The sequence below is a fragment of the Falco punctatus genome (genome assembly GCF_963210335.1).
Source record: "Falco punctatus genome assembly, chromosome: 11".
NCBI classification, from domain to species: Eukaryota; Metazoa; Chordata; class Aves; order Falconiformes; family Falconidae; genus Falco; species Falco punctatus.
The window spans coordinates 29,985,660-31,084,669 of NC_137591.1; the positions used below are offsets into that span (position 1 = coordinate 29,985,660).

General features: G+C 44.2%; 25 protein-coding genes and 2 long non-coding RNA genes across 103 annotated transcripts; 13 read left to right on the plus strand and 14 right to left on the minus strand.

Annotated features, from left to right (window-relative positions):
- Nucleotides 1-1,144: 1,144 nt before the first annotated feature.
- Nucleotides 1,145-7,394, minus strand: LOC308071704. The gene is made up of 3 exons (XR_013931278.1): nucleotides 7,264-7,394; nucleotides 4,127-4,284; nucleotides 1,145-3,631 (listed from the first exon to the last, which is right to left on the minus strand). It is a non-coding gene; the product is annotated as an uncharacterized lncRNA (long non-coding RNA).
- A 564-nt stretch (nucleotides 7,395-7,958) lies between these two features.
- COP1 (COP1 E3 ubiquitin ligase) lies at nucleotides 7,959-135,614 on the plus strand. Of its 3 annotated transcripts, XR_013931275.1 has the most exons (21): nucleotides 7,959-8,304; nucleotides 14,412-14,471; nucleotides 15,960-16,057; nucleotides 17,413-17,489; nucleotides 19,870-19,989; nucleotides 21,995-22,063; nucleotides 31,562-31,621; nucleotides 33,574-33,650; nucleotides 38,681-38,738; nucleotides 42,305-42,419; nucleotides 45,929-46,064; nucleotides 61,486-61,629; nucleotides 69,896-70,004; nucleotides 71,791-71,872; nucleotides 78,593-78,709; nucleotides 97,003-97,120; nucleotides 101,018-101,142; nucleotides 102,233-102,393; nucleotides 132,527-132,571; nucleotides 134,493-134,932; nucleotides 135,066-135,614. XR_013931275.1 is itself a non-coding variant. In XM_080407518.1 (20 exons), the coding sequence occupies exons 1-20, from the start codon at nucleotides 7,964-7,966 to the stop codon at nucleotides 134,508-134,510; spliced, it is 2,130 nt and encodes a 709-aa protein (XP_080263644.1). In that variant the 5' UTR covers nucleotides 7,959-7,963; the 3' UTR covers nucleotides 134,511-135,614. The 3 variants fall into 3 exon arrangements, 2 of the variants coding, with proteins under 2 accessions (XP_080263644.1, XP_080263645.1); XM_080407518.1 differs by having other exon boundaries at nucleotides 134,493-135,614; XM_080407519.1 differs by having other exon boundaries at nucleotides 17,413-17,477; nucleotides 134,493-135,614.
- A 12,758-nt stretch (nucleotides 135,615-148,372) lies between these two features.
- TNR (tenascin R) lies at nucleotides 148,373-226,434 on the plus strand. Of its 2 annotated transcripts, none has more exons than XM_080407522.1 (22): nucleotides 148,373-148,486; nucleotides 195,522-196,077; nucleotides 198,453-198,929; nucleotides 199,386-199,649; nucleotides 200,456-200,571; nucleotides 203,096-203,246; nucleotides 205,905-206,174; nucleotides 207,957-208,142; nucleotides 210,975-211,064; nucleotides 211,177-211,440; nucleotides 212,093-212,359; nucleotides 212,469-212,588; nucleotides 213,118-213,264; nucleotides 214,562-214,681; nucleotides 215,214-215,357; nucleotides 215,970-216,100; nucleotides 217,100-217,232; nucleotides 220,256-220,407; nucleotides 221,317-221,413; nucleotides 222,227-222,388; nucleotides 223,972-224,135; nucleotides 224,585-226,434. In XM_080407522.1, exons 2-22 carry the CDS (start codon nucleotides 195,582-195,584, stop codon nucleotides 224,702-224,704), a joined length of 4,071 nt encoding a protein of 1,356 aa, XP_080263648.1. In that variant the 5' UTR covers nucleotides 148,373-148,486; nucleotides 195,522-195,581; the 3' UTR covers nucleotides 224,705-226,434. The 2 variants fall into 2 exon arrangements, with proteins under 2 accessions (XP_080263648.1, XP_080263649.1); XM_080407523.1 differs by having other exon boundaries at nucleotides 213,121-213,264.
- Nucleotides 148,481-242,214, minus strand: LOC308071711. 5 transcript variants are annotated; one of them, XR_013931283.1, is made up of 15 exons: nucleotides 233,488-234,445; nucleotides 226,431-230,806; nucleotides 208,283-209,851; nucleotides 205,094-205,509; nucleotides 204,745-204,957; nucleotides 200,441-200,607; nucleotides 199,663-199,754; nucleotides 199,368-199,578; nucleotides 197,997-198,120; nucleotides 197,636-197,781; nucleotides 192,262-192,353; nucleotides 189,205-189,384; nucleotides 183,868-188,267; nucleotides 169,397-183,787; nucleotides 148,481-166,423 (listed from the first exon to the last, which is right to left on the minus strand). It is a non-coding gene; the product is annotated as an uncharacterized lncRNA (long non-coding RNA). The 5 variants fall into 5 exon arrangements; XR_013931279.1 differs by lacking the exons at nucleotides 197,636-197,781; nucleotides 226,431-230,806; nucleotides 233,488-234,445 and adding exons at nucleotides 239,027-241,973; nucleotides 242,070-242,214; XR_013931282.1 differs by lacking the exons at nucleotides 197,636-197,781; nucleotides 233,488-234,445 and adding an exon at nucleotides 235,036-238,201 and having other exon boundaries at nucleotides 226,431-226,579.
- Nucleotides 238,308-247,982, plus strand: KIAA0040. Of its 3 annotated transcripts, none has more exons than XM_080407529.1 (2): nucleotides 238,308-238,454; nucleotides 244,431-247,982. In XM_080407529.1, exon 2 carries the CDS (start codon nucleotides 244,536-244,538, stop codon nucleotides 244,863-244,865), a length of 330 nt encoding a protein of 109 aa, XP_080263655.1. In that variant the 5' UTR covers nucleotides 238,308-238,454; nucleotides 244,431-244,535; the 3' UTR covers nucleotides 244,866-247,982. The 3 variants fall into 3 exon arrangements, with proteins under 3 accessions (XP_080263655.1, XP_080263654.1, XP_080263656.1); XM_080407528.1 differs by lacking the exon at nucleotides 238,308-238,454 and adding an exon at nucleotides 238,593-238,719; XM_080407530.1 differs by lacking the exon at nucleotides 238,308-238,454 and adding an exon at nucleotides 243,219-243,537.
- A 3,333-nt stretch (nucleotides 247,983-251,315) lies between these two features.
- Nucleotides 251,316-277,751, minus strand: TNN (tenascin N). The gene is given in 26 exon segments (XM_080407715.1): nucleotides 251,316-251,755; nucleotides 252,359-252,522; nucleotides 253,212-253,245; nucleotides 253,249-253,379; nucleotides 254,092-254,188; nucleotides 255,246-255,336; nucleotides 255,338-255,383; nucleotides 256,232-256,307; nucleotides 256,311-256,361; nucleotides 256,884-257,014; nucleotides 259,492-259,755; nucleotides 261,120-261,176; nucleotides 261,179-261,215; nucleotides 261,218-261,276; nucleotides 261,279-261,368; nucleotides 262,368-262,601; nucleotides 262,604-262,630; nucleotides 265,477-265,481; nucleotides 265,483-265,662; nucleotides 265,694-265,770; nucleotides 267,798-267,910; nucleotides 268,446-268,631; nucleotides 269,497-269,626; nucleotides 269,630-269,760; nucleotides 273,265-273,642; nucleotides 274,406-277,751. Coding segments are annotated over 26 exon segments (3,402 nt in total). The 5' UTR covers nucleotides 274,818-277,751; the 3' UTR covers nucleotides 251,316-251,554.
- A 5,805-nt stretch (nucleotides 277,752-283,556) lies between these two features.
- Nucleotides 283,557-286,630, plus strand: MRPS14 (mitochondrial ribosomal protein S14). Of its 2 annotated transcripts, none has more exons than XM_080407525.1 (3): nucleotides 283,557-283,666; nucleotides 284,075-284,233; nucleotides 286,314-286,630. In XM_080407525.1, exons 1-3 carry the CDS (start codon nucleotides 283,592-283,594, stop codon nucleotides 286,494-286,496), a joined length of 417 nt encoding a protein of 138 aa, XP_080263651.1. In that variant the 5' UTR covers nucleotides 283,557-283,591; the 3' UTR covers nucleotides 286,497-286,630. The 2 variants fall into 2 exon arrangements, with proteins under 2 accessions (XP_080263651.1, XP_080263650.1); XM_080407524.1 differs by having other exon boundaries at nucleotides 283,587-283,729.
- Nucleotides 286,631-287,804: 1,174 nt separating this feature from the next.
- Nucleotides 287,805-293,430, minus strand: CACYBP (calcyclin binding protein). Its single transcript, XM_080407527.1, has 6 exons — nucleotides 293,277-293,430; nucleotides 292,755-292,947; nucleotides 291,948-292,044; nucleotides 291,285-291,384; nucleotides 289,924-290,018; nucleotides 287,805-288,120 (listed from the first exon to the last, which is right to left on the minus strand). The coding sequence occupies exons 1-6, from the start codon at nucleotides 293,295-293,297 to the stop codon at nucleotides 287,961-287,963; spliced, it is 666 nt and encodes a 221-aa protein (XP_080263653.1). The 5' UTR covers nucleotides 293,298-293,430; the 3' UTR covers nucleotides 287,805-287,960.
- A 6,889-nt stretch (nucleotides 293,431-300,319) lies between these two features.
- Nucleotides 300,320-554,847, minus strand: RABGAP1L (RAB GTPase activating protein 1 like). Of its 9 annotated transcripts, none has more exons than XM_080407559.1 (26): nucleotides 554,621-554,843; nucleotides 532,420-532,587; nucleotides 530,966-531,158; nucleotides 528,954-529,164; nucleotides 527,345-527,519; nucleotides 526,386-526,546; nucleotides 525,435-525,545; nucleotides 520,646-520,712; nucleotides 518,572-518,674; nucleotides 516,752-516,918; nucleotides 510,780-510,924; nucleotides 495,857-495,950; nucleotides 490,986-491,136; nucleotides 413,722-413,835; nucleotides 401,777-401,851; nucleotides 398,145-398,270; nucleotides 396,633-396,776; nucleotides 383,210-383,251; nucleotides 362,980-363,108; nucleotides 315,740-315,832; nucleotides 308,286-308,396; nucleotides 305,756-305,860; nucleotides 304,452-304,535; nucleotides 303,877-303,948; nucleotides 302,318-302,515; nucleotides 300,320-301,948 (listed from the first exon to the last, which is right to left on the minus strand). In XM_080407559.1, exons 2-26 carry the CDS (start codon nucleotides 532,552-532,554, stop codon nucleotides 301,793-301,795), a joined length of 3,162 nt encoding a protein of 1,053 aa, XP_080263685.1. In that variant the 5' UTR covers nucleotides 532,555-532,587; nucleotides 554,621-554,843; the 3' UTR covers nucleotides 300,320-301,792. The 9 variants fall into 9 exon arrangements, with proteins under 9 accessions (XP_080263685.1, XP_080263684.1, XP_080263686.1 ...); XM_080407558.1 differs by having other exon boundaries at nucleotides 554,616-554,843; XM_080407560.1 differs by lacking the exon at nucleotides 554,621-554,843 and adding an exon at nucleotides 554,315-554,455.
- Nucleotides 413,846-470,947, minus strand: GPR52 (G protein-coupled receptor 52). Of its 2 annotated transcripts, none has more exons than XM_080407600.1 (2): nucleotides 468,104-470,947; nucleotides 413,846-467,875 (listed from the first exon to the last, which is right to left on the minus strand). In XM_080407600.1, the coding sequence occupies exon 2, from the start codon at nucleotides 466,195-466,197 to the stop codon at nucleotides 465,112-465,114; it is 1,086 nt and encodes a 361-aa protein (XP_080263726.1). In that variant the 5' UTR covers nucleotides 466,198-467,875; nucleotides 468,104-470,947; the 3' UTR covers nucleotides 413,846-465,111. The 2 variants fall into 2 exon arrangements, 1 of the variants encoding a protein (XP_080263726.1); XR_013931288.1 differs by lacking the exon at nucleotides 413,846-467,875 and adding an exon at nucleotides 467,882-468,027.
- Nucleotides 554,848-555,051: 204 nt separating the features above from the next.
- On the minus strand, nucleotides 555,052-571,357 carry LOC308071784 (uncharacterized protein; the record flags this gene model as incomplete). The annotated part of the gene is made up of 7 exons (XM_080407716.1): nucleotides 555,052-555,853; nucleotides 557,291-557,354; nucleotides 557,691-557,776; nucleotides 558,680-558,765; nucleotides 563,572-563,629; nucleotides 570,233-570,368; nucleotides 570,696-571,357. 7 exons carry the CDS (start codon nucleotides 571,355-571,357, stop codon nucleotides 555,836-555,838), a joined length of 1,110 nt encoding a protein of 369 aa, XP_080263842.1. The 3' UTR covers nucleotides 555,052-555,835.
- RC3H1 (ring finger and CCCH-type domains 1) lies at nucleotides 570,904-636,975 on the plus strand. 10 transcript variants are annotated; one of them, XM_080407551.1, is made up of 20 exons: nucleotides 570,904-571,080; nucleotides 594,405-594,773; nucleotides 602,075-602,195; nucleotides 603,526-603,765; nucleotides 604,893-605,068; nucleotides 605,895-606,095; nucleotides 606,832-606,958; nucleotides 609,093-609,211; nucleotides 611,191-611,303; nucleotides 614,696-614,977; nucleotides 615,290-615,507; nucleotides 617,013-617,389; nucleotides 618,574-618,705; nucleotides 619,295-619,465; nucleotides 622,659-622,869; nucleotides 623,818-623,908; nucleotides 624,029-624,164; nucleotides 626,180-626,350; nucleotides 626,940-627,055; nucleotides 628,255-636,975. In XM_080407551.1, exons 2-20 carry the CDS (start codon nucleotides 594,543-594,545, stop codon nucleotides 628,406-628,408), a joined length of 3,387 nt encoding a protein of 1,128 aa, XP_080263677.1. In that variant the 5' UTR covers nucleotides 570,904-571,080; nucleotides 594,405-594,542; the 3' UTR covers nucleotides 628,409-636,975. The 10 variants fall into 10 exon arrangements, with proteins under 10 accessions (XP_080263677.1, XP_080263674.1, XP_080263676.1 ...); XM_080407548.1 differs by having other exon boundaries at nucleotides 570,905-571,080; nucleotides 606,826-606,958; XM_080407550.1 differs by having other exon boundaries at nucleotides 570,905-571,080; nucleotides 606,826-606,958; nucleotides 628,258-636,975.
- A 3,137-nt stretch (nucleotides 636,976-640,112) lies between these two features.
- On the plus strand, nucleotides 640,113-651,200 carry SERPINC1 (serpin family C member 1). Of its 5 annotated transcripts, none has more exons than XM_080407595.1 (8): nucleotides 640,142-640,252; nucleotides 642,783-642,896; nucleotides 643,456-643,834; nucleotides 646,530-646,745; nucleotides 647,078-647,215; nucleotides 647,301-647,694; nucleotides 648,040-648,104; nucleotides 648,328-651,200. In XM_080407595.1, exons 2-8 carry the CDS (start codon nucleotides 642,799-642,801, stop codon nucleotides 648,499-648,501), a joined length of 1,464 nt encoding a protein of 487 aa, XP_080263721.1. In that variant the 5' UTR covers nucleotides 640,142-640,252; nucleotides 642,783-642,798; the 3' UTR covers nucleotides 648,502-651,200. The 5 variants fall into 5 exon arrangements, with proteins under 5 accessions (XP_080263723.1, XP_080263721.1, XP_080263724.1 ...); XM_080407596.1 differs by lacking the exon at nucleotides 640,142-640,252 and adding an exon at nucleotides 641,202-641,620; XM_080407597.1 differs by lacking the exon at nucleotides 642,783-642,896 and having other exon boundaries at nucleotides 640,113-640,252.
- On the minus strand, nucleotides 650,612-675,919 carry ZBTB37 (zinc finger and BTB domain containing 37). Of its 5 annotated transcripts, none has more exons than XM_080407593.1 (5): nucleotides 675,889-675,919; nucleotides 673,765-673,873; nucleotides 670,607-671,560; nucleotides 669,107-669,206; nucleotides 650,612-666,838 (listed from the first exon to the last, which is right to left on the minus strand). In XM_080407593.1, exons 3-5 carry the CDS (start codon nucleotides 671,527-671,529, stop codon nucleotides 666,350-666,352), a joined length of 1,512 nt encoding a protein of 503 aa, XP_080263719.1. In that variant the 5' UTR covers nucleotides 671,530-671,560; nucleotides 673,765-673,873; nucleotides 675,889-675,919; the 3' UTR covers nucleotides 650,612-666,349. The 5 variants fall into 5 exon arrangements, with proteins under 5 accessions (XP_080263719.1, XP_080263718.1, XP_080263716.1 ...); XM_080407594.1 differs by lacking the exons at nucleotides 673,765-673,873; nucleotides 675,889-675,919 and adding exons at nucleotides 668,282-668,366; nucleotides 672,940-673,074 and having other exon boundaries at nucleotides 666,731-666,838; XM_080407592.1 differs by lacking the exon at nucleotides 675,889-675,919 and having other exon boundaries at nucleotides 673,765-673,893.
- Nucleotides 675,920-676,117: 198 nt separating this feature from the next.
- Nucleotides 676,118-711,590, plus strand: NPL (N-acetylneuraminate pyruvate lyase). Of its 13 annotated transcripts, none has more exons than XM_080407605.1 (22): nucleotides 676,119-676,203; nucleotides 677,368-677,414; nucleotides 677,890-677,929; nucleotides 678,171-678,216; nucleotides 678,632-678,663; nucleotides 678,947-679,026; nucleotides 679,601-679,625; nucleotides 680,039-680,091; nucleotides 680,419-680,468; nucleotides 681,022-682,091; nucleotides 682,289-682,331; nucleotides 700,421-700,489; nucleotides 702,110-702,183; nucleotides 703,298-703,385; nucleotides 704,521-704,578; nucleotides 704,669-704,744; nucleotides 706,080-706,172; nucleotides 706,986-707,134; nucleotides 707,319-707,365; nucleotides 708,172-708,256; nucleotides 709,513-709,552; nucleotides 710,931-711,590. In XM_080407605.1, exons 10-22 carry the CDS (start codon nucleotides 682,028-682,030, stop codon nucleotides 711,080-711,082), a joined length of 1,038 nt encoding a protein of 345 aa, XP_080263731.1. In that variant the 5' UTR covers nucleotides 676,119-676,203; nucleotides 677,368-677,414; nucleotides 677,890-677,929; nucleotides 678,171-678,216; nucleotides 678,632-678,663; nucleotides 678,947-679,026; nucleotides 679,601-679,625; nucleotides 680,039-680,091; nucleotides 680,419-680,468; nucleotides 681,022-682,027; the 3' UTR covers nucleotides 711,083-711,590. The 13 variants fall into 13 exon arrangements, 12 of the variants coding, with proteins under 12 accessions (XP_080263731.1, XP_080263736.1, XP_080263727.1 ...); XM_080407610.1 differs by lacking the exon at nucleotides 680,419-680,468 and having other exon boundaries at nucleotides 681,022-681,071; nucleotides 682,061-682,091; XR_013931289.1 differs by lacking the exon at nucleotides 680,419-680,468 and having other exon boundaries at nucleotides 676,118-676,203; nucleotides 708,110-708,256; nucleotides 710,931-711,030.
- On the minus strand, nucleotides 682,584-687,806 carry HEBP2 (heme binding protein 2). Its single transcript, XM_080407623.1, has 5 exons — nucleotides 687,670-687,806; nucleotides 685,132-685,216; nucleotides 684,626-684,761; nucleotides 684,205-684,370; nucleotides 682,584-683,765 (listed from the first exon to the last, which is right to left on the minus strand). The coding sequence occupies exons 2-5, from the start codon at nucleotides 685,204-685,206 to the stop codon at nucleotides 683,591-683,593; spliced, it is 552 nt and encodes a 183-aa protein (XP_080263749.1). The 5' UTR covers nucleotides 685,207-685,216; nucleotides 687,670-687,806; the 3' UTR covers nucleotides 682,584-683,590.
- Nucleotides 711,591-712,283: 693 nt separating the features above from the next.
- DHX9 (DExH-box helicase 9) lies at nucleotides 712,284-766,715 on the plus strand. Of its 5 annotated transcripts, XM_080407537.1 has the most exons (29): nucleotides 712,285-712,536; nucleotides 714,199-714,339; nucleotides 715,633-715,747; nucleotides 716,013-716,125; nucleotides 716,497-716,642; nucleotides 720,398-720,444; nucleotides 721,104-721,240; nucleotides 721,865-721,954; nucleotides 722,050-722,211; nucleotides 723,569-723,646; nucleotides 723,969-724,160; nucleotides 724,670-724,811; nucleotides 725,315-725,397; nucleotides 726,636-726,792; nucleotides 727,371-727,471; nucleotides 728,305-728,518; nucleotides 728,723-728,817; nucleotides 728,964-729,037; nucleotides 729,697-729,849; nucleotides 731,495-731,655; nucleotides 733,614-733,725; nucleotides 734,758-734,919; nucleotides 735,065-735,192; nucleotides 736,327-736,556; nucleotides 738,823-738,938; nucleotides 739,780-739,980; nucleotides 740,893-740,990; nucleotides 741,742-743,400; nucleotides 748,334-766,715. In XM_080407537.1, the coding sequence occupies exons 1-28, from the start codon at nucleotides 712,426-712,428 to the stop codon at nucleotides 741,765-741,767; spliced, it is 3,585 nt and encodes a 1,194-aa protein (XP_080263663.1). In that variant the 5' UTR covers nucleotides 712,285-712,425; the 3' UTR covers nucleotides 741,768-743,400; nucleotides 748,334-766,715. The 5 variants fall into 5 exon arrangements, with proteins under 5 accessions (XP_080263660.1, XP_080263663.1, XP_080263661.1 ...); XM_080407535.1 differs by lacking the exon at nucleotides 748,334-766,715 and having other exon boundaries at nucleotides 740,893-741,024; nucleotides 741,742-743,531; XM_080407534.1 differs by lacking the exons at nucleotides 741,742-743,400; nucleotides 748,334-766,715 and having other exon boundaries at nucleotides 712,284-712,536; nucleotides 740,893-741,354.
- Nucleotides 743,587-744,688, minus strand: SHCBP1L (SHC binding and spindle associated 1 like; the record flags this gene model as incomplete). Its single annotated transcript, XM_080407717.1, is given in 7 exon segments — nucleotides 743,587-743,722; nucleotides 743,724-743,767; nucleotides 744,409-744,436; nucleotides 744,438-744,458; nucleotides 744,460-744,525; nucleotides 744,527-744,564; nucleotides 744,566-744,688. Coding segments are annotated over 7 exon segments (456 nt in total), but the record flags the coding sequence as incomplete, so codon positions are not given.
- Nucleotides 766,716-766,843: 128 nt separating the features above from the next.
- On the plus strand, nucleotides 766,844-835,976 carry LAMC1 (laminin subunit gamma 1). Its single transcript, XM_080407531.1, has 28 exons — nucleotides 766,844-767,389; nucleotides 810,524-810,828; nucleotides 812,798-812,928; nucleotides 814,345-814,511; nucleotides 815,632-815,820; nucleotides 817,817-817,934; nucleotides 818,033-818,131; nucleotides 818,231-818,367; nucleotides 819,223-819,345; nucleotides 819,435-819,624; nucleotides 819,893-820,005; nucleotides 821,308-821,529; nucleotides 821,623-821,811; nucleotides 823,262-823,507; nucleotides 823,836-823,989; nucleotides 824,443-824,585; nucleotides 825,313-825,491; nucleotides 825,640-825,796; nucleotides 828,127-828,332; nucleotides 828,750-828,829; nucleotides 829,252-829,389; nucleotides 829,584-829,728; nucleotides 830,316-830,465; nucleotides 830,875-830,989; nucleotides 831,365-831,564; nucleotides 831,779-831,937; nucleotides 832,435-832,534; nucleotides 832,971-835,976. Exons 1-28 carry the CDS (start codon nucleotides 766,993-766,995, stop codon nucleotides 833,225-833,227), a joined length of 4,809 nt encoding a protein of 1,602 aa, XP_080263657.1. The 5' UTR covers nucleotides 766,844-766,992; the 3' UTR covers nucleotides 833,228-835,976.
- Nucleotides 835,977-836,939: 963 nt separating this feature from the next.
- LAMC2 (laminin subunit gamma 2) lies at nucleotides 836,940-860,305 on the plus strand. The gene is made up of 23 exons (XM_080407539.1): nucleotides 836,940-841,701; nucleotides 846,004-846,192; nucleotides 848,637-848,766; nucleotides 849,710-849,808; nucleotides 850,020-850,156; nucleotides 850,545-850,667; nucleotides 850,784-850,973; nucleotides 851,327-851,439; nucleotides 851,731-851,949; nucleotides 852,937-853,116; nucleotides 853,641-853,874; nucleotides 854,117-854,253; nucleotides 854,554-854,707; nucleotides 854,831-855,036; nucleotides 855,308-855,387; nucleotides 855,845-855,982; nucleotides 856,729-856,873; nucleotides 857,137-857,286; nucleotides 857,777-857,891; nucleotides 857,992-858,191; nucleotides 858,760-858,918; nucleotides 859,007-859,106; nucleotides 859,315-860,305. The coding sequence occupies exons 1-23, from the start codon at nucleotides 841,620-841,622 to the stop codon at nucleotides 859,563-859,565; spliced, it is 3,531 nt and encodes a 1,176-aa protein (XP_080263665.1). The 5' UTR covers nucleotides 836,940-841,619; the 3' UTR covers nucleotides 859,566-860,305.
- On the minus strand, nucleotides 860,303-893,407 carry NMNAT2 (nicotinamide nucleotide adenylyltransferase 2). The gene is made up of 11 exons (XM_080407621.1): nucleotides 892,992-893,407; nucleotides 872,008-872,096; nucleotides 871,208-871,275; nucleotides 870,422-870,500; nucleotides 869,223-869,352; nucleotides 868,528-868,608; nucleotides 868,369-868,413; nucleotides 866,972-867,048; nucleotides 865,289-865,390; nucleotides 864,977-865,044; nucleotides 860,303-864,846 (listed from the first exon to the last, which is right to left on the minus strand). The coding sequence occupies exons 1-11, from the start codon at nucleotides 893,074-893,076 to the stop codon at nucleotides 864,744-864,746; spliced, it is 927 nt and encodes a 308-aa protein (XP_080263747.1). The 5' UTR covers nucleotides 893,077-893,407; the 3' UTR covers nucleotides 860,303-864,743.
- Nucleotides 893,408-904,133: 10,726 nt separating this feature from the next.
- SMG7 (SMG7 nonsense mediated mRNA decay factor) lies at nucleotides 904,134-958,148 on the plus strand. Of its 7 annotated transcripts, none has more exons than XM_080407545.1 (24): nucleotides 904,135-904,540; nucleotides 926,327-926,358; nucleotides 927,666-927,783; nucleotides 928,762-928,894; nucleotides 932,124-932,295; nucleotides 933,116-933,187; nucleotides 934,243-934,393; nucleotides 934,734-934,869; nucleotides 936,919-937,081; nucleotides 938,170-938,326; nucleotides 940,609-940,679; nucleotides 941,003-941,063; nucleotides 941,716-941,835; nucleotides 942,080-942,515; nucleotides 946,250-946,394; nucleotides 947,641-947,781; nucleotides 947,899-948,029; nucleotides 948,789-949,154; nucleotides 950,686-950,835; nucleotides 952,927-953,007; nucleotides 953,593-953,752; nucleotides 955,103-955,273; nucleotides 955,373-955,524; nucleotides 956,000-958,148. In XM_080407545.1, exons 1-24 carry the CDS (start codon nucleotides 904,512-904,514, stop codon nucleotides 956,111-956,113), a joined length of 3,462 nt encoding a protein of 1,153 aa, XP_080263671.1. In that variant the 5' UTR covers nucleotides 904,135-904,511; the 3' UTR covers nucleotides 956,114-958,148. The 7 variants fall into 7 exon arrangements, with proteins under 7 accessions (XP_080263669.1, XP_080263671.1, XP_080263667.1 ...); XM_080407541.1 differs by adding an exon at nucleotides 912,385-912,536 and having other exon boundaries at nucleotides 904,136-904,540; nucleotides 947,641-948,029; XM_080407542.1 differs by adding an exon at nucleotides 912,388-912,536 and having other exon boundaries at nucleotides 904,136-904,540; nucleotides 947,641-948,029.
- Nucleotides 958,149-959,398: 1,250 nt separating this feature from the next.
- NCF2 (neutrophil cytosolic factor 2) lies at nucleotides 959,399-970,095 on the minus strand. Of its 3 annotated transcripts, XM_080407587.1 has the most exons (15): nucleotides 969,789-970,095; nucleotides 969,213-969,295; nucleotides 968,797-968,905; nucleotides 968,471-968,605; nucleotides 968,003-968,110; nucleotides 966,927-966,986; nucleotides 965,719-965,762; nucleotides 965,367-965,508; nucleotides 965,041-965,103; nucleotides 964,610-964,688; nucleotides 962,926-962,969; nucleotides 962,234-962,385; nucleotides 962,045-962,156; nucleotides 961,795-961,957; nucleotides 959,399-959,691 (listed from the first exon to the last, which is right to left on the minus strand). In XM_080407587.1, exons 1-15 carry the CDS (start codon nucleotides 969,960-969,962, stop codon nucleotides 959,594-959,596), a joined length of 1,566 nt encoding a protein of 521 aa, XP_080263713.1. In that variant the 5' UTR covers nucleotides 969,963-970,095; the 3' UTR covers nucleotides 959,399-959,593. The 3 variants fall into 3 exon arrangements, with proteins under 3 accessions (XP_080263713.1, XP_080263714.1, XP_080263715.1); XM_080407588.1 differs by lacking the exon at nucleotides 968,003-968,110; XM_080407589.1 differs by lacking the exons at nucleotides 959,399-959,691; nucleotides 961,795-961,957; nucleotides 962,045-962,156; nucleotides 962,234-962,385; nucleotides 962,926-962,969 and adding an exon at nucleotides 964,305-964,453 and having other exon boundaries at nucleotides 964,610-965,103.
- A 285-nt stretch (nucleotides 970,096-970,380) lies between these two features.
- LOC308071739 (uncharacterized protein) lies at nucleotides 970,381-974,504 on the plus strand. 3 transcript variants are annotated; one of them, XM_080407625.1, is made up of 4 exons: nucleotides 970,381-971,082; nucleotides 972,301-972,466; nucleotides 973,104-973,215; nucleotides 974,146-974,504. In XM_080407625.1, the coding sequence occupies exons 1-4, from the start codon at nucleotides 971,032-971,034 to the stop codon at nucleotides 974,186-974,188; spliced, it is 372 nt and encodes a 123-aa protein (XP_080263751.1). In that variant the 5' UTR covers nucleotides 970,381-971,031; the 3' UTR covers nucleotides 974,189-974,504. The 3 variants fall into 3 exon arrangements, 1 of the variants encoding a protein (XP_080263751.1); XR_013931300.1 differs by lacking the exon at nucleotides 972,301-972,466 and having other exon boundaries at nucleotides 970,954-971,082; nucleotides 973,104-974,504; XR_013931301.1 differs by lacking the exon at nucleotides 970,381-971,082 and adding an exon at nucleotides 971,436-971,515 and having other exon boundaries at nucleotides 972,301-974,504.
- On the minus strand, nucleotides 974,316-978,985 carry ARPC5 (actin related protein 2/3 complex subunit 5). The gene is made up of 4 exons (XM_080407622.1): nucleotides 978,783-978,985; nucleotides 978,076-978,147; nucleotides 976,126-976,302; nucleotides 974,316-975,586 (listed from the first exon to the last, which is right to left on the minus strand). The coding sequence occupies exons 1-4, from the start codon at nucleotides 978,924-978,926 to the stop codon at nucleotides 975,524-975,526; spliced, it is 456 nt and encodes a 151-aa protein (XP_080263748.1). The 5' UTR covers nucleotides 978,927-978,985; the 3' UTR covers nucleotides 974,316-975,523.
- A 17,841-nt stretch (nucleotides 978,986-996,826) lies between these two features.
- Nucleotides 996,827-1,017,831, minus strand: LOC308071734 (uncharacterized protein; the record flags this gene model as incomplete). 15 transcript variants are annotated; one of them, XR_013931290.1, is made up of 5 exons in its annotated part: nucleotides 996,827-997,375; nucleotides 997,505-997,639; nucleotides 1,004,277-1,004,338; nucleotides 1,015,914-1,015,969; nucleotides 1,017,273-1,017,831. XR_013931290.1 is itself a non-coding variant. In XM_080407617.1 (4 exons), 4 exons carry the CDS (start codon nucleotides 1,017,828-1,017,830, stop codon nucleotides 997,581-997,583), a joined length of 735 nt encoding a protein of 244 aa, XP_080263743.1. In that variant the 3' UTR covers nucleotides 996,827-997,580. The 15 variants fall into 15 exon arrangements, 5 of the variants coding, with proteins under 5 accessions (XP_080263743.1, XP_080263746.1, XP_080263744.1 ...); XR_013931294.1 differs by lacking the exons at nucleotides 996,827-997,375; nucleotides 997,505-997,639; nucleotides 1,004,277-1,004,338 and adding exons at nucleotides 1,012,141-1,012,656; nucleotides 1,012,970-1,013,880; nucleotides 1,013,929-1,014,232 and having other exon boundaries at nucleotides 1,017,273-1,017,393; XR_013931295.1 differs by lacking the exons at nucleotides 996,827-997,375; nucleotides 997,505-997,639; nucleotides 1,004,277-1,004,338 and adding exons at nucleotides 1,012,141-1,012,656; nucleotides 1,012,970-1,013,880; nucleotides 1,013,929-1,014,275 and having other exon boundaries at nucleotides 1,017,273-1,017,393.
- Nucleotides 1,017,730-1,096,893, plus strand: RGL1 (ral guanine nucleotide dissociation stimulator like 1). Its single transcript, XM_080407578.1, has 19 exons — nucleotides 1,017,730-1,017,862; nucleotides 1,018,769-1,018,879; nucleotides 1,046,473-1,046,681; nucleotides 1,057,103-1,057,180; nucleotides 1,070,568-1,070,752; nucleotides 1,074,045-1,074,169; nucleotides 1,074,782-1,074,991; nucleotides 1,080,096-1,080,199; nucleotides 1,081,347-1,081,431; nucleotides 1,083,899-1,083,988; nucleotides 1,085,854-1,085,940; nucleotides 1,087,086-1,087,118; nucleotides 1,088,533-1,088,654; nucleotides 1,089,522-1,089,611; nucleotides 1,091,676-1,091,862; nucleotides 1,092,810-1,093,160; nucleotides 1,094,484-1,094,598; nucleotides 1,095,900-1,096,081; nucleotides 1,096,762-1,096,893. Exons 1-19 carry the CDS (start codon nucleotides 1,017,836-1,017,838, stop codon nucleotides 1,096,768-1,096,770), a joined length of 2,400 nt encoding a protein of 799 aa, XP_080263704.1. The 5' UTR covers nucleotides 1,017,730-1,017,835; the 3' UTR covers nucleotides 1,096,771-1,096,893.
- Nucleotides 1,096,894-1,099,010: the final 2,117 nt, after the last annotated feature.

Sequence of the window (1,099,010 nt, forward strand, 5' to 3'; positions counted from 1 at the left end):
TTTTTGGTGCCCCCAGGGTCCTGGCAGTGGCACAGTGCTGCATGCAGGGGCAGAGCTTAAGTTGTCCTGTCACCCTCCTTTTTCCTGCCTCTCCACTATTTCTCTGCTGGAGGTCAGACCCTGGGGCCCACCTCCACAGTGACAGAGCTGTTGGCTCCTTGCTTTTCATGGGAATCTGCTTCCAAAGCAGGCACTAAGCAAGGACTTTGCTCCCATCCATGTTCATATGGGGGGAGATGCAGAGAATTTGACACCTGCCCATCTTTCTCCCACTTTAGATTGAAGGAGAAAAAAATCAGCTGTAAGAGCACGGTGGTTACACAGTGATCAGGTATCACAGAGAGTGATACACGCACACGTCTGGGGACTGCAGGGCTGGACCTGGGGGTAAAGAAATGTATGGGGGTAGTAAAAGTGAAAAGGAGACCTGGCTGGGTTAGGGTGTCAGGAGTAGGTCAGTGGGTGAGGGCCAAGGGTGGTGAGGTGCTGAGTTTTGTGCGTAGTCCCTGGCATTCAGCCTGGGCATCACAGCGCAATTCCCTGGTCACGTGCGCAGGGAGGGATGAGAGCAGGCAGAACTTTGGGGGTTTTAATCATAACAAACCCGTATTGTTTCTGGCCTGTGAGTGACAAGACAGCATCGTGGTGGGTCATCCTGGGCTGCAGGTGGCAGAGGTGATGCAGGAGAGCAGAGCAGCGAGCTGAGGGCAGGAGTGGTGCATACCTGTCAGCTCACAGGCATCTTCAGGTCGGTTCAGACAGCAACTTTTATTGCCAACTGCAAAGGCCTTAGGATAATTTTTCTCACCAGATAACCAGCAGAGACATCATTTTCCTTCCTACTTGAAGGAGGAGACGCACCAGATATTTCCTTGTGCCCAGCACGGGTTTGATTTGGGCAATGAAGAATAGCACGTGGGCTAGAGGGAGAAGCTCACCTGTGCAGGCAGAGTTCATCCTTGGCAGAAGCAACAGGACAGTGTGAAATTTCCCAGGCTGCAAACCGTCAGTAGTTCAGTGGATCACACCTTGAAATGCCCTTGTTGGTAGCTGCCTTCCCTAGAAGGGCAATTTTTTCAAAACCCACTGATCTGCACCAACCCCAATGAATGAAAGCGGACTGGAAAATATTCAGGCTGGTGCGACGAGCGAGGGGAAGCAAGCGGCCGACTCAGTGTGAGTGATAAAGCAAGCTTCAATTTATTACGGCGCGATTATGTCTTATATACAGTTCCAGTTAATTTTATGCCTACAAATCATCTGCTAATTGGCTAAGCTCTAAAGGGTTACATTTTCATACGTCCTCCTACTTGCGGTTTCTGCGGATAGCTAGCTACATATATTTTTTTCTCTCTTGTCTATGCGAATTCCTCAAAGTTATTTACAACATTAGGCACAAGGTCAGTGTTTTTCTCAGCTTCCTTATCAGCATGCCTCAGCACAGCTGCAAGGCCTGCTTCAGCTAACTTACACTAACTTTGTTTCACAAAGATCTTTAAGGGAGTCATGGCCGTGATCACACAGCCATTCTGCAACAGGCTGGTCAACCTTAATACAGTCATTCAATAGGCTTGAAAATACTGAAATTTGAAATAGATTTCTCTATATGTGTTTCACTTCCTGAATCTTACAGCTCACTTTTTCCAGTCTGCCCCTATAACCGCAAAGACCAGGTACGCACTTCCCTAAAAATACTGCAGAGCAACGTGGCTCAGGGAAACACCAAATCTAGGCAGCCGGGGCTACAAGAAAATATCAGCGCTCACAAGCCATGCAGTAAATCCTAGCAGGTGGCAACACTGAAGACAGATGACTTTTGCTGTCTGTAACATAACGGGGGAAGTTCACAGGAGAGAGCAGCACACGTTAACGCTCCAAAAAACAATTGCAAGCCACTAAATAGACCTGTCCATACTATAAGGGCACATAAACTACTTCAGTGTCAATCATATTTTGTGGGAAAGAAATCACCCTTGACAGAGATGCCGAATTCATCTTTATTAAAAGGATTAGTGCAGTTACAGAAGGAATGAATTTGATCATGTCTGTATTTAGGCATAGTGTATTAGCTGAGAGTGGGAACCATAGCAGGGGCTGAGCTTGGCCAGGTTTTAGGGGGTGTCAACAGTAGCAGCTACGCTGGGTAAGGAGCAGCCTCGCCGCGCCACTGCAGTGCATGAGAAACAGCAAACTTCGGCAGAGCTGCAGCATCCTGAGACCGACCTGGGCTTGCACAAGCCGAGGCTGGGCCAAGCACGTGTGAGAGAGAAACTACCTCTAGCTCGGCTTATGCCAAGTGGAGGGTTTGGTTAATATTTTCCTAGAAAGCCCACTCTTTGAATACAAGGTCAAAGACTCAGAGCAAAAGGACGTGCCATAAGAGAACCTTCACTCTACCCCCGGGCACATGCATTACAGTGCGGTGTTTAATAACAAGATGGTATCTTCCTTTTTCACTTCTAAAGGAAATTTCATAATTTTGAGCAGTGAATCAGGTATTTCTGCTTGTGTAAGTCAGAAATGAAGTCAAGCTCCTCTGTAGCTTTGCTTCAATGCACACACATTGAAACAGCAGTTGCATGTGCATTTCTTTTGGGGTCTTTGTAGCGCCTGGAAACTTTGGAGACAGTATTTCATTACAGAAGAATCACCAAATGATTTAAACCTCATTTTAGTTCTATCAAGTCAAATGCCTCTTCAGAAGACCTGAATGATGTAGTTTGCAGTGTAAAGGTGACATTTCTCCCAGACACTTTTTTGTTTGTTTGTTTTTTGCTTTAAAGGATCAGAGCTTTTTAAACATAGCAGTAAATGTTAATATTTTATTTTGCTGATTCTTCATTTCTGAAAATGGTTACAACATTTTTGCTCAAAATCTCTACACCAACTTGGAGTTAGCCTAAGGCCAGTGCATAAAATTCTGTCTGCAGGTGGCAAAGGTGTTATTATAAAGCATTGAAAGAAATCCTTTTTTTTTTAATAATTCTGTATAATCTTAACTATAATAGATGTCGCTAAGCATCTTCCTTCCTGCCACTACTTGCTTCTGCATTACTGAACTAGAAAAGAAATTAAAAAAACCAAAACCAGTCCCCCCAATTCCTGCTGCCCTCATATCCCATGCAGCCTGAGTTAGTTTGAGTATTTTAATAAGCAAATATTTTCTCACAGTCAAGTTTCAAGTGATGACTGTGCATGTACCTGAGTTGCTACAAGAGCCATTAACTCCTGCCCCTCTGTCAAAACGCCATCATTAAGTGCATTGTGCCCTTTCCTCAGAGGCCCTCCCCTGTGCAGGTAGCAAGTGGGTACTGCTGCCCTGCAGAGCAGATGTGTCTGCTGTGGGCAGGGAGTGTTGAGCTCTCTTTCCCTGCCCGACCATGCCCTCCAGATCCCCACACCTGTGTCTCACTGCAGGAATTCAAATTCAGGGAGAAGTGTCCAGGTTTCTCCCAGTAAACTGGGGAGGGAGCGTACCTGATGGTTAGGAACTGGGTCCCCTGGATAGCTTTGCTGCAGGTTTCTTTAGGAGAAGTTGCTGACAGCCTAATTTTCAGATTTATGGAGCATTAAGAGTTCCCATCGACTCTGTAACCAGGTGATGAATCTGTCCACGCTTCATTTTTCTCAGCTATAAAATGGGAGAAATGGCATTTCTGTCACTGGCTAGCTGGGAGGTTAATGCAATGATTATTAATAAAGGACTCTAATGACCTCTGGAGCAGCAATTCTCAAGCCAGGGTGGCTGTTCTGAGCAGGGGCTGCTGCGTTCCTGAACAGACTAACGGATCCCGGTGAAAATTAGGTGGTAGCAATGGGCTCAGAAACGGAAACAGAAGTCATTTTCCTCATAAGTCATCAGCAGTCAGGAACAGAGCCCGGAAGGTGACTGTCACTTCCCACAAACATCTGGCTGACACATCGCTCTGTGCGGAAGAAGTCTCAGTCTTGCTGCATGGTGATTCATGCAGAGTGCCCTTAATGATTTCGGCAACTGTGCTACCACTGGGTATCACAGCTGCAACTGCGCTACCACTGGGTATCACAGCTGCAACTGCGCAGGTAAATGGAGCCACAGTCGTAAAAGTCACAAACTCAGGGCTTATAATAAGCAGGATTTATGTACCCAGAAGAGCAGGATCTGTATCGCTATTAAGGTTCATTCATCTATAGGCAGTTCTTACCTGCTCCTTCCTTTAATGCCATGGGTAGAGATCATCATCCCTTTTTGCACAGAACTGGTACTTCATTGCTAGGGACACAGTCATCAACCGGCTTCAGAGGCTGGAAAACAGAGAAAAATAAAAGCAGATTACTACAGCCAGTCTTCCAAAACGTATGTCTGTCAGAAACCTATACTTTGTATAAAGTAACCACTAAGGGCTGTAGCTGGAGACATCTTACCCAGAGTAACTGATTTTTTTTCAGCCTAAGGGTTAGGCCAGTCAGGAATGGGTCATGTTTACCGGCTGGGCAGGAGGTGTTTGCCTTGCTGTGCTCCACACACCTTTGGAGGCAGATAGACATCTCCTTTAAGAGGAGACACAAAGGTAATTCCAGATTAAGCAAGGAAACACAAGCAGTCTTCTGGGGGCAGATTTGAGCCTAAACAGGACCCCAGAAAGACCTACTGAAAATAAAAAGACCTACACCAGGGCGCAGATGTCCTCACACCAAGAAACCCCAGTCTGTCCTGAACCCATCAGGAGTTGTGCTTCAATGCGGGATCCCAACCGCAAGAAGGTGCAAGCATCTGACACGCTGCTGGCTGAAGGAGACACAGGGACATGATCAGAGGGCTGAAGCACCTCTCCTCTGAAGACAGGCTGAAAGAATTGGGTTTATTCAGCCTGGAGAAGATGTGGCGCCGAGGAGAAAGGGCCAATTCTTGAAGGGGGCTTGTAAGAAGGATGAGGACAAGCTTTTTAGTAGGGCCTGTAGTGATAGGACAAGGGGCAATGGTTTTAAACTGAAAGAGGGTAGATTTAGATTAGATATTAGAAAGTAATTCTTTACTGTGAGGGTGGTGGGACACTGGCAGAGGTTGCCCAGAGCAGCTGTGGGTGCCCCATCCCTGGAAGTGCTCAAGGCCAGGCTGGACGGGGCTTGGAGCAACCGGGTCTGGTGGGAGGTGTCCCTGCCCAGGGCACGGGGTGGAACTAGGGGATCTCGAAGGTCCCTTCCAACCCAAACCATTCTATAGTTCTATGAAAAAAACTCTTACAGCTGATATATCATGTTTCACTCTGGTACCCCTGCCATAGGATCTAATAACAGCATTGTCGATACTTGGACTGTATCAAATGAATTCTTAGACCTCATCTCGTGCTAACAGGGACTGGAAGATACCTGACCCAGCAGTGCTCCATCCACAGTGAACTTTAAAACTGGGAGAGTTTATCCATGTCCTTTGTCTCACTACAATGGACAGGCATCTCGAGGAAGTAGCATCTAATCTTCCCTCAGGCTGCAAACATTGATCTTGGAACTGGTAATGCAAGGTAACCCCAGGAAAAAAATATCTCCAGAAGCCTGAGGCTGTTCAGTATGCATCAGGGCAGTGAAGAGAAGGTCTTTGCTTAGAGGGCCTCCAAGAGCTCAGAATTATATCCTGAAGCTCAGGTATTAGGGATTTGGTCCTTTGGTGCTGAAAGTGCTGGATGCCACACTTGCTGCCAGGCCTGTGGGCATAGGTGTTGTTGTGAAGGCCATAAGTGGGCACATATTTGATCTTTAACAGCATTTATGTGTGTCATTTTTTCCTCCCTGAAGCACAGTCAGGAATGGCAAGACTTTTCAAGGATCAGCCAGTATTTCAGTACATGTGAAGCATCTAGATGTCCTATTGCCAATACTACTGCACTGCAGACACTCATCCATAAAGCTTTTGGTCCCTCTGAAAGACAAGGAAATGAGACTTTGCTTTCTCTTAGCAATAGGAAATATGATGCACACAGACCCAAACAGACAGGTTCAAATTTAGACAGTTCTTTTTTGCTCCCACTGAAAACAGGGGGAATTGATATGTTTCAGGGTCTTTATGGAGACCTGCCAGTCAGAAGGCTATTTATAGAAAGCAGGGGGAGACAACAGCTAAAAAAAACCCACCAAAACCCAAACCAAACCACTAAAAAGAACTTCAAAAACTCTAAGAAGGAAACTTTTTAATAACAGCAACAGAGTTAAATCATGAGAGTGACTATAATGGCAGATGTCAACTTGTAAAGGTAAGACTACTGACCTGGATCTCAAAAAGAAGCTGCCTTTGTATTTTCTGTCTTGCACAGATCCACGTTTACACACTAACATTCCTCAGAGAGACAGTTTGGGTTTTGTTTTGTCTTGGTTTGTTGTTTTTTTCCCCCCCAACATTAGGGGTAAATACACAGAGGCAAATACCCAACGGCATTCAAGCAGAAGTTGAGAGGAGATGTCAAGAGGGGCACTCCACAGCTCTCCATGTGCAGCAGCATCTCCAGAGTGAATCAGGAGCAGCGTTTCCCTGTGCTCTCTTTGGGACACCTGTGATCCTCTTGTGATCCTCTGTCCCTGCCACCCTGCTGCATGCCAGAGAGGTCTCCTGACCAACACTGCCTACCTGAAGCCACCTTTTTTTCTCTCAGACCAGTTTTACCAGCTCTCATACTGGTTTTACAGCCCACTGAAAGCTCACTCTGCTGTCTTCCCTGGGAGGAGTGCCACAGAGCTGATCTCTCTGGGCGTTTTCCCATACCTGGGTTTAGGATTACCATCCTCAGGGAATGCCCTAGTGTTTCGCCAGCTGCCTCTTTAACCCTAGACAGGTAAAGCGGACTGTAGACAATACAGTTACTCAATGCAAAGCAGGCAATACGTTTCTGTGGGTTGCTGGAAGAGAAATTACGGGGAACAGGTATCTCTGTGCAGTACTTCTGGCCTTGCCAAGTGCCGTGGTCCATAAGCCCTTCTGTTTGGCTTGCAGAAGTCAGGGTCTTGGGATGACGCTTTCCCTCACACCCAAAACATCTCTGAGGCATTGTTCGTTAACACTTCATTCATTAACTTAATGAATAAATGAACTGTATGCATTTATTCATTCGTTTATTTAAGTCATAAATGAACTTTATTCATTAATTAATGCAGAAAGCAGTCTGCCCTGGCTTCTGTAAAATCACGGGCTACTGTAAGGAAGCAGGGACGCGCCGTGGGCCATGTCACTGGGATCCCTGCCCGCCCAGGCAGCGAAGGGAGCTGGCTGAAGCCCGGCGAAAGCCGTTAACTCACTACTGGAGGCCTTTCCGCGGAGCTGGACAGCATTCGGTACCCGGGGTGAGCCGTGCAGGCACAGGGCAGCTCCTCGGGGTGCACGGCCCAGGTGACAGCCGCCGGCGGGAGCGGCCTGTGAGGCACGGCGCAGTCCGGCGCCGCCGAGGGACTTCTGTGCGCTGAGGGAGAGGGTCCCTGAGGGAGCGACGTCTCTGTCGGGGGGCAGCCTGCACCGGGGCGGGCAGGAGCGGCGGGCAGCGGGGCGGGCTCCTGGCCCGCGGTCCCCCCGGCGCGGCCGGCCGCTGGCCTGAGTTCGGCGGCACGGCGGGACGCCCGCCCGCAGGAGCCGTGCGGGGCCGCCGGGGAGCCCAGGGCCCGCCGCGGCCGGGGAGGCCGGGCCCGACCCCGCCGCCCCGCCCCGAGGGCAGCACCGCCCCGCCCCGGGCCGCGCATGCGCGGCGGGCTGTCCGCCTGTCAATAAAGCTTGAACAAGCGCCGGGCCGGGGACGCGCGGGCGGGCGTGTTTTGTTGGTTTTTGGGGGTTTTTTTGTTTTTGGTTTGTTTTTTTTTTTTTGCCCCCTCCCTTCTCTCTCTCGCTTTTTTTTTTTTTTTTTTTTTCTTTGAACGAACTTTATTGTTCCCGCGGTGCCGCGCGCGGGGATGCGCTGAGGCCGCTCCGCCGTCGGCCCCGCTCCGCCCGCCCCGGCTCGGCCTCGGCATGTCGGGCAGCCGCCTGCCGCCGCACCCCGCCGCGCCGCCCGCCGCCACCCCGGCCTCCTCCTCTTCCTCCTCCTCCTCCTCCTCTTCGGCGGCCATGGCGCCGGGCTCGTCCTCCTCGGGCGGCGCGGCGGCGCGGCCTGTGCTGGTGGCGGCCGCCGTGTCGGGCTCGGGCGCGGGGCTGGCCCGGCTGGCGGCGGCGGCGCGGCCCGGCGGTGGCGGCGGCTCCTCCGCGGGAGGTGGCGGTGCGGGCGGCGGCAGCAGCAGGAAGAGGCCGCTGCTCACCCCGCTCTGCAACGGGCTCATCAACTCCTACGAGGACAAGAGCAACGACTTTGTCTGGTGAGCGCGATATATCGCGATAGCGGCACCCGCTACCCCGCTGAGGGAAGCCGGGGCGCCGCCATGCCGGAGGGAAGCCCAGGGGGTGGGTGATAGCGGCGGGAGGCCGGAGCAGCCGGCAGCGGCCCCTCAGGGCTCCCCGCGGGGAGCGGAGCGTTCGCACCTCACCTCAGCTCGCCCTGGCGGGGTCATGGCGCCGGGGGCTCCCCCGCTGCGGGGCTGGGGCCGCCTCTGGGCCCTGTGCAGCGGCGCTGCTTTCACCCTCGCTGTTCTTAAGCCGAATCGGGCTGTTCCTGGCAGGTTCCCCCCCGGGTGCGCTCCAGCAGCCCAGCGTTGCGGCCAGGACCCGCGGCGTGCGGGCTGCCCTCACGCAGCCCGGTGACACGGCCAGTCCGTGCCTGTTACCTGGGCCCTGTGGCGCCGGCGGGGCCGGGCCAGTGCTGGGGGACACGGCCCCTGCCGAGCCCCTCGCCGAGCCCAGGACGAGGAGCCAGTGCAGGAGCTGGTGCCCCTCCGGCTGGGGATCCAGGGAGTCCCGTGGTGGTTGACAGATCCAGTGAAGCTGGCGCAGCTTTGCCGCTGTTGCTGGGAAAGGTTGGTTAGTTTCAAACAGCAAGAAGGTTTGTGTTGGTCTGGCACCTAAAACCAGATGAGCGGGAAACTTCTGTGATGATGGGATAAAGGTTTTTTCTTTTTTTGAGGCCGTTCAGATGCTGTCCTTATAATGTTCAGCCAAAACTGCAGCTCGTAGCTGGAAATACTCTTTCAGCAGACTTGGTAGACCAAGGCCTGCTGCAATGTGTGGTGGCTGGAGAACTGTTGGTGATTTGCAGTTTCAAAGAGAGCCCATTACTAACGGGTTTCAAACCTCCTGACATAAGGAATAGGTTTGACTTTTATAGCTGGTTGGATGTACTAAAATGTGAGAACAGAAAGTAGGGATAAGTGTTCACATCTGAGAGGCAAACAGTGAAGAGATACTGGAAAGAAGCTTGAGTTGTGGGGAAGTCATGTGTTGGAAAGAAACAGGGTGTGTTTTTTTTAAAAAAAAAAAAAGGAAGAGAAATGGGCCACAGCTTCCCAGACGACATTGACAGCTCTGACTTACAGGTGAGGGTTAGATGTCTGATGTCTCCACGGGACAGGAATTGTCTCAAAAATATGCAGACTTGATTTTACAGCTTTGTAAACTGTCTAGCAGAGTAGGTAGCAAACATCCTTGCTACCAAAGTGAGAACCTGAAGCTGCGAACAAGTTAGTGGCAGAAAAAACAGTAAGTACTTCTTACTAGTAGTAAGTGATAATAAAAAATTACTGCTTATTACTGAAAGTATTGGTTTGTTCAGTAACAGATATAAGATGAGAGAACAGCTGTAATCAGCTGGCCTGCTCTGGCTGAAGGCTCTAGGCCATGTTAGGTGGATCTAAGGGCATTTGGTGTGGGAGAGGGGTGCATTGCTGTTGCTCGTGGGTTTTCTGATCAGAGGGGATAATGCAATTGCAAATGTCCATGTCCCTCTGTTCCCTTCACAGTTATACTCTGGCAGTAGTGGTCTACAACCATTGTTCCCCATCCCTTTCTAGTCAGCTGTCACTTCTTGTTTTGCTGTCTGTTGTAGAAATGAAGGTGTTTAAAGGGAAAATAACACCCATAACAAGTTTGTAGGCCAGTTGTAGTATTTAGAGATGGTTCAAAAAGCTGAGTTTCTTGTATCTCTCTTCCCCCGCCCCCCCGCAGGTAAGTACTGTGCATGCTTCAAGGAGAACATGAATTAGCTGTTCACTCCTCATTGAGGAGTGCTGCTGGCTGAAAAAGTGAGAGGGGGGAAAAAATCAACTGAGGTAATTGGGGAAAATGTCCTGTCCCCCTTTTCCTGGTATTTATGAGAGCTACATTGGGCATTTGGAAGTGCAGGTCAGACACTTATAAGAGCAGACAATGATTATAGTTAGTTAACTTACCAGAGTTCTTCACTGCTGTGTATTGTTGTGGGCTGTAGGGGCTGATTGTTATGTATTAACACTAGCTTCAAGTTAATAGTAGTATTATTATTTTTTTTTTTAGTTAGCAATACAGTTATACAGTGCAGAAACAAACTCAACTGGGCAGCTCTGGAATTTTGAGCAATGTCCAAGAAGACAGGTGTGTGTGAATGTGCAGCCTTAAATAATTGATTTAAACAAGCTTTGGATATCTTGGTGTGAGAAGCAGAAGTTTACCATATGCTGGGTTGTTCTTTTTTTCCCTGTAAGGACACTTTCAAGATGCTGTCAGCTGCAGGGAACATTTGATAATTTTTCTGAACATGGGCTGTGAGTGGATGTTAGCCACAGCTGCGGACTCAGTGGTAGATTCAGTCTGTACCCGACTGAAAGTGGGAAAGCATAAAGAAGTTTGGGTGAGTTTCAAACTTCAAGGTACAAGTGGAAAGCCTGTAAATAGTGTTAATGTGTGCAACCTCCCTGCCTGTCTTCTGAAAGTGCTGTCTCAGCAATATGAGGCCTAGGTTTAACGTAAACATTGGCATACATTGCTAGTCTGGGTTGTGAAATGTTTAGCAAGTGTAGGCTCACAAGCTTGCAAGTGTGGTATGTATCAGCTTCTGACTGGAAATGTGTAACTCTAGTCAGGAAGGCAAATAGGCCTGACTTACTGGACAACTTCGTGGTAAAAGGGGAAACTTTGTTTCTCTTACTGCAGGGTATAGAATTAAAGGTAGTTTGCTGTTCCTATAGCCAGGCCTCTTTCCACTTGCCTGAGAAGATCTGAAAGGGAATCCTCTGATCAGAGAATTTTCGCCTGTCCAGTAATGTAATTTCCCTGACATTACTCCCAAATAGTGGTTGACTAAATGTCTTTTAAATCAGTTACTATCTGCTTGGGTCCCTGGACGTGGCTGCTTCATACCAGTAGTTGTTTCTGAGCTCTGCCATAGGTAAGAACATATGGAAAAGGGGATGTTGCATACTGACCTGCAGGGGTACACACAACAAACTTATGTATGGGTAGGACTGTGTGCCATGTTTGAAGGTGGACTTGCAGGTTCATGGGTGTTTAAAACAGTTCTTACCTCAGGTGGTTACCTGTTAATGCTAGGCATGGGCTGGTGTAGTTATTCATGTGTTTGTGATCTGGCAAACCCCTTTAAAGACTACTGCAAACTGACCCTGGAGGTCACAAGCTAAAACCACAGGGAGCTGTTTATGTACCATGTGTAATGATGGTTTTATGATCTGTTTTGTTGGAGCTTCATATTCAGTAGATACTAATGGTAGTGATCTTCAGCCTGGCCACCTTCCACGTGAAGGACAGAGCCTGCAGCAAGTCCTGCTCTATGTTTAGACCAAGGAGGAGCAGAATAGGAGGGAGAAACTGTAATAGGTCTTGTTTGCTGTGGAGCAGAAGGAAATCTCAAGTGTGTTTTAATTCTATAGCGACCACTTCAGCCAGGTGTTTGGGCAGCAGCAGTGTGACAGTAGTGCTCTTTTCAAGGCACTTCTCAACAGCTGGCAAAACTTAGAGGCATGAACTTGATTAAAATTATTTTAAAAATGTTTGAGGTCTACTGCATAGAGAAAGAATGGTAGGTCTTTGCAGTGTTGGATAAAAAAAAAACTGTTAGTAAATAAGGCAGTGACATTTTTGGCTTGCTGAAGTAATTTGCATCCTTTGTACTTGGCTCTGCTGTTTAAAACAAATAGAGTTAAGAACTATCTCATGCAGAGAAGCCTTGATTTCACCATACCTCTTCTCAGTTTTGGTGTATACTGCAAGCTGTAGTGTGTCTCAAGTCCCCATCGCTCCACTACTTTCTTAGCCTTCCCTGTGTGTTAGATTAACTTAAAACAACCGGTGCATAGCAACTTCCATGTGTTACAGCCAGCTTGGCTTCAGCAAATATTAAAAAACATCAATCTTGTTTCCACTTGTAAATCAGTTAGCGTTTCGGGGGAAACAGTTCTTAATGGAAACTTCAGGCTCAGTTAACAATGACCCTGGCACTGAATGGCCATCTTTGCTGGCTCTGAAAGCTTTTTCTCAACTATTTTGCCTCTGTCACTTCTCCAATCAAACTGGTGTGAAGAAGAGGAAGTTTGGGAAACCAGCCTTGGATGCTCATGTAACCTTAAGTGTGTGACTTCTTAAAACATGCCAGGCTAATAGAGTACAAAAAAGCCTAATTCTCCTCCTATTAATCTACCCTTTTTGGCTAAATTCAGTCATAATTTATTCTGACTAAACAGTGCCTTGGAACTAAATAACTTCTAACTCGGAAACACAGACTGGAACTTCTGAAGTTGGTGCTACTCAAGACAAAAAGTACAGAAAAGTGTCTGTCAGGGTGGAAGAGCGACAGGTGCATGTAAAGTATTCGAGGTGGCTCAGTTGGTTCAGAGTAACATTCTAGTTTGATTTGTTTGCCTATACATTGTGTTTATACAGACAGTTTGGTGGAATATTTAAGACAACCTGGTTTGTGTGTTAGATTGCACAAACCTTTCAAGGCATCCCTGGTTTTCAGTTTGGTGATTCAGAGCGGGATTGCATTGGCAGAGGCCACAGCTTCCCTTCTGTGGGCTTAAAAATAACTATTTAAGAGCATTTTTCATCCCTATTTTTAAATGCCTAATGGGGTAACAAGTTTTAGTATCTTCTACAATGGATGACAGAAAGGGGGAGTGACTTCTGTGGAGTGCTAACAAGGGGAGAAATTAAGGTGCTCCCCTCCCCTGCCAAGCATTGCTTGCTTCAGTCTGATCTGGGTTTTTGATCTTGGATTCAAAAAGACTCCTGCTTTTCAAAAGTTAACAGTTTATTAACGGCTCATTCTGTGGGAGCTGCCTTGTTGGCAGAAGGTAGGAGGAAGTTGTTTCTGAAGAAAACAAATGCTGCTGAAAACCTTCCTGAACTGAGACTGGTGTGGACATGCGGGAGTGTGAGGAGAGCATTTGGATGTCTGTAAGGGCTTGAAAGCAAGGTGAAGCTTGTGACACAGCAGGTACGTGTGTTATGTGCAGAATTGTGACGTTGCTGTCCACAGTGTCTCACTAGATAGCTAGCCAAGACCTGAAGATGAGCATGTATGTGACGGAATATCTTACCAGCTACTGGGGACAGTAGCCATAGGAATCACTGGAAGTAAGGCACAGCTCTTGTCTACTTCCATTTGTGTTTGTTTCCTTCAAATGTCATAGCCACTTGATGAGACTGATTTCTTCCACTACCCATCTCACTGAATTCCTGTCTCTTGTCGTACTTGGGTTCCTGTAGAGCACTGCTTGCTTGTACATCCTTCTGCTCTTCAGCTCCCTGCTTGGTTTTTGGTGATCCCTCCTGGAGGACTGGCTGTGCTTTGGTCACTAAATAGTCTTGGAAAAAACTAAAGCTCTTGTTTCCATTCATTCCTCTGTCTTCCTTATGAATAGACCCATATTCTACCTTTCCCATCTTCTCCTTTGACTTTAACGCCATGCTTGACTGTTTGTTCTATCTTCTGGTTGCACTGTACCTTATTGTGCTCTCTAGCAGCCTCAGCCCTGCCTGCTGCCTGGCAGTGCTCTGCAGGCACACCTCCCTTGTTGGCACCTTCTCCTACTTATTAGTTCTTGTTTGCATGACATTATAACTATTTTTCTGCTCTGCCTCTTTGCATCCTTTTTTAAAGTTATAGATAGCTATTGGCTGAGAAAAGGAAGAAAAAACTAATTTTGGTGTTATTTATAAACACCTTATGTCTGTTCATGTCAAAACCAGTTTTTTTACATTTTGAGAGCTAGTACAGATGGTTAGAAGGTTCTTCTGCAACCTTGCTTGTTGAAGGCTTTTGGGGGTTTGCAACTCTTGAAAGCTTCAAGACTGAACACTTACCTGATTGCTAATTGTAGCAAACTGCAGTATCATTCTGAGTTCGAAAAGCTGTTGATTGCCCCTTTTGATCTCTATACTACCCAGTTGCTGTTGTACTTGTGTGTCCTCTTTCATTTTACAAATAGAAAATATTCCCTAAGGGTGATTAGGTGGCTGCTTTGAGTTAATAATACTTTCCTTCCTTTTTTTTTAACATAAAAAGACAGCTTTGTGATTTTTGGCTTTGTTTTGTTTTCAGCCCCATCTGTTTTGATATGATTGAAGAAGCCTACATGACGAAATGTGGACACAGCTTCTGGTAAGATTATTTTTTTTTTTTTTGTATTGTGCAAAATGTCCATCTCTTACAGCATGTGTGGACTGACATTGCTGTGAATCCCTTTCCCTCAGAGTTCTTGTTACTTTGTCTTCTATCCCTGCATTGAAGAAAGAGGTTGAAATAAGATTTTAAAAGATGAGTACCAGTCTGGTTAAAGAAAAGTAGTCTTAGTATTTAAAACAAAAGATGTTGTGCTACCGTATTTCCCCTGTAAAGAAATAAAATGATCATAAACTTCTGGTAGCATCAGAACAGTTTGTCAACTTACCTGTATTGGTCCCACCTTTTATAGAGGTCCTGGGACTGACTGTTGGTGTTGGGAGGTCCTCCTTGCCTTTGTGCAAGACCATATACAATTTGAAGTGGCTTGCACATTGTCTGTTGCAATTCCCTCTCAAAAATTGAGGAGTATGCTTCAGACTTGTTTCTGTTGTATTGAGTTTACCCAGGGTCCACTTATTTTTCAGTGTTATCTCTGGCTGTCATGAGGAGTGAATGTTTTGTGGAGAAGTTAAAAAAACAAAACAAAACCACACCCTCCAGGGGCAGGTGTGGAACCATGACGTTTTAATGTCAAGTGTGTTAAATTCTCATAGTGTCCATTAACTAGAAATAAACGACCTAGCTTTTACAAGAAGTAGTATTTTAGTAGTGTAAACCACTTCCTCAAGCAGCAGATTCGGTTGGCTTTCAGAAATGCTTTGACCTGCAACAGGTAAGATAACAGCTGATTTTGTGCTTTCTATAGTAACACTTCATCCCTGTGATCTCTAACTTTTTTTTAGAAGTCCAAGATGAGAAGCATTCAAATATCTTTATTTAGAAAGAGCAGAGCAACATTGTCACATGTCTTTACCAGCAGTTGACATCAAGCTAGGTTCTTGATATGATGCTTAAATCTGGTACTATAGTGCATTTTGTAGTTACTCTGTCCCTCTGATAGCTAACAGCTCAACAGAGAGCACCTCTGAAGTCTCTGGTGAGAATATAACAGCCAGAGAGTGGGGGGGGAAATGTGAGAAGTTGATGAAGGTGTTTCCTCTGCTCAATTTCCCAAAATGTGTAATAGCTTTTAATGTCACTTGCTAAGTATTTGGCTAATCTAGAAGAGTTGCTTCTGGATAATGCAGTCTGTTAGCTGTACCTGTAGAAGAGGGGCATGAATTTGAGAGGGAAGCATGGCTGAAGTATCCAGTGTCGCCACAATCCTCAGGGAAGTAAGAGTGAAGTACTTAAATACCTCTTGTAATCCTTGCCAAGAAACTTTGCTGTCTTTCTGCTGTAGCATGCTCTGAGTTAATGTTGGAACATTTTGACTCCACTGTAGGATCTTGGCAATGCAGCTGCTAGCTAGCAAAGCAGAGTACCTGTTATAAAAGGTTGATTTTACTTACTTACTTGCTTATGTTCTGTTCCTTCATGTTTGCTCACTTGTTTTTGTTTCTTGTTTTTTACATTTTTAAACAGCTATAAATGTATTCACCAGAGCTTGGAGGACAACAACAGATGTCCCAAATGCAACTATGTTGTGGACAACATAGATCATCTCTATCCCAACTTCTTAGGTGAGCTCTAGGCTTGTTTGCATGAGAAACATCTTAGTTTTTAAAGGAGTCAGGCACTTATAAATTCGTTCTATAAACAGCTATCTTATGGATATTGAAAACAAAATCCAAACATCAGCCCTGTGGTCAACTGTGGGTTTTATATATATTAAAAAGAGTGGTTAGTGGTGTAAACTGTTAATACTCCACTACCTCTAGTAGTTCTGTATGCTGAGTTGAAGTAGTGACACTGACTTGCTGTTTACATGCTAAGAAAGGCAAAATGAAGATGTTTTTCTGATGGCTAGAGATCTGAATCTCTATTTACTTTTGTGTTTTTTTGCACTCGTGTCTGTCTTATTGAGCACATGCCCTGTTTACAAAGCACGGGCACTGGTGGGGGGGGGGGGGGGCGCAAATTGCATATTGTGCTGTTTTGGCTACTGTAGTAAGGTCCATGTGATGTATGTATGGGTAAATTGGAGAGAAAATATTCATGCACATACCTATATGCAATCCTAATTGTTTGCTTTGTAAACAGAAGAAGGAAATATTCCTAACTGGAAATAGAACTTAAAACTTAGTTATGGGAAGAAAACATCAAAGGAAGCACATTGCAATGTGGAATATCAAAACTAAATCAAATCTTGATTGCATGTGCTGGGATACCACCCATTTAATAGTAAATAGATCAAAAGCCACACCTGCCAAGGAATGCTTAGGAAATGAGCATCCTGATTTAGATCCAGACATGTTGTGCCAAAGATGGTGCTGAGGCAGATCTGGAAGTATATGTTAGGCTGGAGAACATTGCTTCCATGTGCCTGTTCAGGGCTTTGAGGGCTGTGTTGGAGGTGGAAGAGCTTGTGTGTGTGTGGGAAGGGTTGAAGTTATCTTTCTCTTTGCACCATTCACTAAATTGGTGTGAAATAAAACTGTAGCAAAAATATATCTTTAAAAAGGCACATAGCGGTTAAAGGAAAAAGTTCTGTTCAGCTGTACTTGTTCTCAGCCTGTGATAAACCAGTTAATGTTTTATCTCCTGCATACTCTTCTGTGATATGCTTCTGTCTTGCAGTTGAAAAACTTTGTCAAAGAACCATGGGTGCTTAGCAAAAGGAACTGAAGCAATTTGGGGAACGTGTAGGCTTTGTATGAGTTGATGATTTTAAGATAATATTTATATACTTTACAAAAATAAACTGAGGAATAAATCTGTGAGGACAAAAGCAGAGGCATGTTCTACTGTTTTAATTATTGATAAACCTACTGTGGAACTAAACTAAAGTAAAAATATAGAGGAGGAGTTTTGTACTGGTGGTGTTAACTCTAAATCCATCCCTTCTCTGACATCCTAATTACTTATATTTTTTTAGTCAATGAACTTATTCTTAAACAGAAGCAAAGATCTGAGGAGAAAAGACTCAAACTGGACCATTCAGTGAGTAGCACCGTATGTTCCAACTTTCTTACTTTATATTTATTTTATGATTTTGTACAGCAATTGTGTCATTACGTGGCTTACTTAAAAGAAATTACACTGTTGAGCTGATGCTTTAGCTTGCTTCATGAGGGAATAATAGCAATATCAGTGGCAGTGGGACTAGATCCCCCAACCTTGTTAACTCACGGTCTTCCTGCCAGCATTATATGTGTAGAGGCAAGCTCCGCTGGCATAGCGAGGTGTCATATGGTGTATTGAATATAACCTGGGAAACTATCCATGGAAGAACACTTGTTTAAAGGTAATCATTTTCATTCAGTGTTCGAAATTACAGCTACAATGAGAGTAATGGATGACTAGTAGTGCCACGCACTTGTCTGATCGTGTGCGAGAAGCTGTGTTCTACAGGGAAATTGGAGGAAGGCAAATACCAACCACAAGAGGGAGAAGGATGTTTTCAGAGTCCTGGTGTTCTGGCTCTGATCCCAGATAAAACTGCCTGGGTATCTTCTAGACTTGCTTCATGTCATAGAATCAGAGTGTGGTCTGTGTTCTCAGTTCATGAAAACCCCTGTACAGCAGTAGTGGATGCTCTTGTACATTAAGATCAAAAAGAATATATGACATGAACCAGGAAACTTGCATATTTGTCCTGCTATGTCTGGCTTCCTTGACTTCTGTAATTCACAGATAGCATTACAAAGTAATATTAACAATTACAGAGCCCTTGTTTTGTCAGTTAACCCCCCTCCATTGAAGTGTTATTAATTTAGGGTCTGTGTTGCAGAAACCAATGTTTTCAGCAGCTGTATGGTTTAGGTGCTTTAAGAATTCATTGGCTTGCTTACAGTTACAGTAAGTTTTTTATATTCATTATAGAATACAGCATATTTAATATAAAATATGCATAAACCATATCTGGTTTAAAATGCGCACAATTGACCTGAAGGTATGTTCAGTAACTTGTTGGAAATTGATTCTACTCTCTCATAGTGCACCTTTTAAAAGCCATGCCTGTAGATGCATCTGTTCTGGATAACTGCCAGTACATGGAAATCTACCATGACTTCGTGCCCAAAACGATGTTGTCTACCTCTTGGCAGTAAATAAAAAATACAGACATCTCTAAAAAGGGAAACCTTGCTGTTGTACCAGCTCCTTAATGTGCTTATTCTCTGCTTGTATTACTTCTGCTATTAAGAGAAGTAATTCAAGACATGCTGTAGCAAATGCACCATTTCTTGGTCATGGGTTTGTGCTATGAAGAAATTACTTTAAGGCATCTTTGAAATTTTTCAAGTAGTGGAGCAGTAGTACATTAATATGTTAGTTTGTCTCAAATCTTGACTTGCTTATAAATTACATTTTCTTCTGGTTGTTCCAGATTGATTTTTTCTTTTTTTCTTTACCTGTGTGGCTTCCAGAGGTTCTGTTGAGTTGTGTAAACTGTTGCATATGGATGTTGTTATATTTTATTTTTCTTAACTGAGTAGATACAAATAGGCTGCAATTTCTGAGAAAATGTCTGGTTTAGACTGGATGGTATTTTTACTACTTGCAAATTTAAATGTCTTAATCTAGTGTCATAGCTTTTATAGAACAGGATTTTTTAATCCAGCTTTGTTTCTTAGAAGGGAAAGACATTTGAGCTGTTCCTGTTGGCTCCTCAGGCCTTTTGATGTAAGGCTGTATTAGCATTAACCTATTATTTGGGTTTTACTGTACTAAAAGATACTTTTCTACTGACAAGAAGACCAAGCAGCCTGTAGGGAAGAATGGGCAGCACAGTAGTATGCTGGCTCCTTGAGGAGTCCTCAGCTCTAACAGGTTAAATGAGATCAACCTGCTGAGCTCCATCTTCTTCCCAGCTCTCACATTTCCTGTGAAAATACTCTTAAGAGAAGTAGTGTGGGAGGTGAAAGCAGAAAAGATAAGTTGATACTACCTTCTTCCATTTGAATTTAGCATGAGGGCTTACCTGTTACTTAGCTAAAAAAATTAAAAGGTATTGCCACTTAACAGTATTTCAGATAGATGTAATCCAACTAAGCTTATATAAACATTTTTCTTCTTTCTCCCCATAGAAACATCTCAGAAACTAGGGCACAAATCAGATAAAATTGTGGCTGTGAAATAATCTCTTCCTAGCAGCAGCAGCTGCGCTGTCATGAAGCACAAATATCTCCCAAATAAGATAAGCAGTTACACAGCAGACAGAAGAGCTATATCCTATACATGTGGTAGAATTGAGAATTTTGATTCCTGAAAATTGTTTTGAAATTTTGTGAAGGGATGAAGTTATTGTAGTGTTCTTTTTAGTATCTGTTGCTAGATATAGCCCTGGGTGGCTTGAACTCACTGTCTCTCCAACATCTCTTGTTCTTTCTAGAATGGCCATAGGTGGCAGATAATTCAAGATTTTTTGGGAACTGATCAAGACAATCTTGACTTGGCTAACGTCAACCTCATGCTGGAGCTGCTGGTGCAAAAGAAGAAGCAGTTGGAAGCAGTAAGAAGTTTCTCTTGTCTTATTTAAATGAACACCATTGTCTAGTTTTTCTCTTTTCAGGGTTTGATTTTCTTAAAGTAAGGTTCTGTTTCCAAATTAGTCAGAATTTTCTCTTGCATTTTGGTGTTGAAAAGTTGACCATCTCGCTAACCTTTGTAGCAAAGTAACATTTCAACTGCAATGCCCGTAACGTGCTTAGTGTTGCTGCTGACATGACAGGGTTATATAAACAAGCAGGGGAAAATGGAAAAGGATAAGAGAAATGGCTAGCAGAACAGGGAAGTGCATATGAAAATGCTTGCTAATTGACTGTTGCACAAGTAAATATCAGATATTTCTTGGTAATAAGCATGAAGAAGTCCAAAATATAGGTTAAGGAATAAACTCTATGAACATGTGAAAAAGATAACACCTTTTAGTATCTGCCACAATTGATGGAATCTGAATGAGTGCCATCTCTGAAGACTTTTTAGTATTTAATGTTTGAAAGAAAAGCTCAGATGTCTTGTTTATGAGCCTGGTTTGAGGATTTATACAATATGAAGCGAGCTGTTCCTAAGTCTTAACTGAAATGTAGTTGGTTTAGGATAGTTCTCATGTATCTGGCCCTTCCATGCTGTTGTTCTCAAGTGACTGTTTTCTAGTTAGGAGAGCCAGTACCTTCTAAACTAAACTGGATTACAAAATCTGGCCTGGTGAAATTCAGGTAGAAGGGTGGATTTTAATGAAGCTTTAAAACGGGTGATGAAAAGTCATATTTGGGAATGGCTTACCTTACTCTTGCAGAGTCAATATTTACACAACTTGTGGTTCTTGCAGAAGGAAAATAACCCAAAAATGTTTACTGACTACTAGCAAAAATTTTCTGTTATGTTATTGCGTGGGTCTTGTAAATAACATTTTTTAATTGTGGTTCAATGAAGTTATGGTGGGAGTATGGTTTTTGACTTCAGAGTAAAACCTCTTTTGTTTTTTCTTAAGCATTCTTGTGTCAAATCTGAAACAAAGGCAGCACAGGACTGAGTATGGAAGTATGGATGCTTCTGAGCAGAAATATCTCTTAAGGATATTAAGCCTTAAAAACCAGAAACACATCTGACACTAACAATTTAAAACCACTTTTCTAGTTTTACTTGCTTCACTTTTGTTATTGTCACGGGGTGGGGAAGAAGAAAATAACCTCAGAAAAGCAGTAGTCTTGCATCCTAATCTCTTTACTTGTCCTGTCCCATCTTCCTTTTATTGATTCTGTGTGCTTCTAAGTCTTCATTCTTTTTGAGTGTATGTTCACAGTCCTTTAACAATAAATATTTTGGTAGGTTGTGAAAATAAGTCTTGGAATGCTGGAATAGGATTACGGCTATATTAATGCTGGAATATAGGTTTTATTTCTTTTCTCCTGTGCTTCTCTTATCTTGTCCTGTCAAGTTTGTGGCCAATTTGGGTGAAAATATTAAGCCAATGGTTAAGGAAAATGACCTGTTACAGAAAGATTGGAAAGGGATGTTTTAATTCCATCAGTGGCTTTATTGTTTTCTTCCACTCTGGAGAAATCTTCAGAAATTGCTTAACACAAATGTTAATTTTGAAGGGAGGTGTTTTTATATAAAATACTTAATGATTTAGTCTGTTAATCATGAAGTGGATGCTAATGATTCTCCAGAGTAAAGGTGGGTCTGTGAGGAACCTGTATTCCAAAACCAATTTCAGATGCAGCAGCCAAAAAAACTGAAACACAGCTCAACTTACTAGTCTTCAGTAATGCACAAACAAGAGGTGTTACAATTTCTGCCTTCATGTAAAAACTTGTTGTGAGTCAAATAACACCTTAAAACCTGTGAGGCAAAGTAAAACTACCATTCTTAAAACTGCCTTAAGCTATTTTCTCTTCCTCACCTCTAAGTGAAAGCTGTTTCTGTGCTAAGTTGGATTTCTGTAGATAAAACTAATGGTTTTCTCTTAATGCGTATGGAAGAGTTACACTTCCTTATTTACTGTTTTACAGGAGTCCCATGCTGCCCAATTGCAGATCCTTATGGAATTTCTCAAAGTTGCCAGGAGAAACAAACGAGAGGTAACTTTCTTTGTGTTTCAGTGGGTGAGGTGCTTTCTGCTGCTTTCTACCAGTTCATTTAAGTGATGTGTTAGCCAGGCATTACCTCTGCAAAGAGAAAGGCAAGGCGTGTTTGGGGAAATCTCAGGCAGAGGACATGTGGGTTTTAAGGAGAATTACTCCCTTTACATATGACAGCTTCAACTTTTAATCACTTGCCGTTCTGTCTCACACTGGTGAAGCATGTGGGAAGGTAGAGATTCCTTGCTGTAAAATTACATCAGCTTCTTGAAACCATATTTTTTTTTCTGTGATGAGAAAACTGAAAGATGGGGAAGGAGGGAAATTGTCACTCTCAAATTTTTTTCTTCTGGTGTATCAAATGCCATGACTAATTCTGTGCCATAGAAGAATACATTTGCTCTTTCCTTTTTCTCTATGAATGTCTCAAGGAATGCAAGAGGGTTCCATAATCATGTATACAGTCTTTTATCATTTGGGACTTATACATTGCCTGACGTTAAAAATTTTAAAACATAATACCAGAAATAATCCAGAAACCTAGAAAAATGATTGTGGACACAGGTAGGACAAGCTTTCTTGGAGGTCATGGTTTCTGATAAAGGATGTGAAGAAAATAAGACCCAACAGTGTGACTGTAAGGTCAAACTTGAACCATGTGAAGGCAAAGGGTGTAAGAATGCTTGTCCAGAATAGGTTGAAAGTCTGGTTACAGAATCATCCCAAAGCAAGTTGTTTGAAGTCTGTCCACCAACAGATATCCATGGCCTTCTGACTAGAACCAACAATGGTAATGGAAAGGGACTAACTACAGGGGAAAACTGAGTCAAAGGTAAAGCTGCATTTGTAGAGTATAAGACCTTCTAGTCTAGGCATAATGTCCTGTGAAAAGTGATGAAAACACCGTTTATTATATCTGATACTATTATGATAATGTCAAAGGAAAATGAGCCAAGATATTCCATACTTAAAGTCTTGGTGAAGACAAAATGGCACGCTTCCACTTCTGTTAACTATGAAGCATACTATTTGTTTGATCCTTCAGGGCTGGAAAAAAAGGAGAAATAGGTATTACTGTTATTTTTACTTAAACAGTAAAGATACAAGCCTTGCTCAAAACCATTGAGGTATCTTAGCTTTCATTTTTTTGAATGCTGGTACAAGTTACTTTATGGTGACTCAGTCTACAAACACCTCTCAGATCTTCAGAATATCTCCTTTTATTTTCTTGTATTCAAGAAATTTCTTGTAATCTTTAGTATTATGCAAAGAATTTCAGAAGCTTGACCACTACAGAAGTAATGCAGGCTCTAGCCATTGTTAATCAGCATTCATTAAACACCTTCCATCAGGATTCAGTGCAGCCTGAAGGACCATTAAGGTATTTCCTGGTAATGCTGCCTTTGTCTAGGAGGTGAATTGAGCAAGAAGTGCTTCTGGAGGTTCATGCACAACTTTGCAGGGTGCTCTTCTGTGAGGAGTCCTGTGGTGATTCAAGTGTAAGAGTGTTTGGGGCAGTACCATAAAGTCAGTGATGACTTTGGTTTCTCCCCTCCCAGTTGAAACTGAGAACAACTCTCCCAGAAGGAAGGGCTGTTGACACCTCCTTTAGTTTGCATGTGCTGAGTGGGAAGGGTGAAGGGAAGGGAAATTGTGTAGCTTCTGGTTTTTAACATACTATAGCACAGTGGCCCACCACTGATTTTAAGCAGCTGGGAACCCTTTCCCATCTCATTGTATCTGCCTCTTGGCTTTAGTAATAATGTACATGGATAGAATCTCTTTAAAGGCTAAAGAAACTTAATTTTGGCTGCAGATCCTCTACAGTCTTGGGAACATCCTGAAACCTATTGGGACACATGGCTTATTTCAGATTCCCTGTGTCCCTGCTTATGTGTTCCCTCTGTTTCCAAGACTTCCTCTGCAGACTGTCACATCTCCAAAGACCTCTGTGCAGGCCTGTCAGTTCTTGCCTTGCCATAGTGGTTAGTGTCTGGTCTTGCCATTTATTTTGAGGGAAATGGGGACTTAGCAGCAAGTCTGATGGCAGTCTGTCTTTTTACTTGATTGGGATAAGAAAGATGAAAACCAGTGGGTAGAATCATGGAAAATGCAGACCAGTCAGTAGGATAGTTTTAGAAAGCTACCAAAATCTGTCTTCAGTCACAAACCTATACCCATAGAGTAAACTAAGCCAGCTGATGCTTCCTTTCTACTAAGTGCCAAGGTCCTCTCTGTAGCTGGTGGAGTTTGTGACAAGTATTCTTTTCTGGAGGGAGTTTTCTATGTGGATAATAAGAGGAGCTACTATTTGGGGGGAAAAAAAGGCTTGCCTTAAGCTGGTTGAGAAGATGTATCCAAACTGAAGAAAGCATGAGGTGCTAGTTTGGTAAGCTGAGAAGAAGGGTTTAAGTGGCCATATTAATAACCTTCTTCTACTTTACTGCATTATCAGAGCTTCAAACTTCAGTGTAGTTTCTTTTGATGCTGTAACAGGTGACCATTTAAGAAGTACGAATGGAACTCGAAGAACACTTCAGGCCCTGGAACACTTCCACAATGTATGGCACATAACTGAGTCATATGAACAGTCTTTATTTGGGGAGGAGCACTACCTTTTTTTACTTTACTAGAACCAGGTTTGAATTAGGAAAGATGACTGCAGAGTAAATGCAGTTTCACTTAGTATGCCATAGCCTGTAACATTTAAGAACTTAAAAATAAAAAAGCTCCTTTTGTATATGACAGAGTGCTTGTTTCAATTTTTTTGCTTGAAAGTTTAAAGGAATGTAATATTCCTTGGTAACTTTATTGCACAATTTTATTAACAGGTTTTACTTATTACATACTGCAAGTTCTTGCAGAGAGACTAGGTACTTTGTTAGTTAATACAGATATTGCCTTAGAGTTAGTGTACTAGTATAATTTCACAATATATTGAGAGCATATAGTTAACCATACGTAACCCTCTTCGCTTGCTTCACTCATAAGATTTGTGAGGTTTTTTTTCTCCTGCCTTCAAGCTGTGGTGACTTTTGAGCTTCTTGGAGGGGGTTTATATCTAAAGAAAACTGTATGTTTATAGGTTTGTGCTTAAGCATTCAGAATATTGTTGTAGTCAGGTATTCTGACAAATACCTATTTCTTGCACTTTAATAACTTTTTCTAAGAGAAAAAGGTGAGGTTCAACACCTGCAGAAGTTTCTATTAGAAATCCTGTTTTGATGTGTTCAGAACTTGCCAAAACATTGATCTTTCAAGCTCAAATTTATTGCATGTTTTTTTGCACGAAGGTGTTTGCAAGTCCTTTCTCTTAAGTTTATATATTTTGTTTTCTTTTTGACTTGTGGCAATGTGGCAAAAAAATAAATCCTTGGCAATAGTAATAGAAAAACATTTTCTTACTTTGAAAAAGATTGAAAATGGCTAAAACAGCTAAAGCTTAAATACTTTTCCAACAAAATAACAGATGTGTTTTTCCCCTCCAAAATGTATCCATCATCTGCAATAGTTAGTTGTCTCTAAGGCAAACTTAGCATGGCTTCTGTATGTGTGCACAATTAATTGAATGCACACTCCCCAATTTTTTTTATCCAACAGTCTCTTCTGTTGAAACCAAGGGTACAAGGAGTCTGGAAGGTCACTTTTAATAATGAAACAATATTGGGTTTTTTATTCCTGTTTTCAAGGGAAACAAAATGCAACAGCTCATGACTTTTAAAATTCATATTTTCATGCCAGAATTTTAATGCTGTTAGCTTAGCTGTGTTGCATAAATACTTTTGCAAGTTTAACTTTGTTTACTTTCATATGATCACATGTTCTTTCATCTTGAATGCTTTGTGAGAGCACTGATAATATCAGGTAATACAAGAATATAAAACTGGGGAGAATTTTATCTCTTTAAAAAGAGGCCTTACTAACTGTCAGGATCTGAAATGAAGTTAGACACTACCATATGTATTATATATGTATATTTTGTCCTAAAACTTTGTTAGCTCAGCTACCTGATGGAGGGTGTGTGCTATATCTGAAGTAGTGCCATTGCTTACTGAAAGACAATTGAGCTTAATGATTAGTATCACAAATGAAGTTCAACAACATGCAGGTGATGTTCCCTAGATGCATTCACGTTTCTCTTGGCAGCTGTCACTTTGTTTTTATGTTTCGTGGGCTTTTGCTTTCTAATAATATCACATTAAGTCTCTCTAACAAAAAAACCCTCTTGCACATCTGCTAATGCCTGGGGCTGTTTTTAGATGGTAAACATCCTGGGACAGAGAGGTAACCCTGAAGTGTCTCAGGTTGGTGGCGCTGAGTGCTTGCTCAGCAGAATCGCTATAATTTTTTCCAGCCTTAAGTGCATGTATCTCTCCAGCTGTCTTCACTTACTCCATATTGTAAGCATGTTAAATACTAAAAATAAGAGGAGTTATTAGTTATTGTAGGATAATTGCAGGGAATTATAAGCATGAATTCTCCAGGGATGTCATTACCTTGTGTTAATCGCTTCACCTGTCAAGTCTTACTGTTCTGCGCATACACACATGGATGAACTAATGAGTAAGCAAGAGGAGGTGACAGATCTAGAAATCAGTCATGCTCTTATGTTGTCATATAGTCTTGATTACGTTCCAGGACTCCTAAGGTGAATTTATAGCTATAGTAATCTCCTTCCTATTCACTGCACTTTAACTGATTATTTTAAATCTATTTGCATTTCTAAGCTACTCAATGGGAGATGAGCTCTGACTGCAGTGATGATGAGCCAAGGATACAGGTAGTATATGAGCAGCAAGCTAGAGATTATACACTGATATTTATACAATAATAGCAGACCCCTTTCTGCAGGGGACAGGTCTTTCCAAAGAAAGAGGGGGCACCCTAGTACTAGGAGCTAAGTGGTATGTACAGAGATGTATTAAACTTTTAAGGCAATTAATCTAAATGTTTAGACAGCTTTGTTCCCTGCCCTAGATATTTGTCTCTTTTGACATTTTTCTATCGGACCCTATCAGTAAGTCTTCAAAGCATTACTCCTGCAACCCAAACTGGAGGATATAAATGAGGGGGAGGAAAATTCAAGATATGAAATGTATTTTTGATCAGCCAGGCATCTCCTATCTTTAGGAATTCTGTGTGTTAACCAGGATAGTCTCAAACCTTTCTCTTAGCTTTACCGCGGTTAAGAGGAAACATTTGCTATTTGGAGGAAATACTGATTGGAGAGAAGTAATACTCCCTGCAGATAAATGTGTTGTAGATGGACTGCCCAGTATGTCTACAGCCTGGATGCCATGTTTCACCAAAGAAAGTAACTTGTGGTGGCTCAGGTGTTCTTATCTTTCTAACTTAAACCTCTTCTTTTTGTGAGAAGACTTTGTAACAGTGAAGTGTTACATCAAAATAAGCGAGACTTACAAGAGGGCTAAAATCTTTCTAAACTCTGAAGATTACTTCCTTGCTGTAGTTGCCCGGTATGTTATAACAGGCTCTGTATTCAAAGCAATAATGGAAGGAAAACCCAGAGACAGACAAAACTTTCAACTGGTTTCCAGAGAAAGAAATTGATCTTACTCCTGTATAGTTGTTATTGAGGTACATAGTTCTGCAGGAAGAAGTTCATTTCGCTGGGTACCTTTAGGAGAGGTTCAGCTGTTGATACTTAAGTTTACACTCAAGTTTGTTACAGCAGTAGTTGATGGAAGAAGTAGGAAGAGAATCATGTTGGATGGTTGAAGTTGTGGGATAGAATGGAGGGATTATCTGTGGAGGCTACCTGGTTTGTCCTCCTCAGCTGGACAGATGATACTAGTTTGCCCTGTACTGGTTGGTACAATGGCTATGTGTGTATGGGGAAAAAAAGATGCTCCCTCTGGTAGTGGTCACATCTGTTTGTCTTGTTCTACAGTGTGTATTGTGATGAATGCATGAGGGGGTTGGATCAGAGCCTTAAAGGTGTGTGTGATTGAGCATAATGTGACTTGAGCTTTCAAAAGCATGAATCCAGATGGTCTGTTTAAGCCCCTCAGTTGAATAGTGTTGGGGATTTCACAGTATTTCTGTAGAAAATAACTTCTGTTGTTCTTTACTCATGCTTTTTCTAGAATTGGAAAGACAGTTGGTCAAGGGTGTATGACTCCCTTATGCATTTTTCAAGGCTGTTTCTTTCTAGGCTCTGTGTGGCACTGGGAGGCTCTGTTGAGCTTTTAGGGGGGTTTTTTGCATATGTTTAGAACTGGCACCAGGAGATGCAGTCAGAACTGCTTTCTGTCTGCTGTACAAATGTAAAGAATGAAGTCACTGCCTCATGAGGGGCCCTTGGTCCAGGACAAGCAGGAAGCCCAAGGATGAAACCTCAGTGCTGTGCCCAGCTGCACTTGTAGATAGCCAACTGAAATCACACTGACAGTGTCCCAGTGTTTAGCATTGTATAAGTTCAAATTAGTATTTCCACCCAAGAGTCTTATGTGGAAGTAGTATGGTAGGATGTCTCTGCCTCTGAGCAACTCTAACCAGGGGTTTGCTTCCCACCAATGTAGTCCAGACTGAGAGCTGTCTTTGAAGAACTCTTTGTGCATGTATCTAAGATGGCTTGAGATTCAAACTAGAGGGATTTGGGGAGTGTTTTGTGGGTGTGAAAGGGGTTTGGGTCTGAAAGGTTACCTAAAAAGAATGATACAAGAGCCTGTGTTTCCTACTGTGGTACCTTCTTGACTTTTATGCCTGAAATCCCTTTTCCAGTGATTATTAAGAAACCTAGGCTGTTTAGAGGTCTTTGTTTTTCTTTTGTGTGTATGCGTTTGTGAGTAACTTGGGACCAGGATGTTAATATACCTACTTTACTGTATAGTTCATGCAGTGGAGTTGGTATGATGAGGTTTAACTGCTGGATTGAAACTTTCTCCTTGTTCACATTGGCCTTTTCAGTTCTGGGAAAGCATCTGTATCTGAGAAGAAAGTTTATAGTATGTGCTTCTATTTTAGCGTACGTTTCAGTGTTCATTTTCTTTGCTGACTTTATCTGAAGTTTGACAGGCATGATTCTGCCCATCATCGGGACAGGTCTTGGCTTGCTTTCTGTGCCAAACGTAGTGAAAATCAAATTAAGGGCCCATAAATCTGGATACACTGCAAGGACTGTAATTCATTTATCTTTCCTTAATGTCCCTCAATGGCTGGCAATTATAAATCAGTAGGCTCATTTTTCAAAGTTTAATTGGAATGAATGTGGACTGATTTAAGGTCTTTCATAGATTAAAGCTAAACTGTGGAACACTTCAGCCAACCTACTGGAAAAAAAAAAGCCTGAAAGTGGGCATTAGTAACTCATTTGATGCTGATGGTATGAGAAGACCTTTCCTAAAATAAGCATGAAACACTTGCCTAGTTTTTAGGCTTGCTACTGTTGGGTAAGTTTATGGTAGGTTCAAATTGCTTACCTTACTGTAACTGAAGGAGGAATTGGTAAATGAAGTCCCAGATCTTATACTTTTGGCTCTGTGTAGCAGTTAGTGAAAAGCTGGCCAGTAAAAAAGTATTTCTTGTTCCTATAAAAAGGTCTCCTGTTTATGTGATGGCAATAGCTGTCAATTGTTTTTCAGTTATCCAGTTTGGCTGTGAGCCAGTATGTTGCAGAATAGCTAATTTCCTTGCTGTAACTTCGGAACTTCGAAGTGGTTTTGTAACTTTTTAAAATGGGATTTACAAAAGTGGGGGACTAATGGTATTTGTCTGCTAGGGCTGAGTACAGGCAGCACCCATGCTGTGCAAGTGTCACTTAACTTTACCACTGATCTTGGAGCTATAGCACCACCTGCTATTCTTGCTGTAGGTTTCACAAGTGAGAATGGAATTCTCTGTTGTGGTGCAGTGGTCTGTATATTATGCATGGCAGTCTAGTTTTAAACCATTAAACTTGTGCTATCTGTGACTCAAATTAAATATAAATGGAAACTTGTGGAGTAGAGAGATTAGGATATAAATACCACATCTCATTCCAAGGAAGAAGAAGCCATGTTAAATAGGAGTGGACCCAGCAGTCTTTTCTTCTCCTCTCTCCAGGGACAGAAGCTTTTTTTTTAATGTTGAAGAAGTAAATTAAAATGGTGGATTATCTAATGCAGAGCACACAGATATTTGGAATGCTGATCAATAGAGGGTTTAACTTGGGATTTTGTTTAAGCAAAACTTTCTGCCACTTAAAGGATCAAGCTTAAACACTCAAGTGACTAAGTCTTTGGGAGTAGCTTGCCAAATGTTTGTGAGTGTATGTCATACTAAGAGTAGTGTCTTGCAATACTAGTAACTTTGGATTTGGGCAATTTGATATTCCCTTGTAAATTAAAAATGACAGAAACTTGCCTGGCCTTTAGAGAATGTGTTGTACTTAAGCTTTCAGCGGACTTGCTAACTTGTTAGCTGCTTCTGTTCACAGGCCACAGTGCTAGCTGTCTGTAGATTTTTGTTGTGAATTGAGGAGTCAGGTGGACTTGCAGTTCTCAGTGTATTTGTTAGACTGGTGTGTCTTAGTGACCAGACACGCATTGGAGCTGAGTTTTGTCTGTTTAGGTCTAGGCTTGTAGCTCTTGCCTAGAGAAGTGCATGTGTGAGGCTTGCAAGGGTGAGTATAGGCTCTGTGGGTGTTTGGATGGGACATGTCTTCTAAATGAGGGTGAGAATTGGAACTGGTGAGTAGATGATATTCTCGCTTAGGGGTGAGCAGTTGTCAGGTCTGTGGCTTCATAGTTGCTAGAGGTGAGTGAAGCCAGGTTGCTGGCTGACTGAAAAGTAATTGGAAAAACTTGAAAAATCCTGTGTGACACAAAGAAGGGAAAAGAATGTTGGCTGATGAGAGGGGAAAGTCCACTTCTGACGCTTTCAGGGATAGCCCTTTAATTGATTTGAGTTTATGGTGTAATCCAAGGTAAGTATCACACCTTTGAAAGAAATGCCATGTGGTGCTTGCTTGGTGCCAGAAGCAAATCTTTCCATGGTCATAATAGGTGGGGTTTTGCCTATTAGAAAGAGTTATCAGTAAGTTTAAATTGACAAATGGCAGGTTGACTGCTAGCAAGAGACTCTTGAAACCTTTTAGCAAAGCATTTTGTATTTTGTTGAAAGGCGAAATGATCGCTGTCTTGCATGGTGGTTTTTTTTCTAATTACGTTCAGTGTTTGTGAACCAGTTATCAATACCTTGCATGAAAGATGTTGGAGGAGCATAACAATATTACTTTCAATTATGTGTGTCTCCAGGTGATGGATATCAAAGTACCTCGTGCTCTTGTTTTGCAGTGTCCACGATAACTACTTTATCTTAAACATGGTTTGTGTGCATCCCTTATATTAATCTATGCATATGAACTTCCTAGTGACTTTTGAATTGTGTAGCATGCCAGTTAAGATGGTTCGGGTTCCTCTCTGAAAAGATTGTAATTTACCCTGTTGGTGGTGCAGTGCAGATTGATTTAGATGTCTCCCGTTCTCTTATCCACAGCAATTGGAGCAGATCCAGAAGGAGCTAAGTGTTCTCGAAGAAGATATTAAACGAGTAGAGGTGAGGTGCCCAGACGTTGTTCTGACTCTGGCAATTTTTCATTTTCATCAAGCTGTCTGCCTTGCTCTGGGGCTGCTGTGTTAAATTTATGGCATTTGAGTCAGTAATGGGAAAATGAACAGATGATGCTCTTTCTTTAATTTGTTCATTTAGTTGATGTGTGCAAGCTGCAGGTTGGTAAGAGGGGGCTTTGTTGAAACCTAACTCATATAATCATATATTTCAATTTCTTTGTGTTGGTATTAAGTTAGAATAATTGCTAGAAATCAGCAGCCACTGTATTGATCATAACTTAGGATTTTTGTATGCTGCAGTGTTCTGGCTATTTGCACAGGCTGCTTAAATTTTAGCAGTGTGCCGCTCTTAAAATGGAGAGGTACTGGGGGGTGCACAAGAGAGCTGTGATGCAGAAACTGGGTGGGAGCAGGACTAGTGCCTTCTGCATATTGGAACAGAAGCAATCTGCTGCCTCCCGCTATAATTATCTTAATTCTTTAATGATGGGAATCTCTTAAGATTTTTTGCTAAGAATTATTCTCCAAGTGTTTGTAAACCCACCAACTCAATCCTTCTGTCCTTACTGAGTCCTTAGGTTCCTCCTTGGTCCTTCCCTCTAATCGTTATAGTAGTTTGATCTTGGAATAGGAAACTGATGTTTCAGGAATGCATCAGACTGCCACCTCTCAAAATAGCATTCCCTTAAAGCTTCTTGTGACTCAGTTTGCAGGTCTGCTTCTCTCTTCTTGCTTGTCTTGAGCAGTCAACATAAGCTCCCAGCCACTGCCCAAAAGCCTTTTAGATTTCTTCACTTCCAATTTATACGCATGCTGAGGAATTACCAAAATACAAATAGAACTGACAACTGCAGAAACTTCCCTTCAGCTGGTAGCTACACAAATTGTAACTTGGTAGATAACAGCATTTTTCAGACCTGTTTCCCTAAATGTTTCTCAGCTCTTGGGCAATAAATTTGTTATATATATATATATATATATATATCATATTATAGCAAGTTTCCTTGAGACTGGTAAAATAGGCCTTCAGATCTAGGAAAAGCTATTCCCAAAGCTGTGGGATCTGTTGAAGAATATCTAGCTACCTACTTTTCTGTTCTTTAATCAGGCTTTTCAGTGGTCTGGAGCTGGGGTACCTGTCAGGTGTGTGATAGTGACCTTGGTTCTGACCTCTGAAGCCTGGGATCCCTCTTGTCACAAATATCCTACTTTCTACCTGACAATTAAGGGGCACCTAGTGGGAATTTGAAAAGCACCACTAATGTTGTCCTGGAACACTTTGCCCCCCTAACTAATGAGCTGCAGCATCCTGCATAGCTTCCATTTCTAAAACAGATGAAAGGCAGTCTCACACTGGGTACGCAGCAGTGATTTAGTCTGGCAATGGCAAAGCCAAGTTTATGTGCAAAGTCTGTCTCTTCTGTACTTGCCCCATGGAAAACTGTTAGATCCTTTTTTAAGTCTGGGGTGTGATACCACCTTTGCCCTATTGTCTTGTGGCTGTTGTTGCTGTGACACGTATCCAGTATTACTTTCCAGCTCCAAAGGCTATTAGATAAGTTTGCACAAAGCTCAAAAATAAAGTTACAGCTTGTTTGTTCTGCCGTGTTTAAGGGAGGTGCTGGGTTAGAGACAACTGGATGGTAACCCAATGCATGGATATTTTTTTGAGCTTAAATGCCAGAACTGCCTATCTGGGGGCAAAAAGCGCCACAGTTTAGGATTTTTTGAAACTATTAGAATGATAACTGGGAGGGGGAAATAAAATCAGTGTTTCTTCGGGTATAGTAAAGACTTCTAGGTGAGTGTTGAATAAATATAGATACAGTTGGTTAACTGCTTAGAAAAACAAAAAATTACTGTGTGAACACCATACATTAGGCAGTACCTACTATTCATGTTTTGTCAGCTTTGCTGTAACGTGGCTTTCTGTTCCAGGAAATGAGTGGCTTGTACTCCCCAGTCAGTGAGGACAGTACGGTGCCACAGTTCGAGGCTCCCTCACCTTCACACAGGTATGGAGCTCACAAGTCAGAATTTGTATTTCAAGCTGTACATGTTGCACTGTGCTTGCTAGTCCTCTCTGTGCCATGGGCAAAACACAAGCAAAACCAGTTTTCAGTGCTGTGCAATATTTACACCTTTTGTTTTTGATCGGTATAAAATTATATGTGAAGAAGAAGCCACCAGAGTCTGCAGTGGGATGAAAAGTCTACTCTAAACCAGATGCTGTGGAAAGCTGATGCTTTTAAATGTAGTGTGTGGATCAGAGAACTTGAGTCATAAGGCTTGGCTATGGTGTGAAACATTACTATTAAATACATGCTACCTTTTCTGAACATTATGCAGTTCTACTTGACGTGTGAAAGTCTTAATTTTGTATGATACTGGTGTCCTTTGGTGTCCCCACTCACTGTGAATGGCTAAAGGTATGGGCTGACAGGGTCAAAAGTTAAAACATACAGTGTATTGATTCTGTTTATCTGCTGTCTGTTTTGATTTAATGAAATGCCTCTAAGAACATTTTCAATCTGGATTTTTGTCTGGAATATCGCATAGTCTGGTTTCTTGACAGCAAAATTGCAGGTAGTTCTTGTGTCCAAGTTGCATATGCCAGGGTTTGAAGTGCCCTCCTTTATAGCCATGTCTTCTTATTGTAAGAAAGCTCTTGCATCACAGGGCCAGGTTACATTAGTGAGTTATAATCTCTATCTCTACTATTAAGAGTTCTCTAAACTGTTGACTTCTGTTACGAAATTGTACTGGTACTTTTTCTGCAGTTAGCAGCTCTAAAATTAATAGCCCAGAAGTAAGAAAAAATGATCAGATTTTCTCCCCTGTGGAGATTTAGATAAGTGCTCTGGTAAGGAGCCTAGCACTGTTGGCTGGGATTTCGTACAAAGATGCTATTTCTGGACACTGAGACCAGAATTTCTTATGTTTCTGTGAAGCCCTGGCTGGTCCTGAGGGAAAGCACAGGAATATGGCCAGGATGGATGGGAACTGTTTGTTATTCAGCTCTTCACTGCTTGTTTAATTTTTTGTGTGCAGGTGCGTTGCTTTTTTGCGTGGGTTGCTGCTCTTCTGCCAAGAAGCAGTTTTGTGAAGCTGATGGGATACTTGCTGGGTTCTACTACTAGTTTAATGGTTATTGGCTATTAAATAGATTGCTTGTTGTTTGCTTCATGGTACTGATGCTTGGGGAAAACTTGAGTGTTGGTTGGGCTGAATTTGTTATGTGTTGAAAGCCTTCAGGCCTAGAAGCCTTTCTCTATTTAATAGGAGATTGTACTTACGAGTAGAAATGTGCCCCTTACTTGAGCCAGGCTAATAAACAAGCTACCAAAGAGCTTTATCTGTTGGCAGCTGCAGTAATGTTTTAAGCCCAAGAGTTCTGGTGGAAGAGTTGGGGGCAGGGGGAACACGGGTGGGCAGGCAGTGGAATCTGCTGTGTGATACCTACACTAGTATCACAACCTACTGAGGATTCCGTTTATTCCTTTATGCCTGTTTATTTCACATCCCTAGGGTCAATCATTCTCAGTTCCTGCTTTTAAAAAGATAAAATCTGAAATATTTTAGTGACTTTGGATTGATGTGCTTCACCTGAGGTCTGCTGGAAGATGGTGGTGGGTTAGACCATGGCAGGTGCAGAGACATTGGTTCTTTCTTGCCCCATCTTCTTATGCCTGTCTGGTTCCATCTTGGCTGTCTTGAACTTTTGGGCTTTTCCTTTGGTACAAAATACCAATAGTAAGAAAAAAAGGTGTGATATAATAGGATATTTAGGGGGTTTCTACAGTGTGTGAGACTGGCCTTTTCTCTCAGCTTGAAGATCCCTTTTCTGTGTGGTTTTTTTTTTCTGTGATATTCCTGTGTTAAGCAGTCTTGAGTTGTTAAAGAGAAAATAATACATGAAGTGTCTGAATAGGTGTCAGTTGTTGCCAGACTCTTGTAACCTCGGTCTCTGCCCTATCCCTGACAGTTTTGTGTAAATCAAGTAATTGAATTGATTTGAATTACCAGAACTCGGATTCCATTAAAGGTCTACCACTTGAAATTAATTTTCTTTTCAACATTAAATGTAAGTTTTGGAGAGTATCTCAAAAACTGTAACTTTGATTCCACCTTGGAAAGAATGCTGCAGAACAACTGATAGGAGCTTCAAAATATGCTGATTTCTTTTCAGCTCTGTTAACTGAAATATTTAATCTCTGAAGTGTATTTTAGAGATGCTGTGAACCACTAAGAATGAAATACAAATATAGTTTGAGGTGGTTGCACTTCCATGTTAAAATGTTATTAAACTTGTGGAGACTGTATGACTTATCAGTGAATTAAAATGGTATATCTAAATTGGAATATAACTTGTTAACATGCTGAACACCCTGCTAATGAAATATAATTGTACTGTAAGACATTGGTAGAATTTTATACAAGGTTATCACAGACCTGTGCTCAGATAAAGAAAAATCTCTTTAGCCTTTGAATTTAAAGTTCAAGAAAATAGAGTTCTTGAGAGTTTGTTTTTATCTGGTCTCTAGTGACTTGCCCCTTATTCATCTACTTCCTCTAAATCTCAGGCTTGCTTCATTAATTCTCTATGTCTTTTCATTGTTTGTAGCTTTTCTCCCACACTCTTAACATCAAAATGTGAAATTTTTTTATGCCTGCCCACATCTTCCTTAAGTTCTGTAGCAAAAAAAAAGTATGGTTATCATGTTCAATACATTCTAGGCTTTGAGAAACACGTGTTTTTCCCTTAAGCCTGTACAGGGTATGATGAAATATTAAATTGGGTAATAGCACAGCACTTGTTTACAGTGTTGCAGATTGCTGGGTTTGTATACTAATAGAGAACAATAAGGGAAAAGAACAAATAGTTCTCTGTATGTTTTTTCTGAACAGGTGCGCATGCTACTTTTGCTACCAGTAAATGGTGCAAACAGGAGATACAAATAAGCAACTTCTTTGTGACTGTGTCTTCATGAGTAATAGCAATAACACTGTCACTCTAATAACAGTTTCGGGAGGAAAATTCTGATCTAAAAATTAGTGTCTTGGTAACTCTGATTTAGTCGGTAAAATCCTGATCTCCTTCCCCTCCATTTGTTCTAATTACCCCCTTCTGCCCCTCTAAAGGTGTAACAAATGGGATTTATAGTCCATGGGGTTGCAGTGTTTTTGTTGTTAAAGGGTTTTTAAATCTGTCATGTTAGTGTAGCTGAATTTCCTAACTGAACCTAATGTTACAGCTTTTTAAAAAGAATTCAGAGGGAGCTCTTGTGATTTCCTGATTATTTGCTTCCTGTTTTTAAAAGGAAAAACATTCAAGCATATGCCAGTTAACTTGGCTACAGGCACTGCACAGAAATGACTTTGAATTTGTATTCTGGTTAGGGAGATTACGTCTGCTTTCTTGAAGGCTTTACATCACCAGACAACCTGCAGCAAAATGAGACCAGATGCTATAAGTTCTGTGTGTTTTGCTGTTAATTGCCACTGTACCTGTCTCAGAATGGAGTACTTTTTCATCACTTTCCAGCAGAGACTGTTGTTCATGCAGTTCCTGGCAGGATGTGCTGTATGTGTTTCATTATTTCATGTGGCCACGTTCTAATTTAAAGTTCATTATCCCTGACCATGGCTGGAACAGCTCTGCTGTTTTCTCCCTTGCAATAGCTTGCAGCAAACAATGATTTTTATCTCTCAGATTTTCTTGTTTTGCAGCTTTTGTCTTGCCTGTAACAGAAGCCAAATCAATCTTATTTTAGAAGTTAACCACTGAGACTTTAAAATCATCTCTCATCTTCTTTTTCTACTTCCCTCCACCTCCTGGAGAGCCTTAAAACATTCAGAAACATTTAAGCACTAGTACCACTGTTTCATCCTTTTAGACTTATAGGTTCCCTGACTGGCAATTCAGCCAAACCACTTGTTTTGTGACCAAGAATGGCAAATCTATGCGTCAGTTCTAGCAGCTCTTAGGCAAATGTCAATAGGTACAATCATCTATTCAACAGAACCTGGAACCTTTATCAGTATTCTAGCAGCTTTTTAAAGAAACCTTCAGTTTTCCCAAGAAATGTTTAAATCTAAGGTTACCTCATAAATCTGAGAATAACAAACCCAGATAGTTTCTTTTCTGTCCAAATGACAAAGCAAGTGAGTTATAAAGACTTCTAGAAATGATCGTGGTGGTGTTTGTAACGGGTTCTGGATAATTAATAAAATGGTGTTCTTGTGTAGTAACCTTTTATTTATCCTTAAAGTATTTTGAATTGGAGTCGTAAGGGTGTTTTTATCTGGCTCTGGTGTCTTACTGTGAGAGCTAAATATTTTGCCCATAGGTGGTTCAGTATTCTTGCATATGTTTTCTGCTTATATCAGTATAACCTTTTGCAGTTTTGAAAGTTAAATATCTTGAGTTTGCATATCTGTGCTACATTTTGAAAACGGGTATCTAAGGTATGTTGAGTCATTATAGATACTATGTAGCTATATATGGTATAGCACTTTCTAATAATAGTAATCTTGGCTATCAGTATTTTCTAGTTTATTTCTGTATTTCATTACTTGTCAGTTTTGTCTGTCTTCAGATATGTCTGGAATATTGGTGTCTGTCTTAAGCTGATTTCTCTAGCTTTTCTCTTCACAGTGCTGTTTCAAATGCCATGGCATTAAACTTCTTTTTTTTTTTTTTTTTTTTATATAAAGGAACTGAAAACCAATGGTAGCATGTTATTTTCAGAATATCTCATCCTGTGTATTTCATACAAAAGATATGCTTTTGCATTCTAATTAGAAATTATTAGATTGCACTACACGTAATTGTGTGTGACAGCATTCTGCTGTAGGAGATCCCTGTATTAAAAAAAGAAAAAAATCCTCCCAGATAAAAAATAACCTTGTGTTCCCTGTCTGTAAAATGGATTTCAATGGCAAGTATGCTGCAGGATGTAAAGGGGAGAATAGTAAACAGGTTAAAAATGATAAAGGATGGTTGTATAGTGATTTAAGCAGACTATTTCTCTTGGTTTTGCAGTAGTCTCATTGACTCCACGGAGTATAGCCAGTCCCCAGGCTTCAGTGGCAGCTCTCAGGTAAGGTAATACATGTGTCTGCACCCAGGGGGGACGGGAGAGTGAACGTGGAGGTTGGGCAGAGATCAGGCATAACTACATCCGTTTCCCGCATGCTGGTCAGCTCGAGTCTCACAGATGCTTTTAACTGGTTTATATGGGCAAACTGGAGCCAAGACTACAGCTGTAGGAATGACTGCATGGTTTTGAGTGTTTACACTGACACTATCGGAGAAATCTGGTGTAATATATTTAGACATCTGACTTTATTCCCAAAGCTGACCCTTCCATGGAATAGGGGATATTTTTTGCTCTTCGTCTCCCAAGTGGGCAGCATTTGGAAAGAAAGGTAAATCCCTGACCCTTTGCATTGACTTAAATAGATTTAGATCAAGCTTGACTTTCAAAACAAGAAACATTGATCCTCCAAACATACAGCTGTCTTGTAGTTTGCCCCCATTAAGGCTTTACAGACTGTATTATAAATTCACATAGAGAATAAAAAGTTGTGTACACAGTAAAGTTGTTTGGCAGGCAGCCTCCAAACTGTCTGATCTGCAGTGCCTGCCAAATGCTTAACAGCACTACTGTAGTCTTGCAGCTTGGAGTGATTCAGCTGGGCTGGGAAGATGACACTGATATCCAGCTCACAGATTCAAAAAGGTTAAACAGTTCTGATTTACACAGCCAAACTGTTGGTGATATGCCAGCTTGTGCCTTTGGTGTCCTTTGGTGGTGGTGGGCCATCCATGGCACACAGTGTAAATTAACAGGTGGAAGTGCTGTTGGATCTTATTTGGTGGAGTAGCTGATACGAAGAAAAAACACCTGAATTTTGGGCTGGTGTGCATGCAGGTGTTTGGGTTTGCAGCTTTATAACTAATTGGTAATTAGAAAATTCCATCTATTAGTCTGTGGGAAAATTAATTGTTGTTCCTGCTTTTGTGGTCTTGGGAGGCTTTTGCTTGAACAAAGAACTGTAGCTCTACCTCACTTCAGAGGGCAAGTGAAATGTGGAAAGCTTATGTTCAGAATTCTAGTACAGTGTGTTTGTTCTCCACTGACACTACCTGTCTCCTACTTTTCTTTCTATTTCAAAGATAAAATCAATAACATAGCTATGTGGCTGGTAAGTACACAAAACAAGCAGCCTAAAACCAAACAACCTAGACTTTCTAGTCATTCTGCATGTGACAGTCTTATTTGTGTGAGTATAATCTTTTCTGTCAAATGCAATTATTATTTTTTGTCCTCAAGAGTGCAAGATCATACTCTAGTACAAATTTTTGTATTAAACTTTAATATACATTTGGATGGGGAGCTGAAAGAGAATGCTTGAAGTTAAACACTTCATTCAAAGGTAGCCTAACTTCAGCAAGACTTTACCATAAAAACAGTTTTAAGAATAAAGATTCAATTGTACCTTTTCCTAATTGTCAGTCATGGCAATACTACAGATCGCGCACCGCAGGCAGTAATAAGCTATGCTGGGATGGAGAGAATAGCTTTCTTTCTCAATATAATTACTCAGCACATTACTCATGAACATTTTGGGGAAGAATTTATATACTGCAATGCTTCAAGACTGTTTTCTTCCAGGAAGTGAGCTTCAGAAGTAAATAGTGGACAATAGGGGACGTAGGCCCTGGGGAATTCTGCAGGCAGTATTTAGTGGCAGTACCTTTCTTTTCTGCTAGAAATAAGGATCCTGAGTGTAGCTATGAAGTTTTCCCCCAGTTGCTAGAAAACTCTTCAGAGCACCTGATGGGAATAAGACAGTAAAATAGCTCCTGATAACTGAGCAATCCAAGCTAATCCTCAACTTGGACAACCATAGTAGTTTTAGCAGCTGAATAAAAATTGCTTAGGTATGGTTTCTTTTCAGTTGTAGGTTCCTCCCCCCCCCCCCCCCCCCCCCCCCATTTCCCAGCATTGCTTAACAAGTAGCCAGGGAACAGACTTAATAGAAACTGAGTGTACGTTTGGTAAAACGTGAGCAGTTTAAAATGCTTGGGTGAGGAGGATCTGATGGAGATGGGTTAATACAGATTGATTCCCAGAACAGCTGGGTTGCCGTGTGCCAGCTTGAGACCTGCTTGTAGGGATCTGCCTCTGGAGAGCTGGAGGCAGGCATATACTTACCATGATTGATTCCATCTTGATGTGGACTGGACTCATCTGGCAGATCAGGCTTGGCCTTGGGTTCTATTGCTCATCGTGTTGCAGGTGGCTCGTCTTAAGACTGAAGTGATTGCTTTTTGCTTGAAGTTATCTTGAGCCCTAATCATTCCTGATGTGCTGAGAGAAGCTGGAGCCCTTGCAAGCTGGTGCACAGAATTAATAGGAGGATGCTGTGAAAGTGTTCTGTTAACCATTTCTTAAAGCTGTGAAACTTGAGGAAATTGTGGTCAAAAGTTGTTACTGTCCAGTGTCTTAGTTGTGTGTTGAGGTTGGAGTTGCTTTCAATACAAAACAAGCTGCACAGACCATAGGTGCCATCAACATGCAAGTCTGTGTCATAGTGTCAATGTATAGCCGGGGCCTCCTGTGGGATGTGGTGTCTGCAGGGCTTTATTGCTTGGGGTTTGCTTATTCCCTGAAATGTTAGATTGCTTATACCTGTATGAACAGTAGAATTTGAGTGGGCTGTAAACTTAGCTCATTCTTGATGGCTGCAACGAGGGCAAGCTCGTTCTTCTGCATGGATTGAGGGGCAGTTGTACATGGAGTGGGTTTGCTAGTGCCATTGAGTGGCATTGCAGACCTTGTATGTGGTCAGGGAGGTGGCTCATTAAGGAGCTTGGTAGTTCTCAAATCTTACTTTATTTCAGTATGTGATATCTGAGTCGTCTTAAATATAATTTAAGGCAAGGTGCTTGTCATGCTTTTTGTGTAGTAGGGGATCTTGTTCCTTGTTCTTACTAGTGATTAAAACAACAAGTACTGTATTTTCTGTTTTGCTTCAGGAGGAGAGCTTATTTATGTAATTTCAGTCCTTTGCTTCTACCTCTTATTGCTTGGGTAGGTTGGGAAATGGCGAGTTTCATGGACTATTCAATTAACCTTTGAACTCAATGGTGTCTTCTGTTTCTATCCTTATTTGCTTAGCTTTACAGAGAGTTACTAAATTACTTCTTTTGAAGCAACTCACTAACTCTTGAAACACCTCCTTCTCTTTTTAATGAGCGTTCTGCCAGGGATCTAGGAAGTATTTGTTGTACAGTCTGATTTGTGAAGCTGGAAGCCTGCTATCTTTGGCCTCTGCTGTCTATCTGTATAAATGCAAGCTGTGACTCCCAAAGGGCTGCTGCTGTCTGTCCTGTGTGTGAGACTGGAATTGATAAATTTGCAAAGGTTCAGGAAACAAGAACTACCTAAACACAGCCTTTCTTGTTTGTCAAGTGAAAGGGTGCAGCATAGGACCCTAAGAGCTGTTGAGAGTGGCAAGATCTTCATTTGTTGTCACTTTACATTTCTTACCCTTCGCATATAATGTATCGATTGTTTATAACTTGGTAAAATTTGTTGAAATGGAACCCAGGCCTGTCTTTACCTTTCTGAAGTGTGGGGTTTTTTTTTCCATTCAGACCAAAAAGCAGCCGTGGTATAACAGCACACTAGCCTCACGACGCAAGCGGCTCACAGCTCACTTTGAGGACCTAGAGCACTGCTATTTTTCCACCAGGATGACACGTGTCTCGGGTGAGTTCCTCTTGTGTGGTGTTCAGCTTCTGACATCCGTTACCTCTTACAGTGCCTAGTCTTCAGAAAAGACTTGCTTTTGAGAGCAGCTTTCACTTTTCCTTGCACAGGAATGTTGCTATACATACATATTTATGTGTTACTGGGATCATCCAGTTTTGCTGTTCTTGACCAATCTTTGAAGTTGCTAAATTTAGAAAACTTCATCCTGTCACTTCTGGGAGGCACATGTATTGCTCTCTAATATTTACAACGAAGGACGTAAACCACAATAAACAATTTAGCTGATGCTCATTCTGAGGACGCAAATGTTTGAAAGCAGTATTAGGGTTGTCTTTCTACTAGATGGTGGTATAAACACAGTAGTTAAAAACATTGCTGTTGAAATACTACAGAGGTACAAACATAAATTGATAAATTCTCCTGTATTTAGCATGGAATAGGACACTTGGAGGTTATCCTTTATGTTGTCTAGATTGAGACATGGTTAACAAATGGCTTGGAGTATAGAAGCTGAATGTGCAGCAGCATTGTTGTCCCATGGGGCACACCTTAGATTTAAGGCTTGTTTTGCAGAATTAGAAGCTGTTTTCACAATTGCCTAGATTGCCTCATTCATAATTGAGTAACAGTGTGACAGCAGCTAGAGTAATTGTTACCTAGTGAATGGATGGTTCTTAATTACATGACAAGATTCTCTTAAGAAACAAATGGGTCAAATGAAGATGTCTTGAGGGCAGGGAGGGTTGCTCTGCAGCCCCTCTAGGGAGGAAACCAGCTTTGGGAAAAAAGTTTCAGGCAATGGGCTGTGGCAGGGAAGACTCAGCACCTGCGAGCTGCAGCCCATATGAAGAGTAACAGACTGCAGCAAGGAGTGGGGCACAGCCAGCTGTCAGGGGATGGGAGAAACCTGGGGACAAAAGGGAACCAGGCAGAGGTTGCTGCAGTGGAGTATCTTGTAGCTTTGGAAGGCAAGGACCAATGTCACAGGACAGAGTTCAGCAAGACAGCTGGGATAGAAACCCCTGCTTTTTTTTTTTTCTCCATGAATTTAGTTTAAGTTTTATTCACTTTAAATAAAAATGAGGCTTTTCTTTTTTTAATTTAAAAAAAAATTGACTTTAAGTGTAAAGGCTGCAGCGTGTTTTAGGGGAGCTTGCTCTTAGCTATGTCTGTATTTTCTGCCTACTTCAGAGCAATGACTGGCTCAGTTCTCATCAAGCATAGCAAAATAATTTTAACAGAGAATGCAGCACATTGAGAGGGCACTTCAGTAGTGCTTCAGCTACATCAGGGAAGCGAGTTATATGTGACCAGCCAGTTTTGTGTGAAGTACTGGCAAGTGCTTGGCAGAATACAGTAGTTCAGATCATATCAAGATGTTTGCATGCAATGCTACCTTGGTGATGCATAACTGTTTGTTAAAATAATACTTATTAACAAAGGATAACAACTGGGGCTTTTCCCAGCATTCTCTTGTAGAAGACATCTTTCTTCATAATTGGAGCTATAAATATGAATGCGTTGAAACTGTTTTTGTATTCATATGTCAGCTGCACAGAGAGTGGAGGATTTGCAAGTGCAGTTTTTTCTTAATCAAGTATTACAGGTTATCCTTTATTTAAGTTTTCTTCTCAAGTCATTCCTGCTTTTTGACACATTTTAAATAGGATTTAATGTGGATTTAAAGCTTTTTGCAAGAAGTGCTGGTGACTGTTCTAGTAAGGAGTGGAGACAGAATATAACTAATTATGAAATGGCCTTGCACTTTGGGGAAAATGTCTGGAGAAATAACATTCCATTTTCCAAGCACAGACACAGAATAAATTATAAGATGACTGTGTGCTTGATCTCTAAAAGAGGGAAATGGAAGAGTAGCAGTTGTTTGTTCCTATCATAGTGTCGAAGGAGCCAACAGTCTTTGAAAAACACTGACGGATGTTTATGTTCTTCTTGAGCGGTTTCCTGTAGTGGTCAGGTGCTGATGATTTTAAGTTGGAGCAGCACTTTGTTCATTTTCCCCTTTTAATCCATCTGATGTGAGTAATGTATATGCTAGTACCCTTGAACATGCTAATTACTAGCCTTCACTGTTCCTTTATGTGATGAAACATTAAATAGCATATAAGGGACGCTTCAAAATACTTTACAAGTGTAGAGCAAGATAACTTCTGATGGCAAGGAATTACCAGCGTGCAGAAAGTGATTATTCCCTCTGTTTTCCCCACAAGAAATCACAGCTGTATCTTGCTTTTATAGATCAGCATCTTCCTTTTTTCACCCGAATATTTCCAAAGCTTTCGAATAAGTGGAGCTTTGTTGTTTCCTTATGCTGCTAATAAGGAAACAGATAAGGATAACTTAAGGAGTGGGTGGAATTGATCTCAACTGTGTAAGCTGTGTGTGTGGTTTCTCTGCTGCTACAGTGGATGCTGTAGTTTACCAGAAGACAAGGTGTACGGTAGCTGTAAACTGAGGTGCTGTGTGTTAGTGCTGTGAGAGCAGTGATAGCTGTAGTTCCGCTGTAGTTCCCTTACCTTGCACTGGTGCAAAAAGACAAAGTGAAGGTGGGAGCATTAGAGGAGGGAAATGAGAATGGCTGGAAGTTCTGGGTATTATTACAAAGCCTGAAGGCTCTACCTGATGTTTGACTGCAGGTGTATGAGTTTATTAGGAACCCTGACTTGCCCATGTGGCATCACTGTAAGTTAGGAATTCTTCCTTGATCAGGAAATACTGCATTTTAAAAATCACTTAAATAGAATTCTATTCATACCAAGAGAAGTTGAGTCTTCTGAGGAATCGGAGAATGACTTTCAGCTATCTACATTACAGTTGAGTTTTAACTTTTGTAGTATACTGTTCCGTTTCCCACAGAATATTTATCATCATTATTCAAGCTGGCTCAGTTTCACCTTGTCTGTTGAAGGTCATAATTTTCACAAAATGTATAGTACAGGGAGTCTTCTGGTTTCATGCTTGTCTTCCTTCTCCAGCTCTGAAACAACTCTCTTAGCTCTGTTGCTTTTGGAATAACAAGACAAATATTTTATACTAAAAGTATTTGAATTTAATTGAAGCCAAATGTAGGCATATTGTAACAGAAGTATAGGGAAAGGAATATACTTTCACCTCCACAGAAAACTAGATGTGTTTGAGTGCATTTTGATATGCTTAAAGGTTTTATGTAAATAATCTATGGCCCTTAAGCTCATTTATTTTATTTAAATTCAGAGCTCATCAGGAAAGTTGTGTTTGATTTCTAGGCAGATTCTCAGCATGGTAGGCTCACCCAGCATTGCAGTGGAAAGACTTAATTTGTGCTCTAAAAATCATACCACCTTTGGGGAATGCTAGAGGTGAGAGAGAACCGGGTTTTGACCAAGAATTCTCCCCAGGTAGCAAGCAGTGGTAGTGTCATGTGAAAACATGAATCTTGGGGTTTTTTTGTTTGCTGCTGAGTTTTTCTCACTCTTTCTGTCCTCCCCAATACTGCTGCCTCTCCCTAGATGACAGCAGAACCACAAGCCAGCTGGATGAGTTTCAGGAGTGTCTATCCAAGTTCACGCGCTACAACTCTGTCCGACCCCTGGCAACGCTGTCTTACGCTAGTGACCTCTACAATGGTTCCAGCATAGTATCCAGGTAAGATATACTGCAGCTCTGACGGTGCATCTCATGCTGACATAGGCTGTTGAGGCAGAGTTAATAACCTGTATTAAACGAGTTATGGGCTGTACATAACGCTTTGCAGTCACTTCCCAAAACCAGTTTTGCCCATGTGTGGTTATCATCGATCTGCAAAGACACTCAAGTACCACAGTTGTATCTCTTATTCCCGTTGGTGCTGCTCAAGATGGAGTGCAGAACCTTTGCGGTGCCAGTATCTGCAGCTGTTGTGATACAACAGGCTTTGTGCTGTAGGCTCAGCCCTCTTCGTGTCAGTGTAGTTGCATTGTAAGTGATGCAGTCCTAGCATTTTAAGAAACATCCATCTTGCTTGGTGTAGGTGGTGTTAAGTGTTGGTTTTAAATGCTGTCGGTAGAGCCAGTCGTAATGGCAAATACTAAAAAACAGAGTTGTTTTTAACTGTGACTGCTTGAACTCTTGGGCACTGGAAGCTCTGTTTACAGTGCTAAACACTAGGGAGGGGGTGGTTGTGGTAACGCCAACTCAACAGCTCTGTTCTTGCTAACAACAACTCTGTATACCCTGCTGTGTGGGGTGGTCACGTCCTGTGCACTGCTGCTGAAGCTCATCTGAGCCTCCTGTGGATCAGTTTGAACACTTAACTGGTGAGATGCCATTGACTTGTCTTTCAACAGAATTACTTTCTTCTAGTTTAGCTCCATGAACCAGCTCCCTTAGGGATCAGCCTTAAGTGAGCACAAAGGATGGGGAGAGGCTGGGACCTGACAACAGCCCTAACCTTAAACTGGTTTCAGCAGCTGTGGAAGCATACCCGGGGGGGACTTAATTAGTCTGTGGTAGCTTGTTTGGAGCTGGCTTGGTGGAAAAAATGATGCAATGTATGAACTGGGAGATCTGTTTTGCATGGCATAGACTGAGGACCAGTTAGCTTCTTACAGGCACACTTTACAAATTTAAGTGTGTTTGTTTACAGCAACCTTTTGAGGAAGAGAAGTAGTATCACTTTTATACGTGGGGATCAGGAGATCCAAAGTGGCCATACCTGAGGTCTTGAAAAACATTGCAATGACATAATGAACTCAGATTTTCTGTATCTTGATCTGATGCCTTACAAAGGGGCCATTCGAACAGTGACAGAACAGCTTGGATGTTTGAAAGACCCCAGAAATACGCACTGTGTGAAGAAATGGAGGCATGAGTAGCATGAAATACATATTTCTTTAAAGAAGCATTGATTCCTTAACTACTGCAATATGTAGCAGGAATGTACAATGTCTGACTTAGCCACAGAGGCCAGAACACAGTAATCGCTGATCTGACGTATATTTAACCTGCACTGATTGGGTTCACACTAGCTGCAATGAAATGCAGATGGGAATCTCACTGCAATGTAGACAAACTTCCTCAGCTACGAACTTCAGTGTGGATTGGATTTGGCTCCTTTGCCCTTTCTTCTCCTTGACATTCTGCAAAAGCAGCGTTTTTGTGGTATTTGGTTAGAAAATGCTGGAAGAGCAGTAAATCTTGCTCCTATTTTGAAGGCATTATAATTCTTGGGTGAAATATGTTTGTGAAGTATGTGTGGTGTTAAAATGAAGATACTGTGGGGCCTCCTGCCAAGCTAGTGCTAGAATCTGTAGTTAAATGCATTTAACTGCAAAATAACTTGGCTTCCAGCTCAATGTTTTCCCCTCCTCATGCTTTTTATTTATCGAGGCATATAAGAAATTTTTGGGTGTTTTAGTGTGTGAGCTGAGTAAGGCTGTTCACATCTGAGCATGTCCTTAAGCGCTTTGGTGAAGCGGGGCTGCTGAATGTGCTGGTGCAGTAGCTCTTGTTAGCTTCTGGCTAACCAAACAGTTCCTTTAAAGTTTGAATTTGTTAAGCAAGAGTTTACGTGTAGGTATGTGTTGGCGAACACATTTCTGTGTTCGCTGTTGTTCTTCATCCAAATTAATAGACTATTTAATAAAGTTCGGAGAGTGTGAAGCTAAATGAGGTGTGTGTCTTGGTCATGGCAGCTTAAGATAATAAAGGAGCAGGTTTTAGGTACCCGTGGATGAGCCAGGTTAATTATTGGGGCACTTGCAAAGCTTATCACTTTCACTTTTAAATGCTGTGAGAAGCTCTATTGTTTGTTTGGACCCCTGCACTGCTTTTTAAAGGTGTTCCTGGGCATGCAGTGGGAAACACTGATTAAATGGTAAAAAGTGAGTCCTGCTGCTTAGCTGTTGTGACAAATGCATTTAAATACAAAGCCAACGTAAGGTCAATAAGTAAGCAATCCCCGAATATTTTCAAAAGTCTTTTAAAGAGATATTTTTAACTATATTAAGAATAAAAGTAGAATTGACTGGAAGTTAAACTTCCTTGTACTTAATTTAGGTTGGTTGGTTGGTTGTTTGGTTTATTTTTTTTAAGAAAATAAACTGCTGTTACAAATAGATAGAATACAAGTTTGGCTTGCCTTGCTTTTTAAGCCTATACAAAGTTAACACACTGGACTCCAAAAGATCGGCTAGCTTAAATAAAGAGGTTTTAAAGATATATTAGCTTTATGTTCGCAAAGAGTTTAGGGTAGCAGGATGAAAAATGTAATTAAAGGCTGTATAGAAACGGGCTGGATAAACCTCTGGAACCGAGCAGCAACACTACTCTCCTGAGTGTCTTGCCACAAGCATATTTATGAATGTCCGGGCTTCTGAGGACTAATAAAAGAGCATAAACAATACTATGTATGTTGTGTTACTGTAAAAAACCTGATGAAATATTTAGGAAAGCTGGAGTTGCCTTTTGGGCTGAGGGGACAAGCCAGGGCTGTGCTCTGCGGTTCCAGGTTTCCCCAGCCTGGCAGGGAGCGTGCCCAGGGGGCTGGTGCTGAGCCTGGCTGGGCTGGTAGCCCAGCGGCAGCCGTGCAGCATCCGCGTGGTGGCAGCCGTCGGTTGCAGTGCTGGCAGTGCAGGGCTGTGGGCAGGGGGTGCAGCGCTGACACTTGAGCTGTGCATCTTCACGTACGGGGTTATGGTCTTATTTGGAAAGGTGCACGCAGCGTGATCATAAGCCCAGTGAGGGAGAGCCTTCTTACCTTGCTCAGAAGCATGGTACAAGCAAAACTGACAACCATCAGTGCTTTCTGCCCCCCCCCCCCCCCCCCCCCCCCCCCCCCATTTGCTTCAAGAAAAACAGATGAAGGAAGATGTAAAGTGAAAACACATTCAAAGCTTTGCAATTGCTGGTAGCTCAGTTTTGCTTTAACATTAGGGGGACTTCCAGCGTGCTTGCTGGTACACGTACCTCGATATGCTAAATGATTTTTCTACTATACACTCTGTTCTCTTCAGTACAAAGTATTTACATGGTTTTCACAAGTACATTAAGTTTTGTTAGAACTGGGCCAAGGAATAAATTTTTCCATTTATTAAGCCCCCAGACAGAGCAGTCGTCAGAGCTTAACTTTTCTTCTCTCTTCTTGCTGTGGCAGTAAATAGTAAAGGCTTTCTTTTAAAGATGAGTCTGTAAACTGCAGTGTTAGCATTACAATGATTTATGTAGAAAATTGCTTTAGCACTGTCAGAGGCCTTCAGAGAATAATGTGGCAGTCTGTCATATTTTAAGAAAAAAAAAAAACCAGAAAAATCCAAGAAACAGACTATGGCAAGATGTCTGTCTGAAACCTGGTTATTGGAAAGCTGGTTCTCCTTGCTGGGTGGTTCCCAGGTCTGGTGGAAGCTTGAATACATCTCTCCCAGAGGCCCTGATGTTTGGGGGCAAATGGTGTGGGTTTTGTCATCTGCTCAAACTTCAAATTTTTCTGGGTTAGCTTGCCATTTCTTTGAAAGGTCTTAAAATTACATCCAAAGGGGTTTGTGTGGCCAAGACTAACTATTTATCTAAAGGCATAGTGGTTTACACAGAGGGAAAGAAACAGCTTGGGTTTTTGGGTGCTGAAACCTTACTAATCTCATCTGTTTGATCTCGAGACAGCGTTCAAAAACTGTATCTTACGTTTGGGGTCCATTCTTTTTTTTTTTAATTTTTTATTGCTTGCTTATTCCATTGCCTTTATGTAATGAATAAGAGATTAAGAGGTTTCTTTTAACATTCAAACAGTACAATTAAGTCTGTTTCAAAATTGTATTTTTTGTGTTGACCCTTTCATTAACATGACCTGAAATCCTTTCTTCAAAGGTGAGCTTAAAATAAAACCCATCCATTAGGGGTATTTTTCCCCCCCTGTATTCATTGAACCATTCTTGTTTGTTGTTTCCATTTTACTTTGGACTACAATTACTTGTCCATATAAATTCTCAGATCCAGACTTTAACAAAGTGCCTTTTAGTTCTGTGTCTACCATAATAAGCCCCTTTTTTCCCCTTGTTTTGAGTACCCTGGGCTGGCTAGGATTAGATGAACCATTTTACTTGAGTTTGTGACCAGCAATGCTTCTATCTTGGTGGTAAAGATAAATGAAAGAAATGTAAGTGGGTTTATCCCTCACAGGATTGTGCTTCAGAGTGCAGTAGATACTGCTGCTTGAGAAGATGAGAAATGAGGAGGGCTGAATTTTTCTTATACTGTGTTAAATAAATCATTTTTTAAATGGACTCTTAAATACAAGTGGCAGCTCAAAACTGTGGATGGATCTGTCTTGTTTGGACTGTTTCCACAGCTGGGAGGGAGAGAAATGCTTGAATAAAGAGACTTGAACTACAGAGTGGCTGAGGAAACTTGAAGTCTAATGCTGTGAACCTACCTGAAGTTTGTGCTTATCCTGTGGTTCTCTTACCTTATTTCATCAGAGGTTTTGGCCCATAGACCAGAGGTTGTCTGGGGCCGAGAGGGAGGTTTGTTTGATTAGAGCTAAGTACAGAGCCTTTCCCTTCTCTGGAGTGCAGAACTGATACATTTCCTAGTACATAATTGTGGTCTGGATCCCTCGAGCAGAAGCTAAATGTGACTCATGCCCAGCAGAAGGCTTATACAGATGTCAGTTCAGATCTCTGAATTCAGAGTTATGCTCTCAACTCTCATGTAGCCCTCTTGAGTCCTCAGGATGGGCTGCTAGTACAAAAAGGGACTCGGAAACCAGAAAAGAGCATGTCTGCTCGTATCTCCAGTCCTGACCTGAAAAGTAAACTTTCTGGTGACTGTGGTGATGCTGCAGAGAGGAGTCTGTTCTTCCATGAACTTAAGCTTTCACTTTTAGGAGTTAAACTTAAATAATTTGAAATTGGGAAGTTAATGAAGTTGCACAACCACCACTGGGACCTCACTTTTTTTCCTAGTAATTTCAGACTATTTGGTAGTAGGAAGATCTTTTTCCCATTAAGCTCTTAGTGCTTTAAACTTGTCTCCATCTGCAGATAATTAGGTGACGTTTTGTTAGTTTGATTTAAACTTTGTGAATTTTTATAAATGGTATGTTAAAATATTGAAGAGCCTTTTGATGAATTTGGGAAGTCTCTTTTTAAACAAATGTATTAAACAGTGATTGCTCATCAAAGTTTTTTTGGGTGGTTTTTTTTGTTTATATCTTGAAGAAACTTTGTGCAGTTTATATAAGTAGTTTCCATTTCTTGGCAAGTGTTGTGTTGTGGTCACTGGCTTCAGCATTGGCTGGTCTGGCACTGAAGTAGGCTTCCCGAAGATGATGTGCAGGCTTAATCCTCAGAGGTATTCAAGAACTGGCTGGAGAAAGCCCTGAGCAAACTGGTCTGACCAAAGAGCTGCCTCTGCTCTGAGCAGGATTTTGGACCAGAACCATCCAAGTCTTGGGGGTTATACTCTTGTGATAAAGATAAATGGTTAGCTTGATAGAAATGTCAGGTTCTGTCCCTGACTTTCTGCCTAGCATCTTCCTCTGGCCTTAGGTTTTAAGGAGAGGCAATGTCCTCATGTGGCTTTGCCACATAGTGCAAAGTGAAATTCACTTCCTATGAACTTTGGGATCCCTCACTCACAAATGGGGGTTAATGTAAAAACATTGTATTTATTAGAATAAGACTGGGCTTTTTTTGAAGAGAAGATTTGTGAAAGTGCAGGAACTTAAAATGGATGTTGTAGCATCAGGAATGTCCTCTGAGAGATCTATTTTCAGGGTAGGAGGATGGTACCATGTCCAGGTTGCATTGCATCATTGCATCCACCCCTTATTGATCAGAACAGAAATCTTTTCTGTGAGGCTGCAGGCAGCTGCCCTTTTGTTCCTCCTGATGTTCATGTAATAACGGTTATCATCAGGCAGTAGTGCTATATCTTGGCCTTGTGTGTTGGAAGCCACGAAAAGTGTGGTTTCACAGCATCTTATATGCAGAACTTCCATGCTGACAATGTTGGTAAAAGGCAAATTTCCCTTAATTTACCCCCCAATTTTATAGCTTGCTTTCAATATTGAGTGTTGATACAGTGAATTCTTATGTGCCTGCTTTGAAGAAACAAGCCTGTTATTAATAGGATATGATTTTCTATAGCTTATTAAAGCCATATTCTTTAGCCGTATTTGTTGGAAGTGTCTGAATTTGCTAGGAGGTGATTATCTGAAAAGCATTAGTATTCCTTTGGATTTTTTGTTTGTTCCTTCCTTGCTAACTGAAGGAGTTAGTCTATTAAATGTAGGCAGCTGAAAAAAAAAATATATATTGAGGTGGTGTGTTAAGGCATGCAAAGATGTATGGTGTGGGCTTAAACACAGTTCTGAGAAAAAAACACCTTACAAGCAGCTCAGTCTGAAAAAGGGGTTGAGTTAATGATTATTATCATCTGTATTAATAAATACTCTTAAGACAGATTTGGGATTTATATACCGCATGGATGTTTTGTAGAGGAAGTTAAAGTGATGCTTGTGTGTGTCTGTTTTTGTGCAAATGAATGTGGAAGTCAGATCAATTTTTCTGTACGAGACTGTGAAATTAAGGGTATTTATAAGTACCTCTTACTTTTTCTGAAGAATAGTTTAAGGATAGCATACGAAATACTGACCAAGAAAAGGTTCAAAACAATCTCCTGAAACAGATTTGGCAGTTGGATGAAAAAATGCTTCAAATGGTGTTTTAACCTTGTTCTGTCAATACCAGGCAGCAGGACCGTGGGAGTTAATTGTCCCAGCCTATTCTTTGGCTCTTCAAAATGGCTCGTTGGTGGTGCATGGATGCAATATTTACGGAGGCTGGTGTCCTGACTCACAGTTGCTGTTGGATTTAGCTGAGGGGTCTAAAGAGGTTATTGTCTCCAGCTGTCCCTCCTGATTCTCTGCTGTGGGGTGTCTGGCAGAAGAGCTGGTGGTGGTGTCAGGTGAATTGGGAGGCTGGGATTAATGATATAGCAGGCTGTGTTCTGGGGCACCGGGCTGGGCAGTGATTTGTTCTGAGGAGTGGGACCTCTGGCAATGTGGTCAGCTGGAGGCAGAAATGTCTTCACTGGTGCAGCTAAATCGTGCAGCAATCATGAATTGGAGCCTGTGGAGGGACTGCATTGTTTACAGTCTCCCAGCACTGGTGGATGTCCCCTGTGCTAAACTCTTTCAGAGATCTGTTCCCTTGCCTCTTCAGCTCTGTCAGCAGCTGCCATACTCAGTTTTAGAGAAGCAAGATTCTTGTTGTAGTAATAAATGTGGTGGCTTGAAAGCAAGCTTGCGAACTTTGAATGGCCTTATATTTAGAAGGTACTTCAGCATCTATCACAACTGACTGAGTTCCTTCTTACTTAATGGCATAGTCCTGATATGACAGTACTGCTGCACGTACAACCTTGCAACTTGTGGAGCAGGGGTGGGTTTTTCCCCCTCAAACCTGTTCCTTTTACACCTTAGGCAGAGGCTGCCACCTTCCTTTCTGGAAACATTTCCCAAGCTTGAATGCAGAAAGAAAGCAGATGAGTATGTTTAGAGACTTAAAGTCTCTTCCACTTTAGTATTTTCTAATGTTGAGGCTGTGTTCCTGCTACTGTCAGAGGTGTTCGTAACCTACTGTGTATCAGCCCAGCTGGGCGAAATGGCAGATCCTGGTTTTGAAATATTAGATGGGTTACTCAAAATACTGCAGCAGGCAGACTGATAATTTGGCTTGGATTTTAAATAGTGCCGTAAGAAATATTCTGTATTTAACTGTTGGCACTTTTAGTTAACGTTTCCCTACTCTAGCTTATTTAAAATGGTGTTTATGGAAAAACGGAATCTAATCCTCATTAACTTGCATAGTAGTTGTTTGCAGTGGCTTTGGCTCATTGTACGTCTGTGTATCTGGCATATAAACCCTGGGATTGTCGTCATCTTCTCTTCAGCATGCAGAAGAGCATCGCCTAGCAGTAAAGTGGCTTTTTATCAATACGCTTTAGGTTCAGTTGCTTGCAAAATTCAGTAGTTCCCTATAGGCTTTCTCATCATTAGTGCTAGTTACGCCAGGTTCCCCTGAATACGTGTATGAAAAAAACCCTTATGCAGTAGAACAGTATGTCTCTAGCTCTGTAGTCTTACAGACAAGGCTGGAAGTGTGCTGTGGCTTCCCAGGAGGTTTGGGGTTGTACTTGGAGGTGGCTTGGTTCAGGGTCATTTCCCCTTGCTCCCCCCTGAAATAGAGGGGATCCAGATTCTGAAAGCTGAGCTATCCCAGGAAGCACAATTAATCTCATAGCATAGTAGAGTGTCTCATTGGGTTTAAAAAAGGAATGACTGTTTTATCTAGTGATGACAAAACATGAAAGTAGTTCTGGTGGTTTTGATTTCAGAGCTGTGAGATGGATCTAAGTCCAACAAACCTCCTCAATTCAGATTTAATATTCTCCTTTAAACAAGCTCTTTATGGAATGGGAGTATTGCTAAGTAGTCTTTCTTAGAACTGATGGCATTTCATTACCCTTAAAAGGACTTTTGTAAGCATGAAGCAGGCCTGGAACTAGGTCTTATGACATTACTTTGTCAACATGGTACCTTTTTATACCTTTCTTCAAAGAGAGCAAAATAAAACTCCAGGCTACTGTGGCTGCAAGAAAGATGCTGAAAGTGTGACTGCAGCATGACGCGTGCGGTAATATCTTCCCAAAGGAGCCCGGAGCTGAGGACTGTCCTCTGTGGTGCAGGCTTCAATGAACTGTTGTAATACCCTTCCCTGTCTGTTTCCCAGCTGAGTGTGCTGGGGGGCAAGATCATCGACACAGAGCTGACTTTCTAGTGTTATTTTTATGCTACAAATCGAAGTTTGCTTAGGGAGAGTGTATTCCTAGCAGATGTTTGAAGCCTGGAGGAGGTGCTGTGGCAGGGAAGGGTGCTTGGGCTGTATTCAGCAGCAGCTGGTACTGCTAAACCTGGAGCTGGAATATCCCAAACAGCTCCAAGGAATGGGTTCAAACTGAAATGGCTTGGGGTCTTCTGTCCCACAGTTTTCATTACACTTCCATTAGATTTGAATCTGATCTGTTGAGAGGCTGTAATTATAGTAGCCAAGACAACTTTACCTTAATTAAAGGACAAATCTGGCAGTTTTCTGGTAATCTGGCAGTAATGTCTAACACAAACTAATGTGAATCTTGAAGATGAAGGTGTTTGCTCTCCAATAGAATGCATTTAAGGGGAGTCTCATTTATACATTTAACTTATCTATCTGTGTAGCAGTCTAGAGAATTCAAGAGTTTTTCCCTAAGCAGTCCTTCCTGAGTGGAAACTGCAGTAACCTGTCTGGGATCATGGTGTGCTTGCTCAGTTTATATTTTTGGAAAACATTTTGTAGCACAGGGATCTGAATGGGGGAATATGTTCAACCAGTGCTGGTCTGTCCTTGTCCCTGTGGTATGGGTTAAGGACGGAAATAGCAGCAGTGACCTTATTTAGGTGGTGCTCTAGAGTAAAAGTAACTAATGCAACTGTTGCTTTATTAAAAAAACACACACCACTTTTTTAGCTACTCACAGCTTTAGCAAAACAGTCTTTTGATAATGAAACTTGATACGCCTTGTCTCAGTAGCCTTTATTTTTATATGTGACAAGATTTAGACTTTGAGCTGATGGAGCACAAAATCTGAGGACTATAATAGCAGCTTCCTATTCCTGAGTATAGCTTTGTTTTTTAAAAACTACAAATTAGTATGCTAGTGCATGCTTAGTGACACTAATTACTTTGCCTTAAAATATCAGTCTGCTGTAAAAACAGTCTCTCAGGTGTGTGATATTAATACCAATTTCTGTATTGGTCCCAGATGCTGAACAATCTGCACTAGTTGTCATGGTGTTGAATTGTAACCTAAATTTCTAATCTTTGACTTCAGTGCCTCAAAATGGGTGTTGGAAATAGGCAACCAGGCTGTAAGGTGTGGGACTTGCAATTGTTGGAAATGACAGGGTATCACTCAGAGGCCAGGGAGTGAAAGCACAGAGTGAGAAAGACTTCAAGGAAGTGTAAGTGAAGAGCAAAAGCTGTTGTTGTCATCTCTCCTTCCTCTCACCAATTAAGTCCCCCCAAACTAAGAACAATTTATTTATGTTGCAATTAAATATGGGGCCACAGCAAGATAGGAGTTGGGGTTAGAGATACAGAAATAAAAAAGCACCATATTAGGTAGAAGTAGAATTGAAAGGCTTGGTATATTCAGGAAGGAAAAAAATGTGTATATATAGTCCCTTGGGAGGAACTGAGTCATCTAATTTGTGGAAATGGCAACTCCTACAGTCACAGATCTCGTTACCAAGTCAGGGCTGAGGCATTTATGATTACAGTAGCAATTGTAGAGTGTACGTATGGAAGAGGAAGAGGTGCAGTTTGCTGCAGACCTTTAATTGTAACTAGTGATGCAGTTAAAGGCTAATGCAGTTAGATGGAAACTCCCCTCCTGATTTGGAGGAGTTGGATATAGCACGTACCTGCTTCTCACGGAGGCTTGCTGGGTTAGGTGCCCCTCCAGGCTGACACCTGGGGAGTTTCAAACCATGATTTCCAGTACGGTGTGAGCTGCCCCAGGAGTGGGTTTGGAGGGCACCTTGACCCATGCTGTCCCTGTGGAAGACTACAGAGCATGTCAACCTGGTCACCGCCTGCAGTGTTGTCTTTTTGCAGCCTCCCAGCATCTACAGGGACTATGTTGCGGATTCTAAAGGGTATATCTGTATTTATTTCTGTTAATATTTGGTATGGACCAGTTGTTCAGATTACTGTTGTCACGTTCACTTTGGCATCATCATGTCTTGCAGGAGTAGGTACCTGGAATGTGCGTGTGGCTTTTAAGGGGTAGCTGGGATGGAGGGAAACCCTCATCTGTCCCAAATTAATGTTCTGGTGAATGCTTCCTAGCTCTAGTGTGGAGTGACTTGTTGAACACTAGTCTCTGCTGTTGCCTTGTTCATAACTGTTATGGTAAGGCAGCTGCTCCATTCTTTTAATCAATTTAGTTGCCCATCTGTATGCATTCTCTAACTCCAGTGCATCCTCCTGGGATGTGGAGAGCCATCAGGATGCAAATGTAGGAAGGCTTTATACAATGGCAGAACTGGTAAATACTTGTTCTTTACTCTTTCCCCACTGGTCTACCCTCAACACCACGCCAAGCCTTCAGACACATTTCAGAAGCCATTTATTTCATAATTCCATCTGTTAGCTACAAGTGCTCTCCAAGGTCATAGGTTTTAGCATTAAAATAAAACTATTTGTAATCTCACACACTTGAGAATGAAGATAAGCAGCAAAGGAACCAGAACCCTTGAGAATGTGTTTACTTTCTCTCAGCTCTTAGTGGTATTTCCACAGGATGCTGGTCACTAACTACTTAAGAAAACAAAACCAGTGACTTGGGAATGGGAGATGTCTCTCTTCTTTTTTCCCTAAAACAAAACAACCAGTTCCTTTCAATTTGATTTTTATAAGTAAATTATGTTGCACATATCTCTTTCAAATATCCAGGCTTGTGTCCCCAAAAGATTCCTATAAAAATTCAGCTAATCTTTGTTGGTCAGAAATATGAGGTTTAAAAGTAGGGTTGTTTTTTTTTTTTTTTTTTTCAAAAAAAAAAAAGGTGCAATTGTTAATTGCTTCTGACATTTACATCTTTGAGGGGCAAGGACTACTGCTAGTCCAAAAAGGTACTTAACTGGATATTCAAATGATCTAAAATATGGTTTACTGCCAGTGCTTCCTTAAACAAATGAAAAACAATGTCTGAACTGGTCTCCTGTCTCTAGAGGAGGCTGCTTCATGCTAGCACTGAGGTAGATTTGTAGCACGCACAAACAGTTGGTGCTCCATCTGCCCTCTGAAATGGTGAAAAATTCATTGTCAGTCCTATGTTAAGTCTAATTAAAATAGTGTTACCAAAACACATTGCTCTTATTTTAGCAGGATGCTAATAGCCATAGCACACACATTTTACATGTTGCTTTGACTCGCCGGTGGCACTGTGCCTCTTGCCACATGTGAAGTGGATGCTGTTGTCTAACTGGTTTATCTCTTGACTCAATGGCCTTTTTTGACAAAAAGGATAAAGTATTTCCTATTACTCTATTGCATGTTAATGTGCTAATGACTAATTCACTTTGACTGTAGAAATGTATCACCTGTGAACCAGAATGTTGTTGCTGTTCTTCAGAGCTGGCCCTGTTGTGGCTTTTGACAAAACTAAACTTGCTTGCAAATTTTCATATGGATAAGCTTGTGTATAAGCAAGTGCTTACACTGACACAAAGACTTCAAGCAGTAAGTGACAGGAATACCATTGAGCTAGTTAAATGCAAATAAGCCTTGCTTAATACTAAACATACTTAGAAGATTTGTAGGAAAAAGCATCAAAATAACTGTTGCTATGCAAGTGGGCTGTTTGTCCTAATCCTGATTAGTCCAGGGGGAAGCAGAGCTCTGCAAATATTAGAAATAGTTTTATATAGTAAATAATCCACTTGATTAGTTATATTGTTTGTTCATATTTTTCTTCCTAAGTTGCTTACTAAAAACCCAAATGGCAGATAGTGAGAACGCTTGTTGCACCAGGACTGCATGTGTCTGACAGAGGCCAAGGTGCAAGGTGGTGTCAGGCATCCTGTGCTGGGTTTGCCTGCCTCTCTGGCAGCCAACAAACATCTGTACAGGTGGTGGTTTATTCCTGCAGCCTCTTCGATGCTGTTTGAAGGTCACAGGTCTGATAATCAATTTCATTGGTTAGTATTTTTTATTAATTCTAATGATGTGTTAACTTTTGTAGACATAATGAAATACTCAGGGGTTTCATGTCTACAGTATGCCTCTTTCAAAAAAAAAAATAATGAAGGAATTAATGCTAGAGAAGCAAACCCACCCCAGGTGAAAGAGGTTCTGCTCTGTTCTAATAACTTGGCTTTTTACCAGACATTGTAAAACATTAATTTTTTTTCTTCAGGAGAAGGCTAAGGATATAAATTGAATCCAAGAGGATGAATCGCTGCCATCAGTTTAGTTGCACTTTACCTGAATCCACAGGGCAGCAAGCAGGAGCTGAGACAGCGGTTCAATTAAGATTGTGGTACAAGTAAATCTGTTCTATTGTTAGAGGCTTTCGATTGTAAAATTCTTCTGTAGAATAGGGTGAGCTGACAAGACAGGCCTGCGTGGTGCTTTTGTCCTGTTTGTATAAAAAATGATTAGACTAGGGTAGATCTGGGGTAGGGGGAGAGCAGTCTGGCTGCTTAGGTGACTTCTTTTCCTCTCCCATTTTATTTTAATAGATGCATGCTTGCTTGATTCCCCAGCTGTAAGCATGTTCCTTTTTTTTTTCCTTTTGGCATCTTGTGATTTTGTAGGCTTGACCTGACTAGCTCATTTCTCCTCTAGCAAGCAAGCAATTGTGAGTGGGACTGTCTCCTGCCACTGCGTTGGAGAAGTTTAGCTGCCTGAGTTAAAAGGCCAAGTTGCAGACTGTTTCATTGAATTATTTTATACCATCAGACTGCATATTAACAATCCTTTCTCTCCATAGGTTAAAAATAACTTGATGATATCTCCTTTACAAGGACTTGAAAGCTCTGTTGCCATTTAAATTTATCTTCCCTTGAAAGCATTGCAGTGCCTTTGACTTCTCAGTTATGTTGAGGGGTAGAAAACTCTAGCTGTAGCTGCTGTGGGAGCAGCCCAAGGAGCCCTCTCTTTTCTTGTAATTAGCTTAATGCTTCCTAATTGTAAAAAGGTACCTTAAATACCTCTGCCTTCAGGATTTTTCAAGCTGTATGAGTGTGAAATCAGTGTAAACTCAGTCATCTCTTCTGCCATTCAGAGCTTGCTGCCTGGTTCACAAACACCCTGGCTTCTTAGAAATAAAATGTGATGGGGACGGTAGAGATTGAAATGAATTACTGAGTGGCAGAACCCTGAAAGAGACCTCTCAAAGTAATAGATTGATTGCTTAGTCAAGAGACTGAGGATAACTGATTGCTGATCACAGAAACCTGGTCGCTGAGGGGAAATGCTACCCCCAAACCCTCACTGGGAGGAGTAGCAAACTGGTGTCTCACCGAGGCTGATGCTCCTGAAGGGAGGTGGGAGGTAGGCACATCCACGCTTCCCTGCCTCCAGTGACCAGCTCCTAGGAAGCAGCTTTACTTCCCCGACTGCTAGATGTCTAATAGATTTCTCTCAAGCCCTTCTAAGCTGCGAAGGTAGCAGTGACGTTAGCAGTTTATAACCGGCTGCCTGCCTTTCTCTCAGATGTATTTCATGTACAACCTCGGGCTTTTCTCATTTGCAGCTTAACTTTGTTATGAGGTGACTGCTTTTACTTCCAACTTCATTGATATCTATTACAAACTTGCCCTGCAGTTCAAGAAAGAAGCTGCCTCTGTTTCCATGAGCAACTCTGAGTGGAAGTCATAGCAAGCATGTTTTTTACATTACTGATGATATATGTTTTGACCCTCTGTTACTCGGGGAATTTAGAAGGTTTTTTTCCACAGAGACTCGTTTGCTCTGTGTTAACACTTTAAAGTTCACTAAGCTGCTATATATAGGAGCTAAGAGATGAAGCAGTGCAACCAAGAGAAATCCATGGGCAGCCATCCCGTAGCATGTTGGTTGTCGAGCATACAGCTGAATGTTAAGCACATTTTCAGGGTGAGTTGTCAGCTTTGACATTTGGGTGCCACACTGTTAGATGGTGTAGCTGAACTGCAAAACCTCTAGAGCATCTGAACAAAGATCCTGGCTGAGGGAGGGAGATTGTGCTATCACAGAAAGTCTTGTTTCAATAAATGAAGTTGTGGGTGTGTTTGGAGGGGATTAAAAATGGTGCCCAAGAGCAAGAATTCCGTGCTGTTGATGTGTGTGCCAGACCTCACCAAGGTGTTCCGAACAGGGTATTTGCTAACTGCAGATAGTGATTCTCAGTTCTACCGCACTAAAATGTTTGGGTGGTAAAATACCCTGCTGGTAAGTGTGTGTGTTGTGTTACACAGTTCTCAACCTGTGCTTTTGTTCCTCAGTATTGAGTTCGACCGAGACTGTGACTACTTTGCCATCGCTGGGGTGACAAAGAAGATTAAAGTCTATGAGTATGGTACAGTCATTCAAGATGCGGTGGATATTCACTACCCTGAGAATGAAATGACCTGTAATTCCAAAATCAGGTAGGCGTTGACTTTGCATTTGAACTCAAGAGGGCCTTTTCCATTTGCTTGTTTCTGTGCAGTAGCTGTTTTGCTTTCTTTATCCACTGTGGGAATGGGAGGGGAAAGGAGGAAAGCAGGAGCTGATGGAGAGCTTGCTTTGAACTCTGGGTGGAATCAAGTAGTACAAGCACTGTTGTTTGTGTATGCTGGGCTCATCCAAGGTAATGGCAGGCCCACATATCTGGAGGAGAAGGGGACATAAGGTAGTGGATTGCTTTTGTGTTCCTTGCAAATGCTGTTGGATACCTACTCAGTTAAAAGGAGGGTAAAAGCATAGTAGTGGATATACTCCAGGTAAAGTCTTAGCTTGTCTCAAGGTAACTTCTGTGCCTACTTCTTCATAATAGCCATCAATTCCTTCATGCTCTCTTCTCTTCATCAACCAGATCCTTTCCATTCTGCTGAAAGGCTACTAGCCCTCAGGAAATGTGCCTCATTTGCACCTTCTGCCTATGAATTTTTGTCTGCCTGAAGGACTGTTCTGTTGGGCCTCATAATGTCAGGCTCTTGGGAAAAGACCTTGCTTGATTTTTGCTTTTGTGCTGCTATCGGTACTGTCAACCTATTTTTTTAACTTTTTAGATGACTTAAACCAAAGAAATAGATCGTCATGTCAGAACTTAAGTTGAAAGAATCTGGTTAACAGAATTTTTTAATTAGGCTTTTTAACTTATGTTAAAGCTCAGAAGTAAATAATACAGGCAATCAAACCTATCTGGTAGTATAATAAAACTCTCCAGCTTCTCTGAACTCATTTGTTTTTATTTGGTATTCTACACTTTAAAGTACCCACAAAAGTGTAAGTAATAAATTAATACAACAGTCCAGCTTCTACAAAAAGTGTTGTGCAACAAGATTAATAATGTTTGCAAGCCTACTTTATAGTGTAAAAGTCGCACTTAGTTTTGTAGTTGACACATTTCTTAAGATAGATCAGGCACTCCCATGTCACTCAGGCTGATTATTCTTGGGGATTGTGTAACACTATTTTATAAAGGCAAAGATGTAAATGGAACTGACACTGGGACTGGCTTTCAAGATGGGTAAAAACAGTCTGAGAAGGATTTGTATTGATAAGCCATACTGATTATGGAGCTTGTGTTTTGCTGGACTTGGAAAACATTCAGCATTTTTGCCTGAGTCATGGCAGAGGTTCACGCTGTTCAGCTTCATTATTCTGGAGACAAGAGCAGAATAATAGGAGAACTATCTAGCAGCCGATTAATACCTTTTACCTTAATTGGAAGGGGAAAAGCAATGTGTTTGGTATTTCTCAGCCTGTCTGAGACAACTTCCAAATTTGCTGCTTCAAATTTGACAGGGATCTGCCCCAACGATCCTGCCAGGCATTAAGAAGTTGTTTGTTCTCCCTTCTACGGCAGCCGCCAGTGAGGAGAGCTGCGTTAGCGCCTTCAGTGATGTTACTCTTGTCAGCTTTGTGCTCCAGAGAAGACACTGCTTGCATTCAAGATTTCTTCTCTTTCTTAAATTTCATGCATATATACATTTTATATATATACATATATCTATGACAGTGCTAAATGCATTATCCTCTGACACCCTCTGCCTCAGCAGAGGTGGACAGGCTTCTCTTCTTTCATTTCCTTGCCCTAGTTTCTCTCATTCCTCTGAAGAAACGCATTAATTTTTTTTTCCCCATTGGCACCTCCACATTATTTCAACCTTCCTTCGGCATGTGGGTGCTTTTGGTTTTGACAAATAAAGTTAGGCTGTCAGTCAAATGCATCCTTGCTGTATCCATTAGCTGTGCTGCCAGTCACTGGTGCTGGGGCTTGCTGGCGCAGTGTCGAGCAGCATAATAACTTGCTATTCTGAAGTGGCGTAGCTTGAGGGAGAAATTGTATATGAAGGCTGTAATTTCATTATGGAATATTGCAGTATGCTGAAAATGTGCCTGTATTATAATAAAAAAACCTAAACAAGTGGAGCCTGCTATTCGTAAAAAAAACTTTGGCTTAAAGCTGTTGATCTTAATTTGGATGGAGGTGCAGCTTCCTTCAGAGACTTGGTCCTCCTGCTAGTGCCCTTTCTGGTATTGCAAACAGATGTATTTCTGCTGTGGCACATGGGTGGTACCTCTCTTCCTAGCAGAGATGGGGGGGGTCTGTGTGCATTTGGTGACATGTCTCTTCTGGTTAAATCGATCCTGGTTAACATTGTTCAAAGTGATGATGCTGGAACATAAATTGTTTGTGGTTATGTTGGTGACTCAGCTTTCGGAGGAGCAGCAGCTCTGATGGGCTTTTCTAAAAGCAGACAGGTGACAGCATTTGTGAGAACTCGTGTCTGGCCAAGAGCAAGTCTGCTGGCCTGGAGCAGCTGTGGGAAGGGAAGCCCTTGCCTGGGACGGGGCTGGCAGCAGCCCAGCCGTGCTCTGATGTGTGCCAGCTGGGGGCCTGCTGAAAGGTTGAGCTTCATGCCAGCAGTAATTGATTGTAGGCTTTTCTGGAGCAGAGCCCTGGTACCAGCTGTAGCTGAGTCTTTCTTCCTCTTCTCCAACCCCCTTTTTTACACCCACCTGCTGCTTAAATACATTCTTTTTTCATCGTCTGCTGAGCTTTCTTATCCCTATTTTTAAGAACGGGGAGGAAGTTGGTGTGTTGGGTTTCTGGTAAATGTGCATCGCATCCCCCGGGAACGACAGTGGCATAAGCTTCCAGGAAAAACACAAGATGACACATAAATCCTCATAAAAATCCCATTTACAGATTCATAGCTTCAGTACAAGAAACAAATCCTGGCATTGTATAGTAGCTATAAACAGCACCCTGTGAGCTAATTATGACTTGCTGTGTCCCTAGCTATGGCAGACTATAATCTGCGGCTCCCCCTGCGCAGGAGGAGATGGGAAAGGACAAGAAGAGGATGAACAGCTAGCAGCGAGCCACGGCTTTTCTCTGATTTATTCAAGAGGCAGATTTGTTGTTTTGCCATAGGTTCCAGGGGAAGAAAAATAAGGAGAGCTAGCATTCAGGCAAAAGAAATTGGCTTTAGGCCTCGTTAATCGACAATAGGTGATGTGCAAGTGTGGTTAGGTAAACACGCTTTTGAAATCCATGTTTAGTATTCTGCATGCTCACCACTCTGTGTTTGCAGCATCTGTACTTCAGTGATAGATGTTACCACAAACCTCCAAAATCGGCTGCATCTGTTTAGTCAACTGCAGTAAAAGCAAAGCATTGGTAGGCTTTTTTTAGGAGGCTGCTAGTATTTGATTGTTTTCATTTTTCAGTGTCAGTAGATCAAATGTGTGATTTCTCTGTCCTAATAGCAGTTCATGGGCATATTGCTGTCAGTTTTTAAAATGGCAGTCAGTTCTTGCTATTAAGCTTAAATTAAGCAAAAACTTGTCGTATGGTGTCTTTCATCACAGTGTCTTTGCTATTTGAAGAGGTATAAGCTTTCTTTATGCCAAGAAACTTCAGAAGTGGTTGTATTGAATACCCATATTTCCAAGGCAGAAAAAATTTGACACTAAACACGTTATAAGGAACTGTACCTTCAACTTCTCATTAATTCCGCTTTTCAGAGTAAATGCTTTACTGTGCAGTAAGATGAAGTTTTTCTTTGAAAGTATTTGTCTTTTAACCCTGCTAGAGGTTTTCTTTGAATTAATTAGAAGAAAGTTTGTTGTTGTTTTTTTAAAAAAATATTTATAATGGTAATGTAGTTCTGTATGTCCCTGAAGTATTTGGTTAGCGCTGTTATTCATGTGGAAGTTCCTTGCAGTAATAGATCGCTCCCTTTAAAAACATTTCAGTCCTAAAACTGCTGGGCCTTGGTTGACTCATGGTAATAGACTGCATCCGAAGCACTTGGCAGTCGGAAGCAGGTCAGACCACAGCAGTTTGTGCCTTATTAGAAGCTTTAACTCTGTTTAACTCTCACTGCCAGAGGGGTGGTTGACACCAGGTAACTTGATCCTGGATTTGAGATGTTTCGGCCATAAAAATACTGGCTCATGAAATAAACATCAGTGTGACTGACAAAGCTAACTGAGCTGGCCAACTTGTGTCTCTGAATAAAATGAAGGATGCACGTAAATCTTTATGGGGTCAGGATTTCCGTGTGTTTGGATCAGATGCCAAGGTTAGGAGAGAGTTTCACAGGTCTGTGATTAGCTTTCAGCTAGCGTTTCTCCAGGCCAGTCTCTTACGAAGGAAAGCTATCACAACTTAACGGCAAGATAAACCTATGGGATGTAGCTGTCGCCCTGTTTCTGCATAAAGGACAAAACAAAACTTGGGGGGGGGGGGGATAGAGCTACTTTTAATTAAAATGAAAGATGGCCTCACACAACTCCTTTTAATCCAGTGCTGAATTATACGTTATCTCATCCTTAGGTAGCTATTTTTGTATTATATCTCATAGCCTCCACATTTCAATTTCTTACTGAATGTGCTGCACGCCATCTAAATGTTGTCTACCAAAGGCTATTGTTTTTTAACTTCTGAGGATTTGATGCTTAACCTGTTTGAGGACTTTGTAAGCTGCCTCTTTTGGTCTGTCTCACCTTTGCCCTTTCCTTTCCTCTTCTCCAGCTTGTTCCCCCCCTGCATTTTTGAGTCTGTGACTCAGTTGTTACCCATGATAATATCTCAAGGGAACCCCAAAATGTAGATGTCTTTGAAGTTTCAGTAAAATTGCCCATGTTTGGTGTGGAAGAAAGATCAATGCTTCCCTAGAGGGGATAATGGCAGTAGCTTCTCAACCCTTTGTAGGTCCCAGGGAAGCCATGTGAAGAGAGGAACATCGTAATGTCCCGCCTCCAGGACAGCCTTCTTTCAGGCCTGTATCATTACGGATGCCAGAGAATATAGCCAAAGGACAGTCAGTCCTTGGTAAAAAGCATCCTTTACCTGGGGAGAGAGCTCCCCTCCACCTGATCCAACCCTGATTTGTGCTGTACAATGGTTACTTCTGAGAATTTAAGTTATAAAGAAACTCAGATATTGCAGTATCAAGGAGAAAGTTCTGGTTTCAGACTTTGTAAAGAGAGTTGGGTGGTGATGAGGGGAGAATTAAGGCAGAGAGCTGGAACAGGGTTAGTTTTGTCTGATTATGATCCTTTAATCATATTCCTTAAAATGAAAGATTTATGGTGTGTGACTTAAAAGGTGTTAATTGAACCACTTAGTGGCTGTAAATCCCTAAACATCTTTCACCTGTCAGTTTCTGTTTTCCCCTCTCAGATATCTACAAATGCTTTCCAAGTGAGTGTTAACCCCTCATTAACTCCATCAGACTTCAGTGGGACAGAAAGCTTAGCTTGATCCTTGCTGTGCCAGACCTAACAGACGTGGGTTTGGGCACAGAAACCCTTCGTTTTTCTCCTTCTGTATTGATTGATCCAATAAAATATTACCTGCCCCTACAAACCTGACAGTTCATATATCCTTAGATCTGTCGCATCTCAAACAGAACTGTTAAACTGTCCTTTAATTTTCTGCCTGTTCAGGAATTCCTAATTTTCAATGTCTGGGGTGATTCAGTTATGATTATCCTCTTCATAGTTCAACTTGCCATACTCAGCTCTCTTCTGCTGGTCAGGTGTGGATCTTGTGCTTCCCTAGCATGAAGCATCTGTCCTCTAACCAGCCAAGGTGGCACCAGCATGTCTGCATTTCTCTAGGACCCTGTCCACCTGCTGATGCTGCCTGCCTGATGGACTCTCAAAGCTGTCCAGGTAGAAGACTGCTGTCTCTAAGATTTGACCCTGGGCGCTATTCTTCCTGCTTCTGTGTGATGGCTACACTTTACGGATTTATTTTTTTTCCCTTAATATCCTTGAAGCCTTGACTTGAGTGGAGGTAAGATGGCAGGGGGCACAGGTTTGAATCAATAAATGTCAAGTGCAGTGTCTGCTCCCCCTGCTACTAGCTGGAGACTGCTCCCAGCCAGAGCCTCACTGCGTTGTAGCTCTAGGGCTCTGAACTGCTTTTGCTTCCATCAGTGACTGACCGCTCTGCCCGGAAACCAGACTCCAGACATCAGACATACTTATCTCCAGGCTGCTGCAGCCTTCACCTTGTGGTCTGAGTGGGCAGTGCCTGCCAGCTTCATTTGGTCCTTAGGGAGCCACTTAAGCCTTTCTGAATGAGCTTTCTAGTAAATCATGGATTGTCAAGACCTACTTTTCTTTGTGGGTACCTGACGGTAGTAGAGCTGATGTGATCATAGCTCCTTGATGATACACTTATGGACAGCCCTTGTTACCTACAACGGCTGAGAAGACTAACATTTTATAATTAGTGATATATTGTGGAAGAGGTGAAACCAGGGAAAGCATTGCCTGAGCTGTGTCACCTCAACCATCGTCTTAACTGGTAGTGGTTAAAGACAATGTCGCTGGGTAGATAAAACTACTTAAGTTTCTGAACGCAAAGTTTTAAAATCAAGAGTTGCTGTTATAAGAAGGAAATGTGCAAGTGTGTGAACAGGCTATAGATAAGGTCCACAGAGGGAGAAGTGTTTGACAGGTTGAAAGCAGTGTTGTCACATGTCCCTCTGTACTGGCCATTCTAAAGAAAGCTCCCAGTGATCCACTGGGGAAGGTGTGTCCTGAAGGCTTTCTCCAAGTGTCATGCGGTGGTGCAAGAGGCTTGCAGAAAGCAGCTGCTGTTGGATGACTGTGTCTTGTTTCTGTAAGTTACAGGTAAACTTGTGCAGACAGAGGTGGTCAGAGCTAGACGTCTTTTGGATCACTCAGTGGTTTCCTGCTGTTGCAAGCACCAATAGCATGTTATTCCTTCCTTGTATTTCTTCAAATTTGTTTTAAAAAACAGATGAGTTTCTTGCCTCCTGTTATTTGGCTGCTCCAGAACCTCAGATAAGCTTGTCGATTCCATGCAGCTAAATAGTGGTGAGCTATTAGTAGAGGTTGGTGTGCGTAGTCCCTCTGTAGTTATAAAACTCACACCCCAGTATGATGTTTGACCGTAGTCAGGAGCAGAACACCAGTGCTGCTTGCTGTTGTTTAAATAATTGAAAAGTAAGTGTTTATATTTAACTACCTTAAAGGAGAAGGATTTTTCCCGTTCTGTGTGTAAAATCCCAAGGATACAAGTGTGTAGTGGAACCAAGAATTTGCCAAGGTATAATACTCTTAAGTCAGTATCCCTGTACCTACATGATATTTCAATGGATAGCTGCACTAATCAAAGCAGTACTAAAAAGTTACAGAATCATGGACTTCTAGTTTATATTGTTGGTTAAAACTTGGCCCCAAGGCTACCCTAATCTAGTTAACTGTGTCAGAGCTGTTTGAACTGCATGAATTGAACCTGTCAGTTCAGCTTCTCTTGCATGTATCACAGTTGATACCAGCTGGCATGCTTTTCTGCCAGATGGTCCAAAAATTGGTGAACAAGTATTACAAATTCTTATCTCTGTCACATTTTTTGGGAGTCAGTGGAGGCATAGTGCCAGAACACTACGAATGTGAATTGGCAGTGTCACTGCTCTTGTTTTGTCTGCTGATGGTTAGAATTTGCTGGTGGAATTGTCATTTAGTTTTGCATGGCCAATTAATTCAGTTTAAAATATAAACTTGTGCAATGTACTTTGCAGTTCTCAATCAGAAACATCTTCTCAACTGCCCATAGCAAACAAAACTGCTGTTCCCTTCTGATAGGAAGAGAAGTCTTTCTGCATTTACAGAAAGTTGGAAGTAGTTTCTTAGAAGTCATACGCTCATTTGCATGTTGGTACATGTATAGAACATTACATATGTACCAGAGGAGAGGTTGATTTAACATCCAAGCTATGTGTTTTTCATATATAGCTTCTGTTAGGTAAGTAGTAATCTTTATGGTGGTAGTAGTAGTAGCTATTGGCAAGAGGCTAAGAAGTCAAACCCTAAGCCTTCTGTGAGAATTTGTGTGAAATTCAAATAGCAAAAGAATTGCGGTGTTAGAGATGAATAAAAAAACCCACCCCAAAACTAGCACTTTGTATTGGGGGGGTGGGGGTGGAGGGGCAATGTCACTTCAGCCAATAAAGCTTTTCTTTTCATTTCTAGAAGAAGTTTTGTTATTTCTGGTGGGTTTTGGTTTTGTCTTTTCCTGAGTGTTTCAGTGGGTGGCTTGATCAAATGCTGCTTGCTCTGCAAGGAAGCTTATTTCCTGATGTATTGCAAGAGTGATTTTTGAGTTGTTAGGTATGATTTAATATAGGACTGACCAGGACTGTCTTTCTTTTTAAGCTGTATCAGCTGGAGTAGTTACCACAAGAACCTGCTAGCCAGCAGCGACTATGAAGGCACAGTCATCCTCTGGGATGGATTCACGGGACAAAGATCCAAGGTCTACCAGGTAAAACACGATCAGTGAACAACACTTGCCCACACCATGGTCCACGTCGAGGGAGCGGCATTCAGTCTGACGTTCTGCTTCTAGTCCAGCAAATAGGCTTTTCCATTCCAAAGGGTGAAATGGATGTTCCTTCTGTCTGCTAAATGCATCTTATCCGTACAGCTTTATTAAGCTGTAGTCCTCTGATGGAGGCAGCTATATCTTCTTGTCACAGTCATGAGGCAGTTGACGTTTTCTTGCTCTTCAGGCAGGGAATCTGCACAGGGAGAAATGAGTTTCTGGAAGTTATTTGTCTCGCCTTTCTTTAGAAATCTCTGTCTCTCCGTACCTGTTCCACTTCGGTCTTTGTTAAAAGCCTTTTGCAAAATCCTGCAGTGACTGCTGCTGCAGGTGCTCATAAAGCAGAAGAGCAAAATGCAGACTTAAGTGGCAAGGCTGGGAGAATGGAGCAGTAGGTAGAACCCTTCCCGATAGTCCTGGGCTCAGCAGGGCAGTGTATGCCCACGAGTGGGTTGAGCTCAACAGCAAGACCTGTTTCAGGAGAAGTATCTGGCATTTTGTCTTTGTGCAGTTCGAGCGTTGTGTTTCTGTATATGGATTCTGGGAGGCTTGTGATCAGAACAAGGAGGTTGGAAGAGGTGGTTCTGTCTGCAGAGATGTTGGAAGTGCTGCAGGATGTTGCGTAGGGAGCATAGTATGTTGAAACTGGTCAGTGATGTTGAATGAACAGCAGACTGGCCTTTAGTTCCCCCTTCCTGACAGTTCAGCATAGGTTTTAATTCCTCATTTAGCCTTTGTTTACTACTTTATTGTGTTTTGGACACTTTATAATGCTTATTTTCACTAATACTTTGCATATCTCAGTTAGAAAGAAATTACACTGGACAAGATAAATCTTGTCTGTTTTCCTCTCAAATACATTTTGCATTTCTTTATGAGGCTGAATAATGAACCTAGAGAGGACCAGCTGTTGCTTATGTTAAAACAAACTAATTTTGCTTCCTATCAGATTACTTGATTATTTTTTTATTTGGATTTGCATAGGGGCATGCATACTGACATCTGTTTGGCACGTATTAGAAATTCTTTAGTGACTTCGTCCTGGCGAGCTTTTCATCATCATAGTCTTGCAAGTCCGTGTGAAGGCTTTAAACAAACGGTTTGACTGAATTTCAGGTTTCATTCAATGCAGCGTTTGCTTCCACATGGCATGTGCCAGCATAGCAAATACAGCTCTTCTGTGTTTTACGGAAGAGTGTGCAGTCTTATAAGAATATTGGAGTGGAAAACCATAGGATTAGACACTGGCAGTTTCACTTAGTAACTCAACAGAAAGGTGAGGATTTCCTGGACTTCCAGAGAGGAGGTGTTTGGAATGATTTTGAAAGGACATCTTACTGGTATTGGGAGATACAGTTGTGATCTCCTAGAATAAGAAGCAGCAGTGGACCAGTGGAACGACAGCCAGTTAAACCATGCTGCAAGAACAGGTCTTTAATGTATATTTCTGGAAATTATTTTTTTTTCAAGTAAAAAACCCCCAACAATATATCAGTTTTAGTTTTTAAAATTGACATCTACTGTTTTCTGCTTTTATGGCACATCTGGCATACTACAAGCATTAGTCTGATTTGGAGAAAAGGTATGTTTTGAGAAACTTCTAAACACAGTAAACTTCTCTGGACTCCGCTGACAGTTTATACTGAACAGCATGTGTGTCTTCTGTTACTAGTTTAGCAGATTATAGCTCACTACCATGCAATGTTTTTCTTGTTTCTCTAAACAGGAGCATGAGAAGAGGTGCTGGAGTGTTGACTTTAACTTGATGGATCCAAAGTTGTTGGCTTCAGGGTCTGATGATGCCAAAGGTATTACTCTTCTTTTTTTTTCTTTTTTTCCTTCAGTCTTTGTGCAGAAGGCTTATGCTCTGTGTTCCCTTTGAGGTATTTCAAGCAGCTGATTCCTCAGCTGCCTTCAGTATTGTAGTTGATGTGGCAGTGGGTCAAGATATTACTGAACTGTTTGAATCTTAGAGAAGAGAGGCTTTGTTTGGATTAAGATCTTTGGGTGTGATGTTCACGTTTTTTTGGGTAATATGCTCTCTAGCTAGCGTTTTCTAGAACACTAAACAAAGCAAAATGTGTTTTAACATTCGTTAAACTTATTGAATTAAAGCCTTGGGGCATTCCAAAAGAACAGCGTGTATTTATATTTCAAAAATGAGTTTGTAGGTAAAGAAGCAGAAGTTAAAAACGCCTGCTGCTATTTTACCTGTAGCTCTGAATGTTAAAGATTGTGTGCAACAAAAAGCTTCCCACTTTCATGATGTGCAATGTGTTATTCAGAGTTTAACGGATCTGGGTGGTGTATTGAATGGAAGCTCTGGGAGTGACTCATATTTCCACACTCTGGGATCCGTTTGACCAAGGGCTTTTGGAGGACCCTTAAGACAAGCCCTTTCCCAACATACCGGTGGAAGAATATTCCTCCTTTTCAAAGAAAAAGGAAACTTCTAAAGAAAAAATAGCTCTGAGTGATATGTAGTATTCTTCATCCCTCTTCATCCCTAATGAACAAGATTTTATCTTGTTTACATAGCTTACAATATCAAACTACTGTTATTAAGCAGCAAGAGCTTTAGCATTCCTTTTGTATTCAGTGGGGATCAACTCCACTGATACTACTCTGGATGGAGCTCTTCATGATTTTCTTTGAAATGATAAATTAATTTTTCATAAGCATTAAACCTTGGAAGCCGTTCCCCCCTTTGAAATACTTTAAATTCTGTTTCAAAAGAAAGCTGTATTAGTGTTCCTCAGTTGCATTTGGCAGTCTTAATGTAGCTGGTAATTCCACTTTAAAAATGCAGCTTTAATGATTACTTTATATTTAGGGTGGATTTTTAAATTATTTTGATTTTTGGTGGATGTCAAGAGTGTGTTCCATGTGCTTAAATGCAGGAGGAGTGAACATTCACCTTGTAAACTATCAACCTCTTCATCAGGTTGCTCCCCACTCATGCTATGCATTTGAAAAAGCTTATCTGCCAGGTAGACATGCATTTATTAGCATGTTAACAAGTTGTCCAGTTTTGCAAAGCCAGCTGCAAGCAGGGCTCCTGTCTCTGAACAGTTCACTACTTCAGTAATAGTCTCCAGAAGTGTTTACTTAGAAATTATTGTAATAAAGTCTGCAGATCTACTTAACTTGCATTTCAACTCATAAAGGTCTTTCAAAGGTATATTGGTTTTTCTCCAGATAAAACTGGGCTAGAACACTTTATCCTTTACTTCTACCATGATTTGTCTGTGATTTGCATGTGTAACAAGCCCATTAGAGACCTGTGTGGAACTGTTTGAAATAAACAAGGATTTTAGAAGTCCTTAAGGTACAGAGCAGGAGTAGCAAATGTTCAAATCGAGTGTCCACCTTGCATATCGGTGATCACAGTGAAAGGGTTAGATGTGAGGAAAAGGTAACACCTATGACAAGTGCCATAGCTCAAACCTGCCTAACTTAAAGTTTTGTCCTTCTGCTTATGTTCGTGTGGGAGTTCTAGCCAGCTTTGGGTACAGTCAGACATGTCTGGGCAGGTACAGCATCTGGTGGAAAGCCAAGATCTATGTACTGTTCTTGTCGGTTTTGTTTCTCTCCTTGAAGGCCACACTGGGCTGTCTAACAAGAAATCTCAGTGCTGATAGATATTGGTGTGACCAGAGCAATTGGAGCTAATCTCGCTGCGCTTCCCCAGAAAGCACAAGTAAAACACTTTCCTGTCAAGTGGTCAGGACAAGCCAGCAAAAAAGTGACAGCTTCGCTAGTGCTTCCCGCTTGCCTGCCTGTGAATCTGCCTGTCTCTGCTCGGTCTTTTCAAGTTGGAAGCTAATTTTTGAAGTACTTGGTATGCTTGGTAGGCATGTATTGGGGAAGGAGTTTTTAGATAAAAAAATCCTGTGCCTCACAGCTGTCTCTGTCAGGGCTCAGGCACAGCAAAGGGGGTGCTAAGAAGCAGAGTGCTATTAGGGATAAAATGATTCTGATATAATTAGAAACAGCATCCTTGGGCTTTAGGTCCTGCATTGTCCTGATCATTAGTTGAAGATAATTCAAGATGCTTATTTGTGGAAGATCTTTCTACTTTAATAGCAGAAAATAAGGGCATAAAAGCATTACTGTATTAAAAGTAACTACTTTGTGCATGAAAACCTCACTTTTATCTACAGTTGTCTTGCCCTTTTCTTTTAAAGGGGCAGAGGTAGTTTTGTATGTCTATAGGGACCCAAAGGAGTATGCCAACTAGACAGCAGTGAGCAAAATTAAAGTGTTTACTTGGCTGCAGGCAGCTTGGGGAAGCGGCACAGTCTTAATTTCAGTTTTTATGCATGTAATAATGGCAGGAGCTATGATGCTCATGTAAGTAGGAAAGAGTGTATTTCTGCTATTGGAGGGGAAAAGATTATTTAATTTTGTGAAGGCAAAATGATGCTATCAAAGTGCCAGGATAGGGCTGGAGCAAGCGCACTTAGCTAATGACTTACAGCTGGCTCTTCTGGATTGGGAAAGTAGTTTAATGGCCATGGTGATGTTAGCAGATAAGATAGAGTAAAATATTTTGTGATGCCATGTGGGTGGAATTTAAGTCTCCACTGCGGTAGAGACCTGTTTTGGAGTGATCAAGCATTTGTTCTCTGCTCTGGGGTTGTTTTTGAAGCTCGAGGAGATACAAGCAGTACTGACAAATTCAACTGAAAAAAGTCCTGGGTTTAAGTCCTTTCTGCAAGCTGTAGTCCCTTCACTGGGCCTGGCTCAAAGTGGAGAGGTGGAGCAGAACAGGAGCACACGAGAGCTCTGAGCTGTAGCAAGAGGATACTTTTTATTGTCTTACAGCAAGGAGAAATGAAAGCATCTGTTTCATTACATCTAAGGAAGGTATTCCATGCTGCCTTAGTTGAGACCATTGGTACCAGTGCTTACAGCTATTTTTATTTTTTTTATAGTGCCCCAGAATTCAGAGGGGTGACACACAGATTTGCAGAGGTGGCTTCATAAAAAAACAAGCGTGGCCTTCTGGAGAGGGAACTAGCCTGAGAACTGCAGGTCACAGTTTGCCTCTCAGCTTTGTTGAGGACTTCAGAAGATTGTTTGGGGCTTCATTTTTGGTGATACTACTTCAGCTTCTGCTGACTCCAACTGGAGGTCTAGGTGTTTGTTGCTCTTAAAATACCAGGTTGAAGTTTCAGCTTGCTCATTTTCCTGGTTAAAAACTTCCTGGAGATCTGCGGGTTTGTTGAATTCAATTGGTAATACCTTGAAAGGTCAAGATCATGTTGTTAGTTAAAATATCAACCGAAATAGCTGTCTGGCTGCATCTTATGCAAGGAGGAGTAAGTACCCTGTGGTCATTGCCTGCTAACAGTCAGCAGTTTTACATCATCCTCCTGACCCCCGCGCAAGGCAATAGATCAAAAATTTTGCCTGGCAGGACAATTCGGTAGCTTCCTCCTTCCTTTCCTAGGGATTCCTCTAATCTGTGCAAATGAGTCTTCTGGTAGCAATACCCTATTCCTGGTTTGCAGCTTTTTGAGCAACAGCAGGCTCTCAGTCACGTGAGCAGATAAGAATTGCAGGAATGACAGTCTGGATGAAATATCCTTACCATCAGTGTACCAACTGTACACATTGGCACTTTCAGCTATTGTAGTATAGGCTTCTGCCTCTTCTAGCCGGTTTTTAGATACAGAACTGATGTACAGAAAATTAATTTAGAAACTTTGACATTCAGTGTAAAGCTCCAACCAAATAAAAAATATCTTGAAAAGACCTAAACATTTTAAATCAAAAATGGGGTTCTGGAGGCATCTTCTTTACTTTACTTTAAGGTATAGACATTTGACCATATAGAGATGTCTGTCTCAGCAGCTGCAAAATTAGGAAACATATGCTTTGAGAACATGTGTTTTAGAAATAGTCAATCTCAGATAGTTGCTTGTCTCATCAACACAGTTCTAGGTGTTATCAAGACATCTGTATGTTGTATAATTACTGCCTCGACCTCAGCAAAATTGCTGAAAGCTACAGCAAATAAACTCTATCCTTATGAATTATTCTTTATTAACCTGTCAGTTCTTTTTAAAAAATAATGGGCAGTTCCAGGTAAAACCTGACATGTTTCATTACGTGCCGTTATATGTCGCATACATCCTTTTCTATGGTACTGACTAAGATGTAATTGGAGCCTGGTGTATCCCACAGCAGTTAGATCGCACAAATTGCAGACTCCTATCTGTCTGTCAGTCGTAACAAATACGATGATGGCTTTGAACACATGGGCTGACTTCACCAGATTAAATAGCTCAGTTTATGACCTGAAAACTTGAATGAAAAAAGGAGCCAAATTGAAACTGAGCCCTCAGCTTTTCCTACAAAACTGAGACCAGATGGCCGTTAGTTTACTAGAGGTGGTGTCAACGAGAGACCTGGCTGCTTTAGATGCAACTTCAAATATTGATACCTGGTTGGAAGGCTTCAAGACAAGCCTGTGTGGTTTTGGTATTAGACTTGGGCAGAAGGTTGCTCTGAACTGTGAAGTCATGAACCTCTCTGCATGCCTCAAGTTGAAGCAATGCTGTCTGCTGACAGCATCCTCTTGTAATTGTGGTATTTTCTTCCTGTAGCATCTCATCCATAAAGTTTATGTCCTCTTCTGCTACTGCAACTTAAACTATACATCTCCTGGTGTCTGTTCGTTGAAGCAAAATGCTAATGTTTTATTGTTTTGCAAAGTTGTCTTTCCTGGCTTCGTTCCCCTCCCTGCCCCCAAGCGCAGAACATGATGGAGGAGGTATATCATCCAGTCTCACGTGGGAGAAGAGAGCATCTTAAGCCGTGCTTGCAAAGCTCTTGGCTTTATTTAGTAATGTAGCTAGATGTTCTGGATGAGTATTATAGCTCTAGTAAATGAGAATGGATTTATTTCTGAAAACCAACAACAGGGTGGGTGCTGTTTTCGTTGAATTGTACATAATGCTTATGTGAATACAGTATGCATCAGTGTTTGTATTTCTAGTGTATGTGTGTGCTGCTTTATAACGGTTCCAGGCAGCTGTCAAATACCCACACAGTGCGGTATTTAAAGTAATTCCTTGGTGTGCTCAGAGCAGCCCTGTATTTCCTTCATCTTGAAGCAGTTCTCCTAGTTATGGTCACAAGTAGCGCAATATCGTTGCTTTTCATTGCTTCCTGTACTATTAAAAGCGGGTGTACTAGAGTGAACCTGCCAGTGTTCCTCCTTATCCCTGACCACATAAAACATCCTTGGGTAATCCATGTGGCAGCCTTACTTCTCCTTCAAAAAGCTCCTGGGAAAACTGACCAAGAGGTGATAGAGGACCTGTCAGATGGTGGGGAGACATACCGTAAGACTGCTTACCTCAACTACAGTAGGTAACAAGGTTCATGTTCTTTTGCCATTTTTGCTCACTTCACCTCCAAAGTGAGCGTTTTGTAAAAAGACAGCAGAGGAGCCATGGGCCATAGATCTGAAGAAGCCCAGGCTCATGAGGAGCTGTGTTAGGGGATTAAACCTACATGTAGCTCCTGCACGTTCAAACATTGGCTTCAGCTTGTTCTGCTTCCTTCCTCAGCATGCTGATCGTGGTACTCAAGTACTGTGCGACCCGCTCAGCAAGAAAAGTGAGGGGGGGCTATCACTGAAATCTTATTTTCTGCCTTGTAGGCATCAGTGGGGCTTGATGCCAATATGCTGCCCCTTCACCTGGGCAGAGAGCAAAGTGTTTCATCTCTAGCTTTTAGTAGTAAGATTGGCTACGTGGGGAGCACCTGTCAGTCTTCATCTTAAGGTTAAATGATACTTGAAATGTTTGTGGAGGGGTGGGGGGAGGCTGTATTTTGAAAAGCAGCTTTTTTCTGTTGGTTGTCCTGTGAAGCGCTGAAGTGGGTACTTGGGGGAAGAGCTCATTCTGTACTGCATAGTTTAATCGGCGTTCACACGGTAGCCTAGTAGAACAGTAGAGTTCTTGTACTGAGGGAATATATCATCATAGGAAGCCAGCATACTGATTTCTTTCCTGCCTGTGCCAGTTTCTCGAGAATAAAACAAGTTGTTCTCACTCGCTGTGCTCAAGCATACAATTGCGTATATTTATTCTGTGCAAAGCAATTCTGCCGTGGAGCACGGAGTTCTTGCGTTGGAGCAAAGGGGCAAAACAAAAAAGGACGGAAGCCTTCCTGTTCTTGGTTATGTGAATCTGCATGCCATAGTCTTAAATGCTGAGATTATAACATGTGGTTAGTCACCTGCTCTGATATTCTCAGCCATGCAGGATAGAGACTTTCAAGATCTCGTGTGTGTATAGAGGTGGTCACAATATTTACAGTGTGCACCTGAGAATGTTCTCAAACTTGGCAACTGCTGGTGACAACTGACCCTTTATAATCACTAACATCTTGGCAACTGAGGCTTTCCAGGATCTAATTTATGAAATAACTAGATTTTATGCCTTTCAAATGAGGTTGATTTTTTTCTTGTTGTTTCCTGTTTCCTCATTTCTCTTTTTCTGTTCCTCTAGTGAAGCTGTGGTCTACCAACTTGGACAACTCAGTAGCAAGCATCGAGGCAAAGGCTAATGTGTGTTGCGTCAAATTCAGCCCCTCTTCTAGGTATCACCTAGCTTTTGGCTGTGCAGGTAGGTAAAAGGGGTTTTGGGCAAAGAATATTGTTTCTTCCTTCCTTTGTTTCTTATCCCCCCCCCCCAGAATTTGAGTGAGGTTGACTGCTATGCCCAAGACTGAGGCGTCTTTGCAGTTAAAATGCCTCAGAGGCAAAGCTTTTCAAATGTGCAGTCACCCAGAAGACATCATGATACCCAAGTGTCAACTTCATCCTGCAGCCTGGCTTTTTAATTTGGGTGCCTCTATCAGAGATAAAAGCTCACGAAAGCAAGTGGCCTCCCAGTGTGTGTGTTGAGGTCACTGAGGCAACCAGGCAAAGCTCAGCTGTGAGAATCTCGTAGCAAAGTGTTAACACCGTGATAGTTGTTCTTTCTGATTTATAGCATTACTCTATAAATACTACAAAGCCATACTGGGAATTTTAACTGGTTTTACCTGAGGTGTGCCATAAAACAGTGGCTGTGCATGTTTCCCGTAGCTGCAACTACAGTCCCCATGGGTGGGCTTTTGTTTTCCTACATTGGGCAAAGATCATTGTTAATGGTTTTATTTGAAGTAGTCAGTGGGGAAGGCACGATGAGCCTTTCATTCACTTAGATTAAATAGTTCTTGGTGATAATACAAAGATTTTTGAAAACAGAGCAGGTATCGCTTTGAGAGGAAACTGCTGCGTGCATAGCAAAATACAACTGAAACTTAGAGGTACCTATAAATATTTAACCAACTCCGTATTTTCTTTCCCCTTGGGGAGTTTTAATGCACTTGTAACTAGATGTTCTGATGACATTTGCTGTCTCTGGACTTCAGGAGATACGTTGATCGTTCTTGCAACCAGTGGCTTGCCATTTCATTTAGGTGTTCCCATTTCCAGGCTGGTTCTACTCTGATTGTGATTCTTAGTAGGAAAACATAAATTTGCATTTTGATACACTGCAAAAAATGGATTCAAGTTGGAGTGTAAAATATTGACTTTCTCGACAGGCATATTGCTGAAGTTTAGTGAATTACATGCAAGAATAGAATTGAATTACAATACCTACTAGCAGCATTTGAATGAAAGGGGCTATCTGTGAAAGGCTCTAGGGAAAGATGAGCGCACCAGCCCCAAATGCGTCAGCCACTGATTAAAATAGATATGTAGAAGCACTACAAAACAGAATTCTTCCTGATAAATCAGTAACTGGGATTCCTTTCCACTTGAAAGGCGGAGGGGGGATAACACACAGATAAATCTATGAAGGCTTTCAGAGCTGTAGGGCACGTGGGATGGAAGCAGATGGGAGCATCTCTATCCCCAAGCCACATCCAGCAAACCACGCGGGGCTCGTCTTCAACAAGTGTGTTTGGGAAAGAGGCATTAGTGAGCATCAGGAGTTACATGGAGGTTTTAAATGACTACATGGGCGTTTTTATGATTTAGAGAATGCTGAGGGGTGAAATGGTATTTGTACTCAGGAAGAAGGCATAAGAGTGAGAAAAGATTAAAATATTAAAAGTGTTTACATCTGCTTGATGCCTGGTAATTGAGTCTCTAAATAAAAATTAAAATGGATATTTAACTATGATTGCTGAAACAATTACATGGAGTAATTGAACTGATGGGAATGACTTCCCACAAAGGAATTCTAATTGATCTTTCAGCCATAAAAATGTGAAAAAATGGCATATGAAATTAAAAGAAATACTGGAGTCTTGAAGTTATTTCTGAACTCTGAAAAAAGTCAAATCAAAGAAATGAGTTAGTGTCTGCATTCGTACTCCATATAGTAAACCAGTCCTGTTTAATGTGTTATGATGGAGACAAAGTTTTTTTGCTCCATCAATTTCAGCTAGTCTTGTTTAAATTAATCTCATCTATGGAAAAAGCAATCTAACTTTATGTAAAAATTAATAAAGGAAGACTCAAAGCTGGTTTCCTTGTAGGTTTTTTTTAAAAAAAAAACCTACAAGGCAGATTGGGCACACTTACTTGGCTATTCCTATTTGCCCACCCCCAATCAGAATAAAGATAAGCAATGCAAAACACATATTCAGCGACCAGTGTAGTGAGCAATTTTAGAAAGCTGTCCTAGCTCTGCCTTGGCTTGTTCACCTGCTAAGAGGATTTTCAGTTTTGAAAATAGTTTCAGTTACTTATTCAGTGATTTGGTCAATGGTGAAAGAGCAAAAACTCCCTAGCATTGCATGCCCAACAGTTTTGTACAGTATTTATGCAGAAGTGCTGCTCCTGTATATGCTGTCTTGTTTTATTTGTTCATTTGATGGAAATTAATGCTATATATGTGTCTGTGTTTATGTGTGTCTATATATGTATTTATGGTTTAAGACTTGATGAGATAAGCAATTGATGAAATGTTTGGTGGGGGAAGTATTGGTACTTAATATTTGAGATGAAAGAAGGAAGTAAATTGATTTAATACACCGTTATTAAATTACTAAACATAGATATTTCAATTCCCCCCTTTCTCTGTAGGCAGAATAGCTTACAAGCTAGCATGGCTCGCTTCAACGCAGTTTTGACTGCAGTTCTAACTTTTTTTGGTGTTAACATTTTGACATTATGGTTTTCTCAATTTTCATTTCCTGGTTTTGTTTGCTCTTGAGGGTCTTTCTTAACTATTAGTACAGCTGAAACACCTTTTCATAAGGTCTTTCTTTCACACCTTGCTTAAGGAAACATTTTCCTCTGCCCTTGACAAATGAATCTTGCCCACTTACATCTATCTATTCAGAATGCCTCTTTGAAGTAGGTTTTCCTAATCAGATGCTTCAATTAATCAGCATCTCTGTAAATCTCTGTGTTGGTTCCTTCTTTGCATTCTGCACAGAAAAAGGATGGCTGTCTTAAGGTTCCTTTCTACCCTGTCTCCAGTTTATGTATCCCTTCTCATTTGTTAGTAGTGTTTTGACTGTGACAGAGCTCTGCCTGTGCTACGTTGTGCACAGGTGAAACACTCAGAGGTACCTTTTGTGCTTTCTGTCACTTTCTGCAATTTTAGAAGAACTTCCTTTTACAGAAAAATAAGGAAGATACTTAATCCCATTAGAGGTCTAGCAACACATGGCATGAATTGTATGAGCTGATGCAGCAGCCTATTGAAATGGTCTCATTGCCCTTTTGTTCCCTGTGTGGCTTTTATCTGCTGAGGACCTCTGGCCCTCAAACTGAGGGCTTCTTGGGGGTCACTTTTGCGTGTCTGGTGCTGAGTGTGATGGCAGCCTGGCCTTCATCTGTGTCCCTCAGCTGTAATGGAGTGTATATGGCCAGTCATGTACCTGGCTCTGTAGGAAATCCTGAACCAGGCAGCTTGGTTTAAAAATAGTATTTCCACCTGCGCCCAGTTTCCATGCTGTATTGCCAAATAAAGGGAGTGAACTGAAGGACTGTGGTGATGGGTTTTGAAGCAAGGTCAGGCTGTGAACCTTGTGGCACAATGAGCAAATTGGGGGTTAGTGCTCCAGCAGCTTTGGCTCTATTTTTCTCCCTGACAAGACTGTTGACTCTGCTAGACCGTGCACTGCTGTTCATATCTTGTTGCGTGGAAAACATCTTTTTTCCCCCTTGGGCCAATTTCCTTTGCAGATCCACGTCCATCACTGGCAGCAGAAGGAGAACACAAAGCAACTGCCTTAAATGATGCCTCCTGAAAAAGGCATGATGTGGGTCAGTATTGGGATTTGTATGGATTTCTTGGTCAAACCCTCTGTGCTTCAGTATACCTGTTGGTAAACACCAGTAGTAATAATGGAAGGCGTTGCTGTGATGCTTTGATTTAGATTGAGCCATGGTCAGAAGTGTTGTTGGACTATGTATCTCTGTGTGGAGCACTCTCCTTTAGTACAGAGTACTGGCTTGGCTTCAGATGCTATAGGAAAACCATGCTTTAGTTGCCACTATAGAAGCAAATCCTGGGATTACCATCTAATGTGGATGATATACATGTTTCTTTTTTGGGCTCTTCACTCTGAAAGCTTTTAGATGACCAAAAGATCATTCTGGTAGCTTAAAACTTAATAAATGAGCAATAAACTGGAAATAGAGCCTATACAAGAGAGGAATAGGTATTTGGTTTGGGAAATAAGTCTTTTAAAATCAGACAGGCACTTCAGGTGAGAGGGAAGCTAGCATGTCTGGCTGTAGCTTGATAAAATCTGTTCAGTGGAGAGGGCACATAAAGAAGAAAAGATCCCTTTTGTCTGTTACTTTAATAAAATATTCTATTTGCATGCTTACTGAGTTGAAACATTGGGCAGTATAAACTGTAATCACTGCCGAATACAGAATCAGGTAATTTTGTGGTCTTTTCCTCTTTTTAAAAATAGATAGGGTTTTATCCTGAAATTAGCTATATAAATCATGACCAAAGTTATTATTGTTCTGCCTCAGCAATAGCACTGATGCCCTCAACCCATATATTTTTCTAGCAGTACAGTTTCCCTAATTTAAAAAAAAAAGAGGCTGAAAATGCATGCAGTGTGCAGCCTGAATGTCCAAGTTGTGTAGTCTGGGTGAGATCAGACTGTCTGCTAGCTCTAGTGAGCTAAGCGTAGCTATTGATAGTAGCGATGCTTTATTCCCAGCATGCTGTAATACTGTCAGCAGCTACCACTGACCTTTTATTTCCTATATATTATGCAGAGATCATGTCATCAAAACTTCAGATTCCTGAGTTTTTAACATTAGATGCATCATCATTTCGCACGCTATGTTTTTATCTTGTAGGACCCACAAGTCTAGCAGGTTGGACTGGGGGATGAGAGGAGTTCCTCAGGGGTGGAGAGATGCAGGATATACTATCTGCTCTCCTGGAGCTTCACAAAATAAGTGGAAGCTGAGGAGAGGTGCAGATTGGTAGAGGAGAGAAACAGAACAGCTGCAACATGGTCAGAGCTTAAGATTTTGTGGAGTTAGTGTTAACCTTGATCAGGTCTCTAAAGCACTTCACTATGTTGTTCACGAGTTTGGACTCATGATGGTGCGGGTTCAGATAAAGTGGCCAAGGCAGGGAAATGTGGGGCAGGGCTGATGTGTGTTGGGTTTAGTACTTAAAGCCTCAAAGTTTGAGACTACTACCTACCTGCATTGGAGATAGCCAATTTGTGCTTTTCCATCTCTTTCCTCATACTTGCAATTGTGTGGCCAAAATTTGCCTTTTTTCTGGATCAGGTCATGCCCTGATCCTAGAACAGCAGTGCTAGCCCCAGACAGTCTTTTGGCAGCCTAAATTGCGACCAGCATTAACTAAAAGGGGCAAATCCTCAGCAGACATGAGGTCTTCTCCTAGTACTGAGGTTTCTCCCCTTTCCTGCTCTCTCTCCTTCTTATTCCCTTTGCTACCTATACAGTGACGCTGAGCAAGACCGTGTCCCAAGAAAGTGCTTTTCCTTCAAAGATGGTCTTGCCCTTCCCCAGCAGGTTTTGCATCGTATTCTGGCTTTGAATGCTGCTGCCTTTCTTTCATTGTTGAACGACCACAAAACTAACAATACTGATCGACAGCATCCAGCTTGTGGGAAGGACTACTGTTGCTATGTCAACAGCTTTGTATTCATTTGCAACTATTTACCCACCTCTTAAGATCTTAGCATCGCCCTTACGCACTTATAGTTCAGGGTCACATGTGGCTTCATCAGTGTTGTTCAATTTTGCTAATATACCTGGTGTCCAAGTGGGACCACTTTGGGGACCTTCCTTGACCGGTGAAATACTGATTATTATTTTTCTGCTACGGTAATGGGAGCAGTGATTTCTCTTTTCCCAGCATCTCTCTGTAGAGCTAGCCTTTCATGCTGCCTCACATCTGGGTGACTTGCTTGGCTTGTCAGTCAGCTCAGAAGAATGATGTGATATTAATGACCAAGAAGGCAGTGTACCTTTTTGGAAAGAGAATTAATGTTTTCCAGCTGAAAGCAAGGTCTTACCTTAATAGATTCTCATGGGTAAGTACTCTATTGCGAGCCTGCTGTCACTCAGAAAGAATCTATTTGCGTGAATATATGTTTAGGGTGGGGTTAGGCAGCTTCCTTGGGCTTAAGCTACAAGATTACTTTTAGCGTATGAATTGAGCACAGTGTTCAAAGGCACAGACAAAGGTTAGGCCTTTCTTGAAAGCCTGTAAAAACTTCACAGCAGTGCTCAGAATTCAGCCTTTAGGAAATCAGTATGGCGTGCAGCAGTCCAGGACTTTGCTGTTACTTGTATTGGACTTCACCCGCAGGTTGGCTTTTCTTGTGGGTGGTCAGTATCTTCCTCCAGTCCGTGATCTCTGAGGCTATCGGCAGGGGAAGCAGGGGGACAAGGTCCGTGTTTTGGAAGTGTATGCTTGTCGCCTTACAACTTAAACTCATTCCAGGATTCAGTGCAAAGGTTTTATTTGTTGTAACCTTTGAAAGCAGGTACAGCACTTCAGTCAGTTAATGGTTGTTTGGAGGAATCTCTGGTTTTGGCCAGTATGGTCATGATCATATTTCTGTCCCAACAGTACTTACTGTGGGGGAAGCACTGGGCTTAGTGGGATTGTTTAAGGTAACACAGTCTTGAAGACTTGACTTAAATGTTACCACTATTCATGGATGCTGGGATGTAAATGAAAGCAAAATATCAAACCTTACCTTCTGTCCTGGTGAAGACAATCTTTCTGGCACTGGTGGGTAGATCATTCTGCTTCTGTTCAGGACTGACAATTAGGAGAGCTGTGGCTGTGCAGTGTTGCTTAAACCTACAATTTTTTGCAGTTAAGCTGACTTGCCTGTGTCTGCATATCAGAGATGCTGCCAGATCAGCCAGGCAGTGCACAGTGTCTTCCTGCCTCACTGCAGCTGCTTCCTAGGAAATCATGAAGGGTCGTGAAACCACTCAGAGGTGTGCAGGGCATGCTGCGTGTGCAAATTTCACATAAGCTTCAGAGTTTAAAAGCCTATATAACTCGCACAAAAAGTAGTTTCTGACTTGTATTGGATAAAGTGTTTGCAATGAGTAGTGAGTAACAGTATAGAGACCTATTGGGAGTTTCCTGGCTTTATCCCAGAGGTCGTCACACTTCAGTAACAAGTGAACGAATAAAATGAACTTGAAAAGCTCCATTTGATTCTCTAGAGAAAAGGATAAATCTGTTATTACCAGAAATGAGCCTGCTAATTGTTTGTTTAAATATTCTTTTCCTGAACATTTTGTCTTACGAGTGGTGTAGAAGTCATTTAGTCAGTGTTACAAAATTCAAATTTAAATTGAAATGAGCCTTGAAATCCAGGAACAGATAGGCAACTCCAAGATTCATCTTTTCCTCGCAGTGCCAAATTGCTCTTGCTATGAGTTGTTGCTGCATCCCTTAGAGTTTAATCCTTTCTAACCTTGGCAGTTTCCAAAGTTGCGTTTTTTCTGGTAGCTTATTTGAGGGACTTGTTCACTGGAACGACATCCTCTGTGATGGCTTCCTGTGTTATCTCCTGCATAATTAGCTGTTCCAGCCTTTTATTTGGGTAGTGTGCACGATTAGACTTTTGTAACATACACTCCTATTCCCACACAAACTGGTGAAGATTGTCACGTTGCATAGAAAAAGCTGTAACCCGCAGATGCAGTGCGGACGTTCATCTCAAAAGGTATCTTTTCATAGTATCTAAGCATTGCATGAGTTTTTAAGGGAAGAGATTTTGAATGTTTGGGCTAGGTTCCTCTGAAGATGCCCTCTTAGCCATTTGAATCTCAAGATGACAAAGTAATTTGAGAAGATGTGTGTACAAATCTAGGCGTTCTTCACATGACTTCTTTCATTGCCTAGCTAGTGTACATTGCTTCTTTTCCACATTGGATACCTGTGTATCATCATGTGCTTTCCCGTGCTTATTTCCTTGTCTGCATGACCCACTATACCTTTGGGGGTTTGGTTTAAAAGTTCTTATCTGAAGCTTGAATATTAGCGATTGTGTCACTATATTTAATATCCGTTGTCTCTTGCAGTGGAGTCTGCTTTGAGGGCAGTTTATGTAATGAATCAGATCGCCATCTCCAGAACCTAGTATAGGAAGGCTTATATCTCCTCAGGCTAGTGAAGCAAAATGTCATTCCGGACTAAAATTGGGTTTGACTGATGATTTGGCAAACTTGGGTCTTCAGCTGCATATCGTAATGCATATGGCAGCAGCCTGTGCTTTCCATAGAGCCAGTTTGACTGCTCTGAAGCCTGTTTGGTGGCTCTTGTATGAAGTTTGCTGATGTGACAGAAACCTTAAAGTTGTTGCTTCATAAATACACTCCTAAAATATTAGGGAAGATGTTCCTTTTCATATCTGCCTTTCTTAATGTCTCAAGCTATTATCTATGTGATCTTTATCTCTTGGAGCATGTGGTCCCTGGGAGTCATGACTGTGCTGCCCCTTCCCTCTGTCGCAGCTCTGTGACATGCAGGACTTGGAGTCTTTCAAGAACCAGAGCTGACAGGGGTTTGCAGTAAGAGCAAATACTGCATGCAGAAAGTATCTTGAATGGGAAGAGATCTGTTCAGCAAATGAAGTAGTACTTTTGGCTTTGATAGGTGGATCCAGCACTCATTGGACAAATAAGACTCCTGGTGCTCATGTGAGAAGTTTTGGATCTTCTGAGATGTAGTCCATTTAGGCAGCACGGGTTGAAGCACCTTTTACTATAAAATTACTGTTCTTCACATGTTCTAGGAGTCTTGAAACCTGTTTTGGACATCAGCCTACTTGCACTGGTGCACATAGAGCCATACATGTTACATAACCATTGAGAAAAGTTGTATTAAGAGTCTGAACAGTATACAATTCTTTTTTCTCTTTCAGACATAAAGAATGAATTCTTCCAAAAGCTACAGGTTGTTAATGCTATTGTCTTGTCTTCACTGGTCTTGTAACATTAGTAAGTCTTCCTTATGCATACTGAATATCTTTTTCTCCAACAGTCTGATAGAAGGCAATCTTTGAATTGCACAAAACCCATATATCCCTTATTCCTGTGAGAAATCTTTGTAGCTCTTTAAAACCATAAAGGTCAAAATTTCAAAGGAGTTCTAGAGAAATCTGTTTTGCTTCCCCCTCCCATCAGAGCCCTTTTCTCAACTGATTAAGATATCTAATGTTTTATGTCTCCTCCTTCTCTCCTTAATAGTTATTTAGGGTGGAGGTTTTATGGGCTGCTGTGTCAAAAGCTTTAGACAAGTCAGTAAAAAATGTCCCCAGTGTGTAAAGACCATTATCCATAACCTGGCAAATGTCATCTGTAACTTCAAGCCATAGGGAATCTGTCGAATACAAAGGTTAAAAACCCAGTTGGCGGTTCCCATCAAGGCTGCTGTTCCCTTCATCTGTTCAGCAGAGGGAGATATAGATCTTTAGTGAAATGCTAGTGTTGATATACATTTTTTAAAAAAGAGTAGTACATCTGGTGTTAGTAAGAGATGAAAGTCACTGGCGGAAGCAGGGTATAGTCTTCCCTGCAGAGCTCTGTCAAAATATTTCAAGTGCTAACCTGAAACCCTGTGCTGTCGCATTCCTGAGCCTTTCCTTGGTAGAAGGAAAGGCAGAAGATGCTTATTGTGCTGTTGGTTTTGCCAGAGATTAAACTGAGGCTACCAGACACGTTTAATCTAACCTTAGCTCTCTTTTAATTCAGTTCTCATGGAGTGAACCTTTCTCATGTTGCTTCTTTTGTCATGTAGTCTGCCAAACAGAAACAGGCATTTTCCTTCTCAAAGCTGTGCTCTTCCGTTGTTTAAATGAAAACCTGGACTGGATTTGTGTTGGATTCCCTAAATATAAGATTTCAGATGCTGTATTTGTATTGAATTCCCTAAATACAAATTTTTGGGGGGAGGCTGTTGCCTATCATCTGTATTGCAGAGTAGGAAAATGAGATTGAGTTGTCATCCCCGAATACCCATGTGCCTTCCTCTGCTTTAGAAACTTCCTTTCATCTCCTCACAAACATCACGGGCTCTGTGGCTTCCTCACTTGAAAGGTTGGAGGTTTTTAAAAGATTTTTGCCACCAGCAAAATAAATCTTTGCTTAATCTTGTATAGCCTTCAGAGCTGTAAGGGAAGAGCATGTGGGGGAGGCTTTGACCTGCAGGGAGAATATCTACTGAATGCTTTTCCAAAGTTCAGTCCCTTTTTGCATAGCTGTTGAATGTTTGACACCTATGAGGATGGGGTGTGCGGGAGCTCCCTGGGGGGTCTGGTAGAATGGCGTATGAGACCACTTTTCTAGGCAGAACTAACTAGCAAATATTAAGTACCACATCCCAAATCAGCTTGGGCACACACATGAAACACAAAATAAGGGCATTGGCCCACAGCAACAAACTGGAACAGAGCATTGCCTCTAGAAGAGATTGCTCAGATTCCTGCAGGGCAACAGAAAGGTTATTCAGAGAAAGGACTGTTCCTTTACTGCAAAGGGAACTCCAGGTAAAAAGAGGAGGAAAAAGCAAATGCATCAAATGGGTAATTTTATCTTAGTTATAGAAACAAAGTACTTGTGATTTCTTCTGCTGGAACAGAAAATTGTGAATACAAAGTCGTATCCAGCAAACATTTTAGTGTGCCTGTAACAGTGGCTGTTGGGATAAAATTTTCTTGTTTTATTGGGTGGTGGTTTTGTTTTGCAGGGAGATTTTAGACAGGAAAAATAAATACCAGTTAGCTTTACCTGCGCTGCAGTGTTTTACAGGAAGATGTTGGGGTAAAATGGATTTATTTCTGCTCTCTCCTTCTCATGTGATTTGTCATGCTGCAAGTGGAAAACAGCACACTGCATTCTTCAGCAAAATGCTCCGGATAGTTTTGTCTGTCAAAGGTTCTTTGCTTCAGGCTGTATGAAACCCATTTTTAATCTCCTTTCTTACAGTAAGGGAAATGGTTTGTAAAGAGGGCACTGATGTCAACTCATTGCTGTTGATATTATCTAATTTCTTCTTCAGAAAATTCTTGTGCTAATTTTTGGTGCAAGGCTTTGTTCACTTGAATTAAAGTCCACTTTTTTTTCCCCCATCCCTAATGCATTGTCATCTCTTCTCTCTCCCCAGAGCATCTGTTTCCTTTATGTAGTGGAAATGATCACATTCTCTTCTCTCTCTGAAATGGCTTGTGATAGGCCAAAGCCTGTGCTGATCATATCCCATTCCAGTATTACTCTGTCAAGTAAAATAAAGACATTTATAGTGTGTTGGCTGGAAGGCTTCCTCACCGTTCTTTGTCAAATGCCCAAATGCCACCCTGCATTCCTGTTGCTGTAATAAAGACCCTTGATTTTTTCCTCTATGTACTCTCTTCTGCCCTGGAAGAGACCCAAGATTAAAAATAGTCTTTTTGATGGTCCCTGCATGAAGGTTCTCCTGTCTTGTTGAGCTGAATTATTGCCAAAGATGGAGTGTTCAACTGTGCTATGTTCACCAGTCTACTCTCCAGAGCAGGACCCGCATGTGATGTTCAAACTCCAGCCTGCCTCTCTGCCATAGGAGAGATTAAATCTCCACCCTAAACTTTTTGAACAAGCCACCTCAGTCACATGAAGATCTCTTAAGTGCTGTTGTTTGGTATTACAGGCTTGGCAGCAGTTCAGCAGTTCTCAATTTTCTTCTTCACTAGTTAGGAAAAAAAAATGAATTAATGAAGAACTAAGGTTGTATGGCAGGGCTTCATGCCACCCCATCATGTGGGAGTAGGTAAACAAAACCTGAAATATCTGAGAAGCCAGAAACTTGTGCAGCAAAAATTGCCTAATCATTAATGCTGTAATGCTGAGAGGTGGGCTAATGCCTTTCCTTTCTTATGTCAATAACTAACAGTTTAAGCAAATTTGGATTAAAAAAAAAATAATTCTCCCTAGTTTTTTGATGTAGTAGCAATTTTTAAATGCAGCTAAGATGGGAGAAGAGTCTACAGAATTTCTGTCTTTGCAAGTGCTCAGAGTTTGACTGAGTAGGACCCTTGAACACAATTATTTAATTTGCAAGTTGAATCCAGCTTCACAGTTGTCACTTGCTTGAATGGGAAGTCAGACTGGCTGGATTCCAGAGTTCCCTTCCAACCTTTGCTATTCTACAACTTTCAGGGCCCTTGAGCAAAAATGGGTTTCTAACAGAAGTTGTACTCTACGTAGGATTAAGTTTCAGTTTGGTCTTCCTTATCATTAAATCCCGAGTTGTCTTTTGACCAGCCTCTGATATTGCTGCCGTTGCAGGGAGGCTCTGTTTCCTGGCGTGAAGATATGTAAAAGATCCACTGGAGAGGTTGAGTTTTCTTATTAATAGCTTTTAGTTAGTCTCTAAGAAAGTATGAAGCTTGTTGGATGGCTTTGAGGTCAAGAGAGTGTTGAAGCTTTTGTAGGTCTCTTCTCAAATTAAAGGAGCTTTTTATTAAAGCGTGTTGTCTTCAAGACTGGGGTTCTGATAGCAGCCGTCTGACTTTTCTCAGATTTTTGAGAAAGAGCAGCACTTGTTTACCTGGCCCTTTTTTGGGTTTCTGTAAGGACCAAAGCATTTAATCTGCCAGGTAATCTTCAGTGTACTATGATAAAGTACGCTGTAGTACAGTGATCTGAGTTTATTTTTAAGTCAGGATGTTGTTCCTTTTTACCTCTTTCCTCTTTTCTTTTCGCTAATAGAAGTTTTTAATAGTGAAAACTGAGGTTGCATGGGAGCTTCCTGATCCTGTTTCCATTTTTAGTCTAGCCAAAAGCTTTACCTCTGAGGATGCAAGCTTTCTTATACAAGAAATCACACCAAGCCTGGCTGAAAGAGACTTTTGGTTAACCCATCTTGACGTTAAAGTTCTGTTCTTCTACTGCTTGTTTACCTATGTTCAACAAAAATTCTTTAAGATGGCTTGCCCTCTCCTGCATGGCATACCACTTAAGGGAGGACAACGTGTATTCTTTGCTTTCATCTAGAGACACTTGAAACACCAGCTTTGGTTTGAACGACTGGGCTCTGGACACTTGAAGGCATAAAGATATGATGAGATTTTCCTGCTGAACGAGGTGCTTAGGTACAGTTTTAGGTAGCTCTGAAGGCTTCATTCTGTCAGCTTTGCATGCTGCATAATTTTGCTTACACTTGGTATACAGAGGAGAAACAAGTGAAAGGAAAGATCAATTTCTATAGGTAGATGTTTAAATATGAGTAATTGGATTTCAGCTAACCCCTTCAATATGTATTGAGCCATGGAGGTATCCCTCAGGATCTCAGGAATAATTTTTTTAACCAATGAAAGTAAATACAGAATGAAGTGCCACAAAATCATTCCTCTTTCATTCTGACGACTATTTGGAGGCAAGCAGAGGTATCTTGCACCATATCTGCTCTGACTGTTTAAATCTTGTTGAACAACTCATTTAGATGCATCCCTCAGACTACAAATGTCTCTTAATCTTACTACTGATGTACAGAATTTCAATGGTGAAAACAGGCAGCCTTGATTCAAGCTTGAATTTCGTGTGGAGGAAAACAGATGAAGCTGAGGGAATAATCAGCTGAGGACATGAGTTACTAGATGCAGCAGATCAGATCATCATGGTCAAAGAAGCACAACAGAAACACGTTAAAGGTTGTGCTCCAGCCTGAACTTTGCTTTCAGTAAAGCATCTGTAGTATGAGGCAAGCAGCACTACAGGCTATAGCCAGAGCATTAATATATGAAATGAATTTGAGCCCAAGTTTGGTATTGAAGATCTTTTATTAAAAAAAAAAAGTTCAAAATGTGCTTTAACAGAAGACTTCTAACAGATCACTTAACATCTGGCTGCCTACCCTAAACTTTGGTTTTGAATACGGGTATCTGCTTGGCTGTAACATTCATCTGACGTGTAGCAGTGAGCACCACTTATATTCTCAAGTCTATAAGCACTGAAAAATCCAAGTAATGTAAATTACTTTTTTTAATAGATCGATAATCTAAATATTGAACAGTTGAGAAATACACATTTCTAAATGATTGAAATAAGAAAAATGATCATTGATTTTCTAGCCGTTCGGTTTTCCAGAGTAGAGCCACAGAACCTTTGTATGCAGCTCTTGGCTTTCTAGTTGTTACATCCGTTGAATATAAAACTGTTGCATTGCAGGTAAATTTTTGTTTTGCTGTCCTTGGCTTGATATCCCTTTGAGTAAGTGTTTTTTGGTTGAAAAAAGCTGGGGGGTGGGGGGGTGTCTTGTGAGTTAGCTCATGCTGGTTAATGTTCATGGTGAAAGTGGGTGAAGTAGATGACCCAGAAGATGAATGTTACTTTGGATTGCTCTGCTCTTCAGTTTGTGTGTTGCTGCTACCCAGCGTGTACTAGTACTCAGTGAAAGATGAACAGCTGCTGTGTGATGCTCTTTCCTAACCCTTGCCTTCTCTTTCTGGAGCTGCTGCTTGTCAGCACGCATTAAGAGCTTTGCAATAGGTGATGTTGAACCTAATGCCTGCTAGTAACAGCTGTTTTGTGAGTTTTATTAACAGACTTAAGAGTAAGGAAAATCATGTTTAGCAAAAACAGATTTTGTCTTTTTTGGTTTTTTGTTTGAACAACCAAAAATCTAAGAGCAATTCCATCTGTCTGAACAACTCTGAAATTACCTGAGATGCTGCTGGCTCCATTAGCGATTTCCAGCTCTCTCTTTTTAGAAGTTTTTAACCTGATTTCCTAAGATCACATAATCATATCATCAGTTTATTTGCTGTGTCCTCACCCCTGCAACCAAGCTGATGTGAGGACTGAGATTGAGAAGGGGCAGATCACTTCACCTTGTACGTCACAAAACCATCCTTCCTTTTTGCCCTGTTCCTGTCAGCTGGAGCCTTGCGAATTTATGAACTACCGAGCAACGAGGGATGCCATCGTTTCTGGCGCAGGTTCTTACTGAAAGGGTGGTGAGATTTTTTTGAAGTTTGGAAAAATCTGAGTTCTTGATCAGTTGTCATTGGATGGCTCAGCTGTTCTTGAGCGTTTTGGAAAAGCATTATTTAAAAACTCAGGCTTGTGGTCAGAGACCTCTCAGCAGCAGTGGCAGAGCTTGGCTGCCCTTTTTGCCTTCTGAGATAACTTTAAAAAAAATTTTAAAAAATGGTCTGCCAGGAAACATTTGAATTCAGAAGGTGCAGCAGCAGAATTGTCGTGTTCAGCTTCTGCAGTGACATTGAACTAGATGAGAATTGCTTCAGAGTGTTTAATTTGTTATGGTATATATACATGTTCTTTCCTATTATCTCATATATATTTCAATTTAGCCTGAAAGCTAAAGAAAAAGTAAAGCAGTGAGCTGTTGCTGCCCAAGGGTTAGGCCATGAGGCTTTTAACTGTGGAAATGTCATTTCCAAGTTGAAATTGTTCTAAGTGAGTTTTCTGGTTGAGGTGGTAACTGTAGAGCTGCAAAAAAAATTGCCAAATAATAATTTTAATGCTCATGATTGAGAAGCAAATACCTTGTGCATCACTAGTTAGCGATGGAGTATGTTCCATGATTCTTCCAGGGATGCCAAGGTCAGGAGCCGGTGGTGGGATGCTGGATCCACTTACAGGCTCTTGCAGAGTTCAAGAAGCATTTGATTCCCCTCAATGCCTACTCTGTTTTCTTTACCTTTAGCTGCCTTTTAGGACTAACTCATTCTCTCAGCTTTCTGGAGCACCCTGCCACCTTGCCTTGGACCTGCTGGCGTGCTTGGGCTGCAGCCCATCACGGACAATTCTGGTTCATCAAACTCTGCTAGGCGAGGCTCCTGCTGGAGTACCTGGGAGTTGTATTTTTCTCATTTAGCTTCACTTTTGGGCTTCTACTTCCTCAGCAGATGGCATTTTTATCATGTTTTTCAGAAAGTCCATATGGCCTACAAGAGAGAGTATCTCTTTAATTGTAAAACATGACCACCTGTTCTGATTTTAATGAATGCAGTGAGCATTCGTCTTCATATATCTACTTAAAAATAGCTGCTTCAATTGAATTAAAAAAAACCCACCACCTCAGTTAGGCACCAACACTTCAGCTGCTGAAATAATCAATTAATAATTAAGTGGCTAATTTTAGAACCCACTGGCCTTGCCCATTCCCTCGGACTTACTGTGATGAGAGCAGACAGTGATTGATTGCCCTGCCGATGCCAAGAGGCACATGCAGTGGTGGGGCCAGATGCCGGCAGGCTTAGAGCTGTTTATTGCGATATTTAGAAGGTGAATGCAGCTTCATGCATTTGCTTTGCAAATGGACTTGTCTTTCCTGCTACAGCTCTTTCCTTTCCACATTGCTCCAGCTGCTCACATGCAGCCATCCACAGGTACCTCTTTCCCTGCCACCCTTTGAAGGATAAAATCTGATGCTCAAAAGGTATCCTAATGACTGGCCAGCTGGAGAGGAGGTTGAAACTGTAAGCAAAAACAGACTTGAAAGGTTTATCTGCTAACTGGCTCCTAATAAAAAGCCCTGCTAGAACCATTCTGCTCATTAAAATAACAATTGCTAGTTAACTGTTTCATAGCTCCTGCAGCAGGTCCACTGGCCAGATGAGAAAACATATTGAGCTCATGTTTTCAGAGAGGTGTAAGGGACCAGGATGTCCGAATCTTGTTAAAGGAGTGTTAATGCTTAATTCGGAGTCCCACTGAAAATTAACCCCTTTATTGAATTAGCCTGTCGGAGCATCATCTTGTTCTAAAGCTAACTAAAATACCCAAAGGGTAGGAACACACTGCGGTTTTGGTTGATAGATGTTGGCTGTTGGGAAGGGATTTAATATTTCAGAGGTGGAAGAAACAGGAGCGTTGGAAGGAGAGTGCTCGGGGGTACAGCATTTGCCAGCATTTCAGCGCTAGCAGTAATGGGTGCAATAGCTGCTGGGTTTCAACACGACAGGGTAATTTGACAGTTCGGTGTAAGTGGTGGAGAAAACTTGGTGTGTCTGCTTGGAGTGTCCGCTTTTACATATCTGTCAAGGAGGGAGAAAGCTCTTAGAGGAGAAGTCTCTGAACCCATCATATTATGCAGAGAGCAAGGTGCTGGAAGCAGTTAGAGGGGAAGGCAACTTGCCTGCTTACCTCATTTTACTGAAGGTGTTTCTGACACAGCCCCCCCATCCAATTAGTCTGTTAATATGGGGGAGAAGCTACCCTTGCCAGTTTGATGGTGGTTGCTGTAGCCTGATCAATGTAAATCCAGTTATCTCTCAAACCACATGGGATTTTGAGACAGCTGGGTGTTGTTTGTATGGCTGAGAGCCCTGCTTTGAAATGCTGTGCAAACACAAAAATAACCATAGCTATTGGCATTTAAATTCATTTCTATGTAATCTTTGTGATTAACTTCCATTGGTGGGGTGTTATTTCAGTGGGAGGAGGGTCAGAGCGGTTTTCAGCTGACGTCTGGGTATCACAAGTTGCTTGGTGAGAAAGGCGTCCAGCTCTGTTTCCCTGCGTGTGTGTGGCCATCCCTCCTTGCGCTTCCAAAATAGCAGGCAATAATTAAATGAAGTTCAACATTAAAGGCTGAAAGTCAGGAAGGGAGAAGCTTATTAACCTTGTTGAGCCAGAAAAAGTACTGCGGGTCTTTGGGGCTTGGGTCTTGTGGGGTTTTCTGTTCTTGTTTTTCTGTTTTCTTGGGAATTGACATTTGGTTGTGCAGAAAATAAAATGTATCGCTAATTCTGTGATCCCTTTATGTGGTTGTGTCACTGAAGAACATCTATAAATTAAATCTTAAGAACTGGAATTTAGTCTGTTCTCTCATTAGCAGAAATGCTAATTCTCTGTTGATTGTTAATAAAGTCAAGGGAAAGAAGCAAAAAACACAAGTATGGAGGTTACCCATTTAGCGTAAGCGTGAGAAATTTAATCCTTACTTTCCGTGATCCAATTTAAGTAGGAGACAGTTTTTAGCTTTGAGCTCTCCAGCAGTTTTCCAAGAGGGCACCGCTTGGGGAAGAAGAAGGGAATGCAGGGAACTACAAATGGCACTTGGAGTGGCTGGGCAGGGAGCCAAGAGGGCAGGCAGGAGAGGCAAGAGTCCTTTTGGCTGCTGGCTTGCCTACGGGCCACGTGAGGTTTGCAGGAAGATGTGTGTATGTGCATGCACATGTGGATGCACCTTTTTCCTTTGCTGACTCTTTGAAAGGCCGCTCAGACTGTTGCGGACTGAGTATTGGGGCCATTTTAAGAAGCCTGTTTAAACACTCCTTTGCTATAGTGCAGACTGTTTATCCCAGCTGAGGCTTTAAGTGAGATGTAGAAGCTGCAGGCAGGACTTTTGTTGTGAGCTGACTATTAGAGGTCCCGTGCATCCTTCCCAGCTGATTAAATTTTGTCCCTTTTCTTTCTTATCTCCAGATCACTGTGTTCACTACTACGATCTTCGCAACACTAAGCAGCCAATTATGGTGTTCAAAGGGCATCGCAAGGCAGTCTCCTACGCAAAATTTGTGAGTGGAGAAGAAATAGTCTCTGCGTAAGTATTGCCTTTTATGTAGGCTAAAAACTTTGTAGCCCTTGCTTGCTGGCGTTCTTCAGGGCCATCGTGCAAGTTCGCCTGTGTGGGTGGGTGTGCTCGCTAGCTGCTGTGCTTTTGGGAAGCAGATCATTGCTTTTTTCTAAGACAAAAATAGACATTATTCCTGGTGTCACTTAGCTCTGCTCTGTCTTGTGGAGCTAAAATGACAGAGAGGAATATGGAGACAACTAGACGCAGATCCAGACCACGAGCCCTGACTTTGGGAAGCTGTAGGTGGACTCTCTTAGTGCTGTGAGTGCTGAGGGTGCTTCTGACTAGAGCTCTGCTGCAGAGAAGGCTGCTGGCAAAGCCCTGAGAGCAGTAATCTGTGGTAAAACAGAGCTGATGAGCAACAGAAGTGATCACATGGCGCTACTGTGTCTGAAGAGGAGGTTTAGCCACAGCCTGAAAGCAACTCGAGTAGGACTGACTGTTCTCTTCTTTGGTAGTTTATTATCTGCTCTGTCAAGGCCCTTTTTAGGATTATACTTGAGTTAGAAAGTAAGACAAGGAGAAGTGTTGTGTTTTGTGGTCCTAATGATGCAGCTTTTCAGCCAGAGGAGACCATAAGGTCTGCTATGAAGGCCCTGAAGAATAATATTCTACAGCTTCTGTTCAGTTGTGTGGCCAGATGCAGCTGCCTCAGGGCTAGGTGGGTTTTCAGTCATGTGGCAATGAGGGTGTCTGTCAAATAGCACAGTGAAAGGTTTGACAGACTGGCTACAAACCTCTTCAATAAACCAGAAGTGAGCCCCTCTTACATGGTGGGGAAAACCCCAAGTAATCTTGGGGGGCTGCAGGGCAATCTTTGGTCTCAACACTCTCAGGGGTAACATCTGAGGGCAGCAGGGATGGATCACACGGGTAGATCTAGTCCTAGGAAGCATGTACCACTGTATCCAGCCCATGATTATCCAGCGTGGCTCTATCCTGTGTTTTCAACAGTTTGCTCTAGAAGCCTGGAGCCATCGCAAGGCATTTTAAGTTGTATTCAGGCTGCTAGTGAGTTGCTCTGAGCTGAACTGTGTGATGGAAGATTCCCTGGTGGCTTCTGATACTGTTTATATTTAATCAGCTCCACTCTTCTTATTTCCATGAACAGTCTATAAGGGTGCAGATTCATACCTAGAACACAGAGAAAATTAAATGTAATGCTTTGAACCAAATCTGAGTAAGAAGAAAAGGTTTAATAGAAGCAGGAGGAGGCTAGAAATGTTTTACAGCCATGATCTAGTGGAGCATCATCTCTGGGATGTTTCAGGACAGAACGGCCTTGTCCTGCTTGAACCAACTGTCTGAGAAAGCTTATCCCACAGTCCTGGGAGGAATATCGATAGAGCTGTCAGACTTGGTCAGGCAACAACAGGGTGAGGTGACTAACTGGAGGATTCACCTACCTTTTTCTGCAGGAACAGAAAGAAGTGTCAGAGAGAAAGGATTATTTTTCGTGCCTTTCTTTTGCAAATTGAGGCGAGGAGGCAGCAGTAGTGATTCCCGAAAATCAAGCACTGATTTCTTTTTAAGAAAAAATTATATGTATATTCAGATTCTTTAGATTTCTAGCTAAAGCTGTTTTATAGATTGCATTGATTTACTTTGCCTTGTAGAGTTAGATTTTTGACCTCAAGGGTGTTCAGAACTGCCTGGTATTTAGCACAACACATTGATTGCAGTGCTGATTTACAGAGAGACAGATCTAACAGAGCAGCACATCCATGATATTTTTTGGAAAAGGGTATGAAACCAGAAGAGCAGTGCAACACCAGGAGGATCAATGGTCTTTTTCTCTCTTTGCAGTCCAGTGGCAGATAATATTCTTTTATGGCATGTTTATCCTAAACAACGCAAATGTGGCTAGAGCTTGATGGGGATTTGTTAACAGTAAAGCATTCTATTAGTAATAGTCTTTAAGTGTGTTTATTTTAATGAAGCCATCTAGAATGTGTGCTATTAAAATATAGAGGTTAAGTGCCTGCATATACGAGGTCTTCTTGATGGGTTAGCTAATAGCAGAAGCTGTCACAGGAATCTGACAACTTGTAGACCAGGGATTAGTCTTTTGCTGCTTTACCCTGCCTTCAGGAAAGTTTAGTTTCCAGGCAACTCTGAAGCTTTTAAAAGCAGCGTTTTAAAAATACATCTGCCCTAATAGCACAGAAGGTACCTCCCTATACTTGTGGGCCAAAAAAGCAGCAGTGTATATCTTTTTGCCATTTCTATGCGCTGTGCTGTTACTGTGATGGTAAGGACAAGGGAAGGGAAGGAGGAGTGAGCAGCAGTGTAGTGCAGGGATGGATTTGGAACAAAGATCAAGCTGAATACTGTGGTTTAGCTCCCCCCCCTCCTCCCCTCCCCCAGTCAAGACCTGGGATGAGGAATGCACTCCTGCTTAAGTCATAGTATTACAGATAAAGTTCATACCTTCGTTCTGATCTGACCTCATACTATTATTACAAATGACTAACAAATCTTGCTGCAACTCCCTTATCGCTCCTTTGTCATTCCAGCTGTCATTGAGGATCGAGATAAGGTTTTTGCAGTATAGCACGAGGTGCATCTCTCCTCTCTTGTGCTATATTTTTAGGTAAATGTGACATTGGTGCAGGGCCAATGTCTTATGTTGTTGGCAATATTTGATGGATCTTGGGTGAGGTTTTTTCCCTCAACTCTAAATATTTGGAAAGCAGCAAGGTTGGGTGACACAACCTGCATGAGGGGAGCATTGCCTGCCTCCCCTCCTTCCCACCCAGGAGGCTGTCAGGTCCTGCTCCCAGTCTCTTTCAAACTGAAGATCAAAACAGCGCTACCCCTTTCCTCAAGGGTAGCTTCAGGGGGCTCTGATCCCACCATGTCACCATTTGTTCCCTTACTGTGGAGCCCATCGCCTTAAGTCAGTGAGCGCCAGAATATCAGAGCCTGGCAACTGCTGAAGAATAACTCTGGTGAAGTAAGAGAGGCTCGTGTCCCCTCAGGTTTGGGGTAAGAAATTAATCCTGTATCTCCCAGAAACCTGGGATCTTCATTTCAGTTGAGCTCTGCCAGGCAGAGGAGAGTACCTCCACCTTCGTTGTCTTGCCAAAGGGAAGATGTATGCTTACAGCAAATAAAAAATAATAAAAAAAAACCCAACATTTTGAAGGCATGTATGTTTGCATGTAGGGGAGCAGTGGAAAACATCAATTTTGTTTTAATCCTGACAGAGTTTGGATATTTTTACTTGTCCTGTCTAGCTTTGCTGCCAAGGTGAAAAAAGAGGAAGTCTGAGATTTGTATCCGTGCAGTCTCAATTACACATGAGTAAACAACATCAGCTGAATAGTAATAGCAACTCTGAGCCCCTATAAGTTTTTATATGCTGCTGCTTGGTATTGGGCAGGAGAACATGCTTTTAGGGCAGCTGGAGGGGGAGGAGACTGCTTCTTACCAGTTCTGTAAAGGCATGAATGAGAGTTGCAGCCAGCACAGAAAAGGGAAGAGATTTTGTTCATGCTGTAAAGGTTTAAAACCAAAAAATAATAAAAAAAAAAAATCAGTGTGTCCTGGATCTTGAGGGGGCAGTGATGTCCCAAAAGCTGTACAGTTCAGTGGAGGACTCCACAATTGATAGGAAAAGGAAGAGTAATATTTCAGGGAAGTTTTTTAGTCAAACATGTAATATGCTTTGACAGGCTTCTAAAATAATGTGATACCTTTCCGAGCTCAAGCTGAGTTGCATATGATTGAAAGCAGGATAAATTTTCTGGAGTGCACTAAGACTTCCTATGTTTACCTTGCAAGTAGGGTGTTAAGGACCAGGGTTGCGAGTGAGGAGTTCCTGCTGTATGGCAGCAGGGTAACTTTAGGTATTGTTTTCAGGTCAACAGACAGTCAGCTGAAGCTGTGGAATGTAGGGAAGCCTCACTGCTTGCGCTCCTTCAAGGGTCACATCAATGAGAAGAATTTCGTAGGGCTGGCTTCCAACGGAGACTACATTGCCTGCGGTGAGTAGAGCAGCCATCCTGACAAACGCTAATGGGACTCGTCGAAGCTGATGCCTCTCCAGTTGCAAAGCACATCAGAAGTTGTGTTACATAGCTGCATAGGCTTTTTAACAGACAATTTTCCTAAACTTCTACCTTCCTTTCCTTCTCAGGGAATGGCATATGGAGCCCTGACCTAAGGGACTCTGTTGGCTTCCTCCTGCTTCAGACGAGTTCTTTGTCTATGACGATTCAGACTTGCTGTCACCAAAAATCAGCTGCTAATGTAGTTGCTGTTGATATGACTTAAGTCTTTCAAGTTTAAGAATTGACACATCTTCCCAAGGAAAGGCAGTAGCCTGGACCACACGAGGGTCCTGTACTTGTCACTTAGTGCAGCATTCTGTGTGGTGAAGCTACACGCTCACTGTGAACAGCTCCCTAGAAGGCTGAATCATCCTGAAGCAGTTAGCCCTTTGGCTGTTTCTATCCTTTCACCACCGAAGTTACACTGTTGAACCTCTGTAAATCCACAGGTCCTGGTAGGAAAGCAGCGACAGGCTCATAGCTGTGGGGTAAGCAGGACAGCTGTGCCAGCACTGAAGGGAGGAGCTTAGCTTGTGTATTCTCTGTGATCTCTGTACTATTTGCAAGGCAGAAATTGGGATGGATTTCTAAATAAAGCCTGCACACTGTCTAGTCTCTCTTACTTAAACCTCCACGGACCAAACTGTCATACTTGATTATGGCAAGCAAAACTGTGACAGTGTTACCTGCCTTAGGGCTGTAACGCCGAGCAGGCTGAGTGTAGTGGTGTTTCATGTGGTAGCGTAGATGCTCTGCCCTAAGGAAGTTATGGGGGACGGTTGGGATCCCGTATATTTTGCAAGTGTGCTGCATACTGCAGTTGTCTTGTAATAAAAGCTGGTCCTGTTACTAAGCATTGTGAAAGTTTGCTGAGGAGTACTCCCAGTTGCCAGGGCACCGTGATGATGATAACTACAAGGAAGAAATATCTGGCCTTGTCTTAAGGCTTCTTAGCTCTTTCATTGTTTCTTTCTCTTCCTGCTACCAGAGCCTAATCTTGTATATTTATTTTTTTTATCTCTAGGAAGCGAAAATAATTCCCTTTACCTATACTATAAGGGCCTCTCAAAGACACTGCTGACATTCAAGTTTGATACAGTGAAAAGTGTCCTGGACAAGGACCGGAAAGAAGATGACACAAATGAGTTTGTGAGTGCTGTATGCTGGAGGGCATTACCAGATGGGGTAAGCTTTCTGCTCAGACACCCAGCTGGGTGCAAAAGGAATGCCTCCTGCTTTTTCTCACAAAATAGAATTGCTGGGGGTTTGACTGCACTTGGTATTTTCCCGTTTATGGGTATTGCAGATAGGCATGAGAATGTGAAGATCTGCAGGGTAGTTGAAATGCTGGGGGCGAAGGGACTGCTGTGCTCTTAACTCTTCTACCTGGGTGTTTGAATTTCTCTACTTGGCATCTGAATTCCCAAAAGCAGCATTGTATTTCTGGCACTTAATTGTTTTTGTAGGCACATTAGCAGGTTTTTGGATGTTTTAATGAAGGCACCTGCAGGTACTCGGTGTGGAGCCTTATCTCGATGTTACTGTTTCTGTATGGGCTTGGTCATTGAAATACAGCCCCCGTGTTTAGATGAGTAGATATGTAAAAGAGGCGAGCCCAGACTCAGTCACCTCAATGACTGTTCCAGTGACACCTAATTCATATACGTAGCATGTGTACTAATGCTGCAGGCAAACCTGACACAGCTTTTGTGAGAGTGGCCTTTTGGCACAGAGCTGCTCTGGAGAACAAAATGCTGCTTTTAAATTCAGAGTGCTCTTGAAAACCTTGCATAAAAAAAAAAACCAAACTTGAGCAAGTAACTCTCTTGTATGTACAAGGGTTTGCAGATCAGATACTTAATGGGCTTGTTGGGAGGAGGAGGAAAGGAGCTCATCCTAAATACAGTCTTCCATTTAGCTAAAGTGGAATGCTGCCTAATTGATGTCCTGAGATGTTGCGTTCACAAAGATAGCGTTTTGGAAGGGTAGCTTTTACCAATCTGTTTCTGTATGAAGAAACTGCCCCCACAACCATGATTCAGTTGTCACTGGCATAAATTCACTTCAGATAGATGCTTCTGAAACAAAACAAAAATAAACTCAAGTGTCTGAAACTGCACTTTGGATTTAAAGGTGGAAAGTGGGCTGTTGTAGTTTGAACAGTGGGCCTGAGACTCTCATGTAGGGTCACCAACCTTCTTTTTGGCTGGGGATTTAGGAGGATTTGGTATACACAGACATGACATTTCAACGGAGAGTGGCTGTTGGATGTTGCATAGTTTCTTTCTGCTACATAGGAACCTGTGTGTCCAGAAATACCATTCCCTGAACGGTCTTCACTGCAGTGTTTCTGTGTTGGGTTGTCCTGCCCACTGGCCTCCTGGGCAGCTTTTCTACAGGCACTTTTTTCTACTTTTTCTACAGTCTAACAGTGGTGTCTCACTCCTGCAGTTATTCCTGTTGCATCCGCACCTTATCAGTCGTCTTTTCTGATTAACGTGTTTTACTCTGATAGACCTTCTGCTTAAGCAGCTGAGAAACTTTTGAGCAGTCACCAGAGGCTGTGAAGCAATCCTTCATAACAAGTTTGAAAAATACTGTGCAAAAACGTAATAGTTAAATCAGGGCCATCAAGATTGCACCAAATAACATTCAGCCTTCACTCCGTTAAGCAGCATTCAGAATCTGTTGCTATTCTGATCTTTTTTTTTTTTCTATCATTCCTTTCTTTTTCCCTGGGCTTCTTCTAAATTAGCCTGTTTCTCCCATGGCAGCCACAGTACCTGGCTCTCGTTTGTAAAGAAAGCAGCAAAAAGCTGCCTGTGATCTGAGAGCCACTGGCTGAGTGTTTAGCTTCCATGTTTCACCTCTGCCTGTGGTGCATGCTGTCCTGCTTTACATACCAAGCAAGCAACCTTTCTTGCTTTTGCCAAAAGGCCTTAATGCTTTCTCATACCATATCCCCAGCCCCCCCTGAGATGAGAAGTACCTCTTCACCGATGCAGCTACACGTTTCTCTTCTTTCTTCTACCGGCACAGCGGTCCTCTCCGACCTAATTGAGACTTTGCTCATGTTCTTAGGAAATTAAATTACTGCACAGCCAAAGGTCACTTATGTCTGCAAAATCTTGCTTGAATGATGAAACTCTTCTATTCTCCATTTTGATAATGTTTCTTAAATTTGGCACATTTTTTTTTTTTAAAAATGAGCTTCATATATACGAGCTCCCCTAAAAGCTAGCGTGTGTTTTTTATGATGCTCAGGTGAACTAGGGAGGGCCTTTGCCTTGTAGTGCCGTCAGCATCTGTGGGAATCTGGGAACCCACAGCCTATTTCTGGCTTAACTGCAGACTTAGATCCTGGGTGAGTCAGGCTGCCTTAGTTTCCTAATTAGAAGAATTACCACACCTACCTTCCACCGCTGGTGGTGATCGTGCCTGCTCTGCCTAAGGGTGCATGCATCGAAGCATCTCTAGCCTAGCAGCCCTGCAGAGCCCAGCACAGGCTGGGAAACCTGCCCCAGAGCCGCAGGCAGTGTGATGAGTAAGCTGCTGTGAGCATCCTGTTCTCTGTGCTTTGCTGCATTGGTTCAAAGCAGTCTCTTTGTCTCCGTGCCCGTCATTGGGCAGTAGCTTCAGTTTGCTACCTGGAGTGTGTCTCAGGGGGGACATGCGGGCATTGTGTGCCAGCCTTTCCCCAGGGCTCCCCGGCAAAGCAGACTGTCCTCTGTTTCCCTACAGTGTTGCTCTCAAGGATTGTTCTTTAATTAACCTTTCAAGATGAGATGAGTAAGTTTCAGATCTGTCAGTTATCTTGGGAAGCATGAGGACATGTACTTCTTCATGCACTTAAGTGCAAAATCTCAGATCCTAATTAAAACAACTAAAACTTTCAGATGAAATGTCATTGATTCTTTCTTAAATCTATTTTTATGTAATTCAAGTTTTTACTTCCTCCTGAGCCAAAGTCAAGCTGTGCCAGCAGCCTTTGCCAGAATCCCTTTTTCTTTTCCCTTCTGCATTGGTTTTCCTTTGCTTACGGAGATGCAGGGACCTTTTTGCTAGAGCTGTCACCTTTCCAACTGTAGAGGTCCAGCCAGCACCCTCTTTCCACCTGTGTCAAACCATAATGAGGGAGAGAAATTGTTCTCCATAAGTGCTTATTAGCATTTTGCATCAGTCTTACTCACTTTTCAACTCTTAGGCAATGTTTAGGAATAAGCACTAGCTTGTAGGCTAATAGTTTTGTTAGACTCTTCGGGGGGCGGTCGGGGGGGAAAGGGACAAACAAAAAGCTTTCAGCAGGTATATCAGGAAGCAGACCTTTGCTCTGCTGCTTTTGGTGCTGTGTTTTGGACAAAGGTAAATAGGCTGTTTATTTTTTTAAATAGCACTTATAGTTTGTGGGGAAAATTATTTCCCACTTCTCATTTTACTCTAAAAATTGATGAATATTTTGAAGTAGAAAAAGCATCAGGATGCTTTCAGCCTAAGTGACCTGAAATATGAGTTAGAGAGAGATGCTTCTCAGAACCTTCCCTAAACCAAATCCTTTTATTTCCATTGCTACGGATTTTATAATATACCTTTGTCATCCTTTGTTCTTGGTACCTTGGCTAGATGTAGCCAGCTTGATTTGAAACGTGAATCTGGTCTTGAGATTGGGAAGTACCTTCTATTACATGGGCATGTAAGCAGACAGTGCTCTTGCATATAGGGATGCTTTTGCATATAGGGAAAGGAAATTATAGTAGTGGTAGTAGCTCACTGCAGCTAGGTGGATAGAGATGTTTTATCTGTCTTGGGAGGGTCACTCCAGTTATGTCTAGGTAGATGGATAGCAGCTGGAGGAGACTGGTTTGCGCTTGCTTTTCCTTTATGTCCTACGTGATGTTTTCCCCTTCCCTAAAGGAGATACCTTTTGCTCAGACCTGCTTTGTCATATTGCAGAGTTCAAGATGTGCATCACACAGCTGTGTTAAGTAATTGCATCTCAGGTAGCCCTTTTCCCAGTCATGGTTAGTGTTTCTCAGAAAGAAGCTGTCAAAAGAGAAAGCAAGGTTGAACCTGCTCCCAGGACAGGAAAAAGGTATTACTACTGAACACAGAAGCAATTTGATTATGTAGATTAAGCATGGCTCAATCTATCATAATCACTGTAAAGAAGCCATTTAATTTTGTACCTGTTTGCATGAGTATTCATTACTGCCGATAAGCAGGTTAGCTAGGGAAAGATTTCTCAAGCAGAAATGTTGAGGCTTTGATACCAGTGAGGAGATGCAGATAAGAGCAGGAGAATGCCATGCAAATTAATTTAGGTAAACCTTTATGTACATATATACATATATGTATGTATTTTTAGAGGGGTAAAGAAGGCAGATCCATTGAGAACAGCACTGCAGACTTGTAACCAAGCCATCTCATTGTGGTGAGCAGGCGGGTGGTGGTACATGCTGGATGGATGCAGAGGTCTCCTGGTGCCTGGGAGGAAGGCTCTCAGAGCAATGGCATAGCAGCGCTGTGAAAGCATCTCCTCTGCCTGATCAAAGAGAGCAGAAATCCATGTATGTGTTTTCTCACCTTGTTGTTGCTTCATTTTAATTTAGGGGAGTCTAGAAACAGTCATCTAGCCACAAGTGAAAGAAGCAGGCTCTGGTACTCCAGGCTTCAGGTTGTTAGGCATTGTCATATGATGGGAGTATCTTCATAATTAGTCTTGCATCTCTGAACTTCTCTTTGTTCATCTAAGAGGATGGAAATACTCCCTTCAAATAGGTTTTTGGTGCGTCTCTTCAGAAAATGAGCTTTTCTTCGGTTTATTTTTCCTTTCCTCTGAACATTCAGCTTTGGTAATGATGTCTGGCTTTAATTCTTTAAATAGAAACCTATAATTGTACCACAATAAGCTGGTCACTTAATAGGGCTGTAATCTTGTTCACTGATGAAAAGTAGCCATCCTTTGTTTCCCAGTAGCCTAATAAATGGTACACAATGTACACAGGAGCTAGTCAGGGACTCTTGATAATTTACAATCAGCAAATTGGCTTGCTTCGCTGGAATTAATTTAGCCGATACAAATTATTTCGGGAAGTGATTCATTGCCATTTTAAAGCACTAATTAATTTGGATGACTTATGAACATTAAAAATGAAACCTCCTTTGTCATTCCCAAATAACTAAATGCTTATTCAGTGTCATTCTTAAGCAACTTGTATTGACTGTAACTACATCTCTTGTAGCTTGAAATATGAATTTCAGTGGGATTTTTGGGGGAAAACAAGTGTAATACTTGATTTTTTAAAATTTTTTGTGTGTGTGCTGCTTTGCTGCAATTTTCAAGTCTCAAAATTGGTGAAGATTCTGACTTCCAGCTTCAGCTCAGTGTTGTTCTATTTTTGCAGCATCCTCAACTAGTTGTTCAAGTGTTGGTTAAGATATACCTGGGTAGTAATCTAAAGCTTATGAGATAAATGCCTGCCTGGAGTGATCAGACCCAAGCTGTCCCTTACCTGCCTCTGATACCAGCTGTGGCACAGGTAGCAGCATGAGTAGCTCTAACCACAGTACTTTCGGGGAGGGCACCTGCTGTTTTCTGATTCATCCTTTCTTTCCTAGACCAGGGCTAGCCTGTACCGTTTGTGTGCAGCATCTCCCAAACTGGTATTCGTACACGTTATTCTCCAGTGCAGTGTCACACTACTGCTTTATCATGGAAATACGATTGTCTTCATCTTCTCTCTCCTGATTGAAATGCACAGCAGTTTATGGGAAGCGGGGAATGATCAGCTTTTAAAAAAAGCAAGATGTGTCTTTGATCAGGTTTATTCTACTGTTTTTTCTTCCCTGCCTGAAAATCTTCAAAGATTTTTCTTCCTCCTGTGGAAGCTGTCTAAGCCCTGTAGCACGTGTGCTATGAAGCTCACAGCTGTCTGTGTGATGGCTTCACACTCCTCTTGACATGCCCTCTGCTCTCTGGCCATTGGCAATGCTTTAAACAAGAAGTGTTTTCTTTGCCTTTTTTTTACTTCGCTGCTTCACACTTTCCTTAGTAGTAAATGTATTTTATTTCTCTTTCATCCTACCTTTTTCATGTCTATTGCTCCCTTACTCAATTGAAAATCTCAAATCCTTATTAAAAATGAGTGAAACCCAGAATATCAAAAGATATATCATGCTTGATATTTTTCCCAAAAAATTTTAGTGTTACCTATTTATACTGCACGACTATTTTATATGCTGCTTCAAAACTATTTTCACATGCAGAATAAATTTTTTACCTTGCTGAAAAAGATGTTGCAAGTTCAGCATGTATGCTCCTTTGTGCTGAACATGCTCGTATACTTTCATTACCCATATCTCTTCAAGTGCTTATTTTGGGCTCTATTTTTTCTGTGGCTAAGGAGAGTTAATTAAAAATACTCAGGTGACTAACAATATTTTATTTCCCATCACAACCCTTGGAGTCCAGCCACAGAATATTTTTTTTTTGGGGGGGAGAAGAAATAATCACTGTTATTAACAGTTCACACATTATATTGAAATCTGTGTGTTGAACCTTTGGTCCATATGAAAGACCATCTTGATAACGTGATTATGCAAATGACAGGCTTTAGGAGAAAGTGTTTAATTTTGAGTCTTACCAATATTTTTCTTCTTCTGCAGAAATGTTCTTTTTTTTGTATTGCCTTCTCCCCAGTTGCAGAACACCCTCTGAGCTTCCTCCAGGTCAGGGCAGTGGAGCGTGGGCAGGAGTGAAGGGAGCTGGGTGATCCCCTGGTAACTCCGATCTCTGTCCACTGTGCTCCTCCTGTCTGGGGTGGGGAAGTGTATCTCACCGGTTATTTTGCTGTTTCAGGGTTCAAGGTGGCATGCCAGCGGGTGGCTGGTACATCAGCACCTATGTTAACTCTTCCTTTCCGAAATGCAGAGCAGCTGGCCGAGCCACCGCTGTGAACAGAGGGGATGAGTCTGTAGCTTTTGTTCAGCTCTGGAAGTTCAGGTCCCCTGTGGTACTGCAGCACTCTGATATTCTCGCTTCTATTTTAAGAATAGCTTCTTCAAGAAATATAGGTAGCTTAGGCTTTTCTTCTTTTTTGGTTTTAACTTTACATTTGCAAACTTGGTTTCTCTCTCCTTCTGCAAGGTGAGGCATATATCTTTCTTTTCCCCTGCATAATCGCAGAAAATTGCCAAGGAGTTGATGTTTTTTTGAAGTGAAGGCAGATCAAAGTCTCACATGTTTCTTGAATGAAGACAGCATTTACTCTTTCAGACTTTTACAGCTGATGTTTGCCTGCTGATGAGTCTCTCCTAATGCCAAGGCAAGTAGACAGCATGCTGTAGATAAGGAGGACTTCAGACCTATTAGTCATCTCTTTCCTAGAGCGAGTGAATGACACAGTAGTCGACATAACTCTGAGTGCTGTTGACATTGCAGTTCCAGTAGGTGATCCCAATGGTGCAGCTGTAGAGATAATGGATTGCAGTTCATTGCTGGTGGAAGCAGAGGTCCAAGCAGGCTCTTGTTGTTTCCTAGGCTTTAAAAAATAAGAGCATCCCAATGCAATCACAAATTCTATTGCAGTGATACACACTGTGAACTGGGGATGCAAAGAAGTCTCTCTGTGGCTGTCATTAAACTTCGAGGTGGATGTTTCTCTCCTGTTGGGACTCTGCTGCTTTAGTGACCATAAATTCTTTATTCAAGTATGGGTTTCATAACAGATGAACCCTAGTCAGGATTTCACCTGCAACCTGGACTTCATTCCTGACTCTGTCCCCAACTCCCTACTGAACCATAATGTTACAAGGTACAGGCTGAAGTGCAGCAGTATGTGTCATGTGACCCTTTGGGTAAACTATGTCCCAAACAGTACAACTTAATAGAAAATTAATTGTACTAGGGTGATACTCAGGGTTACCCTTATGCTATATATTGAAGTGGAGAGAGAAAAAGAGCAGATTTGTATTCAGAGAGCATTTGCTTTTAGAATTAAATAGTTGAACAACTCTTTTCCCTTCTCACCCAACCTCTGCAGTGTTGTTGGGCCCCTTGATCTGAACTCTGATACAGAACCTGCTGGGTTCTAGAGACACAGATTAATTTATTGGGCTGTTGTACAGTTTAGGGGTTGGTTGGGGTTTTTTTAGATGGTGCTTGGAAACCTACTTCATGTGAGTTGTAAGCTCTTCTCTTTCCATGCTTGTTCTTAGTGTTGTGCCTCACCAGCATTTCCCCCTTTATTGCCCTGGGAATTGGGGGTAGCAGGCGTGATCTTTCTCTTCCCTGACAACTTTTAGCCTTTGGGCAGGAAGGCTAATCCATAGTATTTTCAGGGGGGATTATAATGTATATTATGTATAGTGTAGTGTCCTGGAGCAGAGCCCTGTGAAACCAGTAAGGCATTGTAGGATCCAGGCAAGTTTTGTGGGTACTGAGCCAACATCTATTGCCTGATCTCAAGTTCCAACTAAAGCTGGTCTCCTCTGAGTCAGAGCATCTCCTGTGCGAGCAGCCTTTGCTTTACTTTTCCACTGCTAGGTTCGTGCTGGCTTTTGGGTTTTTAAGTGCCATCTGTCTGCTCAAGTCCCTGGTTGGCACGAAGTGCCAGTGAGATGAGGTCTGAACGCTCATAGCTAACCTCAGTGAGTCGTGCAGTATTCAGCGTTTTGTCAAGCAGATGAAGGGGGTCGTTTCAGATAGAAGCTGCAGGGATAAAGCTGCGTTTCTCAACGCTTAGTGCTAAAGGAGGACTCTGGTTCAGACCAGCAAGAGCAAAGTGAGAGAGAGTAAGGTATGTTTTGAAAAGCCATTGGCATTGGGCTAACCACTGCCTTTGAAGTCTGCTTCAGTGCAGCAGCAGAATTCCCACGTCAAGGGTGTTTGAAACCCTTGCTGCTGGTGGTCTGCTGTCACTGCTGTTTGAAGGTGGGTTTATAAGCTCATTCCCTCTAACAAGTGGCACTGCCTCAGTTACAGTCAAAGCAACCTCACAGTTTTGTCTCTTTTTTTTTTTTCTCGTTCTCCATATTCTTCAGCATATCTATTGATGGCAAGGCCTGCCAGGCCACCACCATTCAGTAGTCACAGCTCATGAGCTGCATCAACCTTTTGCTCTAACGCTCCTAATTAAGCAATTTTAATGGCAGGATTTAATGTTTTACAGAGTCTAAATGAAGTGGAAAAATATGAACTGGGTTGGCTTTTTTTTTCCAGCACAAGATTTTGATCAGATAATTTAACCTCTGGGTGAAATGGAAGTAGAAGCATTTATGCACAGGTGGTTTTCTCTGCAAAAATGTTACTTTATGTAGGTCTCTGCATTAATATTGTTACTGCTTGGCTTTGGGCAACTGCTCTGAAGGTTTTCATATGTTTCCTGCCCTTCTGTTATCAGTAACAAAATCCCAGAGCATTTTGAAACCCAGTAACTTGTGACCAGCTTAATGCCGGTTATGTTGCAAGCTAGTAAAGCAAGAATTAAGGCTTTTATGATACTCTTTGTAAAAAAACTGCTCAGACTGGTTTTCCAACAGCAACACAGATTTGTATCTTTTAACCTATTTAAATAAGACTTAGTTTCCTTTTTGTGGTGTCCTGATCTATTTCTAGCTAATGCTGGATGAGCTAGCTATGTGCACAGAGTGAAAATAGTCACTCCTTAGAAAGCAATCTCGTGTCTGAATTGAAACTACCTGGATATGTAATTAGGATATGTAATTATTTTATATAGAATACACAGAGAATTATAATAATCAGTCTTTCTGAAGAAAGAGAAAGCCAGTATGGCAGGAAAGTTATGTTTAGTGATTTAATGAGTACCTTTTAGACAGAAATGATACTGTTAAATTTGGGGTTGTGCGGCTGAAAAGAGTTGCATTCGTTCTTGCACGAAGTGTTTTGAATTCTGCGAGGGAAGTGCTGTTCCAAACAGTTACATCTTTTATATGTTATTGTTATATCATAATCACTTCTGAAGCTCTTATCTAGTTGCTAAAGCTGGAGAGAAGTGAGCTGTTTGCAGTACAAGATTTTCTGGTTTTACTTCAGTATGTCTGAAGTGAATATTAAGTTAAGCAAAGAGGTATAGCTGGGGCAGCCTGGGGAGCTGGTAGATGAGACAGTGCATTGTTTCCCGTTTATAATAATGAGAGATACTAGAGGGAAGATAAGCAATATTACATATACTGGGAAGAAAGATTGGTTCAGATCTATTAAATAATAAAAAAAAAGTTCATTTTGCCTGTAATCTGCAGATAGCACATAAATTAACTGCAGCAGAAGCTGCTTCTCTCCCCGCTACCTGCGCTGGCAGAAGCTCAGCATCACTAGCCAAGTCTCCAAATGTAAATCAGGCATACATGATTTTTTTTTTCTTCCAAGGAAGACCTTCTACAAAGCAGACTGCTCTGTCCGGGTTTCTTCCAACCAACAAGTAATAGCAAGCCAGTCTAGGCTGGGGAGTATGTGCTTGCAGGATGTCTTGACTTGTTTAGAGTGAAATATCCTTGATTAAAATAGGAGGTTAATAGTGCTTCTCTATGTGCCTTGCTTCACAACTGGCATATTAGCTCCAGCATTTGAAAAGATAAATTTGGGCCAGCAGGAGTAAGAAAAAAGAGAGAGAGAGAGGGGAAATGAGCTGGCAGTAAAATACAAATGTCTTTGTTTAGTACAAAGATTCATCTCACTGTCAGCTTTCTGTTTTTGTTAGGTTCATACTTGGCTTGACAATGCGAAAGAAGGAATTTAAATGGTTAGGAAATGCATGAAAATCCAGAGTAAAACAGGAGTTAGCAGCTTGTGAAACTTTTATTCTAATGTTACAGCAGGCAGCAGCCTGCACTGGGAGCTTGGGTGTTTTTTTTGTTTCAAAACTTAAGAATATATATTTACCTTGCCAAAAGTAAGTAAAGATCTACACTGAGAAATCACTTTGCTGATGCTCAGATGTTTGTATAAGAAAAATACCACTTCAGAGATTTCTTTTGAGTAAATGTTTGGCTAGATGTACGGTTACAGGGTGAAGGGGTGCAGTTTGGCTACTGCTTTCCTGTTGTATCCTTGAATGCAAAATCAAACCTTGTCCACGTCTCTTGGCCACCCTCTGCAGCGATCCCTTTTCTTCCCATCATAAGGTTCTTTGGTGTTTTTGGTTTTGTGTTGTTTTTTTCTTTTCCCTCCAAGAGCAGAGCTGTCTGAGTGCAGAAGCAGGGACAAGAACAGTCTCCTCGTAAGCCCACCACAATCACTCAGTCTTTGGGTTATGCTATTAGTTGTAATCCTGGGAATTACCCATTCTAGAGTGGGGAGAGGAGCTATGAAAACTCATTTTTGTACAGATTTTTGAAGTTTCCATTGTTTCCCTTTGCGAGCAATGTTGAGGTTTATGATGTAGACACAAGTGTATTCTTAGCCTGGTTGGGACTTCTGTGTTAATTTCAGGTAAAATATGAATATGGAATTTGAGCCTAGCTCACTACAAATCAAAGTTGAAGTAATGGATGTGATGCATGCCAAGCCCCATCATCTCAGTCTATCCTTATTCAGAGAAATGCATACTGTCTATGTGCCATGTGCAGCTTTTTTTTTTTAGAGGCCATTTTTTATACTATCACTTATTTCTTCCTTGAAAGCTATAGCTAGGGCAGTAGATGATCATGAACTCTTCACAGGAGCTGTTCTGTTCATGATTGTAGCAGTACACATGGGTTTGTGACAAGAAATGTCATGTGTGGTCCTTACAGAGAACAGTTAGTTTTATTTTCTTGTATTCCACTGTATTTTTGTCTTGTATTTCTCACTATCTCTGCTCTGAAATGTTTGAGGCATCATCAGGCTGAGAGAAAAGCAGGGGGTACCTGCTGCACACTCCAGCTTCGGCTTTGTGGCATCTGAGGAGTAAGTCAAAAGCAGCATCTCTTCAGAAAGAATATCTAAAATCGAGGGAGAATGAAGCAGGTTAGCTTAAAAAAAAAAAAAATCAAATGCCAGAAGTGTCTGTCTGTCTCTCCTCACCCTTTGTCAGCAGAGCACAGGTCTGTATTCCAGTATTTATGTAGCTGAAGGATATTATAAAATCAGAAGTACTGTGTTGCAATACAGGGGGGTTTGTTCACTCCTATAATCCCAGTAGGAAAATGACATGGTTTTCTTTCTTTATATACTTGAGTCTTTTTAAACTTCCTTTCTTGCTATTAGTGCCGTTGGTAGCTTAATGGATTTCTTGATTGTTGAGCTCCTCTTTTTGATACAGTATTGTTAGTCTTTGCATGCGTTCAAAATGACAGGGAGTGTTAAAAACACTCATTTCAATTTGAGGTATCTAGAGATAATTTTTTTATACCCACTGTGTGAAAATAACTTGAACAGTAGCAGAATTATCCATTGTAAGAGAGATGATTTTGCTTGTGAATTGGGTTTAAAGATAAAATCTGCCTGCTTCCTGAGTTGTGGATTTCCTATTCATTGCTCTGTTAAGATTAATCGGGAGCAAGACTTAATCCAGAACAAAGATGATTGAATTGTCCTTAAACAGCGATGTAGAACATTACCCAGATCTCACTTTATTGAAAGCCTTTTTCGGTCTTGCAGTGCTGACAGATCACGAGTGTGTGAGAGCTGCTTGTGAGTACATCACATGAAGAAGGATGCTTTTTCCTCATTTGTTGGCTCGTTAAAAAGTACAATGCTTTCTGGTTTTTGAGAATCAAGTTCTTAGGAGGTGTTGTATGGAATGGGTCAAATCTGTGTAGTATGTTAACTAGAAATTATTTTGGCATGCAGTAAGAAGGGTTCACTCTACCTGCAAAAGCCTCTGGTGGCTTGAAGGTCTGCCGTTAAATGAGCTGCTGCTGGGTTTGTGGAGTGGCCAGGATGGAAAATTAAGTACCGTGACGCAGCTTTGTTTCTTCTTTCGGAACCCAGAGAAGGACTAGCTCAGGCTTCAGCAACCCAAGCCCGTCGGGCAGCGTATCCAATCCACCACTCCCCTTTGCTGCCACCAGCCCCAAATGTTCGCTGCCAGTGATGCTAACAACAAAACCATGGTTTTAAGAATTAAAGTTGGGGCTTTTTTTAATCTGTTTTCCAGCAGGAAGCATGTAGAGCCATCAGGTTGTCCTAAATCCCCCATTACAGCCTAGAAAGGAGTACGGATGTCATCTGGTTCTTGCCTTTTTGGAGGGCCAAGGAGAGAGCACGGGGGGAAGCATCTAATTCAAGGATTTCCAGGCTGTGACTTGTGATGTGTGAGCTTGACAGCCCTTCAGTTAATTTCAGGACTGCTACCTGAGAGCAGGCTGTGATCAGTAATGTTTGGGAGCTGGAAATACTTATTTCAGATGCATGTACAACATTTAGAATTATAAAAAAAAAAAAAGATGGGGGGGAGCAGCTTGTTGTGTAATGGCCTTGCTGTAAGGACACTGGCAGGCAGCACACCGTTGGCAAGCTGTTCCCTGGAGTTTAGGAGCGTATTCAAGGCCAGGAGATTTAGGGACTTATTAATGGCACTGCAGCTTCAGGTCCTGCTGTTAGCTGGCAGTCACAGAGCAAGTAAGAAGGGAGCCGGCAGTGCCACGTTTAAAGCTGTTGGGCATGCATATGTGCCCTGTGCAGCATCTCTTGCAGCATCTTTCTTCTGTCTAGAATGATTTTGACCTTCTGAGTTAAACTTTCCCAGTTAATGGTATTTTCCTATTATTTGAATCCTCTTTTCTTCAGCTTATTTGCATGCGTTACATCATGTCTCATTTAGGATTTGATACAGTGAGAAGCCCGGGAGAAAAGACAGTGTTAGAAAAGGCTGTTTTAATCATGAAATTTTGTAGGACTGGAAGCTGCTGGGACCGTCTGGGACCAGACGTGGGCAAAAGAAATATGTTTTGTCCACCATTGCAGTCTTCCCAGAGCAAAGTGGAGGTCTCTGTCTGCTTTAGGTGAGCCAACTAAACCGGATCGTTCCCCTCCATACATGTGCATGATCCCGTAATGTGCCGAGACAGCTGCCCAGCTGCAGTGGCCCACCGCGTGGGGACAGCCCTTGGACAGGGTTTTGTCTGCAGCATCCAGAGCTAAGTATAATTGCCAAGAGTTAATCCAGCTCAGTAGTTTAAAGCAAGACTGTAATCATAGTTTATTGGTTTTGTATTAAAATGTTGGGGTTTTTTTAAGTTCTCATTAGGTTTAGCAAGCTGGCTGTAGAGGTGATTACATTCTGGTTGGAGAGATGTGCATGGGTGGAGCAGGGCTGCATGTCCTGAGGTTCCCCTGCCCGCTCAATTCTTCTTGCTGCTTCAAGGAAGAGTCATTTGCCGTAAAGCCAGGTTTGCAGCTTTGATTGAAAATGACTGTGCAAAACCCCATCAAAGCCGTGCATGCCCCAGAGTAATTTAAAAAAATAATAAATCTAAAAGGCACCTTGAAGTGTGTGAGCTCCCTGGATGCCAGGGGCCATTGCCTGTAGTTTGCTGGTGTCCCCAAGCAGGACCTAGTAAATCTTTGGCTGCGTGAAGAGCCCAGGAAAAAGAAGGGAAGAAAGGGAAAAAGGATGAAATTATTCTCTGTGGTTTGGGACGATTATTAAGTGCTGGCCCGGTGCCTGATGACTGTCACTGGCTTGCAGAAGTGAGAGAGAGCTCGGAGAGGTGGCTGCAACTGTATAGCTGAGAAGTTGTGCTTTTAATTGCTAATTAGAGTTACCATTTGCATTTGGGGTTTTCCTTTTTAAAGAATTACATGATATTACACAAGAAACTGCTAGTATTGTTTATTTATAGCACGGCCAAACAGGTAACTTGCTCTTGCTGCTTTGCTGGTATATCTGTATTTCACCTATTGCCTACTTTTGCTTTCCCATCTGCTTTTTTTATGACTTCTGTCATGACAGCCCTTGTTCTTCTAGTCCTTGACTCCCCTCCCGTGCAGACATACAATCTTGTAACGTTTTTCCTTTTTGTCTTCATAAACAATAGGCAGGCAGTCTAATAGTGCAAGCCCAAAGTCAAGGGAGCTTTGCAGATTCAGCTTGACAGCTCCTCTCTCTGAATTATTTAAAGGCCATAAACAAAAGAAAGCCCATCTAGAGCTTCAGGTGACTTCTCATCCAGTATTGTGGAGAATGCCTGATAGGCGAGTCCCACTAATTTTGCCCATTTTAATCTATGTGATTTAGTAGAATAGCAAATGCAATTAGAATTCAGGGGCTACCTCCTGGTATTCCTTAGGGGAGGGTAAGGTGAAGGAGAGAGGTGAGTGAGCAAGTTAGGGGAGTGGGGAAAGTGGAAGGTGAATGAAAGAATGGGGAGTTTCTCTCTAGTAAAAATTATATGTAGAGCTCAGATATTTTTTCCCCTCTTGCAATCAATGAACTTGTCTAAAGACATCCTTCATTTTTCTTCTGACTTTAATCTTAGTCCTTGGTGGGGTTTTGAGTTGTTTTTCTTTTCTACATCCTTTGTTTTTAAATGTAAAATGCTTTTCAACAGCTGAATGACCCAGTGATTTCTGATTTCTCAGGTGCATTTTTGTTGCTGGTTTCACTCATCCTTCTGGATTCGAGGGTGTTTTAGATGGATGGGATTAGGGAAGCAGGCAGCAGAGCACAATTGAGTCCTCTAGATGATGCAAAGTTCATTATTATCTTTTGAATAGTTCATTCTGCAGAACGAAGTAGGGAAGATGTCATGCTTTGCATTTATTGTACTAAAGCTATAAAGCTGTACTCTCATCATTCTTAATACCAAAGGCATAGCTGTCTTCTCTTCCCACTCCCTTCTCCCCCGAGATAAATGCAATGGGGAAAGCATCAGTAGTAGGATATTAGAGAAGCAACCTCATACATGTCACCTGCACTCTGTATGGTTTTTTTAATGAAGTTCTTCACCTTTTATGTACAGTCAGACCTTATTAAAATTCAATTTACTGTACTGTCTTTTTCAATACCAGCTATAAAATTTGGTAATCAAAGCTGATATTTTGCAGTGTGGCCTTACTTTGAAAACTGACCTGCAGAAATGGCTTGTGGGCTTCAGTGTATCTGCTTTCAGAGATTCCATCATCTTCCAGTTTACAAATGAAAGATTGCTCTCTTCCAAACAGCCTTGCAGACCTGCCCCAGCTCAAAATCCAGTTCAGCTCCCTTTTGCATATGGTCATAACAAATTTACAAAGACTATGCTAACTGCAAGCCAGGCCAGCTTTAGAGCTGTTCTTGGCTGTAGATGAAGAGGAGATTGTTCTGCTGGCTGGAGGAGGATGCTCTGCTCTGCTGCCCCATCCTTACCTGTGATACCCTGTACCACAGGAACAGAAGACAGCAAACAGTTAACACAACCCTATGACTTTATGCAGGGAGAAGATTTAAATATAACTGGGGTTTTGTGTAGTTACTGTTCAAGAGTAAACTTCTGTTTGTGACTTTAAACACAGTTTTGGGTATCCTCAGAACCTGCTGCTTGCAGGTATAGGCTCTTGCTATATTTCATTGCCAATCTCAAGTTTATCAACATCTCTTCTCCTTCATAATTTTCCTGCATGCCTGGCTAGTGAAAATATTTGCCCACTGCATTTGGGGCAGTTTTGAAACAATAATTTGAGGAGATGGCTCTTATTTCTCAGGACTAGAGAAGGCAGTGTGGTTTGGTACAGCTTGCCTAGCCTTCTCTGCCTTGTGGGAGGATTCAGGTGTGTAATGCTGTGCTTGATCCTGTTACAGCATTAGCTGAATTGAATGCTGAAGGAGAGGCAGCAGGTTATGATCCTTTCAAGATTAATGGAAACTTTAGTTTTACCTTAATTAAACTTCCATTCCTTATATCGAAGTCCTCTTTCCCAAATCGGTGTATGTTATAAATAGCATTAGTATAGGTATGAAGCTTATATGCATGCTAATGTTTGTGCCCTGATTTTTCTCTGCAAGAAACAGTTTGTCTCTTCTGTTATCTCACGGGGTTCTGGTGATTTCACTTCTGTGGCACATGTCGCATAGGAAATACAAGAACTATGTTTCCTGTAGTAGCTTATGCAGCTACGAGCTGGGCCACCTTGCAGGCAGGTACCCTTCCCTCTTCTGTTCTTACCACTGAGCAGCTTCCAGCCCTTTGGGTGGAAGTAGCCTCCAGGGATGAGATATTTTTGCTCTCCTGCTGTGTTTCCCTTCCCTTCCCCTTCCTGTAGCTCTGCTCACCCCGCAGATGTGTAATCCCCCACCCTCCCTGCCTGCAGCCTCGGCTGGAGATGCAGCATCCTTACATGCTGTCATTTCCCCCCCCTCCCCCAGACAGCATCCTCAGCGCTGACACTTAGACCCGTGACTCTGTTCTTGTTGCTATTAAATACACTATTCCTGGCTTAAAGGGAAACGAAAGCTTTGATTTCCATGGGTGCCGGGCTTTTGGCCCATCCAGTAACACAGTTTGAAGGCTTCCATTGTGTCAGGCCAGTCTTAAAGGTGGAAATTATTTTTGTTAGGACAATGCAAAGAAGTTACAATCGGCAGGAGATGCAATGAATGAGGTGTATTGGGTTTGTGTGGCTGGGGTTTGGTAGAGGGGGCTGTAGGGGTGGCTTCTGTGAGCAGATAGCAGAGGCTTCCACGCCCAGTGGGGCTAATGCCAGCTGGCTTCAAGGCAGGCCAGCCGCTGGCCAAGGCTGAGCCCGTCGGCAGTGGCAGCACCTCTGGGACGGCACGTTTAAGAAATGGAGAAAGAAAATTGCATGTTCAACAGGAATGAGAATGTGAGAGCAGCAGCGCTGCAGGCACCCAGGTCAGGGCAGGAGGAGGCTGAGGGGGCTCCAGGCACTGGAGCAGAGATTCCTGGGCAGCCTGTGGTGAAGCCCCCAGCCCATGGGGGGGCAGATCCCCCCCTCCCCCAGAGCAGGGGGTGCCCAAAGGAGCCCTGATCTGTGGGCAGCTGCGCTGGCAGAGCTCCTGGCCGGGCCCGTGGGGAGAGGAGCCCGTGCCGGGGGCTGGGGGCAGTTCTGACCCCACGGGGGCCCAGGCTGGAGCTGGCTGTGCCCAGGGGGCTGCACCGTGCGGGGGGGACCCAGGCTGGGGCAGTGTGAAAGAGCTGCTGCCCCTGGGAAGGGCCTGCATTGGAGGGGCTTGTGGAGTCTGGGGTCCTGTGGGAGGGACCACCTGCTGGGGAGGAGGGGGAGGCAGGCAGTGTGTGGGGTACTGACCCCAGCCCCCATTCCCCGTCCCCCTGCACCCCTGTGGGTGAGCAGATAGAGAATTTGGGAGTAAAGTGGAGCACAGGAAGAAGGGAGGAGCAAGGAGATGGTGTTTGAAGATTTGGGGATTATTTCTCGTTACCGTAGTCTGACTTCTCAGAGGCAATACGTTAAATTTTGTAGCATGTTTTGCCCATGATGGTAATTGGTGAGTGGTCTCTCTCTGCCCTTACCTTGACCCATGAGCCTTCAGTTACATTTTCTCTCCCCTGTCCGGCTGAGGGGGGTGACAGACCAGCTTCGGTGGGCACCTGGCATCCAGCCAGGACCAACCCACCACACTAGATGTTGTCCAGACAGCAGGTGACAGCTCCCTGCCCCAAACCGTTGACAGCCAAACAGTATAAAATGAACAATAGCAGAGTATGAATGCATTATCAGTTTTAAATAAATTGATTTCCTTGGTCCATCAGCCGTTTCATGAGTTCCTGCCAAAGTGTTCCCCTCTTGCTGACCCAGCCAGCCTGACTCGGCTTGGCTCCCTTCATCATTCCTGACGTCTCCTATGATTAACCTGTTCTCCTGTATTGATTGCCACCATCTGTGGTTGTAATGGATTAATTGTTCTTCCACTTTTGCTTTGAGGGGATGGTTTCATGTGAAGGGTTTAGTAAGGCTTTTCTTCCCACCCTGTCCCACTAGCACTGGCCAGGAGGTGTTCCCCACCAAGTTACACAGTTGCAAGACCTCTTTCTCCAGAGGTTAGTTCAGGGTTTTATCTGCCCTGTCTTAAGCCTATGGTAGCTTCAATACCTTAATAATAGCCAAGCCTTTTTCTTTCTTGCTTTAATTAGGTGAATTCTGTGTTATTTAATCTTCTGCGTGCCCTGTCTCAGATTGGGAGCCATGCAGGAGCCGTCGACTTTGTGATTGTTGTCTCATAAGCAACTCTGTGCATCCTTCTGCTTGGAGAAGGAAGGCTTTGCATCCTACCGTCATGAGACAGACTTTGTGTCTATACTCAGGTCCCTTAATCATAGAGATCCAGTTCCAAAGATGTTGAAGAGATGAGCTCTCTGGGTTTCAGTGAGAACTTGTGAAAATCCACCCAGCTTTGCCGAGAGGTGTGCACTTGGGTTAAAGGGACTGGCAGCGGGCATCATCAGGGTCTGAAACGTTTCATCACATGGTAATTGGGAAACATAAAGTGTTTCCACAGCATGTAATTTGCATACAGAGCAGAACTCATGATTTTTGGAAAAATTGAGGCTGGACTTGTTCCAGTATGAGCTGTTGGACCGAATTCTAGATGGCTGCCAGGCACTATCAAAAGAGCCATCCCTGATGCTTTGGGCAAACCAATTTGGCTGTCAGCTGTACCCTTAGTCCCAAAACCAGTGTTTTTCTGTACCAAATGGGGAAAGCAAACAAAACTGCTGGATCTAGAACTCCTCTAAGTTGAGGGCACAAGGGAGCATGTCCTCAAACAGAGCTGCCGCAATAGTGTGGGTGCCACCATTGCCTGGGGCCACTGTGGGGGTTGTCACCTGGGTGTGGGAAGGAAAGAGGAGATGGCAAGATGGGCTCTGTGTGGCCTGAAAGACTGGTTAAACTATGGGTTTGTAGAAAAGTGAGGATACTGGGACACCTGATATTTTCCAAGATTCATGACTGTTCAGCATGTTGTGAGCATACTCGGTGTCAATCGGGAATTTCTTGCTCTTCTCCCATGCTCCTGGCATGGGAACCTGGTGTGAAACTCGCCAAGGATTGGATGAGTTGTTGGAGCCCCTGAGGAGACACTCGGTGTGGATCTAGGACCTATGACTGCTGGGCAAGTGTCCAGCATCCCATGAGCTTACATGTGTGCGTAGTGTGAACGGTGGGGTGGAAAAGGGTCATTAAGTGTTCATCAAAACCTTGGGGTTTAGCCGGGTATAGAGTTGGACCCAGCGCATTCAGCTTCACCTGGCAGGCTGTTGCAGTTTAGGGTTGATTTTTAGCATACTTGACAGCAGTGGTTTGTGCCCCTAGTCTGTTTGGGAGAGGATCACAGCTGGAACAGATTTCTCATCAGCAAATAAGTAAATAGTGTAGTTCAGAAAAGGAATGTTTATTAGGAGAGTTAAATCTCAGTGGTATTTCTCCTTGCTTTCTCTCTTCAGCACCTCATTGTGAACATCTGGATTAACCTTGGGCAAATCCACTGAGTCTGTTGCCTCGGTTTCCCCACATGTCAGAGCAGGATAATACTCAGCTACCTTACCAGAGCATTTGTTACATTTAATTAATGTTGTAATGTGTCTTTGGTTCCTCTGATAAAATGTGCTGGGCGAATGCTAAGTTGTTTTTACTGATTGGATTGTTAATTAAATGTGCACATATAAATGATTTATTGGCATTAGAGAACTAAGACTTAATAATTTAAAATATTAATGCCAAGGTGGTTGGGTCAGTTTTAAGCCTGTATCATTCTGCTATTTAGAGACTGAAAGTAATGGCACTGGGAGAGGAAGGGAAGCAGGAGCTGGCCCAGCTAACAGCTTATTCTGTGATATTTCTGTTTGGGGACTGGTTTGATAACAGGATCCAGATTCCAGTGCCTGGCCCAGGGAAACCACTGGCAGCATCAACATCACGCTGAGAGCTTCGTAGAGCACAGGAGATGCATCACCTAGCAGTGATCCCTCTTGGCCCAACTTAGAAACAGTTTGTCGGCCTTCGGAGGAGCGTGCATCAGTTAAGCACAGCAGCTGATGTGTGGTATTCACTCTTGTGTATCAGGAAAAAGCATGAAAAAAAGGTTATCCGGGGCATGTGTGCGCCTGCAAGGCTGCTGACTTGGATCACCTTCTCCTGTTGAAAGCTCCTGACCCAGCAGTGGTTTGTTCCCACAAAATAACATGGTGTTTCAGTGTCTAACCTTAAGACTTCTACCTCCTTATATTCATCTATCCTCTGTTCTTTATCTAGGCCGATGTTTCTGAGGTGGATGTGGGAATGAGCTGCAGCTGACAGCCAGGCAGGGACCAGAGGAACAGATATGTCATCCTAGTGCAGTAATGAGTTTGAGGACCTAGAAGAACAGAGCTAAAAAGAGAAGGCAGCCTGTGGGAGCAGATATGGTTGGCTGATTGGCTACTGGGACCAGAGAGGAAGGTTAACTGTTCTGAACCCAAGGAAGTTGTGCACATTGGTGTGGGTGCTAGTATGTTGGAGGCGAAGGCGTTGCAAAGAAAAGAAAATTGTTCTGTAAGTAGGATTTTCAAAGGTGGATTCACAAGGGGAGGGAAGGGAAGGTGGGAAGATGTACATGGTGCTGTGGAAGAGGCAGTTGAAATTCAAGAACAGAGTGCTGGAAGCAGGGTTTGATGAGAGATACCATGCAAGGGACAATGATCTCACAGATACAAAAGCCCTAAAGGGTATGTGGGACAGATGGTCTGGGAAAGATGAAAAGCGTTCTTGCACAAACTAGGGAATTGCTGATTTAAGTGTGAAGAAGATTTGAAAGAGGGAACTGAGCAACTGAGGAGTGTTGGATACAGTTGAGCTGGAAGAGAAAGCACTGACCTGGCAAAAAGGAGAAGGAAGAAGAGAGAGGGTAAGAGGGATGGGAGAAACACATTGAAAGTGAAAGGAAGAGACATAAGACAAGCAGCTAAACATGAAGCAGGGCTTAAAGTGGAGTTTGCCCTTCACAGTAGGGCAAGGAATGTGTTGTAAATTAGAGGACTGAGGAGGTGTGGGAAAGGATGTTTTTTAGCTTTTCAGGAGTTTCCCAGCTGCATCTGTTCCTTCCCAGTGCAACATCAGGGAGTGGTGGTCCTTGCTGTGCTTCAGGACTGGGCTGTGTGGCACTCATGGTAGGCTGTGCTTGTAGGGTGGACTGTTTGTCTATTCTGGGGTAGTTTTGACTGAAGAGGCTTTTCATGTTCTGCTGATTTCTGTTTATGGCTCCAGTCCCCGATGGCTTGCCATTGGTCTGCACAAAATCATTACCTAAAACTACCAGCTTTAGGTCACATTTCTGAATACTGTCGTGCAGATTGGTGGCCGTTACTTCAGATGGCTCATTTTGGTTTTGAGGCCGGTTCGGAAGAGAAGCATAAGTGATAGCAATAGTAATGATACAACCCCAGGGCTTGGTTTTGCCACATACAGCACTGATGGGCAGGGCAACATGACCTTGGCTAGGGAGAGATTAAATTCATCACCTCCAGCATGATGTAATGACTGACTGCAAGAAAAAGTAGAAAAGAAAGGAGGAAAATGTATCAGCGGTAGAAATGCAGGTCTCTGACTGTGCAGTTGTCAAGGGACATACAGCACTGCATTATGTAAAATTGCCAAACGAATATTTGGGGAGTGTTAAGTATTAAGAGAATAGATGTTAAAAGCTGTTTTCACTAAACTAATGCCTAGCCATTTCCTGTGTTTTTGCAGTATTGATGCTAATGTGTTGCATGTTTATGTATACGTTTTTTGTAGGCTTATTGCAAGCTATATTTATATACTGCTGCTGCTTTGTTCAAGGCCTGGAGCATATTGTTTATGGGGAGCGTCTGAAATCCCGGGATATACGACCACAGGAACAAGTAGCTTTAGAGACCTTGTCACAGATAGATGGGCAGTGGAGCTCAATATTCCTACATATAGAGGAGGAGAAGACTTGCCCTTTGGGGGAGGGGGGTTAATGCCACCATAATTTGGTTTTAGCATATGTCTCCCTACCTTGCCTGATCGGGAGTGTGCAACAGCTGTTAGAGCTGTGTACTTCACTTTGCAGTAGATGCAGAATAATAAGTGTCTGATGAGTTATTCTCATCTTGAATTCTAAATAAATTAGGCGCTCATCAAAACCAGTTTTGTTCCAGAAAGACTAAATTATAGAGGCAGTCGCCTGTAATATAGCAACAATTCCTGAGGTGGAAATTTGCAGAGCTTTCTTTGCCCTCTTTCATCAGTCTCACTGGCCTCCATTTCCATCTTGAATTCAGAAGATGGTGCAAATTCGTGTCTGTGTGCAGCACCGCACGTGTGTACCTCTATTTTCTTCTAGCCTGGTCTTCAGTTGCCTTGTTGATCTCGTTTTCTTGAGAGCTACATGCTGAAAAGAAAGGTCGTGCTAAGAAAAAGTGATTTCTCACTTGGCTGGGAGATAGCTTACTACTCATTTGAGTGTGTCACTGGAGCAAGCCTTGGACTGCCTTCCCCTGGGCACCCATGCTCTGTGAATACAGACACCTGAGTATATATGATAGCAAATAAGCTTCCAGTTATACAGCATCTTCTTGTGCTGAGTTTGGTCTAAATAGAAGTAAAAAAAATGCATTAAGTGTAAAATCCAAAAATGAGAAGACTGCTTCTTCAGGGAGCAGGAAAGAGGGATATATTCATGTATTGAGTGTCACGGTTAGAAAATACCAGATGTGGAAGTGTCAGAAAACTTGATAAAAGCATCCCTGGTACAGAGATTAAAGTCTGGAATTGCAGAAAAATGAGGGGAGGGATTCAAGGAGTGTTGAATTTCTACCTGTGCATGTTTCCTAGCGAGACGTGCTTCATCTTGTGCAGAAGCTGCAAACTCTGCGTGATGTAGGATGATGAAAACACTAATTTGTTTGAAAGCTTTTTTCCCCTTTATACTGTGTCCATGAATTCCTACGTGAGAAGAAACTATACATGTGTGCATGTGACCATAGGCAAGTCATTCTATGGAAAGCAAGGCAAAGGAGTGCTGTCATCTGTAAATCTGTGGGTTAATGTTTTAGGAAAATACCTTTATTATGCTCTGTGGGTGTAATTGTGCAGCATTTATAAACTTAAAAACCCAAAAGATTGTGTATTTGCGGCTGGATCTGGAAGGAAGCACAGGCGAGACCTTTTTCAGATATATTGAGCTGTTGCTTTGCGGGGGGGGGGGGCGGTCCAGATAAGCCTGAGGAGGCTTTATCTCTGTGTGTACAAAGGAATTACCTTCAGAATGCGATAAAAATACAGTTTCTAAGAATTAAAAGACACAGTTTAGGCATGTGTGTTCCATTCCAGGTTTCAAACCGCAAGAGTCAGGTGTTACCACTCCTGAAATGTGACATCTTTTGTATGTAAGACCTTGTTCTTTAAAGAAGTACTTGGTTTAAAGAAGTAATTAATTTTTGCTTGGGCCTGATGTTTGAAGTGTAGATAATAAATAATCCCTTAAAATTGTTCAAAATGGATTAACACTAGGTGAGTGTGATGGCATATAAGGCAAATTCTGGCACACAGAGAGGTAGAGGGTTGTGCACCACTTTAACCACCCCATCGTGCACCCCTCCGTTGCTAACAATTGTATCACAACAATGGAAATAAAAAGAACAAAATTCCATGTGCCGCACATTGTCCTGCTGGGAAGAGATCTAATCTAGCAGTTTAGCTTTTAAAAGCATCTTGATTTTTGTACACTGGAGGTTCATCATGTTTCCTAGGTTAGAATTTGTAATTTTCTTTCAAAAACAAAAGCTGACTTGAGTCATACAACAAGAAAATAACCGAGTCTCAGGGGAATTGAGTGAAAAGCCGTTAGAATCTGCTAATTACAAGATGAAGAGCAGTCAAGCAGTGGTGGTCTGTTGGGGAACTGCTTTCACGTATTTTGATGTATGAAAAGACTTTGTGTGTGATGTCGATGGGAAAAGTTTTGGTGAAATATGTCTTGCAGATGGTCTGCAGCTCAGTCCTAAAAGCCAGCACCTAAGTAATAGCTGCCATCTTCAGTAAGGACTGAGTAGCTTTACTTAAAGGGCTTTCTGTACAAACACCACTAGATTTAGTTCAACTATATACTTTTATTCTGCCTATAAATAACATAAGGCAATGGCCACTTGAGTGCAGGCTTTCTCACCCAGTGTTTTTTCCTATTGTATCAACAACTTTACTTAATTAGGCTCCTGTTCCTTTGAGTGAGTGTTCAGAGTTCGCTGGCAGCGAGTCTGTCTGCTTGAAAGGGAATTGCTGACGAACCAGCCATTCATTAGCAAAAATGTCTGCTGGGGTGGCAAGGTGAGTTGTTAATTTAAAATGAAAGCTTTAGGAATCCTAATTGTGAATCCATGGAACAAACCTAGCTGAAAATCCAGAAAATTTACACTTACCTCAGTGATGACTCTGCTGGAAGTTTGAATCAAATACGACTTATTTGTGCAGAAAAGGGGCGTAAGAGGCACAAACTTTGTGGCCTGTAGTTATTTTAGAATATGGTGAAAGTCTGAAATACGATTTACAGTCCCTTGCATGAACACGTGCATGTATAACTTGGAGACACATCTTGCTTCGCCACTGGCATCTTTACAATCCGAAGGGACAATTTCTTCAGCCTGTTGCGTTACTGCTGGTATCCGTGGAAGGTAGGATGGAGAGCAGAAGTAGGAAATAAGTCCGTGTTGTATCATTTCTCCTTTAGCCAAACTTTCTTCTTTCCTCAGCATGGGCCTTGCAGGGAAACACTGTTGGTTAAGTTTGTTTAAAGGGTTGTTTTGTCAGGTTAACAGCACCGAGAAGTGCTGCTGTATCTTTTATGTGTTGGCTTACATGGTCAAAGCTGTGATTGTTAGCTACCCACTGTAGTTCCCAACCTTCAAGTACTCTGAGTCTCTTTTTGCAAAACTACTGCATTTACGAGCTACAAAAGTGTAGGTTATGTTCACATATAAACGTTCTGGTTGACAGTTTCGCTCCCAACAGGGGGACCGAGATGTTTCAAAGTCAGCATCCAGGCTCCTCCTCTTCTGTAGACCATGCTCCAGCTTTTCCTTCAGTGTGAGCTTCTGTATTTCACTTTAAGGACTGATACATGCGGGATAATGGAGGAGGCGTGGTTTTACAAAGGATTACATTAAAGGAAAAACAAACTGTCCAAGTGATTTGTGCTCATTTTGCCTATTTTGAGCCCCTTTGGGACAGGCTGTCTCTTTTGTGTCAGGAAAGAAGACAGTAAACACTCAGCTGTGATTTTGCCTGAGCCTTCTGACGGGAGAGATGCTGAACTCCCGAAGCACTGTGGCTGCAGTCAGGTGTCCATGGTGACTCTTTAGAAGGGAAGAGGGATGGCTGGAGATGAGCCCTGCAGTTACTGGGAGGCTGGATTTACAGCTTAGCTAGAGGGTCTGTCTGGAATTTTCTCTTGCTCCATAGAGTTTGAGTCTGCTTGGGCATCAGTGTGTGTCCCTCCAAGGAGATGTGTGGGGTTTTAACAGCTATCTGGGGTGACATTAATTTAGTTCCCCCCCAACCCCCATGTTTTCTTGCACAAAGATATAAAGAAAGAGTGGAAGAGCTACAACCTCAGCTGTCTTTTACTCCCTATTGCACAGAAGCAGCACTGACAACTTTTCAGTTGTTCAGCTGGGTTTCCTCAAGCTTCGCGAAACATCCAGAGCATTTCTGATTTTCTTAATGCGACTGCTCTTGCATGAACACTAGCAGTCAGCCAGACTTTCCTTCTCCTCCCTTCCTTCCCTGTACAAATTGCCTCCCCAGGGCCATCCAAACACAGGGCTCTAGGAGGGAAGGAAATCGGTGTGCTTCAAAAACCAGCTGTCACCGGGTGAATAATTCGTTGGAATGGTGAATGTAGCAGGTATTTCATCTACTCAGGAAGGTCCTAAATTTGATTTTGTTTTTCTTTGCCGTCAAGAATGTGCTGGTTTGGCACAATCAATGAAAGTCCCTTCAAATCCCAAGGGCAAATGCTCCTGAGTTCCTATGGGTGGACCAGTCATGTTCATCCAGTGCCACATCTGGGAGAACAGGGATGCGTCAGGTTGAAGGCAGAGGTGCTTCTGCCTGGTCTGTCTTTGCACTCAGGACTGATTTACAGCTTCACTTTGCATAATGCCTACCTCCATGTGGATATGTGTCCAGGCTGTAGGCAATAACAAAGATTTGTGGTAGAGTCAAGTCCTTCCCAATGTCAACGAACTGTCCTTCAGGCTTCCCACAACGCTGCCTCTGCAGTCAAGGAAAAGGTTGGCATGTGTGGAAGGCTGTTCATAAGGTTTACCACAGGACAGGCCTGGAGCATCTTAGAGCAGTACTGGACCTGCACCCTGTATTAATCTTAATGTAAGTCCTAAGACGCCCCTACATTTGTCGATTAATCTTTCTAAATTCATATGTAATGCCAAGAGACAAGAAGATGCATACTCCTGTCATCCCCGGAGCCTTGTTCTTTCCTGTTGACTTAACAGGACCAAAACTCTTAAGCTGTTCTCCGTCAATTTTATGGCTGTCCCTGGCTTGTTGAGATGCCACGTTATCTCATCACAGTGAACCAGAGCGCACCATGCCACGTCTCCACCCATCTCTCCTTATCTGCTTTGATGTGCAGAAGAGAGGTTGCCACATTTCATCAGGTTACACAGTCGGTGACTTTCCACCAGTGTGCAGTAATGCTTGAGATTAGCAACCACGTGGAACAAAATGCTGTTGCTTGCCAGGCAGCAAGCTCTCATTTCTTGGTTTTTGTTGTGCGTTTTCATTTTGTTTTCCTTCAATTTTATTTTAGCGAAGGTAGCTGGCACCTTTTGCCTCTTCTTTGAAGTAGGGCTACAAGTGCTAACCACCCGTAGAAGGAGGTGCATGCATAGAAGGGGCACTGTAATAACTGATTTCTTCAGAGCAGGACTACTCACTTGGGGTGGATCTCCAATAGAGCCCCTGCCTCTGCTTTGAGAGTTCCTGGCTCCTGCAGACAACAAATTTAGGAGGGATGAGGAGGGAAGGCCAGCCTTTCAACCTTCTTGTTCTGCCTAGAAACATGAATTATGGTCAAGTAGAACATGCAACCACAATGGATGGTGATACCTTCTATTTTCATGCCTGAGAGATACAGGTGCTTGTAGTGGTGCAGTGGGGGACGTGGGTATTCTACCAGTTCAGTGGTCATGGTGGTTATGTTTTGAGGACATGGTCACTCCATTCGTACATGTCTTGGCAAAAAGATTGGTTCAGCATGCACACAGCTGTCATGAGTTACAAACCTACGGATCTAAGCAACCTCACGACTTGCTTAGGCGTTTAACACGTTGAATATATTGGCTGTTTTACAGGCAGCACGAAAGGAAGAGAATTGTTTCTTTAGAGGATTAAAAACAAGTTACTTAGCTGCGTTCCCAGGGAAGCAGTGCTGGAGTGCCTTAACAAGCAAGTCACTGTTTGTTCGATGACAGATTTGGTGCTAATTTTGTTGCTGTCTGCTCCCGTTTGCGTCTCATGGTTGTGGCTGAAAGCAGCAGAGCGGTGATTAGCTCAGACCCTGCTGAAAAAAGAACCCAGTGGCTTCTGAAGAACAAGGGAGTGAGAGTATATTACCCTCTGGCGTTTTTATTTTATTTAGCAGGTAAAACTGTTCATTGAACCAGAGTTCATTTACAGTGGTACCCCAGCAGACTGCAGCAGCAGGATGAATTACCAATCGCTTACGGTGCAAACAGGAATCATTCAAACCTTGGATCATCTGTACTCAGGAGTTCAAGGCTCTTGCATTGCACGCTAGATAGCTGCTGGTCTCTCTCCCTTGCGTCCAAAATCCTTTCTGGTATCCCGGTCCCTGTTTTAGTCCCCAAATCACATCTATAGCTGCATTCCCCCTGGTGGGTTTTGATTTTAATGCTGCTAACCAGAAGCTGAGCAGTTCATGGGATTAGACCCTTTTAGCCACCAAATTAATGGAAATTGGAGTATATGCTTCCTTTGAGGATACACTTTCTTTTCAGGAGCTTTGACTTACAGGATCATTGGTGAGATAATATCAGGAGTTTTAACTAATCCTTTAATGATTGTAACCAGGGTGAGCAAATCTATCTATAACAATTAGCCCAGCGGTCCACCACAAGGCTACTCTTACCTGATCAGTGGGTTTGTGCATTGAAAAGGTTTTTTCTCCCTTTGCTTAAAGCTGATGGCAGTGCGAAGTCCTGAACCTCGTGGTGAGGCAGTGTTCAATCCTGTTGGGGCTGGGCTGAGCTGCCTGTCTGCTCCCTTTGGAGTGGGGCATATTCTAGTCACTGAGTTTATTAAAAATGCATGTGTTAAGCGATGGGATAATTGCAGCAAGTTTGTCTGGGGATGGATAGAAGCAGCAAGAGAAATCGAAAAATGTGTCTGAGAAAAGATATCAGCTGTCTTTAGAGAAAACGGTTCGTGGCAGGCAGTTTGGCAGTCTGTGCCACTACTGGCACAGTAGTGGGGATATAAAGCAGATGCGGGACACTGGTCTGGGAGCAGCGGTTTGACCTTGGCATCTCCAGGGTTGTTGCCAGCACCCCAGCACTTACATGCTTTAGGTTTATTGGCACAGTCACGTTCCTTTGGATTTCCCCTGGCTGAACAATTTTTGTGCATCTGCACTTGCTGGCCACATCAGGAATGCAGTCTGAAGAGCAGCCGCTGTCTCCTAGTTTTTGCCTGGGGGTTGCCTGACTGATGCAGCAGACCATTAATTTGCAGACAACCAGGACATCTCCAAATGCAACTCCATCAATTGGCAGGAGGTAAATAGATACTGCCTTTCTGCATAAAGCAGGGCTGGAGACTTCTGTTTATCTTCCCTTCCAAACTGGGTGTATCTACTATTACTCTCATCTCTTCTCTTTGTTTTACTTGTCTGAAACCTCTTGGCTGTGGGAGAGGTGGTGTGGCCTCAGAGCTGGGGAGGTTTTGTCATGGTGATAGGCAGTTTAGTTAGGGCGCTGGAGACCTTTGTCCATATGCTGCCAAAAGATTAATATTATTATTATTACTATTATTATTATTGTTATTATTAGCCCACTTCACGGGGAGACTGTGAGGATTATTTTATGTTTGTAAATTGCTTTGGAGGTTTAAAGCTCTGTACAAGCACTAAGGATTATTGCTTTCTAATTCTTCAAGGTAGTGTAACTTTTATAAGAGTTAGCCTGGAAAGCATCTTGGAAATGGTAAGAGTTAAGTCCCTTTGAAATTATCTAGAATTCCAATGGCTAAGGTGAAAACAACTGCTGCTTCTCTGCTCATTCTTCCAAAAAGGAGCAGGAAGAAGGAAAAAAAAAAAAGGGGGGGGGGGCGGCGAGGAAAAAAAAAAAAAGCGATGCAGATGGTGATAGTACTTCTGTTTTTTTCCAGGAGTCCAACGTGCTGATTGCTGCTAACAGTCAGGGTACAATTAAGGTAAGTTATTTCATAGATCTCCTCTTGAATGCTGGAATCTGTTGTTAGTGAAGAGCAAGGTCAGAGAAATCATACAGCCAGGACAAACCACTAGAGGAGGTCATCCCAACTGTAGAAGTTTGTAATTTAAATGACGCATTTGCCTCTGGCATGTGGTGGAGCGAGCAGACAGTGCACCAGCAATGAAACCCAGTTAAAGCAAGGTGTAGAAAAGCTGCTGGTGGCCGTCCAGTTCCTGCCATGCCTCCGTTGCTCCTGAGGTCTTACTAGCATGGGGAGTCTGGCCCAAGCATCTCCCCAGGCTCACACTGGTTCTCGTGGCAGCTGAGGCTGTGCGTTAACCACAGCCCATCCTCTGGCGGCTGCTGCTGACACGGGGTACAGCATAGCTCAAAGCTGAGCTTCTGATGTGCAGCCGGCTGGAGCAGTGTTTGAAATGAGCAGGGATGCTCCCTCGCTTTGCTTACTCCTGGTGCCCAGACTGGCTGTAACAGACGGCAGCTGCCAGCGCAGGGTTTTGTGAAAGCAACAGCCTTCCCCATGCACTGAGGTGCCAGCATTTTGCCAGGTTTTCAGCACTTGAATTAAAAGTCTTCCAGGTTGTCTGTTCAACGTATTTCTATCCATGAAGTGTAATATGGAAAATACTTGGTATTTTCTTCACATGTCTATCAGACAGCCAGGAAAAACTCAAACCCAGGCTGGTGCTGATCCTCTGGAGACCCCCCAGGTCTGATGCCACCCCAGATTGTACACAGCAACATTGACTTCCACCGTGCTTTTGAGGCTTGGTGGTTAACACCGTAAACTTGTAGCCCAGAGCTCTGGCAGCTTTCTGTAGCTACTGATAAAGGGGTTTACTTGCCGTTTGCAGTTACACTCTGAATTGTTACTTTCATGAAGCTGGGGTTCTCATCCTGATTTCCTCTCGCATACCTCTGACAACAGCGGCTCTTTGGAGCCAGACCAGAATATCCGGTCTGAACAGTCCCAGAAAAATCACAGAAAAAAAGAAGGAATGGGGAGAGACCAGAGTCATCTGTGTTTGACTGCATATGAAAACATATTTTTTTTCCACCTTTTTAGTCCACGAGTAGCCTGTTTACTCCTGCTGTTGCAGCATGTGATGCCGTAGCCTCTTGTACATAGCAGGCCTTGTAATTGGTTGCTCATTACTTTGGTTGCTTCCTTCTTAGTAAAATGGACAAAAAATGCACAGATATTTTTAATATCTTGAAATGAATCCAGCAGCAACAGGAAAGTGATTGGAAGAGATTTTGGTCATGCAGTTTGCTTGTTAATGAGGGAAGGCAGAGAAATGTGCAAACAGCCAGGGCTGTCAGAGCTCGGGTATGTCCATTTGCCTTTGGCAGCGTGCAGGGGGGAGGTGGGGTGGTCTGGGAAAGGACGAATCCAGTCTGGGGGCAGATGCTGTGCTAGACAGTACCCACAAGCTAAAGCTCTAGAGCCTTCCCCAGTAAAACCAAACGAGGTTAACAGAGGCTGTGACAGCCCTCATGGTCACTCTTCTGCCATCTCGAGACTACGCCTTGAGTGGCTGCTGTACCGTCTTAGCGTGGGCAAGGGAACTGTGAGCACAGAGGGCTGAGAGGACAAGATCTCTGATCTCCATTTTACAAAGCTTCCAAGAGCTGGTTGATTGGGATGAGTGTGGAAATGAGGCAACTGTGGATTTTTTTTTGCTTCATGCTGTAATTTATCATAGTGCGGAGAGACATCAAAATTGGGATCCTTGCCAAGTGCTTATCCCATTTGCGTGATATTATTGCATGCCGGTGAATAAAGGGTAAGGGGTGGAGACAGAAGGGTCAGTCCTGTCCTAGTGATCTATATGCTGATGTAGGAGATAATGAATGTCATAAATTCCTATTCTAAATGTCTTGTCTTCCCTACTAATCAGGTACTGGAGCTGGTATGAAGGGTTTTCTCTCAAGGCATGAGGTACTTGGTCCTGCTGATACGCTACAGTATTCATCTGGGATCCTCAGTGGGACAAGAAACCAAAATCACCTTGATGTTCCTCCCCAAAACCATCATGTTTGGATTTTTTTTCCATTTATGGACTTTCTAGGACATTTTGAGACACTGGAAACACCAGTGAACTGTCTGCCATCAACATTAACTCCACAGACTTTGCTGCTGCTGGTGGTGGTGGTATGGTTGTCTAATTTTTATGATAGGAGAACAAATTCTTTTAAATAAAAACAAAAAGGAATAATAAAATTTATTGAGCCACAAGCTGAAGCTGGAAGATTCTCTCTTGTTGCATATGGGAACAGATTTACTTGGGAAGGGAGCTTACAGGACCACACAGGGCTATCCTCAGTTGCACATCTCCAGGTACTTTCATCCGGACTGTTCTTCATCCCCACTGGAAGAAGTCTCTAAGCCTTATCTGGACATGCAAGCAATTCACTTTGAGATCCCATAATGATACAGTTTGGTTGTTTCTTTGATTTATTATTTTTTTTAGACGCATTAAATGTTGAGAAATGTCACCCAGGTTGACACCTCTGGAGACTGAAGTCCTCTGGCCATAGAGAAGGGCAGTTTCTCCTTCCTCCTCTCCTTAAACCCCTGCCTCAACCTGGAGGGGCAGCTCCAAAGGGGGAGCCTGAAGTTGTCCTGCTGTCTGTGAGCCTGGGCTTCTGCTGCCTGCCACCAGCAACGTGCTGAGATGAGGTGACCTGCAGCTGCGTGGGACCTGGACTGACCTCACCAGGACGTGGTGGGATAACTATCTCCCTCCCACTGGCCTGGCTGTGTTTGACTATCTCGGCTAGAGAAGGAAGCTTCTAGATCCAGTTACCAAAGCCCCATACCACTTAATCGCCCACGTGGTCTGGTTGTTTTTGCCCCTTTCTGCACACCATGGAAACCAAGCATTTTGAATGTTGTCATGAGAGGGGATGGCGTTGGTTTGTAATGTGTTTCAGAGCCATGATATAAGTAGCCTTATTTTTAATGGTCATGCATACACTTAATTGTACATATGGAGGGGGAATAAACCATGATGCGAAGAGTCGTTGTTGCTTTGTTGGCAGGATAGCGGGGAGGGAGGGAGGGTAGGAAGGTGCAGACGGTCTTTGTGAGTAGCGGCCGTGCTGAGCTGTCAGGATTGCTGCCAGAACTCATTAAGCTTGAAAGTGGAATTGGTGGGTGTACCATCTTGTCTTAGCTGTGGGTGGCAAAGGTGCAATGTGTATACAGTGATACCTGTGGGAAGCATTTTGGTTTGCAAACAGAATCTCTCTGCATTCTTTCGTTGCAGTAGGCTTCTCCCTCACACCTCTGAGGCTGGGATTGCCCCAGGGACTTTGCTTTCCGTGTTAGCAAAGCAAGGCTATGCTGAAGTCCTGGGCCACCCATCAAGGATCTGTAACCAGTGGCATGTGAAAGGTGTCTCATGTCCTCCAGGTGTTAATAGTCTGATTCTGATCTTCCCAGGAGGATTGTGAGGTCTTCTCACACGCTTTGGTCACACAGAGCAGAAAAGAAAAGCAAGGATGCTCTTGGATATGAAAAAAGAAGCAGGGATGAAGCCTTACAGCAGAATTGGGGACAGATACTTTCCTGATTCAACGTTGCTGCCAGTTTCTAGCTTGGCTGTAGGGCACATACATTCTCCTTCAAAGCTAGAAGGGTGTGGGGACGCATGAAAATTGCTGTTGGCTTCTGGGGAATCTTGCCCAATGGGGAAAAATGTGATGCTCGGCTCCAAAAGAGGCGTGGGTGGCCCTCGGGTGCTGTGTGCAGGTGTTCTTGCTGTTTCTGGTATGCCAGTGGGGACGAGCAAGAAGAAAAAGAGAAGAGAGCATACTAGCTTGCGTCTTGCTCCGAGGTGCTACCTGCAGGTCTCCGTCGTATGAGTCACCCAAGTCACTGTACCAGAAGGAAGCAAAATTGGTTCCTTCTGCTTGATGGCAGCTGTCTGATGCGTCCCGCTGAGCACTAGCTTGATTTTTATTTTGCAGCATTTGAAGAGAATTCGGTGCTGGGTGACTGTGCTGGGTTGTGTGAAGCATCCTTCCCAGCCTGCTGGCACGAGGAGCAGTGGCCATAGCTCTTGCTGCTTCAGGCGTGGGTTTCCCTCAGCCGCTGTCTTTGTTTATTGCTGCCTACTAATTTGTTTTGCAAGCTGCTGTTGCTGCTGTTGTACCCCAGCTCCGTGCCGCGCAGCCGCTGGTTGGCAGGTGACCTCATTCCTTCTCTCCCCTATTTGAAGGTTTTAAGTTGAAATCACTCTGACAAAGCTGAGATCTTAAAAAGAAAAGAAGAAAACCAGCTATTTTGAATGCTGTAAGGTTGCGCCTTGAATTAAACAGGGAAAACAGTTTAACACTGGCTGCCCTTATTTTTTTAGCTTTCATTCTGTTTCAATCAAGATAAAATGCAAATTTGGTGTCTGGCCCTAATTAGAAACACAGCAGCTCATAAACACAAGTTGATAGCATTTTTGGCTTTGTCTCTTTGTCACGAGTGGTATGCTCCTTATTTTAATCTCCTTAATTTTCTTTCCTTTAGGTAACTCTTTGCAGTTGACATATTAAGTCGCATATAATTACTTACTATAATCTCTTTTTATTTTCAACAGCATTTGGTCAATATTTTTTCAATTAGTCACCTCCTCAACAAATGGTTCCTATCAGGTTTTCAGCTTTTCTCGAGTTGGGGAGTTGCTTGAGCTTGGGAGGGGGGTCCAGAGGGCTCTGGTCTCCCCCCTGCCCAGAGCAGGGCTTGCCTCAAAGTTGGATGAGGTTGCTCCAGGGCTTGGAGGTGTTCACAGATCACCTGAGCAAGGATCGGAGATCTTTGGGATCTGGGAAACTTGTTCCAGTGCTCAGCTGCTCTCCTTGTGAAAATTAATTGCAGATGGTGGGCACTTTGGAGTCTTTATTCTATTTTTTTTTTCTTTTGAAATAAAAGGGTTACAAAGCCCTTGGCTGGAAGCTGCCCCAGAATCGTTTTGCCTGCAGCGCTTGTGTCCCTTCGAGAGGTGTTGGGTGAGTCAGAATTTTCTTTGATAAGGTGAATTTAAAACCCTGCCTGGCCAGCCAGCCTCTTTAATTAATTTTAAAGCATTTAATAGAAGAGTAGGAGGAACATCCCTCAGTGCTAAAAAGAAGTTCACTGCTGGAGGGAATCAAAAATTATGGTCAAGGGGAAATTTAAATTAATATCAATATGTCAGGGCTCTTCAGCAGTGAGTGCAGACGGCTGCTAATGCCAGCGTTCAACCCAAACACTGGAGCCTCGTTTGTTTAGGGTAATTTTGTTTAACTATGGAAGGTCATAACGACAGCAGCAGATAATTGGAAAGGCAAATCTAACTCCTTCCTTGCTCAAAAGTCCTCTTTCCTTTCTTGCTGCTTTTTGGAGGCCAGAAACACCCAGCAAGGACCTGCAGCAGCCCAGGGGTGAAGGAGAGCGTTTGGCTGCAGTGTTTGCTTTGAAGAAATCATCTTGCGTGTCGGCAGCATCCATGCGTGCAGGCGGCAGCATTAGCCCCAGCGTTCTGGCCAGCATCCAGAGAAGGTAATTGCATCCTGCCTCCTGCCAGTCCCTGCCGCCGGCCACAAAGACCTTTTCTTGGGACCAGCCTCGTAAGCTCTTCCTCGCTCGCTTTCCGCGAGGGGCTTTCCTTTCCTCTCAACAGTGCAGAGACTATGTGCTGCACTTGGTGACCATGTGCTGCACTTGGTCATGGGTGGAGGGTTCTTACTGAGCATCTGTGGGAAGTCAAGGACTGTCACTTGCTGTAGATGTTGAGGAGCCGAGGGGTTTGGCTAGCAGGGATGTGCTTGAGACTATGGGAAGCTGTGAATCATAGCAGCACCTGTGGCATAAGGACTGGAGCCCACATCTGTTCTCTTCTGGAGAGACACCTGTAGCCCTGGTCCCCACAGCCCCCTGGTAATTGTCACCATGTAGTTTGCTTTAGTTTTGCTTTGACAGCTGCAAATGAATTCTCGAAGTGAGGGTCTTCTCATCCTTATCTCTGTTCAACTGCAAAGCATTATTTGGGTATTCTAAGTCTTTAATGTCTTCATAAATGAATTTAGGTGGTTGGTTGGGTTAAAGCAAGACTTCTTTCTTTGGTCCATGTGTTAACCAGACATTTTTGATGAGCAGGTCTTGCCAAAACACTGTTTTAAATCTTGCCAGCTGAACTCTCACGCCCTAAATCCGGCTTTGGCTGATGGCTGGCCATTGTTACTTGGTAGAGGCAGGACAAGAATTTACCCTCTAACAGCAAGCAGCAGAAAGAATTCTTGGGAGGGGAAAAAGTGGGGGTTTGACATCTCTAGTAAGAAAACTAAGTACACGCCTTCCTTAGCCAGCCTGCAGTGCACGGAGGAGGTGGCTCCAGCTCCTGCAGGACCACAGCATCCTGCAGGGCTCGCTGCTTCATGAACCTTTCAGGTGAAGGAGGCCTCACACACCCTTCGTAGCCTCTTCTCATCTCCCTGGGATAGCAAGTGTGTGCATCATCAGTGGGCTGCGGCAGAAAATAGCTCGCTGGCGGGAGGGGGGGTCATCTGCAATAGCTGCTTGCCCAAAGCCTCTGGTGAATGCAGCAGCAAAAGCAGAGAGGTGCAGGTTAATTTTTTTCCTCTCCCAGTTTTGCCTTCCCTTAAAGCTGTCGCTGTCTCCCTGCTCTGTTTGGGGAGGTGTGTTAACCCTGACGCTCTTGTTTGACTCCCAGAATGTGTGTGTGGGGGGGGGGGGCAATAGGACTGGCTTTTACCTGGAGACTGGTGTGAGTAGCAGAGGGATGTGAGCTCCATGAGCATCTCTAAACCTGTCTTCCTCCCCAAAATCCGCCCAGTGCCTCCAGCCCTCTGAGGGCTGAGGAGCATGCTGTCACCTGGTCTCTTTTCAGGCAGCCAAGGAAAATAGTTCGGAAACTTTCAGGGAAAAAAAGAAACCATAAAGGCCATCCTTAGATGGAGACGTGAGTAATAGCATGTGACAGCTGACAACAAGCCAGCAGCGTGTGCTCAACGCGAATCCCAAACCAGCAAGTGCCAATGTGCTCTTCCAGCCCTGCCTGCCTTCCCATCATCCCTCTCCATGCCAGAAGCCTTGCTGGGAACAAGAGCAGCCCCAGGGGCTTTTAATTCAGAAATTAAATGTGTTTATTTAAAGCTTACCTCGCAACCCCCTCGCAGTGTAAGCCTCCCTGATAGGGCTGGCCAGCACTGCAGGGAGCCACGGGCATGGTGGTGTGGAGCAATGGACCGAGCTGTGGAGGTGCCATCCCATGTGTCCCCTTCTCTGGACCCTGCAGTGAGGACAGTGACTGCCAGAGGACGAGCAACTCATGCTGCAGGTGTGACCCCATCCCACTGCCTGTCCCTCCACCCGTGAAATGTGCGGGCTTGGTTCGGGAAAATGCTCAGCAGCTTTGATCCCAGGAAGGCCTTAGTTAAACAACAAGTTTGTCTTGATTATGGTACTTAATCTGACTTGTCAAAATCCTCATAAAATCATTTAGGTCTTTAAGAGGAAAAACACACTCCCCTCATCCTCCTAGACCTGAGCAGGAGCTGGGCTGAAGCTGCCAGCCCAGCCCAGCTGCTCCTGTCCCATTGCTGGTGGCCCAGGTCAGAGGTACATGCTGGAGATGCTGCCTCCGCGGATGAGCCCTCACCTGTCCAGCCCAGCGCCAGGGCTCAGCTACCTATAAAATATACAGTTAATTTATATAGAGTTAATTTATGTAGAGTTGGTTAATTTATATTTTTTTAATCGTTATTAAAGTAATTATTAAGAGCTGACAGCTCTTCCCTGATCCCATGGTGACTAAAAAACATCCTGAAGCTGGCATGGATCTGTGGAGTACCGAGCGACCCGTGACTAAATGGGGCAGGGGGGTGTTGAGACGAAGCAAAGCGGGGCCGACCCCTCAAAGTCATAAGAGCTTCACGCTCGAGCTGGCGCCAGACGGGCACCCGAGCCAGGGTGAAATGAGCCAAAGCCCAGCAGACCGCGATGGCCCTGCCCTCGGCATGGCCCTGGTGAAGGCGAGCAGCGGGCTGGGGGCTGCAAATCCTGGGGAGCACCCAGGGCAGCCCTGCCCAGGGCTGGGGGGAAGGTGCAGCTGCATCCCAACGCCATGGGAGCAATGCCATGCTCCCCAGCTCTGCATGGAGGAGGAGAGCTAATTTCCAAGCTCTTTAAACGCGATGAGAAATGATGGGTTTACGTTGCTGGCAAAAGGCGGCGGGGCTGGGAAGATCTAGGAGCGCCACATCTATTTTGTGAGATCTTAAGGAACAGGTTATGTCTGGATGTTAGTGGAGAAGACATCCCTGTGTGCCCCAGCTCACCCAGAACAAGGAGGAGGAGAGGGCAGCATCAATTACATCCTGTGCCCCCCCCCCCTTTTCTCCTGTTCAGTTTTTTCCTGTAGGAGATTAATGGGAACTCTTTGTCTTCTAACATGACTGTACCTTATGAATTCTCTGTCGCACCCTCATCCTTTAAATTATCCACATAATAAAATATGTATTCAGTGATTTCAGGTCATAATTTGATCTGCTTAGGGAAGAAAAGGAATGATGGAGAAGAGTTGCCGGCATGCTCAGCTCTCCTCCATTTATCTTTATTTATTGTATTTTTTTTCCTAACAACCTGTGTGCAGCCAAACGATGGAAATGCCGGTAACTGTGTCCTGGTTCCTTGCAGACCAATGCCCCCCCCCCGGCGCCTCCAACTTGGCAGGACCTGGTGACCCACCCTGGTCTGTTGGCAGAAGTGACGTTTGGGGTGGCCGAAGGGCTGAGCCCTCCCCGTAATTCCTGCCTTGCCCTCGCTGCCTCTGGGCTTGGTTTTACGCAGCTGTAAAATGGGCACAAATTTGCCTCCATGCAAACCCCAGGCCCATGGTGGTTCCTGCAGGAAAGCAGCTCCGCACAGGTAAGCTGGGGGGGCACATGAAGCAACCGGGATCTGCCCACCCTGCTGGCAAAGGTGGGATGGCATGGCCTTATCCCAAGGCAGAGACACGGCTCTAAAGATCCCTCCTTCGTTTTTCCTGTGGGCAGCTGTGGGGCTGCTGTACAGCACCGGAGCTGCCAGTTTCATTTTAATATCAGATTTTCAGCCTGAACATGGGTTTTAATTACTTTAAGACACTCCTGCGACATTGAAAAACCTAGTGCATGGCAATAGCGGCACTAAAGGGCATTTTGCATTTTAAAAAATCCCAGGAGCCTGTAATGCCTTGATGTTGCTGGGGGATGCTGCAATTCCCAGCAGAGCTGTGAAGCTGCCTTTGCCCCATGGGGCTGGGAGGAGGAGGAAGGAGAAGGAGCCCGGCACTGCGCAGCCTGCAAGGGGACATCCCCAGCATGGTGTGTCCCAGGCGAGGGGACATCCCCAGCATGGTGTGTCCCAGGTGCAGGGCACCCCCCAGGCACCAGCCTCTCATGAGGAGGAGGAGACAATTTGGGGGGATTTTTGGCCTCTTCTGCACAGGGGGAAGGAAACCCTCCCCACTCAGCTTCACCACAGGGAGTGATCGTGTGGAGAACACATTATGCTTGTTTGTAATAAAAAAATCGGGGTTTAAAAACCTTCTGTTTAATGCAGTCCTTGGACTGATGTCTCCCGGTGCCTGTTTTCCCCATGGCTGTTTACACAGCTATTTGTCTGTCTTCGAGCCTGCAAAGCCTCTTCTTATGGGGATGTAAAGCCAAGGGTTTCAGCTGTGCTGGCTGGTGGGTCAGTGCTGCTGCCTGGGGAGGCAGGAGGTTTGGGAGAAGGCTTCTTGAAAGGAGGTTTGGGGGGCTTCCTCTCTGCCCAGATGCTCCGAGCCCCCGTAGGCTCTTTGCCTCTTGCCTGCACTTTTAAGGGCTGTTTATTCTGGCGATGGAGATGCTCTCTGCGTGGCTGGTACCACTGACAGATGAGAAAGCAAGGGCTTGTCACGGCAATGATACTTTAATGATGATGAAGTGTTAGCATCAGCATTGCTTACCCCGGACAGGTGGAAAGGGGGAGGAAACCACATCGGTACCACCTGACCCAGGAGGGGACCCGGCTGACCTGGGCATTTCTGAGCAGCTAAGGGTGGCCTTGCTGCTGCATGTTCTGCCACAAGCAGGGGTGTGGTGGGGGAGACAAAAAGTGAAGGCAATGCCCCAAAGCACCCAGCGTGGTTGGCAAAGCTGGGTAGTGTCTTGTTTTGCCGGGATTGCATTGTGTTTTGTCAGTGGAGGAGATGCTCAACCCAATGCCAGCTCTTGGTCCCTGCAAGCTCATCACACCTTGCCTGCCCAAATCCCCTGCTGCAGGCATGGGTGCCACTAGTTGCTTTCCAAGTTTGCAGCGTGTTTTGATGCTGAGAGGTGACAGCATCGTATCAAAGTCCCCTGCCACTGGGGCAGTGTGCTGTCCCATAGCGCTGCCAGCCTGGCTTGGGTGAAAAGCCTCCTGCTTGGTCTGAGCTCCAAAAGGGACCCTCAGAGGAGCCCTTGCAGGGTGGCACCTCTCCCCCCACTCTCCCTGTGGCCCGTGGGTCCAGGCACCAGCCATCTCAGGTGGGATGGAGAGGTATTTGGGGGTGAGGCTGAGCACAGGTCAGCAGTAAAGCAGCTCATGCACCTGTACATCAGGCTGAAATAAAGAGCTTTTACTTCTTATAAAGAAATAAAAATTCTCCCAAAGCAGCAACACCTCCATCCGAGGTGCTTTACTGTCTTTAGAGGCCATCAAGTGCACTGAGATGCAGCTGATGCTAGGGGGAAGCAGGGAAATTGCTGCTAGCAGCACCCTAAAACCCAAGGATGGGGCATGGCTTTGCAGCTGCTTCCCCCCAGCAGCAGCAACCAACCTCAGCCCTGCCCTATGGGTGACTGTCTTCTTCTGAGGCTCTCCCAGGGATGCTTGAGGAGGGGCTGAGGATGGAGAAGGATGGACATGACCAACACCTAGAGCCAGGAGGTGCCCTGTCCTTGGCACCTCTTACAATCAGCAATGCATCTCTGTGCTCTCAGCCGCGAAGTTATGTCCTCCCTTAAAATGTAAAATTAAAAAATCCATTTGGTTTCTTATGTGCTTTTGGTGATCCCTAAGCACGGGTTTATTGGATGTCTTCTAAAAGGTCTTCTCTCCTAATGAGCACTGTGTATAGAGCCACGTTGGCTCAACCCACCTGCTGCAGTAGTTGGACATCACAGTGATGCCATACTATAATATTAATATTTATTATTCACATATGAAATGTTAGATGAACTGTTTTGTCATTAAAAGCACAAACTTCTCCCAGCTTCACAGTGAGGCCATTTGCTTCTTGCCAGCAGGGTCAAAGATGGAGACACCCTCATGGACAACACGGGTCGTACCTGCCAGCACATCTCCCACCCAGGCTTGCCATGTCTCCCACTGCTGGAGCATCTCAAGGTATTTCTGCTCTCTCTCAGAAACACAAACCCTACACTAAGGAAGCTCTTTGCAGCAAGCTGGGATCAGGCTTTCCCTGCCCATCACTGGGAGGATTGATGTCTTGGTGCTATGGACCGATAAAACACCTGGGCTGCCTTGCCATAAAGCTTGCATCTATTTTGCAGGGCTGTTTGCTGGCTCCGCCACTGTTCTCCGCACCCCTGCCAGTGCTCGCCTCCATTCAGCCATTGTATGATAGCAGATAATTTTGGGGGTTTTGATTGTAGGGTATTAGATGGATTTAAAGATTTGGGTTTATTGCTTTCATGATTACAGTCAAACATTTTTAATATCACTCCTGGTTTATGATATGCTCACTCTTATTATCCACAGACATGCCACCCTGTGTGTGCTGCAGGTTCCTGGGGAAGTGGCTCAGGATGCTGTCAGCCCCCATGGCCCCGAGCATCCCCCTGGGGTTCTAAGCATTCCCCCAGGGCACTGAGCATCCCCCACCATGGCCCTGAGCAGACCCCCTGGATGCCCCAAGCATCCTCCCATGGCCCTGACCACCTTCCCATGACCCTTAAGCATCCACCCCAGGTCCCTGAGCATCCCCCCCATGGGGCTCAGTGGGGCTGCAGTGCCTGCGGTGTTCCCCTGCCCAGGAGAAGCCCTGTGGGCTGGGGACCTCTCCGAGACTATTCAGCCTTCCTGGGGTCTCTGCATGGGGAAGGCAGCGCCTGCCCTCAGCTGTAATTTAAATAGATGGGATCAGGATGGATCAACGTCTAATTCCTCGCCTGGGTGAATGGAGACATATGTTTAATTTTCTGGTAATTCAAGCTGGGAACCCCAGCTCGTTCCTCTGCGCGCACACAAGGATCACCGCTGCCAAGAGGCAGTTTCGCTTTGTCTGCGTAAAATCCCCTCCCTGGGGCTGCCATCCCCAGCTTCGGTGATGGGAGAAGAAACAAACATTTCCCAAACTTCTTCTGAAAGGACAGAGTTCCCATGCCCCTGCACACCCAGGGGAAACAGCAGGGATGCTCAGTGCCCAAGGATGCGGGTGGGTGCCGGCTGTGTTTGCATCCAGGTGTTTCTTGAGGGCTGTGCTGGGAGAGGACCGGCAGGAGGGGAGAGCTTGGAAACAGCAGCAGCTCACTGCTGGGCATCTCCCCAAATGGGACCGCACAGAGAAGGGATCCTGGGGTTTTCAGGCCAGGCCAGGCCAGAAGGTCTTGTGCACCATGTTAGTGGGAGGTAGAAACTCCTGGGGTGTCCAGCTGAGACCACATCCCGCTGGCATCAGCAAGGCAGGCTTGGGAAGCGTGAAGGTGCCCGGGCTGCATGCATGGTTATGGGCCAGAGCCCCAAGGAGCTGGAAACAGCACAGAGGGGGGACAGGGGTTTGAAATGATCTCCCCAAAGATATCTTCGAAATGAAGACTTCTAGTTTTTCCCAGAACAGTGTCCCAGGACCCCTTCAGACCAAGACCAAGGTGTGTCTTGTGTTCAATACAAAACAAGCAAGTTTCCCATTTTGGGGGTGTGTTTTGCTCTGAAGTACATTTAAGAGCAAGGGATTTTGTGTGTTGCTCCTCAGCTTCGCCATGGGTTTTGTTAAGGTTCCTCTTAGGCGGGCTGTGACAGCCTTAGACCCTGCTTTTTCCTTGCACCTTCACTACCACAGGAATTCAAGTGTGCCATTTTGATACCCAGCCACCCTGCCCTGAGCAACTTGGGCAAAAAACCTCTCCTTCATGCATGGTGGTGGTTAAAATGCCATGACTTTCAGGGATGTCGCCCTCAACTTTGACTTGCAAGCTTGTCATCATGACTGGAAGCTGAAGAGGAGCAGGGACCTCCTCGTCTCCAGCTCCTGTCATTTCAGCTTCCAAGGCAGGACCCAGGCAGGTCCTTTTGCCCACCACAACAAGAAGCCCGGGTGAATAAAGCCAGGAGGGCCTGATCAGCTGTTTCAATCTTGCATATGGTTTCTTGGGGTTTTTTGTATGTGTGGTCCAAGGAACGTAATTTTTGTCTTGCTGGTACATCTGTAAAACCAAAAAGGGAGTTTTCTTGCAGCTGAGGTACCTCATTTCCAACTCGGTTTTTTACATTATGGTAGGAGAGTTGCATGCCACCTCACTGGTGGTACCCGTTGGGTGTAGGTCAACCAGGTTTAGTTAGCTCTGGTGTCTGAAGTGAGGCCATCAAAAATCCCTGCCTACTCCCTTGGGGCTGTGGGTTTCACTCTGTAGGATGTCTGTGCACGTAGGTGCAGATAGATGACTCCCTGTACATCTAAGTGGGCACTTATCTACAAAGCTGAAGCATCTCATCGTTCTTAATGGGCTTTACATCTCTCAATGAACTTCCATTTCATGGAGGTAGAGGTAGATTAGGCAATTTACCCAAAGTGATGTGGGGAAATTGGGAAATGAAATTATCTCTCTGCAGTCACGGATACTTTTAGGGCCACCAGGTTACCGTGACTAAGGAAGGTCTGATTTAACTTATCAGGATGGGAGTCTCTCAGCTGACGGAGCAGCTTACCAGGAAAATGTTTGAGCCACCTGTGGAAACTGCATCTAAAAGTTGTACACAGAATTAGAATGACTTGCTTTTTTCAACTTTGGTTTACCAGCTCAGCTGGAAAAAAAAATCTTCTACCAGAACATTACTCATTGTTGAGCAAAAAGCTTTTGGAGGCTTATGACTTTGAATATCCAGGTAGGTTCTGGTGTTAAAAGGAATTAGAGTGCTCCAAAGATATTAAAATATGACATTACAGCTTCTTCGGCATCTTTCCTGCATTATTTTGGCTGAGTGATGGTAATTGGGTGAGTTTGTCAGGAATTCACAAATGGCTTCAATGGCTCTTAACCTGCAAAGAGAGAATTCGATTGAAAATTTCTCCTGGCTGTATTTGAGGCAGTGACCACTGGGGATGGAGGCTTGTTTCTGGTGGTCTTGGCGAGGCCAGCCTCTGGCTGTGCAGAAATAGTGGGGAGTGATAAACTCGGGTGTTTTTAACCAAGTCAAGTAAGGATGGGTGTAGAAGTACCTACTGCCAGCTTGACCATTTATCCTTCTACTTCCCCAAGGTCTGACAGCCGGTCGGAGGCAATGTATAATGCTAACATCCCTCTCTTTCCCCATCCTGCTTGGAAGGGGAGCTGGGGGTGACCCTCAAAGAGGGACCAGAGTGAAGATGGTTTTCAGTCCCCACGCTGAGGCTGAGGCTTCTGCCCTCTCCTCCCCAACCAAGCAGCTCTGTTCCCCTGTCCGGGCAGTGATGTACAATTTGATACCCCAACCTCCCAGCTGGGTAGGAAATCCCCCCCAGATCCCTCCCAGACCTTTGGAGGGAGAGGCAAGACCCAAACTTTGTTGTGTGGGGTTATAGAATCATAGGATGGTTTGGGTGGGAAGGGATGTTTAAAGTTCAGCTAGTCCAATCTTCCTGCCCTAAGCAGGGACATCTTCAGCTAGGTCAGGTTGCTGAGACCCCCATCCAACCTAAGCTTGAATGTTTCCAGGGATGGGGTACCTACTACCTCTCTGCACAGCCTATGCCAGTGCTTCACTGCTCTCATCACTACCCTCTTTTACTTTAAAACTATTACTCCCTGTCCTATTGCAACATACCCTGTAAAAGAAATCGTAGACTCCTACCCTACCAGGTTGGAAGGGTCCTCAAGAATCATCTGGTCCAGCCTTTCCTGGCAAAAACAGTCTAGACAAGATGGCCCGGCACCTTGTCTAGAGGAAACTTAAATGTGGCCGAAGTTGGGGAATCCACCACCATCCCCATCTTTCCTCTAAGCTCCTGTTAGGCACTGGTGCTGTTAGGAGGTCTCTTCCCTTCCCCAGGCTCAAATCCCAGCTCTCCCAGCCTGTCCCCACAGCAGAGGGGCTCCAGCCCTCGGACCATCTTTGCGGCCACGCTGGTTCACATTCAGAGCCCAGTAAGGATGAGGCTGAACTCAGTTGGCTCTCACTTTTGGTTTGCATCCCATTTTGTTGTGTGGCATCCTTCCCCCCACACACACACACACCCTTTTCCAGGCGCTTCCCCCCGGGAGCCGGTGCCCGGCGGCGGGCGGTGCGGGGCCGTGGGGGTCCCCGGGGGCGGCAGGGGGCGGTGGGATGCGATGCGGCGGGGCCGCCTGGGTTTGCGGGTGGGATTTTCCTCCCGCCTCTGCCCACTAGGTGGCTGCGTGCTGGGAGAGCCCGGAGCGGGGAGCGGAGGGAGAAGAGGGGAGAGCAAGAGGGGAAAAAAAACAAGGGGAAAAAAAAAAAAAAAAACGAGCTGCTGAAATTTAAGCAGGAGAGGGAGCGGCAGCGCGGCAGTCCCGGGGTCCCTCCTCTCCGCCGCAGCAGCCAGCGGGGCTGCCGGCGCCAGGCGGGGCGCCAGGCCGAGCCCGGGGACCCCGCAGCGGGGCCGCCCCACTTCCCTCCCGGCGGCGGCAGGAGGCGCCGGCCCGGCCCGGCCCGGTGAGTCTGCTCAGCACCGCGGACAGCTCCGCGGCCGCGCTCGGCGGGCGGCCGCGCTCGGGGCTCCGCGCTCGGGGCTCCGCGTCCCGGGCTCCGGGCTCCGCGTCCGCGCTCGGGCTCCGCATTTGGGGCTCCGCGTCCGCGCTCCGTCTCCGGGCTCCGCATTCGGGACTCCGCGGCCCGGGTTCCGGGCTCCGCGTCCGCGCTCCGAGCTCCGCGCCCCGCGGGTGGCCGCGCCCCGGCCCGCGGCCGTTTGTGCTCCGGGAAGGGACCCGCGGCTCCCCCGCCGCGCTGCGGGCTGCCCCCGGCCGGGCCCCGGGGGGCTGTGCGGGGGAAGGCGGTAGGGGTTTGGGGCGGGGGGCAGACGCTGCTCGCACTTTCTGCAAGTTCCTTTTGTTGCTGGAATGAGGTTAAAGAAATTTGGCTCTTGGCACCTGCGTCATACGGCGAGAGGAGACATTTCGGGGAGGGGAGGAGGTTTCTTGCTGCATACTCGCCGGCAGCGCTGAGGGGGCTCACTCACACCCTCTCCCCCTCCAGCTCCAGCTCCCTGCCCACGCCGTGCCCTCCCTCCCTCCCGCTGCCCGCCGCTCCCCTCCGCCGGGCGCCCAGCGCAGCCCGGTCCCCGCAGGGCCGTGCCGGGGACGCAGCATCCCCGACCCCGGCGGGGGGAGCAGCCCTGCGCAGCCCTTCCCTCCCGCACACGGCTGCCCCCGCACGCTGCTGGCCGACACGGAGCCCCCCCAGACTCGCTGCGGAGCCCTAACCCCGGCTTTCTGTCTCAATTCACCAAAGTTTGAATGGGATTTTTGCCCTCTCTCCTGCCTGCTCAGGAATGCCTGGTGGGCGGCGAGGGTCCCTTTCTCTGGGAGAGCTGACCCCTGGAAGGGGCCGTCTGAGAGCTCTGGGCTGAACGATGCTCCCCGAGCCTGCGCTGAGCTGCGACTTTTAAAGCCGGGGAGCAGAGCACTGGCTTGGCGAGGTCACCGCTGAGCAGAAGGGGGGGCGAGCAGCTGGAGGAAGGGGCGGCAAGGGTGTTTCTGAGGCACACGTTAATTAGGCATGCTTCGTTAGCAGTTACCTGTTACGGCTTCTGGCAGAATCCATCTGTCCAGAGAGGAGAAGGAGGCTGAGCCCGGTGGGGACATGCTTCCTGAAGAGGCAAGGGGTTTGCCAAGGCTCTGCAGAGCCAGGGGGAAAGAAGCATCCCTGTATCCTGCCCTCCTGGCTGGAAGTGGGAAGCGCCTCGCTGCTGCAGGCTCCTGGCTGTGTGTTGGCTAGGCACCTGAGACTAGACATCTCCTCCTGCGGTGGCACTGGGGTGGCAAGGAAGGGCCAGGTTTGCGGGTCACTTTCTGCCAGCAGCAGCACTGTGGCTGCCCCCCGCATCACACCCCCATGGGACGCGTGTCTGCAGGCAGGGAAACTGCGGCATGGGGAATGGGCAGGAGGAGGCCAGGCAGGCAGGCAGGGGGGGCCAGATGAGAGTTCTCCTGCACCTTTGGTGGAGCATGAGTTTGTCTGTTTATTTGACTCTCAGGTCTGTGCTCACAGCGATGGGGTGTGAATCCCCAGGACGGGATGCTGGACAAGTGGGTTTGGTGGGAGAGAGGGGCCCCAGAGCATCAGCAGCCCCACCAGCCTGCCAGGAGGAGCAGGTCTGCCCCTGGGTACCTGTGCAGCAAGAGGTGGTGAATCCTCAGGGGCTGGGGCTCTCACTGGGGCCACAGGGCAGAGGTGGGCCCTTGGAGGGGCATGGACCCACATGTAGATCCATATCAGCGGAACTGGAAGGTACAGTGCTGGTTGCCAAGGCTCATCATGCTGCTGCTGGGGTGGGATTTGGCTGTAAATTCTGGCAAACCAAGGCTGAGGAGAAGGCTTGTTTGGGGCTGAAGCTGGGGTTTCCTCTGGGCTCAGCTCCTGGTGAGCAGAGGTGGTTCTGTGGGCAGGGATGGACTGGGCTGCCTGTGTCCAGGGGGCTGCTTGTGGAGTACAGGGGAGCTCAAGTCACACACACACATGGAGAACTCCCCACCCTGCCCTGTACCCTAAACCTGCTCAGAGGGACTCAGCAGGTGGCTTTGGGCACCAGCAAGGTGAGGACAGAAGGCTGCGGTGACACAGGGCAGCAGCCTTGGAGGTGGACACAGATCTCTTGCTGTTCTCTGACAATGATGCTCCAGGCTACCCAATCCCTGCTAAGGCAGCTCAAGGACCATGTTAGGAGGCAGAAATAAATCCTAGAGGAATCCTTCCCTGCCACAGCCACAGCTCTGGCCACCAATAGCTTCATCTGCAGCTCTGGGTAGGGCAGGGGACAGGCCCCCGAACCTGCTGCGCTGGGGTGGGCTGGGGGCCGGGGCTCCTGTCCCAGGCTCAGGGTGTCTCTGGGGCTCCCAGCCCTCTCACTGCTCCCATTCATCTTGCCAGAGCGCGTAGCGAATGCAATAAACACCGAGAAAAATGCTAATTAGTGACTACAAGCATGCAGGGTGTAAAGTAGATGTTTAACCATATTATATAAACAAACATAAAGGAGCCATAAATTAGGTGGGGGAAGAAGTCGATCCATTGATGGAACTGCCCAGGCAGAAGAGAGAAAGGCAGCGCACAGCAGCCGAGGGATGGGGACACAGCGTGGCCGTTGCCTGTAATCCTCTCTCCTTTTAATTGCACCTGTAACGAGAAACAAAAAGTCAATGTTGTTAGATGCTGCTTCTCTGTAGGGTGGTCCCAGCCAGGGGAGCAGCATCCTACAGCCAGGCCAGGGTTAAAATCCCGGAGAAAGCAAAGCCTGGGACTTCTTGGAGCCTCCCAGCCCTTGGGAACTGGTCTCTAACTGTGCCCAGTGTGCTGGCTGGAGTTACTGGGAGGTGGCTGGTAAATCCCGTGGCATTAAGTGCGTTAAGTTCGAGGTCTCTACAGGACCTGTTTGACAACACGATTAGTTCTCTGTCTTCTCTAACCCACATCACTGCTTTCAGCCCGGTGTCACCTTCACTGTGCAAGAAATAAAATAAGGAAATAAGAAAGAAATAGGGATAGGAAATTGAAAACAAAAATAGAAAATAATGGGGCACGTTTGGCGGGTACTGTTTGTCCATCCCTTGGCCTGGAAGGGATTTTCCCCCCCCAGTGCTCTCCCATGTCTCACAAGGCGGTTCAAGCCTCCTTACCAATGCGCCTGAAACTAACGCCGGGGTGCTGGGCTCCCTTGTAGCCAACCTTTAGTTAAGGATTTTATTTCTGTTTTTTAAATTTTTTTAATTTCTATACTTTAAAGACCTTTAGTTAAGGATTATTCCCATCAGCTCCCTGTGCTCCCTCAGCCCTGCAGGGAGCTGCTTCAGCTGGGTTTATGGGGACTGGCAGGGCCTCTCCCCTCCATCCCTCCCCGCTATTCCCTGGCTGAAGAAGGGGGTTGCAGTGTGGGTGAGAGAGCCCCTTCCCACTGGGGCAGCAGCATCCCTGCACTAATTAACTGATGATGATATTCCCTGAAATAGATTGGAGGAGTGGGACTGATCCAGCCCAGGGATGGGCAGCTGGAGCTGGCAGCCAGCTCGGTGCTGCCTGTTGAGACATCACGTCCCCACCCGCCTCTTGGCCTCTGGACCAGCTTGGGGAGTTTTCTGATTGAATTAATATTCAAAGGACCATCCTTTCCTGCCAAAATCTCAGCGGCAAACCTCCCACTCAGGGGCTGCTGTGAGGTACTAAGAGCCCCTCTCCTCCTGTGCCTCCCCAGTCCGGCCCAGCATGTCATCCTCATTTCGGAGCTTGATTTTATTTTCCCTTTCTAATTACCCGTTGCAATCTCTCCCGGCAGCTCCTTGATGAGCCCCTTGTTTGTAATTGTTTGGTCCTTTTTTTAACCCCTCTATTTTCCTTGATGCTCTGCAATGTCAAAGCCCTGTATTTCCATAAGCCAGCACGTTTCTCTCCGGTAAAGCATCTGCAGGGCAGCAGCACTGGCAAGGTGCAGGCAGCAAAGCCGGCAGCTGCCTGTCTTATGTCTCCCAGCTTCAACCGGCCGCCTTCAGTAAAACACAACGCTTTTAATAAGCCAGCACGGTGAGCTCGTCCTGCGGGCGCATGAGCATCCGAGTCAGCAGAGGGTGGGAACACATGAGAGTGGTGGAGTTGTCACAGCTGCGGGATGTCACATGTCCCCTCTCCTCTTCCTCACGCTGGAGACCCTCATGGGGTATGGGTTTTGATACCCCATGGTTGGTTGCTGCCAGACTTGCCTGCAGGGTGGAAATTCCAGGGACACTGAATTCTCCCCTCATGCTCGCTGGGGTTGCTGAGGGTAGGAAGGGGGCTGGGTCCCCCCAAAACCCCTGCAAAAAAGAGACAGCAAAGGGGGTGTGGGCTCACTGAGATCCCTGTCTCTCGGAGGTCTGGTGGGCAGAGATTTTAATCCGAACCTTTTTCTTCTAAACTGTTGGGTTTGGGAAGCAGCTTGACCCAGGACAAGCTAAGACCCACCCCAGCTACCACCTCCCGCCTCCTCCCTGCCCCTCTCTCAACTTTTGCACTAAATAAGCGCTTTTTGGCAGGCATTTCTGCTCCCCATCCCTTTTCCCAGGTCACGCAGAACCCCAGCGCTTGTCCTCCACAGCCAGCCACCACAGGAGGATGAGATTTGAAGCCTCCTGCTAGAGCATGGTCATGTGGGTCATCGTTAGAGGACTTATTCAGGGATGTTTAATTGGTATCTGGGTAAGCGTGGGATGTAGCCAGCCCACCTCATTTCCCTTGGCCCAACTGGAACTCCTTCTCCTTTTGCAGGAGCTCTTAAAATCACCCACACTTTGTGGAAATGAGGTGCGTGTAGCTACTACAAGTGTAGAAATGTCCTTTGGTAATGGCTGACCTCCAGGAGAGAGGTCTGGCAGAGGCAAGGGGTTGTTTCTCTCCTTTCCCTCCGCTCATGAGAGCCATCACATGAGGGAGAAATTATTTCAGCTTTCCGTCCTTCATCCCCAGGGCAGCTGCCTCCTCTTCCTCTCGCTCGCTTGGGAAGAAGACCCGACTTGCGATCGTGTGGGGCTGGGGGCTGTGGATGGGGAGCTGGAGAGGCACCTGGGGAGCAGACATGCTCCAGTGGGTGCTAGATCTCCATCCAAAGTGCAAATATCCTCCCTGGAGGAAGAAAAACAGCCTTAACTCTGCCCACCCAGCACCACTCTCTGTTTCAGAGCCTGCCATCATGGGATGTGAGGCAATGTCCCAAGGGAAAACCACTCCATTTGCATTAGCTGGAGCACACGGCTGGCCGGCGTAATTACTCTTCCTTGGCCCCGCTGCCTGGGATTTGAAAATTGATTGCTGAGTCAATACTGATGCGTTTGGACCCTGCCGGACTGCCTGCAGCGGGAGGCAAGCGCTCGGGACGGCTGCCCCCACCCATGGCCAGCATGGGGAAAGGCTGGGCTTTGGCTTTCTGAGCTCATCTCCAGCAGGAGAGGTGACCCCTGAGCCCCGCTGCACCGTGCTGGAGCGGGGTGGTGGGCGCAGGACGTGTGAGCAAGCAGGAGGAGCATGTCCTGGGTCATGCGGCCCCTCATGGATCCCACCCTTAGGGCTCCAGTCCCACCATTGTGGTCCTGGAAGATCATCTCCGTCAGGGAAATGTTTCTGGGTGAAGGTCTCAAGCTGTTTCCCCGCTGGCTTCCTTCATTTTGGCTGAAACTATGTTAGTCAGCAGAAATCACTGAAACTGTGGATTCCTGAAGTGGGTATTTTATTTTCCTTGGGTTTCTGGTGGAGGAGTCCTCTAGTCCCCGTGGGGTTTTGCAGTCTCGCCTTGCCCAGCCTGGCAGCCAGGAATAGGTCCTGTCGATAGAGCACAACCATGTCCCTCCTAAACAACACAGGGGACATGCAGGGAGCTCCACCAGCGGCAATTTTGGCTGCTGGCAGCTGAGCTCACACTGCAGACAGCTCAGCATCCCCGCGGCGAGAGCACGGCCGGTAATTAAAACGCAGATTGATTGAGTTCGATCTGGTTGTTGTCCCTTGGGGAAGCGAGGGGCTCCCCAAGGGGACTTGCTGGCGCTGACAGCACCCAGTGTTTGTCACGGGGGATCGGTGCCCTGCCTGGCCCTGCCTGCCTGTGCCCACGGCTGTGGCGCAGGGTTCAACCCCTCCTCACACAACACTCGATGCCCATGTTTTTGGAAGGGATGCTTGTACTTGCATGGAGACTTAAAAGAAAATCCCTCTGCAAAGCATCAGCATTAAACTTATCTTTAATTACACAGTTAATTTATTATGTAGCACTAGTAACAAAGTAAAATGGGTAAACGGCTCTAAGATAGCACGCCGAGGATTGCCTCATTTAGTAAATAATTTTAACTTAAGTAATTATTTCCTGCAAGGGGGATGATGAGGGAGCGTCCCAGGGGGCATTTCATTCATGGCCACAGGAGGGATGAACCCTCTGTGTAATTCCTCATTAACTCCTGGATGCTGTTGTCGCCTGCTCCGTGTCTGGCTGACGTGCACCCATCACCCCACGCACCCCAATGGGGTCCCAGCGGGCGCTTTCGGTGCTGCCTGTGTGTGCTTGCTGGCCCCAGCCTGGCAGCATCCCTGGGCACAGGCTGGGTGGTTTTCCTTTGGGTTGTTGCAGTTTTTTCATCCCCAATTTTAACATAGCCACTTGTCATTTTGCTAAAGCTGCATCTCCTTTTGCTAGCCTTGCATAATGAGGACTAATTGCAGTGGGACACCGATTAACTTGCTGGGCACTTTCCTGCTGGGCGGGAGGTGGTGGGCAATAGCTGAGCTGGAGGCAGGAGATGTTACCCGCATCCCTGGTACCTGGCACTTGTGGCACTGCTGGCTGCATCTCGAGGTCCTCCAGCTGCCCTGTTTTCGGTAGGAAACATGGTTTATATGTAGCTGCTTCATTTCTGTTCCCCCCCCCCCCGCCCCATCTTCCTCTGCAGCTCATCCTGCTCCCCCCTCTTCCCTGGCTTGTCCCCGTCGTCCCCCCCCATCCCTCTCTGGCTTCGCCCACACGCTCTTCCCCACTCCGGCCTTTTGTTTCCCCCTGGGGCTTCATTTAAAAGCGCTATTGATGCTGTTAGGCGCTAATATGAAGAGAGTCTCTCTCCGTCTGCCCTCCGCAGATGGGGACCTCGGCTCAATCCACGTCCTGTTCTCCACTGGGGAATAACAATGAACTTGGGCACCATGGAGAGATGGAGAAAGAGCAGCTCTGTGCTCTGGGAGACAGCCCTGTCCCCGGGGCCAAAATAACTCCACTTGTTTTATTTATCAACTCCGGGGGGACGGGGAGTGAGTGGCATACAGATGTTGCCACAGCTGGCTCTGCTGGCCCCACGTGCCTGCGACTGGCCCTGCAGTGGGGTCCCCTCTGGAGGGGGGATGCTCTGTGGTGTCTGGGTCTCGGCATCCCATCCAGAGCTGGAAAACCAGCTGAGGGGTGTTTCAAAATACAGAGCAAGATTTGGGCTGTGGGCATCTCTGTGGCCAAGCACCAAGAAGCCTTCAGCTGCCAGCATCCGATCTGCCACGAATTTCTACCCTCCCCCAGGCTGGTACCCTAGTGATGCTCACACAGAGCCTGAGACAGCTATGCATTTACCCAGCATCTCTGGTGCTTGCAAAGGGAAGAGGAAACGGGAGAAAAGTCCTTCTTCATCATTTATGCACGCACACAAAATGAAATGAAGGGTGGTAGCCACTGAGCTGGTTTTTCCCCATCCCCTGCTCCCTCCCCACCACTGCCCCCCTCATACACACAGACTCACTCCCCCCTGCTCCTCTCTTCCTGCACTACCACGAGTGAATTGGATTAGTCACCTTCTTAATTAACTGTGCCGGTGTGAGCTCTATTAGGTATTAAATGTTTGTCACAATCCAATTAAAAAAAATCCATCCCAGCAGGGCAGGGCTTTGTAGGCACTGGGCGTTTGCAGCCCTCACACCGGGGGCGTGGAGATGTGAAGTTGGGTGGGACGGGGAGGGGGGGGGGGGTGAGCCTGGTGGGGTTTAACCCCCCCCTCAATTCATGGATACCCCAGGGTCTTGTTTGGCCTTCGGGAAAGGTCATCCTCACCCTCTAAGCAAGGAGTAGACCCAAAGGTGGTGCCCTGAGGAGAGGCAGGGATGTCCCCACAGCACCTCCCAAGCACCCCCCGACCCAATGCAGGTTGTAAATTGGGCTGGAGCTGGGTGAAATCCATGATGGAGCTGGGGTACACAGACTCTGACCAGCAGCAGGGTGCCTGGCGGCATCGGTGAGGCCAGCCTGGGGTAAACCCAACCTTTTTTGGGGGCTTAAGGGCTGTGTTGTTAGTGTGCAGGCTGGACGCTTTCGGGAGGGAGATGGCATCAGCATCTTCAGTGTCAAAGGCAGCGTTCGTTTTGAATGAACACCCACACCAGGGATGAATGAGGTTTAGTTTCTGCTTCAAAACCAACCCAGCTCCCGAGGACAGGCACAGCACATCCTCCTGCAGCCCCCTACGTGGTCCAGCCACCTCCCTGGGGCAGGAATTGTCCCAAGCTCTGCACCCCATCGGATGCCTTCATCACTGCTCATCTCTTTTATCTATCTTTTTCTCGATCTTCTAGACCATTTCTGAGCTGTAACAAACTTTCACCTCTTGTCTTAGTTCCCTTAATAGCCTCTGCAGAAGGACTTTATGAAAGTCTCCTGGAAACTCTGAATTTATTACAGCTCCTTATGCCTCAGCACACAGCGCTTTTCTGGCTCCCTCGGGTCAGGGCTCCGGTAGTTTATAGGAGGCATACGGAGTACTTAGGCTGGTTTCTTCCTAGCCCAAATTATTATTTATCATTTTTATGTATTTATTAATTATTTATCAATATATAATTATTATTATGATGTATTATGAATATGTTTTCTCCCCACGCTAAGTGACAAGGCTCACTGGGCTGTGATGTTTCCCAGCATCACCTTGTGTGTATTTTGCTGTAGAGGATGGTGAACCACTGACCAGATGGGTGGGAAAAGCATCATTTTTCACAGTAGATTATATGTCATTCAGCACTTTTAGTCTAAAAAAATGCCTCTTGAGTGAACCCTGCAGGTACCCAGGGGGGTCTCAGTGGGTACCCATGGCCACACTTCTCACCCATGAGGTCCTGAGGCAGCTGATGTGGTCCAGGAGGGGAGACCCTGATGGGGAGCATCTCATTTGTGGCAGAGGCAGAAAGCTTAATCCCTTTAAATTTCTCTTTATCGATTGCAGCTTTATGGCTAAATCACTCGATGTAGCGATGCATGATCTTCCCCATCGCAAGTGCATTAGTGGCCTGCGGAACTCCAGCCATTGCACAGCACTGCACAGCGGCACCTCACCTGCCATCCCCTCCACAGGGCTTGGCAGAGGAGCTCAGGCAGCACCCAAGCATCCCTGATTTCCAGCATGAAACGGGAATGCTTGGGCAGGCCCAGGGAAGAGAAGTGGGATGCGATGTGTTGCCTGCACGGACAGGGGTGCAGGTGCCGACGTGCTGAGGCGCTTGCCTTGGGGAAGCAGTTGGAGGTGGTTTGTCACCCATGGGTGCAGCATGGAAGAGGTCAGTGCTTTGGGCCCTGCTTTCAGTCTCCCAGGTGGAATTATAGGTGCTTTACATCATGTATCTTCTGGGGGTGTCATATCCTACATCCTGTACCTGTACTCCTGCCTCACTCCATGGGTGTCCCCAAAACACATCCTCCTCACCAGGATGGTGGGCTGTGGCAGGGGATAAGAGGAATTTGGAGGTGTTATCAATTCCCAGAGCAAAGAATCTGCTTCTCTGGAGGATTTTTCTTTCCAGCAATCAATGGAAATGTGTTTATCAGGAAAACGTGTTTGACCTGGACAAGTGTTTTACTGATGTAAACAGAGCCAGGGAGAGTGATGGGGGGGAGGAGAGATAAGGAGTGTTAGGAGAGGAGAAACAGCCACAGAAAGAACCAGGAGGGAGGAGAGGAGGCTAAAGGGGCAGAAATAAGGAGGGATCCTGCCCTTCCCTGCCCAAGCTGCCAGAGAGCAGAAATAGGGGCACACACACACACCCCAAGCTTTGCCCAGACCCCTGTGAGTGGTGGGCAGGGGCTGCCAGGTACAGGCAGGCAGAGGGGCTTCGCTGCCTGCCCAGGTGGGTTGTCTCCAACCAGTCCAGGCAGCTCCTTAGGGAGCAGAAAGGAACCGGTTTCCTTAAATTAGCAGGAGTGCAGGCAGGGGAAGGAGCGAGGAGGGCAGGTTTCCATGGAAATGGGAGCTGGCATGAGAGGTGGCAAAGGCAGAACAGGCAGCAGTGAGCCCTGGCGGGGGGGATGCTCTGCCCACCTGCCCCTTGCTGCCCGAGGGAGGGCTTCTCCCTGTAGTTCCCGGGTATTACTTGGAGCAAAAATTAATCTCTTCGCAATGGAGACATTCTTATGCCTGCTGCTGTGATAACAGGTCTTTTCTTCTTCCTCCGCAGCATCATTTATGCTATAAGATCCTCAGGAAAGACAAGAAGCAAATGCCCAGCCTCAAAATGCTGGGTTGGGAAGTGAGACTAGGCAGCAGGTTTGGAAAAAAGAGCAGTTTCAAATGTCAGGGGAATTTGTGTGATGAGGATGTGGTTTGCAGAGGGCAGCTGGGCCAGCAGGTTAATGTGCCTACCCTTTGCAGAATGAACTGGGGGACATTTAATGACTGTAAATAGCAAGGGCTTGGGTTTTACATCTGGTCTTAAAAATACCCGGTAAATCCCAGGTGAACTCTCACTTGTCTGTAGTTTGGCCTCAGTGCGTATTTCGGCTCCTGGGTAGGAGTAGCTCTGTCTTGCGGTCTTGCCCCTGCACATCCCCTTTGGGTCCCACCCTAACCAGAGGAGAAGTCCTCATACGGGATCCTGTGAGGCTGGTGGCAGAGCAAGATTCAGGTAGAGAAAACAGATTCCTAATCTCAGTGGGGCATTGCGCACAGGGGTTCTGTGCAAGCAGCAGGACGAGCATCACTTGGGAGCTGGGGAAAGCATGTGCCTCCCTTCAGCTGGGAGCGAACCTCTTCTCCTCTGGCCCAGGCTGGGTAGAGCAGAGCAGAGATGGAGCTGGTCGTGCTGCAGAGAAGAATAAGGCATTATCTTGATTCTACTTACAGCTGGAGAAGGGGACGTGTGTGCCATCGCTGCATCCCGCACGTATGCGTGTCGCTGGCAGGCTCATACCCAGGTCCTGCGCAGCGCAGCCTGGCTGGGTGCAGGGGAATTTAGGAGCCCGTTCAGCAGCCCATGGATGATGATCCTTGCATGTCCAAGCCCCAGCCCAGCACCAGCGAAATGCTCTTCTCCAAATTCAGTGGGATTTGAGGTAGGGTGGTGATGTGACTGCCACATGCAGTCAGGGACCACACTGCAGAGCATCAGAGTACCTGCCCTCCTCCCCCAGAGCGGCTCCTCAGCCACCCCCAGCACTGATTTGAAGCCACCCAGCCCCATAAGAACCCCTCAAGTGCCACCACCCTGGAGAAAAATCCAACTTACACCACCAGTGAGATAGAGAGACGCTCAAGACCATGCCCAGATGGTGCCAGCAGACACCTCTCCCCTGCCCTGGCATACAGCCTGTGGCAGCCTGGCGCTGATGGCTTTTTCATAAGCCACTGCCTGACATGAGGCCACTGAGTCCAGTAGGTTGGCACTGGTGGCTTTTATTTCCACCCTCCTCAAGAGTTTGGGTTCCACTGAGCCCGGTGCAGACAGACCTCTCGTTGCATCAGGGCACGTGGTGCCCCCCACCAGCTGGTGGGACAGTCCTCCATCGGCTGGGACAAGGCAGGAGGGACCCCAGATCGGCTCCTGGGGGCAGAGGGAGCTGGGCAGCCCCAATGCGGGTGAAGGATGTGCTGCCCACTCCTGCTGCCTGCTCCTGCCAGGGGGCATGTGGCCATGGGACCCGTGGAGCTGGCGTGGAGGAGGCTGCTGAGATCCAGTCCAGCCTGGGCTCCCTTCCTCCTAAAATAAGGGTATTTGGGGAACACCCCGCTGCAGAAAGCAGCAGGATTCATCATTTACCATGTTAGTGCCAATGCTTGGGATCGTCTTAAACAGGACACCAAGGGAATTAGAACAGATCTAAGTCTTTGGGGTACACATTGAACTGTTAACTGATGCCAAGCTGGGGGTGCTTTCTTCAAACTTACCATCACATACGCGTCCTTTTTGCACCTGAACCTCCATACCTCTCTATCCAAATTGGGGAAAATCTCAGCTTTGCTTCTAGGGACCAGTGCTGGCTGCTGGCTGTGGCCACAGCAATATGCCAGTGTGCCCAGCTCCAGCACGGCCACATCCCACCCGTGGCCATAAATCACCTTCCGGGAGGGAAACTGCCTCACTGACCTCGGGCAATTAGTATTTGCCTCGTGCCTGGATATGCCAGGGGTTTTTATCCCCTCTAAGCTTTTATCCTCTCTTGTTATCCCTTTTGGTGTCTAATCCTGCCTCGAATCCCACTAAGCCGCTGACGTGGCTGTGCCCAGACCCTGACAGCCACCCAGGAATAATTCCTGCATCGAAGGGTGGGGATGCTTTGGGGTCCTCCAGACCAAAACCAGAGCAGACTCAGGGGGGAGCACTGGCCATCCTTAATAGGCTAAAAATTAAATTGGAGTGAAAAATCAGGGTTTTAGTGGGGGGGTTCTTCCCAAATCCTGCAGACAGCTACAGAAATACATTTTCCGCCACTTGACCTTGATAAAGCACTCACTCCAAATGAGATTCAGAGGTGCAAATACAGTTAATTGCTGGGTTGGGCTCCACTCCTGAATTGTGGGGATCCTTAGAGTGCGGTGGGTGACGGTGTGTGGGACACCCCAATTACATGGCCAGTGCTGGGTTGTCCCCAGCAAGGGAGCATCTCACCTTGCTGCATCCCCTCCACGGCTTTGCAGAAGACAAAGCTCTCAGCTCTTTGCTTTCCCCTGGAGCTGCTCTGCCCCAGCCCTGGGCTCAGCCTGGCAAAGGTGCTGCAAACTCATGACACCTGTGGGTACCACCAGTCTTTCCCCGCCCATCATCTCAGCTGGATCCTTTCTCCTCCCTTCTTTTTTCCTCATGGTCACTTGGAAACAAATGTTTTAATGTAAAGGAAGGAGGAGCTGGGGGGAAGCCCAACCACCATCCCATTTATGCCCTGGTGTGTTTGGTATGAAAAATGACGCTTGGGACAAGTCCAGAGCCAGATCTCCAACTCCCAGCCTCCAGCAGGAGCTGGTCTCAGTAAAATACCCCCTGCTTACACAAGAAAAAGCTTTAACTTCTTGTTTGCTGGGTTGGAGGCAGCCTAGCAGCTGCCCACATCTGCCCATGCCACGCTCGCTCGCTTGGTCCCCAGAGTGGCTGTACTGGTGCCCCTCAGTGTCCCAAGCCCGGCTGCAAATGCCACCCCACTACATCACAGCCCAGCAGCGTTAATTGCCCTCGTTGCTTTGTAATTACCTGGTAATTACTATATTCTCATTCCCCAGTCTGCCTTCCTGCACCCTGCAGCCACATCCCCGTTAGGGGTGCCTCTTGATTATCGCTAATGATGGCAATGCAGCTGAATGCCAAATTCCCCATTTCCCTGTAATCTGCACTGCGGCAGTGCAGCCAGAGCTAAAGCCACCCTGGCTTTGGGACTGTGGGGCTTGTTACTCACTTATTATCCTCTGGGCTCACCAAGATGATGGGGGGAAAGGGGAGATGTCCCCCGGGATGGCCACGGGGACTGCGGGGAGCACAGCAGTGTGCTGGCCCCAGGCAGCTCAGTGGGGTTTTCCCACCCCAGACTGGGCATGCAGGCAGGAGACAGGCAGCCTTTGCCAGCAGGGGAGCACAGCGGTGTGGCTGAGACCTTCCCAACTCATTCCACTCACCTTCCTTGTAGGGATGCACAAGGTGCATCGCGCCCCCTCCCCAGCCAGGAGGGGGTTTATCCAGGCAGCTGCGTGGGCTTCTCCAGTTGCTGTAGCAAATGGGAAGGTGAAGCACCAGAGTGAAGAATTTAATTTTTTAGTCTATTTCAGTAATTCCTTATTTTCTTTATTTCTCATCCTGCTTAGGGAGACTGAGGCATGGGCACTGAGCTGGGGGCTTTGACTGCAGGGATGTGCCAGCATCCCAGGGCAAGGCAGGGATGGGTCACATCCTGCTTTCCCCACCCTGGAGGGGAGTCTGCTCACAGGCTGCTGCCTTGTCCCCATCCTGTAGAGAACCAGGTGCCCATCCATCATTCCTCCGCGATATGGCATTTGGGGAGAAATCCCCCAGATGCCTGCAGGGTTCCCCTGCCTGAGCTAAGCAGGCAGTGGCACTCCTGAGCAGATCACACGGGCTAGTGGCATCCCTGTGCTGAGTGGGAATTGCTTGGAATTGCTTGGAATGTCTTCTGGGGTAGTGAGGTCTTGCATGGTCCTGCTGTACCTCCCTGGTAGGAGGCAGGATTACTGCTAGGCAAGGGAGGTTGGCAGGGATGCTGAGATTAATGGGGTTTCGGAAGGAGGTAGCTTGGGTGGGATGCTTCTTGAGCCTTTTTAATAGCAAAAAATAAAAGATAGCCTCCCAGGACAGAAAATAAATAGCAAAGCCCATTGACAGTGCCTGTCGCAGCATGAGGTGCTCCGTTCGGCTGAGCATCCTTGGGTCACTGCTGGTCCTGCTGGGCAAAAAAAGCCCCTCTGCAGGGGATGGATCCATCCAGGGCATGATGTGGAAGGGGGGAACAGAGGGGAGGGGGAAATCACCAGTGATGACTATCACAAGGAGGAATTAGCAGAGGCAAACACCCAATTCAGCTGCTGAATCCCCAAAAGGTACCTGTGGGGGGATCTGGATGCTCCTCCTCCCCAAAACTGTTGCAGGGATCCACCAGGGATATGGGTGATGCCTGTGGGGCTGTGACCAACCTCTTGACAATTTTATTGCCACCTTAGCAGCTCAGAGGGAAGGGCCAAGGGCTTTTTATACTTGAAAAAAGTCTTTTTTAAAACTTCGAGCTGTGCTGTTTCCAGCATGGGGGCTCAGGAACACAGGGTTGGGGATAGGGCAGCAGGGAGAAAATGAACCCCCAAAATTTCCCTTATTTGAACCCAGCAGCGAGAGAGGTTTGGGGTTGCTCAGCACAGGTGCAGGTTTTTGGCTGAGCTGGCAGCACGTGGCTGGCCAAGCGCCAGTCCCCGAAGAAGCAGCTTGGGGTTTTAGCCTTTCCCTGGGGTGAGCGCAGCCAGCGTCAGCGCTAAAAAAAAAATATGACACAACGGAGGTGTGAATCAGCAAGAGGAAAATTCCCACCATTCAGGGAGGGAGAGGAGGCAGAAAAATTGCAGGCAGAACCATGCTGGACTCTGCAAGGCAACTTCATGGGATGCAGTGATGGGATAGGAACGGGGAAGGCAAGGAAAGGCATGGAGGCATGGTGCCAGAGCAGCCAGTGGTGTATAGCAGCGGGGCAATGTATGGAGGGTGTTCAGCTGATGATCCTGCAGGCTTGAATTCCAGCTGCCAGGAAGCCTGGGAAAGCTGCCTCAGGTACCAATCTCACAGCATCACTGAAATGTGGGCTTTGTCCCCAAACCCACTGTCCTCTGCAGGGTGGCCAGGTCCCGAGCATCCCAGGGTGAAGGGATGCAGGAGTGTGGGTACATGTGTTCACCAGTTGCAGGTTTCTTGGTGCCCATGTGCAGGACAAAGCCTAACCCCAAAAATGGGGGGAAAAGTGTGTCAGGGCAGGGAAGCATCCCTGGGGTGGGATGCTGAGCTCCTGCACCTTGTGCTCCTGCACCAATGGGTGTTCTTCCACCACAGTTTGCTGAGCTAGAGCTGAGCATGGCTTAAAAGAGAGGGCACAGAGACGGGGCCGTATTATCTCGCCCGTAACGCACTCGAGCTGAGCAGCGCAATGGAGGCCATAAATAAGATTGATGTACGGATTAAAGAGACAGAGGAAAGAGAGGCAAAGGTTAAGAATATAAATAGGTAAAGCTCCAACCAGGAGTGCGAGGTAGAGGCTGGGCAGGAAAGACAGTGAATAAAGCAGGGAGTGAGTGGCCAGAGGGCTAGATAAACATGCAAGGGATGGGGGAATTGAGAGAAAAGCCAGGTGGATAAATAAGCAGCGAGATGAGAACAGCACCAGGGGGCTTGGGGTTAGGGAGAGCTGGGGCGCAGCGTGGAGGGATGGGCATGTGGTGCTGACTGTGCCAGGGCGCTCAACATCATTGGAGAGGAAAGAAATAAAATCAAAACCCAGCATCTCCCAAACGCAGCTCATCTCTGTTCCCCTGCCAAGCACCAAGTTGCTTTTTCCAGCTTCCTGTTTTCCCAGCTCTCTGCTCAGACATTATTAATTCTACAGCCCAAGTCGACAGAGCTGTTCGAAACAAAGCGAGTGGCACCATGGTGCTAATTCCCAGCAGCAGCCAGGCACCATCAACCAGCACCACACTGCCTTCCCCGACCCTTAATGAGCCCCCAACAGGGCGGCACCGTTAATTGCATTGCCTTGCACCCTAAAAGGATGGTCCAAAATATATATGTGCGTACATCTATAGCATGCACAGTGTTCCTGTTAACATCCGTAGTGGGGGGTTCTGCGGGTTTGAGGTTGCCAGCTCTGTGGGGAAGATGCAGGGATGTCCCTGTGTTGGAAAGCTGGAGAGGGGCAGAGCAAAAAGGAGAAAATCTCACTCATCCATAGAGGCATTTTTGAGGGCCATACATCTCATGGGGGAGCAAGCCTCCCCTGCCACAGCCGTGCCATGCCTGGCTTTGCTCATGGCTCACTCCCCTGGCTCCCTATCACCAGCAAGGGGATTAAATGCTCTTTTTATGGCATGGCTGGGGTGGAGAAAAAGCCCCCGGTGATGCTTTGCTCTCCGCTGCAGCCATCAGGTCCCTGCACATTCTACGGAGCCGAATACTGATGGAGAGGGGGGACAGTCATCTTTTCACATGGACAGGACCCAGCAGGGATGCTTGTGCCCTCGGGTACCCCCCAGCAGTTGTGCTTCCCTCATCATTGGAGACAAGTTTTTACAACTGCTTGGACAGACGGTAGTTTTTACAACGGTTTTTACAACTTCTAGAACCACTGAGTTGCAGTTCTGGTGTCTCAAAATAGATTGTCGTTAAAGTGTCAGGGTAGCAGGTCCCTTTGGTGGCCAATTATTCTTCTTTATTATATCAAAGACACTCAGCAAAGGCCAAAAAATAAAATAATCTAGGTGATTTACTCCTCTTTGTAATTAGAGTTAGTAATTAGACTGTCCTTCATAACACGGTGGGGTTGTGTCCAAGAAGCATTGGCAACGTGGATTTTGTCAGCAGCCCTACCCAAAGACCTAAAACTCTCTGGCTGGCTCCTGTGAGGGACCGTGGGGACATCACAGCAGTGTCACCAGCACAGCTTCAGTTTTGGGACCTTTCTCCTTTGTTGCTCCAGCTTAGGATGCATCTTGCTCAACTCCAGGATGGGAAGGACCTTGGAGAACCTCGGCTGATGGGTTCTGTTGGGACCCAACAATTGCTATGCAATTATTGAGAAAGTAATTGAGCAAATGGAAATGACTGAAAAATAAGTAGCAGAAAAGGGATATTTGAGGCCTTTCCATAACTCAGAGGATTTCCCCATGCAGCTTGCTCCAATGGGGAAAGAGGGTGCCTGTGCAGGGTACCAAATGCAGGGTTTGCTCACCGTTTTCCTCTCCTCGGCACTCACCACTGATGCTGGTGGGGTTGTGTCCTCTGGAAACAGGCTGGGATGGGGTTTTGCTGAGTGGAAGAGAGCATCTCCTGTTGGATTTTGGTGCTGGTGCATGCTCTTGCTGGGATGGATTTATCTGGCTGACACTTGAAATTTGTAACTTTGCACTTTCCTTCAGATATATTGAGCACAAGGTTCTGCTGAGCTTCCTAAAAATAAAGCAAAAATAAGAGAGAGATGTTAAAAAGTCACTTTAGCTGGCTCCAGCCCTTAAAAATAGGGGTGTCTTTTCAACAGGCAAAGGACTGGATAGCTTGTTTGGGTTATTTTAATTAATCTTTACCAGCATCCCCTTTATCTCTTATGACCCTCGCACCTGGTCCTGCCACCTCTCCGTGGGGTGACCGTGGCCAAGCCCTCCCATCCCATCCCATCCCATCCCATCCCAGGTCCCCATCACCTGCTTCATCTCTCAGGCTGTGGTGACTTAGGGCTGCATTTGCTCGTGGGTGTTATAGGATTTATTGTTATTTTTATTTTGGCCCTGAACTGGAAAGGAGAGAGGATGTTTTGGGAATTGTTTTTCGCTTGGTTTAATTCATTTTTAATCGGCTGACGGTAATGATTTGATACAGACAATCTTCCCCAACTGAGGTTAATCAGGACGGAGCAAGCCTTTCACTTGGTGTTATTTAGAGAGGCATTTTATAGAAATACTGTTAGAGAGGTTATTTAACCATATATTTGTTTTCATTGTGTACACAGCTTTTTCATGGGCTTCCCAGCTTTTAATGCTGAGAGATTTTATTTATTTTTGTCATTTGGAGGGAATTCAGGCCTGCCAAAGTGCCCAGGACAGATAGCCCCGCAGGCTGCAGTAATCTGTTCAGACCATCTGGGCTCCAGCTCCTGGAGCAGCCCCGGGAGGGAGAGCTGGAAAGCTTTAACCAGCCCCAGCCCCATCAGCCTGGGAAGATGGGGTTTTTTTGAGATGTGGTGACGGACAGATACCCCAATGGGGGTGTGCTGCCTCCTGTCAGTCCCTGCAATGCAAAGCTACTCCCAGTGCACCATCTCTCTGGAAGGGCTGAGTTTTGCTCTGGTGGGTTGGTGATGGGTTGGGGGCAAAATTAAACTGGGAGGTGGAGGCAGCCCCTCGAAGCTTGAAATTTAAACTATAGAACAGCTGAATGGTCCAGCAGCCGAGCTCCAGCACAAAGTTTTCCAGCCAGCGCGGAGCAGCGAGCATCCACACCACCTCGAAAAACACCCTCCCCAGGGCAGCGGGGAGCAAACCCAACCCCTAGATACCAGCTGAGCAAATACTCATTTACTCCCACAGGTAGGGCTGCATATGGGTATTCCTAGGCCAGACACATGTAGAAACCCACTTGTCAGCAAAGCCCCCAGGGCTGCTGCTTTGCAAGGGAACGCCAGCGCTTTTAGCTGTGGTTCTTGACCCGCCAGAGATGCTCAGGGACCAGAGAGTCCCCCGGCATGAGCGGTGCCTGCGTGGGGCTGCGCTCGCTTTTGTTTTCATCTTGTTGCAAGGAGTAAAGCATCTGTCTGGAGACAGTAAATTATCCCCTCGGCTGGTGTATAGCTAATGTAATTGAGCTGCATTTAAAGACTCCCCAAGGTGCTCCCTTCTCAGCCTGGCAGTTTGCAGTGTGCTTGCTCCCAACTGCAGCCCAGCACATCCCAGTGCATCCTTCTTGGGGGGACCAGCATCCCCAGCTGTTGATTGCAACTGGTTTTCGATGGGGGTGGGTGGGAAAAGCTGTTCTGCCCAGTCCAGGTCCCAGACAGGAGGTGATGGATTATTTGCAGTCTGTGGTTGTCTGTGCATAGTGGAAATTGCCCACTGTTGGTTTGGGCAGGTGGGCTGCCAAGCAGCAGGATCAGACCATTGCAAGGGGCTCTGTGGAAAACAGAGCCACCCCAGTTCAACCCCAAAATCATTTACTGGCCTCACCAAAAGTTTCCAGTGCCTTGAAGCCTGTAAAAAACCTCCGTGCTCTACTGCCTGTCATAATCTGCATTTCACAGCAGGGAAACCTGTGTTTCCTTTTAATTTATAAAAACTCCCAGATGTTCTGGCTCCAGATGTGCAGTGAGCAGCCTGGGCAGCACAAACCCACTAGTGAGGGCTTACTGGGGGGTGATATTTTAACCCTGAATGTGTTTGCCACCACAATGGCTGCTTTCTACCATCTCATGACTTTTATTCAGAAAAAAAAACAAACCAACAAACCAAGGTACAGGCAATAGGCTGTGGCAACAAGGCAGTTTTCTGGCTGCTTGCTCAGGCAATCCCAGTTTATGCTTTTTTATAAGAGGCAACCTGTGGCTATGGCTTGAAACCAAAAAGCCAGGAGAGCCAGTCTCCACCCCAGTGCTGCTTCCCAATTCTTCAATAAAATCCTTACCCTTGACCCTGAAAAAGCTTGGATCTCCTATCACCCCGTGTTATATTCAGCCTTCCCCATATAGATGGGGCATTGCTGGGTACTGAAGTGCTCCCCCAAATCCCCAGAGGACTGACATAGCAGAGCAGGAGTGCCAGCTGTCCCCATGTCCCTCGGGGAGAGCACTGCCTCGTGGTCTGCAGCAAGCTCGGCTCCGTCAGGTGCCCTTTACAGGCAGCGCAGCAAGGAAATAACAGGAGAGAGATGCCAACTGCTTCACCTCCCTTCCTCTGGTCGCTTTGAACCTAGCCAGAATTAGGAAAAACTCCCCCAGAGTTTGCAGCGGGGTCGCAGCGTGGTGCTGGGAGCTGCTACCTGCCCCATCCATGGTGTGGCTGCATGGCAGGTTGCTCCCCCTTCGTTAGCTTTTAATCAGCTTTCCACTCCCAGTGCTCGCCAGCAGCATCTCGGGGGGTGGGTGGGGTGGGGAGCGGCGGGCGGTGTTAGCAGCAGCACAGGGCCACCCAGCCTGAGCTCCCTGGCTAGGGCTGCCTCCCTCACCCCTGGACTTATTTATATCTTTTATTTTTCTCTCTGAGCCATATTCCTCCTGGCATTGCTAAACCAAACAGAGTACAAAATCTGATAAGCGCAAGGTAGCATTTTTTTCCCCCTGCAGGATACATTATTTACGAAGCTTATCGATTGTGGGAAATAACCCAGGGGCGTTCAAACATGAGCTACATCCACTCTTACACCAGACATGTTAATTACCTGCAAGCTGTTACTGGCTTCTCTGCTGCTGAGCATCACCCGCAGACCAGGAGGGTTTAGGGATGCGAGGAAATGTAGCTCACGAGCTGCTGGATCACACCTTTTCCAGCAGCCTCCTGGAGATGCTGGGAACGGGCATCGCTCTCACTTTAAACCCCATGTGCTGCATCAGTCATCTAAATTTGCTTGCCTTAGCTCCCAGCCATCACTCCCGCTCTGCCTTTCTCCTCTGCTGTAAAGAGCTCTTTAGTATCTTCTTTAGTATTTCCCTGCCTTGACAGTTCTTATAGGAAGTCATGAAGTCACCTCTCAATCTTCATGATAAACTAAGCAGACTGAGCTCTCTAAAGCTGGCAGCTTCCCCATCCTTGGGGAGTTCTGCGACTCTCTCTATAACCACTCCAATCTCTCAATGTCCTCTCAAGGAGCACGGCCACTGGACCTGCTGTCAAAGCACTTGTCCTCAGCTGCATCAGCGCTATGTAGAGGATAAAATGGTACCCTACTCCTCCATGGCACCCTAAATGATGCAACCCACCCTCTGCTGGCAGAGAAGCTTTTTCCCTCCTCTTAGCGCTGATGAAAGAGGTGCCAAACGCTGCTCGTGAGGCACCAGGGCGGTTTCTGGAAGATCAAGGTAGTGTGGGGGAAGCACAGGTGGGTCTGGCAGTTGTCTGGGGTGGACAAGCAGCTGAAACCATGGGGAGAGCAGCACCAGTGGGATGTGGAGCTCAGGGCTGCACCGCAGGAACTTACAAAATTTTGTACCTTTGCAACAAACCCACTTCTACTACTACTACTATCACACCAGATACACTTTTAATTTAAAAGAATGAAGTGTCCTTAGAGTCATTGTCCAGCTCTAGGTATGGAAAACCAGAGTGGGTCAGGGATGCTCCTCCACCCAGGCAGGAAGGGGCACCACCAGCTGGAGGACGTGGTCATACCCATCAGAGAAGCTGCAATGGACATAAACTGAAGGATAATGGAATGATAACATCAGTAGTTAGGGCTGCAACAGAGATTAAATGCTGGGATTACGATGGAGGACAGTGATGGGGTGAAGGCACCTGCTCAGGGCTGATGCAAATCAGTGTAATATCACTGCCCTGAGTCTCAGCTCACACCCCGATACCCATCCCAGCTATGATACTTCAGGGAGAGGAGAATGACCGATAAATGAAGCAATAACAGCAAAAGACTATAAAACCATAATGAAAAATAATTAAAATACAACTATTGGTATGGGGATAATTATGAATGCAGGGAAGGTGGCGGTAACTGCGCTAGGCGATGAAGGCAATGAGGAGCAGGAAAGGCGCGCTGCTGGTGACGGGGCCGATGGAGACACCGACTTGTCTGGATGGAGACGCAGATCTTGAAATTGTAATGGGAATAATTATGACTGTAATGGGGTGGTAATAAAGATAATGGAATCGTAATTGAGGAGGGGATGGCTGTAAAGGAGGAGGTGCACATAACAGCCTTGTAAAGGAGATGATAAGAAAGATAATGGATGGTAATGGAGTTGTTGTTAAAGGTAATGGAGTTATAATGAGGTGACGACTGCGGCAGGTAGAAGGGATGGTTGGTTTAACGAGGACTATGATGCAGAGAGGACTCTATTTCTAATTCATCATGACAGGCAGTGCTGGAGGTGACCATGAGGCTAATAATAACTGAAGGGGTCAATCGTTAAGACAAATGCAGCCACACAACGAGCACAGCAGGACTGCAGTCCCTGGAGATGCAAGGTGGAGGTGCAAAACCTGGGCAGGGGGTATGTGGTGTTGCATCATGAGGTACAAGGCAGAGGAGACAATAAAAAGCACCATGACAAATTATCTGGGCAAGTCCTCTGAGGTTTGCTTTAGTGCAGGGCTGCCCTTCAGAGTCTTGAACCTAGGAGACAGGGATGGGGTGGGGGACAGCAGCTGACAGGGGCCGTGTGCCCCCAGGGAGGGCAGCCCACAGCAACTATGAGGAGCCCCTGCAGCAGAGATGATGGTGACAGGGACCGGCTGATGACCACAGGGGGAGGAATTGGGATTAGCAAGGGCAAGGCTGGCTCTTGCAGCATCAGGACAGACATACAAGCGAACACATCAGCTTGTAGTGACTTGGGCACCTCCACAGGGGGACAATTCAGAAAGCAGTTAATGGCATCATCCACAATGGCAACATCCCATGCAACGTATCTGCTCTTCACCTCCCGCTGAAGCTCAGCCCAAGGTCCCCAACCCTTCCTGCAGAGCAGGTCACCCTCGCACAGCTGCTTGCCACACACCACCAGCCAAGCCCCAGCCTGTCCCCCACCACTCCCCTACCCACCAGCCCAGTTACCCTGTCAGAGGAGAAAATTAGATTGGTTCCACTTGACTTGTTCTTGACAAACCCATGTCAGTCGTTACTTTCTAACCTCATTATCTTCCAGGTTTGTACAAACTGATTGCTTAATGAGTTCCTCTTGCAAGGCTTCCTGTTTTGAAGCCTCTAACTCCGGGGGTTGCCCCACTTCAGTCCCCAGCTTGCCCTGGGCTCCTGCAGTGCTGGAGAAACCCTGAATGCTTCCAGGGTTGGGTTGGCTCTGGCAGTACGCCCAAGGGAGATTTTGGGCAGCCCTGCCAACACCAGCACACCTGGCTGATCTAAACAACCTGGAAGGTCTTCTGCCCACTGAGTTGGGCTCCTGCCCAATATAATCATCCTGTCCTAATTAGCTGAGTGCAAGGAAAGGCTCAAGCAAAGCCCACTCCGAATCCTTTAGTTTTCCTCCTCTATTTAAACAACAACCTTGGGCTTTCCTCAGCTCTCCCTCTCCTTCCTGTGCATTTACAAAAAGGTTTTGCCCAGCCTTAAAACAGCCAGTGCGCTGGAGCTCGTTCTGCCCCTTCACATCTCCAACTTGTAGCTGCCCTGTTGTCCCCATCACCAGGTCTCTGGCCTCAGTTCCCCTTCTCTGCAGCTCTTCTTTGGGTCTGAGGTCCATCAGGTCTCTGCATCACTTCCCTCTTGTTCCTCTGCATCAGGACGGGTTGTTGTGGTGCCCCTAATGCATTCGCTTTAGATAATTGCCAGCTTCCCTGTGCTCTTTAGCCCTTAGATTATCCTCCCTAGAGATGCTACCTACTGGTTCCCTGAGATTTTTGCAGTGCATTATCCTTGCTCTGCTGTTCACGCTCCCTTTCTCTTGGCATTGTGGGATCCACTATTTTGTGACTTATTTCCTGAAATTACCTTCCACTTCTTTCACTCAGTTCTTCTCTGTTAGCCCAAATCAAGCCCAAAATAGCAGCTTTTCCAGTAGCTTTCTCCATCACTGGAAATGAGATGTTGCACTAACACACCCAGGGAACTGAATGGCTCTGTCCTGCTGTATCGCTCACCCTAGAGATGTCCGTGGAGATGCCATTACCACCTGTCATGTAGAGGTACTTTGGGTTTGGAGAGTCCCTCACACCCATCCACCTCATTCTTCTACCTCACATGAAGTCTGTCCCACCAGCTGCACCCCTTTTAAGTTAACCACATTTGATGTAACCTGTTCCCCACCCCTTGCTAACCTTCAGGAAAAGCGCACCCCCATTTTTGGGACACTCCTTTCCTTCATTTTCCTTGCCTGCTTCTCCCCAGCAAGTCACGGAGGGTCCTATGTGTCCTACCAAGTCCCTGTTATTTAAGCCCTAGACTGAACAAGGTACTAAGATGTCTACATCAGCCTGTTTGTTTGCCATGCTCTGCCACACGTGTACAGAAACATTTGCCCTGTTATTTGCTTTCTTGTCCCTTTTCTGATCTCACCACTTATTTTTTTCCTGCCATTTGTTGGCATTTCTTCTGTTTGCCTTGCTGGCATGACCAGGTGCCTTTCCTCATTCAGGGGATTCCAACCTCCCCCCAGCAAGGACTTCTCCATACACATCAAGAGCCTCTGGTTCCGCTGACCCCCAGCCCAACAGCAGATGAGAGCAGTTCTCCACTCCTCACCCACAACCCAAGATGACAGGGAGCCTGTCTCCACCGGCCACCTCTCAGCTCATTTTCACCCAGAACTCCTCAAGACCTTTGCAATTCCACCCCTGCTTCCAGGAGACAGTTTAATGGGTTTAAAGTACCATCTGCACGTGTCCAAGAAGAAGGGGAGAAGTAGTGTCCTTCAAACGCACCTGTAAAATAAATAGAAGAGCTAATAAAAAAAATATATTAAGGGTGAAAAACCTGGAAAAAGAGGAATACAGGAGATTGTACCAGCCTTGGAGATAACCTAGGGACATTTTTGTATCACGGAAAGTCCATTTTCAGTACAGATGGGACTTTTTCTTCTTAATCGCTTTCCCAACAGAAAGCCACCAAGTCACAATAACCTAACCCACCAAAGGACAAAGCAATTGCAAGTCCTTTCTCTGCTAGCTGGTTGCCAAATCAAACTCTGCTAGATAGGGGGGGTGGGGGGAAATACTCTACAACAGGTCTCCCAAAGGGAAAACAGGGAACGAGGGTGAAGGATAGGAGGGGAAATTGGAAAAGAAACACTGCCCAGCTGCAGGATGAACTTGTGCAGAGAGCCCTTAATAACTAACCAGCTCTGGCTGCCTGGGGAATTTAGTAGAAAAACTCCCATTTTTGTCATCACCAGTGACACCAGCCCTGATAAATAAGCTGGAAAATTTGTGGGCACTCATGTCCTAGAGACCAAGGAAGGCAATGGAGCCTTGAAGCAAAACTGGAAGAGTTGGCTTTCACATGCTGTTGCTTGGGAGGTTTGTACTGGGAAGATGTCCCTCATCTCCAGTATAGGGCTGGCCAGGAAGCTCAGGAGGAGTTTGCCTGAGGATTTCAAGGGATCAGGATATTTGCCGGTCATTTTGAAGCAGAGCTGCTTACAGCTGCCTGATATAGGAGGAAAACCTGGAAAAAAAGCCAGAGCAGAAGGGAAAAAAAATGCAAAACCTGTGATAGTGCATGGGAAGGCACCAGCAACACAGAGCTGGAAAGGATCAACACTTTGTCCACCGGCCTTAATATAAAGCGTCTAAGCTGTCTGGAGCCTGCTTTCCTGCAGAGCTCTCTGCTCAGCCGGTCTTTAAGCGCAGGAACAACATTATCCACACTGAGAAATGCCCAGAGGTGAGGTGTCCCCCCAGCCCAGCCCCCCACATTTGCAGATTAGCAGCTGTGATTTCCCTTTAGGGGTGGCAAGATAAAGACAAGGAACTACAGTAAAGGTTGGGGGGAAAAAACTGAGGCTGACCTGATGCTGGCTGGAGAGGGAGACTCGGAGCAGGACTCCTTTTCCTAGTTAACGGAAACCCCATGGAGTAAGGGCTGATCTCTCTTTTTGCTCTCTGCCACCTTCTTTTCACTAAGTTCCCCCAGTCTGGTGTCTTCAGAGCTTCTGGGCAGCAGCCAAAGCCCCTCCAGGCTCCGTGGTGACGCAGGTGACTTTGGCCAGGAAGACAAACCTGGGTGCTGGGGTGAGCGCTGGCTGCAGTAAGGCTTGGTGCTATGGGGTGAGCTGTTGTGCTGGGACCAGAGGCACTGGGGTCTCTAGAGCAATGGGACCACCTCCTGATGGCATTGCATCCTCACACCTCATCACAGGGACACAACCTGCCACTACCGAGGGATTAGTCAGCCTTGAAGTGTGGCAGGAGGATGGAAAACCAGTAATAAGCATATTGTCATCCCCCAGGGAGCTGGCTCCAGCCACAGCTGGTTGTCCCAAGCCTGCAGAGATCATGTTAGCATGGAAAGGCACAGCAAAAATAATAAAATTAAAAAAAAAAAGAATCAACTTTTTCAGGCATTGCATGCTTGCTTTGATCATGCCCTGTGCTCAGCAGCCTTACCCCACATAAGCCCAGCCACCCAGGCCAGCAGCCTGCTGCCAAAGGGAAAAGTCCATAAACATCCCACATGCCCTGCTGCATCTCTCCAGTGTTTTCCCCTCTGCCCAAGCTTGTGAGGGTATCAGCATCTGGGCATAACCTCAGGATGTTGCTGAAATAGTTGGAGAGAAAAGAAAATAAAAAGGGAGATAAAAATTCCCATTATGCAAGAGAAGAAACAGTGTTATTTTGGCTTCTGTAGATGCCCAGCTGTCAGTGCACACTGTTCTAGCTCCCTGAGAAACGGTACCTTGTGGGGAAAATCCTACAGGATGCAATAGCAATGCAGCTAATGGAGTTACCCTGAAACCTGCAGGATTTAATAGCTGGGGATGCTCTTTCTAATAGTGGCTTTAACCATCCAATGTGTTTTTCTTTATGGCAGGGAGAATTATTCTTGCCCTTTCATAGAGCACGAGCCACAAAAACCTGTAAGAAAGCCATTTTCTATTAAGCCCTGTATTGCTTTCAAGGGGGTAAAAAAGCCAGGAAATGAAACTCAAGTGAAGTTTCCCCAAAGTTATAGTTTCTTTTTAATTCTTAAAGTCTTAGAAGGATTTGAGAATTGGACTCTGCACACTTGGCATCCATGGTCATTTAGTTTGGAATGAAATCCAGGTATGTCACAGCCAAGGAGCTCATGGGTCTCACCAGGACCCAGCTTTGGGCTGAACCCAAATGTACATGTTCAGCCCAGGGTTTGCCAGGCAAACAAATTAAGTTTTCATGGTCGTTGCTGTGGTATCCGAGTAGTGAGAAGTCTTGACTGAGTGTTTTATAAAACAATTCGTAAGCAGTGGGCAAAAATCGTCTATTGGCATCCATGTGAAAACTGGGAGTCAAACTGGCTGCTGTGGGAACAGGCTGCTGCAAGCTCTGGTTGTCCTTTCCCCTCGCCTTCCTGGATGACTGTGCCAAAGCCACCAGTGGTGACGTCGCCTCCACATCGATTTGTTGCTGGTGTTGTAGAAATTAAAGACGTGCTCTTTTCAACTCTGAGAAGGTACAATCAACCGCTGTAGATTTCCATGATGGGCATTGCTCACCCTGTGCCTGCACAGATGCGTGTGCATTCACTCCTCCCCCGGGGTGTAAGTTTTCACTTCACCTACTTGTCCAAAGTGTTGCCGTTTGATTTCTTGTCGACTCTTGGACTGCTCAGAGACGTGGGATCTGCTGAGAGAGCTGTGGTGAAGAGCTTGGAAGAAGAGGAGAAAGGGGGTCCTCTGATCCAAAGGAAGAGTCCTGCAGAGATGGGCCTGCCTTGTCCAGGTCCTGCAGCATTACATGTCCCCTCATGGAGTGTGGCATGGTGGCACACATGGTGGGGTGACATCTCTTGCTTCGAGCTCCTCAGTGGGGTTAAAGCTGAGCAGTCACCTCAGTCACACACAGAGACCCCCTCCAAGGGATGCTCTTTGCAGCCTCCTCACTTAGGAATATAAAACAGATGTCACAGCAAGGTCCTGGGGACCTGACACCATCCTGCTAGCACCATGACCAGCCTGCAGCACCAAGCAGAGATACCAGGGGTGCAGGCAGCTGTGCCACAACCCTGCCTGCAGCCAGTGTGAATGGGGTAGAGACACCACAGAAGCTGGTTCTGGTACAGCCAAGGCAACCTGGCTGCCCTTGGCCACCCCTGCCTCTTGGGGAACATGATTTTCCCCACCTGAATGGCGCAAAGCACCAGTGAGACACAGGGGCTGCAGAGCACCGATCAGTGCCAGGATATACCTTATGTGCAGCTGGGGGAAGAGCATCCAAACACTGCTGATGAGCCCAGGACCATGATGTCAGCTCCCACAGCAGACAAACACCAGGACTGGATTCATGAGCCATTTCACCTGGGCATCAGCCCAGTCTGAGTCAGTCTTCAGGCAAGCAGCAGCAGTCCTGACATTGCACAGTCAGGGTTGGGTCTAAAAATAAAATTATAAAGGAAAAAAAAATTATATTCTTTGCTCCAGCCCTGTTCCAGAGCCCCCCAGGGGACACTGAGATTGAGAGGAGATGGCAAAGTCCAGGAGGTTGGAAGCACAGCTCTGGGCTGAACGTGCTGGGTGTGCAGCAACATCAGCTGCATTTCACAACAGAGAGGGAGCTCCCCATGACACCATCTCCTGCCTTCATTTTTAGGGAGGAAAGAAAAATGAAGCAAAGGAAGCATCCAAAAGGCCACGCCAAGTCCCAGGTAGCCGGTGCATAAGGCTGTGACCACCACGCTGTAAATCCTCACCCACATCCCTTGGTTTTTGTGCTGTTGCCACCTCCCCTGCAGGCTCGGCCGCGCTCTCTGGAGCAGCGTATTTGGGTAATTTATTCTCCCCTGGCAAGCTCAGCTCGTGGGTAGCATCTGGCTCTCTGCAAAGGTCACTCTGTTTTCTTAGCATCAGCCTTCCAGCCTGGTTTGGCAGCAGGACCCCGAGACTCACCAAAAACCTGGCTTTGCAGCCCTCCCCTTAAACAGAATAAGGTTACTCAGAAAACAAGTTACCCTGAAACATGGCTCAAGAGATTTCCTTTAAAATAGATATTCAGGCTTCAAGGCCATTTTCCAACTAAAACCATACGAAGCTTAACTTCAGACAGGCTTGGGAGCTGCTCTGATGTGCCTCAGTTTGCCTTTGCCAACCAACACGTTGCTCCAGCAGCCAGACCCGCACTGAAGCCAGGAGCTGGAGCAGTGCCCACAGGATGCTCCACTGCCCTCAACAGGCCTCACAGACACGTTGCCTTATTGCCTGTGATCAGATTTGCTCCCTCAGTGTCTTAACTTGTCCCAGGTCCCATTTTTCTGTGCAATTTGCAATATGGGATGGCTCCTTCCAGCAGCCACAGTACTGCCTCCCAGCCCTGGAAAGCAGGGACTTCCACAACTGATACACTTTTATGGACATTTAAGATTTTATTTAAGTTCCTGATGTCATGGAAGATAGAAAAAAATATTTTTTAACATGCCAAGAAAGGCTGACATGAAATGCAGGTGAGTTTCCTTCACCTATCCCCACCCCCTAGAAAACAAAACAAAACAAAAACATTTAAAGTAGTTATAAGAAAGAATTTATTTTTTTTTATGAGGGTGCCTAAACACTGGCATAGGTTGCCCAGAGAGGTGGCAGATGTCCCATCCCTAGAAACATTCAAGGTCAGGTTGGACGGGGCTCAGAGCAACCTGACCTAGCTGAAGATGTCCCTGCTCATAGCAGAGGGGCTGGACTAGATGGCCTTTAAAGCTCCCTTCCCACCCAAACCATCCTATGAAAACCTTATGCTAACAAGAACATCACTACACACCTGAAGCCAGAGGTGTGCAAGCACAGCAGAGCCACTGGATAAGTGTCAGATGAATGGTCCCTGTTGACATCAGCACTTTCTACTTAAGCTTTTTGGGCTCTCCAAACTAGCAAAACTCTTTGTTTTCAGAGTCAGCTCAACATGAACTTGCATAAGCAGGTCTGCTGCGGGATGGATGGACCCACCATGGGTGGGTGCACCCATGGCCACAGTCCGATGTTGAAGCATTTCCAGAGTCAAGTAACAAGTCATCATCTCTCCCATGTCTCCAAAGCCTACGTGCATCTCTCACCGCCACAAATAAATCTCCAGGCTTTTTCAGAGTTGGATTTGTAACACCGAAGCCTCAGGTTGCGTGTACTCAAGTGTTCCATGGGAATTCAAAGGTCACTGGAGTGCTTTTGAAAAAATATTACTTAAGCTCCTCTGAAAAGCAGGTACTTCAGTGGGGGCTTGATCAGGTTTATAATCACGTACGGAAGCATTATCCCATGGTTTTAGTCTAGCAAAAATGCAAAACATGATACCCAGCAAGGAAAAAACAGAGTTTAAGTTGCTGATGGGGTTTTAAGTCAGTTCAGGGAGAGAGAGCGTGGCAGCTGAAGGGAAGCAGTTCCACAGCCGAGCATCCAGCAGCTCTCCCCATCCAGATGCACTGCATCTAGCTGGAATGAGACCTCTCTTCCAGCTTTAAGAGCCACACTCATCACTTCCCAAGGCAAATCTCCAAGCAAAGCACTCAGAAGAAGCCTTAGGGCACACTGATTACATTTGCCTAACTTGCTCAGGGCAGAGGTTTCCAGTGTAACCGGTAACCCCAAGCAAGGGCAGCCCTTTTGCACTGGGAGCAGGGCAGCAGGCACAGAGCATCGACTGATTCCCCACTGCCTGTAAGACACTTGTCCCTGTGCCCGTGGTTGCACTGCATCCCAAGATGCTTTCCAGAGGTGCTCCCACCTTCACTGTCTGACCAGCTCTTCCAGCAGTTTTCACTCGGACCCAGCAAATGCAGAGCAGCTTTGTCTAAAGACAAATAAATTTTAAAAACCCTCAGAAGGCCATTATAAAAACCATATACCTGCTGGATAACCCTGGCTGCGGCTGTGCCAGCTCAGGGCTGTGTGCTCTAATTACTCTGGAAATCACTGATTTACCTGCAAAATTTCAAAACCAGAACAAACCCTTGATCTTTCTTTTTTTAAAAAGAAACAGTTGTGCCTCCTGGCTTTTGCAAACAAAGAGCATTTTACTGCATTCAGCTGTTCTCCAAGTTTGGTTTAGATGATGCTAAAGTCTGTGTGCTCCAAGGCGCCCATGTTTAGGTCGGCAGGAAGGCTCGTGGGTCACCCAGGAGGGGTAGAAAAGCCTGTGACAGGCACTGGCAGGCTCAGAGCTGCAGGAGTGGCCCAGAGGAGATACCAAAGCAGCTCAGAGACAGAGCATCACCTGGGCACACAGGGAAGTCCTGGCATGAACCAAGCCCACCTCAAACCCACTGATAGGAAACACAGGGCAGGGAGCCAGGTGAGGTAATGAGACCTTCTCACCCTGTCTTCTCCCACCCCATGCTTGAGAGCCAGCTCTGAGGAGCTTAAGATTCAATGTTTATTTTTAAATAGCATTCTTCTCAGGGTGTAAATACTTAAAGAAAATACTTGAACCCCCTCCAAACACGTGGCTTTCCTTACAATTAATTGCTTGGCCCATTTAGCATCCCAACTTTGCTTAGAGCAAGGGATCCACCACACATTAAAAAAAAAAAAAAGTTTACATCAAAAAAAGAGAAAGTTTACATCTTTATATATGCATGAGACACAGAGGACCACACAGGGCACACACTGTAGAGAAGGAAGAACTGCAGAAAAATCAACACAACAAGCACTCCTGAACTCCAGAGCACAGGACTCAGGTCACAGAAGATCAATGTGTTTCCTCCTCCAAGGCCACAGGCAACGTTCAGGCTTCTCAGGGGCCATCACGTGGCAGAGCAACAGCATGTTAATGCACATACTGGAACAAGACAGAAGCAGCACTCCAGGATCCTCTGGTATTTCTTCCACCCGGTATCAAAAGGCAGCACTGCCACGGGCACCCCACCAGACTTCCATGTTCCTCATGGAAGCACAGTCCTTACAGAAAAAGTCAGCTCCCTTTCTTCTCCCTCTTAGCTATATCTCCTATCTATATCTCCTATCTATCTAGAGCATCACTAACCACACTTAGTGTCCACCCAACGCCACAAAACCCCCAGCCCCATCGTTATCATAGATACTCTGCTCCTGAGCTGACACAAACAAGCAAGAACTCAGCAGAGCCACGTGGACCTAAAAGGAGTTGATCAGCCAACCTAATTACTTATGGCTGGTACCACCCCTGTAATTAGCCATCTCACCTGTGAGAGCTGCAACAGCTTTAGAAAGGAGAAACACAGGGTGAAGGAGATGGAATTTCAAAATAACTATCAACAACGCTTGGCATTCCTTTGGTTTCTCCAGAACAGCCAAGGCAGGTGTGTATCTAGCAGACTAGATCCCCTGCCAGGAAACATAATCATATATGAGAATGATTATAATGACTTGCAATCAGAAAACCTTCCATCGGAGCATCCTGCAGCACCGTACAAGCCGTAATGAGTGAAAGCCCTTCTGCAAGGCACACCAGAACACCACAGGTGAAACACCAACCATGCCTTGGCTTTAGGGCACCCACCTATTTGGGCAGGAGGAGATCTGAGCTGAGTACGGGCACTTCCAGCCCTGGCTTGCTGCCTGCCCCTGGCCACATGGTGTTGGCGTCAGCCCAAGGAGGCAATTTGTGATGAAAGCCCAGAACCTGGCAGCAGAGCTCGTCACGTCCACGTGCTGCATGAAAAGCAACATGATTTTTTTTTCCCAGAGCCCTGCAAAACCAAATATTAGACAAAAATACATGTGAAGCTGCTATTGATCTTCCAGCCAAGCTTTGTGTTAAAAGAACATTCTTTTCTACTTACTTCACTTAAAAAAGAAAATGAGGTATCAGAGACATCACAGCTCAATTTTATCTCCTAGAGACCAGCCAAACACCATGTTAGAGGTTGGCAAGGCCAGCCAAGATAGGAAGAGAACCCACCCAAATTTCAGTGTGACCAGATTGTAAAATTAATCTTTTTCCGTAGTTTTGGCAGTGGAGTTGTCCCTGTCACCTGCCCAGCTGAGCACACATCTGAGAAGTCTGTTACAAGGCTTTCTGTTTCCCTTCCTCACATGCATTTTAGCAGAGTATTTTGGACTTTGTGGAAGAGAAGTGTTCTATAGGTAATCCCACCAGAGTACAAGGACTTTGGGTAATTAAATATCTATCTAGAGTGGAAAATTAGACTGGTACCTCTGCAGAGAAATGGATTTCCACCAGCTCATGGTACTGTTCATTAGGCTGTCATCTCAGCATTTCATAGGGAGCTAGCCCTATGTTATCCCCATTTTTCAAAGGGGTTAAGCAGCAGTGGCACCAGCAAGATGTATCCATGGCAAAAGAGCATGGCCAGGGTCAGGGTGGGGGTGAGATACCTGACTGCTGCCGCCCACCCTATCCACTCAGCCACATCAAATGAATTAATTATATCCCAAAAGGTAAAACAATTGCTCCAAAATGGAAATGGCTGTGCCAGAACACAAGCCTGTTTGAAAGCCTCATGGTGACCTGCTCCAGAAGGATGCCCTAACCCACAACAAAACCCAGCTGGGGACATCATACTCATGTGCAAGTTGTTGTCCCCCTCTCAAGGAGGACCACCCTGAAATGTCAGTGGATCTGTTCCTTGCAGCAAGGAACCACCCAAGCCTGTTCCCAGGTGGGATCCTTGCCTTGCCAGTTGAGTGAATAGAGTGTTTTCTGCTGTTTCCCATTCATTTTCCCATGCAGAGCTTCTTGCACAAATCTCTCAAAAGCTTCAACCCCTTTCTCCTACTGCAACAATTTGAACTTCATTAGAACCACAGAGGTCCCACCAGTCTTACCATGATGCATCTCAAGCCTTCCCAGCTGGTAGCCTCACCAGCAGTTTTCGAGGGACGCCTAGCTTCCAGACTCAACAAAAGAGCCCCATTCTCTGAAGTGCCATCCTCCCTGCCCTGCTCAGCAGCCACAGCTTGGAGTTACAGGTAGTGGAGGCACCACAGTGCCTAAAAAAAATGCCTCTGATTTTGAAGAGAAAACTGCAGTTGTGTAGCCCTCATCGCATGGCCCATTGCAGGCTGGTGGTGGGTGGGAGTAGCCAGGGAGAGGCCAGGTCCAGCCATACACCAAGACTGAACACTGTCCTATTTGCTCTGTTTAAAGTGCATAAGAAGCAGTCCATGTCCAACTCAATTAGCAGGTTGAGTCTGCCTAATTTGACAGGGCTGTCCTGCTCCCAGCAGGCATCAAGGGGCGTTTGCTCCTCACTTTCTGCAGGAAAATAGGTTGCAGCCAATAATTCCTTGCTTCCAAATTGCTACGCTCCAACTCTGCAAATATTTTTTGGCCGTTTCCCGTCTTCCCACAGTGCTGCAATTGCTGCCCAAGTGATCTCGTTTCTCAGTTCAGCAAGCCCTGCTTGGATGGCTGCAGCGTGTTATTTATCATTATTTATCCATCCATTCCATAAGAAGTGAAGGAGGGCAGCAAAGGCAGGCACAGAAGTGTGTTTCAACTGACTGTGGTTAATTTTGGCTTAGAGATTGTCAGAGTCTCCGAAATACGAGGTGCTGAGCCAGCCTTCTGGGACATTGGGGACCACAGAAGTCAACCTGAAGATGAATTTTGACCCGTCCATGGAAAGGGTTATATCACATCACTGCCTGTCACAGGCCTGAAGGGGTCTCCTTCATGCTGAGTCTTACATCTCCACACAGTTCTTCAGCATAAAAACAGCCTTAAAATTGATTTTAAGTGCTCGCTGGTGAACTGTCTAACCCCAACACTTACAATACTAGTGGGAGAACTAAAGCGAGCAAAACCAAGCTCTAGCTTAAAAAACATCACAAAGCAGTGGGCTTGCCTCCAAGCTCCCATGCCCTGCACCAGCTCCAGGCTCAATGAAATTATGTTCCGCACTTATATCCACTCCTTAATGAGGTACTTACCTATTATAGGGCAGTAAAACCCCAACCTGACTCAGATCTTTGGCTGGTGCAAGCCCACATTGACTGCAGCTGTTTTCCCTTCCCAAGGATCTTGGGTTTCCCTGCAACAAAAGCGCTGAGGCTATTTCCAGTTCTTCCCCAGGGATGTAAAATGGGGAGAGATACAGATTTTCCCGCTCACCTTCGTTAATACGGTAGCCCAGGTCTTCCGCCAAAGTACAACAGAAGCAAATCTATTTTTAACCAAACCGCTCCAGTAGAAGCCTTCAAGACCTGCTATAAAAATGACTGAAGAATATTATTTCTGGCGTACCTTGATTAAAGCCATTTTATATTCCTCCAGAGGCACTGGGGGGTCTGTGCAGGCACCCAGCCAGCTCCTCAGACCCAGACGTGTCTGTGGCAGCTACCCCAGCTGGCAGGAAGGTATAACCTAAGGAAATCTGGGATTTGGACTGCACATCTCAGCATTACTTGTTGTAGAGGGTTCCCATCCTAAAAGCCCAGCCCAGCTCTGTCCTACCCCTGTGAGCCCCTCTCGCTACCTGGGGCAGACAGGTTCTCAAGGCTTAGGAGAGCCCTGAACCACCATGGCCTCCAAGGCTGGGTGGGTGATCACAGTCCTTCTCTCCCCTATCCCCCCTTGCCCTTTTTCCAGAGCCCAAAAATGAGCCCCTGGAATATTAAGCAATCTGGAGTCTCAGCTTGTTCTTTGGGAAGGTGCACGTTTTTTTCTTAGCTGTTGTGAAAGCAGTTTTTAAGAGCATCAGGGCAGAGAGGCAGGGGGGAATTCTCCCCTTTCTTTTGGCTCCCTAAAGAGACCCACTTGCAGCCCTTATTTTCCTACTTCCACATCCTGAGATGTCAAAAGAGGGAGGACGAGGGCCAAACCCACTGGCTGGGCTGTCCCCTTGCTATGGCTGTTAGGGTCAAAGGGATGGCAAACTGGGGAGAGGAGGGGGTGCGACCGCCTCACGTAACGCCGTTGTAACGGCAGCACGGATTGCAAAGGGAAATCCTTGCTCCCAGCGCTGCACAAGGATGACCAGGGGTGATTTAGCTGGTCATTTCCAACATCCCATCTTTCCTGGGGGATCCACCTGCGGGCAATGCCACGTGCTCTTTGGGAAGCATGCTTGCAGCCAAAAAAGATGTTTCAGAGGAGGACCCGTCCCTACCAAGGGAAGGATGAGGGGCACTGTCCTGGGGTGGGGGAGCCACATCTCCAGCATCAGGCTGGACTGGGGCTGGTGGGTAGGTCAGGGTGCAGCATCCTGGTGTTGGGGTGGTGGGTACGCGTGCGCCAACCCAGGGCTATAGGTCTCCTCTTGGCCATATGTCCCTGACACGCATTAACCTGGGGAGCTTTCCTAAACACAGCACCACCAGTGCGTCTCTTTCCCCCTGCAGTGCCTGGAAATGCTGCCTTCTCTCCGTACACGCATGTGTGGCTCATCAGAAGTGAGAAAAGCCCCAGATTAACCTATCTGACACAACAGAGCCTGTCACTGCCTGCCCTGCCTTCCCTTCTGCGGGAGCAAGCACCCGTCATCCCATTCACCACCTGGAAGGAGGAATACATCCAGGATGTGTCAAACCCAGACCAGCTGCCTGGGTCAGAAAAAAACAGTTATTACTGCAAACTCTATATACATTATTTATCAAATGAAGTCTCTGCAGCAGGACCACAATTCATTACTCCGCTCTGGCTTTCTCGTGCTCCCTTCAGCTGTCTTTTCAATGGGAAATGATAGAAAACATTTGCAGGCTCCTTGTGGTCACTGCTGCAAGGCTGTTCCCCTCCTGAGGAGACCCTGTAGGTCACCAAAAGGGGCCTGGGACAAGCTTTGCCCAAGCAAAATCATCAGCCAGCCCCACCGCAGCAACTTTGCTCCAGCCCCAAATCCATTGCACAAGTACCTACTGCTGCTCTGAATATTCCGGGTGAAATGACAGTGGGAAGGGGAGTAGAAAATATCAATTACTGGAGGGTTCGAACAGCACAAACCCTGCTGCTACCTGCCAGGTTGCATATGCGTGTAAATCAGCTGTAAGATGTGATTTAGTTTGAGCAACATATTAAAAAGCAAGGAAAATCTGAATTTTTTCTAGTGGAGGGGGGGTGCGTTATAAAGCAGGAGGGGGAAAGCCACAGCATGCACAACCCTGATCACATGGCCCTGACCTCTGCTTCATCCCCGCAGTGTAAAAATACACATGTGGGGGGAAAACAAATGCAAAAACACACCAGATGAGCATTTCTTTTCCATTCCCCTGACTTCGGGTCAGGTATAAATGACTAGGCAAACCAAAAAGCAAGTTAAAAAACTGTACTCATTTGACTTCAGCAGGTGGCTTTGCTTTCACTGAAAGCAAACTGAGTTCCTGGGTGCTCTTGCTCAGAGTTCCTGGGGAAAAATGCAGCAATCCCCTAATTATGGTTAAAAAAAGTCGTGATAATAGCAGGGATTTTCCTCTCCTGGTCTGCAGTGCTGTTATCCATTTAAACGTGGTCGCGCCGGCAGCATTCAGAGATTATACAGGGCAATGGAGGTTGCAGCACATCAGATTTCTTCAACATGACTTTCTACTTCGTCGCACACTCCTTCATCTCCATCGCACCGTATGCTCAATCTGTGGCAGGGGTAATGGGTGGCAGCATTTTGGCGATGGAGCATCCCAAGCTGGGCCGTTTTCATTTGCTTCAACTAAGCCCTGAGGAGGTCCGGGTTGACTCGTAGACTCTAATGCAACATGACAGCCAAGCATCGGCTACACAAGCACGAGGGCTTGCTGCTGGCACCCAAGCTGAGTGCTGGGAGCAAACGGGAAAAAAAAAGCCTCGTGCCCACAGCTGAGAACAATCCGAATCCCACCCGCTGGTTATGGGCTGTGAGTTCACAGCATAATTGAGGTGGGACCAATTAACTGTGGAGGCTCTCATGCTTGGTTTTCCCCATGCTGGAGGATGACCGGGAGGATCACCACCCTGACTGCCTATGCATGGATGGGCAGAAAGTGGGATGCCGCTGAGGGAGGAGTGGGAAGGGTTGGCAAAGCCATGGCTGTTAGAGAGGGAGGAGAAAGGAGATTTGACTGTCCTGGGCAGCAGCACCTCTGCAGTATTGTGCCTGCAGGATCCACACCACGCCCACATTCAGCTGGGTCCTACGTTACCCTCCAAAATTAATTACTGGTGCCCCTGCTGAAGATAAAACTGAAATCATATTTATTTTTGCGCTTACATTCCAGTTGCCGTGTAATTAAGTACTGCCACGTAATTAAAGAGGATTTAGAGGGTGTTTACGCCCTGCAATGCTCCATAATTACAGCTAATTCCTCCTTTACGGCTTCCAAGCATCTCCGGTGGAGCTCCGGGAGCCGCCAGGGCAGGCAGAGCGGCTGTCGTGGGGCTCAGAAATGCGTGCACAGCTTTAACGCTGAATGGTGGCATCTCAGAAAGGCCTGGCCCCATCCCAATATCTTCCTTTAGCAGTTTAATCTCTCCCTGGGCATGGGGCAGGAGCGATACCCCCAGGAGCATCATTATGGGCAAACGGTGATGCAAGGGAGAGCAGCAGCAGGAGCCATCCCAGCCTCTGCCCCCAAGCTCTCCCTGGTAAAACTGCTGTAACTCCCAGAGACACTGCATAAGGATTAAATAAACCATTCTGCAACAGAGAGGGCTGCTGAGGGGGGATTTATTTCATAACTGAGTGTGAATAAATATATGCTGTGCAGTGCAGGACGTGATGACCTTTCATGGGTAGGGAGTCCCAAGGGACAGGGCTGTCCCAGCAGTGGGGCAGGCGAGGCCATCTCCAACAGACATCAAATCTTAGTGCTCAGAGAGCTGGGCTACGAAATATTCACCTGCCACAACTCAAATCACACATCCAGCCTTGTAAGTAGGCACGGAAGGGCTCAGCTTTAGCAGCCAGCGACTCCCATTAGGACCTGGGAGTCCAGGTGCCACTTGACCGGGGTGTTACATATAGACCCAGAAGGGAACGTGTCACCCTCCTGCAGGACACCGGACACCATGTTGGTGTTAAAGGATGGAGAGAAGCATCTAACCATGAGCCATGACATGCTGCACCGTGGGTTTGCAGTCTGCACCTGCATCTCAGCATCACCCACGGAGCGCTGGGGCCGGTCACAGCAAAGAGGTACGGGCAGTAGCCAGGCCACTGCCCAAGCCCACTGTTAACAGCTTTTATTACAAAATTAGGCCTCCGCCTTGGCTTTCATTGCACGGTTAGGTGTCCACCTTTGCAAACTGGTCATACAAGTGAATTTTGCACCGAGCAAGTGTTTTTCATGGTGTGTGGTTCAGCGCAGTCGCTTTGAAGGGAGAGCTGATAACGTACCTGCCGCTGCCTGAAAATATATATATATAAGTTAAGACAGGCAGCGTCACAAATTGCTCAGTAAAATGCTGGGATGGGCTTGGATTAGAGCTGGCACCCTTGTGAAAATGAGACTTAGCCTGGTGACTCCCCGGGCTTCACAGGGGAGCAGGTCGGAGGCAGCGGCTGAACGAGACGATGTGAAGCCAGACACGCTGCATCCCGGCTGTACCTGTTAATGGGAAAATGAAATGAGATTCCCCCAAAACCTTTGCGCTAAGCCACTGCCTGCTTTCCTGTGGGAGCTTATAGAGACTATTGATATATGTCGTGGCAATTGAATAAAAGAATATGTAATGAAAGCAAGATATAACGTAGGCTGCAATCATAGAGGCGTACATGAATTATTAAGCTGGCAGCATTTGCAGTCAGTTGGGGGGAACTATAGATTTCTTCCTCCACATATGGTTAGGGAACGCTGGTAAAAGCATCGAAGTATTTCATCCTTAAATAGGTTATTAGTCAGTGGGGTGAAAATCGTTCTCTCTCTGAGGGCTGCTTGGTGGCGGCGTGAAACGACTCGGTTGGGTTTCTCCGGCGCCGTGCAGGTGTCACCTGCTGGTCCTCAGCTCCAGCCCCATGAGTCCACAAGGTCTGACCTTCAGCTAACCAGTGTTATGAGGAGACATGATGCTTTGCTCCTCGAAGCTTTCCACCTCCTTTAATTCTCCCAAAAGCCTGCAACAGGCTGCGTTGTGAGGGAAGACGAGGTTTGCAGTTAGGCAGAGGGTGCAGAAGGGGTTGATCAGGGAGAGGGCTCCGTGTGCTTGCACGTAGCAAGGACCTGCATTCTGCCACAAAGCCCAAGGAACTAATGCAAGGAAAACCCTTTTAAACAGACAAGTTATACATCAGTAGGTTAGTAATAACTGGGAGCAAGTGCTCTTCCCTACAGAAAGCTGCAGGAGGGAATTGGGTCTGCAGGACATGCTGCATCTCTACATCTGCTCAGGAGAGTCCTTCTGGGGCAAATCAGCCTCAATGACACCGAATCTGCAGCAGTTTCAAGCTGCTGAGGAGCTAAGCCAATTATTTCCACTATTTCTCAGTTAGCAACTTGCAACGTAAGTGCTTTCCAGTGAGATGGGCAAACCACAAGAGTTTCTCACCAGATCACAAAGCAAAGCAGAAGCAAGACGTGTGCCTGCCCGTGCATACATCCCCACCTGCCATGGCTGGAGGACTGTGGCACCCAGGAGCGATTTCAGCGTAGAGCCAGTACCGATGCTGATGCACAGGAGCGATGGGTTGCTCTAAACCAGCGAGTATCGCAGCCTCTTTTGGGAGGTCTAAAAAGAAAAAAACAGAGATGGACTTCAGAGGTTCCAATCCACCTCGGTTTGACAGCTGTGTGGTCCCTTTGGAATGGAAGGTGTATGGTGGGACCTGACCAGAGACATCACAGAGCTGAATTTCCTTCCCTGTGAGCCCAGCCAGCGGGAGCAAAGCATCTCGCCATAGCATGGAGCAGCCACCCTCTGCACTGAGTGCTTGGGTACCACGGGGGGGGGGGTTGGGGAGACTTGAAAACTGTCCATCAGGGGGTCTTTTGCCTTATGGGAAACCTCCAACACACTTTTCAACATAAAACCCCAAATAATACACTCGGAGGCCGCCTGCCTGCTTCACGCACCACCATGCCCCGGGCTCGCTCCCACCATCAGCAGCAGTTGGGAGCAAATCCGTCACGGCGGTCTGGCTCCTGCCAGCCGAGCTCTGGCAGGGAACACATCACAGCTCCAATGAGCCAGCCCCGACACAGCTCGGGGACCGCTGGGTGTCAGCTAATATCTGCCCGCTCCTGCTGTGCTGGGGAAGCAGGCAGCGAACTCCGTTTCTCAATGGTTTGTTGGTTGGTATTATGGATGGATGCTGGTGTGAGCTCCAAATAGATCTGATTTTCCAATTTGCCATCTGCACCAAAAGCAGGGTCTGTGGTTCATCCAGTGTTCAGGAAAAGCAGAATGCAATAAATGCATGAAATGCATATATGTACACATATATTTCTGTGTGCTCTGGGTAGATCAAAATGTTTCTCACCCCAAACACAAACATTCACTTCATTTTCACACCTTTAGTGACTACAAAAACAATTCAATGTTTAGTGACTTCAAAAATATTTTAATAAACAATATCTGGCTGGAGAAACAAATGCTTTAATTTTTCAAGTATCTTTCCAGGCAACATAGGGTGGTTGTTTTTAACCAGAGCAATTCACCAAAACTGGCAAGAAAATAGAAATATTGTTGGACCATCCAGATATTAAATTATCTCCAACAAATGCTGGCAGTCACACTTCTGGCATCATCCTTGTTGTGCAGATCTGATGTCCGTGCTCCCACCCTGCAACAGCCCCTGGAGCACAGTTTGCATTTGTTACATTCGTATTGCTAAGCAATAAAAAAAGGGGCTGCAGATGCTGCTGGGGAATATGGTGCTGTATTTCTGGGTGAAGCTGCCCCCCCAAAAAACTGCTGCCACACCATTAATAACTTTCTCGGCACAGCTGCTCTGAGCATCACTGCACGCAGGTTCCCTTTTGCATGCCCAGCACTGAGCCACTCACACAGATACAGCCCATCAGCAAAATGTAAAAATAGCTGAAAATATATAATTGGGGTGGATGCACTGTGGATTTAATAGGGTTTTGCTATTTCTTCCTTTGCTGGCCCATAAGACACAAATCCTGGGTGGAGAGAGGCCATTCGGGAAAGAAAGAGCACGCTTTGCTGTGGTATATGTTTGGCAAAAGCCTTCAAATATTTTTCTCAGTTGTATATTGTGTGTATTTTTATTGAGCATCACACAGAAATTGCAGCAGATTGATTCTTTCACAGCTCCCCAAAGTTGAAATGCTTTGGAGCTGAAAGCTCAGTACCTGACAAACTTCGTAATTAACTTTAATAACTCTTTCATTTAAACTTTAATTCAAACACCCATGTTTCTGGGGGACTGTAGGGAGGGGTGAAAAAAAAAAAAAAAAGTACAGCAAACCAAGGGAAACCAGCTCTGGTAAAGTAAAGCTGCAGCCTCAAGCCAGAGGCAACTGGAGATCCACTATCCTGTCCTGGGAGCCAGCAGACGGAGAGGCACTGCCCCAGCCCAGTGGAAAGCAAAGGAGAAGATTTTGCCATCAGATACCAGGGAAGGGCCAGGCTCAAAGCTGCCTTCGCTGCCCCAGCCAGGATTTCCAAGGCCACCTCCAGAGACAGAGGGAGCAAAGCCACCAGGAATGCCACCAGCTTGGAGTTTTATCTGAACTTGGTGACAACGAAGGCAAAATTTAAAAAAAAAAAAAAAAGATTAAAAAGCACCCCAGATAAATTTGCCCTAACACCACTAATTTTACATGTGAGATGACCACAGTAATTTGCTTCTTTTTCCTTGTACAGGGAGAAAGAAAAAATATATAGTCCTGGATCTGTTTGCTCAGTCAGTGGTTTCTAATGCTTCTGTCACTGCCCATGGGCAGCATGAGCTGGGCTGGGAAGCGCTGGGAGGACAGGAGGATGAGGAACCTCAAGCAGGAACATTAATGCAACTTCTCTTCCCTGACAGACAAGCCTTGAGCTGTCAGACCATGCCTGCAGCCCCGGCACCCCGCCAGCCAAATCCCAGCACTAGCCCGCCCCTGCCAAGCCCACGGTGGTGGTGTCCTTTAGGGAAAAGCAAATCGTTGACAGGAGGAGCAGGAGACAAAGCAGGACCAGATAGGGAATGGAGAGGACAGACCCTGGGAACACATCCACAGATCTGGCAGAGCTTCAGAGCTGTCAGCCCAAGCCTCCAGGAAGAAGCTGAGGATTAATAGGGATGTCTGGCTCAGATGGTCTTCTGTGGGTTGGAGGGCACCAAAGAGCATCCTCCTGCCCTGCAGGACCCTGTGGATTCAGCCTGGTTTGAGCCAGAGACAGCCCAAACCAGGTGACTTTTCACAACTTCACAGAAAAAAGCCCACACAGTGGCATTAAGCCTGATCCAGCACCTAATCGATGCAGGATTACATTTCTTTATTTATTTTCCTTCCATGATCCTGTTCCTAATAATAATAAAACCCAGAAAGCTTCCTTAGCATCGCGCCATGTGGATGCCGCCACCCCCGCAGCATCACCCCCTGCCCAAGGCCACTGCGCTGAGCCGGGCTGGAGGGGGATGCCGTGACTTACCGCTCAGAAATGAGAGCTGGGCAGCATCCCACCGGTGTCCGCCGTGATGAATATACTGATAACGAGATTCAGATCAATGATCCTGGCAGTTTCTACCAGCAAACAAATGGCTTTCAGTCTATGGGTTAGAGAGTCGTTAACTACCCAACCTGCTCACTGTCATTCGTGAGCGATCACCACCCTGTATCTGCTCCCCTCACTCTATCCACCCACCCGTCTCCCACTCCCTCATCCCTGCATCCACCTAGAGCCCTTCTCCCCCATCGCTCGGCTCCAGTTCTGCTCATAAACAGGCTCTGGCATCTGTATCGAGCCAGGCTGGATCCGAAGAGCAGGGAGAGGGAGGATTTCATTTCCCCATGTCTAAGCTGCTCCCGTAATCCTGCAAGGAGGCTGGCTTTGAAGCTCTGGCCCAGCTCGGCGCAGCTGGCTCATCACCACAATTACTTCCACTCCAAGCACACACAAAAAAGCTGAGCGAGAGGCCAAGGAGCAGGTAGTTAGCCCCGAATGCTGACGAGTCAGTCAAAGGCAGCTGGTGCTAATTAGTCCCTGTGCCTTCCCCTGTCACGGTTGCCCCATTACACAGGGACAAGAAGTCTCTCCATGGGTCAGCCAGGGCCACCCAGGAGCCACTGGAAAGCCCAGAAGGCAGAGGAGGATTTGGGTGGTCAGAGTGTGAGAGTGCAGCCCCAAATCGCCTCTTACAGAGCATCGACCCCACTCCCTCCCTCACACTGTCACCTCCAGCGCCCTCCTCCATTCTGTCTTTTGCAAGCATGGCCAGAGCAACCATGGCAGCCAAGGGGAAGGAGGAGAACACCCCGCCACAGAGTTATTTCTGTTTTTCTTGCTTTTCCTAACACTAGAAAAACAGAGATCCTACCGAAGGAGTCCCAGGTGCCTGCTCACAAGAAGCAGGCATTAAGTAGGGCCAGGAAGAGAAGTGCAGCAGAAACATTGTGGTAATATGGGATAACAACCCTGTGAATGCTGTGAGGTGGCTGAATAGTTGTATATTCTGGAGTAACATGATATTGTTGGAGAGAGACCAGTGAACAAATATTTTCATCCAGCAACAGGGCATGGGGGGAGGCATGACCATTTCCCAGGGAGCCGGAGAGTTGCTCCAGAAGGAGAAGAGTCATTACGAGTAAGGGAGAGCAATTGCTCAGGATTATGGCACTGGCAGATACCAGCAGTCAGATGCAGTGAGCAGCCCCGAGCATGGCTCAGCTGTGGATCACAGTCGAACACGGCACTGTTATCCTCTCCCACACCACCCTAAAAAAAACCCAAATACTAAATTGCTGGAGTATTGGCTGGGAGAGCACCCACCCTGCCAGACCAGCTCCCATGGTTTGGAGAAGATCCCAGATGAGTAATTTGGAAGCATCCATCACTGCCCTGCACCTCTGCAGGACCAGCATGTCCTCGCGTGGGGCAGATGTGAAACCCCAAGTCCAGACCCTACAGGGTCTGTACTAAATGCAGTTTGGGAGATTTGGCTTTAGGCAGCTTGCTGGGAACACTCAACCCGCCGCTCCTTTCCACCTCTGTTTCCCAGTTCTAGCAACTGGTATCAGAGCTACTGCAATAGGCAGCTGAGTCAGATCAGGTTGATGTCTTATCTCCTTTTGCCCTCAGATGTCCCAGAAGAAGGATCACGTTGCAGTGGGCAGATGCTGGCAGTTTGCAGCTCTCCATGTAGTGGCCCTTCAAGGCAGGTCCCATTCAAACACGTCACCGCAGCACTCGGGCCTCTGAAGTTCTTGAGGTGTAAAGTCCTTCTTAACCCAGACAGTCCTATGGGCTTATTTGTAGCCTTTGAACCTGTACAAATGGCTAAGCCCTCTTACAGTCTAAATACAGAGTTATTAATGTGACTAAAACCAGAGTTATTAAAGTTAATTATGAATTAGGGCTGGACACTGCAAGAGGCATGTCCTGGCTTTGAGTAATACCTAAACCCCACAACTTCTTGGAGTTTTGGTAATCCTCAGCTCATTGCATCTTTTTACCAGCACTTTAAAGAGCCTGTTGCCCAGATGTAACGTGCCTGCTGCATCTTTTACACTGCTGGTGCAGAAAGAACCACAAAGCACATCTCCAGCGTTCACCAGTCCAGGTCCTACAAACGCAACACAGGTAGGGAACCACAAACAGGGTGATTTACAATCCATCCTAAAATGCTGCAAGAAATCCAATCGAGCATTTGAGCCATTAGCTGGAAATCTTTAATTAGCTGTCCTGACACCGAAGCAAGTGCCAGGGCTCAGCTGAGAGCCTCTAACCATGGCACAATGTGCCCAAGGAGAAGCCACACTCCAGCAATCCCACCTGGCCTGCAGGGAAAGCACAAGGCAAACAGTATCTTTGGGTGCAATGACATTGCAGACACAGCCTCTGTGCTGTCCTGTGACGGACCCGGTGGTGATTCCTCATGGCAAACCACTTGGAGTTAAGTATTGGTCAGCAGATAACGGTCCCAGCAAGAGTAATGGGGCCAAATCCATCCACAGCACAACTGGGCTGGCACTGCTGATTTCAGGCTGGAGATAAATGCGGTTCTCGGAGGCTGGCTTACCATCCAGGGGCTCGCGATCGATACCAGAACAAGAAGTTGTGTTGTCCCAAATCAAGGCAAGGTTAACTTGTAATCCAGAGCATGGGCAGGGTGTGAAGCCACTTTAACGGGAGGGATTTGTCTGCTCAGAGCATGGACCTGAACAAGCTGGAGCCTGCCTGTAATTTAACGGTGTTTAACATCAAGGCTACCGTTCCTATAGCTACTGGAGGAAGCTTAGCAACCCTGGCCGCAGCTCCTGGGGCACAGGAGACAACCGAAGGAGAGTGCAGGGATGTGTCACTGTCACCCATACTTTAACCCTTTGGACCCTACACACTGTACTGATCTGGCACTGAAGGCAGGTCCCATGCAGGGTGTTTCTGCTGAAAACGTGGCTGTTCAATGCTTTGTTAGTACCAGATCAACTGTTTCCTTACACACACACACACAAAAAAAAATAGCAACAAGAATCTGCCTCTGTCACTGTTCAAGGGCTATGGCAGGGTGTCCCCCCAGGTCACAGGCTCCACGTAGGGTTGATTTAGGCTCCATCAACACCAGCAGGACTGAGTGTGCATCAAGTCAGCCCCACATCTCCCTGGATGGCTTTGCCCAGAAGGACTTGCCTCTCTGCACTGAGCACAGTTTCAGGGCTAACACCAAGCATGCTCTTTTTCTTCTGTGTCCCCAGGTCCTCCCCGCGCTTGGCTGACCAAAGCTGGCTTAGAAGGCTCTTCCCTCTCCCAAGAAAATGGGGACTGACAGTGAAAACTCGGTCCTGAGGAACGTGCTCATCAGCTTCAATTTGCTTCTGCTGGGTGCCATCCTCAAGCCTTTTGAGTGCAGGGTGGAGGTGACAACAGAGCCGGCCAAGAGGCCGATGGTGGATGAGGAAGGCGGCCTTGCCAACTGCAGCCCACCCATCAAAGAGCAGCCCATGGTCTTCCACCACATCTACAACATCAACATCCCCCTGGATAGCTGCTGCTCGTCCATGTTCAAGTCTTCGGCCGAGGAGGTGAGTTCAGAAGACGACCGGCTGGCAGAATACGCTGAGCAGACCTCCGACAGCGAGAGCCAGGTCACCTTCACCCACAGGATAAACTTGCCCAAGCAGGCCTGCAAGTGCTCCACCTCCCTCCCGTCCCTGCAGGAGCTGCTGAGCAGAATTGAGATGCTGGAGAGGGAGGTCTCCATGCTCCGGGACCAATGCAACTCCAATTGCTGCCAAGAAAATGCAGCCACAGGTAGTAATGCCATCCTGTTAGCGCTCGCTGGGGACTGAGGGTTCAAGCAAAAGGCAGGAGAGATAAATACAAAACGGGTGATGCCACTCAGAGTGGCAACAGAGAGAAACCCATGTTCACCTGTGATGTGGCTGCGGCTTTAGGGGAAAAGTTCAGCTTAGGTCCTCTGAGGCAGGAAAACCTCTGGGAGGGATTTGGCCACTCAAGTCTCCATGCCCCACTTGCTTGCAGAAACCCTGTAATGGCCAGAGCTACAGCCCCATTACAGGCAAAATTAGAGCCGCCAAGGGGTGGGCAGGGTGACCTCCCAGCCCTGCAGTCTTTGCAAAGCTGTTAGAGACCTGCCACTGCTCCTGGGACAGGGAGGAGAGATGGAGCTGCTGCTCTCCTAAGCTGTCCCTGGGCTAAAGGCAGCACCGCAGGAGCTGGCAATAACCCCTTCATCTTCTCTGTAGGAGGAGTGAATCTGTATGAAAAGCTGAGTTTAAAAAAAATAAGAAGAGTAAGAAATCCAGGGAATAACTTCTGTTGCCATGAAAGATGCAAACAAAACCTATTACAAAGGCACAAAACCATCAATGGGATATTTCATCTGAATGGAAATATTTGTGGTTTGAGCCTCTCATTTCACCACGGCCATTCCTCAGAGCCAGGGAAGAAACATGCAGCTGAAATCAGGTGGGTTAGGAAAGGTTTGGGCTAGAGGCTGCATTTTGATAGCACAGGAGCCATCATAGTGATGGTTTTCCTTACATCTTGGGGAGGCTGGTAAAAGGGACTGTCCCAAAGGGCATCCATTCTTCACACGGCCCAGCCCTGCTTGGGGCTCCGACACACCAGGGCTCCTTGCAGGAAAAGGCCACCAGGCAAGGAAAGCCCCGCAGGGCATCTTTCCAGGGCCTGCTTTTCAGGCCAAGAACAACAACAGGGAGGAAGAAAAATCAAAATCAACATTTTCCCCCCAGTACCCAGTGCTTTTTTTTAAGTTTTGCAGCTACTAGTGTAATTTTTCCGGTGGTACCCCAACTAGGACACATTAAAATGAAACAGGTGCAACCCACACTCAGGTCAACAGAGTTGGATCAAGGGTGTGTGGGTTGAGGAGGAAGAAAATGGGAGGCTCGGTCTGACATCTCCCGTTCCAGCCGCAGGCTTAGCCCACAGCCCCCCCTTCCCCCCCCCCCATGTGACAGTCATCAGCTGCATTAATAATTAAGACAAAACAGAAAACACACATACGTGCCACCAGTGTGTGCAAAGCAAGGGTTAAAATAATCTAGGAAACTCCGTGGGAAAAAAACTGTTTTAAAGGAATTAATTTGAAACTCTGATGGGCCTATTTGGGTTACTTGCAGAAAGGCAGGCGGTCCCATTAAACATTCATCGCTCGCTGGAGTCTCCACTCCAGTCGCAGATGCACTGAACTAAAACTGGAGTAATTTCATTTATTTTTACTGGAGCTGCTTTTAATTCACTGCACCGCGAAGGAGATCGGGATCCCTACCCCACCACCCAAGGCGTTTCCCCAGGGAAAGCCGCCCTCTTCCAGCACACTTACAAGCATCCTCTCTCCTTTTGATAACTTTAGAGACTGAGATCTGAAGAAACCCTGATTGTCATTCCCACTATTTGCAGTTTAGATGGGAAGCGTCCTGCAAGGTAACCCAAATGGGTCTGTCTGGCACAGCATGTAACTGAACCCTGCTGAGGATAAAAGCGGGACATAAGAGGTGGTGGCCATGGTGGCCACATGCTTTCCCTGCTTTCCCACAACCCTAGCACACCCAAACCCCTGATATTTTGTGCAAAGCCAATGGCTCCATGCTAATCAGGCTTTCCAGGATAGGGATGAAGATGATGTCTTTGGGTATATACTGGCTTCTTGTAGGATAGAGGGTGAGCAGACAGGGATTGCTCACCTGTAAAAAGGAACAGTGGGTGGAGAGGAGACAACAGGAGTCACGGCTGGTGCAGAGAGCTTGGCCAAGGAAGGCTTTTTCCCAGTAAGAGGTCTAGGGAAGTTCCCATCGACTGGGAGCTGAGCTGAAAAGAAACCAAAGGGAGCACTTGCACCCCAACAAGGCTGATGGCACCCATAGCTATGGAGGCCAGCGCTCCCGAGGGGACAGACAAACTCCTAGAGACCCACCCAAACCCCACCATGAGCCCCTATCACCAAATCTGCCCCTGCCAGCCCTAAATCCACCAGCTCCCCAGAGCTGGACTTGCTGAATCAGACAGAGGGTCATCCCATGCTTGCCCCACACGTCTCCCCCCCTCCCCACCGCCCATGGACGGGCTGACCCAGGACCAACGCTGACCTTTTCCCACCTCCCACCTGGTGGGCTCTGACCCTCGGTCCTGCCTCCTTTCAGGGCAGCTGGATTACACCCCGCAGTGCAGCGGCCACGGGAACTTCAGCTTGGAGTCGTGCAGCTGCGTGTGCATGGAGGGCTGGGCGGGCAGCAACTGCTCCGAGCCCCGCTGCCCCCGGGGCTGCTCCAGCCGCGGCGTCTGTCTGGAGGGCCAGTGCATCTGCGACAACGACTATGGGGGCGAGGACTGCTCCCAGCTCCGCTGCCCTGCCGGCTGCGGCTCCCACGGGCTCTGCGTGGACGGCGAGTGCGTCTGCGAGGAGGGTTTCGCCGGGGAGGATTGCTCCCAGCTGCGGTGCCCCCACGACTGCTCAGGGAAGGGCCACTGCGCCAACGGCACGTGCATCTGCCGGGAGGGCTATGCCGGGGAGGACTGTGGGTGGCTGCACTGTCCCAACGCCTGCAGCGGCCGTGGGGTCTGCCAGGACGGTCTCTGCATCTGCGAGGAAGGCTATGAAGGGCAGGACTGCTCAGCAGGTAGTGGGGGCGTGCAGGGGGAAAGCCAGACCCTAACGTATGAGCAAGGGCTTCAGAGTTCCCAGAGCCCCCTAAGAGCACCATCAAGCCTGGGAGAAACTCCCATCCAGCAGAGCATGTCACACAGGACCTGCTCAGGCCCCGCAGTTTGACCACCTTCCTGTTGTCCCTGTCCCCAGAGACACTATGGACAAAGGTTTGCGAGGCAAGCAAAAAGCCAGCAAGTTCCATCCCAACATCAGTGGCAAACCCTGGGTGCCACAGCAGCTGCAGTCAGTTTCTCCCGAGCCTTTGCCTTGCTATAGCACTGAATACAACCACAGACAGCACATAACCCCCAGCCCAAAGCCCACGCCCGTGTCCCACCAGCAGACCCACACACCCTTCCCCATGGCTGGGTGGGAGGATAAGCCACACACACCCTGACGCTCTCCTTACCTCTGCCCTTCCCATCAGTGGCTCCTCCTGAAAACCTGCGAGTGACGGGGATCAGCGACAGCTCCATCGAGCTGACCTGGGACAGCCCCGGGGCAGCCACCGAGTATGTCATCTCGTACCAGCCGGCGGGGCCAGGGGGCACCCAGCTCCAGCAGCGGGTGCCCGGGGACTGGAGCAGCATCACCATCACAGAGCTGGAGCCAGGTGTTGCCTACAACATCAGCATCTATGCAGTCATCAGCGATGTCTTGAGCACCCCTGTTACCTCCAAGGTGATGACCAGTAAGTATCCTACCGCACTTGTCACTTGGTAACCAGATAACCAGAGGTGATGCTCAAGCTGTCTCGCATTTTCCACAAAAACCTTCTAGCAGTAGAAACTTGAGCCTTCAAAAAAAAAAATAATAATAAAAAATGGGGATATTTTTATCCCCATTTATATTTGTATGGGAATATAGGAAAGCAGGAAATACGTCCACCCTCTGCAGAAAGACTTAGTCTGGATGACAACCTGAATGATTAAAAATCAAAGAAACTTTCAGTGTTTGACAAAAGCCCCCAGAATACGGCCCAAAATATTACACTTTTCTCCTCATAGAAAATATCACAATACATTGCAGAAGTCAAAGGTCATCCTCCCACTCCTGAATGGGTTGCCCATGGTGAATCCCCATGACATGGGTGATAGTGCAGCAAGAGGGGCTGCCTCTGTGCATCGAGACATACGTAGTCCTGACCAGGACTGTGATGCACAGAGGAAAACAGGAATATCAAGGTGTAACGGCAACCTGCAGAAAGGTTCCTCGGAAAATAAAGATACAGAGGGCAGGGGAAAACACAGTAACTATACAGACACCCCCTTTGCAACCCCATCGCTCACCCTGTGTGCACAGTAATGCGGTGTCCGGCAGCCCAGGCATTTCCCTCCTCTCCCCCCAACCCACGCTGAGGAGGGACAAAGGGGCTCTGCTAACAGCTACCAAAAGGTTCCCCATTGTTGTTGCCCAGATAATGAAATACCCACAGGGAGCAGGGTGGGGATGGACAGCACCCCTCCTGCTCTTCTCACCCACCCTGCTCCCTTCCAGACCTCGCCACGCCGCAGGGGCTGATGTTCAAGACCATCACAGAGACGACAGCGGAGGTGCAGTGGGAGCCCTTCTCCTTCCCCTTTGATGGCTGGGAGATCAGCTTCATCCCCAAGGTACCGCCGCCACATGCATGGCATCACCTAGTCACCCTAAAAACACCGAGCGAACGGATCCTAAATCAGCTTCCAGTTACCCCCGCCTCACAAACCTGACCTCTGTTTGCAATTTGTGTGCTTCGCCTCGGACAGCCCCAAACACCTCAACCTCCAACTGCCAGCTTCAGGTTCCCCAGTAGTCTGGTGTCAACACATACACATTCTCTAAAAAAATCCCCAATAAAATCAAGGCAAATAAATAAATAAACCTTCTAGCCTTGCTGCCACTTGCCATCACACACACACCCCTTTTTTCCTTCCACATCCTTTCCCACGACCCTTCCTCCTCCTCCTCTCCCTCGCCCCTGCTCTCTGCACGCTAAGCTACCCAAAGCAGCCCGGCTCAAACCAAGCAGCTGCCGGCTCTCAGACAACAACCTTCAGCATCCCCGAGTCACACGCACAGCTAATTCCTGCCACGGAATTTTAATCACAGGTAGAAATTGTGCCAGAAAAGATGAAAGGATTAAAATGTTGCCCTAAATATCGCAAATTTTCTATGCATGGCAACAAAAATTGTACATCAAGTATTTCATCTATATTCATAATTTCTACACCATTTAGCCCTAAGTATAGCTTCAATTGTATATAGAGCCTCTTTACAAGAGCAGTCAAGCCCCAGCAGTAAAAGAAATGCTGATTAAGTGCTCAATTATGACGTTTTCACTTGTACAAAACCCTTGCTGGAGTCAAAGGCAGCTCTGGGCAGAGGAGAATTTTAAAACTTGGCCCCAAAGTTTTAAATGCTCTTAACTGTAAAGGGTCATTATGCAGCATGAAGCAAGGGCCCAAGTGCTTTAAATAACTCAGTCCCTCATTTCCAAAAAAGGCTGGAAGGATGCAATTTTGGTACATCTACACACAAATTCTGTCAGAAGTCAAAGTTCAGGTACTGTAGGTACAAACTCCAGGATAATTTTCATTCACCAGTGGGATAAAAGCCCAAATGATAAGGCAACATCCGGGAAGAGCATTTCGTAACAAAAAGTAGCTATCTTGCCAGCATTTCACTGATACTCAGGAATTAAGCTCAACAGCATCCCCCTGAAGCAGATAAATGGGGATAGATCCATTTTAGGGTGATGAATCACCGGGATAGAAGCAAACATCTCCCTGCAGGGTCAGAAACGATAGGTTTTTCTCAAGCCAGCCCAAAAATACAAACCATTGGCCCTCCTTTCCATTTTTAAGCTTTACACTTAAAACCACACAGCAACATTTCAAGATTTCAAGGAAGAGATAAGGTGCAAAAGGATGGCAGCTCCTGGGTGCAGGTTTTTGGAGCAGGGAAAGGATGCAGCTCTTTGGGCTTTGAGGTTCTTGCACCCGTCGGTCAAGCGCATGGTCCTGCACCGTGAACACTCACGCCCCTGCTTATTGACTGCTGAAATTGGATTCACTGAGTCTCCATCACAGCTTTTCTCCTAAAATAAGGCAGAGGGTGCTGTCTCCTTCATTGCCTGGAAGCATCACTGCCTCGGGCAGACTCTAAACCGTTGCCACACCCCAAATAAAACTGAAACCAAGTCCCAGAGACTAAAAACAAGAGAGTTATAACAGCAGCAGCACAAATAACCTCTACAAGCAAAATCAAAGCTCACTCTGTCTTCCCAAAAACTGGGCAAGAGGATGCTAATTTGGTCTTCAGCATCCCCGTGAGGCTGCTCACACCCTCCCACAGAGCAATCCTCCTCCTGTGGTCCCCACGATGCTTTTGCCCCCCAGAAGCCAGGTCAGGCAGGGATTGCCTGTCAGTTGCATGTGCTGGGGATGGGGTGCGAAAAAGGTGAAGCAAAGACAGATTTATAAAAGAAAATTAGGAAAGGTAAGGTGGCAATTTATGGCTAAAATGGAAGATTTCCTGTTTAATGAGAAAAGAGATTAATATGAATTGAGAGCTATGTGCAAAGATTTGTTTAGCGTGTTATTAGTGAAGACAGCGGCAAGAAAAGATCCTTTGTCCAAACACTGGCAGGAAAGGTGACATTTGCAGTTGCTTAAAGCCTTACAGTTTTTCAGAGCAAAACCACAAAGTATAATGAGTTTAATAAAGAGATGTAAAAAGCAGGGGATGGCAAAATAAAGACCTTACTGTTTCATACCCATATATGAACAACAGAAGGTTCCTGGCACCTGAATAGTAGGAAAAGGAGTCTAGCCCAGGCTTTGGTTTTATTGTCTTTTCTCTTCTGGAGAACAGCAGACACGCAGATGGCAAAATACAGAAGTTAGGGGTGGGGAGAGAAGGGATGGGGGAGGATTTCTCAGCCCAGCAATGTGAGTGCTCCATGCTGGTGGGTGACTTCACCCGGGGTTTCTGCACCTCCATAGTGGAATGTGCCAGGGTGACAACACGATTTGGGGATGCAGGGCTGGGCAGGGAAGGTTGCAACGTGGGGACCACCTTCTCACCATGCATCAATCCCCCCAAACCAGCTTTTTCGGTTGTGTTTTTTTAACGCTTATTTCTGCTCCCTGGCAGAATAATGAGGGCGGTGTGATCGCTCAGCTCCCCAGCACCGTCACCACCTTCAACCAGACAGGGCTGAAGCCGGGGGAAGAGTACACCGTCACTCTGGTGGCCCTGAAAGAACAAGCCAGGAGCCCTCCCACCTCTGACAGCGTCTCAACCCGTGAGTGAGCCTGACCCTGGGCAGCACGGCAGTGCCCAGGGCTTGGCCCCCAAAATAAGGTCCCATCAGCAAGAACAGCCCAGCACTGCATGGCAGGGCTGAAACTAGCACAACTCAACTGCCCAAGCTACAGGTGCATCGCAGAAACAGCTTCTTCATGCGGTATCTCGTCCCTCTCCCTCCCAAAGTGCTGCAAGCACAGAAACCGTGGCGAGGTTAATGGGGTTGGGAACGAAGGCTTGGGTCCACTGTTATTACATAGCTGGATAAATTCCTCTTCTCCACTAATCTCACAATTTGGAGGCTGAACGCCCCCAAGAAACATCTCTTTAAATGTATCGCCTGCACATATATAACAGATTAAAACTCCCACCTGCTTTTGTGCCACTAAACACCCTCTACTCCCAGCAATTCAGGCAAATCAGGCAGCAGGACATGGAGCCAGGAGCAACAGCACGTCCCTTCCTAACCAATTTCTTTGGCTGGTCACTGGTCCACCCCATAGGCTGAAGGAAATTCAACTGGATCTTCTCCTTGCCGAAGGAGATGTGGTGATGGGCAGAGCTCACGGGGGAGAAAAGGCTCTCCATGTCAGATCTGCTGCAGTCTGCCTTGGCAGCCAGGCAGATGTCTACCTCCATCCAAGTTGTTGTGAATGGAAACGGCATTTAAATAGCCGCCAGAGGGTTATAACGAGGTGATGCTCTCTTCGGGCTGCTAATTTGAGGCAACAGTGAGAGCGAAGGGAGCAACCCTCCACCAGCAGCAGCTTGCTGCAGGTCTGAGCTTCCTCGGCACAGTCCTCCTGCCTTGCCTCCATGCTCAGCTCAAAGTGGCTTAACAGAGACATCTCCTGGTCAAGCCCAAACCTTCCTTTCCCTAAGAAGACAGCAAAAAATAAAGGCTGGTACTTCAGACTCTGCAGTTTAACTTTGCAGGGGATCGCAGATGGAGTGGTGGGCTCCCAGCTCCCTGCTCCATGAAGGTGTCCCCATGCTGGTATGTCTGCCTTCCTCTGGGGCACACCCCATAGCTTTGCCTCCATCATCCTCGTCCCTGCCTCAGCACCTTGTGCTGGGATCGAGCAGCAAAAGCATGGATTTATGCTGCACAGCTAACTAGAACTTGATGCTCCCCAGCATCACCTGGATGACTGGACAACATGAAGTAGTTGGAGATTTCAGGGTTTGGATAAGCATGATGTGGTCCTGGCCAAGCTGGACAGCCAGCTTGTACTTAAACACTATGCTTCCCAGCTGTCCTCCCTCCTCCATTGCTGTTTTACCCCCAGACCTCACCCCATTGCTCCCATTTCTCCCACATGTCTTTTTCTAACCCTCCCTGGTCCTTCCCATCCCTGCCCACACACATCTCCCCCGAACTTCCCACCCTGGGGTGCAGCACTCAGAACATCCTTATTATATAGTGTCATTTTCTAATATGTACTTGCATGCAGTATAGCCTGAATTACAGAACCAGTGTGGGGTTTTTCACCCACCTTGTGATCATGTAAGTGATAAAACGGGCTGACCGGCGGGCTCCAGGCATCAGTGCTGCCATGGCACAGGAGCGATGGCCGGGCTTGGCCCATCCATCCACCTGCGCAGCAGTGAGGTCCTGCTGGACTCAAAGCATCCATCACCTGGGCTTAAGCCCATGATTTGCAGAGGTCAAGTGTTCCCAGATGAGGAGGAGGGAAGGGCCCAATTCTCTGCAAAAGAAAGCAGAAATGTCCAAAATGATCTCCTAGTAGATCCCCAGTATGAATTTAACTAAAACCCCTTTATCTGAGAGGCTTTGGTAGACACCCACCACAGCCCCGCACCCAGCTAGTTATGAAGACTCACCAGAGCAGTTGCATTTTCTCTTCTCTCCCCACAGCTAAGACATAACAGCTTTACAAGCCAATCCCTCAGCTTAACGACAAACCAGGAGCTGGCACCGAAACAGGAACATTTCTAGAGATGTGCCTCAGTTCTTGATGCTTGGATCAGTCCTTGGCCCCACGTTATTTAACACATTGTCAACGCCTTTCAAAAGACATAATATCATTGCTGATAACTTTTGCCAGCGATGGAAAGGCTCAGACAAGAGTAAATTGAGAGGAAGGAGATCATCGATAAAAGCAGTCTGAATGGCTCAAAGAGCTGGGCACAAAGGAAAACTGTGTTCTTCAACACATTGCAAAGTACAAGCAGTTATCTAGGAGCAAAGGAAGTGGACCACAGTCAGACGTAGGAGGTTTTATCCTGGGAGATGTCACCTGAAAAAGCCAGGGAGGAATTGTTACAACCAGCTCGAGGGAAGGGCACGGGTTGCATTACAGCTGTAAAGGGCATCAGTGAAAGAGCTGCTGGCCTTGCTCTGATGCCCACAGCTCGGGAGAGACATCAGTGAAAGTGGAGAGGGTTCAGGAAAGAGCCAGGAAATTGGGACAAGGGACTGGCAACCCATCAAGACCAAACCCTCTGAATACCTTGGGGCAGGGTGTCAGGTCTCCTGCCCATGCCACCTCCCTGCCTTATCCCCAAATGCTAATTCAGGCCACTCCAAAGGTCAGGTCGAAGCATGCCTGAAGCTTGGTGTCCCCAAAGATGCCACCTTGCCCCATCTAACCCTCCCAAAATAACAGGTGCCTGTTTCCCCCCTCCTCCACAGTCATCGATGGCCCAACGCAGATCCTGGTGCGAGATGTCTCCGACACGGTGGCCTTCGTGGAGTGGACACCGCCACGTGCCAAGGTGGACGCCATCCTGCTGAAGTACGGGCTGGCGGACGGGGAGGGCGGGAGGACCACCTTCCGCCTGCAGCCCCCCCTCAGCCAGTACTCCCTGCAGGCCCTGCGTCCCGGCGCCCGCTACCGCCTCGCCGTCAGCGCCCTCCGGGGTGCCAACGAGAGCCGGCCAGCCCTCGCCCAGTTCACCACAGGTAGCTAGCTGGCTTTGCTGGGAGAACCGGCGTGAATTTGTAAGCCTCCAGCAAGCACGGGCAGATGGCTTGCTGCAGTCTGCAGGTGGGCTGTTGCATATCTGGAGCTGAATCGAGGGGTTTTTTGGCATCTGGGATTTAGTGGTACCTGGTTTTCCTCTGGCATGAGTGAGTTCGGGTTTAATCCAATGTACTGGGAGGAAGCAGCGCAATGAAAACTATGGTTAAGGTGCAGGTTCGAATGGAGATGCCCAAACGCAGGTGCCTCGCATCCCATTGCGGTGCCAGTACAGAGCAAGGCAGCGCAAATTATTCAGCTCACCCTAAAACACGCAACCTATACCACCCCTTGACCCCCCTCCACTAGTGCCTACATTTCTGTTTAGTCCCTAAAACCTCCAGAGCAACAGGTCTTCTTCATGCCCTGTGCCCCCCAGGGATGCTGGCATGGTCCCCAGGGCAGCCCAGGTGATCCCGGATGCCAGCACCCGGCAGATGACTCAAACCCCCACATTTCCATGACAATGCCTGAGCAAACCCCACCTTGGCCGCATCCTGCTGCAGCATCAAGGCTGAACCTGCTGCTGCCTGGGACACATGGCCCCACCAGCTTCAGTGCCCATTCAGACCCACAGCTTAGCTTGAGCCTACTGCTAAAACTTTAAAACCCAGCAGTTTGCACCCTTAATAGCAGCTGTGGATCAAAGTGCAATTCTTAAAAGCACCAAAGCAGCAAGCACAGGTCTGAATTCAAGGCGATGCTTGCTCCCATTCAGTGTTGAAAGCCAAGGCAGATGCCTTGCCCAAGGAATCAGCAGTTACGCAGCTGAAAGCAGCCCGGTCAGAAACATGGTTATCTTATTTTATATCTTCTCTGAATACCCTAACTGGTCGGTAAAACTTTAATTAATGTTAAGCCTGCACATAGCTAACAGGTTTAATTTACCGTGCCATAAAGGAGAAAGTAGAGCGTGTATTTCAGTGCTGGTTTATGGTATATAAATTATTTGTCATGTATATTACTGGTGGATACTAGGCTCCTACTATAATAACTGCGGTGTGTGAATTGTGTGTGTATGTATCTTTATAGATAAATATTTTGGACGAGATGTTCACCCTGACTGATTTGCTGCGTTGGCCTTCCTTGCTTTATTTCTAAAAGGCAACATAAAAAATCCCCCCCTAAACTGAGATCTATCAAGGAGCAGTAATTACCCCTGTCCGCTGGCACCCAGCCCCTGCCCGGCACTAACCCATCGCTCACCAGCAAGGTTTATCGTGCAAATCAGAGCATATTTGGTGCACAGCCTCAGCAGCACTAATAAACAAACCCTTTGGGCAACATCTGAGTGTGAATGAGCTGGTAAAGATGCTTGAGGTTCTACTAAGGGCTGTTACTAAGGCGTAACTGCTACAGAGCCCTTTTTCTCTTATGCACGCTACCTCGGTTTCTCTTACTCTAACATAGGGGGGAAACACTTTTCTTTTTCAAATAACACACCATTAGATCTTGAATTGAACTTACTGAGGGATGCTGCAAACACCCCAGCACTCGCATCGGTCTCACGGGTGGCATCTCTCGGTCTGTGCTAAGCAGGAGGTGAGAGCAGATGCCCCAGCCCTGTCTGCAGGGACATGCCCTGGGGAGGAGGGACCGCACGTGGGACCTCATGGACATCACACTTGGGTACCCCTCCACTGCCGTTTAGCCGTGGAAAGGCTATGGGGTGCATTCCCGGTGCCCGGCGATGAGATGGTGCCTCTCTCCCTTGTGTTGCACAGAGATTGATGCCCCCAAGAACCTGCGGGTGGGCTCGCGGACGCCCACCAGCCTTGAGCTCGCCTGGGACAACAGTGAGGCCGAGGCGCACAGCTACAGGGTGGTCTACAGCACCCTGGCAGGGGAGCACTACCATGAAGTCCTGGTGCCGCGTGACACCGGTCCCACCACCCGGGCCACCCTCGCAGGTATGCGTGCATCCATGCGCCCTTCCTCCCCCTCCTCCTCCTCTCAAGCAGGTAGGGCAATGGAGAGCCCCGTCAGCACCAATGCTCGGTTGCCCTTATGCTGCCACATATTTGAGGCTATTTTGGAGTTTACTAGTTACCAGAGAAAATAGGTTCCTTGGGTTGAAGTTCATTTCCCGCTCTGTGGGTCTGCATTTGGACACCGCTTATCCATGAGCTGAACAACGCACCTCCCAGTGATGCACCTCCAGTCTGTCCAGGTGCCAAAGAGAGCTGGCAAGGAGCAAAGTGAGAAATGGGGAGAGGAAGCATTTTTAGACTGATCTAAAGGAAGGTACTATTTCACCATTCTTTCTTTTCCTTGCTGAGAAAGAGCCATGGGCACCAATGCCCCGTAAGAGCAATGGGGAGCCAGGCTGCCCGAGTTCATTGCCTTTCTCCTAATCAAGCACAAAACAGATCCAAATCCAGGGATGCTATTTTTGAGCAGGTCCTTCAAGTGGTACATTATTCAGGCCAGCACAGGGTGTGCCACTGGGGGCGGCAAACACCACCCACCTCCTGCTGCCAGGGAAGTCCCAAACACCTTCTGCAGCAACATGGTGAAGCACCGTGTGAGGTCTGGTTTCCATTTTTTTTCAACTGCAACTGCTTGCCTGCTGGATTTGCAGCTCCGGTGGCATTTTTGGGGACAAATACAAGACTTACGCATGTACAAAAAAGATCACTCATTCATCCTGAAGCTCTTCAGTATGGCAGGACACCAGGTTCTTCCACATCAACTGTCTTTGCCCTCCTGGGATCGCCCCAGTCCAAAGGGGGCTCAGGCATCTCTGCCGTAAGGAACTATAGGAGTAAGTTCAGTGGGAAAGTCAAATGCGAAGTTACAAGCACAGTGGCACCAAGTCACGAGAAAGGCTGGTGGGCAGGAAAGCAATTAAAGCAGGTAGCTTGAAAAACGTGGTATGTGGGGAAAAAGAAAAATGTTAGGGATAGTTTCTGCTGCATTCATGATGAGGACATGCATGGAGAACCAGGATGGGATCAAAGAACCAGTGCTGGTCGCCTGCTAGGTTTCCTCTAGGACGTTTACTACCTTGGTAAGGGAGAAAGAGCATTAAAAATGGGCCAGATCCCCCCTCCTGCAGAGGTGCAATACCACCCCAGCGACCCAGACTGCGGTGACACCCATGGCAGAGGCTGAGCTTGCCTCGGAGGACATGGCAGCCCAAAGGCTCTTGTTTTCCTGAATAATAACATAAAAAGCTGCCAAGTCTCTGCCAGACTCAGGCAGGGCTACAGGAAAGCCTCTCGGGAGCAAGCTCCAGAAATGCAGAAGCTTAAGTCAACAGCAGTGAGCGATTTTTATATAGTGCTTCCATCATCACCTAAGTGCATTTCTTCTGGTTCCCAGGGTACTATGTAATAAACAAAGAAATTAAAAAAAAAAAAAAAAAAACCAACAAAAAACAAAAAACCAAACTAATCACAGCAGAAAATAACCACAAAAACATTCTACTGGCAAAAAAATAATCCAGGATAGCACATGAGCCTCTCCCATAGCTCCATTACGTACATGGTAGTCGTGTCCTCCAAAGTCTTGTTGCATGTGGTGCAAAGCCTGTTGGGGTGGGTTTCCAGCCAGACAGGACCCGGTGGGATCCATGGCGTGAAAGCAACCAACAATTCCTTCATCCGCCTTCATCTGCCTGCAGGAAAACCAATGAGGAACGGTGCTGAGCAGAGCTTATCAAAGATTTAAGCTTAAAAATACAGCAAGCCTTGCCCTGCCCCATATGTCTCTCTTCAAAATCAGCATTTGCACAGAAACAGCCACAAGTTCGCTCCATCCAGAAGAGCTGGGAGAGAAAAGGCATCATTTTATACGTTCCTGCTCATTTCTTCCTTCTCCTCACCCTTCCTCCCAGGCTCTTCTCCTTTCCAGGCTACTCCTGACACTTACCAGGCAGGGGCAAAGGGGGTCCGTTTCCACCCCCTGGCACCAAGACTGCACCATAGCAAGAGGAAAGGAGCAGGGAATGTGGGTTTCCCTCCCTCCTGGCCTCTCAGGGAAGGTTTTGGTGGCTTCAGGGGATGCTGCCCCTGGGCAAGGCAGGGTGAGACTGGGCTGGAGGGTTTATGGCTTTCTCTAACCCTGTGGGAAAGATCATGAAGCACAGGGAGGCATGGAACAGAGCTGCCAGCAGCCAAGCAGAAGTGAGAGGCAGAGGCAGGAGATGTCCCACAGAGATAAAACATCGATCAGCAAGAGGTGCAGGGGAAAGGAGCTGGATGAGCTTGATTCCCATATCCCTTGAGAGAGGCACCGCAGGATGCATCCATCCCAAGGAGCAGCACTTGATTCAGCTCCCAGAAAGACTGCGCCTTTCCTAATTAATGTGCATTTCATTTACTCTGCATAATTTATTTCTCTTCGAGACACCAGCCCTGTGACAATATTTGATGTTGAATCAGTTTGGAAACAAATGTAAGATACTTTATCGTTCCCATCTCAGCTCACATACACACAATTTCTGTCTCGGTGCCAGCAATTACAGCAGACCTCAGCAACAACTTTTAGAAATTGCTTATTACTGACCCTGAATAATCCAAATTCCCTGTCCAAAGGCATCCATGTGGCTTTTTAAAAAGGCTCAGCTCTTCTGCAATGTGCAGAGGAACCGCTGACCTGTGGGAGGGCTGCTCACCCCAGGGATGTTCAGGAGGGTCCCCCCCTGTCCCCAGCTGTGGGAGGTGGGGGGGTCCCTCCCCAGGGCCACCCAGCCAGGTGCTGCTCTCACACCCCTTTGTGTCCTTTGCACCCCCCGGCAGATCTGGTGCCAGGGACAGAGTATGGCATTGGGATTTCAGCGGTGATGGACAGCCAGCAGAGCGTGCCGGCAACCATGAACGCCAGGACCGGTGAGTTTGGCCCCATTGCATGCTTCAAGCACAGCTGGCTCCTATGGCTCAGATGTCCCCATAGGACAGTCCGTGCGTGGGAACAAAGGTGTGCACCAACCCTCTCCCATAGAGCTTGACAGCCCCCGGGACCTCCTGGTGACGGCCTCCACAGAGACATCCATTTCACTGGCCTGGACCAAAGCCATGGGTCCTATCGACCACTACCGTGTCACCTTCACCCCTGCCTCAGGGATGGCATCCGAAGTGACAGTGCCCCGGGATGAGTCACAGCTCACCCTCTCGGAGCTGGAGCCCGGGACAGAGTACACCATATCCATCATCGCTGAAAGGGGACGCCAGCAGAGCCTGGAGGCCACCGTGGATGCCTTCACAGGTAGAGAAAGATAAACTGGGGCCAAGGGCACAGACCACCACCCCACACTGGCATCTACGCCAGCCCGCTGTATCCCCAGCACCTAAATTCTTGAGGTGGTGATGGGGATGAGAGCTGGAGGCAATGCATCCATACGGGAACAGGTCTGTTGACCTCAAAAGGAGGATGGCCCTACCAGTGTAGGTGCCTTGTCCCCTTTGCCTGCAGCTCTGAGCGCACTTGCTTGGCTAGAGGCTCCCATAAGGACAAGGCAGGGTTGGGGGAACGGAAAGCCCATGCCTTCCCCTGTGGTCAGGGTGGCCTGTGTGTCCCTAAGAAAGAGAAATGAAGCCTTGAGGGACCTTACAAGGACCTCTGGGTAGAAAGCCTGCAGCTGAGAAGTTCAGACAACACATACCATCTGTAGTGGGACAGCCTTACCACCTACCATATGGGTCTGGGATGGAGGGTGTGTGCAGGCAGAGCTGAGAAAAGCACTGTTTTTCCCCTCCCAGTTCTGCCTCTTGATCCCAGCACAGTTTCAGATCAATAGAGAGCCCAGAGCTCCAGCTTTGCCACCTCTCTTGGGTATTTCCCACACAAACACTGAGAACATCGTGGAGGCCAGGATCTGCAGATGGTTGGGGCTGCATCTCCCCTCTCCATCTTGCAGGTGTCCGGCCCATCACACAGCTCCACTTCTCCCAGCTGACATCATCCAGTGTGAATGTCACATGGAGCGACCCATCCCCACCAGCAGACCGCCTCATCCTCACCTACAGCCCCCGGGATGAGGAGGAGGCGCAGCAGGTCACACTTGAAGGCACCCGTAGGCACGCCAGCCTGGTGGGCTTGCAGCCATCCACCGAATACCTGGTGTCACTGGTGGCTGTGCACGGCGCTATCAGCTCTGAGCCTGTCATGGGCTCCATCACAACAGGTACCATGGAAAGCCCCCCGCCGGGCACAGGACCCTACCAGGAGGGCGGGCCGGGGGACAGGGAGCAGACCTGCCTCCCACAGCTTTGGTTTCTGCTCCATCTCACCAGGGATTGATGCGCCGAAGGACCTCAGGGTGGGCAATGTCACTCAGGAGTCCATGATGGTCTACTGGAGCCCTCCCATTGCTGCCTTTGACCACTATAGAATATCCTACCGTGCCGCCGAAGGTAATGGGTCAGACCGCTCTTGCTCATACCCTGAGCTCACAGCTGCCAACCCTCCCTCCACCCACTGGCAGGAGCAAGCCACCAGGTCATCTTCACCCCAGGCAGCATCCTGGTGCCCTGGGCAAAGCCACCAATAGCTGGGATGGACCAAGAGGCTGCAGGGACGGGGTGTCTGGGACAAGGATGGGAAGGGACCACCGCAGCCAAGGGCCAGCCCAGCACAGAGGGGCACAGGGAGTGATTCACTGCAGTGAGCTCTCCCTGGGGATGGTTAATTCGGGGCCCAATCCTGAAATCCCACCTCCCTCACCTGCTTCCCAGGTTCATCTCCCTTGGTCCCAGTTTTGCCTTTGATGCTGAAAAGGTTGAGCCAGCAGCGATGGGCACACAGGTGTGCACCTGCAGGCACAAAACCCAGTTACCCCCAGTATCAGCCCTGGACTGGTGGCATTGCCCTCCCCTCCCAGGCACCTCCTATAGCCCAGGGATGGGGCCAGCTGTGATGCCAAAGCTCTTGGCTCCATCCCAGCAGGCAGGACAGACAGCACCGCCATCGGCAGCGACGCCACCGAGTACGCCCTCCGCCACCTGCAGCCCGCCACCAAGTACGAGATTGGGGTGAAGAGCGTGCGGGGCCGGGAGGAGAGCGAGGTGGCCTCCATCACCGTGTACACAGGTGGGAAGGAGCTCCTGGTGGGCAGGTAGCGCTCAAACTGTGCCAGGGCCAGCCCTGGCAGCCCCTGCTTGCACTAGTAATCAGGCAGCTGAGAGCAAGCTAGACCTGATGCAAGCTCAAGATGATGAGCAAGGCTCACAAGGGCCCAGTGTGTACTTTTGAAGTATATCTAAGCAAAACCTTTCCCGAATATGCGTAGGTAGTCATGGGAGGGAGTGATAAATCTGTGTACTGGGCACGGGGAAGCCAGAGATACGATGGTGGGCAACCATGACAACCTTTCCTAAAGGAAGTACAGACTTCCAGAAATAATCCCCGGGGAAGCCCGGACACAGACAGCATCTGCTGCAAGAATAAAACCCTCTGCTAACTTCAAACTCCTCAAAACCTAAAAACCTCCTTAACATCCCAGGCTGTGCGTCAGGAAAGCAGTGGAAGAGCAGCCCAGGTAGCAGAGCTATGACATCTCTGCTCTCCAGCTAGGGCAGCAGTAACTCCTCTGCAGGCACATGTGCCTGTGTTACCGAAATCTCAGAATGAAGACTTTATCAGCACCAATGTGATACAGATAAGCAGACACTTCTTTATTGACGGCCGGGTACGTGAGTGAGTCCTCTCACGATCAACGCACACCAAGTTTCAAAATCATACACCATATATAGAACTTATTCATGCATATTCATTAAGTATTCACGCATAATCATAGTATTTCCCGAAAATCATTAACATACCCTCCTCCCAAATCCGATTCTGCACAGTAAAGGTTAGAAAGGTCCAGAAATGGGTCTGGGGTACGATTTGGGTAGGTGGTACATGAGTCGGTGGTCGCAATCTCCCCCTGCCGGAATTACCTTTTACTAAAGCTCATGGTTTCTTGGCAGGTAACTACAAGCTGTTCCAGTCAACTCTCCCCTGTTCCCATTAATTCTACATTCTGACATTTCAATACACTTTCTACATACAGAAGACTAGTCAAATACAAAGAAATCTGTAAAATCCCAAATTTGTTACCTAAGTTTTAAACAATGATTCTAGCCCATTCTTCTGGCCTTGGTACAGGGCTGTACAGAGGATTTCATAGCAGCTTTTGCTGTGCAACTACAAGTTTCATTAAAATCTATTTCTTATTCCAAATGATTTTATAAAATCAAATAAAGTCAATTAATTCTAACTTATTAGCAGATCTGTAACACCTGGGTAGCAAGTCAGGTCCACGAGCGATGGGCCACAAGAAGCCTTTCCAGTCCCCATTCCCATCTTTTAAACACTTCTGACTCTGAATCTGTCTTCTGTGCAGCCATGGATGTCCCCTTGGGGGTCACAGCCACCAACATCACCCCTACCGAGGCGCTGCTGCAGTGGAACCCACCGCTGTCAGAGGTGGAGAGCTATGTCCTCGTCCTCACCTGCCGCACAGGTATGCTGGGGCTCCATTTCACCTCACCTCCACCTCTCCCCCACCCCAAAGCCCAGGGCTCAGTAGGTGTCCTCCACGGAAGGAGCCCTTGCTTCAGGAGGGCAGCAGCTGGTGGGTGGCATGGCTGTACCCCATCCTCAGACACCAGCTCCTCCCATGCAGGTCCCATGGCATGCACCTTGCACTGCCCCCACCAAGCCTCAGAGCACAGCAGTCCACACAGGAAAGGACTGGGATCCTCCCAATTTGCTAACTGGCCCACCAGCAGCAGCCCTTGGGCAAGCAAGTACCCATCGCAAAGAAACTCGGTGTGGCAACATCAATGAAACCCACCACTGAAGGCAAAGAAAGTATCAGGCAAATATAGGGACCGTGGGAAAAATAAGACCATCCTTCAGGCCAACCACCACCACTACAGCTCACCTGCTGCACTGGAGCTCACGGTGTTTCAGCCATGGTGTGTCATACCCATAGACACATTTTGGAGAACCACCTTGAACATCTACCTTAACTCATCTCTTTTGGCTTACAGTTGCAGGAGAAACAATTCTGGTGGATGGAGTCAACCAGGAGTACCAGCTGACCAATCTCCTGCCCAGTACCACCTACACAGTCTCTATGTACGCCACCAACGGGCCTCTCACCAGCCAGACCATCAGCACCAACTTCACAACTCGTACGTACAGTCACCTCCCCCACCGCCTGTTATGTGCCCTTACCCACACATCCACCCCAGGAAAGGCGGCCAGCAAGGCTCAGCCAAAGCTTTTGTCACATACACATGGGTGTAGAAGTAGCCATGTGCCAAAAGGCCACCCAGATACCAGTGCTGGGCACAACACAAGAACAGAATTTTAATCACAACAAGCATCAACCATCATTTTCACTCTTGCAACCTCCATCTACCTCTTTCTTTGATTTGCCCTGGATGTGGTTCCCCGAGAAGACCCTTGACCAGGTCTTTTTCTTGCCCAAGGCTATAATCCAGGAAAGTCCCACAACCCATTTTGCTTACAGGAAGCTCGGCAGGCCCCATAACACATGAATTTCGGAGCTGTTACCCTTCAGAGAACATGCAAGTAGAGAAGGACATTTAGAGGGCTTACAGAGCTCTGATCAAGGTTGGAGATGGGTGGTGGGGTCTGGAAACTGAGGGTGAGGATGGACTTTGGGCTGTAGCTCAGGGTTGCAAGGTCGAATACCAGTGCACTGAGTTGGGAAGCGGGCCTGGGGAGGTTGGTTGTCTGTGAGAACTTGCACTTCCCTTGGTCCCAATCCTCCCTTGCAGTTTTGGATCCTCCAACAAATCTGACTGCCAGTGAAGTCACTCGACGGAGCGCCCTGCTCTCCTGGGTGCCTCCCGTGGGAGAGATCGAGAACTACGTCATGACCTACAGATCCACCGATGGCAGCCGGAAGGTGAGCGAGTCCTCACAAAGAAAGAGGCTCATTAAGTCAGGGAATAACACAACTGTGGAGAAATGAGCAGGAGAAACCCAACGAGGTAAAAGAATGACGCTCACTAGGTCAGGGAGAGACCAGAAGGGCAAACGCTGCTTTCTACATAAGCAATACTTTAGACAAAAAGTTAGAAAACACAGGAAAAGATTGCCTAGGGCAAAATCTTCATGTACATCTGCAGGTCTGGGCAAAGAGGGCATACCTGGGAAGTCTGGAGGAACAGGGGAAATTCCCAACTTGGGAAACACAAGCAAGCTGAGGCAGGAGAAAATTACCCCGCAAACAGAGATGCTGAAAAAGCCATTTGCCCTTCTTGCAAAAGGAAGATAGGAGCAGACAGCTAATTAATCCCGCAATACAATATATTTGATTATTTAATGAGTACGTCCATATCTGCCTGTCCGGAGGCTGCTACAAACACTATCAGGAATACGTCACTGCAGAGTCTCATTGCCTTTGCCGGTGCGACTGGCTCGCCGCAGCCGGAGGATAATAGCTTTGCAAAGGGGTTCGATATAATGCTAAGTGGCATTGGCTGACGACCAGAAAAATTAACATGACAGGAACTGATGGAGCCAAAACTGGCTGATAACTAGGTTTTGGCCAGCTCTGCTCCTTGCAATGCTTGGGCAATCAGTCATGCCCCAGATTGAGGGCACGCAGATCCCGACAGAGTCGGTAAACAGAGCATACAGACTGCAAACATTTACATCTCCTGTGCCTAAACCAAACCAGCTAGCTTTCTCCTGCCCAAACCATCCCAAAAGGTCAAATATATATTGACACCACCTTGACTTAGTCCAGGGGTGTAAGCAGCCATGCAACGCTCCTCGGCCAGGCACCAAGGGCTGCAGCAGTTTGTAGCTTCCCTTCCCTCCTCGCTTGCTCCTTAGGCTCCCCATCGCTTTTCTCATCTGTTGCTCTTGGTGTCTACCTCCTTCTGGGACCCATGTACAGGAGCTGATTGTGGATGCCGAGGACACATGGATCCGCCTGGAAGGGCTTTCTGAGACCACAGAGTACACCGTGCGCCTGCAAGCTGCCCAAAACACCATGCGGAGCGGCTTCATCTCCACCACCTTCACCACAGGTGAGGACCTGCACCGCATCAGCTTGGCCAGGTGGGGTTTAGGCCACTCACCATGCTGGCAGACACAGACTGCTTTTGTGGGCTCTCCCTTCTCAGGCAGCATTTCACCATGATCCACAGAGAGGTATCTTCATTGCCACGACCTACAGTGCTGTTTTGCTATGCAAAGTTAATGGCTATACCTATATCTATAATACAACACAAGACTCAGTCCAGGGCAAGGGGTTTTGAGCTTCAGACCAGGAACCATCTACCAAACCCTTTACCTTGCCCTTGCCCCTCCTCAAATGCATAAATAGAGGGGGAAAAAAACCCAGAAGTTAACAACATGTATCAAGAGGTATGCTCTTGGAAAGAGCAGGGAGAGACTCAGCTGGTCTCTCCATGCTGTAAACATGGTCCAACCTCTCAGATATATCATAGAATCATAGAATAGTTTGGGTGGGAAGGGGCCTTTAAGGGCATCTAGTCCAACCCCCCTGCCATAAGCAGGGACATCTTCAGCTAGGTCAGGTTGCTCAGAGCCCTGTCCAACCAGACCTTGAGTGCTCCCAGGCATGGGGCATCTCTGGAAATATCAAGCAGGTGCATCTCCACTACCATCAGTGGAGTCACGGACAGCAGGGCCAACGTGCCCGCAGGACTGTGATCCCACAGATTTTACCTAATGGCATTATTCCTCCCTCCTCTCATTCCACAGAAGTCACAATCCACTGAGGTAACGGGGATTTCCTTTCCAAATCAAAGGGTGGGCGTCCACGTCCAACCCTCACAGATAGAGTGCTTATGCTTGCAAGAATGACACTTGTATAAAAATGTCACCATTGCCCCCACCTTTTGCAACCATTCACGTTAGAAACTGTGCAAAGCATGTTGTCCCTCCGCCTCTTTGAAAGCCATGCTAGGCCTGGGCACTTAACAGACAGAGTGCCTGTTGTTCAGGGCTGAATCCAATTGCATTTCTCCTGGGCTTCAAAAGCACTAAGCCTGAAGACGATGTCCACCAAAATTCCTCCCATCTGTGCTGCCAGTTCGATTAGGAGAGTTTTCTTTGCATCTGCTGCAGATACACTTTCCCATCTCAGTTACATGCAAAGGTCCCTTCATCTGCTTTTAAGAGATAATAGAAACTATTTACATTACCAAAAAAAAACCAGAAAAGACTTCCCTAATGCATCTGTGGATCAGGTTTTCCTGTTATTCTCACCTCTTATGCAGGCATATAAAGCCAGCGCAATTCAGGCAGGTGACGAAAAAATGCATGTCATCTTTGAGGTTCTTTGAGAGTCAGGGACAAAACTGCATGGGGCTGGCTTCTCCACTGGGATAAAGCAGCAGAAATCCACTCACGTCAGGCAAGGAGAGCACGGTTTCCATTAAACACAAATGCCAGACCTCGGCAGTATTAGAGACACCATTGCCAGCTGATGCAGCATCCAAACACACGTTTAATTGCTTTTAAGATGAAGATAGGCATCAACTAGACACCAGCTTCTCCCCACTTACCCCCCGTATCGATCAGACAGAAGCACCCAGGAACGACCGCTGGGGCAACGCGATCCATGGGCAGCATCCTCAGCAAAGAATCGGGGTCTGGGATTCAATTATTTCATTTACTCTGGCAGCGCATCAGGGCACTTTGCAGAGAATAAGGACTTGTCTTTAAGGAGACAGGAAAAAAAAAAAAAAAAACAACAAAACAAAAATACCAACCAGGCTTAATTTAAATTGTTTTGCTTCCTTCTGCTCACAGTACACATCCCGGGGTTCTGCCATTGCTTCTGACATATTAATAGCTCAGCCTCTTTGTTTCATGTTTGCATAAGGTTCTTGGGGAATTGTATACAGATGGGACAAAAGGAAGAAACAGATACAGTATTTATAATTTATAGTGGTTTGAAATGTCTTTCAAGGTCTCCTTCACTCCTAAAGATATGAATATAAATTAAGAAACGAGTAATCTCTGCAGAGCTCAGGGGAGCCTGAAGTCGTTGTCTTTGAAGCAGTTTTCATTGTTGGATACTCTAAAATGCAAACACTGCCTCACCACACCTTGCGTTACAGAGCACGGAGACAGGAAAAAATAGGGAGTCTTCAACATTTGGACAAAGTGACAACCTCCAAAGTCTCCAGGTGGCATGAATGGGGGGGAATACACCCAAGTGGGAAATAACAGACAAGGGTCTGTACCCTGGTCCTACAGGGTATCATGCAGTCGTGACGGATGTACACAGCACACCCTTTGCACCTTCTCAATGAGTAACCAAGGCACCCTCCAAAGCCACATCCATATTTCCAGCTCTGCACTCATCTACTCCAGCATCCATACGCACCAACAACCACATTTTGCATTAAAGGAGACTTTAAAAATCAAACTCAGAGTTGACATCCCAATATTGTTGGGGTCTTGTAGTTCAGACTCTTTTAAACTCTGACCCCTAAATGAGAAGTTTCTTCCTTAGAGGACACCTGGAGCACAGCCACACAGCCTGTGCTGTCTGCCCATCTCTAGTATCTGGCACAGCCTAATTCCTGCTCAGTTTGCAAGTGACAGTCAGCCTGGCATAAGTCCACCATTGTTTCCAAGGGCATGGATCAGGAGAATCCATCTGGAATCAATAAAGTCATAAAACTTGCTTGTAGCTGGCAATCCTGAGAGGAGGACAGGTTCTGGTATTGTCACAGCTGTCTAAATACGCCGGTCACGGCTCAAACCCCAGGGTGCAGACACAGTGCAGAAAGATGATGCAAGAAGTGACATCCCTCATCATTCACAGCGAGGTTACAATGCGCCTTTCCAATATGCACACACTTTTTTCCATTAAATCCTCCAGTGTTGTTGGCAGAGGTAAAGTCCCTCCACTTCACAAAGTAACTTGAGACGCAGAAGCCAAATTAGACTTTTCCTGGATCACAACCAGTGGGGCCCAAGGCATGTGGAAAGGGTGTTGCTCTCCTTAAGTTTTTCTTGGGTTTGTTTTTTTGTTGTTGTTGTTGTTTTGTTTTGTTTTTTTATCTTGCAGGCGGCCGTGTCTTTGCTAACCCTCAAGACTGTGCCCAGCACCTGATGAATGGAGACACGCTGAGCGGCATCTACACCATCTCCATCAACGGGGACCTCAGCCAGCGGGTGCAGGTGTACTGCGACATGACCACGGATGGAGGCGGCTGGATTGTGAGTAGCCGTGCGGCTGTCCTCTGTGTTGTCACCATCACAAAGTAACCGAGCCTCACGCTACCAGCAAAGCCAAGCACCACGCTGCACGGGAACGACAGCAGGCTTAATATCGCATGCTTCATTTCCCACGCCATAGGGAATGGCCCACGCTCCAGTAATAATAGTTACACTTGGAGAAATGCCCTTTGATTTATTTGACATGTTTGCAGTGCTTCTGGAGAGCAAAATCTGAGAGTGAAGCTGATTTATTGTTCTCGAAATGAAATTAATGGCCGGTAGCTTTCACAGAGAATGATTCACGTTGCCTGCAGTAGGAGGGTGTCAGGCATCACCCCAATTGAGTCCGCACAGGAGCACTTTAGAAGCAAATGCCTGTTTGGCTTTTGAATTGCACAAACACTGCCTGTCTTGATGTAGATGGACTGACAGCTTAAGTAAATAATGCTCTGGTGCTTTGATTTTATTCATGTCAAATGCTTGCTTACACGCATTACACAAAACCCTGCTAGATGTATAGTTAAAACAACAAAAAAAAGGACTTCCCCAAATGCTGATTTCTAGCGTGGGTATTATTCTAGCTAGGAAATTTACCTCCATCTCACTCTGCTTCAGACCATCCCCTTGCATGCCACAGAAAGAGCCAGCTGAAAGCAGAATCACATGCTAGAAGAACAGTCACCATGCATTGGGTAGAGCAGAAAGCTTGACGGCTGATTCCTTCCTGTTAGAGCATTGATTTGCCTTGGACATCATCTAACATCTCTTCAGTTTCTCCATCTGCACATGAATTAATTGCATGGCTACAATTAACACTAACTGGATGGGCACTGCAATTTGTGCCTCTGAAAGGGGCAATGGAAAGAAAAAGTATTGTCTTTACTTCACACTGATCTTCCCCCACCACAGGTCTTCCAGAGGCGGCAGAACGGGCTGACTGATTTCTTTCGGAAATGGGCGGATTACCGGGTTGGCTTTGGAAACCTGGAGGACGAGTTTTGGCTGGGTATGACCCTCACTGGTTGTCTGTCAATGACACGTCAAACCTGAGCCCCCTACGCACCGTGCTGCTCGCCCATGCCAGCTGTTGGTTCCTTGCCTTTCACCCCACTCCTCTACGCTCTCCCTCGGACAGTTTTTCTTCCATTCATTCCCAGCCCTTCACATTAGAAAGTCACTCAGGGGCACACAACATAAAAGCACATTGTGAAGGCCAGCAGCTCCCCAGTTTGCTCCTCCTAGGAGAGAAGGGGCTAAGCTGGGAGTTTTCATGGACCAAAAAGCATCATCCTCCTTTGGATGACTACAGGTTGCATCAGTAGCATCTATGGCTCACGGACCTCGCCTGGCCTTGGCCAGCAAGCCAGTTGCCCGAAGAAAGTAGGAAAGGGGCAAGTGGGAGGAAACCCAGCACAGCTCTGAAACAGAGCGTGCTGCCCCAAAACCTGAACACAAGCCAAGGCCAGCCCTGCAGCGTGAACACGCTCTGGCTCGTGTGGAAGCTTAGCAGCAATGGGAGAAGCACCAAGGCTCCGCAGCTGAACGCCCCCAGCTTCAGCAGCAGTGTGGAGAAAGCTGAGCCTGGGCCTTGAACCCACCTCTCATAGCCACGGGGAGGTGAAGCTCAAGTGCAAACAGAGCTCAGACCCCACCACTGCCAGGAGACACAAAGACTTAGCCAGAGTGCTGTTGCTTTTTGGTTCCCCTCCTCGCACTCATTTCCCACAGCTGTGTTATTTACCTAGAGCTCTTTTTGTTTGCTCACGGGGCGGATCCAGGCACTGGGTCTCACCGGGTGTCTTGCTGCTTGTCTCACCAGGCTTGGACAACATCCACAAGATCACGTCCCAGGGGCGCTACGAGTTGCGAATAGACATGAGGGATGGCCAAGAAGCAGCGTACGCCTACTATGACAAGTTCTCCATCGGTGACTCCCGGAGCCTGTACAAGCTGCGAATCGGGGACTACAACGGCACTTCAGGTACAACCTCCTTGCTAGCAAGTAGTAAGGAAATCCTGGCACCCATGAGTCTGAAACTATAAAGGAAATCGCAGCATCAAAGCTCACTTGTTTGGAGCAGCAAGACACAAACCCATAGCCCTTTCTGCCTCCCTGCAGTCCGTCATGTAAACCAGGCTGGATAAATCCCACTAAGGACACAGGGAATTTTCCATCGGGGATTAGATATTTAATATCAGAGGCATTACTGTTCAGATAACCAGGTCAATCATCAGAGGTGTCATCTCACTTGGCAGTAACCGCAGAGTGCTATTGATGCTGTGCTGGAGGGTGTATTTATTGCCCTCCCACAGCAATGGAAAAATCTGAAATCCTCTGCATTGTTTCCTCTTGCAGAGGCCAAACAATGGCCAGTTTTTCAAGGACACTGTCACACCTGCTTGCTCAGTCAATGCAGCAGCATGAGGCTTTGCCCACCAGAAAACAGTGGGTGATGGAAGGAGGGCACGGAGGTCTCTTCCCAAGAAGGGGGAGAGGGGACGGCTGCAGCCTCTTTAGCTAGGATAGATAGGATAGACAAAACTTCACCACCATGTACTTAGCAAGGAACCACACACCATATCCAAGATGCAGGAATTTTTTATTCCAAACCTGGTAGCTGCTACTGGAAAAACAGCAACAGGAATCTTGGTTGTGTGCAACAAAGCACTTGCTCTGACCTTAAGTCCTAGGGCATGAGGCACCCAACCTATTACCAAAAATGCCAGTAACTACTGCAGACATGACTCCCTCCCTTTCCCCACACAAGCTCCCCTTCTAGCCGCCCAGCCAAGGAGCTTCTGCTCCACCTTGAGCAAAGAGAGCCAAGACCTGCCCAATGGTTCATGGCCAAGAGGTGTCCTAGCAAGCTTCTCTGTGCCTGGACTGCACGGTGCTGGCATGAGTCTACTTTGTATTTTCTTAGGGACCACCAAGGAGCATAGTAAGAATGTCTCCTGTAAATACATCAGTTGTAATAAGCATGTTTCACTTGGATGTTCTTTCACCCAAAAGCAGCTTTTTTGGTCCTTAGTAAGAAGGTGAGATGAGGTTTGTGGTTTTGGTAAAATAAGACATCACACACCTCCCAAAAGCTTCTTGCCCTTATCCAAAGTGAGAAAAGAAGGCTAAGCATCTTGGTTCAAGGGACAAATGCTTGGTCTCCATTAGGCGAAAAAGTTCCCTTTGGCTCACAGGAGGGAAGGAGGCTGAAAGAGTCCTGAAGTTAAATAGTGGAGCCAGGCTTTGGAAAATCAGGGATGCCCAAATCTAGGACTTAGTTCATTTCTGAAACACTGAAATTCAGATCCAAACTCATACAGCATTTTATCTGCCAAGCCCAAGCAGCCGCTGAGCTTTGCTATGGTCTGTACTGATCCTAAACGGACAGCAGAGGACCTCAGATGAACCAGTTGTGAGCAATTCCAGTTAACGTTGTTCCCAGACCTTCAGCTGCTTGAGCCATGGATTGGCAGGCTGCCACATCTACCAGAATATCTTAATTTCCTTGTGAAAAGACCAGGTGACTCTGGCTCTAACACCTTTAACGGCACCTCTTCCCACAGGGGACTCCCTCAGTTATCACCAGGGCCGCCCCTTCTCCACCAAGGACAGGGACAACGATGTGGCTGTGACCAACTGCGCCATGTCCTACAAAGGGGCCTGGTGGTACAAGAACTGCCACCGTACCAACCTCAACGGCAAGTACGGGGAGTCCCGGCACAGTCAGGTAAGGACAGAGCTGGGCTGAAAGCCTTCGGCATTTCTTCTAGGGGTGTGACCAAGCCTGACAGCAAGCCTAGGCTAGAGCTGGGGCCGCACAGTCCATGCACCAGGGGTGGGAGCACCGGTGGGGTGACCCCACACCAGCTGGAGCAAAGGGAACCACCTTCAAGCCATTTAAGCTGATGCTTTGTGCCTCAAACTGGCTGCCGTGGTCATTTACCATGGCACCTTACTGCATTACATTAAAAAAATATTACATACGGGAAATCTGATCAGGAGCCTTTGAGCAGTGGGAAAAACAAAGGCATGGCTGCAGAAGAGTTTCTTACCCTTCCTGTAGCAAGTTCTTCCTTCTGACTTCTCTACAGCCATCAACCCTGTTTCCTTCCTTTCCAGCTCTGGTTTCTTGTTAGGGTCTTTCTTTACCCTGTGCCTTTCTCTCCCTCCTGCCAGGGGATTAACTGGTACCATTGGAAAGGCCACGAGTTCTCCATCCCCTTTGTGGAAATGAAGATGCGACCTTACAACCACCGTAACATCGCTGGGAGGAAGAGACGGTCCCTACAGCTCTGAGCCAGCTGAACCCCTCCTGCCTCCCACCACCTGACCTTTTCTGTCATTTGTTTGTATTTTATAATATGAAAAGGGAAAAAAAACACAATTACTACTCATCTGAGATAGCAACCTGCCCCCCCACGAGTGCTGGAGGGAACCAGGGTACAAGCAAAGGCCGTGTGAAAGGGAAGACCTCGTTGCTTTGCATCTGTCCCAGAGAAATACCAAATTTCCAGTTTCCCTACCCCAGTCCTCTGGCCTTTAACATGAGAACAAGAAAGAGACAGACAGATTTTTTTGATATTTTTTTAAAACACATAGAAATCCCCAGCAAAGCCTGTTAGAAATGTTTGTCACAGGGCTCATGGCAGAAACCTTCCCCACAGGGACCTTGGGGCAGCCATTTCCACCCCAGTCATGGCCAGGGACACCCGTCCTCTCCCTGCCTCCCTGTTGCCTCCTGGAAGGGAAGTCCCAAGCTTCATGCCATCCTGTAGACACCAACTCTTCCAGCAGGCAGAGGCCCATCTCTCTTTCTGGCCTGGTCATCCCTCCCCTACACACAGGCACTGCACACATGAAGACAAACTGAGGATGAGCAAACGCAAGCTCATCCCATCCCCAGTTTTCGCACATCACACCAGGAGGGCTTGGCAAGCATCAGCATATGTAGGCAAACTTTAGAAAGCCCACAGCTCATGTGCTGGCCCCACCACAGCCAAATTCATCCTCATGTACATGGGGTGTAGGGGAACAAGAGCTGTTCCACCAGCCCCAGCCTGTATCATCCACGCCTTCCAGTTGAACTCATCCCACTCCAGGTGCACAACATCTGCCTGGGTTGTGCTGAGCTTGATGGAGAAGAAAGGAGTCAAAGGAGAGGACCTGGGAGAAAAATCACTACTTGTGGTCTTGAGGCCTAGGGCCCGTTTCCTCTGCTATTTCTACATCCCACTGCGCTGGCTTTCACTGAGGGCATTGGTCCCAAACCAAATAGTCTCAGAGAAGGAGCAGCAACCAAAAGAGCCACCACACAAGCGCAGCCCAGCCTGAAGCCGGCAGCTGGTACAGCCCAGGCGCTATTTTGCAGAGACCTCCACGGTACACGGGGAAGGATGGCAACACAGCTGAGGGAAGAGAAGCGCAAGCTGAGAAATGCCCATTCCTTCCCTTCTCCTGCACCACCCCTCTTCGCTGCCATCACAAGAGGGACACAAATCTCAGTGCCTTGGTATCAGCATCTCTCTAACAGGAAATCAACCTTTTCCCTTCCTGGAAGGAATGTTTAGTCCATCCAGATTCTGGAGCTCTTCAAGACTCTTGAAAGAATAGATGAGTTCACTCTTCCCACCCTTAACTTCTCCTCTTTTAAGGAAGATGGACCCTTTGGATAGCTCTGGCTGGGTCCTGTTACCATTGACACCACCTCCATGTAGCCCAAATGACCACCCACCGGAGTCACTCCTCTGCTGAGTGCTCGGATCAATGCTGGGTATTGTCACTGGTCTGGTCTTGGAGAAGGGACTTGTCCCCACAGCCAAGGACAATACAGCTCATCATTGGGTTTGCAGCCAAGGGAGCATTACAAATGCTAAACACTGCTTTGTTATTTTATCACACTGAAGCTGCTTTGTCTCAAGAAACATCTACCAGATGGCAACATAAAGGCATCTTTACAGTAGCTTATAATTCAGGCCAGTGTCTCTTTCATGGCCATGCTCCTGGATCTGCTGACGTTACTCACCATGGCTGCAGAGCTGAAGAAGGGCATTAAGCAGGAAACGCAGCCTCCTTGTCCATGTACTGGCACACAAAATCATAGCTAACCCCAAGGTCAGGATCAGATCCAGGCTCCAGCCCTTCAAATGGTCAGCTTACAAGCTGCAGTCCAACCTGGAGGAAGGATGCTGTAGCTCAGCAACATCACGTGTGTAAATGAGGCATCTCTTGTTACTTCCAATCAGCATCAAATCAGGCAAAAAGTCAACCAGTTGGGCAACAGGTCAGTCAGAGAGGCTGCAGATGATGGGAACTCTTGTAGGACATGGCCGGTGTCACAGATGGCAGCACGTCACACCTCCTGAGCAGCCTGCCCTGTTTTAGGTCCTAAAAGTCAAGCAGCAGCCACAGCCGATTAAAACCTAAGAAGCCTCCTAGTGGACCGGCAGAGTAATATTTTTCCCAACATCACCAAGAGTTTATGGGCAAGAAGTGTCCTAACAGAAGCACTGTAGTGCACCGGTTATAACCAGGAGCAGAGACGGGCGGTGGATGGTGTTCATGGCTGCTCAGATGGTGCTGTTTGCTTGTCTACCCAGGCAAAAGGAGGAGACATCCGTGGAAACACGAGAGCTCATCACTAGCAATCAAGTAGAAGGCAAGAACTCTCTTTTGAAAAGTATGAGTCAAACAGAAAATCAAAACAAGCTTTTTCCAGGGGGTTCAAAAGAAGATCCTCAAAAAAGTTGATTGTTCTCTTAACAGATTTACTGACGCATATCTCTCCCTCCCTGCTCATGTTCGTCATCCCTTTTATAAGTCCTGTAACTGGGATGAGAGGGCCCAGTTGACACAATGCCATCATTGAGTCTGAAGGACACTCTTGGAGATAACACCCGACCTTCTGGTGCTGTTATATACCAGTGCTGGTCCCTGCTCTCACACATGGTACCAGAGTGTTGTCTTTCTATTACCTCGGTGAAACGCAGTTGCTAAAATCTTTTAAAGGAAAGACTTCTACACGTCATGGTTTTCTCCTGGTGATAGCCTAAGCACGCAAATTAGCAAGGATGACATGGTCATTTGGGCCATTGTCCCTTGTTCAAGTTGCCCACATACAAGATACAATTTTCCAGAAATTCATTTTTCATTATTGCCTGATGAATTTTCCTGGACAAAGCTCCTGCCAGCAGTTTCAAGCAAATTTGTGCTTAACGTCGATGCTACAGAGCGTCAGAGAGTGTGATGAAGTACAATCTCTCTGCACCCTCCGTCAGTGGTTGGGCAAGCCCTTTTTCTGAATTCACTCTCCAACCAGACCAGGTTTGGCCCTTGTCCCCCATCAGCACAGTGCTGAGACTGAATTAAGTCTTGGCATGAAATTCCCAGAAGCCAAGCCCAGATGCTGCCAGTGCTCATCTCACCTTGACTCCAGCACGTGAACCATCACTGGGCTCTGGTGGCTCCTCTGCCATCCAGCTCATACGACCCAGGCTTGCCCCAGAGCCCAGAAAGGAACCTGAAGCCATTACCCAAACCCCACTATCCACTGCGAGATGCCAGCTCCCACAACATCAAGCAGGAGGAAGCACGTCATGTCCTTCACCCAGCAGAGCACCACGTGTACCCAGGACCCTCTCAGCCTTTCAAAGCTGCCTCTTATTTCTAACCCCAAAATCTTGGAAGAAAACACCAAGGGACTTTCATCTCTTGCCCAGTTTTGATTTCCCTCTGTTTCCATTCCAGCCAGACCCCCGAGCCCACCATGCACTGCACTAAAACATAACAGAAAAACCCCAAACCAAAAGTTCTTGAAAGGAAAAGCTGCTTTTACTAAAGTGATCCTTAAGACAGCACTTATAAATTAATAATTTGGGGAAGGAGAGAGGCCAGGCCCTCCCCAAAGGTAGCTGGGTTTTGGCAGGAGGATGCTGGAAGAGCATCCACACAAAAGTTTGGGAGAAGCCTTTGTTTCTACTGCTTTCCTTTGCATTGCTTTACCATGGGCATCTCAAGGCGTAGTACCAGCCTAAACGCGCTTTTGCCCAGCCTCTTACCTCCTTCCCAAAGCGACGCTCCCCCCAGGAAGCATCAGGGTGCGGACAGCACAGCTTATGCCATCTTCATCGCCAGTGCTGCAGCAGGTGAGGGCTCGAGCAGTGGTGTCCCCACGCTGGGGCAGCCCTGTGCCTGCCACAGGCTTAGAGCAACCTGCTGAAACACAGCAGGAGCTCAAACACCCACCTGGTGCCTCACCTCGGCGCCAGCACATGCCCTTCATCCAGACCCAGCGCCACCCTCCTGGGATGTCCCCACCGTCACACCCTGAGGTAACCATCACCCCCTGCCCTGTGGCCCCCTGCGATGCCCACAAGCTCTGACCTTACCAGACACTGCCAGCAAAGAGCACCCCCCCGCCCCCGCCAAAACCCTTTAACTCCTGCTTACACCGCTAACAGAGGGCTCCATCCCGGGGCCAAGGGAGAAGCCCATCCGTGTTTCTGCCAACCAAGCACCCTGGGATGGCCATCAAACCCAGTTGGTACCCTCCAGGTTCACCTTCCCCCTTCCTTAAACCTGATGGCACCCAGATGGCGGTGGCAGGTCCTTGCCCCTTCTGGGAGCGGGGCGGGGGGGTCGGGTAAGGTGGAGGGAAAGACTCATCCCTGGGGACGTGCTCATGCTTGGACCCACCTCGGCACCCAGCCTACAGCTCTCCAGGTGTCAGTGGTTTCTCCGAAGAATGGTGACACGAAGACCTAAACAAAGAAATGAGCAGTCCCTTGTGTACAGGTGTTACCCTGGAATTGTATTTATTACTTTAAAAAAAATTTAGAAACCATAAATAAGAAGGAAGAACCGAGGCAACGAAATCCCTTGGACAGGTTCTGACGAACTCAAACACAAACCAACGCAACCAAATGAGGGGGAAGATAAAAGCAAATAAATGCATAAATAAAATAAATAATATAAATAAATAATATATTAAACAAGCCTCCCCACCCTGTAATGAAAACGTAGCTCGGAGAATGGGATCGACGCTTGTTAACCATTGTTAACTAGTATTTTTAGTCCTGACCGCTCTTAGGCTATGTATAGTTCCTTTTTTTAATGCATTTTCTATACATTAATAAAAGATACCGAAGAAGCGAGCCGTGTGCCTGTCCAGGAGCGGGGTGGGAGCGGGGTCCTGGCGCATCCAAGCCCGGCAGCGACACAGCCCCCCCCGACCCCACTCCAAGCAGGGACGTGCATTCCCTGCCCCTAATCCTTTATCCCACAGGAGAAGGAGCACAGGCGGCTTGTCAGCAGGGATTCGCACGCTCTCCCCCTCCTGTAGGACATGCCCTGCCCCAGCAGAGCTCAGATCCTTCTGCATCCAAAGCAGCGGTCCACAGAGGCTTGTTTTTTTTGCTCTGCTCTTTGCAGCTGAGCTGCAAGGTGTCGTACAGTCGAGGCAGCCGCCCCAAGAAAACATCCTCCTTGTTTGCAAAGCACAGCCAGAAATACCAACCAGGAGGAACAGAGCAGCTGAGAGACAAATCACATGCCATGTGATTAAAAAAAAACAAACAAAAAAACAGAGGGAGGAAATTCTGGGGGCAGCCCAGTGTCAGCTGGTGGTGCCATGTCCATCCTTGGAGGTGCTCAAGACCAGGCTGGAAAATGCCCTGAGCAACCTCATCCGCCCCCATGGCTGCCTCAGGCAGCAGGTCAGCTCAGAGGCTCCCAAGACCCAACCCCCCTGCCACCCCCCCCACCTCCAAACTATTCTGTTAAAATATATAACAATAAAGTGACCCCAAAGTTGGGTTGGTGTGGCCGGTCCTTTAACCACGGTAAGGCAGGGAGTTGTGCTTTGGCCTCAGCCCAGCGCAAAACATTTTGTTAATAAATTTAGCTGCTCCCATGAGCTAGAGAGGCCCTCAGCTCTGCAGCTTGCAGCCAGAGAAAGCAAAGCCACAGTGTAAATGCTCAGAAGCAGAGCAAAACAACCCCAGAGTCTTCAGTTAGAGCTATTCTCCCAATTTAGACAGCAATCTGTTCCCAGCACGATGGAAACCCCACCAAAAACCAAATTGCAAGGCTATTTCCAGCAGAACATGCTCCCCAGTGGAAAACAACAACAAAACAAAAAAAGCCACGAAAAATGAAAAAGCAATATTGATTTAGCAAAAATCTCTGGGACAAGTAAGAATTTCAGAGGATTTTGAAAGCTGTTTCACAGACAGACTTTATTTAGACCTCCTTGTCTTAAGTTTTCAAGTTTGACACGTAGCCAGGCAGGATGAGAAAGCCCAAAAGAAGCTCTTCCGCCAGACTGGTTCAATATTTTCTAAATTTAAGTTCTAAGAGGCAAAACAGGGGAATTTGCAGCAGTTTCTCAACTTCTCTTTCTTGCTCTGATTCAAAAGAAAAAAAAGAAAGAAAACAAAAAAAAAAAAAAAGGAAGTTGTGAGCAGGGGTATCGCCTACCTTGGCCACAGCCACCGGCACAGCAAAACGCCAAGCCTGAAGCCTGGTGGACTCAGCTGTCTGGATCAAATGAACTTTTTCATGTTTGAAGGGAATCAGTGCCATGGAAGACCCTTCAGGCAAGCCCAGGATGGAGATGGGTTTGGGATGGAGAGGAAGGGTGGTCTGCACCAGTGCTTGACGTCCCAGTCTCACCATGCTTGGCCAAACAGTTGATCCAATGCAGTGGGTTTTGTTTATGGTCCCTTAGAGGAGGGCATTGCTCTCCATTGTACCCCTCGTGCAGCATGTCTGGGGCCAACTGGGGACCCCAGGACCTCCATTCCTTGCAGAGCACTCCAAAAAATGCTCACCTGGAGGAAACACGGTCTTCCCATTGCAATAACCAGACATGAGAGCTGGGCACGCAACGCTCAGAAGTTGGTACCCAGAGAAGGCAGGCGCATGTGGGACCACAGCATCCTTCTGGACCATAACCCACCTCTCAAAATCAGAGCCGTGGCCCAACTCCATGCTTCAGATGGGATGAGAAAGGGGTCAGGGCTGGCACAAGCTCTTTCCTAAATGCTCCAAGTTTTGACTTAAGCCAGGAAAGTGTTTTGCCCCACCACGCCAACCCCTGGGGAGCTCCTTCCCTGTCACCCATTGCAGGTGCCCACCACTCTCATCGCCCTGGCCCCCTCTGCCCTTGCTCAAAGCCATCTGTATACTCTAGACACAGTCCTGCAGTATCACATGTGGTGGGATTGCACTTTTCCAGCCACTCCAAGGAGCACACGTCCCCAGGGAACCCAGGCTTTGCGCAGGCACACACTGCAGGCAGCCATGCTCCTCTTTGGGCACTTCCAGCCATCACAGAGCATCACATCACCAGCTCCCCCATCTGCACTTTGTACAGAGAGATTTCATCACAGCCCTCTTACCAAAGTCCCCTTCTTGCATGAGCGATGCTGGAGAACTTTGTTCCACCAGCAAACAACAGGAGGGTGTACAAAGGTCCTCAGCAAGGGCGTTGGGCATCCATCCCAAACCTGGAGCTCAAGCAAGGCATTCCCAGCAACACACCCCACAACCTCAGCCCAAAAAACCACAAGGGAAATGCTCACCCAGGAGCAAGCAGCACTGTGGGAGGAGGTGCAACGCCTGCAGGAGCAAGGCTGGAACAGATCAATGAAGGGGCATCCTCGTCCCATGAATTCACAGCTGCTTTATGCCTTGCGGGATGTGATTTTGATAGCACCATCTTTAACATGCTTGGGCTTTAATTCCCCCTCGTAAGCCTGGATGTGCTCATCATCCCTTTAAAACCTCATTCCCATTTTTATATTTTCAACTCCTGTGGCTACAGGCTCTAAAGCTTAATTACGTAGAGTGTAAAAACAAAAATAAATATCTCTTTTAATCAAATCTAAATGCAGGGCTTTTATATTTCATTGATTTGTCCCATCTCCCTGGGATAAGGAGCACTACAGCCATGGCCCTGACACGCAGTAATTTTTCTGCTTCTAAGACATTATAACAATCTTCCCCACCAAAAAAATATAATCTGCATTGTATACATCATATTTGAGGCAAGATCCTAGCTATGATTAGGGACCTTCTTACAGTGGCATTTCACTCCCACTATTTTGGATTGCCTCCTGCTGTCGGTGGGGATGCTGAAGGTGCGCAGCCCTCCTACAGCACGCACCATGCAATGTATAATAAGCCCACTCATTCCCAGCGACGTAGCTGATCCTCTCTCTCCCACCCAGGTTATCCCCTGGGTGTCACTCCCCCGTGGGCACCAGGGCCTGACACAGCTGCCAGACAGCAGAGTGGAGCACACCAGGATGCTGGTGGGGACACAAGCCACCTCTGTTGCCCACAAGGGCACCTTGTTCCCAGGCCATCCCCTGCGTTTGGTGACATCGCAACAAAAGACGGGTTTGAAGGAAGTAATTCTGCAAATGTTTAGGAGAAAAACCCTCCCCATAAGTGAGAAAAGGGGGGAGGGGGGGTGGGTGGGCAGGGGAGTGGGAGATCTTTCCAGAATTTCAGCAGAAGGCGTTGGAAATGGGCAGGAGCAGCAGAGAGGACAGTCCTGGAGGAGCATCACTGGCAGCCATTGTCCCCCTGCTCCTGGGGACAGGCTCTGGCCCTCCTCCTGGTCCCACGTCCCCTGCTGCACTCATGCAGAAAGCAGCCAGCACCTGCCTGCTCATCACCTCGTATCGGTTCCTCTCCCGTGACCCAAAGCCACCTCTCCCCTGCCCAGGCGAGACTCTGCCCCTCCAAATAAAGGAACCTGCTCTCCCTCACAGGGGGCAGAGAGAGGCAAAACACCTCCAGGAGAAAGGTCTTCAGTGTGGTTTAACTCTTTCACCCACCATAATTTGCATTTTGCTCTCGGTTCCCTCACTAGGGAGGGTGTGAGCCCCCCCAAGCCACCCTGCCCAAGCCCCAGCACCCAGCTGCATCCTCCCCACCAAGCCTTGCTAGCAAACAAGATGGGGAGGAGGAAGAGGAAGAGTCTTTGAACTGTGAAGAGCAAGGGTCAAATATTCCCCATCCCCAGGCAGGAGCTAAGCCCCAAGGCAGCGCAAAACATCCCAGCACAAAGGCACATCTTGGCCAACCGCACCAGGGCCACCAGCCAAAATCCTCATGTGGTCCCAAGCCAAGGGACATCAGCTCACTGGAGGTCTCCAGGAACAGCTTCCCCCATGGAAGTGGCTTATGGAGGTGAAGGAGTAATAAAAACATTTAAAAAAAAAAAATTGGCAGCCACTTATCATGAAAAAAATGGGATTGGATCTCCCTGCCCACCTCAGCTGGGCTCCGGGCACTGAGGGATGGCTGCCGATTGCTCCTCAGCATCGCAGGGCTAAGCCAAAGGAAGGACTGCACAGGATGGCACAGCCAGCACAACTGGTTTGTCACCTAAAAATCCACCTTGGCAGATCAGATCCAACACCCATCCAGCATGGGAAACCCCCGGGAGTGGCTGCTCTGGGAGGAGGCACAAGCTACCTCTTCCCACTACTGAGGGCACACGCTGGTCCTCAGGGGGCACTGGGGCTGCGCTCGAGCATCACTTGCTCCTCTGCCTTTGGTTCCCACCTCCCACAACTCCAGCCCTTGGGAGGTGATCCCACGCCCATGCCAAGGGAAGGAGCACCCCCATTCACCAACGAGTTTTTCTTCCCCTGGCCTTCATGTAACCGATCCTTGAGCCATTCCTAAGTGGGAAGGCACCACCCGGCACATCTCCTCACCCCCCTCACCCACCGCCAGCACTGCGCATAGGATTTCCTCAGGAAGGAGTTCCTGAAGGCTCGTGTACACAAAACAATCATCAGCTCTAAACCAAGAACAAGCCCTCACCGGTTCCCTCCGGATCCCCACGGCACACACTGGGACACACAGCCTCCTGCCCTCCCACATGCATGCGGGTCCCCATACCCCATCTTTTCTCAACACAAGCACCAAGCAGAACTTGAGGAGTCACCCAAGGACCCCACCTTGCTCCCACCCCAGCCCTTTCTCTCCCCTCAGCACCAGGGAGGGAATCTCCAGCAGACCTGGACCCACCTCAGCAAGCCCAGCTGCACCCAAAGCTGCACAGGTGACGGGTGGGGAAGAGCCACCCCCATAAAACACCCCAGTTTTGAGGCATTTCCCCTAAAAGCAGCCTTTCCCTCATGCAGGACTGCACCCCAAACCAGCACACTGGCACCAAGGTGGGACCTGGACACCTGAGCCCACCCCAACCTCAGGGCTCCCCCCTGCCAGGAGGGGACAGAGCCAGGCAGGCACCAACAGGGGGAGAAGAGGGGATGAAGCAGCAGCCACAGAGCCTGCCACCCCCAAAATCACCAGCTCAGTGTTTGTTCTCCACCCACCCCCCCCAAGGGTCACCACCCCATCCCATCCCACCCCATCCCATCCTGCTCCTGCCTCCCTCTTCTCCAAAGCCAGAAAATCCATTGCTGCTGCTAAAGCAAATACCAAGGGCTGCTATTTTTATCCAGCACACAACTAGGCGTGCTTTATTTTTGGTATTTAAACTGCAGGCTTTTTTTGTGGGAGGGGGAAAGGGAGGGAGAAAGGCAGAAGCATGGGGGAAAAATGAGAGGAATGTTCCTCCGGGAGCAGAGTTTTCCATTGCTTACTTTAAGCCAGGCTGGCGCCTACAAGCGGAAATCGCAACCGGGGAGCAAAGCAAGCAGCTGAGAAGAAAGGTGTGATCACATCTGCAGTCACTTCACATCTCCTCCCATCCCACCGTGCTGAGAAAAAGCCAAATATACCAGCCCTAGGTACCAGCTGGGTGTCACAAGGCAGGAGTGAAGCTCCCAGCTGTGCAATGGGGCAAACTAGTAAATAAATCAGCTGAATCCGATGAAACAAGGGGAAAACAAGAGGGTGGTTTTATTTTCAGTGTAAAATTAGTAGTGTGTTCCAAATAAAATTAGAAATTGAGAGGATGCTGGAGGAAATGGAAGTTATCAGGGGAGCTTTTCAGCATGTGAAAGGTTTTGATCTTGCATGGAAATAAGGGGTTTCAGAAGGATGGATGGAAAACAGGGTCTGGAGGTAGGATTTTGGCTCAGACCGACATCCCACAATGTGACAGGGGCTTCTCTGGCACGGGCTTACTTGGTTCCTGGTGCTGAGGGGCACCAGCAAGCAGGGAGATGTGTAATGTGGAGCAACAGCTATTCATCAGCAGCTGAGTCACGGCTTCCTCTCGCCCATTAGAGTTTCCGAGAAACAAAGGGCAATCCCCTGGAGCCCAGATACGCTGGATGCCAAACAAAACTAGGAGGTGGCGGGTTCAACACACAAACACACACCCCCGCACCCCCAGAATGTCCTTTTTCCCCACGCTGCATATGAAGGAGCTGTGGAACTCCTCACTGCAGGAGACATCCACAGGGTCAGGCATCAAAAGGAATTTAGATTCTTTCAAAGCATCTCCTGTGGACCACTATGGGGAAGAGGATGCCGGCTAGACAGGGCCGTGGCCTGACTGATTATATTTGTATATACTTGCATTAATTCTAAGTTTCTTCAAGTCCATCCAGTGCTTCTCAGCTTGGTTTAATGGTGTCACTACACTCAATGGCATCAAGGCTCCCCTTTACAGGTAGGAGCATCACGGGAGGTTTAAACGCTGAGCTCAGCGTTATCAGTGCCCACCGGCTCCACCACTTTGCCACAATGCTCCTGCCTGAAGCCAAGTGGATGCTGAAGCACCGTGCTTGGAAGGGCCCCCAAAAAGCCAGGGAAGGTGCCCAGGCTGGCAGCTCCTCCCTTGTCGAGGCCTCTGCCAAATTAAATTAGCGACAAGAAGGCGCCAAGCCCCAGCGGGGCTGTTTGCCCAGGGAGCAAAGCAAACCTCCCAGCCGCCACAGCAGCAGCTCTGCTGGGGACGGGCAGGGCTTTCATCCCCCCAGCCCTGGACACCCGTGAGCCTGGTGCCTCTAATGATAAAATATTTCCAGGCAATCCTATTAGGCTGGTTTCAAAGGTGACGTTACGCTGCCTGGTGCTGTGGAGTGGCTGGGTGGCTTCTCATGCATGTGCTGGGAAGGCTGTTTCACAGGAGGGTTTGGTACCTGCAAATGAGGGAACTGCCACAGCTCTGCGAGGGGGGGAGCTGGGATGGGGTGAGCCAGGATGGGGTGAGCCAGGATGGGTGAGCCGGGATGGGGTGAGCCGGGATGGGTGAGCTGGGATGGGGTGAGCCGGGATGGGGTGAGCCGGGATGTGTGAGCCGGGATGGGGTGAGCTGGGATGGGGTGAGCCGGGATGGGTGAGCATGGATGGGGTGAGCCAGGATGGGTGAGCCGGGATGGGGTGAGCTGGGATGGGGTGAGCCGGGATGGGTGAGCTGGGATGGGGTGAGCCGGGATGGGTGAGCCGGGATGGGGTGAGCTAGAAAGGGATGAGCTAGAAAGGGGTGAGCTGGGATGGGGTGAACCATGAACATGGTGCAAAGCCCAGGGCTCTCTCTCCATCCTGTAGCATAAAAACCCAGAAAAAAGTTCCTGGCACTAACAAGCAGTGAATCCTTATGTTAAAAGGGTTTGGTACTTCCCACAGCACATAAACACCTTGCCAAAGGCTACCAGGAGACACTTGGCACAAGCCGCAGCCTGCAATGGGGGTCTCTCACTCACACACCCCCCGGCCCCAGCAGCAGGATGAAGGCAGCAGGAGGGAGGCCAGCAGAGGCAGCCGGGGCTGGCAGGCACCTTGGCTCCATCCCTCCTCTGCCCCTCTTTTCTCCTATTCCCACCGTGACTGTGCTGCTGGCACTGCCGGGGCACGGGGCTATTTTCCAGCAGCCTGGAAGGGTCGGGCAGCCCCAGCTCCCCCAGCCTGGCACCTTGGCACCAGGACCCAAGGGGAAAAGCAAAGCCACCGGCTCTGGAGCGGGGAGGAGGGCGAGGAGGGCAGGCAAGCACGGGGTTTTTGTAATCCAGAATTATTCAAGCCAGCCAGAAAAATTCCAGCAAAACATTTTTCTAGTTGCGGCTTGCCCAGCTGTCAACATCACAACGCTGCACAGAGCCCGCTCAGCCCCGGACTGGGGAGCACTGGGAAGCCGGTGACTCCTGGCATCCCTCAGGATGCTCGGAAGCAAGAGGGAGGGAAAGCAGCATGTGGAAGCTGGGGCGGCGATCCGCGCTGAGCCAAAATCAAATTTTGGGAATATCAGAGCCCTGCGCAGGCTGGAGTGGCTTCCTGGGGGGAAAACATCACGTACAGCCCCCATGGGTGCCCACTTATATATTTATATTTATATATTTATATATATATATCTATAAAGCGCCCTACACTATACTGATAAACACCCTTTGGAGCCAACTCGAGGGCAGAGGTGGGGCAGGACTCGGCCGCTCGGTACTTCAGCACTTCGCTTTCCAACCAATTAAAAAAAAACAACAACCCACCAAACTGTGCCCTGTGCCCCGCGCCCGGCGGAGAGCAGCCCCCCGGCGTGGGGGGGGCGCCTCCCGGTGTGCCCCCCACCTCCCACCGCTGTCCCCGCTGCAGGGGCGTGGGGTGGCACCTCCCTTTGGGACACGGGGCTCTGCCCTGTCCTTAAAAGCCCCCCGACAGCATCGGCGCCCCGCAGACCCACCCCCCGCTGCCCCCGAAACAGCTCCTGGGGAAACCGCTGCCGCAGCCCAGCCGCCCCCCGCCACTGCCCAGGCCGGGCTTGTACCCCCTCCCCATTGCCGCCGCCCCAGACTGAACAACCCCAGCTCCGGCAGCGCCCGGCCCCGCCCGGGGCACCCCCGCTGTGCCCCCACCCCACCCCGCGGTGTCCCCCCACCCCGCTGTGCCCCACCCCCACCCCGCGGTGTCCCCCCACCCCGCTGTGCCCCCCACCCCCACCCCTCGGTGTCCCCCCTCCGGCGGTTCCCCCCCCCGCGCTGCGCACCCCCCCGCTGTGCCCCCTACCCCCGGCGGGGGCGCGGGGCCGGGAGCCCCGGCGGGGCGGGCGGGGGCGGGGGCAGCGGGACGGGGCGGCCCATTTCCTCCGCCGCGCTGCGGGCCGGGCCGGGCGGGCGCCGAGGTAGGTTGGCCGGCCGGGGGTCGGGGCGCGGGGGGGGGTCCCGGGGGGAGCCGCAGCGTTACCCTGGGCGTTGCGCTCCCCCCAGCAGCGCCGTTCCGCTGTGCGGGGGTTGGAGGCCACACCATTTGCTTAACGGGCGGGGGGGCGCTGGGGGTGGCTCCGGGCGGGGGCAGGTGGGGACAGCGGCACTTGACGGCGCCGAGGAGCAGCCGGCTGCGGAGGCCACGCCGGCCCAGCGCAGGGGTGCGGGTCAGCAAAGCTCGAGGTAAGGCTGCGCCAGCGGGTGCTGCTGCGGGGGTCCGCAGCCCCCCGAGCCTCCCGCAAGCAGCGCTGTGGGCAGCCCAGCCGCGGAGGGGCACGGGTGGGCGGCCGGGGTACCGCGCTGCCGGTGACAGTGTCGAGGGGGTGGAGGTGGCCCAGAGGGGCGCCCGGTGCTGTCGGGGTGATGGGGGTGATGTCGGAAGGCAAAGCTGGCCCGTACACCGAGGGCGGCCATCCCGCCGGCGTGCGGATGGTGTCCCAGCGGGCTCCAGGCAGCATTTTGCAAAATACTTTCACTTTAACCCTCTTACCCGGCACTCGGAGGGGTAGTTTTCCAACTCGCTCCCTTTAGGGGACGAAAGCATCGCCGCACGGCTTCTGGCTGGAAGGTCTGACGGCGGTGGGAATAAGACGGAGCTGTAGTTGGTTTTGTTTGCTGGGGGATAGCTTTAGGTGTTTGGTTTTGAACGTTTGAGGAAGGTCTCTGGAGCCTGCTGCGAGTTCGGAGAGACCGGCAGCAAAACTCGTATTATTCACCGTTTCCGAAAGAGTAACATGCAATCCCAGCGCAGGAAACTGCTCACTCCCAGTGTCAGCTTTCATCCAGTTTTCCTTTAAGTCTGCAGGTGCAAATGGGAAAATAGATGTCACTGGTGTGCATGCATGCGTAGCTGTGTTTCTGCTAGTTGTACCAGAGAGTGCACAGGCTCTGAGAGAGAAGTTAGCCTCTCCTAGCTGGATCCCGAGCTATCACTGCCAGCAGAAGTGGGTATAAAGCTTGATACAAAGCAAATAACAGAAGGAAACGGTCAAGTTGAATATTGTGATTCCTGCTTTGCACCACGTAGCATCAGTTGCATGAAGTGAGGTCTCACCAGAAGATCCGGTATGGTCCGCATTAAGGAAACAGGGGCAGCTGCAGGTCAGATGCTTTTGTGTTACCACAGCAAGTCCCAAGCTGCAGCTGAACACCAAGCGTGGGGGAGTTCAAATAACCTAGGGGTACACGGGGTCAAACCCCGCAGGTCATGGGCTGTCAGTTGGTTGTTCTCCAGAGCTGCCCCCTGCTTCAACATGGATGCAGGGAGAAGCGCCTTAGAGCAGCCCCGCTCCTGCCTGAGCCAGGCATGTCAGCCAAGAGGAGCAGTTGAGCTTTGTTAGGCTGGAGGGAACTACACACAGACGTAAGAGCCAGTTGAGGGTTGAGCCTAAAGGACTTAACTTGCAAAATCAGGTCCTAAACCACCTCCAGCTTTCTCCCCTCTGCCACAGTGACCCTGCATAACAGTTTCTAGCTCTTTGCCCCCTGTTTCCAGCAAACTGCAACTTTTCTGCAAACTCTACCTCCATCCCTAGCCGCTGCGGTCGCTCTGCAGCGCATAGGATGTGGGCAAGCCAGCATTGCCAAGGCAACCCCTCTGTTTTGATTTCCCCATGCTCAGGCTGGCAGCCTTTACCCCTCCAGCTCAGCCAGGCAAGCCGTGCATGCCGATGGTTTGTGGTGCCATCCCAAGCTGGCCCTCCAAAGGAGCTTGTTTTCCACCCACGGCTGCCTGTAACTCCAGAGGAGTGGCAGACGATCCCCACCCTTGAAAACCGGCTCTTGCAGAGCCAATGTGGATTAAAGAACCTTGTATTGGATGCCCAACTTCGATTAAAACTTACACAAGACGTGCAAGCCCCAGCCATGTAGAGCTGCTGTCAGAAGAAGCTGTCCATCCCTGGCCACAGGATTTCCCGAGCAAGTTACCGTGTCAGCTTTCCCCCGAGTCGCTGCCAGCACCGGCTACCCAAAACCAAAGAGCTTATTTAGCAGGGCGCTCAGCAGCCCTCCCCGAGATGCTGCCCTGTCTCCCAGTGCCTCCCTGGGCCTGTTTTTTGGTCCCATATCTAGACCCAAAAAAACAGCTGACCTCCCAGCTGTGGCAACACGTGCATTGGGCACACGGTTCACACCCGTCATGGACCACGGCACGGACGCAGCTCTCCCTGTTCGTCCCCTCTCCAAGGGGAGACGTTGCTGTTGCACCATGCTCAGTGGCAGCATGGATTTTTCCTAGATGCAGCTCCTCACTGTGCACACAGGCTTTCAGCTGGTGATGGCCTTGGGTAACCCCTCTGCCCTCGGAGCCGCTGGCTCAAAAGGCACCAGTTTTTCTACTTTCCCCTCCCCCCTGCTTTTTTTTTTTTTTTTTTTTTTTTAATTAAACTGAAGAACCCCTTTATTTAGCGCACAGGCATCCCTTCATCTACAAAACAAAAGGCGACGCACACACCAAAAAGAAAAGGCATTTGAAAACCAGCTGCACAGCCATGCTGAAAAGTGGCCCCAGGATTTTGGCGCTGCTTGGTCAGGGTGGTAGCAGGTACCTCTGCCTTCCCCTTGCCAGGGACGCTCAGCCGCATCCCTGCTGCTATGGGATTGCTCAGAGCAGCCACATGTCCCCAGCTGGGCACTTCCCAGGACAAGCAGCCAGGGCCTCTAGAGCGCATTCAACTCCAGTTTAAAGTGGAAACATTTCAAAGGACTCTGCTCCCTGGGTTGTTTTTTTCTCTTTTTTTTTTTTTTTTTTCTCTGCAAACAATTAATTACAAGTTTAAAAGGAAGTTCCAGCCCTCCTTCCCTCCCCAGAAGTTTAGAGGCAATAAATATAAAGCAGCTCAGCCCAGGAATAAAATTGTACATCCTGTTTTGTCTGAAATTAAAGGCGGTTGTTGTTTTGGGGTTGGGTTTTTGTACTTCTTTTTTGGAATGAGGTGTATCCTAGGCGTCCAGTATTCCTGCCTGGATAATGAGCTGTCAGGATATTTATGGATAAATGGCAAACCTGCATCACACAGATGATTCAGGCCGAGGAAAAGCTGCTCTGTTTACTTGTGTTGCAGTTTAACCTTTACGACAGCTGCCCCCAAAAAAGGCCTTAGCAAGGAGGAAGGCTGGGACAGGAGCAGTTTTCAGAAGCCGCTGCCCTTTGCTTGTCATGCCTGCAGGCAGCAGAGAGCTGCACCCAGAGAGCCCTTGCTTATCTCTCCTGTCAGCAAAAGCAGATCTGTAAACCTCACTGCCGGCCCTAGGCAGGGGGTAGGAAAAGGGTGGAAGGGATTTTGGTCTCTGAGCCTTCAGTGGTAGCCTGTGATTTCTCAGGTGGGGACTGGACATCACTGTCCTCTGCCGGGTAAGGGAACGAGGCAAGGCAGGGAGCAGCCAGTTTCCCAAGGCCAGCAAGTTGCCCAGTGGCAGAGGTAGGGTAAAAAAGGCTCTTCTGTGTCTTGCAGCACCATCCCTCCCTCCTGGGCGCATGCCTGGCATCCCCCCCCATCCTGCTTGCCTACCTCCAGAAAAAGCCCCACCACAGTCCTTTTTTTTTTGTCTTTTTGTGTTTGTTTGTTTTTTGTTTTTTTTTAAATTCCCCTTCTAGCAAGCAGAAACTGGAAGATGCAGCAGACTGGAAAAAAAATCCAGCAATAAAAGATTAGCTTCAAACATCTTCACTTAGCCAAAGCCCAAACCACCTCCCAAAGTGCTGCATTTCATTTGGTAAATCTCCAATGAGAGTTTTTCAGAAAGGCACCCACAGAAATTCATACGCCTGTTTTCATCACATTTCCCATGCACGTGTTCGAAAGAAAAAGCACCAGCACCAGCTAATTAGGGCCAGCTCAGCTATGCTCTCGTGCATATCGAAACAATAAATTTACAGCGGTCAGTCTGTTTCTGTGAGAGGCAGGGAGGATAAACCCCTTCTTTTAATAGGATCTAAGCACTTGTCCAGAATTCCCCAAAAAAGCCCAAACTGAGAGCTCAGCATCTATGCTGAAGGACATGGCTCTTGGGATCCTGGCAATCAGGTCTGAAAGCCAGCGGCTGGGGGCAGCTGGGGAAACAAGACCCCCCATACAGCTTTGTAGGTCCCAGGACACTGTTTCTGAAGGCAGGTTTTTCCCTTGGGAAACACCTGTCTGGGGGCTGCCCACCAGCTCTGCCTTGGCAGCGGCACAGGGGCTATGGTTAGGTTTGGGTGGGACTTGCGGTTTCTTTTTCAGGCAAGGCTGGCAGCTTGGTTCGTTAGGAGGCAGGGTGTAATTGCAAAGTGAGGCAGGAAGATACGCAGTGGCACCAGCTGGGTGAAGCAGAGCATCCCAAAACGCTGGGTGCAGGAAAGCATCCCTTAGCAGGTGCCGCAGCAGCAATAATCGTGATGCAAAGCAAGGAAGGATGCTATAGAAAGGAGGCTTTAGCTGAAACCAGCCTGGGTGCTCTTCTCATTCATCCGGTGCTGGGGCTCTGGGGGAGCTGCCAGAGGGAGAGCCGAGGAGTCGGTGGTCACAGGGGACAAGTGGATCAACTGCTCCAGGACACCTTTGGAGCTCAGGCTGTACCTTTTAAGTTTTTATTACATGGAAGCATTGGCTTTTCTTTTCCCATGCCTCAGTTTCCCCTCCTGTGCACACAGGGATTTTGCATTCCCTCAAGAAGCTACGCGGCTTGAATCCCAAAGGCTGGCAAAGACCCTGATGTAAAAAGCTGAGCAAGGGTGAAACACGGTATTACAGCCTGATGTTGCCCCTGCCAGCTCTTCATCTGTACAACCCATAATTTAGCAAACCTCGTATTGAACCAGAACTGCAAACTCACAGTACAAAGCCCCCTGCCCTACTCAAACCCCCCAGGAGCTTTGCCTGGCCCCAGGAGAGCAGGAGGGCTTCCCTGGGAGCCCCGCCACTCAGCAGCACCTCTCCCTCCCTGAGGGAAGAGGAAAACCTTACGTCAGGCCGCAGAAATGCTCCTCAGCCCTACCCAAACCCTTGGAGCAATTCCCAGGTGAGGCACGGCACTGGCTTTTCCATCCCCAGCCAACCCTCGTCCTCCCCCACCGCTGCCTTTGTGGCCAGCCCTGGGTGCATGGAGGCAGCCCTGGGCACCAGGCTGGGGTCCACCCACTTGCCTATCACCTACGAGTCCCACTGACCGTAGTCCCCATCAAAAATCCAGGCTGTTTAACCACAGCCCCCACCCCAAACCTGCTGGCAGTGCCCCGGGTGCCAGAGCAACAGGGCCAGACCCCCGTGTGGTGGCTGGGACAGGCACACCTTGCCTCTGCGCTGCCCGAGCACAGGGCAGTGTCCTGCCCACAGCAGCTGGGCTGCCTGTCCCAGACCGTGAGAAATGGGCTGTTCAAATGAGACACCCCATCCTAGGGTGGATGGGAGTAAAGAGAGACCTGTGACATGTCAAGTCCCAGTTCCGATGGCAGCAGAACTGCTCTCTGGTGTGGTCCCTTGCAAGGTGGACCAGGCAAGTCCTTTCCTGGACAGGAAAGCTCCTGCAGACAATATTTCCTCTTCTAAGAAATAAGCCCTACAGAGGTCTAATAAGAGCTCCGTGTTGTGGCTGCCAAGCAAGAGTTGAGCTATATGTCCAGAGGGGCAGAATTTGTGCTTGGCTAGATGACAAGGCATGTAGGGATGCTCAAAGCCCTCCTTGCCCATCCACACCACCACGAATGAACCCCAGAAGAGGTTGACAGGCTGTGTTTCTCAGATGGGGACACCCAAAAGGATGTGGCTGGCAGCATGGCCTGTCCCTTGTGACCCCAGACCTCTCCAAGGCAGCAGACCTTTCATCCTGCTGAGGCTTTGGCTGTGCTGGCAGCTCCATGGAGAAAAATGCTGAGGGAGCAGGCACCTGATCCATGTGGTTTCCTGTCTTTGCAGGCACCATCCAAGGACATTTGTGGAGCCCACTAGCTGCTTACAGAACGTATCACAGGGGGCCTTCAGGTGGAGAGAGCAGCACAGGCAGCCTGCCCAGGAGCCAACATGGAGCAGAAGATCAGCTCTTTCTTTAATTCCATCTTGGAGCTTATCCGTACCAAGCACGAGGAAGGTGTCTTCAACACTGTCTGCCTAGCTGTGCTGATGGGTCTGCCCTTCGTCGTCCTCATTGCCTTCATTTTCATCTGCTGCCACTGCTGTTTCTGCAGCCGAAAGGGACAAAGCAGGAAGAAAGGTGGCCCCAGCAGCAATGGGCAGCTGCACGCCGAGAGGAAGAAGAAGAAAAAGAAGAAGAAGAAGGATGAAGAGGACCTGTGGATCTCGGCTCAGCCCAAGCTGCTCTTGCTGGACAAGAGACCCTCCTTGCCCATCTAGCAGACAGGAGGGCATTCAGGCCCTCCTCTCTGAGATGCCACCAGTCCTTTCAGCTGTGCACTAGGAGGGACGAGGAGATGCCAAAGCTGCTGCCACTTTATGATGACTTTCAAAAGAGGCTGAGCCCAGCGGCTAACCAGCGTGTTGAAGGGCCAGCAGAGAGCAAGGCAGTCAGGCACAGGTTTATGTAAGCCACTTCTGCCCGACCATGACAGCATGCCCAAGGGCAGAAACCCCGGCAAAGGACAGGTGTGCATGTGGACACGTGCCCTGCTGAGCACACAAGGGTGACCTGCCACCGGGCCATACGTACCTCCTGCCATGAGCACAATGCACGCACCGGGCTGGCACGCAGCGAAGCGGGTGCGAGGCTCTCCCTCTGCACTCATATGCAAGCACACGCACTGTGGCGCAGGCAAGGGTGCGGGGGACCATGTGCACTCAAAGACCGAGCCACCTGCTTGCTCCCCCTGCACAAACACGGAGGGTCGCATACGAAGTGAGCCCAGGCATGCCTCATTCGCTTGCCCGGCCGTGAAGATGGCACAACTTGACCGTCTAGGCTCTGTCCAAACTCAGCTCACGCTGGAGATGCAAAGAAAGCTGAGAGCAGTTACCCCACAGCTCAAAGATGTGCCATCTTCCCGGCCATCAAAGGCAACTGAGAGCACCTGAAGCCAGATGCCCTCAGCCCAACCTTAGAGACCTCAAGACACCACCTTAAGGCAGCAAAGCAGAAGGATGCATTGCCACCCAGGTGAGAGGCAGGGAGGAGAGAGAAGGCTGCAAGACCGGCCCCTTTGCACCAGCACTTAAGAAGACAAACCTTTCTTGAAAGACTGTTTTATACAGACTTGCCTTTAAAGAGCCCACCACGCTACTGCAAGAGTGGAAACGCAAGCCGAGGCTGTGTAAAGGCTTAGCTATGGGCATTAGAGTTATTTATTGAATGACTACTAAAGAAGAAAAGGACCAAAGGCCCCTCTGTTGTGGGGCTAGGCACACTGAAGCGGTATTGAAGCAGTAGACACGCTTTCCCAGCACACTCAGCCACCCCCTCTCCCTGCAGCCCTTGTGCCACGCATTAAACACACGCAGACCCACGAGCACACGCTGCTGCTGGCTGATGCCATGCGGGCAGCTCTGTATGCTGTGCAGAGGGCTTTGGGAATGGCTGTCAAGCCTGCCTGCTCTGGGATTTGGCATGTGCTGTAGGAGCAGAGGCGGGTAAAGTTCATGCCCACAGTCATCCCTTACTCAGGGATGCAGCATACAGCTGGACTCTGCACCCCTCTCCATCCTCATCTCCCTTGGATGCATGACGGCTCAGCCAGGCAAAGCAGCTAGAGACCACACACAGCTCTCACCCCTACTCTGGTTTTAACCTTCTGCTTCCCCTAGGGCTGCGTGCCCAGCCTACCTCCCAAGGAGCTCAGGGTCTCCTCTGCCTCCCCACTCTCCACCCCACCAGGCTTTGTCTCCCCCAGCTTGTTTTGCCAACGAGGAGTGTGCGCGTGTGATGACAAGCCCCATCACATCTGGGTTTTGCCCAGCATCTGTACACTGGATGTTTTCCTCCCGTTTTCTTCCAGTTCCTAAGAGCTGCTGGAGCAGACCAGAGCTACCAGCCAGAGCCAGACATCTGGGGGGACGAGCAGCCAAATCCATGTGAGCAAGCCTGGATGGAGCTGCTGGACACAACCGCTTCCACCCCAGGCAAGGACAATGCCACCTTCCCCTGGCTCCCAGGGCACGTGCCACTGCGGGGCAAAGCCACCAGTTAGAAACAGCTGCCTGTGCCACCCAATCCCAGCACAGCCTGTTTTGACCCATGCGGAGAGGGGGGTAATATTAACATCACGTCACTTCACGGGGTTTGGCTGTGTGTGGCTGTGCTGGTAACAGCCGGGAGGCCAGGCTCCTCCTTGAACAGCCCCTTAAATTGACCCCATATGTGCCTTATTTTCCAGCTTACTTATTTCAATGGTAACAAAGCAACTCCCTTCTCCTCCTCCAAAACATGAAGCAATATACAATGCTATAAAAAAATCAGGATTTGCCACAGCTAATCCTAGAGAGAAACATGCAAGAATAGCGCTGGTCTCTGTCCCAAACCCCTAGCCCAGCCAAGACCCTGGAGAGCCAGCACTGTATTTGTAGTATCCCTTCTTCCTTCCCCCCATCCAGGTACTTTTCCCAGCCCTCCTACCTCCAACGCTTACCAGGTGGGCAAAGCAGCCTCCCTGCCCAGGCAGGTGTTCCTGCTGCAATCCAGAGGCACCGGCAGCCCTGGAGGAAGGGCGGTGCTGCCTAGAGAAATAAAAAAAATAAAATATCAGAGCGAAGGGAAACACGATGGGAGGTCAGAGGCATACCCAAGCAAGCAGAGGCATGGAGGCAGGCAGCACAAGCAGAGTACAACCTGCCTGGTGTGGAGCTGCTGGGCTTTGCGCAGCTCCCAGCAGGAAGGTCCTTCTCTGGAAGGGGAAGCAAGTAATGTTAGGTGAGAGCAACCAATTCCTACCAGAACCAGAGAACTGTCAAGAAAACGTGTGTTGTGTTGCATGCAACACGTCTGATCCAGGCTTTGGGGAGTTCAGAGTCAAGTCTGAATTTCAAGAGCTCCCCAAAATCATTCAGACCATCCCAGGGCTGGGCAGGGCGGGACTAGGATACAACCCTACCCTGATCCATCCGACCAGTGGATGGTCTGAGCCTCGCACCCTGTAAAGCACGCGGGCCACCTTGCTCGAGGGGTGCTGGTTTAGCCATACCACACACTGAATAAGCTGCTTCTTGAGGCAAAAGCAAAAGAGCAGCAACAGCCTGAGGTGCACCAGAACCTGCCACCCATCAGCCCAGCAGCAGCAGCAACCCCACCCAACCCATGCTAACAAGGCAGCAGGAGATGCATGGTACACAAACCCTGCTGCATGGGTCCCCACTCTCCAGCCACCTCCGCACTGCCTCCCCACAACTGCATTTCAATATCAACCTTTTATTTTCCCTAAACAGTTCACGTAACAGGGGGAAAAGATAAACCAAAACAAATTTTTTGCATTTATTTTTTTTTTAATAAAAAGAACCCAAAAATAAATGACTCAAACTGCAAACAAATGCTGTGTCTCTAGCGCTCAGTCGTGTGTTTATTTTCCTGGGGAAATCTTTCTTGTATCTGCGTCCTGGCCCTAGATAAGACACAGGGAGAGCTCAGCGGGCAGAGGCTGTGCAGTCTGCCTGCAGCCAGCTGTGCAGCTCAGAGACATTTTCTTAAAGAAACAGCTTAGTTTAATAAAATTTAATGGTCTTGCCTTGTTAATGAACTCAGCCAAGCTCCTCTACCCAAGGGCAAAAAGTAGCAGGAAGAAGAAAAGCTGTGTTTGTGCACTGCAGGAGGTGGGCTGCAGAGGAGTTATTTTAACGTGCAGAGGGTCAACAGCACAGACTAGTTAACCCCAGTTGGTTTTGATCAGACAAGTATTTCACAGTGTCTGCAGCTTCTCGCAGCTGCCTGCATTGGGTAAGTCATAAGACCAGGCACACACCACACCTGGGCAGAGCTTTCCAAGTCATGCACCACTGAGGTCTCCCTCCACAACGGCAAAAAAAAAAAAAAACCTGCTTCTCACCTGGGTGATGCACCAGGCTGCACCTTGCCTACAGAGCTGAGGCTCTGGAAGAGGCTGGTGGTATGAGGCATGCAGGACCACAGCGGCGAGCAGCTAGAAATGGCAGACACACACTTTGGGGGGGAAGGAACGAGCAGTGTGCCCGCCTTGCTTCTCTGCAGACAGCAGCCCTGCACATTGTATTCAGGGCCAGGCGTTCAGGGGTACCACGGGCTGCAGAGGGAAGGGGAAGTTCCTGGGTCCTAGGTTAGAAACAGGCAGGGGTTGGGGTGAAGCTGAGCATCTTGGCGCAGTCCAGGGATTGAGGGGATGCAAAAATTGCCCCCACAGTCCATGAAACCCCACTAGGAGGGAAAATTTGGATCTTCACTGACTCTTCCCTTCTATTTACTCAGCCAACAAAGCTCAGAGCAGTGACCAGAAGTAGCACTGCTGCTTTGCAAGCCAGTGCCCAGTGTAGTAAGACACTTCTATCTTCTCTCCAGATTACACCGTTCAGAGGACATTATCTTTGGGAAGAGGCAGGCTTTCTCCCTCCTCCTCCTGGGTAAATGCTGGGGAACTGGGTGAAGAATCCACCACCTCTCCCCCTGCAGCAGCATTTCACTGAGGTGCCCCTGCAGCAGCACTGGCCACACTGCACCCCAGATGTGTCACACCAGATGGGTCCTTGCTGGTGGGACCCAGCAACAGGACAGTCCCCATCTACACAGTGATGCCAAGGCAAAGAGGATCCTTCTTGGATTCTAATTCTGCCCCTGGGCATGTTGCAAACCAGTATATAAAATTCCGGTGACCTCAAGGCAAGGCAGAGGTTTTCAGAATATGTTTTGGCCCTACAGCATCACCATTACAGGGCTGAGTATTGCAGCAAAACAAGGTAGTAAGAGGCTCTGACATTTTTTACAGGACTACCCGAACCAGCCTGAACCTTGAAACCAGAACGGCCAAGTCCTTAAAGCAAACGAACTGCTTTAGCTGAGCAGACCCAGCTTCTGAAGCTGTAGCACTGACTCCCGTTAACCCCAAAAAGGTCTCTCCACAGAGGCCAGTTGGACATAGGCAAGTTTCTCCTGCAGTAGCACGAAGAGATGATGCCATCCTGTGGCTGTTTGGGAACACTGACTTCCTGCAACGGTTTTCAAGCTGCCTCCACTTTGACTGCCCTTCCTGGTGAAAGAGGGACCCATAATTAGAAGGGGTAAGTAACCTCACCTGAGAAAATGCAAATAAGGTGTCTTATTTACCTTTATCTCTGAAATACAAAGCTCATACCTCTTAAGAGAATATTCCCTGCTCTCATGTAAGATTCAGCTTCAGAAGGAGATCATGTCTACACTGTGCCCTTTAACTGAACAACACAGCAAAACCTGTTCTTGCCTACAGACAGGCAACAGGAAGAAAATCACTTCACCACAGTAAAGAACCCTCATTTTCCTGTGTCCTTCTCTCAAGCTCTTAGCACAGAACCTCTGCTATTTTCCTTTCCTCCCTCTGTTAGTCTCCTCCTTCCCCCAAACCAGGGCCTGGATATCCTAACACAGCTCAGATGAGTCTGTCTGCCCACGCACACAAGAGGCACAGTCCTGATAGTACTCAGCTTTGAGAATCAATCCTCTAGCTAGCTGTCCTCAGCCAGGTCCTAGCAACCACAAACCAGTTAATTGCTTTGCAGTATTAATTCATTTAAGAGATCACATAGTCCCCATCCCTGTTTTAGAGCAGACTCTGAAGACCTAGTCTGGGCCTGAGTATTGCTCCATCTCTGTAAGGAAGGCTTAGTTTAAATGGGAAGAAAAAGAGTTCTGCCACCCAAAGCAGACAGAAAAATTTTATGAGCTCCTTTATTTTCAATTTCATTACTTCCCCCAAAATCCAGGAAGGATTATTTAGAATGTATTACTCAGTTTAGCACTGGGATAGAAAAGGCCATTAAGACATAGGACAACCATGCTCCAATCTGCTCAGACAAGGAAGCCTTTGAGCAAGCATCTGTTGGTGAGCTCATACTTCTTTTCCCTGGCTGTAGCTGATGGTCCAGAATTTTAATATCTGCTCAAGGAAAGAAAATAAAACTCACCTTTATGGCTGTGAAGAAAAAAAGTAGCCAAATGTGAAACCATGCTAGGGAGAGCACGCAAGATTTGTTTAACTCAGAGATACTCATTTTAGAGGCAGATGACAAGCATTATCATTTCAGCATCAGTAGCTACCGCACTGCTAATGAAAAAACAGAAGGTGGCAGATGGGGCAGTTGCATGGAGAATTTTTTTCATGGTCTGTAAGCACCTTCTCAGGCAAGCAGTATGCAGAGGCAGGTTTGGAATGGTGAGCAGAGGATTGGAGGAGTATAGCCCTTGCACTCACCCTGTTCTGGGCCTTGCCCAGGAGTGTAAACATTAATTTACTGCATGTCTTCTCAGGCTTTTCTTTGGGCTGGGAGACAAGAAGACACAAGCAAAATAGAAAGCAGGATTTTAACCTGGAAATTAGGTGATACTGGAGGTTGAGGAACCCAGACTACAGACCTCACTTGGGTTAATGAGCCTTGCCAGCAGCCTGACATTTCCCAAAACTCAGCTCTTTGACTGCAGGAAGAGTAGGGAATGTGCCCCAAATGATGAGGCAAAAGGAAAAGAGGACCACCCACAGACCAAGGCAGGGAGAGGGGACAATCTCAGGAAAGGGCTCTCTGATGTAAATTAGGGGGATGTTATTTTTTAGTGGGTTCGAATTTAATTTTTTTGAAGTCTGAAGCAGATGGCACCTGAGAGAAGGACAGAATTAAGAGGAGTCAGCAGCCTGGGGTTTAAGAACAACATGTGTTAAAGCTTGTTTTATGTAAAGTTCATAGAAGGTGCATACATTGGATCAAGCAGGTCTTTGTGTTTAGCCAGTCAGGGGAGCTACAGGGATGCTCCCCACAAGCCCTCTCCCAGTCTCTAACAGACCATCCACCAAGAGCTCCAAAGGCTGGAAGCAGGCTAGGCTGCAGATGCAAACTCTGGGGGCATGCTGGTCAGCGATTGTGTCCAATGTATTGGAGAAAGCTGTCTGAATCTAACTTGTTAAGAAATACTGAATCATTATCTTTGGGTACTGTCCTTCACAGAGTTCAGCCCTGATCTTGTTCCTCTTCCCCGATACGGACCTCTTCTTCCTCCCCATAGTTGGCTTATTACTGGAAGACTGAGGATGGATCTTCATCTCAGTAAAAAGGATGGAAAATTCATGGCCTTTCCATGGCTCCCGGTTCATGCCCTGGGAAAAAAAGACCACGGAATTTCTATTACTAAAGCACCCAGACCAGGTGTTAAGAGTCTACCACTACTGTCCCCCCTCTAATACCATTTAACTCTCCAATAAACAGAGACGCTATTGTTTACCAGATTTTGACTGTAATTATAACCAGTCTTCCAAACACTCCTAATATAAATCAAATCTCTATCCAGTTTGGAACACAACAGGACTGAGTCATCTTCAAATCAAAAAATAAGCCTGTACAATGAGATGCACACCAAAGCACTCACTGAAAGCCAAGGCACAGGCTACATGAGACAGTGAGCCAGCATCCCACTGTGTCTCCTAGTGACTGTTCTTTTATGTGCTCCTCTCAGAAATCAAGGCAGCTCAACATCAAGTATCTCTGCCCACAAGAATAAGGGAGCTATGCGCTCAAATCCTCTGGATCCAGGGAGGACAGAATAAGAGCTGTAAGTTTCTTTATGGATTATTTTCCCTTCAAATGAAGTTACTTAGGATAGCCTGGGCAATCTCTCCTGCTCCAAGGAGGGACATCCCACGCATGTGTTTTCTCAGGGCTAGGGAAAAGAGCTAACCACCACACAGAGCTCTGCTGCTCACCTCACTGTGCTTGTTCTCTCCATATTTCCTATTCAGGTTGGCCAAGTGGCAGTTCTTGTACCACAACACAGCACGGTGTGTCAGAGCACAGCTGCTGAGAGCCACATCACTGTCTCTGTCCCACACAGTGAACGTCCAGCCATTGTGGTAGGTCATTGCATCCCCTAAGGGAAGGGATGAAAGACATGAATAGGAGTAAGACACTACAGTTGCTCAGCCTAAGGGCTTATACACCCTTCAGGCAGAACACAGCAAGCGTGTCAAGGGAAAAGCAACAGCACAGCATAGATCTGGACAATACTTTCTAAAGGGCTGCTATTAGAGGGCATATCCAAGGGCCGGATCCTCCCAGCTGAAGAACTAAACCTTATGGCAAGAGAATATTAAAGCATTAAGTGGAAGACCAAGGACACAATGGCAATGGTAAGGACCTACCAGTGGCAGAAGCCAGCACCAAGATGGCTACTGCTGCTGGGCAAACTCCCATCTGGAACAAAAGCCACTTTCTTTGCACTTCTCACCTGGGAAGCCCCAGAAGTTGCTCCCGAGTCAGCATAGGTCACCTCATGGAAATGCTTCCCGTTCTGCCTTCTCAGCTGGCGTTTCACTGGGTTAGAGCACCCTCTCTTCCCCATGGAAAAGCAACTGTTTCTCCTATCTTCTGAGGAGACGGGCCTGTGGGCACACTCTCCTCAGTCTTCCTAGGACTTACAGGCTTCTCTCCTCAAAGGGTACCACATCTGCTCTAACCTGACCTAACAAGCTCCCACACTACTGGAAAAACAAATACAGAGGTCCCAGGTTCACTTCCCTGTGCCAAGCAGAGACAGCACAAGTACAAGGCACTCCTCACCGGCATTGCCTCTGTAATTCCCCGCTGACAGCCTCTATCTGTCCCTGCTCCAGGCAACCTGGAAGAAGTCATAGACAGCACAGACAGATTCACTAGCTGTCTGCAAATCCACCCGGAGCTCATAGCGGATGGAGCTGCTGCTTGTGAGATTGTGCAGCTTGTCAAGACCTAGAAGGAAAAAAAAAATAAATTACTCTGTAAAGGGAAAAGCTTGTTAACCTTTGCAGTCCTAGACTCTTACCCTGTAGCCATTTTGGTTAAATCGGCTATTTCCTGCCTCCCTCCTTCCCTGCTTGATGCTGTCATGACATTTTGCCAAGTTTATGCTGTCTTATCTCATTTTCTGGCAAGAGGCAGCAGTATCAGAAAAAATCAAACAGCCTAAACCAACACAAGACTGGCTGTAGTGCAACATTATTTTTCCCAGAACATTTAGAGACCCTTGCGCTAAAGACCTTGACCTATTTAGTGCTGGATTTTCTGATCCACAGAGAGTTCACTAACAGGACAGACAAAAAATGACCAAGTACACCAAGTTTTTTGTAGTATGCTGGTCTTAGCATTTTCACAAATGCAATTTCCTTATTTCCCCTCTCCTAGGAACACCCGAGCCTGAAATAAACCTTTCCAGAATTTGGCTTGCTCTGGGACTTCTCCAAAGCCCAAAGATGTCAATAGAAATACTTAGTGGGCCTTTAGAGATCCCTCAATACTTCATTAGCATTTCTAAGGAAGACACAAAAGCTGACAGTTCAAGACTGCAGGCTTGGGGCAGGGGGGGGGGGGGGGGGGGGGCGGACGGGAAGCAGATAGCTCAGCATTTAAGTGCTTCTACAAAGCTAATCTTCAGCTCTTCACTAGTCACACCCGTGTACCGTACCAAGCCAAAATACCCCAGTGTGATCTCCAAAGCCTTCCACATAATTTTCCCAGCGTTTGTAGAAATCCACCCGGCCACTGCTCTGCCTCTGAAACACCTGCAAAGTAAGTGTGAGTTCATGACAGGTTGAGGAGATACAAAGAAGACAGAGATCAGAAATGCTCATCCCGATTCAGACGCAGATGAAAAGGTGACACATTCAGGAACAGACAGCTCTACCCGATGGTACACTGCACCTGCGCAGGGTATGCACAGGAATCCATTTCCATTTTCTGACTGCACAGAAGCGCTGGGGTGAATATTTAGTTGTGTAAATTTTACAGTTTACTTTCTACAAATGCCTGAATGTGATCTAAAAGTTTAGACAAAAGAGACTTAGAGAAAAGATACACCAGACATTTGGGTTTCTAAACTTCACCAAAATCAGAGGGACTTGGGCAGTAACACACAACTATTTATTTCAGCAGAGAAAAATCACTTATCACCAAAAATGAAAGGTGAACAAAGGAATAAAGATATTTTCATTTGGTTATTTAGAAGACAGCTATCAGACAACCTCAGATTCACTCCTTCGTGTTCATACACATTTCCCACCTGTGCTTCTGCCTCCAGATTCCTTTAAGCCACTCAACAACTACTGTGTGGCCAGAGTCCTGGTACATGCTCACTGCACTAGCACTTAAAACACCAACAGGCATCAGCTGAACTGTGTTAACTGTCTGTACATATAACCTACATTATCTCACCCTGACCACAGCATAAGCTTAGTTAACTCATGAAAGGCAGTACTGAGCTATGTTTACTACTTCATCTTACAACAGGGCTGAGTCCACCCTCACAGACAACTCCGATGGCAAGAGGTAACACATTAAGCTCTCATAACTCAGTCACTGCCCTCAGTCAGCAATAATATAAACCTGTACGGCATCCACAACCAAACAATGAAAAAGCCTTTGAGTCATTTAGCTTCCCACATCATTCCTACCAATAGCCTGAGATCAGCATCCACCACCCTTCCTAAAACATGTCACTCCATCAAGAAAGAGCTGAAACATAGTAGCACAGTAGAGCAAAAGGAGCCTCAGCTAACATCACTACCAAGTCCACTTGATTATGTGGGCAAAAAAACCGAAGAGGTGCAGAGAATCACTGACTATCCATCTACCTCCATCATCACAGTACACCTGCATCAGCCTGCTGCCATGCCCATTCAGGTAAATGGTGTAGGTGCTGCTGGAGGCACTTCTGCGGTCTCTGACTGCAGCCTGCTGGATACAGGTAGAGGAAGGTAACAGTGAGAACAGGGAGAGCAAAACTTCACACCAGCAAAGCAGGCCATAGAGCTGGAGGAGGCATTTCACACCCTTAGGAATCTCCTAAGGACAACAGGACTGGAAGAGATGTAAAGAAAGCAGCAGCTCCCACTGTACACTCACACAACGCCCAGCTGCATCAGCAGGTTGCTGCTGGCAGCCTTTCCCGCCGCCTGGGAGCTGGCACATGGACGGGATCCCCAGGGGCCACAGGAAATACAGGAGAAGGAGCCCTTGTTTGTGAAGGTGGGAGTGTCAGCAAACAGGGACTTCAGTTTCTCTGCATTTCACAATTTGCCCACAACGGACAACCCCTGTGGGCACTAGCACAGTAAAAGAGGCTCCCACAGCAAGCTGGCATGAGGTTTTGTTTGATTTGCTGCCATTCTAGTGTGCATTTCCTCATTTCCTGACCTTCAAAAACAACCTCAGCAGCTACCCAACGCCACGAAAGTACTTACAGATCTGTGCCCTACCATTACTGGATGGTGCAGAAAGATCTCTAGCATGTCATCATCTCTCCTGCCCACTGGCAGCTCACCAGCAGGCTTTGTCCTGTGCTTGGCTAGTGAGGTTTGCCAGCAGCACTGACCAGCATGGGCAATCTTCATTCACGCCATCCCATTGTGTTTCCAAGCCTCCAGATGGCGTGGCTTAGACTAGACACCCAGCCAGGAGACACATCATTGATCTGCTGGATGGTTCGCTTATGATCACATAGTTCCTCAGTGCATCTGTACAACATGAACTCCATGGCTGACCTCCACCATAAAGCACAACAACTGCAGAGCACAGGGAAAAGTGCAACACCTAAAGCCAGTTCCTACCTGCTGAGAAGGTACTGTCTGTTCTGCTCTGGTGATCTCCCTTATAGGCCATCAAAAAGATGGCATGCCTCACTCCTTATTCCAGTCCTTCTAGCACAAACGGTTGTTTGCCAGGACTCAGCTGTACTTCCTGCCAAATAAAACAGATCAAAGGTCAACCCAACTCTGAATGGCATTTAGCTTTTCCAAACAGTGCCTCATACTACATATGCATTTACAGGCTCTTCTCGTAGAGTTCAGACAGGCACATTCACTGTATATCCTTGAAACATGCAGTCAGGCCATCTCCTCAGAAGGAAAGTTCCAGGCAAGGTCTCAAGAAACACTGTTGGGACACTGAGGATACCCTGTCCCTGGTGAGTGCTGCCCTTCCAGCTAATAAGTTAGAAAAGTGAAGTGAAGCAGCAAATGTTCTTTGCACCCAGAGATCTGTTGGGAAGAGGCATTCCACTGTCAAAGTCCCTCCACAGCTTCTACTCCTGACAGTAACACATTTCCTTCCTTAAGCTCTCCCTCCCTGGGCTGTGGATAGCAGAGGTTCCCCCTCAAAATTGTTTTCTTGTGGTCCATATACCCACAAGACCCAATTAGCAGAGCCCATAATCATGGGGTGATTTCAGTGGGGTCTGCAAGACTGAAGAATTCACTGTACCTTACTTGTGCTGTCTTGACCCTGGAAGGTCAGAGCGTAGCCATCAATCTGTGCTGCAGGAGGAGTCCAGGTAACCACACCAGTAGAATGAGTCGCAACTGATACATGGAGGTTCTTGGGAGGATGAATCTCTATTGAAAAATAAAATTCAAGTCCCATTGCATCAATGAAAGACGGCAACTGCAGTGCAGGGCTTGGGCTGAGATTTCAATACCTGATCCTGTCAATGGGGAAGTACAGAAGTCACCCAGTGACCTTCATAGCCAGAAAGCAGCAGGAGCCTGGACCAAACATGGCAAGGCCTGCTACGGATCTGGTCTGGGATGCTTTGTGAGCCCTGCAATTGGCTCAACTGTACAGGACCCAGGAGCTCCTGATATGCCTGTTTGAGAAGTTTCCATCAGGCTCATCTCTGAGGAGCATTCACAGACAGGTCAGGTTTGAGCTCTATGCCTCAATCCTGGGGCATGGTCCTAGTGTGCCCTGCTGAGAGCCCCTACACCTTGTCGCCCTACCGCAGATAAAGAATGACTTCACAGGTTTCATTGTTGTCATGCTTCAGCCTTATTTAGCAAGTGCAGGAATACAAAGAAACCCACAGCTTTAGTTTGGTCTGTGCTGTATATGGGACACCAGCTCCCTCACTGACATCAAGGGCTTAGCCAGACTTCTGCTGTACAAGTCAGACTGCCCGAACAGAATTATTTTTATGCAATGCCAGATCACAGCAGTTGTCAAAAAGTATCTTATGAAATACCCACAACAGGGCTGCAGTTCTTCCCTTAGGATAAAAACTATTTCTAAAGTTCAGTTGGAAATAATAACAATAAAAGCAGCCTCTCCCTAATTTTCATCCAGTGCTTGCTATATTCTATATATTTTGGGAACGTGTTAAGGAAAACAATGTAAAGAGTATGATTTGTCTGGCTTTCCAGGTTTTAGAGAGAATGTTCTTGGTGGGCAGTGCTGGCCTTCAGCGAAGAGTGCTCCAACCCTGAAGTACACCTGAGTTTATAGCAAACGGTAACTAAATAATTCATCTAAATTCCCTGCTCTTCCACAAACCTCCCTGGGAGACTATGGACATGTCATTGTCCATTGATTCAGTTTTTCTCCATATAAACCAGGCCACAACATTTCCCAGACCTTGAAAAGTGCTACAAGGATAAGCATAATAACAATCATAACACATCAGTGAAATTCTACAGTTGTTAAAAGCCACAGCGAAAGAACAAGGACAAGCAACATCTGTCTTAGATAAATGAGTGGAGCAGCACGGCTTCTCCCAGGAAATGCTGCACTCCTCAAGCATCGAGTTACCGCTTGAAAAAAAAAAGGCAGAGAAGAAGAAATCAAACCACCAAATACAAGAACAACAGGGACAGTGACACCAAGATCCACACAGCACCGTGTCTAAAACACTGGCTATGCATTATAACTGAAGGCCACCTTTCACTAGGCTAATGATTTAAGCATTAGTTCAATATCTAATGAACTTATGCTTCATTTGGGAGACCACTACACAATTGCTAAAGTAAAACGACCCAGACACCTCGGAGTAGCTCACTACGTGTGTAGCCCCCGCTGGACAGAAGAGGGAGCTAAAAGGTACCAAATCCACGACGAGAAGCAAGGGGTGGGAAGGGCGGCCTTACACAGCGCTGCTCTTACAGGCCAGCCCGCAGTTTCCATGGGCGCTGCTGCAGCCGGGTTTAACGCTAGGGAATAATCAGCATTCACCTTGTGTAAGAAAATGTTGTTTGGAGGATTTTTTTCCCCTCCGTACCTGTATTATTTTAGCAGAGGTGTCATTACTTTTGGAAATATAACACACACACAAAAAAAAAGATGAAAGAAAAAAAAAAAGAAAAAAAGAATACATGAGAGGTTTTAGTGCAGGTATTTCAAAAATATCCACACCAATGCTTAAAGCATTCCCTCTCACAGAAATTTCATTTCACATGAGTGTCTCCATTTTCATTCCAGTTAAGAAACCCCACCATAACATTTCAGTTTGCAGAAACTCTGCTTGCATTTCTAGTTCCAGATAGGTTCAGTCTCTTGGCCTCAAGAGACTCGCACCAGCTTGATTCATAAACTAAGAAAAAGTACATTAGCAAAGGCAATGGATCTGGAATGACCCTGACATGTTCCCAGTACACCATAATCCTTATGGCTGACTGAACAGGACAGATTTAAGCCTGTTTGGCAGTCTCCAAGGACCAGTCTAAGGTTAGGAGTCAAAGGGCAGGCCATTCTTTTTAACTGTGCCCGATTCTAAAATGGTTTAACTTTGGTTGTTAAACCTCTGTTATTGTTAGGCTTGATAGCAGCACATGAAGCACTACATGCTTTTGATTAAGGACTACTGAAATAAGCTGGGTACCATCAGCTGTCATCACTCTTGTATGACGACATCTGTTTTTTCTATAATCATCTATAGCAGCAGTCTGTTATAGTAGCCTATACTCACACGTTTATCTCCAGAATGGGTTTACCACTGTGCATCTTCATCACCCAGTAATGCAAAGGGAGATCACGAAACACAGAATAATAAGAGAGTAAGGTCCCTTCTACCCTGTTTCCTTTCACTTCTGCCCACAGTTACCTGTCAGAGTGTCAGGGCTTGCCCTCTTGCTCTGCTTGCTTCCCAGCTCTGCCCAGAGATGGATAGGGAACTTCATGCCTGATTTCAGTCCTGCCAAGGTGGTAGTGCCTCTGTCCTTCCTCACTTCTATTTCATAGGTGTCCCCATCAGCAGAAGCGTAGCTTACCATATACCTGTCTATGGGAGCTTGGACATTGTCCCAGGAGATGGTGGCCGAGTCCTCTGTCACAAGGTCACTAATCAGATTCTTGGGACTGTCCATTTCTAAGAAATAAAGTGCAGAGTAGAAAGGGTGGGTAATTAAAAGACACATGCTCCCTTTAAAGCTTTTGTTTTCTAAAGCCCCATGACCCTACCCTCAGGAAGGAAAGGATGACATGGACTAACCCATCTGTAGCTTTACTGGATCTCGGTAGCTGATCACCACACTTGCTATTGACAATGCAGAACTGAAGTAAGACAAAGTAAGGCACTGATACATGGCCATATTCAGACAGAGGCCTCTTAAGTAAAGTATCATCAAGCAGAGATACAGGGAAGAATGATTGTGCAGAAGGTCCAACTGAAATCTGAGGCTATGTCAAACCTAAATTCTTAGGAACCTTAAGCAAGATCCATTAGACCATTATTCAGGAGTCCTGGCTGACACAGATACAGGGAGGCAAAGAAAAAGATGTGAGAGACTGAGGCAGCACCAACACCCTACTCCCCTTTATCAGCCTCTCCCACAAATACCTCTTTTTGAGATGTGAGGTGCCAGCAAGGTATAACACTTCTCTACATTACAACCGAGGAAGGAAGACCTCGGTAAAAGAAGTGGCCAAGGGAGAACATAATCATAGCTAATTCACCACGTGAAACTACATTCCTCCTTCCATAGCTGCAACCATCGTACTCCAAGATTTCCAGAGGCCACTCAGAGTGTGCCTGCCCTCTTGCTCTGCTTGCTTCCTTTCCCTGCCCAGATACAGATGACACACACCACAATTGGCTTCAAGCTAACCAGGACAGCAAGACCTGTGTCCTGCCCTGTCTCCCCCTCATTCCCAGGAAAGGCTAGCAGTGTCCTCTGCCGAACAATCAGTCTTCAGCCTAGCTAAGCAGTCAACTTTTGTATAATCAAGACTTTTGCTTACAAAGGGAATTACTGACAGTTAAGAAAGACCTAATCCAGGCTCAAACCATTTGCTACCCTTTTTTGGGAGAAGACGATAAGGATAGGCATGTTTCCTTCAAAGTCTTGATTCTTATAAGTGAAACTAGTTGAATCCTGCCTAAACTTAGGATGGTTCAACAGCAGTAGCATATACTGTGGGGCAGAGCTAAGCCACAACTGCAAACCTTAGCATACCTGAAGACCAAAAAGAGCAGGCAAAGTTGCTAAGCGAAGGATCACAGTGCTTTAGCAAGTGCTGTGAAGCTCATACTGGGCTGATAGTTTCTGAACTAACAGAGCAGCTATTAGTTCTCTACACTTGGCACTATCTCTATGTGAAGCTTGAAGGTGCCCCCTCAAGACAAACGAGTGTCTAGTATATGCTCTATAATAGGCCAGAAGAAAACAGGACAGAAGTTGAGGTCACCTCCACAACGGTGTCATGTAAAAGCAAAAGGATTCTCTAGAATACCTGTCACTGCCTCAGTGCTGATCCTCTTGCTCTGCTGGGCTCCCTTCTCTGCCCAGGGAAGATGACATATTCAATGCCAGGTTTTAGTCCTGTCAGACTGTCTTGGTCTTTCCCACTTCCATCTCCTCTGTGTCACAATCAACAGAGGTGTAGTTCACCTATCTAGGAGAGCCTGGACCCTGTCCCAGGAGATGGTGGCTGTGCCCTCTGTCACTTGGTCAGTCACCAGGTGATCTGGGCTGTTCATTTCTGCAGAGACAGTTAAAAGTGAAGAACACAGGCTGTCATAATCAGGCTGTACTGTGACACTCTTTCCCCTTTAAGGGCCTTGCCAGTGTCTTCCTTTTTCAAGTTCCATTTCTGATCACACGTTAATTAGAACCATAAAGCTGGGAGGTGTCAAGGTCTGAGGTGGTTTGACTGTGGTCTGTCTTTAATCCTTACACATGCTTTCCTAGGAAACTACACAGCTAGTCCTACCTGGACAGAAAACAGCCTTTTCAAAGCAAGATACTGTTACTTTCTTGTTTCCTCATGGCCACAAGACTCCAAAGCTCACATACACGTCATCTCTCCAGAAAGTCAGATGCCAACCAAAGCTCTTTTGTTAAGAGATCAGAGTGACCCAGGTACACATTTTACTTCAGCCAGTCTATGACCTAGGGCATGAGTCTTGCAAATGCTTACAACCATTTGCAATGGATTCAGACGTGCAGCTTGACAGTGTTGTTATAAATTGGCAGCCCTCACACTGGGCAGATCCCTTACACCTCCTTAACTAGGACTGGCAACACAGGGGAAAGTCCTAATAAGAACAGCTGAGGAACCAGGATTAATCATCCTATTGCAAGAAAAGGCATCCTGTATTCTGTTAATTTCTCTGCATTTCAATATTTTCATCTGCAAAAAGGAACTGAGCATTTCCTTATTCCACGATGAAGGATAAACAAATTAACCTATTAAAACAAGACTACACAAATACATGAGACACTTTTGCAAAGGCTTCATTTTCCTTAATCCCTATTAGTATTCACAACACAGCCCATTTGTAGTACATACAGGTAATCAGAATCTCTCTGTGATGATGCTGAAAAGGTTTCACAGCAAGATGCACTAACCTCAAGACTTGATCTGTTAAGCCTGAATCTCCCTCTGCTGTGAAACTGTCTTGGGATGGACTTACTCACTGTTGTTAAGGGCAAGCTGGGCTGTAACTTACAGTCTTAACAAAATATATTGCCCACTTACCTGTTATAGCCTCAGTGCTGGCCCTTTTGCTCTGTTGTTCTCCTTTTTCTGCCCAGATGCAAATGACATACTCCATGCCTGGCTTCAGTCCTGCCAAGGTAGTGATATTCTTGTCTTTCTCCACCTCTCTCTCCTCTGTGTCCCCATTAGCTGCAGTGTAGCTCACTCTGTATCTGTCTGTTAAAGCCTGGACTTTGTTCCGGGAAACAGTAATTGCATCCTCCATCACTTGTCAGCCAACAGCTCAGTTGGGCTGTCGATTTCTGTAAGCAGAAGTCATAATTATTAGAAGTTTCAGTATAGTGCTGTGGTAATCACAGTGGTCTAAAGACACAGACAACACAAGTTTTTATAGGCAGAGGTAGTATGTTTTATTAAGACTATCAAATATATTTGGAAAAACAGGTGAATTTTGAGAAAGAATTCTACGCCCAAAGAAAAAGAGCTTGTGTGTCCAAAAGCTTGCCTGTTTTTTTTCCTCCAGCTCAAACTGGTAAATCTAACAGAAGTTTTATCTGTAGCTATAAACTGAGTTTTGATCATGCAGTGTAAATAACTGACACTTAAGCGAGTCCCATTGAATATCACCATTTGTAGAGCCAAATCATTTTGTACTGTTGGATACAGTGCAAGTAGATAAAAAGTGGGTGCTAACCGCTTGCAAGCCCTGCCACTCTTGACACATCGGTAAACACGCTTGCATGTCAGTGCGATGGCAGCCAGGCCTTGGCAGGACCAGCCAGCCCTCTGCTCCTGTGCTAGGTGAGCTAGGCCGCTGGCTTCTGCAGGAACACTCAGGAGTGAAGAACGCAGATTGTCCCAATGAAGCTACACTTACACCCTTCCCCTCAAGGGCCCTGCCAATGTCTTCCACTTGTCATCCTTTACTTCTTATCAAGGATGGACCTGAACTACAAAGCTGGAAGGTGCTCAGTTCTGAGGTATTTCAGCTGTGGTCTAGGTTTCCTCCTCACAGCTGCAACAGCAGGGCTTTCTGTTGGGGGGAGACAAAAGAACAGCCAGCCCTGCACCAGCAAAGAGGAAAGCCCAATTGCCCTCTGAAGATCACTGCCTCTTGCCTGGGTTGCTCTGGAAATTAACCCCAAAACCAAATCACCTCCTCAGAATCTATCTGAAATGCAGCTCTCCTGGAACAAGGTTATTTCATACTAAAGCAAAACATCCTACCTGTCACAGCCCTATGTCTGCTGGGCTCCCCTCTCTGCCCAGAGGCCAGTGGCATATTTTTTGCTTGGCTTCAGCCCTGTCAGAGCATCAATGCTCTTGTCCTTCCCCACCTCCATGTCCTTTGTGTCCTCATCAGTTTTATTGTATCTCACCAAGTACCTGTCTTCCAGAGGCCAGATCCTATCCCAGGAGATTGTGACTGTGTCTTCTGTCAGCCATCTGGGCACTACACTACACTGGCAAAATTTTTAAGAGAAGGTTTGAAGGTTAAGAACCAGGCAATGGCACGAGTGAGGACTACACTCACATTCTCCACTAGAAAAAAAAGCCGCTTTCAATCTCCTCCCATTATTACAATCATTCCCCTGCCCTTTTCACAGATGGAAACATGATGCTAGAATTCACGAGCCTTAAGTCACTACCACAGTGCAGCCCGCGGGAACATGGCCCTTCGAGGACAGCCCAACAGCCCATGATCTTTACACAGAGCATTGTTTTTATTGGTTTTGGTTTTTCTTCACTAACTGCTAAATACATCTTAGCAGTCAGAGCAATGAAGCACTTGCAGATGTATCCCAAATGATTGCAACGGCATTTTATTCCGGCTTAGTCTTCTGCAGGCTCTAAACTCCAGAGCACAAATGCACAACCATCTAACAGCCACACTTAATTTACCACACACCAGCTTAGCTGCACTATGATTTACCACACATTAATTATGGTAAAAGTTGTGCTTTTTCCACCTGTGTGTACTAATCTCACCTCTTTTGTGAGATGAAAACACATTACTTCTCATTTTAATGAAAGATGCTGAGGTTTGTTTGTGTCACCCTAGAACAGTGCACACTGGGAACATGTATTTGAATAATCACAACTCAGCTAGTTAGCAGTGTAAGATGCTCACCTGTGGCAAGAAAAATCAAGTGAATGATTTTCTTGTGTGATATGAAAATCAAGTTTTTTCTTCAGTTATAATAGCACTGCAGCTGGATATGGGCTGTGCCTGTACCCATATGCAATGTATTTAACTCCTTCACAACCTGGGTGGTCCAAGAGTTTCCTAGCCAGTCACCTGTACAAGTGAGAACATGGGCTAGCCTGAGACAATGGACCAACTTGAAAGCAGGTGATTGACTAAGCTTCATAATTAAGCATTTAACTGATCCCTGCTGGGTGGGAACTTGAGGCAGTCTTACAAATCCTCTGAGGCAGCTCCTGTTGTGTCTGGTCTGATTTATATGCTTAAATGTGTTGGTTAGCATCCTGAGTGGAGCATCCCAAACACTCCCCCAGGTAATTTCTGCTGTAGAAGTCCAGATTGCACACATATAATGTTTCTAAGTGACCAGTAGAAGCTGCTCCTGTACACACACAGCCACACTGGACCATCACTGGCTGGATTATAAGAACTGAGCAAAACTGGTTCAAGGAGTTTCCCAATCTAGCTGCAAATGCAAGCACCTTCCAGTGGAGACTCCCTGTCACCAAGGGACAGCAACCAAATGTCCTGTTTGGGAGATTTGATTCCCCAAGTGATTCTCAATTTATGCCATGACCCAAATAACTTTGGTTTTCCTCTTTAACAAACACTCATGACTATTTGTACAAAATGTGCATGACCCACCTCGTTCTATTGGGAAAGGCCACAACAGCCACCCAAAGAAAACCTTGGAGGTGGTTTATGGCATTTTAAAAGAAAAGCACAAACGACACATTCCACTTACAAGGCTTTCATTTTGGCTGTGTTTCACTGTTTTTTATACCAGTAGTAAATGCTGCCTACCACAGGGCCTGTCCACAGCAGGACTCAAAACAAAGAGCCTTCAAACCTCTGCAAAGCAGGAAAAGCTTTACTAAAACAAGTAAAACTGATTAAGGAGTTTGAATGTCAAACTCAGTTCCCTCTGCTGCTGCAGCTTACCTGTCAGCTCTGGTACTTGCCTTCTTGCTCTGCTGGGGCCCCTTCACTGCCCAGATGTGGGTGACATACTCCATGCCTGGCTTCAGATTCAGTAAGGTGATCATGCCATTTTCACTCCCCACTTCTATTTCCTTGGTGTCCCCATCAGCTGAGGTGTATCTCATCACAACAGATGTTGTGATACATCTCACAACAGATATGAGGTGTATCACCATACCTGTCTATGGGAGCCTCAACTTTATTCCATGAGACAGCGGCTGTATCTTCTGTCACCCGATCAGTTGCCACATTGGGCTATCAAGTCCTGAGAGAACATTTCAGAGTACAGGATTAGGAAACTCCAGCTGAATTAAACCTGTCACGACACATGCCCATTTCCTTCATTTTTGCCTTGCTGCTACGGCCAGCTAAAACATATCACCTAGGTTCCCTCCTACAGCCCCTTGAGAAGAGGCATCTGTGGGCAACCAGCATGGTCAGAGTGGGGACTGTTCCCACCATTTAGATGAAAACATTAGAAAGCAGGACTGTTCCACCACTTAGATGAAACTTTCAATTTTTTTTCTGCAGGAATAGCTTGCATGCTATCTGCCTCACCTTCCATGGGTATGGACTTGAGCATTACCTTCTTGCTTGCCCTCCTCACAGCACCAAGCATAGGCCCCATCCTTTCTCTGCTTGCAGTATCAGCCATTTGTTGCTCTTCCCTTTCTGCCTACCCTGCAGACCTGTCTCTCAGATTCCCCCAGGGCTTCTGCTATTTTAAGTGATGAATCAAAGTTTAGTGGTAACTCTTGCAATAGCTGGTATTCGTCTTAGTCACAGCTCCTAAGTTCCAGGCATTACATAAGAACATGAGCAGAATTACTCATTGTGGATTTTTTTTCCTTTTTAAGAAGTTTTGCAGCCCCATGTCTGTGAAGAACAGCTTGAAAACACAAGCCAAGGGTGTTGCAAATAATCAGAATCTACACAGGGAAGAAGAGCAACCTCAATGGCAGCATGGAGGTTGTAGGTTCTGTTGTTTCAAATCAAATTTATTTTAATGGAATAATTTAAAAGACAACCTCAGGAATGTCAGGCCTGATTTGGGGTTTTTCAGTCTTTGAATGCAGCATGCCTATCCTTTGGGTAGAGAGACGTATTTCAGAGTTCCCAGAATTTTATAGGAAGAACGAGAGTTCAAAATTCTTCAAGCTCTCTTTTGCAATATAATAGCTCAAAATTATTCTGCCTTTTTTTTTTTTGCCTTTTTTTTTAAAAAAAAAAAAAGACCTTGAAGCATCAATGAACCAACAGGGTTTCCAGATCTGTTTTAACAGTCAGGTCTGGAATGGCTAGGCTTCCATTACAGGAAAGACAACAGTCAAGTAAGAGTAGAACCTGCCAGGCCTTCTGAGCTGCGCTGAGCATACAGTTGGAGCAGAAGCCAGCTTAAAGATGTTTCTGTGCTCTCCTCATACAGGAGATTACTATGTCTGACTTGGGCTCTGTTACAGGATAAAGCAGTCCAAAGCTTCAACCTCTAAGGGCTAGCAAGGAGCTGAAGCCCTTTCAGTCACTTCAGATGTAAGAGGTGAAGACTAAAGCTACTACAGAAATGCCAGGGCTGGGACACTGTGCAGTCCGCTGGACAAGCACAACTTTACCACCATGGGGCAGGCATACCAGATCACACAGCAGGCTGGGACTACAGCCCCCAGTGGAAATGCACGCCTGGCAACAGTGTGCTAATATGCTCCTCAGTCCAACTATTCTGTTCAGTCTGGTGATCAGAAAAATAATGTTGGAGTCGGGCAATACAAGAAGGAAGAAGAACATGTCGTCTTCCTTGCTGTTCCTGGGCTCAGAGACCAGACATATCAGCGGCAAATAGCTGTGAGGCAGCTGGCGGCAGCTGCCCCAAGGATCCACGAGGAAGGGCCATACCCAGATCACAGATCGTGTGCGCTAGATTTAAGCAAGGTCATTCTGTCAACAATCTCATTAGGGAAGTCATGAACCAGAAAACTTTGAGTTACTGTTGGACCTAGCTCTGAGCTTGTCTGAGGGTTGTTATTACATACAGAGGCCAGCTTACTATGCTTTACCCTGAGTCTGGCTAGATTTGTTAGTCAAGTTAAGGCAGAAGTTACTGTAGGTTTAAAAATCAAGGCAAAAGACTCAGCTATGGCTAGGTTTAGTGTTTAATATACAACGTAGACAAGCCCAAACAAAATATAAGCAGACCTGGCTGCAGGTCATGCATGAATGCAGCCAGCTGTGCACCTTTAGTGCTGCCATCTTGACAGATCTGTCCCTGAACTCTGTAGTAACATCACTATCAAAGAAACTTTCCACATACCAGTCCTACCACTCACTGAGGATGGTTTCCCCTCTGTATTGTCCTTCACAGGTACGACAGTGACCTTGTACTCTGTGCCAGGTTTCGAGCCTACAAAGAGCAAAAGGGAGCATTACCAACAATTAGGGAAGACAGAAATCTAAACTTTAAGTTCCTTTCTACTACAAACCTAGAACTGGATAGACTAAACAAAATAGCTTTAAGAAAAATTACTATCTAACTTCCTTTTGTCTTGAGAATGCCTCGATAGCACTTTTAGCCTAGGCTTACCCTTAGAGCTGACATTAACTATAGCAAGTGGGGATTTCCATAACATCAGTGTTACCAGCTTGGAAACAGAAGCATATTCTTTATTCCTAACAAGGACAGAATTAAAGCTGAATGACTGCTCCTTGTAACTTACTATCCACAGGGCAGAAAGGCTTCATCCCTGTGGAGACACCCATTACTACAGGATGGGGGAACCCCAGTAGATCTCACCCTGGACTACAGCAGGCACGAGGTGAATTGAAACTGGCCACCCACACACAAAAGAAAAATCGTCTCAGGACTGTGGTCTGACTGTCAACCACTCCTGCCACTTCTCCCTGCCCCTGCCCAGTTTGGAATACCCACAAGTACTCACCAGTCATACTGTAGCCACTCTTAGGGTCATTGCTTTTGGGCACCATAACTTGCTTCTCATCCATCTCCACCAGGGATCTGAACTTCAGCTTGTAATAATCCACACCTGTTGGTGGGTTCTCCCACCCCACTTCCAGGGAGTGTTCCATCTCCTCTGTTATCCAGACAGCATTAAGTGCAGACAGGACCGGGAAGGATAGCAGAGGGCCATGAGGAAGCAGCCTCTGCACAAAAAGGTAAATATAAGATACAAAGTTGCTAAACAGTCCTCCTCCCTACCCAGTCACCTGCTCTAAGACCCCAGACATTTTCCTCAGCCAAACTGAAGAGTTAAGCAAGTACAGCATAATCATTATTTCACTCCAGCTCAAGAGTTTTCTGGCTCTCAGCTCCCACCTGTTATGCTAGAAGCGAGAGAAATGTCAAAATAACCAGACTTCTCATGGTTCTTGCCAAGTGCAAGCAGACAGCATAATATCACCTTCTAACAAAATGGCATTTCAGTTCTCAAGGGACTGCTTCAGACATGCAGTCTTTCCACACTCAACCTCCTAACCTCAGGAACATCAGGCCCATTTAGTCCTGGGAAGAAACTATGAAGAAAACTTGCTGCTGCAGATATGCTCGGCAAATTAGTACCTAGGAATGACAACCTGCCTACTTTAAAGTCCCTTTTGCATCCAGTCAAACAGTGCATTATTCTTAATAACATGCTGGCTTTATCTTGCGTGCTTCCATTCCTGTTTCTTGCAGCAGACAACGTTATGGATTCCCTGGAATTCAGGGGTGTCAATGCAAGTAGGATTTGGACAAGATAAAGGGAAAGAGAGGAAGTTTTCAATATATTCAGCCCTAATGATACATATCTGGGAATAGATTGCCCAGAAAAGAACATTGACAGAAATCTGCAACTGAGGCCGGGAAGAGAAAGCACACTCCAGCACTCAGACAGGATGTTACCAACCTGCAAAGCCAAACAATTCACTCTACTTGTTCAAATTAACTTTAAAGATCTACAGCTTCTGACTGAGGAAAATACTGCCTGCTCCTACCTGTACTTGCTTCTAGATACTTTGGCTCACTGTCAATCCCCTTCTTCACATGACGAAGTGTGACATTGTATGTGGTGCTGGGGTGGAGACCCACAATCTCATAACTGAGCTGCTCTTTGGGCATGTGGACTTATTTCACCAATGTCTCATACCCTATGGGATGACAGGTAACGAGGTAATTTTCCACATCAATCATTGGATCCCAGCTGACAGCTAGAGAGTTCTTTGTAGAGTTCAGCAGCTGCAGGTTCTGAGGACTGAGCACTGGAAGAGAAACAAAGAAAAACATTACAATGAGGATGACGTCTTGCCACATGGCCAAGCAAGAAATTTTTTCGAATCTATTTTGAATACAGAGAGAATGCAGAACTAGAATTCCCAGGCTGTAGTAATCTTGGATTTGTCCACTTCTTTCTGCTTAACAGCATATCATTAAATACACATGAATAGTGCAGTCAGTAAAAAATAAAATAACTCCCTGGAAAACTCTTCCCAGCTTCTAAAGCAACACTGGCATGGGGAAAACTCTCTCATAAAGCTGTCCCTTCCAATACCTCTAGCATGAGAAAGACAAGCCAGAACCTTCTTTTCACATCACTGTCAGAGTTATTTCAAAATGTCAACTGGTCCCCAAAACTGGGGAACACAGCTTCTCCATGGCAGAGATAGAAAACTGAACTTTTATCCTGATGGAAACTTACACTTGGTACCCAGAGGAGATTTGGGCAAATCTGCCTTAACTGTTTTGCCACAAGACAGACAGCTCATCAGGTTTTGAAGCAGCCCTTGAAAGCGGTCAATGTTGAACATCTGTCAGGTAGTTTATCTGATTTTAGTTACAAGTAAGCACATCATAAACTGATCAAACCATCTACAAGCTGTATTTCATTAGCAAGGTACTAACCAACAGAAGAAAATAGATATCGATTGCCTGTAAAAAGGCATGTGTCAGCAACATCAGGTCACATAACACCACGAGACTCTTCTCACTTGAAAGGCAGCATTCATTCCCTCATGTAATTCACAGCTTTCACCAAATTCCACCCTCAATATGTGCATGACATTGCCTTTAATGAAAACTTTGTACAAAATAGGAAAATGTTGATCCTGCCTCTCCTTGTGATATAGAAGCCGAATTTCAATAATCCAGCTTTGCAGTAAAATAATAAGGTACCCAAATACGTATGGTGTGGTTCAGAAGAGGATTGTATCTACCTCTCTGAAGAGGAGAAGTGTAGCATAAGAAAGCATATCATCCATTTAGGACAATGCCTAGGACAGCTTGTGTTTCAGAACACGTATGAGGGGTTCTTGCAAAGGCAGTGACTCTAGCCCAGGGGAAATGGATTTTACATGTTTTTCAGCTCCGCCCCAAGATGCACCAGCGCCATCTCCTCCAGCCGATGTGACAAACCCCAGCACTTCAGGGCTTGACAAAGACACACCTGGCCAGGGCCAGGGCTGTGAAGGGGAAGGAGGCACTGCCTGGACCTGGACCTGATAACCCTTGAAAACCTCCTCTTCTTGCTCTCCAGCAGCAGAGGACCTCCTAGCCTGAAGCAAAAGGGTTCCTCACAGGCACAGCACTAATTGCGGAGGTGAATTAGGAGGACGGGTGGTTGCGGCCCATGCCAGAGTCCATCTCGCATCCTGCTGGCTCCCATCCATCTCTATCCATTAAGCAGCTTCTCCTCCAGAAGCAGGCTGAGACTGGAGCAAGCAGGGAATGAGCAGCACATCCATAGATCCAGGGCTGGGCCGAGAGCTCACACAGGGGCTTGTTGGGAACCCTGGCTCCCCTGGGAACAGCAAAGAGTACCTCTTTCTTTTCCAATTTCCTGATTACAGCATCAGCACAAAGACTTCCCAGTTAAACTGCTGAGATACCAAAAAACTGCTTTTGTGGATACCTTGTTTTAAGCTGCTGGTTTATTCATCTTCAGATATCCCACAGTGCTACTCTTGGAGTGACAGGAAACAAAGTTTAGAAAGAGCACAGGCCAATACTTGCTGTTCAATATGTCCTTGTCCTCTATTTCTCCATCAGAAGGAATTGTAAGTCCTCAATTATACTGTTGCATGCTTGATAGTAACTTCTAGATGTTCAGGCATTCCAGTTACTATGGCGATATACAACAAAATATGTCATGTCATGATCTGAGACACATAAAAAAAAGAAAATAATGATAAATAAATACAGTGCTCTGTGTAAATCTCCCAGGATGCAGAGATAGAACCCAAAGTGGAACAGAAAAGGCAATCTGACATCTATGGGAGAGCAATGCTTGGCTACAGATGCTGAGAAAGGAACCATTTGCCTCTGGACTCAGAAGTTTTTAAGTAGGAGTGGAGATGTGCTCAGAAACAGTAGCAAAATGGATCATGCTGGGTGTATTAACTCTGTAGTGCTTGCTCACTGAGAGAGCAGAGGCCACTTTCACAGGCTGTAAAAGAGCTGAGGGTGTTGTGTAAGGAAGAGGATCCAAAGCTGGACTCAGCCAGCCCTTTGGGAGAGGTTGGCTGAGCAATAGTTCTCTGGAAGAAACTCTTCTGCTTGCCACCTCTGTAAAAGTTGCTGCCTCCCAGGCAGCAAATCCCAGTCTACTGACAGGAGAGAAGAGAGCTGGAGTCACAGAGAAACATCCCTATACAGTGTGGAAGGCATAGGAGGAGTGAAGTTTTGATGCAAAGATCTTGTTTGGATGAAGAATTTGAGCTAATAATCTTTTATTTAAAAGATGAGTCTCTAAGCAGATAGATCAAGCCTGAGAGGCGACGGAGGATCTGGAGCAGAAAAGACCTGAGAGTAAGGTCACTGCAAACCTTTTCTGAGCAATACCTGAGCACAGGGGGTGGCTGTTACCTAATTCTCCTTCAGGAGAAGCTGTGAAAGATTAGACCAGGGGTCCTCAAACTATGGCCCGCAGGCCAGATACAGCCCCCCAGGGTCCTCAATCCGGCCCCCCGTATTTACAGAACCACCCCCCGCCGGGAGTTGGGGGGGGAAACCAAGCAGCTGCAGATGACTGCCTGCCACTTCATCCGCACGCCGGCCCCCTGGTTAAAAAGTTTGAGGACCCCTGGATTAGACCAAGCAGTGATGTGCTGAGAAGGAAAGGCAGCTTCCAGGGTAAAAGGCTGAATGCTGAAGCCTGGAGTATCAACCTGCGGTTATAAGGAGATTATAGCTTTTTCAGAATTAACCAGGAACTGCTGGACACACACCCCAAGGTCATCTCAGTCAGGTCTTCTCAGGCAAATCCTACTGCATTGTAACAAAGCAGGATAAGGGAGAATTTCCCAAAGACCTCACTTCAAAGGGTGGTTATTGAAAGGATTTATACATCCTTTGTCTCACAGATTTTATCAAATCAACTACCTTATTGGCAAGCAGTACACTCTGCAGCAAACATGATTTTACCTTCCATTGTCTCATTTGTATGTCAAGGAATAGACTCTGGCTCCCTATTTAATTACAGGCTCCATAGCCAGTTCACTCTCTCCTTCAACTGCTGCACACAGGCTTGTGTTAGCACTGACTTTAACTGCATTTTTATGCATTACTACCTTTCTGCAATTCAGAAATGTTTTCCAGGCTATTCTTGAAAACAAGGACCAGTCAGCAACCTCTAGCCCAGCAGGAACTCCGAGAGGAACATGGCAACCCCAAGCTTGGCTTACCTATAGGATTAATCAAATGTTTATGGGAGGAAGAGAAAAGTTGGATTGAAGGAAAGAAGGAAGAAATAACTCACAGGCACGTCTTACCCTGGGAGCACTCAAGGCCAAAGAAGCCATTGTGGCAGTCGCACTCTCCTGTGTCACAGAACCCATTGCCACTGCAATCCCTGGGACATCGTTTCTCACTGCAGTCCTCTCCAATGAACTCCTTGTAGCACTGGCAGACCCCTTTGGCTGTGTCACAGATCCCATTGCCGCTGCAGGTCTCAGGACCGAGCTGATAGCTGCAGTCCTCACCAAAGTAAGGCTCATCACAGATACAGTTCCCACTGTCGCAGTGCCCACGGCCGCTGCAGTGGCTGGGGCAGGTGGGGTGGGAGCAGTCACTGCCCTCCAAGCCCTCGGCACACTTAGAGCTGCAAGTCTTGTAGAGGAAAGTCCCATGGCTGCTGCAGTGTGAGACACCTGGCCAGAGCAGCACCAAGATGCACAACAGCAAGTGTGACACACAGATGAAAGAAAAGAGAAAAAAAAAAGAAAAATTAGGAACATAAGAATAGACAGGTAGTGCAAAGGTGTGTTCAAGGTCATTAAAGAAAAAGCATAAATATTGCTGGAACATATGAGCTGAAAAAGACTAAAGACATCACCTTGCCCATCTCCCCCAGTCCACCTGTATTTTTCATGTAAGCAAAGAATTAGCACTTCTCCCTGTCTCCATTCCCCAAACATCAGTTTATTAAATCTTTTCTTAGAGGCCACACAGTATAAAACTTTGATCACAGGCAGAGCCAGTGGCCACCACAAAACAGCATCATCGTAAACTCTGCTCTTCTTTTTAGTCAGTTATCAAGAAGGAAATAAAAAGACAAATTCTCAACAACTGCAAAATTCTGGAGGCAAAAATGAGAAAGGAAGAGACAGCAATGAGAAGTGCTTCCCTCATCTTGCACCCTCCTGTCCTCCAGAAATTCCTCCACTGAACCCTCCCACCTATGTGAAACTCAGGAACTTGTTCCCTTCCAGTTCCAAGAGATGCTTGTGGAGATTTGCCCTGCACTGGTTCTTTATATCACAGAAACCAGAGCACCACCCCATCTGTAGGGCTCAAGCATTTCACTCACAGAGAACTCCCAATAACATTGAGAAATGGATTCCAGTCCCCAAATCTCTAAGGTAAATAGGCTGTATCTAGGATCTAAGAACAGATACTGCATTTGTAACTTACCTTGGCTTCCCCCACAGCAATTCTGAGGGCTGCAAACTTCTCTCAGCTCTACCACTTCTTTCTCAAGCTTCTCCATCCTTCTAAACAGATCTTTAATGTGAGTCAAAGTTTCACAATCCCCTTTGGGTGTGTGCACATGGATGTTGTGCCTAAAGATTATATTCTGGTCTTTGTCTTCCTCATCCTCCCCAGGATCTAGCTGCACTCCACTGTTGTCTTCATGCTGTAATGGATCTGCTTCCACCTTAATCTGGGAGGATGTGGGCAGGTCAGTCTTGTAGGAGTGGCTGAAGGATATTCTTTGCCCATCACTGGTGCAGTTGTGAGATGCAGGATGTTGAATAGCAGATGTTTGAAGAGCGCAGCACAGCAATAGCCCCATTAGCAAAGGAAGCCAGTTCTGGAAATCCATTTGGCAGGTTTTTAGAAGAAACACTGACCCCTCAAACAGCAAAGCTGCTTTCAAGAAGGGGGTGGTGGTGAATATATAACTAAGAAGTTTATATATATATATATATAAAGCTGGTTTTCATTATTTTCTAGAAGACAAATTATTTGTTTTGCCATGATTCAGTACTAGGTTGGCAAGTACCTGGAAAAAGAGTCACACTGGATAAATTAGATACAAAAGAGCTTCTAGATGCTCCAACTAGGAGCTTTAAGTTTGCAACCTTCAAAGAAAACTTAGTATCACAGTCCACCATAACTATTAATTATGCCATAGCACTTCTCATTCCCCTGCAGTTACAACAGACATTGTATTAGTCTCCCAGCTGTGAACTGCATTACTGGTTGCTTTTTGGCCATGGCAATCTTCAGCAGCTTGCATGGTTTTCAACTAGAAGTGCGATAACTGTGCAGTGCTGCACGCATGAAAAATTCGGAGTCAACACTGATCTTTTGGCACAAGAAGTTTGAGAGAGAGTTTCGCTCACTTAACATGCATCATGCATGAGATATCTCTCCCAGGACAACTGCATTTCAGGCATGGGTGGAAGTGTTTTCAGGAAGGTATTCAAGGGGACACCAAGGGTCTGTTTCTATGGGGACTATTAAGTGTGGAACACTTGCTCAAGGAGGGAGATCAGCTAAGAGAAACGGACCACAGAACAGGTGCCACTGGGATAGATTGGACATGTTTGCACGCAGCTGCAAAACAACTCACACCTTTCTACAGCACGCTGTTAAACATCCCTATCCTCCCATCCCTTAGGGCCCGTGGTGCTGCAAGTACACCTTGTGCTGACCTGACCAAGTATCAACCCCAGCCTTAGAGTCCTCATCTCTGCCTGCTGGAGACACAGCAGAGGGGCTGAGTTTCTGTGGAGCTGAGGACATCTGCTCTGTACAGGCAGGACTGAGAACCTTATCTGGCTTCACATGTGCTGTCGATTACATCTCACAAAACCCTCACTTCGGGTACAACTGTCCTGATAGAGCTGAACCAGCTGTCTTCAGCTTCAAGGTCTCACACTAATGATTCCTGATTTTAGTTCACCAGTTCAAAAAGGCCCTTTAGATTTAAGTTACCAGTTTTTCATCATTGGATTCAAATGATACATAAAATTAAACCCATCCTCCTCTTCTAATACAGCGCATAGCCTACGCTTTTATCTGGATCAGGGAGAATTAAAAAAAATTCCTCTATGTGAAACCAACGCATAGGCACTTTGTGTGCCTGAACGCTGGATTCACTTGAGGGATTTCAAGGTCTTGCTTTGACTTAGTTATCTGATTTGTTATCTTAGCATTGGCAAGGTTAATTTAGAAGATACTGGAGTAAATCTGTTAACACATGGAGCAAGAGAATGTGTTGCAAACCCATTTGTTTTCCTGTACTTTTATTTCAAAAACATTTCTTGTTTCCTACCCTGCATAAATAAATAGGATGAGCTTGGGTTTAGGCTGATTAAGCCTCAAAACTAAGACTTAAAAATAAATAAAACACTACTGTTTAACTGCATTGATATTTAGAGGTCAAAAGTCCAAACATTTAGTTTAAAGTTAAAGGCATAGTCTTTAACAAAACCAAATCTGTTTGCTGTAAAAGTCTTGTGCTGCAACTAAGCAAGAATTTTGGACTTAAGAAATTAACACCTCATAGATAAGAATAACAGGAAGGAAGAAACCGAACAAACAAGGGTAGAAGGATAAAGTGTAAAGCTAGAAACCTAAATTTATCAATTGGCTTATTCAACATTATAAACTAAATTTTGGCATTAATGGTAGATGTCAATCTGTAGAGGAGGTGATACATGCTTGCTTAAATACTTACACTTTCGTATCAACAGGATGCAGATACACACCATATGTGGCTTACTAAGCAGTCATGTTACTCATCGCACAAGCAGAAGAGAAAACATTATTTAAGTGCTAAATTAGGTAATGCGAGAACTAGAAAGCATTTGGCCAATATGTATCCATAGTAACAGGACTCCTGAACTCAAGATAACAGTGCTGCCCCAAATAATACTCTCTGAAGTAACAGAAGACTCCACTCCTAAAGAGTCATACCAAGTTTCCAGCTCCTCTGCTATTTCCACTATAGTCACATTTCTGAAAGTCAAACAATCCCAAGTTATGATGAAAATTAACTGTTTCTGTGAAACATTCTTATATCTCCTAAATGTCTGCCAGAACTTTGGAAACACCCCTACCATCAGAGTCATGCCTTACCATGCACATCTACAGGCAGGTGTCCTTCATGCTCAGAAACACGAGGCTTTGGTTGCTAACACAAGAAACAGAAAACCACCAACACTGGAAATACGTATTATATCTGCTTATACCTATACTGCAGGCCACTCTCGTGTATCTCTCTTCAAGCAAAGTCATCACTGATATCAACCAAAATAGGGTATGGATTTCAAGATTCGGTCTACAACTCCTATATTTTATATGTAATAAAATAAGGGAACTATCCCTGCTGCCACATGTAGCAATTTGTTTGGTTGGGTTTTCCCCCCTCCATTCAGCACTTATCTACTCTTAACTTACAGTAAACGAAATGGAGGGGGGGGAATTATGTTGCTCTGCAGAGGCAGGGCTGCTTCCCTGTCTCTGTCTCATGAGGTTTTGCAGATACCTGTTTATGACTAAAGATAATGATCAGCTTTCCCACCGCCACACACTGCTATTCTGCTTTCCAAGACTCCTCTCCCTCAAAGAGCTACAGAAACTAATCATCTCTTTCTTTTTCTGCTATGCAGACTTCTGAAACAAATCAACAGATTGCTTCAAAGATCTGAACAAGTTCAACGCCTAAGTTCCACAGGTTCTCATCATAGTCTACTGCAGGAAACCCCAAAAGCTTTGTTTTGCAGGGTTTATTTCCAAACCCCTGGAGGTGAGTCCCCCAAACCACCCCACCACCCCACACAGGCACATGCACAAAATCGCCCAGCACAAAGTGCTGAATAGCATTTGGAGTTGTAACATGATGTCATTACTAATTAGGGCTTCATGGGAACCACAAATTGAGGTCAGATTTTCCTGGTTTTAAAGATCATTCAGGAGGATAACCCCTTGAACATAAGCATTTCTGTCAAGCATAATGAAAGAGGACAGCTTTTTTTGGCTTCTTCATCATGTAATGAAGAGATTTTCCCCTGCTGTTAAAAAGAGTGGGTTTAACTGATTCTTCGTGGGGAATATCATGCCGCACATATAACTGGCAATAATAGCAGATTAGGGAAAAGACTAATTTAGGAAAGAACGTCTAACAGTCAGATCTACTACACACAGAATATTCTCCTAAGGAAAGGGACGCAAGAAGCCCTGCTCACATCTTTCCAACCTTTGCAGAGGAAAGCATGGGATGATCAAAGCTGGAAAGAACATACAGTAATTATGTGAAAGACTCCAATGACCTAACTCTCTTAAGTCTTTTTGCATCCTACAGGTCAGTGCTTGAAGATCTGGGCATAGGCCTTCACAGCATTATCTTCTGCTAACGCCCAGTCAGCCACAGGAGAGATGCATGACTGGAAGTTGCTTCAATCAAGGCAAGAGCTGATAAAGATGTGGATGTACTTACCAGGGTGCCACCCAGGCAATGTGGAGATGGGATTGAGGAGAGAAAGGATGGACTTGTAGTCACAGGAAAAAGGAAATGCAGGTCTAGGACAGCTCCAGGGTTGCAGAAACGGAAGAAAATAGAGAATTATAAGAGCAAAGATTGAGAAATGGGGCAGAATATGTACATATCCAAGTAGCGTTATACAACGTGACACTAAAAACAACACACATTAAAATTGAAGAAAAAGAGGGGAAAAAAAAAAAAAAGAGAGATGCAGTGAAAGGAGCCATAGGCTGAGACTGAGATTTCTAAGTACCATGGGAAAGTACATTGTGTGATTTTCTGAGCACAGCATTTTGCACACAGAGGCTAGAACAGAAGCCGCCAAGCTGCACCATAATGCAGGAGACACAAGAGCTGGCAGTTTCCTAACTGCCAAGTCAGAAAATTGGCATGTTTGACTGTCCTAAAGCCAGGGGAGATTTCTTCAGGAACGCAAATGGAATAACAAATACTAGAAGACATTTCAGAAAGTCCTTAGCAAGTTCACAGAAGTGCTGCTGATATCCAAACAGCCATCACTTATTCAATAACTCCTGAGAAGAGCAGCAATGGCCCTGTCTGACCAACACTAGGAAGGTAGCATTTAGGGTCAGGATACAAAACATTACCAGTGACAGACACTCATCATGTACTCTGCTTTTCCATGGATGTTGACCTTAAAACGCCACACTGCTTAAAGCATGGAGATGACAACGTGGGAGTATGTAGCAGCAGCCTGTGGAGAGAAGAAAAAGCACCTGCAGAGGCACACAGCAAAGCTGTGCTCTTCAACACAGAAGCAGATGTAGCAGCACAGAAGCTGGTAAGCTAGCTCATCTCTGAGCAAGTTGGAATGCATTTGCACTCCTTAAATCTTGTAACACTTTTAGCAACAAAGAATGACACAAGTCAGTAACACCAAAGAGTAGAACTCAGTCATTGGGGGCTACTATTTTCTGTTGGCGCTCTGACAAAAACGAAGGCACAAAACATGCACAAAATGATGATACTACTGCTCAAACACTAAGCAGTCTAGCCCATTTTACTTCTGCTTTACCTATTTTTCTCAGTGAAGCATTCAGCTGAGACAAGCTACTAATTTTACAGACAAATAAGTATCATAAGTATAATTTAGTTAACCAGCTGGATTATTTGTCTTTATTTTCTGTGGTGAAACTATTCTACTATTGCAAACCTCATCTACTTCAAAAAGCTCTGCATCAGATCCCCTTTTCTCTGGTATTGGTCATAGAAGTCATTTGATGCAACTGCTGTAATAAGCCAATATTATGCAATCTTCACACAATTAATGGTTGCAATTAATGCAACCAATGACTGCCAACAAAGCAATCACTAACTTAGCAAGGTTGTTTCTTTTGCAAGTATCTACCTTTTTTACTTCGAGACTGAACAAACTTTACCTAATGCTACAGAAGTTTGGGATGATTTGAAACAATTAATAGAAAAACATAATTATAATCAGCCAGGTAGACACTGTGCTTCTGGATTCATCCTTATATTCACCTTTTCTTTCACCCAAATTATTCTGCAACGTCTGATAAACAAAGTGTATTAACTGTTCATATGTGAATGAGAGGTTGCTTCTGAAATCCTATATACTCACTAGAAAGTGCAGAGAGGCTTAACAGTTTGTAAATTTACTAGTTAGTATAAATATGCTTCTGTAATATATTACAAATTATATTTATAATATAATTATGTTTTGTAACAAATTTCCTAGCTCCCCTCTGTTAAATCATTAGCTTTCAGTGTAAGTCAGTCTTTCCTGAAGCAAATCTTTGTTCTGTTGCCTGCATAGCTCAAGAATTTTGTAACTCCTGCATTTGATAATTTTAACTTAATGACTGACATTTTTATTCTAAATGATATAATCAATAAAGTAGTTTACTGAGAAAATAGTGATATATTTCATTTTATGTGGTAAGAAACTTCTACTGGCTTTCACCACTGAGTCTGTGAAAAGGTACACTAGAAGGCATAGCAAGAGCTTTTGGATGAGAAAATACAGAACAGTTACCGAGAGTGTTTGTTGCAATCACAAGATGTGTGATTAAATTCCAGCATGATCTCATGACGAAAGGAAAGGCTTTTAAAACAACTACTGTCACATACAAATCAGAGCCTAAAAGGGAAATTACTAAGAAAAAGCATCTAAAATAATCACCTTCTAGGTGAAACCCTAACTCTCTTAAAGCCAGAGGAGAAACTCCCATTTACTTGAGCAGATAGGTGGTTTCACACGGTTGGAGGAGACAACCTGGGAAAGCTTAAGCCCTTCAAAATAGAGTAACATTAAATACCACTATACATTTTACAGTAATAATACGTGCCCATGATACAGGACTATTGATGTTTGTGTAAGGCTTCCAAAGTCTTGGATGGCATCTGCTACAGGAAGTCAAAGAAAAATTAACTGGGTTTTTCATTCAAAACAAACAACAGGAATCTCAATGGAAATAAAAATACTTTTCTCTTACCTTTTCTGAGAGCTGCCTGATTCAGAGTCCTTCTGATGCAGCCACCAGCTCAAAGGTAATTTGAGCAAGCTGAAAGGTCACCAAATCCTCTCCTCTTCCCACTCCAGCTGCAAACTAGCAGTAGTCCCTGTGGTGAATTTAAGGCCTCATGAACCAGATGAAAGGAACCAACACAGGCCTCAGGGTGTTTCCTTCCCACAAACCACCTAAGGAGCACGCTGGGTTTGGGAGCGATTCCCCTACTCAGTATCAGTCTTGCATACCAGCAGGAAGATTAATTTCCTATTTGTTTTATGCTCTGCTTCTAGGCAAAAGCCAGAAAACCCTTCCAGCCTTGTAAATCTAGTTTCAAACATCCCAGAATTATCACTGAGACCCAGATACTAACAAGTACATTTGTAGTATTAATGATGTGAAATTCAGGTGCAGTAACATAACAAGTAAAAGTAAAACACCTTTTAAAACCAGCAGTAGTTGAACACAACACCGCACTTATCCAGCACAATACTTGAGAAAAACCCTCAAGAACTTCAAAGAAAGCAAATTATGTGTTGTAAGTATTGTTATAAGATTATTTTAACCACATGGATTAGTGAGCCAGGTTTTAGCTAGAAATTGTCTCAGATTCTGACTAGTTGCTTTGCTTTATTGCAACCAGAAGCCGTGGTGAAGGAGCTGAAGGCAGCAGCAGCTGATGCATCGTTAGCTCTTGCCAAGCTGTCACTGCAACAGGGGAGTGAAGTCAAATGCAGCAACTGCACTGAACACTGCAAACACTGCTAACTCGCGCTGAGGCTCCATGCTTTTTCACCTAGTTTGTATTTATTAAAGCTATAAGCACCAAACACTCTGTCCTGGGCAACCCTGTTACAAAAAGGGAAAGGTAGTGCTGCAAGGCAGCAGGCATAGCCCCAGGGCCATCAGTGGGAAAGTGCTGTGTACACAGGTGATGCTATTGAGCAAGGGAAGGATTCAGCCCTGGCTGAAGAAACAGTTCTCCTTCCCACATTCACTGCTTCCTCACTCACCTGGAGCATCCAATAAACACAGAGATAAAGGGGAAGTAGAACAAGGTATTGTAGAAACAAAGGCATGCTCTAACATCCAAATCCACTTTGATCACATCCAGCTCCCTACTTTGTTTGCTCTGCTGATATTCTACAGATTGCTTTTACCAGCTTGAAAGCTGAAAAAATAGCAAGTTATAGACAGTAACATCAGGGAACAAAGCTTGACATTCTCTCCCTGCAAACACCAGAAACCTACTTCCAAGCTGTCAACACACCACACCACCAGGAAACACAAACAGCCTGAATTTTGAACTGGATACTCACAGAAGGGTTGCAGCCCACAGGCTGTGCAAGCTGGGCCCTTGCTGCTGCTGCTGCAGTTTCCCTCCATAGACAGACCCTCTTGCAGTTTAAGAGCAGCCTTTCAGCTTCTCAGAGTACGAAGGGAGCACAGAAAGGTGGGAAACAAGGCCAGTGACAAGCATCTCAACCTCTCCATGGCTCATGACACCCATCTAAAGCAAGGAAAAGTGAAAATGGCTATACCTCTATGTCAGTTTAAGGGTCTGCCTAACAGGTGTTAGTGGATTCAGCTTGGCACATCCACAAGACAAACACCTTCAGGGTAGCTAACACCCAAGTTGGCAGGGCAGCCAGAAACCAAACAGGCTGTGGAGAATGAACCACTTCATCAGCACCAAAAATGGTCTCTTTCCACTGATCACCATCACCTGCACCAGGCAACCTAGGTGGGCAAGTTACTGTGGAAGCTGTTGTTGCTGTCTGCAGCACGGATAATAAAATTTAAGTGCATTAGCCTGCCAATCTAGCCATTTCCAGATGACATGTATGTACTTCAGGACCAGCACAATACACCTGGCACACAGACAGCAAGCAGCATGGCAAACAGAGGGAATCCACCTTCTCACAAGACTTTTTGGATGTAGCTGACAAGCTGATACAAAGGGAAAATTTAATCAAAACGATTAATTCAACATCAAAAACTTAATGGATGTTCTCCCTGAGATCAAGACCTAGATGTTTTAAACACTGCCTAAGTGAAGTCCCAGTCAACAGAACAGGACAGATTCTCCCACCCGACAACAGGGCAGCTAAGAGCAACAGAGGCAGAATTTCCCAGATATATTTTTTTTACTGTTCAGGGTTACGGTTGTTCAATTTTGTCTGTAAAACGGCGTAACTTACCCAAAATTAATGAGTTTAAAAGAAATACAAAACGCTGATATAAATTTAGGCACAGTCCTAGGTGACATACAATGAAACTCTTTACAAAATAAAACTAGAACCTGTAAGAGCAAGGGCAGGTACGCTTTCCTAGACAGGGGCCCACAAGGCGATGCGAGGCCTCTGCACCCCGTTCCCCCCGCGGGGCTCCCTCCCTGTCCTCCACACAGCCTTCCCGACACGGGATCCCCCAAAATCGTATCCTGCGTGTCTGTGGCAGCTGCCAGCTCCCTCTGGTGAGCCAGGCCCGCCGTCAGCACCGGGACACGCAGCGCGGCCCGCCGCCCCCGCCACGCCGCCCCCCGCCCGCAGAGGCGCCGGCAGTGGGGCTCCCGCCGTTCCCGCCCCCCGCAGCCCCGCCGGCCCGAGGCGCATGCGCGGGGCGCCGCCGCGCAGCGACAAAATGGCGGCGTCCGCGCTGGGCTGGGCGCTGCGGGCCGCTCGGCAGGTCAGCGCGGCTCCCTCCCGCCCCTGCTCCCCTCAGGGCCCAGCCAAGGCGCTGGGGGAGCGGGTAGGGCCCGGCGGGGTTTGTTAGACCGCGGGCGGCGGCGGCTGGCCGCGGCCTGGGCCCCGCGGCAGCGCAGACCGGGCCTGAGCCGCTGGGGTGTAATGGGGGCGGGGGTGTCACCAGGGTGTCCCCTGTCGCACGTTGCTCGCTGCCGTGCGGGAGCTGAGCTGCATCGCACAGAACCTTCAGGGGAAGCAGCTGTTTTGCAAGAATGTAATCTGAAAAAGTCTGACAGGAGAGAGGGGAAAAAAAAAAAAGATACACTTTAGGAAATAATTCATACTTGACCTGGGCAAACGGTATGTGCAACAGGTGGGTGTTACACATTTAGGTTTTTTTTTTTATTAGGTTCTTCCCTTGCCTCGCACGTGGCAAGTGCGGAGCTACTACGTGGACTGGAGGATGCTGCGGGATGTCAAGAGAAGGAAGCTGGCGTACGAGTACGCGGACGAGCGGCTGCGGATCAACGCCATCCGGAAGAACACCATCCTGCCCAAGGAGCTGCAGGTAGCGGTGGCCGTGCCCCGGCCAGGGCAGCGCATGGGCCCGCACCGGCCTCGCTGCCGTTGTGTGCCCTGGGCTGCAGCAGCCGCCATACGGAGCCGAGCAGCTGTGCCAGGTCGTGGATGATGGCGTTTCCCTAACGCATAAGCACATACATTGCACGGTTACCACTGGCACCCAGGTGCCTTCGGACCCTCTGCCTTTTGGGGGTGTTTAGAACAGTGTATCCACCTGACCAGAGCTTGTGTATGTTGGGTTGTGGGGTTTTTCTAAACCAGTGCTTCTCCTGTAAGCAGTATATGTAACACTACATATGGTGAATCTCTTTTTTTTTTTTTTTCCTGTCACAGCTGTTACTAACATACATTCAGAAAGCTATTTTCCTTATTTCTGATACTATGGGATGTTACATATTTTGTAGTTTCCTAAGTAAATTTACTTTTTTTTTTGTACTTGAAAACCTGGAAGCCTGATCCAGCCAAAACCAATTTGTTCAAAAGAAATACTTAATTTTACTCCTTCCCTGAGCTTCAAGCATGTAAAAAGATGCATCAAATGTGGCAGTTAGATCTGTTCTTAAAAAAGCAGTTATTTGATGGCCTGCTCCCAGTCTTCCTTACTAAGCATTAAAAACATTTGCAAGTATCAGAAATACTTCTCTGTGATGTTGATCTGGCCACACCCAGTTGTGGCAAGATCTTTTCACATTTAAACATCCTGATAAAGTGCATGAATCTGTGTTCTATATTAACTGTAATTAATTGTATTAATTGCAAGTCTAGTCTGTTGGGTGTCCTTAGAGAGCAAAAGCAAAACATGACCTTCTCCTCCTCTCCCCCCCCCCAAAAAAAAATCCAACCCACCACACCAAACAAAAACCACGAAACCAAAAAAACAAACACAAAAATTGCAGCTGGCTTTGCTTTTAGTATTCCTCAGCTGCTTTTGTTACCTTTTGAAGTCACTAAGTCATAGGAGCAGTTAAAATGAAGAAAAAGACTCTAGGAAAGTAACTTTTTTTTCTCCTCTACAAAATGTTATTTGGGCTCTGAATTTAATGTCTTAAGAAGTTAAGAGTTTTTGAAAGCATAGGCTACTTTCTGAATAAAATCCTAGGAATTAAATGGGTCAAAAAAAATACTGTTTGGCTGTACTAGGCAGTGTATAGGTAGAGCTATATACACTGTACAAAACCAGTAACTGAAATATGCTCTGAAGACAGAAAGTCCTACTGACCTTCCTGTTAGTGAAGTTGAAAGTCATATTCCTGCTTTCTTGATGATGGCTTTCATTGAAGGCGAACATCACTTTTTAGAAGACAGCCTTATACTATTACTATTTACGTAGGCCGGCCTCAGTCTTTCCTTATACCTGCAACTGACTTCCTACGGGATTCATTGAGCCCTTGTGTCTTTCAGAAAATAGCACATTAGGAACACTGCAGTTAGGGATGCTTACCTAGCCTCAAGCAGCTTCCTTTTGGCTGCATTTCGTTGTTGGGCTCACTTGTTCTGACATTTCAGTTGCTGCTACCTGGTGCTTCCTGAAAACTGTTAAGCTGTCTTGTACACAGAAGGACCTTTCTTAAGGCTTTTTATTAAAACAGAGATGCTTTGACTTGCTCTCCTCTGGCTGTAATGCCTTCTGAATTAGACTATGTGATATCCCATTTACTGACATCAAATCACGTTACCGGCAAAGGCAGTTGATAAGGGACATGTATTTACATTCAGCTTATCTTAAAGGACTAGCCCACCCTGCAACAAGAAAGCCAAGTGGATTTTGGCTAACTGTAACTACTGGTTTGAGGTTGTTCAGTCTGTAGTAAGGTTAAATTTTGGACCTCTTAAAGAGCTAGCCCACCCTGCAACAAGGACAGAGACAAGCGGATTTTGACAAACTATCATTACTGGCATGAGGTTGTTTAGTCTGTGTAATAAGGTTAACTCAGGGGTCTCAGTGTGGATCATTTTACGTTCACTGTTAGGATGCCTAGAAAGGGTCAAGTGAGGAAGATGGGCCATAAGCCGCCTCAGAATCCTGGGGAACAGGATAAACATTGTGCTGTGGTCTTCTCTTTTAGGAAGTGGCTGATAAAGAAATTGCTAACTTGCCCCGGGACAGCTGCCCTGTGAGGATCCGAAACAGGTGTGTCCTGACATCCCGCCCTCGGGGGGTGAAGCGTCGTTGGAGGCTCAGCAGAATCGTTTTCCGCCATTTTGCTGACCATGCTCAGATGTCGGGGATACAGAGGGCTATGTGGTAGATCACTGCACAGATGTACACTCAGGCAGAAAACACAGAATACACTCCGTTGGTGTATTTGAGTAATTAAAGCAAGACTGACCTGTCTAGGAGTCCAGCATCAATATCAAAATAATAAAAGGAACAATGACAAGCCATGCTGATTCATTAAACTCACTGGAGTGCAAGTGGTATCAGCTGACAAAAGCAGCATAACTGTACTAAACTGGTCTGTATGAGAGGCAGTTTTATTTTGAGGAAAAAAAAGTCACTACCTGATGGCTGGAGAAATAAACAGGTTTGTGATATGGGCAACATTAGAAATAAAGACATACAGCACAAGGCTCATTTAAATGGCTCATTTAAACAGATTTTTTGCTACCGTACGGCAAGTTCACCATGGTAATTTGGGTAAAAGCATAAATGAAACTGTACAACAGGGTAAAGGGGTATTCTGCCACGAACAGGCGTGAGCACAAACTGAAAATATAACATGGCCTCAGGTTTAGATACTCTCACTTTGCAAACTTAGTACACATGTATTAACAAGCAGACAAAGTGGATAAAGGACCTATTAGAAACTACAGTGTGCTACTATTTGTCTACTGTTTGTAGTACAGCACTTGGTCCAATGCTTTAATAACAAAGTAGCAAGTAAGTCCTAGTCCAGACCATAAGAGAATAATGGCTTCCTTAATCCATACAGTAACATCAAACACATCTGTCCTTGGGAGACACATGAGAAGGAAGCAGGAAAGAGTAACAAGAAGCTTGCTGCTAAGCTCATGTTTGCCCCGTACTCTTCTTCAAAGCAGGGTAGTAAAGGGGTAATGGCTACTTTGCCCCCCTCCCCCACCTCAGAGACACCCCAAGGAGGTCACAGCATAGGCACTAAAGAGCTGTTTCCATTTTCAAAATTCATACCAGGTTAAACAGCCAGTAATTAACTTCTGAGAATAATTAAATTTTAATACCATAGAATTAACATCATACTGTTTCTGCTCAACTATCAAGTGCTTGAACAGTGGTTCTACTTTCTTCAGCATTTCTCCCTTTGTGACATGCTTTACAGTTCAACATACTTTCCCACATCTAACCAAAAAACCACAGCCCATGTGGTGAGCATGACATTAGCCCCAGCAACCAGCCGGTACAACTCTCACTTGCAGCAGAGGCCCTGACCCATCCTAGTTCAGGTTTCCTTTTCCTTTACATTCTGTTCTCTGTTTCACAGCACTCTCCACTCATCTGAGATGCTTTTTCAAGGAGGGGTAAGGATATACCTATCCTCCGCTCTTCAGGAAATGGTGAAGCACTTGACTGAAGGAAATGCTTTATAAGCTATATTTTATTTAAATATTTTCTCCAACCTGAAATGGAAAATGACTGTCTTGGAAGCCTGGAAGAAGGTTGTGTAAACAATGATCTTTGCAGCACAGCGTGTCTCACATGGAAGATCAGTGTTAAGGCGGCCCTTAGAGTACTTTCAAATATCCATTGGTATGTCCCCTTTGGATTGCTTTTCTCTGCTTTCAACCCAGGCCTTGTTGATGGTGCGCTTCATTTCATCATCCCCTTCTGCATACATCTTTTTTAAAAGGTTCATAAGCCCTTCACTAGGATCTGAGGTGTCGTAGGCAGCCTTCCTGCAAAACGGATACACAGGAGAAAAGAGAGTATATTCAACAATTCTGTGGAAAAAAGACTTAATTTTTTTTTTTGAAACGTCCTGGTTAACAGTGAGGATTCTGCTTTGGCAAAGTCTTCAGACCCTGGCAGTCTCACTCAGCTTCCAAGGAGCGAGAAGTAAGTGCAAGTTGAACAGTACACCCAGAGCTGCCCCCCACTAAAGATGATGGGAAGCATTTTGCAGTAAACATGACCCAGGAAGCACCACCCAAAGTTAATTTTAGAATGCAGAAGTGGAATATAGCAGTCACAGAAAGTGCCAGTATCTGTCCATGATGTTATGTGACAAGTGAATAAAAATAGAAGAACCACACTGAGCTCTTCGAAGTGACCACATTCACAACTCAAAAGGTATTTTTCTGCTTCCCATTCTTCTGATTATTTCCAGAGGTTAATCGAGTCAGTTTTAGCACCTTGCCTTTCAAAGCAATTTTCTTAGCAGCTGACAATCGGTGCCACCCAGACAGTAAGCACCTGGGTACGACATGCCCCATATTACCTGACTATACATAATGTCCTCTCTGGCAAAATTGCCTCTCTCTAGCCTGTTTTCTAAAACCCCCTAGGTAGTTACTAATGCAGCTGCAAGCTATCTGCAAAACAGGTAGACTGAAGTAGATTAGGAGAGAGAACAAGTTCCCCAAGCTCGGGGCTAAGCACCAGCCTCACAGACACAAGCACTCAGAAGCTGAGGTATGTTTCCCAGTTTACTCATTTGCCATACTGTAAATCCTCAACACTGAGTAAGGCAGCAATACTGATCACAGCAGGCTGGGCAGCATGCAGGGCTTCTCTGCAGAAGATACAGGTTTCACAAAATGACCCGGTCCCTCCAGCAACCTGCATGAGTAGTCAAGTCACCTTCTCTTAATCTCCAGTCATCTCATTTGAGAGGGGAAGGTAGTTCTGCTCTAAATGCAGGTATGGTTAGTTAAGACTAATCAGTTTTAGCAAACCACCCTATAAAACACAATATGAATAGTTGTTGGCAGGTGTAACTTTTGAGAGGGTGAGTTTTTCCATGCTTCAATGTGAGCTTACGCATTCTGGATAAACACGTGTGTACAGTAAAATAAAATTATTATAAGATATACTACTTTTATATATATTTAATCTCTTGTCCCCAGGTGTTTCCTGCTGTAATTCACCACCCTTATATATCCAGTGTCTAAGCTGCTTGCAGGATTGCTGCCAAGCTCTTGAAGTGATACAAATTAGCTTGAGACCTTATATAATGATCTAGGTAAACAAAGACCTGTGTTGCCAAAAGGACTCTGGGATTTTTGCACAGGCGCTTCACACACAGGTGACTACAACATTTATTTCTACCAGCACAGCTGCAGGGAATGTATTTCTTTCAATAAAGTCAACTTCACTAGAGACATTCTTGCAATGAGTGCAGCCATCAAAATATAAATATATAAATGAATCTTTAACTGGCTGATTACCTTTAGCACTCTCACTACAGGTCTCATCTATCCTTTTTCCTACGATGCAGCCTCGATCACAGCAATAACACACCAGAACAGTGGCAAACAGCTACTCAAAGTGTTATCTCCTCCATTGCCAGTCCTACTAGTACCAAAAAAAAATCTCAACCTAATGATTCTCAAACATCTTAAGGGCTTGTCCCCCACAAGAGTGACTCTCACAGTTTGACTGTGCAGTCAGTATCGTACAGACCGGCTCTCCTGGCAGTCCTAAAGCAGTCTGTAGGACAAGAAATGGAATACGAGATGAAGGGTTGAAGAGACACTTACTCTTTCTCTTTGCTTTCTTTCTCCACTTGAGTGAGACATTCCCATTTTTCCTCCCGTTTCTTCCTACACATCACAAGGACCATGTCTGTCTTTATCTGCACGGTGAACAACAAGGTGTGAATTTAGAATGCTTCATAAAGGGATGCCAGTCACAGCCACAATAAGGAACGTTAGCTTTGAACATAGACCTGCTCCTTTACTCACAAATTCCCCAAAACATTTATCCTCTTGATCAGTTATGTAGCACACAGAATTTATAGTATGTACACAGCTTCAGGATACAAAGTATCAACCTCGTTGTGGACAATTTAGGTGGCATAATTAATATAATACCAGTACAGAACTGTAGTACCAATACAGAAGAACTTATGGGGCTGCAGAAACACCATTTAGTGATTCTCAGGGTGCTAGAAGTACCCAGGACTGTCTGGTGAAGGGTGGCTATACTTACTAGACTTCTCCAAGAACACAAAGGTAGAGGCTCTTGCAATTTATTTCTTCAAGAATAAGAAACTAGTTTTAGGGCATTGCTAAATCTTTCAAGCTCCAAGCAAAGCCTGTTTAATTGCAACGCTGACCTAAATTTTGCAAAAAAACTCCTGTGCGCCACAGCACACAAGAGTCTGCTGGAGCTTTAGCTTAGCCAGTACGTGACCACTGCTCGCTTTTACACCATGTTAAAAATTACCAGAGCATCACCCTCATTTACTTCAGTTGTTCTAATTTTACACTGGCCTAGTTTTAAGGCAACTTCAAATTGAACCATCATGTCTTCACATCTGATGTCACTAAGCACAGCACACAAAGCACAGAACGCACACAAGGTATTTTGACACATCCCTAAGCCCAGAAAGGTGCTATGAGTAGCAGAGTAGTGACACTATCAGCAGTAAAATGTTACTAGTGTTCAATTCTGGAGCAACAAACCCTTACAAAGGCAAAAGCACGTTTCAGACTACTTTGGGTATTAAGCCTATTTAAGCTTCCCAAGATTCCAGACTGCTAAGGCTCTTGGAGGTTAAAATTGCAAAGAACTTCTCAGAGGTATTTAAAAGCACAAGGATGCAAATAGATGCTTTGTGGAATTTTCTGCTTATTGATTTCTGAAATCCTGTTGGCGAGCTGTTAAAAAAAGCATATGATATCCAGACATGATCTTTTGAAACAGAAGCCCACGGATTCCAGAGGATAATTCCACAGTTATGACTGTTACCAATTAGTAAGAATCAAATTCACAGTGAAGAGACTTTACAGACAGAAGGGAGGGACTGAAGGTTAGTACCCAGTTTCCTAACTAGTCAGGCAAAGAACACTGTACTTTGTGAGGGACTGAAACACCTCTAACAAGACAGTGCACGGACCTTTCTAGAGCTGCCTTCCACAGAGATGGGTTTCAGGAGGTTGTTGAAGGTCATGGTGTAGTTCTTCCCATTCAGATTCTTCACTAGCAGATCAAATGACCTGGAACCAGAAAGTGGAGGGAGGTCATATTTCAATCACTGTAAGACTGTTGTACTTTGCCGCTGAAAACAGTGTTTGAAAGCCCTTTATATAGCATATTTCTTGGGAAAGCTTGTCAACAGGCTTGAATTACTTCCTTCCCAGGGCTCTCAAATCTTCAGTCGGATTTAATACTGAGGACTTCAAAGGACCTATCCAGACTTCAGAACAAGTCAAGAACTTTAGGGTTCTTTCTACCTACACTGGTCTTGAAAAGGTAGATTTACTTCACATACACTTCAGTTCTATCACCATCAAAACCTGGACTAAGACTACATATCCTGTCAAGCACGAGGTACCACAAGCATCTGTAAAATGAAAATACCCTGATACCCTCTAAAGAAGGCTACACTTAATGTGCAAAGCGCTACTGAAAGCTAATACTCCTCAAGTTTAAAAAAAAGAAAAAAGGGGGTGGGGAGTAATGGCTGATCCAGAACAGAACTCAACACATCCCTGCATTTCAAACAGTCATCTTCACCCATGTTCTCCCCCTGTGCTGTGGTGGAACAAGGTAAACTCACCTCTCTGTGAAATTCACCTGCACATTCTCAGCTGGAAGCTTCTGGACTCCACTTAAAGAGATGTAAATCTTAATAAACTTATCTGACTGATCCCAACCTGCAAGTAAAAACAAAAAAAAAAAAAAAAAAGAGAGATTGGAGTTCCAATTTTCCTCCATAAGCTTCATGCATTCCATTCCAACTCCCTCTGCAAAGTCCCCTAGCAATGACGAGGATCTCTCTGCCTTATTGAAACAACCAATCTTCAGAGGGATAAGGGAAAGACAAGAATTATTCAGGCATAACTGGAGAGCAAAAGGAGGTCATCACATGTGGCCCTGTTCCCCAATTCCTGCAAATTCTGAGAAAACACACACATAACCAGCTTCAGGTAAAAGGAGAGCAACACCTTCTGTGCAGGGGGAGTCAGAGGTAGCTGTCTGCTTCTGCTGCAGTTTCCTTGACCCACTTTTTCTCCTGCTCCCTGCACGATGAGTATCTTAAGCAATTCCCTCTCCTTTCACCTACATGGCGAGCAGAGAAGCCAAAGCTCACTTTCACTCCTGCTAAGCACTAGGCAATGGAAAAATACTAGCTGGTCTACCAGGATCATTGGTGCATCCCACCAGTACTATCACACAAACGGAATTAGCACACACCATGGCTGGGGCAGCACAGCAGGCACTGTGAAAGTTGGGTCTCCAGTATGAAATAACCATGCAACAAGGCTTTTCTATAATGCTACGTGTCAACTGTAAATCATACTAGAGCCGCCCTGCCTTCTCTTCAGACAGAGGCTCCAGTAAGCGTTCAGAAAAACAATCCTACCATAGTTGTTTATTTTCACCGTGTACCCCCCCAGCGATGACTTGTCTTCCTCCACCACATCTTTTGGCTTCGGAGGGGGCTGATTCTTGATTTCTAGCTCTAGCTTGTGTTTCTCCGTCATCAGGACATCACGAAGCCGCTTCCTCGTGGCTTTGGTGAGCAATTCTTTAACCTCTTCCAAATCTTTTTGTAACTGGTTCAGGAATAAAAAGATCACACGCACGTCCCTGACACAGCTCTCTCCAACCAAGACCCACAGCCGAGCCCTCGCACGTTCGGCCTCCCCAGGTGCAGCGGTTCCAGGTCACCGCCAGCACCATCGCTTCCCGCCGCGCCGCGCCCCGCCGCGCAGCCCCGGCCCCGTGCGCTCGCCCCTCCACCAGCCCGTGCTGCGCCAGCCCCAAACCCAACAGCAACCGGGAGGGGGCCGAGCGCTGGACGGCGCCCCCCCCGCCCCGGGCTGACAGCGCCCCGCGGGGCCCCCCCGCCCCCCGGGCACACAGGCACAGCCGCGGGGCTCACCTCTTCGCGCGCTGCGGCCATGGCGCGTGCAGCGGCTCCCACGGCCCCTCTGGAACCTTCCGGCCTCCCGCCCCGCCCCGCTCACCCGCTGCGCCGGCGCGCGCGCCGAGGAAGTGACGCGCTGAGGTTGCTGCCGCCGCCAGGCGCGCGCGGCGCGAGCTTCGCCCGTTCCGCCGGCTGAGCGGAACTGCTCCTCCCGCCCCCGGCCCCGCCTCACCCGCCGTGTTGCCATGGCGACACGCAGCCGCGCGGCCAGGCCGAGGGGTGGGGCCACGGCCCTTCCCGCCTCCCGGGCGGCTGAGGCGGGCGGGCGGCTGAGGCGGGCGGGCGGCTGAGGCGGGCGGGCGGCTGAGGCGGGCGGGCGGCTGAGGCGGGCGGGCGGCTGAGGCGGGCGGGCTCCAGTGCGACCGCGATCGTACTTCTAGAGCAGATTTGTCGTGCCCCTCCCGAGTACTGTCACCTCGGTTGCAGCTGCCCGAGACAAAAACTGTAGCGAGGTGTTTCTCTCCGCCGTTACCGCGTCAGCGTACTCAACAGCAACGAAAGAGCTTCTGTATCCTCAGGTCCTAGTCGGGCATTAAAATTTCCCAGAGGAAACAAAAAAATAAAAAAGCAATCTTTCAGTAAGCAGGTAAATGGAAGAGTCAGCGTTTGCCTCTCTTTAACAATGGAGCCCGAGGCAGGATGCAGCCCCTCAGCGTTTACAAAATGGGTTTCTCTAAAAGAGGATGCCAGTTATAACATCTATTTTACCAAACCAAGGAATACCAGCTCCTTTGCTGATTTGTGGGATTAGGGGTTTTTTCTCTTCCTCTTCTAAAGGGAACATCAAGGAATTGATTAATCTGTAAAGAGGTGGCTTTTTTTATAGAGGTGTGGAGGGAAGAACAGACTGGATGAAGGTAAATACACAGAAAAGCTGAAGCCAAGGCTTTATGTTCAAGTCTGCATTCCACAAAGCAGTTTTAATACGTTGTACTGAACTGTTCTATTATAACCCTCTGGTCCAGTGCTTCAAGATCTGCAACTGAGAAAGGGTCAGGAAAGATCTGCATAACTAACTATGAGGTTATGTTTAATTTTCATAGGAATGAACTTCAGCCTGTCCGCCTTCAGGAACAGCATTTGAAGCTGGGCTTGTTGATTTTTATCTGCAAAATACAATATGGTCAACTGGAATGTCCTTCAGTGTGATGGTTATTTAATAGGTTACGGGCAGTCGCTTATTCAGGAATTGCTTCCTTATGATCTTTTTGGTGAACAACCACTGAGACAAGAAAAAACTGGTTTTTTTCTTAGCTACTAATCTTTACGTTTCTTCACTCCCAGTTGCAGTCTTATATTAGGAAGCACTCACAGTTTTAGAATTTAAATTGGTATTGCTTTATAGTTTTAATTTCTGGCTAAAGAAGAAAATGCTTTCACTGCTATATAAATGCACATATATATGTACAATATAAATGCAAGTATACTATATGTAAGTGACCCTGTAATTTGCCTTTTTTTCCTGGGATTTTTTTAAAACCACCATTTATTTTGTTTCCTTAAATCAGGAGCATTTTGGTGCCCGTGGCACTTCCACTTCAGTGGCAGCTTCTGTGTGGAAGAGTTGCCACTCCTGTAATGTAAAAACAAGTTCCACACAGCTCTCCTTTGCATACAACTGCAGTAGCGCCTGGATGCTGCATCCTCCTCTGGCTGGAGACACAAGAGCCTGACAAAGCCAAGTTTATTCTGTGCATCTCTTTCCATCCCAAGTGACAGGCCTTCTCTGGGGGCGGGGGGTGATAATCAGAACAGTTCCTGCATCAGGAGGGGGAAAAGGCGCTAGGTTAGAGTTAGCAGGAGTACTGAAACTCAGCAGAAAGATGCTGGCCTAGTCTAGCAGCCAAAGTGCAGTGCAGAGTGCTCTTCAGTGCCCATCAGCTGGGGGATGGGGGGAAGGGAAGGAAGCATCTGAGAGGGCTTTGAAAGGATGTGGTCTCTTTATCTAGCACCATTCCTTCTGCTTCTGTCTGCAGGCATAGATAGCAACTGATGACAAACAGTCTTTGAATAGTGATGTGGAGGTAAATCAATACAAATCATTAGGTCTGGTAAATTTAATCTTCAGCTTTTCTACTGCTTTGCCTTCATATCTTCTGCTGAAGTGCTGTGTGCTTTTCCAGTTATCTGGGAATAATGGCTGTTCATCTCAATTAAAAAAAAATCCTAGAGCAAATGCTGACACGGAAAAATGGTTTTATAAAGCATTTGAATACTTTTGACTGCTGTAAATTCTGCTCTGTCCTATTCTTGCTCTGTTATGAGTTTTCAGTCTCTTGCTGTTTCCTTCTGCTCCCTGTCTTCCTTCAGGCACGCTGCCTCATGGCTTACCTGCTTATTTCTCTTGTGTACTCCAGGGAAGCATGAAGTCCTTAACAACCCCTGTTGCCTCATTGCTCTATATGAACAACCTTTAAGAAAAGCATATTTACCAGTATATTCTCAGTGCTGGAAACCTCAGATTAGCATTTGGAGCAGAGGACCGGGGTGACCTGTTAGCTCTGGGCTGGAGTTAGCTATGTAGCACACACACGTTTTGGACAGCTGGTCTGCCAAGTCACTGTGTCCTAGTGCAATAGTGCTGCCTGAAAATAACCAGCTGAGTGACCTGTATTGGCAAGCCTGACACAGCAGCTGCTTATTATTGCAAACAGATTTAAGCTGTTTCTTAAGTAAATGGCTTATGAAAATAAGCACCTTATTCCCATTTTGTTTGCATTTCCATTTATTTTACAAGGTATCGTTCACACAATGATAACAAGGTACCGATCCAAACAATTCTGTAACAATTAAAAAAGTAAACATTTGTTGTGACCATGTACATTGAATTGCACTTTTAATAACAAGCATTACACTTATATTTCCATATTGTACTTTATGTAATACGTGGATTTGTTATACAAGTACTGGCAGTACTGAATTGCTCTCAGAAGTCTGACATTGCTGTTTTTTTTCCTAGCACTCTAGGATTTGTGGACTTGGGACACACCCAGGAAACAAATGCAACTCCAAACCTGGAAAACTTCATTGTAATGGAGCTGGAGCTTTGAGGCTACTCTCTGTTTTTTGTGCTAAAGTGAATCCACCTTGGATGGCAGACACTGAGGGATTTGGATCATGCTCGATTAGACCCAAAAGGTCTAATGCAGAAAACTGCATTCATGTGCCATCTATTCCCAGTTCAGAGAAGCCACAGACTCTTCTTCCGTGGGAAAGCAATGGTTCCCAAAGCTTGAGAGAGCGCTCCTGGCACAGCTTTTGAAGGTGGTATCAGCAGTGGTGCAAACCCAGGGATTACTGGAAGCAGGGAATTGGGATTTGGAGAAAAATCTGAGAACATCTGTTCTTGTTTGCATTAGTAGTACCATCCATGTATTATATAAAATACAAAAATAAGGGAAATGGAAAGGAAATTAGTACAGCCCAGTATTCTGGTGGTATCAAATCACAAATGGAATTCATGATACCAAACCCCTTTGATGTATTTATCCCCTTGTGATTCAGTTTCCTATATATTATTCTATATATAAGTTATAGTTTTTCAAAGATACATATATATTCCTTTACAGGTTAAATAAAAGCAAGTCCCACTGAATAAGAAAATAAGAGGAAGTAATGTCCTAATTCTCTACCCATATCTTTTTTTCTTTTTAGGTAAAAATAGCATGAAATACATTCAGTAGTGAAGCAGTTGGAATCCAGGAGAAGTAGAGAGCCCTGTATTCCTGGAGGATTAACCTGTACGTGTTAAGTCACGATCCAAAATAAATTATGTAGACTTCTGACTTGGGAAAGATAGAATCTTGATCAATGCTGAGTATTATTTATCCAGTTGCAAATTCTTTGAATTTCCCCAACCCCACCTATGGATTAGCCCAGCTTTAAGGGCTGCTGTGATATATACCTAACCAAACTTGAAAGGTCCAAACTTGAGTGCTTCATTGTGTCTCCCCTTAGTAGTATTACCTGGAAGGAGGTAATGGGACAGCTTCGAGTAGCATATTAGGATAATAAACGGAAAAATAATTTAGTTCAAGCCTTTGTGTTTGCAAGAACCACATGATGCCTGGCGCTGTATGTACTCACCACCCGGGGTATGTACAGCATTAGATGTGTAGCGCAGCCAGCTGTTTGCACAACAGCCCGTTCTGCAGGGCTCAGCTGCAAGAGAGGCAGGCTGGTCAGCCAGAACAGTCCCTCAGTCTTGAGGGAAAAAGCTCTGCCCTGATCTTCACATTCAGAGAATAACACATGCTAAGGTTTTCTCTCTAGCAGTTGGAAGAAAACCAGCATTGTAAGATAAGAGTGTTTCTCTTTTCAATGCCAAAGGTATTTAGGCTTATTAGATTATGCAGAAGTATGCCAATTATCCCTGAGTCTAACAGTGAATCAAAGTAAGAGGTATAGTACAAGTAGTTTCATGGATTTCACTGCAACTGGTTAATAGAAGGAAGGGAACAACCCTACCTTTATCCCGTGGAGAAAGCACATAGCTTTCAAGTTTTGATACTTCAGTGCCAGTAAATTCAGGTTTTTATTTACTCCTAAATTGCCACATTCAGTCAGTGAGTGACATTGTGACTCTGAAGTCAATGGGATATTTCATGCTTTGTTGAGGGGCTGGATTCTTGCTGTTCTTGACTTTCTTATCTCCCTCTCCCCTTGTAAATGGCTGGTTTTATTTTGATTTGTTTTTAACACAATGGCACAGATGAAAGCATCTACCTTACAAGAAATTTTAAGGGCCAACCAAGAGAAGTCCTTCAAAATGTCTAACAAGGGAAAAAAATGCTTACCTGTGTAAGCAATGAAACTTAGCTGTAGCAAATCATATGCTAATTAATGGGCAGGACAAAGGATGTTGTTTGTCAGGTGGCAGTACTGATTACATGGCTGACTACCTTTCCTGAGACTGGTTTTACTGAACATTAATGCATAGGGACCTCGGGGATTTTGCAGTTTCTTGGATTAACACCACACATGATATTTTCTATGTTATTGTTTTTAATTCTTTCTGGGTGCATTTAGAATTTAACTAAGTGAAGTAAGTGCTATTACTTTAGATTATTAAGTTTGATTGACAAAGATAATACAAGACTAGTTCACAGATGTACCGTGTAACTAAATCAGCCTTGCTTCATTTATCCTGTAAAGTATTACAGTCAAAGTAAAAACAGATTCTTTTTAAAGTGAAAAAAGCACCTCACGCACCTCACCCCGCAATATCGGGCATCTCAGGAACAGATTAAAATCCAACAAGATATAACAGTTGTACTAAAAATACTCTTTGGAGGTCTGTCCCTAATCAAAGCAAAGGTTTTATTTCAGAACTGTGCATTCTCAATAAAATCAAAAAATAAGTTTTGGTTCCACATATATATTTATAAATTTCAAATTACCTTTAATGAAAGTTTGATGTGGACGCATAGTTTAATACTGACTCAGGAAAAAAGTATTAATCACTCCAGACTTGGGAGCTATGTTAGCTGTTCCAGTACCACATGAAAGTAACAGTTTCAGTGAGACTTTGATGATATTTCCTGCTGAAAAGGAACGAGCCAGCTATCCCTGACAAGTTGGTCTGGGATACATGTGCGTGTAGCTCTGTCACATGCTGATGAAAGGGCCAATTAAAACCCAGATTTGTTTTCTCACAGGAAGCTAAGTTTTCCAATAGCATGTACAGTCAGCAGGTAGAACTTTAGCTTGCCTGGTTTAATCCTGCAGTCTTGCTCCTTTCCTTGTTTCTGAATATCACTAGGTTTCTTCATTAAGATAATGCCATAGAGCTATTTTCTTATCCTTTCAGTTGTTTTGAGAAGACACAGTATCCACGTAAATATTACTCTTCGAAATGCCACTGCTACAAACACTACCTTGGATCTACAGATGAAGGGTGAAAATTGTTTACTGCCTTTATGCCATTGACTTCTGAAACTTTTTTGCCGATGTAAGCCAGCTTCCATACTAGAAAGTTTTGAAACCATCATGGTTAGCCGTTAGCAAACATGTTATGGAAACTCAACTTCCAAAGCCAGAGAGCTGCTACACTCAGGAAGATGATGATGTGTCAAAGCTTGTTCCATGAAATGTGGTGACCTTATTTAATGGTTCTTTTTTGATGAACTGGGAAGTCCCACTGCCAAGATCCACTTGCACTCACTGGACCCTTTGAGATGATTTAACTCATTAACTTGGCAAAACACTAACCGGGGGAGCAGGAAATCCACCCACATATTTTTGTTTGTTTTTGATCATCTCCAGTAAGTGCCATAACAAGGACAAGGGACACGACTGTACAGCAGGGAGTTGGAGGGGTGATATCTTTGAGCAGCACTGAGCTGTTAACGTTAACTCAGCTACTCAGGGAATCACAGTCTTACCCATTTTTTTATTATTATTATTGCATTTTTCCAATCAAGGTTTTAAATTCACTTCTAATTATGATTTAAGATAAATGAAACGAGAAATTCGGACACTTGTCAAACCATCAGTGTCACTCATTGGCACAGTACTCAAATGGAACAATCAGATGCCCACCAGCTATTCTTAAATGTCACTTTGAATTTATTATGCAGTTCATTTCAAGTGTGAAGCAGAACTGGTAAGTGAATGACTAATACTAGGTTTAGGCAGTCAAGAGAATGGAAACATTTATGTAAATATTAGCAAAAAAGTGACCAGGGAAAAAGATCTTTGTTACAAATATTTGCAAAAGAAATTCTGCTTTTTCCCCCCTTTTTTCAGGTTGTATTAATATATCCAGATAATCACTATTCTTGCAGCTACATTTTAAAATATTAAAAAATTTTAACCCCTTAATCTTAGAAGAGAGAATTTTGTTGCAGTACAGTTGTGTCAGGATACTGATTTTATTTTGATCTCTACTTCAAACAGCTGACTGCCTTTCAGAATCATTCCTTTGGCACAGGTAACATTAAATCTGTACTACCCTGTTTAAAATAATTCACAATTATGCTTGACAACAAAGCACAAGATGGGTAACATTAAATTTTATTGTACAAAACTGACAAGATATGGCATTCCTTAGAATTAAAAAAAATAATAAATCAAAACAGAACTAATGTCCCTGGAACAATTTTGTAAATGGAACAATTAATACACAACCTTTAGTCCAGCAATGACATTTACCTGCAAGACCATCTTTAGACATGACAGGTATAGTTAAAAAAATATTCCATCAGTTCAAGCAATAGTTTAACTTTCCATGAAATAAGTATTTCTATAAACACTTTACGTTCAGTCAAAACAAATGCTTTTGAATTTTCTTACCTTAAGAGATATAAAACAACCAGACAGGTTTGGGAATCATCAGAGAAGTCTACCCCATGGGAAAGTCTAGGTTTTGTATTCCATTTGAAAATGTTTGTTTTTACAAAAATAAGTAATACCAATGCAGCATTTTCTAACCAAATATTTCTAGCAAACCGATCTTGCTTCTGTGATGTTTTATTCATCATTGCAGCACAAGCCTTTTGAGTTTTCTATTTGATACCTCAATTTCTGTGTCAAATTCAGAATTTGAATATAGACCCAGGGAAAGGTTTTCATTGGTTTTACTCATAAAACCTACCCTTTATTGCACAGGATTTACAAAAGGTCAAAACTATGCAAGGTCTCCACTCTGCTTCTCAGCAAAAACATCAAATAAATGTTGAACAGTTTTCACTTTATCCCAGTGGAAGGGTTTTTTTCTTGGAATTCTTTGTATAAACACTAAATAAAAAAGGGAACTAGATAACTGCATGTTAAATTCCAGTTCAGCTGGAAATAGCCTTTAAACAACAGTGCTACAAAGAACTGCACTACTTGCATTTCTGAAGAAAAAACAATCAAAACTAAGAAATTATCAGGGAAGCTCATAAACAATTGTGCCAAGAGAGCACAAGACTATCTTTGCTATGGCCTAAGCTTTACAAAAAGTGCTTCTCTGCAGGACGCAGTCACTGCGATAAACTTCTGAGATGGTCCCAGGGCGTAAGTTATCCTAGACACCCGCACACACACTAGTACTTATTACACTGTGCTTTCTATGAACAGATTATGCTTCAGTACTTTACATTTTCCATTCTCTCTCTTCCTCCAGAAGAAGAAAAACCTTCTATGCAAGATAAAAATAATTTTGAATAATTAGTCATGTATTAAAGACCTAGTTTTGAAGTATTTATTTAACATCTAGTCATATAAAATAAAGTGTAAAAGTATGAAGGTATCAGAACGTGGCTTTCAGCAAGGCAGTTTGGGAAGTAAGAATTCAACATAAAACAAGAATTATTTTTTTTCCCTTTTGCAAAGGGTCACATCAGAATGAATGAAAAACACCGAAGAATTTCACTTCAAGCCTGCACTCCTGCCTTTTGTCCTTTCCCCAAGAGGAGAGACCACTGGAAGAATCCTCCAGGGTTTCAGTTGTGTTGTTCTTTGTGCTCTTGTATTGGGTCTGGCTGGAACTATGTGCTGCCCTCCTTGGATGGCAGGGGTGGCTGAGGCTGCTGCAGTGGCTGTGTGCCTGTGGCTGTTTTGATAGAGTTCAGGGTTTTGCTAAACCAAGAGTTTTTGGCAGCTTGGATTTCATTCATAAGGGCTCCTCTCTGGTGCTCCAGCTCCTAAGAAAGCAGAATAGTCAAAATTGATCAAATGACAATTAATTAACTAACAAAAAAGCATATTCAAACTCAGTCCCTGCAATCCAGCACTTTCCCTGTGACCTCGCAGGCACTGGGGAGAGAAAATAGGTTGAAATTGCAGAAACAGCAGAAGATATTTAGATATACAAATAATAGTCTCTTTTCTTTCTTTCTTTTTTTTTTTTTTTCTTTTTTAAAGAGAGAAAATTGTTCTGGAACTTCACAGATACACAGCGTTACAGGTATATGGCTCCCTTTTTGAACAATTTTTTGCACGACTCAGAACTCTTCTGGACTGAGCACGAGGTTAAGGAGACTGCCCTGCTGCTGTACTTCGGTTCCACATACCTGAATTTTGCACTTGGCTTCCACAAGCTGCAGTTTGGTCTGTGCAAGTTCCAGCTCCATCTCTCTCAGCTGCTTCTTCAGCGCATCCTTTTCATCATCTATTTCTATGCCTTTGTTCTCCATGCTTACAGCAGGCAGCTTCAGTGCCCCCTCCTTACTGAAAATCTCACTGCAGTGTTTGCAGGCCATCACTTTACCCTGAAATACCCAGAAAGCTCATTTTTAATCCACGTCACAGGAGTCGCTATACTTCCTGGAAGAGCCATTGTTATGTTAGACTGCCTTTCAAGTCAGTAATCTTGAACTATCTAGCACTGCAATTTTCATATGGGGCACGAAAAGAATTTGAGAATTTCATGAACAATTTCCAGGGTATATTAACCAATATAAAAATTCTTAAAATCTACTTAGCGTGCTCTGTCTAAACACAGAGACTTTGCTCCTAGATTAGAATCAAGCCCTCTTGCTACCAAAGTGTTGTAATATTTTACAGTGTTTATGCCAGCACAATTCAGAAGAGTGAATTATACTGCAGAGACTTTTCATCTTCCATAAAAGCACTTGACCAAATTAATAGAGATTGTGATATTTTAAAGAATGCCAGGTAGCTTTTCCGTATTTCCAGAAGCAAGGAAGCAGCCTGTGCTCACTGCAAGGGCTGATACTGTCCTGTTGGTGCCTGCTCAGCATCGTACAGGATGGCCCTTTTTGGCCACAGTGCCCGACACACGGCGCTAAGGTTCTCATGCTGCCTGGAGAGGTGAACCAGTTACTTACAGCTGAAAATATAACACAGCTGGCCTGGCTCGCACAAACTAAGACGGGGTATTGAGCTACTTCAGCAGATTACAGAAATATCAATCCTAAAATTATTTTTTTAATCAATGACATTAAAAAGTCACTAAAAAGCAACAGATCTGGTTCAGCTTGAGTACTAAAGAAAACTAGAAGATACAGCAGAGGGAAAACAATTCTGCCTACTCAGGAGTGACCAAGCTGAGGGACGGAATTACTGCCTGATGAGGAATCATTTAGTGTGGCTGTTCCTGGTAAGGGCATTTAGAGAAGGCAGAGGAACTGCTATGGAAATTCTGGGGATGGCCCAAGCTGTGCCAATTAATTAAGCCGACTCTGCTTACATTATGGAAACCCAAATATTAACATTGTCCCATTCAGGCAATTCTGACCCCTCACGGTGCACACTGGAGAAGCAACATGTTTTCTCTTCTAGAGAGGCTATTCCCCCTCCCCCATGTAATTAAAACATCCAAGTAAATACTGTCTCGCTACATTTTTTGCCAAAAGTATACATTTCAATAGGAAAAAGAAAAGCCAAGTACTATATCCACTTCAGTTTGAGTGCGATGCAAGGAACCGTGAGAGGAAATGAGCCCTTTCATTGTTTTCACCTGATGAAACATGCATGTGGGACTGTCAAGTGTAGCTGGGTGCACACCGCTGCTGTTACGTTAAACTTCAGCTCACATTTTGTTCTGTAGCCCTGGCATTTAGCAGTGCTTGCGTTAGAAACATCCCCTATGTAGAGGCATCGCTCTCACCTTCACAACTTCCAGTTCATCTTTACTGGCTGCTTGTTGTTTTTCCAGCCTGGTACTCAGCTGGGAACAAATCTGGAGCAGAGAAAGCAGTTTCTTAGCTTACGTTAACTATACTCGAATATAACCTGTGCTTTTTAACAATTTTTGTTAGAGCCAACATTTCTTAAAATTCTGCCTCACTCAGGATTATGCACCCACATAACATATCAGCAACAAATGCACTGCTGCTGATAATGAGACCGAAAAATGGCAGCATTCAGTACAGAACCTGAACACAGAGACCGGAATGTTTTATGGATGCATTGGTTTATCATGTTTATACTACATTATGTCACAAAGTAAAGAAGCATTCACCCTACAGTACTAAAATTAGCTACAGACAGGTTATACCTGATTCCCTAAATTAGGAGACTTAGGAAAACCACAAAAAGATTTATGACAAATTACAATGCTTGCTCTCTGAAAGCCTGAAATACAACATCTCTTATTTAAAGGATGACATCTGCAACTCTGAAAACTTAGCTCTCAGAACAGGCTGAAAGAAGAAATACAAGAAAGTGTCTCTAGAATGGTACCTGTTTGTACTCTGCAATAATGGCTGTGGTTTTCTTGATCTCAGATTCTGCCTTCTCTAGCTGCTTCCTGAAGACTTCCTTCAGCTAGACAGTGAGGGAGAGAAGTTACACAGTACACTGAAAGAAGTTCTCAAAACGCATCACCAGATTGTTCTCTCAAAGCCTTGCTGTGTTTGCAACGGTTCTACGCCTTCTTCCCAAAGTCCAGTTCTTCAGAAAAGCTTCTGATTTATTCACTATACTAATACTTACTATATTCAGTTATAGCCAAAAAGTCTATGCTGCGGTGCAGCGTATGCCTGCTTACAGAATTCTCCTGGAGGGTAAAACTCTTCCTCCGCATTAAATGGTGGCACAGCGTGGTCCACAGAATGCAAAACAAACGCATTACTGTGAAGTGGATTTTACTGATTTTGGTTTAGTTTTTCTGCACACTGTCAGAGCAGGTTTGGGCAGGCAGATTATTTGGTTTTTTGGAGATGGAAGAATCTCAGCACTATCATTTTCATCTCCCTAACAGAAGAAAAATAATAATATCTGTTTTGGTCTGTGGTGCTGCGTTAAAATACAGCTAACTCATTCCTCCACCGTTCAGAACCACTAAGTTTTGAGAGCCCTTTCACTAGGAAAAACGCCTCCATTGCTTGTTTACACCCAATAGAGAACTTGCCCTCCTCCATTTTAGACACACACAATTACCGTTTGATTGTTGTAGTCACTGCTGTCAAATAGCAAAAATAAAACCTGGGGTATCACTTTTGAAACATACCTTCACGTGTGCCAGTATTCAGCATGTCAGATACATACGATTAACAAACTAAGACCGAACATTTTGCAAACAAGCAGGAGGCCAGGTCTAGTCAGCACAATCCTCCCAACCCTCAGCCCTGTGCTGCTGTTGGTCCTAGCTTCAGGCAGGAACGCTCACAGCTTGACTGCAGTGAACCAGCAGCTGAATCCAGAATGGCCTCTTATTAAGACAATTCCTCCAGCTCCTTGTTTAGATAATTGAAAGAGGTCTGATCACGTCTCCTTAGTTGTGATTGCTCACCACCAGTGAAAATTAATATTACAATACTGGGAAGAGGATAAGGTGTAGAAAACTGAACATTCAGAGCTCAAGTAAAGGAAAACACTGAAAAACATACTTAAAAAAAAATTTACCCCAGCACTGTAAATTTGTAATTGCAACTGCATTTTGAAGTCAAAATCCTTGCTGCAACTGCAACATACTCATGCTCTTCTGCATATCCTTTTGTGTACATTTCCTTGCTAAATGTTGCTAAAGTTGGAGAATGCCTTACCTGAGCAGTTTCCTCTTCCTGCTTCCGTTTCTCTTCCTCAGTCTCCACTAGCTTCTGTTTGGTCAAGAGAAGTTCCTTGTTCAAGACATCTGCTTTGTCTTCAGCCTAGAATTAGAAACGCTGCTGTAAATCAGATGTTATCTGTGCCAAAGCAAACGTGTTGGTCTACACATCTCAGAAATTCTGCAGATTCAGGTTCTAGCATTGCCTTTTCCTGCCCTCTGATGGCTCACCTAACATGTTTTAGATGGAATTCCCTCTTCAAGAAGCCGTTTATCTGGGTTACTTCACTGTGTTTCAACAACTGTGCAAAAGGACCCTTTGCCAAATGTTCACTGACGCCCAGATGGCAAGCAAGTATAGATGCTACGTCCTAATACAAACCGAATACAACGATGTATAGAATACTTTTGTTGGGAACAATATTAATCTAAGCGAGAGCAGCATGATTTAGCTCCTGTGGAACTTCACATAACTCACTGGATTTTCGTATCTGCAAGCGGGGAAACCAGGTAGTACAGAAAACATTGGGTGCCTGCACTGTGCCCTACATGGTGCCCACGCAAAGGCAAGTATAAGAGAGACAAACAGGACCCCAGATAAAACGGTTTATCAGTGCAAATAAGTATTACCTGGAGAAAGCTGATACTGTGTGCGTGCTGGAGAGTATGAATTTTCTCCTTTCTCTGAAGGGCCAAGCTTATGGTGAAACATACTGGGACTGCTCTGCTTTTGTGAGCACTATCCTCACCGATCAGTGGGAGAGAAATGTGTTTCTCAGTGTCTGGATATATTCTGTTGACCTCCCCAGCTGGGAGGTACTGCAGCACACCGCTCCTCCTGTTCAGTAACTAGGTGACAGAACAGACAATGCTTGCAGTCGAATAATACTTAGTTTGCTGAAAACACAAGAGGGAAAATGGCACTGGAAACAACACGCAACGGTACAGGACTTGTCTTTCTGTTGCAGTTTGGTGTTCCACCACTGCTGGTGGTATCAGCTGATCTAGCTGCTATAGTGTTAATTATTAATGAGAGTGTTAGCAGCGATTGTGGCTAGCAGAAGAAGCTCTACCAGGGGCCACGACTGGAAAGGCGGACTGAAGATTCCTGCATTGCTTAGTGTGTCTATGGCTGTACAGGAGAAAGGAAAACAAGCAGCGAAAGAACAGAAAATTGGTAAGATTGGCATCTTCGAACAGAAGAACTCTGGGATTACAAGGATATTTTTGATGAAAGATCTGTTTAAGATATGCTTTGAAGGAACTACAAATCTTTCCTCCTTTTCTGTGTTCATTCCAGGTTCTCCAAACACCTGCAGTGGTGTACAGTATCACTTGTCCTTGCAGATGAGGAGTGCAGGAGCACAAAGCTTTTCTTTCAGGTGGGGTGTGGGAAAACTTCATGGAGCCACTCTCATCTACAGAAAGACCACTAAAATGCAGGAGAGGAAGGAATGGGACTGGCAAAGGGGTGTGCTTGGCAGCCTTGAGAAAAAGCAGGCATGGGCAGCAGCGGCCATACAGCTGTTTTATGCACAGCCATAACCAGGAGGACTGTGCACCTCAGTGCGCTGCTTTCGGCCTCAGCACGAGCCTGCCCACTCCATCACCCAACGCGCATCTCTGCCTGCGTTTGCTCACTAAGACAGCCTGGATTTTTACAGTCACGTGGATCCAAATCAGCAGAGCCTACCTGTCAAGGATCTGCCTAAACAGAAATACAAATTGCACAACGGCGGTCATTGATGTTTACAATTTTGAGGTTAGATAAAGAAAGCCAAATAACTACAGGAAATCAAATTGAGAGGCCCCTGCAGGAAAGGATTTTACATTATGAAAGGCACTACAGCCCTCACTGAGCAAGGGACTAATCACAGGCTGTGGTGGAGTATGGCCCTCCTGTATTTAGTACCTTAGTAAGAGCTCTTACAGCACGTATCAGTACTGCATAAACCACTCCAGAAACAGGAGGGTTGAACGGGTAGTTCTCTTCAGCTCTGAGATAAAGGGCTCTGGATGCAGCTGCCCTCCACATTCCAGTCTTCACAGGAAACAAAAGCAGTTATCAACAAACACCCAGGAGCCCTTCTAATTTTTTGGTGCCATGTCACCTGAATTTTGCTGGCTGCACTAAAACTGCTGTGAAAAACAGATCCACGTAAGGTGGCAAGACGTTCTGCAAGACAACTTCCCTTGAAATTAGCCTTTTGAGGAGTATGTGGTGCTTTTTTCAAGTAAATGTTTGTACTTTGGTATCTACCTAAAGGTTATGGCTTACATTTTCTAAAACAATCCATAAGAGAGAAGGCGCGGTCAGCGTTGGCAAGACACCGCTGTGAATGCCTACAGTTGCACGCATGTGGAAATCCAGCCTTCTGCCTGCAACCAGCAGTGAGGTTGTCAAGAAAATAATGGCACATATAATTATACTTTTCATGTTGTGTTCATGCTTTCACTTGAGCACAGAGCAGGGCTCCTAAAATCGGTGTTGCCAAGCCTGAGCTGGGTCCCGTCTGTGTTAGCATTACCTGGTCCAGGTCATTCCGTAAGGCAATTTTGCTTGTTACAAGCTCATGGGCAAGGTCATCGTTCTCCTGCTCCAGCCGCATGCTTGCTTCTTGGAGTCTGCGGTTTTCCCTCTGCAGGAAGAAAGGAAGAACCAGAAAAAGAAGTTAATCCTTATCAATATTAAAGAGCAATAAGCGAGTATATTGTGTGTGTAAAACACCGAGAAGGCAGGAGTGCACATTAAGACAGGACTGCTGCTCTGGGAAACAACAGTGAATTAAGCCAGCAGTGCAAATGCAGCTATTCCACTTACATCCCAATGGTTATGTTTGTGTCGCATTAGTGACACACTGATTGTAGGGTTTCTCTGTCCAATGTAAACACAGTCCTCTCCACAAAAGCACTTAGTTTCTGCTTGCCCATCATCAAAAGAAATCAGGCAGATAAAATCTAACCCAGAAGCAGTGAACAGGGACCAATTAAAAGATACTCATAATAAATAATGTTTCCAATTGAAAGCAGAAAGCTGTCCTGCTCCATTTTACATAATTTTGTCTGCAGGAATCCATAAAAACAGTCCATTTTGTAAATGACGTAGTGCCAACTTCCCATCTTCTGTGGGACCGCTAAAGACCAGCATTTAGCTCATATAATCCTTATCGCCATTTGTGCGCTTTCTGCGTAACTTGTGCCAGTGACAACAGCGTGTGTTTTCCAGGATAACTGCTGAGAAAAAGTGCCAGGTGGAGAGGGGACCTCACACCCCAAGCACAGGCCCAGAACCCGCTTGGCAGGCGGCGTGCCGCAACGTGAAATGCACAACTTCGAGACTGCAGGCCCTGGTCCTCGGTGCGCTGCCCTGCCTTACCCACTCCGCACCGGCAGAAATGACTACGGAGAGCACTAACTAGAGAAGGGGAGTACACCCGAGAAGAATGTACAGTAGTAATTCGTGTTTTTTCAAAATCGGTTTCAGTGACTATTCTTCTAGGGCTGAGAAACAGAATCACATTCAAAAGATGGCTGTGGGTCAGTGGACTTCCAGGAGTCCACATCAAACACACATCTTCAGAACACAGCCAAGTGGGACAGATAGAGGTGCCCTCCTCCAACGGATTTTAAGAGAGTAAACAACGTGCTGGCCTTCACTCGCACACTGACTGTGTCTCTTTCATACCAAAAGAGACTGCAAAGGGAATCTGTGCACTATGGAAACTGAAGGAAAAATGGAAACGCGTAGGTGGAGGAACAATAACCTACATGCTGACATTTCAAAATGGACCTGTGCTCACTTGAAAGGTAAGTTATGTTCTCCAAGACAAAACAGAAAAAGTGAACATATGTCAGTGCTTAAGACAGCAGAAAAATCTCCAAGAGTTGTTCAGCAAATGCCTTCCTACAAAACGTGATTTCTTTGCATAAGCACATTATTCACCTGCCTTCACTTCCTCCTGCTCGCCAGCTACACTCAGAGATCTTTCCAAACTCACCACCATGAAACTGCAATTTTCATTTCAGTTGCAAGAAGATTTCGCATGCTTTGCTTAAACAAAAAAGGCCAACTACCGCTCTAAGAGGATGCTAAAAAAGGTCTCTTCTGTGTGGAGCTTCCTCTGTGGCAGGAACCAGAACCTCTACAAATACACTCTCCTTAATGTGACCCTATTGTGCAACTAGACTGTGCACTGCCCTGTACAGGAAAGTAAGTTTGTTTCCTTTCCAAAAGACTGTATTTTAAATAACTTGTTTTGTTACCAAAACTGTAAGTAAAATACTTCTGTTTTAACACAGTTAAAATAACCACTGCTAAGAGATGCGTAACTTTGGGGATCTTTTTTTTATTTTAATTGCACTGTATTCTGTTTGGGACAAGGAATTTTTAAAAGTAAAATTCTTCTGTAGGGATAATACAAAGTGTAAAATCAAACTGCAGTCTTTAATAACAATAGTAATTAAAAATGCTCTAATGTGCCTCTACTTCTGTATTTTGTTCAGGCGATCTTGGAAATGTTGATTTTTATAGACACAGATCTGCCCGTGAGCAGCTGTCAGAAAGTGAATTGAGTTCACCTAAAAACCGGGACAAGATCAGCTGCAGCATTAATATCCCTTTTCATGGGGATGTTGCTTGGAGGGAGAAATCAGCAAATTCTTAAGACTTCCCACAAAATAACCCAGAAAGAATTTTGCTTTAACATTTTTGCTATGCTTTTGCCAAAAGCTTCGGTGTCCGCAAAGCAAGCTGCACAACGTGAAGTTCGAAGTTCCTGCTTTGCATTCGCAGACAAGTGGGTAAGCAAGCTACGTGGCTGGAAATGCGTTATCCTCCTCTTAAACTAGAATGTACATGGCACGTTGTTAGAAAGTAAAGATCTCTTACCTTGGGCATCCAGTCAATAGCTAAGAGATGTTTTTATCTCATTCACCATACTTTTAATTTCCAGCTGAAAGTCTCTTACAGGGGCACCTTTACTCTTCCTCCACACAGGGCAGTATGTGCGATCAGATGGTTTGTCTTTTCCAGCTCCTCCCCCCAGATCTAGCCGTGAAACATTGCCTCCTTCCTCAGGAGGAAACTCTTAATCTGCTTAAGTCTAAATAAAACCTAACGGTACACAGTAAAGACAAAAATAGCAAATAGTGCTTTTCATGTGTAGCGACCTGTTTTCAATGGCTCTGAAGTATTTGCGGGGTTTTATAAAATACCGTTTGCAAGGGCATGAAGTTCAGCAGATGGAGCTGGCTCGTTACAGCAGGACTCACATCACAGACAGCATTTTGTAACCTGGCATAAGCCAACCAGTCAGACCTGCTGGTTGTCCTTGGTGTAAACAGACAGCTTCCTGCCTTTCCTCTACACACCACTAACAATTTACTGACTATGACAACAATTTCCTTCTCTTCGGCATCGCGCAGTTTCTACAATCAGTAAAATAAGAGATTCCTCTTTCCCAAATGCCTGCCTCCCAGTTACAAAAGGCAGCTGGTGAACTCTGGTTAGCTTTTAAAAGGAGGATACCGCATTTCCACAAGGGACAAACACCGCTGATACATACAAACACAAATAAACTTACCTCCTATAAAGTCACAGACCAAACACTGCTTTCAACCATTGGTGTAAAGACAATGAAAACAGGATATAAAATAATATTTAATACCAACAAAGACAGCCAAAAAAAAAAAAAAAAGTCGCTGATTCTTCAGTGTGTTTTTGGTTCTGAGTTTTAAAGAGGATATATACTTCAGCTTCCATCACACACTGGACGGAAAAAAGTAAATTTGAAAGCAGCAGGCAAGCCTCAGTTCAGGAAGACTGAAAGGCTGAACTCCACCCGCTGCTTCCCTCCAGCCAGCACCAAGGACCAACTCCTGACAAGATTAGTGGCGATGATGCATCCTCTCTGTGCTGCTACTCCAGCTGGGTGTAACGAGTCACAAACCTTGTTAAGCAATTCAGTGTCACATTTTCTGATGAGCAAACACCCAAACCCCAGATCTTTGGGCAGGAACAGATCCTCAGCGGTGGAATGAAAACACTGATTAAAATTCACTTCTCTGGTGTGAGCAAACTGAAGTCAAATTTTTAAGCCCATTGGAAAGAGCTTTTGGAAAGGAGCTCTATAGGACAACCTCGTGAACCTCCTCCATCTAGAAACCCAAAAGGCTTTTACAGCAAACTATCCAGGAAAACCTCTCATGGGAAGCAAGACAGAAGCTCCTGGAGGTGGTTTCTCTTTTGTTTGTTGACTCTGAAGAAGCATTCTCCAAAGTGCCCCAGCACACTTTGTTTTTTAGAAAAAACACAAACAATCATCCACATAAAGATTCATCTTATGTTTTTCCTCATGACGGTTACCATTCAGTTACCCATGACTCTGAATAAAAATGACCAGCTTATTAATTTTTGCTTCCACTTCAAACACATGAAAGGCCATTATGTCCAAATCACACATTTATTCAGGCAGATAACTTCTCCACTGCACAAGGTCCACAGAGGAAAGGGTGTTTCTACTCTCAGAACAGACCTGTGTGCACAAGCAGGGTCTGCTTGCAAAACTGCAGCCCTTCTCTGCATGCTTACATGCCCTTTATTATAAATTAAGAAGTCCCAAGCCCAACTCTGGCAATTTCTCATCAAGGAAACCAAAACCCTGTTACATGAGTTGTTCTCACCCACAGAAAAAACTCCCATAATATATAGAAAAATATCAAACTATATTGCTATTTTTTCTGTATGTGCAACTCAATTTTCTTCCTGGCTTCTAGAGGGAATTTGTAATTTATTTTAACCAAAAGTCATGAAATTTGGTGACAAACAGCAATTCAGAACACATTTACTTTTGCAACTTTTAAAAATCTGACAAAAATGTGGTATTGGTTATAAGCAATGGAAAACAAAATGAAAAAGTGTCCATAAAACCCCCACGCTTTTCCTAAGTAATACCTGTAAATACAGAAAGAAACAAACACCAAAACCAATGGCACTCTTTAATGCTGTTCCTTTGGTAAGTCAAACCACAATCAACATGTAAAATACGAGCCAGGCAGGAACTCCTGTGGCACGTAACGCAGCTCGTGGCAGCACATGAATTTAACCTGTCAAGAGAACGTGACCGGTTAATGGCAGGGCAAGGTTTTGCAAACCCAGCCCGTTTCTGGAGCCCGTGGGAGTCTGGGGTCAGGGGTCAGGAGGAGCATCCTGCCGGGATATCCCCAGCTGCCCTCAACCAGGAAGCATCTCTGTCCTGGCGTTTTGTAGGAGGCTGCTCAGGAACACCCTTCGCATGCTCAGAAGCACCTCTAGGACCCGAGTGCTGCGGAGGAGGGGAAGCCACGCAGTGTGCCCTCACACTGCTCTGGTTCAGTCCTGGTCTCCCTGGGACGCCCAGGTGACAGTCCCACACGCGAGAGCTGCAGTGGCTCCCGCACGTTCCCCCCGCAGCACTCGCAGCGCAGTGGGGATGGACCGGGAGGAGGAGGCAGCAACGCAGCAGCAGCCCCACCGCCACTGCAGCGGCTGCTCAGCCCTGGCGCTGTGCGCGGCACATCTCCTACTCTCTCAACAGTCCATCGAGCCATTTCCACCGAGGGCAGGTCACACCGAGGTGTCTTACTCAAGACATCCTTCATCACTGCAACTCCGAAGTGCGTCTCTATGGTCCTGACAAACGGCTATTGGCAATAAAAACCGAAACATGCTGCAAACAACAAAACCTCTAACAACTACAACTAAAAACTACCAACGGGCTGAAAGTCCATTTCCTTCTTGACCTATAAAAGGAATATTTCTGCAGGGATCTCCACTCCAGTGATCCCATCCAAGAACCATCCCCACCCTGGGCGGTAAACCAAGAACTCGTTTTGTTTTGGGAAGAGAAACTGTAGAAATGACACTGATGAAGGTCCCGAGGGCACAGCCCACACAGAGCGCATGGGGCAGAGGGAGCGGACAGCAGCGCCGCGCTCAGAGGCAACGCTGGCTCCTCGGCAGTGCAGACTCGGGTCTTTTCCCAAGCCAAGGCTGGCTGGGCAAAGTCTAGCTCTGCGGCTGCCAAAATGAAAGGCGCTTCTAAACACAGGGGCTGCGGAGTGATTGTTTGAGGGGCAAGCAAAGTTGGCTCTCCACTTTCTGCCTGCAAGGACCCACACAGCCTGCGTTTCTTGCTGCCCTTTGGAAACTCTTGAAAATGTCGATTCCTACCAGCCTCAGCTTGACACATTAATAAAATCGAAAAAGCAAGAAAAGGAACAGAGAGCAATTCTCCATGATACTCATCAGCTGAAGGATTTGTGGGCACTCTCTCTAATCACAGCATCGCTAAGAGGATGAGACTCACTCCCCCTTCATAAAAAAAAATAATCACGCAGCAAGTTTCAAAAGTGCAAACCAAAACCCCAGGTGTGATCTTGACTGTGACAGTGACTCACATAAACAGTGGCCAAAGAGTCACTTTCTGCATCCTCATCTGCAGCTTGGGGATAATGTTATTCACTGTCCACCACCCAAGATTAACTATTTAATATGCTTCCACAGAGCTTTAAAGAACCCTTATTTGTTTTCTAAGTATTATTTTAATTCCACAGTACTGCAAGTGAACCGCTGGAAAAATACTTAGTCGGAAGTTAATCATCAGCATGTTGTGTTTTTTTCTAAATAGGTCATACTACTGGCTCTCAGCTGCTACAGCAGTCCCAGTTCTCACAAACAATAAAATCTACACCCTTTAACATCAAAAGAACTACACTCCAAACACAATTTTTCACAGGTAAATGCTTTTTTTTTTTTTTAAAAAAAAGTCAGTTTTACTTTCTCTGTACCTGTAACTGTCTTGTCACATTTATGAATTACAGCATCGTCTTTCATTACAGATTTTCATACTGTGGTTTTCTGAACATGGTGCACTTACCTTATATTCACAGACCACATAAAGCTGTTGCACCCTGTATGATTATTTACTGCTCCACACTCCTGGCAGACCCTGCACCAACTGCAATGTCACTTAACATATTAAGGCACAATGAAGTACAGCAGGAAAACAGTACTGGTACATGTAAGCAATGTCAGTTCCCAGCTAACCGGGCAACGGGCAGTAAAGTGCTTCATCTCTGGCAGCTTCACCTAAAGAAAACTCAGTTTTTCAAAACAGGGTAAGCAATAAATGGATCCTGAACTCTAAGTGAAATCTATGCCTAGGGGCAGAGCCTCCACTACACAAAAATCTATGGCAACAGAATGCAGCTATGACAATAAAAGCAAATACATTGGAAAGATAAGCAATGTGGACCCAAAATTAAAGAACTATTCTTTTTCAGTGAACTATCAAGCTATTGTATTAATAAGTGAACCTTTATTTATCTGCTGCTTTAAAGCAGGATATTTTTTACTACTTATTCTATTGCAGTAGTACATTGGGACCCCAGGAGAGCTCTGGGTCCCACTGTACTAGTCACTATGCTAACAAAAACCGACTAATGTTTGGTATAAACAGAGCCGAATAGCAAGGATCGCATCAGTCAAGGAAGAGTTCATCTTCCAAAAGTCTCTGTGGATGCCACTGCACACAGCTTGGGCTAGAACAATGTGTATTTTCTCCTTTTTGTGTCTGTAGCTGAGAATCACCCTTTGTTTCTGCGTCTCATGAAGATCTCCCGTAAAAGTGCAACAGCAGGAGAGTTACCTACAAACATATAAACTGAAAGAAGAAAAATATTATATGTGGCTACTTGCAGACGTCTTGAGAGTTGCAAATTGTGATTGAAATATTCATGGAAAAAACACTAAATCCAAGAGTTCCAAGTGCTTGTTCAAGAAAGGGGACGAGTTTCACCTGCCACCTAACTTCCCTACGGTCTGCACCAGCATATCCCAGAGAGGTGAGCGCAGTACCCGCACCTCTGCTTCACCGCCGGAACCGGGTCACTCCCCATGGGACTCGGGCAATGAAACAGGTTCCCACATAGCATCTCCCCGTACCTTGTATCTGTCCATAGGGTCTTCCTGCTGCAGCTGACTCTCTCGCATTGTTTGGTACTCTCTCTCATATTTCTTCAGCTTTTTTGTGGGCACCTGTGGAACAGATTTGGAAAACATGCATTTAAAGGTTAGAGGAACACCAGAAAGGCTGTCTGAAAACTCTCCTTGCAAAGAGGAAGCCAAGGAAGTGCTGGAAAGCTGCTGCTGAGTACGGTCACTCCCCATTGCCCCCGCCTTCCCTCCTCAGCATGCCATGTCAAACACTTCCCAGTACAGTTCACATCGACAGAAATCTTTCTGTGCCTACTGCTGTTACTCAAATAAGGAAAAAAAAAGGAAAACAAGAGTGATGCAGAGCCATTTTGGTAAGAGTAACAAGAAGAAAAAAAGGCATGAACAGCGAGCAAGAGAGCAAGAGGAAAATATGCTGTGGTACATATGATTCACCAAAACAATGCCTTAGCAAGAAAAATGTTAAAAGTGAGGTTAGAAGAAAGGAGTGTTCATACAAAAGAAGCGGACAATTCCCTGGGGGAGAGCCGAGAAATGGATTTTATTGCTGAAAGAGTATTAATGTCTAATGTGACCAATGCCCTCCTGAAGTCTGCCATCAGACTCTGCTTGGCAAAGGTGGAGACGCTGCAGTGCTGGCTCCAGCTGCAGCAGGGAAACAGTGAGGCAACCACATACAAATCACAAGCAAATTCAGTAAACAGCCATGCAGAAAGGTCAAATTCCAGACCGCTCGATTCTGGGAAACACAGCTTCAACTTAAACCAAGGCACACCAAGAACACCTGTGTTCTTTTAAACAAAGCACCAAGATCCTCTGCTTTACTTTCACCTTTTAATTGGATACACAGTGCTGTGTGAGTGATCCCATCTCTCTCTGGGGACCTTTGATGGCATTGCTCTACCCCAGCGCACACAAGACGCTGGCCCTGCTGAGTGTCGAGTCATCTGCTGGCAGCCAGAGAGATCCCTACCGCCATGTACCATCATCATTCGTAAACATACGCTTTTCCTGGATCTGTCCTGCAGGTATCTGCTCTTCTTGCATATATTGATAGTGTCTAGCTCACTCCTGGTGTGAGGACATGCCACTGTCACCTTGCCTTAGGGCAAAAAACTCCTGCCAATGAGCAGAGATACATGTCTACATGCAGTTTTGGCTTATGTTTCCCTTTACTGGTTTTCGGCCCAGTACCTCCTTCCTCTGTAGCACAGGAAGGGGCCGAGGAAGTGCTCAGTGTTGCTGCAGAAGCTTCTGGGAGGTACGGTTAGAAAACGTGAAACCCACGGTCTGCAAAGCACTGTGCACAGAGGTCACTAACGCCCACAATTCCTGATGAAATCTTAAACCAAGCCCCCTAAAGAAAGCAAAGAGAAAGGGTAAACATGAGAACATGAAGCAACTTGGATAAACATACAAAACAATTTCGATTCCATGACACTTAACAGTGCAAACCACAACGAAAGGAAAATGACTAAATCAGAGATGCTTTTTTATGTTTCAACTGAACGACATTCAAGATGCAAGCCCAGCCCGTCTGGTCTTAGCTCCAACTTGAAACTGTTCAGGTTACTTAATATTCAAGAGCAAGAAATCATCTCAAAGCAGTGTTCTAAATGAAGTGAACCAGTCACACATCCGAAGCCTGATCAATTCCTTCCTTCCATGATGCTTACTGGGATCTCATTTGGAGAACCGGATCAAGGTTCCCAGGTTGGGGTGTTAGAGGACGACCTCCAAACCTAGTCCTGTGCTGCTGTGGAGTTTTGTGCTCCAGTACGCGACCAGCAGAAAAGGAAGATAAAGATGAGGGAGACACTGTGGCACAGTATGGCAAAAAGGTGCAACATAGGTGTAACTTAGAAGATGACCTGTTCAACCAAACGTTTTCCTGATTCTTGATGCTTTTCACTAAAGACTTTAAAGTACACATAAGAACTAAGTCTCATTACACAGAGCGAGCTGCACGAGGACTTCAGTAAGAACCCCGTCCTCTGAAGGAGCGGGAAACATGATTGTTTTGGTGTAGTGAGAAAAGAGTGGAAAGCAAAGGTAGTTACCCAGTCCCAATCCTCTTCCCCCCAGCAATTCCCCCAAGCACAGGGGAACCCCCCCGTGTCATGTGCGCGCTGCTGCACCCCTCAGCCTGGCACTGGGTGCTGGGGACTGCCTCCTCTGACCATCGCAGGGACCCACCAACGCCTTCACCTTTACAGCTGCCGGCAGCAGCACCCTCCTTTTTGCTTTAGCTACGAGATTCGCTTAAATGACTTGTGAACAAGAATCTGCAGTCCAGGGTATCCAGGCATACTACAGCCGAAAGGTAATAATCTGAGTAAGCAACTCTTACCAAGAGAGCAAAAGGGATACAGCACTGCTATGACCCCCGTGCCTCCGCTGAGCGCTGTGCCACAGCTGTCCCTCACCAGGCCGAGCCACTGGTGTGCAGCTCTCCTTGCCCGTTCATTAAATATTGATTTTTTTTAAGCTGCCTCAGAGCAGCCTTATTCCTCTGGTTTCACCTTGCGTTCTGTATCAAGATGAGGCAGAACTTAACTTGCACAGAGTCTGTTTGGCATTTCATCATCTGCCTCGACAATACCAGAAGCTAATCTGAACACATCACATCAAAGACCGTATGATGAGCAGGGGAGAACAAGAGTCAGCTGCTTCATTTAACTCTGCTCTCCACCACCTTCACAGCCCCTGTTTCCACTCACTGACAATTCACAACCATTTCTTAACACCTGGTAATTCATCCCTCCAACCCTTCTTACCTACATGTTCTCCTTTACTTTCTTAAATTCTAATTCATAGCTGTGAGGAGGACGACACATGGGTCCTCAGTGGCTGCGTGTGGGATAAGCTCCCTCCCTCACCACTACCACAGCTATCCATGGCTTGGGATGACGGGAGGTTCACGTGCCTGGCACGTTCTTCAACAAGCAAACAGCATGGCAACACTGTCTTAGCAATACTGACAGTAAATCGTACCGGAATCGGGGATCAAATCATGAAAGGTGTAAGCACCAAGGTGTAAGCATCGTGTTGCAACACAGAAAACTGCTTCTGTGCTTTTTGAAAGGGTATCGTGACTTAGGCGTGTTCACATCTATTTATGCTACAACTTTGCCTTAATTGGAAAGCAGTTACCTAAACACAGGGAAAGTCTGTCTTAAGGAGTTGCGGGGAGGGGGGGAGAAATTCCTGTTAGGAAACCAGTCCATACTAATCCACTTATAAAATAGATACCTGAACAGATATGCTTAATGACTTTGGCAGGGACTATGCTTCACTGTTACTGTCTATTTGGCTACATTACTCAAAGGAGCTTGATAATTTATTCCAGCAATTTCTTCTTCTGAGTATACACTAATAAATAAATAAATAAATAAATTTAAAAGCCCATTTCCGTATTCCCCAATTTAATTCCCTGGAACAGTTTGTGAATTCAACAAGGGACTTCTCTGTAAGCCCCTTCATAAGTGCATAGTGCTAGCTATGCTTCAATCTTCATGGACTGATCCTGCACAGAGTGTGCTCATAAATTTTCTGTAAAAGCTTCTGCAGTATTGATTTCTTCTTTCTTTAGCACCGTTGGGTATATTGGTTAGAACTGATGGTTATCAAATTTAGGAGACTCTTACGGTTTACAAACATTTCTCATCTGTTTATCTCAGTATCTTATCTCCTTGACTCATTTTATTTTATTACGTTCAAGCACAAAATCATGTCACAACTAGTCGTACACAGAGAAAAAGCCATGCAGGGCATCTTAATAAAACATCCACGCGGAAGAACTGAACAAGCAAAACCTCTTCCTGAAAAAACCCAACAGGCTACTACAGTGAACGTGCAAAGGACGCGCTGCAGTGAGAGGATAACGTGGCAGGTGAGAAACAAACCTACTTTGTTTTTAGCTGCCCCCCTGCTCAGACAGGGCTGGGAAGATCTGCTCCACCTTCCCTTGCAGCCCTGCGCACGGGCAGCCGCCCAGCTCCAGGAGACCTCTCCCTCGTTTTGCAATTTCTTTCGCTGTTTACAGACAGTTCAGCCTGACCTTGCTGGATTAATAAATCACACACCTATGACTCCTTCCCCCCAAATGTTTTATTGCTGTAATGAAGCATGAGCACTCAGAGGAGGCAGTTATCATTATGTTCATTTGACAGCCAAGGAAATGGAAGCAGAGATGTAAAGTGATTTCCTGAACATACTGAAGACAGCCAGGGGCTGATCCAGACAGGAAAATCCTATTACCTGATTTCTGATTTCCAGCACTGCCACAATGACAGGCTGAACACAGTATCTCCCAGATTCCCACGTCTCTATCTAGCACTGCATAAACACTCCAAAAATATACTGTACCACCACACCAACAATGTAGCCAGCATTCTGTGATCTCTGCACTCTGTACATTTTCCTCTGTAGCTCTCACCTCAATGTGCAAGTTAAAAAAAAAAAAAGAAAAAAACCAATTAGCCAAACACGCAATGCTTTCCTTTCCCATTCTTTGAAGAAGGTGACTTAATTTTCTTTTTCACTGGTGATGGATTTGCTTGGTGTTTCAAGACTGAGGTGAGGGACCTGCATCCCTCCAAAGGCAGGGTTGCACTGTGTGCTGGTGACCGATGCAGGAGACTGCCAAGCTTGCTTTGGGCGAGCACCTACAGCAGCCACAGCCACTGGCTGCAGCCCAGCTTCTCTTTTATTCATCCACCACCCCACCCCCACCCCCAGGCTGCAGTCCCCATGATAAGCCCAGACTCTTCTCACTGCTGCAAAGCAGGACCATTTCCAAGCACGTGTGATGCCCAAGAGCCCGGCTCAGAGGCGAGAGGACCAGCTCCAGCTCACTCAGGCTCAGCTCAGCCCTTGCACACAGCCAGGAGCCCCGGCTGCAAGAGGCTCTCACTAAACCCCTGCCACGTCTGCCCCTCTTGAGGAGACCCAAGTTATGCTTGTGCGTACTTAGGTGTCTTCACACTGATTTAAAACAACGCTAAAAGCAAGTGAATTTCAAAATTACACTTGGCTCTGTGAAGTGTGTCCTGTGAAGGCAGTGAGCTTTAAACGGAACCTCAGCAGGTTAGCAACAATTTCAGATCCCACGCATCATCTTAGTTCACACTCAAAAGGTGTATCGTTTTGTTCCAGTTAATACTCCACATTTAAAAGACAACTAAATCAGGTTCAAAGAAGGATAATATAGCTCCATTTAAACACTTAATTAGGCCAAATTAAGGCTTTAATGTAACAAAAGCATACGAAGAAACTGACTCAGTGCTCTGCTGCTCTGTGCAGTCATTGCTATGGGTAACTGTATCCTCCTTTTCCTAAAAAGTGGTTGCCCAAAGGCATGATGAAGTATCCTGTGATATCGGTCACTGGGAGTAAAATCCAGAAGTTGGTAAGCAATTCATTTTTCTTTTTGAGAGATGCAGGAATGAAAAAGAAAGAACAAAACCCACAGTAACATGTTGACACAACAGACTCGTCTCTTGGATTAGACTTTAAAGGGGGTGAGCGGGATGTCATATTTAGGTATTATGCCATACAACCCGAACAACTGTACCTCCAATGAGGTATTAGCCACAAGCATGAGATCTGGGAGGAAAAAGGGGAAATCTTAATTCCTCACAAACCTCTCTTGGTGATGGGTAGTCCGCAGAGAAGAAAATCTGCAGAAAAAAATGCAGGGATTAAAATCAGCTGCTACCTAAAGAAAATTCACAAGCTGTAGCATAGCTTGAAGAATTCCCATTTCTCTTTCTGTCACCGTGCGGTGAAGGGCTTGCTGATCACAAGCTGTTTCACCGCAGGTTTGAATCAAGTGGAACAGCCCTCATCAGTGTTTCACCTAGCTGCAGCATCGCAGTCAGGATCCAGACATCCCCCACTCTAAACCACACCTTAAATCTCATTAAACATCTAACCCCTGGTTTTGGGGCGAGGTGAGCGGTAAGTTTTGTGAAGCAGCCTCTCAGACATCATCTGACTCCAGCAGGGTCCTCACTGCAGCCTGGCTCCGGGCAAGCCTGCAGCACAAACTGCCGTGCTGGGGCTGACGAGCCACCTCTCAGCGCCGTGGATACAGGTGGGTCCATGGTGCCGTTATTTCCCTTGAGCTCGCATGCTGCACTCAGCACAATAAAAGCCCCAAATGTCAGATGCTATTTTACCATCTATGTTGGCAGGAAGATGTTCCCTCAAATTCCTTGGAAATGTATATTGTGTTGGAGAGATCGTCTGCCCAGTGCGTGCCTGTCTGAGTGCCTGCACGGAACAGCATCTCTCTTCCACCTCACATTTGGAAAAAAGAACTAACAGAAATGCTCTTTTCACTTCAGCAAAGCAGATTGCTCCACACCAGCACACCTAAGTATTCTTTCCTTGTAGGGGGAGAGTCTTCTCCCCTCTGCAAGTCACCTCATTGCCAGCTCTGTAGGTGTAAGACCTCCTGAAGAAAGTCTTCAGGATAACACAAATCCAATCTGAAAGCTGGCTGGAGGCAAAGGAAACCAGCTTTGCTGTGAATTTTTATTTTTATTTAATTCTTCCACGTAAGTCCATTATCAAAAGATCTCAACTGCAATTTAGACACCCACAGGAATTTACAAGAAGAAGGTAAAGGCAGGTTGCAAAATCTATAGCATACCTGCACGCTCTACTGTGATTCAGAACGGCAGCAGCCACGCAGCCAGTGATGCTGGATGGTTTCCAACACCAGATCCTTCTGTCAGTTTTTAATCTCTACAATGTATTTCCGTTCATCGAAACCTGCTGAACCTGGCAAACCCCATTATTTTTCCATAGCCCCACTGTTTGAAATATCTGCTTAGTTAGGCTCAGCTAGCAATGCAGCTAACCAAGTTTAAAGAGTAAGCGGAGACCGAAAGGACCTCAATCAGCCTCACTGTACAGCAATCCAGCAGCAACTCAGGAAACAGAACAAAATTCAAATTCCCTGGACTGTAGCTCTAAACAGCGGTGTGTACTTCTGCACTCACCACAGTGCTCATGTTCGAGACGCGCATCTATTGACTGCAGGGGAATCTGCATCGGGGAAAAAAAAAAACAACAAAAAAGGCTCAAGGAGAGGATGTTCTGCCTTGCAGCACAGATTCTTCAAAACGCTCCTTTTCAGATCCTCAAAACGGTTTTCAGCATTCAAAAATTCATTTTCACTTTGAGATATGGAGGGCTTATTATCCACTTCAACTCTATTTGTTTTAGCGAAAAAGAGACACCCCGAGTGGCTTAAAAGCAGTGCTTGGAAACGGCTGATTATTTTCTATCCTTGCAGCTGATGTCTAGCAGCTCAGCCAGACAAACAGTGCTTCCTCTCACGCGTACAGATAAGGGCTTTAATATTGAGCCGCACACCGTGAAAGGAAACAGCTATATCCACTTTGTCAGCAAGCACCTATTTTGCATTTAAATTGGCTTTGGTCAACAGGAATACTGTGGTTAAGGATACCAATATTTGGAACATTCTAGATGGAAAATATCTGTGTACAGGTCATTTTTATTATTCGACATAACTCAAAGAATGCCTGAGCAATGAGATCTCTGTTACAAACGACTATATAGGCTAAATGAGACTGCGTATCTATCCCGAGGCCACAGAGTAGGACCAGATAACTGGGGAACTGACACTGACCAGCCGCCTGGGACAAGGCCCTGCTCTGGATAACACAGTTACTATGATCAGCAGATGTTTTTCCAGCACAGAATTTAGTCATTGGTTGGTACCTCCTAACGTAACAGTTCCAAGGGATTTTGTGTCTTTCTTACACCTTTTGGTATACAGGACTTGGTGTGAAGGGTCTCCTGTATCTCCTCAGTGACTACAAAAAATCCAGCCCTCGGCTCCCCCCATTCAGAGGTACATAATTCATTTTGATTTATATCTAACCCATGCCCACAATAATTTTAAAGCTTTGGTTGTACTGCTTGGCACATCACAGCAGCAGAAGAGAAGGGCGAGCAGGAAGGCAAGTGCAGCCTTCTCCACCATCCCTAGGACACCACCATCAGAAATTCAGAAGTCCCCGGTGATTTTCTTGCACCACTAAGCAAAGAAACCACCTCGGGTTCACTTTCCAACCTTGTTTATCCTGGAACTAACACAGACCTACCCCACAAGCACACTTAAGGAAAAGTACTGACACATGGCTAGTAACCGATCAGTAGCCAAGTCCAAAATATTGGTATTATCAAGGCTGTAAAACCTGGCATGTTGAATGTATTTAGTTCGCAGGGTCCACAGCTTCCAGCTAATAAACCCCCAGCTGAGTGTGTCTTCTGAAACCTGCCAGGAGGGTGGCGAAACCTGGGACCGGTGTCTGCCAGGCTAGATCCTGACTGCTGAGTTACCGAGCCACGTCTTGGCTCCTGTCACACTCCATGCCCAGCACAAGATTAAAAAAAAAAAAAATTCTCCCTCCTGAGATGGAGGATGGGTGTTAGAGCATAACTGAACCCTACGGCCAGGTAGAGCTATATTCACCAGTAAAGAGCCTCACGTACTCCTTGAACACACGTTCTATGTGTTAATATTATTTTAGATCAATTCTGTGTCACAGCAACAAGAAAACTGTATTGCTGTCACACTTTAAATTGGCATCTTTAAAATCACCATCAGGCTTCTCTGATGTGTGGTGAGGCCCTTGATGCTAAAGCACCTTTCATTACTTTACGTATTTCAAACTCCCAAGTTACTAAGAGCAATTCCCCATCAGTGCATTATGCCATTAACAAAAAATATATACATTTTCTATATAACAGCTGAACCATTACATACTTAAATTCAGGGCTCCACAGTCCCTTGTTATATAAAATACTTTTATCTTTATTTCAGCAACTAATGCTGTTATCACATCTTCTCAAAAGCCCTGCTTTTCTTCTGCTTGCCCAGCTCCATAAACACAACTGCTAAAACCCCAAAGTAAAATAAATAAATAAATTCTTTAAAACCGCACATTAGACGATCAGCATTTTGAAAACAAGTGGGACGGTGTCCAACTTCCAAGGTATCAGAAACGCTCACTGAGGCACGGAACAGCATCTTAGTGCAGTAATGAATCCTTGCTCTCCTCTGTTCTCTCTCTAATCCTTCACCTGCTGAGATTTCCTCTGTGCCTGTAATAAGGCTTCAGGTTTTGCCATACTTGCACCTTTCAGTCACTGTGGTACTGGCGAAACACCTCGGCACGGATCTGGCGGGTAACTGGAGGAAGGGTGGCCAGCAGTTCAGGAACACCAGCCAGCCATTCCTGTAGAGTAAGGGGCTGCTGGGGAGCACCCCTGGGGATGGGAGCGCGCAGCAGCACCGCACGTCAGCCCCAAGAGATACAGAGCAGGCGTACCGATTCGCACATCTGTATACACAAGGCTGCTTTTTGGGTTTTTCAACCTTCTGTGGTCTCCGCTGGCCCAGCTATGGTCCCACCCCACCGCTAGCACCGCCGGCTGAGCGTGCCACGTCACCCGCGTGGAGACCGATGCTCATTCTTTACGTCTAGCCGAGACTCTGTCAAGCGAACCGATTACTGGTGAACTCGAGACCTTCTGCTGTATCATCTCGCGTGGAAAATCCCACGAGCATCTTAAGCACCGACAAAAGCAATAAGCTGGCATCAGGCAGGAGGGGCTGAGGGCAGTAGCTGAAGCGTGGCCATGCCACCAGCCGCAGCTGGCAAGCCAAGCCCCTGCTGCCACTGAAGGGAGGTCTACAACAGAAAGGGCTCCCACAGAGGGAGAACAGCTACTCCTTGTGGAAAAGGAAGCCAGCTAGTATTAGCAGCAACATCTGGCTCCCACCATTTTCAACCCCCGGGTACCAGCAGCAGAGAAGCCAGCCGGCCCTTCTCTTCCGTTTTTTTCTGAGCTCTCTGTCCCAGGTCTGTCTATTCCATTTCCCATTCCTCTGGCCATGGAAAGAATGAGACCCCCACTTCTGGGATAACTGAATTCCTGTTACCCTGTTCCAGTATTGCCTGACCTGCTCTGGAAGTTCAACCTGAGTGTGGGTGATCGCTGTGTGCTTGTTCTTGCCTAAGCACTCAGCTTCTGTGATCTCCAAGGTGAAGGACAAACAAATATAGTACCTCGTACCACGGTACCGTAACTGGGGATTACTTTGGTGAGTCTACCTTGTAGCAAAAGTGCAACGCTGTGTATACACACCGAGCTTTGTCTTGGCAGAGCTAACCCACGACTCTGAAATCAAGCCACCTGGATTTTTCTCAGCGCAAAAGACAAGCCTACGGCTTTAAACCCTCAGCGACCAGCGTAACCAGCACTCCAGCCAACACAGGTGGCTTTTTTTCTTTGTGAGTTCATGTTGACACAGCTAGAAGGAAGCAACAAAGAAAAAAATGTGTGTATTGAATGGTGCAAGAAAGCACCAACTGAACAAGATAAAACCCACCAAACTACATTTTTCCAACCTCAGCACTATCTTTATGCCAAATTCTTCCAAGAATCGGGTTCAAAAAGAATGAAAATAGTTGTAGGCAATGAAGACAGAATATTTTTAACCACCACATTCACCTACTCAAACTTTCTAATCCATTTTCTAGTAATTAAGAAATTACAAAGTAATTAAGTAATTAGAAATTAAGAAAAAAGGGATTAACTGCCTTTTCATCTAGTTTTAGCACTCCTTTCAAAGTTGGTGACTACCGATCACGGAGGCACTGACAGAACACCCATAAATACGCAAACTTTGCATTTGCTATGAGTACACAACAAAGCTTTTGGGTTTGTATATAGCTTTACTCAGGTGTTACGTGTTATATTAATGGCAATCCACGAGAAAAGGCAAGTGAGGGAAGAAAGCTGAAGGCTTAGAGTTCAGGAGCTTCACATGTCTCATTTGACCCACTTCATTTTCTCATCTTAATATGATGACTACTGTATCTAACAGGTACGAAGTGGCTGTATCAGTCACACCTGACCTACCTCACCTGTGGGTTCTTTATTCTAATTTAACCATTTCTGCGTTTAAATGTTGAAATATGGCCTTACAAAGTAACTCACCACCTGGCTCTTCTTTAATTGCAAAGCTTCATGCTGATACCCAACACATTCAAGGTCATTAAAACTAAAGATCTATAGAACCAATAATGTCTAGAAACTTTTTTCAAATTTCTTCTCCCAAATGGGCTTTTAACACAGTGACACTAACAGAAGCACAGTTTCTCAAGTGCCCAGAAAAACTTGTATCAATTTTCCTGAAATTCCTTTTAAGAAGAAAATGAGGAAGCTCCAAAATACTGAGATGTTCTGCTTTTGAATGTTTAATCACAAAGATTCTGTTCTTATTTGTAAAATGTCTATTTGAAACATTGCTTAAATAATTCCTTCTGGATCCAATGACAATAAGAGAGCAGCAATAAGGAATGCTTTCAAACATGAAGAAAAGAGAAAACTAACAAAAACTTAATATAACATATTAATTTGGAACAAATAAAAAATAACTAAAACTAAAAGCAGAAGACAAAAATTTAAATTCTTCTTTGAGTTTTGTTAAGCTTAAACCAGCAGAGATTCACGCAGACCAGAAGAAAATCCTGTATTCCCAGTATTTAAGTATCACAAATCAAACCACCCGGCGGACTTGGCTGAAACCCACGCTCTGCAGAGCTGGTGAGTGTGCAGCTGAGGCACGGAACTGGCTCCACAGCAACATAATTCTATAAACTGTAGTTCCTATTTCATTCTTTATTCACAGGTCTGATTGATAAAAGTAACTTTACAGTTGTAAGTCTTCTCTAGCACTGGCTTCACGACTACATGATAGTTCTATTAAAAAAAAAAAACCAAACCAACAAAACCCCCAGAAGAGTATCCGATAGCCTTAAAGCATGAATTAAAAAGCTTAGGAAATGAGTCAAAAAGCCATTGTCAAAGGGAATCATTATTCAATAACATTTTTCATTTTTGATTAATGACATTCTAAAGGCTGTCTTCTGGGACTCATAAAAGATCCAGCACTATCAAACAGTACAGTGGCCTGGAAGTGAAAAATACAGTCCTGCTAATAAAATCTGCAGATGACACATGGATAGAAAGAGCTGTAAAGAACAAGAAGAAGGGCCAGAAAATTGCAGACATATATTTGACTTCCTGGAAACAGCATACTCGCATGAAACACACCACTGTGCCGACTCCGGACCAAAAGGACGCAGGGCTTACCTACAGCACAGAGCCACAGACCTCCAGCTGGGGTCGAATCCCATGAAGAGGTGGGCTCAGCCCCAGGAAAACACCGTTCAGACTTTTCCAAAAGTTTGGTATTTTTTCTGCTCTCTGGGAAGAACCAGGGATGGGGGAATGAGAGGCACGTGCTGTGAAAGCCAGCCATTGACCTGGCTCTCCCTCTTGTCTCACTCCTCGATGGCAAGCGGACCAAAATAATCCTTCAGAAATATGCTTTTTTTTTTCCCCCCACTCCTAATTTTTAATTGTATCAGTGCCATTCATAGCAGCAGCCCCACAGGGCAGCTGCACCGGCCCCACGCAGGAGGCCACACAGCACAGCGTGGGGCTGGGAGCAAATGCTGGCATGGGGAGAAGCTGCAGCAAGCAAACGCGGAGTTGGGCTGCGGCAGAACGGCTAGTGGGAGCCCTGGTATGTACAAGGATAGGAAAAAGCAAGATGACTAGGGAAGTTTTAATCCTGGATTGCCAGTGAGACCAATACTGGAATACTGCATCTGGACCTGGAAGATGCAGTCGGGCGAAAAAAATAAAAAATTAAGACGATGCGGAGCAGAGCCACTGCGCTGCGCAGGGTGTAAATGCCTCGCAGCAGGAGGTTTAAGAGCACAAGCTCCTCAGTTTGCACAAGACAGCACGGACAGCTGAGCTGGTTGCGGCATGCAAGTACCTTCACAGGGATAAAATAAGTAACGGTGCAGAATGCTGTACCTGGGCACAAAACCACATGCCGGATCCAAGATGGGAAGCAGAAACCAGAAAGAATCTAAACGAGATTTTGAACAGCGAGAGATTACCACGGAAAATGATACCTTTCCCACCTCCTGTTACACCCCAGTGAGAGCTGGATGCTTTTCCAGAACAGCATTTAATAGTTCTTAATTTTCAAAAAATGCTACTGGAATAAAGTTGGATGAAAGAGAGAAGCTTCAATAGCTGAAAGATGTAATCTCTGTGAAGGCACAGGCAGGATGAACCAGCTCTCCCATTTCCATGCAACTGAACCTGGATGCCAAACAGGGAAACCACTGGGCTGATGTGCACTGGTGTGATACCAAAGACCAGTGCTTGGCGCAATGCAGCAGCACCTGAGGGCTTCTCACGGAGTGGGGAGCTGCCCCTCCTGCCCTCCCACTCCCCAAATGCCATGTTTTCTGCACAGATACCACAGGCTACGGCTACACCTTTGATGGTTTCTACTCCACTTAATAACAGGCAGCAGCAAAAACGTGCTGTGCATTGAAGGTTTAAGACAGCTGAAAACAAATGCGATGCAACATAAATAGTTGAAGGTATTTTAGTACCGATTATTACTTTTCATATTGAATAACAAATGAGTGATGAAGGTCAAATAAACATGAATAAGAATAACATTCCATGCCAGCTACAGGTTACCACAATATAAAACATATGCTTCTTCACTGTTTATGAGTTCCACATTTAGGGCCAGATGTATGTGTGTTAAACAAGCACTCTGCGAGTTTTATCAGGGTGTCCACTCCATGATCAAGCCTGGGTTTAGTAGCGAGAGGGACCAGGACCTTACCCACTGCGGGGACATCGCCTCCTCTCAGGCTACAAGGATTCCTATATGACACATACGGGGCTTTCAACACTGTCACTGCAGAAGCTGTGGCAGTTTTCCTAAATATGCTGGAACTCCAAGACTTTAAAACATGGGAAATCCAAGGAAGGAAGAGATTTCATTTTGATGCGTTTAGTTTTAACATCAAAAGGTGCCAACCAAGTCTTATTGAGAAAAAATTGCCGTCAAACTAGTATTTGTGCACATCAGTTCTACTCGCAAACCTAAAATACAGTAGTAAGCAAACCACAGTCTGATACAACGATCCATTTAATTAACTTTATATAAGCAGTTTCCTTCACTGACTTCAAATCTTGATGATTTCCAGGGGAAGACAACAACATTGTGGGGCTGACTCCTTAAAGCAGAATAAAAATGTAGAACTTTTATAAACAAAAAATTAGGTGATAGTAAACATAACATGTGCTATTCCATATAAACATGTCTCACCTGAATTTTTGGGAAGACAAGATTTGTACTGGCAAAAGAAATCACAGAAAAGGTTGTGAAGCTGTAAGGATGACAAGTGAGAGTAGAATACACAAAATGTTTAAAAATTTTAGAGTTAAAGGAAGAGCAGCTGCATCGTGAAATCACAAAAGCCAAGGGACTTGAGCAATCAAAGGAAAGGAAAGACAAAAACTATTAGAGCTTTTCTTTTTCTGCATCACCTGCTTAATAAATAAAATTTGTTATTTTATTATCTGTGTATCTTATTTATCTGCAGAAAAAAGAATTTTTTTTCTGCTCCAAAGACAAGGTGAGAGGATCAGGGCAGAATCTGGTTGTTCCTGCCCCACAGAGGAGGAAGAAGCGGAGGCCAGACCACTCCTAGGGACATCCCGAGAGCAGGGAAGGGCGCAGACAAGGATTCCATCTGCTGAAAACAGCCAGTTCTAATAGCGACCACCCAAGCTCCCTTATTGCTTCTTTGGCAGCAGCAACAGCAGCAGCATGCCAGCACTAATGCCACCCAGGGAAAAATAGTCTTCAAAAGCTCAAACGCTGTCAGCTCCTCCTCATTGCAAGAGTTAGAGACTTAGAAAAGTGTAGACTGGAAGGGCTCTCCAGTAGGCACAGACCAACCTCCTGCTCAGGCAGGGATAGCTTCAAAGGCAGAGCATGCTGCTCGTGAGAGTCTCTCCAAGGATGGAGAAGCCAGGGCCACCCTGGGCAGCGCTGCTTCCCCTTACGCTGAGCCAGAATTTGCTTCGCTGGAAATCCAGACCATTCCTTCTCATCTCCTGACTGTGTGCCCCTGAAGGGCGTTTGGCTCCAGCCTCTCCAGGACCTTCTTTTCGGTGGCAGGAGACTGCAATCAGATCACTTTCCCTGAGCTTTCCGGTCTTCAGGCTAAGCTGCCCCAACCCTTTCACCCTTCCCTGCTGCAGTCAGCCCCCTGCCCTCCCAGGGCTCCTCTGCCAGACCTGGGCTCTGAATATCCCTTTGTTGTGGTTTAACCCCCACCAGAAACTAAGTACCACTCCCTCCCTGCCCCCCTGCAGCGGGATGGGGAGGAGAACTGGGGAAAAGGTAAAACTTGAGGGCTGAGATAAGAACAATTTAATAATTGATATAATAACAATGATAACAACAACAATTGTAATGTCAAGGAGAGAGAAGGGGAGAGGAACACAATCCAAAGGGAAGGGAAAAAGCCCCAAGTGACGCACAGCACAACTGCTCCCCACCTGCTGACCGATGCCCAGGCCCCACCCAACTCCCCCCAGTTTCTATACTGAGTACGATGGTCTATGGTATGGAGCACCCCTACGGCTAGTTCGGGTCAGCCATCCCGGCCGTGTCCCCTCCCCATTTCTTGTGCCCCTCCAGCCCTCCCGCTGGCAGGGCCTGAGAAACTGAAAAGTCCTTGACTTATATAAACATGACCCACGACAAGTACAACACCAGTGTGCTATCAGCATTGTTCTCACACCACATCCGAAACACAGCACTGTGCCAGCCGAGAAGAAAAATTAACTCTATCCCACCCAAAAGCAGGGCACCCCGTCCTCTGGGGGGGCTCAAACCTGGACTCAGCGTGTGAGATGCAGCCTCAGGACTGCTGGGTGGGAGGAATCAGCATCCCACCCGACACGCTGCCAGCCCGCCCTTGTCCCCACACGCTGCTCGCTCCTGTTGCCACCCACCATGACTCCCAACGCCCTTTTTGCACTGATACTATCGACGTTTGGTTCCCAGCCTGCACAGACTATGCAGTTATTTCTGCCCAGGGAGGAGCCCTGGGTTTTGCACTTGCCTTTGCTGAACCTCAGGAAGTCCAGCCCACCCCTGCTGAGGTTCCTCTGATCAGCAGACCTGTCTTTCTGTCTGTCCACCACCTATTCTCTGGATTTTGCCGCCTGAAAATGAAGGTTTTGCCACTTGAAAAACAGGGCACATCCTCTTCTGGTGTCTAGGCCTGAAGATGCTAAACAGTCCCAGTCCCACTATAAACCCCAGAAACGTTTACCCAGCCGCCTGCTAAACCCACTGACCGCTATGCCCTGTGCTCCTGCCAGGCCACCTAGTTCTTCACCCCATCTGCAGTTCACCCATCCGCTCTGAACCTCCTTAGTTTGGCTTTGACGGGAAATTGAGAGCCTAGAAATCATTACGGCAGAGCCTGCTGGCGTGTAACTACAAATCGCTTGTATGAAATGGCTGCTAATTCCCCTGAACAGAGCGCTAAACACCAGGCAGGCAGGCAAATGAGAATACAGCAAAGCTCTCCAGAAGAATGCCCTTCAACCCTGGATTAAGAGGATTATACCACTTAGCATACCATTTTTGCAACCCCTTGGGTCCAAGTTTTCTGCAGATAAGTTGAGAATTGAAATTCCCCAGCGTAAAGCTACGCAGTCCTTGCACAAACTACACAGCAGTCCACTTTTGTAGGTCTCTTTGCATGTCTGTACGAAGCAGTTTCAGAATAACTGGAAATCTCGAAAGCAGGACCACACAGCAAAACAACCATGTGTCATGGTCACACTGCAATATGACTAATTTTATTAAAATATATGTTGGAGGATTGCTATCACACAGCGTTGCTTTGGAGTATATTTAAAAACCCCTTATCTCGGATCATCTGCAAACTGTTCCACTGTCTACTATTTATGTGCATCAAAGCAACGCTACAAAACCACTGCTACGCCTTCCACGGAAAAATTCACATTTGCCACTGAAAAATACGAATAGAGTTGACGGGACCTGGACAACAGCGGATAATTCTGATTTTCCTAACGAAGTTCATTACCACGGACGTGTCAGAAGGTTAGGCAAGGCTGCCCTCAAGCAAGAGCACCCCACAACAGCTACCAGCTGGGCCTGGTTTGGTTTCGGTATTAACCCTTTGCCACCTCATGTCGTAACACGTGGCGCTCTCTGTGCAAGACAGACTCTGTGTGCCCTAGCTATGGCACTACCCAAGTAACTATGAGTTACTAGTTGCAAGATTTCTGGAACTACAGCGATAACGATCCTGCCATCCAAACCACGGAACAGAATGAAAGCCTTTAAAGAACTTTTTTTTTTTTTTTTTTTTTTTTGAAACTTCACTCTGCAACCAGAGCAGCATAGTAGAAATTCCTTTAAATTTATATGAAGCCTGGATTTTGCAAACAAACAGATGAATCCCAGATTGCAAAAATACACGTGCTATTAACATGAACTCTCAGAATAAACAAAAGCACTGCAAATTCCTTCTGCAGAATGTTACTTCATGTACAGTACATACCTTTGTGCAATCTGGTAGAATGACCAGGGCAGTCGAGGGGATTTGCCCCAACTTATCCCAGCTGGCAACTTGTCCCATGATTAAACATAGCACTAGAGAACTGAAAGAAACTTTCTGAGTCATCAGGTCCCGTCCCTTAGTAGCGCAGGCTCCCACGCACTGTCTAACCCTATTATAATCCTGTCAAGCTTCATCTTAAACCTCCTCAGGTTGTTTGCACCATTATTTGCTTAGTTAATACAATTCAAAACCATTTAAATGGGTAGTTAAGTATTTCCTATGTAAACCCTGCAAACCCCACATTTCTTAACTTATTTACTAGTACATAATGCACCGAAACATGTTAATACTCCAGGAAAAAAAGAGTTGGTGAGAACATGTATTTAACTAAAGTCAATCATTCACATCTTATAAATATTAGTAATAATGATACTCTTCCTCCCATGGTTGTTCCGTGTAAGTATCTCCGTTTACTAGGAGATAAGTAGTTACTTCATAGAGAATTTTTTTTTTTTTAGTGTTATTTTCAGAGCGGCAAAAATCAGCCAGAGCTGTAACGTGATGCTCTTGATACCAGTTATTGTCTTCTGCAGCCACTTGCAGCTGACCCGGAGGAACGGCGAGATACATATTGCAAAGTCCGGTACTTTTGCTCCAAAGCTACACAAAACTTCAGAGGCCATCACCCAGCCAGCTTCAGTAGCACTTTCCAAAGACTGAAATTATAGGGTAAGCCATCCATGAAATGTTTTCCTACCACAAGGATTTTAATTTAAACTACTGCAGTACAGGCTCTAGCCCACACAAGCATCTAGGACAGGAGGCATCTAGGAAACCCCACTGCCAGCATCACCTGCTCCAAGAAACTCATCCGAAGGGCTCTCCCGGAGCCCACCGGTGGGACCTTCTCCGCGGGCACCCGGCTCCCGATAGTCCTGTTGCAGCATCCCTACCCGTCTGAAGGATACTTCTCTCGGCTTCTAGTCAGAATCATAAATGCTGCCCCAGCAATCAGCTAAGGCAGAAGAAGAGGAAAGGTTGTGCCTGGACAATTAACTAATTGTAAATAGTAAAAATCTAAATTAACTAAAGTATACTACCTATTTCAAAACACGAGCATGAGAAAAGTACGTAACTCCTAATACTCCGGTGAAGTTAAAGTCTCTTTGGAGCCCAGTCTCCATCCAGGTCATAATAAAGTAACAATTTTATCTGCACTGGATTTCCATATTTATTATTTAACTATTCTAACGGGCCTTGTAAATTCTAGCGTAGAGGAGGCCAGAGACAGAAAAAGGCACCATAATAAAAGGGACTGGGCAGAGCTCTGGATTAAGTCCAGCAGCCTAACGGGAGACGCAGGAGAGGAGCTCGTGCACCCGAGATTTCCTGAGCGTGGACAGGCAGAAAAACCCAAGCAGGAACTGTGCGCAGAGAGGTTTTACACAAGATAGCAATAAAGCAGATTTTTCCTTTTCTGAGAACACCTCCCTTCGTCACAGCTTAGTGAACTGCCTGGACACAAACACATACACAGACCGAAGTGTGCAAACACAAATGCTTCATTGGGTGGCCAAAGAATTAGCCTGATTCGTATTTAGACTGATTATTTAACGGTATCTGCCTTCAAGTTAATCTCAACACCTGTAAATGCACTTTTATTTTCCAAGTCTTACTTTGACTGCTTCTAGGTGGACTGGCTCCCACACGGACTCATCTGTAGAATTTGAGACCAAAGATGAACTTTGGCACCAATCCTCAGAATCTAACTTTATTGACTTGAATGCAGCTCCCCACAGGGGCTGGGATCTCCATGAGGGAAGAAGATGACCACACTGTACGTGTCATTTACACAAAGACATATGCTATTTATGAAAAAAGGAAGCGGCCATTTAACTAAAAAGTTTTTACAGATATTTATGCTGATTTCAGGAGAACATATAAAAGTGTAACATCACCAGTGCCATGCAAGGAATAGATTCTCTCAGATTTAGTGATGATGGTGACCTACACCCCACATCCTCGGCATAAAAGTTCAGGGCAAATGCTCAGTGTAACTGATGTGCTAAGGCAAAGAAAGTGTTTATATCATTTAGTGCTGATTCCATGGATAGATAAGCTCAGTCATTTGCTGCTTTAATTATTATTTCTATTATTTCAACTGTTGTCATACTGAGCAAATCACCTTCTTCTAAACTTAGTAGCCCAGAAAGATCTTATTTTAACAATCTTATCCAGAAAGATCTTATTTTAACAATCTTATCTCTTCTGACATCAATTATTTTTATTGATGCATGACAGCAAATTTCTGAAAAAGCAATAAAAAGAGAAACTAAACAGCAAATAGCTTCCAGCAGGAGGACTTAACCACTGGATAGAGTATAACTTTAAGCATAATTGGCAAAGGAGCAAGAGCAACACCTACCACAGATTTGGGTTTGCTGACTGCCACCAGATTGGCCAGAAAGTCTTCATCATACAGTTGGCTAAAAACATGGGCATCGTAAGCCACCGTTATGGAGATTTCTTCCATCATTTTGCTGGCAATCTGCCGTTAGCGGCCCGAGCAGGTTGACAATCCAAGGCTGAACCTTGGCTCAGTTCCGTGTCGGTTGCTCACACCCACCTGAAGAAGCTAATGAGGAAGGAGCGTCACCAGAGAATGACCCAGCAAACCAGCTCCCCTGGGGGTCCTCCTCTCAAGGGCGCCTTTGGGTATCACGGGAAGCGCGGCCGAAACACCTGCTCACCCTCCCAACACCCAACTTGCAAAAGGCACTGGCTGCAGCTTGGGGAAGGCCAGGGAACCTGCTTTAACTGCAGTCTGAGGCTCAAGATGAGGAAGCAGTAGCCAAACCAGATTAGTATTAAGCAAGAAAAGATCTGTCAGTGCTTGACAGCGGGACTGGAATCACTTCTGTTCTCCTCAAGCTTTGTCGCAATTGTTTATTCTTTAGATCTGGTTTTCTCCCACAAAAGCTGATATTCTTGTTAGCAGAGTCTTGCTTTCCAATGAATTGCTTCTTCTGGCTTATTTGTAAATTCATGGAGAGGGGTGTAATGATGATTTCTTTCAGGCATTCCTTGGAATTTTCCCACAAGTTTCTAAACCTCTTCTTTAAAGTCTTTAAAACCACTCACTAGATCTGAACAGCATTTTGTGCCACGCAGACACCGATGGCATCAAATCACAACCCTCCAAAAAGTTTTTCAGTTTCCATTTGTCATAGAGGGTAAAACAGCAATGCAAAATGTAATGAAGGCTGTAAGCTCTTCCCTGAATAAACTCACACCACCACAAGTGAAATAAAACCAACGTACACAATCAAAACTTCCCACAGTTGAAGGTTTTTAACTTGAAGTGGGGATTGGTTTGCTTTTAATCAAGAAGTGACATGGTACCTCTTGTCTATGTGTCCTAAACAGCATAGGTACCTTCCAAATTGCTCCTCACTTTCCAACTCATTTATCGTAACATTATCTAAAGCAGTGCAAGGAAAAAAATGGAAAAAAAATAACTGAAAATCTGTATTCTCAAAACGACAAACAAAAATCTAGAAAATAGTAAGTGATTCGAAAACACAAACAAAACAACTCCAAAAGAAACTCCTTTCAGGACACTCAGACAAGGTAAAGCTCCTAACCAAATTCACCTCTTCTGCTTAGACTCGTTCACCGCATTTTTATCTTCTCTGGAAGTCTTTAGTTCTTCCTGGTGGAAAATCACACCTGATCAAGAAACATAAATCATTTCAGCCATCTTCAAAAAGAATATGTGCTGGATGCAGCAAATCCGGTAGAAATTTCCAGTTCAGTTGGCGGTAGCATATGGTTACACTCTCGCTTTCCAGAATAAACAGGGTCAGACCCACCTTGCTTTTCTGTTTTTCCTGTGCTTTTGGAGTATCCTTATCAAAGATTACACAGGTATCTAAATAGCACCAGGTGCTATTTGCAGTTGAATAGGAAACTTGAGCAACAGCTGTAGCGTACAGGATTAAAACCCCACCACGTCTTTCACTTAAGGGTGGGGGGGAATTACATGTTATTGCTAGGAAACAGAGTTCTAATAGGCTTATGGCAAACAAAAAACGCAGCACTTGAGGTTAAATCCTTGAGAATAAAGCAGATTCTGATCATGCTTAACCCTTGCAGGAAGAAGAAAGGTATTTTTTCCTTGAAATGCACCCATCGTGCGTTTTTAAAAGTTCTTCTTCAAAGGCTTGCAATTTTTTTCCAATTAATTCCCACAGCAGAAATGCTTTAGATGCCAATCCCGAAGCTCCGACATCCAGCTCACGAGATCGCTCTCCGTGTCACCTATGCAAAAATCATACCTGCTGTGCTAAATCCTGCCCAGGTTTTCCGAAGCCCTTGAAATGACGGCTTCCTCTTCGCTTCCACTGCCTCATGGGGTGGCTTTATTTGCTCTTGTAGCAAAAGTTCAACGTGTCAGGCTAAGAGTGGCTCCTCCTTGGCTGCCTCTGAGGTGTGCTGACAAAGGCACCTGTTGTAAGAGGTAAAGAAAGTCCCTTCCCACAACCCCTCCCTGCTGGCACCGGCTCCGGAGGCTCCCAACAGGGACCGACCTTAGGTTGGAACAGGCGCAGGGGAGAGAGCAGGCGGTACAACAACAAACATTCCCATGTTAATGAGAGACCAATTTAATTCTGCAATAAGGGCAGGAGGTGGGGAATGCAAATTATCAGACGCACTCCCCAGCTGCAGCTACTCAAATCCCTCCCCTGGTTTCACCATCAGGCATTTCTATTTATAAGGAATTATGGACCAGAACCTACATTCCTCCCCCCCCCCCCCCCCAGTTTTTTTTTCATATCTACAGAGGGTTTGTAATTTTGGCATGTTCTAACTAGCCATTGCCGGAACTAATAACTGATTTTGGATGTTGGCTAATGCATATCTTTACTTTAAAAAGAATGTTTTTCAGCTGTCTTTTCAAGCTAATGGAGCTGAGCTGCCCACAGATCCCTATGGACCTGCAATTTACATCCGCGATAACAGTCTGTGCTGTACCCTGAATCAGCGCACATCATCTTAGGTATCAAACCAGTTAAACTAAATCTTTTGAATGAAACCGACTGAAGCAAATCCGTCCACCCAGACACAGTGGTAGCATGCTCACGCCAGAGGAACTGGAAAGGACGAGGCAAGCAGAGAAATGCCCTTCACCGCCTTCTCAGGCCACACAACACACTCCTCCCAGCATTTCAGCACAGAGCCTTCCCCTCAGCCAGGCTTTCTGAGTGCTGAAGTGATGAATAATCTAGCAAAAGACAATAAAAACCACAGAGTGCAGCTTCATATTTATTTAAAGCAAATAGCGCTTCTCCGTATAACACCGCGTCTACCTCGCAGTAGCCTCCCTCAAAGAACAGGAACGCAGCCCCCTCCATGGCATAGGTTTGAAAGCATACCTCCAAAGCAGGAATTTTTGGAGAAGCGGTTCAACCAAGCAGTCAGGCCGAGAAAGGAGAGCCAGCAGAAGGACAGGTGAGCTGCAGAAAACTTAACTAATTAAGGTAAGTAGTCCTAATTACAGTTGTTGGGATTTATATGCTGGTGGATAATAGAGATGAATGGAAAATTCCTGAATTGAGCAAAACAGCCCGTTTAGCAAAGCCAAATCCTGCTCACTCCCAAGATAAATTCACTCTCACTCCACCCCCAGGAATGTCTTGCTGCTATCTGACGGGGATAGGATCTTCTGATAGACGGAAAGCGTGTTACGTATGTGAGGTATGTGCAGCTTCTTGCTAAGCTCTCCCTTCCTGCCACCACATTTCTGAAATGCAAAGGCGTTTTCTGTGATTTGCTTTCCGTGTATTAATGAAGCTGGGAAGATCACAGCAGTCTTCAGATAAGGAAACATAAAACTCCTTTCAGAGCACTTGGAATGGCATTTGGCAGTCTTCAAGATAAGTTTACAGGGGTTCCCTCCCCCCTCCCCCCCCCCCCCCCCGCCCCCTGCCCAGATCGGAATGAATAACGGTAGTATCAGCTCTTTCCCTAATTGCCTTACCCAGTAATGACCTGTAAGAACTGTTTCAAACACAACCAGCAGGTGAAAAAGACCGGGTTACACATCAAACACTGTGAATCCCAAAGCACAGCTCCATTCTCTCCTCGCCCACAAAGGGCTTCCCAACCACCAGAGAACGGCGGAGAGCCCCGATCTTCTGTCCACACACTAAAGCCCCGCAGCGCTGGTGCTGTGCCGGACCCTCGGCCACCCCAAACACCCGTGCCGGGGTGAAAGGTGGGGGAGCAGCTGCCCGTCCCTCGCACGCCTGCTTATCCCAGGGAAATAAGAAGCGAAGCGTGTACCGCTGTGGTGGTGCAGCCTTTCAGAAGGCTGCGCTTTTATTCATAACCCTGTTCCAGTTTTAGACATTAGAAGGTAAATACCTTTAGAGGTGTTTTGGGATGCAAGGTGAGAAATGAACGCCAAGCCGTTGCTCGCAGCAATGCCCCACACCTTTCGAGAAAAGCAGTTGCCAGGCTCAGGCTGATCTACATGCAGTTCCGCTATGGCTTCTCCAAGTTTTATTTTTTTAATTGAAAATGTCAAATAACACGGCCTATTTCCACCCCACCCCCCCCGCCCCGAAGAAGTGGGTGTATGCACCTGTGTTTCGTTTAAAATAATTCTCCAAATGTGTGGAAAAATCTGGGCTTGCTGTGCTTCAGCATATGTACTTACAGGGGTAAATCCTCCCGATTTGCAGCTACTCCGCATTCTCCTGATTTGAAAGTGGGCAAGATTATAAACTGATTTTTACAGATTAAAGCCAGTAAAGTCATCCCGCCGGGCAGAGCGAGGGTTTCTCTCCCAGCGTGGCTGGAATTGCTGAGGCAGAGGCATTCAAGACAAACCAGTGATGCCGGCGTGTGCTCCCCCTCCAGGTAAACGTGTAGCCCAGCACAGGGAAAAGCTGAGGACTTCTAAGTCTTCATTTTCTGTTGCCAGCTCTGCCTCTTGAATTATTTACTGTAAGCCCAAAGGAAGAGAGAGCACTATCGCCCAGGTCTCCTTCAGTCTTACGGGAAAGCACAAATAGCAAACTCACTGCAAAAGCAGGAGGAACCCTTATAAATACATCTGCTTTGTTATGGATTAAAACGAACGGAGCAGAAAATACCCCAGCTCCCCTCTCCCAGCCTCCCCTAATCAGCTGCGTGCCACACAAAAACTAGTCCTGCTCCCATGCAACAACTGCTGCATAAGGATTTTCTTCCACAAAGTTCCTAGATGATCTTTAAAGCTTATTAAAAGAAGTAAAACTATCAGCCTCACCCCTCAATCTACAGAGGGTGGAAGGCCAGGCCAGCTGCTACCTCCCCAACCTGTTGAAGGTCACTCCCTGTATTTATAAAAGTATATTCTCCATTAATTCTGTACTGTGTATTTGTTCTGTTCTCAAAGAGGTGGTTATTAACGCAGTTAGACAAGGTTTGGGTCAAGTTTGCACTTCATTTCGAGTTTTACATTAACTTGAAATTACCGCTAAACAAGGGCATGAAGCTGCCTAAACCAAATCCACCCGTTTGACTTCTAAAAGCCATACGAACCTGAAAAAGATGGAAGAGCAGCACGGCTGGGATGCCAGCGTACAGATACATATTTAGTCAGCTCAGTCCATTCCAGATTCTTCTGCAGCCTTTTAAATTAATTCACAACTCTCTTCTGATTTTTGATTAATTAAACCCACATTTTAACTTTCTGTGTCCGTATTTTTTTTTCCATACTGCCACAATCACTTTCTAAGGACACTAGAAGTTACCTCCCCTCTTCAGTCATGTTTCCCTCAAACATCAGCCGCCTGGCAGAAATACCTTACTTAACAAACCTCCTTCTTGTCTGCCAAGAACCTGCATTAGAGTTGGGATGACTTTTTGCTTGTTTGTGTTTTTCCAGCAGCAAAGGCAGCACGGGGCTCTGACCAGCCCGAACCACTGGTGCAGTTTATTGCCCGGCCCCACAACGAGCCGCGGTGCGATGGGTGATGGAGGCAGTGGGGCTGGGGAAAGAGCCTGACATCCTTGAGCCAGTACCGCTACCAGGTAAAAGGAATATTGAATCTTACTGTGAGATTCTGGAAATCCTAGCCTTTGGCTGTTGAAAAAACCAGGTTTTACAGCATATTTGGGGCATACATGGTGCATAGAACCTGATGTAACCGACTGAGGTTTAAAAAGGAGCTGAGAATACTTCCTCCTTCCCATCTTTTTATTTTAGCAAAATAAAGGATTTTGGGGGTTTTTTTTCCCTTTTCTTTTTTCTGTTTACAAAGGGAAGGGGTGGTACTGGTGAGCTCTACAACATGCGCACGCCTACTTCCAGCCTCGCACAACCTGAGTGGGGCCACGCTAATTTGCACAGCAGACAGCCCCACAGAAACCACTTAGAAGGAAAAGGCAGAAATTCCTAAACTGACTTTGAGCGTCATTTCCTGGAAAGCAGCTGGCTTCAGCCACCTGTTTCATGTTCCACCCTTCTTCTTTGGGGACCCATTTTTTATCTCCCCCTGGCTCAGTGATAGCAGAGGCCCACGAACAACTTCACACCCCAACGGGGGAGGCAGCAGCCGTCCAAGAGCAAGCCCATGTACCAGGGACCTTCCCCAGCTGCCCCAGGGCCACCGCCAGTGTCTCCAAATTCCATCCCCTCCAAGACAAATCAGTACAAACAGGTCCCTCTGGCTGCTGAAGGGACAAACAATCTGTTTGCCATCGTGAATGTCTCCGATATATATTCCCCGGGGCTATTAATCCAATTGAATAACGCTTGTATGGCATTCAGACCTTGCCAATGCCATTGAGAGCTAAGTTCCATAATAAACTGACTCTAACCCAACAATAATCTAATCTAACCTGCAAAATGTATTTTAAATTTGTTGCATTTATCATTTCAACTGGTATTGAAAAGAAAAAAAATGGCGTCAAGCATATTTTTCAAGAAAATTATCATAGCAGGTATATAGGAATGCTTTGCACTTGCAATTATTTATATGGATTTCTGGCCTGGCTTCAATATAGCATGATTCAGGGATTTCACCCAAATAGCCTGCAAGTTAATGCAAGTAGAGCCAACTTTTATCAGGCAAAAGCTTCATCAGAGCAACAGAGCTAGTTCAGGCTTCGTATCAACAATAATCAGACAGCAAGTAGCAAGTATAGATCCGTATCATACCTTCCCCCATGTTCTGCTGTCTTTTCATTCGCAGCATGTGATCAGCAAACAAAAGATATTAATTAATATCAAGGAGCACATTAAATAGTGAACATCTCTCACATGAGAAGACACAGGGTCCAGAACTCAGGGCTTCTCATTCTAAGCCCACACCTGACTTTCCGTCTCAAGGTAGATACATCTCTCCGTATTTTTTCTTTCCCCTCCCCAAAGATGGGTTAACAGCCCTTATCTACTTCCCAGAGGAAGATTAAAAAAAAGGTGAAATTAATGAAAAATGCAAATGTGGAAGTTGTATTACCATTGTTGTTATTACTGTGATGTTGCCTGTCAAGTTTTCTCCAGAGTGCTGTTAAATACCTTACAAACCTGCCACGCTGCAGAGGGAGAGCGCAATGACGCGGTCACCTGGATGACCTATCCGAAGCACCCTATACCACATCAGATTTCAGGTTTTTTACTGACTTTCACTTTGCACCTGACCTTTAAGCCTGGGACAAGAAAAAAATGGAGAAAGAACAAAAAGGCTGCAGAGCCAGGCACTATGAGAAATTCTTGTAGTTAAATGAAAGAAAAAGGCAGGACCACAGCACATCCTCTGTCCCCCAAAACCACAGGAGCTGGTGAGGCACAAACGCACCGTAACATACTCTGCTGTGCAACGAGTAGGCAGGAGCTGTTGTACCCCTGGAGCACCACAGCAGAGCCCCAGAAAGGGCTGTAACCACGTCTTCCACGTGGACCCCCTGCCAGAAGCCTCATGGAAAAGGTGAGACATTTCGATGTGTAAACAGCACAATAGTAATGGCATATTCCCAAAACAAAAAATACATCTGCAGCGTGATTGCTTGGATGATGAGATAAAGAGTAATTAAGGCTGAAATGACGCAGGTGAGCAGGAAATGGCACATGGTGTCAGCTAAACTAAGCTAAACCAGACAGACTAGTCCAAGTATCTCGGCAGCGGAGGTATAGAAGACAGTTTGATTGTGAGATGCAGTCTAGACGGAGGCATGCCTGAAGACTCCGAAATGAGATTATTCCATGCATTATACATTAAAAGTACAAACTACTGATACTTTCCAGGAGAGCAATGTGTCCCACAATGCTGGAGTTAAAAATGCAAGCATTCGCTTGGAGGTCAAAGAACTGAATGCAGCCAAAAAAGCCCAGAAAACAGCACGGGCTAGTATATATTTATACCAAAGATGATTAACAGCAATCTGATAGAAAAAGCATTTGACATGAGAGATCCATTTGCTGAGAAAGACAGAAGACAGCTACCTCTCAGTACTCCCCTGGACCAGTTCCCTTGGCATTTGTACAGGTCAGCTCCAGAGACGGAAAGCAGCTCAGGACTGTGCAAGCTGATCAGCCGTGTAAGACTACCAGCAGCATCCACTAATCTAAGCTCCACGTAATCCTTTGCCGCTAAATCCCTATTCATCATCATACAGTACAGTGAAAGGGAAATTCTGTTCTCAGAAGATGATTTGGGAGACAAACTATTTCAGTGCTTAACTGTGCTGATCTAGTCTCCCACTGTGAAAATCTGCATCTAGGTTTTAATGCTTCAATATACCACAATGAGAAAAACATCTGTATTTACATATGATTTAAAGATTAACTTGTCTTGATTTGACTGTTAACAAGCTTATTTTAAGAGCTCAAATGGTTATGTATAGAAGGGTGAGAGAAGGCAGATTATTCCACAAGTTATCAGAGTTCTCTATGTGATAAGGAGGTAATTCTTCAGATACGGGAGACCAGAGATAATTCCATATACTGTTCCACCCTCCCCATTTGTTTTATTCCAAGTTTGTCTTTTAGTTAAAATTTGAACTATAGCTCTTGTATTACTGCTACCATTATATCTATGCAACTAGAAGAAATGAGATACTCCCTAAAAAAAAAATTAAAAAAATTCAGGAATCGGTCCAGCTTAGCACAGATGTCCACAGGGCAAGAGAACATTTTCTCCTCATGTCCATGTGCTCTGGCTGGGCACAACGTACTGCTCAAGCTGAGTTCAGTATCTCTGCCATGCATGCACAAGGGCTGCTCCCTTGGAAGCCCACTCGCTCCCAGTGCTCCTGTTGACTCCCCTCAACATCCAAATAAAAGGCTACATATTTAGAGAGAAAATTGAGCCATAACTTCTAATCTGTTCTTGATTTTCAACATGCCTTTTATATAGGGTAAGCATTTATGTAAAATTCCTTCTGCAAGGAATGCAAGGAAAGTGCCTGGAATGAATAAGAGCTAATTTTTGCTTGATTTGAAGTCAAAAATCCACAACAGCAAACAAATTAAATCAGAGGATGTGATAAAATTTAGGATGATTTAAAAAAAAACACCAAAAAACAACAACAACCCCCCCCCCAGGTTTTTCAAAAGAGGTTTATATCACCATAATGTTCCTCAATGTGTTGTCCTGTAGGACAAGAAGAAATGGCCTCAAGCTTCACCAGGGCAGGTCTGGATTGGATATTCAGAAAAATGTCTTCACGGAAAGGGTTTGTCAAGCACTGGAACAGGCTGCCCAGGAAAGCGACGGAGTCACCGTTCCTGGAGGTATTTGAAAGACTTGTAGATGTGGCACTTGGGGACATGGATTAGTGGTGGACTTGGCAGTGTTGGGTTAATGGTTGGACTCTATGACCTTAAAGGTCTTTTCCAACCTAAAGGATTCTATGAGTCTATGATGCCTTTAACTGAGGAGCATGGCAGTTCATTCATCAAAGTTATTGTCACCATCTAACACTGATGCTGACGTGACCAATGCTATTACAACACACAGCCAGGCACTGTTACAGTATATCCACCTCAAGTTTTCCTGAAACATGTGAAAAGTGACTCAAGTCAGCGGTTCTGATTCTTGGCTTGGCAAGGTGGATCTCTGGCACCCTAACAGCTCCATTATGCTTCTGCTGTCCTCCTCTACCCATGTGCAGCCACTCCAAACGCTCTGCCACTTTACCTATGCAACAACTACTCCACCATCAGCAACCTCCTCCTCTCCTTGACACAATTTCAGGCAAACCTGTGCCCTGGCTGGGATCCCAACCCCACCCGACAAAAATGCAGCTGTTCCTGCAGAACTGCCCCTACAGCAGGGCTTTTCCCAGCGCTGCCAGGCAGGTGAACGATAACCGTCTGTTCACTCTCTGCAGATCTAGTTCGGCTAAAGAAGCCTGGAACGTGGACACAGCTGAAGTTAAAGCAGCCAGAAACACAGTAAGCAGAAAAATGGCTTAAAGCCATCTTTGTTCTGGCCCTTTTTTTTTTCTTCCATCAAGGACTGTTGGGACCAAACAGATTCCCAGCTGCTATCTCACACCAACTACTGCAGTCCATTGCCAGCTACACCTTTAAAATATACTTCCAGTATACTCCCAGATGCTGCTCCAGCTTGACAAATACCATGAGGAGTGTGCTCAGCTGATGAGTGGGAACACCAGTAAAAATAGGGTAGCGGATGGTATTGAAGAGAAGACAAACAGCCCTGCTGCAACTCCAACGCTTATGGCTCTGCTTCCGCGCTGTGGAAGAAATCTGTTAATAAATAAGATGTATAAGTAAATAAATAAGAATACGGATGGGCTGCAGGAAAAGCAGCCAGACCATGGCCCCTTCGGTATTTTGAAGGTTGCTTAGCAACAGGCTGGCTGCTGCAGGGCTAAAGTAGCATGAAATTAGCAGCTTTTCAGCAAAAAAACTAAATTGAATGTAAAACTGGGGAGGTGGCCTTTGAGTGGCAACAAGGAGAAAAGCATTAACTGGTCAATTGGATATGGTGAGCATCTTTTAGGAGTGTTTCCTGAGTGTGGGGGATCTTTAATTAATGCAGCCATGGGCCTTTGTCCTGCCTGGCAAGTTAATAATCCAAACTTGATTAAAATGATGGCTGCTACAGTCACCTCATGGGTTAATTACTTATTAATGATCTTAAATAGCTCAAACCCAACCATATCAGACTTTGCTATACTAGTGCCAGCTGACTATACACCATGTTTACAGTTCCAGAATTATCAAATATATTTCCCCATCATTTCAGGTCTACGTTATCTTGATGCTATCGCTGCATTCACTTAAGGAATCTGGTCCCTGTGAATCCTTTGAGTAACTGAATCTCAGCATCATGGATCCACTTGTTCTGACCAAATAATTCCTCCAAATCATATTGCTTCTCTAGCCTTCTGGAACAACCCTGTGTGGACGCAGAGAATCATTACATAGACAGCAGCTATTAGAGAGAACTAATGAGAACAGCAAGAAAAACATGTGTACACATTTCAGGGAAGACTTAAACAGGAGTTTTGAATGAAAGATTTTTCTGGGTCATATCATCTGGGGCCAGGTTGTACCAGTTAATTGTTTCCCACTGCTAAACGTGCATGAAGCTGGTCCCTGGCAGCCAGACACAACCAGGGACCCATATGGCACATGATCCATTGAAAGGTGGTGTAGGACGGTGGCTGGGTCAGGAGAGATGCTAAGTTAGCTTGTCCAGGCATTAAACTGGAGGAGGAAAGGGAAAACACTGTGGTTCTTTCCCCTGCTTTTTATACACACACCGAGCAGTGGTAACTTATTTTACTCCTTATTTACAAAACAGCTTGTATTTGTGTGGCACTTCAGAAGCAGAATAAGACCTAGTGCAAGGTCCTGTGCACCTGGGTCGGGGCAACCCCCAGTATCAACACAGGCTGGGCAGAGAACAGGTAGAGAGCAACCCTGAGAAGGACTTGGGGGTGCTGGTGGACAAAAACCCCAACGTGGCACGATAATGTGCACTTGCAGCCCAGAAAGCCAACTGAATCCTGGGCTGCGTCCCCTGCAGGGCGAGGGGGGGGGGGGGGGATTCTCCCCCTCTGCTCCGCTCCGGTGAGACCCCTCTGCAGCGCTGCCTTCAGCTCTGGGGCCACCAACGCGAGAAGGGCACGGACCTGTCGGAGCGGGTCTGGGGGAGGCCACGAAGATGCTCAGGGGGCTGGAGCCCCCCTGCTATGGAGACGGGCTGGGAGAGCTGGGGTTGCTCGGCCTGGGGAAGGGAAGGCTCCGGGGAGACCTTCCAGCAGCACCAGTGCCTGGCAGGGCCGGCGGGGCAGCTGGGGACGGGCTTTGACACGGGCACGGGGTGATGGGACATGGGGCATGGTTTTAAGCTGAAGGAGGGTAGAGGTAGAACAGTTATTATACTGTGAGGGTGGTGGGACACTGGCAGAGGTTGCCCAGAGCAGCTGTGGGTGCCCCATCCCTGGCAGTGCTCAAGGCCAGGTTGGATGGGGCTTGGATCAGCCTGGTCTGGTGGGAGGTGTCCCTGCCCAGGGCAGGGGGGTTGAAACTAGATGGTCTTTAAGGTGCCTTCTACCAACCCAAACCGTTCTATGATTCTATCCAGGGGCCTACATGTGAATCAAATTTGCTTGGAGCAGGGAAACTTCTCACCTGCATTTCATCCGTCTTAGTGCCCCCCAGCACAGCACTTAATTGTTCCTGAGATTGGGGTGGAGTATATACAAGCTGTCACCAGTTCTGTTGGCAATAAATTATGTATTGTAGAGCAGGCTGACTATTTTCAGTCCTTATAATTTTCAGAATGATTTCTGTGTCCTTGGGGGCTGCACACAGAGAAGCCTTTGGCAATGTTTTGTTTTCCTGTTTGTCTGGGGTTGAAGAGAAGGCAACTGAGGCTCACTGATATGGCAAACACTTAAGCGAGATGTCCTCCATTTCCTTAATGAGCCTATTAAGTCATCAATCTATCAAAGGTGTAATGACAAGTCTCGGAGGATAGAAACACAGAGAGACAACTCAGTGTCCCAGGATTTTCCTAGTACATGTACACAAGAAAACAACCTACAGGCTACAACAGTTAACTGGGAACAACATGATCCTGTTGCTGGAGAAGTACATCAACCTAAAATACCTTGACACTGCCTTTTTGCATGGCCAGAGTAAGCTGTGCCCGAGATAGCTTGCCCATCTCCTCCTCCGAATGGGAGATGATAAAACCCTGCTTCATGGAGCTGCTGTATACATTCATCTCTGGGGTATTTGGAGACTCAAGTGTCTGGTGAAACTGTTAGTGCTCCCTGAACTTGAGCAAAATGAGTGACTGAAGGGAGATAGTCTTAGTTTAGGTCACAAGAACCAAAGATGGTATCAAAACTCAAAAGGAATTGTATTCTCCACTTTCCTAAATGAGTCCTTGCAGGTGTGGACCCCAGGATTTACTCTCCCCAAGGAGATTAAAAAAATACTACTATATTAAATCAAATATACTGGTTACCAGGCATACAGCAACTAGCTTACATCACTCTCCAGCACACAGGATTTGATTTAGATGGTTAACTATTACCCAATGCTGCATGTTTTCAAGTGCTGAGCCCTGTTTTATGTGGAAACGGCATTGCTCACAGGACTAGTATCTGTGTGCAGCGCCTGTTGAAGCTGGCTCACTAGTATCTACCGGGCTAAAGGCTCGGTGTAACACCAACAGGCAGCAGGCTCCCTTGCCCTGGTACCTCAGCTGTGACACAATCCGAGCAGTGAAGCAGAGCCAGGGGAAACAGTAAGTACTGGAAACTACCAGGGAGAAGAGATTTAATAAGTGAAGGTGCAGACAAGCCTGAATCTTGCATTCGAATCATTAAGAGTGGAAAAAGTGAAGCAGGAAGAACAAATAGCATCAGCAACGCTTAGGAGTCTGAAAGAGATGTACTAAAATACATGCTTATTTCTTTTAAAATGTCACTCTCTGTCAACTGTCATGGTTTCCAGACATCCAGAATCAAATTATATTGTAATTGCTTCCTATTTGGACAAGGTCACAAAAATAAAAGCTCAATACCTTCCTAAATTACAGTCTACTATATGTTCCTTATGCTCCTGTAGCAGCCAGGTCTCCTCTTCCGATGTCAACAAATTTGCCTTCAAAAAGAAATGTTGGTTTAGGTCCATTAGTGTAGTGTAAGGCACATTAAAAAGTTAAGAGCCGTCGTTACTGATCTTTCTGAGAAACCTCCCAGAGCACAGAGATCTTTAACCTCTTCCTAATCCTTCCTAATTCACTTTGTATCATAAAAGCAACAAAAAGGAAGAAACCCAGACCCATGCAACATTAGGACAGGTGATCATTCTCCACGTGCCCTCATCAATGAGTAAGGACCTGCAAAATCCCTTACACCAGGGATTCAAAACCATTCCTCAGTTTTTTCCACCTCTCCCCCTGCCCCCAAATCCCTGTGACGGTATATAATCTTGTATAATATTCCTGTATGATGGATCAAAGGTTGAAAAGCCACAAGGTACATAGGTAAATAGTTCCCTTGTATGAACACGTCGCCTGCACACACTGCTTCTGCCAAGGCCTTCTACAAGACATTATTGTTACCAACACCGTGTGGATGTTACAGTGAAGGTGGAAGGAAAAGAAAGAGGTACTCTTTGCTGTTCCCAGGGGAGCCAGGGTTCCCAACAAGCCCCTGTGTGAGCTCTCGGCCCAGCCCTGGATCTATGGATGTGCTGCTCATTCCCTGCTTGCTCCAGTCTCAGCCTGCTTCTGGAGGAGAAGCTGCTTAATGGATAGAGATGGATGGGAGCCAGCAGGATGCGAGATGGACTCTGGCATGGGCCGCAACCACCCGTCCTACTAATTCACCTCCGCAATTAGTGCTGTGCCTGTGAGGAACCCTTTTGCTTCAGGCTAGGAGGTCCTCTGCTGCTGGAGAGCAAGAAGAGGAGGTTTTCAAGGGTTATCAAGTCCAGGTCCAGGCAGCGCCTCCTTCCCCTTCACAGCCCTGGCCCTGGCCAGGTGTGTCTTTGTCAAGCCCTGAAGTGCTGGGGTTTGTCACATCGGCTGGAGGAGACGGCTCTGGTGCATCTTGGGGCAGAGCTGAAAAACATGTAAAATCCATTTCCCCTGGGCTAGAGTCACTGCCTTTGCAAGAACCCTCTCATCAAAACATTCTGCTTGGAAAAACAAACCATCCCAACAAGATGCTTTCTTCTGTACCATGTCCTTCCTCCTCTGAAAGGTGTACACTGCTTCACATGGGGCGCAGAAACGGACAAATGGGTTAAGCACTCTTGGACAAAGTTCATTAAAACCAAAACCTAAATTTCACTTTGCATTCGAAGAAACCCGAGGGCTGAATTTGTCTCTAAGCATCCTGTTGCTCCTAAAAGCCACTGGGATTTGTGTTACACAGGCCGACGTGAGTGTTAGGGTCTGGATGAGCTCCTGTAATGAAGAAAACTGTGAGCTGGGATCTGTATTCTGCAGACACCAAATGGCAGCTCCTTTCAGCACAGAGCCCCTGTTTCATTTCTACCTCCTGAAGAAAGAAATCACACTTACTATTTTCAGGCCTATTTAAAACTTGAAAGTAATGCAGTGGTGACAAGGTGATGAAAATCTTTTTTCTTGTTTCTGACAGGTCAGGTAGATTGCAGAGTCACCAAAACTAACAGCCTGACAATATGTTTTTGTGTGTCATTGACGGTGGGAAAAGAAAAGAGCCCAAAGTGGAAAAAATAGTTTATCAGGGGATGAAGGTGTTATTGAATAGAGCATCTTGTAACAGGCTACCATCGGGAGAGTGGAAGCGTGCGAGCAAGCAGAACAAAGCATTCTCGATAGGCAGTGAGGAATCAAAGCCCTGATCTGTTCCTGATTTCTTCCACTGCTCTTGACTAGCTGAAATATAATCAATATTCCCTACCGTGTAAAGATGGAGCATCCCAGGCAGCTTACTCAGACTGCCATGAAATGGTTCCTTGTGAGGATGTACGATAAGGTCATTGATCTCGTGCTCTAAGCTATGGGTTAACAAAAGGATTTCTGAGATTAAAAAAGAGCTGTTGAGACAATCACTTGACTCTGCTAAGAACTTCAGCTATAGCCTATTTTTTTTTCCAGAGGTCAAGGCCTTAACCTCTGAGCCTCTCCAAGCTACACCAACCCCAGCAGATTTATGTTGGTGAAAGTACACCTGTATTTCTTGGGAGAGGAGCGATGCAGACCCCCTGCAGGCTGGTGCAACGTGCAGGCGCAGCTGGGCTGGAGGATGCTGAAGCTGAAGATTTTGCAGCTCTGTTGTCACAGTAACTGGGTGACTCAACCTGACACGCTGTCTTTGGGCCCGAGCCATGCATACACACTGAATTCATGCCTTATACTTCCAGATTTAAGATATTATTTATGATGCTGATTAATTACTCAGCAATGAGATATTTTTTTCATGGCTTTTGACTACTCAGGGATCAAATTTTGGTTAAGAATTATTGTCAAGGAAATTGCATTAATTAAGCAAAGGAAGTTGAAAGAAAAATAAAGAGATACAATAACGTAACAAGGGCTTGATCTTCATCTGCTGTTTGAACAATTGAACAGGGAAATGAGATACATGGTCAAGGCTTCCCAACGAACAGACCTACAAAACTACTTTTTAACATTTGCCTATGCTTTCAATTTTTGTTGCAGAGATAAGGAACATGGGGGAGTGAGAGCAAAGAGAAGGAAGCTGTCATCCCCCCCACGGCTTCCACACCTCATCAGTACACCTGTAGGGTGGCGGGTGCGCTTCTGAAACGACGAGTGTAACAGCAATGAACTTCTGCAGAGAGCTGGCTGACATGGCAATGGGTTGACACCACTTTGCCCAGGCAGTTCACAGCACTACATGAAAATAATCACTTACACACAAATTATTTCAGACTTAAGCAACATGATACAGCCAAACACCACAACACTACTTTAAAATCTGTGAACGAGTAAACCGGCACATTGCCATTCTTAAATAAAATTAAGCACTTTTACAAATGGAGATAAATATACCAGGACGTTTCTACATAGCACTTTAGCTGGATTCTCCAAAGTCTCTGACATACAGCTCTTCACCTCCATTTACCAGCCTGATGTAACTTACTTATGTCCAAACACAAATGAATTAAACAACATAAACAATTTAATCCTACATTTACTATACTATTTACCTCCACAAGAGAAACAAGGCTATAATATGGTAAAAATAAAAGCAATTAACTGCAGGGAAACAGAGAATCCTGAAGCAAAACAACAAGGAGATCCTAAAAATGTGAATACTGCCCTTATGAAGCACCTAATTAAACTACTCCAGTAGCTACATATTGCTTAAGTAACAGCCAAGTAACCGTTCACTGAATTTAACTTTGAACAGTGTCAACAATGGCAAAAATATTGCCTTGAGTTTGCAATGGAAAGTTATTAACAGGGACTTGAGTTCTAAAGCTACTGTCACTGCAGAGCTCTGCATTTATAAAATGTGTATGGCCATCTTTCTATCCTTAGTTTTGTTTGTTCACTTATTTTCAAAGTGGAGAAATTCAGCTGCAGGTGCTTGAGAAATCAAACACCAGCAAAAATATGTAAACACACTGCCCCCAGTGTCTTTGTTTATTTGCAAAAGCTCTGCAAGAAAAAAAAAAGAAAAAAAGAGAACATTGTTATTGTTAGTCTTTGCCTTCCCCCCCCCCCGCCCCCCCCCCAATTATTTTTAAAAGTTTAGCTTTAGGTCTCAGTATAGCATGGTGCTTCAGAATTTGTCACTTCATTTAATCTGTCAAAAAAACAAATGAAATTAAACAAATGTCCGGTCCCAACTGTTTTCTGCACTACACTGAGAATGAATCACTGGGCTTTTTTTCCCCAAGCCACCGCATGCAATAACCATTGGCTCCAGCTTACCTAAGCTTTCTGTAACATAGTCATGACTTGTTTCCAATAACTTCTTTTAAATTCTGTAACATCTGCAGAAATAAAATAACCACAGCACTTCTGAGACAGACACGTATCAGAAAGGCTGATCAAGTATGACACAAGGCAGCTTGAAAAATTTTGTCCAAATGCCATTTCTTCCACATGCATGTATTCTAAGATTTCTAGGCTTAGAAAGAAAAGATAATTCTCCTTGTGTGCACTGAATTCCTGGTAGATAACAGAGCTTCTTCCTCCACTGGTCAGAGGGGAGAATAGAGTTTCTGTGGCCACATTAAAGACATAATATTCTTCAGGGTCCTGCAGTTTAAAAAAGACTGGTCACGGACAACACAAAGACTCAGGCTAGCAAGGGTCACAGCATCTGTGCCACAGGGTCTTTTGTATGGGAAGAAATAGATTTCCTCTGAATTGCCACCATGCTACTTAGTGCCGAGATGCTACCTGTTCCCTCAGATCTGACTGCTTGAAAGAGGTCTAAGAGAAGCATGGGTGATTTTTCTCCCTCAGGGAGATTTCTCCATGTTAAGCCTCAATGGTTTTGTTGATGCTGAAGATGATACCAAGGAACACGTCTTGGCCAACATAAATATGGGGCACAGAGCTCATTACCAGCCATTTCTGCATCAATACTTCTACCTACACGTCTTTCTCCACAAAATCCGAAAGCCGGTAGGTTTGTTCCATTTAATTATGGACATAAGTGCTGATCCTGGGATACATTTATTCAGCCTCTACGGTCTCTTTTGCATCACAGAAGTGCCTCCAAAAAGGAAATCATCTTACTGTGAGAACACAAGGCACTGCAAACCTGCCAGGCACCACTGTCACAGTCTTTCTCCATTTTCAAACTCAAGACATCCCTCAGAAGAATCAAGTACAAGTTCCTGGGTTTGTTTCATTCAAAGGAAGCGAGAGTTTAGACTTTCTCTTCTAAAGAACAATTAAGATGACTACTATGTGACAGTAGTAACTAGACACTCTGCTACCACTTGACATAAGGACCACTGGACGCATGAAACTTTCTGTAGAACATTTTATCGTGTCACCTTCTAGGACGTCAGTCAATCCTCCAGCCAACCTGCATCTGGGATTCGAATGCAGCCAGTTCAGCCTGGGAAAAATTTTCACTTCCTCTTACTCATAGAGCTGAGTTATTTTAGACAAACTGTGGCAAAGATGGCAGAAGACAGAACTGTTAAACAGTGCAACTGCCTGCTACCTTCATCTATTGCTCTCTGTACTATTTTCAGAATCAAGGATGGAAAGGAGCTGTTATTCATCCAGGAGGAAGGAGCCAGACACAAGAAGCTTAAGCCAAAAGACCTTCCGACTATGCCTTCCTTCTTCCGTTCTGTATGGAAAAACATCTGTCAGCCTGGAAAGCCATGGCTCCTGATGGCACCAAGGTAAACAAAACAAATGTAGGTGGCCTGCTGGACCGTGGAACGGGTTTCAGACGTCCCCCTCACCTTACCGAATTAAACAGTGAATACTGTGGGCAGATCTCTTCATGATAAGCGCTGTGATACAATTGCCGGGGATACAGACGATGGATATTCCTATCCACTTTTCTACCTCCAACTTTTACAGTTCTTTGAAGATCCTTACCTTCAGCGCTTCTTGTTGATGCCATTACTCATGGAAGCACAAGTACACATGCCAACAAATGACTACTGCAAGGACACTAAAATATTTGTACTCACTCAGGTTGCTGCAAAGCTACTTTAGATGGCTAAAATGTGATTACATTTAACTACTACTAAAAAAATCCCATTCCTTCTTTGTTGATAAAAATTAACAATATACCTGATGTCATTTAAAATGCCAACTCAGACCAAATGAAAAAAGCAACAAATACAATTGTTGAAATGAAAAATACAACAAATACCCACCCCCCAAAAAACCAAACCAAACAAAAAAACAACCCCACTTAGTAAAAATGGAATGGTTTTACTAATGCTTAAACCCCATGAAAATATAACCTTACTACTAGGCAATATGTCTGCACACCAGAAAGCTAGATATGCAAAAAAGTTCAAATAAATAAGTATTCCAGAACTGACACTTTTTAAAAATGCATTACACGTTATGAGTTGTTGACACTTACTACCAAGATTACAATAATATTTAACATCCAATTCCACTGTAGGCACTTTCATCTGATTGTCAGGTGCCAGTTCATTGCGCTTCGTTGTAGCAGAAAGGCAAGCAGAAAGAATGAAGCTGAAGCTGAAAACAGAATAGGCATTAAAAACCATGACCCTCCTCACAAGGACAATTGGATCCTGCACTTTGGCGATAACAGGGCAGACATAATAAGTGGAATTGATCATTGGCTTTTAATAAGAAATCACACACAGGCATGGCAGGGTTTTCTATAGATCTAAACACAATTTTTAATTCAGTTTGGCCTTTTCTTGAGAAGTTGATAAACGAGCAATTTTTTTCCTGTCCTCTATATTGGAAGATTAATTAGATACATCACTGGTAGAAGCAAACGAATATAAGGCTTGTGCAGTTTCAGGGTGTTTCTGCAGTTATCTCCTTTGCTTTTCTGTTGCATTTGGGTTGCCTTACCACCTCTCAAAATCGCAAAAAAACCCCCAAGTATCTAGATAAATACACGTATACACATATAAACACAAAGCGAGAAAATGCACTAGAGAGAAGGCAGAGAGCAAGTGAGCTATTTTTACTCCTTTCCATTGGAACTCACATAAATCAATATATAATCTCTGTTAAACCATGCCTGCAAAAAATTACTTTCAGGTAAAACAGTGCCAGAGGTGTGAATAAAGTAATTCATCCCCATCAGTAAGTTGTGAGCTTCAAAACACCAGTTTGAATTCAAAACATTTAAATAGCTACATTATGAAAGTAAATCTGTTTTAAAACTGCACAAAGGACAACTCTGAAACGAGGAAAAGCTTAGCACGCCTCCTGCTACCTGAGCCTTTTCTTTCTGACTCCTCTAGCAGAGCTATTCTCCATGAGCCATACAAAGCTCCTGGCAAGCCAGCCCTGTGGGTGCACCCAGGTGGGATCAGTCACCTTGTCAGTACAGTGAGAGGTGACAAAAATGTGTGTGTTTGTTTTGCATTGAAAAAGGCACATTTTTTTCTCAAGGCCATTTGCTCTTCCCACCTAAGCTACTGAGAGCAGCAACCCTGTGACACTGCCGGGGAGCCGTAATTCCTCCAAAGAGCGTAGAGATTGACGTGGTTAGGAAGAAGCTTCTCTTAGAAGAACTTCAATATACCACGTCTTTCCTGCCACTGATGATGATGAAAGATGAGACAAGGAGTCACTGGAATCCCTGAGCCACATAAAAGAAAGTCTCATTACAGATACTGCTCCATAAACAGAAAAATCTTCCCTGCAGGTTCCTTTGCTCAGCTCCTGTATAGCCCATCCCACATGTTCCTCCCCCCTTCACTGGGCTCCCAGTTAACCTCCCAGGATCTCTCCACCTACCTGTCTGCTACACCCAACTTCATGGCATTTCCAGATCTGCAATGTAATGCATTTTGAATGTTGGCTCTGCTCTGTTTCCAAATATCACAGGACAGTCATGGAGAAATGGGCACAGCTCCCTGAATTCACTTGAAAAACGTCAATCCAGGAAATTTTTGGATGGAGAAGATCTCCCAATGAGACTTGCTTTCTCCCATTCTACAACTCAATTGACTGAAGTTAGGTGCAAGAACAGAGGTATGATAGGCTTCCTATGCTAAAATCAAAGGACACTGCAATTCCTTTTGGACATACACAGATTTCTAACGAGAGAAATTGCATTACGGGATGCAAAAGGCAACTGAGGCAGATTTAGTGAGTCTGCAGAACGTGCTAGTTGTTCTAATGAAACAGCATCATTAAGCTTAGCTTTCATTAATCTAGAATAGGCTCTTCATTCATTTGGTTGTTTATCAAACAGGGCTTCAAGAGACATAGAAAAGACTATGAAATCTCTTGTAAAGCAAGAAAAATTAGGAGGAAGAAAAGCGCCTCCTCGTCCACCCCCCCCCCCAAAAAAAAAAAAAAGCATGAGTACAAAAAGCATTGGTAATCATTCCATGAAGTAGGAAATTAGGGTAATTCCTTACTCTGGAGACACAATACACAGTCTGCTCTGGTCAGGCAGAAACTTATCATCCCCAAACCCATTTTTACAGCTGTAATTGTCACTGGATGCTCTAGGAGGAACATGCCCCTTTGTGAAGGCCTTGGCAAAATGAAAGGTATGGTCATTATAGACTAGAAAACTAACAGCAAACAAAGGAGGAGAATCCCCCATTCATTAACTCTAAAACTTAGTATTTTATTACATTTCATTAACCCTTACATTAGCATCTGACACTCTACTCAGAGAATTTGTCTTTCTCCTCTGTTTGGCTGTCTGGGAGCTGGGAAACGTGCAATATTGGGCTCTATCTGCCCTAAGAGCCTCAGAAAATACCTTCATAGAATCAGTCTCTTCCACCTGGATGTATCTTCTACTCTGCAAATGTTTGCTGTAATCCTTCAGCCCAGTATTAACGGGATCCCAGCTTTGCATAAATGCATGTAACATGCATATGACAAAACCAAAGGGAAGTTTCTTGGGACATGTTGTTACACAGTATGAATTAGTTCCAAACATTCCTAAACCACGGAATACTACACAACAATCACCTGCTGGAAAATACTACTATTATTGCCGATTCCACTGACTTTGTTCACTGATTTCCTTACTGGTAGATGACTGGAATTCAGACCTGGTGAGTAATCACCATGGATAACACTTAATTGAAGAGACATTCTCTACCACATTTTATATTCAATTTTCAATTAACAGGAGCTTTTTTCTTTGTATTTGCAGAGCTGTTCTTGAGGGAAAGATTGATGCTAATTCTTTTTGTTTCAAAATCAGGATGATAAAACTAATTGCAAAGCAGCAGCTTCAAAATCCAAGGGTTAGGTCCTGAACTGATGAGTCAAACTTAGAAGTTGTGAAATAAAGAAGAAAAACCACCAAGTATTTTTTCATTTGCCTTTTCTAGAATAACGTCAACTAGAGCTCAAGAGAAAAAAAAAAAGGAAGCAAGGAGAAATGGATTTTTATTACATGTTAAACTACTGTTTTGTTTTGCAGTAGTATGGGAACAAAATAAAAAGAAACACTGGAAAAGATATAGCCAGAACATGAAACCTGGCCACACCATGATTCTATTTTCGTGTTTTTATGCCTGAGTAATTAGCTTAGAAACCTAAAGAAAATACACTTACTGTGTGATACTTACTCTAAAAACATCTGGTGTTTAGTTTACAAATACTGATACAGAAGTGAGAAACAGTTGAAAGACACACAGTGCCTCATCCATACAGCAGAAAAAAATAATCACATTTAAGGATCTTGTTTGGATATTTTTTAACACAACAAGTTTTGCTGCATTCAACAAAACAGACAATTATTCTTTGTATAACCTCTGCATTCCCCAGAACCTCTTCTTGTCATAATTATCAAAACCATAATTTCCTATTTGAGCATGTCAACTCCTGCAATTATTAGCTCCTGTTTGTAAATAAATACCATGATTATAATACCTAATTGCAGAATCAGAAACAAAATCAGAACAGTTGAGGTTGGAAGTGACTTGTGGAGAACATCTTGCCTAAACCACCCCTTTAGGAAGCAGGGTTCCCTACAAGAGGCTGCTCAGGACCAGTTGCATTTTAAGTATCTCCGCAGATGGAGACTCCCTGGGTGACATGTTCTTGTGTCTGATCACCCCTGAAGTTAATAAATAAATAAAGAGCTTCTAAAGAAATTATTTTATTTCATTTTATGTCCACTGCCTCTCGTCTGTTCACTGGACATCACTCAGAAAAGCCTGGCGCTCTATTCTATGGTTCCTCCCACCAGGTATTTCTACACCAGGGGTAAGATCCCCCAGCAGAGCCTGCTCCGCTCCAGGCTGAACAGCCTGAGCTCTCCCAGCCCTTCCTCACGGCAGAGATGCTCGAGTCCCTTGATAATCTTCTTCAAGGCCCTTCACCAGACCCTCACCACTGTAGCTACATGCTGCCCTGGGCAGACCAGGCCTGGACACAGCACTCCAGACGTACCTCACCAGCGCAGAGTGAGAAGGACCACCTCCCTGACCTGCCGGCAACACTCCTCCCAACACAGGACACCACTTGCCTTCTTTGCAGCAAGGGTACACTGCTGGCTGACATTCAACCTGGTGTCCAGCAGGACCCCCAGGTCCTTTCTGCCAAGCTGCTTTCCAGCCAGCTGCCCCCCCGTAGGCACTGGTGTATGTGGCTGCTCATACCAGGCACAGGGCCTCGCACTGCCCTTTGCTGAACTTCATGAGATTCCTGCCAGCCCGTTTCTCCAGCCTGTCAAGGTCCCTCTGGAGACCCGTCGGTCCATCGGCCACTCCTCCCAGCCCTGTCCCCCCTGCAGACCTGCTGAGGGTGCTCTCCGCTCTGTCCTTCAGGTCATTAACGAAGAGGCCAAGCAGCACTGGCCACCAGCCTGACATCCTGCTGATCACAACCATCTGAACCAAGTGATTCAACCATGTTTCAATCCACCTCAACGTCCACTTATCTAGTCCATATTCATTAGTTTGTCTATAATGATGTGGCAGACAGTGCCTATACTTGCTATACTTGAGACAAATAACATTCTCAGCTCTCGTCTCATCCACCAAGATAATCATCTCATCATAGAAGGCTAATAGGTTGGTAAGCATGATTATCCTTCCTAAAGCCATATTGATGACTCCTGATCACCTTCTTCATTATGAGGTGATTTTCTCTTCTGCCTAGCAAATATTTAATGTGCCATCTCCAGTCAGAGGTTACATTCCTGTGATTCAGATTTGGCTCTCTAAGGACATTCTAAATGGCAAAAGTGTGAAAAGTTGATCCAAATAAATAAACACTGTGAATGTGAAGTCAGTTCAATCCTTGTGTGTCCTAAATCAACGCAGGACATCGAGTTAACAAAGTCAAGGCATCGCATAATCACTCAGTGGGGATGCGTAACACAAATGCTAAGATACTGAAAGAAGTACGAATGGAAGTGTCTGCATGCAAAAGTGCAAGAAAAAACAATGCAGAGAACGCGTTCCAGGAATGGTATGTATCGACAAGCAAGGACACAAGTACCAGCAATCAAACTAGCCAACGATGAGAAACTTCTTGCTACATCTAGATCAGAAGGCCAGCGCTCTAGTGAGGCTGAACTAGAGATGACCAGCCAGTCAGAAACCCGCAGCAAAGCCACACCATGTCACCTCTGCCCACAGAAAAGCAGGCTGGACACCAGAAACCCACCCACCCTGAGGCAGTGGAGTCCAAGGACAGCAATGATGGGCTGAAGCCAGCAAGCTTCTGAGGGAAAAGAGCACACCATGAGAACTGTTTGACTCCTAAAGAATACCGAAAATCTGTCTAAAAGCCAGTTTACTGCCATCAACTAAGAAGAGCCCAAGAGACATAGTGAGGGGACTTTACAGCCACCATCACTCATCCCACGCAGGTGATCCTGCACAGATGCCTTCGTGTTGGTGAGCATGTGGCTATCAGTATGAGTGGCATCTATGACAGAAAGAGTGCAAATGAGTGAAAACAGATTAATTTAAAGTAAATATCACCTCCCCCTCCAATAAGGTCTTGCATTGAGTTTCCTCACATTAAGTTCCTGAAGTCTTTCACATTTTCACTGTTTTAAACGCATCACCTATGTTCAGAGTCTTTCCGATTTAGATTAACTTTTCTGACTACGCCATTAATCCTGACAACAACCTTAACTAAAAGGGTCTGAGTTTCAGAATGCTCCTCTCCAAGAGCTTAGTTGTTCCTAGCTTAACTATCAAAATACTGCTCGGGACACAGGTTAGACCCCCTCCTGTGACTCCCACCTGAATGAGGAATGAGTTGCATGCCCAGTGAATTAGCAGAACCCAACTATACTCTTTACAAAGGCTGAGTTACTAACACAGCAGAAAGTATCTTGAATCTTCTACTTTTTCCTATACCTGCTAACCCCAGGTCTTGATGCTAAAGTCTCCCTCCATTCCAGTAATTCCTACTAGTCCTTGTGTACTTCTGCAACACTCAGGAGAGCGCCTTGACTCTGCATCCGCTGTACTCATATGTGCTTTTCTCTTATACAACAGAATCCAGAATGTGCAAAATCCTGCGTGTGCAATAGATTCACTGTCAAATCCTTCAGCTGTTTCCCTGTTCACATCAATGAACAGTTCAGAATTTATTCCCTGCTTCTAAAAGGCCCCACATGCTGAACCCACACGAAGCACTAGGCACTGAACATCTGCCTCAAATGCATTTCAAAATACTTTCCCAACAAAACATTGTATACGTATGTACCCAATACAAATAGAAAAAAATAATGAAAAATAACATCACGTGGCACACAATATATTGCACAAGAAAATAAGAAAGGCATGCCCAAGAAAATTGATAAATATCTCTTCCATAAAGAACCATGAGGACTTCTATTATAAATGCCCATCAGAAAAATGCACAGACTAAGTAAACAACATATAGATAGTTTTCCTGTACTTGCTAAGTCCTTAAATTACTCATTTTCAAGAACTGAGCAAAGGACTAAATACTAAAGAGTGAACTGTAGTCTTTCACTCTCAAATACTCTCTTTCAGCAGCAGAGTTGAAATCCAAGTCCAATTTTAATAAAACCTTTGCACAGATCTTTTTTCTGGCTGAAATAAACATTAGTATGGCAAGCCCCACTGTTTCACAAGATCAGTATTCTAACAAGTATGGAAAACGGCCCTGCTTAATAATCTATGAAATTAAGCAGCAAAAAAGGAAATGAGTGAGAGTGATAAAGGCTGGGTGTTAGAGGAACATTCTTTCTGATGGAACGTACTCAGTCCGTTCTTGGGCCACACTAAATGTGCATTTCCCATCAGTGCTCACACTCCAAGAAATAACAAAAGAACTTTTTTTCAAGATCAAGTATTAAGCCCACCCACAGCTATACATATTCCAACAAAAAAATCCCAGAAGAAGTAGCAGACTTTTCAAATGTCACCTCTGTGAACCTCTGCAGCCATTTTTAATGGAAGATTTCCATCCTCAAAAGCTTACAGCGAGGCTCTGCTAATTTGCCATCATTCATTAAAAGCCCAATACTTGTGGTCCAAATGTTCAAAGCAGCCTACCTTTTCACAGAATGGTCTTGGATAGGGTAGAAAATAAAAGATATTCTGCCTTGGTATGCTTGATATACAAACAAAACTAAGTTTCTACTCCAATACAAGTGTATTATACAGCAGCACTCAGCAAATAAATAGCTTCTGAGCTAAACAAATAATATCTGACCTTTGGTTGCACGATTATCATACATTTGATTAATGGGGTTAGTGTAAACACTGTTTATAAATCAACTAATGAATTACTGAGTTCTGATAATTCAGTTTGTTTGATACTGCATTGGTTTTCTATTTGAATTATTAACTTGAACCGAAGCAGACAGAGGGAAAACCTCAGAGCTTTCTTTAAATTACAAAAGGTGTGCATGTATAAATTACACAAACATATAACAAGTAATAAAATAACAATTTCATTGCTTCACTTTCCACATGCTACTGCCGTTCTTAATGTCACACCTTACTTTCCCTGTAAAAACCTTGGGTGAATGAGAAGAAAAGAAGAGCATCCTTACCTTAATGTTGCAAGCTTGTTCCATCAGTCTTCTGGCGTTCTCTTCAGCTCTGTACCTCTTGGGCAACTGAACCCTGAAGAATTTTAAAGCTCCTTCAAAATCTGCTTGCAGAAGGTCCTCTTTTGAGGTCTGCAATTAAACAAAGGGAACTAAAGTAAACACTGAGAACACGCAGTCATGCTCATTTCCTGGGTTTGTCACTTACTGAATGTATTCCAAACCACCAACATTCACATTAGCTAAAAAACACCCTCCTTGAATTCAGCTCTCTAACCCCAACCTCATCAAACAAACCAGAGGCTAAAGCATATCCAAGGAATGCCAGGCAGAGCAGCACCATCAGAGGACTGTAACACATTAATGTATTTTATCCTTCTATACCTGGAGGGTAAGAAAGGGATTCTGGCTCAGCCTGTCAAGATGTCACTTAGTGTGGAGAAAAACAGAACCCAAGGAAAGAAAAGAAACCTAGGAGAATGTATAGTATTTTCTAGAGAGCTTGTGTGTTAGACCATTGCTGATTCTCATAATGCTGCCCTAAAAACCCAACGTATATATAGATATATATGGTTGCAGACATGAACAGCAGAAGCAGAAATGCATATGACTCATAAGAGGCATCAGCGAGTCAATGTGCAGAAGTCTGTGACACAATTTCTCAAAGAACACTGTGCTAGAAAATGTTTTACAAGCTTATTTCTACATCTCTCATAATACTGTACCTCTCAGTGTGGTACCAAGCCTAACAGGTCAGAAAACATTAAACATTAAACATTCAACATTAATCCAGTTCTGCTACTGACAGAGTAATATGATTCACAGGGACAAATGCATTCATCTTTGGATTTACTAAGAGCTACACCAACAGATGTAGCAGATAGGAAATACCAAGCCTTAGGATAGCTCCTGTAAAATGTTCACAGAAGCTGAATGTCCAGACAAGACATGTAGGACATCATCTCAAAAATGTGAATGTCAAGATATTTACCCTAGAAAGAGTTAACAAAAACGTGTTAATGTACAGACTAGTATAACGGAGACCAGTGCTGTGTATCCCAGTATGACTGCAAATACCTCAGGAGCAGCACCGGTACCTTTTGTTAAGGTTAATTGCTGAATGAATTGCTTAAGTACCACCGCCAACATTTTCATGTGTGCATCCCCCGCTTCCTCATGAGTAACATCCTTTTTCACCTTGTTCTATGCAGTAGGTGTATTACATACACATCATTTCCAAGTTTGATTCTTAACTATGTCATTATCCACTCAAAATCCTTCGCTGTCTCTAATTTCAGACTTTCCAGAAAACACACCTTAGCCAAACACAAGAGATTTAGCTCTATGCAGAGAGAATGGGGAGAAACCATGACGCCTTTGACATGCTAGACGTAAGGCTTGATGATACTATTATTTCTCTTGTGTGTTAAATTGGTTTTAAATGAATAAAATAATAAAATAAAAATAATTATCATTACAATGCAGAGAAAATTTTACTTTTACTTACAAATCCTCCCTACACACCCTACAAAGTAGCATCTCTAGTTCATTTACGTGAAAATAATTACATCTACTATGTAAAAACCCTTCTTAAAAGTACAAATGTATTGTTTCCCAAAGCAAACTGAACTTCAGCATGGTGCTGCAGACATGTAACCACAATACCTAATAATGCAAACCTAGTTTGCCATATTCCACATTTCTGCTGAAAATGCTACAGCACCCTATGCAGAGGGTCTATCAAACCCAGAGATTTATCCCAACTTTATTTGGTGGGGGGAAGGAAGAAGGGCTTTGGAAGGGATTTAAAATTATGTACCAAGCTTGGAACAGCAACAGAAGTTAAGGGGGTATCTTGATGATTATCCAGCCTCTCTGATAGTGGAGAGCGTGACCTGACATCAGGGGAGTGCCCCTCCAACACTGATCATCACCATCACCGTGTCCAATTTTTCACTTGGGGAACAGGCATAGCAATGCCACCTGTGATGTCCCCATGTTTACCCATCAACCGGTGTATTTCTGGAGATTATTATATTGTGTACCCCAATGGGCACTGTTGTAGTAGTTTTTGCTACGTTACCCGAATGAAAGCCTGAGAAAACTCCAAATACAACTCAAGTAGCTTCAGCATATCTGTTTCCACAGGACTGCAGCATTTTTAAGGCAGACAACTTTCTATCAGCAAAATCCTGAGTTCTCCTAAGATCTATTTGACCCTCCCTTCATTCACAGCCAAGGAAGCTGCTGGGTCATCACTGCAGGGGCACAAGAAAAGCTGCCTTCGGGATGCTGATGAGAAATGTTCAACTTTACAACCTATTGCATCTGATTCTGTCCACAAAGATCTGGCAGACGGACTGGTTGGCTGAGACTCAATCAGACACGACCAGGGTAGTGTTGACAGAAAGCTGGAGCCATTGGGTATTTGCTGAATCAGACCCACTCACAAATGCAGCCACGGCCAACACATCTGCTTCCTCCTCCTCCTCCTCGCATCATTATTTCTCTTGGACAAGTTTTTACTGAGGTTATATATGCTTCTGTCACACTTGAGACGAGATCACCATTTCATATCCACAACGGGGCTATATTTAAGATTATCTGCAAGTTGCAGAGCACGGTGGGAGCAGCCTGTCACGCAGGCAGCATCGCTGCCAAAACCAGCTCTGGCAACCAAGCTGCGCCTGGGCAAAGTTCAGCTGGGTGATGCGGATCGAAGAGCAGTACACGATAACAGCTTACCTGAAAGCAGTTCCTCTCCTTCCCTCTCAGTGATGGTGACAGCTGTGATCACTACCCAATACAACTACATTTCCCTATCACCCTGCAAATTTGTTTTCCTGGGAGACGAGCCCTCCCACATTTCCAGCCCCTTCCCGGTACTACGGCAGCCTCTCCCTCCCTCCTCCAAAATCTGGGCCCAGACACGGCTCCAACCCCAGTGCACAGGGACACTGGCCACCCCGGGGAGCCCCTTCTGCTGCTGCTGGTGGTTTCACACTGAAGGTGCTCAGTGCCTGCGATGCTGGAAGACGGGCAGTCTCCATGGCAGGCAGCTGGTACACACTTCCAACAGAGTGGGAGGGTGTTTTCAATTAAGACTTCTGGACAGTTGCTCCCAGCACAAAACAAACACCAAACACACTTTTTGCCAAAGTTTTATCATTTTGTCAGAGGCTGAGCTATCCTAATTTGAAGCGTGTAGTCTTCTTAGAGGTCCTGACTAAACACCTGGATTTTAATTTTGAATTTAATTTTCTTAAACCAACATAATGCATCAAGAGGTTTGGAATTATTTTTCTTTTTTAGAAATCAGAGGAGAAAACACCCCCAAAAAGGGCAATAATCAGCAATTAAACTACCCTGTCAAACTTTAGAAAAGCAGATGCCTCTACCCTTGATGCCCATAGCACTTCGTTTTAAAATAAATACTAAAAAATGACAGAGGCAAATACATCAGAAAAACAGCAACTAAATATAAAACATTTAAAGTCACATTTAATTCTTCTAGGTTTCTCTTTGAATCACTGTTATAATAATATTGTAATAGCCCACAACAAATTACTCTCATTGAATTTTGAGTTCTCAGTCCTGAAAAATCTTAGTCAACATAATTCCCATAAGAATAATGATGAATCATGGAACTAAGAACTCCTGACAGAGTTTACTGAACTAGAATTATAGTCATGAAACACTGTAAACCATCACATTGTACAGTTGGCAACATCAGCGGTAGAGCCTATATTGCTCAGCTCTTTCTACTTTGCTGAGGATTTTAATATCATGAAAATAACCTGTTGATCAAAAAATCAGTTTCACTATTAAAATCACAAGAAACTGAAGTAACATTTTGAGAGCAATATTAACTGGGTCATGTACTTTGTATATTTTCTGCAAATTAATTTAAATTTAAAAATTTAAAAAATAGCAATGTTGGCATCCTAAGATTCACATTTCCTGACATTTTGTGCTTTTAATCAATAATGCATAAAGATATCTCAGGACCCTTTTGGCAGCTGTCTGACAGGCGGAGATTTGTAAGTGCGTTGGTTCACGTCACTCAGCTTGTGGAACTCATCAACAACTTATTTCACCAAACCATCTGTAAGTTTAATGAACCAATAATTAAAGTCTGGCAGGTGCACTGGATTTTTGTGCACTCAGAGACTTCAGGGCATTTTTTTATTATTCTAGATGTAATCTCCAAATAGTCATCTTTTTGGTTAAAATATATTTTTAAAACCAGGCAAAAGAGGAAACTCAGTGAGAACTATAACCAAAAGTTTCAGCTTGCCTTTTAGCACTTGACTAAATATGCCCTCAAATGTCCTTCCCACATCGCTTATGTATTTCAATATATTCATAAAATTATCTTATATGGATTAGTTGAAACTAAGGGAAAGCCCTTTCCTACAAGTACTAGCAAAGCTTACAAATCTAAAGGTAAAGTTCTAGAAAACCACAAATGTTCAAAAACAGGAATGAATTTGAGAGACTTAGATTATGTTAACTTTGATATTTCTTTTTTTTAAAGTAAATAGTGTTACTACTACTTTCCCCAAAATATTTAGGAAAATGTGATTAAGATAAAGGACGAAGCCTTAGCTTTTTTTCTTTAATTTAATTTCTGTCTTCAACTATTATTCTGCTGTCTCATTTATTACTGACTATATAACTAAAACTCCTATTCCCACATGGGAACTAATACAGCAGAAGCAATTTCAGATCAACCACACTACACTTCCTTAATTTAATGATTCCTCTTTCATACAAACAGATAAAAATTACTGATTTTGATGTAGATCTTTAGAATTTCTATAGAATGTCAGTGAACATAAACTGCCTATTTTACACTTTAATGTGCATATGTCAGGAACAAGACCAAGTTAAAGGTTGAGAAGAATCTGGCTGTACTCTGCTCCACTATTTAATTTATTACTGGTAAATTCAAACCATTTACAAGTGTCCTCACACTAATTTTTCAGAACATACTATTTAATCTGTAACACACGCAGATGCAATTTTAACTTTTTTTTTTAAGACATGCAATGTGAAATCAAGGTATTCAAGCTATTTTTTTATAACTTGATAGTTCCTCTTCCACTGGGAGCAACAAGACTGCAATGCTGCACATCGTACGACTTTGCACTGTGCTGCCCTCAAACACAAGCTGCAGACCTGGCGTCCATTCAGTGACTCCAAGAGGACAAAGCTGACCACCTGTGCTGCCAAGGACCAGGAGCGTGGATAAACCTGGAATCCAGGCCTGGGGAAGTCCGATGGGGGAAGCTACGCTGCTGCAGCCACACCGGCACACACATCTAGCAGAATACACCTAAGGACTCCTTTTACTGGCACAGCTTCTGTACATTTCTTTACTGTGAAAGCTACACTGTTAAACACATTTTTTCCTAAAGAAAATCTATGATCTCTGTAACATGCTGTTTGGTACTAAAGCACTATGGAAAAAAAATAGCTTTGGTTTGTGTGCAATGAGTTGGCATCCATAAATATGGAGATAATCTTGTGTACACCCAGTAGTATCCCTCTGCTCAAAATTTCACCACTGCATTTATACGTAGTTCCAGACTTAGAAAGCTAATGTTCATTCTGCCACACAAAATACTGATGAATGTGGATAAAGACAAACACAAAATCTACTCACTTCATCCACCCACAGTCATCCCAAAGGGGATAAACCCACACAGAATTAGGACTGTTTCACTTGCCCATCAACGCAGGTAGCTGATGCAGTGAGTAGGTGATCTGAATTTTTCTACAGATGGCATAAAGGTTATAGATTATATTTCTCATTTAACACTACAATGGCATGTATTCTGCCTGTTCTAGGCATTTATTCCCAAAACCACAGGCGATGGAGAAGCTTACGCATGTACAAAAGAATCTACTTCTTAATTTTATGACAACACTGAGGTTTTGAAATATCTTCAGTTCTGATTAAAGTATAGATTCCTGGTCTCTAGAGATTTCTCATTCTAAAAAAAAATTATCAGGAACATGGTCTCTCCTCCTCTACAGAAGGGGTATATGTCAAAAGGGATATATGTTAGAAGAGATATATTAAGCTAATAAAACCTGACAGGAAACCCCGCTGACTCCACAAGTCAAGACTCTCTAATAACACAAGCATGATTTGTATTATTTTGCCTTTTCCCCCCTCTTTTTTTCTTTTTTAATAAACAGCATGATGTCACGCAGCAAAGCTAAGCTGCCTGGGTGATGAAGTATGCTAAATTTCCTGGTATTCTCCATCTGGAGGGCCAGATACAAAGCCTGATTAAGTAGAGTGAAAAAGAGCTTCGTGGTTTTGTCTCTGCTCTCCTTAGAGCTCATCACAAAACAATTCACAATGATTTGGCAGTCCTTGCCCAAGAGACCATCAGCAGGATGGGGTGCATGAGTGTTTAGGTACACTTAGAGGTAAACTGGAACAACATTCACACAACAGATTCAAACATGCGTTATTAGCTACTACACTCAATTCCACAAGTGACTGTAGATATGCAAATTCATCTGTGCTTCACTAGCAATCAAAAGAGTTTGTGAATTTTTTATTTTTATCCAACATCTCACAGTGCAGAGACACACTGGTTCAACCGCCCACCCTTTTTTTTTTTTTTAACACCAAACATAATACGCAGAGCACATTCATTTCTGTGAGTATGCTGCAGAACACGGGTACAGGCTTCCGTAGGACGATGAAAATGTTAAGCCAGGTCACTGTAACTACCTGACAGTACTGTACAGCATACGGAAATAAAGGAAAGGCACCATCCCACTAGGAAATGGGATGGGACGAGTAAAGAACTGTCTTCACATGCATCACATCAAAATGACATTCTGATGTACAAGGCCGTTGAGCAAGTGTACCTCTGAGCTGCAGCCAGGTTTAGTTACAACACCCCAGAGCAGACTCAGCTAGGAGGAGGCACTGACTCCTGGATTTGCCACTCTTTTGTGGGTTTGAGTCTGCTTCATACAGCAGTAGAAATGATAAGTGTGCTCCTCCGTACCGTAACACACCACACCAACTTCAGGCCATTTCACACACAGACATCATTTGCTATGATGGATAAAACCATCTTTAACAATTTAATTCCCAGATAATTCTACACATTTATTTTAAACTTTTTTTACGTACTGTCAACTGCCTTTTCAAGATCAAACACAGAAACAGCAGTAAACGAAAATACATCAACACAGATTGATTTTTTATGAATGTTTAAAGCTAACCTTTGATGTCACAAGTATATAATTTGAAATGCTGAGCATTATTGCACTTTTAATCAGTATCTAGGAGTAGACTGGGCATGCTGTTTATTTGGAATCATTACAGAACTAAGAACAAAAGCATTCATGGCTTTAGGAAAGATTTTTTTTTTTTGTAAGGCAGCCCTGTTTGTGAACCCTTCAAGCTAGTTAAGGAGTGGCACCGATCCCCATTAGCAGGACTAGCATCCAGCCCTCCCAGCTGACATTAAAAAAAAAAAAAAAAAGACTCAGTGCTTAGCAGATGGGTTTATGAGAAGCCAAGAGGAAAAAATATAAGAGACCTCTCATGCCTCCATTCAGTGTCAGCAGTCCTGGGGAGGGGAATGCAGGTTTGGGAGGGAAGATGGGAAATTTGCAATGAATTAATTTCAAGAAAATGATCTCACCGCAAGCAGCCGAGGCACAAATAGGCGATGCCCCATTCCCAGAAGTTCCAGCACCCGACATGCATACTCATTCACCAGCTTGCTTCTCTCGTCATGCATGTCCTGGGACTTTTTGACAGGTGGTGTGAGCTTGGCAGCTGGGGTTTTGCAAGGCACCCCTTCTTCCATGAGCAGCAAGTAGTAAGTATCCAGAGTGAGAAGAACAGGCTTTGAACAGCAATTTCAAAAAAGTGCAAGATTAGAAGAGCCAGCCTCAGATCTTTGAAATGGGCTTGGATGGCTGCCTACAGCAATGCCCGTTGGTCTCTCAGAAAGAGAAAGGCATCTTTGCTAAGAATCAAGGAAAAATATGATCCACCCTGCTGGCTCAGCCAGAGTCCAAAGTAGATTTGAAAAACAAACCAGAGAAAACATGGATCTAAAAATGTACCTAAAAAGCAGGAAAATGGCAGAAAATGAGTGCAGGAAAGCTTGAATGGGAGAAAAGCAATGGAGAGCTTTTAGGGCTCTGTGTCTGTGGACGTGTGTGCAAGCAGCAGCAATAAGAGCAATAAAGCCAGGGCAGTTCTAAAGCTGCAAAGAGAAAAGGATGAGCTCATTGCAATCTCTGATTCGTGACAATCGTGGCGGCTGCCGCTGCTGCCTCTCGCTGTGAATCAGTAATGAAGGGGTAGGCAAGGAGGGGGCTGGGAGGAGGAGGAGGGGGTGAATGAGCATGCAGAGAGCCTCTCGGGGGAGAATGCCGTAATAAGAAGCCAATAGTGAGCGGCTGGACAGCTGAGCTCCCCCTCCCCGTCTACCTTAAATCAATTCAGCTGTAAGGGTTTTTGCTTTTGAATCCCAGGCTCATGGCACATGAACTGCATCCTCTAACGTTTGATGGTTAGGAAGAAACTGGCCTGCCAGCTGATATAATGAGTTGTAGTCAATCCGCTTCTGAATAATGCAAATACAGAGTCAGCACAACCCAGAGACGGGCAGGTAGGGCAAGAGACCCTCATCCCTCCCAGATGATGGATGGGAGAGGAGCAAGGACATCATGATGGACTGCTGGTGAGGAGAGAGCAGCAGGCAGCTTCTGAGAAGCTGAGAAGCCATAGCCCATCTTTGCATAGCTTGTACAGGATTGAATTCAACAATTTAAATAATAATAATTTCCAGCGCTGTGTTCTCAGGAGGCATTTCTAAATCTAGAGATGACGGGCAGAGAGGGAATGATGTCAGCACATGCATTTGAATTGATTCTAGAAATTAACTGCACACTTGTAAGGAAAATGCTATGATGTCACACCTTAAATTGCCTCACATTGCTCCCATGCAGGGAACTGGCCAGGTGCCTCTGCCATCTGGGTAAAGACAGCCTGGCAGGTATTACTTCATTTCATGGATTTTACAAAGTACGTTTTTATGCTGCTTCATTTTCGAATTGCCTAGTTATAAAATGGGCTACGTAACAGAACAATACACATTTCCCATTAGAGCAGACACTAACATTCCATACACATCTAACATACAGAAAGGTGGTAATTTAAAATATTGCGAGGAGCTCTATGGATCTAAAACACATTAATAGCAAACACTTCTGCAAATATAGCTCTAAATATCATATGTCTAACATGTCAAGAAAAAACATATTTAGTTAAAATACTAATGCCAAGCAAAAATCTGTAGCATGGAGATAATAAACATGTTTACCGTGAACAAGACTAGACAAGTACTACAAAAAGCAGAGAAAATTAGAAAAAGATACTAATTGCATTCAGTCTGACATACCACCCATAGTGGACTCCTTTCAAATATAAGTAAATTCTCTTGGATGAGAATTATTATTATTTTTAAAAAGGACATTATTATCAAAAGCAGTCCCACCCACAGAGGTCACCTTGGCTCATGGTGACACACGAAGCAGGTGGGAAAATGGTTAAAGCAGAACCAGCAGAAGTCATAGGTCAAAGATGACAGAGGATGACAATGAGGCCTCACCCACTTACCCTCTGGTGACATGGGGTTTAAGTCAACTAAAGCACCTGCAAATTTTGCGCCGTATTGGATAAGCTGTTTAATACAGGTGGTCTTCTGGAAGCTGATTTAAGTGTCTCAGGTTATGAACCACTGTTTTGCAGATAAAAATCTTCCGTACGGATCAGTCCACAGAGCAAGGTTCTGAAGAGGTGGAGGCTACAGCAGTCCTGAGATGAGGGGTATTTATGAGGTCCTTTACAAGAGAAGCCATGACTCAAGAACAAAAGCACAAGCAACAACTCCAGGTTAAGCCTATAGTGAAGATTGTGATGGGAACTCTCCTATACTTTCCAAAACCTCTCTGCATGCAGTTACAGAGATTCTGGTTTATTATGAATTTTGTTATTAAATATATAGGTAAACACCACAATGCTGCTAAATTATACATCACAGGTTAAATTATCAACTAACCAGACTTATGTTTGTAGGGCGAAACGTTTCAAAGGAAAGGGAGTAGCTTTCCGTATTTTTTCTGAATTTCTTAAGTGTTTCCATTTAATTTAAACACATGCTGGTAAACGTGGTATTTTAGAAACATCAGGTTTTATCTTCCACATTCCACATGTGAATGAAAACGTTGCTCAAAACGTTAAAAAGGAGTAAGAGCATTATACTGCATGGATTGGGAGGCAAGTTACAGAACTGACTAGAAGCACAGAGGTGAACCAGCAGTCACCGGTGACTTGTGGGCAAAACAGGAAAGAGGTCAGAGAATTCAGACCACCATCCATGTCAAAAGCCTTAAATTCTTCCCTGCATATACCAGACTTCAATAAGCTAACAGCTAACTCTCATCCTTATAGAAATTCAGGTTTGGTTCACTTTGTGCAAGGCCTAGGCTTACGAAAAATGAAGTGATCATTATATAAAGTCTTTAATTGTAGAAAGTTATAATAGCATCCAATAGTTAGAAGCTAAAACCAGATGAATTCAGGTTATAAATAAGGTGTAAATTTTTAGGAAAGAGGAAAATTAACTACAGGATTAGCTTCCCAAGAGATGCAGTCTACTACCATCATTACAATTTTTACATTAGGCCTGGATTTCTTGTTTAAAAAGAGGTCTCTAAAATAAAAAAAACCCTACACCTTAATTATCAGCTGAAATTCAACACTTTGTGTTTTTCAGGAGCTCCTTTCACACAGCTTAACAGTGAACTGTCATTCAGATGTGCAGTTAGAGACTTTTTACACTCCCTACCATTCTTAAATACTTCCACATCCTCAATGAACACTATATGTTATTTTAATGCATGTCCGACCAGGAACTGCAGTTTTCCCTTCATGTAAACTTCACTACTCTCATCCACGCCATTAGATTACTGTCCTGCCTTCTTCAGAAGGGCCGGACTGAAGCGAACTTAAAAACTAAAAATGGCTCAAAAGGCAGTAACTGGTACAGCAAGTAGAATATCTTCGGATGAACACATATTAGTCGTGCTTTGATTTCCATGTCACAGACTATCCATCTGGTCTTTAAGTACAGTTAAATCCTGTTTCTGACCTTCCTATCCATGTTTACTCACATGGGACTGATGCAGTTCAGTTCTGCTCAGACGTACACAGCTGATGCCCAATGAACTGAGAAGAAGTGGCTAATGGCAAAATATTTTCTAAGCAAATAAAACCATATAGGATGCGAGTTGAAATTACCTGTATGTTCTGAATTTTGTAGCAAGATACCAAGGATCTTGGTAAGTCCTTTGTAAATCTCCATACTTTAAAATATACCAAATTAGAAGAACATATGAAACACTACAGAACATAAATAAATAAACAAACAAATAAATAAATAAATAACTGTATATAAAACCTGAGAAAATATTAGGGAAAGGCTCATGGAATTCCACGACAAATGATGGGTTTCTATCTATCATTTTATGACAGTTGAAGTGGGAGCTTTGTGCTTCTTCTTCTGTTTTCTATAGGGAAAAAAGTATGTGCCATCAGGACTGTTGCAGCCTCTACCTTTAGATTTTCTATCTTTCTATCTTCTATCTTTAATATTTTGCCAAGAATGCACAGAGCCTGAACACAAACATGTTAGTTTTAAGGTATACATAGTGGGTTAGTTCCCAGGTAACAGTATTCTCACTTGCATGTTGAACAAGGCACAACCACTTGCTGTAAAAACTGGCAACCTGCCCACCTGACATTATTTTAAAATGATGGCCCTATGGGAGCACTACAGATTTCCTTCATCCCTCTCTGCTCCCGCTGCTTGCCCACGTTCCCCCTGAGCAAGCAGCCCAGCCTTTTGTGTCCTCCTTCTACCCCAGTCCTTCCTGCAAAACCACCACTGGTCTCGTCTCCTATCCTGCACTTTGCGTTGACAAGAATATCAAATTTTTACGATAATGGGGCACAATACTGAAAGGTCACTACTCAGATAAACTAAACATTTTCATAATTGCTATATCAATTCCTAATTGATCAATGATGATGTATGATAGCATCTCTCTTTTCTATGTCAACTGTAAAAAACAAAAAAAGGAAACAAATTGGATCGCCTTTCACATTTTAGTGGCAAAAATTACTGACTTTGAAAAGCTGAACAGTCTGTAATACTGGAAGAACAAAAAAGAAAGTTCCCTTTGAAGTTTATTTCTGTAAAAGGATAAGAAAAATTCTGCACCAGAACAGCTCTGAAAAATCCATCTGCGTTACATCATGCCCACCATAACAACCTCACCTCTTACCTTATCAGAAATTACTTTGTCCTTTCTGTTCTTCAGGTCTAATTACAACGGTAATCTGGATTTAGTGAAGTTTACATTTTTACCATTATTAGAGAGAACACGATAAAAAAATTAATTTCCATAGCAGATTCCACCAGCAATGTGTGCTGGCGTCTCGCTGGTCAGTCTGTTCTTAAATGACTTGGAGAAGAGGGTGAACCACGGGGTGACAATGTTTGCAAGTGCTACTAAATTATTCAGGGTTTAAAGACAGGGGCTTACAGTAAAGAATTGCAGAAGGACTGTAAGAGACTGAATGACGGGGCAATAGTACGGTAAATGAAAGTCAATGTAGATAAATGTAAATTGATGCATATGGAGAACAGTTATCAATTTTATATATAAATTATAGACTCTGAGCTGACAATTGCTACTCAGGAATGAAACCTGGAGTCACTTTGGACAGTTTTATGAAAATATCAGCTCAGTGCACAGCAGCAGTCAACTAAATACACCAAATAGTAGGAATTAATAGGAAAGGAATAGAGATCTAAACAGAGAATGCCATTATTCTACAGTATAACTCCATGTGTTTTAATCTTTGATATTATGCTTTACTCTGGTCCTCCCATCTCAAAAAGGAGATAACAGAGACAGTAAAGTATTTATAGACTGAATAAGCTCATCAGAGGCTTCCAAATGTGGAGACAAATAATAAGAACAAAGATTATTATACCTGGAACATAGACTGTTGATGAGGGATATATAGACTTATAAAATCATGAGTGGTGTGGAGAAAATGAAGAGGTACCATCTGTCCAAAATGCCTTCCAACACAGGAAACAGGAACCTCACATGAAACTCACAGGTGACAGGTTCAAAGCAAACAGAATGATAAACTGAGAAAATCTCTGTGGCTGCTAGTTTACTGTGTCCAAAAAGTCACCAGACAAACCCCTGGAGTAACAAATCATACAGAGTTATTAAATGTGAGACACCACCTCTTTCTCAGAGTCTCCAAGACACAAATTGCCGGGGGCGCAGGGGAAGAAAGAGTATTATGAGTATTATTGCCCTTTTCTTACAGTCTTTCCTATGTACCCACTATTGGCAACAAGATACTGGGTAGGTAAGCCTACAAGTCTGACCTGGAATAACTATTTTACGTTTTTATTTACTTCAATTACATACTTAAGAAACAATTTTTCCGTAAGGTCACACGATTTGCTAGGCACATATATACAAAATATTAAAAAAATAATAAAATATAATAAATAACAAAAACTAATAGCATCAGTCAGAACTGTATGCAGTCCTGAAAACACCATCTTCAGTTTACAACATCTCGAAATTACAAACAGACAATATAATGGGGAGGTGTCATCAATATATAAATCAGGGTTCGGCGCTGCTAAAGAAATGCAGTCCAACAAATTCTTTGTTACCTTCTCTGCATTCAGTCTTCTATTCCTTTAAAAAGAGAATGTCTCCTCCCTCAAAATTCCAAATTTATGGTGAACATTCACCTAATAGAAATTTAACCAATTTCAGGCATGAGGAGATCAAATGGGCTAAGAAAGTAACTAGTCAGGACAGGATGGAGTTTTAGCATGCAGATAAATGTGGACATTGAGAAAATTGGTTATATTAAGGCTGGGAAATCAGCAGTCTGGGAGTTGAATGATTTTGGAAGTTTTCAGGCACAGATTTTTCATTCGAAAGAGATAATCTCCAACCAGTCACCACATACTGGTTTTTGGGGTAGGGGGTGCGGGTGTCGGGGAGGAATTCTTCAGCCCTGCAAAACCTACAGTTTAAGGACATCCTCAATTTAGGAACTAGAAATATAAAAACAGAGTCTGAGAGCCTCTTGAAAACTGAATTTCTTGTCCTCTACCTAATGGAGAAGGCTTTGAAAACAGAACAGTTGGTTCTGATCCCTGGCACCAAAGAGTTAGGATCTTCTCTACCAGAAGCTTCAGCTCTTATCCTGGGATCAGCCACATAAAGAAGCTAAAAAAAATTTCAGTAGAAATACAAAGAACATCTATTTTTCCTTATATTCTAATGTGGACACTTCTGTTTTATCCTGAAACGAGTCTTTTGAAGATTTAATGCACTTACAGAGTGGACTAAACCAGATCACCTAGATTCAAAACCAGTTTAGGTTGGAAAGGAAGCCTGCATGTCAATTCACCCACCCCTTGGCTTAAAGCAGTGCCAATTTAACAATCAGTTCAGGCTCCTCAAGCCATTGCAAGTGCAAAGAACAGCATCTGTATGCAGAGAGAGAACGAAATAACTCTTGGATACAAGGCCTAAGTACCTCTACCTACACACTCAGTGAACTTCTCATGTGATACCTCTCAAAAAGTTACAGTAATTATCACAATTTCATTCCCGACTGAAAGACAATCCACATTTTTAAATTATCTGCATTGACAATATGCAAGTTTTACCTAAAATGGGCACCTGTCCAGTCTTCACTGACATCCTCAGAAGTTTAGCCAGTAAGATTACACAAGTTTTCGGTAAGATGTGGAAGAGTATGATTGCTCAACTTAACTGTTCCTCCTCTACGGCCTGTTTTCATCTAACCAATATATTTTATTTCCTTACTTGCTGTTACGACTTGAACCCTTTGGCTTTTGCCTTCGTTTTCTTAAAAGACTACATACACTACTTTTTAAAACACGAACGCCCCAGGCTAGATTGTGGCAAGTGATAATTTCTGAAGCAGGTGACAAAGTGAGACATATCTCAAGGGAAGTCACACTGGTCACTTCAGTTTATGCTGCAAGCAACACAGCTTCCTGAAGGAAGAGGTGTCACTTACCCACCACCAGCAAGATCTAAGCTGCACAAACCCAGATGACGGGTCTGGCTATCTTTGGGTATGTACACTTCTCACAAGCACAGATTTTTCAGCTACGTCTTCAACACAGAACAAAATTTCAGATCTGATTTCCAAGTTCTGGGTGGGTGCAAGCAGTAATTCAGGAGATGGATGGACAAAATCCAAGACAGGTGAAGTCAGATGTCTATCCAAAGAAGATAATGTCTTGAAAGTGAGAAAAGAAAACCTGCAATTCACTATTGCAAATTCATCAAGAAGTGAAATGCAAAATGTATACAGAAGTACATCATAATTTTATTCAAAATTTGTGCTCTTACACAAACCCAAACTTCAGGTGGTGAAACAGTATTTGTGGAACCCGCTCATTCGTCATGAATACTATTTCATGCAAACAGCCCTCATAGTTCTCAGATGCAGTAGATTTTTTAGAAATATGGAAATACATTAACACAGAAAACATTGTGACCTCTCTTAAAGATTCAGTCATTCACCTCTAGAAAGAATACAGAATTGAGGAGATACAGAACTATTAAGATGCTCTAGAGTTCAAGAAAACTAAAAATACTGGTTTATTTAGTAAACAATATGAATGGTATCTATAAATACTTAAAGGTGATAAACACTAGTGTGAGTGTCGTTGGAAATGGACTATTTGAGATAAAGGACAATGCTGATATAAGAGTAGATAAGTGTAAAATGATCAGTAATAAATTTAAACTGGAATAAGGGCAACGGCCTTCCATCAGCAATATTGCTGCTGTTACTAGTTTATGAAATGGATGCTGTGTCACATAATGGCATCATATAGCAGAGGTGCATTTCTTTGGCCCAGGAGGTCCTTTGCAGTCCAAATACGGAAAAAGATAAAGATAAAAAATAACCCTCCTTATAGGTAGGTTTGACAGTTTGTTGGTTTGGGTTTTTGTTGGGGGGGGTTTCGTTTGTTTTTTGTTTTGTTGGTTGTTTTTTTTGTTTTAATCTAGGGAGCCTCTGTATCAACTACTTGAATTAATAGCATCATCTGCTGTCCCCGCCACTACAACCAGTATGCTTCTCCCTAATCTGCTGGGCACAGACTGACACAAACAGCATTGAGACCGAAAGGTGGCAACAGAAATAACCGAGAAACACAACTGTTTTGTTTGTGTAGTAGACAGTTATCACTCGATAACACGCAGTGAGAAGAAGTGTAAGAACTCATAAGCACCGTTAGAAATGCTGCTTGCATTTGCCTGAGCTCAAGGAACAATGTACAGAAGTACTGGTTTTAAGGTAACATAGGTACTGAAGTGAAACTCTGTAAGATAATAACGCACTGGCTGGGAAACACAAGCAGTAACAAACACGTTGCTTCTCACTATTTTCAACCCATTTTACTTGGAATATTATACATCTTCCTGTTCAAAACTATGTTTTTTCTCTGGCATTAAGTAACATGTCCTTAATGTCAGCCAGATGAAAGCTCAACAACCTAAGCGTTGACCTTAAGAGCTGTTACAAATTGCACTCCATGAGTAGATGAACCCTCAAAAAGAAAGCTGGGATACGGACCCATTTTAAACCCCCGTGGTTCATCCCTGCATGTGTACTCCTCCCTGCCTTTTCAGCAGTTAGCAACTACAACAGTAGTTAATCTAGAGGCCGATTTGTCCACAATCACGTTTTGACGTCTGCCTCAGTTAGCTAATTCAAAAACAAAGCACGTGTTTAGCTGTTTTTGCTAAGGTAGCACAATCAGAGGATTAAGGAAATAATTACCAAAATATTACAATATGAAAGAAAGCTTATTATTGATATTTTTTTCTTAGCACATATGAAGATTTTAATGCTTACTTTGTAATTTCCAACTAAGAAACTAACTAGCTGATGACAAAATAGATCAGAAAGCATGCTGGCACTGGAATGGTGTATTTTCCTTTATCATTCATAATTAACGGTCTTAATTGGGATTTTAAAAATAAAAATACCGACGTTGTTTGTTGAGTTGCTCTAAACCAGTTTTCTACTCTGCCTTTTTCAACACTGGGGTTCTTTGCACACCCCAGTGCTTCACTGTATTTCTGCTGCTCAGAAAATGAAAGGTGAAGGATTCAATCTTCCGTCAGCTCGGTTTACTAAATGTTAATTCAGTTGCAGTCTCTCCATGACCTAACAAAGTGATTAATTTCAACCTGTAAAATAGTGCCACCAGCTGGAGAGCCTGGCTGATGAGCACTGTGGAATACACGAAAAGCAGTGACATGCATTAAAAAGCGTAACATTTGGATGCTACGGGAAAAAAAGACCACGCTTTTCCTTCTATAAGAAATCAGATTAATGCCCTATTGCAAATTATGGCCTCCATAGGAGGTCACAAAGCTTTAGCTATTCATTGCCACAATCATACTCAGAACTAGGAGAAAGGGAAGGATTCCCCTCATGTCTTAAATACATGTTTATCTTCCAAAGATTACTGCATCAAGGTGTCTCGGGTAATTGGTCACAGAAGTAGTACTGTCATTTCAAAACTAACAAGCATTCGCTTTGAACACTAGCAGCTGCTTGTAACAGTGAGAAACTGCATTGAGTAGAAGGGAGTTCAAGATAAAAGCTTTATTCTGTTGCTATTTAATGAGGGACTGAGGCACACGCTTCACAAGGAAGTGAGCAAAACGGCATTTACACAATAAACACTCAATATCCCACTGACGAAGGATTCCCTCGTCCAAATTAAAAAGAATCCAAAAGATTGTGGATGAGAGAATAATCGCTCTGTTTTAACAAGGAACAAATCCTTAGAGGCTGTTTTAGTTTGCTTCAGAATCAGAGAGAGACAAGAGCTCAGAAACCCAGTTTTTAAAGTGGTTGTTCTGCAGCACGCACATTCAGTTTCTGTAACTTAAAAAGACCTGTATGCTAAATCACTTTCTAATGATTTTTCTAATGATTAGGAAAGATTATGAACACATTTGAATAGGAAAAAAATTACTTTAGGTCTTGGAGTAGAAAATTATTTTCCTCCCTAACGGAACAGCAATTCCTGCTGAAAGCAAATCATAACGTTAATTCAATTGTATATAATCACCAGCTCCATCTTGGTACCACCAAGGAACTGTGCTCGGATGTGAGTGTTTCTGACCCAGAATCTTGTCTGTCTTTCCTGTATTTTCTTTGTACTTGGTTTTGGTTGCAATATAGAAATACTTTCCCAGGATTATACCTCCCTTACCACTTACAGCCTATTACTGCCAGAGCAGGCAGATACAGCCTACTGCAAATATATGCATATATAAGAAGAATTGCTATAAGCAGAATTGAAACCAACTCTTAATACAAAATTGGGCTAATTATTCAACACCAAAAAAAATCCTTATGTGCTGTATGACATCTGTGAGTTAAGGATTTTAGTCCTTTCCAACATCATCACATTTTCTGAATAGTTGTTCTGCTGCTAACCTCAGTTCAACCATTCCCACCACTGGCAGCTGGAAGCAGCCCACTGGGTGCATCCCCACGGGCTCAAAATCATCCTTCACAACCGAACTGAACTAAGCTCCCATTTCCCAGAAACCTTGCCAGCTATTTTCAGCTCAGTCCAAGTACTCCTCTCCTTTTCTTCTTCAGTTTTAAGATCCATAAGCTAGTATCTCTACCTCTGTGGAGAACCTACTACTGTGGCAGCGTACCTGTTGGGTGCTGCTTGGATGCTTGCTTTCACTTCTTCACTATCACACCATAACCTACTAGATTTCCCTTTATCCATACTGGCCTTAAAAACCAGAACATTAACAAGCCCCCGTAGTTGCAAATAAAATATGAAACAGGAAGAAAAGAGCACACACCTCCCTCCTCCCTTCTTACAAATTTAGATTTGTGTAGGAGCACTTCCCTGGAAACGTACAAGGAAGAAATTTCCTGTTTATAGGCAACTTCATTTAATATATATACTCATGCAGAAAGTCACAGCCCCATTTGACACATTAACTCTGTTAGTGTCAAACACATTATTTTGGACATTTCCTTACCATAACGCTAAATACTGTCTCATACCTACACTGCAGTACTTTGCCAAAGTTACCCTACCTCAAGTGAAAATATATGTGTTCCGAAATTTCCAATTGCTCTGTTCACAGCAGCAGCATACATATATTCCTGGCATGGAGCACTTCTTCTGTAAAACTGCCACAGAATTTGAATCTCTGAAAATTACTCTTTACTGAGTAACTCAACCAGTAGTTGTTCTCCTTTTCAAGGTAAATGATAAGGAAAACCCACTGGAGAACTAGCAACAGCCTCATGATACTAGTCAGCGTACATGTCATGGGGCTGTTGTGTTAGGAGTGACAGGCTGCTCTACCCTGAGCCTTAGCCTTAATTATTTGACAAGGATATAATTTGAATTCAAAGGTGGCATTTCAAATTCCATACCACATGCCTGAACCTGTACTGGATTTCAACTAGAGCCAAATTGTGAAGGTTGATGTAAGTTAACTTTGAGCTATCTCACTGGCATCAAAAGGGCCAATGCTTTACTTAAAGGTTTACTTGTTTGTTTGTTTGTTCAGGTAAATTTTGTGTCAAAGCCAAAGATAGAAGTTCCCCATATTATAAAAGACTTCCATTCCTCTCTTAACATTACAAATACATTCAATACCAAATAATATTCAACGACATGCATCTTGAATATTTATAATAAAGAGCCCAGCCACAAAATAAATATGCTGTGAATCAGAATTGTTTTCTTAATAGTAATTACACGAGACTTTTAAATCCTTAGACTGCACTCCTTGTTCCATGAACTTTGTGACAGGATCAAGTTTAATAGAAACAGACCTACTGTAAGTACAATTTTGAAGATATCTCTATCCAAATAAATATTTGTCATGCGTTCTCTCCTCCAGAAGCCCCACTATTATTGTTCCCTTAGAGATGATATATTAAGCTAAGAAAATACTCCATACAGTTTAATAACATTGAAAATAGAAACAAACAAACCCCTTCTAATCAATGACTTACCTTTAAGAGAGCCAAGGCTACATGGAAGATTATGTTCATACCCTGAAAATAATAAGAAAAATACTTCAGTCAGTCCCAGCATACCAGCCTCTCTTCCCTATTACTTACTATGTAGCGTCAAAACTAGATGCTGCCAGTCTCTGGGGAATGCCTCCCTCTTCCCTGCTACACTTCAAAGTTCATCATTAAAGCCCCAAGGCACAGGTTCCAAACTCCCGGCTGGGGAAGAAGACGGCTCTTTGGAGCTTTTGGAATGTTACTGTTCAATTAATCAGGTGCTATGGATGCGACAGAATATCCCTACATCGTTTCAGTACCTGTCAATGCTGGTTTTCACGAGCAGTGCAAAATATTGTAACAAGCAGGGCATCAAAAAACCACAATAAACATTCTAGTTGATAGCATTTTTGCCAAGTAACTGAGCTTAGCTCAGTTTAACCATGTACAATCTTTCATGCTCAAACTGTAAAAAAAGAACCAAAATGAAAGAAAAAAGACCCCACGAGTACACAATACACCTTTTTCGCTGCTATTAACCAAAAGTCCAAACTATTTCAAAGGTAAGCAAGCTGATGTCTGTATCAAAGAGTTGCCTTCTGTTTTGATAAAGCCGGAAACACAAGTGTACAGAAATCTATTCAGCGAAAAATACAGTGATGATGTGAAATTATTTAAAAATCAAAGAAAGTAAAACCCACTCATGTAACTGATCACAGAGGGGTGAAAAAGGCTACATTTCCACTTACGTTGCATACAAAAATATGAAATAGCATTCCTCTGCTTTTGTTCAAAGTCTTTTTATTTTGACAATCAAGACTTGGAGATTTTTGCAGAGGGAAGGGGAACATGTACCCCGAATGAGGCTCCTTTGGAGCAGCCTAACTGAAACTGCTCCTGGGGTCCTGCTTGGAAAAGTAGCCAGGGGCAGATCAGGCCAGAGGATGCAAGCTGACAGCCTTGCTGGCAAAGCACACATTGCCTCTGCTGCTGGAAGCGCCTCTCCTGTCTGTAGCCTACATATCTTGATTATTTAAGATTATAAAGAGCTTTGTGTTCATTGAAATAATGAAAAATACCATATGCAAGTCTCACTTGTACTATGTACTTTGTGTTCAGACTATTTTCCTAGATTGTATTTTACAAATCCTCTTGCCTGCTTGTTTAATGTCATGATAAATCTTTTCTTATAATGTCTTTCAGAGCTGATACCTAAAAATTTGCACACAAGGAATACTGTTGTTGCAATACATATCATTGTGGGATAACAACAGGACTTTTTCTAAGGGAAACTTCTCCAATGAATTTCTGCTTCTGCAACTGCATATTTTTCCAATTCTCTTACTGGAAGTCTGAGATCATATTTCTATAAAAATTAGCTTTCATAAAAATCTGCAGAGACTGTTCAGAGGTATTCTTGAGAAGAAATTGCATTTTTTTACATGGGTAGTATGGTGCCTTGAAGGTACCATTAATTAGTCTTGGAAACGCTACGACATTAGATATAATGAATATTGCAACACTCTGTGAATTAATTTGCAATTTGACGCATAATCATTATATCAAACTGACTTTTTCCACTAGAGGTCACAATTGTAGCAGGACTGAACCTGGCTTCATCAACAGGAAACCCTTCTTCCAAATAGAACAAATATTTCAAGGTTACTTCGCTTTTTATACTTCTTTTTAACAGAAAAAAAAAAAGTCTATCTGTGAATTTCAGTCATGACACTGATAATACTAGCACCACCAGCAGCAAAATAAGTTCATAGTACTCTCAGTTTTATTCCAAATATCAACCTGAAGTCAACATATCATTCCACATGGTCATGACATCAACAACTTTTATTTCCCAAGAGAGAGGATTTGCTGTGAACATACAACCTACAAACCGGAGACACACTGCTACAAGGCATCACAAACACTGTGCTTTCTTCTTAACTGATTGATCAGATTTTGTTATTTTATGAGTAGGAGTATTCTGTCTAATTGTTGGATTACTGAGGAATTAGTATCCTGTGTATTTTCTGACACTACCAAAAAAAAAAACCCCAAAAGAAAACCAAACCAGTTTTCATTTATTTTCGATATAATTTTTTTCTGATCTGCCCAAAATTCACATCACTTCTGAATTCAAACTAATCAGACTCTCTCCTGGTACTCCTCCTAGAGGATCACTCTTCACGTGGATAGCAAACGCAGCAGAATAGTTTTCCTCCTGCTTTGAGAATCTTCAGCTCTTTTTTTAGCCCCACTGGGCAAAGGGCAGCGGACAGACTCCCTCATATTACTGACAACACACAAGCCCCCTAAAATCAGAACACCAAAAGAACTTAAAAACCTTCATTATACAGCTGTCCTGAGTGGCACTCTGCTACTCCTGGGAACAGAAAACATTCCGCACCTCCCTCTTTCCTCAGCAGGAGAGGGAACCCCCAAATCCAGGCGGTATTTCAGACCTGAGGCAGCAGGTGCTGCAGCTCCACACTGACCAGCCTGGACTTGCTGGACCTGAAGGATTAACATACCCCCGACAGCTGAGGGACTGGAGGTGTCATCTGGCCACCTACAGTAAGGCATCTACTCGTGTTTGGGTTTACAGCAAGATGCTTTAGATTTCAAATGCAGTGCCTTACCTACCCATCGTAACAAGGCACTTTATACCCACTGATCCACATACTTGAGCTATTTTTTTCCTAATGCATGCAAGACTATTCTGACATAGCCAAGCTTAATGATTATGAAAAAGAAGGCTCAGCTCATTTTTCCCCAATCTCTTATTTAAAATCCTACTTCATTTACCACACACTGATTTATAAGATTCAGCTTAAACTTCTCCATCTATTTTAGAAGAAGGACCAAAAATACCAATGTGCACCAGACATATAAATCATTGCTAGCAATATCCCTCCAGCAATTTTATAATGGAAACATGAAAGTACATACAAATCATCCACAAGGGGGAAAGAGAAGGGAGCCCATACGAAATAAGCTTTGGATAATTACTTTTTAAAATCAAAGGTCATATGTTTAACTAGGCACTTTGAAATAAATGCTTTAATGTCATGCAAATCTCATCTTAATATTTAAAAAAAATGCAAATGTGAAAGTTGTTTGTAATTGCCTAAACGCTTGGGGGGGTTAATATACAACAGACAGAAGTAAAAATATACACTTACTAAACAAGAACTGTTACAAGAGTACAGGAATGGGTAGGGGCTTATCATCATGTCATATTGCTTCTCCATGATGCTGCTGTTCCCGTGTTTTTCAACCTGAGAGGCTTTGCTGCTGGTGAGTAAATGCAGGAGGAGTGTGCAGCCTGCACAGACATTAAGCCCACAGGCAAAAATCCCAGAAACAAGGCATGTGGGTATCGTTCTCTTCGGAGCTTTTAACTAGCCTTTTGCAGAAGGCTAGCAGTTTCTATGACAGCCTGGCTTATCTGCCTAGTTAAGCATCTGCACAGGATCTTCTGGTTTCCAACAGGTGCTATTTAAAAATTCTCTTAAGCTGGTGTAGAGGCCCAGAGCATTTTAAGAGAGCTCATTAAGCTCAGCAGTTCTGGAGAAGGAACAGGCTCGTCTCAAAGCAGACAACCCTCGACTTCTGCAGTCACGAGGGTAAGATAAGGGTCAGGAAAAGGAAAATGTTAGTGTTTGTGCCACCTTCCAGCCTCCTTCCAGCGCCTGCTGCCTGCCACACTGACCGTGCTCTGCTTTACGACGACTTGCGTAGGACAGCACTTACTTCAGAAGAAGGACCATCGTTTTGCAGAAGAACCCTTTGTACTTACTGGGACGATAGTGCTGGGATGAAAGCTCACCATCCAGTAAACCACCATTTAACTCACTTAGACTGCGCTTTACGGAAGCATCTGCTTATTTATTTATGGCCAAAAGACCCTAATTTCCAACAGGATTGTAGGTAACATTCTCACGGGCAAAATAGTGAAACTGTATCTCATGAGACTGTAAAAATGAAACACTTCAACTGCATGATACACATGCACGAAATTAAGACTGGCTTAAAGTAAGTGTTAATCTTACTATGTTAACTCTCTTCTAGCAAGAGATTTTCACTGTTCCTTAACTCCCTCTGAAGCCAAGATTCCTTCTGCAGATAGAAGCCCTCTTTGAAGGGTCCTCACTTTGAGTCCCTCTGCACTCTGAAACAAGATGACTTTTGAAAAGGCCTGAAAAGAAGATCGGGAACAAAGAACAGCAAATGGTAAAGATCTGATTTTGCAGGATCCAGTTTGTCTTTAATGAGATCTCTGTGACAGACAGGATGCCTGTGGCTTCCTTTGGAAGGGAGGAAGCACATATACCCATCTGACCCAGCCCATCTACCCAGAGACCCGAAAAAGGGAAGTTAAGGGGGCAGCAAACTAACGCTTGCTACTAGCAAAGCTCAACAGCCCAGCATGAAGCTGACAGAAGAGTTAGGCCAAACGATTTAATCACGTGGTTATCTGGACCACATCTGCCTAGGGGATGACTGTGGAATTTAGCTCCTATTTTAAAGCTTCTCTTCAATGCCGGAAGCCTCTGGGAGAAGGTAGGCTATAGTGGTTGCTAGCATCTCTCCCCCTCCAACCAAGGTGACCTAACGGACCTTCCTCTGGTTACATGGCAATACCCTCTGCATCATTTTCACAAACAAAAGGAAGTGAATCTCTTAGAAAAAAAATATTGAAAATTCACTTTTTTTATCAGTGTTCTTATCTGTGGTTTTGCTCCTAGATACGCACAACATGTAGAAGAAAACAGTGAAGACACCGATGCAATATTCTCTGAAGTTCAGCACCAGGTAAAGCAGATGTATGTGAAAGTCAACTGAGCACCTCCTTAAGGTCAGAGAAGTCTCAAGCCTCACATGCCATGCCATCAGGAAAACCAGTTAACCTGTTCCAGCTTTCTAATAACTGAATTTTCCTTTTTTGCTAAAGAGAGATTAGCTATTCAACTGAAGTTAATTTGACATTGTTTCATAATTCAAAAGTGTTTCATAATTATGTGTTCAGTTGCATACTCTTTCAAAGGAGCTGCAGAGGGTAATTGGGGTTACAAACTCTAAAGAAGAATTAAAATTCTATTTATGTTTTGGATTGTTTCCAGCAAAATACTGATTTAGCAACTGTAATATGTTGAGAACACACAATAAACTTTAGGAATGTCACAAACGTATTTAATTTGCTGACAAAATAAATATATGGTCTGGAGCTCAGATTTCTCTTTGTAAGTAACAGACTCGGAGCATGCTCTGCAGGGATACACATGTTAATTAACATCTTTTACTCGGATAGTTTGTGTAGCTTGTACATTCATTCTATTTCAATGACAACTAAGGGGAAGGAAGGTTAACTCACTCAAATAAGGCACAACATGAAATAGCAAGCAACAGATACAGCTTTCTTACTAACAGTTATATTAGAGAGAGAAAAGGCAAAAAAGAAAAGAAAAATCAAACTGCATAGAGATCTTACTGCTAACATATGAGGTACAGTTGGACTCTTTAGACTGGGCTTCCCCCAGTGACTCCATACACGCTGCCTACCACAGGAGCTCACACTGGGAAATGCTACAACACAAGAAAGAAAAAACCACAGCAATCTCCATCCTGATACGATGATGCTGTGACTAATACACAAACCAAATTAAAACCAGTTGACTCAATTATTAGGTAAGCAGGTACCAGAGAGATGGTAAAAATGGCACCATGGGATTCAGCATTTATTGTGCCACCTTTGTGTATTTTGCAGCATGAAAAGGCACATGATAACTACTACTAGGCAACCATGAACCTGTATTAGTATGATTTCATATGAAATTTTGTTTGGTTGGTTGCTTTCAACAAAAATGAATGGAATTTAGAAGTTCTAGTGAATGTTTACATGTTTTGGGTGATTTTCACATAATTTGCTGCTGAGATGTTGCTACGGCTGAATGAAGGTAGAGTGCTATGAGATTAGCGCTTTTTTGTCTCCAGCTTCTGTGACTGTTTTCAAAGAATAAAAATTACCGCCACAGAATCTGAACTCATTTTCATGTACCAAACTGCTCCCTGCCTTCGGGTATTTCTGCAGTGGCATGTTCCTAATTCACAGGCAGCTGGTTATGGGCACTAACATTACTATTCTGGTTTTCCAAAGTTTAAGTTTAAATTACAGGGGGTTTAGACAATCCTTTCCCTCTTCCCAAACCTGATTAATATGGGGATGAAGAAAGGGGCCTAGGCATCAAGGGCCGTATCACGTACATATAAGGAGGACAGACACAGAGGTCTTGTATCTCTGTAGCTAACACAGGTCCTCCAGCTCTCATGGGGAACAGGGAATGGCTGTTAGACATGCTTGGAGGAGCAGGAATCTTCCTGATCCCAATTTCCTTGAGAGGAGACAAGATGAGGGGTTGAGAACGCCTCGTGACAGAGAGCTGTGCCTCCTTCCCCCTCCACATGTGGTCACATAACACAAAGACAAATGCCTGCCCCTGTTAAATCCATGTCCTGCTTCCCTGCGCTCTGATCTCTTTCCCAGCGTTCATTCCCCATCTTCGCCCTTTCTCTGCCACCACACAGTCCTGGCCCTTGTCCCTCTACACTCTGACATTCATTCTTCCTTTCCGATAGCCACCTGAATGCAAAGTTCACGTTTTGATTTTACATACTCAGAAAATTCAGTACGGCCTCAAGATGCCAAGCACGAAGTAATGGAAAATGTTTTGGCACAGGCAGACTGTGCTATCCTCTTTTTTAAAAACAGTCCCCAAATTAGCTTAGCTTCCTGGATTTGTTCACGGAATATCACTCTCCCATTTGTGATACTTTCTTTCAGTTATTTCTGAAGCGTTTTTGAGGACTGCCAAGACTGCTTAGAATATGCTGTTATTCAAATACAGCAGATGGCACTGGTGTTAAGTAAGCATTATGGAAATTTACTGTATTCCTAGAAAAATCAGCCAAGTGAACATCAACTAGTAAGTGGCTAAAATATTTCAGTAGCAATTGGGAAAGTAACTCAGAGCCATACTGTGACATCGCATTAGATGCTTCTTCCCTCTAAGGTGCAAGCTAGGTCATTCAAACAGGTCCCTCATCTTCGGTGACTGTCACCGGTACCTTAGAACATTTTCTGAAACAGAAGCAACATTTCAGGACCACAACATCTATTAACATCACCAAAAAGGTACCTCCTGTTCACATAAGTTATCTTGAACTGCAGATTGTTGTGAGACTCTTTTTTCTTTGCTCATGGTGAGCATTTATTGCAGCTTTGTTATTTTGGGGATCAACAAGCTGCAGCTATGAATGGAAGACACATAAATTATGGATGCTCACAGGAGCAGCTGGACAACATAGCGTAAAGGGTTATGCTTATGCTAAACCTCGTGGCTCTCCAAGAACCTCTCAGATGTACTCTATTAAAATACTGTTCTCCTCAGTCCAGGCTTGAATTATTATAAACTCTGTGTAGCTTTAGAATTAAATAGAACGTTTTGTGTTCCCCTGTCTGTGTGGCAATACAGAACATGGTATTACATAATTTCTATTGTTAATTGAAATTTTATATCCAAACACCTAGTACTTATGACCTTCACTTTGAAAGAAACTTAAAATTCTTTATCATTATAATCTCAATGTTATAAGCATACACTCAACAAAGGCTTTAAAAGTTCCTCATGCATCAGACACAATAAAATACTACGTCCTTTTTCCTTTCTTTTTACTTTAATTTCTGCTGAAATTAAAACTGGAAAAACCCCACAGTGGAATACAGCTGTAGTCATCAATAAATTATGCTGAAATTACTTTTAGCTTGGATTTAAATAACTCATCTAAATACATAAAAGCAAAACATCCACATCCACAGCCAGGAAACCTGAGCTAACTCCATTGCAGACCTCAAGTTTTTGCAACCTAAAAGATTATAATGGCTGACATGTCAACAGATGCTTGAATGTAGCAAACAAGCATTACCACTGGACATGGATGTTCAAATTCTAGTCTTCCATCTGGAGTCTGAGAGACAACCTATTCTCTTTCTTCTTAAATTAATTAAAAGCTAGTTACAGCAGTCTCAGAAAGAAATCCTTTCCAGTGTCTTTACATGAAACAGCAGTGGAGGAGACTTAGCTCCCTCGCAGGCATAATGGAAAGAGCAATGGACAGGAGGAAAGGCAGTCCAAATGCCAAAGTCTAATCTCCTGTCCTTGTAAGAAGGAAAAAAACCCACACACACCCACGCACACACACCCACCCACTCCCTTTTCCACTGACTTTACTTCTGCAAAGAGTACTGAAATAATGCAAGCAGCTTTAGCACAGACCTATACCTACTCAGAATTTAAGCCTAGCTTTTAATATGCTCTTACTAAAAGAGATCTTGTTTCTAGCAAGCCCAGTTTGCTGTTTTATAAGTTCTATTAAAACATTCATAACTGGAAGGGTTAATAAACATAGACAATATGTCAACAATAGGTAATTCCAAAAAGTTCAATTTTTCTTCCCCTATAGATCTACAGAAGATAAGTAACTGTACACAATCTTTTATTTAATTCACATTTCACCTGAGTGCAGATTTAAAGAGGAAGTGGGCTTGTTCCTGACTCAATTCCTGAGGAAGTTTAACAAATTAAAATGTTAATCTGTTCTTTCTCAACTCTGTGGAAGGCATCACAGAAGTATCTGACAGTGATAGATAAAAAATAGCAGGCTATTATGGTATCTACTACTCAGTTAGTACTAACATACAGAGATGACTGGTCTTAGCATCTGAGGGATACCATACGGTGTAGTGTTTCCTGGCACATCCATTCTTCAGCAAGACGCACATAAGACAGACATCAAATCTTCAGCGCCAATAGTTATAATTCCTCTAAGATTTTCATTATTTCATTATGAAGCAGTGCTCCTAGGAACCACAACTACTCAACACGGTGCCACATTTTTACTATCAATAGGTGCGCATTTACTAGCGCCAAGTCATTCACATAGTAAAAGATTTTTAAAAACACCCATTGGCCTTCTTTATCACAGTTTCTCAAAACTTCTTATAACAGTTATTTCATACAAAGTTTGGAAAGCTCTAGTTGACAAACAAACACTAAGGAATGATGCTATCTACCTTTCAATTCGCACTTCTTCCACTGTGCTGCTATGTGGTCCTGTGAAAGGTAGTTTCACTTCTTTGTTATTACTTATATTACGACACATTAAATTATTTCCTATTCAAAACTGATAATCAGTTGCATCCCCTTCTATTCAGTCTTGATCACAGAGCAGCAGCTTAGTAGTCAAAGTATTAATTTTTGTAACAAGACTATGTAATTACTGACACTAAAATACAAAAATATCTGTACCAGCCCAGAAAAGGCAGCATGTAGTAGGGTTTTTTTAATATACTTCTTAAAAGGAGAAAACCATAATCCTTAAGTATTTTATATCGACAAGAACCGCACATAAAAATAGTCAAATCGACTTAAAACAGAGGTGACCAGTAGCAACTTGAAATTGTAGGTTAATAATGGAATTGACAGTTTGAACTCGGACCCTCCTTTAGTTTTGGCAGTACTGTATATATCACAACCAGTTACAGTATTTTCTTTTTTAAATAGGAAAAAATAATGAAAATTTTAAAAATGCTTAAAACTTGTCTGTCAACTCGTTTGGTTTTTTTTTTCCTCTTCTAAATGCCTAATTAAGGTAACTTATCTAGTGCTTTTAAAACACATTTTCATTTTAAAGTGAACATTTAAAGATGCAAAATGAAGTTAAATGTCAACTCTCTGATAATCTATAGTACAACCCAGGTGCAGTTACTGCACATGGGACAGCTCTAAGCAACATGCACTTTATCGAGACGAGTCGCTACTTCTGAGCATGACTTGAAATAATTTAAGATGGAACAAAAAGAGACAGCAAAGCAAAGCAGAGCAAGCTCAGAGTGGTCAGTAACATAATGTCATATTGATAAATAAGATTGGCATGTCCAAAACCAACTCTGACTTTCATCAACAAAGTTGTTCTTCAATGCAAACAGAAATCGTGAAAGGGGAAGAGACAAAGGAAACTTGAAACAGGCACCTGAAAGGAACATTGTGGAAAGATTTTCAGTTGATACCGACTTGTTAAAATATACCTATGTAGACAAAAACATGCACTTAGCTGTAATCACATGAAAAGTTTCAACTAGATCAATATGTTTGTGTTTTTATAATGGGTAGTCAAGCCTTATAGTATGTACCATGGTATGGAGTACCTGCCTGCAAGCCCAAGATCTTCCTCAAATTTCTGTTGTAGGAAAGACAAAGAACTCCAAAATATTTTATGTTTAGATGAGGATGGATGATGGATTCTGTCCCAAAGTCACTGAGACAATATTCTATGGCCACTGGAAATGTAGATAATTTGGCAGTTGAGTCACATTCTCAACAGCCTGGAGGCAACTTAAAGAAACAAAACACCAAAAGGTCTTAGGAAGACAACAAGATAAACGAACTCAGAATCACACAGAAGCCATGGCAAGTCCCAAATCCATATGAATTTAAAGAAAACTGTTCTTTCTATCAAGTCATATTTAACATGAGAACGATGAAAAGACCTGGAGTGTAATGTCACTTGCTTCGATGGAATTTTAAAAATTTCTCCATAAAATTTAATTCCCTTCATAAATTTAGCTACTTTTTCCCAGGATATGCTCCTGCCCAGGAGGTCCACAGCCCGGCTTGTGCTGCTGTCCCACTGTGCGTGCAAGAGAAGGACATGACCTTCCCTGGTTAGTGGCGAAACTGCAGGATCTCCCACAGGTATTTTTCCTCTCTGGATTGAGAGTTAAAGAGTATCTGTAAAGACCAATTTCATTCTTCCAGCCGCAGTCAAAACCTAAAAAACCGAAGCACATACAAAACCTCTTGGTTGACACGAAGTGTTCATCCATAATTCAAATATTTCCATGGACTCCAGAGAAGCTCCCTTGGAATGACTAGTTGGCAGCACCCATTCAGCAATGGTTTTATCTGTTTTTCTTCCCCTAGTATTTTTCTTTCATAAAGGAGTTACATAGGATGTAAACATTTTGTCAACAACAGACAGGACAGGGATGTGGAGAAAACACAGTCAGGAAGGAAGTTGAAGGCTATTTAAAATTCATCTGTATCTATGACAAATTAATGAGAAGGCTGGAAGCTTGTTTTTAAAAACATATGACACTTCAAAGGCTTCTTGATTTTTTGAGGATTTTTTTGCAGGATTTTTTTTTTGTTCCACTGTTAGCAGCTGCAACTGTTTTTTCTCCTTCCAGTTGCTGGAATTACAGGCATGCTGTTTGTTCAGAGATAAAGTAAGGAACAATTTAATGCAGACAAATTTATTTATTTAGTTTTGACGGCTTCATTCCTCCTTCTGGAGGCTGACCAGACAGACAGGTTCACAGTATGATTTCAGTCCTCCATTAAGGAATAGATTCTTTCTTACTCTATAGCCATAAGCCTTCAGATTTTACTTCTATGATGAGGGCCAACTACATTTTTATTTTAATATGATTTTAATCTACACTCCTCCCACAAAATCTCAGAAGCGCCTGTTACTTCAGCCTAGTTGACTCATGAATCTTAGGAACAGCTTCCTGATAGTCTATACCATTGCCTCACACTGCCCCACTGTTTCTCAAGATGTCTACAAGTATCTTCTCACTTGCAATCCATTTTCTAACCATTTCTGGTTTATTTTTAGCTGTTGTAAAAGAGGCTCCGTTAACTTTATGTGATTACCCTCCGCAAATGCTAACAAGTTTCCCTTGCTCTAGCCAACTCTAGTGTTGCACTCTCCCACTTTCTCCTTGGATTCTTTCACCTTTGTGCCCAGAGTAATCCCTTCAGGCATGCCGAGATAAACACTGCCAGATGTGAGATGAATGCAAATGTTTTAAGAGTTGTTTCTTTTTTCATTCTAAATATTAAATCTATATTAACCATGACTAAAAGACTTCTTCAGCATATTTTATCATCCAGCTTAATATAACAAAAAGTGCAGGAGCTTCAGACAGGATGTAACTACAGTGCTATCACAATAATCACCACTATGAAAAGATGTTCTGTACTTTTTGACAAGCGACCTCTTAAAATGGTCATTTCTGAGTGCAGCTCCACATCAAGGTCAGAATGAAGTAATAAACTGAACTGACAAAGAATGATCAAATGCACACCAGCAGCTCATTCTGAAAATTAACTCGCTAACAGTTGAAAAGTGATCAAGGGATTGCATTCACCTACTGCATGACCAAAGAGGAGGACAAAGAGCAGAAAAACTAGCAACCTTTCTACTTCTTCTATTTGCTTACTTAAAATCATCGACATTGTGAAAGAAATAAAGCTCAGTTATTTATATGGAAATGTGAAAACACTTCACCATTACTAACTTTCACACTTACCTGGCTACCTGGTGGTATTAACCTACCTCTTTTTTATAACTGTGCACCAATAAGCAGAAGAAACAATACTCTCAAGGAAAAAAATAGTGAGTTATGAGTGGTAAACCATATTGGTTTAATAATGAATCCTATCAAGGCATGGGCAACGAGCCTGAAAATTCACAAGTAAAATACTTCCCAATAAAAATTAACAGAATGAACTACAGTCAACAGTGTTTTGTACTCATGAAACCCTTTGCATTTAAAATTCTTAATTATTTTATTTATTTATATTTTTTGGTATTTGTGATTGATGTAAATCAGAGGGGAAATCACTAGCATGTTCAAAACCAGGTTTAATTCCATGGATGTCCTGATTTCCCAGTGACAAAAGGAAGCACTAGTATTTTACCAACATAAACATTCCAGCCTTATCACTATTCTGTCTGGTTTTTTAAAGGAAGTGCAGATATATCTGCAATACAGAAACGTACCATTTTGCATCTGCAGTGATGCGTTCCTCAGTTGGAACAGTGGTAAAAAACAAAAGGGAAGAGCTTTATTCAGTTGTGCTGCTTGGCACCTCTCACTGTTTGTTTAATACCACGCCATCAAAGCAACACGCAATATCCTTACTGTCTTTGGGCACTCTGAATCAGACAATTTGGAGAGCTTTCCCTCTAAAAGCCTGCTAGGCTTTTACTACTAGGTATCTTTAAGAAATTAGAATTCCTAACTTCGAATAAATTATTTAACAAATTAAATGAAGAACAGATGTGTGCATCAGATATTCTTAATTAGATCCCTCAGCAATGAATGAGGCAATCCACAATTCTAATTTTAAAATCAAACCAACATTTCACCGAACATCATCTCTTCGATATAACCATGGTTTCTACATAATTTAGTTACACACACTTCAAAATTAAACGGTAAATGACTCCAACAAAACAAAACAAAAAAAGAAGAAACATGCACGGAGAGGAGAAAAGGCTTTCCAATTCAAGGTTTTTTTACCTCACAAAGTAGTAAGTCAATGATGTGGAAGACCATGCAGAGTGGAAACTTGGCAGTAAAAAGAGTGAGGAACCACTGGGACGCATACATATGAGCTTCCAAATTGAGGTCTGAGAAATGGCTATGCAAGTCTGGTAGTTGCTCCTAGAGTAAAGGAAAAAAATAAATGCTTCAGTATTACTCATTAATCCGAGTTCTTCATCTACACTGCCAGTAACTACCAGGTTGCTAAACACTGAAAAACACAACAAAGTGAAATCCTGGCTTCTTTTGAGCAATGGAAACACGTTTCTTCATAAATTTCAGTGCCCATGGTTACAGTTTTTAGTAAAATATCCACTGTGGATCCTATCACAGTACCAAATAATGTACTGAGATTATATTGAGAAGTTACATAAACTTTATTGAAAGGAGGAGCAGTTGTGAAATGTATGTCATGCATAGCGTATAATGTTTAAGTTACTCCTTTGCTGGGTCTTGCTAAAAATGCTCCTGATATAAAAACTAACAGATACTAGAACAAGGAGATCACTTTGCAAAGCCTGGAAGCAATAAAGCACACAACTCCATCAAACCATTCCTCTAACTAGGAGGATATATTTAAGCAACATAAAACAAGCACTGATAGTCCTACTGTACACTGAGGATACATTCATATTCAGTTAACAAAGTAAAAATCTTTGTTAACACATGTAAATACTGAGAACACCATATGCCAACGTATCAAATTAATTAGTATGTAATTCTAATCCATCAAGTGGGAAATATGTACAATTTGACATCTGAAAAAAAGATCATTAAATTAACAGTGGTCTGTTTTGTTTGGCTTTAATATTTCTCAGAGGTATATATGGTTATCTGTGGTAATGGACTTCATCAGCTAGCTTTCCCTATGCTAACAGAAGCACAGGTCAAAGCTTAATGAACTGTTAGTAAATGCTTATTAGTCAGAACAACAATGTGTAAAACTTGCAGCTATTTATTTATGTTAAATTGCTCTGACTGTGAAATAATTCCATCTGATAAAAGAGCAACGTATTGAAGACACAGTAAAATCTACAAAATAACCTATGCTTGATTCATATTTCATAAGCATCAGGATGTCCTGATTTGCCTGACCTCTTAACCATCAACATAATTCATAGAAAGTAGGACACTGATGGTGGCAGTCCAAAAGAAACTCTGGCCTTAACAGAACAGCTATTTTCTCTCTAACCACCATCACAAAACAGGGGGGAGAACAAGCAAACAGAGAGAAAAAAACCCAGATACCTACTCTGCTTGGATACAAAGATTAGCAGCAAGCCTGGTTTGTGAAAGACAAAAGAAATCAGAAACACATCTGGCTCACAAGGTTTGGACCCAGATATTAAACTTCCTTGCTTTAGTTCTACCCCACCCCCAAAAGGAGAGGGGTTTTACTGTCCAGTAGCTTATGGAAGCAAAGCATTAATCTCTTCATGCCAGTATTTCCATTAATCAACGTAGAAGAATTTGTTATTCTGGCCCTACCTGCATTAACTTCTCCAGCTGGAAAAATTTGCAATGGAGATCTTCAAAGTTATTTCTGTAGAGGTCCCTCAAGCCATAGTCATACATTATTTTCACAAATACACAGAATGCCTGCTCCTCTGGCATCTGTTTGGAAAAATACAGAAATATAATATTAAAAACTGAGCTGATGCTGGAAATGCCTTACACAAATACACACACTTAAAAACCTTATGCATGATGAATTCAGAACAAGGGATATATTAAAATTTTTAGCAAAGTACTATGAATGTAGAATTAAGCAATTAAAATCTCAAGGGGCCTACTCTCCTTGATGAGCACCTAGATTTAGCTCAGTAAGACCTTCTTTGGAGAAAATGTGGGATCATATCTTAGGTTCATATACATATACATCCCTACAGCAGCACAACTGTCGTCAGTATTCTTTCTGCCAAATACATATGAGAACAACCAGTACACAACTGTCATCTACAAAACAACATTAAAAAAAAAAAAAGAAAGAAAAGAAAAAACAACAACCAATGACGGTGATTTCTGAGAGAGATCTGGTTAAACAGGAAAAAATTGGGAGAACTAAGGTACAACCAGTTCTTAGTGCAAATAACACTTATCTTCTTTCATGCAAACCCCAGGACATCAAACTCTCTAAAGTCAGGTTTCCCACACAACTAAGGAAATCACAAATTTTGCCATCAGAACCTACTTGTGACCTCAGGAGCGCTGATTCCATCTATAAACATCATGACTTTTCCAGAAGCCCTATCTCCATAATTTCTATTTAATTTTGACCAGAATTTCTCATCCAACAGAGTTTTAGAAGGTGGCACTAAAAGACAAAGTATGTGAGCCACACTGACGTTTCATTTGTTGGCTTGAGCCCATTGAATTTGTGGGAAGCCCTGTGTCATGAAACCTTCACTGACAAGACATCTCCCCCACACCTTCAGGTAACACAAGAACAAGGTAGGCACAAGCAGAGTCACCGCAGACCCCAAATCAGATTTCCAAACACATTAAAAATAATCTTTCTTTTGCAAGCACCAGATTGGAACAAATGAAAACAATTACTGAGTATCAAGAATGACGACTCTTGACCTTTTAGTGTATTGACTCATTCAGCTTCTTGCCAACCCCTCATCAAATATCAGCAATGGATAAAAAGCTCAGTATTTTCTTCAAAGAGAATTTTAGTCTCTTGATATTTACCTCCAGGGTTTCATCTTTTATGTTCAGCCTATGATTATGGCCTGTCTCCATGGGCAGACACTTTCATTTTCATTTTCAGACATCATACATGAAAGTAACTAGTTAGCATAAAGAACTGCCAGATCAGCTGCTAGCTACCTGTCCAGGCTAGATTTGCCCAGGACAAGCTCTTACGAATCTCAAAGCTCTTTAACACAATTTTATCTGGATGGAATGGATCCCCACTGACAGTGGATAAAAGCTGCAGACAAAGTAAAGGGAGAAATAGTTTTATCCTGACCAAAAGGCTTGAATCTGCTGTATAATCAGATGAATGCAAATTTCAGGTTTTTTGGTAAAGTAATAATTATTTCTAATCAAATGACAGATGCTCATGCACAAGCACACCTACCTTGCATGCTCAATCAAACACACGTGCATTGACAATCATTCCTCCCCCAAGACAGGGAGAGGGAGTGGGAACGGGAACAGAGTAAGTACTAAGCCAAAGTCATTTACAGGCAGAGGCCACCAATTCCTCACTCTCAGTAGACAGAGGTTCTCCAATATTACCAACCCCAAGAATTTAAAATCATAAATCAAGTTTTCATTTCTTATTTTATTTAAGCAAAACAGATATTTTTGGCATTTCTGTTCTGATTTTTTGGCATTTAGATATTTGCCCCTAATTATCTTTTCTTTGGAATCAAAAAAAGCCAAAAATTTACAATTTTTTAAAATGAAATTTTAGTTTTTCACATAGCAATGACTTCAAAAATAGACAACAAGGAAAAAAAAGTTAAATACTGTGAGACTTACAGTAAAATGATTAGAGTTGGCAACACTGTTCCCCTGCAATTAGAAGTTACCTGCTCACCTTTGATAGGAATTTCACCAAAGCAGCAAAACCACAAAAATCCAGGATGGAGGTTCAGGCTACCCAACCATCCCTGAAAGATATCTACACTGAAGAGAAAGGATATCCTGTCCCAGAAAAAAAAGGGAAAGGAAGGGGTCTAGAAATCCATGCAAAGATAAAGAGTTAGAGAGGGTCTTACAAGCATTCACAGCATACAGATTGGTTGGAGAATTTGAGAAAAACAAAGAGTCTGAGGGCATCCTGGGAAGCTCCCAACTTACATGAGCTCATTGAGACTGCTTCCCTTTCCCCCTGTCTCTGATTATTTCAGTTTAATATCCTATTATGAAAGCAAATGTTATAAAGGGCATATTAAAATGAGTGTAATTGCCATTTAGAATTCCCAACGTACAGGGCAATTTCTTCTAACTCCAGAAAGACTAGAAACAGAGGTGATTCTCTATAGTAATGACAGCACACAACTAACTGAGAGGAGCTGAAGTATTAGTCAAATGTTAAGAATGCGACACCCACTCATTTCTAAACAACTCTGGTATTGAAAATGGCTTATTCTTCCAATGGAACTTAAAAATCCTTCTTTGGGTAAAAAGTTAATTGCAAAATAACTGTTAGATAAGCTAATTTGCACGGTATGTGGGATTGCAATAATGTGACTAACTCAGGTTTATCCTTAAAAGAATCTAAAGCTTCTCTGCAACACTGTCACTGTAGAATATGCTCCTTAAGTCTTCATGGAGTCACAGATCTCACCAGGAATTAACACTTAAATTAATCTGAATTTGAATTCTTGATGCCTTAGGAAGCATACGTGTAACATCTATACCACCAACAGCTGACTCAAAACCACAATCCAAAGTGTATTTCAATAATTTATTAATTAAAGCCTGACAGAAAGAGCAGGCAAGACCCTGACTAAGGGTTGTTGGGGTTTTGGGTGGTTTATTCAGATATTCTTTATGATACCCACACTACATGCATCTGCTGCTTTTCCACTGACACATCAAAAGTTAAAGCATCTTGAAAGTTTAAAAATTATGTATTTACCTATCTATCTCTATATATACATGGATGTGTATATATAGGAAGCAACAGATCAAAGTTTGTAGGTTTTGGTTACAGGCAAAAATATCAAGGTTAAAATTCAGCTTTCACACAAAAGACATTATAAAATGTCCTTAGGAGAAAAAGGCTGACTGAAAATTAATGAGACTGCCTGCTCTTTTTCGCTGCTCCAAGAATATCTCCCAAAGTTAAACTCCCCATAAACCCAAAGGGAGTTCACCTACCTGACAACTACATTAAAAGAAAACATTAATATGTAACAAATTAATTTCAGGTTTTGACACAGAAGTACCTGACAATTTAATGGATTTCTCCTATATAAAGGAAATGGACATTCGTAAAGATAGAACCCATTAGTCACTATTTGCCAAAAAGCAACAAGAGGAAAATGAATACAGGCAAATAAACAACACTAAATATCTGTCAAATAGCATGTTACAGTACTACTGATTTTAAAGCTGCTTTGGTTTCAAATATCAAAGCTTTCATTTTGCAATTAACTCACATGAAGTAGAAGCACAGCTGCAAGGAAAGACTGTCCCTGGCAATAGCCAATGTCTTCATCATAGACAGAGTATGCCTAGAAAAAAGAAAAGTCAACATATATTTAAAATGCACACAGGCATTATCAAAATGTGCTATAATCAATGAGCTATTCAGAATTCATAATGCAACACGGGCTGAAATAATAAAGGGAGTGAAACTGTAACTGTGCTTGCGTAGGCTTTCAGGGCACTTAAGTAAACATCTACATATCACTCTCAATCTTCCATAGATCCCATATCGGTGTATTTTTGTCTTTATTTTCTGAACAGCATGAAAAGAGTTGGGTGCAATTTCCTTTCACCTAAATCAAGGATAATTCTGCTGAGGTCTGGAATGATATAACTTTAAGGATAAAACAAATATGATGTAAAAACCAGGTTAGCTTGTGCTGTGGGGAATGCTTGTTTGGTTTTGGAAACACAAGTTCCGACATCACAGAAGTATAGAACCTGAGGCTGGCTGTTAGAAAACCACTGAGAACTGCTCTAGCCTGAAAATTTCATCAGAAACAGTTTTTTCATCTCCTTGTTATGCTGAAGAACAAACAAGACTCATTTTCCTATTGTATGACTGACATAGTACTTTTTTCTTACTCTTAAAAAAACAACACTAAAATAACTAACCTTTCCTTCCCCCCTTTTCCGAGACAAGAAGACAGATACTGTTTTTAAAGAGATGTCAGAGGATGTTAAGAATTTCAGAAAACTTGTGAAAGTATAAGCAGCAGCAGGATTGACATCGGGGAGAGAGACATCCTGAGAGAACAAGCAAGGTACTAAGGTTACAGCCAGGGAAAGCAAAAGCACAAGGTCAGAGCTACGGGGAGGAACAAGCCACAAAAATCAGAACATGGGCTTTGCCCCCACGACCGTTTACAGATGAGAATGTTTCAAACTGGAACACTGTGCTTATCTCTTTTTTAAAGTCTTGAATGAACTCAAGATTGCAAATTCACTGAACAGGAGCACAGAGAGCCTGAACAAACGATGGCAGGTGATGCGCTGGTGGGTCTATCATACAATATTTTAGCTGCCTCTTCAAAATGTAAGAAGAATTGTGTCTCAAAAAGAGATGCAACCCCTTTCCAGCCAAATCTATTAACATAATTGCAGATAATTTCTGCCAGAAATGTTGAAATGGAGGCCAAAACATTTAAATTTAAACCATCTTTCCTTTTTCTTTCTGATGGGCAAAAACTAAGAAGTATTTATAAGGAATTCTGTCATGATTCCAGAAAAGAAGATCTCTGTAAAGAATACAACCTCAGTATTTCTTTAAAGTTCACTGTTTATAAACAATTAATCCATACATTTCCAATTATGTCTGTAGCTTGTGAAAAACTGAACTGTGACTTACAGCTTTTTGCCACTTGTCTATATTGCTTACCATTTTTTAAAGTACGTTAGATGGGATTAGTTAAAATCTGAGTGAAAATAATGCAAATCCACTGCTCAGTTTCAATGGTGAAGCAAATACAAGACTAGCCACAAAAAATATTGAAAAATATTTAATGAACCATCACAATCTGCTTACTAGTTTAAACCAGCTCTAGCCACAAAAGTAAAATATAAAAAGTAACTCCTTAAGTCTACAATAGCAAATACAAAACCTGACTTGGAAAAAAAGGATGCTCACTCAGAAAAAGTTCATTTTAAATTACTCTTTAGCTACTAAGCTCTGAAATAACAGAAATTACTTTCAAAACTTAAATTAATATTGCATAGGACTAATTAGAACCATCCACTGGTTAATCATCATCATAATGAATCTTTATCTACTTATTCCAAAATCTATCAGTTCATTGATGTCAAATATTTTATTTCTGTAGCATTCCTAAAAGATGTGTTATTTCTGCCTTTGAAACGCTAGCCCTGTGTAGAAACAGATGTGTAAAATTTTAAATAATGCATCTGGAGTTATGATTTCTTTGTACTATATGACATTTTTTACTTTACTTAAAAAATCCAGGCTGAAAAATTAATAGCAAATTATCAGCATGTGTGGGTTCTCTGTTGTGAGAAGCACTATCAGCACAATAGATAATAATTTGCTGAAAACAGCAATAAATTAATCCAAACAAATTTTAAAATAACTACTGAGAAACCAACACACTGGAACAAACAAACCGTCTCCAAAATGGACATAGGTTAAAAAGTACAGAAATTTATCAGAAATAAAAAGATACTCCTTTTGAGACTGTGAAAGCAAGCTGAAATGATGGCAAAAGAGGAAAAATGGGGAGGGTGCAAAAAAATCCTCACTCTGCATGTTCAGTATAAAAATATGAATGAAGACCAATAAATTTTCTCATAAGCAACTTCCTAAACACATTAAAACTAGTAATACATCCCTTTCAAACACATCCAGAGCAGGAAGGCAAAGCCTCTGCTTGGAAAATATATGATCAAGGTAGAAAAGCTGTATTTAAACTAGAGCAGAAAATCCACAGGAACTTTCCCTGTGTCTGTTTTATTACAGAAGAATCACAGAGATTGTCATCCAGCCATTTCCAACAGGGGATGTGTTGAAGGATCTGTTTCCAACTGAGTATCAGAAGAGATGATAAGTTGAAAGGAATAAAAATACTAAAAATGTATTAAGAACAGACAATATTCACCCAAAAAGCAGGGGGGGGAGTGAACTGGTAAACCATTAATTGGCTGATTAAATCAGAAGAACAGATGAAAAATTTGAAGCATTTGTAAAAAGAGCTGATCTACAGAACTACAAATCAGTAAGTACTGGATAATATAGTTTTAAAAAATATTTCAAATTAATTAGTGGACACAGGTATACGTAGTATATATAAAATAAACACATCTGAAGGACAGTAAAAGAACAGTAAAAAGTAAAAGAACATCATCATTAACAAACCTTCGAAGCAACCAACAACCATGGAAAAAAATATTAACTACTTGATCTGCTTGCTTTTTGAAATTAGTTTCCACCAGGTCCTTCCCCAAAACCCCAAAATCTGATCTTCAAAAGCAGCTGTTATCAGATACTTGGCTACTAACTGCAGTGCTACACGGGAATTAGATAAAACTGAGAAAGATTCTGCTGTTAAGTCAAAGCATCGTAATACTGACAACAAAAGATTTATTTTTTAATGAAGTCTCTAAAATCTAAATGATTTCATTGTATTTGCCCAAAGCAAAAGAGGTTTTTGGAGCTTTATGCACATTACATTTCCAATTATACTTTTTCAGTTTTAAGTAACCTATGGGACTTGATACTGCTGAAATATGACGTCAGAAATAAGGATGCTACCTACAGCCACCACCATAATATCGTATTATTAACAAAAGATCTAAGATTAATTATTTAAGATTTATCCTTTAAAGGGACTGAGGAGCATTAACTTTGTCTTTCCACATGAAATACAAAACCAAAGCAAAATCCCAAATCCCCTATTTCCATTGCAGTCATTGTAACTTTGTAATTTCAAGCAAACAGGATTTTTCCCATGACAACCTGTGACGATGCTGTGGTCTTTTAAGTTATTATTTTCTTAATCTCTTGGGGAACTTCCAATCACAATTCACTAGTTAACTGAGATTTTAAATATTCTCTGTCTCATAAATGGGACTTAATGAAGATTCTGATTTGAAGACTACTTTCACTCATTTTAACTAAATTAAGATCTTACAGAATTAAAATGTCTTTTTAATACTTATCTGTCTTCTGAAGAGACCTACTACACAGTTGTTAGTACAACATCGTTAGAGAAAGTGAATACTTTGGAAGCAACGGTCTCCTCAGTGACAGAGAACCACATGCATGTTGGGAAAGTGAATGAAGAATCCAGAGACGGACAGAAATTCTTTGCTAAAATAATTAATGGAGGAAAATTTCCCAAGATCAGAATCTTCTGTAGACAGAAAAATTCCAAGTAAGTAGCATTTAAAAGACGAATGGAAAGACTGCTGACTTGAATTTAAAACCCCAGATTTGGGATTTCTGCAACTAATGTGTATAAGTTCCAGCAGTTTTTAAAACTGAAGAGTAGAGAGCATATCTCAATTCCAGAATGAAATGTTTTTCATCATTTTGCATCCTCATAAGCATGAAAACTATCGCTTAACAGTTGCTGAAGGTTCAAATGTACTTAAAACAACGAAATGCAAACCACTAACTAGCAAACACCAGCTTACAATCACATTGCCAATTTGCTTTTTCCATAGTAACTCAATGACATTAGAAACTAAACGTTGCAATTATATAAGAAACTCAAGAGAGCTCATGAAAAATATTTCTGTAGTGTCTGCCTCGTACAAAGGTTTTATTTCCAGAGCTTTCACTTCCCCCGCCCTTCTTCGCGGTAATGCAGAGGGAAAGGTATGAGCAGAGGCTGCACAGATCCCCATCTCTTATCTGCAATAACAGTATCTCTCTTGTCAGTAATAACGTTTCCTGGCACAGGAAACACTCACTCCTCTGAAAAAGTGACAGGCACGCTGGCACAATGCTCATTAACAGCCATACAAGATATCCAGCATCTGTGTCTCAGGAAAAAGGAAAATGTAACAGGAATTGAATGCAAGTTTTTTGGGAGAGAATGACAAGCCTCGTTTGCTCTAATTACTTCACCTTTGTGTCAATACCAGATGATAGAAACGATCTAAGGAATCTACTCGATGTTTGATGCAGACATAGCTCTGTGCTGAAGTCTGTTTTAGTACAGTTAAAAGACCTACATGGTATCTGAAAACCAGACTGTGTCAAGAAAACATCCATACTTTGATGCAGACTTCTCAAGCAACAAGGTATTTTACAATATGTTTGATTGCTGAATAATTTTAGTGATAGTATAATTTAAAACTCCATAACTAAATTTATTGTAAGGCTAACAGTCTGAAAGTAATAATATTCCTATGACTGCAGCATTTAGGATGTATCACATTATACAAAGACTTTCAGTGTTAACTGAAAACTGTATTTTTAGAAATTAGTTACTCATTTATTGAGTATCAGGGAGAGGCACGTGTATGTTATACAATATGCCTCCTCCAGAGCTATAAGAGCTGAGAGAATGAATAAGTCTTCACATTTATTCAGGCAGATCTCCGAACATGCTAAAGCCTTTACTCTCCTTCCAGCATCCAAGATTCACAGTCCTGACCTTTTCACTAGTACAGTCTCAGCAGAAACCTCATATGCAACACCAGTACTGCTGCTCCCGTGCGGAGCACAGATGCATGGAGAAGAAACCTTATTAATATGTAAATGGGAGAAGACAAGATAACATAAAATATCCTTTGCATGAAACAAGACAACAATATTTACGAAAATTGCTCTTCAACCCAGGAGCAAAGAAAATAAGTAACTAAAAATAGATGAAAAAAATTTCTTAACTGATCCTGTTTACGCTACTACGTTTATTCTAAAATTAGCAAATTTTAGGAATTTATTTACTCCTATAGGAAAGAAAGAGATCAGTTCTCTGACAAATAATTAAACCAAAGTGGACAAATACTGAAATTCTCCATTTGTAAATCTGAGGAAATACTAAGGATTGAAAAATGTGGAAGAATCTGTGCATGCTGAGAAGAGGTGATCATCTCAAAAAAGGTGCTACAACGAAACTGAAATGAAAATGTAAAAAAAGGATGAAAGTTAGACAATCAGCTTACAGGACAGTACTAAGCAGCAGCTCTGCCACGCTGAAGGATGAGCCAAAGAGTAATCCATCATTCGCAGCTTATCACGGTATAGAGGCTACTGGTCACAGAAGAGCAATTCCAAGACATTTTCACATTTCAATTATACAGAAAAGAAAGCCCAAACCTGCCTATTGCAGCCCGTTCGGTATTAGCTTTGCTAGAAAAACAGTTTATTATTCTCTCTACTAATGTGCGTACCAACAAACAGACAGACATTGGAACGACAAGTAAACCAGCGTGTTTCATTTTACAGTAACCCAACTATCCTGCATCTATCCTGCACCTAAAACCTTCAGGCAAGAGTGACTGGGCTTAGGAAAAACACTACATTTGATCAACCAAGGAGGTAAGTATTTAGTAACAAAATATAAATATATATATATTTATATATATAAATATAAAAAATAATGATAAAAATTAGTCATATACATCCATAATGCTTTTGTTTACTGGAAAACACTAACACCAGCTTTGAGTCTCTGAAAAGTGATTCAACCGTTTTTAGAAAAACAGGGAGGCCTTGTGCCTATTTTTCCAGTTTGCCCAGTAAGAACATTCACCCAGCTAACCTGATGGATTTCCCTGCAACATACACCCTTTCTCCTATTAAAGTCACAGGGGCTGGTCGTTGAATAGGAGTTACCTTAGTCAGAAAATTAGAGAAAACGCATCTCACGCTAAATTCTGCACTACATACACTCCGAACAGTTGAGAGGACTAATTCTGCCAAGTGCTTTGATTCCCTGGAGCATCGAGCTGTTAACTACATATGCACGCATGGAAGTAGGCTGTGAGTACTATTCTGTTATGCATTGTAAGGCAGAGAATGAGCTCGTTAAACAGAGCTGGAATTCGCATAGTATTTAAACAGAAAGTACGCAAGCAACAGAAGTATTTTCCCTAAAGATGTTTGCCCTGTGCAATCTAGTTTATGAGATGTCCTCAAGTGAAATCTCCAATCTAGAATCTGGAACTCTTTTCATTCCTTATCACCATTGTCAGCCTTAAACTTTATTTTTAGATACTTTGTCACATAAATGTTCTGCAACTGAAAAAGTTTCCATCTTTCCTGATTTCCTACTGTTCTGAAGAAGAGATTAAGAGACGGAACTAAAACTGACAGACCTGTTAACATGAGGCAGTGAGCTTTTAATGGTTTTCCTTTTTATCTGACAGCTCAGATCATCTCTCATTTCAGTGGGGAACGAAGAAAATGCTCTTCAGCTTTTTTACCCTCCCACTTGAGGACAGAACTCTTCTAGCCTTATTCAATAATCCTATTCTTCAAATATCTTGCTTTCATATTAGAAGAAGGGCATGAGTGCACAGCACCTCAGTTCAAAGTTATTCTAGTAATATAAAGCAGCCACAAAATTACTTTCAACACAGATGATTATTTTTTTCCAGTGGAATGACAAAATTATAAGCAAATCATTTAGGTTTTAACAATGTTTCTCTAAAACTCACTACATCAATCATAAACTCAAGGTCTAGGCAGACCCAGCCACAGACAGGTCATCTGAAGAAGGGAACCCATGACCATTTAAGAAAACTCTGCAAGGATGAAGGAAAAGTTGCTGCCTACAAATCTATGTAGCAGTTGCATCTGATCTCAGTACTGGCAAGTAGGTAGAAACTGTCAAGAATAAAATCAGTAAACTTATGAATAATTCAATGTTGGAGATTAGATATGGCTGTTCTACCAGGAAGGGATGCTTCCCAAAGCCTTCTTTGAACCAGTAAGCATATAAGAGAATGAGGCAGTCAATAGAGTCTACTAAGATTTTTAGCAAACCTTCAACAAGATCCCTTCCTGAAGGCTTTTGAGGGAACTAAGCTGCCATAGAAGGTCCTTTTCTATACTCATATAATTGATTAAAGGATAGAAAAAGCAAAAGGTCGGAATAAACAGTTCCCGCCTACAGAGTGAAGGTGAGGTCACTCCCAAAACCTTACACAAAGCCGTGCTAGGGCTGATGCTGGTGAAAATATTCACAAATTGTACAGACTACATAAAAAATAGCACAGTAACAAAGACTGCTGATGCTGTTTGGAGCAGTAAATTAAAAGCTGACTGCAAAGATGTTATGCAGAACATGTTCGTATCAAGAGAAAGCAGCAAAGTGGCAGAGATCATTCAACTGCAGATAAATACAAAATGCTTCCATGGGAAAAGCAGTCCTTAACCTGACGTACACACTGACAGGCCTCTGATCTAGATCACAGCATCACAGAGTGGTTTGGGTTGGAAGGGACCTTCAAGATCCCCTAGTTCCACCCCCGGCCATGGGCAGGGACACCTCCCACCAGACCCAGTTGCTCCAAGCCCCGTCCAACCTGGCCTTGAGCACTGCCAGGGATGGGGCACCCACAGCTGCTCTAGGCAACCTCTGCCAGTGTCCCACCACCCTCACAGTAAAGAATTTCTTCCTGATACCTAATCTAAATCTACCCTTTTTCAGTTTAAAACCATTCCCCTTGGCCTACTGCTACAGGCCTGTGTAAAAAGCCCCTCCCCAGCTTTCCTGTCGGCCCCATCAGGCACTGGGGCTGCTAGAAGGTCTCCCCAGAGCCTTCTCTTCCCCAGGCTGAGCAACCCCAACTCTCTTCCAGTCTGACTTCATAGAGAGGTCCTGCAACCCTGTGATTGTCTTCATGACCCTCCTCTGGATGCAGTCTGACAGATCCATGTTCTTCCTATGTTGGGGGCCCCAGAGCTGGACACAGTACTGCAGGTGGGGTCTCACAAGAGCAGAATAGATGAGGAAAATCACGTCCCTCGACCTGCTGGCCACGCTGCTTTTGACACGGTTGGCTTTCTGGGCTGCAAGCACACATTGTTGGGCCATGTTGAGCCTTTCGTCCACCAGCACCCCCAAGCCCTTTCCCCTCAGCGCTGCTCTCAATCCATTCCCTACCCAGCCTGTACTTGTGCTTGGAATTGCCCTGACCCAGGTGCAGGACCTTGCACCTGGCCTTGTTGAACTTCATGAGGTTTGCACAGGCCCACCTCTCAAGCCTATCAAGGTCCCTCTGGATGGCATCCCTTCCCTCCAGTGTGTTGACCTCACCACACAGCTTGGTACTGTCAGCAAACCTGCTGAGGGGACACTCAACCCCACTGTCCATGTCACCAACAAAGATGTTAAACAGTGCTGGTCCCAACACCAATCCCTGAGGTTACTGTTTTCCACTTCAACAACAAGTCATTGACCACAACTCTTTAAGTGTGACCATCCACCCAATTCCTTATCCACCAAGTGGTCCATCCATCAAATCCGTGTCTCTCCAGTTTAGAGACAAGGATGTTGTGCAGGACAGTGTCAAATGCTCTGCACAAGTCCAGGTAGATGATGTCAGTTGCTCTTCCCTCATCAGTCCATGCTGTAACCCCATCACAGAAGGCCACCAAATCTGTCAGGCACAATCTGCCCTTAGTGAAGCCATGTTGGCTGTCACCAATCCCCTCCTTATTTTCCACGTGCCTTAGCATAGTTTCCAGGAGGATCTGCTCCATGATCTTGCCAGGCACAGAGGTGAGACTGACTGGCCTGTAGTTCCTCAGGTCTTCCTTTATTCCCTTTTTAAAAATGGGAGTTGTGTTTCCCATTTTCCAGTCAGTGGGAACTTCACAGGACTGCCATGACTTCTCAAATATGATGGATACCATCCGTTCTCTTAGGACCAATGCATGCATCAATAAGTCCCATGGACTTGTGCACCTTCAGGTTCCTTAGATGGTCTTGAACCTGATCTTCCCCTACAGTGGGCAGTTCCTCGTTCTCCCAGTCCCTGCCTTTGTTTTCTGTGACTTGGGTGGTGTGTCTGGAGCGCTTGCTGGTGAAGACTGAGGCAAAAAATCACTGAGTACCTCAGCCTTCTCCATATCCCCAGTAACCAGGTCTCCCATTTCCTTTCTGAGCGGGCCCACATTTTTTCTAGTCTTTTTTTTTTTTATCACCAACATACCAATAGACCCTTTTCTTGTTGCCCTTGACATCCCTGGCCTGATTTAATTCTATCAGGGCTTTAGCTTTCCTACCCTGATCCCTGGCTGCTCAGACAATTTCTCTGTATTCCTCCCAGACTACCTGCCCTTGCTTCCACCCACTGTAGGCTTCCTTTTTGTGTTTGAGCTTGTCGAGGAGCTCCTTGTTCATCCATGTAGGCCTCCCGGCATTTTTGCCTGACCCCCTCTGTGTTGGGATGCCTTGCTCCAGAACTTCAAGATCCTTCAAGAAAGAGGAACAACATCTGCAGCAGCTTCCTCTGCAGGAGCAGTAGAGGCCCTGAGAGCAGGGAAGGCTCCCAGCTTTGGAAGACAAGTAAAATTCTTCACTTCTAATACAGAAAATCCAGGAAGGTCTGGGATCTCTGCCTCTGTGAAGCTGCCTGCTAGACAGATAATTCCTTTAAGTTGTTTCTAGTTCAGACAGATTCATTACTTTATCTTCTATTTATTAAACAAAATAGACTGAGATACTAATGCATGAAAATGTTTTTCTTTCCAAAGTACGTTCCCAAATCCTCTCATCATCCTCATGGAACTTCTACAGACTCTTTCCAATGATTTAGTTCAGGACACAGTAATCAAAAACAGCTGCAGCAACTGGAAAATACCAAATTACTCAAGTCATTCAGTTCCTACACAAAACTGATCTATCAATATGTCATTTAACACCTCATCATTCACCATTGCCACCTTCTCTGTGACATCAAGATATCTGTATCAGAAATTATTTTTCTATTTTCTTTTAGGTGACTAACTGGAATACATTGAATGAACAAGTGATCTTCATGATGCTTCGTTTGAAATGCATCTATTCAGTGCTGATGTATAGTAACCTGCTAGCTAGCTAGGTTTTAATTCTTTAATGTGTATCTTGTTCATGTTCTAACTTGTCCAGCATTTAAGCATTTTTTTGATGACAGACTACACAACGGAATTTTGATAAAATTACCTTGTTACCGTCACCAATGAAACCTGTATTTTTTATTAGCTTGTCAAGATCTATTTTCAGTAAACTCATAGGCATTCATTATAATACACTTATCACATTTAATTCTTGCTAAGCTGAATGCTATTCCATCATTTTTCACTTAACTGGTATCAAACTGACAAGCCCACAATTACCTGCATTATCCTAGTTAATCTTTTCAAAGACTGGCAGAGGAACTGTTTTCTTGTAGCCCTTTAGAGTCCTCCAAGATTAGCAAGATATAAGTGGTTAAAAGTTTTCTCTGCTCCTTTATTTTTTACTTTTTTTTTTTAAACGGGAATTGCTCATGACAATGAACTTCAATATATGTAACCTAAGCAGCTATATTTAACAGTCATCCAAATTATTGTTTGAATAGGAGTCAGTATCACCATAGAATTTTTCTGGAGAACGGGAATATGTATCATTATATCCCAAAGGCAGGACACTCTTTTCTGCTTGTTATGACAACTCCATCATTTCTGTCTATTAATCAACTGGAGGTGGAAACAGAGTAACAAGGAAAAGGAAGGGAAGTGGAAACGGCTTTGTCTAAGGCAATAATTTATTCTACATGTAGAGAAATATGTAAAATGAAAACTGACTGCCAGAAGCACAATAAAATCTGCAACTGACAGACAGAGAAGAGAACTACCTATCTAGATGCAACATTCTACCTCCGGGATCTCTCCTGAGCAGCAAAGGTCTGTACAAGCTGGACAAATCTGTTCATATAGTACCTCAATTTCCTATGTGCAAATTGGAAAAAAAAATTTGGAGTTTTCTTTGATCAGAGGTGATCTGAGAGCTAAGAGTGAAAAAGTTATGCACACAATACTGCTTGTGGAATGGTCAGCTAATTTGTTTTCTATGTAATTATCTAGAGACATTCTTGCTTAAGCTTATAGCAGAGCTTGCTCTGAGGATTTCTCCTCCTCTGCAAACCCCTCTACCAGCAAAGCAAAAAAAGTTCTTCTACATCATACTTCCACTGAAGCAGACCTCTAATATCAAACTGCCCATTATTAAAGCTAGCTTGAGCCTTGTTCTTCTCAAATGCATTTCAGGAGATGCAAAATGCTAAGTTGTTAAAAGTACTGCATGCTATCCAGTACTGCAGAGAGTACATTCTCCACATGCAAGCTAAATAAAGCTTTAAAATCTTATTGATTAGTGGCACGGATCAGAACAGGGCTAGCAGAGCAAAATACAGTCATAGCAAAATATGGAAGACACTTTAAAATTCAGAGTACTGACTGTACCTTACAGATTTTGTATAGAGATTCCTGACCGTCTCCTTCTGTATCTTTGAAATAATCATGTGCTGGAAACGTACGATGAATATCTCGTGTAATGACACTCTCTTGAGCAGAATCCTGTAAAAAAAAAAAGAGAGAAAAATCCCGATGTATTAGCCCAGTAACAGTGTAATTAAACATAACAGAATATAAAATTCAATGTGCAGTCAACGTGGATACATTAGATAACTGCTTTACTGACTCATCCTCCAAAAATGCTTTGAGAAGAAACTGAAAATCCTCTAGTCTCATATGCAGTAATAATTTGACAGTTTAACAAGAGCAACGTGGCATGTTTTCTGTCCTTCAGGCTTACAGTTCATTTTTAAAACTCATGGGAAATGACTAGTTATTTAATTGTAGGTGCATTTTTACTAGAGAACATATGTTTATGTATTTCTCTGGGAGTAAAAAAAGAAAATTAGACTGTCTCTCTCTTGCAAGCTCAGTGGTAATAATTTTAAATGTACATCCATTTACCATAAAAGCGGTGTCAATTACAAATAGGGACTACTACTTTGAAACATTCAAAAGTTTACCGTTAAATGGTCTTTAAAAGAACAAAATCAGATGAAGTATCAGAACTGTTGCACTTTCCCATCAATCCCATATCCTTCCCTGCTACCATCTCTTTTACACTTTTACATTGACTAGCACCTAAGGATAAGGTCAGGTGCCTTAACACCGGTGTCAGATGCCATTTTAGAAGCCCAAAGATAACGCCTGGTAAGGAGCTGCTACTGCAGAAGGATACAAGTCTGTTGTAAGTGCTGCATCATCTCTGCAAGCTTCATGTGGGTGAACTGCATATACTGAGACAGCTAAAATGACACCAAATGCCCACGTTTAGGCAACAGAGTTGTTCCCTAGACATACCTAGCTCTGCAGATAAAAGAAGCAATTGCTTACAATACTGCATTTCTATAAAATGATGGAAATCACTGCAATCAGACCTGAGGAATACCACTGTGTGTATGAGGAACTGGTATCAAAATGTCAGAGCTGAAACTACACCAGTTAATCAATTATCTTCAGGTTCAGTTACTTTCACTATGAGATAGTACCTTTAGGTTGGTAAATATCAAATGGTGCTTTTCTCTACTACCTTTTAATCCTAAAGGAAAAAAACAACAGAACCCTCATCTGTGACTCAGAAGATAAATCCTTTATAAATACTTCTACTTTGAAAACAAAGTATCTGCTATAGAAAAGCTCCTAAACCCTCAAACTGCAGTTTGTAATCCAGGCCTCCCCATAAAAAAGCTTCTTCACACCTACAGGAGTCAGCAACTGGGTGATCTCCTGAATTTGGGCAGTTTCCCAATCCCGTAAAGCCCTTCCTGTGAGCCTATGCCATACAGTAAGACAGCTGCCCGGGGGGCTTGCCCAGCAGTCCACAGCAATTCCCCAGCACAGCCTCCTTTGGGACTACCCATAACCAGCGCACACAAAGGCATCATCACCCCGGGCTGCATCAGGACCCCAGAGGGGAAACCCCATCTTCGTGTTTCTCTACTCACTTGAACGGCATCTAAGAAAACAGCTATAGTCGCAACAAGCATAAACATCACAAGCATAAACATCACAAGCATAAACATCACTTTAACAGGTTTGCTAAGAGCACTCAACTGAGTATCACAGACAAGAAAAAAAAAGAAGTCGTGGGGTTTTTTATTATTATTATTTATTTATTTAATCTAGTTATCTTCTATTCTCATCTGTTTTCTCATACCCTGTCATTTTTTCCACCCTCCACATTAAACTATGGCTTTATCTTTCCTCCTCATCCCTCTCTGCACTGGGCACAGTCTTCCAGTCCTTGCACATAGAAGTCTTCCTCTTTCCTCTCTCGAATCTCTCTCTAAAGTTCACTGCTTCTCTGAATCTTTGCTATCATTAATTTATCCATTTACACTGTCCTAATTTTCAGTGATCTCAGCTGTTGCTTCCCCTTTGTTTGACAATAACATCCTTAGTACTAGACACAAGTAGTAATGACACAAGCTGTGTTTTGTAAAATACCAGGCATGTTGTTATGTGCTATGAAAAGGAGAGCTTACAAAGAGAGGTGATGTTTTTATTATGCTAATGAATATTGCTGAAGAAATTAAACACACTTTTGTGCTTTCACTGGGTTATCATCACAATTTTCAGGACATCTAAGCATCGTGCGACTATCAGTAACTAAAACTAACCATACAGCCTAAATCACACTCAACAAAATATATAATAATAATAATAAAAATTTAGTAACAAGCAGTTCTCTAATTGACTTCTTTAATGAGTATCTTCATTCACATGGCTTTCAAACACAAGAGAGGCCAAATAACTGCAGTCATCCTCGCAGATTTATCTGACTATTGAGCTACATTGTAAGGAAACACCTTAAACAACATTGAAGATCCGCCAATACAGCACAGTTCGAGTCCGTTATAAAAACCTGTTATATTAATTCTTCAGCACAAGTTTGAAAAGATCCAGGCGTTTTAAAGAAAGTTACAGGAAGGCCACCACGTCCAGCACATATATCGCTTTTCTGTCAAGCCAGCAGAACGTGTTTGGCTTCCCTGGATTCCTCTCTTTCCTTGAGCTGGGAGGCAAATGTATAACTGAGCACAACTGGAAGTTGACAGGGTAGATGTCCCAGATAGGACCAAAAAGTATTTGTGTAAAGGCCCAAATGCAAATTCATTTTTACTGAGTTAGGAGGAGACAGAAGCAGAGTTTTCACTCAGCATTATTAACAATAAATGGTTCTAAAAAACTGAAGGAAAACAATAAAACAGACCCAAAAATAAAATCTCAGCTGAAAAACAGGAGAATTAACACCTAATCAAAAGACAACATCCATCTGAAATAAGATAAACCTAGAATCTTAACAGAAACAAGAAATTACTCTAGAGTGAAGGTAAGTGTAGAACTACTTCTTAAAATACGTTAAAAATATTTTGGTTACATTTCTACCTTTTTCCAGGTAGAGTTTGCTGATAGCGCTTCTCTCAAGGAGTACCACAGCAGATGAGCTTACAGTTATCCTAATAAAGGTTTTCAGATTATTTTTGTTCTTCTGAAAGTCATGATTAGTTAATTTATTACGAAAAAAAGCTAAGGTGAGATGGCTATCAAAGCATTCAGAGTTCTAATAATCTTTCTCACATCTCATAATCATTTCTGTGCTGCCAACTCAGAGAAACAATATTCTACTGAGGAAAAGAATTATCTTCATATGTCAACTATATGACAGCTGACATTCTACTGAACAAGCTCTCTACTTTGAGTCGTCTCACTTTTAAAACAGCTCAACTTCTGCAACTGTGAAGCAACTGCATTGGAATACTGACTCCCTGACAGCGCTGTCATTTTAAACTATTAAGATGCTTCTGAATGTGGACACTTGATGCCAGAAGGCAGACTGACATAGAAATACAGAAGGGAACAGAAAACCATTTATATTAAATAAATGTTAAAAGAAAATTAAGGGTACATAGGCACTCAAAATTGGCAATCCTAATGCACGTACATCAGGGATTATTTTTTAATAATGACATTTCACACTCTCTCCAAAAAGGACCTCTACTCATTTGTCGTCATAGGCGTACACATTCTAGTGATGAGTTATGGTTAGGGAGTAGAAGAGACTCCTGTAGGTACAGCCTTGCTTCCTTTGTTGCAAGAACTGGAAGACAGGTATGGTACAAGCCAGAAAAATGTATTAAGTAAGAAAAATCTTTTGGGGCATAACATCTCAATGTTGTGTTGACTTGGATCCTTTCCCCACTTCTGCCCAAAATTACTTATGTGAAAGGAGGCACACCAATTACGCAAAGAATTCCACAAGTGGTCACCTGCGTTTTCTTTACTATATAGCTGCCTGTACTACAGCCGTTGGCTCAATAAGGAGAAACGCAGCATTATTTACAGTTGCAATTAAAGGTATTCAGAGTTTCATGTGAATACTAAAAAAAAAAAAAACAATAAACCAGGTCACAGGTGTGTCAAACCTGGCATTCAAACTGAGTAGTACTTCTGACCTCAATCTCCTTGTGCTCCATTTCCCTGGTTAATAATAATTCCCCATCTCAGTAGGGTGTGATGAAAATCAATTAACATCTGAAGCACTGAAATACCATAGTGATGAGTCCTGCAGAAATGCCAAATTGGAAAATAACAACTTCAACCTCAAATCCTGATCTGAATAGCATATAGTAAGGCACAGGGTTACATGATGAAAATACACAATGAAAAATAGTAAGGGGGGAGAAAGAAAAGAAAGGAAAAAAAAAAAAGCTGCTCATTAGATTAGCACTATTCCTTCTGTACACAGGGCAGAGGTCCTGGGAAGAAGATAACCAAAACCATGGAACTATGCGTGATAACGAATATGTCATTACACATCCTGGTAGGCAATGTTCATATTGTACTCAACTTTCAAAGGCTTATCTCTAATCTTAAACTCCTTCAAAGTTTGGTTTTATCAAATATGTTTACATATGAAAACAATATGATTTGTATATGCTGAAGGCTCAGTACAAGTTCACCTGACTGGGCCCATTTAAAAGGTCTGTAACTCTGGTGAGGTTCAAAGAGCTGATTTTGCATCTCATTGTCCCGCCTGTGCTTCATCTCTTCACTAGCTAAAAATAGCCAGAATCCAGATTACAAGGAAAGTAAAAAAAGGGAAAAAAAGGAAGAAAAAAAAACCCCAAAAAAACAGAAGAAGAAAAAAAAAAAAGAATAAAATAATTTCAAAATGGGGTTTCAACTTCTAAAATTACCATGCCCTAGAAATCTTGGTGTGTCATGCTCCTTCAGGATTAGACATTTCTGAAACTTTTCTACACATTGTATGGAAAGCAAAACCTCCCAGGCTGCCACAGGTGTTCATCACTCTTGTTTCGCCACATCTTGAGTCGGATGATGTGGAAACACACCATCTGCTGCTGATAGCAGGAGTTAGAGGTGCCCTCAATAAATCTATGCCTCTTAATCCTGAAAAGCTGTAAATTTAAATATTGACTTGCCAAGTGCACATTATTAGACATTATGACACTTTCAGTACCCTAAGCGTTCTGCTGAAGGAACAGATTTTTTGCATATTGTTCGTTTTGTTCCTTACGGTTCTTTGTGGTCCTCTACAGTTTCCACACATGTCCACAGGGGAATATGACTAAGAACTTTAAATTCTCTAAAACATAATCACAAACAGGCAGCAAATACAAACCACACAGAATAGATGAGTCAATCAGTAGAGGTTTGAAATGATCTGCGTAACTGGCATGTAGCTTTGCCCCCCGTTATTAATGATGTCCCCACAAACTCATGCTTTCACTGAAACCTGACATTACGTTGTGCCAGCATATATATACACACCACCAGCCCCTTTCCCCTCATCATTTTCCATACACCTTTTATCCCTCCAAGTAGAATGTGCGATCCAAGAAAATCCCAGGTTCCCTACCAATCAGTATTTGGAAGAAAAAAAAATCGATAGCTCTTCCTTTTAAAAACATTGAATACAAGACATATGGCTTATGCTCAGTTCTTCTGTAGCATTTCTGTAATGCATACCTTATAGTTCAGTTATTTTCTATAAATCGATTTTCTTTCAGTCATCATCAGGTTTTATTCAGCTGAGAACATATAATACTCAAACAGTACTAATTAACAGAGAAATAAAAACAGAAAAAAGCAGGGGATTATTCTTTAGAGAATTTTTTTTTAACAGGTACATATCAAGATATTAAAAGTGAACATAATATTTAGGTTAGTTCAGTAAATACACTGGCCAGCTGAACTTTGCAAATTCTGGCTCACTATCAGCTGTATTTATTGCTGCTTGGGCAAAACTGCTTTCTACAAGCAGAAAGAAAGAAGAGTCCTACTGGACATGGGGCCAAATCAATAGTTCAAATCTAAGCAGTCCTGGGCTTCCAGCAGGCCACGCCTGGATCTAAATTTAGTGTCAAAGGCTTTCCTCTCTCATCAGCATAATGTATTGGATTACTAATATAGCTCTGCCCAAGGAAGCAGACATCATCTTTTATCAAATTATCTCCCATTCTTCTCAAGCTGTGTTTGACAAGGTAGAGGCAGCTGCTCCACGCCTCAAATTTTGAGAATTCCCAAGACAGGATCCCAAGAAAAGCATCTACAACATGTCCCTTTTTAGACTAAGAACACAAAATTGCCTATCGCTTCTAAATACCAAATTCTCTAATTTTTTTACAAAGCTTGCAGGCTGGGACCCTAATCCTTTTAGATACAGTACCCCTGGGAGTGGACCAGCCAAGACCTTGTTGTGACCTGATCCATTATTTATAAGATCATCCATTTGAGTGCCAAGGAAATGGGCAATGATGCTCATTTCGAAAGGCTGTAGTTTTATTTCTTTCAACACTTAAGTCAATCTTAAAACTACTTGAGTGGAGGAGCAGCTGTGACAAGGACACTCTGCCCAGCTGCCCAGCATGAGGTTTTTAACCCTCCCAGAAGCTGGTGCTGATAGTTTCCAGCTACAAGCTGCTGGACAAGGTAGACTTGGACCATAGAAAATGACAACTCCAAGATATTCTTAAAGACTGCACAGAAGAAAAAGGCAGGACTAGAATAATAAAGATACCTATGTAAATACTATTCTGTATGTGGCTATAAAAGAGAGTGATATTGTAGCAGTCACAGAGGTAAGGCAGAAACAGCTCAGATCTTAACAGGGTTGAGCCATCAATCAGCAACAGACAAGATGACATTTTTCTGTAAAAAAATCACAGCAAAACTAGATCAGACACAAACCGATCAATTCTGCATACACTCTCTTGTTCTGAAAAACAAAAAATATCCATGACCTTTATGATCTTTGTGTTTTGTTTTCCTTCTCCCTCTCCTATTCTGTACACCCTCCCTCTCTTGTATGCTACTGATATATAATTTATTCTTCTTACTCTGCCACGTCCTTTCTGAAAGATGTTGTCAAAAGAAAAACGCTGTTTGTGCTGCTGGGCAAGAGATCAACTTTTGAATGCAGCAGGCTCAATTTTTTGCCATCGGCATGCTATGCTGTGAATTCAAAGTTACTCTTAAACGCTAATCTTGAAGGCTCCCTGATCTCCCACAAGAGATAAAGTGCTCTGTACACTAGCTGATGGGGCTTGGGGTTTTGGTGGGGTTTTTTTTTGTTTGTTTTTTTTTCATATGATGTATAGTTGGCATGAAGGGCCATGCACATCTGTTTTGAAGATATCACAGTATATCAGTTTCCATTTTATTATGTTTGGGGCTTTATTTGGGTCACCCAATCTTTAGCAGATATGATATCCAGCATTCTTTTCTTAAAAGAATTTTTTAAGCTCTGGGTTTTGTCTTAGGTTTGCTCTTGTTTTTAATAGCTATGACTTAGGAAGGTTGGCCTCTCCGAAGGACATGAAGATACATTCATTAGACCAACTAAAAGGCATGTTATCCAGTTTACTCATCAACATTTCACCTTTTTTCTCTGAAATGTGTATAGGCGCTATCTCCTAAAGGGACAAGTAAAAAGGTAACCCACAGATTTATCCCTGTAGCAAGTTAATTTTGCCCAATTTTCTGGTTTGCCAATTTTTAGTTTAGGTTTCTGATTACCTCTCTTCTGTGAGAGGCACAACTGCATTTGCAAAGGTTGGAAAAATGTTATTGTGATTAATCTGTAATTTGAAATTCAAATATTTCTGATTCTACCATCAAGTCATTGGGTAATTTCCAGAAGCAACTGGAAAGGTAAGGCCTGCTTCTAACAAACAATACTTAACTGCAGCAGGATCAGACGGCTGTGGAAAACTGTGAAACTGTTTACAGCGAATGGAAAAGGTGACATATTTGAATTCCTGACTCCTATTTATGTATTTTAATTGATGTTGCTACAAAACTTACTTCAATTTTAAACAAGTGCCTTCAAATTTTAGCTACAAGAAGCACAAAAAAGAAAAATAGTTACTGTTTAAGAAAAAAAATATTTTAAAAGCAAAGTTTTCTAAAAGCTGATGCCTTAAAAAGATTAGTTTCCTGCAGCATCACTGACCAAGTAGATACCTGTCTAGTCAGTGTTTCTTTCAACATGTTTTTATGAATTCTGAAATTAAACTTTCTTTTGGCGATCAAAAGATGGCATGATCCATATAACTGGTCCATTTATGATTTTAAAGAAAGGGCTGCCTTCCAGAGTTGCTTGACTTTTCCTTCACAAGCCAAGTGACTCCCAGTCTAAGAAAGTATTCTAACAAAATTCATAGCTATGCAGGGCCTCCTAGAACACCCTAACATTTACCATCTGTATTGCTTGCTGCTGGCAAAATATTAATAAAAAAGAGAAAATGCTGTAATATCAAGGAAGTTTATCTGGTTCAGTGATGCTGATTTTTAACAAGGAGGAAAAGCCTTGCAGCACTATGCAGATAAAGATTTGCCAATACATTGATTTTGAAAAGCTTATTAAGCTTGCAGCTGTTGAAGTGTGACGCTTATTTCTTCAAAAAGGAAATGTCTGCCCCTCATTTTCTTTAACAATGGAGTTCTTTCAATAATCCAGGCAGAAGCATTTCAGCAAGACCTACGGTGAGCTGTAATCTTTACAATAAGTAAAAACATTATTTTTTTTACAACCGAGTTACCTCCCAGTTACCTCTCATTTGACATCTGGATGCTTTCATTTTAATACTTGCTCTTACAACACCATCTTCACACTTTCTTTAATGTGAAAGCATCCTGTTATTTGGAAGTATGTAGTTTTTTGAACCCCTCATCTCCCAGAACTATTAAGATCAACAAGCCCATTACGATCTTCTCTATTCTTTATATAAGAAATCCAAAATCTGGTGGGTTTGTTGACTTGACAGCCCTTTGTATCACTCAGCATTGACATCAGACTATGAGACCAAAGACTCTGGCTCTTTGGGAGAATAGAAGATCAAAACCACTCTTCGACAAGATCTTAAAGTCTTTATGCAGCCTGAGGAAACAGTGCATTGCAGAAGATGAAGGCTAGGGAACAGGCAGACGGTTAGGGAAAAGGACAGAAATACAAGCACATGGTTTTCATGCCTGCCTCAGTTAAAGCCTGATTCAGCTGTGGAGATACTGAACACTGTATATTATTTCTGAGCATCAAGTCCTTCATTGGTAAATCTAGAGTGATAATATCCATAAATAAGCAATTAATGTGTGTCAAACACTTTTATACTTAACACAGAAATAATTATGGGGATGCCACAACATCATACTAAAAAGAAAAGTTATGTAAGCCTAGTATATCATTGACTATAAGGGTTTTTTCTATTTTGTTGCTGCTTTTAAAATAAATTTATGAAAAAAAGTTCTATTAATCTACAATTTGGACAATACTTCATGTACATCTCTTCATTGGATCCTTGAGAGCGTATAAGACATTGAAGACAGCTGCTGAAATGGCAGTTATCCAGGTCTCTGCTGAGCAACCACCGCTGCCACTACAGGTGGCACATACTGCAAACGCAGCTCTGGAATTTGCTGCAAGATGAATCGTAGACATGAGTGATTTAGAGATGCTGATATGGGGAGACTACAGAGCTCCCTTAACCCTTTCTTCAAATCTTCTCCCAGTTACAAGGAGAGGGAATGCAGCACACAGGGACTTCCACCTCCTGACAGCACTACATGTAGCTGAAAGTAGGTAGATGTAGTAGTAGCAGATGCTGCCTAGGCTCATACTGACTTGTCGATATCTGAGCTTATTGCTAGAAGTCTTGGATACAATTTTAGATGAACTAATGAAGAAAAATACTGGAAGGAAGAGAATCACAAATGTTTGAGGTGGGAAGGGACCTCTGGAAGTCATCTGGTCCAACCTGCCTGCTCAAGCACAGCTACCTAGAGCTATTGCCCAGGACCATGCCCAGACAGCTTTTGAACGTCTCTAATAGTGAAGATTCCACAACCCCATGGGCAATCTGTGCCAGTGCCTGCTCACTCTCCACAGTCAAAAGGTTTCTTCTTATGTTCAGGGGGAGGTTTCTGCATGCCCATTGCCTCTCCTCTCTCACTGGGCACCACTGAGAAGAGCCTGGCTCGGTCTTCTTTACAGACTCCCTTCAGGTATTCATATACACTGACAAGATCCCCCTGAGCCTTCTCCACTCCAGGCGGAACAGTCCCAGCTCTCTCTGCCTTTTCCCAAAGGAGAGATGCTCCAGTTCCTTCAACTTCTCACTGGCCCTTTCCAGTATGTCTGTGTCTCTCTCACACTGGGCAGCCCAGAACTAGACCCAGCACTCCAGGTATGGCCTCACCAGTGCTGAGTAGAGGAGGAGAATCCCCTTCCTCAACCTGCTGGCAACCCTCCTCCCAATGCAGGAGGATGATGCCATTGGCCCCCTACGTGACAAGGGCCCAAGGCTGCCTCATGTTCAACTTTGTGTCATCCAGACCCCCAGGTCCTTTTCTGCAAAGCTGCATTCCAGCCTGTCAGCTTCCAGGGTGCTAGAAACCAGCATGCCAACTGGCTTGTTCTAACTGCATCTCTAATTCTCAAGCAAACCCAGCATTTTCAGGCTACGGAGATTTCTGAATTCAGCATAAGCCCCAAAACCCCTGCCGTCCCACTCCTCACAGCTGAGACACAGCAGTGTAACCACTGCATATGGCAAAGGGCGAGCCATGCCACAGCGCTCGGCATGTAATTGGGACCTGTGGGGCTGTGTGTGAATCATCAAAAGAAGCTCCATTTTTGCCCTTGTATATTGATCTAGTTTATTCCTATTGTTTGAAAACTGAAATTCACTTTAGATTCAATGCCTCCTAAGATTTAGATCAATACAGTACTGGCATTAGAAAGTATTTATTTGGCCACATATGGGTCATAACAATAAAGACCAGACAGTGCAGACAGCACAGCACACAAAAATAATCCTAACTTAGTTTCAAATATTATCAGTTTTCTGTATAGTGCTTTTTAATGTATCTGAAGATTTCTCAAGCACTTTATATAAGCATTGCATAGGAATAAGCAGATTTCAGGGATATTCTTCTGTTGTCTCTCCTTGTAAAAAACAAAGGAGTCTATGTCCACCTCTTATTTAATGATGAAGTTTAGTTATTCCAATTATTCTGACTGTAACAGGGAGGTTATCTGTGTTTACAGGTAATACTGTTACTTCACAACTATCTCTTCTGAATCCCTTCATTTCCAGAGGTTACACACAAACAAAATTTCTGTAATATCTATGCATACACTCTCCATGACAAAACAAGAGTGAATCTGTTTAAATATGCTAATTCCACATGAACCAACACAGCCCTTCTTGGCACCTCTGACATTTACGCCACTGAGCAATACAAACAGGAAAATCAGTTATTTCCCATCCCCTAAGAAGCAAGGAATATCCATGAGACACAGGAAAACAGCTACTTTCATCATCATAAGATGCAATTAACTAAGTTCAGTATAAGCCCTCAGGCATGGAAGAATAAAACAAATTTATAATGATAAAATGAAAACAAACCACAAAGAGATGATAATCCATTCATATAAAGGATATCACTGGAAAAAAATACCATGAGACAGCACTTCATTTTAATGCTACAGAAGCACCTTCCACGCATTTGCAGTCATAACATGGCTCAGCTATGTTACTCAGTTAAGGTCTCTATTAAAAGCTAGCACCCATGTAACATTTAAGTAAAGCTAAACCGGTGAGGTTTAAACACCACCCCCAAGAAAAAAACCCCACAGCTGGACTGAAGTCAACTTTACTTTCTTACGATACTTTTTGAGGGTCACCACCAATTAAACACAATTTTATCATCTGGAAGGTTTGTTTGCTGTGTTACTAGACCATTGTATTTAACACAAAGAAAATCACTTCCTCATTTTTAAAGTAAGGTTGTATACACAGTTAATTCTCACACACCAAGTACTACTGCAAAGTCTGCAAAAACCCAAAAGCCACCTACAGAAAACCCAGAAAATTAAACTGACTCGGTAACTTCCCTGTCACTGTATCTTTTTCACCTCCAAGAATATCTAAAAAGATAGGGGCTGAAGTAGTAACAAAACAGGCATCCTGTAATCGGGTATGACGGAAAACTGGAAAGCCACACAAGGTCCCTCCCATGGCCTAGCAGGTCTGGCTGGGAAGGAAGGTACTCAGGACTTCAGAGGCCCTCTCAACACTGCCAGCAAAACAACTCATAAATCAAGACAGATCAAGTTAAGCTGCTGTTGCAAAGGCATCCCCCAGAGCTGTGCAACTGCAACCATGGTTTTGCTGTGTAATGAAGGGTAACACACAGAGACAAGGTTACAGCGAGCGGGTAACCTTGATTGAGCTTTTCCTCCTCCTTGTTTTCCTTTTGGCTTTCCAGACAAAACACTTCACATGAAATTTTGTTACTTCATTATACGTATACTTGCCTGAGGTGAAGAAGAGGCTTCAACTTCTGATTAAATGACCCCGAGTACTTTAAAAATGTGATTACAACAGGCTGGTGAACAACAAAATGGGAAAGAAAGTTCTATCAGACTATCAGACCGGGCTGAAGAGTCAATGGACAATAAGCAGCCAGCAGGGACTGAAATATGGGACAGAGGAAAATGTAAAGCAGGAGAGAGGGAAACAAACAGAAGGCACAGAAATGAAGACAAGAAGAGGTGGTGAAATGGAGAGGACCAATAAGAAATAAAACAAGATAAAGGATGGGCGACAAGAGAAGTACCAGATAGATTGAATTTAGTTCTCATTGATTCATAAAAGGAAGCTATAAATCAAATACTTTATAGTCAATTAAACTGATTAATATCAGTTTGAAAGAAAATCCAGATTAGTTTTATATTACGCATGCTATGGAATTTTATAAAATCTAGTTCTAGCTGTTAAGATAGGTGAAAAGGGTTTTTTCCTTTTTGAGTATTATAAGCATAGTAGACTAATAAAACAATCCTACTGTTTCAATTCTTGAACTCCTACAGTATACAGCTGATGCAGATTAAAATTTAAACTTCTTAAAGTTGCTTATCCACTTTGGACTTGGAGCGGGTACTGGCTTTGGATACTACTGCTCACTTCTTGTACTTGATTATTGCAGCTAGAAAACAAGATTTAAGAAAATATTGCATGCACTGCAATACTCTCTGATCTGGATACTTCCAGTTATTACTGAAAAGAATACCGGTAACAAAGGCTCAGTCTTCTTTTCATTACTCTTTTCGACAAGGATTCCTGTACCTTGCATTACACTTCACCATTGTGTTTCTTAATAGACACTTTCAGATCTCATTTGGTTACAATGTGCAATTCCTTATCTATTTGACCTTAGCTCACTTATGCTTAACTTACAGGGGTGTAATAGCCTCTTTACAACTTTTACCATCATGTACAATCATTAGCTTGCAAATGGAAGGAAATATTAATCGAAATATCTACTTAAAAGTGTATAAATATTGCAAATAAAGACAGCTTCTTACTACTTCTGAATCTACATTTCTGTAATAATCACACATTCATTTATACATCAATTTATACATAAAATCCATATTTCCCTGTAGGTAACATTTATGAATCACATACCATTTAAGGTGTTCCCTCTGCAATATGTAGTAGCCTTTAAGTATCTATGGGTTTATAGACCAATAGCCTATACCACTTTGAATCACTTGGCTCTCATAAAAATGAGATCCATACAAGCTTTAGAATGTTCAACATGCAAGGTTCAATCTAGAAAGTAAAAAGCAATTTATTATGTTCTTTTTTAAAAAACTGGTATTTAGTACTGTTTTAAAACTAGATGCCCTATAGCTTTGTAGGAATGTGTATATCATCACTTTCAAGGATCATACAGCGTGGTCAGAGGATTAAATAAGTCCCGAAGAACACCACAAGCTTCTCAAATACATTCTTTTCCCAGGTCAAAGGACTAAACCATACGGACAAAACTACTTTACAGAAGTTATTCTTATTGCTGACAATACAAGTAAACAAATTAATGTCAAAAAAAAGAAGCACCAACCAGCAGGACAGCTGATACTCTTTCCTTAAAATATGTCGTGCATCTTAATTTAGACGCAACCGAGCCTATGTACCAAATTTTCAAAATAAGGACTCTTCTGACAGATTATGGCAGAGAGGTTAGTGCCTTTACGTCAGGTCAGGCAAAACCTACAGAGCAGTTCAGTTGAGGAAGAAATCTCTGCTCAGTCAAGGGCTCTCCTGTTTAATATTGGTTTACTGAAGACTGGATGTGCTGCTAGCAGTTGCTGAAACTTCAGTTTTGTGTGTAAGGAACAGTGGAAAAAATTTAGGAAAAACCCGAACAACTGTAATAAGTGATCATAAGAACTTTAACACAGCTATCCCGCTACATCATTGCAAAAAAATCTGATCTTTGGGGCAGAAGGATGATAAAGCTGCACAACCCATTGTAAATGGAATCTCATTTTGCTGCCCTACACAGGTACCTAATGCTTTCGATAGTGAAAAAGGGCATTTGAACAATGCCCTTAATAATGCGCTTTAACTTTTTGTCAGCCCTGAAATATTCAGGCAGTTGGATTAGATGATCATTGTAGGTCCCTTCCAAAAGAACTACTCCATTTTATTCTATAACTTCAAATGTTATAGACCCTTGCATGTCCATTCACCCCTCTGATTTTACAATTCCTAATACCTTTAGTATAGCACAGAGGCTTCCAAATCACAGAACACTATTTGAGGGCACATAGGCCATACAATCTCAGCGTATAGTCAGAGGGACATTTCTACCAGTTGAAGGATCAGCTTAGTGGAACACAAACAGACCCTTGTTCAGAAAACAAAAAATAAAATTAGCACATTTCTTTCAGGATATGCTAACTAGCATAGGGCAGCATGATGGTGAACATTCTCAATGTGGATTTTGGCATGGTAAAACTCCCCCAACTGCTTTACAGCTCCAAAAGGCAGATGTACCTGATCTAGCAATCCATCTAAATGACTTTATTCTAACAAAAACCTGACTAATTATCTTAACAGGCAGAACAAACGTTGATCAGGGCATTAGCAATATTGAGTCTTACCAGAATTTTCACCTTCTCAAGATCAAGACAGAAAACTAAATTTGCTGTTACAGAAAAGTGGGTTACAGCCTCTCACGGAGAGATTAAGCAGAGAGAAAAGATTAATGTTCTGCTATATAAATGCCTGTCAAGATAGAATATAAAAGATAGAAAACACCAAAAATATATAAAACCAGATCTGAATCTGAACAAAATATGGTACAAAGTGTTCCATTAAGTACCTGCAACTTTTTCTGCAAAGAATCAGTAAGTGTAAACACAGATTGCTATTTTTAGGCAAAACAAAAAATGTGTGTTCAGGAAACACCCGGAGTCTCTCACTCTTCCATTCTGCTTAGTACTTTTCTATGTGACAGCTACCATCTTCCCAAGTTTTCTCTTAATTGGAAATTATTTTATCTCCAAAGACTGAAAAACTACTCAACTTGATGCATAATTTCTTGCAAAGCTATCAGAAACTACGGTATCTTACTAATAATGAAAATTTAAATAAAAAAATATAATTATAATCTGAGAGTAAGGTAGGGAGCTATTTATTTAACAGATAATTGTATCTTTATGATTAAAAGTGTTTTTATCTGATTTTTTTTAACCCCATTAAATCTCTCTGTACACTGTTGCCTTAAAACATGCAGTGTGACAGTGGCTCAATCAGCAGTTAACAACACTAAAGTTCAGAGCCAACTATTTTCACTTCAGCCTTACGTTGTGTCATAGGAAAAAAACCAAAATATAGAAGTTCATCCTAAAAACACATTTAAAAATTATCTCTACAATTTTACCGCAGCTAAATTTGCTGTTTCAAAGCAAGCAGTCGAAAAAGGACCTGAAAGTTCTCCCCAATCTGAGCAGCAGTACCAGTTACAGATCAAAAAAGGGAAACTTAAGTAATACAAAAATTAAGAAAGTGTGGGGAAGGGAAGGTTACAGGTTTAAAACTCCAGGGATCTATCAAATCTAATACATCACGATGGTAATTTTTAAGTTACCTTATGTTACTTATACTCTACTGTTTAAAGAGCTCATCACAAATCAAAGCGTCCAGGAGAAAGAGAAGAAAGGGCACACCACACATCTAGTACTTCTGACTTCAGACTCAACGATGCCTTAAACCCAGAAAAGGGCACCTTTCCTCTGATAAGACACACAAAAATTCCAGGTTCATGATGTCCAGGAGACATGTTAACTCGGCGTATTTCCCAGCAGACCTAACGATTATCCCTTCCTCCATGAAGCCCGTTGTCAGTTGGGCTACAAAGAAGAAAAAGCCAACCCATCATGATACAGCCACGAATCAACACGCTGGTTTATAAGAAAAAAGACTGCAGTCCGACGATTGTCCTTAATTCTCAGGCCCATCACATGATTAAATCAATCCATATTTTATATGGTAAACACATTCGTGAAAAAATGTTACCCTTTGTGGTGAAAATAAGTCGATCATAATTGAAAAAGTAAAAAAGGCACATTACAAAAATAAAGTATTTCCTTTCCAGACTATCTGTAAACCAGGCTTTTTTACTTCTAAGCATAGAATTTCTTTTAATTCTTCCTGATTTACCCTCTCCTGCTTAAATGTTCTTTAACATATAAACCAAAATACTAATATATTAAAGTACGAACTTAAAAGAAGTATTTGTCATTCCATTTGCAAATCACATAATCGCCTATCATTCTCAGTCATCCTAGATATGTCACATACTGTAGCTTCATAGAAGAAATATACATAATGCATAAAACTTCAAACAAAATAGCTTTCGCTTTGCATTGTTTTTCCCAGTGCACCATTCCAAGAAAGCAATATAACACACTACAAAAGGGCAATACATTAAATTTGCAGAGAGGTCTTTTATTTGTCTTTGAAATTATTCATTATGAACAAATGCCCCAAGAGCAGACCTCATCAATAATTGACAGACTGAGAGGAGGAACCTTGCAAGAGAGAAATAAAAAGTACTGGGAAACCTCTGGACAAAAATAAGGAAGAAAAATAAGGAAGAAAACATTCACAAATTACACTAGCATGGGTTAAAATAATATTCCCACTCATCACTGATGCTGTGACAATCATGGGGTGTAGTAGTAAACGAGGATGGTGTTTAGAGTTGGTAGAGGTCTGTATCTTCATGAAACAATACAAAACTGATAACAGACACAAAAATGTTACATTCAAAGTACAGTGAATACACACTTTAAATTCAGACTGAAGTGCATTATTCTCACTGCAGGTGCAAAATAAATGCATTTTTCAAAGGTATTTGTCACACTTATTTCCTAGTGGATTACCTAGGAACACATCAATGATGTTGCAGAGTTGTTTTTTGAGAAGTCAAGCATGTATTTCTGGATGTTTGAAAAAATAACCACAACAAAAAAAGAAAAAAACCCATCAAAACCAAGACAAACCCAAACCCTGAAGTATTTAACCATTAATTTGTAGGCCAATAATTCTTCATGCTTCGTTAGGCTTACTACTTATTTTACAGCTGGCTCCCAGAGACAGGAGGAGAGAATCTTACAGACAGGCAACAATTACAGCTTGAGCACTGTGAACACATGAGACTGCACAGCATTTACCACCCATCACTTCAAAGAGACAGGGAGAAAGCCAAGTAAGGGATTGATACCAACTATCCAGAACCAAATGGAAGCAACAGCATTCTTTGAATCCAGGAATTATCTAAAACTCACGTTTTTAGAAGTTTTTAACACTACAGAGAGCACCAAGGGATGACCGAAGTTAGTAAAAAATACTGCCTGGGTTCTGTTGTTACTTGTAAAACAGCAAAATTACTGAATTTTTTCCAAGACCTCAAGGAGTGTGTGTAACATGAATGACGAAAAGTAATTTGTCATTTATAAGGATATAACTGTCATTACAGAAAACTGTGCATCTCCATCCTGCATGGCCACTCTTACAAACTAGGGTCAATAACTCTTAGAAGTGTGTTTTATGCTTCAGAAGTGATGGCAATTTAACCTTAAAAAGAAAAAAAAATCCTATTTGAAATTAAGGGGACCAAACATACTGAGCATCACTTCAAGTCAAAGGGCAAGCTAACCTCTGCCTCAATTAGCCATCCACTTCCAAAATACTGTATCACGATACTACAGCACACAGTAATCACGCTGCATGTGGCTTAAGGCTGCCACAGCCTTGTGCTCCCCTCCCTTTGGCTATGCATCCCCACACACTCCCTTAAGCCAGTACCAGCATTTATCTGATCATACGCTGAACTAATCTAGGCCACAGCTACCCCAGAGGAAAATATATCATTAATTTCCATCCAGGTCAGCTCCCTGATGTCTCTTGCTGGCCGCTCACATGAGCTCCAGTGGCAGTGGAAAAGCAGAGTGGGTAGGAATGGTCAGCTGGGGCAGGTGAGAGGTCAGGACTGCAGCCACCCCAATTTAGATCAGCTGAAGCTATCAAGGAACTCTATCTATCAGCTTTTCAAAAAGTGGCAGCTCCATGCCACATAATATTTCATGTAGGACAAAGTTTAAAGATCCTTTGCAACTGAAAGTACCGGAAAGAACACTTGGCGCAGAAGCTGCTTCCCAAAATGATAGCTCAGGCAGGACCTGGCCCTATTCATTTGCAGGTTTGACACAGAATCTCCCAGATTACCTGTGTATCTGTTACATTCACTTCTATCACTTAAATATATATATATATATCTCCAAATAATTCCATCTTATGAAGCACTGCAGGGATGGTCACCTATAAACAATAAAGAATCAGGTTTGACTGACTCCTGGTAGCTGATTACATCTATTAGAAGTTAGTAATGAGTTTTAAGTGCTTCCTGTCTTTGCTCACAGCTCCCTGTAACAACTCTTCTTTCTTTTTTTCACTGGTTAGCCCTCTACTCTCAAAGGTGTCTGTGCCTCTAGCAATCAACACGGTTCTATTTTCTTCCTTTAAATAGTTTTAAGTGTATTTCAGTATTATCTCAGACAGTGGTATTTCTTACGTATTTCTAAACATAGTGATAACATACTGCGGTATTTCTTGATTTTGAAAACACATTGAAAGCAACACACTTGAAGCTTTAAAAAATAATAATACACGGTAGCCAGTCAGGCACATAAGATCAGAACTTGGCCCAATGACTCCACTGCCAGGTAACTGAAGCCAAAAATAAAAAGCTCAGCTACAAAGAAATGGAATCCAGCCAAGTTAATTTTGTACAAAACCACACAAACTAAGAGGGCAATATACCATGAGAGAATTGGATTTCAAATCTCTCATCTTTTCTGTGAAAGATGTACAATACTGACAGCACAGATGGCACCAACTCAGTCCCAATCAAAACTAATGAAGTTGAACTTGATACACAACAATTTAATGAGCACAATGTATTTTTGTTTTCTCATCCATTTGAAAGCTATCACACAGCTGAAATCATTAAGCCAGCACATTAAATGCACAATGTATTGTAATAGAGGTAGTATTTTGTGAACACCTAAGAAAGTTAGTAGCAAATGATGAAATATATAGACATAATTGAATTGTAGATGGCTTTCCTGTCCCAGTATAAAGTTTAATTGATATCACATACTATTAATCTTTAAAGGAAGAAGGCTTGTTCAGTTTTGTTATTTTTAAAAGAAACTTTACAAGGCAACACACTTAAATAAAAAAATCCACTCAGTAGCATTTAAATTTATATATTGCCCACACCCAGCAAAAATCACGGTAATGAGTTAGATGACATTTCACTTTACTAGCAGCTACAGCTTTAAAATCTTCATGCTTGAGGGTCAGAGAGAAACGAGGAAAACATGTGGAGTAACTAAGCAGACTTACCATGTCTAAATCACTATCTCAGTACTGCATTCAATTCAGAACTGAAACCCCTGTGTTTTTATTGGGTTGTCTTTAAGTCTTTTTAAAATAAAAATATAAAATGCTTCATAACAAACAATATTAACTACTCAGAGGAAGACAGAATTCGTGCCTGGCTTACAGTCCAAAAAATATATATATTTTTTTTAATCAATAACAAAACCCTACAAGAGACTTTAATTGTCAGTAAGATGAAGAACATTCACCTCCAGCACAGCGTACGCCCAGTGCATTACGCCTCCATTTCGAGTTATGGCCAGCACAGCGTCTCCAGCCCTATGGTGTTCTATGAAATCATGGCTGCGCTGCAGGATGCACGGGGGGGAGTGAGGCAGGCGCCCGCACACGCTGCACCGGCACAGCGGCACAGGCACCGGGCTGAGCACCTGGCAAATCCTCACATACCACCAAAAAGGCAATCCAAACTGGAAAGCTATGGTTTTTTGGATAATACAAACCTTAAAATAATCTCTCCTCATTCTTCCTTTTCACAGGCTCCTATCAGCCCAACGCCTGCCTTTTCAGGCTTGCATGCATCTGATTGCACCCAGTTCCACTGCTTCGGTACAAAATACGGTTTGCAGCTTTTCACACAAATGCCATCAAACCCCAAATCAACCATACCTATCTAGGTTAAACACTGAAACAACGTTTCACCTGATTCAATTAAAAAAACCAAACCACCAAACTAAACTTCACGATGAGAACAGTAAAATCAGTCATTTTAAAAAATCCTTCCCCACTGAATTCCTTTTGTGCAAAAAAGCAAAAGAAACTCAGTATAAAAGATACTGTAATGTAATAAAAACAACCTTGTTCGCATTTTTATTAATTATTTTCATAAATATATATTGTGCCTTGCAATTAAAATTCCGTGTGCCTGAGTTGCCATGGCAGCACAACTTCCACAGCACAGTAAATTCTTCCAGCTCAGCCACGACCAGTGCTACAAAGCTGCAAGGCAGGCTGCATTTGGAAGGTTTGCAGGGTGACTGGTGGAGACCAGGCAGGTATCAAGTGGAAAAAGTAACTGCCACCCTTTAGAAAATGTACAAATGTATATTAAGCAAGACTTTTGCATTTCCAGGGTGCTCCTGAGGAATGCAAACCCTGACTTTTTGCACCACACCCTCACCCCCAAATTGTCTTCTCAGTCCCCTAATGGCTGAAAACAATCCTGATAGACTATTTCAGCAGCGCTCACCTCGGGCAGCTTGGCCGGAGCTATAAATAGTGCCTGCTGCCATCTGCCATTCTATTCCTGTGCCGCCGGCGCTGCTGGCGCTGGGCTCGCACCGTGCTGCCAGGCCCGCGGCTGGGGAGCCAGCAGCCGCACAAAACCCGAGTGCAAGACGGAGATAATGAGGTGAGCAACAAAAACGGTACCGCTGTAATTAACTGCTGTTTTGATAGCCGCTGCCATAAAGAAATCAGATGAATGCTAAGAGAACCTTAAAAAGTATAATTAATAATACTGTGTACAGTCTGCAGGCACTTTTCTTATTGTAACGTTCAGACACGGTTCCTTACAATGACACCATTCTTGCTTTCAGTTTCACAGAAATTAGTAATAGATAAAAATAAACCTCAGATATCAACTGCAGTAGCCAAAAATAATCCAGCTGGGGAGCCAGATCTAACCTTCTGAATGAGTCAGCACCAAAAATGTGGAGTGAGTTCAGAGCCCAGGGTTTGCCCTCTTCTCCCCAGCCCCCCAGCTCTGCCCACCATCACCATACCAGCGTACTGACACCAGGAACAGACTCTGTTAGTGCCGTTTCAAGACAGAAACCATCTTTTCACTTCCAGAGTAATCCAGACAGCTGATTTTCAGAAGCAAACCATCACGCCATTGGCATGTCTGTAGCTTGACATCTTTCATGCAATGCCCACCACGTGGAACAACGACCACCGTGGCTGATAAACGCCTGACACTACAAAATAGATTGCACTGAAGCTGACTACAAAATTACTGTCTGGCACTGCCAAATAAAGTTGCTGATTTGGGAAAAAGACACGGTATTTGATCACCACCCCCCCGTTAAATACTCTGGGGCTTAATTCTCCTTTCACTGTGGTCAGAAGCAGAACTGCTACTGATGTAGCAGTGTTACGGCTTCACTGTTCTAAAATAACAACTCTGTCTATATAAAGGTTTTGATACAGAATCATAGAATGGTTTGGGTTGGAAGGGACCTTAAAGATCACCTAGTTCCAACCCCCCTGCCATGGGCAGAGCCACCTTCCACTAGACCAGGTTACCATTACTCAGAAGTTATATAAAATTAGAAATATAAATATATATAACACATTGCTGAAATCGATGCTTGTAGAGTTGTTATCAATAGATCACATTTTGCTTATTTTTTTAAACAAGTGTAGTTCTGAGTACATTTGTCATATCCCACATATCTGGTTTCCCAATATTCTTGGTGTCTTCCGAACAGATCTCTCATCTCCCTGCTCGTTCCCGTATATATCCTACGGAGCAGATCAAGCGAAGCCATAATTCTTCTGTACCCAGCACTTGCGATACTGTGTGCCCCGTGGCAAGGCTGTCGGTACAAGCAATCTTATCAACAAAGGGGAGGGAGTGCAGCAGAGGTCTGCCAGGATGGCCTGAGGGCTGAACCCCATGACACAAAAGGACAGCCCAGGGCTGCCTGGGTTAAACTGAGAAGGAGAAGGCTCAAGTGCAAGCTAACTGCAGTCTATCAAGAGGGAGGTTACAGGGAAGATGGAGGCAGATGCTTGTGTTTTCCTATTATTTTCTATGTTCTATATGTATAAGATCTCAGTCATTTAGGTCAGTAACTTTTTTTCTGCTATTAGGACATGGGTTGTTTGCATTGGTACACTGGAATTTCCTTTAATACAGGAAATTCTATTTTTCTATAACTTTTATACAAAAAATGGTTTGACATAAACCATAACTGACTAAAGCTTTTTGATTTAGAAAAGACAACATAAAGTGATAACCTTGTTTTGTTTACTATATGAAGCACTTTGAAGAGTTGAGTAATTTTACAGGCTGTACATAAATGTCTCCAAGCTTTGCTCAAACCTACTTTTTAAGTTTCACCATCAAGTTAAGCAAAATTGTTCTTGATTATTTCCCTAAAAAATCATGCTAATTCCATCACTCTATAATGCATAATAAGCTCGATATAGCCTGCAGTCTTCCAGCGTTTTGGAAAAAAGGGGGGAAATACGTATTTCCACTATCTATAAAATCTAACAGATGCAGAATGGCATTGGGAATTGGAGATTCAGACCTGTCCACCCCTGGGACTTAAGTGCCAGGTAAGCTACAGTGCCAGCACATGAGCTCTGTACACTACCAACTGCTTGGTCACAGTTACACCAACAGTACTGCCTCTCATTGACATGAGAGAGACGTAAGAATAATGACAGCTTACTTACCTCTAGCTGTTATTCTCTGAGATGTGCCCTATGCAAGTACGCTCACACTGTGCATTGACGGGACACTGGGAAGGCAGCACACCAGTACAACAGGTGAGCAAGAGCAGGTTCAGAACTCCACCTTGGGGATCTGTAAGACTTTGCCAGACCAAGCTGTATAGCTGCCTTGATTTAGTGACAGCAACAGTCCTGTCCTGAGAGAAAAGCTTGACTAGGTGACCTCTGGACATCCCCTCCCCATCTCTGGCTGTGCCATCCTGAAGTGGATGAACCCTTCAGACACATGATGTAAGCTTGTCCCATCCCCACTTCTATTTAGGACCTCTGCTATAAGGATAAGAGTTCTCCAAAAAGACTTGGAGAAAGGAAGAAAAAACATGGTAAATGAAGATCCCACTCACAAATCAGGCTCCTAACTCTAGCTCAAAGTCACCTGCTGTGGTGAGAATTTGTCCCAGCTCAGCTGTCTGGCTCAGAAGGATGGCATCTAGTGATCAGTATTTTTTTCCCCTGACAGCAGCCAGGATCTTCCAAAGCTTTCGTATTTCCACTGCGTGGGCATACACGCAGCCTGCCTCCACACAAAAGAGCTTAGTTTGTGACTGAAGTACCTAGCAAGTACAGAGTAAGTCTGTAGGAGGAGATAGCAAATATTCACATTTACTTTTTACAAGGTAATCTTTCTGACAAAGTAATCTCTAATGTACTTTTAACCCACATACTGTTGACTTGCACACTCTTGACACTTTAAATATCCACTTTTGCTTCACATGGGAATTCGCCTCAGCAGCGGAGCCAGCAAAACAGGAACATCCATTCCCTCTTTCTAGGCAGCTAGCAGAATTTTAGTTTCTCGTAAGTGACTCTATCAATTATTTTGTTTCAATTATATGTTCAGACTGCCAAATTGGATAAAACACATCCTTTGTAAAACTTTCATCTCATACCTGAAAAGATAAATTCGCCTGCCTGAATAAGCAAAAAAAAAAAACAACAAAAAAACACAACCTACAGAAGAGTTTCTTCTAAGCACAGAGAAATACTAATCCACGGGAAACTTGAGGTATAATCAACACAGCATAAAAAAAACCAGAATAAATCTTATGAGTACAGAAATATACAGCCTCAACAGTTGTTGAGGTTGGGAAGGACCTCAAGATTGTCTCGTCAGAGCCCCTGCTCACAGCAAGGGCAGCTACAGCAGGTGGCTCAGGATCACATCCAGTCAGTGCTTTAGCATCTCCAGGGATGGGCATTCAGCAGCCTCTGCGGGCAGCCTGTTCCCGTGTTTCACAGCACTCACGAGAAAAAGATTTGTCTTGTCCTTAAACAGAAAATCCTGTATCTCAGTTTGCACCCAGCACCTTTGTCCTGTCACTGGGTAACACCGCCTCTGCCTCCTTAACAGCCCCTCTCCCCAGGCATTTGTACACATGGTTAAGATCTGCCTCATTCTTTTCTCCGGGCCTGATAATTCCAGCTGTCAGTCTCTCCTTGGACGATGGATGCTGCCAGCAGTTAATTATCTCCGTGGCCCTGTGCCGGGCTCACTTCAGCATGCCCACACCTCTCTTGCCCTGGGAGCCCAGCACGGGCCACCGTGCCTTGCCAAGGCTGAGCAGAGGGAGAGGATCCCCTCCCTCCCCATCCGCTTAATGCCCCAAGGACGATGGACCTCCTTGCAGTGCCACTTGCACACCTTTGGGACAACAGCTCATTACCAACATTTCCGCACAAGAATATCCATATACTGAGCTACAGTAACCAGCATAACATTCCCTTTATATTTATTTGCCACTAATATCAAAAATATATACCTGAGCAGCTAATAAAAGATCACTTTTTATTAACACATCACTCTGGATGGTATATCTTCCAAAAACGCAACACTGCTACAAATGGTTAAAACATATCAAGCTCACAAACCAACAGCTTTTGAAATGGTGACTTTCTTTATTAGTGTATATATTTAGAGGAGGCTAACGATATTTTTTCCAATTCTGCAGCAGACAGGAAGTTGCCATCACTGTGAGGTTTCCAGGCCAGAAACTAGTGTTTTGATTGTAAAACATTAAGCCTGAAGCACTAGAGGAGAGCAGCAGAACAAAAGGTTTTTATCATTGTTCTTCATGCTTTAATTACCTTTATCAAATACCATCTGAGACTAGCTATTTTTAAACTCCTCCACCGATTCTGTAATTATACTAAGTTAACACAGATTTTATTCTTCCCTACTTATACAGGTCTATTCTAAATAAAACCTAACATATTTGTGTAGAAAGTACCACAGGATATTTACACACCTATCAATCTAACACCAGCAACTTCCAGACACAGCCCTAGGTTAAAGTTCTCAGTTAAACGCAAACTCTATAAAAGGGAAACAGAAGTGATGTACTAGGATGATTTATCACTACAAAACACTTCACTAGTAGAGGCAAGTGGTCATTAAAAGATCTGCTTTTATCCAGTGGAAATACAATTTGTAATAATTTAAACACATATCAACATGGTGTCATTTTTATTACTTATGCAGTATCGTTTTCTATGCATCCATTGGGAAAACGAAAGCCACAGCACCTGTTTCTTAGTTATCATCACTTTCAGTCTCTTGCATTGCAGAGTCACTAAAAACTGTAATATTTGCCAAAAAAATTTTATGTATTATTAAATACTTCTATTGGATCATAATTATTAATATTAAAAATGTTAAATTTTTACTTATCATCAATTTCTTAAGAAGGCTTCTTTACCTTAGCTAAATCTAAGTTCTGAATTAGATAGAAGATAAAGAAGTTTTTCTGGAGGCCCTAGGTAAAAGGTGTCCAGCACTGAAACCATCCTCATCACTGAACCGTTGAAAGAAATTATGAAGAAAAAAGCCACAAAAGCACCCCAGAGCAGGACAGCTAGGCAAACCGTACACATGGAGACTGGGAAAAAAGCAGGAGAACAGCTCACTGGAAAGAAGGGAGAAGTTGCCCACTGATAACTGTAAAGAGATGCAGCCCAGCAAAAACTGACACATCTATTACATCAAACACTTCAAGATTTAAAGCAGAGAAACTACGCATACAGGGAAAAAAATGAGTAAACTGTCATGGGACTAACACACACACAAGCAGGATTCTGAATTGGAAGTAGAGTCCAAGATATCTTTAAAAAATTTCCTTTTCCAGGGAAGTTCCTAAGTGACAAGGCTTCAGAGTCATGTTCAGGCTGGCTTTTTCTGGCCAAACCTTACTTTTTTTTTTTTTAATGTGCAATGGCAGATTGTACCAAGAGAGGCAGAGCACATCTGCTGTTTACCTCAAAGCTGGGACCTTGAGAAAGGAGAAGTATCTACTTAAATCCTTCCTAAACCGAGGACAAAATTTAATCCAATTCTTCCACATCCTCCCCAGTGGGCATTCAGAGGGAGCTCTCTGTAAGCTCTTTCTCAAACACAGAAGGTGCATCATCACAAAAGGGGTCAAACGATTGATAAAGTAGGGAGTGCTCCTCCAACAAAGGAAAAATATATCAATATATTACCATGCAAAACTATTTGTAACAAATCAAAATCTTGGCAGAGAGTCTATTAACACAAGTTTAAAAGGTGAAGAGTATAAAGAAGGAGCAAAGATCCCAAAGCATAAAAAATTAATGCCGTTTGATTTAAAAGGCTTCACTCTTTTACACATTTTGAACTGGATAAATAAATGCTTTTTAGGAATATTCTTACTATTGTGGAACTTGCACATATGTGTTAATTCAAAATATAATGCAGCTCTCCATTGTTCTGGAAAGCTAAAGGAGTGCTAAGTATAGCTCAAATCCTGACAATATTTTTAAAAATACCTAATTTGTTCATTTCGTGTTCTTCTGCTTTGATAATTATTTCTTTTCATCTCTCCCTGACTCACATACTGAGGCGACCAAAGGAGAATGAACAAATAGAGGTGGGAGGAGAGTTGAGAAGTGGCATGGACTTGAAAAGCTTTGAATGTCTTCAATCATCTGGAAAATCACAAGTACCAACCTTTTAACTTCTGTAATTAAAGCCTCATGACATGTAGTACCGAGCAGCCTTTAGTAGTTCACTACTAGGTACAATTACATTTTAAAGGCCTTTCCTTATTTTTATGCTGCTTTTAGTTTCTAACACAGTATTTAAACAACTGTACTTTGATTTTCATACTGGAAAACAGAACTTGCAGCTGTGAAGGACAAGAAAAACTGAAGGGGAGGCACCAGAGGAGCCAGAGCTCTGCCACTCCTCAGCCGTGCTGGTTTGAGACATTACCACTTGGCTCCTGACCGAAAACATCTTGATTTTATGGGAGAAAGAAATGACAGAAAAAGCAATGCTGAAACTTTTAACTAAAACAGAGTAGAAGTTGCATTTTCCCCACAGTGAGGCATATGCATCAGCAGCGCTGCTTCCACACAGCCTCTAGGGCCACTTAAGAGCTGGATTCTCCTTCCACAAAAATATTTTGAAAATATTGTAGCGTTCGTATGGAAATTATTCACCTTGAATATGCCTTTGAAAGTAGCATCCAAAAATATCTGTTTCTGTTTATGTTTTAGAAATTAACTCTTGACTTAAAGCCCAAACCTCTGAGTACAACGTAGTCTTTTAAAATTCTACCAGAATGCCCTCATGATATAAACCTATATCAGAACAGATAAAAACTTAAAAACGGGTGCTGGGGAAAATATCCATGATCACGTCCACCATATTAAGCATATGGCAAGTAACATTTTGAGTTCTTGCTTTGGATATCTTCTTACTCTCAATTTTATACCTAATTTTGGCAGCTATTGTCAGCAGGTGTTTTAGAAGTACAATACATATTCCGCAAAAGGGAGATTACACGTCACCGCTTGCTGTGCCTTATTCCATGCAAACCCACATCCACGAAGAATTGTATTAGATAATTGGTCACATTTCAAGAACAAGAACCTGATTTTGTAAGAACTAAAAATCGTTCAGTACTCCCTACAATTAAAAGACAATGCACGTACAATATGCTGTATTTCAACCCTAAATTTAGATGAATACAAATCAGTATCTCCAAATTCAACACAGAAAGTCTTAAAGAAATATGTATCAAACATACAAGCAACATTTTATTTTTAAGAGAAAGAAGTGAAATACGAATGGCAAAAAAATTTTGTTTTAAATCAAGTTGAAATGCACAAAAATAACATCGTGTAGACAGAACACAAGGCTGTAAAATAAGGAGCTTGCAGGTTCCTTTTCCTCAAGGTTCTTTTGCTTCAAGGAGAAAGAGCAGTAATTGTATCACTGCCTAGGCCCAGGAGATGGGAATCAGGACAAAGAGAATGCATTTGAAAGTAATCCATGTCAGACCTGCTAATACCACAACATACATCTCTTTGACATTAACAGAGACCAACAGACACAAATAAAGTGCAGACAGTAGATAATCTGTTTATATTTCGACTCTGCTTTTTAGTTAAGAATGGATTTTGTGAAATGAAAGGGTTTACTGAAAGCTATATGCAAAGTTCTTCTATTTTTCAGTAATTATTTAAGAATTGTTGCAATTACAGAGACAAAAATGATGACTGATTATTCCTCCTGAACAAGACAGCATCCCTGTTGCTATGAGCCAGGTTCTCCATCACTAAATGTTTAATCCTGTTTATCCTATGCGAATGTGCTTAAGGAAATCAAATAACCATTCATTTTTCACACCAAAAATAGAAATTTTGTCAAGATCTTATTAAAAAAAGTGTTCTTAAATGCTGAGATCCTGTGGATTCCAGTTCCTCTGGGTTTTAATAATACAATCACATCCAGAATTGGTCCAGCATGTAGATGTAGCTAAATAACACATTCAAAGTCAGTTTGTACCTATCAAACTAGGTATGTAAATAACTATCTTTTTTTTCACCTCCACTATTTTTCAGCAGTGAGAATGCTTTTAAGTCCTACAAATAAAAAAACCCAAAACATTTTTACCTAAATATCTAACAGCAGAAACAGCAAATAGCACTGTCCAAAGGGCTGCAGATATGGAACTGGCACTACTAAATCCTACCAAGACAGACTTTTCCCACTCCCAAACTAGAGATGGGGCAGGCAAGTGGGCTGAATTATTTTTTCCCAACAGTGAAGAGAAGGAGAAAAGCACTTTTAAAAGAGCAAAGAAACAAAACCAAGGTTAGGATTTTTTTATCTTAACTCTTACCTGAAACCTTCACCCTGCTCCCCCACTTATTTTAACTGATGTGCTTGCTTGGAGGTTTATAATACTTCGAGTTTCAAAAATTTCTACTAATTTCTACTAACTACTTCTCAGCAAATAAGAAAATCTGAACCCCAAATAAAGGAACATGAGTAAGGCAAGAGCCTGGGCTGGTAAGGAAGTTGCACAAAGTAAATTAATTAAATTTATTAGTACCTGTACAGTCTGGGATCCACAATGTATGTACCCAACCATCAGAATCTAAGTATTCAATGACTTGTACAGATGCAACTCAATTTATCTTTCAAAGAAAATATCACAAATGGTTGGGAGTGATTATAAATATCTAAATTTGAACAGCAATGCTATGGCCCATGTTGGGTATTGTAACTAAGCAGATTAACAACCAACAAAATACAGGCCCACATTTAGAAAACTGAAAAAACTATCTGAAATTTTTCAAAACAGAAAATACTACTCAACTCAATCATATTTATCATTATTTAAAGATTTATTTTTTTGCATATACTTCCACAAAGGTTTAAGATCCCCCTTAGCTTAAACAGTAATCAAAGGAACACCTTTTTATCATTTACTATATATGATAACATCATTTGCCTGTTTTCTATGCAATTACTGAAAAACATTCGATTTTGGCGAGTACATTGCTCAAAACCCACTTGCCACATGAAGTCTATTTCTTGTCTATCGAGCAGGCTCACTGAAATGTCCCCCTTTTGTTTGCAAATCCTCGATGTCAGCAATAAAGAACTCTGACATTAGTAAAAACTATCTAGATCCCATCTTATTTGCATTACTAACACATACAACATCAAAAATACAAAACTTAAGAAAAAAAAACCACCAGAATTTGCTGTATAAGCAACTCTGTGTTCATACTTCCATCACAGCAATCCTATTTCAGTACAGAGAATTAATTCTTAGTTACCAAGCAATTCATCCAAAAGTTTCCATTCCTCATTGTTCCACATGAAAATCACATTGCAAAACTCCAATCCCCTCCGATTTGCAGAATCACAGAATTGTTTAGGTTGGAAAAGACCTTTATGATCAAGTCCAACTGATCTTAACCCAGCACTGCCAAGCCCACCATGAAACCACATCCCTAAGTGCCACATCTACATGCCTTTGAAACACCCACAGGGATGGTGCCTCAACCACATCCCTGGGAAGCCTGGCCCGGTGCTTGACCACCCTTTCGTTGAAGATGTTTTTCCTAATATCCAATCTAAGCGTCCCCTCGTGCCCACTTGCTATTTCAGAAAAGAAACCAACCCCCACTGCACTACAACCTCCTTCCAGGTAGTTGTAGGGTAATGTAAATTAATTTCAAACAGAGTCATGCCTATGACAGGGCAGATGGGATGCTGAGGAGGGTGGCAGCAGGGTGAGATGGAAGGTCGGAGGGAGGCAGGGACAAGGATGGGAGCGCTGCTCTGCCCAAAGCCGTTGAAAACAGCCTGGCAATGTTTTTTCAGTCTCATTTTACCTGGCTCCATGCGAGCAGCACAACTCTAGCTGAAGCTCTGACTCACACATCCACATTTTAGTGTCAGTATTCTCAGCACAGTCAGATTGAGTACTGCTTTAAATCGTCGTTATTCTTGGCTTTTAGTTTTTTATTTTAACACAAAATACAATTACATTGCCAGTAAAAAAAACTGGTCTTCCACATATCCATCACAAAATATTTTCCTGGCTTCTTGGCATGATGGGAAATCAGAACTATAAAAAGATCCATAAATTATAGAACAAGATTGGTAGGCAACTTATGAACACAATAAAAAAGAAGTTTTTAACATAAATGGGGAATATGATTATAATAACTATTAAGATATGTGCAACAGTTGTAACAATCTAAGTTGTATTTATATATACATTTTAGACAGTAATAGGTACAGCATAAACAGTAAAAAGCAAACTTCTTCCAAGAAGAAAATTACTTGACTACAATTAAGACAAATTACTACACTACATACCCATTTAGCATACAGTACATTGTCACTGGATTGGGAACACTATGCTATAACCTTTCTTAATGCAGACAGGTGTCACTTCCACTTAACTGTTGCTAAATCTCTTTGCAATAAGTACAGTACATGTGTTAAATATGACCAATGTTAACTAGAAGGAATGTGGTTTATTTTAGACAGTGGCATCCAGAAGAAGTAACTTTCTCTAATTCCCTTTTACCGACTAGCACCTACACTGCTGAAATTCAGAGGCAAAGAAACGTTGCTGCCCTGCTGTTACAGCAGCAACGCAGACTGTTTACAACAAGAAATGAGGGCAACAGGTATTTCAGAGTCCTACTGACCCTCTTACACAGTAAAACAGTAAACCAATTTCCAAGAAAACCTGAAGTTATTTTAATCAATTACTAATGTAAAATCACAAAATTAAATAAGATAAATTGAAATTGATCGCATTGCATTTTCCTGCCTCTCCTTAAGGAAATTAACTCTACACTAAAGGAAATCTCCTTTGGCTTCACCAAGTGCACAGGCTCTATTTCTCTCTGGCTTCTTAGCAGTAATCTGCTAATATCCCAACTGACACCTGCCCACTCTGCCAGCTTTTCCTTGTATTTTCTCAGCCAAACTAAACAATCACCTCAGATAAAGGACAGCCATCGTCATCCTCATCATACCCACTCTCCCTGCAACAGCGGCCAGCAAAGCACTGGGGCACAGCTTGGCGCTCTCCATCATTTGCTGCCTTTGTAACAATGGACAAGTACATGACAAGTGCGACACGGGAGGCAGCATCAACCGAACCATCTCCTGGCCTCCTTCAGACCTACAGTCTATCAGTATTTCCCCTTATTAGAACAAAAACTGGCTTTGGCAACACAAGGAACTATCAGACTACTCAGGCTGTGCCTGTACCTTCTCTTCTGCCTTCAGTCCCATGCTTTTTTAAAAGTGGGAACGAAGTGAATAATGTAACTTAAATTTCTGTTCTGTATACTGTAAACCATTGCATCCAAAGTTAAGACAGTAATGTCCAGAGGGCAAGAAAATCCTCACATACTGCTTTAGACAAAAGCAGCTTATGACAGACCCCATTTTTAATATATTTATTATCCATTCTCTATTTTCTGAAGTATTGTGTTGCTGAATTGGTTGAGCAGGCTTTACAAAACTTTGTCTACCTACTGAAAACATGTTCTGTTTCAGTAACTTCAATATCGCTGACTAAACATTACCACTGACACTTTGCATACCATCTGAACATTAAAAGTATTCACGCGTATTGTTTCTGTTTTAAATCTGTTTTTAAAAGCTTCATCACCATTCTGCGACCTCTTCCTTATCTTGTCATTTCTCCGGTATTTATTGCAACAAAAAACAAGGCCTGCTTTCAGTACCCAATTACAGGAACAATGTTACCCTGTAACTGCATAAGACAGCTTTTCATTAAACTTGCTCTCACCAATACATCACGATTAGCGATGCATTAAAGTGTATTTTTAGCCTCATTTCTTATGGAAATGAATCCTCCCCAACCACTGCGGGTTCCAGCTCTCCCTCTGTATTGCCTTCCAATATCCACCCTGAGGGGCAGCACCAGGGGATTTTCACTGACACATAAAGGAAAGGTGCTTGACACTTTTAACTGTTTCCCACTTTATTACTTGTAGACAAACTGTCTATGACCAGTAGGTCAGAAATAGAAAATAAGTAACTTCAAAACTAGTGTTTTCACTGAATCGCATTATTCCGTGCCTCCACAAATCTATACTACTCAGCAGTGACTGCAAAGGCATTAATTCCTTACATCTTTGAATAAGTAATTGAATAAGTTAAGTAACTAGCTAGTTACTTAACAAATACCACCTTCATATTTCTTAAAGGCTAGAACATTACATTGGGCATTTTTTTTTTGGCGGGGCTGGGGGGGGGGGGTGGCAGGCTTGAGCAGAGAAAGATTGGGAGGTTCATGTCCTTCACAAAATCTCTCGTTTTAAATTTTGGCCAAAACATTCTTCTTCATGATACACAGACATTTTTGTTTGATATTTAGGTAACTCTGAATGAGTTGTTCTCCTATCAATTTCTTTTATGTTGCTTACTTTGAGAAAAAGTATGTTATTTTTTATTTATTATTTTACTCACATACAGAACACCTCAACTTCTTCTGCAAGGAGGACCACAACTGCACTTGTTCCCCTGTTCAAAATTCGTACTTTGGGGTTTTTTGGTTGGTTTCTTTTTTTTACTTTGGGGGTCAGCTGTGTTTTAATCATTATTAAAACAAATCCATTCTGCTCTTTCCTTGATAACATCAGGCATTTGGTTGTTCTTTTGGGGAGGGCAGGAGGGCTGAGACCTTTGCTTCCTACACAGACTAAGAGGCATGTGATAACCAGCTGTGGTAGGCATCATCTGCACAACAAAGAGCCTGAGGAACATCACTACAATACTTACACAGATATCTATTCACAGTAATAATACATTTCCTCAGCTCCCTATTTTGAATAAAGCATCATGAGTTACAGTGCAAACAGCACTTCAAAACTGCATTTATTTACATGCAGTTAATAATTCATCCCGACCATGCTGTCCATAAATACACTATCAGCACAATTTATCATTCATATAACCTTCCCATAAGTAATGCTACAACAATCCTATAAAGCAGTGATTTAAGACTCCACACATAGGCACATCCACCTAAGTATTAGAAATATCCTGCTTTAGAAAGCCAAATACAGTGGAGAACCATTGTTTCCTATGGTTAGGGTTTTCTGTGCTAACAACCTAGACTCTTACTGGAATTTTAACGCTCCGTCCGTATAGCCTGAGTATTATTCACATCATCTTATCTACCTAGAAATGCCATACGCATGAATAACTAACTGTAATTGAAAGCACAGGAAGCATGGCAAGGTTGGTTTTAAAAAGCTGTTAATTTTTCACTGCACAGCATTTCTCCTGTAACAGTAACAGAATGAAACTCTGTACAGGCAGTGTATACAGTTACCTCTGCAAAAAGATACAGCATCCATCAGATTTTAGAATACTGGCTGTAACAAAAATAATTGCTAAATGCCTTCCTGCTTTACGCAAAAATTAGAGGCACATTCTGAAGAGTGCTGACTCTCCAGGATAAAGTTTTCTAAAATGCTACATCAATTTGTTGATTCTTCAAATTATTTTTATGTGGATGACCTTGCCACTAGTGTCGGTGTAAGATTTTTTTATACTGTTTTTGTTAAATTGTATTTGGGTTTGATCTCTACAAAATGCAGTCTCATCAGAAGCAGAAGTTTTCTTCACACTTCAACGAGGAAAATTTCCAAACTCTGGAAACTGTCCTGTCTAGCTACCCTGAGAAACACACTTACAGCTTTCCTGAAAAAGCCTTCACTAAGCTTTCAGCTTCAGCTCCATATGGGCTAGGAAAATAGTAATATCAATTTTAGCAAAACCCTTCTTCATCTGGTGCCCCATTAAAGGAAACACTTAAAGAGTTCACATAAAAGTTTTGAATTGTGTAGCTAGTGGGGACAATTTTAAGAACTGCAGTTCTAGAACTGGATTTTCTAAAATGCATCATTCACCTCAACAAAAATCACATCACTGGCCCACTAAAGACATTAGTTCATTCCTTAGACAACGGATGCTGCTAATCACTCTGGTGCAATTTTGCCTCACAACAAGAATTACCAGGGGGCAAGCAAACAAGGTGTTCCCAAACAACTGTTTCAGCTGTTACTTTTCTAATCCTGTTTCACAGTTATTAATGCTCAAATCAAGGTAGCACATACAAATAACGGTGCCAACTTCTAAGAAAACTCTTCATTTCTAACATAATTATTTTGTCACACAAACCGTGGAATTGGAAAAAACATAGTCACAGAATGGATGTCTACTTCTTGGCATTAACAAAAAGTTCAAAAAAAATCTCTACTGAATGATGGAAAGAGAGAGAGAAAAAACCAAACCCTGTTCCAACAGAGCAGAAATGTGATTTATTCCTACCCACCTGCTACCTAGCAGTATTTTAAAACAACCTCATATATATTAGATGAAGAACAGTGTAAGTCACCCATACTATCACCCACCCTGGACACTGGATAAGCATGACTGCCGAGTTTAAGAGAACAGCCCACTTTCAAAAGTAAATTTAACTGAAATGCAGCCCAGCCAGATCAAGCTCTCCAGTAAGCATGCAATGGATGCTACCCACTGTGAAAGCAATGGAAAACACAGACTGGAGCAAGTCATTGTTTCATTTGATGACATTTCTCCACACACTGCCCTTACCTCTCATCCATGTCTTTTACCCAATTAAAAACTCCCTTTCAGAGCACTGCTCTGAATTTTTTAAGTATGCTTTGATCAACAAAAACTTACTTGATTTGCAACTGCTCTCTGTTTAGTATTAATTGTTCATGCCCTGGAGACTTCCAGTTCCCAATTTAAACTAAAAAAAAGTAATATAAAATGTGCTATTTGACACCAGTATTGTAACTCTAATCCATATTCAGAAAGGTAACTTAACTTTTCTGTTCCCTTCTGATCTCAACCAAATTCTAAACAAGCACCAGATATGAAAAGCAAGGTGACAGTATCCTTATATGTATGTGTGAGGTGCTTCCCTCATCAGTCAGGGGCAGCCACCTAAACACAGCTTTGAAAAGAATTCAAACTGTCCAGTTGTTCTAAGTCCCCTCTTAGAACAGCTCTTCCTCTTCTTCAGTCACGCTGCTTCCAACTACAATGCTCTCGGTACAACGCAGAGCACTGCTAGTTAGAAAAGCCTGGAGGCACCTGACAAACTACATGGAAAAGAGAGAAGTGGGAGAAGACAGGACTGACCAAACAAATGAAATTAATAATATATAAATGAATGAAAAATAGGAGGAATGAAAACAATCCATTATGTTGACGGACCCATTAAACTCAACTCATAATAGCATTTCCGTCCGTGGTATAACCCGGAGTTCCAGGAAGACAACTCAACAATCAGAAACAAAGATGATCTAGGCTAAATATCTGTAATCCTTAACTTGGCTAAAAAACCCCATCATGTAATGTGGTTAGAAGAAAATTATCACATTTGAAATCTCAGTACATTTACAGACTATCTGTGGAGGTGAATTATTTTTTTCAGTAACAAATCCACAGTTGTCAAGTTACTTGACTAGGATTTGGGGTTGGCTCAGCAAACCCCAAAAATCAAAGTAGTGTTTTAGGAATGTAACTTTAAATCCCCAGGATTCCAAGCACCATTCTATCTCTTTCTATTACACCACAAAAAAGATCACAATATGCAAAGCTCTAAAAGCCACGAGATACAATTTTTGCCTCAAAAAGTCCTACCTATTCTTGATTATTTATTGCCTTTCTAAAAGCTATTTGAGAATGACCTTTAAATTTAAAGACCTTACCCTGTGGGTGTCTACCATATAATAGTGAGGTCTGGAAGTCCGAGCAAATGACAAAGGAGCACTGATTTGTGTTCCATCCAGAACACCACAGCTCCCTCTAACAACTTCCCAGAGTAGGTATGTTTTGAAACTTAAGGAAAGATCGCAAGTAGAGATCTGAATTAGATGTGGACACAGCACATTAGAAACAGAGAGGAGTGAGGTTAACGATCCGCCAGGAAAAGGCAACCTCAGAGAGACCAAGTGAAACAAGGACGATCAAAAAGTGCAAGATTAGTGAGAAGCCATCTAATCAGCTCTTGGTCGTATCTTAGTAACTTGGGGGGGGGGGGGTGTTTTGTTTTAAACAGAACTATTACAGGATAGAGAATTTACACCTGGTGTCAGGACTGAAATAACATTAAATTTAGGTAACATAACCAGAACATAAATGTAGAGACTGAGAATGCACTGGAACAGATCAAATTTGGACCATCAGGTATTTTTTAAAATAAAAAAATAATGATGTGTTACCACAATAAAAAGTAGCTGTTTAAAATCATCCCCCCCCCAAAAAAAAAAAAAAAAAAAAGGAATAGAAAAATGGTTCTTGCTTTTCTAAGTAATCTTCCTCTTCACAGGTCTAACAAAATTATTTTCCATAGGAAAAAAACAATTAAAAGCATAGAAATCAAACCTAGTAAAGGTAAGAACAGCTGTCTAAGGCTCTTCTCTTTTCTTTCACATTCAGTCCTCCTGAGAGCAATAAATTAACTAATCAGAAGTGTAAAAAAACAATACTCCAGAAGCCAATATTTGATAACAACACAAGAAGAAACACCCTCGAAAACAAGGCATAAGGTTTGAAGGCAAAATCTTCTCACAACACCTAAAATCTACACCTTTCCAAAACTTCCCACACTGACTGGAGGAAATTAATGCTTTGCAGTATCACACACATTAAGATAAATCATGTCACTGAATGCATCATTGTCAAACAGCTTCGTTTGGTTATGTTTCATTCGGTTTGCTTCAAGGTTTCTGCAACATTTACTGGATTAGTTCCAAGTCCGATCTGGAGCCCGTCCCATACACCCAGATGGTATCGCTACGTGTGACAGGGTGGGGAGGAAGGACGTCCTCCTTCAACCTCAGCTGAGAAGCAGCTCAGATTTTATGTAAGCCCAACAATAACCCTTTTTTTGTTTGTTTTCTTCAACCACACAAAAAAAATTGCGACAGAATTACAGTGCCTTCAGGCCAATTCTCTGATCCAGGGAGAGCATTAAGGCCTATTTACAATCGCTATCACAGCGTCAAAATACATTTGGGCCATAACATGTAGTTTCTGCCTTGCTGGTTCAAATTCAGTATATGTGCTCAAACGCACCAGCATTCTCCAAGGGAATGCAACTCATAAACATATGTAGCCTAAAAAAGTCATGACTTCAGGTATCAATTTTGTGAGTTCTGGATGAGTTTTAGATTTGAAATCTTTAAAACCAGCACTGCAGAATGTCAAGTCAAAAAGACCTCAGAATGGATCCATGGCTTGTCCTATACATTATTTTGTCACCTGTGAATCATCTAACTAATAATGAAATGAGTGTGAATTGAAAGTTGCCCGTTTTATAGCCTATAACTTTATATTTGATCAAGATCCAAGTCTTCTAAAACAAGAGACCAAAATAAAAATGAAAAGAAAGAAAAAACCCACTGTTGACAGTGGGCTTACAATCAAGCTGGTTATCAAAACTACTGATCTTAAGAGAATTAGGCAACTGAGTCTAAATGTAATGTGAGTGTTACACTTTTCTAAGTATTAACGCTAGAATTATTAAAAACATGTATTTTTATTAGGGTTCAGAGCCAAGATTTTTCTACCAGTCTTCTGAACCACTCCTAAGAGGTTGTAATGGTTACCAACACAGGATACAAATCCACTGGCACAAAATACTAAATTCTAAATCTAACTGTGAATTCATGGAACTCCAAGAAAAATGAAATCTAAATATAACACTATGTATGCTGATATTGCCCTAATTTTGAAAGAAAATGGTTAATGCGAAAGCAGGTCAACACAAACACAGAGATGCTGTTGCAACGAACCAGAAAGAACTGAAGAGACTGAGCTGAGATAAACCATTTTGTCCAGTTATAACAGCACAAGACATAACATGAACTTGATTTATATGCATGAGATTGTCTTGTTGTGTAAAATAATAGTGGCATGAATAAACTGAAGTGTGACCAAGAACCTTCTGTTAGGCAGAAAGTTCTCACAGGACGAAAACAGGCTTTTTGTAGCAGTAGTCAAGGAAGCATGTTACATATCTAACAGAAGTTCTACACAACAGTAAACAATTATATAACAACCTTTTTTAAGATTACAGTCACACTTAAGTAAAAAAGTCTTTTTTTTCATTAAAAAAACAACAAACAAAAAATGAAAAACAAAAATCGCACACTCCCTACAGCATTTGAAATTTCAATTCTAATTTTGAACGTTCAACTATTCTACCAGACAAACTGGATAGTAACAGATGACAGAAACAAAAAATATTTAACATTGATTCAGTCTTTACCTTTAATCTAGTCATGGCGTACTTTAATGCCTTTTATGTTCACATGGTCATAACTCACATCAAGGAAAAATGGCCAATATGCTGTTACATTAAAAAAATAAGAGCAATGCAACCACGGGAAGGGGAGGGCTCAACAAAGAAACTATAACAAAATTTAGCCAAATTCTTTGGAGTTCAGATACAGAAGTTCTAAAATAATATCCTAGAGTTATACTTTTTAAACTGTCATGTGTTTACCACAACAATCTATATTTAGTTTTTCAATAATGTGAAATAATATGGTATAATATTCTTAAAACTAGCATCTTTACATATGTGCAAAAATAACACTATGTTTCAATCCAGCCTGTCAATTTGCTTATTTAGAGGACAGGAGGAAAACATGAAATGCAATATAGCAAACCAGAGCTAAGCATCCTCTCCCTTTTGTCTTTCATGGTCTTCAGCAGTATTTCTTAAACAGAGACACAAAACGCGCTTTTTTGAACATATGTTAACATATTGCCTTCAGTTCAGCACACAAACACAGACGCACACTTGTTTCACGTGAGACTGCTGTTCTCATTAGTAATGCTGCTGCGTTCCCTGCTACTGTAATGGAGACACTCATGAGTTAAGTACTTGCTGAAAAAACTGAAGTTTAGGGCCTTCCATGTCACTGCGAGGCTGAATACAGAAAACTAAGCCAAACTTCCTTAAAATTCCACGATTCCCCTATAGTCAATGGGAATTCTGCTTCCAGCTGGGATGAAGGGTTGGACCAAAATGTGCGTAATTAATAATACTGACAAGCTACTGCATTGAAAAGCGGCAAAAATGCTTCCTGATTAAATTATTGGCAAATTTTGATGACTTCTAGACTGCAAACATTGTTATGAAGCACATTAGAAATGCCTGCCAGTGACTACACCTTCGTTTTTCAATATTTTAAATTACCAGTAACAAGAATGTTTCCAATAAGATAACAGAAAAAGAAACCCAAACCGACAGTATAAACTAAACATCCACCTAAAATTTCAAGTTTTTCTCTACAAGCACATTGTTTTTCAAATAATAATTATTGTATAAGGAAGAAAAATTAAAGTGCCAATTGTCTTGCTGGTTTCTGCAAGTTCACTTACATTCTATTATAAGAAAATGAACAAGACAGAGTCATGAAAATAATTTAGACATTGACATCCAAAGCTACAATTTTGCCTGACATTTTCCCAACTTTTCCACATCTGGAACATCCATGAACAAGAGGAAGAAGACTCAAGCTAGCCTGAATATGCAGCAGTGCATGGAACTGCAACACCACAAAAGATATGAGCATAGAGAATTGAATGTACCTTAAAAATCACATTTTAGTAACATAACTATTGACACTGGTTTTAAAAGAAAACAAGAAAATGTCATTAGGGGCAAACTAGTGTTAACTGATCTAATTGCAAAACGACAGGAGTAGGATGGAACTTCTTTCCTCTATAAGAAAAAAAAACTAATGCAAATATATAGTTTTGGAGATACACTGACAGGCAGAGCAAACCACAGTCTGTTTCCAACTTTATAAATATATCAGCCCCAGTTATATGGATATAGAGTTTGAATTCTGGTTTTATTTCTCAATGGGTAACACATTAGTTCACAAAATAGGTAACATGCTGACGATTATAAGCGGAACGACACAGCCATACTCAATCCTCATCATGGCTCATTAAGATACTTGCTTTGTTCACTGTGGAACTTTGTTGTTAGCTTCGCTGTCAACTGTGGCAAGTGCAGAAATACTTGAGAAAATACCAGTTTACCATACATACTCTATGTCATCAGCCACAATAGGCTGTCAAGGAAATTTTCTCAACGATCCAGTCCCTCCTTGAATACAACATTGCAGTCTCTCTGCACTGTTAGTGATCTCCTTATCTTTTATCCTGTTGGTATGATAGCACAGATTTTCTAACGGTGTGATAAAGTAGAGGTCTTGTTGGACCTCTGCTGAGCCAGCTGCAGCTTGGGAGGGGTACCTGGCTTAGCCACATGCAAGGCAGGCACTCCTGCTTTTGCAGCATCACTTTTTATTTTAAAAAAACACGGTATTTAGATCGGATTAAGAAGCCTTTTTTGTTGTGGACTGCCTATAATAATAGCCTGACTCTTAACTACTATAATTATTGCAAAAAAAGTGAAATTTATCCCCTAAATCTTGATTTACAGAACTAGCAATATAGTTCCCTTCATGACTGCTTTGTTGGTGCTTTTCCAGAAGTTATTTTGCCTCAGGAGCAAGAAGAGGTGGGGACAGCTGATCCTGCTGACGCTTCTACTCTCACAGCCACCTTCCACACACAAAGATGCACAGCCACAGATGTTCATTTTTCACTCACAAATTTATTCAGAACAAAACAGCTGAAGTAAATTGTGTGTTCTTAGTTCCTGACAGACCAAACATGAAAAGAAATACCCAGAGTTAGCGTATGAAAAGTAATAAATATGTAACAACAGAAAAGAGCAGGAAGGTAGGAGCAGACACTTGAGGTTGGCCCTTAGTTCCTCTAGTACCAACACTGTCTGCAGCGGCAACTAGGAGCAGATGCCTAAGGACAAGCGTAAGAACAGGGGACACATACTGTAACGATTCCCCCATCACGGTCTGCCAGCCGCTGGTAATCTGCAGCACATGGACTCCCAAACCAGAAGCATGAGGACAGCATTTAATACACTATTCCACCCTGAATGTCTCTGAATTTGTAACCCATGTCAGCTTTTGACATCCGGAGTGTCTGTTGCGAATGTATTCCACAAGTCACTGGACACTGCTGATTTTCATAGTGCTACCTTGATTTAATTTTTTTTTTTACACTGGAACAGAAAACAATGAGTAATCGCACCCAGTTCTCTCCCATGACATTCATGACCTTGCAGACTTGTCAGTCCCCTGCACCTTAATCCTTTCCTTTCTAGGTTGAAAAATCTTACAGAGATTTTTTAATTCTCCCTAGGAGAGGCTCTTTTGTCACTCCCCAGAACTCGCTCCAGCTGTGCTACCATGGACCAATTACACCCAGCATCCAAGGTCCAGGCACGCTAAAGTGATGGCAGTAATGATTTCTAATAGTTATCTTTATTATTTTTATCATTACTAATATCTCAATACTTTTTGGTAAGCCATGGCTCATTAAACTATGATTTTCATAAGGCAACTTACAGTAACTCAAAATCCTCTTCCTGACAGGAAACAGATACAATTCATTTTGTTATTGTATGAAAACTAAGAGGTGCTTTTCTTCAGAATCAATATTTATATTTAATCCCTCTAATTTCACCTGCCACTTGAAATCCAAATTTTTCCCAAAATAAATTATCAACAGGCATTTCTCACATATATCACATTTCAAATCTCTTTTATCCAAACGTAAACATTTTTTGTCTTGCTATAAACTTTTTTTAAACAAAATCAACACCATTATTACAAAAGCACTTTGCTATAATTTTTATTTTTAAAATACAGACAATTTAATATGCAGTGAAATTAATAAAGTAAGATTATCATTGAAGCACAATTGTATCAATGACCAACCATCACAGGCATACTTTTCCCCAAAAAAGCTTCTCAAGCCAGGATAAACCAGAAGAAAGGAGCTGCAAATGCACAGGGATAATACAGACAAAACTTCCAGTGGCGCTTAGGCAAGAACCCTCTTATGCCGCGCCACCAGAATCAAAGGAAATACAATCAAAGAGATAAAAGTATCTCCAGAAATTCCATCCAGAACACTGATTCACCACCAAAACAGAGTGTCTTTAGTTAGCAACGTTTACAAATAAAATCAGTTGCAATTTCAGCCCAACAGAAGAGGTTGGAGAACTTGTCATCTGTTGATGAGGCTTGCTGCCAAGATACCTGAAATCTAGTAAACAAGGTACAGCAACAGCTTCTTTTAGATACAATGAAATGCAGTATAGATTTAAGACTAGATGTTCCCTTGTAGGACATGATCTTTCTAGTACTCTCATAAAAGTTTTTACATGAGTCAAGTGAAAAAACATGTCTACATAACAGCAAAACTGAATTTCAAATTCAAATTTTAAACTGAACTTTAAAAAAACCAAAAGCCAGAGATAAGTAAAGCACACCCAGCAAAAGAAAATAATTAATTGGTTGAGAGTTCCCAAGGTAAGAGATCACAGAAAATATGGTCTCCGAAAGTCCTGAGTTGAAAAATAAAAAACCTTAAAAATAATTTAATTATGATAGCATGTAGTTGTATTTATTAGACTGCTTCCTTTTCTATACATCATCTTCATAAGCCAACACAAGATACTGCCTGGACAATATTAAATAGCCAATATTACAGAGAAAGTAGTTTTGGATAAAGGTCCTTCATTTACAGCCTGTGTTTGCTGTTCCAGCTTTGGTAATTTTAGTACATGCTTAGCACTTATCCAACTCTAGCCACAGAGTGGTCCCCAAAGCCCTTAAAATGAAGGAAAAGCTGCCACTGAAACCTTGCAATCATATGACTGTTTACATCCCTTATATACGTATAGTTGCATTAAAACTCACTATAAAAATTGTAGTGTCCAAAATCTACCCAATTATAATAAAATTCCCTTATGAAGATCCCATTCCCCTATTGAGGGCATAGATGAAGAACAGAACTAATGTGTTCTTGACCTAATAACAATTCATTACTCATACAGATATTTTTTTTTAATTACAATAAATTCCCTTACCATTAAAAACCCTAATAAACAAAGCTCTGCAACCTTGTTGAGGCAGTTTAAGGCATCATTGCCTTAAGCTGTCTATGCCTCCCCTTCTTTGGAGGATTAACTCCATGTAGTAAAAGTACAAGCAGAGGACATGCACGCTCATCAGCTGTGCCAGCTGCCGTACAGCCCTACCCACTGCTGCTAAAAAGCCGCCAGACCAACCTGAAACACCAAGGGAAGAGGAGGGGAGGCATGTTTCATTCTGCTGCTGGAATGGTAACAATTCAAACCACCACGAGTTTACTCAGTGAACATGAATCAGAGGTTTCAATGGCATGTTGGATGGAGAGAGACCTACACGAATCTTGCCAGGGAACAGGAAAGTATACATATTCCAAAGCGACACAAGTGTTTTGTATTTAGCAATCCCCATTTAAGCACACATGTGAACACCAAGATAGAGTAACAGAATGGCATTAAGGTAAACCACTGAAATAAGTAAAAAAAGTGTCACTTGCTCTCAGCATTTGGCCCTCCAAAGCCACAACCCCACCTGGGCTCATCTGATGTAATAATTTCTGTAATACAACAGATAAGAAGCAGTCCATCTGAGGAAGAGTCAGCTCTTCTGCCTCAATACACAGGTCCTGTATTTGCTTCCTCACCACAAAACAGCTAATGAGAACCTGTATGCTATTATCACTTAATAAACGCCAAAAACCTGTGGGTTCAGCAAGTGTCTTTCATAGGTCAGAACAAATTTGCCTGATCATGGAAAGAATCATTTGTCCATTTACAAATCCAAATTTAGATGTCACACAAGTAGAACTTTTAAATAATACATGCACAAGCATAAATAACACTAGAGAGATCATGAAAGGACTAGAAACTCTAACCTGGTACAAGTATTTGAAGACTTCCCTACCCAAAGCGTACAAAATTCAAAGCGGTACATGTGCCACAAGTAACATACTTAGTTCTTTCCCAAGAACGCTCCATTGTACTTTCCCTAACCACTACTCGGTTTCTCATTTAAATATTTCATAAAATTTAATTCTTCCATGATAAAACAATTTGTGCTTATTCAAATATCTTATAGAAGGGGAAAAACAAAGACAACAAGCATTACCTACTTCATTTAAAGAAAATAAAGAAACAAAAGGCAGTGCTGTCAGGATGCAGAAATGCCCTCCCATGATTAACACTGTCATCTCACGAGCTTCCCCTTCTCAAAATCTTGGTGTTTTGTCACCTCTTCTAATACTGCTGGTTGCCAAATTTAGATTGAGGAGCTTTGAGGCAGAGACGAATACCCCATATAAAAAGTGAAACTCTTTTCCCCGGTAATCATTCTACTTACAAAGTTTCACTTTGATCCGAATCACCTTTTCTTTGTTCAGACGACTCATGCGGTGATTAAAACGAAAGCCTTCAGCATTGCTGTCGCATTCTTCTCAAGAGGGTTAAGTTTGACCGCAGTCAGCATAAGACTGATAAAATCCCAAAGAACTCCAGGCACTTTTACTGCCCGAAATTGGTTTTCCTAGCCTCCTGTCAGCGCAGCTGAAAGCACTAAGGTTTCCTTATACTCATCCTACCTTTCACAGTACTTGGACAAAGGAAAAGTCCACAGAAATTATGGATGTTAAAGCGAGGGGTTTTTTAGTATTTTCCCGAGGCTGCGCTGGGGCACAGAGCCATTAACAGCTTCTTCTCCATTCACATACTGTTCCTTTAGCACTTAAAGCTCATGGACCTCTGAGGATTTTCATAATACCAGATTGAGAAAGGAGTATTTTCATTTAAGAATGACTAGAAAAATCTGTGAGTAGGAAACTACTCTTAAATATCCTTCCAAATCGCTTTCACCCCACTAATCTGCAATAATTTGTTAACAACTAAAAATGCTTAATGACTGCAGAGATCTATGTATAAATTCAGTATATGCTTAAAAAAAATTTAAGTATGTCTATGTTAAAAAGGCGGAGGGTGGGTCAGCAGAAATCAGATTTTACCTGAACTTTGTATTTGGTTTAGCAAAAAAACCCGTAACCTTTGGAAAATACTACCTTTAAGCAACGTTCCAGGCAATGCTGCAAATACCAGGAAAACACTACCTCAGTGATGGTTTTCTAGAAAGGCCCAAAAATTAATCGGCATCAAGTTAACAAAATGTTTGGTTTTGCTATTCAAATGATATACGTAAAAAATGTTTAATCAAAAAAAACCCAACAAAATAAATCTAGCTCAGCTGTTTAGAAGAACAATGCACCACTCCATCCATAAAACAGCCTAAAGAGAGACAGCAGTAACAGGGGGCAGGGATGAAGTCCAAGGCATAAAGTTATCCTTTTGGTGACAGTGACAATAAAACTGAAAGGTCTGCAAATCAGCTGATCCTGGAGGATGGCTGGGGAGGCCACTGCCACCTTCACTGACATTCTTCCCCCCCCAGCACTGCTGGCCTTCCCAACCTTTGGCACTGCTCCTGGCAAAGCCAGCGCCAGGACCAGCATGTTGCCAGGCACGTGGCAAACGAGCTTGAGGTCTGATAAAGCAACATTCCCACCACAAGCAGCAGCTTGGGTTGAGAGACACAGATCCTCAGCATTCAAACACCAACATTAAAAAACAAGCAAACAAAAATCTTACAAATTGATATATTTGTTTGGCTACAACTGCAGTATGGAAAGATAAAAGAGATTCCTGTTGAGAACCAGCTGTGAGATGGTCTTACAACTGATGTGTTTCCCATCAACTCGATATCCTGTTGCAACTATCTTTTGTTTATAGTCTAACTTAATTTTCCATACACAATATAATATAGCTAATGAAATAACTAATCATTACATTGATACATTTTTCTCAATCCTCAATTTCTAATATTGACTGGTAAGTTATTTTACCTTAAAATGGTCATGTTATTAGTTTTGCTGAGTGTGAAAACTAAGCGTGCTTATGGATATTCGGTCATCAAACACTAATTAAAAATAATCATAAAAACAATATAAAGGCTATTTTTAAAAAGTCCTCATTAACTCTATCTATGAAAGGTGGCTCAATAAAGCAAAACACTGCAAACTTTTCAGTAGAGGAAGCACAAAGATTCTGCACAAAAACAAACCTAGCTTGATACCTCACGCTTTACCAAGTACAATTACAAAACAGATTCTTAAGCAGAAACAGGGCAGGTGGTGGGGGGGAATATCTTACTATTAGACAATAAGTAAACTTTACAAAGACAGCATTGTACTTTTCATTACTACAGTTTTCCTTCCCTTTAAAGAACAGTTATGTTAAGGAGAAATTCACAGAAAATAAGGAAGCACACAGAATTTGGTTATGAAAAAATTACTTTCCTGGTAGTGCTTTTGCTGCCATTACACAGGTTTTTTTACTTTTTCCTTAGGCTGAAGACATGAGGTTCCAAAAACAATAAGGCAATCAACCTTGACATAGCCTCTGTTACAGTACAAGCGCAAGTATTCAAAAGAAATGTAATGGCACAACATAACCTACCAGGCAAAGGAGCTCTTTATATATAGTTGGTGTTGTTTTGCTAACCTATTAGGCATATCTCTTCACTTTATGCTTTTTATTTAATATTTAGCATAATCTTATCACTACCTTTTTTTTTTTTTTAAGAACCTAAAGTTTTAGCAACTCCTTCAACATATCTGTATATGGAGAGATTTTATTATTAACTGTATTATCAACAATGATTTTTTCACGTTGATTTCTTTAGTTAGTGTCTGGTCACCTACTTACAAGGTATTTCATAAATCATAAAGATCTTTAGACACATGAAAATGGGATATGTAGTCCAGATGCCAGCTTTAAAAGTCTCATTCGTTAATCAGATTTTCATACAAGAACACGAGACTTTATGTAATGACAGAATGAAAATCAGAAATGACATACTGGGTGACTGGAATTTCTATTGGAAATTTTAATCCATTAAACATTCAGTCATAATTTTGGAAGAGAATTTAGCACCAGCTGGAATCCTCAGACAGCATCAGTAAAACAATAACAAACCTCCCTGAAACAAAATTTTAAATCACGAGTTTAGAAAACACTTTCAAAAAAATATGAAACACTCTTACTAAATTTAAAAATTCATGTGACTGACCACCAGGTCAGATCCTGTCGTCTGGGAAACAGCAAGAAGAAATGCAGTATTTAACTCTGCTGAGGATGTTTAATTTGACAGATTCCAGGACAGCAGGAGACACAGATTTACAGAGAATAGGCTGAAATGGGACTTTACAGGAACTGAAATTCAGGGTCCAGACAAGCAAATTAGCATTCTTGCACCAACAATGCTAAGCCAATGCTTAAGAAACAAAACAAAAAACAAAACAAAAAAAAAAAGGACAAAGAACCTAGGATATGATGGCAGGGTATTGGATTTCTACTATGTTCTCTCCCTCCAACGACAGCCTGAGGAAAAGGGAAATCTTCAGTTCTGCCTGACAACTCCACAAGCTCAACACAATGGTAGAGAGAAACATATTGCTAACTCTGCCCTTTAGGGCAAGAAGCCAGTGGGCTGGCGAGTAAACTTTGTGCTGCAGCCTCTGAAGCGAAGCTCTCCTTCTGACCTACCGTGTGCAGGCAATAAAGCTTCAAGGTGCTGGACATCAGCTCCGTTTGCTGAGGTTATATAAGCAAGGTTCGACTAAGGCACTACCAATACAAATGAGTTAGCCTGTGTAATTCCACGTATTTGTAATTACAGTACCATACTAACAATGCATCTACTGCCTCCAGGCTGTGTTTAATAAAACATTAGTTCAACTTCAAGCATCTTCTAGAATTCAAATTCACAAATTCAAGAATTTTCTTGAATTTCAGGAGGTCCCATAGAAACTTGTTAGCAGGAATGCCAACAAAACCCAGAAGCAGTGAGCAGCCAGCTCTGGAGCACAGATATAAAACTACTTCATTGGTATGAAACCAGCCCTGTGAGTTGGGAGAAATGAGATAGTTCATTGCTCCTTGTCTAAGTCTTGCACGCTGAGGACCTACTAAGCAGGAAACAATGACAAAATAGTGACAAAACGAAATGAATCCAAGTCATGTCTGTAAGAAGAGACGGCGTTACACAACCTTATAGAGCAGCAGTCAGCCGAAAAGAGCCTTCTGAAATAAACAGCAACTTTTCAAAAGAAGGCAGCAGCCACATTCCTGTAGACATGGAGCATTACAAGATACGTGCAAAGAATACTGCTCAGTTTTCTGTATCTATCGGGGCTAATTGTCAGCAACAGCTCAGCTTAGCTAGAGGAATGTTTCAAGTCATATTTCAACCTGCTTTAAAGACTGTACAGTGCTAGAAACCAGTATATAAACGTTTAAGATGGCCAGTAAGCAGCTTTGAGGTTTGGATTTTAAATCGTTCGTTCTTGAGTCCTAACCCAAAAGAACTTTCACAGAGAACAGAGCATAACATCAGGGAACTAACGCCAAAGTTGGTTTTGATATACATAATACTACTTTATTCCATTGTTTTAACTTTCTTACAAGTTTAAAAAACGTACAGGGGTTCAGAACCACCTCAACAGAACAAAGAATACATAATTAAAGGAGATCTATAGTCAAACCACAAGTGTCCAAGCGTGGTTAGCTTCCGTTACAAAAAGTAATCGGCATGATCTTTACATATGCATTTTGGTGAAAGAAGGACTAATAGTGCAGTGTTACAAGGCACCAATAACCAATATATTGGGCCTTTTTTAAAAGCCAATAACCATCTAAGAAACTTACATTTGGTTCAAAATAGTAATTTAAATATTTTATTGATTGGCATGCATCTGAACCCCTGGCAATTTACTACATAAACCTAATGTGCACCCTTGCAAAATAAAAAAAATATTTCATCAGTGGACCTGAAAAACAGTTCAGTACAAAAGGAAATACTGAAGCTCTTTGCCTGCATTTAATACTAAACTGTCTTGCTCACCTCCTCCAAGAACACTTGTCTAACAAACAGCACAGGAGTATTTCTCTTAAAGCAAGTGTAATTTTTTTAATCCTGTAGCGTTGACCTATTCCATGTGCTATTAAAATATTAGGCACAGACCACGATTTACGTTTTCTCTAAAAAAAAATACAGTTATGTGCAAGCTAGGTTCACACAACAGGTTGACAGCTACAACAGTAAGCTATTTAGACCTCCCAAAGATAAGGGTTGGTTAGTTTTAATTTTCTAAGCAGTGAGGCACACTGCTGTGCGCGATTATCATATTTGCATTAGGATTATCTGTGTAGCCAATAAAGAAAAAGCTTCAGTACACCCTAAAGGACACTACATCGATACTGTGTGCTAATTTAACAGGATCAAGAGAATGAGAGAGTGAAGAAGTCATTGTACGTGGGCAGCTGCAGTCACTCAGCCATCCAGGAAGGGCTATTGCTTTCTGCAGGAAGAACGGTGTGAAACTCAGTTTACCTCGTAGGTGCTCTCAGACTAAACCACTTGGACATGATGGGATCTAGGGATGCATAGCATGGAAAAAAAAAGGGGAAATGAGAGGCAGAGCTCCCATGAAAGTTGTACCAAAATGTGCTGTTTTATCCAAAAGCGTCATGCCCAGTGTAGGTTTTATGCATTGCAAATTGTTTGTACAACTGAAAATTGTACAAGATGTGAGCAGAGACAGAGCTGACTGTTAATCTGCAATATCTACTATAGTCCTCAGGTATATAATTTACGGATAGCCACTTACTTTGTTGTTGATTGTTTCCTCTTAAATATATTTAAATTCAGAAGGCTACAGTATATTCCGACACAAAGATAGTAAGACAACTTTTCTACAAGGGGAAAAATGTAAGGTAGTAACTAACTTATTTATTTTATGAGGAACCACCTCTGATGTGGTAGTTATTTCATGCCCTTTGGAAGATTTTTAGTTCTGACTTTCTTCAGCGTCTCTGTTGAATTGCTCTCCTCACAATTTCACAAGAGCTATATTCAAGTTCAGTGACCCCTCTTACAGCAGCCTTTGCCTTTTCCACAATCACTTTTAAACTCACTCTAACATCATAGCAAGCTATTCAGGTAAACATTTCTCTTCTGGCAAGCTTCCAGATACAGCAAATACTATCGAAACTCCGCGTTTGATTACGTGAGCCAGTTTTCTTTAAATGGAGCAGGAATTAGCCCGTTTTCTCGGTTTAGGGTCCCGTACATCCCTGTCTTTTAAACACATACAAGATGAACATATTGTCTCTGACAGTCTCCGCAGACCCAGCCTGAAAACACTGTTGGAGAGGCTATATATCACACAGTTGCAGAAACTATTGCTTATAGCAAGCCATGTCGTTAAGAAGGAAAGTGCTGGGTTTTCCAGCACCCTAGAGCTCTCCAGCAGAAAGTATATGATATAAGGGAGCCACAGCATGTAGAACACACTGGTTATCCGAAACAAAACCATGGCATAGCGGCGATCAGGGCTGTGCCCAGTCTCCCCAGCAGCATCCACTTCGTGGCTAGGAAATCGAGCTCTCCGATCATTTATCTCTTTGGTGTGCTGCCGGCAAATTTTAAAGATGTGGAAATACGTGAAACATATGACAAAGGCAGCAGGAGCGTATAGTAAGCACACGATAAAGCCAGTAAAATAGGCATTAGTTAGCCAGGAGGTAGCACACCATTCAAAAATATCTCCATGGTAACCAGGTTTTCCCCAACCAAAAAAGGAAGGCAAGAAGATCAGACAAGAGTATATCCAGATCAAGATGATGCAGATTCTCAAGCGACAAGGTGTGACCAGTTGATTATAGGAGAGAGGCTTTGTTATAGCGAGATAGCGATCCACACTGATGCAAGCAAGACATGCCATAGATACGCTTTTTAGCACAGAGATGATATATCCAAAAACTTGACAAGTCAAGGACTCGTGGACACCTGTCGAGTAGTGGAGCAGTGACAAAGTAGGAACCAAGCAGCTAACTCCAACAAAAAGATCAGCATAGGCCATGGTCTGAATAAAATAGCTGGTGGTATAATGATGCAGAAGTGGAGCACAGTGAAAAACAAATATCACAGTTAAGTTACCCGCAATAATTAAAAATGTTAGCAAGACAATAACAACTGTCTCAAGGATACAGATGTCAACTGCATTGTAGTGACCAAATCCAAGAGGGCAGGAGAGATGCTCAGATACGTTCATAACACTACTGCTCATATTCAGAGTCCTCCATTCAATCCATCGGGACTGGTTCATGTTTTGTGATTAGGGAACACTGCAATCTGAGCCTTAGTGAGCAGATGACCTGCTTAACAGCAGCTAAACTCTGCTTCAGCGTCTCACGAGCTCTCTTTGTAGACACTGCCAGTGCTTACATTTGAGAGGATTACAGTCCCATAGCTGTTGATGCCGCCTCAGCATCAGTGCATCACCTCTGGCACACCTTAGCTTTAAGGAAAGAAAGAAAGAAAAAAAAAAAAAAAAAAAAAAAAAAAACAAAAGCCAGAAAGAGAAAGGCCACTGATCAGCTCCTCCAGTGCTCTCGACCAATCTTTAGCAAACACAAGGCACTTCTAAAACAAACAGATACTGTGAAATAACGGAAATAAAAACTGACAAAAGAGACACATTCATTTCCCCGGGACGTAGGGGGGGGAATCTCTGACTGCTTATTTTCCTGAGAAAGTCATTTACTTTGGATGATAACGGGGTGAGGGGGAGGAAGGGAAGGAGGAACCTCCATACAGCTCAGGTTTCCTGGACCAGCAGCAGTTACTGGAGATAATCTTTTTAATGTCTCAATTTAAATCACAGACTGACGGGAGAGTAAAGGAGAAAGTTCATCATCTAATACTGTCTTTTCTGGCTCCACGCAGGAGATGGTACTCCGTCTTATCCATGCTATTCATTGGAAAGGTAAGGAAAACATTTTTGTCAAGGTTAATTCCAATAGACTCACCACTGTTTGGGTATGAATAATGAATTTTATTTGGAGGGAGACGGGTGGGGGACAAGGCAGATTTGTCCTCTGACTCCCAAGAAAGAAAATACATCTCACGTACAATGAGGAAGATTGTGTCTATTCATTTAAAAATGAAAATAATTTAAGAATAGAATTTGGAGACTTATGTCAATATTCACAATTCCTTCAAGCAGTTATAGTCCATTACAATTATTAATGCCAGAAGCATAACTCAAGGTCCCCACAGACAAAATAAATTCTCTTGAATTTAATTTCAGCAATGGTAATTTAAAATAACCATCTTTGGAAACTCTGCCATATCTGCTACAGTGGATTGGTACCCAGGAGTTCACAGGTATATCCATGATATTGCTCACCTCTGTAGCAACACCTGAATCATTTCACAAACCCCCATACAACGAGAACAGAAACTTCCATCTGCATTCTGCTGTGAAGCTAACGAAATGCTGATTTGACTAGAAAAGCTGCCATTGTTTACTAATCCATTATTCTGTTATTCAGCTTCATCTTCTTAGTGTTGTAGGGTTTCTATATTTATTAGATGATTGGCATAATAAAGACCTGCTTTAAAAAAAAAAAACTGTTCTTCTAATTGCAGGACATTACCTTGTTCATTTCATTCACAGTTACGGAGAAAGCAAACGCTAAAAGCAAGCATCTCCTCTGTTCAGTTTTAAGGAAATACTTCTTTAGTTCAGGAATCATTAGGCAGGCAATTAATTGTATACAATCTTGTTTTTTGAAAGGCCCCTAAAAATGTTAAAACCATCTTTAATCCTAGAGTTCCTGAGACTAGAAGACTGGCAGTGAAAATTAATGAATCCACATGAAATGATCTCCAAGGTCATTCAGATATTAATGCTGGCATTTGCTTTAAGTCTCTTTAAAGTACCAGAATCTCTCTGATGTTTTTGATAGTCCTTGCTGTGTCTTCAGGAAGAATTTCAGATACTAGGAAAGAAAAATTTTCAATTCAGTTGCAGCAGTTTGAGGGAAAGCATTCTTTTTGGAGTTAATTTCCTGTTGTGCATCGCCACGCTGTACAGAAAGTCCTTCTGATTTTATAACATCCCAGAATATTTCCGGCTATTCATTCCCTTCGTCTATAAGCAACAGAGCACGTATATAATTAGTACTTTCTCTAATTCTTTGTTAAAGCAATATAGCAATTTTTCTCACCTACACGCATCCTTATCAGCCGCTTTGACGAACTGCTTGACAGGGGAGTCCTAGTTACTGTGGTGCGGCTGGAGCGTCTGTCGCTATTCCTTCTCTCCTTCCCCCTGGAATGATTCTTGCACCTGAGTCCGCCGCCGCTGCTCCTCCTCCTCCTCCTCCCGCCCGCCCCCACCGCCCCCCCCCCCCCCCCCCGCCGCCGGGCGCTGCAGCCGAGCCGGGCGCTGGAAAGGTGACAGCCGGCCCCGGCCCCGGCGCGCAGCCAATGGCCGCGCCGCGCCGCTGTCACTAGGTAACGGCGCGCGGCCCGGCCCGGCCCGGCGGCGGCCCCCGCAGAGCGGCGGGGGCTCGGCCCCGCTCCGCTCGGCCCCGTCGCCGCCCGCCGGGCAGGTGCTCGCCCCGGCAGCCCCGGTGCGGGTCACACCGCGCCAGCATGCCGAGGGCGTGCGGCCCCGGCCCGGCCAACTCGTCCTTCAGAGCGAGCGATCATTTCATCTATAGGTGGAAATACAGCATTTCAGAAACCGCCATCACCGTCTACCTAAAAATGTTCTGCAAAAGTTACTCTCGGGTTACCGATTTTGCACGCAGCTTTTATACGGTGCCTGCAAATGTTGAGCTGGGTAAAATACTTGCTACAGTCTAACACACGTTTGTCTTGTCTTACTTGAACGACAAAATCACAGTCCCCTAAAAATTAATTATTTTTATACTTCAGGCAGATTATTTTAAAACTCGTCTGCAAGCGGTTTCAACACTGTGCCAGTTTTTAATTGCCTCAACCGGCTGCAAACATGGGTTTAAATACAAATACTTGTGAATAACACATTCTTCCCCACAGCACAGACTTTTTAACCCAATTAACTAATCTCGCTATCCACGCAAATGGATGCTGCTACTCCAAACTTCTGTTTACTTCATGCTGCCTAGAAATAAAAACCAGCAACAGAAGTACAATCATCAAAGTTATCGTACACAGACACTCCATACGTCCTCTGACACAGAAACAACAAATTTAGATACCAACATACCAACCATGAAACAGTATTTTGGGCTATAGATCAGGAAGAGACGCATGTCAAGAACGGGATCGAAAGCTTTAACAAACTAAGTCATTAGAAACTACAGTCATATAAATTCTTTTAGTTCCGAGGCAAACCACAGGCAAAATTTTAATAAGCTGCTCCCGGGTTAACATCTTGTATTTCGAGTATAGCCTGGAGCAAATATTCAAGACTGAATGACAAGTCTGTAGAAACGTGAAGCAAGAGAAAATGCAGCAGTGGAAAAGTGGTTTTCAATAACGGCGTGTGATCATTCCAAATTCTTCCATTGAAAGATTTTTAAAAAAAAAGAAAAAACCAACAAAAATTAAAATCACTCCGATACCTCAGAACTGTAAATGGCTGCAACAACAGATTTAATGACTAAATTTAGTCCCTGAGCACAGCTTTAAGCCATAGCTCTCCATACCACAGGCAGAACAATAGGAAGCAATTTTTATTCCTCCTCTTCCCACTCCTCCTGTGGGGGAGGAGGAGGAGAACAAACAACGGTGTGCACAGGCATGGCAGCAACCAGTACTTCTTTCTCCCTCTCTGCCCTCACCTGTTTTGGGGTTGGCACCGGAGACATAAAGGGCCAAAATGTCTTAAAATGGACGTTAGAAAGCCTGACTGACATGTTGAGAGAAGCAAAGGTAAAGCCTAAAATGAAGTGGACCGCAGTAACTACGTGCTCGGTGCATCCTGCTCAATACGGATTTACATACTGGTAACTACTAAAGTTTCCAAATGTTACAGCGACCGTTGAGTCACCCTGCTCACAGGTCGGATCCAGCCGACGTACAAAACCCCAGTGCCTGTTACTGTGTGCACAGAACACCGAACTCTGATAGCAAGCGCTCATGTCAGCCAAATATTTCAGGTCTTGCAGGAGAAACCCGGATACTGCTAAGCAGGTACGAGACAACAGAAAAATCAATGGCAACCTCTGCTGGTTGGTTTTCAATGCAGGTAAAATGCTTCCCTTTCATCAATTGTAACTAAAGGGACAAAGTAATTCAAAAGTGAGGAAGTATCATTTCATTAAAAAAAAAAAAAAAAAGTCACACTGCAAGCTGCCAGTGGCTTTATCACCTCAGTTATTCCCAGAGCCCAACTCCTGGTGGCATTTTCTAAGCAGCAGCAGTGCAAACTGGAACTGACTGCCTGCGCTAACTTGTACTATGGTTTACGTATATTTGGAGACAAGTGAAAATTAAAGCAGAAGTCAGCTAGTCCTGACAAAACGATGCAATTACAGACAGCCTTTTACAAGAGGCAGCAACACTGAAAAGCTGTATGGAAAAAGTTTTCTAGGTGTACATTGGAGACACAGTAGGGACTCTGGCATGGTTTTAAACAAAATGTGCTTCAGGATTATTTTTTTTTTATTGGCATGTAAAGGAAAGGAAGTGAGAATGAGTAAACAGTTATATTGGAAGAATTTAATGGCTGTCATCAAGGCAGTATTTTACATGGTACAGAAATTCTGCAGCTGGTTACGTCCAGCAGAAGGACTGTGCTGTTCTTTAAGCTGAAAAGAAGGAGCAATTCCACACCTTCTTTATAAATTACATCAGCTAGAAACAACAAAAGTTACCATCCAAACTAGAAGACTCACACCATCTGATCCTGCTGAAAACAGAGGAGATGTGGTAGGAGCTCGAGCTTTGTGTACAAGAAGAAAGCCTGTTAAAGCAGTGGTGATGTGTGTGATCCTGTAAGGAAACGAGGTAAAGCTTCTCCGACAGAAAAAGTCCATACAGAGGTAGATTTAGAAGCTTCAAGCAAGGAAACAATCTATTACTCACTTCTATTCAGAAGGGAAGAGCAATATTTGTCTTCTAAATCTTTTTTTGTAAAGCAACAGGACTGATAGAAGCAATTCCTGCAACACACAAAGCAGCATCTCAGTCGCACCACTCATTTCTAGTTTGAAGTCTTTCAGGACTCTCTTTGTTAAAATATTGAATGGTCAGCTGGATTAAATGGACAACAATGATTTCTGTAAAATCTTTTAAAAAGATATTGATTAGAGCAGGGAGATGCAGCTGAGAGTACAGGATGAGGAACATAACAGATATTTACTTAGATGCAGACCTGAATTACAATGTTGATATACATACCAGCTCCTTATCTTCTTTTCTTCTGCCTGACTCCCCACCACCCCACCCCCTTTTTTTTGAAGTATTATTTTGTTTTATCCACTTTCTCCTCAGTCTATAGAACAAAGGTGTTTCTTCAGTTTGCTTTATTTTTATCTTAACTACCTTTGGCATTTACTTGTCCACCACCTCATATGAACACCCTGATTTTGTTTCTAATGCCTCCAGAAAAATTCTGTTCTATAAAGCTTGCAGCTTGTAGTGCAGTTTAAAGAGACGGAGTAATAAGAAAAATCAGTAGTTGCCTTAATTTTGTGTTTGTGTGTACATGGTTGGGTTTTTTTTACATCAGACCGGTGTTTGAAGTTACTCTCTGAAGTCATACTGGTGCTATATTTAAGGCAGAAATCAGTTTTATTTGTTATTTGGAATATAAAGCCTCTTCCCAAAATCCACCCACTAAAGCTGTCTATTTTCAGAACTGCCATGAAAAGCTCTAGCTTACACAGAATACACAGAAATATTTACCTGAGTACAGGCATATAATATCAGATATAAGAGGTATACACAGATATGTATAATACTCTCCCCCCCCCCCCCCTTTGAAACAATCTTCAACTTCTTAAACACTTCATGTTGGAAGGCACCTCTGGATATCAGCTGGTCCCAACACCCCGCTCAAAACAGGGCCAACTTTAAAGTCAGGTCCAACACCAAATTTAGGCCAGGTTGCACTGGGTCCTATATCCAAGCTGAGTCATGAAAATCTCCCAAGGATGGAGTTTTCACAGCTTGCATGGGTCCCCCACCTTTGACCTCTCTCACTGTGACTCCCAGTACCGACTCAGAATTTTTCTTGGTGCAACTTCTCTTCATCCTCATCCAGACTAAACACACTTGGGCCAGTGGTAAAAACCCAACAGTGTCAGTTCTCAAGGAAACTACAGTATCTTGTAGAAAGTTTAAACCCATGAAATATTTCTTCACCTGATAGTCTCATTTCTCGGTTTTGCTACCACAGATAATTTTCCTTTCCTTCTCCCTCCCACCCCATGATCATAAAGAACGCCATAAAACATTTTACAATGCTATGGCCCACATACCCCTGTGACTGCAAAAAAGATCAAGTGATAGGAGTTACACAGCTACGTTTTTGAAATGCAAATGCTCTTGTGGAGCACCTACCTCACTGTTAGAGGAAAACCTTATCCCAAAGCCTGCATAAGCCTTTTCCACATTAGAGGCAAAACTGAATTTGATGGCAGCAACCCAGTAGATTCTATAAGGTGGGGAAGAAGGAAGTGGCTGGTATAATTTGGAGTGGAGGGTGGAGGGAGTTCAGGTAAGAGGCTGGAAGGGGATAGTAGCTTTCTAAAAGGTCAAGCTCTGTGAGGGATGTGGAAGGGAGCTAATGATCCCTTTTTCTCTTAATACTACTCCAGCAGCCTCTGCTTCAGCCTACCCCTCTGCTGGACTCGCAGCCCCAGTCCTCTTCTAATACTGTTTCTAATAAGGCAAATATTAGCCAGTATCATCTACATGTTTAGTAATTAGCATGCTGTGATGCAGAACAAGAAGCTGGCAAAAAACAATTTTTTTTGTGTGTTCTGGTGGATTGGTAGAGAAAGAAGGGCATTCACATTTGCAACTTTATTGTGCAGTCTTTTCATGCTGTTATCTAACAATTACATTACACAATTCTGAAGTTTGAAACTTTTAAATTACCCACGAACATTATTCATGTATTTAATAAATATTAAGCAAGTTGTCAGAGCAAATTGCTACAATCTCCCTTTAAACATTCCTACCTGTGATCTCACAGATTAGATAGTTACTCTTCTGAATTTTACATTAAAGAACATTTTTCTTCAGGAGGAGCTTCCCTCAAGATTATATTGATGTTCCTAAGACAAATGGAATTCACTTTACAAACTCAATTCGGAACGACAAATACCACCAAACTTCCGTGCCTCTAATCAATTGAAAGAAAGCACTGTGCAATAAACTATCAAGAAGTGAATTTACTTCAGGGAAATGCTGTGAAGTCTAATGAATGGTGACAATTAGCATTTTTCAGGAATTAAACATAGTATTTGCTTTACACAGCAATTAAGCTATGAAAGGGTGCTATTTACTAACTGACTACATATGATAAGAAATGCGCCAAAATGAATGAAAATGGACGTTGGAAAAACAAGAAAAATGTCTCATGATAGTATGAAAAGCAGAAATTAAACATGTGCCCTCTGAGAGTTTCATGTACTTGCCACTAAAACTAATCCCCCTACTCCTAAACTAGCAGTAGTTAAAAAAAAAAAAGGGGGGGAGAAAAAAAAAAAAGAAAAAAGTAAAGTATACTAGCAAAAGAGAGGCTTACTACCTACCACTGCTCCAGGTATCCCAACAGAGGGCTGTTACTTGCATTGCTTTTCCTTTAGCTCCTGCTTTTGATTATGTGACTGATGTTTAGTGAGTGATTTGTAAAAGTACACGGAAAGTCTAAAACATGCATTTTGTTCCGAATTGTCCCTCTGCATTTCAAGTGCCACAACAAACCCATGTCCTATCCATGCAGCTGTCCTACAATAAAACATAGCCTCTATGCATTAGTACATTAGAGTGAACGGAAATGAACTAGCTATTAATTACACTGCTTTCAAGAGATGATTAGAATTTTAACCTATTAAATCACAGGACAAAAGACAGCAATTAAGAGACTGTAAATGAAGAAACAGTGAAATGTAGAGAATAATCTGAACAGTGCAGGTAGCATTACTCTTTTTCCTGTGGGAATCATTTCTCATATTTTAAATTAACGCTTCAAAGATTATTTTAATACAGCATTCATTTAAACTTTTTAGAGTCATGTTTTGACATAGTTGTGTTTTTACTAATGCTTTTGTCTATGTCAAGCCAGGAATTACATTCCATAAATATTGGTATTCTAAAAGCATATCACAACTGGGCAACAAGACAGTGTATGTTCAGAAGGATTCCAGCTGACTTGGCAGAAGCATAAGCTCGGTCAGTACTAGTAGTAATTCCATTTCAGCCGAGCTAGAATAAGAGATTTTAAGGCTATTAAAAAAAAAATAAAATCCCAAACACTGTGACCACCTACTTTGATTTTTCACATACTGCAACCCAAAGAGTTCTCTTAACTACAGCATGACCTTTTAAAAGGCAGCCCGTTTTGAATTAATGAGTTCAAATGATGAATAATTTATTGTAGCCTTGACTAGGAAGCCAACTTCTAAGGCCTGTGCAAAAGCAACTACTAAGATACGAACACAAGGATCAAAACCATATACATCTTGTCAGTCTTTCAAAATCACAAGTTTGGATGCACCAAAGAATAAAGTTGACATACATGCAAACCTAACTAACTTCCATTTATCACTGCCTTTTAAAAACAAACAAAACCAGCTGCATCCAATATTATTTCTTTAAATTCTCCCAAAAGCATCGCCACTAATTTATCCTTAAAGCATTCCTCAGAACTCAGTGCCAAGGCCACACATCTGTCAACTACTGTACGATCAACACTGCACAGGCTTCCAAATCCTTCTCCATCTCAGCACCATACTTCTGAATGTCACAACGGCAAACCTCTATGACAAAAACTCCCCACCATAAGCTTTGGCAACTTACTTTTAATCTGTGCTGAAAGCTCCAATGCAGAGTGCAGCCATGTGCATCGTTCTTCTCAAAAATAGTTTCAAACCTTCAAAATTATCCACTTCAGACTAATTCTCTTTTCTAAATACTGTGAAGTGGCAGCTACCATTACGTGACAAATTCACGGATGCATGGCAGAAACAAGATTCAAATCCACTTTCTGTGGATGCGTCTTATGTTAAATGGTCACAGTACATTCTCCCAGAGCATCTATTCTAATCTAGATGGGCTGGCTGGAAATGTGCCTAGTCACATGGACAATTTATTTTTTATTTGCATATATAATTGGCACATTCCACCCTAAACTTTTCCTTTATTAGATTTTTTTAAAATTAGTGCTTTCTCAAGGAGACAAGAGGTAGCTTGGAAAACCACCAAATAACTAGGATCATTTAGGAGAAAATCACAGTTTCAACTGCTCATGTAGACAAAAATGGGTTTAGAATTAAAGATTCACTATTTGTTTTACTGCAAGACAGACTGAGGAGCAGGTAGTACTCACGCCTGATTTGAACTAGTAAATCCAATTCCACTCTTGAGAACAATAAAGCTGAAAACAATCAAAGTAAATTGTGAATTCTGGAAGACTATCTTTAACCGAAGTGTTACTCTGTATTACTATTCTACAACTTTCGTGAAGAAATGGAAGAGAGGAACATGGAAAGGATATGGCATAAAATCTATTTATAAACTGAAGCGTGGCACAATTTCTTCTTGTGCATTTTAAGCTCAGCTTCATTTAGACCAAATTTTCCTTCCGGCTGGAAGTGCTGCAGAGGTATCACTTACACTCTCTTCCAGCATGGAGTCTATATCAGCACGCACTTGCGTCAATAACCATATACGAGAAAAGGACCAGGAATAGCTTCCTACCAAGAGCGATGTAGAGGGAAAATTTTGCAAACAATAGCAGTTGAAGCAGAGTCCTAGCTAACTCACAGACATGGAACCTGGCAATGACAGACATTTGGAAAATGCCACTGAAAGCAAGAACTACTGATATTTCCCTCCCCACCCCGCCACCTCCACCGAGTTAAAAATTGGCTCATTAAAACTTATAAAATCATCTCACATCTGATAACTATGTTTCAAGATTAATAACATCTAAATATATTCAACTTCCAATAACTAGCAAATGTTGTCTTAAATTACTTTGATTGTATTAGATAATGAGGACGTTTATATCTAGAAATTGGCACATGTAAAATGTTATGTGAACTGAGAAATTATTTTCTTTATTCTAAAAGAAATACCAAACCTGACATTATTTGCCATCTCTAAGAAAAAAAACTGAAATTAAACATATACTTTATCAGCTCTAAAAATAGGTTAAATATAAAGGCAGAGGTTTCGAGAGCTACAAGTCCTTTAGCAAAGGTCACTTTCAGGGAATGCAGAAGTCAAGTCTATAGATTAAATTCAAGCCCAGTTTCTTTCACCAAGATTAAATTTACACATAAACCTTTCCCCTCTGCTCAAAATTATGGCTTGAAGCTAAATGTCAATCTCTTCACTAATATATTTTTAAGATATATCACATGTAACTGCACAAAACTCAGCGTATCAACACACTGAACTAAATATTGGCCTCTAAGTAATTGACAATATGCCTGGGAAGGGCCATACAGGAAGAAATGGAAGTACTGGGTCCTACTTGCTGTATTTGTATAGGATGCTAGTGGCCATCATTTTTATAGGGCCACTAGAATTAATTTGGCTTGAAAAGGCACACAGCATGTTTCCTGAACACCCTTCTTCCCAGCATGTCTGTGATGTCTGCTGCAGGAACAAGCTAAGCATAATTTGTTCTCCTACTTTTAATGAAAGATAAGATAAAGAATGACATGGCAAAAATTGAGTTACTTGCTGCAAAACTTAAAACAGTAATCTTTAAAGCAATCCTACAGTAACGAAAAAGAAACAACCAAACAGAAAGAGGGACAGCATTTGACAGCGTAAAGAAAAATGCTTCCCATAACAGAAGCAGTTGCTTATACCTTATTTATAGCCATTCCATATAATGAAATAAAGATCTTGGAAATTACTCTCTAACAGTTACGGTTTTCTAATACACTAACTACAACATATAAAAATGAAATCCCAGCAGCAATTTTCTACAAAGGCAAAGCTTTATACTCTGATTTGCATCCATTTTTCTGCATAAGGTATGAAAATACTCAGTAGTCAAAAAAATTGCCATAGAAATGGAATAAGGCTAGATGAAAAAAAATTAATTCTTTTTCAGAATATGTTCTAACCAAAGTGCTCACTGGGGAAGAGTTTTGCTACATTTCCTTTCACCCCCAAAGAAGGCTCTTTATAAAACAAAGCAAAAAAAAAGTGAGGAAAAAAAGGTTACATTCAAAAAGCTATATTTTATTGTTATGGCAACTGATGTGCTAAAAATAAAGAAATAAAGTTGTTATGGCAACTAGAATTTTAAAGGCAGTCAAAAGTAGAATAATCAAACATTCTGCTGGCTTAAAATGTAACGTCTATGACTCAATTTTCAGAAAGAGCTTCAGAGACAAGTAGTGGTTGGGTTTTTTTGGATTCTGCTTTAAAGATCACAATTAGTACAAGTTTCAGAGAACTCTACACAGTACAAGGGAGGAAGTCAAAGAAAAACAGTCATTTGAAGTTCTCACGGTCAACAGGAAGAAACACACACCACTTCTTTAATGTCCTGGTGACCCTACCTAGATCCATAAAATGTATTGGCCTATTATTAAAATAAACAGCAGTAGGACAGTATCTATGTAAGTCATCACAATGATCAAAAGACACTATATAGCTAAAAGTTACTTAATGATTTTACATTAAGTACTGAAAAATTCGGGAGTACCAAAATTCATCAGTCTGAAGCAGCAGACTTCTGCCCCTGTATACATATGAAATTATAAAGAGAACTACAATTATAAGATTCTAACATATTTAAATTTCAGATACATGCTTGATCATCATTACTGGGCTCCTAGCTATACAAGCACTTCCACGACAATCTTAGCAAACTGTCTCCCATCCAACACATCTCAGAGTATCAAAATTGGTACTTTTATTAAAAAAATTAACAGAACAGTGTGCACTACGCAATGTTCCAAAGCCCATAATCAGATAAGCCATAATTACTACTACGAAAAGTATTTAGAAGATACTTCAGAGAATTATGAATAGAAACAGCAACTTATAGTGGAAATTTCTGCACTGGAACCATGCACCTAGCATGTGCTAGCATCCCAGTGTAAGCCAGGATTTTAACACAGTATGTGCCTTGTATTTTGTCTTCACTGAGTTAATCAAGGGTCCTTCTAGGATAACTCATAACTCCTTTCTGACTGATATGAAAAGTCTCTCAGTCCAGTCCACAAGAGCCTTCAGTGTGCAGAAGCAGCATGGACAAGAATACAGATCAAAGTCAGGTTCCTCCTTCACTTGTACTAAAGGGAAGAGAATCAGATAAACTCCTTATTGCAGCACAAAAAAAATCCACAAGACGTAAACTGGAAATTCAAACAACACACAAGAGAGTGCAGCAAGGATAACACAGACAAATTTAAGTCTGATTTTGCTTCCTAGTATTAACCCTTGAGGCTAGATACACACACAGTTAACTCATTCCCTCTTAAGCATCACATGAAGCCACAGGTATTTCTAGAAATGCAAATAAGGCAGGAAAAAAGGTTAACTAATGCATCTGTGACAAAGTCATCAGCTTCTGCAAGGAAAACTCCATGTACAATGGTCACTATACATAAATTTTCATCAGTCAGGATAAATTTTAGATATATGAATATCAAGGTTTTAAATCAAAGTTTTAGAAGTATTCTGTCTAATGCTTAGGCTAAAGGAGCCAAGCTGCATATTTTCAAGGTTTTTTGCTGACTCAACCAGCTACTGAAGACAAAAGGCATGTTGTTCTGAGCTTTCTAAGAAATTAGTGTCCTTATTGTATAATAATCTAAACTTAAATCAAGTGCATGGTTGCCCGAAACACAAGTACAAAGAAAATGTGCAGCAGCCCAAATAACCCCCCACTTAACTGACAGCTCTGTAAAACCCCTGCTTGCAGTCAGCATCTGAGGGTCCTGTTTCTTGTCGGATCAGGTATAGCCAGTCTGCACTGAATATACATACCGACATATATATTTTAAAAAGCATCTCAAAAGAGTATTTATTTTAACAGTTGCAGGCACATTTTATCCTTAAAATCTGTTTCTGTATTTTCCATTTTACATTAAAGAAGAATTTGAGAGCAAGCATTTTCATAGAAAGGCCAAGGAAATCCTGGAAGGTGTGACAACAAAGACCAAAAGTGCTTTCAGGGATTACATTTACAAATGCATGAAAGAAAGGTGGCATTGCTCCAAAAAGGTAGCTCTAATTCCTTTGCCATATAGGTAACAAGAAGCATACTAATTAGACTGCAATGTGACATTAACCTAACTAAGGCTACCTGAAGACTGCCTCAAAAAGGGCCTCACCTGTCCCTCTGGCCCTACCCCAGCTATATGCTCCCAGCCCACCCCTTACACCACACCTACACAGTGAGTCAATCTCATTGCTCTAACAAAGAAATGGGGTGAAGGACATTTTCTAATTAAAAATCTAAAAATTACTGTGATTAGCCTTGCCATTGCTAGATAGAGTATACAGAAGAGATGGAAAAAAGCAGTAAAATAAACCTCTTATGGCAAGCACACAGCTTGAAACCGTACACACACACACCCCCCATAAGTGATGATTTAGTTTTAGATTCAGGCTCTATATTGTACTATCTAGTCAAAAAAAAGGTTGTATTTTGAATCTAGATTGCTTTTGAGACAAACCAGCCATATGAAGATGGCTTTATAATGTGCAGCATATGATTAAAAAACTTGAAGCTCTATATCGTCAATATTCAGTTGTCAGTTTGAAAAACAACTGATGAAAATTCACAAGAAAAAAAAATTCTAGCTGCCAAAATATTTGGGTATGTCCACAGAAACCTACATAAACGATTATTAGAAAGAGTATATGCACTAGCAGACTGCAACTGATGTCGTTTTGGTTAGTTTATCTCAGCAGCTGCAAATTTGCATGCTGATAGGGGAAATTACCCTTAAAAATGTTTAACAGATATAGACTGTAAAGATCTATAGGTCTCTCTTGTCTTCTGAAGTGATTACTGTAAAACGTACTTAATACTAGTGCAGCCCCTTAGAAGAATATATGAATAATACTGTCATTAGGGGGTTTAGCATAAAGAAGTCATACATAAATTAAGGTAGCAAAAGGTATCAGAATTACGCCTTACATTAAATTCCAGTTCAAATTTAAGTGATGTATTCATAACTTATGTATGCTTTAATTTTTCTACACAGGCAGCTCAAGCCTTTCTGGGTTTTGTTACTATTTCTATTATAGTGAATTGCCCGTTGCTAGCTGCACACTGCTGTGGTAACACATGCTTTAATAAAATGTTGACCATCAGTACTGTTGTTAACAAAGGCATTTTAAGAGACTTTAAACACCAACTGTGATTCTTCAGAGAAATAAAAAAAGCTAGATTGTATACTTTTGGATCCTTTGATTCTCAGTGTTCCTCTCTACGCATTTAGAGCTCTCTGTTTAATTCTTATGGCATCAACCCTTAAAATACTGAAACCAGCAATTAATAGTTAGGAAAAGGTGGTTTGTCCTCTTAAATAAATGTATTTAAGATTTCTGAAACATTACCTTTCATAGAATAGTCACAGGAAACACTGTTTATTTTAAAAAGTGACTTCTGCATCTTTTTCTCTGTAAGGAGGTACAGGATTCCGGATGGGGCTTTTAGACAAAGCAGTTCGTGATGATTTCAACCAACCTTTCAGAAAATCACACAACAGAATCTACAAGGAAGTTGCCCTCAGCCTTAATTCAGGCACAAACCATTCCAAATACAAACCACAGCTAGCAAAATTCAGGTTTTCGAAAGGCATAGTCATTTTTAGATGGAGTCACTGCATTTGCACAACACAGCAGTTCAGCAACCCAGTGACACACAAATAGCCTTCTTACTTCAAAGTCAGACTGAAGCTGGCTTGAAATTCTTTTGAAGACTAACATTACTGTTCATTTACGTGTGCAATAACAGAAATTAGTTAGCCTTACAAACAAAACATTTGCAATCCAATTACTCTAAGTGCAGCACTCTGATTTCCAGAATATGAACCCTATGGGGATAGTATCACCTAATTCCTATCATACTACCTGCTCCATTACAGCAACATACAAAACCCGATGTTTTGTCTCTTCCTCTCACCTTCAACAGCTTCAGCCCTCCAGTAACACAGCCTCCTGAATGCCAGTTATACAACCTCTGTTTGAAAGCTGGGGCCAGTTAGGAAGAAGTGACTTTTAGATGAAAGAATTTCATCTAAATATACCAAGAGATGGCTGATTGTTTAAGAAAAAATGATGTTCTCGGGAATTGCAGCTCTCTTGCAGTGGTCCACATACATAACAACTCGCTTCATCTAAGCAGTGCCCTCCGCTGCAAGACAGAGATGCATCCACACAGAATGAATGTGCATCGCAAAGACACACTACAGAGAACTTCAGAAATGATCCAATTTTACTCAGTGGTGTAGAATACTGTTGTTTAAAATGTCTTCTTACTATGAGCTGCTCTTCCAGCATCAGTGTCATTCCTGCTACAGGAAAACTGAATGCCTATTAACAAACCATATTCAAATTAAACTAGGATACCTATTAATGTTTTATCTAGGAAGGAGAATCATGGATTTTAAAATGAGCTCTGAGGTGCCAAGCATTTACCAGAACTACCAGCTATTACTGCACACCCTACTGTAAAGAAATACACTGAGACATCCCCACTCCATCCTACCTAACAAAACACTTATCTGTATCAATATACATATATCCAGAGTCTATGAGACTATCAATCTTAATATCAGTTCTTCCAGTAACCACCATTTAAAGCTATTCAGGCCATAATACTGATACTACCCAAGGTTTTATCATTCCGTTTGAAACGATGGGCAACTGCGCTCCCCTCCATTTGCAGATAACAGTGTATAAATTCACACAGACAAAACAGAACACAGTCTCAAAGAGGGCAAATGCAAATCTCATTTGCACTCTACCCTTCAGAACAAATGTGTCAATTTATGTGACTTTTAGTGCTGGTAGGTCATACAGCACCCAAGAGCCAGGAATTGTACTGTGAGTGTCATTTCAGTGTTGTCGTAAGTGGGTTCTGTACAGAAAAGCAACTGCAGGAAAATTCTTAACGTGGCAGAACTTTCTATAATTTTATGCAGGCCCTGAAAAACATATTATTGGCATTATTTTCCACCTCAAACATCATAAATAAAAGTTAAAATTAAGATGACATAAAAGTAAAAATTACTAATGGATGCTACTCCTTTTTTACCTGAGAAGAGCTGTCATTAAATTGACGCATTTATCTGAAGATGAAGAGTAAGCACAAGATTTTCCCTTTTGTGCACACAAAATTGAAAGTTTTTCTCCAGATGAGCTCTAAATGAATCAAAACTTGGCAAATTAAATTCACCTTAGGGACATTTTATTCCTCAGTTTGTAAGAGTAATACTAACATTTACTATGAAACTAGGTACCCTGTTACACTCATAATGAACTAAACCTTTTATCTGAAGACTGAATTTAAATGAAGCTATTTAAAGAAATAAAATTCTGACAACTTATGCTCTTCAGAGGCAATATTTTTTCACTAATTTCTAATAAGTATTTTCAGTTCATGTATACTTCATTATTCCACTGTATGCAGTGCCACTAAAATAATTCAAACAAGTAGACTGTAAGTGTCAGCACTAACAGCTCCACTCACACAAAAAATGCAGCATCCTATCAATCCAACCATCATACGATCTGGTTTTTCTCTACAAATCACATTAAATTATAAAAATATCAGGAATCTACTTGCCATTAAATGAACGGTCTCAGTTTAAGAGTTAAATAATAGTCATCCTATTCTTACCCTTTAAGAAAAGGTAAAGTAAAACTTAAGAAACTGCCTATAGATACTGAACTGAAAAGAAACATGAAGTTGGAAGAGTTGTACATACATCTCAAAGTCATCAGTCCCTCTAGAATTATTTTGCTTAATATCTAAGTACCTCATTCAAAAAGCAACAGAACAGGTATTAGTTACCTCTCTTTTTAGACAGCTGAAAAAACCAATTTTTATGATGATAATTTTAATAGGATCTTTTATAATTGTTACGTATACACCATTCCCCGTACCTAATCTCTCTAAAAGTCAAGGGAGAACACTCTTAATTAGTAGAGAGAACAAATAAAGATGCAAAGAAAAAACTACAACAACAAAAATATACTAGGTCAGCATTTCTGAAACTTTTTAGCTTTCATTGCTGGGAAGTTTGTTCCATGCAGAAAGACGTGCATGCTGTGTTCTGAATATTTGTAATCACAAATTGGACAAGGTACCACCTTCAAAGATTTCAGGATGCTTTTCTTGCAAAAGGGGGGACCCTTTATCATTTTCAGTAGGCTATCTGCCATAAGCATGTGTCGAAAGAAGACAGTCGTATGGGGTTTGGCCGTAGTCCAGGAGAGCAGTCTATTCAGAAATATGAGAATGCTTCACTGCATAGACACAGTTTTGAAAAACTGCTGCAGGAAGAAGCTAACATGTCACATCCTGCTCCTGATGCTCTCCTATTGCTTGTGACCAGAGTGTGTAACACAGCTCTGATGAAATGGCTCACTCCTCACTGTACTGGGCAGTGAACACAAAAGTTATTCCTTGCTTACGTAGAAGCATAGACTCCCACATTTTCAGTTAGGACAAACAGATGCAGAATTCCGAACACAAGTATTTGCTACAGAAATACTCTCCTGTTTCAGTTCATTAACTAACCTGCTGTGGCAGCTGGTGAACAGTCATCTTTTTAATTAGACACCCTTACTGATTAATTAGTCTCAGAACACTGAGCAGTGAAACCCTGCATGATATCATCGGGACAAAAAATATTCCTCTTCCTAGTGCTAACTTAATATCCTTTGGTATTGCTGCAAATAACAAGCTTGATTAATTTTCTACTCAAACTAAAATGACCTTCCTATGTAAGTAATGCTCTCAATCCACAGATAAACTGTTTCAACCTGTGTCATACAAATAAAAAAAATAATTAAAAAAAAAAAACCAAACACCCAAACCCACAAACATGGTATGAAAGCACCAGTTTCAAAGTCAGCTGCATTTAATCCTATTTGTATAGACACAGTGGATTGTTTGTAATTTCCTCCACTTCCCATTTACTAACTATGCAAGCAAACTAGCAATACAAATAAAAAAGCCAAGTAAATATTAAGTATGAAACAAAGCAGCAAATACCTTTTCTTGTTTCAACATTTAGGTAATGTCAAAGTTTAAAAAGTAAATACATTTCTACATTAGGTTTACATGAAAGTTGATCTTTGCTTCAGTCCTTTGAGATCTGTCTGCTGAGAGATGCACCAAGGATAATAGATAATTAAAGATAATACAATGCACGGAAGACCGTGCTTAAGCAGATGATGAAACTTCAGCAATGGTATTTGCTATTTTTAGCTATCCTATTTCTAACTTTTAATTTGGGACAAGAGACTACTATTCTACTTTCTGGAGGAGAAATGACACAAACATTCATTTGTAGGATTCTCATAGTCTATGAGAATAGTCTACTCTACCACTATGAAAAAGTCTGTCTCAGAAGGTGCTTATAATAATGAAATATAGCTGTTAAAGGATTCCAAAGATTTTTCTCTCCTGTAGATCTTCCTTTTCTTTAAAGGTTTGTAACAGAAGTGCTAAGATTGATCTGATGACCAGCCAGTCAGAGACCACAGCAAAGCTACAGCACATCACCTCTGCCTATAGGAAAGCAGGCTGGAAGCCACAAACCCACCCACACTGAGGCAACAACGGAGACAGCAATGATGGGCTGAAGCTGGGAAGCTTCTGAGGGAAAAGACCACACCACAAGAATCGTTTGGCTCCTAAAGAGTACCAAAAACTTGTCAAAAAAACAGTTTGTCGTAACTAACCAAGGGAAATGCAAGAGATGTAGGGATGAGTTTGTAGTCACCATCCCTTGTCCTCTGCATCACACAGTCGATTCTGGCTAAGGCAGCTGAATACATGCCCCGTAGGGCTTGTGACTACAGGGATACAAGAAAATTAATGTGAGTAATGTATAATTCCAATAGTGTACACAGATTGCTTCCATTTGCCATCATTTACCATCCTTTTCAGCAAACAAGTGCTAAAGTTTAATTTTCTATCTGGGCCTGTAAAACTTGTTCACCCGAGAGGTTTCCAGACACCTCCTTAACTTTTTTTTTTCTTTTTGGTGTGTAATGAGACAGTATGGCTTATAGGAATCAGAAAGAATAATACTGGTCCAAATAGAATGGATGAACTATGTATATTAGCTCTACATCAATTATATTTCATCCAGCCCAAAAAAACAATACATTTGCTCCATGTTCTGCAGCAATGGAATGTACTTTCCTGTAATTGGTCCCTATTACATGAGAATTGTACCTCTGTGTGATTAGTGCCAACTTCAAATTATTATGTTACTGAGATAAATTATTTTCATGATATGGCAGTATTTAATCCCCAAATCAATGCCTCTCATATTCTTAGGATTTTCAGTCTTCTGCAGAGTGACTTGAAACGTTATGGGCCCAGACACACATCACCATTACACAGTCAGCAGACAAAGCTATTTTTTGGCCAACTCTTCTGAAGCCTGACCCTTTAATTAGTTATTATCTCTAACTGTTCTGGGCACATGCTCATATTGTATTGCCAAAGGAAATTATGACAATAAACAAATAATCTTATTTTTGGTTCTCTTACAAGTCATTTGGAAGGACAGCCATTTAGTCTTTCTTTAAGACCTTCAACTCAAAGTCACCATCTATCTCAAAAATGAGCATTCACATTCATATGCAAACTTCCATTGCTTCTGAGTAACATAACACTACCAACATCTACTTTATCTAAAACCAGGCTTCTTTTTCTGATCATACTTTAAACAATTATAATAATAAATTTAAAACACGTTTTGTTTCCTGAAACCAGAACAGTAGCAGCATTTAGAAGCAGTCTGTATATGCTGTTAGATGAACTTGATACATACAGCTCGTTTCTTAATGGAAATCAGATTGTAAACTGAAAGTCTTTTATAAGGAAATGATACACTTACTCATAAATCCTACCTTAAAATGGTCCACCCAAAAGTTTTCAACCTACAGAAAGTGAATGACTGCCCTCTTTTTCTCCTTTCATTCTTTCACTTACACAGCTACACAGAACCCTAACAGGGGTTACTTTCTAAACTGAGGAGAAAGGACTTGAGTGCAGGTAATTTCAAGAGTAATCAGCAACAGCACTACAAAACAGGCACCTAGTTTGTAACACTGAAAAGGATAGAAAGAAATTTTGCCCTACAAATTCAGCAGTGAGAACACACAAAAGAATGAAGCCATCTAAAACAGAAAAGCAGAATGTTAATAAAAGATAAAACATCTGTCCCGGTTCAGATGGAACAAATGTTCTACAGTAAGTTACTTTGTTGCTGCTCTCAAGTGACAGCAGATCTCTTCATGATTTACACATTGACAGTGCCTGACGCCTATTCTGAAAAGGACAGAGTGGGGAAACGTGGAGCATAATTGTTGCTGAGTACCAGTCACCTCGGTTGTAAACAGGGTAAGCTGTAGCTTGCCACTGGTCAATTTATCAGAGCTCAAAATATATCTCGTAATGGAAAAAATTAATCTGAGTCTCTTGAGAGGAACCAGTGAAGCTGAACATGAAATAATGTGTCGATGAGGCAGGAGAAAAAAATCTCCATCAAGGAAGTGACCCTAGCTTGTGCATGTTTTTCTACTTCCATTCTTTTAAGAAATATATCTCATACCCTTTTACAAAAGCTCTATATACAAATACCACCCCTTCATTGTCATCACATAAGCTGCTTTTTCTCACTCTGATTTACCTTTGTCTCTTCCTTAAGATAAATAAATAAATGAAAATATACATTCGTTTCTACTGATTATGTTTTATTTTCCCCTTCCTATACTGTGACATGTGCAGCAGGGTCAAAAGCCTATGGCACACATGCCAGAAAGGTAACTCAAGCAGATTTTGATTGTCATACAGTACAGATTTACATATATGTCAGAAACGAAGCAGCTGCCAAATCACAACTCCTACTCTCTCAAATTGTATGCAAGACCTACTATTGTGCTCCAGTCAAAATTTCTGAGAGGCTCACAGCAATCACCAAGCTGAAGCTCAGCAGGAGATGTGAAATATAGCAAGACAGTGCTTGTCAGTAAGAAAGTATTTGGGAAAGCAGAAGTATTTCTTTCTCCCTTCCCTCCTGGAACTCCAAACTTACCTAGAGATGGGGAAATGTATTGGCATGCGAATGCTCTGATACGGGAAAAGAAACACAGTTCACTAGATCATTCCTGACAGACTGCTGACCTCCAGTGTGGTGGACTAGAGGACATGCCTCCTGGAGAAAATGCGTACAGCATTGATTTTTCTAAATAAGACAGAGATTTTATTTTGCTTTCTGTGCTGAACTGAAACAGTAAAACATTGCCCAAATTACTCTCTCCTACAGAACACACTGAACAAATCACTGCTCTAACTGAAAAATACTGCAGTAGATTTCAGAGCTCTGCCTACAGATGGATACATGCAGTATAACACAGATCTGTGAAGTGATATGACTAATAGTTGGCCAATACAACATGCTACTTCTGCACAAACGGTACGCAACTGGAGTAGAACAACAAATGTGTCTATATCACAGTCTCCAAAGTACATTTAAACGGTGAGTCTGCTATCATTCGGTTCATCACAAGGAACACATTCCTCCTCCACTAGCGAGCACAGTTTCACCAGAGTTAACCAGCAACACTGCGGTAAAGTTCCAGTTTTCAGCAGATATCTCTGTTCCCCATAAAAGGTAGTCATAAATTAGGTATCACATATTCAATATTAATAATTCTAGCTCTTGGGATCACCTTTCAAGCTATGATAAAACAACAGTTTTCAAGATCGGTTCCTCAAGTTAGGCTTCTGAAATTTTCCTTTAGATCTCATAATCAAAGCAGTCAAAGATGCTTTTAAAGCCAAGCCTCACTCAAGAAAACTGGCTGGCATTCCTAACCTTACTGGTGAGTACTGGTTAACACTGTATTAATTACTACAGTTCTCTCCAGCATTTTGCCCTAGCGTTACACAGTTCAGCCACATTATTTTGAACATCAGACAAAAATCCCCCAACTATACCTATATAAACTTACTTTCTTACAGATGTCTGGGTGCAGAGATGATTGCAAAGTGCCCTCTTTCTCACTGAGGTACCGCAGCTGGCAGTTCAGCCAGACAGTGCAGTAAGGCCAGATGACCGGAAAGGGCTGGGGTGCTGGGAGAACAGGCTCTTATAAAGGAGCTATTAGAGTGAGCTAGGAGGTAAGGGAAGCATGGGACAGAGTGTTACAAAATGTTTGAGGGGCCTAGGCACTAATGGGGAGCTGTTTAAGGGAGGGAACTGCACGTGGAGGTGAGTAGGCAGTGGGTCAAGTTCACAGACGTTACTACCACCTCCCGCTTCGTCCATCTCACACTTCATTCTCAGGACTGCAAGTGCAGAACACTGCCACCTCTAATCACCTAGGAATGTCTTTAAGAAATATGCTCAGGAATGAACACACACACAGAATACAGAATCATAAAATGGTGTGGGTTGGAAGGGACCTTAAAGACCATCTAGTTCCAACCCCCTGCCATGAGCAGGGACACCTTCCACTAGACCAGGCTGCTCCAAGCCCCATCCATCCAGCCTGGCCTTGAACACCTCCAGGGGTGGGGCATATACCACTAAAGTAGTCAAGATACCAACAGAAATATCCAGCTTCCAGAAGCAGCCTAAACATTAAGAAGAATGACCAAAATATGAGGAGACAATGAATCTCTGTAAATGTATGCATAACCTGAAAGAATGAAGATGAAAGCTATATATTTGATGGGAAGAATAAATAATTATGGAAAAAATAAAGTATATGTTGTTGGTATATTGGGATGGTAGCACAAAAACAACTGAAAAAAATAAATCAGTTGTGCTTTTTCATACAGGAGAAGCAAGTGAACAATTGTTAATACCCGAACAACTCTGAAGTTTAACATGCATATTATTATTGACACACATAAGTAACACTACAGCAAAGCTTTTGGGGGGGATTCAGAGAATAACATACACATGCCCCTCTCTCTCTCAAATACCTTAACTCACATTACCAACACACCAAAATGAAACTGAAAGTTCTCCTCACAAACATAAATATCGGATAACAATTCATACAGAAGTAGCTGACAAGTTTTTCTGGAGCACCCAATATTAACTGTTCCTAAAAATGGGCCCAGGCTTTGGTTTGGCATAGACTCTTTCCTGTTCATTTCTTTTCTTGAATCCTTTCATGCAATGTATGCCAAATGATGTGATCACCAGCAGTTATATACAGTCAGACTATAGAAGAAATTTTGAGATTTCAGAATAAAAGTGATTCATTACAGGGAAAAAAATGAGTTTGTGTAAATGCTTCAGTTCAGAATAGGATTTGATTTTTCTAATCCCTAACAGCATAATATTTCACATTAAATACTGTATGCAATATCTTTCAAAATACATCATTGAAATACTTCTATCATGAAAAGGCCAAGTGTAGCAAGGTATTTTTAAGGCATGAGGTCCTAGCATCAAGATAAGGCTTGCATTTTAGACGTTTTCCACTCCCTCCTCCGCCGTGAAACAAACATCTTCCCCACTTTTGGAAAGCAAGAGCAAAATAATGGAGGTGGTTTTGATGCAACATACAGCTGACAGATGTCCTGTGAATGGTTTCTAAGGAAAATATAACCCAACGACAACGTCAAAAAGAAAAATTTACACTATCAAAACATCCTTCTTTATTGGTAAAGGAAAAAGAAGCCATGAGACAGCTCTCACTCTGGGGATGCTTTTAAACTTTACAAACATAGCAGGTAGGTCAATTAAGAGGACAAGTATCAAAAAGGTATGACAACATTATGAAAGGGAACTTCAATAACAATGTCTACCACAGAACTTTGGTATGGACAAACAATTCATTCTCTAGATAACAAATCCAACACTTTCTATGAGCAACATACAAAATTATCTTCATCCATTTCTGCCATTTTGACCATTTTTGAGACCACTGTTTTTCCCCGAATGCCTAACTACTCTGCAGTGGCAAGAATTTTAGAACCTCAAACGGTGAGTTTACCTCCTGACACTGCACAGAGCTTTTGCTACTATAACACATTGGTTCCCAGTCTTTCCATCACAGTTATAAGCAGTCTGGACCATCTATGCAGACAACTCCTAGTAACATTTTCTGACTGCACTGATGACATTAGCATACAGAATGAGAAGAAATTCCCAGAAGGATTTTCCTCTCAAATCCCATACAGCAAGGAAACTGGTTTCCTGCTAGGTAAAAATAGTGTTAATTTTCTTTTTTAAAATAAACAACAAAACAAGAAATGCCCAACTTTCTGAGGTTTTGTTTTGGGTTGTGTTTTTTTTAACTAAATACTTGAAAATTTATGCACACAGAGAACAGAAACTGTTGAAAAACAAAGTGATGAATTTGAGTTTATTAAAAAGGAACAAAACCACAAAACAACAAACACCTGAACAAGCTGATGTACCTGTTATCACCACAGCAAGTGAATAGAAAGCAAAATGTCAAGCATTACTACGGATATAGGTTAGCAATTAATGCCATTCAGCAGGTACCCCTGGCAGGAGGTAGAAGCACCTAATCACAATTTCAGTTGCTTAAAACAAGTCAAACTGTTTCACTCTTTTGCTGCTTTACTAATGAATAAAACTGCTACTCAGCAGAATTCATTTTAACCAAAGAAGAAAAGAAAAAAAAAAAAGAGGGGGAAACACCCCCCCCAAGAAAGCCACTTACCATTGTGATGAGAACTCTATATTTATCCAGCATTGCGTGGTTGTCATGGCATCCTGCCAGCAACTGCCAAACCTCTGCCCTCAGTGCTTCTGGAACACCACTTTTCACCAGGGTAGATAATCCATTTGGTCTCACAACAAGATTATTGTGCCTGAGAAACAAACAATCACTTGCCTATTATATTTCAACTATAGGAGTAGAAATCAAGATTAAAACATTATTTAAAGTTTTTAAACTTTCCAATGTTATTCTGAAAAGGAGAGTCAGCAGCTGGCAACACGAACTTTTCTTTCACTGGCTGCATTAATTAGTATTTGCCAGACAGAAATCAAAAATTCTGCAAGGATTTACAGTAAGAACCAGTGGCAAAATGCAGTGATATCCATATTCTCTACATGTAGAGAAATTAATGAAAATTAAAACAATAATCAACTGCAGAAATTGAACTACACTGGCTAATGAAGAACAATTTGAATTGAAAGAGAAAAATATGCCATCTGTGCAGACAATTCAATTTAAGTATTTGTCCAACATATAAGTTTCGCTTAGATTAAGAAAAGGAAACTAAAAATAACCTAAGCTGTATAGAGAATTAAATTTTGGAAAACAAATAAAAGCCAGTATTCAGAGTACTAACATGAGGACTGAAGTTCCAGTTTTAACTTCATGGCAAGAGTATGTTGCAAGTCCCACAGAGCAGTTAGCACTTGCATATACCTTGGTAAAATCCCACCATTCCAAATAAATGTGCCTATTAGTCTGAGCTGCTGTTTTACTGTCGGTTTGTACACACACACACACCCCCCAAGAAATGTAGGAAGACAACTGCAAGATGGCTGGGTTTATTTTCCAACGCTGCATAATTAATCCTACAAAAGTTGGTATAGACAACTATGAAAAGGCCATATTTAGACAGGTTGAATACTAAAGACACATTTTTAAAAAACAATCCAGTCACTGAGCCCAGACATTTACGATAAAATCATTGCACACGCACAAGACTGCAGAGCTTGTTTGGTCACAGATGTTTAAAAATCCTTTTTGAAATAACAGTGTCTACTGATCTAGATTAAAACTCTCTTTGACTTCTTACGGCAGTTTTCATTGCAATACAGCAGGAAGACTGCATGAACTGACCCTTTATTCTTCCTAATGTGCTTTGCTCTGTTATTGTTTTGACCACTGTTATGTTTTTCAGCTCCACTGGTAGAATAATGAGAGTGGCAGTTTAGCCAAATGCTAGCAAGCTGCGATTAAGTTAAATAACCTGCAATTTGACCCTTGAATCTAAGTAAACGTTTAGAGACTCATTCTTTGAAACAGGTCATTAAGATGTGAAAAGTTTATCATTACTGTTTAAATTTAAAAGGTGCTCTAAAATTTCTTTTTCCTACATTCCAAGGATGATTTTTCCAAATGATTTAAGAATGAAAAGTGTGACTATATAATTTAAGTGTGTAGTGCAATACAAGTAATTTCAGACTTTGTAATTCAGTTAGCCAAATTAAAACCCAACTGTCCCTTTTCTCTTCTTCAGTACATTTTGCAGCAAGTCATATTAGACTAATGGTCTTGTGATGGGAAAAAGCTACGAAGAAAACAATAATCACAGAAATATTAAAAGAACTAGACACTCTGAGTGGTTACAAAATTATGAAAGGTACATTAATGAATAAATAATTAAAATAAACCAGAAACTTAGTTGTGTGAAACTGAAGCATTCATAGGACACTTCTAATCAGGTTAGTTTGGTTATTACATGAATTTGATCACGTGTGTTACATGAGAAACACAGAAGGCCACCTCTGAGGATGTGGCGAGCAGATAAAATAAAATGAACAGCTAAAAAGGTACATTCCCATAGAAACGTAACCAGGATTTTTTCAGGGACAGCTGGAAAACAATTCAAACCGCTTATGGCAACAACTAAAGGAGATGCATAGTCCATGCTGTAATACCATCCTTACTACTGAACATACTCACAGTTGAGAATTAATTATGCTATACTACACCAGATCTAACTGGATTTGTTTTATATTTTGATAGTTTTATGGTAGAGGTAATACCTTAGCAACATTACTCCATGCATAACTCTCTAACAGACAACTTCTCAGTTTCTGAATGTCTGTTTGGGAAACAGCTCCACCATTAACAAATATTCCTCTGTATTCTACAATGATTAAAAAATATGCATTTTTCCCTCCTTTGTGTAGAGGCCCAGGCACCTTACATTCCTAGATGCTTTCTGACACCTGTTTGGCCAGACTATAACAGGCATAAAATAAAAGCTTGTCTTATTCTAGTCTTATCCTTTAGCATGTGGGAAAATTCATGTGGGCCATTCATGGATGCTGACATCTTTAATTTGTTACAAAGTGCTGTAATTCTCCTGCCCGAAATTCAAAGACAATTTTAAAACATCAGACAGCAAGGATGCAGAATAGTGATGCATAGACTATGCCTCAACTTGACAAAAAAATACTTCTGATCAAAGACTGCTATTGACCATTACTACTTTAAAAAAAAAAATCAACAACAGAAAACCCACACACATCAAAAATAGTTAAGTACTCAGCTAAACTAGCTCAGCTTGCAAGAACAACTTTAATGCTGAGGATGCAGTAAATAGTAAAATAAATTAAAAGATATCCATTACTTTCAAACTGTTTATTGTTGGTATTTTTGGTAAATTAACTTATTCCTGTTTATGTGTTTGAAGAAGACTCTTGAAGCAATGCTTCTGCTGAGTCAGTCCATTAGGTTACAGTGACATTTTAATGAAACGACAAGAAGCAATTAAAGTGCAAGAAGTTTTTCATCTAAAAGACAAATCAGCACACACATTTCTCCAAGTGGAAATGTTAATTTTTGTTTGTTTACTTTTTTTACAAGTGCACAGATATTCCACTAGCATATGCTGCAGTTTTTAACATACTACAAGGTTTTATTTCAATCTATTTTTAGTTTTTAAATTGTTAACGTTTTTCCATCTGTTACTCTTTCCAAGCTCTGTTCTTAAAATGTAACATAACACTATTAAAGAATTAAAGTATTTTATACACTTGAATTTCTCTCAAAAGGTAATACTTCTTGAGATACTCCTAAAGAAAGTGTTTGCTACTGCTAGTCATCAAGCTGGCTGGGATCTCCCATTTTTAACTCATTTTAACTAAGGAGTTTTAACTAATAAATGATTTTCTGAGTTAAGTGCGTAAGTTATGTTAGGACTTCAAAACAGTTTACTTCAGAAGTCTTAATATTTTGTCCCATTGAACAGTATTCTTAAGAAGTATATGAAGAAATAGTGGGTTACGTGAAACTTGAGAGAATGAGCAGATGGTTACTTGAGCATGCTTATCCACAGGAGTCCAGATATTTGTCAAGGGCAAAAGTTAAAAACTAGAAGAACCGACCAACAGATGAACTAAATAAATAAATAAATAAATAAATAAAAGTAGCATCTTCCAATGCAAATGCAATGCAGACTGAAACAAGCTTGCCACACAGTTCTCCAAGGACTCAGGATGGCCTTCCTCCTTGGCCTTGGGGTGCCAGATATAGCAACCGATTTATAAACTCTCCCTTGGGATGTCCTTTAGAATAGGCTTTGGGAAGTTTTAACAGCTCCACAGCAGATCTGTTTATAGCCTTTTCAGGCGAGGAAAACACACTTGTCAACAATCAGCGGAGTTCCACACTTTTCATCATTACTTTCTTAATCATTCAGAGGGTCCGTAGTCAGAATATTTGTACAATCATTCCATGAAATATTTGTGCTTCCCCAAAAACATCTTTCATTGAGGCCAGAAACTTGGATGACAAAACAGTTAAAAACAAGCAGGAGGGAAGGGTTCCATTAAGCTCAATAAAATCTTGGGATTTTTTTGTGATTTTATTATGTAATCTCATTTAGCAACTTTTGCATGAGATTCCCATTAAAGATGAGGTCCGCAGCAAGAAGCTATGGTTCTCCAAAGCTACAAAGTGCCCAAGTAAAAGGAGGAATTGCCCAAATAAATCCTTTAATGTTTTTCAGCTGTCTTATGGGAGCAAGGAAAAGGAAACTTTGCCAATTACAGATTAAGGACCTCTGATTATTTTTGTCCTGGGCAGCAAGAGCTATTACTTACAAAGGGAAAACCAAGTAAGTGGTTCTGGCATTTACTAGTAGTATAAGGTCTCTCAGAGGCAGCAAATACACAGACTTTTTCCTCTCTTGGCAATGTATATGCTGCTACTGAAGCACTTAATTAAACCACAGAAATACGCTGTCAAGAACATACTCTAGGCTTACAAATATTCTTCCTTTTACTCTCCAACAAAAACAGTTTCAGTAAGGATCACAGTCTTTCTAGAATTACTTTTCAAGTGCTTACATATAGCACATTGTGGGGGGTGGGAAAAGGGGAAAAAAAGACTACTTCTAAACAAATCAATCAACTAAATGTACGTCAGCTAGCAGAAATGGCTTGTATAGGATAGACTGGAGTTGCTCTGTCTTTTCTATTCTAACACTGAGTTTCATGAGAGCTTAACGTTCAGCCCCAAGGAACACAGGTGGCCAGAAAGTTCTGCATTTGACCACTCACACCTGCAGTGTAAGCATACACAGGCATTTCTCAAACACTGAAGGAACAAGACTTTTGCAGATGCTGTGAGAGATTTGTCAAATAACTGCAAGTTAAAATAAGAGAATTTACCAGTCCCTTTTAAACTAGGTTTAAAAAAACCCACACTTTGGTTTGTTTTGTATTTTAATTTTTAAACTGTATAAGCTAAAGAACTTCAAACCTCCTGTTCAAAAAGCCTAGTGTCATAAAACAAAGGCAAGGTTAGTATGCAAAATCTAAATTTAAGAAATGAAATATTACCATCTCCCCAGTAATTCTCCCCAGGAGTACAAAATCTTCTCAGGACAATCCTTTGACACATCACCAGTGCCACTGGAAAGTTCATTATCACTCTCTGCAAAAGGAAAAAAAAAAAAAAAAGAAAAAAAAAGAAAAAAAGGAAAACAAAAGCATGCACAGATTTACCAAAGAGAACAGACATTAAAGATGCATACATATAGGTCTCAGACAAATTCTTCTCACTGACATATCAGTTTTAAAACCACAAAAAGACAGAAAATATTAGTGGAACCATAAAGAATGTTTAGCAGACCTGACAAAGTAAGTGTATTAATAAAGTTACCGTGAAGTTTAAAAGAACAAGACTAGGGAATAATTCACAGCACTGGTACAGGAAAAAGGGCTAGGATCTAGAAAAACATTATTGTGAGAAAAGATTCAAGGCTGTCAACCATCCATTGAATGAAATCTCACAATGCAGTATTATGCAAAAGTCACATCCACTCCAGACTTCACATGGAAGAGAACTCTCCTAAGCATAGTACATAATGCTGCTTCATTACACTGCATACCTTAGGCGCCATTCTGCTCTTGTGTGATACTCTGAGCTCAGGAAGCCTACTCAGAGCCACAAAATAACTTTTTTTATTGAAACACATTCATGGAGGAGCAGCAAAAACACCACTGTGACATTAAAGATCATATTGCATGGAACACAAAAAAAAAAATCTTCAAATGGAAAAGTAACCTCGTAAGTGTTAAGAATAAAACAGTTATGGAGGAATATATGTCATATGACTAATACACTAAACCAGAAGGGTACTGTGAGCCTGGGTTGTGCGCTCAAATAACCACCCAATTCAAGTAACCACCCATTTCCAAGTGTCTGCTGATGGGTCTATGTAGCTGTCCACAGGAAGCTCAACAGTCCCAACTCTTTAGAGCAGCTCTTCATGTGAATATGGTTTTGCAATTATTCAGACTTTTCCCAGTTTCACCTGAATAAAATACTGCTAAAAATTAAACTTGAGTACAAGGTCATCAACAGCAAACACTGACAGGGCCCCAATCCTCAGCATCTTTCCTATGAAACACAATCTAAAGAGAAAAGAAGCACTGCAACAGCCCCGTTACCCTCAGAGGCTTCTGAAGCTATGGACACTTTAGATGTCTGCAACCTCGGAGAGCCTCTCTTTCTTATGAAATGAGCTGTCTCAAGAAGCTAAAATAAAACAAAAACCAGAGAAACAATGCTACATCTGCTCCCAAAAATCCCTCAGATACTCTCTTCAACACAGCTCAGTCACATCTGGTTGCTGACCTAATTTAATTCCTCAGGTACATTAAACACTTCACCTCCAACTTTACATAGACAACAGCAGTAGTTCAGGTAGAGGAGGATCTTCGGTACTTGTACAATTATTCTCTTAAGTCTTCATCCTTGTCACTGTCACTTCAATTACGTATTTCTAATTTATAGTCTCAGCAACCATCAAATACAAGTCATTAATAAAAATACCCTTAGTGCTTAAATTTGACAATGAACTGTGAGGACAAAGATAGCATATACTTTATTTCAAGGACAACTGACAGCAAAAATACTGCCCTGAGAGAAGCATATCAGAAATCTCTTTATATTTCGAACAGAACATTAGGTTAGTGAAATTCTTTTACTTGGAACCCGTTCACACAGCTCTACAGGCTCCAAAATACAAGACCAACATGCATTTGCTTTCCCTTAGAATTGAGAAAAAACCAAAACCAACAAACATCCACGTTCATCATAAATCTACAGGAAACTTCATTTTAAGGTTTCTCAAACTTTTGTATATTAGATCATTCACTAGATCTAAAGATGGAAATATGAAGACCTAAAAATCCCAAATTTATCATTTTCACTGAAATTTGATATTACTATAAAAGGTTTTCCAGTAACCAAAGGTACCCATTAAGTTCCAGTGGATGAAATATGTTTGAAGACTCAACTTTCCTTTCATTTTAACATTACCAAAAATACCATAAAGGTAAATCTCACTTACCACCCAGGCCTGGTAAGAACTAAAGCAATTAAATGCATTACATTTTTAAAATTCTCCTCTCTGCTGATTTGCCTAACTAGATCAAAGAGATCAGTTATAAATGCATCCCTTCTATTTCCTATGGAAACAAAGGGAAAATATTTCTGAGGAAACCTTCTTTAGATTGAGCACCTTGGCCATTCAGAGATACAAGGTACAGGTTAATGATACTAGTACATACAAAGAATCTCAAGAAACCTGGCTCACACCAGAAATTTATCATAAACCACAATGGCACAAAAGTTTCACATATTCAAGGTAAAGGAAGACAGTCTGGCATAAAATTCTGAAAGGAGAGATATGAATTATTTTGGCGAGACTAAAGAACTACAGTGCATCTCTGCAAGAGCTACTGGTGAAAATACACACAAACTAATCTTGCAGCCTGAAACAAAATCTGATAAAGATGAACAAAATACCCAACCAGATTGAAATGTTTAAAAAAAGAAGCTACACTGAATACTTTCAGAAACAAAGCACGCTAGTTGTTATATGAGCCAAACCTGAGCTTGCCAAGGAATCCTAACATCAGACAAAAGAAACAAACTCGTTTTCTCACTCCAGCAGTATTCTATGCAAAATTCTTCGAAGTTCTTAAGGAGATCAGTGTTACATAGCATACATGCTCCAGTAAGATATATCATAAAGCTACAGTGCTTCAACCCTGAAAATTCTTTCATCTGGAAGGCTTAAGAGCATTTGGAATGTATTATTCAGTTATATGTCAGAAAACCACAGGCCTTAATTAGAAATGCCATATGCTCCCTTTCAAAAGACACCAACGTCAAACTTCAAAATAGAACAGGGCAAAGGAGAAAGAATAAACAGCTTTAAAAATCTCTACTTTGTTTGCATTCTAAAGACTATTTACATATTCTAAACTGTAAGCACTTAGTTATAAATTAAGAGGAGAGAGAGAGAAAAAAAAAAAAAGAGACTATGGGAGGGATATTTAACTGTAGATGTTCTTCTCCGAGGTGTACTTTTATACACTTTTTTCCACATTCTAAAGCATATAAGCCAGCAGCATTAGTCAGAGCATGATTTTATCCAGCTTTATTCTGCTGGGAATGCCACAGATCCCTTCCTCTATGTACTGTGTACTTCTCTCTTCCTCCTTTATTTACCCTGACCTCTCAGAGCCTACCAACTGCACAATACAACTTCGGGCCTCATCAGAATGAGAGGAGGATGGGAGATGTCTCAAGGGAGCAAACCTGGGTTGTAAATGTGCGTACACAGTCTTTAAGAATACTTATAGGTAACAGTAAGTGTCTCAGGTATTTTGTTTACTTGTTCAGCGTGAATTGCAATGGGATCCACAAAAAGCTCACTCTGTGGATGCCTCATGAACCTCCCTGAATTCAGTCTCCGTTTAAAACAAGCCTGAAAGCATCCCTCTGTGTGACATCAGCCTAGAATCATAGAATAGTCTGGGCTCAAACAGACCTCTGGAGATCTAGTCCTATCTCCTACTCCAAGCACCTCTAGATCAGGGCGCTCAGGGATCTGCTTGGGAGGTGTGCTGGTTTTGGCTGGGGTAGTTAATTTTCTTCACAGCATCCAGTGTAGGCCTGTGTTTCAGATTTGTGCTGGAAGCAGCACCGATAACACAGGGTGGTTTTCATTACTGCTGGGCAGTGCTTAAACAGCGCCAAGGCCTTTTCTGCCTCTCACACACCCCCTGAGCAAGTGTAGGCTGGGAGGCATAGGAAGCTGGGAGGGGACACTGCTAGAATAGCTGACGCCAACTGACCAAAGGGATATTCCAGATGACAGGACGTGATGCTCAGCATAAAAAGCTAGGGAAAGAAGGAGGTAGGGTGGGGGGAATGTTCAGAGCCATGGTGTTTGTGTTCCCAAGTAGCTGTTACACATGACGGAGCTCGGCTCTCCCGGAGACAGCTGAACACCTGCCTGCCAATGGGAAGTGAAGAATGAATTCCTTGGTTTGCTTTGCTTGCACACATGGCTTTTGCTGTACCTGTTAAACTGTCTTTCTCTCAACCCATGAGTTTTCTCACTTTTACTTTTCCAATTGTGTCCCCCGTTCCACTAGCAGGGAGTGAAGGAATGGCCGTGTGGGGCTTAGCTGGGGTTAAACCATGACGTAAGAGTAGTCTTGAACACTTCAGGAAAAGAGGCTGCAGAATATCTCTGGACAACCTGTTCTCCTACTTGACCATGCTCATGGTTTAGAAACAAACCAACCAACTCAGCCACCAAAAACATCCTTTGATCTAACCAGAATTTCCCAGGTTTCAGCTTGTGTCTGTTGCCTCTCAGCCTGTTACTGTGCACCTCTAAGAGTCTGCCTCCATCTTCTCCAAGTCCTCCAGTGTAGCAGTTGTAGACAGCAATAAGATTCTCCTGTGTGTATTTTGTTCTCCAGCCTGAACTGACCCCAGTCCCTTAACCCCTCCTCGTACATCACGTGCTCCTGCCATCTGGCCAGCTCTGTGGCCTCCACTGGACTTGCTCCAGTGTGTCAGTGTCTGTCTTATACTGGGGAGCCGAAAACTGGACACAGTACTCCAAATGCAGTCTCACAGGTGCTGAAGAGAGAGGATGGATCACTTCCCTGGAGCTGCTGGCTGGGCTTCTGCTGAACAGCCCAGGGTGGACTTGGCCGTCTTTGCTGCAAGGGTATGCCACTGAGTCATTTTCAACTTCTTGCTTGCTGGGATCTGCAGGAACTTTTCAGCAAAAGTCACTTTTTATCTGGTTAGTGTCCAGCATGTCTTGTCCCGTGGGATTATTATACTGTGGATTCAGGACTTAGCACCTGCTGTTGTTGAACTTGATGAGGTTCCTGCCAATGCCTTTCTCCAGCCTGTTCACGTCCCTCCAAGTAGGAGTCCTGCCCTCCAGCACTATGGACCACTCCCCCCAGTTTGCTGTTGTCCACAAACCTGCTGAGCGTGCACTTGATCCCACCATATAAGTGATTAAACAAGACATTTGACAGCATTGGTGCCAATACTGATCCCTGAAAGATACCAGTACTCGATGGCTGCCAGCTGGACTTTGCACCATTGATTGATTCTTGCATGCCACCAGTCCAGCCAACCTTCCAACCGCATTATTTTTCACTTACCCTGCCCCTACCTCATTGATTTAATGGTAAGAACACTATGGAAATGGTGTTGGGAGTCCCTGCTAAAATCAAGGTATACAGCGTCCACCACATGCCCCTTGCCCACAGTACTGGCCACCTTGTCACAGAAAGTAATGAGGCTGATCACAATGATTTGACATTTATAAATCTATGCTGACCGTTCCCAATGACTTTGTTTGTCCTTCACATGGTTAGAAGCTACTTTCAGGAGTATTCGCTCCATAACCAGTCCCAGGGACCAAGGTTAGACTGGCCTGGAACTTCCTTCTGGCCCAATGGCATTTGCTTTTTTTCTTTTGGACATTTGCCATTTGCATGAGAGAAGGAAGCCTGTACAGATATCACTCGGGCTGAGGGAGAATCTCTGGATGATAGATTGTGGATCCAGGCTGTTTTGTTACTATACCTACAGACAAACATGAAAGTGTAAAAAGTGGTCTCTTTCAAAAATCTATAGGGGCATTCAAAAACAAACTAAAAAAGAATATAACTGAAAAGAAGACTGGCAGCCTACTGGATATACATAAGTTGGTGTCTACTCCATGTAGAAACACCCATTACATAAATTATTCATTACATGAGCAGACTGGGCACAAAGAGTTGTATTTTAAGCAGCCCAGCATTAACATATTATGTAATAATACTCTATTGACCATTTAAAATACACCACCACCCCCTTAAAAAACAGACCCCAACTTGCTGAAGCATGACTGTTCATATGAAAGACCTCTTTGCACTTTAGCAGCACCTTTAGCAAAATAAACTATGGGTCATTATTCTCAATAACCAATAGTTTGGAAAATGCTGCCCAAAATGGCCCACCTTCCATGTAGCAGAGGCAAGTCTTTGGTCTTAGTCAGATCCAGAACAGCCTGAAAGGCTGTTAATAGTGGAAAACAAATAAAGCTTTCAGAATGACAAAAATTACCCTTAATATGTTGGGAAACATGCGTTTGGGGTTTTTGTTTGGCTTTTATAATAAAGTATTTCTAACTGATGCAGTCCCACAGAAGACGCAGTAAAATGGCTGTATGCATTCGGAACACTGTAAAACCACAAGAGGCTTTGACTATCTCCCAAGATAGCAACAGAATGATTAAGATGAGCTTTATGAGACAGCTCCACTAGCTTATCCAAACTCTTGAACTTGGCTAAAGAGAACACAGGTCCTGATCATATAGTCCTGCAGATACTTGCCTAACTTAACCCTACAAACCTGCGGTTACCTCCCTAAGCAGTTCATTCCAAGGACTTCATTACTCTTACTCTACCTGACTGTATCTCAGTTCAGATGTAATTTTTTCTACGGCAAATTTATGCCAATTACCTTTTTCTCCTAAAAAAATTTAGCACATGTCGCTTCCAAAAAAAAAAACCAACCCAAACTCTGTCTTTATTCTTTCTTCTTTAAAAAACTCTGCTGCTTTGCTCAAAGGACTCCAGACTTCCACTCATTTCTGATTTTTCCTCCAGCTGGTCTATATTTTTTCTTGATGAGAGGTGTCCAATGAGAGGTAGAAATACTGAGGCATGAAGTGTTCAAAACAGAATTACTTACACAGTAACTCTTTTTCATAAGCAAATACCCGACAGAAAAAAAACAACCATACACACAGAGACACAAAGGTTGTGTGAAGACTGCAACAAAATACTGTGAGAAACCAACTCAGAAAAAAGTCAAATAGCACAGATGTTCCACTCTCTGATCAGGTACTTAACAATCTCTTTCAAATGAAAACAAAACAACTATGTTTATTGGTATTTTCCTTTTTTGGCCTGAGGAAATAGATTCCAGTTAAGAACTCTTACTCATGTCAACAAACATTGACATATTGAATAGCTTGAATGTTTTTAATCTTCCCATTTTTACAGTGAAAAAGAGGTTGCTGTTTTTATTTTTGAATGGGCCCTTTTTTGCATCCTACTTCAAAAATTTTCCTTTAAACAATTCTCATCTCATCTACATTTAACACCAATTATATAGTTTTCCTTAAAGAAATCTACTACATCATCTGGAATATGACAGGACCTTTGAAGTCAAACTCATTTGTCAGTTAATAAAAAAGGCAAATAAGGCAGAAAACTATACTGTTGTTTCAGAGAGTCCAAGCATGAAAGTAAATAAGTGAAGTACATCCTAAAATGAGTAGAAATGCATTAATATAGCAGATAAAAATGAACAGGTGGGATTTTGAACACTGATGTGAAGAAGAAAAAAAGCATTTTTAATGAGTTTTAATTGAGAAGCTGTTACATGTGAAATAAGGAGTAGGTGGAACTGAAAAATAATATAGTTGGAGCAGCCTGAAGGAGAAGGAAATTAGGTCATGAAGATAGGTGGGAATAGAATCTGAATACTTCAACAATGAGAAGTTTGATTTTTATGTAGGAGAAGAACAAAAAAATGAAGGGGGAGCTCAAGTTGGCAGCATATTATCAGGGCAACAAGATATAGACGTTACTGACATGGAATCATTCCATACATACTAGATGAAAGAGGATCGTGAGAAAGGCCACAAAAAAAAGCTGATTTCCATTTATAGGGTAACAGGAAATTATAGAGCATGAACCATAGCTTTGCCAGGAAAGACAAGAGTGAAACAAAGTTTAAGTCATTAAATTCATTCTAGTATTAAATTAGGTAGATTTTCAGAAAGGTCCAACTTTTCAGTGCATTACAAAATATTTTAATGAACACAAAAAAATTTCAAAGTGCCTTCCAAATGATATATTTATGAAACCACAATCCACAGTAGATTTTCTAATTTAGATGGAAAAGCAATAATCAGGAGCAGAAAAATATGGATTTATGAATAGGAACAAAGATGATTTGCATTGAATTCTGCTTACAAGAACCTTCTGTTTATAGGTAAGTTACATCATTAATTTGAAGAAAAAATAATTTGGCAGCTACTGAAGTACATATAAAGAGAGTAAAACTGACAAAGATACCCCAGGTCTTCACTAAAAGCTATAAGTAATAACAAAAAATAGTATTTTTATTCTTAATTCTCTTTTTTTTGTATTGTAAGTACACATTTTTCACTTCAAATCACTCAAGCAAAAGCTAATGCTGACAAATCTCAAAAATTCTGATTATCTTGCAAACAGTCTGCAAATTTAATTGCTTCTCTGTGTAACTGAAAATCTGGTTCCCCAAACCCCCTACATTTGATAACCTCTGAAAGCATGGGATTAGATGATGTCTCTTTCACTCACTGTATACAGTAACAGGTTTCACATGTTATAAAGAAGTCTGTGCAAAATCTCTCAAAGGATCCATACATCCACTTTGAAACAAACCTGTTGGTTGTGTGAAAAGGCCAGCCAAACTGCTTTTTCTTTTTAATACAACAAAAAATATTCTGCATTTAAAAACATATCTTAGTTCTGAGTCATATAGTTTCTACACTGGCCCTTCATTATTGTCATATTAGACAAGAATCATTAAAGTCAGACAAAATAAACCTTAACTGTGCATCTAAATCTGAATGTAGAAACATGCGCAAATGTTTTACCTTCGTGTAGTGAACATACAAGTGAGGCACCATGACATATCTAAATTTGATGTACAAATGCTTAAAGCTGAATAAGAGAGTGAAGAAAAATCATCACTTCAGTTCAGTAGTTTTTCTCCCACACAGATGACAAAGCCAACTAAAAGCTGCACAGTAGAGGTATTCTTGTAAATATAAACATCTTCCACATGTACTGTGCTGCCTGAAAACTGACATCTTTGAGAACACACAAGAAAATGAAATTTGAGATGTCGCAATTCTAAAGTAATGCAATTCTTTACTCTGTATTACTGATCTACAAATTTGTAGAGTAGTACCTACTGCCGTATTTGATATACTCAAATAAAAATATCACCATTATAAAACACATTAAAAATATATATTGCCTGGCTTTTACTTAAAGTGCCAAGGTAGTATGCAAGGCACTGATTATAAAATACTCAGACTTAACAAAATACTCGAAAGCCAATGACCAAAACTAAAACCACAAGATTCTCACTCTGAGGTTAACAATGACTAGTAAAAAGTCAGGGGGAACTGTCTGTTGAGAAAAGTCTTTTTAATCATCTCTATATAATGTGGTTATACAAAGTGGTTAAATAAGAATTTTTTTTATTATATGAAATGTGAAATGCTATGAGCATAGTAGTGCTAGCATGGGGCCACACAACACAGCGCTCATGGCAAACCTGAGAAGATCCTCTAGCAATAGTAAGTTCTAATTCCTAATAAGCTGACAGAATTGCAAATTCTTTTTCAAATTACTTTCAAAAATACCCCATACTGTTTATAGGCAGACAAGGAAAAGGTAATCACTACTAAAAATAAAGCATCCAAAACATTTGAAATAATCTGTAATTGCTTCCAGACAAGATGCAAACACCAATTCATACTCATTTATTACTGAAAATTGTCTACATTGTACCACAATCTTGAAGTGATTTTATGTAAGTTATTAAAAAAAGGATTGAAATCCAAGAAACAGATTTCACCTATGTACCCAAGGAACTGAAAGCTCCCTTAATCTGAAAGTAATTTTTCCCATAATTCTGCAAGAATAAACCAAAACCATCAACAGATTTCCCTGCAGCATTCATGAACTGCCAGCCAGAATTATGGAATTATATTTTGCCTTGAACTTCAAAGTCAGCACGAGCAACAGATTTTATAAAAGAAAGAATCCCTACCTACAATGTGTTCCCAGGTGCACCTTGCAGGTGTGTCTGAGGAAGAGGGGAATATAATACTCGGAGCAAGTCACACATTTCTTAGGGGCCTAGCCTGCAAACCTAGTTTACAAGTGAACTCCAATAGTAATCTAGGTTAGAGGATAGCAAAGAACCAGAGCCACAGGCAAGCAACCTTCCCTGTACTTCCCTCTCCCCACACATCTGGAACAGAAATAACCTTAAAAGTCCCTGTTATTCCATTTCATATACAACCCTGCAATTTCATTAAATACTTCTGTAACCCATAAAAGTGCTTCAAATTCAATTTCAAATATTTGCCTTTTAACAGAAAGGCCATACTTGCCTGAACAAATTTAAATACAACTGTAGCTATCAACAAGAATTGTCACCATTCAGAGCATATTAAAAGAACCAGAGTCTTCTGCACTCAGGATTTTTTCATGTACTAAGGAAGGGATCACATTTTTTTCTGGCGTTCTTCAGATGCGCTTGTATTTTCCAACTCATCTCTTAATAGAACTGCAGCAAAGAGCTCTTGTCTGAAGACAGCCACTAGCCAAATAACCTAATGAATTTAGGGTTTATAAAGTTTTAGTTCATTTTTATGGATATAGCAAAAAGACTCCAATGCAGATTTAATTGATCTTGTTTAGGACCCACCAAGGTTACTCTGTATTGGATTACGATAACAAACAGCTCCTATGAATTCCAACAAGCTATTTTTAATTTGGATAAAAAGGCAGAGTGGACTATTTCTACACTACTAATGTTGTTGTTCTCACTCAGTCATCCTCATTTTTTCACACTATCCCTCATCGTAAACCCCTATTTTATCACAAAATACTCTCAATAGTTCTGACTCCTAAAACACCACCACCTCTACTCCTTTGCTTTTCTGAATCCCAAAAACAGGCTCTACCACCCACAACATTTGACACAATATCCTAATTTAGTCTGGCTGATCATCTCCAATCATTTAGTATTGCCCACTCCTTATCTACTGTACACATCATCTTTTTGTGCCATCCAAAACGTCACACAGATTTCTTTGAAGCTTTCAGGGTCCTCTGTCCTTTCATTTCTATTCTCATTGTCAGACTTCACCATCTCCACACTGAGTTTCCATACCTCATGTTAATTTTTCTACTGTATAATATCTCTTTTTCTTAGAGTTAATATGGCTAGAGAGAACACAGAGATAAAGTACTACCCTCTTGAGTTTGTTATTTTTTTCTCTTTTGCTCTTCTTTCTTACTTCTACAGATTCGTATTTGTATATAATCTCTTATTATTAAAGGCCAATAACTAAACACCAAACACATTTCAATAGGAATTTTCTCGGTTTGAGTCCACTGTTCATGGATCAGTATCCACTATGCTGTCAACTGCATCCCTATTCAGTTCCTAGCTGTCAGAAAAGTAGTATCTAACCCATCAAGAAATGTATTGTTGCAAGTAAATAAAAACACAAATCCAAGTAACACTGTATTCCTGGAAGTCATCTGAGAGTGTTCTAGAGACAATCTATAACTCATGCTCAGAAACTTCTTTTTGGAGACTGGGTAAGCATGTTATCTTTTACCTATCATGAATTAGCTGTTTCAGGACATCTGCTAAACATTCCGAGTTTGCTCTGCAGGCAATTTATGGATTGGAATAAGAGCTAGTAACCAGACACCTGGGATCACATAAAACTTCAGGGGGGTTAAAAATAATGTTCAACTCGGATACAATTGGTTTAAAGTCTATTTTCTGTTTTTAAACAGAATTGCTCCCACTTAGAGTGATCCTTACCCTTCCAACATTATTCTGATTCAAGAAGCAACTCAAATGGAGTTATATCTAGTATTCTCCTAAAATACTATATTATAGTTTAAAAAAAAAAAAGGAATAGAAATATTAGAGCAAATGGAAGGTTGTCATTTCATATATGGTCTAAGTATGCACTGCTGCTAAAAGAAGCCAACCTTTTCTCCCCCTTCTCCTTTGTTTCTAGGATTACATTCTCCTGGCAAACGCTTCTGCTGGAAAGCAATTTTCTCCAATCCTCTGGCTCACACATGCAGCCAGCCATTTCATCCTGCCATAGAATGACGTTATGATAAAAACATTCTGTGCAGCTTTGTCTTTTTTGAATAATGCACTATACAAACCATCACTTCTGTACATGTTCTCACTTACTCTTACCACTCCAAAAAGGAGAAAAATTAGTTCAACCAATTGTGCTCTGCACCTTGTTACAAAGTTCTACTTAAAATTAAACAGTAATAGTGAACATTTCTGCTTATTGATAGAAACTGAAACTTACATCCACTTTATGTGAACCCTTTCCACAAAATGTAAGAATTTCCTCATTATAGATCTTTTAAAATTATGTTCTGAATTTAACAGAAAACTTCTTATCAAGGAGCGTACTTTACATCCTAGGTTTTGACAAGAAATCATTAATATTAATTATATTTTAGAATTATTATCTCTAAAGCAAGGAACCTTAGATGACTGGGTTGCCAGAAATATCTATTACAATGTTAATATTTTTTTTTAAAAAAAATGAGGTTGACCTGAAAGATCCCCAAGTAGCTATTGCACAATCTTCGCAGAGATCTTAGTTTTTTTATATAGCTGTTCAGAAGAAAAATAAAGCTAAAATGAGAAAATAATATTAAAAACTAGTAACGTTACTTAGGGAACATAGGATCACAGCTTTCTATATGCAGTTGCTGCATATTTGAAAGGGACTATGCCTAACACTAGTATAATAATTATTTTAAATCATTATTGTGAAGGGCAGGAATCATGTTTGGCCTTTCATTAAAACAAAAAGAACAAGAATATTGAAAAAAAATGCCTTCTTTCTTATGAACAACTTTATTCATATACTCATAAGACAACCCACTGAACTGTGTGTATGCACACACAAAGAGTACACAGAAACCAGGTAAAGTGCAAATGAGGCATGCATTGCTATACAAATGAAACTGCAACATATAGCGCTTCTGAAGTAAATCAAGTAATACTTGGTGGGCATGTAGGATATATAGGAAAAAAAAAAAAAAAAGAGAGAGAACAGATAACAATCAGCAATAGCTGTAATGGGAACACCAGCCTTTGGCTTGTGAAATAGTGAAGTCCTTATAATGCATACCTGCCCTACTCAGGTTGCAAGCAGAAAAAAAACCTATATGGCCAGGTAGCCATTCTTAACAATAATGAAAAGAAAAAGCCTTCTTCCAAGGCTAAGACAAGACATTGTAAATTCAAGGGTTTGTTTTTTTTCCCCCATCATCATAATTAGAACCCTGAAAAGAAAAAGAAAGAAAAAGAATGAAGTGATTTATTTAGAACAACTGCAAATGACTCATTTAACCTGCATATCCACTAGGATAGATAACTTCTAGGCAGAGAACTCTAAATGCAGTTTCCATGAGAACAGAGTCACATCATGATATTTTTAATGTCTTCTCCTAGGAAGTAATCTACATTTAAAATATGGAAACCAGCATTAGGAAGCTAAAGCAAAGTTAAACTTAGGTTCATACCCCAGTGGAATACTTCTACTCTGTAATAAAACAAAGCCATTCTACAATAGCATCAAGAGGACAATATCCACATTATTACTAATTGTGCTACATTCATCAAATCCTGGAACAGTGCTTTACTCTTCCCAGTAGGAAGCAATATAAAAAAAAAAAAAGTATTCAAGTAATTACTTAAACCCTATCCTATCAAACAAGCTCCAGAAAACATTCTGACTGTACGACTCAAACATCCAGCAAGGAAGAGAACACCCACAGATGTTGAACTACACTACGCTCAACCTAAAGACCCAAAGGTCAAGTCTGAAATAATACTTGCTATGAACAGTAAAGCAACCCCAAATACCAATTAAATATAAAAGTTCCTTTAGGGAAAATAGTATTCTTACTATTCAGAAGTGGTACTTGATACAAAGGAGGGAATAATGGTGATAGTCCATGCCCATCCCATTCCCCCAAGGAATCAGTAGGTTTTTGATTCACCAAAGAGCACTTTGGCTGTGGGTTTTGTAAACCTGGTGTCACCTGGGATAGGTGGGGGGTTTTGTTTGTAACTGGGAGAGAGCAAGCATGTAACTGCATCTGTCTGCTCCCGATTCATCACAGGGCTCGGATTCATATTGCATAAACTAATATCCGACTACTTACCTATAAGTAAGAATCAAGAAGGAAATTTTCCAATTGTAGTAACTGAGACTTTTTGTAGTATTGACACAATAGTGCCAGAAATCTGAGGAATAATTTTGTTAACGATCACAAGTTCTGGTAGATGAGATGTCCAGATCAAAAAAGGCATAAAGCCTATTCTGAATGCTACGGGCTAACCCTCAGGAATACAGGGAGACAAGAGTAGACCAAGGGCCTTAAAAAAATCCCAACCTATCAAAAAGACCACCAGTGGGAGAGACACTGAGGTACTGTTAGCTTTGGAAGGGGCAGTAAATACACTGGGTCCGTGAACAGCAGCAATCCCTGACACAATCCCACCTGAACCAGGAGATATTTTGGTAAACCCAAGTTATAAATGAGGGAAAACAAAGCACATGCTAAGCAGACCGATTGGGAGTGGGGGAATTCCTGGTATGAGTCTGATTGGGATTTTGTTGGTTTTCTTTACAAACAGGCATTTAAAGCCTGCCGTTTCAAAGCCCATTTCAACACTGTCCTTTAGCAGCACATTCAAAGCAAATGGCTTCTGATCAGAAGACAATCTCTCTAAAAAAGGTTTTCCATCTTGTTAGCAGAGCACATCAGTAACATTTTGAAGCAGACAAAAAATGGACATGCGTCGTCTGCTGCTGCTACTGGAAGAACTCCAAATAACGCGTTGGTAAAAATACCATTACTAAAGAAAAAGAACTGCTGCTAGTACAAAATTACATGTGATCTTTTTGTCCAGAATAGTTGTACTTCTAACAGACACAAACAGAATTAAATGAGTAAATTAACAGCGGAAATATAACAGTACAACCTATGGGAACTATAAGTGCTCATTTATCCTTACCTTCTTCTGCCTCATCCTCCTGCGATGACATAGGCCCTCCTCCACTTGTTGGGCTGACCAATTCTTCCTCTCTCGCAGATTCTCTTTGTAGACTAACAACTTCATAAATTGCATCCCCAGCACTTGCGTGGCTCCTTCCTTCAGACTATAAGAAAAATCGTGTATGTATTAGGTCCCCACTGGTGATAAACACAGTTCTAAGAGCATGCCAAAACCAAACCTAAACACATACAAACAAATCTCCTAACAAGGCTAAACAATAGTTTGGGCAAGGCTCCCTCAGATATCTTTGCAATGGCACATGCAGACTGGCAATAATTGACAGCTCTGTTTCTCTAAGTTTTATAGGTAGGAAATATAAATAAAACTGCATTATTTCCAAAGCCGCCTCTTAAAAAACCATTTTAAGTATTGTTCAGAACAATGATAAAAAAGCTTCTCATTTTAAATAGCTACAATGAGATTAGGTCAAAGAGAAACTGCAGCGAAAAAAAAGCTAAGAACAGGAAAAATATTTGAGTAACTGACATCACAGACACAGGAATGGAATGCCTGAGGTTGAGGTGTATGTGTGTGTTTAATTAATGGTAAGAGGTTTTAGTAGGTAAAGACAAGACTAAAGAAGAAACAAAACCTCATGCTTTTTGAAAGCCATAAATTGTGAAAAGCTCCTTTGTAGTGTTTTACTCATTAAAAAACAGAAAAAAATCATACTTCTTCCAGTGAGCATAATTTCTAATATACTGCTTTCAACGGGGAAAAGTATTGGCTGTACCTAGCTATGAAATTTGTGTTTGTAGCCTAAGGTTATTTTTTGTTCTTTACTTTTATATATGTGTGTGCACATGGACAAATCATCTGTCAATCTAACAGTTACATTAACTTGGAAATTTGCGTGTGGTATCTGTAACAATATATATATTTGACATCAGAAATAATTTGAGGTCAGTGGAAATAATTTTGTTCTGTAAAAGCAGTTTTTCTTCCAAATCTGTCTCTCTAGGAATTTGCTAGCTTTCAAGGCAAACTACCTCAAAGGCTGGGGGGCAGGGGGAAGTTGTTTATGTTCTTTTAGGTCAAACTGGAAAGGTTCCGTTCAATCAAAGTCTTTCATGTTCAATGGGCTTCCACATGAAAGAGTTAGTTACCCACATGTTAAGCACTGGATACAAAGTTGCAAGTTTAAAAATAAAAGCAGTATTAGTTGTCCTCTGAGATACAGTTGTGAACACAATTATTATTGAGTGATTAATACATTTGTAGGGAGTTGTATAAAACTGCAAACTAATGATTGTATTAAATGAACTAGCCCAAAATGTGCTATTTTGTTCTTCGTGCATCTTGCCTAATCAGTTAAAGTAAGTAACTTCTTTCACATATTAGAAACATCAAGTTAACCATGAAAAAGAACACAATTTCAGTGAAAGAATATTCAATGTGTTTTAAAAAAACATGATTTAAAAAAAAATTATAAAGTTGAAAGACTCCATTAACACCTTTGCTGGAGATCCACATGAACTGCTGACCAGCACTTGCAATTGCAACAAGCTGATGAAATTATGCAGGTGGGTAGCTTAAATAGGGACTGCTTGAACTGATACAATACAAATTATTTTTTACTGAGAATACTTCCCTACTGTATTTTAGATTAATCATTCAGTTCTGTTTCCTTTAAAGCTGATACTCCTTGGAAGCAGTGGCTCCAATTATCAGCCAGTTTTGCTGACTGAACTTCTCATTAAGTCAACTTAATGAACTTCATTCAGGGTGTAGGCATAAATACCCTGCATTTTGTAACATTTAGCGGGACGATATTAGCACCATTATGCCTGTTCTATTCTCACAGAACACCACTATCAAGTAATTACAAAGTACTTGGTTAAATCAATGAAGTATTGATGCCACTAATATTATTAACCATTGCTATCTATAGCCTTTATTTTTGAGGGAATAAGCTGTGAGGTGCTGTGGATTTTGTTGCATGTTACAAGAATTACAAGCGTTCAGCTTGTTCTAGTTAACTGCAAGATGTCTCCCCATACAATGCAAATAATTTGGGGTTTTTGGGTTTTTTTCTGAAGCAGAAATTTGCTATCTACAGGAATCCACCTTTATAAGGATCATGTTCTAGTGATGAAAATGTGCATGAGTAACATAGCAAGATAGATAGATAGATAAAACAATCCTAAATCATGCAGCAACCTGCATTTATGTCATTCCTCGTAACTGACTGCACTTCAACCAGTCTTGGTTCAGCCTATTAAATCTACCTGAATCCTTCCTTGGAAGAATTCTGATTTCACTCTGCTAATACAGACAAGTCCCATTTACCCCTTGTAGGAAAATGCCCTTTTATTGCTTCCTTTCTTTTGGAACATAAGTAACGGATGCTTCCTTAGTGGAATGGGCACGTTCCTGAGACAGCCCAGGTCTGAAGTCTCCTGCAAGGGCCCTGCATGCTAGAACTTAAACTGGGCAGACTGCACGCATGAATTTCTCACCCACAGTCAAACATGCTAAATTTGCACAATGACGGACAGCATTATCGTCAGGATTTTACATCAGCACAAAATTATACTACAGGATTCATTGTCCTGCACAGAGAAGCCACCTCTCTTTGGAGCTGAGGCTTTTGATATTAATCTGCTGTTGTATTCCCTAGAGTCTACTTATGCTCAACCGCTTTCCCAAAAAGGTCACAAATGGCTGATCCCAGTGCTGTTTGCAATGTTATTCTCCCAGGAGGAAGAGTGCCCTGAGGTACAGTGCCTTTCACAGTATTGGCAGGGCAGGAACAGCTATTGCAATAGTACTGTCCAATGGATAATCAGCTAAATAAGGACTTGCAACAGGTGAACCAGAGAGATCCTGTCATCCATAATCAGGACCTCTTCTTGTAGAAAGATTACAAAGATTAAAAGGATTTGTCTCCCAAAAATCTGTGGAACAGCTCCTCAGAATTTTACAGCAGGAAGAAATGCATGTGTTTCTTCAAAGAGGGGAGGCACATGTGTTTGTCACATTATAAGGGGTGAGAAAGAAAAAAAGAAAGCATCCATGTTACTCAATTTAAAATGGTACAGTTGTAAGTGATTTAAAAGGAAAGCTTAACTGATTATAGATAAGTATCAAACAGCTGAGAATGTAATATTTTCAAGTGTATTTTCTTTAAATTCAAAACGTAGATAATCTCAACATTTGCATATGACAGTTGGTTTTCCCAGATTTTCTTAAATTCTAAGTTGCTATGCTAATCTCTAGAAGAAATACAGAAACATCATTGCATGAGATTTATTTACTCACTGTTAAACACAGCAGCACTTTTGCCATGTAATATCAATATAGCTTGCTTTTTCAGACCTATTACTATACCCCACAGGAAGACAACAACTCAAAGATTCCCATTAGGCTAAGTAAAATTAAATCACTGCTCTTTGGTTTCATTAGTTAAAGATGATGGACACTATTCCAATACAAATGGCACAGTACGCTTCTGCTGTTCACATTTTCAACCAACACCACAACAGAAGCCTTTAGAGAAAGCAAGTCACCAGCTGCTGCAGGAGCATGCACTTGCACATCATCCTACAATGCTAATGGGTAGGCAGAGATACTTTATGTACCTCACAATGCCAAAAACAGAAAAGACTTCAGCATTGAAGTGGGTGGACCACTTGAAAAATAAGGAATTGGCTAGATGGTCACACTCAAAGAGTTTTGGTCAATGGCTCAATGTCCAAGAGGAGACTGGTGACAAGTGGCATTCCTCAGGGGTCCATAGTGGGACCACTGCTGATCAACATCTTTGTCAGTGACATGGACAGTGGGATTGAGTGCACCCTCAGCAAGTTTGCTGATGATACCAGGCTGTGTGATGCAGTTGACACACTGAAGAGAAGGGATGCCAACCAAAGGAACCATGAAAGGCTTGAGAGGTGGGCCCATGTGAACCTCATCAAGTTCAACAAGGCCAAGTGCAAGGTCCCATGCACCTGGGTCAGGGCAACCCCCAGTATCAACACAGGCTGGGCAGAGAATGGATTAAGAGCAGCCCTGAGGAGGAGGACTTGGGGGTGCTGGTGGAAAAAAAGCTCAACATGACCTGACAATGTGCACTTGCAGCCCAGAAAGCCAACCATGTCCTGGGCTGCATCAAAACAAACGTGGCCAGCAGGTTGAACGAGGTGATTCTCCCCTCCACCAGCAGTACCACATTCAGTTCTGGGGCCCCCAACATAAGAAGGATACGGACCTGTTGGAATGAGTCCACAGGAGGGCCACGGCAATGATCAGAGGGTTGCAGGACCTCTCCTATGAAGTCAAACTGAAAGAATTGGGGTTGCTCAGCCTGGAGAACAGAAGGCTCCAGGGAGACTTTATAGCAGCCTTTCAATACTTAAAATGGCGGTTATGAGAAAAATGGAGACAGACATTTTACAAGGGCCTGTAGCAACAGGCCAAGGGGAATGGTTTTAAACTGAAAGAGGGTAGATTTATTGTGAGGGTGGTGAGGCACTGGAATAGGTTGCTCAGAGAAGCTTTGGATGCCCCATCCCAGGAAGCGTTCAAGGCCAGCTGGACAGGGCTCAGAGCAACCTTGTCTAGTGGAAGGAGTCCCTGCCCATGGCAAGGGGCTGGAACTAGATGGTCCTCAAGGTCCCTTCCAATCCAAACCATTTGATGATTCTGCTCAACAGATAACTATTCAAGAAACATTACCAGATGAGATGGATATATCATCTTTCAGTACTTCAGGAAGAAATAAATGCACATTAATCACACAAGCACAGGACTGGGAAAGCTGACATAAAAGGGAATACACAACTATGCATTAAGCTTTATCTTAATCACTCCTCCCCTCTGTAGAATTGAGCAGTGTTTGCACAACCTGGCTACAAAGCCAAACTCCTAGGGACTGACAAACTGAAATACTTCAGAGAAAAGAGTTTTAGAAAACCAGTTATTTCTGTATATTCTTACAGCCACCTCTCAGCAGCCAGGATTTCCCTTTCTTACATAATAGTTGATTTTAGAGTGAAAAATTGGAATAGTGATTTCCCAAATTTACCAACCAAATGGACTTGCTTTAGATGTCTGCACACAGGCCAGGTTGTATGAAACTATAGAGAATTCAATAGGTAGGTTCAAAATTGTTTAAGCCCACAAAGCCAATGACTTATGGACTTACAACTCATTATAATTGAGTTTACATAGCATGCTGGTTTTGGCTGGAGTAGAGTTAATTTTCTTCACAGCATCCAGTATCAGCCTATGTTTTGGATGTGTGCTGGAAACAGTGTTTGTAACACGGGGTGGTCTTCATTACTGCTAAGCAGTGCTTACACAGGCCTTTTCTGCCTCTCACACCATCCCCAGCACAAGTTGCTGGGAGAGGACACAGCCAGGACAGCTGACCCCAACTGACCAAAGGGATATTCCCGACCACAGGACATCGTGGTCAGCATATAAAGCTAGGGAAAGAAGAAAGAAGGGTGAGGGGATGTTTGGAGGCATGGCACTTCGTCTTCCCAAGTAACTGTTATGCATGATGGAACCCGGCTTTCCTGGGGACGGCTGAACACCTGCCTGCCAATGGGAAGTGCTGAACGAATTCCTTGTTTTGCTTTGCTTGTGCACACAGCTTTCGTTTTACCTGTTAAACTGTCATTATCTCAGTTCACATGGTTTCTCATTTTTAGCTTTCCAATTCTCTCCTCCATCCCACCAGGTGGGGAGCGAATGAGTCGCTGTGCAGGACTTAGTTGTCAGCTGGGTTAATCCGTGACACATAGGCACAGGACATTTATACAGGTTCCACAACCATTATGCATTTAAGCATCTCAAAAACAAACAGTTAAAAGAAACAAACTACTGAGGTGCAGGTGTCATGCTATCTTTTATAAAGGCCAAATTAAGACAGACAAAAAATGCTACCAGCATCAACTTTGCTTTAAAAAACAAACATGCATTACCTGTTTTAGCTTCATATAAAAAGTTTCTGTGAAGGTTTTTCTGCTGAAGTACCAGAAGCGTTCATTGGCAGGATACACACGCACAATAGTCTCCAGCAAAAAACGAACTGGCTCTACTACTTCAGTAACAACCATATCCACTGCCACAGTCATGAATACACACTTATCTAAAACACAAAAATAAGTCACATACAAACAAATAAGTCTAAGTTCAAATTTCTCAAAGCAATAAATGACAAAAGTAATCAGTTTTTCAGATCGAAGACCCCTTCTACAGAACTATTGATTCTGTTGCACCTATTTTATTTATCTGAGTTTTACACCCTATATGCCTGCTGTATAGAATGAGAATACGTGTTAAACAGCATCCAAAGTAACTCTGATAACTTTTTAAAACAAAGGCAGTATGTCTTTGTTTTAAAGACAGGAGCAAAATGCCATGCAAACTAAACACCATGAAGATTCCTAATCCCCTTCAGACAAAAGGAACATGCACAGGATAAGGTCGTGTTTTAAAGTGTACTTACTGCTATGGGAAAAAACAAATATATATATATATGTATTTATGTATAGCAAATCAATGTCAAGGATCTCCTAAAGCATTGTTTATCCTCTCACAACACTGAAAAACAATTCACAACATTTTTTGTCTGTGCTGATACCCTATCAGTTAAAAGGACTCAAAACATCTTACACCTCCCAATCCCACTCTCAGGGTCAGACACTCCTCATAGCAGCAAAACATATTTTTGAAGCAAAGCATGGATCAGTAATCTTAATCTGTAATAGCTCCATCTTCCTGACACTTGAAGCATAACTCCAACTTTTTCAAGGAGAACGCAGGATCAGCTGACCAGAGGACGAGACTGATAACACACCAAGTGTATTCTGCAGGTTTACAGTGCAAGAAAAGGTTTGCTGCTTCTGGCAACACTCAGACAGAGGTAGTAACCGCTACGTTGCATCACAACCAATAGCTCTCTTGCTGGAAGCACAGATTTTTAAAGTAACACTTAGAACCAGACATTACAGACCCCTAGGATCTCTTGTCTTATCAGACCAAAGAGGAAAGCGAGCATTTAAGAAATAAATTTAAGAAGAAAAAAGAAAGAAAAAGCCCCACATCACAAAACCAAACCACACCACACACACGAAGTCAGAGCGTAAAATGGAAACTGTGTTGAGCTGCACTTTGCCTATATGCTACAAGAAATAATGTGGTTTGATGGTTTGAAAATCCATCAGCAACAGCAGTGACACTGGCTGTACATACTCGGATGTGCCTTTAAGCACCTGATGTTTCCTATCCCAAGGCAGAGTTCACGAACGCCAGATTTGCATTCAAACCTTTTACATCACATCGAGAATAAATTCTCACAATAAGAAATGGTGCTATATAATCAAGCACTTCAGTGCATCACTTCCAGCTGCCCCAAGATGAAGGGAATGTAATGCTATTTCTAACCAACTCACCTCAAAACTAAAAGAAAGAGAATAGCAATGCCTACTATTTATACTGCTTTGCTGAGTACAGAAGCTGGAAAACAACTTCTGCACGCTTAGGTCCAAAAAGTCCCAATAACCAGAGAACAGGCACATAAGCCCCAGACATTTAACATCTGCAAATGAGCAACACACAGTTCTATGAACAATTATTCATATTTCTACGTTGCATATATTTATGCAGAAAAGTTCCTACCCACAGACTCTTGGAACATAAGGGCATATGTACTCAGGCATGTGCACCACTATTCTCAGGAGAATATACATACACCAAACCCATGTCAGGTAAAACAAATTTACAAACTAGATTAAATTACCTTTAGGAGTTTCCTCATTAAGGACTAGAAACATGGGTGCATTAGGATTCCACATTCCAGTAATTACATAAGCCTTCCCATCAGAACTCTTTCCCATGGATTCCTAAAAACAAAACCACACAGGATTATTAGTTATGGTTTGAGATCAAAGAGATTGAATATGGGGAGGGGAAATAGTTGTAGGAACTTCAGAGTAAGATTGTGTTTGCTCTAGACAACACAATCTAAATAAAGAATATGAAATAATGGATTGAGAAAGGTTACAGGGAAATGGGAGAGAAGGAAGAAACTTCAGAAGAAGAGAGGAGAAACATTACATAAGAAAATTTAGACAAAATAGTTCATCAACATATTTTTTTAATGCATATCAGAAGCGTGAAAGTGTGGTGGGATGTCTGCCACTCTGCTTTCTAAGCAGCCAAGATGGTTGTTAGAAGAGGATGAATTATAAGAGACTCCATAAAATTAAACTAGCCCCACAGCATACACAGAATTGATCCAGGAAAAAAACCAAAAAAACTAAGAAACAAAACCAAAAATAACTTAACAGAATAAGGCCTTGACAACTCTAACTCAGAGGTCAGTCTGAGTCTTCCCAATCCATAATCATACCTCTGCCAGATTTCTCCCTGAGTTGCTCAGGCATGGACTTAACATTTGTATGTATGCCAATGAACTGGAATTCCAGTCCATAGGAACTTGAGATTTAGAGAGCCAAATTTCAGGCTCTCTACTTACATTCAGGACAAAATGCAGATCAAGTCAAAACAGGCACATATGATGAAGTTAGTATTAATTGTAACGCCTCTAAATCTGGTTAAGATAATCTTTTGCTACACATCTGTTACTTCTAAAAATATTTCTTAGAGACCTACTGGGAATAATCAAAGTACATGACCTGCACATATGAGCCATTACTAGTATGAGGCAAGTACATGGCTCTTGAAGTTTTCTGGGACAGTTCCTATGGATCTGACAGGCTTGTAAGGGTAGCCACTTTATAGCTGAAAGGAGACTGACATTCCTACTCTGCAATCTAATTTGTGGTAGAGCAGTAAGAGTGACCGAGTTCTCCAGATTTAAAGAGGGAGAAAGGGGGTTGAAAGGAAAACACAAATTTATATGCATATGCTATAGCCAAGAAATGAACTAATAAGCCATTACATCCAGCAGTTAAATGCACCTGGAATGTAAATGTAAATAGAATTATAGGTGCACTAAAGACAGGAATTCAAATATACAGTCCATGCAGTAAAGAAGTGTTGTATAGATTTATAGAAGCCAATTCATTACACTCCATAACTCATTTATTTGATTTTCTAATCAAATAATAAAAATGGAAAATCAGAAATAACGTCAGCCAATAAAACCAGGAAAAATGAGCTAGTAGATACAAACAGGTAAATAACAGAGTCTGAGAAGAGAACTGATAGCTAGAATCATCAACATGAATAAAATGGACTAGACAAAACTGGGATAACTGCATAGCCACAAAATGTTTGATTGGTTTAACTAAAGCACTTCTTGAGTTGAAAAGGGATGTTCTTATCCACAGTGTGAAAGTAAATTGATATTATCACAGAAAATACCATACTATTTTGTAGTTCTCTTAGAAGCAACTCTAAGAAACAAAGATTGTAGAAGACAAGAATACATCAAACAGAGCAAGAATTTAAATTCAAATAAAGAAAATAAATGCAAAATTTTCAGCACCTTGGAAAAATATGAGCACTTCCCCAACACCCAAATATAAAAAAAAAATATTTGCTTTAAATTTTTAGGCAACATGCTTGATACAATACAGAAAGCATAGTTATTTGTAACAACCAGCTGTCAGCTGACCTAATCAGTGCTTCATCAACTGAACAAAAAACAGAAGACACAGGTTTTGACATTACTTGAAATATTTTGTCCATTGCATGTAACAAGTTTTTTTCTAGTTTGAAGATCTAAACCCCAGGATTTAAGAAACAAAACCCAAACAAAACCAAACAGATGAGAGGTTTGTTTTGTTGGTTTTTTTTTTTTAAATCACCTCTATCTTACCAAACAGGTTATTAGAGCTAAGTATTACCATGTCTAGTAAATGCATGTCACTGTTCTTCACATTTCGTCCAGGGCTTAGTAGCATCCCAAAGCACCTGTGAAGTTTATTTAGGGAAAAAAAAAAAAGGAAAGAAAAAATAGATAAATATTAGCTCTTCAAAATACAAAAGTATTTTCTTGAACATAATGGCACAACCACCTACTGCTTCTAATTTAAAGAAAACCTTTCTTAGAAATATTTTTAGTGTTATGGCAACGCTCAAGAAACATCACAATATGTACTATAGAAACAACAATGAAATTACTTTCCAGAATAAAGATGACAGAAATCAGTGTCTGATCTGTGAACAATCAATTATTCTTAGAGACAACTCAGAATACTGAGTTTTAAGACACAAACAATTCCTGTACATTAGTGATGGAGATCGGCAAGAAGAAATTCACTCTCTTCCCAGTCCATTTTAATAATCACTTACATATAATCATAAGAAAAGTTACAAATTCACCTATTCTAACACCCATAATGTCACTAGCATAAAACATCATGTAGCATCATGGGCTCTTAAAAAACATACAAACACCTATTTGCTCAATTTTTAGACTTCCATTCTTTATTAATTTTTTTAAAAACTGAACTTGTGCTATACAGGGCCTCGAATTCCAGAATTCCCACCCAATCATTTGACAACAAAATGTTCTTAGCATTTTTAAAACTAAAAAACCTAAAAAAATTCCTAAAACATTCAGACTTTCCAAACTTTCCGAATACTGAAGGCACAAAGCCAGGTCTGAAGTTTCTGCAAATCATCTTTATCTTTCTCTCCTTTGAATATATTCCATTATGAATAAAAAAAAAATACCAAACAGAATTATGTATTTGTAGCATAAGCTGCAAGCCATTTTGCCCAGACTTTGAAAAATGTTAGATCTCAAATGAGGAAAAAAAAACCAAGTTGAAAGCAATTCCATCACGTAATGTTATGGAAAAATTAGGTCATGTTTCAGAGGGTTTTACTTTGAGAATTTTTCTTCTGTACAGCTCAATTCTCTAATAATCAGACATAGCACTTTCTATCACTTACTTTCAGAACAGTGTAAACCAGAATTGATCTCTACAAGCAATCTGACCCAAACCTCTACTCAAAGTATGACCAACTTCATCCAGGTTGCCCAGGGTTTTGTCAAGTCAAGTTCTGAGCAGCTCTGTGAACAGGGAATGAATGATCTATTTTGGCAACCTGTTCCATTGCTCAACTCCCTTTGAATTCACAACAACTGGCCTAATTCAGCAGAGGAATTTCCAGTGAAGTAACTTGTGTCCATTGACTCTAATCCTACCACTCTGTACCTCCAAGAAGAGTCTGGCTCCATCTCCTCCATACCTTTCCACTAGGTATTTGAATGCACCAGGAAGAGCCCCCCATTCCCACCTTCTCTATATCTGAACAAAAGCAGTTCTGTCATCTGGGCTACCCATTTATCCAAATGATAATTTGGGGTTTTCAGCAAATAAATTGTAAGAGATTATATGAACATTCATAGGTTAGCAATGAAGATAAAATAGTTTCACAGCTTTCAGGAAAGCACAATATCATGAACAGACATATAATTTTATATATATATATATATAAAATAACTATCATTTCATTATCGCTATTAACTGTAAAAGTCTTAAAGATATGCAATTATTACACCATTTAGTAAGTTTACCCCTATTACATTCGGCTACATGATTTTCATTTTCCACCTCATTACACTTAAACAGTAACTTACGTCCACAATTGTATTTTTCCTTTTCCATATTCTTTTGCTACTAGAATCTTAAAAATCAAAGTGGTAAATAAAACAGTAGACAAGAATTTTGACTTATCCGTCTAGCATAATGCAGTGCCATGTAAAGCGACCAAGCCAGCTATGATGCTAGGACTTGTATTTAACCACACAAGCAGGCTTCTCTGCTAAACTAATTACACCAGGCAGAACATTACAGCAGACTGGCTTACTACTTTTTGTTCCTGGGGTAGGAACAGCTCTGAGACGTCTATGATTTATAGTAGTAGAGGGGTCACTAGCTTCTGGTACCTCTGCTAAAGAAAACTGTAAGGTGAAGACTCAGAGGCAGGCAAAATATCTGTGCTTTTCAAAGGCAACAGCTCACAGATCCTAGCTCGTGCTGTGCATCTCTCAGATGAACACAAGTTCTAATGTGTGCCAGCCGAAATTTTTGCTAAGTATGCTTCCAAAACAGTGGGAGTCAGGATCAAGTAACCCCTGCCTCTCACAGAAGCAGATATTTATGATTACTGGCAGCACCCTGCTACTAGAAGACTCAGGGCTGCTCTTCCCACTAAGTTCGAAGAGCAAAATGAGTTCAAATGAGTTCAGGACCCTCACTTGCAGAGCAGCTAGATTTTACACAAACAGTTATCGACAGATTTAGCCTCTGATTTGAGGAGGCTGAACCACACACCCAGGATTCGAAACGACCAGCACACACTGTGGCCCTCAGTCTTGCCACTTTTGATATGTTGGGGTTTCTGCACTTCTGGCTTGCTACCAAGTGGCTATGTGCAGGTGCACTGCTCTGTTTAAATTCAACTAGTTTCTAGACCTGCAAAAAAAGAACTGAAATTATTCTTCACTAATACATATTTCCATTTATATAAATACAAATGCTACCCACTGATAAGGCTAATGGTATTGAATTAACATGGTAACATGATCTTTAAGAGTTTCAACTGCTACTGAGCAACCAACCAATATTCTGTACATCAGCTCTAAGGACACCAGTCTAGACTTTAACTCAAGCTATACCTACATAACTTGGTATTAACTCTCCCATATGACTGGTAGCACACTACATCTAAACACCACTCTATTGAGAACAGTCAATCTTCTCATTTCTCAGAAAGAAAGGCTATTTCACTCTTCAGAACAACTTTCTTAAAGCCCCCGATCATTAACCAGAATTTTCTTCTTGAGTCCTGTAAACAACTGAGACTTGATATCCCACATTGTGGGAACTGAACCTATGTAGCACCACACAACTCAAACCTGGGAGACAGTAATGAACATAATTTCTTTACTTGCTCTGACCTAGATAAAACCAGGCAAAACCCAGGTCAAACAGGCCACAAAGACAGAAAGGACCAAAGTAACTCAACCAGCAGTAACCTACACTATCAACCTAACCCAGCCGTAAGCCCCATGTGAACACCACGAGGTGGCAAGTTTCTCTGGGTGATACCAGGTTTATTCTTCTGAGACCATGAAGAAAGATTCTTTAATTATTTAGACCAGAGACCAAATTTCTTTAGCAGCATTTTTTCACTTTATAATTTCCACTTAGAAATACTTCTGAAGAAACATTAAATTGCTTGGAAGCTCACTGTCTGCTTTAACCTCTGTTGATCTTCTATACCAGTTTTGAATTTTAATATTATGTAGGGTAAGCACATAAAAAGTTATCTAATTGATATGACATACACAGGCTTGTAAGTCATTTTATCAGCAAAGGCTGTGGTGATAAAAAAAATATCCTAATTGAATATCCTAAACAACATAAAAATTAAAGCTAGGTACATCATCAAAATAAAAGGAAGGTATCTGTATTTTCTGGGGAAAAAAAACCCAATAATCAAATGCTATTCAGAAATGCTTAAAAGAGCATTTATCATTCATTAACTGAATTCTGAAACCAAAATTATTTAAAAGTACATTGAAAATATAGTTTTTTAAAGCCACTGAATAGCAAAAGCACAATTTTACAACACAAAAGAACAATGATAAAAAAATCTGCTGTATATTCCTTGCCTAAAATTTTAGTTTCATTTTTGGAATAAAAGCTTGAAAGCAAGTCAAGAGATCAGTCTTAGGTTTTGGGAGGGTTGTGGGGTTTTTTCCTTGATTCTCCTGTTATCTTGAATTTCCTTTTCACTAAAATTGAATTCTCCTATTGCTACTCTTTTGATAAGATTGCCATCTGGTGGCATCTGCTATTTTTAAAAATTGTGCTATTGAGAAGGAATTCCCCAATTTAAATTAATACAATACCTAGTGCTACTGTAGTAACAGGAGTCTGCTGTTAATGAAAACATTAACTAACAGTTATTCTTCACCTTCATGGCCCACTTCTCGTGCAAAAGCTTTGCACAGAAGGTCAGGTTATATTGTCCAAAAGAGATTCCCTTCATGTAATTTCCAGGAAATACAACATCAACCATTCCTGGGCTCTTCACCACCACTCGAAGATAGATGTTAGAATCATACTGTAACAAAACTACAAAGGAATCCTACACATCTTGAAGTCTGAACCAGAAGACTGCTGCTTCTAACCAACAGGCTGAGTACAAACTTGCAGTGTTCCAGTATATTGATCTAACAAATTAATATGCTCCAAGGTTTAACATAGCTCAGACAACCAAACATGGTTACTTTTACTAAATAGTGAGATGCTGGTAATGCAGGATTACAATAAAAGCATGTTTTTGCAGTACTTAAAAAACAATGGAAAGCAAAAGCATTTCAATGTCCTAAGTATCCTAACACCACATTCAAAAAGACAACTAAAAGGCAAAAACCCCAAGAATCTTTGAGTATTACAGACTATGTTTCTTGTTTTCACTTAAAAATGACACAAATACTTCAAAAGAAATTTAAAACTAAACTGCACACCTACAAATCAATTACATTGTGCAACAATACTTTGTGTTATTGTTGTATTTTTTCCTTCCACATAACTTGAAAAGCCAGGGAAAAGAACATTAAATACTGTTCTCTCAAAAGCTCAAACTGCACTATTTTTATAGGAATCTCACCTTTCAATGGCCAGTTCTTTGTTCGAGAGTTGCTGAACTGTAATCACCACTTTCTTCTCAATTCCCTGTTTAAGCTTGAAATATAACTTCTCTCTATCCTTTGGCACAGGGCTAAAAGAACAAAGAAACAAATTTCTTTAGCACAGTATGGAACACTATTAAATACAGAAAAGAGAGTAGCAGCCCACTTAAATGGCTCAACTCATTTGAGAGACCTTCTATTTCTTCATTCACAAGTTAATAAACTGGCACTGAAGAAAAAGAGATTATAGGCTCACACTTCATATAATAACTGTCTGGGGGATTTATCAGACAAACATATCCAAAAATGCATGGTGTATTTTGGGTTTTAAAAGGATAGAAAATGTAGTACATTGCCTGGGAAATAAAAAAATAAATACATTTTCACAGAATTAAGTCTTCTTATCAACTCCCTCTTCCACTAAAAAAAATCTTGTCATTAACTGTTAGGCAAAGAATACTTTGTTCCCTTGTCCCCTGTAATGCTTAGAGAAGTTTACATTTTCTAAATCTTCAATAAATTTGGAATTCATTAGCCTAGACTAAGAAGAAACAACTCGGTGCGGGGGGTGGGCAGGGAAGAGAGACCACTAGACTGTATATCTCAAGACAACTGGTTTGACTAAAGTTTTTAACATACTTCCTACTATCTTATTTCCATACACACAGGCCTATCTTGAGCATCCCTAAAAGAAAGAATGTATTTAAAAGAAAATAACTTAAAAAGGGTATCCTGATTTTTAATCTTTTTACAGAAAAGATACAGAGAAGAAAACTGTAAAAGCAAAGAAACAGCTTCCTTTCTATAACAAGGCTACTTATGAAAAGAGGCCAAATCAATTTTACTGCAACATAGTAGCTGTGCATTCTGCAAGTAGCTATATGTTTTTTTCAAATAGATTTATACTTTTCCTTTTCCATTTAAATTACCTAAAGTTTCCTTTCCCATCGTCTTCTTTAACTTCTAAGGAAACACTGAAAGTGTACACATCACTATCTGGAGTAGGAAGAACAAAGTCCTTAACATGATCAGATGCTTGTTTGGAAGAACGTTTGAACGCTGTTGAAAAACTGTATAAAATTCGGCTGACCTGCAGAAATGCAAAAGAATTAGGAGTTTTATCAAAAGTAGAAGTATCTTTGATGGCGTATTGTGACGTCTTTTTGAAGGTCATAAAATTACTGCCACTTAGCTCTTATAACACACAAAGTATGCCTCATATCACACAGATCACATATAACACATTAGATTGGGTGCTTCACAACCAAGCAAATTCAGTAACATCATCTCCTATTTCCATTTGTGTCACATTCACTGCTCATGCAATATATATTAATTTACTGAGCAAGACTAGGAATGCAACTCATTAGAGGAGCTGAATAATGTACTTTTCAGGTTTTGTATTTAATAACACAGCTTACAGCTTCCTCCCACAGATGTCAAACAAAAAGGCAATTTCTTCTCTTTCAACCTCAATTTTTCCACCCTAGAAAATCCTTTTCTCCCAAACTATCACATAGTTCTTCCTAAAATACCTAAGGCAGTACTGTAAAACGATTCTGTCTAACTTACGAGGTCTACACTGCAACTTTATTCTGAAACCTACCCAAATGAGGCCTGAAAAACAGAGTATTTGTCTTAAACTTAGGCTTTGTACATCTTCCCATTATGGTGCACTTTGGGCTTTATTTTTATTTCTATTATTGAAATATTAAAAAAACTAAGTTATATCAAATATTCATGTACGACTAGCTGCACATTTCTGTGAAACTCATTATATATGTGTTAACGTATTTTTCAATATATACCATTTCTGTATCTCGAATAATTTCTTAAAACACTGCTTGTAGCCTTGTTACCAGTGGGTGGTACAGCATTTAATACTTACTGCTTCTTTAATCTCACAGGAGAAAACATGAATCTGGAACTCTTCTGTTCCACAGCTGCTTTCAGTAAATGCAAAACAGTCACTCTCTGAAGTCCCATTCTGTCCACGCACACAAAACAACACCTTATAGATTGGAAAAGAGGCTATCTCCATGTTGCTTGATTGATCTATTATTCTGTCAAGGAAAGGAACAGGGAATATCAAAGAGAAAGGTCAGTAAAATAAACAGGCCTACCTAAAAGGCTTTCCTGCGATTAGATAAACAAATCTCTAACCTGTAATGACTACTAAATTCAAGTACACAAGATGGGCAGTAGGAACAGAAATGACAAGCTTCCCAAATTTAAGATGTAAATGTTTTTGTAAACTTTTAAAGGCAAGAAAAGCCCAGAGAGGATTCAGCATACTGCCATACTGGTGGGACATGTTAAACAGAAACCCACATGACAAGTGTTCAGATAAAAGGAACAGAAACACTCCTCAAAGATGACCCTAGTGTCATTTGAACTGTGTGATGGAGTGTGTTATGCCACACATGGATTCACCTTTACAGCTCTGTGCAGATTCTTAGGCAGTCCTTTGCTTAATAATGTTCTCTGCAATTAGAGATCAAAGGAATCTGCAGTTTCACTTGCAAAACAACCTTCTTGAATGGCCACAATGGCTATAAAAATAGGTATGACACACCTAACATCTTGTGTCTATGTGACAGTTGCCAGCGTAAAAGTATGCAGTGTAATTTCCTAATTCAAATAAAATATTGCCATAATGTCAAACAAAACATTAAATTGGGTCCAAAGAGCAAAACGGAAGAAAATAGTACATGTGCTTCAAGGTCCTTCTGTCTTTACGCACAACATAATAGTCAACACATGGGCAGAGCAAAGGAAAGGAAGGAAATCTAACCATATCCTTCAGACATCTCAGTATCAGAGTTTAAAAATAAAAATTAAAATCTTGAATATTGAAATGCTTCCTACTTCTGGATGCAAGACTGCTACAGATGCACCTTCAGTGCACCCTGATTAACAGTCCTTGACACTCTCATCACTAATTAAAAGACCCTTCTCATACGTAACAAGTAACTGTTTTCTAATATCTAGAGACCATCAGCATACACATCTTGAGGCAGACACAGGTGAGACTTGGCTTTAATGTCGCAATGTCTGGGACAGAGATTAGCATCGCATGTCCTCAACAAGTATGGAAGAGTCTAAAATGGAAATTTCTTCAGTTGTCCCAAGACTAGCAGGACTACTACTGTCTCAACATATTTACCTTGGAAGAGATTACTGACTAGGGAGGCTGGGAGAAAACAGTTATCAGCTCTCCCTTCCCAGTCTCTCTCTTACCATCACGTTTAAACAGCTGCAGGTAGAAAGACATGCTTTTATTGACGTTATGTACGGCAATTGTTACCACCACCTATGTACTGCATGATAAATTTGAGCATGCATTTTGTTGCTTCAGAGGAATTCCTCAAAAATACTGTCTTCAGCAAGAACTTCAGGCACAACTCCAGTGATTCTACTTCCCCATGCAAATAACCAAGTCAAAATCCGTTTTTCATGTGTCTGTGCAAGTAACAAAAGAAACATTTGTATGTTACCTTACAGAGCCTTCTGGAATGTTTGGAACATAAAGTGTTACAGGTAAAGGGGCCTGACTTGAGGATTTCATGTTTGCCATGGCACGTAGAGCTTCTGGTTCATTTCGAGGGGCAGACACCTTCGTGCAACCTAAATAAGTCAGTTTGTTAAACAATACACTGTCCTCTTCCAGGGGTTCACTAGGAGAAGATGGCCTTGGTGCAGAGATTTCTGAAAATGAAGAAACCACTTCTTTAACCATTTGCTTTCATTTTTACACATTGTTTTCTGAATGAGTTCCATAGCAAAATCTCCCACTTTTTCTGAGAATGGACATGGGAGTCAAAAGTCCAGCCCCAGTAGTAAGAAATCCATTTAGCAGCTTAATAGTAACATTAAGCCTAATACACGTTTCCAAGTAAGGCACAGGGACAAATTGCCTTTTGATTCTTTTCAGCAATGCTAGAACACAATTTTTCTTTGAGCTGCATTCCCCAGATGTTCTTTTCTGTAGTTTGCTTATAGCTCCTTTCAATTCCTACTCATCATTCTGCATAAAGATGCCCTGAATTCTCTGCCATGTTTTTGCAGCTTGTGTAGAATTATTAAATGTGGTTCACATTCCTGGTATAGCTACATCAAATGCATGAAACCATCAGGGAGCTGAAGAGAAGAAAAAGGATATCTGTTTGTTTCTCTACTCAGAAGAGAAGTGCTCTTTTTCCACTATCACACTACTATGGAGATGGGCAATCTTGACAGAGCTTTTGCAAGTTTTTCTGTTCTTGTTAGTTTTGGTGGGGCTTTTTAAGGCACTCTGACATTTGAGAAACGAGAAGAGGTAGAAGAAAAATTTCTTAAGTACAGAATCAAAGTAATCTAGGTTGGAAAAGGCCTCTAGAGGTCATCTAGCTTTAACTCCTGCTCAAAGACAGATCAGTTTAGATTAGGGCTAGTTTCAAAACTGGATCAGGTTTCTCGGGGCCCAGTCCAGCTGAGTTTTGGTATCTCCAAAGATGGACATTCCAAACCTCTCTAAGCAATCTGCCCTGTTATTTCTATTTCTTATTAGTATACCCAGTATTTCCATGATACTTAAATCATAAAGGCTACAAAATCTAGTTATTCCTATTGTGGGGGGAGGGAGGTATCTCCAAGTACTTCTATGTTCATTCAAGATAAGGGTTGTGTTCTGTTTCCAAACAGGGAGCCAGTAAGGCAAGTTTCTCAAAAATACAGCAAACACTTAATTACGAGATGGGCGTTTCCATTATGTGTAAACTGTCTATCTTATTCTACTACAAAATTTTTTTTTGTTTTACTTCCCAAACAGATGCTATGGGAATTAACTGACACAATGCCATAGAAGTGCTCTGCATACTGCTGAGGGAAAAAGAATTCTAATTCAAAGCCCACAGAGATGGACACAGCCTTGTATTCCTAATATATGTATTTTTTTAAAAAGATACAGTGTATTTTACATAAAACATATACAATACAGTTTATATAAAAAATTTCTAATCCTCCCTTCTTCATCAGAACTTCAAATACCACAAAAGTACCACAATCATTCCTAGCAAATATCAAATCTAAAGGTGTCCTTACTGATACCTGGTGATAGAACCAGAGCTGAAAAGTTTATCAGTTTGCTCAGGGTGTATTTCATTGGCAGGTAGTACTGTCAGTGATCACTGCCCTGAAACTTCCATTACTCCATCAGTAGCACTTCTACCTCAACTGTAGTCCATTCAGCAAGTCGCACAATACTCAGTGCTAATTCCTCTATGGCTGGAAACAAAATAAAAATTATCTTGACCAAAACAAAGCTGCACAGGGTATCAACCCAATGATAATCTATTCCTGTCTATGATCCTCAACTAAATCAGGAAATGAGAAAAGGCCTCAGGGTATTCTCCAGTACAGTTTTGGAATGAAGCTCCAGAATGCTTTACATTCATTTTAAGGTTAATTGAAACTGCATAAAGAAAAAAACTGCCATATATGACTGAGGGGGAAAGCACTTCAGCAATACCTGTAGTAGAAGGGTCTAAAACAAGGTGCAAAGATGGCTTATTTGTTTGATCTGCTGACCCATCTCCAGCTACTTGGCTATTTCCATCACTGAAGCCTTCTCGAAGAGCAGTGAAATTGTTCTGATTTTTTTCAGAATCTCTCAGTATTTCTCCCATTGCCTTCTCCAGCTGATCATCTCCATTCGAAAATACCTGTAAGCAGAAAGACGTTTTTTAAAGGTATTTGTAGTTTTACTTTCAATATTATTTTTCAAACATATAGTCTTACTCACTGCAAAAGTTAAGAAACTTCGCTGAACAAGACAACACAGTAAGAATTAACAAAATTAAACTAAATAAAATACAATGTACCGTCTCATTACAGGCAATGCATATATTCTCACTGCTAATCCAACAACTATCCACCTAAAAACTGCAGACCTCTCTTAAAATAACAGATTTGTGTGTTCAAATCCTCCATGCAAAACAAAGATCAACATACTTTGTTATAGATCAGTCAAAGAAAATTATTTCTTAGTCATATCCAATCCATTTCAGTGGTTTCACCAATCGACCCACAGGGAGGTGTGCAAGTCTATGGCAAGAAAGTGGTGAGACACATTCCCCAGGAAAAAGAAAAAAAAAACAAACCACAAAAAACCCAATCTTTCACAAGTGCTAGCTTTTCAGAACAAAAAACCCCATGGCCAATAATGAAGTTACATCACGGATTCTAGTCCCAGTTCACCTGCATCTTTCCAGACGTTATTACTAAAGAAGCAGCTAGTGTTTAACATAGAAAGAAATCATCAGTTATAAATAACTGCCAAAGAGTTATGCAATGACAGACTAAATACTTATTGTCATTCCAAGGGGAACAAACTCCTATTGTTCCAAGTGGACCAAAACCAGTAAATCAGCTACTGCAACCGAAGCAGGAAAAACTGTAAACAACCAATCAGCTGTCATCCAGACAGTAAAATATTCTGCTATTTAGAGGTTAAAAGCTTTTAGAAGAGATCTTAGTCATTCCTAGAGCAGCACTATGCAGGAAAACTAAATTAAAAAAGAAAACCAAGACCCTCTGTGGTCTATTTCTATGCAGTTTAATTACATGCTTTTAAGGTAACAACATGCAGAGTCTCCGACCATTAAATCAAGAATATTTCCCAAGCTTTAAAAGAACGAGCTTCAGATTAAAAGAACTTCTTAGTCCTTCACTAATGTATAAATCTACAGAACACCAAAGCAGCTGACCCCTGAAGAAGTTATTAAAAGAAAAACTGTACTCGTGCTTTTGGATAGATTTGCTTAATCAGAACAGTTAATTTCGCTGGTAATCAGCAAGGACAAAAATTACAGTCTAAGTCTCCTCAAGCACACACAAGTATCTTTAATTAAATATTAAAAAGAAGGCGCAATCTTTTGATCAATACAAATCTTACTACACATTTAAAATATAGCAATAGTAAACCTTTAGCTGAGGTTTTTCATCTTTTCCAGGTGTGTCCTCGGATTGCTGATGAACCAGGCCAAATTCTTCATTAATTAATGTGGGCACACTTTCAAGAATCCTACTGGCTTTACTAAATGATGCTTTGACTTCCATTGCAGATCAGTATTCTCCTCCTGCCACAATCACCTAACAAAGAAGGAAAAATATTAAATAATTAGTTTTAAAGCTGTAAATATTATGTTAACAGGTGTAATACAAAGCTACTGTAGAATAATATAATACTTAGTTTTACATGAATGGATTATACTATATTCCTCAAACTCTGATTTCATTGGTATAAGGCTTTTTTTTTTTTAAATAGGAACTATGATTTTTAGGGTGTGTGTTAAAAAATCCTATGATTTAACAGTAGTGACTGTTACCTTTGTGTATAGATAACACATGAGGAAGTTCACCTCAGAGCTTCACTTCCCCCATTTTTCATCTTCCATACTCTGCTCCCTCTGTGTCCTTAATTCCTGCCCTTTGTTCTCCCTCATACTGACATATTTCTTACCCAGAGTGTCATGCAGGTTGTGTGAAGATAGGGATTACCTGAAGACTAATTTTCCAAAAACTGCATATCAAAGTGTATGCCCTCCACATGAAAACACATTTAGCAAACAATTATGCTGGAGTAGTTTTTAGCATTCTTTATATTTCTAGGTGATACTAAACCACAATCACATCCTTCTCAGCAAACTTCTGTGAAACCGCCTGCAACAGAGCTAAAATTAACCACACCACTTAAAAAAAAAAAAAAGATTACAAATAGTATGGAAACCAAGAACAAGTTTTCCCTTGTTTTCATAGCAAAATACTACATCTAGAAACAAAAAAAGAGGGCAGAATAATTGTCAGCCTATTATGAGTTCATATAAAAATACAAAACCAAAACCATTCCTAGCACTTCAGAATGAGGACAGCTACTGTTGGTATCCACAAAATAAAGACAGTATCACCTATGTTAACTCAGAATATCTTCCCTGATTTCCTTAGGAGAATGAAGAACACTGTATTAAATTTTTCCTATCTTAAATGGATCTATGTTTTTATATCTTCTGTGTCAAAAAAGAGAAAATATATTTTCAGACAGACTTCAGAAATAGCATGCGCTTCCAGATATGGTCTATTTCCATTTCAGTTTCCTGAAAAATACTGGCTGAGTGCTGAGATTTATTGTGCTTAAAACTCAAGAGTTCAGAAGAGTCACATAAAGCACAGGGGGAAACAAACTGCTATTGTCACCTTTGCCAAGCTGAAGAGTGCCCAAGGAGGGGCAGCTCAACCAAACGGCTGTTGTGACTGGTGAACAAGAATAGGTTTAGCTTCACACCACCTTTCACAGCAGCACCAAGATGCATAATTGTGCCATGCTTGCTTCTAAGTTACAGTTCCAAAAACACCAAGAGATCAAGAAAAGCATGCAAATTTAGGTCTACCTATAGGGAACCACAAAAACCTCACATAAAACAGACACGCACATGCTCCACCATCTGAACAGGCATTACTTACCATGCTAGCCACCAGAGGCAGTTTAGCAACAACTTCAGACCAAAAAACGAGTGTTGGAAATAAACAAAAAATATTTTTTGTATCAAAAGTAGTCTCTTTTGAAACTGCAGTCAACATGCTCTTCCGAAGACGGCTTCTCATCACCATTTAAACATGCGACTCTGCAAAAAGACTTTTCCCTCTCCCTAACCTAACCACAATTTTACCCATCAACCCAATGAGGGTATTATATATAGAAATCCCAGAACACCTAAAAAAACTCAGGTTCTTCAGATAACTGACTTGAATAGCATAAACACTTGTTAGAAGATTCACATTAAAAAAAAAAAAAAAACCAACACACTAAACCACAGCTACTCAGAGAGTGATTACAAATTTGGATTAGCAGTTTAGCCCTCTGTTGTCTTTCATATCTCCAGATTAATTTACAAGTGTGAATATTTTTCAGACAGATGACAATCTGAGCTCCACCCAAGCCTAGGTAACGGATTCACTACTAAGATAAGTTCTGTTTCAGTTTTTTTAAAAGCATCTTTACTTAAAAAGATCTTTCTGGCAAAAGAAACAATTTTAATACAGAAAATTTTAAGCGTGTTATAAACAGTTTATTAACCCCATGTACTTTTTAACAAATGTTATGTTGTAAAAATGTTGCTGAAAAGTTTGTGTATTATTTGCAATAAACAGCAAGTCTAGCTCAAAATCAACACTAATTTAAAACTAAATTTCAATATAAAAGTGAAGGTCCACTCTTAGAGAACTCTTTGAAGGCAACAAGGGGACGTAAAGTTATGCTCCCCAAATACAGCATATCCTCCTGAGTAATCATTAGCTCTGCAGTCACCACTGTCGGAGAAAACAGTGGAGGGTGACTGTCAGTAACATCAGGAGCAAAGATCTAGTCTAGTACAAACCTCTCTCCCTCCCACCCTATACCTACTATTGCTGGACTTACTGAAGATTGTAAGGATGAAGCCCCATCACTACTTCTAGCACCTCTGCAGAAAGGAGTGATCACAAGATACGCTATTTTGACAATTTCTTGTGTTTAAATCTATTTTTTGTGCTTACTTATGGGAGAATAACACAAGAACACCAATGTAAGATGGTTCTACTATATTATTAAAAGACAAATACAAACTGCTAGCATTAGCTTATCTCTCTTCTTTCTTCAGCAAAGTAAGAACTGACAGGCACACCGTGAACTAGGCACAGGTTTTTGTAGCAATATTTTAATAATAAAACCAAGGGAAATGTAACATTTGTAAAGCCAAAGAAAATTATGATAATGCAACTAGAGAAGCACACTGATGTACAAAACATTTGTTCTTGCCCTACGTGGATAAAGGCAGCTTAAGAGAGTATTTACTTCCTATATTTTAATCTGAAAGACAAAGGAAATATTATAAACATGAGATGACTGCAAGGAGCTTCTCATTCAGATCAGATACTTAAAAGCATACCAAACATACTCTTGCAATTACATTTGAGTTGCAAGGTCTCTAATATCCTTAAGTGTCTTTCAAGCTTGTCTTTGCAATCAGCTTCAAGGACCACATCCAGTGAAGACACATACCTTTTCCATACACAACTGTGTCAGCTGAATAAATTACCACCCCAGAACAGCTAATTCCAGCTTTTCATTCCAGCCTACTCCAAACTGCCATCAGCGTTATTCACGTAAATGCCCTCCATCCCACTACAGTCAAAACAAAGCCACAATAGTTTCAGTTTAATAGCAGAACACCAACAAAACAGGTCAGACATCCAGGAAGCAAACACCTCAACCAGAAGAATGCAGTTCTAGTTCTGCCCTCTAGGTCACACACAGTACAGTTACAAGAACCAGCCTACAAACTGCTCAGGTCTTCTGCTAAGACAACCTCGATGTCCATGCTGGAGAACTTGCCATATGATAAATTAATACCAGTGCGCTAAATCGTTCATGGAAAATGTATATACTAAAAATGAAAATCACAGTGAACAGACGGTTCATTTCCTCCCCCATTCTAGTCACATGCTATTTAGAAAGCAAAAGCTTTATGCACAATATCTTATGATCAGGCTTTGATCAAAAATAGTTTGTCTCTGGCATTCAAAACTAAGAACCAAAAATCATGATCAAGTCACTTTTCTTATTAAACAACTTGAGTAAAGTTCATGTTAGAGTTTTAGGATATAACTGTGTCAGGAAGATTATTGAGATTTATACCATCTTAAGTAGTATACTACTTGGAGGGAAAAAGTTTCTGGCTTTATGTTACAAAGGTACATGATCTAATGTTCAGCTAAGCATTTTTGAGGAAAAGCCGTAAAAAGAATAAAAATCTCTCTGAAAGAATCAGGCATTAAGGTTATTTGGGGAAGAGAAGTTAGAACATCTGAAGGGTGTTTTTTTTCAATTAAGAAGAGAAGAGGCATGTGCATTCTGGACTTTCCAGTCACCTCCAGTCAGTAGATGGTTACGTCATTTCCCTTCTGTTGTTAGCTTTAGTCCTCTTGAGGACTTACTCCTTTTTTACTCATTACTGAGTTACATGCTTGAACTCCCTTTCTTCCTACAAAAGGTAAAGAACAAATGACAGTGTCACCTACTAGACATGTGCAAACCCTAAGAACAGATCCCCCCTCCTAAACTCATCAATAAGTCTCATTTTTTTGACGAAAAGTTGAAAGTTAAAAATGTAAGGATTTATTCTTGATGGCAATACTCAGAACATATTAGACAGCTGTACAGCATACAATCGTGTTTATTCTCTGTTAACCCCTGACAATCCTGGAGCTGAATACTTTCTCAGAATACTGATGAAAGAGGTTTAGCATTTGCTAAAGTTACTGGGAGGGCAGTAACCAGCAGCGACAGGCTGACAGTCAGGAACAGGAAAGTCAGCAAACATAATGCACTTCAGCTACTTTTGCATGAAGTCCAGCAGCTTACTTTAAGCTTCTAGTGCAGTTTAGTTCCAAATGAGCAAATGGGACCAAGTTGTGAATACACCTTCTGTTCGGCTAACACTGCTCCAAGGATTGAAACCTCAGACCAGATGGTAACTTCCCAGACCACCAGAGCCAAGGGTCAGAATTGCTTTTCCAACAACGGCTTCACAAAGATGACAACAAATTGTGCTTTGAAAGGTCTCTGTACAGTAAGAAATATGGGGAAGTAGGTACTACTACCGCAAGAAAGCTATTTCTACAAAAGAAGTTATCTTGAATGGTTATGTTCTTCCCTATAGAGAAGCCAGTTTTTCCTCCACACTTTGATGAACAATACCACACAGAAAACAAATTCAGAAACCCAGCAACAAATACACAGCAGTAATTTTTTTAAACTCAGCTAAATAAGGCCTACTATGACAAAAGGATTAAAATTTTGAAAAGTAACCATTTCAGAGAAGACATTTTGACAAACTGTTCAGATCAAAGGATTCTGAAGATACAAAGTAATTAGACTAACCTATTTTTGAAGGGGAACGCGGTGAATCTTGGTCTGAAAAGTATCTTAAGCTGTAGGGATACTACAATGACTGAAGAAAAGCTGTTGCTTTCTGTGAGCTTTGGTCAAGTTATTTAATCTCTCCGCTCCACTGTACTTCAGTTCCCAATTTTTTTCTTACACAAAATCCTGGATTAAAAACTAAGCCATACTACTTGAAATAAACGTGTTTCAGGGACAAAGATTGGAACTTACTATACAAACATACAGCACTAAGCTTTAAGAGGCCCAAAACTAGCAACTTTCCCACTTAATTCCAGAAAGGCATTCCAGGTTTGCTGCAGCTCCCTTTAGGAAGTTAGCCTGAGTGGCTGAAGAGCAATAGAACATAAAGAACAGCAATCCTGGAAGACCCAGGTAGATTCAGCACTGAATCAGAGTAAAGGGCACAGGACAGAAATGTTCCTAATTTCTTCCCTTCCTAACTCTTCTATGTATTCTGTATTGAATCCAGACTTGCAAAAACACATCACGTACACAAACAGGTAGGTAGGGATCTATGTCCTGTATCTCCATGGGACTGCTGGGCAGAGTAGCTCAGGACAGAGCATGGCTGGCAACACAGTCACTGTCACAGGAGAAAAAGAATCATAAGGTAGAGCCAGCCACTGGCAGCCACTTTGCAGACCTGATAGATGCAAAAACTTCCTCATCAAGCTGGTCCCCAAAAAGTAAATACCAATTTTTGCATAAACCGGTCTTCTAAAGCAGCTACCAGACATTTTTGGGTTTACTTCCAGTTTGTGTTCGACAGATATTTCAAAAGTTACTGCTCAAGTTCACTGTTGGTTTGGGGAAAAAAAAGAAAAAAATATTTACATTTTGTTTCAGCACTATAACCAACAAAAAAAAAAAAAAAAACAAAAAAAACCAAAAAAAAATTTGACAAAAGGTAGAGCTACGAAAAGAAAATAAACATGCAAGATAAATGTTGATCTGTTTTCAGTAAGCAATAAGAAACATGTTTTAAAAGGAAGCTTCTTGCCTGCTTGAAAGAAGGGAATCAAGAGCTGGCTAATTTCTACTTTCTTTTATCAGACAAACAAAAATCAAGTCCTGTATTAAAGACAGGCTTTCAAAGCCATATAGTTTGCTTCATGATCTCAAACCCCAAACAACATACTGGGAAATAAGTTCTACCTATTTCCTCTTTCTTAAGAGGAAGGTCCAACACAGATATCCAGAGATTCATCTTCTGCTAACAGATGTCTGAAGTATAAATGTACACTGAAAAGTTTGGGTTGTTTCCTTTTTTTGAGCTACACAATACAACCCATGACAGCAAAAAGAGCTTTACGCTAATTGAACTTGCAGATGCTACATGACTCAGATCTCTAGTTTGCTGAAGTGATGTGGTTACAGTCTAAATTACTACTTCAGGAACAGGACACTGGACAGACAGTGACAGTTATACACACACATAACTAAGTGTCAACTACAGCACCTTACTTTTAAGAAGTGTGTTAAAACTATGTGTTACTATAGCTCTCATCCCATGACTTGCTAACTTTAATGAGTGGCGTACAGAGCTCTCACCCCTATGTGCTTGCTAACATTAATGAGAGGCATACCTTCCCCAGAAAGCTAACAAATGCTTCAAACACACAAAGCTTTACCTTTTCAATGCTTTTTCACTGAAAGGCTGAACCACCTTATAAAATTCCTTATTATATCGTATATCGAAGCAATACAGCTAATCATCTTCCCCAAAACCTTTTTCTCTATTGATTGAGTGGACACATAGGCAAAAGAAAATCCTAGGTGTCACAGAATCAATTTGTTTAAAGCTCACTGATAAAAGCAGCACTGTAATTGTATCCTTAATCACAAATTCTCATTGTGCAATCTTTCTATAAGAAGCTATGTCTCTATGTTCATGCTGTTGTTTTACGACCCATAAATTGTTTCCTAGTGTCTTATCTCTGGGAGTGAAAGCGTTACTGATAAGGTTTCCCAAGATTAAAATCAACCTAATACAGAGAGATGACTGCTATATATTGTAAAATACATATATGTATATGCACATAAAAATACCTGTAATTTGCAGGAAAGCTACGTTAAGAACAAAAGTCTTTCCAAAGGTTAAAAAAAAAATAAATTAAAACCAAAATTAAACCAAAACCCCCACAACTAGAAAGTATCCACAAAGCTTATTTTGGCAACATTGTTTCCTCTGTGAAAGCAAACATCCACTATGTAGGCAACAGCAAATAATTAGTCCCTCCATGAGCAAATTGTTTTTAATTGTTGTACCGGGTGCCTAGATACAGAGGTTTTGCAGGCTGTTTTTACCCATCAATCTTACAGCCAATGAATAACAATTTAAGGAAAAGAGAATCAAGAGGGAACTACATAAACAAGAAAATGTCTCCTCTCCTTCAAAAACATACTACATCCACATATTCTCAAATAAATTGTAACCAGCACTTTTTAAACACATTGCATTATGAATACTGAGATATTTACTATAAAGCAGAGAAACAGCTTTCCTGACTCAAATCTCTGGATTATGTGCATAAACCTCTGAACCACTTAAACATCACAAAGATTCATAGTTTGGAGTCGCTCAGGGAAAAATACTATTTTCATTTATCTTAACTTTTGAGATCATCAGGATGAAGAATATTTCTAGAGGAATGGTAGGCATGTGGTTGGTACTTAACTGGAGAATGGCTCCGACAAGCAAGTGGCTGACAGTACAGCCAAACAGAGAAGCATCATCTCCTCTTCAAATCACTGCAAGTCAAAAGCATGAAAGATGACGAAAAGCAAAAACAAACCCACTGCTCTGAACCCCTAAAATTAACATATTGGGTGGAAGAAGCATGGTGAACACTAGATGAAATATCGGCCCAGATAAGTGAAAGAGTATCAGGTAAGCTGCTAGCTACAAAAGGTAGCCTTCCATCAAGTTGGGTACTTGTTTGGGGTTTTTTTTTTTCCCCTCCTCCATTTGTGCAGTTTGAGCAAGTAAGAGTCATGAAGAATAAGCTACACCCTAGACAAAACAGTTAAAAATAAGGTTGGGGGGATTCTTTTCAACAATTATTTAAACAATTATTCAGGCCTAAGATTTGTCTACACACAGAAGTTAGTGGTGTAAGGAGACATCAGTTGAAGAACAAATTACACTAGCATACATGCCACTTCCTGACACATACTAATTTATTCTGCTTACAAGTATAATTCATGCTAGCTAATCTAATTAGTGTTTAACCAATTTAAGGAAATACATTTTATTTTCTGCCAATTAAAAGAAAAAAAATGTTTCTCCTGCTTATCTCCTTCCAAAAAGTACAACTCAGAACTAAGTAAATAAGAAGGCTTCTGCTACATCTCTAGAGATGTCACCAGTCTTCATGTGTATCTTATTAAAAATAAAAATAAGTAATAATAAAAAAAAAATCGCAGTTACATGTCAAGTTCTGGTAAACAGGTTTACTCTGAAGCCTACCACCATTTCAAACAACTAGCTTAAGCAGAGTAGCTCTTTCTGCCCCAAGGATAAAGCAAACAATGCAAATAAAACAACTCTAGCACCCCTTTACTCTGTTTCCCTGTCATCAGCTACACAATAACAGTTCAGATTCTTGAGCCAGTAATTAATTTTTTACTTTGGAAAATAAAAAGTAGCAACAAAGAGCATCCATCTTTTCATGGCTGAAGCTTAACAAATTTGGGTTTCATATTTCTCTTTCATTGCTACATGATGCTTGCAGGCAGCACTCAAATTGAAACTGAGCACCAGCTGATTTACTGAACTGTACAGTCACTCGCTCAAAAATAATGACCTATATTCCAGAGGAAAGCACTTGCCTAGGACAATGATTGTTTTAAAGAGATTATTTCATGGTTTATTCCTTAATAGTAAAAATAACAGTGTTGGTCTAATTTAGCCAACAGAACAACCTCTCTCCATTAAATATATTGAATATTTCAACCAGGTATTTTCATCACAAGCTATTATCTCCAGTAAGAATTACATGATGTAAAGCAAAAGAGACCATACGGAACAGCAGTATGACACAATGCAGTAGTGACCCTGGGTGCCAATCTTTCTCCTTGCCAAACAAGGGCCTTATAAAGTATCACTTCAGACATTAGTGAAACAAAAAATCTTGATTCATTGCCTGGCACAAACTACTTTCAGAGCCAGTAACATCAGTATTCTGGCATTGAGGAACACAAAGTTATGACAATTGTTATCTTAAGATTACTGCGACATGCATTTGGGGAATATAAGGTTTTGCAGATTTAACCTGAAATCAGGACATTTTGTTCATAACCACAGCAGCTGCCTTTATACTGCTAACCACAGACAATGAGATTGCTATTTCTCAAAAACTGTTAAACTGTAGTCAGTCCAGGTCTGCATTGTGGGATGGACTAGACAAAATGGTTTATGTTCTCTTCTAATCTCATTTTCTTTAGATATTTTTCTTAATATTGTCTTTCATTCTAGCAGTTGTCAAAGGCAATCATGAGTTGTAAATGAATAACCGCACCACATGAGTTTTTGTATTATTCAGTTACAGGTTTTCCAAAATCATAAGGACTATGAGTTTTGAACTGAGAGCCATCTAGACTAGTTTTTCTATCAAAACTGTAGAGTTTCAACAGTGCCCCAGATAATTTATAAGGAAGAAAAACATTTCCTTAATAATATTAAACAAAACCAAGTTCTTGCTAAAAATAAATACTTCCACACACATTATATGCTTAAAAACCTTTAAGATCTAAGCTATAAAATTGTTGCTTGAAAATTTAAATGTTTAGATATAACATGAAAAGATGGAGAGTGAAATCACAGCTATTTTAAAAAACAGGATTAACTGAAAGAGAAACCTCCTTAAAGTTAACTGCTTGAAACTGAGAAATTTAGAAAGGTATACCTGGCAATCAAACACCACAACAAATGACTCTCTTTATAAATGCCATCGCTTAGCCCTGTGCATGATGAGATGTTATGGTTCAACTAGCATTCTAATTTTTATTTGACCAATACATTCTTAACAGCCTCTGCATGTTGGAACTAATCTGATGAAAGTCCACATCCCAGGGCAAATTTTTATAAATATATTCTGCGATGCAGCTTTACTGATAATTTCAAAGTCCTTGATAGGTTTTAGAAAATGGAGAATGAAACTTCATACAAGACAATAAAACCATTTCCTCAATAGAAGGATGATCTTCCATTGGTAAGAACAGGTCAGTACGCAATCAGATATAGCTGGTACTGATACACCATTCTAATTGCATTAGAATAAAAAAAAAAATATTTTCCTTAACTTTGTTTTTTCCATTTAAAGTCTGAAGAATCAAACAATTTGTTCACGTCATTGATGAAGGGGAGAAAAACAAGGTTTGGCCTCAACATGCAGATTACTGTTAAAAGTTTTCTGAAGTACCTAAACTATTCTAGGAGCAAGTATGAGATGTGTGCATGAAAGTTTCTTAAAAGACACATACCAAAGAACAATGTGTCTCTAAAACAGAATTTTTTTTTGTCCCCTCTAATGACAAAGTGTTCTTTGAGAAGATTTCTCTGTGTGATCAACTTCACTAATCAAATTATTCCAAATCAATTCTGGAATTCAAGGAAGAACTACTGCTTGGAAAAGCAGCATGAAAAAAATCAACTAACCCCTATACAAAAGCCTGTTCATTCAATTCATAAACTATTCAGAGTATTTTGTAATCCTGACAAAAAAATTACTTGACCTAAAGGAAGTATCCTTCAAAGCTGTATGATTGACTATCTGTGTGTGTGTGTGTGTGTGTGTGTGTGTGAAATCATCCAAAGAAAGATGTTCCTATTGCATTACCTGAAGTTACTTTTAAATTCTAAGCCAAGGATGGTCTGTGTGCGTGTGTGTATATAATCTCACACTAACAAACTGCATACAACTTTGATTTTCAGAAGATTCTATGCATAATGTTCCCTTCCAAAACATTTTTCATACCAAGACCTGAAAAGCTTAAGTACTTCTTAAGCTCAGTGCTCCCTCCACAGACTGCGTGAAAAGGGGAACGGAAAAGAGAATACACATGCCCTTTTTGCAAGGCACAATTTCTCCTCTCTTCACCCCAGACATCCATAATGATGAGAATTTATTTTTCCTCCTAAAGGCTTAAAGGAACAAATAACTATAAAAAAAAAAAAGTAAAATCCCATGTAATCAAGAGACAGGTATGATCTTTTGCTCACTCTGTTTAACATTCTTGTTTTTAGAATTCCTTTAAACAGCAAACAAGTACATCTCAAGGTATTACAGAAGAGACTCATAAAAATCCATCTTTTACAACAATTACAAGAAAAAAGGTTTTCTATAGATAAATTAATCTGGGCTGCCACAGAAAGTTTTTGTTAGTAACCAAATTTGGTAAGTAGAATTGCTTTAAAGGACAAATTCTACATTAAAATATCATGACAAAAAGACTTTTTAGATCTTTCTTATGGTGAAACTATCACTGAGCTCAAACAAAAACAGCTCAAAACTATTTTTTTAATAAATAAACTTAGCCCCTTGGCCAGATCACCACTATTTAGAACTTATGCACCTCATCTATTAAAATGAATGACTAATCTAGAGCAATCTATAAAAATCACAGAATAAACTCCTGCTGGGGAAACGTATCTAAAACAATACAATATAGCTGCTTATATCATCACCAAATATAACTGAAAAGATCTTGCAAAAAGCTATGACAGAACCCTCATTTTCCTGATGCATTTTCTTGTCTAACATTAACCAACAAGCTTGTAAAAAACCAAACAGCATTTATCTGCTGAGGCAGGCTATCCACACTAGCTTGAATTTTAAGTGTTATATTTCTAATTTGATAAATTCACCTGCTTGCATAAACCAAGAAATCCTGAAAAGCCAAAAAGCTGTGTGTGTAATTGCAGTGCCTTATTTTTAAAAAAAAAAAAAAAAAATCACAGTTTCTCTCTCGAAGTTTAAGATGGCTATCCAAACACAAGCACACTCTACTATCAGTTTCAACAGAGATGATACACATTGTCATTAAATGCAGATATGAACGTTTACTATCAATGTTTACATAGTAAACACTTCCACAAAACATTGCTACTTCTGGAAACAAAGGAAGGAAGTTACAGGCAGTTAATCTAAAATATAAAATTCACAGAAACGTGAAGAATTATGAAAGGTCATGTTCTATAAAGTAGTTGTAAAATCATACCCCTTCCACAACAGTATTTTCAGCATACTATCTTGGTCTCCATTATGGGAGAGTGGTAAGTTATGAAGTCCCTAAACACAGTACAAGCTATGAAAATGAGAAAAACACAGTTGAGAGTTTGCGAATATCAAAGGTGGGTTACCCCAACCAGCCTCAGAACCAAAGTGTCAGAATGGGTAATGCTGGCACCACCAGTGACAAACCCATGGCATAAGTAAATCATTTACAACACAAGGAATCCAAATCCAAAATACAAAGTGCAACCCAGAAGAGCACCAGCATTCCAACACGCATCCAAGTCAAAGCTGAGTGTCCAAGGAGCCCAACAAAGCACCTAAACCCTAACTGTGCAAAATCAAATCGACTGCTCAGCAGCCCCTGCAAACCAGATGATACTAACAGCAAATCTGCACAGTGTGAAAACATAATCATATTATGGCACCTCACATGATTTTTCTGGGAAATGTACAGAATAATGCAACTACTTTTTCCATACTCCACAATAAGACCCCAGGAGCTCACTTACTACCAGAAAGAACAAAAAGCAGAATCACAGAGGCCAGGAAGAGAAACTGGGAGGGTCTGCTAGAACCAGGACCACTTCTATTTGTCTTATTATACTCTTTGATAAAAAGCTAGATACTATACTACACGTTAGCCTGACCTCTTTACGGTCAGTCTGACTTTCTGATGTCTCATGATGAAAAAGACGAAGAATCAGAAAGGGGAAGCTCTAAGGGTCAAAGGGAAATTAGCACTCAGAACAACTATGGGGAACTTTCAACTCCACATTACTCTTTTGCGGCTCGACAAAGTATTCCCCTGGACAGTTTTGATCAATTCTTTCCTCTCTCCTCTCACAGCTTTTATACATCCCTATAGTAGTAAACAGTAACAATTAACTTCAAAACAATGTAAAAATCAGGTACCGACTTTTCTACTGTGCCCTTAAGTCACTTTCATGCCTTACTCTTGTTTCCTCAAAATCATTTAACAGTTATCTTCAAGAAGAATTCTAGCTAGCAGCTCCCCATTTCTTGGAAGCTTATACTGCCAACACTAATTGTTAACAATTAGGATCAAGTAGAACAGGAATCAAAATACCTTTTTATGATACAAGTGTAACTCTATGAGCAAACACAAACTGCCTCTGTGAACAGAAAGGTCTAATATCTCCCAGGGCTAGTATTCACTGCATCACCTGATCTGAGTTCCAATTCAAGTTTTACTCCAAAAGCAACTGCTAGCACACACAAAAAGTTCTCTTTCAACTCCGTTGCTATTTTGCACTTCAAGGCTCACAAACACGTAAATTCAACTGGAAATGTCGATACTTACACACTACAGATATTTCAGTAACATACTTAAGATGCAGGAGATGAAAAAATGCCTTTAAAAGCTGCAACTCTTCCCACCTTCTCTGCTAAGTTTGCACAAGTATCTGGGCAGTCACACACCGAAAGAGACTGGACAGCTTAAGTGACTGACAACTAACCCCCAGAGAAAGGAAGGAGGATTAGAGCATTTCTCCAGCCAGTTCAACACTTGACTACAGAAGCACCTACGTTAGCACAACAATGCAGAGAACACAGACAAAACCGAGCAGCTAGGACTGCAGACAGCTATGGCTTACGCAGCACTGCCACCAGTAAATTACTTGTGAGAGTTCTCATTTTTTCAAAATAACAGGAAATAATGAAAGTATACAACAGTGAAACAAACCAAAACAAACTGTTCACAGAAAGGGGGGGGGGGGGGGCGGGGAACAAAATCTTTTTCTGCCACATGTATTTCAAACCCTTCAGTTTAAATCACATTATCTAATATTTGTTTCTCAATAACATGTAAAAAAAAAAATCACGGTCCTATGAAAAACATATCCTTTTGCAGCATTCAAACTCTTAACAAAGGGAAATACACCAGTACCTTCTTTAAGTACAAAGAAAAAACCCACTACATTATTTGTGCAAGCTTATTTTAAAAGTTTAGCCAGTTGTTGAACTTTTCCACCTATTTCTAAATTAAAATTCTGGATCTTGTATTCTGTATCAAAATACACAAAGACAATGCATTAGATTCAGATTAATTGCATTTTATTTTCACACTGATTTGCTTGCAAAGGCCTGAAAAACTGAAAAGACATAGCAGAGCCTTCATCCCAAGTTAAAGTTTTGGGAGGAGAATAAAGGGTTAGACATCAAAGAGAAAAAAATTAACATACAAACTTTTTCTTACTGTAATATTTGTTAGAAATACAAATACGTGTACACAATATGTGTACACAATACACAAATACATAATGGAACAGAAATGCAGTAAGTTTGCATACACGATAGAAGCACAAATTAGAACCATCTTACTATGCTGAAATAGTAAATAACAAGACTCTAGATCTCTGCAAAGTACAGTAATCACGTTAAAATATCTAGCCTGAATTACTTTAAACCACTTTCCACAGGAGAAATTCCAGGGAGTGCTCATTGCTACAGAATCTATAATCAAAATTCAAAAATACCTGGAGACATGCCAGTATTACAGCACTGTAAGGCCGTAACACCACCACATGAGTAATTGTACTGAATGAAAAAGCAATTTATTTCTACGTAACTACTTTTAAAATAAAACACGGGGCGGGGGGGGGGGAGGTGTGCACTTCTAGTTAACATAAAAACTAATTTACAATAAAGGGACCTATTTCCCTGAATAGTAATAAAGATTATAAAAATTAACTAAAAAATGAGTTCACACTAGAAGTCAATCCTTAGAATAAGATTCTTGTACAAAGCCTTAACTCTCACTTTTTCTTTCTAATAGGAAAAATAATGTTACTTATCAAATGCATGGAGAACCGCAACAGATCAGCGTATGCAGTTTGCTTCCTGCCTAAAAAAAGGTGGCTGTGTGTCTTAAGGTACGTGCAACAAACATGACCTAACCAGAACGTTCAGCTACACTTGAATTGAAAGTACAGCTACTTAACTTAGCTCAGCACCCTAAAAGTACAGAGGTTTAAGAATTGCTTATCACTGATAAGTAGTATAACTTCAAGACTATGCCATATCTGGAAACTAACACCATCAAATTTTGCAACACAAAACTTGCCATACTGAAGTTTTGGTGAGGAAACAAATATATAAGTATCTTTTATAATATATATAAAATACATATAGTGTAAGAGACATTATGACAACCATATTTCTTTGCCTGCAAGAAAAGACCAGGGATTGGTCATAAATGGTAGATTACTCAAAACTGATTTTACATTAAAAGGATTACTACTACACAAGCTTTATAGCAAGTACTGAGAAAGGACTTTTGCTGTCAACTTACATTCACATCCATTTCATTCCTCATCCACTGACCACATGACTGAACCGTTGAGCAGGTTACTTCACTTCTAAGCCCAACAGCAACACAGAATTCACACTCTGCCACTTCGCAAATGGCCTTCAAGATCCACCCTTAGATTCACTCTTAGATGCAGTCACTGAACAAAATCCTGTTTTAAATGGCAACTTACTGGTTCTTCGAAACACCTTCCACTCTTCTTTTCTTCTGCCCTTTGACCTTTTCTTTCCTATTTAAAAATTATATGCAAGACACTAGGAATTTAAGCAGTAAAGGCAGGGAGTTTACCATCATTAGTAATAAGCTTCACTATTTAAGAGGCTGCCAGTAGCCTAATGTAAAATGAAAGATCACATTTGAAAGGCAAATGCACGGACTGCAATTGCACCATTAGCTACCATAGTTATCGAGCATTCTTTTACACAGAAATGTAAATCCACTCAAATACCTTTCTACTATATTAGAAATCAACTCAGAATTCCCAACCATGTAAAAACCATATTTCTAGTCCAAATGGATATGAGAGAGCTATTCAGACAGAAAAGCTAGACCAGTAACATACCTGAGTTTACAACCAAAGCTGTGTCTTGGTGCTGCTTCATCAACAAAGACGCAGCACAAATCACAACACTTGCACCAATTAAGAAACCACAGGACACGTCAAGCGCATGCAGAGGGTTTAAATCAACTGAGAGCTTTGTTCCAAACTGTTTGCATAGACTGTAACTCAAGGACTCTCGCCCTCGTTTTTCTCAAATAAATGAGAAACACAAAACTCACACATAACTAAAGAGTTGAATGCATACATGAAATAAATGATCCCCCACTACTCATTTAAAATGGTTCAATTTCCAAAATTTTTCTTTATTCCAATGATTTCTAAAATGGATTTATGCATTGACAGAAAAACATAAAATGAATTCCAATTGAAAGCACTTAGGTACAGACTGCATTAAGTTAAATATTTATCCATCCATCTTGCTGCTAAATTATCAACATCTCCTTTTCACCTACAATGCACAAAAAAGGTAAGGGCATACTGAAGCTGTAAATTGCTACCTGGAGTTAATTATTTTAGTTATTGGGAGGGGGTGTGGCTCATTTACCTCATTGTTTTGTCTCCTTGGCACCACAGTGCAAGCTGCACTCTAAATTTTAGACAGGGCTTACCCCCTTATCACAAGAGCTTGGTAATGCTTACTGCTTGCTTTGGAGGAAGGGACACCTTTTATTCAGACTTTTCATGCTGAGGTTAGAATCGTTTATTAACCAAGACTTCAAAAAATTTCAAAGTTTTACACATTTCTTGATATGAAAGTCTAAAATGAAACCATTTTAATCTCTACTGCAGAAGCATACAGAAGGTAGATGCCAGGAGAGGCTACCTAAGAGGAACACAGAGACACAGCCTGTACACACAAAGATAGCATTAGGAAAAACCAACATCCCACCAGAGCTAAAACTGACAAAGGATGACAGGCAACAAGGATGGATTCCTGTCTCAGCGGCAAAAGGAAAGAAGAAGTGCTCTTTCTGCCCAGTGGGACAGGGGACCTGGTAACAAAGTACATGGAAAAGGCTGACATACTCAATAGCTTTTTAATCCCAGTTTTCCCTAGTGAGGTCCACCCTCAAGCCTCCCAGACCCCTGAGCCTAGTAGCAGTCTGATGGAGTAACAAATTACTCCAAAAGAGGAAGATGGAAGCTGGAAGCACTTGAGAAAGTTGAAAACACTTTGCAAAGTCTGTGGCACTAGATGGGATACACCTGAGAATCCTGAGGGAGCTGGCCAGTGCCACCAAGATACCACACTGCCACTTTTGGAAAGGCTATGAGATTAGGGGAGGTTCCTTCTGACAGGAAAAAAGGCAAACATCACACCCAGCTTCAAGAAGAGCAAGAAGAAGGATCCAGGCAGCTACAGATCAGCCAGCCTAACCTAAGTCCATGAGAGGATTATGGAGCAAGTTGTGTGGGAAACTAACTGCACTGCTAGGCTAAAAGAACAGCAACCAGCAGTACCAAGTCTGTTAACAAGTGGTTACAGTCACATCCCTCGGGGATTACCACTGAGACCAGTACCATCTGATGCCTTTATTAATAACGTGGATGCTGGGAAGGGGGGGTATACTCAGCAAGTTTGCCAATGAAACCAAATTGGGCAAACTACTCAAAGGGACCTGGACAGGCTGGAAAAAGGCATTGGCAGGAACCTCATCAAGCTCAACAACAGCAGGTGCTAAGTCCTGTATCCGGGGTAGAAAAACCCCATGGGACAAGACAGGCTGGACACTAACCAGATAAAAAGTGACTTTTGCTGAAAAGTTCCTGCAGATCCCAGCAAGCAAGAAGTTGCTCAGCAGCGTACCCTCGCAGCAAAGGTGGCCAAGCCCACAGCCCAGCCAGCAGCTCCAGGGAAGTGATCCATCCTCTCTCTTCAGCACCTGTGAGACTGCATTTGGAGTACTGTGTCCAGTTTTCAGCTCCCCGGTACAAGACAGACACTGACACACTGGAGCAAGTCCAGTGGAGGCCACCGAGCTGGCCAGATGGCAAGAGCACGTGATGTACAAGAGGCTTACAGACCAGAGTTTACGCAGGCTGGAAAAGAAAAGGCTCAGAGGAATCCTTATTGCTGTCGACTATCTAAAGGAAGGGGGCAGAAAAGACAGAATTGGACTCTTCTGGATGGTGCACAATGACAAGAGGCAACAGATACAAGTTGGAAAGGAAATTCCAATTAGCTTATAAAGGGGGGGAGGGATCACTATGAGGGTAGTCAAATGTGCAAACAGGTCACCCAGAAAGGTGTTAGGGGCTGGAACAACTTTACCTGAATTGCTTTTGCTTTAATTTAAGCAGGGAGCTGGATTAGATGACCTCCAGAAGCCCCTTCCCTATTATTTCACCTGCCTGTGATTCTATTTCATAAATTTCTATTCAGCAATTTTTCCATAAAGTTTATTACTTCTAATCATATATTTAAAAAAATCAGTTGCCCTGTACATATAGTAAGCATGCATCCAATGTGGTATGCAAAACTGTAAACATCTCTTACCTACTTGCCCTTTGAACTTCTCCCCTTTGCACCACTGTGCTTCCCCCGTAACTAGGGAACAGAAGTTTTCAGCATTGGCACAATTTTGCACTTTTAAGCTTACTTGATCTAAAAAAAACCAAAACAACCAACCCACATGTTCTTCAGTGTCCTGACCTGTGTTTCAGGGGTGATGAGAGTAGGAAAGCAGAGGGCTGTGACTTCTCTCACTTTGATGCAAAAAACTAACTTTTCCTCTGTCCACTTAAAAACATTAGAAAGACCTTTGTGCCTGCTATTCTTTCCAAAATATAAGAAGCATTCCACCAAAGAACCAATACAGTAGAGGTTTTGCACAAGGGCTTTACTCATCTTTCAGAGTAATCTATTTAACTAAGCAGGTTTTGGAATCCAATTTATGTATTATTTACCAAACAGACACACCCAACAAAATTTTTTTTCTTTTTTTTTTTTTTCTCAGCTTCACAAAGTCCCCTCTTGGAACATTTCTGATACCAAAATTAAGCAAGCACCTTAAAAGCCACAGAGGTATTTCCTAATAGCCTACGCATTGGTTTTGTTTCTTTTTAAAGTTAAGAATACAGAAAAAGGTGAAATAATTCAGTTTCAAATTCTTTTCAAATATGTCAGCCTTTGCTTACAAACCAGGACTCTGTCAAAGAATCCCTTCAGCAACCCAGGTTAAACGGCTCCCGTTACAGATGTACTAGCATAGAAGAGTAAGATTGGGGCTGGAACAAACTGCCAAATGCATGAATTTCAGAAAACACATCTTATGAAAATATGCTTGAAAACATCTTAATCTCCCTTAAAAGGGCACCCCTATGAAGCTCAGAGTTAATACTTGAAATGTGCATTTTAATTTTCACTTTGAAGGCCAAGACTAAAATTAATGGGGAGAAACCGAGAGATATTAGATGAAGATTAGTATAGCTACTGGTCAACAGAGAAAACATGCGGTGTAGCACTTGAACACTTTTTTGCATCCATTTGTTTAAGAGTGCTGCTGTTTTTGATACCAAGATCAAAAGTGCCAATACATCAATCCACTGGGTGCATAAAATGGGTATAATCCAATGACAAATTAATCTAGACTGGAAATCAGGAGATGTGTAATTACTGAGGTCAGTCAAGTTTGAAATATCCTTCCAATTATAGCAGGAGTAGTAACAATATACAACTGATTATTTTTAAATTAGAGCTGAATACATTTACAAAAGCCCCCATCTAACAATACCCAGATCATTCCTCGAAACTAATGAATCAACAAAAAACTTCGAAGAAAGGACAGAGCAGAAGAAAACCACAACTACTTCTGTGGACTCATGGAAGAAAACAGAGACACAGAGGTGCCTCTTAAAAAGCAGTGGTCCGTTTAACATTGCCAAAAGTAAATAAAAAAGACAAACACCGCCATGGCTTCATAATCAATGTAAGCCAGCACTGCCATAAAAAGAAGAGCTCCTACCACCCTTACTATCATTTGCTACCTTCATCACAAGTGGCATAAGCCAATCAAAATCACAGGGTAGCTTCTTTTAGTAGTAGTGTCTTCTTACATTAACTTACTGACCATAAAGCCATGACCCAGATAAGTGCATCACCCATCACAACTTCTGTGACTGTGTCAGAACTGCAGTTACACCCAGCACACTTCCTCCCCTGCACGGAGACAATGCCCGCACAGCTAGACAAGCGAGCTGGTTCAGGAAGTTGTTGTAACCAAAAAGTTAACCTTGGAGTGGAAAAAATAAGAAATAAAAGTACTATTTTGTAACCAATTTAGTTCCCTTAACTCACTTTCTGGCTGTGGAAGTCCCATTGATGACACAAGGGAAGGAGCAGCCACAACTCAGACTGCCTTCAAATGCTCGGAAGTATGCACCAGGAACTTGTTTCCCACAGAAAGCCACATTATGCCCTGGATCTTTTTGCAATCCCCTTACTAACATTACCAAATCTTAATCTGTGAATCACTTTTTGAAGGACTGAATGCTATTTTTAACGAAGCAATACACTTCACTGTAATCATCTTCAAGAAAACACTGCAGAGTACTTCCATTAATGCTCTAGTGTAGCTTCAAATCTTGTAACACTCAAGTCAATTTGTGCTTACTGTGTGTGACTACACTTCTATCTCTTCAAGTTTAAACTGCAAACTAAACTCTTAATTAGTATCATTAATACCTTCTAACCCACATAAACACTACTGGCTACAGTCCTACTTAAAATGTAGACACAGGCATAATTTGCAGAACTAATCTTATACCCCCAGTAAATCTTCACAAGATCTGCAGCGCCAGTCAGTCTGACAGGCACTCAGGATTTTGGCCTATATCACAGCGATTTGGTCCAATAAAGGCATGGTACTTTCCCTGAATTTAAAGAGATAAGAAAACATTTCCTGGAACATCACCAGAACCTCTCTTTGGAGACAGAAAGGACAGTTACCCTTCTCCAAAGTTTTATTTGAAAAGTCACCAACATGCTTGCAAGACTACAGCTTGACAATGAAAACAGAAGAACAATGCTTACCTAAGCAAGCTACTTCTTGTTGCTGGATTTGTTTCTGTTTTAAAGAAAAGCTGACACTTTAAATATTATTTTTTCCTTCTTACACAAAAGAACGGATGCATACATGCATGCAACTATAATATGTGGTAAGCTACGACACTTATATACAACACTATCAAAACCAAGTAATCTTAACAACACAGCTTTGAAAGAGTGACACCAAGAGCAAAGTCCACGCCACACTTCAGAAACTTAAGAAACAAGCGGAGCTGCCAAGTCCATGTCACTCAGAGTGCCATACCCACTTCAGATGGTTTCAGCAGGTTTTGAGGTACTCTATCTAAAGACAAGGATCCTTGTACTGGATCACAGTTAGGGAGGGCCTACATACGGAATGGGGCTTGGAGGAGAAATAAAAATAAATATTAAAACAAAACACCACCACACACAGAGAAGAAAAGAAAAAAGGAAGGAAAAAAAAAGACGTGGATTAATCTGAGCCGTGCAGACAGCACAGTTTTAGGACAGTAGTTTGCTAGTTTTGCCTCCTGGGAAGTGACTTCACTTTTCCTAAGGAGGAGGAGGAAGGGAGACGAACGCTTCCACAACCCTCTCCCCTCACCGCGAAAACAGCTTCGTTTTTTTAACTCCCCCCTTCCCCGCAGCTCCGCTCCGGGGGGAGCGGCATTTCCCCAGCGCCCAGACGGCCCCAGGCACTGCCCCCAACGCCACGCACCGGAGAAGGCGAAGGAGCAGCACCGTCCCCGAGCAGCCCCGCGCCTCCTCCTTCCCCCGCCGCCGCCGTGAGGGGGCCGGGGCCGGCAGCGCCCAGAGCCGAGCGGCCGGCCCGGAGGCGGCGGCAGGGCCCGCGGGAGGAGGAAGCCACCTCAGGTCACGGAGCCCTGTCACCCTGTGACACGGGGCGGGCGGGGAGCACCGCCGCCCGCCTTCCTCCCCTCGCCGCCGCCGCCGCTTCTCCTGAGGAGGGAGCGACGACGCTTCCCGCCCTCGCCCCTCACGAGACCCCCGCCCCTCACCTCACCCCGGCGAAGGAGGCCCGGGGCAGCGTCCCAACCCCTCTCGCCGCCGGCGGCCAGGCCGTCCTCCCCGCTCCGCCGCTTCCTCCAGCCCGTCCTCCGCCTGGCCCCGCCACCGGCTTTCCGCGCAGGAGAGCGGGAGGCCGGCGAGAAGTGCTCGGCGGGCCGCGCAGCCGCCTCAGGGCCGGGCCGGCGCCGTCCACATTCCGGCGGCGGGTGGATGGCGGAGCGGGCGGGGGCGCGCGCGCGCGCACCGCTTCCCTCCCCCCGCTGACACGGCGCGAGCGCCAGCACCCAGGGCGGCGGGGCGGAGCGCGGGGCGCGAGCGGCCGGCCCCAACCCCCGTGGCGCGGCGCGGGGCTGGCGGCGGAGGCGGCGCGGCGGGGCCCGCTGCCCTGGCAGGAGGGGCCGGGTCGCGCACGGCCTCCCGGCGGCGGGGCCGCAGGGCTGGCGGCGGGGCCGGCGCGTCAGGGCGCTCGGCCGGCGCTGGAGAACAGGGGGAGCGACCTGCAGGTCGCGGGGGGTTTCCAGGTCTCAGTTCGCCTTCTGATGTTGCTCCCCCGTCTCACGAAGCGGCACATTGTGTTTAGCTTATCAACAGTGGTTTTGTACGGTTAAACAAACATTTACTATTTAAATAGTAAATACATGTGTATGTTTAAGTATCAGCGCTGTTTATGTTTAAATAATGAAAGGTTGTTCTATTGTTGGGTTTTTTTTCATTTTGTCTTGTGCGTGTAACAAATTACATTTAAATTAACCACAAAATTTATACAGCTTGTCTGCGTACTTCCCATTTCAGATGTGGATCAGCAAAACCTTAAGGAATGTCAGACCACAGCCTTAACTAAAGGACCTGTGCTGTGAGAACGCCAGCGGGCCGTGCCCCGCCACCTGGGGACAGCCGGATTCCCCACGCCCGTGCTGTTCTACCTGGTTTTATTGTCCCCTGGCCCAAGCGCTGGGAGCACCGTGCTCCTCATGACGACAGCAAAGAGGCTTCGACAGCTTCTGTCTAGATAACGCGAGTGTTGAAATGTGGGGTGGCTGGCCGCACTGCCGCTGGCCTCCCCTCTCCCATCCCGGCCTTGAGTGAAGGTTGAAGCACAATTACTTGTAGCAGCAACACCACACAAGTCTGATTTGATTTTGGAGATCTGTTTAATGCACTGTAAGAGCGCGGCTACTAACAGCTGATGCATCTGAGGGTTTAATTCCCCTTAGTGCTCGTTTGTATGCTGTAAGAAAAGCAAAGGAAATTCTGAGTATGCAAACAGGCGGAGAGATGGCTCAGTTACATGGTCATTTTGCACTGTGATGCTGTAACAAACCAGTCTCAAAGCTGGCAAGGCAAGCAGACAAAGACGAACCTCTCCCAGAGAAAAGCAAAGCAGGACTATTTGGCCAGTTGCGTGCTATGCCAGTCCCCTGCTTTCTTGTTGTTACTATCACCTATCTCTCCTTGTTGTCTGCAGCCAGTGTAAATTAAATTATATTCAGGTTATTATTATCACACCATACAGTTCAGATGAACCACAAAAGCATGGAGAAAGAAGAAAAAATTGGACGGACAGACGGACACCGATTTTACTGACTATTACAATAGCAGAATAATAAGAAAAAAGTTTCCCTGGAACTGTACTCAGCTGCTGCACACTGATGTAAGAATATGGGTAATAAACAGGAGGAACTGAAAGTCATTCTATTCATAACCAAAATTATGAATAAATTGTTGTAACTGGTTATTGTCATGAAAATGTCCAGTTTGTTCAGGAAGCATAGGTAGGCAAAAATGAACATAAGGTACAGAGCTGGTGGAAATATTTGGATAACGGCAAAAGAAAGGAACAGTGTCACAGCAAAGACCCACAAACAAAAAAGTACATAATGCATTAATTTGGATAAAATCATCCACAGCATAGGAACTGGTGATAATGAGATCTGAAATAGCGAAATAGCTACTCGGAAAGTATTTTGGGAGACTATACAGTGATCATTAACTAAGTTAAAGACTCTCCAAAAGTGAAAGAAGGAAAATCAGACCAATAGACTTGAAGAAAGTAGGTTTCAGTAAACTCACTGTTTGAATGCCAAACTCTGCTGTAGCAAATACAAGAAAAAGTATACTGTGGACAGTTTGCCCTTTCCTGTAGAATCAACAAGAAGGCTGCAAACAGACAATTGCAATAAGAAAGCAAGATAAGTCTGGCTAAATCTGAACCATTTCAATGGTTTGCACCTTTTGAAAAAAGCAGAATCTAGGTTAAAGTATTAAAACTGACAACAAAGTGATTGTTGTAATATGTATGGAAAATCCAGAAGGGTTAACGTACAAAACGAGCTAAAATTATCAAAGAGCCATAGAGCGTAATAATAAAACCATTACATTTAAGATTATCTGGGAAGAACTGATTTCCGTTCAGATGGGTGAAGAAACTATTATCAAGTTATGTGAGGAAGACCAAAGCCTCATTTTTTTGCTTTGTTCTTCTCCAAAATGTCAGCTGTAATCTGATGGCATACATTAGCAACATAAAAATAAATGATCAAGCCAAACTAAGGAAAGAAACAAACTCTGTTCAAGAAAGATGCTTACAAAAGTCATGTGCCAGGCAAGTTTCAGGCAACATATTTAGCTGAATGGCTCAGCAGTCTCAAAAGCTGTTAGCAATTACCTTCAAGAACTCAGAAAAGAGAGCTGATGTTCCATGGGACCAGGAAAGAGGAAACAGTGCCTGCCTTAAGAAAGAAAAGGATGGGAATCAGAGGCCATCAATCAAAATTAGCTTTACTTTGTATCAGGCAAAATACTGGAACAACTTATTAAGCAAATTATTTGTAGGGCCTGGGGATGATAAGATTAATAACAATAACATTTCAAAAACAAATCATGGAATCTTGACTTCAGCAAGGCTTCTAACTATGTATCTTCTAATACATTAAGAAGGATAGAGGAGCAGTAGCTACACGAAACTTACGTGAAACAGTTAGAAAATGACACTCGGAAGTAGTGCCAGGTGATTCACAACCAAGTAAGAAGTTTGTAGCAAGTGAGATCTCCAGATGCTTACATACCGCCAAGTCCTGAACTGCTTCTGTGATACAATAGGATAGAGAATATTTTTATCGTATTTGTGGAAGATATCTTGTTCAGGTGAGACCTGCAAGTATTTTAGAAGATATAATTAGAATTGAACAAATCATGACGAGTTAGAACAAAGATCTGAAGTAAATAGGATGTAATTCAGTAAAGCAAGAAACTATTACGTATACCTGGGAATAATTGACTGCAAAAATGTAAGCTGGAGACAAACTGATGAAGCAGTTACTTTACAGAAAGAAGTCTTGGCTTGAAGCAGTTCACAAAGAAAATGAGTCAACAGCGATATGGTGTTGCAAAAAATGTGACTGCTTTACTGGAATGTAGAAAAAGACTCTCAAATACAGGAAGAGTAAAATAATTCTTCCACTCCACTGAGCTCAAGAAGGCTTTTGGTGAAGAACAGTGCTCAGTTTTGGGCACCTCCTTTCAGTTAAGGAAGATCGCTGTGGAGACCATAAAGAACCAGCAGTCTGGCAACTTCACCTTGAATCATACTCAAGTATGGCTGAAAGAAGTTCAGTTGGACATCTGAAAAGTCAAAGTCCTATGAATGAATGTACAGCCTAGAAAAACAGGAGAATATGTGTAATGAAAGCAGTCTGTATGTATACAGAACTGAATACACATACCAGCCCATCTGTTTAATAACGGAAATAACTTCATGCTGCATAATGAACTTGCAAATTAAAACACTTAATGAGACTGCTTTTTTTAGTGTACTTGAATCCTCATATCCTTAATATCCTGATAAAAATCCTGAAGATTTAGAGCATCCGCATGTTAGGAAAAAATTAACTTATTTTACAATCCACAAGAATAAATATTAGTGGCAGGCCTCTCCTGCATTATCCACTATGGGGAGCTGAAGCATAATATTGCTGGACAGATGGTGATAAAGGAATGCAGTTGAGCACTTAATTGGAGCTATAATGTCCACATGTATTGATTTCCACAACCTCACCTCTACAGGGCTCACACGGAAATATTTGACTTGATAGAGAGAATTCCATTTAACCGTCTCTGAAGGACACTGGAAAGCCAAGCTTCCTATATATAATAGAAAGAAAATATATAGTTCAGAATAAAAGCACCAAATTCGAGGGCAGGAATGCTGGGAAAACATAGTTACACATCTATTTTAGAACATACTATTGTGTGACTTGTATGGATGGAATGGTCTCCACAACTTCCTGTATGTTTGTATCATCCTTGTTAAATCAGAATTTCCAAAATAAAACCAAAATTTTAGTGACTGTTTATAACTGATCCCGCTGTGGTCTCTCTCTCTCACAGCTTTGGCACTAGCATTATCCTAGGGACCTTGCCTCAGGTCTTTACAGCATGTTTGAGCACACTAGCCTAATATATTGCCATATTCTGCAGAGAATACATTGGGATTTACATTGTGTATCTTACTGCTGGAGTAAGCTTTAAAACCCAGAAGAGCAAGTGACTTCATACAGCTTTAGAACTAACAGCACTGGAATTCAGAATAGCTTATGCAGTGACTTTTCTCTAGAGAGGTTTGGTACCCCTAAAATCATAAGGCTGGTGCCAAACGTCATATGCCAGAGGTAAAATGGGGTCAAATTCCCTTCAACAGGTAACTAATCAATACTTGAACTGTATGGGAAGCATTTCATTTTTTGAATACTCACTGAGACTGTCTAGACACAAACTGTGGAGAAGCTAAGTTTGATGCATTAAAAATGTTCAGCACATTTCAAATATTTGAATTAATCCGTGACACAGCCCTAAATAAATACACTGTCCACATAATCAAGAACAGAATATAGATAATCTATTTTGTAATGTGATTGATAGTTTCCCATATTTGGTGGTTCAATAGTACAGAAACGAGTTTACAAGCTATTTCTGACAAAACAAATCGATAAAAATCTGACAATGCTTGCAATGAAAGCAATAGCTTATTTTCAGCAGTATTAACTGGGAGAAAACACAGAAAATGTTTCTAGAGGCTTTGGGATGAAAATATGGCCTTTGTGCTGAGTTACAGCTAGAGACTTCCAAATTCTTTCACCTTTAGCTGCCTCAAAAAACAGTATTATTCTGTTTTACAGAGAATACATTGAGATCTACGCTGCCCACAGTCACTCAGAAATGAGACAGAATGGAATTTAGTCCTGGATTCCCAATGAACAACTATGAAGTATTTTGACATTTTAATGAGATATTGTATAAATGCATAACCATACAAATGAATTTTAATTAAAAGTGAGACCATGTCTACCAAGATATAAAAAATTACAAACATTCTTCTTGTAGGAATCAAACAATTATTTGTTATTCTTACATACTAGTGCTATATTTTAATGGGATTTGGTATCATCTTTTTGTCTGTTGCAGATTTACAAATTTAGGGCTTAATTTCCATGTTACTTTTGCATGATTCATTTAGCAATAGAGTTCCTCTTTAGAATATTAATACCAGATAGACTTAAGGTATCATAATAGCAGAAATATAAAGACCTATGAGGAATTACTGACAAAAGATTTGTGTACTAAAATTACTTAATCCAGAGAAGTAATAGAAGGGAATGAGATAGCCTGAATGACAAAGAACATTATAACAATTGTGTGAATTAAGACACAATTCAGCAGTTGAGAACCATTTGAAAACTACATCCAGGATGCTCAGGTGGTGTATAAATGCGTAACTCCATAATATAATTTTAATTACAAGTGCAAAATCCTTTCTGCTCAGATTCTAAACGTTAAAAGAGCAGCAACTCTTCCATAGCTATACACTTTTTAGAGCTGTGATCTGCAGTTTGCAAGACACAGCTGGACACATATAAATAATGCCACAAACATATAAAATCCTTTTGCTACCTGTTAGCGTGTCTTGTGCCTGTGTGGTGAGAAACAATGTCTCTGTCTCTCACTAGGCTCAGCAGAAGACTTTTGTAGCTGTTAGGTTCCTGATGGGAATAAGGTTTCCTTTCACTTTTATATTTCTCATAGTAAATTTAATTTTTTACTGTCTTTTCACCAATTATAACTATATATAGGACTGTAAGCATGCAAAGGCATTGTGCTTGTCTTTTCTGTGTGTTGGGAAAGAGTGACCGGGCAGTGTGTGCCCTTCTTGGCCCTGCCCTGTAACAGCAGAATTGAGTGCCAGGCCTCAAATGGCATTGCTAAACTGGGGGGCTCAGCTCGGTAAATGGTCAGTAAAATGAAAGGAGCATCCCTTCCCCTATTTTGGGGTGGGGAGTGGAACACAATAGGTACCAAGGAAGCTGCCTCCTGAGAAATGTGGATTTGATGATTTAATTGGTATTGAGCTCAGATGTGATGGCAGAATATGAAAGAAAGGGTCATTTTTACACCTGAAAGTATCTCAGGGTGGAAAACTAGAGGGGAACCATGAGGCTTAGTCCCTCCATGGCGGACCCAGGCACCCTTCTAACATATTATAAACTGTTATATATTGTTAGAAATTGCTTATTTGTATAAATTGCCATAAATGTATTTGTAAATTATAATTGCTACTAGAAAATTATTTTGTCTTTATTACACATAGATTTTTTGACAATTGCCATTTATTTTAAGTTTCCCTACCATTTGGTCCTGAGCCCTGCAGTGACAATTCACCCCATGGCTCCCAGCTTTGCCCCTGGATCCTGGGCCAGGGGCAGGATTTGTCCACTCCCCAGACCAGGGAGAGGCCATCTACACTCCTCAGCTGCCCCACACAGAGCTCAGGGTGGGGATCTGCCCCTGGGTGGTGGACCTACACATGGGGAGGGGTTATCTGCCCCTGGGCAAGGCATTTCCCCTGTGAGGAAGATGAGCCTTTTAGGGATGTACCTACCCATGGGGAGTGATTTACCCCTGGGGGAGACGCACCAGCCTTCCTTCCTGCCCATACATTTGCCCGCAATGTCCCTGATCTGCCCTGCGACCCGCACCTGTGCCCCACTCCACCTGCCCTGTCCCCACAATGGCCTTAATGCAGGCACCATCGGCAGAGACCTACAGGGACACCAGCCCCCCAGGACCCTGCCAGAACTGCCCCTCAACCACTGTTACCCCCTCAGGCATGCATTTACCTCCAGGGGGATTCAATGCCCCAGAGGAGGAATTTCTTTCCCCACAGCCAGGAGGGGGTCACAGACCCAGCACAGATCCCCAACACTCGCAGCCCTGGGGAGGTGTCTGGCCCAAACCAGGGTGCTGCCCCTCACCCAGGGTCACAGTTACCACCCTGAGCCCACCTTCTGTCCCCCTCGAGGCTGTGGCTGCTGGGAAGGCAGTGCTTCAGCTCTGGGTTACCCTCATGGCTGACTCCCTGCCACACTGGAGGCAGAAATCTTCTCCTTTAGCCAAGTCACAGTGCGCTTCTTTGGAGGAGGTTGCTGAGAACTGGGAGGAGGCAGCCAACTGACACTTGGAAAAGAAGCTGAGAGATCATGCAGAAGGAAAGTAGAGAGTCAAAATCTCCTCCTAAATTGCTGATCGTGATTCAGGATGACAGCCTTCCTTCAGGTCCTCTGCAGATCTCGATTTTATACAAGCCAACAAAGAAGGCATGCTTAGTAATCCTAACTCCTCCAGCAGACCAGCCTTCCTCGTGAAATCCTTGGTGCGAAGGGAGGTGGAGTACATGGAGGCCAGGAAGCTAGTACTGGACAGCACAAGCCCTGAAGAAGAGCAGGAAAAACCCATTCTAGATAGACCAGCAAGGATCTCCCAGCTGGAAGACACCAGACAGCCCAGTAATGTGATTAGGCAGACTTGATCTTAAGGGTCTTTTCCAACCTAAATGATTCTCTGACGTGGTTTGTATATGGTTTTGTTCTTTTAGCAGCTGACATGGAAAAGTAGACCGAGGGTCAGATTTTTTGAACTGTAAAATTGCATTTCCAGGATTCTCCTTTAGATTTGTGAGCTTGAGAAGTGCAAGACAAAGCCAGTTTGGTTCAGTCTCTGCCTCCTGCCACTTGTGAATGGTAGCTGTTACACTTGAGAGATCAGCGAATTAGTATGTTTGCTCTCAACTCGTTTTCAATGTTTGACTCACCTACGTAGGGTAGAAACAGTTTTATCTTCTCTATTTAATATGCAAATAAGTGTATGTATGCCTATGTGCTTCCTGTGGAAGGAAATCTAAGAAGTTGGAGTTTGTGTATGAAAATAGAGGCCACTTTTTTTCTCTCTCTCTTTTTTTGCAGTGCTGTGCGTTAATGGAAACATTGATAAGAATAGCAGCTGCCTGGGACAGACAATGATAAACTGTGACATAAACAACCTTCCGATATCAAATTCCTGAACTGAAATTCAACTTCAACCAAATTGTAAAGACTAAGAACTTTACGAGGAAGGTGAATAACTTACTTTGACACCTGCTTTTACGTGCAGGTAGCATGCATCTGCCTAGCAGAGCCACCAGAATACCAAAAGCACTAAGGACAAACAGATTGGAGAAACTGTGGCCTTATGTATAAGAAATTTCCCTAACAGAACAGAAAGTGTGCTTCTCAAATATTCTGACTTTGTTAACAGGCTAAAACTTTTGCCCATACCATAGGCTTTCATGTGCCTCAATGAGTATGTGATAAATATCCATTAATCTCTGAGAAACTGATGTCAGTCTTGCTAAAATGAAATTAATTGAATGCCTTTAAAATAGATATGCAATGTGAGCTCCATCTGTGTTCACAGTATGTTCTAATCCTTTCACTGTTGTTTCTTTAGCAATTGTATCTGTAGCTTATGTAGAAAAATAATATCAAATATAGTTAACCAGCCAAACCACAAATACTATCTCTTCCTGTCTGGTAATGAGAGCTAATTCCACTATTAGTTACTATTTTTAAGTCAGCTTACCAATTCCCTTTAGTGAATTTCCTTTTTCTTCTGTTGTAAATGCTGCTTCCTTCACCTGCTGGAATTAAGGAAGAGTAGGCAGCATCACCTGGCATGTCACATTCCTATAGCCAAATCACCAAGTTTGAAAAAAATCTCACTTTATTAACAACAAAAGATAGCAATTTCTTTTTACAAAACCTGTGTGCTTTTTAACAAAGTTAAAAAGAAATATTTAATAGTTGGAACATTAAATTTAAAAAAATCTTTCAATGTTAGGATTACTGATGTAATTCTTTGTGAAAATTTACCAGAAACAGATGAACATACACAACAGGAAAAAATTGTACTGTACATTTACAGTTCAGAAATCTCTGAAACTGAATTGCTGGAATGGTGTGTAACAGCTTTTTAACAGTACAGTAATGACAGAGAGGAAACCTGAAAAGAAATTTAAAAGTGGAGGAGGAAATTCTTAGCAAAAAGGTAGGGTTTTGTGTGTGTGAGAATTTGCCTGTCGAAGTAGACGTGATATGTAGAATGTGGTAAAAGAATAAAGGAAATTACAGCTATGATCTCTGAAAAATCATCTCAGCCTACCTAAACAAATTTGACATGCTTCCGCTGAAAATAATCTTTTTGTAAACTGCTGATCAAGCACATACTGCAGCTACGTGTTATAAAATTTATTTTTGTTGGTAGGTTTCTTCTCAAAAACCACTGAGGGATGAAATGTAAAAAATGTCCCCCTGCAATAACCTGAACAATACACTTTTTAAAAACTTCTAGAATTGAGATCTGAATAGCAGCTATTTGATATCCACACCTATATAAAAACACCTAAACTTGCTTTACACAGTTATTTGTACGTTAGGATTAACTAAGGTTGGCCCTTTATTTTCCTGTGGGAACAGAGTCCCATTTGCTGGAAGATGCACTGGGGAATTCTTGTATCAGGCGTTCTCAAACCAAACCAGCGAACACTTCAAGTCTTTATAGGTGACACTAAGCAAGGACAACTCCAGGAAACCATCGGCATGTTTTCTTTTACTGCAGAAATGTGATGTGACTACAGAGATGTAAGACAGTCCCACTTTTTACTTGTAGTAAAAGTGCTCTACCTGGGAAATTTGATTGGAAAAATTACTCGGATAGCAGTTTACTCATAATGTCATTACTGTAGCTTGCACGAGTGTGGAGGATGCCTAAGGTCTAGTGGTCGGAACAGGATACCAGACCATGGGGTCTATTCCTCATCCTGTCACTGCTTGTTACGTGAACTTGAAAAGTTGCTCAACCTCTACAATTTAGCTTCCCCTGCAAAATGAGAGTAAGGCTAGGGTTTTAACAGGCAGCTAAACAAAAGTACTGACTTGCTGTAGAAAACTCATGCTGACTGTATTGCCCTGCCAGTCCTTCATTCTTCACCAGTTTTACAGAATATGGGCAAATCTGCCAGAAAGAAACAAAAAATACATTGCTAACAGAGGTGGTTCTTGGTTTTATACACACACCCCAGATCGAATTCATAGAATGGTTTGGGTTGGAAGGGACCTTGAAAACCAACTAGTTCCAGCCCCCTGCCATGGGCAGGGACTCCTTCCACTAGACCAGGTTGCCTCAAGCCCCGTCCAATGTGGCCTTGAACATTGCCAGGGATGGGGCACCCACAGCTTCTCTGGGCAACCTGCTCCATTGGTTTACCACCCTCACAGTAAAGAACTTCTTCCTAATAGCTAATTTAAATCTACCTCCTTTCAGCTTAAAACAATTCCCCCTTGCCCTATTGCTACAGGCCCTACTGAAACATCTGTCCCCATCTTTCTCATAAGCTCCCTTTAGGCACTGGCAGGTTGCTATAAGGTCTCCCTGGAGCCTTCTGTTCTCCAGGCTGAACAACCCCAAGTCTCGACCTGTCCTCATAGCAGAGGGGCTCCAGCTCTTTGAGCATCTTCATGGCTTCCTCTGGACTTGTTCCAACAGGTCATGTCCTTCCCGCGCTGGGGGCTCCAACATATAATTCTTATAAAATGTAATTTTCTTAACTCTTTATCACGTCAACTCATATGTTACTTTCTGAAGCTCAATAAAAGGCTGTTGTAAAATGTGATGCAATAACGTTATGAAGGAAAAGAACAAATTTCAACTTAAGTACCGCTGGAGGAAGGAAAGGAAATAAAGGGTCATGCTTCTGCTTTTTCTTGAGACAGAACAGAAAAGGAAATAAATCAAGGCACTAAACTGCAAGATAAAGAGCTGGCAGCACGTGGCACTTGGCAGAGGCTCTTGACCCTCCCCGGGGGTCGGATTCAGAAGCCAAACAAATGGTTATTTCAGCAGAGGGCACCAGAACAACAAGTATGCGGTAGTGACTTCGAGTCGCTTTGCCCAGTGGGTATACTGGTTACACCGAGAATTCCTGTATTTTATAATGCTTCAAAATGTTTGTCATGCTGAGAGAGAGATGTTGCTGAATGACACTGGAAGCTCTGGGATTAAAGCAAACTAGGCAATTACATGTAAGCAAAAAGGCAGTAAGGAGTACCATGAGAATCTGTGGCACATACTAAGTCAGCATATTGCATCCCTAAATACCGGTGGGACAAGGAGGATAATGAGATGGGACAGTTAAGTGAAACTTCTAATGAGAAATCATCAAAGGGAAGTTTCTTACCTCCCTTATAATTTTTTTTTTTTTCACAGCAACTGCAGCCACAGGGTATATTTACATAGTTTTTTGCATTCCAAGCAGCCTGAAAACACAAATGTTATTAACTGCACTGTCATCCTGTAAATCTATTATGTATGGCATCAAAGAACGGCAAGAAGTTTTTAAACGGATCCAATAATGTTTGGTGGATTATACAGGACTATTTGCTTGTGCAAACTGAATGGCTGAGAGAGAAGCATTCATGGAGTAATATTAATTTTACACTTACGCACTTCACATTCCTTTAGATCATTCAGGCTTCTCTTGTATAAAGGATCTGGAGTGGCTGGAAGAAAATGGGCATATTACGAGCAATCCAGACCAAGTAACTTTGTTGTAATAGCAGACCGAGCAGGCCGAAGCTGTAACAAGCTGCAGCTGTTGTGAAGGACATATGCAAGGCCAAGAGAGACAAAGAAACCATGTACTGGCAGAGAGATAAGAAAGTTGGACTATTAAGGAACTGCATACATAGGAAAGAGATAAAGAAGTTGGACTGAAAAATAAGAAAATAGAATGTCGAAACAGAATATAGGCGAGGAGCATGGATACCACACCATGACCAATCACAGAGTGCAGGAGAGTGAATAGACAAGCAGCTTTAGCCTATTAGCGATCTAGAAGCAATGTGTGTGCTTTGTGCTAGTGTATAAATTGCTGTGTATCCCTTAATAAAGTGGCACTAACTTGATCACATTGGTCGTATAAGTTGTGTCTGAGCCTTCTGCATCAACAAAAGGAAATCTAAACTTCCTGTGTTATAGTCAAGATACTGAGCACGTCCTTCCACTCTGCTATCATTCTCTTATTAGTTTAAAATAAGCATATATAACTAGTTCTAAAAGTTGCATCTGAATTACATGGGCTTGGATGATATTCAGCATACTCATTAAAGAGTACTGGGGTGTTTTATTCTATGATTACATTGGGTGGGTATGCTTCAGTCTTCTGCTTTTGTCAGTGGAATTTTGTAAAAGCGTAGGAATTTTCAGTTTTCTTAACGTGACAGTCAAGCACACAAAAGTGCTAAGGGTTTTCTTTTTTGTTATCTATTGGTTTATAAGATACATGCAAGAAACTTGGCTGTTTGAAATAACGAGGACCTTTTTTACATGCTTGCAACCAGCTGGAAAAATATTTAATACTTGCCTTTCATTCTGATATCACAGGTTTCAAAATGAGAAATTTTCCATTATCATCAGCTTTACAGGTCACATAGATAACTGAAATAGAAAACTGAAATATGACCAACCCATTAAAAAAAAGTATCTTTCTTTTTATGAAGAAAGCTATTGTGCTACCACAGGTTTATATCAGTTTTATATGGAAAGAGTAATGTAAAAATTGAATCATGAGATGATACCATTTGACAGTTACACTGGTATTTTAGCTATTTCTTTCAGTCATACAGGCTAATATGGGGATTAATTTCTAATGTATAAACTGAGGAATGTTACTAGGGTGGCCACAAATCTCAAATCCTAGAACCATGCCTACATATTATCCCCTTTTGGAAGGAAAAAAAGAAAAAGGAATGGAAAATTGAGATGATATATTGTAGAATCAAACCTAATTATTGTGGGGGTTTAAAGACATAAAAGAACAATGTGAACAAGTGGAGATAAATTACAGCAGATTTAATAATGAGCTGAAATGAAATATGAAAACAGTAATCCTAAAAGCAAACACTGTTGTGTGTTTCATATGCTAAAGCAGTGTGTCATGCAAGAAAAATGCTGCATAACTGGAGAACATTTTAAAATAATCTAGGTATCTAGTGGGTCCAGGTCCCAAAGAGAGAAAAAGCTCATCTAAAATATCTGAACTTTTAAAATCCAGAATAAAGAATTAGAGGAGTGTTACTCTGCTGGAGGTCTAAAAGGGGTTTTGAGACTTACAGTACTCATCTTTGCAATGTTACTTTATAAGAACCATAGGTTATTTCAGATGCCACTTCTTTAAATTTAAACAATGCAGTACTGTGGTAAACTATGTCATAACACTGAATATTGTTGTTAGCCAGTAAATACTGGTAACAGAATTAAATGCTGAGGGAAAACACAACCTACCTGAAAATGAAAACCTTTCCGCAATATAGGAACCATATACAGGAACTAAGTATTAGGACTAGGTAGAAGTCTCCAGACTGAAGTATTAAAAACCAGACTAAACAAAACATCAGAATGATGTGTGGTATACACTTGCTAGAAATTAGGAAGTAACAGGATGTCCTCAGACCTTCACCATTTCTAGTTTCTGCGACTTTGCAACAAAGGTTGCAAAGAATACCTAACATTTTAGCTCCTAGTGCTGTCTTCTGCACCTGAATGGGATATTAATAGTTTCAATAAGGTTCACATTTCTAGTGTAACATTTAGGAGAGGAGTCTGCAAAAGATGGCAATTGCTCATTGAAAATTTTATGTGGTATGTACAGTTTTAGATTAGAGTAATGGGATGAAGACAGTATTTAAATTGACCTAGAATAACATGCAGAGATATTGCTTAGTAGTTCATTTCCAAGAGAGAGGACTAATTAGATAGGCGTACAATGATTCACTTTTTAAAATTTTTTTTTTAAACAAATTATGCTGCAATTTGCCAATTGGTTATATAAAAGACTGTGCTTCAGGACAAAAACTGTTGCATAATTTATACAGTCATTAAGAACAAGTGGTATTAATGTTTCACTGGGGCATTGTAGGAAGTATTACAATGCCAATATGATAAAAATATAATACTGTACTAATCTGTAATGATCCCCAACTTCCGAATTTGGCTAGCTATGACATTCTTGATTAAATCATTCATTCAGCTATTTAACTGTGTATTGATGGTACGAAGGATTCTGATGCTTACAAACATTGATTGGTTTAGACTTCTGTTGGTAGACTGAAATCTTTCCTGCAAATCTCTTTGAAATAATGACAAAACAACCATAATGCTTAAGAACCACACTTCCATGTTAAATTTCCCAATTTCCACTTCTTTTGTAACTTGTATTAAGGCTCCCACTATGTTAAAGGTGGTCTTTGTAAATATCTTAGTCTTCTGAGTTCATGAGATCCCAAATGCCCGTGAATATGGCAAGAAAACCCTGTTCTCAGAAATTAATTTAATAGCTGTTTTTAGCACTGTTTTATTCAAGCACTGATCCTCAGTAAGCATTAAGCTTAAATGTTTTGGTGGAAAAGACCAAATAGTAGAGAAAATGTCTTTAGCAAAATGATAGAAGTTACACATTAAGCTACTATGGCCACACTTATTGCAAAGTTAACATGAAAATCTGTCTACAATCAATACAAGAGTCAGAAACAAGAGCTAAAGATTAACCTCACCCTACGTAGTTTTTCCTTCCAGTCTAAGAATCTAGCTCCGTGATTTGTTTCCATGGGTCCGTCTGCATGTCATGACCCAGCTTCCTTTTGCAGGTTGCCTCAAGTGCCTGGCTCTGGGCCTGGTTACTTCTGACCTGACATGGCCCTGTTTTAATTGTCTCAAGGTCATGTAGTCCTCTGCAGTTCAGATGTTGAACTGACAATGCAGCACTATAATGCTCGCAGCACTATAAAGCGTCCAGAAATGCAGTGCTCCCATACACAGCATCCCGTACAGAGACCCCGCAGAGCCCCCAGCTGGGCATATACATGATAAAATACCTGGGGAATAGGACAGGACCACCAAACGCCGTCTTGGTTCTTAAATTGGGAAATAAATTTGGATAAATCCATTAGTATTTTACACCAGAGTTCCTGTCCCCATAAAATAGGAATCAATTTGATGTTACCTTCAAATATCCTGATGTTTTAATTAGCTCACCTAATGTTTTACAAGTATCAGTCAGTGTACGTGCTAACTAAATGCTGCAAGCCATTACAAATACTTTTATTTCATAACTTCATTTTAAAACTTCTTCAGTAGCCCAGCTGTAGTTCAGGTACTGTGTGATCAAAGGAGGCCCAGCACATCTTACCTGAGGTGTTGGTTGAGACTGAGGATGAATTAAACGTGTCCTGCAGCAAAGCAAGCTATGAGGTAACCTTCTCCAGCAGCAAGCCTTCCCAGGGATCCGGTGGGCAAAGTCACAGGGTTTTGGCCTGCACAGCCACCTGAAGTGAGAACAACCTTCGTATTTTCTTTTCCCTCTCTAAGCAATAAAATAAAACAACCCCAAGCTCTAAGGTTCGATGGCATGAGGCAACCACAGCGGGGAAGAAGAGGGGAAACGCAGCGTACAGCGAACAGAGAAGGCTCCCACCCTGCCGTGGGCACTTGAGGGAGAGAAAATGGCGGGCTGGGGACTTCGGGAGGCTGTCAACACACGGAGACCTTCCCAGCCTACGCTTGTCGTATGCACAGCCACGACCTCGACCCCGTGGCCTGGCTGCGGCCGCCCTGACAGCTAACTAGAGGAGGTGAGGCAGCGAACAACCCACCCGAACAGCGAGGGCGGGCAGCGAGGAGCAGCCGCCGTCCCAGATGGGAAGGGAGGGCAGCCGACGGGGGACAGCATCCCCGGCCAGAACGCGGCCCCAGCCGTGCCCGGCCCGTGACTCGGCTTTTTTGCCCGGTCCGGTCCCGCCCCGCTTGGCGGCGGGGGGCGGGCGCAGGAAGGGGCGGGCGGCATCGGCGAGGCAGGCAGGCGAGGCTGCCGACGCACAAGATGGCCGCTGCTGCAGTGGCGGCGGTAGAAAGGCGGCAGGCGATGGCGGTGGGGGGACCCCGGAGCCTGCGGGTGCTGGAGCAGCAGGGCACTGCGGCCGCCCCCGTGTGCCGTAGCTGAGGGGGTCGGTGGCCGCTGCCGGGAGCCCGGCCCGTGTGGTGAGTGCGCCGTCTTCTTTATGCTCCGCTGCCGGGTGCCGCTGCGGGGAGCGCAGAGCCTGGGGTGTGGGGAACAATGGGGCTGTCCTCGGGGGCGCTGGCGGGGGAGAGAGGGCTCTGCCTTCCCTTCCCGGGGAAGCGTGACGGAGGGGCAGACGGTGTGCTTGCCTGTGGGGCCTCTTCTGCTGCCTGCCTCGCTAGGCCTCAGGCTTCTACCAGGCTCGATTTCTGAGCGCCCCGGGCAGGGAGGGAGAGAGCGAGCTGCGGAGGCCGCCATCCCCGGTGCGGGAGAGGCGGAGGGGGTGGGGAGGGCAGGGACCGGGCTGGGGGGTGGGGAGAGGCAGCATCGCCTCAGGCTACGGCGGCGAAGGGACAGGCGGCTTTTGTGTGTGGCCTGCGCCTGCTGTTGTTTTCCCAGCGGCTCTGCGCGCCTGGAGAGAAGAGAAAACTTCGCCCCCTCTCCCGCCTTGTCGCCCTCGGCCCGGTTAAAAGCGGGGGCGGCGGTAAGGCCAGAGTCCCGCGCTGCCCGCGGCCGGGTGGGCGCACGCCCCCGCCCCGGGCTGTCGCTCTTTTGTCTGTGGCGCCTGAGGGAAGAGCGAGGTGTCCCCCGGCCTCCCTCTGCCCGGGGAGAAACCGTGATAAAACCAAACAGAAACTGCGCTTACTTTCACTAGTTTCTCACTCTGGAGTTCGTTGGTTTAGCTGTTGGATTAGCAGGGCGAGGATGGGTAGGGTTTTTATCCGGGAGTGCGGTGTTGGTGTAGCTGCTATTTAATGTGTTTCGGTGTTTGGGAATGTCTTGGTGCTAGTTTTTGTCCTCAAAAGCCATTGTGAGGCCTTGTGCCGTTTTGAAACGGAGAACTGATATGGGTTTTTTCCTAGGAACTGGGAATATTTAATTTTCTGCGCATGTATGTTGTGCCTTTTTTCTCAGAGTAGCTCTTACTATTTTTATTATTTTCCATCTATTTCGCTTAAGTATGAATGAAAAATCTGTCCCTCCGGTGGTAGCTGCTGTTTTTTGTGTGTTTTTACTATTCTGAAAATGGCTGGAGTGAGGAAAAAAAAATTTAATTACAAAAATAATTACAAAGTTCAAAGTCACCTGGACTGTTGCAGACCTGCTTTAATCATTGTAACTGGCTTAGCAATGCTATCTTCTAATGACTGCTTGGAAGAGAAATGCAGTTGTTAAATTCTGCATTTAGTATTTATTCGTGTCATATAGCTATAGAGCTGTTAACACAGCAATACTACGAAGCAGAAATTAATGTATTCCTAAACCTAACTTTTTTACCCCCTTCAGGCTTATAAGGATGTGGAGGGCATGAATCTTATCAACTACAAATGTCAGTATTTCCGTGTTTGAAGTGAATGATTCTAGTAAGAGACTTCATAGTTGTATAAATAACCCAGCGTTCCTAGGAGGAGTGTGTACCTTATTGATGGTTTCTAAGCTTCACCAGTAGCACTGCAGCTTTCTTCAGTCCATTAACACACAACGTTCATATGAAATTATGGTTTCCACTAACATATAGAAGCAGCTGTTACTGGTTAGGAACCTTTTCTTTTCCTCGCAATAGCTTGTTGCTTTACTTTCCTGTCCTAGAAGAGGTTCTGTCAAAGCAGACAGCTTGACAGGCTGCTTTGAGGAAAATGTAGAAACACAGGTATCATCAGTGCAGTCTGTTTTGACAACCAGAGGCTTGAGTGGTGTGCTTGTCAATCGCTTTTGAGCAGCAGTACCCTTAAGTGGAGGTGAGTGGGAAGTTACTTGTATGTTTTCTGGTGGTTAGTTGGGGTTTTTTGGCAGCTTTGTATCCAAACTTGCTTAATTTAAAGCAAAATATTTTAGAAATTTATGATGAGATTTTTGTATGCTGATGATTTTAAAAATGAATGGTCCAATGAACAGATGAATGTATGAATCCAGAAACTGCATACATTAATATGTTGGGGTTTAATTTACAGGCATCTTGGGACATGTATATTATTATATAAAAGTGGTCATGCTGAAGCAGATGAACAGAAATTAACAGGATTGCTTTCGGAAACTTCTGCCATGTTGTCAGTGATTCACCAGCAATCTGGGTGGAAACCATTATCAGTCTTGTTGAATTAAGCATTGCAAGAGCTGAGATTCAGTGAGTGTATGCTAAAATATTGACTTAATTTCTTTATATGTTGTTCAGAGGTCTCTAGTGATGCTGATGGTGGTCACCTTTTGGTAATGATAGTAAAGACTGATGTCCCATTTTATTTAGGGTCTGTATGTCAGGACTAACCAGTGCTATAAAATGTTGTTTCATGATACTCTGGAAATAGACCTTTCACATTCTGTAATATTTAATAATATGAAGGATAATTACCTTTTTTTTTTTTTTTAACTCCACCCAAGAAATCATACGGTTTACATGCTGAATACCTGGCAAAAATGGTTCATCCATTTGAAAGAACTTGTGGAGTCACAGTTTTCAAACAGTATGGAGTGTAAAGCTGAACTAGAAGGAACGAACTCACCTTCATTCAGGCTCTCAGACTTCCCAAACATCTCAAAATAGCTATGCAGCAGCTGCTCTGATGTACCTTTTAAGCAGATGACCCTTTATAAAACCTTTTTAATTCTTTGCAAAGCCTGCTCATTGTTTAAAAGTTTCTTCCCCAGTGGATTCACTGAATCATTTTTCATATGAAATCCTATATGTGGTTTTGTGGTGATTCTTCCTGTACCCCATACATCGGATAGCTGGTTGCTGGAGCATCCCAAGTAATATTGGCTGTTAGGCAAAAAAAATTCTGACTCAAAGTTCATGAGAAATAAGCCATAGGGAATTTGTATTTGGAAGTTAATGCCTTGGACTGTACTTGGTAATGAATACAAAACTTATTATATAGGAATAAAGATATAATGTGCTTCTGTTGTGAAAGATCATTATGTAAACATCCTGCACCAGCTGAAATTTCAGTGTGACCTTCAAGATTCTGTGTAGGCTATATTACAGTAATGCAGTCTGAAGTCTGTGGACTCACCATAACTGAGAAAGAAAACCACAAATATTTACTTCTGTTGTGTTACTTTCCTTTCTGTACAGAGATATTCCACAGTGCATGCTGAGTTAGGTGCAGTTCCCATCACTTAGTTCGACCACTTGTTTTTCTCAGTAATTGTGTCTCTTGATGATTATCTTTTGCATCAGTTTCATTTTCATGGTTACCAGTATGGTAAAAGTTGAAATAGTATTAGATTTCAAAGGGCTAACAGATTTCTAATGAGTTTTTTTTATTTGTGGAAATGCGTAATGGGCAAGAAGGTGCAAAAGTCCTATCAGCTTACTGTAAATAGATTTTTCTGATACAAAAAGACTTTCTGATTAAAGTGCTTGAGGAAATAATTTTCCTGTCAACTGTACAGTGGCAAGATATTGTGTGCTATGAGCTGGAGAAGGAAGGGACTTTTGTGATAGAAATACCAAGATTTCTAAATCATTTGTTGCAAATTTATGTTGTCAGAAGCAGCGCTGGTTGTGCACTGTTCTATGTGGAAATTTGTAGAGGAGTGTGTTTCGTGCAAGTGTTGATGGGTGTCACTGTCCCTCCTTTGAGATTTCTTTCTAATCATTGAGAAGGGGGGCAGCTACATGTTGTCTAGGTCAACTTCTGGCAGGTAGAGATGGCTTGTTAGTTACATCAGCACCATACTGAAGAACTCTTATGCATGCAGACTTCCAATAGTTTGTGGTAAGACTGGCAGAATAACTCGTGAGTAGGTATTACTGGTGTGTTTGAGGAGGTACTTTTGGCTGTGGTGGCTCAAGCTTGAATTGATATGAGCAAGACACTTGCATTATGCATACAAAAAAACGTCGTATTGCCTAATTAGCAGCATCCTCTGAGCACCAGCCATTGACATCTGGAAAATCTGAAGACTTAAACATTAATTCACATAGAAAAAGGACCTGGACAACCTTTGCAGACTTTTACATGAAAGCTTCTGCTCAGCATGCTGGGTTGTAGGTTCTTTTTTTTTTTTCTTTCTTTTTTTTCTTTCTTTCTCTCTCTTTTTTTTTTTTTTTTTTTTTTTTTTTTTAAGTAGGCACAGGGAATGGATCTTGGGAAGCATAAGGACCAGGTGTAGAATAATACAGTTCTCTCAATTGATTGTGTGCCTTTACCTATTTTGTACAATGTTAGCTACACTGTTAAAAAAAGAGGAATTATTAGGAACGTGGAGAAAACTATCTTCATATGAGAGGCGGTTGGGAGGAGGAGAGGGGAGGCAAGGGAAGAGGACTGTTTTGACAGATCAAAGAATACAAATTGTCCTGTTCTGCAACAGAAGAAATGGTGGATATGCAGTTAAACTGAAAAGTAGTGTCAGTGTGGCTGAAAGAAGGAATAGATCTTTCATTTGCTTCACATAGATTGCGGCAGAGGTTACAATGTAATTTGAGGCAAAGAACACAGAACCGAGTGTGTCAGGTAATACTGGGGTGAGTCCCGAGTTTAGCATTACAAAAGCTGGACAGTTTATTGACAATTATTAATTCCAGCCATGACGTCACTAAAATAGCCATAAAAGTGACATGTTCTTCTTGCTGTATAAATCCCTCTCACTACAGACATTTTTGCAAAAAGTCTTGCAAAACCACTTTTTTTAATCATTCACATAAAGTGTTATTTCTCAATTGCACAAATATTTGGAGTTTGGGGAGTGCATTTTACGTTAATCTGAGACTTCTGTAGCTTCAGCTACGAGACAACTGAAGAAACAAAGTGTGTGGAGTAGCTGAAATAACTGAAATGCCCTAATCTGGAAGAATCTAGATCTTGCAGGTGGCTTCTCACTTCTTTAGTTTGTTTTTTTTTTTTAACAAGGATAGTCTGGTGGTCTTGTTCTTGTACTATGCCAGTTTAATAGGTGTTTTTAAAATGATCTAATTAACTACTGTTTAAAAGCAGGCTGTTAATGTAAAATCTGGGCATTGCAAATGTCGTAGTTTTTCAGGATGCTTCTGTGTTTATCAGACCCTGTCAGGATAAACTCTAAAGGTTGAGATATGGTTGTTTTTAAACCTGTTGTTAGTAATTAAATTCTGGTTGATCAGCTGGTGTAGCAGTAGTGTTTGTAGCCTGGTTCTAAAGGTCTTCTCAGAACTTCATCCTGAAATAATTTCTAGCAATTGCTTCAGCTCAGAGGATGAGCAAATTGGAAGTTTTTCAATTACAACTTTTGCTTCCTTTCAAAACAGTAAGGAAGTTATCTACTAGGGTAGCAGAGATCTTGTCTATTTATTATGCATTGAAGGTCTTCAGGGACATGCAGCTAATTATTTTTTGATAAATTGTGGCAGACAGTGTTGGTCTCCAGCTCAAATTTAAGAGCAGTCTTTTGGGCAAAAGGGGTGAGGTTCAGGGAAGGTATAAAAAAAGTGAATTAATAGAAATTCATGCCAAGGGGGATGGTTTTAATTACCTCCTTATTAATAACCAGCTTCTATGGAACACTCCCAGTGTTCAGTAGCATTTAACTTTCTCTGTGCTTTGTTTTTAGAGTAAACATTATTCATATTGTCCTAGCACTCTTCACTTTTTATAGCAGTTGTACTTGACTAACTTCCATGTTTTACTACAGTGACTGCAATAAAAATGTCCTTCAAAAGTGAGTGCAATAAAACTGTACTGTTGACTGACTTCTCTTGTAAGTCACATTCTTTCAGCTTGTTGTTCCCCCCTTCCCCCTTTTGTTATCAGTTTAGAATGGAAGTCCTTCAGCTACTGTTTGATGTTAAGAACTGTACAAACAAGTGAAAGTGTTAAGGCTTCCTTATCCAGTGTTTGTATCAGTTGAATCTGGTACTCACAGTATGGCAAGAAAAAATTATTTTGTGCCTTTCATTTTATTTTGTTTTGAATGCCATGCCAAGATGCAACAACCAAAGGAGAGACTTCGAAATTAATGACCACTGTATTTGAAGAAATTGTAGAAAGTGAGTTTCATTAGCTTACGTGACATTCTGAAATAGTGACATGCTGCATAAGCATTATTTTATGACTTAGTAGTTCTGGTGTTACGCAGGCCTAATGATAATTAAATCTCGTGTTTCTGATTGTAAGCTGTTGTCTGGGAGGCTCAGTAGAAAAATTTCCCCTGCCTTTACAAGTGAATGTTGTGCTAATGAAATCTTGAAAAAGCTGATCATGCATCCAATGAAGCAATCATCTCTGTGATGTTTCACAGAAATCACCTCACAGAAATCAAGGCTGGGTTTTGTGCCACAGTGAAGTGCTCTGAATCGTTTGAGGAGATACAAAACAGCAAAATACTGTCCTGCTTCAGATGGGAGGTGTGGAAGAAAGAGTAGGAGTGTATCCGTACTGTGAGGAAGTCTCAGCCTTTGCCCTCTATAAGTGAAAAAACTTCACAGTAATGTAAAACATATTTTCTAGCTTGGTTTAGGTAGGTATTTCTTGAGTTCTTATAGAGCAGTTAAGAAGTCAGCTTTATGTGGCATTTGGGCATTTGTTTTTAGACGTGTCTGAGGAGCTCAGGGGTTTAGATGCTATGTACCAAATTGACAAAGTAGCCTGTTGTAAACAACAGAACCAATTCATCAAATTCAAAAGATCTTGATGAATAGTTGTTTATTGTAACTGAAATTCTCATTGGTCACCTGCATTGTTGCTAAGTATTGTGTGGGTAGACATTAAAATTAAAAAAATTTTGGAAGCTGGAAAATGACTAGCTCTTACTTAGTAACTCCAGAAGGACAGTCATTCTTAAATCTTGCTTGCTTTTTAAACAGAATGTAGATTTTGTTTAAAAAACAGATCAGAACAGGGCAAAGTGTCACAAAACACTAAAGCAGTTACAAAGAAATACCATTCTCCCATGCATCTTTTTAGACTTGGAATTAATTTTCTGTAAGGAGTCCTTACTACTTTGCTTGCTAAAATGCTGATTTCTTGTAGGATGTTTTTTTCCTGGATCCATGGGTGTCTTCACCTCTCCAATGATCTTTCATTCTGTGGTATTGGCTCCTTTCCTTCTAAATGCATTATTGTTGTTGTTGTTTTGGGGTTTTTCAAATTTTGGTCTGATATAAGCCAGTATTCAATTCAGCTAGCTAATGCAGGTAACAGAGATGGCATGTTGCCTATAAATTTCATTGCTTTGACCATTCAGACATGCATGATGGGCTGTTTGGATAATGGAGCAACTGTGGGACTCTTTGTTCTTGGACTTTACTGGCGACTATCAAAACGTCCCTGCTTCCTCTGGAACTGGTGAGAAGCTAGGGAGCATTGTTCATGGTGCACTCCCTCGTGACTACTTTGGCTGTTGCTGTAAATTTGACAGGAGAAAGATAAAAATAAGTTAGGCTTAACTGGCTTTATGGAATGGACTGGGTAAGTTAAACCAGAGGCTACAACTTGGGCTGTCCTTCCTGTTCGTGAGTCACTCTCCTGTTTAATTGCATGAAAAGGCCTCCTGTAGAATTAATTAAAAGAGAAGTCTTAGTAGTGCTGTAAAAAACTTTAGTTAAAATGGTGAATGTTAATTTTAGTCTTCCCTGTTTAACCAGGCCTTAAGGATGGAAGCCTGGACACTGTAACTTCTTTGTACGTGATTCATACAACAGATGGAAAGAAAATGTTGTTCAGGGAGGTGAGAATCGGTTAAACTTCAGTTGCTTGGAGTAGTCCAGCCTGTTTTAAATGTGACTGTTTTGTTGCCAGTTGTTGGATTCTGCAGAAGAGGTGTGAGCTATCAGGGTTGTCCTCTGGACTTGCTAATGCTTGTGTGCGTTGTTTGTCTCCTGTATTAAATCATGTTGAGACTGCTATCTGAAGACATCACTTCTGTGATACCTTTGTGCTGTTTACCTGGTGCGTTGTACTTTATACAGAGCCTTTTCATGACTTGAGCGTGGCTTACTTTACAATTCCCTCTGCTTTTCTCTACTAAATCATCTCTTCCATTTGTCAAGTTTAAGGACGTATTTGTGTTAAGAATTTTCACGGAGACGGATAATCTGTTTTGCATTGACGAGTGTGATTCAGTGCACAGAAAATGCTCTAAGTAAGGCTTGACTCTTTGGAAACAGTCTAAATTATCACATCTCTTTGCTTTTTTTTGTAAGAGTAAGAGGCTGCCTATTGATAACAGTAGGTAACTGGACGACTTGTCAGAATGCATTGGGAAACAGCTTTTCAGTTTTCCCTTCAGTGACACTGCTTAGCATTTTACTGGTGACACTGGACATAGTCATAAAAGTTCTGTCGGAGGGCAAAAGAGTTGTTATTTTTATTAGTAAAATAATAAAGTGAAAGACTGTGGACAAAGCTCTCCTAAGGACTTTTCCAGAAGGCAGGAGGGTGCAGCCCAGTTGGTACTTTCCAAGCTAAGGACCTGTTTTGTATTAAGTCACCTTTGGTGGCCAGCTTGGATTTTGCGAGTAGCATTTCTCTCAGCCTCCTGTTTTGAGGGCTGCTGGTAAAGAAGGGCAGACTTCTGGTTAGAGCAAGAGAGATATGGTAGCAGAGACTTGACAGCTTTGTGGCTGCAAAGCAAAATAAATTCCATAGATTAGACTTGTACTAAATTTCTCCCTTTTAATTATTACCAGAATTAAGAAGACTTATCTTCTCGCTGAGCGCTGTAATTTTTGCAGAATAGGTTCCTGGGGAGGGGGGAATACTTGGCAAAATTTTAATCTCTCCTTAATGTGTGATGTTTCCTCTCATGTCTGTAGCATTTGCAAAAAGGAAGGAATAAAAATAGGGCTAGTAAGAGGACATAAAAACTGGAAAGTCACTTTCAGGCGTTGTTGTGTTTATTCCTGTACCAGGTGTATTGGAAATTAATCAGGTGGGTTATTCTACATTAAGTGTTAGTGTCTGCATTGTAGTTCATGGAAATAAATATTTCCCCCCCCTGTTTTTGAAGTCTGAGGATTTACGTGGCTTCAGCAAGCAGAGAGATTTGTACTTGGCTTTTCTGGTCACTCCTTTCTCAGTGGAACTTCTCAGTCAAATGTTTGTAACAAAGTACCACACAAGGACTGGGTGGGGATGTCTCTGGGTGTGTTTCTGGGGAGGAATTACCTGATCAGCCGTTTTTATGTGGGTTTTCAGCTTTGCTTGGCCAGTTTAGAATAGAACAACTTGAACTCTGTCAAGCTGAAGCTTGGGCATGATGTAGATGATTTCAGGACATACCAGGAAGAAAGGCATCCCCAGAAATGCTTGATACCGGTTAAGTAAATTATACATCAGTATTTGAGGATGTAATGACGCGGCTATTGCATTAGGCACAGCATGATGAGAATGGGGTGTGGTGTCAGTATTACTCACTAGGTATTAAAATGATCACAGGCGTATTTTCTTTTATGTAAAACCTGAAGAGGGGGGGAAAAACCCAACACATTCCACTGTATCTTCCTGTGAGTAATACCTGCATTCACCTGATACATAAAAATGCTAGTTGTCCTTTCCCCAGGACAGGGGAAAAAGAAAGCCTTAGATGGGTTCCTTTGCCAGTTCATGTGACAAGTTGGGAGCCTTCAGGAAGGGGAAGTGAGTGACAGCAATCCCTTCCTTCAAACACATCTGATAATTCATTAATGTAATTTCAGAACTTATTGTAGCTTTTGAGAAGTGGGAATAGAATCAGTCATGTTGATGTGACGAGCTGGTCTGTGAGTTGTCATTACAGAATGAAAATTGACAGCAAGCCTTTGAAAATCCAGTGACTGCAATATGCTAATAAATAAATTTAAATACTTTGTTCTTGGTAGGTTTTCAGTATTAAAGTAATTCCCAGTGCAATTATGAGGGCTTCAATAGTTACGTTACAGGTGGCTTTGGTTTGCAGATTTTGAGAATTTTCTTTTTTTGATTTGTTTGTCATTCAGTTTTAGCTTACTGCCATTACTTTTATTCCCAAAACAGTGAGTGGCTAAATACAGGAATGTGTAAAGGGATGTTGAGTGCATGGGTAATAAGATGGTTTCAATGCCTAGATTTCCCTTCCTATGCCTTATGTATTTAGATACCTGCTGTTTAATCAGGGGCTTATACAACACAAGACAGAAGGATTTTAAATGATCAAGACATGTAAATATTGCCTGTGCAAGGCTTGCTTGGCACTTACCCTGGCTTGGTCTGCACTAGTAGAGGTGTGTTTCGCAGCTAAGTGCATCTGTTTTATTTTAAGACTAAAAGAAGAAATTTTTAAAAATAGAAGTAGCTTTCCATGTAGTCCATGTGTGCAGTAGCTGTAAAACATCAGATACGCTCTGAGTACGGGAAAAGGTAATATGGCAGCCAGGGTGTGTGAAGGCTTGAAGACTTGCAGTCTCAGAGCAGTCTGTGATGCTGTACCTGTTAAAAGCTCTTGGTGGGCTGTGGCTGTTTCAAGGAGGAGATTGTTAATGGAAGTTAAACTACCCAAATTAAGTATAAAGATGCTTGACTGTGCAGATACTGTTGTTTTGTTGGGGTTTTAGGTTTTCATGAGTTAGGTCTAATCTGTGAAAAATGTTCATTAATAGTTTACCCTTTGCTTTTTAAAAGGTAGGGTAGTTCAGTATGGTCTGGAGAACTATATACTTTTTACTGATAGAATTCTAGCAATAGTCTACAGGTTGTGTCCTATGTATGTTATATTTTATCTCATTCCAGTTGCTGATGTAGTTGTGATATTTTCAGTGATTAATACATCTTTTAAGACTTAGCATTATAAATTGGGAATGAGAAAATTGTTTTTCATAGACTGTTCCATTTAGAAAAAGCTTCTTGCAAAATAAGCAGTAAATAAGAGAACTTTCTTCTAAAAGACAAAATTACATGTCTGGAATAGAACTGTTTTTACAAGTCCAGAGCAACAAAATTCATCAAGTTGGCAGTGGATTTTTAATAGTAACTTCCCAGGAATATTTTATTTTGCCCTCTTGCTTGGATGATTTTCAGGTTATGTAACTTGAAGCTTTTATAAGTAGGGTTATAATTCAAAACCTGTTTTTAAGAGGATGTAAGATACTCTTCTCCCCTCCCGCCCCCCCGCCCCATTTTCCATTTGAATTCAGGCTCCTGCCAAAAATAAATATACCTGTTATCCATTACTGATAGGAGAATCAGTGGGATGTTGGAGGTTAGGATTTTTTCTCTTGTACATGACTGTCTTGCATTGTTTGCTATATTAAATAATTAAAAAAGAAAAAAAGAGCAGCAGCTTTCATTTTTTGTGGTTAAGCTCCGAGATGTTTGTTATTGGTTAAGAGTAGGTGTTTAATGGAAACCCTGAGATGAGCCTTTTGTTTCCACTCACTAAAACCACGAATACTGTTTTTAATGATCTTGTAAAGCTGTAAAGAAAAGATGCTATTTTTGTAAATCTGGAAGGTGAGACTAACACCAAAGCAGCAAAATATTTAAGTGGGTCTTTTTTTCTTATAATTGAAGGTTACATGAAAAGTCTCATTCAAAAGGAGTACCTTGCCCCAGGCTATTTCTGGCCTCTGGAACTGCTCTTTTTAGCAGTGCTACAAATTGAATCACCGGGTGCCAGTAGCATTTGAAGCAAATGAGGCTCAATTACATTCTGAGTCAGAAGTACCTGAATTAACCTGCTTTTCAGCAACTGTCGTGTGACCTCTCCTACAAAGACTTTAAGCCCTGTGTGAATAGTAATGTAACACTACTTAAAAGTGATGAACAGGTTTGTCCATGCTGAATAATGTTTGGATTTTTACGACGAAACTAGGCTCAGAGGTGTGGAGATAATCTTGAACAGTATGTTGACTAGCTAATTTATTTTTTTAATGCAACTGTTAGAGCTGAAACTCTTCAGGCTCGGTGCCATTTCTGCAACAAGCTGCCTCTTAACCTTGGATGACTTGAGAGCTTTAGTGTAGACTAGGTTATGTTATTAAAACACAACTGCAGCCTGTGTCATGGAAACAAGCAGAATAGTCATCTGTGAAACTTGTGTTCTTTGTCTTGATATTCCTGCTATTATTACCAGTGAAGCTACTACACTGCTTGCCAAAGGAGGATATCTGGCTTAGTTTGGTCCTTTTAAACTATTTTTCTATCAGCTGTTGTACCATTTACATGAGTGCTTCTTTGTTTGCAACTCTTAGTTCTGGGAGCAGTAAGAAAACTTTGGGACAGCTACAGCATTTTCATCTTTAGATAGCACTTTGCTCAGTGCTGTAACCATGATGAGCTGAAAGGATGGCTTTGACTGTATTTGCATGACTTCCACTGTCAGGAAACATTGGTTAAATGTGGGGCTGAAGCATCATTTTTGAAACATGGATTTTGAGGTGGATTTAGTATGAAGGAACAATTCCACAGGTTGTTATTGCTTGAGTTCCTTATTCCATGTCACCTACCCTCATCATTCCAAACTGTTAGTCTAGTTATCCTCATTGTTAGGATTGTTTAATAGCATTTAAATGTGTAATTAAATTTTAGCCAATATCTTAGATGGCCTTCATTAATGAAGACACATTTAAAAATCTGTGTTGCCCTGGTTGTGCCTAAATAAGCTGCTCAGGAAATTACACCGAGAAACGTGACAAATCTGTGTTGATCCTCAAAGAAATGTTGTTGAAGTTTCCCTTTTTTTGTGCTTCCCCCACTCTTTCCTTTATGTTTGCAGGACTGCTTGACCTTTTAACAGATCTGGAACAGCTTTTGGAGCCAGTCAGAAGCTAATGTGGGAAGGAAAAGGATTTGGTTTTGACAGGCTTAGATCCCAGGTGTACACGACACATGTTGGGTCTAGAGCTGGCACAAGAATACTTTCTGAGAAGCTATTTCCTAACTTGCCCCACTGTAAGCCATGCACGAAATGGTACTGAAAATGCCAGATAGGTAAAACTTCATTATCCGTCTTCATTGGTGGTAGAATGAAAACTTAAGTCTGGATGTTTCAATCCTCGCAAGGGTAAGATGGTTAACCAATGTTAGCTTGTGATAAGCAATGCATTTGTCATCTGCTGTCTTAGGAGAAGAGATTCTGTTGCTGTGGCGTCACATTTCATCTGGAGTTAATACTGTAATCATATACTATACTCTAATATATGATATATATGATGTAATAATATACTGTAATAATAAAAATAATAAAAAGTCAATACTGCAGACAAGAGTTTGTAAGCTCCTAGGCCTTGTAGGTACTGGCTATGATTTGGTCTTTGTTTACAGCTTGGGTGTTTTCACGAATCTTTTAACAACTCTCTAGTTCTAGACAGGATGAGTGCAGCTAGCCGTAAGTTGTCTCTCTGGGAGACAGATGGAGAAAACCTTGATTAGCTTCTATCAGCAGCTCCGCAGTCTGCCTACCTCTGCTTTTTGGAAGTGGTTGTTACGACTGCAGTGTTGTGGTAAGCAGAACAGTATTTTGACAACTGTTTTCAAGTGTGCATCTTTTTTCTGAAGTTGATGGTGCCATGCAGTTTTTTGCTAACATAGAAGTGATACCACAAGATTGACTGAACAGATGCCTGAAGTAGAGGAGCTGAATTCTTGAAGCTGATATAGGTTAATAATTCTGTCTCAAAAATCATTGCAAGGAGAGTGTAACTGGGTATAGAATTATTATAAGGCTCAGGGAGTGAAAAAACTTTGTCATTGTGAACTCTGGCTATGGTGAAATGTATGTGCCAGCAAACTGCTCCATTGCCTTTTTAAATAACACCACAGTAGCCTAGATATTTTTTTATATACAACATAGAATAAGAGAAGCTTTCTTGTGATTATAATGTGTTTAAAATTAAAAAACAGGCAGATGAGCAACTGCATTGGTAGTTTCACTTAAAAATTCATTTGTTGTTTTCACTACTTTTGGATGACGTTGTGCTTTTATTAAAAAGATCTTCTTGATGTTTAAGTGCAATCTTCCAAAACAAATTACTTTGAAGGTAAATAGAATAACTGAAACTTTATTAGAGTACTGTTATGTAAACAGTTGTTAACATGAAGCTGTTTGACATCTATTTTTTTAAAATGGGGGCAGCATCTACTAAGTGACAAGAAAAAGCACCTGTAAATCAAATAAATTAAAAGGGAGAGGAGGAAAAAAAGAAACGTTAAAGAGGAAATTCTGAGAGTAAGTTTTCAAATGGACACTTAAAATATTTGTTTTCTGAATACCTGTGGAGTTTTATGTAAAATAGGATTTTACGTTTTACACTTTGAATGACTCACTGAAATAGAAGCCTCTTCTTTCCTATGCTTGGCAGTAGCATTTATTTTCACTTAATGCTGCTCTTACAGTATATTTCAACACTTCCTTACTACTGCACCTGGAATTTTGGACATATGAGGTTTGTTTTTTTTTAAATTACTAGGCACTTTGAAAACAAAAACACTTTTGGGAGGCTGAATAGTAATGCTAACCCTTGAACATAAGGGGAAGGAGGTGGGGGGGATGTTCAGACTGTTACTTGTTTCTTGCCTTGTAAGTCTATGAAAGAAATACTTTCAGTAATATTTTCACAGTACACTACAAAAAAAGCATGTGCATGCACACCAAAAGCACTCGACCAGTTTTGGTGATTTCTAGATGTATTTTTTTTTTCTAGACAGAGTATTTGTATTGTAAAAGTTTGCTAGGGAGCAGGGGGTGAGTGACAATTATTAAAGGTGGTGTTGTAGGCTGGAGAGCTTTTTTTGAATAGTTTTTGACCAGCCAGTCTTTAATTCTCTCCTTCTGTCTCATTGTTTCTCATTGCCATGATAGTGTTACTGTAGGTGTAGTGTCATGGACATCAAAGCAGAATTGTAGCTGCTGAATCAAGCTGGGAGAGCAGCTCTTACTGGAGAGTGGGTGGCAAGAAACACTTTCTAATTTTTTAATTAGGTTGGGTTTTTATGCTTTCTCTTTCATTGAATTGTGCTGGATTTAATGAAATGATTCATGTCGGCTTATCTCAGTCTAACAAATGATAAAGGCATTGCAGTGGCAACCAGATCTTCCCCTCCTTTCCTGAATTTACTTTTCATCTACCAAACGCCTATAGTAGTAGTCAGGTAACTGTAGATTATTCCTGGATGGAAAAGAATGATTTGTGTTAGTGATGTTGACCTTTAATATGGTTTCTCATTAGCAGATGCCAATCTTATTACTGCTATGATACTTTTGATACTTCAGATCACTAAAAGGTTTATAGAAAAGTTTTGCTTCAGCGGGTTAGGACTCAAAGAAGCCTGTTCTTTCACCTGTGCGTGTACAGCTGAATGAAATTTTTGCAGTCTCCAGAATGCTAACTGCTTCCCATTGCTTTCTCTTCTTGAAATTTACGACTTAGATTTTTATTTTAGATGAGCTGTTTGCATGGCTGATTTGTTGCCCTGTTTCAGTTCAAATGACGTATTGGTTGTGTAATTGCTGTCCACCCACATTTCTGCCTACCCGTGTTTATTAATAAAAATCTACATTTAAAACTGCTAGCTTCAGCTGAGGAACAACTATGCAAAACTTTAGCTGGAATATCTCGGAAAGGAATGAGTAAAGAAGAGTAGTGACTAGCTGACACCAAGAAGTAATGCGTGGCTGTGACCTTGAGCCTGAAGACTTTTACAAACTTGTCCTGTTTATCTTTACTATAGCTTCTTTCATAAGCAATGGCACGCTCTAGCAAATCTGGAAGTTGTGGGGTTGGTTTGTTTTTTAAACCAACCAACCAAAACTTTTTGCAATATAGGGTCATGTATAAACTCTGAAAAACTGTCATAGGAGGGGTTAGTCTTTCTGGATGAACAAACTTTAACCTGTTTTTTCTGGTCTTCCAATATGGATGGATAGGAAATTGCCCTCTCCAGTTTCCCCAATTACTTGGAAAAGGCCTCAGACTCTAAGTAATGTCAGAATATAATACTTCAGGGGGACATTAATTGCTTAATTATTAGCTCTAGTTTTCAAATTTGTAGTTGTTGAAATTCTTTTGGTTGAGTGTTCAGAAAGCAACTGTTCAAATGTATTGCTTCAGGGAAAAGCAGATAATTTGCTTGGCTCCTTGAGAGCACGATTGATAGCTCTTGAGTGTTTGACCAGTTGAACCACAGTCTCTTCTGAAAACCATTGAGGATATTTTAAGTGCTTTCTGCCTTTCTTCTGTTAATCTGTTTGGCTTTTCTTTGATTATGAATCCTGTTTTTTTCATTGTGTTAACAGTTATAGTCATTTGCCATTGACAAATGCAAGAACTTTTAATTTGAAATGAAAGGAACACATTCTAGACATGCTTGTCTGCTATTAACTCCCTAGACTTAATCATCTATGGTCTTGGGAGTCCTTATGATTGGTAGAAAAAATTTCTTGGGTAATAGATCATGAAACCATTTACTATTAAGAATTGGTCACTTCCCCTTTTTTTTTATAAATAAGCTGTAAGGGATGTATGATATCAGCCAGAAATGAAGTTAGTTATGTATATCTTCCCTGAAAATTTACTATTTGAGCCATGTGCAGGTTGTATGTGTTGGAGGGTATGACCAGGGAGGTTTAAGTGTCCTCTAACCAAGTGTTGTCTTTTAATGTTCATGTCCCTAATGGTGCAAGACTAGTGATGGAATGTTGAGTGGGAATAAAAGGTTAACAAAATGATGTATTAGGTTTCATTCCGTATTTATCCAGTGTTTCACGGAGGGCGGGGAATATTCAATAATTTTCCATTCTACATTAAGACATTAGCTCTTGCCTCGCAGGATGTTGTGAAGCGTAAATCATTGTAAATTGCTTTTAGATCCTCTGTTGGGGAGGTACTGTGGTAGACTTATGATGGTGGAGGTTTGTGTTTTGGGTGGGTTTATTTTTGTTTCTTTTGTGGTGTTACAAGCCAGGCAGGAAGCTTCAAATGAGGAATCATGTCTTGTCCTTAACTGGCCCCATTTTCCTAAGGTACTTTAGAGACTATGAAATAAGAGGCTTTTGCATGAAAGTAGGTAAACTTCTTCCTTTGTTTTCACTGGCAAAATAAAAATTACTGAGGATAAAAAGTAAACCTTGAATGTGATTTAACTGAGCTTCAGTGAGTTTCTGACAGAATTTTGATGGTGTTCATGATACAATATTTTTTTTTTCCTTCCTCCTCTTTTTAAAGATTTATAACATGGCCGCTGAAGCCCATCAGTGTTTATGTAGCTTTGAGGGAAGGGTAGGAGCCTGTGTTACACACAAACTTCCAGGATTTGCTGTTGGGTGGGAATTTCTGTTGTTACAGAGCTCTGTCTTCTGGGCAAGTGTGCATTGGTGTTGGGGAGCAGGCATGCGCGGAGGAGGAATGAGGAAGTGAAGCACTTGCCATGGTGTGTAGGGCGAAGTTTCAGAGAGCAAACGAGAGGGGGGGGGGGAAATATCCAATCTATTGGAAATACTGTTCTGGGCTTATGGTATGTGTTGTTCATGGGGCTCCCTGAGTGTGGAGGTAAGAAGCTTTTTCTTCTACCTACTATTCTCTGACCATGCATAGGCTTTCTTTCTCTTCTTTATTTTTCTTCAGAGTTTTTTTTCTGTGAGACTGGATTTGGAAAACACAGGTAGCATAGCATGATTTATCCTATTCTGTGAACTGTGAAGTTGGCAGTGTGGGATGTTTGTGTGTGTGGCTTCAGCATGCCTTTTGAGAATAAAGTGGTGAGTCTTTATAAAAAAACCCATTACTTCTGGCTAGTCAGGGTTTCCTATGGTTTGTCAGGTCAGTTTTCCCCTAAAATGAAGATCAGGACTCGTCTAAAAAGTATTAGGTCCTGCACTTCTCAGGGAAAGGAGAAAGATACTTAAGTGCTCTCAGAAGTGCTGTTTATTACATAGAGCACCCTGGAGCAGAAAACTGACTTGAATTTAAATAGGTCTTGTGAAGCGCTGGTGAAAATCAGTGGTGTCTGACATTAGGCAAGTATGGAGGGGGTCCAGTTGTGTCAGGATTGCACTGTCAGTGCCTGCTAATCCTTATTAGTTAGGAGTTTTACTACTATCTGTTAATTTCGTTTAGGTTGTTGATTTATTTTTAATGTCGAGTGTCAGAGAGGCTTTGAAGTAGTTAATGTATTGCAGAACCACTCTCATAGGAGAAAAGTGCATCTTTGGCTAGGTTACTTTTTTTCTCAGAAACATGTACATTACTACCAAGGAGTAAGTCTTTAAAAGAGCTGATAAAATTATATTGTCTGTCTTTATTAGATTAAAATATAGATTAGCCAAGAGCTGTATTTGCATGAGCAGAGCGGTTGGTGAGCCTCGGTTTGTTTTGGCAGTGAGGAGCTGTTACAGTGTAAAGCTTTGTGCTAAATAAGCCGACTTGTATGTTCCTTGTTAACTGTTACAGGAAGTTCTGCTTGTTTTATTTCTAAGTACGACAGCAAAAGTGAAACAGCTTCAGGACTAAAGTAAAAGACAGTAAAAATTACTATTATTCAGAATTTTGATCTTCATCTGTCAAGAAGATGGTGATATTGCTTGGATAAGAAAAGCTTAGTGAAAGGCCATATAGAGATGTGTAAAAACACAGGAGCAGATAATGCTGTTAGGAGCTGTGTATACTGAGCAGAAGCTGAGCAGAGGGTGCCCTGTAGGTGTGCTGAGTCACTCCTGTAACATGACTTACTCTGGACTGCTGCTGGGAATGATCAGTGCTAACTTGTGTGTGACAAAGTGGCACATGATACACGTGTGCTGGTACATGTTAGATCCAAATAACATATTGGTGAGGGGAGTCAGTATGTGCTTCGTACCTGTACTGAAGCAGTTGGAGACTGCGGTTAATGTAAAGGGAGTTGAATTTTAACTGAAAGCAGAAGAGTTTTTCTGTATGTCATCATCTGAAACTGGATGCTGGTGGATATTGGTACAAAGTGTTCTGCATTTTAAAAACTTGCAAAGCCTTCTAGTTATGTGTGGAAGGCTCTGGCCTTCAGGGACATAACGCAGCTTGGACAGGAGACTGTTACCCCTCCGCGGTTAGTGCAGTAGAGTAAGGAATGTGATAAAGCGTTGAGCAGTTGTCCTGGTGATGTGTGGAATGATTCTCTCTTTCTCTGAAGCACTGGCAGGGTCACTGATCTGATTAGTGTGACATTTCCAGTCTGCCTTGAAGGTTGGAATTTCAAGGAATTTTTGAGGGTTGGGGGAGGGCCCAGAAGAGAGGAGGAATTTTTCAGGTGTTTCTAGTACTGGCTAAAAAGAGTTTATGGAGGGCTAATCAGAAGGAGGAGACATGCATAGAGGTATCTTATATTATCAAACTTGGAAATAATGAAATAAATCTGACTGGTCCCAGTGTACTATTTGAGGTCTATGTCTTGGTGCATCTTCATTCTTAATTACAGCTTCTCGTCTTCCAACTTAGGTACTGTGGATGTGTCTTTTTAGTGTTTTGTTTTCTTGGTTATTGGTATATCTTTGTTTTCCTCAATCATGCACAAAGAAATGTGTGTGTAATACAAAGTGTTGGAAGCTAACAGGTGTGAAAAACTTAGCAAATTGAGAGGGTGGGTTAAAAATGTCATAATAAGGGGAAGGGGATTTTATTTAAATGGGTATGTCTTTTATAAATGTTTGCATTCTTTGCATTTTGCTTGCGTCTGGCATAATAGTGGAGAGAAACATTTAAAAAACCCATATACCACGAAAGTGTGAATATGCTTTCCCTACTTCTATATGTACAAGCAAGTGTCCTTTCTGTAGCGATGGTGGTTCCAATAGCTGTCTGTGATATTGAAACTGTCTTGTTTCCATCATTTTATTGCCATTTGTAATCTCTCTTGTTTAAAGTAGCTCTTAGAAGTTAAAGAATATTTTGTTTCTAGTTATTTCCAAGGCTGTAGCAAGTCACAAACCTTGCAAAAAGGCGCGCATCTTTCCCAGCTTCACTTCTTAGGCGTATAACCCATCTATACGCTTTGTGCCTGGGAGGGATTTGTATTGTATCTCAGCGCTTGACTCTGCTTCCTAGTCTGAAGATTGAAGATCCAGCGTGAAAATGGGACTGCGTGTGTGGAAAGCTGTGGCAGCAGCAGTACTTGGCTTGGTGCCAGCCTGTATGTGTGCAGCTCATTGAACCCTCAGTCCCTGTAATGCCATTCCTGTCTTAAGTGGGACCGGAGGAATTCCACAGTTCTGTGCTGATCTGCTTGGGACATTTGTTAGCAGAGTAGGGTTTGTTGCTCCAACAGCTATTCTTTTTTCCTGTAGGGAAAAGGTTGGCTGGATCAAGCCAGTTAGCCATCTGTTCCAGCAGTTAGACTGTGCTGAAATGGATGATTTCCTGAGGTTTCTCCCAGACTTACTTTCTATTGTCAGTGTTATCTGTGGCCTTCCTCTGGCATTCAGGCATCAGTACGTGTCCACAGGTGCTGCCGAATTTGGTGAAACAAGGAGTAGGAGAGATGTTTATCATGGGTAAGGGGGAACTGTCACCCACTGTTGAAATGTGCCTCTAATGATTACATGCCTGCTGCCAGGGCTGTGGGTTTTCCATTCACACATGATGTGCCCTTCTATTTTGGCAGTTCGGTGCCAGGCTTGGGCTCATTAGAACCCTTCAGAGAGTTGTGCTTGTATGTAAGCTTTTCTTCCATTCTCTAGCCTTTTGAGACCTGCCTTGATAAGGGATCAGGGATGCCACTAATTACTCCTTCCCTTACCAGACTTCCCAAACTTTTCTTTCAACTGTTGAGACTGTAAATAAATATTACCTGTTTCATTATGCCAGTTATCTGGAGTGGACAGAGGTACAGGTGGGAACATGTCTGTTTTGTTTTGTTTTTTAGTGAGTTAACTCATGTTAAAGTTGTGTTCAACTCCTTTTTTCCAGTTCAGAGCCTGGGATGGTGGGATCTCCATGTCCACATCTACTTTCTAGTGTCGATAGTATAGCTTCATGTTAGCTACTGGTTTTAGATTTCCTCAAGTAGTAAGAAACTGCTCTTTAATGCCAGGTTAATAATCAGTGTTTCAAATGGAGTGTTCAAATGGTTTCTGAATTGCAGATGATCTGGGAAACTGTTCATAGATATTTTAATACCAGCGTGGTAGGAAGGAAGCAATATGATTCAGCTCTTAAATTTTGAACCTCAAGTGGTATTTCATAGCACAACAATATGTACACTGGAATTTACCAAGCTGTGTACTGCTTTTGGCAGAAGGATTTCTATGGAGTTTAAAGGCAATGTCTATTATGGTTTTGTTTTACAAAGAATGATACTAGCTGGAATAGGTACCAAGGTTTACTTTAAAATATATAAAGGGAGGCAGGGAAGGCTTGCAAATAAACATCCTGGATGGTTTAGGAAGTTAGCTCAAGTCAAGTAACTTACCAAGTATGTTTTCGTTTGGGTTATGATGATACAGTAGCGATTTGACTGCCTGCTGACAAGATGAAAAAAAATATACTGATTTTTCTATTAAAGAGGTGATTTGTGACAGAGAGTGGGAGCCCAGAACAACTTTGGCAGATCTTCGGTGGTGGTGGGGTTAACCACAGGCAGTGCCTCTGCCTCAGCACCGCTCTGTCTGGGTAGTATTGATTTCTTATTTATTCCTTGTTGGCTGGTAAACAGTGGCTGTGTGGTATTGTACCTATTCTTTTGAAGACAGAAGTAATTGTTTTCATTAGCTTTAGAACTAAACTTTAACGTTTTCTTGATGAAACATGATTAAAAGCTCAACTAGTAGCTCCTCATTGTGTGCCTTAGCAAAATGGTGCTAACCCTGAACAGCATTGCACTAAATTCTGGAACAAAAGCCTGAGGCTTTTCAGAGTCTCTCTGTTTTAGCATCAGATTTTTGTTGCTGTCTTAAAATGCTTTGATTCAGAATTGCACAAGTCCTAACTTGAAGTTTCTCTTTGCCTTTACTTGGAATTGAGATTTTAATTTTGAGGTTGTTCTTTAAGCTAAGATTTGATAAAAGGTTGCTGTTTTGCTTATAGAAGAACTTTCTATCTGAACATAATTAGCAAGCAAGCGCACACTCCTTGGTATGAAACCAAAGCCCTGGTGTGTGGGAAAGAAACTTAATGTATCTGGGCGATTGGGGTGGTTTGGTTTTTTGTTGCTTTGCTGCTTGATTTAGAAAAATGTGTTCGGTAGTAAGCCTATGTGACCTGCACTGGTTTTGTGCAAACTTGTCTGGCTTTCTATCACCAGTGATCAGAATTTTTTTTTATTACCAGTTTTTCTTTTGATAATGGTACTTTTCATATCGCTTCATCTGTCTAGTCCTCTATATTTCTCCTCATATGTGGAGTTCTGCTTTTATTTACTTTTCTTTGTCTCAAAGGGATGTCTTGCCTTCCTTTCCCTTATAATTAGTAACATCTGATTTTCTTAGCATTTTGGTTCAAAAGTGCCATGAATAAAGATCTCCCAGGTTCTCCTCTATTGTGTTTCAGTGTAATTTCTCAGTGTATTAAAGATGTTACTTTCACTGTCAGTATAATCTCTAGATAGGCAATGAATGCTATAAACCAGTGTTAGAAAAGGGTCTTTGAGAAACAGTTGTCACTCTTCCAGTCAAAAACAACTTCTAGAAATTTTCTTCCTTCTTTTGAAGGACAGAGCTGCTTGGTGGCAGACTGAGAGCAAGCTACCAATGCTCAATTACACCCAGTAATGCATGGAGATTCCCAGGGTAATGCAGACGTGACTGTATAAGTTCACGTTGTACTGGGCAGCTCTGTACAGATCTGTTTGTGTGAAGATGCTGTAGTAGCAGTACTGAGTATTACCTAGCAATGTGTGTGAGCAGTATTGCATGCAGGTAGTGTCTGACTCTACTCCGAGCCATTCATCCAGTTCTTGGGGCTGTTTCTGCAGGGTTGTGTGCCAGTTCAGAGCCCACTGAACTCAGAAGAAAGTTTGCTTGTGATGGAGGTTTTGGATGAAGCCTTGTCTAAGCAAAAATATGTAAAGCTCACAATTAAATACAGTAAAAAGTGGTTTTAATGTAATAAGCACAACAGTCCTTCAAAAATTGCCTTTTTTATTCAAATCTAGTTGATGTTAATTGGCTCATTTGTAAAGAAAAAAAAAACATAAAACCTAAAAGCTAATTTGTCTTATAACTTCAGTGAGATAATTATCTATCTTGGGGGGTTTTTTCTTAAGCTGCATAACAGCAGAAATGGCTTTAAGTGGCTTTTCCAATGCTAGAGACTAGCTGGAATTAAATCAAGTCATGACTCAGTCCTCTGATATCAGTACTGTACTCCTAGTTCAGCTGTACCTTTACAAGTGATGTTTACCTACCATAAAAGATTTCACATGCCTGTGCCAACAGAGAATGCTAATTTTCTGTTTCTGCTTTCTTACAGGTTATGTTTCACACTATGTGCTGACTGTCTGTACTTACAGAAGATATTTAAAAACAAACAGACTTCTTTTTTCAAAGATTTTGATTCCAGTGGAATCTGTGCTTTAGATTTTTGTCTTGTCAGTTAACTCCTGAAGCAATGCCTGTACAAGCTCCACAATGGACGGATTTTCTCTCCTGCCCGATTTGCACACAGACTTTCGACGAAACAATCCGGAAGCCCATCAGCTTGGGTTGTGGCCACACTGTCTGCAAGATGTGCCTCAACAAGCTCCACCGTAAGGCATGCCCTTTTGACCAGACCACTATCAATACAGACATTGAACTCCTTCCTGTGAATTCAGCCTTGCTGCAACTAGTGGGTGCTCAGGTATCGGTGCTTTTTTTTTTTTTAAAAAAAAATCTGTTTCTACATTGTTTTCCATCTTTCTTTTGGGAGGACAACTCATAAATAAAGAATAATGACTCTGTTAACAGTATGTAGAGTAGACATCTACCTTTTTGTAGACTGATGAATACAGGTTTTAGACCTTAGGCATGCTGTAGTAAAGGTGCCCTGAACAACTGTTCAAATTTTGATTCTGCTGGTAGCTGACTGGTTTTGTGTTCATCTAATTCAGTGTAACTCTGAGCTACCACCAGAACACATTGGTTCTGTTTGCTTCCTTCTTCCCTAGCCATTCTTTGCTGAAAGGATGAACTGGAATCGGTGAGCTTAACTGGTGGGAAGCCATTCTTCTGTGGTGGTTTACTTGCTTTACCATGTTCACCCTACAGGCTTGTGATCAGTTGTCCTGAAAACCAGGAGGGGAGAGTAAGAGAAGTGAATCAGACCCCTCTGGTAGCAGCCTTTATACTGCTTTATGTTTAATTTGAAACTGTGCTCTGGAAATGTAACTTTCTGAGCTGGTATATTAACCTAAACCTGTATAGGTGAATGGGGGGAGCCTGCCCGAACTCCCCTTTCTGGTGGAAAGGGTACTTGTAAGGTCAGCTGCGCTGCTGATCTGATGGAGGTGAGTACTCCAGTGGCACTGGTACTGACAGCAGCAGCCTGAGAAAAAGGGCAAGAATGTGTGGAAAGCAGCATTGTCCTGTTCAGTTGCAACACAGACTTAAATTGACATAAACTTGGCATGGTTAGATCCTGTGACCCATACCTCCCAGGAGTGGAAAGGATTGTGGACTTGGGGAGAGCAGGGACAATGTTGTGTAAATTACAGATGAGGGACAAAAATGTAGATGGGATGCAGTTATCATAGAGGGATTATTGTTTTGTCTTGTTCTGCTTCTGTGTCTGGGTTCAGCAGAGTTGGAGGCAGCAAAATTCAAGAAGATCCATAGTTCAGGGAAAATGGAAGAGCTGTGGTGTGGAGGAAAGAAAGATGCTCTTACAATGCTTTTTATTAGGCACTGGGACCTAGAGATCTAGACGTGCTTTTGCCACTTCTCTTTTCATTTGATTTATCAAGTAATACAGCTAATTTGTTCTGTTGTGGTGTATGGCATAGAAGTTATTTCAGAAGCTTTAAATTTAATTCTGTTTCTGGTTGTGCCAAGTGACTCATCCTGCTCTGCAGGAGAAGGTGATGAGACTGTGTGCTTCCATTTCTGTGATATACGTATGCTGCCATCTTTGAAGAGCTTCCAAACAGTGTGAAATCTGTGGGTGATGCCATAAATAAATAAATGCTGTAATTCTTTATCTTCCTTATATTTTCTTCCTTCCTCTCTGGAGTTTCTAGAAAAGTTCTAGCTGTATCAAATGTCCACACTTAACGATAAATGCCTTTTCCTCTTGCATTTTTTTGGTTGTTCTGTGTGCATTTGTTAAGTTTTGTGAGAAGCTATGTGATAGCTTTTAACTTGAACTTTGTCTGAATTAAAATTTCCATAAAAACAAGAGTCTTCTGAAATACGATGAAAAATCACCCTGCCTCTGTCACAGGTAATTGAAAACTTTATTCTGGTTTTGCTAGTTAGCCAGCCAGTTCCCTTATGCATATGTGTGAGGTATGAAGAAGGAGGAGTGGCTTTATGGTGGTGTTGTATTTGTCTTGAGAGTGCTCTGAACTCTAGGTTCCAACTTTGAATTAATGATGCTATTTCTGTGCTCATTTTTATATCTTAAATTTTTATGTGATCAGGAGTCATAGGATTTTTTGGGTGACCTTAAAAAGCTGGAAATATCACCAAAAGAAACAGTATTCCCTTTGCTCTCATTTGCTGCTTGTTCCTGCATGATCCTTACGGGTCGCTTCCAGCTTGAGATCTTCTATGATTCTACATGTGCTGCTTGCTGCATTCTGTTACCTAAACAATAATGGGTCATCTTAGCTGAGTTTTTATTACTGATGAACTTTCCCCTTAAGAGACATTTGCACTACCTCCCCCCCCAGCTCCTAATTTCAATGAGGATGTGAATGAAATCAGTGTTCAGTGTAACTCACCCTCCCTTTCCCTTCCTGGCACCTGTGGAGTACTAGAAAACAAGTACACTATTTTCAGTGAAGGAACAGGGAAACATTTGCTGTTTTCCACTAGTATCTCTAAGGCCATTTAAAAATACTTTCACAGAAAAAGGCTTGGGGTGGGGGTTGTGTACTTTAGAGAAACTACAGTGATTTTTTAACTCTGTCCCATTAAGAAGGTGGGCTCTTTGGTACATGTCAATGAAAATGATCTGTGAGCAGCAAGCTGGTTTATGAAGCATGAGTAGTATCATAAATTTTGATGAAACTAAGTCCATTTTCTTGTTCTTCTACTTGGTTTAGTGTCAGGAGGGTGTATGTGTTGTTAATGTCCTCTAATCTCTCAAACAACCCCCTGTACACCTTAACCTGAGTCCATGGAGACATGTAATACTTTATTTTTAAATGATAAATTCCAAAGTACAGGTTTCCTTTTAGAGTGAAATACAATACAACACAATGAAAGCTTTTATCTGGGGGGCAAAAGAACAGTTTGTTCTTTTCCCTGTGGGGAGGCTTCTGAGAAGTTCACACATTTATAAGTGTTAAGTGCTTTTTTGCTGGAGGCAGAGGAGGGAACCAGGCAGTTTGAAGACGAAAATCTATTCTGTCATGACTGGCAGCAATGATAGGATTCCAGGGCAAGTCACATTGCTTGGCTTTTGCACAGGCACAATGGGTGAAATGAGCAGAACTGTACTTCTGGGGAAAATGTGCTAAATTTGTCACACAGTCACCTGAGAAAGCAGTAACCTATTTCTCAGACAATAGCGTTGGCTTGCTCTCTCTGTAGGTTTTGTCACTTTAATGGTGAAAAGAGTTGGTTTCTTTCTTGAATTACAGGCTGTTTCTCGGTTTTGCCTTTCCCCACCCCTTTGCAAAAATGAAACCTGTTGCTCAGGTTATAGCCACCCTTGATGTGAAAATTAACTGTTGCAGACACACAAATTCCTGCTGCCCCACTGTAGCATGGCACACATCAACAGTGGTTACAGGGCCTGTTCTGGAAGGCAGTGGTCAGGCAATTCAGCCCACATATAGATAAGTTCAGCCATATAAGATGAGGGTTGAGGGGCAGAAGGGATTGTAAGGGAAAGATGAGAATTACTCCTGGGAGAGCTGGAAATAGCTGAGTGCCTAAGCAGGAGCTAAGCATATTGTGAGGAAAGGGAGAGGCACAGTGGCTGCCTTAAACACAAATTAAGGAAGGCGTTCATGGGATACCCTGCTTTTTAAACTTCTTGGGTAAAGAAATCCCTTAAGCCAGTTTCTATGGGAATGAGGGTTTGAGTTTTAACTATTCAAGCATCCACATGGTACTCGCTATATGCACCTATTTTAAACATTCCCCAGGCCAGTGTTTTGAAGCTGCAGAATCATGGATCTGTCATCTAAGCTCTTCCCTCTTGTTTTTTTTAACACATGAAACAGCAGTGTGCACGTTCCAAACAGGTGACATTAAGTGGAAAAAATTACTGAGGTGCTTTAATTTCTTTCATAGTCTCCTGCTGGATGTGATAAATAAAATTCTAGGCATTAGGCATGCATATGACAAGAGAACAGGTGAGTGATCTTAACAGCCCTTTCAAAAGTGGAAGATTATGATCGCAGAGATACTAGTGTCACATTTCAATAATATTTTTATTGTTATCTCTGGTGAAATGAGGTACCTCAAAAGAAGATTTATCTGTGAAGTAGCTGTCCTTAGTGTGAACTCTTGAGGAACTGAAGACAGTAGGCTTTGGTTTTGTTTTGGTTTTGGTTTTTTTTTTTTTTTTTTTTTGGCAGGAAGCGAATCATCCATTCACAGGGGGGTGGTATATTGAGGGAAGGAGTTTTCAGACCCAACAAGAAGGCGTTTGGTCTTTTTAACATGTTCTCATACTGTGCAATTAGATGTCTAATGGTAATTAGCAACAACTCAAGCTGACATCTTTCATCAAATTACGTTTAAATGACCAACTCAAAATCACTGCCTGGTATGAGATGATGCTTTAGCATTCTTTTCCGGTCCCCTTCCTCATGCCGTCATAACCTGCCTCTTCCCACAGCCACAAGTAGTCATGCTGATGGGCAGCATTCCACTACCAAGATACTCGCAGTCATTGCCAAGGCAAATGCATGCAGAATTATCACAAATTTAAAGTAATTAAACAGCTGAGATTGTTTTTCCTGTCTTGTTCTAGTCCCCCTTGGGAGGTGTTTATTATATTATGTAAATATATTTGCACTGAAAAGTGTGATAAGGGTGTGGTGTCTGGAAGAGTGGAATATTGAGTGAGGATGAAAATAATGAACTTGCTCTGCAGGGCATCTGTTTTGAGACTCTCAAGGGGTGTTGTAACATAAGTGACTATAGGGTCCTGCATGGTATTGAAAGGCTATTTTGTGAAGGGGAAGCAAAAATGCTTTAGAGTTATTTCTCAGTTGTCCGTCAGCAATTCCATGATAAGAGCCAAAATTAATGTACAGATCTCCCGTGACTTTTATGAATCATGTGTTTACCATTTTTCTCTTGGTAGATACCATTGTTATAATCATTCTAGCCTTAAAATATTTAAAATGTCTCAGAAGTGCATATAAGAGAAGCAGCAAAAGGGCAGATTACTTGGAAGTTTTGCTGTGTGTTGCATTGCATGAGTGAAGATGGAAGTGTGTGTGAGGTGAAATATATTCTCTTCCCCTGAAAATGGGTGAAACTTAAAAATAATCATCTTGTTTTACTGTTTAGTTACTACGCTGGCTCCGGCTTGGGATGAAAGTTAAACTGTAATCTTTCAGCCTCGTTTTGCAAACAGTACAGTTGTGCAAGACATCTAGATTTTTACACTGAAGCTTCACTTGCAAAGAGAAGAAATGGGAATGATATGCAGATAGTGTTGAACAGCTTGATTAACTCTTGGAAGCTTTTCTATGCCAGCTTTTTCCTGGGGCAGGGGGGAGCTTTCTGTTAGCTGCCTAGACAGCCCTTGTGCCCTCGCTGATGGAGTTAGTGTTGCGTATGGCATTCCAAACTGCTGCAGTGAATGTATGCTAAACCTACCTTAACAAGATGGAAATCCAGGGCTGAACACAGCTTCCTGTCCCATGTCTGTTCCAAACCTCCTTTGTCTGCTGCGTGTTGTGACACTGTGGTTGTATTTCAAGTTGTTGCCAGTGCCAGATTGAATGCTTGCAGGAGTAAATAGGAATTTGCACAAAATACATTACAGCAGTAAATAGGGCACACAGACTGTGTAGTCTCTGTCTCGGCACAAATGCATGAGATGTGTGTTGTTTGATCAATAAGCCAGTTCTGCTTGTATAACTTCCCAGACAGAGGCAGACTGCTAAAATCGAAGTGGCTTTGAAAAGGAGGTGGAGTATTTGGTGTGTTCTGTTAACATGAAAGCAAATATTGAAGGTGTTAATATTTGTTTCCCAAATCCTGAGAAACCAGTCCAGCTGAGGCTGTTGCTGTTGCAACAGTTACAACTGACCACTGTAACATATAGTTGCAAAATTGCCTGTAAGCTTTCTTGCTTACAGACAAAAAAAAAGCCACCCCAAAGAAAGACAACCCTATTATCGAAATTAAAACAAAACAACAAAAAAACCCACCCCACAGAACTTCAGATGTTAACTGCAGTCTGTGAAAAGCATCCAGGCTAACCTTGCTGTCTTGGTGTGATAAAACATGGGTTTGGTTTTCCCTTTAATAGGGATAAAAGGGGCGTTGTCTGATCCAGGCTATCTTGATTATGTCAGTTTTGAGGTGGCATCAACTCTCTTAATTGCAGCCGATATGTATACTCAAAGACTTTTTTGTCACCTGCTGTAAAAGCCAGAGTGATCCAGCTAGTAACTTTTTATTTGGCCATGTGTGTCAAATGAGCAACTTAGCATGCGTAGTTGTATAAACCTGTAGGAGAAGTATGATCTCATTGATTACTTCCTATTAAAATTTACTATTTTCTATTAAAATTGATAGGAAAGCTCCTGTCTGCTTTGGTGACAACAGTATGTGTGTGTGTAGATATATATCTATTTAGATATGTTCAGTGCTTTTATTTGCTGCTGCCATCATAATGCTACTCTCTACATGGCTGAGTTGCATGTGAAGGTTAGCGGGTTTGTAGCTGTCTTTAACTCAAGCATTAAAGGCTTGTGCTCTTACACTGAGGGCCTGAGTTGTTCCCTGTAAGCAGAGATTAGCGTGAGATTAGTGTGCTATTACCAGTGGGATAGTGATTGACTTAGAAATAGTCTAAGTCTGAGATCTATTTGCACTTCAATAGCATAACACAAAAAGTGCTTGTGTTTAGTCTTCTGAGAAATTCCTGTTCCCTATACTATCACATAGATAACTGATTGCTGAATGGTGATGTTGAGAAACATTAGTACAGTCGTATACTGCACTCACAAATTTGTTTAAAGCTTTAAGAGTTTACCTGGAGGAAAACAAAACTAAAATTATAACTTGGGGGGAGGGGTGGTCCAACATCCTTTTGAAAAATCCTAATTTCTGCTGAATGCCTGGATGAAGGAATAAATGCCACGACCAAAAAAAGCCCCACACACATATACCCCAAGGATGTAAGTGGCCTGTGGTGTCAGATAAATACTTGCAGGGTGTGTTCATATGCACTGTGTAACATAACTTGGTCTTGCTGCTTGATAATTGAGTCTAGTTAGAATACGTTCCAAGGGTGTCTTAGAATATCTGCTGCTAAGTCTTTCTTCCCACAAATCCAAATAACTAGTCACATATCCCTGGATGATTTTAGAGCTGTGAGGCCCTAGATATGAATCTCTGCTACCTGCAAACCAGGGTTTGTCTTATTTGATTGCCAGCCAGCCAGCTTTGGAAATGTCTCGGTATGTGTGTTATTTCAGCCAGAGTTTTGCAGTTATAAGTAGCAGCATGTTATCATGTAATACTTTTTGTCACAGAATAAACCCTTCTGCTTCTCGTTCCTGTTAGCCACTAAATAAAACAAGTCTGATAAACATAAATTCTTTACGTTATTTTTTTTACCACTGTTTTTTTTTTTTTTAATGTTGTTTGTTCATTAAACAAGCTGGAAAAATGCTTACTAATATAGAAAGAAACCCAAAAAGGAGGAAAACAGGAAATGCTTGATATTAACAAGTGTTTGTAAGCATGGCTGCCATTTATTTGTGTATATTCATTGTAGATGTACATGTCATCTCTTTTCAGGTTCCTGAGCAGCAGCCAATTACTTTATGTAGTGGAGCTGAAGATACCAAGCATTATGAGGAGGGCAAAAAATGTGTGGAAGAGTTGGCGTTGTACCTCAAACCACTCAGCAGCGCGAGAGGTAGCTCCTGCATTGTTTCCTTTGAAAATGAAAGCTAGAAACAAATAAGAGGCAAAACTAACTATCCAAATGATTAGTTAGCTTGTTTGAAAAATAGATATAAATCTAGTTTAAAAAACAAAATGAAACAAATTTCCTAAGTATTAAGGTTATGTCTTCACAGCAGCGGTGGTGGGGGCAGTGGAATCTAAAGGCATTTTGTTAAAACTGATACTGAGAAAAGGCTGTGGTATTTGGCCATGGTATAATAAGTTGAACCAAACTTTGTAACTTGGGTTGACTTCTGCAGAATAAGTACAAATAGATAATTCTGCTTTTTTTTTTTTTTTGAGTTATGCTTTGCTTTGAGAACTGTAGTAACACAGCTTGTTTGTGGAGGAGGAATAAACTGAAATGAGAAAGTTACTGCATATGGGGTATACAAGAGAAATAAGTAATAGTCTGTTTATACAGGGTCTTACACAAGAGCTGAGTCTGAGTAATTCTAATTTAGCTAAACTGCACTGGGGTCAAGAGTATGGATTTTATCTGTATTACATATGGTGGACTCGGGAAGAATCTGTCAACTTAAGTAGTAGAGATGAGCATCATGGGCATTATTGAATTTTTTACAAAATGCTGTCTCAGGCTTTTCCAGCTAGTGCAGTGTGATAGCAACACCACTCTGAGTAGCAGTGGCCCAATGAATAAGCTTGGGTGCTGTAGAACAAACTCAGTATGGCAGCCATATGTCCCGCAAGTCACTTGTTCCTTTAACCTGCTTTATGTGGCTCCCAGCGCATCTGTGAATCGCAGGTTTTGCACATAAATAAATATCAGCCAAGCAGTTTTGAAATTAGGTGTAAGTTTGTTTGGCTAGGCCAAAGCAGTGAAGATACTAGATCCAGATAAGAAGCTAAATGTCTGGTGAAAACAGACAGACATCAAAGGCGGCAGTGATCCCTGAAGCCCATGAATAAGGGAACTGCATGATGATTTTACCTTTGAGGAGACACCTGGGAATCTGTATGGGAAGGTGCAGGACAGATTACCAACACAAGAAGAGAATTCATTAAAGGTTCCACCTTCTTAGAGAGCCAAAAGAGTCAATCGCACTACTTAAAACCTGTGGGAAAGCTGACTCCCAGGAACTGTTTGCTTTTAATGCCAAGTAAAGTAAACGGACAAAAATGAACTTCTGATATGCCTTCTCTAGTGTTCTGTTTAACTAAGTGGACATCAGGACAGATAGGTTTACACTTCTGCAGTACAGTGGTTGAAGGCTGACAGAAGAAGAGGAGATGATACGAGGTAGTTTATTATTTTTTTTCTGCTTCACTTTGTTTTGGAGGTGTGGGTCTTAACAGTACTACTCAGAGCGTGCTAAGTCGTCCCATGCAACGGAAACTTGTGACATTAGTTCATTGCCAGCTGGTGGAGGAAGAAGGGCGGATCAGAGCCATGCGTGCAGCACGGTCACTTGGTGAAAGAACAGTCACAGAGCTCATTCTTCAGCATCAAAATCCTCAGCAGCTCTCCTCCAACCTCTGGGCTGCAGTGAGAGCCAGGGGGTGCCAATTCCTTGGACCAGGTAGGTAACATCACAGTACTACTTCTATACTAGAAGCAACTGAGAAATGAGGATTGATAAATGGGTGTCAGATTGCCTGAGTGATTTTTATTATTATTTTTTAATTAGGCAGTGGATTAATTTCTTAATAGTAAGTCTTCAGAACTAATGATACATCTATTGGGCTGCTGTCACAGATTTTCTCGCATTTTTAGTGCTTTTGCAAGTCTTCTATAAAATTCAGAATAATGTGTGTCCTTTTGTTCTTGTGATAAGTTCAAATGGAAGTAGTTCATCACTTGCTACACTCTGAAGACCCTTGTGGAAAAAAATTATGTTACTAGAAGTGACTGGACATAGCTGCTTTTCCTTCTCTTTGGTAACAAACATACAAAACAGTTGTGGGGAGTTTTGTTACATTTGGGGGTGTGTGTATGCATTTTTAAAAAGTACTTAATTAAATTCCTTTTCATAGAATTCTTAAGCAATCAATTTTGCTTAAATTATTGAAGTTTTGTTACTGAAAATGTAGACTTAACTTGTTGAAGACCAGCAGAAAGAATGCCTTGAAATAGGAAGCCAGTTTCTTAAAGAAAAAAATGAAGAAGCTTTCCCCCACTGAACCAAACTATGGAAGAGTAACTTTGGGATGCTAACTTTTGAACTACTGTGGGGAAGAGAGGCTTGTTAAATGGCAAAATATGTGGTGCTACAGCACCTGATTTATTTGTGTGGACATCAGTTCTCTTTTACCTGCGTGGGAACCAACCTTGCACTCAGCCTGTCAGCTTTTTCTGCTGGGATAGATGTGGGATGTAGATAGTACACTTGCTAATAATCAAGAGGGACATAGAGACAGGAACAAAGAAGTCTTCCTATCATCTGAAACCCAAAATAGAACTACTACTACTACTAATAATAAAAAAATTTAAGTCTTATTTCCCCGGGCACAGTCTAGGACTCTGAAGATGTGCCTTTCCTTTTTTCCCTCCCTTCTTGCTGAGCTCCCTTTCCCATCTGTGAGTGTGTGTGTTGTGGGGGAGGGGGCCTGTAGCCATCTCCCACTTGTAGGAAAGCAAGAATCTGCAGAAATCTTTCTTGGTCTTCTCTCATCCTTTGTCTCTTCTTTGCATTTTTCCCCCCACCAGCAATGCAAGAGGAGGCTTTAAAGCTGGTTCTGCTGGCTCTGGAAGATGGATCTGCTTTGTCACGAAAGGTCTTGGTTCTCTTTGTGGTTCAGAGGCTGGAGCCGCGATTTCCTCAAGCTTCTAAAACTAGCATTGGGCATGTTGTCCAGCTTCTTTACAGAGCCTCATGCTTCAAGGTATGAAGAAGATTCTTTTTGGAGATTTCATAATGCTGTGAAAACTATTGGGTTTACACTTTGAGTTTTCATTGTTCTGTAACATAAAAATAGATGTAGTTCTAGAAAATATTATTCATGAAGTCACACATATTTGGAGAGTTCTTTGTTGTACAGCTATGATGGCAATGTAGGCTAAAATTGCAACTGTAAGCTATAAAGCTAGGTTTTGACTCTGTCCAGGTTTAATAGGTGCCCAGTAAGAAAACTTGTATGTAAGTCAGCATGGCTTATCTCCTTAAAGGAGGCTTAAAGCTGGAAAAGCCCCAGTTCAGTTAATTGAGTAGTGATGTAGTTAGAAATAAAGGAATGTGAGGCTTTTGGATATCAGTGTTGTATAAAGGGAACTTAAGCTGCTTGATCTGCTTTCAGTATTTAATGGTCCATTCCTAGGTCCTCAACTTAAATGTCATTCACTTTTGCTAACTGAGGTGAAAAACATTTTGTGTGCTTCCAATTGTACCCTCAAACAAAATTCTGCAATAAAAAAACCAAAACACCCTGACCGGAGAAGTAAGGTGTGGATGCTATAAAGTTGTTTTAGGAAGTATTGACACTTCCACCAGTATCTGGGTCAGAGTAAGGTACGTTCAATAATCCATTTCATAGAGGTTCAGCTTTATGAGGAGTGTGTTATTTTAGTAGGAACTAGCGTTTGCTGCGTCGTGTCATAGTTCAGTTTGGGAGGAAGAACTTCATTGCTGACTGAAGATTTCACTTGCCTTAGACTTTACATAATCTCTGGTTTATCCTGCTTAATTGTATTTGGCTCGTTTCTTCCTATTAGGTGACAAAGCGGGATGAGGATTCCTCTCTGATGCAACTGAAAGAGGAATTTCGGACTTATGAAGCTCTGAGAAGGGAACATGATTCCCAGATAGTTCAAATAGCTATGGAAGCAGGTTTACGCATTGCACCAGATCAGTGGTCCTCACTGTTATACGGAGACCAGTCCCACAAATCCCACATGCAGTCCATCATTGACAAGGTAAAACCACCTAAAATCAGCTTTGTCTATCTTGTTTGCAACTGTAGTAGATGTAAATGCTTGTAACATGATTTTACAAGTTGCGCCCATGTGTACTCGCCCATTAATCATTTCCCCTGTTATTTCAAAACTTGTTGTGGCCTAAATAATTCAAATACGTATTTGTAACCTAATAAATCTTGCTCCCTCTGCCATCCTGCCATCTCTTTCTACTTCACTTCTTTCTGCAGGTGGGAAGCCACAAAGGTTAGCTACACGGTTGGGATGTGTCCTTTCTTAACAGCTGATAACTGCCAATGTAGTAACAGGGGTTAATGGTTCATGTTTCCAGGCAGGTCTACACCTGAAGTAAGAAAGGCGTGGAAGCACATTTCTTAAATAAAATTACTTGATTCTGGAAATGCTCTGATCCCTTGAAGTTTAAATTAAATGGTTTCTAATATTCTCTGGGTGCCAGCACAACACGGAAAAGAAATAGGTTATATTGGTAGAAAAAATACCAGCCTTTGTTTTGTCTATTTAGAGCTGTATTTTAACCTGCAGTGTCAAAGAATTGTGTGTTCATATGCTAGAGAAAGAATTTAATAGAAGGTACTGACTGAAATGGGCTTGTGTGAAAAGCGTTTTATTCCAGTTTTGGAAGACTGCTTTTGTGAGCCTGTGGAGCAACCTTCAGAAACCATGAGGATTGCTTTGCCTGTAGAAAGTTAATTATAATAATTTTTTTAAGTTGCAGACCCCAGCCTCATTTGCGCAGAGTGTTCAGGAACTAACTATTGCTCTTCAGAGGACCGGAGATCCAGCTAACCTGAATCGTCTTCGACCTCACCTAGAGCTCCTGGCAAACATTGATCCCAGTCCAGGTAAGTTTTAGATGTTTTATAAAAACCTTTAACTTACAGTTTAGCAAGAGGAGCTTAGCCCTGTTGAAGGATTGAAAGCTGTTCATCAAATGCAAGGAACATCTTCTAACTCATAAACTTAAGATTCTTGAGTGATATTCATAATCAGCCTGGGAACAGTAGTAATCTTTGTGAGGAACTAAACTATTTTGAAGCTAAAATAGATTCAAAAGTATGGCAGGAATAACTTCACCGCTTCTCTGAAGAGAGCTTCCTTGTTTGACTGCTCTGCGTGAGCATGGATGAGGATGTTGAATACATACAATCTTGCGAGGTGACATGGTGTGTACTTGATATTGGGCAATGATAAGAGGGGGAGTGGCAGCAGTCTTGGCTTCCTTATTTTCCCCTTTTTTAGTACATGTGCTGCCATTTGAAATCAGATTTGTAAAGCAACAGGAAGATTGCTAGAACCACTGTGCTTAATGCAGAGCCTTAGCTGTTACTGGGGTCTTTCTCTCCAGTCCTTCACCAGAGGAAATAATTTGTGAACAAGTAGGGAAAGTAGTCAAGAAAACACCAGATTAAGGACTTTTGTATTAACTTATCTAAAAATAGGATGTCTTTTTCTTTGTTCTAGAAATTCTGTGTATTAGTTTTTGATCTGAGGTCTCTAGCCTGCAGACATTTCACTTGGAAGACTCTCAGAGGCAGCGTTAAATCATAAGGCACCTTCTGTGTGAACAGTTTTGGATTCTAAAGTACAGTTTTGATGGATTGATTAGACAGAAGCTGGGAAAAAATCAGTCTAGGCAAGAAAGGTTTGTTATGCTAGGGAATTCAGTATTTTCCTTGTTCATGCGTAATTCTGCAAAGGTGTGAAGGACAGTTGGGGAAGGGGAAGATAGTTGGAAAGAGTATAACTGGGAAATAAAATCTTACGTTGTTGACAGGAGAGAAAAATGGAAATTGTTGAAAAAGCGGCACTGTGAGGATGGACTGCCTGAGGGAGAAGGGAAGGGACAGAACAGAGTGCTGTGGCTGAAGTTTCGTTTTATACCTATTAGTATTATCAAAATCAATATCAAAATGCTGTGAAGACCTAAACTTTGGTTTCGGGAGGTAAAAATTTTTAGTTACCAATTTGTTTGTTCAAGCAAATAGTTACCTCTCAAATGGGGACCAGTTGTACTTTACAGATAAAGGAGATGCAGTGCTTTCTTCCCAAATCTTTCATGCTGTAACAAGTCAGGGACAAAACTTTGTGTGTACTGCAAATTTGTTAGCCAAAGGCTGATATGGAAAGTGGAATTGCTAGTAGCCTTACTCAGTTTCAGTAGGTGAGTCTGATCTTGATGCTTCTCTTCTGTGCTGTTGAGTTGCTTCCCTGTTGTTCTGTAGGTACATTGAGGTTCCTCTGGAAGCGTAGTCCTTGCGAGCAGAGTAGAATGTCATTATGCTAAGATCTTGAAAGGCACTTTGAGGTCTTCTGTTTTACAGCAGGGTGTGTAGGCACGTGGTGGGAGTGTCATCTGCTGGAATGGATTAAACAATTAGAAAAGGAAATTGGCTAGAAGAAACAAGTGCCCCTATAGAACTGAGACTGTAGAGTTTATTCACATTGCTCTGCTAGAGGGTGTTCTGATACATAGATGCGCCTTGTGACATTTTTCCATCTGAGAAGCAGCAATTTCTGTTGCTGTTCAGTGACTGTGTCTGTGTGATCTAGGCCAGTGATGGTATTTGTACAGAATGATTTTACCTACCGGGGTCTGAATGTGAAGAGAGATTTTCAGCCTGATTATTTTTTTTTTTTTAAATTACGTGCGGAATTCGTACAATGCATTTACTCTGGAGTTCTTGTGATATGTGGAGATTCTGGTAAAAGGAAGTAATTTGACATGTTAATAGTAGTCTTGCTGGCTCGTTTGGTATTTTGTGTGGTTTAATCTTGAGTCTATAGGTAGCTTTATTTTTTAAGTGGTGCTTTTCCCTGAATTAAGGTGCTGAATGCTTTTATCTAATAACACATTTCTGATAAAATCTCTTCAGTTGTCTGGTGAAGTTTTGCAATACTGATGGTTTCTCCATACCTGGTTTTGGAAGACTCCTTCTGATTTTTCTTTTTATATTCTGTTTGCTGTCAATGCAATAGATGCTCCACCTCCGACATGGGAACAGTTGGAAAACGGACTAGTTGCTGTGAGGACTGTGGTTCACGGCTTGGTTGATTATATCCAGAATCACAGCAAGAAAGGAACAGATCAGCAACAGGTAAAAGCCAAATAATTTAAGTGCTTACCCCTAAATTTTATTGGCAGTACCTAATAGTAGAGGTTTACTAATGTCACCTGGAGGAGATTTGCTTTGACAAAGAGCTGATGGAAAACATCACTGCTGTGACATATTTATCAAAAAAGAAACGAACAAGAAAGGAAAAAACCCAAACCACTATGCCTCACGTCCCCCTATACCTGTGGCATTAATTTGCACAGCTCACTAGGGTGAAAACAGTCTGATTGTGCTGCAAGTTTAGGGAAATGAATAAACAACCCTCCTGACTAGAGGGTGGGGAAGAGAGGTCGGGGTGCCTGGCACTATCATCTGTGTGAATTTTCTTGGGTTTGTTTTAACGGGACATATTTCAGCCACATGGCTCTGTGTTAATGAATTATTCTTATACCTGTACTTAATGGTCTGTAAAGTTTGAAGATTTGGGGTAACATCATATAAAGATGCAAGTCACATTCCTGAAACAAAATTTTTTTTGTATCTGGAAGAAAATGATGTTGTCACATACATAATGAGCTTACCTCATAGTTATCTTACCACATGTTCCTTTGATCTCATTTTGTATTATAGCTAAGTGGATACAAATGCTAGCTGCTGCTGCAAGACAGAGCTGCCTGTCACGCAGTTCCCCACCCCCTCCCTTGCTTTGGCACTTATCCTTTTGGAGAGCTGGTTTGGGGAGCAGAACTAGTAGAAAGATTATCTCTGCCAAAAACAAAAAAAAGAGGCAAAATTGAAGTGAATTATTTCTGCTGTTCTACCTTTTTTGCATTCATTGCGAAGCTTAATGAGCACTGCTACCAGCAGAAAGAAAAGCAGTAGGAATACACAAGTGGAATCGTGGTGGGAAAAACAGTGAGGGTTTTTGTTCTGGTGAGACCATCGCCTAGACCTGGTACATGCTGTGCTGCTTGGAAGGGAACTCAAAGCCTCCCAAGTGAGAAAGGGGACATCTGCTGAGCATTGGGCAGAGTACTGCTGGCTGGCAGCAGTGGCCAGCAGAAGGCTGTGCAGCTTATGTGCACCCTGCCTAAATCCTTTTTTTTTCACTGCAGTAGATGACAAAAAAAAAATTATAAAAATAATCAGTTTGCAGGTGGCTTCTTACAGATTTACATCTTTTGGCTGTTTTTCAGGAAGCAAAAGTTTATTTTACAGACCTTTTCCCTCAGTGGGAGCTCTGATAAAGTATTTCTGCCACTGATGTAATTCTGCCTTAAAAACTGTAGGAACTTAAATGTCTTTGAGACCACCTCTGGCCTTCTGTCAAAATTTATTTAGAGAGACTGGCACATGGGTGTATATGCAGACAGTAAGATTGCAGTAAATTGTTTCTTGGGAAACTTAACTAAGAAAAATACAGAAGACAACCCATACCCTGCTGATGTGTGTAGGAGTAAGATTGCATTCTCAGTGATTGACTGAAATAATTATTATAGATGGTGAAGATATTTTTAGTCCAAAGTGGGCTAAAAGGGGTCTTGAGTATCCCTTTGTCTATGAGAGTTGGATTTCATCAAGTGCCATTTTGAGCTAAGAGAAATCAAGGGAGAAATAATTGACTAAACTTTCAATCTACCACAAAGTTTGATGAATATCTGGTGATTTCTGGTTAAGCATGATAATTTTTTCAGCCTGTATCAGTTTTGTCCACTTAACTGTTGCCTGAAACATACAGCTGCGTTCCAATCAAGCTTCAGTAAGGAATTCGGATAAAAATGTTTTAAAAACCTGATAGTGACTTAGTTGTCAAAATATTAATTCCTGAATCCATTAGTTCTGAAGAACCAAATACCAATACTGCTCCAGTCATTTATTTCACAGTAGGTACTTCTGGAACATTTAAATTGAAGGAGTTGTCAACAGTCAAACATTGGGCCTTTTAATAGAGGGGTACGTTCAGCTCTTGGTTAAACGTACTTGTGTTCAGGTATCTCATGTGGTGTCTCTAACCTTGTCAGCCTCCTCAACACAGCAAGTACAAGACATACATGTGCAGAGACATGAAACAGAGAGGAGGATGCCCCCGAGGGGCCAGCTGCACCTTTGCACATTCACAGGAGGAGCTAGAAAAGTAAGTGTTACCTCTTATAGTAGAAATGGGTCCAGTCTCTGTTTTGTCTTACACGTGAGTCATGCGTGCCTCCTGTACTCATTCCTTGATATCACTTGTCTGTCACGTTAGCAAGAAATAATTTGAAAAACTTAGCAGTCATCTCAAGTTTTGGAATTGTTTGTTCTTAAATACAGGATATTTTGCTTTGTTCAGCAGTAATGCAGCTCTGAAAGTCTTATGTTGACACAGGTGTTATTTGAGACTTTAGAGGTGGGCTGTTTTTCTTATTTCTTAAGTGTGACTAAACATGCTGTCTGCATCCATTATGCTCGTTTATTTGTGTGTACTTCTCATCTTGCCTTTATATTCAGCTAGGTTCCTGGCAGTTCTCCAGATGGCAGGGGTTCTCTTGTTTTTCTGTGCTGCTAGGGCTATCCAGAGAGCTAGAAATTATCATTGCAATTTGTTTTTTTTCCTGCAACAGTTATTCTTTGAAACTTCTTGGCAGATTGCACATGCAGTAACCTTAAAGTGGTTAAAGCTATTGTTGAAGGGTTAAAAGATGGTGGTCATACAAAGCCTGCAGTAAATAAGCTACATGCATTACAGATCAGGAGGGGGCACCCAGTTATCTGCTGTTCTGAAGGTTGTCTTAACTTTTTTTAAAGTAAAATGGATTATTTAAGAGTTAAAAGAAAAAAATACAATAATTTATACGGTACATAAAACTTGGTTTTCGGGCTAAAATAATGAATGTCTTTTAAAGAAGAGGTGTTTTTTTCTCCAATCAGAATAAAATGCCAAAGATTTGGAAATGTTATGCAGCTTTTTTTAATTTTCCTTAATCTAAAACTTGAAACATTATTATGGCAGTTCATTGGCTGTATAGCCAGCATGCGGTGCATAGGCAAAACAGGAAGAAAAAAAGAACAGAGCACATGGTGTTAGAATGACAAAGGCAGTTACTCAGATGAACAGAGAATAGGACTTTGATACTTGTGTTCTGCAGAAGCAGTTGGGGTTTTTCCTCTTTTGTCATGATGTTAAGAAAATGGAGATTGGTGGTGCTGGTTTGGATGGTTAACAAGAGTGGTGAGTCAGTATTAGTATCTCTGAACTAGCTGTATGTATCAAGAAGGGCTGTTTGTCAGCTTTGCAGATGTAAGAGGCTTGTTTTGTCCAGACTGACTTGTATGTCTTGGTAATAATGTTGTCATGGGGTGGTTGTTCTGTTTCAAGGTACAGCGGTTTCTGTAGGTGGCTGGGGGACTTCTGAGTTCAAATTCTTCCTCGTACCTTTTATCTTGGCTTAATTCCTTTGAGTAGATACTGCATTAGGGTTACTCCTTTTTAAAATGCTTAGTATGAATAATATGCATTACCATTGTTATGTAGTTCCTGTATCTTACATGTAGCTTTAAGTTAGCAGGAGGGTTATGGGGAAGTGTGTAGTAAAGCCTTAGATAGCAAACTGTAGTCTGAACTTGCTTGAACAGCAGCAGCTCATTCCCCTCTGGACAAGGGACAAAGACCCAGTATACATAGGCATATATGAAACTTTTTTAGATTATTTGTGTGTCCTGCACATGTGGAGACTGCAACAAAGGTTCATAAACCTGTTCAGAACAATCCAGAGGGCAGCATAGTACTACTTTTATTCTAAGTATTTTTATCATGAGAGGGTGTTATATCAGCTCTTCCTGTCACCTTTGATTGAATAGGTGTTTATATATGTGCTCCTGTCTCTCTTGAGCATTCTTTTGTGTTCTAGATGAATGGGTGGGGATGGCCAGTCCTCCTGTCTTAAAAGTAGTGTGCAAGCGTTCAGAGAGTCAGGAGCCATTGGACAGTGTACCTCCAGGGGACCTGATGGGAGGCAGACATCCAGAAGTAACTGGCAGGGAGAACACGGCAGTGGTTTCCCAGTGTCCTGCTGCTGCTTTTCAGGGAGCAGCTGGTTTGGGTATTGAGCAGGATGCCCAAGTAAAACCCAAAGTTCAGCCTGGGAAGCTTACTTGGCTTGCCTCTTGTGTCCAGCTGACATGAGATGCCAGAAGAACTTCTAAGCAGCATGTTTAGAAAGCTGTAGTCTGCCCCTGCTCAAGTGCTTCTACTGTGGCGATGGCCTAATTTGTTTACTCTCTTTTAATGCATTCTGAATGATGCCCACTGTCAGCTGTAGCTTGAATTTATAGTGTGATTATGTGGGCAAAGATTAATCCAGACAGGAAATCGGGAGAGTTAGGAAGGTGGCTAGAAGACAGTCAATGAACTCTTAAGAGATCAACGGCTCAAATTTGTACAGTGGTATCACACTGTCTGACTCTATGCTCAGTCATATGTAAAAAACAAAACAGCCACAAAAACAAAAAAGAACATTTTGCTTCTAGTATTGCTGTTAATTCTGTTGCATGTGGGCAAATACAAAGACTATCTGAAGATTGAGTAATAGAGTATAACAGCCCCCTTTTTCTACAATAATGCATGCACCTTCCTAGGCTGTGTTACCATCTCACTTAGCTTGTTAGGTATGATATCAAAGTGTTGGCTTCAACCCTGTTGAAGAAATTGCCTCTTGTTCTGCGATGTAAACAGCAGGAACACGCAGGCCTACAAATACACCCTCCCACTTGCATTCCGGTATCTAAGCTAACGGCAGGATGTTTAGTGGAGGACTTTCAACTCTGGAATTTGCTCTCTTCATTGCTCCAGTGCCATAAGTCTGCTGATTTTTGTGGAACATTAATTAAAAGGTTCATGCTTGTTCAGACTGTTATCAGAAGCAGTTACATTTTTTTGAATTACAGTACGTTCAGAGTTTTTGTCTCTGCAGTCTATTTGTCAAACCACACAAATGGTATAAGCTGTGTATAGTATAGTAACATAAATCTTAACAAACTGCTTTAAAGGATAGCACATGTAAATAAATACTTGACTTGGCTTATTTTTGGCCACATGATGCACAAGTGAATCCTCATTATTTGTCACTACCTTTCTGCTGTTACTTTCTTCTCTGAATAAAATGGGCTTGAATAGTTTGTGGTCTATATTCTGAAGCTTCTGTTAGTATAGGTAGTATTTTATGTGATGTTTGGTTTTGGTTTTCTTCTGTACAGTTGAAATGCATATATGTACAGGAAGTAAGACTTTAAACTTGCTGCGTGAAGTTTAGCTGTGAAGTCTTGGTGGAGTTGTCATTAAAAATCCATCCTTGTTCTTCTGATTGAAACTGCTATTAACTGTTCAGATAGCAGTGAAGTTGTAGTCTAATAGATATTCTTGCAAGCCCTTAGGGAGCTTGAATTAAAATTTGAAACTTTTGGTAGCATCTGCATTTGCAAAATCTTGAAAATGCAATTCCTTTTAGTTTCTTGTTTCAATTTTTTCCTGTGTGGCTTCTTTTTCTGAAGATTCCGTAAAATGAACAAGCGTCTGGTTCCCAGAAGACCCCTGAGTGCCTCCCTGGGCCAGCTAAATGAGGTGGGCCTGCCTTCAGGAGCTATCCTCTCGGAGGAAGGGGGAGTGGACTTGCCCAATAGAAAAGCTTCTGCTCTGCCAAATGGAATTGTGTCAACAGGCAGCACGGTGACGCAACTTATTTCTCGAGGGACTGACTCCGGTTATGAAACTGCTCTGAAGCCAGGGAAGATGGAACATCTGAGTAGCAGTGCCCCTGGATCTCCTCCTGACTTGTACGGGTCTTCCTAACTTCTTCCAAGTGTCATGTGTGTAAATATGCAGTAGAAACAAAGTAAACCCATTCTCTAGAAAAGAAACGGATCAGGGTTTGTTTTTTGTTTTGTTTGGTTTTGAGTTTTTTAAGTGGTTAAAGAGTAGAAAATTAAAGCTAAAACTCTTAAACTGCTTTACTCTCCCCGTTTGCTTATTTTAATTGGAGAAGGTGATGTAAGCCTTCAGAACGTGGAGTATAGGCAAAGAACAGTGTTTTTAAGTAGTGTGCTATATCAGGCCTTAATGAGCAGTGCCATCTTTCTGCTTTTTAGGCTGGAATCTGTCCCCAAGAGCTCTATTTCTGCCTTGCCAGTGAACCCTCATCCTGTACCCCCTCGGGCTCCAACAGACCTGCCTTCAGTGTCTGTCACCAAGCAGTTGCAAATGGTACCACGGGGGTCTCAGTTGTATAATACTCCACAAGCAGATATGTTTTATCAAGATCCTAGAGGAGCTGCCCCACCATTCGAGCCAGCACCCTACCAACAAGGTAGGTTTTGAGACCAAGCTCTCTTTCATCTTTGTACTGATGTTATTCTTCCTTCCCACTCCGCTGTTTACTTAAGCCCCAAGTTGAAATTGTCTTGCATATCACATGGAGTATAGGCACTAATGTGGTGATGGTATAATAAAATAGAAATTGGCAGGCTTTTTGTGTCTTGACTGAGGACTTTAATGCGAGCAAAAGCAGAGGTATTCATCCAGTGTAGCAAATGCTCCTCTCTTCAGTTTTTCCTGACTGGGCTAGGTCAAGGATCTAATATGGTAAACCTTAATTCAGTTTGAGTTGGGGGGTGGGGGGAATGGAAATAAACTTTAACCAGCAGAGGGGTTTGTGCTTGAGGGATGAAAATACTTACGTCCTTAATGAAAAGTGTGTGTGTTTCAGAAATGTCTGCATGTGTATGGGTAGAGACAAGTGAAATTAGAGAAGGGCAGTGCGCAAAAAGAAAACATCATAAAAAAAGGAACTAAGAGGAAGTTTTACAAGACCAAGCAGAGAAAGATAATACTGAAGGGGATTAAAAGAAAATTTATAGCTGTATATAAAGACAGGGAGCTATTCTTATGCAACATAAGATTGGAGAGATAAATGATACAAAGTGAAGTTAATATGAAAGAAAAATAAGAATGAAAGACCAAAAGAAGCGGAAAGAGTTAAAAAAAAAAAACCCTAGAAAGGAAAGGGGGCTGGGGGTACAGGCCATTTTTGAGAAAGTGACAGAGCGTTTTGAAGAAGGAGAAAAAAACTTAACATTTGATTGTGTGCAAATGAAGATCTGAGGTTGTCCACAAAATTTGATGTGTGTGGTGTTGACGATGTGTTCATATTCATGCATGCTTTTCAATTATCCAGAGATCCCAGAAAGATTACTAAAAGCGTCAGGTAACTAAGAGGTGTGATGTTGGAAGTCTTTGGTGATTCACAGTACTGAAATTTCCTTCTATTCTTCAAGAGGTAGAACAATTCTTTAGGTAACTTTAAATTCTAATTAATCCAACACAGGCAGTGGCTCTGATACCTTGGGACAAATAGAATTTTACTTGCATAAAACAGAGATACGCAGGCTAATCTTCAGTTTACTTTTTAGGTCTTGTCTAGCTAAAAGCATTCTTATCAATCTGCAGAGACATTATAACGAATTATTTCCATTTGGTATGCTAGCAGCACCTCTGTGGTACCTGTGGTGTGCTCAGTCACACCACCTCTTCTCCAGCTACTATACCTTTTACACCTTCCTGAGATCACATTTAGATGGTTGAACTGTGTCACTTGAGCTTTGGATCAGCTTTTGCTTTTTCAAGGTTTTCTGTAGTTAATTTTTGAGTAGAAATACCAGTTACAGTGAGGGAAAATTACAAATGTGAATTAATTTATACCCTTCTCTTCACAATACTTGTAGACTTGAGTATTTGAAACAGGTTTTTTTGTGGATGGTTGCGATGATTACTTTCTGTATCCTTTTTGTGTTTTTTCCTCTTGCCTTATTTCAGGAGTCTACTATCCCACTCAGTCCATGTCTCGCTTTGTCCGACCTCCTCCATCGGCTCCTGAACCTGGTCCACCTTATTTAGACCATTACCCACCCTACCTTCAGGATCGTGTGGTGAGCCCACAGTACACGCAGCCGCAGCAGTATCCTCCCATGGGACAACCCATATACCCACCGCACTATGACAGCCGTCGCGTGTATCCCCCTGTCCAGCCGTATCAGCGAGAGGAGATTGTCCGAGGAAGCCCTGTACCCATTGAAATTCCACAAGCAGCTGTACCATCCTACGTTCCTGAATCCAGAGACAGATACCAGCAAACAGAGGGTTATTGCCCAGTGGCTCCGCATCTTGGTCAGATCAGACCTTCATGCCACAGGGTATGGTTTTTATGTGGCGGGTTTGTAGTTGTTTGAGAGAGAAACTATAAACTACTTGAATATTTTTGCAGGGAAGTGGTGGGTTTTGTGAGGAATTAGAAGTTTGAACTTTAGGGAGGGGGTATATTTGATGAAGCTGATCGGAATCTGGAAAGCTGTTTAGTTACTGGTCAACTCTGTAACTGTAATGATGTTAATATGTAAAAGAGTGGGTTGCTACTTAGTGCTCAAAGTAGAAGTTGTCGTGGTTTAACCCCAGCTGGCAACCAAGCACCATGCAGCCGCTTGCTCGCTCCCCCTGACCCAGAGGGGTGGGAAGGAGGATCGGAAAGGAATGTAAAACTCTAGGGTTGAGATAAGAACAACTTAATAGCTAAAGCAAAACCCCTACATGCAAGGAAAGCAAAGGAAGGAATTCATTCACTACTTCTAATCAGCAGGCAGGTGTTTGGCCACCCCCAGGAAAGCGGGGCTCCATCATGCGTAACAGTTACTCAGGAAGACAAACCCGGTCATGCCAAATGCCCCCCCCCCTCCTTCTTCTTCCCCTAATTTATATTCTCAGCATGTCATATGGTATGAAATACCTCTTTGGCTAGGTCAGGTTGCCTGTCCTGGCTGTGTCCCCTCCCAATTTCCCGTGCCCCTCCAGCCCTCTTGCTGGCAGGGCCCAAGGAACTGAAAAGTTCTTGGTTTAGTATAAACATTACCCAGCAATAACTAAAAACATCAGTGTCTTATCAACACTTCCCCCATATGACTGCAAGGGGGATGTGCCATACTGGAACACGTTCCAGGGGAAACTTTACGAAGTTGGAACACAGAGTTCATGTTGAGCTACCAGTGACTTAAAGATTAGTAATTTTAAAAGTTAGAAATGCTGGGTTAGTTGAGGATCTAATCAGTTGTAGGCAAATAACAATCACTGCCTTTGGCATGTCTAGAATTAACGCTGGCCAGTGTAGGAGCATCTGTGTCCTATATTAAACATGAAAGTTAACAGACAGACCGGATAATAACAAGTAATGATCACTTCATTAATGATACTGTCTATTCACTGTATTTTTCCTTTTTTGCAGTATGTGGTTATCGTATTTTATTCGGGTAAACAACCTTTTTGAAATTACTAGGTTTGTGCATTAATGCTTCAGAAGCTTTGTAACGTATTTCTGTCTTCATTTCAGCCTCATCCCAGCCTGGATGAACTTCACCGACGCAGAAAAGAGATCATGGCCCAGCTAGAAGAGAGGAAGGTGATTTCTCCACCTCCTTTTGCATCCTCACCAACCTTGCCTCATCCTTTTCATTCAGAGGAGGTAAGCATATTTTGACAAAAATGTGACTTGCTCTCATGTTTAGAAAATGCTTCGGAGTTTTTGTGTGCTAGTAGGTGAAGAAGGCAACAAAAAAACAGGAATGGTGCAGTGTTGGCAAGTGATGGGGGATGTAGATTTTGCGCTCCAGATGGGAAGCCCTGATAGTGCAGTCTCCAGTTTCTTGATTGGCTGTTGGTTGCCTGATCTACCAGTGATCCTAAGCTGGTTTTGGTGCAATGAAGGGAGTTAGTTTTGAGCCATTATTAATTGAAATAGTCAGTCTTCACCATTACTGGACTTTGCTTTGTTTGCTTCTGACATGTTTAAAATTAAGTAACAGCTTGATAGAAGTTTGTGGGTTTTAACCAAGGTCAAAATACCACTTTTATACTGGCCAAGCGAACAGTCAGCACTGGGAGTGTAGCCAGGTGATCAGAATTTCTTGTATTTCATGCTTGCTCTGGCCCAATTCCAAATGGTGATGTATTGATTAGAAAAAATAATCCTGGTGGTGTTTTTCAAGTTCATTGCTGTTGAAATAAGTAGTGGTGGCTGTGAAGCTGCTTCTTCCCTTCACTTACAGAACCAGATCTTTGTTTTTGTACAGTACTTGGATGAAGACCTGAAGGTAGCTGGGAAATACAAAGGAAATGACTACAGCCAGTACTCTCCCTGGTCCTGTGACACCATCGGCTCCTACATTGGAACCAAAGATGCAAAACCCAAAGATGTTGTGGCAGCGAGGAGTGTGGAGATGGCGGTATGTAGCGATGAGGGGAGCACAGAAGAAAAGCTGATCCTTCTGTGGATTGGGAGGGACTCTTTTCATTTGCTTTCCAGTATGCTGGCAGTGCTTGTATTTAAGCTCAGAAGTGCATTGCGGTCAACAAATGCATCTGCAAGTGTGCAGAGTGCTTTGTTTTCAAAGCTATCAACAGTCCTGCATCTGTGTAGTTGCTTTAAAGCTCTGGGTAGAGATGCAGGCTAACCACTCTGCTCTAAAGGCATGGATAGCAAAAGATACTTTGCCACGATTCTTAACACTTACTTGAAATCCAGAAATTGCTATGTAATGGCAGTTTGTTAATTAAACGTGTCCATCTGTACTTTTTTCTGTCGGGGGAGATGTTGTAACTTTGTGCTATTAATTCCTTTTGAAGTGATTGTTACTGTTGTTAACAACATCTTTACTTGAAGGAGACTCTGTGATTTGTGACTACGAGAATACCCAAAACTTGCATGAAGCTTTTGAGAGAGGTGTAGTCATAATACCAGGCTGATTCTTCTTGAGGGCAATTTCTAGCTCTATGCTGTGTGCATTCAGTCCTTCACAGAAGCCATGGGTGTCTTACTCTGAACTTACTTTTGCTGCTGCCTTTTTGCTAGGTCAGTGTTGCAAAAAGAAGGGACTACTAGGGTGTCATTATTGAGAGTCATGAATGTGAAGAAAAGAAATAGGATTCTGAAATACCACCACTGTTCTTTTTTTCCTAACATTTAAGCATCACTCAACAGCAAGAAGTAGGTATGTAGCATGGTAGCCCACGCAGGTAGGAAGACTTTCAAGTCTTCAAGAGAAAGGATTGTTTAGTCTGAGGGACATTTTTACAGAGATGGATCTGGTTTTCTCCTTCAATTCCCATCTGCAAAAGTGTTCAATCATCTTTTGTTTATATATTGTCACTGTCATGGCGACTCTTCTTTGGCCAATAAGGGGAGGGGGAAGAAATTTCTATCTAGAATTCAGTCTTCTGTGGACAGGTGCTCACCTATTGCAACCACTTAACTAAATGATAGGATTTTTCTGTCTAGTTTCTTCTCTTTGTGCACAAGCAGGCTTCCCTGTTTCCCATCTGCCTTATTGGAATTAAATGCATCTGGTTTCTGTCCACTGAATTGCTTTCCTGTAAGACCTCAAAGGCACTGTGTGAATGGGAGCAAAAAGGAGGCTTTTCTCTCAGAAAAAGCAGGGCAAGAAAAGGCATTTCTTTGCAGCTTTGGGGTTTTTTATGTCCTTTTGCTCTCTGTCCTACACAGCGTGTTTGCCTTGAGTTATAGTGCTGTCACGTTTGACCTGGGGAAGTAAGATGGCTCAGAATCAGGTTATTGCTGTCCAAGTGGCAGTGTTCAGGAACCAACAAACAGCTCTTGTCTTTCATCCCTGCTGCTAAAAAACTGTGCAAACAAACTGGAACTCAATTAAGAGAAGTAATAGAGTTTTGGAGAAGCAGCCTCCTTTTTCATTGCTAAACAAAGCATTCTTCTGCCCCCAAGGTAGTTTTCAGAGAAAGCAAATAGGATCTTTGCTGCTCTTCAGTTTTCGTTTCCTCGCAGGAAAAAGTTCTCAGGAGACCTTTACTGCAGATGGCGAGTGAATTAATTCTTCCTTTTTTTAATTGCTCATAAGAGATTCCTTTTTTCAAGGATAAGAATAGTATCATCTAAGAGCACATAATGCTGGATTTTATGCAGATAGCATTGCACCTTTACTGTGTTCTTTCCCCCCACTCAGTATATGGAAATAAATTAAATTGGTACTGTCATCCTATGGACTCAAGATTGATACAATATTTTTTTAGAATTCCAAAGTAGATGGTGTCTAATGCCTGTTCCAGTTTCAACATGTTACGCTTCTTGAGTTTAGCTTCTAACTCTGTTGTGACTGCCATTTTCACCCCTTTATTCCTGCCTTAGTTATCTTATTGTGTCTGTTTCTAGCAATCCTTAATGTCACTGAAAGCTTGCAGAGTTTCATTTTAATTTTGGACCATAATGAAGTTTTTAGCCTTCAGTCTGTCCTTTTTGTGTAGTAGCCCCACTTACCTTGTTCTTTTTATTGTACACAGCACTGTGCTACAGTTTTACTTCTTAGCAGTCTTAACTCTGTTTTGTAAGTTCTTACCATGTTACATTCTCTGGCAGCCAACAGACAGCTTCTCATTTAACTAAGTGCTTTTCCTTTTTTTTGTTTGTTTTTGTTTTTGTTTTTTTTAATCTGTTTATTTCTTTTCACTGTTTTGTGTTTATCTGGATGGGGTGATTATTCTGGGGGTGGGGTTTATTTGTTTTGTTTTGTGTTGAGGAGACTTCTTAAAATCAATTTTTATTCATGGAACCAACCCTTTGACATGTGTTTTTAAGTTACTCCAGGTGACTTCTCCCATAACTGGCCTAACTTGTATCTCAGGAAAAGCTTTGTTAAAAATCTTTATGATAATCTCTTGTTTCTTCTTCTCAGTAAGTTAAATCACATTGACTTACCCTGCTAAATCGAGCTTGTTTTCTATGCACATCATCTCCCTTGTGACTGCTTGACAGAGGTCTGTGAGTAGAGAGGGAACATTTTATCTGTTTATCTATATGCTAGCCCGTTAAGGTGTTTGAGTCTGAAGCTTAGTTAGAAACTGTGATGTTCCAAGCAGTACTAGTAGTTAATGAAAAATGTGCCTGAAAAGATGTACCAGACATCCCAAGTAAGTGCTGTGCTGCGTAATTCCCATTTTGAGTCATCTCTTAAGCTGTTAGATGATATGGTTGTTAACACTTGCCTTCAGAGAAATTTCTTTTGGACTTTGGAAGGAGGAGCGTATTCCTCAGAGATGCCCGCTGATCTCCTCTGACTTGATTCTGGAGGGATTTTTCCCTTCTGTCCCATTAGACTTTCCTCTGTCTTAATTTCCTTTTGCTGCTGCTCCCTTCTCTTGGATTTGTTTGTAAATAATTATGCAACTGTTTCACGGTGGTGTTAGTAATGGTCATCTGAAGTTGGGAGTGATGTCTCTTTAACAGTGTAACAGTGGAGTTACAAACTGAAGAATTGGAAGACTAGTTGAAGGATGAAGGGAATAGAGAATACAAAAGAGACTTACTGTACTGGTACCAGCTTGTAAAAGGAATGTGGGTTTGTTCATTTCTGAGTAAGTTTTTGACTGCCTTTTCCATGTCTTGTCTAGAACATAGATAGTAAAGCCATGCGTGACCAACGATTAGACATGCAGCGAAGAGCAGCAGAGACTGGTGATGATGACCTCATTCCATTTGGAGACCGACCAACTGTGTCGAGATTTGGGGCTATCTCTCGTACTTCCAAAGCGATGTACCAGAATTCTGGTCCCATGCAGGCCATGGCTGTTCAGGGAGCTACCACCAAATCGGTCATTTCAGGTACAGTGTGTGCTCTTGGATTTTCCTGGCTGTTGCTGTATCCTTTAGTGCTATGGCGCAGTACAACTGGAAGTCAAACCCTGTAAACTTGTTTCTTGTCTTAGAAATATAGATGAGATGTATGTGTTTACACTACTAAAAATAACTCTAGGTAGGGCTATGCTGAGCAGCCTGAGGAAGAGGGCTGCTGCAATTTTCTGTCCCAAGGACAGGTTTGTGCATGTGTTGGTGACTACTTGTTGCTATTTGGAAAAAGTTAATTTGTTCTGCTGGTCCCCTGTGGTGGGAGGTTTTTTAAATCTGTTGTATTACAGTGCAGAAACTTACTGCTTTCTCAAGTAAATAATTCAAAAGCATCATAACGAAGTACTGTACAGCACTCCTACTTTATGGATAGTTGCCGCTGCAAGCTTAATGCAGCCAATGTTTTGTGTGATGTTAGGCAGAGCAAATAAAGTAGGAATAGTTTATATTTTCTAACCATATGTGTAGTGTGGCTGTATACCTTAATCCAAAAGTGGTCCTTTTTTGAGGTGCACTAAATAATCATAACAAAAAATGTAATTATATTCCTCCAAACTTCCTTCTAGATTTTTTTCGGGAGTTAGCTGCTGGGAACAAAACAAACCCATGTTTGTTTAATTCACATAGTGAATGTAAGTTTGTGTCCCTGTCTCTCAGTGTCTGAAGTCCTTCACAATCTCACACTCTGGGAGACTATCACAAATCTGTTGGATGTACATGAAGGGTCATGCATTATGTGCATCAGACTAGTGACATGTTATATTTCTGTATTTGTTTCAGCAGAAGAAACATTAGACCAGCACTGTTAGAGGGTTGGCCTTTCTGGTTATTCTCTAATGTCTGTCCAGTTCTGTGTATTGGCTGAACTACTTAAAGGATACTTCTGTAGTAATGTGACACGGATTTCTTTCTGTTCACTGACAGACTACAATCCTTACGGAACTCACGGTGGCTGGGGAGGCTCTCCATATTCTCCTCATCAAAATATACCTTCTCAGGGACGTTTCAATGACAGGTAGGATTGCTTTGTTTTAGTTTACCTTTTTTAAAATTTTCTTTATCTTTTTTCCATGCCAGCTGAGTAGAGCTTTTTTTTCCCCTAAATCTCCTTATTTTTCCTTTTCTGATCCCAAAGGGAGAGACTGTCCATGTCAGATGTGGCTGGTCATGGGAAACAGTTACCCTCAGCAGAACGAGAGCAGCAGCTGCGCATGGAGCTGCAGCAAGTAGACCATCAGATTAGCCAGCAGACACAGATGCGAGGACTAGAGGTTGGTGTCAGTGTTTGGAAGAATGGTGAGGGATGGTGTGATGGTATGAGAGATGAAGCGGGTAAAGTTGCTTTTCATGTGTTGATCTTTCTTTGATTGTAATACTACTCAGTAACAATACTTAATTCTGTGATGTCAGGCATCAGGACTATGGTACATGTCTAAACCTCTCTGCTTAGCAGCAGAAACTTCCCTGCATTTCAGCTGGAAATTGACAACATACTTGAATCTGCACTCTGTGCTTATTCATGTTTGCTTTCATTCTCTCTCACTTCCCCCCCCCTGCCCCGCCCACCCCCTCTGTTCACCTGTCTACACGGAGTTAAACTTGTGGTGTAGATAACCTGTTCCTCTTGGCTTTACTGCCATTGAAAATGTGTGATTTTATGTACAGAAGTCTTTGACCTTCATCTGTTTCATGTTTGGCTTCGTGTTGTACCTGTTTCTTCCTAAACAGCACAAACCAGAAGAGTCAAGAAAATAAATATCCAAGATATTCAGCTTGAAAAATTAAAGCTTAGTATTTTATGTCTCGTCGTGTAGAAGAAATGTAGTAATTTGCAACATGAGGAAGGATGGGAGTCTGCATTCATAAAAGAATTAATGATCTGAAATCTTTGTATTTTGTGAGATGCAGAAGGGGAAATGTTAAGGCATAATCAAAGAATTGTTTTAACAAATCTTTAGTTACTTTTTTTTCCTCCTTCTAGGAGAAAATCAGTAAATATTTACCAGAAAGCTATTCTAGGTAGCTCAACAACTGTTCATATTAATGTTTTCCCAGAAGGAATTGCTATAGGTAATGGAGAACAGCTTCTGCTGAAGGTATAGTTACCTAAGAATACATGTAATAGAGGAGGGTTATTGCAGAGTAATTGCAAGAGCTCACAATTTTTAAGTTGCAGCAGCAGTTACAAGTAGTACGGATTTCTTGGCTAAAACATAACTCATGTTCTTGTGCTCTTGTTTGGGAACAAGAGGAGAAAATGTTTTAAATCTTGCATGTCTTCCTGTGCCATAATACAAAAGTATTGGAAAGTTGCAAAACCCGTAAGTGGCCTGCCTCTCCTGCCCGTTATTACTGTGATTGTGTCAGTGTTAAGTCCTACATAATTGAGTTTTGAGCGTTGATTTTTTTTTTTTTACCGTAACTTTAATTTCTCAGAACTAATCAGCTATTTTGAGTAATAACAGCTTTCTACTGTGTTCAAAGTGGCAAGTAGGTACTTGGAATCCAGGAGGCTTTGCTGATTTACTTGTTACAAGGTTGTAGCAATTGCTTAATTGAGTCACAGCATGAAGAGCTAGATCGTTGTGCTTTCTCAAATGAATGAGCATTTCTGCTTGAAGACTAGGCACGTGTTTGGTTGCGTGGAGTAGTAGATAGTGTGTTTAAATGCAGAGCACACACTTACAGAACTGACACCCAAGTATTAGCAGATTTCTGGAGCGGCTGATGGGGTTACTGCTTTTACTTGGCTGCTAGTAGCTTGCAACTTGCAAATAACTGTCGTTGCTTGCCCCTCTTTGTTTCTGTGCTTCCTAATCTGGGTCAGTAAAGCGCTACAAATTGACACCCACATCTCAAGATATTTTATATGATTTAGCAATAATTCTGGCTCTACTGTAAAACTTGATAAATTCTACTATTGTAAAATAAAGCAGCAGATTTGCTTATCTGCTGTTATCTTTTGTTCAACAAATAGCTTACAAAGAGTAGTGGTCTTGTTCCTGTGCTTTTAATCTTAGTTTTGAGCAGCATATGGGGAAAACTCATGCAAAAACTTATTATAGTAAAAGGTATTTAACACTGCTTATTTTAAAGTGAAAAGAGAGTCTGTAAAAAATGTTTGAACTTGCATTGGAAGTGATTTCAATTGGGACCTTATTAAGCATAGAGAGAGGCAGCCTTGGGTTTGCAAATAAGCAATACTCTAGAGTTATGGCTTAGAGCTCTTTCTGTGCTTGGTGTGTTGTGTGCTCAGTTGTGTATGTGCTTGGCTTTATGCATTTAGGCTGTTAGTAACAGGCTGCTGTTGCAGAGGGAGGCGACTACCCTGGCAGGCCAACCACAGCCCCCACCCCCACCTCCCAAGTGGCCTGGGATGATCTCAAGTGAACAGCTGAGCTTGGAGCTACACCAGGTGGAAAGGGAAATTGGGAAGAGAACCCGTGAGCTGAGCATGGTGAGTGCTGTGGGGGTGGGAGGCAGAGAGGTGGAGTGGAGAGCTGTGCAGCTGGCTGCAGCCCTTTTAGCCTGGCAGAAGGGCTCTTTGCTGGGATAACCACAGCTGGAGTCATCCATCTCCCTCTTTATTCTTCCAAACCTCCTGAGGAGTTCTTTGATTCTTCTTCATGAAGAATTTTAATTCTAGCTGCCTTAAAATACTCTGCTGCTGTTTTGTTGCCATTTGAAAATAAGCGTGCCACTGAATTAGTTGAAAACTGCATAGTCTCCAAGGTCACTGTAAACTGCTTTAACATAGAAATCATCTTCTGCAGGTACAGGCTAGCATTCAGAAGTCTGTGTGCTGTTACTGTCTGTGGTCTTTGCTTGTTGTTATGAGAATCATCCCTTTCTTTCAGGAAATACAATGTCCTGAGAGGATAAGCGTGTCTTAGTCTGTTTTCCTGTCTCATGGTTTTTGTGGGTTATGCTGTATAACTCCCAATCTACAGGCCTTCATCGTTGGTCCTAAAGGATCGAGTCTCAAATACCTTTAACACTGTGTTAAAGAATTTTTCTTCTGTCCTTTTGGTTTTTTTTTTTAAAAGGAAAGCCAGTCTTCACTGGATATGAAAAACAAACTGGGCACGAATAAACAGACAGAAAATGGACAGTTAGAACCGCAAAGCAAGGTTCCAGCTGAAGACCTCGCACTGACATTCAGGTAACATGGGTTTTCAACCTTTCCTCGTGAAACAGCAGAATGACTTAATCAGGGTCACTCTCTGGTGTATGAATAATAATAACCCTTGGTCTCACATTGGCTCTGATGTGGAAGCATCTGCTAGGAAAAGATAGAAAACAAGTTTTTATCGTGCATGTGTGAATTAAGGGCCATTTCAGCTGATGAGTAGGTGAGTGGAATGAGGCTCTGTATCAATTAGCACAACAGAAGAATTTCAGTGTTTGTAAGACCAGAAGTCCATCTAGTCAATTATTAGTAGGGAGGAGCAGGAGATAAACAACCCTAGAAGAAACATTTATCTGCTGCTTTAGTTTCAAAGAAAAGAAATGTTCCAAATGTGGGAGGAAAGTTACTGCATCCTGCTAATGTTTGTGGTGTGGGTCATATCTAGGAAGGTATGTAGCTTTGAAACAAAGATCACTTCGATTTGTAGCAGTAATTTTTATCTGTGTAGATGTTGGGGTTGATTTCAGTTGACATTTGATATTCAATTGAAATAAGATGTTGCCTGGGAATGCTGGGAAACTCTATACAGCAAGCATTTTCAGATGGCTGCAAGCATCTGCGTGTATTCAAGCTAAAAGCTTTGAACAGAAAAGCTCAGATGTTTCATTAAGTTTACATAACTTGATGTGAGCAGTTTGGAATCTGAATATTTATTCAGAAAATGTATCCCTCTCGATTGCTTATGAAGTCTGCACCAATTATTAAGTTCTGCACTGCACCGTTAGGTTGAGGCCTCCAGAGCAGAAACTAATTTTTCCGTATGGAACTCTGGAAGTAATGAAACTGCAACAAATATTTCTTTTTTTTAATAAAAAAATTAAGATAAATGATCCAGATAAGTTAAATGTTCTGGAATGTCTGCACTGTACAGATTGTACATCTTAAGGCACATGCTGAAATAGTTTGCAAAGCATAACTAATCTAGAACCTTAAAAATATATTGACTGACTTGTTTTCAATTAGCCATATCTTGGTTCATTCTTTTCTGTTAAGTATCTGCAGCATACCAGACGACCTATTTGTTATACAAGGCAAGTCTTTACATGCGTTCCCAACTGTTCATTGAGATGCTGCAGAAACAAATAACTGACATCCTTTTACTTAAATAAAAAAAAACCTCAGTAATTACTTCTCTTTGCCCCCTTCCCCCTTTATCCTCAACTTTCTTTCAGCAGTGATGTTCCAAATGGATCAGCCTTGACACAAGAGAACATTGGCCTCCTGTCCAGCAAGACAGTGTCTCTCAGCCTGTCAGAGGACCCAGAGGGAGGAGGAGAAAACCACGACTCCCAGAGAGCGGGAGTTACACCCACATCTGCTCCATGAAGTGAGGCCAGCATACCCCAGAGTTTCATTTGCTGGGGTGTTGGTAGCTTCCATCACATTTTTTTCCAGGGGTGATTGGAGAAACCCAGGAGCAACAGCAGTAGCAGAGCAGCAGGTCCAGAGGCAATGTGCACAAACACAACTACTAGAAACAAATCCTGCACATAGTTCACATTAACGCATTTTTTAATTAAAAAAAAATGAAAATTAGCAGTATCTGCAAGCAATTCAAATTAAATTTGTTTTTGTTCTGTGAATGAACTTTATTTTAATAACTTTGGACGCCTTGGATCCCAGGGCTTAAAAAAAAAAAGATATTATATATATATACTCTGTTTGATTAATTGTATGATCTTAATGAAGTAGGTTTCTTCTTTTATTTTGGTATTATTACATACCCAGTGCATAATTTCTTATCACCTTAATTTCTCAACAACTAAAACAACCTGGCCGCTTCCTTGTATGGTTTAAGGGCAGACAAGGAGTGAGGGTTGGAGAGTAGCTGTGAACTGCAGTGTCAAAAGATGTGCAGCAAACTTTGTTCTTAAAACAATTCCCCCCATTGTGGCTAGGAACTAAACTCTAGCTTGTGCAAGACTTCTTGCTTAAATTACTTTAAACTACAAGTGACAGAATCTTTGCAATGCAACAGGTGCGGTCCTTACTGTATGTCCCAGCACAGCATGTGTAATTAAAGAGGATAACAAAACGATTGTCAAACATATGTTACATTATTTGAAGGTTGCTGGCCTTTCATTTTCTGTTGGGACTGAAGAGGTCAGCAGAATGCAGACCGATCTACTACAGCATGAGTATTTCTGAAGCTGGTTAGCTGGGGCTTGTGGTAGAGACACTTAACTAACCAGTAAAGGTTGTGCAGCCATGACCAAGGTAGAATTTCTAGTAAATAGGAAGTAGAGAGAACGCAAAGTTACACAGTTTCTGGAAGGATGTTAGCTGCTGATGAGCTGGTGAACCATGTTAGTTCATCTAGCGTCTGCTGGTTGTGTTTCCCCCCACCCTTTTCACTAGGCCTTTAAAAGAAGCTTACCCAAAGTCCATACTAAAAATTGATGCAGAGGGACTTACTGACCTCTCTGCCTTATTAAACAGATCTTTCATATATGCATCCTTCTCAGCAAATCTTGCTTTTTTCTTCATTGCTATTTTACGATGATTATTAAAACTACAATTTTCTTCACAACCTGATTTTTTTCCCCCTTTTTGTTCAGTGATGTATCAGTTATTTAATTGTAATGCTGTTGTGAGGGCCTTTTACTGAAGGAGACCAACATCTCTGATTTGTGCTTGTCAGTGATGGCGATCTTTAAAATATAAAGGGGAATTTTAATTTCTTTTTTCAAAGCTGGCATTTTTAAAGGTGTGTGTGTTTGTATTACAATTTGATATCTGAGACTCAGTCTGCAGCTTGTCTGCCACTGCTGCGATGGATCCTTCCTAGATTCCCCTTTCATACGGGAAAAGCTGCATCAAAACCGATCACTTGGAGGTGCAGCACAGAATCTGTCAGAAGTAGTTAGGAGTACTGAAAGGCAAATCTTGCTTGATAGATTTAGTGTGCTACTTCTCCGGGTAGGTCTTCATAATTGAAGAAAAAAAAGTTGAAGAAACCATAGGCCTTTCTAGACGTTTTCTTAAAGAAATAAAAAGAAATCTTGTTCTTGCTGCACATTTTTGACTCTGTCGACATGCACTGGGGTGAGACCCTGTATGCAAAGAATTCTGTGGAGAACAATTTTAAGTGCTGCTCGCTCTGTACCTTCTTGGCCTGTTCTTGTTTTTTCTTTCTGGGTTAGACTACTAAATCTGAAAGCACTGGTTATGTAATAAATTACTGCATTGCTTTGGTTGGGTAAAGCAAGAGTTAATAAATTTTCTTGGTTTTTAGTTTTTTTCCTTAACCTTAACTCCTGCTGAGGTCATAGCAACCTTGGGCTAAGCTTTGCATTCATCATACTGTTAAATAAAACAAAATGGGGGGTGGGAGGGGATACAGTCCCAGTATTGCCTACCAGTAGGAGAGTCCAAACAGAAGACTCTTTTGAGTAGCAATTATTTAATTTGCCCAGTCAAGGCACCGCGTTTATATACTATTTCACATTGAATTTGATTATGCCCTACAGACCTGGCTGGTCAAGGATTTGATACACATATTGGCTTGGGATTCGAGCTTTCTTTTTTATTTAAATAAAAATTTATATATAAATATATATATACATATATACATAGTTATATATGTATATATATTGGGTATGTTTTAAGAATTTTTTCGCATGAGCGCAGCTGTTGTGATCAAATGTCTGGGAGGTAGAAGCACTGAATGAAAATAAAGGCATTTTTTCAGCACACACCCCCACACTTTCCATATGTCTCCACACAGGTTTATTTTGCTCTTAATTGAACTTTGGCCTCTTAATTGCCAAGAGGAGTTTTGAAGCTTGCTTTTTTTTCTAACCCTTCTAAACTTTTGGCAAAGAATCATCTCTGTACTAGAATAGTTTCATCTACACTTTGCCCCCATCCATCTGTATCTCCTACTTGAGGCCTAACGTTACACCCTCCCCGCTTTGAGCTGAGCAGAACCTAGGGTGAGGTAGTTTTGAGCCTGTCAGGTCTGTTCTCCCATCTCTGCTCTGGATATGATGATGATTAACGAGTTCCCCTGGCAGCCTGCTCACAAGTCAACTGATACAGGCACGGTGCCCTCTTCCCCATCCTTTAGTGCAGAGCACCACCGTCAGGTCAGCTTGCTTGTTTTTAATTAGTGTACTTCTTCCTGCTGTGTCTTTATTAACACAGGGAGTTCATTCTAGTGTTGAGATAATTAGTGCAATATTCTAACCTAGGAGGACAAGCCCAGAATGTACCTTTTTTTTTTCTGCTATAATTCTTGGTGTAAAATGACTTTTCAAAGACGGTTATGATATGTTTTAATCTACAGATTCATTTTGAACACTAGGAAGAAAACCTGAAGGGGCAAAAACTTTTTTTACCTTTCGTTACTTGTGCCAGCTAGTTTCCTTGCCAGGTTAGGGATTAATTTTTTCTCTCCACTTTTCCTCCTGGGAGGAATTTTGCAGTAAGAGCTATCCAGATTGCTGGCCTGCATATACTGAATGTTTCCAAAACCTGTGGATTAGAAAGGAAACTTTACTGTTGTTTTTTCTCCTTCATCCAGCTCTTGTGTGCTGTACTTTGTGCATGGTGTCCTTGCTGTGATCAGTGTGTCCAGGTGAATGCCCTGTTTGCCCAGTATTATAGTTTGGTTTGTTAAATAGTTTGTTTAATGTCTACTAACAGTATTGATTTTTGGTTTTGTTTTTTCCCCTCCTCCTCTTACCCTTTTCTTGCTTTTTTTTCAGGTTTAATTGATTAAACAAGCCAAACAGCAAAACATAGTACATGCTTTGAAGTCTTTTCTGGAAGCTGCCCCTAAAATTGTCCCCTTTTGTGGAAAAGCGTGCTGGTAGAACTGGGAGGACAGGTAGCTGTCCATATCAAGGAAGCATTGATGGCTATAGCAAATGAGCAGGAAATGAAAATTTCTGGAGTCACTCTGTATTCAGATACATTCATTTCTACAGCCTGTCATTGTCCCAGTTTTACAGGAATGCTGTCCGCTTCAGTGAAATTGGTTTTGCTAGAAGGTTTACTTCTTTCTACTTGGGCAAGAGGAAGCAGTATTACAATGGTGTTAGGCCACAACTGCATCGTTTGGTAGGTACATTAGATCTTTTACTGCAGTTGACAACTTTCAACTCTCATTGATACCTGGGTTTCAGCCCCAGCATGGACAAACCCCCCAGGAACAGGAAGCTTCGAGTGTTAGGTTAAATTTTAGTATGTCAGTGATTCAGGCACTGTAGAAAGGATGTTTGTTTATTCTGTAGTGTTACTTTCCTCCTCCTGTCAACATCTCTTCTTCCTTTCTGTTGACCCAGTTCTCTTAATAGGAGAAATTTAGACTTTTTCTTCTGGCCCTCTTGTATATTACAGTGTTCTGTCCCATTTCAGAATAGGACTTATTTTATTTAGACCAGAGCACCTTTTAAACTTGCAGCACTGTTATCCCCTTTAAGTTCTTCTCTGTCCTAGTTTCTTCTGAGCCTTATTCTCTCCCTTTTGTCCATATCTTCCTTCCTTTCCTTCTGTGGCTTGCCCATTCACCCTCCCTGATTGTGTAACAGTGACAGCTTGCTGCCTCAAAACAGAGCATTCAAAGGAATTCGCTTAGCCAATAACTTCTGTGAAGTTGCCTTTTCTAATGGTGTTATTACTCAGTGATGCACAAATGTGATATTGCCCCTACTGGTAGGCAAACGGGGGATCTGTATAAACATGGTAAACTGCTGTTTTTCTTTAAAGGAGAGCCAAAGACTTGTGCTTTACACTTTTTTTTTTTCCCTGGTGTAACCATTTTGATTGTCAGATCTTTGTAGGGTTTTGTGAGTTGACTGTATTATCCTAATAACAATTTACAAAAGTTAATGATTGTCAAGCCTTATCCATGCATTGAATTGTGGAAAATCATTCCATTTAGTCATACAATTTGCAATATACTGAGATGTATCTGGGGTATTCTGACATGTTTTCGGTCTGTCATACACTCTCTCAGCTGATGGAATGGCTCATTTAAAGAGGGAGAAGGAACATAGAAATGTAATATAATCAAAGAAGCCTTGTCTTTAAGTGTTTAAATTGAATACTGTTTTAAAATTTCTTCAGTTACAGTAAAAGATAAATCTGTGTTGCAAATGTAACTGACTTTTAAGCCCATTGGAACTGAAAAGACTTGTCAAACTGTAGCATTACATTAAATTAGATGTGGAAGAAGCAAACTTGTATGTTGATACTGTCTCTTGACAGCACCAATTGAGTAAGGTGGGGCAAATCCTCTATTAGCAAGGGCTAGGAGTGAGGCTTTTCATTAATAATATGTTAAGAAAGCCGCTTGCATTTCCCTTCCTTGATCTAACTTAAACTCTTGCAGACTGTTAAGGCTTTTGGATTTAGAGAGAAATCTGTAAGTCAGAGTAGCATAAACCCTAATTTCCCTTCCCATTTATAAATCTGAACTATAATGAAGCGGACTTACAAGCTAGTTGGCTGAAGAACCCCAATGTAATATATCTTCAGTTGACTGGTTATTTCAGACCCACTTTTATGGTCCAAGAGCTTCAGTGCTAGTAATCGGGAAGTTCAACAGCAGGAGTGCCAACTCATCATCTCTGTTCTAAAATGGGGGGGAAAAACCCCATACAAGCAGTGTGCAAGTTTTCTGCTTGGCTGTGTGCGTATGGAGGAGGTTTTGTAGTCCTACAGTAGATAGAAGGAACACAGAGCAAGGCTGGGGCATTTATACTCAAATGTTGTCATTGTTCACTTCCCCAAAATATGTGCTTCCTATTCCCGCCTCCTAATGTTGGTAGCACTGATTTAAAAACAACCCAAAAATGTCAGTGTGTCAGCAGCTTAATTTTTTGTATTAACAATAAATCAGTTCCCCTGGATGAAAAAAGGAAGCAAAAGTTCTTGAGTTGTCGTAAGTGGTAGTTTAGACATGAACTGGCAAAACATCTACCTTGCTTGAGTAAATGTAAACTCTGAATTTGAAGAAAGTGAAGCAGCTCCTCTGAGCCACATTTTAGGTATAGCCTTGGTGCTAAGAGTTGGGTGTTTGTTACTTGCAGTATACCAGCATACAGATTATGTAGCACAGATTGATTTATTCAGGTAATCTGAAATGTCAGAAACTTCATTGGGGATTCTCTTTTCCATACTCAACTGTTTTATCAGCTGCGTTATTTTTCTTTTGAGATGTCAGGGGGCTGAAAGAGGCTAGAGGAAGTTAGTTCAAGTTACACAATATAAATAAGTTATTCGGAGGGAAGGTTATCCCAGCACAGTGTCCTTATACAGTCAGCGTGTGGTCTTCATTCTTATGTAGGAAGAAGAATGTAACTGCTTAGTGTTGTCACAGTCTTCGAGGCACTTGTTAAGATGCAGGTAGAGCCTTGATTAGCAGGGAAAGGAGAACAAGCTTATTGTTGGGTTTTCTTTTTAATTTTATTTCCCAATGGCGAGTCTAATATCATGCCTTGGAAACTCTTTGAACACTATGGTAAGCAAAGAGGGTGCAGTTTTTTCTGAAATTTTCCAATAAAAAGAGCTCATGGGAATGTTCCTGATGCAGAAAAATCCACATCCCATCGCTGGAAGGTTGAAATACATAACCGTAATGACGATCGGATGCCTATAGCTTAGTAACTTAAATAAGAAACTGATCTTTCCCAGGCAATCTTTGCAATTCCAGTGAGCTTGTGTATGATTTTAGTGCAGATTGCTAGATGTTCAGCATTTGGGAAAGTTTTAGGTGCCTGGCTTCGTCCAGCAAGAAAGACGGGTGTCTTTGGATATACAGGTTGGATGTTTTCATATTCTGGGAAACAACTGATTCTGAGATCTGAAAGTTTTAGGAGAACACAATTATCAACTTCAGTTTGAAAAATGCCGTCTTGGGAAAGATGGAAGCAACAGATGGTGCAGTGTCTCTAAAAATAAAAAAGCATTAGAGATGATGGAATTACATATGAAATGTATATGGGGAAAATATATCTGTAAGCAAAAAAAAAAAAAGAAAATCTTGTGGAGTATTTGATGTTTAAGAAATTACTTCTTTGTAATGTTAAAAAGATTTATTAATAGTTCTGTGGCAGACAGTACTCACAAGTCTTTGGCATCCAAACCAGATTGTGTTTTGGATGGATCCCACAACTGGATGTGTGCACTGACCTCTTCATTTCTAGCCTTCTGAAAATGTTTTGTAGATGTATAAAGCAACCTGAGACAGAAGAAACCCTGTTCACATCACAGCTGCTGCACAGTTTACAATTGGTACCGTTAATCTGCAGCCTCTTAAGCGAAGCTGCTCTAACGTGGGCGCACCAAATGACATTGTTTCTTCTAATTTTCAGGAGTTCCCATTACCCCTTTGGCCTCTGCTTGCTGTGTAAGCAGCCTCTACGTGAAGAGGAGCTTTCCTTGAAGTCAGTTTAGCAACTGTGTGCTGTAGCCTGGTTATTTTGCCCTGTTTTCTGTAACTGGTGGCATAGTGTCGAGCTCTTTCCCCATTGTATTTGTTGCTATGGGGGAGGAAGACGGTGAGGCAAGGCACGTGTGGGAGGAGGGAGGAAGAGTTGTGGGATCTCGTATAGGATAGCTCCCGCTCCCTCTTTGGAATCATCTACTTCCAGTTGTGGGATTTCTCTATAGGTGACATTTTTTCCTGTTTTTTGTAAGCCTAGTTTTCTTTGATCTTGTTAGTTCTGTACAAGTCTCCCCGAGACATTCTGCAGTCATTATCACCTTTTTGGGTGGAGTTTATTTTTTGGTTTGTTTGGGTTTTTTTAAATAACTTTTTAACATTGGTGCATATATGCTTGGGATAGAGCTCATGTAATTTTCCAATCGTATTGATTGTATGTGATTGTGCCCTGCAGAGGTATATTTAACAAAAAAAATAAAATAAAAAGGATAGCCTAGGTAATAAAGGAGACCGTGAGATCTGTTGAGTCAGGTTATGAACTGTTTCTTGAATTTATTTAGGATCCTGGATAAGTGAAATTCACTGTCTGCTGTTCTCATAAATCAACGCTAAACAAAATGTCATGAATTCTCTCTCGGTTTGAACTGGTTCTTTTCTTGCTTTTCTTCTTCTACTGTTTTCTTCCTTTCCTGCTTCTCTTCCCCATCAACAAAATTCTTGAGCCTTTATGGGAATGGCTGACTCTGGGTTGATATTGTGAATATTTATTGTTTGTAACTATCAAAACATTTGTAATAGGAGTAGAGATTAAGTAGAACATATGAGAAGAATTCTGTAATCTGAATTCTTTGCAAGTTCAGGGGAATCTTCGAGTGTTGTACATACAGGCCTGGTCACGAGGGACACATTCAGAGGCACAAAAGGCAGTGATACCTCTTTCCTGGAAAGATTAGATGCTTTACTACCTTTTGGAAAAAATCTGAGCTGACAAAAGGAGTAGCAGAAAGAGTTTACTATATCCAACTCCCTGTGTCTTTACTCCTGCAATATACTACTTAAACTTGAAAGAAAAGCCTTCTAAAAACTATGCTGAGGTGGGACAGAGTGGATTGAAGGAGGCAAAAGGCAAGAGGATCCAGAGATCTGGAAGTCAGTATTTGTCTCCTTTATTTCTTTTTTAGAACCGTAGAGCAACAGTATCACTTTTATATTAAAGAACAAGGAAACGGAGACATATTGTGTGTGCATGGTGGTTCTATAGAAAAAGCCATATGTTGAAATGTTACTTCTTCCTTCTTCACCTTGCTTTTCTCTCATAAAGATGACTCAACCTCACCTTGCTTTCACATAGTGTCTAAGGGTCCTTTGAGTTGCTGATTCAACAAAAAAAAAAGTGGAAAGGTGGTGATTCGCTACTTGGTTTGTAAATAGATGGAAGTGTCTACAAGGTCTTACCTGCTTTTCTGTCGGCATTTATATTAAATGATAAATTAATGGAGAACGCTTTGAAATATCTCTCATTTTCTGTCTGGGTTGAATGTGCATTCCTCTTAAGTTTTGTGTGAGGTGTAAGACTGACTGTGTAAGGCTTCCTCCAGGTCAAGATGTGTGTGTTCTCTGCCGGGCTGCAGCATGAGAGATGCCAAATAGTGGAGAAGCTGCCTGCCTCTGTTTGGAGGTCTGGTCTGTTCTCTTCTGACTCTGCCTGTAAATAAAGTGGCTTCTTCCTGCGTTCTGAACAAGAAAGGATACTCAAAATAATCACTTTTCCTAGTTGAAGAGAAGCTGCATATTTAAAAAACAAACCCGAACGTAACAAACCCTGTAGCTGAAGGAGCACGCAGTGTGCCTCTGGTGTTGCACCGGGTTTGGAACTTGCCTTAGAGCGAATGTAAGGTTTGCTCCGCAGTCGGCTTCATGGTTTTTAACCTTTCCCTGCTTTTTGTGGGCCGTTAGCTAGCTCTGAGTCTGAGACTGGCTGAACGCAGTCTGACACAGAATAAGCTGCTGCTTTGCTGAAAAACTTGTTCCTTCTCCTATTGTGGGGCCAGCCCAGCCCTCTGCCCTGGAAGCTTATGCACGTTTATTACTTCTGTCTTTACTTTTGGTCACAGGCACCGCAGATCCAGTCTGAGGTGTGTGCTTTGTTGGACTGAAGCCCATCGCTGCTCGTTGCTGGGCCCCCTCACACTTCCACGCAGTGGTGCTTCCTTGCTGGGTGACCCGGAACCTTTAGTTCCTCCTGTAAAGGGAGTTGTATTTTGTGGGCAGTCCAGAAAACGGTATTTCAGTTGGTGATGGTTTCCCTTTTCCCCACCAGTCTGAGGGTCCTGGATGCTCAGGTACTCGGTCACTTGGGGGTGGGGGAGCTGTATTTCTGCAGCGGTTGGCTTTTGAAGAAGGTTGAAGTGGCTGTGAAGAGTCAGATCCCTTTGGAAGGGAGCCACGGCTGCTCTGCATCAGAAGGGCTTTGAAGAAATTTCCAGGCTTTTGTATAATGAAAAGAGGGTAGACTGGGCTCAAGTGGGCGGCAGCTGCTGGAAATTTCTTTTCCCTTTGGGTGTGGGTACCAGGATAGAAGGGCGCTGGGAAAGGCCAGCCCAGAACGTGGGATTGCTTCATCCTGTCTTGCTCTGACTGTACAAGTCTTCCTCCCTCTGTGTCACCGTAGAACTCAACAGCGAGCACCCAAAGCACAACCCAAGCCCTAAGTACGTTTGTGTTCCTGCTCATGGCTCGGGTGTGTTTAGGGGCTGTTTCTTTCCAACTCCCCCCCCCCCCCCCCCCCCCAAAAAAAAAAAAAAAAAAAAAAAGGGGGGGGCAGTTCAGAGGACAGTGGAAGCTCGAGGAGGAAGCACGCTCCCTGCTGCTGTGAACTTGCTGGGGGCTCTTCTGTCTGCAAAGCAGAGCCTGTGGTCTTCCAGAGCAGGGGGGGCTTTGGATCCCTCAGTCACTTTGGATGCTTCCCTAGGCACAGCTCTGCTCGGGTGCGAGTGCTGGGTTGGTGCTTTGAGCTGAAGCAGCTACAAACTGCCACTGCTGCACTCAAAAAATAGATTTACTCCGCTCCCCTGGAGGATATGGCTTGGGTAGCCGACAGATCCCTTCAGCCCTACAGCGTCAATTCTGCAATTAACCTCGCTGTTAATAGGGCCACCATCGTTAAAGAAAGCATTTCTATGCACGGTTTTAGCCGTCTGGCTCTTGTTTGGTTTTTTTTTTCACAGTGAAGCAAGCATGCAGCCGTGATGCCAGCGTGCGTTGTCCTGCTGGCAGGAGTTCGTCCACGTTGGCTGGAGCTGTATGGGATGTGCAGGACACAAAGGTGTTTGCTCTCGTTTTGGCTGCCTTAAACTCCATCTGAGCATTGGGTAAATGGAAACCTCTTATACTTGGGTGTCTGCCTGTTGCTCTCCGCGGGCTGGGGAGGATCCCTAATTTACCCCTGGGACCCGCAAGTGTGAGTTACCTTGGAAAACCAAACCAGAAGCCACTTGGAGCAACGTGGTATGGTGCACAAGTCCTTCCCTTCTCGTGGAGGATGCTTTGCCTCCCGCCGCGAATTACAAACCCCGGACCCGCGGGTACTGACGTGCATGGCAGGTCTGCCACGATCTGCTGTCGGGCTGAAAGCGGTTCTGGGGAGCAGGTATTGGCGTGCTGCTGGGCGGTGTTCAGCGTGGATTGTGTAGCTGTTGTGCTCGCTTGCGGTGAAGATTATTTTTTTTTTTTTTAATGAAGATTTGAATGAAGTCCTGGTTATAGAACTGGAGAGAGCAAGAATGATGTTATGTTTGGCAGAGGCAGTTTTAAGAGTGGCACTTGTGCGCCTGGGCTGTGGAGGGGAGCCCAGGAAAGCAAAGTTGAGTCCTGAGCATGGCATCCTCTCATTTATTTCTGCAATCCCTGTCCCATTTAATTTTAGCCCATACTGGTATAGGAAGGTCTTTTACTTCCCCCAAACCAGTTTGCAGCTGCTTTTTCTATTAGGAGCTGGGTTCTTACTGGAGGCCAGTAGCAGTGCAGCTGAGCACCCCTGCGCCAGCCAGCTCCTGGCATTTGGGGCTCGGCAGGCGATGCTGCTGGGTTTGGGGCTCGGCAGGCGATGCTGCTGGGTTTGGGGAGCAGCCGCACTGTACCTTGGAAATGGTGTTGCTCAATCCTTCTCCCAGTGCTGCTCTGTGTGAGCCGGAGATGAGGAGAGATGCTGTTAATCAGCTTTCGCGTTGTGCAAGTGAAAAGGTGAGTGTGTTTAAGAGGGGACGTGTTTGAAGCTGCGAAGTGTGAAGTGGGGCGGTTTCTCCCAGCTTGTGCCGGTTTGGGAAGGGGGGTGACAGGGCCGGGGGCAGAGCAAAACGTTTTGCTGAGCTACAAGATACCGAAGTGAGATCTACAAATACTTTAGATCACATTTGAACTGTTGAAAGTTTGGGGGGTTCTTTCATGGTGTAAGCAGTTAATTTTCTATTGGCAAGAACTGAAGGCACTTGCGTGAGGTGGGTGGTCGAACTTTCTCTTGTCAGATTGAACTTTAAAACCTCTTTCAAACTAAACATTGTTTTTTTTCCGCTCTTTGCTTAACCTTCTGTAGCTGGTCATCAGCCTTTGGCCTCAGCATCCTACTCCCCTCCCACCGTCCCCTGCTTTTGTCTCAGCTCTGCTTGAGCACAGAATTCCAGTGGGGAAACTGCCTTGGACTGGCTTGGGCTCAAGCAAGACTGTCCTCTTAGTGGTTGCATTTGCATCCTGAAAGCAGAAGGCTGGAGGTACGGGGGCAGGTAAGAGAAACTGATTCCACTTATCTTTCATTGGGAATTAAGTCCTTGTAACAGGTTCTTTTGCTTTTGTGGGAGCCTGAGAATTGTGGCTGCTGCCAGAGTGTTGTTTTGCTCTGGGCATGGGCCCGAGGAGCTGTTTTAGGAGCGTCCTCCGAAGGCTCGCTTCTGTACAGCTCACTGAAGTGTCTTGCTTGACTTCTGTCCCTAAGCTGTAGCAATGCTTCATGGTGCGGAGAACAAGTCAGGAGACCAGGCTGCCCCCAGGAACCACTGATCCCTTGCCTGGCTGTAAGAGAGCACCGCTGACGTGCTTTGCGCTCTGCTTTTGGGGTGCGCGGGGGCGAGGAAGGCTTCCCTTCTCAAGAGCCTGAGTCAGTCTCAAAATGGTTTGAGCCACTTAACGTTTGCTGCCCAGCTGGCATGCTGCCAGGGTGCTGCGGGCCGGTCACGCCGCTTAGGTAGCACGGGTGGGTTCTGTAGGGCGGTTGCTGGAGGACGAGCAGGGTCTGCAAGCTGGTTCGTTGTCCTTCCGTGCAGCCATGAGAAGCAGTGGGATGGAGATGGCCTGCACCGGCTGGAGCCCGGCGTGTCGCAGGGCAGGCGGGGGATGGGGGAGTTTGCTCTGGGGAAGCGCAGAGCGCCTGATATTGAGCTGAATCAGCAATTTGTTTTGTGGCGTTCTATGCTCCTTACAGGGGTGAAGCAGGAAAAAGAGAGCCCTTTCTAATTTTTACATTCTTTCTTGCCAGTAACCCCTTTCAGGCAGTGATGTTGCGGTAATGCTTTTGGGATCCTTCCAGGATGAAAGCAGTTGACATATGGAGTACGTGGCAGTGCTGCGATGGAGAAGGGTGTGCTGAAGGGCTGCGGAGGGAGGAGGAGTGTTTTTCAGCCAAGTGCTGCAGTGAAGAGCTGGCCCAAAACATCGCGAGGGCTCTTGCCTGTAAGAGACAAGATAGGACGTGTTAGGGGCAGCACCAGCCTGAGCACTTGATAAATTTTGATTTAAGGCATTAAAGTCCTGTATCTCCTCTAAGCTGGTGGAGTCAGGACTGGAGTAGAAGCAGGGGGGGGCTTTCCCGTTTAATCAGGGCAGGATGAAGATGAGGTGCTCTCCCCACTCTTGCCCTTGGGGTTTTAAGCATGAGTTGGCAGCACTGCGTGTGACGGCGGGCACCGCGGGCTGCCTCTGGACAGAAGCGGGCACTTGTGGTTGCAGGGGCAGACCCACACCCGCTTCAGGCATGCCTGTCCCGGGAGGTGAGCGAAGTGACAGGGCAGGGACGGCAGCCAGCTTGTCCTTTCCACGGTGGGACCGGCAGCCGCAGGCACCTCGGTGCTGCCGGAGCCAGGAGGACCCGAGCGTGGGTGAGGGGGGCTGGCAGGCGGCAGGGGGGTCGCTCTGGTCCTGGCCCTGGCGCTGCGCAGCACAGACGCTTGCCTCGCTTCTTGCTGGCGGATTTTTCCTGTAAGAGCGAAAGGTTCGGAAGAGCAGTGCTTCCTGGAGTACTTTCAATTGTCTGAATAGTTTTCCTTTCTCTTGCCCTCCTGCCCTGGGTGTTGTTTTTGTTTCTGTATTTGGTTGACTCCCCTCCCCTTTTAGATAATTTTTCTTTTTGCCCTTTGTGGTGTTGTATCTATCCTAAACGCTTTGGAAAATAACCGGTTTGTTGTTAGCAGCAGGAGCGGTGGCCATGGCCTCAGCAAGCACGTCTTGTTTTGCATGTTTTCATGCAGAGCTTGTTGCTGTGCTCTTAGCGTGTGCTAGAGAGGGGCCCCGGGGGCTCGGTGCGGCCTCGGTGCCAAATGAGGTCATTGATGCTTTTGCGGAGGAGCCGGAGCCAACATGAAGTCATTGCCCAAGAGCCTGGGGAGGGGGTTGTGAAAGAACCCAGAGGTCTCCTGCATCCCAGGTCAGCCCTTGGGCTGCTCCCATTTTCCTCCCCCCGGTGCTGGCCCACCGGCACTGGCAAGACCGCGGGGAGGTCGCTGGTGCTAAACGCAGCCGGTCTGTAGTTACTGCGGTGGCAGCGAGTACACGGGCAGGCAGAGCCCTACCAGCGTTAGCCACATCTCTGAAAAAGTCCCCCATGGCAGGCAGGTCCTGGGCGGGCTGCCAGCCTTTCCCAGTAGCCGTTTCCCGAGCTGTTGTGGCTGTGGTCCGTGAGCTCACTCCCATGAGGGGTGTGAGCAAACCCAACGTGGAGCCGTGTCCCGGGCATCTCAACCCACGGCACACGGGACACCTCGCGTGCTGCCTACTCAGCCCCAGGATGGCTCTGAGGTCCGGCCGCCAGCAGTGGTGGGATGTGCGGACCCCCTCCCTGCTTTAGCAAAGTTGGAAAATACAAATTCTCTCTGCCTTGCTGGGAGGTTTGCAGAGACCTGCTTGTGCTGAGCGTGCTTATTAACGTGAGCCTTCGCTCCCCAGGTGCCAGGGACAGTCTGCATTGAGGTGGTGTGGACTTGGGACAGGAATAGTTGTCCCATACCAGCTGTACCATGCACGCTTATAAAATATACTTTTTAGGGATTAAAGATGCTGAATGAATGAAGGGACCAACTCCTGTGGAGACTTCTTCCTCATCACCTCTCTTGGCTGTGGTGTTTCCTGCATCAGTAACTTAAATAGCATAAAGCCGAGGTGAGTCTGAGCACAGACAGCACCTGGAGGGGCCTGAGGGCTTCAGGTGAAGGGAGAAAAAAGAGACCGGGAGAACTAGGAGGATTCCCCCAGGAAGGGGGTAAGGGAATGGTCAAACCCACTTTGTCTAAGTGAAGCCTGGGCCACCTGCCACCAGCCAGGCAAGGCAGTGGGCAGCAGCCGCTCCAGGCACAGGCGCGCCTGGGCATCGTGCTGTAGCCACCTCGGCTGGCTGCTGGGGACACCCCCTGAAGTTCAAGTCATGGGCTTCTGGGCATCCTGGTGAGGGCTGAGCCTGCTGCTTAAACAAGACGGTTCCCAGGGCTCTGGGAAAGCAGAGGTTTCAGCGTGTTGTTTCTAAAAGCGGTGTGTGCTCGGGTGCGCTGGTGGTGTCTGTCCATCCTCCTGCTTTATCCTGCAGCTACAGGACAGAAGGACGTTGGAGAGGACTGCGGGGCTCCTGTCTGATGTTGGCCGAAACAGGGCTCGTGTGCTGTGCCGGCAGCATGGGGCTTTCTGGGCAGGTGAGCGTGTGTAAGCTCCCTCTTTCTGGTTCCAGGGCAATGCATCTTTTTGTGCTGTGTCTCTTCGGCGTCTGGGGTCTAGCTGCCCCGGAGCACTACATCGTGGAAGACATCTGCACGGCGAAGCCACGCGACATCCCGGTGAATCCCATCTGTATCTATCGCAACCCTGAGAAGAAGCCCCAGGAGGGCGAGGGGCAAGAGCCAGGGAAGAGCAAGCTCCCGGAGGCCACCAACCCCCGGGTCTGGGAGCTGTCGAAGGCCAACTCGCGCTTTGCTGTTGTCTTCTACAAGTACCTGGCTGATTCCAAGGACAACGGGGAAAACATCTTCATGTCGCCCCTGAGCATTTCTACAGCTTTCGCCATGACCAAGCTCGGGGCTTGCGGTAGCACCCTGCAGCAGCTCATGGAGGTGGGTGCCGAGGGTCGGGAAGGCAGCGGAGGGGACAGCGGGTGACCCGTCCGGGTCGGGATGGCTCTGTGGCTTGGGAGGGGAGGCCTTCAGTTAAACAAGCCCCCGGGAAGGACATGCACAGGCTGCACTTGTCTCTGGATCTGGTTAGATCCCAGCTCTTTCCTCTGATTGCCTATTTGGATCCAGCATTCAGGGTGGATTTCCTGGGTTTGGGGGCTCAGCGTTCGCCTCTCCGGGAGCTGAGGGGAGGGAACGGGAACAGTTTGTTCCTCGCGGGCTGGGCCAGCACGTAGCTGAGCAGGTGGCTAAGCCTTTTCTTAAGCAAAAAGCAGGAAAAGCCGGGATACCAAATCCCATTGGGAGAGGCTGTTTTTCACATTCCGTTTCTCTCCCTTGGGACAAAATCAGACAGGTGGGACACCCCCCAGTCCAGCTGGCTTCCAGGGCTCTGCCACCCTCTGGGAACGCAGGAACATCAGTTACTGGTTGAGGGCCTCCTTGTAGTACGTGTAAGAGCAGTCTGAGCCAGGACTAGGACAGCAGACTGTCCCAGGCAGCCAGCCCGTGCGCGGGGACCGTGTCCCACCAGCCGTGGCTCCTGCGCTCGGAGCGGGGAGCCCTGGTCCCACTGGAGGGGTAATCCCGAGCGCTGGCTCTGCCGTGGGACCAGGTAACTCCCTGCCTGTCCAAGCACCTTTCTCAGTGTCAGCCCCACTTGCCTGCTCCGTGGGGTTTAGTCCTGCCCCTACCTTCCTCGCAGGTGGGACACTTTCTCCCTGCAACGAGGAGGTGTGAATCCAACTGCTCCTTTTGTCCCCACTGCCTGATCTGTCCTGGCAGATCTTGTCTCTGGAGTAAGTCCTGTTGGGGTTTCCTGTTGCATCTCCCAAATCCTCACTCAGGCCTTCCCCTCCGGGCAGCCCTTCCCGCTGGATGGGGACCCTTTTCTCACTGAGCCACCCAGGCTGCGGAGCTGCGCTCCTAATCCGCCCTTTTCCCTCCAAAAGCGCCAGGACCACCAACTTTGCCTGGTAGGAAACTGTGCCAGAGACCCTGGATGTTTGTGTGGAGCAACGTGCTGTGGGATTGTCTGTGCCATAAGGCCCTGAGGTTAGATAGCGGTAGGCAAAGTGTAACTGTCGTTGCAGCTGGGAGCAAATAAGACCAAACACGCTGTGCTGCAGAAATCAACCCTCAAAACGCTTGCTACGTATTCCCGTTCCCTGCAAAAATAGGTAAGGGGTGCCAGAATTACTCAATGGGCCATGAGAATTGCTCCTGGGAAGGAGCAGTCTTTTTGGCACTGTCCCTCACAGGAGGGTTTAGCACAAACCTTGTGAGTCCTTCTGGGAGCTGCTGTCGTGGTCGAACCCCGGCCGGCAGCTCAGCCCCACGCAGCCGCCCGCTCACCCCCCGCAGTGAGGTGGGGGAGAGGATCGGGAGGGTGAAAGTGGGAAAACTCATGGGCTGAGGTAGTTTGATAGCTTAAAGCAAAAGCCACACACGCAAGCAAAGCCAAGCCAGGAATTCACCCGTCACTCCCCATGGCAGGCAGGTCTGGCCACCCCCAGGACAGCAGGGATCCAGGACGGCTAACAGTCACTTGGGAAGACCAACACCATAACTCCAGGTGTCCCCCCCTTCTTTCTTCTTCCCCCAGTTTATATACCGAGCATGACGCCCCATGGTATGGAATATCTCTTTGGCTCAGGTCAGCCGTCCTGGCCGTGTCCCTCCCAGGTTCCCATGCCCCCCCCAGCCCTCTGGCTGGCAGGGCCTGAGAAACTGAGAAGTTCTTGACTTGGTATAAACATGACCCACAACAACTGAAAACATCGGTTGTCAACATTGTTCTCACGCCACATCCAAAACACAGCCCTGCACCAGCTACTAAGAAGAAAATTAACCCTGTCCCAGCTGGAGCCACGACACCTGCACTGACCTGGGAGCTGCTTCCAGGCCCCAGAGCTTCCATGGCCAGAGCAAAGCTCATCTCCTGCGAGGCTCTGGCCATGGGGCATAGGGGCTGTGAGCACCGTGCATGAGTGGTGCTAATTGTAGCAGCACCGGGGGAAGCCCCGTGGTTCGTGCACCCAGCTAGAATCTGTCCCCTGACACCCAAAAACCAAGCGTGAGCAGCTCGCCAAGTTCTTAGTCTTCTGCACAACCACCTAAAGGGTCTAGCGAAGTCATGCCCACCTGTGAGCCGGAGATCTGCAAAACCATGTGTCTTGCCCACAGCTGGGGCAGTGGAAGGGGGTGGGGAACAGAGGCAGGGAAAGAGGCAGATCCCGGCAGGCACCCCGCTGACAGCCCTAGGGCAGGGACTGTGGTGAGCAAGAGCTGAGTCCTCTCGGGTAAGACGGGCTTGAAGACAGAAGCTGGGACCTGTCAGAGGTGGCGTATGGAGAGCAAGGAAACCAGAGCTAGAAAGAGGAGCAGCCCCTCTGCGTGCCGTGGTTTGGGAGTCCCCAAACTAGGTCTTAGGCTGGTGACGTGTTGCTCTTACGTAGGTTTGGGTTCCCAAATAAACGCGGGGGGTGAAGCTCCGAGGGCCTGCAGATTTCTTGCCTCTGTGATTTAGGCTGCTGAGCAGAAAGCAAAGGCTGGATCACACTTGCCGTGGGCGCTGGGAGCTGTGGGAACGCAAGGGCCTGCTCATGGATTCCTCCTCACTGTTTGCTTCCTCCAGGTCTTTCAGTTTGACACCATTTCGGAAAAGACATCTGATCAGATCCACTTCTTCTTTGCCAAGCTGAACTGTCGCCTTTACAAGAAAGCCAACAAATCCTCAGAGCTGGTATCAGCCAACCGCCTCTTCGGGGAGAAGTCTTTGGTCTTTAATGAGACTTACCAGAACATCAGCGAAATAGTTTATGGAGCGAAACTCTGGCCCTTGAACTTCAAAGTGAGTTTGAAGTGCTCAGGATTTATCTTTTTTTGTTTGGTTTCGTGTCCACCCCCTCCACTCCGGTCCTCCTGCTTTTGCTCCGTCCCTATCTTTTGCCCGCAGGGAGTGCCCTGCTCTGGGGTGTGGGACGTCGGGGAAGGCAGGAGGGAATCTGGGATGCAGCTCCTCCTGTCCCAGCTTGCCTTAACCGCAGTCACTTCCCCACTCCTGACTGCTAAACGCTGCAGCACTACGCTGGGATCGGTGTCCTGTTAATCTGCCTGCTGCAGAAGGGATACAAACAAGTGTTTTAAACCCTGGACTTAACTTCTTTTGGTCTCATCCTTCAGGAGAAGCCAGAACTTTCCAGGAAGATCATTAATGAGTGGGTGGCTAATAAGACAGAGAGGCGTATTACAGAAGTGATCCCAGAAAAAGGTATTGATGATCTCACTGTCTTGGTCCTGGTGAACACCATTTACTTTAAGGTATGGCTAACAAAGCTGGGGGTGCTGCCCACTTCCCTAGGGGAAACACGGCACTCATATTTGTTTTCCCCTTCTCCCTTTTTAGGGGCACTGGAAATCGCAGTTCCCAGCTCCAAACACAAAACTGGATTCATTTCATAAAGCCAACGGTGAGACCTGCAAGGTCCCAGTGATGTACCAAGAGTCCAAATTCAATCACGTGTTCATCCCCCAGGACAAAGTCCAGGTGCTGGAGCTGCCTTACAAAGGGGATGATATCACGATGGTGCTGGTCCTGCCCAATCCTGGGACATCGCTGGTGGAGGTGGAGCGGGACCTGACATCGGAGAAGCTGCAGGACTGGATAGACTCCATGACAGAGGTCTCTCTCTTTGTCTACCTCCCTCGCTTCCGTGTCGAGGACAGCTTCAGTGTCAAAGAGAAGCTAAGAAAAATGGGGCTGGAAGATCTCTTCAGTCCAGAAAGTGCCAGACTCCCAGGTCAGATGTGGGGACAGGGTGGTGCGGGGTGGGGGTGGAGGGTAATCGTTCCTCCACAGGCACCAGGGCACTAAGTGTAGCAGCACATGAGGAACAAGAACACGAAGGTGTTGAGATGTTGCTGCAGTCAGTGATGCGCTCTGTGGTAAAGCCCATCATGGAACGCAGCCCAGCTCCGCGCTGAGGCTGTGGAGTTAAGCAGTCAGCTGCAGTTGGCGGAGGCTATTTTTGCTCTAGGGCAGACGTGCTTTCTGCTTGAACGCAGGCCATGAAGGATGGAAGGCTGTTCTCTCTTGAGCTGTTGTCTAAAAACCTAGTTAGAACCATCTTTATTTTGTATTTCAGGTATCATTGCAGAGGGCCGCACAGACCTCTACGTATCCGAGGCTTTCCACAAAGCCTTCCTCGAGGTAACCCTTGGTTTTGTCCCAGCGGCATCTTCCTCTTTGTTTTCAAAACCGTGAAGCGTTGAAGGAAAAAAAAATAGCTCTGAACCCACGATGTTGGCTTCCTTGGCCACCTGGGGCCTTGGGGGGAGCGGGGAGCTTGACACCCGCTGTCTGTGGAGGAGGAGGGCCAGCCCTCGGTGTAATGCCCGTATTTTAATCCCATCTCTTTTGTTTCGGTTGTTAGGTGAACGAAGAAGGCAGCGAGGCATCGGCTGCTACGGCTGTCACAGTCTCCGGCCGTTCCTTCCCCATGAACAGAATCATCTTCAACGCCAACAGGCCCTTCCTGCTTTTCATCCGGGAGGCCGCCCTCAACACCGTCATCTTCATGGGCAGAATAGCCGATCCTTGCTCCTAAAGGGGCTCTCAGGGCTTCGCTTCTCCCTCCTCCGCCCCCGCACGAGGGGTAGGGCATCGCCACGAAGCCCAGGCTGCTCCTGGGGTGGGTGGTCCTGCTGGCTGGTGCAAGCTGCAGGGGGGCTGCCTCCCGGTGGGCTGTGACCGCTCCTCCTCGCCGTGTTGGGTGAGGGGGCTCCGAGGGCACCTCACCTGCTGCACCCTCCTGCCTTCAAAGGGAAGCTGTATTTTTTTTTTTTTTTTTTTTTTTTTCCTGGCACCCAAACCCGAGTCCAAGGTTGCTGTCCCTCTTATTCCCAGCCCTCCTCCCTTTCAGGCCTCAAGCTGTAACTCTGCTCCCCTGGTTCATTAAAAACCTATAGATCTGTACCTAACGAGCTGATCTCTGAATGGGCAGTTTTCACTAAGTCACTTCCCAGACTTAAACTTTCTTTTTTCCACAAACGGGCCCTCCCCAGCGCTCGCCAGCCCCAGCGGGACAACCCCGCGCTGGAGGGCTCGGGGGGCAGCAGCCCAGTGGCTGGTGCTGGCTGGGCCAGGAATGCCGCCGTCTCCCCGTGCTGCGGGCAGTGGCGGAGCTGCCCGACGCCAGCGCCCTGCTTGCCAGCAGCCCCGGCGTGTCCGAGCACTGAGCCACGGCTCGGGGAAAGCCCTGCGCAGCCGAGGCTCCGAATCTGTCCCTTTGGGCAGAAAGATTTAACCTGGCCCTGTGCCAATAGCTGATGTGGTGGGGGTGGCGGTGAACCGTGGCTGTGCCCAGGTAAGGTGACCCAACCCCGTGTACCTGTAACTCGGTTGAAATTCTGTTCCTTCACCTGCAAGTTTACTCCTAGCGCTGAGGTGTCCTGGCCTGCCGCCGTGCCACACGTGTGCTCCCGCCTCTGGGCCACGCAAGGTGGCCGTCCTGCTGCAGGAGCTCTGATGGGGTTGTCCTCAAGACGCTGCAGAATGCCTGGTGAGCTTCTCCTCTAGGATTCCTGCATTTAGGGCAGCTGTTTAAAACAAGGGCAGCGACAGCAGGTTCCTGCCCCGTCAGCAGTACGTTGCGGGAGCGCTGCGTGCAGACAGCTGCTAGAACACCAGTAGATGGCATTGCCCAGCGTGCCATCTGCGCTGGATTTTGTAGAACCAGTGACACATCTGCCTTGGGAAGGGCTTCCCCCCAGCAGTGTGGCCACAGCAAGCCAAGCACCAAGGGGCTTCACTTCGATGCACCCAGCTGTGGCAGAGCTGCTGCAAAAAGGCGTCCAGTGGCTCCGTCTGTAGCCCTGCAAGCGGTCAGGGGGGTGGCAGGACCATCACTCCTGTGCCCCAGCAGGAAGGTCTCAGCCGCGGTGCGTGTGCCACCAGCAGCGCGTGGTCTGGCCATGGGAGTCACCTCCTGTGCTGTATCACGGGGTGATGGCATCGGTCCCCTACAGGCTGAAGGGACCCGTAAAGCACTTACCCCTTCGTGCTGACGTGCTCGCCTGGAGCGCTCCCTCGGAACGCAGCTGCGTGTAACGCAGGAGCCCTGGGAGAGAAGAGCGGGAGCACTTTGGAAATAGCTAAGAGTTCAGGAAGCTGCTCTTCCTCTCGCTGCCCTACTGTGGCTTTTCTTGCTGGATCCCGTCTTCTGCTGGCAGGATCTGCTCCCCATGCAGCTCCAGAAACATACCAGCTCCTCCTGCAAGCTTTGCCTTTGCCGTTGTGCTCCAGGCTGCGGAGGTGGAGGCTGGTGGAAGAGGAGGGCTGCTGTGGCCGGGCCTGGGTCTCCCTGGCGTGGCACCAGACCGAAATGCTTCCCCTGCCCTCGGCAGCTGGGAAAGCCTCTTGCTGCAACAGGAATTGGCCTGCAGTGAGAGCATAGTGCTTTCTCCACCTGGTGAGACCTAAAAAGGGCTGAGTCTACGTACTTAGTGAGACAAAGCTCATGGAAAGAGGACAGAAGTCATCTAAGACGCCAGGAAAAGCAGCCTGGCGCTTCCCAGCCTCTCCCACGTCACTAGACTTAGTGCAGCGCGGAGCTGCCTAAAGCAGGGACCAGGCTCTCGCACCCCGATGATCGCAGGTGGGCAGCAAAGAGAAAATTGTTGGATCCCAGCAGTCAGCTACATGACACAGACAAGGACCTGAGTATTAAACCATTTAATTCTCAAACCACTCACATGCATAATGTTCTTTTACACAGTGTTAAAAGAAAGAAGAAAATGCGATTTGTTTTTTTAATACAAACAGAATTTCAAGTATACATTTATAGAATTTTCAAAGATTCCTACCCAAGTTGCTAAGTTTTCATTCACATTGTTCTTAAAGCTGTCCAACGAGCGCACTTTTTGCTAAACTGCTTTCAATGCAATTGTACAGTCCCCTCTACCTTGGTTTTATTTCCCCCTTCCCCCACTCTGGTTCTCTTACCACCTTGCCTGTCCCTCCTCCAGCAGCACTGGCCACCCCTGTATGCCACTGGCCACGGGGCCACCAGCCCCTCCAGAGGGCTGCTGCCTGCCCGCCCCGCTGGAAGAGGAAGAGGAAAGCGATGACTGAGGACCAGCTTGGGACCAGCTTGTAAAATCATAGAACAGTCTGATATCCACAAGTTACAGCAGGCTTACACTTCAACCTACTGCAGACTAGTGTGAACACTGACTTTGTTTTTTTTCTTCTTGAAATAAGGACTGCGACCAAAAATAAAAAAAAAAATAAAAAAAAAAAGAAGAATTAGTACAGCAGGAAATCTTAACTGTGAAAGTAAGTCTTTGAGTGTTAGGACACCTGTCCTAAAAAGCATGACTTATAGGTCAACAGTTGAAGGTGACAGCACAACTTTTCTTCCAAATGGTTATTCTTCAAACCAGCTCAGAGCGGAATCAATGTGGGATGCACAAACTTGGATTTAAAAAAAAAAATAAAAATACTGAACTGACTAGGGCTCCATATCCATGTTATGGAAAAAAACCCACAACCCCAGTAACAACTTTGTTGTGGCTTTGCTCGTGGGACTTAGCTCAGCCCTGTGCAGGCAGACGGCCCATCTGCTGTGTTGCAACTGGGTGTAACTTCTGACCTATTATAAATGGGGTTTAAATATTCTTTACAGGCAAGGATGGGTTTTTCTTGACCGATTACAAAAAGTATTCTAACAGGCCGCTGCATGCCGGCCCTGTTAGTGCTACAGCACGGCTGAGCTGCAACCAGGTTTGCGGTTGCGGTGGGAACTCCTGTCTGTAGTGTGGGCAGGGGCAGCGCCAGGCCGGGAGGGCTGCGGGAGCGGGAGGTAGAGCTGCGGTAGTTTTTGGGCCGCCGATGGCAGCGAGGGTCTGGCAACATCGCTCCCTCCCGGGCTCTGGCTGACAAGAAGCTGCCTGCCTGTACGGCTGTGTCAAAAGCCAGCAACAGCCATACTCATCTTACGATTTAAAGTGCATTTCTTCAGTAAAGGGTTTTTCTTTTTTTCTTTTTCTTTTTTTCTTTTTTTCTTTTTTTTTTTTTTTTTTTTAAAAGAGGAACCTATTTAAAGTGCTGTTCTAGTTTGGAAAGGGACTCTTCTTTAGAAAAAAAATGGCACCTTTTCACATGAGAGATCTGCTCTCTGTATGTGTTTGTATATATATATAAATTTGCAGTCAGATCTGCTGACTAATGAACAACATATAAAAGTGTTTTGTATTTTATCTTATTGCTTTTTTTTTTTTTTTTTTTTAAATGCTGCCTGCTCCTTTGGAGGCAGGAGGGAGGTGGACTCTCCTCTTACCTTCCATCCCACTAATTTCCTGGCGCAGGGAGCTGAGCCGCAGCCTCGCAGCAGCCCTTGGCCCGCGGGACAGTTCACTATTCCGCAGAATACACGAAGTACCGAACGCACCCCGCACTGTCCCAACCCCAGGGCAAACCTGCGAGGGTCACAGCGAGAAACTGGCAGCAAAGAGGGACAACAGACCCCAGGCGGCTTCCCCCTGCTCCTGCCAGATGCCATTTTCATAGAGTCACTTTACAGAGCAGACCTGCATTTCTGAAACACAGAGGTAAGGAAAAGAAATCTCTTTTAAGTGAAAGCTTTGCTGATATAGAGTGTGTAGCGTGGTAACCTCAGCACTCTGAGAGAGAGAGGTAGTTACTGTCCTGTGAATCTTCTGCTGCTTAACGCAACTCAGTTTCTGGAGTGATTGCTAAAAAAAAAAAAAAAAAAAAAAAAAAAGGAAAAAAATCCTGTGCTCTTTCTTAAAAGTTATCCCAGTTAAATCTTTCTGTTGAAGACATACTTGACTATTCCCTCTAAGAGGCTTTTAGTTTTTTAGAAATTGATTGTCAGTTTAGTTCGTTACGAAATCAATTTTGATTAGCAAATTGCTACACAAAGCCGCTGACATTGTGAACTCCCGTCAAGATACTCTTCAGCTGCTCTGCAGGGAAGTGCTCAACCCTCGGTGCCCTGCTTGGGGTCAGCGCCCAGCTGAGCGGGGCTCTCCCTCACACCGCACAGCATTTCACACCGCACAGCATTTCGTGCTCCGAGCAGTTTTAAAGGAAACGTTACAAAGAGCTACCGGTGTCATATTCACAGTGTTGTACAGGAAAGGTGGGGGGTGACGCTGTGGAAAGGAGGGGGCAGAGGGCAGATTCAGAGACAAGCAGGGCACAGCTCACGGGATTCAGCTAGTGTTTAAGGGACCAGAGGCTCAGGGGCAGCCCCCGTTTGTTCCTTTCCCTTTTCAGCCAAACGCAGCGCTTCCATTTCTGTGAACTAACCTCGGATACAGTCTCCTCTCGTCCTGCGCTAACCCTCCGGTAAGCGTGGGGCACGAGGCGAGGGCTACGTTACCACAAGAACAGCCAGCCCCGTACTGCTCTCTTCCTCCCTGGGCTTCTGAAAGAGCTTGTTCAGAAAAGTCCCTGTTTTGCCACCAAGAAGGATCACGCTCGCAGCAATTTTACATACACAAACACAAAAGAAACATGCATTATTTGAATGACAAAACTCCCTTTTCACTTCAAAAATATTTCTCACAGTCACGTGCCCGGTGACAACGTGGCCCTGCAAGCTGTCACACATCAAGCTTCCTGCCTGGGCAAGCACTTTAGGGGAGCCAAAAGCCATTAGCCTTAAGCAAAGGGTATGCCAACATTCTGCTCTCCATCCCAAATTCACCCGCACTCCGCACGGGCTGTTTCCCCCAACAGCACAACCCTGGCTTGGGACACCTTCTAACATGTGAGAAAAGTACCTTTGTGCCCCCTGCGACATCGCCATCGGGGAGCCTGCTGGCCCTCGGCCTGTAAACACACCCACCGACGGCAGCCCGTGCAAACACGCGTCCCCGTGTCTGTACGGGGCAAGCTTAGGCCTGATTCACCTTGACTCTGGCATGAGTGCAGCCACTCAAAAGCCCCCTGCGGGCAGGGGACAGCCGCAGGGGTGACGGGGCTTCACGCCTCTTGCCAAAATCAAAGGTGTCAGTGGGAGCATCGCACTGCTCACCTCCTCTTAGGGTAACTCCCAGCTGCCGGCCTCCGCCATGAAGCGGCACCTTCCTCCTCCCCGCCAGCCCTCACCTCTTCCAGCCAGGAGCTGTGTTCGGTTACCAACTTACATGCGATGAAGTATTAGATAAAAGCTTCACAGTAATCCACAGAGTTTCCTTAGACACGTAAACCCTAAGAAAGTAACATCCCAGGAGTGCAAGCTCCCGTATCAGACCAATGCCCTAGACACGTAGATGAACAAACAGACCCCGGACAAACCTCTCGGTCTCAAGAAACAGCTTTTAAACCTGACCAAGTGGGGAACCACTGAAGCAACATCATCAGGTTAAAACCCATTTTCCAAGAAGTTTCTCAGCCATAGTTTTGTAATTCCTGCCCCTGCCCCAGACTGAGTAATTTGAATTGCATTTTTCTCTTTTATGCTGCTATTTTTGTGTTATTTTACAACCAGCAGTAAAACTAACCAGTCTAGTTTGTTTTTTCATTTCTAATTTGTTTGACAGTTTCACAGCCAATGGTATTGGGTCTGACTGCAAAGGTAACGGGAAGGTTTAAATAAATGAGCTTCACTGCAATATAAACATAATGAAGACATTTAACCATAGATCTGGGGGGGAGGGGGTTAAGTACATTGGCAAAAACTAAATAAAGCTGGAGGCTTAACATAACTGACAGTCTGCAAAACATTAATGCACTGGTTTTTTTTTAAAGTACTGCCTTAGATAACTGCAGTAAAATAATAAATCAGAATATGTCAGATTAAATAAGGAACTTACACAGCAGTATTTAAAAGATACCTGAATATGTTTCAAAAGCTTAACTGATACGAACTAGGAAGCCCATTGAAGCTGCCCATTTTTACATGATAATACTAAAAAAAAAAGGTAACAAAAATACAGCTTGGCATAGTCTAATGGAAACGGGAACCTGGAGGCTGCACTCACGTATGGGGAGCAGCTGGACTTCTCCGTAGACTGTGGCAGAGAAGATACTATTGCATGGGTTCATCATTGACAAATGAAAATATCGCAACTGGAAATGCACTGGCAGGATACAACTCTCTACCCCTTGTTTTGCGTTATGCCGTGGGGCAGTATTTCATAGTCCAGGGGAGGAATGGAGGGTGGGAGGGAGGCCTCTGGGTCCCAGCCTTGCCTCCCCCCTCAAAGCAGGACTAACGTCCAGCAGGGCGCTCAGGGTCTTTCCCCAGCAAGTCTGGCATATTTCCCAGGATGGAGACTTCACAGCCTCTCTGGACAAACCTGTTCCAATACTGTTTGGCTACAGTCTGAAAAAAAAATCTTGTAATACCTAACCTGAATCTCCCTTGTATAAGCTTCTGCCTACTGCTGCTCCTCCTTCCACCGTGTGCCTCTGAAGAGCTTGGCTCTGTCTTCTCTGCACCCTCCCCTTGGCTGCTGAGTTTCAATAGAAGTGACGTGGGTGAAGGAGAGAGTACTGAAACAAAAGCCAACTTCAGTCTTCAACAGCTTAAATACCTGACAGAAAACCTAACATTCAGAAAATGGCACTTAGAAATCTGTACTGCCCACCTGCCACCCTTCAGCTCCTTCCAGTGGAGCTTCTGAACTCTGCGCAGCAAATTTACCTCCGCTAGGGACTGATTCATCTTCCTTCGGTACCATTTGCGGATCCAGGATGGAAGACACCGGTGATGCTCAGCTCTAATGTTTCTGAACAGGGTACAGGTGTCTTTGCACACCCGTTGCCCAAGGCAGCAGGGTTTCCTGTGCGCTCCCAGACACGTGCACGTTCTAACACTGGCATTTCCCTGCCCGCAGCACCCACAACGCACTAGACACACACACATGCATCTTCCCAACGACACTTCGCTGTTGTTTCACCTATTCTACCCACCACCTCCAGCTGGTTTCCAGTGCCAACAGCCCCAGCCAGCGCTGCAAACAGATGAGCACTCTTCATATTCCAGGTGTCTCCCTCCTCCCTGCTAAGCCAACCTCCTTTCCTTGCTATTGCTGTTTGCACGTTGCAGATCTCTTCCCTGCTACAACAAATGGCTCAGGCTAAGGAAGAACCAGATGGCGTGTCCCTGGCTATCTAAAAAAACTCTGGCTAACGTAGGCAAACTATCTGCGTGGCTGGAGTGCTGCTGTTTTCAATCACTGTGAGGGCTGAATCCTTTACAGCGCTCAGCAGCACGCAGGGAAAGGGCCTCTTCCCATTTACAGACTGCAACGACTCTGCGGCTGCAGGGAGCTTTGCCACCACTTCTAAGGTGGGAAAATCAAACCAGCTTTGTAAGGTGTGATGTGGATCACATGCTACATGATGTAAGCAGGTCACCGTCACCAGATTAGAATTAACACTATTTTTCTTAATCAAAAGAAGTATTTTGTGGATTATTCTGCTGCTGGAATATAACAGGTTTCCTAGCAAGAATTACCCTAGACCCTACACGCAGTTTTGTTCTAGCAGATGTGACAGCTTCCCTCTAGCAAAGGTGTCCCTTGCTGACACACAGCAGGTCTTGAGCTCTCTGTCCCCAGGGCTAAAAGGCCTGGGCTCTAGCTGGGGCACAACCCCCACCTCGCTCTGCCTCCCTTCCTGCACCACATGCTCGGCTCGCCCCACTGACGCTGCGTGCAGCAGTAAGGGATGAGCTGGGGGAGCTCGTGCAGGGCTCTGGTACAGCACAGCCCTGGGGCTCTGCAGCAGCACCGCGCACGGAGCTTAAGGTGAAATGTATCCCCTTCCTCTCCCGACACTCACTGCCAGCTCACCAGAAAACTACTAACCCACAAACTTTACCAGCACAGCTCAGACCACTTTTTAGGAACACTTCCCCATCCCGTTGGTCCCAGCAGGTGTCCGTTCACCAGGGGATCTCTGGCACGGGGCTCCCAGCACCCCCCAGCGTCACCCATACACCCTCCCAGCTGCCTAACGTGATGCTGCACAACTCCCCCTCCACCCCACCGATGGCACTGACATACCTGGTGTGGTTCTCAATGGAAACCCGGAATAAGAACACAGGGTTCAATTGCTACGACTTTTCCTTGCCCAGATTCTGAAATGGCCCATCTGACCCTGCAGAAAAACAAGGAACTGAATACATAACAGCCAAAGCCCCCAGCCTGCTCCACCACCCTGCCGAACGCAGGTTTAACTCCTCATTCACAAAAGCTTTTGACAAGTTCAACTTTTTGGTTCTGAAGGTGCACAGCTGCCCTCCTAAACCCCCCCCACGGGCTCCCATCAGACAGCCTCAATGCCGACCGCGTTCCTGAGGCTGAAGGCAGCAGAGCCTGTTGTTCACTCCTGAAGCAGAGAGCTGAGGCACTCATGCAATGGGAAACGATGGGGAAAATCTTTGAAGAAAATCCCATCTGCACCTCTAACCTCAAAGACTCCTGCAAGCAGACACCAGTGCCCAGCGACTCGAGTCACACCGCGACAGAGACTGGCTCTCCACCGAGACCCTTCCTCATTCCTCCCAGTCTCTACGGCAGCACAAAAACTGTGTTAACAACATCACCTCCTACAGCCACAGCTTTTAAACCTTCTGTGATCTGCAAAGTTCTACTCGATGGTTATTATAGAAACTGTTCTTAGATCACAAACTGATACCAGATAAGAATTTAACTGAACTGAACATAAAAATAATGGGAGGGAGGGGGGAGCTAAGATTTTTCAACATTTCCATTAAAAGAATTAAAGCTTTTCAACAAAAAGAAGCATTTTTGGTCCATGTCCCAAAGCCATCGGAATGATTACAGGGAAAGAGAGCTAGCAGCATGCATTCACAACCCCCTCACCCAAAGCTCCAGCTTATGTATCATCACCAACTAGACACCGAGGAGTCACTGGATGCAGCATACTGACACTTAATAATCAACTTGGGAAATTTTTGGTGGAGAAAAAAAAAAGTTATTAAAAGTTCTTTGAATAAAAATGACAAAGTCCACATACAGATCACTGTCTCACTCAAATAACTCTTTTCAGCCAGCACTTGGTCTAAGGTACCTCTCTCCTCCTGAGCCTGCTCTCCCTTCTTTTGCCTGGTTCATCACAGCAACCGCTATTTGACACAGCAGCCAGACAGGATCTGCTGCTGCTCTCAGACCAGTTTCTCCTGTCAGCCACCCTGAGAAGCACCTTTGCACTGAGGTTGCTTACAGGATGCCTCGATCAAAAGGAATTTGATGTGATGGGTGATGTTCCTACACGCTACTACAGCATGCAGCACAGAAGGGGTCTTGTACTCAACCCACAGTATCTGGTGACTACAATTAGAAGTAGATTAGCTTACAGTCTTTTTATATTTGCCAGATCTAGTAGCTAAAAATTGTACTGCGTGTGGCTGGCAGAGTGCTTGATGCACCATGAGCTGGGAGTATGCACTAATCCTGCTGGGGAGTATTAAATGAATTTACTTGATCAACAAAAGTAGGTGAACCATCACTGTGCTCAATGTAAGGGATGCAGGGAAACCTTCCGCAAAAAGAGACTCTATCCTGCGGGCTGAGCAGAAGAACAAGAGGAAGCAGAGCCGCTGCCAAGCCTGTGGGGGATTGTTAGAAGTGAATCTGTTCTCAGATTCCTGAGAATTCCTTGGAAAGGCAATTGCTCCCAGCACAGAAGAATCAGTAAGATCTTATCTTTGAACTCATCTTTTCTGCCCATTGGTGACAGTAGAACATGCATCTCCACAGAAGTCACTAAAACAAACCCCAGTCACCTCTAGACATCAGTAAATAGCAACAGCTGGTTTTCTAAACTGTAAATTAGACACTAAATACATCAGTAGCTGTTTTTGTGGCTTCCTCTCTCTTAGCTCCCAGTTGTGCCAGACTACAGTCCCATCTGCTGTTTTCTCCCTTTCTATTTCTAGGCTTGCCAGAACATGCTTGTTTTCCTACAAAACCGTTAAGTTTCATGAAAAACACCACAATCTCCAAGCTTTCCTTAGAAGGCCCTGAACCCCGCCTCAAGGGTTGCTTTAACCGCTCTGACAGCACCCACGAGCCAAAGCCCAGGAGCTCCTGGTCTGATGGCAGCTGGACTTCATCTCAGCAAACCCCTCGCAGCTCCAGCCTTTATTAGATACCACAGCAAGAAACAGCAAGCCAAAGGGGACGCGGGCAGGCGCAGTGCCAGCACTGAGCAGCCTGTCCCATGTTTTCTATGTGTGTTTACAAAAATTCATCCAAACCCTGCATTTATAAGGAAGGGGCCAGGTAGAGGACCGTACGGAATCACTTTAGATCCCTGTTACAGCATACACAGCAAACCCACACCTAAGCTCCTGCCTCATTGTCCCTTGCAGGGGATTTCTTTGAGGCATTCTAGTAGGCAAGTCCTAGTGCTTCCTTAAAGTACCCCAATTCAAAGAGGCAGGGCAGAACTGCCAGGTTTTGTGACCAGCAGGCACAGCGAGATGGCAGAGACTCCAAAGTGATTCTGCTGGAGAAGTCCAGCAGCAGAAACACTGCTGAGACGTGTTTTTAATGTGCTTACTGAAACCATCAACTGACCAGCTCCCTGCAGGGTCGTTTGACGAGGTGGTACCGAGATGCCCTGAGCTGAACACAGCACACCTCAATCCAGACCTGTGAATGGAAGACACCAGAAGCAAACAGCACTACATGACATCACTCTTTTAGCTTAAACTACGCTTTAACCACACGCCTCATCTCCACCAGATGCCCCGCCATACTGCTCTTGCAGCAATTCCTCCCACACCAAGTTATACTGCATGAGAAAAATAACAACGGCGTTTTCAAACGGTAACCCACACTGCCTCCCCACCGTCAAACTCTACCCAGTAAATCCTTCTGAGGCTGCAAATCTCTAGGATTCAGCAGCACAAGTTCTTAAGTCTTATTCGTGGTTTTGTCAGCAAAGAGCTTTCAGAGCTCCCATCTATGAAGGTTCCTCCTATTTCCAAGACGCATAATTTCACAAGCTGTAATACTTTGGTTTACATCTGGATTAAAATATAAATTAAATAAGAATAATGCTAAATGAGTTTATACTGAAACACTTTATATATGTATACATATATATGTATATACAGGTATGTGTGTGTGCACTCCCTAATGACAGCTAGAGGAAGCAAAAGTCATTCTCCAAAGGCTTCTACTCTTCCAACTAGCGTGGTCAGCTTATCCATTGCAACAATTCCCTGTGCATAAAAGCTAATGAAGCACTGGAAGGTGGTGCTGGTGAACAGCTGGATCATACAGATGTTCAAGAACAGAAAGATAATAAATTATAAGAAGCAGTAGTAACTTGTTCACAGTTGGGATGAAGGTAATGTTATAGGAAACCTGAATTTTCTACAGTCACGAGGAATAAAAAGTCAAAGGTCACTGAAGATTACAGCTGGATATATGGTAGTTAATCCTAAAAGCAAAGACCAGATCTGACACAAAGAAGCGTTAGAAGCCACATGAAATTCCTCCCAGCAGACTCAACTCTGGTACCATCAGATTCAGCGGGAAGATTTCTGACACCTCTACCAGGACCAGAATTCCCCCTGGGGATGCTTTGATCACTGCCTCCATCTCAGTGACCGACATTTGCACAAGCATGAAGATTCCTTGAAGCCGACTCAATCCTATGTCCAAAAGAAAATGCTCCCAGCCCCTTCCTGAATCTGCTTCTCTTCTATCATTCCTAACATCACATTCAATCTCTCCTAGTCCCAGCCTCTGTGTTTTCCCATGTTTCGCAAAAGAAGGCCTTTCAGCAATAATACCAAGGCAGATGGAAATATTTTAGAGATGGCAGGACTCTTCAGATAATTTTTATAACCCGCCTGAGTGGGTTCCAGGTTAGGAATAACCTAAGTTTCTAGTAAGACTAACTGCAGCAAAACTTTGGTCTGCTGCATTTTATTTAAAAACAAGAAAACAACAAGCCTACTCCGAATCTACTCTATTCCAAAATGTTCTGGCGGATATTAGTTTCAAGCAGCAGCCAGTAGCGTTTGCATAGTTCTAGCTTTTATTTGGTTACAAATATATATATATGTGTACATACATACATACGTATGTATTTTATATTAAAATATCCTTTGAGTGACGATGATTAAAATTAAGATACTTAGCTCCTCTTTAGGACCTTCCACTGAAGACATCGAAGCTCTGAGCATGAATCTCACCCATGATAGGACTAATGCTCATCTCTGAGAATGTCACTATCACTGGAGGAGACCAGGCTGGCCGTCAGCCACAGCTCCATCGGAAGACCCCAGGTGTTCCAACTGCGGTCCTGGCTACAGGCTCAGCTCCCAGGGGAAACCTGGAGCCCAAACTTGGACAAAAATTAGAAGTCTCCTAAATTACAGCTCCTTGGCTTCTCCCATCCCCAAAATATTTCCGTTAGAGAAAGAACGGCATTCGATGTCACTGATCTCCAGAATCACCTGGATGCTGGTATGGCTGAATCGGCAGGCACGAATTGAAGAGGAGAATTTTATAAAGTTTAAATACTAAGTTGAAGGGCTGCTAATTTTCGTTAGTTTTAAAGGTGCATCGCTCTGTCTACCTCACACGCTACCTTCCACCCAAATAAAATGCACCTTTTCAGCTGTCCTTCTCTTTATACATTAGGTTCTACAGGAGATATGAAGTCAGCAGCAAATAAAAGCTGCTCTTGCAAATCCATCATTAAGGTTGAGTCACCCAAAGGCAGCAGCAGGACCCTGCTTGAAGCCCAGCCCGCTTAGAATCATTTACCAAAACAGGCATCACACTTTTAAGTGACACTACTACTGTGCAGAGGCATGGGACAGCCTGCCCTGGAACACAAAGTCACCTAGCTGTCACAAAACAAGAGCAGGACAAGCGAGGAGACCCGTTCTGTCAATTTATTTCAACCTTGATCTCGCAGAGGGCTGCAAGCCTGGCTCCGTGCCCTCCCCCCAGCCTGCCCCGCTATGCTTTTCAGCAAGATCCCAGCTTGTTCCAAATGCAGGTTCAGCTCTGAATCGCTGTCAGTTGGGAACAGTCAGTCACTACCAACATCAGCTGGATTTAAAACGGCAGCAGGGACACAAAGCACTTTCTATTCTGCGTGCCCTTCAGCCACCTGAACTTTTGAAAGTTAAATTCTACAGATCACAGCTTGAAAATATTGTAGAGAAGATGTAGGTAAGTCACAGGACTGAACCCGATGGCCGGACAACGCGGGGAGGCCAAGTGAGGGATTGCCCATCTGCAACAGCTGCTCTGACTCTTACCAGGCTGATAGCCCCGGATCTTATTACGTGGCTCTAAGTGTGTTCTCAGCCTCCTGTTATAAATTCACATTTCATAAAGCCTCCTTACTCATCCCTCTCTATCTAGCTGCTGGAAATAAGAAGTACGGTTTGCTTTCACATACTCCCATTGCAAGAGAGCAAAAAGACCTTCTGCTTTTTCCCTTTCCCAGCTTCACGTCAGTCATCCTCCTGAGAGGAAGAGGTTTAGCTTTTCCCGAAAGCAGCAGCACAGTATTAACACAATTCTTGTTATTTTCACAGCTATTCCCAGGGAACCTGGCAGCAGCAGAGAACGGCCACGGCAACCGTGCTGTGACTTGGCACCGGGGCTTTCTGCAGGCTCAAGGAGATAACCACAACACTTCACATTTGGAAGGTTTCTCTGCCACAGCAAAGAATTAAGAAATGTGTTCCACCTCCAAGAAAGAAAACTGCAGAAACAGAGTGTGTTCCCCCTCTTGCCCGAGGCAAGCAAACAAACGGGTTAGTAAGCCCTAACTCTGAAGCAGACAGAGAAGTTACGTACAGAGGTATTAAAATACAACAGAGTTCTCTTCACATCCTCCTTAAATCACAGTTGAACTCACAGTTTTGGCAGAGGGGAAAAAGCTGCAGCTAGACGTGGAAATGCAAAGCTCTGCCTCAACCCATCACAGAATCATTCGCACTTGGAAAGTTGGCATCTGATTCTCCACAGCTTCGGTGCAACCGTCAAGAGCTCCGGTTTGCCAATGGAGAGGCAACAAAAGATGGTACCGTTCTGTTACGGAAAGCCGCTCCAAGTGGCTACACCACTGCCGGAAAATTCACATGAGGTTTTTCCATACTGTATATGACCTCCAACCCCTTCTTCTCGAACCTTGGCCTTATTTGCACTGAGGAAGTCAACCACTGAAAGAAAAGTTTAATAAACTATTCCTTCTGAACTGGTTCCATCTTCTAGTGCGGATGGACCTAAACTGCTTTCAGCGCTGTTCAAGAAAACATTAGAGACACCATGATTCCCACACATACATACACATAAACATCCATTAAATGTACAGAAATAATATTAAAATGATTCCCACTACCATACCTTATACTGACTCTAGCTACAAGCTATAAACTTCACCTCAGCGAGGCCTGGGCAAGAATATTGGCTCTTTTGCATGCAATCAGAAATGATCATTTATACAGTGGCAACCTCTGCACCAAAAAAAAACAACCCGAAACAAAACAAAACAGAACATAAAAGAGGAAAAAACAAAATCCTTTCACAAGCTTTGTTTTCAGACTAGCCCAGTACAATATGAAGGACCAATGTCACGGTTTTCACCAGGCCAATTGAAAGTAGTGAATCAGCAAAACGGGACGCACTGCTGGCATCCCTGACTGTCAGGATGCTCCTCCGTTCACAGTATCAATACAGTAAACCAAAAACCTGCTCAAGAAACTCACAGCTATGCCGTATGAATAAAGGCATTTACCATTTTATGTCAGCCCTTCATCACTGCGTTTTGATGGATCGGTTGCCATCTGTTTCAGAAAAATGTTGCTTGTATAGCAGTTACTGCACCTTCACCCTTCTCTTCACAGCAAGCTTAGCAGGGAAACTTTCCCACTATATTTATATATAATATATGTATATAAATAATTTTATGTTTTTATAGTTCGGTAGTATTCTTTTAAAATTTCTATTTTAAAACACTTAAAAATCTTTTAAGCAACTAAAAGTAACTTTTGATGCTCTCTAGTGTGAACAGCATAGGATTTCAAAGTTTTTAACTTTTTTCTTTTTGATTTTTGGTAACTTCAAAAGCTATGACTAAAGCAGCATACTCTGCACATCTCCGCTCCTCCCCGCACCTCGATTGCAACGAAACCTACCTTAGCCACCCTCTTATCTCATCTTCTGTGACTGCTCTCTGGCAACCTTACTGTTTCGGTACAATCCTGCGTGACCTTCGACAGGAAACCCAATGGGGCTGGTCCCTCGGGTGGCCGCTTAGAAAATCATTCACTGTGTGACGATGCACTTGACAGGAGAGGAGGAAGAAGGGACAGAAGGAAAACAGAGGTGAAATATCAGTTTTCCTGTTTGAAATGGTCAATGAAATCGTACTTTGCAGGTGCCCAGCTCAGAACCTGTGAAGGTTCCTCTCTTAGGAGCACATCCCTGTTACACGTGATCCTGGCACCAAGCCCTTCTCTTCCCCACACACATGAAAAAAAACATTAGAGCCACATCTGCTCTTTGAGAGAGAGATGGGAGGAACAGTGAGACCCCACACTCATAAAAGTATATAAAGTGAGGCAAGACTACAAATTCTTCCCTCTTAAAGAGGCAGGAAAATGACCCCGAGTCCCAGTTTACAGGTGGGGAAAGTGAGGGCTGGAGATGCTTTCATGTGCCCAAAATTGTGCAGTTAAGACTGCGGGGCAAGTCTTTATTTTCACTCGGTAAGTCGCCTGCCTGCCAAGCCCGTGCTCTAACCGCTCACCCGGCTTTCTTTGCCAAAGCACGATGAAGCGTATTTCTTGCTCAATGTCTCCTTGTTCCTCCCATCACCTTAAGGATCAGAACTTCATCTTTCCTTATTGTACATGTTATACATCCTCAAGAGAACTCCTTCAAGCAAATGTCCTCTCCCAAACCCAATCTGCGCAACCTGTCCTTCATTTTCGCCCTCCATCATGAACAACTCGGCATCAGAACCAGAGAAAACTCTTAAAGTATTGCATATTTTTTAAAGACTTCTTCAAAAGATGTCAAGATATTTGCACTTTTCTACCTGTCCCATGCTTTTCCGTTTATGAAACACGTAAGCACGTGCAAACACCTACAATACACAACGCAGGCATGTCTCTCCGGGTTTGCTAAACTTGCTCTAAACATCAGAGCTGCTTAGAATACAAAAGTTTTAAGTCCATGCAAGGGGACAGAGTTGTGATTGCTCTAGGAACTGTTCACTTTTAAGTTTCCTGAACCTTTACAAGGAAATAAAGTAGGGTTTTCTTTTCTTTTTGCATTTCATTGATAAAAAAGTTATCAAACCAGTTTGTAGAAACACGTTTAAAAGCAACCACCCACGATTGCTCAGCTGGGATGGTAGTATTTCAGTATACCATATTGCTGTTATAAAAGATCAAGTGCGTGTCGAGGGGGGAGTAGGGGTGAAGGACGACTTTGGTAGCCAGCCTCTAACTCCGCAATTCAGCCAGTCCAGAAAAACTCCTAACGCTCGGCAACACCTGAAGCACAACAGTGCACCAGTCAGGGCGTCAAGAGTGCTCTGAACTCTACAGATCAGCAACAGCAAAGGACAACCTCCTTGGAACAACCCCTCCAACCCTTCTCCCAATGCATCAGTGTCTAATGCAAACCTCACAGCTGCTAAATTTCACTTTCAGTAGCCGAAGTGCTTCAAATTTTGCTGACCTCTAGAATACCGCTGTATAGCCGTGCCCGCTTGTAACAAGGGGCATTGAGGCCACACGTCTGGAACGGGCAAGCCAAAAGCCCTAAAATAATAGTTTAAGTAAAAACGTAAAGAGACACACCAAAAATAAGACAGGGATAAATACACTCGGGCAAGGCAGGTTCCACCAGGACAGTCTTTTTGTTTTCTTTAATGTGGCAACTACCTGGGCAAGGGAGAAAGGCAACGGCACCTTGCCCCTGCTCTCCCCTTGAGCTGGACCAGCAGATATGGCGAGGAGCAGCCCCGCACGCTAGGCTCGCTGCATCTGCATGGCTGACAGCCGGCACCGCCGGCAGGACCTAGCTGCTGGGCCAAAACGCTGTCGAGAAATACAAATGACTGCTCGTCCCAGATCACTATGGAACATTAAAAAAATTTAAAATCCTGTCGATCCCTGAATAAGAAGTTGATTGACACAGTTGTTTTGTTTTTCTCCAAGAGGAGGAGGAATAAGGGAGAAAAACTTTAAACACTCTACGTGTGTGTAGGGGGGTGTGTGTGAGAGAAAGAGAGAGAAAGAGAGAGAAATTTTTCTATTTTGGCAACATCTTGGGAGCTTCTTTCTGTCCAGTGGTGGCATTGCACTAATTACAGTACCAGCCTGCCAGGTTGGTGCTGACTCTTTAGAGCCAAAAATGGGAAGACGGTCCTTTCTCCCCAGACTCTGCAGCTGTGTTTCAATCTGGCCCTGTCGTGGACACAGATCCCTGTGCCGTCTCCCCCACAGCGACAGCCTCCTCCTGTGGAGGAGATTCCTCCTCTGCCTGCCCCCGAGATGTGACGGTGGTCTCAGGGGAGATGCTGTGAGGCCCCTCCAGAGGCATACAGCCAGGGTGGTTCTTGCGAAAGTGCTGGTTGAGGATGGCCTGGAAAGGGAAGCTTTTGCCACAGACGTGGCAATGAAAGGGCTTGTTGCCTGTGTGCTTGCGGATGTGGTACTCCAGCTGATCCTTGCGGGTGTACTTCTTCCCACACATGCGGCAGACAAAAGGTGTGATGCCCATGTGGAGACGCATGTGCCGGTCCAGGCTGCCTTTCTGGTTGAAGGACTTGGCGCAGTAAATACAAGTGAGCCGTGGGTTGTACCGGAACCAGCGCTCTGAAACCTCCTGCTCCCGGAGATATTCCACGTAACCGCTCACTCCAAGCATGGCCGATTCCTCCCCCTGCGAAGGAAACAACACAGATTTAAATAACAAGCAGCCTAACACAAACTGCAGGAAAGAAGATCAGGCCTCAGTCCAGCCAGTAAAGCACTGAAGCATGTGCCAAACCTCGAAATCAGCAGCACTAATATCTTCAACCTCAAGCACACATTTAAGTGCTTAACTGGAGCCTTGGGGCTGAAGACAAATGAGCAATCAATTAGAAACCTCTGCTATGGCAGCCCCTTCTGCCAAGTCATCTGCTAGATCTGGGGAAGAAATGACAGCCCTTGTCAGGAGGGCGCTTAGCCATGCATTGCATTGTGGATCAAACATGTCAATACATGTTACTTTTTTTAAAACTTGGGCCAGTTTGGTTAAAATACTGTATACCACGTTCTGGTTTACTTACTGAGGGTTAAAAAAAGAAGCCAGTTGATGAGCTTGCAGAAAAACGAAGGTGGAATAAACTACAAATCACACCTGAACCTCTTCAGGTGTGATTTTACACAGGTATTCATTCAGGTGTCAGTAAGGATTCATGTTACAACGAATCACGTTTGCCTAAACGGCTGTGTAACCCATCCCAGCCCCACGGCACTGCAGGTGAGGATCTGCAGCGCAGAGAACTAGCCTGCCTGGCCCGAGTCACACAGCAAGGACCAGCTGGCTCCTTGTTATTTTCTGAAGCCAGAAAGACAAACAGCCAAGGGTAACTCTGAACCGCAAGCTCCGTTTCTTGGGCTGACGCTTCTGGCTATCGTGTTCAGAGTGAGCACCAACAGGCAGTCTCCTGAATGCCTCCATGCTGGAGGATGCAGTATTTGCACTCCCACACCTTATGCTTCTTTCCAACAATGCCAAACGCGGACAACCAACCAGTGCAACAACAGGAGGGCCTCTCCTCTGGCAACCAGGGCTGTGCACGTGTCAGCAGCAGCATAACTCTGCCAGGTGCTGTTGAATTTGGCTGTACAAGCACTGGTAAGCTGCGCAGGACTAAAGGAGATGCACAAAGCTGTGGTATTTCTTTCCGCTCTACCACTGAGCAGGGATCACAAGCAGACTACTTATAGCATCAATATGGCAATACCAGAAGAGTGGAAGGTGATGGTACTTCCCCATGTATATGGAAGCCTCTGGTTTTACATTTTGAGGCCATCTCACAATGGAGAAATAATAGCAGCTTTTCTGTATGTGGAGCTAAAACTGCTTTGTATGTCGCATTTGCCCTGGAGGGTTAGTTTGACCTGAAATTTTCTAGGTGTAATCTAAGGACACAAAACAAAGCTTCGGCAGAACAAGATCAAAAAGGTATCTTATGTTTTACGGAAGTGTATTACAAAGTTAGCAGGCAGCAATCGTGATTTTTTTTCCCCTTGCTTCATTCGGTCTTACTCAAGGGCAAAGCAGCCTGGTGACTCCTCACCTGCCTCCAGAAAAGTCATTTGATTACGAACTTACACATTACTTATCTGCCGGGCACACAAGAGTCGTTCTACACAGTGCTGGGTGATACACTTGCACTACAGTGGCACTGCCATGCTGACTGTATGTAACAAAAAAGTCAGACCAAAATGATTAGGCACAGATAATACCACCGTGTCCCACTTCGCTGCACTCTATAGCCCACTGCCCTCCCGTGTTTCTGCACATCTCTCCCTCCTACCCCAAAACTGTGCCCATACCCGAAGAAAGCAGAGAATTCAGAGCTACTTTACATTGCAGATTCTGCTACTCAACACAGTCCCTTGGGGATGAGACAGAGACTCTGTACAAATTCACAGCCCTTTGACACTCCACCCTCAAGATTTACAGGTGTAGTGTCTGAAGGGCTTTTTGGAATGGTTTTGGTACTAGCATGGACAGGTTCAGCTGTTGTCACCCCTCAGTCTTCCACAGAAGCCAACTAACACCTCCCTCAGCTCAGGCATTTGCTGCCAGTGTTTTAGGGCAGATCCAACCCTGCAGGCAAACGGGGTTTCTCCTCGGGAGTTGGTGGCCTGCCCAGAATGAGGGTTGATATTTATGCCCTCAGACAACAAGAGAAACTCCCTGTGTTTGCCAGGTATCTGGCCAAAATCCCAAACGACAGCCAAAATCAGTTTTAAATCATATACGGACGGCGTATGTTCTCAGTGTGGGCAACTAAACCCTTTGCAACAGTAAAAGGTCCTTGTTTCACACACAGCATTGGTTGCAAATACAAAATATTATATACTTCATCACAACACAGTCCCCTTCACCTTCAATGCCAACATTTACTTGCAAACTTCTTGATCTGCCTACCTGGGAACTGGGCTGCTTGGGCTCATCCATCCGCCCGGGAGACTCGCTTTTTGATCTGTACCGCTCAGTCACAGCGACCATGCTGCCAGAAGGGCTAAATCTGTGGGGTGGGGGAAGAGTGTAAACGGAGTTTTTAGGGCATCAGGTCACTACGGTGTTTAGATCAACGGGTGAGCAATAGAGGCACCTGTATAGCATCTCTTCATCCTCACCAGCTAACACACAGGAGGCGGAACAGCGCAAGTATAAAGGAAAAACCAAGTCATACTGGTCTGTGGTTTCAGTCTTAACATCTGAAAAATAAAACTGAGTCATTTGGCTTCCAGTTCAGTAACAGTGCTTTTTGGTTGCTATCGCAAGTACAGCAGTATGGGCCCGGTGACTCAGGAACTGCACAACAGGAGGAGAAACCATTTCTCTAAGGGCACCTTGCATTCACCTCCCACGCCCTCCTCCCCCGTCCAAGTGTGAAAAAAAAGTGACGCGATAGACTCCAGGTGAGAATCAGTGGATACTGAGTGCACTGCAAAAAATTATGCTTGAGGCTAGCTGATCCATGGAAAAGAGTTAAGGAACTAGGAAAGGATCGCTTTCCCAAGGGCCAGAGCTCAAGATCACTCCCAATGACTGATTTATTAAGTGACAAGTGACAGAATATCCACTGCTTCCAGGTAGCTGCTCCCCCATGGGACCAGAGGGATTGAGTTAGAAGAGAAGAGAGGCAGATGTGAGGGGAAACCCCAGAAATACAAACACCCCCCCACCAAACACAACAGATCTGCCCTTTACCAGATCCGTTCTTTGGTCTGAGCTAAGGACAAGAAAACAAATGCTGGAGTAGAGGGGAAGCAGATGGATGGAGAATCAAAACGCAACGGATTTCACCACCTATTTTCAACAAAGGCTTTCTGCTCTCTCATATAAATCAAAACAACGGCAGAGGCTGATGGGTTCCCCACTTCAACCGCTTCAGAAGAAGTAAACCCATGACCCACTGCTGTCCTGAAGCATTGGGAAGAATATTTCCTTTTGACCTACAGCTGATGACCATCTTGTTTCTCAGACAGAACCACCCTCACATCTTCAGGCCAGAAGGCATCGTTGCAATGACACTTTGCATAACACATAGCGACCTCGTTAACTCTGATGCTGAGCCCGGTACCTGCTGAGGCTGAACACCTTTAAACAAAAATCCCACCTCAGCTGAAACACCGAGAGGTAGAGATTCCAACCTATGCACCTCTAAGTGCTAATAATTAATTTTCCAAGCTAGCCTGTACCTAGAGATCTGGTCTGATCACTACCCAGCCAAAACACTGTAACCCAAACCAGACACGCTTCCTAACACCAAGGAAAAAACATTCCTTCGGTTCTTACGCTGAAGATGGCCACAGGAAAAAGAAGGGGGAAACATTCCAAAGCGACTAACCCAGCCAAGCGAAAATCTTGCACAATCTCCTCTTAGGGTCAAGATCAGTAATTAAATTAAAGAAAACTCACCTGTCAATCTCACTGCTGGTTGGCCTAACCACTTTGGCCCCGGAGGACCCTAACGCATAAGCCTCTTGGCCCATAGATCCGTGGCCTGTGGTGTCAATCACCATAGCAGTGACCTCCTCAGCGCTGCTCCCATCTTCTCCTGATGGCTGATGCTCTGCCCCAAGCCACTCCTCCAGGTTCTCTGTTTTAATTCGTACTCCTCCCAACACCCGGACGTCGTCATCGTTCCGTCCCCCATGGTCTCCCATTCCCGTCTCAACGTACCACTGTCCCGCTCTGTTAATCCGTAGTATGGGCTCCCTGCCTTCCACATCTGAACTCTGCTCAATTATCTGGGGGCTGGTGGACTCCTCAGGTGGGCTGAGTTCCCGAATGTCCAGCACTGTGCTAACCTGGCCCAGGCGACTCCCCTTTGGGGTGTTGTGACGTGGGCTCAGGGAACGGTTCAGGTTTGGCGTCACCCGGTGAGACTCCGGTGGTCTCTCCTGATGCTTTGTCCTGGTCTGGCTCAGTTCCGCTTCCACCTCTGCCACGTTGATTTTGAAATGAATTCCCTCAAGAATCTGCGTGCATTTGTCTATGATGTGCTGCATCTGCAAGAAACTGGCGGCCGTTAGGTAACTGATGATGTCAGCCAGCTGCAGACATATCCTACCGGTGTAACAAAAGGAAAGGAGCTGCTCGAAAACAGAAGGGTTCTTGATGACAGAAATGGAAACGGTGCTCATTTCGTTCAAGGACATGTGGTCACGGAAGTAGGGAGAGCTGGCAGCCAGCACCACCTTGTGAGCACGAAAAGCTTGCCCCTGCACGTTGACCACGATGTCACACAGGCGACCCTGCATGCGTAACTGGTTCAGGTGGCTCAGGACAGAGTTACTAAAGTCGGGAATCTCTAGCTGAATGTTCCCACTCTTCTCCATGGCTTGTCCCAGTTCCAAGCGCACGACCTTACTGGAAAGGGGGGAAAAATACCATTGTTAAGAGAGTTAGTCTATCATTTCCATTTAAAACATTTTTCACCTACTTTGATGCAGTTTGAGACACTGGGATTTTGAGACAACTCTCTCAACATTTAATTTACAAGGCCTTGCAGCAGTTCTCTGATCTTTATGCGCTGCACACCACCTTTCACAACAACTACGTTAAACCAGTCCCCGATAGATCCCCATTCCCCATGGCTTAAGTGCTCAAAACAGTTTGTTCTGTCAGCCTCAATAAAAGCACATTTGCATTGTAAAAAGAACATTAAAAATGGTTCAGGTACTAAAAATAGACTGCTGATTGCATAATGGATTAAAATGCTTAGCACTTGTACCTTCTAAGCACTTTGAAAAAAAAGCAATATTGTTATCCCTCCTTTTAGAACAGGAATCAGGAAGGAGACACCAGGACCTACGTTCTGCTGAGAGACCTTTCAAAAGCTGACCAGCACATATTTGACCTCAGGGCATCTCAGGTACATAGTTAAAACCAAGATACTCATCATATGTGGCGTTTCTGACACATGGCAGAAAAGATATAACAGGATGGCAAAAGAAAAAGAACAGAATCCCGTTCTAAACACCAACTTATCAGAGCATCCACTGGGTACAAGTAAATCCCTAGCAAAAAAACTGGCGTTTGTGTTGTTTGGGATACTGCACACAGCAAAAGAAAACTTTGGAGCAATGGGGATTAACAACCTAGCTCTCCTAGCTTCCCTTCCATAATTCATTTTCCTATAATCATCACATTTCATTTTGGCAAAGTTTGAAAAGGAGCCCTGACCATATATGGTAAAAATTCAGAATGATCCAAAATTAGACGTAAACTCGCCCAAAAAGAAAAAAAAAAAAAAAAGAAAGGAGAGTAAATAAGCTTGTTAAAGACCACTCACGGCATGAACAGCTTCCAAGCTGGATGGCATCTGAAGTGTCAATTAAGCAGTGTGCTGCAGATATCAAAACAATTTCAGGCAGGCTGGGAATACTGAGGCTCATAGTGCCCACTCTGAGAAATCTCAGAACTGAAGGGACTAGCACACAGGAATGCATGTGTGCCTTTGAAGACATTTTTTTTAAATTTATGAATGCTGCAGGATAGCGCATGTTCATATGCCCAAGCAGACTTTGTGCAAACTTGGCAAAATAGTGTCACACGCCGATCAAAGACGGGAGCGAGGTTCTGCTTGTGATCTCGGGAACAGAATTAAGACTCAAAACGGAGTCAAGTGCCAAGGAACTTTATTTGCCCGACAACAGGTTTGCAAATGCAAAGGAGAGAGTGAGAGATAAAGAGAGAAAAGAAGGAAAGAAAGAAGGAAGGAAAGAGTTCACAGCAATAGCTACCACCCTGGAGCTGCGGTGTCCCAACAGTCCGATTCGTTTCCAAGTCCGGTGGGGAAACGCTCTGTCCGATGTTGGTTGGTTCCGTTCTTTCATAAGGCTGTCATGAGCGGTTCTGCTTAACCACACCTTCCACCCGGCGGTGGTGCATGTGCCCAATACCATCAGGTGGTCCTCAGGGGTCTCCAGGCCCCTCAATCTCCACAACAACCCTGGGTCTGGGCGCATGCACAGGGGTTTGGTTAAGTTTCTCAGAATTAGCTCCCTTCATTGCTCTGCGGTGTCAGTCGGTGGTTTTCCTGCCATAGCAATGTTGGGACAAACATCTGCCGTGGCAGTGGTGTTGGTTTCCTGCCATAGCAGTGTTGAGATAAACATCTGCCCTGGCGGTGGTGTCGGTTTCCTGCCATAGCAGTGTTGAGATAAACATCTGCCGTGGTGGTGGTGTCAGTTTCCTGCCATAGCAGTGTTGAGATAAACATCTGCTGTGGCCGTGGTTTTTAACTGACGCAGTCTCTTACAATATGTTACTAAACCTGAAGCTGCAGGACAGCCTGTCAATCTTGTGAAGTCATGCAAAGAGATTACTAAATGGCTGGATGGCTGCGTGTCTCTGGGGTAGGTGAGATCAGGGGTGCACAGAACTTCACAAGGTACAGCTTAACAGCATCACGTCTTAAGGCTTCTTCTCCCCTTCCCCTATCTTGAGAAGAAAGCAGCAAAACCCACAAAAATCAAGGAACTACAGCACACAGGTCTGCATCAGCACAACATTAAGAGCAGAACTTCAAATGCACAAAACAAGGTAAAATAGAAAATCCGACATCTTACCTGTAACGTTACAAGTAACATGCAAAGGGGAGGAAACGGGGCTGTTAACTTGTTTTCCTTTTTTCTTCTGATGTAGTAAGAAGGTCTGAAAGCTTTTTGCCCCCTTCCCCTTCAGAAGGAAAAAGAAAAGAAAGAAAAAATGTAGCACAGAAGAACTGGATTCTCCTAAGCACAATCAAGAATGTCAAGCTTCATCATTCTTTGTTTTGCTGGAGGATACAGCAGCAGGATTAGCTAACCATTACATGATGTCCCACCCCAAACCACAGAGAAACACTGAATCTTATCAAACTGATCTTTCCCCACTCTCTGCTCAGTGTTTGTGTTGTACTGATTGCTGTTAAAATAAAAAAAAATGGAGGTGCAAACATCGTCAGTCATTTCCTCTCTTAAGATGCTGGTGTCTCTGGCACTAACCCTGCAGCATTTAAACACATGCAGGGTTTTCCTCAAATGAGCCGTCTCACTTACAGGAACACTCACACAGCCAAAATCACATTGAGCATGTGCAAATGTTTACAGGACTGGGGAGCCTGTAATCTCATAATCTTCCCAAACCACCAGTTCCTAAAGCAATAAACCCCAAAGCATTCTCTTAAGGAAGGCAAGCGAAGGCAAGGGGCGCAGGCAGCCCTTGCTAGGTGAAACACCCCTGCCGAGGCAGCAAGCGCCCAGGTAGGCTCACGCGGGGAGGCGAGGATGGAGAGAGAGGCTGACTTCTCCTTTCTCAGGGGGTCAGCTCAGGACACACAGAGAAGGGAAAAAACTTAACTGCTGAGCGTGGCTGTACAGCCCTGGTCAGAAGTCAGCTGCTCCCAGGGGAGCCCGAAAAACTATTTGCGAGCTTTTGCTCTGAAGGCAGGGAAAAGTCCACTGCTGCTGATGGCAGGAGAAAAGGACCCACCTAGCTTCGTTCGGCTTAGTATTAAGGAGCAGCATTTTAGGATATGCTTTGGGGACAACCTCAGTCGGAGGCTGGCAAAGGGGAATCTATCTTTTTGGTTCAAACTGCCCTTGTCAGAGAATGATTTCTGTCCTCCCAGGTAAGTGGTCTATCATAAGCTCAGGCACCTCAGCTGGCAGCACGATGACATCCCAATTTTTGTCTTTCTTGGCACTGGACTGCAAGTTCATCATCTCAGCCTTTCCCTGCAGGATGAGCAGGATCTCCCGCTGAGCAGTGCTCTTCACAGAGAACAAACTGAGACACTTATCTGTTTCTAATACAATTTAAAGTGGCACCAGCTGAGATTTAGACTTGCTTATCTCAGAAAATGCCTTTCACCCTTCGAGGCAATTGCCAAGTACCGAGACCAGGAGAAATTCTCCACACATCAGACCCTTGTGAAACGCCGGGACAGGACGCCCGCAGCAGCTGATGTTCGCTCCAACCTGTCCTTTGTCAGACAGCTGTCAAGCCGGGGAGCTACAGAGGAGGTGGAGCTGAAAACTCTGCTTTTAGGGCTAAGATTTACCACGACTGGTCAACTCGACTACTTTCAAATTACGGTGGGACCTTAATAAAGATTAAAACAATAGCAATTCTAAATTGAGAGGAGGGATGGTGCCTTCCTCATCCCTCCCTGCCTCAGCTGAAAAAGCGGATTTAACCGGGCTGGGCTCTCCCCGCTCAGTCGCTCCCAAGCAGGGATGCAGGCCTGCGCTCCCGAGGCGATCCCAGGGAATTTTTAGCGCTGACAGCTGCGAGAGCCGCCTGCGGACCCGGACCCGCCGGGGAAGGGCCGGAGCCCGCCCGCCCGAGCCCCCAGGGCGACCGCGAGCCCCCGCCGTCCCGCCCGCGGGGCGCACAACGCGCCGCCCTCCTCCCGCGGGGCACAGCGCCGGCGGGGCCGAGCCCGGGGGGCGCCGCGGGGCCTCCGCCGACGGACGGGCCCGGCCGGCGGGGGCGGGGGGGCAGCGGGCCCGGCGGCCCCCGCCCCGCGGTCCTGAGGGAAGGAGGGGCGGCGGCGGGGCGCGGCCGCACTCCCCGGCCCCCTGCGCCGGCCCCCGCGGGCGTGACGGCGCCTCACGGGCGGGGCGAGGCGGGCCCGGGCCTCCCCCCGCCCCACCCCGCCCCGCCCTGCCCTGCCCGGCCCGCCGGGCCCGCGCCGCGCCGGTACCTACCTGGCGGGGGTGGGAAGGGCCCGCAGCACCGTCCCGGAAGCGAAACCCCCCGAGCGGGCCGCACCCCGGAAGAAATTTCCCGCCCGTGAGGCCGCGGCGCGCATCGCTCCCCCGCCCGCTGCCGCGCCGCGCCGCGCCCCCTCGCCCCGCCCCGCCCCGCCGCGCCCCGCCCCCGCCTCGCGAGGGGGCCGCGCCCCTCCCTCGCGTCGCGCTCACGTGACCGCCGCCAGCGGTATATAAGGGGCGCGCAGGCCCACTGACGGCCTTTTAGTTCCGTGGAGGTGTGGGGTGTGGTGATTCCTTGCCGCCCGGCCGGTGAGTGGGGGGTAGCAGGATTCGTGCCTGCTGTGGACCCACGCCGCTCCGGGGGTTGATGCGCGGGCGCTGCCGATGGGGCTTGATCAGCGATGGGCGCTGGCGGGGAAGGATGGGGGCGGATTGAGTCGCCGGGGCCCGGCCTGCGGCCTAGGCCGCTGGGGCGATGTGAGGGGACTCGCCTCGTGGCGGCCCGGGCGGGGCTGGGCTGGCAGCGGCGGGGGCTTGTGCGGGTGGGGGGAGCCCCCCCGAGCTGCGGACAGGGGCCGCCGGTGCAGGCCCGACGGGGAGGGCAGGGCAGGGCAGCGCCCCGCGTGTGAGCGCTGCGGCCTGGGCTCCGGGCTGGCGGCCCGGGGTGCCTGCTGAGGCGGGGTTTCCCTTGCCGAGACTCGCCTGGGAGCCCTTTTCCCATGGGAAATACTCCTGGAAGGTGGCGAGCTGGCATGTGCCTGCCGCAGAGATTAGCGCTAGGGCTTCCCAACCCCCCCGCTTCTGCACTAGACTGCAAGAAGTGTTGTGCCAAATGTATTGTTGTAGGATTAAGGGTTACCCGCTCCTCTGTTAAGCTAATGCTTGGAAGCAGCTGCCAGACCGGGGAGGGCCATTTCATTATGGGGGAGGTGGAGGTTGTCCCCTGCAGAACAGCTTATTAGTAAATGAGGAGACGGCCTTCCCTGTCTCGTGTTCTCTGGGCAATAGTTAACTTTCTAAGTGTTACAACTAAAGGCCTCGTGTTAACAAAGTAGTGTGTTAGCTCACTTGGAGTTCCACGTGCCTGCACATGATGAAAACTATGTTGGTAGGGACATCTGAGAGGGTGATGAATACCAACATATCTGAGCTGGGCATGGAGTGGTGTGTGGTGATGTACCTGGGATGGCTGAAACGCTGCACAGTCCTTCCTGAGCAGCCAGAGTAAGTTTGGAACTGTCTGACTAACTCTGTGGTTATGTGCTGGAATTGAAACTAGAAAATTAGGAAGTTGGGGTGGTTCTGTCCTGCTTAAAAATAGGGGCTAGCGGTTATTTTTGTGGCCTTGTCTTTTCAAAGGCCTGAAGTGTAGATGGCATCAGGTGAGAGCTATAAGGTTGAATTTTACGTAGTTTTCAAAGAGTATGTGAACATCTTCATTCTTGAAACTTACAGATGCTTTCTTGTTTGCAGTTTAAGATGCATCAGCTACACTTTTCGCATTTACAGCTGCAAAACAGGTAGGTGTTGCTTCTGAAATACAGAGTTTAAATGAAGAAATAATGTGTGGTGCACTTAACAGCAACTGGCCTGGAGTAGTGTGGTGTCTCTTCAGGCAGTCCTCACTCTTCTACTGGGAAGTCACCTGTTTCTCTGTATCGGAAAGTAGATGTGGGGCTCCTGTTTCTGAACCACCCTGTATTCAGACTACAATAGTACCTACCCTAGGTGCCTTTTTTCCTTCACTACTGCTGTTTCATCATCCACAGCAATAGTTTGTTTGGAGAAAAGTGCCTGATGCATGTTTGAAAAAACCCGTAGCTGTCAGGATTGATGTTGACTAAATCAGAGAGCCTATGATGGTTTCAGTACAAGAGTAGTGGACAGAAGTGATTTCTGAAAACCCTGTGCTGAGGCTTTTTTCTGTGCTTAGTGTTGCTGTCAGGGTACTACCCCTAGTTCTACAAGCATCTGAAACTGTTGCCTCTCTTCCAGATCCGCCACAGAGTATGGGGACCTGATGCTACTTCACAAGGTAAAAAGTACTTATTGAAAATTCAACATAGTGTCTTCTAATACCATCATCAGCAGGCAGACTTTATTCTTGGAGCCAAGTTTTCCCTCTGGTGCCACAATGATGACATTTATTTGCTACTCTTGACCTAGAGGATGACGAGCACTTTTACCACCATAACTTTCCGCTGAGGCACAACAACTGAGAATTCCCCCGATGTTTTGACTTCTGAATATAGTGTTCATAAGCTTCTTTCTTACAGGATCTGAATCATGCACTTGGAAGACTTGCAGAAGAAACATCACCTGGTGAGAAATGTGTAGTTTGTATATGGGATTTCTTCCGTGGAGCTGCTGAAACACTGCAGTGGAAAGGATGGGCTGTGTAAAGTGGGAGGGCAGTACTTTGGGATTAATTTTCTCTTTTGGAATTAATTTGCAGAAAGAATTGATAACTTGCTAGTATTCAAAAGCTTAAATATTTTTTTGTTTTATTTGGAGAACTTCAATTATTCAAAGCTGTCACAAGAGGTGATTGCTTTGTACTGTTGTTCCAAAGCAGATACAGTGATGACGGCATAGTTCAGCAGAATATCCTGTGACGAGTAGAGTTTTGTCTTTCGCTCCTGTCTGATGTATCTAGCTTTTGTGATCTCTTGCTAGGAGTTGTAGGCTCGGCCACAAAAGCTGAGGCAATTTGTTTTTTCTCTTCATTTTGTTGCAGGTGTTGGGAGATGAAGTGATAAGCTGTGCAAGGTAACTGTTGTACTGCCTGCATCTGTAAAAACTAATTTGTATCTCTGATGTGTGAAAAGGCTGTGTGTGATGACTGCATAGTTCAGCAGATGACCCGTGGTGATCATACTGCAACTGTCTTTCGCTCCTATCTGATGCAGCCTCCTGTACCTTTAGGCAGTTAGACAACTTATATGGAAAGCTGAGGGTGAAACTACTTTTGCTTCGTAAATGTGTTTTGAAAACATCTTGGTTGATCTGGTGTTAGTGCTTCAAGTTGTAGAAGTGTTTTGTTTCTTTGCAGGCTGCTCTAGACTGAGGATGCCTGTGCCTCTAGTTTGAGAAGCTGTTTAACCTGTTACTGATCTTGGTGCCTAATTGAAGGTAATTGAAAAACACTTAAGATTTATGCTATTTTTGAGCTTCAGAGTTTGCTTTTGGAGATAAGAGGGTCTGAAAATCTATTTTGTTTCTGGAAAATCTGAAGCCAAGATACTAGTATTTGTAAGTGTGCCTTCAGATCCCTTGTGTTTAACAATAAATGTGTTTTGTAGTCTTAAAGATGTGTAAAATCGGCCTGTTGAGGCTAAAATGGTGAATGTGGCAGTACAATGAACTTGATACCTGAAATGTTCTTCCTGTTTTAGTCCAATTTAGATGTTTATGCCTAGTGCATGTTGCTGAACTTTGCAACTGAGACGCTTGCTCCTTTCTGTAACATCAGCAGTCTTTGGAGTGAAGGAATTTGTGTCTCAAGGGTGTTGAATGCTGGGGGATGGCTTTACACCCTCCTTGGGGAGGGGATGGGAGCGTTGCAGTATACTGTAGATGATGTTGAATCAGGTCTCTGATCCTGATGAGGACACTTAACTAAGTGCTGATACAGTATTTCAGTGGAATTGTTCTTAAATGAAAACTTTCTGCTGGACCCTGTCTAACAGCAAATTTTCCTTTGCAGGCTTCCAGTGTGTTTCTCATTGGGTGTAAGTACTTTTAACTTTGCAAGTATTGGCATAAAAAAATATGCCTAGAAGTGAAGTATTTAACTGCATGTGAGCTGTGGGGGTGGTGGTGCAAGGGGCCACTGTTGGCTGCTGCGTGCAACTTGTCCAAAATAGGAGGATGTTTAAGGGGAGAACTGCTAGGCAAGGCCCAGCAGTGTGAGCTGCAGTTGCTCTGGTGGCACTATTTGTATATTTGCCCCCTTCCCTGTAGCAGTCTTAGCCTAAAGCAGATAGCTGTCCAGTGCCTGTGAGCTGCCTGTGTGATGAGATGTGACTACCTTGACTTCAATCATGGAGGTCTCCTATTAGCTCTATCTGACTTCAGGCACCTGACTAGATTTCATCCTCGTCTGCTTGTTTGTGCGCTGTCCTGATGCCTTGCTTTGTTCCAGGGCTGGCATGCTGGAGCTTGGAAGTGGTGCAGTTACTAGTGCTACCAGTGAAAGTAAGTTGCTGGCAAATGTGTGTGACTGGTTGGAACTGTGTGATAGGGGATGGGGAGGTTGCTAGATGCTGGCCTCTAATCGCAGTGCAGGTGCAGTCTTAAGCAGAAGGTTCCTGCAGGATTCTTGCCTCTCCCAATAGATCACAGGTTACCAGCAGCCTGCAGGGCTCGTTCACCCAAGGTGCCAGGGACTGAATCTCATACTTCATGACCAAGATAGTGATGATTGTAACAGTAATGGACAGAGGAGTTCTTGGAAGTCTTAATGGGGCTTTAGAAGTAACATCAGTATCAGACTGATGCTTCATTTTCTTACATGTATCCTAGGTTTGAGAATGGAAGAACTGCTGAGTACTTAGACAAATGCTTCCTACTTGGCAAGTTTCTTGCTTCTCAGTTGCCATAATTTTTTTACTATTTGAAAATGTTAACTCCTTTCTGTAACGGAAAAGAAAGTGTGGACCGGTTGAAATATGTAACTGCTATGGCTATGGACTACCTGACTTTCTAGTTAAGTGTGGTAGCCTGACAGTGCAGAGCTTGTGCTAACCAAAGACCATACAGTTACTTGCTGTTTTAACTTTTTGCTGGTTAAGCAGTGGGGTTTTGCAGGGAGTAGCACTGATCTTCAGCAGTTGGAAGTAATGTGGTAAATGACCTCAACAGCTAGGTTAGAGATTTGATGTGAATGAACATGTGGGTTGGGGGTAAGGTCTGAAATACTGAGGCTGGGTCCTCTTAAGAAACAAAAGTAACAAAACATTAACCTTCTCTAAGCGTGTGTACTGTTCATGATGAATAATTCTAAGCAATGGGAATCTCTCTGAGAGAGGCTGAGGAGGAATTCTGTGCTGAAACAGTACCCATGTGCGAACTGACTCTTGAAGCTCTGCCAAGGAGAGTGTGTTAATAAAATTTCACTTGTTACAGGGTGAAGCTGCTGGGGAGTTTGTGTGAGAAACAAGTAACTTAAGTCTGAGGTAAGTGTAGAGTACTTGGATTTTGGTAATTACTGGAATACGTGTCTTTGTGCTAAATGCCTAGACAGTGGTGCCTAAAATTAGTCCAATAATAAATCTGATCTTTCCTTTGTTGTATTCTTTCTCCTACTCTGCTACTGTGGGAATAAAAGTGATGTGCTTGAAGGAAGAATGCACTTCTATGCAGTTCTGAATTTGACTTGGAAAAGGGCTGCTTTTGTGCAGATACCCTGACAATTCCTGAACTGTGGTCAATGGTGAATTTGAGTTGTTTGTATGAACAGAAGGTGTGGCCTCAATGACTAAAAACTGTGTTTATTGCTGGATTTCTTCACACAATGGAAATAGTAAAGGAGCTGGATCAGTGGAGACCACTTAGCCAATACATTGATTATGTAGTAGTGCAAAATGCATCAGCAAACATAACTCTGACAACTCACATCTGATGTATCCAATTAGTCTGAACCGACCCTGTGATGCTTCACTTAAACTAAAAAGAAGACACAACCCTTTATGCTGTGGTTGTCGCTACCCAGGATTTTTTGCTGATCTTGGTTACATTGGCCATATACAAATTTAAGATTAAGTTGTAATGATTACTGCACAAACTTGTTTCCTCCAACAAGCCTGGCTTTCCTGTCTATAGGTTTTCAAGATGATTTCTATGGGACTTCTGTTTTAGGTATCAAAACTCAGTGGATACAGCTATGTTGGATACAGCTATGTTGGGGAGAGACAGTATCAAAAAACTAGTAACATTGTAATTTTCCCCAGTTATTCCAGTATTAGTAATTTAGTATTTCCAATCTAGTTAGGATTTGTAAACTTTGTATTTGGTGTTGGGTGTTGCAAGCTGAAGTTCTTGTCAGCTGCCAGCTGAAAGGTAGCCTCTTTGTAGATAAAATGGGTTTGGTGAGTAGAATTTCATAGATGAGTAATTTAACTTGGATATAGTGATGTCCGTTATTCTGAAACAACTTCTTTTTCAGGAAAGGACTGTGCTGTCTGCAACCTCATTGGGTAAGATCACACAGCAGATGAATTGTTTAAAAATTTCTGGGAATATTTGTACCCACTGATGAAACTTGATTCTGCCAGATGAATTACTATGATATTACAATTTCCGTTCCACTTTTGTCTGAGGTTACAAAGCTGCTTTGAAGCTTTTTTTTAGCAGTTGTGCTGCTGCATATGTTAATTGTGTTTTCTTGCTTTAGGTAGGGAGGCAACTTCAAAACCACTGTACAAAAAACTGAGAAGGTGAGTGTAACCGGAGTAATAATGAAATTTATTTGCTGGAACAAATGATGATAAAAACCTTAGCTTGAACTCTCTCTCTGAACAGAGATGAAAATCTAAGGTCTGAGGTGTTCTCAGCAAGCTTCTTGTGCTGGTTTGGTGCCTTACAATGGTTCTTATGTCTGTCTTAATAGGTGGAAGATTGCAGAATAATAGGTTACACTTGCATGAACAGCATTTAAGCCAAGGGGTTTTTTTACCACACTGATAGTGTTTGTCTGATACTGATTGGAACCAATAAAAATCTGTAAACTCTACCTGTTGTTGTGAACTGCTTTGTGACTTGAACTGCTTGCTGTAAAACAGCTCTGGGCTGCTTTACAAGAGCTTCAAATGGTTGATTTAGAGTAGGGACTAAACTACTTTGTATGGTAGTTCTGCAGGTGTCTTAACTCTAGGTGGCAGATATTGCTAGTGTGCAGACTGCAGTTGACCTGACCAATACCAAGAATTTGACAAAGCTAAATAATTGTAGTAATTAGTGGTTTATAGGTGAGAGCTAAACACTACTTTTGTATTTGCTCCTAAAACTACAGGCCACCAGTAAGTTTGGTGTTACATGTACAGGTGCAGGTGTGCACAGAGTAAGCACACACCTTGGACGCTCAGCCCTTTTCTGCTGGACTCCTGGTCTAACCTGATCACTAGCATTAGTCTGGAGGAAAAGAGCATTCAGCCTCCATGAGGGCAAAAAAAAATACTTCAGTGAAGAGGTGGTTGATTTTGATAGTACTACTTTAAAAAGTTAACTGCTTATGAGGCACTAAGGCCTGCTAAGGTATTCCTGCTTAGGTTTCTTGGAAAAAATAACTTTCCCCATCTTTCTGTTGTCTTGGGAGTTGTATCAGTATGCGAAAAATCAGCTCTATGAAGAACTGATTCTCCATAACACTTGAGCTATTGCTGTAGCACTTCTAATGAGAAGTTAAAGCTTAGACATTCAGACTGCTCTGCAGGAATATTTTTCAGATTAGTGTTCCCTAGAACCTTAAGAGCAATATCTCCTGCTCCAGCTGGTACAATATATGTCAAGTTAAATCTTGTAGAAAGAGCTTAAATCTTCTTGGCCAGAACAGTATTTCATCCTCAAGAAATGAGTTAGACATGATTCTGTGTCCATGTGCAAATTAAATCTCTTCTGCACAAAAGCAAAAGCCATTATTAAGGTCTGTTTTCATCCAGAGCTGATTAGTAGCCTCTTAGTATTCCCCCCAGCATTATTATTTTTTAAAATACCACACTTCATTGTGCCTGTTAAAGAGCTTGAAGGGACTGTCATAGCCTGCAGTGTAGAAGAAGTCTTCATGGAATGGTTGGCCTCTGTTTCTTAAGATTCTGGCCAAGACTTCAGCTTCCTCAGCGTATTTCTCTGGGGAAGCAAATCCGCCGAAGGACCTGGTAGGAGTGAAAAGGGAGGAGTTAAGAGTTTGAGCCCCCTGCTGCTGCTTTTCACAGAAGGGAGCTCCAGACTTTAAAAAAAAAAATAGTGTTTAAACACTTGTGGTACAGCAGAACTAGCTGTTCAGGAGTATATGGCTGTATTTGTTACTTTAAAAAGTAGCATTTAAAACCAGAACAACCCACACCTAAGTTGCTTGGAATTATGAGAGCATTAGCTAGCATGGACTGTTGCCTGTGGCTTTGATAGAGGGGCAAGTATAGCTTTGGGCACTTTTCATGTGATGAGAGAACTGCCGTGTTCTGTGGAAGTTCAGGGCTCAACAGCAGGATATATCCGTGGTTAAAAATAAGCTGTATGAAAATTTAGTTCAGACTCCTAGTAGATCAACTCCTTTCAGTAGCTGCCTTTGTCAGCTGTGCTGGTGCTGCTTACCGAACAAAGATGGCTGCTGCCTTCCTCTCTTCAATGAACACATCTGAGTCGGTGGGCTGTGGTGGGGAGTCCTGGTGTTCAAATGGCACAAAGAAAGAGATCTTGAAGTCTGCGCAGCCAGATTTTATCAGGCATGTCACTGGTACAGTCATGTCGATCTTCATTTCTAGAGGGGGGGTGGGGGAAAGAAATTGTCTAAGCTGCAAGCAAAGACAGTGCCTGAATGCTGCTGTGAATGGCAGTGCAGGCTTATCCTAAAAGCAGGTGGTCAAGCAGCCTCATGGCTGTAATGGCTTAGTGGAGTCACAAGGGTGTTAGACCCAGAAGGGGAACTGCTGCATCCTGTAGCTCATCTACTGCTTTATACTATTTGGCTTCATCTCCTGTGTGTGCTTCTTGCAGTTTAAAATCGGCACGCTACCTTTTTCATTCTTCCCTTGGATGTAGTGGAAGAGTTTCCAGAAGCCCTGGCGCATCGCCTCCTTCTGGGTTTCTCCCCTAATGACAGTGCTGACCCACTTTGCCGTCTCATACTGACGCAGTTCGTAATCCTTTGCCTGAAAGGTAGCAAAAGTAACCATGAGATGAATATTAAGCATAACAAATTAATAGCTGCTTTTCCCAAACTGGCATGAAAATACTGTTGCAATGAGATAACGCTGGGTGTTCTTTGCTGCAGGCACTAGGCACACCCCCAATGTCCAAAGTGTTTGATGCCTCCCTTGCAAAACCATGCTGTTCTGCTTTAGGCTGAGCTCTGCAGAGCTTAGAAACACGTGTTCCTCTGCCCCTTTACAATGAGGTGTGAATGGTGTGTATAGCGACTTCCGAGCTCCTCCACGCTCATCAGACATAATCCCAAATCCACCTTGGCTCCGCAGCACCCTGACTGCAGAGAGCTCTGCTCCCCTGGCCTTCAGCCTTTACCGTCATCTCTGCTGAGCTCCACCGAGGGGACTGCAGATCCAGGGACAGAAACGTTTGCTTGAAGGATTTGATCATCTTGCCAGAGCTGAAAGGCAGACAGAATTCATTGGCCTCCCAACCAATACAGTATGAATGGGGCAGAAGAAACCCCTAGGGCTTTTCTGCCTGATATTTCAGTTGTCCCTGAAATTGTGAAAGGCTTATCCCTAATGGTTCAACAAAAAGGGCTGAAATCCTTTTAGCCCTGAAGGAACCAGGGAGAACCAGGACCAAGAAACAAACTACTTCCAGGCTGGTGTGGGGGTTGTTCCTCCTTCAAGGTATGCTACCTTAGTGAGAGCATTTCCTGGGTGCAAAACAGAAAGTTGGAATCCTACAAGCGGCACGTCTGTGTAGATGCACAAGTAAAAAGGACTTGCAGAGTTCAGCCAGTTTGCTCCTGGATGAGAAGGCATTGGTGGTGATGGTATTGACACTGCCTGTAACTTTATTGGGCCTCTCATAATAGCTGATGCCTTTCTTAAAGGCCTTTAGCCCCAGAGTCCTGTGAATAGAGGAGATTTTCTGTGTTTATGAATATGTAGCTACTTGCCCAGGGAGCCTTCACGGAAGGAAGAAGCTGAAAGCGTGAAAACACTCAACTTCCTCTTACTATCCCAAAACAAAGCGAGACAAAATAATCAAAATCACTATTGAAATAAGTGCATCTGGTTAAAGTCTTGAGATTTTAGGAGCTTTCATTTTGGATTTTTGTCATTGCCAGGCAGATTGTAGCCCATAATCTATATCCTGAGAAAGTCTCTGCTTTCTATTAAGTTACGATGTCCTTTGCACTTCACATTGCAACATCATAACGTAGTTAATTCAGTAGTTATCTTGATTCCTAGATCATAGAATGTTGTCTTTTCAGAGTATAACTTAATTGCATGTTTCCTGGGTAACAACGGACTTTGAGATTATTTTTCATTTCTCTATCTCCTCAATTGTTTATAGCTACCCATACAACAAGAAGCTACTCTCCTGTCACTCAAGGCTCTACTTTCTCCATGGGCTTTTAGTATTAGCACAGCGTATGCTGCCTGCAGTAGTAGTGGTACAGCATGTCTGAGTGGCAAGGGGAAATCCTGCCACCTAGCACTGCCGGCAGCAGCAGTGTCTGTTCTTGAGGTCCAGAACAATGTTCTGGGTTGTGGTGGTATCTTAAATAGGAGTGATGGACCATTCGTAATCTGTGGTAGGCATTTTTAAAGCCTTTAAGGTATGCCATCTTAAACATGGTTTGTGAATATAAGACCATGGCTGCTTTTGTAAAATCAAGAACTGCCTTGTGCTACTTGACTACTTTCTTCACTGTTTCTGTTTTCTTCTGACATGCCGGCCACTGTTGAATACTATTAATCCCGCTCTATACTCTGGTTTAGAGGTGGCTACAAGGAGTTTTCTCTTGAGGATCTATGAGGTTGGGAAGCTTTAAAAAAATACACCAAAAAATCCAAAACAAAAAAATCCACAAAACACCAAAAACCTGGTGGCACTGATTTCGCTTACAATCCTTAAAGTAAGCAGTGAACTGGGCACTCGCGTGTTGAGCTTTTTCTAGCAGCTCCTTCAGTTGTCACTGTAGAGCAAGGGAAGATCAGAGGACCATGTAGCAGGAGACTGATGCCAGCAGTTAAAAGCAGGTGCTGTCCCCTGCCCTGTCCCAGCCTGAAGATATATCTTCAGCAGTCTTTACCAGAATGATTCACTACCGGGGACTCTGGTGCACGGTCCCCAGCTGGACAGTTTTACTCTAAAAACCTCTGTGTCAATAGTATTTACAAGTCAACGAAGCATAACAGTAAAGCAGGAATGCAATCATTTTATTAGAAGCAAATGTGAGGAATGTTACTGAAAATTCCTGTATTTTTTTTTTATCCGTTGCCATTTCAAAGGCAAAGATGCTGCTCCTTTGCTGTCACTTCACTTTCCATTTCGCCTTGCTACAACTTGACATTGCTCCCTTTTATGTGCTGTCTGGGTATGTTAGAAAGCAGGGAAGTAAGCATTTCTCTGTCTCAACGCATGCTGTTGTAGTAGCTGCAGTGTGAGCTGGCTTGTCTCTGTACTTGCCAGTTCCAACCCCTCCCCAACACACCTGCTCTTAACTGCTGGTGAGATCGCTCACAGCTCTGTCTTTTATAACTTTGTGGCCAGTACTGTGGGTGACCACATGCAAGAAGTATTTTTGAATTACGTGAAACAAATGGGTTTTTTTGGGGGGGAAGACAAACTGAGAAGAATCCTCCAAATATTTACAGTTGAATTAATTTTCAGATCTACAGGAAAGCTTAAGCTTTGAGATTTCCATCTGCTTATATAAATATTACTGGAGGGTGTTGAGGCTTTTTCTGCAGCTGTTAATACACAGGCCAAAGGGACAGAAAGCATAGCAGGCATTTTTACAGGTTACTGATGCCACAAGTAACTGTAACCAGAACATACAATTTCAGAAGCCACTAATTATATCAAGAAAGTGGAGGAAGTAGATATACTTACATTTTAAGCCGTCCTTATCCTTCCAGCTATTGCAGTCTATCTGAGGCTGCACATACTCACAAGATGCTGCATGGCAGTGTTTATTTTAGTTTCATCAGACTCCGCCCATGCCTCAGCCTTACTGGTGGGAGATGCTGTTACAAAAACCAGAACGTTGTAGCCTTGTCTTCCTCTGGGTCTCATTGGAGAGCTCCCACACAGATGCCGAAAGCCCCACCCACACTGCCCACGAGGCAACGTTGGAGCCAGCGTGTGATCTGGCTCCATAAACAGTTTTGCGCCCTTGTGTAACTTCCCCTGGTTTCCATGGCTTTGTTCCTACTTATGTCAGGGTCAGCAGTGGGCTTTGTGCTCTTGGGAGAAAGAATTTCACATAAATAATGTCTGTCCGTGTCCCCCCGACTCAGATTACATGAGAGTGATGGTACAGAATGGCAGCTTGTCCTTTTTACCCCAGGGTAAAGTGGTAGGTAGAAATCTGGCTGCAAACTAAGCTGAGACCATCCTCACGAGATTTCTGCTGGCATGTTATGAAAGGCAGGCAGTGTTTTATAATGGCTGTCTGTTTTGAACGGTATTTGAGACTAATCAGCCCCCTTAGCCCTTGGATATCTGCACAAAGGGGTTATACAAAGCTATTGTGAAATTATTTCCTGCTTGTAATACATAGAGTGAAGCTGAACTCTTCATTTAACCAGCCGCAATTCCAGACATACTTAGGTACCAGCACAATAGGGGCAGATTAAACTTCACAGTTTGAGTCCTGAGAACACCTCCTGTGCTTGCCATGGTTTGTGCAAATTCCTTGCAGGCAAATTCAGCTAAGCTCTCTGGGACATTTGAAATCAATAGGCGGGATTGACTTTTAATAGGAAACATGCTTTGCTTGCACAGAACTTCGTCAGGATGCTGTGTGATACACTCCTGTTCTGAAAGGAGAAATTAAAAACCCCAAAACCATGCCAAATAGCAATTGCAAACTTACCTCTAAAGCCACAAAGCTCTCTAAAGCCACAAAGCTCTAAAGCCACAGAAGTGGGATGGTGTAAAGAGTGTTTTAGTGAGGGAGCCTATTAGGACATGCTAAGGCCTGAAATGCAGAACCATTTCTGTGCCTGCTTTGTACTTCTGTATTCCAGAGTAAACTTTCAGTTTTACTTGTGTTGTGTTTGGGTCAAACAGGAAGACCAGCAGGGCATTTTGGAGAAAGAGAAGCTGCTGCTTGGTGGTCTTTGCTCAAGAGCTATGGGCGTGCACAGGCACGTGCTCGCGTAAGGTTAGCCGTTACATTTCACTTACACTCCAACATTCCTGTCAAGCGTGTACTAGTAATTATTTTCTACAGAGTAGAGAAGGCCATGTAAAAAACCATGATACCCAGCCGCAACAGTTTGGCAAATCTCCACAAATTTGCCCCAATCATGAGCACAGAGAAGGATTGCCTTGAAACGGGGGGCAATTAATCTGTGGATAAACACAAGCCCACTGTGGATTCTCATTTTGTTTCTGAAGCAGAGATGCCCAGAACAATTCCCCAGTCAGTTTGTATGTGCCCAGCTGATGTCCTGACAAAGAACTAACTGTTCTGGTGGAGTAGCCCGAGGCTGGAGAACAATCATCAGTGTTTTCCAGAGAGGTTGTTTTCCAACACCCTTGTTTTTCACATATACATTGAGAGAACATGTCAACAGTTGGAAGAGTCAGTAGGGCAGGCATGAAGACATGTATTCTGTACATAACTATACATACCCAAACTGGGGAAGGGATTATGATGGAAGCTGACACACAGTTGCACTGGTACCTCCAAATAGGGGAAAGTCTGGGTGCACTATACTCTGTACCCCTTGCCCTTTTACACAGGAAAGTAACGTGAAAGAACTGTTTTAGCACCTTGAGGTCCCAGTATTTTGCAGAACATATGGCAGGGTAGTTCGACAGCATACATATATTGCTAGTTTGATGGCTATCTACTGCAGGGGGAAAAACAAAACCAGACAGTAATAGAGGTTCATACTGCTTATATAAATACCATTTGCTATACCTCTAGTGCAAAGTGTTGCTGCCCACAGAGGAGCCCTAAATGCACTAATTAAACAGGCAGTAATTCTCAACAGTAGCCTATGACGCTTCTGTTTTAATGTCATACATAATGTCTGGGACTTGACTGGTATTTTTTAGAATAGCTGGCAAAGCTATTTTCTTTAGTTTTGCCTTAAACACAAGGAATAGAGATGATGGCACAAGCACATTAAAGCATCTGGTCTGTAGCTTAACTTTACTATTTTCAGCATGCGCCTCTGCACAGAACACCATAACGAACTTGTACTTAAGCAATGGCTTTTCAGGCTTGCAGCTTCAGTTGGATAAGGACAAACCTGTGATATGATCACTTGCAATTTCCATTTTTCCTCTTGATAGACCCTATCTATAACAAACACAGACCTTAGAAATGCTTGATGTCTGCTCTGTGGCGACGTTACAATGGCTGCTGTCAAATTCATGCAAATGTGTTGCAAGTTGCCTTTAGCCCTAGAAGCAAGCACAGATCGCTTGCACAAAAAAGATAAATCTTTTCCATTGACCTAATTGTGTCAGGATTGGAGAAGCCTGGGAAAAAAGATGTTTTGTTACAGCATGGGTAGTGATAACTGTGAGTCATATTCTTGTAACTGACAAGTCTGTAGCGTAATATGAAAAAATTGTGTGTGAGGGACAGAGAGGGGTGCAGGTGTCTCCAGGCTGGCCACTCACATGTTCTAGCAAGTGATCTCAACCCAGATGCCCCAGGCAGTTTTGCACTTCTGCCTAAGCCTGTGAAAACATCAGTTGGCCCCGTGTTTGATAATGATTTTGATTTAAAAGAACTGAGATTCTTTATATCTAAATGGCATTTGCTTTTCTGAATGCACACTCAGATGATGCAGAAGCCCTTCATATCAAAGAAGTTGAGCATGTGATGTTACTGTAGTTACTGTAAATAACAGTCCAGGGCAACAAAATTGTCTTTATATGTTATTAGATGAACTGTGATTTTCTGCAAATTCATTTCTCAAAAGAAGGCTCTTATCTTTATCTCCTTGCTCTAAATGAAAGATAAGCCCTTCTAGCAAATTCTATTTTATATCTTATTCTCACTTGCAGCAAGGAAAATGAAGAAGCATAAGCATACCAGCTTCTAAGGAAGCAGTTGAATGTACTATAGTGCTGTTCCAAGGAGGCTCTATATTGTCCTTTGCAAATTGTGGAAATGAAATCTCTGCTTTAACTCTGATAAGATGGTAATTAGAACTTATGCTCTAACCTATGCATCTTATGTCAGCACACCAGTTTGTTACTGTTGGGCTGGCCTTCAACCAAAAATCACTTGCTTTCTGGAAGTGCGTATGTGGATTTTGTCCATCTGCTTTTTGCCTGATTCCAGCTAATTTGTTAAAAAAGACACATGAAACTATTGCATCTCCCTGCTACTTGAAACAGCTGACTCAATGGCAGCATTACCTAAAATCTTGCTACATTAGTGGCTTTTTGCTCACTTCATCAGAGATTGCATGGAAATGACTGCTCTTGACCAAATAAAAAACTTCCTACATCCAACACCACTCCAGAGCACTTTTGACTTGCCATATTCCAAGATTTCTCTGATGAAGGTCACATTTTAGAATCATTCTGGGTTTGGAGAATTAAACCTAAATTAATCTTTCCTTCCAGCTGCATGAAAAACCTTCCTAAACCTTTCTGTCTTCTGTCCATAGAGGCCAGAGAGAGAGACTGGAAGCTGTCTCAGCTTTATATACTGCTTTATTCACTTGGATTATTTCCAAAATAAGGGTTATTTTAAATATAGATCTGTTTAGGGATCTAGCTGTCAGCTGAACCCCACAAGTAATTGTCTCCATCCAAACCCACAGAAAACTTGCAGTTCTCTCTGAGTGCTGGAAGACGTGGAAGTGAATTCTTTCCCTACAAATCCATCTGCATTCTGCTATTGACAGATTCTTCTCAGAAACAAGAACGTGAAAGAAGATGAATTTTTATCACCAAGATAAGAACATCTCATTCAGGGAAACAGGATTAAGGTCACATAGGTAACAATGTTTGCTAGAACAAAGCCTTGACACAAATCTATTTAATTGGTATTTTTTCTTTTTTAAATGGTATTTAACAATGACTTAAGCTATAGCCTAAGGTGAGAGAGAATACACTTTCTTTGCAAACAGGAGGAAAGAACCAGGCATCAATCATCTGAAAACATGACTCAGAGGGCTCAAAAAAACAGCCTTAAGGAGAATATTTACTGAATGTTTCTTATCAATAGGACAGTCCAGTATTTGAAGTCACCAACAACCCGTACCACAGATAATGCTCTCAAGCAGTACAGAGAAAGGGAGTAGTTAGCAAGCACGTGGCAGCCCAAGGCCTCTTACATCTCACCTGCTAGGCAGTCTCTCCAGATGAAGGTAGGAGTTCAGTGTCAGCTCCAGCAAGAATAATTTTTATATCTGCATCTTCCAGCAGATACCATCCAGATACCTTCTGTCCTGTCTCAGTGGGCAGGAACACAGTGGCTCTGCATTTTCTTTCTTCAATCCACCTTCCTGGACTTGTAAGATGATCTTTTCCTTTCTCTTCACCTGCTTTGGCCCCTACCTTCCCTTCCTCCCTCCTTCTCATTCTCAGCTTTCTCCAGTCTATGTGCTGCATGGGGTGAGACCACCTGGCAGCTCCTCTGCCCAGGACCTTGGTTAAGGTCCTGACTGTGCTGAAGGGTCATTAAGAAATGATGTGAACAGCCCCACGAGTCTGAAGAAGTCCCAGGTATGCAGAAATTGCCCTAGAGAGCCCAGGGTTTCCATATGGAGTCCCGAGGACCTAAGGACATGTCCAGAAATGATGGAAACAGCCCCAGAGCATAAGGGTTCATTACTTAAATAAAATGCGCTCCTAAAATGCTGTTTTCCACTTTTACCAAAAAGACATGAAGAGGTAACTGAAACTGAACTAGTGAGCTTCTTGCTCGGAGCATCTCTGTTGTGACAGCTCTTCAGCAGTATGAGTTGAGGACCACTGTGGTACATACTGGGTAACGTGAAACAGAATTGGGGGGCGTGAATGTGAAGCCCTTGCAATCTAAGCGTGACAGTGTTTGTCAGCGCACAGGCGTTAGCAATGCGTGCCTGTAGGAGCGTGTTCTCTTTCTGGCCTGCCAATCCAACTCACCACCTAAGCATAAATTGACCGGTTACCCTAGCTGAGCGTTTGTCTCCTAAGCTGCTTCCTGATCTTTTTTGGGTATGGATCATACCAGAACTTCTCCCGTTCTCTAGCAGTGGGGATATTGGTAGTGGGTGTGGGGTTTCAGTAGGCATTTTTGTTACTTAGATTTGCAAGTAAGGCCTGCAGAGATGGATTTTTTTAAGAACCCAGTCTCTCTTTCACTCCTTTCCCAAGATGATCCAGTGCTGCATTCTGCAGCAGATGGCACTGTTATTTGTGTTCAGAGGTGAGTTTTACTTCAATACAAAAGTCCCTCAAACTCTTGGTTGGCAGTGATCACTTTAGCTCACTAATGGATCCAGTGTACCTTAGTAGTTCTCTGTTTCTAAAGCCTTACATTTCAATATACTCTAGTATCTATTAATTGACTGTTAATGGGAAGATTAAATATTTAAGCATCCTAACATTTAAAGTAACATCTTGGCATGTTAAAGATCTTTTATGCAGCAGACACACCAGTCTGAATGTGTAAGACAGTTAAGAAAATCCTAAATTAGTAATTCTCCAGGTTATGCTCAGTTCTAGAAGAGTTAAACTTGCAAGCTGTTGGGCAGAATTGCTATCCAACTATGCAGTTTAAAACTCAAATTTAAAATCTGCATTTCTTTTGATTTTTGCATCTTTCAATTTAGAGAAGAGGAGGTAGATGCTCTGCATGTAAGGACATCACGTCAGCCTCTCAGATGATGACCTTCTGAATACCAGCCAGACAAGACGAGATTTAACAGGATTTCATCACTTTCACACGTGTTGCCTTTTTGAATTTCTGCCATCATTTAGGCTTGCGCCCTTTGTATGTGTTCTGAAAATAGATTTGGACTGCCTTTGGAAGAATATTGTGTCTGGATACATTTATTTATTTCAGAGAGAAACAGAAGCAGAACTGTAGTTTAATTACGGCCAACCAGAACTGCGCTCATGGTAACTTGAGAAGTAGGAAAATCCAGATGTCAAAACAGTGTATAGGTAGAGAGAAGTGTAATTTGGGGAAACTAGAAGTAAAGGACGAGGGTGGTAAACTGTAGTCAGTGTAGAAAATTTTTGAAGTGTTAACACAGCAATGACAAAGAAGTCTGGAGGAAACTTGCAGGGCCTTTGGCTTTAGTAGTTAAGCTGCCTCAGCAAATCAGTTATTTGAGTAATGGAGTTCTTAGTAGATATGTGAATCCCCTATGTTGGCACATGGCCACAAAAAAGTGTTCATAACTTCCCTATTCAAAATTACCTTATGGGGTTACTTAGATAAGGTTTTGACATTCATGTTTATTTCTTTTCCTTAGAAAAATTGTTTAGATCTATAAAGCTGTGTTTTAATTCCTATACTTGTTTTGGAAAAATAGCAACTGATTTTTGTTGTTTTCACTGGTATCCTTATTCTCCTCCAAGCTTTGGCACCACTACACTTTACTGCTTATTTCAGTGGGAAGCAGGAAGGCACTTTTCCGGTCACTGCACAGGATGCTGCAGCTGCAAATTGCCCAAAATTTACAATGCAGATTTTGGAACCTGAATGTGAGTTCATGTATTCAGATTTGCCTGAATATAAATTCCCACAGCCATTCAAGTCTTCCTGAATGGTTTTTTTTGGTTGGTTTTTTTTTTTTTTTTTTCCCATTGGAAGGATATATTTGGCATTAAGCATGCACTTGAAATGAGTATAAAGGAGAAGTAGTATTTTAAATGGCAACAGTAAACTCATTTCTTCTTTCTTTTATCCTTGAGACTCTGAGCTCACATACGCATCGTTGGGACTGCTGATTGCATGCGGTATGCTAGCACTTGGGACATTAGCATAAGAGGACATGCAGATATTCATTTACTGGTGACTGTAGGAGGAATGAAGAGAGCTAGTGATTATCCACTGCATTACGTAGCACTGCTGAACTGGACCTGAGCTGTCCTCTAAACCTCTGTAGAATAACTTGGGTATTTGTTTTAGCTAAAGCACAGTTCTGTTTCCTTCTGGTAATAACATAGGGCTTTATCAATGTAAATATCAGAGAGTCTTAGAATCTTTACCATCATTTCCTTAAATGCATTCCTTCCAAAGGTGAGCAAAGACTGCCCTCAAACATGAAACCTTCACCCAAGGACTGGGGGAGATGGATGGAGGCAGTGAGGGGAGTCAGAAACAGCGATCGAGGCTTTGAAAGATGTGGGAAGAGTCCCAACGGTGAACCAGCACTGAACTGGGGAGGTGATGAGCTGGGGCAACCCTAAAATTTTTCAGAATTTCTCTGAACTACTGTAAGATTTTAACCCACTACTGTAAGATTTTAATCCCCTCTAGGCAGCTGTAAATCACTGTCTACCTCTTCTAAATTGCTCTAAAAGACTGTCAGGACCTCTGTATTGCTGCAGTGAGGCAACTGCCGCAAAACAGGTGAAATTTACGCAACTCAAAGTGGTCTCTAAACCACTCTAAAACTCTTCTAATCAGCTCTAAACTGCCACTAAATGCTTCTAAACATCTCTAACAATATATAACCACTTTAAAAATGTCTTTAAATTTCCTGTAAACAGCTCAAAGATCTGAAAAATAACTCCAAATTCCTCCACAGCTCCTCAGAAGCACACTAAACAGTTCTGAGGAGCTGTAATATCCCTTGAAAGAGTGCTAAGGTCCTCTATACTGCACTAAGATCTTTCTAAACCTCCTCTAAGCAGCTTTCAGATTTGACTGATCTTATCCAGAACTCCTCTGCATGGATTTGAATATCCCTGAATTTCCTTTGGGCCTCTTAATCTCTGCTAAGGACCTCCAAAACTCCTTGCATGTACTCTGAGGTGCTCTAAACCCCTCTAAAATACTGCCAGATAGCTACAAAACACCTCTGGTGAGCTCCAAAAGAGCTATTAATACACCCCCTAAATGAGACCTTTCGAAATCATGTAACTGATTCTAAAATGCTCTAGGGTGCCGCTTAGCCAGTCTGGACTTCTTTAAACAGCTCCAAAATATCTCTAAAATGCACTACATTGTTCTATGACCCATCTGAACAGTTCTAAAACACTTCTGATCAGTAGGAAACAATGGTAAGAAGCTATAAATTCCTCTAAAACCTCGACTCTACCTCTGAAAATCCTCTAAACAACACTAAAATTCCTCCACACTGTGTTAAGCAGCAGTAAAATGCTTCAAAATGGATCTCAATCTCCTCTCAGTCTCCTTGCAACTGTTCTAGAACTCCTCTCTGCAGTTCTAAACTCCTGTTTAGAGAAACAGCGATAAAAACTTCTCTGAAGTCCTCTAAAACCACTCTGAACAACACAAGCAGCTTCACAGCACTCTAAATTGATGTAACTGCTCTAAAACCCCTATAAACAGTTCTGAGCAGCTCTAAAATCATGTAAAGTGTGCCAAAACTGTAAAGCTGTCTGAGCAACTGTAAACTCCTTTACTTCTTCTAAACCTCTTCTAAAAACCTCAGAGCACCTCTAAACTGATCCTCTGTGTTGCTGTAAGCAGCACTAATGTGTCTCTAAATACATCTAAAATGCTTCTGTATCTCTACAACTCTAAACTCCTCGTACAGCTTTAGAATTCCTCTAAAGAGCTCTAAGCAGCTCTAAAACCCTTCTACACCAATCTGTAACTTCTAAAAACTGTTCTAAGCAGCAGTAAACCACTGTAAAAGTTCTCTCGCATGCTATCAAACAGCACAAAGTAGGCTCGTAAAATAATCAGAGGATCTTCTCAACATTCTCTAAATTACTCTAGAGACCACTGAATTGTCTCTGAACCTCCCAAAATACACTGTTCTTCTTGGATTAGTACTGCTTAACCTCTTCATTGATGACCTGAATGAAGGAGCAGAGAGCACCCTCAGAAAGTTTGCAGAGGGACCTTGACAGGCTGGAGAAACGGACTAACAGGAACCTCATGAACTTCAACAAAGAGAACTGCAATGTCCCGCAGAAGGGAGGAATAAGCCCAGGCACTAGTACAGAGTGGAGGCCACCTAGCTAGAAAGTAGCTTAGCTGAAGAGGACCTGGGGGTCCTGATGGGCAAGAGGAACTTGAGCCTACAGTATCCTGCATTAGAGAGCTGCCAGGAGGTTGATGGAGGTCATCCTTCCCCTCTGCTCAGCTCTGGTGACGTGCATGTGTAGTGCTGGGCTCCCCAGTAAACGGAAGACGTGGACTTCCTCGAGTGACTCCGGTGAAGGGCCTCAAAGATGATCATAGGATTGCAAAATCTGTATTACAAGGAGAAGCTGAGAGAGCTGGGACTGTTCAGCCTGGAGAAAGAGAAATTACCCATAGGGATGCAAATGCGTAGAGTAGAGGGGATTTCTGGAAGAACAAGATGAGCCTCGAAGAAAAGAAAAATACATGTGCTTTGTGAGAACTTCTTAATAAATCCAAACCCCAGAGAAAGTAGTCTCTCTGCATGTGAACAGCCCACAGTGAGCATATTTTGGAGCGGAGGAGGAATACCACAAACCCAAACTCCTGAGATTATTATGTGAATACATGAAAAATGTGCTCCCAGAATGCACAAGAGGGGATTGTTTTCTTTACTGCAGGCACTGGATGCTCTCAAAACGCGCTTTAATAGAAGATCTGAAAGCACACACTGAAGACAGAATGTTTTATTGCACCCGTTTTATGGATGGGTGTAGAAAACCCAAAAGATTTTCCCCGGGAAGCAAACCAAGCCCACAGGAGAGCTGGAAGCTGCAGGCATTGGGGCGTGTTCAAGAAAGATCTATTGATGCCTTTGGTGGTCAGTCCATGTGCACTCTACATGGCCTTTCATAGCCTCTTTCCTTCTGAGTCTGTTAAATGTCAGCCACAAACATGTGCAGGGCACTGCTTTGTCTTAAGAGATGCTGGTGGTCTGCTGCTCGGATCTGCTGGGTGAAGATTTGAATTCAGCACCAGCTGCGGGTCTGGTAGGGCGGAGGAGGACTGTGCTGTGCACAGCTGCCTTTCTGCCATGGGGCCCAGACCCTGCACGTGATGCACATCTGGTAAAACCACATGCTGGAGAGGAAAACAGGAGCCACATGGGCTGCACACAAGGAGTGGTTTTAGCTCCCCATGAGCCACTGTTTTCTGTTCGATTGTCATAGCCTGACCTCCTCCATTTGCCTTACTCACACAGCAACATAGATCCTCCCAGCTCCCCACACTGCATGTCCCAGAGCCAGAGCACTGCACTGGTTTTGGGACTGCTTCCAGCACCACAGTGGAACAAGAAACAAGCAGGAGATAAGGAAATGGGCAGCCGGAGCCTTTCCTGGTGTCCTGCAGCCCCCATGACATGAGCTGCACCCAGGTCATGGTGGTGTACATAGCGGGGGCAAAATGAAGCAGGTCTTCCCCTTAACTTCTCATTTCTGTGCACCTCATGGTTTTTGATTTATGGCATGGTTTTTCTATTCATACACTGTATGTTTGTATGTTAACTGGCTTGGGTTTCTCTTATCCAAATAGTGATGATTTGTAGAACAGCAAATTGGAGGCACTGAGTAACAGCAGGTCTCCGCCACAGCAAGCATCCATCAGAGACAATTAGTATGTGCAGAGCTTGCAGCTAGATAACTGTGGCAAGGAACAGAAGAGCTAAATACAACCTGTACAAAGGGGCACTAAGGCACAGAGATCAATGACTGGCTTATTTCTTCAACACCGCAACTTTTAAATTTGATGCAGAGTACAGATTTGAGACCCTGAGGGTGAAATGTGCAAGTTTGTCACTTAAAAGAAATGCAGAGGTGTAAGGTGAGTTGGAACAATGCTGAATTTTGGGGGGGGGCATATGGGATTTTGTTTTACAATAATGATAGTATTTTGATGCTCACCCTTAAATTACTGAGCTGTAATTTTCCTTGCAGAGAACCAAGCAAGGTTTCATCTCCACTTGCACCTTTGTTTTTGTCTGGGAACAGAGAAAAGATGAAATTTAACTCAATTTGTTTCGAAAAAAATCTGTTAATCCGTGATGCCCGTCATCGCAGTGCCCAGGCCTTCACAAGCTTTTGACATGCCAGTGGGGCTTGTTTCCCTCACGACAAGGCAGGGTGGGTTTGCTTCCCCACTCACCATGACTTGCCTGTTGAAATCCTTCTCATTCAAGGGCCCTTGAACTGCAGAAAACATGTTTTTTCTTTCTACTGCGTGGTGCAGCGGATGTCTCTCGAGCAGCAGCAGCAGTACATGCGCTGCGCTGCGCTGCAAGGGCAAGGTGGTGTGAGGGGAGCTGAGCCGCAGGCCTTCAGGCGGACACCCTTCCCGTTTGCAGCTAGCCTTCCTGCGTTTTTTCCAGCCAACAACAAAAAGATATCCCCTATTTTTTTCCAAGTGGCTTGTGCCTGGGCAGAAATCCCTGCTGAAATCCATAGAGCTGTTAACCACCACCCCCCGGGTCTCCTGCAGATCTCCTGCAGGGCAGCCTGGCGTCTCCTCAGGTGTGCAGCCAGCTCTCTTTTACCTCTCCACCCTGTCGTGTAGTTATTCTTAAAAGTCAGTCAGTCTATCTAGCTTGCTATCTCTTTATTTATTTATTTATTTGTTTGTTTGTTTGATTATTTATTTATTTATTTATTTATTTTAAAAAAGTTTCCAAATAGCGATTAACCATCCGAACAAGCCTTGGCTTTCCAGCAGCAGCTGTGGGTTACGGGCAGGTTACGGGCGGCCCGGCAGGGGAAGCCGGGGCGAGGGGTGAGGTGCGTTGCGGCGCGCTGAGGCGGGCCGCGTTCTCTGGAGAGCTGTCAGGTGATGGCGGCTTTCCCCGCCCTCGGCCCGGCGGCAGCCCGCCTCCTGCCGGCTCCGCGCCTTTCCGCCGCGCCGCCTGCACCTCAGCCGTGAGCGGCGCCCGCCGGAGCGCGGCCGGGGCAGCGGGCTGGGCCCGGAGGAGCCGCTGGCAGCCGGGGCAGCGCCCCCTCCCGCCGGGCCGGGCCGAGGGCGGAGCGGCGGGGCCGCCCCGGAGGCGCTGCGGAGCTGGGCCGGCCGGCGGTCGGGCGAGGCGAGGCGAGGTGAGGTGGGGGCAGGCCGGGGGGCCTCACCCCGCGTCCCCGGGGCCAGGGCGGGGCGGGCGGACCCCGGGCTGGGCCGGCTGCTGCCCGCAGGCGTGGCGGGGCGGCTGGGATCTGCTGGGGGTGGGGGTGAGGCGGCCTTTGGCCGGGGGAGGGTTTGAGCTCGGTCCTCTGCAAAACGGTGCTCCCCTCCCGGCTGCCAGGCGTGACCGGGTGGGTGCACAGCACCGCCGGCGTGTAGGTGAGGAAAGGTAAAACTGGGGGCATCTCTGCAGTGTAACTGCTGCTGGTGCTCCCAGCCCTGCCCTGTGTGGGGCTGGCCCCAGTAAACCGTTCCTTCAACACAGCGAAAAGACCGCTCTCTAACCAACATTAACGGCCTCCCACAGTCCACTTTTTCTGAACTTTGCCTCTCCAGTTTGGTCTTTAACACAAGTTGAACATCTCTGAAATAAAAGATCATTATCAGTTTTATCTCTTTTCCAAACAGCTCAATGACACCCGGAAAGAAGCTGCAGGGTCTTGTAGCTGCTACAGTCACTCCAATGACTCCTGATGGGTGAGTTGTCGAAGTTGCACTGGTTACTGTCACTTTAGAACCCCTGTTTTCCTTTTCTCTTACTTGGGACTGATCAGTTTTGTTTCATTGTTGAGTGGTTTTTGGTTTTTTTTTTTTTGTTTTTTTTTTTTAAATCAGATCTCTGGTGTGATAAGGAAACTATTATGTTTGTCCCATAGGACGAGAGTGGGATCCCTTAGCCTTTGCATTGTCCTGTTGCCCAGCAAGTGCTATAGGTCTGGGTTTGGAGAGTTTGGATCAGTCTCACATCTCTCTTTCCGCTGCTTTTGTAGGTACAAATTAAGTCAGAGTAAGGAAAATCACAGTCCTAGTTAAATGAGAGTTCTTGGAAGCTAGAAAATAATTGTTAAAATTGGAAGGCCTTTTAGACTTTGCCCTAGCTAACTAACATTTCACATAACATGGATTCACGTGTATGTATATGTGTGTGGAATTAGTCTAAATCTGAAGAAAATGCTGCAAGGACTGCACAGTGCTGAAAATAACATAAAATTGAAAGTTGAAATTCAGCCTTCCTCAAAATAGTGATGATAAACAGATGTCCTTCCTGCCACATTTTGATGTTGCAAGATGACAAAGTTGTTTGGAGTCAGCAAAGGACCCTGAGCTTCTCTGATGGGTGACGCTTAAAGATCTGTATGTGGTTTTTAGGGAGGTGGTGAAGATTTGCTTGTACAGTCCTCTGAAAGTGAGCCTTTGCTTTTAACAAGCCCTGTAAAGCATGGCTCTGTCTCAGGGAACTCAATTGCATTGCAGTCACTGCTTTGTTTCTTGCATTAAAGGAAACTTATTTCTGATTTAATTTTTTATTAGAACTCAAATTTTATTGCAACATGGTATTTGGAGAGTGACCTGGGCCCTCTGCCTGGAATGCACGGCTTTTGTAAGATATGTTCTGGGGAAGCAGCAATGAAATTTTAGGTGAAACCAGTGAACCCAGTCAGGGTACCAGAATTGACTGCTAGACTGTAGGGTTGGTCTGTATGTTCGACAAATGAGAACAACAAAATGAGAGTTTTGTTTATCAGACACTGATAAACAAAGTAAGTTTGTCTGGCTGAGAAGATAAATCTGGAATCCAGTTTCCCCTGTTTGTCAGGGAAGTTTGTTGCTTTCCTCATCCTTTAATGCAAGAGAGGTTAAAGTCACATCCAGCAGATGCCATTTCACCTTCTGTGTCCAGCAGTTACAAGTGTGGTTTAACTATTTGCCAGCACTTGCACAAATAATCTTTGTGCTCTCAAGAGGACTTGTGTTTCCTTCAACAGTCAAAAAGGTTTGAGTGCCTTTTGTTCTTTCATATCTCCCTAAAAAAGTCCTTTGCTGTGAGGAGCCTGCAGTAATTAACAATTGAGATAAAAGGTTAGGACAGTGACCTACTTGTCAGGAAGAAGAGAAACTGGAAGCAAGAATTTCAGAACTGAGCTGTTACCTGAAATGTTAAATACATGTTGAGGGTATCGTATCTTGGGGTAATCAGTGTGTGTACAAAGGCAAGGCTTCAAAAATGCATGTATTTTTGTTGTTGTTTCTTAATCTCCAAGTTTTAAGGTATCTGTGGGTGGAGACTTACAGTTGCTCCCGTTCCTTTCATTTCAGACAAATTAACCTTTCGGTGATTCGTCAATATGTGGATTATCTGGTAGGGGAGCAGAATGTGAAGAACGTTTTTTGTAAGTGTTTTTTTTGACAGAAACTATGTTACAACCCTTTTGCCTGGATGGGAATACTGTGATATCTTACCTGGTAAGAGCTGTAGTGGGGAGGACTGTGGATGTGGGATCATCCTAGACGTTTATATTCACCAGTAGAGAGAGTGCAAGCAATACTTAAGGCATCTGCTTTTGCCCACACCCTATTTCTGTGTGGGATAAAATAAGTGTTGCTTTCATATGGTGATATTCCCAAAGATGAATGGATAATGCTGTGTTGGGAGAGAAGTCTCAACCAAATGATTCTCCCCTTTGCTTGAGCAAGATACAATCATCTGATTAAAAAACATCAGCTTGGGAGGCCAGGAAATTAAATGGGCTCATCAAAGCCAAATAGGCTTCTTGAGGAGACCCATGGTGCAGAGTGATACTGAGGTGGCTGCTGCTCCCATCTCTCTGCTCTGCTCCTGTCCTGGGGACTACTGCAGGGACAACAGGGATGGCTGGATAGAGAATACAGTATCTGCTAAACCACTTCCGTTCACAGCCTGCCATCGTAAAGTAAGCTGAAAGTGATAAGATTGTGGTTCAAAGCTTCAGTGGAAAGACTGCCAAGATGCAGAGCAGAGGCTGGCAGTGACTTCAGCTATCCCAGTTTAATCTGTTGTTTGTGACTCAACATACTGATGTCTTGTTGTTTTCCAGGGGTGCTTATGACAGAGACAGCAAATTTCAGGTCAGGCTGTTTCCTTGGGCTGGAGGATAGACAGTCACTGCCTGGCTCGCTGAGCAACCCCTTGTGCACCTTTCACAGCCTGCCTCACTGCTGGGAAAAGGAGGTAGTTAGTGTCTGCTGGGGAGGAGATGCTGTGGGGTAGTTACCCAGTTTCAGCAACTGATTCTGCCTCCTGCCTCCCAAAGCTGGTGGTTCTGAAACACCCAGGTTTTGAACACAAGCATTTAGTGATGATAACCCTGCAATCCCCATGCAGATGCTGGTGCAGGCCATTGCTGTCTTAAAATGAGTTTGGGGAAAAATATTTCTGTTTTATGTCAAAATCATCAGTTCTTATCTTTGGTAAAACCAATGCATGTAGGCCAGGCCTCAGCAAGTGTGTGCGTTGTGTTGAAACAGTGAATGGCACAACAGGAGAAGGACTGTCCCTTAACATCCAGGAGAGGAAGCAGTTGGCAGAAGAATGGATACACCAAGGAAAAGACAAGTGAGTAGCTGAGAGGGAACAGGGGATTCATGATCTCGTGTTATGATATAAGCACACCTGATTGCAAAGTCAGATTTGCTGAAGACCTGCTTTTTGTTTTTTTTTTCTGAGTATTGTTGGGCTTTTCCTCCCGGCTCCTTTGTCATAGAAGTCTGTGTTTTTATCACTGTCAGTTAGCTGGTGTCCATTTCTGCTGCTTACAGAGCTTGTAAGAGTCCTTCTCTTTGGTACAGTGAGGGCTAGGGGGACCAAAAAGGGCTCAGAGGGAGAAAAAGGGCTGTGCCCGTTGCAATTGATTCTGGAGAAGAAATGGAAGTAAAGAGCAATCTGCCTATTAATGCCCTGTGAGCATTTCTGAACCTTTTCATATATTAAATGATTTGGTATGGGGGAAGCTGAGGTGTGCAGTGTTTAACTGCCTCCCTAAAGGTGGAAAACTAGTGCCAGAAGAAGGAATTCAACCTGGATCTGCAGCTGTGTATCCAAATTGCAGCTCCATTCTCCATCTCTTGTACCTGTTAACAGTCTTGTATTACTCACTGCTGCTGCCTTGTTAGTTGCTATGTCAGAGGATGTGAAGAGGAGGAGGTGTTTTGGGTGAGGAGAGTGAGAAGAAATAAACGGGTGTGAAGGCTCACAGTCTGTATGGATATAAAGGAGAAACACGACAATGGGACTGACGGACTGGAACCTGAGAGATTCCCTTGGCAGGAACAGACAAAGGTGCTCTGTGAGGTTGAACTCTTCTGGCAGTTCTGCAGAGATGCAGGTTTAGAAAGCAAATATATGCTTCAATATCCTTTCCTTTTCCCAGCTTCTCCTTAAATCCTTAATGTCTTAATGTTAACTTCCTAATAAAATGCTAAGATTTGTCCCTCCTGACAACCTTGCAAAGATAACACCAAGGAGTCACACGACTGATATTTGCAAATGTGTTTTCTTTTTTCCATCACCAGCTGCTTGGCAATGTCAGCATTTTTCCTGTGTGTCTGCTCATCGCATCAACACAGGTTTTATCTAGCACAGTGAAGTTTTTTTCTGTGGCTCCCTGGTGTGAAACGAGTCATTTTGACACACTGGTATTTTTCACCATCATTGAAACCTCCCCAAACCTTCTGAATTTGTTTTTGTGCAGATTGGATCATGTGATCATTCATGTGGGAGCACTGAGTCTGCCAGAATCCCAAGAGCTGGTGTGTATATATTATGATTTCTTTTCACTACGTGTGTAATAAATATAAAGATGATGTACCTTAAAGTACTTTCCATTCTCTCTTCCACAGGCAAGACACGCAGCAGCCATAGGTGCCAGTGGTATTGCTGTAATAGCCCCCTTCTTCTTCAGACCCACAAACAAAGGTGAGTAGATGTGATTGCCAGACTTGCTGAGGCCTTTTATATTGCCCTCCAAATCCTTTACCATAGATGAAGGATTAATGCCAGTTTTATATTGCGCTCCAAATCCTTTATCATAGATAAAGGATTAATGCCATCTTCGTTCTTGGGAAAATATTTTGGTGATGACATTTGTACACCTGCCATGTCTGTTGCCATGCAAAAGCAAAACCCAGAAGCAGCATTTTTTAAAGATGGTATCAGAATTCTCCCAGTAAGAAGTGGCAAGGATGTCTTTTGGGATGTATTTTCTTAGCCTCTTGTTCAAGGAGGAGTTGCTTATGGAAAGAGTAGTTAACCAGTCTGTCTTCTGAATAGATAGTACGGAGTTCACGCCTGATCTGGGCCATTCTAGGAAGCAGTTGGTTCCATGCTGATCCTTGCTGGACACTGACCAAGTTGATAAACTGCTGATACACAGATGTGCCTCTTGTTACTGAGGTGATCAGGTTTGGTTCTGTGCATATAAGGTTTCCTCAGAACTTACACATTAAGTGTTTTGCTTTTAATATCGTCAACATAACATAAAAGAACGACACGAAGTGGAGGGATGTAACAGAAATGATAAAAGTTGCCTGAATTAATTATGAATGGCAATGTTCATATGAAAGCACCAGAAGAAACCCGAGTGGATTGCAAGAATGGCCAGTATTGACAGCCAAGGATACAATCAGGGCAATCAAACTGGTCAGCACGAAGGAACAGCACAAAGATCAGCAGAAGACCTTGCTGATAGTAGTAGGATGGAAGCGAGGTTTCAGCACATTGTTTTTTTGCCATTCCTCTTCCTGCTGCGCTGATAAGAAGATTGCCCAAGATCTATGAAGGATGCAGTGTACAGGATTCTCAGGAAGAATGTCAACCATGATAACTCTTTGATTCCTAAAACTGTATGAAAAAGTTGGCCAAAATCCTGTCTGTCATCACCCTCAAGCAGGACCCCAAGGGAGGTGAATGTGAACTTAATCCCTTGTCCTCTGTGTTGCACACAAGTGATCCTGGTGAGACCACTTTGGCACACAGGTCTTGCATGTGTGAGAGCATGCATGAGTTACCTCGGTAAGAGAATGAGTGTGCATTACTGAAATTGGTTTGGTTTAAAATAAGTATCATCTTTGCCTTCCCTAAGGTCTTCCGCTGGGTTTTGTTATGTTGAATTTTTTATGATGTGTACTTGCTGTGTATGGTACACAAGCTGTAGATGGTTTCTCCACACACCCTGGCTGCTGTGAATCTGAACTGTCTTTCACTAGAGGTAGTCTCCTTCCCTTATGGAGGTACTCGATTGTTTTCTTTCAGATGAACTGACTGCTTTCTTACAGAAGATTGCGTCTGAAGCCCCTGAGGTTCCATTTTATTACTATCACATTCCTTCTCTGACAGGTGTGAAGAGTAAGTACTGCTTAGTCAGCTCTTCTCAAGCATGTAGGCTCATAGCAACCTGAGTAATCCTGTGGCTGGTGTGATTAGTCTGCCAAACCAAACTAGGTATGTGGTCTCTGTTCCTGTCACATGCCAGCCGTACTGGAAAGGCTCCTTTCTGAAAATGGGAGGTGATTCCAAGACTGGAAAATAAATTTAATTCCTCTTCATCAGAAGAAAAGTCATGGCTTATGAGGGATGCACAACTGGGATGGAGGTGCTGACCATGGCTTTGCAATTAGTGTGGACCAGGATAGGATATTGCTTTGGATACTCATAGTTGAATCCTGATTTTTTTGCAAGATAGCAGCCACCATCTCTCTTGGTGTGCACCGACTGCGTAGTCATGTTTGCTAGTAAATTACGTGTGAAACCACAATGCTTCTCAAGTCTTAGTATTTAGCAGAGGAATGAGAAATAGAATACAGATCTTTGGTTATTTGCTCTAGACAGCAGGTTATGTGGTGCTTCTGGACGTATGAATGTATATTTATTCTTAAATATGTTGTTGACAGTTAATTCCTAATCTGTTATCCAGGGTTTTTCCGTTCTGATCTGGTAAAAGGAATGCTTCAGAGGGGGTGGAAAAATATCTTCTGTGTAACTCTGGGAAATAATTACACTGAAGTTGTCTTACTCTTTGTTTTAGAACTATATAGTTTACTAGGCTTAGGCCAAAAGCGAACAACTTGTGAACTAGTAAGTCTCCCTCATGGGGACAAGGCAGGGAAATCTCCCAGAACAGGGGTGCATTTCTTCATATGAGATTGCTGTTCTACACAGTTCGCGTTGAAGAGTTGCTGGATGGCATAAAAGAGCAGATCCCCACCTTCCAGGGAGTGAAGTTCAGCGACACGGACCTCTTGGACCTTGCACAGTGTATAAACAAGAATGAGAGAGAGCAGTTTGCATTCCTTTATGGGGTGGATGAGGTGAGAGGCTCCTCTTAAAAATAGTTTCTTCTAAGGCGTTCTCTTGCTTCAGCCTTGGGGAAAAAAATAACCTTGGACATTTGGTGCCGGGTAGTTTTGCTGCTTGACCTCCCACCACCCCTTTTTTTTCTTTATTTTGTTACATGAAGTAATTTTTTTTTCTTCCCCCCCTACCCCAAACTAGCAACTGTTGAGTGCACTGGCAATAGGGGCAAACGGAGCAGTTGGAAGGTCAGTATGGCTTGGACTCCTTCCCCTCAACACACACACTGTATTGTTGTATCTTCCGCTACCTACACAGAATTTCTCTAACAATCTTCTGTCAACGCTGTGGAGAATTTTGCAGGGTAGGGCTGTACAGTAGCAAGCAGACAGATAAGCTAGCTCTGGTGCTAGTGGTGGGACAGTCATATAACCTGGGATCTTGGATTATGTTCGTTGGGGTGATTATTGCTGCAGCCTGTAAGCCGACGCAAAGGTTTCAACATATTTCTTTAACCTCACGGCAACTTTGTGAAGTAGACAATCGCTTTTGTATTCATTGTATGGGTAAGGAACCCAAACCCATAGAGATTAAAATTATTAGTTTGCATGTGAAGTCTATGAGGAAGAGTGCTCCACTGAGTTTAATTTCTGATTTGCATTTCTGCCCCTCATACCAGACTGCTTAGATGAGTTACTGTTGATATCTGTGTTCTTGTCTAGATGATCCATTAAATGAACAAGAAATTGGTAAATTAAGCAATTGACTTTCCATATTGCCTAATTGTGTCTTTTGATTTTTAATTGTGAAAAGTGGTTCTATTTGGAAAGAACTAGGAAGAGGAATCTGCTCTCTAAACTCCTCCATAGGGCTCAGCATACATCAGATGCTTGACAGTATAAACCACACATAGTTTGCATGAATCTCTATCATAATAATGGTATTCTTATAATGTCATCAGCAAAAGTGTGTGGCTCCATCTTTTGTTTCAGTGGTTCTGAGCTCCTCCTTTGCGTGTACCGATTCTGGTTTTGGTTTGGGTTTTTTTTGGCAGTACGTACAACTATTTGGGCCGAAAAACCAATTTGATGTTGCAAGCCTTTGCAAAGCCAGACCTTGCATTAGCACGGAAGTATCAGGTACAGTATTTTCACTGTCCCTACTGGGAGCAGCCTTCTTTCTCCTGTAGCTTTACTGGGGCTGTTCTCCAGGTGGTTTTGTCATCCATACCCTAAGGTAGCTTTATTAAAGCAAACTTCCTTCAGCTCCAACCCCTCTGCCTGTTACTCGTCTCTCCTCATCTTTTTGAGCGGTCCATACTAACTTTTAACCAAGATCTGCCTTGCTTATCCTTCAACTCTCTAATCTCATCTCATGATTTGGAGACTGAAGCATCTCTTTTAGAAGGAAAGGCTGGGAGAGCTGGGCCTGTTTAGCCTGGAGAAGACTGAGGGGATCTTACCAATGTACACCAACATCTTAAGGGGGAGCATCAAGAGGATCAGGCCAGGCTCTTTTCAGTAGTACCCAGCAACAGGACAGGGGGCAACTGGCACAGACTGAAACACAAGAAGTTCCATCTGAATAGGAGGAAAAAAATCTTTACTTTGATGTGACAGAGCGCTGGAACGGGCTGCTCAGAGAGATTGTGGAGTCTCCTGCTCTGGAGACACTCAAAACCTGCCTGCAGACTGCTCTAGGAGACCCTGCTTTAGCAGAGGGTTGGACCAGACGATCTCCAGAGGTCCCTTCCAACACCAACCATTCTGTGATTCTGTGATCTATGCAAAGTGAGCAATGGCCTGGCCTTTTTCCTTGAACAAGCCCTCAATGGCCAGGCCCCTTGACAAGGAATATTCTGGGGATACCTGACATGATACAGGGCAGAATGCTGTCCCAAATGAGCTCTGCCTTGACCCCCTTGGTCTTGACAGCTTGAAGATTTGTGAGAGCAATCAGTGTACAATTTATACTCAACGTTTTTGTGGGACATTTGAGGTATCCTACTTTTGCCTTAAAATAGAAGTGACTGCAGGTTGAAAGTCTCAAAGACATATGAGAGATTATCTGCTCTGGGAAATCTCATCACTAGACAGTGGATATTCATATTTGTAAACCTTTAGAGCCCAGTATGAGACTTACCAGTGTTCTGACTGCTTGCAGTGAGGGATAGCTTGAACAGGAGTGACAGACTGAGAAGGAGTGATCGTTTTATTGTATCCCTCTCTCCCTCCACTATTCCAAAGGAATTAAATTAGTATTTCCCATAGACTGGTGGCCAAGGGCTTTTCTCAAAGCTGTGCAACATTGTATAAGATGTAAATATCATAATAGCTTTAGATGCTTTTACATCTTAAAATTTGAAGGAGTTAATAAACTACTGTGTCTTTTCTAGTTTCTCACTGGGGAATTTCTCAACTTTGTCATCAAACTAGGTAAGTCTTGCACTGCTCGTTTACCTCATTATATCTAAAAATGCCGATTTGGTGCTCCCAAAACTCTCATGTTGCTGTACCCTGAGAACTTCCTTCCCAGAAGATTTTGCAGTAAGAAAATGCTGCATCTGCTGTTTCCCAAGTTAGTAGCAGCTGGGAGCTCAACAAAGGGAGCTGACCAAGCACCCCTGACAGATTCCACTCTCACTTCCTTCCTTCTATGAAGTCTCACAGCTTTAAAGCTGTGGGTCTGTGATTTGTCCTTTTTCTTATCCTGACTCTTTTGATGGGTTGTTTCTTCTTCATTCAGTCTCCAAAAGCTCATTTCTAGCTCTCTTTCTAGAGTAATTTTTCTGGAATGGTGGTACTCCAGTAGGAAAACAGATCTGACACTTGTCTCTCCTGCCTTGTAAGAGTAACATTGTTCAAGCCTGTACAAAACAAAAGCATTTTAAAATGGAATGATTTTTAGGAACAAACCCAATTTTTAATATAAAAAACAATTAAAACCAACCAAGACAGAATAGTGTAGGGAGACAGAATCGGATGTTTCATGGTTTTCACTTAATGAAGAGAGCTGTTCACTGTGGTTTTGCTGTACATGGGCAAGCCCCAATGAATCTGGCGGAGCTGCAGTGCTTGGTTGTGTTTCTTGGGTTAAAAGTCAGAGGAAATGCTTCATTATTTAGCCTTATAAAGAGGCAAAATGCCAGAGGTACATAAGGGGACTGGAGCTATGAACAGAGAGGCCTCCATAAGTTTCCTGTGTTGGTTTAAGCTGGCACCCCATGTCATTGTCACGTGCCAGCAGGATGTTACTACTCCCAGGGCTTGCCTTTACATGAGCCTGCATCAGGGGGTGCCTCCAAGGCTGCAGACATCGGGGTGCTGTGGAGACAAATTGGCTGGGCTAGCTCAGCCTACCAGTGAAGGGGAGTTGGAAGTGGCCTGATTTTTGCTTGTTTTGCTTATGGAGAACTTGCACCATCTTTTCAATCGTCAGGGCTGTGTGTGGCAGTAGATTTTGGCAAGGAGAACGGAACACGTGTACAGGCCTGATTATCTGTAAAACTGACACAGTAGTTTTTGAAGTGCGTAGGAATATACTCTGCTTGGTATCTTTAGGAGGGAAACAATAATGGTGTAATAGATATACAAATGTAATAACTAGGCATTAACTTTTACTGTAATGTCTTTCCTGTCTGCAAGCACAATGATTTCTTCTTAGTTACACTGTTGTCATTTCCATGAAGTGCTTAGACCCTGCTTTATGCCAGGTTACACAGGAACTCTATGCTGCTGCTTTTTGACACCTGTCTAGAGACTGCTTTAAGCAAAATGATCTGTAAATGTTCTGATTTTGCTTTTGTCCACCCAGGTTTTGGTGTTGCACAGACTAAAGCTGTAATGACTTTTGTTTCTGGCATTCCCATGGGACCTCCACGGCTTCCACTTGTTGATGCCTCTGAGGAGTTCATCATCAAGGCCAAAGCCAAGCTGGATAGCATTATTTGGCCTGATGGTGATTAATGTTCTGGAAGTGGAGGCTCCTTTTCTGAGTTGGACTGTCACATGGCACGTTCCGCACGCGATGGGCTGCAATTTCTTTCAGGGAATTGGCAATGTGCCTGAGCCCTTTCCCGTTAGGACTGGCTCTGTTGGTGCACATGTAGCCACCTTTTTGCACAACTGTTCCCCTGGAGCTCTGCACATTGCAGGACTAGGTGGTTTCTTTTAATAAAAAAAAAGCAAATTTTCCCCAATTGGAGGATACTGACTCCTTTTGTCTAGAAAGAAGGAAGATCTGTCTCCAGCCTCCCTCCAGCTAGATTATGCCTTGTCCAAGGGAGATGTTCATGAGCACTACACTGAGTGTTTAAACCACGGAGTGACACCGCCTGGTTGTTCGGACCGCTATCCCACTGTCTGTGAGAATCACTGGGACACTTGACTGTGCATGTAAAATCCTGCTGTTGCCTTACCGTGTTTATACACCTTTACTTGATGCAAAATTAAAAGCAACCTTTTGCAACAAAAAGCTTTCGGCTGTCTGATAAGCAGATGGTTTTGCTTACATGTCTTTCCTCTGCGTCTTCCTGTAGATGTCTTTTTCCTTACACCAAAACCAAAGGCACGACTGAGCTGTACGTCACAGGCACGACGTGTACATGACGGAAAGTCACCTGCTGTCAGATGGAAAGGCGCTCTTTTGTACCCGGGGCTGAACCTCTCTCCACCAGCTCGAGCTTTTACTGTCTGATCGTGTGGGCAGGTGACAGATGTGAGGTGCTGGGCCTTGCTCCTGCGTGCGAACACCAGGACAGGGCACGGCTGGAAAAGGGGAGAGAGGGGGGTAAATGTGGAGATGTGAGGGCGTGAAAAACTGCGATCTTCCTCTGGCTGTATAACCACCGAGCCTGGCATACCCAGGAAAAAAGGGGTCCTTTTTTATCCCCCCCCCGTGCATTTGGTAAACCCTGAGGGAAGCTTATTTTTGCCGGCTGAGGGTAAGGGAGTGCGTGGGCACGGCGCTGCCAGCGGCTCACGGGTCCCGGCGCCTACGGACGGGCTGAGCCTTGCCAAAGCCTCAGCTGCTTTGCTCCGAGCCCGGGCGCGCTCGGCGGCACTGCGGAGGGCGAGCGCGGCCCTACCGGCTCCCGGCCCGCCGCCGCGCGCGGGCTCTGCGGCCGGCCCCGCCCCGCTCCGCACCCGCCCCGCTCCGCACCCGCCCCGCCGCGGCCGCCGTCGCCGCGCATGCGCGGGCGGCGCTGTGAGGCGCGGGCGGGCGGTGCTGCCCGCGGCTGGGCCGGCGCTGTGAGGCGCGGGCGGGCCGCGGCTCGGCCGGTGCTGCCCCCGCCCCGCCGGCCGGAGCCATGGGGGACGTGAAGAACTACCTGTACGCCTGGTGCGGGAGGAGGCGGGTGACGCCGGCCTACGAGATCCGCGCCGGCGGCGGCCGCAGCCGCCAGACATTCCAGTGCGAGGTGCGGGCCCTGCCTGCCGCCCGGGAGGGGCGGGCCGGGCTCCGGCGGGAGGGTGCGGGGCTGGCGTGAGGTAAACTCGGGGGGCTGTGAGAGTACAGCACCTGGCACCGCGCTCTTACGGTGAAAAGGAACGGATTTTCCTAAGGGCGTTCGCACGGCGTGTGCCACCCTGCTCGCAGCGACAAGCGGCGCCGCGGGCTGTGTCACCCCGGTGGGGAGCGTCGGGCCGGCTGAGCCTGAGCTGGGGTGTGTTGGGAAAGCCCTGTCGGCCGGGCCGCGGGGCAGGCGCTGCCGAGGGGCGGCTGCGGCGGCGGCAGGAGCGGGGCCGGGCCGGGCTCGGCGGAGCTGGCAGTCACGCCAGGCCGGGCGCTCAGCGGGCTCGCTCGCCATGCCGCGGGTTGGCACGAAACGCCTTGAATCTGCCATTCTGCTATTCTTCCCCCGTTTATCTTCCGCACCTGTTACACAGCTGAGAAGTGCGATGATGGTAAACCAGTTTTAATGATGGTAAACCAGTTTGAAAGGTGTTACGACTGAGCTGGGGCACGGCTTGGTTGAAATGGTGGTATGGACAGCTATGTTGTTCTCGGTTTTGCGTGTTGCTGCCCTGTGAGCATCCATACCAACAAGAGATGAAAGGACCGGTCTTGCTGAAACATTTGTTTTTGCTGATTTGCACGGTCTGGTGGGATGGTTGTGGATCCAGTGAGGTTACTGTTTTGTTGGTGATACCATTGTCCTGGTAGATTGATAAGTCTGCTGGGACCAGAAGCTTATCGTTTGGAACCTGTTAAGCAAAATACTAGTGAAATGTGGTGTTTGATGAGAAAATGGGTATCGGCTACCAGTGGATTCAACCCTGCATTTGTTCTTCAGTTTGGTATTGGGGGTGTACAAAACTGGTTGGGACTAGCTGGAATGTTATATGCAAGTCTGCTTACTTCCCCCCCCCCCCCCCCCCCCAATACTGACTAACTGTAGTAAAGAGCTGTTCATGTGGTCAGCCGTGGAAATCAGAAATGTGTAAGCAGTCTGCGCAAGTGAAACTGAAATGGAGTTGCTGACTGTAAATGTAAAAGAAGGACAATAACCTTTAAGATGAGGGGCAGTCAGTGGCTGCAGAAAAGCAGGTGTAAAATACCTGGTTAGTCTAAATTTTGAATAAACTGCCTGTGATCAGGTTTTGCAGCAGCCTGTCAGGCATGCTAGTGGGATATGAAATTGCTGCTCTGAAGCTTGTCTCTATGAAGTATATTGCACGGTGCTAGCTGTAATAACGTGGAGCTACAGCAGAGGACACGCAAGCTCACTCCTGCCCTTGTTGTCTGAGGGTTTGGGATTAGGGTTGTGGAAAGTGAACCTGCACAGTTTGCTGCTCTGTGTTGCCAGGATCCCTTCCTGCACTGGTTCATATTCTTCAGTGAGGTTTTGGGAGACCCTCATGCTCTCTGAGAAAGGACTGTGGGTGTTTCCTTCAATAGGTATAAAGTATACATTCACAACCTACAGAAATATATAGATGTGTAATAGTGTGTAACAACACTTAGTAATAATATTTCTGCTGTACTTATTAACAACTGAAATTTGGTGTTTCAGTCAGTTTTACTGGTTTTCAAGACCCTTTCACTTGTACGTGCTACAGATGTGTGTTTTTGTTTGCAGGTTCGAGTGGAAGGCTTTAACTATGTTGGCATGGGTAATTCCACTAACAAGAAAGATGCACAGAGCAACGCTGCTCGAGACTTCGTCAATTACTTAGTTCGGGTGAATGAGATGAAGAGAGACGAAATTCCTGCGTTTGGAGTAAGCTGCTTTTTCTCCTTAGCAAAGACTAATCTTTGATTGCAGTGCTGTGCATCCAGTTGCATTTCATCCCTGGAGTTCAGTCTGGCACCCATGTGCAGTGAAGAAGACTGAATGTGTGGAACGTCTGCTCGCAGTGCTGGAAGGCTGGATGGAATACATGCAGTGAATGTTGTAGGGTGATCTAGTAAAAACAGCTGCATGTTGGTCTGCATAACTGATGAGGTTGGAAAGAATTCAGAGAGGCTGTAAGGTGCAGCCTGATGTGAAAAGTGCTGAATACTCACACCTAACACTGGAATTGTTTTAAATGCATGTTATGATATATTATACCATGTATGTAAAAAAACCCTCAAAAACACAACAGTAAAAAGATCACAGATATCTCAAACCAAACATTCAAAACTTGGCACTTTTTAAACTGTAAATGCTTTCTGCCTTAACTCCTCATGTGTGTAACAGGATCACTGCTTTTTATGATGTTTTATGAACCATGCAAGTACCAGCAGTGACTATCACAAAAGCTGAGCAGGAGGGCAACTCTGTCTTTACAACAATTTTAGAGAACACTAAATAAAGCACAAAGCTACATGTTATACATTGGGATGGAAGACTCTTTTTCTACTGCCTTATCAAGGATTTATCTGTATAAGATACATAGTTTGATTGGTGGAAGCAGTGTCCCTGCCTTGGTAGCCTAGGTGAAGCCCTATGGTGACAGAACCTATATTGTTTCTGGTGTAGCAGTTAGTTTCATGGCAATGCAGCGTGCTGCACGACTGGGTTCTAAACACAGCATGTTCTGGGTCCTGAATAAAGCAGCGGTGGTGTGATCAGTTAGCTGAATGTACGTATCTCAAAATGGGAAGAATTCAAAATGTAATGGTTAACTTTAATTTTGTCATTTCCTAAGGATATTAATGTTTTCTTACGGGGTTTTTCTTGTGCGTTCATGAAGTACTTTTGAGTTCCCTTGGATCTACAATATGAACCAGCATCTGTTATTTTTTCCTGGATGCTGGAACAGTCAATTTTATAACTGTTGAACTTCAGTAAGTCAGGGCTACTTGTTGGTTGGAAATCTTTTTACAGAACACCCACAAAAAGCCAAATATTCAAGCAATTGCATTTCTTTCAGTTTTTAAAAGGGTGTTACTATTGGGTGTTACTGCTACGGGTAACTGTTGTGTGATGTTGCATGAGCTATTCAAACTGCCTGAGTTTTCTAGCTAAATAGTAAAATGACTTACTCTGTACAAATATGCTGAGGTTTTCCTTCATTCTCTTTCTTAGCCAGCAGTAGGTGATACCCCCAGTGGAGGATCTGAAGCAGCTAGAGATGTTACTGGTTCCAGTCCTACTTTGGGTGGACCTCTTCCTCCACATTTGATTATAGAGGCTGAAATAGGTAAGATTGTGAAAACTGTAATTTACATGTACGTAGATGGAATATATGCATATATAGCTTTAGGTGGGTTCTTTTCTCCCTAATAGCGTAATTTTGCAGACAGAAGACAGTTAGAAGTCATTGTGGTTTTGAAGCAGAGATGTGAATGACTGCATGAGGTATGAGGGACTGGTCGTGTCCTATCGAGATGGCCAGGCAGTACCTCTCTATTGCTAAAAACATGTTTTGGGAGAGTTACTTTGTTTTTGTTTTTTCCATGTGGTAGGCAATGGCTCAGGTACAACACCTGGAAACAGTGGCAATCGTGGAGGTCAGTGGGATCGAGGTGCGAATTTGAAAGACTATTATTCAAGGAAAGAGGAACAAGAAGTGCAGGCAGTAAGTCATTCTATGGAATTCTCTTTTAGTTCTTAGGTATCTTTCAGTCCGTTTGATTTATTAGCATTTATAATCAAGCTTTCTGTTTTCATTTGATGTTTTGCTGTTGGTTTTAACTTAAGCTTCAGATTACTTGCTGATTTTCAACAAAAGTAACTTGTTTAAGCTAGGAACAAAATAAATCACTCAGGATGCTGTGAATTGTTCATATAGACATTTTGTTGTGAAAATAAGGAAATAATGAGGACTTTCTAGCATATTCTGGAATGTCTTAATTTAGAGCATCTAGACGAGTTATTTTAAGACTTGTAAGAATTTTTAAAACTGAAATCTGTTAGAAACTAGTAAATGGTATTGTTTTTTAATATTAGTCCTCAGAGTCAGAAGTGGACTTAAATGCTGATCTTCATGGGAGTTGGACCTTGGAAAATGCCAAGGCACGTCTGAACCAGTTTTTCCAAAAGGAGAAGATTCAGGAAGAATATAAATACACTGAAGTGGGGCCTGATCACAACAGGTTTGTTAGTCACCTTTTAGTCACATTCTGCGTATGAAGGGTTAGAAATATTTTTTGGTGACAGTGGCTAATCATGTTTGTTTGCAGTGCTCCATAGTGCTGTTTGAGAAAGCAGTGTTCTTTACCAGGACCAACAACATCCCTAAATCTTGAAATGGGTGTGCTGAACGCTGGTGTCAAGATCTGAGCGACTGAAGAAGTTTCTGTCTGATGTTTTTCATGGATGTGCAGCTTTTAAAATGATTGCTATGCTCTAGCTAACTTTGAGGTGTCAGTTTGAATGGAAGAGCTCTTAATTGCTTGCAGTAATTGTTTGTATGGCTGTAGTTGTCTTTGTACATTTTGAGTTAATCTTAAATATGCTTATATTTGCATATGTAGAAAAGTACTTTTAGGACATTTAATTTGTATTTTTTATTTACAATTAACTTTTTTGGCAGCAGAATCTTCTACTGGAAAAAATAGTTTGGCAGAATCCTCCCAGAGGAGTTTTTGAGGGTCTTAAATTTCAGTTGAAACCAGCTGGATATTACTCTTTTGACTTTCTGCCCATTCCATCAGAAAATTTGCATGTGCTTCTCCCAAATGAAAATAACGCATAATAGATTGTGCATAAAGAATTTATGTTTTGTTTTGATTTTTTTTTTTACCTCTGTTTGGAATACTCTTTACAAGTCATCAAAACTTCATGACATTGTATTATTTCTCGTGAAATATAATTACATTTTGTGGTCTGAAATGTTGGCTTCTGCTGCTGGATTCTTATAGCTGAGGTTGGGGTTGGGATTTTTTTTTGTATTCTAGAAACTTGTGTTCTATGAGAGTTACTGTTTTTAGAAAGACAAGTGACTTTTCTTATTACAGTCTTCCATGAGAATCTTACTCACAGGACTTCTGGTATTCTTTTGTTGTTGAGCTTTACAAGCATTTAGAACAGCTAAAATATGTGTACTGGTGTCAGAAAGTTCCAAATTAAAATCTGTCTTCAATTCAGTTCATCTCCATTTATGTTCTCAAGCAAGGATGTTTCTTTCCCTTAAATGAGTGACATAAAAAATCAGTACGGTACTAGGAATTTTAAATAAGCTTGTTGCAGGTGTTGTTCTTCAGCACGTCTTTTATTCTGTAACTTGCAGATTATTTGTGCAGCTGATTTTGTTATGCCTTCTGCAGGTAAAAGCATTAAACCCCATTTTTTATTTTAAATGTATATAATCTTGAGCAGAATGGAGTGACCACAGATGACAGTATGTTTCTCAGCCTGCTTACCATTCTTCTGGAGAGCATTTCAGGGTTTCCTATTTACTATATCCAAGACAGCTTGTGAATTGCCCTGGATGGAATGGCAGAAGGGGGAACTGTCTGCTTGAATGGATTGTATAGGCATAAGAATTCTGATGTGTTCTAGTGATCATTGAGAGAGGGCAAACTATTTGATTTAATCCTTTTGGTATGTGTAATAGGAGAGGAATAATTTCAGATGGCTTTGGAGATTTGAGGACAGTAATACAGTTTACTTGGTTTTTTGTTAAGAAGTATGAGTTGCCTTATATCTTACCAATCTGATTATTTTTTTTAAATACCAGTCTTTATACCAGAAATATCAGCCTTGCTCTCAGAGGTTTTTAAAGGAGAAATGTATTTTTGTTGTCAATTAATCATAGTCATTTGATACAAGAATTTAATAATAGCTGGAAAATTTGGGTTTGGAAACTTTGTTTTAATTATGACAGGAGGGTATAAATCATAAATGTAAACATGGCTCTCCTAATACACAAAGTATGAACTAAAAATTAAGGGATGGGATGTGGCTTTTCTCTTTTGGGATTCCATTGGTAGTGTGGGATACCTTTGCCTCCTTGTGTTCCTGCTGAAGGTGGTAGCAGTGGGTGACGCTAAAGATCTGTGCGTTCACACACAGGCTACTGAGGCTGTACTAAAGAATCACACGGGATTTTGCTGCGAACTGATTTCTGATGTTGCTGTTGTCCCCTTAGGTGGAGGAGAATGAGATTGAATGCTGACTATAGGCCTGGCTGAGAAACATACTGTCTTCGGTGCCTTAGTTGGCTGTTGTGTCCCTGAAAGCCAGTGGCCTTTGACCCATGAAGCCACTGTGCCTGAAGGTCAGTTCACTGATAGTACAGGAAGGAGTTCTAGGTGAAACTTAAATTCCTCACCTAACCTTTTGTTGTTTGTTTGTTTACAGCGAGAAATGAAGGACACAGATGCAAGGCTCAGCCTGCAGCTGTGGAAGTACCAAGGCATAGTTTTCAAAGAGGATCTCAGTCTGATAAAGCCCAGTCATACATCTTGAATCACATTTGCCAGTTTAAATCCTGTCTTACCAGAGTTTGGCTTTAATTTTTAATCTGTGCAAATACAGGCTTCGGTTTCTGATTGTTAAAAACATGGATCTTGGTTTCCATCCTCCTCTGTTGGCATATAGCTTTCTCATTTATTTTTAAACCTAAACTGATATACCAGTTGACTTCTAATGGGTTACATGCCTACTAGACAAACTATTACATCCGCTGTGCGGAGTTACTTTTGACTGTATGCTCTGTCCAGTGTATGGGAATAAGAGCTTAACAAAAATTCAAGTATACTGTCTCCTTCTGTACAGATATGTGCACTGGTCTTTGGCAGACTGATCTGGTTGAGTTTTGTCTGTGCTCTGACCTGACCAAATGTGTGGCAAAACCCAGGGTGGCTGTATGTAAAGTGTTGCATCTGAGTTAATAAACCCAGGCTACTAGTGGGTTACATTAATATAATGTGGGATACAGTTAATGGTACAGTGGGATGCATGTTAATATTGCAGTAACATGGTATCTGCTTTATAATTTTTGCCCTAAACTTTTAGGCAGCTCAGAGCATACTTCCTAATAATGTAGCTTTAAATTTCAATGCTGGCACTGAATGGTGGCATTTGATGGACTCTTCTTAACAGATCTACTGGTTCTATTGATGGCAAGTCTATTAACCTACTAACTTGGGATTAAAGGGATTAAAAGCAGTAATATTTTACCTTGGTGTCGTGGTTTAACCCCAGCCAGCAACTAAGTACCACACAGCCAGTCGCTCACTCCTCCCTCTGCCTCAAGAGGGATGGGGAGGAGATTTTGCAAAAAGGTAAAATTCAAGGCTTGAGACAAGAACAGTTTAATACTTGACAGAAAATAATAATAATGAATAGGAGAGACAAGGGGAGAGGAATAAAATTCCAAGAGAAGGGGAAAAAACCCCAAATAATGCACAATACAATTGCGTACCACCTGCTGACCAATGCCCAGCCAGTCCCTGAGCAGTGACTGGCAGGTCCCAGCAAACTCCCCCCAATTTCTATACTGAATATGATATTCTGTGGTATGGAACACCCCTTTGGCTAGTTCGGGTCAGCCGTCCTGGCCGTGTTCCCTCCCAATTTCTTGTGCCTCCCCAGCCCTCTCACTGGCAGGGCCTGAGAAACTGAAAAGTCCTTGACTTAGTATAAAAATGACCCACGACAACTACAACACCAGTGTGCTATCAGCATTGTTCTCACACCACATCCAAAACACAGCACTGCACCAGCTAACTGAGAAGAAAAATTAACTCTATCCCAGCAGAAACCGGAGCTTGGCCCTTGTTAAGAGTTTCTGACTGAGGACATAGATATCTTTGCCTAGAGAAACTGGAAAGAGTGGATATTTTTGCAGTGTCAGTATCAGCTATTGGTAATCATACCTTTGTGTCCTTTCTTTCTCTTACAGGAGCTTTATTGCAGAAATGAACATTTATGTGAAGCAGCTGGGCCGAAGTACGTGTTCCTATTTAATTTTTTATTTTAACAAGAGATGGATGTTGGTGTAGAGGAATAGATTGTACTTGTGGGTATAGACTTTTATAATGTGTTCAAGCCACTTCTGGAGGTGAAGGTTCATGTTTGTTTCCTGATGTGGAATCTTTTTTCTGTGTGCTGTGCCTGTTGCATTCTACTGCTTGTGCATTACATGCTTCCACTCAGGTCTCAGCACAGAGAAATGCTTGTGAGACATGGTAGCTTTTGTTTTTCTTAATTACTTTTCTTCACATATCTGAGAAACGCAGGTGTCTCATGTGTTTCCAGGCAATGGGCGTGCTGTCCATACCTCATTATGTAGAGCTTGCTGTGAAATTTGTACAGTGTTGCTGGGTGGTACAAGATAATCATACTACTTAGACACTGAATGCAGAAAAAACTTTTCAGGAGTTCCCCAGGAAGTCAGTAAGTAACATTACACAGCTAGTGTGCATCTGTTGATGGAAGAGCCTGGTTCAATTTTATGTTGAAACTCTGAATTTACCAAGATTTGCAACTTTCCATGAAACCTAGCATGTGTGTACAATCAGAAAGCCCATTTGCCCATTTCAAAGTAGTGTCTTCTGTGGAAGCTCTTTGGCTCATCAGCTACTACAGCTCTGACCTTTGTGCTGCAGGGATTTTCAGTCGTGAACATGGATCAAACAAAAAGCTGGCAGCACAGTCCTGTGCACTTTCCTTGGTTAGACAGCTCTACCATCTTGGTGTCATAGAACCTTATTCTGGACAGACAAAGAAAAAAAAAGGAGAATCGGTGAGTTTGGTAGAAGGGTCAGGAATTGTTGCTTTCATTTTAATAACACACAAGCACTTCTTGATAAAGATGAGTGAGTGAGAGTTTGCTTTTGATATTTAACAGCTTACAAGTTAATAGTTTTGATTCTTTAGACCAGCAGCTGTTTCTGTTCTGGTCAGTGGTGTGGATCAGAAATAGAGTTTCATGTGTATGTGAATGGAGCAGTAAACTAGTTTCACAACATATTAAATGAAATAGTATACAATGAAATAGTAAAACAAATGCTTTTTTCAGCATAAATTTTCTACAAGTGTAAAGATCTCTGTTTATGCTACATACAATTCTTATCTATTTGGTTTAATTCTCTGGCACTTCAGCATTTTTTTGGTATTTAGTTACAAGTTTGGGAATGTTTTCCTCTGAAATTAAACTTAGATACTTAAAAACATTCTGCAGATTCTTGGTGGATGAAAAGTCAGCAAAATGTTTCAAGAATGTGAATTTTGAACTGATGGTGCTCTTTGGCCTGGTTTCCCAAGGAAATATCTGATAGTTCATTATACTCCCTAGTAGCCTGCAGTTCTGGCTTCCACTGTCTGTCTTTTTCTGTATATCAACATGTAATTTTTAAACATTTACTAGGTGGAACCATATGAGGTCATGCTGTCTTCTGACCTAGAAAATCAACTGCAAAAGACTGTACGGGAACTGTCGCTGGAGACTGTGCCTTTGGTGAGTGTGTGGTTCATACAATCCAGTGTTTAACATCAGGCCTGTTTGTTTAATGTATTTATCTTTCTTGGCCCACTTTACTTTTGGATTTATAGCCTGAGGATCCCAGTAATCCAGTTCTGATTAATGTTGGAAAGTTGGCACATTTTGAACCATCGCAGAGACAAAGTCATATGGGAGTTGTTCCGTGGTCACCACCTCATTCCAACTGGAACCCTTGGACCAGCTGCAATATTGATGAGGGTCCTCTGGCAAATGTAAGATAGCTTTAAAAATTGATTTATTGTTTGTTTTCCCCATGCTTCTAGAACTTTTAAATGCTTTTTTCCCCCAGGATTTAAAGTTTGAGCTATTCCAAAGGAGAAAACAGTCCACTGATAAAATTTCTTCCCTTCTTGACCTGGAGGAAGGGAGTCTTTTCATTGGTAGGAGTTCTTTGTATTTACTTCATGTTTTATTAGGTTCTTGAGCAGCAGTGTCTTAGATGTCCCAATTCTTTGCTTTGTTTCACTTTTTGCTTGCTATTGTGCAGCCCATACAAAGTTCTAATTGAAATTGCAAGGTAAGTGTATGGGCATGTAATTTATAATTCACTAGCCTGTCTTTCTCGTATTTCCATGCTAGGACTTTCTTTTCTGGGAGGAGAAAGTACTGCAAGCCAGTGTCACTACCCAGTCGGCCTGCTTTCTTTTTTTGTCATTTCTTGTCCCATTTGACACAGAACAAATGAAAAGCATCCATGTGGCATGATAAAATGAGGAAGAAGGGAACAAATAGTAGGCTGCCAAGCTCAGTGGTGTAATTTGACCACTGGTATAATATGATCAGAAAAAAACTCTCAGGGCAGGAACGTCAGTTTCCTGTGACAGGGAACCAGAGTACTTATGACCAAAACAATAATTTAATAATAATCCTTTTGACTGCAGTTTTTTCCATAGATGACATTAAATTAACATGGATCATCATATATTGATTTAAAAAATATGGAACTGACATAAACTTGAGCATTGCCGCTTAAAACACCTAATGTATTTATGGACATTGCAGATTGAATTGGCTTCAAATCTCACAATTTCTATGTACTAGTCATGGTGCAGCTAACTCATTTTCAGTAAAACCAATTAGCTGTTTGATAACAAATTTGAATATCTTTAGAATTTTTTCTTACTTGAAATACAGGAGTTGCCTGATAAATTTCCCTCTCTGCTCACTTTTTCCCTTTTCAGCTACCGTTCTGTGGGTGGTTATGTGCTTACATTATTTCATTCCTTACATTAAAAAATCCTGTCTGAATGATCATCTAAGTATCTCATTGGCTTACTGCTAAATGGAGTGTGTTTCTTGAGCAGTTAAAGTATTTAAATTCAGACCATCATTCTTTTTCAGTGTGTTAGATCTTTCTGAGAAACTTTTGAGGATGGCCATTTAATTTTAACTGGAATGAATGAAGTAAAATTGCTCATAGTTATAACTCATTTCAGGGATTTATGTAGGAAATGATCCTTTACTGATATTTGGGATTGTTATGTTAGTGTGACTGATTTTTGTACTGAAGTTACGATACAGATAAGCAGAGGGGTCAAAAAGTCTCCAAATGATGTCTTGTGTTTACAGCTCAGTCCAGAGCAAATAAGCATGGATTTGAAAACTGATTTCTTGTACCGTTTGGAGCAGGATCAAGAATTACAAAGGGTAAGTGCTTCCTGTAACATGGCGTGCTTGTGGTAATCTTTTTATTTTCCAGAAGTGGTTGAACATAGTGTAATCAAAGTTGTGTAAGACTGGATTTCAGTAGTAATATGCACCAGGTTTTCAGAAGTGCTGGATGTTACGCTGGGATGGATGTGGGGATATGTCACACTGTGCAAGGAAAATCTACAAACTATGATTTGTTCTTGCACAATTTTTCCTTTGTGTCAGCAAAACCTGTGTAGAAAGTGAGACGAAGCGTGGACGTGGAGCCGAATAGGTTGATTTTTGGAGATTTTTGGAAATGTGCTGGGTTCTTTTCCAGATCCAAAAAGAGAGAGAGGCCTTACCTGTGAAGAGTTTTGAAAGTGAAATTCTGGATGCAATCTGTCACAACTCTGTTGTTGTAATTCGTGGTGCCACTGGTTGTGGCAAAACCACACAAGTGCCACAGTACATCCTGGATGAATACATCAAAACCAACAGAGCTGCGGAGTGCAACATAATAGTGACACAGGTGAGAAATACATTAAAAATGCAACCATTAAATTTTGTGATCGGATACTAGAAAAAAACTATTAGGATGTGTTGAGAAATCTGATTATCATTGCAGGACATTGTTCATACAAGTATCTCCTTAGTGCTTCGTGTAGGAGAAGCCTCAGCATCATGTGTATCTTCATTTGGAGTGTTACTCTTTCATGTATCTACGATTGGGATAATCTGGTTTGTACCTTGCCCAGGTGAAAACTTTCTGGCAGACTGAGGGAAAACGATTTGGCAAATGCCAGCTAGTAGTTCCTATGTATCCTTGTCTCTCTCCTCTGTGATTTTTTGTGCAGAATTAACCATTGTAGAAGGAAAAAAGCCTGCTGTTAGAGATACTACTGTTTAATGACTACTCTGTAAAGGAGTCTTAGGACAGGGCACCTATAACTTCTATAATTTACTTTCTTATTTCAGCTGTGTTCTGATAAACTTATAAAACCTCATCATTAAGTTAGGGAAAACTTTTTCATCCCTCAGCCTCGGAGGATTAGTGCTGTTTCTGTAGCAGAGCGTGTGTCATATGAGAGAGGAGAGCAACCTGGGCAAAGCTGTGGATACAGTGTGCGGTTTGAATCTGTGCTTCCTCGGCCGCATGCCAGTGTGATGTTCTGCACTGTAGGTCTGTATTGGTTTGTTTGTGTTTGGAGCTTGTTACTTATGGATCTGAATTCTTTCGAGTTAGCAACAAAAGCAGAGATATAGTTAGATTAAAATCTTTGGAAGGTCTGTTTGAAAGATTAAAAAGTGGGTTTTTTTGGATTCAAGAAGTTTGCTGATACGCTGTTGTGCAAAGAAAGATTGTTGTTCAGAGGTATGATAATACAGGTCTAATACCACACAGAAATAATCTCTTGAAGAGATAAAATTGCCGTATATTGATTGTCTGTAGAAGACAGAAGGGGAAGCACTATTGGGTGGGAAAGAAGAAAGAGTCTCTCTAGTCATAATACTTTATACCCTCGCCATCACTTGTGAAATGGTGATTAGAGGTGGGGTTGTAAAAGGTGCTGGGCAGCCGGCGCACTTCTTGATTTTTAAACCGCCGCAACTGTTTGTGATGAAATGGGGGGGGGGGGAAGATTGAGCTGTTACATGAACATTTAACTACTATGTCTGTTTAAGGTGTTCTTCTGAGAAAGGTGGAGGCTGGGATCCGTGGCATTAGTCATGTTATTGTTGATGAGATCCATGAGAGAGACATTAATGTGAGTTAGCTGGTGGTTACAGTCCTATTTCTCTGTGTGCTTCTGTTGTGTTTAACTTTTGTATGTGTTCTTGTGTAATAGCTAACATGAAAGGAAACTGTGTCTTACTAAATGCCATATATGTGAGTTGTCCATCTTCGATAAGATTTTCAGAAACTCTTAATTACTCCTTGCCTGGTTAGAAGAGCAAGGACCTGTGTGACCTTGCTGCCCTGTGTCTTTTTTCCTATTAGAATCTCCTTCTATCTCCTTGTTCTCTTTGGAAAATAGAACACTGTGGTACAAGCACTTCTTGTCCAAATGTGGGAGCATGCTGAATGTTGCTTTTATTTTGGAGTGCTTTTTCTACTGACAATGATGTATTACTATAACAGAACAGCAGTAGTATTTACAGAAGCTGCAGTCTTGAGAGTGATGCATTTAAATTTGATTTTGACATGAAGAAAAAAGCCACAAGTTGACAATAGAATTAGGGGAGGGATTATATATAATTTAAGAAATGAGAAACCTTTTCTGTCCCTTTGACTCTTCTGTATAGTTTTCAGCTTTGCCACACCAAGTGCGGCAGAGAGTGAGCGAGAGAGTGAGAGAAACCACTGAGTTCTGACATGATGTTTAAGCTTGTTTTGACAGAATTTGGGGACTCATTTGGATGGAATTGCAATGCAGATACTTCTGGTGCATCTCTTCATTTATTAGGTTTATATTAATGATGTAAAATATAAGTTTTGAAATTTTGACTGAGGTTAGAATTTTATCTGTTGAACTAAGGGCCTGCCTAGCTGCATGGCAAAACTAAGTAAATGTCATGTTTAAATAGAACTATAAAACTTTGCAATAAAACTGCAGCTAGTCATTCCTATTAATTTTATGAACTATAGCTACTTTATGTGTAAACCAAGTTTAAAAGTACCTTAAGTTGTAATATATTGTTAGGAAGGAAGCAAACCATTTTTGAATGCATTTCTTTAGTTTGTTTCATTCTGATAAAAGAATAACCCTCCTCTACACTGGAAATCCTAAAATTCACTTATCCCAGGAATTGCTGTATTTTCTAAATAAAGCACTGACAACTTGTTTCTGTTTATAGAACATTTTTGTGATACTTGTTACTTCTCTTGTCCCGAAAAGTTCCTGTTCAGTGAACGTGTACGTCTGTAACTCCTTCTGGTCTCTTGGGAAGACACTGTTTTGTATGGGTGGGAAATCAATGGTGTGTTTATTCTCTTTATATGCAGACTGACTTTCTTTTGGTGGTGTTGAGAGACGTAGTTCAGGCATATCCTGAAATCAGGGTTATCCTCATGTCTGCCACCATCGATACTAATATGTTTTGTGAATACTTCTTCAACTGTCCTATCGTTGAGGTCTTCGGTAGAACCTTTCCTGTCCAAGGTAAATCATTAGTTGCACTTTCAGGAACTGCTTTAGTTTTTATTTTTTTGGTTATATGCTTCAGGATTATGAGGACAGCAAGATATAAATTTCTTTTGTATTGTCACGTCTTACAGATGTGGCTCACGAACCATTTTGTAGCATCATTTGGTTTAAAAACACAAGCAAACAAATAATACTACCACCACTACACCACCCACCACCCCCCAAAATAAAAAAAATCACATCTCTGCCCCCTCAAAGGACCAGAGACATTGTAATATCAAGCTATGGTGTTTCAGATCAGTTGTCTGTGATATTGGGGGTAATGGAAATAGCTTTAAATCAGCCAGTATTTAAAAAAAAAGGTAAAAAAATATGTGGAAGTATATTGAATAGAGGAGTAATCATTGGGATAATGTGGGAATAATTCTCATCCCCTAGTGTACAGCCAAGAAGTTTTCTCCAAGCTTGGCCTCATACTTAGAAACATCACAATTATATCAGGAGAATCTTGAGAGAAGATGAAAAGAGTTATGTTCCATTACACAGGCTTTTAGTGGTAAGTCTTGATAACCAGTGGTTGTCTGTCCTTGCAGATTATTTTCTGGAAGATTGCATTCAGATGACTCAATTCATTCCTCCACCAAAGGAAAAGAAGAAGAAAGAGAAGGATGAGGAAAGCGCTGACAATGATGATGTATGTTTGACTTTTTTAATACGAAAAATTAAACAAGTGCTAGTTAGGACTCTAGCTCAAGTGTAATTTTTCTGGCATTGTTGAATTTCAACATCTTTAGCAGATTTTGTATTTTTAATACCCAAGGTTGCTGTTAACTTCAGAAATGGAATTGAATTTTCTCATTGCCCCTGTAAACTGAAGAATATATTTTTTTTAAAGCTAAAATTCTCATGTTTTGTCAGCCTGCTTCTCTCTAAAGATAAACTTGGAATGCTTTTAAATGTGAAAAGATTGGTGACCTTGGAAGAAGAAATAGATACAGAAATATGAGCTTGGTGATATCTTTTCAAGGTGAAAATTTAGATTCTGTCCCTTCTTTTGCTTCTTCCCTTGCAGTTAATAGTGTTTACATCCATTGTCAAGAATCTATCACTTTCATGATACAGCTCTTAATTTGTAGGACTGAAACTATTGTTTAAGTAAGTTATTTGAAATTTTAAAAAATGACCAGTTTTTAATGAGAAAAGCATTTTCTTCTCCTTTTTATGATGTTATCCCCATTCACCTGAACAGAAGCTACATTAATTTGATGCTTTACTGGTGCAGATTTGTGTTGAGCTGTAACTCAGTGCAATGGATTCATAGTTCAGTTTTTATATTAGAAAGCTGGGGAGCAGAACCTGAACTGCTTATTGCAAGTGATTCTGTGAGCTGTGCCCAGGATGGTCTTCCCTATCAGCTACCCATGTATTTCATTTTTGTATTTGCCTGGCCAGCCAGTCTCCACATAAATTAATTTATATGACTTCTTTTGTGTCTTTGTTTGTTTGGTTGGTTTTTGATTTTTGTAGGCCAATTGCAACCTTATTTGCAGTGATGAATATGGCCCAGAAACAAAGCACTCCATGGCTCAGCTGAATGAGAAAGAAACTTCTTTTGAACTCATTGAGGCCCTGCTAATTTATATCAAGACTCTGAACATCCCGGGAGCTGTACTTGTTTTCTTGCCTGGCTGGAACTTGATATATACAATGCAGAAGCATCTAGAAAAGAATCCACACTTTGGTACAAGCAACTGTGTTCTATTATATTTCATCTTTTCCAAAGGAAACTATTGACAGTGTAAAGAGGAGACTTGGATGAGTGGCTTAGGGAGCTGGATTCATTTGTCATGAGAACGCATGGATAGAAATTTGTATTTGTATTGTGCAAAGAAGAAATGAGATTCACATAGTAGTAGTTACCAACCTTCTTGTATTTATGTTGTAGGAGGCCGCCAGTATAGAATTTTACCTCTGCATTCGCAAATTCCTTTGGAGGAACAACGTCGAGTGTTTGATCCTGTGCCTCCTGGAGTAACGAAAGTATGACAGCCTTCTCTGTGTGGAGTTCTGTTGTGCTTTTGTGGAATGTATTGCTGACTTGTATAAGTTATGTAGTTGATCTTGCAGTCCATCCTTAACTTTTTCAGACCAAATATATTTCACTATGCATTTCCTGTTTTTTGTAGGTTATTTTATCTACCAGTATTGCTGAGACTAGCATTACCATCAACGATGTGGTCTATGTTATAGACTCCTGCAAGTGAGTTCATGAAGCAGCTTTTTGTTGTGTAAATCCTGTTCTTGGGAATGCAAAAAGGGTTTTCTGAACACACAGAACGGCCTTGTGTTCCCATAGTCGCAGAGCTGAGTTTAAGGGCTTTAACTCACTGAAGACAAATTTACATTGTCTTTAGCTGTTCAGCGGGGTTATAAACCACACTGGCATTTCAGTGGGCTGGTTTCAGTCGGCTGCATTCACGCTGACACTATTCATGTGAGGTGTCACTGGGTCTCCATGCGTATTTGAAATATGTTATCTGCCAAATGAGTATTACAAACACTCAGTGTATAGCTGATGGGAAAGAGGAAGATTTTTGTAGACTGTTACAGATCCTGTGTTGCTATGCATGTTCTCTGAGCAGATTACACATAGGGATCTCATTAATTGCATAAGAATTTTAAGCTTTTGAGACAACTGTGAAAACTTCATTCTGCGTATAGCTTGGGGCACTGCTTTATAAAGAGTATGATACTTTAGCTTCCAGATAGATGCCTAACTAGCCAAATCTTAGCTAGTCAAACAGGGTGGTTTGCTTCTTAAAAGCAGTGTGGCTGCAGGGAATAAAATAAGAACTGATTTGGCAGGACTTAAGATGAAGAACATCTGATCTTAAGTGTTGGGTTTTTTTCCTGTAACAGACAAAAAGTGAAGCTTTTTACCGCTCATAATAACATGACAAACTATGCCACAGTCTGGGCATCAAAAACTAATTTGGAGCAGCGGAAAGGAAGAGCTGGACGTGTGCGTGCTGGATTTTGTTTCCATTTGTGCAGCAGAGCTCGCTTTGAAAGGTGAGGCTGTGCTCTTTAGAAATAACCTCAGAGATTTCTCCCAGAACTGTTCTGTGCTACTTCTGATCAAACTGGGGAAATAATTTTAGAAAGCACAGAGAGGAGGTGCATGAACTTTGTTCACACTGGAATATCTCCGTTCTTTTGCTTAAAAAAAAATATTACATGTTTATATGCTTTTATTTGTAGCATGAGATGGATAAATAGTTCATGATTTTATTAGTAAGCACTTCACTGCAACCTACAGAACCTCTTGGGAGAAAAACAATGCTGCTGGGGGACTGAGGTAAGGCAGAAAAAAGCTTTGTAATGAGGGTAAGGCTCTAGTCTGCCTTTAAATATTGTTGGCACCTGGCATCTTCACCCAACAGGCAATTTTGTCATGAAAGTAGTAAAAAGCAGGGAATACAGATGTTACTTTTCCCTCCATCCCCATTCTGTGGCCAGGAAGGCCCTTCATGCTGCCCTAGCACCTTCCCTGCTGCTGAAACTTTTGACCTCTTCTAGCTGCCAAGCTTTTTCTCAGTTACTAGAGCCATGGAAATCTTTTTGCTGGTTGCAGAAGTCTACACAGCTGTTACGCTCAGTGTTTGATCTCTCCCATGAAAGTTTCAGTGCCCCTTTCTCAGATGGCTGTTAGAGCTTAGCTATGTTTTGATGTTCAACTTTTTGTAACCTCTGAAAGCATCAATTGATCAAAAACTTTCCTTAAATCACTCAAATTTATTTTTGTGTTCTATCTAGTACAGTGGAGTGATTTTAATGAAGGATTTCTGACAGTGAACTGATTTTAGGCTACTGCAGTAATCATGGGACTTCATGACTTTAAGGTTACCTTCCTTCAAAAAATATAAACCCAAAACATAAGCTCTGTGGTGCCTAAGAAAGAAAAATTGTTTGTCACTGGTGCAGATAATCCTTTGAGAGATACTGTCTAAATCTGGTGCCAGCTGAATCTGGAAATCTGTTTGAGGTGTTTTGAAACCTTTTCTGGCTGTCTGTTGCTCAGTGCAGTCATTCCTAGGAGTTCGTATGTCAACCAACAAGCTAAAGGATCACTAATGATACTGTGCTGAAGTTTTAAGAGCTCTGTTTCCATCGAGTCTTTTTCCTAGCAGAAAAACACCTTTGGAAAGCATCCAGGAAAAATACTTCATCTTCTTAGTGATCAAAGCAGAAATGTGCAGAAGTTGGGTGGTTTGGAGTTGATAGAAGGACAAGCGGAGAAGTGCTTTTACATAAGGCAGACTGAAAGTAGGTTGTTGTCTCAGGAGTGGAAAACCTTCCTTAGCAAAGTAGGAGATGACTGTAAGGGGACAAGTGTGGGGCTGGACACAGCCATGCTGTGAATCTGGCTTCAGCCATGCAAACTTTGTACATGCTCAGCTTATGCTAGAAACTACACCAGGTAGTGTTGATGCAAGGGCTATACCCTCTGTGTATTTCCAGCGTAAATTTACCCAGAGATGAGAATTGAGAAGCATGAAAGGTAGATACTGGTAGAAGAGCCTAAATTACAGGAGCACGGTGAGAGCTGATGGGTGGGCTGGGAGGCTGTATTTGCTTTGGAGGGTGGTAGTTTTTGCCGGTGATCAAAGCCTATGTTCAGAAAAACGTGAGCTTTTTTGTTCTTTTCTCATTTCAGACTTCAGACTCATAGGACACCTGAAATGTTTCGAACACCACTTCATGAAATTGCTTTGAGCATCAAGTTGCTGCGGCTGGGAGGAATTGGTCAGTTTTTGGCCAAAGCAATAGAACCACCACCTCTGGATGCAGTGATTGAAGCAGAACGCACACTAAGAGGTACCATTGTCCACAAAATTGTATTTAATGGAGCTGACTCCAAGTGATTTCCCATGTATAATGATCACTTATGAACCTGCTTTAACATCTCTGGTTAGATTGTTTGTGTAGTAGCATGCTGTCTGAAACAGCAAGGTGTTTCCTGGATGCATCGTGTGGGTGGCAGTGTCTTTTGCAGCTGAAGAAATACTTAAATTCCCAAGTGGAGTGTCATTCCTTTAAGAAACTTGAGCCTTCAAACTTAAGGCTTGTTTTGTTATTTTACCAGTAACTTATGTTAGCTTCCAGCTTCCTGTTTTCCAGCTGTGGCACTGCTGTGTATGACAGACTCAGTTTAGTGCCGAAGGCGCTTAAAAAACTACTATAGAAGTACTGAGAAAGAGAGGTTAGTAGTTTATTGTATGATTACTGCTTTGTACAGTTTGCTGACCCAAGATCTCAGTATTTTGTCAACCAATTAAATCTTCAGCTTATAAATATGCAAATGTCAGTATCCTTGTAAAACAGGAGAAACTGAGGTGGGGGTTAAGCTGTCTCCCCAGTTTCTTCAAGGAACTAACCAGAATATGAGTAAAACGAAGCAGGGAGGAACCCTGAATTCATGCTTTAGATTTGAAGCAGTGATCTCAAACTTCAACATGCTTTGTAAATGTCACTAAATAAGCACCTAACATTTTTAAGAACTGAAATAATCTATTTAATTGTTGATTTTATGAAAAAATGTGTGAGGAGTCTAGATTGCTTGTATATAGAAGGGAGACCAGAATGAAGAACATAGCTAGGGATACATGTTAAAGTTTAATGACTTTCTGATCTAAAAAATATTAGTGTGTTTCTTGCACTTCAGATAAGAAATGCAAAACCAGGGAAAAAGGCAAATGTTTTCAGCTTTGACGCCAAATAGACCTTTCTGTATGTGCCTCCATTTCCTGGATGACCTGTGATTTTTTTGCAGTGCATGTATAGTACTAGCGTGTTTTTAGGATGATGAGACATGCTGTTCTTCAAAATATTCCCTAGGCTTTTCAGTTCAGTAGATAACAAGAAAAATGTAGCTAAGGAATCCTTTTTTTTATTCATTTTTCCTTTTAATTGCTGAGGCTACAAGGGTTTTTTTGGTGGTTTGTTGTTTTGTTTTGTGTAAAGTTTTTAGCTATGCTGAAGTTTCCCAAAGTAATCTGTAAATAGAGTACATGAACTATGAGTTTGCATTTTTAATTTATATCTTAAAAGGGTTTTTAAAGATCACACTTGTGTTGGTTTTTCTTGTGCAAACTTAAGAGTTTTAGAAAGTGTAGTTTAATGGTTATGGCCAAATGGCTAGAAAGATAAGGAGACTCATGAGATCCTTCAGTCTGTCAAACAGCCACAGAAACTTGTTTGACTTTGTTATTGACAGTGGTTAATAGCTTCGAGGATGAGCTCAGGTGATAATTTTTAGGTAATGGAAGGAGACAAGGGCAGGCAAAGCCTCGTGGAAGAGAGAGTGTAGTGTTCTCTTTTTGATGAACAGAGGGTTCTGTGATTTGGTAATTGCAATGAAGACTACAATTGGCTGAGGTAGGGCTGCTTTGATTTTCTTGGGACAGGAATTAGTTTAGGTTAATTAGATCAAATACGGGGACTTGAAAAAGTTTAATAGTGTAACAGTGGTTTGTACAGAAGCAAACTAAAAAGAAATGGAAAAATATGTATGTGACTTATAGCAATTATTTTGATTGTGGAGGAGGTATAAAACATCAGTAAATCTGAAGCAAAATTGTCATTGAAGCAGAACATGCACTAAGGTATTGTTTGTAGGACCAGTTTTGAAAATCAGGTTGGCAATATTGTGAACAACATTAAACTTAAATATAGGTGGGCTTCTGTTTAAACACAATTATTAAAATTCTGAATTTTTTATCTAAGGATTTCTGGGATTAGGTAACCATCTTTGATAATAAGAGATCTTGTTTCAGAGCTTGATGCCCTGGATTCCAATGATGAGTTGACACCTCTTGGAAGAATTCTAGCTAAGCTTCCCATTGAGCCTCGTCTTGGCAAGATGATGATAATGGGCTGTATTTTTTAGTAAGTTTAACAGTCTCCTTGGTCTTTTTCTTCTATCTTATTTCTCTGAGTTCCTGAGCCTCTAGATATGCACTGTACAAGAGAAAAAACAATACATCTAGATGGGTTGGAAGGCACCTTAAGGTTCACCTGGTTCCAACCCCTGACCATGAGCAGGGACGCCTTCCACTAGACCAGGTTGCTCCAAGCCCCATCCAACCTGGCCTTGAACACTTCCAGGGATGGGGCATCCACAGCTTCACCAGGCAACCTGTTCCAGTGCCTCACAACCCTCACAGTAAAGAATTTCTTCCTAATATCTAATCTAAATTACCCCTTGCCCTATCGCTACAGGCCCTTGTATAAAGTCTGTCTCCATCTTTCTCAGAAGCCCCCTTTAGGCACCGGCAGGTTGCTATACGGTCTTCCCAGAGCCATCTCTTCTCCAGGCTGAACAACCTCAGCTCTCTCAACATGTCTTTATAGGGGAAGTGCTCCAGCCCTCTGGTTGCCTTTGTGATGAAGATACTAGACCTGCGGACAGGAAACTAAATGTTCATGAGAGCAGAGGATAAATAACTAACAGTACAGGGAATAGAGTAGTCATGAAAGTCAGAATTAACTGCAAGGGACCAGTAGAGGCTGAATGCTTAAGAGTTAAGAGTGGGGCTCTAAATACTGAAGTATAGCAGTGAGCTAGAGGTGGGGAGATGTGAAATTTGACACCTAGATAAGAAGAAAAATGAATCCACACGTTTTGCTTTAACAGAAGTAAAGATATGTTGTTTGTAATTGTGATGGCTCTTCACCATGATGTATGGATGGGGGGAAGGGGAGGGAAGATAAAAGGATTTGTGTGTAAGTACTGGAATTGGAGCTAATTTAACATCCACTTCCAGGGAAGTGTTTCTGTGAAGAACTCTTGGTAGGTAAGGGCCACGTTACTAAGGTCTCTAGCAAAGATGTTGTTACTAGTATCAACAGCCTATAACAGCTGCTGGCAGAAATACTGTGAATAAACTCGATCCTGATACCTTTTGTGGTTTCTTTCAGTGTGGGAGATGCTATTTGTACCATCTCTGCAGCCACCTGTTTCCCTGAACCTTTCATCAGTGAAGGCAAACGCCTGGGTTATATCCATAGGAATTTTGCTGGGAACAGGTTTTCAGATCATGTTGCTTTGCTCTCCGTCTTCCAAGCCTGGAATGATGCAAGGTATATTGTCTTGGCACAAAATTTGATGAGAAGTTAAGGGTAATGCAGGGTGAGCAGTTTTGTGACCAGACTAGATACGTCAATGGATGCTTTGGCTGTCACACTTTTCTTGAACAGACTTCTAATTCACTCTGTTATTTTTTAGAATGGGTGGCGAAGAAGCAGAAAAAAGATTTTGTGAACGCAGAAGACTCAGCATGGCTACTCTTAGAATGACTTGGGAAGCAAAGGTCCAGCTAAAAGATATACTTGTTAATTCTGGCTTCCCTGAAGGTGATTCTGCTTGGAAATTATAATTTAATGATTGCATTTTTCATTCTGAGATGAGAGAAAAATAAACAAGATAATCTATCATGCGCACACAAGCACAGAGGCCTGTAGTGGATTTGCCATAAAGCTGTTCTGCTTTTACAGCTGTGTTCAGATGAAATTGTAGTGCTGTCTCATTCTCTCATAATTGTCTAAACCAGAGAAGTTGTGATGGCTGTGGTGCAACACGGGGAGATTTTGGAGGCTGCAGGATTAAAAATCCATTCAGCAATTGTCCTTAGAGAGTTTACATCCCTGATTTTCTTTCTCCTTCACTTGTTGCATCTCCAAAATGTGCTGTGCTTCCCCGCTCCTTTTCATCCTTTTCTCCTTGGGGAGAAGCCGGTGTGATATAAACACTGTGCTATGTGCCCTGTGATTTTTCTGGGTTTGTGCTACAGGAGGGATGTGCAGTAGTGTGGCATAATAGTCAATTTTCTAAGTGTCCTGGTTTCAACTGGGATAGGCTTAGTTTCTGGCTGGGGTTAAACCATGACACTAAGGAAAAAGAAAATGCTTGACGTTAACCAGGTTCTGAATTTGCTTGATGTTCCTGAGAAGCTTGCTCAGTTAAATAGCATGGCTGGCTGGATTCAGCAGATGTTCATCTCCCTCCTCACTCTTTTTTTTTTTTTTAAATTCCTTTAATTTTTTTTCTCCTCATGCTGCTAGGATCATTGTTGCATTTATCCTTAACTTTATTTCTGGGCAAGATGACCTGAAAACAAGCCACCAGAGTCTCTGGGGAGGTTTGTAACAAATAAACTAATGAAAACATCCATTCTGACCTCCCTCAAAAGATCTGTCTCCAAAACAGATGATGGTAAACACATTGTGGTACAGCAATCAAACCCCTCTCTCCTTGTTTTTGAAGAGCTTGGGAGAGAAAAATACCTCTTTGTAGTAGTATTTTTCAGCTTTTTGCTCTTCGTGAATGTAGAACTGAAATGCTTTGAGTGCAGAGGTCATTTGAGAAAAGATGCGCATCTACCAGTTGATTGAATCAGAAAATACATTGATCCAGGATCCTAACCAGTTCTGCTGTGCTGTCCTACGTGACTTGTGGATGCAAGCCAGTCTTCTGTTCTCTGTCAACAGAATGTTTGATGACTCAACCGTTTAACAACACTGGACCAGATAATAATCTGGATGTTGTAATCTCCCTGCTTGCTTTTGGGGTCTACCCCAATGTCTGCTACCACAAGGAGAAGAGAAAAATTCTTACCACTGAGGGGCACAATGCGCTCATCCACAAGTCATCTGTCAACTGCCCTTTCAGCAGTCAGGACATTAAGTATCCATCGCCCTTCTTTGTTTTTGGAGAAAAGGTAAAGCCTTTTGAATTTGTTCTTGATCACATGCTGCCAAGTTGTCTAAGAGGCTCTTTTTGGTAAACAAGTTATATGAAAAAAACCCTAAACTGTACAATATTTAGCTTGGGTTTTGGGTTTTGTTTGTTGGTGGGTTTGTTTTTTTGGTGTTTCTCTCCCTGCCCCCTCCCCTCAAAGTGTACCTTATGAGGTCATGGTGTCACTCAGCCTTCCAGTAACTTCCAGTCTCTAGAAGTAGAGCTGCGTAGAAAGTTCTTGTGAGTGTTGTGGAAACAGCCAGTTCCTAGAGAAAGATCTAAATTATTCTCTTCTTTAAGAGATAGCTTCAGGAGCTCTTCCATACTAATTAGGCACTAGAGAATTTTTGCCCTTATCACTTCTGCTACTTATGAATCCAGAGAGAAAACAGGAACATGTAACATGTCAGTGAAGTGCTTCCTTTTTGGCATGTAGGTAACTGGCCATCTCTTGAGGACAACTCCCATTTCCCAAGCACCTCATAAAACCCCTGAGATGCTTTCGCCAGGGTCTTCATGACCTTTTCCTCCATCCCGTTAATTCCGTGTACTCACCACATACCGTACACGTACACTTAAGCTCCTGGGTGCTCTCCTGTGCTCCAGTGATAGCCATAATGAATTCAGCTGCTCCTGCTCGCCCTTCTTTCAAGGAGCAAATGAAGGTGATGCCTTTGTGTAGGATGCACAGGAGGCGGTCCTGGGGCTGCCAGCCTGCTTGTGCTGCCTGTGCACATTTACTCTGGCACAGCGATGGGGAGGCCCTGAAGTGCTCTGTCACCTGTTGTCAAAACCAGCTGTGCGCAATAGGAGTTCCTCCTGCCTGGGAGGTGCTGTAAAGATGTTTTTGCGAATAAGCATCAAAATAGCAAAGTGTCTTGCTGTAAGGAGAGCCTCTTAAGATCTTACAGCAGAGTGATGCTGTAGGGGTTTTTATTCAGCTTGTCTACACTGGGCAGTTCAGAATTACAGTTTATTTATTCTGATTTTTATATCCTCAGTCCTTTTTGCTGACATGCAGCTTATTTTAGTAATGGCAGATAAACCATTTCACTGGTAATAAATGGAATTTTGATTCCTTTGGGCACTGGCTGAGGGCTCAGCTTGATACTTTGGATTTCCACATACGTAGTTCAGAATTGTGGTGAGATTTTGCCTCTTCTTCACCCCTGATGTCAGGATGTCTTGACCATCTCTTTCAAGTTAGGTTTTCTAAAAACACCAAAAGACTTTTGAACTTAAAAAGCTGTGTTTTATTAAATCAAAGTGCAGATGGAAAACTAAGAGTAACTAAGATGGTGGTTTAATTGTGGCTACGACAGCGCCTGGGGGAGGCTGGGGTGAAGGAGGGATTTCTGTGCAGTGCTCTCCTAGCCATTATGTACCTGCTAAAAGAAAGTTTCTCTCTGTGGTCTGGTCATCTGTTTCTTGCTGCATTTGGCAGTATCCCTCTGACCTGCAAGTTCAATGCTCCTTGCACTGGCCTTTTTTCTGCCACAATTTCTATTCTGGAATTTTCTCTCTTTTCAGCATGTGTGGTAACTTCCAGGCAGGAGCAAATCTCTCTGAGGATAAACAAATACAACAGATTCTGCCCATTGTGCTCCTGTGTGAAAGAAAGGAGGGAGAGAGGCAATGTCAGGGTGGGAGGCTGAAATTCTAAGTCCTGCTCTTCAGTTCCTTTTTAAAACAAAGGGCAGTAACCCATGTAGTCAGTGCTGTTATCTCTGGCTCTGGTCAGACGGCTTGATATGGTCCAAATGCTCATTTCAAGTACAAGCTTAAGGTCTCGTTTCTAGAAAATGACAAAGCAGGCTGGTTGCATGGATGTGCAGCTACTTCAGAATTTGCATGTGTAGGACCTGCAGAAGCAGGAAGATAATTCAGCTATGCCTTGGTCATTTTTAGGTGGCAAAGCATGAGATGGCCCTTGAAAAATGTCAGCTGCATAATTGCAGACATGCACTCATGGAAAAATGAATACTTTTAAGTGGCAGGTAGTTTTTTGGTGGTGGAGGTTGTTGTGTTTTTTTTTTTTTTACACCAACCAGTACTGAATCCCTGCCTAGCATTCAATTTTATATCTATGTGTGCTCTTGTAATTCCCTAACATTATGCCTAGATTTTTATGTGGGGTGTTTGGTTGTTGGGTTATTTATCCACAAAATTCTCTGGTTTCAGTGACCAGAGAAGGGTGTAGGGATCTGTTTTCTATTTCAAGGATCATATTCCTCTTCCACCTGCAGATTCGAACACGAGCCATCTCTGCCAAAGCAATGACCTTGGTGAGCCCGCTGCAGCTGCTTTTCTTTGCCTCCAAGGAAGTCTGGTCGGATGGAGAGCTCATTCTGGTAGATGACTGGTATGGGCCTCCTTGGTGCTTGTAATGTTCAGGTCTATGAAAGAACACAGGCTGAGGGGTAGCGGCTGCTAATACAGACCTAAACCTCCCTAGAACAGGAACCCCAGAGCAAGCAGGTTGATTGTGAAGGCGTTACCTTTGTTTCCTGTGGGGAAGAGAGAGGTTTATATTAGCAGCACTGTCATCCAGATTGTCTGCTTAAATCAAAAACACGGTGCCAGGCAGTTTCCATAAAAACTGCTGTTTTTTTCCCCTTTAACTGGAATGTGAATCAGAATTATTATGTATTTTGGGCCTCCTCTTCAGACAGAGGCTGAGGAAGCCTTGTTTTTAAGTTTTGGAAACACAGCCTGAGGAGAGAAATGGTTGCCTCTAGCAGCATACTTTTTATGGCCGTGACCAAATACCATCTGGATGTTGTCTTCCCCCCTGCTGCTCCCCAGTCAGTAAAATGAAGGTGAAGAATTGCTTAAGCTTAATTCACTAATAACTTTGAGGGTGGCCCAGAGTTTTCAAAATCTTGAGGAGCCTCATGGTTTTATTTACTGGTTTTTTATTGTTCTGTTTTGATGCTAGGGGTTATGTATTGGATCTGAGTATGTTACATCTGAAGAGCAGATTTAAGCAGAAGGATAGTTATGCTTTAACAATGCTAAATTTTAGGGATCTTTCCAATTTGCTTCCTGAATTTCATGCCTCTTTGTTGATGAATTAAGATTGCAAAGATGAGAATATAATGTCTGGCTCAGTGTGTGCAGCACTCAATGGAAAGATGAATGAACATCTGTTGAAACAGGTTCTCTCCTAGGAGTGGTAATACATCTAATACACTTTGCTCTAGGATCAAGCTGAAGATGCCACACAATGTGGCTGCCTGCATCACTGCTCTGCGTGCTGCGATGGAGGCTCTGGTTGTGGAAGTGACTAAAGATCCTGAGACTGTTCGGATGCTGGATCCAGCACACGAGCGAATGTTGAATGTGATCCGTCAGATCTCCAGGCCGTCAGCCGCGGGCATCACTCTGATGGCTGCCAGTGCAAGGTTAGCTGGGCTCCGTGGGCTTGTGCAGGCCGAGCTCTGGGGTGAGGAGCGCTCGCCACCTCTTGCCCCCAGGGACATCGCAGAACCCAAACAGAGTAGGTCAGAGCTGTCGGCTCCACTGCTCACTCCCTGCACAGTGGGTGCAGAAGTCTGTAGCTCAAATAACCTGGAGAGTCTTGTCCCATGTGGTCAGGAGCTTCAGGCTTTCACTTCAAAGTCAATAGTCTTAGTGTATGTAAAACTGTCATGTTCAAAGTCTGATGCAGGCAGGTCACTACCTGTTTCCACAGGAAGGACAAGTGACTCTCAGGAATAAAAGCTGTCATTGCCTCTTCCAAAACACAATGACTTTTAAAGAAAAGACAATCCACATTTATTTTGGGTGAACCTATTCATCTTTGTCTCTGGAATTAAAACGATTATTTGGATGTGCTTGCACCCCTCTTGCCCCTTGTTTTCATGTCTTGCTTCTGAAGCAAAGAAAAAACACCGGTGAGCTGTTAGTAATTTAAGGAACAAACCAAAAACCAGCTTCGATGTATGGTTCACTGTGTCTTGTGAGGAGCTAAATAAATATCACTGTGCTCACGTAAACAGGAACAGAGGTCCCTATGTGTTTGTGTGAGCTGCAGAAGTGGGATTGAGGGGAAAACTTTCTAGGTGTAGACCTGTCGGAAATTTAGAGGAGGGACTGCTTATGTGGCAGGGCAGGCCACCAGCTTTTCTTTACTGCAGTGGAAAAGATGCAAAAGTACAACTGGAATTCAAACATTGTGTTCTGTTAACAGAAAATAGAGGCATCTTAACAGAGTGTCTTGGCAATTGATTATTCCTGTAATATTTTAAAAACTGGAATCTGTAAGATTGCATGGAGTATGGATATATCTCAAGTATCATGTTTCTCTTTGCCAGGTTCGGGGATGGTCCTCGCCCCCCCAAAATGGCTCGCTATGGCAGTGGAGGTGGCCTCAGAGGCTGGGGAGGCTACTCGCGTGGCTCTGGCTACAGAGGTAGAGGGTACAGTGGCTACAGCTACCCTGGCAGGTGCTCAGGGGGAAGGGGATACCAAGGTAGCCTGCGGGGAGGCTACGGAGGTGGGGGTGGCTATCGAAGAGGAGGCTATCGAGGAGCCAGTGGTGGCTTCAGAGGAGGCTGTGGGGATCTGGGGAGGGGTGGGTGGTAGGGAAATTCACTGAGGTCTTTCCACTTTGGCAAAAGTGCATTTCTCTCCCGAATTCCTTTCATGCTGTTACCAGTTTGTCGTTTCAGTTCCTTAGGACAAGTACAGCTCTGTAATATATATCATGCCTTTAGAGAATTTACTGCAAGTTGTATGATTTTAGTCTTAATAAAGAGTTTGTTTTTAAAGACTTACTTTCGATACATTTAATTTTGCATTTGGATTTAGATTCAGATTTTGAAGCAGTCTGTTGTTAGTTTTGGTTGTAGGAGGGATAAGGCACTCTGAGGAAACTTTTCAGTGTCTAAAATCATCCTCTGCCAAACAAATTCCGAATTACAGAACTTGGGCTCAGGGGGGATTTTTCTTTGTTGTCTAATAAACTGCACAAATAGGCCTTGCTGCTGTGGTTTTCTGTCTGTGCCAGGCAGCACTTGGTTCCTTCGCAGCCAGCCGCTGGCCTGCTGCGTGCTGTGTTACACTTCATGGCGCAGCAGCTGATGAGCTCTTTTGCTGATCCAGATAACGCAGGAACACGGAATACATTTTCAGGACTGATGTGATGCTTCTTGTCTCTGCAGAACCTGAAGTGATCTCAGCAGCGTGAACTGTGCCTTTCGTCTGAGGCAGTGTTCATTTGCATCGCTCCTCCAAAACAGTCACGCTTCCTTCTTCCAAATGCATGTGAAAGACAGCAATTCTTTAATGAGAATTCATTGAAATTGATTGCAGCCTGTGGATTCCAGACATTCAAAGGTCAGCTAGCTGCCTGGTGCTTCTAGAAGTATATTTACACAGAGGGGGTAAAAAGCCCTCCAGTGAGGTGTGGGTTCCTCCGTACCTCTCAGACTAGCACCTGGGAGGTGACCCTGAGCAGGGGCGGGTGACACGGGGTGCGCTCAGGGGCAGGTTCCTCTCAAAGGTTTCCTATAGTCAGGCAGTGTTGTGTAGGAACACCTGTGTGAGCAAGAGGAGAGAAGTGCTCCAGCTTACTAGAAATGTGTGTGAATGGGTTTTTTTGGCCCAAACTTGTTGGGCTCTCTTGCCTCTTATTGCATGGCCACAATACCAGCTGTGCTGCCTGGGGCAGCAGCAGGCAGGTACTGCCTCTTGCATGTGCCATGTACTGCAGCAGCAGAGGAAGACATCTGTGGGCACAGCTCGGTATGAATCCTGTTACATTACCAAGTCTGATGAGATTAAACTCACCACTAATCCAACTGGAATGCTTATTCAGAACCAATAATTAGTTGTGCTTACTGGGGTGTGGAAGATGTTGGTGTTTGAGTGAAGTTCAAAGCAAGTCCAACATATTTCGTATTTCTAACAGAGTTCTTAAAACCATAGGTAAGGGTGAAGGACTTCCTTTAATCAAAACTGCTAAAAGCCAGATGGCACATGAAGCTTAGATACCCAGCTATGAACTATAGAGCTGTCTTTGATATCATCAAGTGTATCAGTATTCATCTCCAAACTTCAATATGGGATTAATTTGGAGCATGTATTATCTTCTGTGTCATCTAACGCAGTAAGTTCCCCAGTCCTTTTGGCTGATGTAGACTTTTCTGTAGACTGAAGAACGGTTACTCAGTCCATTTTGGGTTCAGGAACAACCTGTTAGGGAATCAGAAGGGATGGATGCTGAAAGATGTGCTGTAGTGTTGGCCCCCTTGCCTTTCCACATACGTATTTATTGCATCCAGACAAAACTTGCTTTCCTTGGCTTGTCCCTCAAACATTGTGTTAGCTCAGTTGCATTACTAACACAAACCCAGAAACATGAAGCAGATGGCAAACGATTTTAAAAAGAACTATAGTTAATAATGTTAGTATTTCACCTACAAGTCTTAAGTATGATCTAGTATCTGTTAAAGCTTTCTAATTTCCTTGAGCTCTTACTGGTCTTCAAAAGAAGTCAGCATTTAAACAGGAGGAAGGAGAGACAGGTGAAAGGCGAGCACAGACCAGAGCTTAAGAGAGGGCCCCTCAGCAACAGGCTGTTCAGCACTGCCTCAGTCTTTACACATGCAGAAACAGAACCAGAGGTACTGGGAAAAATTCAGATGAACTCCAGTGAGCTGGCCTCCCCTTGGAGCACAGTGTTGCCAGCGGTTCCATGACTGAGTCCTGCTGTTTCACTGAAGGTTTTGTTCTGGTGAGGTCTTCATGTGTAGTGGGGCCCTTTGCAGCAGCCTGCTTTCAACTACACAATTACCATTAGCATTTCCATACTTCTACTGGTAAGTTACTGGTAACTTCTAGGAGGTGGAATAGGATACCAGGGATTATCAAGGATGTGTACAATATTCTATGATACTAGCAAAAAATGGTTTTACTGGGCATACTTTGATGTTAAGTCCTAGCTAAAGAAATTCCCTTTTTTAGAGTAAAGTTGATGTTTCTCCAGTCTGTTTACAAAAAATATTCTAATTTGTATCTGCAAAGCTATTTTTCACTGTTACTGAAAAAAGACCAAAATAAGTCACCTTAGCATTAGTGCAGCCCTGGCTGTGACGGGAGGCCTCCCTGGTACTGGTATGATTGCAGTGATGAATTCTGTAACTCCAAGATAGCTGTGCTTCTTGGGTACAGCTCAACACCAGAGCCCTGTTCATTAACAAAAAGATTAAATGTAATTTCATGTTGCTTGTAAGAATTGTTAAAAACAAATAATGGGTATTTGAGGGTACAGCCAGATTTAATAACGTATGAGACCGCGTAGTTCACACACCTGCGTTGGGAGTTGCTGCTGGGATGGAGCTGGCAAGGATACGGGTCCTGAGGAGCGCTCATGTCACAGATTGCAGAGGGAGCAGGTGCCGCAGACTAATTACCATCTACAAATTACAGCTTAGTTGGTTTTATCTATGTGCCTAGTATTTAACATATTAAGGAGTGTCAAGCACAAAAATGCTGCTTATCAATATTCAGTCTGGTTTTTAATATCTCATCCATCAGGACCATTAAGTGGGAAAGCAGTAAGCCTTGCCTGCACTTCCCACGCCAGAAATTAATAGCACAGTCTAAACAAGGATTGACGTGCTAATGAGGAGCTTAAACAGCCTGGGTACAGAAAACTGAATATTAACCTGAAATGACATGTACATTTTTCAGAGCAAAAACTGAGCTTGCAATGAATTTACTGTGTCAGTAAATTGATCTGTGCTTTGTTTCAAGAAGCCAACCTGTCAGAGTGCTCATGTTTCTCGTGCAACAAAATCAGTTATCTGAAACTCAGGAAGAGCTACCTGAGCCCCAGTAAGCTCGCTGTCTGGCGGTCAGAGCAGCCCCAGTGAGCACAGACACCAGTTCCTTCGCACCTTCGTACACAGTTTGCTATGGTCACCTGACCACGCTCAGCAGCCACCGTTGACTGTTCTTTGCTGTCCCAACCTAAGGTACATTTAGCTTTGTGTCTTGGGCTTTTGATACCACAAAGCTCTCATGAGGGGGTTTGGAAACAATTGCAGATTCTTCTGGTTTTCCGGTTCCAAGTGGAAAAGGAGAGGAGTAAAAGTAATATTGACAATAGCGTCAAAACCATAATATGAAGGACAACACTGGTCAGTTGATTAAGTAATCTGCTGTGTTTAAAAACTTCTCACATAAATACTAACAATGCTACCAACTCATTAGGAAGTTGGTGTTAAATCAACTTCTTAATTTATGGACTATGTGCTTGCCTGCGTGATTTTAATGCAGCATGGCGCATTAAACAAAATGCGAACGGCTCAAGTTTCAAAAGCCTGGTGAGCGGAACACAAAGCACAAAGGCATAGATTGTGTGTCTCTGCACAAGAGGGATGAGAAACAGCATCTTTGCTTTTGTCTCTGAGGTGGTATTTAGTCAGTCACAGAGGAAATCTAAGTGTCTGCCTTTTATTGCTTTGTTTGAGTAAATATGCAGATTATTCTACTCTACACACTGGTACTCCAGGAACACTTTGCACAGTGTACTCCAGGGTAACAACTGGAAAAATGTCTTTAGCCATAGAGAGATCGCCACCAGTGGAGAGAAATTCAACATGCGATCGGATGAACTATGCTATGATCCTTGCTTGGAGGAAGTTTAAAGGAAAACTAAGTGGTCAGTTGTGGCATCGACATGGTATCCCATCATCTCCAAGGAGGATAAGTCCTTCCCTTGAAAGGAAATCTTTTCCCTTAAGCGGTTTCTTTATAGGAAGAGTCTCTCTATGGAGTTATTTAGAAACATTTGTACTTGGTCTGTAGAGTATGTGTTAAAAGTGTGCCCACACTGAATTGCTCCTAAGAACACTGACCAAATTAGCATTGCAGTTAGCTAATTGATCTCTTTTTTTGCCTTCAAATAAAAAAATAGGGTGAGGTATGCCAGCTGGAGGAAAGTTAATGTCACAGGTACAACATTACCAAGGTGAGCGGCTTAGCATGCGAGATTGTGATGCCTTACCTGTCTCTGAAAGCAAAATAATTGAGATGAAGGCTTCTAATCTGGAATGTGTCTGCTCACCCTGTGCTTTGATGGGAGAGAGATCTGAAAATGGTTGCCTACAAGCACTCTGTCAGTTCAAATATTGTCTGCCAAGAGTGTGTGGCCTCGCTGTGTGCAGCAGAAGGGCATGCTGCACTGGCACACATGAGCTCTGAGACTCACTGACATTTGCCATCGCCTCATTCCAAATCTCCCTCGTTGCCTGCTCACCAGCTTCCTCGTGCTTTTCTCCTGACACTGTCAAGAGCTCTGAAACCTGCTTGGTATTTCCTTTTGGCAATAATGGAAAGATACATTAATGCATCCTTAAAGCAAACTGGATAAAAAGTCCTCACCAGTAGCTTTGCATGAGGCTAGGTTGGGTCTAGCAGGATGAGGAGGTCATTTAAAGAAGCAGGAGGTGCTGCCTTAGTGTTGGTGAAGCGTGTGCGTTTGCAGCGTGCCTGGGCAGAAAAGGCAGAGCTAAAAGGGCAAGTAACAGCTTCTGTTTATCTGTATTTCTTCTGCTGGGAGCTTTGCTTTCCCGCTTAGCACAAGCCTTCCTGTCGCAGAACCGCCAGCTTTAGCAGGATGTATGGCAGTGACCCTTCGCCCCTGGAGGTAATGCCCATTAAAACAGCACACTGGGACCGAGGGACAGCTGAAGGAGCGCTTTTGTATTATTTGCGGAATACTAAAAAGCATAAAAAACCTGATGGAGTAAAAGATAAACTTGGTACCCGATGCCATATTTTGCAAGATACATGTGATGGTGTAGGCATCAACCCGAACAAGGAAACGTGCACGAGTGAATGCAGGTGTTCAGTGCTTGCAGGCTTTGAATCTGCAAGGTGTGAGTTACTGAAGTGTGGCTGGAAAGTTTGCTGATGCTCATTTCTTATTAAGCCTGTTACCTTATGGGAGTGTTAAATACAGTGCCGATGTTGGTGTTCTTATTAAAAAAACCCACCAACCAACAACATCAAACAACACATTTCAATATCCATTAGGGAAGAGGGCTTGTCTATTTTAGAGGTGCTGCTACTGCTTAACTTTATGCTGCCGTAAAATATGTATATTTTTATATATACATACGTTTTATGAAATTGATTTTTCACTGAATTCATGCTGTATTGTATTCGAGTTGCACAGTATTTTTTCCCTAGGTAGTAGCTAACAAATCATACTCGGCTGTTTATTTTCACACTGAGAGTTTTAAATCCCATTAAAAGCTCTGGGAAACTTCCTGTTTCCTATCATTTGGTAAAAACCGTTAACCAGGACTGCTTTTGAGCTATGTTTCAGAAAGACAGAGGTAGATTATCAGAGAATGCAATACTAAGGTCCAATAATAACATCTGTAGCTGAAGTTTACAGCCTCGTATTCTCCTGGGAAAACGACTGCATGGTCTCCACTGTACCAGCTTTCTAAAGCCATGTTCCAATTATCGTGTTGCTCAAATGGAGTGTCCATAGAGAAATCTTCCACCCGTACAGGAAAGAGTGAGCACCACTTTCTACATTTGAGCAACCTAAAAGAAAGGCAAAAGTAAATTTTCAGATTTACGAGCAATTTAAAAATGTTCCACCCTGTTCTGTTTCCTGCAGTCAGTTCGTTTTGCAAAGAGCTTTTTAGATAGCAGGACTGTGTTTGGAATTCCAAGTTTTCCTCCCACGCTGCCATCTGCAAAGAGACATTCAGAGAGACTATATTGGAAAATACATGAAGAACTGGGTTTTTTTCCTAGCTACTGTTTTTGTGCACGTCTAAGCTCCTGACCTATGGTTAGTGTCTGTTGTGTAACTCCCTACTGTTTCTCTTGCCTTTTGCTAAAGAAATTAGTTGCTCAATGTAGACAACTGGGTTCTGGGGGTTTTTTTGTGGGTTTTGGTTTGGTTTTTTTTTTTTTTTTTTTTTGGGTGGTGGGTGTGGGGGAAGGGGAGTAAGAGTTTGTCTCAACTGCATCAGCATGCTTTTCAAAGAAAGAAATTGGAAGAAAGAATTCTTGACTGTGGTGAACAGAAAGAATAATAATATATTTGGTCACGTAGCTCTGTGCCATCTGCCACTATTACAGTAATGATGGCCCAGAATTCTCACCTGCAGATGGAAAACAAAAAGTTGAAGGTCCAGGCCTGAAAAGATACATAGTAGGTGGTACCTAGGAGTCTGGAAAGACTTCCAAGGAAGAAGAAAAGGTACCTCAAGTCTTTGTGGTTTTTTTGTTGATGTTACTTATTGTAAAGCATTCTAGAAGATGATTTCTCTTTCAACTGATTGCCCATTTTCATGCTGCACTAGGGATAATTCCGGCGCAGTAACCACTTCAGTTGGTTCTCCCTGTCGTGCTCAGTGGCTCAGACCACCTACTTGCCACATCCAAATCCTGAAAATACACTTTAGCTTCATGAAATACCAAGGCTCTGGGCTTTGGCTTGTTTGAAAACAAGTGCTGAAGTCTTAAACACAGCTCTTCCAGTGTAGCACCTTTAGAACATTTGTTTGACAAACTAATACAGATAGAGCTAAAACTGCTTTGATGGAGTTTGATTATAGAACCTAAATCACCATTTCATGGTGGATTTACTGTAATTTTAATTCTGTTCTTTCTTACACAGGAACTCTGCTTCATTCTATCCACCCATAAGTGACATTCCTGAAGATGTTTTCTATATCTGTTTTCTACTCATCCTCCACTTTTTACTCCTTCACTCTGCAGGCTTGATCAATTCTGGGATTTGGTGGCAAGAAAGAATTTGAGGGTTTAGGAATGATCTAAACTCTGCACGGTGAGAACTGTATAAGCATGGCCTGCCGGATGCTCTCAGAGCAGAAAACTTCTGTGAGAAACTCCCAGTAATGTCATATTTTCCAAGGCACTATTATAAATTTGATTTTTTTTTTAAAATCTTCGAGTGACTCAGAAATCTGGCACTGTCTGAAGTATGAGCTTTGCTGGTATAGTATGAGTATCTGCTGTGGGAGGAAGGGTAGACTTTGACGTTAGGAGTTCTCCTAATCCAATTAAAGATGAATTTAAGGAACCAAGGTAGAAGAAAGAAACCACAAATAACAGCTGCTGATCAGAGTTCAAAAGTCTCAGGACAACCAAAGACCATGGATGTAAAAGTCAGGATTAAAACGCAGTACATTATCTAATACAAGGACACATTACGGTAAAAAGCAAAAAAACCCTTTATTATACTGGGCCAGATACCAAATAGAACATTTTGCCCAATATACTTCTTAAAATACAAAATATTTCTTACCATTAGTACTTCTGGCACATAATCACTCAAGTCATAATTAAGGACTTTATACACTTATTTACATGAGAAAAGAGATTTTTCTCCCTGACGCTGCCTATGTAATCCCACCAGAAGGTTTAATCCAGTTTCACATTAATTGTACGTTCTTTATATTCTGTGTGCAATGCAAGGCATCTGTAGGTTAGCCCATGAATATGCAGGCATTGAAACCTGCAATTTCAAAGTACTTACAGATTGCTAAATAACCTGGAAAACAAGCCCCAGACTATTCAACAAAAGCAATCTTTTTTCCCCTCCGCTGAACTGTTTTTATCTTAATTCTTATCTCTAAAATGGTGGCAAAACCCCCACATTCACTAGAAGCAGTAGAATAATACGTTCATTAGTTTTCATACTGAACCAATGTACTTTCACCTGAAGACTATGAAGAGATCATGCTGGAAATGTTAAATATACATAGTAGTGGATTGAATGTAAACATTTATTTACAGTGAAATGGATTAAATGAGGACAGTAATAAATCAGTTGTGCATTCAGAGGGTAGTACTCAGGCTCTGCGTTAAACAAGGCAGACATCCAATTAAAAATGCCATTATTTTACGGACCCCACCACTGATGAAATATGGTTTGCTGTGGAACTGCCTTTAAAGTATGCAATTTCACGGCAGGCAGTTGTCTGCCTATCTGCACTACTCAAACTCATCAAAAATGACTGGTGCAGCTCAGCCCTTGAGCTGGTTTTGCCAAGTCTGCCAGGAGTTTTGGAAATGTGCAGGGAAAGTGGTGGGCAGGCGATCCTGGAGCTGCTGCCTTCGGAGGAGGCTCAAAAGCAGCGTGCGGTCACGCCTGACTTCTGCAATGTGTTAAGGCAGCTGCACAGGCATCCGTTTTTGCTTTCTAAATGATTTTAAGATCTTAACCTCATTTAATGTAGACTGTTGAGAGTATGAATCTACACACATGCCCTCTTGAGATGCAATACAGTCCTGCAGCTGCTCATTCATTAGCATTTACCAGTTCTTCACCAAACCTAAACCAAGGCAGGACTGCTAAAGATTTAAATTTTACCCATGTAGTAGCCCTACGGGAAAGGGCAACATCAAGTGTTTTACTTTTTTATAATAATGCTGTTGCAAGTGTTACAAAGCATCAGGAAAAAACCACACAAATTTTGTAATGTACAATTGTGGCACTTGTTAACAAAAAGTCATTTTGGAAGGATAACAAGCATCAAACGTACCTTGGAATAATTCTTTTTTTTTTCTTTCTATTTTTTTCTCCTAAATTTTCAGGGACATAATGAACCAAAAGTGTTACTGGAGACGTAGGTCCTCTGTATCTTCAGCAGTTCAGACAGCCTTACAAGTTCACTTTTTCCAGTATTCATCAGCTTGTCCAGCTGCTGGATCTTCTTTAACATTACCTTGATAAAGAATCAATTCCAAACACAAGATTTTATAAATTTCCAGATGTTTTGTTAAAATGGTGACCTGCTGCAGCACAAAAAAGTTCCTCAGTCAGAGCTGATTATTTCTCACAACTTTCATCATCATCCTGGCCCCTCCGGATGATGCCACTGAAGAATGGAAAGGATAGCATCACGTTACAGTATGCAAGTGGATACAGCAGCAATAGAGAGCAGGAAAACTTTGTCTTTTTTTAAAAAAACTTATATGTAAAAGCTTGCAAATAATTTTCTTAATATGGAAAGACTGCAAAAAATATAATTAGATGAGGGAAAGTTCTGGCATAACTATCATTTGTGGGAGGGAAGAGGAGGAGTAGGAAGCATTCCAGGACAATAAAACTTACCTGTTCTGCAGAATATAATTGGTAGCATACAGAACAAGCAAAACTTTCTTAAAGACAAGAATTTGAGGTCAGTAGCATTATCGGATGTTTCAGGGAATCTCCTGAATACATCCTTGCAGGGAGATACGGCTGAAAGACATGGGAACATGTAACAAAACCAACTGTGCAAGCAGAAGGAAAGGCTCCTAAACTCTGAATATGAAAACTAATCACAACAATGGAACTAGCTTGGTTCTGTTCTTAGGAGAAGCCAAATCAGAAGATTTCTGGTACATCCCTGACTGTGAAACAACGTTAGACTTTTAGGTATTTGTAATCTCTTGGAATGCCCCTATGCTCATAAACAAACAAAGCCCAAAAGCCCTGGATCTTGCACAGATTGATGCAAGAAAGGCAGAATGTGTATTTTAAGACAGAGGTTTTCATGTGTTATAGGTCTTGAGACCCATCTCATTTGACCAACCAGTCTCAGATAAGACAGAAGAAACCCAAATTAATCAACTACATTTTGCTAATTCTCTAGTTTGTAACCTGAATCTCGAAGAGCCAGGAGAGAGCTTTGAAGCGCTTGCTCACATGCATACCGCATGCATCCAAACTACTTGGATCAGTTAGGACAACAGATGAGCAGTAGCACCGGTGTTTACTGCGTGACCTTTTACAGCTGCCATAAAATGGTTCCTCCTCCTCCCTCAGGGCTAATGCAGACATTTGGTTTGGCTAGCAGAGCTGGCAGGCTGCTCGTAGGACTAGCCAGAGAGTCAGCAATGCTTCTGGAATGGAGTTTGGCTTTGCTAATCATTTGGGCGAGGCAGTGGTCTGCCACAGGAGGAGAAAAAGAGAAGAGGTGTTAAAAAATTATCACACCTTTGTCTTTAAAAACACGTTCTTCTGGTGCACTCGCGTGGGAGAGCTGCACTTCTATTAGCCCAGCAGGTGCTGGGTGGCTCTGCTATGCTGGTAAAGAAGAAGGTGAGCAAGGGCGATGAAAAAACAGATGGGTTAAGCCACACTGACCAACAAGAACAGACCGAAAATAGACACCAGTGGGTCAGCATCTTCATCTTGTGCCAATCCTTCCCACAGCAGAGAGATAAAGAGCCTGTCAAGGAGCTCGCTAAGGAACTTCCAACTTCTTCAGCCCAGGAGAGGCACTGGAGAGGCTGTCAGCCTCCAGAGCGTCTCTGATGCAGCAGTTATCACAGAAGTTTGTCTCCAAAGAGCTTTTTTTGTTTTTCATAGGAGTGCCTGTTTTCATGTCGTTACAGTGGTTCACAAAGCATCTATAGGAGAATGTGGATATTAGGTAGAAGTTGAAGGTGCAACGCACTTTGATCTTGGCTTTATGTAAATTAGGATAAATCACGCAGGAAGATGTTCCTCTGCATATGCTAATGACTGCTAAAAAAAGGATCACCATCATCATCAGACAGTGAGAGACTCAGAGCTGGACACTAGGTTTAATATCAGTTTGTTCTCAAAACTCATAGTGAACAGCCACCAAAGCAGCAACAACAACCATCTCACTAACATCAAACGTATTAATAAAGCTGAAAGAGGCAATCTTACGTTGGATGAAAAGCAAGCAGTTATTGCATTTGTTTGGAAGCAGATCCTCCGTGCTCACTCTTGGCAATAACACAAAAATTTTTTAACACCCTGGAGATGATTTACTCATACAATACTTTTAATATTATTACCAGGGAAGACTTCAACAGGTACGAAACCCACTGTGTAAATGAATGTTGCTGTTCTCTGCTGGGAATCATGCATTCACTAGGTTCCTCTAACTGCATGCTCGTATGACCCTCATCTACTCTGTTGTTAAGGGTCTGCAATTTTTGAAGTAGGCTATAATACATAAAGTGAGAAAACCAAAGTCAAACCATTAGGAAAAAGATCTGCTTATGAATCTTTATTCTAAGGGTGAGGCACCAAAAATGAAGCAAAACAAATCAATAGCTAAATGTGAAAGCATTTTCACATTTGCAGACTCTTGAGACCTTGAGATTAAGATTTCTTTCTCTTCCATCACTCAGTTCAAAGTCCAAGACTATGTTTTTCAAAACTTAGAAAAACATTTGTCTTTTAGCGTTCCAAATTCTTTACTCAACAAAGTTTTAAAACAATTTAGTCTTCATTATTTTGCAAAGAAAAATCTCTGGGATTCAAACTGATTGCCTTAGAACTGTCACTTTAAATTTATCACTGGGAACAAAGACAATGTTGCAACAACCTTATCTCCCTGAGTGGTTCTCAATCGCAAGGGTCATCAGGATCCATACCAATGTTGCCTACTTGACATTTTTGACTGAAGAGATGTTTTAAAATGTCCTGTCAGCTCTCAAGATAAATTGCTGAAGCCTTAAAAATGCCATGCACCGGGAACAATAAAGGGACAAGGAGCAACGCCTCTGGAAGTAACAAGAATCAGGTGGGAGGACACACAGCTTGAGTGAGGAGACCAAGTGCCACTTTTCTGTAGAGCCAAGGATGGGCCAATAGAAACTGATAAAGATTTCTACATGAGGTCAACTCAGCCAGACAAGCTTCCTAGCAATGTGACATAGATTTACTCAAAACTCATGTTCAGTTTTACTGCATTTTAGCTTCAGGTTTTCTATGTGGTTCCTCTTACACCATTAACAACACAAAGTACACTTTAAAATATTTATGCTGTGGCTACAGCTCCTCAGTTAATGTTGTATCATCTATGAATGGCAAAATAATGCAAAAAGCTAAATGCCTTACAACTTCCAACACCTGGGCAATTCAAATCCAGCATCACCCTTGTCCCTCTCCAGGCCGGGCTTCCAACAATGTTCTGCCAAGCTCCATTTCCTCCAGAACATTATCAACCAGTTCTCTTAGTGTATTTCAAAATAAGAGGAAAATTGTTTGGCAAAAGATATGGAGGTTTTTTGCTGACACAATGAGCTCTGAGGTGGCTTGCAAGTAACCTAATTTAGACAAAAGCCTACGCATGTTGGTACCTCTTGACGTTAGCATCATCATGTGCACAAAGAGCTACAGAGGCAGATGTAGCTGTATGATGTTGCGATTCAACGCACAGAGCTGCTTAAATAACTGGTCTATAGCATTAAACTAAAAATCAGTATTTGTGAGAACAGCATCTCACCCTGTCATTCTTCCCAGGCAGAGTGTTTTTGAGTCTATGTGCAGTATGCTGGTAGCTATAGTCACTATATATATCTACAAGTGAGCAAGAGAAGTGTGTTTAAGCTATCCCAAATGCTGGTTTCTGAATGTACATTTTTAAAGGATGGTTCCTTTCCTCACGGCCTGTGACTTACATCTTCAAAGTTGTCTAAACAATGCAAGTAGCTTACTTGGCTTTCCCGCACTATAAAACTTACTTTGAGCTGCATCCAGCTTCGACAGAGTGTTTGTTTTCAGACTGAAACCTTCCCAGTTCAGCCTTGGTAATGGTGACCTTCAGACTCTGAGTGGAGGCTCTCCAAAAGAGATCAGTGGAGGAGGAGTTACTGTAAACTTAAATAGGGACTCAGGTCTGGTTTGTTTTGTTCCAAGTAAAAAATCTTTGTCAGGAAAGCAAGTTTAGTGCCTGCAAAGACAGGTGTGTGTATAAGAACATTTATACTATTTCTCCATATGCTAATTGAGAGATTACTTACTAAAATGTACCCAATTCTCACATCCAGCATTTTTACAGCGCTGAAAATTTGGAGAGAGTTCAAAGTGATTATAAATTATCCAAGGTCAAAAATGGGTCTAATGAAAAGACTACAGCCTAGTTAGCTTATTCAAGAGATGGCTGGGAACCTAATCTTCAGCTGAAAGTGTTTACATAACAGAAGTCTTAAAAGAGAACGTTAGTTGTCTTTCTAAGAAAATAATAACATCTCTAATCACAACACACTGTGCTTGGTAATGCTCATCCTTCACTGAGAGAGACCCGTGGTGAAATTCTCTTATATTAAATACACTATATCGGTCATCAGCCTACTGATTTTAACATGAGTTTTTATGGATCATCAGGATACCTATTATCCTGGATACCATCAAGGATACATAAAATAGATGGCCAGAGAAGTTATCTCAACAAGTATTCCAACAGAAGATGTAATTAAATCTTGATGATGACATGTTCTGGTCTACTCTTGCAGATCCCAAGCCAGTTTTCTTTCATCTTTCCAAGAGGTATTTGGCCATTGCATTGCTGTCATCCTCTGCCTATAGACTATCTATCTTCTGCTCTGCTGCTGTATTAACCGGGTAGTGTGTCACTATGTTAAGACCCCGGTAACAAGGTTGGTTCTGCCTCTTGACAGCTCCAGGACTGCACATACCTAACAAGGGTGCTTGTTCTGTGCCACCCCTGGTAATCGTTCTTCAAACTAGCCAGTCACTGGAGAATTCCAGCTCCCCAAGCTCCAGGAAATGTGAAAAACGCAGGAAGTTATGGTGTGCAGCTACAGAAACTAACGTGCTGGGAAGAGTCTTGATGGCACTGTACGGACCATGGTTTGAAAGAGCATTATGGTTCAGGCTGGGACAACAACCAAACAGACAACTGGCAATCTGTCCTTGTTGAGAAGACTTGCAATCTTTCTGTCCAGTTCCAGGCAGCACAAGGGTAGTAAGCGCTGCGCTGTCTTCCGCACAGCCCATCTGTCAGCTCATTTCTGTTTGCCTTTTCTAAATCGCTATATTCTACAACACATACTGAGTTTTCATTACTTGATACTCAGCTGAACAATATCAGCTGTTACCAATACATTTAATCAAGTTTTTTCTTCCTGTTACAACCCTATTAAAATTTTTTTGTAATATCTCAGGATAAACCTGTATGTGTCTGATCTACCAAAGGACACTGAATTTGTCCGTTGTTGATCACACAGATCAGTTTATAAAGAACTAGCACTGACAAGTCCCTAAACACACCAAATGTAGGGCAAAAGAAAAAAAAAAAAGGCATGTTAATGACTTAATAATGAGTGTGAAATGTTTTTTCCAGTGCCCCCCAGCCATGCAGGACAGCAGGAGGCATTCTTACTGACAGCAACTGCAAGCATCTCCTGCTTTGCAAGCACCGTGGGGGAGTGAGGGAGCGGCTGCCTGGTACTTGGTTGCCAGCTGGGGTTAGACCATGACGGTGCCACCAGGTCTGTCCCTCACCTCTTCACATTTGAGCTTCCCCAAAGCAGGAATCCGAGAGAAGCCTGCAAAATGAGCTCACATAATTTAGCAGAAATAAAATAGCAGAATGAACAATTGCTTCATTGAGCTAACTCCTGTTTATACTCTGGAACTTGAATACATTGGCAATCCCAACTACAGGATGCGAGGAGAGTAACACACTGGGAGAACATCTGCCATCCCAACTGCGACCTGGAAGGAAACGTGACCGTGAGTACTTGGGTTCAGTATGAGAAAAATGCTAACTGTCTGTTGTACACTTCAGGGGACCGATGAAGTTATGTGTCCTCTGTTTGTGCAGCTTTTTTTTCTTTTTTTCCCTTTTGTTCAGAAAGCCAGATGTTACTAAACTGCGACCTGGCCCTGTGACTTCCAGTGAGTGAATATTCTTTATTGCCTCTTGTCCTGAGAGACAGAATTTTAAAATTGGGCACCTGTACTTGTCCACGACTGAGCGGGAGATAAGGTGAAAACTTGAGTAAAAGCTTTCAAGCCTGACTTCTGCAGGTGAACAAACCAGGAAAGTCTCCTGCAGCTTGGCTCCTTTGGGACTTAACAGCCTCACATCCAGGAGGGCAAGGAATGGCTGGGAGACATAAACACAAGGTGGGGAAAAAAAACAAAAAAAGAAATCGACTTTAAATATTTTCCTGAATTAAGGCAAGCTGAAAAGAACTCTTAGTGATTATCTGGAAGCTTACTGTGCTTTCAGGTACTGCTCGGAGAATGACATTTACATATGCGTAAATGAATTGGAAGGGATTACCCCCCCCTTGGGCAAAACTCATTACATCCAATTCACCCGCTATGCAACCAACTTCCTTGTAAGAAGAAACACAGGCGCTTCAGCCCAATAAAAGAGAAGATGAATATCTCTGCGGATTTGTAAAGCCCTCAAACAAGGGTATAAAATTCATAACAATTCTATCTGGTGGTGTCTGGTAAATCAGTAACGTGCCATAAGGCAACCTTCCCTGCTAACGTCCGTAGCCAGGGACACTTGGCTAGTTTGAAATACAGGGAAATGCAGAAATGAACAAACTTACAAAATTTCACATGCTGTGTTAGAGCTTTGGAGGCTGCACTGAAGCACTGATGAAAATGGTATGCTAGGTATGTAGTACTATATAAAGATGTTTATGTTCTGGAGTCTTTTTGTTTTCTTAACCTTTGAAGTTAAACAGTTTGTGTGGCAAAAACTCAGTTGCCACAAGCCAGTGGCTGATGGGGTGGTGTGAAATGTGTTTTGAGAATGACTCAAGCCAAAAAGTGGACCAATGAAAACTACATTCTACGTTAAAAAACCACTGGACGGTTCACAATGAGGTGCTATTTTAAAGAGCATTCTGTGATTTAAAATCATATAACACTTGAGAAGCATGTTCTGGTTTCCAAGTGTCTAATGTCAATTCAGTGTTAATTAAAATACACCGGCCTTTCATTGACAGGCATCTGAATCTTTGCGAGAAAACAGGAGCAGGAGGGACTGACATTACCATCCCATAAAGATGTCACCTATCCTCTGTACCCTCTCCTGGTGCTTACCGTAAGTTAACCCCAATTACAAAATAATGCAAACAATTACAATTGATTGTACAATAAATCAACATGCCAAATCTTGATTTTAACTTATTTGTATGATTTTAAAATAACATGCTCATAGCTGGAGGTAAATTAACGTATCAAAAATTAATTATCAGGTAAATGTTGCAGTTGATCTACTAGTATAAATGCTTTTAATGTAATTATATTCTCTGATGTAATAATTTCCCTGTGCTCCAAAACGGAAGAAATGAATAACAGTTGAAGAGACTATAGATTTCCTATTCTTTAAATATCTGACAAGTAAAAAAGCAGGACACAGGTCTTAAAATTTCCCATTCCTTTGTAATCACTGCATTTTTCTGAACACTTGACCTTGTCTTTCTGGTATATCCATGAACTGAGGGTCAGGAATAAAAATGTGGGTAGTATGTTGAGGTTCCCGTCAAGTAAATGCAGCTTACAGCTATGAAAACTACAGGTTTTTTTGCCTACTGAGTTCTTATTTTAATACGTGTTCAAACCCCCTCGTTTAGGTAGCTTGCTACTGGTATTTCAAAAAGCACAAAAAAGTGACATTTAGAAGGAAACAATCTTTTATATATATATATATATTTATAAGGCATTTTTGACATTTTTCCATTGTTTGTCATATCCACTGGTAAGTTTAAAAATGTCATTTCCTTCCCTAACAATCTTAATTTTTCTCTTTGCTTTGATATTCCATAAGTAGCAGCGTGAGCATCTGTACGGCTTTTTGCATGCTTTATACTAGGATAAATTCTCGTTATTCAAAAAATTACAGATGCAGAAGGAAACAGGAATTCAGCTGCTCCCAATGAATGAGGTTCCAACACTCTGCCTTATGGAGCAGGATTAATTCCTAGTCCCTGCAAAATTAAGGTATCTTCCAGTCCTGTGATACCTATGAATGACAGAACAACCAGGGAATTGTCTTGCACATTTACATTCTTCCCAGTTCCTATTATGACTAGAAGATCATAAGACTTAATACTCCCAGGAAGCTGTAGCTTGCTCTCTTTACCTGAGGACCTGGTAGGATCAACACGACCTCTGGCCTCTGCAGACTGCATACTCTGCCCTAAGTCCTGGCCTTCTGGGTCTTTGGAGAATCTTTTGTTGGCTCAAAGAAAAGGGAAGGAAGGTAGGGTATCAGAGCACTGGCGTTTCTCCCAGCTTTTTGCAGCATGAATTGCAGGTGCTCTTCAGAAGCTGCCGAGACCCCTATCTACCTGCTATTTATTTATTTACTACCAACAGAAGGCATAGCAAGAGAGAGAGGAGTCATAAATCCCAACAGTCTAGAGTCAGAGAAAGAAAAAGAAGAAACATAAAGTAATATTAAGTCAGTAATGGTACCATGTTATCCCACTGAGGTGGTCCATCTTCTGGCTACCTACTGCTCAAATGGAAAGTTCAGTCTCAATAGAAGTGACAGACCACAGAGGGGGATGAGTTTGATATGATTTGCCTAAGAGCACTTAGCATTCATAGCGATGTGTTAATGGATAGGTATTCGATCCTTTTATAGTCAGGAAGGAATGAGGGTAGTGTTTAAATGCTCTGCCAAGGAACATAAACAAAGTCAGCATTACAGTGGTGATGCTGGTAGGAAGGTCAAGCCACTAGGGTGTCCCCTCTTTTCTTTTTTTTTTTAAACCAAAACTAGTGGTTCCTTGTTTTACTGTAAATAAAGCTGGTAGTATTGTCAAACGTAGCGATTTCAACCTTGTCTTTTCTGCGGTTTGTAATTTTGCAAAACTGACTCTTTTTTTTTTGGGGTTTTTTTTTTTTTTCCCGACTGAAACTGCATGCAGTCCATGTCTCATTATCCTTATGGTTGTTGAGCTTTTATGCTCATTTTCAGCTAAGAGTGATTTGGGTCAAACAAAAACATTAAGGAATACTACAGTGTACAGCAATTTATATCAAAGCCACTGTACGTATTTCACAGCAACACTCTGTTCTTTCTGAACAGTAGATCAAGGGATTAATGTTTGATAGGGGAATGGTCTTGATGTGAAAAATAAGTTTTTGGTGTTCTCACAAACTTATACCTTAAGATGGCTGAGTTACAAGCCTCTGAAAATTGCAGTTCATGTATGCTTTGTAGCTTTGCAGAGACTTTGTAGAGCTTAATAGCTATATTTTCAGAAGATTCTGTTCATTCCAAGTCCTTTTTTTGTTTTTGTTTTTTTTTGGTTTTTTGTTTTGCTTCTGGCTACAGGGATGGAACAGATTTTCTCTGAATTGCTTTTGTCTAGTCTTTGCTGGCTGGAGGGCTTTGAGTACAGAGAATGTCTTATCTGTCCTCTCAGCTGGTCATTGTCTGACCATCCACAGACACAGGCAGTGCAAGGGAGAACGTAGTGAGCTGGAGGGTACCGGGACTAGAGATGGGGCATGCTGACAGATGGCCAAGAACAGGCATGGGTATGTACCCCAAAGGCAGCTCTGTGGGTCAGACTCCTTGTAGCTCCTCACCATTCACTGTATGCTCCAAGTTATGCGATGGGGAAGCAGCTCTGCCTCAGCTCAGTTCCATGTGGGAGCAGAGACAAGTTGCTGAGGAGCTTTAGGGAGAGAAACAAGTGGTTTGGGGAGATAGTGATCTCCAGATACTAAAATTACATGTTAGTGTTGCCATCCTCCAGCTGGGCATCCAGGTTTAACTCTTCTGGTGTCACAAAAAATCAAACTGCAGCTTGCTCATCATGACAAACTATTTATTTAGCAGGAGAAACATGAGCTCTGCTCATCTAAGATCCGTCATCCGAAAGACTAGCCTTCTCAATCGACTGTCAGAGAATCATAGTATGGTTTGGGTTGGAAGGGACCTTTAAAGGCCATCTAGTCCACTCCCTCTGCAGTGAGCAGGGACATCTTCAACTAGATCAGGTTGCTCTGAGCCCTGTCCAACTATACAGTGTTTTCTTGAATGTCCCCTCCGTTAGATGGTTGATCTGACCTTGGATCATTGGGAATCATGTACTTCCTGTGATGAGGTTTCCTTCTTGAAGCAGTTCAAGTGGATTCGAATCTGCTAGGACTTCTGTCGACAGTTTTTTAAATAACCCTCTCCACTGCTTGGTGAGGCCTGTCGGCTAATAAAGCCACAATCCCTTTTGATTTCTTTCCAGTTATTTTCTGCATCTAACCTGTCTAGTTTGGGTTCTAATGGCTAGAAATGGCTAAAATATGGCTAGCAAACTATAGCAAACTGCAGAGCAGAAGGAAACCATTAGTTCCCGCTTTTATGTATGACCATGACCATACACAAATGCTACCTACACCACATCTACAAATTCCACATCAATTTTTCTGCAAGTCTTAAAGCATGAGTCCAATGGCGAAGAAAGACCTGCGGCTAAAAGCATAGAGCATACAAAGCACTACAGGTTTTTACAGGAAAAAGAACTAAAAGAAGATGGAGTTTCTTAGAGACTGCTTTCTTGTTTTGTCTGTTTTTGAAAAGCAAGGGAAAGTTCCTAAACACCGTGCTTAAAGAACATCAAACTTACAAAGGTGAGCTCTTACAGTGAGGGAGGTGCTTGAATTAAGGTTGCTTTCAATAGCCATCTTGCATGAAGAAAAGAAAGGTTTTACAAACGATAAAACAGGAACACAATTTACTATTAATAAAATAATGATCATGGCAAGACTGACTGGCAGATTGTGCTATGAAAAAAAAGAGGTTGTGACCATAAACGATAGTTAAGAACTATCGGAAGACAACTTTCAACCCTGTTGGCACTGGTCAAAAGAAGTTATCCAACTTTCTGCTGAAAACACTCCTGGGAATTCTGCTGGAAGGTCAGGAAGGATACTTGTTCAACAACTTCATTGTGATCACATGGGTTAACAGCCTTCGCGGTGAGATACTCATGACCACCCCCAAGACGTGCACTACTTTTTGGGATGGCATTTTATCAGGCTTGGAAGATAGTTCTACTGGGAATGTTTTACAGTTAGTGTAAACAGCCCCAGCTCATGCATGTGAAGGATTTGCATAGCTATGCAAGTCAGTGAAGAACAGGACTCAGACATTATCCAAATGGATTTGGGTAAACAAGTTCTGCTCTTCACAGAGAGAACTACATCAGCATGTCAGAAACCTAAATATTGCTGGACTTTTTTGGTAGCAGAGCATCCATCAATGGACTCTGTAGTGCAAAAATGAAGGTGGCACTGAGCCTGAGCCTCTTCTCGGTGAATTTAGTGGCTCTATACTATAGATGTAGTATCATAGAGAAATAAATTTAATCTTTGGCACACTTTCATGTGTGCAGTGCACTGCTGGTTTACTGATTGAGAATGGGAGAGCTGGAAGGGAATAAGCGCTGAGGAACATTTCATCTCCAAGAATCCCACTGGATGTTTCAAGGCTCAGTGTGCCCATCCACGCACTACCCTTTCCCAGTTCCCTCATCAGTGGGCTTTACAAAGGCAGCTGTGAAAGTCACAGTGATACTGGACAGGCGAGTGGATGTCTTGGAGAGGGGAAGGAAGCTGAGCTAGGGCTGGCTCGGGTCCTTCTGGTGTTCTTGACATGGTCTAATGTAGGCTGCAAGATGTGGTTCCTTAAATTCAGCACAGGACTACACCGCAGAATAAAAAGAGGGAGTAAAGATAAAAGATAAAAATCTCATCTGCTAGGAATCAAAGATTATGAATTCATTTCATACACATCACCAGACATCCATTAACCAAAATGGGTTTTGGTTAAAAGGATGGGCTGTGTTTGAATCCACAATAGGAAGATGAAAAGCTGCACAGTCCTTTCATATTTCATTTTTTTTTAGCATATTGCTTCCCAACATCACAGTATTAAGGAGAGGCTACATCCCAGACTCACTTCAGAAAAGACATAAAATAATCAGCTTATGTCTTTCATTTCTCCTGGTTTGCAGAAACTTGTAAGCAGCAGATTACCTCTCATGAACAGGTTCAGAGATACTTTTTTATTCACCTACCTGTAGTCACTCTACAGGATTATTTAGGATAATCTTCAAAAGAGCAACTAAGGAAGTCAAACTTAAACCATTTTATGAAACACCTTCTGCTTTCATGCCTATTAGCTCTCTTTTTCAGTTCTAGTAATAAGATTACAGTAACATTCTGCTTCCATAAAATCATGACAGGTATGAATATTAAGTAACCAGTATGGTTCTCTGATTTATTCTGTACTTCTACTGATAGTAGATACGTCAGACATTTACCACACTAATTCACATTCTCTGCACACCTATCGTTGATTGCAGAAGAACTTCTCTAAATGGGTGGCTTTAAACCATATTTTAATAGAGCAGTACATTTCTTACACATTTGTAATGTTGGTCCTAAGCTGCATTTGTTGCACTGCATGTGGAAGGAGATCGTCCAGTCCTTAACCTCATTCCCTCATCTGCAGTTTCTGCCAGCCCCGTTGAAATAAGGTGTGAGATGCTTTAACTCTGTACAGCTTTTCCCTCCCGTTTTAGATGTGCCTGTGGGCCATTGCCTGCAGAAATCAATGTTTTGTCATTACTGCTGATGCCGAGACTGAAGCAGCGCCCGGCTGGTAAGAACAGAATTGAAATCCCACCTCGCACAGCACACGGGCACTTTGGGCAGTAGAAAGATGTGACGGATCCGTTGATCAGAGTTGCAGCAGTTTACATGCTTCAGTGGAATCACAGAGATTAGCCCAGCTGGGACTGTAGAGTATTTGTTCTGACTTGGTAAAATAAAGTTTTCAACCAAGATAGAAAACCAAGCCTAAAGCTTGGCTTTTATCTTCATAAAAAGAAATGGTTTAGAGCAGGTTTTTTTCCATGCTCCCCAATGCACTACTGGAGACTGCAGTGTGGATTCTTTTCACATCCACCTGTAAAAGCATCTGAATTTTATCACCCAGCCTTCCTGAATTCTGACTCTTTTGCACTGACTCTTTGGTGAATCTGCTGACTTGCTTGCTTCCGTTTAAGTGGTTTTGGTTATTTGGTGGCGGAGGAGTGGTTGTCTGCTGCAATTACTGTTGTTTTGATTGCGTCCACTGAGAAAAATGGTGGGGCCTGTGGGAAGCCCCTGTGTGATGGAGAGCAGGGCAGGAAATTGCTGGAAACTTCATCTGATATTGCCCAAAGCAGCCAGATTGTGACAAATGACATTTTATAAGGTTGCTCGGGCAGCTCGTCCAGTGGCTGGTAACTCTAAGGCTGATGGCAAGCACGGGGCTTTTCTGTCCTTCATTTTTTAGTGTAAACTGACATATATGTACTGGTAATGAAATGTTTGGTTGTACAGCAGTTTTCATCTGGGGATCGTAGCTATTTACTTTTATTAGCAAATCCGGGTTGTTTTTCTCTGTGGGGCTTACTTTTATCAATCTGTTTTAATAATTGGCACCCATGGAGCAACCAAGCTCCACTATCACAGTCTGAAACTTCTAAGCAGTTTACCTTAGTGTCATGCACTCAGATTTTGCCTGTGAACAAATGCTGATGCTAAATCAGTGTGGGAAGACTGATAATTAAAGTGCTTGTTGCCCCGTGACGCTTCCTGAAGACATTCTGGACCTCAATAGCCCCAAATGGGTCAGATGTTTTAGTGCACAGTTGTGTTAGCGCTTGGTTTGAGCTGCTGTAGGACAGAGACTGACTGTGCTCTTAATTTGTTATTTCAGATTGCTTGTGGGTGATCACCACATTGTTGCAATTTTAATTTTTTTTGATCAAAAGGAAAGAAAATACTGCTTTGCTTTTTTTTTTTTTTTTTTTTCCTGAAGGGGTTCTATTCAAAGAGCGAGACTGCCAGCCTTGGGAGTTCTGCCCTTCTGAAAGCTGTCAGAATTTCCTGTAAGAGTTGCTTTTATAAAGGCTGCTTCCTCTCAGATTTTTATGTTGCTTTTCCTTTTTTTCATTTCTTCTCTTTGTTCTTACTCTCTCCCCACTTGTTCTCATTCATTTAACTTGAATCTGTGTACTTCAAAAAAGAACTGAAGTAATAACTTGCTGATTTCTACAGTTAACTTCATGTATTTACATTCTTCCCTGACCACCTCTTTATTAAATAGAAAGCAAATTTTCTTGAGACTGGTATTGCTGTCATTAGCACAATTTGGGGCAGTAGGTACTTGAAGACTTGCACCTGCTTCTGAAGCAGCAGCCATGACATTTTTTCACCCTTGTTTCATTATGCCTGTGCTGCCTAAGCCCAGCACAGTCATGAACCTTAATCCACAAATATTCTAATTTGTGGTTAACTGAAAGTTTCGTTGTTGTGCCCATCCTATCCCAACAGTCCTTCCTTCCTTTCCGGCCACTCCTGCCATGCAGGATGACTCACTCAACTTCCTGGGAGTTTTCAGTCGCAAGAATTTATTGACCGAGGTGTTTTTACTATTATTCACCTCTGCAGGCATTGCAAAGTCAGAGAAGCTATCCAGGTTCTGTATTTTAAGACACAGTTATTTCACATGAGGGTGCTTTTTCCTGTGTTGGAAATGAAACAGGTTTGTGGGGAATATGCTGCAAGACTTTGAGTATTTCAGCAGGTAAGACATTAAAAGGAAAGCACAAGCCATGCATTTATAGGGCTATGAGGTTTAATTCTGGTTTTAGTTAGATGAGTGTAGGTTCGTTGAATGAAATATAACTGCATCACTCGATCTGTCCGAGTACTTTAAATATGTATGTCAAAGATGAAATTGCAGTTAAGAGTATGAAGTGGATTTTGATGGCAAATATCACCAGACATCTCTTTTTCAGGATTTCTTTATTAGAATCAATAACTTGGGAATGACAGGGCAGACTTCACATAAACTGCTGAGAATGGTCCTACATATGTACTGTAAAATTCTGGAAAATGGATTAGTTAAAAACTCTAGCAAATTATAGTTTTCAGGTATTTAAACTGAGTACCTTTAAACCCAAGAATTCTGCATTAAGCTGAATTTTTTCCATTATCCATGGGAACCTCCCACGCATGGACAGATGATCCTGTTACTCCACTGAGTGGGGTCTGTGGCAGTACCCTCTGATCCTGCTCAGAGTCCTCACCCCCTTCTCCCCTCTATCCTAATCCTTCTCTGCCTCCCATCCATCTGCTCCACGTGGCTTCCTGCGCTCTTGTTCCTTGTCGCCTGCCCTGCTGTGTCCACTCTCAACTGCAGGCATTAGCCAGGCTGTTACAGAACCCGAGAAGCTCCACCACACGCCGTTTCCAGAGCTTCTGCCTCAATGTCATCAGCTCAGCATCGCTTTCACAGCAGCTGGCTTGTTTTCAGAAACTGAGGAAAAGGCGGGGGAAGCAGCGGAAATCAGACTTTCCGCTGGAGATGTGTAATTCCAGCCCAAACAATAGTGATGCAGCAATGACTCTGTAATGCACCCGCGTCCCTTCTGCTGGTGCTGGGGGTGTCCAGGGGCCTCTCAGTGTGGCGGCTCTCTCATCACAGCCAGGTTAATGCTCTGCTAGGGATGCAGAGAGAGGAACCACCACACCGATGCATAGCACCAGGTGTAACAGTAACATCTACCAGCAGCAAGGTAATTCCCAGGCTGGCTTGCAAGTATGTGTTGTGTGGACCTGGTGAACAGTCCAACACAGGCTCCTCATGCAGGAAGCGAAGGGCTGGCTTCTGTAGGGATACGTGTGTTTACCTTAAAAGAAGAATGTGCATCTTTTTCCCAGAACAGACTGTTTTTTCTGTTCTTTCGGCCACAGGCTGCATTCACGCTTGCTCAGAATATAACAAACACAGAGTTTACAAAGTGTTTCCTTGACTCTCCTATCAATTTCTGTCTCAATGAGTGGTCTCCCGTGTCCTGAGCAGGCTTCTGGAAGCACTTTCTCCCACAAAAGCGGTTTTGGCTTGACACCACTCCTGGATTTTACAGAGCTGATCTTCACACAGCCCCTCGGCCTGACAAGTCACAGGGAGATCTTATGGTGACAGCTAAAATCATAATCCGGCCTTTGGGCACGTCTGACAGAGCTGATGCCTCTCAGGAGCACAGAGATGTGGACTTAGATATGAAAGTAAGTTCGTTACAAATGACTAGGGGGAGGCGGCGGGCCCCCTCTGACCCGCGGCTCGGCCCGCACACACCCAGCCGCGCCCAGGGCGAGCGGGCTGGCAGAGCGCACGCAGTTTTCCCACATTTCTTGAGAAGCTTGAGGTTTTCCCTCTAGGAAAAGTCCGCACAAGCACGGAGCAGGCAGCAGCCGCCGGGCCCTGTCAGGGCAGAGGCGGGGGGGAAGAGCGGCGCGCGGCCCGCCCGCCTCAGCGCGGTGCCAAGCGGCGGGGACGGACGCAGCACGCGCGGCCGCCACCGCCCCTCAGAGCGGGCCCCGCCGCCGCCGCCGCCGCCCCTTTAAGCAGGGACCCCGCTCCCGGCCTGCCCCGCGCCGGCAGCCCCGCCCCCGCCCGCGCGCGCCGCCTCGCCTCGCCCGGGCCGGGCCCATCCCGTCCCGTCCAGCGGCCAGGCGCGGAGCGGCGGCAGCCAGCGAGCGAGCCCCCCTCCGCCGGCCCGCGCCGCTCGGCCAGCCCCTCCGCCGGCGGCCCAGCGCCATGGGGGGCGGCGGCCAGCGCCGGGCGCGGGCGCTGTGGCTGGCGGTGCTGTGGTTGTGGTTGCCGGGGCGGTGCGGCGGCGCCATGGACGAGTGCACGGAGGAGCGGAGCGGCCGGCCGCAGCGCTGCATGCCCGAGTTCGTCAACGCCGCTTTCAACGCCACGGTGCTGGCCACCCACACGTGCGGGACGCCGGCCGAGGAGTACTGCGTGCAGACCGGCGTCACCGGCGTCACCCAGTCCTGCCACCTCTGCGACGCCGCCCAGCCCCACCTGCGCCACGGCGCCGCCTTCCTCACCGACTACAACAGCCCGGCCGACGCCACCTGGTGGCAGAGCCGCACCATGCTGGCGGGCGTGCAGCACCCCACCGCCGTCAACCTCACCCTCCACCTGGGTAAGGCAGCGCCCGCCGCCCCGCGCCGCCCTGAGGGAAAAGGGCGCCAAAGGCGGCGGGGCCGCGCCGGGCTGAGGGGCGCTCGGGGGGCTGTGCCCGGGCCCCTGGGGGCAGCGGGTGGCCGGCGCGGGGTGTCGGTGGGTGTAAGCGGCTGGCTGCCGGCTTGGGGGAGGCTCGTCCCGGGTACGGGCTGGCTGCGGAGTCCCGGCTGTGGCCGAGGGCTCGGTCCCGTAGGGCGCGATGCGGGCTTCTCTTCGCCCCGCGGCTGCTGGCCCGTGAGGAGAACCTGAGCTGCAGAACGGCCCTTTCCAAACCTGGATTTCAGCCTCCTCCGCAGAGGCAGAGCCAAACCGAGTGTTGAAGGGGTCGCTCCCTCGCAGCCCGCGTTGGCAGTGCTGTCGATGCCCCGTGTGCTGCCCTGCAGGCTGCCGGGCGCGTCTGCCCGGTACCCTGGTACGCCGGGGCAGCGCTGCCCGTGAGGTGCTGGGGGGGGGGGGGCGGCTTTGTCAGAGAGCGGTCAGCATTGCCGCAGAACTCCTAACATCGAGTCATTAACAAAAAAGGTGAATTTTCTCATAATTGGCATGTCCAGAGGTTCCTTCGGGATAAAGTGTTTTAGCCCTCGCTTTGGCTTATGGGCAAGCTTTTCTTTTCCCCTGTGCATTCAGTTGTTTAAGCTCTCATGACGTGGAGGAAGAGTGATTGTTTAGAACTGGAGGACAAGCCAGCCAACGGAAAGTTAAAACCACAGCTTATATCCTCATGTCATCAAATAAAGTGAAAATTAAAAAAAGTCCTGCTGTAACCATTCACAGTTTCTAATCAAGAGCAGCCTGTTGAATCTTAAGTTTAGCGTCAGTAGCGCGTCTCACTTCCAGAGGAAAAAAACTTACGTTAGGGGTCAGGCAGCTGGATCTTGGGTTTGACAGCCTGCGAGCAGGTTGTGTGGAAGCTCCCACCCGAGCTGGTGAGGTGATGATGGGATGATGGTGCCCAGCCCTGTACTGGGGTCACCTGAGCGCATCCATCTGCCCCAGCAGCTGGGAGTGCCTTGCTGCCCTGAAGTGTTTCTTTGTGTTAGGAGCTTCTAAATAAATACACCACAGAAGCATATGTAGTCATTTGGATGAGGGGAGATAGTCACTAAGGCTTCTTTATCTTTATCATTTTTTTTTTTTTTGTACATTTGGAAATTTTTATGGAAGGTGCCTGGAAAAAACAGTAAGCTAAGGTTTTATCTCAACTTCTTAATATAAATCATCATCATTCTTCATTAACAAGGTAAAGTTTAGTTTATAGACACATCTGCATTACTGCTGTCCTTGACTCTGTGCACCCATATGCATACGTACATATGGGTATTACAAAAATAATGTTGTTCCGACACACTGAAGCAAACAATGTGCCATGTCCTGAGCACTGAAGAAATGTGCATGTTTCTGTGATGAAAACTGCATCTTTAAAATACTGTAATATTGCAATATGATTGCTAGTCACTTGGGTTTTAGGTTTGTTTGCAGACTCTTGTAGCTTTGTATATTTGCTCTGGCGTATTTTAGGCTAGAGTATAACTTTTAAGCAGAAGGTGCGTGACATTCAGATACTTGATGTTTTTTTTTCCCCATTTGTTAACCCCCCGCCCCGAGTTAGGGGTTTGGGTGGCATATTTGTAGTGTAAAGCCTTTGAAGGATCAGAAACTTGTTACTGGCATGGTAGTGGTGGCAGGACTTAGTTTTAAGACAGCTAGCAGCGAAGCATTAAGCTATCTGTGCATGTGCTGTGTGAGCAGTAGACATTCCTGTATGACTTTGTATGCGTTGCTGAGTTCACTGCAGGCTGAAGAACCGTCAAGCACTGCAAAGTGCCATTTGGGGCATCTCCAGTGCCCCAAACTCTGCAGCATTGCTCTGCTCTGCTTCTGTGAACTCTTCAAACCATCTTTGTGTGCATGAACTGTTGGGTGCCGCATTTGGATTCTGTGTGCCTGAGGGCCATTCCCCATGGCGCACCATGGTCTGCGGGACACTTAATTATTGACCTCAGTGAGAGAAGAGGCAAAGAGCTTAACAAGTATTTCTGTACTCGGTAGGACGTAAATGCATTCTGGGACACAAAGCCCTTTTATGCAGTTAGTTCTGCAAGATCTTTGAGGATTAGGCTGTGTGCTCAAACCCGTATCCTTGTTTGATTCCGCAGTTGCCTTTATTTCTAAAGGCACTGGTATCCTGAATGGTTAGTGCTGCTTTGCACCCATTCAGGACCGGCAGCATCGACTCTAGGCTTTCAGCATGTAAATGCCGTCCTGCACTGAGTTTTCTGCAGTTTGGGATGTCTCAATTAACATCCAGTGATCTTAAGTCAGTGTAGATCAGAGTAATGTTTTGGAGGAACCTGCAAGAGGTCAATAAGAGCTGTGGGCCTGTTGCCAACATATGAATGTGGGTTTCTTTGAATCTTACAACTTGTAGTTCAAAACAAGTTAAAAAACCCCTTTGGTTTGGGGACTAGATGCCAGCAAAGAGCCTGATACAGAAAAATACAGCGCAGATCACTGTTACAGAGTTAAGGGCTTGGATCCCTGGAAGTATTTGGAGAGGAAATACGTGCCCAGAAGTTAGGGTGTTCCCTGGGGAGAGGGGAGTTGGCGTAATTACCAGTCCCTGCACAAGGAACATCTGGAGTTATAAAAGCTGTTTCTCTTTGTACGAGAGGGTATTAAGACCCCCTAAGTAAGAGGCCTCCCCGGAGAGGCTCGGAGACGTGAGTCTGCAGCTGTGAATCAGGAGAAGGGGGAAGCTGAACCCATTCCCAGGGTGGTGTCTGGGTAATTAGGTTAGTGGGCGAGAGGAGGGGGAGCACTGCTGTGTCCTTTCTTCCACTTATCTTAAAAGTTTCCTTTCACTTCCTCCGTTTTCCAGTTCCTCAGGTTGAATTATTTCTAATTTTGACTCGACCCAACCAGTCTTTTGGTTCCCCCCCGCCAGCCCCCCAACACTACCCTCCCGCCATGTTCCCATATATTCCAGGAATAAAGGACTATGCGGCAGCGGTGCCAGCTTTTAAATAGAAGATGGCAGCCGAGGCATTACAGTATGTAGATAGTTGTCTGCTTTTTTTGAAGCCAGAATGTCACGTTATTTTTACAGTCTGTGCTGTTTGCTTCTGCTGGGAGCATTGGGATAGCTCTGGCATCTCCCCAGCACTTTGTGTGCGTATGTTTTAGCACAGCTTTGCTATTTAGACCCCTAATGCACCAAAACAAAGACGTGTGTTAAAGATGCTCCTTTGAGCACTCAAAGAAGGGGTAAAGAAGTAGCATGGAGTATTTTTGGTGCTGAATGGTGTTAATTAAGGGCTTATATTTTTTCAGATTTATCTCTTCTTTCAGAGCAGATTCTCACGTCTTCCTTCTGCAGCTCTAATTTTGCTGTGCTTTCTGTTGTTTCCACACCTTTTAAAATCCACTTTTACATGTGCCTCCCTGTTCTCTTCCCAGCTGGCCCTGCTGGAGGCATCTCTCATTTTTCCCCACCACTTTTACTCTCTGCTTGGATCTGCTTGATTTCAGCTATCGTGATCCTCGTGTTTTGTTCCTCGGACAAAGAGGCAGCGTCCTCAGCATGCTGGTGGCTCTTTGGTTGTTGTGGGGTGGCCCCACCTCTGCTGGGAGCAGTTGTGCTTTTATCATCAGCCTGCAAGCTAGGAGCACTCTGGTCTGGCTTTCCCAGTGCAGGTGAGTCCCCACTGCATCTCAGCAGGGACAGTGCCCAGGAGATGTGCTTGACCGATGATGCTGGTGGCCTCTGCTGTGAATTCAGGGATGCCTTGTAGGCAGGAAGGACCAATTCCTACTCCTGTCATTGCCTGGGAAGAGGAGCTGGTGTTTGGTGCTGGGAGGCAGCCTTCTGCTAGCCTGCTTTTCAAGAAGAAAAATGAAATCGCTGGTTACCTTCATTAAAAACATGTCGGCTGTGTCTGTGGGCATGGATTGTGGTTAGAGCTGAGTGTTCCTGCTCTTGAATTCTTCTGAAATCCCTGCTGTAGACCAGCCTAGAAACCCATGTCACCCAGCCGGATGGTATCTTGTATGTATAAAAAGAAAGACTTGTAAAAACGGTTGGTGGTTAGGAGAAATGGATTGCCTGTCTCTTTTACGTCCTCCTTTTCTAACCACTCAGTCCTTTATTTGGCTTTGAGGAGAGCGATGGTGCTTGGTTATATATACTTTGTCTGCAGAGTGTAGTTTGGGGTATGACTGCCATTTGAAGGCATTTACAAGGCAACCTAGGCAAGATGCCAGTTCTTGTGTTCAGCCTCAGCTTGATTTGCCAGTTGTTTGTAGCAGATGAGATTTTTTTCTTTAGTGCAGAAAAGCAGCTTCTTTTTTTTTTTTTTTTCATTTAATGGAGGGCTATAAAGTGTGCCTTAAATTAAGTACCTAGTTTATGCTGCTGGGATGCAATCAGTTGCTTTGTTTTACTTAGTGCAGCAGAGCGATGCCCTTGGTTTGCTGGTTATCCTATTAAAAGTTTACGAGGCTGCGGTTCGTTGCCTTCCTAGGGAACCACCGTGAAACCAACTGCCAGCAAGCAGGACGAACGCACGTGAAGTTTTGCGTAGCATAGCTGCAATTTGAAAACTCTTGAGAAATGGTAATTAATGCTCTGGGAGAGTGTTTCCGGCACTTAGGCTGGCGTTACGGGGTGCGCTGGGAAGCCCTCGCAGACTTGTTGAGCCAGGGCTGGGAAGGGCCAGCCCTGCGCCACAGTGGCTTCACGGTGGTATTTGAGGAGCCCTGGGGGGGGACTCTATTTTAGTTGGTTTTGCAGAGGCTTGATTTACAATTTGCAGGTTTCAACATGAGTAGTTAAGAGATCAGGGCTTTTAATGGCCAGCAGTTGTTTAGTGCGGTTATATAAAGTCGCTTTAAAGCTCTTTATCGCTTCCCGCATACCCTTTAAATTCCCAGGTTTTCTCCAGTTCCTCTGTCCTGCATCTTTCTTGGGGTGCTGATGCCACTGCGTGACGTCTTTGGGAGTACTGTACGTGGCAGAGCGTTTATTTTGGGGGATGGAGAGAGCTGAGCTTGTGTGGTATTTTGCTGCAAAACCAGCTGCTATTTGTGGTGTTTGCCCTGCGTTGCTGGGAGGATTAATCACTGGACTTGACACAGTCAGATAGTTGCTTTTGTAGGTTTCAATCTTGGAAACTGTCGTTTGCTGCTCAGAATGGTTAGCTTGCTGAAAATTTTCTGGCTTATTCAGTAGCATTTCTCTTGCAGCCTGAGGCTTCGGGAGGCTCTCGCAATCTCTTTGACTCTGCAAGTGAAAATCCGAGGCTGCCACTTCCCACGGAAATGAAAAATGGGATTGCTCTGCAAACATGTAGAGAAAATAATTTCCAGCGCAGATGGATAGGATGGGAAATTTGGATCTCTAGTTCACCATAATTCTTAAAAACACGACTGTGAGTGTGTCCTTAATCATGCAACCTTTGTCAGACGGAGACCTCCCGCTTGTGTCCTCAGGGCCTTAATTCATCACTTGCCATCACTGGTGACTGCAGTGCTGAGTGATTTCACGCAGGCTCACTGTCTGGTTCTTTTTTTGTACCTGTGAGTTAGCTGGGACACGAGGTCTGGTGTGTTAAATTGAACTAGTTGCATCTAACGTCACCGTCTCTGGTTCATAATAACCTTCAGGAGCTCAGCCTGGGGCTGCAGGCCCTCTTGTAAGCTCCTGCCTGAGAAGAGCTGTTTCAGCCTGCTTTTGCGTGTCACTTAACCATGAAATCTTGCTTATTGGTGGCTACCACGGTGTGTTTTGATAAGAAAATGAAGTATTTCTGCAAAAAACTCTTGCTGGGTATGCTGTAATGCCATGCAAACAGGAGTATATTGGGGTCCCCCCCCAGGTGCAGAGTAGCCCTGTGTGTCTCAAATTAAGCTGTACGGTCTTTAAGTGAGGGATGAATGTGGATCCTGGTGTGGAGGACCTGTGGCATCACTAGCTGTGTTTAAAGCTCTTTGTAATGCTAGGACAATCTCCTAATGCTAAGCCATCTGCAAAGGATGTACTTGGGATTGCTCTCTGTAGCATCCCTTGAATAATGTCGTGTTTCTAGCAGCTTGCTGGTACTATGGTGATGTTGGCTGTCACATCAGTATTGATAAGAGGTTTAGGACAGCTGCTAATGAAGCAACTGCACCATGAGATTAAAGAGCTGCTACTAGTAGGCGTTTACAGTTGTCAAATGGGACGGGGAATGCTGAGAGGAGAGCCAGCCTTTTGTAGTCTGCCAGACTGCAGGTGCAAGCTGCTGTAAGCCTTTGTGGGGTGTGTTAGGTGCTTTTGAGGTAAGACACAATGATTTCTCAGAATTCATCAGATGTAAAAGCTTGGAAAATGGTGAAAACTCATCACCTGTAAAAAGGCTCTGAAATGGCAAGGTAACTTTATTTCAATTTAAAGAAAAAATGAGCCTCGGTCTTTAATCTCCTCCTCAGTCCAGCCTATTTGAGAGATGATTTTTTTTTGGAGGGGGGGGAAACCCCAACAAAAAACCCAAACCAAAAACAACCCCCAGCCAACCCCCTTATATATTATTCAGTGATCTTCAGCATTTTGTTTTGAAACTGGGTGGCAAAGCGCTTCTGGTTTCCATGCTTCTACTTGTTTTAGATATTCCAGTGTGATAGTCATCAAAGAGCTGTTTCCACTGGTAATCATGCCTGCAGTTCTGACACAACACAGCTGTGTTCAGTAATGGAGAATTTCAAAATTTCCTCTTTTAGAAATAGTATCCAAAAACTATTATTGGATTTTTTTTTCTTTGGTAGGTAAGCTAGTACCATCTTGTACATGGGAGGTAGACTTCCAGGTAGCTTGAGGGCTTCTTTGTTCAGTTGGTTTGGGGGTTTCTTGGTTTTGTGGGGGAAGGGGAAGATTTTTAAGGCATTTTTAGAGACTATCTATTGAGATCTTGTGAAGATCCAGCATTTCTGGGTTCTTGGGTCAGCTTTCTGAATGTTCTAGTGTCTGTTGCAGAGTTTGGTATGTTTGGAGAAATATTTATCTGACTTGGCTTTGTAGTGGCTCCTGTGTTTTACAGGAGGACGAGGTAATTTTCTTGAATCTTGAGATGTGGGAAGATCAGGGTGCAGAACTGTTAAATGGTGTCAGGACTGGCAGCTGGCCCCTATCAGTGGCCTGAAGTGGAAAGGAGGAAGACCTGGCCCTTGCATTGGTAGGGGCCTTTACAACAGAAAGATCAGCTATGCCTAGGGAGTATTTTTTTTTTTAAAAGGCAAAACAAAAAAACAACCACCAAAACCCCCTAAAAATTTACCAAACATCAAAACCTGCTTGGTAGCAGGGGCTGTTCTTCCCCAGCACCTGTGTGTTTAAGTGGCCAGTGGCTGACTGCATGTAGTAGCCCGTGGGTTGCCTGAAATGCTCACTCTCTCAGGTGCTCCAGGGCCAAGGGAGCACTGCAGATTTTGGGGTTGGCACCAGCCCAGTTCTAAGCAACACTGCTTTCATCTTTTGAGTTTTCAAGGTCTGCTTTATAGCTCAACCTACTCGGTATCAGGAAGGACCTTGTTCCCACCGCTGTGCGCTGCTGCTTGTGCAGCATGTCGCACTTGGGCTGTGGGTTTTTTTGTTTTTTTTTTTTTTTTAATATTTTTTCCTGTGTATTTTGTTTCAGGAAAGTGAATCCATCTAATCTTCTAAATAGAAGATAATGTGTCTCAGACTCTTTAAGCAAATGGTTGCATTGAACCTCATCAAGAGGGATAGATGGGCTGTTTTCTTGGTGCTTTCTTACGCTGTGCTTACAAGGTTGTGGAGTATAAGCTACATGCTTTGAAAGGAGCGCTTTGTGTTGGGAGGATCTCTTACTGAGGTTAGTGGAATAAAAATCAGTCCCTTCTGGAAAAACTACCATCAGATGCTTCTTGGTATCAAAGTGTTAAGTGGGACTGCTTGACCCGAGTAAAAAGAAAATGTTCTTGTCCTAAGACTTCTGTGGTGCATGATGATTATTTATAGCCCTTTCATCTGCAGTCCTTTACATGCTCCCATCCGGTGAGATTTTGCAGTGGGATTTTCTTCCCGGCAGCGTGTGGGGCTGGTCCCTGGGGAGCAGCTGTGGACAGGCTGCCCTGCCTGCTGCCCTTGCCTCCCAGCTTCTGAAAAAACTGTGGTTTATTTGTGGGGATCTGGAGTGTCTCCCTCTGCCCTGCCTCCTGGCTGTGGCGGTAGGGGTGCAGGGGCTGGCCCAGCAACCTACTTCTGTTACAGCAGCTGATGCTTTCCTTCCAGCTGATGCTTTCTCTGCTTTCGGTAGCTGCTTTCACGGGTCTCGTGGGTCCTGCTGTCCTGTCCGGAGTAATTCTCAACACTGAATCAGCTTCTGGATGGACTAGTTAAGAAGCTGATGCTTAAGGCGGTGGTTGCTCTAAGCTTGCAGACCTCCTGTTTGCTTTACTTGTGTTTTCTAGACCCCTCTCCCTTTCTTCTCCTTTCTGAAGCTCCTTGCAGCTTGCCTGGGCTTCACCTCCCTCCTGCTCCCATTCCCTGGGTTCCGAGATGTTCCTGGGCCGTCCAGTTTGGGAAGGTTCCCCCTGCTCCCTGGGATGGGGTTGTTGAACTGAGATGTCCCTGTGGTTCTCATCCCAGCAGTAGCCTCTCAGCCTGTGTGGGTAGTGTGGCTGCTGCCCTCCTATGCTCGCTGCTTTACACATGTCTTCGGACAAGAGGCTGGTGGTTTTCATTTTGGTCGGACTCCAGCGATGCTCAGATAAGTACGATGGAAGTCCAGAATTGTTAAATGCTTAATACTGTTCTGTAGCTTGTCCTCTTGCACACATTAGGGTTTGGGATCAAGGGGAAGCCTTTTGTTGAAGGACAAGTTTTCCTGAGTTGAAGCCATTTTTTTTTTTGTCGGAAAGAACTAATGTTTTCCACTGTTGATTCCCAGCAGGGTTACGAAGAAGATACAAACAGGGATGGGGCAGCTGCAGCAGGGGCTGCTGCTGCTGCTGCCGGAGTGAAATGTGAACTCTAAATAAAGCAAGGTCTTGCCTTTATGCAGTGTCTATTTAATGAAATCTACTTTTCTCCCTACTTTGCCTCTCAGCCTGCTCCTTCTCCTGTCCCCCCTCTGCTGGGATTGCTGGTGGAGCTGGGAAGGGTGCTCTGGACTGAGATGGCTTTTCGGTCCCCTCTATCCGTGCTCTGCAGGCATGAGTTAACTGATTAAATTACCAGCATTACACGAGTCACCGCTCTTCTGCTTTCTAAGCAGAGTGACTCGGCATACATCCCTACGTGTGTGCTGCCCCTTTCTCACCCTCCCGCCAGCAGTCCTTGGTTGCAAGGGAGCAAGCAGGGCCATCCCTGGTGCCTCCAGCATTGAGGCAGCTAAATCTGAGTTCCTTATTGAACAAAGTACGGATTATTTTGGAAGTAATGATGCAGAGATGAGCTTTTCCAAGGGCTTCAGAGCGCTTTTAGGAAATAAGGGCCTTTTTTACTTTTATCGTAACTACTGCGAGAAAGTGTGCATATAATGTCTGTTTCTTTTTGGCAGTTTAGCTGAAAATATTGCAAGTAGGTTGTTGCAGTGTCAGAGTCTCTGGCTTGTGGTTAGGAAGGGAAGCTTGGGGTTTTCATGAAGGATTGCTATTTCCAGTCTTGGTAAATAACTCTAGGAAACAGAACTACAGCTCTGAAACCACAGTTCCCTTGCAAGTGACTTTAGTATTGCTTGTCCCTATCCAAAAAAGGCAGGAACAAATAATATCTTTTTCCTTTTCCAGAATTAAATTTCTTTAAATCAGAGTGTTGAGGCTATTGGGTGAAGAAGAAGTTGCTAGAAGTTGCCAGCATAGATCATGAGTGAGCATCTGGCTGAAAGTCTGCGGGATGAGACCATATTGCTTGTCTATCCCTGGCGAGCAGGCAAGGGATAGCACTTAGAGGTTTTGGTCAGCCTAAGGTGTATTTTCTCTGCTACTGGTTTCTTTCTAGCCTTATGTTTCTGTACTTCCATTCCTTGTAAGATGTAGGAGCTGTGCCATGAGAAGTCCATAACTTGCTTGGAAATGCTGGAAAGATTGTAAATCCTGAACATGGCATACCCCTTGCGCTCCAGGCTGGTTCTCTCCATTCCTTGGCAGACTGCCACTGGTCTTTGGGTACAGAGCACACAATTTAATGAAAAACTATCCAAGAGGCTCCCTTAAAAGACTTTTAATTTGGTATCTACCGATATATTTAGAAATCTCTGGAGAAATGTGTTTTGTCTGTGGCTCTGAATGTACATAGGTGGCACTGGGGAAGGACATAAGAAGATTCCCAAAGTCTGTTTTGTTGCCTTTCTGTGTTTTGATTCTCTGCAAGCTCAAGCAGAAAGATGGCAGTAACAGTCCCGGGGTTTTTGGTGACAAGTAATGTTTTACAGCTCATTCATGGCACCTACCCATGGTGTCCGAAAAAGCTTGGAGCAGCTGTGGTGCAGCTGCAGCACTAGCTGCTCGTGAGTACTGCAGTTGTCAGCAGAGGTTGAAAGCTTTGGTTAAAGCACTTCGGTTAAAGCTCTTATTTGTGTCAGGGGAGGAACTGGACTGGTTTTCTGGTGTGCTTGACTGTTCTCTTATTCACCAAATTGGTTTGGATGTGTGGTTATAACTGTGCTATGGTCTGCGCTGCTGACACTGATCTTTGCCTGGACAGTGTCACTAGTTGTTACATGGAAAAGGCTACATTTTTTTTATAGGAATCTTAATTCTTCCAGTTGCAAAACCCTGTAATAAACATGTCTCCTTGTTAATTTGTCAGTGAGTTAATCATCTTTTTCATGTCATTTTGGCCTGTGTTGCAACACCAGGGCTACGGCATGTTCTTTTGTGAACTGTATGGTAGAAACTAAACATGCTGCTCTGGCAGATGGAAAGGACCCTGTCTCTCAGCCTTTCTGTCCCCCAAATCCTGCTTTTTTAACTTTTTTTTTTTTTTTCTAATTGCTCCCACCTCTAAAAAGTCGACATTAACTTGAAAACAGTGGGAGGGAATGAAACGCGTTTTGAAATGGTGATCCTATCGATAGGAGTGGTATTGAGTGTTTATACAGCACATAGAGAGGGGTTGTGGGAAGAGATGTGGTTCAGCAAAAGGAATAGAGTTTGGAGTCATTAACCTGTGCCATTAGCACTGTGTAACGGAAAGTTTAAACTGTGCCTGGCTAAATTGTATGAGTCTTTGAAATTCACAGCAGTGCTGGCAGCCCTGCTGGCTTTTGTCCTTCCTGCAAACACACAGCTGCTTGGTCCGGGCATCCCATGTGCTTGGCATCCCTGCTGCTTCCTCCCTGGCTGCAGAAAGCTGCTCATGGATTTCAGGAAACCACAAGAGACCAGCTGGAAGAAACCTCAAGTAAATGAATTGGTGTTGCCATTGGACCTGTGGAGGATGTGAAAGTGTAGAGTGCTGGGTCATACCTCTGATCTCTGTGTGTAATTAGTGTAACAGGGGAAAACTTTTTATTGCCCCCCTCTGAGGAGTGACGCGTGTCCAGACTTGCTTAAGAAATTTGCTGGTAATAGTCCAAAATCCAAATGGAGAATGTGCTCCTGTAGCAGTCTGCAGAAATGCTTGCTTTGTTCAGGTAGCTGTGCTGGCTGCTCAGGGGCAGCTTGTCTTAAAACATACAGTTTAAATCTGTTAGTTTTGCTGTCTTGCTGCTGGTGTTCTAAAGCCAGGTTTCAGCACAGGTAACTCAGCAGAAAAGGTAATGCATTGCAGAAAGTTTTGGTTGGAAAGTAGGCATGGAGCTTGTGAAAGCTGTTTTCTATGTAGCAGTTACTCATCAAGTTATGGGGTGCCTGGCTACCCTTGGGAAAGAGATGGCATTTGCTTCAGGTGGTACTATAAGGTGTCTTGCCAGGTCCAAAATAAGGGCAGTCTCACTACTTTCTAGGGGGAAAAAAAATAAAAAAAATTGTACTGGCTTTCTGACTGCCCTGCTTCTTGCGGTAGATGCTAAGACCTCTTCTTTATTCTTGCATCTGCTTGCTGAGATGGAAGGAGACAAGGGATGATGGTTTTGCATATTGTGGAGTGGAACATCATAGTCTTTCTGTCATGGAGTTAATGATTATTTAAGTTCTGGTAGCAGAGATTTTCTTTAAAGTGTAAACAAGCATTTGTAGTTAAAAGTGTGCAACTCCTAGCTCTGTGTGCTTTCTTTCTTTTTTTTTTTTTTTTTTTTTCTCCATCCTTGAGGCAGACTTGTTTAAAGATTTTGAAGGGGAGGATTCTTACCTTGTTGGAAAAGATTACTGGTCATTCTGAATCAGCAGTTAAAAAGGGGTTAATAAATAATTGGTAAGGCATTCCTGCAGCATCTTCTGTCTACCATGCCTGTATCTTTGAAGAATGTTACCAAGGTAAATAGTCATTACCAGCCAAATCATCATTAAACAACTTCCTTTCAGTACTTAAAGGGGGTTTATAAGAAAGATGGGGACAGACTTTTTAGCAGGGCCTGTAGCGATAGGACAGGGTATAGTGGTTTTAAACTAAAAGAGGGTAGATTCAGACTAGATGAAAGAAAATTTTCTTATAATGAGGGTGGTGAAACACTGGCGCAGGTTGCCCAGAGATGTGGTAGGTGCCCTACCTCTGGAAACATTAACTGTCAAGTCAGACAGGGCTCAGAGCAACCTGATTGAGCTGAAGATGTCCCTGCTCATGGCAGGAGGTTTGAACTAAACGACCTTTAAAGGTCCCTTCTCACCCAAACCTTCCTGTGATTTTCCAGAACGAAGCATAAACCATGAGGATGAGCTGTAGGAGGCTCGGGCTTTCTGTTCTGGGCTTGACTAACAGCAGTCAAGATGTGATCAAATACTCGCCCTGTATCTCTATACCGTTTTGCTTGCCCATGTAGCGCTTCCCTTTCCCCCTCCACTCCTCGCAAGCCTTTCATGCTGATACCGTGTGTTTTGTGTCAGTTGCTGTGACAACAGATTACAAGGCAGAAGCCTTTTGTGTGTGTGAGTTGCACAGTGTCCTTGTGGAACAGGGGTCCTGTGGCTCAGTGGGGTGCTTAAAATTTGGGAGGCAAGGAATGAAGGTGTGGCTTCGCAGTCCCTCAGGGCACACTGGCTTCTTTCAGCCCTACCCACTTCACAGCAGCTGGGGGCAAGGAGTCACACAGCCCTTGGCTGGTTGTATTAGCTTGCTTGATTAAGACCCAACGGCTAATTTGATGGAAAGATAACCTTTTGGTGGCCTTGGTGATACTGGGATGTGCCTGCGGCCCTGTAAGTGCTGGCTGGTGGGAAGGAGGCACTGGGGATGCACAGCTGGGGGATGGGGGAACTGACTTGTATCAGCTGCAGCCAATTTTGAGAACACCCTAAAACTGTTGTTTTTTGTTTTTTTTAAAGGACTTTTGTGATAAGCTGAAGTCAAAGTGAGGACTTCAGGTTATGGTAAGCTACTGTGAGCTTTGAAAGCTGAGACTTGTATAAGGAAGGAAATGAGCAATTTGAAATTTCCACTTTTGTGCCTTGGACATGGATGCAGGTCATTGGTTGAAGTAAGAAACTGGAGAAAAAGATCGGGAGAGATCAGAGAGCATTTCTGAGGCAGAATTTTCATAGAGAAGACATTCATGTATGTAAGTTAAAGTAAAACTCTACAAGAATTCAGTTTATGCAAAACTTCTTTATTTAGAGATTCAGCTGTCTTAGCTTGTTTTAGCTGACTTTGCATAAGCAGTAATAATGAAATTTGTTTTTTTTTAATGAACCATTAAAATAAGTAGGCAAACTGTTGTTTATGCAGCTGCTTGACTATTCTGGAAGCAGACTGAAGGGCAACAGATTGATCTAGAGTGGAAGAATCACTTGATAAACAGTTCACTTGTTTGTCTTTTTAAAAAGCTTTTCATCACAAAGAATGGCTAAAAAAGTTTTATGAAACTAATTTTCATAAATGGTGCTGAAGATTGAGATGGTATATCCCCATGCAATCCAATTTGTAGGCTTACTCATTTTAGAATTAATAATACCATAATGACTTGCTTTTCTCTTCGTGGGCTTGGAGTTCCCATAGCGATGGATGAGATAGAGCCCATAAAAGACTCTTGTGCTGCTGATATTCATGGCATATTTAGGAGTTAAATGTATGCTGAAGGAGAGAAGGAGGCTGAAGAGTCTCAGCGATTTGGGTTAATCACTAGAACAGCTCCTGCAGAATTATTGTACTTCACGTGTCAGGTTGGCTGGGCTGATGTTGGGTCAGCAAAGCTTCCTAAAAGATGAAAAATTGGCATGTATGTCTCCCGGGAGGTTTTCCTGCAAGTCACCTGCCACCTCTACAGAGCTTATAGAGCTGCTGTGAACGGTCAGCCAGTAAATGGTTATAAATCTTCGTAGAATATAACTATTCTTGTGTCTGTGCCTTCTGTTTATGGGCACAAAATAAGTGCTTGTTGGTCCTGCAAATAAACTGTATTCATGAGTCCTAAGGAGTGTGTTCGTTTTTTTTTTTTTTTTTAAAATGCAACTTTCACCTATTTACTTAATCTGCAGGTTCCTGGAGGTATGGAAAACGAGTTTAGCATACTTGAGGGCTTTTCTTACAGAAGTCTCCCATTAGTATGTGTCCTGCCCACACAGAGATAAAGATGAGCAAGAAAAAACCCTAGAGGGATGCATTTTTGCATGGGTATGCAGCAGTTCCTGCCCAGGCGCCTCTTGCTGGAAGGATCCAGCCCATCTGCTGGCCTGGAGCTGCCTCTGATGTGCTGGGAAGAGATTTGGTGATCACTGGTGGGGGGTTGTGAGGGTGCTTGGGCAGAGGACACACCGAGGACTTTTGTTTTATCCCTGTAAGGGATGTATGGGTAGTGATGCCTGAAAGTAGAGCATAGGGACAGATGCTGTTTTGTCAGATCACTGAAAGCTCCTTTGCAAGTGCCGGCACAGTTTTGTGGTGCAACTTCATCTTTTCCCCTCCCCTCCGTTTTGGGGGAAAGGTGGTGAATGGTCAACTCCCTCCTCTCCAGATAATGTTAGAAAGCTGTCCAAAATGGGCTTGGTTTCAAAAGTAGCATGAAGTCACTGGGGTATGTAAGCCACAGAGTCCTGCTGGGGGTTTTGGAGTACTCAGCCTTCTCTGCGGGGAGGGAGACTGGAGAACCTCCAGGTCACTTTATTTTTGATGCTAAACACACAGTTTCGTTCCGAGTTTGTGACCGTTGTGGAGCAGGGTGTCTTCAGCCTGAATGCAAGACAAATCCTGCCAGCAAGGCAAGCAAAGGCTTGTTTGCTAAAGATAGCGTGCACACATGTACATGGTCCAGGGGGTTTTTAAGGCGCTCTGTGAGTACTCGGATTTACAGTGCGATCCTAGGCATCCTAAAGAAAATTAAAGAGATCAGATACATCTAATGAATAACGAGCTATTTAAGGTGAACTTTATGCTTTGTAGCATCTGTTCTTCATGGCAGCTATACCAGATGGCACTCACTTGTGTGACACAAGCATATCGTGCATCAACATTGGCATCAGATTCAACTCTGTCCTGTGCTGTCTTGCTTCGAGGTGATCGGGCATCAGTTCTCAGCACCTCCCCTGTCTCTGAGGCTGGTACACGCTGGCAGTTAGGTAACCCCTGCTATACGTTTAGGCTGTCTAAGGTTATAGCTTGTGCTCATGTAAATCAGGCTGGCCCTGAAACAAGTTTTGTTCAACTCTCTTTTTTGTTACGCTTTCTTTATGTTTATTAAATAGACGTCCTTTGCATGGATGGAAAATGTTAAAAATAGAAATGCTCAAAGCAGGGCCATTGTGTTGGTGTTGACAGGTTTGCTGGAAGCTGAAGCACGCCTTGTATTTTAAGAAGCACCAGGTTTTGGAAGGGGTTGCTCTCTGATGTCCTCTTGACCTTACACGAGGAGCTGCTTTTCAGAGTGAAGAAGAGACTGTCTTTGGGATAAATCAGGTTTTCAGAGTGATACCATTCACGAGGTAGTGCAATTATTGCAAGTAATAGACTGAGCTTGGGATTTCTGAGGAACTGGTGCCTTTTGTAATTAAGAGGCACCAACTGCAAAGCTAGTTGGTGAAAGAACCTGAAATAAGCCATTTGCTTTCTGGTACAACTCTTTACTAGAAAACCTCTTTTGTTCCTTGTCTCACCACTGTGCAGGCAAGCCCATATATATAAGGGAATAAAGCACAAGTGATGATACAGAGGAAGGAATGACACTGTACCGATTTGTACCATGCAGCAAATAAGTTTCTGTATTTTCCCCCTCCCCAGCAGTTGTAACCACTGTAAAAAACAAATTATTTTTTTTCAGGGCCCCTAACTTCACTGAGCTTGTCCCAAACCAAAGGCAGGCTTTCAAAAGAGAAGACAGAGGCACTCAGGCCCTTATTTGGTGGGATTCTGTAACTGTGGAGCTGTGTCCCCAAATATAAACCTAAACCATGAGCATCTCTGACCATCGCGCTTGCAGGGATGAACTTCCAAATGTAAATAGTGCATGAAATGATGGGGAGCAATTTCCTGAGCTCTCAGTCTCAAGTTGGCTTCTTTATAGTAGCAGCAGTTAGCTGTTGGTATCTGCATTTTGTCATCACGGAAATCTTATGGTGACCACACAGATTTTACTGTGCCATTGCTGATGGTGTTAGCAGATCCGCAGGCTTATCTCAAGCCTGCACAATGCTTGCCAGGTGGTATTCTGTATCCAACTGTTTCTTGTGCAGCTGTGAAAGTCATCTGTAACTTGTGTGGAACCACAGTTCTGTGGGAAACTGGGACATAAGACTAACGGAAAGGTAAAAAGCTGTGGGGTTGTGAGTTTTTTTTGGAGGGTTCTTTTTAGCTTTCCTAAAATGGTTGAAATCAGGGAAGGTTCTGAACTTCAGTTCAACATGGTGATTATTCCCTTCTTTCTTCCTCTGTACTGCACAGGTTTGTGATTTTCCTTCCTCTCTTCCTCATGTAATTAGTATTCCCCCTAATTCAGTAGGATCATCTAATCTTCAAGACCGAGCTCAGCAGGGGAATAGGTGTATTTTGATAATGAGCAAGTAATGGTGCTTCCTCACCCAGACATGGAATGATCCCAAAATCAGATCATACGTCATCGGGAGGATGCTGCTTTCTATGCAGCTTTGACACTTGTGCAACAGATGGTGTTAATAATATAAAGAGATCCTAAAAAGTGTATATAAAAAACTTTGTAAAAATAACCGGATCACTCCATGTCACTTGCTGATTGTGCCTTTATTCCAACATGCAAAAGTGTATTGTTTGGACCTGGTAGGTACGTGGTAGTGCTGGGGCTAGAGTGTGAGGGGAGTAGCCCCCCTGCAACTTCACATGGTGCACAGCTAAAACACATTCAGAGCAAGTGCATACATTCACTTTCCATCTTCAGAAATTAATTTTGTAGATTTTGGCAAATGATTTTATTATTTCTGGAGGTTTTTCATTGAAGAACAGTAGTAGTTTTCAACTTCCTTTAAAAAAACAGTGGAGACTACTAATTTTTTTTTTTGTGTGTGAGAAAATGCTATTATGCTTTGAGGCTTTTTTGGAGTTCAAATGAGCAGTGTGCTTCCATAAGTCTTTTTTTTTTCTTTTTTTTTCCCCAGTTTCTATTTATCCTTGTGATTGTAAGTTAGGAAATATTTACTGTCATAGGTCACAACATTTCTGTGCTAAATTTGGGAATATAGCTGGCAGCTAGCTTCCCTGGGAACTTTCTTGTCAGGTTGGTACAGAAAGCTTTAGCTACTTAGCTGTTGAGGGGAAAAAGGTTCTTAGTTTCAGGGTTTTTTTTCTCCTCTCATTTTTGCTTCCACTGCTTTTGTATTCCTCACTGCCTTTTCCACTGTCATGGAAGAAATTGAAGCTCAAAGTGGTTGAGCTGTTGCAGCTGCTTGGTTTTCAGCGTCACGTTTGTCTTGCCTCTCGTGCGAGGCCTTTCCTCTTCGTGGTTTCTCATTGTTTTCTGCCAAACCTCTGTATTTCAGAGCCACTTCCCGCTTGTGGCTTTGTACCAGCTTGAGAATCTCCACACAGTTGTTCTTTGCTTTTGGTGTGTGATAGAGGCACAACTGCATGGGGCATGAAATTGTAGAGTGTGATGAAAATCTATGGAAGAGATCTAGGGTTTTTCTGTGTTTATATCCAGTATTTTGCATATAATTATTTTGCTTTTAAGAAATCCCACTCCCCCCCCCCCCCCCAGTATTTTAGCTAGTCAAATTTCTTATTTAAAAAAAAAAGGCAGACCCAGAGATTACTGATCTTCACCTGGCTGCTAGTGCCTGGACTTTAACAATGGTGTCAAATGATGTGGCTTCTCCTGCAAAAGTGATAGGAAAAGCCAAGCTGTTCTTCATGCCTTCCTCTTCCATTTACTGGTGTTTTTCCCAAAATCAAATGCTGCTGACTAGAAGGAATGCTCAACACAAGGGAGTATGTGACCCACCAAGTCTGTAGGTGTCTGCCCTGCAGGCAGGGCTGTGCAGCACACCCAATGGCTAGTAGTCAGCTGGGTTAGTGCTTCCAGCTGGTGCGTGTCAGACATAGCATGTCATGGTCCACACACAAGCAAGCGACCTGGGATGCTCCAGCACCTGATCTTTTCAAGGGTACTTCCATGAATTTGTCATGTATACGAAAAGGGTGCAAATGGTACCGGACCAGCCTGAAACCTCAAGGCAGGTCTGTGCTGTGAGTGACTGGTGAGTGGAAAAACCACCATGTCTGGCTTGGTGCCTGAGTTGCATGGTGTTAGAAGTTCAAGTGTGCTGCAAGAAGTTCCTTATAACCTGTTCCTAGGCTTGTGGAAGATGTCGTCTATGGGCTGCTGCCAGCACTGTGATGCACACCTGAACAAAAAGCACCCAGATCCCCCAAATTTATTCATAATGACATAAGAAGTGTTGGCCCTTCCCAAGTTTTCTGAGGAACAGCCCTGTTTGTCTTGCTGATGTCTGTCCTGCTTATGTTGGCTGGTGGGTCACAGCACTCGGAGGCTTGCAGGTGAGCGCTGCAAGGGCCTGCTCTCCAGCCCATCCAGTCTGTGATACTCATCACACTGCTGGGAGCTAATACGCTTTTTGAGAGGATTGCTGAAGAGGAACTTCTCTCCAAAACCACAGGGAAATAATTGGTGGTAAAACCCAAAAAAGGAACCTGACTGATCGTATTGTTTCTGGGGTCTACGGCTTTCCTGTTTACTCAGCCTGGCTTTCAAGTATTTGTCCTGCCTCTTAGAAGTAAAGTGCTTTTGCACTGATCTGCAGGACTCTTGTCTACCCCTTTGCATGTGTTTTTTTTGTCTCCTGGTTTTGAAAATACATCAGTTTGGAAGTGTCAGAGGGAAACCTCTCCTCCCCTGTCTTTGAGTGTGCAAAAATAAAGCACTGGCAATTCTTTTTTTCCTTCCCTTCTGTTCTTTCTGGACCAACAGCCCATTAAAAAAAACCCCCAAACTGGTATTTAGTTCCTTCTGGTTTTTTTTTTGTCTCTTTATACTCCTAAGTGCAGCACAGCCCCTTGAAATGAGGGTTACAGAGATAGAAATTGTCAGGCACTGATTGTCAGTGGGCCTTTCTGATCGAGGCTGCCTTTGAGGTGAAATAGTGTTTCAAAACTCTGTGCTGGATCATAAAACTGATATTAGTAAGTACTACTTGACAATTGAGGGGATCCCACCTGCAGTTTAATGTGATGCAACCAAAGGTTGCATGAGAGGGAAAGAATATAAGCAGTAGTCTATGAACCCCTCTTTGAAGGCAATTATAAAAATAAATCTCTGTGTGTGTATGTATTAGGAATTGACCGTTGCCTGTCCCCGCTCTAAAGAAGTTTAGTGGCCAGACAGAGAAGTAGAAGATTAAATGAACAGATATGTTGGTTGTGGTGTGGAGACATGAATCAAATCTAGGCAACAACGGTGGTTGATCTGCCTCACAAAGAAACGGGGCTCATGCTGGGTGCCAGAAGCGCAGATGGGGTCCCCTGTGTGCAGACTGTGCCCAGCAGGTATAGCTGTGGTGGTCCCTGTGTGAATGCAGTGGTTTTTCCTGTGACTCGAGGAACTGGGAATCCCACTGGAATCTGGAGGAAGCAGAGGTGGTGGCAATACCCAGCTGGTCCTTTCACACAGTATCACAGCTCTGCAGCCCTCTTCTCCTTTTTGCCTTCCCTGGGGCTGCCTGAAACCTGGAGACATTCTTCTACACATGTGAACCTTTAAGGGGTAAAAAAAAATATTTTTTTTTCCATTGCTGCACGTTGCACTGGGTTTGGGTTTTAGCTTCTAGCAGGACCTAGGGCAAGCGATGCCTTTAGGACCATCTAATAACTTGACATCAACATGGTGTTTGATCCTCTGATATACTTGGTCTGTGTGGGCGAGGAGAAGTTAGCAACATCATGGTGGAGCTGGAAGTAGCAGCTCTGTTTTGGGAAAGAAGCCCAAATCCTTCTGTTGGGGGACTCTTCTGTGAAGCTGCTGCTGAGCGATGCACTTGTGCTGCTCCATGTGGGCTTGTGCCAGGAGGAGCAGCTGCCTGGGGGGGCTTTTGTCGTTCATGCTTGCTGCAGTGAAGAAAAAAGAGTGAAGATTTCTTTATTCCTCTGAAGGTGGTGCATACAACTTCATTTGCAGCAGTGTTTGCTCTGAAATAGGATTTTTTTTTTTCAGAGAGCAGAGATAGCTGGGGGCTCTCAGCTGGATGCTTCCTTCCTAACCTCCTGAAGAGCAGAGTGCCCTCAGCTAAATGAGGTTTTGCCAAAATAGGCGTTCTTACTTAAAGCTGTGTATCACCAGGAACACTTCTGGCTTTAAAGCTTTAGGAAGAGAAGTTGGTCTGGTGTAGCCTGATAACATTTTTATGTATTTACTTTTTTAAAGCACGAGCCTGGATTGCAGAGACAGGGTTTCAAGTTCCTGATCTGAACTGGTAGGGAAAGTGCCAAATAATTTTTCTTGAGTATGAAATATTTTGCACCTCTACCCAGCCTGCTTGTGGAGTGATGCCCCTGGAAGGGGCAAGGTGGTGATTTCCAGCTCTGATAGCATATTACAGTTTTGTTCCTGAAAAATGTCAGGGACATTTTGTTTCTGTCACAAAAAAAGAACAGAAACAAACTTCAAAACCTTGGAGGTTGCTATGAAACGGAACTGTCTTCCCCTTGGCTCTGTTAAATAAAGGCTTTACATATGCTCATTGCTGAGTTCCCTTGCTACTGCTGTGGGGGTACGGTGGTGTGTGTGTTGGGTAGGTATGTCTTCTCTAGTAACCAACTGCTTCCTTGGCTGTGGATTCCTTGAACTCTTTCAGGCAGAATTAGGGTGCTGTGTGCCGCCTGTCCTGTGGTAATGGTACAGAGCAGGGTTGTATTCTGTTCCCGTTTTGTGCAGCTGGTGGAAAATTATTTCCATTTTCTACTAGTTTGAAAATATTTTAGAAAATACAATGCTCTTGCATGCAGTGCTTCACACGCACACACCCCCCACCCTGCCCCCAGCTTTCAGTTTCCTTAAAAGGGTTTCTGATTTCTTAGTAGCTTCCCTGCAGAAAGCTTTATGCTGTTTGCAGAGAAGACTGTGCCAGAGACTGACACTGCCTTTGCATCTGCCGCGTCCGCTATGCGCAGACTGACTGTGGGTGTGGGTTTGGGTTTGTACAGCAGAGGTTAGCTGAGGGCCGCGGAGCCGGCGCAGGGGACTGCAGCATCTGTTCCCATCTGCGGTGCTCAGCAGCAGTCCTGCTCATTTCAGGTAATTTCTATAAAAATCAGACTTGAACAAATCTGTGCTGTGAAGGAAAACAGCCCAAATGAGGAAACCTTTCTGTGTGCTTCTAAACCCTTTTGGACCCTTGTGTGTACTGAGAGGTCAGCCTTCAGCAGCAGCACATGTAGGTCAGCATCTGCGATATGCTCATGATAGTTCACTCCCAGTGGTATGTGGCCGTGTGGGGCTTGAGTGTAGCTTTTGGTCAGTGAATCTTGAGACTTTCACCTGACTGGCTTGGAATCAGCATTAGTGTGACTGCTCTCCAAGTCTCCTGACTGCTTTGACTTGGGTGCCATTGGCTGTCATAGGAGGTCAGTCATGTATATTGAGGTGTCTGAGTTTATTTGTCTAAAGCCTGGACCTTAATCCCATTCTGCTTCTCTTCATAGAAGAACTGAGGTTGAAAGGGACCTCAGGAGCCCCTCTCGGCCAGACTCCTGCTTGGAGCAGGATAGATGTTGAATTTATACCAGGTTATTCAGGACTTGGTCCCATCTGGTTTTGAAAACTTCCAAGCCCTCTTCGTGACACTTCCTCATGCAGTAATACAATAACTCACTGCATTGGTGTTCATGTTGAGGACTTCTCCCTGTGCAGTTGTGCCTCTTGGGATTTTTATGGTTTCTTGCTCATGACGATCTTGATTTTCCAGGTAACGATCACAAAGCGGACTGCTGAGCTCCTGGTGGTTAAGCATCAGTTAGAAGGTAACTTGTCAGAATACACTGTTTTGGGTGCTTACATCCACTTAACATAGAGATACTGCCTTCACAAAAAACACTTGAGTGACAGGAAAGAAGATAAAGGGGAAGCTGAGCTGGTGAAGTTTTCTGCTGTCTCACTCGTTTACTGTAGCTGGCAACTTGGGAACATCTCAGTGTTTGTGCAGAGAACATGCTGGGTAGGATCGAGGGATGTCTTGCTGCCCCTGCTGTTCCTCATGGTAGGACGTGCTTGCATTGAAGGTCTGTAGACTTTCTTGTTAATTTATATTTTCTGCAGAACTTAGTACTTTCTTTCAAGAAGTAATCTCCTGAATTAGGTGTTTGCAAAGCCATGTTAAGAAATTGCAAGTGTCCCTCTCTTTGGGTGCTCTGCAAACCTCCATTGCAGTAACTGTAGTAATAAGTGAAAGGTGTGAATTGTCATGTTCTCCCTATTGGGTTATTAAAACCAAAGTCTGAAAGGCACCACTGGTGGTTGCGCCCCAGAGCAAGGAACTGGTTCTGACACACGGTAGAATAACATGCAAGGTGAGTTTTGCACATCTGAGTGTTAGGAATATATGAACTTGACCCCTCTTGTTGGGTTAGTGTGATGGAGCAGCTACTATGTCCTGCTACTAGAGCTTGGAAGGGCCCTAAGCTGTCCTAAAAAGCCTTACTTCTGAGTTTGGTGTTTTGTTTTGGGTTTTTTTTTTGTTTGTTTTTGTTGGGTTTTTTTTTTTTTTTTTTAGCTTTGAAGCTTTAAAATGGTTGAAAGTAAAAGCAGGTGGGTAGGAAAAAAACCCTCAACTGAGATTTCCCATTCGGATAATTCTGAAACCTTCTCCCCACCACATCTTCCCTGGGCTGGTTTTTACTACTGTCACTAGCGAGCTGATCTCTTATTTTCTTTTTTCTACTGTTTTGGAAAGCAGAAACTGTAGTAGAAATACATCTCAAGAAAAGTAGGCTGGAGGGGTACGTGGATTGTTAGATAAATTGGCGTGTCTTTCTTTTTGGTCTTGATCCCTACCGATCTAAGAGCTACAGTTTGGGGGTTATAGTAAAAATCTGAGGACTGCTAGATTTATTTGTTTCAATCTTTCATGGTTCAGGATGTCAACATACTAAACTCCAAGAACAGGTCGAACATACAGCTGAGGTTTCTGTGGCTGATTTGATTATAGCAGTAAGTGTTTCCCCACGTAGTACTTGTGGTTCTGCAGCAGTTCAGGCAACACAGAAAGCTGAAATCTCACCAGCTGCGTTACAAGGGACAGTCATCAGCACATGCAGGGGTTGTGCAGAGATTGCAGTGTCTCAGGCTCACAGATGAGGTGTCTGGGGGGGCTGGAAAACATCTGCGTGTGTGTGCCCATGTTGTCCGTTTGCCTCTGCAGGCAGGATGTGTACGGTGCTTTCATCCCCACTGCTTCATGTGCGGGTTATTGGCCAAATGAGCCATCGTTCTGCGTGTGTGTGAAAGTGAGGGTGATGTGGAAGGCAGCTCTCTGCTCTGCGCTACTGAAGCCTGGTTCAAAGAGCTCATCAGAGCTGGAAGGGTGGGCTGGGGCAGTCAGGAGGAGCAGATGGTGCTTATTTCTGAATTTACAGTGTTTTCTCCCCTGCCCCCACCCCCTGTGGACAGATGAAATTATTTATCTTATGAATTCCTGAACTTCTGTAAACAGAATGTGTAAATACATGTAAACATATGCTTGATCTGCTCTGGTTTGCACGTGTGGGAGCAGTGGTTTACAAAACGTGTGCCCAGCCTCCAGGCAGAGGAGGAGGAGTGGCAGAAGGAGCTCAGGTGTGGGTCACTTCTTATCTTTGCTCGAGTCCACCTCTTCTGGAGCACGTATTGAGCTGGTTCAACAGCTCTTGCTACCAACAGGACAGGGTCACCCCAGCCATTTCTGCTGGGTTCAGAGGCTTAAAGCCCACCTGCTGTTGTGGACGTTGGAACAAAAGGAGCTGTTGTGTTGGGGTGTGGATGAATCCTGGTCATGGTTTCATCTGCCGCCTTACATCCTTGGCAGGGGTTCCCTGTGTGCTGATCTCCCTTTCCAGGGCAGCATCCTTGTTTTTACTGATAACTTTGTTTATAGCTGGCAATGTTGAACTCATGAAGGGTTGATGTTACCAGTTATGTGGGTTTCTGCTGCTCTGCACTGAAAGTGTTGGGGGAAGCCCCACCGGGCACGATGTTGGGTCAGTTTGACCATCTAGTTGGAGGTTTGACTGGTAGAACAAGTGACACACAAGCCATTTTCTGCTCTTCATTGCTGAGCTTCAGCTGGTAGATTCTGCCAAATGCCATTGTTACCAGGGGAGGGTGCTCACTGTTTCTTGTGAGTTTAACAACATTTGGATGGAATTGCCCATCCTACGACAGCTGTGGTCCGGAGAAAACAGCGATGTTGCCTCAAAGTGAGGGCAAGGAGCATAGGAGCTTAGCTGTGAGGTGGTTGAGTTACTAGTAAATGCTTCAAGCTCTGAAGTTTTTGTTGCAGTGGTCTTAAGGTTATTTAAAATAAAAGGAAAACACCCTGTTCGTATTCCTCATCTGCAGCCAAGAGGGTACTTGGTGATTGGCAGGTTTTCTGGAAGAGAAGGAGAGAAGAGGCTTATGGCTCTGTTTAGACTGGGAGTAGGATATAGGGCAGATGGGTGCAGTGGTGCTCCTGAGCTCAACTTGCCTCTTTAGTGAAAGGAGGAGAAAAAACCAAAACACTGTGTTCCTGGGACTAAAAATTCTGAGAACACTTGTTAGAGCGTGGGGTAGGCTTGGAAAGCTTTTTATGCTCCAGGATTTGCTTGTGGTGGGGAGGGAAAAACAAGTACAGTCACTTTTCATCAGAGGTTAGAAATAGGATTTCTCAAGAACTTCTGTTGGCATCTGTGGTTTTTAATCTCTTTAAAAGTGAAGAGGTAATATTTTCAGATGACACAGCTAGTGAAGTTAGTGCTAATGAAGTTGGTTATGTGGTTTCTCATGAATTTCAAAAGGCTGCAGCGAGATCAGGTTATTCAGTAGTGCCTCAGCAGATAAAATACCCCATGGACTTGTTTTGTATTGCGTGCTGGAAGGGAAATATTAGAGCTGTTTGCTTATTGATGAGGTCTCAATTAATGCATGGCTGAGTGTTTTTCCCCGAGTTCTTGGGTGCATCTCCACTGGTAGGTGGGATTAATTGTATCTTGGCTCTTGTTTTAGTAATGGAAAATATAACCAAGCAAGAATGGAAATGTCAGATGACCACTAAATTGTTACCACTATGACTGCTCTGCAAGCCTCGTGTGAACTCCATAAATCTTGAGACCTCTGTGCTGGTTGGAACTGGCGATCGAATTTAAGAAGTTATTGGAGAAATGAGGGGGCCGACAGCATGGATTAAACTTAGAAGAGCTTGGAGAAGGGGAGGAAAAATTTCAGAGATGGAAAGACTTGAGAAAAGTTGGTATAGGAAACAGCATCCTTTGCTGTAGTGTAGGCAATGTGACTGTAAGATGGTTTTGGGCATACTGTGGTGAAGCTGGATATTAGTTAAAGGTCTTTGGATTGAGCTTTGAAGGAGTATGTGCCTGTATTATCTTAAACCCCTCCCTACTGTTCTCTGAAATTGGGATGGAGTGGGTGGTAACCTCAGTACTGGCTGAAAGGAGCGGAACATCTTCAAACACTGAAGAACTTCAACTATTAAGACAGCATCACAGTACTCTAACTTACTATTGGATAATGCCCTGATTAATTTTAAATATACAGTGCTTGAATAAATAGAAAAATCTTCCATTTATGTATTTTTGGGAGGAGGGGGAAGGTCAGCTCCACTACCCCACATAGGGACACTTATCCTCAAAGCAGTTGGCCATGAGTGCAAGGGCAGAAATCTCTCTTGGCCATCCTGCCACTCATTTCGGGAACATGCAAGCCTGGAGCATACTCTAAGGCACTGGCTGTTTCCTTGTCCCTGCTCCGCAGCCTGAAACAGCTGTAGCTCCTCTGCATGTTCAGGAAGGATCTGCAAGCTGGAGCAAGAGGCAGAGAGAAGCAGCAGGTGCTTCTTGTGGGCAAGAGAGGAACAGGCCATGTCCTTTGTGCTGACATCTGTTTCATTTAATCCCCAAACAGGCTCTTTTGAAGCACAGGTGATTTATCTGTCCCTGATGGCACTTGACACAGTTGCTCTGTGAAATGTGGTCCCTTGCTGCCAGGATGGGTCCTGGACCCTTGTGTGGGCAGCTTTAGACCTTGTGGCTTGGTGGGGTGGGGTCAGCCATAGATTTGGAGCCCCTCCATGTGGGCGTCCAGCGTGTGGGGGCGGAGGAGCTGGATTTGCTCTACGTGCTGTTCTGCAACTCATGGCCCGGTGGGGCTTCTGTGATGAGGAGGAAGGGCTTCCCACTGCAGCTGCAAGTTCTAAGGGTAAACAGGAGGAAAAACAGAACTATTTGTACAATTTGTTCTCAACCGGGCTGCCCAGACTCCGAGTGATCGAAAGGGAGCAGATGCAGTCTATCTGGTTCGAGTGGATCTGGCAGGCCTTGTGGAGCACAGCCCTTCCCCAGGGTTGCATGCTCAGCTGGATGCAGGACACTATATGCTTCTGCCTTTAGACCACGCTGTAGGCCTGAATTTTATTAATTTCTTCTTTCTTAATGCTTCCCCTTTGGGAGTGGGAGAATGGTGAGTGTCTTGAGCAACAGAGGTGGTTCATCTGAGCAGTTTTCATAACAATAAACACTTAACGTGCAGCAGGAAAACTAATCCAGCATTCCCAAAGCTGTGCAGGGACCAGTGTGGGATGATCACCTCTCCTCCAGTCTATGGTAGTGCCAGAGGACTTCAGATATAATGCCAGTATTAACGCTTTTCTCTCTTTTTTGAGTATTTGGGCAGTTGTTTGGAATAATGCCGATGCTGAAGGTCTTCGTAGTTACACAGCCTGGGGGAAGAAAGAAGTCTTTAAAAATATGTTGTAGAGGGTGAGCTGATATCTTATTTTGGAAAACAAACTTGGAGTTTAATTTTGAGTTGGAATTGAAGCATAAAAGCAGTATCACGCTGTTGAAGATAACACACATAAAGAATCATTAAAGGAAGAGGGATACCTTAAAATCTTTTAGTATCTTGACTAGCTGGGAGATGTTCAATTCCTGCCCCCCCCCTCCCGATTTAGACAAAGAAATGGATCAGACCAAGCATTAAACCATCTGTTTGCCTACAAGTTTGTTACCAAGCTTTTGCTATTTTATTTTCTTTTACATAGGTGTGAAGGTACATTTTTCTTTTCCCCTAAATGGCATTTTGTTTGAGTATACTTTTTAGGATTTGCAGTTAATGGTGGGTACTAGGATTGAGAGATTATCTGGGGAGCTGTTGTGGCACTTCATTGTTAGACTCGAAGTGGGAACTGGGTGAATTAGTTGCTTTTAAAAGGGTTTAAAAGTGGTGTGGGAAAAGGGAGAGCTGTAAGTTTTCTGCATGGTGGTGCTGAGCATCTATGCAGGCCTGGAGTATAAGCTCAAAGATCTCATAACCAGGACTTACTGGGTTTTTTTGGTTGGTGGTTTGTTGTTGTTCGGGGGTTTTTTTCCCCTTAGTGTAGTGCTCATTTAAACACTATCTGGAGACTGTCCTATACAAATAGATGTGGCACAGCTTCATGCTTGTTTGCTATAGAGATACAAATATTTAGAGAGACTTTGCTTAGCAAATATATGAGTAAATCCACCTTTCAGCTGTAAAAATGGCTGTGTCAGAGGGACCTTGAAATATTTGAGAGCCCTGTCTTTGGAGGGAAGGAGTTGAATCTTGAGAAGACTTGATTACAAAAAAAGTTGCAATATAATATGACTGCAACTAGACAGCACAATGACTTTTCTTCTTCTGCATCTTCATGCTTACAGCTTTACCCGCTGAAGTTCATCTTATTTCCAGAGCTTATTGGTATGTCTTTGAAAAGGCTGGGAACAGTCTGGCTTTGTTTTCCCATGAGCTGTTGGAGAATGAGCGGGTGGGAGAATAGATTACTCTTCAACCATTGAGTCTGGGGGAGGATATGCTCATGTTAGGCAATGTGGTTTAAATTTGAAGGCGATTACTATCTGGTCACTTGGTTAATGAAGCGGTGAATAATTTGTGTACTTAATGTTCCTGGGAGATTGAAATGCCTTTAAAAAGCCTGTCTGTTCAACTGCCCTGTCTTTCTACAACATAAATTAAAATAAAAAGTAACCAGACCTGATTAGGTGATCAACTCTGTGATACTTGAGAAAATGAAGCAGTATGCGATCAGCATAATGGCTATTTCTTTAGCAGTAACCTTTGTGTGGGTTGTATACAAATTTTTACCTGTACTCTCTCCAACTTTTGTGGGGTTTTTTATCTCTTCCCCACCCCCCGATGTACTTCCAGTACTTAGGGGGTCTAGGTGAAGGAAGACTGGGAGGAGGAAGGAAATCGCAGTCTTGCAGCTGAAGTGAGGAGTAGGAGGCTAAGCATGAATGAATATTAAAACTCCCTGAAGGTCTTTTCCCAGGGCTCACGCAAAGTAAGCTTTGCTTACTCTAGCAGTTTTACCAGAGTAATTCTGCACTTTGAAGATTAGGGAAAGCTGTTCCCTTATCCTCAGCAAAATCAGTTTTTGCAGGAGAATCCTCCCTCTGAGTTGCCAACACTGTCAACTTCTTCTCCAGGATTGTACCTCTTCCCCATCATCATCACTGTGTTTCAGAAATCAGCAATGCAGATCTGGATGTCTTTATACACTTGTTAAAGAAATGAATGTTGCCATTTCTCAGTCGACTGAAAATTAAGTTGTTACTGCTATCCTTAGCTTTGCAAAACAAAACTGAGATAAGAAATCCAAATAACTTATTGCAGAAGCATCCCAGTGTGATCTGGAAGTAATTACGTTATTGTTGGTATTGATTTAAGGCTCTCCTCTTGACATTTGTGTGAAATCTAGTGTATCTTATCATGGGCTGATAGCTTTTTTTTTTTAATAGCAGTGCTTATCTTTGCATCAGCTTATATAAGGAGACCTAAAATTAAACTATACTGTGTACTTGAGCATTTTTTTCCCTTGTGTTAAGAAAATTCAGCAAGTATCTGAGTTAACATGTGATAGTGCAAATGTTGAACAAGCTTAAAAAATACTTTAAATTAATTTAAAGGGAATAGAATTTGTATCTCATAAAAGGGCTTTTTCAGATAAAATAAGATTTTCCTAGTAATGTGAATAATCTACAGCAAAATACAGGGCCATCGGACCTTGTTGAAAGGAAACCTGAGCGCTTGTCTGTGCACTTGAAGCAATTCAAGTATTCTTATTTTTTGAGAGTAGAAACCGGTAATGAAACCACTTACTAAAACTGTTCTCTGAGTCTTTGAAGGAGTGAGATGTCCAAGAAGGTTGTCACTGTCCATTTGCTCATTTGGAGGGAAGCTGTTATACCTGATACTGCTCCATTAACTTCATATGTTAGAGGCTTTTTCCTGACGGTCGTGAGAGGCTCATGGAATTTTTTGCAATGAGTCAGGAAGGCATGGCTGTTAGTTTACTCTTTGCAAACAAGAGGCAGTTCCGTCTCTCTTGCTGGAATGCAGTGCCCTATGGAAGTAAAACTTGCCTAAGAATTCGGTCTGTGCCTCATCATGTCCCGCATAGTTTCTGAAGCCTTTGCTGTTCTGCTTGGGTGGGTAGCAGCAAGAAGCTTTCCACAATAATGACAGTTCTCATTGGTGTTACGGAAAATTTCAACCAAAGAGGAAACCAGGATTCAAACATCTCTCTCACAGTCTTTGGCCTCTGCAGTCAGGGGTGACTCTGAAGATACCCCTGTTGTGGAATTGAGAAGATGCAAGACTTCCCTTCTAAAACTCAACCCGATGGCTCACATACAGGAATCCACATATTATTAATTCCTCCGCTTGCAAGGCTCCTTCTGTTCCACCCCTCCTGTGTTAGCAATATCAGAAATTGTGTGTCATTCTGGGTGAAGTGGCTTCAAATGTCCCACTTTACCTGGGCAGATCTTGACAGCCATTGGCTGTCCTTCTGCTTGTCTTGTGTTCATCTGCTGCTCTATGGTAACAAAATGTCTTTTGTTTAAGACCAGTGATGAAGTCCTTGGTAAGCTTTTAATCTTTAGCAACTGTTACTTTCAAACTAAAACCATTATAGAGCAAGGCTTTTCACTTTTATTTTAGCATTAAGTTCTATAAGGAAAAGTTTTGAGTAGGTTTGAAGGTAAAAGGTCATGTTGGTGCTGCATGTGTGTGAATGAAGATCTGTCCCCCACTGCTCCAATGCATTTGCAGCATTTCCTTAACATGGACAGATCCTGGGTTTGACTTGTTTTCTTCTTTGAGAGGCTCATGTGGCTGCTGAATCCCTTTAGTAAAATGTTTTGTCTCTGCATTTTATGTCTTTGAAGTAGAGACCCAGCATGATTTGCATTGTGCCAGAAGATAGCTGCTGTCTACTATGCCTGATGTGTGCTGCTATTGAGGGCTTAAAATTAGGGTACTTTTGCCTATGACTGGCCCTATTAATTGCTTTAAGGATAAGGACTAATCTTCATTTGATATTGGAAGCTTACTGGGAAATGGTAGACTTCTAAAAACAATTATCTGATCAGGCCATCAAGGAAGCAAGCCTCAAGAATTTGTACCATTTGGTATCTTTCGGATTTTTCTCCATTTCTGTTGCACTGAGTTAAACAATTATTTTTTTTTGTAAGTGATAAAGGCATTGATTGCTTTAGCCAGATCCATGTTTATGAAGAAGTGTAACAGTTTTTAAGAGGGCAAAGGTGAGAAACATGTCTTCCTAGTTCAAGTTCTTCCAGAATTCAAGGGGTTTATAGTGTTTTGGTGAAGGTGGGCTGCATATCTCCTGTGGAAAATGAAATCTTAATAGGCTCTGCGGGTTTCTCAAATGATTCTGTTCTCCAACTGAAATAGCTTTGGCTTCCTTTTCAGCTGTCCATGCTTTCTCCAAATTTCGATCTTGTACAGGCACCTTGACATCTTGGTAACAGTCCTATCTGTGAAGATCAATGTTTGGGGTTGCATGGTGGTAGCTTCCCTTGACTCCTAATTGAGGTACCTATCCAGACAACAGAGACGTGGGGATACTGTGGGGTCCTGAAAGTCTGAGCTTCTGGAGAAGCCAAGCCCTCGATGCTGTAGCTCAGTGGTAAAGAGTGTGATGCTCTTCAGCTTTCTTGGGATGTCTGTAGATTGAAGGACTGCAGGTAGGTTGGTTTGGGTTTGACCTATTGCCAAGTGCGGGGATTTAGTGAAAACAAAGGCTTGAGATTGCTGCATTGTTAGAGACTTCAGAAAGGCAGTGGCTTTACAGATGGGTTTAAGCAGCTGTTTCTTCCCCCTTCCCCCAAAAAATACTGTCAAAAGAGTCAGCATGCATACTAAGGACCCTAAAGCATAGGGAGAAATACCTCGGCCCCTACTTCATGGGTTGCCACTGATGGTCAACAAATTGAAGTTTTAATGTGTGGTGGTTTATGTTACTAATTTGAGTTATGAGAGTTAAAAGATAACTTGAAAAAAGGTCTTTTTGTCATCAACTATGCTGGGATTCAGCATTTTTTTAAAGAATGTTACTGCCTTAGCAGTACTAACTAGAAAATGAATTTTTAATAGTCTCTCTCCTGAGAAGAATACTTACGATAGAGTTCATTTGGGCTTCAGTGATGTAGTGTGCCTGAAAAAAATACCATTTGGCATTCAGTGCAAATGGTTAAACTCATTTTTTGTGCAATCACCCTCTCTTGGGCAGTGCTGTTACCTAAGGAAATCCTGAGCTGTTCTTACGCTGCTGAAGAACCGGTGTGTGACTGGGGAGGATGTAGTGTGATCTAACAAGCCGTAGCATGTGCCTCGGCACGGTGCTTGGGGACGGGAGGCTTGTCTTCTAGTGTGCAAGATGCTTCTTGGGCACTTGCTGGAAGGCTGCCTGCAGGGATCCTCTTTCCATGGTGGCCTTGCTGGCAATGTCTTCTGCAACAGTCCAGGGCCTGATGGACCTAATTTTTGTGAATTGGATGGGTTTTCTGTTGCCTTGTCCAGACTTTGTTCTGTAAGTGTTTTTTGCAGCTGTTTGTAATCCACATGTTTTTTTACTTAAATGCAGGTCTGAGTTCTCGAGCACCATGACCTCTGACCATCTGGGAATAAAATGTATTTCTTTGTGTAGCTTCCACCAGACTACTCAATCTGTTCTTCACAGCACAGCTGCCTCACTGCTGCATTGCTAACAAGGTGAATTAATTGCACATCCAGAATTACTAGGGTTCAGTTGCATTCCTGCCATGGGGAACCAGGCACTGACATGAGCTGTATGGCCCGTGGTTTCAAGAGCAGTAGGTAAGCTCAACAAATTGAAGTCCCTGTGGAAGGTCTTTTAAATACATTAAATTATTTTTTCTGCTGGGGCTGTTGTAGGAAAACGTGCTTTGTAGAAAACTCATTTGATGTAATACTGCCTCAGCACTATCCCAGGTGGTTTTTGGTCCCAGCTGAGTGACTATGTTGGTACTTTATTTTAAATCCTTCCTTTACAAAGGAGCAGCAAAGTAATGCTGTCGCAGTCTGGACATCTCCCTCTTACAAAAAATGATAAGGAGAGACTCTGCACATACATACTACTTGCTTTTTCAGAGTTTTCTCTGTTCCTGGATAGGCAGCCTTTAGCCTGGGTGGAAGGAGTTTTGACCTGCAGGTAACTTTCCAAACCTAGGTTTCCTGTGGATACATTGAGGTGTTTTGGAGCCTGATGTAAAGCAGATTTGGCTCCATTCTAGTTTATGAATTAAACCAAGGGCTTCAGATTTTGCAGCTGGAAGTATTGAGAAGCCTGGAGTTAGTATTATCTTTGAAGGGTCAGCAGAGAGCATCTAGTTTCATTTTCCTTTGTTCATGGTGTTCCAAAATAATCTCAGGGCGTCGCTTCTGTGAGAGACCAGTCATGCTAAGCCACACTGCCTTCTCAAGTACATGTGGTTTTCTGCTATCTTTAGAAATAGTCATTACATTTAGTTCCTTGTTCTTCATGTATCTCCAGACAGAATGTGTGGATGAACATAAACTTGCACGATCGTGTGTTTAATACACCTTTGCAACCTCCATGAACATTGGCAGCTTGTGTGGTTTTCTTCTCCAGAGGCAGTTGAAGGCACATGCTGGCTGTTACTTGTAAGTTGAGAACTGGAGTGCAATTCCCCTCTCTGCTTCAAGAAAAATTTGGAAGAGCTTTGCTTCTGACTTTCCAAAACACATGTGAAACATAACTCAGTGGCAAGCTTTGTTTTGGAAATGGCCTTGCTCCAACAATGGTTTTTCTCGGGTCTGTTTATCCCAATTCCTTACCAGCTTAATAGGCTGAGAAAGTAAAACTGTTGTGTGGGTGGGTGGTTGAAAATGGTCTGTATGGATATTGCTGTAATTCGTGTTTCATAAATAATGGTAGCTTGTGCATAAGCCTGTAATGGACTGAAAATGCATTAAAAGATAGCATGAAGGCATGTAAACTGCTACTTAAAATCCATAGCGGGAGTCTGTTAGGAGGAGGGGGAGAGTTCTCAGTGGGGGATGGCGTGCAAACTCTGTGCAACATTTAGCAGCGTGACTCAAATTCACTAGAAGTTAGTTTTCTTAAATGTTTATCGAAGAACTCCTTAAAATACTCAAGAAAGGAAAGCTGTCCTGTCTGCATCGGGTCCAGGTGATGGATCCTAATAGCAACAGTATTATTTCCAAATAGCTGTGGTGTTTAATTATGGCCTGTGTCTGAAAAAAAACTGTAGCTGGTGAGTGGGAGGTAGAAGGGCAAGGGCGGGAGAGAGATTAAACCATCAAAATTCCAGAGAATTCAGTGTTTTTTGTAAGGAACATTTCTGGCCTCTCCATGGCTGTAGAGCCAGCAGTGTGGGAGCTAGTCTGTAAGGTCGTCTTGCTCCCAGAGCTGCTGAACTTGCTGCTGCTCAGAGCACTCATATATAGTCATATCACTTAATTTGTTCTTAATTAGGCTCAACAATGCAAGCTGTGTGTTTTTGATAGCTAATTCAGATAGGAGCAAAGCCAGGCGTTAGAGCTGTTGTGGGCTATAAGTGCGTGTGGAGGAGGAGGGGGGCAAGTGGGGAAAGCGCTGCCTTTCAACAGGCAGAGGAAAAGGCTTCAAAATATTATTTAATAGAAACTAGTGGCTGATTATCATAAGCAATGGAGCCGTTGAACAGGGTCGAGAGGCAGCGCTGCGGTGGGAGCTGGTGTACCTCCCCTTCAGGAGTGCTGGGGCTGGAGCAGGGGATGTCTGGCGTCTCACCCCCACGCACGGACATCATCCAAAATAACTTCTGTCCTGCCTTTGGTTAGGGCATTTTCAACTCTGGTCATTTAATGGGTTTGCTGAACTTCTTAAACTGAAGTTTTTCAAGTCGTATGGTTTGACTTTAGGTGTGCTAGTTGAAAGCATGCATGCTAAGGGCGAGGGAAGGGACATCGGGTTGTTGGAGAGTGAGGCTCCTGAGAGGGCATGCAGAAAGAAAGCAGACCTCAGGAAAAGCCCTTAATGTTCCTGCTCTAACTGTTCCATTTGCACCGTTTGCAAAATGCTTTTAGTTTGTTGGGGATTTTTTTTTTTTTTTGGTCGCCAGTCAGTAAAATTTACTTGTCTTTTAAACAGTTTTGTAATTCTCAGCAGACTATCTGATACTAGATTTGGTTTGCAAGGTACTGTGCTACAGTCCAATAAACTTATTTTCTTTTTACAAGAAGTCATGTCTTTGCTAATTGGACAAATATGATATTTAAAGAAGCTGCAACTTCATTTTTGTTTAGCTATTTAAACTTTCAAAGTTTGAAAGTAATTTTTAGTCTATCTTCCCCACCCTCCTTCTTCCATCTCCACATCTGAAAAGATAGAGCCAAACGTCAGGAATACTCCCTCCTGTATCTTCTACTGTCAAATTAAAATATTTGAAGGGAGATTATCCAACTGTGATTTGCTGCCTTTTTTTTTTTTTTTTTTTTTTTTTTTTGCTTTAAGTTGAATGCTAATGAGAATGACTTGAAAGTGGGTGAGATTTGTTGCTTTGTTGTGATACCTCTGCGGATGTGGTCTTAATACAAGAAACATTCACGAGGGATGTCTTGCCAAGGATGAGAAGTATTGCATTGTACAATTCAGCTGAAAGCATTTTGGTGAATCTCCTCTGGCCTGCTGCTGCCAGCTGCTCTGATCCTGTAGGGTGGTGGTGGTTGCTTGCTAAGGTTTTGACTGTATGATAGCTGTATCTCCAGCATGAGGAAAACTCTTGGGAAAATGTAATTTGCTGGGGCACAGAGGTCCCACAGTGACTAGTAATGGGTAGAAACTGGCACTTTTAAAGGGTTGCTATTAGTGAAGTCACTGTTGGTGGTGTCATGGACTGTTGCTGATGAAGTGATGATTTCTTGGTAATTGCTGTGCATTCTTCTGCTGAGAATAAAGGGCAAAAGACAGCTTTTTTTTCTTGTCTTGGTAAGCAAGCCCTTTAGATCAGTGTTAGTGGTTTTGTCTCCTCTTGTTGGCTAAAACTTCCATTTTGGAAGAGTAGCTATCCACTTCTCTGTGCCCCTTCAGTTGGGGGAGTGACTTGGTCTCACCTGTACCTGTTGTGGATGGGTCACAGAGCAGCTTCTGGATGTTTGATACAAGCAGATGAACTTTCAAGGGTCCCAACCCGCTGTAACCCAGATCCTGCTCGTCTTGGTGCTGACACTGGTGGCAGGATTAGCTTTGCTTATCTAGATACGTGAATGAAATGGGCCATTTTGGGGAGGGCTCCGTGGTGTCCTTGATCATCTGTGATCTGGCAGTGCTTGCCAAGTATGAAGTGCCTTTTTAAAAGAGCCTTTATAGTTTGTGCTGAAAAAGGACTTTGAGGCTTCCTGTGCAGATAGGACTTCCGTGTTGTACGTGGGATCTTTCCAGTCCCTAGTGAATAAACACAGCTGGCTGTTTTGGGAAACAGACTTCACATCTTTGCATCAAAGCTGTACAGATAAGGCAGCAAGCTGAATTATTGGATAATGTTTTCTGACTTTTACGCTGACTTAGGAGCAATCAAATGAAACACGCATTTCTTAGGCTGCCTTCAGCCCATGTGGCGCGCGGGGGGGGGGGGAGGGCGGAAATGAGTTTCTTCCCCTCCCCCCTTTGGAAACATGACTAGAACAAGCAGCCTCGATGACTTATCAATGTTGGATTATCATGCAATAATTTACTGGGCAGCCTTTTTGCTGTCCAGCGCCGCCCACGTGCACAAGTCAATGGTGCCTTTGTTCGGGAGCGCTTCAAGAATGCATGATCTAATGGGGTGGTGGGAGTTCGCCTTCGTTCCAGCGTGCTCAAGGCTGCGCTTATTCCCTCAGTGTCCCAAACTGGTTTCCTTCCTCTGTCCTGTCTTAGTACGGGTGCCCAGAAAAAGCAACCTGTGTTTACATCTCAGTTGGGCTTTCTTAAAATCCAGGCACCTGTCTGTGGTAGAGCTCCACATGCCAAAATCTTTGGTTTGGTGGAGTGTGGTTTATGCTAAGACTTGTTAAAATCCTTCAGCTGTTTCTTGTTCATGACACATGCACCTAAATCTCCAGGCTCCTTAAGTGAGGACAAGAAAATAAACCAAAGGTTTAGTATTACTAGTTTGTGTTCCTATAGGTTCACTACTCGGCATTTGAGAGTTGTCATTCGTGCTCCTGTGTGGAGTTATTTCCCCAGTGAAGATCATCAGAAAATGGAAATCCTTCATTTTCTTTCTTCACATGCTGGATATTCCATTTGCTTGTGCAATAGCAGTGCTCTCATCTTCCTCCTCCTCTGCAAATTTTCTCAGAAAAAGCTAGGGTGTAGTTGCAAAGGACATTTGCTCTACAACTGCAGTAATTGCTTGCTTTCAGTCATAAGTTTGGCTTTTTCACGCACATGTGATGCAAGCAGCATAACTTACTGCTTATGTGTCTTGCAGGTGTTGGGCTGTTGTTTATGAAAACTTTTTTATTCCAAAAGAGCAAGTTGCTCAGGATGTTTCTCACTCCCCTCCTTATTAAGCACTGTCCTGCTTTTGTGGCACACACATCTGCATGCCAGAAAAGCCTGGTCCCTTCTATGGGATGGGAGAACTCGTTCTCCTTAAATAGTCCCCTCTCATCTGTGGCCCCTGTGCTCCAGGAGGAAAGCCTCCAGGAGGGTTTCTAGCATGGGAGGCTGAACAAAATACCACAGTAGCTGAGAACTTGGAGCGGCTGGTTGACTCAAGAAGCAGTGATCAGCCTTGAACAAGCTCTTGTGAACTTGCTGGCCTCTGTCTACTGACATTAATGTTTCTGTCCCTTGCAACTTGTTGCTTGTGTTAGGTTCTCGTATCTGCACTACCCTTTGTGTGTAGCATGAGAGTGGGAGGTGCTGCCTCCTGTCGTGGGTGGTAGCTCCTTATTAGAGCAGCAGATGAGCATCTTCAAGCAGCAGAGTCAGTCTGTCTGCTTATAGCTGGTCCACCACCATTGTGCTGGGCGGTGGGGAGAGTTGATGGTTTAAGGAGGGCAGAGCTGAGGTAGGAGCAAGGACAAGATTGGTGAATGGTATGAGGCATGTTCCAGTCTAGCAAACTGGGAAAGGAAAGCTGGCATTTCTTCCTGGGAATGATGGGGAGACAGGTCAGATAAGAGCCAAAATTAAATGCAAATGGTAGTTTGCTCTCTGTCCTGTCACTGAAAACAAAAACAAAATCCAATCAAAAAGTAGTAAGTAGGCTGTATTTCTTTACTGGTTTGTTTTCAGTTCTAATTTTACATAGAAATCAGTTGTCAGCAGGTACCTGTGTGAAAAATGCTGTCTTGAAGCAGGAGTCAACCAAAAGAGAAACAGAGCAGAGTTTAACTATTTCATTACCGCTCAGCGAATTTTGCTGAAAATAAATCTGCAAAGGCTTGGTTCTTGCCCAGTACAGTCTTCTCGAGTGGATTTTTTTTTTTTTTCCTTCCCTGGGCAGCAAAACTCAGCAGCTGTATATTGAAGCTCTCTGCTGGGAGGATGCTATAAAGGATGGCAGAGAGCGCAGAAGAGGTAGTGTGGTTTCTTCCCGCGCAGGGGATGTGAGTGAACTGATAATGGAGGCGGGTGTTGTCTGGGTTTATCTCATCCAGGCATCTGCTCACAATTCAGTGCTTGTAGTTGTTGTGCCAGCTGGCGGGACATTTTCCTGATGTAAATTATCCATCCATTCTGAGGGGTCTGAATACAAGGAGGCCTTTTGTGTGTAGGGACAAATTCCTAACTTGGGGGGAAAAAGGAGGAGTTTCTAAAGATCTAAATAGCGTTTGCTTCCATTTTCTCCAGTCTGTGGATTTCAGCATGGCGCATTTCCCGGTGGACCTTGGGATACAGTATTGGGCGATAACCCTGCTGAGGAAGGGCTTTAATTGCCGATGACATGTGGCAGCTGTGGTCAGCCCGACAATGTGAATGGGGGGAGCATCCCCTGCATCGAACAACGCTGAACATTTCCAATGCCACTACTGCCATCTCTGCAGGCACCCAGACTTGCTTCCTTGTTGAATTTGTAATTGTAGTACTGTCCTGAAGGCTCCTACATATGCTTGCTTACTTTAGAGAAAGGTATTGTAGGGTTTCTACATCAGCCTGAATTAGTGAAAGAGGCTGGATATTTTGTCACCTTGTCACTTGCTGGTGAATAGCTTCATGCCTCAGAAAAGGGGCAGTTTTAAAATGTGTGGCTCCTGCTTTTGAGGTCTGGATGCTTTAAAGACATGTCAGGTTGCACTTAGGCAGTGCTGTACTCATAGTCACTAATGGCCATGTGTTGTCTTTCTACTAATGAACTTCTACAACAAACATCTGGAGTTCTTCCTGCAAAGTAGATCTGCTGCTTCTCAGTACACAGAGGGAATTACTGTCTGATACCTGACACTATCAGAGCTTCTAAGCCCAAATGAGATCAAAATAATTACCAGCTTCTAGGAAGAGGAGGACAATGACTTTTTGTCATCCAAACGAAACCTTTAAAACTACCTTTCACCTGGTTATTGCTATTGGCATTTCTCCGTGTAATAGCAGTATATATTTATTTAGCCCTGCAAGACTTGAAAGTGACCTAGGTGGCTTATCTTTGCTAGAAGAGGGCTCTGCAACCTTCAAGAGCCCTACTAGCTGCCAGGCTGCTTAGCACAGCTTTTGCATTCAGTATGAACAGCGGGGAAACACGTTTCAACACTGTGTCAGCTGGTCTTGGGTAAACTCTATTGTTCCAGCAGTATTTACCCACAGCAAGCTGATAGAGTGCTAGTGCTCAGTTGCTCTGTGCTGTGTGCATTAACTGCATTCCTGTTTAATGCCATTAACAGGATTTCTCAAGTAGTTACACTGCCAGCTGAAATAAATGTCTTTTTCACCTGGATGGCTCTAGTTGGGAGGGTTTTGAATGCATTTTCTTTGGCTGCTGTGTAAAACTGAAGATGAAAAAGGAAGTGCTTTTTCCATTTAGCACAAGGGATTTATATGGAAAATGTTTTTGTGCTGTCCAGAGTGCAGTTTGCACGTGTTATGCCTTTAGCTGAGCTGGAATTTTCACAAGGAGCTGTAGGAGACCTTGTTGGGGAACAGGGACTGTAGTCCAGTTATAGTGAAGAGTTAAAAAAAAAAAAAATATTCTTCTTTGGGATGTGCAGGCTGTGACCTGGCCTTTATGCTAGAGCAGAAAGGTGTGTGTGTGTGTAGTGAGAGCACATGCCTGGCCCCCTCTCCATTCCCAGGATTCTTTCAAAGCATTTCCTCCTCAAAATCATCTTGACGAAGCCTGAATGCAGGGCTTTTGCTTCATGCTAGAAGAATGCAGCGCTAGTAGAAATAAACTAACTACCCCAAGTCAGCGTAGCTGGGTGTTCATAAGAATTCAATTGACACTAGCCTCCCAAGTCTAAGTAGCAGGGTATTATTGACAATTCAGTTGACACAATTTAATCAAGTGATCTTCATGCTGTTGCTCTGGCTTCCCCTTCTGCCTCCCATCCAAGGTGTTGGTGAAGTTCTCAGATAGGCTGGCAAGTTGCAGGTCAACACACATACTAGGGTTTTCCTGCAGAAGAATGAGGAAGCATTTGCTTCTAGGGCTCCTTGCCTTTATCTGGAAGAGATGGGGAGTATATCCTGAGGTTTTTTTATACCATGGGCCTGAAAAAGGTATTTGTGCACGTCTGGCCTGTTGGCTTGTGTCCCGCGTGCTCATCTTGAGTGTCTGCATGTGTATGCTCCTCACCGCTGAAGCACGCTTTGTCCTCAGCGAGGAGCTCTTCTTGAGAAGAGACCCTGTAGCAGGAGAAAGGGGAAACCTCGGAGGGGCTGATCTGTACGTGTGATGCCTGCTTTTTGCTTTGCATTTAGATTCAATAAGAACAAAATCAATGGAATGGGATTAATCTCTTGTATTGGGCAGCAGAGGGAGGGCATGCCTAAGCTGTTACAGGGCTGATCATTTGCAGTGTCTAGCCCTTTTGGAAGCAGTTTAGCATTAATAGTGTGACTGCTTCTCGCTTGTCTTCTGCATGTAAGAAAATCTCATTAAATAACTTGACGCCAAACCAGCGATGAGTTAGTATTGAGCAAGAGCCACCGATTGTGAAAGCCTGGCTTCCAGTCTTGTGCTTAGATCATCTGTAACCTCACATATGATATAAATAGGAAAGGGTATTTTGTGGGACGTATTGGAGGGTTTGTAGCTCTGCAGTGTCCTAGCTGTCTTGCACATCCCGCATAGATAGTACTTTTTGTAGGTTGGGGTACTGGCAGATTTCTTTGGCATTAAATGAAAGATTGGGCTTTTTTTTTTATCCTTGGGTCATGTAGGTGTAGGCTTTTTGGGTGCTGTATGTTTTGATTTTTGCTTTTTTTTTTTTTCTGCGCTTTTGATTTCTGGACCTTTTGCTGTGCTGCTTTTGCTACTTTGATGTTTCCAGCAATTGGAAAGGACAAAGGTTCCTCCCTTGCGCTGGCCAGGCTCTGAGTGTGACATGAGTGTGATGTGCCTAATGCAGGCTGGTCCTGGTCTACCTGGTGGGTGGCCTGCAAGAGAGAACAGCGGTTCGTGACCCGATTCATTGCCATTGGGTTGTGTGTGTGTGTGTGTTTTGAGACACACTGTTCTTGTTGCCTGGTGTTCTCTGGTCTGCTTTAATGAGAAATGAGCCACTCTTCATCAGGTGCAAAGCCTCGTGTTAAAATTTAACGTGGTGGAGTTAATTCATTTTACAAGTTGAGATTAAGTCTGTGTGACATCTACAGGTGGAAAAAAACACCCTGTTTCTCAATCAGTTGAAACATTCTACTAGCTTTTTTTTTTGTCACCTAAGGAACCAGTAACAGCTGCAACCTCTGCTTACAGCAGTGTTTTTCTTGGGGGTGGTAGGGGTGTAGAAGAGCACGGCAGGGACTAAACATGTGAGGTTTTGTCCCAGAAAAATCTCAGGTTTTAGCAGGCTCTTTATGTGTGCTAGGTTTGTACGTGGTCTGCTCGCCAAGGTGGGGCAAGAACAGCTGGTGCACAGCTGTACACCTCCTCCTGGGAACATGCCCCTTAGCTGGCAGGGATGGCGGGGGAAGGTGGCTGAAGCGTGCTGCGGTCCTTTTCCCCTAACAGGCTTTCTCAGGGGTGTGAGTCCCCTGGGCAGTTGGTTTATGTGCACGGGGGTAGATGCTCAGGTTGCTGGAGAAGAATCCATGAAGGAGGACGATCTGCTGATTGCCGCAAACCTGTTAGGACATGAAGAGAGGGCAGGGAGGCAGGTTTACATTTGTAGTCCTAGGAGAGGAAGAACGTGGCTAGCTTGTAAATCATTGCACTTTGATCTGAAAAGTGTCTTGGCAACTTTAATCATATGGTCTGGGAAACTTAACCCTTGTTTTGTCTTTCCAGGGGAGTGAGTAGAAGAGGGTGTACTGAATTAGTTCAGTACTGGAGGAGAGGCTTCATGAGTAATAGAAAGAGTTTGGAGTATTGTTTTTTTTTTAGGGAGGAAGCAGAGGTACGAAACTGGCTCTACAGTGTGTCTCATCTCTCTGGTTAATACTGTTTATCCCATACGTGCGTTTGGAAGAATTGTTATCAAATGGCACGGTTAACTTGGACCTGGTTTTAGATATGCACAAACTGTTTGTGGGTATGATGTAACCTGTCATCTGCTGGGGTTGGTGCTGTCTGCAGAAGAGAATTGCACCTTGAGATGTGTGTTTGGTTGCACAGAAATCTGTAGGGCTGCTTATCTACTGGGCCTGCTCTCAGCGTGTGCCTTCCGTTCCTTCGCCTGGTCTTTCCCAGGAGAGGCAGTATGCAGGACTGGAGGAGATACTTGTGGTGCTACTGGATGCTGTTCATCCTGCTGGATAGTACTAGAGGAGATGTTTCTTCCAAAGAGAGCATTGCAGTGCGTCTCTTTCCATTCTTTCTGTTTCGTTCAAGCCTTTCTCATGTCTTGTCTTCTCTCACCTGCAGGAAAGGCCTTTGACATCACATACGTGCGTCTGAAGTTTCACACCAGTCGACCGGAGAGCTTTGCAATCTACAAACGCACCAGGGAAGATGGCCCGTGGGTGCCCTACCAGTATTACAGTGGTTCCTGTGAGAGCACGTATCACAAAGTCAATCGTGGCTTTATTCGGACTGGAGAGGATGAGCAGCAGGCGCTCTGTACAGATGAGTTCAGTGACATCTCCCCTCTCACTGGGGGCAATGTGGCATTCTCAACGCTGGAGGGGCGTCCCAGTGCCTATAACTTTGACAACAGCCCTGTGCTACAGGTGCGTGAACAGGACTAAATCAGTCGGGTGGCATGAGCAGAGCCTTTCTGTTCAGTCATTGTGGGTGGTGGCTTTGTGCTGACTGTGGGCTGCTCTACAGCCCTTACTTATACTGGAAGGCCCTCCTTGCACAAGTAAGTTGGAATGGACAATCCAAAGAGACACTTTTGAAGGAAGAGTTAAACTCTTGACTCTCGTATTAGTGAGATTATGGTACAAAAAGTAAGATAGGTGGCATTGCGGATGATTTGTCATTAGGCACGATGGGAAGTCTTTAGAGAATGGATGTGTATCTCTGCCTGCTTAGAAAGCAGCTGTGGGCATTTTGCTGTTGTTTCAGATAGAAGTACAGAGGAAGGTAAAGCCCAAGTGAAATGAGTATTTGAGGCATCTGCATGTATATTTTGAGCACAAAAATTTAAGAAATGTGAGATTCTTCTAAATAAATAAAGGGCTATTGGAAACCATAACCTGTTCTTACACCTGTTTTGGGGCAGGAGAGCTTGATTTTATCCACAGTATTTGTTTTCTCCTACAAGCATCTCAGCAATGGGGTTTGATTGGGGTTTTTTTGTTGTTAGAATTCACAGTGCCAGTTGGGCAATGGTCAGGATCATACTGGGAGCACCAGTTTATCTGATTTACTTGCCACTTCCTGTATTCTGCTTGATGACTTCTAGTTTATATTGCAACAAGGATCTAAAGCTGTGGGGTTTGCCCCACTGGCGCTCATCTCCTTTCGGAGCTGTGATCACCACTTCTGCCCTTTCCTCTTAGAGCAGTGGGAGCACCCAGCAGGCTCAGGGCTCGCCTGTCTCTGATCCCCAGCCAGCAGGCAGCAGGGCGGAATCTGGAGGGGCTTGCTTGTACAAATGAAAATAAAGATCAATGGGAAAGGGAGAACTCCTGAAATGGAAAGGAATCAGTTTGGCCATCTTGTTGATGTAGCTAGCTCGTGCAGAAAACGGGGCCTAAATTTTTAAGGTGAAGAGAGGGATTTCAAGTTAGGGGTGTGGTGTATAATTTTCTGATAAACTTCTCTGTGTTAGGAATAGAGACCTGACCGTCAGCTTCCCAAAATATGTACAAACCTGGCATTGCTTTTCAGAACTGAAGTAAATGTGTATTTTGTGCATTTGTGCATTTGCTACAAATGTGTATTTGTAGCATTTCCTTTTATGCCAGTGTTTGTAATTCAGTAAATCTTACTGTACTGGTTAAGTGGGGACGAAGCTGCAGCACAGCTGTGCATACAGGGATGTTTTTCTTGTGTTCTTTTTTTATGGTGTTTGAAGGAAAATGGTATATTACAAAAAGCTGTAATAAAACCAAGGAGATACTAATGAGAATCACTGGCTGAAGGTGATGTGAAATTTGGGGACAGGCTACACTTGCTGGCTGTTGCTAGAGGAGGGTATAGTAGTGTGTTGAAGGTGCTATGTAAATATTATGAAAAGCTCTTGTGTTGTAAGTCAGATCTGCCCGTCTGTTTTTCTTTGTCAGCCTCCCCCAGCCTCATTCACTGTCTGTGTCTTTTTGTCTGGTGGGATATGTCTGCAGACAAGTGCACCCTAAAGCTTTTCCCATTGGTGGTGTGGAGCTTTGCAGGAGAACTGCACTCAGATGCATACCATGAGCAAGCTCACGTGATTGCCTGCACTGCGCTTTTTGCTGGAGAGGTTACCCACTGCTGCCCAGCTGAGAGCAGTCAAGACCTGAGGAGGTGTTGGAAAGTACCCAGAGAGGAGCAGGGTCTGGAAAACACATTCAAACCAAGAGAATGCGGTGTAAGGTCTTCTGAGCAGGGATGGGTGAGCTTCCAAGGTGCACAGAGAACATTGTGAGGAAGGAACTTGCTGCTTGTGAATGGCTTTGTAAATAGAACTGCTGATGGCACAGCATTATGCTGTGGTACGCTTTTGAGGGAGATAGTTGATGTTTAATCTGATGGGATTTCTGTCTGCTCTAGGAATGGGTGACGGCTACAGATATCAGAGTGACCCTCAATCGTCTGAACACATTTGGAGATGAAGTTTTCAATGACCCAAAAGTCCTCAAGTCTTATTACTATGCAATTTCTGATTTTGCTGTGGGTGGTAGGTGAGTAGACAATAAACCTTTGTACTCATTTAAAGCTTTTGGTCAGGATTACTAGAGTGCTTTAAAGATTTTGATTATACTCACATGGTACCATTAGGCTCTGGTCTTTATTGGCTGTCCTAAGCCAAAAATGCAGTAGAATGAATCTTACGAAGCTTGCAAATACTGTGTATAACCTCTTGTAACTATAATTTCAGGGCAAAGACTGAACTCACCCCCCCCCCCCCCCCCCCCCCCCCCCCCCCCCCCGCCTTGATTAGATTAAATGTTAAGTGATTTGGGAGGGTGAAGGTTGAAGAGATTGACAAAAATAAAACAAAAAAGAAGAAACTCCGGATTTTTTCTACTGTGTTTTATGTTTTAACATGTTAAATGCCTGTATCTGTAGCCTAGAATAATAGTAAATAGAAAACCTTAGTGTCTCTGCTTCACGTGTATTTTGGGAGCTATCTCCTATGAAGATTTGAAACATTGTGTGATACAGTAGTTGTCCCTTCCTTCTACCAAAGCATACTGCAGAATGCTGAAGTATTAAATTGTTGATGATAAAATGTTTCCATAAACGGAACTGAGACCAGTGCAGTGTTTTGGACTGTTTGCAGAGAGCAGTCCCGAGACTGGGATTTGACAACGTGGAGATTTGCCTTGGCTCCACCACCGGTCTCTGGAGGTCCCTGGGCTTCTGGATGAGTCACCTTTGTGCTATTTCATTTCTTACTGATAAAACAGTAGCAGGTGGCCAGCATGTGTACTGTTCCCTGGACTCTCACAGGAGAGAAACTATGGAGAATTTACTAACCTAAACCCAAAAAATCTTTGCTTCTCCTACTCATCTTACTGTTAGTGACAGACTGCAAAGGAATTGGTTAACATTCTTGCATTTCTAAATGCCTACATTGAGCATGCTACACCACTTCGTTTCATCGAACAGTTTGGGTTGGAAGGGACCTTCAGAGGTCATCCAGCCCTGTGCAGCGGGCAGGGGCATCTTTCCCTAGATTGGGTTGCTCAAAGCCTCATCCAACATGGCCTTCAACACTTCCAGTGATGGGGCATCCACAGCTTCCCTGAGCAACCTGTTCCAGCGTCCCACCACCCTCACTGTAAAATATTCCTTCCATACATCCAATCTTTCAATTTAAAATCATTGCCCCTTGTCCTGTCACTATAGACCCTGGTGAAAAGTGTCTCTCCACCCTACTTGTAAACCCCCTTTAGACGCTGAAAGGCCTCAGTAAGGTCTCCTTAGTCTCATCTTCTTCAGGCTGAAGAGTAGCAGTTATGTTCTCAATTTTGGTTTTTTTGTAATTTGCCTTGTCTTAGGTTTTCAGATGTGGGCTCTGTTTTTGGGATCGCTCAGTGAGTGACCTGGATCCCTGGAATTTAAATACCTGTTCCTTGTCTCTCATTAACCAGATGCAAATGTAACGGCCATGCTAGCGAGTGCGTGAAGAATGACCTGGGGAAGCTGGTCTGCAACTGCAAGCACAACACCTTTGGGGTGGACTGTGAAAAGTGTCTTCCTTTCTTCAATGACCGTCCTTGGAGGAGAGCGACAGCGGAGAGCGCCAATGAATGCTTGCGTATGTGCGGCCACGCTTGAGGACAGAATCTCTCAGGGGTTGGGTCCCCTGCCTCTCTTGGCCTCCAGAAGCTGACCCTGCATGGTTTTAAGGTGTCTCAGTTGCAGTTAGCCAGTGTTAAGGATAGTTCTGGTGTCTTTCAGCAGAGAGTTTTTGAGACTCCTGGTCAATCCGTTCGTATCCTGTGGGAGCTTTCTGGCAGATCCCTAGAAAGGGGTATCCCGTTTCTGGAGAAGGATGGGAGTGACCTTTAGGAAAGAGGAGTGCCACAAAAATGTCCAGGCTTGTACTTGATGCGGCCTATAGGGGAAAAAAAAAGTTCTGCATTTAGTATGCTGGAGTATAATTGCCCTTTAAAAAGCTCCTCATTTAGCATCGCTGATTTCCTCTTGTATTTAGGTTATTGGCTTTTACAGTTGTCAACTATTTAATCCAATTCTGAAGCTGTTGCAACAGTTCTGGACCACAAATGTTGATCTCTGTGATGGAACGCCAATTTATTTTGCTTGGTTTTGTGTTGCAGACCACAGCTCCTGGTAGTTTACTTTATGGGGAAGCTTTTTCAGACAGTAAAGCTTTCTTGCTGTCTGACCTCTCTGTGTGTTGATCAGTCCCAGCTGTCTGGTCAAGACCTGTGGCTTCCTTTGGCAGGCTGGTGAAACCTGGGTCTCCTGCTGCCTAGACAGATAGGATCTGTAGTCCCGGGAAGAAACTGTCCTTACAACATGGAGTCAGTCTTGCTGGTATCACCTCATGCTTGTTCGCATGGTTGAGATTGGAGTTCCTGGGTAGGAGAGTGGCATTTCAGCTGCAAATGACAGCCTGACAGTGAAGGGAGTATGGTAGAAAATGCTGGTTCTTCTCTGGATGTAGATGAGAATGGTCTCGAGGAGCCTGTTGCATTGTTACAGCCTTGCTTCCCCCTCCCCACATTCAACCGCCACAAAGACATGCTTCCCCCTTCGCGTTGAGGCACAACATGAGAGGGTCGGTGTGTGGGTCTCAGGATGGTTAACAGCTCCCCTACAACTTAATACCCAGTTCTGCATAGTGGGTTTTGTGCCTGTTGGGGTGGGGTGGCCGGACGTGCTGTTCACGGGTAGCACCCTTGTCTTTGCAGCTTGTGACTGCAACGGGAGGTCGCAGGAGTGCTACTTCGACCCTGAGCTGTACCGCTCGACGGGCCACGGGGGCCACTGCACGGGCTGCTTGGGTAACACAGATGGTCCCCACTGCGAACGGTGCAGGGACAGCTTCTATCGCCTGGGGAGCGAGGAGGGATGTCTGCCCTGCAGCTGCAACCCAGTTGGTAAGTCGTGGCAGCAAACTTTTCTGCTTGCAAATTTGCATGCACAAAAGCTAGCTCTTCTCTCAACTTGTGCAGCAAATTGCAAACTACGCGGTAAAAAGGGCTTTTTTGTTTGTTTTTCTTCTTCCCCCCCCAAGCATGTAGGAAATCTTTATTGGGTTGTATTTTGGTTTAAATTATCCTTGGATCTAATTGGGGTTGGGGTGGCAGGGGCAGATGGTTCACCACTGTGGCATTTACTATTTCAGATGTGTTCTGAAATTCATTTTGGGTTGGTCTTTGTTTTTTCCCCCACTGTGTATGTGTTACCCTGGACACTCCCAGTACTAAAGAGCTCATATAAATCCTTAATAAACAAGATGATGTGAGTGGATATTTCTGGAAGTTCTTCATACTGAATAATTGTAGTGAACTTTAGCTGCATCAGTTTCTCCTACTGAGTATCCAAGCACTATAAATACAAACCAGTGAAACCTTAAACACAAAAAGGGGTGGGGGCGAGAAAAACAAAATACATAAACTTCTTTTTTTTTAAAAAAAAAATGGGGGGGGGAATTCTGGCAGGAGAGCAAATCTTTTGTCGTCAAGGGAACCACTTGACCTGTATGGCGTGATCCCATAACTGCAGCAGCCCACAGCAAATGAGGAAGGAGACAAAAGGGTAACAGATAGTAAGATATGATGTGAGGTTCCAAAATAGAGTAGCTGGAATAAGTAATTGCTTGCAGCATGTCCTAAAAGCAGCCCGTGAGAGGTCTGCCAGGGTACATCTCCTATCTAATTTGGTTGGAAAGTTGTACAGTTGTGAAAGTTTTGACCAAGAAAGGCCTCTTCCTCCATCTGCTCTCCCAGGTCCTCATGTCAGACCTTATTTTAAGAGGGGTGAGGATTGGTGTCAGCTGAGATGGTCAGGAAGAAGCAGGGAGGTGACTTCTCAGGTCTTTAAGGACAGATTTCGAAGGGCTTTATAACTTTTAGCCATCAGCTTGTATCCCATGGCACACTGGCACTGAGGGCGTGTTTGAAGCCCCTGGATAGGTTTAGATGGCTATTTTTGTCTAAGTACTGTTTTTTTCTTAAATAACCATAAGTGGGACTGCAAAGGGGATTTGAACTTTGGCTGTATATGGTAAAGGTTTTGTGAGTTCTTCTGTCCTGTCCAGCCTAATCATCTTATAACTCTTCACTTTGTTATAAATTTCTGGTGTGGATTGAAGTGGAAAGAAGCAACTATTTCTGTATATTGAAATACTTTTCTGCTGGTAGTTAACTCTTAGAGTGCTGAGAACTCCTGGGCTGCTAGCTGTACTGGTGCTTGGGAGAGGAGAAAGCATTTTGTCTGCTGTGGATTAAAGAAATCTGCTGCTGCTTTTTGTGCCAGTCCTCTTGAACGGAGCAGTACTAAGGAAGATGCCCTTCAAAAAAAAAAAAAAAGAGGTTTACTGAAGGGTTTGTTAGGGTTAATACTGGTACATGCAGCCTCACCGGAGGCAGTTTAGCCTTTAAATCCAACTTGGGAATCTAGGGAGGAAATCTGAGCATGAAAGGGAAGAAGTCAGGATATCCCCTGGCAAAGGGGAGCTGGTGATTAGGGAGAACACACAGGATTTGGGGAATAAAAAGAATAAAAAACTCAGAAATGGTGCATTGCAGGGTAAAACAGGCATGGAGTTAGAGATATGCAAAGGTTAATTGAGGATGAAACAGGAATAAGGATGAGAATGCTATTTGAAGTAAAAATTGTATTTATATATTATGAGGTTGGTTGGTAAGAATCCTTAAAAGCTGAATATGGTTTGGACATCTCTAGAGCTGCTAGGGGAAAAATCCCTGTGTACTAGAGGCAGTCTTTAGGTAAGCTGTTACTCATCGCCTTGAAGCTATGCTTCCCACTTTCTTTTCCCATATTTCTTGCCTGTTTTATGAAGTTGAAAAAATGGCAGCCTCATAGAACTGGGTGGGTCTGCTGAGATGCGTGTCCCTGCTCTCCCCGCAGGCTCCCTCAGCACGCAGTGTGACAGCTACGGCCAGTGCAGCTGCAAACCTGGCGTGATGGGCGATAAGTGTGATCGGTGCCAGCCAGGTTTCCACTCCCTGTCTGAAGCTGGATGCAGGTAAGGGGGACTGCAGCTCTCTAAACAAAAAACTAGGCACCTTTTTAAAGCTTTCTGTGTGGCTTTTAATGAGTTATCCTCTTTCCTGATTCTTTCAGGCCCTGTTCTTGCAATCTGGCTGGCAGCACAGGGGAATGCAATGTTGAGACAGGACGGTGTACATGCAAGGACAATGTTGAAGGCTTCCACTGCGAGAGGTGAGTTTCTCTTCCCATGGCTTTGTTTCAAGAATGAGAAACATTTGAGCAATGGCCCGGGGTAAGCATCAAGGAAATGAATTCTCTTCACATCTTCAGATGCAAACCTGGATTTTTCCATCTGGATTCCTCTGATCCAAGGGGCTGTACTCCCTGCTTCTGTTTTGGACACTCTTCAGTCTGCACCAGCGCTGTCGGCTACAGTATCTACAGCATCACCTCCAACTTCCAGTTTGGTAAAATCGAGCCTTCCTTTGTATCTCAGGTTAGGCTGTAGACTCAAGTCAGAAGCAATTAAAAAACCCTTGCTCCTCCTTCTCTGTGCAAGGCTGCAAGCCTTCAGCAGGCAGGTCTAGGATCTCTCTTTGGAAGTACGGAGTTACTTCTGAAGTTACTGGGAGCTTCCATGCCCGCAGCTCATTTGTTCAGCTAGGGAGGAATGAATTCCCAGCGCTGGTGTTGGGTGCCCAGCCATAATGTACACAGTGCAGGTGCAAGTGGGAATTACAAATGCAAATCTTTTATAGCTTGGGAGAGGTGCTGGCAAGGGGGCATTTCTCAGTTTTAGAACCAAATCAGGAGTTTCTGATTGAGAGGATTATTATCACTCCAGATTTGGGATATACATGGCTCTGAATAAAACAGTTGTGTTTCCAGTGGGTCTGTAAGCTCAGGAAAAATCTTTTCTCATATGGTCCGTTTCCTGCATGTATGCATGTTTTCGTGCTGCCTAGTTTGAAAATTCCACAGGAGAACAGTTTATACAAAGGGTGAAACTCTCATCAGGTCATAGGGGGCTACAGGTTTTTTCCATCCCTGCTTAAGCTATTTAGAAGAGCAGATTTTGAACAAGAAGTTGTCATAGGGCTCGAAGTTCAGAGGGTTCACATCAGCACTGGAGTTAGGGTCTTAAATTGGGAAGATGATGCTTGGTATCTGTGCTCTTCTGCACAGCTGCTTTCTGAAGTCCGTTAGTGCCAGTGTACAGACTGCGTGTTAGTTCTGTATGAGCAGCATACAGTATGATGTGACAAGTGTGTGCAAAGCTGTGTCTCCAAAGGGTGTTAATTCTTGTGTATTTGATTTTTCAGGAGAGGATGAGTGGCGTGCTGAGCAGCGTGATGGCTCAGAAGTCTTACTCCAGTGGAGTGCAGAGACCCAGGATATCTCTGTTATCTCTGACAGCTACTTCCCCATGTATTTTGTTGCACCACGTAGGTCATTTGAGAAGTGAGGGGCTTTCTGTGCTGCTTGTGCCATTTCTGTTCTGTCCCCTAACTGTAAGGATTTCTTCCCCTTTCAGGCAAGTTCTTGGGCAACCAAGTTTTGAGTTATGGGCAAAACCTGACCTTCTCCTTCCGCGTAGACAGACGGGACACGCGCCTTTCCGCAGAGGACCTGGTGCTGGAAGGGGCTGGGCTGAGAGTGTCAGTGCCGCTCATTGCCCAGGGCAACCCTTACCCCAGTGAGAATGCGTTGACCTACACCTTCAGGTGAGAGGACTCCCCAGGTGTGGTGGGAGCAGCTGGGACCTAGCCTGTGGTGCCCTGGCCTCTGAGCTCTTGAGAAAACAACCAGCATTAATTTTAGCTCGGAAGAGCGGTCTTACCAGGTTAATTTGAAGCTTGCTGTCTAGCAGCATTGCATAAGCATATGTGAATTATGTTGCAACAGCATACCACTGTTGGCAAGGGTGCTTTAAAAGGGCACAGCTGTTAGTATCTGAAAGCTTTGCTGATGATGCATGGCTCTTCTCCTTAGGCTCCACGAGGCTGCAGATTACCCGTGGAGGCCTGCTCTTACAGCATTTGACTTCCAGAAGCTTCTCCACAACTTGACTTCCATCAAGATCCGTGGGACGTACAGTGAGAGAAGTAAGTTGCTGAGCAGAACATTGCAGCAGAGAAGGGCAGACTCATTCACCTTGGGCTCGGGTTGCTTTATTGTAGGGCTCAGTCATAAGTGGCAGTTTATTTGGCAAAGCCTTTGCCGATCGCTATTCACCTGCCCTTCCTGTGTGATGGCTTCTCCCAGGCCTCCTGAAGAGGACATGGGAAAGAAAGGGGCTGCCTTAGAGAGTCTGGACGTGGAGCACCCATCCCCTGCTGATTGATTGCTTCTGAATGTATGGTTTTGGTGTGTTGCATAGCCAGTGTCTTCTAAACTGGTAGAAATACATAGCACAGAGTCCTGAAGTACATGGTAGGAGTGATGTAGAGAGTTTACAACATCTGGCCTGTTTCTGCTACACTGGGAATGGTTAAATCTTCCCTGTTTCCTGGTCTTGCATTGGCATGACAAATGGCAAGGATGAGGTCCCGAAAGCTGTGCCTATGCTGAACTTGAGTGAAAGTTCCTTGTGATGACGACTTATGAAAATCAGGCACAAATAAGGAGCAAAAATATCTGGGTCCTTGGGTACTGTTGTGTGAAAAAGAATCTTTGTGGAAAGATGCAAAGGATTAATTGGGATTTAGGGAAGGTGGGACAGCTATCAGTGTTTTTACTAGAGATGGCTCATAAAGAAGCAAGTGGGGCTGTGAAATGGAGGGGAGGAAAGGTGTGGAGCAAGCCGTCCGGAGTGCTGGAGAGCCACTGCAGATATGCAGGAGCTGAGGCTCCTGCTCAGTGCCTCAGAGCGCTAAAAGTTAAAAAACAGCTGTGTTGTGGCTGGGCTCTGTTCTGCTCCAGGGAAGGGACAGGGAGGGGTGGGGGGAGCACTTAAATGCCAGGTGAAGGAATGGCTTGAGAGGAATAGCTGGAGTTTGCCCTGAGGCATGGTTTGCAGACAGCTGTGTTAGAGACAGTGTATTAGTTGCCCGAGAGAAGGTCTGTCCTCCCTAGAAAGACAGGAATTGGTTTGGATATTTGATTTGGAAATGGAAACCATATGCATACAAAACGTAACTTATTTTAGCTGACCGTACTTGCTCACGTGCTGTTCTTAGCATCCTCTGTATTGTTGTTCTGAACTTTGCTGCCCTGCACATGCCCTCTGTGAGCTATAGTACATCTTTTCTCATCAGTCTAAGCTCTCTTGGAGGATTTTGCTGCTTGGTTCACCTTACCGACTGTGAGCATCCACCTGTCTGTCTCTGGTAGCACTGGGATGTGTGGTTGGTGAGGCGGTGGTAAGAGCCTTTGTGGTTATGAAATGTTTCCTTGGTGCTTTCTAGGTGCCGGCCACCTGGACGATGTTACTATCACAAGTGCTCGTCCTGGACCCGGTGTGCCCGTGGCCTGGGTGGAGAGCTGCTCCTGTCCAGTGGGATATGAGGGGCAGTTTTGTGAGCGCTGTTCCTCTGGGTACCGGCGAGAGACACCGAGCCTCGGGCCCTACAGCGCCTGCGTGCCTTGTGCTTGCAACGGACACAGTGAGACGTGTGAGCCCGAGACGGGTAAGAGGGGCTGATAAAACAGGGAGCAGCAAGAGGACGGTGGGCTTCTTCCTGGGTTGGATGAAGCAAAACCCATGTCCCTCTCTGTTCTAGGTGTGTGCAATTGCAGGGATAACACAGCAGGATCTCACTGTGAGAAGTGCAGTGACGGGTATTATGGAGATGCGACAGCGGGCACAGCCTCAGACTGCCAGCCCTGCCCGTGCCCAGGCAGCTCGAGCTGTGCCATCGTGCCCCGCACAAAGGAGGTTGTGTGCACCAGCTGCCAGGCTGGCACTACAGGTGTGTTCCTGCATTAAAAAGTCTTGTTTTTTCTGCACCCCTACATGCTTGTGAAAATAAGTCTTCTGCCAATTCTGGAGCTCTGACCCACAGCAAGCAGTGCTGAAAGCTGCTGTGTCTTCTGGTTCAAATCCTTCTCCCTTCCTCAGCCCTATTTTCTGTCCTGTGTGAGGCTCAGGCCTACCCATGTTCTTTGTGCCTGTCTCTTGAGGATAAAAGGGAAACAAAGGCTTAATCTGTACAAAGTCTGAACGTTCCTGTGCTATGTAGGTGAGCTATGCTAGCTTCTAAGAGAGCTCTGTTAGTTGCATGGTGTGGGGCAGAAAATAGGATAGATTTGGAAGAGCCAGGAGGGCAGGTCAGACAAAATTAGAAGACACAGTTTGCCAGCCAGAGAGGCACTGCAGGATGCTTGGAGGGGAGGGCTGGTGCCCTGCCTTAAGAAAAGCAGGAAGGCTGCAGTGACTCAAAAACACTGCCCAAAAACTAAAAGGCAAAATTTATGCTAAGCAGTTGTAAAGAAATATGTGAAGGGGTACAGATTTTTTTTTGTTTGTTTGTTTTGTTTGATTGCTTTCTTGGTGTTAAACTGTGGCATCTGAGCATGCACCTGAGTCATTAAGCAGAGCCTTTTGTTCTGCCTGTAAACTGCAAGGAAGCCTTTGGCTGGCAGCCTCCATGCTTCCGTGCTGATTTTTTGCTTGGCATGGCAGGGTCCGCGGTACAAAATACCTGTAAATCTTTGAAATGCTTAAAAAAACCCCAACAAACCCTGACCAAGCACACAGGCAGCTTGTGGGAGATTCCATGGGTGCTGTTGCTTTGTGAACAGAAGTGGAGTCCAGGGGTCGGGGTCCTCTGCAGCTCCGGTGTCAGTACAAGTTCATCTTTGCTTGTAGCTGTGTGATTGCGCAAGAGTTCATCCTGTCCCCTGCTGCCCTCTTGGGACGTGAAGGAAAAAGCAAGGGAAAAGAGGATTTGCTTATGCAAGAACTGCCTAAGAAATGGAGCTTGTAGCTGGCTGGGGAGGTCAGATCTGCAGTAAGTGTAGGGAGCTGCCGAGTTGGATGCTTCAGTGGCTGCCTGTGGAGGTTTGGCAGATCTCATCGACAGCAGGGCTTCCTGGAGCAGTGATGCCTCACAGAGCTCTACCTGCTTGGACTCTTAAATTAACAACAGATTACAACAAATAGGTTTGGCTTAAAGGGATAGGAGGGAAAGGAAGAACTGAAACAATTCATAATGCAATGTTCCAGTGAAGAAAGGGCTTAAATTTAGATACGAGGAGGGATTTGTGTGTGGTTTTGTGCACCTTTCTGGCCTCAGTGGTAGGATGAAAGGGGAGGAAGCTGGAGAATTTACTTTTCAGAAGGGACTGCAAAGAGGGGCCCAGGTAAGAAGGCAGCAAAGGGCTTTCTGCTGCAGCACGTGTGTTTCCCTTGTGTCCCAGGCAAGAGGTGTGAGCTGTGTGATGATGCCTATTTTGGAGACCCTCTGGGCGAAAACGGTGCTGTGAGGCCTTGCCGTCTCTGCCAGTGCAATGACAACATCGATCCCAACGCCGTGGGGAACTGCGACCGCCAGACAGGCGAGTGCCTCAAGTGCATCTACAACACCGCTGGCTTCTACTGCGACCGCTGCAAAGATGGCTTCTTTGGGAACCCCCTGGCCCCCGATCCCGCTGACAAGTGCAGAGGTGAGAGCTGGTTTACCTTGCATTTGAAAATCTTTTTGTCCCCAGGAGCTGCTGTTTCCTAATGTGTTGTCAGGACGCAATGTCAGGCTGCTGTTTGTGACTGTCAGCAGCGAGGCATGGCTTTATCCGGGTTTGGTGGTTCTGGCTTGCTGAAATGCTTCTGTTTGTGGGCGCTTAGTGCCGTCGAAGCAAAAGCATTGTGCGATGCAGGGGTGGGGCTGCCGTGTGTTTTGGATCCGGGCCTATTTAGGGACTGACTAGCAGAGTACCGGCACCACAAGGGATTACTAACTTTCTGCATATTTCTCTATCCATTTTGTTTTTGCAGCTTGTCACTGCAATCCCTATGGCACTGTGAATCAGCAGACAAGTTGCAATCAAGTGACTGGGCAGTGTGAGTGCCTGTCTCACGTCACCGGGAGGGACTGCAGTGCCTGTGAGCCTGGCTTCTTCAACCTCCAGAGCGGACGCGGCTGTGAGAGGTGACATTTGCTTTGACTCGGGGCAAAGAGCCTGGTTTTGGTGTATCTGTGCTTAGCTTGTGCAGGAATGTGATGTTTGGCACAAGTAACTGGTGTGCCTTGGTGCTGCTGTGGGTGGGGAAGAGCAGCAGTCAAGGAGCAGCTATGAGGGCTGTACAAAAAGCCTGATATAAATAGCTTTATAAATAGCTTTAAATCAGGGGTTTAAATAGAAAAGTGCCATGTGACTGTGTGATTGTTGGTCACAGGGGCTCGTGGGTTGCTTTTTTAGCGCAGGCACCAAGTGACCTTGCACAGTTCAAAGGCTCAGTGCCTCACCTTCTTGCTGTGCAGTGCAGGAAAGTGGCTTTTGACAAATGGAGACAGAGCTGTGCTCGTTAGGGCTCGTTCCAAGAGCCACTTTGCCCGTGCCTCCCTTCTGTGTCATGCCTGACATGTGGCTGCCTCCCCTAGGTGCAACTGCCACGCAGTGGGCTCCACCAACGGCCAGTGCGACATCCGAACCGGGCAGTGTGAGTGCCAGCCTGGTGTCGCTGGCCAGCGTTGCGACAGATGCGAGGTCAACCACTTTGGCTTTAGCTCTGAAGGCTGTAAACGTAAGTCTGAAAGGCTGGAGCGAGGCAGAGGGGAAGGGTGTTGCACAACCAGCCTTGCCTTGCCTTTCCTCCTGTCTCTGGGAAGGTACTTTCTCACCTCACTCTTCATCACAGCAGAAGCTGGCACTTCCATGTCCACACCCTGCCTGGTGAAATTTGATGTCTGTACAATAGCTTATCCCCTTTTGCTTTTATTATTTTCTTAAACCGGGGGTAGGAAGAACTCCGGCTTGATAGATACCTTTGGTGTAAATACATTCTCTGAATCTTGTCCTGCAACAATCCTGTTTTCTAGTGTTAAATCTCTGTGCAGCTCCTCTACAAATGACCTGAACGTACAGGTTCTGTCTTGAGAAGCAACAGTTCTCGTAAACATGATTGAAAAACAGTATCATCCAAACTTTTACCCTCAGTATCGCTGCCTGTGAAGAGCAGAAAAATTAATTGCAATTGGTTAAAATGAAATGGGATAGAAAATTGTCATGCTTTGCAGGAGGGGCAATAGGAACAGTATGAACAGACGCAATAAATGTTGCATCCAGCTAGACAGCGCCCTGCTGTGTGTACAAGCACCCTGATCAGGAGCAGGACCCCAGCTGTGGCTTTGTGCCACATTGCTCTTGCAGACATTTTAGGGTATTTTAAGGTATTGGTATGCTCTTGCCGTGTGGGTTTTAGGGTATTTCTGCCTCTCCTCCAGCCTGACTGAGGTTTAACTTCCCCGCAGCCTGCGACTGTGATCCTGAGGGTTCACGCTCCCTGCAGTGCCGGGAGAACGGTCGCTGCGAGTGCAAGGAAGGCTTTGTGGGAAGCCGCTGTGACCAGTGTGAAGAGAACTATTTCTACAACCGCTCATGGCCGGGCTGCCAGGAGTGTCCAGCCTGTTACAGATTAGTGAAAGATAAGGTAAGGCTACAAATGCCACTGTCGGTACCGCTGGAGGCCGTGGCACGTGCTTGCTTGTGCAGTAGCTTTTATGCCCGTGGTTGGCTGATGCTTGCTGAAAGAAGAGAGGTTCAAGGTGTCATAGCTGTGCTCTTTCCCCGTTGTGTAGGTGGTGGAGCAACGTGAGAGGCTGCAGGAACTGGAAAATCTTATAGCAAATCTGGGTACGGGAGAAGAAACTGTAACTGATCAAGCCTTTGAAGAGAGATTGAAGCAGGCAGAAAGAGATGTTATGGAATTGCTCCAGGAAGCACAAAACAGCAAAGGTGAGTTGACCTGATCAGACATGGATCAATGTGAAATAAGCTTTTTTCTTGATGTTCCTGTTCCCTTTGGACACAGCGTGTCTTATTTCAAGCCTATACTGTGCATCAGGACAGACAGCTATTTTGGGTAGCGCTGGGGCTGTGTGTTGTTATCAAAACAACAGTGGCTGTGCTTTTATCCATGCTGTTTTCCTAGTAGTCTCTGTTGTGCATGCAGAGTAATGATCTGCCTCTAGCTCTGTACAGATGCAAGCGTTGTGTGCGTTAACCTCTTCTCCAGATGCAAAGGAGGTTTTTACTTGCTAAGCAAGCAGAAGACTGCAATCTATTTACTTACGCTTCTAAATTTGCTCAGATGTCTTGGGATGAAGTAGTTCTTGTTGGGATATTGTCAGTGATGAGAATGAAGGCTTTAAAATCCTGCTGGCAAGCTTAGTTATTGCACTATAAAGTGTGTAATGTTCTGAAAAGTGCTGTTGTGGTGGCATGTAGCTTTTTTTTCCTGTTGAACTCTGCTTCAAATTGATTCTTGTACTGTCACCTCTACCATAGGACGTTTGTGACCAGGTTGTTGAGCAATATGACAGTGGTTTCTCCTTAGGGTCTATTTAATGTATAAGCTGATGTGTTTTGGGGAAGAGCAACTTGAAGACTATTGACTGCAGTAAAAGATGTTCCCTTGGGAGTTGGTTCAGTGATTTCAGACCACTTTGGAAAAATCTGTTTCCTTTGCATGAAGCTGGGAAAAAGCAGACACACATCTGATGCTTGCATTTGCTTGGGAAGATTCCTGCCAGTGGGAATGATCACTGAAACTATTCTCAGTTTTAGCTGAGGTAGCTTTATGCTGCCTGCTTGGCATCCGTGCCTAGATAATAGTCCTACGTATGGAGGTGGGAGCATGGGGACTGGAGAAAGGTGGGGAATGGATTGGATTTTGTGGTGGTATTTTTAATCTTTCTTTCCACCTCAGAACAATAGTCATTTAAGTTGGAAAAGACCCTTAAGGTATGAGAGTCCAACCATTAACCCAGCACTGCCAAGTCCACCACTTATCCATGTCCCTAAGTGCCACATCTACACATCTTTTAAATACCTCCAGGGATGGTGACTGCCACCTCCCTGGGCAGCCTGTTCCAGTGCCTGACCACCCTTTCAGTGAAGACATTTTTCCTGATACCCAACGTAAACCTCCCCTGGCACAGCTTGAGGCAGTTTCCTCTCATCCTATTGCTTGTTACTTGGGACAAGAGACTGACACCCACCTTGCCACAACCTCCTTTCAGGCAGCTGTGGAAAGTGATAAGGTCTCCCCTCAGCTTCCTTTTCCCCAGGTTAAACAAGCCCAGTTCCCTCAGCTGCTCCTCATAGGACTTGTGCTCCAGCCCCTTCACCAGCTCTGTTGCTCTTCCCTAAGAAGCAAGTCAAATACAAGAAAAACTACTCTTGCAAAAACCTGTGCGTGCCTGTAGCATTTATTTGTGGTTTTCTACTCTATATGTGGTTTGTAATATGCTTTTGTAACGTGTCAAATACTCTTGTGCAATGCTTAAGTTGTGCTGCAAGGTCAAGGCAACATATTTGGGGAAAAACCTTAGACTTGCAGGCTTCTGCTTGTACTTAATCTCTGAATAAGGCTCTCACCTTTTGAAAAGCAGTTGCCCCTGGTCATGAGGCATGTGTCTGTGCTTTTATGGATCCGTTATTAAAATGCTGTTGTGGGGAGTTACCTGGTGGTCCAGAAATCTGGGGAAGCTTGTGAGGCTCACAGGCCCTACAGATTGGAGACCAAGGCTGTATCCTGCCAGCTTCTGTCATCCCTTTGGTTTGGGGTGGCTTTGCTATGCCGCACCTCTTCTAGCTGCTCTGTATGGAGACTGCCTGCCTCAGCAGTAGTCACCAGTGCCCAAAGTGGGGAATAACGTACAGTCCCACTGTTAACCTCTGCTTACCTTCTAGGAGTTAAGCTAAAGGGAATTTATCTCGTACCTCTTGAGGAGCAAGTCTGTTGTCTTTTTTTTTTTTTTTTTTTTTTAAGTCAATGATAGAGGTGAAACATGATTTTGAACACAGAATTCCCCATCAGTCGGTTCTAACACCCAGCAGGATTGTCTTATTAGTAGTTAATGACTTCTCATTTGTCATATTTGGTGCACAGTCTGATGATGGCTTTGATCTCAAGCTGACTGACTTAGGAAATGGCTTTGCTGGTCCCTTTTCAAGAGGGGATTAACCTACCAATGTGTTGCCCGCAGTGGTAAGCGGCTGCTCCAGCTTCTCTTCCCGCTGTAATTAATTTTGCTAAATCTCTTTTATATCGTGCGTTTCAGATGTAGATCAGGGCCTCTTGGATCGTCTCAAAGACATCAACAGCACACTAGCAAGTCAGCTCAACAGGCTGAGGAACATCCAGGGCACAGTGCGGGAGACGGAGAACCTGGCGGAGCAAGCCCGGGTGCGGGTGGAGGACACTGAGGACCTGATCAGCTTAGCTTCCGATATGCTTGAGAAGGCAAAGATGGCAGCTGACAATGTGGTGAGTGTGCTGCCCAGATCCCCCGTGGTTAGGACAGGAGAGGGCCTTTCTGTCCCTCTGGTGTATTTCTCTGCTTGTTCTCTCGCTCATATAGTAAATTTTGCTATGGAAATATCTCTTCTCCCCTTCCCAAGATAATGGGAAATAAATAAAGGAAGATCATCAGTGTCTCTTACAGATTGTATCTTAGCCTATTCTCAAAGAAACCAGTGTTAAGAACCCCTAAATAAATATTAGCCCATTTGTTTTTAAGGGATAACCAGTGGTGGAAACTGCATGGGCTTAAAAAAAATATAGAGAAGTCAGAAGTAGGTTAGACACATCTGTAAGCATTTAGATCATGACAATAAATATTTAAAGAAAAGATGAATGAAAGATGAAAAAACAGCTTGAAGATTTTTTTTTTCTTTATTCCAGTCCATTACCCCTCCGGAGTCAAGCGGGGACCCTAACAACATGACTCTATTGGCAGAAGAGGCCCGTAAGCTGGCTGAAAGGTAGGTTGTGGCAAAACACACTCCTCACAGGCCACGTCATGGCCCTGCTCTTCCCTGCAAGGGGGAAGCAAAATTTAATTTGCTTGATACAAAACACATACCCATTGAGTAAGAGACTGGCACTGTGAGTGCGTGCCTGTGGGTGACCGAGGGTGAACCACATGTGAATGAGGGACACGTACAACCACAGCGGTGCCTTTCAGCTGATCTCACGGGCACTGCTGGAGCGATGCCTTGGTTGCAGAGGTTGTCTCGAGCGAGATCTTCCATTGCAAATGTTTCAGCATCTTCCATGTGCAAATCTAGGTGAAGGAAGGAAGAGAGACTAAAATCTGGAAGAAAGAATAAAATCTGGAATTGAAGATAGAAACTACTGGCTGACAATTCTAATGACAATATTTTTCTTCTGTAATCTTGTTTAGGCATAAAAAAGAAGCTGATGAAATCGTTCGCATAGCCAAGGCAGCAAATGATACTTCCACAGAAGCATATCAACTGCTGCTGAAGACCCTGGCTGGAGAAAACCAAACTGCAAATGACATTGATGAGCTGAACCAGAAGTGAGTCAGTAACAGAAACCAGGTTTTATTTCCTGGCCTTAGAGCAGCGCTTAAAACAAAGGTGTCTTTGATAGCATTGCATGCTTTGGGTTTTATCGGAGTTGTCTTTCAGTTTCTTAGCTCCTCTACTCTCTTAGTAAGTTCAGTTCTAAAAAATAAAAAGGTAGCATAACTGGATCCTTGGGGTTTTTCAGGTATAATCAGGCAAGGAACATCTCTCGAGACCTAGAGAAACAGGCCAACAAGGTGCTTGCAGAGGCAGAGGAAGCCGGAAACAAAGCTCTGCAGATCTACGCTAATCTCACCAGTCTGCCTAGCGTGGATTCCACAGGGCTAGAGGTATGTGCAGGAAGCATCATGTGCGCAGTGTTTTCTGAAGATTAATGAGGACAAGCATCATGGCAGTGTGCTACGTTGCTGACATACCTTGTACGTGCTCTGCTAATGTTCCTCTGCGTGAGGACAGTCTGTGGAATTTTTGTCCATCTAGGCATAGTCCAAGCTTGTGCATTTAGCTTTTATGTAGGAGACTTGTGTGCAGGAAACTATGTATGTAACCCCCCATCTCCCCCAGTCTCTGAAGGACAAAAAAAAAATGAAATGGTGATTGCCAGACATCTTGACTTGAACAGAGAAGTGCAAAAGTTTCTGTTCCCTCTAAAGCCTGCCGGACGGCTCCCCCTCCTGTGCTCATCGTAGTACAGTAGATTCTCTTGCACATGAAACACTTTGCAACCTCAGTCCCTCACTGCACTGACCCTTGTAGTATTCAGGGCTTTGAAGGCAAAGTTACAACTGTAGTTGTAAGAGATGGAAACCCATCGTAGCCTCTGCCTGTTTCACTGTTGGAAATTATACCATGTTTTTCCACCTGTTCAGAAATTCTTTAATGTTCCGGAATCTCTGTTTCTAATTTCTGCTTGCAGAATGAAGCAAATAAAATCAAGAAGGAAGCAGAGGAGTTAGATCAGCTAATTGCCAGGAAGCTGAAAGATTATGAGGACTTGAGAGAAGACATGAAAGGAAAGGAACTAGAAGTAAAGAACCTCTTGGAGAAAGGGAAGACGGAGCAGCAGGTCAGTTCTGTTCTGTGCAGGCTTTTGTTCCCTAGAAAAAACAAAGGAAAAACAAGTAGCTGGCCAGATATGAAAGACTTGGTCTATTCAGCCTTACCTTAGGGCTGCTTGTTACTTAACACTGAAGAACGGTCCTGGAAAGGAAGTACAAAAAGCTGGTAAAAGCGGTGGCCTTGAGGCTGTATGGGAGAATAGGGGATTTTTGCCAGGTGTGGTGCCATCTTTGTGTTCAGAACGGTATTCCAAAGGTACCTCAATTCACCTGGTTTCAGAGAAAGCGTTGCCACCTGGGGATGGATGCTGTTTTGTATGGTGTTGGTGTTTCAGGGTGAGCACTGCTTTTTGGTACACCTGGATTAGTCATCCTTCAAAATATAAGAGTACCTTGATACGTGTCATGTCTCCTTAGACTGCAGACCAGCTCTTGGCTCGAGCAGATGCAGCGAAAGCCCTGGCTGAAGAAGCTGCTCGGAAAGGCAATGGCACACTGCAGGAGGCTACTACTATTCTCAGCAACCTGAAAGGTAAAGAGAAAGCACTTGCCGTAAATCCTTCAGTTCCTGTGTGAGAAGTCATTGGCAGTAAGGTATCTTGGTTAAACAGGCCATGCTGTTGCCAGCACCTGCGTATTGGGGGGGTTCTTTTGGGTTTTGTGTTTTTTTTCTTTTTTTCTTCAAAGCTAAAACCAGAAATGTTTTCAGCAATTAGAACTCTTCTCTTAAGTTCCTTGTTTAGCATCAGAAGATGTGTGATAGGGAGAGCTGCAAGCATATGCACCCCACAACCTTCTTGCCTTGTCCCTCTAATGTCAAGGTGGCAAAGCCTGGGTAGTCTGGTCAAAGAAGCATCCCAAGGTTCTTCTGGAGCAAGTGATAAGAATCTGTTTTGCCCTTTCTTAGACTTTGATAAACGGGTGAATGATAACAAGACGGCAGCTGAGGAGGCGCTGAAAAAGATTCCTGCCATTACCCAGACCATTGCTGAAGCCAACAACAAGACATACCAGGCGGAGCTGGCACTTGGCAATGCTGCTGCTGATGCCCGCGAAGCCAAGAGTAAAGCAGATGATGCAGAGAAGATCGCCGGTTCTGTTCAGAAGGTGGGTCCTTTGTGGTTCTGAGGCCACCTCCCTGAGATATTGGTGTGTAAGTAAAATCCTCTGTTCCAGTATTTCCTGGTGAGTCCCACGTGCATTCACCAAGGAATGCAAAAATATGGCATGATAAAAAATAGGTGCATTTTAATGAAAAGGATTGAAGGAAGTTGTGCACCATCACCACCTTTTTCCATCCTGTTCCCCTTGTTGGCTCTAGAGCGCTGCTGCTACCAAAGCCGAAGCTGACAAGACTTTTGCTGATGTGACGGGGTTGGCCAGAGAAGTGGATGACATGATGAAGCAATTACAGGATGCAGAAAAAGAGCTGAAGCGGAAGCAGGATGATGCTGAGCAGGATATGATGATGGCAGGCATGGTAAGTAACGATGGCAGGTGGCAGCAGTGGCAAGGAACTGCCTTCTCCCTGCTGTCCTCTTGTAAACACACCACTGGGTCCAGCCAGTATTCCATGTCTTCAAAGTTTCAGGTGGGATTAAAAACATGAGACGAGCAAAGGAGCTCCTCTGGTGGCATTAGCATAGGTTCCCTGCTGGAATTTGAAAGCCAGTTTTCTTCGTGCAGCACCTTCCTTTAATTTTGGTCAGGTCAGAAACCTGACTGTAGCCCTGTTGACTCTGTTCTGCAAAATCCTGCTCAGTTATCAGGGATTTCCATCCTGAAATAGTCAGAAAACTGAATGTTGTCAGTCTCTGCGAGCTGTGATAAAAGATCTCAGCACAGGAGTGTTATCCTGGAGGAGGCAGGGAGGTGTGTGACTAACTGCTTGGGCAGACCTGTGAAGAGGAGAGGCAGCAGTTTCGTAATCCCTACAGCCTTTATTGGGCTTTCATTTTTTTTTTTTCTACCCTGCAGGCTTCACAGGCTGCCCAGGAGGCAGAAGACAGTGCAAGAAAAGCGAAGAACTCTGTGAACAGCTTGCTTGCTGTCATTAATGACCTGCTGGATCAATTAGGTAACACTGTCTTTAATGTGCCATATGCTTTTGAGTGTTTTCCTAATGTGGCAGTGCTGGCAGCTGGTGTGGTGTGCTGGCTTCCCTGCTGCTGCTGTGCAAGGAATCAAATGGGTCTGTTGGCTTCTAGAAATGGGGTTTGCATGGGTTTTGGCAAGTACTTAGGGTTTTGTGTGTTTTGGTTTTTTTCTTTTTTTTTCTTTTTCTTTCCTGGAGTAGCCTCAGAGCTTGTGCAATGTTCGGTACCGCTTTTCTGCGAGCTTGAGGACTTTTTGAGGCACTGAAGGTGTAACCCATTTGGTTGGTCCTGTTTTAAATGCTGTTTCTAATGCAGAGAGGGCCTGATGGAGGTGTCAGTATGGCTCAGCTGTGTAAGCACCCAAAAGTGGAGTGTTAAAGGCTTTTTAATGGACTTTATTTGCTTCTGGCTTTTCAGGGCAACTGGAGATGGTGGACTTGAACAAACTGAATGAAATCGAGGGTACCCTGAACAGTGCCAAAGACCAGATGAAAGAGAGTGACCTGGACCAGAAAGTGTCTTTCCTTGAGAGAGAGGCCAGGAAGCAAGATGATGCGATACAGGCCTACAACAGGGACATTGAAGAGATCCTGAAGGACATTAGCAACCTGGAAGACATCAAGAAGACCTTGCCATCTGGCTGTTTTAACACCCCGTCCATTGAAAAACCCTAAGGGTGTGCTGGGGGTGGGGGGTATTCCCCCTGTGAGCGGTGGTTTGGCTATGGAGTGCCTTAACACACATTACCTTCTTCAAATCCCCAACTCTTCGCTGCTCGCAGCCGCTGTTTTCTTTTCAAATCAGGATACATTGAAAGTGGTTTTTTTTATTATTTTTTTTTTAAGAGAAGCAAATTAAATATCCGTCTTTGGGCATCAAAGGGTTTTTTTTAATATAAATTGTCTTCCTGAGCACTCCACCTTTGCCCCTTTCTCAGACACGGTTTCCCTTTGATTAGCACAAGGATGAGAGATGCTCTGGACTCTATACTGTGGTTCAGAAATAACCATGTGAGCTGTGTACAGCAAGGCAAAACTAACCCTTTCTCTCCTCTTCTCCCCTCGACTGTACAATCCTCTGTCCTGGAGCTCTCTGTCCCTATGAAGGAAGGGGATGGCTACCAAAGTATTACTGTAATGGCCAGTATAGCTGCACTCGTTCAGATCCCTCTTCCCAACTTCTAACCCTGTGAATTATTTTTTTTATTGTTAACTAGTGGCCAATCCAACAGCGTTGGTAGCCTTTGACAAACTAGCCGAAGCCTCTTTCTGACATGTTTTCTGTGATGATGCATCGCTCTGAGAAAAACTCAGCCTCTGAGAGGAGCTCTTTGGGAAGATGGGATACTGGTGGAGTGGTAGCTCTGTACTGGTGGAGTGGTAGGTCTTGCCAGCCGCACTCCTGGTCTGTGGAGAAGTTTTGGGTCTGGTTTGTAAGCCGCTACGTGCTGGGTCGGGGCTGAGGAGTGTGGAAGCCACGAGCTGCGTTCCCATCTGTAGGTGTTGCTACTGAATTGCCAGAGCATCTGTTTATTTTAGGCTACGAATGTCTGATTGACAGATGAGTTTGTTCAAGCGGGAGGAGTCTTGCTGAAGAGGAGAGCTGCCATCCAGAGAGCTCTGACAGCTGCACTGGCCTTCCTGCTGAATGTCTCTGGGGGAAAAGGAAGGGGGCATGCAAGTGGATATGGAAAGGTCTTTCTTCCCATCTTTTTCCTGAAGGAGGACAGTGGCATTTTTCCATCTCCTGGTATTGCTCTTGCCTTTTGCCTGTTTATAAGCTGGATTTACCAGTGCGCTCCTTTCTTTTTGCCTGCCTATCTCCCAGTCGCCGTAAAGCCACCGCAGCACGGGGACTTCAGGCCAGGCTGGGGTGGCAGGTCTGCATTTCACACCGCGTAGCCTCCCTGGCATCCCTCCCCAGGCAGTGCCTCCCGGCTGTTACCGGGGTGGGAGCCCGCTGCTCCTCCTGCAGCCCTCCTCTGAGACGAGAGCATCCCCTGCGGCTTCCTCCTTGCCTTCAGCCTGGCATCCCTCGCCCCCCTTCCCTGAGATCCAGTATATATCTATCTTTAAACACTATGCAACTTTGTACGTTTGCGTAGCGGGGAAGAAATTATTATCTGACACACACTGGTGCTATTAATTATTTCAAATTTATATTTTTTGTGTGAATGTGATTTTTTTTTTTCTGTTTTTTTTTATCATGATTATAGTGTGAGGAAGTCTCTCGTGTGTGCGTATGTGTGTGTAAATATACTCAGCCATATTTCCAGAGTGGCACAGCCTGGCCTCCTCTATGTACTTGCCCTTACAGCCGTTGCAGCGCGTGCACCATATATTGCTTCTCTCCGCATTATTTCCTTAGAGCTCAGGATTTTTCCTAGCTGGGCTCCTGCTTTCTTCCGTCTCCTGTATCCTCCGCACCTGTATGGGCACCAGCCATAACCACTTTGCCTGCGGGGTGGATGCTTTCTAGCCCTCTCTCCAAAGCCAGCCCCACTGCGTGGTGCCCGCAGCACCCCGTTCTGTGTCCCCTGTCCCCAGGAACGTTGTGCCTGGAGGAACGCAGGGGCTGTGGCTTTGCAGCTGGGCTGTGAGGAGCTGTAGCACTGTTGGGAGATCAGACCCATCACTGAGGTGGTCGGAGAGCTGGATTTGGGGACACCTCGGTACCACTGTGCGAGGCGAGAGGCTTGGTGCACCCTCAGGAATGGCACTGCTGGGTGGAGGGTGTTCCCAGCAAACCCCGCAGCGCTCTTGTACCCCTTCTTTTAGAGATTCTTACAATTTTACCAGCTTGGGATTTCCCCCTGCCTGCAAACACACCCAGTTACCCGGAGGAGAGCTTACCCGTGCTCCCCCCACACACACGTGGGGCATGTGGAGCTCAGTGTCCCGGCCGGCTGCTCTGGTCAGATGGCTGGCTGCAACCGCGTCACCTCTGCCAAGGCTGTGAGAAGAGCAGATGCGAAGATGCACGCATGCCCTGGCTGACCTCAGGCCTAAGGTTTCCTGCTTTCTTCTCTTTTTTTTTTTTTTTTTTTTTTTTCCTCTCTCTTATCCTTAAGCTGTTTTTAACAGAATTTTATTTTTAAATAAAAAAAAAATCTTTATAAGCGATCTCTTAATCACTACTGCATTACAGCCATTATTCATTGTATAAGTCCAGTTATTTCTTTACGTAATGTGATGATGCAACAGCTGCTGGTGGAATGCTGGGTGTCACGGGCGATGCGTGACAGTCCCTTCATCACCTTATTCCTGACTGTGGCCCCCTCAGTACGTGCCTTCACTCCAGCTTTTTTGCCTTAATCTGTGGTCTTGCTGTCTGGGGCGGTGAACAAAATGCAACACTTGCAGTTTTTATGTATAAAACAGTATTTCTTATTTATAATAAAGTCTGAATATTTGTAACCCCTTATACCTTGCCATTCTTTTTGAGTATTGTTTTTGGATCCACGGAGAAGGGATGTTGATGAGGGTGTGTCTCAGTTGTAAGATTTGCCTCTTAACTAGATGAGCTGGATTGGGGTGGGAGAAAGGGAAAAGTTGCCTGGAAATTCAGGTGATGGGCTGCGGGTGGCCTAGCGATGCTGGTTTCTCCTCGCGTCCACTGCTCCATTGCCATGGCTACAATGAATTTGATTTTTCCTGCTGGTTTTCCTTTCCAGGCCTTAAAAAAATCAGATTGTTGGTGCTGATGCTGTTTGAGCAGCACTGTCCTGGAAGGCCCTGGGTAATCAGGGGGTGCTTCTTTACAGCAGAAGGGTAAAATGCTTCTTGCTTGCTGCTGAACACGTGGGAAAAGGGCTCCTGGGGAAGAAAACCCAAAATCCTAAATGAAAGAGGCGAAACTTCTCTACTAGGAGCTGCCATAAATCTGGTGTTTCGTGCTGTTCCATGGGTCCTGTCTGCCAGAGCCTGGGATAAATTTAGTTCCTGAATTAAGCAAGTTTTTAACGTTAGGACAGATTCCTGTGACAGGGACTGGGCAGTTCTGCGGTCACACCTGTCTCACAGCTGCAGACTGGATTTCTTTTACTTTTCTCACCAGAGGAATATGTTTGTCTCTTCATGGAGCAAATCCCTTCTCAGTCGGTAAGTTCGTTACTTATTTTTATGCTGGTTTGTCTAGCTTCAGCGCTCCATTCTTCAACTCCAATTGCCACTAATGCATTTGTTTTCTAAAACACCTTTTTTTCCTGTCTTGTCTGATGTTTCAGCTGGACTGTAGGTAGCAGTCAGGGAGCGGGGAGTCGGGCTGTGGGACAGTGCTGACCTTGCGTTGGCTGTGGCTTGTCACGGAGCCTCTCGGAACATCTTTGGGCTGAAATACCCGGCTTGGGAAGCCAGCCTGTGCCTCTTATTTTATCTTCAGGTGCTTGTCCTGTGAAGCCTGGGTGAAATCCCAAATTCAAGTGGAACTTTTGGCTTCTGTAGGCTGCTGCTGACGCTGGAGCAGATGTATAATGCTGGTCTGAAATAGGAGGTTTCTGGGGGCGACGTGTGCTGCCGTCCGCGGCAGGGAGAGCAGCAGACCCAGGGGAGCATGAGCACTGCTTCCAGCTTGCCAAAGTGTTCCACTGACTTTTGAAGCCCAGGTAGAAACACCTTCCTCAGATGTTCTTTGCTCAGCGTGGGCTGAGCTTGACCTCAAGGTGCAAGGGGAGGGACCTTGCTGATGGGGGACTGAGCTGCGCTCGGGTGGTTTTTTTATCCTCTAATTCGCTGTGTTTTTTCTCATGGTCCAAGTTCAAGCTCCATCATCTCTCATGTGCTCTCTGGAGAAGTGAGAGGCTGGCAGGGGGCAAGGGGGACCCAGGTGGCCATGGGAAGGACTTGAACAGAGAGGCATCAGTTAGGGGATCAGTTAGCAGCCAGGGTCTCTGCTGCTGGGTAAAAATCATGGGGGTGCTTCTCGCAGCAGGATGGGAGGGAGCTGCTTGAGGAGGGGGGCTTGGTGCTCCCTGGGGGATGGGAGGTATCATGGGCTGCTCGGGGCGGGGGGCTGAGGTTCAGAGGACCTGACCTCGTGGGGCTGCAGAGCCAGGTTCTTCCTCGCTTCTGAGGAGGATGAGGTTTTGCCAGGAGTTAGCAAGTGCGGGGAGCGGCTCCAGCATGTCTGTGTGGGTCTGAGGAAGAAGAAGAGGACATCGAGCTGTCCCACCAAGCTGGCAGTGTCCTGCACTCCCCATCTATAGCTGTGACATCTTGGACCACGTTCTGGTTAGTTAATCTTTCTAGTTAGTTGGTGGACTGGTACCTTCAGTGTGCTCCTTCTGAGAAATATCAGGAATGCCACTTAAAAATACATCCCGCGTTGGTCCCCGGAGGAGCCCGCAGCCGCCGCTGCAGGGCACGGGGCGGAGACGGGGATGCGGTGGGATACGGTGCTGCCTTCCCTCATCTCCGCGTGCCAGTCGGCCTGTGTCCGTCCCACCCCTCACTAGTACCGGCAGGGCACAGGCCAGGCAAGGCCAGACGTGACAGCCCTTCTGTGCCGTGCTGCTGCCCTGCTTGCTGACCGCCGTGACCCCCCGTCCCGCTGCCTGCCGGCTCCCTGCCTGCCTCTGCCCGTCCCCACGGAGCATCTGCCCCAGCCACCTCCTCTGCCCCAGATGTCTCTGGCTGGCAGCAGTTAGGTCACCCCCAGCAAGGGCTGCCCCAGCTGTCCAACCGCACCTCTGCACCCACCCAACCCTGCCAGAAAGAGATGTCTCCTGAAGGAAGCCCTTGTGTTCCCGAGCAAGGAGATAGAGATATGTACAGGTATACACATGCTTTTTTTTTTCTTTTTTCTTTTTTCTTTTTTTTTTAATTTTAAAGGATCAACTGATAACATCACAGTCCTTTAAAACCTAACAGATTTTCTGTCTGGAAATCGCGCTGTCTCAGGGAATCACCTCTGCACCGGCACGGGGAAGGCGGCTGGGCGTGCTGGCCCCAAGCCACTTCGGGAAGCCCAGGGCACCCGTCTGGCAGAGGAGAGGCTGAAGTCCAGGCTTTATTGCTGCTGCACCATGCGCCTGGCAATACCGGCGCGGCAGGATCCCTGATTTTCCCCACTGAGGAAATCCTGGGTGGCAGGATCAAGGTCTGCTGCTGGACTGGAGGAGAAACTCCTCGGGCTCAAGGAGGCTGGGGGTGAGCATGTGTGTGGTGGCAAGGACGGTGGGCAAGCAAGGAGAAAATAGCTCAAAGTAAGGTTCTCAACAAACCCCGCAGGACCAGCCCGCGGAAGCAGCCAGGACCTGAGCTGCAGGAGGATGCTGCAGCTTGGAATGTCCCTTGTGGAGGGAGGCTTGTGGGTGCCAGGGATGAGCCGTGCTGCAAGGACATGTGCAACATCCTGGTGTCGTTTATCTGCCACGAGCCACCAAAACGGGTTTTCTTACATCGATAAAACTATTGCTTCCGGGCTTTCACACATCCATTGCTTGCCACTGGCAACCGTCGGTGAAATTCAGATTATTACGTGGATTCAGATGACCTTGGAAGTGGTTAAAGCTGCCAGGGCCGTGTCCTTAAGGACTGATAAACTTGCCAGCCACTGAGGTGTCTCCCTGCAGTAGCAGCTTTCTTAGCTCTGTTATGAAGAATGAGAAACGGGACGTCTTCAGAAGGACTATTCTTATGTTGCAGATTAAAAGACCTGGGTTCTGCAGCGAAGAAATACTGTTTCATTGCAGTGTCTGATGAGCACCGCTACTCTTCACACCTCCCGTTGCTTACACTTCTGCTCACCCTAAAAGGCAGCATTTCTGTTACCCATGTTTATAGGAGACATTTCCCAAACAGTGCTGCTGTTGTGATGGGTTGCAGTGGGCAGCATTTCCTCTGGGGAGGGTGGTGGGCATCAGGGAGGGTGGTGTTGGTTCCAGATCTGGTGTGTTTAGAACATCAGGGCCCCAGAAAATGTATTTTTGGTACACTTGTGGCACGCAGTCATGTGGCTCTCAGAGGAGATCTTAAGGATGGTGGAAGATGACGAGGTAAGAGTAACCTAAGTAAATATACAGAAATGACTGGAGAGCTGTGTCAGTCCCTTGTTTGCCCAAGTGGAGAGGTGGGGTGATAACGGTGAGATAGAAGCGATAACGTGGAGGAGCCAGATAAGGGAAAAGCTTCCTGATGGTGAAAGTTGGTCTTCCAAGAGAGAAATCGGCCAAGCGGTTGGGCTGGGCAAGGTCCAAGGGAACCGCTGTACCGGTGGTGCTGCTGGAGGAGATGGATTTCCTGAGCAGAAGGGTCTCTGTGGGTGGGAAGGATGCAGCGGAGGTGTTTGAGGCAAGTGATGTACTTCAGAGCAGAAGAGGTTAAGTGTTTTTTCTTAGAGGAATAGGTAGACCCTATGAACGGCCAAATCAGTGGGAACACTGTAAGTGGTTTTGTCTCACTTCTTTAAAAAGATAATAATAAAGAAAATCACAGAAGACAACCTTGGGTGCTAAAACCCTACATGCTACCAGCGCGTTCATGAAGCTGGGTTCCTTGTGAACTATATTAAGACCCATCGTGTGAAATTCAAAGGAAACGGCCTGTTTATAAGAGTTGACTCAATCGGCGGAGGCAGGTAAGCTTGACAAACGGAGGCGTGAAGATGTGGTGAATTTGGGCTGGTTGTGCCCATGAGCTCACCAAGAGCCGCAGAGGAAAGCCCTCTGAGTCAGCTCCAGGTGCACAATGTCTGGAGGCTGTTGGGCAATGTAAGTCTCAGATGAGGACCGAAATATTAATCACCCGGGCTTGTTAGCTCTGAAACGAGCAGCGTGTCAGCACCGTTGGGTGGAGTTCCAGTCCCTAGTGCAGAAGGTGACCTGAAAGGCAACTTGTGTCTTAGACTGGGGGCAAATTTGTTAGGTGTCTTCATTCCACCCAAAGGGACTCGTGGACCACTCGCAGTCACTTGTAGGTGTCCCCTGGACAGTCAGCAGGGGAGATGCTGTGGGACCGTCCTTCCTTGTCATCTTCTGGTGGGTGGCTTTTGCCGACCAGGTGGATGTACCAGCATTTCCCTTATCCTGATGTATGCAGGGCCAGGGGGACTCCGGCCTCCAGGTTTCTGTCTTCCCCTGTAGAAGTGGTTACATCCTCCTTTGAAGCTAAGGTGGGAAATAAGGTGGAACTGGCCTTCACGTCTTCTGTGGCTTGTTGGCTACCCTTGAGGCCAAAATGCTAATGGGCCTGAGCTGTGGAGCCTGGCGTCCTCACCCCAGCTCCATCAGCAGCCTCAGGACACCTTTTCCCCTCTCTGTCTCCGCTCCTCATCCTCTTTCTAGCATAAAAGTACTTATACCAGGTCAGGCCAAGGAGCTATCTAGCCTCACCTTCTGTCTCGGCATTAAATGCAAACAAACATGTGCGGTGATGCCCGGCATCCACCCCATTTCTAGGTCTGGCAATTTCCTGAACGTGATGCTTGCCTGGTAAATCCCAGCAGATCTGTGGTCCCAGTACGTGGCCAAGCTGATCGCGGGGCCTCACTGCACCCCCAGCAGCCCTCGGCTGTGAGTCCCACTAAGTCACCTCTTGTGGCTGGTTTTGGGCCCTGCTCTTGTGGGTTGGGTGGCTGGAGGTGGCTGGTGAGCCGGCGGTCCCCATCCACCCTCCCCAGGTTTCCTGTGAGCTCATCGCTTTCATTTCCCTCCCTGCAAGCCTGCGTGCCCGGGCAGCCCAGCTCCCCCAGCAGCACCAGTGCCCTGCCCACTGCGGCAGCGGGATGAGCTGGGCGAGGAGGGGATGGGCAGGAGGGGTGTCTGCGGGGGCTGCGGTTTATGTTTCCCTGCGAGGTCGCGCCCCGAGGAGGGTGCAGGCAGGAGGTCCCCGGGTGCTGCGCCCCGTCCATGCCTGGGTGTCGCGGGGCGGGCGCCTGTCTGCGCGCCCTGGGCTGGGCTCTCCCGGCTGGGCGTGAGTCAGCCCACGGCACACGTGCTCTTCCTGTTGGGAGTGACTCCGGTGGAGCAGCCGATAAAAACCACGCAGGGGGGAAAAAAAGCAATAGGCAGCCGGTGGGGAGCCCTGCTGTCGCCTGCTGGAGCGGGGCCGTGCGCGCCCGGCACCAGACATGGCTGGGTGCTGGCTCCTGCCCCTCTGCGGCCTCGTGGCTTCTCTCCTGCCCGCAGCCCGGAGCGCCAACGGAGGAGAAGGTGAGGCCTCGGGGAGGTCGGCTGTGCCTGCTTTCGTGCTGGCGTGTGGTCCTGCCGGCAGCCCTGCCCCAGCGCCGGGGAGCCGGCTGGGTGCTCGCCCCTCCTGCCTTTGGGGTGAAAATTGGATCTGTAGGTGCTTCTCCTTATTTCCCCTGGGGTTAAATATCCCATGGCCATCAAGGCTTTTGGGTTTTTTTGCTGTCATTCCCTTTAAATAACTTCTGTGCAATTACTTCACTGCTTTCTGTATAAAGCCCTGCTACCTGGGTGGGATTTGGGTGTGAGCACGAGCATCACCCAGGGAGCGGGTGGCTGATCTGCCTGCTGCTGCTGCTGGAACCAAAACCTTCCCTAAGCCCGAGACAGAGCTGGAAGCAGCCAGTCTGCTGTAGCAACACGTGTGGTGTTTGTATTTTGTGCAAGTCCGTAGGGCTTGTGAGATGCCCCCAGCCCCACCGCACCCCACGGGAGGTGGCGAGTCTCCCACGGTACACGGACTGACGGCGAGCTGTAGAGGTCCAGAGAATCCCCTTGCACGTGTAATTGTAGCAGAGAGCGCGATGTAGGGATGTCTGCATGCATGCAGCCCAGTGGCGATACAGGAATGGGGTTTCAGTTGCATTGGTGAATAGTCTGGAGATGGCTATCTTTGGCCAAAACCAGGTTTTCACATGTGTTTTGTGAACACATAAAGATTTCAGTTTTTTCTGTCTGCACTCCTGGCCTTCTGAAACACACTCACGGGGCTGGAAGTTGCAAAAGAGGCTCTTTTATTAATCTTGAAGTGTAGTGCAATGTGACAAGGGAAAAAAGTGCTGAATAAGTGGTTTGCCTTTTTTTTTTTTTAAAAAAAAAAAAAAAAAACACCAACCACTAAACCTGATTTGCTTTGCATGCTTCTTGAATAATTATTACAGCAGCCTTAATTGCATGCAAGTTTTAAAATACTCATGTAGATTCTTCCCCCGGCTCTGCCTGGCAGCACTTGGGCAGCTGCTGCTTTTCCATGGGCTCTTGAACAATTTCTGCACATATGTAAAAGCCGTAGCTGATAACTGACTGTGCTTTTATGCTGCAGCAGACCTTCCGAGCTGGTTCAGTGGTGCAAATTAGTCTCCTGTACTGTCACTCCTCCGATTGTGGCGTTAGATGTGTGCTTGTAATTAGCAACCGTTTGCTTGCAAATGAGGTACTTGAGTCACACTGGGCTCATGTACCATCTGGTCGAGCGTTGGTCAGGGCGCTTGTCCGGCAAACTGCACGGAGCCTTGCCTGAGCAAGCGAGCGTTGGCCTGGGTGGTGGGTGCCTGCATCACCTTCAGACCCTGGAGAGATCTCCCAGGCTTTGGGGGAAGAGCTGGGTGTGGAGGTCAGAGCTCAACAAGGTGTCTAACTCAGTGTGTTGGAAAGAAGGCACCAGCTTTTGGCTCCTGGTGTGTGGTCTCTCCCTGACGATGCTGATGGAGACACGGGCAGATCTTCCTGCAGCGAGAAAGCTGTGGGGTGGGGGAATGGGGATCCCCAGGACCTGGGGCAGCAGGTGGGACAGTCTTCTGGGTCACTGTCCCAAAAGCACAGAGCAGGGAATGGCTTGTGTTGTCGTGGAGGCTTCGCTGCATGCAAAGCTCTGCTGGATCTCTTGATGAAACAAATAGTCATTGCAGACCAGCTCGTGCGTACAGGGCTATCGGATTTGCTCCTTGCAGACCCAGGGCCAACCTCATTTTCTGGTTTTGTGAATTTAAAAAGACAATTTAAGACATCCGAAGCTGCCCAACTCCTTCTCCAAGCTTTTCTGATGTGGGAATTTGTCTTGGCACAGCAAACCGGCATTTTTCACACTTTGTTCCACTGGGTGGGAGCTGGGGGAGCGATGTCTTGCTGGATGCATGCCATGACCTCCTTCATCCCAACATAGTGCTGAAGAAATACGGCTGGAAACTTCTCCTCTGTAGAGCCTGTTCTTCTCCACAGTTGTCTGAGAACTGGATGATCTCAGGGCAGAGCCTCAGGGCACCTGGATCCAAAACCGATCCTGTCCTCAGCTGGTGCTCAACTTCCAGCAGCTCCTGCGTGCTCTGTCTCGTTAGCAACTCCAGCGTGTCTCGCTCTTGGTAAAGATTAACGTGCCCGAGCTTTCCAGTTTCCAGGAGAAGACCAGCAACAGGAACAGCTACACTGGTGAGGTGGTGGCACTAATCTGTAACAGCATCTTAAATGGCTTCAGATTAGTGAGCCCTGAACCCATGCCAGCGCTGGAGAGCTGGCTCTTAACTGCTGCAGCCTCAGAGCAAGACCTGAAAGAAGGTTTTCCTTCCCCGGGGGAATGGTGTTCATGCCTGTAATTTAGCAACCCAGTAATCCTCTGGGTTACGTAGATGTAGGGTGATGCATGGGTGGGGTTTAACACGATGATCCTTGTATGGGTCCCTTCCAGTCTGAGGTATCCTAGCTTTTGTGTGGAGGGATGGGGTGGGATGGACCCCAAGCAGTCCCGCTGTGAAGGTGATCACAAACAGCTGGAGGCAGCCCTGCACTGCTGCTCTCGGTGGGTTGTCTTGTTTCATCTCTGCCCTCTGGTCACTAGTGATGTCCCCTGAGGCTCTAGATGCTTTCTCGTACCCTAAGTGGCACGACTTGTGCACCCACAGGTGCCCTCCCAGCGGGCTGGGGTGGCAGGACACCTTCTGCAGCCAGGTGTCGGTCTCCTGATAGACTGCAAGGGGAGGACCGTGTTTGCTGGGGCTGTGGGGGGAAAAAAAAAATATACCTCTCTGTTTGCTGGTGCATGAGGTCATCTCTTCTTGGCAGCAGGCTGGGCCGCGGCTCGCTGAGTGCCTCCGTCTGGTATGCAGGTGCGCTGGGTGTGTGCGAGGCGCGGGTGTGAGCGCTGGGTGCTGCGTGCTTGGGCAGTGAGCACAGGAGGCTGCGCCTGGTCCCGGCAATCAGGGATGCAGAAGCCAGGGACCTTGTAGCCTTCGGCTAAGTGGTGCCAGAAGAGCGCTGGGACGGAGGAATGTACCAGGTACCGCCCGCTGTCTGCACCCCCGCTGCCATTCCTGCTTGCTGTTGGGTTTCATCCTGCCAGCGCTGCCAGAGGTGACCTGAGCGGGGGGTGGGCAGCTGGGGACACCTCTCGACTCCCAAGGAGCTCTGCAGTGAGCAGAGCTTCACCCATGGAGGCTGAGGAAACCCTGGCAGCACCGGGGTGGTTTGGAGCAGCTCGCCGACAGGCTCTGCACCCCTGCAGACCCTGCTTTTTCCCTCAGGGCGTGTGTTTCTCCTGCCTGTCTCTGCCAACCGTTCCCTCGGTTGTGTCTGCTCTGCTCCGTGGCACTGAGGAGCTCACCTGAAATAAAGGTCCTCAGGCTTCCACACTCTATACTGGCCACTGAGGGCTTGGCAGGTATATGAGAAGTGGCTTCAAGAGAAGACCTGGGCAAGGCAATGAAGAAGGTAGCTGGAGGGGGCATGTCTGGTGAGATACCTGCCAGTCTGCTCTCCAGAGGTCCCGTCTGTCCTGGTTGCAGTGGGATGCAAAATCTCATGCCCGTCTCCCCTGGCATCCATCATGCAGTGATGTGGGCAGCTGTACCCTTTCTTTCTGTGGCGGGTGAGGTGAGATGACCTGTGTAATCTTGCCAAAAACATTTTTTTTTTTTTTTTTTTAATCTACCTCTTGGCTGGCATGCTTCTGCCAAGGTTCCTCTGATCAGAAACCTCTCCTCATCACCCGTGCACTTGGCCGGGAGGACACCTGCACGGAAGGACCTGGTGGAAGTTTATTGAGCTTTTCCTTCTGGGCTCACCCCAGTCAGAGGCTGGGTGAAGCAACACATAACCTCAGGGATCCTTCCCTTCTCCCTGTACGATTCCCCGTGCTTTTCTCAGGATAAAGTTTGGGGTTTTTTTGTCATCTCTGCTTACTCAAAGACCTTGTTGTTCTGGAAGACCTCTGAAGGGATGGAGAACACCCCTGGCCATGCTGCACTGTGGGGAGGGGCTGTCTGGCTCAGGGGGGGTTGTCCATCCTGAGCTGTGTTGGCAGGGAAATAGATGTTGGCATCGCTTCAGGGATGCTGAGTGTGGTGTGGGCACTGGTGGCACTGGGGTGGTTGGTGGATGCAGATGTGTGGGGATGGGAGGTTATTAGCAGGGCAAGAGAAGGAGGTTTGTGTTGCCCGGGCTTGTTCCTTGGCCAGCAGGGTGGGTTTACAGCTTCATAGCTGGTGTCCTCATCTCTAAGGATGGTTTGAGATGTCTCTCTCTCTCTCTCTCTCTCTCTCTCTCTCCTCTCCCCAGTCTGTGACTGCAATGGGATGTCCAGGCAGTGCGTCTTCGACTGGCACCTCCTGAGGGAGACGGGCGATGGGTACCGCTGCCTCGGCTGCCAGGGCAACACGGAGGGCGCCCGCTGCGAGCGCTGCAAGGAGGGCTTCTTCCGCCAGCGCGAGCGGGGCTGCTGCCTGCCCTGCCGCTGCCACCCCCAGGGTACGTGGCCTATAGCCAGGAGGGGTTGCGGGGGTCGGGGGGGCTTACGGTGCCTGCTGCCACCATGTCCCTGGGCTCTGCTGAGCACGGGGGCTGGGGCAGGCGCTGGGTCCCTGCGCGCTGGGCCTGAGCACTGTGGGAGGAGGGAGCGGGGCCAGCTTGGCTCCAGGTGGGACTGGGGGGTGCTGGAGCCCAGCGCTGTGTTGCTGCACCATAAGCTGTAGGAGCTGCTCCTCCACCTGGGTGCTTCACGGCTCGGTGCTGGGAGTGCTGAGCCCCTCAGCAGCTCAGGGCTGCAGCCAGGCTTCAAAACCCACCTGCCCCCTGAAATTATCACAGGCTTACCGAGTGGTTTGGGTTGGAAGGGACCTCAAAGATCACCTAGGCCAACCTCCGGCCATGGGCAGGGACACCTCCCACCTGACCAGGTTGCTCCAAGCCCCGTCCAGCCTGGCCTTCAACACCTCCAGGGATGGGGCACCCACAACTTCCCTGAGCAACCTGTTCCAGTGTCCCCCCACCCTCACCATAAAGCGTTTCCTCCTTATGTCCCACCCAAACCTCCTCTTTCAGTTTAAAACCTCTTCCCCTTGTTCTGTCGCTACAGGCCCTGGCAAAAAGCCTCTCTGCCATTGCACCACCTCCCCTCCCGAGGTGCAACGCTGTGAATTCAGGAATTACCCTTTCACTTTTATGATGCAATTAAAAGCCTTTGCAAAGCTCGCCTTTACACACTGAGCCCTCTTTTATAAATCGGAAGGCCAGAGCAAGGTCTCCTGGAGCCCTCCCTCCCCCAGGCTGAGCCACCCCAGCTCTCCCAGCCCGTCCCCACAGCAGAGGGGCTCCAGCCCTCCCGCCGTCCCCACGGCTGCCTCTGGGCCCGCTCCAGCAGCTCCGTGGCTGGCGGGTACTGGGGACCCAGGGCTCCAGGGGGGTCTCACCAGAGCGGAGCAGAGGGGGGGCACCCCCTCCCCGGGCTGCTGGCCACGCTGCTGGGATGCACCCAGGGCACGGCTGGTTTGCTGGGCTGTGAGCGCACAGTGCTGGCTCATGTCGTTTGTCACCCAGCAGTGTCCCCTTCTTGGCAGGGCTGCTCTCCATCCATCCATCCATCCATCCTTCCTCTAGTCTGTCCCAGTATTGGATTGCCCTCACCCAAGTTCAGGACCTTGCACTTGACCTTGTTGAACTTCATGAGGTTGACATGGCCCCACTCCTTCAGCCTTTCGGCATCTCTCTGGGTGGCGTTCCTTCCCTCCAGCACCTCCACCGCTGATCCCTGCCTCGCTGAGCAGGACCCTGTTCTGCTCCCCGCTGAATTTGGGGGGTGGGCATGAACCCACTGCCACCTGCAGGAGCTGCCCTCGGGAAGCTGCTTGCCCCTCCCAGCTGCCATCCCTTCTCCAGGACTGCGGCCCAACCCCCACGCAGGGAGCGGTGGCTTTTGCCGGCTTTGTCAGTCGGGCTGATGATGCTTCCTGGGTGTTGCAACATTTGGTGGGCTCTGCAAAGGCTTTTAATTGCACCATAAAAGCAAAAGGATAATTCCCAAGTTCACAGTGTTGTGCCTTGGGAGGGGAGGCGGTGCAAAGTGCCCCGGTGCTTGAGGATGGACTGGTGGCTTCAGCCTCTCCAGCTCCTCCAGCAGCTCTTTGCAGACCGCAGGGCTGCCAGGTGGGATCTGTAGCTCTGTGGTGTTTTCAACGGGTCTTGTGGTGGTTACACAGTAGATGCGATGGCTCCTGCATCCTCATCAGGTTTCAGCTTGCTCCGCAAGTAGGTGGCTCGTACATGTGGCACTGAGGTGTGGTGGATACTGAAATCCCTGTTGGTCTCAGCCTGTTTTCTGCACATGAAAAACAGATGGCAGGAGGCAGAGTAATAGGCTTTAGGGTGGTAGGAGGGTGAATATCCCCTTGGCCACCCCCCACGCTGGCATGCAGGGAGGGCCCAGCAGCAGGATGGGTGCCCATGGCTCTGGCATCCTCTCCCCTTGGCACCTGTGTGGGCACAGCATAGGTCAAACCAAAGACTCTGCCATGGCCTTTGGCCCCCTAGGGTCCTTGAAGAGGCACCAAAATCAAGTTCTACTGATGTTTACTAGCAGAGGGTCTGGCAAAGAAGAAGAAATTTCTCTGCCCAGTTTGCATGCCCTGGAGTCCATCTTGTCCTCCACAATGACCTTGATGGTAGGAAAGAGGATCCTTGTCCTGGGCATGTGGTCGATGCCTGCTGGAATTTATCTCCTCCCGCATCAGTCAGGGAGACCAGAGCAGTTTAAACAGCCAGCCCTGGTGTCTCAGCACGGTGCTGGGATCTCAAGGTGGGACCTGCTGCTGGGGCTGGGTTGCTCCTCACGCTGGTGTGGTGCTTTGTTCCCCTGGCCCACCGGCGGCATCCCAGGGAGGTGCCTGCGCAAACCGATCCTTCCCTTCTTCCCGCAGGCGCCCTCAGCCCACAGTGCAGCAGTGACGGCCGGTGCAGCTGCAAGCCTGGCGTGATGGGCAAGAAGTGTGACCAGTGCCAGCCAGGCTTCGAGTCCCTCTCGGAGGCCGGGTGCCAGAGGAGCGGGCAGTAAGTGCTGGCCACTACCCGTGGCACGGGGACAGCTGGTGGGCCGGTCTCCAGAGCTCTCCCAGCTGCTGTAAGAAGCCCACGCTGGCTGAAAACACCCTGGGCGAGGGCAGAGGCACTGTGTTTCGTGGCAGCACAGACAGCCTTAAGCTAACCTTGCTGGCAGAGTGGGCTCCACCAGGGCTGGACCTCTGTTCCAGCCTGCAGGGCTCACCGCCATGCAACAGCATCAAAAGCTGAGCTTAACCACACTCTGAGGAGCTGGCTGGCTTTATTATCCAGATAACACCAAACAGGCAACAGCCAGGCTAGTCAATGTGACATAAAACCCACCCACGCGTGGGTCTGCGGGGTGTCGGTGCCGCTCACGAGGACTGCTCCAGCACAAAGATGTGCACGCAAAGATCAGCCCCTTCCTTTGCATGAAGCCCTGTTTAAGCACCTTCCACAGTGTTTCTGGTTTGGTTTCCTCAGCATTGTGTCCTCTTCTTTCCTGCTTCACCCTGCTGTTGCTCCTTCGGGGTCCCTGGCAGGCAAAGGGTGGGGGTGAGGGGTGGCTGCCTGAGCTGTGCTGCCGTGCCTGGCCTCCTGCCCGAGCCTCCCCGGGGTGTTGCTGCCTGTTGGAGCCCAGCCAGGGACTGTTAAGCTCAACCAGGGTTTGTTAAGCTCAGCAGAGCTTCGCTTTGCTCTTTTAGGTGGGTCTGGTGCTCGGGGGTGTCCTGGGGCAGTAGCATTGGGCACTACCTCAGCCTGGCACCCATACTGGTGCAGCTGGATTAATTAGGGAGGTGGCTCTGCTGGTTGTTTTTCCCCTTCTAGCATGGGACTGGTAGCTGGTGGGGCAGGGAGGGGTTTCTCCAGTGTCTTGTCTAACAGCTGGGGCCACATAGCTCCCTGGCTGAGCTGGAAATGCAGGCGGAGGTCCCCGCTGTCCCTGTTGCAGGACCCTGCAGTGCGAGTGTGACCCGGCCGGCAGCACGGGGGACTGCATCTCCGGCCGCTGCGTCTGCAAGGCGAGCGCTACCGGCCAGCGGTGCGAGAGGTGGGTGGCAGGAGCACTTGTGGAACCACTGTGTGGCATGTCCTCAGTCCCTCTGGCGGTCACACCCCCGGCAGTTGTGCCTGCCCGTCTCACCATCCCAGCCCGGCAATGACCTTGACACCTTGGCCCTGCTGTCATTAGAGGGCTGAGTGTCTTGACCCAGGAAAAAAAAGAAAGTGGACTTGAATGTTGTCACCTTGTGTTTCCCCAGGTGCAAACGAAACTTCTATAACCTGGATGCCAGAAACCCTGCGGGATGCTCCCCCTGCTTTTGCTACGGGCACTCAGCTGTGTGCGTCAGCGCGGACGACCACAGCATTTACAACATCACCTCCACCTTCCAGCAAGGTGAAGCCCCGGCAGGACATCCCTGCGGCGCCTGAGGGTGTTTGCCATCCCTTCTCTTTGACGTGCTGGAGGAGCTGGCTGGTTCGCAGCCCTGCGGGGGCTCCCTGTGCTTTGATGGGTGGGGTGGCTTGGTTGTAGGCAGAAGTGGGGTGCGAGGGTGGCAGGGACCATAGGCTTGCTTCATGTCTTTCCTGACACTTGGGAGGAAACCGCTGTGCCCAGCCTGGCTTATTTACAGATGTGTTGGCACAGGGATATCTGTGCTGCTCCCTCAGAGGTCAAGAGGTAGGGAGCTGAAGGGTTTGGATGTGACACAGCTTGAGAAATTTGCTGGAGTCCTGGAAGCACCTTCACTGTCCCTGCTGACTGGTCCTTGTTGGTGCTGCAGGTGCTGAAGGCTGGAGAGGTATCCATCAAAGTGGCTCCCCAGCCCAGCTCCAGTGGTCCCCGCGCCATCAGGATGCCTTCATAGCGGCAAGGAGATCGGAGCCGATATACTTTGTGGCGCCCGGTAGGTGCGGGAGAGGTGACGGTGTCCCCTTTGCTTGGTCTGATTCTGGGAACCAAGCCTTCAGGAGGAAGACCAGCTTTTAAGGCTTTAATTTCCTCCCTTTCTTCCCTTCACAGCAAAATTCCTCGGGAACCAGCAGCTGAGCTACGGCCAGATGCTCTCCTTCGATTACCGCCTGGACCGAGGGGGACGCCAGCCATCTCCACATGACGTGGTCCTGGAAGGAGATGGCCTGAGGGTCACTGCCCCCTTCCTGCCCCAGGGGAAGGTCCTTCCCTGCGGCATCAGCCAGATGTACACGTTCAGGTAAATGGAACACTGGGGCATTTGGGGCAGGGTGAGCAGGGAAGGCTGCAGCTCTCAGGAGCTCCTGGATTCAGCTGTGATCCCTTGGAGGTGGCAAATGGCTGCCTGGTGTGGGCTGGATGCATCTCAGGTGCTTCTCTCCTGGATGAGGAGGGCACTTTGTGAGAGGGGCAGTAGAAAATTTGGCTTGAGGCTGGGCTGGGCATTTTGCTTGGTGTCAGTTGCATGGGTGGAGGTTGTTCTCCAAAGCCTTGAGCTGAAGGAGGGAGATGGGGAGAGGGCTGCTGCGTTTTCTTTGTAAGGCATCTTATTTTCTTGAAACCGGTTCCACTTCTCCCCCCTCCCACGGGCAGGCTGGATGAGCACCCGAGCAGCAAGTGGAGCCCGAGGCTGAATCACTTTGAATATCGCAGGCTGCTGGGAAACCTGACAGCAATCTGGATCCGAGCCACCTTTGGGGAGTACAGTAAGTTGGAGGAGAGCTTGCAAGCGTTAGGTTGACTTCTTGTTGCTGGAGGTGCCAAGTCTCCAGATGGAGGCACCTTTTCTAAAAGGTAGTAAAATAATAATAAAAATAAAAGTAGTGCCTTAAGATGGGCAAAATATAATTATGGAGAGATTAAGCAGGATGGCAACGGTGGGGACAGCAAAGCCTGGGCTCCAGTCTATCTGCCCATGGGTTTGCAATGAAACACACGACCTGCGCAGGTCCCGGGTGCAGGGGACTTGCAGGTGAACCAGCTCTGTCTCCCTCCAGGCACCGGCTACATCGACAACGTCACCCTGGTGTCGGCGCAGCCCGTGGCTGGCGTCCCTGCGCCCTGGGTAGAGCACTGCGAGTGCCCAGCGGGGTACGGGGGGCAGTTCTGTGAGAGGTGTGCCCCTGGCTACCGCAGGGGTGACCCCCACCTGGGGCCCTTCAGCATCTGTATGCCGTGCAACTGCCAGGGGGGAGGAATTTGTGATCCTGACACCGGTAAGAGAAGCCACCGCCACGCTGTGCTTGTAGGGTGTATGGGATCACAGGGTGGCTGCCTGCTTCCCAAGAACTGAGTTACGGGGCGGGGGGGGGGATGGGGCACTGAATGGGGTGAGATCACTGACCTGGGGGGCTGGAGCGTGGGGAACATCATGGACAAAACTCCCCAGAGCCTAGAGATGCTGCAGTCAGAAATACGGGTAAGATGCATTTGGACCAAATCAGGTTTAGATAATGCTAATTCGAGAGAGAAAAAGCATCTCCTACTGCCTGGATAGCATTAAAAATACGTCTTCTGACCTTTTCTTTTAAAGGTAAGCACGGTAACTTGTCAGGCTGAATGGGGCTCTGAGCAACCTGATCTAGTTGAAGATGTCCCTGCTCACTGCAGAGGGGTTGGACTAGATGGCCTTTAAAGGTCCTTTCCCACCCAAACCGTTCTATGATTCTATGTGGTGTGAGTAGATATCAACCATATGATCATGTTTTACTACCTGTCATGTTAAAATAGCCCACAGTGTTGCCATGTAAAGTCAAAGTAATGTGAAATTAAGCTATCGGTATTTTCCAAGTCTGAGTTGGAATTTCTAAAAATCTGAGCATTGAACAGGAAGCACAAAAAGCAATGTGTGGCTCCTTGGGAGCTATGTGAGCTGTGACAAATGAGATACAGCCACCTTTGGGTGGCGATGGCCAGCCTTCCCGCCCTGGGATGGGCTCCTGGTGGGGTCTCGCTGGGCTTCCATTGCAGGAGCAGGACATGGTCCTTCCCACGTGGTGAGGGACTGATGGGCAGAGCAATGGAGCACTTATGGGCAGGCGTGGGGATCTCAAGGAGTCCAGTGGAAGATGCTGGACCATGGGTGCTTGTGCTGCTGTGGGTGGCATGGCCACCAGTGAAGGGTAGCCAGGAGGTGGATTGGTGGAGGGTGTCCCACTGGGGGTGAGAGCAAACTGCCCTAAGCCCTTTCCTTCCTCCTTTAGGCGAATGCTACTCGGGAGATGAAAACGTGGCCAACAGTGTCAGCTGCCCCTTCGGCTTCTACCGAGACCCACGGCAGCCGCACAGCTGTAGGGCATGTCCCTGCAGCAACGGCCAAGGCTGCTCGGTGGCACCAGGTGGCGAGGAGGTCATCTGTGACCAATGCCCTCTTGGAGCTGCTGGTAATGCCCTTCTCCAGGTTGCTTCTGCTCTGCCTTTCTCTAGAACTTCTACCTGCTGCACAGGGAGATGCAGGCATCAGCAGGCCAGGATGCTCAGAGCCAGGCAGATCAACCCCTCTTCTCAGCCCGGCTTACCTACGGCACTGCCGCTCCTGCCGGTCCGGGGGTGTTTCAGCCCCAAGGGCTGAGCACACATGCATTGCCCCATCCTCGGAAAGGTTCTTATCTAAACAGATAACGTGGATGGAAAAAGGATGGGTGGAGAGGGAGGGGAATAGAAAAACAGAAAAAAAAAAAAACCCAAACCCAAACAAGAAGGAAATTACTTACCCAAGGTTAGTTGTTGCACCCAGCTTTTGAGTACCTGCCTAGTGCGTTGTGCATTTGGCAGTGCGGGGAGGGGAGATGATGTTGTGAAGGCCCTGATGGGGTTGAACACCCTCATTTCTGAGGGGCAGGAACAGTGAAGCAGCCTCTGCCTTCTGGGCAAGAGCATGAGCTTCTCCTCACCTCTTGTTTCCCAGGAGCCAACTGCGAGTACTGTGCTGACGGCTATTTTGGAGACCCAGCGGCTTCCCGCGCCTGCCAGCCGTGCCGGTGCAACGGCAACGTGGAGCCCAACGCCGTGGGGAACTGCGACCGCCGGACGGGCGAGTGCCTCAAGTGCATCTACAACACCGCTGGCTTCTACTGCGACCGCTGCAAAGATGGCTTCTTTGGGAACCCCCTGGCCCCCGATCCCGCTGACAAGTGCAGAGGTGAGAGCCAGGCACTGTTTGAGCTGGGGGTGAGTAAGAAAATCCATGCCAGAGTGCAGAGTGCTTGTTGGGAAATGGGATGCTGCAAAAGTTGAAGCTGGAAAGGGGGAGTAGAGAGCAGGAACTGGAGCAGAGGGGGTAAACGGTGGGAGGAAAGCAGGGGGAGAGGGTGGGTGGAAGGATGTGCTAAGACTTGAGGTGGGGACAGGCTCCTTTTGAACCTGTGCCGCTCTGACCTGCAGCTTGCGCCTGTGACTCAGCTGGTGCTGAGCCCTTGAAGTGTGGGAGAGATGGGAGCTGCATCTGCAAGCCCGGCTTTGAGGGTCCCAACTGTGAAGAAAGTGAGTGCCCGGCTTGCTACAGCCAGGTGAAAGCCCAGGTGAGCATCTGTGCCAGCCCCAGGGCCACTGAGTGGCTGGGGGTGCAGCGATACACTTAGCCTCAAGCATCTCCTCCTGACCCCCTCAAGCTGCACCTGAACTTTGGGGTTGTACCCAATTCAACCGATAAAAAAACCTGATGACCTAGAACTGCTGGCCTGCTGTGCCCCATCCAAGAAATGAGTCCTTGCATTGCTCTCCATCCTCTGGATGGACCGTGGACACGGTTCCCACCCTAGTCTTTCTAAACGTGGGTTTGGCATCTCACCGGCTGATGGCCTGATCTGCTGTGGTTGCAGGTGGACCTGTACCTGCGGCAGCTGGCAGAGCTGGAGCTGCTGTTCTCTGAGGTGCAAGCTGGTGGCGGGGCTGAGAGCCAGGAGCTCGAGGGGAGGATGCAGCTGGCTGAGGAGATGCTGAGGAGCATCCTCAGGGAAGCCCTGAGCCTCCAAGGTACCATCTGCCCCCTGCCCTCGGACGGGGCCATCTGTGCTCTATCAGGGGAGAGTTTTGCTGCCTGTGTCTTTTTGCTCAGCAATGAGTTTCTATTCAGCCTTCCTCTTTCCTTCTCACCAGCCTCTGACAGGTCTCTGGAAAGCCGCGTGGGCCGGATGAAGGGGCAAGGGTCCCGTTTCCAGAGCCGCTTGGATGAGATCAAGGCAACGATGGAGAGGCTGAGGTCTCTTGGGAGCCAGTATGAGACACAGGTGCAGGACACCCGGCAGCTGCTGGAAAGAGCCAGGCTGGACCTGGACCGCAGCACAGCTGCTCTGCGCCAAGTGGTAAGAGCATCCATGTGCAATGTGCTGCTTGTCTAGCGCAGGGCTGAAAAAACTCCATGGAGAAAGCAAGAATTTAACATATTCCAGTTATTACATTTTGTTTGTGAGAGCGGAAAATATTCTGGTGGCCCAGTCTGCAGGGCTGGGAGCTGGAGAGGAGCTGACGGGGGTGTTTGTGGGGCTGTGGAGGTTTGGTGGGCTGCAGTTGCCTCTTGCTGAACGGGGTGATGGGCAGCAAAGAGCACTCATGCCTCTCTTCCTCCCTCCTCAGACTGTTCCTGTTTCAAACCTCCCTGGGGGCTCAAATCAGTTCTTGATGCTAGCCCAGGAGGCTCTGAGACTGGCCAACAGGTGAGTGAGTCACTTCTGCTGTCAGCTGAGAGGGAGGGGAGTGGGATTGAGATCCTGCTGGGCACCTAAGAGGTCCTTTTGGGGGTCCTCGTCTATTCACCAGGCTGCAGCTGCCACCACCTCTGTGCCAGCCCTGCAGCAGGGGAAGATGTGGCTGCTGGGCTGGCTTCGCTGCCCTACAAGGCTGCCCTCAGTTGTCTTTCAGGGGAGAGTTGGGTGTGTTCTAGAAGCATCTTTGGGGTCAGAGTTTGGCCCATTGGCATGGGCAGCATCTCCCCTGGTGCTTCTCTACCCTTGGGAGATACAGGAGGGGCAAGCAAAATGTGGGCGCCCTTCTCCATCACAATGTGTTTCCTGAGAGGGTGTGATCACCGCTGGGTACAGTGGTAAAGCGAGGTGGTGGAGAAGACTCGGGTGGGAACCCTTTCTCACGCGCCCCCTCCCCTGTACCTTGCAGCCACGCGCAAGCTGCCAACACCGTAGAGCAAGCCGCGAAGGCGGCGCGGGAGGACGCGCGGCAGGCGCTGCAGCTGGTGCGCACGGCTGCTGGCGGAGAGGCGGCCGCCTCCGGCTCCCTGCGAGGGCTGCTCGGCAAGTGAGTTCAGGCTGCGCTCGCCCGTGTGTCACGGGGGGGTGCGGGAGGGAGGAGTGGGGTGGCCAAGGGTCCGTGCCCACCCAGCTGAGCCACAGAAATGTGTGGTTGGAGGCAGGGAATCACCTGGACTTGGGTGGCCAGGCAGTCTGAGCGGCGGAGGTGCAGGGTGGGCAGCGCTGTGGAGCATCTGCTTCCCACCCCGCAGACCACGCTGCTCCTGCGGGCCCGCCTGCAGCTGGGGGAAGGGGTTTAACGCCACGTGGGGAACGGGCTCCCCGGAGCACCTTCCGCACACGGTTGCAAACTTGGGCTGGGTTTAGCCCCAGGGTGGATTCAGCCCCGCGTTGGCTGGGTGGCTCTCCAGGTTGGGCTGGTGCCTCCTCAGAGCCCACCATGGCGTGAGGATCTTTCACACTGCTGGGGGGTATGAGCAACAGCCCCAAAGTTATGGAGCTGAATGGGGATGTGTAGGAGGAAACATCCAGCGGTAGGGCAGGGATTAGCAGCACCCAGGTGGAGCCTGTGCCGCTTCAGCTGGTGTGGAGCACGTTTTGTTTCTGGAGTGGGAGTAAGAAGCCAGCGGGTGCCCGCTGGGCAGAGGGGCTGGGATGTGGGGGGTGTTTGCAAGTAGCTTTCCCCATGTGATCAGTCTGCATGGGGCCTTGGAAAGCACGAACAGGTCAATGCTGCGGTGGGAGGCTGGCAGCGTGGCTGGTGCAGTGTCCTTCAACCTCACATCCCTACAGGTACGAGGAGGTGAAGTTGCTGGCCGGAGGCCTGAAGGCTGAGGCTGATGGGATGGCCTCTGACGCAGACAAGGCTTATCAGGGCAGCCTGGTGCTCCTCAACTCCGTGTCCCGCCTGACCAAGACTGACATTGGGTCCTTTGAGGTGAGGGCTTTGTGCCTGTGGGATGAGGAGACCCCCTTTTGCTCTCCCCTATGCCCTCCCTACTAGCAGCTCAGCCCTTCCCAGGGCTCTGTCCCACTGGAGAGCCATTGGATATGCATCTTCCCACTCTTTTGGCCCTGTAGCTGGCCATGGCAGAAGGAGTAAGAGAGAAGCACCTGTTGCTGCTTGCTGTGGGTCCTGGAGAGCACCAGGAAGATGCTGGGTTCTTCCAAGAGATCCCAGTCACTGCATCTCTGTTTCAGGGGGAGGCAATCCGGCTGAAGCAGGATGCCAGTGCTCTCCTGAGCCTGGTGGACACCTACCTGGCACAGTACAGGCAGCTGCAGAGCCGCACCGGGCGCCGGGAGGAGGAAATCAAGCAGCTGCTGCGGCAGGGAGAGGGCGAGAGAGCGGTAAGAGGCTGGCTGGGGGCTGCAGCTTGGGGCATCTTCAGCCCGAGCTGGAGCCACGGTGCCACGGCCACAGCACCACCACGACCACGTCCTGCCTTCGCCCGTTTGCCCGAGGGGACGCAGCCCTGCCTGCCTGCTGCGGGGCAGCACCCTTCCTCAGCCGTGCAGCCCCTTGGGCTCGGTTTGCTGGAGCTGGTGGGACCCCACCGTGTGCACGGAGCTGCCGGGCAGGGTCTCGGCTGCACATCTCCTCCATATGAGGCAGGTTGAAGACCTGCTCCTGGAAAGATCGGAGTTGAGTCAGGGGCTGGTTGAGGAGCACTGGCACAAGCTTCTGCTGACGGATCAGGCTGTGGTAGATGGATTCAGGCATTTGGGAACAGGCTGATGGGTCTCTTCCCCCAGTGTGGCTCCTTGCAGGCTGTTCTGGGACTGTCCGGTGCTCCCGTGCAGTGTCCTTCATCTGTCCTGTCCCTTTGGCCTGTCACAGACACTGACGCAGCTGCTATCCCGAGCCAACCTCGCCAGGAGCACAGCCCTGCAAGCCGTCAGCGCTGGCAACGCCACCTTCTACGAGGTGGAACAGATCCTGAAGAGCCTCCGGGGTAATGTCCTAGAAAAAAAATTTCCCTTTCCCCTCCCTTGTGGGATCTCACGAAGGCAGCACAGCTTCATTGCTTCATGCCCGCGTGTGTTTCTTTTCAGGCTTTAACCTGCAAGCAGATGACAAGAGAAGGGGAGCTGAGGATGCCATGAGGAGGCTCCTGGTTATCAGCAGCATGGTTGCGAGTGCCAGGGAGAGGACGGACCGAGCTGAAGCTATCCTGGGCACCGCCGCTTCTGAATCCAAGGTGGCCAGCAGCGCGGCAGGGGAAGCGAAGGAGATCACCGCAGGGATCCAGCAGGTGAGGACAGGCTCTGGCCCTGTTGCTGGCAGAAAAGCATTTGGAAGGGAAAACCATGGAAGAGGAGGAGATGGTCGTAACCTTCGTGGTGGACCTGATGCGTTGGTTTTTGGCCTGAGATTTGTCTACAATGGATCCCGCAGATACCAGAGCTGGCTGTAGATGACTGGGGGGGGCGGGGGCGGAGTGGATCTCTGCAGGCACCTTTGTCCCATGCGGATCTCTGTGGTATACCTCTGTAGCCACCTTTTGGTGACCAAGGGGATTTTTCCAGTTCCACAGTCTGAGTCACTGGCAGGCTTGTGAACTCCCAAAACTGATGTTGGTGGGTTCAGCTCCCAGATTTGTAATTCCCCAGGGATCTGCTAATATGTGCAGGAGGGCTTGATCCATGGTTGTAGAAAACCCTCTGGAGCAACTGGTGGGAGGACATGAAGGATGCAGGACAGCCTGTGACAATGTTGGGTCCCTGTAAAAGGAACCAGTCTCCACCAGCTCCATGTCCCAGCACACCCAGATTGATTTCAGCTGTGCTGTGCCCCTCTGAAAGTGCCTTTGCCTTCTCTAGGAGATTACACGGCTGAAGGTGGAAGCCAACAAGACAGTCGATGGTGTCCTCGCCCTGGAGAAGGCAGTGGCCTCCCTGCAGCGTGAGGCCAAGGAAGTGGATGCTGAATTTACGAGGAAGTTCTCGGAGGTTGAGGCAGATGCTGCTGTGATACAGGAGGTGGGTCCCCGTCTTCTTTGCCTTGCCCCCTTCCCTGTTGACTTTGGGGCTAGACTTCACGTGACAGCTGCTGCCTTGCCTTCCTCAGACAGCTCAGGAAGCCCAGGAGGTCCACGCCAAGGCTGGCCAGGCAGGGGTGGTTGTGCAGGAGATGTTGAGTGCCCTGGAAGAGCTGCTGCGTCTGATGAGTAGGTTTTGCAATGCTGCTGTAGGGTATGGATGGAGACGGGTCCCCACTGGGCTCTAGGCAGGGCTGCTGGCAGTTTGGTGGGGAGCTGCCTCAGATGGTGCCTGTAAACGGGCCGAGCAACGGAATGGAGATGAAATATCTAGAAAGATCTAGACCTCAGCCTCCATCCATGTTTCCTTCTTCCTGATTTTCCTATTTTGCAACAGACCAGCCTGGTGCTGTGAATGAGGATGGCCTGAAGCAGCTTGAGATGAATTTTCATAAAGCCAAAACCAGAAGCAACCAGCTGAAGGATGAGATGTCGGAGCTGGAGCAGACAGCTGCGCTGCAGAAGGCCCGGGTGCGGGTGCTGGAAAGCAGCATTGATGAGATCCTGGTGGATATTAAGAACCTGGAGGATATCCAGAGGAATCTTCCTCCAGGCTGCTACAACACCAAAGCCATTGAGCTGCCATGAGCAAGCTCTGGAAAGGCTGCAGCGCCTGCCAGGCTGAAGGCAGGAGAGCCTGGCCCAGCTGCCCTCCCCAAACCTGGTGGCACCGATTGTGCTGAACTGATCCTTACCCTCCAGTTCAGTGTGGCGGCTGAAATTCACGTCATCACGCTGGCTCTGGAGATTCCCTGATTTTTCAAAGTGGTCCGTCCCTCGGTCACGGGAGGAAGGAGATGCCTGGTTGCATGAAGGTGCTACTGGCTGAAGAACAGCCCGTTCCAACATTTCTCTGAGATGCAGGTGGGGGTTGCTTGTGTTGTCAGCCTTGGGAGTCTGCACAGTTCAGAGCCTGAAGTTCATGGCTGAGAGGTTCTCTACCCGCTGTGGATCCCCTCTCCCAGTTTGGCACACACACAGAAGGACTAGAAGTCGCCTTACTTTTGACACTGCCACCGCCACCTCCTTCCTCCTTATGTTCTCCACGGCGTCTTCCTCGCCTTCAGTAGCTCAGGAGGCCAGGAATGAGCGCTGTGAAGAGGCAGCTGGAAGAGATGAGTTTTGAGCTGTGGCACCGTTGGTGCTTCACGTGGCTTCCTCCTCCCAGCCTGCCCAGTCCTCACCTTGCTGGGAGTGCTGCTGGCATGGTACGGCTGTGGCTTAGACATTTGGCATCAGGCGCCACTGATGACCCTTTTCATAAAGCTGCAGGTCTTCCATGGTGCTTCTCAGTGAGGTGGTTACTGTTCTGCTAAAGCGGGGTGGGGGGGGGGAAGAGCTGCCAGCTGCTTCTGAGCTCGTAGCGGTGGGCTGGGTGGAGGAAGAGGGGGGTCCCAGGCACAGCAGGTTAGCAGAGAGAACTGCTAGGGCTCCTGAAGTGGAAAGTCTTTCCTGCTCCACCTGATCCCTTCAGCCAGGAGGAGAGGGTCCCCTTGCTTTCTCCTGCAGTTCTTTTCAAGTCCCAAAGCCCCTGAGGGGTGGCTTTCTTGTCAAAGCTCCTCCTGGGCAGACACAGGTCTCCTCACCTTCTGCGCTCAAGCACAACCTTTCCTTCCAAGACAGCTCAGTTTGGTACTGGGCAGCTTCCTGGGTGTTCCAGAGCCCAGGAGAAGCAAGGTGGCTGTCCCCTCGGCACAAGCACCCAGGACCCTGCAGCACGTGTCGCAGGAATGGGGGGTTTCTCCAGGGACCCGCAGCCACGAGCTCTCATGTCCGAGAGCCCAGTCCCATCCTGCTGGAGTGCCTGTGCCCTGATTTGATCGGTTTGGAAATATCAAAGATGTCTGGAATGTGTCTCTGCCTCTGGTGTGGTGCTGCCCGGTCCCGCTCCCTCCCGCGTGGTGCTGGATGTTTCTCAGGCTCGAGCAGTCGCCCGCCCTATGCTTCCCACCGTACGCCTGAGCAGAGCTGGAGGAGCTGAGGGCTGGAGCATTCACATCACCCACCCGCGGCTTTCCTGTGGGTCCAGCGCCCTTCTGACACGGCTCCCAGCTCCCTTCAGATGCCATCTCAGGGGAAAAAAGATCTAGCAGATGCTAGAAGTCAGCTCTGCTGAAGCCCCTGACCTGGGTGGTGGTGAAAGAGGAGGTCCTGGACAGGAGGATACTCCGGGGGACTCACTCACCCCTCATGAGCTCTGATAAAGCAGCACCCACGCTTTTGCTTGATCAGGATATACCAAGTACTCTGTTTGCCTTATACTTCTATTTAAGCCAGATGTCTCCTTGTCTCTGGTACATCTTCCTTCCGTTGTACATCATAGGGACAGGCATTATGGACCTGACTTCATTCTTCCACAAGCTGGGTTTTTTTTACAAGGGAGGAGGTCAGTAAATAATCAATACCTTTGGGTGGCATCTTGCAGCCTGTTTTATTTTTCCCGGCTCCCTGGTGTGGGTGAGTTGGGCTACCAGCTGTCCCAGCAGTGCAGTTGCTTGTTCTCTTTGTGCTGCCTCAGTCTTGGGGCTGTATTGAAATGACACCAGTAACATCTTTGTTTTGTTTTGTTTATTACATAATTTAAACATTTTGCTGATAAAGTTTTTTTTTTGTCAATGACCATTTTTTTTCATATAGCAACAGAAGAAAAAAAAAAAATCAGGCTCCCAAACTTCAAACAAAGGTGAAATCGGTGGCATGGCAACTTTAGCCCCTTCCCCCGCCCCCCCCCCCCCCCCCCCCCCCTTGCTTATTTTTTCCAAAAGGCATTTGAAATTAATTTTTCTTTCAGCAAATTGCACTGTTTAAAAGTGGAGGTTCAAAAACCATAACCCACGAGCTTCTTCCCACCCCTCCCCTGCACCCTGGAAACCCCAATCCCCGGCAGTCGCGTGGATCTTCAGGGATAATTCTTTTCTTTTCCATACCTTCCCAAAGACATATTTCCAAACCAGTCCCAGAACTGAACAACCAGTTACAAACCCCCCGTCCCCCCCCCGTCCCGTGAGTTTTACTGAGCGGATACACGAAGGCGCAGGTAAGACTAGTAAGACAGAACGTACTCATCACCCGTACCACAACGCTACGTCTCCAAGGCGTGCCGTCCTAACCGCAGCGGGATGGGACGCCGGCAGGCTCACCCTGCGCCCCATCCTGCGTACCTGAGGGAGGGAGGGATGATCTGAGATGGCTCTCGGATGTGTCGCCTGCCTGCCTTCTCCATCTCCTGTGTTTTATCTCCCTGTGCCTTTTCCTCAGTGAAAACCCACTGTCCTTCCTCCCCCTTCAGAGAGGCATCGCTGCCCCAGGGGGGTGAGATCCCTCTCTTTGCGTGTGTGTGTGTGTTTTGGAGGCTGGTTGCCACCAATTGCTTTTTCTCCTCCTGCTTGGAGCCAAGACACGTGGGTGACGCCTGGCGAGGAGGGGAGGGTGTCTGAAATCACTTCTGTGTCGGGGTGCAGAGGGGGGAGACACTGAAAAACTGAACATGTAAGAACGGGTGGGGAGGAGTCCAGCTACATACGTGGGTGTCTCATGGATGAGATGTCCCACCATGGGCACCGGCCTAGCGCGCCAGCTAAAGGGAGCTCAGTAGGGTGTTGGTGAACAGCTTGAAGTGGCTGAAGACCTCCCTGGAGAAGGGACATCCCTGCACTCAGAGTCCCACGTACACTCACCGCCCTCTCTGCTTTGGCATCTCCGTATCTCCTCACCCCATGGCATATGTACGCAACCACCTGGAGATACCAGAGCTGGTGCTGAGGGCTTTGGCTGATGAATTTACGACAGTTCAAGAACAAGCCTCTCCATGTGGAGGGAAATCCCTGGCAAGGAAAGACCTCTTCTGGACTTTGGGCAAGTCACATCACTTCTGTCTCTCCTGCTTTCCCTTCTGGGAAGGGCCGTGCCTCCTTGGAAGCTGTTAGCTATTGCTCACGAAACCCTGCCTGCTGCAAAGAGCCTGTGGCTGTAGAGCCTGTGGCTGTAGGCTACCTGCTTTTGCCCAAAGTTGCTTGCTGTTATGGAGATGTCAGCAGCATTCAGCAGGTCACCAAATTCAGCACAATGTCTCATCTTGGGAGCTTCCACGAGAGCAGCTTGTGACCCTCCATAAACTTTTAAAGAAGAAAAAAAAAAAAAAAAAGGTAATTTTTGATCTTTCCCTAAAATGCCCTGGAGGACTGTTAGCCTTCAGGTGTCTCAGTGTGATGATGTCCCTTGCTGGGGACCGGGAGCTAGTCACAGCGCTGCCCTAGGAAAGCCACAAAGCCAACATGGGCAATGGTTGTGCTTTGGGAGAGGGTGGTGCTGTGGACCAGCCTGAGCCTAGTTAGCCCAAACGGGTGGGGAGTGTGCAGATGTCCAGGAGCTATAAGCAGCAGGGCTATACCCAAAGCAACACAAGGTTAGATGGAGCAAAGGGAGAGGAAAAGGTGTGGAGTAAAGCAGGACCATACCTTCCTCCTTGTGGCTGTGGCCTTTCCCAGGGCTTCTGCAGGGTCCTTGCACCCCAGGGATGCTCGGCAGGGCAAGGGCCTGCTTCAGCAACCCTCCTCTCCACAGGTCTTAAGTAATTTTCTCTTGCTCCATGTTACCTGCCCCGTTTTTAATGCCAGCATCTCCACTAGGATCCATCCTTGGCATTTGAGGGCATGTCACAGGCAGGAGAGCAGGAGCCTGGCATGTCCCAAGGGATGTGTGAAGTAGCCACAGCCAGTTTGGGAGGGGGAAAGTTTCATGCACTTAATAAACTCTTCAAGGAGAGGGAGATGGTAGGAGCAGAGGGAGAAAGGGGAAGTTTACAGACAGAAACAGAGAGCTGGAGGATGGGGATGGACCCAAGCCCCCATGAAGCTCAGTGGGGTTTGGGGCAAATTCTCACCAGAGGCTTTGGGTCACTACCTGCTGCTTTTTCCCTCATTTTTTGGCTTCATAAATGGTAGGTCCCTTTTTAGGTGCTGTGGGCTGCCCCCTCCAACACTAAGTCAAGAGTTAGAGCATCACCCCAACTCCACTTGCCTAAGGGGTGGCTTGGTTTCACTTGCAGCCAAGGCAAGGTGAGACACATCCCCCCTAGTCATGCTTTGGCAGCAGTGCTTGCCAAGGCTTCTGCTCCCCTTCAGAAATGCCCTCCCTGTGATTTTTCAAGGCCAGGAAGAGGGTTTTGTGAGCTGGGTTGTCTTACTGCTGCCCTGAGGAGGTTCACCTGCCGTGGGGCACCAAGCCAGCTGGGTTACAACTGCCTGTTGCCAACCAGGATTCATTTGGTCATCATGTTGAGAGATCTAACGGGCTCACACTAAAACTATTCAAGAAAAAAACAGTCCACCTAGATTTATTGAGCTGAAGTACTGTAAGATGATGCGGAAGAGAAAGCCCCTGCTCTGAGCATGCTGGGAGGATGGACCAGGGAGGCCATGTCCCAGTGATGCTGAGAGGGGGGTGTCTGAGCTACCTCCCCTCGAGCGCACTGAGCACATCGCCCTTTTACCGGCCACCCCCTCCCTGCCTGCGTACGCGAAGAGGGCAGTTCCCCCAAAAAAGAGACCAAACCGTTCCCTTCGGGGCTGTGCTGCGGTTCCCTGGACATTGCTGCACGATGGAGCGTTGGTGCCAGGGGTGAGAGGCAGGCACGGGCGGGACGCCATGGGGTGGGGGAGAGAGATGGAGACACAGACTGAGAGAGAGAGAGAGAGAGAGAAAAAGTGATGGAGAGCTGTAGGCAGGCGGGACACGAGGGCTGTCTCGCTGCAGGACCTCTGGCGCTTAGCCGGAGGCGTTGATGTAGAGCTGGCTCTTGAGGATGTAGTCGATGACGGGCTGGCAGAGGTAATCCACGACGTGGCCATCCCCGTGCTGCAGGGCCAGTCTAGGGGTGCGGGGGGAGAGAAAGGGGTCAGAGCCTTCCTGGGTGCGTCAGGTGCCCCCGCAAGCAGAGCAGCTGGTTGGGGGGCACCCCTCTCCCGGCTCTGTGGGGGGAGTCCCCCCGCACCACCCACCTGCTTTTGGTGGAGCTGACGACCGACATGGGGTGGTTTGAGTCATCCTTCACCACCAGAATGTTGTTCTGCAGGGGAAGGAGGAAGCGAGGAGTGAAGGGCCAGCCTGAACGTGGGCGTCTGCCCTGCCAGCCTCCCCACCCCGCTGGCCTCGGGGGGCTGCCGTGCAGTCGCCCCGTTGCTTGTCCCACCTAGCAGCTGAGAACATCTGGCCTTGAGGTGTTCTGTGCCCTGCGGCAGGAGCACTGCCCTGCGTAAGGAGGGGCTGCAGGTCCCTTTGCAGCCTTCCCGGCCATGCTGGCACCCACTTACTTTGTACTTGCGGAGTATGGAGGAGTGGTTCATGATCCGGTCAGGGTCTGCTCCATCCCGAGGCACCACCACGATCCCAAACTCCCCAACAATCACCTCCATCTAGGAAAATCCAAAGTGGAGAGAGCTTTACAACCACCCCACGCAAAACCTGCCACTGTCCACCAGCTCCCCTGCACCAGAAGAGCTGGGCCATGGTTTGGGATGAGATAGAAAGTGAATCTGAGGCTATCACAACTGCCTTTGGCAGAAACTTGGGACCATCATGGCATGGCGAGTGGTCTGCAGGGGATGAAATCAAGAGGCCCAGGGTCAGGTACTGTTACTAGATGTTGAGGTTAGGCTTTAGGGAGGGCTTGCAGCAGAAGGAGAGTGACAGTAGAAGAGGTTGCCCAGAGAGGACATGACTTCTGCTTTGCTGGAAGGCTTTGTGAGCAGGATGGACATGTTGGTCCTGAGAGAGGTCTTGAAGGGGGGTTCTTCCAAGGCTGTTTGCACCAAGGCTGGTGGCCATATTTTCTGCTCCCGTTTGTGTTGGGCGAGACAAACCAGGCTCATCTGGAAGAGCTCTGGGTCAGCATGTTCAGGCAGCAGGAGCCCGTGAGGTGGTGCTGGTGCAGAATGACTCCGCCGCCTGCACTTTGGTGTCCAGTTTTTGTATCCTTTGTGCTGTTTTTTGCATCAGGACTTGCCTCATCTCCAACTTTGCAGCCCTTCAGAGAAGATATCTGCCAGCTCATTGTTTTAAAAACCTTGGGACTTGAAGATGCGGTAACTGATTTTAGAATTGGTTGAGAGGCTCAACCTCAACCGGGAGGAGCGGGGAGGTTGTGTTGGCTGGCCGATTTCAGTGAAGAGCCAGGTGAGGTCCCATACCCAGCACTAGTCTGGCTGCCAGGAGCAGCATGTGGGTTGGTAACCCAGTTCTTCTCTAGTGCTGGTGTCTTTCCAGGAAAGTATGGCTTCTTCAGGCAGGGACTGTGGTGTTCAAGGTGTCCTGCTGCAATGCTTTGCTGGTGGGGGGTGGGGGCACAGAGAAGTGGGCAGTGGGTTTCATCCCTTTGAGCTGAGGCAGTGAAGATGCTGAGATGGGCTGGGATGGGTTTACTTCTCGATCTTTGTAAAGATGGGTACTTGGGTATCCCACGTTGCAGAAAAAGCCATTTATTAAGTGAAAGCTGTTGTTTTGGCTGTAAACATGTTTAATTTCTAACATCTGGCCAACTTTTGTAAATCCCTTATTTCCTACCTCCACACCTCACTCTGCTGGGACTGGCATCTACTTGGTGCTGGCTCCTTCCAAGGGGCAAGGAGTGGGAGCGAAGCCTTTGGAGATCCCTTGGAAGGGGTTTACCCTGCACCCCAAGTGACATCCCCTGTGTGAATGGTGAGTGGGAGCAGGGCTTTAGGTCTGTGGAAGGGGAGGCAGGGTAGGGCTGGTGACCCCGAAGCAGAAGACCCTGTCTCTCAGGCTGCCTGTGTGTAGGAGAGGGGAGGGTCAGGGCTGGGATGGGGGAGGCAGTGGGGATGGTGGGGATAGCTCCTGCCATGCCAGGGGACCTGGGCAGCTCCCAGGAGTGCTGGGTGTGGGAAGCAGAGGAGGAGGAGGAGGAGGAGGAGGAGGATGAGGAAGGGAGCCAGGGAAAGAGAAGCACGGAGGGGTGCCCAGTGGTGGTGACTCACATCTGCCTCGTTCCAGAGACCAGGGATGCAGAAGGATTCCAGCAGGTCGCTGCCACAGAGCAGTAGGATGCGAAGCTCTGAAGAAAAGAAGAGGAGAAGCTCAGACGTAGGAGCAAACAGGGCTGAGCAGGCACTGCCGCTCCCACCACCCCATTGCACTGCTCGGGGGCACCTTCTTCTGCACAGACCTCCCCTGCCAAAACAAGTCCTGCTAAAGATGCTGTGGTCCTTCCCACATCCCTGCAGGTGCCAAACTTCAAACACCCCCCACCCTAATTTACTTCAGCTCCTCTCCCATGCTGCTGAGTTGCTGTCAGCATTGCTAAGTGCTGGTGAACTGCGGCTGTGGTCCAGCCCTGGAGGTGGGGTATCCCTGGGAAAGGGAGTCATTTCTCTGTGCTGTGGGCACCCACCACCACTTTGTGATCTGCTGCAGAGGCTCCGGCCACAGGGTGATGGGGAGAGCCCAGGAGACTGCCCAAAGCCCTGGGCATGGCTGTGTTTGCATTAGTAAAGCTAGTGGTGAAGCACTGGAGGTTTTCCTTGTTTATCTTGAAGGATTTCCATGTCCTCCCTTTCTCTCCCCAGACTGGGACTGGTGCTTGCTGACAGCTTGCTTTGAGGGTTGGCTTTGCTGTTCAGTGAGAAAGTTGTGCTGTGGGGAGGAGCTTTCTTCTCTGATGGGCCTGTGATGATTAATTTATTTGCACAACCACTGGAGGAAAGCCATAAACCTGCCCAGAGTGGGGGGAAGAGGCAGCTGCATGGGAAGATGCTTCCCTGTGTGGCACTTCTAGGTGGCCAAAGCCTTTGCGCTCTTCGTGGTGCTGGTGCTAGGACGGGTATTGTGCTAGGCTGTGTGTGAGCTAGCCCATGAAACAGGTCCTAAAATCACCAGCAAGCTCCCCATGCAGAGCCCTGGGTGATGTACAGTGGTGCCCAGTGCATGGCAGCCTGGTGGGTCTACAGCCCCTAAAGGGCTTTAGGGAAAGAGGCACCATGGCTGGTCGGGCAGCTGAAATCCCTCCTGCTGCCACATGCAAAGCTCTGCAGGGCTCCAGGCACCGCAAGGATGTGCCCTTCACCATGGGAGGGCAAGTTTGATGGCACGTGGGGGCAACTTTCAAGGCATGATGCCATGGCAGGTCCATGCCAGTGCTGGGAGCCAGGTCCCCATTGCTCGCTCCCTTATTTCAGGCTGCTTGCCTGCCAATGGGAATGGGCTCAGGCCAGTTTTGCACTGGTCCTGTTTCACCCCTGAGCCCTGATAGCTGGCACCAGGGCGAGATGATCCAGCATCCTTCGCTCACCACTGGGTCTGTCATGTAGCTGCTCCCGAGCCACGTGGCACTAGCCCAGAGGAGCTGGAGTGACGTGGAGGGAGGCTGCGTACTTACCTATCTCCTCATATCTCATCACCGTTCCCAAGTTGGCATTTTCATCTGGGGAAAAGAAGCAAAAGAGAGGTGATGGTGCCCAGTCTAGAAGAGGGGGCTTTGGAGGAAGGCTGGGGGCTGGAGCTAAAGTGGAGGTGATGGATCTTTCCTCTTACATACCCACGAAGGTGAAGCGCTCCATGGGCGGGCGAACGCAGCAAATCCGGCTCAGGCTTTCTCCCACCTTCCCCAGGATCTTTGCTAAAAGTGAAGAAGGAAATTAATGGGAGAAAAGCTGTGTGACCAAACCACACAAGCACTTCAGCCACCCTGGTCCTGCAAGATACTCCTGAGCCCGGGTGCAGGAACTGCTCTCAGCATCTCCCCACCACCTCCTTCATGGTCTTAACTCCCAAGAGCTCTACGCTGTGCCTTGAAGGAACCAGCTGGACAGCTAAAATCATAGGATGTTCATTTTTATGGGATTTAAGTAACGTCCTCTTTCCTCCCCAGCTGTGTCCTCAGTGTCCCACATCCCATGGAGTATCCAGCCACGTCATTTCTTCTGCCAATTCATCCCTTGCACGAACCACATGGGTACCAGGTAACCTTTTTCTTAGCTGATCTCACTGTATGGACACAACCCAGCTGAAGTCCAGTGAGATGTCACAGCCATTTTGAGCCATTCTTGGCTTATCTTGCTATGCTGGATGCTAACTCCTCCATCACAAACCTACCCAATCCTGGGCTTGGTGCATGGAGCCCAATGATCCAAAAATAAGGTGATGGAGCACTGTTCCTAGTGCTCAGCAGCCCTGCTGGGAGGTGAGGGGTTGGGTGCTCATCTCCCTCTTCCCTACCCCGCTGCCACCTACCCGCGGTGGGCTTGTTGGAGACGTTGTTGTTGTTCTGGTAGATAGTCTGCGAGGACTCGTTCTGGGGCTGGCCGATCACGGGGGTGATGGAGGGCGTGTTGACGTTGGAGAGAATGCAGCCAGTCACTCTCTGCAATGAGGGAGAGATGTAGCCTTCACCCCAGCTACCCCCCAAACTCTTTATGACCCCCGTATCAAGCCTGGGCACCCCAGGGTGAAGGTCAGCTTTAGTGACAGGTACACCCAAGCTCATTTGGGCCGGGGGCTAGCAGGACCCTGCAGATAATGACTTGCAATTAAGGCTGGGGATGGTGGGATTAACTTTTTGCGTGGACTCATGGGGCTGGCAAGGCTGGAGCCACGCTGCCTGCAGGCAGGCACCGTTCTGATGAATAAATAAAACCACAGTGGCTGATGAATCAGCGGGCAAAGCCAGTGGCTTATTACCTCAGGAGCACATGTACCCTCTTCTCCTCTACCAGCCCCTGCAGGAGAAGGAAGGCATCTCCAGGGGCTCCCTGGCTTCAACACCACGGTCCCTGGATGCACTGGACACCCCACCGGGCTGGGTAACGCTGCTGCTGCGCCTCTGCTCCGGGCTGCCCGTGAGTTTGCGTGATGCTGTTCTCCCCATTTCCCCTCCTTGGCTTGCTCGCTATGCCTGGCGCTGGCAGCAGCCCTGCCCTCCCTGTCCCTGCCATCACCTGAGTGTAGTCACGTTCCTCCCTGGCTCTCAGGCCTGCCTGGGCTTTGGGGGAACTTTTCCTCCTGGGTTTTGTGCTCCCTGGGGGCTTCCCAGGTGATGAATTTTCCCCCTGAGTTTTGGCTCGGCTGGTGCGCAGGGATGCCTGTTCACCCATCCCTCCCCTCAGGGTGGTGGCCAGCATCAATGAATTTGGCTTATGCCCACCCCTGCAGTTGCCCCTGCTCCCCAGCCCCCAGGTGGGACTGGGACGGCTGCTGGCTCCAACTGGAGGGCTCAACTGGCTTTTACCATCAGGGCAAGGAGCTCAAAGCCACTGTGACAAGGCACCTCGCACCACCTCCAGGTCAGGATTTCAGGCACGTTCCTGCAAGCCTTCTCTCTGGCTGTCCCAGCCGTGCTTTGGCTGTTGATGGCCGTGTGGAGAGCACCCCCAATCTTGCACGCTCCCCACGCCCTCAGCCCGGGTGCACCCATGGCGTGGGGGCTGCCTCACCTTCATCAGGTCGCGGTGGTGCTCCAGCACGCTGCAGGTGGTCTGCCAGGTGTCCTGGTAGCACTCCCAGGGGTCCACCCTGCAGGGAGAACAGCAAGGCAACGGTGTTGGCTGGTGGACACTGCCTGGACCTCCTGGCCATGTTGCCTTCTCCTCAATGGGCCAGCCAGCAGTGCCGCGAGCAGCTACCATCACTCCCTCAGCTCTACCATGGACCATGTTCCTCCTCCAGCCCTTCCATCCAGTTCTCCCTAGTAGTTTTGGCAAGCTGAATGTGTGCCTGGACACCTTTCCACTCTCAGTACCCAACTAACCAGCTCGCATTTAGCTTGGATCTAACTACATGTGTTAACTGTTTCCTGAGGGCAGCCCAGAGATGTTTCTGGTCCCACCTCAGCTGACAGACTCCATGTGGCAATGCTGGGAAGGGGAGAGTCCATGCACAGGTACCGCAGGTGTAGAGAAAGGGAAGGTGCCACGGCACAAGGCTGGGGTGGGCTGGGTGACTTTGAGCTTCACCCAGACACCACAGACTCAGGACAGGGCTTGCAAGACCCCCTATAGCCAAAGGACCCCTCTGAAGGACGGCACAGCATCCCTCATCATGGACTAGGAGAGGAAGGCCTCTGGGTTTTAATCAGGTTTTGGCTGGGAGACGAGAAAGCCTATCCTGGAGCCCTAGCAGCTGGTGGCATCTCCACTCCACATGCAGGACTTTGTCACCACGGCGCCGGGGAAGGGGCAGGGGCTGCGGGTGCCGCAGCGGGTGCGGGCTCCGCCACTCACCTGATCCAGTCGGAGGACTGGACGGCCAGCTGGCACATGGTCAGGCGGTGCCGGCTTGAGACCAGACCCTGCAAGAGGGGGTGATGGAGGAACAGTTATGGGAGGCAAGCACTGTGCCCTGGCCAGCCTGGGCTTGCAGACCCTCCTGGGGCAGAGCATCGGGCTTGCTCAGACGACAGCCCAGAAGGATTCCCTCCTATCCACAAAAATTTTTTTAAGTTCCTGTTTGCTGGAGGGGAAGAGTTCCTGCCTCGCTTCAGCCCTGGTTATAATACTGGTCGGTGAGATTTGCTCAGCACCACCGCGCTCAGCCCTGCACTGCAGCGGGGCCAGACCCGGGGTGGTGGTTTCTTGATGAAATTTCTCCAGCTTTCAGAAGAGGAGGAAACTCTCTCCTAATTTGGATTTTCCCCCACCCCAGAAAGTGCTTTTAAAGGTTCCTGTTTCCATTGTCACCATCCCACAATAAAATTGGCTTTGAAATCATTCAACCAGAAAAAAAACCCAAACAACCAAAGCCCAAAACAACCTAGCAAGATGACCACCATTTTGGGTGAGAATGTTTCTCCTTGCTGTCTAGTACTTTGGCTGGTTGTAGGATCTTCCTACACTTTTTATCTAAGAGTGAGTGGTTTCATCCTCTCATCCTCTTAGGGTCTTTCCTATGCTCAGGAGACAACCAGGGCAGAAGAGGTCCAAGAAAGGACCACAGGTACAGGCAGTGCTGCCCAGAGCTCAGCCCTGGCTTCAGAGGTACCATCTCTTGTAGGAGGCAGAAAAGGAACATGGGGACCACTCACCGTTTTCCCGTAGGAGTCATGCACAGGCGAGACAATGCCACCGATGACGATGAAGCGTCCAGTCTTGTGCAGGTAATCCCGGGCTCGCTCTGGAGTAGGAGGGTAAGGAAAAGGGCACAGGGTGATTCAGCTGGACCCACTGAGCCCCTGCAATGCCCTGCTGCTCCCTGTGGAGCAGCTCATCCCAGCTCAGGCAGCGCTGGGTGGGGAAGGAGACCAAGGGAAGGACTAGCTTCATCTTCACTGCCTGTATCACTTGGCGCCATCCTTGGTGATGCTGAGTGTGGACCTTCCTGGGGACCCCAAACCTTGCAGGAAGGAGGATTTGGTGGAAGAAGACAGGTCTTTAGCAAAAGCTAAATCACATTCAGACCCCACATCACCTTGAACCACCTCGCCAGGGCATCAGAGGGGCAGCCAAGAGCCTGCACCACTGACGGGAGCTGCTCAGCAGAGATGGGCTCTTTCTGCAGCACTGGAGGAGCCAGATCGAGCTCACGAGGTGATGCGTGAAGCTGGTTCACTCACTGCCTGCAGACACATCCTTTTCTTTCTATTTTTCTTTGCCCATAAACTATACATCCACCCTTTCTCTCCCCAGGACTTCTCCCTTCCTTGCCTACTATGATTTGCTGCTGACTACCAGGCAAAAGATTTCTTAGCAGATGGAAGATGACCGAGAGATCTCCTAACCTCGAGCTGACAAAGACCCCTTAGATGTGGGCAAGATCAAAACCCCCAGGATAATAACAAATCCCACCGCCTCACCCGCTGCTGGGCTGCAGGGACAACACTGTGGTTTTGTGAGCTGAAAACTTTTGCTAGCCCATGTGTCGGCAGCCAGCTGTGCCTCCCTGCAGGAGGAGATCAGTATAGACTGGGGGGGATGGATGGATGGATGGATGGATGGATGGATGGATGGATGGATGGAGAGCAGCCCTGCCAAGAAGGGGACACTGCTGGGTGACAAACGACATGAGCCAGCACTGTGCGCTTACAGCCCAGCAAACCAGCCGTGCCCTGGGTGCATCCCAGCAGCGTGGCCAGCAGCCTGGGGAGGGGGTGCCCCCCCTCTGCTCCGCTCTGGTGAGACCCCCCTGGAGCCCTGGGTCCCCAGTACCCGCCAGCCATGGAGCTGCTGGAGCGGGCCCAGAGGCAGCCGTGGGGACGGTGGGAGGGCTGGAGCCCCTCTGCTGTGGGGACGGGCTGGGAGAGCTGGGGTGGCTCAGCCTGGGGGAGGGAGGGCTCCGGGAGACCTTGCTCTGGCCTCCCGATACATTAAGGGGGCTTATAAGAAACATGCAGGTTTTTTTAGCAACCCCTGTAGTGACAGGGCAAGGGACAACAGTTTAAAAATAAAAGAAAGTAGATCTAGGGTAAATATAAGGAAGATTTTTTTTTCTTTTTTACAGTGGTAGTGGGACACTAGAATACCTTGCCCAGAGAAGTTGTGGATATCCCACTACTTGGAATATTGAAGGTCAGGTTGGATGGGGCTTTGAGCAACCTGATGAAAGATGTCCCTGTTGGTTGACCGCCTAAATAAGAATTGCTGTCATGTACAGGGCTGCAGGCATGGGTCCTTAGCACAGATGGATCCCTGCCGCTCTCACCACAAGACCCACACTTCATGTGCCGTTGTTTTGGAAATGCTGAAGAGTTCGCCAGGAGCTGCACACCACCAGGACCAAGACCCTCGTCCCTATCTGCTCCTCTCTGCTGGAAAGTGCTGGGATGCTGCAGGTGAGTTCACCACCTCTGAGCTCTAACCCTGCTTGCTCCAACCGTTGCTTGTACCCTGCTTGCTCGCTCCCTGCTCGCTCCCTGCTTGATCCAACTCACAGACAGCAGCTGCTGGGAGCTGCGGGATGAAGCCTTGGCAGAGGAGAGGGAATGTTGGTCTGAGAGCATGTCATCACAGTGGGACAGGGAAGAGCCCTTCCTGCATGCACTGGGGGGAGTGGGGGGCTCCAATGCCCTGTGTATGGGCTCCTGGGGTCTGCCCAGCATGGTCTCAGACAGACGGATGGAGCTGCCCAGCTGGGGAACAGCAGCCCCACTGCAAGAGCAATGCAGGGTCGGTCACAGCATGGTCCCCCACGGTGGCCAGCTGACCCCCAGGTTCTTGCTTCTGACGTTTTTCTCTTCTTTCTCTGGGATGGCCCTGATGCAGCCCCCTACCCTGCTTCCCCCCCTGCCTGTTGGCAGAGCTGCCTCAGGCTTTGGGCAATAGTGGTTATGTTCTCCCCTTCTAGAAACCTCTTTGCCAATGCCTCGCGGGGTTGTACCCACCTTCATCATGGCTCTGCCGCAGCGATGCTGTTACTTGCAGATGCACCTTCAGCCCTTTCTCCCTCAAATCCTCACCACTCCCCCGACACGCGCTGTTGAATGTCACCTGAGACATCCCTGGGGGTTCCCTTGGGTCCCCTTCCCATGGCACCCATCACCTGCAGCCCAGCTGGTTCCTCAGCAGCCGAAGGGCTCTTTACACCCCCCCTACCTGTTCAACACCACGTGCTGCCTGTGTCCCACCACTGCCAAGAGACAAGCCTGATGCACAGGCTCAGGCTGGTATTTCTAAATGGTGACATTTGAGGATAAAAATGCTGGTGAGGAGTTGTTAATCTGCCGTAGGCTCCTATGGCATATCCAGCCTCCCTCCTCCTGCCCCAGAGCACACGCTTTCGTGCCCCGATGGTTCTCTGAAGATGCTCTCAGAGAAGCAAAGAAGGGTTCTCACTGATGCCGGAGAGGGAACATCCCACCTTCTCATGCTGCAGCAGTGATACCTCCTGCTCCCCAAGCTTTTGCAGCTGTATAACCCCCTGCTTTACTCGAGCTCTCCCACTGGGTGCATTGCAGCCGCCTGGTCCCTCAGGCCCACCATGCCTGTGCACGAGTATGGCACCGCAGCAGGGTTGCAGCCCAGCAGAAAGTGAGGAGCAACAGGCTGGGGGTGTGAGCGTGGGGCAGGTCGGTGGTGGCGATGGCCACAGCTGGGCTGGCTCTGTCTCTGTCCCAACGTGGGGAGGGTGGTCGAGGAGTGAACAGCGCAGCAGTGCCCACCCCAGCTACTGAGAGAGTAGAAAGAAAAAAATACAGCAACGGCAAAAGCAAAAAGGGAAATGAGATTGATGAGTCATTAGAAAGTGCCTCTTTGGGTTTTTTTTGGTTGGTTTTTTTTTTTGCAAGTGGAGCATCTGGAAAATATTTTGCCTTTGCAAAGAAAGCAAGCATTTCTGAAGCTGAGGTGAGTCCGGGATCCATCAGCCATCCCGAGATGTCCCTGCGCATCATACCTTGCAGGAGCCCGTTCCAGCCGCCAGTGTTCGCCCAGGGGACCGGGAGCAGCCCTGCCTGAAGGGCTGGTGCCCGCCTGTGTGCCAGCAGCTGGGAGAGGGTGGCAGGGAGCCTTCCCCCCCCCTGCCACCTGCACCCAGCCCCAGCTGGCACCTCCTAAAGCTGATGCAAAGCTCTTCAGCCTGTGTGGGATGGCTCCTGCTTCCCTCGGCGGTATAGCTGTGGTAGTCCTTGGGAATAAGCAGCATGGCTCGCTCCTGCTGTCTGGGGAGATGCTTCCCCATCCCGGCTGCTCAATGTGGCACTGGTTGTTGGGGCAGGGGACACAGCCTACAAACCCATCTTTGCCAAAGCAGCCACGTTCCTGTTTCCCTTCCAAAACAAACTTTCCCAACGAGAAATAGGAAAAAAGAGGGGAAAGAGAACAGCCAGTGTTTGCCATGTGCCCAAGCACAGTCCAGTGGCCACAAAGAGGAACCATGAGCACACTGGGGATCCTGCTACATCTTCTGGAGCTGTTGAGCTGAACTGGGGCTCCTGGCCTCCTAATGGCAGCAGAAAGACCTTGTTGTCCTGCTGCTGGTTGAAAATTAACCACTGGCTTGTTACTGCCTGCTAGTGCCATGAGGGTGACGCCAGCTGGGTTCAAGCACGTACAAGTGGCAGCTGAGCCCTGGGCTACAGCTCAGCATGATGGGCAGATGAGAGCATAGCCTGGCAGGACCAGTTGTGGGGAAAGGGGCTTTTCCATGGGTACATCGATGGGTACGTTTTCCCTGCACGTTTCCTGGTCAAATTATTGTCTCAGGGTGGTGTGGATGGGGTTGTGCTGTTTTAGAAAGGACTGTTGTCCCAGTGGTGCATCTTTGCAGCTCCCATGCCCTTGTTCCTGCTTTGCTTCGGGACAAAAAATTAGCTTTGAAATTATTTCAGAGCTCCCTTGCAACAGCTTGGGATGGATGGGGAGCACTCATACATCGAGGGAGGCGAGAGGGGCTGAGCAGGGCAGGGAGGTAGGCATGTCGGTGAAGAACTGCTGCAGTGAAATGATTTTTTCCCCCTCCAATTTCTAAAATTTCTACCAGGGAATATTGTTCAGCTATTGGGTTGATGAAAAGTCAATTAAGGTACTATAATTGCCATGGATTGTTTCCTCACCTGCCAAGAGTGTTGAGCAGCCCCAGGCCCCCGTGACAGCCTGTGGGAGATCCGCCAGCATCAATAAAACCTTTTCCTCAGACTCACCTGAAATCCTTTCCCTGGCTCTCTTCCCAGCTCTGGTGCTCTGGGCGTGCCAGCACCCAGGGAGAGGAAAATGGGCTTCAATCATTTGCTTGGTGCAGGGAGTAAAATTCAACTGCCTGAATTAGATGTACTGAAAGTTTCCCTCCCTGCCCTCAAAATCCTGAGCTCAGAGGGGTTAACACCAGCAAGTTCATTCAAACTGTATTTTTTGCTAGCTATCCGCCTGCTGGGAGCATCTCCATCTGCCAGTGGGTTTGCTGGGGTGGTGAGGGGACCGGACCCAGCCCTGTGCATGACCATGGCTATCTGTGCACCAGGGGACACCCAGCAAAGCACCCTATAGGGGAGCATGCACAGAAAAATGCAATATTCTTGTTTTTTTTTCCATGGGCAGCAGGGTTTGAGGTTGAAGGTGCATAGTAAATAAAAGCACCAAACTCTGTGGGTGGTGGGGTTCCCTTCACAGCCTGCCATGACAGCCCTCCCTAATCCCACGCCCAGAAAGCCAAATGTGCAAAAATTTCCTCTTTCTTCTCCATTCTGAGTTTTAAAAAGAGGAATCAGTGGGTGCCAGCAGCACTTCTCCCTCTCCTGTCCTGCACTTGCCTGTATAAATGCTACTGGGTTTCCCACTGGTGCTTTCAAGGCTAATCAAGAGGGAGAGAAAAAAAGTGCCTTTTTTTTCTGATTCTGCTTTTTGGGGAATCTTTCACACAAACCCTGTCCTGGGACCTCTTCTAGATAAATTCTAGAAAGATGAAGACTGCATAGCATATAAGTTACAGACAACAGCATCAAGACACTTTTATAGCAAAAAAAAAAAAAAAAAAAAAAAAGAATTGAGCCATGATGTTGGAAGATAAATTAAAAGGGCTGAAGAAGTGGTTTTGGATGAGCCTAGGAGCAGAGAAGTCTGCAGGAAAGCTATCCTGACCTCCTTGGAAGCATGCACAAGTAGACAGCTGAAACGCTCAGAGCCGATTGCTGCCAGGCAGGGACAAATCTAGGCAAGATTTTTGGAAAAGCCAAAGCAGAGCATCCCCGATGCATGCTGCCATGCAGGAGAGCTGGGGCTTTCAGTGTGCAGAGGAGCCAAGATCGATGGAGCCGCATTTACCTTTACATTGTAATGCTATTTAAAATGGAAATTAAAATGAAAAGGAAATTCCCTAACAAAAAAGTTGCCATCAAGTTTTAAATGAACACATCCTCTCGTTATTCCCTGCTTTGCCCCTACTTGATTTTCCTTGCCAGAAGGAGATTAAAAACACTGATCCATTCATCCCCACACCTTTCTCCTTTGCATACAGCACCTTTATAAAGCTCGCTCTGAAGAGAGGCTGAACTCCTTGCACGTAACCTCTGCTTCAGGGTGGCTGATGGTATTAATTTACCTTGATTTTTGGTGGCAAAAGCCAGAGATTTTGCCTGGCCATCAGTTTATCAAGATCTGTATTTAAATAGCCGGGTGCCAAGCCTGTATCTTCAGGGGATGTGATCTGCGCTAGAGGCGCAACATCTCAGCTCTGGCTCCTGGGAGCTCACGCCAAGTCCTCACCACCTACCTTAATAAAACACCTTTTCCTGCAGAAAACAGTTCATCTCCTCCAAACACATGCAAAGTATTGGAAATCGAAACAAATTAATGTAATTCTGGAGGTGGAAAACATATTTGCCTGTTTCTACAGCAAGGCCAACAGCTTCAGCGGGACAGATCCTATGGGATGCTGGTGCCTCGCAGTGCTCATGGAGGGGTGTGCTGCTGGGAGGAGATGGGTGCTGCTGCTCTCTGAGTCACCCTCAAAACTGTTCATTTGGTTTTTAATCTGCACAATGATACTTAGAGAAACCTGTAAAAATGATGCTGCTCTCCAAAATACATACATAAAAGTTGGGATCTGCATTTTCCAGAGTGTGTTGTCTACCTTAGAAATACCAAACAGAAATAAATGTGCATGGGAAAAAAATAAATATTTATTGACTATTGAATCTCTGCAAGGCAAGTATTTGGGCGAACACACAGGCTATGAAGCAGCAGTATGGTATAGCAGAGGGCTGAGCTGGGAATGGGAAGACGTGCCTCCTGGTCCTGCCTTGTCTACAACTTGCAGAACATCTCTTTGCGTCCCAAACTAGTCCGTTCTCACTTGTTTTGGGGGCAGAGCACGTCCATTTGCAGGGCTGTGTCCATCAGGTGGCTCTGCCTGCTTGCTCGCAGCTTGGCTGGCTCGCTGGTTGGTGTAACTGTCAGCTAAGCCAGACCTTCACAGCCATCCACTTCAAAGCAAAAGCCTTTAAAAAGATTGCATTTTCTGAAATGCCATCTCAAGTCTTGCTTGGGGAGGAGCTGTGGGGGGTAGTGGGAGGCCACTAGTGGGGCCAGCACCACGGCAAGGGCGGCCACCCTCACTGCATGGTGGCAGAGGATTCGGAGCCAGTGGCACCGTGGCTTTGGGGTGGCACAAGATTGCAGGGCAAACTTGCAGCATCCAGATGTGTCCGCACTGCAATCATGATGCTGCATTTAAAGCTTCAGTACTTATATATTTTTTAAAAAAATATTTTTAACAGGTTGAATCTTCTTAGACTGACATGCTCTTCAGTGGCTAAATGGAGAGGGCAATAGGCAGCCGTAGCCGAGCCTGTCTGAATGCATTAGCTCATAGAGCCTGGAGCCTCATCCTCTGTACAAGGTAAGAGAAAATTGCTTTAGCTCTCGTAAGAGACACCAGGGAAGTTGGTTGTTCATTCCCCACCCCAGGCTGAGGCCACAGTGCCTCCTGCCACCGCATCTGCTCCTGGCACATGCAGGAGGAGGTGTGGGTCTCAGCATCTTGAAATGATGGGCAATCAGTAACGTGGCTCCATGTGAGAAGCCACTAGGAGTTGGGCAGCCAGGGTAAGGAGATGGGATGGAGGTCATGGCTGGCACAGAAAGGGCAAAAAGGGTGAGTCTCCTGCTGTCCTTGGGTGTCTTGCTGCCTTTGGGTCTTCCGAAATGAAGAAAGTAGGGCTGTGCATGGCATGAGGGTCCACACTCAAGCACTGCACTTGTTGTTCTTCTGGGTTTCTGGAAATGGGTGGGTCGTTTCTTGGAACTGCTGTGGCTGCTCTGATGTTGTGGTGCTTCCTCCAAACCCCCAGGTCCATGTTCCCAGAAAAGACCTTTTTAAATAAAATTTGTTGCATCTTTCATGCAAAATACGCTACTTGTGGAGACCAGCTTCATGCTTTCCCTGCAGACGTCACTGATGCCAAAGACACTGAAGCAGCTTTGTATTTCTCTTCTCATCCATATTCCTTACAGTCAGCCGTCTGGGCAGCTCCCAACATTTCTTCCCTGCTTGTACAAAGATTCCTGCCTGGGAAAGACTAGGTTTTGGTCTAAAAGCCATCCATCTGGGGAGGCTTGCTCCTGCTTCTCAGCTGGTGTGTTGGGTTTCTGGCCTGGCTGTTGTCGTTGAGCTCACCCTTCTGTCACGGCTTCCCAGCCTGTTCCTTGCCTGTTGAATACCTGTGATGTCCAAGAGACCACACCAGACCCCAGAAAACACCCTCTGGTATTTTCATTCTCTAGAAGCACTTCATAGCCTGCAATACCAATGCAAGGATGTTGGGTTGGAAGAGAAAAGCTCTTTTCTTTTCCGGTATAAATTGTCATTAATGCTCCAGACAGTCTTGCATGGCTTTTAAACCCTGACAGAAATAAACTGCCAGTGATGGCCCCTGCCAAGAGGTGCATTAGCCCACCGGCAGCGTGCTTTTGCAGCAGAGAGCTTTCAGCCGCGGCTCCCAGCTCCACGCCTCCCGGCTCGTGGTTGGGCTTAGTCTTGCTATGTTGGGGAAGGAAGGGACAGGGGTGACACTAGGACCCTTCCCAAGCACTGGTGACATCTCCCTGCTGCCCCAGCCCAGCTTTGCTTACCTCCCCTGCAGAAATATTTTCGGGTCTACCACTTTTCTGCAAGGTGACGGTGGGGAAAGAGCAATCAGAGATACGGTCCAGGGCTACAAAAACATAAGTGATGATTTTGCCCAGATTGAATGAAAAAAGAACATCCTGCTTCCCCAATAGGAAATCAGTGCTTATTTAAGAGATGTTTCTTTTTGGCGGTTCTCACTGAGTATATTTAATCATGACGTTTCGGTTCCCTTGGCACTGCTCCATCACCTAAATTGATGTTAATGAAATCAAATATTCCTTGTGTTCAATTTTTCAAGGTGTAATTTCAAATTCTATTTACTTTGCCTTTGTACTTCTTTCATCCACACCCCTAAGACTTCCTTTTTTTTTTTTTTTTTTTTTACGCTGCTGGCCAGCTCTGATTTATGCCCTTCTCACCACGGGGAACTGAAGCCGCAGACCGTTCCTGCTCCGCACCAGCCCTCTGAAAACACACAGGAGGTAGCAGGGAGGCAAGAAAGTTTTGCACAGTCTTAATTGCTCTTCCCCGAGAGCCAGAGCAGAGGAGGGTGCACAGCCACGAGTGATGAAGGCGGCAAAACCATTTCCCAGCTGTCTCATTTTCATCTCGAGCAATTTGGCCTCCAACATCCTTGGGTGGGAGGCGGGAGGCAGCCATGAGGTGCCGAGGGCAAGGCAGGCGCTTTCTCACTGTCTAAAATACCTTCTTCTGCAGGGGAGAGTGACCCAGATACGCCAGCACACTTTGCTTTATTCTCAAGCTAGCGGCACTTGCAGGACCTAAATATTGCTTCCTACCCCGAGCTCAACTCGGGCAAGGAGCCAGCAGTTTTTCTCAGTCTAATTGAGTGGTGCGTGTGTATATATTTATATATATATTAAAAAAAAAAAAAAAAAAAAAAAAAAAAAAAAACCAACAACAACAAAAAAAAAAAACCCAACAAAATGAAAAACCAACTTGGAATGCCAAATCAGGGATGTACTCATCAGAGATGTACTAATCTCAAATCCCAGCTCTCCCGCCTGCCTCAGGGCCACTTTCTCTGCCCCCTCCTGTGTCTTTGCCCACCCACCACCTACAGCCGCCCCTTGGTTGGAGCTGGAGTAACCACTGGCACACTCATTCCTTGGACTTCCTGGAGGGACGAGGTGATGTTTCTTTTAGGAGACCAAGCCCTGACTGCTCTTCAAGGGACGTTTCTTTTTTGGGAAGAAGCAGGAAGAGGAGCAGAGAGTAATTCTTCATCATGGGGTTGACCCTTCCCCAGGCAAGTGCAGGGAGATCCCAGTGTGTCCCACTGACCCAAACAGCTTGTCCTGCCTCGAGCTCAGTGCCTTTTAGATGATCTCAGTCAGATTCCCAGGAGACTTTTGGTTGGTAGAAAAATCCCATTAAGCCCCCTAATGCTTAATGATTTTCATCTCTGAGCTAATTTGCTGTTACATGTTTTTCCCCCCACCCCGTTAGTCCATAGCTGCACCCAGGCATTGTAGAAGTAACAGATTTGGAAGGGGCTTCCATGCTAAATGGCTTCACTCATTGCTGCACATTTGTTTTAACAGCTTTTCTTAGGTACAACAAAGCATCGGCCACCAAATACCTCAAAACTCGTGGGTGGATGCAGATACTATGGAAGGCCCCAGAGAAGTGATGCTGCAGCACCTGACCCTCCTACCTGCCAGCCCACCGAGGTCCCCCACCAGTGTCCAGCTCCGAGAGCTGCCCGAGTGATGACTAACAAGACTCATGCTATCACCATCTGTTGACCACTCATGGCTTCATGACAGAAAAGAGGAATGAGATGTTTAAAACAAACCAAAAAAAAGGTTGAAGACTGAGTCACAGTGAGCTGACCTAGAAATAGCAGAGCATTTGCTGGAGACCCAACAAGATGGGGCCTGGTCAGGGCACCTGGCTGGTCTCAGGTGATCTGGGTTTCTTAAATGAAGCTGGGGAGGAACAGGCTGTTTGATATTGTTGAAATTGAAGTTTAAATTGAAGGCATCATCCTGTTTTCCCCTCTTCTTTCAGCACTGAAGTACTGCAAGGGGTCAGTGGGTGTGAGAAGGCATGCAGAAGCCCAGCAAGAAACTCTCCAGCTCCCAGAGCTTAAGAAGAAGCATCTGAGGAAGAGCCTGGCAAAACAACACAGGCTGAAGTGCTTTTCCCTCCTAGAGCATCCCACCTGGCTGTGTTGAAGCAGGTGGGAGCAGGCAATGACCATCAGGTGAGCACCATAAGGACAAGTACAAGGAGATGCTTCTTGAGTTGAAGTTGCCACCAGCTCCTCTAGGTAGGGACTGGACCTACTTTTCTGTCAGGCAGGTGATTAGCACCGCGCTGTCACTCTCACTACTGCTAAGGAGAAGCAATATCATTTATTGCCCAGAGATTCCCATCCTGGTACCACAGGGTGAGGAGGAACATGCTCAGCACCTTGCTGGGTCTCACCTGAAGGCTAGGCAGCTGAGTTCTGCCAAGGTGGACCATCCTCCGCTTGGTATCTGACATCTAGAGCTGCTGCTTGGGCATCTTAGAGGTCCTGAGGCTGGCCAGGTGAGGGTCAGCATTTAACCTGGTAAAAGCAACTCTTAGCAGGTAAAAATGGATGAAGAAGATGACTTCACCCAAAGGATGTTTTCTGAGCTCCCTGCTGCAGGACATCACTGAAACGCCCTGCTTAGAAGGCTTTGGAAAAGGATTACGCGTCTCTAGGTAAGATGAGTGCCTGTACACACAGTGTTGAAGTGAAATGGGAGAGGTCACTACCTTTCCCTGGCTGCTGCAGTTGCTGGCTGCCCCCTAAGTCAGCAAGGGCCGTGCATGGTGGGGAGGAGAAAATTTTCCTCTTCTGCAGTATTTTCGTTGGGTTTTAGAGGCAAATGTACCAAAATGTGCATTTGCCCGCGCTCAGTGTAAAACGCTCCTCTGAGCACCAGGCTTTATCTAAGTACAAACCAGGGGAGTGAACGTCACCGCAGCTGGACTGGGCAGAAAGCAGTTAGTGTGGGTTTGGCTGAAATCTGTCTCTCCTAGGGGTTTTTTAAGGGTAACAGCTCTCCAGCTGGTGTAAAGCGATGTAAACTCAATGCCCAAGGTAAAGTGGCATCTATTTGCGGCGTGAATCTGGCCTGGAGCTGATGTTCTGTGGCTGTATCTCAGCTTCAATGAGAGTCTAAATATCAGAAGCAAAAATAATTGTTTGGCAAGCAAAGGGGAGGGTATTCCAGATAGCCCCAGCTGCTCTGTTTCAAAATGATTTTTATCACCCTGGGCCCACCGATAGCATCCATCAGGACAAGGGAAGCAGCAAAAGGCACCTGGCGAATACTTTCATTATCCTGCCATGAGTTTGTGTTTTGCTTTCACCAGGATGTGGGTGGCACGTCCGAAGTAGGACAGGCACATCAAAGCTCATCCCTGGAGAGGTCCCAGCCCCCATCTCAGCCAGCCACAGGCTGGGAAATTGATGTCACTTTTTTTTTTTTTTTTTAAACGGAGGGGGGAAAAAAGCCCCAACAGATTTCCACACTTGTTTTCTGCTGCCCTAATTTCCCTGTGCAAGCGCTCCGTTTGTTTTCATTTCCAAGCCGTTGTAGCACATCAAAGGCAGCGCTTTGTACGCCCCGGTGCGTATTGTGCTGCTCCTTTGGGATGACGTGCTGTGGGATCACAGCCTTACTAGCAGCAGAGGATTTACGGTCCCTGATTCCCCACGGAGCAGAGATGGGGAGCGTTTGCCTGGCGGCTTTTTGTTGGTCGTGGGTTGCCTCTATGTGGGGCTGACCCCTGTGCCGTGAGTCTGACCACGGCTTGTCTTTGCTGGCAAAGCATCCAAAGATGCTGACCATGGCAGGGATTTGTGTTGGCTTATCCAAGACTGTGCAGGCAGAAAATATCCCATCTACAGAGATGCAGAAAATCTGGGGGGATGCTGGTGACAACATGGGGTGGCGGAGGCAGCCAGGGTAGGACATTAGTCCCATGGTAACACCAAAGAGTTGTCACGTTCCCATTACCACAGCTGTATCTCACCTGGCTACATGGCTCAGTGGAACCCTCTGCCTTTGCAGATCTATTCCCAAGACTCCATTTCCCCCAAAAGAAGCATCAATGATGTCTTTAAACAAAACAAAGGCACCAGAAGCAAAGCTACGCCTTTCAGCATCCCCAACACAGCTCACAAGATCTCGCTGGGAAAACTGGATTTTCTTAGTTCCTTTGCCAATAAGCCTTAGCAAAATGTGATCTCCTCAGGGAAGGCTTAAGCTCAATTAGGGGCTGTTGGATTTTCAGTGAAAGTAGAAACCTTTGTGGAGCAGGGGCTGAGCAAGTCTGTCCTTGCCTGGCTGAGAGACAGGCTCCCCACCCATCCCATGGGGATCTCCTCTGTGTTGGCTTTCTACTCCACCTCCAGAACAGACTTTTCCCAGTACATCTCCTCCCAGGGAAAGACCTATAGTGGCTCTTGAAAATATATATTTCTAAAGACTCCAGCTTCTTCTTTTTCCCAAAATATGGATTTGGCAGTTTTCTGCTGGTATGACCAAGCTACATCCAGCAGCTCAGGTTTACTGGAGGAAACTAGTTGATGCTGGAAAGGGAGAGCAAAAAAAAACGTGCTCCCAACCTAGCCTGTCTTCTCCAGGTATGACTGCACACCATCAACATGTGCAAGCAATGCTGCTTTTGGGGGGACAAGAGCAGTGCCCTGGCCCTGGTTTGTTTTCAGGGCTGTGATGGGCACTACAGACTTTGCCTGACCTTCTCCACGAAGGGCAATCCAAAATTCCAGCCCTGCTTGGCTGGGCACCAGTGGCACCACACAAACCCTTGGATTCAGGGTTTATAAATGTCAGAGAGGGCACGTTTGTCTCAAAATGCAGAGATGCCCTGGAATTGTCTCCATCTTAGGCTAATTTTTCTGTCTTAGAGGTTGTTGGGTCTTTCCGTAGCTGCTCTGGGCTCCCCTGTCCCAGGTAGATATTAATGCTGGGGTTACTCGTGCTGCACAGTTAACACAACTGGACTGTTTCTGCTTGCCCGTTGCCCCCTGGCCCCAAGTGGTGGGATGTGGTCTTGGCCCCAGCTTCAATGCATCTCTACGCCTTCTTCCTCAGCTCAGGGGACCCCTCGCAGCCCCCCTGCCTTGCTGCCAGAAGGGATTTCAGAGATCAGAGCATGCAGGGGTGAGGATGTCTATTTTGGGCCAGCTGCTGCTCAGATGCACAAAGATCAGCCTAATCACGAGCCGCCCCTACTTGTGTCCCCCATTGCTGCGGTACCTGATGCTAACCCACAGCATGGCAGGGAAAGCCAAGATGTGAGTCCCCCCCATTGCACCAGTAGAGAGGGATTAAGTGACTTGCCCAAGGTCACAGGAAAGATGTGGGCTGCCACTGTTGGGATGTAGCATTCAGCTAATTTATACCCTCGGCATTGCACAGGCTGCTATCAAGATGTATCAGAGAAGACGATGCAGGAGGTGCAAGCATCTTAGCGAGCGCAAACAGTATTTAAATAGAAGCAGAGCCCCTGTTTCTTTCTTGAATGAGGTTGTAGGACTGGATTTCTCACTGCTGGGTTTGTTTATAGTCAGTGGAAGTAGGAGAAGGTACGTGGCGCATTTTGGGAGGTGGCATTGTCATAGAGACAATGTAATGTCTCACAGACAGTAATAAATACTGCTAAATATTTAAGAGCCTATAAATATTTTAAAAGAATCCCTGAGTAGTTATTGATGGAGTTTAATCTGGTGCTTGGGAAAACTCCTCCTCTCCTTGGGTCATAAAAAGGAGATGAGATGCTTGAGATGCAGGAAGCCGGTGATAAAGGCCATGAAAAAAGTCTGTATGGGGTGCAGCGATGGGAATGTGACATTAACTGATCTATAATGGCACCCAAAAGAGCCGTGGGTGCTGCAGTCCTGCTGGCACTGCTCTGTCCTCCCAGCACAGCACCCAAAACCTGCTGTTTCAGCACATTTTGGGCAAGTACTGGGAGTGGAGGTGTCGGTGACTCACCAGCCACAGCACCAGGCTGGGCTGACCGGTTGCCCTGTCTGCCGCCAGGCCAGGCACATCTTGCCCTCCCAGTCCCCTTGTGCCTATGGAAGATTTTGGCTGTTTGCAGAGATTTTGGCAACTTGGGTATCAGTGGAAGCTCCTCTACTGTGCCACAGAGCCCAGCCAGCATTTCAAAAGCTGCCAGGAGGTGAGAACAGATACTACAACTCCCCATGTCCAATACATCACTCGGGGTGTTATAAGTAATGCCTGTCCTGGCTCTGCCCCAGGTCGCATCCTGCCCGCTGCCACTCCACCTGTGCTCCATGAGCCCTGCCGGTGCTAAGCCGTGCTGGGCTCAGCCAGGCCACCTGCCTGCCACCTCCTCCCACAGTCCCATCACCCTCCGCTTGCTCTATCGATCACTCCGGCTAATCACGCATTCAGATTTCAGCCCGGAGATGAAATGGCAACACGAGGCAGCCTTGCAGAGGCCTTAACTTCTCACTCATGTTGCAGGCAGCGGAGGCGAAGCCTCTCTCCAGCTCCTGACGAGCTTTTGCTAGAGGCGGGGTGGGGAGGGAATTTTGCTTCTGGTCATTTGCAGATATATTCGTGTTTAAGCCCAAGGGGAAAGGGTGAGCTGTCATCCTGCTCGCACATTTCTCCCAGCTCTGTCCCAGGCAGCAATGCTCTCATTAAACTGCTCTGCAGTTCAGTCATCTCAACAAACTATGAAAAAGTGATTCTTGACATTCAGGATATTAAAGCAACACACCATAAACAAAAGCCGCAGCTCCTGCCTCTTCCTCTCTTTTTACTAACAAAGCTCCATCCCTTCATCTCTAAAACCCGCATAGTGCGATGCAGCAGACCTCGGTGCTGCTCCTCGAGAAAGGCTGCATGGCATAATCAAAGAGCAGCCTGCTGGGATGTTTAATTGCTCAAATTTTCGTAAGAAGCCATGCAACAGAGAGTTTTACTTTCATGGCAGAGTCCTCTTTCACTGTTTTCCATCAGGAATGCTTTTTACCCAGCTGTTGGCTGAGATATAAACTCTCTTCAATAACAGGTGGACCTAGGACATAGGGGAAAACTTAATTTTAATTACACAGAAAGGGTGAGGAAGAGAAAAATAGTGGAGATTTGCTGACTTTCAGGATTCATCCCATCTACAAGCTACATTTTCTGCATAAGTCCAGGTTTTGGCACTGTTTGAAATGGAGTGAATGGGAAACTATGGCCAAACAGATTTAGAACATCTAAGGTACCAAGGCTCCCTCTGAGAAGGCCACAGCTGAACAACAGCTCACACATCCCTTCCTCCCATGTGAGCCGACCTGGAGCAACTCTACAAACCAACGCGCAGGAGATGGAACAGGGGAGATACATGCAGATGGCACAGATTTGATTGAAATTGCCTGTTTGCTGCCAAATGCTTGATAATGCCCCAAAAAAACAGCTGTAAAAAGGGCCAAGTGCTTCTGGATATAATATAATATAACATATAATAATGTCCCAACCCTTTCCTTGGGGGTCACCCAAACTGCTGCCTCTGAGCCCAACTCTGAGCATCCCCGTGGCCCCCAGCCTCCTCGGCGTTGGACCTCGTGGGCACCATGCCACCGGGAGAGGGGAAGGACAGCTTGAAACCTTCCTTTACAAGGGTAGGGAGGTCCCCAGTAAAGCTCTTCTAATCAAAGCCTGATGAGCAGAGGTGGAAAGGTGGACATAGATGTGTCAGAAAGGGTTGGGCTTGATTGGTGACCCGAGCCCTGAAGATGAAGCTGTGTCAGGCTGCTCTTAGAGCTGGGCAGAAACAAAACTGTGTTTGATGACCAAGGCCGTTTCCTTGAAGCCAGAAGTTTGCACGTGAAAGGATGGGTTGTGAGGAATTTCAGAACTTTAAAAAGGCAAGACAAAAATGTCTAAAGTGCTAAAATGAGGAATGCGAGCATTTACAGAGAGGCCTTTTCTTCTATAATTTAAGAAAAAGGAATAAAAAGAAAATAGAAAGAAAATCAATATCAAAACACTGCATCTTGATCGACCTGTTACCATCTCGCCTCACCAAACCCCTCATTCCAGGTTGTAGAAATCATCAGAACAATCCTTGAGTTCTCATATGCCCACGGGACAGTACAAGACCTTTCCCCTGCAGAACTATGAAGAAACTCAGCATCTTCCTTCCAAATCTGGTGGTTTTTTGGCTTCTTCTCCAATCCTCAAATCTGTGTGGTTCTCCCCAGGAGCGAGAACCACACAAAATCTGGAGCCTCTGACCTTGCACAGTGACGTCTTTAATCCCAGTAGTTTACCCAAGACCACCTTCAAAGTGAATTCTTTTAAAAAAAAATTTTGAAAAAATATGCTTTCTACCTTACTCTGCAGGGCTCCTCTTTGCCTTTCATGCTCTGAACCCCAGGCAGGAGGAGGACACAGTTGTGTTGGGGTTCCCTGAGTTGGGACAAGGTGGGGAAATGATTGAATTGTCAAAGCAAGCACAAGCTCATCAGCTGGAAGAGTGCCAGCACGGGCCTTGATTCGTTAGCAGGGCTGCATGGATCAGGTTTTGCTTTTGACATTGGTTTGTTGGCTTTTGTCCTTTGGGTGGCATCACTTGCACGGGAAGGAAGCAGCAGGGGAACTGCAGCAGGGCCAAGATGGAGGGAGATGTCCTTTAGGCAGCAAATCCTGAGGCTGGCGATGATGTGCCGCTCCACATGTCCCCAGCAGTTTGGCACCGAGATGCCAAAGCCACCATGGGGACATCTCAGAGGTTCCCCTCCCGAGCTGGCTGCGGGGGAGGAGGGTTAAGCATCTACCCCGTGTTCAGTGTTTCTCCGAGTGTCAATGGGAAATTAAAGTGAATTGGTTTGAATTCGGTGCCCAAGGTAAGCAGCCGGGCTCGCCAGCACCAAACAGTGGGGGGTTTCTTGTGGCTTTAATGCAGGACTTTGCTCTGAATCTTATTTTTCTCAAATTATTAGGACTTCCTGCGTGAGATCTGCTTTTCCTTCTCTATACCTCTTTAGGATATATCTGGAGTTTCATTGCAGGCTAAAGGCCACCAATGTTCATGTCAAGCCTTAGAAACCACCTCTGCCCTCTTCTCTCCTCTCACCCTGCCTCCCCGCCACATTAGCATGCTAAACTCTTTCTCATAGCCCCATAAAGCTGGAAAATACAACTCATATTTGTGACTCAGAACATACGTATATCTCAAAGCACATCTGATACCACAAATAACTCCAAGTGTTTTCAGGGCTATGTGGGTGTTTGTCTCAACCCCTTGGTATGGATGGCTGTATAGCACTGTATCTCACCTACTTTTTTATTATACATTATATATCTTAAGTATTAATTTATATGCACGATATTGATTTTTTATACACAGACTTGAATCAGTCTCATCTGGCGAGCCCTAGTGACCCAGCCTTGCAACTGGCGGAGGATGGAGGGAGCCCTGTTGCAGTAAGTTCAGCTCCATACAGATGCGAGGGTCAGCAGTGGTTGCAGTTGCTGGTCTGGGGTTGTAATAAGCAGCCCAGCTTTCAGGATAATGATGATACTGAGTCTTCAGTTCACATGACTGGTGGAAAAAATAACCCGGTGGGAACCTTTCCCCCCACTAGGAGAGACTTCCAAATAGGTAACCCATCTCCTAGTCAGGCAAAAATCCTACGGGAAAAGGTTGGCTTTTGGCACGAATAAAATGTGGTGAGGTCCATACTGAGAAAAATTATGGTTGGCATGCAATGGTATGTCTATAGTGGTATACCAGTGCAAATCTTATACTTCCTTTTGGCTTAATTAGTACCATGTGTTAAATAGATAACTTGTATCTCTCTATGTTAAGCAAAACATCCTCCTATCAGGCTCACGAAGCCCAAATATTTGCCTGAAAGATAAAGACAATATTTTTGCACAGATTCAGCTGTTTGAAATGCAACATTTACAGGATGGAGTACTGTTTGGGTTGGATTCATATAGCAGAGAGCTAAATGAGTAACACAGATTTCGGATGAGATTCCCATGATTTCACGTGATTATTCTTTTAGAATTGAGGGGAAGTCTTCCTCAAGCAAAAATGAGGAGGGACTTAGAAGCTGAATTGTGTCCTTTCCTTGTGGAAGACTCATTTGTCCCCATCAGGTGTCTCAGGACTTAAATTCCAGGATCTCTACAGGACATACGCATAGAAAGTTTCCACAGCAAGCCATCCTCTTGGAGCTAAAATGTATCTTCCTGAAAGATGTCTGAGTCTTGATTTACAGCCTTTACATGAGAGGGAATCCATCGGCTACCGAAGTACTTCTTTGTACTACTTGATTACCTTCACTCAAACCCACACACTATATTTGTAGTCTGAAGTTGTGTGGTCTCCAGACCTGCTCCTGGCATCTCACCAGTCCTTATTCTGCTGAATAAAGAGCCCCTTTCCCTCACATATCACATACCTCCTCCCCCAGGCAGATCCTTAAAGGCCGTGATCAATTTGCTGCTTAACATCTTTAAGGATGGGTCTGGACTGAGCCTCTTTAGACTCTTGCCACAAAGCCTGGTTTCCGGAGCTAATGTAATTCTTGTTACTGTTCCTCCAAGAAAGGTTTTGTTAATGCCATACATGAAAATAATACAACCTTTCTTCCTCTGCCTGATATTCCCCTGCTTGTATCTACAAGGATTGCATTTGCTGTTTTATTTACAGCATCACACAGAGTTTGTATTCAGTAGGCTGTGTACAATCACTCCTCAGTCCTTGACACAGTCGCTGTTTGGCAGAAGACATTTGCCTGTTGTTTATATTTGACGTGCGTTCCTCCTTGCTGGACATATGACTTTGCATTTGACTTCGGTATTTGAAGAAGCCCTTTATATCAAACAACCAGAGTCAGGCAGCGCAACTGACTCATTACCATAATTAATTGCTATTCTACCCATTTTGGGGTTATTGGCACTTTTTCACCAGTGGGAATTATACGTTTTCTTCCAGGTCATTGATAAAGATACTGAACAGTATTGAGGAAAATAAAAAAAATCTCATCACGAGCCTAGTAAAAACACCCACTGCATACCAATATCTCACCAATCCTTATTTTCTAAAATATATTTTGTTACCGGTTTTCAGTTCACTGAATATGGGCCACATTAATATTTTTAGTATTACTTTTCTTGATCAAAATATCATCTAGAGTCAATAATATGAATTACAGAAATCTGTTTTATCAATAGTTGCTTCTATCAACCAAGTCCCTGTAATTTCATTTAATTATTGTTTTTCTTTTTGAATAGTTCCTCTTGTGCCTTGTTGTTTGCAGTTGCTTTTAGCTTAGGAAAAAGGATTTTTTTGAAGTTTCAGATATATTGGTGCCCAGGACTACATTGTGCTGGCAGTTATGAAATGGAGTAACAATGTGATCATTTGCATCTCGAAAGCCATCATTTTCTAGCCTGCTGCCCAACTCATTAAGATCTGCAAAACCAAGGCCTGACAGAGAGATACCCCAAGCTGTTTTCAATTATTTTTGTGCTTAGAAACTTAGGTACAGCTTTTCAAAACCCTAGGGATGCTTCTCCAGCTGTGGCATGAGACCTTCAGCATCTGCTCCCCAGCCTCAGATCTCCTATGAGACATCAAGGATGGTTCCTCTCTCTGCGCTCCGGGAAGGGATATTAGAGGAGCTGATCTTTCTACTCCCGTCTTTTTCTGCAGTGGATACTTCACCCTTACAGCACTCCTTGCCACCCCAGGTAAGTAGCTGTTCGCACAGGGATCTCCAGGCATTTCAAGCTCTCCCCAAACCGTCAGTATTTATGGCATGTCAGACTGCCTTTGGCAGAGACTGCCCTCCCTCCCTCCCGCCCTCCCTCCCTCCCTCCCTCCCCCCCTCCCTCTTGTCTTGCCTGAACAGGCTGTAGCAGCAATTCTAGCATCCCCGTCATCTGGAACATCTCATGGATGCTCAGTAATCTCAATCATCTCACACAAACATTTCCGATTCCTTTGACCTGTTATCAGTCTAAAGCTTGGATATTCCTACGTTTCAGTTAACTGCCTATATTTTTGCTCACTGGTGCCATACCTGGCTTTAGCTGCTCGGCCCGCTCCCTCCCTCCCTCCCTCCTTCCCCGGCCAGGGAGGATAGAAAAGTGCTGCAGCGGCCGCAGGCTCGCAGAGCCAACCGGCTCACAAACACGGCCAGGAGCCTTCGCCAGCACCGACCCGGGGGGCTGCAGGGGCGGCAGCGTGGCCAGGTGAGTGCGGGGGGGCACACGACCCGGCTATGTGAGGGCAGCACGGCCCGGGGCTGGCTGCCAGCCCCTCCGCCGCTGCCTGCCGGGGCGGGCGGGGGGTCCAGGGGGCGGCCTGCGCCCTCCGCGCCTTCAGCACCACCGGCCGCGGACAGCGCCCGGCCGGCCCGGCCCCGCCCCCGCTGCGGTGCCCGCTGGCTGCGCCCCCCCGGCGCCCCCCGCCCCCCCCCGGGGTCCCGCCCGCACTGACCGAACATCTGGATGTGGCCCTTGGTGATGGGGTTGAAGCTGCCGCAGGCCAGCAGGATAACGTGGGTCTTGGTGGTCTCCGTCATGGTGCCGGCGCGGCCCTGCTCGGCCCTGCCCAGCCCTGCCCCAGCCGCTTTTTGTGTCTCGGTGCGGCTGCGGCGGCGGCGGGAGGGAGGGAGCGGGGCGGGAGCGGCAGCGGGGCCGGGGCGGGAGCGGGGGCGGTGCCGCGGCTGCGGGAGTGGGGAGGGGGCCGGAGCCGGCACCGCCCCCCGGCTGGCACAGCCTGGGGCACGGCACCCCCGCGGACACGGCACCCCCGCCGGCACGGCAGGGCCTGGGCACGCGCGTCTGGGAGGGCAGGTACGGCACAGGCACGCGCACAGGTATGGCACAGGCACACACACACACACACAGAGGCACGTATGGCACAGACACACACAGAGACACGTATGGCACAGGCACACACACACATATGGCACTGGCACACACACACAGAGGTATGGCACTGGCACGCACACACATGTATGGATGTATGGCACAGACACACACATATGCAGGTACAACACAGAGACACACACACGTATGGCACTGGCCCACACACATGGGCACGGCACAGACACACACATATGGCACAGATGCACACACACACGTATGGCACAGACACACACATATACAGGCAGGCAGGTGGTGCAGCCCGGGCCAGGGGCTACAGCCAGACACCTGGAAACTATACACACATACATATATATATATATATGTATACATATGTGCATGATCTCCACAGGCACAAATATAAGCACATGCAGTTGCGGAGACACATGCCCACCCACCCACACATACACACACGTGCACATACCTATGGGCACACCCCCACACCCCCTGTATATGCACACACACGCACATGTGCACACACATGTGCAAAACTTCCCATGTGCACAAACACACACGTACATGTACGCAGAGATGCATGTGCCTCCTCCGAAGAGGGAGATGCATGTGCCTCCTCCGAAGAGGGCTGGGGAGATGTAGCCTGCTCTCTCTCTCTCTCTCTCTCTCTCTCTCTCTCTCTCTCTCTCTCTCTCTCTCACACACACACACACACACACACACACACACACACACGTCGGTATTCAAGAGCCACTATGCTCTGCACATCCCCCCAGTCCTGCTCAGACAACCCCAAAGACCTCAGCCCCAGCCCCCGTAGCCCCAGCCCAGGACCCACACGGCGGCCCAGCTGCCCCAGCCCCCCTGCAGCATCCCTGCACACCCTTTTCTGGGCTCTGTGGGGAAACAGGCCTGGGGGGCTTCAGCTTCACCCAGCACCTCCATCTCACTGTCCAGAGGAAGTGAACACTGAACAGATGCTGTGGGTGCACCAAAAGCCAGTCTCTATGACAAGGTAAACCAGTACCAGCCTGACAGGCTGACTAATTACCTTCATTTCTTCTTTGCAGGATTGTGGCATTGCTGTTCTTCCCCAAAGAAGCCCCTCTGCCCCAGTCAGGGCAGCCGGAGCCCCCTCTGCAGACACCCACCCCAGGCAGGGCTGCGGGCACCTGCCTCCAGCGGCCTCCCAAAGGCAGTCCCTGGCCTCTTGCTTATGCGCAGCCTTCCCTCCCATGGGCAGGTCTTTGCCACCCAACAGGTTTCCCTTTCTCGTCCCTCACCCGCCCTCCTCCCTCTGTCCCCAAGAGGCACCCACTGCAGGGCTCCTCTCCCCACTGCCTTCCTGAGACAGGGTGCTCAGCCCTGCCGGCAGCAGCGGAGTGTGTTTCTTGCTGTCCTGCTAAGATGAATTATTTCTAGTCCTTTGCCCTGCCAGCTCAGCCAGGTGCCGGGATGCTCGTCAGTTCTATCCCCAAGTGATCCGAAGGAGCAAGACCCCCAGGGAATGAACCCAAGGCGATACTGAGTCCATTTGCTGGGGGAACCCTTCAACTCCTGCTTGCCCCGGCTGCAGCCCTGCCCTTCAGAGCACACACTGCTACCCAGTGCTGGTGTCTCTCACCACGTAGGGGTGCAGCAACACGCCCCAGAATTATATTTTTTTATGCTGGTTTTTAATTCAGACTAAGCTGGCACTGAGGGAGAGGGATGCTGAGACAGCTGGTGGTGCCCTGCCCCTTGCTCCCTGCCTCTCCCCTTCAACTCCATCCAGATCCCCAGGGAGCTGTGGGATACATTAATGGGATGCTCCTCTTTGGTGACAAGCTGGCTCAAAACCCACGGGTGTTTGAGAGCTCGCAGTCCCCTTCGAATAGACTTTGCAGGTTCAAAGCTGCAGGATGGGGATCAGGAGGGAAGCTGACAGATCCATCACAGTTTAACAAACCATTAAACCCCCCATCCATACAGCACGTGCAGTATGGAAAGGAGAAAGCAGTTTACATGTGTTCCCAGAGGTTTTTACAGCCAGGAAAAAGTAAAAATAATAACAAAAAAACCCACACTAGGAAAATACTGTCAAGTAAGAGAAAAAAAAATGGTGTTAAGGATGTAAATGTCTGTCTACAGGCAAAAGTCCTTCAGGGAATTTTGTTTTCTCACCAGCAGAAATCTGAGTGGGGAGCTTCCTGCTGCAAACACAAAATGAGTTGGGTTCTGGGAGGTTCACTCTCCATGTCAGTCTCAAAGGCAAACAAACCCCACCAGAACGGGCTGGTAGGTGCAGGGATGTGGCAGATCAGCCCCAGGGCAGGCTCGGCGGGGGGAGGCAATGGGGTGAGAAAAGCAGACCAGCCACTGCCCTGCTGGGGTGGTGGAAGTGCTGCCCCCACAGCTACCTCCCCCACCCCCTGCCTAGAACCACCCTGGTGGCAGTGTGACCCAGGTGCAAGCCTGGGTGAGGTCAACCATCAAGTGAGATGCATGCAGCAGCTCCTAACCCGTGCAAAGGGTCCCGATGGTGCCCTAAAAACGTCGGTGCTGCCTTTGCCTGCTTGGCTCAGCTGCCAGGGGAAAGGCCAGGGGAAGCAGATCCATCTCTTTCCTTTGGCTGCACGGGGAAAGGGTGATAAATAAATGAACAAATAACATCAATATGGTGCTCTGCTTTCTTACTAGCTCTGTACAGACATTTGCTCATTTGATGGGATGAGATTTTGGAGGTTGTGTTGGGCTTTTTTTGCCATGTTCCTCCAAGCTTACTCTGAAAGGGAGAGACTTGCTGCTTTGGGACAGGCTGTGGCTCTCTGCAGTTCAACACCGGTGCTGTGTGCGTTATAATTGCCTTCAAGCCAACGGGCTTTTATGAGCATTTATAAGCCTTAAGGTAACAGCAGAAAACAAGGATATTCTTCAAGCATGCCTAGGTCACACGTGTGTGCTGACCAACCAGTCCTCTGTGTGCACATCTCGCACACTCTGTTTTCACAAAACTTGTTCTCCAATTTTGTTACAAATTAGCCAATAAGTTCAAAAGTTGGAGCCTAATACACTGAGGGACAGAAGCATCTCTACATTTGGAAACCAGGGAGCCCTGATCTTTCTGGGTAAGCTGGTTTCCACGCCGGCAAGGTGGGATAACGGTCCTTGGTTTTCCATTGCAGAGGCTCCAGTGTCTCTACCGGAGGCAGCAGCTGTCACTCGTGTGAAGTGATGGAACAAGCTGCAGGTCACCATGGTTCCTGCACAAGAGCCAACCTTGCCCTCTTCTTACTTCAGGCTTTTCCCCTGGTGATGGGCCCAGAGCTCCTCGGCTCTCTCCGCTGTACGTCGGTGCAGGCTTTGGGTGGGAACAGCACCGTGACACTGCTGGTGAGAAATCTTGTCAACAGGGAGCACAGTGCTTCTCTCCTGCACGTTCCCACCTAAGATGGTGCCCTACCCCCTTCCTCAGGGTGGCACGACTGCACCGAGATGAAATGTGGGGGTTTGCTCTTTACAAGAAGACTCCTTCACTGACTCCTTTCATGCAGAAGAGAATGAAGATCAGGTGAGACACTTGAAAATGAATTTTTTGCTAATCCTAACCCCATTCCCCACTAATTTTGCACAGGAAATTTTGCAGGAAGGCATCTTTTCCCTTCAGCCTTCTGTGGGTTGCATTATAGGAGCATCAGGTGCTGCTGTTGCAGGAGAAGGCGCAAATGGAGAAAACCACGTGTGGCTGAGCTCTCCCACTCCCTGGCGATACCCACCACAACCCACTGGGCCCACCAGCTCCTGGCACGCATGGCCAAACCTCTCCGCCTTCTCCATTTCACCCGTGTTAGACCTTCAACACCAGACAGCAAAAGGTTAAGGTGGCCTGTCCAGATGTGGGTTACACACTGCCTGGCCGCGGTGGGGCTGAGGTCCAGCCAGCACTGCCCATACCTCTTCCTTGGCTTTCCTGCTGCATCCCAGGGTGGGTAAGCGATGTGGTAAATCAGCTGTCACTTAGCAACGCTGCAGGTTGGGAGAGGTGGTGGGTTTTGGTGCGGAAAGCGACGCTTGCGAGGCTGTGCAGTGGATCAGCCAGCCCGAGGCACAGCCTGCGGCGATGTGCACCCAGAGCCAAGTACTCGGTACAGACTGGGGCGCAGAGGGAGCTGCGTGCATGGGGAGAGGCTCCTCTCCTCCAGCACCGACTATGTGTTCATCTTTTCCCCCCTCAAAGTTTTCCAGCCCAGCCTTTATTTTCTTTTCCTTGCTGCTTTCCCTGAACACATGGGTGCAAATTTCCCACTGGTGAAGACAACGGCCCCAGCCGCAGGAGCCAGATGTTCCCTGCCAGCCCGTGCTGTGATCGCCGTGCAGCGCCCTAAGACTCCCAGCTGATTTGGGCTCCAACGCAGCCCATGGTAGCAAGCAGCCATCTGCCATCTGCAGAGCTGGTACAGCAGGTACAGAGGGCAGAGGGATGATTAGCTTGGGTTTATTCTCTGAGGAAGAAAACAGCACAGAGAAATACAGCAACTTGCCTACCCCGACACAGGTAGCTTGTAGCAGCACTGCAAAATCTTTGCCTGTGGGACTCGAGAAGCAAGGCTAGACCTGTGAAGCACACCTGAAACATCACCTGTGGTTCACACCCAGGGTATTTCTGCATGCAGATCTGTCTGGCTCTTCGCCTTCCAGACAGCCGGGCCCTACGAGCAGTGGGGCTGTGCAGCAGAAGCAGGAAGGTGGTGCCTGTGTTCACTGGGGTGAGGGATGGGGGCTCCTTGGTCCTCCCAGCACTGCCCTTCACCTTGTACTTTCCTCTTGGGCTTGGGAAGCAGAAGGGAAACCTTCCAGCTCAAGGCTTTTAAACTCAAAGTCTGCAAACTGTTTAAAATAACCCAAATCTACTGGGAAAAAGGGCAATTATTCCGGGGGGGACAGCAGGAGAGGGCTGCTCTGCAAGGGCAGGTGAGCAGGCAGCCGAGCTTAAAAGCATCTCCTAAGTAGAGGATGGAGGCCCTGCAGAGGTTCCTCACACCTCTCCTGGCTCCTTTCCCCATGGGCTGATCCCAGATGGGACCTGCCCTATGGGAAGTGACCCTGATCTTGGACAGCCTTTCACTGCCCCCCACCCCATCTCTCTGCTGCTGGCCCCAGCAAGCACAAACCAAATCTCGCCTTGGCCATGTTAACCCACAGCTGAGCGACCGTGAGGTGCAGCTGAGGAGTTAGAGGGGCTTAAACCAGTCCTGAAACCACCCTGGCATAGTTCAGAGCCTTTGCTGTCTAGAGCTAACAAGGGGGTTCAGTTTTGCTCCCCACATACCAGCTCTGAATTAATGAATAAGAAATTTTTGTAATGTGGAAACACATATTTAAAAAACAAAAAGGCCTTCCCTTGAGAATTAAGCAGCAAAAGATCTTGAATTAGGCAGTCACTTACTTTGTGGCCCAGTCGGAATAAAATCACGGGTTCCCACAAAAGCAGGTTTTTAATTTATACCCACTTTTGAGCTATAATCTGAATATATCCAAACAAAACTCAGGCCTGCAAACCCAGCCCCTGGGAGGGAAAGATTTTGCAAATATAAGGAAAACGGATGGGACTGGCAGATTGGGCCAGGCTGGACCAGCTGAGCTGAACCAGTTGATCATGGAGCAGCCACACAGGACAGAAATGGAAGCACATGGGCAAGGCTCAGGGGTAGCTGCTGTGGTGGGAGCCTGGCTGAGCTGGAGGGAGCTGCCGAACCCATGGTGACCAGGTCTGAGGCCACACGGGATGGGACAGCCTGGCCCAAAGGGAAAAACTTTCCTGTCTGATGATCCCAGGTTGGAGCAGGCATTCAAACAAGAAAGGAGGAAACAAAACTGAAGAGCAGCCAGTGAAAGAGATGACTTATAACCGAGGTCTGAAAATTCATGAGTCGCCTGTGGAGTATGGCCAGGGACCAACTGGTGACTGCCTCTTCCAGCTCAACAGCTCTTCTCAGGGCATGGTTCACCACGTCCTGGCAGAAGCTGCCAAAGGGCACCAAGGGATAAAGCTCCTGTGGGCTCCTGGAAATGTGTTGAGGTTGTGGACCTAACACCCTGGTGTGGTGGCCTCTGCAAACTGATCCCAAGTGCTGTGCAGTGTTTCTAGGACACTGGGCAGACTTTTCAAGATATCTCCTCGGGAAGGTCAGCTTGGTAACAGATTTCTCCCTTGCCCATATTCAGCAGCTGAGCATTGGCCACAGATGCAATTAGCTCTGCAGGCATTTTAATGTCTCTAATTCTGTCTGAGGTTACAGCTCAGCTGTGCAGGATGAATCGATCTGCACAGTCACGATCTGAGCAGGGTTAGGCGGGATGGGAATGGGAGGCAGAGGCACTTGGCATGGCTGCCCAGGAACTGCTTTCTCTTCCCCTTCCAAGAGGCATCTAGCTTTTATTTAGTGTGAAATGGTACTTCTTTCCAGAATGCTCAGCGCTTGCTCTCAAAGAAATAAAAATAAATCCATTAACTATTTCATTAATTATAAGGTTTAAAAGGGACTTCTTTAAGAGATGCAGCCTATTTTACAATTTTTTCTTTGTTTTAAGTGATATTTGCAAGAGAAAAATGAAGACTTGACAAACCTCTATACAGTCAAAATTCCTGAAGTCTTGCATATAGACTATATTTGGAGAAATGAGGTTGTAATTAAGGTAAAATAAGACTTTCATTGCTAACAATTAAAAATTGAACTAGTATAATCTGGGATGACAACAGATACATTTTGATCATGGTAACATAATTACTGAGAGGGATGAATACATGGCAAAATTAAGATTGTTTAGATATCTTCATCCTTTATTTCTTCCTTCAAGTTCTTCAATTACTTTTGAGTGCTAATTTCCCACATTCACAACATTTAGATTGAAATAATCACCAAACCCGCAGAGAATCTGGCATTTTATCATTCAGTTGTTGAGCTGTACTCTTCTCTTTCCTTGATCCCAGGTTTTCACCCTGAGCAGCAGGAAAATGTGTTGTCTCAAAGATCTAAAAGCCAAGGCTTGGCACTGAGACAGAGGGCTGTCCAGCAGCCACATCTGTATGTGAAAACAGGGGGAGAGTTTATGCACACAAAAAGGAGACTTTGGACTCTGCAATGCCTGCAGGATATTCCTGGACAATTAAAGATGTTAGTCTTAATTGAAGAAGGATGGGAGTGGGCTGTGATTTGGTCCACCTCCCCATTCTTGTCTTAAAGGACACTGAGGAAATCTCCTGTGACTATCTGTTAAGTGTGGATGGTGGCTCACTGTCCTCTTAGAGCAGGTTAGATCTGTGTTTTGATAAACACATCCAAGGTCTGTGAAATGCTGAGCTTGTACAGTAACAGAGGCTGCTGAAGGATGTAAAACAGATTCACATTTGGGATTATGAGACTTTCCCTCCGGAAAGCAGAGCAGCTTCGCTTCTGGGCATTTTGGCTGCGTTGCTGGCTGAGGGCCAGGGTTATTCAATGGGTTCACAGTGCCTCTAGTCTACTGTCCTCATCTGTGGATCAGGGCCTTCCTGATGCTGTGTAATTAATAAAATGGTAGGCCACAGTTATTGACCCATTAACAACAAAAATTATGTGTTGATTCCTATGAGAAAACTGCTTCTTTGAAGATAAGACTTTCATCACTAATCTCTTGGAACAAAACTTACGGGAGATTGACTTGTGGCTCTCCCTTAAATGGGAGGAAATCAGCCCCCTTGCTGTCTGCACCAACACGTTCGGACTATTTCAGAAGAAACAGAGTAGAGCAATCAGCAGCAATGCCAAGTCCTCAAAAAAGTTTTGTGGGAGAAACTGAGGCCAAATCCGGAGGTGCAGGATGTACAAGAGCTCTCCAAGAGGCAAAAAGAGAGGGCAGGGGAGAGAAACTCATGGACATGCTGTCCTAATGGACAGAGCCGTTCCAACAGTGCAGAAACTCTGAGGGAAATGGAAAACCCCACAGTTCAGAGGAAAAGCCTTGAAAAGCAGGGAAAAACCTGCAAAGGCTCTGACATCTTTTTTTTCTGTGTCTCGAAGATATTCAAGATGGGTGAGAAAAGGCAAAGGGAGACTTTGTGGCTGGGCAGGTTGCCTGATGGGCCGTAGCTTCCCTCATATAGCTGCCCTGAGGTATGGCTCCACGGGGCAATTTATATTGGCGTTAAATAACACTGGCAACAACACCCATCAGGCTCTCTTGAAAATACCCAGGGCTGCCTGTTCCCCACTGCCCAAGATGCAGAAGTTGGTTCTGCCCTGTGCAAACCTCTCGGGTCTCTGGAACTGGACAGGACCGAGACAAGACCAAACAAGACAGCCACTGAGTCAGCGCTGCTCGCTCCTTGCTTCTGCCTGACGTGGCATGAACGTGATGCCTCGAGGGAGCATTTTGTGGCCTCCTGGATGAGACCTGTGTTTGTCAGCTGAAGAGATAGTGCAGAAAGCCAGAACATGCCACCCCTTCCCTGCCCAAAATACCCAAAATCAAGCTTATGCCTTCAAATTTCCCCTCTCCTATCCACATGCAAACACAGAGGTCAGGGAGAGGCAGCCCTGGAAACTCCTACATGTACAGATCCAGCTTGTTGAGCTCAGAAGTGCACCTGCAGTTGCAGAGAACATAAGCCTGTGCTTCAATGACTTTGTCTAAGGTCCAACACAGTGCTAAAGCGGGCTGAAAAATAAAGAATCACTTTTTATTTTAAGCAATAAGTGCACAGGTTAACATTAATTTTATTTTAAGCATTTTATTTTAAGCAGTAACATTGCTGCCAGTGGAGCATGAAGCAGAGTATGTACCAGAGTGCTCTTTGCAGTTTGGTGGCTACCTTATAATCACGTTGTATGATATCATTCTGCCTGGGAGGAAGCCTCTGGCAGGTGATCCCCTCCAGCAAAAAAAGATGGAAAAGCAACAGTTTGTTTGGCCAAGGCTAAAGAAGGGATGGGGAGTCCCTGGGAGAAGAATGGTGGAGAAAATGGGCAGGAAGATCCCAAGTCAACTCCGTGGGAGGCAGGGAGGCTCACAGGGAGCCTGTGTTCCTGTAAGGTTTTGGCTTTTGCTGCTTAAGCCGATGTAAGCAGTTCTCATGGCACTACTGCACTGCTGTGGGATACTGTGAATGCGGGACTGAATAAAAATCTGGCTGAAAATAGGGCTTCGAAGTGAGGGGCTGGTAGAAGGGAAAGTGGCACTGACTTAAGGTGCTTCTGCTTGCAAAACATGGGTTATTCAACTCCCCTGTAAGGAGAAGGAATGAATGGAAAAATCTGGGAAGGGTAGAGATACACTCGGGGTATCTGTGCAGTAGTACGTGCTGCCTGGTGGGTCTCCTCAAAGATGCAGGGTGCCCTAAGCATGCCAGCCCAGGAACCAGAGGGACAAAGCTTCAGATCATGTAGACAACATGAAGCATCTGGGGAGAGTCCTGGACAACGTGCCCTGGGAGACACAGCTTCTAGGAGCTGCATTTGTGCTGCGCAAACAAACTGTTTTAGCCCAGGACAGGCTCCGAGCAGGCAGGAGCAGCCCCAGTTTGCTCAGCGCTAAACCAGTTTGCTCCTGCTTTGCAGTCAGAGCCTGCAGGGATGGAGGCTGAGCCCCGAGCCCTGCTGCGGTGCCTGCCCGAGGCTCTGCGCAGGACTTGATGGGAGGTTTGGTGGCATGGCTTGCTGCCCAGCCCTGACTGCGCTGAAACCAGGAAACTGATTCTGCAGCCTTGAGAGGCTTCTGTTTGAACATGTGGGGCCCTGAAAATCATTTCCCTAAACGCGCTCTTGTTTCAACCTGAAAAAATGTGAGGGATTTATTTTTGAAACATGATCTTTCATTTTGTCCTTGGGGTCACTTACATGCTCAAATAACACAACGTGCATTAGCCAGCCTCCTTGGTGCTCATCTGATCCCAAATTGCCATCTGCCTCATTTCTTGAAGTTGGCTCATTTGGTCAAATGGCCACTGAACTCGGTGGGATTTTTCCTGCCCAAAAAGACAAGTTTGAGCACAAAACAAGTCACCGCGTCAGTACAGGAGGCTGCATCACACGGTGTAAATGGTGTAAATATTTAGATGAGATAGACTGCTGTACTGAGGTGCAAGGTTACCACCCAACATGCCCATGTCCCGGCTCCACGCTGTGACCTGCTGGACACAGGGCCGCCTGCGGGGCCATGGCCCGCATCCCCGGCGTGGGGCCCACCCCATAATGGAGGGCATGTGAGGCGAGGGCCACTCGGGACACTGTGGGGTGACCCTAGGGGCCCGACACCTGAGCAGCCGAACCCTGGGAGTCCTTCGGTGTGGGCAAGCGAGGAGGCAGGGTCCAGGCAGCCCGGTTTATGTGGGAAGCCCAGGCCTACTAGCGCTGCTCCTGCCAAACGCTTTTCTGCCAGGGAAGCACGAGGCTGCCCCTGCTGCCCCCGCGCTGAGGGACGGGGGCTCCCCCACAGCGCCGGGGGCCACCGCCACCCGCCAAGCCGACCCCTCGGCCTCCCGGGCTCCGCGAAGGGGGGATCTGATGGGACCGTTGCCGCTGCGAGGGTCCCGGGGCGGCAGAGGCCGCGTAACGCCGTGGCTGCGGGCCCGGCCCGGGCCCGGCCTCAGCGGGCGGGCAGGCGCCGCGGTTGCCGTGACGACGCCCCGCTGCCCCCTCGGTTGCTATGGCAGCGGGGGAGCCAATCGGCGGGCGCCGCCGCGGGTCGGCGGAGGGAAGGCGCGGGGGAAGGGGTTGCCGGTGGCGCCGCCGGAAGTGGCGGCGGGGGCGGGGCCGGGCCCGGAAGCGCGGCCGGCGCGGCGGGAGGGTCGGGGCACCTCAGCGGGGCGGCGGGAGGAGGGCGAACGAGCGAGCGAGTGAGCGGCGGCGGCCGCCGCGCGGGCCGCTGAGGTTGCGGGACCGGCGCTGCCGGGGCCAGCGGGGCGCGGGCGCTCTCCGCCCGGCCGGAGCGCAGAGCGGGGACACCCCCGCCCCTTCCTTCCTGCCGCCCCTCCCCCGCGGCGGCAGGCCCTGCACGGGAAGATGGCGGCGGCGGCCGGAGGCGGCAGCGGCAGCGGCAGCAGCGGAGGCGGCGCGGGGGCGGCAGGCCGGCCCGGGCTGTGAGACCCGCGGCGGGACGGGGCGGCGAGCAGCGGAGGATGAGCCTGCTGTGTGCGCAGTATCTCCGGTGAGCGCCGGCCGGGGAGCGGCGGGGGGGGGTCGCCGACTGCTCTGAGGCGACACTGCGGCCGGCGGCCCCGGAGGCGGCGGGGCGCGGGAGGACGTGCTCCCCTTGGCCCTGAGGAGGCCTTGCGGCGGCAGTGGGGTGCTCGGAACCGCGGGGGTGATGTGACCGGGGCGGGAGTGTGGGGGACCCGGCCGCAACGTTACCGAGCCCCGCGCCGCTGGCGGGGAGCGGGGCCCCGGGCGGGCCGGAGCCGCGTACCGGCGGGCGGGCTGCGCTGCCGCTGGGCTGCGGGCTGCCCGGCGCGGCCAGGGCTCCCCAGCAAGGTCAAGCCGGTGCCTTGGAGCCGCGGGGAGGGCAGGGGAGCCCGCCGGCTGCCGTGCCGGGATTCTCCAGCCCCTTTCTAGCAGGTGCCGTGCTAACCCGCCGCTGCGGAACCACCGCCACGGCTGATCCCGGCGGCGAGGCGAAACCTGCGCTCGCAGCCCCGTGAGGTGCTCCGGGAGAACGGGAGCAGCAGGAGCTGTGCCTCTGCCCTCGGCAGTCGGCCCTCGGCAGTCAGCCCACGGCCTGCGGAAAACCCTCTGTCATGGCTTATGCAGTGGATCGGTTGGGAGAGAAGCGAGCCTGCTGGGGCAGTGCTGCTTTGAAATGCATTGTGAACAGAAGCGTCCCTTGGTCCCTGAAGTCGAGAGTACTAGATGCCACATGCTGATATGAACAGGACTCCAATAGGCTTTTGGGTGAACTTGTCTTTTGGGTGTGAAACCCTCTTTCTCTAGTGATTTTGGAAAGGAGCTTTGCGAGATACAAGTGGCTTTGCATAGCTGTAAAATAGGAAATACTGTGTCATCTGCGATGCGTTGCCCCTTCCAGAGAACCTCGTGGAAAAGGTATGCCAAAAGGGTGTGCACGTTCTGAAGAGTCCTGGGCTTGGGGAGGATTTGTAAAGAGTGAAGGTTTTTTTACATTTCCAAAACACTTTCTATCCAGGGTTCTGAAACACTTTAGCTGTCTCCCCTTACTGATTCTCCAAGTCCTCCCCTTCCTCCTCATCTTTCTTGACTCTCTGTCTGCCTCCTCCTGGTAGACCAAATCCTGTCTCAAGCTTATCTTCCAAAAAAAAAAAAAAAGAAGTGATCTTTTTCGCTAATAGCAAGCTTATGAGCCTTTTTCCTTTCTAGCCTGCTTACCTATGCTGTCTTAGAAAGTTCTTTGTTCTTTTCTGTTACATTATAGAAAAAGCTCTTTAATGCCTTATTGTTAGCTGTCCCCTATGAGTAAAAGACTTCCCTTTTGTACTGTAGTGTATGTTTTAATAGTATTGGAATCTCTTGCTCACCTCTCCCTCCCTGGGACTATGAGTCTTCAGCTGCCTTGCATTGTTACAAGGCAGTACTGCTGAAATCACACTTGTCTTGCCCCAGTCACCTTCTTGTACCACCAGACTCTTTTCTTAGTGTTCTGTATTCTGCTGCACCAAGTTGGAGATGCTCCTTGCCTGCCAGCTTCTGGGCAGTAATCACCCATTTCTCTTAGCTTTGTTTCTCCAACGCCGTAGCTCATCCTGGGCCTTTATTACTTTTTCCTGACTGCTTTGTTTGTTTTGTGCCTAATACATTGAGACAGAAGCATCTGGACACTATTACAAATATTACAAGTAGTGACTCCTGTCTTTGTCACCAGGAGTCTTATCTCCTCTTAGAAGGAAAAAACCAGGATGCTCCCCCTCCCAAACTTTTCAAGCACTTTGTAGTCGGCAGTCTTCACCTTCTCCCTCTAAAGAACATTTGGGTTTGTTCCTCTTTGTAGAGGGTAAGCTTCGGAAGATTTTCTTAAAAGCTGTAAAATCTTTTTTACATCCTCAGACAGAGTGTATATTTAAATTATTTCATTTGCATAGGGCAGAATTTGAGCTGCGGATTACTGCAGCCCAAGCTCATAAAGAGAACTGGGAATAGAGCCTCAGATTCTCAGAGCCAGTTCTGTTAGTCCTTTGCCTTAAGGAGGAGGGCATCCTCCTTACTGTAGCATTACAAGCTCAATCTGAGTTTAATGATGGAGGAATAAATAGACAAAAGTATAATGATGTGAAAGGGCAGCTTAACAAAACATTGTGCCAAATGAAAATTAGCAATTGGTCTCTGCTGGTATTCATTGTCTTAAAACTAAGGAGGGACAGAAAAGTTTTTTGTCAGAAATTTTTCTCTGTGTATTTGAAGTTTAGGCAGAAGAGAGGTGAGTTTCTAAGGTGACCACATAATGGTTGAACAACTAGCGAAATAATGACTCTGCAAGAATTGAGATGCTGAAAAAAATGAGCAAGGAAGAAAGGACTTTTAGCTGGACTGCCTTAACCCCTCCACTACCAGTCTCTTGCTTTCTGTATAAATGTATATGAACCAAGTGTTTTAGAATGCTGTCCTTCAAAGACTGTGCCCCTTCAAAGTGAGAACAGAGAAAACACTTGAGACTCCTACAGAAGTCTTCCAGAAAGAGCAAAGAAGGTCAGACTTCATGTACTGAGTCTTTCAGAAGTTGCAGGAGAGTCAGTTTTTAAGTCAGCTTCATACATTGTAAGAAAGTGTTGGGATTTTTGCTTTCCTAGTCTTATTCTTTTCAAGGTCACCTTTCAAGAGTGTTGGAATGTATTCTGTCCCATCTAGTTTCCTAGATCCTTCTTTCGTGTCGTTGTTTGAGTCTCTTCTCAAAGATTTGCATTGCATCTGGTCGGGTGAGTAGACCTTTCAGGATGTTCTTTCAGAGATCTCTTGGGGGAAAAAGAGGCACGGTTTGTGTCTCTGGTCAGGTGAATGTGTTTGTCTCATCTAGCTAAAAATTTGTATCCATTAATTTGTGCTGCTTTGGGAATCTACAAGTACTCCCCGTAAATGAAATTAATCTCACGAGGCAGTTGTTTTACAGTAAATGTGTCATGTATCCTTGCTAGGTACAGAAGTAGTCACTTCTAAAGCAAAATATCATTACCGATAGGACTTCTAACAGAATACCACAGAAACTTCAGAGTGCATCCTTTTTTATAAGACAGTATTGAGCTTTAGTCCATGTTTGTTCACTTTAAAGAAATGATCTTCTTTGCCAATTTTATATGTTAATGTTCAAAATATAGTTAACTTGGATTCAAAAGTTTAGCAGTTTGAGATATGACTGTTTTGATTGCATTTCACAAAGATGTGAGCTCAGTTACTAGTTAAATGTGGCATTACCCTGCTAAATTGTGGCTTTTAGCACTCTGTAAACATAGAATAAAAAGTTGCTTGAATTACAGGGCTTGAACACTGCTTAGAAATTCTAGTGCTGACAAACCAGTAGGTAGTTTCCTGTAGCCTTATGATGAGGCTATAACCAACTTCATTAAAGGTTTGACTGTTTTAATAATTTAAATTGTGGCTCTCTTTTTCAAAGACTCATCAGTAGCTCCATTAACTTCTGCATCTGCTGTGTCTCTTCATGGTTGCTCCTTTGCCGTCTGCCGGTCTGTGACGCACCTCTTGCAGTGTTTCTTCACAGTTAATGGAGGAGGGTAGAGCAGGGGTAATTCAGACCTGCAGTCTGTGCATGGGCATGTTTCAGTACTGATTCCTGATCAAGATGGTGTAGAGTTGATGTTTGTCAGTGCTGAAAAGGCACAAACCTTGTTACTGTTTGAAACCTAGAACGAGTCTCGGTGAGACGGGCAGAATCAGTTAATTATTTTTTTAATAATTATCTTGAGACTATATGGAGGAAAACGTTAGTAAATGCAACTTCTTAACAGAGAATCTTGAAACGTGTACCTGCAGCATGCTTCCTGGAATTCATAGCATCACAAAGCAACTTGGACTTCAGGTGACCTGAGGCGGTCCCTGTCCAACCTCCTCCAAGCAGGGGCAGCCCTGGGGTCAGACCAGGTTGCTCAGGGCTTGATCCACTCAGGTCTTGAAAACCTTCAGGAATGGAGGCAGCTCAGCCTTTTGGGGCAGCCTGTGCTATTCCTTGACTGTCATAAAATCATTTAGGTTGGAAAAGATACTTAAGACCATGGAGTCCAACCATTAAGCCAACACTGTCAAGTCCACCGCTGAACCATCTCCCTAAGCACCACATCTACATGTCTTTTAAATGCTTTCAGGGATGAAAAAGATTTTCTTTACATGCAGTCTGAACCTCTCATATTTTGACTTATACCCGTTGTGTCTCATTCTCCCGCCACATGCCACTGCAGAGAGCGTGGCTCCATCTTCTCAGTCCCCTCCCTGCAGCCATGTGGCTGCTGTGGGTGCCCCAAAGCCTTCCCTGCCCCAGGCCGACCGAGCCCCACTCCCACGGCCTCTCCTCCAGCCCCAAATAACAAGTGCCTCAGCCTTGACTGCCCTGGGGGCTCTGCTGACCTACCTCCAGTTGATCCACATCTTTCTTGATTTGTCTCGATATCCAAACAAGACCAGTCAGTCTTGGAAAGTATTCCCTCCAGCTTTTTTATGTTCTGAAATTTAGTGCTACTTTCATACATTTACTTCTGAATTTTAAACAGGGGAGGAGTAGTGGAGAGATCAAATACTGCATTGGCCTTTCAGGAGGCACCTCATAGCACAGTGGTTTGGGTTTTTGTTTTTTGTTTTGGTTTTTTTTTTTCCCCTCTCCTTACAAGGTGTTTCTAGCATTTGATAGCTAGAATTGCTGCCAATATTTAGTATTAGCAACACTTATTCCTCTTTAAGGCAGAGGGTAATGGTTTAAAAAGGCAAATAAAATTGATGATTATTACTGCTTACTACCGATGAACAAACTTTTTGTGATGATCTATGAAGTAAAAAGAATTACAATTAAAAAAGTGTTAAGCAGTTTCCCTCTAAGCTTTCTGCTGAAGGAAATTCATCTTGCTGAGAGCCCCAAGACATGCACTATACCCCTTGGGTCTCTGGTCAGCTGTTTATTGCTCTCTTGTTCCTGTTATGAGGATTTGGATTATTGAGCATCCTCTTGCCACCCAGGGACAACTTGTGCTAAAGTCACAAGCTGTCTGCATGCACTATCATAGTTCAGATACTTTTATTCAAGCCTAGATTCCGAAGGCTTGCGTGACTATACCGCTTAGGGCTTTTTTTTTCTCCTTTCTCAAATGGATTGAACAAATTTTAGCAGCCTTCTACAGAGGGATACAAGTTTCAGAGTTAGTTGTTGCCCTTAACTTTATGAAAGTTAGTTGGTTAGAAGAGTCATCCAGATGAGCTCAGCTGGTGTAAATTGGCACATGCAGAGTTTCACGTCAGCCCTGGTGTGTGCGTTTCTGTGCGTGGAGTTTGAGTTTGCTTCTCTGTACAGAGTTAACAGTGAGGATTTGAATGCATGTGCAGTTCAGCAGGTGGTGGGCACGCTTTTCTGCCGGAGGGACTGGTGGGAAGGTGACTATGTATGAGCATGTGCCAGAGGAAAGAGGGCTGCAGTAATGAGAGAACTTGACCTTACTTGCTTAGTACATGGCAAAAGCTTGGCCGTATAGACAAAGGGTGCGTTTTAGACTTGAACTGCTCCTGACAGATGTTTCTCACTCTCCCTCTCACCTGCAGCCCTGATTTGATGGTGTAAATTTATGGCCAGGTGAACTGGACTGGGGAACTGTGCTAGGTTAAAACTTCTTTTGTTTTGTGTTTTTTACCTATGGAGCTTAGCCTGAGTGGGTTTTCTGATCCCATTTGTCATGTTACTGCACATGTGCTGACACATGTGAAGTTGTGTGTAGCAGGAGTGAGGGCCTAATAGTAAGGGCAGGGTAGGACTGCTTCTAGTGATAGTACTCATTATCATTAAAATGCTCACTGACCCATAACACTAGTAAATAATGTCCCATTTCCTACAGTATAGCTGTAGCTATATATTGAATATATATATACAAAAAATATAAAATATATAGAATGTAGCTGATATCACTGTCACAAACAGTACCCCTGTTTTCAGTCTGGGCTGGGAGTCTCTCCCCTGGTTTTTTTTTCTTGCTGCAGAACACAGCTGATTGTGGATGCTGTTACGGCACTTTCTTTGTGCTGTGCTTGAGGTTACTTGCAAAACAGTGTTCCAGTGACCTAGAAGTGCAGGTTAGTGTAAGTAAAGTTACAGCTGTATTTATTTATTTATTTTTGATGGCAGGGATGATTCTTTTAGCGTTTAGTTCTCGTTCAAACCTGTGTATTCTTATGTAGTTTGATCTTTATTGAAAAGGAGAAGGTTCTGTTGTGGCAGTGAAACCAGGTGATGCTTATCTCAAGTTTTGATGAGGCACTTAAGCTGCACCAAAGCATTTTGAGAAGGCTGCCCTCTTCCTGAACACACGGTTTGGAGGTTTTTTTTGCTGAGTTTCTTCATTTCAGTGCGTGGTAAGAAGATACATTTGCTTGATGAATGCTTAGCTATTTTACTTAAGTACTCAATATAAAGTATACTGTGATATTCAAGCTACTTGTAAAACCTGTTTCTTCTGTCCTAAGAGTGCATCTTCCATACAGCAGCTTCATAACAAGTAATCCTAGCCTGCTCCAGTGAGATGTTTTTTGCCTTCAAATCAGCTGATTTGAAGGCACTGAATTGTAACACTAACTTTTACGTCAAGCAACTTAAAACGTTATTTAAATCAGTGTGGAATATGAAGCTGCCCTGCTTTTCAGTTTGCTATGTTGGCTATTGCATGCATTTTTTTAGATGTCTTGGTGCTTCACCCTTGAGAAGAAAGGCTGTCTGCAGTCATTGTTCAGATCACTTGGGTTGATGGGAGAAGACAGTGACTTGATGGATGGATGCCTTGGCATCTTCCCTGCCTTGCCCAGCCAGCAAAAATCGGTGTGGAAGAGGAGTAATTGTAGTTCAAGTGCATGGTGGGGAGGGAGGGAGGAGAGGATAGTTTTCTGTAGCATCTGATTTTGTTCAATGAGGAGCTGCAGGGGGTTGTAGAGTTTTAAGGGTCCTTCATCACTGCTGTTGGGTCTTCACAACAGCAGCAGAGATTCACTAGCAGGAGTGGACTCCTCAGAGTAAGGAATGGTGGAGGAACAGTTAGGGAATGCAGCTGTAGTGTATAAAGAGTATATGTGGGAGGACATTAGTTACTGCTCTTGTTACTTTGAACTTGAGGCTTGTCCTCATCTCACTTGAAAGCTGTGCAGCTGCTGAGAAGCAGGAGGGGAATAAAACCACAGATTTGTTTCCTTCAAATCATTAGCAGAACTGCATACTTTGGTCCTGTACTTTAGAATGTATTACTAGGTAGGTCATAGATTTCAGTGGTGGTTGGTAAAACGTAAGGTTTTCCTGTGCTCGCGGGAGGTGTGGCAGCTTAACTCTATCTTACTGCAGTTAAAAGAATAGAGGACTAACGTAGTGTTTATTGTGGAGTGACACGAGGAATCGTGGAGCTGACTCATGGGCCATAGTTTCTCACTCTTTTGCACAGGAGGGAGGGCTGCTGGCTCTTCTTGTATGTGCCTCTTGAGCGCTCGTGTTGTTGCATGCAGTATCTTGTTGAATGTAACTTCACAGTTGTACTGGTTACATCACCAGCTCTCACTTGTGCAGCCGTGCTCAGAGTCCTGCCTTTAGGCAATGTTTCTAGACTTGTCAGGCCACTGCTTTTTTTCCCATTTGAATTTAAGAACTTCTGATCGTAAGCTTGGGGACTTCCTCAACAACCACATGAGGGGGAAGTGGCTTAAACAGTGTTCTGAGACTGTGTATTTCAATTCCTCTGAGTTAAATCAGCAGCTACCTGTTAAGATCAATGTAATGTTGTGAGTTGGGGTGGAATAAGAGCTTTTTGAGTAACTTTAGGCCTGCTTTCTTTTCTTTCTGTATTCCAGTAGGACTTTTCTCCGATTATTCACACTGGCTTCTGCACTCAAGGGATTATCATAAGGAACCAGAAGGCTGAGGAGTCTCTTGGGATTGTTACACAGCCGTGGGCGACAGACTGAATTTCACTGATGGGACTCAAATCAGAGATACCCTTGAGGTACTTAGGAGTCCTGCTAGAGTTAATTTTCTCTTCCACCTTTAGGGAAAATGTGATTTTTCTGGAAGTACTTATGATGTCTCTAATACATCAACAGTCTATTTCTTATATTTTAATTTCATTGTCTGTGGTGTTGAAAGTATCCTCTAGTGCTCAGCCCTGTTGAACAGTGTTCTGCTTCATCTAATATTGGTATGTATAAGCTGATTTTTATTTTATTTCCTCATCCCCGCCCTCTGAAGTATTGTCTGTTTTGAGTGTGCGGGCCCCACTTGTCATATGGCTGAATTATCTCAGAGAGCTGCTCTCTAGCTGTTAGGAAATGAGAAATTAATTCTGAATGTATTTCCAGTGAAACCTTTAAGATTGATTCTGCCAAATGAATGTGGGGGGAAATTCTTGAATTCCTTCAAAGAATTGTAGGCAGAGATTAGACTTTTTGTTTGGATGCAGTAAAATAGACCTTTTGGGCATCAAGAGTCTATATTTCAGACTTACTTTGGTGTTTCTTGGTGCCTTGATTTAATGAGGCCTTGACAGTTGTTCCTATTTGATCAGGCTACAGCAAAGGGCAGTTTAGAGCCAGCTTGTTCTAGGCCCCTTTGGACTCGCCTGTGGTCTGTGCTGTTATTTAATCACAGTTTAACTTCCCTACAGGTATTGTCACAAATAGAAAGAATTTTTGTTAGATCTGTTGGGAAGATCATTTCCCCCCTTTGTTTTATGATAATCCTACAAATTTTGCTACTCTTTCTGTTGCAATGAAAGTCTCATGGTTATTTGCTTTGCCATGTCCTGCCTTGGTCTCGCCGTGATTTGAAGAAAGCATATGGATATTGCTATGTGTCAAACAGCTGCGAGTGTGTGATAATCTTTTTTTAAACCAGGGTTTCCTGTAGCCAGCTAGGAACCTTTGACAGACTCCAGCTTCGGTTCCTTCTGCAGTCAGTACTGGTTTTGGCTGTGCCTTTGAGCATTCGTGCTCTTAATATGAGGTTCACTTGAGCCATTAAGAGGGGTCTTCAGGGTAGTTTTTCCAAACTAGCCTAATAATAAATAAAATGCTAATCATCTGTCCCTATGAAGAGGGGGAGAAAGAAGGATGGGGCAGGACTTTTGTCTGTGGAATAGATGCTAGTTGTCTGTCTTGGAGTAGGGTAAAGTACTTGTCGAGGCCAATGCGGTGACAAAACTTCTGAGCATAGAGGCTTGATCTAGTCAGCTGTTACCTGGAAAAAACCAATTTACTAGTGGGTCTCTTTTTTGTAAATCACAATAAAAATAGTGTGCCAAGGATTTAAGCCACATTTTTTAGTATTAAGAAAAACCCAAAGCCACCAAGAGCATGTAGAAACATGAGAACTGTAGCAGCTCTTAGAGCTCCAACATGCAGCTGCATTTACGAGTAAAACAGAGGAAATGTAATTTCAATGTAAAAAAAAGGTGAGATTTTTCTATGGGTTAATAAATATAAATGAAATTACTAAAGGACGCAGAATAAACTTGCAATAAAAATCTAGAAGGTGTTTTAGTTTATGCATATTGGTGGTATTAAGACAAAGTTGAATATACATGTGAAATCTTTAACTAGAAAAAGAAGTGATAAGCTGCCTGATATGCTTTGTCAACATTCATTTGAATTGAAGGCATGAATTTAGGAGCATGCTGCATAGATTATGCTAAGGCATGAACTTTTGGCAGTTTTTCCACCCAGTTTGAACATACCCTGACTATTTCATTTCAGATATTTATTTCATTACAAGGTAAACTGTAGGAGTTATGGGGCTTGGGGCAAGGCCAGTTGTAGGGGATTGTGGCTTGCAAGGTGTTCGGTCCAGCTTCAGCTAAAGTACTCATCGTCTGGTTTTTGTTACCAAAGACTAAAATAACCTCTAAAGGTTGAAACTATCTAGAAAGGTGTTTCCAGTATCTTTCTAATGAAATGTCAAATGCTTGCTAATGCTGCTTGTGCAACTACAGACTATTTTGATAGCTTCCATCATAAATGACTAGGTAGAAGTTAACACTAAAAAAAGTGATTTATCTACTTGTAACATTACATTATGTATTCAGGATTTTGGGATACTCTTTCAAAATCAGTTCACTTTGGATTAGAGATGGTTATTAAAAATACGTTTTATATCGTGTATAACTGATTCTATGCCTGAAATAATTCTTTGGGAACTATAAAACTAGAAACTGCTGTGTTAGTGTTAAGTGGAAAGGCCCAAGAGTGTCTTGTGTTTAGGAATGACAGACCACAAAGGGATGAAGATCTTTGACCCTTTAATGACTCAGCTGCAGGAAGTGTTATCTGTATGGTCAAAAATGCTGTTGAACATATGGGCTTTAGATTTTGTGGTTAGAGCAATGCGATTCAGCTAGTTTCCAGGCTTTATTGTCAAATGCTGAAATACAGTGCCAAAAATATTCTATTTTAAAATTTGTTTTGGACATGCTGGTGTACTATATAAAACATTTGATGACAAGGTCCAAGCTATTGTGGTTGCAAAGTGAAATGCCAGGGCTGAGTTGGCTTGTGCAACCCGAGTAGCGCACAAGTGTTGAGTTAGTAACCAAAAATTGCGTAGTCACATACTGAATTGCTTCCTGGCGTCATCCCTTCTTGATTAATATGTGGCAAAGATTCAGAAAATGTCTTCTCAGTCTGAGGATGGTCCCTGCCTCTTCACCACCTGATGAAGGTAGCAGTGGGTTGAGCAAGGCTGGTGATGTTTGCTGAGGGGTTTGCTGGGAGGAAGGATCCAAAGTGGGTGAGCCCAAGGCATACTGCAGTTCTTTAAGCCAAGATTTGGTGCCATGTGGAAATGGTTTAGCAAGGTGATGGGGACAGGCTGCTTTCGGGTTAGAGGTGTCTGCCTCTGGAGGATTTCAAAAACAAGAACTCAGATGTTTGTCACAGATAACACCAGGGAGCAGGAATGGGTTGCGTAACCTTCTGAGGTCCTTTTCCAACCTCAAGATTTGATCTTCAGGCTGGATGGATGTGTTAGTCCACCACAATGGACCCTTTTGCTCAGCTGTTGCAGAAGGTAAAATGAGTGTAACGAACAAGTCTGGTCTGACTATTGAATGGGAGATTGCAGTTCAGAAAACTGCATTCAGATTTGTTTTCTACGGAGTTTATGTTCAGTAAAGATACACTAAACCCCAAAATTTTTCCATTTGTGAGTCGTAAAGCAGATACCAGTTTGTAGATGGCTGAACATCATGTGAACTTTTCTAGATACAGAACTAGAAAGGACTCTGTCTTAAGGTCTCAAGATTTAAATTTGAAATAAGATTATTTTTATCAAAAAACATTTAATCTCCAAAAGCAGGATTAACCTTGTAAGTTATAAATTTGCTCAGATGCTTGCTTCGAACCAATTCATTAGTTTTTAAAACAGGAAAGGTAGGTTACTGGTTAACCGGCAGGGCTCCTCCGGGCAGTGGCTGCAGCCGCAGCTCTGTGCGGAGGCAGTTTGGACCTGCCGTGAGCAGAGCTGCGGAGGTCAGCTGGGCTCGGCCAAGTGAGCGGCACTGCTTCAGCCAGGTTGGTTTTCCTCCAGATCTATTTGTGTTCAGCAGGGCTCCAAAGCTTCAAGCTGCACCCTGCCTAGAGAGGGGCAGTTCCTGTAGGAGTGTATCCATGCTGTTTCGCTCCTGACCCTAACAGAATTTCCTAGATCTGAGCAGGTTGGATGGGCCATAGGTTTCTCCTTCAGCTCAGCGCAGACCCAGAGGGTAACGTGCAGGTACTAGGGGTACGTGTGTTCTGGCGATAGACTCTTGGCTACTGTAGCTGACAGCCAGTCTGGCTGAGCTGCTCCCACACCTGAGGAGAACCAACACAGGTGACTACGGGAGAGTTGGGTGTTGCTAAACCAGAAGTCACATTAGAGGTTCAGTAACAACCATAGCCCCACGCGGCTCCATTGGGTATCCTTGGTACCTTGTGCCACATTTAAGCTTTTGTTGAAATGTGTAGTAAATATTGCTGGTTGTGGTGTTTGAGGTGAGAATTTAATGATCATGGTGGTTTTTTTTAGTTAGAAATTACTGTATTTGATAGAACTGCATTGAACTTGTGGTGGTAGAGGATTCTACCTCTTTCTTATTTCCATACTTTTTTGGGGAATATAATCATTCGTATATTCTCTAGTTGAAAAGTAAGTATGTTTAAGAACAGCATTGCCTGTGTGTTTCTGATAGACAATGGGGAGCAGCTAATGAGACCCCTGTAAACAACTGGCAATGAGGCACTGAGTACCCATTTCATTATCATAAATGGATGATATAATTCTCCCTGACTGGTGTTCAGCCTTTGTGCCATAGCTGTGCTTTCAGAGTGTGGCTTGCATTTAGTTTCAAGATGGACAATTGAAAATAATATCTATTCTGGGTATGTCACATTTGTGTTCAGATATGTGTCTTGTGTAATGTTTACATAAATGTGTGTTTTTATAAAATGAATGAGGTTTGGCAAAAATCAACTTCATACAATTATTGAATGAATAAATATCAATAATGTTGCTTTAGGCCTTATGTTTTTGAAGGTCTTGACTACCTGGACATAGATCTCTGTATTAGTGGTTGGAGGGTGCATGTGCAAAATGCTGAACTCCGCTGTATCTGTTGTAGTTAAGTTGCTACAAGCACAGTATGAGGGGTTACTCATACTTTATTTTTGCCACCTCTGGTGACATCTAATATATTTGCTTTCTCTGTCTGCTCCTTAGCAAGAAAGACAGTATCTTGAATCCCAGTAACTGACCCTTTAATGGTCGTTACCTCTTGTGTCAATGTGAGTCGTTCTCAGTGTTCCTGAGCATAAAAATCTGTGTTTGCCAGTGGGCGAGGAGTAATTTCAGAGGCAGGGATTGAGAGGAAGGGGGTCCATAGAAAACGCTGAAAATCAGCAAGATACCTTGTTTTTATATCTCAAGCTATTAGAAAAGGCTAGAGGCAGCAGGAAACTGCTGGACATGAAAGTCAGGACTCAGAGGGCTGCAGGTATTGCTCTCTTCATGCAAAGTGGGGTGGACTTTCCAGGGGGAAACGTATGTCACCTTTGTAACTAGCTCCTAGCTGCAGGCGCTCTGCTCTCCAGCTCCACAGGTGGGTGAGAATGTATATTTTATCTGTGTTGCAAGAATGTGGCACTAAACTGACTGTGTAATTACCAGCCTTTAAATGTAATATTATGCTTGCCTGGGAGTTCTCATACAATGTCCAGGGAGGGTTGACATCTGCTGCCTAACCTTAGCTGGTCTGGCTTCTGCAGGGTGGACTTAAATAGCCTAACTTTCTGAAACTGAGTTGATGATATCTGTCCGAAGCTGATCTTGATGCTCAGATTTCTGCATTTTCCTGTAATTCTGGACGTGGTTTTCATAATGCAAAAACTGTTAAATGTTATTTTAACATAGATCATCTGCATTTTCCATCCATTAACATAAGTGAAAATTTCACCAAATCAGGAAGTGTAATATAACAAATGCATACTGGTGTTACTATATTTTTATCACAACTGAAACCTGATATTGTGTGCACTCTGATAAGAGCAGAAGACAGTGATATTACAAGGGCATAATTTGTTGGGGTGTTTTGTTTTGTTCTCGTTTGTGGGGTTTTTTTTGTTCAGAAAGTAATTGTATTGCTTTTTCTTGCTCAATCTCAAAACCTTGTGGGAACTACCATAAGAAATAAGGATGTGGATGCAAACTTCTCACATCCTACTTAGTGCGGTAGTCATATGGATTAATAGTGCTCCTGTGTGCTTACCAGAAGTTCCTTATTGTGGGTAGTGAGCAAGCAGAGCTTTATGATTTTTCTCTTGGACATATGCATCTTTCTAAGGGAGTGGGCTGTGAATCAATTGGAAGGCAAACTTGAAGTTTTTGTGCCCTCACACATTTAAGATTGCTTTATTTTTTAAAAACTGGCTTGTCCTACGGGTAGTATAAAGATCAAGGAGATATGCAGATAGATTATGTATTCTAAAACCTTTTGGCTTTGACTTGTTCTCAGGTCAGCTGCAAAGCTGATGTGTTGTCAGCCAGTGCAGTAAAGGTGATACTGTATGGATGCTGATGAGCAGACAGGGTATTCCATAAGAGTATTCGTTTGTTGACAGTTTCCTGTTAAACTTTCATTTAAAGGTATTCCTTAACATGAAGATATCCATGTCTAGAAGTGCCACATGCCAAGTATCCATTGGTTATTTCCTGAGCATGCCTTTTTTATAGTTATTAAATTGTTATTAAATAGTTATTAAAGCCTTCGGTAATTTGCTCTTAATTTTTCTACACTGAAAGTACTGTCAGAGTTACCTATGGAGCCACACTGTCAGCTCCTGGAAGGCGGACAAGGTGTATAAGGAGGGTGGAGTTCTTGTGCTTTCCTTTCGTGGCCAACATCTGTTTAGAGGTTAGTTTTCTCCCTTATGGCTCCAATAAAATTCCAGATAACTAGTAGGTCAAGATGGAAAGTTAAAAAACCAGCACAGTCAGTATTTTAAAAATATCTTTACAAACCAGCGACTATGGAAAACACAGCTGAGCTTTCCTGAGCTAGTTTTGATGCTGTACATTTATTCCAAGCTATCTTTGTTTGATTTGGAAAATACAGGTTTGGTGGCTATTTAGTTTGCAGATTATTGACTCAAATTTTAGAACTCTTTGGAATAGGCACAGGCATATTACTGATCTTGAATGGATCCTGAACTGGACCTATGGACTGGATTCCATTTATGAGACATTTAACTCACATTTGCAGCACTGCTCTTCTAATAAGGTTCAGACTCACTCCTGTGCTCAATGTGAGCTCTAGGCTGTAACGAGAGGGAGAGCAGAGACTTCGATGGAGGCAGTTGAATGCTAGAACCCTGAGCAGGGTAGAAGATTTGTATTTTCTTCCATGTAGATTTATATCAGAGGAGACTAAGCACATATAAACTTCCCTTAGGGTAGCTTTTACCTGTTGGGCATATCTTTTAAAAATCTTGATACAAAGGAACTGACTTCCATGAAACTGGAGGAAAAAAATGAGTTTGAATGAAGCTGACTGCAATGGTACTTCTACTCATATCTGGAGAGGAGGATTGTCAGTTCTGATCAAACTTGGATAGAGTTGCTTTTGGTGGTTGCCTTTTGAGGATTATTATTATGACTTGCTTCTCATAGAGCCTGGACTAGGAGAAAGGGGGAAGATGGGATAAACAAGAACCTATTCTGTGTCCCCATTTCTTGCTATCCCTCTCAGCTGAGGTGGGAACAAGAAGGCAATAGAGCAGAATTCCGTGTGGAGAGGGTTTGGGTTCAGATGGTGATAGCATTGCTTTAGCATATGTTTTTAGAAGTGTTGTTTTTACTTGCACAGCTACACTGATGCTAAATTAATTGTTTGCATGACTTTGGTCTATGGCTATAATCTGATAATGCCATTAGTCAAAGAAATCAGCTGTACCCTGACTTCAGCTGCCTGGAACAGGAATAATAAGCTTTAAATGTGTAAAAGTGACAGTAAGGTGGTACCATGGAAGGTGTTTTTCATTGCCGTAACTGGGAAAACTGTCCTTTCAGTGTCAAAGGCACATGGAGCATTTAACTTGACCCATAGCCTGAGGATCTCGTGCTATGTCAGTGAGAGCTAACATCACCAAACCTGGCTGCTCTCAAAGCAAGTGATTCCAGCACTTAATGAAAACTACAGACATTTAAATTAGGTGGTGACAGTTGCAAGTTTGGAACGTTAAAAACTTGTTCCATAAAGATAAAGCTGCTTTTAAAAAAGTTGTTAAACAGTGCGTATCTGGTGCACAAGTGAGTAGGTAAAGTCTATACACAAATAAGTAAAATCTATTCTGGACTCCCTATAACACTACGAAATCCTGAATGACCAGTTCCTCTTTCAGGAAAAGATGTGTCAGGCTGTTAACTGGAGTTGCTGTCTGAAGCCTGTTATATTCAGGTGATAGTGAATTAATAGGTGAAGGAAATAGCAAAGATGGAGTTTATCCACAAGACCCCTGCTACTGTTATTCAGGTATAAAAATCTAGGTTTGTGTACAGTGCTAAGATTGCTCTAAAAATATTTCGCTTTGATGGATCCTTGTTAGAGATACAGTTGCTGTGTCAAAAATCAAAATAGTTCAGGGAAGTCAGAGTTATTTCTGGATCTTCCAAAATCCAGCCTTTAGTGAAGTTTACCAGCTGTGAATCATTAGTGCCCAGTGAGTCTCTAAAAACTGCTAATAAAGCTTTATATTTTAGCAAGTGTTAGTGGTTACTTTTGGGAATGGAAGGAAGAATGCTTATTTCCCATAAAACTGTCAGCCACTTATATCAGACAGTAATTTTTGCTCAGTGCTGAACTCCAGATGTGAGTGCTGTACTGGGTACAGTGTTCAGGGGCTTCTGAGCAACCCAGCTCCCCCTAAATCTCCTGTAGGATATTCAGTGCCTGTGCTTTCCTGCTGCTTTCCCCTGCCCGGAATCAGCATGGGTATACTTAAATGCAAACAGAGGTATTAAGTCATTATAAATTTTTGTTGAAGTTAACTATTATTTTGAGAAAAAATCTAAAACAGTACTTGCTGGATGTTCTTTTGGAGTTCCTTTTGGGTGTGAGCCTTGCCATGTACTGGAATGATTAAAATAAACAGTTTGCTTCAAGTGTTAATTGTATTTGAATTTTTTTACTATGTTGGTATAGAAAATTTACCTTCCCCACTCAAAATGAAAAATTTCCTACATCTGTTCTGTATATGTTCTGTATCTTCTGACTACCTTTCAGAAGAAGGAAAACTTGCTGGCAGTGCCCTTGATGAGCCTTTGGATCAGTCACCTGCTGAGGCTTGCTAGGCTGCAGGCACTTCTCATTGTGGTTCCATTTCTGCAGGTACCTCTGGGGAGGAGAAGTGCAGGAATCTGAATTCCTGCTTGGAGTGAAACTACCCTGACCATTTAATATGGTTTTTTAGTTTGTAGAGTATTCACAGGACAAGTGATTGGATGCTGATCGCTTTTATAAGCCTAGCTGCCTGGACTCATTACCCATTTTAGTACTGTAAATCCTCAATTCCGTGTCAGGGGATTTGTGTCACTGAGATTTGATAAGGGAATGATACAGCTGCTGATGCTTCAGGGCTGCCAGGGGAAAACCAAGTGGAGTTCCCCTTTAGGCATGGTGGAAAGCAGAGTGTTGTGTTCAGTGGTTGGTTTTTTGTTGGGTTTTGGTTTTTTTTTTTTTTTTGTGAGGTTGGGGGTTTTCCACATTTTTTGTAGAACTTGTGCCATAGCAGATCATGCCTGGTTCATCCTCGCTGTGTAAATGAGACGAGTGTGGTGTAAGTGAGGCTTGACTTTGACCTGTTGCACTTTCAGAAATACTGGGTGTTAGCTGAGTAGCACAAGACTGCTGCTTTGAAGACTTGGGCTTAAATTTATTTGCTTTTCTGTGCTTGGTGAAGCTTGTTAGCAAAAGTGTGCTTCTGTAGAACTGCTAATGCCTTCTTACAGGTGCAGTGTGTGGTGTATGCAGAACTGAAAAATTTTCATTATGCATGCTTTGAATTATAACAGAACTGAAGAATATATATTGAAACAGATGAGCTTTTTTAGGGGGCAACAGTAAAATAGACCTGTTTGTTCAGTGATACATGGATGGAGTTCAAAGTCAGGTGGCATAAGAAGGTTAGGAAACTTGGTTTGTGAAGGTCAACATTATAACCTATGAGAGAACTGATGGTTCAGAGTGCATTTAAGTGTTTGGCTTTTCAAGTGGCTGTTGTACAAAGGCAGTGATCAGTAGCTGGGTGTGCTGTGGGGAGGGCTTGGTTTGCAGCAGAGGGGCCACAGGTTGGTGTTTCAGAAAGAACTATCACTGAGCCATAGCATAGTTAACCAGGGAGGTTGTATGATCTTCTCTTGTAGGATTTTAAGAGCAAATTAAACAAACTTATCCCAGTGTAAAAGTGTTAGGTACGTTGACAGATCATGTAGACCCACTTTTCAGCTTCTCAGTGTGGTGGTTCAAATGCTTGAAAATGTGTATGGGAGAGACATCCCTGCATTTGTCAGGTTCCCCTTCTGTAGTGTTTACCAGCTTAAGGGGAGCAACTTGTTTTCTTTTTCTGCTTAGGGAAAACTTAATTGATCAAGAATGGTAAAATCTTGAAAATGGAAAACCGCAATGCCTGTCTTGTCTTCCTTTGCTAAATCCAGTGGTTCATTCCAGGCTAAATGTAGTCTCAGAGTTCCCAAGTTACAGCAAAACAGGACCTTATATACTGTCAGGTTCTTAAGAAAAGTTTTCTATGCCATCTGCAGGTACTTAAATTTTAATATATCTTATGCATTCAGAACTTCAAAAGAAAGCCCTGACTGCTGTGTTTTAAAGTTCTGAAGCTTTTCAAGTATTTTAATAGAATGGAAGTTCTTTTAGCTGTCAGACTGTTTTACGGAATTGAGTGGAAGGCTTTTGTATTTGAGTTTCAGGTTTGACCAAACATAGGGCTAGATTTGTATTTGGTTAGGAAATTACAGAGAGTAGCTATCACGATATTTCAGGGTGATATATCATCGGAGACACTTGAAATACAATTTTTTGAACTGTGGGTTGTACTTATTTGGCTTTGAACCAACAAACTCGGGGAAACGTGACCTGAAGACTGAGTTGCTGAGTCCAACTGGGCAAGGAGGTACTTCAGAATATTCTTGAAATGATAACATATGTAAGCAAGTTGTACCAAGTTTGCTGGCAGGCAATGTATTTTTGCACCAGAGTGAGTCATTCTGATGCAAATTCAATATGAGGTGGTGCAAGAAAATATATGGACAAAAAAAAGCTTGTTTAAAGGTGCTTGACAATACAAGGAGCCATTTGTCCTGTCAGAAATTCTTGCTGTTATCAGTGAGCACCAGTCTGTGCTCCCTAGGAGTCTCTGAGCTCCAGCGAAGGCTCTTCCATGAAGCCTGGTCAAGGAACAGGCAATGCATCTTTTCTCTGGAGATGCTAGTATTTTGTCACCAATGCAGAAGAAGGATACCCACGCTGCCCTCTCTTGTCCTGCCTTAGCCATAGTAGGTGCAGCTGTTTTAAATAAAAGTTGGTTTTAGGTGGAAATGAGAAACAGCATGCTAATACTAGGCTTGTTTTACTGATTCCTTTGGCCTCTAGGAAGTATTGAAATAACTTCTATACATTGTATTAAAATTTATAGTGATAATCCTCTCAGTGTAGCTTGTTGCAAACTTATAAAATATGGAAAGCAGTTTGCTTTACGGCTAGTGAAGAGGTTGGTACAGAAAGCTCTCGTTCTGTAAGTGCAAGAAAGTCTTGTTTGTAAGTACTGTCTTCCAAAAAAAGGTGTTCCAAAAAAACCCCACAAGCTTTTGGTAAAAGTTCAAGTCCAGCCATATCGTTAGGGCTGTGCGTTTTCAGAGCATCTGTCAGCAGTTGCATTAGTGCAGGGGTTGAGGCATTCTTCATCTAAATTCTCCAGGCAACAGCAAGGCAAAACTTTACGAAAATAAAGCCTTTATAGTAGTGCTATTTGTATTTCCCCCTTTAAAGATTAGTACTTAACATAGTGGAAGGTAGTTCTGCACAAGTAATTTTCAGAGAAGCAGTTCTTGGCTTTTAAAGGGCTTGCCTGGAGGAGAATTTTGGGCTCATGTTTGCTGGAGCAGTACTGCGTGTCCTGCTCGGGCTGAGCCTCTCAGTAGGATTCATGGCTTTGGCAACACACATCGTCTTCTCAGCTCAAAGAAAAAGTTTGCACAACTGGCAGATGTTTAAAGTGCGAGCCAAACTGTATTAACTTGGCTGGCCGTTCAAAAAAGATACTTCAGCACCTGAGCAAGTCAGCTTTTCCTTCTGAGCAGCAGTGGTTCTAGTTGCCAAGTCATAGCATCACAGGACTGGCCCAGCTTTGTGCTTGACTAGACTTGCAGGTCAGCGTCGCAGAGGCTCCCGAGGCACGGCATGCAGAGATTGCTGGCCTTTGTCGGCTCTTAGCTGTGTCAGGGGAAAGATCTGCTCTTTCCCACCCTGCTAGCTGCAGCCCCAGGGAGGGCTTTGCTTAGGCACCTTTCATTACCTCCACATGTGCAAGGCAGAAAATGTTTCTTGGGCTTTCAGTTTTCTCGTGACACAATATCTAAAATTTTCCTTGCTTGTCTGTCAGCAACAATAGGTTATCTCTTCTTCCAGTGTTCCTTGTTGTTAGGGGTTGAAAAAATGTATCAATGCTTTCTTGAAAGAAATAAACTGAAAAAAGTTATCTGAAATAGATTACATTTGTGAGGCAGGTGAGGAATCTACAGATTTACTTCTGGCACCAGTTAAGATAATCTTATTTAAAGCCCTTGCAACATCCCATTTGCTTCTTGAATGGTACACTGTGGTGACTATGCTGAGTTGCTACAGATAATTTTTGTGTTTAATAAATAGAAATTTTGTGAAGGGACTTACCAACATACATTTTACTAGTGAAACACTGGCACTGTTATATCTTTTTAATCCTGATGTGGATCTCAAACCTTCCCCATAATTTGTGGCCAGTAGGTAGAACCCAGAACAACCTGAAAAACTGTTTTTTTTACGGTCACCACAACATCATGTTGGCATGAGAGAGTATGTGCTTGTTGCTGAAACCTCTGTAGGGATTAGGTGGTGCTTTTCACCTGGCTGTCCATTCTCGCCTAAGCTGGCATCTGACTGTAATGTTAGTCACAGTGCAGCTTCCACCTAGCTTTTTTGCTGAGGGAGGCAGGTGGAAATGGGTAATTTATATGCTAGGAGGATTCCATGTTTGGTATGGACAGCTTGCAGTCTTTGCAAAATATATGTAAACATTTGTAGCAAAAGCAAGGGGACACGTTCTGCCCTACCAGGCAGCCTAGTGTCCCTTCTGCCTGCCCTGTGGTAGTTGTGTGTCAGTCAGTCAGACAGGCCAGCGGCGCTGCCCCTTGAGTTCTGTGTACTGCTGTCACAGTGCTTAACTGTAACATCTCAATTGCCTGCTCCATCTAGCCACTGAGGACCATTTGTAAATATTTATTTTTTGGAGACTGTGTCCCAGTGTTCCTCTATTTGCAAAACTGCCAACCTCCACCAGCAGTGGGGGTTTGCAGAGGGTGTTCAGTGAAGGAGTGGTAGTTGATTATCTGTAGTTGCCTTTCTTTCTGTATGTGTTTTGGTGTTGGTTTTTTTTCCTTGAAAATCCTTGAACTGCCTCCCTAAAGTCATGATTTCATTGGAAGAGAAGTAATTTGGGAAGCCATAGTCTTTTTATGTCCTCTCCTTAAGGAAAGCTAGTGCAACACAGAGAGGCAGGAGGGCTGTAGCAGCATGCTGAGAAGTACTGATGGGAGTTTGCTTTGCTCTGTTGGCTACCGCTTTTCATATGTGATAACTTTAAGTTGTTATCAAATTCCCAGTTACAGGTAAGCAGGTATCATTAATGTTGGCAGGATGGCACTGACAGGTAAAGCTTAAAATGTAGTGTAAGCAGTTTTTGGTTCGTAATTCTTCTGAAAGAGGCTTAAGCTAAGCAGGGTGAACAGTTGACTTCTGTTATGGTATGAATTAGGCGAAATACTGTTAAACACAGTAGCTCAAATTCATGCTGCGTGGGGTAAACTATAGCAGTGTAGGTTGCAGGCAGCCTCTATGAAGCTGCCCCCTCTTTGTCTGCTTACTGTTGCATAAATGTGCTTTAGCATAATTCAATTATTTTGATCAGTCTGTTTCTAATTTATTGTTTTATTCCGTTCTTACAGGCAGGCAGAAGTCCTGAAGGCTGACATGACAGGTAATTGCCTTAATTGCACAGTTGACCTAGCTGCTAATACTTGATTCCTGTTTTTGTTTGTGTTTCTTATGATTATTGCTCCTAAGAATTCTCTGGAAAGTATGTGATGTTATGTTAAACATTTGTCCTTTGTATATAAATCAATAGCATTTTAACAACTGTGCCCCTCTCTCTTTTATCTAAAATAAGCGTATTTTTGAAGTTGACTTTGAGTGTTTTAAAGCATTTGGAGATGGAGGTCATGCCCTGACTCCTCTCCCAGAGACTGTTGTCCACACTACCACAGGAACTGCTGGACTTGGATTAGCAAGTGTCTGGATGGTTTTGAGAAACCTGGGTGATGGAAATGTTGATCTGAATGCTACCACATGTCATGAAAGTGCAGCCCATAGATGCTATGAAATGCTACAGGCTATGTATTGAGCTCTATGTATTTATGGAAAACGGAAATTATTTATATGAGTGTATCAGCCATGCAGTACAAGCAGCTTGCATAATGGACCTATGCTCAGCTGTGCTTACCACCTTGGTGTAGTGCATGTAGCAGGTTGGAGTGGTCCCTGTAGGAGCATTAACTGCCTGGATCCGTCTAACCCAGCAGGAGTAGCTGTACCATCAGCAAAACAGTTTCCCTGGGTGAGAACCATCCCTTGTGCTCCTGCAGCATGCCCCCCCCCCCGCCCCCCTAGCTCAGGTGCTTTTACAAGGCAGGGAAATTGGACTCTGTAACTCGAGATAGCCGGAGCAGTGTTTGCATTCACCCTGCGTGATGGAAAGCAGATGGCTACCCAAGAGGTAGCAAACGGCAAGGAGTAGTACTTGCCCACAGTGTTCTGAATACCAGTGGCATTGGCTTCAAGGACTGTTTTGTTTAGCATCACCTGCTGGATTTCTTTTCTGCTAATTTTTTCAGGCTACTCTGGATATCTTTCTAAATCCGTTCAGTGGCAAGAAGTTCTGCAGCTTAATGACTTGCAGGGAATCACCTTCTTCTATCTGTCTTTTTTTTGGGCGTTTGTTTTTTTGTTGTTTTTTTTTTTTTTTTTTTAACTTGCCAGCTGCTGTCTTTGCTCATGTCTAGTTTTGGTGTTGTAGGAGACTGATCAGTCAATTCCTCAACCTGCCTGTAGTTTTTGTATGTCACTATTTTGATGAATCTCTGATAAAAGTGGGTGTTTGGCATTGGATATCTTGCGCTGTGCTATGTTTTTTCATTTGGTAGGTGAGTGAGAAATCAGTTGGAGTAACTGTAAATTTGAGTATTACAAAAACTGTTGTGTCTTTGTTTATTTCTTTTTATTGCTCAGATTCGAAGCTGGGTCCAGCAGAAGTCTGGACGTCCAGACAGGCTCTACAGGACTTATATCAGAAAATGTTAGTGACTGATTTGGAATATGCTTTAGATAAAAAAGTGGAGCAGGACCTGTAAGTACCTCAATAAATTTGTATATGTGTATTTAATCTGGACTGATGAGGAGGAAACCCTGAGACTTCCAGAAAAGCAATTGTATTCTATGAAATGGTTGTCTGACTTCCTTTAAAATGAAGAGTTGTGCTGTGGGTGAAACATGAGAATGCACTGCAGAGTCAATGAAGAGCATTCAATAAGTTAGTATTTTACCTTTGGCAATTTAGTAGCAGCCATGTTATGCAGGAGTGGGTTTTAGTGAGCCAGATGGAAGAAAGAGAGCTAAGAAATAGGAGCCTTCTGTGATGGCAAGAAGGGGCTAAAGTGGAGTTTCCAGAACAGAGATTTTTTCCTGATGTAATCACCTGGAGCTTTGAGCAAGGTCTAACAGGAGGAGTTGAGTAGCTGCTAAAGACCCTCATTTTAAGCCCTCTGTGGTAGGGCTGGGCAGAGGAGGAGTATCAGGAGGGGGAGGAATATCAGGAGAGAACTTTACAAATCAGGGGAGGATCCTCCTGGGTTTTCTCCAGGCCCTGAGTCCATTCCCTGATTTGAGATGCAGACATGAGTTCTAACAGGTTTAGGTTAGAGAGAAGCATGTGGTTCTTCCAGCACTGAGGGAAGCAAGATGAATAGGCTGGCTGGGTTGTCCTGTCCGTGCCTCCAGTTACTGAGTGATTTTTAACCCTGATTTCTACACCCTACATCCTGTTTCAGGGAGGGAGCACTATGCTGTGTAAACCAGAACAATTATAAGCAAATATTAATGCTGTTACAGTGTTAGCTGTATAGGATCAGGATCTGTTTCCCTAGTTATGAGAGGTGAGGGAAAGGTAGTTCTTCCATATTAAACATTATTTCAAATCAGAATGTTGCCTGAATTTAAATATTCTTCGTTTCCATGTCTGATGCTATGTAATTAAACAGTTCTTTCCTGTTGCATATGCCATCTGCACTTTCAAAGTGAAAAAAGGAAATGTTTCTTTTGTTTTCAGTTGGAATCATGCCTTTAAAAATCAGATCACGACGCTACAGGGTCAGGCGAAAAACAGAGCAAATCCAAATCGGAGTGAAGTTCAGGCAAACCTTTCTCTGTTCTTAGAGGCAGCTAGTGGCTTCTACACACAGGTGAGTTGCAAAAAAGTGTTGGCTGTGGTGTATTTGCATAGTTTGGAAGCAAGTGTGCCTCGGCTTTATGCTGCTTGCGTGTGGGTCCTTTACAAACCTTTGTCTGTCAGACCTCCTGTGCTGTTCATGAGAGATGGGCTGCAGTATCATACCAGCATGTCATCTCTTTGAGGAAGGCTGGGAGGATAGGTTTTAGGGGGGTGAAACCTGTTCTTTTCCCTTAGAGTAGGAAATTATTGCTGTACTGGATCAGGCAGTATACTCTGCTGGTGGTGGTGCTCTCGGTAGAACGTGTTTGCAAAGCTGGTGATGTGCTTTCTTTTGATCAGCCGCAGCCTCAAATTGATCTGAAACTTCTGTGAATCTGGTAGTTGTTTTGGTGCTCTATAAAAAGATGGCAACAATTTCAGTTCCCTTCTAATAGAATCTGCTTTAAAGCCTAATATGTGCTGCTTTGGGTCAGATGGAAGGTCCATTTAGCACCGTATTTTGTGTCTCTCAGTAGTCTGCTGTGACTGCTCAGGGTCAGCATTAAGCAGCAGGAAAATTGCTCTAGTCTCTTGCTTTCTGGCTGTACGTTTGTTGCCGCCTTGAGCTAGTTTGTATCTGAATCATGTAGCTGTTAGGAGGTCTAGCCTTTAATTGACTCTCCAGTCCCTCTTGAAGCCGTTTACTCTGCAGTGATCTGTGGTAAGAATTCTGTATTTTAATTGTAATGTCTAAGAGTAACACAAAAAAACCCCACTAAGCCCAACAACAAACATGTTAACTGATGATTTCATTGTACTCTTAGTTCTTTTTTCTGCCATTTCTCCAAAAATTCCCATTCACCTTTTCATTACTGTGTATGAAATTGTGGGTCATTTTCATAATTCTTTTTCATCTTTAAAAATGTGAGACTTCCCCCATATAGCTAAAGCTCAGCAAAGAAAGTCATTGTTGTTCATGGCTCCAGTTATTCAAGAACAGAAGTATGTGTAAAATTCCAAAATGCAGGTGGACTGAAGGATGTGTGATGACGCAATGTTTTGTGCTTTGTTCTGTGTCCCTTCCTTGTAACTCCAGTGATGAGCATTGAGTTAGTGTTTTCCAAGAGCTATGTACATACTACATACATACCTGAATACAGCTTTTTTCCTAAATAATACCTAACTTAGTGCCCACCACGGTTGTGCACGTAAGTAGTGTGGTTGTCCTCAAGAGTATTAGGTAGCATTTACAACATATAATTTTTTTGATGAAGACTTTCAAGCTTACAAGCACATCTTCAGTCTGAATTCTGGTGGGTTTTTTTTTTGTCAATTAGAATTTCAAATTTCAGTTACAGGAACTTTTCTTAATGTATAGCAAAACTTTTGAGTGCTCTTGCACTAGATATCTTTTGTGAGGTTTTCTGTTAATTGTAAAAGGAGTGTGATTCCTTTAATGTATTCCTTACTGCCGGGTGTTTGCCCATATTCTCTTCCAGTGTTAGATTTCAGTTGGTAGATTATGGAAAATGAGAGTCGGTGTGTGATAATGGCCTTAAAGATAATTTGCCTTTCTATCCTTTTTCTCCTTGTTTGGTGTACGCTTCAGCCACATTGTCACTGCTGAATCCTCTATCTTGAGTAGTGGTCTGACTAGACTTTCTGTCGTGGCTAGTTTGCACTGTCTTCAGGTTACAACAGGCACTGTAGGTCATTCTTACTGTATCGATTCCTACTTTGATTCTGAATATCTGCAAGACAACCCCAGTTTTTTCTCCAGAATCTCTGTGATTATCTGCCCCCCCTTCCCTGCCTTCAGCATTTTTTTCGGGAAAGTTTTTATTTGAAGCAGCCAGTCTGACAGGCTGTGGCATGGTTGCCTGGGGTTTTCTACCATCTCCACTGTTTGTCTTGCAAAAACCTTGTTCTCCCCTGAAGTGTATCAGGGATTTTTTCTTTTCCGTGTGTGACGCCACAGACTGGGTTGTCTTTCACTGTTTGCTGTGATGCTAATTGTCCCATTTTCAGTCTAGAGATTTTGCTCAGGCAAGATATGTGCTCTGCAACTGTGAGGCCTGTGTAAGTGACAACTTTGAAAGAAAGCATGAATTTTCCTAATTCAGCATGTCGGAAGATGTCAGGTTCCTTTCTTTTACCCAGCTTTCATCTATGGAATCCCTCTTGTTTGGGGATTTTTATCTACTATATAAAAGTCAGCAAAAGAGGAGGGAAGTGTAGCATGAACCTTTTTCTGCAGCAAGCAAAAGCACCCCATTGCATGTTTAGCCACTGACAGCCCTGAGCTTTCTATATGCCTTTATCTGAAAGCAGAACGCTGCTGCAGGTCAGTTTTATTTGGAGACCGAGTATATTCTCAGCTGGGAGAAAGTCTGTCAATTCTTACTTGCATTTTTAACCCTGTAACACTGTAGAACACACACTTGTCATCACTATGTGGTTACTGTTACTTTCCACAGTATTTGCCGGAGTCCGTTAGGAAAAACTTCACAAGCACAAATTAGGATGGCAAAGTTCAGGTTTTCCTTCAATTAGCTTCTGAGATATTTGATCAAGTAGCTGATGCCTTGTTCTTTGAAAGAGTCTCACTGTTTAGCACAAATATTTACTGATGACTCGGGCACTGAACTGTTAGCTGCTGTTGTCTTATGTTGGCTACAAACTTGGTTTTGTTCTGGCTTCTCTCTAAAGTTTAAGTCAGGGTGGTGCTGTTTCTTAAGCTGGAACAAGGTTGTTTGGAGGATGAGTGGCATTCCCTTACATTATTTTTTGAGAATGGTGTCACTTCATCAAAATATAAAAAAAGACTGTCTTCCTCTTGAGTGCTCTACTTAAAAAAAAAAAAAAAAAAAAAAAAAAAGGCAAAACAACAAACCAACCAAAAAAACACCCCAAAACCTGAACAAAACAGACAAAACCCAACAAGATTAGTAGATCTCTGATAGTTTCCGCTGATACACGCTTGGCAATATAAGTATCGTGGGAATTGAGTTGCTTACTGGTTTGGGATGCACAGCTCTTAAAGAAGAGTACAACTGCTCTTCATGGTTTTGGGCAGAATAATGCAGCATGGAGTAAAGAATGTAATTTTAAGTCTCACTTAAAGTAACCTAGGCTTGTTCACTTCAAATATGTTTAGCCAAGCCGTGCCTCTGAGTAATGCTCTGTTAGTTTTGTCAATTGTTTCAGTGCTTTTCTAATTACTCTTTGTAGCTGCTACTAAACCAGACCTGTTTTTCTAGTTATTACAGGAATTGTGCACAGTTTTTAATGTAGACTTGCCATGTCGTGTAAAGTCTTCCCAGCTGGGAATCATTAGCAATAAACAGACGCACACCAGCGCCATAGTGAAGCCTCAGTCTAGCTCCTGCTCTTACATCTGCCAGCACTGCCTTGTCCACCTTGGAGATATTGGTGAGTTTTTGAAGGAAAAAGAGGTGGGATATTGAGTTCTAGCTGTGTTCAGCCCTCACACAGAGGGTTCTGCTGGAGCAAGTGTCCTCCCAATTAGTAGCTGATTGTATGTTTGATGGTTGGTGCAGGGGGAAAGGTCTGGAAAGTAATGCTGTTAGACTTTTCTAATGTGTGTTACACATTAACACATGGAGACAGTTAATCGCTAGCTTTCTAGTGATTTGCTAGAATCTGTCTTCTAGCATACTAATCATGTTATAGCTAGTAGGCATAGTGAAATGTTGAAACCGGTAACTGTTACAAAAGCTTGTTGCAGCAGGCTAGCATACTTCTCCATTTCAGAACATAACTTTTAAATCTTACATAAAAAGGCAACAATTAGAAATCCAGCCTTTCATAGACAGAGTTAAGTTCATTATGTTCAATGGGTTTATTTCTTTATTGATTAAAGCACAACTATGTGTTGCAGAAAGTTATCTTTTCACAGGAAGCTGCAGTTGCTTTTGGAACAACCTAAAGGTTGATCTAGTTTCTGATTGTGCAAAGAAGTGTGAAAAATATTTGTAGCTCTCTGGATGTGTTGCTATTGGCACAGCATCTTTCTATGTAAGAACTGATAAGCTGTGCCATAAGGTCTCAGGAAAAACCACCACCTCAAAATTCAATGCATTGAATCCTTGTGCTCTTTGGTGTAATTGTATGTTTTTGTGACGCTTATTTCTAAAACAATAGTAAAATGCTCTTCAGGTAAACTGGGTTATATTAAATGCAGGACAGTTGAATTTTACACCTCAGCTTGGATTTTTTGTTGTTTTCTTAGCTCGCTATAGGAATCAGACCAGCCAGGCAGAGTCTTACTACAGACATGCAGCTCAGCTTGTCCCTTCTAACGGTGAGTCTGGGATACCTTTTTGGTTTGTAATTTCGAAGGAAGATTTTGATGTACTGCTTTTCTTGTGTGGCAGTTGGAAACTTGGGATTTTAAATAAACCTCTCTTCCCCAAATATCAAAAACAATCGTGCAACAAAGCCTGACTTGTTGGTAAATCATTTAGGTAATAGCTGTTTCCCTGATCTGTGTCACTTCTCTCCTTTTTGTGAATATTTAGAAACAAAAAAGGTAATGCACAGCTTCGTTCCAAGGCTTCACTGCTGCTACATTGTACTGCGTTAGATTCATATGTTACGAAGTACAATTAAGGAAAACTTGCCTACCACCAGTGGTTTTTTCTTTTATTGCGAATTGGCATGTGAACACAGTTTAGTAGCTAAAATGGGATTTTTCAATTTGTTCATGCACGTTAAGGGCTTCTTTACTTCAGGGATGTAGCTTTTTAGTTATTGTCTTACAGTGGTCCAAAACATAGACAGAGTGATAGAAGGATAAATCATTTTTTAGCCAGGCTGCTGAAACCAGTAATGCAATTTTTTTAGCTAGTTATATTCTACCTGGAAAAGTTTCCTTACTCTAACTATAGGAATTTTTACTGTATAGGCAAAAAATATGACTGACTATTGACAGTCAGATTTGCCTCATGAGCTAAAATTGGGCTAGATTTTGTCCAACGAGATGAAGCTAAAAATCTGTTGTGGTGAAAGGTTGGTTTTGACAGTACCGTCTTATTTAGAGAAAAATCTTATGCCATATTTGTTGTCCAGTTTTAAAGATGTGTGAAAGCAAGCAAAACACACACACACACACACACACACACACACAAACCCAAACAAAAACCCCCACCCAAAAAAATAACCGCACCACAAATCTAGAAGCTTTTTCATTTGAGTGGTCGTGATATGAGGCTGGAGTAAAAGGGTCAGCACCTGAACCTTGTCTGTTGAAGAATTTAGCACTTCGTGCTCCCTTTTCAAGTGACCACACTTAATCTGCAATCTGGCATGCTTCAATCTGTGACAACTTGTCGGACGATTTGTCTTTCTCTCTGTTAGGTCAGCCTTACAATCAGTTGGCTATTCTAGCTTCCTCCAAAGGAGACCACTTGACCACAATTTTCTACTACTGCAGAAGCATTGCTGTGAAGTTTCCTTTTCCGGCTGCCTCCACTAACCTACAAAAAGCACTTTCTAAAGCACTGGAAAGGTAAGACAAAGTCACAATGTGTTTCTGCTTGGATAAGATGGAGGAGACTTCTTCCAGATGTACCTCTCTTGCCAGAAGTTATTCATATTTGGTAGTAGAAACAGGAATTACTCAATCTCCGTCCAGTCCTTACACGTGTGGAATAAAGAATAGTTTGTGTCTGGGATGTTCCTGAGTGTGAATAGTGAACGCAGGAAATAAACATATTGTGCCAATGTGAAAAAGTAGCTTTACATGCACATTCCTCCTTTCTTGAACTTCACAGGAGAACTGTGTTATGTTATGTGCAGCTGTGTCTAATTCCAAAGGCTAAAGTTGGGTATTTCTGTTCTGAATGTAGTCGTGATGAGGTGAAGACTCGATGGAGTGTGTCTGACTTCATCAAGGCTTTTATTAAATTCCATGGCCACGTGTACCTGAGTAAAAGCTTGGAGAAGCTGAGCCCTCTTCGAGAAAAGCTGGAAGAACAGTTCAAGGTTAGTTCTAATAACATATTAATTAGTATATTGAGGAGGTTATTTTTAGCAGCTGAGTTCTGAAATTACAGTCCAATAATAACTTTTTCACATGCTAAAATACAGGAAGCTCAAGTAACCAGTTGTGGGAAGTTTGTATGACAGCTAACACTGGATAGTTCTGTTGACTTCTGCAAACAGGGACTTTTCCCATTTGACATGGGGTGCATTGCTGGTAGAGATACAGGAGAAATCAATGACCACCGTTGATTCTGTGCTCTTTAACCTGGACGATTCTTGGGTACCTGTGAAAAGCACTTGATTCAATTGCAAAGTCTTGGCTCAGTTGCCTGAGTAATTTTGAGAGCTTCGTTTTTTGGATGGTGTTCATTCATTCCCACTGGTTATTAAGGTTGCTTTTAATCTTCCTCAGACAACTTGCCTCTCCTGTCAGCGGTTTGCCTTTAAAAAGTGTTCCAGTACTTAATTTGTGTGTAGTCTAGAACTACTCAGAACACGCTTCCTCTGGAAAATCTAGGTGTACCCATTAATTATATAGCCAGCTCATTAAGTTGGACAATACAGAAAGGATTGAAACAAAGAGAATTTTGTAAGGTATTTATACCAAGGTAGTACAGTTTCAAAGACGACAGCATATTAACTGTTCGGCTCTGCTTCATCATCTTCATTTGTAGAAAATGAGCAGGTAGTACAGATGTGTTCAACAGAGCAGTTGGGTGCTTTTCCATATTAAGAAAGGGGAAGCTGGTCTTAGCAATATAAAGAATTACAAATATTCTTCACGGTGTCATTTTTGCGTTTTTGCATTGAATTGGGCTGCAATTAAGAAACACAAAACTTGTTGGGAATTGTATTAGCTTTGAATATGAGCTGCTTGAACACTGGGAATTAATGTTGTCTCAAAATTAAGTAATTGTGTGTCTTTTTGTGTGTGGTGTTGGCTGTTGAACAAGTACTGCTTTTTCCACAATACTTTCCATCAATAATTATGAGCATTGCTCAGGCATGTGGAACAGTCTTATTTTTCTGAACTGATCCAGGGTGTTAAAATAGAGCTAATCGAGCCCTGCTTTGTTGTTAGATTACTTTTTTGTTATGCAACATAAGGTTTAATTTACTAGAAGGCAACTCTCCGACTTAAATGGGTTGAATGTGGATGTGAAATTGGCTTTATGGTGGATAATCACTTTTAACTTTGTGGTTGATTTTTAACTCTGTATGAGGAGAATGGTCCTAGGGTTAGGAGTATTCAGCCAAGCCCACGATTCTGCTGCTGACAGCTCTGCCAGTTTGAGCTGTTGGCTGTAGAGTGCTTCATGCCCTGAACTAAAAACCAAGGTTGAACGTGGAGCTCAAACCTTTTCTTGTTGCTTACTCTGGGGAATCCACTTGCCTCTCTGACTGTTGCATCTGAAGGTAAGTTGGTTGTGGGTTAGGATATCTCCTTTTTTTCCCACAGTGCTCAAAAAAAACATTTAAGTTTCTTTCCTTGTTCTGAGAAAGGTGTCTTTTACTGCATAGTTACTGTTGTAAATAGCTCATGCTATTTTGGTCCACCATGGCATTCCATGACCCATGAAGTCAGATGTGGAATTAGGCTTTAATACATAACCACACACTAGTTAAATTTTCCTGGGGTGTTTTTTTTTTTTTAAATGTCACCTTCTCCGTGCTGTTTCTTTGAAAAACTGAAAAAATACAGTGGATATACATGCCTCTGCAATTCTTGCAGTTGCATTGCAGTGCTGTCATTACACATTAAAGTTGCACTTGCTCTGAAAGAGAACCATATCCAAGGGGATGTTGATTTGTGTGCGTATGACTTGGTGTATGAGCAGAAGCCTTGGGCTTAACAGTGGGCATCTGCCCAAGTCCTCGTGGGAAGCCCAGTGCTGTGCTAATAGAGATGACCTGAAAATAAAACTTCGAATGAATATTGCCTTAAGGGCAGACGCATTAGTCAAGCAGTGAAGTAGCAGCTGTTAATCCTTTCAAGTCCATGCTTTACCATATAAAAATACATACATCATACGTGTGCTTTTGTTGCAGAGGTTGTTATTCCAAAAGGCCTTCAATTCTCAGCAGTTAGTACATATTACTGTTATCAATCTGTTTCAACTACATCACCTGCGAGACTTCAGCAATGAAACAGAGCAGCACAGCTACAGCCAGGATGAGCAACTCTGCTGGACACAGTTACTGGCTCTCTTCAGTAAGTATGAAAACTAATTGATTTTTGTATTTCTTCTTCGTTTTTATATGGAATCCGTAGTAATTTGCTGTCGGTGTCTAGCTTAATGGTTGTGTGAGGTAAGTGATGAGAATAGAAGTTATGGGAGAAAGACAAGAGAGAAGGATCATTTATGTCTAGCAGTGCTGACTAATACTGGATTTATGTGCCCTGGACTTAGTCTGAAGCCCTGCAGAAGTCTGCATGTTTTTGCTGGTTCTGAAAGAACATTTTAACTTGGGTGCAGAGTTGGATCCAGATTTTCAGTGGGTAGTGCTCCTCTTGGGGGGCTGCTCTGCAGCTGGCCGCAGTGCGGTTTGAGCAGCTTTGAATGGAGCTATTTCTGAGTCACCAAGACTGAAGTTGAAGCTGACAGAACTAGGTCCTCAACTGCTTCTGTGCTCTTGATAATATCAACCGTGAGATAAGTGGGAGTGCAGAGCATTTTTGACTCTAGCTGCATAATGGTGATTTGCTTAACCTGATCTGGCCCATGATCAGCTTGGCCTTGTTCATAAACACCTAAATTTCTAAATAGCTGGGTTTCTCCAGTTTGCTGGCCTGGAGTTGATTGTGAAAGCACTGTAGTCACACTGGTGTGGTTACTGTTTCTCAACTTGTATGCCTAACGGGTGTGAGCTGCAGAGCTAGCTCTGATGGATTTGTGTGCCTGCTGACCTGGGAAGTACGTATAATACAGGTAGACAGTCGAGATCATAATTTCTAATAAATGAATAAATATCTCTGTAATGAGCTTGTCTCACTGGCTTTTGTTAACCTACCAAAATCATTTGCCATGACACACTTGAAAAGGAGAGGTGGGGAAAAAACATCAAGATTCTGCTTCGTGCTAGAAAACTCTCTTCTGAAAAAAAAAAAAAGATATTCTGATCTGTTGGTGGATTAAGATGAAGTAATTGGGCTGTTTTGTTCTAAAGAACTAGCTCTTAAAAAATAGGGGTTTATGGGTGGGATGTATTTGATAGGTTATTTGATCAATTTTCATGTGTCATTCCTGCATCATTTGGTGTTTTTTGGTTTTGTTTGCTTTTTTCTTGCTCTGTTTCTAGTGTCCTTTCTTGGAGTTTTGTGCAAGTGTCCTTTACAAAATGACTACCAGGAGGACTCTGGGGCTGCATACCCTCTTCCAGCTGTGAAAGTTTCAATGGACTGGCTGAAACTTAGGCCCAGTGTTTTCCAGGAGGCAGTGGTTGATGAAAGACGGTAGTGAGTGTTAATCTTTCTTTTGATACATTTGATTGAATAAAGTAATAATAAGTGGTGATCCACAAATGAGTAATGGGGAAAGTGATTGTATAAATATTACAGACATCAAAATGATAGAGAATGTGTGCTAAAAAGCTCATAGAACAAAACATGAAACTTGTAGGCTACATGAACAAGTTCACTGTTGCAATTGGCTTTAGGTTTGCACGTAACTTTTTAAGATGAGGGGGATCTATTTTACCATGTCTGACTTGAGCGTAACTACTGAGTGTACCCTTAGTCTAACCTTTTGTAATGATTTCTCAGATTAATCGTGGTAGGTGGCAGGAGAATAGTTGCGTTAATTTCATGCATTAAGCAGTCTCTTCAGCAGTACTGGCATCTGTGTTTTCTGGCTTATCATCTAGGAATTAAATTGAATTTAGTAGAGGATGTCTTCAAAAGTCAGCACAGGCATTACTGTTCTAGATTGTTGCGATGATTTTCCCCTTCTGCCTCTAATCTTGTATATTTAGGCTTAAATAGTTCAAAACTCGCCAACTTTTTAAATAGCCTGTTAACTTTTCATGAATTACAGCAATTCAATTAAGTGTTTCTGACCTGTAAGACGTTTCTTCAGATCAGGGTGGCTGTTACTGGCACAGATGGATGAGTATTTTTTCTAGGATGGCCACAATAAGAAAAATGGTGTGAAAGCAGCTTGCTTAGCTGATCTTGTGCGATGTGCCACAGTAGTTTCAGCTCTCTTGGGATTTATTTCTTCCCTATTTATTTCTAATCAAAGTTGTTCTTTGCCAGCTAAACACACACGTGCACATGCCTTTATCGGTCTGTTTAATAACCTGATGTCTGTGTTATATTGAGAAGTCTTCCTTATTCTGAATTCATACTTAATTGTGCTCTTGGTTCAAGAAATAATCCTTATTCCTTTTTAAACTTTCAGTTGTCCCCACTCTATGCTTATGATTTTCCTGTGAATAATTAATCGTACCCCAGACTGAACAAGCATCTGAAATAGGAAGGAAGCCTAGAAAAGCAGGTGAATCTGAATGCAAGAACTGAGGACAGAAGTGACTACATCAATACTAGTGTGTTGGCTTTGGAAATGAGTTTTTCCAGACTTGCCCTGTGGAAGCCATATTAGGTCTAGATTAAGTGTGTCACTGCATCACTCTTCTTTAGGAATCTCTTACTATGAAATCTCATTATTTCAAACGTGTAGGAAGGTTGCAATTTACTGTAGGTTGCAACAGACTTGGACTCTTCTTTTTTTCCCTCCTTCTGTTCCTTGTCAGTCACGGGAAGGAGCTGTTGCTTAGTTTAGCATAGAGAATAAGCATAACGTTTCCAGTCCCTGCGGCGGTGCAGGAAAGCAGCTGACCTCAGGCTTTTGAGTGCATATTGCATTCTCCAACCCAGGTGCTGGATGATGACTGAAAGCCTTGCTGAGGAAGGGCAGATCCGTTTCACTAACATGGAACATAGTGGGCATACCTTCCTAAAATAGTTTTATGTTGTTTCCATGGACTTGGTGCCCATCACTAAAGCAGAAGAAGGATGCTTAGACTTTTGGGTTGGAGCTTTTTAAAAATAGGAGAAAGCAGCCTGTTGTTGGTGGTTAAATGTTAACCACCTATGCAGCGATTGTTGAGATTTTTAAATGATTTACTCCAGGGCCTTTGTAAAGAATTTCCAGTCGTTGCTTGTACTGCTATTGCCAATGCAAGGCAGCAAGGCTGCCAGCTAACCTCTAGTTTAATGGTCTTACTCAGTGCAACCCTTACTTAGACCATCTTACTTTTCTGGTAACTGTTTCAGTGCTACAGTAGAGTGCTAATGTTCTTAGAGTGCTAAGAACAGAAGTACTTCTGCACAGCTGTATCTTGATAAATTGTTTTGCTTCCCAACTGATTAATTTATTGTGCCTTGAAAGCAGTCAGCTTTGGACTGGGAAACATGAATTGCAAGCAGGTGCTCTGAAGGTTTCCTTGTGCAATAGGTTTGTCTGGTTAAATTCACAGCAGGCTTTCTGACTTGCTGGGTAACGAACACTGTGCTGCGAGTGCCTGGCTTCCTTGGTAACGTTAAATTGGCTTTTTAAAGATTTTATTTTTCCAATGAAGTGGTTTTTTTCCCTGAAATTTGAGAGAAACTTTACCTTTTATTGGGAATCAGAGATTAATGGAAGCTGTGGCCATGTAACAGAGTTCAGTGTTTTCTGGTAAGGTAAATAGATTCAGTGTTTTGCAGTTCTCATGGTTTGTCTGTTTTCTGATTTGTAGCATATGGCCCTGGCTGATTTCTCTTCTGAACAGCTTCCAGCCGCATGAAGAAGATCTATCCAATAATAATGGTAAGGATGCTTCTAGTCTGTGCTGTAAAGCGCTGGGAATGGTGTTTTTCCTGATGTTATGGGGAATTGCAGTTGAAGAGCAAATAAGGAAGCAAGTTGTCTTCTAGTGTTAGTGCATATGAATACTTTGCAAATGCTGTTTCTTCATGCTGAGCGGACTTTACTCTGCTTTACCATTCCTGTGCTCTCAGGTTGCAGGGTGGACCAGTACAATTGAGCATGTTAATTATACCTTACGTAGTGACCTTGCTGAGGTACCTACTTATGATACTGTACTCAGTGCTTTCATGCTTTCTTTACACTGTTTATTGTCTGTTCACCAGCAACCCCCCTTCCAGAAGAATTTGAGCTGCAAGGATTCTTGGCTCTGAGGCCCTCGTTCAGGTGGGTGACAGCTGAAGGAGACTGTACTCTTACTGATACCACTACTTTGATAGACATTGTCCTGTTCTCTACCGTATCTTATTTATGAATACTTACTACTGTATGGATTGATGTAGGTGTCTTTTCAGAACAACTGCAGTAGTCATTGTAGCTAAACTCTAGGGAAAGTGATGAGCTTGTAATATTGCTCATGACTTTTTTGGTTTTCTTCTGTAGTCTTCCTACTAGTGAATTGAAAGGGAAGAATTTGAGAAGTGAGGAAAGGAATACTTTTACATTAAAACTTCCTGATGTGATTTTACTTTGCTGTTTTTTACTCTTTTTTTAACTGTATCCCTGTACATGTACAAATGCTGACTAAATGTCACACATATTCATTCAACTGTTCTGTAATCTTTATCATCACACAGATGAGCTTTTTGGCCTTCTGTTTTAAAAAACCAACCACCAAACCTCTTTAATGTATAGCTGCATCTTAGCAGAAAATTACATCTGTGAATCGGGCATCTTGTAACAGCCACGTTTTGAATAGTAGCTGGTGAAATTTCACAGCTTATAGTAGAGTGTCGCTGACCAGTTGTCTTTCTAAAGAAATACCATGTTGCAGAGGGTAATGGTGTAATTATTATTCCCTCTCCTATGTCAAAACTAGGAACTTGGATTTTTCTAAAGGCCACCAGGCAATTACGGGAGATAAGGAAGGGCAGCAACGTCGGATACGGCAGCAGCGCCTGATCTTCACAGGCAAATGGATTGCTGATAACCAGCCAAGGTAATTACAAGTAGCTTCTTGGTGTTTCATTTGCTGCTGTAAGCTTAGTTAATGCAGGTACCAGAGTAGAATGTTATTTTTCTCACTATTCAACACGGCAATTAGGTATAATATAAATACGAGATGCTGACAGCACCAATAACATGTTGTGTGGGTCAGCAGCCATTGCTTCATAGAGTGCTTATGTTAAGGAATGTATTTGGAATGATGTGCTTGCTTTTCAATTCCCTTCTGTCTTTTTCAGGTTGATTCAGTGTGAAAATGAGGTAGGAAAGCTGTTGTTTTTGACAGAAATCCCAGAACTATTACTAGAGGACCCTAGTGAAGCCAAAGAGAGTCTCGCCTCGCAGGAAACATCTATTGCAGAGCCGCTATCTACAGATGGGAGCCCTGGACTCAAATCAGTTCTGTCCTCTGGCAGAAGCCTGAACAACAACTGTGACACAGGAGAAAAACCAATGGTCACCTTCAAAGAGAACATCAAACCACGGGAAATGAACAGAGAGCAAGGGCGAGTCTATCCCCCTAAAGATGTAGGTAGGGAAAGACGGGACTATAGCAAAGGAATAGTAGCCAATAAGAATGATGCGAAGAAGGATAACAATAAAAGAAAGAACGAGACCAAGAAATGTGGCTTGGATAAGATGCAGGAAGCAGGAAAGCAGAACGTGGCAGTTCAGGTAAGCTTTTAGATCAAAGGGGTACTGCGTCTTAGGCGGTACAATGCTTGTGTCAGGGCTGTGACTGCTTGTATAGAGTATGGTAGAGTTGAGGTCTCGCTGTGGGCCCTGCAGGGACAGCTAATGCACAAAAAAAATAGAAACACAACTGTCTCAAAGACCAGGTATTGGTGATCTTTGGGTCTCTGTCCTTTTCCTTGATGCTCTCTTGATTTGTTGGGGGGGAAAACACAGGGAGGAATGAAAGGTGATTTTGCTGTATGAACCTTCTTAAAAAATCCAGACTTCTGTCTGTTGTTCCACAAATTATTCAGGCTGCGAAGGCTGTTCGCATGGCCAGATCACAGTCATGCTCTTTCTTGTACTGTGGTCTGTTGTGAAGGAACTGGGTACTCTGCATTTTCAGTTCAGTTGACTTGTGCACATTCAACAAATTGAATACATCGCAAAAACACCAAATTGTATATGTGAGGTAAGATCCTCTGTAACGTGTGTGCAGTCAGGTGGCCCTCTGTGGAAGTCAGGAAAGACACGCTGCTCTTAAACCATGTATCTCTCTGTGCTCAGGTGCTTGCTCAAAACTGTTGGCTTCATATCAGCTGCTCTTTTATCAGTTATATTTTTTTGAAGCATGCTTTTTTCCTCTGTTTCTGTGAGCATTATGTACAAAAATGCTTACCTCGTGAGTAAGTAGTGAATTTACTGGTCTGACTTCCATCAAGTTGTAGAAGATAAGGGTGGAGAGTTTCAGGGTTGATCTGATCTGTAGCTGGATGGTTTGGCTGCATCTCAGCCTGATGATGTCTGGAGGCATTTAATAATAGCAATGGAGACTCTGTTATTTCCCTGGAGAAACTATCAGTTCTTCACTGTTCTTGCAAGTGGAAATTATTTCCTAATGCGCTTTATCTCCCTTGCTTCTGTGTAAACCTACTACTAATTTCCGAAACAGGTCTGCAGAGTAACTTAAGTCTTCCTCTTTGCAACTGCTCTGAAGGCCTGTGCAATTGAGGTCTTCTTTTTTTTCCTAAGCTAGACAAACCAGCTCTTTCATATTTCCATCTGGTGGTGTTAGGACCCTTGGATCATTCTTGTTCTCCTCATTATTTGCTATTAAACATAATCATTATAAAATGGAAGTTCTGAACTGGCATTGTTATTCAGTTGGTTTTGCAGGGGTCCTACCAAGGCAGGTAAAAGGGTCGTAGCCTACAGAACCATGTGGCAATTGTTTGTGAGTCACCGCACAAGATTCTGATATCTGAAAGCCAATGTAGGTGAGTTAGAGTAGCAAGTTTCTTATTTGTTGAAGTCTGGAATGTGGTTGCAGGCCTGAGCACAGCTCCCAGTTGTGGTATGTGTGCCCTTGAATTGGAAAAGAAGGACTTGCTGATAAAATCCACTGGATCTTCTGAGAAGTATGTCTAGTTTTTTGGATAGGGAAGATATTTTAATTTTGATCCAGCTGATTTATCAGAAATTTGCTTGTCTTAGTCTTAAATGTTTACAAACTCAAGAAGAACTTGCTGCAAACCCAGCAGTAGTAAAATATGTTTTTGGTGGTTGGTCACTTTTCATCTATTGTTGAATAGAAATGCATTTTGACTTTAGTTGCATCAGCTGTATTTGTTATGGCACCTATTCCCATGAAATGCCTTTTGAATGCCTTTTGGTTTGTATAGTTTGGTGATCTTACTTATCCAGACCTACTCCAGAATATGAGGAGGGTTTGATTCCCACCCTCTGAGAAACCAGTGTAGGTTTTGTATCCTTAGGTGGTTTGTGAGTGCTCTGTCTGCTTTGGCCTTCAGGTTTTATCTCCTCCATAGTTCGTTGCCTTCAAAAGCCTAAATGCTACAAGTGTTGCAGCTACAAATGTTGCAGCTCCTACTTAGCAAAAATGTTAGCAATATTATACAGAAGTAATCAGTCCTGTTTTGCAGATAAGTAGAAACCTGGGTGCTCTGAGGTGATTATGAAAATGTGACATAGGTTGACTCTCTTCTCTCTAGGGAAAATAATGTTAGATGCCGAGGAAAGTTTAATGCAGACTTACTTGAGGTGTAACTTACTTTTCAGAGGTCACTGTGATGAAATAGTGCTTCTCTCAAGCACTGCGTAGGAGAAAGTAGTTGGTGGTGTTGACACTTTTTAGGTGAGATCAGGTAGAAGTGTGGAAGCAACTGAAATTTGTCTGTCTTGATTGATGAATTTTAGATACTTAGGTTTTAAAAGTTAACTACAAGTCATGCGGGGTGGGGGGAGGGCTTTTGGAAGCAGTCTTTGGTAATGTGCTACAGCAGCTTTGAGTTTATGGCAGACTGGAGCTCATGTTTTGAAATCCCATGGCAGGAAGAGTGTCTTTGAATTCTCTGACATTGCTATAAAAGAATGCATAGCTTTCAGTATGGGTTATAAAAACATTTGGCTTACTGTGCAGAAAAAAGGGACAGCACGATATAAGTTGAATTTATAGAATGTGGTGAAGGGTGAAGCTGTCAGTGAATAGATGTGACATGAGCAGGGGCTGCATCATTTGTGGTGCTTAGCATCAGCTAGAACCTTGAGGTGGAGTTCACTCCTTTTTCTAGCGGGAAATCAAAAACATGCCCAAACCTCCCTTACAATCTACTTTTTAAATTAAATGCAAAAAATAAACCACTCTCCCATAACTTCTAAATGGGGACATTCAAATTTATTTGAAAACAAACTTGAGAAAACATTTGAATGCATCTACCCCTTTACCACTGTATTTTGGCAGAAAAGACCTGCCCTCTAACTCCTTTCAACTCAGCAGCACTAAATGTTGAAGTAAAGCCCACACAGTTTTGGTTTGTTTGGTTTGAATTTTTAAATTTGGTCTGTGATAAACCCCTCTCTTTCAATCACCTTTGAGGCTTGGCGTCAGGTCTGCTCCTGGGCCCTTTCTGTATTGCCCGGGTTCCTTGCTTGCTGTCTTTTTCCTGCCTGCTCCATCTTGCATTCCAGGCAGTTCTGCTGAGCTGAACAGAAAGGGAAAGTAGTCTTCCCCTCTGTCTTCCTCTCCAGGAAGACCCAGACCGCAGCAGACTCAGAATCAGGTAAACATTACATTACATTCTTCTCTCTGCCTTTAACTGGTGCAGCTCTTTTAACAGAACATACAGCAGTTACACAGTAAACTGAAAGAGGTTTAAACACTTCTGCAATTTGTCTTATATGCTCTTGGTCAAAAGAATTTCATAGTATGCAGGAGTTGGTGCGTATATGTCACCGAATGGCTTAGGCTGAAAGTTCCCTAGGAAGAACATGGTAGTGTTTGTTTTTTAAGGTGCTGCAGGTAAGTACCATGAGTTAGGTTGAAGTAGTGCCCTAGGAGAAGCATAAGACCATCTGCACTTTTTGCTTTGTTTCTAAGGCACTGCAGTTGAGCAGCATGGTAAGTTCTTTGTATGGTCTGAGGATATTATGATGTCTGCTTCCCACTCTCTCGCTAGAGAAGGAGCCTGTTGCATCTTCTGGGTAGATCTCCCTAGAGTGCTTTTGTGAGGCAAGGAGTGCCTGAGGACAGGCAGGGTAAACTGCCTGAGGTCAGTGAGGAGGGAACTGGGTTCCTGTGTTCCAGACCTCTCCCAATTACTTAGGGAAAAGAAAATAATCTCTCAGACAATCTGGGAGTTCATTTTTTGGCTTGAGACATGATGTGGGTAATTACAGGAGAAGTTGTGTAATTTCTTCTTACTTTTTTGTGTTAGGTGAAATCCCAGACAGAGATGAGGAAGACTCCGGTGTCTGAAGCCAGGAAAACACCTGTAACTCAGACTCCAAGTCAGGCCAGCAGTTCTCAGTTCATCCCCATTCATCACCCAGGAGCCTTCCCTCCCCTTCCTAGCCGGCCAGGTAATTTACATCATTCTTTTGAAGTGTGGTTTACTCTTCACTGCAAAGAAAATCTTGTAATAGTGGTTGTTACAGCCTCTGAAGGTGGGAGCTGTTTTAATGAACATGCATTCTCACATTGAGAGTCTTACTAAGTAGTAAAGAACGGGCATAGCAGAACTGCAATGAGATAAATAAGTTTCCTTACACTTTAGAATCGAGGTCTGTCATAAAATCTGCCGCCTTCCTTCTTGTTTAGTGGGTGTGAGATCAAGGAACTTCATGGTAGGCTGTTTCTGTAGTTAGTCAAAACATGACAAAGTCTCCTGCTAGCTGAAGAGGAAGCGTTCTCTGTGCCTGGGACTCCATTACAGAAGATCAATCACACTGCTTGCTTCTTTTAAAGCTCAGTTTCTTTTGTAGTGGTGCTCATGTTTCAGGCTGTAACTTGTGTGGTCTTACTTGCTGTAGTTGCCACATTGCGTGTTCCCATTTTGTTGTAGAGTGTTCCTGTCATACCTTGCTGTTCATGTTTGCTCACGAAATAGCTGGAAGCTGTATCTTCCCTGCAGCTGCTACATGTAGTCGCTGGATATAAGACAGAGGGACATCTTCCCTGCTCCAAAGTCAGCGTAAAATCTGGCCCGTGAGACACAGAATTAAAGCTTGCCTTCCAAACTTGTTTTCATTGTGAACTACAGGAAAGGAACTGATCTTGTGGAAATGAGGATTTGTTTGCTTACCATCTGTCTCTGTCTAAATTAATCCAGAGACTGGTGATCCTGTGGGAAGAGGCAGTAGACTTATCGACTGCTTCTGTTCATTGCTCCAGAAGTTTAGTCACTGAGAATGTGTGTGTTTGAGGGGAAGGGAACTTTGGGAGTAAAGCATCAAAAAACCCAGAACAGTGAAGGAAAAAAGTAGAAGGGAAGAGAAAGTGGGGAGACTGACGTCTGGGGTGGGGGGTGGAAACATGTGACTCTCCCAGATACTGCCCTTGACTGACTGTTACCAGTGCCTGGAATATTGCAAGAGAACCTGAGAAAAAACTCTGGATCCCCCTGTGATCACAGCATGTGTGTGCAAGGGTGAGAGAGGACATTTGGAGTGCATGTATGCAAACTGGTGTTCCCTGTCCTCGCGGCCTAAATGAGCTAAATGAGCAAAATAGGAGGAGAAAGGAAAAACCAAACCACTAAATATTTTCTGGAGGGGAGCTATCTGCTCTGTCAAATTGTGCTTAAAGGTGCATTTTTATCTTTTCCAGGGTTTCCACCTCCAACCTATGTTGTTCCCCCTCCTGTGGCTTTCTCCATGAGCACAGGATACACCTTCCCAGGTGGTGTTTCTGTCCCAGGAACCTTCCTCCAGCCCACAGCTCATTCACCTGCAGGAAACCAGGTGCAAGGTGGGAAACAGTCCCACATTCCTTACAGCCAGCAACGGCCCTCTGGACCAGGGCCAATGACACAGGGACCTCAGCAAACACCACCTCCTTCCCAGCAACCCCTCTCATCTTTACCAGCTCAGGCAACAGCACAGTCCGCAAGCCAGTTACAGGTCCAAGCTCTGGCCCAGCAACAGCAGCAACAGTCCCCTACGAAAGCTGTGCAGGGCCTGGGGAAGAGCCCACCACACCACTCCGGATTCCAGCAGGTAAACTCAACTAATGCAATATGCTAAGCTTTGTTTAAAAATAAACTGCAACGTTCAAGACCTAACGTTCCTGGATTACCTTTTCAAAACTGCCATTAAAGACCCTAAGTGTGGAATTTTGATCTGTGAACTTCTGGGCAAATTTTAGAAAAGAGCTGAAGTTTGGTGGGCGTGAACATACGGTTCTATAGCGGAGAGGAAGGCATCTACTGGAATGGGAAGGTGGTCACTCTTTTCTGTGTGTTTCTGTTTATAGACAAGGTATTGAAGGTGGTATTTCTGTCTTAGGCTTTTCTGGTTTCTTTGTGTGAGTAATGAGGACTGAATCTGAATCTTCACCCACGCTCTCCAGTGAGCTATCTGGGTTGCAGTGTCAGTTCTGTCACAGCTCTTAGTTTTATGCTCACGTTGTGCTAGAGATAATCTCCCTTCTGGCATGTCTGGACTTGATGCTGAGACCCTCCTGATGCTCTGGGCAGCAAAATGCTGGCTCCGTACCTTAGTAAAGGTGTTTATAAGGTACTGGGTTAGAGTAAGGATTATACTTGGCCGTTGGGGTAAAGTGTGACTAAGGAGTATTAGACGTCTATTGAGACTGTGAATTTTGGCGAATAGATCAGTAGTTTAATCAGTAGTAAATCAGAATGTTTGTGGAATGTCTGTCACAAGCGAGCCAGACCAACAGTTTGAATGGAGTTAGGTGTTCAGTTAACGTGAATTGTTCCTGCTTGCTGGTGAAATTGTGTGTCTCTGCCTCAGTATCCGCAGACAGACTCATCGAAGCAGCTCTGGAACCCACCTCAAGTTCAAGGCTCACTGGGGAAGATCATGCCCGTTAAGCAGTCCTATTACCTGCAGGCCCAGGACCCTCTCAAATTATTTGAGCAGTCATTGCAGCCTCCTGTGATGCAACAGCAACCTCTGGAGAAAAAAATGAAGCCCTTCCCAATGGAGCCATATAACCAGAACCCCTCAGAAGTCAAGGTGCCAGAATATTACTGGGACTCTTCCTATGGCCTGGCTGACAACAGGGTGATGGCACAGCAGTCTAACATGGACCGCAGGGGAAAGCGGCAAGGAGTCTTCCGCCCAGAGCAGGATGCTGTCTCCAGGATGACCTTTGAGGTAAAGATCCATACTGTGAGTGGTGAAAACCACTGAGACTCTGATACTCCTGACAACTCTAGGAGTTTCCCTGTTTCAGGAATGCCCTGTAGCCCCAAGTATGTCTATGTGAGCTTGTTTAGTAGGGAGCTGGGTATCAGTAAATGGGATTCCAGCAGACAGCAATGAGTTCTCCATTTTAGTTGGCTGTATGTGAGATCTGACTGTTGAAGATTTGGTTTCAAGTAGGTGTAAGTCTTGTTCAGTGTAGTTGTGACATTGATATTTGCACTGTGTCTGCCAGGCCAAGAAACATGGCAGCTGATAGTTTTGGGGAACATTCTTGTCTGGCAACTGATGAATACCATTAAAGCCACCCAAATAATTGCAGTTGAATTAGTACCCTTTAGACAAATTCTTAACACTTGTGTAGTATCTTGAGTGCACTGAATGGCTGAGACTGTAGTAGCCAGATTGAGAAGGGTAGGAGCAGTCTTGTTTTGGATTTTTTGTTGTTGTTTTTCCTGTAAATCCCACCACACAGTGAGGGAGCTGAACGGATTCCTTAGCTGTTGGTTGAATTAACGGAATACTTTGCTTCTGTTCATGCAGTTGTGCTTTGTGTTGCCATTTATAAAACCTGCAATATTTGTTATTTATTAACAGTCCAGGAGTTGTCTGTGAGTGCTTTTGGTGATGTTTATAAGGAAAGTTAAACAGAGGCCTCTTTAAACTTTTGGTCAGGTGTGCCTCTATAAACGTGCTCAGTATTTTCAGGTCAGCTGAGATCCCTTGGCTTATCCTTCAGAGAGAAAAGCCAGACAATATACAGGAGCCTGATTCTACCCTGATACCAGGTTGTGGTTTTTAGATGGAGACAGGGTCCAAGCCTTGTTCTCATCGCTAAAAGGGAACCCTTACCTGGCCGCCAGCACAGTGCAGTACGGACAGTGGCTGTGCTCGTGTGCTTGTGTTCTAAGCATCCCTCACAGAAATCAAGAAGTTGAGTTTGACCAGCACTTTGCAGGGTTTTTTGGCCCATTGGTCTGGTCGGCTGTACGTTGGTGTAGCAGCCGTTAGCAGTGGAAATAAGTCTTGTGGGATTTAAATTCCACAAATAGAGGAGGGAAGAAGATGCAAACATCATTTTACTTGAAACCTAAATTGCTCACAGGTCAGCTGTAGAAGAATAATTGTAAGATTTCATGTTCTCTGTCCTTGAATGTGAAAAGAGGTTTGATATTTGGCATGGATGCAATAGGAAGCACATGCTCCACTAATAAAAACTATCTGCCCATCATTTTGATGGCGCAGCTCTGCCCCCAGCATGCTTTAGGCCATGTGGCTAGTTATGTTAGCTCAGCATTTTCTATCTGTGTACTTCAGCACACTTCTGCTGCACCACTTTTCTCAGCTTGTGCCTCTGCATGCCGCCTTCTGCATTTCTCTTGCTATTTGCTCTTGTCCTGTTGTGGCTTAGCCCCTCCTCACTGTCTCTTGCTGTTCTCCTTTCTGCCTTCTGTTGTCTCACTGTGCTCATTTCTGTCACTAGGACCCCAAGAGCTCCCCTCTGCTTCCTCCGGACCTGTTAAAGAGTCTGGCTGCCTTGGAGGAGGAGGAAGAGCTGATTTTCTCTAATCCTCCTGATCTTTACCCAGCTCTGCTGGGGCCTCTCGCCTCTCTTCCTGGACGAAGCCTCTTTGTATGTATTTGATGTAATACTGCTGCTTCTCACTCTTAACTGGCATCTCTTTCTTCTGTGAAATTACAAGAAACGTGAAAATCCTCTCTCCCCCCCATCCCTGCTGTCCATTTCCCTGCCTCACCCTTGAGCTAGTCTTCATAAAAGAGCTCAGACCAGCTGAAGGCCCATGGTACAGCTCTTGGGCTGAATCCAGGCCTGCTAATTTGTTCAGAAATCAGAATAACAGTGGGGATTTTTGTAAGTACAGTCCACAAGAGAGACATTGGTGCATCATTTAATGCACTTGCTCTTCTGCAGTTGTATGGGCTTAGTAATTAAGGGCAAGGGGGAGCACAGATTCAGCTGTGGGAAGTCTTCAGAAAAACTGTGGCTTATTATAGTCTGCATTATATTTCATTCACAAAAATGTCCGAAAAGCAGAGGGAATCTGCTCTACTAAATGCAGAAGAGATTGTAAAAGAGCAGGATGGCTTTGGAAGAAAATTGCAAGCAACTGGCTAAGTAATCAGTAACTCCTGTGGAGTTACAGACTCCTCCTCCCCCATTTATGAATTAAAACCTTCCTAGTTCACTAGCTTGGAGGGTCCTAGAGCTGCTGAATTTGTGAATTGCCTCTGAAAATGCAGTATGCCTTTCTAGTATGGCTACAAGCACGTTCATTACATACTAGTAATTCAGATTAGTAGAAGTAACAGAGTCATTTGTTACTCTGCGCAAAATCTTTGATTAATTCTATTCCTCAGTTATTTGACACGCCATCCCAAGGAGCCAGTAGCAAAATAGACATCCATTTCTGTCTCATTAGATACCTTTGCTAAGAAACTAATAGCTGCTTTTTCAGCAGCTTCCTTTGAAGCTCCTACTGCTGCTGTCTGCCGATAAAGGGAAGGAAATTCTTCTCTGTGCAAGCTGTGTGGATATGCAGAGTGTGAATTTTGTCTGCCTTTTAGAACGTGCTTTCAAAGTAATGAGTTGTCACTTTGAAAATCTAACAAGTGAGAAACTGCTTGCCAGGAAAATGAGGCTATTTGTCTTTGGCTTACAGGATAAAAGCAAAGATATTCCAGATACCGAGACCATGTTAAAGAGAGAGACATGCTAGTTCAGGTTTTGGTTGTTTGAACAATAAATTTAAAAACATCTGACATGCTGATCTGGTATGAGTGCAGGAGAGCTTTTATTTGGAACAAGACTACAGCTTTCATTTTGGATCACACACAGTTTTACTTATGGCTTCACCAATTCTATGGTGTTCGTTGTCCACCAGCTGAGCTTTGTAATTTTTCTTTGATTTCTGTATCGATGATAACTGATCCTATTTCTTCCCTAAATAGGGTTGTTTTAGATAAACTGTTTTTTCACTGCTTAATCATTGTAAGAACCAAAAAGAAAGCTGAGAAATATTATGCTGGAAATAACAACTGCATGAGAGAAGGAGATGTAGATGATGGGAAAGGTCATGGTCTGTAATATCTTAACAGGGGAGTTTTGGAATCTCCGTTCTAAACACTGGAGGTGGATTTTTTCCTTCCTCTCTACAGTCATTGGTGAAAATGAGAACATGCTGAATGAAACTTAGACTGTTTAACTCAAAAATCACAGGGCTTGGCTGCTCTTTCTGTTTTAAGAATGTCTATGAAGCAGGGATGCTCTCAAACTGAAAAATAGTCTGTCGGTAGTGACATACAAGAGTCTAATTGTGTTTGAGGAAGTCCTCTGGTCACCAGGAAGGATCCTGTCTCATTTGAACGAGGTTTTACACACCCATAGGGTTTTTTTGGCAGGAATCTCTCCTCTAGATGTGTTGGACAGAGTATTACAATTGGAAAAGCTGTTCTGCAGTGGGGTTTGCCTGAGACTCTCAGCTGTCATGATTGTTGATTAGGAGATATTAAGTACAATTAGTAGGGAAACTACTGATTTTCTGCATGTTAGTTTGCTCTCCCTGTCCTCCAGGGTGCTAGAGCTAAAATATAAGGAGGGTTTTAAATATGACCAAAACCACCTTGGCAGTTTCTGATAGTATATTTTCCTCCTGCTCATTACACTGAATACTAACTGCTCTTCTTCTCTTTTTGGTTTTTGAAGAAGTCCCTGCTGGAAAAACCATCAGAATTGATGTCTCAGTCATCGTCTTTCCTGTCCCTCAGTGGCTTTTCTCTTAATCAGGTAAGCGAGGACCAGAGTCTGCAGCCCTCTGCTGCAGAGCTTGCCATTAAACTAGCTAACATGGCAGAAATCTGGGGATATCCTTTAGTTTAAACCAATGGAAAACCTGGAAGAAAACCATATGGATGCCTAATTTCAGTCTGTATCAGCAAGATTATCTTTACCTTTATCAGTTGTCTTTCCAAATTCATCCCAGCTATAGTTCTGCAGACATACTATTGAATCTTGCAGAGTTCGTGGGACCCCCTGTTGTTAGTAGAATTGTGAAGTTGACTGAAAAGGTGATCTCAAAGTGTGATGGTGTGTAGGGTTTTATTTCCTGAGCGATGGATTCCCTGTTCTCTTCCAGAGGACTGAGCTGGTTCTTGATAAAATTTTTGTGAAAGCTTTGCAGTCCAGCCAGGAGAAATCTGTCATGATTCAGAATGTGATGGATTTCATGTTAAATAAAATGGTCAAAGAAGAGGGGGCTGGGGAGTGAAAAAGGAGTTAGGAAAATATATTGATCTATAACTGTTTCCTTTGTACAGTGTCAGTATTTGAAATAAATCCAATACCTAAACATTTACACTTACGTTTTGGCAGGAAAGATATCCAAATAACAGCATGTTCAATGAGGTATATGGGAAAAACATGAATACCAGCACAAAAACAGAAGTCACCCCTTCAGTTGCCCATCAGGAGACTTCACTATATTCTCTCTTTGAAGGGACTCCGTGGTCTCCATCCCTTCCAGCCAGCTCAGGTAATCCTGGTATGGTTTTTCTTATATCTAGTGATGTAAGAGGATTTGAGTTAATTCTGAACCTACTGCAAGTTAAATGTAACTGGAAATTAAAAAAAATACCTGCTTGACAAGGTGTCTGAAGGTTTCTGTTTTCTTTATATATCCTCAGAAATATGAGGGGATCTGTAATTAATACAGCATAAGAACCTGGTTTTTAATTGAAGTGGTTGAGCAGGATTAAAGTTGTAGGAGGTATTAAATCCTGAAATCTCTTTAACTTAGATTCCTGACAAGCATTTGGGAGTAGGGCTGAAACTCAAAGATCCATATACTTTGTGTTGCCTGTTCGGAAAGAGCAGGAAGAACTGGATTTCATAATGTAGATCTTTGAAAGAGAAAGAAACTGTATGACTGAAGAGTGTGGAGGAAAATATGACAGTGGGGTTTTTGTGTTAGTTTGGTTTTTTACCGTTAAGCAGCCTTCAAAGCAAACCAGCTTTTTCCTTAGTAATTATCTTAAAGGTGTAAAATGTAACTATTAGATCATGACATTATATTCATAAAAAATCCAGAAGAGTGTGAAGGGAGGAATTAGAATTAGTTGAATCTAAGAAATGAGTGGATTTTAAATAACGTCTGCACTGGATGAGATTTTCGGTTGCGCTGAGACTTTTGCAACAGGAATAACTGTTGTGGGTGAAATGGAAGGAGCTGCAAAGTGCTTTTATTCTAGCAGGATTTACGGCTCACGTGGTTTCAGCTTTCTCTCCCTTCAGCTCTTCATTCAAGACCACATAGTTTCCTGCCACCCTGCTATGGTGTCTTGTCTTCAGTCATCATTCTGTCCTGCCTGCAGATAGGCTTCTTCATGCTTGTTCTTCTCTTCTGCTCAGTATTGGCATCTGGTCTGAATTGCTTTAAGACTCATAGAAGTGTAAAACATTCACAGACTTGGGAGTTCGAACTGTAAACTTAAAAACTCCTCAAGGTCTAATGTCATTTTTTTTAGTGGTTTGTCAAGCTTGGAGACAGATTATTGGGGGTTTTTATTTTTGAGAAAAGTTCTTCAAGAAACCTTGGGAAAACTCACTTTGGCTAGCCAGCCGTCTCGGTCTCCTGGTTTTTGGTTTTTCTGGTAAGCACACGTATACGTTAAGCACAGTCCTTCTGTTCTTGTATATGCACAAACATTTTCACTCGGAACTTAGGAATTTGCATTACGCTTGTGTAATGGAGGGAATAAAAACTGACCTTCAGCACTGGAGAAAACTGGGTAATGGCAGAATTTGCAGCAGCACTAAGAAATTCAAAATCAGGAGGCTCCTGCTGTTTCTGTTGACCTTTTTCCTCTTGCCTTGTAATCACTAGATCATTCGACACCAGCCAGCCAGTCTCCTCACTCCTCCAACCCCAGCAGCTTGCCAAGCTCCCCTCCAACCCATAACCACAATTCTGTTCCCTTCTCCAACTTTGGACCTATTGGGACTCCAGACAACAGAGACAGGAGAGTCGCAGACCGCTGGAAAACAGATAAGCCAGGCAAGTGCTGGGTTTCAGGCTCGCGTGAAGCCAGCTGATGGCGGTTGTTTGGCGGTGGTTTTGCTACCTTCCTTTGAACTTGTCTTTCTCCCGTTTTAGCAATGGGAGGGTTTGGTCTGGACTATCTCCCAGCAACATCGTCATCCTCGGAGAGCAGCTGGCACCAGTCCAGTGCTCCCAGTGGCACCTGGGCAGCCCAAGGCCCTCCTGCTATGGAGGACTCCTCAGCTGTGCTTATGGAGAGCCTGAAGGTATGTTTGACTGAAACTGTGCTCAGGAAGGGGCGTTTGTCTGTGGGGCCAGAAAGTCTGTTGATGGGCATTAGAGCTCAGAAACTGAAGGGTTTTCCTGCAGATTCAAATGTGGGAGGTGTGACCAGTGCTGGAAGATGTCACAGTTCTCCAGTTCTTGCTGGTTTAGAATATTTTGTGAAACAAGACCAGGCTGGCAGAAGTGGAAGAAATGATAACATTTGCTTTGACTAGTCTAAAATTAGTAATCGTTAATGTGGGATGAATTTTTATGGTAATGAGGATTCTGGAGGAAGATAAGCTTCTTCCAGGGAGCCCCTTTTTAGAAGGCCTTCTTTGAAGTCTGGATAACTTTCATGATAAGCCAGGTATGAGTGATAAAGAGAAGAGGGAGAATACAGAAAACTGCTTTCTCACCTGAAAGAGCAGGGCTCTCTAACGCAAGGAGGTGCTAGTGTTGGCTGTTTGTTTTTAGTCCATCTGGTCCAGTTCCATGATGCACCCTGGACCCTCAGCCCTGGAGCAGCTGTTAATGCAGCAGAAGCAGAAGCAGCAACGTGGACAAGGTGCCATGAACCCGCCGCATTGAGACAGAGGTGGCAACCCTTGCAAACGAAGGCTCCATAAACCATGGCATGTTGGGTTTGCAGGACTGGCCCACACAGTCCTGTGCAGGTGGCAGCCCTCTCTTCTGTTCCTTGCTGTCAGGAGGGCGTAAGTGCTCCACCGACCCACTGAGTGTGCACAAAACGTCTGCAGTGCAAGAAAACATCATCAGGAACTCTCCATCCCTGGGCTCTCTGGAGGGAGAGAGGAACTGCTGTTTGTCTCACTCAGTGACCCGATATCACCGCCTCTCACCTTCTCCATCGTGCATGTCCCCAGCCACATGGGAAGTAAAAGCTGAGAATGAAGGGCAGATGGGAGAAGCCAATGAGAACTTCTCAATCCTTTTCCTCTCTTTGGGGAGATAAAATAGGAATCCATTAATGATTGCTTTGCTGACTGAGAATGTAGTTGAAATTACTCCTAAACATCTTTATTACTATCTCAGTAGTAAGATCACACTGAATTCTTCCGTACACAGACGTGCTTCGTAGTCAGTGTGTAGCAATGAAAGCCCCAGTTGCTGCTCCAGTCAGAGGTGGTGGGTGGCGAGGTGGGGCTCTGTCTCCTGGGGTAACGAAGGAGTTTCATGAAGGAGAGTCTGGCACTTGACACCACTTCACCTTTCACCCAAAGGCTTTGGCCAGCCCGTGGGTGGGTTAGAGACTCCAGCATGAAATGCCGCCCTCTCAGTAGGTGTTTGAGCTATAAATGGTGACGTGGGGCATTGCAGCACTCTGCTGGACAAGCAAGTTAACTGCTATGGGGTTTTAAATTAATGTTTGATTCCTGTACATTTTACTGTAGCATAGTGGCTAGCCCCACAAAGGGCAGGCTAGTCTGTGCATTCACAGCCTGACTCATTTTAATAGGTAGGTAGAAAGCTTTCAATGGTTTTTGGGTTTTATTTTTATTTTTTCTTTCTCTCTCCATCCTCCCATCTTTGCTGGATGCTAGTAGTTTCATTACCAACGTGCGACATCTCGCAGAAAATAATCAGGGGTCCAGCAGGGCTGGGTAAAGCCGACAGTCAGCCTGGACAGTGTGGAGTGTTTGCAGCCCCACAGGCACACATCAGCTCTGCAGAAACCCGTCCCTCCGCGCTCCCCGCCCCCAGCTGCAGCCCCAAACTTTCAGTTGCGGAATGAAATTCAAGGCACCCGTGGACACACATGTGTAACACACGGAAGAAAGCATAGTGCTGTTCATATGTGAAAAGGTGCAGAAGAGAAAAGGAAAACATTTTATTTGCTATTTATTAGAGGGAAGGAAGACTGGAAGCTTCGTTAAAGAGAAGGACAGCGTTTTTGTTAGGTTTCCCAGGGAAGTTACGGAAACAATCTCAATGTCCGTTTGCTGTGTTTAGCAGTAGGGGTTTGTGTGACGATTCAGGATCTCTGAGCTGGAAGTCAGCTGCAGAGCAAAGCACATGCAGGAGCCGAAGTGACGCTGGAGTCTGAGCAGCCCCAAAGAATAGAAAAAGGGAAGACGGAGGAGACACGATACCCCTCCGGGGGTATGAGCAGCTCCCCCACGATCTCCACCTTAGCAGCATCACTGTTCTTTGTTGCATTTCGAAGCTGTATTTCCTTTAAAAAAGTCCAAAAAGTGAAATTCCCACTCAGTGGTAATACAAACCAAACCCCTCTGTACTTCCCTCCAGCCCTCCCGGTTTGTGTATCGAGCTGTGCACCCAGGCAGCTGCGACATTCCAGTGTTTGAACCTTCAGTCACTGACTCTTGCACCCTAGACGAGCTAACCAGGTTCACCATCTCACTCCCGGCAGTGCCAGGGTCCCAGCTGCACGTTCCACTTGTGCATGAGCATCTGGCCTCGGGAATGCATCCGACTTGGCTGGGATTCCCGTCCTGCCCTCCGGTGCCTGAGGGAGCAAGGGGAGGGGCCCCCAACAGAAACTGGTTTGTGTCGTAAGCTTTTTTTGTGTTTTTTGTCTGTCTGTGCAAGAACTGCAGCTGCTGAAATCAGCTTTGCCTTTAATTAAACCATGTTCTCTCCATCCAGGTCTGTCTGTAGTGTTTATTTCCCGTGTAACTTGGCTACAGGCTTTTAAAAATGCGTGATTTTTCTGGAGAAGTTAGAAGGTTTGAAGTTGAATTTTTATTTTTATTTTTTTATTATTTGGGTCTGTCTAAAAGAGAACTAAATAAATCGCAGAGATTCTGTCATGGGCTCAGTGCAGATAATTGGATCGTGATTTTGTGCTGTCTGTGTGCAGTGTGTTTTACATGCCAAACCAAAAATCTGGGGTGGGAGTAGCTTGCAAAGCTGCTCTTCAGTTGCAGACTGAACCCAGTAGAGCACACGTGGTGGGAGCTGGATGACACAGATCCTTCTGCTGTTTGACCCGCCTGCAAATTGGGGTGTTGCTCGTTTGCAGCCAGGTTTTAAACAGCATATTTTCAAATGTGTCAAAGAAGACCACGGAGATGTTCTGGTTTTGGAATGGCAGGCGTTCATTGTATCCAGGCTAGTTTTCAGAATAAGTTCCTTTTAAAAAATAAAAACGGTATTTAGGTTATTGGGACAGTGGGGTTGTGCAGAACTCGCGTGATGGGATCCGAAGTGGGGAAACTGTTGCTCTTGGCACCTCGGAAGCAAAACGCTCCCAGCGCTGCAGGTGGCTGGCTGTAGCTACAGGTTGCGTGGCGTGAGGACGCAGCAGGGTAGGTAATTGTAAAATGCCAGAAGGACCAGCTGTCAGCGGCCAGGGGTACGGTGAAAGCAGTGCCAAGGGCGGAGAGGGGCAAACCCGTTGGGTAACGAAGAGGGCAGCAAAGTTGTGTGGGCTTTTATAAAGGGGACAACTTCGCTGCTGCATGACCTGCTGAGATTCCAGGCAGTGCCTTTCTGAGCTGCTGTTCTGGCTGCTGAGAAAAAGCTTTGAGATCCAGCTCCCAATGGGGCAAAGAATGTATATATTTGTATTGCCGAGGGGTTCAAAAGTCACCGGGATCTTGAAGTGAATTATTAACTGGAGCAGGGCGAGGCTGCGTGGTATCTCTTAAGCTCTTGGGGTTGGCAGTAGTGTTTTAAGGAAGCAAATGCTGTTCAGCCTTTCCTGCTCTATAGCTTCTGGGCAGGGCTGTGAATTCAGGTGGCGCTGCCATCCCGTGGGTTTTCCCAGCTGCTGGCAGGTGTGTTTAAAAGCTTTGTCAAGGGTAGGGCAGGTGGGACGAAGCAAGTCTCTAGACAAGCATGGGTTTTATGGGTTTTAGGATTGAATATTCCAAACAGGAAGACAGTTAGCAAGTTCTTAATAAGTACGTGTTTTAGAGAACAATGCATAAGGTAAAAAAACCCCGAACACTGAAGCTTTTAATACAAGTAGCAATAATATTTAAAGTTCATTTTCAGATGCGGTGATGAATATGGAAATTTCTTAATCGTAGCAGTTGAATTCTTAATTTCTTTCCACATCCACAACTTTAAGCGGCACTGAAATCACATCTCCAGGTCTTTAGTGTTAGACTTTTGAACGAAGGCGGATGGGAAGATGCCTATTTTCCCATTGCACTGGCCTTCTAACCAGTCTTCGTTCACTGGAAGATAGAATAGACACAATTTTTGTCACCCTAGGGATACACAGGAGCATAATAACAGTCATGTGCTGCAGACAGAAGATCACCGTTCTAAGGTTTTCTGCTGATGAAGCTTTTAGCCCAGTGGAGAGAGGAACGTGGAAGAAAGGGGCTGAGGAGGAACGAAGTAGAGATCAAAGTTGTAAGGTAAGAAAGAATGCACTGCCAAATGAGGGTGGGGAAAGTAGATCAAACTAGAGACGGAGGGGCATAGAAACTGCCTTGAATAGAAGACAAATGGAAACAAAGTGAGTGTGAAGAGCAAGGAAATGATCTGAGACCTTGGGTGTCCTCTTCAAGATGCCAACTAAAATGTATTTTCACCTGCTATTCCATGTTCCTATCAAGAAAAAAAAAAGAAAACCCAAAAGTCTCTGCTACCCTGGGTTGAGTAAAGCTTAGGAGCTCTGAGAACTTGCTGTGGGGGAACTAAATGAGGTGAGAAACAACTTTTTAATGGTAATTACTTAGCTGAGCTGTGAAGTGGAGAGTAGGATTTTGGGGTCGGGGGTTGGGGGGTGTCATCCATGTTGTGTGGAGCAAAACTTCCCCGCACAGCGGTGGAGAGGGGACTGCGATGGCCGTTGTACTGCTGCTGCAGTGTGCGAGCCAGCACAAATTAGTGATAGAGCTTCATACAGCCAGGTATTGTAGGTGTTTTGCCTTTAAAACTGTTCCTGATGCCTTGATTTCACTCAGAGGCTCCGCTGAGGAGGGAAGCGGATGCCCTGTCACAAGGTCTGTGTGCAGCTCTTCGCCTGATGCGGGCTCACCGGCAGCTTCTGCTGAAGCACAGTAACTTTGTCCTCCCCTCCTGCGCAGGCTTGAAAGGATCCAGCTCTAAACCATGTACCGGATCTTGCTGACATTTAGTCTGTTTTCAAGCCTCCGATCTCATAGAAGCACTTACAACTTAATATTGAAGAGGACCGAGCTGATGGAAGGTGGTACCCTTCCCTTACAGAGAAAACCAGTCGGGTAAAGGTGCCAGGTGAGAGCAGTAATAGTGCCCAACAAACTGTGATCAGTAAGCTTAAACACAGCTCGAGTGAAACTCTCCCGTCTTGAAAGCGTTTGGGGAAGGGGATGGCAGAAACAGGGGCGTGATGAAAATACATTGGAAGAAGCGTACGTGCCGCTGCCACTGGGGCGGGAGGCGGGTGGCAGAGCCGGAGGAGCTGTGCTGCTGCAGCGCCAGGCAGTTGCTGTGGAGGGAGGCCCTGGAAAGCAATCCTGCGGGCTGGGGGTCCCGCTGGGCTCGCGGCTCCGCGGAACGGGCTGCTGAGCCGAAAAGCCTGTCCTTCCTCAGGAGCACGCAGAGCAGAGGCTTGGGTGGCAAACTGCGGCTTGCAGGAGAGGCTTGGTGTCGGTGAAGGCTGCCTGAGCCAGGCTGTTGCTCTGCAGGTCCCCAGCATGGAAGGGTCTGCTTCAGGGGACGGGAGGGGGCAGGGGAAGGTCTCAAAGTCCCTAGTGAAGCCTGTGGGCTCCACTGAAGGAAGCGCCTCCAGCATCTGACCAAGTCCCTGAGAGTTTTTGGCCTCACCAGCAGAGCTCAGAGGCCTGGAGCCCCTCTCCTATGGGGACAGGCTGGAAGAGTTGGGGCTGTTCAGCCTGGAGAACAGAAGGCTCCGAGGAGACCTTACAGCAGCCTGCCAGTGCCCGAAGGGGCCAACAGGAAATCTGGAGAGGGTGGTAGGACAAGGGGCAACGGTTTTAAACAGTAGATTTAGATGAGCTATTAGGAAGAAATTCTTTACTGTGAAGGTGGTGAGACAGTGGAGCAGGTTGCCCAGAGAAGCCACGGATGCCCCACATGGGTTGGATGGGGCTTGGAGCAACCTGGTCTAGTGACAGATGTCCCTGCCCACGGCCGGGAGGTTGGAACTAGATGATCCTTGAGGTCCCTCCCAACCCAAACTGTTCTTTGATGATACTGTGATGGGAACCCTGAGCTCCCCCTGACCTGAGCAGCAGCTGCTGCAGGCACTTGGCATCTCAGGGTCAGACCCCCACTCTCCCCAGAGCTGGGAGGTCCCTCCCCTGCTGCAGAAGCAGCACCATTACCTTTGGATAAAACAAGTATCACGTCTCCTGCCTGGAACTCCAGGTCTTCAGGTTGGGTGGCTTCGTAATTGTACTGCGCTACCACTTGGGTTGGTCCAGTCTCCTCCGGCGTCGCCTCCTGCGGGGACTCCTCTGGTTTGCTGTCTGGTATGAACCCCTCTCCCTAGGGCAGGAGATCCGTTGGTAAGGACGCCTTTCGGCTGCTTTTTCTTTGTATCAGGGTAAGGGAGACAAGCTAGCTGTCACCGACCTCCGTGATATCGCACCAGACTGTCAGACAGTTGTCCTTGCTCTGGCTCCAAGCTGCCTCCAGGTTCTCCGCGCTCAGAATCACGAGCGCCTGGCTCTCCGCAGGCCTGTACCTGGGGGTGCAGGGGTGCGGGGTGAGGGGGGAGCCCCGAGAACGTGCTCTGGCTCCCTGCGGTGGGCACTGCCTCACCTCAGCTGGGTGTGCTCGGGCTGGAGCTCCAGTTTCTCGCAAACCATGTCCAGGAGCTCCGTGTAGGAAGCACCTGGCTTGACCTGCAGGGCCACTGTGTATTTATAATGCACCTTGAGGACATGGGGGCTGGAGATGGCCGCTTCGGCCTCCTGCGGACGATAAAAGTGGATGTCAGAGCTGACGTGGCTTGGTGAGGGCAGGGAGAGGGACTGGGACGTGGAAACTGCAGTTGTCTGAGCCAGATCTGAGCTTCAGGGCATCAGCTGGCTGCTGGCCAGGGAGGCATCTCTGCTAGCCCATGCTGCCCGTGGGGCAGGCCGGCAGTTGTGCCACCCCAGCTATGGTCGGGTGTGCGGCTCCTTGGCTTTTTAGGGAGCGCGGTAACAGATTAGGCACGTGGCAACCAAACTGTGGCTTTTGGGTGACCAAATTTGAGGTCTGTCCACCCTCCAACCTCCTTTTTGGGAGGAGAACTCCCAAAAAGCAGCCCTGGCCACCTGGTTGGGTCCTGATGACCTGCTGGCCCCTAACCATGTTGTTATGTTTTGGGGAAGCTCCTGACTGATGAAATCCTGAACCATTTCCAGGGCTGCAGCACCTGCCAGGCATGCCACAGACCTTTCAGCGTGCAATAAATGCAACTTGCTGACGCCAACGGGACCTCTGGGTCTGCGTTTGTAAGATGTTACCTTTGCTGCGTCTCTTGGCTGTGTGGCAGTAGCAGGAGCATAGTCTGTGGGAGGAAGAAAGAGGTGGCTCAGCAAGTGGGACAGGGTAAACATTGCTGCTAAAGATGCGTTCAGATCTCCTGCAGCCTCTCTCCCATCATTATCTGTGGACACCAGCCACCCCTGGAGCCAGCAGTGGTCCCTCGAATTGATGCAGCATCAGCTGTGGTGCAGCTTATCTGTAAGATTTAGATACAACCACCGAGCAGAGGTCTGGGCTCTGCACCTTCCCTCTTAGAGGGATGGGAGCTTTAGGGGTGGGGTGTCTTTCCTGGGTGGATTTAATACAGAAATAAACATCAGCTGCTGGTTTTAGTGTCTTTGCTCTTCTGATCTCCCTAGGTCCACACCAAAAGCCGGAGGCAATCCCTGTCCTTCACCGGGGTCATAAAGCCAAATTCAGACCTCCAGGTAGGGTGGTTCACGCAGGTGTGTTGAAGTCCCCTCACAAGGATCTGCCCTGCGTTTGGTCAGTACTTTGACACGACTGTGCTCGTTGTGGGTTGAATGTGGTCCCACTGCTCGATCTGTGATGGCTTTTGATGCCATGAAGATGCTCTTTGAGGTTGTTGGGTCCCTGAGCTCTTTGCCCTGCACTGCTGTGAGCCACAGCCATCTTCTGTATCACCTTGGCCACTGGACAGCCTATAAGGCTACTCCGCTTGGGACGCGAGCCCTGCCCCGTGGTTAGCAGTCTTTTGGGCCACCTTTCCCCACCACCAACTGGCTCAGGCCCACCTCAGACCAAGGGCCTTGGCAGTTGGTTGGCTCCTGTTCCTATTTTTCTTGGCCGGTTGACCATCGATAGCCAGAATGAACGGCAGCAGGTGAACCTCTGTGTGGCACGCTCTGCGCAGTGGGGTTTTCTACCCCAAATGGGGTTCTCCTACAGCAACGTGGAGCTCACGTCTCAGCTGCAGGCTCCTACCTCCGAGTGCCATGGGATGTTTTCTAGAGAGGTCAACTGATGGTGCTTTCTCCCAGCTCTTCAGCTCAGCTCACGTTCCTGTGACCCACGTGCCCCTCCGCTTTAAACAGCAATTTTGGACCATGCATCTGAGCACTTGTGTGGCAGCGTGGGTGCAGGTGGCAGAGCCTTGTTTCAGCTTTCCAGTATCCTGAACCAGCTGTGCTGGGAGCAAGGTGGTGGCCCTGGTGCTCGCATCCCTGCCCCAGGCCTGCGATGTGGGGCGCCGGGTGGCACCGGCCAGGAATCCCCTTCCCAGGGCAACCACAGCCCCTTCAAACCCAGCCCAGCTCGCGGCAGCACCCTGCTCTCGGGGAAGCCCGTAAGGAGCCTTCTACTCCGGGGCTTGGACAAGTGGGTCACTTGCCTTGATCCTGTCCCCGGGGCCTTTTTGCCATTAGTCTCTGTGCTGATTGAGAGCACGGAGCGACTTGCTTTCCTCAGGGATCCACATGCTCTGTTTCACTCCGTCCTCAGCACTGCACCTGCCATCTCCGCCTCCTGCTTTAATGGCTCCCCGTCCTTGACCGCAGATGGGTCCGAGAATGAGATGGAGATGAGCTGTAGGCCTGGTCTCAAAGCGCGAGGACGCAGTGCCGAGGAAGCCATCCCAAACCTGCTGCCAGGGGGGGTCACCCCTAAGCCCCCCCCCAGTCCCTTCAGCGCCCTGCCACTGACCTGGTGCTGGCCGCCGCGGCTTCTCTGGAGCGGTGGAGCTGGGTGACTCTGGGATCTCGGCTTCCAGAGGGATTTCCTCCTGTGCCAGATGGGAAGAAGGTAGTGCTGCCAATCCCACCCTTCCTCAGGGAGCTGGGGTGCTGCTGCCTTGGGGTGCTCCCCACCCCCCCCGCTATTTTCCCAAGGTTTGTTTTGCTACCCCTTACCTCCCAGCATTGCCAGCCACCACCCTGGTGGCCATCAATGCACCAGGTTTTGCAGTTCTCTGAGCTCACGTTAAGGTGACCATGAGCCAGAAGAACCAACCCCAGCATTGCGAGGGGGAGGGAGTTGCAAGTATGGGTCCTGCTGGAAGGTCCAGAATAGGTGGTGGGTGAAGGTGTGGGGTTCTGCCCTCCCTGGGACCAGCGTCTCCTCCTGGGCGGCCTCACCTGGATATGCAGCTTGTTCTGGAGCTCCACCGGCTCGAGGTAGTTGCAGGGAACGATCCCTTTCTGTGGGGGAATTAAAGCCCGGTGGTGACTGCTTGGCGAGGAGGCAGCGCGCTGCTGGGCTTGTCCTTGCCCTGCACCTGGGGGAGCCTGAGGCTCCAAGGTGGGGTGCTGCAGGTTGGGTGGCTTTCACTGAACCCTGTGGCCTAAGCCAGGGCGGGCTTATAATCAGAATAATCAGAAACTCATTTAGCTGTCAGCACGACCTTGCCACGCAAGTCCTCTGCAGAACCTCACGGTGTCTGCCCCATCGCGCGCCCCGGTACCTTTCCGTTGAACATCACCGTAGCCCAGTTGTCCTTCTCTTTCTTCAGGACAAAGACGATGTTTCCCGGCAGGACCTGCAGCTCCTCAGTGGTCTCGGGGATGAACTCGTACAGGACACGGTGGGGCTGCCCTTTGAGGGCCCTGGGTGCGGGAGCAGGCGGCTCAGGAAGGCGGGCGATGTTGGTTTACTTTGTAGGGGGAACCCAGAGCTCTGCCTCCTTGTTGCTGTGATCCATTCCCTGTCCCCCCTGAGTCTCGGGTGCCGGCTGGATGCTCAGCTGCGGTGGTGCAGGAGGGGGCTGCACCTGGCTGCCTGGCTTAGCAGCACCATCCATACTTCATCCAACTTACCTGAGGATTTCGGGGGTCTTGGGTCTGGGTGGAGGACCAGAGGCCTGCCAGCAAGAAGACAAAAAGAAAACTGTTGTTAATCTGGAGGGGTTTGGTTGCTTTGCAGAAGTGTCCTGCAGCTTCTACCACACCTGCCGTCATCCCTGCACGGTTCCTCCCTCCCCGTGCTGGTGTCAGGCTGGGCGATTTGAACCTAAGGGGGGGGCTTGCTGCTTTGCAGCTGGCTGCGGCAGGTTTTCAGCTCTGCCGCCCTGCCCTATAAAGGAGCTGTCTTCAGAGCTGCGGGGAATGTCACTGGCTCTGCTCCTTTCAAGGAGCGGTTCCCAAATTCTTCCACCTGCAGTTGGTTTTCAGACGCACAATCCTGTTTTGGCTCGTGGCTTCGGTTTCAGCTCACAGAGGGCTGACATCAGGGATCAGAGATCAGCTGGGTTCAGCTAAGTTGTCCTTCCCCGTACCTTTCCATTACCGTGCTTGTCAAATCCCCTGCTACCGTCTTAGTGCTTTACAGTCTCTCTTGCCTAAGTAATTTAAGGTCTCTGGAGGCTTTTATCAACGCTCCGAAGAAGCTGCTTGAACAGGCCTGACTCCTGTAGCGAGGTGTCAGCGCTTGGCTGCATCGAGAAGAGCGTATTTTATCTGGTGTAACGGTGCTGTAGGCTGCAGTGGCTGTGCTGCACCTCATCCTCTCAAAAAGCCCCTATAAAAACTCCCAGGCATCGTTAGAGATGGGAAGGTGCTGCCGCATCATCAGGAAAACGGCACGGGAAATGCAAAGGGCTCTGGGAGCTGGGGGGGTGATGAAGAGTGAAAGCAGAACTGCTCGTTTCTCCACTCAAGCTTGGAGAGATGAACCCTCGTGAATGTGACAGAGGCTGTGAGACAGCTCCCTGCCACCAGTCACCCGCAGCCCTTGCGGGGGTGGGGGATGTGCCATCAGGCCACCGCTTCCCTTCTGGGGGAACCCGCGTGACCTCAGCCACAGATGTCGCTGGGTTTGGGCTGCGCTTTCTGATGACAGAGCGAGCAGCTGAGGTGTGGGGGCAGCATCCGCCGCCTCCCCACGGCAGTAGCAGAAAGCTCACGGTGGTGATGCTGCTGTTCGGTACCCACTGTAGGCCAGAGCCCTGGGCAAGCTGCGAGATGGTACCCATCCCCACATCCTCCCGAGCTGTCACCAAGGATGCTGCTCACTGGTGGTGCCTTACCTGTGGTTGGAGTGGAGCAAATCCTGAAAAATTGTCCTTGTCCACCACAGAGGCCACCACCTAGAGCCAAAGACAGACAGGTAGTGACAGGTGACTAGTAGATCCTTCTTAGGCCTCTGATGTCCCTTCTCCTCCTTTGCTGTTTGCCAAGCCAAGTTCCTTAGAAGGCTTCAGGTCCAAGAAGGGCTGTGGTGTCAGGCTAAGCATCTTTGACTGCAGGCTGGGTGCTGCTGGCACCAAAACTCCCCCCTCAGCTGTGGTAAGTTCTCAGCTCTTGGCCTCGCTGTTACCGTGGTTAGAGGCGTTATAACCCAGGTCCCCCTTTATGTTTTAATCCCCCACGTTGAAGGGAGCCAAAGCGCCCAGCTCAAGCCCTTACCTCCTATAGGTGACTTTAGACATAATTTAGCCATTTCATAAACGTTTGTGTGCATGTTTCTGGGGTGCCCCTGGCACCCAAGGAGCTGGTTGGCTCTCAGTCGTCCAGTTCCCCAGTGCCTGCACAGCCAGTGGTCCCTTTTCCAGGGGGCACTGCATCCCGGGGCCTGAGCCCCAGGGCGGTATCCCAGTGCCTGGATGTTGCACCCTCATGGGAAAAAAAGCTTTCTCACTTATCTGAGCTAAAAAGCTTCTTTCAAATGGAGCAGGGAAAGAACCGGAGGTTGGTTGTGGGTGATAGATGTTAAATAGCTTCTTTTGTGCCCCCTGCCCCCCCCCCCAAAAAAAAAAAAAAAAAAAAATATCTTGGCTCAAGTTGAAGCTCCAGTGGGACCTTAGTACCTTGCTGACTGACTGTCCCTCAGGTCTTGCTAAGGAGAGAAGCTGAAAATAGGCTGTGCTCTGCAGAAACGTGCTTTTAGGTCCTCTCTCCTTGCAGAGTCCCTGTTCCCCACCAGATCCCTCCGTGCCATCTCTCCCTCCATGCCCTGAGGCATGGACCAGCTCCTTGTATCTCTGGATAGATGTCTCTCCCACTGGGCAGCAGGTAACAGCTCAGAGGGGTGGTGAGAAGGATTGTCAGCAGCTCTCCTCAGCCCACAGGCTTGGCCCAAATAAATAAGATATTTCTTTTTTACCATAGCCTTTCCCAGGTAGTCCTTCTTCTCCAGCTGAGCCACTTGCTTTTCGTTTGGTCTAAACAGCTTCCCCACGGGAATGGCCACCAGCTCACAGAGCTTCTGCTTCTGTAGCACAGAGAGGTCATAGCTCTTCAGAGGTGAGAGCAGGGGCTGCTTCATGTCCCCTTCCTTCTGCCTCTGGGGTTAAGGTCTTGCTCCATGAAGTCCACCACCACCACAACAGCCCAACCCCAGCCCTGGCACGGTCCTTTTAACCTGGTCTTCCCATCCCTGTCTCCCCAGTGACCCAGAGCTCATCTCACCAGCTCGTGTCTCACCACAACATCCACGTCTGCTGCGTCTTTCTCCTGCTCTGCTAAAGCCATAGGTAAAAGGTGGGGGTTCCATCCCTGGGGTTTTTCTCCCTCCTCCCTGTGGGGCTGCTGCGAGCGAGCACAGTGGCTGTGAGACCCGCTGCCCCCTTACCAGGATGGCTTCCATTGCCCTGTCGATCTTGTTGTGCTGGGGCTCGCTCTTCATGCTCATGGCCAGTGTCAGGTGCTCCTCAGCTTTCTTCCAGTCCTCCATCGCGGCGTACACCAGCGCGATGTTGTAGAGTATCTGCCAGAGGGATGAGAGCAAGGGACCGAGCTCTCGGAGCAGCCGGACCATTGCCAAGAGGGTAGTGGCGCTGCGCCAGCTTGCTTGCTTTTTTGTAAGGCGCAAGGAGAGGTCGGCTGTCTTCTCCTTAGCTGTCCTGAGCTGGTGAACAGACCGTTGGGATCAAAGCTGCCAGTTAAAGTCTTTCTCACCTCACAGGCAAAGAGCCTGTACCGCAGCCCCAGGATCTTGTAGTCGATGAGCTGGTTGCCTCGCAGCTGGGCCAGCGCCTCTTTGAAATCCTCAATGGCCTTTTCATGGCTGGGGAGCAGAGGACAAGGGCGTCACCACCTCGTGGTGGCAATCTGCCTGCTTCTATGTCCTTACTTGGGTGAGTTTAGTTGTGTCTCTCATATCTCTTGCAGTGTTTTTAGACACCCCAGGGGGAGGAGAGATGCTCCAAGGCTGGCATCAATCCCAAGACCGCTCTGCTGATGCACAGGAGCCTGTTCTGCCTTGAGAGGTGGTGGTTTGGCCCCTGGGGTACCAGCCTGCCTGGGGCCATCCTCAGCTGGAGGCTGGCAGCTCCACAAGCGGCCAAAATGAAACTTTAAACCCTTCCACTCACTTCTGCCTCCGGTAAAACACGGTCCCCCGCTGGAAATAAGCCACTGCCAGGTGCTTGTCGCAGCTGATGCTCTGGGTGAATGCCTGCACAGAGGTAGGAGTGGGGGAAAAAGGGGATAAAAAACTTTAAAAAAACTGAGGACACAGAGCAATTCTACCTGTTCTGCTTTAGCCAAGTGGCCTAAGCTGGGCTCTGTGGGCCACACTTCCTTGCAGTGCTGGGATCTGGGTGGTGCAACCTGTACCAGGCTCCTAATTTTTTTGAGCTGGAACCATCTGCCACTGCTCGCTTGGCAGCTTAGTGCCTCTGTGGTCGCCTCTCCGGGAGAGGGAGGGCGAGCGGCAAGCTGTGCGCCTCTGCTGCTGCTTCACCTCTGCTTCACGGGGGAAACGGGTTCAGCAGGACCAGCCCAGGGGCGATGCGCTTCATCCCAGCTTTAAAAGGCCCTGAGTCCTTCCCCCAGATCATGGCCCCTAATTCCTCCCTTCCCTGTGGCGTCCATCGGGCTGGCAGGTCCGCGAGCAAACCCGCCGGTGCCCGCGAGCAGTAGTAGCGACCGTAAGGGCTGTACCTTACCTCCTCCGCCTCGACCAGCTTCCCCAGGACAAGGTGGATGCAGCCGATGTTAAAGCAGATTTTGGCAGGGGGGTTCTGGACGGCCATGAAGGCATCCAGGGCTGCCTGCCAGTCCTTGCCATCCGCCGCGCACACCCCTTCTTGCCACAGCTGGATCGTCTTCACCAGGGACATGGTGTGGCGGGAGAGGGACGGGGGGTTCCCGACCTCGTCGTGGGTGTTGCCTCTCTCCTCGTCCTTCCTTGCGGTGCTGCTCAGCTTCTCTGTAGCTCCCTTCTGCTCGTACTTCTGCCTTCGCTGCTGCTCGTGTCGCAAACGGGGCAGGAAGTGTCCTCACGCCGCGGGATGGGGAAGTGGCCAGGGGCCACCTCTGCCACCACGGAGTGTCTGCTGCGCTGCCATGGGTCGCATGCAGCCACTTCTCACCCTCTCGGGTTTTGCCTCTTTGGGTTTTTCAAGAAAAGCCGAGGATTTTATCAGCTGAGGGGTTGGCCAGGTCACGCTGAGGCTTGCAAAGCCACAGGGGGAGCGGTGCTGCTGAGCCCCCCGTGCCCTCCCAGCGCGCCCCTTGGTGGAGGTCATTGCTGAATGGTTCCTGCAGGCACCTCCTGCCCGCCCAAGCAGGAGGGCAAAGCGCAGCCCAAGGCCCAGCCTGGGGGACCTTTTGGTCCTGCCCACCTCCCAGTGAGGAGCTCTGGTGCTGGGGGTGCGCGGAGATGCCCGAGTTTGGGGCTCCTGGGGGCAGTGGCCGTGCTGCGCTGAGTCCCCGGTGGTGGTAACTCACTCGGTCCAACGTCTTCTGGCCAGCGACCGCAGGGCTCTGACCTGCCGACTCAGAAGGTCTGGAGCTGGGTGCTCCACGCATGGTTTCCAAGTAGTTTTGGAAGTACTTTGCCTCTGTCGCACCTACCAGCGATGCGATGTGTATTTTGGGAGAGCTAAAAATAGCAAGACTTTGCCCTCGTGTGTTTGCTGGCACTTCCCCAGCAAATTGCATAATGTGAGGAGCCTGGAGGAGGCTTTTGTTCGTCTGACTCCTGCTCAGAAAGAAGCCCGAGGTGCTGAGCAGCAAGGACTTGGGTTCTAAGCAAAAGTAGGACCCAGCACATCCCTGAACCTGGGGCTTGCTTTGGTTCCCCAGGTGTAAGCGTGCCCTCAGCATCCCTCTGCGCCCCGCTGGCTCCCGTGGGCTTCCGATGGGAAGGTGGAGGAGACGCTTTGACCTCCAGAAAAGCAGAGGGAAATGCAACCAGCTGAAGTGATGCTAAAGGAGGGGGCTGAGGATAACAACGTGGTGAGTGTGCAAACACCCCTCTGAGATGCCTTTTCTCGTTCCTGTGAGGAGCGGGAGGCCCCATCTAGCAGGAAATGCCTTATTGTAGGGATGATTTTCTGTTCGTTTCATTGTCTGAATTGTTGCACTGCTGGGTCAGGTTTATCCCAAAATCAGGACAAGGGGAGCAGGAGGAGGATGCGAGATCACCCCTGTGACAAGTTTTTCTTTTTTTTGCGTTGCACGGCAAGGTGGGATGTGAAAGGTGCGAGCACGGCAGATGTTCACAGCAGCTATCCTCGTCCTCCGTTACTCTTTAACGTAACCTTCAAGCAACCTCAAAGCCACGATAGACTCACGCCTTCTAGTTAGAGGGAGCCTCTTGTTCCCCTTTCTCATACTGAGCTGATTTAGCAGGCAAGCTTGTTTTTTCTACGATAACGTCCAAGAGGAAGTGAGCAACAGGGTGGTGATTCCTCCCGTGGGAGATTCTTGGAATCTGGCACAAAGGCAGGTTACCGAGAGATGGGTGAGAATTACACAGAGGTGCCCGGAGCCCAGCTGGGGTCTGCAGTCAGGCTTGAGTCTGTGTAGCTACAGCATGTGCAAGTTTATCATCATTCCTGGAGAGGAAACCCCAAAAAAAAAGACTGATCCGGGCACTAGGAAACATTACAAATGAGGAAAGACCAAGGGGACTGACCTTGTTTGGGAGGAGATCTGTAACGCGGGAGGAGCGGAGGAGGCTGAGCGTGTCCAGCGCCTTCCCTGGAAGCAGCTCCGAGCTCTCTGCACAGGACCCGCGGGGGTTTGGCTCATTGCAGTGGCGGGGAGCGAGGCAGGGGCCCGCGGGAGCTCTTTGGCCAAGCGGTGGATGACCGGGAGCTGGGGGCTCGGGGGGGGGCTGCGCTCGGGGCAGCGGGAGCCCAGCAGTTTCTCTCAGCTGTTACAAAAGCAGGATGTGACTGATACGGTGCCATTGCCACACGCTCCGGCCGGAGCTGAAGGCAGCGGTGGGAGGTTTGCAAACGAGCTCAGAAGTGCTGAGCCTTCCTGGCAGAGCTCTGCAGGTGCTGTCGTGTCCCCCCCCCCCTCCCCGAGTAGGTCTGATCGGCATGTGGGGTGTTTTCCATTGAAGGCTTCCTTCTCACAATAGGAAGGGAAATGTGTTTTGCAAAATTGAATCATTTAGGGATTTTTCTTCCTTGCCCACCTTTCTGTGTATTTTTTTTTTCTTAGAAACCTGTTATGCCATATTGCTCAAAGGATTCAAACGCTCCCCCTGCCTGGGTGGGTGCAAACGGCTGCTCCGCCAGGATGAGCGGGGACAAGAGGGATTTGAGGCCAGCAGCTGAGGACGGCCGCCACCAGCCCCAAGTGCTGCTAGCTGGAGGTGGCGGCTGCGGTGAGCTCCTCGCCGTGGCACAGGCCAGTCCCATCCCTGCGCTTCACTGCTGGTGGTCCTGTTAGTGCGATGCCGGGATTGTGGCTGTGCTGGGAGCACTGGGTGCCCCCCGCTGCGTGCCTGCCGGGATAAGCTCAGGCTCTGCGTCGCCATCGGGGTGGCGGAGTTGGTGCCTGAGGATTTAATGCTGCTCTGGGCTCGCTTAGCTGGTGACAGCCCCCAGACAGAGCGCTGGGGGCTCGCTCCCCGTTGTGTCTGTGTGGTCCACCACTATGAGCAAGGTGGGATTTGAATAAGTCCATTATTTTTTTTTTTAAAAACTAGATTTTACTTTTTACCTCCCCGTCGGTTACCAGAAGAGATGCCTTCCTGCAAACCTCGCGCTGCTGCCCTCACATCGGTGCGTGTCCTTTAGCACGTCCCCGGACACCGATGCAGAAGGTGTATACATTTCGTAAATGTTTCTGAACACACCCCAGGCCAGCCCGAGGGGGCTCTGGAGAACAGGGAGACCCCTCCTCGGGTCGCCTCCGTTTATCTAATGCCACCTAGAGGCAGCTGACCTGCTTTGACATCGTTTTGGAAAGTATTTTTTACTTATCTGGGATTACAGCTTTTTTTTTTTTTTTTTAATGAGGATTGATTGGTGTCTTCATCAAATCTGGACGACTGGAAGGAAACAGAGAGGCCAAACCCAGCCCCCGGGAGCCCGGTGAGGACGTGCCCAGGCGCGAGGCTGCTGCATGTAGGTATGGTTGGAACCTGGGTCATTTCTGGGTTGTCCCAGCAAGGCTCGGTCCTCCATGCGCCCGCTGCCTCCCGTTGTGCCTGTGCTCTTTTGAAGCACTTAAACAAGAAAAAGCATCCTAGGAAGGCAGGGAAGGAGGGCACCAAAGGGCTGTGGGTAACCATGCCAGCTTCTGTCTGCACCAAGGCCCCGAGGACACGGGGGCTGCGCAGCGTGGCACCCCATGGGCACCCCGGGGGAGCGGGCAGCAAGGCGAGGCAAGCAGGGTGGCAAAGCTCAGCTGCTCCAGCTATGACGCAGGGATGGCAGCGTGTGGCAGCTGCGGCCATGCGGGTCTCTTGACTGTCCCGGGGAAAACTGAGGGAGGAGGAGGTGGCACAGAAGGGGAAAGAGACTTGTACGGAAGCTGCCTTACCGATTCCCGAGTTGAACGTGGTGCCATCAGGAATACTCTGAGCTGGCTGAAGGCATTAGCTCCCTTTCTGCAAAGCTGTGACTCGGGTAACGAATGTGCAAAGCCCTTCGGATGTTGGTGCCCAGCACCGTTTCCGTATGCTTGGGCTGTTAAGGAGTTCAAGCCGAGTGCGTATGCCATCGGCTCCCACCCACAGGACAAGCCCAGGACTGTATCTGTGCTTAAATTATTATTAAAACCAACAATTAAATGTTCGGTCTCTTGGAGGTGAGGCCAGCAGAGAGAAAAACAAAAGCCCAACTGTGGAGTCAGGAGTTTTGCTCCACACAACCACCTTGCTGGGCCATTACCCTTTTCCTTCTTTTGTTCTGGAGGAAGCCTCGAACATTAACAGTTGTGAGGAACTTGCTCTGCGGCTGCCATTTTTGCACAGGCAGAGACATCTCTAGTAGTCCTGGTTTGGGACATTTTTGTTATTTAATTATCTCACTAAAATCATCTCAGATTTTTTTTTAGCTGGATGAAGCTGTGCACGTGTCACCATTACATACAGGTATGAACAACCACTGGAAAGGAAGCCTATCAAGAAAAATAACGGAGGGCTGAAGTTTTAGGGCTTGCTGTTTTACTGTTGTCTGTCCTGGAAAAGCAGCCTGCTGAAACTCCAAGGCATTTCAGACACAGAGTAAATGTTCAGTGACTGTTTATTGTCTGGTCTTTATTATTATTACAAAAAAAAGCAGATATCAAAAAACAGCAAAGATATCACAAGTTCCCCAACAGTTTTACACAACTGAACTGCAGTAAAATGGTGAATGTAAAACAGGGATTTCAGTTCTGGCCCTAAACCTTCAGTGGTGACCTGTGGTCTGGGATGCCCTGGGCCTTCCCAATTCTTTTTACAGTACTCTTAGCGTGGAACCCAGCCTGCCCGCTAGCTAACACGCTGTAGCACAACGCAACAGGAATGTGAACTGCCTGGTATCCTTTAAGACCCTGTACACGCAGAAAACAGAGTAAGGGAGCTCCGCAGGGATGGTGTGGACACCAGTATGCGTTTCTCAGATTATCCCTGGCAGCCGTTTTGTTGTGCTTGACGAAAAAGCAAATCACTTTCAAGTTGCTCAAAGGTGATCTGCTGTGTGAAAGCTGCTTTTTCTTCTCTGCAGGATTTTTGCTCCCCAAAATAAGAGTTCACTGGGTTGGGCTCCAGCATAAATGGACCATCAACCTTTTAAATTCTACCATCCAAACTGCACGACGGGTAACTTCATGCTGCTGTGACTTTCCCACTGCAGACCCAGCGTCTGACTGATCACAAGGAACCTGAACAGGCCATGAGATGTGAGGTTAAGGAAAATACTCGGCTCTCTGGAATGATAATTGGGGTTGGAAAGGAGCCTTTGCTTTCTGTCCTGTTCATGGCTGTAGGTTCAGAGGTTGACCAAAGGAAACATGGTCCAGTTACCCATATTAATAGCTGCCCCACTTCTCAAATACGGATCTTGCATCACAACACTGCTTGGCTAGCGAAAAGCATTAAGACACTGCCCTACGTCCCTCAGCATTTGCTTGGAAAGTCAGGTCCAAATCTGCCACAATTATACACAAATGCAAATCACCCTAAACATGAAGTTATATATGTCGCTATACACGTCACTGAAATGTTCGCGAGTACCAAATATTCCTGTTAGAAATAAAATTGCACCTTCATAATTTTCCAGAATTTAACAAAAAAGGTATCACGATATGCATTATTTGTCAGGTACGAAAGAAGCATCGAGAAGGCAAGCTGAGAGACAGGCGCTGCCCACTGGGCAGCAATGGCATTTGGTTGGTTTCTGTACCAGCTCTTCCCACACCATGGATGGCAAAAAAACGCTCACTGCTGGATTTAAACCGTTTTCCTGGCAGTCAAAACACGGACAATGGACCCTACTCCTCCAGCAGCCAGGGCCTGAGGAGAGAAACACGGCAGATTAACACCAGGTCAAGGCAGCTACAGGCTGAAACGACTGCTGATCAGAAAGGCTGCACAACTGTATTTCAAACGAGCATCTCCCTGCCCGTTAACATTAAGAGCAAAACACCAGCGCTCAGGGTGCCAGGGAAGGATAATCACATTCATGTTCAAGACAGCTATTTAACAAGCTTTGATTTTCCTGCATAACCAAGTTGCAAATTTTGCTTCTCTCTAGGAAGGAGATTCTAATTCCATCTGCTTGAATCTCCAGATCCAAACCACTGTGTTTGCCTCAGTCTAACAGAAAAACAAAATTTAATCGTAGAATCTTTACCCGAGAAGCCAGAACTGGGCACAGGGTATTACTCAGCTGTGAGCTTGCAGGAGCATACCCTCCTCACAGCATCAAATGGGGTGTTTTTTTAGTTTTACCGGATGGAAAGATGGTTCTTCTCAGGGTCAGCAAGCATGCCTCGGACCCAAGAACCTCCTACCACGGATAATCCAGCCAAGAGCATGCCCTGTAAACGCACCTTCTCATGCCACTGCAGCAACACAGCACTGCTGTTGTCAGAAGGGCTCTCAAAGCCTTTGTAGATGTACTTCATTAGCAGGTCGACACCGTTCTTGTCCAGTGACTGCACTGCCTTCTCAATATCGTTGGCTTTGAAAGAGATGAGGACCTTCAGGACAATACTTTCTGCGCGATCCTGTCAACAAGTAAGAAAGGCAGAGGTATGTTCATTCTCATATACGATATATACATTCTCATGTAAGATGCATCCAAATACTACTCATCTCTCAAACTGAACTAGATTTTTTTTTTCTCTTTAACGATTCTAAAATACATTCGAAGAGGGCGGTTTGTGAAGACAGCTTGTGGTAATAACACACAACAGACACATGCTCCCAATGATAAACAGTGTAAAAGAGTTTAAACGCATTTATCCTGCTCTAGGTTTTCTACCTCTCTGCTTGCATTTGCATTTCTCCACCTATTAAATAAAGTTATGGCTAAATAATACATTTTCATATTGAAACTCAAGGTCTAGCACATTCCAAAGGAATTATAAGAATCAAGTACTCGTCCGGCTTCCCTCACCACCAGAGCCCTTTCCTTTGTACTGTTTACTATGATGTAATTATTACATGCCATGGAAACGCCACTGGCCAGCCTGGAAGAGGTGACTCCTGGAAGCTACACATTTTCAAGAGTCAGTTTCTGTCCCAGGCTCACTGGATGCAAACTGGCAGCATTAATATTTTGCATTAATAATGACTTCCAAGTTGATCTGGATGTCATTTCAGGCCCAGGAACATGTGCAGCATGCTTACAGTGCCAATTAGCCATGTAATCAGCAAAAAGCAGCTCTTCCTGTTCATCCATCACTAACTGTTAGAGAATGAAAGAAAAAAGGTCTCAGGTTTTGCTGGACTTTTGAATATTCCATTACACAAGTACTTCAAGCAGCTTCCTCCTACAGAATTTATGTATGTTAGTTTTCTTGTCCCATTTAATATCCCACAGCCGCTTAGCGAGACATCTAACTAAGTAAAAACATAAAAGTTCTACAAGATCAACTACAAATTAAGGCAAACATTAAAATTCAGTCACTCTGCCCTCTTCGATTACACTGCCTTCCTGGTGTATTCTTAAACCTTTATCAATAAAAAGCTAACAGAAACAAGCCATTAACGCAAGGACAAAACTGTTCAATCTCTTACACAGCACGATCTGTAACAAACAGCTGTGAAAAAACAAACTGCTGTGAAACCTGTCTGAAAAGGTCTGGGGCTAGGTGAAAAAAAATCTCCACAGCTGGCCTGGCGAGCAGCACAGGAACGTGCTGGTGGGACTCTTCAGAAGCAGGGAGAACAGGCCTGCAGGCGCTCACCATCTGAGCAGTTGCACGTCTTATCTGCCTGTTCCTCTTGCCACTGCAATTACTAGCCATTCAAGGTTTATTCTGGGGAGATTCAGGAACACACGCACATAGATTCTGTCACAGGGGGCGTGTGCTTGTGTTTTCTGAGGTTTTAACGGCCTCGCTTCGATTGGATGCAGTAACCATCAGTTCTTCCTTTTTTGTAGCTTTCTGGTCCGGCTGTGCTAGGAGTTTCGTTAGTCAGGTGACTGCTGCAGTCGTGGTTCCTCGATCGTTCAGTACCGACTGTATCTATGTGCTGCCTGGTCTGGATGAGACACGGGCACCTGGCGATGTGCGGAGTTAGCCAGGGCGCGCACACACAAAGCCTGATCTAACACCAAGGTAAGGATACACAGGCAGATGACACCCGAGCTACAGTATTTTGAACAAGATTAAAACACCGGAGACCACGGACATTTCAGTGCCACAGAATACCCTAAAACCAGCTTCCTTGGCTTCCTCAGAGTACACCCGGCAGGGCTGGTGGGGAAGGGCTATAGAAACAGGAAAGGATTTTTAAGGAGTGACCCGTAAGCGAGTCAGTTACTATTTCACCTTCACTGCCTGGTTCTTTGTGTTGATAGGAGGGTTCTTCAGAGCCGCCTGTAGCGCGGCCATCATGTTCCCTGTGCCAGACGGTTAAGGACCAGACACCACGTATTTGGAAAGCAACAGAACCAGCTCCAGGCCAGCGCGAGACCTGTAGCTGGCTTGTGCATGACTGAAGACACTTGAGGTTCAGCGGCTGCAAAGATTCCCTCAACAGATAGCACAATTACGGTGTAAGGTGGCCATTATTAGGCTGTCTGAGGAAGAGGCAGCACCAACAGGAAGCCGTACGGCTGCAGTGCCGGAGAACACTCCTGAGGCCTCTGCTTCACGAACGGGGATCCAGGTTAAATAAACTATCCCCCGCCGCTTCGGCAACTCGTAGCCCTGCGCACAGGCCCCCGCTCGGTACAAGTGTGGTGGGGCTGCTCGGGAGCCGGCTGCGGGCCCGGGGCGCTGCTCCCCGCCGTGAGGGACGCCCCGTCCCGCCAGCCGTCCCCGCCGTGAGGGACCCCCGGTACCGCCTTTCTCCAGCCCCCGCCAGGGCACGGCCGGTGGCCCCGCTCCGTTCCGCGGCGGGAGCGCCGGGCACGGACGTTCCCATAAAAGGCGGCCCCGGCCGCCGCGCCCGCTCCCCGCCCGTCCCGCACCACCCCACCCCCTCCGCGGCCGCTGCTGACGGGACTATTTTCCTGCTGGGCGGTGGAAGGATATTGCCGCAGGCACGAGTCCACCTCGCCCTCGTCGGGCCCCGCTTGCCCGTCGCCTCCTTCCTCCTCATCCACGAACTTGTTCTCGTCGTACTCGTCCACATCCACCCGGCGGAACCGCGCCGACGACACCGTGTGCTTCGCCATGGCCGCCCCGCTCGCCACCGCCCCGCGCAGGCGCCCGCCGCACCACTCCCCCGGCCGCACCACCCCCGCGTCCTGCGCCTGCGCGCTGAGGCGCTGCCGTTGCCGGGCGGGGCGGCACCGTAACAAAGGGGTGCTGCGTTGTTGGGGCGGCGGGGCCGTTGGTCGCTCAGTGCTCTGAGGAGCGGTGGCGATCATGGGTGCCGGTTGTTTCTCGTGTCTCCGCGGGGTGCGAGACGGCGCGACACATCGCGGAAGAGACGGCGTTCTCCCCGTCGCGGGCGGTTCCGAGCAAGGCAGGGCCCCGCCGTCCCTGGCCAGGGCTGAGGGGGTGGGGAGGGGCGGCCCGGCGCTCCCTGGAGCGAGCAGCCGGCGGCGGCGCCTGAGGGGCCGAGCGGCCGCGCCGCCGGGGTTAGAGAGCGGCTCGGGCTGGGCGTGTTGCGGGGCCGGGGGTGCCGGCCCCGGTGCCGCAGCCCGGGCGGGTGCCCGGCAGCGTCCGAGTGCAAGAAAGCTGCTCGGAAAAGGCCCCTGGGCCTTGGACAGTGAGGGCACCCGGTGGGTTCCAGCCCGTTTCTGCGCCTCTTGTCTCACGAGAGGCTCAGGCAGGCGCTTGAGTTTCCGAGGGGGATCTTCTGCCGGGGGCCGGGGCCCGCCGGGCAGCGGCTCGGGGTCTGGTTCCCCCGGCTGTGTGCGGTACCTGCGGCCCCAGGGGCGGTTGCCAGAGGAGCGCACGCGCCGACTTGTACAAAACCAGCCGCTGTGGTTCCTCACCGCCAACATCGACTGGGAGGGGACCCCTGCTTGCTGGGGAACAAGGCGCTCCCGACTTCACTTGCCCTGTCCAAGACCTTTACTATACTAATACATATGTTCAATCACAAAGGAAAGCGCTGCTTTAAGTGATAGGAAAAGGTTTTTCTTTTTCAGGATGCGCCTGGACTGCGTAGATCCACGTTTTCTACCTTATCCTATCAGATACTTCTTACTAATTAGAAAATGACACAGCTTCGTGAGGTTTCCTCTTGATAGAAGGCAGCAGTTCTAGGAAATAAAAAAATCCACACACACACACACATATATATATATATATATATATGCCCTTCCCCCCCCCCCCCCTCCATTTTAAGCAAGTAGCTGACAGGAAAACTTTTACAGGTACCTACAGAACCACCTTCTTGGTAGAGGAGGAATTGAGGCTGTCATGCGTTTCCCCCAAGGTTGCCTCAGCTGGGAAGCTACAGTCTGGCTGTAGTTGTGGTTGTAGCTTGTTTTACATTTTCCTGGTAGAAACTGGCTTAAGGGCAGGCAACAAATTAATTTCAGGAGGGAATCAGAAGATACCGAGGTTTTAGTTTTACTGCTATGGGTTTATGTTGGAATGGTATCGGACTAAAATAAAAGCGTGATATCTTCAAAATCAGTTATTTGAGACCCACAGTTATGCTGTGGGTTGACTTTTGTGGGAGGTGGCTTTATTGGTGGGTTTGGTTTTGGTTTTTTTCACTATCTGTGATCTCAGTTTTAGAGCCTGAAAGTGGTTCGATTTGCATCCTGTTCAATTCCAGTTGCACTGGTTCAGAGGAGGTGTCTGCCACTTGGAAACATTTCAGAATTATGAGTTTCATTGAGTTTTTCCTTTGGCATTTTTAAATGCCTTACAATATTTCTAGGTCTGGGGTATAGATGTTCCCTCCAAAAGGGCAGAAACACGGCTGGAAAAAGCACAGAGAGCCTTTGAGACGTCCGAGGTAGCAGACTGCCTTTTACTGCTTGGAGAGGCTGTTGGGAAGCCAGGCTAGGAGGAGAAAAAGCCTTTTAAGTTCTGCTGCACAGCAGACTTTCCCTGCCTGGCTTGTGGAAAGCTTTTACTAAAATATGGTTTAATTCCAGTTAAGTCATTAATTTGATGTGGATTTTGTCTCTGGGCTAAGGTTCTTGATGGTGGACTTCGGTGATAAAGGGATGACCTGGGGATGCCACACACAAAATTGAAGAGGTAAAGGCTGCTGTAAAATAAAATCTGTATTTTATTCCAGCTTTCTTCTGCATTCCACGTTGTTTTGCCCTCTGTCAGTATTTAATTTTCTTCTTAAATTACTGATTTGATTAATTTGCTTTGTTTTCCACTCCTGACTCTGTGCCAACTTCCATGTACTTTCCTGTGTTGGTACTCTTTCCTGATCCAGGCCATTGTGCTGTTCTCATTCAGATTACTTTTAAAGATTGGCTTCCTGACATCAAGAATGCTTCATCATTTTTGACGTTTCTGTACATTTTTGGTGTTCAGTTGTGCTCTGTACTGTGCATCACAACATAATTGTGGTAGCGGTGTGTCTCAGAGAATGAAAAATGCGTTTGCTACCTGCCATGAAAAAGAGCAGGTCGAAGAAGGGGGTGTTTGTAGAGGGATGGTATGAGTTACCGCTGCCTCGCCAGTCCTCCTGTAGGTTGCCGATATTATTAAAGACAATTTAAACAGCTGCAATCTGTGGCAAGGTTCCGATTCCGTCTGTCGTGGCTGGTATTTTTGCAGAGCTGGAACGGCCTCACGATGGCAATGTTGCACGCCAGGGATGTATCCCATGTTAGGCCTGTGGATCGAGGCAATGGCTTGAGCGCTGTTTCAGTGTTGAAAAGGATGCCACCAGAGTCCCTGCCACCAGAGACATTTACAATTTTCCATCTCCCTCTAAAACTTGCCTTTTTGTTTGGTTGGTTGCGTGGTGGCTTGGCCTGATCAAAATCCAGCAAATATTCAGCCTTCCTAGTTGATAGTGTCACATCCTTTTTTCTTCCTTTTTAGCATGATATTTTCTAAAGTAGAAAAAATTGTGCAAATGTGTTACACAAGATCTCTTTAAACTGATGGATATATGCATGTATGTACTGATGTGTGTGTATACATGCACGTGCATTAAGCAGCTAATAGGAGCACTTATCATTCAGCTCTTTCACAGGAAAAAAATCCATTCCCACACACAATTTTATTTAGTAATACTGAACAGCTCAGTAGTATTTGTCATCTTCAAAGTAGTTTATAGATCTGACCAAGTGGTTAAAAGATAGGCTGGTCTAAATGGCTCTCTTCCTGGTATTTCTGCTGCTTAGTGTCACTTAGGTCCCATGCAGGGGAAAGTGTTCAAGGGGCTTCTGACTTTCAGGGTGCCTAATTTGTCACAGTCATCCTGGTGCGTCTGCAGAGTTAGCAAATGCTGCAGGCTTCAGCTGAAGTTAATAGTTTATATAGGTTGGCAATTGGGAATTCAGACAGTTTCAGGTTGGGAAATAAAAGATGAAGGTACACCAAATGACTTTTCCCTTTTGGTAATTTTCATCTTGATTTCAGTGTTTGCAATCTTGACTGTGGAGGAGGAAGAATTTTACCTGATGGGTGTTGGTTTTGTAGTTCATTATGAGATGGCTCTCCTAATGCTTGTTTCCAGTACCTTCTGTTGGCACTAACCACTTGCAAAGCGCTTTGAGATCTCCAAGACACATGGTGGGCTGCGGTGTTGTGTGTAGCTCATTTGGTTTCATTCTCTTTATCCTTCAAATGCAACACACCAAAAGTCAATGCCCTGGTATAAAAGCAAGATATCCAAACTGTTCCTTTGCTTTTTCTGGTTGTCACATGCTTTTGAGCCGAAAGCTTGCCCACATATTCTCTAACAGTAATCTTTTCAACACACAGCCCTCTGTGAGTTCACAGGCTGTTTCACATCCTCTAAAGAAATGCTTCATTTTAATATGCTGTATGAGATCTTTTAACACTCGAAGTCATTAGGAAAAATACCGTCTTCATCTATCAATTTAATTGCATGAAGACATCGTTCTGAGACAGAAGATCATGCCTAATGGATGCGGTTAGGACCTCAAAATGTGTGTTAACAGATCTGTGCCCCCCCAGTTATATTTAAAATTATAACTCCTCCTGTCTCTCCCAAATATTTGGAGGGGACAGGGATATAATGATAACTTTAAGAAAATGTTTCACTTATTACTAAAATGCAGCCATCTCTGGGGCAGAGGGCAGTAGCTGTTTAATAGTGCTCCACAACAAGGTATAAATGTTCACAGGAGGAACTGGAGAGGAATGCTTTATCCAGTTAAAACCGCAGGGGAAACTGATGTGGTCAGTACATAATTACTCAGATTGGAAGTTAGCCAGGATACAAGCCATATGTTCTGCTCCTAGGGAAAAAAAGCGTAGTGATCAGGGTTGTGAATTTCTTTTTATCCAAATATTAGCTGAAACCTGGTGTCTCTTTAGGCTAAAAATCACGCAGAAATTCTGATTCATCCCAACGTGGCCAGTTTGGACGTGATACTGACATTTACTGGTATGAACTTGGGATACCGTAATTTATGGAGATGTCCTTTGGAAGCAAAGTTGCATGCATTGATTAGACAAAGCTGTTTTTTCTGAGGCGTGATTATATGGAACTGTGATGATTTTTTTTGTTCCCTGAACTAAAACATGCTCTACTTCCACAGTCTAGTACAAGTCTAGTTCTGTTTATGTGAGGGCATCTGGTGCTTCCCCCCAAACTGCTGCGCTCAGTACAAGAATGGTTCCTTTTTTTGCTGCTGAAATATGAGTGTTGAAATTTTGTTACATTTCTTAGTACAGCTTCGTTCAAAATAATCTCTGTTGGAAAGCATTTTACACATGACTTCATTCACTAAGAAGTTGATCTGAGTTCAAAGTACGGCAGAGTCACATGGTCCTTTAAACAGCCACAGACTTGACGTTCTTGTGCAGTCCTAAGATTTTAAAAATAAGAAGTAAAGGAAGAAGCAGAATGCTATCCCCAGCTGCTAATAAACACATCCACACGGGCAATTTAAACCCGAGCTGTTGTGGCATAACTTGAATCCATGCTCAACAGTGTCAAGTTCATTTAACACGTGGGTTTGCAATACCTAGTACTGCAGGAACGCTGCCTTGCAGGTCCAGAGCAGAGCCCTGGTATTTTGCGTTCTGCCACTGGGCCGTAAAGATTAGAGAGGATTTAGGTCCCGAGTTTGGAATATTTCCTGCTCGAGCTTGTGCGAAAGTCTGACCTTCACAAAACTGTTCCACCAGACTTTCCTCACCTGTCGTGTCCAGCCTCAAAATGCTTTAAATTATCACCTCGCTTCCAGAGATTTTTCCAGGGCTCCACCACTTTGTTGTTTATTTCCCTTTCACTATATTTACATCTAAAATAAGTATTTTTCCCCTTGTCTGTCTATTCAGAGTAGAATTTAAAAAAACAGAGTTTGGCTACTTCTGAAATCTTCCCATCCACTGATAAATTTACGATGCCCCTGATAACGAACAGTGTCATGAGCAGCTTGCCTTCCACTGCTGTTAATTGGCATGTAGATCAGCTAATGGTGATCCTGGAAATTAAATCCTCGCTGGGCACGCAGTACGTTCTGCTATACCCTGTCTGTAGGCTCAGAGGATTTGATGTGACACCATGCTTGATGGGCAGTGGACCTCCTAAAGCCCATAAGGAACTACAGGGGCTTGGGTCTTACTTACCCCTATATATGACCTCTGTTCATTTCTCATCTGGGTTTGACAGGTTCAAATCACACAGGATGGAGCATGAAGGACGCAGAAAGGCAGCAGGATTGCATACACTTGTTTCTCTAGGATTTTAGGCTAATAGCCCTACAGAAGCAGCCAAAAAGAGGGGAGAGAGGCCTATTTTCTATCAGCTGAGTGAGAAGGTGTCCTGGTTTCAGCTGGGGTAGAGTTAACTTTCCTCTTAGCAGAAGAATGAATTGCCTGAAATGCTTAAGAAAGCTAAAAATATACAAATAATGGGAAACTTACTGATTCTTGTTGAAGGTGATGTTGGTCTGTTGGGTACTATAGCACTGCACAGATGAACCCACTACAGAATTATTCTTTAAACCAGAAATTGACCTGCTATGTGTGTGAACTTGAGATGGGGTAAACTTTATGCTGTGGGTATAAATTGAATATGTTTGAAAATGTAAGCCAGTGAGAGCCGAATGGCACGTCCACAGAGGTGTAATGGCCTGGGACTGTAACATCCAGAGGGCCACTAAGCAATACTGGGTGCTTATTCACTTCAGCTGTGTCATTTCTATTTTTGCTCTATTAAAGGAGTTGAGAATTAGACCCCCTCCCCTTGGCATGAAGTAGAGGAAAATCTTTTGCATGTTGTGGATAACTGCTGGAGACTGCAGCAAAGAGTGAGTGATCTTGTAGCTCAGATGCTATTAGTTGTAGCAGCTACAACAGGCAGTAGAATAAATGGCCAAGGGCAAGAGCTGTAACAAGAGACTGCATGATCTTGAATCAGGAAGACCAAACAGTCTTAACTGACATCTCTAGCACTCCTTGTACTTTGGTGTGTGCTCTCTGCAGAATCCGTTGCACTGATGATGTTGATTAATTACTGGGTTTCATTAGGTAGGTGCTGGTGGCCATTGAATAGAATTTTGCTGTTGAATTAGACCAAGATTAGCAAAAATAAATATGCAAAATGCTAGACCGGCCCCTGAGGCATGCACTTACCCTCAGGTTCATTCAGTTTAAATAGTGTATGTAGGTCACTCTTCAGCATGAGGATAAAACTGTTGAGGCAAATGGCCATAACTGGTTTTCAGGTGTTTTCTTGTCAAAGAATCATGCTGTTCCTTTTGATGGGTTTCACTTGTAGACAGGCAGACATCTAAATGAGCCCTTGAAAGATTTTCTGGGCTTGGAGAGACATATTTGAACCTAAGGTCCCTTGAGAAAGCATCATGAAAAATGGGGTCCTGAAAACACAAAGTGAAGAAATTATAATCATATTTATTTCAGACTCAGATTTTATTTGCTTGTGAGAATTCTAGTCCGTGCCCTGATTCTATAAGGTTTAAATGAACAAGTGTGGGGGCTCTTGCTAGTGTCACTGGGACCGTTTACATGGATAAAGTTAAGCAGATATATAAATCTTTGCAGGGTGTAACAGCTGCCAAAGATGATTTAGTTACTGTATGAGGGAGGGTCCTGGCTGCTGAGAGTGAAGGCTGACATTGTATGAGACTGGTCAAATTGGTATCTGCTGTTCCTGTCACAGGTTGGAATTTGCATCAATATGTGGCTGGGTGAAAAAAATGTAAATCGAGGTTAGAAAAAAGATACGTCACATGGCAGCTACAAATCCTGTATTTCTTTGTGTATACCCCAAATAAATTAGGATCCAGGATTTGCACTGGTATCATTGCCAACCTTGAGCACTTCATGAGGCTGGTGTGAAAGCTAAGCCCCTTTTACTGAGAGAAAGGGCTCATCTGCCCTCCAACACAGAATACTTCCAAACTTTGATAAAGTTTTCCAACTTTGGAAAAGTGAAAAGCACTGAGGTTCTTCATCAGTGATCTGGTTTTGTTAGCTGGGTTCCCAACTCAAGAGCTAAGTATGAGCATTGCTATCCAAAAGTGAGATCGTCTGTACTTTTGGTATGTTTGTAAATCTTTCCTTCAGGTAGGGCATAGGTTTCTTCCCTTTTGTCTTGGTTTCATCTGCAGCAGTGCAAACGATCTGGTAATCTAAAGCACCAGCATAATTCACTACCTTGGTTTCCTGCTAAAAGAAAATGCAGTTTTGACTGGATTCAGTGGAGGTCTAGCCCATGAAAGGAACTGTTGGTCTAATTTTTCTGTTGGAAAGAGGAAATGGTTTATTTCGTAACAGCAAGGATGCTGAGCCTTCTGCTTGTTTTTGCAGGCATGGGTGAGAGGAAGGATGCTGTCCGTATCAGTGAGGTTTGCATGTGGATCTGGAAGGTGTGAATCCACACATCCTGCAGTGTGAAGCTTGGTCTCTTATCATGTGCCACCTGCTGCGCTGGGTTTCCTGGTCATCCCTCTTTTTTATTACTTTGTCTTCCAGGCCAGACAAAGTAATTGTGCTCCTCTCCAAGGCTTTTGGAGTCCTTCAGCTCTCAAAAGAAAGAAGCTGTTTTCTAAGCAATGCTGATCGACAGTATACTGCTGTCATCATCATCTTCTGACTTATCTTTTGTTCCTCTTCTTTTCAAGAGATGATTCTTTCAGCTTCTTCCTGGAATCTAGCAGAATCTAGCAGCAGTTCTCTAAAGTCCTTTTTCCAGATCTGCAGGGTGACCTTTCTTGTCCTGTTTTTCAAGACTTTATCAAGCGTTTTTTGCTCATGATTTCTTCTAGCCCACTGGAAGGAAGGGGAAATTAGTATCTGTATTTGCTATCTGAATTTTACTCTGTTGGTTCTATTTGCAGGCAAGTAATAATTGTGGATTTCTTTGGGGTTTGCTCATCTTTTCCTGTGTAAGGTATGGTCTACACACCCTGACACGGGTGAATGATCAGAACCAGACATTTACATGCTCAGGTTTCAGGGAGCCGTGTGGATGCAGTGAATGAGAGAGGTTTGCTTTATTCTCCTGTATAATAATCTCCATAAAGGCAGCTTTGTCTTCAGTTTGTGAAACACAGAACATATAGATCTCTTTCTTCTGTGCTAGAAAAATACTGTCCTCATGTATGCATTCTCCTCAGGAATATAAACTGAAAATGCAGGAATTGAATCTAATATAAGGGTTTTCATGAATTTGTGCACAGTGCTCTAGCTGGAGACTGCTGAATAATTTGTGCTAGTGGCATTAAAGGCAGAGTGGAAGCTTAACATGTTATCATTAGCACCCTATTTTCTGAAATAGCAGCAAATATTCTGAAAAGAGTATGAATTTCAGTGGACAAAGATTGATAGTGGTGTTGGTTTGTTTGGTTTTGGGGTTTTGTTTGTTTGTTTGTTTGTTTCCCAGCTGTTACCTAAGGATGAATTGCTGAAAGTTTGGATAGTGGTTTGCCAATTTTTGTATATAGTCTGTATGTTACAGTAGGTTACTCCCATGCTTGCATATGGGAAAAATCTGGTCCTGTTTTGATTGTATTCCCAGGCTTAAAAAGTGTAACTAACTAGGTCATAAAAATGAAAAAAAAATAGTTCATTGTTAACTGATCAAAACCTCCATCTGTCAGATTGTTTCCAATCAATATTGAAAGAAGGCAAGAATATTATTTAAAAAACCAAAAGATTGCAATTGTCTGGATTGGGCAGAGGTAAAACCAGAGAAAATGAAAGACAAATGCTTGTTGGCTTTGGAATACTGTCCATCTTGAATAAAGAAGGAAAGCATTGAGTCAAGAATAAGCTGTAAGTGCCATAAAGCGGGGAAAGCCAGCAGTCTTCCTTTTTACTTCATGGTCTTTGCGTAACCTTGAGATACACACCGTCACATCCATTCGGGTAAATTATTGAACCACATTCCTCCTCCTCCTGACACCTGTCTCTTCACTGCAGTTTTCCTATACTCTTCCTACTCATCTCTTCCTGAAATGTGAGTTCTCTCCTCCTGATGGCTCTTGGATTGAGTATTGCTCCCATTTGACGTTAGAATTGGGCAGTCTCCTCATTAGTCGTATTTGAGCTCTGAGAGATACTGCAATGTCTTGTGTTGAAATGCAGATTTGTCCCATAGCAGCAAGCAATCTGTAACGTGAATGACAAATAAGGAATACTTCAATGTCATAGGCAGGATGACCAGTTTAAATTTTAGGACAGCAAAAAGTATAAAGAAAATTTATAGATTAAGCCACAGGTGGTTTTTTTGGGGGGCTGGTTTTGTTTTGTTTTTTGATTTTTTTTTTTTAAATTCCCATTCTGTTGAATGTGGAGACACTACAGATTCTAGGTTGAGAAACTCTTCCAATTCTTTTTACTTTAGAAAGTGTTATCGGTGTGCTTTGTTTGTCAAACAATTGGACAGATTTCCTCTTGACCTATGAAAAAGGCAGCAAACTTGCCAAGAGCCTGTGTTTATAGATAGAAAATATAGAAGACTAAAACATAAGTTTAGAGATGGAAAGAGAAGGGACCTTTTATATATATATATATATATATATATAAAAGAATGATACTTCTGAGCTTGATTCTATTTAACTGTCAGTTTTTACAAGAATGAAGAATGAAGCAGGTCTACAAAGCTGGCTGCAATTCACGTAAAACACATGAAGCAAGCAGAAAGAAGAAACTTAACAAAAAAATGATTGAAAACAGCTACTGAATGACTGCTAGTAGTATGCTGTTTCGTCTTCTTTCCATTTAAAGTGAAGATGATTCTTGGGACTCAAAGAGCCATATTTCATTCTTAGGAAGTTTCAGTTCAGAAAATAATTTGAGATTTAGGGTCGAATGATTAATGTGTATAAAGATTTGCTTCAGTGAAGATCAGCAGAGCTGGGACGGTTTCCAGAAGCGCAGGGCCAGAGAAAGTTTTACCAACTACTTGCATAAGTGTCTGGAGACAGGCAGAAAAGTTCATTTTAATTTTTCTATGAATTATGAGCTGTGTACATGTAGAATATTGCACCAATTTTCAGTCCAATTCTGATCTCACTTCCACTTGTCTAATTTATGACCCTTCTTTTGAAATAAGTGGAATTAAGTATATATATAAATAACTGGCATAAACCCCATTTGAGTTGTGACTCCACTCTGTTAATGGTATAAACCAGGCAAATCAAAATTAGCTAGTGCAAAAAAGGATGCTCATACCTGTTAACTCCTCCTTCCAAACTAGCTGCCTGGTGATTCAGATCAGGCGGACCGACAAACGCTGACTGTATGTCAACAAGAAAGTGGAGGCCAGAATTTGCTGCTGTTTGGGAATACCCAGAGGTGCCTGGGCCTGTTTGAACCGTGGGCTCTGTGCTCAGCATCCCAAACAGCCTCTCTGGCCCTTGTGGCTTTTGGGGTTGCTTACAAGAACGGTCATCAGAGAACCAATAAATAGGACTGGGTGGTGCATACTTCCAAACTGTTTGGTGGGGCTCAGTGTGTTGTTTCGGGCCAGTTCCGTCTCTAATCTTGTCATTAAAACAGTAGAAGAGTGGAGAAAGTCACTCATTTCTTTATTTGGATGACCTATGTTCTTTCACTACGCAGAGATGAGTGTTAGCTAAATAACACAATTTAAGATCTGCTGGTCTCTAATAGAAAAAGAACTATTATAGTGTAGGAAAATCTGCTTTCAATTTATATTGTTAGGCATTATTTTAGTCAATGAAAACAAAGTGTGCTTGGGAAGTTGCCTAGAAGACATGTGATTTCAGGGTATTGCTATTTGCCTTTTTATGGGAAAAGAGCCAGCTTTTTTCTTTCATGTCATGGTTGGATAAAGTGATGTATTCAGTATGGATGATGGGAATTCACTCAAACTCCTTTGATATGTGCAGGGCAGCTCTACATACTTGCCAATTGAATAGGGGAAGCTATTTCTGTATACAGCACTGAATTCTCTTATTTGATCTGGTTAAAACTCATGTAAACTACCTGAATTCTGTTAGACATCTCAAGGTCCAGTAAAAATTGCAATATGAAATAATATCCTGTTTCTAGATATGTGCATTGTGCAATTTCAACTGGTTCTTATCAGAATCATTTAGGAGAGAACAAGGTGCTTCCTGATACAATTGATGGTGTTAAGACAATGGGAAGCTTGAGTTTTGTGTTATTTCATGCTAGTTGCATTGCTGATAAGCTCATGAGGAGAGGGAAAAGCAGAACAGGAAAGTGGATGAAAACAAACACTTTGCATTTACAGGACAGCGGACTTCCTCCCTCGTCCTTCTCTGCCCCCTTCTCCCTTTTGCCGGTGTTAAACTGCAAGAACTGCATGACCTCATTTTGTTGCCTACGTGATTTCTTGTCCAAATCAGTTGAGGTTTCCTGTGTTCTCAGCTTGCTGTCATGTTTGGTGGTGGTGGGTGAACCTCAGCAGGTTCAGATTGCAGATGGAGATCAGACAAGCAGTGAAGTTATCTCTCCAAATTAAACCTCATGGATCTGCAGTCTGGTCCTTCCTGCTTCTGATTGTGTTGAAAATACCTCACAGCCCCTTTTGACATTTCTCTCCAGATACTTCAGACACTCTAGGATATTTAGTCCTTGCTATTCTTTTAGATGGATAAACTTACGGGCAAGGAATGTCTTGTTATTTTTTCTTTATTCTGAATGGGACTAAAGATTATTTTCAAAGTATCAATGCCCTGTTCTGCTATATGACCCTTGTTTCAGGTCTTCTAAAACTCGTATAAATACCAATGAAGTAGAATGTGCATTTCTCTGAGCTAGACAAATCCACAGTCACTGTACCAGTAGTATTTAGTGTAAGAAAATCAGAACCCTTTATGTTCAGTGTCTAGAGCAAGAAACCAAGGTGCAAGTGAGTTACTGACTGAGCCAGGAAAAGAATCCAGATTTTTCCAGCTTTGTGTCAGCAGCAAGACTAACCTTCCCCAGAACAGCAGTTTCTTCCAGTGTCCTGATGGCTTGTGTGTGCCAGCTGTTCCCATTACAAACCAGATGTGCTGTATCACAAGCCAGATGTAAACATTATTGGTAGCTTTCTCACATCCCTCTAGAGCTGGCCCTTATAGAAACAGATCAAAGAACTCTGATGAGATCAGCATCACATCTGCAAAAAAACCCCACCCTGGTTTCAGACACTTTGGAGAATCCCAGACTCGCCTGTAACTCCCCGAATTACGCAGCACCATCAGTGGGCAGGTCCTGCCCAGAAGCTGAGGGTCCGGCAGCCCATTCGGTGGTGTTCTAACCAGTGTACTGCAGATGTGATTCTGATCCGTATCAATGTTGAATTTGTGTGTGAAGCTTCCTGGTACTGCTTCTTGCAGCTTTGCCCGTCTATGGAGTCAGAATTTATAGGTGAAAGCAATATACATTTTTTTCATATATATATATATTTATGTATACACACACACGCACTTGTTGTGTGTTTGGTTTGCTTTTAACGGACATGGTTCTTTACACAATTTATTGTATTTGGATATTTTGGGTTTTTCATTTTGTGTTGCTGCTTACGTACAAAATAACAGGCTGCTTCTTTCCAGGGTATTGCTCTGCTGACTCCTGCAAGCATGTTTACAGTGCCCTGCAAGATGGTATAGAGGAATCACTCTGTTCTATACAATAGCTGTGTATGTGACTGATTGCTGAATGTGTGGTGGAAAGACGTGAATATGGTGTAAACACATTACCACCACCCCCCCCCCCAGGGCTAACAGGAGGGCTGGATCTTACCAGTATTGGGTGAGCTGGCAGAGGTGGGCTGCTGATTTCCTAGTCCATTCACTGCAGTCCCAAAGGACATGGTCTTTTGGGAATGTTCCTCAAGGACATGCAGTTATTTTCTGGAAAAGCTAGTGAAGTTTTTCCACTTCAAAGATGGGGGGTGGGGGGGTGGGGAGGGGAAGGGGTGCTTTTTCCTTTCTGAGTGGCACCACAATGCTCTGCTGGTTATACCCTATACTGCTTTCCAGATTGGTGGTTGGCCGAAGCTCTGCAGAAAAGAAGTCTGTGATCTTTGCTGGCTGCCTTGCTGTGTCTGGCTGTACATTAGCAAGGTGGATGAAAACCCTCAAGGTGGAGGACCTTAGGAGGCGTGAATTTGAGTCCCAAGTTAGCGTTTGGGCTTAGATGTCCCTTTGACACCGCACTGTGTAATGAACTAATGAACATGGAGTGGTAGCCTGAAAAATAAAATTTTAAATCAACATTTCTTCAACTTTTAGCTCCTATTTGCCGTTGAGGTAGCACTATGGAGATCTTACAGGGAGAGGAGTGCCAACTGAACCTACTAGCTAGAGCAGAGAACTGTAAGTCGATATTTCTAGGATTTACTCCTGGCTCTTGCACAGAGACAGTCCCTCCCAGTATTTTAAGTGCCAGTGGTTCTGTTTCTGCTCTGTAATATTCATCCTTGTAACATTTCACCCTTGCTTCTTAAAGAATTGTGGGATGCTAAATTAAAAAAATCTGTGAAATGTGAGGGGAGCTGATAAGGAACATAACAAAAGTGCTAAGCATTACAAAAAACAAGTTGTAACGTCCCAAACTGTGCTGGAGTTATCAGTGGGTCCTTTGTGCTCATATGGTTTCCTACAAAGTCAGATCATAATTGAAGGTAGTCCATTGTTCTGTACAACCTTTTGATGCACTTCAGTATGAAGGCTGTAGGGTAAACCCATATCCTTCTAAAAGAGAAACTGAAGCAAATTCGATTGAGAAAAATGTGCATCTGGTATAGTCATGCCTTTTGCACATTGCTCAGGCTTTTATATCCCAGAGTGGGAGAAAAATCTTACTGTGATATAGGAAATACTTAAAGAACTGCAGTTTTCTTTTTTTCTTAGGATTTCAAATGCTTTAGTAGGGCTGTGTCTGGATTTCTCATCAGATCTTAAGAATACATTGGATCATTCTTAATAGCACTTGCAAAGACAATGCAGAATGGCTTGTGTGTGTTTGTTGGGTGCTGGTACTTTGATCCTTGATTTTTATATATTTTTATGTGTGTTTGTATAAATACAGGTTAAGGGTTAAACATTGACAGCTGTGGCTGCTACCTCACTGACCTATCTCCCTCTGTTTTATGTACCAGTGCTTGATAACTGTATTTATAAAATGCCGTCTCTCTATTTTGATAGCAGTCTGGAATGCAACAAATGAAATACTTTGCTGCCTCTGAGCTTCTCAGCCTGCACGCTGTTTTGTATCACTTGCCATCCACAGGACACAGGGAGTTTTTTGCTCTCTGGTACTGTAACTCATCACTTTCCATGACCGTAGTTTCTACTATCGCCCTGAATACAGGTTAGATGCATTAATAAAAAAAGAAAGTTGCATTTGCCTGTTGCATTCTCCAATCCAATTTCTTTGAGAGGGGCATTTTTTTTAACCATATGCTTTGTAACACCCCTGTACAGGCGATAATTTTTTTTCTCTGTTCTATTTTTCTAGGGTGATGGGGTTTTTTTCCCCTTCTCCCTCTGAATTTAGCAGGAGAAGGGGCACTCTAAATATCTGTATTTTTTTGCCCCTAAGAAATAATACAATTAAAATGATCTTGTTAAACAATGAAAGTAAAAATACACGAGAATAAAACTTGTTTTCAAAATACAAACAGAAAATAAATAGAACTTTGCACAGGAAGAATGTAGCTGGTTTCTGGTTTGGGCCAGGTGTCATACTGAGTCATGGAAAACCTGGATTTCCACCCAATGTATTGCTTGTGTTGTGATAGGAAGGTATAGTTTCTTTACATGGAAGAAAACCTGCTGGTTTAATTTCTTTTAATATTTTAAAAATATTTTAGTATCTTTGTAGTACCTTCAGTCTCATGGCTTCAAAGTGCTCTACAGATGTGGAACTAAAATCCTAGGGGCAGGAAAAGTCTTGTATTTGTTGTCTGACATAGGATTAGATCTTAGTTTTGCTGTATGGATTCCACCATAATGTGTGTAAGAAGCAGGTGTAATTTCTTGGTGACCATGAAATGGGAGCGTGAAATCCCTTGAAGAGATTTCTTCCTTTGCGGGGACATGGGCAGAAGGCTCTTGGGGATGACACATTTATGTTGTCTGTTTTGGAAGAGGGAAGAGATGGTGGAGGAAGGACCATAACTTGCTGTGAATTAACTGAGTTTTCATACTGTCTTGTGTCAGGAAAGGAAGAGGTGTCTGAAAAATCAAAAAGTCTTGGTTTTATTTCAAAGCTTGATTTTGGTTCAGACAAAGTAGTTGTCACATTTCACAAAAATAAGAAGTCCCCTAGATCCTGCAGGTTGGGGGTTTTTTTGTTTGTTTTTAAATCCCGTTCACTTTTATGTTAACTCCACTAACCCATTTATTTCAGCAATTTACACTTTCCAGAGTCGTGAGCACTAGTGAGCCTCTGGCCAGGGACAAAATAATAGGAGTCTAGGGAGAATTCCGCTGGAAACTTTCAGTTTGCGTAAAAGATGTTTCAACCCCCAGGTATTTTTAATGAACCACATTCACTCAATAGATGACCCATTTTCTGATTAAAAAAACTTAACATCTGAAAAATTTCAGAGCAGTTCTATGTGTTACCCATGTCTTAAATATAAGTAAACAGGAAGCTCTTCCTAAAATCATGCAACTTTCCAAAAATTATGTTAGGCAGTGCCAGAGCCCTGCTTCTCGATCCTCATTAATCGACTGTATTACCCTCCTGTTATACTGGTCCCCTTTTGACCCAAGCAGTTTGCCAGCGTTTTGGGTTCTTACAGACTTTTCTCATTAGAAAGAAAACCATTAGAGCCAGACTTTTCTTTTTTTTAAACTCAGTTCTCTTGTTTCCAAAAAATGTATCCAAAGCACCAACTTTGTATAGAAGAGGATTCAAACTTCCAGCAGGTTTTTGTCTTCAGTTTCCAGCTTCTTTCCAGGTAGCACCTTGCCCCTGCTCCTCTCTGTCACTACACAGCTTACAGGGTGTCCATCTGCCACCATCTTTCTTAATAGTATTATTTCTTCGTATATGCCAATCAAGATATATGTAATGCTCTGACTTTAGGCTAAAATGCAAGTTAAAAGTAAAAATTTCCATTTATGACAGCCAGTAAATTTATCTGGGAAGCCAGATGCAACTACTGTCCTTAGCTGTCTTGCATGCTCTTCTGTCGAAACGATTCCCCCTGTAAATAAAAAAGACCAAACAGGGTATGTGTCGACTTTGGAGTTACCAAAACTTTTATAGCTCTCTACAGCAGCAGCAATGGAAACCACTAATGGACTGTACATTTGTACAGGGCTGTAAACTGCTGCGAGTCATCTGGTCTGTGAGTCTGCAGCCCTCTGCTCCTGGAGGAGCTTCAATTCCAGTTCCACAAAAGCTTCATCAAGGTCTTCATTTTGACTTTTGGTTCTTTCCAGAAAATACTATATCTTATATTATCTTCATCTGATTTAGTCAATATTGTATAAAAACCTCTTCATGCCTCAGATGCTCTTTTTTTCCCCTTTTTTATTGGCTACAGTTGCAGAATCAAACCATCTGTTCTTAAAAGGTTTCCTAATTTTACTTTGCTCTAAAACGTCACCTCCTTTTGCAAGGCTGTTTTCAAATTCTCTCTAATCTCAACAAAACGTATTTATTGGCCGAAGCCAGTGAGGTTTATGTAGGCATGCCTGCCTTCTTTCAGCCCGTAACTCAAATGAATCTTCGAGGCGCTTTGCGGGTGTCAGGGTGTCACCTTAGCAAAGCAGCAGAGGTTTCCCAAGCAGTGATGCAAGTGCTATAAAAGCCAGCACTGGGGGAGCGAAGGGAACTTGTTTTGGGACCCCGCTGGGAGAAAGGCTTCCAGCCGGGGCTGCACACGCTTCCCTCTCTGGGCAGCTGGCACGGCCGTGCCGGTGGGGCAGGCGCTGGCGGTAGGGACCAGCTACCGCAGCAGCTGGTTTTTGCCAGGGCACGGCCGGTGGCCCCGCTCCGTCCCGCCCCGCAGCCCCCACCCCAACCGTCGTCGGGGCCGCCGCTGACGGGACTTTTTTCCTGTCGGGCAGCGGAAGGATATTACCTCCGCGGGCGCCCCCCACCGCGGCCGCACCACCCCCGCGCTCTGCGCGCTGAGGCGCTGCCGTTGCCGGGCGGGGCGGCACCGTAACAAAGGGGTGCTGCGTTGTTGGGGCGGCGGGGCCGTTGGTCGCTCAGTGCTCTGAGGAGCGGTGGCGATCATGGGTGCCGGTTGTTTCTCGTGTCTCCGCGGGGTGCGAGACGGCGCGACACATCGCGGAAGAGACGGCGTTCTCCCCGTCGCGGGCGGTTCCGAGCAAGGCAGGGCCCCGCCGTCCCTGGCCAGGGCTGAGGGGGTGGGGAGGGGCGGCCCGGCGCTCCCTGGAGCGAGCAGCCGGCGGCGGCGCCTGAGGGGCCGAGCGGCCGCGCCGCCGGGGTTAGAGAGCGGCTCGGGCTGGGCGTGTTGCGGGGCCGGGGGTGCCGGTCCCGGTGCCGCAGCCCGGGCGGGTGCCCGGCAGCGTCCGAGTGCAAGAAAGCTGCTCGGAAAAGGCCCCTGGGCCTTGGACAGTGAGGGCACCCGGTGGGTTCCAGCCCGTTTCTGCGCCTCTTGTCTCACGAGAGGCTCAGGCAGGCGCTTGAGTTTCCGAGGGGGATCTTCTGCCGGGGGCCGGGGCCCGCCGGGCAGCGGCTCGGGGTCTGGTTCCCTCGGCTGTGTGCGGTACCTGCGGCCCCAGGGGCGGTTGCCAGAGGAGCGCACGCGCCGACTTGTACAAAACCAGCCGCTGTGGTTCCTCACCGCCAACATCGCCTGGGAGGGGACCCCTGCTTGCTGGGGAACAAGGTGCTCCCGACTTCACTTGCCCTGTCCAAGACCTTTACTATACTAATACATATGTTCAATCACAAAGGAAAGCGCTGCTTTAAGTGATAGGAAAAGGTTTTTCTTTTTCAGGATGCGCCTGGACTGCGTAGATCCACGTTTTCTACCTTATCCTATCAGATACTTCTTACTAATTAGAAAATGACACAGCTTCGTGAGGTTTCCTCTTGATAGAAGGCAGCAGTTCTAGGCAATAAAAAAATACACACACACATATGTATATATATGCTCTTGCCCCCCCCCCCCCCCCCCCCATTTTAAGCAAGTAGCCGACAGGAAAACTTTATGAATTTATTATTAATGTATCAGCCTTACCTACAGAACCACCTTCTTGGTAGAGGAGGAATTGAGGCTGTCATGCGTTTCCCCCAAGGTTGCCTCAGCTAGGAAGCTACAGTCTGGCTGTAGTTGTGGTTGTAGCTTGTTTTACATTTTCCTGGTAGAAACTGGCTTAAGGGCAGGCAACAAATTAATTTCAGGAGGGAATCAGAAGATACCGAGGTTTTAGTTTTACTGCTATGGGTTTATGTTGGAATGGTATCGGACTAAAATGAAAGCGTGATATCTTCAAAATCAGTTATTTGAGACCCACAGTTATGCTGTGGGTTGACTTTTGTGGGAGGTGGCTTTATTGGTGGGTTTGGTTTTGGTTTTTTTCACTATCTGTGATCTCAGTTTTAGAGCATGAAAGTGGTTCGATTTGCATCCTCTTCAGAGTAGGTACAGGTTTTCACGGTTCCATGCAGTGGTGGGGAAACCCTCACCAGTGTGATAAAGCTGAGAGAAATAGGTGCAGGGTGTGACTTCTGGATGCTTCAGCAAGAAGTTGTAGATTTTACTTATGCAGCAGTGGTAAGCCCTATTACAAGGAGAGTAGGCTTCATTAATTCTTTTGCTCACAAAATGGATTTGTTTCAGATCGGCATTATGAGGTTTCAAATCGAAGACTCTGAGTTTCTTTGTATCTGTTCCAAAACTCCACATACAAGGTTTTCTGAGGTCCATCAAATACGCCCTACTATGTGTTTTCAGTCACTCTCAATCATGGAGACCAGAATTAATGAAGCCTGGTTTTCCTCTAGTTTGTGTTTTGTGATTGATTCTGGATTCTAAGAAGTGTGCTCAGATTGAAGTATCTCCCAAGATTGGGTCATTTTTTATCAATGAGATGCTAGAAGGGCCTTTCCTCCTTTCCAGATGTAGAAGATTTCCATCAACCATATAGCAGTTTAAATTTCTGTTCAACCTGACTTGAATCCACTGTTGTAAGGGGGAGGGTGGCAGGCAATGTGATTGCCTGGGAAATCAAGCCAAAAGAGTATACGGATCTAATTCCTTTAGTGTTGTTAAAGAGTTAGCCACCTGAGTCCTCAGAGTAAAGATGGTCCTTCCCAGCATCTTGTCAGGTTCTGACTGCTGTGATTAGGAGTTTTATGACTTGCTACTAATTTATAAACCTCTGGCTTTAGAGTTTCTTCTTCCATGCATACATAATGCCTTTCCAGCTTCAGGTCTAATGAAGAATCAGTTTGCAGTTGTCACATCCTCTCAGTTCCTTGTTCAATAAATTTCAGGTATTTGGGTAAGTTATATGTGGCAAACTGCTGACTGCTGCACCTCAGGGAAGGCCCAAACAGGTTAGTAGCTGCTTGTCTTGGGGGCCTTCTTGAGCTATTGTTGTGTAGGTGCTCTGTCAGTCTTAATGGCACCTTTTTTTTGCAGTGGAAACGTGATAAAGTGGAAAAAAATCCTCTGATCTTTGCTAAATGTTGTTTAAAATATCATTTACCTGATACTGCACTGTATTGTTGCTGGCCTGAATACCTAGATCAAAGGAGGTTGTAAAACAATTCCTCAAATAATTGAGCAGGAAAAGGTAAAACAGTGACCTAGATAAGAAACATTTTCAGAAGCACAGTAAGAAAGTCCTGAAGAGGGACTTCGAAGTCCCCCCGTTGCCAGTGTCCCATGGAGACTAATTAAGTTTTGCTGTGGATTCTCTTTTTTAGCATACCTGTTTAATACCTGCATTTGATCTGGGTGTTGTATTCCATGCTTGTATAAGCATAGGAGACCAACAAAGATTATGGAGGACAGGTTAGCACAGGTAAAAGATTTGTTGCCATAATACTGTTACGGCAGATGGCTAGCACTGTATTCTGATCCTGAAACTAGTCATAACCTGAGTGTGATACATGTCATGACTTTTTTTCTTAAGTCTTTTGATTAAACATGTAGGAACAGGCAAGTTATATGCCCTGTATGTAACATGCAGGGCACTTTGTTTTGATGTAGTTTTATGTTAATCAACATTTGTATAATCGGTTGAATATTACTTTGGAATATTTGTTTCCATTCTTCTCTTCTAAATAACGTTGGAGGAACTGCTTTCCTCATCCCTCAACTGTAGACTGAACCAGAGGAATTTGTTGTTTGTCCATGGAGTATGCTCAGAGCTGGCAACCAAGTTACAGTGAAGGAAATCCATGGTAATTTGAGAAAAGGAGGTGAGGAGAGAAAGAAGGAGACCTATCCTGTCATTCAGACACAAGCAGTGTGAGCGTTGTGATGACACAGCCTCTCGAAAAGGACAGACTTTCAAATTGTAAAGCCTTGTGCCTTAGAGGTGCAACACTGCTCTCTCTTCCTTCCCCCCTCACTAAACCATTAGTAGGCCAGACTATTGTAAAGGGTTAGCTAGTTAGCATTATCTAGATGTGATTAGTGATGAGAGGCAATTAAAAAGGTTACCTTTCCTTAAAAGGAAGAAAAGAGCAAAACTGAAAAAAAAGGGAAACATGCAAGGCTGGAGTGTTATCCAGTATCAGTGTAGTAAAAACCAAATAGATATCCTTGTCTGAACCCAATTATCAGCCTTGCCTGACTTCTCCAGAGATTTAACTGTTGGGTCTCTTCCAGAGCCCAGCTATGATCTCAGATGCTTTGCATTTTGAAATTTAAATGTCAGGAAGTTAGCAAGTAATATATGGATTTTCAAATTAAAGCCCAAGGAGCAGTCTCATTTAGAATAGCAGGACTTCATGGTCGTAATCCTTGGATTAAATGTTGGCTTTCCCTACACGTGTGAATATACATTGTGTTTCCCAGGAAAAAAATAATGTCCATCAAAATAATCTTGAAGCCTGGGGAGACGTGGTGATAGCCCCATAGTTAGTATTGCATTTCCACAGAGTGGAAAGGGATTTAAATTAAATCTCTTGGTGTTCAGATTAAACTGGATGATATCCTTATGTGTCTGAATGACAGCTGTTAAGGTTACAGCCACATAATTATCAATCCCATCTGGCAAGCTCTTCCCTCCCCAATAGGAGGATGACATAACTACAAGACTTAAAAAGTAAACATGTTTGCATTATTTTAATTTTTTAGGTATTAAAGGAGTTATTGGAGGAGCCATATTGAGGTATTGGAATATAGGAAATTATTTGCATGTAAGTGATGGGTTCTTCAAGGAAAATGCTAAATGAGATAAAATCATGATGTATGGCAAGATTGCTGCCTGGATCACTTGTATTAGGACGTGCCTGGCCTAGAAAATGTATACTTGAGACTCAGCACGTTCATCGGGTGATGATACAGAACATGTATCTGTTGCTTTGCATTACTGTTGCTATTTGCTAGTGCTGGAGGCTGTGTGCGCGTTCAGGCTGTTGTTGCAAGTGCTGCTCAAGCCCATTGCCCAGGTGGTGGCTGCACAGTCTTTACAACAGGTCAGCTTTCTTTGTTAAATTGTTCTGGTTGCCACTTGATAGGAAGCTTTTCAACAGTTTTGGTGGTAGTTGGATCAGGTTGTTAATGAGTTCTGTGTTATTGTGAGAGACTGAATGTATTCCTTTTAAAAAATGAGCTGAAAATAAAATCTTTCAGAAGTCATTGTGCATTTCTTTGTCAATGATTCTTTGTGGGTTTCAGCCTCTGATTCTTTTTGTAAGGATTTGTTCCTAGGCCACCAGGCCTGAATGGAGAATAGGAAGTTGCTCCAGCTGTTTTCCTTGTGTTGGCACTGTGCTGAACAGGAATTGCTGAGCAAAGAACATAATTTCCCCGGAGAGGTTTGCTGGGGTAGCACAAAGGCAGTCTGGATTTTTTTTTTAATTAAAAGTTCCTGCCAAATACTATCATCAAGGGCTGGGACAGGGAGGGAGGGAAAGAAATACATGAAGTCTGGAGTCCACTTGGAAGAGCAAGAAACCTGCCTGGAAAAGCAAAAGAGCAATGTGTTTCTCTGCTGAACTCTTTTGCTTTTTTAACCACTTATCCAGAAAAGTGGATTGAGATTCTTTTTTTCCCTTCCCTCTTCTGTAAATCTTGGTTCTGACTATTGCTTCTCCAACGAAGTTGGAGGGATTGTGCAACTTTGCACTTGGTTTTGGACTAGCTCGTGGAACAAAAAATAAGCAGAATTCTTTCTCTTAAGTGGGTGCCAAATTATCAACTGACATATCATGCCACGTTATAGTGATAAATGCATGTCTGGTCATGGTTTGCAGTAAGTTTAAATTCTCTGGTTTTTCTCTTTTTTTTAATATAATAAGGCTATGGCTTTGGTTTCATTTTGCTTTGCAAATCAAAGGTTAAAAAAACAAGCCATAAAGAATAATAGACACATATTTGGGGGAAGAGGAAAATACAGAGTCATTTCACTTCTTGCTTGCAGGTTTAATCCAGGACAGCCACCTGATGCTGTCTGGTGCTGGATGGGAAATGCATCGGGTGGTTTATTCCAGTCCTCAGTGCACTGATGACCACTTTATAAACTCCTTTATTGTATTTGATGCTTTCTGGTATTCTTGCTGGCAGTATTACTAAAGAATTGCCTTGCAGTTTGAATAGTCCTCTCTAGCAAGACAGTTTCAGGTAGGAAATGATTTGTGGATGAAAGGCTGTGTGTTTTAGCCTTATTCTTTGAGGATGCTGCAAACCCCCTACAATGTGGAAAGCAGCTGTGGCTATACCAAGATTGACAAATTGCCTATGTAGTGCATATGTAGCTCCTGACAGTTCAGTTGTGGACAAGTATGGAGTAACTTCTTACAGGAGGAACTCCTCCATGGAGCCTATCAGTCTTCAGCTCACAGCCCAAAGTGAAAGAATGTAATATTCCCTTGATTTTTTTTGGTGTGTTTTAGTTATTTTTCATATAATTGCATAATTACTAATTATCTACTCTAGGTTTTTATTTCCAATCCAGTTCATCTTCCTGATCACAGTAACATATTGCACAATTAATTTGTTGTTTATAATATTCCCTTGAAAAGAGTATCTTCCATCCTGTTTATTGGTGTGTTTCCAGCCGATCTCTGGATAACAAAACAGTTGGCTTCTGCTCAAACAGTGTTCAACTTTGGCCAGTTTTGAAGTTCTTTCTTGGTTTTTACTGAGGAGAAAGTATGTTTGACTTCAGCTAGATCTTTGTCTATGTAAAAACTCCAAAACACATCTTTATTAACGTCATCCCAATACAATGGATAGGATTTGAGTTTGCTAAGTAATGCTCTACTGCCAGCAAGCTACATGCTTGTTCAGAATAGTGCAAAACTGATCTACAGTCTGGCTTGTCTGTTGATAGGTTTTCTGAACTTCTCCAGTACAGCTGGGTTTTTATGTTCCTGTATCAATTACAGAGAATGCATATATAAGCTAAAGGACGTTCCTTGCCTCAGCTTGTGGAGATCTTGGAATTGGATTGGCTATGAAGCTTCATATACCAAAAACATTCAGTTATTATGTTCACCTGTCACTGTGGCGAGTACTTTGAAAATACCTAAGCCAAATATCTTGTTAATATACCCATCACAAAATACACTGAATGATTGTTTTATTTGTTTTGTTCTTTGTAAATTTGCTTGGAGGCAGACAATGGAATTTCTGCAAGTGGAACATGGAATCATTTGTTCTGGTTACATCTTGTTACTGTCATGTCACCGTTCCATTCCTGCTTTTATGTAGCCAAATTTTTTTCTAACATAATGTTCTAGACCTGTATTCTCTCTAAAATTTTCCACTCTGCTGGTATTTAAAACAAGAGGATTTCCCCTTCATAGAGTTGTGTTTATGTTTTTATTTTGCTTGTCAGACTTTGTCAATATCTTCAGTAAATATAATCTGGAGGAGAATTGCGGGAACTGTCAAAACACAGGCTGTTTCCTGTCATTGTCTAGAGTCTCAAGCATTGTGGACTTCCATCTCCTTCCTGTCTTTTGTTTCTGGGTTGATAATGCTGTCTTTAAATGAATTCAGATAAAAATAGATGTAATAGAGCTGGAAATAGAAACTAGTATCCTTAAATGAATGCCTTTGCTGTCTGTGCATAATGGTCCAATAATAATAATAACACACCGTAATCCCAGAGGGCACTGAAGTGTTTACAGCTCATGGTTCTAATCCTGTCACCTTTCCCTTGGAAGTGAATCCACTGAAGTCACTAGTAGCAATTCTTCAAGGAAGTGATATATGGGCTATAGCAGCAGCCAAGCAGCAAGGACACAGGTATTAAGAGGTATTTCTCTTTATGCCAGTATGCTTGGGCATACTGCTCCCAGAAGCTCGCAGGATTTTTAATAGGTATTGATCTGAATTTGTTCAGGTGGATTGTAGTCTATTAATCTACAACAGACTGGCATCAGTTGGCATGGTTGTTGGATATTGGACTCTATGGACCCATTGTACAATATTATTTTTGCATTGTAATAGTGCCAAAAGGTCACAGCTAGGATTTTTATTGTCTTGTCCCAGAACATTTGCAAGTAGGTAGAAGTCTTTCTCAAAGAATGTAATGAAAATGAAGAGGCAGAAGATGGGAAGGATGTAAGGCAGGGTATGAAGGTCGATACCAGTGAGAGCAAATATTTATAGATCACTAGTGATACGCATCAATTGCAGGCTGTAAATCATTTAAAACTTTGTTAGTAAAGGAAATGCTTGTGTTCTACAGGATCTTTATGTCATATTGTTGTAAACTGCAGGTGCATTTTTGGCATCAGAATAAAGATGCATCTTAAAGCTGGGCTTATACTAAGTGTGTATGTATAGCATATAGAAGAAAAAATCTTGCAGCTGTTTTTACCTTTGGGAGCTTCTAGCATGTATTGGTCTGAGGGAAGATGCATCAGCAGAGATGAGGACCTTCTGAGAGATAAAAACAAGGAGAGTTAGACAAAGGATTCTGAGGGATCATAAAAATGAGTATTAAATAACTGAGAGCAAGAGAATGGTGCATTTTCACTGATCTGGAGTGTAAGAATATAGCCTTTGGAAAGACCAGAGTTTGCAACAGATGGAAGGCAAGAGTCAGTCGTAACAGCATAAAGGGAAAAAGGTTGGAGCCGACTTATGCTGCCAGAAGCATTTTTGCCTTCCCTAGCAAAACAGGTCACTTCCAGAAATATGTTTAACACCCATTTTCTTAATCTAAAGGTGTCCCGATTGAGGAAGTCTTAGCATTGAACTTACATATGCAGTGTAGTCAAGAGGTAGAATTCGAGGTTGAAAAGGAAAGGTAGAATTCGAGGTTGAAAAGGAAAGGTAGAATTCGAGGTTGAAAAGGAAAGGTAGAATTAGAGGTTGAAAAGGAAAGGTAGAATTAGAGGTTGAAAAGGAAAAAGGCCTAAAAACCTAAAGATCCACCTGAGAAAAGTCTCAGGTAGAAGTTCTGTCCTGCCTTACAAGATTGCCCACCTTGGTTCCTGAGGAACCACAGCGTGTAGTGCTGAATCACCCTGTTCTTGCTCCCTGTACCCAGGCCTAAGCCATTGTTGGAAATCACTGTACCAGGTACTAGAAATCATAAATTAGGTAGAGTTAGACACCTCAATAGAAGAAAATGGTAACAAGCCAAGATTCATGTACAAGATCCTGGCAGGATCACTTGTGAAAGAAAGTTGAAAAGTGCAACTCTTGAGACCACCTGAGCAAGGCCGAAGGCTGGAACGACCCTCTAAAAATTGATGCCAAGAGAAAACTCCGCCTAAACTCCGCCCAGGCCCCGCCTAGACTCTGCCCTTCATTAATATGCAATGAGATGTTGTAATTGCGTTAATAATGTATGAGAAGATGTTGCAATCATGTATCTCAAATGTATAAATTTGCTTGCTTCACACCTGTACTTGGGAGCGAGTTTCTGTGGTGCAAACCATCTCCCCTGTGCAGAAAATTAATACCTTGCTGCTAAAACTACAAAAAGTCTCAGCAGTTTTCTTCATTCTGAGTTTTTTTGGCATCAAGGTGCTATCTAGGTTACTGGTTTAGGCCACTGCAGTAGTGGTACTTAATCTAACATCAGAGAAAGCAAAAAGCTAAGCGAGCTGGGAAGGGGGCTCAAGTGTGTGTAACCATGCTGTTGGTTGTGAGTGGCTGGCACTGTGTCTGATGACCATGACTGAGCATCTTCCTTATTTATGTAGTGATCTTACTTGACTGTTGTGTTTGACAAGAGAGAAGCATGATGGCCATTAAAAGTAAATGTATTCCTATCCGCATTCTAAAACTGCCTTTCTGTTGTTTTCAGATACTGAAGTTGTTCAGAAACGGCGTTTTCGTTTCTGGAAATTTTGCAGAAGACAAAGAAAGAATTTCCAGAGGAAGAGTCCAGAGAGCCTGCAGCAGGCAAGTCACTAGTGTACAGGCTGTTGTGTTTGACTATGGGATATTTTAGAGATGGAGGACATAAAAACAAACAAACAGAAAAGCAACTTGAAACCCCCAAACCCCAGCTTCCCCAAACCTTGCATTGCATTGGACTTGATTGCGCTGCACTCAAAAGACATCCTTTCTAATTTAGAGATTTCTGTGTTCAAGGCTGTCGTAGTCAGTAAAGCCCTGAAATCGTAATTGTTCAAGTGGTGTGTATGATGATGACACATGACATGGTTGTAGGGGGAACAGTATATATATTTCTAAAGTTAATTGTTACATATTTATTTACAATAGTCTTGTTCTTTGCTCCTCCCTGCAAATCTAAACAGCACTCAAAAGAAAGCTGTGGACTAGGGGTCTGATTTAGTGGTGCCTGTCTACCAGGGCTGTAAGAGGGTAATACAATCTCTGTACAATTTGACGAAATCAGATAGAATGAATGTGGCATCACAGATAACAAGAGACCCATAGATATGCTGCTTTCTTGCTTCACTTCAGTTATTTCACTTTTAACCCAATGAAGCGAAAAAAAAAAAAGATGATAACTTTGGCTTAGTGTTGCTTGAGCACTGGGAAAAAGATAGGGTGAGTAGCCCAAGCCAACTGGAAAATGATATTCTTTCTCATGCCTTCCCTCCGAGCTGAATTGAAGCCTATGTTCTATTTTCTGTTATGCTAGTGGGAATCCTTTGTTGGCTTGGATTCACAGCATTGTGATCTGAGACCAGAGAATCTTACAGTGCACCCATCTTACGAGAAAGCTTGCAAGGATTTGTTTTAGATCTGGCTGAGAAATTTGTTCAGGGTGTTCAACAGTCTTCAGCATGTGGAAGAGTTCTTGTATGTGATGGCATTCAGCAGGCATCTTAAAACGGGGTCTAGGAATTTCTGAGTATTTTGAAATATGCCCCACAATAACAGGGCACATAGTTTTTAAGTTTAATATGGGTCATTTAAAATAAAAAACCCCCACAAATAAGATAAACTATGATAGTAATACAAGGATTTATGATTAATTTATCCCTGTAATTTTAATGACCTCTGAGAGGTTAAGAGTGCTGCGTTTGTGCATAACACTCGGGAATGCCAAACTTTGTCTTGGGGTTCACAGTTCACAAGATTGCTTTATGCGCATTTTCCTTATGTTTTAAGTCTAAGCTATAGAGTTACTTTTGGACATTTTAATTGTGATCTCTAACATATATAATGCTGTTGAAAACGTATGATTACTAGGATTTGTTGTAGGAACAGCATTTAAATTGAAACTCTTAATTTAGTCTTTCTGGAAACTATGTATGCATGAAGGGAATGAGTCAAACTGAAGACATGCCATCTGATTATAACTCAATGTGTGGGAGGGACGAAGTCCTTGGGCTTTGAACTAGTTAGATAGAAATACAGAGCTAGCTGGCAAAAGCCTGCTCAGAGGAATGGGAGGCCTGCGATATAGTGGGAAGTACTCCCAGTATCCTAAATAATAGACATTCAGGTATAATTTTTAAGCCTAGAGTACTCTGGGGAGCGCTTGGATTAAAGGATACCAGAGTGATACAGACTTCTAGGGGAAGAAATATTTCTTTTTTAAGAGGAAAAATGAAAAAGACTCTAGTGTCAAAATTAAGGAGAGGAAAATCCTCATAGTCAACAGAGATTTATACTGTTTAAGCATACTGTAACAGGGCCATAAAAGGCATATGTGCAGTATATCTGTAACCAAAGCAAAATGAAACAGGGCAGAAGGGGAAAAGAAAGTTATGTTTGCAAATGAGAACTTTTGAGAGCGCATTTAATCAAGTAGTTCAATTTCTTGTTCTGGAAACTGAAGCTTGCTAGAAAAGAACATGAACTACAGCAAGTAATTCGGGAACAAGGAGGAGGATTGAGTACCAACTAGCCAATAATATAATATATAATAATAAACAGACCAATGTCCTAGTTTCAGCTGGAATAGAGTTAATTTTCTTCTTAGTAGCTGGAGCAGTGCTGTTTTGGATTTAGTGTGAGAACAATGTGAATAGGACACTGATGTTTCTAGTTGTTGCCAGGTCATGTTTATGAAATCAAGGACTTTTCAGTTCCTTGGGCCCTGCCAGTGAGAGAGCTGGAGGGGCACAGGGAATTGGGAGGGGACACAGCCGGGACAGGTGACCTGAACTAGCCAGAGGTACCATATGACGACATGCTGAGTATATAAACTGGGGGAAGAAGAAGGAGGGGGGGGGGGGGGGGCATTTGGCATGATGGCGTTTGTCTTCCCGAGTAACTGTTACGCATGATGGAGCCCCGCTTTCCTGGGGGTGGCCAAACACCTGCCTGCCGATTAGAAGTAGTGAATGAATTCCTTCCTTTGCTTTCCTTGCATGCATGGGTTTTGCTTTAGCTATTGAATTGTTCTTATCTCAACCCTTGAGTTTTACATTCCTTTCCGACTCTCTTCCCCATCCCTCTGGGTGAGGGGGAGTGAGCAAGCAGCTGTGTGGTGCTTGGTTGCCGGCTGGGGTTAAACCATGACAGACCTTCTTGGCGCCCAACGTGGGGCTCAAAGGGTTCAAGATAACAACAGACTTGTTTGGGATGTGCTAGTTCAAATTTATAGCTGTTACTGCTGTTTAGCTATTAAGGGGCAGGTTTCTGTGCTTGCCCTGGGGCTTGCTTGCCTTAGAGTCTAGTGCTCGTTAGTGGCTGCTTCTTGCTTTCTCTGCTTGCTGTACTGCTGATCATCTTACTGTGCTGGGCCCGGGAACATTTTGATAACAGCAATGGCGATGCGCCGGGGCTGGCAGGTGGCCAGGGCATCCCTGCTGTTTCTGTGCTGCTGTACTGGACAGACTGGAACTCCAGTGTGAACTCAAATCAAAGGAACTGTGACCTGTGAATGAGTCCACATGGGAGCATGACACCTCAAATCCCCTGTGGCCGTGACTAAGTCTGTGCCTGAGCAGGTGTATCTCAGAGTGTGTGTGGCCACGGTTATTCTGTGCCACAGCAGCTATGCCTCTGAAGGAATTGTGGCCCAAGGGTAAGTCCATGCAGGAGAAGGTACACCTTGAACTGAGATTGTAATGGATATACCTTTAAATTGTTGTAACCCATGGTTTGAGTTTCATGTTATAGGAATGACTATAGTGGGAACCACCTGGACAAGCCGCACAAGAAGCAGTGCAAGTGCAACAGTGACCCGACCTGAGCTGGCTTTGACGCCCGATAACCCCACACAACACACAACCTCCCTTCTCCTGAGTGACCACCATAAGAGATCGTGTTCATGGACTAAATGAACTCAATGGACGTTTTGTGGACATTTGTGGACATTTTATAGACATTTTTACAGAGGTGGTGCATAGACTAGGGAAATGATGTCTGTGTGTTGTATCAAAGGATGGGAAGGGTAATAGTGGTTAATGAGGTTGTACTGGAAAGTGTGGCATGATGTAAACGGTATGGAATAAGGGGTGGATAATGACAATAACAAATTTGTAAATGTATCAAAAGTAAGAAGTTTCTTATGGAGAATCAGCCTGTTTATGGAGATGAGAGCGCAACTAGGGAAAATTAAGAGTTTTGCTACATAAACCAAATACCTGTTTGTGCCATGACCAATTTAATTCTTAAACTTTCCTTAGGTGCAAAGAAAGTATCTGAAACACAGGAAGGCAATCTTCTGAGTGACACTTGTAAATGAGAGCCATTTGATTCACAAGTCAGGAAAGGGGTTTTCTTTTCCTTAATTCATCTGATGCAAAGTGACCCATTTATATCACAGTGTCTGTAAGGGGTTTTTTCCCCATGTTTGTCGGACTTATTTTATGATGCTGTCCAGGAGCTGTGGCAGAACTCAGTGGTTACAGTACTGATGATATTGAAATGTGTGTGTATATGTGTGTAAAAGATGGGAAAGTCAGTCTTTTTCTTGAAAAAGAAAGAAATTGGTGAACTCCATCTCCCTGTCTTCTCCTTTATATGTGCACTTGTCTATTCTTCTATGAAACAATAATATGATAAAGGAACATGGTTCCATTGTTTACAGAGCGATCTCAATGGCATAAGGAACTTTCACTTTGTTAATACCCCTCTATCCCTCAAGATAGCCTTGTTTCAAGCACTATGCAGTATCTGAATGCTTCAGTCACTGTCCTTTCAGGCCTAAATCCTTGACCTGCTATACCTGGTTTTTACCATCTTTAGAAAAAAATTACTGAGTGATGTTACCATGTGATGTTGTATTTAACATTTATTTTTTTTTAGATATGATTGAATTATCATGAAAGGGTAGTAAACTCATGGGCACTGTAGGCATAATCCATGTCTAAAGTGTCAGCTGAGCAAGATGTAGGCTGTGCTAGCGCAGGGTCTGCCACAGGATTCAAATTTCCATCTGGCCAAAGTCACCAGGCTCTTTGATGACACTTATTTTTGTCACTGTTCTTACAGGTATATAGGCTTGCTGGATATATTAACCTTCTCTTTTCAATTTTCCAAGGGAGCAATAATTTTATTAGTTTTGTGTAGGCACTGGAGTTGATTCTGGTCTCATGACAATGTAAATTGGGAGAAATGGAACTGACGTCAGGAGAATTACAGTCAGATTTGTAATTGAGGAGTGCCTTTTTATATGATTAAAGTATTTATTCTTCGCAGAAAGTTTTAAAATGAGGCCCTTGGACGCTGCTCAAAGGTAAATTTTTTGGAAAGTTTGAGTGAAAACATTTCATCCATGTGTTAGTATGAGGAGACTGGAAAACTATTTTTCCTTCCATAAAGACTTTTTGCTGCCTTCTTTTGAACAGCTCTGCAATGTGAGTGGCTGAGGCCTGTGTACTAAAATTTGGCATTGAAATAGCCATAAGTATGAAGTGTCTTAGTTCTGACTTTGATTTGACTGAGTTACAAGCCTTAGAAAACCATGTACTCAGGTTTTTCAGTGACTGAAACTCTTCAGGGTTTTGTTTCTTCCTGCAAAGCTTGTGAAGGATGCAGTGAAGATTTCTTGATTCACAATTCTAGAGCTTCATGAAACTCTTATTTAGAGACTAGAGGAAGATACTGCTTTGAAACAGCAGGGACACATGGGGCTGAAAGGAACAAAAGCTTTTGTAAAGCACTTGTGAACTAAGAAAAGTTTCTGGGTGTTTTGCGATATGTGCAGCTGAGACTTGGGTTCCTAGGGCCCACTGCCTCTGCTCCTACAGGTCGTTCCCAAAGAACTGAGAGAGGTTTCTGCAGGCTGAGCTGGGGGCAGGTCTAAGACCAGACTCCGAGGTACACAAGCACTTACACACCTCTTGAGTCAAAAGGTTCAGGGGACAGGGAGTAAAATATGCTGCTGTTCCTGCATGTGATGTTGCAGGTGGCGCAGTTTACCAGTGATCTGACTGTGGTTTTGCAAGCAGCTTTGTTTTGAAGTCTTAACAAATGAAGTCAAAGGACTTGCTGTTCTTGAAGGAGATATGCTACCTAGATCTGAGATTATATAAAAGCATGCCATACCCTATTGGACAGCATAGTTTGTGAAACAGTGCATGCCTATCTAATTGCAATCACATGTGAAATGAGAGGTCAAGGGAAGGCTGGATGTGCTTCCTCAACTACATAATTTTTTGACTTAGCGCTGTTAATTATGAAGCCTTATGAATCATTAATTTAGTTTCATGTATGGGAGCTCTGCTGCATTTCCTCTGGCATTTTACAATGAAGCTGGTTAGTACTTGCAATTACTTGAAGGCCTCTATTTAGTTCTAGTGTCAACGAAGACAGATTATGATGAACTTGTGTATCTGGTTCTTTACCGAGCTGCTACTGCATCGTCACACCTTTCAATGCAGTTCAGAGCAAGTGGGGAACATGGTTTTTCCCTTTTTGCACAGCATTAAGGATTACAATGTTTGCAGACAGTGCTAGATTAGACATACAGTGTGTAGTGTAACGTTTCTTTTGCTTTGATTAGTTAGTGATTTGAAATTAAAATTTAATTTCTGATCCCAACAATTTTTCTTACTGGCTGACATGTAGTGACATGCATCTTATTCATTTAAAGAATATAAACATCAAAATTAATTTATTTCTAGATGAAGATGACTGAGGACCTAGGTCACCTCTGTTACCCTTTACATCAGCGCACAGCATGTGCAAAACATTACCTCTGTACTGCATGAGCTATGTGCCTCTGAGGTGCTTTGTGCTGTAAAGGACCTTCAGTGTAGGTGAGATTGTAGCGCACTGCAGGTGAAGCAGATCTAAAGCACTCCTTGACAAACTACCTGTGTAATTGAGCGGAAAGTAGGAACTCGTACACAATGTCAAGGAATACTACCAGGTGATTTTCATATGGTAACTGTAGTAAAGAGCTTTCTGCAGCCAAGCTACAGGCCAGAGTCCACAGTCATTAAAACACAATATAAAACCGGTTTGTGTTTGCATTTCTATAGTGTCTGCATTTTCTAGCTTTTGTGGCTCATCAGTGATCTTTATCTAGTTGTAAATAGTTTCATTCTCAAGAACTGTAGTCTGCAGCACCTATTAGTTATCAAATTGAGGGCATGCACATAAATGGAAAGCAAGAACTAAATATGGTTAGAAAGAAACCAAATGAATAATAATTAATGGGATAGTCTTCACAGAAACAGTACTTATTTCCTTTAGTAGGCACGTGCTTCTAATGCATCATCCATTGCAGGGGTGTCTCTTTGGACGTGCTTCATTCCATATGATAGATTCTCATATTTTCTGCAGAATGAAAAGTCTCAAGGAATCCTCTCTTCCAACTGACAGTTGCACATGTGTAGGTAGTGCCCTTGAAGTGGTAGCTGTTGCCACTTTAAAAAAAAAAAAAAAAGGAAAAAAAGAAGAAAAAGGTAATATTGTAAAAACATTTCATGCGAAGGCATGGTTACTAGGAAAAATCTAGCATATCTGACATGCAAACAGTTCTAGTCCCTGGCTCAGTCAAGCACCAGGGAGCGGAAACTGCTTGAGCTGGCACTGCCATTGAAAAGAACATTTTGAAACTGTGGCCTAACTTAATGCAAGGAATTTTCCCTATTTTGGAAAAAAAAAAAAAAGAAGAGACAGTTGTGTTTTGCTTTCCCATCTCCCACTGAGCATCCTTTGCTAGTGAAGCTAATTTACATGCAGATCTCTGGTACCTGGCTTCTTTCCTTTTAGGCTGCGTGATGCCGTTCTCTCATGGAGAAGCTGTCTGGAATGATTCTTACATCACCTGGTTACTCTGCCCTTTTCTTTGCTCTTCTGAATATTTCCCTTGTTTGGGTATCTCTGACGACTTTTTCCTCTTCTCCTTCTGTTAGGCCCCTAGCATAGGCAGTAAGACTAGCTGTTCTTTATTTCCAGCTGGTTTATAGGTCTTTTGCTTTGTCTTCTCATGAAAGCGTCTGCATGCCAGCTGTAGCAACAGCCGAAAACAAGGAAAAATCATCACTCTGTGACTAACTTAGTTCTCTGTGGACAGTCAGCAAGTTCTTGTTGGGCTGTAAGTGGTCAATTATCTGCAGTTTGAGAACTTTACAGACCTCAAAGTATTTTCTTATCTAACATTTCACTGTGAGAAGTGTAAGCTTGCATTCACAAATGGGTTTGTATTTCTTTCTTGTTGCAAGAGGGAGGGAATACATACTCAGATGTATTAGAGGAACAATTCTGATTCAGTAGAAAGGGCAGTCACAAAGCTTGATCATGGTAGGAATTTAGTTATTGCATGTGAACATGATTTGGAAAGAGCCAAATATTTAACACGATGTTGACTGTGAGTGTGGTTCACTGGTACAGATCAGTTTTGTGATTAAAGTCTGTTAAAAGAGCAAAACAGCAGTTCTACTGAGTTGCAGACTGTTCTTACTCTTTCATGCTTCCTTTGGTCCTTGAAATCTTTACAGAACATCTTTTAGATTAATCAGAGCCTGCTTTGTCTTCACGTTTTCTTGTGCATTCTGATCCTGTCTCTTGGTCTCAAATAAATGTTTGAAACGGTCTTAGAGTGCAACTAAATGGCAGCTAAATGTTACACATGCTTTTACTAAATTCTAGATTTTACTAAATTACTAATTACTAAATTTTACTATTTCTAGTACTAAATAATCCGTGTTTGGATATAAAGCAGATTTTTAGGAGCCTAGACTGACCATAACCCTTTCTCTCTAGAAGACCAAATAAATACATATATGTTATGTATACATACACAGACCTGCATGTTTTGGTAAAAGTTAACGACAGGAGTTGGAGTTAAAATGGGTCCTTCTGTTACATTTGTAGTTGGTACAGTATGTTTCATTCATTCACTGTGAAAGATTCTACCAGTCCATGAGAAATTTCTTGTAGTCCATGTAACAGCAGTGCTGTAGCTACGAGATCTGATGATGTAAATATGGACAAGGTCTGTCGAAAGAGGTAGTGTATTTAAATTGACCTCTCTGCGTAGCTGGAAAGCAATAAAATACTGTGGCATAAGAAAGGCACACTATGTTGGAAAACGCTATCCCATCCCCTGTCAGCTGCTTTAATGAAGATACCACCCCAACCGACAAATACCCTTTTCCCAAGTGAGATGGTTATCAATAGAATCCAGACTTCCGAGGAACTAGAAAACTGCAAATATTAGAATTGGCAGAGGATTTGGATAAACAGTCTTTCACTGAAAATCTGTTGCGAATGTGATTGCTGGGCTTTTTGCAATGCAATGTTTGATGTAATTCTTGTGGGAGGCAGACTTGGTCCCATGGAGGTTTGAACCTGCAATTCACTTTGATTTCAGGATCTAGGCTCCAGTTCATCAAAGAATCTTAAGAATTTAGTTCCTTTGATGTGAATATTTTAAGCTCATGCTATAGTAAAGCTACTGCTTACATGTTTTTCTGAGCTGGCATACTAGGTAGGGGCTAAAGAAAGATCAGTTAATTAGTCAGGCTAAGTTGCAGTGTGTGTTGTCCTGGCCTTCTTGCAGTTTTCCCCTTGCAGCTAAACTAGTTAATGGAAACAGTTTCTAGAAGCTTAATCATGCAAACTAATTTAAGGGCTAAGTAAACAAAATAACTAGACTTAAGAATTCAATCAAGGAAACACTGAAGGTTTCTACAAAAGACAGACTTTTAATATTGGGTTGGGTTTTTTTTGCCTCATCCTTAAAAAGCAACAACTCTTAGCACAGACAATGAATTTTTCCTTCAGGCTAATTCTGGTAGCTCCCTCCTGGATCTGCTGGCTGAGGACAGTACAGAACCAAATATCCCACTGTAAATGTATCATCTTCAAGGCTCACTCAGAAATCTGTTGAGCTGGAAATAGCTGCCTCTTAAGTGTATCTGCCTTCACAAGTGCATTTAACACCCATGACAGCAGAGGGTGGATGATACTGGGGAAACCCAGGTAACAACAATTTGCCATCTCAGGTGCATGTTGGCAGAGCTGAGATCTAGGGGTAACGATTAGCATCTGTGTGTGGTTTAGACTGCATGAAACTCCAGCTTCAAGTCTAGAAGAGTGTCGGTAGCTCTTTGTTCTTATAAAATACATGTAGTTAATATAGACCTCATCACCTTAGCCAAAATTTCTCCCTCCCCTTACTGCTCTGGGTGCCTTTGTGCCCGTTGCAGGTTCTTGTTCAGCAGCCCCAAGGGACCATGCGCCATTGTGCAGTTTAAACAGCATCTTGTTTGTGCAGTCCTTGCAGTCTTGTTAGGATGAGAGACAACGTGTAAATTCAAAATACTGTTTAAAAAGTATGGTTCGGTTTGACATACTACCAAATTATATCCCTGACTACTGTCCTTCCTGTAACCTTCGACTGTGATGTTGATATTTACTTTTTTTCTCCCATAAAGGTGTATCTGCGTTTAATGTTACAAAGTTTGGGCACCAAGTCTCAGTGAAAACATTCTGGAAAATAAGTCTTAAGTAAGCAGGACTAATGCAAATCTAATTAATAATAAGTGTAGTATTTTGTTACTTGCTAAACTGGATGAGTTCATCTGGCTCTCCTTCATGATGGAGCTTCTCTCTGCCACTTGTCAATGACTGAGAAGATTCAAAATCACCATCCATGACAGGACTTGGATCATACCTTGAATGAAAAGTCCTGAGCTTGTCTCTCTGTAAGGTGTTCTCTGGGGATCCAGCCTGAAATGTGAGATTCAACAGAAGGTAAGTTGGGCCACATGTGTGTAACTCCTTCCCACGTGTACTCCTTCCCATCGATTAACTCACTGCCATTTTCTTCTTATTAACGAAGTAGTTAGAAATAACCACCATTTTTTGGTGACTGCCATCCAAAGCAATGGTAGTAGCATCAGTGCACTTATTGTGGCATCAGATCATCATACCGTGACAAAGCTTTTATTTCAATACAGAGTAATGATTTGGCTTTGGTGTTATACTCCTTGTAGCTGGCTATCCATTTTCATATGCTAACATATGTCTGTCCCCTTCAAGCGCAATTTGTTCAGGAACTGCTTGCGTGCCTCCTGGGTGAGCTACATGAATTCAATGCAGACTCTGTTGTTTGCGCCTAAAAATTATGATGTGGAAAACCGGTTTGAAAAATCTAAAGCGTTCAGAATGCTCTGTGCAGTTTTACAAAGAAGCCAAGGGACTTTGGAAAATCTAGACTTTGGGTTGTATACTAGAATACATTATAGTCAGATTATTAAAGTCAGTATCTGCCTCAGCATATTCTGGATCACCTCAGTGTGAGGCAAATAAACTGAATGCACAGTCTAGCAAATAATCAGATCTGGTCACCCATGACAGCATAGCTCAATCTTGGTTTTGTAGCTTAAAATCATGTTCCTTGCTTTTGTATGCTTCCTCATGTTAACAGCTGCAAGCGATGATCGTCTCTCTGAAGCAGTGATGCTCCTGAGCTAATTGGTGGCAACACTTGTGTATAAACACGTTAGTATACTGACTGCTAGGGCTGAGGTTCAGGAGATGTGAATCTTCTAGTTCAATTCGTGCTGCTTTCATTGACTTGCATGGTAATTTGTGCACTCAACTCCTCTCTCCTTTGATTTAGAAGTCCCCAAAACCAGGCAGCTCAAGACAGCCCGGGAGGCAGCTCCAGGTGGCGGCTGCTCCTGGGGCTGGCTCGCTGGTGCCTGCAGCTCGTGCTGGGGCCGGGCCCAGAGCACCGGGCTCTGCCCGTCGGCGAGGGGCTCCCGGGCGAGACACGGCGCGACGAGGTGGGCTCAGCCCGTGCGGAGAGGAGGGCGGGGGAGGCGGTCACCGAACCGGTCCGAGACCCTTCTCTTCTGCAAAGGGAAGAGGTGGGACAGGTGGAGACAGACGGTCAGGGTCTGTTCCCTCATGCCAACAGGCCAGATGGGCAGGACTGCCTCCCCCGTGCCTCCATTCCCCACCGCCCTCAGCCGTGCTGCCGCCCCTGAGCGCGCAGCCCCCCCGCTCCGCCTCCCCGGGTTCTCACCTGCCGGTGCTGAGCGCTGCCCGCCCGGCGCGGCGGGGCCGGAGGAGGGTCCGCGGCTCCCGCCCGAGCTGCCCGGTGGGCGAGTGCTGGCCAGGCTCCGCAGGGCGACAGCACGGAGCGCCGCCGCCAGCAGGGCTTTGCCGTAGGGCCGGGCCCGGCGCCCCGCCCGTCGCGCCCTGCGCTGGGTGGCGCCCGCTCGGCCCCGCTCCCCCGCGCTGCCCCCCGCCCCGCCGCACCTCGCGCCCCTCCCGGCGGGACCGGGGCCGGGACCGGGGCGGGCGGCCGTCCCGCTCCCGGCGGCGCCCCCGGGCAGGCACGGCTCCCCCCGCCGCCACTTTTCGGCCGGGGCCGCCCGCGATAAACAGGAAGCCCCTCGGCGGGGCCGGGCCCGGTGCCGGGCCGAGGCGGGGCCTGGCGGCCGCCCGCCCTCCCGCCTCCCGCGCCGCGGAGCCGAGGGGCCGCACGGCTCGGCCCGGCCCGCGGCGGCGGGGGCCGCTGACAGGGCGGAGCGGCGGCGGACAGCGGCGGCGTGCCCCGTCGAGGCGCCCGGGAAGGCATCGAGAATGAAATTGCTGTGGAGAGCTAAAATGGTAACCGGGCGTCCCGTGTCCCCCCACCCACCCCCCCTGCCCGCGGGGTGCCGGTGTCGGCGGGGCGGCCGCCCGCTGCCCGCCGGAGCCTGCCCGGTCGCCCCTCGGGGCTGCCCCCCGTGCCCGGCTGGCTGCCCCCGGAGCAGCCCGGCGCCTGGTTGCCGCCCCCCCGTGCCGCCGCCTGCGCTCTTTTGTACGGCCGATCATCTGGGAAACCGGGAGGCACTGCACATGTTCGCTTAAAGTTTGGAAGACGTTGCACTTTTTTTTTTTTGCATCCTCTTTCTATTATTTGTGAGTTCTAAAGCCTCGACTCTGTACAGTTTTTTAGGTGGTTGGATTTTTTTTTGTAGCTCGAAATAATAGGTTTTTGGAAAAGCAAACCACAAGCGCTTTAAATCCCTCCTGTCAAAAGAAATAAAGGCTTGCTGTATTTTAAATGCTTGTTAGCTTCAAAGTTTAAAGGCTGTCTGCCTAAGTAATTCAGCAGTTTTTAAAAAGTGCAATTCCTTCCATAAATGAAAGGCCAAAGAGATTAATTGCTTTCAAAAAGCGGGGAGGGGGAGGGAGAGGCAAGAGAAGACTGCTAATCAAAACCAAACTATTTCCTTAGAAAAGACTTTCTACAACTATTTAAAATATGTGCTAGTCTAGGAAAAAATAGTTAAATGGAAAGTCAGGGTATCTTGATACCACAGGAAAGGACAGCTTGCCAAGAATATCTCCAGTGTTCCCTCGATCTGCGAGTATCCTGCATTGCTTTGATTGCAATTAACTTTGTGCAGCCCATCTCCTGCCCTCAGCTCTGCACCAGGCACGGGAGCACCTGGTATAGATTGTGGTTAGCAGAGGAGGGAAAATGTGCCTTTCTCTCTTACCTTATTTTCTTTCCCCTTTTCCTGGCAGATCACCATTCAGGATGGGGGTGAGGAGGTAGAAGAGGGAGCTGTTTACCATGTCACCCTGAAAAGAGTGGAGTTTCAGCAGGCTGCCAACAAAGGAGCGAGATGGCTGGAGGTAAGTAAAGCTGGCGTGGTGGCATTTTGGAAAGCTGCTCATGGACTTTGGAGCCGGCTCCGGGGAGCTGAATTCCACACAAATCATTACAATATTAACTTTTAGCACTGCCTGCTCTCACTATTTAAAAAAACCCAAAGCACTGAAGTCGTCTGCCTGGATGATCTGAAATAACCCTCTCCTTATGTTGACCCTTCCTCTTTTCGTGGCATGTGAAAAAGATTTGACCAGTTGTTGTGACCATGGATGGGATGATACTTAGTGCAGAAATATGGATCTTAGCTTATGGCCTGAACGTTTAGCAGTTACTTCAGACTGGGCTGTGGCTCATTTCTGCTGTTAGGAACTTATCTCAGGTCTCCCAAACAAATAGTCACGGTATTTTGGCAAATGCAAGTTTTTCTAAAGTTAGCGGAAACTTCTTTAAAACTTGAGTGAATATCAGTTTGGGTCTTATTTTCATACAGCTTTCTGAGCCAGATGAGAAATTAATTGTCTGTATTTCTGCAAGAATTAAAGCTGTGTGCTGTTTTACCAAGGTGCGGTTCAAAGCACGAAGGCTTTAGTGCTAAGTAAAATAAGCTCAAATGCACACGCACTCAATTTGGCATGCTGCTGACTGCTTTCACCTTTGTCAGGCCAAGTCCCCAGCTGATATAAAATGTCCTCACTTCATTGGAATCAGTGCAGCTGTGGCAGTTTGAGCCAAATCTTCAGGAGGTGGTTATAACTTTCGTATTATTTTGTTATGTTTATATATTTGCTTCAGGATCAAAGGCAATAATGTAAGAACTTGGTTTGATGTAGTGTGCAGGCTGGTATTTTAAAGGCTTTTCAAACTACCCTGAGATTTTTATCAAATCATTTTCATGTGAAGTTCCATGATATAAAGCAATACAGCAGTGCTGAAACCACAGTCAAGAAAAATAAGCAAATTCTGTCCTGCGTATGGACAGTTCTTAGAATCTCCCGATCCCATGTTTCCAAGAAGTACATAGGGTTCTAATCAGAACAGACAATTTCAGATCTGCTTCCTTTGAGTGGCAGATTTCCCATCTTTGCCTCCTGTTTTTACCAGGAAAAATATTAGAAAGTATTTTTGAGCTCCTGTAAATTTCACAGCTGGTGGTTTTGTGTAAGAGGTGGAGATCATTTTAAATGTGTCCGTGTCCCATGAACATACTATAGAAAAGTAGAATTTTTTTTCCGTCTAGGCTATGTTTGTCTTCGTATGCAGAAGGATTTTGCCAGGTCTTGGTCACATTCTCAAAGGAAGAGTGCGTATGTGTTCCTGAGATCATCACCACAGCTGGTGGTGCCAATCTTAGCAGGAGGACAAGGTCATGGAAGTGACTTCTAGCTTTCTGTGTCTAGTGTTGGTTTTTCCAGGTCAGAATTGAGCCCTGTTTGTGGGGAAGGAGGCAGTGTGTCAGAAGTCCGCACCTGTTCCAGGCATAAATTGGTGACTTCAGCTTCCAGGCTGCTGTTTTTCAGAGCAAAAAAACCCAACCTACCTCATGCATATTATTTAAAAATGTTCTTAAACATATGGGCTGTTTGTTTCCATTAAGCTCTTAACATAAAGTATTTTAAGCTCTTTTTCTGTTCTTGTTTTATTAATGGCTTTACTGTGGTCCTAAAGTCAATAAATAGCCTCTAACCCAGAGCATTATTTATGAAGAGCCATCCCTGCCCCTAGCAGTTTTGCCTTAAAAAGCATCGTCTCTTTTATAATTGTCATCAGGTGACTTTTTTTTTTTGTTTTTTAGCTGGAGTTTGTAGGGGTTTACAATGCGTTTTTTTACACTTTGAAATTTATAGCACTAAATTAATGTGCTGTTGGAATTATCAATATTGGTCTTAATTGTTTTGATGGTGCTCTAAGCCAGGCTTGGATTGAAGACTTAAGGTCAACAGAAGAGTATGGGAGCAACCTATTTGTGCATCAGCAAGTATTGAGCCTTCCTTGTAACAAATATAGTACCTCTGTTACTGATTATATTGTACTTTTTTTAAAGTTATTTTTTCACTGTCAGTTTGTGTCCTGTAAAGGTCTGCCTAGCAGTTTGACCTTCTCTGAGGCATGGAGCTTTTCATGGTTTATTGGTTTAGGTCAGGATCCTTGTGACTTGAAAAGCTCAAATCTTTTTAAACCTTGATATGGCATGTGGTGATCGAATCTTGTGTGGTATCAGAGTAGGAGGTTTGTCCAGTGGTTCCAGGGCGGTTCGTTCTTGGTGAGGCTGCATTCTAAAGTGATTTGGAGGATTTTCAGCTGCAAAACATTATATGGTAGATTATTTGATGTGTTTGAGAGGAATGCAGATCTAACTGAAAATGTCATAGAACCTGTGTTGAAAGGAATATAAAAGGTTGTATTTATTCTGAGTGCGTTGAGATTTATTACCAATTCCTTCCATTACTGAGAAGCTTGAAATCTGGCCTAAATACATTCCTGTACAGGTACCAGTAAGCGAATGAACCTAGCTCTTCTGTGTTTCCAGAAGTCTAATAAACCTTTCTTGAAATTCTGTATCCTAAGAACCCATCCAGGGTTCTTGAGTGGTTGGCCCCGTTCTGAGAGAACGGTCTGTTTAAAAGTCAACCCTAAAATCGCAGTTTAAGCACCATTAATAGTTGTCTGTTTAAATACAGAAATGTCTTCTCTGTGTTTCAAACCTCTACAATTAAGAGAGGAAACGGGCAAACAGGCTGTAACTTCTGAAGTCATCAGCAGTTCCATAACTTTCAAAAATGTGGAGCTTTTGTATAACCACTAAATTTATTAGTTTTAATATTAGACATGAAAGGATGCCAAGAATAGCTACTGGTTTTGTCACTAAATATGTAGTGAAGTTCAAGACTTTAAGCACTACGGTATTACAAAATCTTAAAAGCCCGAGGAGTCATATTGTGGTAGATGCTGCACAAAAGCACTATCCTGACTAAAAAGAACTTACAGACTAAATATCAAAAGAAGTTTGTCTGTACACGTATGTTCTCAGCTGATGATTGGTATCCGAGGCAGTGGTATCAATTTTGCAGCAGTCTGATTTTTCTCAGGTTGCCTGTAGACGTCAAGGCAATGGAGAGTCTTAACAAAACTTCAAAAGTCAAATATAACTTCTGGAGATGTTGAGCGAGAATACCTCCCAAGCACGATAGGTTCAGCAAGAGAAAGCGTGAAGGCATTTTTTGCAAATGAAGTGGGTTTTGGTGTCTCCAGGATAGACCTTGAGAGGTCACCAGGATCTTGAGAGAGATGATGTGGAGATTGGGAATAAGCCACGAAGACCATGGAAACTGAGGTACATGGCCAGAATTCTTTGTGAGAGAGAAGGATGGAGAAATAGAGATTTGTATAGGTGGATGTCTTGCTCAAAAGAGGGGATGAGGACAATGCTTTCTGCAGCTGACTTTTGTGTAGACATTCAGCATCATTTTGAATGGCATTACATTGGGCTAGAGAAAAAGACATTGGTAACTGGAATGGAAAGTTTGAGAGTGCAGCAAGGAATTTTAGTGATGTGGCTAGAAAGAGAAGGTTGTATTGTAAAACTGACACAGAAAGAACCTGAAAAATCAGATTCATCTTACCTCTGAGGACATAAAGACAGCCTATAGGGAGGCTGGCACCCTGTGTGTCAGACAAGATGGTGTTACTGTCCATGAAGAACAGACAACAAAGCAGAAGAGACAGTTGAAAAATTTTAGAGTTCTGTGGGGTTTTTTGATCTTGAACTGACAGCCAGGTACCCATGAAATGAAACGGAGACAAGCTGAGTCGTACCATAGCCAGAAGCAGATAAGAACAGTAAAGCAGTGGCTGTAAAAGTAGATCAGCTGCTAAACACCTGATTTTTTGTTGCCAGCAGCAGAATGCTGACAGAGTATGAATGGCCTTGGAAGGGGTGAACTCCAGTCAATGATCTATTGTAAACAGTTAGTTGAAAGAGAAAGTAAAAGGAACAGGTAGAGAAGTAAGTGGAGAGATGGCAGGAATATTTAAGAGGTGAGAGGCTGAAAGATTTTGACAAGGAGAGTGATGGGACTATGGGAGGCAAAAGGTACAAGAGGAAGTGGTATTGGGTGGGATGGAATCCACCGGACAAGTGAAAGGATTAGAGGACCACCACAGGAGAGAAACTTGTGCGCTTGTGGCATGGTTAAAATGAGAATTGTTCAATGGGTCCTTTGCAAAGAGGAACAAGGGGTGGAGAATTTGAGGAGCTGGGAGTACAGATGTGGAATGAGAGTAAATTTAAGTACTGCACTTGCTTGATTATGGAGTGGACAAAACTGAAGAAAAAGGGGAAGGAAAAAAGGCCTTTCTAGTGAAGATAGTTGGTCTGGTTGTTGTGTTTGTGCCATATGCCAGTGGATCTGTCCACTGAAGATGCACCACAGCTAGAGGCTAGCAGAATGGCTCTTCCAGTGATGGAGGGAGAAAAGAGTGAGTGGTGCAAGGCAATAAAGCAGGAAGAAAATGAATGACCATATAAATAGCAAAAAGGCAAGCGAGGGCATGGTTGAAGGCTACCTGGTTGGATGAATATTCTTGGCAACTGGCAAGAATTGTATTAAGGCAGCAGATACTATTGCCAGCTGATTCCTTCATCAAATACGGCTGATCCAACAAGAGGTAATGCTGTGTCAGTGGGGTTTGCCATAAATTCTGTAGAAGGGTAAGTCTGTGAAATGCTTGGCTTCACAGCGGCACACTTAGAAACCGTGGGAAGTATTTGGTGTGGAGCAGGAAGTCCAGATAGTTGAATGTGTGAGCTTGGAAGCTTGGAAGTCAAAAGTGTAAACACTAGCTTGATTTCTCATCTGAATAAGGGGAAAAAGCTATCAGAGGAGGGTGCAGGAATAATCTAAAAAGGATTTGTTTGATCTTTTTATGAATTAGGTTTTGACAAATAGAGGAAAACTCTTTGTCAACAGAGAAAGCAGTATCCAAGAGTTAAAATATGAGTTGCCAAAAGTCAAGCCTTACAAAGCAAATGAAAACAAACAGCTAAAGGTTTGTCAGCCGTATAAGAACAACAAAAAAAGACTGCTTCACAGAGACAATAAGAATTAAACTTGATATATAACCTGAAAAACTAAATAGATTTTTGCCTATTTTCTGTAAGCATGACAAAGGTCAACCTGGATGTTGACAGTAATGATGCCACATGGGGCTTTCACATGTCTTCAAGTTTTCGCTCTGCCTAAGAGCTTAATGTGCCCACCCTGGGCAGCTGGTGGTGTCTGGTGTCCAGCCCAGAACTAGAAAGGAATTGGTGTAAGAACTGATAGTCAAGGAGCAAGGAGTTTTACTTCATCGATCAAGTCAGAAATGCCGTTGTATGACTGGAGAAGAGCAGCGGTGCCTGGGGTATTGGGGTGGGGGAGGTACGACCTAGGTAGGTAGGAGCTATTTGTCTCATGAAGAGAACTATCTTCCGGATTTAGAAAGGCTGTGGGCTTCATCTGTTTTTTTTTTTAAAAATCTGCCCTTGAAATGACTCGAAAACAATTAGTCTCTGGAGAGGCTGAGGAATTACAAAGTATTTTGAAGGACCTATTGAAGAAGAAGGTGCTGCTGCAGCTTAGGCTGAAAGAGGGATCGTTGGTCTGGAGGCAGGTGCCTGCGGGAGTTCTGCTTGGGTCAGTCCTGCAACTGAGCCGCTGTCGTGTTCATTCGGGTCAGTGACATACAAGCAGAAGCATGCTGACAAAATCTGATGGTCTGACAGAGGAAGAAAACACCTGGAGGATGGAAATACCCTGCAGGCTGACATTCAGGGTAGCTGTAACAGTGGTGGGGTGAAATTAAGTAGCACGGAATGCAAAAGCATGTTTGTCAATGAATTAAAATAATTTCTGCTATAGGATGATATTTTTTGTCTTCATCCCTTCTGACTTTGGGTGTATTAGTCAATCACAGGATATGTGAGCCACCGGCATGATGCAAAACAGAAAATGCCAGTGTGATGCTCTGTTGCTTTATGTTCCTGCCAGCAGAGATGGGAAGCGTGAACCCCCTTGCAGTGTCCTGGCTCAGAGTCTGTAATTCTGGTTGGTTTTGAGAAAGTTGATTTAAACTGGAAGGGAGACGGGATTATCAAGACTTTTGGGATCATCAAGAAAATTATGAATATGTCTGATTCTAATCAGAAGACTATAGCTTAGATTAAAAAAAATGAAGATTTAGGGAGTATATGATTAATACCTATTAAAACATAATGAAGTAAGTGCAAGGGAGGAAAAAGAACCATTCACACCAGCTATATACTGGTGGTGTAGAAATTGTTAGAAATTAGAAGAAAATTTCAAATTGTCAGAGGAATGAGGTAATGGAGCGGCACTGTGGCAAGAGTGAAGGAAGCAAGGAACTCGGCAGCATCTACGTTGGAGCTGGATCAATTGCTGAAGAGGGTTATAACCCAATTTCCTTTGGTAACAGAATACAGGATCCTCCAATTGTATGTTTCTAAGCCAGGTGGAGATAAAAGAGCAAGGAAGTGTGCAGTGAAGGGGAGGACTGAGGTAGTTTTTATACAGAATCTGCATTTTTGAGAGGAAAAATGTGGGAGTTTGTCACAAGAGAAAAAAGAGAGATCCAGTTGTGTAATCAGGAGGAGTTTGTGCAGAGCTGGTGTATGATGGAGGTGAGAGGAGAGTCTGAAGAAGAGGGACGGCAGAGGGGAACATTTGGGAGCAGCTCCGTTGTGGTGCAAGTCCCCCGTCGTCTCACCCAGGCTGATGAAGAACAGGTGTGCTGTAAAGCTTTGGTTAATTCAAGGCAGACAGTGGTGCTGGTCTCTCCTGCTGCTGGGCAGGCCGGTGTAGCAAAGAGGAGGTCACTGTCACATTTTAGATTCAAAATTGCTCTAGAGGCAGTGAGGGAAGGGCAGGGCGGAGTGGGGAGTGTGGCAGGGAAGGGGGGAGATGGATGAAGAGAGTGCCGTGTTTGTGCGATGTCTGGATACACACTGGGAGGTGGAATATGGAGAAGTGGACGCAGAAATGTAGCAGGGAGGTGTTAGGAAATGTTGGTGTGGAATTGGACGACGGGGAGCAGCGGTGTGGGAAGAACGGAGTGGATGCAGTGCCGCAGGAAAGGAGCGGTGAAAGGCGTGGGTGTGGCGTGGGCAGATGGACAAGAAGATTACAAAAATGAAAAGCCAACAAGAGTTTTTGAAATGCTATGAAATGGCTTTTGTAGGCCTCCCTGTTAAGCAGGCAGAGTGCTTTATCTTACCTTTCCAGGGGTTAGGGCGGGCTGGGGCAGCTGGTGTCCAGCCCTGGAGGAAATGAGGGAAGCAGTGAGGACTGAGTCTTGAGACAACAGGGCTCCCCGGTGCTTGCAAATGTTTTTCCTGTTGTAATGCTTTATCCAGGAAGGAGTGAGGAAGAGACCCGCACTCCGCCTCTGGTGTCTGTACTGGGGCTGGTCAGGGGAAACGCAGGCAGGGGCGGGAGCTCCCCCAGCCCCTGTGCACCCCAGGAGACCTGCAGGGACGGTGTCTCCACATCTTAAACAGCTGCTGAGCTTTCAGAGCCAGACCTCGAGGATCAAGTTTCTTGTTCTACTGACGGATGACACAGGCTGTTCTAATATCCAGATAACAGAGAAATACTATGCTCCCTCACGGCCGGTGCTGCCTGGTTTAGTTAGCCATCGGGTACGTGTCTGGAGTGGATTTTAGATACGTGTTTTTCTTCCTTTCTGCTTTATTTTTGGCCGCAGCTGAACTTCTGCCTTGGGTTTGTTCAGGCAAAGATTGTTTCAAAACATTGTTCGTCTCAAGGTGTCTTTTAATGCTGTAGCATTGGGTGTGTAGCAGGACGTATTCTCCCAAAACTATAAAATGAACTGCTGCAGAAGGGTGCTTTGAAATACCTTCAAAATCCTGAAAGGGGAAGAGCTGCAAAGTACCAAATCCATCATGAAATATTTTTCTGTTCTCTTTACACTGAAATTATTTGTTAATTACCTTTTCTGAGAATTTTGTGGTGTTTTAAAAATGAATGATTGTCTCACACTGCACACTGCATGTGACCACAAGTTTGGCTTCTAAACACCTCTACAGTCACATACATTGGCAGGAAGCTTGTGTTGCAGAGTTCAGTCAGAAAATTATTACAAAAACTTCTGTTTAACTCATCTGTATGCCACTCAGGACCTAGAACATAACCTTCTCTTTTACTGGAACAGTATGTCAGAAAAGAAGTTTTAGTCTAGATTTTTTTCTCTCCAACACTGACGTCCGAAGTATGGGTTGAGATTTAAATGGTGCCTGGAACCATCAACATTTTAGCAACATGCAAAACCTCAAATTTTCTCGGAGCCTGCTCCTGCCCTCCCATATGCCTTTCTGAGCCAGCTCTGTGATTTCTTTTCTCTCTTACTCTTTGGTCCCAGGTGTGCCGGTCAAGCACACTTTCCTCTGCAACCAGCAGGCAAGGACTTGGCTGATAGTTGTGCTTGCTGCAGCTTACTGTTTTATCTCCTGATTTATAGCCTGTGTTAGTCCCTTTTGGCTAAATCAGACTCTTTGGAATTGGGCTCCTGCAGCCTGTCCTGACCGCCCAGACCAAGGCCAGGGTGTAGTTCTGACCATTTGTTTGGCAGATGCAGAAAAGCAGTTCCCAAGGAGCTGACAGGCTCCCTACAGAAATCGGGTTGTGCTATTGTCCGCTCCAAATCCCATCTTCTCCGAGGAACTGCCTTGGAGAAGGAAGAAAGATGGTGTGTGCTCACATTGATTTTGCGTGGTGGAAGATGCCTGTCAGCTGCTGGAGACCCACAAAGTAGAGATACAAGAGATTTCAGAGGGAGCTGAATGATTTTGCCTATAGACAGGTACATAGTCATGAAAAAGAAAGCTTTGGCATCTCATTCAGCTTGCCTTTTGGTTTTGTGTAAGCTGTTTCCTCCTGTCCTTTCCTTCAGTTGTGGGCATAATAGTACTATAGCATTGCAGTTCTTATTAATGACTTCTCATGGAATATTTTTCTCCTTACTTCCCAGTTCAGGCACACATCTCTGCCCCAGGGACATCCCAGGTAGCACTCCTCAATGCAGTCATGAGCTCAGTAATAAAGACTGTGTGGAACAGACACTTAAAAATAAAACCTGACCTTATTATGAGTTTTAAAATGGAAGCCTGAAAGATTACTGTCTTCTACTTTCCCAGTTCCAAATACACAGTGCGTAATTAGAAGGGCAGCTTGCTTTGCGGCACAGTGTCATGCGCTCAGCCGGGTTTCAAACCACCTATTGCAAGCAGCCATTCAAAGGGCGACAGGGTGGCAGGGCTTTAATCTTGGGTGCTATTAATGCTGAGTTAAGGCTGTGGGATACTGCTGCAAGGCCAGACGGAGCTAGGGAGAAAGATGCTGGCAGCATCCCCTCCTATAGGGCTGGGCAGAGGCATCTCGTGCTAACGATTGTTCTATTGAGAGGAACAGCAAGAGCTAGGGGAGGCCTCTTCAGCGAAAGCTGCTGGAGACGGCACTGTTCTGTTCTCACACTGGTTGCGTATGACTGCGTTTCGGAAATCTCACAGCCAGCCTGCTTGTGTACGAAAACCTGCCTTTGGCATACTTTCAGTTTACCGGTGACATATAGGGATATCTATCTATCTGTCTGCTACAATTGATCTCCACTGGGATTTCCTCTGATAGCAGGATGCCTGTCTCTTTTAAACTGTGCTGCTTGGGTGGTAGAGGTTCTTCCTGAATTCTAGCGTTTTGACTGTCTTGCTGCTAACATCACTGAATGTTACCTTTTGGCTTCTTCAGGAAGAAGGGAAAGGAATAATGAAAAAATCCACTTGCTTTGCAAGGAAACTGGCATTTTCTTTGTGAGCGCGGGAAGATCTAGGTCACTTGTTGAGTTGAAGAAGTGTTGGCAAGGGATGTGGCTATGTGTCATTGGAAAGCCGGTGAGAAGCAGCATACGAACTGCACTGAGATGCTGTAAAGAGAATAGCCCTGGCAAAACCATTAGTTTTACAGTTTTGGTTTTGATGTTTTCATTTAAGAAAGAGGCTGAAGCATTGCAAGCTTGTTAGTCATGCTTGGCTTTAAATTTAACCTCAGTAAAACTAGTTAAAAATATGTGTGTAAATGCATGCTTTGGAGTTGCATCTTTTACTGTTGCTGTAGGAATCTGTTTTCTAAGAATATAGCTTCCTGTAGTCCTGTAAAGGGGGTACAGATCATGGCCGAGCCCCTTGAAGAAAATGGGGTTACCTTGTGTGAAAGGAGTAAATGACTGCTAACTCGGCATGCGTCCTTGCTTGTGCTGGTGTTTGTGTAGCCAGTGTGTAGTATCTTGTAAACCAGGTAAAGGTGGTGGTGATGTCTTAGTGTTATCACCCCAGGAAGATAGAATCAGAGATTGTAAATCATTATCTTTTTGCGTGAGACCTTTTTTTTTTTTTTTGGCTCCCCCCCCCCAAACACCAGGAAGCGGTGTCCCACTAGCATTTGAAATGCTGCCTTCTTAGCAGGCTGCTCAGTGTGCTGTGGATCCAGTGGATGTGGACTAGTTTGACAGAACATTTTCTGAACCCTGGGATGATACTTTGATACGGTTTATTTGCATATTTTTTTTTTTGTATCTGCATCATTAACACAGATACACCTTATGCCTAAAGGGCTGAGCAGCCAACTGGTAGTTGTCTCTGGGGTGTTGTCATGGTTTGCCCGCAGAGCCTCCCAGGGCTTTTTGCCCTTGATTCCTCCCCAAAATGTTCTCTTTTCACGTTCAGTGGCCATACAAGCTCTTGCAAAGTGACTTGTAGTTCTTCATGGGTGGTACACTAGCATGTAGGTTTGCATTTAGGGCCAAACTATAAAGTCTGTGTTATGTTTTTGCACCTTCTGTAATAAGAATTTTATTGAGATGTGTGAGGATGTGGGTTTCTTTTCTTTTCTTTTTTTTTTATATTTTTTTCCTAATGAAGTTTTAAAGCTGTAGTGAGGAATTCTGTGTTATGGACATAGAAATCGGTTTGCTGTTTATGGAAATCACTCTACCTTGGACCAAAGTGAACTCATGCTACCACCTGAACACAGCTAGTTCAGCACTGTGCCACCAGTAATTAAGGGTCAGGAAGGAAAGTAAAAACATACCTAAGTGAGATGATAACGATCTTGTATTCTTACAGCATCTTTCATCCAAATAACTTTCAAAGCATGGCCACAAACTTTGCCCAGACTGTGTGAAATATGTTGTAGTGAAACATTGCCCAAAGGTATGATTTGGGTGGGACTTAAAACTCGGTAGCAGTGCTGTTGCCTGGGTTTGTTATCAGGGGAGGTAGGAAAGAGAGGAGAAAAAAGTGTTTCTGGGACAATGTGACTTTAAAAAGGCTATTTTTTGAGGTTGCTGATGAGTTTGAAGCATTAGAAAAAGTTCAGGAGGAGATGGATTAGCTGTCAGAGTTGCATGGTAATATTTATTTAGTGGCTTCATAGTGTTATCACATGGATATCTTCTCCACATGTGACATACATGCTGCAAGGAGCAGCTGCTTAACAAGGCACAGCAGCACATTGAATCAATTTAGGACCAGAAGTGAATTAATTAAAACAACTTGGGCAGAAGACCTGGACTTCTGAGAGTCCAGAGTTCTGTGGAAGCTCAAATACCAAGCCGAAGTGGGGAATGAAGTGAAGCTTAGAAAATACTATTAAGGAGATTACAGTAGCACCTCACTCATTCCTGGTGCTTGTTCCCTCGTCTCGAAGACAAGTGAACGAGAAAAGGGATCCACGGATGGGAAAAGGCTGCTGGCATTTGCAGACACCGAAAAGGTAAGGACTGTTAAATTTGCGTCTTGGTGCAACTAGGGTCGAGGTGCAGGTTTAACAATGAGCACATTCGTTAAATCTTCACAGGATTGAGGCTCGATACTGGCATTGAATAGGAGGATATAGCGAAGGCATTTAAAACAGTGAGTGGAGAAGGGACGCTTTATCTCCAGGGAGTGTCTGGTGGTTTTGAAAGCAAGGCAGAGGGGAAATTTGTAATTTTACATTGCATGTAATTAACCTGAAGGATGTGCTGCTGGAAGAAGTAATTGAGTCCAGCTGAGTTTAGAAGGATTCAGAAAGGATTAGGCATTTATATAAATAATGAGGAAAAATACATGGATACTAGATGAGATTTAAAACAGAAGACGCATAGCTTTTTGTGATTTAAGTATAAACTAAACATCTCCTGCAGCTGAGAAGAGTCTTTTCCTTCAGCCTAGTTATTGTGCATGTTACGGGTGTTATTTCTTCACCTTCCTCTTTAGCATCTGGCCATTGTCAGAGGGAAAAACCCTCTAGTTTAGTTTAAAATGACAATTATTATGTGTTACTGTTTATAAAGTTCTGGTTTCAATTTGTTTGGAGCAAATATTTAACAAGGCAGAATAAGATTGAACACAGGCACTCATAAAAGGAATCATGAGAACTTTAATGTCCAGAAGATGTCAGGGCCATATTGCAACATGGTATGGGAGCTTGTTGTGGGCCTGTTTTCCAGCACTCCTGCAACCTCCTCCTGGTCAATGAGAACTCTGGGTGCTCAGATCCTACTTTTTTTGCGTGTTAAACAAAAGTTTGTGACCCTGCTGTTTTAGACTCTGCGAATGTAGGAACCGTGTGGGTTGCCCTTTGCTTTTACCCCATTCAACTTCATAATAGCCGCTTTAAAAATAAGGCCGCTAGAACAGAGTATGGTTCTCTACATGTGGTCTCATCAGACCTTTTATGCAGTGGAAGAATAATGTCCTTTGAGTTGCTTCAGTACCCTTTATTTATACTTTGCAGAATTGTTTGCTTTTTGTTGCTGCTTCCAAGTGTTGTGCTGAAAGATTTAATGTTCTGCCCACTCTAACCCTTCAGATCTTTTCTCTGATCTGTGTGCCACAGTGTGACCTTTGAGGGTAGTAGTTTCAACAGACTTTTTTGCTGGCCTCTTACATTTCTCTGCATTTAGTGGCTTAAGCCATCTGTTGCCCATCAGAGTGTAGCTACCCTTTAGCAGCTTTGGCAATCAAAATGAAACTTTGGCAGCCTCCACCTTAGGTGTGAAGCTCTCTGCCATTTTGCATGGGAGCAGTCATTAACCTTTTGCTCTGTCGGGTTACGGGGTTACAGTCTGACGGAGTCTTGACTTGTTCCTCTTTGCCATCGATTTATGTCCGCATTTTTTGCAGTCATCTCTGTGTAGCTCGGCTCTGCATCAGTGCAGAGGTTGCTGCATACTGCAAGCACCGCTGTAACTGGTGGTGGTCCCTTAGCTGCTGCTCCACTTGGCTCCCATAACTTAAAAGTAACGTGGAGTCATTGCTGAGAATGAACTGTTTGCCGCATGTGATACTGCGCACAGGAATTCTCATCTAGAATGGCCCTGGCATACCTGTTTGAGGACAATTGTTATCCTGGATTTGGAAAGGTGCGGCAAGTGAGGGGTCCTGCGCTCCGTGCTCGTTTGCTAATGGCTCAGCCTGTGGCTGGAGCTGACCAGCTGATCTTCTGGGGGGTTGATTTTGTCTTCTGTAGTACACTCAGTATTCGGTCATCTGAGGAGCGTAGAGGCGAACTCTTGTGCTTTTAAAACAAATGTATAGTATTCAGACCTATGAGAGAGAAAACACTTCCACTCTGCTGGACACGCAAGAAAAGTTCTGTAGCAGAGCAAGGTCCTCCTGATGTGCCCTGGGATTCTTCTGTCCAGCCTTTACTCTTGAAATTTTGGAGAGCAAGGCACTCTGCTGCTGCCAGATGCAGAGACGTGGCTCTTCTCATCCCTTCGGTGAAGAGAAAGGGTGTTGGGTGAGACACCGGAGTTTACCTCCTCCTCCCTAAAGCTTCCCGCAGGACCCCAGGAGTGCCTCTCCCGTGGGGCGGGTTGCAGGGGCTTTGGGTGCTGCAGGGGTCCCCAGCACAGGGTCTGTGGGTACAGCCAGCAGTGCTGCTACTGGCCCACGGTGGCACTGATAAGGTGTAGGCTTTTAAAATGCTTTTGTGGAGTGAGCCTGTTATTATATTCTATTCTTTCATCTATTTCCCTCTTGTGTTCTTCCCACCTTTTTGTTCTGAAAGCAGTTTAAAGAATTATTTTCTTTTGCCCTCCCCTCAGCTGCTTTATACAGTAGCCTTTCTCCTTATGAAGGCTCCACCTTTCTCCAGTCAGTAGCTGTTTCTTCCTGTCAAGGGAGCCCATGTGCAAGTAAACCAACATGTTTTTATCATAAATGGTGATTTCTGTCGAAAGGTCCGAGGCGTTGACCAGTATGGAATGAGAGGACGCTTTGAGATGCGTTCAGCTGATGATGGCTGTTGGGCTGCAAGCTGGAGGTCTGTGGTACATCTCGTGTAGTCGTTCAGACTTCCTGATCTTAGTGGCTCCTTCTGGCTCTTAAAAATCAATGATCTAAACTTGGGTATCTATATATCCTAAAGCAGAAATAGCCTGTGGCATACTAAAGAGCTATTAAAGGGTTTTATTTCCTCCTATATATAGTTTATGCCCCACATAAACTTGCATAAAAGCTTGCCTGCATCGAATCGTATTGAGTTGCTGTTCTGACTCGAATCAAGTGTGAAATGTCCTTCAGCTGTTTTTAGTATTCATGTGGATAGAACTTATTAGATGAGGTTCATGATGTTTCCAAACTTTGTTGGTGCTGGGATGCAAATAACGAGTCAGTACACCCTTCAGGATTAACTGTTGTCTTCAGCGCAAGAGAGATTAGTTAACTAAATGCTCCTGAGGTGCGTTTGGAAGCCAGTTTAAATATTACATGCAAATACAACAAGAAAATGATTATGAAGATATGCCTGTGCATCCTTTTGTCTGTTTGCTTGGCTTGTAGTAATCTCTGGCTCTACCTGTGATGCACTTTATGTTTTAGAGTAGAAACCCTTTAGGGCAGGGATGGTGTCTTACGTTTTGACATGGCAGCCATTGTGCTGATGTTGGAAATGTTTCATAAGGAACAATAACACGTTTCATTTGGAAGTCAGATCTTACGCTGCTGCATTCCGCCTATTGAGTGCTTCAGATTGATTCTGGCTGTGCTTTCGGGCTGCTGGCTCCCCGTAGCATACAAAATGTGAATGAACTCTTGCACACTTACTTAAACCGTAAGGCTTGCATTCTTTGTGCAAAACCAGTTGTTTTGTTCACAAAACATCGGGTGGCTGTAAAGTTAGAACAGGACAGAGAAGAACAGAGGTGTGCTATTAACTCCTGATGAGTAATTAGATAACAACCTAAAAAACCCCAAACAAAACAAAAACCCCCATACAGTAAACACAGAGGATTTCTGTTTTATCTTACAGCCTGACATTTTTTGCTTTCCCCCTTACAAGTAAGCTATATTTGTTTTGCATTCTGACTCAATACTTCCACATAATTATGTGTGTATTTTGATTTTTGTCCATCGCCTAAGGATTTCAGTTTAACTGCAACATAGCAGCATTCTTAAACTGAAATACAAATGACTGCAGCCAGTTCAGTGCCAGCTCACGCGACCCGTGCTGCTTTCTGCTGTGTCGAGAGAGATGGGTTAGTGGCCGGGTGCTGCAGTTACACGAGTGCAGTAATTTGTGCAGGTATGCAGTATGTTTAGTTGCCATATGCTTATGCAGTTCGTCATACAAAATGCAGAATTTGTCACAGAGAAGAACCCTATAGGATTGCCACAAGGATGTTGCTGTCACAGGTGTGGTACATGCAGACACACATGGAGTCATACATATACTACACATACATACATACACATACATATACTACACATACACATACATACATACAGATACTCCCTTTCTCTACATGTGTATGTATACAAGAGAAGAATCCTAAGAGATTCCGTAATTGGATCCTCTGTGATGTCTGGATGATATAGTAAATATGCAGTTTGGCCCGAACTAATGATCGAGCTAATATTTTTGGACTCTTCTACACTTAAATAAACGTTCAAGCTGGTAACTCTTAGCATTAGGTAACATTACCTTACTATTACTGCCTTTTCTACTCAGGCCCCACCCTGGAGAGGTCTCTTAGTTTCAAAACAAAGGGTAGTAAAAAGCACAGCCATTGAAATGAAGTTTATAATGCAGTTTAGGTATGTATTCGTGCCATGATTATAAAACTGGTTGCTTACTGCTAACGTATTTCTTTTATAAAAGATTTTAAAAGCTTGGCAATAGGGATTGCTCACGGTAGTTATTATGAAACATGTAACAACATTTCCTGGATGTTTTTTTCTACCACAAAATTACCTTATGTTTCAAGTGCAGTTTATTTTAAAATCTAACTCAGTCTTCTTCTAAGTATTTGCTCCTCTGTCAGAATGCATTTAATCTCGCTGCATGTACAGTTTTATCTTCCAGCTATTCATACTATTAAAATCCATCACTCTTGCCTTGTTGTTTACACCAAGTGCAGTAGCAGTTTACGCTGATTTCCTGAGTCGGTATAATTTTAATTTCTGTGTACTGTTTGAGCAAGCTTTACAGTGTGAAAGGAAAGCCAACAACACAATCAGGATGAATAAAACCATTTTGGGTTATGTAATGTGCATTCATGCTCTTATTATGCAACAGAATTATTACTTGTGGCATCCTTAAATCCATTTCGAGTGGAGCAGTGTTGCCTGTCTCATACAGGACATTCTTTGTTTCTACTGACTGAGCAGAAAGTGATGATGAGCTCTACAATTAAATTAAATTACATTCCTGGAAGGGGAAAAAAATAATGTGACTTTTCATAGGAAAAGTATCACAATTTTTGGCTACCAACAACATAGGTACTGGTGAAAAATGAAAAATTATGTTTCTGAATGGTCAAAATAAAATTTTGTGATGTTGACCTATAATTATCATAAAATGATGTGACTGTTGCCATATTAAATCTGTCTGACTGTAGTAGTGATACTGTCAATCATCCCTTCTCATTGCTCTACTTGGCATTTGTTAAAAAATTACAGCACATTCTATTTTAGCATTTCTTGTGAAAGAAGCATGGCAGATGGATTTACTGATTGCTGTTGTACAAACAAAATGTGTGTAATCACTTTACTGTGATATGTCTTAGGGTAGACATAGAATAGTTGTCATCTTTGACATCCAGCAGCTTTTAAATATGAGGCTAATAAAGAATTTTCAGCTTCTGTGTGGTGGCGATGTCATTGGGCTGATACCGTAGCAGTGTGAAGTGGCATCAAAAATCAGCTGAATGGGAAATAATCCTGTGGTGTCTAGCCTTGTGTCAAAATAATCAAGAGTCATCTAACAATAAGACAGGGAATTGGGGAGATGGGAGGAGATGCGATATTAAAATCGCAGTTATGCAGTGATGGCAGCCTAAGTGTTGAGGTGGACGAGACCAGGAGATGACGCTTGGGACAGGGTCGTGTACCAAGGCTTGAAGGACGAGGCTTTTGATTTCAAGGCAGACTATGAGTTATTTATGGACTTGGATGATGATATTTGCAGCAGCGCTTTTTATATCTGGGAGGATATCGATGTAGGTGACATGGGGAGAAAGGTCCAATGTTGCAGGCTGTTGAAATCTAGATTAGTTTAAAATGGGAGAAAGAATTATTTGTAGAGGCTGCAGTGTTGTCACATGTTGTTGAATCAGGTAACCTGAGTTGTTCTATTTTGTGCGGTCTGCCTTGGGTAAAGTTCTTCCGTATTTGCATTCAAAAGGAGACCTGGAAGGACAGAAAGGGACTAATAAGTGCTTTCAGATCAGCAGTTTAGCTTAAGCTGGTGAACTTGTTGAAGTAAGGAAGGTAGGTTACTACCTGTGTGTGTCCGTGTTGGAAATGCTCTTTAAGTTGGGAAGCTGATGTGGCCTTAGCCATGTGTGCCACGTTTTCAGAGTTTGGTTGGCTCTTCTGTAGGAGATCTACACACTAATAAGTGAATCCCATTATGTGTATTCAGCCTGCCTGCTTACGATGCCTATCGGCGTGTCATGGCATTTAACAAAAACATCGCTATGATTTTTGACAGCATTCTTTTGCCAAAGCATCTGTCCGTACCTGGGTTTGTGCTGCTCCCTGCTTGCTGTGCCCTTAGTTGGTGGCTTGTGACAGCGTTCTGGGGTCACTCGGTGACGGTGCAAAAGCTAAGGCTGTGTGAAGGTGTCTTCTGATGGCTCAGCCCCGGGTTAAGATCTAGACTGACTGGTATTGCATGACACTAGCAGGTGACTCCTCCGAAGATGGTAAAATGGGTGAGGAGGAGCTGGGGAGAAGTTTTCATTTCAGTAAGAGATGGTTTGTTTTCCAGCTCCCAGTAGACATTGCAAAGAACTGAGCTGGGAACTGGCCTTTTGAGCTGAATGCATGGATTTGTCCTGGGTTTGGTTGCTGTTTTTAGCTTCCGTTTGTTGCAACAAAACTTGGGCTGGTTTGGTGGTCTTCTACACCTGCTATATGGACTCTGTGCCATCTGATTTTTCTGGTGTTTTATAGATATGGATACTAACTTCTGCGGTGGCGAACAGCAGAACCATGCTGCTTGATTATGCTGTGTTTTCAGACAATCACAGCTGAGACTTGCATTCTGTATGTAAATACAATATTTGCTGAGCTTGAACCTCTTAAGTATTCCTCGGATGGAAGGCACAGTATGCCCATCATTGTAACCTATAGTCAGGATTACTTATTTGAGCTGCCTGCCACGTTTTTGTACTGGTTTTCACGGCTCAGCAACCCTTCCTTTCTGTTTTGTGGTTCCTAGTAAGTAACTCAGCCTGTGAACTGTAGGCAGGCTTTGGCACCGGCAGATTTCCAGGATAGACTGGAAGCAGTGAGAGTGCGGAGGAGGAGTTAAGATAAGGGTTGTTAGCGCAAACAGTAATTGCTATTAGCCTTTTCTGGGGCACAAGGGAACTGCCCCAGCTGCCTGTTTCCCTCTCTTAGGGACCCTCTAGCATCCATACCTGTAAAAGCTTTTATTGGTTTTGACAGTTAATCACTGCCTGTTTTTTGCAAGTCTGAAGACTCTGCATAGAGCTCTTCCCTCCTGGAGAAACTGTGTAACACTTCCCTGTCTCCAGAAGTCAAAAGATTTTACAAAATGGGCTGATTTTACTGCCAGAAATGGACAATAAAACCTATTTCTGGTGTCCTACTGAGCCGTTTATTATTTTGCATATTTACTTACTGCTTAGTTTGGTTGATTGGACATTTTGGTGTTCCTGTGCGCTGCAGAGAGGAGGATGCTGCGTTTTATGAAAGTGATTCTCTTCTAATACGGAAGGGCTTTGGAAAGATATTTAATATGGAACACACTTGTTTGCTGGCTTAGAAGAGTGTTTCTAGTAAATGTCATTTGATGACAGCTATTCCTCGAACTGTAAGATGCACGTGACTAAGAGTTTTACCTGACTTACTGATTTCTTTTTCTTGCTTTTCTAATTTAAATTAGGAACTTGCTAAGCTTCAATGTCCGATCAAAACCACCAAAGGAATATTTATTATGAAAATAATATGTCCCTGGCATGGTTAAGTGAAACAAGATTGTGGTGAACTGTGAAACATGACAAACAAAAATGAAAAGGGTTGAAGTAATCTGATGTTTCAGGTTCAGTTAACTCAATGGAGACAGTAAGTCAAGAGAAGAGGGTGGGAGGGCTTGTCTTGATTTTATTAAAAGTCCTTCTAGCAAGGGAGGTGAGAGTCAGGATGAGAAGGAACTTTTTGTATGTAGGCAGCAACGAGAAGGTAAGTGCATAAGTCGTACAAGAAAGCTAGAGATGGAGATGGGGCTCAGCTGTTGGGGCAATTTTTGATCTCTTTAAAAACCTGGTATGCTGCATAGTGAAACTCAGAGGAGTTGATTCTCACGGAATAATACAGCTATATTCCTTTGCTGCACGGATGCTTCGAGTGGGCCAAAATCAGAGGGAGGGATTTATATGTTCCCATGGCTGAGTAAGTTCCACCGTTTGTAAGATTCGGACAATGCCATTTTAATGTAGACCCCTTTGAAGATTCAACTTCTTCATGCACTTGCTTAGACTCCTTTAGATGCATGCAGCGAGAGGTGATGTGTAAATTAGGCTTCTTTTTTCTTTGATTCATTAAGACCTAGTCCCACATAGTTCACAGATATCCAAATGAGTCTGAATTTGCATAACTTCAGAAGGCGCGAGAGCGCACGGCTCAGCGCCGCGGTATGCATCTTGTATCTTACTTTTCCCAGAGTGGCTTGAAGTAGCTGCAAGGTGCCTGAGTGAAAGGGTTCTAAGGGAGCAACAGCATTTGTGTGTTTGTGTGAGAGGCTATTTCCAAACCTCCCCCCCCCCCCCCCCCCCCCTTTTTTCTTTTCTTGCCTCTAAATCTGACCCACAGCTTTTGTTACTGTTTCCCAGCTCTTCAGACAGATACCAGCTAGGCTGTGAGCTCTAAGGATGTGAGAATGCCTTTTGTATAATGATCATGGAATTAATTGGTCCTGGAAACTCCGGGTTGCTGCCAAGAAAGGTTATTTATGTGGCAAGAAAGGAAAAGGGTGGAGCTTTGGAAATCCAGGAATACCCCTAGCTGTGGGATCATAGGAAAGTGTTCATGAAGTTACTTTGTCTTCTGAGTTTGGTGCATGCAGAATTCTGATTTTCAGCAGCATCTGAAATGAGGAAACAGGAGTTAGTGAAGTGGAGAGGGCTCTGCGGAGAGCTCCATGGTCGTTTTATTTCCAAGTGTGCTGTACGGTAAAAAAAGGCTTCTACGCTGCCTGGAGTCGGCAGGCTGCAAGCGATCCTACCTCTGGCCACCCAAATCCTGCATTTCAAGCCATGGTTTCCTAGACTGGAAATTCTGCTTTAAATTCAGAATCTTTATCTCATGCCAGCTGTTTTCCAGGCTGACAGTTCTGCAGAGTGGAGGACAAGGACAGTGGTGGGATGGAAGGCTCTTACACACTGCCAGCGTTGCTAGAGGAAGCACAGATGTGTGCAGCCAGGGGCCTGCGCTGGAAATACTTGTGACTTCTTTTGATAAACTTAGTCTGGTTGCTGCTCTTTCTAATGTGCACTGTTACATGGCATTGTCAGTGCAAAATTACAGCTTTTCATCAAAGTTTTCTTTTTTAGTGGTCATGTGGTGTGGATGGGGGGAGCCAGCGCAGCGTGTGCAAGTTTGAGTCAGTTCAGCATGATTGTCAGCTGCTGTGGGTTTTGTCTGTCAACGTACATATGGGACATCATGCTTGCTTCCTTTTAAGGGGAGCAAGCCCAATTATAAAGTTCATTAAGGTCTTTGTTGCAAGGAAATACTATGTCGAATAAGTTGTTAATATCCTTGCAGTTGTTCTTTACGAAAATACTCGATTAAAGTGAGTAGGAGTTTTATGTAGCATTTTGGAGACATATTATTAAGTTCTGTGTGTTTTTTTGCCATGGAATCCAGTTGCTCTGTTGCTCTTCAAATAATTTGTTTCATCTGTTTTGCCACTTTAAGTGATGTGTGACTGCATGATAAATGTAAGATACTTTAGGTTTTTCTTCTCTCAGATTGGTGCTATGGCTGCTTGTATTTCTGGAACTTTAGAAGCTTAACCATTCCATGATTTTATTTTGTTTTTCCTACCACCCCCCCCACCCCCCCTGAAGATGAGGGTAAATATTAAAGGTTTATGCTGGAGAGCCTGTGTGTAAGGAAGTTATATGTATATATATATATAAAAAAAAAAGGGGGTGTGTGTCCAAAAGTCACAGAAAGCATCTTATTCCTACTTTCAGCAGGTTAAAGCTGATTCGCCTTTAGGCAAACAGTGAAATTAAACAATCATTCTTGATTAGTAGCCTTATTTTTAGTTAACTGATAAGTTACTGCACTTTAGGCAGTTTTATTCCAGCATCGGGTGTCTGTCCAGTAAGTTAATAAAAATAGCTAAGGTGGAAAACTCACCATCTGGAAAAGCTGTAAGTTTCAAAGAAAGTCAAAAGCATTTAAAAATCTGTCAAAATCAGTAAAAATGGAGTTTAAGAGACACTAGTTAAGTGCTCTTGAAAATAATTATGCAGAAATTCCAAATAAAACAAGTCTTTACTAAAGTGGGAGTGTTTTGAATGACTAAGTCTGAAGAGCATTTGATATTTCATTTACTTGTTGTTCATCTCAGTTGTTCCCTTTCAGGTTTTTTTTCCAGTCTGCCTAATGAAAAACAATTATGTTGATTTCATTCCATGATTCTCACTTTCAGAATCTCAACAGATAATATTTGCATTGGAAAAAAACCTGCATACCAGCGATTTTTGGGGTAAAAGCAATTGTTTCCAGTGGTATTTCTAAGATAGTGACTATTTGGGTAGCAGCCTATTTTTTACCATTCATAATTTGAACTGGGCTTTTTATCTTGAGTCTTTACTCCCTCTTGCTAGGATGCATCGTTAATTTAGGAGATGGCGTTTATAAGTAATTCATAATCCCATTGAAGGTTAGCAGGTAGTGTTTCTACCTTTGACCCATGAGGCTGTGGCATCCAGATCTGTGTTTTGGCTGTCAAACTGAGTGAAATACCTGGCAACTTTGGGGCGCATGTAGGGTTTTGCTTTATTTTCCTCTCGTCAGTAGAAAAAATGGCAAAAGCTCAGTGTATTTTGGCCAGTTCTTGCAGAGAGGGACTGGTGGGGAACGGGGTATCGAAGGTTGCACGTGGTGTCTCACTGGATTCGTGGAGTACTGCTTTTACACCCCTAGTAACAAGCTGCGTTAGCAACAAGCTGCTTGTAACTTAGGACCTGCTTATTCAAGCCCCGCATTGGTGACCGTAGCAGAGAGAGGGTGCCTGTTGGGTATGATGCTGATACTTGTATCTTTTCCTCATCCTGCCTTTGTGTGCGTGGCTCGCTCATGCTTTCACAGTGCCCTGGTGAGTCAGTGAGGTGTGTGGTGGATGGAGGAGCCAGCCCGTATGGGACAAGGTCAGGACCTTAATTGTAACCAGCTTGGAGCCGAACTACAGCTCCTTCAGGACCAGGCATCTACTGCTGCTTTCGGAGTCGGGTTGTGTTTGAAGGAACGTTTAGCCTGGATGCGTTTTAGTCTGCGTGGAGCTCTCCCGTTGCAGCAAGAGCTGTATACGTGGGTAATGGTTTATGCTGTGTAGCTGTAAGATGATCACCTTAAAAGGGAGCGGGCCCCTCTGAAGGTACAGCCTTAGTAAAGATGTTGGAATTACACTAGATCTGTACCCACACAACCTCAAAAAAGAGGGACTTGCAAGATTATATCTCAGTTCAGTCTTTCTGTATTTGCTTTTGAAAGGTGTTTTCTGTCTTGTAGGAAGCTATGTGCTCACCAGTTACGCTTGCAGGTTATCAAGGCTATAATCTGTTGCCTGAAGAATCAAAGTGAGACTTTAACAATCATAAAATGGATCAGACTGTGATATGCCATATCTGTTTATTTTGAGCCTTGTCGAGGACCAAATAGATGTTACTGAAGCCTTGAGATGTTGGGATCTAGCATGTTAGACTGCTGGACACATTGAAGGAGATGAATGGAAGGAGCTGGAGAGCCTTTCATTTGTTTTGATGCACAAAGCGATGCAAAACTTCTGGTGACTTTACTTGGTACCACATGACAGTGATCACTGCGTGCCACTGTCAAAATTTGCAGAGAACTGTAGGAGCATCTTTTAATAGCAGTAGATACAGTACTTCTCTGAGTGGACAACACATAAGCAAACATGAAAACTTTTTTGCCTTTGGGTAGCCTGTTATGTCAGCGAAGAGATGGCCTCTTGATTAAATCCAGACTGAGCAGTTTCCTGTTAGCATGCTAACTCAGCCCACAGTGTCTTATTCTGAAAGTCTGTTATTGAGCTCGTCTGCCAAGTCCTTTTTCCTTTTAAACTTACAGGCAGAATCGCTAAAATAATACAAATACAAACAGTCCCTAAAAGTCTCTTAAAATGATTTTGAGCAGTTTAATGTTTTGCTGACAAACTCAGTTTTAGATTTTCAGAGTTTGGGTGGTGGTTGTTTTTTTGTTGTTGTTGTTGTTTGGTTTGTTTTGCTTTGGTTTCTTTGTTGTTTTTTTTAAACATTCTCCCAACAGGATGTCTTGGGGAAGTTGCAGTGTTGCAATTAATGGAAAATTTTGTGCATGTATCAATCTTGGAAGCGGATTCTGCCCTCATTTGGGACACAGTCACATCAGTGAATGAGAGATTTTTACACACACTGAGTAGAATACAGCCATAAGTCATTACATTGTGAGTAGGGCAATCTGTTGGACAGAAAATTAATGGTTAAATACAGTGGTGCAGACTTTATTCCCTGTTTGAGAGCAGGGTATTGTGTAACTAGCTATTTCCAAAAGCGTGTTTTTATTGTAAGATGAAAAGTCAGCAAGAAAATTGAGTATTTTTTTTTTTTCTTCCGAGTGAGTTTTGCTTAGGGAAAATTGAGATCAAGGAGATACAGTGGTAGTAGTAACAGCATATCCTTTTAGTGTAATGTAGTGTAGTGTGATTTTCTGTGATGGTGGTGTCATATATAATTCCAGATACACATCTAAGTCAGGTATATAACAACTAATACACCTTTAAAACGGCTGTAAGACCCATGCAACAAAATTTTGCAAGTTTTGCCTGGTGTAATCTCATCCATTTCCCTGCAGCCTTGGGGTTGCTCTGGGTAGCAGTGGGGCTCGGTGCAGCAGTGCCATGCATTGCCCTCTCCGTTTATAAAGGGCATTAATGGGTTCACCACGCAGGACCAAGTTACCCCATCTGTAATTTCACAGTCTGACTGAACAGATGTAATCCTGCGGTGCTTCCAGAAGCTGTCTTACGTCTTGCACCCAAGCTTGTTTTTCCCTGTGTCACTACGTGTGTTTCTGCCGCCGTAGGGTGAACAAGGTGGGGAAACTTGTCCGGCTTAAACCTGACCCTGCCATGTGAAGGGCTCCGTTTTGGCTGGACCACTTTCTGAGCCCAGTTTGCTGTAGCAGCTGGGCAGAAAAGAACCTCTGGGCCCTTTTCGATGGCTTAAACTCGATATGAGATGGTGGCATTTTGCAGTGGAGACGTGGCTCTGAGTTTCCCAGGACCTCTGCTTACCTACTGTGTCTATGCTCTTCACAGCCTGTTGACAGGTCCTCATGTCTTGATCCTACAGGATGCTCCTGCCTCTTCCAGGGCTTCCTAGAGACACAGAGGCGCTTTTCTGCCAAAGAAACTGTGCCTGTGCCCACTTATTAGGAATTCCAGAACACTGTAGGGTACTGCTATTATTCTTATTTTTTCTTTCCCCATGTAGTCTGTTTTTTCCATACAGACAGCAGGTTTTGTTTCAATGTAACAGCAAGAGTTAGTTGGACCTCGTTAAGCTGGAAAATGAGATATCCTCATGCAAGAGTAGCAGAGATTTAGGATAATATTAAAGCATCTGTATTGTTTAAAACAAAAAGGAGTATCTAGTAGAAATAATTCAAAAGCAATGGAAGGTAGTGATGTAAATATTAGGTGGGTGGGTTATCTGTTCCTAATTATCTCATGTCTGGGTGAATTTTTTTCTTTGCGTTTTGTCAGCATACCAAGCCAGAGCCAGTAGTGACTGTAAGTCATTAACATGCTGTCTTCGTGTCCTCGGTTCAGTACCAAGGTGGTGTGTTAATGCTGGAATATTGTTGGCCTTGTTGCTTCGAACTCCTGGCTCAGGAGGCAGTTTGTGGAGCAGAACTTGCAGTCAAACTGGCCGTGTGTCTGAACCGCGTGTTCAGTCCTGGTGGTGTTCCGTCGGGGTGAATTTGAGACGTCTTGTCAAGGAACCATGAAGAAACCCACAATATGTATTTTACTGTTGCTTGGGGGGAGTCTCTCATTCTGTATAAATACTCAATATTCAAAACGCAGAAGAGCTGTATAAAATATTGCTGTAAGGCGGGGAAGCCTGACCAGGTGATACACCGTTACTACCTGCTGCCCTGCTGTAGCAGAAGCTGTTACCCAGGAGGGGAAGGCTGGGATTTGGAAGAGAACCACCGCAGCAGTCCCAGCTGAAAGCTTGCTGTGCGTGTATAAGGAGGGAATTTGCAGTGGAATAATGCTGCGATGAAAATAGGTTGAACTTCTTGGTTTTTATCCTGAAACTGCAGGAGTATTGGTGATGCAAAGACTAAGCTGGGCTGTTGGGTGTTCATGCCCAGTATGAGTTGATTTCCTGTAGTATTTTTCTACTGATATATGTGATCTAACCTAAAAGGATCGTTTTTTTCACAGTCTTGAAATATTTCACGGTGGCCTGATTTTTTCCTTTGCGTGATGCCATTCATTCTAGCTAGGTACGAGACTTGCCTGAAAATACTTTCTAAACTCAGGAAATGTGAATAAAAGTAACTATACTGCAAAAAGATATTTCATTCATTCAGATGACCTTCCAATAGTTTATTTACATAAATCATCGTGGTCTCTGGGAATTTTTGACAGGGTTTTTCTTTTCACTTACGGTTGCAGCCACTCATATGGGCTGAAGCTATTTCTTACTCTCAGGGAACATAACTTTTTTATTGCTGGAGTTTTATTAGCGCTGGTGCTATGTGACAGTAGTGATTATGCACATGCTGTAATTGTGGCCAAGGTAGAAGAGCAGGTGCATCACAGCATGTTTTCCTCCAGCTGAGGATGCAGTACATCAGTCAGGTCGGTCCCTGTTACACAGCAGCAAGGGAAGGGTTCCCCGTGCTGCATCTGTGGAGTTCAACCTTTCTGATGGTGGTGGTGGGAATGGTCCTCCCCAGGGACAGCCAGCTCAAACAGCAGGGAGAAGTTTTTTGTTAGCTTGCTCTTGTTATGTTGTTTATTGATAATCCCATTTTTGAATATTTTTTATCACACATATTTGACAAGTATTTAAACTAGTTGAACCATCCTCTAAAGAGTGGCAGAATTTAAAGGAACTTTTTAGTTATTTCAGAGTTAAAGCAGGCTGTAGGCATTAAAAACAAATGCTGTTTAAAAACCCGCATACACTCCCGACACCAAACCCTAGTTTTGTTGACAAATATTGTGCCAAATGGAAACTGTAAGAGAAAATTGAAATGTTATAAGGACGTGTTTGCAAGATGGCTTTGACACCTTCCTCAGAAAAAAGTATGTTTCACATCCAAACATGCTTGTGACCTTAGGTTCTGTGTGGCAGCCCCAAGCTGGTTTTTCAGCAAGGGAATCACAAGTGCTAATGCTAAAGTTGTGGTCAGTTTTTATGTTTATTCAGAAATTGAGACTCTGAACTACCACTATTTTTCCCTCCAGTAATATCATTCTTTGTGGGGTAATAGATTTATTTTTAGATAACAATATATGATGGGATCATAAGATAACTTGATAGCAGTCAGACTCCAAAATACTTTGTGGAGTATGTCAGAAAAATAAATATAAACTTACTAAAAGCCTCCCTTATTTGATACAGCACTTGGTGTTTGGAGAACCAAAATGGAAAAAATCATTAGTAATTAAAGATGGACTATTCCTGTGAAAAGATGGAATTTAATCTGTTTCATTGTGGAAGCTGTGTCAGGGATCTGGCTTCTGTCTGATTTTTGTGCTTTGTTTCAATGTTGTAGGTTGAAGAAGACCAGTTACCTCCAGAACATACTGTCAGCCAGTATGAGACATGCAAGATCAGGACAATAAAATCTGGAACTCTGGAGAAACTGGTGGAGAACCTTGTGACAGCTTTTGGAGATAATGATTTTGCCTATGTTAGCATCTTTCTGTCAACTTACCAAGCCTTTGCTTCTGCTAAGGAAGTACTGGATCTTCTCCTTGACCGGTAAGAGCCAATATATAATGGAAAATGAGCCATCTTTTACACGAGAGGGGGCTGTCGTAAGGAAGCCATCAGGGATTTTTTCCATTCCTTTTAGTGGATGGGTATAATAACCCAATGAACAGGTGTCAAGAATACTACAAGATTCAGAATTTCAGCAGAAACATAGAATGTGTAAATGCATGCTGCCCTTACCTCAACTCTCATTATAGCATAGTCACCAGGTAGGGAAAGGGTGCCATGCCCGACTGCTACGGAACCAAACTGGGACCGACACAAGAAAATAAATACAGCTTTTGCCCCCCGCTCCCCCCCCAAAAAAAAAAGAATGTGTGGGCTGCAAAGTCATGCCTGGAACAGATTCCTATGTTTTGCTGATACTGATGTTTTCAGACTTAACTCTCCTGTTTGGGGGCTGCTGATTTGAAACAGGGGTTGTATAAACGGAAGAAAGTATTCACTATCCCCTTCTGCTACTTCACATGAACATGCAGTTGTAAATTTTTGCAGACAGCACAAGAACTGCTTGATGTTGTAAGAACAGCTTTTATGGCAAGACTGTTAAATCATGCCTGCTATTCCGTATAAATGCTTAGAAAGCACAACACTAGCTTTCTCACTCTGAATTCTGACTGAGACATGACTGGGTCAGAGGTGATCTTATTCTGGGAGTGTCGTATTTGTTGCGTTTTCAAAATCAAGCGATGTACGGGAACAGTTATTCTGGCATAGAGTAATTAGAACAGAGGAGTAGCATAAGAGCTCCTAGGTTTTAATTTTGGCTCTCCCACTAGGTAGATAAGGAACAAGGCATGCCTAAGTTATCTGTGCTTTTCTTTTGTACCTGCAAAGGAGTATAATCCTACTTGCGTCCTAGGAAGGTTACGTGGCTCAATTACGATGTGCAATGCCTAGCTACCAGGCCTGCTGTGATCGTAGTAATAGCTGTGGTTTTTCAAGTTCAGTAGCTTCACGAGGAGGTCAGAAGTCAGATGAGGAAAGAACAGCCATCCTGGGCAGCAGACCGTACAGATTTACTACTGTGAGCTTTACTTCTCAGTCCATACCAATTCTGGTGTAGAACTCGAGCAAGAAAAATTGGCACTGCATATATACAAGAACATAAAAATGTTGACTTATTTCTTCTTTTAAGTGGGTAATTCTCTTTATACCCTCGGTTTTGGATTCTGTGTTTTGGACATACATATCTTTGAAGAATAAAATATGAAAGGACACCAAGTTGATGTGGTTCTAGTAACTTTAAAAAGGAGCTGACTTGCCAAGTGACAGTGTGTCAGGAGAAGCTCTGGCTTCATGAGCATGTGAGTTGCCAAAGAGCCACAAATTTATAGGAGAAACCAACAGCATATACAATGTCACTTTCAGCCAGTAATGTCATGTATGATTTACTTTACTCACTTTATAAGATACATTTTTAACAGAAAAAGTTAGAATAACTAGAATAGTAGCCTTTGCAAGGATGCTTTGCCCAATATGGCTATTTTAAATATCATTCCCCTAACAGTGCAGTTTTTGTTGCTTTGTGTTGGTGGGTTGCCAGACTGCTCTTTTGGGGTTCTTACGTATTAATTGATGTGTATCTAGGGAAATTTTCTTTCTGTAATCAATGAGAAGTTGCGAGTAGCTCAAATAATGTGAATCACCCAGTCAAAGGTGGCTCTAAACCTGATGATACACATCTCGCTTCTCAATTAAAGGTTCTTAAGTTGTCTTAAGACAACTTATTTTATCTTACAGTACATTCATGTATCCTGTTTAAATGCCCCAAAAAGCATCTTTATGTGCAGTCCCCACCCAGTTCAACATAGTTTTGATTTTTAGTGGTTTCCATTCTTATTTCTCTATTACTGAGGTACTTCGGTCATGCAAATAAATGTCCCACCTGAGACCGTGACCTCATTTTACAAATCACTGTACAAACATGCCTAGAATTGTTTGCAACAGCCCCACCCAGAAGACCCTCTACTGTGAACAGATGATAAAGAAAAACAGTGAGAGGCGTAGACTAAGACGCAGATACTTATGGAGAGCATACTGAGCCAAAGGGAGAGTGAGGGTTCAGCTCGCAGTGAGTTTGGAATTCAGGCTGGGTTTTCACACATCCATATTTTTACATGTCCCTATCTAGTTGTTTTTTGCTGTCCTTGGGAGGCAGAAAACCGTTATGCGAAGAGCAATTCTTATATTGCACTTAATCTGTGTAATTATAAAAGATCCTGTGTGTCTGACAAGCAAGTTTAGAACCTGCTATTAAATCTGTTAAGGTGCGTGCTGGTTTTGGAGAGAAGTTACTGATGCTGGGAGGCTGCCTTGGGTCCTTTTTGGTGGGCTGGCTCTTCGGTTGGTGCAGAGCCCTCAGGCAGGACTAGGAACAGGGTCTTGCAGCTGTTGGGCTGTTCTGTCCTCATCTGTGCTTCTGTGCAGGGGACTCTGCGTGTCTAACCCTTGTATGGGGCAGGTGATTTTCATGTGCAGGTGTCTGGATCTTTTCCTCTTGATCACCTCACCTGGCTGGATTCAGTGGGTGCTCCAGGTGGTTACGGCCAAGGAGCCAAGCTGTGGGTGCTGCTGGGGGTCTGGCTGAACTGGGGCATGGAAAGGGACGTTCAGCTGCTGTGTCCCTGCTTTTGCTTTTCCCCCTTTGCACTTAAAGGCTGTTGCTCTCTCGAATTGTCAATCCAGCCCTTCAGTGACTATTGAAATAATTAAATCTCTCTGTAATTGAGGATTGGAGCATTTTAAACTTGAGGTTGGGCTAAAGGGGTAATCCACTGAAACAGCAGTCCATCCTACCATCCATTAGCCTTGTTAGGGTTTGGATTGTTTTGTGGTGTTTCATCACTAGCCTTTAAGATGTTCAGACTCTGTTAGGCTGTGCTGTTGTAAGGATGATTAAAAAGTCTTTTGAGAACCTTGCTTTTGCACTGAAGTTTGTAGAGTCCTCTAGCCACGGTTCTGTTTTCTTCCCATATTTTCCCTTAGTGAAAAGGATCATAGCAGTCTAAAAATAGAAATATATAAAATTAGTGAAACACTGAGGTTCTAAAATCAGGTACTCAAAGATCAGGGATTTGAGAGGGGGAAGAACTCAAGATCTTAATGAAGTTCATCATCCTGGCCTTTAGTTTCTGTTTCTGTATTGTTTTGTTTAGTGTAAGTATTAATTATAGGATTTTTAAAACAACCTGAAAAAAGTATGTACTTGTTTTCTGAGAGTCATTGGTCATGAAATGTCTAAACTCTGTGGGCTCCTGTGAAAATGCCAGCTCCCTGCAGTAAAGATTTCTATAAATTGTATGTCTGGTGCAATTTAGTTCAGTTAACTCTACAACTAAGTTCTTAATATTTTTCGTATCTGGGAATTAGATCAGTAATATTGCAATTGGATTGCAGCACAAAAGAAGTGGCAAGTCTGCCTTCTGAGTCTCTTGCATTTTCTCAGGAGTGTATCAGAGGAGGGAAAAACCAGCGTTGGCTGGAAAAGAAATTGAGCAGGCAGGGCTAACTCTGCTTTGCAATGCGTGCGTAGCCGGTTTGTAAGGGATTTCATTTGAGCATTCAAGCAGGAATGAACAGGAAAACAGGTGTCATCTTCTAAAGATGATGTGCTTGTTATTCACTGCATGGTTGACTGCTGGTCGAGGGGAAGATCTTGGGCCAGACTTGTGCGCTGCTGTGTCCTTGGGGTCTTGGAGAGTCTGAGTTCCTGTCCCGTTGGTCTTTGCTAACGTGCTGGCATGGTAGAAACCCTGCTTTAAGGATGGACATTCTCTGTGGCTGGCTTTGAGGGTGCGAGGGGAGAATAAGGGAAGTCTAGCTACTGCAGTTTTGCTTCAAACAAATAGCCCAAGTGGTATTTGCAGCGACATCTCAGGTAGGTTTGGGCAATCCAGTTGCTTAGAGCAGCAGCAAGTCTGGAGCATGCATGATTCGTAAGGAAGCTGGCCCTGTCCTCCTCCTCTGCTGCTGCTTTAAAGAGGTGAAAATGTCAGAAAAGGGCAAGAAAGCATCGGGGGGGAAAGTCTTCATAGAACAGAACTTTATTTTCTGAGCCCAGTTCTGGTCTTGCTGGCTTGTGTACCTCTGAAAGCACGTTGTAACAGGCTGCCTGGCCTTGTCAACATTATCCCCAGCCTTTTGTAACAAATGATAGAATCCACAGGAAATCCTAGGAGGTCACCGCTTCCTTCCCCTCTCACAAATCGTAGGAGTGTAGTGTTTAAGAGTCCGTGGATGTTTCCCATGGCTTTTTGAATATAATGGATGATCTAGAATTTTACGGCTTGGGACAAAATATAGATGAAACTGAAGCTATGAAAGTTGGAATGATTTACATGCAGCTGTGGAATACGGACTTGTGAAGAAAAACAGAAATTGTAATGAAAAATTAAAAAGAAATGGGTAGTAATTGAATTTAACTGGCTTGGTTTTCATCTCCGCATTAGTTCAGAACAAGTAGCAAAGAGTCTGCAACTTTCTTGTTAGTGATACTTGTTAATAATAACAGTATGGAGACCAAAGTGGGTGTCAGTGCATAACCTGTGCTTTATAAGTACTTGTATTTTGTTTTCCAGTGAAGCAAAAAAGTAACGAAGAGGGCAGTCTCTTAAAAAAAACAAACAAAACACCCCCCCCCCCAAAAAAAAAACAAAACCAAAAGAAACCAAGTAAGATTTTGGCATTGGTTGTGATTTTTGGTTTCATGTGAAAAGCTTGAGCCCCGTTCCTTATTCTGGGTGATAGAGCAGGTCTGTGGAGTAAGGGAAGGATCACGAGTGGCAATACTAAACTTTTGCTGTTTGGTCCAAGGGAGAACAGTGATGTGGCCAGATTGAAAAAGGCCCTTCCAACTCAACATAGAGTAGGAGGAAGCAGCATCTGCATTTCCTAGTTGTAGAATATTATTTTTTGTAGGAACATAGACATTGACCAACTTCCTCTGAAATTTATGTGTGGAAGCTGGATCACCCTCAAGTCCCATGCATTCTGTTTATGTTGGATTTGCTGTTGGATACACCCCTCAGAGGGAGTGCTGCAGAATTCTCTGTGTTAGACATAAGTAAATCCAGATTAGACCAAGGGAGTCCTGGGACTCTTAGGAAAGTGTCCTTGGAAATCTGGATTTATTGCACCCTAAGTGTGTGGGGATACCTGCTGGTCATTTGATGTTGTCTGCAGAGTGTCCTGTCCAAGCAGTGCAAGTGTTTAACTGAATCTGGGGCATGAAACATTTATTCTGTCCAAAAAAGACAAGATGCTTTTCCCCGAGTGACAGAGGCAGATAAAAAAAGCAGATGCTGTACTTAAGATCCTGTACTTAACAGGAATCGCCCAGCTTCACGGTGCTGGTCCTCGCAGCGTGACTCCCACGGTCACTGTCACCAGCGGTATGGTCATTGTGGCCATGCACAAACCAACGGGGCAGAGGGGAGTGCAGCTCGAGTTCGTTTCTGCCCTACGATACATCCAGTGCAGTGAGTGGGGTCACAGGAAGTGTCGAACAAGGCATATGAAAAGGTTTAAATTGCTAATGTACAGTTCAGAATATTTTAAGGCAGATGCAGTTCCCTGGGTTTCAGTCAGAAGATACTGATCGGGTTTTTAGCGCTGTGCTACTTATTGTAATGGACTTTACGTTGGGCCCTTTGATAACTTCTGTCTGTAGTAACACCAGGGATGTGCTGTTTGCTCTCTGAGTAACTTGTAACACTTTTTGGAGATAGTGAATAAATCTGTTCTTTTTCTTTTTGTTTTTTTTTTTTTTTTTCTTTCCTCCCCTGACTTAAAGCTTTTGCTTCTGATTAAATTTGTGACTGGAGCCCTTTTCATTCTTTTAGCTGGATTCAGCCTATAAAGGTTTTCTTCTAACATAGAGTACAAATCAAACTAAACAAAATCTTGAGCATAAGCTGGTATGTTGAAAAGTGAGGGGGATGACTTGTATTTTCAAAGCTCTTGAAGAGTAATTGGACATCCACATCCCTTTAGTATTCATGGAAGTCTGGCATCTAAATGCAGCAGGCAGCTTTGAAAACCTGCCAAGCCTTTAACACTGTATGTTCTGATATTTTCTTTTTGTTTGATGGAAGTGGGTAGGGAGATTTAAAAGGAAAAGAATCTTGTTGCCATTTGGATGTGAAAACTCTGGATGGAAGTTCCTGGAGAGAGGAAAAGGAGACCAGCTCCGCCTGCCCCTGGGTGTGAGGATACAGCAGGATGCTTCCGCAGAGATCCTTTGGGATCCCCAGCATTGCTGGGTGCGCTGTGGAATTAACTGCTCACAAGTGTAACGGAAGCCAAAGTTGTTTAGCTGTCCAGATGAGAGCAGAAGCAGTCCAAGTTCCTTTCTTACGTATTTTATTTTGTCCTGGTAATCGTGTTCCTTGCAGTGGAGCTTAAAAGCAGGGCCGTGCTGTGCTTGGCATGGTCACAGATGAGGCAGCAATTGGTCCCTGTCTTGAGGAGCTTACGGAGAAGGGAATTGATGCTGTTTGGTGGGAGAGCTAGAGCCAGCTAATGACAGCAAATAACAAGTTAGTTTTACATTTTCAGTTTTTTTCCTTTTGCTGGAGGATGGCTGGATAGAGGGTAAATGGAGAGGAAAATGAAGTTGGAGAGGGGACACTGAAAGCATGGAGCCTTTGGTAGCAGAGCCGCGTGTTTTGGGACAGTGTCTTTATACGGCATTTGGCTCACAGTTGTTGCTGTAGCCTCTATTCTTTCCTCTGTTGTTTTCCTACATACCAGGTGATTTGTCTATTCAAAGCAGCAATTTCATTTCCATGATTCTGTGTGTGATTCAAAACATCTTCTGATTCTTGCTGAGTATCTGTGCTTCCAAGTTGCTTGTTTCAATGCTTACAAGCCTTATTTGTGGCTTGGGGCGGGGGGGGGGGGGGGGGGGGGGCGGGGGGAGGCTTTCATGGAGAGCCACCTTTCCTTACTATTTCCTAGCTATTCAAGGAGTATTTTCCTCCCTCTTCTCCCCTTCCCTTCTTAACAGAGATGCAGGGGTGCATTTGCTACTCTGTTTGTCAGTATTTCAATATTCAGTACTACCCATTACATTCTGGTCTCATTTGCTTAGTCAGTCCCTTTGAGTGGAGTCTATAACTTTCCAAATGCCAAGCAAGGCTGAAAAGTTCTGTGGGCTACAGGATCCTTTTGTTTCTCGTGTCTCTTTTTGTATGCAAAGCATTCATACAAGGCTGGGTAGTGAATGGCTCTTTGTCCAGGAGCTGGTGAGAACAGAGCAGTGGAAGTCTGCAGAAACGCTGTTCTTTACATCAGATGTATCATTAACTCCTCCTAACCCGTATTTAATGACCTGTTATTCGTGCAGAGCTCTTGCGTTGGGAGATAGACAGAGGTTTACATCTGGCAGTATAACGGAGCATTATATACTTCTCCAGTTTTGTACAGAAAATTGCCTGCTCTTTATTACTGTGTTATGGATTTCTATTATAAAAATCAACATGTATTTCTCTAGTGGGATTTAAATGCAAATGCCTACTGTTCTGCAAATACAGATTTTGTATTTAATACAATACTAGGACAATGGCATTGTAAGTAATCTCAATAAATTCTGCTCTAAGAATTAATGACAAGTTTTGAAAAATTATTAATATAAAAATTTAATTTTTATTCAAAACCTGAAGCTTTCTTGGCATATTTCTCCCAGCAGGGAGAAAAATATCTTCGGTTTGTTGGCCAAGACGTATTTTAGCCATCTTCCCTAGCAAATGGCAGTGGGGAGTAAAAGCACCTTTAGCACCAGGATGGGAGCAGCCATCATGGCATGGAATGAACATTGAATCAGCAGCATGTCTCTGTTCTGTCCTGGGCAATCTCCACTGAGGTGTCAACATGGTTCTCTAAATACCCCCCTGATGCTCTTTTTCTGTCTTCTTAGTAAGACGAGATGTTTCCTAGGATTATAGTATTTGGAAACGCAGAACAATTTTACAGGTCTGCAGGAGCAAATATTGAAACCAATAGAGTTAACTCTAATAAAAATAAGTTAATCTCTACACTTTAGCTTAGCAAAGTGTTGGAAGTATTGTTCTTAAGGCTCCTCTGATTTATTCCATCCTTGCAGTAAAGCAGTGGGAAGTATCTCAAATAGTTAATCGCATTCACTTTGAATTGCAAAGGCTGGTAATGAGCGTTTAGGGTACGACTGAGAGCTGAGAGAGACCAGGTAGGATTAAGTGGTGAATTCGGGCATAGCTGAGAGTGGGAAAGAAGGTATCTGTTCAGTTTTACAGCTTCAGTAGTGCTGATCCCAATAAAAGGAGCATGGGCAGGGTGTGAAATTGCTTGGGAGAATACAGGAGAAAGCACAGAGGCCACTGATAAGACCAAAAAATTTCTGAACAAGATTGACAGCCATTCTTGTAGCAAGCAGTGGTTCTTCTGTGAATACTCCTGGTGCGGTCCACTGTGACCACCGAGGGACTGAGGTGTTATTCGGCATGTTTAGACCTGGATTCTTACCCCACTTGTCAGTTTAGCCAAGCGTATTTTTTTGTTAGATTTTGGATTAGCTCTGTGAAACTTCAATGGCAAAATGGGTTATCCTGTATGTACCTCAGTTTCCTAAGGACCCTTTCTGTTTTAAGAAGCCCTTAAAACCTACTCTGACACTTCTGCTGCCTTATAGGACCAAGCGGGATTGTTTCAGAATGACAGAGAAAAATTTAGACCCTTTAAAACCTGTTTGCAAGTTTTTATGCATGTGTTACACCTTTTTGTTTGTTTGTTCTGGACAGATCAAATGCTGAGATTTCTGAAGTCTCCACCGCTGGTGCAGGGACCTGGGTTGGATGGGGGACAGCGTGTTGGTCAGACTAAGCTACGGGGCTCAGGCAGTCGTGGTTTTGTTCTCAGCTTGTCACCGATATGCAGTAACAACTGGAGCAAATAATTTTTGTTATGACTACCTGCAGTGTAGTTGGAGATGCAAGATCTGGTTTTAAATGAGCCGTTGCAGACGCGGCAGGAGGGGTTAGCGCAGTACTCTCGAGGCTAAGTACGCCGGAGCTGACCTCCTTAGGGCTGTGGCTGCGCCGCCTCTCTCGGAGGGGTTACTTGTTTGCCGGTATTAGTCTGGGCGTCCCTTGCTGTGCGTGCATGCCCTCGGTGTCCCTCTGCCTCAGCTTCCCTGCCCGCAGTGGAATTGTCCAACGTTGAGCCCTGGTCATAAAAGACTGTTGACACTTAAGTTCTTGTTTGATTGTGGAGTTCTGAGGTTGTGAGCCGTGCTGGGGCAGAGTATCGGTATGAGCGGTGGCGGATGGTTCTTCACCAGCTAGCAGGTCTGCTGGTGAGAGTGAGCTGGAATTCCGTGGTACTTGTTTCTGTACAGCTCTGGGATTCTTACGTATGAAGCCTTAGACTGATACTTTAGAAGAGCATAAAACCACCACCTCTTGTTTTTATCCCTTGAAATACTCTGGATGGATTTGTTACGGTTCTGACCTGAACCTCCTGGACGCAGTGACAGCCTGCTCTGCTTTCTCTGATGCTACTAGGATGTTGCAGCACAAACACTTAAAGCTGCACTTGTTCCCCGAACTGTTCAGGTTAATTGCAGGTGCCTGACACAATTAGTTGAGCACAGAATGTGTAAAATCAGTTTGCCTTATTCTAGGCTGTGCCTAATTGTCTGCCTTTGTTAAAGCTGCCTGTAAGGAACCATGAAATCCTTTATGGAGCTGCATGTCTGAAACAATGGGCGCTGCGCTGAGAACCAAGCGCGTAATCCTGCCTTCAAGGCACAGGCACTGCCTACAGGAGGGAGGTTTTGCTTTGCTCTGTTGGCGTTGTGCCCACGGTTTTCTCTTTCCCAGTGGCACCTTCACAGCGCCACGGGCCATTCCCACTCGTGACAACTGCTTCAGTAGTTTTGGCACAAGCGGGCACTTGCCACCTGGAAAAAACTTTGTGTGAAATCACGCTTGGAGTTAGAAGGAATGGCACGTGCTAGAGAGACAGAAGCTGTATTGGAGAAACGCTTGGGGAAATGCTCTGGGAAAGGATGGAGCGAAGGAAGGCAGGAACAGAGGTCTTGGAGCTGTGGTTGATGCCTCCTGCGTGCAGGCTGCTTCGTATAAATTAACAAATTAGGTTGAAAGATCCTTGCTGTCTCTTTAGAATTTTTTCCCCTCCTAAACGAAATAATTTTCAAGCTCCTTAATCTTGCCCAGCTGTTAGCTTCCATATTTGTAGTTTGAGCTAGAAACGCTTTCTGGTTGTTTGATAATTATGTATATTATTTGTTTATATATGTATTTTATTTTGTACATTATACAGTATATGTATAAAAATGTATATGAATTATGCTATTTGGGATTTCCCTTTATTCGATAGAGGTTCCTCTGAACACCCATCTCCTTTTTCAGGTATGGAAACTTCGAGATTTCAAGCTGTGAAGAAGATGGAAACAAGATTTACTCCGAACCCAGCACGGAACTCAGGACGTAAGTGAGGTTTTGCACTGTACAGCAAGCCCCGGCTGGGGCTGGCTCTCGAGGGGGATGTGGGCAGCAGCGCTGCTGTTCCCTTTGAAAATTCACCACGCTGTTTGCTTGCTTAAACAAGCTTGTGTAAAGGCCAACTATCAATTGTCTCGTAACGTATCCAATAATATAACCCAGAGATCTTTCTGTCAGAGAAATTGTCTGAAAATTAAACATGGGATGAACACATCTAGGCCAACATTTTGTTGATTAAACAAGGAGTGTTTGTTTCCCCTGCCTTATCTACGGCAGTAAATGATTATTGGTTATGACTGATTTTATTGTGCATTACAGCAGTGTCTGCAGACGAAAGAAGCTGAGGTTGTCTCAGGCGCCACGTGTTTGCATGTATCGTTTCCATTAGTGCCCCTATGATTTACAGTGTTGCTTTTAGAGTGAAATTTGAATTATGAAGTCATCCTAAATTGCAAGAAAAATAGCAAAGCTGTTTAAATGGGGGGGGGGGGGGGGGGGAAGTGGTTTGGTTATCCTCCTAACATCATGTGAAACTGCATTTTATCTTTAGACATCTGGGTGTAAAATGTGCCTTAAGTCATCAGCATTTGTACTTTGGCATCTGCGTGGTCTGTGGTTCGCATGCATTGTGGCAGTAGAACATAGCTGCATTGTTGTATTTGATTACAGTATGAACATGCTTGATTCTTGTCAGCGTTACTGAAGATCAGTTTTCTATGAATTTACCCCAGCTTTTGCCAGTTAAGAAACCCTTAATATTTTTTACCACTGCACTGATTTCTCAAGGTGTAATTGAAGAAGCAGCCTTTAGTTTCCTTTTGTTTTGAGATGGAAGAAAATTGTTGAACTTTTCTATCATGAGATACACAGTCCAGTCAAGACTGAGAAATACACGGCAGTATTTTCATTCCTGAGAGTTAGGCAGACTGTTGATTCAAATTAACATTATTTTCTACGATATTTGGCCTGGCCTTCCCATTGCTTACCTCCGTGCTTTTATGATGGCTTGCGTGTTGTGGGATAGGAGAAGTTTTTAGTCTGGCTGAAAACGGTTCCAATATCCCCAGTCCAGAAATGTGCCATGGACATACTGACCACCTTTCCGTCCTCCGTTCTCTGAATGGGGTGGTTAGACAGTGGGGTCACTTTGCCTTCTGTTACCCATGTGGATATTGTTTTGTTTAACCACTAAAGTAAAAAACAACTCCTTGGCTGTGAGCGTTTCAGTGGCTGTCTCTGAAAACACAATGGAGTACGCTTGCTTGACTGCAGAAGACATGTAGCGCTTAATTAACGTCTGTAAATGATACAGAATTCTCAAAGGCTTCATTAGAAACAAAATATCGCTTGTTAGTTCTATTTTTTTAGCTATTAGCGAGGACAGAAAGCTACAAGCTCTTATGATTTGGTCTGTTTCTCTTGCTCCATGAGATTTGACGTGGGAGCTCAGTTCTCCGGTTCTTTCCTGGCTAGTGTAATAGAGAGCTGTCAGTATGTTTCTCTCGTTTTACCACGAGAGCTCATCAAAGAACAGCGGGTAGTTAGAAGACCAAGCACCAAGAAGGCGGTATTATGTAGTGGGCAGAGGCAGTAACAGGCAGCCAGCAGGTTCCCACACTTCCATCCAAAATGAGCTCTGGGGCCTCTTCCAACTTTGGGCAACCCATTTGACCTCCCTCTATCTCATTCAGTCCAGCCACAAGATGTGAGCTAAAGCAGTACCCTTCCTGCAAAACAGATTAAGGATTTATATTGCAGATGAGGAAGATAATTTCACCAGCATAGATCACGTTGGGATTAATCCTTCAGCTGCTTTTTCATGGACCCAACGGAGCTTGATTATGAGATGGAGAGAAAAGGGGTGAAAGTGATCTTGATGTTAGTGCCACTCAGGCTTTGGACCAAAATGCATCAATTTTTTTGTTAGACTTGGAGGTGAGCATGCAAGTGAAATAGCATTTAGTAGGAACATGTTTGTTTTTTGGTTTGGGTTTTTTTTTAATGGAATTGTTTCCCTACTGGCACACCCATAGTTTATCATATACCCCCTGCCTAATCGCTTCCTGTTGCATCAATGCTGTCTCCCCTCTGGGCGTGTAATGATCTTGTAGTGCCTTTGCACAGCCAGGGGCTGACAAATGAGCGGAGTCTGTGGTCCTGTTCCTGTGGTAACACAACTTCTGATGAGTTTATCTGACATAATTTTCATTAACATAGTTGGCACAGCTGATTTTGATCCTTTGGCCCTTGTAAGATACAGTTTATGTCTGAATTTGATACCTGTTACCCAACTACTTATTTATGGAAAACTCAACAATGAAGTTGTCAACAAAGTAATCTGTCAGGTATATGTGTTTTAACAGATTCCGTATAAATGTGAATTCACTTCCCTGCCATTGCTCTCAGTTGCTCTGGCTACTTGTCTCTTAGATATGATTAATGGTATCTGGAAAAGAGGTTGGCTTTCGTAGTCCTGTTGCGAAACACGTAGTTCTAGTAGTTCAGGTTTTCTCCTGTCTGGGATAATTCCAATATAATTGCATTTACCCTCTTTTCTCATAGAACAGAAACACAATATAATTACGCTATGAGTTTTATATGACTTGGAGAAACAGGAGGAAGAAGCAGTAGAGCCATGTCATTTCTTGGCATTAGCTCTGCATTTCTCAGAGGAAAAATCTCTCCTGGGGAAGCGCGTGGTCTGTGGCCAGAGATCTTCTGCATTCGTCAGACTCCTGTTATGACAGTTGAGATGCTTTAAAAATCCATTTGAGGCGTTAGAAATGGGGATGCAATTTAAAGCATTTCCACTGGTTTGTCACACAAAAACACTACAGAAGTTGAAAACAACTGCAGGAGAAGAATTTATGGCTCTTTAAATAGCTCGTGGAGCTTTAAAGGAGAGGGGTTTTTTTGCAAAATCTTAGGGTGCGCATGGGAGGAATATTACGTTGTATGTGATGTGCTGTAAACCCCCAGGTTACTACTCTGTGATGACATTCTCTCTGCTTTTTGTACTTGTAATACAGAGTTGTGATATATTTTGAGAAGGAAAATGCCTCATGTACATAAAGTTTTATTATTTTTTTACAAAATTATTTTAGTATTCCAGCCAGTGTTTCGTGTAGCTCAAAACCTGCAAGTGCACTGGTGGCACAGCCTTGTTTGAGAGACTTGTGGGAGCTATAAACCTGGCCTCGTGTTTCCAGATTCTGGGGCTGAGCCAGCAATTACTTCTCACACTTGTTGCAGTGACATATAGTTGTTACTGACCCAAGATCACTTTGGCTATGTTCGGAAACATGCCTTCTACGGATCCTTTCTGCCAAGGGGGTTTTCTCCTGTTCACTCAAGCATCATTCCTATCATTTTTTGGCCACCGGAGTGGTCAAAAAATTTGTATTTTTCAACAGGGACCTGACTTAATTACATCTAATACAAAATGTCTTTTGGGCTTTTCTTATTATTGCCCTTTGCTTTAGAACTGCATTCAGTAATACACAGTTTAAACAAAAGTACTGTAATTTTGTAACTTTAAATTACACAGGCAGTTTGGAGTTATGAATAAGGTCTGAATGCCATCAAAAGTTTTGTGAGCTTAAAAGAACTGCCATGCATGACTCTCAGCTTTGTTTGGTATGGTGCTTTTTTTTTTTGGTTTGGTTTGTTTTGTGGGTTGTTTTTTTTTAGTATCAGGATCCACCTTAGCTTTCCATGCCCAGTAGTTTGCTTTCCACAGTTCTTGCTACTTTTCAATCAGTCAGAAAGTTTGTCATCACAAGTAACAAAAGAATAAAGTCCAGTAAAGGTCAGATATTTTCCAGCCAAATGTCTGAGTGAGTTGGACTTCAACCCGTGTTTCCAGAAATACGATGTCATGCCTCTCTTAATTGTCTGATAAGAGAGTTGTAAGGAGTAACTTAACTTGACCCTGTATCTCCTCCTGTAAGCAGTTCTTTTTGTGCTTCCTTGCATCATATAAACAAGATTGGCTGGTGCTGTTTCTCAGTTCTGCATGCTTTTGTGGTAAGGTGTTGCCTCATCTTAGAATCGTGGCTGTTTTCGGAGTTCTCTGTGTTCGTGACATGTTTTTTAGCTTAGGACTTCTGTTGGCTTTCAAAAAGAAAAGGGTACCTATAGCACACGAAGGCAGGTGACAATTCGGAATGAAACCATTAAACAAATAAAAATTATTGGCATGATGAGTAACATTAAGAACTAAAGAGAGGTCCTTATGATAGTACACATTACATGAACCGTAGAGAATCTGTGCTATAATTCAGTTATGGTTTTGTTTTTAAGTGAGGCTGTATACTTCAAATGTATGGTTTGGTACGTGTTGCCTGGAGCAAATGAGGAAGGAAAGTAGAGCAGAAAAATAAAGTACTTTCTCTCGCTCGTGTCTGATGTGAAGACTCTCTGCACCTTATCAGCCAGGAATCACAGGAAACTTAAGTGAGATAGTGAGGTCCAAGGGATCTCAAGCAACTTTACATGTTTTGGGAAGGGGATCAGCAAGCCAAGCAACGAATGCTGCCTGGGGACTTCAGTCCTCCTGCGATGGCTGTGTGTGTTGCCTGTGAGATAGTGCAAAACAATGTTCTTGGCGATAGGACCTGGTCACTCTGATCTCCGTTCGGAGCAGGAGAGTTCCTCAGTTAACTTTTAACTCACTGGTAAAAGGTGAAAATTTCTGGTAAATTCTGGTAAAAATTCTATGCAGAATGACCTGTCAAGTAATTTGTGCTCCGTTTCCCTCCTCCTACTGAAAGATTGTGTTAATTTTGATCTCTGGGCAATCCACTGCTGGCAGACAACTATAACCAAACCACAGACTCCTTGAATTTAAGGAGGTGAATGTATTAAAGGAGCAGAATCATTATTTCCCAGAAGATAGAGGCATTAAAGACCTGGCTGGAACTGGTTGAGGACAGAGAAAAAAATACATCAAGCCTTCAAAAGCATAAAATATTGTAGCTGCTTGTAGCTTTTGGAAGTCAATAGCTTCACTGGATGCTGAGATGCCTCTGAGTACTGTGAAGGCTGGAAACAGTGCTGAGGCTGTGTCACTGAGGTGACTTGCTGGGCTTGCGAGACCTGGACAGCTGCTGCAGCACATCACACTTCGTGAATAAAAGGTGCTGAGCTTGTTGCCAGGGGTTTGAAAGATTTCTGTCAGTGAAGTTCCCAGAAGTGATTCATTCCTGCTCAGCGCACACACACAAAAACATCCAGCCTGGCAGTCCAGGCTTGCCTGCAATGTTTGCGTTCAGGGGAGACCAGTTTAACGTTAACGGAATCTGGTTACTTGGAGACCTCACTCAAAAATACGAGTAGTACGAACCTGAAATTACCTGTGGGAGAGGTTTTTCAAGAGGCAGACAATGTCGTCATATTGGTCCATGGACATGGATGATGATTTTTGTTTGCTTTCCAGAGGTCTAACATTGGCACATTTTCTTGAAAGATACCCTTTAGGCATGTTGGTAAATATAATGGGGAGAGGAAAAAGTGTGCCGTCTTCCCCCAGCCAGGGCAAAGGCGATGAAAAGGAAATGCTGTGCTGCAAACAGTGGGCCATGTTCCGATTCCTTTGTTTACATTTCCCCTGATGAAACCAAAGAAAGTTTAGGAGCTTTTATAAATCTCAGTTTAGGTTATATTTCTCAAGGATGTTAAGGAGAAAGTGGTAGAACCAGAAAACTGGTCTCCTGGTTGCAGTATGAGGTTTCAAATGGAGATTTTAATTATCTTTATTTTTTTTCCTGGCTACATTGTATACTCGCATCCCCAGCACTGCAAAAGGGAGAGGATTCTTACTGGAGTTGGACCAGCTGAATGAGAAGCAGAAACAATTTGTGTAGTGCAAAAAGTACAAGAGCTTTAAGCCCTCAAACTCACTTCTGCAGTTCCAAGCAAAGCCATGGCTGAGTCCTGAGGCTTTTAAGTCCTAAGTGAGCTTGAATAACAGTAACAGTAGAAGTCCTTTCAAGCCTCCTCTTGGAGAATAAGGTTGTGGTTTCCTTCTGCTACTGGCTTTGGTTTGCTGATGTGGAGTAGATTGGTGGTGCTCTCCCTCAGATGAATGACGTGCCACAAAAATGAATCAAAATACTTGGGTTTGTGGGTTTCTTTTTCCATTGCCTTGAATGTCGTCTCCTAGTTGCATCTGCTTTATTATCAAAATATGGACTGTATTTGCTATTAACACTTGGAATGTGGCACAATTGAAAACTGCAGACAAAGCAACTCAAAGCTAAACTGAGATTTCCTTGTGTCATTCCACAGCAATCGGGTGAAACAGTTCAAATAAAGAAAATGAAGGAACACATTCCGTTACCACGTGGCAGGTCTTGCATGTTTACCCCTCCTCTTTGCATTAAAATAGCAAATACCAAAACTTACTGTAATATTGCAGCATTTGGAATTTCTCATAGTGATAAACAAACATTGTCCTATGGCTTGTTGTGCATTTAGACCTTCCCGCCAGAAAACTTGTCTTGTTTCCTGCTGAAGTTAACAGTCCTGCTGGAAAACAATGTGCACAGTTACAGTGCTGCCAGAATAAAACTGGTCCTGAAACATTGTACTCCAGGAGAACAGCCACCAAAAGAATGTGAGACAAATGGAAGAAAATTGGCTGAAAGTTTCTGGTGCCTGGGAAATGCATGGTGGGAAGCAGTTAAGATGCATTTGGGAGAGCAACAATCAGCATTCATTCCAGTAAAGCCAATTAAGCTAAAACAACAGCAGAAGCCAATGCGGTTACATGAGAAGCGGAGTCAAACACAGGGCAGTATAAGCAATGGAAGAGTGGGAGAGTTATGAAAACAACCAGAACCAAGCAAAAAAGAATAATTAGGAGAGCAAAGGAAAATAACGATTGGCATCTCCACTTAAAAGAAAGTACAACTAGGAGAGCTATTCCCTTAGTGACTTTACATGCATGGCAGCAAAAGCCATCCTGTCCCCACTCCCCCCTCCCCGCCCATGGTATTGAACCAGTTCTTTCCAAATGAAGAGCAGGTCATTTGCTGGAACTCATCAGCATGTTATTTATAAATAGACTGGGTGTTAGAAGCTTACCTTACCTTTACTTGCAGTTTACATACATTTTACCCTGATTCAAAGCTGAGATTTAAGTGCCCATGTTGTTATTTAACAAGCAAACCTGAGAAAATTAAATTAAGCTGGCTTAATTTAGTCTCTGTGAGCAAGCCTGAAAGGTATTGTGTGGACACGGGGGGAGAGGGAATTGTCAAGATTATTCCGTTGATGGTCTGAAGTATGCATTTGGCCAAGTACCGATAGTTTTGTGCATGTTCCTGTCTAATTTCCTAAGAAATCAGTCATTTAACCTCTTTTTGCAACTGAGGTTCTCCTTATTTTCCTTAATTGTTGAGATTCCCTTCTACTCGTTCTTTAGAAATGATTGCGGTGGGAAAGAAAACACTGCTTTTGCCTTTTTGGCAAGAAATGATCTCTTGAATTCCTCCGCAGACCTCTTCAGGACCCGGTGTTAGAGCTGTCTTTCCAGTTGAGAAAGGACTGCACAGAATTTCCGTGTAACCTAGTGAATCACTTGTGGCTACGTGATACGAAGCCCTTATTTTCCATCTCCTCTGTGCCCTGCTAGCTCCACTTAACAGGTGTTAGACTTGGAGCTGCCACAGCCTCGTGGCATTTTTGGTACCTCGGGGGCGAATGGGAGTGGACGAGGAGTTCTGTGTTCCCAGAATCTGATACGCTTCTTCCACCTGCCAGGAGGTAGATTTTTTGAGACTGAAACCTTTGGAGATGAGCTTCAAGAACAGCGGGTGTGGGTGCTGGAAGGCTTTCCGATAGGTGTGGAACTCGCAAGCGCTGCTGAACAGAGCGCAGAGCCTGGGGCTGGCAGGACAGGAGTTAAACGTTAGAAGCTTTTTTTTCTTATAGGCAGGAAAGGCAAAATTTATAGCTCGTAATCAAGGCCATGAAAAATGTAGTCTGTGATGTTTCTTTCCTGCCTGAGATCTGGGAAGGCTCCCGTTCCTATCTGTCTCTGGGTCTGTCCAGTGCAGGGAGTTTCTTCTCAAGGGCAGCAGATGTAAAGCTACTGCAAGGCAGGGGAGAGCATCCCTCCTGGCACACCACGGAGGCGGCGACGGGAGGGCAGTGGGGCACAGGGTACCTTTTTTCTCTTTCCTGTTTCCCCTCTTGACTGAAATGATTTTCCTGGCAAAAATCAGTGTCTGGAAAAGCTGTGAACTCCTCACCCTGCTCTGGGAGACTGGGTCTGTCTTAAACTCTGTTTATTCTTCAGCTTATGAAAGTGACCATCAACCAAGCCTCTGGACACTGAGCTTAGCGTAAAGACTGTGTGAACAGTATTTTAAGAAGAACTTACCCTGTGGAGAGGCTCGTTCTTCCCAATTATTGCTGAGCTGGTAAATGTTCATAAGAAAAGAATACCCAGCCTAGGTTTTGGTGGTGGCGACTTTGTGATGTGGGTGGGGAAAAGGGCCACGGAGCAGGAGGCAATACACGGTTAGGGCATGGAGCGAGGCGCAGTGTTCCCCTGCCTGTGGTGGAAAAGAAATTTAAATACTGTGGACGCAGGACGGTGGTGTTTGTGACTGTAAGCGCTGCTGTGATGCAGTGTTCTGGGTATGTGTGGGGCTAGAGAGGGTGATTAAAAATGTGAGGAGAGGGGAGGATGGAGCCAGAGCTCTGGAGCATTGCTATGGGCATCTCTCTGTTGTGGCTTTCCTTGTGCCTTGGGATGTGGAGCTGGGCTGGCACTGTTGGCTTTGCCACGGTGGTTGTGGAGCACTGGCTGTGGTGTGACACCCGTCCTGACTGAGAAAAATGGTCCTGAAGCTCCACATAACAAGTTTGGCCACCACTGGAGTGAACTCTGAAGGCCATACTTGTTGCATATGTGGTGGAAGCTTGTCTGAGCAGAACTGTGAAAATTTGAAAACCAAAATGGTTTTCAAATGCAGAGAGTCTTCCAAACTGCACAATCTGTGTCTCATGTTTGCAGTGAAATCTGAAATCCAGAATGTGTTTGCACACTAATTTTTGGTTGTAAATACTTTTTGTAGCTCTAGACCTGTAATTCTAAGAGTTTCTCCTGTCCATAAGCCTAACCAAATAGTATTACTGGCAGATTTCCAAACATTCAAATTAGAACTTCAAAGTTGCTACAATACCGGAGAAAGAAACAACAGATTAAAATTGATGGGACTTGTAAAATGAGATCTGTATGGGAGTAAAAGTTAATGGAGTTTGGAGGAAGCACCAATATGGTTGAGATGAGACAAGGGACATGGGAGAAACTGTCTTTACTCTTTCTTAACTCTTGGTTTATTTTGACTGGCACTGAGCAGCTGAGTTAACCAGGTATTGCTGTGGTTTCCCTACCTGTAGAACAAATGTGCTGGTATTTTTACCCAGCTCTGATACGAGAGCTGCCTGGGTTGACTTTTGGATTCCTTCTTGTCTGCCTGTGAAATCCGTGTTCATATTTGGACTCCTCTCGTGATCTCATACCTTGAGGAAAGAGAGGACCTTCTGGCGTGCTTGTCCCTTCCCATTTTGCAGCTATTAACATGCTAGATCCAGAGCCACATCATCCATGTTTTTCAGGGTTTGAACTTTAAAAGCAAAGTGCCTGGCTGTCCTGAGCGCAGGGCACAGATGCTCTTTGAGCTGACCCATCGGTGCCTCTAACTGGATGCTCGTGGATGGAGGTTTTCACCGGGGGCATGGCCCTTCTCTTTGTGGAATAGCATTGAGGGTATTGCATGAAGGTCTTGTGAAGTGGGGTTGCTGGAGCTGGTATCGGGGAAGGTTTCTGTAGGTGTGAAAACTGTGGCCATCAGAGGGCTGATATCACGGCTAACTACGCAGCACAGCCCTAAGGACCTGCTGCAAACCAGGGCTGCTGTCACTTGGCCGTCTCAGCCGTTTTTCTGATGGCAGTGGAGCTCATAAGATCTGCTGCCCCTACAGAACTGTGTTTCTTCCCTCCTAAGCATCTTCCATGGCTTTCCATGAGAGCAGTTAGCTGTAAGTCACCTCTTGTGCCTGCCGCAGCATTTGGAACTACGGGCTGGAAGAGATGTGAAATACAGGGATGGTTTCAGTGTCGCAGAGGAAAACTTCGGGACTTCTTTTTCTCAGGAGTCTTAGGTGTTTATTGTGCCTTTTATTCTGGAACAAGGGGCTTTCCCCCCCTCCCATGTTACGTCCTACTCTAAACACCACAACAAGTGATCATGAGACAGTGGCCACAGCCAGTGTGCCATGTTATGTGACCACACACCAAAGTCCTTTTCCCTAATGTCTCTGTCAACCCAGGTGAACAGAATTCTCTTTAAGATACTAGATATGCCGTCTGTCTTCCCAGCCTGTAATGCACACTACGGCCGCGCCAGTTGTTGCACCAAAACACACATGCTGATTTACCAGCATGTTGCTATGAACAACCAAAGCTCTCAGTTTTCCTGCAGCAGAAAAAATAAACTGGTCATTATTTTTTGTCCAGGCTTGAATTTTCTTGAAACTTGAAGAAATTTGGTTATTTTTTTCAGGCCGCTCCCAGTTTTTCCACACTTCGTTGAGATTTGTAAACAACATTGTAAGTTCTCTCTGGAAAACCATAGCATAAATTGTAAGTCTTACTTTCTTAGAAAAGCAAGTTGAAATGATGAAAAATGCCCACAAAGACAATATTTAAAGAAATTCCTGTAAGCATACGTTTACGTAGTATCTAACTACCAATCTGATAGGTGAGTGTGGATTAAAAACTTCAGAAATCAGAAAAAATAAACAGATCGCTTTCCTCTGTTTCAGGCAGGGTGGAAGCCACGCTGATCCATCGGCTCTCGTTTCCCTTGGCCCTCTCACTCTGTAGAGGGCTTGCCTGCGGGCAGTTCTTTGCAGCTGGTGTCTTTTTAGCTGAAACTCCGGGATAACTTTCCTAAACAAGGTCACAGGAGCACTGGATTCCTTAAACATCCTTTTCCTGTACTGCCAGCATGACCAAGCTACCTTTTTGCGTGGTATAATTTGACAGCCCCTCCTTGTCTTTGGGCTAAGGGTAAAAACCGAGATGTTGCTGATAACATTTTTGTTACGCGTTTCATCCTAAGATTAGCAAGAGCAGCCTGTCTTCTGGGTTCAGCTATCTTGACACTTCAAGCTTGATACTGAGCGCCGGCAGCGTGGTGCTGCCCGTGCCGCACGTGCCACGATTAGGGCTTTATCTTCACGGATGAGGCAATCGCGCTAACTGTGTGTGCTCGTGGGGCTTAGGTTCCAGCTTAGACCGTTTTTTTTTTCAGAACCCAAGGTTTCATGAACAGGCTACTAGGACGGCAGATAACGTTATGATATAGAATAATGGTAATACGGTGTGGAGGAATATGCAGCTTCAGTGTGGTTCCCAGACTTGGCAGCAGCGGTTGATGAGAGGAAGGGCATCAAAGGAAGCATTTAATTTAGCCTCTGCCTTGAAGGCAGGAGCTGCTACCCTGAAGGAGCCATGAATACCTTGTTTCCTCCTTGCTATTTTCCCCCCACGTCCCAGGGAGCGGTAACGGAGCAAGTGTTGCAGCCTGGCTGGGCCACAGCTTTTCCCACTGGCAGAAAAGGGAATGAAGAAATTCTGTCCTGCTCTGGTCTGGTAGTTATTCAGACATAGTCACGGTCCAGCTAAGCAAAGATACTTCATCTGATTAAACAAAGCATAACTCCAAGGTCATTTGGGAGTCTTGCTTGGCTGGCTTGACAGTGCAATACTGGGAAGCAGGATGGTAACGAATGCTGGTAAATAGAGAATGAGTTGGTTTTATCCCAGATAAACCTTATACCTTTGGGAGAGGGCTGTTCGTATTACTGTCGATCGCAACGGGTGCTGGAGCAGTGCAAGGAGCACCAGCAGCGGTGGCAGCAAGCAGTGGCAGGACACACAAAGAGAGAGACACGTGGACAAGGAGAGGTGAACAGGGGCTTTCCCCCAGCCACTGACCCCCGACTGGCTGACTGGACAAGACAGCAAGGCACGGAGCCTGCACCCGGCAGTGCGGGGGATTTAAGCAGGTGAAAACAGTCAGCCTAGCTGATGGCGAGGGGTGCCAGAGCATATCTGTTTGCAGGCAGGCAGGCAGGCACCCAGCAGCACGGTGACTACCTGCCAAAAAGCAGCGTCCTCTGCTTCCCCTAAGCAGGAGTCAGTGTAACGAGAAAAAAGGACCGGGAGCTACAGACCTGTTAGTCTAGCTGCAGCACCTGGAAAAATTAGGGAGAAGATCATACTGGGTACTGTTGAAAGGCATTTATTCTTTAGAATTTATTCTATTCTTCAGAATAACGCAGTCATCAGGCACAGCCAGGGTGCGTTCGCAGGAGGAGAGGCCTGTGTAACTGGTGCGATACCCTTGCGTGATGAGGTCACCAGCCCAGGGGGTGAAGGGAAGGCAGGGGATGTAGTTGTTCTGGATTTTAGTAAGGCTTTTGATCCTGAGCCTCGCAGCATCCTTCTGGACCAGCTGCCCAGCTGTGGGATGAGCAGGTTGGTGGTGTGCTGGGTGAAGAGCTGGCTGAAGGGTCGTAGTGAACGGGGCTACGTCTGGCCGGCGCCTGGTCACCAGCAGTTTTCCTGGGGGCTCCATTCTCGGCTCAGGCTGTTCCATGTTTGTCAGCCGTCGATGCAGGAGTTGAATGCACCGTAACGAGTCTGCTGGCGATACCAAAGGCGGGGGGTGCAGGTGACTCTTGAGGGACAGGAGGCCTTGCGGGGGGATCTAGACGGATTGGGGCGCTGGGCTATGACCAGTGGGAGGCACTGGGGCAGGCTTCCCAGAGCGGTGGTCGATGCCCCAAGCCTGTCAATGCTTACGAGGCGCTTGGCCGATGCCCTTAAGAACGTGCTTCAGCTGTTGGTCAGCCTTGGAGTGGTCAGGCAGTTGGACGAGGCGGTGGTTGTAGGTCCCTTCCAACTGAAACAGTCTGTTGTGTTCTGTTACCTTAATTGCTTTATCTATCCTTACTTGATATCCTGAATTTAATAGAAGTGTCTCAATACAGCTCAAAGGTGTTTGATTCTTGATTAGCTTGCATTATGGTGCTATAACTGTATCCACTCTTAGGAGCACAAATCAGGAGTAACTTCACTGAAGTCCCAGGTAAAATCTGAGTGATATCTTAGTAAGATTCCATGCATAAAAAGAACAAATTAAATTCCTGGCTCAAGAAGTCTTTATGCTGCCTTCACATGGGGTATGAATGCCTCTGTGTTTTTGTTGTTGTCTTAGATGCAGGTACGTATGATTGCATCGATGCATGCTGTATACAACCAGTGTGTTCTCTGTGTGTTCGCTTTTAGTGCTATCACATCCATCTTACAAGCATGGCTTGATCAGTGCTCTGAGGATTTCAGAGAGCCGCCTGAGTACCCGTGTTTGCTGAAGTTGCTGGATTACCTGAAGAAGAATATTGATGGCTCTGACCTGGAGAGAAGGGCTCAGAACCTCTTGGAGCAGTTCCAAAGGAAAGAAGTGGAAAATGACGGTGAGTTACCTTCCCCTTCTGTCTGTCTGTTCTGTTCTCCCAGACTGTATGGTACCACGGGGATTTATGTGGAGTACATTTCATCAACTCTTATGCTAATTGCCGATCTTGTGAGGCTCACCAGTGACTTTCTTCTTGTGGTTTGTTTTTTGCTGTGTTTTTTTTTTTTAAAAAAAAAATCTCTGTATAAGGCTGCAGGTTCTGTGCAGGATGAAATAGTCGTACTGCATAGGTGCCTGTGCCTGTTCGTTCTAGGGTGGATGAGGAAATCCAGCACTTCTCTAATATTTAGCCAAAGATTTAAGAATCCTGTGGCAGCTAAGTGGTTAATTGTTAGTGCACTTCCCATGTCGCTGAGTTAAAACACACAGCTGCTCTTTAGCTAGTCTTCTCATTGCAACACCCTCCCACCCCAAGAAAAGCCCAAACCAACATGCAAAATACAGAGCTGCAACGAAATAGAGCTTGGGTCACAAGCTTTGTTGTCATTAAGCTTTTCTTCCTAGTTACCATCATGCCAGAGGAAGTGTCTGTGGCTGTTTTTTCCTCTCTGAGTGGCTGGCTGCTGGTATCCAAGGACAGAGGAAAAACTTACGTTATTGGGGGTCACAATCTACTGAAACAATAGTGAACTGTAGTAACACAAATACGCTGTGTGCAGCGTCAAGCCTGACATATACCCTTATCCTGGTCAGAAAGCTTCCTCTGGCATAAGCTGAAAAGTCATGGGAGCTCACGTAGTGTGTGAATGAGAAGTAGAATCGACTTCCAGCTTTAGTAGAGGGACGAGAGGGAATGATTCATGTAATAAAGGATAAAGGAAATGGCAGTAAAAAACCTATTTCATCCCATAAAAATCATGTCTGCCGGATATTCCAGAAATACCATGTCAATGCATAATACTGTGAAATGCCAACTTAACTGTCATTAACACGCGCATAAAAAGCAGTACCACGCGGGGCTCAGGCGTTTTCCTTATTGAACCCAGGTAGTGACCAGGATTGCTGGTATCTTTCTGTTGATATCCTTTCCGGGGTTTGGTTCCCCCAGGTCAGACAAGAAAGCTGACGAGAGCTATATTTGGGTTCAGCTGTTGTTCAAAGTGAATAGAAGTTCCCAGCCGCCTTGCTTCTGCATTTGTTTCCTCAAGCAGTCGTTGAAAAAGTTCTTTACTGAGTAATAGATGGGTCGGTTCAAATGGTAACATTTTCCAAATTGTTGCAGAATAGAGGCTGTTAATTAGAATAAAATAAGAGGAGGACAATTAAATTAACCTGTGGGGTCTGCAGAAGAGAGTTTTGGAATATCAGAGCTCCATCTTTGTTCATTTCAGAGATTTCTTTCCAAACTCTTAATGTATTGTCTGCAGTCAAGACCTACTGATAATTATTGTTCTAAAGCAGTCCTGTTGTGCCATGAATTTACAAAATTGCGTCCTAATCCTACAGTTTGATTTGTGTAATCAGACCTCCCTTTACTGCTTCCATCAGCCATGCCAGTAGGCTAGATTGCCGTGCCAGATACATGGATAAAAGCTCAATTCTTGTAGCTTAAGCAATGCAAAGCGAGGTGAGTCGGAGAGTGCAGGTTCAGAAGGGGCAAGTGGCCGGTCTCGGCGAAGTCAAGAGGGCAGCTGAGCCTGGAGAGGGCTAAATGGATCTGAGTGATTTGAAAAGATGATGAGGCACTTGAGTACAAGAGGATTCCAGCTTCTTGGAGAGTAGGGAGAAGACTGGTTGCACATTTATGAGTGTGAGAGAGAAAGGGGAAAAAGAAGCATGAAAAAAGGAAAATGTTGCGTTGGCACTTCAGGACCTGACTTTAAGGGCACTGTAAGGTTTTGAGTAGAGTTGCAACTCAGTGATGAGGATTTTTAGTTGAATTCCAAGAGCTGAAAGGAAAATGAGGAGTTACATAGCGAAAAAGAGAGAGAAAAAAGTGTGAATCTTAACAGTTCAGTAGAAATTCCTTTAATTATGTGTATCGCTACAAAACACCCACAGAAAAATAATACTGGAGCAGAGGTCTCCATTTATCTCCTTTATCTCTGTCAATAAATTGTGCAATTGGAATATAAAGATGGAAATGTGGATACAGCCTGTAGTTATAATTTGTTGCATCAAAACTGTAGCAATTTACGTTGATTATTAGGTTTTACTAATTAACGAAGAAAGGAAAAATGAAGTATTTAAAAAAAAATGACGAAGTCTCACTTTATCTGCTTTTGTTGCTTTTGTGTCTCTTCTGCTTTAACTGGGTATGAAGTATTGTGTAACATACTCTGAAGCACGCTGCTTGTTTTTGTTAATGAAATCTCACTAGTTGTAAAATCAGCGCTTCTGTTGTTTGTCTTCAACAAGTCCATTTTTTCCACTCTCTCCTTACGGAGTCACCCTATGGTAAAAGGGATTAGGAAGAGGATTTATGTTCAGGGATTTTCTGACTTTCTCTTCTACCATGGAAAACAAGGGCATATTTCTTTGTGTTTTAATGTGACTTTGTTCCCAGCCTGTGGGAGCCAAAAGGTGACATGGGAACATCTGGAAATACCTTCCCTGCTGCTCTGGATTGGTTCCCTCAATGAGGACAGCTTTCCTCTCTCACCTCTTCTCTGCTGCCCAGAGTAAATTTAGGAGAAGCATTTAGCAGAACGCTGTAGGTGCTCCCTGTATTTACTTTTCTGGGAAAAATGTCCAGAGCAGGAAGGTGAGGGATGCTGGAGTAAGCTCTCTTCAATATAGTCCATGTAGCCACAAAGGGTGCCAAGAAATCTAATATCCCCTTTAATTTCCACACATTGGAGATGAAATCTGGATATAAGAGCATTCCTAATGCAATATTTTTGAGATATAACTGCAGTCTCATCCCCTTGCAGTTTTGGCGCTTCCCCCCCCCCCCCCCCCCCCCCCCGTGACTATAAAATGCATAAATACTGAGAAGTAGATCAGCAAAATTCTGCAATGTTAATAAAGAATTTTTGTTGGGGTGGTGGTGATGTTTTTTCTTTCAGAAGAACGATTAGTGAATGGATGAAGCTGCTTCTCCAGTAAGAGACCCCGAACAGCTCAGTTCTCTCTGTTTCTTTTTCTTCCACCTTTTCTTTGCCAATTTAATCTTCTGGTCATCATCTTTCTCACTAAAATGTGCAGCACCATGGAGCCATTACAATAGACAGGACCCTTTGGGTGTTCTGCTATAATGTGTACAGTGATGTTTTAAAGTAAACGAACATCTGCTTTGATTCACTGTTTGCTGTATAAATTGACTAAGTCGTGTTTTCCATCCTGGACAGATGTGTTCCTTAAGAGTTCCTGCTGTAACCTATACGAAGAGGAGGAACTGGAGATGAGCAGTCCAGAAGATTTCTCTCTTTTCCCAGAAGACCTGGTGGCAGAACAGTTGACATATATGGATGCCGTATGTAGAGCATATGTACTAAAAGTTGTGTCAATAGAAGTATAGCGTTCCAGACCAGGTCTGTTGTTGGGACACAGAACACAGCTCTGGTTACTTATCCAAACTTGCTTTGTTCCTTGGGCTTATTCCTTCTGTCATTCTGAACATTTGGGGGTTTTTTTGTTTTGTTTTTTTTTTTTTTTTTTAAATTGTGAATGTGCATGGTGTAACCTTTTTTGCAAAGTTTAATATTTGACACCTGAGAAATAGCTCGTGTTGACTATATTGCTACCTGGCCTAAAGATGTATATGTACTCTTAACTCTAGTGCTCTGATTTGGTTTGTCTGTATCAATCTCCTCCACATTTTTGTATATAAAAGATTTTCCCATTGGTTATGCAACTGATAAAAAGGTGTCTCTTATTTTCCCAGGGCTTTTAGCTGGCAGTTGTTGTAGGGCATCAAGCCTATAGAGAGTATGCTAAAGTTCATATTTAAAACTTAGAGAAAACAAATATTTACCTTTTAATGCCATATTAGATTTAGGTCCAATTAGTAAATGTGCATTTCTTCTTGTGGACAGTAGAGATCTAGGAGAATCTTGCTGACTTTGACATTTCTGTTTCACTCCAGATACTCTTCAAGAAAGTTGTGCCCCACCAGTGCTTGGGAAGTATCTGGTCTCAAAGGCATAAGAAAGAAAATGTGGCACTCACTGTCAAAGCCACTATCTCCCAGTTCAACGCAGTTACTTCGTGTGTTATCAGCACTATCCTGCAGAGGAAGGAACTCAAAACACAGCAAAGAGCCAAGATCATTGAGAAGTGGATTCTTGTTGCACATGTAAGTCGTTTGTTCTAGACTGTTTAATGTTTCTTGTGCGGGTGCCTCGGAGTGAGGGTGCTGGGAGGGGAGAAGGGGGTTGTATGCATTGGTCCCAGGCCAGTGACCATCTTAGCTCTAATTCTTCCTATTTTTGACTGAATTTATTTGTAATAGCAAATGAAGTATTGCCCTTCCTCTCCCGAGTTCCTTCCCCACCATGGAAATGGGGTTGATGTTTCTCTCTTCACAGGGCTGGGAGTGCTAATTAACGGGCAGGGCAGATCCCGTGCCTTGCAGATGGGGTGCACCGTATATTTGATAACGTAACATTTGTGATAAGATAGGTATAAATTCGACCAGTTCACTTCCCTAGGAAGAAAACACTGCTCACATCAGTGAAAGAAGTAAAGTGAGGGCTGGCATCATCCGAAGGGTAGGCTTGTTTTCAGGGGATAACGAGGGTGGAATAGGACTGGCAGTGGTGCAGGCAGCGGGCGCAGTCAGCACAGGCTGTGCGCTCCCTTGCCTTCAGCTGCTCCTGCTCAGCCAGTGAGCATCTGCTCCCTGTCTTGCATCTATGGACACCATGGCCGTGGGCATCAGGGGTGGTGGAAGACAGCACAAGTGGTTGTGTTTTCATGCATTTATATAGGTGTGTGTATGTGTGCAAGTAAAGTAAACACAAGGTCCTGCGTTTAAGCGCAGACAAAACTAACTTACTTCCAGGCTGCAGTAGCCTGTTTAGCATGGAAAAACTTTTAAGTAATTGTTTGTACTCTTTTGATTTGAAAGATTCTTGGGGCTGAAAGGTCATTTGCCTGCTGAATTATTCACGGTTTATATCGGGTATACAAAGCAGCTGGGTTTGGAAGGGGGCAAGAGGTGCAAGCAGCAATCAGAAAAAATGCAGAGAGTTACAATACGGTACCAGTCTGCCCATCTCCTTACCTTTCTGCTTGATCCTTGTCTCACGCGTTTCTCTAACACATTTTTACTCTTTGCTTCAATTCCTTTCTCTTGTAGAATCATAGAATGGTTTGGGCGGGGAGGGACCTTTAAAGGCCATCTAGTCCGACACCCCTGCCATGAGCAGGGACATCTTCAGCTAGGTCAGGTTGCTCTGAGCCCCGTCCAACCGACCCTTGAGTGTTCCCAGGGATGGAGCATCTGCCACTCTCTGGGAAACCTGTGCCAGTGCTTCACCACCCTCATTGTATAAAAATGTCTTCCTTGTATCGAAATCCACCCTCTTCTAGTTCAAAAGCATTACCCCTTGCCCTATGGCAACAAGTGGTGATAAAAGGTTTGTCCCCATCTTTCTTACAAGCCCCCTTTAAGTACTGAAAGGCTGCAGTAAGGTCTCCCCAGAGCCTTCTCCAGGCTGAACAAGCCCAACTTCCCAGCCTGTCTCCACAGCAGAGGTGCTCCAGCCCTCTGGTCGTTTTTGTGGCTTCCTCTGGACCTGCTCCAGTAAGTCTTTGTCTTACTGTGCTGAGGACCCTGGAGCTGGACACAGTACTACAGGTGGGGTGTCGGGAGAGCCGAGGGGCAGAATCACCTCCCTCCACCTGCTGGCCATGCTGCTATTGATAGAGCCCAGGATATGGTTGGCCTCCTGGGCTGCAAGCGCCCATTTTCTGCTCATGTCCATCTTTTCATCCAGCAGTACCCCCAAGTCCTTCTCAGCAGGGCTAATCTCGATTTCTTCCGCCCCCAGCCTGTGTTGATACTGGGGCTTGGCCCTGCCCAGGTGCAGGGCTTTGTCCTTGGCCTCGTTGAACATCGTGAGGTTCACATGGGCCCACCTCTCAAGCTTGTGCAGGTCCCTCTGGCTGGCGTCCTGTCCCTCAGGTATGGCAGCTGCACCACTCAGCTTGGTGTCTGCGAACCTGCTGAGGGTGCGCTCCATCCCATGGTCCGTGTCACTGATGAAGATATTAAATAGTACTGGTCCCAGTATGGACCCTCGAGGGACACCACTTGTCATCCATCTCCATCTGGATATTGAGCCATTGACCACTGCCCTCTGGGTATGCCCATCCAACCAATTCCTCATCCACCGAACGGTCCACCCGTCAAATCCATCTCTCCCCAATTTAGAGAGGAGGATGTTGTGGAAGAGCGTGTCAGTGGCCTTTCAGAAGTCCAGATACACACCCATAGCTCTTCCCTTGTCTGTGATGTGGTTACCCCATCGTAGGAGGCCACTAGGTTGCCCTTGGCGAGGGGATGCTGGCTGTCGCAGACCCCTCCCTGTCCCCCACGTGCCTTAGCGTAGCTCCTAGGAGGATCTTGTAGCAGAGCTTTGTGTGGAAGTGTTTTGCAGGCCTTCTTTACGTAACTGCGGTTTGCTGATTTCTTAGATTTGATCTTTAATATTTTACTGTAACCTTTTTAACTCTCCTCAGAGCGCTGGGCAGCTGGCAGTAAACCAGATCGCCCTTTTGAAGGGAACATTTAGAGCACTTTCTTATGGACGTGTGATGACTTTTGTTTTAAGGATCACGTAGATTCTTTCTGAGCTCTACAAAATGAGCAGTCAGAAAAAGCTCGAGCCGCACAGGGGCTTCCCGGCCTTGGCCGTGCACTTTGTGCTTCCGGAGGCCGCGTTGTCCGTCCTGGCACTACGCTCTGGCAGCTCCGCGGCTGGGGAAGCGGGTGTGGGGAAGCAGCCTTTCACCTCTCCGCGGGCACTTACGTCGACTCGTTTCTGTTACCATCCGATGCCTGCTTTATAGCCTGTGTGGCTGGGTTGGGAAGGCTGGTTCCTGGTCTCTGTGTGCAGACCTTTTAGGTGGCGAGGGTACCAGCTCAAGGGGACGGCCTGGGCGAGCAAGTCCGATCATCGCGGGGCAGCAGGCAGCCTTGGGGAAACCAGGACAGGCACCACACTCATCATACTTGTTCTGTGGATAGAGAACTTTGTTCTCCACCTCTGTTGATTCAGGACTTCTCCCTTTACTTCAATTTATACACATAATTAAATACTCCAGTCTTAGCTAAGCACATGAAAAATGCATGCGCACGCTCTACGAAATAATTGCACACATAGAACAGCTCGTTGCATATATACTTAGCTGCCCACTTCTAAGCAAGCTGCTTGCTTTCTGCATGCAAATGAGTGTTTTGAATAGCCTGATGCCTGAGTTAGAAAATAATCCACTCATTAAAGTGCAGTTATTCACTGACAGCTAACTCTGTACCTTAGCAGCGTGGAGTTCCATGTTTGTTATCTGTTCGTGACTGTTGGATCCAGTTTCTTGGTTTACAAGATAAAGTAGACACTTTTTCTAGCTGCCAGCCTTCTCTTCTCCACTTAGATCTAAAGTTCCTGACCAGGAGCAGCCAATTTCATTCACACAATATTTTCTTTAAAAATATAAATAAAAATTACATCATTAATATCCTGTTATGCTTAATTTTTTTTTAAAATCAGTTGCTTCTGCACAGGATTCTTTCTGGTTTTCCCCTTGTGAAGGACACAGCATGAAACAAAGTTATTCAAACCAGTCTTAAAAATTCTTCTGATATCCTAACGAAAGCTTGCTAAAGTTTAGTCTGCAGTCAGTTAAACCATTGAGAACACAAAATCCAATATTGAATTCCTAATGTGCTTTAAATTATGCAACGTGCAATTAAGTCAAGATGGTTCCAGATTGGATCCTCCAGTCCAAACTCCTGTTGTGTTTGAAAAAAAGAAATGCTGAGAATTTGTGCCTGTAATCAGTGTTCTCCCCAGCCTGAATTTCACGTTGAACATAAAGAAAGAAGGGTCTTGTTCTTAAATGTCTCAGTCTCTGAGAAAGAGCTGTTACATGGCTTCTTTGGCTCTGAACCTTGCAAGAACAGTTTTCAGGTCTTGCGTGCCCTACCACATGATGTTGATTTTTGTCTTTTTATAGCCTAACTGCCAACGTGCTTCAAGTGCTGTTCGCCCAGTCAAGTCTTCTTAAGCCACTCTTTGTTAAAAGTAGCCTCCTGAGTTGCACAAAAGATATCTTTCTTTTTTAAAAAAAGTAAATAAATGGAAGTAAATGTACTGGCTTTAATTGTTAAGTCAATTTTAATGCAACTCATGAGCTGAGTTGTTGACATATTAAGGTCTGACCTTTGTTTACGCTAAGTTGGCTTTACATTTGTTCAGTCCTACAAAGGAAATGAATTACATCTCTTTTTGCTGTAAGGCTCCTTTATGTAATCAGCGTTATTGGTGCAATAATCAGCCCCATAAAACTTTGCAGAAGTGGAATTGTAGTCTGAGTATGTTCTTGTCCACATAGAACAGTCAAATTGGCGGGTTTTGGCTGCTGAATTTGCATGTACAGACACCTGTTTGGGAGAGCTTGTGTTTGCAAGAGTTTCTGAGGTCTGTGGTGCCCATGCTCCAGTTCATGAGCCACCAACAGATCTGCAGGAGTTCCTTGAAAAATGACAGGCCAGACTTTCCCCCTCCTCCTTGCTTCCCTCTGCTTTGCTAGGCATCTCTGCTATTTTTTCGAAAATGAAGGTTTTCGGTATCCTTTTCCATCAAAGCTTTTGCCGCAGAGAAGCTGCGTGGCAAATGTCTATGAACCAGTCTGTCTGTTAGGATTTGATCCCAACTCTGGAAGAGCTGGGAAGGTTTTCCTCTTTAACAGTGTGCACATACTTGAAGAACAGGTTATTCCTTTGCGTGTCTTTATTTTTAATTGACACTTAGATGATTGAGGGTTTATGTTTTAAATACCACATACAAAGAGGCGAAGCCTGGTTTTTCCCCTGAAGGGTAAAAGGGATTGGTAAATATAAAGAGGTTTTTAAGAAGTGTAACATTTATGCTTTTTAGCCTGGCTTCAGGGACTCGGTTTCACTTTTATTTTTACTAGGAGAACTGGAAGCTGTAACACTGCAACATCACCCCAAATACATGAAAGTGAGGAAAACAAGATTTAAGTGCCAAAAGCCCATAAAATATTTGCTGGCTGGAGGGGGGAGTGATATTTCTGATGCTCAATATTTGTACAGCTGCCCGCTTAGCAGTGAGAATGTGTAGCAAGCATGACACCGGTCAAACAGAAGAGCACTAATGTATTCGTAATGCTGACATTTAATGCTCCTGTATTTCTAACCGCTCCTTTCACAGGCATGTAGGATCCTGAAGAATTTTTCTTCCTTGAGGGCCATCATTTCAGCGCTGCAGTCCAGCCCCATCTATCAGCTAAAGAAGACCTGGGCGTGTGTTCCAAAGTAAGCCTCCCCCTCTGCTCCTGTGGCTAGCCCCAGACAAAGGCAAAAAGCTCGGTGCTCACTGTTTTCATCTTGTTCTTCTCAGTCTTCCTATTCTGCTCCTTCATGGACATCTCTGGTAGAGAACCTCTCATTCCTGTGAGTCTCGGGCTCCTTTTTGGGGTCTGACTGCTGTGAACTGCTTTTTCACGTTGAAGAGACAACCTGCCCTCAAGGATACTGGGTTTCTTCTGCCCTTTGTAGTATATTGGATCTTCCACAACCTATTTTGAAAAACCGTGGGACTAGCTACTCACAACTCATGCACACATACCTGCCTGTTGTCTTCTATCCTATGAAGTTCGAGGAGGTCCGGATTGCTACAAACTCTCACTAATCCTCTCCTGGTCCTGACATTTCCTTAAAATATATCCACAAACAACAAAACCCAAACCTGTATTGAAGATAAAGTACTCCCCTGTAAGAAATATTTTTTTTTTTTTGTGCAGCTGGCACATTTACTGCATGCCAAACAGAGACCAGAAGTGTCTCTGTAGGAAAGAGGGTGCTCTGCTGGTTCGGTTTGGGAAGAATGGGTTTGTTCCCTTTGCCTTTGATAAACAAAAAAATGTGGGGCTCTGCCACTGTGTATACTTCTGCATTTCCCCTAGAGAGAGGTGGGCCATTCCTTCTGCTGCCCCCTATTCCTGTTCCTGATTGAAATACTGCTGTCTTGTGTTCCTGGTGTTGGCAAGAGAATGGGACTCGTACACTGAAATGCTTCTAGCTTTCCAGAGTGCATGGATCAGGGCAAAAATGAAATACTTGGGATACCTCTCACAGCTGTTTTTCTGTTCCTTTGTATCCATGTACCTACTTTCTTACAACAAACTCGTACCCGCAGCGTAACTCAAAACCCTGCGTACCTGTGGCATTGCTTTGTGATGTTGTCAAATAAGGCCTGACTTTACTGGGAGCACCAGAAGATCCCGGGAGGGTTCCTAGCAGGTGTGCAGCTGGATGCAGTCTCACTGGATGCGTTTTGGTGGTGGTACCCTTTACATGGCCAACTGTTAATGATTTGTGAGAAATGTTTTGTAATCAGCATTAGTAGTAACATAGTATCTGATGCAGGGCTTACTAATAACCTAAATCTTTTCCTGTACAGGGACATAGTGCTGCTGTTTGAGGAGCTGTCTGAAGTCTTTTCAAACCGTGACAACTATTTGATAAGCAGGGAGCTGCTAATGAAGGTGAGAATTAGCGGGAGCCGCAAGGCTTGGGATCTCGGGCAGAGCTGTCAGCCCTTTGGGCTACCCAGCCGCCAAAGCTCGTCCCCCCCGCGCATGGAGAACCCCCGTGGTGCTGCGGGGAAGGCAGGTCTGTACGTCTGTGCTTTTGTGCTGGCCTGAGCGGTGGTTTGATCGTTCCTGAAGGAACCTACAGCAGCGTTAGCCAGCTGAGCTTTGACACCCCTGAGCGCCAGGCTGCAGCGGTGCAGATTCGGTGCAGGCTTGCTCACGAGACAGCGGTCAGGACCCCGGGGAGCCCCTCCAGCGGAACACGCTGCTGTGCTGGGGAGCTGGTGGTGCTCCCCTGAGCACGGTGGTGTCTACCTCGGTAGCTGTGTGCGCCCTACCATACCTGTGATGGAGCTGCAGCCACAACCAGAGCGAAGAGGCGCTGCACGGTGTAATTTTGCTGAGATGAGTTACAAATTAGCGCTTTGGCTTTCTACTGCTCTGTGTAGAGAGGGGAATCTAGCTTGTGCGCCCTCGGAGCAGAGCTGGAAAGGCTCAGGTTTGCGCTGGTGAGCGCGGGGCAGCTCCAAATGAGATTCTCAACTGGGTTGCACCACTGTAGTGCTTTTGACTTCACTGGAACAATGCCACTCAGCTTCAGCTGAGGAATTAAACCAAGATGTTTATACGACTATCCCGTACCTTTCTTGGAACTAGAAAACAGGGCTGGGAATTTCGAAGGAACAGGCTTCCTGCTCTGTGTGTGGCCAGATGGACAACAAAGCAGGCTCTGTCTGAAACAGCTTGACTTCTGCGCTCTCCTGGGCAAACCCCAAGCAGCTCAGGAGCTTGAAAGGAGTGAGGAAGAATAGCAGGGAAAGGTTATATTCTGTAGAAACTGAGGAATGTTTGTGGCAGGTTTTTTTTTCTGTTTACATCAAAAGGTTTCTATAAACTGGCTAACCAGTTTACTTTCTGGCAGTTCCAGCCAGTTAATCTGGCATTTGTACCTTCCCCACTTGCCTTGGTATCTGAAACACTGTTTTGCTCAGGAATGATGGGTGAACACACTCAAACCTGTTAGTCTGTTTTGTTTATCGTCCATTTATCAACATCTGTAGCTAAATTTTAAAGCAGGTGAGACAATAATAAGCATAGATGAAAAATGTGTGTTCAGAACAGCTTATTTAACTAAATATTAAAAGACAAAACAACAACTCGCTCTGAGCCCAGACCTTCTGGCTCCCAGCAAATCACTCTTTCTAGCTGCTGTGAGTGGATTTGCAAAACATTTGGAAAGCAGTGAGAGGAGAAAAATTCCACAGAACAGCTAGAACCTCTCTCCTACTTTTCGTCTTGGACCATTTTGTAACAATTGGAGGATTAATGTCCACTGAATCCTTAAAAGTCTTTTGTTTTCTTTCACTATAAATAGCCTCTCTAGGGAAGCTGTCTTTGACCTTGCCTACCCATCCCACAGATTTAAGCGTAGCACAAAGTGCCACATGAAACAGGTTGGCCGGCCCGGGGAGGGAGCACCGTGTTCTTTCCTCCCCAGACAGCAGCTCTGCTGCGAGCCGCACTCTGAGCTTCTGTGCCTGCCCTTGGAGAATCTCAGGTTTACCTCTCGGTGTCTTGAGGACATTGAGACAACACTCCTTTTTCGTGCGCTCCTGTTTTTCAGCCGAGGAAGGAGATGCAGGTTGAGTGCTCTGTTCGTGAACTGCGGCTGAGAGAAGTAAACGTTGACATGGGAGAATCTTTACAAGTGCAGGCTGTTGCTTTGTGCCTCTTAAAAAAGGCATTGATACTGATTCATGTCCCATCTATCTGAACACTGGAAAAAACAACAGTAACTCCCAGCATCCCGTATGGATTCAGGGAAATAAAGGCGACAGCTCTGTTGTGAAATGGCTTAGCCATTCCCAGAAAAGCCTGAAGTGTGGAGATGAAAACCTGTTACTTTCATTCCCTGCGTGTTTTTTGCTTAGTCAACAAGCCACAGAGGGTGGTTGCTGGATCTGTATGCTGTGGCATAAGAAAAACAACACAGCTTTACATAAGACAGAAATGTTTACTTGTAGCAGTCCTGATTGGGAAATTGAACTGAAATCCTGGGGTCAAGAGTGTCAGGATAGAGTTTAGAGAAGCAGCTGGACACATGAATTATATCTAAGCTTCTCTGATTGGAATTCTCTGAAGATTTTCAGCAGCACTTAGCTTTGGCCAGAGTAGACCCATTTTGCAGAAAAATTCCCTTGTAATCATCTTGTGAGATTCTGTCCAAAATTCCCAATCGGTGTATGAGTCCCAGAAAATTAATGCATGTATGTATACACACATGTCCTTGCACAACAAATATTTTTGCTGGCCTAGCTTGCCTGGTCAAATATATTTGCAATTATTTTACACAAACGTAGATGCCAGCTTACCACTTAGCTCCTCCTTTAATTGCCTTTAATTTCCTTTTAACTCACAGGAAGGAACATCCAAATTTGCCAATCTGGAGAGCAGTCTGAAAGAAAATCAGAAAAGGACACAGAGGCGACTGCAGCTTCAAAAAATTATGGTGTGTTTGGGGTTCTTTCCCTCCCCTCTTCGAACTGGTAATGTAATTAGCCCTAATCAGTGAATTATATAAGAAGCAAAATCTGGAAAGGTGTTTAACAACGTGAGTGTGCAGTAGGTAGTGCTCTTGAACGCGCCCTCTGTCAAGAAAAAGTCGCATCAGCGCTATTGATTAGCTGATACAAAGCAAGTGAACCGAAAGGTTTGGACTGAATATGCAGTCAGAATGTTTGTCCCGGTAAATACACGCCCAAAGCTGTATGGCTGTTGTGCTGCGGATCATAGTAAGCAGGGAATGCTGTGTGTGTATATATATAACGTGCATACATATATATGATCCCACACATGCATACATCTGTGTATTTCAAAGTGGGATTCATGCTGCACCCAGCTGAAGCCTGTGCTGAGCCCCAGGCTGTAACAGGTTTAAAAAACCAGGTTGTAAACCCCAGGCTGTGGGTTTTGGCGCAGCCCAGCTGTCCTTTTCCTCCGGCAGCACCCGCCTGCGTACGGCGAGGCTGGAGGGAAAGGCTGTGCAAAGCGCCCGCGCAGCCAGCACGTCAGCGAGCTGATGCTGGGAACGCTCAAAGATTTCAGGATTCAGTGGCCACGGGCAAGGGCCGCATCGCGTTCCCTGGCGCCGTCTGCCCCTGCCCCTTGCAAAGGGATAACGGGCTGTAGAGGCTGGCTGCTCTCCTTCACGCTTGCTTCTTCACATCCCAACCAGCTGTTTAGGATCGATGCTGAGCCAAGGGTTCGGCCTTAGTTTCAGGTCCAAAAATTCACTAAACCCGTCATAAAAAAGGGGAATAAATGGTTGATGAACATAAAAGTGTTCATAATATTCAGATGTCTTGTTTCTGTCCTGCGAGAAAGAATTCCATGATCTCCTCTTTGTTACCTTTAGAAGGAAATATGGGGAAAACCACACAATTTTTATGTAGTAAAATACGTAATGCAAATACTGGAATTCTTGTGATAAAGAATATTAGCTCTACCCAGAGCAAAAATCTCATTTACTTTTAAACAAGCTCCTAAAGCTTCTGACATACCAGCTTGAAAATTGCAGAATTCTACAGAGATTGCTTTGTCAGATGTGTCTGGTTTCCAGTCTGCTGGTGAAAATGGCTTTTGTCTCAAAGTTGGCAAAGATTTAAAAGAACAGGGGGAGATAAATCTGGGATAGGGAGGCAAAAGTGCCGAATGTGGGGGTTTTTGTCTATTTGTTTCCTTGGAAAAAATACAGATCCTTTTGGATGATAGAAACAAGTATTTCCTTCACAAGTGTAGAAACAACCCGAACCCTAAAAGTGCTAGCAGTCTAGAAAGTTTTAGATTTGAATAATTACTGTTAAAATGCAGTGAAGGGCTGGGGAAAATGGTCACCGCTTGGAGGAAAAAACCTGGGACTTGGTTTGACTTGACTGTCACATGGTGCGAGATCGTCATCAAGTGAAAATGCAGCGGAATGAAGCAGAGAGAGAAGCTGCTTACACGGGTCACCAGGACCGTTGCCCAGCTCTTGCTCTTGTCACAGGCAACCAAGGGACCCCGTCCCTGGCGCTCAGCGCTTCTTCCACGAGCAGGGTTTCCTGGTGACCCGCTGCTAGAAATTGCTGCGTGGTGACAACGCTGTGATACAGAGCCGCTTGGCAATATCTGAGAGGACATCCTGCTCTCCTTAGAATTTCATTTCCATTCTAGTTTAGATACTGAGGATGATACAATGAAGGAAAACAATTTATAAGACCACTCTTTGGTTAAGCAGACTACTTTTATTTCATTTTCTTATACAGGCATATTCTAGCGTTCTAATTATTACCATTTCTCAGTCAATTAATTCACCATTGCTCCGATTGTTTGCAGGGAGTGATGCAAGGCACGGTACCTTATCTTGGTACCTTCCTCACTGATCTCATCATGATTGACACAGCATTTCAGGACTATACAGAGGTAATCTGGGGCAATTTTTTGAATCCTAAACATCCTCCCTGCCTTCCCAGGACTGAGTGTGTCTGTTCCTCTATCTTCTGCTGGGTGCTTCTGCAGCTCTTAAAAGTGGAGGGACCTGTTTTCAAAACAAAGGGAGCAATATGCAGTTTTATTAGCAATGAGAATCCTGCGTGAATTTGAGCGCAGTTACCTCAAGGGACAAGCTTAGCCTTGTATTTTGTCTGGTTTCCTTAGGTTAGAAAAAAGTGAAGACCTTAGGCTTTCCCTTATCCTGTTTTATTTTTTCTGAAAAGAGCATTTTAGGTGTGAAGATTTCTGGGAATAATCGGTAAAATACACAGAATCACAAATTCAGCTCTCCAGCCTCATCACTGAAGTGCTTCAGTACTGACTCAGACACGTCTGAGCCCTAAAGTGATTGAAGAGTTGGGGTTTTTTTAATTCCTCTTTAGCTGGACAAGCAGGGGGAACTAATCTAGCGTAGGTGGGGAAGAAGGATTACAAGAGAGTCTGGTTGTTTGACAGAGAGTGAGGACGGGGCCAATTTGTAAAGGTATTTGTTTCAAAGGACTTTGAAAACTGGCCCCGTTGACGGGCGCTTGAGGAGCCCGGCTGCAGGTGTCGGTATTTATGATAAGAATGGGAAATTCTCCCTGGGCTGGGGATGGTTGCTGGTGTGTGTGGTTGTGGTTTGGCAGAACTGCGCCAGGCGTGCGTGAGGTCGCTGTACATCCGTCTCCTCTTTGGCAGTTTCCCTTCTGGCCACGCTTTGCCTTCAGGTGGTGTTTCTGAAACTCACTGCTAAGCTCACAGCACAGGCAAAAACCAAGTTTGTTTGTTTCTTGCCTGCAAAACCCTGCAGGTTTCTTCAGACCTGAGCTCGCCACAGCTTTGATGAGCATTCTTGTGCTGGGCTTTTCTTCTTGGGCAGGTTGCCAGTTAGGCCAGAAGGACAGGTCTCCTTTGGAGACTGGGATATACGAGTGCTGTGGTTTACACCAGATCTGGAAACTGGTATTTTTAGAAGGTCACTGCTCAGAGCAGGTCTGTGCTTTACATTAGCCTTGCTACTTCATCCTGTTTGTGATTAAATTCACCTAAGCATGTGCTCTTCCACTCTGATTCCTTCTCTTTCCTTCCAACAGGGTGGCCTGATAAATTTTGAGAAGAAGCGAAAGGTAAGTTCAATGTTCTGTGATTTTTAGTTTACTGATGCCCACTTCTAGAGCGTTCCCGTGGCAAGGGCATTTGTTTTTGCTCAGGCATTTACAACAGCTGCTAATTTTAATGCAAGTTCGTGAGGAGAGAATAGATCCCTGAAATGCTGTCAGCCTCTGCCAGACTGCGAGGGGTGGCACAGGAACAGAACCTACTTTTTACACGCGTGCAATAGGGCAAAGTGGCTGCAGGCCACTTCCATGGGTTTTACATCTGGGATTTGCACATTCCCTCAATTTGGGGCTCATGGCAACGTGTGTATGTGCTGAAATCAGAGCTGCTGGCACGAGACCGTTGCTTCCCAGAAGGCACCGTTTGTACCTTCCTTCTGCTGCAGTCAATTATTTGTAGGTAAAGGCTGCGAGATAGGGAACTAGGAACATGGGACTGAGAAATAAACGCTATCAGGCTTTCCGTTCTGCCTGATCCTTGTTGGTCAGAGGTAAGTAATGCTATGTAGGAGTAAAGGTCCTAGGGTTACATCTGTCCGAATGAAGTCGTGCCAAATCTCCGTTCTGGGGTCTGAAAGCAGACTTGGATTTGGCTGTGATGGAGCCATTTCCTTCCCTTAACTCTCCCAGCTCTACAAACCACTTCTTGGACTCGCCTCATATGTATAACTCCACGGCTCAGGATACTAATAATGCGATAGGCGAGCTGCTCCGTTCCTGCGTCCCGACTCTATGACCTGCTCTAACACAAGGAGTTTGTAAGCATTATTTTGGCAAAATGTGTATGCAAGTGGGATTACAGACGAGCAGCGCGTTCTAGTCGCATGTATCAAGGAGAGCATTTTAAAATTCCCTGGTGTGAGTGTGAGTGTACAACATGCGAAGCTGTGGAGGATCAGACTCTGCTTCCATTGCAGACACCCCTGATCATTACCTAATTATTACCCTTGCCTGCTGCCTGAGAACCACCCAGGTACAGAGCAGTATTCTCTGGCAGCAGGTCTGGCCAGAACAGGGTGAGCGGGCAGGGTAATTGAAGAATTTATGACCACTTGCTACCCTAGTTCCTAGAGGAACAAGCAGCAGTGCTGCTGTTCGGTGGGTTTGCACCGGTGTTACACTTGGGTTACTACTTGGGAAAAGCTCAGTGATGAAGTGTGGTTCCTTGTGTTTGTCTTCTAATTTGTGTGTGTCTGATAAAACACTCACTTTTCAAGGCACGTTACGGATGCTGGGGGAAAAAACCCCAAACCAATCTTCATTGTTTGAAAAACTGGTTCTTGAAATAGTCACTCGACTAAAACTGAACTTCAGGTCAAACCAAGTTTGGCCTGGATCTGTTGTATGTGATTAGTATATGAATGAGTTTGACTTTATCTTGTTTTCTAATTGGAATTCCTGTTTGTTTATTTATTTTCTTAAGGAATTTAAAGTAATTGCCCAAATCAAACTTCTACAGTCTGCATGTAACGGTTATTGCATGACACCAAACCAAAAATTCATCCAGTGGTTCAGACGACAGCAGCATTTAACTGAGGACGAGAGGTAAGTTCTCAGTCCCGCTGGCGAAGCGGGCTTTTCTGACCCCACACCCACCTGCGAGTAGGTTATGTCAGCCTTGAGCTCTCCTCTTATACACACACACACACACACACATATATATATATACACTGCTGCTCCAGGAGAGTGGAAGTACATCTGCCTTCTACTAAACAGCTGCAGAAGAACAGTGAGCAGGGCTTAGTTTTCAGACTGGAAATCAGGCTTCTGACTGACATATGAGGGTCCGTGGTGTCTGGGCTGTCTGTGTGCCTGGGCACACGCTCCGAAGCGCATCCTAAGGGATGTCGAGACGCAGTTGCTGAGCGTTCAGCTGGGGGGTGCAGGCAGTGGGTAGCCACAGCACCACAGAGCTGGCCGAGCGCTCGTCAGATCAATGTCTCCTGGGTGTCTGCGGTGGGTTTGGCAGCCCTGCTGAGTTCTACGGTCCTGCACGTGCTGCAGGACCAACCCAAGACAATTTATTTACAGCATTTCAATATCTGCAGTAGGTATCTGAATACCACTCTGCTGCACTAAGAGTCTAACTAAGCACAGATACCTACTGCGTTGTACCAAGTTGTAGTAAAAAAAAAGTAAGCTTATCAAAGATTCACATTTTCTTTCTTTGCAAATAAAATAATGAATGTCATACAAAAAAGCACTAGTTTTTTAAAACTGTTACAAAGAAGAGAAACATCCCCTTCACCATGGTAAATTGTAGATGGAGCTATGTCCCTCTTTGTGGGCTTGTAACCTTCTGTGAAGTGGGAATAACTGAAGGTTTCTCGAGCTTCTTGATTATTGCTACTTGGAGATATAAAACTAATAGTATTGTCTGTAAAAATTAACCCAGTGGCCTCTGTTCTGCAGTTACACCCTTTCACGTGAGGTTGAAGCAGCTGCTGACACCAGTGGCACGTCACCAAAATCTCGGAAAAGCATGGTGAAGAGGTTCAGCATGTGAGTACGGTGGGGCAAAGGGCGTTTGGTGGTTTAATGTGAACGTGAAAAGATCAAACAAGCAGTACTTAATTCACCAGCTGAAAAACCCGGCCGGGGATCCAGACCACTGTGTTACTCTAAGGAGACACCATCAGCTAGAAATGCATACTTCTGCCTGAAGCTGTCCCTTTCGATTGTTATAAGTAGTCCGGAGGACTATTAATGGTGAAAGAGATTAGAAAGAAACAAGCCTTCCTAAGGTGTCAGAAAAGGGAACAATTTTAGTGCTGGATTATAAATTCAGTATCTATTGTGTAATAACTTCCCTGAATGCAGTAGCAAAACAGAGTAAATGAGAGTGAGTCTGGCCTATTATTAATCTAATCTGCTATACACATGCAAAAATTCCTTGAAGGATTTTAATATGAAAATTAAGGTTAGCAAAAAGGCATTTGATATGGAAACAATCTGCCTAACTCCCTCCAAGTTAGAGAAGGAAAAAAATCATGGGGACGTGGTCTGATTTAGTCTAATACCACAGAGATTCAAACAGGAGGTGGGTGGAGAACAGGGGCACGCAGCTGAGGCAGGCACAGGAAACAACAGACTAGCAGGAATTCGGGGAGAGCTGCAGGGAATGAAAGCAGAGGTCAAGGACTGAAGTAAAAGTATCTTAAAGGTGAGAAATTTGAACCTAATGGGGGAGGAGGTAGGAAGGGTCTCCCACAGAGCACTGGCACGATGAAGATGAGGAGGGGGGAAATGATGAATGAAGAGCACTGTCAGCTCTTAACTGTCTTTTCCTCCTTGGTCCTTGTACCTGGTTTCCTCAGAACAGCCAGCAGCCCTTCACGGCACGGCAGTGCTACTGCAGGTTAGGGTCTGAAAGAAGACGACGCATTTTCAATCTAGAGTTTTGAGTTCTGATAGGCAAAAACTATCCGGGCAGCCTTTTGGAAAGCATTTTGACTAGTCAATCTGAGCTGGCGGTGTCACGTTATGATAACGTCAGCTTTGAAGCTGACAGTGCCTGGACTCTCGGTGGCCTCTCGTTTGTGTCTCCCTTGGCACATGCCCGAGCTGTGTGTAAGAGCTGTCGCTGTGGAGCACAGGCTTTATTCTCTCCTTGCTGACTGCGTTGCAGTGCTGTAGTATTGTAATTTACCGTATTGAGTTTGTTTGCGCTGTGCGGTCTTTGTCTAAAGAATTGTTTCATCTGCGCTCTGAATGCATTTTGCAAATTAATACTTTAGAAAAGACTGGCATAATTCATCCCGGCAACAGTGAGTGACACCTCTCTAAATTGTTTAAATCATTAACTGCATGCTGACATAGCATCTAATTCACCTTGCTTCTCTACTTCATGTATTATACAAGCTTATTTCCTTTGACACTCCTTTAAATTTACTTGACCTGCATTTAGAAATGAGTCTCGGAGAGGAAGAGCCTATAATTTACACTTTCTTGTGATCTCCTCGTTGTGTACATCTGCATTCAGACTCAGAGAGAAACTGGTATCTGTGGCACCTCCAGCGAGTGGAAGAATTGTCAGCAGGGATGAATTTGCCTTTTGAAAACCTTTGCCCAGTTTATGGCCATGTGTTACCTCTCACGTGCTGTTTTCACTTACGGCGACTGAGTAGGTTTTACGGTGCCTGGTGTCAGGGGGAGCAGGGAGCGACAGCAGCGTGGAGGAGCGGGTCAGGTGGAGCCAGCTGCCATGCCTCTAACTGTCCCCTCATCCCCTGGGTTTGTAAACACATCAGGTTTGTGATCAGTCATTTCCTAGCCAGTGAGTCTGAACATTTAACAGACCAAAAGAGGAGTCGTGTTTGCGGTACTGGAGCATTAGCTCCGATTTTGGCTTTGCGGCTGGTGGGTATGCCAGGTCAAGAAGATACCGTGGTAGTGTGTAACAAACTCTTTGACAAACCGTATCAACAGCACAGAGGAAATGAAAAGAGGCCACTCAAGATAGGAAAACAAAACAGTATGTAAGATTTTTGAACCGTGACAGCTCTGCGCAGCCTAGCTCTGTTCTGCTTTCACTTACTGGCTTTGGTGCTTTCTTTTTTGCCCTAGACTGCTGCTAGGCTCTGAGGTGCTCGTCCATAGGACACCCACAAAGCCGGAACCCAAACCTACTCCGGGTGGGAGCTCCGGTGAGAGCACAGACTCGGCCAGTGTTTCGTCATGTGAGCTGAATCACTCGGAACCTGAAGACATCTGCATCACTGCCACAGACGCTCCTGCTGAGTCTCAGCAGAAGGTACGGGCTGGCTTCATTGCCGGGTGTGCTGTACCTGGGAGAGCCTGGCGGCGCTGCGGGCGGGTCCGAGGCGCTTGCCCAGCTCTGCTGGTCTTGACTAGAGTGTTGCTTTTAGTGGGATGGAGAGACTCTAGAAGCAGGTGTGTGAAAATGGAAGTGACCCAGTTGGGATTTTTGCAGTCTCAACTGTGTTGCTGAGACACGAGGCGGACTAAAGTTATTGCATCGTTGAAGCCCTGAAAAGGGTTATTTTGCTGACAAGTGTCATATTGGGGGTTTGCTTATGGCCATTGTAAATTAAATTGTACTAAATGTTCTTAGGCCAAATGAAGCGTGAGGTCCCAGATACTGGCATCCCTAACTCATTTAAACTGTTTAGCTGCAACAGTTGTTACGGTGGGTTTGATGAGTTGGCGAGGGAGGATACTCTCAGCAGACAAAGAGAAAGGCAAAAACCCTGAGCATCAGGGGAAGGACGGGGGCAGCTTCCAACCAGGGAAGGTTATTCAAGAAGTGGCAGACAGGGAGGCGTGTGTGTATTTTTCGCTCGTGGAAAGGCTCTGACCTGGAGCAGGAGCAGAGGTGCTGGTGATGCCTTCTGCTCTTTCCCAGCTGGTCCTGGTCACTGGCTGGTTGCACTCAACCTGCTTCTGTTCACTGTATCTGCTGCCACCTCCCGGCCCGCTCCTCCTGCGAGGCCAGAACAAGCAGCGCAGTGTCCAGCACACCAACTTGGAAATAAGTTTTCATTAAAATGGTGAAATTAGTCAAGTGAAGTTCACTTTTTCTGGAGGCAAGGCAATACCTCTGCCAGCCTGCTGGACACAGTGCAGATGGCGGAGGTTTTGCATGTGCCTTCTGCTTTCTTAAGTTCTTCCTCAGAATGACATGTATAGACATACAAAATGTCCAGCTGATGACAGTTTTTCTTTCTTTCTGTTGTGTAGGGCCATGAATCCTCCCCACCTTCCCCTTCCCCTTCCCGCCCCCCTTCCCCTTCTTCCCCTTCTTCCCCTTCCCGCCCCCCTTCCCCTTCCCACCATTTTCCCCCTTCCCACTCCCTCTCCTCCCCTTCCCCTTCTTCTTCCCCCTCCTCCTCTTCCTGCACCAATTCCATGGAGAGACCTTCCTTGGGGGATCCATCTTCCATTCTAACCTGTTACGACGACTCTGCCAACTCCGTGACACCTGGAAGCTCACAAGTACCGTCTCCTGTTTACAACCAGCAGAACGGAGACACGTGTATCATTCGGATCAGCGTAGAATGTGACAATGGCAATATGTACAAGAGCATTGTGGTGAGTAGTGTGGGAACAGACCAGCGCTGTTACCGTTGCTGATGTCACGTTTTCATTCAGGGTGACTTTAAACAAATGGTGTTTTCAGTGTTGAAAGCACCTGTTCACTGAAGGGACTAATCAAACCTGGCTTGAAAGGGAAAATCACAAATGTTACAAGTCGGGATACGTGGAGCATGGTATGAATGAGAGGTTTGAAAACAGTATCTTTGTGGAGGTTTCTGGTCTTGAAATGAAAGCCTGCGGTTGAAGCTTTTGATAAAAGTGAGGCATTTTGATCGAGTGCAGGCTTTGCTGCTCCTGCCCTTCTGCTAGCCCTGGCAGCTTTTACTCTAGCTCAGAAGCTGCGTGTGAGTTTTGACACCAGATGCCACGTGCTGTTTTCCTGGAGAAGCTCCCCCCAGGAGCTGGGTTCTGGGAACAGGGAGCTGTACGCGAGGAAGCTGGCAAGCCCTTTAAAGACACAGCTGCTTTCTGCAGCGAAGGTTGCCAGACCAGCAGCAACCAGTGTTCAGGTGTTTCCCTCAAGGCTGGTTCTCTGGGGGGCTCCCAGCAGCGCTGGGCCAGCAGCCGAGGGAGCGCCGGGCTGTGGCTGATGTGACTCGCTCGCCATCTCTCCCCACAGCTCAGGGAGACTCAGCAGCCGAGCAAACGCTTTGGGTCCCTCGGGGCCTGGGGGGTGAGGGGGGAACAAACGCACGGGGTGCGGCGGGTAGGTCTCAGCATGCGTAGCTACCTTGGGACGGAATGGTGTGACCTCCCCAGATGGCAGAGCTGTTCCCTGAGGGGCTGACAAATTCGCCTGCTGGCACGACAGATCTTTCTTGTCGACTGCACAAGGCTCTGGAGGGAGCCCTGTGGCTGCTCCGGCTGCACAGCACTTCCACAGCAGACAGTAAACCCAGTTACAAGGCCAGAAATCTTTGCACGATGTCAAAGGAAGTATTTAGCACAGGAGACTGCAGATTAACTGATGTCTGCAAACAACAGACGGGGCAGCACTTTATGTGGACTTGTGTGTCTCCTCTCTTGAAGTGTTTGCTCAGGAGAGCAGACACTGCGATTTACTGCTGTCTCTTCTAGTACAGTAACTGTCATCTTGAACTAGAAAACCACCACCACCACCAAAGGTCACAAATACCATGGGTTAGTATCTGGCAGTATCTATCTACTACTTTGTCACTGACCCATCGTATTTTTTTTCAGTTCTCTGAAATCTTTTCCAAGACCAAGTGGTCTGCAGAAGGGCAGGCCTTCGTCAATGACTAAATCATTACACAGAGTGAATAAGCAGAGTCTCTCATTGCAACTCTCTCTTTCCAGCTCACTAACCAAGACAAAGCTCCTGCTGTCATCCGGAGAGCTATGCAGAAGCACAACCTGGAATCGGATGCAGCTGAGGATTATGAACTTGTGCAGGCCATCACTGTGGACAAAGGTAGGGCAGGAGAACTCTGCTGCTGCCTGAAAAGTTCTGCTGGATTTGGAAGGAAGGAGCAAAACATGAAGCAACATTAGCAATGCCACAGATGTGTTGTCACAGCTGGCAGTGAGATGAAGCCCCCGTGCTAACTGGTGCACAGGGATGATGTATCATGGTCTGTCAGCATGTGGCTGTATACATCGTGGGGTGCCAGCTGTCCACCTCGGCGTGTGCATGCGACTGGAGAGCAGTGTCTGCCACGGGGGCCGGCATATGACCCCCCCAGGGGTCAGGTGTCACGGTCCACTCAGTGAACTCTTGATGGTTCGTTTACTATGATCTCAAAGCGCAAAAAATCAAGGCAACCACACCAAGGGGCTATGCTTTGATCAAACAGTGCAACTTTATTGTTCACCTGTAAAGTGGTGTGCGATAGACAAGAGTGACAGGTAGGGAAGAAAAGGTAAAGTGAAAAAGAAAAGAGGATTATAGCCACCACCACGGGTCGAAGGTGCCCCTATGGTCCCAGGTCCAGGCAGCGTCCCGCCGGTCCTTCCCATCGTGATCCTGGGTGGGGAAGACCTCCAAAGTTTGGTTGCTGAAGAGCCGTCTTTTATGCCAAGGAACACACCTTGCTCCTCCTCTGGCAAGCACAGTTACCACTGTGTCCAAAGAGGAGGGCCTGAGGCGTGGTTTGCCTTAGGGGCAGGTAGCTCGGGACCAGGAGGTGTGTTTTTGTATTATGATGATATTATAATGAAGGAAGTTCACCTGAAGTTCAACTTTTCTGGTTCACTGCTATGACAGTGGTTGTGATCCATCTTCTGGACGGCGGTTATGCAGCCTTAGCGTAGTTGTTCCTTTCAGTCCCAGGTAGCAGGGAGCAGCATAGCACTCCTCGTACCACGCAGTTCTCCTTCCCAGGGTCTTTGTGTCTTGGTGTCCACGAGGACCCCATTCCATCTCCAGGTCACTGTTGGCAACGTTGAGACAATATCGTTCTCTTTGGACCAACTCTTACAGCAGGGCAGGTCGAGGTCCTTCCGCCGTCATCCGGCCATGCAAACAGAGCTTCCAGCACAAAAAAGGGGGAGCAGGGGGGCTGAGGACAGGAGATGGAGGCCAAACCCCAAGCACGTCCAGCCTGGCTGGAGGCCCTGGCAGGCACCTGATGCAGCTTTGCTGCAGAGGCACAGCAGAACGCGGGAAGGGGCTGGCTGCGTGCACTTGGTCTGCTCACCCCTGTTCTCTCCTGGCCTTCCTTCTGTGATGTGCGGTACTGCAGATTAACGCGTGCTCTGGTCCCTCTTTTGCAGAGTTGGTGATCCCAGGCAACGCCAACGTGTTCTATGCCATGAATACCCACGTGAATTTCGATTTCGTCCTGCGGAAAAAAGCTTCAGCCAAGGGCCAGATGAAAACGAGGAGCCGCTACATCCTGACCCTCCCCAGAAGTGCCAAGCGATGCGTTAAAAGAGATGCCGTAGTCTCACAGAAGGTAAAACCCCTTGCTTTCTACCTCCCCTCCCCATCTCCCTCTGTTACTGAATTGATAGATGGCACTGGGTAGTTGCAGGTGCCACTCAGGCTCATGTGTTTTCGCAAAGCGCTTGACTAATCCGTCGGTGCGCTCAGCTGTGCCATGCGCCTGAGGGTAACAGGGAGTGGGGAACACCCAGCGCCTCCCTTCCTTCTGGGACCAACCTTGCACCACTGCAGCTGTGGAGTGTGAGCTGTGTGAGCTGTTACCACTTTGGATTTCCTCGGAAAAGCGGCGCGTGCTGAGCCACCCCTTAAGGGCCTTTGCTGTGTTTTCCCGTGTGGCTGATTCTACACTAGTGGCCATAGCGAGGCCGGAGATGATTTCCACTCCTACCAGGACATACTTCCTTTTACCTGAGGGTCTCAAAGGTCCGACACGATCGGTTTGCCAGGAGTGCCACAATGTTTTCTTGTCCCAAATGTGTAAGGGAGGCACCTTACTGGGATGATCTCTATTGATCCACAAACAGCATTGTGAACAGGCAGTTACTACCTGTTTGCACAGTTTAACTGATATGGGCCATCCTCGGGCTAAACCTTCTTGATATAAGTCTGCTCACCCCTGTTCTCTCCTGGCCTTCCTTCTGTGATGTGCAGTACTGCAGATTAACGCGTGCTCTGGTCCCTCTTTTGCAGAGCTGGTGAGCCTAGGCAATGACAATGTGTTCTGCGCCATGAACACCTGCGTGAATTTCAATTTCATCCTGCGGAAAAAAGCTTCACCCAAGGGACAGATGAAAATGAGCTGCTGCAGCCTGACCCTCCCCAGAAGTGCCAAGCGGGGGTGCTGGAGCAACAGGCACAGCAAAATTACACTGTGAGGAAGGCAAGGCCACAAGGAATAGCTGGTTGAGAACTGCACCTTTTCTACCTTCCAGTATTACAGCAGAACACATCCAGAACTGTGGCCACATACGGACGGACAGACATATATTTATAGGACAAGACAGCCTGGACTATTTTTCATTGTTGTTTTGCACATTAGCCTAGGAGGGTGAGAGCCCCTCCCTAGCGGGGAAAACAGGATGGCAACATTCGCCTTAAGAATACAATGCAAGCCAACTCTGTTAGAAAACATTTTCCTTTGTGCCAGTATTACACAGAAGAAAAACTTTATATTTTTATAGAACTGGAGAAGAAAACTCTCAATACAATGCTGCCTGCACCACAGAGGAGGTCCCAGCCAGCCTCCAGCCAACTGACAGCACTGGTCTGAGGCTTTTGCATTCACATAAACACTCAGTGCTGGAGGCAGCAGAAGCCACAAGGGTGTATATTGCTGTCGCACAACTGGCAGACCTTTTTGCACTTGTTCTACACCAGAAAATTACCTATTTGGGATTTTTTTTTCCAAAGAACTTTAAGAGAATGGACTGCACTTGTTTTTGGATGAATGTCATAAGGCAAACACTACTTGCCTGGATTTACGTCTTGTCTTAATACCACAATGGGTGGTTTTCCTTTTACTTTGCTTTTTTCTTTTTTTTTTTTTTTACTTTGCTCAGGTTACATTAATAGTCATATTAGATTAATAGAAGAAAAAACGATGCAAGCAATGTTAGTTAGGTGATACTATATATAAAACTGTTTTCCCGTTACTTGCCTGGAGTCTTGTTTTCTCTCTTTAGACTTTATTACTGCATGTTAATCATGGGACTTTTTACATCTCCCACCCTGTCACTCTTCATCACTTTTACTGTTTTAACTGTTCTCAACTTCATCCAGCTCCCGCAACTTGCCTTCCCTGTCACCCAGAGAACCTGCAACACCACCTTTTAGCTGTATTCCCTTTAGGTGTAACCCTTCAGCTACAACCTTCCTTCAGTGTTGTTTTACTCTTCAACCTTGCATCCACTAACAGTAACACTATCGGCATTACTGTCATGCATTACTTTTTCATTTCTTTTTTATGGGGATGGCTTTGTGTTTCTTCAGCAGTATGGCTGGAAGAGCCATCCAAGTAAACCAAATGTCTTCCCCACATCACCCACTGAGTAGCAGCAGCTGATCACGAGCCGTGTGTAACCCAGTGGCGTGCTGCAGGACTGCCCAGAGCTTACCAAAAGCTAAAGGTCAGCAAAGCAAAAACCATCCCAGGGCATCAGTCATGCTCAGCGAACCTGCTTTTGCTATGGAGTAGTTTGAGCTTTCAGTTTAAACATTCCTGTTGTAACTAACCAGGTAACTTAGGTTATAGACAAATTTTACAGCTTCTTCAGGAAGTCATTCTCTTTTGGGTCACCAAATGATTTCTGCAGTAAGTTAATACCCAACCCCCCCACCACCAACTGGTTTGAGTGTTTCTCTTTTCCCCATTGTCTCCATCATGGCATTTTTTCCTCCTGGCCTCACAACCATTAGCTTGTTGGGTTTTTTCCCCCTCCCCTGCACACAATACAAATGTTTGGAGTTTACACACGGCATAGACACTTCTTCTGCCTTTCAGCACCATCCCGTACCGCTCACACAGACACCCTGCCGTTCACAAGTCACTTCAGCATTGGCAGAGGCTCCTAAAACTGCCAAAGGTTACACTGAGTCCCTGAGCTACAGCAAGTTGCTTTTGTACTAAAGGGTCTCTCATATTACAACAGCAAAGGCAAAAGAAAGATTATCCTGAATTTGAACCACCTAGGGAGACAAACTGCCACAACAAAACCTTACTCAGTTTCCTTCAGGATAAATACAACCTATTTAGGAATGAGGAACTTCGTATTACCACACTGAGGGGACAACAGCACTTTTCCTGTCTTGAACAAAAGCAAAGGCAGAGGTAGGTAGAAGCAGTTGTATTGCAGATGATAATTTTTAGGGCCTGTCACCATAACCTTTCTTGTGAACAAGCTGCTTTTCCAGCTGGCTTGCTACTTAGACCTTGGAAAACC

Coding starts and splice junctions, on each gene's coding strand:
- COP1 (XM_080407518.1), top strand. CDS start 7,964: ATGTCGGGCAGCCGCCTGCCGCCGCACCCCGCCGCGCCGCCCGCCGCC. Junction 17,490..19,869: donor ACCATTCAGTGAGTAGCACC/GTATGTTCCAAC, acceptor TGTTCTTTCTAG/AATGGCCATAGGTGGCAGAT. Junction 71,873..78,592: donor AGGGTCTGATGATGCCAAAG/GTATTACTCTTC, acceptor CTGTTCCTCTAG/TGAAGCTGTGGTCTACCAAC.
- TNR (XM_080407522.1), top strand. CDS start 195,582: ATGGGGACTGACAGTGAAAACTCGGTCCTGAGGAACGTGCTCATCAGC. Junction 212,360..212,468: donor CATGGGCTCCATCACAACAG/GTACCATGGAAA, acceptor CCATCTCACCAG/GGATTGATGCGCCGAAGGAC. Junction 222,389..223,971: donor GGACTACAACGGCACTTCAG/GTACAACCTCCT, acceptor CTCTTCCCACAG/GGGACTCCCTCAGTTATCAC.
- KIAA0040 (XM_080407529.1), top strand. CDS start 244,536: ATGGAGCAGAAGATCAGCTCTTTCTTTAATTCCATCTTGGAGCTTATC.
- MRPS14 (XM_080407524.1), top strand. CDS start 283,592: ATGCGCGGGGCGCCGCCGCGCAGCGACAAAATGGCGGCGTCCGCGCTG. Junction 283,730..284,074: donor CCAAGGCGCTGGGGGAGCGG/GTAGGGCCCGGC, acceptor TTTTTTTATTAG/GTTCTTCCCTTGCCTCGCAC. Junction 284,234..286,313: donor TCCTGCCCAAGGAGCTGCAG/GTAGCGGTGGCC, acceptor CTTCTCTTTTAG/GAAGTGGCTGATAAAGAAAT.
- CACYBP (XM_080407527.1), bottom strand. CDS start 293,297: ATGGCCGCAGCGCGCGAAGAG. Junction 291,385..291,947: donor CAGGTGAATTTCACAGAGAG/GTGAGTTTACCT, acceptor TTCTGGTTCCAG/GTCATTTGATCTGCTAGTGA. Junction 288,121..289,923: donor AAAGAAAGCAAAGAGAAAGA/GTAAGTGTCTCT, acceptor TCCGTTTTGCAG/GAAGGCTGCCTACGACACCT.
- GPR52 (XM_080407600.1), bottom strand. CDS start 466,197: ATGAACCAGTCCCGATGGATTGAATGGAGGACTCTGAATATGAGCAGT.
- RABGAP1L (XM_080407559.1), bottom strand. CDS start 532,554: ATGGAAGTCAAAGCATCATTTAGTAAAGCCAGTAGGATTCTTGAAAGT. Junction 529,165..530,965: donor TTTAGACCCTTCTACTACAG/GTATTGCTGAAG, acceptor CTTCATTTTCAG/AAATCTCTGCACCAAGGCCA. Junction 303,949..304,451: donor TTATTGCAGAGTACAAACAG/GTACCATTCTAG, acceptor TCTCTGCTCCAG/ATTTGTTCCCAGCTGAGTAC.
- RC3H1 (XM_080407548.1), top strand. CDS start 594,543: ATGCCTGTACAAGCTCCACAATGGACGGATTTTCTCTCCTGCCCGATT. Junction 602,196..603,525: donor ACCACTCAGCAGCGCGAGAG/GTAGCTCCTGCA, acceptor TTTGTTTTGGAG/GTGTGGGTCTTAACAGTACT. Junction 623,909..624,028: donor CAGGGACGTTTCAATGACAG/GTAGGATTGCTT, acceptor CTGATCCCAAAG/GGAGAGACTGTCCATGTCAG.
- SERPINC1 (XM_080407595.1), top strand. CDS start 642,799: ATGAATGAAGGGACCAACTCCTGTGGAGACTTCTTCCTCATCACCTCT. Junction 643,835..646,529: donor CCCTGCAGCAGCTCATGGAG/GTGGGTGCCGAG, acceptor TGCTTCCTCCAG/GTCTTTCAGTTTGACACCAT. Junction 648,105..648,327: donor TCCACAAAGCCTTCCTCGAG/GTAACCCTTGGT, acceptor TTCGGTTGTTAG/GTGAACGAAGAAGGCAGCGA.
- ZBTB37 (XM_080407593.1), bottom strand. CDS start 671,529: ATGGAGAAGAGTGGGAACATTCAGCTAGAGATTCCCGACTTTAGTAAC. Junction 669,207..670,606: donor ACCAGCAGTGAGATTGACAG/GTGAGTTTTCTT, acceptor CCCACCCCACAG/ATTTAGCCCTTCTGGCAGCA. Junction 666,839..669,106: donor CCAAGCAGCCCAGTTCCCAG/GTAGGCAGATCA, acceptor TTTCCTTCGCAG/GGGGAGGAATCGGCCATGCT.
- NPL (XM_080407605.1), top strand. CDS start 682,028: ATGTCCGTTATTCTGAAACAACTTCTTTTTCAGGAAAGGACTGTGCTG. Junction 703,386..704,520: donor ATACACCAAGGAAAAGACAA/GTGAGTAGCTGA, acceptor GTTTTTGTGCAG/ATTGGATCATGTGATCATTC. Junction 707,135..707,318: donor TCCTTTATGGGGTGGATGAG/GTGAGAGGCTCC, acceptor ACCCCAAACTAG/CAACTGTTGAGTGCACTGGC.
- HEBP2 (XM_080407623.1), bottom strand. CDS start 685,206: ATGATCAAATCCTTCAAGCAAACGTTTCTGTCCCTGGATCTGCAGTCC. Junction 684,762..685,131: donor GGAGCTCAGCAGAGATGACG/GTAAAGGCTGAA, acceptor GCTACCTTTCAG/GCAAAGGATTACGAACTGCG. Junction 683,766..684,204: donor GCAGCAGCCATCTTTGTTCG/GTAAGCAGCACC, acceptor CACTCCTACCAG/GTCCTTCGGCGGATTTGCTT.
- DHX9 (XM_080407534.1), top strand. CDS start 712,426: ATGGGGGACGTGAAGAACTACCTGTACGCCTGGTGCGGGAGGAGGCGG. Junction 716,643..720,397: donor GTGGGGCCTGATCACAACAG/GTTTGTTAGTCA, acceptor TTTCTCTTACAG/GAGCTTTATTGCAGAAATGA. Junction 728,818..728,963: donor TGCCTCCTGGAGTAACGAAA/GTATGACAGCCT, acceptor TGTTTTTTGTAG/GTTATTTTATCTACCAGTAT.
- LAMC1 (XM_080407531.1), top strand. CDS start 766,993: ATGGGGGGCGGCGGCCAGCGCCGGGCGCGGGCGCTGTGGCTGGCGGTG. Junction 814,512..815,631: donor GAGCGCCAATGAATGCTTGC/GTATGTGCGGCC, acceptor TTGTCTTTGCAG/CTTGTGACTGCAACGGGAGG. Junction 828,830..829,251: donor GCCCGTAAGCTGGCTGAAAG/GTAGGTTGTGGC, acceptor AATCTTGTTTAG/GCATAAAAAAGAAGCTGATG.
- LAMC2 (XM_080407539.1), top strand. CDS start 841,620: ATGGCTGGGTGCTGGCTCCTGCCCCTCTGCGGCCTCGTGGCTTCTCTC. Junction 850,974..851,326: donor AGCCAGATGTACACGTTCAG/GTAAATGGAACA, acceptor TCCCACGGGCAG/GCTGGATGAGCACCCGAGCA. Junction 858,192..858,759: donor TCACCGCAGGGATCCAGCAG/GTGAGGACAGGC, acceptor TGCCTTCTCTAG/GAGATTACACGGCTGAAGGT.
- NMNAT2 (XM_080407621.1), bottom strand. CDS start 893,076: ATGACGGAGACCACCAAGACCCACGTTATCCTGCTGGCCTGCGGCAGC. Junction 869,353..870,421: donor ACCACCGCGACCTGATGAAG/GTGAGGCAGCCC, acceptor CCCTCATTGCAG/AGAGTGACTGGCTGCATTCT. Junction 865,045..865,288: donor CCATACTCCGCAAGTACAAA/GTAAGTGGGTGC, acceptor CTTCCCCTGCAG/AACAACATTCTGGTGGTGAA.
- SMG7 (XM_080407541.1), top strand. CDS start 912,508: ATGGGACTCAAATCAGAGATACCCTTGAG. Junction 953,008..953,592: donor GTGGCTTTTCTCTTAATCAG/GTAAGCGAGGAC, acceptor ACGTTTTGGCAG/GAAAGATATCCAAATAACAG. Junction 955,274..955,372: donor CTGGAAAACAGATAAGCCAG/GCAAGTGCTGGG, acceptor CTCCCGTTTTAG/CAATGGGAGGGTTTGGTCTG.
- NCF2 (XM_080407587.1), bottom strand. CDS start 969,962: ATGTCCCTGGTGAAGACGATCCAGCTGTGGCAAGAAGGGGTGTGCGCG. Junction 968,606..968,796: donor ACAGGCTCTTTGCCTGTGAG/GTGAGAAAGACT, acceptor TCCCTCTGGCAG/ATACTCTACAACATCGCGCT. Junction 964,689..965,040: donor AGAACAAGCTGCATATCCAG/GTGAGGCCGCCC, acceptor CATCTGGCACAG/GAGGAAATCCCTCTGGAAGC.
- LOC308071739 (XM_080407625.1), top strand. CDS start 971,032: ATGCAACCAGCTGAAGTGATGCTAAAGGAGGGGGCTGAGGATAACAAC. Junction 971,083..972,300: donor GGGCTGAGGATAACAACGTG/GTGAGTGTGCAA, acceptor TTTTTTTCTTAG/AAACCTGTTATGCCATATTG. Junction 973,216..974,145: donor CGCGAGGCTGCTGCATGTAG/GTATGGTTGGAA, acceptor ATTTTTTTTTAG/CTGGATGAAGCTGTGCACGT.
- ARPC5 (XM_080407622.1), bottom strand. CDS start 978,926: ATGGCGAAGCACACGGTGTCGTCGGCGCGGTTCCGCCGGGTGGATGTG. Junction 976,303..978,075: donor CAAAGAACCAGGCAGTGAAG/GTGAAATAGTAA, acceptor ACTTGTTGACAG/GATCGCGCAGAAAGTATTGT. Junction 975,587..976,125: donor TGCTGCAGTGGCATGAGAAG/GTGCGTTTACAG, acceptor TTCTCTCCTCAG/GCCCTGGCTGCTGGAGGAGT.
- RGL1 (XM_080407578.1), top strand. CDS start 1,017,836: ATGAAATTGCTGTGGAGAGCTAAAATG. Junction 1,070,753..1,074,044: donor GAAAGAAGTGGAAAATGACG/GTGAGTTACCTT, acceptor CATCCTGGACAG/ATGTGTTCCTTAAGAGTTCC. Junction 1,091,863..1,092,809: donor CTGCTGAGTCTCAGCAGAAG/GTACGGGCTGGC, acceptor TCTGTTGTGTAG/GGCCATGAATCCTCCCCACC.